Source organism: Phyllobates terribilis, unplaced genomic scaffold (assembly GCF_046119375.1).
Source record: "Phyllobates terribilis strain yellow unplaced genomic scaffold, ASM4611937v1 Scaffold_7__3_contigs__length_470593459, whole genome shotgun sequence".
Lineage (NCBI taxonomy): Eukaryota > Metazoa > Chordata > Amphibia > Anura > Dendrobatidae > Phyllobates > Phyllobates terribilis.
In genome coordinates, this window is record NW_027362767.1 from 86,850,715 (window position 1) to 88,004,147 (window position 1,153,433).

Below are 1,153,433 nucleotides of genomic sequence, written 5' to 3' on the forward strand. Positions count from 1 at the left end.
AGTGTAGCACAGGTCTGTAAGAGCTACAGTATAAAGCTACAACAGTAACTGCCATAATAGACCAACCTGCACAACAATCATCACAAAGTGCTTGTGCATAACAAATCAACAAGTATAAGTATTGCACCCTTACCCATGGGAGTGGGAGGTCTGTCACCAAGGAAAAAGAAGACCCCAACGCGCGTTTCTCATGTATAGTATGTTGCTTCCTCGGGGGGATGTTGTGTACATGTTTGTATCGGCGACTCTGATGAGCAGTGTAGTTATTGACGTCATCTCTGTTCAGAGTCACCAGGTCTCACAGAGCGCAGCAGGACTCGGAGTGGCTGCTGCTACAGCCTATGGAGCTTCATTCTCTGAACTTCGGAACGTCGGATTCTGGGATCATCATGGGAACTCCATGGACTACATCAGACCTACGTGGGAACTTTTGGTTTTCTAATAAACTGATGAAAGAGGGACAGTGTCTTGTCTTCATTTCTCACTTTTTATATTTTTCAGGTTTCCATTTGTGGACTACAGCAGATTCCCAGGACTAGAATGGACCTGCATGGCTTTTTTTTTTTTTTCAAATTGGTGAACCAGGGAAAGCGTGGGGGAGTCTTTATTCAAATAAACCATTTGTTTCTGTCTGTGTGTTTTTAGTTTTGATTACTGGGTTAGTAATGGGAATGTCTGATAGACACCTCTCCATTACCAACTCTAGGGCTTGATGACAGCTGTGATTTGTCAAAAATCAATCCCAACTAACATTAACCCGATTGCCACCGTACCAGGGCAATTGGGAAGAGCCGGGCAAAGTGCCAGAATTAGTTTGTGTAATGTGATGCGTCCCTTCTGGGGCGGCTGCGGGCTGGTAAGGGCCCAATATCCAGGGACCTTCCCAGCCTTCCACATCGTTTTCTTTAAAATGTATTTATTTATTAGGTTAAACAAAGCTAAATACCCTTTAGTGCCACAGGAAAAGCACTAAAGGGTGAAAGTTTATTATATGTAGGGGGCTTGTGAAATTATATATCTCCAGGACATCTATCTACTCTGATGGTTCTAGCTGTGAATTTACTGTACTTGGCTGATGACATTTCGTGGTTCCTTTTGAGATATGTGCAAGAAAAAATTTGGATGGCACACGCATGGTCCATGTGCCGTCCATTTTTTTTCTCAGACCCATTGACTTGCATTGGCGAGTCTCAGCCATTCTACGTGACACGGCGTGCTGTGATTTTTTTTCCTCAGCCTGATTCTAACTCTTTTTTTTATCACATTGCACTCAGCGTTTTTGTACGCAGATGTGAGCGACCCCTACTCTGATAGTCTCATTATGAGTCATTGCAGGTCTTCCATGATCCTTTTGGTCTTCTGATTCAAATTCTAAAATTTGTTAAAAATCTATATAAACCTTCTTCATCTTAATCCTAACCCAAACATGTTCGCATTAAGATAGTTGCAGTTGTAAATTCTCACTAATCCTGGTAATCCGCATATATCAGGAGAGACAATAGGTAACTGGAGAAGAATATTTTTGTAGCTAAGAATTGTTATTCTATAAAACGATTAGTTTAGAAGCTCGGCACCAGAAATGCTGCTGTTATTATTAAATGATTATTCATAATACATTGCACTACTATACCTGGCACCAGTGTTTTTATATGTGTCAGTACTTCTAGATCTGCCATATAACATGCTATACTAGGTTATGCATTTGATGCATTTTAGGTTATGCCTCAAACATGTCTAATGTGCCATTTTCAAGGATAGATGTAAGTTGGAATATTGCTCATGTACAGTTTTATATTTCATAGTCTGTTTCAGGCATGGTCCTGCAGTGCCGAGTACCAACATCTGTATAGTTGGCATTCTCTATGACTATTATGCTTTGCATCATCATTAGAATTTAGTTCATAAATCGTTATGTTATTAATCTAAGTCAATAGTTATCACTGTTGCCAGATTAAGACTACATTCACACATTAGTTTCCTTCTTTACTCCGCAAGAAATGAATCATTACTTTTTCTCCCATGTGGCATCCATTCCCCCACCTAGCAGGTAAACTGTCTGCACTTTTATTTAATTGTCATTTAGAGGGGTGGTCCGAAACACTAATTAATTTTCATTCTAAATGCCTATCTATTTTATGCATTAATCTAATCTATTTTCTTATATACTTTTAAAGGTGTTGTCCGGTCTAAGATGACAAGTCTGCAGTCACTCTGTGACTGCAGACTTGTGAATGAGCTGTGAGGATTCTCTGGTGTCAATGCCGGGAACAACAGTCACGTGACCGCATGTACGTGTTAAACGCATGCCGCCTAAGTTCAGATAGGGGCAAGACCAGTTACATGAATTCGTTGGAATCCTGGGGGAACCGTTACTCAGGGCGACCATAGGCTGCAGCTTCTCTCAGGCACATGATAGATTCAATTGCTGACCAGACACATCTGACAAGAGTCTTCATAAACGGTAGAACAGTAAAATTTGTTGAGGCACGGCCAGTGCAATGCAAATGTCTCTTTGAGCAACAGGCTCCTGTAATAACAGTACAGTCTCCTTTGTAGCACAGCAGTACACAGTCTATTATCCTGTAGCACAGTACAGCATAGTTTTTATACATACAAAACCACAGGCTTTTCCTTCACAAGGACTCAATAGTGCACAGCATTCTTTATCCTGCATGGAAATGGAGAGGAGGAAGGGTATGATGAGGGAGATGATCTCTATGACAGGCTTTCTTCCAGTCCTTATCTTCCTGGCCGACAACACTCCACACTGTTAGCCCAGGGAGTCTAACTGACCTCCGTCTAGCTTCCCTCCTGACCTGAATTCTGTTCCCTTGCCTTCTATGAGATACAGATCATAAGCCACCTTTCTCTTCGGCTCTGGCCAGACAGTAAACAACTTCCCCACAATCCCCCTGGGGCTCTGCTAAAACACTCTCCTTCTCCTGTGACTGTGTTAACCCCTCTAGTTGCTGGATGCTTCTGGAGCACAACACTTCCTGTCTCATGTGCTTGTGTTACTTCTAATAGTTGCTGAATGCTTTTAAAGCAACAGCACTACTTCTGCATGTCAGACTCTGCAACAGCACTACTTCTGCGTGTCACATATGCGATATGCCTACTCCTGGCCAGAATCTGACTAGACTGTTTCCAACACACTCAATGCAAATGTATTTCACAACGCTGGAAACAGTCTAGTTGGATTATGGCTAGGACTAGGCATATTGCATACTTGTGGTCATATGACTGCTGTTCCCAGCGCTGACACCGGAGAATCCTCACAGTATGCAGTGAGTGCGATGTGCAGATTCACAAGTCTGTTGTTTTAGACCAGACAATCCGTTTAATTAAAAATTCCCTATCCTTCCCTAACTATGCTTACTGCTTTTTTTTCTACTTCCTTTTTGATGACGCTTTGTTTGAGAATCCCAGTGCATGCTGGTATAGTCAAATGAAGCATCATCGGGGATGAGAGGCTGCGCTCAATGCTGCAGCCCCTCACCCTTCCCTGAAATGATGCTTCATCAGTGATGTCCGTTTCAGGGTCTGTGTTAGTCTCTGCTCTACTGATCATGCATGGGTTGTCAATTATGGCGTATTCTCAGTAGATTGTTGTCATTGTGTGATGTGCACAATGACAGTGCGCTCTCTCGCTGGCTCTGACCAGAAGTAACGAGCTGGCAACAGAGCGCACTGTCATTGTAAGTTGTAAGATGCTTCCCGGCTTGCAGAGACCAGCATTGCCCCGCATTCAAAAATGAACACTTTGGTTTTCGTTTTGCATCCAATTTTATTCTGTTTGTAATGGATCCACTTTTAATATAGGCATCTCTGAACACATTCAGTGCTAGAAAATAATGGATCTGCAAATGGATGACATAATGAATAACTATCCATTATGATTCATTTCCTGTAGTGTTTCTTCATAAAATAAAATTAAATGTATCCAGTTGCTATCCAATTTTTTTATTATTTGCGTTGGACAAAAAAGTTATGCTGAGGGCCAGTGCTTCAAAGTATTTATGCCAGAACACTGTCGAAAAACACTTTATATGGTCACAAAATTTTTCAGACTTTTGGCCTTTTCACATTTTTCAAACATTTAAGCCAAAATGGGCAGAGCTGGGAAGGAACCAGTTCATGACAAATTTATACAAAGTTGCTTATACAGTGGGGAAAAAAAATATTTTGTAAGCCACCAATTGTGCAAGTTCTCCCACTTAAAAAGATGAGAGAGACCTGTAATTGACATCATAGGTAGACCCCAACTATGAGAGACAAAATGAGAAAACAAATCCTGAAAATCACATTGTCTGATTTGGAAAGAATTTTTTTTTCAAATTTTGGTGGAAAATAAGTATTTGGTCAGTTACAAATAAGCAAGATTTCTGTCTCTCACAGACCTGTGACTTCTTCTTTAAGAGGCTCCTCTGTCCTCCACTCATTACCTGTAGTACTGGCATCTGTTTGAACTTGTTATCAGTATAAAAGACACTTGTCCGCAACCTCAAACAGTCACACTCCAAACTCCACTATGGTGAAGACCAAAGAGCTGTCGAACGACACCAAAAACAAAATTGTAGCCCTGCACCAGGCTGGGAAGACTGAATCTGCAATAGGCAAGCAGCTTGGTGTGAAGAAATCAACTGTGGGAGCAATAATTAGAAAATGGAAGACATACAAGACCACTGATAATCTCCCTCGATCTGGGGCTCCACAAAAGATCTCACCCCGTGGGGTCAAAATTATCTCAAGAACGGTGAGCAAAAATCCCACAACCACACGGGGGGGCCTAGTGAATGACCTGCAGAGAGCTGGGACCAACATTACACAGGCTATCATCAGTAACACACTACGCCGCCAGGGTCTCAGATCCTGCAGTGCCAGATATGTCCCCCTGCTTAAGCCATTACATGTCCGGGCCCGTGTGAAGTTTGCTAGAGAGAATTTGGATGATCCAGAAAAGTATTGGGAGAATGTCATATGGTCAGATGAAACCAAAGTAGAACTGTTTGGTAGAAACACAACTCTTCGTGTTTGGAGGAGAAAGAATGCTGAGTTGCATCCAAAGAACGCCATACCTACTGTGAAGCATGGGGGTGGCAACATCATGCTTTGGGTCTGTTTCTCTGCCAAGGGACCAGGACGACTGATCCGTGTGCATGAAAGAATGAATGGGGCCATGTATTGTGAGATTTTGAGTGCAAACCTCCTTCCATCAGCAAGGGCATTGAAGATGAAACGTGGCTGGGTCTTTCAGCATGACAATGATCCCAAGCACACCACCAGGGCAACGAAGGAGTGGCTTCGTAAGAAGAATTTCAAGGTCCTGGAGTGGCCTAGCCAGTCTCCAGATCTAAACCCTAAAGAAAACCTTTGGAGGGAGTTTAAAGTCCGTGTTGCCCAGCGACAGCCCCAAAACATCACTGCTCTAGAGGAGATCTGCATGGAGGTATGGGCCAATATACCAGCAACAGTGTGTGCCAACCTTGTGGAGACTTACAGAAAACGTTTGACCTCTGTCATTGCCAACAAAGGATATATAGCAAAGTATTGAGATGAACTTTTGTAATTTACCAAAAATTGAAAAAAAATTCTTTCCAAATCAGACAATGTGATTTTCAGGATTTGTTTTCTCATTTTGTCTCTCATAGTTGAGGTCTACCTATGATGTCAATTACAGGCCCCTCTCATCTTTTTAAGTGGGAGAACTTGCACAGTTGGTGGCTGACTAAATACTTTTTTTTCCCCACTGTATGAATTCATTTTCTTATGTCAGAAATGTTACTCCAGTCTCTGATATTTTAGTGCCTATGCCTTTTTTCCCTGAGAATTTTCAGCATCTGATGCAATTCTATGGAGAAAATCCGCACATAAAACTAAGTGTGTCGCAACAGAAATTGACATGTTTCTGCACATACAGATGCATCTCACTAAATTAGAATATTATCAAAAAGTTAATTTATTTCAGTTTTTCAATACAAAAAGTGAAACTCATATTATATAGAGTCATTACAAACAGAGTGATCTATTTCAAGTGTTTATTTCTGTTAATGTTACAGCCAATGAAAACACAAAAGCCATTATCTCAGTAAATTTAAATAACTAACAAAAAACACCTGCAAAGGCTTCCTCAGCGTTTAAAAAGGTCCCTTAGTCTGTTTCAGTAGGCTCCACAATCACGGGGAAGACTGCTGATTTGACTGATGTCCAGAAGGCAGTCATTGACACACTCCACAAGATCCCAGAGTTCCAATTTTGATTTGGAAATCAAGGTCCCAGAGTCTGGAGGAAGAGTGGAGAGGCCACAATCCAAGCTGCTGGAGGTCTAGTGTGAAGTTTCCACAATCATTGATGGTTTGGGGAGCCATGTCATCTGCTGGTGTAGGTCCACTGTGTTTTATCAAGACCAAAGTCAGCGCAGCCGTCTACCAGGAAATTTTAGAGCACTTCATGCTTCCCTCTGCGGACAAGCTTTTTTGGAGATGGAAATGTCATTCTCCAGCAGGACTTGGCACCTGTCCACACTGCCAAAAGTACCAATACCTGGTTTACACACAACAGTGTCACTGTGCTTGATTGGCCAGCAAACTCGCCTGACCTTAACCCCATAGAGAATCTATGGGGCATTGTCAAGAGGAAGATGAGACACCAGACCCAACAATGCAGACGAGCTGAAGGCTGCTATCAAAGCCACCTGGGCTTCCATAACACCTCAGCAGTGCCACAGGCTGATCGCCTCCATGCCACGTCGCATTGATGCAAAAGGAGCCCTGACCAAGTATTGAGTGCATTTACTGAACATACATTTCAGTAGGCCAACATTTCGGATTTTAAAAACATTTTTCAAGCTGTTGTTATAAAGTATTCTAATTTACTGAGATAATGACTTTTGTGTTTGCATTGGCTGTAAGCCATAATCCTCAACATTAACAGCAATAAACACTTGAAATAGATCCCTCTGTTTGTAATTATATATACAGGGGTGGCCAAAAGTATTGGCACCCCTGCAATTCTGTCAGATAATACTCAGCTTCTTCCTGAAAATGATTGCAATCACAAATTCTTTGGTATTATTCTCTTCATTTAATTTGCTTGCAAGGAAAAAACACAAAAGAGAATGAAGCAAAAATCAAATCATTGATCATTTCACACAAAACTACAAAAATGGGCCAGACAAAAGTATTGGCACCCTCAGCCTAATACTTGGTTGCACAACCTTTAGCCAAAATAACTGCGAACAACCGCTTCCGGTAACCATCAATGAGTTTCTTACAATGCTCTGCTGGAATTGTAGACCATTCTTCTTTGGCAAACTGCTCCAGGTCCCTGATATTTGAAGGGTGCCTTCTCCAAACTGCCATTTTGAGATCTCTCCACAGGTGTTCTATGGGATTCAGGTCTGGACTCATTGCTGGCCACCTTAGAAGTCTCCAGTGCTTTCTCTAAAACCATTTTATAGTGCTTTTGGAAGTGTGTTTTGGGTCATTGTCCTGCTGGAAGACCCATGACCTCTGAGGGAGACCCAGCTTTCTCACCCTGGGCCCTACATTATGCTGCAAAATTTGTTGGTAGTCTTCAGACTTCATAATGCCATGCACACGGTCAAGCAGTCCAGTGCCAGAGGCAGCAAAGCAACCCCAAAACATCAGGGAACCTCCGCCATGTTTGACTGTAGGGACCGTGTTCTTTTCTTTGAATGCCTCTTTTTTTTTCCTGTACACTCTATGTTGATGCTTTTTCCCAAAAAGCTCTTCTTTTGTCTCATCTGACCAGAGAACATTCTTCCAAAACGTTTTAGGCTTTCTCAGGTAAGTTTTGGCAAACTCCAGCCTGGCTTTTTTATGTCTCGGGGTAAGAAGTGGGGTCGTCCTGGGTATCCTACCATACAGTCCCTTTTCATTCAGACGCCGACGGATAGTACGGGTTGACACTGTTGTACCCTCGGACTGCAGGGCAGCTTGAACTTGTTTGGATGTTAGTCGAGGTTCTTTATCCACCATCCGCACAATCTTGCGTTGAAATCTCTCATCAATTTTTCTTTTACGTCCACATCAAGGGAGGTTAGCCACAGTGCCATGGGCTTTACACTTCTTGATGACACTGTGCACGGAAGACACAGGAACATTCAGGTCTTTGGAGATGGACTTGTAGCCTTGAGATTGCTCATGCTTCCTCACAATTTGGTTTCTCAAGTCCTCAGACAGTTCTTTGGTCTTCTTTCTTTTCTCCATGCTCAATGTGGTGCACACAAGGACACAGGACAGAGGTTGAGGCAACTTTAATCCATGTTAACTGTCTGCAAGTGTGATTTAGTTATTGCCAACACCTGTTAGGTGCCACAGGTAAGTTACAGGTGCTGTTAATTACATGAATTAGAGAAGCATCACATGATTTTTCAAAGGGTGCCAATACTTTTGTCCACCCCCTTTTTTAGGTTTGGTGTGGAATTGTATCCAATTTGGCTTTAGGACAATTCTTTTTGTGTTTTTTCCATTGAAGACAAATTAAATGAAGATAATAATACCAAAGAATTTGTGATTGCAATCATTTTCAGGAAGAAACTGAGTATTATCTGACAGAATTGCAGGGGTGCCAATACTTTTGGCCACCACTGTATATTATGAGCTTCACTTTTTGTATTGAAGAACTGAAATAAATTAACTTTTTGTTGATATTCTAATTTAGTGAGATGCACCTGTATGTGCATGTCCATAGTTCCTAGTGTCGGTCTTTCATCCAGCTCAGGGTGCAACAAATTTGTGAACTGTCCTAAATTTATTTTAGACAAGTAAAACAAATATTTTGCAAGCTTAAGATTTACATACATTTATATTGTGTACTCCTGTGATTAAACAAAACGACAGTACAATATTGTTTATGATGGAATCAGCCAATTTGTAAAAGTTCCTATTAAGGAAAAAGAAATTTACTTAAAATGTAATTTAAAAATGTCCCTAAATATTTTGTATTTTACAATTTTAAACTTCTTTTTATAATTTCCATTCATTTTTAGATTTCAACGTAAATGAGCTATAATAACTATGTTTACTGTTTTAATGAATTTTCACAGAAGTTTTGCCCCAGACTTTGGTTATAAAAATGGATAACAATCTGCACCAAAATCTGCATGCAAGATTTCAACTTCTGCAGATTTTGATTTGATTATTTTTGTTTTAAGGCTGATCACAAGTGTTATTGCAGAAAAAATAGCAGAAATCTTTCATGCAAACTTTTTTTTTTTTTTTCAGTCCACCATGGTTCACAAAATGCATCAAATTTGCATAAAAAATTGCAAAGTGCAAATGAACTAACAGGCATTTGAAACAAAAAGTGCTATCAGGGCCAATCCATGCAACCGTATTTTTCAATATTCTGTACTCGAATCAATGTTATTCAATGGAGCAATGCAGATGAACTTTTTTTTACTTATTTTTTTTTAGCGGACTAAATCTGTATGTGAAAAAAAAAGTGCACATGCATTGCTTTTCTTCTGTAAATCAGATGAGTCACCTATTCAAGTCTATGGGTGTTCCAACCCACCCCCCCTACGAATTCCATATGTATAGCATCACAGTTTTCAGCTACATTGTTATTATTTAACATAGGAAACTGTAAATGGTCTTTGTAAATGATTAATAGCTGCTGCTGTAAAAAAAAAAAATTGATCGCACATGGATGACAAGCGAGAAAAAAAATAGCATTTTCTGGATGAAACTCTGATGATTTTTTATACAGTTGTGTGAACTTGGTCTAACTCTGAAGGAGTTGCTCATACAGTATAGATTCTATTCCAGCATTGTCTTAGCAATGTTTTTCTTTCTTTTACAGTATATTTTAAAACTGGAGAAAAGTATGCAACATATTAGGCATGCTGCGGATTTGGAAATTTGTTACATGCCTGAATCAGCGATTAGTAAAAATCCCACTACACAACAATTTAATTCATATCTATTGTATTGTAATTTTTGTGCAGATTTTCAGTGTGGAATTCTCAGTGGAAATGAACAACTTTGCCAAAACTCAATGTCTCGTGTGACCTAGTGCTCGTAGACTGCGAGACATCCTTGTGCATATAATTGGGACAAATGTGCAATTTCTTTTTTTTGGCTTGTTTTGTTGTTGATGATTTAAAACAAAAAATCTCACACAGATAACCTGTCCTTTTATCTGATAAGAAATTAAGGTAATAACTTTGTATAAAGTGTATTAGAAATGTTTACTGATCAGTGGAATTTCCCATATTTTATCTATGAGAGTAAACAATTTAAAATGCTTATTTATAAATTGCAAAAAGAATCAAATAAACATAGATTTGTTCTGCCGGAGATAAAACGGAGTTCTGGTAGATGGTTACCGGTCCATAGTGCGGGGATTCTGTTTTCCGACTTTGGGGCTTCTTTCATTTTGGAGGAGAGCGGCACAATAGAAGGATGAAAACCCTGCAAGATAAACAAAGACATAACTATAGAACAGGCTCTAATCGTACAGCAAGTGGCAGATAATGGGAATCAGCCCGGGAGACAGAGCATTGTCCCGAGTATCAGTGACAAGGCAGACGGGAGGAGTGGATTAACAAGAAAGGACTGGAAAGATTTGGTGTTGTTATAGCAACTCCCTCCATTCGCCCTTTTCTGCCCGGCTGCAGAAACACGACTTTAATTAAAGTACAGAACAGGGGGTTTTGTATTCAGCTCCCCAGCCATTTGGTTTAAAAGGGGGTTAATACGTTTCCTACTCCCTTTGATGCATAGAAAAGCATTCGGACACAATACGGGAATTTCCATGCCAAGAACAGCCCAAGTTATCTCTCTATCAAATGTAGCATGAAATCACTGAACATTTTTTGTCCAGGCAGAAGGATCACACATCCTATTAACGCTAATAATTACTAATGACTCATTAATGACAACAGAACTGAAGCCGACCGTAGGGAATGGCATCCATTGAACTTTATTGGCCTCATTCAGTATTGCATTTGTGCCTTTTTTTGTCTAGCTTTAATGTTTTTCGCAAGTTTTTCTTCTTTTAATTTTTTAAAATTTGTTACACGGTACCACAATATAATTTTTTTTATTGTACATAATTAAAATTTGTAAAAAAAAAATCAGTTTTAGGTGTTTTTTGTTTGTATTTTTTTTTTTTTCATTCTTTGTTCTTTAGATAGTGTGCGTCGGGTTTGGGGTTTCCGGTTACCAAAAGTTTTCGGCTGATTCATGAATTTTTAAAAAGTTGTAAAACTTTTGTGCAAACGTATGCCAGTCTTCAGTAATTTTTGGTACATCTGATTTTTTTTTTGTGCACATTTTGCGACATTTTGGCGGAAGATGCAACTTTTTGATCTAAAAAAAAATTGCAAAAAGAGGTTTGAAGCAAAGATCAAAAAAGCATTTTTTTAAATTTTGCACAACGTTCATGAAGTGCATGGACCAGGTTGAAGAATTTGGAGCAAAAACTTTAACAAGACAGAAAAAAAGAAAAGTCACTTAAAATAACAACCCTCAAAAGATGAATTGGGCCATTTGTGACCTTTAGGCTGGGGCAATATGGCGACTTTGGCCATGACCCCTGTAGTGCTACCAAAGTTGGCTAGGCATCCCTCCTACATCGCAACCGAATGCAAGTGAATGTGGTCACATTGCATCTTGAGGGTACTGCGGCTGCAACAAGCAACTTGCAAAAAGTCAGATAAGTTTGGACTTCTTGCGACTTGCTTGTCGTGGTCTCAGTACTCTTGGTGTCGCAATGCGAATTTATTCACTTATGTTGCACTGCGATTTAGCAACGACACCTAAACAACTTTGTTCACCCGACAGGTGTCGCGGCCATAGTCACCATATAGCCCCAGCCTAAATCTCTCTAAGTAAAAGTATACTTTTGAATCTAATTGCTGAATGCAATGAAAGTCTGAAAAATGTATTCAAACAATCTATTCAAAAGCCCATGTTAACGTTTTATACATTGTGCTGTTTTACTTTATTATTGCATCTTTCCTAAACAACTATGAAGTTTCCCCGTATTTAAGCTGCGTGCCCACAATGCGTTTTTCAAGCATTTTTGCCGCGGAATTTGCAGCATGACTACATGTGCACATACGGATATTAAGCGATTCAATGTGCGGATCGTACCCGGGTCTGGAGAAGAGGAGACTCTCCTCCAGACCCATGTACCATAGTATCTGTAGTTAAAAAAGCATTAAAATTAAAAATTAACATTATACTCACCTTCTGATTGCCCCTGGTCTCCTGTATGATGCGTCCTGGCTCCCCGGCAGCTCACAGTGGTGTAGAAGGACCTGCCATGACGTCATTTAGTCATGTGACAGGTCACGCGATCGCTGACGTCAGTAGTCGTGTGATCTGTCACATGACTAAATGACGTCATGTAAGGTCCTTTTACACCATTGCGAACCGCCAGGGAGCCAGGACGCATCGCTGCGGAGACCGGGGGCCATCGGAAGGTAAGAATAATGTTTTCTTTTTTCTTTTTTACCATTTTTATTCTTTTCTTAACTATTAACTTGGTCACACTAATATAAAATCCATGCCGGTTGCATGGATTTATATAGTGTGACCAAGTTGTCAAGCACTTTCCAAGTGATGCTAAAATACATGCAAAAACCCTTGATAAACTCTTCTACCTGGCGGGAAAAACGCATGTAAAATCCACATGGGTTTTTCCTGTCAGGCAGATGCAGAAAAAATCTGGAGCATTTCTCTTCGTGGACACTTAGCCTAAGACTCATCCACTAAAATATTAAACATAGCATTAGGTTCTTAATAAAGAATATCTTGGCTAATTACTCAGACAGTAATTGCCTAATATCATGTTTTTTTTTTGTAATTTACCAAAAATGGGGTAATATTGAGTAGAGAAGAAATGTGATGAACTGACTTGTTTATGTTGGTGACTGGTATTACAGGACCGTGCTGGTATCAGTGAGATCTTTACCACCAGCAATTCTGTCACATGATCGTAAAAAGAAAAAAGAGAAGTATATGTTTAATAAGATTGCATTCATTTCAGTCTGCAACCTTCATTACTTCATTCATTTTAAGACCTCCTAATATGCAGTTTATTTATTATGCTTTTCTTATTAATTCCACAGCGCTTTACATACAGTACAGACCAAAAGTTTGGACACACCTTCTCATTTAAAGATTTTTCTGTATTTTCATGACTATGAAAATTGTACATTCACACTGAAGGCATCAAAACTATGAATTAACACATGTGGAATTATATACTTAACAAAAAAGTGTGAAACAACTGAAAATATGTCTTATATTCTAGGTTCTTCAAAGTAGCCACCTTTTGCTTTGATGACTGCTTTGCACACTCTTGGCATTCTCTTGATGAGCTTCAGAGGTAGTCACCGGAAATGGTCTTCCAACAATCTTGAAGGAGTTCCCAGAGATGCTTAGCACTTGTTGGCCCTTTTGCCTTCACTCTGCGGTCCAGCTCACCCCAAACCATCTCGATTGGGTTCAGGTCTGGTGACTGTGGAGGCCAGGTCATCTGGTGTAGCACATCATCACTATCCTCCTTGGTCAAATAGCCCTTACAGAGCCTGGAGGTGTGTTTGGGGTCATTGTCCTGTTGAAAAATAAATGATGGTCCAACTAAACGCAAACCTGATGGAATAGCATGCCGCTGCAAGATGCTGTGGTAGCCATGCTGGTTCAGTATGCCTTCAATTTTGAATAAATCCCCAACAGTGTCACCAGCAAAGCACCCCCACACCATCACACCTCCTTCTCCATGCATCATGGTGGGAACCAGGCATGTAGAGTCCATCCGTTCACCTTTTCTGCGTCGCACAGAGACACGGTGGTTGGAACCAAAGATCTCAAATTTGGACTCATCAGACCAAAGCACAGATTTCCACTGGTCTAATGTCCATTCCTTGTGTTCTTTAGCCCAAACAAGTCTCTTCTGCTTGTTGCCTGTCCTTAGCAGTGGTTTCCTAGCAGCTATTTTACCATGAAGGCCTGCTGCACAAAGTCTCCTCTTAACAGTTGTTGAAGAGATGTGTCTGCTGCTAGAACTCTGTGTGGCATTGACCTGGTCTCTAATCTGAGCTGCTGTTAACCTGTGATTCCTGAGGCTGGTGACTCGGATAAACTTATCCTCAGAAGCAAAGGTGACTCTTGGTCTTCCTTTCCTGGGGCGGTCCTCATGTGAGCCAGTTTCTTTGTAGCGCTTGATGTTTTTTGCAACTGCACTAGGGGACAATTTCAAAGTTTGCCCAATATTTTGCACTGACTGACCTTCATTTCTTAAAGTAATGATGGCCACTCGTTTTTCTTTACTTAGCTGCTTTTTACTTGCCATAATACAAATTCTAATAGTCTATTCAGTAGGACTATCAGCTGTGTATCCACCTTACTTCTGCACAACACAACTGATCGTCCCAACCCCATTTATAAGGCAAGAAATCCCACTTATTAAACCTGACAGGGCACACCTGTGAAGTGAAAACCATTTCCGGTGACTACCTCTTGAAGCTCATCAAGAGAATGCCAAGAGTGTGCAAAGCAGTCATCAAAGCAAAAGGTGGCTACTTTGAAGAACCTAGAATATAAGACATATTTTCAGTTGTTTCACACTTTTTTGTTAAGTATATAATTCCACATGTGTTAATTCATAGTTTTGATGCCTTCAGTGTGAATGTACAATTTTCATAGTCATGAAAATACAGAAAAATCTTTAAATGAGAAGGTGTGTCCAAACTTTTGGTCTGTACTGTACATTATCATCACTGTCCCCATTGGGGCTCACAATCTATATTCCCTATCAGTATGTTTTTTTAAGGATGGAAGGAACACGGAGGAAACCCACATAAAATACAGGGAGAATATACAAACTCCTTGCAGATGTTGTTATTGGTGGGATTTGACCCAAGACCCCAGTGCTGCAAAGTAACAGTGCCAACCACTGAGCCACTGTGCTGCCTGATTTTGCAGCCTGATCCAAATTTCCAGTTTTTCTCTTGTGGGAGTATTCCTCTCAGTAATATAGGTTGGTTGTGAGGTCAGTGTTATCCAGGATAATGGTGTCCTCTTTAGCTCTTATATCATCACCGCTTCTATTTTGCACCTCTTCATATTTTGTTTTCTTTCTTTCTTCCTGCTTTTTTCTTGCCTTCCCTGAGACTGTACATGCTTTCTCCTCTTTTCACACTATGTGGAAATTCCTTCAGCTATTTCTAGCACTGAGGGAAGGAAAGGGGGGACAGAGAGAGCTATCAGAAACAGGAACACTGATGGATTTGTAACATTTTTGGAGAACACTCAGCTAGATTAAAGGGGTTTTCTCATGAATAAAAGTTCATTTTAATCAATAGATCTTGGAATAATAATTTTCACAATTGGATGTGTTTAAATAAAATGTTCCTAAAAGACTTTTGGGCAGATTTGCCTTTTAGGAATATTTATTGGGAATGGGATTCAAAAGAAGGACGCGAGTCATCCATTCACATCTAGGGAAGGTGTGCAGGGTGTGCTTTGAGGGTGACCTGTGATTTATTCAGGTGCTGTTAGAACATGCTGGATAAGTAGACCAGTTCACTATTACATGACACCAGCTCTAGAGGACTAAAGCTGTTCACAAAAATATTACTGAATCTCCCCATAGCTAACTGTAGCTCCATGAGCCACCGAAACTGAACTAGCCTCAAACTGATGATGAACGTGTTTCACAGGGAAGTTTCCTTGTTACCCATATCGGACATCACTTCTGATTAGTTCTGATTTTCAGTAACAAGATCTTTGTGTATCATTTCTATACGGTAGTACCAATGCAGTGCATCTTAGTGGTCCCAATCAGGAGTATCATATCCCCCCCAATCATTTGCATTTGTTTGTAAAAACAATACTTGAAAATGTATTTGATAAAGTTTTTTTTTCAAATGTTCAGGTCTATTCCCAGAATTAAAGAGATATTCATAAGTTAAATATTCGTTATATCCAGAGGGTCTTTCCTCTGGGACACACATCTCTCTAGAATAAGTATGGTTTTTCCTGACCACTGTCCCGCACGTTGAAGCAAACAAATAGAGAGGGCTTTCTCTACTTATAGTACTTCTACCATTCCCAAAACAGACGAACAAGTGTTGTTTTTCAGGTCTACCACTCTTCAGTATTTTGGTATAGACTTTGCAGCCAAATATTCCTTTAAAATCTGCATACTTATTATGCTGTGTAGCTTCTTAGGGTCACTGGCTTTTTTTGTTTTCAATAAGCAGCATATTCCAGATGTGGTGTTTTTTTTTTTTACCTAGAATTGTATCTATCTGCTTTTCAATAGGACTAAAAATCCATCAGGAAACAAAAATACTGTTCAAAATAAGAAAAAAAACATTAAAAGCTTTTTAAAAACTAGCAAAAAAACAACTGGAAACACTTCTTATGACATGTCCAACCAATAATCATCCGTAAAAATCTCGTCCTTGTCCAAACTGATAATTTCAGCAAAGAAGTAATTATGTATCTGAAGTAGTTCTGTGCTGGAATGAAAGGATTAAACAGCAACCCATAGTAATAGACTTTGAGAAGTCATGCACAGTGTATCCATTAAGGGGTTATCTGGGGCTTTGGTTACTTTTTTTCCAATGGGACTAACAACATACAGGCAGGTATTTGCTAACTCTCTGCCTGTTCTGCCTGGTGACAATCTCTGTCAGCTCAGAGCAGTCACACACCGCTCCTGCCAGCAATTCTCCTGCTTCCGGTGACATCACGTTGACAGGGCAGCTTCTTCTCTTCTGCTTTGCTCTGTTGATTGGGTGTAACTGCTGATGTCATGCTGATTGATAGCAGCTCCTCCTTGCCTAACTGCTTGAAGCCAGCTGCCAATCATCATGACTTTAGCAGTGATGCCACGCCGACAGAGCACACTGGAAGATAAGAAGCTTCTCTGTTTACAAGAGGTGAAATGAAATGGAGGAGTCACCGCCTGAGCCTGGAAAGATCCAAATGACAAGGACCAAATTGTGATGCCTGGTCAACTGGAACAGAGCATCTCCAAAATGGAAGATTTGTGTGGCGTTCCCAATATGCAGTTGTTAGTACTTACTAAAAGTGGTGAACCGGAATCAGGTCCATGACCATCCAAGGCTCATTAATGCATGTTGTGTGGAACAGCTGGCCTGTCTGGTCCCATTATGTGGATGGACAGGTGTAAGTGCAACTATGTGTGCTTACCTGGAAGAGAAAAAAGGGATAACTACAGCCACGCCATGACCATATATTATCATCACATAATTTCTGAATATAAACACCATCCTGTTACTGAATGAAGTCCATTATACCAAGGCTCCAATATTACTGCATACATGGGGCAAATACCTCCCAATCATAACAAAACCTCATACAACCACCTCATAGTGATTGAATAATACCACCATTGTGACTATTAACATAAATTACAGTACTAACACCATTATCACCTTATACACAGCAGCTGTGTAGATAGTATATAGTGTAATTGTACAGGTAATACATTGATAACCGTTGACATAATACACAGGAGCTCTGTACATAGTGTCAGTGTACAGGTAATACAGTAATCACTGGTGCTATTATACACAGGAGCTTTGTCGGTAGCATATATAGTATATCGTGTAAGTGTACATGTAATTCAGTGTTCACCAGTGACTTTATACAAATGAGCTCTGTATATAGCGGGGCAGACCGCTGAGGCTGATGTTGTGTGCACAGCAGAGGGATAGGATAACTCCCCACGAGAGGAGTGTAGCCTCAGGGCAGTGAGTGAAGATGGTGGGGGTGATGGTGCGCGGGAGCAACAGTAATGACTCCGAGTCCAGTGATGCAGTCCAGGGTCTTTACTCACAGTTTTACACTCCAAGCCACTTCTGCAGGTAATGGCTGCCCACGTTGTACTGTGCTCACCAGGTGAGGGGCTCGGCCAACTGCCAGGTACCTTTGGAATGCTTTTCAGGACCCCCTTCATGTGTTCTTTCTCTGGCCCGTCGTACCCCACAATTAACCATGTTTCTGTCCAGCTGCCTCGGGTCTTGGCGGGCAAACGTATGTTCCGTTTCCCTGGGCCCTATATGGTGCCTTTGTAGCACCCTGAGGATTCGGCTGCTACAGGGGTATTGCACCTCAACCCAGAGGTGTGATATTCCACTCCCGGGTAAGGATGGAGTGTGGATCTGAGCTCGGTAGGCTGCATGCACTACACACATCCCATTTCCGAGGAGCAGACCGACGGTACTCCCACTTAGAAATGTGCAGGTACGACCGAGTCTGTTCCTGGCTGGAGTGGGAGGGGGGTGGTACATCCCAAGTAGTGTAGGGGCAGATAGGGGGAGCAGCCTGGGTAAAGATAGGAGCTCATTGGGTGCTGGTCACCTGAGCTCACACATAGAGGGTGTATATAAGGTGGGCACCAACTAAGAACAGGGTCAGTTGCAGAGAGAAAGTCAGGAGCAGAGGAGAAGAGAGACCCAGAGTGAGAGAGGAGAAGAGAGAGAGACCCAGAGGGGGAAACAGCAGAAAAGGACTCCAAGATCCCAACTTAAATCCCCGGGTGAAGAGTCGGCATCAGGGTACCGGAACCCAAGCTGGTGGGGGCAAAAACATTCCCCAGCCAGAGACCGGAGACCGTGGGCAGCGTTTGCCACGGTCACCCACCACATCCACCACGAAGGCATACCACGAGGAGGGTCAGGGAACCCAAGGCCAAGGGTGTCCCAACAGAAGGCCCGAGGGAGCTGGACCTGGGTGGATCAATAGTGGGGACGGCCAGAGAAAGTACTGAAGGAGAGCTCAGGGTCACGCTCCGGACTTATTTGGGAGTTGGCTGGATCCAGAACCTGGTGGACGCAGCACGGCTCGGGAGGTCACTCGAAGCTGGAGTGACCAGAACATCAGCAGTGAGTAAACAACCTAAACTGCATAACCCGACTCTGTCTCTGATTGCCGTCTACACTGCATCACCACAACTCCCATCCTCTGCACCTGATCCCCTGAGGCTATACCCCACCCGTTGGGGGTTATACCATCACAAGCTGCACCTACACCATCAGCCTCAGCGGACCCTGCTGCAGCGGCGGCCATAGTGACCGCAACACAACGGGTGGCGTAGTCGACAATAAAGAACTTATAACATCTGTAGGACTGCCACATACAACTGAGTTTGACACCCTGGGCACGGACCGGGTCACAGCCGCTCGGAAGACTACAACCCCCATCTGATCCGGCTCCGGATATTCCCACTAACGAATATGGCCCAGGGGGCGCGTCACCTTCCTAACGGGTGTAGTGAGGGGCCGTAACACGTGCAATGCCACGGCCTCTGGCTACTAGCTGAGGGTAGTTGCTCTCCTCCACTAGATGAGGGATCCGGTTCCCTTTCTTGCCCTGACCCCCCCTACTCTGGTAGCGGCGGGCGTACGGTGGCGACTTGCCGGTCCGTAACCCTGGGGTCCCTTCACTCCACTCCTGGAGCCTCCTCCGTTCCTCTCCTCTCCTCCAGGCCCAGGCCTTGAGACCTGGCCCGCCTGCGGAGCAGAGCCCGTACAGAGCCCCTGCTCCCAGTCTCCTTCTCTCTCTGCTCTCTCACCTCTCTCTCTACTCCAAGATGGTGCCCACCTTATATACTCCTACTTTTCAGTGCACCCAGAATCTACTCTCCCCACCCACACACTACCGGGTTCCCCCTTTCTAGGTGTTCCCTCCCCCCACTCCAGCCAGGGACAGGGGCAGTTGTGCTCACTCTTGGGAGCATTGTCACCCTGCCCCCCGGAAATGTGGTGTAGTGCATGTGGGTGTTAGGGTCCTGAGCCACACTCCATCCTTACCTGGAAGTGAGATATCACACCTCTGGATGAGATGCAATACCTCTGTAGCGACCGAACCCTCGGGGCGCTACACTCACCTGTGACATTATACTCAGGAACTCTGTATATAGTGTCAATGTACAGGTAATACAGTGATCCCCTGTGACATTATACTCCGGAGCTCTGTATATAGTGTCAGTGTACAGATAATACAGGAATCACCGGTGACATTATACACAGGAGCTCTGTATATAGTATAAATGTACAGGTAAATCCAGTGATCCACTGGTGATGTCTCCAACTGAAGTAACAAATTTTTGTTTTTCTTCTTCATCCTGTGCAGACCGCTATGACTTCTTCCAGCTGCAACTCGTCTCGTCTCTGCAGAATGTAGTGCACAAACATTTATAACTGATTGCTTTTAGTGTCCTCTGTACTTTTTCTCCCACTTACACACTGCACCAGGGGAAGAAAAGTGCCATAGTGCCGGCCTGGTGCCCTACAGAATAACAGTACCTCCCTTTTCTATTCCTCCACAAGAAACAGTATCCCCAATAATAAAATATATTCCAGTGGTAATGTCCCCCTTTGTGACCCCCTCACATTATGGCTTCCATACAGTATTAATGCATGTGTCCCCTTTTGCAACGCTAGTACAACAGTAAAATTTTCCTTTGTACCCAAACCAGTAGTAATGTCCATCTTTGTGCCCAAATATAGCAGTAATGCCCTGATCCCCAGTGGCACCCATACAGTAGTAACATATATCTTTTCTAACCCATAGATTAATAGCATCTACATTTTTTACGCCTCAGTACAGTTGGAATGCCCCAAATTGTAGCCCAATAATGTATAAGTCCACGAGGAGTGACATTGTTAATGTATGGGGACATTGCTAAATGTATTGCTAATGCCCCATTCAGTCTCCCCATAAAGTAATGTACCCTATTGTTACCCCTCTACAGTAATAATGTCACCCCTATATAGTAATAATGCCCCCATTCTGGACCCAGGCAGTATTTGTCGCCCATTCTGGCTCCAATAAAGTAATGATGTCTCCCACTCTGACGCCAATATAGTAGTTATGTTCCCCACTCTGGCCCCAATATAATAACAATATCTCCCATTCTGACCCAAATATAGTAGTAATGGTCCCTATTCATAAACCGCTCCTGCCGGCGATTCAGCTACCTCTGCTCTTGTCACTTCGACAGAGCAGAGGCTTCTTTCCACCCCGCTGTGTCAAATGGACGGTACTTCCAATGTCATTCTGATTGACAGCCGGCTCCCTCCAGTTAGGCAGCGGGGATCCAGCTGTCAATAAGAATATCAGCAGTCACGCCCTGTCAACAGAGCAGGGCGGAAAATAGGTCTCCGCTCTGTCGCCATGATGTCCGCATAGGCAGCTGAATCGCCGGCAGGAACGGTCTTCCGGCAGGAAGAACGGGCGGGTATGTAGCAATTACCTGCCTGTTAGTGCTCAGGTACATTTTTTTTTTCTTTTTTTACAAAGTCCAGGATATCGCCTTTAATGCTGTAAAATAGTAGTAATGTCCCCAACTCTGGCCCCAATAAAGTAATCATCTCGATTGTGGCCCCAATATAATAATTCTGTTCCCCATTCTTGACCCATGACAACCAATCGGTTAACTGCTGTCATTTTCCAGGAGGCCTCTGAAATAAGGTATCGATTTCCTTTGCATCGTCTGATTAATCCCCCCAAAACATAATAAACCCCGATGAAACAATACACAACACAATGTAGTAATACTAAGTCCTAAGTATATTCCTTTGTTGGACTTGAAGTTAATAGTAACTATGGCAGAAATGTATGACGTTTTCTGCCTTGTAATAATTTAGGAATTGATTTATTCACTTCTTTTTACAATGAGTCTTAATTACGTCTCTCCAGATACATCAGTTTACTCATTGACTTGTTAAGACTACCTCAGTGACTCCATCGTTCAGCCCCATTGAAGACGCCTTTTATGGATAAATTAATGAGCGGGAAAGTCTAATTGAGCTTATGACTGATAGTCGTTGATATACATGAGGTCTGGAGATCACAGAGGTCTCTCCTTTAGAAGTGCTAATTTATTTAACAGTATCTTGGAGCATAGCCCGAGCCACAGGAATCCATTTGTAAAACGTGTTTATTTGTCCGTCTCTTGGGACCTCGCTCTTCCTTGTGTCCTCTCTTGGGCTTGGCCATTCCACTCTCACATATATTAGCAGCCGTCCCTTTTTATCCTGCGGGGAACAGATGGAACAATATGTTGGGGAGGCAGAAGTGGGATTAGCTGGCTGCGATTTACTACTGAGATTCAGCAGTGGATTTTCTAGAGCAGGACACCCAGGTTGTTTTGTGTTTTGCGCATTGATTGGAAGGTGGATCTGACAAGCCGGCGACTTTGGTAATCTCTACCCTAACCAGAGCTCTGCCTTGCCCTACTGTCTATTGAATAGGACAAGTCTGTATTACAGCAAAAGCTGCAGGAGGTACAAGATGAAATTGAGCCTCCTCATTACAAGCTGCTGTGATCCCTAATTTCCAGCAGTAGCCTGAACAATGGAGAATTATGGATTACAGAATGGGCTAAACCCACTGGCGGCATAACATATAAAATACTCTGTCGCTCACACAAGTGCCGCTTCCTTATTTTTTTATTAACTTTTGTAGTTCAAATTATCAGTTTGATGACATGAGACAACCCCATTGCCAAGGACTGAGCATGAGTTAATCCACATGACACTTCGTGGCAAAGATGGATTTTTTTTTTACCAACTAAATTAATTATTTTTTTTCTCAATTTATTTTTTTTGTGCATTATAATTACATGTAGAATAGTGGAGATCTTGGGGAACCACTCTGTCTGAAGTGGTGCATGTTCATAAAATAATAATAATAATAATCTTTATTTTTATATAGCGCTAACATATTCCGCAGCGCTTTACGTACATTATCATCGCTGTCCCCATCGGGGCTCACAATCTAGATTCCCTATCAGTATGTCTTTGGAGTGTGGGAGGAAACCGGAGAACCTGGAGGAAACCCACGCAAACACAGGGAGAACATACAAACTCCTTGCAGATGTTGTCCTTGAGTGGGATTTGAACCCAGGACCCCAGCGCTGCTAACCACTGCGCCACCGTGCCGCTCATGAAAAGAAGACTATCACTGAGCTGCATAGATGGAGTACTGTATAAAATCCACAATTCTATATGTAAATACAGATAAGTGTTAAAGTGAATCTGTCATCCCCCTGGGAGTTATCAGACCTCTACTATGGCCATACAGGGTATAAAAAAGTAAATTTATACTTACCTGTATTGCCCATAGCAGAGGTCTGATTGCAGAGAAATCTTCTTTTATAAACTCTGTTTTCCAGATACTGGAGCAGAACCGAGCTTACTACCTAGATACGGGAGCAGAACCGAGCTTACTACTTAGATACTGCAGCAGAACCGAGCTTACTACCTAGATACTGGAGCAGAACCGAGCTTACTACTTAGATACTGGAGCAGAACCCGAGCTTACTACCGAGGATACGGGAGCAGAACCGAGCTTACTACCGAGGATACGGGAGCAGAACCGAGCTTACTACCTAGATACTGGAGCAGAACCGAGCTTACTACTTAGATACTGGAGCAGAACCCGAGCTTACTACCGAGGATACGGGAGCAGAACCGAGCTTACTACCGAGGATACGGGAGCAGAACCGAGCTTACTACCGAGGATACGGGAGCAGAACCGAGCTTACTACCGAGGATATGGGAGCAGAACCGAGCTTACTACCGAGGATACGGGAGCAGAACCGAGCTTACTACCGAGGATACGGGAGCAGAACCGAGCTTACTACCGAGGATACGGGAGCAGAACCGAGCTGACTACCGAGGATACGGGAGCAGAACCGAGCTTACTACCGAGGATACGGGAGCAGAACCGAGCTTACTACCGAGGATACGGGAGCAGAACCGAGCTTACTACCGAGGATACGGGAGCAGAACCGAGCTGACTACCTAGATACTTGAGCATTTCTATGTTGTCTAGATGACATGGTGACTTTTCACATTCACAGCTCGTCTCTGCAGACCTCTCTCTTCTCTGGTCTTTTGCAGCACATCCTCATACTGTACCCTTAAAAATAGGAGTGTTATTAAAACACCCTCTGCACAACAATATCTGTTCATATTATGACCTAAAAAAGCCTCCTATGGTATATGACCTCCACACTGTCCACCATTATCCACTATAACCACTCGCTCTTATGAACCACGGCCTATACCATGGCTGCCCCTCTCTAATTTTCCATTACACTTTCTATATCTCCACACTATCCCCCCCCCCCCCCCCCCAACATGCTAACCCCTCTCCATATTGTTCCTCCATTTCCTGCTGTCTCCTGTCCATATCTATTCTGTGCACCCTCTTCACACTATGCCCTCATATTACCCACTACGCTGTCCTCTTCAAACTGTAATCACTCCTCAATCTGTCCCCCTACACAGTATGATGATCACTACAGCTGCCCATATGGTATTATATCAACAACAAGCCGCCAATATATGGTATTGACACCAACACAGACCCCATATATAGTATGATGTCCACCATAGCTCCTCATATACTTTACTGTCCCTCTGCACAGACCCTCATTTCATGGCCCAAACACAGAGCCCCTCATTTCATGCCCCTCTGCACAGCCCCCCATTTTATCCCTATACTCTGCACAGCCCCTCATTTTATTTTCCCGATCTGCACAGCCCCCCCAGTTTATTAACCCTTCATCAGCACAGCCCCATCAGCGTATCCCCCATCAGCACAGCCCCATCAGCGTATCCCCCATCAGCACAGCCCCAGCAGCGTATCCCCTCCATCAGCACAGCCCCATCGCGTATTCCCCCATCAGCACTGCCACATCGCGTATCCCTCATCAGCACAGCCTCATCAGCATATCCCCTCCATCAACACAGCTCCATCAGCATATCCCCTCCATCAACACAGCTCCATCAGCATATCCCCTCCATCAACACAGCTCCATCAGCATATCCCCTCCATCAACACAGCTCCATCAGCGTATCCCCCCATCAGCACAGCCCCATCAGCATATCCCCTCCATCAGCACAGCTCCATGAGCGTATACCCCATCAGCACAGCCTCATCAGCATATCCCCTCCATCAGCACAGCTCCATCAGCGTATTCACTCCATCAGCACAGCACCATCAGCATATCCCCCCATCAGCACAGCCCCATCAGCATATCTCCTCCATCAGCACAGCTCCTTCAGCGTATCCACTCCATCAGCACAGCACCATCAGCATATCCCCTCAATCAGCACAGTCCTATCAACGTAGCGTATCCCCCCATCAGCACAGCCCCATCAGCACGGCCCCATCAGCGTATCACCCCATCACAACAACCCCATCAGCGTAACCCCCCATCAGCACAGCACCATCAACGTATCCCCCATCAGCACAGCCCCATCAGCGTATCCACATCAGCACAGCTCCATCAGCGTACCCCCCCATCAGCACAGGCCCTCAGTGTAACCCCCCCATCACCAGTACAGCCCCATCAGTGTATCCCCCCATCAGTGTATCCCCCCATCAGTGTATCCCCCCATCAGCGTACCCCCATCAGCGTACCCCCCCATCAGCACAGCCCCATCAGCGTATCCACCCATCAGCACGCCCCATCAGCCTACCCCCCCAACAGCACAGCCCCATCAGCGTATCCCCCCATCAGCACAGCCCCATCAGCGTACCCCTATCAGCACAGCCCCATCAGTGTATCCCTTCATCAGCACAGCCCCATCAGCGTATCCCCCCCCCATCAGCACAGCCCCATCAGCGTATCCCCCCCCCCATCCGTGCAGGCCCTCAGTATGTCTCCCCCATCAGCACAGCCCCATCAGCATATCCCCCATCAGCGTACTCCCCCATCAGCACAGCCCCATCAGCGTACCCTCCATCAGCACATCCTCCCCATCAGCACAGCCCCATCAGCGTATCCCCCCCTTCAGCACAGCCCCATCAGCATACCCCCCCTATCAGCACAGCCCCATCAGCATATCCCCCCTATCAGCACAGCCCCATCAGCGTATCCCCCCATCAGCACAGGCCCTCAGTGTATCTACCCCCCACCCATCAGCACAGGCCCTCAGTGTGTCTAACCCCCCCCCCTTCATCAGCACAGGCCCCTCTCCCCATAGTAATGTGAGAATTAAAAAAAATAAAAAAAATGCTCATACTTGTATGATTCAGGCTCCCGTCCGTCGTCTCCTCTTCTGTCATATGCTGATATCCTGGATATGCTGATGGGGCTGTAATGGTGGTGGGGGGGATACACTGAGGGCCTGTGCGGATGGGGTGATACACTGATGGGGCTGTGCTGATGGGGGGGGTACTCTGATAGGGCTGTGCTGATGGACGCCATCCAGCGTCCCCTGTGTGCACACACAGGCAGGCGTATTGCAGGAGATCCCGGAAGTGCTCCTGTCCCAGGCAGTGAGTGCAGGGAGGGAGCGACTACCGGAGCACAGGATAGAGAGAGGGGTGATCGGTGTCAGTGACTGACATTGCTTACCTTACTCTGTGCCTGCACTCTGGCTGTCGCTGCGCTGAATGACTGCAGCCGCCAGAAGGTGTCTGGTGGCCGTAGACATTCATTCAGCAATCCCCCCGCGGCAGCAGGTGATCCGGCCTTGCACAGCGACTGGGTGAGCGGCCCGGGTGGCATTTGCCCCCCCCCCACCCCCGGCGCAGCCCGCCCCTCATCACCCCTCTTTTCAACTCCTGATCCAGCTGCTCCCTTCTCCCCCCTTCCAGGGACTTTTTCAGTGATGAATCATGCAGGGAAAACTGACCTCTTGTTTCTACATAGAGTTTACAAGTATTCAGCTAGTCAGTTTATTATCAAGTGATGTCATAGACCTAATGGAAAAGGGAATTATCTTTGTAGAAAGGCAAAATGAGCAATTGTAAGTGCACAATGCTATAAAATATGATGATTGCAATACATTAAGGGGATAAAAACTTTGATGGGAGGAGGAGTGCTTCTCTAACCCCTTCACGACCTTTGATGTATATGTGGCACCCCAGGGGTCTGGTTACCACAGTAATAGAAATATTACGTCTGAGAGCAAGTGGGAGGTTTCCTGGTCAGGAGCCCTTAAGCATGCAACACCTCCTGCCCAGTCCTGGGAGGGGAGGAATCTGCCCTTATAAACTGGGTCTGGGGCGGGATTAGTCAGTCAGAGTCTGGGAGTCAGAGCCTGGAGTGAAGTTCCAGACACAGGGCAAGAGACAGCTAGGAGCTCTGTAGGAGCAGGAGCTGAGTGCCAGGGACTGGAAGCAGATATATTGCTCGTCCTAGCTGAAGAGACTACTACCGGACAACGGAGTCCGAGACTGTGGGAACCTCTAAGTCCAGCAGCAGAACCCAGCCGGCAGGGGATTCCAGGTCCTCTGGCCATAGAAGCCCGGAGGCTCAGTCACAAGGAAGGGACCAGCACCGCCATCGAGGAGCGGAGGCTATCAGAAGGCCCCAAGTCACCAGCCATACGGGTGAGCACCACACGGTATACTCAGGGACTACTAGTACTGGGACGCCCGCGCACCATCACTCCCATCATCCACATTCCCTGCCCTGAGGCCATACTCTTCCCGTGGGGAGTTATCCCATCTTTAGCTGCGCACACCACACCAGCCTCAGCGGTCTGCCTCGCAGCGGCGGTACACCCTGACCCCAATCCACGGGTGGCGTAGTCGGACATTAAAACCACAAAACCCTATAAAGACTGCCACTGGTTTGACCACCCTGAGCCACGGGACCGGGTCACCGCCACGGAGACTACAACCCCCAGAGACCCGGCTCTGGGTATCCCACACACGTGCACACTCGGCCCAGGGGGCGCGTCATATATTTACGTCAAAGATCATATCCCTGCCTTTGATGTGGGCTCCGACACTGAATCCGCATTCTTCCCCACACTTGATGGCTGATTTAATCAGCCATCACGTACCTTTAACACTGACCATGTGACTTAACACGTGCCGGTCAGAAGCACGTCACAAATCCTGCCCTGTTATGTGATCGTGGGGTGCCGATGGGTTGTCATGACAGCATGGGAGATAGTGATTTTTGCTATACATAGCAGAGCTGATGCACTGCTATGTATAGCACAGGCGATAAGATGATTGTAGCTTCAAGTCTCCTAAGGGGACTATTGAAGTCAGTAAAAATTGTGAGAAAAATGTTTTTAAAGTTCTAAAAAAAAATAAAAAGACACAAGTTCAAATCACCCCCCTTATAACCTCCCTTTTGCCCCATTGAAAATAAAACAAGTAAAAACAAGTAAAAAAATACACATCTGGTATCGCTGAGTTCAGAAATGTCCAATGCATCAAAATATGAAAAACAATTAATCTGATCAGTAAACAGCGTAACGAGAAAAAAGCAAAGCTACAAAATTAAGTTTTTTTTTTGCCATTTCAACATTGCAATAAAAGGTAATCAAAACATTGTATCTACTCCAAAATGGTATCAATAAAAACCGTCAGCTCAAACCGCAAAAAGTAAGCCCTCACCTAGCCCTAGATACCGAAAAATTAAAAACGCTATGGGTCTCAGAAAATGAGAGAAGTGAATTCTTTTTTTCTTAAAATTTCAGAATTTTTTTTCACCACTTAAGTAAAAAAAAAAAACCTCTATATGTTTGGTATCTGCGTACTCATACTGACCTGGAGAACATTATGGCCAGGTCACCTTTAGAATTTAGTGAACATGGTAAATAAAAAAAATAAATAAAAAAAAAAAACAATTGCGGAATTGCACTTTTTTATGCAATTTCACCGCACTTGGATATTTTTTCACGTTTTCCAGTACACGATATGGTAAAATCAATGGTGTCATTCATAAGAACTCATCCCTCAAAAAACAAGACCTCACATTGCCATATTGACGGAAAAATAAAAAAAAGTTATGGTTCTTGGAATAAGGGGACGAAAAAACTAAAGCGCAAAAATGGAAAATTGCAAGGTCATGAAGGAGTTAAGCATTATTTAAAATGTATACCTGTTTTTTCATTTATATCATAGTTATATGGCTCAAAGGCCTTAATCACACAGAATAGTTGTGAGCATAGATCCTGTACATACACAGCTGCAGAGATTCATCCATAGACTGCTTGTACGGACATGCATCTGTATATACACATTCCTATAAATGCTAGATTTGGGATTGTATTGTACCATATGATTACCCCCCAACTATTCACACTATGAGTATATTCACACAAGCAAAGTCTGTGCCAAAAGAGTCTTCAAAACTGATTGACAGGCAGGTTTTCCCATCGTTGCATTATTTCGACACGTTTTTGAAGACGTGGGTTAAAGAATGTCAATTCTTACCGTATCAAAACATCAAATTTGAATTGAAATTAATTGTAAATGGAGCAGAAAGAAACATATTTTTTGTAAACAGTTTTTTTTTTATTCAGACAGAGAAATCCTTGTGAAAATTATTTTGTGAAAATCAAGTAACCTTGATAAAATAAATGCACGAGGTTAATGTTTTCATTTAATACGTTTAACACTGAGAGGCTGATAATGCTCTACACTATGAGTAGTGCAGTGACTTTTATAAAAGTGATCAAAGGATCATGTGTTCAAGTCACCTTGTGAGACTAATTAATATTGGAAAATAATATTAAAAATGTTTGGTAAAAGAGTTTAAATAGAAAATGAAAAAACTATCCAATGCTTAAGAATTTAAAAGATGTTTAATCCAAAAAAAAACAAACGCAGATAGGAAAAATGATGCAGGAATTGCTATTTTTCTTCATCCAGTGTTTGAATAAAATAAAAAAAGGTATAAATAAAAAGTACAGCCCGTTATGCAAAAAAATAATCCCTTGTTATACAGCATTTGTGAAAAAAAAATGAAAAAGGATATTTCTCATTTTAAAAGCAACCATTTTTTTCAGCAAAGTACTAAACCATTAGAAAAAAATGTAGAATTGTCATATCAACTTACAGAATAAAATTATCATTTTAAATTTATACTTAATGGTGTTTAACAAAAAAAAAAAAAACACAACAAAAAAATTCAGAACTACTTTTATTGTTTTTTTTTCTTTCCACCTCCTAAGAAGTGATCAAAGAGTTATATGTACAACAATGCAACCAATGAAAACTACTTTTGGTTAGGAAAAAAATAAAAACACACAAAATAGTTTATGGAAAAATGTTAAACTTATGGCCGTGGGAATATGGCGACACAAAAACAAATATTTTTTTTCAAAATGGTGTATTTATTCTGTAAAGCTAATAAAACATAACTAAAACTATATAAAGCTGTTATGCCCTGATCGTGCGGACCCACAGAATAAAGTTAGCACTTTATTTAAGCAAAAAAATTAAAAACGTAAAATGTAAAAACAACAACAACTGAATTTTTCTATTATCATAGAGTTAATAAATATTAGGTGTTAGATTGTATGTAACCAAATGTATATCATCCCTGGGAAAAAACAAGCCCTCATACAGCTAAATCGACAAAAATAAAAAGTAATTATGGCTCCTGAAATGCGACAATGAAAAAACAATGTGTGGACATCAATGCCAAATTAGACCTGGTCTTTAGGGGGTTAAACATAGGTGGGAAGTAGCAGAGAGATGGCGCTGCGTGAACTTCAACAGTTAAATAATGCTTATTTGTCATTTCGGACAAAATCTTTAACTCTTAATCTGTTCACGCTGTGTAACATCTTACCAATATTTCAGTGTGGAACCTCTCTAAGTTGGGGTGATGGGATAAACCAATACTTGGTAAATCGGGCTACTAGGCTTATCCCATGGGTCACCTAAATCTATACAGGGCTCCATAGATGTCTCAATAAATCAAAAACCCATTTCTGACATCCTTTATAGCAGACCTGGGCAATATGCGGCCCTTTAGGTGTTTTGATGCGGACCGGAATAGCCAAGGGGCTGGATATAGTGGCATAGCTCACCATGCTGCTGCCCTCCACCTGGTGTCTCAATTTCACAAGTATCTGCATTTTCAGGACGCAGATACCGGAGAATACAATAATGGAACAAGAAGACTCCGCTTCTTTGTTCCATCATTCCAGCCTGTGAGACTGAGTCTCTGCTTAGCAGGCACGATGTCATCACCAGATCACGCCAGCTGTGCAGAGATTCAGTACAGTGTACAGAGGGGAGAAGCCATTCGTAAAGAACAGGGTGAGGTGAGTTTTTTTTATTATTATTTTATGTAACACTAATGCTAGTGTCCCTGCATGTTCCCTCTCCATCCTCCCTGCAAGGACATCAACATACTCGGTGCCCCGGCTGCTCAGCTGTGTCTCTGTTCTCTGCACAGCTTCCTGGCCCCCTGGGCCTTCGCACGTCATGCAGGTCTACCAGCAGCGCATGCTCCCCGATTCTTAAAGGGGCAGCATGTGCACTTTGGAAATGCCCCCAGCCAATAGCTGGAAGGCATCTAGCATTTAAATGGAACCTGCCACCAGGTTTGCCCCATATGAGATAAGGCCACCCCCTTTGAGCCCTGATATACATTATTCTAATATGCTGTATATATGCCCCATCCCGACCTGCAAGACAAGAAAAAGACCTTTTACTATACTCCTCTATGGGTCTGTCTGGTCCGATGGGCGTCGCTGGTCTTGGTCTGGTGCCTCCTCTCTTCTTGCTATGCCGTCCTTTTTCTTGCTTCATGTAGATGACAGGTCCCACGTCATCCACACAGTGTCCCCGGCATTGCGCTCCTTCGAGGCGCACTTCTCTGCCCTGTCAAGGCAGGGCAAATTACTGCAGTGTGCATGTACAGAAAAAGGTGAAAGAGCCCCCACGCATGCGCACTGAAGCACTTTACTCTGCTCTAGTTAGGGCAAAGAAGTACGCCTGTGCAGCAGCGCCATGTCGGGGACACTGTGTGGATGATGTAGGACGCGTCGTCCACACGAGGCAAGAAGGAGGACTGCATCGCAAGAAGAAGGGAAGCACCGGACCAAGACCAGCAATGCCTATCGGACCCAACCACCCTGTAAGTGAGTATAATAAATAGTCTTTTTCTTGTCTTATAATCCGGGTGGGGGGCATATACCGTATATAGCATATTAGAATGCATTATATCAGGACTGAAAGGTACTGGTCTCAACTCATATGGATGACATGTTCCCTTTAAGGCATGTGACGCGCCCCCTGGGCCAGTGCTGTTTGGGGAATACCCGGAGCCGGATCAGATGGGGGTTGTAGTCTCCGAGTGGCGGCGACCCGGTCCGTGCCCAGGGTGTCAAACTCAGTGTGTGGCAGTCTTGATAGATGTTATTGATGTTCTTAGTGTCGACTACGCCACCCGTTGATTTGCGGTCAAAAGGCCGCCACTGCAGAAGGGTCCACTGAGGCTGGTGGTATGTGTGCAGCTGTGGTAGTATAACCCCCAACGGGAGGGGTATAGCCTCAGGGGGTCAGATGTAGAGGATGGTGGTTGTGAAGGTGCAGGATGATCAAGCAAGAAGACTCAGAGTCGGGCTGTGCAGTTCAGGGGTTTTTACTTACGGGTGTTCTTATGGTCACTCTGGCCTGAAGCGACCACCCGAGCCGTGCTGCGTCCACCAGGTCCTGGACTCGGCCAATCCCCAAGCAATTCTGGAGCGTGGTCCTGAGCTCCTTTCTGACTGTCCTTTCTACTGGCCGTTCCCACCAGGGATCCACTTATGTCCGGCTCCCTCGGGTCTCTTGTTGGTCAAGCCTCCTCTGGGCTCACTGACCCTATGCTTGGTATGCCTTTGTAGTGGATTTGGTGAGGGTCGTGGCAGATCCTGCCCACGACCTCCGGTTCCTGGCTAAGGTGTGCTTTTCTCTCTGCCAGCTTGGGATCCGGTACCCTGGGTGCCAACCCTTCACCCTGCTGTTTGTATTCTGGGGTCTTGGGGTTCCTTCTTCTTCTCTCTGGGTCCTTCTGACTCCTCTCTCTCTCTCAGACTTGGCCTTGGAGCTGGGCCCAGCCGGAACCACAACTCCCTGTCAGCCCTTCTGGCTGAGCTTCTCTGCTCTGCTCCTCAGGCTAAACTCTGACAGACTGACCCTGATCTAAGATGGTGCCCACCTTATATACTCCCTCTATGTGTGAGCTCAGGTGACCAGCACCCAATGAGCTCCTAGCCTTACCCAGACTGCTCCCCCTATCTGCCCCTACACTACTGGGATGTTCCACCCCCCTCCCACTCCAGCCAGGGACAGACACTGTCGTACCTGCACATATACTGGTGGGAGTACCGTCGGTCTGTCCCCCGGAAATGGGATGTATGTAGTGTATGCAGCTATCTGAGCTCAGTCCCACACTCCATCCTTACCCGGGAGTGGAATACCACACCTCTGGCTTGAGGTGTAATACCCCTGTAGCAGCCGAGTCCTCAGGGTGCTACACTTGTGTGGGGGAAATGTAGAGACATGATACTGTGTGAGCGCCTGTGGGGACATTATACTTGTGTGGGGGGCCATAATACTGTGTGAGGGACTGTGGGGGCATCATACTTTTGTGAAGGGCCATAGTACTGTGTGAGGGGCTGTGGGGAAATCATACGTGTGTGGGGTTGTGGGGACATCATTCTTCTGGGGGGCCATAATACTGTGTTAGGGACTACGGGGACATTATACTTGTGTGTGGGAACCCATTAATTTGTGAGGGGCTGTGCGGACATCATACTTTTATGTGGGACCATCAAACTTTACGGGGACTGTGGGCCACAATACTTATGTGTGACCCCATAATACTGTTTGAGGGGCTGTGGGATTTTCATACTTTGTGTGGGGATGAGCATACTATGTGGGGGCTATGGGGTTAATCATTCTGTGTGGGGGACCGTGGGATCATCATACCTTGTGGAGGTCTGTGTGATCCATTATACTGTGTATGAAGGGCTGTGGGATATATTATACTTTGTGTAGGGGGCTGTGGGGTCCATCATGCTGTGTGAGGAGCAGTGTCGTCATCATACTGTGTCATCACCATACTTGGGGGGACTGTTGATCAAAGTACATCTATACTTAAGGCTGAAGAACTGGAGCAGAATGATTTATAAACCTAAAAAGCAGTACATTTTGATTTGCTGCTACAGGTAACAATAAGAACTATCATAACATACAGGTGCTTCTCACAAAATTAGAATATCATCAAAAAGTTAATTTATTTCAGTTCTTCAATAAAAAAGTGAAACTCCTATATTATATAGAGTCATTACAAACAGAGTGATCTATTTCAAGTGTTTATTTCTGTTAATGTTGATGATTATGGCTTACAGCCAATGAAAACACAAAAGTCATTATCTCAGTAAATTAGAATACTTTATAACAACAGCTTGAAAAATGTTTTTTAAAATCCAAAATGTTGGCCCACTGAAATGTATGTTCAATAAATGCACTCAATTCTTGGTCGGGCTCCTTTTGCATCAATTACTGCATCAATGCGGCAATGTGGCATGGAGGCGATCAGCCTGTGGCACTGCTGAGGCGTTATGGAAGCCCAGGTTGCTTTGATAGCAGCCTTCAGCTCGTCTGCATTGTTGGGTCTGGTGTCTCTCATCTTCCTCTTGACAATACCCCATAGATTCTCTATAATAGATTCTCTATAATAGATTCTCTATAATAGATTCTCTATGGGGTTAAGGTCAGGCGAGTTTGCTGGCCAATCAAGCACAGTGATACTGTTGTGTGTAAACCAGGTATTGGTACTTTTGGCAGTGTGGACAGGTGCCAAGTCCTGCTGGAGAATGACATTTCCATCTCCAAAAAGCTTGTCGGCAGAGGGAAGCATGAAGTGCTCTAAAATTTTCTTGTAGATGGCTGCGCTGACTTTGGTCTTGATAAAACACAGTGGACCTACACCAGCAGATGTCATGGCTCCCCAAACCATCACTGATTGTGGAAACTTCACACTAGACCTCCAGCAGCTTGGATTGTGGCCTCTCCACTCTTCCTCCAGACTCTGGGACCTTGATTTCCAAATGAAATGCAAAATTTACTTTCATCTGAAAATAACACCTTGGAGCACTGAGCAACAGTCCAGGTCTTTTTCTCCTTGGCCCAGGTAAGACGCTTCTGGCGTTGTCTATTGGTCATGAGTGGCTTGACACAAGGAATGCAACACTTGTAGCCCATATCGTCGATACGTTTGTGTGTGGTGGCTCTTGAAGCAATGACTCCAGCAGCAGTCCACTCCTTGTGACTCTCACCCAAATGTTTGAATCGCCTTTTCTTAACAATCCTTTCAAGTTATCCCGGTTGCTTGTGCACCTTTTTCTACCACACTTTTTCCTTCTACTCAACTTTCCATTATTATGCTTGGATACAGCCCTCTGTGTACAGCCAGCTTCTTTAGCAATGACCTTTTGTGGCTTACCCTCCTTGTGGAGTGTGTCAATGACTGCCTTCTGGACATCTGTCAAGTCAGCAGTCTACCCCATGATTGTGGAGCCTACTGAAACAGACTAAGGGACCTTTTTAAACCCATCGGAAGCCTTTGCAGGTGTTTTTTGTTAATTATTCTAATTTACTGAGATAATGACTTTTGTGTTTTCATTGGCTGTAAGCCATAATCATCAACATTAACAGAAATAAACACATGAAATAGATCACGCTGTTTGTAATGACTCTATATAATATATGAGCTTCACTTTTTGTATTGAAGAACTGAAATTAACTTTTTGACGATATTCTAATTTTGTGAGAAGCACCTGTATATTAATAGCAACTTCTGGTCATCACTTAATTTGAATCACTTAATATTACAGGACCTATATGAGGGTGGAGATAGATGGAAATCAAGTACATGGTGCCCTGAACGTCTGTGCTTAGTTTGAACAGTCATCATGTGCTGACAGCCTCCTTCTAAAGAAATATATGACCTAGATTTTTTTTTTTACTAAAAAAAAATTTGATACATATTTTGTTTTCTAATGTTTGTTTTTCTGATTTTTTTTTTCACTATTTTTTTTTCTGCACGTGATTATAGGGACCATTATCTTGCTTAGGCTAAATGCATATATTGATGTGGTATCATCAGGGGTGACATTTGACCATGTTATGAGTGTTACTTTTACACACAGGAGCTCAGTTTTACCTAAGGACTTGTGTGATCATTTTGCCTTCATACATAAATGTATCAGAGGGGAAACCAATCTGGTGCGAGAGCTCCATTTATAATCATGGCAAAATGAAAGGAAACTTTGTAAGTAAATATAAATAAGTATTTGTCTCGTATGGATACTATGTGACGGTGGCTCGCTGCTGATGCTTTTCTCTGAAATCGTCAGTCCCACACTAGCTGTTTGCTTTGTGAATCATTGAGCGGCCTTGGTGTTACTGGGGCCAGTAACCTGTCTGCACTAACCTTGCCCTGTTGAACATTGTACATCGTGTCCAGCGAGGCTGCGGGCCAGCTCAGGGACTCGCTCTGCTCCTCTGTTGTGTTAAATTCTGCACAAATCTATTGTGTATTTATAATGTGCTTTGCTCCCTGTTACTAACATACACCGCATTCTGCATTCTTATGCAAATTATATTTTTTTCTGATTTTCCTAAATGGTCGATGCAAATGAGTCAGTATAATGGCCAAATCATCAACTGTTACAGGATAAATCACGTTCTATTGAGCAAACCTCCCAATGATAACAGGATTTTTTTCAAAGCTACGAAAACTCAAAATGTTCTGTTTCAAATTATTAGGCATAACAGCGTTTCCAAATATTTTATAGGTTGTAAAGACCTGAAAATGGTCATTTGTTGAATTTGTAGCATTAATGCTATGTTCCCATGATCAGGCTATACCAGCTCTTTGGACGCAGCGAAAATACGCTGCATCCAAAGCGATGTGTCTGATCACGCAGGTAACTCTGCATGTGTTCATTGAACCATGCGGAGTTACCGCATCCTATTCATTCTATTATGGAAAATGACATGCTGCGGCTCGTAGAGCCACGACGTCGGTGAGTTTACGCAGCGTCAAATAGAAGCACAGTGGGCATGGGATTTCTATAAATCCCATCCACTGTGCTTCTATTGTACAATGTAGCATTTTGGACGCAGCGCAAGTGAGCTGCGTCCAAAATGCTGCCATTATGGATAGTGGGCACGCAGCCTTCGAGGTCACATTTACTGAAATCTAAAGCTTTTTCAATCAAAAAGATTTTAACAGGCCAAGTTACATTTTATATCACCTTCACAATTCTTGCATCCAGTGAACATTGATAGTTCCTGCTTGATTTTCTTTGCAGGATGTCAGAATAGCCCCACAGAGCTGCTGTTTTGAAGAGAACTGCTTCCAACCCTCATAGATCTTTTGTTTGAGGATACTCCAAAGGTTCCCAATAGGGTTGAGATCAGGGAAGGATGGTGGCGACTCCATGAGTTTCTTTCCTTTTATGTCCATAGCAGCGAATGACGTAGAGGTGTTCTTTGCAGCATGAGATGGTGCATTGTCATGCATGAAGATGATGATGGTACAGATGGCATGGTTCTTCTTTTTGTACCATGGAAGAAAGCGGACAGTCAGAAACTCTATACCTTGCAGATGTCATTCTCACACCTTCAGGGACCTTATAGGGGCCTACCTGCTGTCTCCCCATGATTCTAGCTCAAAACATGACTCCGCAACCTAGTTGATGAAATTGCAGCCTTGTTGGGATAGGGTGGCCATCCACCAGCCATCTACTTTGTAACCGTAAAGCCGGCACCCGTGCGTGGTTCCACGTCCCCCTTCATGCTGGGACGCTAACATACTGTCACGGGTGTGTCAGGTATAATAGACAGTTGCTCTGGATCTAGCTGTAGAAGGTCACTGCGCTTGGCATTGCAGACACCTTCTTAATCCTTATTCCTTTAAGACCCAGCGACGACCTCCCTCCTGCTTTGATTGACACACCCTTGCATGGGAGTTAAAAATCCTCAGTTTGCTCCAGGCAATCGCCAGTGATTCTTCTATGTACAGGCTTGGAGCACTAGCAGTCGGCTAGCGTCTTCTCTGGTGCCCTTGGAGGACAGTTGGCGTTACTCCTCTGGTGTCTGCTCAAGTTAAGTTATCCCCATTGTCTACCTTGTTGTCTTTAGTCTTGTAGTGGAGCCTAACCAGTGCTCATCCCTCCCCCTCCCTATCTAGGGCCAAGCTCTAGGTCATCCAGGGTTCAGGGTCCTACTCGGCGATAGGTGTGGAACCTATATAGGGACGGTAGGGTAGACAGGGTGATATTAGATCTGCTTAGGGGTCTGCACTCCCCCTTTCCCTAGTGTTTGGGTTTCTTCCCCCTCTTCCCTTCGTGTTGCATTTAGTCTTTCTAGGGGGCATCTTGTATATAAGGCACCCTCAACAGTAGGGAGGTGTCTGAGGAACCCTGTATGTTACCAGGTCCCGCATCCTAGTATCATGTGTAGTTTGTTCCTGTTCCCATAAACTTGTTTATCCTGAACGTTACCCTGTATCCTGAGTTGTCTGAACCTGAGCCTGAAGTCGCTCCGGCGGTAGCCGATCCTGAAGGCGCTCCGGCGGTAGCCGAGCCTGAAGGCGCTCCGGCGGTACCTGAGCCTGAAGGCGCTCCGGCGGTACCTGAGCCTGAAGGCGCTCCGGCGGTAGCCGATCCTGAAGGCGCTCCGGCGGTAGCCGAGCCTGAAGGCGCTCCGGCGGTACCTGAGCCTGAAGGCGCTCCGGCGGTACCTGAGCCTGAAGGCGCTCCGGCGGTACCTGAGCCTGAAGCCGCTCCGACGGTACCTGAGCCTGAAGCCGCTCCGACGGTACCTGAGCCTGAAGCCGCTCCGACGGTGCCTGAACCTGTTCCAGAAACCCAGGTTCACGTTCAGAGAACATATCCCAGCATTCCATGTTGGCGGGACTATTATTGCAGTGTCCAAATCCTGCCAGCCAGTGACTCAGAGTCCTTATCTATATCTGTAAACTTGACCCCTGGCAGCTACATGCAGCTCAAGCCTGACCTCCCCATCAGAGGTTCCAGTGAAAACCAGGTAGCCACTTAGTCATGCCCCTCCAAGGTGGGTCCATGAACCACAAGTGTGACAATGTAACACACTACTACATCCATCTTTACAATCCAGGGTTGCACAGCACTCAATAGTGAACAAGACTGTTTTCAAATTAGTCTTCATGTTGTCAGGGCCCACTGCAGCCGTTTCTGCTTATGAGTAATATTTAGGGGTGGTCGAATAGTAGGTTTATGCACAACTGCAAGCCTCTGGAACATCTTACACCTTGAGGTTTGTGAGACTCCAGAGGCACCAGCAGCTTCAAACATCTGTTTGCCGGTGGTATTTTAGCAGCTGCTTTGTTAATCCAATGAATTTGTCTGCCAGAAACCTTCCTCATTATGCCTTTATCTGCGCAAATCCATCTGTGCTCTGCATCAGCCACAAATCTCTAAATAGTACAATGATCACTCTTACGTTTTTTGTGAAATATCTAATGTTTTCATACCTTGTTCAATGCATTGCACTATTTGATGCTTTTCAGCAGCAGAAATATCCTTTTTCTTTTCCATATTGCTTGAAACCTGTGGCCTGCTTAATAATATGGAAAGTCCTTAAGTAGTATTTCTTTTAATTGGGCTCAGCTGGCAACTAATTATCACAGGTGTTTGAGATTGATTTCAGTGATCCAAAGACCCTGCGACACAATACCATCCATGAGTTTATTTGAAAAACAAAAAATTACATCTTTATGACGCTTAAATCCAATTTGCTGCATGATTTCAGACAGCTATCTTTAACTTTGAAACTGTATGGCGTTTCAGAGAAAAACATAGTTTAATAGAAACAGGACTGAGCCGCACGGGAAACTAATCGGACAGACAGATCTCCGGTGGCTTCTACCCACTTGCTCCCCTTGAGTGATAGGTCTCTCTGTATACATGCATGCAGGGAGAGACCTGTCACTCCAGGGAAGTGGGCATGGAGAAGCCACTGGGGACCTGTCTGTCTGTCCCATGTGGCTCGGTCCCCGATGGCTATTTAACTATGTTTTTCTCTGAAATACCGCTAAAATTGTGCAGCCGGTGCCTGATACATACTGCCTGTGGATCGGGCAGCATGTTTCAGCTGTCAGGTTCCCTTTAACGTTCTGTATTTCTCCAATTTCTATAGGGTACAAAAAAATTCTTCTTTTGTTTTTTTGCTTCCACATCAAAGTTGACCACACACTCCAGATAAATTTGGTGGCTCCCAGCTGAAATTCAGTATAGGCTGAATTTTAACTGGTATAGTCTTCTATTTTGCTTTGATGAGTGCTGGGGTTGTTCTGCAGACTGAAAGTGCAGAAATGACATTTCTTTTACTGTTGCATGTAAAGTTTATCATGCCTTAATATGTGAGACTATTTTCTAATGAAATCTATATGAATGTATTTTTGGCTACAAAATCCCTTTTGCAATTTGTTTTCATTGCAAACTTTGCACTGTTTGATTTCTACAGTCCCTATATTGCACTGGCTATTGCTGGCTACAGAATGAATTAACTGAGAATTCATCCGTGAGCTCATTATAAAGCTAAATTCACAAGAGCATATAAGAATCATCCTACTTTCATACTGAAAAATATATATATTTTTTTCCTATGTATTGTCATCCGTATGATTTTTCCTCTGTATGTCCATGAGTTTTTATACATCAGCAGTGAATGAAATTAATAAGAACAAATAGTTTCCTATGTGAAGAATTGTATTGTATCCGTAAATATCGGACGCTATATGGATGATCTGTATGGGTTACGTTGTTTTTTCTTTGCGCACCCGTAGACTTCATTGGGTGAATCTCATCCGAAATTTTGGAGAGTGCACGTTACGATTTTTTTTAATTAGGGACATTCAGTTCATGTAAAAATATTTCCAGCTTGACAACTCAATTGAATAACGTCTATCCCAGTGCTGTCCACTTGGAGACCGTTTTTTCTGCAGACAGCACTGGAACAGAAAATACGGTCATGTGAACAAAAGCGTAACGATCGCAGTCGCAGTGGTGGCAACCGGGCCTGTGCGGGTTAGGTGGCCCGCCAACACCAGTGCAAACTTCAACTGAATGTGTGTCCTCAGAAGCACATTCAGCTGAAGTGTATTGCGGCACAGGGGTCCGTGCGCTGCAATGCACGCTGCTGGCCAATCAGAGGCCAGCATCTGGCGTCGGTGTGCACGGGACTGGGGGCGCATGGCAATGATGTAATGAGATCCTGTCACTTGCACGCTGAAGTCAGCTGCCGACTTCAGAAGAGGACACCGCAAGGAAAAGTGAGTAAAATAATTTAAAGAACAGCGGCAGAATGGGGGATATATACAAGGATGGGGCCCAGGTTAAGGGGCATACAGTTGAAACCATAAGTTTACATACACTATATAAAAATACACATATACATGTTTTTCTCAATATCGAACATGAAATCAGAATAAACATTTCCCGTTTTAGGTCAATTATGATTAATATTTGCCAAATGCCAGAATAATGAGAGAGAGAGAATGTTTTAAGACATTTTTTATTACTTTCTGCAAAGTCAAAAGTTTACATACATTTCATTAGTATTTGATATCATTGCCCTTAAACTGAATGACTTGATTCAAACGTTTGGGATTACTATGTCATCATTAACCACTTTGTTACCATTTTGGCAGTACGCTTAGGGTCATTGTCCATTTTGAAGACCCATTTCAGCCCAAGCTTTAACTTCTTGGCTGATGTCTTGAGATGTTGCTTCAGTTTTGCCACATAATCTTCTTTTCTCATGATGCTATCTATTTTGTGAAGTGCACAAATCCCCCCTGCAGCAAAAGAACCCCACAACATGATGCTGCAACCCCCGTGTTTCACAGTTGGGATGGTGTTCTTAGGCTTCCAAGCTTCTCCCTTTTTCCTACAAACGTAACGATGGTCATTATGCTCAAAAAGTCACTTTTAGTTTCATCAGACCACAGGACATGTCTCCAGAAATTAAGGTCTTTGTTCCTGTGTGCATTTGCAAACATTAATCTGGCATTTTTATGTTTCTTTTGGAGTAATGGCTTCTTCCTGGCAGAGTGGCCTTTCAGCCTATGTTGATACAGTACTCGTTTCACTGTGGATATTGACACAATCTTACCAGCTTCCGCCATTATCTTCACAAGGTCGTTTCTTTTTGTCCTTGGGTTGATATGGACATGTCGGACCAAAGCACGCTCATCTCTGGGACACAGAACCCGTCTCCTTCCTGAGCGGTATGATGGCTGGACATTCCCATCTTGTTTGTACTTACGTATAATTGCATGTACAGATGAACGAGTCACCTTCAGGTATCTTGAAATTGTACCTAAGGATGAGCCAGACTTGTGCAAGTCCACAATTCTCTTCCTGATATCTTGGCTTATTTCTTTAGACTTACCCATGATGCTACACAAAGAAGCAATGTGTTTCAGGTGTGCATTAAAATACATCCATAGGTAATTAACTCAGATGTTGCCAAAAAACCTATCAGAAGTTTCCAAACACATGACATCATCATATGGGCAGTCCAGAATTGTTTAAAGGCATAGTGATCTCAGTGTATGTAAACTTTTGACTTTGCAGTAAGTAATAAAAATGCCTTAAAACATTCTCTCTCTCTCATTATTCTGGCATTTAGCAAATATTATAAATTATGGTAATCCTAATAGACCTAAAACGGGAGAGGTTTATTCTGATTTCATGTCAGATATTGAGAAAAACATGCAGATGTGTCTTTTTATATAGTGTATGTAAACTTCTGGTTTCAACTGTAATATATATACCAGCATGGGGCCAGAATGAAAGACATATATACCAGGAAGGAGTCCAGGATGGGGGACATTAATACATAATGTAAGAGTGGGGGCAACTCGTAAGTCCTTATAGGATTTAGAACGCTATACATCTGACCAACGTGATGTCGGGGGAAATAAGATCCAAATTTTGCTTTGGGGCCCATCAGACTCTAGTTACGCCACTGCATGTGAACGTAGCCTTTCTCTTATCTTTTTGTTGTTTTGAGCTGCTGTCAGCTAAATTATGACCACATGACGGTTGAGCTGAACTTTGTGGTCATAAATCACCAGAGAAGAGCTTAGAAGAAGGAAGGTAAGGCCTGATTCAGACACGCAGATGCAAGCTAAAAAGCATACTATTTTTTTCTGTATTGTCACCTGTGTGCCATCAGCTTGTCATCTGCATGTCGTTTCTTTACTCCTGTATTATATACATCATCAATTTGAAATATAATAGACGTAATAAAGTTTCCTATTGGATCCATGAAAAAGGCATGACATACAAATGGTCACCTGCATGTGATCCATTATTTGTGCACCAACTGATTTATAATGGGCAAGTCTGATCTGAAAATTGGAAAAAAAAAAAATGTTCTCAGACCACTGGGGACCCTCTGAGTAGAGTGGATATATTCACACATTCTTTAAAATCACAGATCCGAGACTATGTCCTATTTTGATCTAATTTTGTGGATTGGATTCGGCCATCAAAGGAGTTGTCCGGTACTTTTGCATTGATGAACTATATAAAGGTAGATCATTAATGCCAGATCGGTGGGGATGAAAGACCTGGTACCCCCGCCAATCAGCTGTTCCCACTGACAGCCGGATGTGATCAGTTGCGGAGCTGCACAGCAAAACTCTTACCAACTGCATAGTGGATGCGGCTGGGTATTGCACGTCCGCTCTTATTCCAATTTATAGGGTGGATCTGCAGTACCCCATTGTGACCACTATGAAGCTGGCAGAGCTTTGCTGTGCAGCTCCACAACTGATCACATCCAAACGCCGCTGGCACCGAGTACACCGGCTGATAGCTAAGGGTTTTGGGTGTCGCATCCCCAATGATCTAATATTGACCTATCCTAAGGATAGGCCATCATTATAAAAGTTCCGGACAACCTCTTTAAAGTCTATATGGATCCGTAAGACACGGATCCAAACTGAAAGCTCTCTGATTTACTTCCATTTTGCATCAGTGTCTCATGAATCTGTTGCTTAGTGATAAATTTAAGTAAAAACACGAGACCTTTCAGTGGTCTTTTTATTGGCTTGGAAGTAAGCACACCTCTTCAGTGGGGAAAAAATTAATGATGCCTGAGAAAAAAATCTTCAGTTTCTAGAATTGATGCAAGTTTATTCCTGTTCCATTCCATCGGCTACGACGGTGGTCTGAGGCCACTGCATGGGTGCAAGAGTAATGCCTCTTACTTGTCGGCATCCGCGATTCTATCTACAATTAGCCGGCCTAATTACTCTCTATTGGGTGATGTTATCATGGACTATTGGCTTGGATTATCAAAGAAATCCACAATGGACAACAAGGACTTATTTATATAGTCACATGAGTTATTTGTTGTGTGAAATGCAAACATATGGAATGGGATAAGATAATAGTCCATATAAATGTAGGGAAATTGTATGGTGAGCTGGGATGTGGGGGTCCGAAAATTACTGGTTACACTAGCAACACAGTGACCAAACTGACATTATTGTCACCTTGTAGTTGGACCTGATGATATTCATCTTTTTTTGCCTATTTTGATATTTATCTAATGTTTCCTGGAAATGCTATGGAGCTGCGGGAAATAACAGGGACTTGCATGTCGGAGGTTATAGTAAATTCTTGGAGGTCTGGACCGGCCGCTGTCTTATAGGTAGAATCAGATTCTAATGTCATGTCTTATACACGTGTCTTGTGCAGGCTGAGAAAAAATACCTGAGATGTTTGAAAGGTATTCAGTGCCAGAGAGGAACATAATACATTGTCTTTAGAAAAGAGTTGGTTTGTTTTGGCACCGTCTAAAAAGCTGAAATATTTTAAACATTTGTTAAGTTGAAGCTTGCACATTTGAACTAATTGCACCTTTCCCCAAATCCCTTCTCCTATTCCCCTGCACACGCAGTGATACGCACATGCACAGACAGCGCACAACTCCTGTGTACACATTCATTTATCTACACAATATACAACCTGCAAACTAATCATCAAAACAGCAAACTGGTCGTCTGCGACCTTTGTGCATCAGTGAGAGCAGCGGGATATGGGATGACGTTTATATGGCTGTTGTGTGATTACTAATACTATATTGAGGCGGAAATGCATTCATCCAATCAGAAATTATCTTTTTTTATTATCCTGGTTACTCAACTACAATCAATGCCTGACGTTTCGTATAAGGAGCCTTTAACCACTAACAATTTGTGAGATTTCTATAAACTTTTTTCGAAACAAATCCTCAGCGATTGTCCTGTGCAGAATGATTTAGTTAAGTAATATGTATTCTCCCCTCATACTTACTCAATAGAAGGTAAGTCTCCGATGGTGCTTCCGTTTTTAAAGCCGTTCCCAATACCTTTTAGTTTGTAGGCAATGCGTTCATAGGTAATTTGAACCTTGGTCGCTTAAAATTCAATTTCCATATATCATCAATGAAATCGATATAAATTTATTGATTGTGATTACAATCAAGGTAAGACAGCCGGATCATATGATTTAAGTGCTAAAAATATAAATAATAAAAACATAACACAACGTGATTCAACTCTATGAGCCTTTGCCAGGTGTATAAAGAGGTATACCACATAAGAGATATTTATACTTATCCTCATTGCTTGTGGGTGCGATTCTCTCCCGTATGGGATCCAATCACCATAGTCTATACTATCACAAATCATGAGGAGGATATATTTTTTTGGGGATTGGTATCAGGCACCCTGGTTGATCACATGCTTTAATGGATATTTTTGAAAAATCGATAATAAATCATGTGTTTCCATAAAATATATCTAAATGAATCAAAACTCCTAACTCAATTACCGGGGACGATTAATTATTACTGTCCGTCTTTTCACGGCGCATTGTGAATATTTATATAGTAGCATGTGTCCTTATTTGTTTCCAATTGATCCCAGTTCTGATGGACAGTTAAAGTCAGTGGTGGCTTCATTACCTCAAATATGTCTCTCCGCACACGACATACACCATATTGTCCCATCGTGATCACCTGAGGACCACCGCAACCTACGAAGGACAGACGCTACTTAACCGCCCAAACATCATGGCAAATTGTCATCCCCCATCCCAAGGGCGGAAATGCTCCCCATAGGTCCAGATATCAAAATCAATCAGCAACCCTCGCAGCACCAAGATACGCAAGGTATTCATAGTTTAATCAGAGATCTCCTAGACTGATTCCAGTATTTCATTGAGTCCATCCGGATACAAGCTGCCCAACCTGTATATTAAGTAGGAGCCTTTTGGGGGATGTGGGGTGACGATTCGTCCTGATTAGTGATGAGCGAGCATGCTCGCTACTGCTCGGTGCTCGCCCGAGCATCTCACTGTTGGATTGCCTGCCACTCACTGTAATGCTGCAGCCATGTTGGTTGTGGCATTACAGTGATTGGCTGGCCGCACAGCGTCATCAGGTCTATATCAGACCTGGCGCCGCCATGCTCGTCACAGTCACTCCGGATCAGACAGTGTAGGGACAGCTGCTGCTGAGCTAGGGAGAGATTTGCTTGCTCCTAGTTAGTGTAGGTATACCAGACTATATTAGAGACACATATCCATCTCAACTAACAGTCCTTCTGAGGACTAATCCAGCTGCAGAGATATGAATGCTAGGCAGGCAGGCAGGGTATATAGCAGACTGCAGTGCACATAGCAAGAGGGTCCACTCCAGTTCTGTCTGCTGGTGCTTTTACAGATATTTGTAGAAATAGCCCCAGGTATCAGGGGCCAGGAATATTTTTTTTTTATATTAATCCTGATTATTTGCTTAATGAGCAACCCAGAGAACACAATTTTTCTGCGCCATTTGCTTGTTGGCACTGCAAAATACAGCCAGGTCCTTTCCATATTACAGCGCTAAAAATCCAGCTATTTAAAACTGTGGTTTGTCAGTCACAAGGATCACATATATTTGCCCTGAAAATGCTGCCATTTCTGGCCTCCATTGAAATTTCGTTGCAGTTTGTCAGCGAACTTATTGACACGAGGTCGGCGCTATTAAAAATACTTACCTACAGGCCGGCTATTTAAAACTGTGGTTTGTCCGTCACACGGATCACATATAATTGCGCTGAAAATTCTGCCATTTCTGGCTTCCATTAAAATTTTGTTTCAGTGTGTCAGCGAAGTTATTGACACCAGTTTGCTGTTAAAAATAGTTACCTACAGGCCAGGTATTTAAAACTGTGGTTTGTCAGTCACAATGATCACATATACGTTCACTCCAAATTCAGCCATTTGTAGTAAGCGTGGAAGATATTGTCCTCTATTTAAAATGAGCAAGGCACGTGGCAAGGGACGGGGAACTGGACGTGATGGTGCATGCAGAGGCCGAGGCCGTGGGCAAGCTGAAATTATGCCACAACAAACACCCACATCTTCTCGCTCGACCTCCCTGTCCCAATTAATATGGGACCACAGTAAACCACTATTGAACACAGAGCAGTGTGAAAAGGTTATTGGTTGGATAGCAGATAATGCTTCCAGTTACTTAGCCACCACCACCACCCTGTCTTCCACACGGTCAAGTCTCAGTAGCTGTGAGTCTGGACAGCATATTCCTCACCCTGATCCTCCTTCCTCTCACTATGCCGAGTGCCCAGAGACAACTGATCCCACACTTGGACACTCTGAAGAGCTGTTCACTTTTCCATTTATAGATTCGGGCCTCTCGTCAGGTCCACTTGAAGCGGGGCAAGAGGACATCGCATGAAGCAATGCCCAAATATTTGAGCAGCCACGGTCACATGAAGGCGACGGTGGGAAAGTGTCACAAGAGGTGGATGATGATGAGACAAAATTGCCATTAAGTCAGGAGGAGGACCAGTGTGTGGAAGTGGAAGACGAGGTGGTGGATGATATAGTAACTGACCCAACCTGACAGGAGGATATGCAGAGCGAGGACAGCAGCACACAGGGGGAGGGAAGCAGAGCACCCCAACAGGCAGGAAGAAGCAGTGTAGTGGCCGCAGACAAAAGGCGGGCAACTGTTCCCCGTAACACCAACACAACGGAAGTTGCCAGTACAACTGTTAGGTCTTCCCGAGTCTGGTTGTTCTTTAGTGACTCTGCCGATAACCCTAAAAAGGCCATTTGCACCACCTGCCAGGCCAGCATCAGCAGGGGTAGCAAAACGACCAGCCTGACCACCACCAGCATGATCAGGCACATGGCAGCAAAGCACCTGACTTTGCGGGCCGAATCCCAGGGTCCAGGAACAGTTTCTGCTGGTGACGCCACTGCTGTTGTGCGTGCAAGCCAATCCCCTGTCCATAGTGCATGCGAAGATCCCTCCTGCCCTGCACCTGTCGTTGCACACTCTCAACTAGCACCATCATCAAGCACGTCCTTGTCCCGGTGCAGCGTTTAGTTGTCCATACCCCAGTCCTTGGAACGCAAGCAAAAAAACGGAGCCAACGCCCCACAGGCCAGACTACTAAATTCTCACATTTCGCGACTGCTTGCACTCGAAATGTTGCCTTTTAGGCTCATGGAGACAGAAGCTTTCCGCAACCTGATGGCGGCCGCCGTCCCTGGGTACTCGGTCCCCAGCCGCCACTATTTCTCCCAGTGTGCTGACCTCGCATTACACAAGCACGTGTCCCACAACATTAGCCGTGCCCTCAACAACACAGTTACAGGGAAAGTCCACCTAACTACGGACACGTGGACAAGTGCTTGTGGGCAGGGATGGTACATCTCGCTGACGGCACACTGGGTTAACATAGTGGAAACCGGGACCCAGTCGGACCTTGGGATGGAATACATCCTCCTGACGCCGAGGATTGCGGGCACTAGGTCAATCAGGGTTGCCCCCACAGTCTACAGCTCCTGCACCTCATCTTCCTCAGCCTCTTCCTCCTCTCCAGCCTCCATCTCTGAAATGACCACATCAGTCACAAGCTGGAAGCACTGCAGCACTGCCTCGGCCAAGCGGCAACAGGCTGTGTTGAAGCTAATATGCTTAGGTGACAAACTGCTTGTCAAAGTACGACACCTGTGTGCCCATTTTAGAAAGTCAGCTACAGCTTCCGCCGCCCTTACCGTGCTTCAGCAGTATTTGCAGCTTCGGGCTCACCGACTGGTGTGTGTGATGTCCCCACGCTTTGGAACTCTACACTGCAGATGTTGGGAAGGATTTGTGAGCAGTTGTTAACTACCAGCATCAACAAGGCCATCGGTATTCAGTTCAGACTCCACACATAAAGACCTCAGGAGTGGACATGGATGTCTTCTGAAACGCTCTCTGCTCACAATCAAAGAGGATACATTGCAGGCGGAGCACGATGAGATGGAGCAAGGAACCATACAGGGTGATTACACACAGCCCAGCCTCATCTCATCCCAACGTGGATTGGGTGACAATGAGGAAGAGGAGGAGGAAGAACAAGAGCTAGTTTCATGCGCTATAGACGGTACTACCTGCACAACTGTCATACCGTCTGTTCAGCGTGGATGGCCTGAGGACAGGGAGGAGGAGGAGGAGGAGAGGAGAGCATGGTCAGTCGTCCTCTTGGTGAGGACACAGAAGTCTTGCCTGTTAGCAGTCTGGCACGCATGACTGAGTTTATGTTACGCTGCCTTTCCCGTGACCGTCCCATTCTCAAAATTTCGGGTGACAGTCATTACTGGTTGGTGACACTTTTAGACCCACGCTACAAGGAGAACTTTATATCTCTTATTCATGAGGCGGACAGGTCTACAAAAATGGGGCAGTACCAGAAGGCCCTTGTTGCGGAACTATTAAAAAAATTCCCATCTGAAAACGCTGGTGGCAGAGGTCACAGTTCGTTGGACAACCAAGGAGTACATTCGAGAGAGACGCAATTCCATACCAGCAGAGGCAGGGGAACACTGTCAAAGTTCTGGGAGAGTTTTCTCAGCCCATCCCATCGCACAGGCCCTGAGGTGTGGGGTACTCTCACAAAGAGTGCAAAGTTTGGGAAGATGCTGAGAGAGTACCTTGCCGACCGTACTAATGTCCTCCGTGATTCCTCTGTGCCTTATAATTATTGGGTATCCAAGCTGGACACGTGGAATGAACTGGCTCTCTATGCCTTGGAGGTCCTGGCCTGCCCCGCCGCTAGCGTTTTATCAGAGCGGGTTTTTAGTGCCGCTGGTGGAATTATAACTGATAAGCGCATCTGCCTGTCAACTGAAAATGCTGACAGGCTGACTCTTATAAAAATGAACAAGGGCTGGATTGGGCCAGACTTCTCAACACCACCGAATGATAGCAGCGTAGCACAAACTCAAATCCAGTGTCTTTTTTTGGGAGGTGTATTCCCATGCACCTTTTCACACCCATACATGGGTATACGTTTCCTGATTTTGGATATTTGCTCTTGTCCTTCTCCTTCTCCTCATCCTCCACCACCATATCACCAGGGTGATCGTGGTCCATGATGCAACACCGACATAAATTTTTTAAAGGTTGTTTATGATGCCTGTAAAAAAATTTTTTATACAGTATGTTCATGTATACCCCCCAGGGGTAAATGTTTGTCAGCCCATACACTTAGTGAATGGGCATTACAAGTACAGGAGACCCGCTCCTTTCTAATGGGAACATTTTTTTCATGAGGCCCTCCTCCACGTCTTTTCCAAGGTGCATTGGAGTGTCTTCCAATTTCTGGCAGCCATTGCATTCACTGCATAGGCCAACACTATGGGAGACCCACTTCCTAATAATGGGAACATTTTTTCATGAGGCCCTCTAAGTCTCTTCCAAGGGGCATTGGAGTGCCTCCAAATTTTTAGCAACCCTTGCATTCACTGCATAGGCAAACACAATGGGAGACCCACTTCCTAATAATGGGAACATTGTTTTCAGGAGGCCTTCTGACCTCCACGTCTCTTCCAAGGGGCATTGGAGTGCCTCCAAATTTTTGGCAACTCTTGCATTCACTACATAGGCAAACACAATGGGAGACCCACTTCCTAATAATGGGAACATTGTTTTCAGGAGGCCCTCCTCTAAGTCTCTTCAAAGGGGTATTGGGGTGCGTCTAAACGTCCAAATTTTCAAAGTGGTATTGGGGTGTGTCCAAATTTTGGGCAGCCCAGCCACTCACTGCATACGCAATAACAGTATAGGAGACCCACTCTTTAGTAATGGGAACAACAAAGCATAGCCGGCTGATGGCTCTCTAAGAATATTGAGGGCTGACTGCTGGCCCTTTAAGAATAGTAAAGGCCGCCTGATGGCCCTATAAATATAGGCTTTGTGACTTTCAGAGTCCCTCCTTCATAAATGAAACACAATGTGTCTGATCATGTGTCTCACACACCACATGGCCAGATAAGGTAGTAAAATGTTAAAATTACATTTCCCGGTGATTGCAGTGCAAAAATGCATCAAAAACGCTATGTGTGAACATAGCCCAAGGTGTGGAGGAGTAGTTTTGTTTTTGGTTATTTATTTTGCCTTATATACAAGTCATTACCCTGGAAAGAATGTTCCATAACATATTTCCCAGGAAAATCCATTTTGGTTTAGTTTTTGTATGTTTTATTGTGAGTCCGTAAAACTGGCGTAATACCTCTGACAACGCTGTTGACAGCAGTGACCTGGGAGTGAGAAATGCTTCCAGGGGTCTTCCACATGCTGCTTCCATGTCATTTGAGCACTGTTCCCATCAATTTGGGCAATTTTTAGGCCCTCTGCAGACCGCCAGGGGGAGCCGCCTGAAAAATGCTCGAGTTTCCCATAGACTTACATTGGGCTCATTGCTCGGGTTGAGCACTGGAACATTCCAATTTGCTCGACCCGAGCATCGAGCACCGGAGCATTTTAGTGCTCGCCCATCACTAGTCCTGATGCTTGGGCGGGTGAGTGGCGTCCATCCTTCGGAGGCTACGCTTGTTGTCGGGTGATCATGATGGGACAATACGGTGTATGTCCCATTAGAGACTTGCCTTCTATTGCATCTACATGGAGTAGCTTCTGGGCCAGGAAAGCCTACTGCCACGGTTATCGGATGAACTGCATGCCGCATGAGGGATCCCAAGTGTTTGAAAGCTACTTCTAGTGTTGTGCCTATTTTGCACAACCTGCTCAGGTGTGCATATTATTTTTATTTATTCATTGGTTTATATCACATTTAATGCGCTTAGGTCGCGCTCTCCCTTTCTTTTCTCTCTGTTTTTCCTGGCTAGGATATTTTAACCATACTTAAAGTCATCATGGACAAAGCCAAATTTCTAATCTTTTTCCATCACCCTAATCAATCCTTCTGCCACCTGCACGTTAAACACTCTCCCCTAGTCTCACAAGTCCATTGGTTCTGGATAGCCTTAAATTCCTCCCAGTCCTTCAGACCATACATCCAAGACCTTACCACTTCCTGCTTAAAAAAACATTTCTTAAATTTGCGCTTTCCTTGACTTTGAGTAAATTAAAATGCTCTTATTATCATCCTGCCTAGATTACTATGTTTTGCTAAGGAATTTCCTCTAATAATCTTTCCATATTGCCCTTGACTCTATTAGGGTATGTTTCACCAGGTCTTCGTTCCGCTGATGGAGCCTCCAAGTTTTCTTTTAGGTGAAGCTGCTTAAGAAAAATGCCAGCGGTCTTTTACCTTAAGTGGTTTCGCTGGTGGCTGTGCCATCATTTTTTCGGGATGCTCTGTCTTTTCTCTGTACGCTACCCCATAGTGTCAAGTCACTTCCGCTAGGAAGCTGTCCAAAGAATAAGCATGTAACTTATTTTAAGCACTTCACAGTTTCCGAATACTGAAACGGTTAAAAGAAGTGACCTAGGATATGTACATTGCAGTGTTGTTTTGACATTGCTGCACACTATGTTCATTTCTTGCGGCGCTTTTTCATGCAGTATCCGCCTGAAAAAGACATCATGTGCACATACCCTTGGTGAATTTGCCTTCACCTTGTCCCTCTGCCACCTCTCCTCTTTGCTTGACTTCCTAGTGCTATTGAAATGCAAGGCTGTTCACAACCCGTGCCTTCTATATACATTTATTTCTACCCCAACTTCCTCCCAAAAAATATTCAATGCTCACAAGATCATCTTCTCTGCGCCTCCAATTATTGTCTCCATCGTCTTTTCCATGTATTCCTCCCCCAATGCATCAGACTCTCCTACCATCCAAACCTTCAAAAATGACCTACCAACTATCGTACTGTATGAGTGGCTTCTACCTTCACCTACTGTGTCTTTCCCCTCATAGAACATAAGTGTTCATGGGCACATACGTTTCTCATTCTGTACTGGTCTGTCTCTCACTTTTTAATTCTTTATCTGTATTTATATTGGAAGTAAACAATGATATAATTTAATTAATCTTGCACTTTCCGCCATGGAAAGACTCATAACTGAAATGAGTAACAATTTTGTTACAGGGTGCCCACCAACAAGAAATACTGATGGGTTCCCTGTCCACTGGTCTGCTACCTTCTGGCTTTTCCCCACCTGGCTCGGCTTGATTGACAGGTCTCTCCTCATGGTACATGTGGTGAAGAGTAAGCTTGAATGACATATCTCTCCCTGAGCTCCCCCCCCCCCCCCCGGAGGTCGGCATTTTCTATTTTTTTTTTTCCATATTTATAAAATATTTCCATAGTTCCTTGTTATCGGGATAACTGTTAGTACTGCATATTTATCTTGTTATTAGGGAGCTTGTTATTATTTCATGTTTCTCGTGTTTAGGACAGAATGAATCTATGGACAGGTTCGTTATACAGTAACACACCTTTTAGAATGGGAAACCCTTATTTTGAAAATTAAATATGTGATCCAAGGATGACCAACAGCGTAATTAATTATGTTCATCATTTTTTTTTTTTTAAATTAAAATTCTAAAGGGTTAAATGATGGCTCATGGGGTGAACTTTTACTATATAATCTACTATAGCCTGTATCATTGTACAAGGTTCATGTTATTCCTGATTGGTGAAATTATTCCCTATCTTCAAGGTTAGGGATTAACTAGATTATCACTGGCGTTCTAATTAATTTACACCAATCTCAAGTACAGGGCTCTGAAATGCCCCCTTAATATATGTGACTGCCAGAGATGGCTGAGTACAATACTCTGCTACCTCTGACCATCGCTTAGACCAACAAAATGGGGGTGTGAGAGTAGCGATAGGTTATACTTATCCCAATTGAGGGATAATCCTTTAAGTAAATAAAATAATTAAAAAAAACACAACACAAACTTTGAGTTCATATGTTCAAACTTTTATTTTTGGTCAATTTAGAAAAATATTCCAAAAAACAAATCGGTAAAAAATTGTTTATTGGTTATTAAATAACAGACACATGACATTAGCCAATGTACAACTCAAGGAACAGCAAAAACGGTGCGAGGCAGTGATTATTAACGGTTAAACACAACTCTAATAAAGTGCTAGGAGATGAAATGAAAATTCACATGATTACTCTTTTTTTTACTCTTCTCCTATTGTGTTGCCAGTAAATGATTACCAGAACTGAAACCAAATGAACAAGGTCAATTGTGACAATACTTTTCTAACAAAAGGATGATAACAGGCAGGTTTTTTAAATGATGGATGAACCTATCTGGTTTACTGTCCTGTAAGGAATGTTTATGATGTTTTGGGACTACCTCAGTGGTAAATGATATGGCTGGGCTAATTATCCCTATCATTTATATAAAAGTTAATGGTGCATCCCAAGAACCACACTTGTGTTCATACATTGACTTTAAAGGTCAAGTGAAGACCACGACAAGACATGATACACATACAGATCAACTAAAATATTACCAAAAATATCCTCTGGTGCTGATTTGTGTTGCCTATCGGCATAATGAAACCATATTGTAATAGAAATTAATTGATGTTCACTTTGTTTAGGTCCCCTCCCCCATACACATTAGATGGCTGTTGGCTGAACAATAATTCGGCCAATGGTTTAGCCGGCAGCCATCTCACCCGACACTCCCCCATATATAGGAGCGCTCCAGTGTTCTCTATGAGAAAGTCACTGCCAGACCTTCCTGAAGGCGGCTTATCTCACGGAGAACTAAAAGATTTGGGAGGCCTAATTTCAGACCTCAGACCCTTATCTTCCACGACAATCAACTGTGACACATTAGACTGTTGGCCAAACCCGTCGATACGGGGACTGCCATGATAACTGTCCTGTCTATGCCAGCAAATATGTGTAATTCCTCTTTTTCTACAGCGGTCTCTGAACATACATTACTTTGACAACTAAACTGGGCCACATAGTCATCCAGATATGTTGATGTTGGTGGGACATGCCAGCCATCTAACGAATATGGTGGCTTATCAGACTCTCCTGACAAATAACGTCAGGGGAAGGAGCAGCACACCCAACCGTTTTCTTGGCCTATACTGCTTTCACCATTAAAAATACACTCCTGCTTGGCCAATTTGAGTGTGCATGTGAATAGGGAGAGGTCGGTAGGAAGGACTGTAGGTTAAATGTGTTTATCTCCTCCCAAAAACTAAAATGACATCTAAATAGAAAGGGTATTTAGACATTTGACTTTACAATTATCAACGGTTTTGCCAACTAGGGGATGTCAACATACAGTCATGGGGTAAAGAGTAGGAATTGATCAGGGCCAGGGTCACCATACTTAACTAACCCACCCTTATAAGAACATTTTTGTGTACCAGCAACCAGACAATTTGGATAGGTGATAAATGTTGACATCTAATTGTTATTGGGGGGAACTTTAAGGCTACAAAAGCTTGGTCAGTTGGAGCAATACCTAATAAAAATGATGTCAAAGGAGAGGAAGATCTAGCTACTGGAATTTCAATGGCCGATCATTTTATTTGGTGAGGAAATGAGCCACTGCCCATGGAGTCTGGCAGTGGCTCTCTCAAAGAAACCACAAGAACGCTCAGGCACGCCGAGCTTACTTAGCTATGTGAGAGTTGGCAGCAATGACTGTCAGACAGATTATAGTTTGGCCAACTTTATCTGACCATGGGTCCTTACTCCTTAGGCAATGTTGAAATGATCAAGAAGAAGTTTATATGAAAAAATAATAACTTATCTTTTATTGTCCAATAAGGGGATCAGAACTGTTTTTCGGACCCTGGTTGAGTTCCGGTGTAGGTAATAGATCACAAAGCCATACACTTATAAATAATATTAGATCTAATTATCTCCCTGAAAGCACATTTATTATTACAGAATTTGGGTCCTTTAGCAGCGGCAACACCAATGGCCCTGCTTTTCATCGTAGGTGGCTACTAAGTGACCACTTTAGTGCTCACTATTGGTCCAGTGTTCCCTTTTAGAATGGTTTCTGGGATACACTTAATCCAGTTATCAGAAGGTTAAAGGGTTAAGGTCAGAACTTAAGAGGCCATAAATCTCCTAAGTATATGAAGGGTTTAAAAGAAAAGATAATATAAAAGGTCATCATGTCACACACCCAACCCAAAAACAAGGACAATGAGCAACCTAAAAGAGTTGTTCGCACACTTAAAAACATCTTTAAGGCTTTTATTGGTGGAGATATTTCTAAATCTGAAATATAGTGCAATGAAAACTGAACAAGTGCCCATTATCTTCTGGCACGTCGTAACACAGGAGGCTACAAATATGCATAGAAATATAGTAAAACGCTAAATGCAAATTATACAACCTAATAAGCGGGAGGATGCTGGATAAATCCGGGCTGAACATCCATAAAATCAAAGTTTTTAAAGTAATATGTGAATAAGCAGCGATAAAGTAACAAATACATAAAATGCATCACTGGCAGTGTGTATATATATATATATATATATATATATATATATATATATATATATATATATATATTTTTTTTTTTTTTTATACAGTACAAGTAATGTAAAATGATAACATTTGAAATGAATATTTTTAGACAATGGACCGTGCAATGACTATAGCCGACCGTACACATTAGATGGCTGTCAGTTGAAAATCGTTTGTCTGACAGCCATCTCGACCGTCTCTACCATATAGGAGCGCTCGTTCGACCAAACGCTTGTGTTCTCTATGAGAAAGCCGCCGAGTGACACGTTGGCTGGCAGAAAGAACAATGTGATCGGTAGTCCAAAATCTGACCTTTTTTTGATCGACATCTCTCCCAACCATCAGTTGGCCGGCAATCCCATAAACATTAGACCGTTGGCCGGAGCCATCGATATTGGCAGGTTCGGCCAACATAAATCTAATGTGTACGGCCAGCTTAACTCTCTATGTAGAGCTTCACATTTACAACAGTTAAGTATAATTGTAGCTCAACTGACCAAGTATACAATTTTATAAAGCAATGAAATGGATAATTTTTTTCTCTGTTTTCTTTTTTAATATTGCCGTAAAAGGATTACTCCATTGTAATATGCTCAATTACTCCATATTATACTCGGCTTTTGAGGCGTCTTATGGCGTACTAATCAGTCCTTGACCATATTTATATAATGCATGTATTCTACTGACTAAACTGATGAGCAGGTTAAACCATCAGAACTCCTTTAGTGTTACAGAAACAATTTTTTATTATTTAATTGTTCTGATTATGGCCTTTTTATGAATCAGGACCATAACTAGGAGATGTCTGCGATGCCAGATGTTTGACGAGGGCACCAGGAAGTAACTCTGCCTTGAGAAATCAATATCGATGGATGACTGACACAATTTACACAAGACTATGCTAATAACTTTAGTGTAGCTATGATGTATTATGATGTTTAGCTAAGCTTCAGGGTTCCCATCAACTTCTTAACAGTAGATATGTAATGAGTTGGTGGTGGTGGTGTTCATGGTCTTCGTAGATTGGCCTCACTATGAGATGTTGTACAGTTCTCCAAAAGAGTCTTGGGTACACTTAGGATAAATGTATCTTTGGTTTAGATGGTAAGTTATAAGCCAACAGATAAGTGAAATGAAGTTGCATTGTCGTCAAGTATTTAGATACAGTAGCCTCTTGTCCATACTTCGATGTGGACCAATCTACTGATGGTAGCATCAAATCATTGTTCGAACAGATCCTGCTCCAACCTTTTTCCGTAGGACCTCAACCAGGCGCTCCAACCTGTTAAGAAATCCAGAAAGAGTATGAGAAAACTGTCTATGCTTTCCATTTCCAAGTAATACAATTCCAGACATTAGAGGAGCGATAGTAGAGAACGAAAGGGAAAGCAAGGAAGATGTAAAACCATTCACAAGTTACAAACTATAGATTATCAGGTACGCTGAGTTGATATTGCAGTATTATAAAACACTTTTTTGACATTGTGACGTCCCTACCTTACAAGATGACCAAACTCTGTCTCTTTTAGCTATATACTGCTCATTCTTGTTTCTATTGATCTTTACCTTTAGGACCCCTACACATCACATTCACAAGATATGACTTTCTGGATCTTGACACTAAGAAATGTTTTCCCTCTTCTTTATGTTTCACTTTACATGAAAGGGGCATTACACTTGTGAGACATGTAGATCAGACTGTCAGGCATTACATGTCTCACACTGGTAATGCCTCCTTTCATTTATAATAATCTCTGGAGGCAGATTCTCAGGGAGATCTATGTGCAGCCCATAGATCTTAACAGCTCATTTACATATTAAGAAAAATGGTGATTTCTTGGGAATAAGACATCGGATCGCAGATATCAAGGTATCATTTTATTCAACATCCTATGACCTAGATGGCCATAGAGACGGCTTAGGAGGGGGTTGATCCTACTGAAAGATTTCCTTTAAAAAACGTACAAATGCCTGAACATTTGAGCAGCAAGTTATTTACCCATGCAAATTAATAAGACCATTGTTTTGATTGTTTTAGTGCTTTTTTGCCACTTTTTTGCACAGACCAGTTCAAGAAACAGAAAAAGACAGTGTGAACAGAGGAGAACATAGTGTTGCCAGATATCATTCCTCAATGACTCCGTCTACTTGTCTGTGAGATGCCAAGAAAAATTCCCTTTCGGAATCACTGATTTAAGTGGGACCTGGGAGATCTGTTGTCCTTACGTATACTGTAAATTTGCCACTACTCATGCCAAAATTACTGCACTTAAAAGGACTGTCAACACAGAATGACTGTTGAAACCAAGTACAGGTGCTTGGTGCACTGTGGCGTGGCCGAACATTTAACTACACCTTCCCTCCTGCTTTGTTTCCATCTATCTCCACCATTACTGACTTTATGAAGCCAGAGCTGTCAATCAAAGCAGATGAGGGTGGAGATAGATGGAAAACAAGCAAGTGGGAAAGTGTATATAAATAATTGGCCCCACCATGATGCGCTGAGCACTTAGACTTGGTGTGAACAGTCATTCTGTGCTGACAGTCCTTTTAACAGGAGTCTGCCAGCACAAAATGACTGTTCAAACAAAGTAAAGACACTCTGTACACCCTTGGTGTGGCCAAACAGTTAAGTGCACCTTCCCACCTGCTTATTTTCGATCTATATCCACTCTCCTCTTCTGGATGGAAAACAAGTAGATGGGGAAGGTGCACTGAATTGTTTGGCCACACCAAGGGTGCACCGAGTGCCTGCACTTGGTTTAAACAGTTATTTTGTACTGACAAAATTCACACATGGACTTGATGACATTACTGCAATTGAGAGACACCAGAGGGAGACTATAACATCATCTAAATCTCTGTTCAGCTATTGGCCACGTAACATCAAGAAAACCTCTAATTTCACCATAGAAGATATTACCAAAAAGGTTGTAACATTTATAAAGTACAATAATGGAGCGTTTACTTCTGACACATGGCTCCCAAATGAAAGGAGATCTACAGTATGTTCGTTACAGAATTAACACTCAGCTAACATTCATTATGTGGGGTATTGTAAGGAAGGAAAACAATACAGATGGAAACATCTTCCCATCCCCTTACCCTGACGAGTGGTGTGCATTATGGCTTGTGCAAGACATACAGAAGATGTGCACTTGGGCATGGCAGGTCTCTAAAACCGGTTGAGTCACTTTCACTGTGGTAAATGGAAATACATAGCAGCGCCTGAGGCCATCAGAAGAGTCCAGGTTACAGGGAGGATACGCGCAAAGCCAACAGCAATATGCAGATCTTCTCCTGCACATACTGCCATTTACTCAATGCCCCTTAAAGTCAAGGTCAGAAGAAACCAAATGACAACCAAAGTCTACGCATCACTAAGCCCTGGATACTGAGATGAAGCATCGCTAGATAACTTTACGTTTAACTAAAATATAGGTTGTTATGAGTGTTGTTTTTTTTTATGAAAAATGTAAATTCTCTAGTGATTTTGTTTTTTTAAATAAATTCCAATTTTTCCACTTTTTAATACACTTTGGGGCAGATCCACTAATGTGTTTGTGCCTAGATCGTGCCGAAAAATGCAACAAAATTTTGCGGTTAATGTCACATCAAGTGTTAGACATTTTTTTTTTATGCCTAATTTGGTAAAAAAAAAAGTGACTCTGTGGAATAGAGTTTATCTGAAAAGAGGACAATGTGTGGCAAAAGTAATACGCTATAAAGTGGTGCAAAGTAATCCAACCAGGAGGTGGTGTGATGATCGGCACGCCCGACATTCCCAGGCGGTGTATGGACTGCGATATCCAGACTGGCCGAGGGTCTCCTGATTCTCATAGGCCTATATACAGGGGCGGACAGATCATTGGTGCAACCTGGGCAGACGTACAGGGGCCTAAGAGGAGAGGGGGCCATTACCACCCCCATAGAAGGTGGAGCTGTGCACTATGACAAATTATTGGACTGCAAAAGACCCATATACGGTTCCTGACCAGGGGCCTCTTCTGTCTGCATCTGCCAGTGTGTACACTTGATTGATAGATATATATATATCTATGCATATAAAAATCTAGATGAAGCTGTTACGTTCAGGGTAGGAGTCTTACAGCCGGTCCAGGCATTACAGTTTGTACTCCAGACCATGAATGTTGGATGTGTAAAACCGACCTTGGTGACATTTCGTGACACATTTGCCTAATTCTCCATCCTGCAGCATGAGCCACTGTAATATATTTCTGCATTTTCAGTCTCTATAATCTGGTTTATACTCTCTAAATATAGGGCATCATTAGTAAATCTGCCCGTTTTCTATTCCCACCCCTTTCAATGTGTATTTTGAGTAAATTAAACATTTTGTTATATCCAGAAGGATGAAATCTGTCCTGGCCATGTCCCAAAAAAAAAGATATCTGACTATTAACTGCACGGTTTGCATTAATATATTTCTGGAAGAATTGAAATGAGTTGCTTATATGTTCTGGATTCCGCAGCTTGAAAGAAAGGGATTAGGAAATTTGTACCAGTTTTCTGGTTAAAAAAAAGTTGCACATTTTGCTCTTATTTTTGTGCAAAAATTCCTTTCAATACGGCAGACATAGGAAATTTCCCCCTTTGCAACTATGTATTTTCCCTACATGGGTGGGGGGACAGGGGAGAAATTTTCTTTTAGTATTGCAGGTCCTGAGTCTGCAAATAAAGACACATTCCAAAAATGTTTACCTCGTATCGTAGATACTTGTGAGTTCGGAGCCTTCGGTCACCAAGTGGTGCTGAATGACATGTCGTGACCATATGGAACGGTCAATGGCACAGGTCTTATTTTCTTAATTTTGTTCGGTACTTCTCCAGTTCTCATCTCTTGCAGAGATTGACACAGGACGATATAGCATTTAATAACTTTTTGCTTGTGGGGTGGAGAGTGGGCAAGAAGTATAACGTACCATCATGTCCACCATAGCGGTCACTCTACTGGGGGTGGCACACTTGTATGTGCACAGCTGTGGCTGGCACACGTTTGGGTAATAGTATGGGCACTTCTATAGCATGTTCGGGCGCCCAGCATTATATATAGTCTCGAGCTTTCTGGCGAAATCTGGCACCTTCAATAATTATTTCCCGATCCCCAGGGGTGGATGTCGAATATAACCAAGTTGAGGGTTAACTATAAGGGGTGTAGAGGTGGAGGAAAGATTCCTCTGCGAGAAGAAATGAGCAGACGTGACGGTAGACCAATCGCAGGCCTTGTTACAGAAATTCCACTGGGACCCTGCAACTTTAGGTTATGCTCCCAAGGTGCAAAAACACACTGGATTTTCTGCTGTATATTCACTTGCAGAAAATCCACTGAGATTTACAGTGCCGGAAAAGTGCATCAGATTTTAAGAAATTGTTGTCTAAGGACAACCTCCAAGTCTGTTCATATTACGTGTGACATCTCTGCCGGTGAACCGGCCTGTGGTTACATTAATTAACAGGTTGCCATAGGGCAAATGAATGACTAAATGTAAGTTCTCGCTTATTTCCATAGAAATTAACTTTGAGACGCCTGTAGCAGTAACAGTTTATACAAATACATAGAGCATGCAAACAACGGGACATCCCTGGCTCTGTGACAGAAGCCGTCCGCCCTGGATCTCATAAGACGGCCTGAAATGACACTCGTATTGTGCCTACACAGCGCCATCCCTTATGTTACACATACGGACTGTAGTCGCTCCACTCTCCTGAACCATCCTTTTGATAAAATAAATGTAGCAGGCAAAAAAAAACAAAAAAAACTGTTAACCCATACCTCAACTTTGAAAGATGAGAAAGAGGAGAACATACTGAGTAATGCACCACTAAGCCAGTGCCTTAACCTTTATGTGTGCCCACAAAGAAGCACTGATCCTAGTGAAGCCCATTAGTGTTCCCACAAAGTATGGTACCCCTTTCATGCCCCCCCCCCCCCACATTGTATGATGGCACCCTACCGTATAATAAAGGCTGGACAGACATCTGTCTGAGATGGTTTAGTGAATCCTGCATTGAGCAGGGGGTTGAACACCATGACCCTGGAGGTCCCTTCCAACTCAAACAGTCTGATTCTATAATGACACCTTCACCTGCCACAAATGATGATGTCCCCACAGCTTTGCTACATTAACACACACATCTATGCTCCATACTTACACACACCTTGCCTATGTGTCTTGCTCCTCGCCTCTACTGCCTAGTCATGTGACATAAAAGTCCTGGTAGGTTCCTAAGTCTATTTGTACATCTGAAACCTCTGTCACTCCAGCTCTATTTCCTGCCCAGTGCTGCCTCCTCCAGCTTGACTTAAAACTTCTATGCTGTGTGACTTCAGGCAAAAAAGTAGTCAGTCATGCAAGAGGCTCTGGGCGGGGAATAGAGCTGGAGTGACAGAGGCTTCCGATCTACCATAGCTCTTCAGCCTCATTTGTATATCGATTCAAACACTGATTTCTCAGTAATGGAGGAATGGACTGGACATGTAAAAGTATCGTTAGACTTGTCTTTGAAAGAGCTACAAGTACATACAAATAGTTTGAGGGGTGAAATCCTGCTGACTGATTCCTTTTTAAAGATGATTTCTGTAAGTAAATCTTTTTCTATCGATACATTTGGAACCTTTCTAATACACTTGGAGGTTTCAATTAGTGTCACACCGACATAATAAGGGCCGGTTTTCGGTCTCAACAAAGAAAAACTAGGGGGAAACTCGTCACGGGAGGAATTTTTGAAGCCATGTTTGCCTGTGGCTGCGTTGTGGCTATTTGCAACAAACTGTCATATCGTATGATGATTGTTAAATTTGTCTCATTGCTTTTCAAGTATGTTGTATCCTTGTTTATCATGGATGAAGCACATACCATTCAGTCACTGGGGGGCTGTTCACGTCTTTGTTTTTTTTCCAGACCATATGTCAGCAAAAAACATCAAATTTTTTTTTAATCGAAAATATATATATATGATAAAAAATAGGGCCAGCACTCTGATTGGAGAAACTATGAAAATTCTTCATTGTTTTTTTTTTTTGCATATTACAAAAACTGACACTCTGAGCAAACAAGGAAAATCTGTCCTTTTTTTTCCAAGAGAAAAATGGACGTTTGAATGATGCTTTATATAAGAATTTGTATCCAGAACTGTAACTCCTTACTGGAGTGAGAATTGTGATAATTCAGAAATTTGGCTTGGATAACTGACCACATCCACATTTCAAAAGTGGCAAGAGCGTTGTGCGATTATAAAAACTCACTATTTTTTATCAAAGGGAACATGTCATGCCCCCAAATGCTCTTAATCTGCAAATTAATAACATCTTAAAGCTGCTCAGCCGCCACACTGAAAACCCAGCTAATAAGAGGAAATGAACTTTCCGGCTTTCAGTCATAGAGGCGCGGCATCATTCACTGCTCAGTATACAGTGAGCGGCGGTTGTGAGCATACCCCGAGACTTTGACTGACAGCCCTCTCTTCACTGATACGCTGCATAGATGTCCATCTATGAAGAGAGGGCTATTGGGGTATGCTCACAACCGCCAGAGATTGAAACCACACCTTTATGACTGAAAGCTAACTGACTGAAAGCCAGAAAGTTAATTTCCTTCCGGTAGCCAAGCTTTCAGTGTGGCAGCCGGGCAGCTTTAGAACGCTATTAACCTGCAGATTAACCCCATATGTGCAGCTTAATAGCATTTGGAGACGTGACAGGTTCTTTTTAAGCAAGCACGATATGCCACAAAATTTGCAACTTTTTGAACCCAGAAAACTGCCACAAAACCCTTGAAAAGTTCACTCCAACAAATATTACCATTCACAGACTGCAAGCAGACACTTGGACAAGGGTGAATAAAACACAAAGTAGCTAAAAATATTGTAAATTTTGACATTTTTACGTCACTTGCTAAAACCACATCCTCTACTCGTAATTTAACATCAAGTCGACGGGACTCTGCATACTCTGACCCAAAGCTTTTATCCGAGGTTGTTAGCAGCTAAAATCCAAATCATCCAAAGAAGAGGTAACAGGAGTTTTTTTTTTTTTAACTTCTAAAAAAAAAAAAATTCTATATGACAGCTAAAAGATCTTGACATTTAGCAATAAGGTTAAATTACATTTAACAAATAAAAATGCAGCAAAGATCACAGCCACCCGAGACTCCGGAGAAGTCTGCCAAGTTTTACAAAACGTCCCTTCTACTTTGAGCAGATTAGTTTTCTTAAAGTCAAACTCTTATTGAACGTTGTCCAGGGGCCCCGCGTGCCTCTGCATGTACCTGCATTTCATCTATAGAAATAAAATATAAAAAAATGCAAACCATTAAACCTCAGTACAGCGCTTGGCCCAAAAAATGACAATTTTTTTATCTTCCTTTTGGCTTTTGCTGTTTCTTAATCTCTGTTCTGCTTCACTGCAAATTCCATCAGTGCTTTTTTTTTCCTCTGCCCGTGCATTTAATCCATTTTTTCAACACGTGAGTTTTCTTATAAATTATTTTTTCAACCCTTAAGTGATCATAATTTAGTCTTTAGATAATTTTCCGTCTGTATTTCTGCTAAAATCAAACAGCAAAAAAAAAAAATTAAGTTAAAGGAATAGACCTAAGGGTAACATATGGGGAGGTTAAATAATCCCTATGATGTGTATTAAGTAGCATTTCGCCTAAATCCCTGGCTAATACAAGCCTTAAAGGCTTCCTCTGCTGCTGCCTCCGTATCTTCGTTATATCTGGCTATGCGGGAATCTCGAATACAGCCACTATGGCTACTATTAGACCACCCACAGAGTTGGTCATCCATCCCTCCCACACTCCCCTCCTTAATGGCCATGGACTCCATGGAAAATGCATTGTTGTACAGTATCTAATATAAAAAGCAAAGCAACTTTGCAAATAACCTCTTTGGTAGTTTTGTGTACACAGTGCCTATGCAGACCTATGCGTCTCCATTGCAACACACTACAAACAAACTGTTTGTGCATCCCCCTCTCTCATATCCTAGCAGCAATGCATTCCCTGACCCCCATTTTGGCAGCCAAAAGCAAATGTAAAGAGGTATTTATAATTAAAAAAATGATTGGGCATGTCCACTCATTGGGCATGTCCACTTAGGTCTACGAGAGTCACCGAACAGGCCATGCAAGCTAGTCTGACACTTTCTAAATAACTCGTGAATTAATTTGTAACCAGGTTTTTGCCACCTAATTTGAGAGCAGCATAATGTAGGGCCAGAGACCCTGATTCAACCAATGTATTACTTACTGGGCTGCTTGCTGTAGCTTTGATAAAATTACAGTTTTATCAGGAGGAGATTATCACTAGAGGACTAATAAATCTGCTGCCAGGTAGTCCTCCACATTCATGAGCTCAGTATAACCGCGCCCCCATCACTGATTGGCGGCTTTCTGCCTATGCACAGTGTACACAGGAAGTTGCCAATCAGTGGTATGGGTGGGGTTCTACAGAGCTCAGCAGGCAGAGAACGAACAGAGCTGCAGCAGATAAAATAGGGATTTTCTCAAAATAGCAGCAAGCAGCTCAGTAAGTGGCACATCGCTGGAATCAGGGTCTGTGCCTTTATATTAGATGGGGTAGCCAAAACCTGTTGACAGATTCCCTTTAAATGGCCATCTCTCTATTCAATCTCTGCGTTGGTTCTGTCGCTGGTAGCCACTTTGCCAGATGCAACAAGGCTCAGACGACGGATTAAACATTTTATACTGGGTAAATGCTATATATTCTGTTATAAACTAATGGGGAATTTATCCATCAATGGCCTGTAGCAAATGACTTTCCATACTAGAATTTTTACAAAATGCCTACAGTGGCGTCCGATCCCATAAAACACAATACTTTTACTTTCGGTTAAATCGATAATAGACAAAAAATAATAGGATGTTGTATGTGCGCAGAAAAAAATCTATTCACCTGCTACATAGTGAATGTACAGTACATAATTTGCATGGCACTGTTACATCCTATGGCGATTATTTAATTATGATGGTGCCCCAAGGGCAATTTACAGTCTCCCAACCCCACACTCTAACGTGAGGAAGGCGAGCGAAAAGAAAATAGTAAAATACAATACTGTGCAAACAGCGATGCCCAAGGCATTTAGTGAATTTGCCAAGAAAAAGCATAGAAGCTCTTGTGTGTCACGTTAACACAGAAATACATCACCCACCATAAATCCCACATCAGACAGGTTTACCACCCAGGGACATCGGTATGATAAGAACCATGGAAATCGGAGAGAAAGCAAAATGGTTAATTGATGGATCTAGTTAAGGTTGTGTTCACACTGGTCTCTTGGCTTTAATGATGGATCCATTTTTTAAAGGATCTTAACAGATCTCATTGATTTGTGGGATAAATGGATCTGCTGGGTTTCTTTACTGGAATCTCACCTGTAATGCTACATGGGAAAAAAGTATGCAAATTACCTCCCTCCCCAAAAGGTAAGAAAACTAGAGCCACTAAATCGGGAGGAAAAGAACTACTAGATGAATGGCTTGTTCAACCAAGAAATCAGCAATTTATTTGGCAGTTTCATGTCTGGAGACAACTCTGACTGTATGTAAGGACCATTTAGTTGTTTTATAAAGACACTAGAAAGTTTGGTCTTTGAAATAAAAGATTTGTGTGACACCTGGGGGGTAGAAAAGTCCTCTTTCCATAACCAGACATATAAGCCACCAACTATGATCAGATCAAACAACCAAACTGGAGCAAGGACAATGTGGCAAAGGTGGCTTTCATATGATTCAAGTAATCCAACAGTATCTTGATTACTAGAAGTCAAGTATATGCTAAGGAAGAAAGAAATGCTTAAGAATAACCTCCGAAATCTACCATGATGTAAAAGCTCAGTCAACGTCAACTTTTGCCGGTAGTCCTTTCATGTTTTGTCTTGGGTTGTAGATCATGTACAATCATTTCATAATGGACGCAATTAAAGGATTTGTCCAGTGTAAACAACTTATCACCTATCCAGAAGATATAACTTATTGCTTGGACCTGCATCGATCAGTAGAAAGAGGAACATTTATTACTGTTGGAGTGGAAGGGTGCCTGAGCAACCACTGCTCCATTCATTCCCTACGGACCTGCTGAGGGCTGCACTTGACAGCCACATGAAGAATGAAGAGATAGGTGTCCAACCTGCCGCACTATTTTGCAATGAGGACACCTAGTTGTAACTGTGTGACACCCACCGATCACTGGACAACCCCTTTAACTAATAAAGAGCCAAATAGTCTAATACTGAATATATGTAATATAGCGATACCTGGTCATGTAATCTTGCCATAACTTTGTGTCTGGTTCATTTTTTAACATGTGTTTTTGGGTTGGCTCCTACTGTCTTGTTTGGTTTTACCACGAAGAAAAGAAGGGTCTGGTGTTTACTTCTTCTTCCTTCATGACCGGCAAATTCCTTACCAGCCATACAGTTCCTCTCAATAGGGTAAAGCGGCAGAAGTAGTTGCCACCCAGCAGCCAAAGGTGATGGAACCATCCATGGCTTGGCCTTCTTCTTCCATGGCCATCACAGTGTTTGCATTTATGGCATCTACTATCGTGACTGGACCACATGGCATTGTTGCTATCACCGGCATCAATATGATAGAGGGATGTCTATCTGTCAAATCAAAATAACCTAAAACATTTCCTGTTGGGTAGATGTGGGGCGTAGGTTTGCCCTGTCTGTCCACTTCACTCCATTCCATTGACACATAGATGATGTTTAAAGCAAGCCAACAGGATCAGGGGTGACAAGTCCGACCCGTGGTTGGAGTTTGCTTATAAGTCGTTTGCAGCTGGAAGTTTACACATTACAACATTGTACTATTGATTTATCAGTAGCAAAATATACGGCGCATACTTGGGTAAACTCCACGGAGGGAGCTGGTCCGAAGGTGATTGTTGTGGAATATTTCAGACACAAAGCGAGTGTCTGGCAGAGGGAAATGGCTGTAAAGTCAAGACTAATATTTAGTAAGACCGAAAGCACAAACAAATTAGGTCGAGTGATCGTAGGCGTCATCCAGAATTAAAAAAGCATATTTACATAGTATTTCAAAGTATACAACGTCCTCTTCTACTGCACACTGCTCACTTACAGATTAGAGAAGGAATATGTATTCATAAAAAGCAGAAAGTCTCAGCCGGGATCGGAGGCTTAAAGAAACAACGGCTCATTCTCTCAGCTGTTTACCAACCAATGTAGACGCGGTGACAGATTTTATTAAAAAGAAAGTTACGGCACATAATAGATTCTGTAATTTACTGCTCCTCTAATAGGCAAAGTTACGACTGCCATGGCCTTAAAATGAGGCACAAAACTGATCCGTGGCGATATCTGCAGCGGTGAAAAGTGGATTTTGTTGCACGTTTGCGCTAATCAGGGCGTTACTGCCATTACTGGTGTATGGGGCCCGGTAAGCTCAAGCAGAGAAGAGGGGGGCCAGACTGGGTGAGACCCGCTGCGCAGCTGGCGCTTTATGAAGCCCCGAGGCCCCAGTCACTCACAGCTGCAGCTACTTACATCAGTGACGTCAGATGCTGCTGGTCGGCCCGCCATACAGCGGGCCACAGGCCCTTGCGACACATTATATGTGTACCTGGTAGCCACGATAAGGCATTTCTTGTTATAACAAGAAACGCCTTACAGTGGCTACCAGGTACACATGAATTGGCCAATTTATGCGCTAAGATTTCTCATTTATTTCTATTTTCTAGAGCAGTAACGCTACTCAAATGTCATATATTTCATGTTCGCATACTTAGCGTTGCAGAGTGATACTTTGTTTTTTATTTGCAAATTACTAAGTACCACTAAGTTCAACCCTACTGACTGCTGCCTGCCTGCAATAAGGTACAGCTGCCTGTCTTAAAGGGAATATTCTAGTAACCTAATACTTATCCCCTATACACAACATATGAGATAATTATTAGGGCCAGTTCACATGGCGGATCTTCAAGCAGGAATTTAGAAGTTTGGCGAGGACGTGGTGCAGAAATGGAGTTTTTTGAAGAGTGGGCGGTGGACTGTGGAAGGTTCGAGGGATGGAGGTGGAGCCTGGGCAGAGTCTCAAGGGGGCTCGAAAATTTTGCTAGTATGGCACCCTGAAATTCTTGGTGGGAGCCCTGGCGCTAATCCGCAGCACGGGTTAAATTGCACTGCAGAGAGAATCTTTGAAAAATCTCATCTGTAATGCTGCTAATGTAACATAGTCTGAATCTGTCCCTTGTGAACATACTCCAAGGCCATGCTCCCACGTACTGAAATGATGCAATTTTCCCCCGCAGATGTCCGCATCAAAATGTGCAAAAGCAATCTGCTCTGACTACTTACTGTGCTTTCATAGCATTTTTAGTTATTAGTATTCCCTTTTTTTCTTTTGGAGCAAAAATTCCACATTGTAAAACATATTTGGGTTTTTTAGATGCGTTTTTTCAGGCTCCCCATAAAAGCTAATAGGGAATAAAAAAAAAACAACACTTATGCCCATTGTGCATTTAAAGACGCCACAGAGCTGAGTTTTCATGAAATCACATCCACTTTGCTTGAATTGTTACACACAGCAGATTTTCTGTACAAATAAACATTTCAGAAAGAAAACGCAGCATTTACGCTATGTGGGAACATGGTCTAAAGTTACATCTCATGAAAAAAAAAGTGTTGGACGGTGTGCTTGGAATTATCAGAGTAAGGTTTCTTTCGCACAGCCTTTTTGCCAACATTCATTGGTCTCATCGGGGGCTCACATCCAAACCCCCCCCCCTGCAAAATGGGATTTGGGTGTATGTGCCGACAGGGCCATAGATTATAATGGTGCTGACAGAGTCTACTACATCTGAGTGTCTGCTTCCAGTAGACGTACATGTCCGAAAATGATGCACGACAGAGCACATGCTAACTCTGATGGCACCATTATAGTCTATGGCCCCGTCAACGCATATGCCCAAATACTGTCTTGCGTGTGGGGGGGTAGCCAGACGTACGCCCCAACAGTACCAACAAACATGGACAAAACGTAGTGTGAAAGAGCCATTAATGACATGGAGATCAAAACCTAACAGCACAATGGAATGTCCGCATTATATTGCATTGTAATATCCCGTTATCAGGACACACAGGAGGATATCAGTAGTAAGAATTAATAGATCACAGTTCGGGTTCCCTCATCCCTACTAATAATGTCCGGGGTTCCTACTAGACACGTAGTGTCAGGTGCTGAACTCCGAACACGGCCTTCTCCCGGAAGTCCATTTTAGTGTTCGGGGTTGAGAGACAGAGACACCTAGCCCTTACTATGACCATTTTACAGCACCCAAGTTCGGGTCCCCATTTACTTCTGAGGTTCGGGTTCATGTTTGGGTAGAGTTCTGGTACCCAAAGCAAATTTTGGACTAAAGTTCTGGCAAACCTGAACATCCACGGGTCTGCTCATCCCTAGTTATTAGTGTCAGTAATTAGTGGGACACCTTATTATGTAAAAGTCTAAACCTACTGACTGATCCTCCTACTCGTCATACAAGCCTTACAACAAAATGGCCACTAAAGAGGTTTTTTTTTAAATATCCCCTATACTATTCAGAGAGTGGGGCTTTGAAACCCTGAGTACCCTGAGTACAGGGCTGTGCAGACCCTTCTTTAATATAGTGGACGTGAGTCCATTCATTGTCTTTAGGACTGCCGGGAAAAGCAGAGAGCTGTGCTTGGCTATTTTCAGCAGTCCCATTGATAATGGATACGGGATAACTTGCTATTCTGGGAAATATCCCTTTAAGTGTGTGTGCTTATTTTTTATTATTCTTACTGAAAAGAAACCTACCCCCCTAAATATAGGAATTACTAGTTTTTCAGTTGTGTCTTGTAGATGCTAAATTCTGTGCAGATATTCCAAGGTTCAGAGAGTTCGGTCATGGGCAAAGTAGATGTCAACTAATATGGCTGCCACAATAATTCCATCTTTATGAATGCAAATCTCCACTTGTACTGCAATGTATAGGGATGGGACTAATGGAAGAGCGTTTCTCCAGGGCAGTGGTCCCCAACCTTGGACTAATGGGAGAAAGTTGCTCTAGGGCTGTGGTCCCCAACTTTTCTTACCTGGAGAGCCCCATTCAGCACTGAGATTGGATCGAGAGTCACATCCAGCCCTCTCCTCACCCCTTCACCCTCAAAAGTAGCGACACCCAAAGCACTCTTTACCGGTATAATGACAGCCAAAGTTTCCCCATCACATCAAGACCTTGTGCCGCCCTCTCCTATATGCTGTATACTTACGTTCAGGGATTCCCACCTTACCCAATTTTCGCACTAAGCGCTTCCACCACTCTGTCACATTCTGCTTCAAGCATCTCCTCTGACTGGCGGTATCATTCTACCTCCAGATTACTCTACGCAATTTGTCTCTAAACCCCTGAGGCCAGTATATGTGCATCCACATCTGCTCTTGTTTGGGGGGCTACTCACAAAAGTCACCATCTGAAGACCTGCTTTCCATAGATGTTTGCCAGCTTGGTGCATTAGCACCACGGATAGCAGAAAGCTGCGAGTCACAAGTCATAGGCTTGAGAGCACTAAGGTGGCCCAAGACAGCTAAAGTGGGTTTAATAACCTGGAGGTGTCACCTCCAGTTTATTCTCCCCTAGGTAATATGGCGTACAGCTCCCAAGGATGAGGAGCAGTTGAGGTTAGGGGCTCACCCATGACTCCCACAACTGGAGGATCATTACCAGTGCACACCCTTACATCTTACTATCAGCAGAATGTCTCCTTTAAAAGATTATTACATGGTATAGAATATATATCTATCTATCAATAATTGTATCTTTTCTAGATTTTTGTTGTATTTGCATAAAAAGCAGTTTTGACCATTGTATTTTATTTTAAGCCTGCGCGCTACTCACAAAGTGTGCACATGTGATTTTACTGATAAGTCACTTTTTATTTATTAAAAAAAATATATATATATACAGTACAGACGAAAAGTTTGGACACACTTTCTCATTTAAAGATTTTTCTGTATTTTCATGACTTTGAAAATAGTACATTCACACTGAAGGCATCAAACCTATGAATTGACACATGTGGAATTATATACTTAAACAAAAAAGTGTGAAATAACTGAGAATAGGTCTTATATTCTAGGTTCTTCAAAGTAGCCACCTTTTGCTTTGATGACTGCTTTGCACACTCTTGGCATTCTCTTGATGAGCTTCAAGAGGTAGGCACCGGAAATGGTCTTCCAACAATCTTGAAGGAGTTCCCAGAGATGCTTAGCACTTGTTGGCCCTTTTGCCTTCACTCTGCTGTCCAGCTCACCCCAAACCATCTCGATTGGGTTCAGGTCTGGTGACTGTGGAGGCCAGGTCATCTGGCGTAGCACCCCATCACTCTCCTGCTTGGTCAAATAGCCCTAACACAGCCTGGAGGTGTGTTTGAGGTCATTGTCCTGTTGAAAAATAAATGATGGTCCAACTAAACGCAAACCGGATGGAATAGCATGCCGTTGCAAGATGCCGTGGTAGCCATGCTGGTTCAGTATGCCTTCAATTTTGAATAAATCCCCAACAGTGTCACCAGCAAAGCACCCTCACACCATCACACCTCCTCCTCCATGCTTCACGGTGGGAACCAGGCATGTAGAGTCCATCCATTCACCTTTTCTGCGTCACACAAAGACACGGTGGTTGGAACCAAAGATCTCAAATTTGGACTCATCAGACCAAAGCACAGATTTCCTCTGGTCTAATGTCCATTCCTTGTGTTCTTTAGCTCAAACAAGTCTCTTCTGCTTGTTGCCTGTCCTTAGCAGTGGTTTCCTAGCAGCTATTTTACCATGAAGGCCTGCTGCACAAAGTCTCCTCTTAACAGTTGTTGTAGTTATGTGTCTGCTGCTAGAACTCTGTGTGGCATTGACCTGGTCTCTAATCTGAGCTGCTGTTAACCTGCGATTTCTGTTGCTGGTGACTCGGATAAACTTATCCTCAGAAGCAGAGGTGACTCTTGGTCTTCCTTTCCCAGGGCGGTCCTCATGTGAGCCAGTTTCTTTGTAGCACTTGATGGTTTTTGCAACTGCACTTGGGGACACATTCAAAGTTTTCCCAATTTTTCGGACTGACTGACCTTCATTTCTTAAAGTAATGATGGCCACTCGTTTTTCTTAGCTGCTTTTTTCTTGCCATAATACAAATTCTAACAGTCTATTCAGTAGGACTATCAGCTGTGTATCCACCAGACTTCTGCACAACACAACTGATGGTCCCAACCCCATTTATAAGGCAAGAAATCCCACTTACTAAACCTGACAGGGCACACCTGTGAAGTGAAAACCATTTCCGGTGACTACCTCTTGAAGCTCATCAAGAGAATGCCAAGAGTGTGCAAAGCAGTCATCAAAGCAAAAAGTGGCTACTTTGAAGAACCTAGAATATAAGACATATTTTCAGTTGTTTCACACTTTTTTGTTAAGTATATAATTCCACATGTGTTAATTCATAGTTTTGATGCCTTCAGTGTGAATGTACAATTTTCAAAGTCATGAAAATACAGAAAAATCTTTAAATGAGAAGGTGTGGCCAAACATTTGGTCTGTACTGTATATATATATATTTTACATTTTCACTTTTTTTTAATCCTACATTAAAGGGGTATTCCCATCTCCAAGATCCTATCCCAATATGTAGTAGGTGTAATATTAATAATATTAGCAAATCACTCCAATTATGAATGTAGTATAGTTCTTCAAATTCGCTATGTCGCTTACCTCATGTAGGGCATTGCAGTAACTTCCATCCATGGTTACGACCACTAAGAGCTAACTAACTGTCAGTATGTGAGTGGTCGTAACCATGGATACCTAAGCTATTACAATGCCCTGAACATAGGGTAAGTGACATAGCGAATCTGAAGAACTATACTACATTTCTAATTAGAGGTATTTGCTAATATTATTATTATTATTACACCTACTAAATATTGGGATAGGATTTGCAGATGGGACTAGCCCTTTAATGTTAAAACATTCTTTCTAAATTTCAACTATAATATTGTGGGAACTAAACCCTCCCTATTCTCTGAGTCTTTGTCAGCAGCAATGTGATCAATCGTTAATCGGTTCACTGTGATCGTGACTACCATGACATACATGCATATTATTTTGGGGAAGGAGCAAAAAGGACTAAAACAAAATATTTTATACAGGAAGTAGTTTAGTCAAAGAAAAAAAGAGAAGTAAATCTTGTATTGTACCTGTGAATGCAGGCAGCAATGTAAACACTTGTTCTCATTCTTGTTACAATTGCTATGTCCAGATACAGAACGTGCATCTACTTCAACTATAACTGATTCTTAAAGGGGTTTTCTCATGGACAAAAGTTAATTTTAATCAATAGATCTTGGAATAATAATAACTTCCACAATTAGATGTGTTTAAATAAAATGTTCCTGTGCTGAGATGATCTTATAAATGTGCCCAATGTGCCCCTGCTGTGTACTGTGTAATGGCTGTGTCTCACCGTGCAGGAACATGGTCTGATCATACCACAGCTCCTGGGCAGGGGCGGGGAGAAAAAAAAAGTATAGAGATGTTACAGCAGGGGATCACAAATGATTCTGTCATAAAAGTAAAAACATTGTTTAAAAACAGGCAGTGAAATGTTTTGCCTCACAGAAAGAATCAGCTGTGATCCCTGTGCAGTAATGTCTGTATAATCTTTTGCTTTCTCCCCTGCCCAGGAGCTGTGGTATGATCAGACCATGTCCCTGTATGGTCAGACACAGCCATTACACAGTACACAGCAGGGGCACATTTATAAGATCATCTCAGCGCAGGAACATTTTATTTACACACATCCAAATGTGGAAGTTATTATTATTCCAAGATCTATTAATTAAAATGAACTTTTGTTTGTGGGAAAACCCCCTTTAAATTATATATATTTTTTTGCCTGCTTTCTGAGTTTCCCCAGTGTTTTCTATCTTCGCATTTTAGGATCTATCAGCGAGGATCTGTCACACAAGGTGTGGGAAAGAGTGCAACACAAAGGGAAGAGGGAAAGGGGGAGTGGAGACCTCCTAAGCTGATCTAATATCACTTTGTCTCTATTAACGTCCCTGTATTGGCTCTTCACCAATCGCCGCACGCGAACCTCGCCCTGTCTTTCCCAGGTGTTTGGCCCTGGCTAGGGAAGGGAGGGGGATGAGCGCTAGTCGATCCCCACTGACCACTAAAGACAACAAGGGGGAACAAACAAGGGAAGATAGCTTAGCTTTTAGTCAACTTCAAAGAGATGAACACCCATCCTCATAGCTCCAGAGAGGATGAAGCAATGCACTTCCTCCGATCCTTTACAAACGGTAATGTGAGTATCGCCGGCCCCTCCCTCTAGCAGACAGCAGGTATTTATACACCCAGGCCAGTGTGTTACTTAGCCAGAGGAAGGTAGCCGCTGGGTCCTAGAGAGACAGCCTCTAAAAAGGTGTCTGCAATGCCAAACATAGAGATCTCCTGCAACCAACTGCAGGGCGACTGTCTGTCACTTCTGACACACCCGTGACAGGATCCCTGTAGTAAACTTACAGATGTATCCACAATTAACTTTTCTTGAACTATGTTAGAGGGATTGTCCAGCTCCATGAAAAACTTTTCAGGCATTCAGAATAAGAAATGCCATAATAGCAAAATGAGGCATACTCGCCTGCTGTCACCACTGTGGACTTGGTGCAGGCTACTCTGGTGGGTTGTATCATGGCCAGAAGAGATGACTTTTCGTTCGTTGGTCACGTGATCGTTGAGGCCTGTGATTAGCTGCAGCGGTCAGGTGGATAGCAGATGTTATCAGAGGTACATGTGAATAACATGGGAGCCTACGTGTGATGAATGTTCAACAGATGGCATTCAATACAGCAATCTATTACGAAAACGTATACCTTAAACATGACAGCCTTTGGGTGATGGGTAGCATCCATCAAGGGACATGGTGAACATATCTTTTTAAGCCATTTAACACTGTACACTATACATCTCGAAAAATGTTTGGTTAAAGGTGCCTGTACAATTGAAATAACTGCTGATCAAATAGTCGTTCAGCCAACGGTTGACTCTGCAATGAGCGCACATGTTTTTTCAATGGGGAGAGAGGAGTAAGGTGCTGTCAGGCTTCAATGGAAGACTAAAATTATTGGGCAATGAAATATAACAAGTCCAATCTATATTTCTCCTGACATAATCTGCTGAGGGAGTGTCTGAACACCCCAATACCCAGTATATGGCTGGAGACACTTGGTTCAGTCAATTTGTTTGTAAAGACCCCATACACATTAGAGAGATGTTTAAGGACATATCTGTCCATCCAGGACACCCTTCTAACAAAGGATTGTCCAAAAGAGACACTCTTTAGAGGGAGCACAGGCGTTCGGTGCACCCTTGGTGTGGCCAAACAGTTCGGTGCACCTTTCTTTCTACCTACTTGTTTTCCATCTATCACAACCCTTCTTTTCCTTGACAGCTTTGGCATTATAGGATCTAGAGAAGGGCAAAGATATGTTGAAAACAAGTGGGTAGGAAGGTGCACTGAACTGTTTGGCCACACCAAGGGTGCACCGAGTACTTGTGCTTGGTTTAAATAGTCAGTTTGGGCTGGAATTCTTGAGAAACATTTTCTGTATAGTATCAAGGAAAAATTGGCCACATTACTGAGATGTAATATGGTTTAATGGGTGCAGAAGAATGAGCTCAAGAATAGGAGACCAAGATTTTAGATAATGTGGGAAAAGTCAGTTTTAAAGTTAGAACACATCATAGAGACTAGATGGATCAAGTTTCTAAGGGATTGTGGCTACATGGAGAAGGGCGAAAAGGTCAACTTGTGTATACCGGATATGCCCTTCTCTTTATTGACCATTTATAAAATCCCTCTAAGAATCCATCCGATATCACAGGAGCACAGGGGAAACCTCTTCACCTGGACTTGGCGGCTATATGGACCCTTGAAATAAGTCTGTAAGATATATGGAGGTCCCACACATCAACTTAGTTATCCTACGTCTCCTCATAAACAGACAAGAGGCACTTTCTCTGCTCTAAGTGGGCACATTGTTCCGTTCATGCCACATTCAAGAGAGATTGATGGCCGACGAGGCAGAATGTGACTTTGCCGACTGCCGGCTGAGCTGAAAAGAGTTTTGTGTACTCTCTGCCCGGCTCTATGATAATCCCAGTACTTCAGAGACCCCTCATCCCTCTCGCACCCCGGTGCTAAATTCTTTGTGCTTTCTGAGCTTCCGACACTGATTCTTCTCAGTAGCAACATACTTGTCACAGCTGTGTTAGGAAAAGGTAACCAGGTTTTAACCTGCCCCCCCTCTAGATGTGCCTTTGCCAAGCTGTATGTACTTCACACCCAGCCGACGCGTCTCGCAGTCACTATTCTTCTGTCCTGTATGGTAGAAGCCACAGAGAAACAGATGTTTCTGTGTTTGTGCATGTCCAGTCTATAGGCAGGAGCTCGGTGTATAAAGGACAGCGACTCTTCTGTCTTACTGTCATTGTGTGAAGTTGACGGTGGGTGGGCTTTGTTTTACTGTGTGTTTAAGGGTCCTGTGGAACTTGCATTCCCTATAAGAGAAGACCCTGCGCTCAATGCCCTGTGGACAACTGAGGAACGTCAAACCACAGATTTGAGGTGCAAGCATTCCCTCCCAAATAGCTTCAGTCTAGGACGTTGGTGCCCTTAAAATGTCACCCCCTTCTCACGGAAGCACACTGTATGGACACTAGACGTCTACTCTATTTGTTAACATTTGGTTTTAATTTTTCCTTTAATTTTTCAACATTTTTAAAATTAAATCTCTAATTTTGACTTGCTGTGAACAGTCCTTAGGTAGGACATTTAGCGCCGTGTCCCTTCCATGAGACATGTCACTAGCTGTAACTTATATTGTATGTATGTACAGATAAAATAATTTATTAATTTTTATCATCTGTTATTAACAATAAAGTACCTAATCCCTTCAGGATAAAAACACTTTTCACATAAGCATTTCCCTGAAGAATGCTAATTTTTCATGCCGCTTTTCAGAACATTTCGATGTGCATTTTTTCCTTGGTAATAATGCTGTAGCTAAAAGCTATTTCAACCTCTTAAGGGTGCAGCCATTTTCTTCCTTTTTTTCTGGTAAATTTGTCTGTTGAGGTATTTTCTCTTATGAAAAAACAACAACTAACTTTACCCCAGTTCTCTGCAGTCCAAACCCTGAAAGTCTTGAAAAGTTATTTCTCTTCTGAAGCCCACTTTAGACTGTGGGACATCTGGTAGAATTGGGTGAAGAAAACGTGAGCGCTACCATGAGTCCTGTGTCATCCAACAGTAAAGCATCCTGAGATCATTCATGTTTGGGATTGTTTTTTATCCATGGAGGGGGATCACTCTCAATTTTGCCTAAGAACACTTCCATGAATAAAGAATGGGACCTAAACGTCCTCCAAGAGCAATTTGGTGATGAACAATACTTTCTCTAGCATGATGGAGACCATGTCACAAGGCAAAAGTGATAACTAAGTGGTTCAATGAACCAAACCTTAATACTTTGGGTCCATGGCCAGGAAACTTCCGAGATCTCAATCCCATTGAGAACCTGAGGTCAATCCTCAAAAAGCGAATGGAAAAATAAAACACAGACATTGTGAACGACTCCAGGCACTGATTAGACTAGAATGGGTGGTCAACAGTCAGGATTTGGCTTGGAAGATGATATCCAACTGCCGGGGAGAATTGCAGAAGTCGTGAAAAATAAGGGTCAACCTTGTAAATATTAAGTCTTTGCATAAACTTGATGTAGTTATCAATAAAAGTTTATAAACTTGTGAAATTCTTATAATTGTACTTCAGTAACCAAAGAAACATCCAACTAAAAAGGTCTAAAAACACTGAAGCGTCAAAGTTTGCGAAAACAAAAATTTGTGTGACTTTAGACAGGTCAAGCATGGGATTACCAGGATTAGTCCTAATAGATTTACTGCTTGATAAAGAAGAGTAATAACAAAATAAAAACTAAACATTAATTTAATTAATACAATTTTCAGCTCCTGGGCCTGATAACTAAGGCACAGAGAGCATAGTAAGGGTTCTCATTACTAACATTATAATGCTGTGGGTGGAATAATCCTGCTGAGCAAGATCTATTAAAACTTGTTACTTTGGTCAAGTCAATACGACATATTGATTGATACTTGGAGGATTTCACATTTAAGCACATGATGTCATTATTTACACAGGAACATGCAGGGGCGACTCTGAGACACTGGAATATGGACACTTTATTGGGCAAGTTTATCAAATGTGTCAGAAAGTGTCCTAATGTGCTTTAGAGAGATGTTGCAAGACTTGTTCCATCATTAATCGTATTCTACGAAATCTGTGACAAGATGCATCAAAGTAAATTAATATTGCATAAGAGAATAGCAAACCAAGAATAGCAAGTGAAAAACTTGACGCTCAATTTGCAGTGAATGAAACAATCTCTTTAATGGCAATCCAAATAATTAACGTTTCGGTCCTAATTATTGGACCTTCATCAGAACTGATTGCCAAGCGGTATCCTCATGAAATCTGTCAAATGCAGCTCAGTCAGAAGTGCGACCCATGTCGCCATACCATAGTGATGTAGGTCGCACTACTGACGAGGTTCTGATGAAGGTCCAATAATTAGGACCGAAAAGTTAATTATTTGGTTTGCCACCAACAAGAAATTGTTTCATTCACTGCAAATTGAGTGTGGAGTTATTCATTTGCTAGTATACGGGTTTGAACCCAACTTAAGCACCTTATGTTAGAACCAGGGAGTGCCGTATATCTCTACAGCACACCAAGAATAGCCATAAAATGGAATGTTTTTGAATGCCTTTCATTTTCTACCCTCATACCCAAAAAAAAGATATTACACGCAAAGTGAAGTATAAATACTAGAGATGAGTGAAGTTTCTCGGATAACGAGTTTGAGTCACTGCGGCTGCATGTTTTGCCGCTGTTAGGCAGTCGCAACACGGGGGGATTGCCTAACAAACAGGCAATCCCCGTATGTGTTGCGACTGTCTAACACCCTCAAATCATGCAGCTGCAGGAATTGTAGCATATTATCCGAGCACGCCCAAGATACTCGGATAACACTTTATCAGGGCATGTTTGCTCATCACTAATAGCTACGTTTTGGGTAATGCACCCTTCTTCAGGCTGGAATAGGATATGTGTGGAATGTCTTTCTTGGATGAAAATAAAAATACAGAATGTCCACTTATACCAGTATATGGAGGGATGGAAACACTGGCCTGTCCAAGGACCCAGTGGTACAACATTCAGCGGATATAGAGGAATGCGGCGTGAGATACTAGTGTGAAACATGTAGGTCAAGAGAGCAGCCTGTCAGGAATTACATGTCTCACACTGGTAACACCCTCTTTCATTTAAAATAATCCCTGGAGGCAAATTTTTGGGGAAATCCGTGTCCACCCCATAGATCTTAACAGCTCATTTACTTATTAAGAAAAACATGGATTTTTTTGAAGACATCGGATCACAGATGTCAAGGTGTCATTTTATTCAGCTTCCTATGTCCATATAGACGTCTTAGAAGGGCTGATCCTACTGACAGATTCCCTTTAATACCGAGAAATATCATAATAATTATACATCTACAAAAATACATCAATCTACCTTAAAGGGTGCCCACATAGTATATTTGATGTGGATTTTTCTGGCTGAAAATTTTAGGTCCAAATATAGCATCAAAAATTGTTTTTTGAAACTCTTTTTTGCTATGGTTTCTGTGTATGGGGAGGGTTTTTTCACCACCTTTTGATTCAGTGATCAGATTCGGATCTTTTTTCAAGTAGAAACACCTCAAGAATTGACATGTTGCTCCTTTTTTTCCCACTGGAAATAAACATCACCATGTGCACGATCAATGTGCTTTTCCAACTGAAATCTATGGGAAGCTTATTCAAAAGAGGTCTGGGATGTGGATTTTGGAACAGAATTTGTTCCAAAAGCTATATCAAATAACTCTGTGTGACCATACCTTAACAAAACTGTGTAAGTGAAGCCAATGTGCACAAAGTGGAATCCCTCCAGAGAAGATCGCTACACATACAGTTCCTTGGCTTCATTCAACTTCCTCTACAGTTGGTGGCCAGAGGCAAACTAGGGGACAGGGTGTATGCTACAGAGTTGTATCATGTCCAAACTCAAGTCTTGGAGCGACGCTTCTCTACAGAGTAGGCCTCCTTACTCACTTATTTTTACTTGTCAAAATAGTCTACCAATTTTTGACGTTTTGAAAGTTACACAACCTTTGTGTAATAGATCACAAATGGAAGAGCTACAGTAGACACACTTATTCAATAGTCAAACTTCTAAACTTTTGAATCCCCATTTATGAGACATTTGTCCCCAGAGAGCACTTGGGATGAAAGACAAAACTTTGCCCATTCTAGGCACATTTGGAAAAGCAACATCCCTTTAAGGTCCATTTAACAGAATGGATAGTTTTAGGGTTTTGGCCATAGATGCAGAGAAGCCATTCCGGAATGACTTATAACTTTACACATATAAGTTTGTTAAGATACTTAAAGTCAAGGAACTTTAGGAACTATTCATCATTGTTTTTGCGATAATCTTTTTGCCTAATTTTGTGACTGTTTTTGTGCCATTGTCATCTTTTCATTTGCGCCTTCACATTTATCTGTTCATGTGGGATTTTTTTTTGGCCCACAATGGTGGGTGGGGTCTAAGCTTTTCAGATGTTTTCGCCTGATATTTTTGCAGACATTTACTCCAGTCCCTCCCTCTGGAGTGATTTTACATATGCTGAAAAACGTTTGCTTAATTTTACAAAATGTGCATTTTTTTTTGCTCAAAAATGCAGCAACAAAGGTTAAAGCCAATAATAAAAGTAATTTTTGACTTTTCGCAAAATTCATGAACAACGTGCACCATTTTGAAGAATTTGGCACAAAAAACTGCAATGAATACCACAAGGGAAAACAGAAAAATGACCTAAAAAAAAAAACAACGCAAATGATGAACTGGGGCTTTGGGCTTTTTTAGGCTGGGAGATCCACTTGAAGGACTAGTATCCATAAGAAGTAATTTTGTAATTGGACTTACTTGTGTGCCTTGTCTTCCATTTCTTTTTGACAAGCGGTTGCCTTTCGCACGGACTCCTTCAGTTCTGTATTCTGACACTGGACTTCACGCAGTTGACGTCCCAACTCCTCATTCTGCTGATGCGTTACTTTAAGAAGCTCTCCTCGGTTTTTTAAAGCATCATCGTAAAGGCTGATCGTCCTGGAGAACTGTTCCTTCAGGTTCACTTCTTGAGACAAGGACTGGTGCAAGCTGAGGAAACACAAAGCAAGATCTGTGAGCACTGAAGGAAAACTACCTATCATTTCTGACATATTTCCAACATTTTTTTTTTAAATATATCTGCAATATTTTGCTTGGAGTTTTTGAGATTTGTGATAACTGGATCAGTTAGACTTTTTTTTCTTGATTATCAACAGCTTTTGTGCCATAAATAATTGTATGTTTTGTACAGTGGCCAGTTATTATCTCAGCTCCTTGTTCCAGGAGAATTAAGGGGGGGGGGGTGGTCAAGAAATATTGCAAACCATATAGATGGCTATATGAGTAAGATGTCAATAAAGAAGCACTTTATTTTATTTATTTCACTGCCAGAGTGGTGTCAATAATGATTGTGTCCTACCCCTAGTAATATACTTATAAGCTGCTGTCTTCTGCTGTTCTCAGTGCCGCTCCGGTCGGTCTTCTACAGGTTGTGACCTGCCGGAGCTCTCCAGTGTTTGCTGGGTGAGCTGGAGGTCACTTCTTAATGTAAGTCTATGAGAGCCAGTAAGGGGCCAGAACAATGCTCTCATAGACTTACACTGAGAGATTGTGACCGTCACTTCTGACTTCTGGGCAGTCAGGAGCTGCAGTCACAAGATGGTGAAATGGTAAGTATAATACTAGGAACAGGAAACATGGATTAGTGATACCACTCCAGGGGTGACATTTAAAAAAACGCCGGAGTGGTGCTCTAACTTCAGTATATGACACAAATAGGTGTGATAAAAGGGGTATCCCTGCCTCCACCAATCCACAGAATAGTGATGATTGTTACATTGGCGTGGGTCTCACCGCTCTGAACCCTACAGATCGCCAGAATGGGGAACTTGTGTCCCCCGCTCTCCACTCAGCAGTCTTGTTGCCAGGGCTGTGGAGTCGGTGTCCATTTTGGTGGAATCGGTATAGAATGGACAAACTCCGACTCCTAAAATATATAATAAATTGGGTACAGTAGTGCAATGCAGTTTGTGGTGAATATTTTTCATAAGAATTTGTGAAAGTTATGAAATGTCCTATAAATGTCTGTCCTATTCCTGATCTAAGGGTCTAGACTTTTAGCTGAGATGAATCTGTGCTACAGTAAATTTATCACTTACACATGAGCCATGTATGAGGGAGTCGGTGTTATGGAAATTTTGGAGTCGGAGGTTTGGCTTACTGACTCTACAGCTCTGTTTGTCGCCAAGGGGGAGTTAGTGGCTGGTAAAGCATGCTGCTGCTGCTCCATGCAAAGTCTATGGCACTGCAAGGTTAGCGGTAAGCCATGCTGCATTCGGCTACCGTTGTATCACAAGCACCATGCATGACAAGCACCACCAGTCAACTCCTCCTAGACGTTGTCCTGTGGACACCTGGGGAGAACGGGAGATAAAAGTTCCCTAAACTTTTGATCATTGGAGGTCCCATGCTGATCCAACAATTGGACCTTCATACAAAATTTGTTAGACGTGACCCTACCAGCCATGGGTGTTAGGGCAGAGAAACCTTTAGGCCCATCTAGATATGACCCCTATAACCCTCGTCTATATACTGTATTCATTTATATAGTTTATTTTTTTTAGCAAAAGAAAAGTCAAGAATCATAGAAAAAAAACTAACAGTCCATGTCTTTCAAAAGCATCTTGAAATTATGGGAATGATCTAAATTAACACTTCACTATGACAGCTGAAAAGGGTGTAAAGCAAATTCTACAAGTTTTTGCATTAGAAAGTATAAAGCATTTTAACTCCGGCCAAAAGTATACAGTAGCCATGTCTTAATATTTAACAATACCTGGTCACCATGCAAAAAAAGATGGCATGGGTATCTAACAGTATGCAATAATATTTACCTGCCTCTTTTAACATTTGTTGTATCGAGTGTAAATTGTGTTGCAATTTATTCCATTTTGTAGTAAATTTTGCAAGAAAGTAAGATTTATGGAGCAAACTTAGAAATACATGGCGTACCAACTGGCTGCTGACGTACGTACAAGAAAATATATTTTCCGTTTTTTAATTACCTGGTTACATGACACATTTATTTTTATTTTTCTTCTCCAGAAAAAGTGTCATTTGTGTCCATAGAAACTATCTGGTATTGTAGCTCAGCTATTATGGATTCCCTGCAATATGGTAATAGCGAACAACACTATCATAAGAAATACATTTCTATAAGTATAGATTCTAATGGAAATGGTTTACAAAAAAAAAACCCAATTACCAGAGCTCTTAAGGACAAAAGGGAATACCAGGCCAGCAGAAAATATACATTGCACCGGTTTTCTCAACTACCATTGCAACATAGTCCAGTGTCCAAATCTGCAGGTTTAATCATAAACTGACGTGATTTTCATCCCCAGATTCCCGGCAGTTTAAGCCTTTTCCTCCCACATAAAAATTAAAGCACTATGCAGATTATAATTCCTGTATATCTCATGCAACAGGATGTGTCCCCGAGCTTTCCGGGTGACTCATGGGATGAGCATGCACTTTTATGACAAGCAAAGTCGACCATATAAATGAATTGCTATGTTCATAGGAGTTAAGTAACTGGTAAGAGTTTTTCGATGTGCACTAAACTACCGAACATTACTTAAAAAAGCACTAACATCAAAGTTTTTATCCACTTAATATATTGCAGTCATCATATTATATAGCACTGTGTACTTACAATTGCTCATTTTGCATTTCTACCCAGATAATTCTCTTTTCTCTGCTCCATGTAGAAACAGGAAGTCTCTTGTCCCTGCATTTATCATTCCCTCTTCAACTCCTGACCCTGCTGCTGCTCCGCTCCTCTCCCTGTCAGGGCCTTTTGCAGTGACTCATGACTTGTGCAGGAAAAATGAACCTCCTGTTTCTACATAGAGCTTAGAGGTTTGTAATCACGTGATGTCATAGACCTAATGGAAAATAGAAGAATTAACTGAGTAGAAAGGCAAAATGAGCAATTGTAAGTACACAGTGCTGTATAATAAGATGATTGCTATATATTAAGAGGATAAAAACTTTTGATGGGAGGAGGAGTGCTTCTTTAAATGCCATAGAAAAAGAACCAAATGCCGCATTTGATGCAAATGGTGGTCTATAATTTATTCTGGGTTTTTATGGAAGCCAAAAGGAATTGAATAGTCCTCCAAATGCCTTTCTTAAGCCGGCCATACACATTAGATGACTGGCTAACCATCTCAGCCGGCTCTCTCATACACAGGAGCACTCAATCGCCCGAGCCCTCCTGTGCTCTCTATGAGAAAGCAGTAACCAGACATCTCTGCCGGTGACATATCTCAGGAGAACAATGTGACTGTTAGTCCAAAATGGGACATGCTCGATCGACATCTCTCCTGACTAACAGTTGGCTGCCTCCCACATACACATCAGACAGTTGTCTGTACCTGTCGATATCGGAGAGTTCACACAAAATATTCTGTGTATGAAGCCTTTACTACTTTGATTCTTCCTGTATCACAAAAAAAGGCAATTAGCCAACTCTTAAAGGGAACCTGCCCCGTTGAACGTGCATTCCGATCTGTGAACAGCACGGTGTAGAGAAGGAGAAACTGAGCAGAATGATATGTAGGTTTGTGGGAAAAGATTCAGCAGAACTTGTAATTTATTTATTGAAGTCTCTGGTGTTGGTCTGCAGATGAGTCCAGTGGGCGGTCCTATTCATACAGGAGACACTGTCAGTCACTGAGTAGGACCGCCCACTGGACTCATACCAACACCAAGGATTTCAGTGAATAAATTACAAATTTTACTGAATCTTTCCCAACAAAAATGTCTATCAATCTAATCATCTCCTGCTCTATAACATCCCGCCGGCAGATCAGATACCATTTTCAATATAACAGTTTCCCTTTATATATCCACCTAGTATTAGACTGGCTGCTAAAATCAGAAATGGGAAGCCATGGGAAATTCAAATCCACTGCAACTTCCATATCAGTTTTTTTTTTTTTTTTTTTTTTTTAAGGTTCAAGATATTTTAAGATGGTCCGTTATACCAGGGCTGTGGAGTCGGAGTCGTGGAGTCAGAGTCGGTGTCCATTTTGGTGGAGTCGGAGTTGGTATAAAATGGACTGACTCCGACTCCTAAAATATATAATAAATTGGGTACAGTAGTTGAATGCAGTTTGTGGGGAATATTTTTTCATAAGAATTTGGGAAAGTAATGAAATGTCCTATAAATGTCTGTCCTATTCCTGATCTAAGGGTCTAGACTTTTAGCTGAGATGAATCTGTGCTACAGTAAATTTATCACTTACACATGAGCCATGTATGAGAGAGTCGGAGTCATGGAGTCGGAGTCATGGAAATTGAGGAGTCGGAGTTGGAGGTTTGGCTTACCGACTCCACAGCCCTGCTTTATACTATAGACAGAATATACAGACTGCCATAATAAAATCTGTATTCGGACATCTGATTTCCAAAGGAAAGATTGGGAGTTTGAAGGGATTTTCCAATGAATTTAAATCAAGTTTAACATGAAAAAAAAGGACTGTAAGCACTGTAATAATCTCACCTTAGGGTGAATCTCCAGAAAATTCTGCAACTGAAAATCCGTTCTATTCATCTGAATGGGGGCATTGCGGAACACAAAATCCTCAGCATGGGCATTCACCCTTATTAATTCTGCTTCGTTCCTTCACCATCTATACCTACTAAATATCCTTTGTATGTCTATACGCCACGACATTATATAATGAGATGCAACCTCATAACTGAATTCATTAATTGGGTGCAGAATAGCATGTTTATTACAACTTGGTTTATTTTCCTGTTTAATGCATGTCATTATTATATAAAGGGATTATCTAAGGAAAGAAAGAATTGCAATAGCCCCAAAAAATTAAAGTAAAAAAGGTGATATTTTCTGTTTTACTTACATATCACATTTCTGCAGCGTGCTGCTAGTTCCAGCATTCTACTGTTTCCTTGCAATTCTGTCTGGACCCTCATACAGCCACTAGAGCCCAGCCCCTGCCTCCCCTCCCCATTAGTCTCAGGATGTCAACAGTCACATGATGGAGAGAGGGTGGAAACCTTGTGCTGTTCAGCCCTTTGCAATGACATGATTGATGAGAATCCGACCCAAGCGGGAGGAAAGTCAAATATCACTCACAAGAACTAGGTCGTTTAGTCATTGCACAGGAAAAAAAACAACACAACTTCTTGTGCCATGTGACGAATACTAAAGGGCATGTCTGCCTCTGTTTAATAGAGGGAGCTCCAGTTTAGTCCCTTGTCAGCAACCTCAGTGTAATTACGGAAATTCCATAATTTTTGGCCTATGTGCACATGACGGCTTTTTCAGGAGGATTCAGCCTGGAATCCTCCTGAAAAAGCACCGCAGAGCTGACACAAAAAATAAACAAAGTTAATGTACACACGACACAGAGCCACAAAAAATGAACATAAAGGTAATGTACACACGACACAGAGCCACAAAAGATGAACATAAAGGTAATGTACACACGACACAGAGCCACAAAAGATGAACATAAAGGTAATGTACACACGACACAGCCACAAAAGATGAACATAAAAGTAATGTACACACGACACAGAGCCACAAAAAATGAACATAAAGGTAATGTACACACGACACAGAGCAACAAAAGATGAACATAAAGGTAATGTACACACGACACAGAGCCACAAAAGATGAACATAAAAGTAATGTACACACGACACAGAGCCACAAAAAATGAACATAAAGGTAATGTACACATGACACAGAGCCACAAAAAATGAACATAAAGGTAATGTACACACGACACAGAGCCACAAAAGATGAACATAAAAGTAATGTACACACGACACAGAGCCACAAAAAAATGAACATAAAAGGTAATGTGCACACGATGTCTTTAAGAAGTCGGTGGACCCCCCTCCACTTCCCGAGTTTTTCTTAGGTGAAACCGCTTTAGGAAAAGCATTGCAGTTTTTAGCCTGAAGTGGCTTTCCTGTGGTTTTTGTGTTTTTTTTCTAGAATTTAAACTATAACAAGTGAACATGCTCCTTCTTTTAATCACTTCACTGTTTCCAAACCGAGAAGTGGTTCAAATAAGACTGAACATGTGGACAGAATGTCGTTTTTACATTGCTGTACACTATGTTCATTGTTTTGCAACGCTTTTTCAGTCGGATTCCATTTGGAATCCGCCTGAAAAAGACATTGTATGTGCATACTCAGAGGATGATCAATCCGCTTTCTTATTTTTGTAGCAAATTCACAAAACAGAAGACTCATTGCTTGTTTAAAGCATCACTCCAGAGGTTTTTCTTTTTTCACGGCTGGAGTGATGCTTTAAACATAAGTCCCTGCCCCCCGTCATATACTCACCCTCCGGCATCTTCACCGTTTTTCGATGCTGCTCCGGTACCGCGGCGCCATCTTATGAGCGCAGCTTCTCCTTAGGCCTGTATCACAGTCTGAATTCTTTGAGGCCCGGACCTCAGTAAGGCCTCATTCAGATGTCTGAATCCCTCGTGCGTGGTTTTCACAGATGGAACTCTTACCTGTGATAGTCTATGGGACCATTCACTATGATTTTTGGCGGAGCAAGTGGTCGGCGGAAAATCGCAGAGACATGTCCAAGCGTTGGCTCAAAATTGGCAATGCAAGTCTATGGGTCCTTGAAAATATCAGACGGCACTCGGATGACATCCAAGTGCGGTCCGATTTTCAAGGACTGAAAGAAAGGAGGTGGAGAAACTTTTTTTTTCTCCACGTACGAGAAAAACTGATGGCACTCAGACCGAATGCTGATCAAAGTCTGATCAAAATAACTGGTCCATATGTGAGAAAATCGAATGTCTGAATAAGGCCTAACGGTGAGCAATATTCTACATCAAGACAATTCTAACTTTCTTGAAGAGCAGTAGACAAATCGGCTCTACAGAATGGAGTCTTGTCAGGGACACTTTCTTTTTCTTTACTTTCCCCAATACATTGCTAATTGGGTTAAGATCCGGATTCTTTGCTGGCAATATGTTAAAGAAAATCTTTATCACTCTCTGCATTATCCTTCAGAAAAATTACTACGTCGTTGCTGGCCATTCAGCCGATTTTCTTATGGTTTGTTCTCAAACATCGTATTCCCTATGTCTGTTCTGAATCTCAGAAAAGGGAACAAAGAGTAAAAGTGGGCACATCAGCTACAGTGACTATAAATTCTGGGAAAAAATAATGAGGACTTCATTAGCTTGGGAGAAATGAAATTGCTTCTTGGAAATCAGATATTGGTTGAAAAGAAGGTACATACTTCTAACTTTTTTTTTCTATACATTTTGTATTAATATAATTCATTAACATTTCACTTAATTGCGGTTTTGCCAATTAATAACAGTTTACGATACATATACAAGGCCAGCGTCCCGAAGCGACGCACCCGGGCAAGTGCCGTGGCCCTGGACAAACGGGTGGGGGGCCCAGTCAGTGGCATACTGTGCTGGCCCCAACCCCCCCTTTTATCGTACTTTCAACTGTTTCAGCATCCTGGATGCCAATACAGATGAAAACAATGATGGGAAAGGGAGCCGTCCGCTGACACTCCCTCTCTCATCATTTCCCCTCTGCATCTGAGCTCTGTGACATCTCAGCGCAGAGGACACAATGAGGTCACTACAGCGCATCCTCTGTGCTGAGGGTCAGAAGACCAGAGACTGGAGCAGCGGGGGAACAGGGAGAGGTGAGTATTTGTTTATTTGTTTTTCATGTATGGAGCACTATGGGGGCCAAATACACTGAATGGAGCAATATATGAGGCCCTTATACTGAATGGAATAATACTGTATGGAAGACTATGTGGGGCCCATTATACTGTATGGAGCTCTATATGTTGCCCATAATACTGTATGGAGCACTATATGGTGCCCATAATACTGTATGGAGCACTATATGGTGCCCATAATACTGTATGGAGCACTATATGGTGCCCATAATACTGTATAGAGAACTATATGGTGCCCGTAATACTGTATGGATCACTATATGGTGCCCGTAATACTGTATGGAGGACTATGTGGTGGCCATAATACTGTATGGAGGACTATTTGGTGAGCGTTATACTGTATGGAGCACTATATGGTGCCCATAATACTGTATCGAGCACTATATGGTGCCCGTAATACTGTATGGATCACTATATGGTGCCCGTAATACTGTATGGAGGACTATGTGGTGGCGATAATACTGTATGGAGGATTATTTGGTGAACGTTATACTGTATGGAGCACTATATGGTGCCCATAATACTGTATGGAGCACTATATGCTGCCCATAATACTGTATGGAGCACTATATGGTGCCCGTAATACTGCATGGAGGACTATGTGGTGGTCATAATACTGTATGGAGGACTATATATGAGGAAAATGACTTTTGTAAAGGGTACACTGCTGAGCAAAGTTTCAACTGGTAGGGTACATTTAACAATATCTAGTTTACCTCTTTTGTATTGAAGAACTGAAATAAATTAACTTTTTGATGATATTCTATTCTTGTGAGATGCACATGTGTGTGTATGTATGCATGTGTGTGTTTATTTATATATAAATATATATATATATATATATATATATAATAGAGAGAGAGCGAGAGAAGTGCAAGAAGCTTATAGATGGCTACAAGAAATGTTTGGAGGCTGTCATCAATGACAAAGGGTGTGCAACCAAGTATTAATTAGGGGGGGCTTTATTGCTGCACATGAGGTTTATTCTGTTTCTTCTTTGAAATTGCAACATGGAAGTTGAAAAACAATGTTTTATAGTTGTATGACTTTGGACCACTAGTTAAAAAATCTTGAGGATATAACTCTGGTACATTTCACACAGCAGTGTGTATGTATGTATGTGTGTGTATATATATATATATACACAGTACAGACCAAAAGTTTGGACACACCTTCTCATTTAAAGATTTTTCTGTATTTTCATGACTATGAAAATTGTACATTCACACTGAAGGCATCAAAACTATGAATTAACACATGTGGAATTCTATACTTAACAAAAAAGTGTGAAGCAACTGAAAATATGTCTTATATTCTAGGTTCTTCAAAGTAGCCACCTTTTGCTTTGATGACTGCTTTGCACACTCTTGGCATTCTCTTGATGAGCTTCAAGAGGTAGTCACCGGAAATGGTCTTCCAACAATCTTGAAGGAGTTCCCAGAGATGCTTAGCACTTGTTGGCCCTTTTGCCTTCACTCTGCGGTCCAGCTCACCCCAAACCATCTCGATTGGGTTCAGATCTGGTGACTGTGGAGGTCAGGTCATCTGGCGTAGCACCCCATCACTCTCCCTCTTGGTCAAATAGCGCTTACATAGCCTGAAGGTGTGTTTGGGGTCATTGTCCTGTTGAAAAATAAATGATGGTCCAACTAAACACAAACCGGATGGAATAGCATGCCTCTACAAGATGCTGTGGTAGCCATGCTGTAACATACCTGGCGGCGTCCTTGCATAGTGGTCCATCTCCCACTGTGCAAGAGCGCGCACTTGATCTCCAGTCCAGAATGTCTCTCTGGCTTCCCTCCATGCTGTCTGTTTGTGTCTGTTTCTGCTGCTTAAGGGCGGCGCCCGATCACTTCCTGCTTTTTGTACCTGCTGTGGGTCACACCCCTTGTGCGTCCTCAGCCTATTGCTGTCTGTCACCTGGTATATAACCCAGCTGCGGCAATCAATCCCTGCCTGAGCATAGTGTTTCATTCAGTGTGTGCTTGCACTCTGTAGGTGCCAGGTCCCGTTCTTTGTCTCCTGCCTTGCGGTATCAGTTCCCGTGTCTGAACTGAGTCCTGTCTATGTCTCCTGCCTTGTGGTATCAGTTCCCGTGTCTGAACTGAGTCCTGTCTATGTCTCCTGCCTTGCGGTATCAGTTCCCGTGTCTGAACTGAGTCCTGTCTGTGTTCTCTTGTCTGCCTATCCTGGAGGCTGTATTTCCAGGCCTGTCTGAACACGCTCCTAGCCTGTTCCTCCCGCCTTCTAGGGGCCGATTACCTAGACCCGTTCCTGTATCTTGTCTGTCCTGTCTGAACACGCTCCTAGCCTGTTCCTCCCGCCTTCTAGGGGCTGATTACCTAGACCCGCTCCTGTATCTTGTCTGTCCTGTCTGAACACGCTCCTTGCCTGTTCGTCCCGCCTCTCTGGGGGCCGTATTCCCAGACCCGCTCCTGTATTCCGCTGCAGTGTCGGTCTCCTCCGTACACTCAGTTCCAGTCTGAACTCTCTCCTATCCTTTACCTGTTTTGCCTCTATGTCCGTTCCCTTCCTTTTTCTGCAGAGTCTGAACTCGTACCTAACTCCTGCTTGTTGTCTCTGTACTCCCGTTTGTGAGTTTTTGGTCCACTCGCTACTTCACTGCAAGTATCCTGTGGGTATCTGGCTCTGCCTTTCTCTTCCTGTCTGTTCCGTGTGAACAGAGCCCTGTCCCCTCTGCTCTGCCTTGCTTACCGCTCCGGCGGTTCTTGCCTGCTCCTACTCCTTTGCTCACCGCTCCGGCGGTTCTAGCCTGCTCTGACTCCTTTGCTCACCGCTCCGGCGGTTCTAGCCTGCTCTGACTCCTTTGCTCACCGCTCCGGCGGTTCTAGCCTGCTCTGACTCCTTTGCTCACCGCTCCGGCGGTTCTAGCCTGCTCTGACTCCTTTGCTCACCGCTCCGGCGGTTCTAGCCTGCTCTGACTCCTTTTCTCGCTGCTCCGGCAGCCTTGCTCCGCTCTGACCCTTTTGCTCGCTGCTCCGGCAGTCTCGCTCCGCTCTTATCCTTTTGCTCACTGCTCCGGCAGTCTTGCTCCACTCTTGCTCACCGCTCCAGACGGCCTCGTCCTGCTTTACTCTTGCTCACTGCTCCGGCAGTCTCGCTCAGCTCTGACCCTTTGTTCACCGCTCCTGGCGGCCTTGTCCTGCTCTACTCTTGCTCACCGCTCCAGGCGGCCTTGTCCTGCCCTGTTCTCGCTCACCTCTCTGGGAGGTCTCACTCTGCTGTGTTTGTCCGCCACATCTGTGGTTCTGTTCCTGAGTCCCAGTGTGTACTGGGTCCTATCCCGCCTGTGTTCCTACCTGCTAGTGCCTCCCTGTCTGCACTCTAGCTGTGCTTGCCTGTACCCCCCTGCCTGCATACCCGCCTGCCTGCATACCAGTCGTGCCTGCCTATACCCACCAGTCTGTGTGCCAGCCTACCAGTCTGTTCCTGTATTCCCCTGTGTGGGTCAACAGCTGTGTCCGGGGTCTGTCCTGGAGTAGCACCTGGTCCCTCTGCTCGGTTCCTCCTTGGTGCACTGGCGTCGTATGCCGTCGTGCGACCCTGGTCGGATCGGGTGAATACCTAGTTACGCCCCTCCAGGCATTCACTCTCCGGCACGGTCCAGTGGAATCACTACAATCACACGCACACGCCGCTCAGCCCGGGCGTGTGCATTACACATGCTGGTTCAGTATGCCTTCAATTTTGAATAAATCCCCAACAGTGTCACCAGCAAAGCACCCCCACACCATCACACCTCCTCCTCCATGCTTCACGGTGGGAACCAGGCATGTAGAGTCCATCCGTTCACCTTTTCTGCGTCATACAAAGACACGGTGGTTGGCACCAAAGATCTCAAATTTGGACTCATCAGACCAAAGCACAGATTTCCACTGGTCTAATGTCCATTCCTTGTGTTCTTTAGCCCAAACAAGTCTCTTCTGCTTGTTGCCTGTCCTTAGCAGTGGTTTCCTAGCTGCTATTTTGCCATGAAGGCCTGCTGCACAAAGTCTCCTCTTAAAAAGTTGTTGAAGAGATGTGTCTACTGCTAGAACTCTGTGTGGCATTGACCTGGTCTCTAATCTGTGCTGCTGTTAACCTGCGATTTCTGAGGCTGGTGACTCGGATAAACTTATCCTCAGAAGCAGAGGTGACTCTTGGTCTTCCTTTCCTGGGGCGGTCCTCATGTGAGCCAGTTTCTTTGTAGCGCTTGATGGTTTTTGCAACTGCACTTGGGGACACTTTCAAAGTTTTCCCAATTTTTCGGACTGACTGACCTTCATTTCTTAAAGTAATGATGGCCACTCGTTTTTCTTTACTTAGCTGCTTTTTTCTTGCCATAATACAAATTCTAACAGTCTATTCAGTAGGACTATCAGCGGTGTATCCACCTGACTTCTGCACAACACAACTGATGGTCCCAACCCCATTTATAAGGCAAGAAATCCCACTTATTAAACCTGACAGGGCACACCTGTGAAGTGAAAACCATTTCCGGTGACTACCTCTTGAAGCTCATCAAGAGAATGCCAAGAGTGTGCAAAGCGGTCATCAAAGCAAAAGGTGGCTACTTTGAAGAACCAAGAATATAAGACATATTTTCAGGTGTTTCACACTTTTTTGTTAAGTATATAATTCCACATGTGTTAATTAATAGTTTTGATGCCTTCAGTGTGAATGTACAATTTTCATAGTCATGAAAATGCAGAAAAATCTTTAAATGAGAAGGTGTGTCCAAACTTTTGGTCTGTACTGTATATATTATATATCTATATATAGCTATATATATACACATACACATATACACTGCAAAAAAAAAATAAAGGGAACACTCAAATATCACATCCTAGATCTGAATGAATGAAATATTCTCATTGAATACTTTGTTCTGTACAAAGTTGAATGTGCTGACAACAAAATCACACAAAAATCATCAATGGAAATCAAATTTATTAACCAATGGAGGCCTGGATTTGGAGTCACCCCCAAAATTAAAGTGGAAAAACACACTACAGGCTGATCCAACTTTGATGTAATGTCCTTAAAACAAGTCAAAATGAGGCTCAGTATTGTGTGTGGCCTCCACGTGCCTGTATGACCTCCCTACAACGCCTGGGCATGCTCCTGATGAGGTTTCGGATGGTCTCCTGTGGGATCTCCTCCCAGACCTGGACTAAAGCATCCGCCAACTCCTGGACAGTCTGTGGTGCAACGTGACGTTGGTGGATGGAGCGAGACATGATGTCCCAGATGTGCTCAATCGGATTCAGGTCTGGGGAAAGGGCGGGCCAGTCCATAGCTTCACTGCCTTCATCTTGCAGGAACTGCTGACACACTCCAGCCACATGAGGTCGGGCATTGTCCTGCATTAGGAGGAACCCAGGGCCAACCGCACCAGCATATAGTCTCACAAGGGGTCTGAGGATCTCATCTTGGTACCTAATGGCAGTCAGGCTACCTCTGGCGAGCACATAGAGGGCTGTGCGGCCCTCCAAAGAAATGCCACCCCACACCATTACTGACCCACTGCCAAACCGGTCATGCTGAAGGATGTTGCAGGCAGCAGATCGCTCTCCACGGTGTCTCCAGACTCTGTCACGTCTGTCACATGTGCTCAGTGTGAACCTGCTTTCATCTGTGACGAGCACAGGGCGCCAGTGGCAACTTTGCCAATCCTGATGTTCTGTGGCAAATGCCAAACGTCCTGCATGGTATTGGGGTGTGAGCACAACCCCCATCTGTGGATGTCGGGCCCTCATACCACCCTCATGGAGTTGGTTTCTAACCGTTTGTGCAGACACATGCACATTTGTGGCCTGCTGGAGGTCATTTTGCAGGGCTCTGGCAGTGCTCCTCCTGTTCCTCCTTGCACAAAGGCGGAGGTAGCGGTCCAGCTGCTGGGTTGTTGCCCTCCTACGGCCCCCTCCACGTCTCCTGGTGTACTGGCCTGTCTCCTGGTAGCGCCTCCAGCCTCTGGACACTACGCTGGCAGACCCAGCAAACCTTCTTGCCACAGCTCGCATTGATGTGCCATCCTGGATGAGTTGCACTACCTGAGCAACTTCTGTGGGTTGTAGAGTTCCTCTCATGCTACCACGAGTGTGAAAGCACGACCAACATTCAAAAGTGACCAAAACATCAGCCAGAAAGCATTGGTACTGAGATGTGGTCTGTGGTCCCCACCTGGAGAACCACTCCTTTATTGAGGGTGTCTTGATAATTGCCAATAATTTCCATCTATTGTCTATTCCATTTGCACAACAGTATGTGAAATTGACTGTCAATCAGTGTTGCTTCCTAAGTGGACAGTTTGATTTCACAGAAGTTTGATTTACTTGGAGTTATATTCCGTTGTTTAAGTGTTCCCTTTATTTTTTTTTCATAGTCCCAAGACCATAATGTTTGGTAAAAAAAGAAAAAAAAAACAACAAATGTTAATTCAGATCCTCCAGAGAAACTAGGAAAATCTTCTCTCCTGCCATTGTAGAAAAAAGTAGTAGCAGGTGATTTTGCAGCCAAACAATCGTGTTGGCAATAAATCACATAAAAACCCCAGTGCGGTGTGAAAGAGGGGTCCTACTTTCACAACTCCACCATAGACTACATACAGACAGGATAGCGAGATAGAAGTGTCTGACAAAAGATTCTTTTCCATATTTCTAACACCAGAGTTTTATGATTTGAGATGTTCCCCTCTTGGTTCTACACTACATGGGGACAGCATTATATGTGGCTTTTGCTTCACTTCATTGACCACAGGAAATATTACACATATAATGGGTTTCTGACGTAGTCTCATAATATCGCCCAGGCCTTGTGATATGTTGTCCCCTATGAAAAGTTATGTAAGAGTTTTTGTTTTGTCCAGTTTGACCTGGAAAATATTCCAAAATAGTGCAGTGTGAGCAGAGGGTCCTGTGTCCGGTAATCTCTCCTTATCTCCGGCATTGATTCTGGGACATGAGTGGGCGTCCATAAATCTGATTACCTTATCACTGACTGGAGTAAACAAAACTCCTAAGTCCAAAGTCTCATTTCTAGCTTGAAAACAAACCTTAATTTTTAGGCCTATGGTCAAGTGCTACAGAGGCAAATGATTTGTTCATATGCAGGGTGATCTCCTCTCTTTGCTATTGGTCAGATCTTTTTCTTTATTGTACATTTATTGTACATTCATGCATGCAACAATTCAGAGATGGATGATGTGTCACTTCGTCTGATCTTAAGTCTGGTCATACATAGTATATGGCTGTCCGCCGTACAATGCTTCAGTCGATCGTCTGACCGCCAGATCTCTCAGCCGACTCTCCCATACACAGGACACTCGTTCGGCCAGGCACTCCTATGTTCTCTATGAGAAAGCTGTTGAATAATATGTCGGCCAGTGGCTTGTCTCAGGGAGAACAATGGGATCGGCAGTCTTAAATCGGACATCTCTCCCGACCATCAGTTAGTTGGTGTCCCAATGCACATTAGACTGTCGGCCGAAACCGTAGATATCTAATAATAATGTCTATGATGGCAATAAATCTCTTGGCGGCTACTGTCTCTAACAACGTAGATGGAAACATTGGCTTACGTAGTCACATTAGATATTTGAAGGAACGTGATAGTGGTGACACTGAATGGAAAACTCTTAATAGAATGTTTTAGTAGGACAGACTCGTTGCCCAATGGTGACCATTCTTATTAGATGAATATCTTCTGAACCCAACAAATTTGGTAGTTTAGCACTGTAACAATGACAGATGATGAGGGACAAAAACAAAAGATTGGACATGCTGGATTTAGGTTGGATTCCCACATCCTTGTTTCATAGTTCGAGCATGGATCAACAGTTAAAGGTGTATAGATACTGTCAAGTTCATATCAGGAGACCCCTAGACAGTCCATAAATCACCATACTTGGGCCACAAAACATGTACGGTATGTGTTAAAACATTTCCAAACCTTTGTCTTCACAGAAGATAGGCCAATGTCTGGGGGGGTTGTTAGCAGTTTATCTTGTGGGCATCTAGAAGATCAGAATCGGCCAACTGTTTACGAAACTCACTTCACCAACCCAAGATGGACAAATTTAGCCTTCAATAGTATTGACTGAGCTTACAGGTCAGAACTATCACATGGCAGATTTTGTTTTGTCCAAAGCTTTGTCCCATCTCTGCACCTTTCTTGGTCTCTCTTCCGGTTTTGTTTTTCTGTCTTCTACTATATAGCGGACTCGAACTATAAGTTACAACTATGCAAATGCTATATGTAGTTCTTTAAGCTACTAGTTATGGCAGATGACATGCTACTTTATGTCTTAATCTGACGCCTCAATCTGCTAATAAATTCAACAAGAACTATAATTTCAATCTGCCCCAGTCATCACGTCATGTATAACTCATGAACAATATTGTATATGGAATGGATATAGATTTGATCTAAATATGAACAATTTTTGGGATTTGATGTAATTAAACTGACTGTTTGCTTTAGCGCCTATAAGCACATTACAGCTTGAGAAAGGCAGGTCACGGTATTGAAGCAAAGCAGCCATGTTTTTTTTTCTAATTCTGGACAAACCATCTTAACTCAACATTGTAACAGTTAAAAGAAGTAGATTTCGAATGGGCCGCAACAATGGGAAGGATAAATTGAAAAATAATCAGTGCTGTCCTTAGGCCACCGTCAGACATCTCTGGCTGTGGCTTATTTCTTAGAGAACACAAGGATTGGCATTCTGAAACCAGAAACACCAGATCCTTCTGTACCCCGACTTCATCTGTTGGGTGAGAGCGAGAGGACCACATTCACATTAGACTAGTATCGACTGAATAGGCCAAAAGTCTAATGTGAATGAGGTACCCTAACTCTAACCCAAAAGATGTATGAGGGTAGAATATTTCCATTTTTTTACAGCCAATTATTTTATTCTCTAAGAGATAAGCCACCCCCAGAGAAGTCTAACAGCGGCTCTTTCACAGAGAACATAGCAGTATTTGGCAGAGCAGGCGCTGCTGTGTGCAGGAGAGTCAGGCGAGATAACTACTGGCGGAAATATTGGCCAAACCATTGTTTGGGCAACAGTTATCTAAAGTGTGTAGGGGTCTTTAGAGCGTAAACTTGTCCGAAATCGGGCATGCATGATCGACATCTCTCCCGACCATCAGTCGGCCAGTGTCCCCATACATACTAAGCTATCGTCCGAACCAGTTGATATCAGATATGGAGGCCTGAAGACACCCAAGTTGTCTAAAGTCATATGCCAATCATACACGCCTACTGTACTTCAATATAATTTGATTTTTTTTGTGTTAAATTCATATGAGGAAAAAATCCCAGCCCTCACTTTATTGTAGCGGTATTCTCCATTAGAGCTATAATATGGTACTGAACGAAGCATCACATGTCTGTGCAAGGTGTGCCTATGTCCATGCAGTATGAAGCCACGGGTCCTCCGTGTACCGCCATACAACCGCTTGTATAGTGCACAAGTCCTAAAAAATAACTGGTAGTTAAGTCAAGCCATAAAATCAAAGATTCACAAATCTTTTGATCTTGTAAGTTTGGGTTGCAGAGTCATCTCAGTAAAGTCTCTACACACACTGGCATAAATTCGGCTGTGCCTGCTGACTTTGGTGGGACTGGTTAAACATCTGATGTGTCATGGGGATATTTATAAAGATTGAGTGTCTTGACTTTTTAAATGCCCGATTCTTTGTTTCCCCCGCTTGGTCAGCTGCTACATGAGGCCTTCTCCTCTCTCCTCATAGAAAACACATGAACACGGTCGAGTGTTGATGTGAATGGGGAGGCAGGACAGATAGCTATCGAAAGTGTAGGGGCACCTTGAAAGAGAAAGCTTTGTATTCTCATCTCATTCATCTATGACTTATCCACTGGAATTTGTTTGGATGCATGTTCCATCCCTGGCACCGATGTTAAAAATGGGGACAAGCCATTTACAACCAGAAAACGGCCTCTCAATTGTGAAACAAAATCTTGCGGTCACTGGCTCACAGTGGCCAAGCAGAGATTAAGTAACACGGGAAACAGCAAGTTATTGACAAACTCTTAGTGTTAAAAAAAAAAAAAAACATGGAGGAGGCCTACCTCTTTACGCCGCAATGAGAGTAAAGTCTCAGTATCACTTGAGCTATGCAAATGTATCATCTGCAGGTTGCCTATTCAGAGTATTTACCTCCACTAACAGAAAAAAGTTTGACCTGAGCTCTGAAATGAAACACGCCGTTTACCCATCACCATGAAATGTCAGCAGCAGCTGCGTCCGGCGCCGAGGGAGATTAATATGCACGCGAGCAGTACAGCACACAATATTAGAAAGTAATATTCCTGTAGAATGTCACTGAATACATTACTGCCTGTAATTGCCTAGAGCACGGAGAGTAATAACCCGGCTTCTTGTTGCTACACAAACATGTGAAAAAGGGTTTGCGGTAATATATTTAAAGGTGCCGTCCAAAGTAATTGACTGGAGCTATATGGTGCAGCAGAGGGAGCTTCACTCAATGAATGGGTGAGAGGGGGACAATGGTCATGACGAGGCCTGCAGTCATCTATTCATGGTAGATTGCACTTTAAACATTTTTAATTAAAGGGGTTTTCCACTGGTATGATATGGATGACCAGTCCTAGGACAGGTTATCAATACGTAGTACCATACAGTGTCCACATGAAGTTATTATTTAGGGCCTGCATAATAACTGCATAACGTGATCAAAAAGCATTTTAGGCAGTCACTCAGTTCTTGCACACACAAAGTATCTCTAAATGGCCAGTGTTGTTTCAACAAACTTTGAATTATTCCATAATACAAATGAATATAGGAAACTGTAATATATCTTATCAGAAAACTATCCTTTTTTCTCCACATATGAGCTACTTGTTCTCCTCTTCCAGCCTCCTTAACTCATCATTCACAAAAAAAACCCCAAAACAACTAAAATCCGTGTACATTAAAATAAGATAGATAGCCAGCTCACTGATGGATCAGGTTACAGCTACATATTGAAGTCTATGGAGAGGGGAGGGTGAAGGGAGGAGCACAGTGAGAAAGCAGGCAGAAGGAGACACAGACAGGAGGAGACCCGGACGTCACTTCTTAAACCAGGAAGTAATATAAAGACCTGCGCATATCGGTAATCAATTAATAGAGGCTATGTCATTGGCTAATGATTGTTTAAATAGCTTTCTGACCAGCTACCCATCACCCCTGATTGAAGCTTTCCATAGCGAAACGTGCGTCGGGTGTGGTGGGTCCCTGGTTCCCTGCACTGCTGGTAAACATTGCCTTATGTACATCTATTGTCCTACTGTGTATGGTCTCTTCATGTCAATTTTTCTGCTTATGGCTCAGTACTATCATTGAGTCTTCCTCTATATGGCTCTGTCAATGTACGTCATGTGTATATTTGGTTTAACTACGTTTTTATCACTATGGTTGAAGTAACCCTTTTATAGCTATCTAGCACCTACTATTATTACAATGATATGTTTCACTTGTATAAATAATGAATGGTGCATATACACATGAATATATCTGTAGACACATTATTAGATTTTCTACTATGAGCTGCTAAAAAAATTGACTAATATTGAATTATATATCACATGTTATTTTACCTATACTTTATGTGCAATTTGATATACTATGTTTGTTTACACTGTGTGCAGAATTATTAGGCAAGTTGTATTTTAGAGGATTATTTTTATTATTGATCAACAACTATGTTCTCAATCAACCCAAAAGACTCATAAATATTCAAGCTTAATATTTTTGGAAGTTGGAGTGTTTTTTTTTTTTATTTGGCTATCTTAGGAGGATATCTATTTATCTGTTTGTGCAGGTGACTATTACTGTGCAGAATTATTAGGCAACTTAATAAAAACCAAATATAATCCCATCTCACTTATTTTCACCAGGTAAACCAATATCAGTGAACAAAATTTAGAAATAAACATTTCTGACATGCAAAAACAAAAAGTTAGTGATGAATATAGCCACCTTTCTTTATGACGACACTCAGCAGCCTTCCATCCATAGATTCTGTCAGTTTCTTGATCTGTTTTCGATCAACACTGCGTGCAGCAGCCACCACAGCCTCCCAGACACTATTCCGAGAGGTGTACTGTTTTCCCTCCCTGTAGATCTCACATTTTATGATGGACCACAGGTTCTCTATGGGGTTCAGATCAGGTGAACAAGGGGACCATGTCATTATTTTTTCTTCTTTTAGGCTATGTGCCCACGTTGCATTTATGAAGCAGAAAATTTCTGCTGCATAAATGCAAGTCCTCTCCCGGAAAAACGCATGCGGAATTCCGCACGCGTTTATCGCGCATTTTTCGCGCGTTTATCACGCGTTTTCCACATGCAGAATTGCCTTGCGTTTTTTATGCATTGGACAAAGGCAATTCCGCTTGCGGAAACGCAAAATTAAATGACATGCTGCGGATTTTTGAACGCGGCATAAACGCTGCGGAAAAATCCGCAGCATGTGCATAGAACTTGCGGAATCCCATTGGGGACCATGGGGTGCGGATATACATGCGTTTTTCAAGCGTTTACGCTGCGGAAATTCCGCAGCATATACGCTTGAAAAATGCTACGTTTGCACACAGCCTTAGATCTTTACTGGCCAGCCACGCTGTGGAGTAGTTGGATGCATGTGATGGAGCATTGTCCTGCATGAAAATCATGTTTTTCTTGAACGATACCGACTTCTTCCTGTACCACTGCTTGAAGAAGCTGTCTTCCAGAAACTGGCAGTAGGTCTGGGAGTTGAGCTTCACTCCATCCTCAACCCGAAAAGGTCCCACAAGTTCATCTTTGATGATACCAGCACATACCAGTACCCCACCTCCACCTTGCTGGCGTCTGAGTCGGAGTGGAGCTCTCCGCCCTTTACAGATCCAGCCTATGGCCCATCCTTCTGGCCCATCAAGAGTCACTCACATTTCATCAGTCCATAAAACCTTTGAAAAATCAGTCTTAATATATTTCTTGACCCATTCTTGACGTTTTATCTTATGTTTCTTGTTCAAAGGTGGTCGTTTTTCAGCCTTCCTTACCTTGGCCATGTCCCTGAGTATCGCACACCTTGTGCTTTTTGATACTCCAGTAACTTTGCAGCTCTGAAATATGGCAAAACTGGTGGCGAATGGCATCTTGGCAGCTTCACGCTTGATTTTCCTCAATTCATGGGCAGTTATTTTGCGCCTATTTTGGCCAACATGCTTCTTGCGACCCTGTTGGCTATTTGCCATGAAACGCTTGATTGTTCGGTGATCACGCTTCAAAAGTTTGGAAATTTCAAGACTGCTGCATCCCTCTGCAAGACATCTCACAATTTTGGACTTTTCAGAGCCCGTCAAGTCTCTCTTCTGACCCATTTTGCCAAAGGAAAGGAAGTTGCCTAATAATTAAGCACACCTTATATAGGGTGTTGATGTCATTAGACAACACCCCACCTCATTACAGAGATGCACATCACCAGATTTACTTATTTGGTAGTTGGCTCTCAAGCCTATGCAGCTTGGAGTAGGACAACATGTATAAAAAGTATCAAAGTGATCAAAATACGCATTTGCCTAATAATTCTGCACGCGGTGTATATTGGACCTTAGATTTAGCAGTGCAGTATACTATATTTTATATCCAGGTATACCCACCTTTCTATTCTTGTACTTGTACCCTACTTGCTTTTGTTTATTTTTGCATATATACATTATATTTGTTTACATGTTTTTTAACATGTTTATAATAAAGATATGTTTTTAGCCCTTTGGAATAAAGCTTCATCTCGTTATTGTTTTTTCTAGTGTTTAGCTCACTGCAGTGCTGGATACACAGCTACACTGCTCAGTACCATTTCCGGTGACTACCTCTTGAAGCTCATCAAGAGAATGCCAAGAGGGTGCAAAGCAGTCATCAAAGCAAAAGGTGGCTACTTTGAAGAACCTAGAATATAAGACATATTTTCAGTTGTTTCACACTTTTTTGTTAAGTATATAATTCCACATGTGTTAATTCATAGTTTTGAGGCCTTCAGTGTGAATGTACAATTTTCAAAGTCATGAAAATACAGAAAAATCTTTAAATAAGAAGGTGTGTCCAAACTTTTGGTATGTACTGTACGTGACCCTGGCGTCTTCACCTTCAGAAGTAATCTGGGGAACAGGGATAGCTAGGCCGAGTCCCTTAGCGTTAGGGACAGGGAAGGAGCCCCTGGTCCAGGGATACCCGACAACAAAGTTGTGACAGCTGCGACTTCTAAATATGCATAGAGACAGCAAAGCACTGTGTATGGAAATTATCATAGCAGCAAGTCTTCACCCATTAGCTGAAAGACAACTGCAGAGAAGAGAACTGGTGAATCATGTAGGATACAAGTCATATGATGGCCAGAAAAAGTGCTATTTCACATGTACATAATACACATGACCGCTCATTCTAATAAGGCATCTAAAACAACAACTACACTTTAACTACATAGGGTTTCAAGTTATTAGTTCCATACAGGCATATATATCAGCCATTTTGCTAATCTAGCAGTCATTGCACAAATATAAATTAATATGACCACCTGTCCCTTTCTCCTGCTCTGCTTTTCCCATCTACAAGGGCTTCTCACTTAATGTTGATGATTATGGCTTACAGCCAATGAAAACACAAAAGTCATTATCTCAGTAAATTAGAATACTTTTTAACAGCTTGAAAAATGTTTTTAAAATCCGAAATGTTGGCCTACTGAAATGTATGTTCAGTAAATGCTCTCAATACTTGGTTGGGGCATCTTTTGCATCAATTACTGCATCAATGCGGTGTGGCATGGAGGGCGATCAGCCCGTGGCACTGCTGAGGTGTTATGGAAGCCCAGGTTGCTTTGATAGCAGCCTTCAGCTCATCTGCATTGTTGGGTCTGGTGTCTCTCATCTTCCTCTCGACAATACTCCATTGATTCTCTATGGGGTTATGGTCAGGCGAGTTTGCTGGCCAATCAAGCATTTATCCTTGCCAGAAAAAGAGGAGTGCTGTGCGGTCATGTCATTACTTACAATGCTCTGGGTCTATCCTAAGAATTGGTGAATAATGCCCTGATACCTGGGATAGATACAGAACATTGTATGTGATAAACGCTGCTCGCATGATCATCTCCATCACTGCTCCCTGCTGCAGCTCTTCTCTTCCAACGCTGTCATGTCATTACAACGCAGCTCTCCTCTCCCAGCACTGTCATGTCATTACAACGCAGCTCTCCTCTCCCAGCGCAGTAATTTCATTACAGATGACAGCTGTGTTGTAATGACATGACAACGTAGGGAGAGAAAAAGCGAATTCTGGTCTTCTCTGGAGGCGTTTTTTTTTTCCCTGTATGACGCTGCCTTCTTATAATTGGTCAATTCCATACAGGAAAAAAAGTAAACAACCATGGAGAACTCGCTCTATTAACACCCCCCTTGGTTGAAGGGAAAGTTAGCATATTAGGTGCCATAAGCTTTAGAAGTTAATGTCGCAATATCTTCCTCTCCGCATTGTTCCTTCTATTCTTCCGACCACGATGTCCTTCTCCAGTGATTGCTCTTTTCGTATGATGTGTCCAAAGTAGGCAAGTCATAGCTTGGTGATCCTTGCTTCTAGTGACATGTCTGGCTTGATTTGTCCCAAAATTGATTTGTTTGTTCTTCTTACCACCCATGGTATTGATTACATTCTTCTCCAGAACCACATTTCGAAGGTGTTGATTCTTCTTGTGTCTTGCTTCTTTATAATCCAGCTCTTGATGCAGACCCTTTATCATGATGCAGCCAGTTTAACATGCAAAAAGTGGTGAAAGATCCTCTTTGGCTTACCATACACTTTGGATAGCTGCTAGCCAAATTGCTTCCTCTCCTGGCCCCGAAATAAACATGCACGCTCACACGATCATACATGTCCCAAGAACAAAACGATTGGGTAGTTGAGATTCTACTTCTCGATCTTTATGTTCCCCAGCATCTCCCATAGAAAAAAAGTTGGAAAATATTATTGGTGGTCCCACTGAAATCAGCTTGTCCAGCCTATATCAGGTCCCAAGATGGTGATTTCCAGAGCAAGCGACACTGAACCTGCAGGAAAACACTTTATAATTGTAGCTCTGAAGCCTGCAGAATTCTGATTGCAACTTAAGGCTCTGTGCACACTTTGAGTATTCGCCACAGATTATTCTGCACCAAAAACCAGTGTATTGGCATAAAAACGCTGCATAAAATATGCACATTTTTAAATGTGTTTTTTTCCTATTTATTTGAATGAGTCAAAAGCGCTGAAAGAAATAACATGCTGCAAACGTGAAAAAAATGCTTTGATGGTTTAAGTCTGCGAGGAAAAAATAAGCAGTGTGTGCACAAGAATTCTGAAATTTCTTTGCTGTCACTGTAAGGTGTAGCATTTTTTATTTTTGAAAAACATGCAGAAAAAATGTGTGTGAACAAAGCCTTAGACTATAACACATGCTGTAATGCAGGAACAGTTGTACTTATAAAAGATGTGCAGAAATTTCCACATCTCTTGGCAGGAAAATGCTGCATAAAATAGGAGCGTTTAATGTGTTTTTTACATGAGTTTTTGGTGCAGATTTTTCCCCACTTATTAGTAAATGCTGAAAGAATTGACAAGCGGCAGATTTAAATCTGCAAGTCAAATATAAGCAACGTGTGCATGAAACTTAGGGATTCTCATTCATTGGCATCAGGACTCCCTCCAGGTTTTGTCATGAATCTGTGCAAGAAAAAAACGACACAAATCTGCAACGTGTGCACAGGCCCTACAGTGTCTGCAATGACATATACATACAATAATGTCACTTCCTGGCTGTTTTGTCCAGGGCTCCACATTGTCACATCACTTTACTCTCAGGCAGATGGAATGGAAATCAATCCTGGAGTGAGTATTGACGGTCTGTCACACCGCGCTCTGTCTAATTAAATGCAAACACTGTACGAGGTATCAAAGTCCAAGCGTCTGACAGAGGCGAGACACAAAAGCGTACGTGCACCCCACCTCTTTTATATCTCGTCTGTCTTGCTGAACCATCTCCTGTCTTTTTGACTTTTATAATACCTTCCCTCCTGTTTGGCACACACCTACGGTCGGCCATTCCCCATATGGTTCCTTATCCTCGTTGAAGGTTAGGTCACTCTGCGATAGTTGATGGACAACTTCTGAGCCCAGATGATAAAAAACACAGGTACACCGCTCCTTAAAGGGGTTATCTGAGATTAGAAAACTAGGATCTGCGTTTATTTTTTAGCCCCACAAACAGCGCCCCTCTTGTCCACATCTGATATTACAGCTCAGGTCAATGTAACTGGGGCTAAGCCACCAGTCCAGACCTTTTGACCCAGGTGGTGCTACTACTGGAAAAAAAAAGTAGACGCGATATTCTCATCACTATAAAAGTTCTCAGATTTGCTGCTAATCCTGGATAAATATGAATATCGGTTGAGTCAACGGAATAATGTCCAAGTGAATATTTATATGTTATATCAAAGTCTACTGTGCTATTCCATATAGTAACAAAATGTAAAAGCAAAAATACGATTAAAAACACCGTCAAGTTGGCCACAGAAATACATGTGTCTCACATCCCTAACGTGTTGTGAACAGAGTCATACATCTACGTTCCGCCTTATGAGTAAGTTTATGGGGTATTGCCTCTCATTATGGAGACAGCCAAGCTGGTATAGGGAGACATATAGGTCAGGCAATCCTCCCTGGGAAAAGGTATTCAAATTAGCTCTCCTACAGGAGGAAAAAAGCTGGCTCTCTAGTGACACCCATTGGAGGTGGCTATCCTATAAGTCAATGGTAGACTCCTTAATGAGCCTTGAAAAAGGATATTTAACTAATCTAGAGTCTTTTCCAAATAGTAAGATGCCCATCCATAGACAGCTCTTTTGGGCTTCTTGCAACATTAGTGTACTGTGCCGGAACCCTAAATCATGTTTCTGCTAATGGGCGGCTACTCTTTTTTGAAAAGACTTCTGTTTGGCGAATATTCTTAAGCTCCCCACCATACACATTAAACTAATGTCGGCCAAACCCGTCTTTATCAGACTAACAGGAGCCCAGGATAATTGACTATAGGGGGAGTAAAAGAGCCGGCATGGCCAATTTCGGACTGTCGATCCTTTTGTTCTCCGAGATAAGCCGAAAACAGAGATGTCCAATAGAGAACACAGGAGTACCCTGCTGAGCGAGTGCTCTAGTGTATGGGAGCAGGGGAATAATGATCAGGGTCGCAGAGAGTACAACAGGGCCTATGCAGGAGGGGGGCCCGCTGGTGCCTTCTTCAACTGGATGTACGTCCAAGGACGCGCATTCAGTAGAAATTTATTACGGCGCAAAGACCCTCTGGCTCTCTGCACTGCAATACACGCCACCGACCAATAAGAGGCCGGCAGCTGACATCGGCGTGACGGTAACTGGAGGCACATGGCAGTGACGTCATGCGCGACCCATCGTTTGCACGCTGATGTCAGCTACCGACTACAGTAGAGGACACCTCACAGCATTGGAGCGGGGGCAAGGTGAGTAGAATAGCTTATTTTTTATGTGTTAAAGAACGGGGGACATAGATACCTGGATGGGCGACATATATACCTGGATGGGGAGCATATATACCTGGATGGGGAACATATATATCAGGAAGGGGTCCAGGATGGGTGACATATATACCAGGATGGGAGACATATATACCAGGATGGTGGACATGTATACCAGGGCGGGCCCAGGATGGGGGACATGTATACCAGGGCGGGCCCAGGATGGGGGACATGTATACCAGGGCGGGCCCAGGATTACGGACATTACTACATAATGGGAGAGTGGAGGGCCACAAGTATGTCCTTATAGGATGCTACAAGGGCCCATAAATCTAACCAACATGCGGGCGGGGGGGCAGGTCCAAATTTTGCACCAGGGCCCAATGGACTCTAGTTACTGTAGGGGAGAGATGGCTCTCTGCCAATTAATGTGTATGGGGGCTTTACACACGTGACAACGCTTGTTAAAGGGTCAGATAATGACTTATGGAGAGAGCGGGAGTCAGCAGAAGAACTACTGAAGTAGCTATCTTCAATGTATGGCACATAATAAGCCAGTTTTCTTCTTTCTGGAGGGCAGAAAATTTGCATCCCTTATAAATTACCATGATCGTCAGCAATAAATAATGGTAAATATGTAACTACCGTCTATAGAGGTTTCCGTCATGATAACTCTTATACAGACTCGTCTGCAAGCGCCACACTAAACAGTCACAAATGCTCTTTCGGAATACATCAAGTCACTGGAGCTTTAAGGAAATGTCTGGCAAATGGCACATACGTCAAACATAATGACATTTTTATGCCATTTATTTTTCATCCAGATGAACTTTTAGACATTTTTTCTTCCACCCTCATTGAAATTTATCTTTCAAGTCACTCATTGAATTCTCTAGGTCACTCTCGGCGATTAAAGCCCCCTTTGCAACTAGCACTCATCTCTGGTCACTCTTGTGAAATAAGAAGAGATATATGTTCCCGGCAGACTTATTTCAGGTCATATTCAGGGGAGAGGAAAGACTTAAAAGGAATGTGCGCCCTGGGTGGTTACTCATTAACTCAGCCCCTCTCTGATAGCTTATCAATGGCTCCACACTCAGAGCCGAGCAGCACCCGCCCTACAGCCAAGTCTTGGTAAATATTTAATGGCAGTAAAGGTGTTTTACCTGTTATCACACAGACACGCCAGAGAACTTTTTTTTTCCGGAAAAAAAAAAAAAAAGCTTGATCTCTCCTCTCTCCTTGTGTACCTGTTACTAAAAGATCCCAACTGTCGCAGCTTTCCCCCTTTGGTTCCCATGTCTAGTCGGTGACATATGCCACGGTAGGGTAGCGACGCCGAGCCGCAATCTGTCCTTATGTCCTTTTGCATCTTCTACACAGGGAGGAAAGTGTAAAATAAATCCCAATTCAGAAATGGAAAAAATCAAAACGACCTCAAAGAAACAAAAAAGAAGAAAAGATTAAAGTTGGCTGTGGCCGCGGTTGATTGTAGAGCACCAACATAGTCTGTAGCACTGTAAAAAGATTATCAACCCATCAGTCCTTCTCACAATCTAAATGATCTTAAACATATCTACTAGGACCAATTTCAGAAGAAGTCAAATAACCAGAGTGTTTTTGGGGAGCAGGAGAAAAACAAATACCTAGAGGAACACCGAGAACATACAACTCCAACGTGAGGTCATCCTTGGTGGAATTCACACCCAAAACACCACCATGCAACCATACCCCATTTATCCCACTCAACCAAATGTAACATACGTGTTGTTACAGTTATATGAAAAAGTTTGGGCACCCCTATTAATCTTAAGCTTAATGTTTTGTAAAAATTGGTGTTTTTGCAACAGCTATTTCAGTTTGATATATGTAATAACTGTTGGACACAGTAATGTTTCTGCCTTGAAATGAGGTTTATTGTACTAACAGAAAATGTGCAATCTGCATTCAAACAAAATTTGACAGGTGCATAAGTATGGGCACCCTTATCATTTTCTTGTTTTAAATACTCCTACCTACTTTTTACTGACTTACTAAAGCACTTTTTTTGGTTTTGTAACCTCATTGAGCTTTGAACTTCATAGCCAGGTATATGCAATCATGAGAAAAGCTACTTAAAGTGGCCACTTGCAAGTTGTTCTCCTGTTTGAATCTCCTCTGAAGAGTGGCATCATGGGCTCCTCAGAACAACTGTCAAATGATCTGAAAACAAAGATTATTCAACATAGTTGTTCAGGGGAAGGATACAAAAAGCTGTCTCAGAGATTTAACCTGTCAGTTTCCACTGTGAGGAACATAGTAAGGAAATGGAAGAACACATGGACAGTTCTTGTTAAGGCCAGAAGTGGCAGGCCAAGAAAAACATCAGAAAGGCAGAGAAGAAGAATGGTGAGATCAGTCAAGGACAATCCTCAGACCACCTCCAGAGAGCTGCAGCATCAACTTGCTGCAGATGGTGTCACTGTGCATCGGTCAACTATACAACGCACTTTGCACAAGGAGAAGCTGTATGGGAGAGTGATGCGAAAGAAGCCGTTTCTGCAAGCACGCCACAAACAGAGTCGGCTGAGGTATGCAAAAGCACATTTGGAGAAGCCAATTTCTTTTTGGAAGAAGGTCCTGTGGACTGATGAAAAGAAGATTGAGTTGTTTGGTCATACAAAAAGGCGTTACGCATCGCGGCAAAAAAAACCACAGCATTCCAAGAAAAACACTTGCTACCCACAGTAAAATTTGGTGGAGGTTCCATCATGCTTTGGGGCTGTGTGGCCAATGCCAGCACCGGGAATCTTGTTAAAGTTGAGGGACGCATGGATTCCACTCAGTATCAGCAGATTCTTGACAATAATGTTCAAGAATCAGTGATAAAGTTGAAGTTACGCAGGGGATGGATCTTTCAGCAAGGCAATGATCCAAAACACCGCTCCAAATCTACTCAGGCATTCATGCAGAGGAACAATTACAATGTTCTGGAATGGCCATCCCAGTCCCCAGAGCTGAATATCATTGAACATCTGCGGGATCATTTGAAGAGGGCTATCCATGCTCGGCGACCATCAAACTTAACTGAACTGGAATTGTTTTGTAAAGAGGAATGATCAAAAATACCTTCATCCAGGATCCAGGAACTCATTAAAAGCTACAGGAAGCGACTAGAGGCTGTTATTTTTGCAAAAGGAGGATCTACTAAATATTAATGTCACTTTTCTGGTGAGGTGCCCATACTTATGCACCTGTCAAATTTTGTTTGAATGCAGATTGCACATTTTCTGTTAGTACAATAAACCTCATTTCAAGGCAGAAACATTACTGTGTCCAACAGTTATTACATATATCAAACTGAAATAGCTGTTGCAAAAACACCAATTTTTACAAAACATTAAGCTTAAGATTAATGGGGGTGCCAAAACTTTGTCATATAACTGTATATCTGTGGTGCTGTGTGATGGGGCCTCAAATTACAAATCTGCCTGTGAAATGGAGATTATAGAGGAGTGCGGTGGATCTTGGGCGCTGCCGCTGACAAATGATAATCCAGGCGGTAAGTATAAAAAACTTCAACGTGTTTTGGAGTAGAACCTACTTTCGGTACAATGACTGTATCAGTACAGGGACAATGATGACTGGTCTCATGACATTCGACCACTAAATGCTCCATTGACCACAATGATTGTATCTCTAGGAACTTAAGACCAAACGCTTCACTGACCAGCAGGTAGAAGAAAACTGAGTGTACCACCGACCGCTAGGGACAATAAGCTACATTTTTCATTAGCAAATGAACGATGTAATGAACCAATGAAATCTGGAACATTCATGATAGACTTCAAGGTTTAGAGGTTATATGGTCATTCTCAGGTTTGCAGCTGTAAACCAAGCACCATTAAAAACAAGGAGACAATATGTTTCATATCACTCGGGAGGCTCCCCGAGCTGCGCCTGCTACAAGACAGTTCATTTCATTGTGTTCCGGTTATGTTATAGCAGGAAGCAGGTGGAACTGTGACGCTTTCTCCACGTAGTGACATTCTGGCTGGAACCCGCTCTTACCAACTGATTACGAGCCTTCTCTTATCTCTACGCCTGGAAGTGAGCGGATTAACTCTTTATTTTCCGTCTGTGCAAACTGCACAATCCAAAGAATGTAATTTTACTGGATGAGTTGCACCTACAAAGTAAGGCCGGGTAAAGACCGGACAAGAAAAAAAAAACACACAGGGTATATTTGGGAGAGAAAAAAAAAAGCAATCTTCATAGAATAGCAGTATATCAAGGGTGCTTATTAAAAAATACATGAGTGGTGTAGATACTCAGGACCATGATACACAAAGAATAGAGACTCAATAGAGCCCCAATTCATTAGGGGTGTTTTTTGCAAGCCAGTCTTGACAAAGAACGGTGGAGTAAGGTGCGCTTCTTAATGAATTTGGCACATCTTTCATTTGCCGCGCACCATCGCAAGGACAGGTGCAAATTTTTGTCATACTTTATACCATTTTTGTGGTGTAAATTATGATACCCGTAAGGAGGCATGGTTGGAAAAATTGGGTCTTGCCAACTTTTCAAAAAGTTGGAGGAGCTGGCCAAGACTGGCATAAAAAAACAGCAAAATTTGACAAAGTATGCCAAAATTTTGGCAAAAACTGTTTGATGAAAGGGGCCCCTTAGTTCCAGTATGAAGTCCAAAAATTGATCACGCTATTCCATCACACAATCAGAAAGACCAAATCTAAGCTGGACATGGAAGAGAGACCTTATCGTCAAAAGCCTAAGCCTAGGCATGGGTACAAGAGGTGGGGAGGTAGCATCGGATGAGGCCACATAGTGAGACACCTGAACTACAACTGGCCTATGGTGGGGGGCTGTCTAATGAATTGCCTCTCTTGGCTTCAGTTTAACCGTTTGAGCCTCATGCCTCACCCTGGACTAGTGGACCCATATGTGAGCTTGATCTTCCCTCCTACAAAGAGGGGCAGTAAGGCTATCAAGTCAGTTTACACCTTTGAATTCTTGCAAATATTGACTGTTTACACCACGGATGGGGAAAGCAGATGGGGACAACTTGGGCTGGGTGCACCTGGTCACTGTCCCATATGGGAGATTAATGCAGAAAATGGACATCTGATGAGGGTGAAGACATCAACAAGGATATGATATGAGGGTGAGGACATCTACAAGAACATCTGTTGAGGGTGAGCTGGATTACTTTCCTCCTGTACAATATGGGAGCTGAAGGCTCTGTCTTTTTCTCCTCTCTACCTTTGTGTTTTGTATGGATACATAAAAGCTTCTGTACCTTTTCACAAAAACAATTGTATCAAATTATTACAATATAATATTAAACACTACAGAAAGACTAACTATGTAGAGGAAGTGGAACTGCACCTGGTGATAGATCTAAATCCACCAACAGGATAAACCAGAATGTCAGGTTCGAGTTATATAGAAAAAGAGATATAGACTTATTCACAGTGTTATGAGTAATAAAAAAGGACTATTGAGAAGTCCGTGCCCGATTCTTCCCATAGGTGCAGCTAGCTGAACTCTCCATGACCCGTCTGCCACATGCAGTGGTTTCTAATTTTGGAGGAATGCCCGTCCTCAGTGTTTTAAACACTATTCTTTTAGTTTACATTAAGGCCTGAGCAGACATCAGAGGCAGCACCATCAGTGGCCACTTGCCCCTCACCTCCTCCGAGCCATCACTGAATCGTACAAACCCAACTCCCAAATAAGTTGGGAAGTTGTGTCAAATGTAAAGAAAGCAAGAATGCAATGATCTGGGAGGTTCTCACAGCCATATTTTATTGGGATTCTTTACCAATTTTTGGTTCTTTTTTTACCTCCGGTAACTATGAAGCCAGTAGAGCGCGAGGTGACCACAGCGGCCATTGATTGACTGCAGCAGTCACGTGCCGTAAGCAAAGTCCTGGGCACCAGCAGAGCATCAGACCCGTAGTCAGAATTTTATTATGTTTTACGTGTACTCTTGCTTGTTTTTCTTTTTTTTATAAACAGGACAATTTCTTTAATCCCTATAGACAAAAATAATGACCCCCCCAATATATTTTCATATCATTCCAAAATACAGAATTTGGCACTTCAGAGCTGTACAGATTCTACCGTTTTACCAATTTGGAGACCACTTTTTTTTAGCAAGACTATTACACCCACCATAGGTAATCATCTGAAGTGCAAGTCACATGTGAAATGATGAAATTGCAAACCCCTTTAAGTTCTTACTCAGAACATCCCAAACCTTCTGTCACTGAATAATGCAAACCCTAAAAAGCTGTAACCATTCTGCACAATTAGTAAAAGTACAATAGCTCCAGATCTGAACAATCCAACAAAAATGACAAGAATGCGATGACCTATTCTTATGAGAGCACGTAAATGTGAGAGTGCAATGATCGGGACATGGTGGGTGGACAGTTTATTATGATGGAGCTTTGTTTGCTATATGACACATGACAGGCACATGAGGACGACAAGAACATTACATTCTGATGCTGAAGAACCTGGTGACATCCCATGTAGACCTAACACCAGGGGTGGACATATCATGGTTCAACCAGGGCAGCCTCATAGGGACACAAGAGGTAAGGGGCCACTACCTCCAAAAAAGGTGGAATTGTTCATAAATATGACCTATGGGACTGCAAAGGGCCCCCATATTGTTGCTCTTCTGTCTGTGTGTCACGCACAGTGTGGGAAAGACTAAGTGCAACACGAAGGGATGAGGGGAAGGAAGCCCAGACACTAGGGAAAGGGGGAGTGGGGACCTCCTAGGCTGATCTGATATCACCCTGTCTCCTCTACCGTTCCTATATTGGTTCCACACCAATCACCGAGCAGGAAACCTAAGCCCTGTATATCCCTAGAGCTAGGCCCTTGATAAGGAGGGGGTGAGCACTGGTCAGTCCCCACTATAAACTAAAGACAACAAGGGAGACAAACAAAGGGAGGAAAACTTAGCTTGAGCAGACACCAGAGAGATAACACCAAAAGTCCTTCAAGGGCACCAGAGCGAAAGCTAGCCGACTCCTAAAGCTCCAAGCCTTCACAAGGGAAAATAAGAATATCACGGGCGACTCCCTGAAGCAGACAGAGTTTATAAACACCCAGACCAGGGTGTGTCAATCAGGGCAGGAGGGAGGTTGCCGCTGGGTCCAAAAGTGAGAAGGATTAATAAGGCGTCTGCAATGCCAAACACAGTGACCTTCGGCAGCCAGATGCAGAGCGACTGTCTGTTACATCTGAAACACCTGTGACACTGTGTCTGCTCCTGTCTATCACTATCATTCATAACCCAGGAGACAGCAGAAGACTGCAATATCTCTGACCATACACATTAGATTGTCATTCAGATGAATGCTAACGATTCCTCCAGACTCCATGGGGAAAGGGGAATAAACCTATATCTGACTCCTCTGCAGTGCCTTATCTTTTACAGAAATTCGGCATGATCTCCGGACATCTGCCACCGCGGACCAGAACCTGATCAACTGATCCGGACGAAATTGGATCTAATAATCTAATATGCGTATGAGTTGCTTTACGTCAGAATCATCTTGGCCACAGCTATCCACTATACATAACTGAATGGAGTCCGCTATTTCTATACCTGTAATATATGTGTAGGGTCTGGATCTCTTCTTCCAGCTTTTTATAGTCCTCAATCAATCTGTCCTGATTATGTTGAAGAAAAATCCCTGGCGCCTGCAAGATAAGAAGGAGACCATAATGTCAGTAAGCTGTCTGAAAGCTTTGACAGATAAAGTGGCATTGTCACCAGCTTTCACAATATACATTGCATGTGTTAGTAAATAGATCTCTTAGACCTGATGAGGCTGATGTATTGACTTTGAAAATCCATGTCAGAATGACTGTTTAAGCCTGATATTAAAATGAGTTTTTAATGTCCAGCTAAAGAGTGGGAGAGCAGATGAATCCAAGTGTATTCAATATCTGTCCAACCACCCAGCCTGCCAGCTGCAGCTTGTACTGAGCAGTGTGAGATTTCATCAACAGCAGGGAGGAGGGACACTGAGGACCTGGCAATCAGGCTAGGTGGGCAGATATTGAGTAGAAACTTTCAAAAATGATTATATAGCCATGGATTGTCAGTGAATAGAGCAACCTCATCAGGTCTAAGATATCTATTTAGCAATCGGCAATATGATAGTTTTTCAAAGTAAGTACACCAGCCTCATCAAGTCTAAAGCCACCCATAACACTTAAGATATCTGGGGGTTTATCTCTTGGCATCCCAGCCTACAAAGCAGTCCCTTCAAACGTCTAATGAAGATGCTGAAAGTCAGACCCAACCAATTACTTACTTATCCTAAGGGGCCCCATGTCGGTCTGCTGAAAGATGCCTCAGCCGATCATTCAGCTGGCGTCTCTCTCTCTCCCGACTCCTCCATATACAGGAGAGCTCCGTGTTTGGCACAGTGTGTTCTCTATGAGAGATGCTACCATACTACTCTGGGGGGAACTTATCTCTTACAGAAGCCCTCCTCCTCCTCTTCCTCCCATCAAAGTTTTCATCCTCTTAATATATTGCAGTCATCATATTATACGGCACTGTGTACCTACAATTGCTCATTTTTCCTTTCTACCCAGTTAATTCTTCTCTTTCTTAATTTCTGCTCGCTGTAGAAACAGGAAGTCTTTTCCTTGCATGAGTCATCCCTCTCTTCACCTGCTGACCCAGCTGCTCCCTCCTCCCCCTGCCAGGGACTTTTGCAGTGATGACTCATGCAGGGGAAAGACTTCCTGTTTCTACATAGAGCTTAGAAGGATTCAGCTAGTTGGTTTTTAATCACGTGATGTCACAGACTTAATGGAAAAGAGAAGAATTATCTGGGTAGAATGGCAAAATGAGCAATTGTAAGTACACAGTGCTGCATAATATGACTGCAATATATTAAGAGGATAGCAATTTTGATGGGAGTGCGTCTTTAAAGTGCAAAAGGATCGCAATCCGAAATTGAACATGCCAGATCCTTCTGTTCCTTGACAACATTTATCAGGGGGCCCCCATACACATTAGACAGTCGGTCAACCCATCAATATTGGTCGATGTTACTCTAATGTATATGGGGCATTAAGAAATCTTTTTAAGAATGTATACAACTTGTGTTGTGGAACCTTACAACAGATCCACTTTAAAATGAAACCTGTCTTCTTAGCTTGTAGATTTATTTTTACAAATAAATGTGCCAGTCCCAGTTATGACCATTTTAAGGAACAAAACCCTCATCACTGTAGATGACCACAACTGATGACTGCTGGCAACTATATACAGTGGCATGTAAAAGTTTGGTCACCCCTGGTCAAAATTACTGCTATTGTGAACAGTTAAGCAAGTTGAAGATGAAATGATCTCTAAAAGGCCTAAAGTTAAATATGACAGATTTCCTTAGTATTTTAGGCAAAAAAAAAATATTGTTATTTTTTACATTTCAAAAATTACAAAATAAGAAAAATGGGCCAATACAAAAGTTTGGACACCCTTGGAGATTTGTGCGCTCAGATAACTTTGACCAAGGTTTCAGACCTTATTAGGGTTATGGCTTGTTCAGTATCATCGTTAGGAAAGGCCAGGTGATGCAAATTTCCCAGCTTTATAAGCCTCCTCTAACCTTGTGCCAAAAACCAGCAGCCATGGGTTCTTCTAAGCAGCTGCCTAGCACTCTGAAAATGAAAATGGTGGAGGCCCACAAAGCAGGAGAAGGCTATAAGAAGTTAGCAAAGTGTTTTCAAGTTGCCCTTTCCTCAGTTCGAAATGTAATTAAGAAATGGCAGTTAAGAGGAACAGTGGAGGTGAAGATAAGGTCTGGAAGACCAAGCGAAATTTCAGTGACAGCTGATCATAGAATTGCTAGAAAGGCAAATCAGAACCCCCGCCTGACTGAAAAAGACCTTCAGAAAGATTTAGTAGACTCTGGAGTTCTGGTACATTGCTCTTCTGTTCACAGACACCTGCACAAATATGGCCTTCATGGAAGAGTCATCCGAAGAAAACCTCTCTTGCGTCCTCACCATAAAATTCAGCATCAGAAGTATGCAAAAGAACATCTAAACCAGCCTGATGCATTTTGGAAACAAGTCCTGTGGACTGATGAGGTTAAAATAGAACTCTTTGGCCACAATGATCAAAGAAAATAAAGATCAATCATGCTTTGGGGCTATTTTGCAGCCAATGGCCCAGGTAACATTTGACGGATAGAGGGAAGAATGGATTCAATGAAATTTCAACAAATTATTGATGCAAACATAAATCCATCTGTAAAAAAGCAGAAGCTTAAAAGAGAATGGCTTCTACAAATGGATAATGATCCTAAACACACATCAAAATCCACAATAGACTACCTCAAAAGGCGTAAGCTGAATGTTTTACAATGTCCTCACAGTCCCCTGATCTGAACATCATTGAAAATCTGTGGCTAGACCTCAAGATAGCAGTGCATGCAAGACTACCCAGGAATCTCACAGAACTGGAAGAATTCTCCAAGAATGAATGGAAGAAAATCCCTCAAACAGGAATTGAAAGACTCTTGTCTGGCTACAAAAAGCATTTACAAGCTGTGATACTTGCAAAAGGGGGTGCTAAACATACAGGGTGCCCATACTTTTGCATCGGCCCATATTCCTTTTTGTAATTTTTAAAATATAAAAAATGACAATATATCTGCCTAAAATACAAAGGAAATGTGTCATCTTTAACTTTAGGCCATTTAGAGATCATTTCATCTGCAACTTGCTTAACTGTTCACAATAACAGTAATTTTGACCAGGGGTGACCAAACTTTTACATGCCACGGTAACTTTTGCATTGTGCCGTTCCTGTGTAGTTCTTCCTGGAAATGAATGACTGAATTTGGAACAGGCCATTCCCATTCCTTTTGTTAATAGAGTGCGTTCCGAAACTGTCAGGACTGATTAGAAAGTGTCAAATTTGACAAGAATAGTAAAAATTGTCAATTAATTCCATGCATTTCCAAGAGGAATAACAGAGGAACAGCCCATGTAGTATTCTAAGACGAGATGCTTCAGAAGTGTTACTTTTATAAAGAATGTTTGTTATACAGTATATAGGAGTATGGGAAATAGAAAATATTTATGCAAACAGTAATACAAAATGGAAATGGTCAGAAAAGTACAGTATGTGGCATAATGGAAATCCTGCATAAGTCATCAGTGCTGGGCGCCTTAAAGCGAGAGTGAAGGAAACATAGGTTATTTTAGGATTATCAATAGCACCTCCTCGTTTTTGAATGAACTTCCAAACTTGTTGGAATAGGGGGTAAAGTGTCAGCCGGTTTCATTTGGAGCCTGTGTCAATTCTGCAGTAATGTTCTAGGTGGCGGCAATTATTTCTCCTCACAGTTTGTACTTTAGAACTATTTCCATAAGTAACAGTCCAAACGATAGCCGGCACTCACATCTACTTAAAAAAAAATTACTTTATTGATCCAGCACTATAAAAGTTACAAAAAATGGTTTAACACAACAGCACAAAAATTAAAAAGGCAGAAAAGAAATATCCGCTGTGCTCCCAAGCAACATGTTTCAGACCTGCATGGTCCTTTGTCAAGGCTCAAGAGGTTTGACAAAGGACCATGCAGGTCTGAAACATGTTGCCTGGGAGCGCAGCAGATATTTCTTTTCTGCCTTTTTTTTTTTACATTTTAGTGCTGTTTTGTTCAACCATTTTTGTGCCTTTTATACTGCTGGATAAATAAAGCAATTTTTTTTAAAGAAGATGTGAGTGCCGGCTATCTTTTGGACTGTTTCGGTTACCGAGTATTCTGCCGTGCACCTGGACAGGTGAGCTGATTGCTCCTTTTTCACATTTTCTATTTCTATAAGTAAACACTTCTAGGCGCTAACGACAAAATGTTGTCTTTCCCCAAACTGTTTGGTTTGTTTTTCTGAGGTTTGGTGAATTGTAAATTGCGTAATGAATAGCACCGTAACCACTGCGCCCAGCACACAGATTCTTATATACTGTTAACATATTCAAAGTTTTTAACTGATCCAATGCATCAAATAAAAAAAAAATACAAAGTCACTTTGCAAATAATCTTAATTAGAAATATCCTTCTATGTTGTGTCTACAGCTCCTATGCAGACTTATGTGTCTCCATGGTCACAGACTTAAAGGGAACCTGTTACCATGAAACTGTAGTCTAATCTGCAGGCAGCATATTATAGAGCAGGGGGAGCTTAGCGGATGGATATATAGTTTTGTGAGAAAAGTGTCAGCATAACCTGTGTTTTAACCATTTAATACTCTGCACTTTTGGGATTATTGGTCCAGTGGGCGGTCTTATCAGTGGTCCTATCAGTAGTCTGGTGGGCGGTCCTATTGGTGGTCTGGTCGGCAATCCCATCAGTGGTCTGGTGGACGGTCCTATTAGTGATTGACCGCTTTCTTTATATAAGTGTGCATACACAGGTAGCCATCAATCACTGATAGTACCACCCACCGAACTGAAAATCCCCCAAAAAAGCAGGGTTTAGATTGAGAACACAGGTTATACGGAATCTTTTCTCACAAAACTATATATCAATCTGATTCACTCTCCCTGCTCTATAACATGCTGCCTGCAGATTAGACTGTATTTTCCTGGTGACAGATTCCCTTTAAGCCCCCATACACATTAGATTTATGTAGCACCACCCCATGAAAGGTAATCTGAATCTAGGCACTGTTTTTCTACATGATTTTTTGCGTCAGCCAGAATATACGAGGGCATCATTGATAACCTGTTTCTTTCCTGGATTACAGGTTAGAGGGGGCCTGAAACCAAATTTAGAGGATGAGCATTATACAGAGGATCAAAGGACACTATAGAGAGCCCCTGCACTACATGGTGCACAGGATCACTTTTGCATTGTGAGTATGGAGCAGAATTTTCTTAATTAAAACTCTGCTTTCATTTCTCGTTATTCCTTCTGGTAGAGTATAAATTGAGCATTACTTTGTTCTCTTGTCAATGTTCAATAAGTAAATGGGTTCTCCCCTATCAGCCATCGGTGTACTTTTGTTAAAAATAAAAGCAGTCGGCACTCGCCTTCCCAGGGTCCAGCACTGTGTCTCTGCCGCTGGTCAACAGTGCTGCAGCCAATCACTGGGCTCAGCGCTAGACGGCATGACCTGCTGCTCTGGTGATTGGCTGCACTGCTGTTGACGGAAACAATCACCAGAGCAGCGGGACATGCCATCTAGCGCTGAGACAGTGATTGGCTGCAGCGGTTGAAGGAAATAATCAGCAGAGCAGCGGTGGAGACACAGCACTGGACACGGAGAAGGTGAGCATCAGCTGTTTATACTATTTTTAACGCAGGCATTTTGATGAAAAGGGGAAAACAGACAGTACTCCGGTCCCATACATTGAGGGCACAGCTACAGAATATGCCATAAACGTCTGGAAGATGCAGGTCTCATCTCTTGGACCCGCACTGGTCTCAGGAATAGATCTCTGTCCTGCTTCGCTGTGAATGACGAGGTGGTTGCAGACACGCAGCTTTCTCCATTCATAGGAGTTCCGAAAAAAGCAAAGTAATATTGTTACAAATATTTTGTAGAATGTGGTTTAGTTTTACGCAATGGGTTAGAAGTGCAAAATGAAGAATTCAGTAAATCAAAGTCTTAAAAACTGCGAGTTCGAGAGTCTGAATGAGTCTGTGACCTACTGCCTGTGTAAACCGAGCAGAAAGCTATGAGAAAATGTGTCTTTTGATATTTTTATACTCTGACATTCTGTATAGGACTCGCACACTTGCCGCTTGCACTGGATTTTTCTGCCAAGTTAGCAGACTGTTTGAAAGAAAGAAAATCACATCCTGTTAAGCCCAAACAGCAAACACTCTCCATATGTCAAAATGAAGATCTCCAACTGGGACAAAAGCCAAGCGAGTCCCCCCTCCTCCCCAACCTTTATGGTTTATAGTGCAGTCTACTAGTAGGATGCCTTACGCCTCCGTCCCAGACACCTGCTGGCTCATAGCTCCCTGCCAATAAAATAATAAAATGCATACACCTAACAGAACTGTGGAATGATGCAACTGCTGTTAAGAGGGAAGGGTTGGGTTACCTGCGAAACTTACAAAGCGGGGAAGGTACTGTGTGTTCATGAGTCTCTGCCAACTGAAACGGTACTGAAGTAAAGGGTAATTATCAGGATTTGGCTTAGTGAAGGTTTACTCCTTAAAGGTCTTGGAAATCTCCATACAACTCCCTAGACCGGGAATACTCTTAAAGAGAATTTTTCACCAGAAATAAACACTTTCATTGAGGGCATCTATTAAATACTCCAACTAATTAGATTGGGAAATTGTACCCACTAGAATGTCTGATTAGCACCACATGGATTGGTGAATTCCAAGGAACAATGAGTTATATACAATATGACATTTCTGTCTACATTGTTAATGCATTAGAAAAGTAAGATGGGAGTTTCATGTTTTGGATTTTTACTTTTTGCAACATATACAGAGAGGTGTGGGACAAGAGAATGTAGGCTCCCATGTAGGGTTGAGCAAAAAGGTTCATGCTTCTCTTGTCCGGTGTTCAGTCTGCTCCTCCATGGCAGCCGGACCAAGGCAGTCTTCACTTCTGTGGCTGGAATCCTGGGCACCACTTGCACTTACTGGTCCACAAGAAGTCATGATATACGTTCCATTGTCTACTAAGCGCAAGAGGTGCCAAGGATGCTAGGCTGAGGGGGACGGCCACAGGAGTGAAGACTGCCCTAGTTTGGCTACCTCGAAGGACCTCACTGGATCCTTGACCAGGCCAGCACAAACATTTGTTGCTCATTTCTATTCCCATGTTAAAAATAAATGTAAACACCTAACATATGACGCCATCCGTTGGCTACAGTTTCCCATTTTAAACAGACTGTGTGACATAAATATTTTTACTCGAGTGCCTGATGTACAAAGCCTATGTATACCATCCACTGGTCATTCGGTCACCCACAGGCTCCCATGTGTAAAAAATGAGCAGAATACATTTTTTACAGGATTTCACAACCTATACATATCAGATCCATCAGTTACCCATCACCCACAGGTTCCCATGTTTTAAAAAAACAACTCCATGTTGAGAGTACAGTAACCAGCATCTGGCTCAAGTCTGTAACTATTGTTCATGTAACTGTACCAACAAAGCAGCCCGCCACTGATATACGGCACATTTATTATTATTATTATTATTATTTAGGAAAAAGTTTCAGAACACATACTATAAAGAGTCATACTTAGCTTGAAAAGATTTCTGACAGGTAAAACCCACGTGTAAGTTGGTGTGACGCATGCTACTACTTTCAAAAGAGGTAATTTTCCTACCCAATCACACATACATTTATTCCCATAACTTTGATTTTCAAAGGCATTGCCAATATACCCTGCTAAGGCATGCCAAGGCAATAGATATATATCTGCTAGCTAAGGGCCAGATCTTATTTTGACAGCAATCACAGGTGTAACACTATTTCCGGTGCCCCTGCATGGTTCCCCTTCCCCCTCCATGCAGGGATGCTGGCATACTCACCGCCCCAGCTATGCGGTGTTGTCCATGTGTGGTGTGCGCATTTCTTCCAGGCAGCGCGCCTAGTGCGCGCACGCGTCCCTGCTCTTAAAGGGGCAGCGCTCACCTAGTTAAATGCTCCCAGCCAATTGCTGGAAGGCATTTAGTATAAGAGTACACCTGCAAGATGACTCCCATAAAAGTCACCCTCCCCAATAGGGAGAGGCCAAGCAACAAAGTATCATTAAGTAGTGTGTAGTCTACTAGTGAGTTGTGAGGTCCCCTGGTCCTGGTGTGGCTGGTGTCCTGAACCCGACGTCCCTGGTCCTTGTGCGGCCAATGCTGAACCCAAAGTCACTGGTTCTTGTACGGCCATTCCTGAACCCAAAACCGCTCTGGCCGTACCCAGTTGCAGTATCCGAGACCAGTGTGCCTATTTGGATGTATCCGGACTGTCCTATCAGTCTCAGAATCAGCCCTGTCTGAGTCTGTGTCAGTAACCATTCTGCAGAGAATCCAGAACCTATTAGTCTGAACGGAGCCCTAGTCCTATCCATGTCTGCGTATCTGGGGTCAGCAGCTGCAGTACCGGGGACTGCCTAGGAGTGGTACCTGAATAAAACTAGGAGGAAAAAGAGCGCAATAGGGTTTTATCCAAGGGAGATAAAGGTGTTTAAGGTTATACTAACCTGATTTAGTTGTGTATACACAACATTTCAATCACTTATAAATCCAGGTGCTGCAGGTCCAACGGGTCATCAGGCTGGGAAAACACAGATAGGAAGAATTTGCGTTTAATCTGCGCTGCTGGTATCCCATATAATAAATCCAACTCCAGACTGAAAGTACAAGCGATTTTTCTTTATTTAGTCAACGCGTTTCAAAGTACTACAGGCTTCTTCATCAGGACAAGAAAAGCATAGCTCACACCACAGTGCAGTCAACAGTCCCAGTGCAGTGCATAGCTCACACCCCAGTCAACTGCACTGTGGTGTAAGCTATGCTTTTCTTGTTCTGCTGAAGAAGTCTGTAGTACTTCAAAATGGTTGACTAAATAAAGAAAAACTGCATGTACTTTTGGTCTGGAGTTGGATTTATTATATGGAATACCAGCTGCGCAGATTATCTGGAAATTCTTCTTATCTAGGAGTGGTACTTGGTGGCTACCTGCACCTCCACCATCAGGAGCTCCAGTGAAAACCAGGTAGTCACTTAGCTACGCCCCTCCTAGGTAAGCCCGGCCCCGTGCCACAGTGGTTCCACGAACCATGTGCACCACCTGCGTGCGTACCAATGGGAATCTACAACTGAGCATTTATTCAGCATTTTACATGATATCAGATAATTATGAAGGTTAAAAGTAACAATACATCCTACAAGAAGACAGGGCCCCAATTCATTATTGCATTTGCTTTTATTTTTGTGTTTGTCATTTATACCTTATTATTCTTTTATAATGCGCCATTTGATATGTGTTAGTCTGTTGTAGTTTTGTTCATGTTCAGTATTGTGGGATGGTTTTGGGTTTCCTAATATTTTTGGCCGATTCAGTAATCATGACTTTTTAAAACGTTGCAAAAATTTTGTACTCCATTCCACCCCCTCCCAGAGTAATTTCATGTACGTCTGAAATTTAGGCAAAAATTTTGCATCATTTTAGCGGGACATGTGATTTTTTTCCTCTAAACAGTTGCAAAAGGCTCAAGACAAAAATATATATTTTTTAAATTTTGTGCAAAATTCTTAAACAATGTGCGCCATTTTTGAAGAATTTGGCGCATAAAGTCCTTTTAGCTATCTAATCGCTTTGACATGGGCATGTTTCGACCACTAAATCCTCATCGGCACAATGCCATGCCGGGTGGTTTAGTAACCCTAAACCTAGTCTCAGGTTCCTTTTAATGAGAAGATTACACAGTAACCCAGATAACTTGAAAAGGGATCACAAACTTTGGACAACAATTGCTTCTAATGTGTATCTGCTCTCATTTTTTTAATTAATGTCAAGTTACACTTAGCTTTTATCTGTTTGCTTTGCCTACTTTGTGCACACACAGATGTAAGTGGGACAATCAGCCTTATCTATTGTTTGTGATGTGTAATAACATTTCGTTATTACTTGTATTATTAGAAAATAAAGTTATGGTTGTGTTTTCCCAAACAGATTCCAACAATTTCACACTAGAAGCTTTGCCTGTGTGATCCTTCAGTAGACTGGTTACCTAGACATAATCAACAAGCAGCTGATCACTGATCAATTTTTTATTATTATTATTATTATTATTATTATTTTACTTGCTTATATAGCGTTATCATATTCCGCACCACTTTCCGGACATCATCATCTCTGTCCCCATTGGAGCTCACAACCTAAATTCCCTATCAGTATGTCTTTGGAGTGTGATTCGGAAAACCCGGAGGAAACCCACACAACACGGGGAGAACATACAAACTCCTTACAGAACCAGCGTGATGCCCGAATATATCTCCATGTTGTGCTTCAAGTGTACAGTGGTTCCTAATGTTAGTGAGAAGAGAGAATCCGAGCATACTTGATGCTGCGTCCAAAGCGCTGAACGCAGGTGAATCCGCATGTGTTCATTGACGCAAGTGCGCTGCGTCCAATCCGAAGCGATTACTGATCGTGTGCACATACCCTAAGGTACTGATCTATGAATTAGATTGTCTTTAGGCCCCATACACATTAGATTAATGTCAGCTGATTTCGGTGGCAACCATCTAACGCCCCCACCTTCATACACAATAGATAGCTGTTGGCCGATCAATAATAATGATCCGTTGGTACCTCTTACAAGTCTATTGTAACTAGCAGAACACTGGATAGTGCAAATTGATGACATGGGTGAATCTTCTGTATAATCCAACATTTCCTAATCTTGTCCTTAAAGACCCTGAACAGGTCATGTCTTGAGAAATTTCTTAAAGTCATTGTCTTAATCCATACAACCCCATTAATATGACAGCTGCAATGGGCTTCAGCTGATTGCGGCGGGGTTAGGATCTCGGAACACTAGCAAACTTGATGATTTTTGCCAAAGATGTACAGCCTATGCATATCACCTGCAGTCAAACAATACAGAAGAGTAGGACACCATTTTTTTTATTTTTTTTTTATTAGTTTTACTAAATTAATGATTACGATGTGGAAAATTTCAAGACCTAACCTTGTAGGGGTTCCAAAATGCAGACATTTTGTATTAGAATCTGTTCATTCCCAATTCTTAAATATTAGTCAAAATTAGGACTAATATTTTGAAAAATGTAAAACGTATAAAACATTTTCCAAATACCAGTTCTTGCTGTGATATATATGTGGGCAGTATGTATATAGCGTGGAATATCTTAGAATAATTTTCTATTTGTGTGAGGATCACGATCCACCGGCCAGCAGGAACCGCGCTCTGAATTTTCCCCTCGCTCTCCTGAACAAGAAGCCAGTGTTGTGACGGTGAGTAACTCCCAGGCATGAGTCACCCAGTGTCAACCACTGCTGAGCTTCTGCTCCGAGGCTGAGCCCTACAACGCCGATACGTTAGGGAATGTGAAATGTCTTTGACTTCCTCGTTGGAAATTGACGTAAATGTGTTCAGCGGAATGAAATAAAAGCTGTTTTCATCTGGTGTGGAGTGAGACATGGTCGCTTTCAACGCTGGGAATAAATGACATCAGCCAGATTACATTATAGCCATTCAATGCACAAGGAATTTGCAAAGGATCATTTATTACGCTAAAAAGTGATGTTCCTAGTTTATTATGAAATATGCAATTTATCTAAAGCAATGCCGAAAATTGATATTTTCATATAACGTATTTTTTTTAAAATTATTTTAAATATATTAAAATATTTAAACATTTATCAATTACCAATATTTTATTAACAACCAGATTTAAATGTAGATTTGTGCTTAGTGAGCTTCATTTTTTTTTTTTTTTTTAATTTATAAGGGCCCAAAATGTGTATAATATGCCTGATGTATTCATATTCTGCTTTGCTAAATCCTTGAGCCAGCTCTGCTACACAAGCCTCCATTGCAAACTCAACTGCTATGCTGGTTTCTGTTTGTTGAGTCAATTTTGCTACATTTTTGAGCTAGCTCTGCTAAATGAGCTTCCATTGCAAACTCAGCTCTGCAACACGGGTTTCCCCACACTGAGCCAACTTTGTACATCACTGTGTCAGCTCTGCTACATTAAGCCTCTGTTGCAAACAAAGCTTTACTGCACCAACTCCTTTTAATTCCATTGCAAACTAAGCTCTTTTAGAATGTTTCCACTTTGCCCTCTTTCCTCATTTCCCTATGCTAGCTCTGCTACATTGCACCTCCTTTGAAAACTCAGCTCTGCTACAACATTTGCTCATTGCGAATTCAATTTTGCTACATCAATGTTCCAGCTCTGCTGCCATTGTTCCAGTTTAGCTACTTCAGTTGTCGTTGTTCCAGGTCCTATACCTGCTAGCATTGTTCTAACTAGAATGGCTCACTGCGCCAGTGCCACCGGTTTGTTCTGCACTATAATGACTCCTCCAGTCTTTGGAGGATCCACTCCTTCAGTTGAGACATAACCATGGTGAATTACATGCAGTCCAGTAGAACCCAAGGTGAAGGTTCAAGTGTTGTAGCAGTAATACAGAATTTATGCTACAGCTGTTTAATATTTTAAATTGGATTAATTATTATAATAAAAATATATTAAAGGCTTAAAAATCAAGTCTACAGTCACTCTGTGACTGCAGACTTGTGAATCCTCACAGCGCGCACAGTGCACGCAGTCAGGATTCTTCGGTGCTAGCGCTGGGAGTGGGTGGTCATGTGACTTCAAGTATACGATCTGGATACTCCAGGCCACATTCCAACTAGATTTGCTTAGCCTCACTCAATTCACTTGCATTGAGCGAGGCCATGAACGACTAGTCAGCATGTCTGCAGTCTGCCTGCTCTTGGCACCAGCGAATCCTGACATAGTGTAATGTGCATGCGCTGTGAGGATTTACAAGTCTGTAGTCACATAGGGTGACTACAGACTTGAGCCTCAAGCCTGGACAACCCCTTTAAAGATTTACTTTTTACGTAATTTCCTCATTACTGTAGGATATCTTTCACTAGAAATAACACATGTAATTAGAAGAAAATTCTACATATATTTATGTGTGTGTAAATATTAAGTGGATTCATAGAAATTGCAAAAAATATGGCTTAATAAAAAAAAAAGCAAAAATTCAGGATGGCTGTAATAATTTATTAACTTCCCATGTGATTGGCACACGTGTCAGAAAAATAATGAGACGAAGAAAAGAATGCACAATACTAGACACAATGTCAATATGAAGTGCAATAACTGTGTTTTTACAGGTGCATAATAATGTCCTTTTAATGTCAACATATAAATATTGCCAGTGCTATCGGAGAGAGGTGACAGTGCCAGGAGCACTAGATCCAGCTACTGGAGGCTCTGTTGACACATATACGACAAAAAGAAGACTTATCAGCAGATCTATATACATATTAAACTCGAGCGGAGCAAAGTCAACAGTGTGAGCCGTGTCTGAGCAGAGCAGCATGGGCACTGCCAATCTGCGAGGAACGAGACCGGACGCTGCACTTTGTGCACTGGCGATATACACAGAAATAAACCGATCATGTCGTCTCCACAAAGAACGCTGCTGGCCTGTTACTCTTATAACCTTTCTTACAAGATCTTTGGCAAACACGTTGTTTGCTAAACTGCAAGAACGACCAGAGTCACGGATGTCTTATGGGGAAGCCTTGAGCAATGAACCGAAAGCTCACCATATTTCCTGCGTAAATCCTAAAAAATATCTAAATATTATATATATATTATATCTATATATTATATATATATTTGTGTGTATGTATGTATGTATATATATATATATCTCTATCTATCTATATAATTGTCTTATCCCGTCTATCTGTCTGTCTGTCCTGGAAATCCCGGGTCACTGATTGGTCCGGCCGCTGGCCAATCAGTGACGCGGCATTTCAGAAAAACATGGCGGCCGTTAGCGGCTCATGTGCGGCACGGAGGTCAGCAGCGATGCAGCCGGGAGATGCAGCCGGCTGCTCGCAGCATAAGTCCCCCGACCGCAGGAGCCGCTGACCTACATGCGGCTATCTCCCCTCCCCTCCTCTCCCCTCTCCTCTCCTCCCGTTCCTCCCCCCGCTCGATCAGGACCCCGGCACCCGACATCATACTTACCCCTCCCCGTGCCTGCGCAGCAGCTCCTGTGTCTTCCGCTGCTGCTCTGTGACGTCTCAGGTCAGAGGGCGTGGTGACGTCTTTACACCGCGCTCTCTCCTGACCGGTCACAGCGCACAGCGTGAAGATGCCGGCTGCGCTCAAGTCCAGAGAAGCAGTGAGGTGAGTATTGAATTTTTTTTTTTTTTTATGGGGCCATAGGGGACCTGCATGGGGCACTTTGGGGCGATGGGACATCCTGCATGGGGTATTATATAGGGGGGGGGATGTGACAGCCTGCATGGGGCATTATATGGGGGGGAGAGGTGACATCCTGCATGGGGCATTATATGGGGGAGAGGTGACATCCTGCATGGGGTATTATATAGGGGGGATGTGACAGCCTGCATGGGGCATTATATGGGGGGAGAGGTGACATCCTGCATGGGCCATTATATGGGGGGGAGAGGTGACATCCTACATGGGGCATTATATGGGGGAACAAGTGACATCCTACATGGGGCATTATATGGGGGAACAAGTGACATCCTACATGGGGCATTATATGGGGGAACAAGTGACATCCTGCATGGGGTATTATATAGGGGGGATGTGACTTCCTGCATGGGGCATTATAAAGGATGGTCGGGAGACATATGCTAGAATACCCGATGCGCTAGAATCGGGCCACCATCTAGTATATATATGTGTATGTATGCATGTTATATATATATACTAGCTACTGAACCCGTTCTATGCCTGGGTGGCAAGCATTTTTATTGGTATATGCTCCCTCATACTGTTATGTGCCGCCCCCATCCAGAGGACGGGAGAGGACTGTGGCGCCAGAGTACACGTGTGCCCATACCGCGCTGTTCAGCGTCAATGTGTCTTCACTAAAATGGCGCCGGATAGCATGCCACAGTCCTCCCCCGAACTCCGGCCAAAACAGAGGTGCCGCGGCAACATTCCTTCAGGTCAGGTATGTACTTATGGTGCCAGAGGTCGCAGTATGCATTAAGTGTCTACGCATACCGCGCCATATACTTCTCTTACCTGTAACGACTGGATGCATTCTTCTGTCTGGAGCCAGACTGCGCAGGCGCGTCGCGCTTGTGCAGTCTATAGAGCCTTCGAACAGAAGGACACAACCCTGGTTATATTATAGGTGTCCCCCAATTCTGTTAATATCCCCCATCCTGGTATATGGCACCCATCCATCCCGGTATGCATGGCGCCCCTGATACCTATCCTGGTATGCAAGGCACCCCTCATCCTTATCCTGGTATGCAAGGCCTCCCTCATCCCTATCCTCATATGCATAGCATCCCTCATCCTTTTCCTGGTATGCATGGCACCCCTCATCCCTATCCTGGTATTCATGGCACCCCTCATCCCTATCCTGGTATGCATGGTACACCCTCATCCCCCAATTGTGGTATGCATGGTACCCCCTCATCCCCCAATCGTGGTATGCATGGTACCCCCTCATCCCCCAATCCTGGTATGCATGCTACCCCCTCATCCCCCAATCCTGGTATGCAAGGTACCCCTCATCTGCTATCCTGGTATACAAGGCACCCCTCATCCCTATCCTGGTATGTATGGCACCCCTGTCATCCCCCAATCCTGGTATGCATGGCACCCCCCTCATCCCCCAATCCTGGTATGCATGGTACCCCTCATCCCCCAATCCTGGTATGCATGGTAATCCCTCAACCCCCAATCCTGGTATGGATGGTACCCCCTCATCCCCATCACGCTGCACACAAAAAAAATAAACACTTCTATTCACCTTTCTTCCCTGTGCTCCCGTTCTGCCGGAGGCCGGGGGAGGAGTGTGGCGCCAGAGTACGCACATGCCCATACCGCGCTGTCCGGCGCCACTTTGTTGAAGACACACTGCAAATGTGTCTTCAGTAAAATGGCACCGGATATCGCGTTATGCGCATTCGCCAATTGCGACACTACATTCTGCCCCTGGCCAGAACAGAGGCGCCGCAGCAGCACTCCTCCCGGTCAGGTAAGTATGTCCTTATGGCGCCGGAGATGATGATATGCATTCAGCGCCTACGCATACCGCGATCTCCGGTGCCATACACTCCTCTTACCTGTAATGGCTGGATGCGGTCTTCTGTCTGGAGCCAGACTGCGCAGGTGCGTCACGCATGTGCAGTCTATAGAGGCTTCGGACAGAGGGACGCTTGTAGCGTTATATTATAGATATATACAGGGTGGTCCAAAAGTAGGTGGACAGAAAGTGTAATAAGGTTATGAAGGGGGAGATTTATCAAACAAAATCCAATAATTTTAGATAACATTATGTGGAGTGATGAAGCTTCTTTCAAATTATCCAGCCATATTAACAGACATAATTGTATTTACTGGTATAATGAGAACATGCATTTAACATTAGAGCAACAACTAAATGAGCCTGGTGTCAATTTTTGGGGTGGTATTTCAAGTTTTGGTGTTTTAGGACCAATATTGTTTGATGGAACAGTCACAGGAGAGAAGTATCTCGAAATTCTAATGAATCAAGTTGTTCCCCAGTTACAGCTACAGCCTAATTCAAATGACCTTTATTTCCAACAAGATTATTATTATTATTATTTATTATTATAGCGCCATTTATTCTATGGCGCTTTACATGTGATAGGGATATACATATGAAAAACATTTACATAATGTTAACAAAACGAGTCAGCGACGGGTACAGGAGGAGAGAGGACCCTGCCCGCGAGGGCTCACAGTCTACAAGGGGTGGGTGAGGATACAGTAGGTGAGGGTAGAGGAGGTCATGCAGTAATGTGGTGGGGCAGTGGTTACTGCAGGTTGTAGGCTTGTCGAAAGAGGTAGGTCTTTAGGTTTCTTTTGAAGGCTTCTATGGTAGGCGAGAGTCTGATGTGTTGGGGTAGAGAGTTCCAGAGTAGGGGGGATGCGCAGGAGAAATCTTGTATGCGATTGTGGGAAGAGGAGATAAGAGGGGAGTAGAGAAGGAGATCTTGTGAGGATCGGAGGATGAATGCAGGTAAGTACCGGGAGACTAGATCACAAATGTATGGAGGAGACAGGTTGTGGATGGCTTTGTATGCCATGGTTAGGGTTTTGAACTTGAGTCTCTGGGCAATGGGGAGCCAGTGAAGGGATTGACAGAGGGGAGAGGCCGGGGAAAAGCGGGGGGACAGGTGGATTAGTCGAGCAGCAGAGTTTAGGATAGATTGGAGGGGCGCAAGAATGTTGGAAGGGAGGCCACAGAGCAGGAGGTTGCAGTAGTCAAGGCGGGAGATGATGAGGGCGTGCACTAGTGTTTTTGCAGAGTCTTTGCTGAGGAATGCACAGATCCGGGAGATATTTTTGAATTGGATTCGGCAGGAAGTGGAAAGGGCTTGGATATGTGGTTTGAAGGAGAGGTCAGAGTCCAGGGTTACACCAAGGCAGCGAGCTTGTGGGACTGGGGAGAGTGAACAGCCATTGACGTTGATGGATAGGTCAGGTGGGGGATATGAATGAGAGGGTGGAAAGATTATGAACTCTGTTTTATCCATGTTGAGTTTTAGAAATCGGTCAGAGAAGAAGGATGAGATGGGATTTTGGTTAGTAGGGAGGAGATATCGCGTCCAGAGAGGTAGATCTGTGTGTCATCAGCATAGAGGTGATACTGAAAGCTGTGAGACTCTATGAGCTGTCCCAGGCCAAAGGTGTAGATGGAGAAGCTTTGTCTGATGGTGTCAATCTTCTGCTTAAAGAATGAGGCAAAGTCTTCGGCTGAGATGAGAGACGAGGGAGGAGGTGCTGGGGGACGAAGGAGAGAATTGAAAGTGTTAAATAGCTGCTTAGGGTTGTGAGACAGAGAGGATATGAGAGATGAGAAGCAGGTTTGTTTTGCTGTATTGAGTGTGGACTTGAAAATAGTGAGGGATTGTTTGAATGTGATGAAGTGAGACCTTTTCCATCTCCGCTCTGCAACTCTGGAGGCCTGTCGCAGTTCTTTAGTAAGTTTGGTGTGCCAGGGTTGCCTGTTGATTGTGCGAGCTTTGGTATGTGTGAGAGGGGCGATCGAGTCGAGAGCTGCAGCTATTGTGTTATATAAAGCGGCAGCAACATCTGCATTGTGTAAGGAATTTATGTCTGCAAGAGGGAGGAGGGATTCAGAGAGTGAGTGTAGGTCAAGGTGTTTGAGGTTTCTGAGAGCGTGTGTAAGTTTGTGGAGTGGGGATTGTGCACCTGGAGAGGAGAGGGTAGAGAATGTGAGGAGGTTATGGTCAGAGAGAGGGAGAGGTGAGTTAGAGAGGTTAGATAGGGAACAGAGGCGGGTGAAGATGAGGTCCAGTATGTGGCTATCTTTATGAGTAGCTGCAGAAGACCATTGAGCAAGGCCGAAGGAGGAAGTGAGGGATAGGAACTTAGAGACAGACGAGTGGGAAGTGTCAATGGGGATGTTGAAGTCACCCATTATGATAGTGGGGATGTCAGCGGAAAGGAAGTGAAGCAGTCAGGTGGTGAAGTGGTCAAAGAAAGTGGTGGCTAGCCCTGGGGGTCGGTAAATGACGGCAAGTTGGAGGTCAGAGGGGGAATAGATGCGCACACAGTGCACCTCAAAAGAGGGGAGTGTAACAGAGGGTGGAAGTGAGATTTGGGTGAAAGCGCAGGTATCTGACAGGAGAAAACCTACGCCTCCACCATGTTTGCCGTTGGGGCGGGGGGTGTGGGACAGGTGGAATCTGCCATATGAAAGTGCAGCTGGGGAGGCTGTGTCAGAAGGGGTGAGCCAGGTTTCGGTGATGGCGAGGAAGGAAAGTTTGTTCAAACAAGATGGGGCCCCTCCACATTATTCAAGAGTAGTCCGCGAGTATCTTGATGAAACATTTCCTAATTAATGGACTGGCCGAAGAGGCCCACTTGATTGACCGCCACGTTCACCAGACTTGACCCCAATGGATTTTTTCTTTTGGGGAGTACTCAAGGACAAAGTTTATAGTCAAACACCAAAAAGTGTCAGTGATTTGAAAAATTACATAAGAGATGCATTTCAAGAAATTAATACCCAAAGAGACTTGTGCAAAAAAGTTTGTCGAAGTGTAAGAGGCGACTTCAAAGCTGTGCAAATTGTAATGGAAAACAGTTTGAGCACCTGCATTGATAAAATTTAAGGGCTTTTGTATTATTGTTCAGAATAAAATTTAATTGTCAATGTTATGCTTGTGTTAGTAAATATAATTTTATATATAAATCAAAATAAATGTTATTATTTTCTGGCCACCTACTTTTGGACCACCCTGTATATACAGCTCTGGCAAAAATTAAGAGACCACTACACAGTTTTCTAACAATCCCCATCTCTACATGTCTGACAGACATTCCATTCCAGTGTCAGTTGAATTCCACCCAAAGTCCACCTCATTCTACTTAATGTGCTTCTGATTAGTTGATCACCTGAACCAAATCTTATGTAACTAGGGAAAGTATAAAAAACACTGCTGTGGTCTTCACAATCCTCTTGGAATAGGACAAGCTGGATGGCAAAACAAGTGCTAGGAATAGCCCAAAAGTAATTTGACATGGTTACAGGTTATTTTTTCATTCAAAGGAGTTGAAAAGAAAAGTCTTGAGTGAGGAAAATTCTACTCAATTCTGGCTTTATTAGCAGAGGGATACAGTGAGCGTCATGTTGCCTCCATCCTTAAAATGTCGAAGACGGCAGTCCATTACAACAAGGTCAAGCAGCAGACATCGGGGACAACAAAGCTACAGACCGGCAGAGGGCGAAAGCGACTCTCCACTGACCAGGATGACCGTCATCTTATTCGAATGTCACTCAGCATCCGCAGGGTGACATCAAGTGACCTACAAAAGGAATGGCAAATGGCTGCTGGGGTGAAGAGCACGACAAGAACAGTTCGTAACAGGCTCCTAGAGGCCTCAAGTCATGTAAAGCTAGAAAAAAGCCTTTCATCAATGAGAAGCAAAGGAGAGCCAGGCTGAAGTTTGCCAAAGACCAAAAGGATTGGACCATAGAGGACTGGAGTAAGGTAATCTTCTCTGAGGAGTCTAATTTTCAGCTTTGCCCAACACCTGGTCGTCTAATGGTTAGACGGAGACCTGGAGAGCCATACAAGCCACAGTGTCTTGCACCCACTGCGAAATTTGGTGGAGGATCGGTGATGATCTGGGGATGCTTCAGCAAGGCGGGAATTGGGCAGGTTAATCTTTGTGAAGGACGTATGAATCAAGCCGCATACAAGGTTATTCTTGAAAAACACTTGCTTTCTTCTGCTCAGGCAATGTTCCCCAACCCCGAGGACTGGTTTTTCCAGCAGGACAATGCCCCATGCCACACAGCTAGGTCAGTCAATGTGTGGATGAAGGAGCACCACATCAAGACCCTGTCATGGCCAGCCCAACCTCCAGACCTGAACCCCATTGAAAACCTCTGGAATGTAATCAAGAGGAAGATGGATAGTCACAAGCCATCAAAAAAAGAAGAAATGTTTAAATTTTTGTCCAGGAGTGGCATAAGGTCACCCAAAAGCAGTGTGAAAGACTGGTGGAAAGCAGCCAAGACGCATGAAAGCTGGGATTAAAAATCATGGTTATTCCACCAAATACTGATTTCTGAACTCTTCCTGAGTTAAAGCATAAGTATTGTTGTTTCTAAATGAATAAGAACTTGTTTTCTTTGCATTATTTGAGGTCTGAAAGCGCTGTTTCTTTTTTATTATTTTGACGATTTCTCATTTGCTGCAAATAAATACGAAATTTTTAGCTTTGAATTTCGGAGACATGTTGTCAGTAGTTTATAGAATAAAACAACAATGTACATTTTACTCAAAAATATACCTATAAATCTGAGAAAATGAAAATTTTGCAGTGGTCTCAATTTTTGCCAGAGCTGTATATATGTATGTGTGTGTGTGTATATATATATATATATATATATATATGTATGTGTGTGTGTATATATATATATATATATATATATATATATATATATATACACTGCTCAAAAAAATAAAGGGAACACTTAAACAACAAAATGTAACTCCAAGTCAATAACACTTCTGTGAAATCTACCTGTCCAGTTATGAAGCGACACGGATTGTGAATCAATTTCTCCTGCTGTTGTGCAAATGGAACAGACAACTGGTAGAAATGATCGGCAATCAGCAAGATACCCCCTATAAAGGAGTGGTTCTGCAGGTGGTGACCACAGACCATTTCCCTGTTCTCATCCTTTTTGGCTGTTGTTTTGGTTACTTTTTCATTTTGCCATTGCTCTCACCCCTAGAGGTACAGTAGCATGAGGCGGTGTCTACAGTACAACCCACAGAAGTTGCTCAGGTAGTACAGTTCATACAGGATGGCACATCAGTGCGAGCTGTGGCAAGAAGGGTAACTGTGTCTGTCAACACAGTGTCCAGAGCATGGAGCAGATACCAGGAGATGTGGAGGCAGCCATAGGAGGGCAACAACCCAGCAGCAGGACTGTTACCTCCTCCTTTGTGCAAGGAGGAACAGGAGGAGCACTGCCAGAGCCCTGCAAACTGACCTCCAGCAGGCCACAAATATGCATGCGTCTGCACAAACGGTTAGAAACCGACTCAATGAGGGTGGTATGAGGGCCTGACGTCCACAGGTGGGGGTTGTGCTCACAGCCCAACACCGTGCAAGACGCTTGGCATTTGCCACAGAACACCAGGATTGGCAAAGTCGCCACAGATGAAAGCAGGTTCACACTGAGCACGTGACAGATGTGACAACGTCTGGAGACGCCGTGGAGAGCAATCTGCTGCCTGCAACATCCTTCAGCATGACCGGTTTGGCAGTGGGTCAGTAATGGTGTGGGGTGGCATTTCTTTGGAGGGCCGCACAGCCCTCCATGTGCTCGCCAGAGGTAGCCTGACTGCCATTAGGTACAGAGATGAGATCCTCAGACCCCTCGTGAGACCATATGCTGGTGCGATTGGCCTTGGGTTCCTCCTAATGCAGGACAATGCCAGACCTCATGTGGCTGGAGTGTGTCAGCAGTTCCTGAAAGATGAAGGCATTGAAGCTATGGACTGGCCCGCCCGTTCCCCAGACCTGAATCCGATTGAGCACATCTGGGACATCATGTCTCGCTCCATCCACCAACATCACGTTGCACCACAGACTGTCCAGGAGTTGGCAGATGCTTTAGTCCAGGTCTGGGAAGAGATCCCACAGGAGACCATCTGCAACCTCATCAGGAGCATGCCCAGGTGTTGTAGGGAGGTCATACAGGCACGTGGAGGCCACACACAATACTGAGCCTCATTTTGACTTGTTTTAAGGACATTACTCAAAGTTGGATTTTGTTGTCAGCACATTCAACTTTGTACAGAACAAAGTATTCAATGAGAATATTTTGTTCATTCAGATCTAGGATGTGTTATTTGAGTGTTCCCTTAATTTTTTTTGAGCAGTGTATATATACACACATATATATATCAAAAAATAAAATGCCACCCCACACCATTACTGACCCACTGCCAAACCGGTCATGCTGAAGGATGTTGCAGGCAGCAGATCGCTCTCCACTGCGTCTCCAGACTCCTTCACATCTGTGACATGTGCACAGTGTGAACCTGCTTTCATCTGTAAAGAGCACAGGGCGCCAGTGGCGACTTTGCCAATCCTGGTGTTCTGTGGCAAATGCCAAGCGTCCTGCACGGTGTTGGGCTGTGAGCACAACCCCCATCTGTGGACGTCAGGCCCTCATACCACCCTCATTAAGTCGGTTTCTAACCGTTTGTGCAGACACATGCACATTTGTGGCCTGCTGGAGGTCATTTTGCAGGGCTCTGGTAGTGCGCCTCCTGTTCCTCCTTGCACAAAGGCGGAGGTAGCGGTCCTGCTGCTGGGTTGTTGCCATCCTACGGCCCCCTCCACATCTCCTGGTGTACTGGCCCGTCTCCTGGTAGCGCCTCCAGCCTCTGGACACTACGCTGATAGACACAGCAAACCTTCTTGCCACATCTCGCATTGATGTGCCATCCTGGATGAGCTGCACTACCTAAGCAACTTCTGTGGGTTGTAGAGTCCGTCTCATGCTACCACGAGTGTGAAAGCACAACAAACATTCAAAAGTGACCAAAACATCAGCCAGAAAGCATTGGTACTGAGATGTGGTCTGTGGTCCCCCACCTGCAAAACCACTCCTCTATTGAGGGTGTCTTGATAATTGCCAATAATTTCCATCTATTGTCTTTTCCATTTGCACAACAGCATGTGAAATTGATTGTCAATCAGTGTTGCTTCCTAAGTGGACAGTTTGATTTCACAGAAGTTTGATTTACTTGGAGTTATATTCTGTTGTTTAAGTGTTCCCTTTATTTTTTGAGCAGTGTATATATATATATATATATATATATATATATATATATATATATATATATATATATATATATATATATATATATATATATATATATATACATATATATACAGTGCCTACAAGTAGTATTCAACCCCCTGCAGATTTAGCTGGTTTGATAAGATGCAAATAAGTTAGAGCCTTCAAACTGCAAACGAGAGTAGGTTTTATGAACAGAAGCATAAATCTTACAAACCAAAAAGTTATGTTGCTCAGTTGAATTTTATTAAATTTTAAACATAAAAGTGTGGGTCAATTATTATACAACCCCTATGTTTAATATTTTGTGGAATAACCCTTGTTTGCAATTACAGCTAATAATCGTCTTTTATAAGACCTGATCAGGCCGGCACAGGTCTGTGGAGTTATCTTGGCCCACTCCTCCATGCAGATCTTCTCCAAGTTATCTAGGTTCTTTGGGTGTCTCATGTGGACTTTATTCTTGAGCTCCTTCCACAAGTTTTCAATTGGGTTAAGGTCAGGAGACTGACCAGGCCACTCCAACACCTTGACTTTTTCCCTCTTGAACCAGGCCTTGGTTTTCTTGGCTGTGTGCTTTGGGTCGTTGTCTTGTTGGAAGATGAAATTACGACCCATCTTAAGATCCTTGATGGAGGAGTGGAGGTTCTTGGCCAAAATCTCCAGGTAGGCCGTGCTATCCATCTTCCCATGGATGCGGACCAGATGGCCAGGCCCCTTGGCAGAGAAACAGCCCCACAGCATGATGCTGCCACCACCATGCTTGACTGTAGGGATGGTATTCTTGGGGTCGTATGCAGTGCCATCCAGTCTCCAAACGTCACGCGTGTGGTTGGCACCAAAGATCTCGATCTTGGTCTCATCAGACCATAAAACCTTGAACCAGTCTGTCTCAGAGTCCTCCAAGTGATAATGAGCAAACTGTAGACGAGCCTTGACATGACGCTTTGAAAGTAAAGGTACCATACAGGCTCGTCTGGAACGGAGACCATTGCGGTGGAGTACGTTACTTATGGTATTGACTGAAACCAATGTCCCCACTGCCATGAGATCTTCCCGGAGCTCCTTCCTTGTTGTCCTTGGGTTAGCCTTGACTCTTCGGACAAGCCTGGCCTCGGCACGGGAGGACACTTCCAAAGGCTGTCCAGGCCGTGGAAGGCTAACAGTAGTTCCATAAGCCTTCCACTTACGGATGATGCTCCCAACAGTGGAGACAGGTAGGCCCAACTCCTTGGAAAGGGTTTTGTACCCCTTGCCAGCCTTGTGACCGTCCACGATCTTGTCTCTGATGGCCTTGGAATGCTCCTTTGTCTTTCCCATGTTGACCATGTCTGAGTGCTGTTCACAAGTTTGGGGAGGGTCTTAAATAGTCAGAAAAGGCTGGCAAAAGAGATCTTTAATCCACACATGTGAAGCTCATTATTCTTGGTGCCTGAACTACTTCTTAATACTTTTGGGGGACCAAACTGAATTCTTGTGGTTTGAGGGGTTGAATAATAAATGACACTCTGAATTAACTTTTAACGTTTTTAAAAAAAAAAAAAAAAAAAAATTTGCTGCAGTGCATTTCCCACTTCCAGGCTGATCTACAGTACAAATGTCACAATGCCAAGTTAATTCCGCATGTGTCAACCAGCTAAATCTACAGGGGGTTGAATACTACTTGTAGGCACTGTATATATATATATATATATATATATATATATATATATATATATATATATATATATATATAAAAAAAACACCCCCAGGAAAAAATAATTGGTGCAAAAGGTTTTTAGTGTTATGTCTTTCATTCTTTTGCTCTGACATGAGCAGAACCCAGAAGTGTCTGGAAGACCTTTAGTGTATGTTCACACATCGCTTTTTTCTGATTTTTTTTTCTGCAGAATTTCTCAGTCCCAGCAAAGAGAATGAGATTTCTGAAATCTCATGCACACGCTGCTTATTTTTTCCTTGCAGATTTGAAGCTGTTTCAAATCCGCAGCAAGTCAACTCTTTCAGCGTTTTTGCAGCGTTTTTCACAGAATCGAATAACTGGAATAAAAAATGCATAAAAAAGCATAAAAAAACAGGCAATACACGCACATTTTTATGCAGCATTTTTCCTGCCTAGAGACAAGTTTTTGATGCAGAAATGTCTGCAGCAAATATTTAACGTGTGCACGTTCCCTTACCGCTATATCTATACAATTTGGTCATGGATATGCAAGAATATTTAACATTTTCTTCTGCCTCAAAAACACATTTATTCAATGTTGTTAAATAAATAAAATTATCTCGGTGTTAAAATGTTATTAGTTTTTATTTGGCGGTGGTCCACATTTCATAAAATTAAAGTTATAGAATGAGGCTGGACATAAACAATCGAAACCCATAGGATCCACTGACATTTGTAGAGGAGCCCAACTGTCTGTGCGCGTTAGTGAGTGTGAAGACCCGGGGTCTTCCGTGCCTGTAATATTACTCAGACAACACAGGGTGAGGGTAAACCAGTGTGGCAATACTTTATTGAACCACCAAATGGACAATAAACACATAGAACAGTCCCAGCAAATACCCAAGATTGTACAACATTACACAGTTCTCACCCTTCCGCTGGCCCGCCTGGGATAGAACAGCTGCAACTATGGGACTTCCAGGGCCAACTACCTCAACCAGTGGCCCCCTGATTTTGGCGAGCCCACACAGAGAGAAGGTAGTGGCAAGCTTAGAAAGCTGGCAGTCCATCGAGGTACAAGGCCAGGAAACCCGAGGGTCCAACCCTGGCCTCTCTGAGAGATTCCATGGGGCCAGATGACCGGCTGGTCCCAATCTGGCTTCTCCAAATATCTCCATGGGTTCCAGGCGACCAGAGGGTCCCACCTGGCTACCCCAAACAACATATCCATGGGGCCAGATTACTTAATCGTCCAAACCTGGTCTCCCCAAATGTATCCATGGGTTCTCTGATGGTCAGTGGAGCAGATCCGTATCTCTCCAATCAGGGCCGTATACCCTTAGGACGGAATCATATAGAATCCAAATATGTGTATCTTTGGTTAAAGCCATGTTTCCAAGCTGATGGTCGGAGACAGTCTTTGATCTTTGATTCTCCTTGTAAAGTCTCCTTCAATTCTCTTTGCAGCAGGATAGAAAAACCCTTTTTTATATTTACATATGTGGCTAAGGTCATCAGTCACAGGTTGGGGGGGAGGGGAGGTGCAGGTGCAGGTCTCATTGTTTGAGCATTTAATGAATTTATGTAGTTTGTCCTCCTGTTTTGTGAGTCAACAAGCCGCAGAGTCCACACAATGGTTAATCAACATATTTAGCAAATTTTCATTGTTACACGCTGAGTCACTGTCCTTCTTGACCAGCCACAGAAATCCACATACATTTACAAGTCAACACAAAGATAATAGTGTATTTCTCTTGGATTAACAAATCTAAATGTCTGGCTGATTAAGATTATAAGCTGTATTGTCACAGTGAGTATACGAGGGGTGATATACTAGCTTTAAATATATCCAACCACTGGCACCTGCCTGTCCACCACTAAGAGATCCCTGGGCAAGTGCCCATTTTGCCCTCCCCCATCATGGACTTGTGGTGTTTAGAATAGCTTAAACATGAAAATATAATTATCAAACAGAACCAAACCTTTATTTGCAGATTAGTAAATAAAATGTGTATTTATAAATATATGTGTCATTTCCATATATCTCACAGCTTATTAATTCTGTGATTTAGCCAAATGAATGTAATAAAGCATTTTCTATTACTAAAATGAACAGAATAAAAGCTCTATCTTGTCTCTCACAAAGTCCCCATTTAAAACTGCACCTTCCTAACTTTCCTTTCCTCCCCTAACTTGGCAAGAAGCTCAGCAGACAGACGCTGGTCTCATCCACTAAGTAGCAGCCAGACAAGTGTGTAGCTCATCGGACGGGAAATATGCTACAAGGCGGCCCATGGTCAAGATGTTTAAAATATCTATATCGGGGAACGTTGGCATGGGGCTGCCATTACAGCTCCCTACAGGGTCCACTATCAAAGACTCAAATGACAAATGCAATAATATGCAGACAGTACATCAATGAATAAACAGTCGGAACTGCAGAAACTATGGTGGAAAAAATGGAGGGAAGGAAGGAAAGAGGGAGGGAAGGAAAGCGGGAAGTAAAGAAAGAGGGAAGGAAGGAAACCGGGGAAGGAAGGAAAGCTGGAAAGAAATAAAGAAGGAAGGAAGGAAAGAGGGAAGGAAGGAAAGAGATAAGGAAAGAAAGCGGGAAGTAAGAAAAGAGGGAAGTAAGGAAAGAGGGAAGTATGGAAAAAGGGAAAGAAAGAAAGAGGGAAGGAAGGAAAGCGGGAAGTGAGAAAAGAGGGAAGGAGAGAGGGAAGAAAGGAGAGAGGGAAGGAAAGAAAGAGGGAAGGAAGGAAAGAGGGAAGGAAGAAAAGCGGGAAGGAAGGAAAGAGGGAAGGAAGAAAAGCGGGAAGGAAGTAAAGAAAAGGGGAAGGAAAGAAAAAGGGGAAGGAAAGAAAAAGGGGAAGGAAAGAAAAAGGGGAAGGAAAGAAAAAGGGGAAGGAAAGAAAGAAAGCGGGAAGTAAGAAAAGAGGGAAGTAAGGAAAGAGGGAAGTATGGAAAAAGAGAAAGAAAGAAAGGGAAGGAAGGAAAGCGGGAAGTGAGAAAAGAGGGAAAGAAAGATGGAAGGAAGGAGAGAGGGAAAAAACGAGAGAGGGAAGAAAGGAGAGAGGGAAGAAAGGAGAGAGGGAAGAAAGGAGAGAGGGAAGAAAGGAGAGAGGGAAGAAAGGAGAGAGGGAAGAAAGGAGAGAGGGAAGGAAAGAAAGAGGGAAGGAAAGAAAGAGGGAAGGAAAGAGGGAAGGAAGGAAAGAAAAGGGGAAGGAAAGAAAGAGGGAAAGAAAGGGAAAAAAGAGGGAAGGAAATGAAAAGAAAAGGAAAGAAAAAGGAAAGGAAGAAAAGAGGGAAGGAAGGAAAGAGGGAAGGAAGGAAAGAGGGAAGGGAAGAGGGAAGGAAAAGGGAAGGAAAGAGGGAAGGAAAAGGGAAGGAAAGAGGGAAGGAAAGAGGGAAGGAAAGGAAAAAGGGGAAGAAAGAAAAAGGGAAGTAAGGAAAGAGGGAAGAAAAAAAGGAGGGAAGGCAGGAGAAAAGGCAGGAAGGAAGGAAAGTGGAAAGGAGAGAAGAGAAGTAAGAGAGAAAATGAGGGAAAGATAAAAGGGGAAGGAGGGCAGGAGAGAAGGAAGGCAGAAGAGAAGGAAGGAAAAAGGGAAGAAAGGGAGTATCGAAAGAATGAAGAAAGGAGGGAAAAAAGGAAGAAAGGGAGAATGAGATCTGCATGACTCGTAAGTCGCTTTTATAATGTAAGTTTATGGAGCGTCAGAACAAGGCTCCATAGGCTTTCACAGTAACAGAGACTTTTGGACCAAACCTAGATAAAGCCGGATAGTCTGAATTGTCATCAGGTGATGCAGAAGAGGAGTGGATCAGCGCTGGATACCAGAGAAGATGGAGGTAAATGAGTATATTAATACAATGATAGTACACTACATACACACAGATTAAGGGGAAAAAACGTTCAAGAGACTGCTTCTTTAAAAAAAACTCTAAGTACTTAATTTTTTGGCTGAAATTCGGATGGTAAAATGAAGCCATATATTGGTCATCTAAGACTGGCCTACTGTGAAACAGAAATAACTTGTCAGGAAAGACCATCCTTAAGGCCCATACACATTAGTCTAACATTGGCCAAACCAACCAATACTGGCGGGCTCGGTCAACAGTACAATGTGTACAGGGTCCTTCCAACTCCGCCCTGACATCATCAGGAATCAGAAATTTCTGATTTTGGACTGCCAATACTTTTGTTTTTGGAAAGATAAGCTGCGGTCAGAGGAGTCCAGCATTTGGCCGACAACCCTCTATTGCGTATTGGGGTACTTAACAAAAGTCTTAGATAATCATTTGGCTCTCCGTACCTTCACCGAATAGTATTTTGTGTTGTGGTATCAAGAGTTTACAGCCCCCATACACATTAGACAAATGTCAGGTGATCCCTCAGATATCGACAGTTTCGGTCGACAGTCTAATGAGTATGGGGGCCCAGGACAATTGGTTGTCGGGGGAGTTAAGTATTCGATTTTGGACAGCAGATTATTTTGTTCTCCCAGAGATAAGCTGCCGCTATATATAAGAACATAGGAGAGCTTGGCCGAGAGAGTGTTCCGGTGTACGGGGAGAGCTGGCCAAGATGGCTGCTAGTCGAACCATCGTTCAGCCATCTAATATGTGGGAATTGACCACCACCAATCTACTATTGATGGCTTATTATAAGGATGGGCCATCAATTATAGAGAATTGGAAAACACCTTTAGACCTTGTTCAAATGTTGCAGTCACAATGCATTTTTGGCTGCAAACTGCATTGTTTTGCCACACATTTCCAAAATCAAGGCAAAAATGTTGCAATTTTATTGCAACTATGGCAAAAAAAAGCAACATGTCCGAAATGCGTTAATACAGCCACAATGACCTACAATTACTGGCAAATTTTCTGCATTAATTATTTTTATTTTAGTAAATATATTTTGAATTAATAAAATTAACGAAAAGTTAGTCTTGTTCGGACTGATAAAAAAAACACATGACACTTTTTTACGGGACAGTCATTTACAACTGCAGGGCGGCGGAGGACCCTGTGAATTGAGCCAAGATTCCAGCACATGGGGGGCGGTCTACAATGGGTTAACACAAGCAGGGACTGGCTTTGTTTAATTAGCAGCTAAAGGAACAGATGTGTTGACTGTCCTTCCTACACAGCATCTGGCAGAGGAGAACAATTGATGCGTGGTAAAGCCTCTGTCCAGCTGCTGCGCTGTAATTACCTGCTGTACAGGGATCACAGGTGATGTGAGTGTACAGCGCACCGAGGCTCAGCCGCCATGCTGCAAACACAAATAGGATTACATTTACCTTATTAATTAAAGGAGAGGCAAGCATTCTTTCACATAACTTCATAGATGGGCAGATGATGGGTAGGGTGCCCACTGTTGGGGAAGGAAGGATACACAAGGAGTAGAGTATGCAACAACTGGGGATACCGCTGTTTCTCGGTTACACTCTGTCCTATGTTGGAGCGCATCTGTCTGATCCTATTGGTTTGTAGGTTCAGCCTCATAAGAGGACAATAAGAACAAAAATAGGTGTGATATAAGGAATAAAGGGAATCTGTCACTAGGTTTTTGCTATCCCATCTGAGAGCAGCATGATATAGAGGCAGAGAGCCTGATTCCAGGGATGTATCACTTACTGGGCTGCTTGCTGCAGTTTTGATAAAATCCCTGTTTTATCTGCTATAGCTGTCATGATCTGCAACATGTACTAAGGAAAGATAGGGGAAAGCTTAGCCTACAGTAAGACTAAGCTGAATCCCTACGATGTAGCGGGCTGCCTGTTCCTAGCGAAGAGACCCGTCTTAGTCCTTAGCTAGTCTGAACGAAGACCTATAGCATAAGGGGAGGGTTCCCTAAAAGAACTAAGGACTGGGACAAAAATGGGACACCTCCTAAACAGAAGTTGTTATAGAACACAAAAGACAAACTGACAAAAAGTACTAGAGGTCCCAGAAGGACCAAACAAACTGACAGAGAAAGGCACCGAAGCACCTGGCTAGAGAAACAGTCAAACACTGAAGTCCAGCACAGCCAGAAGGGCGGAGCTGGAATATATAGGCAGGTGGTCACGTGACCGCAAAACACAAGATGGAAAAAAAAACAAACAGGAGGGTTCTAACAATAGCTCTATCAGTTCTCTAAATGCTGAGCTCTGTATAACACCGCCCACACCACTGATTGGCAGCTTTATGCCTATGCACAGTGTACACAGAAAGCTGCCAATCAGTGGTGGAGTTATACAGAGCTCATGAATATGGAGGACTACATGGCAGCACGTTTACTAGTCATCTAGTGATAATTACATGCTGATAAAACTGTGATTTTATCAAAACTACAGCAAGCAGCCCAGTAAGTGACACATAACTGGAATCAAAGGTCCTTGAGATGAGTTAGGTAGCAAAAACTCATGAGATCTCGGTGGAATTGAAAAACCAAGGGTTAGATTCTATCTTTGACTCAGATTCTTATTTTTCCACACTCCAATTATGATTCCTTTATGAATGGCCATTAAAGGGGTTGTCTGGCTCGGTGATACAAGTCTGCAGTTACTCTATGTGACTGTAGACTTGTGAATCATCACAATGTGTGCACTGAATGCTGTGAAGATTCTCTAGTGCAGAGGATAGGTGACCGCAAGTATTCAATTTGCATACATGGGGTCACGTTCCGACTAAACATATTTATTTATTTTACTAACTTATATAACGCCATTAATTCCTCAGCGCTTTACAGACATTCTCATCACTATCTCCATTGGGGCTCACAATCTAAACTCCCTATCAGTATGTCTTTGGAGTGTGGGAGGAAACCGGAGAACCCTGAGGAAACCTACACAAACATGGGGAGAACATACAAACTCCTTGCAGATGTTTCCTTGGTGAGATTTGAACCCAGGACCCCAGCGCTGCAAGGCTGCAGTGCTAACCACTGAGCCACCGTGCTGCCCATGCGTCCTCACTCAATGCAAGTGTATTGAGCGAGGACAGACACACCTAGTAAAAATGTGTCCGGAATAATGCAAATCACATACTTGCGGGCACATGACTGCCTGCTCCCTGATCCGGTACTGTAGAATCCTCACAGTGTGCAGTGTACACAATGTGAGGATTCACAAGTCTACAGTCACATAGAGTGATTGCAGACTTGTACCCCAAGGGCGGACAACCCCTTAAATTAGAACAACAAAATTTACTGCGGTAAAATTGTAACATCACTGTATCACTATTATTATTTTTTTATAAATAGGGGTCTCAGATTGATAGAAAATAAAATGTTTATAATGTTCTGATATCATTTGACCAGACTATATTCTCCCAGCATTTCACAGGCTTGGGATGTCACTTTAAGTGGACAACCATGTCTTGGTAGCCCTGCAGTTGTGCCATACTCCTTCTATTTTTGGAGGATGAACTGAACAGTGCTCCATGAGACGTTAAGAGCTTGGGCTATTATTTTTTATAACCTAACCCAGCCTTACTCTTCTCCACAACTTTGTCCCTGACCTGTTTGGTGTGTTCCTTGATTTTTATGATGCCATTTTATCCTCAACGTTCTCAAACCTCTGAGTCCTTCACAGAACAGCTGTAGTTATACTGAGAATAAATTACACACAGGTGAACTCAATTTAATAATTATTAAACTACTGGAGACAATTGGTCTCTCAGGATTTCAATTAGGGGTATCAGACTAACGGGGGCTGAATACAAATGTACGTCCCAATTTTCAGATTTAGATTTTTTTTAAATATTTAGAAAACCATGTATCATTTCATTTACATTTCACAAACACTTGCTACTTTGTTTTGATATATCACATAAAATCCAAATTAAAAACATTTGAGTTTGTGGGTGTAACATGAACAAAATGTGGAAAAGTTCATGGCGTATGAATAATTTTTCAAGGCACTGTAAATGGCCCATACAAAAACTATAGTCAAAAGCCGCTTAATGCTAAATCCTTTTAAAAATCAAGGGGGCACTCCCATCGCCTGGGGAAAGAGAGGTTCAATCTCCAGAGGAGACCAACCTTTTTACTAAGAGAACTATAATCTGTGGAATAGTCGACCCCACGAGGTAGTCCCAGCAATAACGGTTGATGGTTTTAAGGGCTTACATTTTGTTTTTAGAAGAAAATAAATAATTATTTAATAATAAAAAAATACTTGGTGTCACCATAATCATATCAACCTTTAGAATCATATTGCCGGATTTTTTTTAGCATACAATGAATGCCCTAAAAAACAAACAAAACAAAAAAATAGTGAAATTGCTTTATTTTTGCCATTTCACCACATTTGTTTTTTTTTAACCATTTTCCAGTATATTGTATGGTAAAATGAATTGTGTATTTCAAAATTCAACTCTTTCCACAAAAAAAACAATTCCACACATGGCTAAGTCGATAGAAAAATAAAAAAGTTATGACTCTTGGAAGAAGGGGAGGAAAAAATGAAAGCGCAAAAATGAAAAATTGGCCGTGTTGGGTAGAGGTTTAAGGTTTAGTTAGCTCCTGTATCTCCACCACTTTACTTCTTGTAATGTCAGCTTAATTCTTCTAAAATCTCCAAAAACTTTTCTATTTGCGGTCAATGGCTGGTTACACTGACAGTCGGCTTCTGCTGGGACTGTGAACCGACGCCCAGCAACATTTTGGTCTTCATAAAGAGAGATTGCTGGATATTGGGACAAAATATAGAACATGGAGTTCCCAGGTTATTGTGGAGCTATTTACCTTTAACTGCAACTATTTCATTTCTTTTATTAAATCTATTCATTGCATTATATGCCGGCGAGGTCGTCATCAGAGTGTGGTCTGATTTTCACAGACAGATATAAAGTACAAGGTGGAAAAACTTTTTTTTTCTGTCCACGTTAGACACGTGGAATTGATGCCACTCTGATCAAACTGATTAGAATAATCCTTCAATTTTTCACGTATGTGAAGACATTGGTTGTGTTTACCCACCATAGCGGCTGATGCTGGGCATGGATGGGTAGGATTATTCTGCACTAGTCAATGGGGCTGAAGAGAGGTGTCAAGTATTAGGAACCAACATACGTGATCCAAAAATTGCCGCCACCCCCCACCCCAAAACCACAATAGAAATGTATATACTCCCAAATAAAAAAGCAACATACTTGGTGCTACAGGTACATGCATCAATTGTATAAGAAGCATTATTAGTATTATTTTTTTTTTAGAGGTTTTACTTTTTTTCAGTGATTTTCATGATATTGCAAAAAACGTGTCATGCAAATTTTCCATAAACAAATTGCAAAAAAAAGCTTTAAAAAAGAAATCAGTCAACGTAAACAGATTCCAGAAAATATGATCAATTTCTAGCAGTAGACAAACTGTCTCTTTAGAGATGAAGAGGGCTAGAACTCTAGTGGCACCTATTAGAAGTAACAATCCTAAAAGTCACTATTGGCTCTCTAACGAGCCTTGTCACATGACTTGGGATAAAAGCCAGAACCAGAATCTCAATTTGCAGACACTGTGTTTCGGGGTACTGCCCCTTGTCAGTGCAAAGTGGTTTTGCTCGGTGAGAGGCGTCTGACCGGTATCGAAGGGGTAACGTTTCTCCTTGCGGAGAGTGACATGTTAAGCATGTCCAGGTGAGGAGACTTTTAAGCTGCAATGCTCCTCTGGGAAATATGCAAATTGTCTCTTCAGAGAGGAAGGGAACTAGAACTCTAGTGCCACCTATAGAAAGTAGTTATCTCACAAATCTCACACTTTGCACTGACGAGGGGCAGTACCCTGAAACACAGCGTCTGCAAATTAAGATTCTGTTTTTTATCCCAAGTCATGTGACAAGACTCGTTATAGAGTCGATATTGACTTTTAGGATTGCTACTTCCTATAGGTGGCACCTGAGTTCTAGTTCTCTTCCTCTCTGAAGGCACAATTTGCGAGATGTGCAGCATCTGAAACAACGGATACTGGAAGCCTGTGCTAGCATTTCTTCTGTGGTGTTGCTATCAGTGTGTCAAGAGTGGGAGAAGAGGGTTGCATTGACAATCCAACACAATGGGCAGCACTTCGAACACATGTTATAAGTGGTCATAAACTTGTAAAAAACTCATGAAAGAATAAAGTTACGTTAAAACCAAGCACACCATTGTTTTTCTTATGAAATTCTCAATAAGTGATGTGTCACCTGACCCTCTTCCCATTGAAAAAAATAAAGTTGGATCCAAAATGACCGATTTCAAAATGGCCACCACCCATCTGGAAACGTTTTCCCCCTCCCATATACCAATGTGCCACAAACAGGAAGTTGATATCACCAACCATTCCCATTTAATTTAGGTGTATCCATATAAATGGCCCACCCTGTATATACTGCCATTAATCTGCTATATCCTTGAATCGTTTGCAAAGTCATAGATACTGTACATAACGCAGTATACATAGACTGTATATATATCTTTTTATCAGGTTGACATGTTGAATGACCCCTTATTTTCTATGTTGTAAATATTTTTATATCCTTTCTATACATTGCATGTGCGCCCCTGCATTGTTGTACATTTTTGTTACCTCCCTGATCTTTGTAATAAGCATTAATTGTAGCAATAATTGGAGAAAGATTAAGCTTGATGGACCTAGGTCTTGTTTTAACCTATGTAACTATGTACCTCAGATTCTGGACTTTTTGGTTGCTTTTTTCTCTCCTTGTTTTTCCAATGTAATACAAAGTTAGAATAGAAAATATTCTGCAGTTTTCCTTTTCCCAGAGTTGAAGACCACATAAAATAATATATGGTGGAAAGCATGAATATGAGGTTGGTGGAAAATAACACGAAAGCTGCATTTGCAGAGGCAGAAGAGGACTGTGACAGCAGACAAGTGACGGAAGTCACCTCTGCGGACAGATGGTAAACCTAATCTTTAACTGATTCGGGTTTATAACAAGAGAACTACTGTTAAAGATATCTATGTATCGAATATGTCTTAGTACACAGATCAGCAGGGCAGAGATAAGAAAACATTCATAAATACTTAGTGCAGAGCCACAAGATACTGATTAATCCTATTCCTCTGTGTTGAGTATTTGCAGCGGATTTTTCTGCACTAAAAACGCAGAGAGAATGGAAAATACTCTTTTTTTATGCATTTTTACTTGCATTTTTTTGCATTAATTTGAATGGGTGATGAAAAAAAAAACGCTGAAAAAATGCTGAAGAAAACTGACATTCTGTCTATGGGACAAACACATCGATGGTTAAAACAAACACAGGGGGGGAAAAAGCTGCATGTGCATGAAATTTTAGTAATCTCATTCATTCTGTTGGTACTGTAAAAAGCAGTGGTTTTTTTTAAGCATGAAAAAGGATGGAAAAGGAGCTACAAATACTCAAGTCCTTATTGAAAAAGTCCATGATTTAAATGGACAGAACATGGATGCAACACGGATCTCATCCAAGTGCTTTTTGGATTTTTCCATCACTTGTTCTATTTTTATCTTGAGGGGGAGAAAGGGTGACCAAGTTTTTTTTGTTTTTTAAATTTCCGAATAAGATAGGGGGCGATTTAAACTTTTTTTTTTTTTTTTTTTAAGTCTCCTCTCACGGGTGTGTCAGGTATAATAGACAGTCGCTCTGGATCTGGCTGTAGAAGGTCACTGCACTTGGCATTGCTGACACCTTCTTAATCCTTCTTCCTTTAAGACCCAGCGGCGACACCCTCCTTGACACACCCTTGCATGGGAGTTAAAAACACTCAAGTTTGCTTCAGGCAATTTCTATGTTCTTTTGTGCATGCTTGGAGCACTAGCTGTTGGCTGGCTTCTTTTCTGGTGTCCTTGGAGGACAGTTGGTGTTACTCCTCTGGTGCCAGCTCAAGCTAAGTTAATCCCCTTTGCTTGTCTACCTTGTCTTTAGTTTGTAGTGAGGCCTGACCCGTGCTCCCCCTCCCTATCTAGGGCCAAGATCTAGAGATATACAGGGTTTAGAGTCATACTCGGCGTTTGGTGTGGAACCAATATAGGGATGGTAGGGTAGGCAGGGTATTATTAGATCTGCCTAGGGGTTTCCACTCCCCCTTTCCCTAGTGTTTGGGTTTCCTCCCCCTCTTCCCTTCGTGTTGCACATAGTCTTTCCCACACCTTGCTGACATCTCCCTAGGGACTCATTTTATTGCTTTACAATTCACTGCAATTCATTAGCATTGTGGTATTTAGTCCAATCAATGGCTATTAACATGGTGGCAAAGTGAGGGCCTTCAGTAGGTCACTAGCTGCAGTGGAAATACCTTAAGCACCCTGCAATCGCATCGTGAGGGGAAAGGGAAGTGATGTGCTACCAATGGGATCCCCAGCATCTAACAGCTTAGCTGCTGGTATAAATGATTGGGATTGTGATATAAGGGTTTAACATTGGTGATTGGCGCTAACTATGGTCTTAAAAGGGTTATATAGTGGGGAAATATTAAATCTGGATCACAGGATTTTAGCACTCTTTATACATCCTAAAATGTTGTTTGCTTTTGCAGCTGCTGCTTGACATTGAGTACTCCTGCTTTTCTTCCTTGTCAGCAGAATAACCAAGTTCTTCTCCTTTTCTGATCTGTAATCCAGAGTATATATTTCTATATACTGTACATTACTGTGCAGAAATTTTAGGCAGGTGTGGAAATAAAATGCTTTAAAGCGATAATTCTTTCAAAAATTGATCCAAAAACTGTTAACACTTCCAATTTTGGAAGCATTCTAACTTTGCAGCATTTTTATTCACACTTGCCTAAACTTTTGATTAGTATTGTATATTTAGCAATATGAATACTTCATCTATCAACATTAAAATTAATCGGTCACATTCTTTGCCCATCCAACCAACAAACTATACAAAATTGTGAAGGTGTGCGCCTTTTAATGAACTGAATGCATCTTTCAGCAGCCGCATGCCAACGCAAGAAATGTACACCTGTCATAATTGACACAGTTTATAGACTAATTACTCCCTTTTCAAAAAATTGGTGTAAATGTCCGGGAACGGCGTAAAAACCCCAATAGCTGCTATATTTTTGCACAAATGTTTTGTGACATTTTAAGCATTTTTACACCAGAAAACTGGCGTAATTTGCTTAAGGTATCAGCTCCATTGTTCTTATAGACTTTTCAGTTACTGGGTTAAGCGCCACGTGACATGTTTCCTTCCTTGTAAGTCATTTAATGGAAAATTAGACAAAGACAATCTCTCTGAATTATAGTGATGGGGAGTAAAATGACAAATATTTGGAACTCAGTTATGACATGAAAAGAAACAAGCCTGATGATTTATGAGCTCCTTTTGACCAAAATAGTCCAATGACAGGTGAGATAAACCTGAAACTGTGTGAAACTGGCAAGAAATGATCCGGATTCTCACTAAGCAGGTCCCTCCTGTGAAAGGCTTGCACACTCGGTGCCGCCGGCAGGCTGTAAACAGAGCTGACAGCCGTTGCTTCACGGACCTGATGTGGTTCCAAACACTTAAACCAGCAATTCGCATCAACAACAGAACCCAGGTCCGTAAAAAAGGCAACGCAGAAAGCAAATATTGATGAGTAAACACAGGGGATGCCGGGTAACAGGAGCCGGCCACACAGTTATTACAGGCTGGGTGGATGAGTAACAGATGGCTACATTGCCATATTAGAGAGTGTAATGTACAGTGAATCTATGGCATTACTAAAATATCTACAGGAAAGCATTTCTATAGTTTTCTATATTTATTGCACACAATAATGTATAAATATTTATAAATATAAAGATTTACTTACACCCATTCATTGTCAAAATAGGAAATGCACATTGCACATCTTGGAAGCTTTGCTGGTAATTATTACATTTAGTTGGGTTTATTCACAGTTCTCATGTTTTCTTGTTGCAGTCGGAGGATGCCCTTGGTACATGAATATAGCTTTTATGGCAATGTAATAAGTATAATTAGGGTCAGGGGTCTCTTTTTCAACTGGACCCTGAAATCCTGGGGGGTGTTGAGTGACTGAAGCTGGAGACATTTCTAGGAGAGAAGGGCAATCCAAGTTTTTGCAGTAGTACCCTTGAGCCAAAATCTACACCTCTTGCACGAGTTGCATAAGCAACGTCTAAAACATAGGGCAGTAAAAAAAACAAAAAACAACACCTTTTATCATTTATTTTGGTGGAAGTCTTATCTGTACCACAACTACTAAATATAAAGGGAGCTTATCTATAATACAGGCATCCTATTCCCTAACAATGAACATACAACGTCAGACTTACAGTAATTAGGTGGACAATGACACCAAATTCCCAAAAAGTAAAACAGACTTAGGGCAGGTGCAGAGGGAGCATATTTTCGGTGTGAGTGCGGTCCGACAAAACATCGGATTATACACAGGCCAAGATAATTCTATGGGGCTGTGCACATGTCCAATTTTTTCCTCTGACAAATTCGCTGCATGCCAAAGTTTGATCCGATATTCGGATAGCACTAGGCCATGCAAATCAATGAGTCCGTGGGAAAACATCAGACTGCAGTTGGATGACATCAGGGGACAGTCCAATTTCCATGGATTAACACAATGGAGAAGATGGAGACATTTTTTTCTCCATCTTCTCTCTTGTCCTCATCCGAGAGAATCAGATGCCAAAGTGATCACACTCTGATCATAGTGTCATTTGCATAATCGACCAGATTTTCTCGGATGAGAGAAACTACGGTCATTTGCACCTGCCCTAATAAGAGATAAATTGAATGCAGTCTCAGGATTGAGGACAGATACTCAGATAAATGTATGAGTCCGAAGTAGTCAATACTATTCACACAGTGTAAATATTCAGAAAAAAAGAATAAATAATGAGGAGTGATATCACATCGCTGTAGTAATGTAGTCGCATCAGACAGACCTCACCTGTTTTAGAAAATGCACGTGTGTTTCGCACCAAGCTTTGTCAGGGTGCTGGGAGTGTGGTGCTATTGTCCAACAATTTACTGCATCTTATGTGTGTTTATTTCACTGTTTTAATCATTGTTTAATATAATAAAATATATATTTTTTTACTTCTGTGTTGAGCCTTGCACATAATTTGTATAGGTATTTTTGATACTATTGTGCATATCAGCTTCTTACCTATAGCTCATAATACTAATGTAGGTGTTTTATATTCCCTAACAATACTCATTAGAACCAAATCTATCTTTTATACATAACTCACTTTTGGAAACATTCAGTTTCTGAGCCCAGCAGGTTTCATCCCTGGTTTCTCAGGAAATTCCTGCCATCACTGCTTAGTGTTGGGTGTATAAGTGGGACTACACATGGAAAGACTAGGAGGCAGTACTACCTGTGTCAAAATCATATAATAGGCAAAATTAGTTACTGCACCCCCACACCGATGACAGCGGTAATAAGTTGCGTTATCGTCTGAATTGGATAAAAAAAAAAAATTGCAATATACAATAACAAATAAATTTTGCAATGGGCATCATGGTGGCTCAGTGGTTAGCACTGTCGCCTTGCAGCGCTGGGGTCCTGGGTTCAAATCCCACCATGGACGACATCTGTAAGGAGTTTATGCTCTCCCCGTGTTTCGTGGGTTTCCTCTGGGTCCTACGGCTCGGAGCAAGTCCATTACTTCTTCCTCTCTGGAGCTATGAGGACGGGTGTTCATCTCTCTGAAGTCGACTAAAAGCTAAGCTACCTTCCCTTGTTTGTTCTCCCTTGTTGTCTTTAGTGTGAGTGGGGATCGACTAGCACTCATCCCCCTCCCTTCCCTAGCCAAGGCCAAACGCCAGGGAAAGACAGGGCGAGGTTCGCGTGCGGCGATTGGTGAAGAACCAATATAGGGACGTTAGTGGAGACAGGGTGATATTAGATCAGACTAGGTGGTCTCTACTCCCCCCCTTCCCTAGAGTCTGGGCTACCTTTCCCTCGTCCCTTTGTGTTGCACTAAGTCTTTCCCACACAGATAGGGAATCTAGATTGTAAGCCCCAATGGGGACAGTGATGATAATGTCTGTAAAGCGCTGGGGAATTAATGGCCATATATATGCAAATAAAATTAAAAATCTCAATTGTCAAGACCGGAGGGATTTTTAATTCTGTAATTTACTGCTTGATGTCTAGGTTATCGAGAGTAAGAAATATTGAGTGGAATGTATTCTCTCTGGTCTAGTTCTCCCACATAGGGCACATTTAGGACCATAACTGCAGTTTTGTATAGTAGACTCTGTGTAACGCCAGTGATACTAATTAAGCACATATATAGTTACTGTAGTTGTAAGATAAATATTCCCTTACTACGTTCTATGAATATGATGTGCTGGGAGTTTTAGTAAATATTGGAAATCACCCTTGAGGATGTTCAGATTACATTGCCAAGCATGCAAAAACAAAAAAGATCACCTATGCAAATAGTAAATTGGCAGTGTCGTCCTGACCACCCACTTCAACAGTAAGTTTTATTTTGGGACTACACATAATTAAGCAAACGTATTTTATGAAAAATTTGAGGTTTCTGATGAGGGTTACTAACTTTTCACAGTAACCATATACAAATATAACTATTAAAGAGCTTTAACTTAATTTCAACTTTTTTTTTAGAGTTTCTCAACCAGCTTAAAAAACCCTAAATAAATTAAAAAAAAATTCTACTACTCAAGCAAATATCATTTATAGGAGGACAAACACTGATGGGATGGACCATAAATGTTTCAACGGATGGATCCAACTTCTAGGACCATCCTGAAGGCCTGATAATGCTGCTCAAGAGAATTAGCTGGTGCTGGGTCCACTTATGGAGGACCATTTTGAATGGGGAAAAAAAAAACTAAAAAAAAGTTTATGGTCAGGATGTTTAGCGCCCTTGTATTGAACATGCTTGGAAGCGAGCTTTTTATTTCATGGAATCTATGTCACCACAAAACCATAAAAATTATGACCCTTATTGTGATCGCAAAAGTTGGACCTGACATACTAGAAATCCTAAGTTAAATGTCATGTTAAATGTCACTGTCAGACTTTGACAGAGGCATTTAACAGGTTAACTATTGCGGGAAGAGCTCTGCTCTATCCTCGATTGTTAAAGGCAGGTTCTGGCTGTAATACACAGCCATCACCTCCCGCTCCACACACCTGCGGATGTCGTAAAGTGGTTAAATACTAAAATCAAAGTTAAAACTGTATTTTGATCATTTAAAAGTCAATAAAATTAATTTATGTAAGTGTAAAATTCCAAAAAAGCAAGAAAATAATAGCGCACCTGAAACTTGTGAATGGTAACCCCTATTGGACTGATACGTCAAAGATTCCCTGAGTAAAAATCCACAGTGTCCAGAATAGTGCCCATCGTAATCCATAGTCTGTGATACTGCAGGCACTTTTTCCGAGTTATTTTCAAGCTCACACAACTGGTAGAGGTAGGAGATATTATATCTTGTATTTATTTTAACCATAGTCTTTAAAAGTGAAGCTGTCATCAGAAAATGACCTATTGATTAAATCGGATTTTTATGTTTAATGTATTTTTACTTTGAAATGTTGGCAATTTTTTTTCCCATATCACAATCTGTAAAAGGGAATCTGTCACCATATTTGAGCTATCTAAACTATTAATATGGGCATACAGGTTAGGAGGAGAGTGCTATTGTTGACATACAAGACACGCATAGTAACTTTTCCTGGTAAGTTTGCATGAGAAAATTCATAAAAAAAAATTCCAGAAAAATATGTTGGTGCAAATAGAAAGTAAATGGGGCATCAAGGTGGCTAAGTTGTTAGTGCTGTTACTTTCGGTCCTGGGTTCAAAGTTGGAGGTTTTATAGTGAGTATTCAAATGTGCTGTATTGGATTTTTAAGATTGGACATAAACAACATTTATTTCCTTGGTAAATGCTGTTAGAATATGAATAACTTCACCAACAAGTTTCTGGAATTCTGGTTTTGGTTGATGAGAATAAGAAATGCCGTAGACGTGTGATTCCTAGCCATCTTTGGGAATTGCCCAGGGCATTTCTTTATTTATAGGCTTCATGAATATTGGCGTTTCTTACATAAATTTCTGCATTCTTACATGATAAATGGCAAAATTACGAGCTATATAATAAAGAAAAAGGGCCCCCATGTCCACCAGCTCAGTCACACTTCGTATGAGCTCCTTTGTTCTAGTCGTTTCGCGAGAACTACCACACTTTTAGGATTCATTCAGACATCCGTTTTTCAAGTGCGTGGTTCATCAGTGGTTTTTATGGCTAGAACAAATACCCATTATAATTTATGGGGGTATTCACATTTCCGTGCTTTTTTTTGTGATCCATGTGTCCGGAAAAAAAATCATGGAGACTTGTCCATTTTTTTTAAATTAAAATTACCCATAAAGTCTATGGGTCAATGAAAAATCACAGACAAGACACGGATGGCATCAGTGTGCTGTCCATGATTAACATTGCAATGATAAGCAGAAGCTTTGTAATTTATTTTTTTCATTTGTGAAAATCACTGTCGAAACACTGACACATTGACCAAAAACTGATGAAAATTGGATGCAAAACCCTTATGAAACTTGGACTTTTTTTGTGTATGTGAAAAACCACGGAAGTATGAATGAGGCCTTACTGTGAGATTTGGCTGGCCTGAAGACCTCTTCCTTTATCTGACAATATTTTATTCAAAAAAATACAGGGAGCAGATGGGGGACGTTATTTCTGCCATGGGTTACCAGTTGACACCCTAACAAATGGTAGTTTATAGCTTGGTGTGGGGTTTCAGGGCATCAAGAGAATTTTTCGAGAACTGTCCTGATGGAGATTTTTGAGACTATCGATGGAAATATATTCCTTGATATTTTATGAAAAGTAACCCCAAATTGGGATTTACCCTTCCATATTTGTTGACCATTTTGTCTACACTGTATGGACAATTTATCCACTTTGACTCTTCTTAATTCCTACAAATTGGTTCTCTCATCCCATATGTAGACCCTTCCACCCCGGTGATTGTACAGTACTAACACTTCTAACCTCCTACCACGCTTAAACTCACAAACATGCTTTCTTTTGCTTTACGCTTCCTCGTCTCAATTTCCATGCAGGAAGTGGCACACTAACACTAAGTTTCCTGTAAATTCCTCCTGTCTCAACACTGCTCTTTCTCATGCCAAACACTAGTACCTCTCACTAATAAATTCCCTAACCCGCACTGTCTCTGCCAGCTCTTCTCGGTGTTTGGCTAACTCTGTAGCTTTCCCTCCTGTCACCCCATATTTTAGGAGAAATATTAATGTATAATAAAACCCTGTATTTGTATGTGTGGTGCACATTTGTTAGTACTTGCTTTGGACATTTAGGCCACATGGGCAAATATAGTGAATTATGAAACATTTAAAGTGGTGTCTGGTGGTTTTACTTTAATTGATTGGTAATATTTCTGCTAATGAGATGGGACCAAAAAGGGGGTTATAAAGCCACAACAGTTCTCACATTGACACATTTTCCTTATAAAAGACGAAAATTTGCTTGGTGTGCAGAGACATATTCTTAAGACTTGACCCTTTACCAAGACATAATAATATGGCTACAAGCAAAGGAAATACAGTACATCGTACTGATATGATAGACCATAAAAAACACTCACTGAAATGGACATCCTTATGCCTTATGACCCCAAACACGTTAGACTAGCATTGGCCAAACCTGCCGATATCAACTGGCTCCACCAATAGTCTAAAGTATCCGGGGGCCCTCCTAACTCTATCCGACAGATGATTTTGATAGATAGAAGGGTCCGTCATGTTTAATTTCAGATTGCTGATCCTTTTGTTCTCGGCGAGATAAGTCACAATCAGAGGAGTCTGGAAATAGCTCTCTTGTTGAGAACACAGGAGCGCTTGATAGAGCGAGGAGTGTATGGAGGAGTTGGGAGAGAGAACTGCTGGCCAAATGATTGGCCAACAAATAGGTATTGTGTAATAGTTCCTTACAAGAGTGGTATAGATGAGGCAACCTGATGTCCTTACTGGCCTCTTTCAGAACCATTGTCCATTGCAAGACACCCACAATGTAGACATACAACAGAGCGCCAGGTGAAGTCAATGAGTGACCACCATATCTCTTAATCGCCATAAGTACCTTTGAGTCTAATGATGGATTTAGCTATTGGCTTTACCTAATTAATAAGAAGTCCAATATGGAGGCCTGTAGGAAAGTCTACTTGTATCATATTCTGCCCTTCTGATCAAGGACTTCCTTCAGTGGAAGTCTTCAAAACAGAGGCTGGACAGACAGCTGTCCGAGATGATTTAGTGAATCATACATTGAGCAGGGGTTTGGATCAGATGGCCCTGGAGGTCCCTTCCAACTCTACCCGTCTATGATTCTATTAAGGCAAGAGCCGATTGTCTCCCATGTATACAAGGCAAGAACCTTAATCTGATTATTGTGTTACACCAAAAATTGGGCAATACATGGTCAATATTGGAAGTGACCTGTTAGCATTAATATTTTCCTTCCTCATAGGCAGTCTATGATCACATGACTAAGTTGACAGCCTCATCCAAAAACTGTAATTAACATACTCAACATACAATATTTTATTATTCCTACCTAAACTTACAAATTTCCATTCATTAGTAAACTAAAAATGTAAGCAATTAGCCAAAATGTTTATAATTATAGGATGGTGTCCATATCGGATGTTACATCTCAATGACCTGACAAAAAACGGTGGATAAATATCATTCACTTAGCCTGATATTCTTGTCGATCTGTGGCATTCCAGGTTGTAACTAATTATCAAACTTGGGTTTCTGCTCAAACTTCACATACACTAATATCAAGCGATTTTTTACATTTAGGGTGAAAGTCCTTTTGAAAGCTGTTTGGAGCTGTGCTTCCTATGTTGGAACTAGAGTCAGCCATTTTGAACTACTAGTGCTGTTTCCCTTTTAATACTAAAACACCTAGGGTCCATACAAGTATACTCAGACACCTTATTTCTCTACCCTTCTCCTTCCCTCAGCATGTCAGTCATTCCTGTTTATGTTAGTTATTGCTAGAGGTGGTGTGAGTCGATTCGCAGGAGCCAGGTCCATCGGCAATGTCACATATCTGTTACAGCCGGATGGGAACCCTGAGAACCGCCTCTTACCTGGAGGCATATGTGGCTCTTCTTTTGATTAGCCAACCTGGCTCAACGTCATGTGTGTGTCATGCCAGGCCGGCTTATCAAAAAAGGAGCGTAGATTACGGGCATGGCTGATAGACTGGGTCCTGCACAGCAGATTCACACCAACTCTGGTTATAACTCTTTGTGTACTTGAATATTTACATGAGTGAGGGAAAGAAGATGACTACAAGGTGGTAGAAATAAAAATACGGTGGCCAATATGTACTCTGAGAGCTAGAAAAACTCCTAGGATATCCACTTCATTCGATAGAGGCAAAAACCAGTTAACTTAAAAAAATGGAAAAGAAATATAATATAATTCTTTCTTGCTATTAAATCATACAACCAATTCATGTTGCAAGTGTGTAAAATCTGAAGGAGAATTAATTAAAAAAGGATTTTACAACTGAACTACTTGTAAGTTTATTAAACGTGGCACATGGCAACTATTGTTAAATATCCAAAACCACACACACATACAGTGCAAGGTGTTACAGCTGGAAATGGTGAGGTCTCGGGATCAGAAATAGATGACCCCATTTGTTTTTTTGCGAAGTTTTCCATATTTTCTTATTCAATTTCCACAGCCTGAGATTTCAAAGATTGTGAATATCGAAAAGGAAATACAGGTCTCTTAACTTTAGATTAATGAGGGGCAATTTTTTGTTTTTGCTTTTTGTTTTTTCTTCCCCTTTTTCCAGGAGCCATCATTTTTTTATTTTTCTGTCGTCAGATTATGAGGGCTTGTCCTTCTTACTGGGACGAGTATTAGTTTGGATGACACCATTCATTTAAACATATACCGTACTGAAAAATTAGAAAAAAAAAATTAAAGTAGGGTGAACTGGTGAAAACAAAGACAAGAAAAAGAACAACACAATTGTCAGGGCAACATGATTCTTCAGGTCACTCTGATTATGGTGATTAATTAAAAAAGAAAAAACTTTGTTTTTCTGTTATATTTTAGTGGTTTAAAAAAATAAATAAATAAAAAATATAAAATTAAAAATTGCTTTGTGTCATTATTTTCTCCGACCTATAACTCTTTTTTTTTTTCTTAGATGAAAGTTAGCTGCTTTTGTTTTCATTGATATCATTTACATGCGGGCTACATATGACATTTTGTTTTCTTTTAAATGCATTTTTTTAAGAAAAATTGCAGTGAAAAAAAAACAACAAAATTCTGCCAATTCAATATTTTTTTCCATTTTGGCGTTCACTCTATAGGATAAATATATTGTATATTTTATCAGTAATTACACATGTAGCAATACCAAATAAGTTATTTTTTTTAATTACTTTATCTCTGGGTAAAGGGGGGCAGATTTAAACTTTTACATTGTGTTTTATTTATTTTAGATTAAAAAAAAAAAGTGTTTTATATTTTTAAATATTCCATATAGGAGACGTTCATGTGTAATCATTTGATTGCCTATACAATAGACTGCAATACAAATTGTATAGAATAGACTGCAATACTATAGTATTGCAGTGTACCGCGAACTGATATTGTCCCGGGAAGCGCAGCCCCTGGCTTGGTTTCAAAGGAGATCATGGCAGACATGGGGTTGCCAGAGAGACCCCAAGATCGCATTGCATGGGGCGCCGGTGGCTGTCAGGAGTGACGGCCCCCATTTTGAAAACCATTGAATCGCGATGTCATGCTTGAAAACGGCATTTAAAGACAACCTTTCACCAAATTTTTCATGTTGAACTGAAGACACGATGTATTAACAGCTGCAGAACGGACTAAAACGTGTTTTTTTTTTTTTATTTCGCCTCTCCCATGCGGACATACAAGCAATCAAAGTATTCAGCACCTAATGAGTTAACTTTAGTTAAGCCAAGTGGGTGTTATTACATAACTTTTCATTGGGGGCCTGCAAGTTAACTCATTAGGTGCCAACTTCGATTGCGAATATTTCCACAACAGAGAGGCAAAATAAAAAAATAAAATCAATAATCTTTTATTCTGCTCTGCAGCCACTATTATATAGTGCGTCCAATTCAACATAAAAAACTTGGTGAAAAGTCCTTTTTAAGAACTTAAACTGACGCAATCAGAGCTTGCTCTGATTGCATCAGTTACTATTGGGTGCCAGCACCTATGCTGAATACAGCAGGCTCAAACCCTGAGCCCGCTCTATAAAGTGACATGGCATGTACTGTGGTCGTCATTAAGGGGTTAAAGAGATGTAATGTACTTAACCCCTTACGGAAGCAGTTAATTTTCATTTTTTTGTTTATACGCCTCTTCAAGAGCCATAACTTTTGTATTTTTCAGTCAATATATAACGGCTTGTTTTTTTGTGGGATGAGTTGTGGTTTTGAAAGACACCTTTCACTTTACTATATAATATACCGAAAAATAAGAAATAAAATTCTAAGCGAGGCAAAACTGAAAAATATGAATTCCTGGGGTTTTGGGTTATTTATTTTTAATTATGTAAGAAAAAAAATTACCTGGCAACACGAATATTCAGTTCAGTATGATTACGGTGATATCAAACAAATATAGGTGTTTTTTTAGTAGCTTAAAACAATCTGAACTTTATTAAAAAAAATAAAATAAATTAGTTGCAATTTTATGACACTTGTAATTTTTTTTTATTCTTCTCCCGATTGAACGGTATGATAGCTTGTTTATTGTATGTCAAGCTGTAGTTATTAATGGCACCACATTAGTTTGTTTTGATCGCTTTTTATTGCAAGGTTCAGAATAAAAAAAACCCTATCAAAATTGATTTTGTTTTTTTCCTTATAACATTTATTCATTGGTTTAAATTATCTTATCAAATTGGACTTGGCAATACTGTATATGATCAGTTTTTCTTTTTTAATTTTTTTTGCACTTTTTGATCAAAAAATGTTAACCAAGTACCTTACGTTTATAGCGATATTGGAGTTCATGTATTTATTAATCACAGTGTAATGACGCATCGTGTATGTATATGTCTGTATATTGGCCACATAGCGTATTTTGTGCACCTGTACAATAATCTAATAGTAAAAGGTGTGCTATATTTTATTATTATTTTTTTAGGATATATAGCATATGTAATGGAGCGCGGAGCAGTTAAAGCGAACCATCAGTGAACTACTTAAAATCCTCTTAACATATCTAATTCAAAATGAGAGATTTAGGTACTATAAGGGATCGGTTCTCCGGTAGACACTGATGCACACACAGGGGTCCGATTCTTTGGCTCAAAACAAACGTACGGTTTATTAAATGTCCATGAACCACCGAGTTCAACAAAGCAAAAAACAGCCTCTTCTGGGTACAAAAGGTATAATAAAACCAAAACGGAAAATAAACAGTCTGTCACGACTCTGTTGTCGGGTATCCAGGGACCAGGGACTCCTACTCTGTACCAAATGCGAGGGGCGCCCTAGCTGGCCCAGTTCCCCAGATTGCTTCTGAAGGTGAAGACACCGGGGCCACACACCTTGTCTGAGCTCCTCAATCTGCCTTCAGTCTGTCCACCTCACCCCCAGGGAAGAGGGGAGTAGTAGTGTATGGCAGTACACAAACCAGACTAACAAGGTAATACAAACAGGGTTAAAGGAAGATCCCAATCATACAAATATATGCACACAAACAACAGAGGTTATGACCGGGAAGTGGAAGATGGGAAACAAACCAAAATAGCAGAATAGGATTAACACGCGAACCTAAACCACACAACAGCTGAAATCCACCAAACACTTTCTCAAATAACCACTTTCCACCACACTCCTAGAACCATGAAGCATAAGCTAGCTCTGGCAATGATAGCCTGCCAAAGCCCAGTATATACAGGAGTGGAGAGTGGCTAACACTGGACAGCTGAGAGCTTAAATGAAGGTAAGCTTCCAGGAGCCCACAACTGAGCAGATTAACCCCTGCACTGCTAGATGAAACTTGTGTGACACCCCAGGGGTCTGGTTGCCACAGTGATAGAGATATTACGTCTGAGAGCAGGTGGGAGGTCTCTTGGTCAGGGATCCTATGCATGCCACACCTCCTGCCCAGTCCTGGGAGGGGAAGAACTTCCCCTATATAAACCTAGGGCTGAGGCAGGGTTAGTGAGTAGAGAAGAAGTAGAGACAGAGAAGAGAAGCAGATATAGGAAAAGAATATCAGGAGCTCTGTGGGAGCAGTGCTATAAGGAGTCAGGGGCTGGCAGCTGCAGAGCTCGCCCTGACTGGGAAGCTATCACCGGACCCGGAGTCCGAGGCTGTGGGGACTAACTCCTACCCAGCAGCAGAAACCGCCCGGCAGGGGATTTCAGGTCCTCTGGCCAAGAAACCCGAAGGCACGGTCACACGCGTGGGACCAGCACCGCCGTCGTGGAGCGGACGCCACTAGAAGGCCCCGAGTCACCGGCCATACGGATGAGCACCACATGGTACACTCAGGGACGTGGGCTACTTATACCCGCCTCTAGCAAGGTAGCCAGAAGAGTACAGTCAGTTTGGGAGGCCTACAACTCCGCCTGGCCAGGGGAGATCCCATCTGCTCAAGGACTGACCAGGCCCCGATCGCTAGCCAGTACTCCGGGAGGGTCTATCTTTATCACCAGTAAAGACCCTGAACTACACCGCATCGTCTCTGAGTGATTCCTGCTACCCCCATCATCCACATCGGCTGCCCTGAGGCCATACCCCTCCCGTTGGGGGTGATACTACCACGCTGCACAATCCTACCACCGGCCTCAGCGGTCTGCCCTGCAGCGGCAGCTCCTTCGCTGCATTCAACGGGTGGCGTAGTCGTCCAACATCTACCGCTAATACAACGCCACTTAGTCTGACTCCCTGGGCACGGACCGGGTCACCGCCACGAGACTACAACCCTCAACAGATCCGGCTCCGGGTAAGCTCCTGCATGCGCAACGCTGTGCGACACAGGCCCAGGGGTGCGTCAACTTTTGGCGTAGTCGGCAGGATCTCGTGCCCGCAACCACCGGGTACTGCGTGCCTGAAAAAGACTGTTCAAACTTACCAGTGGTGAAGATTCCCGCCATCCATGGAGGTTTCCCGCCATCCGGCGCCATCTTCTACCTTCTTCTTCCACCATCCGCGAAGTTTTCCCGCCATCCGGCGCCATCTTCTCCCTTCTTCCCGCCATCCGTGGAGTTTTCCAGCCGTTGGACGCCATCTTGAAGACGCCGCGCGGGAAGAAGAGGGGCGTGGACTCCGAAAGCGCGCGAGAACGGAAGCCCCGCCTCACGTCCGGACGTTGCGTAAGGTCCTGGAAGGAGCCCAGCAGACGCCGACGTCACAGGAGCGCGACGGAAGGTCCTCAACCCTGACGATCCACTGCGGAGCCGCGGCCTACGGAAGAGGATCATCGCAAGGTAGGCCACGGTCCACTAGGGGGGAGGAAGATGTCGGATACGGAGGAGAGCTTCACTGCCTCAACCCCCGCCAGCGCCACCGCTGCTGCAGTCATGCCTTTCACCATGCCCTATATCCCGGGAGCGGCCTGGCTACCCCAGTACTCAGGGGAGTCACATACCCTGCATGACTTTAGAGAAAAGCTGGATAGCCTCTTCCAGGTGTACCCCCTCACAGAAGAGCAAAAAGTGAGCATCCTGGTGGCCCAATTAACCGGGGCAGCCCAAAGGGAGGTAAAGTCCTGGTCACCTGGGGGGAGGACTGTTGCAGGGATACTAACCCGGCTGAGGGACACCTTTGATACCCGCACCTCAGCCGAGATCAAGCTTAGATTCTACGGGTGCAAGCAGCGAGCATACGAGAGTATAAGGGACTATGCCCTGAACCTACAAGAGGCCCTGAGAGCCATTAAGCAGACCGACCCTGACGGCGTGGGAGACGAGGACAGGCTGTTGACTGAACAATTTATAGAGGGTTTATATTGCAATGCCCACCGAACCCAGTTGCGGGCAATGGCCTTACAGGACCCTCATCTGGGATTTGCACAGTTCAAGGACAGAGCCATCCGGGTGCTCCGAGAACCGGCACCAGGTGGCGTTGTGACCCACAGACGCCCCACTACCACTTACCACCAGGAGGCGGCGCCCTTGTCGGCAGGGCCTGTGGGAGCTTATGCGCAGGCTTTGAACAATGACCCGGCTCCAGACCTGCACCATCAGGTCCAAGAGCTAGCTAAAAGCGTTGCCGCGCTAACCCGAACTGTGCAGTCTTTACAGGTTTCCACTCCAGGGAAGATCCAGCTGGCATCCGGACCGGAGGACATCCCGTGGCGTCGACCAAGGAGGACCCCACCGGCCAGAGGAAGACCCAGCGACCGATACAACGAGGACGGACAACCCATCTGCCGCCGCTGCAATCAACCCGGACATATGGCAAGGTGCTGTCCTTTAAACTGGCACAACCTGGGGTAGAGGGCCAAACCCCAGGAAAAAGATCATCAGGCCCATCGAACTGGCGCGACAAATATGTGGGAGGACGTCCAGTCTTGCCTGTGGTACTGGAAGCAATCCCTATGAGTGCCCTACTGGACACCGGGTCACAGGTTACCACTATCCCGTACGTGCTCTTCAAGCAGTACTGGAATGACTCGGATATCACCCGCTACCCTGACGACGATTTGAGTATCATCGCCAGCAATGGTCAGCCCGTGCCACAGATTGGATTTAAAGAGGTGACCATTAAAATCGGTAGAGTTGAACTGGCGGCACAGGGACTGATCATTGTAGACATTGACAAGCACGAGAGTCACCCAAAGATAACTCTAGGAACTAATGTAATTGAAAATTGTCTTGCAGAGGTGATTTTCCTTTTACAGCAGGTTGCCAAGAACGCCAGCTCCGGCCAGCAGCGAGTGCTCCAGAAAGAGATCCGGGCACTGATGCGACGGCAACAGATAGAACTCTCCGGTGGTGAGATTGGTAGCGTAAGAATGTGTGACCCTTTCCCTATTGCCATGCCCCCAAAAAGTGAAATGATGATTTGGTGCCGGGCAGCTATTGGTCTGAGAGGTAGAGATTACCAGGCAATGGTAGAACCAGTTTACTCAGACAGTAGGCCCACCATTTTGACAGCACGGGGGGTGGTCAATGTACGCCATGGGAGGGTGCCCGTTCGCATAATAAATATCGGGAAGAGGGAAGTGTACCTGCCCCGGTATGCCACGCTAGCCAAATTGTATACCATCAATCAAAATTCCATACAGTCCGTAGAACCCTTGCCTCCATCTTCCCCGGAGGAAGGTAACGGCTCTAAGGAAACAATGGACGACTGGTGTCAGCAACTACATTTGGGTACTGACTCCACTCCCTCACACCAGAGACAGGGAGTCTATCGGGTGGTTCAAGAGTACGAGAGAGTGTTTAGTAAACACCCGTTAGACTTCGGGCGAGTCAAGGGGGTAGAACACCGCATCCCCACGGGAGACCATCTTCCCATAAAAGATAGGTATCGACCCGTACCCCCTGCACACTACCAACACGCCAAGGGGATGCTTAGGGACATGAAGGAGGCTGGGGTGATCAGGGATAGCTGTAGCCCCTGGGCAGCTCCACTAGTCTTAGTCAAAAAGAAAGACAACACCATGAGGATGTGTGTAGATTACCGGAAAATCAACCGTATCACACACAAGGATGCGTACCCCTTACCAAGGATAGAGGAGTCTTTGGCTGCTTTAAGATCTGCTAACTTCTTCTCTACCTTGGTTCTCACTAGCGGGTACTGGCAGGTTCCTGTAGCAGAGGCGGACCGGGAGAAGACCGCATTCACCACCCCGATGGGACTTAGCGAGTTTACCTGCATGCCGTTCGGACTCTGTAACGCACCAAGAACCTTTCAACGATTAATGGAGTGCTGTCTGGGCCACAGAAACTTCGAGACGGTCCTGTTGTACCTGGACGATGTCATCGTATATTCCAAGACTTATGAGGACCACCTGAAACACCTGGCGGAAGTGTTCGAAGCTCTGGCAAACTACGGCCTAAAGGTAAAACCCTCCAAGTGTCACCTCCTAAAACCAAAGGTGCAGTACCTGGGACACGTGGTGAGCGCTGACGGAGTGGCTCCCGACCCTGATAAGATCACCGCAATTAAGGAATGGCCAAGTCCCTCCAGTGTAAAGGAAGTGCGGCAGTTCCTCGGGTTGGTAGGCTATTACCGCAGATTCATCCCCGGTTTCATCAAAAAGGCAGCTCTTATGCAGGACCTCCTGATAGGCCAGTCCCGGAAGGCCAAGAACCAGAAGCCGCCCTTCAAATGGGAGAAGTTAGAAGAAGAGTCCTTCCGCCAGCTGAAGATGGCCCTCACGGGGGATGAAATCCTGGCGTACCCTGATTACAGCCAGCCCTTTATCCTCTACACCGACGCAAGTAACATCGGGCTAGGAGCCGTACTGTCCCAGATCCAGCAGGGGAAAGAACGAGTAATCGCTTACGCCAGTCGAAAACTGCGACCCACCGAAAGAAACCCTGAGAATTACAGCTCATTTAAGCTAGAGTTCCTGGCAGTGGTGTGGGCAGTCACCGAACGCTTTAAGCACTACCTCGCTTCTTCCCGGTTCACCGTGTACACGGATAACAACCCGTTGACACACCTGGACACGGCAAGACTCGGTGCCCTAGAGCAGAGATGGATGGCCCGTCTGTCCAACTACGAGTTCACAATCAAATACCGGGCAGGACGCTCCAATACCAACGCGGACGCCCTGTCCAGGATGCCAAACCTACCGGACGTAGGAGAAGATCCAGAGGGACTGGAAGAAGTCGAACTCCCCGCGTTCCACCGTCATGGGACTATCCAGTATTCCCATCGGGTAAGGAGTAAGCAAGCCGCTACGTTTAACCCCTTGCCTCACTACAACTGGGAGGAAACGCAAGACAGTGACCCTGCCGTCCGACTGGTGAAGGAGATGCTGACTCGGCCAGAGGCTCGCCTTGACCCGGACGCTCCGGAGGAAGCCAAAGAACTGTGGGCTGAGAAGAGTCGACTGTTCCTTTACAAGGGGAAGTTGTGCCGCAGAATGGTTAACTCCCGGACGCATGAACTAATCTGGCAAGTAGTGGTGCCACGAAGAGACGCAGCCATGGTGATGGAGGCATACCACGACGGGGCTGGACACTTCGGATGGAAGAAGCTGGAGTTCCTGCTGCGCGGGCGGTTCCACTGGGTAGGCATGAGGGGAACCATCGAGAGGTGGTGCAGAGACTGTGGCCCGTGCAACCTAAGAAGGAAGGACCGTGCCAGCCAGAAGACCCCCCTTCAGTCCATCGTCACCAAGCAGCCGTTGGAACTGGTAGCCTTGGATCATGTAAAACTGACCCCAAGCAGAAGTGGCTACGTCTACGCGTTAACCATTGTGGATCATTACTCCCGGTTCTTGGTTGTCGTCCCCGTTAAGGACTTAACGGCTCAAACAGCAGCTAGAGCCTTCCAGCAGCACTTCTGCCGTCCACACGGGTACCCGGACCAAGTGCTGACGGACCAGGGACCTGCCTTTGAAGCGGAGGTCTTCCAGGAATTCTGCAATCTGTATGGCTGCCGGAAGATAAGGACGACACCCTATCATCCACAAACTAATGGACTTTGTGAGAAAATGAACCAGGTGGTAATGGATCTTCTGAAAACGTTGCCCCTGGAAGAACGCAGTCTGTGGCCTGAGAAGCTGCCCGACCTGGTGGACCTATACAACCACATCCCTGTAGGTTCCACCAACTGTACCCTGGCTTACCTAATGAGGGCAAGGCCTGGTAAGCTACCTGTTGACCTGGAGATGGGAGTCCTGACACCCGAGGATACTTCACCGGAAGCAGACTGGGACACAGAGAGGCAGCAGCAGTACCGGAAAGTACAGGAGAGCGTGGAGCGAAGTCTCTGTCAAGCTAGGGAAAGACAAGAGAAAACTTACAACCAGTATGCTCCCGCTGTTCCCCTGGTACCCGGAGAGCAGGTCTTGAAGAGGAAGAGACGGCTCCACAAGTTGGACGACCAGTGGGAGAAGGACCCGTACACCGTACTGCCCTCAAGCCACGACAACCCAAAGGTCTGTACCATCAGTAAAGACGGAGGGGAAACCACAGCCATTGTATCCCGGGATCACCTAAAGAAGTGTCCCGAGCAGCTACGGAACCCAGAAGGAGAGCAAGAAGACCCTCGACCCGTAGAGGAAAGGGAAGATATGGTTAGTACTGTGCTCGGAGACTTCCCTCGGTCCTGGACTCAAGTCAATGGTGCAGTTGTGGTACCCGTCCTCACGTTCCTCCAACCAGCATCCCAAGTGCCTACGGAGCAACAGGTGGAGCTGGAAGAGCAGCCGGTCCAGGAGGCAGCAGACTCCACACAAGCAGAACAGGAGGATCAACCCTCTGCTCATAGTGAGCCTGCCGTACCCCTAGTGAGCCAAAGAGCCTGTAGACAGCTGCCCAGTTTACCCTTGACAGCTCCTACACCCTGTAGTTCAGGGCCAGACAGTCAGCTCCGTAGGTCCACTAGGGCCACTAGAGGCCAGTTACCCGCACGTTGGAGGATTTGAAGTGTTTAAATTGTTTTATTGAGGTCACCTGTCTGTTACTTGTAAATAATTATGTGTTTCTAGTTATTTTTAGGAGTCCTTGGTGGATTTACTGGGAATCCTTGTACAATTAGTTGGAGCGTAACCCAGGATGGACTAAAAGACTGTTAAGGACTCGGGGCAGGACAGACCCCTACCTGGTTACGTCTCCCTGTTTTGGTGAAATGGACACCTTTGTTTTCTTCAAAGACTGCACCCGGTTGCGGACATGCCGTGACCATCCTAATGTCTTTCTTTATTGTACTGTTTTTGTTTATACCTTGTTATGTTTTTCTAAAAATATGTTTAGTCCCGGAGTACTAAATTTCACTAGGGGGGAATGTGACACCCCAGGGGTCTGGTTGCCACAGTGATAGAGATATTACGTCTGAGAGCAGGTGGGAGGTCTCTTGGTCAGGGATCCTATGCATGCCACACCTCCTGCCCAGTCCTGGGAGGGGAAGAACTTCCCCTATATAAACCTAGGGCTGAGGCAGGGTTAGTGAGTAGAGAAGAAGTAGAGACAGAGAAGAGAAGCAGATATAGGAAAAGAACATCAGGAGCTCTGTGGGAGCAGTGCTATAAGGAGTCAGGGGCTGGCAGCTGCAGAGCTCGCCCTGACTGGGAAGCTATCACCGGACCCGGAGTCCGAGGCTGTGGGGACTAACTCCTACCCAGCAGCAGAAACCGCCCGGCAGGGGATTTCAGGTCCTCTGGCCAAGAAACCCGAAGGCACGGTCACACGCGTGGGACCAGCACCGCCGTCGTGGAGCGGACGCCACTAGAAGGCCCCGAGTCACCGGCCATACGGGTGAGCACCACACGGTACACTCAGGGACGTGGGCTACTTATACCCGCCTCTAGCAAGGTAGCCAGAAGAGTACAGTCAGTTTGGGAGGCCTACAACTCCGCCTGGCCAGGGGAGATCCCATCTGCTCAAGGACTGACCAGGCCCCGATCGCTAGCCAGTACTCCGGGAGGGTCTATCTTTATCACCAGTAAAGACCCTGAACTACACCGCATCGTCTCTGAGTGATTCCTGCTACCCCCATCATCCACGTCGGCTGCCCTGAGGCCATACCCCTCCCGTTGGGGGTGATACTACCACGCTGCACAATCCTACCACCGGCCTCAGCGGTCTGCATTGCAGCGGCAGCTCCTTCGCTGCATTCAACGGGTGGCGTAGTCGTCCAACATCTACCGCTAATACAACGCCACTTAGTCTGACTCCCTGGGCACGGACCGGGTCACCGCCACGAGACTACAACCCTCAACAGATCCGGCTCCGGGTAAGCTCCTGCATGCGCAACGCTGTGCGACACAGGCCCAGGGGTGCGTCACTTGCACCGTTTAATATGAAGAAGAAAGGCTTCTAATGAGTGTAGGAGTGGGAGGAATCAGACCCTGTGGCCTTCTGGCTCCTCTCTGTTGCGGTAAACCCGTGACACAGTACATATATAGCATGGACTCACCCATTTAAACTACTGCAGTGTGCATGCGACGGGAAAGGTCAAAAGCGCCGATGCATGCGCACTGCAGCAGTTTGCTCTGCCCTCGGCAGGGTCAAGAGAAGTGCGCCTGCACAGAAGCAAGATGGGGAACACTATGTGGATGATGTAGGACGCATCATCCACACGAAGCACAGAAGGAGGACGGCATTGCAAGAAGAGAAGAGGCATCGGACCAAGACCAGCAATGCCCACCGGACTCGACCGCTACGTAGGGGAGTATAAGAAAAGGTTTTTTTGCCTTGCAGGGCGAATTTGAGTCATATGTGCAGCATTATAAAATGCTGTCACATGGGGCTGAAAGGTGGTGGCCGTAGGATATATCGGAAAAAAATGGTGACAGGTTCTCTTTAAAGATCAGGCTGGGGATCAGAAAAAAATATAGATAGAAAGTCCAGGACTATAGTTGGAGACAAGACTAGTCTGGCGCAGCCGTAGTCCAGCTTTTCTCAGTGCTGCTCGAGGGGGATTGACCGGACTCTCCCATAGCAAGAGACCTGTTGGTCACGTGGAGCGGCACTGGGAGAAGCCACCCGGGGGTGCCGCTGGACTAGTTTAATTTCTGGCTATGGTCCCCGGCTGGATCTCCTAACTATAATTTCTCTGAAACTAAAGAGCATTTTCTAAAAAATATACTTGGCTGCAATCGTGCAGCCAGGCTCTGATTCATGCTGCTCGTGGTTTCAGCACTAGCTTTAATAAAGTCCTGTGATTACAGCAGCCTCTGCACCTAACTGCGGAGAGGGGAGGCCTGGAAATGACAGCAAGCAGGCGTGTGACAAGGAGCGGGCTGCAGCTCTACTGCACACATAATCAATGGTAACTTTCTGTAAGGAATTTAGGAATGAGAAATCTGCAGCAAAAATAACAGAACTTTGAAGAAGTAAAGCCTCACAATACTCTGAGATCCTCATGTGAAAATCTTTTGTGTAGGTTTTCCTTCAAAGTTTGCTTTAATGAAATCTAAAAAATCCTCTCAATACTGAATTTACCATTTGCTATATTATTTTAGGAAATAGCATGGACAGGAACGTCTAATCTAACTTGCTTATTATCGGGAGCTGTACGATTATAAACAGGGGGTAATCCACAAAAGTTGGATGCTCAATGGCCACTATGACTGCCAAACTATTATAAGTTCACTACCAGTCATAAAAGCAGCATTTGGGGGAATTATATAGTATATTGGCACAGGATCAGCTACAGCAGCCTTGTTGCGATTGCCAATTTCATTCATTAGATGTAGTAAATCCATGTAGTAGAAAATATAAGGATAATCCGCATTAAAAGTCCAGACACGCAGCTCTATTGGGACCTGGAAGTGAAATGCTCAAAGTTATTAATACGGGGAAATATACCATGACAAAACATGAGGGCTTGTCCTTCTTCATCCTAAAAGTGCACAGGAAGGAAATGAGGTGAATTTTCCATGCTGATTTGCACAAGGAACATACGCAGCAGAATAGAGGACTAGAGATGTGGTTTTAATAAAAATCATTACATTTTTTCCACTGATGAACTGCAGGGAATCTGTCACCAGTTTTTTTCCACCTAATCTGAGAGCAGCATAATGTAGTGACAGAGACCCTGGTTCCAGTGATGTGTCACTTACTGGGCTGCTTGCTGTAGTTTTGATAAAATCAAAATGTTATCAGCAGGAGATAAGCACAAGAGGACTAGTAAACCTGCTGCCAGCTAGTCCTCCATATTAATGAGCTCTCTATAACCCCGCACCCATCACTGATTGGCAGCTTTCTTTGTGCACTGTGCATAGGCAGAAAGCAGCCAATCAGTGATATGGGCAGGGTTATACAGAGTTCAGCATTCAGAGAACTGCTATATCTGCAGCAGAGAAAACTGTGATTTTATCAATATGGCAGCAAGCAGCTCTGTAAATGATACATCATTGGAATCAGGGTCTCTGTCTCTACATCATGCAGCTCTAATATGGGGTAGCAAAAACCTGGTGACAGATTCCCTTTAACATGTGGTGTGGATTTTAAAATACCCCACACGCTAATGTCAGTTGTGGATTTTCACTGCAAATTTCAGTCTTTTTTATGTGTAAAAGGCGAAAAACAATTGTAACAAGTTCAGACTTTGGCTCAGATTCGCAATAGATTAGAAGTGTATTTTTTCCACCCTATTAAGCTGCACCTGTGTAGACCAAGAGTACAGGAGGATCCACTCTGGGTGATCATGTCCAACCCTGCCCTGCAAGAAATGGTCATGAAGCTATGGGGAGACTTTTTCAGTTTTTGTGTAACTATTTCAACAAAAATGAAATAAAAAAAAAAAAATTTTTTTTGTCAATGTTGGTGACATGATTTAATTCTGGGAGGTCTCCTGAGCTGCTGCCTTTTGACATACTCATCACATTTTATCATGGTGTCATGATCCTCTGTATAAATAAATACTACTGCTAACAGATGCTACAATATCGGGAGGATTTATACATAGTATTAATGAGTGATGTACTGTTATGAGCGGAAATAGGCCAGGAGAAATTCTAAGGTACATAATAATATAACTACCACCAAAATATATAAAGTGCAAAAGAGAAATGTATCAAAATGTATCTAACTTTTATTTTAAACAATTTAGACAAAAACAGAAAATTATTAAAAAAAACTCATAAAACCCGCATAAAAAGAAAAAAGAGGGCAGTGTGGTCAAGATAATAAATAGCAAAAATATATACAGTGAGTACGGAAAGTATTCAGACCCCTTGAGATTTTCCCTCTGTTTCATTGCAGCCATTTGGTAAATTCTAAAAAGTTAATTTTTTTTCTCATTAAAGTACACTCTGCACACCATCTTGACTGAAAAAAAACAGAAATGTAGAAATTTTTGCAAATTTATTAAAAAAAAAATACTGAAATAACACATGGTCATAAGTATTCAGACCCTTTGCTCAGACACTCATATTTAAGTCACAAGCTGTCCATTTCCTTGTGATCCTCCTTGAGATGGTTCTACCCCTTCATTGGAGTCCAGCTGTGTTTAATTAAACTGATAGGACTTGATTTGGAAAGGCACATACCTGTCTATATAAGACCTCACAGTGCATGTCAGACCATGAGCTCAAAGGAACTGCCCAAGGAGCTCAGAGACAGAATTGTGGCAAGGCACAGATCTAGCCAAGGTTACAAAAGAATTTCTGCAGTACTCAAGGTTCCTAAGAGCACAGTGGCCTCCATAACCCTTAAATGGAAGAAGTTTGGGACCATCAGAAGTCTTCCTAGACCTGGCAGACCAGCCAAACTGAACAATCATGGGAGAGGTAAAGAAGAACCCCAAGATCACTGTGGCTGAGTTCCAGAGATGCAGTAGGGAGATGGGAGAAAGTTCCACAAAGTCAACTATCACTGCAGCCCTCCACCAGTCGGGCCTTTATGGCATAGTGACCTGACGGAAGCCTCTCCTCAGTGCAAGACATATGAAAGCCCGCATACAGTTTGCTCAAAAACATATGAAGGACTCCCAGACTATGAGAAATAATATTCTCTGGTCTGATGAGATGAAGATAGAACTTTTTGGTGATAATTCTAAGCGGTATGTGTGGAGAAAACCAGGCACTGCTCATCACCTGCCCAATACAATCCCAACAGTGAAACATGGTGGTGGCAGCATCATGCTATGGGGGTGTTTTTCAGCTGCAGGGACAGGACGACTGGTTGCAATTGAAGGAAACATGAATGCGGCCAAGTACAGAGATATCCTGGATGAAAACCTCTTCCAGAGTGCTCTGGACCTCAGACTTGGCAGAAGGTTCACTTTCCAACAAGACAATGACCCTAAGCACACAGCTAAAATAACAAAGGAGTGGCTTCAGAACCCATTCCTGACTGGCCCAGCCAGAGCCTTGACCTAAACCCAATTGAGCATCTCTGGAGAGACCTGAAAATGGCGGTCCACCAACGTTCACCATCCAACATGACGGAACTGAAGAGGATCTGCAAGGAAGAATGGCAGAGGATCCCCAAATCCAGGTGTGAAAAACTTGTTGCATCATTCCCAAGAAGACTCATGGCTGCACTAGCTCAAAAGGGTGCTTCTACTCAATACTGAGCAAAGGGTCTGAATACTTATGACCATGTGATATTTCAGTTTTTCTTTTTTAATAAATTTGCAAAAATTTCTACATTTCTTTTTTTTTTTTTTCAGTCAAGATGGGGTGCAGAGTGTACTTTAATGAGAAAAAAATGTACTTTTTAAAATGTACTAAATGGCTGCAATGAAACAAAGAGTGAAAAATGTAAAGGGGCCTGAATACTTTCCGTACCCACTGTATCAATGTTAAATAACAAGACAAGATTCTATCCCCACCATATGACATTGTAAGGGCAAACCACACTTCCCAGTACCCCAAAGCGTGTTTCGCGTGTAGCTTCATCAGTGGGTAGCAGGAACTAAGGTAGCAGGAACCCAGGATTGTAAGATTTTAGGTGGCAGCAAATTAACCATCAGTGTAGGAAAGACTGAATCTCCAACAAGTTGTGAATATTATACCTGTTATACAGAAATTAAGCTACTACATCTATTCTACCATATGACACTTCAATAAAACACAGTTAGGCATATACCAGAGTGAGAGATCATGGAGTCCTGACATAACAGGTTTGTTTTATTCTGAAACATTACATTACCTTACAATGTAAAAGCCATCTCCGGGTCATCCAGAGTGCAGCTTGACCTGGAGAGTCTGCAGAGCGGTGATGTTACTCAGAAGAGGAGCTGAACACCGCTGGACACCAGAGAAGATGGTGGTAGGGGGGTATATTAATACAATCACACTACAGTGGTGTGAAAAGGTGTTTGCCCCCCTCCTGATTTCATATTCCTTTGCATCTTCGTCACACTTAAATGTTTCAGATCACAAAGCAAATTTAAACATTAGATAAAGATAGCACAAGTAAACAAAAATGCTGTTTTAAATGGAGGTCTTTATTATTAAAGGAAAAAGAAATCCAAACCTACAGGGCCCTGTGTGAAAAAGTGATTGCCCCCCTCCCTCCTTAAAACAAATTAACTGTGGTTTATCGCATCTTTGGGAAGTGGAGATCAATTTTCCAAGCCACACACAGGCCTGATTACTGCCACACCTGCTCTCAATCAAGAAATTACTTAAATAGGACCTGTCTGACAAAGTGAAGTAGACCATAAAATACTCAAAAGCGGCACATCATGCTGTGATCCAAAGAAATTCAGGAACAAATGAGAAACAAAGTAATCGCGATCTATCAGTCTAGAAAAGGCTATAAAGCCATTTCTAAAGCTTTGGGACTCCAGTGAACCACAGTGAGAGCCATTATCCACAAATGGCGAAAACATGGAACAACAGTAAACCTTCTCAGGAGTGGCCAGCCGGCTGGCCGACCTAACTTACTCCAAGAGCGCAGCGACGATTCATCCAAGAGGTCACAAAAGACCCACAACAAATTCAAAGAACTGCAGGCCTCATTTGCCTCAGTTAAGGTCAGTGTCCATGACTCCACCATAAGAAAGAGACTTTGCAAAATGGCATGCATGCAAAAATTCCTTCTCAACTCCACATACGGAATCACACTAGCTCCCTGCATCAACGTTTCAGTGTTTTAGACACTTTCTGCACCCTGTCGAACTCAGGGCTCATTCAGACATCAGTGATTTTCTCGCACCAGAAAATTGGTCTGAGTTTCATCAGTGTTTTTTTTGATCGGTGTCATCAGAATTTGCTTAGAGTTTTAACAGTTGTTCTAGGATGAAAAAAAAAAAAAAAAACTGGTGGAGGTTTTGTTGTCATCCAAGTGTGGTCTGATTTTTCCATGGAACCGTAGACTTGCATTGCAGATTCTGATCCAACACTTGGATCAAAATCAGACAGGTCTCTGCAATTTTGCATGGACTGCTCGGTTCGTGAAAAATCATGGACATGTGAATGGCACCATGGACTATCACAGGTACAAGTGCAATGCGTGAAAACCACAGGCAGCACTCGTACGTAAAAATCGGAAGTCTGAATGAGGCCTAAGTCAGCACGGTCCAAGAATTACAGTATTGGTAAATGTGACCCATAGTTTTCCTCTGACATTAGTACAATGGAGCAGAAGGGAACCTAGTTTAATGACAGTCACTGACAACGGTTCTAAACTATTAAGGTGACCAAAAATAAAAAATAATTACAAATGGAACTTAGGAAAAAAGAAGCTATTAAAGCTAAACTGGGCAGCCATAGAAAAGGTGTTCACCTTGGAAGCTGGATCAAAGGTCTTCTGCGCAGCTCCAATATCCGTACAGATCTGTTTGCTCTCTCTCAGCAGATGAAGCTCCTTTTCCAGATGTTTGCACTGAGGAGGGGGGATAATAGAATATCATGAAATGAAACATTTTAGACACTTCTAAATACATCTTTCAAGAAAAAAGACTTTCTTCTGACTTCTTGGCAATGAGTGAAAAGGTGCATTTAGGCGTGCTGGCGAAAGGAATTTACGATATTATGTGTTATAAAGGGAGATAGGAAAAAGAGACAGCAGCTTGGGATGGACAGAGACGTTCTATGGAAAGTATTTATATCTACAGCGGCTGAAGCTAGGGCTTTCACTCATCACTGATGAACTAATTAGATATTCCTACTGCCCGGAGATGTCGGGTGGGATGTGTTTATTTGTCAATTATGGTCTTAAGATATTTCTACAAGTGCGGCAATAAACAAACATTCAAAGAAACTACACAACGTTCACCAAAGCAACGATACAAGATGTCTAGTAATAAGAACACTGAGATACTTACTAATATTATGTAGCACAAACAGATTCTGTAGCTCAGTACATTAAGTACTAACTCCCACCAGCACCTGTACCCAATGTTTGTCTTTAGTATGAATTGTGATGATGGTGGCAGCTGACTGTTCTAAACATGCCTAAGCCAGACTTTTCCCAGCAAAAAAACGGAGCTCCAGAAGGATCTGGAAGCCAATAAATCCTCTCTTTATGGTAGTAAAGATACATTTGGAAGATCCAACACAGAAGGGATTAAGAAAACTAGCTGTAGCCATTGCCAAGGCCCCCACACACATTGGTCTAACGTTGGCCGAACCCACCGATATCGTCAAGCCTAGCCTAGTCTAATAAAGTCTATTGGGATCTCCCAACTCCTCCTCGACAAATGATGATGGAGATAAGGATCCAGCATGCCCAATTTTGGATGGCCAAACCTTTAGTTCTGAGTGAAATAAGACGCTGCCTGAGTAGTCACGCATTGGCTCTCTCGTAGGGAACACAGGACCACTTGCCAGTGTATGCAGGAGTCGGGAGAGATAGCCTCAAGCTGAAGCAAACTGATAGGCCAAACCATATGGGACCCCTTAGAAAAAAGGCTACAGACTGCAGGATTTCCATCCCAAGAAGAATTTTATTGTTGGCAAGCAAGCAGATGGAAACTGGCAGAGGATACCCATTACCATAAGCTTTGGCCAAAGATTTCACTATACTACTGCTACACTGCAACATAGTGCAAGTGAATGGAGTCACATTGCAACCTGCAAGCTACTGTGACAAGCAAGTCACAAAAACGCCAGCTGGTTCCAAATTTTTGCAACTTGCTTGACGCTGAAACTTACAGATCACAATACAACCGCATTCACCTACATTATGCAGTGATGTAGCAATGGCATACGTTGACTGTTGGCCACGCAACATGTGTCGCAGCCAAAGTGCATGTAGCCTCAACGTAATGGAGGCAAATTTTGATCTTTGCTATGAGACTGAATCTTTTCTATGTATGGCACTGTATAAGTTTTCACGTTTAGGGGATAATCAAAAGATACTTAAGAGTATAGCCAACTTATTCATTCCCATATTAACCAGACATTTATACATTAGAATCAATTTCATAAACGGACATGTTTTTTGTATGTATGAAAAAGTAGTGAAGAACACCAAAGACTGAAGTCATGCATGTCCTTATCCAGAACCCTGTCCTAGGCATAACCATGTTCATCCATTAGTCCTGGAGTTCTTCTTCAATTGTCAGGTGACAGTACTGGTAACTTCTTGTTTTTTCAAACTCCCATCATGTAAACTGGTAATTAGGGAGATTTCTTTGTGCCATTTTCTTAGAAGTACTAAATGTATAAAAGTTTTGGGCCCTGCATATTGGGGACTTAAAACTGCTAAACAGTAGAACCTCAGGAAATATGCATTTAAAATAATATTCATCCCCAACAGTGGGCAAATCTTTCTAGGTAAGATTGACACATGGGAAGGGAAACTGGACAAAACTACATAGCTCTGTCTGGCTTAATTTGTTCCAAAATTGATTTATTTGTTTTTCTTGCCATCCATGGAATCCTTGAAAATCCTTCTGGGACAGCATCTTGTGGACAGATGAGACCAAGATAGAGCTTTTTGGTAAAGCACATCATTCTACTGTTTACCAAAAATGGAATGAGGCCTACAAACAAAAGAACACCGTACCTACAGTCAAATATGGTTGAGGTTCAAAGATGTTTTTGGATTGTTTTGCTGCCTCTGGCACCGGGTGCCTTGACTGTGTGCAAAGCATCATAAAATCGCAATAGAGTCGCAATGTAATGCCCAGTGTCAGAAAGCTGGGTTTGCGTCTTAAATCATGGGTCTTCCAGCAGGACAATTACCCCAAACATGCTTCAAGAAGCACCGAGAAATGGATGGAAACAAAGCGCTGGAGAGTTTTGAAGTGGCCAGCAATGACTCTGGATCTAAATCCCATTGAATACTTGTGGAGAGATCTTAAAATTTCTGTTAAGAAAAGGTGCCTTCAAATATGAGAGACCTGGAGCAGTTTGCAAAAAAAGAGTCATCCAAAATTCCAATTGAAAGATGTAAGAAGATTGTTGATGGTTATAGGAAGCGATTGATTGCAGTTATTTATTCCAAAGGGCGTGCACCCAAATATTAAAGTTGAGGGTGCCAACAATTTTGTCCGGCCCATTTTTGGGGTTGTGTGTGAAATTATGTTCAATTTGCCTTTTTTCTCTTTTTTTTTCCTGTGTTGTTCCAATACACACAAAGCAAATAAACATGTGTATAACAAAATGTGTACCGTATTTTTTGGACTATAAGACGCACTTTTTTCCTCCAAAATTTTGGAGGAAAGTGGGGGGTGCGTCTTATAGTCCGAACCTTCTATTCTATACTGTCTTGTTGCTGTAGGTGGTGGGGTTATGGGGGGGGAGGGCAGCAGCGGCGGAGGAGCAAGGTACAGGAGGCAGCAGTGGCTACTGCAGCCTACACTTTCCCCGCTGCTTAAGAAAATGAATATTCACTGCTCCCCACGCCCATAGGCGTGGGGAGCAGTGAATATTCATTGTCCTTAATCACGGGCGCACAGTGTAGCCGCAGTGCGGCTCCTGCAGAGCTCGGCAGTCATTTGTGCCCGCTACTAAAGAGCATGAATATTTACCCCCTCTCCACGCCCATGGGAGTGGAGAGGGGTGAATATTCATGCTCTTTAATAGCGGGCACACGCAACCGCCCGGCAGCAGCAGGAGCGGCGCTGCGGCTCCAGTGTGCGCCTGCTATTAAGGAGCATGCAGTCACTGCTCCCCACGCACACAGTCCCAGCGTGGGGAGCAGTGACTCTTCCGGCACAGCATCTCCCTGTGTGAGCGCACGTCAGTTACGTCATGCGCGGCTCATACAGGGAGATCTGTGCTGGCTGCAGAGGAGCGCTGGAGGAAAGAAGAAGAAAGGTGTGTAGGAATGTTTATTTTTTTTGTGTAATGGAGATGGGGGTGCCAGGCATACCAGGATGTGGGGGTGTCAGGCATACCAGGATGTGGGGGTGCCAGGCATACCAGGATGTGAGGGTGCCAGGCATACCAGGATGTGGGGGTGTCAAGCATACCAGAATGTGGGGCAGCCAGGCATACCAGGATGTGGGGGTGCCAGGCATACCATGATGTGGGGGTGTCAGGCATACCAGGATGTGGGGCTGCCAGGCATACCAGAATGGGGGCTATTAGAATAGAATTAGGGGATATTATCCATATAACAGTGTCAGCAGCAGACCCTCTCCCCCTTAACAGGGCATCATGACCACATTTTTTTGCTTACATTTTTTTCCCCTATTTTCCTCCTCTAAAACCCAGGTGCGTCTTATGGTCCGGTGTGTCTTATAGTCCGAAAAATACGGTAATTGTAATAATTTTCAGGCAGATATACTTCATTTTCTGGAACAATTTCAAGGGTTCCAACACTTTCAGCCATGACTGTATGTTAACACAGAAAAGACCAGACTATGTACGAGCCGTGTCTTCGTCGCCAGTGAAATATTCCTTGATTTAAAGCCCTTTTCCAGTGACTTCATTGTTGATTTGCCCATAGCTATTCTCCTATTGACTTCCGGTGTCGTCGCTGCATCTTGAGTGGTCATTGATCAGAGTAGAGTGAAGTTCTTTACAACTTCCAGTTTGTTGCTGTCCAAATATCAAATGTGTCCCAGTTGTAGCTGGCAGTAGTCAATATCTTTTGGATATTAAGTGGGTCTTATTGGCTTTGTATTTTGTTGTAATAAATAAAAAAGTAAAAAAAAAAGGAAAAATTTTGTTAGATTTCGCATCCAATTTTGCCCTTTCAGTCCATTGAATGACATATATTAGGGAAGTCCCAAAAGTTATTATTTATAGTACAGAATTTATCCTTTTCTCTTTTCATTATATTTATTCAGGAAGCAGAAAAATTCTCAAAATGTGTGTGTGTATATAGTTGGCCATGTGCTACATCTGTAGATCAGTGGGGCCCACTACAAGCCGGCTACAGTCTCGGCACAGTCAGTGGTCAGTAAGCCAGAAGCACAGAGGATTCCCAGCACACGCAGTGCAGTAAGTATATACAGCGTGCACATAACAGAGAGAAGCTCAGTGCCGGACACAGACTGAGGATTGAGGAGTCACACAGTGCACACAAGGAGCATTGGAGAAGTTCTCCTATTAACATCCTAGTTAGGCATCAGCGAGCAGAGCATCTGGGCTCCTTCCTATAAGCATTGCCAGACTTTGCTTTTCTTAACTAAAATAACCAAACTTCCTCGGCCACAGACATTCGGCTTCTTTCATCCTTAAGTTAGCCGTACACTAGACACTGAACTGCTTATGTTCAGCCATGCCAAAGATCCCGCTGTCACTGGTTCGCAGTCAGCTCCAACGCAAACACTCCTTTTTCTTAAGGACATGTGTTTTCATTGGTCGCCTTCCTCCTGTCCCTCTGCCCACAACCACATGTCAGGCGCAGGGCTTCCTTCTTAAAACAGGTTGATAAAAATAGTTATTGAAACCGGTGGAGAAACTAAGTGTTAGCGTAGAAAGGAAAAGTTTTTTTTCCCCTCTGTGGGCCCATAAAGGCAGGTTCATTTCCTTGTTCTATATGGCTAAGGAAAAACAAGCACTGCTCATCTGCACAATTCACTCTGAAACACAATGCCGTTTTCCACTTCGTTCCCTTTCATCCTCAATATTGTAGGCAATGCATCGACATTACCATTGGTGTATTGGTAGAAGCCAACGGTGAATTGAAAGTCGCACCCAACACAAAGGCTTTCTCCAAACTTCTATGTACCTCAACGGGATACTGCTGCCCTTGAGAGATCCCAGTGATGGTGCCAAGGTGGTAAATATTTGAAGAAAGATGGAATCTCGGGTTGTACTCGTTGGAGTGAAGGTATATTTATGAAAAAATAATATTTGGAAGAAGTTGAGTTTATCATTCAATGCTCGGCTCAATAAACAAAAAATAAACCAATGGAGAGATTTTGTATGAAAGTTCTGGAGAACTTTGTATCATGGAGTTGAGGGGGTCATATTTCAACACAATTTGATAGATGGTGTAAATAGGGTCACACTGGTCACTGTTGTTTCAATAAACTTTAAATAACTCAGTAATACAGACAAATAAGAATTTTTGTAAAATATCTTCTCAGAGAAATTGGTTTATTTCTCGCCTCTTCTTTCTCTCCGTCCCGAATTCACCATTCACTTTGAAAGAAAAAAACAACTCTAAAATCCATCTCGGTAAAAGAAAGGCAGACTGCCCGCTCAGCGAGGTGTCAGGTTACACCTCTTATCATATTCTAAGGAAAGGAGAAGAGTGAGGAACACAATGAGAGAGACACAGACTTTGTGCTGTAACACTTCATTTCAGTACTGGATTCACAGCCACACAGCTCAATTCTGCGGTATAATGTTTTCTGACTGTGTGCTAGAGATAGAAGAGAAAGAATCTATCACTCTCTCTGTGTGTACTCTGTTTTAGACACAATGTAGCGTCGGCGTCCCTGCCCTCTGCTAGGCAGGGACGCTGTTCCCCTCACCTCTCTGCTCCGAGCCCGGCGTCCTCCTCCCGCTCTGCTGGCAGCGCACGCTCCTTCCCGGCCACGGTGCTTAGGGCGCGCGCGCGCGCTCCCCCCCTCTTAAAGGGGCCGCGCGCGCCGTCCTAAGGAGTCCCCGGCCAATGGCCGGAGGACTTCACCATATATAAGGCACCTCCTCCAAAATGGAGGTGCCCGAGCAATGTTGTTGCACTGTTCACTACTCTGCTTCAGCCCTCAGGTCCCGTTTCCAGTTACCTGCCAGTTACCTGCCAGTTTCCTGCCAGATTGCTGTCAGATTCCTGCCTGTTATCCGCTTACCTGCTTGCTAGCCTGAGGTCCGACGGTCTGCCTTCCGACACCTGTCAGTCTGTCTATGGACCAGCTTGCCCGCTCACCTGGGAGCGCCCACCTGCTACCCGCCTGCTAGCCTACCTGGAGGTTCCGCCGTCACGTGCTGTGACCACCTGCCAGTCCAGAGACTCTTGCCCGCTCACCTGGGAGCGCTCATCTGCTACCTGTCTGCTAGCCTACCTGGAGGCTCCGCCGTCACGTGCTGTGACCACCTGCCAGTCCAGAGACTCTTGCCCGCTCACCTGGGAGCGCTCATCTGCTACCTGTCTGCTAGCCTACCTGGAGGCTCCGCCGTCACGTGCTGTGACCACCTGCCAGTCCAGAGACTCTTGCCCGCTCACCTGGGAGCGCTCATCTGCTACCTGCCTGCTAGCCTACCTGGAGGCTCCGCCGTCACATGCTGTGACCACCTGCTTATCCAGAGACTCTCGCCTGCTCACCTGGGAGCACACATCTGCCATCTGCCTGCTAGCCTACCTGGAGGCTCAGCCGTCACAGGTCGTACCTACCCTTTACCCAGAGACTGTCCCGGTCACTTGCCGTGACCTCCTGCCCGTTCACCCAGAGACTGTCCCGGTCACTTGCCGTGACCTCCTGCCCGTTCACCCAGAGACTGCCCCAGTCACTTGCTGTGACCTCCTGCCCGTTTACCCAGAGACTGTCCCGGTCACCTGCTGTGACTACCTGCCTGTCTTCCTTGGTCGCCACCCGCTTCCTTACAAGGACCGCCCCCTTGTATAAGTTGCTCAGAGGTTCCGCCTCCCAGACCCGTTACAGTTTGCTCGGGCCATGGAACCCGGTGGCACCCAAGCTCCCTCGCTCTCGGACCTTTGTCATGAACTGTCCCGTCAGAGGTCCCAACAGGAGTCCATCCTGAGTCACCTGCGGAATGTCAATTCTCGCCTGGACACTCTGACTGCTCCACCAGCAACCACCGCTAGTGTCTTGACTCGCAACCCGGCAGCTCCGCTGCCCACCAATACCATGGTATCCTGCTCCGGACCCCGGCTTTCTGCACCTCCTCGCTTCGGAGGCGACTCCGCTCTGGCTCGGGGCTTCATAAACCAGTGCACCCTGCACTTTGAACTCCTGTCCCACCAGTTTAACTCCGACCGGGCCAAAGTAGCCTTCATCATGTCCCATCTCACGGGGGAGGCACTGGCTTGGCTAAATCCTCTATGGGAGAGAGGAGACCCCCTGGTGTCCGACTTGCCTGCCTTTCTCACGGCTTTCCGGAAAGTCTTCGACGAACCCGGACGGAAGACCTCATCCGCATCGTCTCTGCTACGCCTCCGTCAGGGAAGTCTCACCGTGGGCCAATATGCCATACGGTTCCGTACCCTTGCCTCGGAGCTGGCCTGGGATAACGACGCTCTGGTGTCTGTCTTCTGGGAGGGTCTGTCCGGCCGTATTAAAGATGAACTCGCCGGTCGGGACATTCCTACCACTCTCGATTACTTAATAACTCTTGCCACCCGGATTGACCTACGGTTCCAGGAGCGTGCCAAAGAGGTCACCCGTGAGAGGCAGTTTCCACGTCTAGCTCCTACCTTCCAGAAACCCGTCACTCCCTCCGTTTCTCCCCAGGTACACTCTCCTGAGCCTATGCAGGTCGACCAGACCAAGATGGTCAAAACCCGTCAGGACTTACGCCGTGCCGAGGGGAGCTGCTTCTACTGTGGCAGCAAGGAGCACTGGATCCGTACCTGCCCGGAGAGGTCGGGAAACGCCTGTGTCTAGGTTCGCTCAGAGAGGTCGACCTAGACAAGAATAAATCCTCTCCATCTCTGCTGCTGTCAGTCTCAATTATCTGCGGGGAGAACCGTTTTTTCGAACTAGCCCAACTTGACTCTGGAGCAGCCGGGAATCTTATTTCACAGTCCCTGGTAGAAAAGCACTGCATTCCCACCAAACCTCTGGCTGTACCCTTATCTGTCGCTGCCGTGGATGGGGGCCTCTTACCACGTCCCATCCAACTCATCACCGAATCCATTACTCTGCAGGTGGGAATGCTGCATTCTGAGAGCATCTCTTTTCATGTTCTGCCTGGACTCTCTCACGCCCTCTTACTAGGCCTACCTTGGCTCCAGAGACATGCACCCATGCTTGACTGGAAGACCGGAGAAGTCCTTCGTTGGGGACAGGACTGCCATAAGACTTGTTTGGTTCCCGTTCATCCCGTCCGTCCTTCTCCTACCCCAACTAATCTACCTGGACTTCCGATTCCTTATTGGTCATTTGCTGATGTCTTTAATAAAAAGGAGGCAGAGACATTACCCCCTCATAGACCATACGACTGTCCTATCGACCTGTTACCCGGTACTACGCCTCCCCGTGGGCGTATTTACCCATTGTCCGCTGCTGAGACCCGGTCGATGTCCGAATATATTGAGGAGAATCTGGCCCGGGGATTCATCCGGAAATCTACCTCCCCGGCGGGAGCAGGCTTCTTTTTCGTTAAAAAGAAGGACGGCTCTCTCCGTCCCTGTATAGACTATAGAGGCCTTAACCAGATCACGGTGAAGAATAAGTACCCCCTTCCGCTCATTCCGGAGTTATTTGATCGTCTGGGGGGGGGCTAGAATCTTCACCAAACTGGACCTCCGTGGGGCGTACAACCTGGTCCGTATCCGTCAGGGGGATGAATGGAAGACTGCATTCAACACCCCGGATGGCCACTATGAATATCTGGTAATGCCCTTTGGTCTCTGTAATGCTCCTGCCGTCTTTCAAGAGTTGGTCAATGACATCTTCCGGGACCTTCTCTACTCCTGCGTAGTGGTGTACCTGGACGACATCTTGGTCTTCTCTCCGGATCTCCAGACTCACCGGAGGGATGTTCGTCAGGTCCTGCTCAGGCTCAGGCAGAATCACCTCTTCGCTAAATATGAGAAGTGCCTCTTTGAGCAGACCTCGCTTCCGTTTTTGGGCTACATTATTTCTCAGACCGGCCTCCGAATGGATCCAGAGAAACTGTCTGCCATCGAGAAATGGCCTCGACCGGAGGGGTTGAAGGCTATTCAGAGGTTCCTGGGCTTCGCCAACTACTACCGCCTCTTCATACCGCACTTCTCTTCCCGGACTGCCACAATTTCCGCGCTCACCCGTAAGGGCACTAATCCCAGAGAATGGCCGCCCGAAGCAGAGGAGGCCTTTCTTTCCTTAAAACAGGCCTTCTCTTCCGTCCCGGTGCTGCATCGCCCGGACGGCAACAAGCAGTTCTTCCTGGAAGTTGACGCCTCCTCCTCTGGAGCCGGAGCGGTACTTACCCAAAAATCGTCTTCCGGGAGAATGGTAACTTGTGGCTTCTTCTCCAAACTCTTCTCCTCTTCTGAGCGCAACTATTCCATAGGAGACCGAGAGTTATTGGTCATCAAGCTGGCATTGGACGAGTGGCGTTACCTACTCGAGGGGGCTCTTCACCCGGTAATAATCTACACTGACCACAAGAACTTGGCTTACCTCCAGCATGCCCAGAGACTTAACCCGCGCCAAGCCCGGTGGTCCTTGTTTTTTGCTCGCTTTGATTTTGTTCTTCATTTTCGCCCGGCTGACAAAAACATCAAAGCAGACGCCTTGTCCCGATCCTTTCTGGTGTCCGATCTCGAGGAAGAACCCAAACATATCATCGATCCCGCCAGAGTAATGCAAGTGGCTCCCGTGAGTCTAAATCGTCTCCCTCCCGGTAAGACGTTCGTTTCAGTACCTGATCGGGAGAAGATCCTACACTGGGGCCATTCGTCTAAACTAGCTGGCCACGCCGGTCAGAAAAAGACCCTCCAGCTTATTACCCGGCACTACTGGTGGCCTACCCTGCACAAGGACGTAATAGACTTTGTTTCAGCCTGTGTGTCCTGCGCCCGCAACAAAGTCCCGAGACACCTGCCAGCCGGTCGCCTCCTTCCGCTTCCTGTGCCTGCTGCCCCCTGGCAGCATATTGCTATGGACTTCATAACTGATCTCCCCGTCTCTGCCGGTTGTACGGTCATTTGGGTGGTCGCTGACCGCTTTTCCAAGATGGCTCACTTTATTCCCCTGCCAGGCCTCCCGTCTGCACCCGAGCTGGCTAAAGACTTTATCCGCCACATCTTTCGTCTTCATGGCCTGCCCCTCCACATCGTGTCGGATCGTGGGGTACAGTTCACCTCACGTTTCTGGAGAGCCACTTGTAAATTGTTAGACGTCACCCTGGACTCCTCCTCCGCTTACCACCCACAGTCTAATGGTCAAGTGGAGCGGATCAATCAGATCCTGACCAGTTACCTCCGGCACTTCGTTAATGCCCACCATTCAGACTGGGTGGATCTCCTGCCATGGGCCGAATTCTCTTACAACAATCACGAGAGCGAATCTTCCTCCAAATCCCCGTTTTTTGTAGTCTTCGGTCAGCATCCTCGGATCCCATTTCCCGTCTCCACCTCGGTGGATAATCCGGCTGCGGAATCTCTTGTTAACAAATTTTCCTCCTTGTGGGAGAGTACCCGGTCCGTACTCCTTCAGTCGTCCGAGCGTATGAAAAGACATGCTGACAAAAAACGTCTGGATTCTCCTCAATTCCGTCCAGGGGATAAGGTCTGGCTCTCGTCCAAGTATGTCCGGCTCAAGATTCCTTCCTATAAGTTAGGGCCTCAGTTCATCGGTCCTCTGGAGGTCATCAGTCAGATCAACCCGGTGGCCTATAAATTGAAACTCCCGGCCAACTTGCGGATCCCTAACTCCTTCCATGTATCTCTCCTCAAACCCGTGGTACTTAACTCTTTTTCCAAGTCTACAGGTACGCCTCCTGCTCCGGTTTCCACTGAAAACGAGTTTGAGGTAGAGAACATTCTGGCCACAAAAAGGGTAAGAGGAAAGACCTTTTTTCTAGTAGATTGGAAGGGGTTTGGTCCTGAAGAGAGAACGTGGGAGCCCCGGGAGAACATCCATGCCCCTCTCATCCTTGTTAAATTTCTGTCTGGCCTAAAAAAGGGGGGGCCTAAAGGGGGGGGTACTGTAGCGTCGGCGTCCCTGCCCTCTGCTAGGCAGGGACGCTGTTCCCCTCACCTCTCTGCTCCGAGCCCGGCGTCCTCCTCCCGCTCTGCTGGCAGCGCACGCTCCTTCCCGGCCACGGTGCTTAGGGCGCGCGCTCCCCCCCTCTTAAAGGGGCCGCGCGCGCCGTCCTAAGGAGTCCCCGGCCAATGGCCGGAGGACTTCACCATATATAAGGCGTCTCCTCCAAAATGGAGGTGCCCGAGCAATGTTGTTGCACTGTTCACTACTCTGCTTCAGCCCTCAGGTCCCGTTTCCAGTTACCTGCCAGTTTCCTGCCAAATTGCTGTCTGATTCCTGCCTGTTATCCGCTTACCTGCTTGCTAGCCTGAGGTCCGACGGTCTGCCTTCCGACACCTGTCAGTCTGTCTATGGACCAGCTTGCCCGCTCACCTGGGAGCGCCCACCTGCTACCCGCCTGCTAGCCTACCTGGAGGTTCCGCCGTCACGTGCTGTGACCACCTGCCAGTCCAGAGACTGTTGCCCGCTCACCGGGGAGCGCTCATCTGCTACCTGTCTGCTAGCCTACCTGGAGGCTCCGCCGTCACGTGCTGTGACCACCTGCCAGTCCAGAGACTCTTGCCCGCTCACCTGGGAGCGCTAATCTGCTACCTGCCTGTTAGCCTACCTGGAGGCTCCGCCGTCACATGCTGTGGCCACCTGCTTATCCAGAAACTCTCGCCTGCTCACCCCTGGGAGCACACATCTGCCATCTGCCTGCTAGCCTACCTGGAGGCTCAGCCGTCACAGGTCGTACCTACCCTTTACCCAGAGACTGTCCCGGTCACTTGCCGTGACCTCCTGCCCGTTCACCCAGAGACTGTCCCGGTCACTTGCCGTGACCTCCTGCCCGTTCACACAGAGACTGCCCCGGTCACTTGCTGTGACCTCCTGCCCGTTTACCCAGAGACTGTACCGGTCACCTGCTGTGACTACCTGCCTGTCTTCCCTGGTCGCCACCCGCTTCCTTACAAGGACCGCCCCCTTGTATAAGTTGCTCAGAGGTTCCGCCTCCCAGACCCGTTACACACAACAGCAGCTTGTCTCTACCCACTAGCTCAAAAACAACTGAAAGTTAAAGATGGAACAGGCAAAAGTGAAGATTGCAAAAAATGCAGGATGCAAGTCATATAGTGGCCAGGAACAGTATTATTCCTTATGCACACACACATAACATCTTATTCTGAAAAGTTACCTGAAACAACCGATACATTTTAACATTAAAAACCAGCTTTCAAAATGTGTGAAAATACTGTTTGGTAAGGCAATAAAAAGTTGTGAACTCTATGAAGAAACTGTTAAATTTGTCAGCATTAATAAGGAGAAAGGGTATTTTGGCATTATGTTGCCTAATTGATGCTATACACTAACACTGAGAATTGCCATCTGTGCTTTTACCAATCAGTGAGAACACTGACAGCATCTTGGAAGAAAAGATTGTGACCCTGTCACTTACAAGGCACATTTTCTGTTATTAATTAATGAGTCAAGCATAGCTAGATTACTCCATAGGTGTAAAAGACCCCTAGTATTGTGCTTGCAACCTTACCATGGTTGAAACACTGGAAAAAGTTTTACCATCATGAGAAACCCCTACCTACCAGAAGACGCAGATGGCTAAACTGTTGTGGACCACATCTTCCATGTCACAGCTGCACAATGTATTTAGCATGTTCAGAACATTACAGAGTTTGATCGCTCTCATTTTGTTCTACCTTGCCATAATTAATTTATCCTTTCCAATAGAATGGGACTTTTTTTTCTCATTTAGAAATATGGCAAAGCTTAACATTAATGAAGCTTCATTTTTACAGTAAGTTTGAAAGGATAGGTGACATATAGAATAAAGAATCCAAGTGTAATTTATAAGGCCACTTTCACATGGCAGCATTCTGGTCAATATCAGTAAATGCCTCCGAAACACAGAAGAAAAGGTGCAAGGTTTTACCATTATACTTCTCTAGTTTTGGCTTACAAATGTTAATGCAAAAAACGAACAAGAATACTGCATGTGAAAATGGTCCTATATGCATTTCTTACCTGCAAAAACAATTGCTGACATCTTAAATTAAAAAAATGCATGAAATATACTGTGTGAACAAGGTCTAATAGTTGTACATTAGTACAAAGAAATTAAAGCAGATGTGTCAACAGATTTCACAATACAAACTGCGTACATTATTAAATAGGGTGCCTAGACCTGATGAGGCTAGGGTATTTACTTTGCAAATCCATGTCAGAATAGCTATCTAATCCTATCTGAAAGTTTTATCGCTGGATATAAAAATTAGGATTTTTACGAATCCAGCTGTAGGCAGTTTGTATTGTGAAATCTGGCGACAGATCCACTCTGAAGACCCACTGTCAGTGTCACATTCCCTAAAATTTTTCAATGGTACTAACAGGTTTCTTTTTATCTATTGTTATTCTTTTATTTTTTGTTAGTTATTAGCTAACAGTTTATATGTTTGTTTTATCCAACAATTCATTGTGAATTTACAAGATAAATATACATAAGAGAAGTCAATAATAGTTGAGAATGGTGGAGAAGCAGTCACAGAAGGCAAACGAGTACATGACAAATTCCTTGCCTGCAGAGCTTATCGTTACAATAGGAAGGGACAGGGTACATTGCACTTCACACTTTAGATATTATCTGCTTAACTAGAGAATGACATCAAGGAATCGGTATTTCTTAATTTACTTGTTATCCATATTGTGCTAATGTATTCTGCAGTGCTGGACATAAACCAATTCAGATCTGTGTTGTCCATTGGATGGGCTGTAATCTAATATTCCAATCTTAAGTAATGTACACCTTCATCCAATATTTTTTTATTTGCTTCCATAATACAAACTTAAGCAACTTTCTAAATAGCCTTCATTAAAAATGTTCTACAATTTTACTCCAGATTGTCGGTAAGTCCTTTATTTAACGTAGCTGTGTGATCTGCAAATAAAGTACAAATCTGTCAGCGCTCCTGATGTCTCTCTCTGCTCCATCTCCCTTCCCTCAGTTTTAGAGATAACAGAAGGCAAAGGGAGGGGATTGTACACAGATCTGCAGAGAAGAAAGAGTATCTAAAGTTTAATGGAAAGCACAGAAAACAGACTGTAGACAAGGAGGAAAGCAGTGGAGAGGAAATAAAAGCAGAGTAGAAGCTGTGCTAATAAATGAAGACACCCTTAAAGCACAACGCCACCATTTATTTTACCGATGGAGAGGTGCAACAAATGTAAGTTTTCTGACCCTAGTATTATATATACCAGCCACTGTCTTCAGCTCTTCCTTGCGCCGCTCCGGTGCCGCTCCGTCATCTTGTCACCGCAACGTCTGACTTACAGGAAGTCAGAAGTAACAGTCACAAGCTCTCAGTGTAAGTCTATGAGAGCCTCGTTCTGGCTCTCATAGACTGTCATTGAGGTTTCACTTCCGGCTCAACCAGTAAACAGTGGAGCGATCCGGCAGGTCACAAACTGCAGAAGACAACTGGAGCGGCGCCGATAACAGAAGAAGACGGCGACTGGTAAGTATGAAACTAAGGTATGTGCATGGAAGTTAGATTAGTGGCACCACTCCAGCGGTAAAATAAAATAAAATAACGCTGGAGTGGTGCTTTAATACACACAGTCTTCACATCCATCATGTATTCCAGGGAGAGGTACTCCCACAAAAGAAAAATCTAAGACCTTGCTCAACCTGCAAACTGCATATAAGGGAGTTTGAAAATGAATGAAGGAATGAAAATTACACCCTGAAACTTAGTGCAATTGTGTTAACTAAAGGTAACCACTAACAATTGTAACAATACTTTTTTAATGTCAAAGTTCTCCAAAGCCTTCAAGTCCCCATACACATAAAATGAAAATAGGTCGAAGAACAATCGTTCAAACTATTTTAATGTGTTTTGGGGCAGTTGGGGAAAACAGGACAGGACAAAGGTGCAGGAGTGTCTGTCACAACCTCTCTACCAGTGACTGTGTGAAAAAGACCCAGAACTCGGTCGAAACGTAATATGTCGCTTCAAATCCTGTACCTTTCAAAAGTCTGAACATAGGTCTGTTATACCTTCACGTGGTAATAAAGTAATTGCATTTGTGAAACAAGAGTGTGTGGTGAAATTCCTAAGTTTAAAGGGGTTTTCCCACAAACAAAACTTAATTTTAATTGGAATAATCATTTCCACAATTGGATGTGTTTAAATAAAATGTTCCTGTGCTGAGATAATCTTATAAATGTGCCCCTGCTGTGTACTGTGTAATGGCTGTGTCTGACCATACAGGGACATGGTCTGATCATACCACATCTCCTGGGCAGGGGGGGGAAGCAAAAAGAAAGAGTATACAGACATTACAGCAGGGGATCACAGCTGATTCTTTTTGTGAGGTAAAACATTTTACTGCCTGTTTTTAAACAATGTTTTACTTCAATAAAAGAATCAGCTGCAATCCCCTGCTGATATGTCTGTATACTCTCAAGTGATCCCCTGCTGTCCTGTCTGTATACTCTTTTGCATCCTCCCCTGCCCAGGAGATGTGGTATGATCAGACTACCGTAATGTGTTTTAGGGTAGTTGGGGAGGTTCTTTATTCTGTGTTGGTGAAACAAGAAGAGGAGGTTGCATTTAGTTGGCCATGGATGGTCCATCCACATGTAGCAAGGGAAAGTGAAGGACCTTAGTGGTGTGGTACGAGGGAGGGGACTGTGGCTGCAACTGTGTAGCCTTATACTGAGCGGGGTATTGTGGCTGATTTTGGATGATGTCTGGCAATTTTGACTTTTAGTAGGACCCCGTAATTGGAACTGGGATGTGATGTAGTTGGCTGACACTGTGAGGAATGGTTTTTAATGTTATAATTTAGTAATGGTGGCTAGTAATGATCAACTGTATTGGTAATGTATTGGGGGCTTACTCTGACTGGCCATAGGACACACCTCGTCTACTAATTCCCAAATAATTATAATAAAGGGAATCTGTCACCAGCTTTGTGCCACCTAACCTGAGTGTACCATTATGTATAGAACAAGATCCTGATTCCATAGATGTGTCACTTACTGGGCTGCTTAATGCAGTTCTGATAAAATCACTTGTTTTATCAGCAGGAGATTATCACTAGAGGACTAGTAAACCTGCTACCAGGTAGTCCAGCCACGCCCCCTGCCACTGATTGGCAGCTTTCTAGCTATGCACAGAAATCTCCCAATCAGTGGTGTGGGCGGGGTTATACAGAGCTCAGCATTCAGAGCACTACTATATCTACAGCAGAGAAAACTGTGATATCAAAACTACATCAAGCAGCCCAATAAGTCATATATCACTGGAATCAGGGTCTCTGCCCCTACAACATGCTGCTCTCAGATGGGGAACAAAAAAGCTTGTAAGAGATTCCTTTTAAAGGTTTGATAGAAAAATTACAACAATCCTCTACGAATACTGTTCCAAACAACAGAAAAATGGGATAAATGAACCGCAAAATATGAAGGGAAGTAGCACAGTAGCTAGAGACCGTCCTAAAAACAAAGAAACCTATGTATTCTGTTCTTTATTTTGAAGAAGAATGTGACATGTGGTAGGAATAATTTTAGAACAACTTATGTAAAACCACTTTCCTGATGACGTGCATGTGTTAATGTCGTGAAATAAGCCGCTGAATGCAGACAGGGCCACTAGTATAAGCTATAGCCATGTATACCCGGAGACAGTAAAGTGTTTTACCAGATACTGGGCAGTAGCAATTAAAAGATGCTGAAGAAACTGAGCCGCCTTCAGACAGCGGACGAGAAAATGTCCCGCCTTGGTCACGAAAGAAAAAAAAAAACGAAAAAAAAGCTGGCACTAGAATTAGAAGCAGGATCCCCCCTCTATGGTGCGGCAGCCGGAATACTGTGCTACTCCAGCAGCCCATACATAAAAATAACACAAGCAGCTATTTGAGAAAGAGAAGCCATAAAGTGCAATTACGACATTTCTTGGTATCAGCACCTTCCTCCTGTGCAGCCCAAAATAAGCAACTATGGGCATAATTATTTTTGTTGGCCTCTGAAAGCAAAATGGTCTTGTCAAGGGTTAAGGAGAGAGGTGCTCCGTGGAACTTCAGCAGAGAAGGGATGAATGGAGCAACACTGTGAGCAAATCTGGCTTGGCGACTCATTCTCCAATGCCGTGGTCGCTTGCTTGGCCCTTGGAAAAATGTGTTTCTTGCTTTTCCTTTAGGAACAGACGTCTCGTTGTGCAGAGACCGGCAGTGCTGCTGAGAGAAAAATGTCTCCCCTCGGATGCTGCAGACAAAGAATAACACTGCTCCCTCCAGACCAAACACCGTGCCTTTGGTGTCAGACAGAGCTGTGTGTTGTTCAGGGGTGATGTTTAGACACTCGTGGATGATGAGAGGAAACCGTCTCCTCGTTTCAAGGTATAAACATGACAGAATTAGCATTCTTGATTGCGCAGTCGCTTCCCAGTAGCTGGGGGAGCAGCCCATAAAGTTATACCCCTGCATAGGAATATTACACTGAAGGAAAAAATACACAATATATACACACACACACGAACTCACATATATATATATATATATATATATATATATATATATATATATATATATATATATATATATATATATATATATATATATATATATATATATATATATATACAGTACAGACCAAAAGTTTGGACACATCTTCTCATTTAAAGATTTTTCTGTATTTTCATGACTATGAAAATTGTACATTCACACTGAAGACATCAAAACCATGAATTAACACATGTGGAATTATATACTTAACAAAAAAGTGTGAAACAACTGAAAATATGTCTTATATTCTAGGTTCTTCAAAGTAGCCACCTTTTGCTTTGATGACTGCTTTGCACACTCTTGGCATTCTCTTGATGAGCTTCAAGAGGTAGTCACCGGAAATGGTCTTCCAACAATCTTGAAGGAGTTCCCAGAGATGCTTAGCACTTGTTGGCCCTTTTGCCTTCACTCTGCGGTCCAGCTCACCCCAAACCATCTCGATTGGGTTCAGGTCTGGTGACTGTGGAGGCCAGGTCATCTGGCGTAGCACCCCATCACTCTCCTTCTTGGTCAAATAGCCCTTACACAGCCTGGAGGTGTGTTTGGGGTCATTGTCCTGTTGAAAAATAAATGATGGTCCAACTAAATGCAAACCGGATGGAATAGCATGCCACTGCAAGATGCTGTGGTAGCCATGCTGGTTCAGTATGCCTTCAATTTTGAATAAATCCCCAACAGTGTCACCAGCAAAGCATCCCCACACCATCACACCTCCTCCTCCATGCTTCACGGTGGGAACCAGGCATGTAGAGTCCATCCGTTCACTTTTTCTGCGTCGCACAAAGACACGGTGGTTGGAACCAAAGATCTCAAATTTGGACTCATCAGACCAAAGCACAGATTTCCACTGGTCTAATGTCCATTCCTTGTGTTCTTTAGGCCAAACAAGTCTCTTCTGCTTGTTGCCTGTCCTTAGCAGTGGTTTCCAAGCAGCTATTTTACCATGAAGGCCTGCTGCACAAAGTCTCCTCTTAACAGTTGTTGTAGAGATGTGTCTGCTGCTAGAACTCTGTGTGGCATTGACCTGGTCTCTAATCTGAGCTGCTGTTAACCTGTGATTTCTGAGGCTGGTGACTCGGATAAACTTATCCTCAGAAGCAGAGGTGACTCTTGGTCTACCTTTCCTGGGGCGGTCCTCATGTGAGCCAGTTTCTTTGTAGCGCTTGATGGTTTTTGCAACTGCACTTGGGGACACATTCAAAGTTTTCCCCATTTTTCGGACTGACTGACCTTCATTTCTTAAAGTAATGATGGCCACTCGTTTTTCTTTACTTAGAATTTGTATTATGGCAAGAAAAAAGCAGCTAACAGTCTTTCAGTAGGACTATCAGCTGTGTATCCACCAGATTTCTGCACAGCACAACTGATGGTCCTAACCCCATTTATAAGGCAAGAAATCCCACTTATTAAACCTGACAGGGCACACCTGTGAGGTGAAAACCATTTCCGGTGACTACCTCTTGAAGCTCATTAAGAGAATGCCAAGAGTGTGCAAAGCAGTCATCAAAGCAAAAGGTGGCTACTTTGAAGAACCTAGAATATAAGACATATTTTCAGTTGTTTCACACTTTTTTGTTAAGTATATAATTCCACATGTGTTATTTCATAGTTTTGAGGTCTTCAGTGTGAATGTACAATTTTCAAAGTCATGAAAATACAGAAAAATCTTTAAATGAGAAGGTGTGTCCAAACTTTTGGTCTGTACTGTATATACACACACACAGACATATATATATTATATATATACATACACACACACGTACCCACATATATATACACACACACACACACACAGGTACACATATATATATACACACACACCACACAAATATATTATCTATACACACACACATATAGACACACAGATATACAAACACAGACATATACACACACACACACACACACAAATATATATGTTATACATATACACTGCTCAAAAAAATAAAGGGAACACTTAAACATATTGTTATGATCTGCTACAAGAACTAAGGAAAGAAAGGAAAACTGTCCCTACAATAGGACTAAGCTGATTCCCTACGATGCAGCGGGCAACCTGTTCCTTCTGAACAGACCTGCCTTCGTCCTAAGCTAGTCTGAACGCAGACCTATAGATATAAGGGAGGGGTCCCTAAAAGTACTAAGGACTGGGACAAAATTGGACACCTCCTAGCAGAAGTTGTAGCGGAGCAAAAAGACAAACAGACAAAAAGTACTTAGAGGTCCAAGGACCAAGCAAACTAAAGAGATAGGTACAAAGCACCTAGCTAGATTAAGAGTCAAAGTAACACTGAAGTCCAGCAAAGCCAGAAGGGCGGAGCTGGAATAAATAGGCAGTAGGTCACGTGACCACAAAATAGAAAAAAACTAACAGGAGGGTTCTAACAGTACCCCCTCTTCTATGAGGATCCTCCGGATACTCCAGGCCCAGGCCTATCAGGAAACCTCCTGTGAAACGCTCTGATAAGTCTAGGAGCAGAGACATCATCCGCCCTTACCCAGGAGTTATCCTCAGGACCGAAACCTTTCCAAGCGACGAGATACTGCAATCTCCCTCTATGCCTTCTGGAATTCTGGAATTCAGGATACGGGAAATTTCGTATTCACCGTCTTCCCCCACCAGAGGAACTGTGACAGTGGCGTCCCTATCAGCTTTTTTCAACAAGGAAACATGAAACACCGGATTAATCTTCCAGGAGGTGGGAACCTCCAAGTTAACAGCAGACTGGTTCACCACCTGAAGCACCTTAAATGGTCCCACAAACTTCGGATCCAATTTCTTAGAAGGAATCCTCAACCGCAGATTCTTTGAGGACAACCAAACCATGTCACCAACCGTAAACAAAACCTCTTGACGTTTCCTGTTAAAATACTTCTTGGACTTTTTGTTAGCCTCTTGAAGGTTACAACGTACATCAGTCCAAACTCTCTCCAAATCACCGGAAAAATTCTCCTCCTCCGGCACAGCCGATACCAATTTGGAGAACGAACCAAACAACGGATGTCTCCCAGTACAACAAAAAAATGGAGAACACCCAGCAGAAGAGGATGTATGGTTAAGAGCAAATTCAGCAAGTGGCAGAAACTCAGACCACCCCTCTTGATTGTCAGCCACAAAACAACACAAAAACTGTTCAACATCCTGGTTCTTTCTTTCTGTCTGTCCATTAGACTCAGGATGATACCCAGATGAAAATGACAAATGAACTCCCAACCTGTCACAAAAGGCACGCCAAAAACGAGCCACAAACTGAGGTCCCCTATCAGAAACAATGTCGTGGGAACGCCATGGAGCCTGACAATTCCCTTAACAAAAGCCTTAGCGAGTGTCTTAGCGCAGGGTAGTTTAATGAAAGGAACCAAGTGACACATCTTGCTAAAACGGTCCACGACCACCCAGATGACAGTGAAACCCTCGGACACAGGAAGGTCAGTAATAAAATCCATTGCAAGATGCGTCCAAGGAGCACTAGGAACCTCCAGAGGGCAAAGCAACCCAGCAGCAGGAGCATGTGAAGCCTTTGATCTAGCACACACAGTATATTGACGCACCCACTTAATGACTTCCTTCTGCCACCCAGGCCACCAAAAACTGCGACCTACAAGTCTCTTAGTCTCAGAAATTCCTGGATGACCTGCCAGCCGAGACTCATGATACTCAACAAACAAATCTCTCCTAAAGGTTCTAGGCACAAACAACCTCCCATGGGGAGTGTTAGATGGGGCATCCTCTTGAGCTTTCAGAATCCCATCTTCCAAAACGGAGTCCAATGCTGCTATCACAACTCCTTCCTGGAAAGAGGTACTCCCTGAAAGAAATACTCCCTTAGAGTTTAAACAAGCAATACGGGCGTAACTGACCTTTTTTTTTTTCTTTGTTTAACCGAAGCTCACAGGTCTTAATAAAATGGTCAGATTTACCACAATAAAAACACAATCCCTTGGAAAACCTGCAGTCTTTTTCCTGAGAGCGGAGTGACATCGCCCCAATCTCAATCGGTTCTCCGTCGTCTGAGCAGACCCTCTGATGACTAGGAGCTGCTATAGCAGGAGTTTTCTCCTCATTAACCCTGGCACGCAGTCTCCTGTCCACACGTATAGCTAATTGCATGGCTTCTTGCAAGGTTCCAGGTGCAGGAAAAGCAATCAGCAGATCCTTAACCCTTTCACTTAGACCAGCAAGAAACAAACATTTTAACGCCGAATCATTCCATTCCACTTCAGAAGACCACCTTCTGAAGTGTGTACAATAATTTTCAACATCACCTGACACCTGCTTCAAACGTCTCAGTTCTGTCTCAGCAGATGAGACTTGATCAGGATCGTCATACAACAACCCCATAGCAGAAAAAAAATCCTCCACTGATCTAAAACACGGATCATTAGGTTGGAGAGAAAAGGCCCATCCCTGTGGTTCCTTGCGCAAAAGTGACATGATAAACCCAATGCGCTGGGATTCATTCCCAGAGGACCTGGGTCTCAAACAAAAATATAATAAACAAGCATTTTTAAATGAAAAAAAATGTTGTTGTTTACCATAAAAAAAAATCAGGCAGTCCTACCTTCGGTTCCACAAAATGTGCTCCAGGACAGCTACTCACGAGTTGCCGGAGCTCGGACACCTCCAGAGACAATCCCTGCAGGCATTGAGCCAATTCCTGAACAGACACCATGCTGATCTCTGGATTTCTTTCCTTAGAGTTTCTTTTGTTTTGGGCTGGACTTACTGTTATGATCTGCTACAAGAACTAAGGAAAGAAAGGAAAACTGTCCCTACAATAGGACTAAGCTGATTCCCTACGATGCAGCGGGCAACCTGTTTCTGGTGAAAAGACCCGCCTTTGTCCTAAGCTAGTCTGAACGCAGTCCTATAGATATAAGGGAGGGGTCCCTAAAAGTACTAAGGACTGGTCCAAAATTGGACACCTCCTAGCAGAAGTTGTAGCGGAGCAAAAAGACAAAGAGACAAAAAGCACTTAGAGGTCCAAGGACCAAGCAAACTAAAGAGATAGGTACAAAGCACCTAGCTAGATTAAGAGTCAAAGTAACACTGAAGTCCAGCAAAGCCAGGAGGGCGGAGCTGGAATAAATAGGCAGCAGGTCAAGTGACCACAAAATAGAAAAAAACTAACAGGAGGATTCTAACAAATATAACTCCAAGTAAATCAAACTTCTGTGAAATCAAACTGTCGACTTAGGAAGCAACACTGACTGACAATCAATTTCACATGCTGTTGTGCAAATGGAATAGACAATAGATGGAAATTATTGGCAATTATCAAGACACACTCAATAGAGGAGTGGTTCTGCAGGTGGGGACCACAAACCACATCTCAGTACCAATGCTTTCTGGCTGATAGTACAGCTCATCCAGGATGGCACATCAATGCGAGCTGTGGCAAGAAGGTTTGCTGTGTCTGTCAGTGTAGTGTCCAGAGGCTGGAGGCGCTACCAGGAGACAGGCCAGTACACCAGGGGACGTGGAGGGGGCCGTAGGAGGAAACAACCCAGCAGCAGGACCGCTACCTCCGCATTTGTGCAAGAAGGAACAGAAGGAGCACTGCCAGAGCCCAGCAAAATGACCTCCAGCAGGCCACAAATGAGCATGTGTCTGCACAAACGGTTAGAAAACGACTCCATGAGGGTGGTATGAGGGCCCGACGTCCACATATGGGGGTTGTGCTCACAACCCAACACCGTGCAGGACGCTTGGCATTTGCCACAGAACACCAGGATTGGCAAAGTCGCCACTGGCGCCTGTGTTCTTCACAGATGAAAGCAGGTTCACAATGAGCACATGTGACAGACGTGAGAGAGTCTGGAGACGCCGTGGAGAGCGATCTGCTGCGTGCAACATCCTTCAGCATGACCGGTTTGGCAGTGGGTCAGTAATGGTGTGGGGTGGCATTTCTTTGGAGGGCCGCACAGCCCTCCATGTGCTCGCCAGAGGTATCCTGACTGCCATTAGGTACTGAGATGAGATCCTCAGACCCCTTGTGAGACCATATGCTGGTGCGGTGGGCCCTGGGTTCCTCCTAATGCAGGACAATGCCAGACCTCATGTGGCTGGAGTGTGTCAGCAGTTCCTGCAAGATGAAGGCATTGAAGCTATGGACTGGCCCGCCCATTCCCCAGACCTGAATCCAATTGAGCACATCTGGGACATCATGTCTCGCTCCATCCACCAACGTCTCGTTGCACCACAGACTGTCCAGGAGTTGGCGGATGCTTTAGTCCAGGTCTGGGAGGAGATCCCACAGGAGACCATCCGCAACCTCATCAGGAGCATGCCCAGGCGTTGTAGGGAGGTCATACAGGCACGTGGAGGCCACACACAATACTACAGCCTCATCAGGAGCATGCCCAGGCGTTGTAGGGAGGTCATTCAGGCACGTGGAGGCCACACACAATACTGAGCCTCATGTTGACTTGTTTTAAGGACATTACATCAAAGTTGGATCAGCCTGTAGTGTGTTTTTCCACTTTAATTTTGGGGGTGACTCCAAATCCGGCCTCCATTGGTTAATAAATTTGATTTCCATTGATGATTTTTGTATGATTTTGTTGTCGGCACATTCAACTTTGTACAGAACAAAGTATTCAATGAGAATATTTCATTCATTCAGATCTAGGATGTGTTATTTCAGTGTTCCCTTCATTTTTTTGAGCAGTGTATATATATATATATATATATATATATATATATATATATATATATATATATACACACACATACACATACACACACACACACACACACACATATATACACACACAGACATATACACACACACACACAAACACAGACATATATACACACACAAATATTAGAAGACAGAAGGCCCAAAACATAATCAATCAGGTCAGAAAATGGCGTGACTGGTCCGATGGGAAAATAATGACACAGAACGCTATGGGTGACCAACTCATATAATTATATCAAAGAAGGAGAAAGATGGAGTAGTGCTGGTAAAACACAAATTTTTATTGAATACAATATAAAATACCTCAATAGGTAGAAAAGACACATAGTATTTGGATGAAATAACATCAGAACCAGAGTGAACAGAACATCAGCGTCATCCTCACTAAAGTGCACAGAACAGTGCAAAATCTACCGCCATACTTAATATACTATAGGTGAGAAGGAGATCCTTGACTACTATATGGGAAGAGAAAAGAGTGACATGCTAAGCGGCTATATGTGTATGTTTGTCGATATGGTGGGGCAAAGACTCCTTACCACAGTGCTGGCTGGGTGATACTGCAGAGGAGGAGGATGAGGCTGATGCGTGGATGCTGGAAATGTGAAATAAGTATTGAACACGTCATCAATTTTCTAAGTAAATATATTTCTAAAGGTGCTATTGACATGAAATTTTCATCAGATGTCAGGAACAACCCATTCAATCCACACAGACAAGGAAATCAAATGATAGATGGCCATGAATTAATTTATGTATAACAATAAGAAAGGACACAGGAAAAAAGTATTGAACACATGAAGAAAGAGAGGAGCAAAAAGCCATGGAAAGTCATGACAACAGCTGAAATCTATCAGTAATTAGAAAGCAATTCTGCCACTTAGTGAAAACTAATATGAGCAGGTTCAACTGATGGCCTATAAAAAGGTGTCACACAAGAAACATCTTATGATGAGTAAAACCAGTGAGCTATCTCAAGACCTTTGCAACCTTATTGTTGCAAAACATACTGATGGCATTGGTTACAGGAGAATTTCTAAACTACTGAAGGTTCCAGTGAGAACTGTTGGGACCATAATCCAGAAGTGGAAAGAACATCATTTCACCATAAACCGGCCACGACCAGGTGCTCCCCGCAAGATTTCAGACAGAGGAGTGAAAAGAATTGTCAGAAGAGTTGGACCACTTGTGGAGAGCTACAGAAAAAAAACGTGGAATCAGCAGGTACAATTGTTTCAAAGAACACTTAGTAATGTAATCAACCTCCATGGCCTGTATGCACGCTCACTAATTAAGACTCCATTGCTGAACAAAAAGCATGTTCAAGCATATTTACAGTTTGCTCAACAACAGTTAGACAAGCCCGTCTAAATACTGGGAGAATATAGTCTGGTCAGATGAGACCAAAATTGAACTCTTTGGATGCCATAATACACACCATGTGTGGAGGCCAAAAAGCACTGCATATTACCCCAAAAACACCACACTAACAGTGAAGTTTGGATGTGGGAACATCATGGTGTGGGGCTGTTTTTCAGCATACGCCAATGGCAAACTTCATATGACTGCAGGAAGGATGAATGGACAAATGTACCTAGACATTCTTGATAAAAATCTGCTGCCATCTACCAGGATGATGAAGACGAAAAGAGGGTGGACACTTCAGCAAGACAATGATTCCAAACACACAGCCAAGGAAACTCTCAATTAGTTTCAGAGAAAGAAAATAAAACTGTTAGAATGGCCGAGCCAATCACCTGACCTGAATCCAATAGAAAATGTATGGAAGGAAGTTCATAGGAGGAGCCCACGGAGCCTACAGAATGTGAAGAGTGTTTATGTGGAAGTTTGGGCCAAAATCACACCTGAGCAATGCATACGACTAGTTTCTCCATACAGGAGGCGTCTTCAAGCTGTCATCACCAACATGAAGGCTTTCAAAGTATTAACTAAATGTCAGTAAGCTTGTTCAATACTTTTTCCCTGGGTCATTTCTCATTATTACACATAACTTAATTTATGGACATTATGGTTTGATTTCTTTGCATGTGTGAACTGGATGGGCTGTTGCTGACATCTGGTGAGAATTTCATGTCAATAGCAACTTTAGAAATATATTTCCATAAACACATACATACATATATGTGTGTGTGTCTGTCTATGTCCCGACACCACACTACAGATATTACAATAAAAATAGCGATTTATTCACCAATATTCAATGCCACGTTTCATTCCTGCATCAGTTTTTTTTTAAATTAGACTGATATAATAAAAAAAGAAAATTAATAATTCTGTCTAATCCCCATAGGCTCCAGTTCCAGTGCTTACCCAGTCCCTGCCTGTCTGAGTTCCTTGGACCCATCCTCAACCCACCTCAAATGGGTGCCTGCTATTTTAGTCCGCTTGTGAAGCTCAGCTTCCGGCTGGGTTGCATAAGAGAACTTCAGTTACACCATATACTGCAATATTGTAGGTGTCGTGGCGGTAACTCGCGTGCTTCCTCAGCGCCGCCCTACTCACCACTGTCAACGCGCAACGTCTCCTCGCATCAGGGCGGCTTCCTGAGGTTTGCTTCTTGCAGCACTCCTCTGCACGGCTGCTACAGCACGGTGTTTCCATTTGGCCGTAGGGGAACGTGGCTGGTCTCTGCAGGAATTTAACCCTGCTGTGTCTTGCAGAGATCAGGTTCCCCAGCCTCTCTTGTGCTAGTAGACACTATATTAGGAAGTTCCTGTCAACATTCCTTGCTCAAACGTTTGGTTCTTACCTTTTAGTTCATGTTTATACTCGTCTCTGTATTCCGCTTCCAGTTACCAACCCGGCTAGTTTTCCCGTCCTGCCTGACCTCGGCTATACCTTCTGATCCTGTGCTGCGTGCCCCGACCTCAGACCGCCTGACCACGTTTTGTCTGTGTCCTCATGCACTGTGTACCTGTGCCTATGACACTCCAGTCAGCTGCTGCAGACCTATGGACTGCCTTGGAGTGGTACCTGACTACCAGCAGCCAAGCTTAACCTCACCACCAGAGGCTCTAGCGTAAACCAGGTAGTCACTTAGTCACGCCCTTCCTGGGTAAGCCTGGCCTGTAGCGCAGTGTGTCCACACCCACCAGCACTTCCAGTAGGACTACTACTACTAGTAATACTATAGCATTACAGTATTTAGCATAAAAAAAATCAAACAATCACAGAGTCAGGTCCTCTTAAGGAACTAAAAAATGAAATAAAAACATTGTAAAAAACTATGTATATAAATATATTTAAAACTTTAAATCACTGTGCCTTTGCACTTTTCAAAAATAAATTAAAAGATGCAAACAAAATAAACAGACGGTGTATAAATGTGTCTAATAGTCTGATGTGAAAAATATACAAATTTTTACTATTGGTTAACAGAAAAAATTGAAATGCGAGAAATGTACTTTTTTTTTAACACTCTACTTCCCTCCAAAAATACTATAAAAGCAATCAAGGAAAGATGAGATTCAGAGAGTATAAACAACGGTTTTTATTCACCAATGCATTTCGGAGCCTTTTTCAATGTAAAGAACCAAATAGCACTTTTTTTTACAATGAGAAAGGTGTCATTCTGGTGTCAAAATGTGTTGGTGTGAATAAAACACCTTGCTTATACTCTCTGGATCTCATCTTTTGCGTGAGAATAGCCTTCACATTGAGATAATCTCCGCATTGCCAAACTGGATGATACTTTCCTTCAGCCATGGAGCTGCAGGCTTCTACAGGTGTGGTGTCCTTACACAACCCTTACAGGTGAGCATGACCCTCACCCCCATCTTGTTCCATACGGTACTATCCTATATGTGCGCATTTGTCCCATCCAGATCTTCCAATAAAAGCAATCTAAATATTTTATATAGCCCCAAATCATTAGAGAAGGTAAAACTTAAAGTGCAGACAATGATAGGCTGTTCAGCTAAAATGATCTCCAATGCTTTAAAATGGAAAGCAAAACCAGGGAGACGTGGAAGAAAATGTTAGACTACCATTCGAATGGATCAAAGAATAGCCAGAATGGCAAAGGCTCAGCCAATGATCAGCTCCAGGATGATCAAAGACAGTTACCTGTGAGGACTGTGACAGTTAGAAGACACCTGTGTCAAGCTAATCTCTGAGCAAGAAGTCCCTGCAAAGTCCCACTGTTAAAAAAGGACATGTACTGAAGCGGATACAATTTGCCAAAGAACACATCAACTAGCCTAAAGAGAAATGGGGAAACATTTTGTGGCTGATGAGAGTAACATTTTTCTTTTTTGGGTCCAAGGGCTGCCGACAGTTTGTCAGACGACCCAAAAACTCTGCATTCAAGCCACAGTACACTCTGAAGACAGTGAAGCATGGTGGTACAAGCATCATGATATGGGTATGTTTCTCTTACTATGGTGCCGGACCTATTTACTGCATACCAGGGATCATGGACCAGTCTACATATATTAAAATACTTGAAGAGGTCATGTTGCCTTACGCTGAAGAGGATATGCCCATGAAATGGGTGTTTCAACAAGACAACGACCCTAAACCCACCAGTAAAAGAGCAACATCATAGTTCCAGTCCAACAAAATTGAGGTTATGGAGTGCCCAGCCCAATCCCTGGACCTTAATCCGATAGAACACTTGTGGGGTGACATCAAAAATGCCTTTTTCTGAGGCAAAGCCAACAAAAGGCAAAAAATTGTGGGATGTAGTTGAAGCATCTTGGGCTGGAATAACAGTTGACAGATGCCAGAAGTTGGATGACTCTATGTAACATAGATGTGAAGCAGTTCTAAAATACTGTGGGTATACAACTAAATATTAGGTTAGTGATTCACGGGAATGGTAAATCCTCAAAAAAGTACATATTGTAAGTTTGTAAAGACAAATTCAGACACTGCTATTTTTTTTAGAACAGTCCAATGTTAATTTCTGTAAAGTAGTTAAAAATATATACATTTCTCTTCATGTTTTGAATTAGAAAAGTGTGCAATGTTCCCAATACATGGAAATAAAAACTAGTTAAAGGTTTTGTGCTTAACTCATGTTTTAGAACACACGGCTATTATTTTGAACACTACTGTATACATACACACACATATATACATATTTTATATATATACACACACATACATACACATATATATATATACATATATATATATATATATATATATATATATATATATATATACACACACACACATATACACACATACACACACTTCTAAGTTTTATATTCAGCATATCGCCCCACTGGGCGGTTTTTAGTACATTATATGGTAGAATAAATAGGGTAAATGAAAACTACAGCTTGTCCAACAAAAAACTAGCCCTCATATGACTATGTCTATGGAAAAATTAATACAAAAAAAAACAGTTATGGCTCTTAAAAGAACAGGAGGAAAGAAAATCCAAAAAACACAAAGTGCAAAATCGAACAATCGCCAGGTTTTGAAAGGGTTAAGCCTCAATGGGCACAGTGAAGGGTTGGAAAAGTTTGATACTCCTTTTTCTCTGTAAGGGATATTACATCTCTCTGCCCAATGCTCTGCTAGTTTGAAGCACATTAATGAATCACTCGCTGGACAGAAATAGATCCAACTGAACTAACTGGTCGAGAAAACAAACCAAAGAAATGCCTAGTAAACATGCCCATAGTAACTAATGCAAAGCAACTCGAGCAGGAACACCATCAAGAATATAGACAAACAACCACATAACAAAGGGAAGCAAATGAAAGAATGGATGCAGGTCATCCAGGTATTACAGATCAGAAGAAACAAATGTGAGCAAGTAGACATATAGCACATCGCAACATCAGCAGGAAATGAACATCCCTATTATCCGCAGGTTTACCTGATGGCACTGTAGTGATGCACCCTGCCGGGAATACCAATAATAAGATCCAGTTTGCAACCAGGCCATTTCCGAATAGAAAATTATGGATGCTTTTGGCTTAAATAAGGCAAACACAGTCCAAAAGGCAGGGTGTGCTATTGTAGGATTTCCCCGAAAGGCAGCAGCACCTTAGAGTTAAACTGAGCTTGTTATGATCGTTGGACCTGTCCAGTAGCGAGGGCACCATGATCTTGGCGGTCCTGTTCATTTAAACAAAGAAGGCACAGAGATCTTTTTTAGCCAGAGAAATTAATAGACAGCCCTTAATGCATCAGGAAGGATTTTTTTCCTCGAGTCAAAATTGCCCATAATTGGCTGCGGTGGGGCTTATTTTGTCTTCTTGTTGGTCCAAAAAGTAGGCTCAACAAGATCTAAAACAGGCTCAAAGTTTTAAAATGCAAAAAAAAATTTGTAGTGCACTTAACTTTTCATTCTGATAACTTCTCGTAATTTCAGTGAACAAACTGCTACATGTCGTGCCCGTGGTTTAAGTATCTCCATGTCAGGGAGTGACTGGTCTACAAGAAGACCAGGCATCACACCGAATGTAAGGTCATCATGAAAGGAAACAATGGGAGACCAGAGGAGAATCAAACGGTTTGTACAGGATTAGAAAAACATGGTTGTCCCTGTCCGGGAGTACCGGCATTTACTATGGTCCAGTACACTGTGTTCCAAATTATTATGCAAATAATATTTTCTCAGATTTTCCCAAATTACCTATATGAATTGCAGTCATTGTAATTTTCCAATCAAATAACTATTAGAGTACAATTGAAAGGTTTTTGTACAAACTGCCTATGATAACAGTATATTTTTAAAAAAATAAAAAACTCAAACTGGACTCAAAATGCATGTTCCAAATTATTATGCACAGCAGAGTTTTCAACCTTTTCATTTTAATAAAGAACAAAAAAATGGTCATTTCTGAAATTCTAAGCATTAGCAGGTTATTACAAACTGAAATCAAACAGTTTTAAACTCAAAACTTTATTCTAGATGATGTTACATTTGCACATAGGACCGCTTGTTCTAAAGGAGCTTCTGAACTCTCTCGTCCATTGAATTTGTCAGGTTTTGGATGGTTTCTGCTTCAATTGTTTTGCATGAGGACAGAATACCCTCCCAGAGCTGTTGCTTAGATGTGAACTGCCTCCCGCCATCATAGACACTCCTTTTGATGATGCTCCAAAGGTTCTCAATGGGGTTGAGGTCAGGGGAGCATGGGTGCCACACCATAAGTTTGTCCCCTTTTATGCCCATAGCAGCCAGAGATGCAGATGTGTTATGTGCAGCATGAGACGGGGCATTATCATGCATGAAAATGATCTTGCTGTGGAATGCACGGTTCTTCTTCTTGAACCATGGAAGGAAGTGCTGTTTGAGAAACTCAACATACATTATGGTGTTCATCTTTACCCCTTCAGGGATCCTAAAAGGGCCGACAATCTCTCTCCCCATGATTCCAGCCCAAAACATTACTCCACCTCCTCCTTGTTAGCACCGTAGCCGTGTTTGCATGAGGTGTCCATCAACCAGCCATCCTCCACTCCATCCATCTGGACCATCAAGATCATTTCATACATGATAATGCCCCGTCTCATGCTGCACATAACACATCTGCATCTCTGGCTGCTATGGGCATAAAAGGGGACAAACTTATGGTGTGGCACCCATGCTCCCCTGACCTCAACCCCATTGAGAACATCTGGAACATCATCAAAAGGAGTGTCTATGATGGCGGGAGGCAGTTCACATCTAAGCAACAGCTCTGGGAGGGTATTCTGTCCTCATGCAAAACAATTAAAGCAGAAACCATCCAAAACCTGACAAATTCAATGGACGAGAGAGTTCAGAAGTTCCTTTCGAACAAGCGGTCCTATGTGCAAATGTAACATCACCTAGAATAAAGTTTTGAGTTGAAAACCGTTTGATTTCAGTTTGTAATAACCTGCTAATGCTTATAATTTCAGAAATGACCATTTTTTTGTTCTTTATTAAAATGAAAAGGTTGAAAACTCTGCTGTGCATAATAATTTGGAACATGCATTTTGAGTGCAGTTTGAGTTTTTTATTTTTTAAAAAATATCCTGTTGTCATAGGCAGTTTGTACAAAAACCTTTCAATTGTACTCTAATAGTTATTTGACTGGAAAATTACAATGACTGCAATTCATATAGGTAATTTGGGAAAATGTGAGAAAATATTATTTGCATAATAATTTGGAACACAGTGTATTTAAAGCTCAGATCTAATGAAGTGAATGGGGACGATGCAGCAATTCCACATGGAACACGTGCACTGGCGTGGCATTATTTTGAGAAGAATCAATTCATTTCAGCCACAGACACGAAAATATAGAATACTTTACTCTCTGGATACAAAGCTTCTTTAAAAAGATAGGAACGGGTTTCTGAGTCGAAAAACATTTCCGGTTAGTAATAACTGGAAGTAAAAATACACTCCTCAACACTGAAACTGCAGCATCAAGAAGGAAAGTCGTGGAATTATGGAAATCCTGGGCTGGGCAGATATGTTACTGATATGAAAATGATGAAAAATTGAAAACAAAATTTTCAAAACATCTCGATTTATATAGTATTGAGTATGATGAGCGCCAAGCGCAGAAATTCCTGCACACCCACGTCTTGGCCGCTATCAGTGAGGTCATTAACCCTTTTAACCCCGAAGCTTATTTGCATGTTTATGACTAGGCCAATTTTTACAATTCTGACCACTGTCACTTTATGAGGTACAGTGCATTGTGAAAGTATTTGGCCCCCTTGAACTTTTCTACCTTTTGCCACATTTCTGGCTTCAAACAAAGATATAAAATTCTAATTTTTTGGGGAAGAATCAACAACAAGTGGGACACAATCGTGAAGTAGAACAAAATTTATTGGATACTTTAAACTTTTTTAACAAATTAAAAACTGAAAAGTGGGGCGTGCCATATTATTCGTCCCTTTTACTTTCAGTGGACGAATGCACATCCACAATGCACTGTAATTACTCTGGAACGCTTCAACGGATCCCACTGATTCTGAGATTTTTTTTTTGTGACATATTGTACTTCATGATAGTGGCAAAATTTCTTTGATATGACTTGCGTTTATTTCTGAAAAAAATCAGAAATTTGGCGATTTTCAAACTTTGAATTTTCATGCCGTTAAATCAGAGAGATATGTTACACAAAATAGTTAATAAATAACATTTCCCACATGTCTACTTTACATCAGCACAATTTTGTAACCAAAATTTTTTTTCTTAGGAAGTTAAGGGTTAAAAGTTGACCAGTGAGTTCTCATTTTTCCAACAAAATTTACAAAACCATTTTTTAGGGACCACATCACATATGAAGTGACATTGAAGGGCCTTTATGACAGAATATACCCAAAAGTGACACCATTCCAAAAACTGCACCCCTCAAGGTGCTCAAAACCACATTTAAAACCACAGAACTGTTATGCATGCCTAATAAAAAGACGGCCATGTGAGAGCACAGGCCAGATGGCGTCCATGGTGCCTCCATCTGCCTCATTACAGGGAATCTTCCGTCTGAATCACGTATTGCAAGAGCGCACCATAAATGTGAGCCGAGCCTTACTGCGATCTTTGGGAGGCAGAATGAACAAATCAGCAGAGGGTGAAGAATTGGTTTTATTTATTTTTTACCTCATGCGGTATAAGTGATTAGATGACTTTATTCTTCGGGTGAGTGCGATTACAGCGATATCAGATGTATAACGTTTTTTTTTGCAAAGACTATTTTTTGCATTGCCATATTTTGAGTGCTATAATTTTTCCAGATTTTGTCCGACAGAGTCATGTAAGGGCTTGTTTTTTGCGGGACAAGTTCATGTTTTTGGGCACTTGACATTTTTTGATTGCTTTCAATTCATAGGTTTTTTTTTCATAATATGTATTTATGGGTACAATATATATATTATATATATATATATATATATATATATATATATAACACACACACATATGTATATTTTTTTTATTATTTTTTACTTAGTGGCTTTCACTTTCTGCAAGTCAGGATCACTGCTATACCTTATAATCTGTCAGCCCTGCCGACACAAGATAGTTTGATCATGCATTGCACATGATCAAACTATCCTGCTAGTGCCTGGTGACCCGAATGTCGTTATGATAACATTAGGTCACCATGGCAACAATCGGGACCCCGTGATGTGGTTGCGGGGTCTCCTATCCAAGAACAGAGGGGCTTTTGTTGATCGCAGCATTTAGGGGGTTAAAGTGCCGGGAGCTGTGCAGGCACGGCTCCTGGCACTGAGTGACAGGTGTCAGCTGTCAAAATCAGCTGACACCCGGCGGCGATCGCGCCCGCGCAGCCTTTGTGCGGGCGCGATCGCTGTGACGTAATAATACGTACTTGGCCATTAAAGCCCAGGGCACAGGGACGTATTGTTATCAAGCACTTGGGCAAATCATCAACATCCACTGCTGCCTCAATGGGAGATAAGTCCAGAGAAGCTGCAGGCCATGTTACCATGTTTAGGCCACCCGGGCTGCTAACAGTAGGGCAAGCAGCATGCAGCCTGTAGCTGTCTTGTTGAAAGGACCAGTGTGACGTTCCCTCGTGAAGGTGTAGCATTGACCTTACGCCTCAGCTCTCAAAGGCAATCATGGTACAGAGCAAGACAGTGATGGAAGCTGGAATGGAGGTCTGTCCTCTATAGAGATGAGTCCTACTTTTGTCTTGGATGCAATGATAGCCGAACATTAGTCAGGAAACCACATGGGCAACGCCATTAAGAGACCTTCAGGATGGAATGTCACACCGGTCCTATGCCCAGGATTATGGTGTGGGGTGGTGTAATTTACAGTAGTCGGACCCCTCTAGTCTTCATTCCAGGTACACATACAGCTTGGCGTTATATATTGATTTGGATATTGAAACCAGTAGTACGGCCATTCTTCAAAGTGTCCCAGGAGATGATTTTCAACACAACAATATCAGATCGCATGTTGCTCGTGCTACGGTGAGCAACCTGTGTGGACTAAATGTGCTACCATGGCCTGCAACGTCTCCAAATTTGTCTTCTATTGACCACATCTGGGAGGTCATTGTTATGAGATTTCAAAGGGAGCTACCATCAGCAGATCTTAAGGATTTGCCCAAGTGGATTCCGCACGGCAGAACATTCCTCTGACAACCATTAAGAACCTCATTGACAGCAGCCAAACTGTGTAAGTGCGGGGATTTCTGCACATGGCGCTCATATTCAATACTGAATAAATCGAGATGGTTTGGAAAGGTTGTTTCCATTTTTTCATAATTTGCAGATCAGTAACAGGTCTATCCATCCTGTGAGTTACATAACTCCATGACTTTTTCCTTCTTGGTGCTGAAATTTCAATATTGAGAAGTTTAATAGAATGGCTCATGATGTCACTAGGTTCAGGTACGTATGACGTCACAAGCATCCCTAAAAATTGTTGAACCCTCTTTTAGTAATATTTTAAAAGATAGGAAAACAGTCTCCAGGCAGAAATTATCTATTTCTCATTTGAGAAAGAGAAGATAAATATTATTTATACAGTGGCATGTAAAAGTTTGGGCACCCCTGGTCAAAATTATTGTTATTGTGAACAGTTAAGCAAGTTGAAGATGAAAAAGGCCTAAAATTAAAGAGGACACATTTCCTTTATATTTTAGGCAAAATATATATATTTTTTTCATCTTTTACATTTTAAAAATTACAAAAAGGAAAATTGGCAGATGTTTAAGTTTGTGCACCCTGCATGGTTAGTATGTAGTATCACCCCCTTTTGAAAGTATCACAGCTTGTAAACGCTTTTTGTAACCAGCCAAGAGTCTTTCAATCCTTGTTTGAGGGATTTTCTTCCATTCTTCCTTGGAAAATTCTTCCAGTTCTTTGAGATTCCTGGGTCGCCTTGAACTGCTATTTTGAGGTCAAGCCACATATTTTCAATGATGTTCAGATCAGGGGACTGTGAGGGCCAATGTAAAACCTTCAGCTTGCACCTTTTGAGTTAGTCTACTGTAGATTTTGACGCGTGTTTTTAGGATCATTATCCATTTGTAGAAGCCATCCTCTTTTCAACTTCAGCTATTTTACAGATGGTGTTATGTTTGCATCAATAATTTGTTGAAATTTCATGGAATCCATTCTTCCCTCTACCCATGAAATGTTCCCCATGCCATTGGCTGCAACAGAACCCCAAAGCATGATTGATCCACCCCCATGCTTAATGGTTGACAAGATGTTTTAATCCTGAAATTCTGTGCCCCTTTGTCTCCACACATTCCTTTGATCATTGTGGCCAAAGAGTTCTATTTTAACCTCATCGGTCCACAGGACTTGTTTCCAAAATGCATCAGGCTGGTTTAGTTGGTCTTTTGCATATTTCAGACTTTGAATTTTATAGTGAGGACGCAGGAGAGGTTTTCTTCTGATGACTGTTCCATGAAGGCCATATTTGTGCAGGTGTCTCTGAACAGTAGAACAAATGTACCACAACTTCAGATTCTGCTAAATTTTTCTGAAGCTCTTTTGAAGTCAAGCGGGAGTTGGTTCTGATTTGCCTCTCTAACAATCCTATGAACAGCTCTCACTGAAACTTTGCATGGTCTTCCAGACCTTATCTTGACCTACACTATTCCCGTTAACTGCCATTTCTTAATTACATTTCGAACTGAGGAAAGGGCAACTTAAAAACACATTGCTATCTTCTTATAGCCTTCGCATCCTTTGTGGGCCTCCACCATTTCCATTTTCAGAGTGCTAGCCAGCTGCTTAGAAGAACCCATGGCTGCTGTTTTTTGTTACAAGTTAAAGGAGGCTGGGTTCTTATAAAGCTGGGAAATTTGCATCACCTGGCCTTTCATAACGATGATAGTGAACACTAACAGGCTAATAAAGGTCTGAAACCTTGGTCAAAGTTATCTGAGCACACAAATCTCCAAGGGTGCCCAAACTTTTGCATCGGCCCATTTCCCTTTTTGTAATTTTTAAAATGAAAAAAAAAAGGACAATATATTTATTTTCTTTTGCCAAAAATACAAAAGGAAATGTGTCATCTTTAACTTTAGTCTTTTTAGAGATCATTTCATCTTCAACTTGCTTAACTATTCACAATAATGATCATTTTGACCAGGGGTGCCAAAACTTTTACATTCCACTGTACATGAGGAATATGTAGGCCATAATTTTTCAGCATTTCATATTGCCATCACAATGATCATAATTTATATCGAACTGTGCTTGAGCGCATACAACTAACGCATTTCAAGCAGTTCTTATCTTTTCTTTCTGTTGTGGTAGGATTGTTGGGTGACCATGGAGCTACAAGGCGTGGATGAGGGAATATATCTTTTTACAAGACAGCTGTCTAAAGCCTTCAGCTTAGACAGTCATAGATCTAAGCTGTACCTACTCAACTCTTATGAAAGAGACCAGAGAAAGCCATTTGCCGTCATGTAAACAGATTTGTAGCTGAGTGCTTGCACTGTAAGTTGATAAGGGACACCTTTTATTCATAAAGTACACTAGATGCTGCCAGGTCCTCCTTTAAGTCGGCCTCTAAAAAGACTTCCAAATGGATTTTCTCTAAATCCATCTACACACAAATCTTAAGTCTAAATATTCAGTGTTGACAGTTAACGAACAAAGAATCTGCACAAAAGGGACGCGGTCGTGCCCTGCCTTTTACAGAAACCCAATGACATTAGATCACAGGACGGAGTATGGCGTTTCTGGAATGAGTGAGAGAAGCTCAAGTCAACTGGACGAGAAAGAAGAAGTTTACGTATGGAAAAAAATGGACTAAAAGCGAAAATCTTCTCATTTCTACCTAAAAATGTTGCATAAATGTTCCACTCTTACCCGAAAAATTAAAAGACAGCGATTACACCTGCCCCAGCGGCAATCAATCGGCTCCCTTAGAGCCAACAAGACAAATCTAGATATGTAGTGTAACACTGCCCAAGGCTTTATCAATGTAAATTTTTCATTCAGAAAGGACATTTTTCTTACTTAAATGCATGTGTTTCTGACTAATAAAACATTTTTGCAGTTGGGTTCTATTAACAATTTTTGCACCGTTTGGCTTTTAGGGTCTCTTTGCTTCCCAGCACATTCAACTTTGATGTGGTCGGTGGTCATAGATCAGCTGAGAAAAGCTCAGAAAAAGAGTTAGAAACTCAACTGTCGGATCACCAGAAGACGCTCATGACAGATTCTCCGATAACTCCTTCTGCAGCCAGCAATAGACAGTGAAACAGAAAAGCTATAGAAGGCAAAACAGTGAAATTTTTTTATTAAATCCAATCTCAAAAATGATTTTGAAACCTGAAATACAATATATGCATTTAAGTAAAAAAAAAAAAATGAAAAGAAAAAGTAAGTTGCCGCCAAAGGTGGATAACTATGGCCGTGCTGGGGTGATGTGGGCTTCAACAACTGAGGGTCACTGTGCAAAAACTGTGTAAAAGTTGCTTGATTTTTCAACTCCTAATTTTGCGGTACAAATTGTATGTTCACCTCCCAAGCTTAGGCTAGGCTCAACTTTATCCTGTGCTCTATGTGGAGCACTGCATGGTAATTTTCGGCTTAATTCCTGAAAAATGAAATTTAGACTGAACCCCCTTAACTGAGACATTCAGTTTACTAGGGCAGATGGAGTCTCTTTGGATTCCTATATTGTCTCTGTCCTTTTTAGGCAGAATGGAGGCCAAAAGTCTAAGGACTGTCTGCCCCATTTTACCCAATGGCTCCTTCGTGAGTTCCATCAGAATGGCATAGACAGAAACAGTGACATAAGTGCTCAGCGAAGAGCACTGTATAATCGGGAACTAAACCATACCTGACAAAATCTACTTGTGATGTCACCATAGTTTCTCTGAAACAGTTATGATGTCATAAAAGCTTACCTTATGGAGACACAGTTATGATGTCACTCACTTGACATACAATTGTAATGTCACTTCAAATTGCCAAGTTTCTGGCATCACTTATGGCTCTTCTGATAATTGACTCCTAAAAAGTGATAAAAGAAACCACTCATTTTTTGGCCGATTTGTCTACAGGGCCCCTATGCAGATGCACAGATAGTCAGCTCCAGTGGTAGGAGATAATTATCAGGCAGTAGCTGGTCCATTTCTCCAGTGTCCTGTGATATTACAAAGCGGCAAAGGGGCCCAGACTTCTGCCCGACTTTGCCCACATTCAGGGTGGGAATTGGCACCTGGCAATGTTAGAAAATTCATATTTCGAGTAGCTCAATTTTCCTAGGAATAGTTGGAAATACTAAATAGAATTTTAACAAGATGACTGAAAATTTGCCCACTGGGAGGTTAAAAAATGGGTCAAATTATAAGAGCTGCTAAGTCTAATGAGGTGCCATCCAGTAAGTAGAACAAAACCTTTTCAAGGGCGAGAAATTTATTTGCTAGACTTTTATTGAAGAAACCGACGATCCCCAAATAGAAAGTTCAATAACTAAATCTTTATTGAAGCATAAAAATATTAATATGGTGGACGTCCAACATATGGAAAATGTATTATAGGAAAGGTTTTATGGGCTCCAGCTATAAAGTGACATTAATTTTCCCTCGCCGGGAGACAGAAGTGCGTTATAGATTTAAAGAGACAGTCCCAGAAATGGAACGCCAACACAAGTAAAAAAGAAATAACTTCATTCAAACTGTCCCCAGAGGAACCAATGATTTCTAGTGTCCTTATCTGTCTAGTGATAAGCTTGTTTGTAAACTGCATGAAAAGTGAAGGCCATTTATCCTGCGTTTTCCTTGATGTCACTTCTATTGTCTACCCTGAAACAGCCTGAGTGATTCGTTACGCCATCCAGGTGGACCAAAAGTGTCTGCACAGAACACGTGCCCAGGTATGACGGGTGTGTCCACACCTGCCCAGTCATGGTGACTGATATGCTGGTACAAAGGAACCATGCCTGTGACCTGGTTATATCTCACTGTGAGTGAGTCACAGAGTGGAGCAGAAACTTAAAGGGAACCTGTCGGAAACATGTACTGCCTTCAAAACCATTTGTATGACTGTGTAGCTCTTTAAAAGATAAGCAAGTTGATCCCTTTATGACCCCGCAAAGCGATGCTCCAGCAGGGAGAAATCGCGTTTTGAATATATGTGTCTGTAAGTGCATTGGGGTGTGACGATGCACTTACAGCTCCTCAGGCTGAATTCCCAGCCATGTATCGTAGCCGAAGACTTGTCAAACCAGAGAAAGGTAAAACTAGGTAGGGAATACAGCATGAGATTATGAAGCTGTATCCCTTGGTATCTATCAGAGTCAATGACCTATCAATCAACCAGAGGAGAGTGGTGCTAGGCAAGGAATCAAGCATGAGACTGAAAAGCAGTAAGTAGATCGTCACACCCCAATGCACTTCCAGACACATGTATACATACTGAACTTCAAAACACCAATTCTCGCTGCTGGAGCATCACTCTAGGGTTATAAAGGGATCGTCTTGCTTATCTTTTAAAGGATTACACAGTCATATAAATGGTTTGGGGGTGTAGATGTTTCTGAAAGGTTCCCTTTAACCATGATACATATCGGCAAATCTCTTGCCAAAATAAAATTCCAACCACGGTCTCGTGTTTTGATTAGTTGGCCTGGAGCAATGTCATCAATAAGGCGTGACGCACATGTGACCCTGCACCAAGCCGACTAATCGTAAGAGGACCATGAATGCCGGGAGATAGGAAGAGCTTCTCAGGGCTAGTATCACTTTATGAGGTTGAGGATTTGACTAATGGGACACACAGATCCTATAAATAAATAGGTCGCCATGCTAATTCAGCACAAGTACATGGGGCCATCTTTTGTTCCCTGACAGCCAAGTGGGTCACTGTGCAGGGTACACCAGTGAAGAGGCTTCAGCATTGATTCAGTTCTGTGGTTCCTTATCTTCAGACCAGTGAGGGTCCTGAAGGGTGGATCCTCAGCAAAATAGTGAAGTAATAGCATATCTTATATCATAGAAGTGTGATGAAATTTGAATACCCCTGTAAATGATAAAATTTTATGAAATCATTGATAAAGGCTAACACATTGTACACTAAAGACACTGCATGGTGGAATGAGAGTAGGAGCGCTCTTTTCCGATAATTTTGCTTTGTAAACAGGCTGCCAATCAACCAATGAACCAGCAAAACGCTTGTTTGTTGGGTAAAATGAGCTTTTGGTTGTCTCAAAAAATCAATGTTCTCAACAGCATGTAGTCCTGTGTAAACAGCATATGTGCTGCCAAGAAAAATGACAACAATGCACGGTGGCTCAGTGGTTAGCACTGCAGCCTTGCAGCGCTGGGGTCCTGGGTTCAAATCCCACCAAGGACATCTGTAAGGAGTTTGTATGTTCTCCCCGTGTTTGTGTGGGTTTCCTCTGGGTTCTCCGGTTTCCTCCCACACTCCAAAGACATACTGAGAGGGAATGTAGATTGTGAGCCCCAATGGGGACAGCGATGATAATGACTGTCTATGGAATTATGGCACTATATAAGTGAGTAAAATAAATAAATAAAAACCTATGTGCACAGAACAATCTATTAAAGATCATTCTGTGCGCATTGAGTAAGTGGTCGGCCTGTCTAAACAATCTATGAAATGACCACCAATCGGCTTCTACGTAGCCGATCAAATGTTGTTTATGGCCGCTGGTCAGGCAATGTAAACAAGCCTCGTAAAGGCCCCCACACATTTTAGATAAACATTGGCCTTACTAGCCGATAGCAACAGGTTCGGCCAACAGTCTAATGTGTATGGGATCCTCCCGACTTTCGCCTGATAGATGATGTCGGGTGGCAAAAGAACTGGCATTTCTGTCTTATGACTTCTGATTAATTTGTTTCCTAAAGGATAAGATGCTGCCAGAGATGTCTGACAAAAGCTCTCTTTTAGAGAACACAGGAGCGTTTAGCAGTGCAGAGCGCCAAACTTCATATCTTAAGGATAAATCGGAGCATCTATCAGAAGAGATGCAAATTTCTATATAGTTTTATACTAACTAGCTGTCATGATACTGTTGCAGGATATCCGAGGCAAGGGGCTCCTTCCCTATCTCTCAAGCTAGGGGGCGCCCTAGTCTATGCCTGTCTACCGGACTACTTCTGATGGTGAAGACTCCGGGGTCATGTGCCTTGCTATGCTCCGATATCAACCGTTATCTGTCCCCTCCTCCAACCAGGGAGGTGGGAAGCAGAAGTGTATAGGAATACACAGTAACCAGACAAAAAAGCGAAGACTGACAGGGATAAAAGAAAATACCAATCATATAAAATGCACTCACAAAACAACAGAGTGGAACACCGGGAAGAGAAGGAAGAAAAAAAACAAATAGGAGAGGATGAGGATGTGCACAGAAAAACTCCAAGTAACAGTCTTCTGAACAAATGTTCAAACGCCAACTCCAACCACAAACTACACCTCCAGCTCCTTAAACAGGCAGTTAGAACTAACACTGGCAATCTCTAAATGCCAGAGGGGAGCATATATAGGAGAGGGGAGTGGCCAACACTGAACAGCTGAGATCATCTAAGCCAGGGGTCTCAAACACGCGGCCCGCGGGCCGCATGCGGCCCCAGAGGCTGCTTTATGCGGCCCGCAGGCACAGACCCCTTGACGATCCCGACCTGGTCCAGGAGGAGCCGCCGACAGCAGCGCTGAATTGCCACACAGAGACTGTCTCCCAGCACAGCATTTCCAATGCCAGCCGCCGGCCAATCAGAGGCCAGCAGCTGATATCTGCGTGTCGGCGCAGCTAGTATGACGTCATTGCCATATGCAGATGTCAGCTGCTGGCCTCTGATTGGCCGGCGGCTGACATTGAAAATGCTGTGCTGGGAGACAGTCTCTGTGTGGCAATGCAGCGCTGCTGTCGGCGGCTCCTCCTGGACCAGGTCGGGATCGTCAAGGGGTCGGACTCTGTGGTGCCTGCGGGCCACATCTGCAGGAAGGCCGCCGAGGGAACGGGGGACAGGTGAGAATCATCTTTTTTTTTTTTCTATTTTATGTGTGTGAAGAACAGCACAGGGGGCACATAGCCACAACATGGGGACCGGGGTGGGGCACAGAGCCACAAGAGGGGACCTGGATGGGGCACATAGCCACAGGATGGGGACCTGGATGGGGCACAGAGCCTCAAGATGTGGACCTGGATGGGGCACATAGCCTCAAGATGTGGACCTGGATGGGGCACATAGCCACAAGATGGGGACCTGGATGGGGCACAGAGCCACAAGATGGGGACCTGGATGGGGCACATTGCCACAGGATGGGGACCTGGATGGGGCACAGAGCCACAGGATGGGGACCGGGATGGGGCACAGAGCCACAGGATGGGGACCGGGATGGGGCACAGAGCCACAACATGGGGACCGGGATGGGGCACAGAGCCACAAGAGGGGACCTGGATGGGGCACATAGCCACAGGATGGGGACCTGGATGGGGCACATAGCCTCAAGATGTGGACCTGGATGGGGCACATAGCCACAGGATGGGGACCTGGATGGGGTACAGAGCCTCAAGATGTGGACCTGGATGGGGCACATAGCCTCAAGATGTGGACCTGGATGGGGCACATAGCCACAAGATGTGGACCTGGATGGGGCACAGAGCCACAAGATGGGGACCAGAGCCACAAGAGGGGACCTGGATGGGGCACATAGCCACAGGATGGGGACCTGGATGGGGCACAGAGCCTCAAGATGTGGACCTGGATGGGGCACATAGCCTCAAGATGTGGACCTGGATGGGGCACATAGCCACAAGATGGGGACCTGGATGGGGCACAGAGCCACAAGATGGGGACCTGGATGGGGCACATTGCCACAGGATGGGGACCTGGATGGGGCACAGAGCCACAGGATGGGGACCGGGATGGGGCACAGAGCCACAGGATGGGGACCGGGATGGGGCACAGAGCCACAACATGGGGACCGGGATGGGGCACAGAGCCACAAGAGGGGACCTGGATGGGGCACATAGCCACAGGATGGGGACCTGGATGGGGCACATAGCCTCAAGATGTGGACCTGGATGGGGCACATAGCCACAGGATGGGGACCTGGATGGGGTACAGAGCCTCAAGATGTGGACCTGGATGGGGCACATAGCCTCAAGATGTGGACCTGGATGGGGCACATAGCCACAAGATGTGGACCTGGATGGGGCACAGAGCCACAAGATGGGGACCAGAGCCACAAGAGGGGACCTGGATGGGGCACATAGCCACAGGATGGGGACCTGGATGGGGCACAGAGCCTCAAGATGTGGACCTGGATGGGGCACATAGCCACAAGATGGGGACCTGGATGGGGCACAGAGCCACAAGATGGGGACCAGAGCCACAAGAGGGGACCTGGATGGGGCACATAGCCACAGGATGGGGACCTGGATGGGGCACAGAGCCTCAAGATGTGGACCTGGATGGGGCACATAGCCACAAGATGGGGACCTGGATGGGGCACAGAGCCACAAGATGGGGACCAGAGCCACAACATGGGGACCTGGATGGGGCACATAGCCACAAGATGGGGACCTGGATGGGGCACATAGCCACAAGATGGGGACCTGGATGGGGCACATAGCCACAAGATGGGGACCTGGATGGGGCACATTGCCACAGGATGGGGACCTGGATGGGGCACAGAGCCACAGGATGGGGACCGGGATGGGGCACAGAGCCACAACATGGGGACCGGGATGGGGCACAGAGCCACAAGAGGGGACCTGGATGGGGCACATAGCCACAGGATGGGGACCTGGATGGGGCACATAGCCTCAAGATGTGGACCTGGATGGGGCACATAGCCACAGGATGGGGACCTGGATGGGGCACAGAGCCTCAAGATGTGGACCTGGATGGGGCACATAGCCTCAAGATGTGGACCTGGATGGGGCACATAGCCTCAAGATGTGGACCTGGATGGGGCACATAGCCACAAGATGGGGACCTGGATGGGGCACAGAGCCACAAGATGGGGACCAGAGCCACAAGAGGGGACCTGGATGGGGCACATAGCCACAGGATGGGGACCTGGATGGGGCACAGAGCCTCAAGATGTGGACCTGGATGGGGCACATAGCCACAAGATGGGGACCTGGATGGGGCACAGAGCCACAAGATGGGGACCTGGATGGGGCACAGAGCCACAAGATGGGGACCAGAGCCACAACATGGGGACCTGGATGGGGCACATAGCCACAAGATGGGGACCTGGATGGGGCACATAGCCACAAGATGGGGACCTGGATGGGGCACATAGCCACAAGATGGGGACCTGGATGGGGCACATTGCCACAGGATGGGGACCTGGATGGGGCACATAGCCCCAAGATGGGGACCTGGATGAGGCACATTAGTACAAGATGGGCGCCAGGATGGGGAACGTTGCCACAGGATGGGGACCTGGATGGGGCACATAGCCACAGGATGGGGACCTGGATGGGGCACAGTAGTACAAGATGGGGACTTGGATGGGGAACATTACTACAAGATGTTTTCCATTATTACTATATGATGCTAATTGTAAGACAATATTACTGTATGTGGCGAATTGGGGGAAATAAAATTGTAAAAAAAATAAAAAATAAAATAAAGAATGAAAAAATATTGGGCACTAAAAATGCTGTTTTATATGTAAACTAAAGTAAACACAAAAAAGTGCACGTTTATTATCGCCACATCCATAACGACCCAAGCCATAAAAAAAATAAACACGGCAAAAATGTTCAAAAGGTGTATACAAAAAAATGGTATCACTAAAAATGTCACATTGAACAAAGAATGCGGCCCCCCAAATTCAAATTTTTTCCATGTGCGGCCCATATACCCAGCCGAGTTTGAGACCCCTGATCTAAGCAGTAAAGCTCCAGGAACTTTCAACAGAACAGATTAACCCTTGCACTGCTAGCAAGTAAAAAAACCTGCACTGTTTAATATGATGGTGAAGTGCTTCTAACCAGTGCAGGAGTTTGGGAAACCAGACACCGTCATCTTCTGGCCTCTCTCTGTCACGGAACACCAGTGACATTAGTTCTCACTGAACAAAATCTAATAGTCTTAATTTTCTTTTGTGGAGCTTTGCCTATAAGACCTCCATATTCAGCTGGTTTCCTGAAGAAACACCAGTACTTCCTCTGTAACAGAGAAAATTATCTTTATGTATCCTAAAAATTCAATTGCATCATGGTTAAAGTGGTAGGTATGACCTTTAATACCCAGAGAACTAGATCACTCTAAAGGTGGCCATACACTTTCGATTAATGTGAACTGACTGGCCAACCAACAAGCTTATGAGCGTGGTGGTGTCCAAACGTTTCCCTGATGGCAGATGTTGAAGGAAAGAAGGATTGGGAGAATAGATTAAAACATTTCCAATCATTTTGTTCACAGAGAAGATAAGCCACCAGTGGGGTCTGGCAGCAACTTACTCCCCTTTCCCTAAGTAAACCACATGCAAGCTTGGTCAAGTTGAGCGTACAAGTGTTTACGAAATCGGGAGGAATATATTTCGGCCAATGTGGTCATGGCGCGGTTAACAATTCCCCCTGCTGCATTATTAATTGTGAAGGCATCGATAAACTGCTGACATCTTTCAAAGTAGAACCTCGGATGTGCTGCATTATGGCAATTTTATCTTATTCTCACTACTTTTAGAAGTGCACGAAGCACACGGACAATCTCAGCCTGCTTCATATGAAACGTAGTAGATCCAGTTCCTTGGAGCAGGATGCTGCCATGACGTGCTTAATAGCAGTTGGGAAGGAGCCAGTTATTGCCTGGAGCTGTCAGATGGTAGTTCCTGCACAGCAGGATGTAGAAGGAGGACTATAATGATAAATCCATTACACTGTGAATCTATTAATTACCGCAATGCAACCATAGTCAAATTTGGCTTTATAGTTCTTTATAGTCAATTATTGGCATACAAACATGCATTGTTCTACAATATTGTCCCCCCTCACAAATAGTAGAGCTCATTGAGCTGGTAGGAGGACAGAGAAATGGGGATTAGATCTAAATGGTAAGAAAAATATTTTTATTACACCATGTAATTATTAGTAAGTGCTTTTATGGCTGCAAATGATGAGTATGGGGTCACTTGGAACATGCAAACCAGGATTTCCAGCACCAAATGCCGGTAAAAATCTTGACCTGGCTTTATTAAACATCCACAGACATAATCAGGACAAAGACACAGTAGTACATTATCTGACGTGTTTCGGATCACAAGTGACCCTTAATCGTAGCATAACAAATGTACGATTTAGGCAACTATAAATACTATAAATATGTGAAGGTCTCCTGGAACAGGTCTTTGAAAGGGGTTTCCTGACAGAGCCATCTAAGGCAAGTCAAACGAGCACACCTGTGTATGGTAGAGATGGCTGCTGTCATTGTTTGATCGACATCCATCTAATCTGTATAGCGAGCTTTAGACTCCTCTGCAGACCGCCACTGATATCTCATATCTGTTGAAAACTACCATATCAAATATCCAGAATGACAGATGCTAAGCATTTGTTCAGCACATGAGCTGGTATATGTTGTAATAACCCTTCTGTGGTGGATAAGTGAAAACATGAAGCTTTCACTTGGGGTTTTTGGGCAGCCCCAAAATCAGATTCTGTGTTTACTTTATTTAATGTTAAATGTTACGTGGTTTGTGAGCTATTAACAAGAAATGAGAGAAAGTGAAGCGCACTCCCTTTAAACTTGATCTGCCGGCTGTCATCTGTGCAGTTCACTGCCCTGGAGCAAACTATAGACCTGCCACCCCGACTGCCGATGGCTTCTGTGTGCACTAGAAGCTGGTGTGCTCATTTATTAGGTTCTCTACAGCAGTTCTTTCATGGTACAGAGCTATGACATACAGGTGCTTCTCACAAAATTAGAATATCATCAGAAAGTTAATTTATTTCAGTTCTTCAATACAAAAAGTGAAACTCATATTATATAGAGTCATTACAAACAGAGTGATCTATTTCAAGTGTTTATTTCTGTTAATCTTGATGATTATGGCTTACAGCCAACGAAAACACAAAAGTCATTATCTCTGTAAATTATAATAACTAACAAAAAACACCTGCAAAGGCTTCCTACGCGTTTAAAAAGGTCCCTTAGCCTGTTTCAGTAGGCTCCACAATCATGGGGAAGACGGCTGACTTGACAGATGTCCAGAAGGCAGTCATTGACACACTCCACAAGGAGGGTAAGTCACAAAAGGTCATTGCTAAAGAAGCTGGCTGTTCACAGAGTGCTGTATCCAAGCATATTAATGGAAAGATGAGTGGAAGGAAAAAGTGTGGTAGAAAAAGGTGCACAAGTAACCGGGATAACCGCAGCCTTGAAAGGATTGTTAAGAAAAGGCTATTCAAAAATTTGGGAGAGGTTCACAAGGAGTGGACTGCTGCTGGAGTCATTGCTTCAAGAGCCACCACACACAGACGAATCCAGGACATGGGCTACAAGTGTCGCATTCCTTGTGTCAAGCCACTCATGACCAATAGACAACGCCAGAAGCGTCTTACCTGGGCCAAGGAGAAAAAGACCTGGACTGTTGCTCAGTGGTCCAAGGTGTTGTTTTCAGATGAAAGTAAATTTTGCATTTCATTTGGAAATCAAGATCCCAGAGTCTGGAGGAAGAGTGGAGAGGCCACAATCCAAGCTGCTGGAGGTCTAGTGTGAAGTTTCCACAATCAGTGATGGTTTGGGGAGCCATGTCATCTGCTGGTGTAGGTCCACTGTGTTTTATCAAGACCAAAGTCAGCGCAGCCGTCTACCAGGACATTTTAGAGCACTTCATGCTTCTCTTACTATAGGGGAGGAGGGAAGAGAGGTTTGGGAGAAATTGTTAATATTTTCTTAATATTTTTCTGACAGATGATATTCAAATTTTGTGAGAAGCACCTGTATATGTAGAACAGTATTGTGCCCCCTACATATTACAGCTATAGGGGCTTTCATGACTTCCCATTCTAAATCCATAGACTTTGATATGGTAAAAGTCCCTCTTTGCAGCTTCCACTCTTCTGGGAAGACTTTCTACAAGATTTTGGAGGTGTCTATCGGACGTTTTGCTCCTTCATCCAGAAGAGCAATTGTAAGGTTAGATCCTGATGCTGGACGAAAACCAGGCTCACAATCTCCATTGTAGTTCATCCCAAATGTGTTGGATGGGGTTGAAGTCCAGGCTCTGCGATCAGTCATGGTCTTCCACATGAATCTCACCCAACTATGCCTTTATGGACCTTGCTTTGTGCTCTGGGGCACAGGTTGGGGTTGAAGTCCAGGCTCTGCGATCAATCACGGTCTTCCACATGAATCTCACCCAACTATGCCTTTATGGACTTTGATTTGTGATCTGGGTCACAGTCATGAACGTCAGGAAAGGGCCTTCTCCAAATTGTTCCCACAAAGTTGGAAGATACAATTGTCCAAAATGTCTTATGCTGAAGCATTAAGATTTTCTATCACTGTAACTAAGTGGCCGAGGCCGATCTCCTAAAGAAAACCTCATAGCATTATCCCTCCTTCATAAAACTCCGCAGTTGGCACAATGCAGTCAGGTCGATAGCGTTTTCTTAACATTCACCAAATCCAGACTCAACTGTCACTCCACAGAACACATACCTACTGCTCCAGAGTCCAGTGGTGGTGCCTTTACACCACTACATCAGACACTTGGCATTGTGCTTGGTGATGTAAGGCTGCATGCAGTGAAACCTATGCCATGAAGCTCCTGCGGGGGCACAGTTTCTGTTGACATAAATACTAGAGGAGGTCTGGACTCTGCAGTTATGGAGTCATTGGTGACTTTTGCCCTCTGATCCTCAGCACTCGGCCCCCACTCAATAACTTTATGGGGTTTCCATTTCATGGCTGAGTCGCTACAGTTCCTTCCACTTCTCAGTAATCCCAATCACAGGTGATAGAGAAAGATTCAGGAGGAAGAAATGTCCTGCATTGACTTGTTGCAACGGTAGCTCCTATTACAGGACCACCTCCGTTGTTCTAGTACTTTTGTCCACATTATTATGGACTCCCGCAATACATAGGGAGTTGAAACACCATATGTTCACACTTTTTTTTCTGTAGTCAAAACCTGCTCTCTTGGCAGCAGAGAAGCTACTTACAAAAAGCAGGTTTTGCTGCGTTTTTGGTGGGGTTTCTTGGTGCTGATCGTGTGTGTCAACAAAACGCATGATTACTTTTTTTGCAGCGCTTTTGCATTCTCATTGTTGAAAAATGCTGCAAAAACGCTGAAACAATTGACATTGTGCAGATTTAAAAAACAGCAGTTTTCCAATTTAATCGGGGAAAAAAAAAAATCAAGTGTGTGCATGAGATTTCTTTGACTGGTAAAAAAACTGCTTTTAATTTGCATTAAAAAAAACTCAGCAAGAAAAGAAAACTGCTGGAAACAAATGCAACGTGTGAACATAGCCTAACTTTGACACCGAACTAGACACAAGGTGATATTTATATTGACTTACGCACATATAGTTTTATTATTAAATGAAAAGTCCTGTAACTTTCTTACATTCTTAGTATTTCAATTCCGAATTATTTTAACATCTCTGATTATAGTCAATGGATTGAAACAAAGAGGTAATGAAAATCTCAGAAAGCCCCAAGGCAAAACCTGTAACTTTCCCAGTGTGATCCACAGCATTTCCTTCCTTGTGAACTTATCCTAAGAAGGTGGGGCTCTTTGCTTTCTTAAATATTTTTGCCTTACTTTTATTTTCATGAAATGTCCCCAGTACGTCCACAGTCCCAACCACGTGAGCGACTATGGGAGAGCACAAAACCCATCAATCACAAATACCGATAGCAATAACAAGGCCGCCGCAGTGAATTACCTGCCACAATCTTAAGTGGTCGTTCTCATTAATCAATGGCGCACACGGCTTATGAAGTACATACACACAGACGGCGGCGTCCACATCTAGATATTGAAGGGAATTACCAGGATGTAAATTAGCCCTGACATTGGAAAGTCAGGAAACAAGGGAATTACAGATAAAGGATCTGCAATCACAAAGCAATTCCCCAATGCTGTAGAATCAGTCCCATTATATACCACTCCAATAATGGGGGAATTTATGTTACCATTATTACCTTCAAAGAGGTTAAAGAATAGGTCAGAATTGTGTAAAGGATGTGATCGAACCTCTGGTACCCCCTTGATGAGTAGAGAGCTGTAAGGCCGGGCTGCACAGGCTTGGACTGGCCCTCGGGAGAACAGGAGAATCCTCCGGTGGGCCCCTCCTGTGTAACAATGTCCCACCACCCTCTTATATGAGCAGTACTTGGCACAATATACTGAATCACTATGTATAGACAAAGGCAGCAGCTTATTCATTTAACAATCTACCCAGTTTATTGTTATATAAATTTGTGTTTGAACATAATGTCACATTTGCCTGTAGCTGAAATGTGGGGCCCTGGAGTTGGTTACTGGTTGGCCCTTGGCACCCTAGTCCGACACCATGTCTAAGGGCATGGTCGTGCCTGATGCGGCAGCTCTTCCCTGTTCGTTTCAGAGAGTGGAGTTGCAGTACCGGGCACAGCCACATATCCAGAGGTGGAGCTGTGGCTGGATGAACCGGGACAGAGCCATGCACTTCCAGCTACTGCAGCTTCAAGCGAACAGCTACACTTGCAAGTATCATGCTGTGCTAAACAACCAAGGGGCCACGGCAAGTCCCAGAAAACCCTTTAAATGATCTTTCAGCTGAATAATATACAACCAAGAGCAAGAACAATCAATTAACCCTGGACTCCAGACACAGGCGGTCATAAAACTGCTCCATTTGTATTGAGTTCTCCGCAGCAAAAAAAAAAAAATCCCAGCAGCCATGGCTGGTTCTTATCTCCCAGCTAAAAGGAGATTTTTTCCCCATATTTTTTAATACTTCCTACAAGCATTAGTGACTGTAAAGCAATGTAAGCAATCATAAATAGCCAAGCTGTTACTCCTCAACTATATACTACCCTTAGTGGATGAAGTATACATGTTCACACATTAAAAACACATGAAGTGGAGCACTTTCCTATAGTAACCGGTCAGATTCCAGATCGATATCGGACAGCACACGAATCATGCACACAGTGATGTCCCAGTACTAAGATAATGCACACAGCGAAGTCCCAATACTAGGAAAATGCACACAGTGATGTTCCAGCATTAGCATAATGTACTCAGTGAAGTCCCAATACTAGTATAATGCACACAGTGATGACCCAGTATTAGCATAATGTACTCAGTGATGTCCCAGTGCTAGGATAATGCACACAGTGATGTCTCAGTGCTAGGATAATGCACACAGTGATGTCCCGGTACTAGGATAATGCACACAGTGATGTTCCAGTACTAGCATAATGTACTCAGTGAAGTCCCAATACTAGTATAATGCACACAGTGATGACCCAGTATTAGCATAATGTACTCAGTGATGTCCCAGTGCTAGGATAATGCACACAGTGATGTCTCAGTGCTAGGATAATGCACACAGTGATGTCCCGGTACTAGGATAATGCACACAGTGATGTTCCAGTACTAGCATAATGTACTCAGTGAAGTCCCAATACTAGTACAATGCACACAGTGATGACCCAATATTAGCATAATGTACTCAGTGACGTCCCACTGCTAGAATAATGCACACAGTGGTGTCCCAGCATTAGCATAATGTACTCAGTGGAGTCCCAACACCAGGATAATGCACACAGTGATGACCCAGTGCTAGCATAATGTTGTCCCAGTACTAGCATAATGCACACAGTGGTGTCCCAGTACTAGCATAATGCACACAGTGGTGTCCCAGTACTAGCATAATGCACACAGTGGTGTCCCAGTACTAGCATAATGCACACAGTGGTGTCCCAGTACTAGCATAATGCACACAGTGATGTCCCAGTACAAGCATCATGCACACAGTAATGACCCAATACTAGTATAATGCACACAGTGATGACCCAGTATTAGCATAATGTACTCAGGGACGTCCCAACACTAGGATAATGCACACAGTGGTGTCCCAGCATTAGCATAATGTACTCAGTGAAGTCCCAACACTAGGATAATGCACACAGTGATGACCCAGTGCTAGGATAATGCACACAGTGATGTCCCAGTGCTAGGATAATGCACACAGTGTTGTCCCAGTACTAGCATAATGCACACAGTGGTGTCCCAGTGCTAGCATAATGCACACAGTGATGCCCCAGTGCTAGGATAATGCACACAGTGTTGTCTCAGTACTAGCATAATGCACACAGTGGTGTCCCAGTACTAGCATAATGCACACAGTGGTGTCCCAGTACTAGCATAATGCACACAGTGGTGTCCCAGTATTTGCATAATGCACACAGTGGTGTCCAAGTACTAGCATAATGCACACAGTGGTGTCCCAGTATTAGCATAATGCACACAGTGGTGTCCCAGTACTAGCATAATGCACACAGTGATGTCCCAGTACCAGCATCATGCACACAGTAATGTCCCAGTACTAGGATAATACACACAGTAATGTCCCAGTATTATCATAATGTACTCAGTGAAGTTTCAATACTGTATAATGCACACAGTGATGTCCCAGTACTAAGATAATGCACACAGCGAAGTCCCAATACTAGGAAAATGCACACAGTGATGTTCCAGCATTAGCATAATGTACTCAGTGAAGTCCCAATACTAGTATAATGCACACAGTGATGACCCAGTATTAGCATAATGTACTCAGTGATGTCCCAGTGCTAGGATAATGCACACAGTGATGTCTCAGTGCTAGGATAATGCACACAGTGATGTCCCGGTACTAGGATAATACACACAGTGATGTTCCAGTACTAGCATAATGTACTCAGTGAAGTCCCAATACTAGTACAATGCACACAGTGATGACCCAATATTAGCATAATGTACTCAGTGACGTCCCACTGCTAGAATAATGCACACAGTGGTGTCCCAGCATTAGCATAATGTACTCAGTGAAGTCCCAACACCAGGATAATGCACACAGTGATGACCCAGTGCTAGCATAATGTTGTCCCAGTGATAGTATAACGCACACAGTGGTGTCCCAGTACTAGCATAATGCACACAGTGGTGTCCCAGTACTAGCATAATGCACACAGTGGTGTCCCAGTACTAGCATAATGCACACAGTGATGTCCCAGTACAAGCATCATGCACACAGTGATGTCCCGGTACTAGGATAATGCACACAGTGATGTTCCAGTACTAGCATAATGTACTCAGTGAAGTCCCAATACTAGTATAATGCACACAGTGATGACCCAGTATTAGCATAATGTACTCAGGGACGTCCCAACACTAGGATAATGCACACAGTGGTGTCCCAGCATTAGCATAATGTACTCAGTGAAGTCCCAACACTAGGATAATGCACACAGTGATGACCCAGTGCTAGGATAATGCACACAGTGATGTCCCAGTGCTAGGATAATGCACACAGTGTTGTCCCAGTACTAGCATAATGCACACAGTGGTGTCCCAGTGCTAGCATAATGCACACAGTGATGCCCCAGTGCTAGGATAATGCACACAGTGTTGTCTCAGTACTAGCATAATGCACACAGTGGTGTCCCAGTACTAGCATAATGCACACAGTGGTGTCCCAGTACTAGCATAATGCACACAGTGGTGTCCCAGTAATAGCATAATGCACACAGTGGTGTCCAAGTACTAGCATAATGCACACAGTGGTGTCCCAGTATTAGCATAATGCACACAGTGATGTCCCAGTACAAGCATCATGCACACAGTGATGTCCCAGTACAAGCATCATGCACACAGTAATGTCCCAGTACTAGGATAATACACACAGTAATGTCCCAGTATTATCATAATGTACTCAGTGAAGTTTCAATACTGTATAATGCACACAGTGATGTCCCAGTACTAAGATAATGCACACAGCGAAGTCCCAATACTAGGAAAATGCACACAGTGATGTTCCAGCATTAGCATAATGTACTCAGTGAAGTCCCAATACTAGTATAATGCACACAGTGATGACCCAGTACTAGCATAATGCACACAGTGATGTCCCAGTACAAGCATCATGCACACAGTGATGTCCCGGTACTAGGATAATGCACACAGTGATGTTCCAGTACTAGCATAATGTACTCAGTGAAGTCCCAATACTAGTATAATGCACACAGTGATGACCCAGTATTAGCATAATGTACTCAGGAACGTCCCAACACTAGGATAATGCACACAGTGGTGTCCCAGCATTAGCATAATGTACTCAGTGAAGTCCCAACACTAGGATAATGCACACAGTGATGACCCAGTGCTAGGATAATGCACACAGTGATGTCCCAGTGCTAGGATAATGCACACAGTGTTGTCCCAGTACTAGCATAATGCACACAGTGGTGTCCCAGTGCTAGCATAATGCACACAGTGATGCCCCAGTGCTAGGATAATGCACACAGTGTTGTCTCAGTACTAGCATAATGCACACAGTGGTGTCCCAGTACTAGCATAATGCACACAGTGGTGTCCCAGTACTAGCATAATGCACACAGTGGTGTCCCAGTATTTGCATAATGCACATAGTGGTGTCCAAGTACTAGCATAATGCACACAGTGGTGTCCCAGTATTAGCATAATGCACACAGTGGTGTCCCAGTACTAGCATAATGCACACAGTGATGTCCCAGTACAAGCATCATGCACACAGTAATGTCCCAGTACTAGGATAATACACACAGTAATGTCCCAGTATTATCATAATGTACTCAGTGAAGTTTCAATACTGTATAATGCACACAGTGATGTCCCAGTGCTAGGATAATGCACACAGTAATGTCCCAGTACTAGGAGTACTAGCATAATGCACACAGTGATGTCCCAGTACTAGGATAATGCACAATGTGACATCACAGCATAGAGATAATGCACAAAGGTTTAAACATAGTGACACCACAGTGTAGTAAATGTTACAAGTGATGCCAGAGTAAAAAGGTATTACAGCAAAGGTATCCCAGCCCTTGGCACTTAATGATGTGGATTAAATTTTCATTCTGTTATCGGACTTTATTTCTCTCTGGATGTGGGCTCTGTAAGCTTTGCTAGCCTTATAGTTATGCTCAAATAGATGACGTCATGCTCATGCAAGCAGATGTCCATACTCCGTCAGGGGTTCCAGCAGGTGTCTATACACTATGATGGGTTCGATGAGATGCCCATACATCATGAGGGGTTCAAACAGATGTCCATACATCCTCTTTGAAGGTTTTAAGGGGACGTCCATATTCCATACTGCATGAGGGTTTCGAGCGTATGTCCAAATTCCATTAGGGCTTCAAACAGATGACCATACTGCTCCTTGAGGGTCTTAAGCAGATGTCCATATTCCATGAGAGGTTCAAGAAGATGTCCATACTCCATGAGGGGTTTGAGCAGATGTCCATACTCTCTTAGGGGTTCAAACAGATGTCCATACATCCTCTTTGAAGGTTTTAAGGGGACGTCCATATTCCATACTGCATGAGGGTTTCGAGCGTATGTCCAAATTCCATTAGGGCTTCAAACAGATGACCATACTGCTCCTTGAGGGTCTTAAGCAGATGTTCATATTCCATGAGAGGTTCAAGAAGATGTCCATACTCCATGAGGGGTTTGAGCAGATGTCCATACTCTCTTAGGGGTTCAAACAGATGTCCATACTCATTCTTGAATGGGGTTTAGTGGCTGTGCATACTCCATGAGAGGTTCAAGAAGATGTCCATATTCCATGAGGGGTTCAAGAAGATGTCCACACTCCATGAGGAGTTCAAGAAGGTGTCCACACTCCATGAGGGGTTCAAGAAGGTGTCCACACTCATTCTTGAAAGGTTTAAGCAGACATCCATATTCCATAAGATGTTCAAGAAGATGTCCATACTACCTTAAGGGTTCAAACAGATGTCCATACTCATTCTTGAATGGGGTTTAGTGGCTGTGCATACTCCATGAGAGGTTCAAGAAGATGTCCATATTCCATGAGGGGTTCAAGAAGATGTCCACACTCCATGAGGAGTTCAAGAAGGTGTCCACACTCCATGAGGGGTTCAAGAAGGTGTCCACACTCATTCTTGAAAGGTTTAAGCAGACATCCATATTCCATAAGATGTTCAAGAAGATGTCCATACTACCTTAAGGGTTCAAACAGATGTCCATACTCATTCTTGAATGGGGTTTAGTGGCTGTGCATACTCCATGAGGGGTTCAACAAGGTGTCTATTCTCCATGAGGGGTTCAAGAAGATGTCCATACTCATCCTTGAAAGGTTTAAGCAGACATCCATACTTCATAAGATGTTCAAGAAGATATCGATACTCCTCCTTGAGGGGTTTAGCAGATGTCCATACTCCATGAGGGGTCCAAGAAGATATCCATACTCCATGATTGGTTTGAGCAGATATCCATGCTCCATACCTATTCCTTTAGCATCCTTTCTTCTATATAGTAGTGACTGTGTCTAGAGCAAAGTGAATGTCACATCTTTTTAGAGCAAACCATATTTTTTTTCTCCGGGAGTAAAACATGCCCATGTCACAGCGGCCTTTACACCTAAACAGCCCTGCAGGAAATGACTGCATAATTGCACTATAAGATGGAAATCCTTCAGCCAGTGTGCCAAGGCCGGCCTAGGATGTGTGATCTTCACGGGATTCCGCTATATCATGGCAGTGAATACAAACATACACACACACACTTTGGCAAAAGGAAACCTGGATTGAGTTTTTTTTCCCTTTCGAAGGACGAGTGTCAATATTTATCCGTCCTGTAGTAATTTGTTTTTTTATTCATCTGAAAATATGTGCTTAGAAGGAGCATCAAATATTTGAGTTTATACCTCTGTATTTGTTGATACACTGACATGCTTTCGTTTGCATATTTGTATAGTCTTTTGCTGTGACAGATCTCGGCTGAGCAGTACGAGCTCTCGGCCTATCGCTGCTGACACAGGATTATAGGGCAGAATTAATGACGCGCCCCCTGGGACATATTCCTTTTTGAGGGGAATACCCGGCACCGGATCAGATGGGGGGTTGTAGTCTCCGAGCGGCTGTGACCCGGTCCCGTGCCCAGGGCGTCAAGCTCAGTGTTATGTGGCAGTCCTTACTGATGTTATTAAAGTTCGTTGTGTCGACTACGCCACCCGTTGTGATGCGGTCACTGTGGCCGCCGCTGCTGCAGGGTCCGCTGAGGCTGATGGTGGGTGCGCAGCTTGGTGGGATAACCCCCAACGGGAGGGGTATAGCCTCAGAGGGGACAGGCGCAGAGGATGGGGGTTGTGGTGGTGCGGTGCAGCCGGTAATGATGACAGACTCGGGTTGTGCAGTTAAGGGTCTTTACTTACTGCAGATGTTCCTGGTCACTCTAGCTCCAAGTGACCTCCCGAGCCGTGCTGCGTCCACCAGGTCCTGGATCCAGCCAACCCCCAAACAAGTCCGGAGCGTGGCCCTGAGCTCTCCCTCTGTCCTTTCTTCAGCCGTCCCCACCAGTGATTCACCTAAATCCAGCTCCCTCGGGCCTTCTGTTGGGCAACCTTTGGCCTCAGGTTCCCTGACCCTCCATGTGGTGTGCCTTCAGGGTGAATGTAGTGGGTGACCGTGACAGACACTGCCCACGGTCTCCGGTCTCTGGCTGGGGAATGTCTTTGCCCCCACCAGCTTGGGTTCCGGTACCCTTGTGCTGACTCCTCACCCGGTGTTCTTATTTGGGTTCTTGGGTCCCTTCTTTGTCCCCCTCTGGGTCTTTCTGCACTCCACTCTCTCTCCAGGGCTGTTGTTTCTTTCTCTCAGCTGCTCCTCTGCCAGCTTCCGCTCCTCCTCTTCTGCTGACTTGTCCTCTGCACTGACTGACTGACCCTGATCTTTGATGGTGCCCACCTTATATACACCCTCTATGTGTGAGCTCAGGTGACCAGCACCCAATGAGCTCCTAACACTACCCAGACTGCTCCCCCTATCTGCCCCTACACTACATGGGATGTTCCTCCCCCCTCCCACTCCAGCCAGGAACAGGCTCGGTCGCACCTGCACATTTCTAAGTGGGAGTGCCGTCGGCCTGCTCCTCTGGAATGGGATGTATGTAGTGCATGCAGTCTATCTGAGCTCAGTTCCACACTCCTTCCTTACCCGGGAGTGGAATATCACACCTCTGGGTTGAGGTGCAATACCCCTGTAGCAGCCGAATCCTCAGGGTGCTACATTCCCCCCTGGTAAATCACAGCACGTCCTCGGGCTGCAAGACATAAAACACCAAAACCTACAATTTTTTTTTTTTCATAAACATATAAAACATGTAAAACATTATATATATAAAACTTTTTATATAAACATTCTCGTCGTCTTTTCTTGTTTCAGGTTCCTCCTCTGGTCACCGTGCAACTCGTGACCAGGTAAAGTGCGACAGTCTTTTGAAAAACAGTTTCTCATATAAAACCGGTAGGGGGCGCTTTAGGAAGCGCAACTATGTACAGGGGAATTTTGGCCGTTCTCAGTCCCCGGCCAGGTAAAGGGAAAGGGATGGCTGCTCACAGTCCTCAGCCTGGTATGGAAGGGGTCACACAGGTAAACAGTTCACTGGTCCCAACGGGGACTACTTTAGCAGCAACGGTTGCTTGGGTACCCCGACGGGTAACTATGTACAGTCCTTTGTACTATTTTAGTCATAGTACCTTCTAGCCTTGAACCCGTCCGGGTCTTCTGGCTCCTCCTCCCTACACCGCAACTCCTCCTCCGTCAGGCGATGCACGTGGAGGGCGTAAGGTCCCTTGGCACACTTGTGCCGGGTGAACGTTACCTCATCACCGACGTAGAGGTCACGGCCTTTGTGACCCTCTGGCAGGTGGGACTCGACGTCCCGTCGAGTAACGAAGACGTCACCCATGGTGTTCCGGTCCCTTATGAAGCCCCACCCATGCTGCGCATTAAACTTTATTACCGTCCCGATGGTACGGGGACGATCTGCTGCACGGGGGTCCCTCCTAGTCCGGCTCTTCTGCTCCGCGCTCTGGATTTGGGCCTGTTGTTCTCTGACCCGCCTCTCCTCCCGTTCTCTCTTAAACTCTGCCAGCTGTTGACGGCAACACTCTGTACGTTCAGCTGCGGCGGCCCGAGTTTCTCCGGTGAACCCCATCAAATCTTCTCCCGTGGGGTCCCACACGAATTGGGCTTCTGCTAGAGGAGGCGAGACCCGAGCCACGGGCTTCGGAGCCGGGATTAGGGGCGCACACAAGGGCCCTAGTCTTTGCTGCCGCTCCAGCTCAGGGTACCCTTCGGGCCAGATGAAGGGCCGCCCGTCCGGCCATGTGAGCTGGCCGAAGAGGTCCTCCCCCAGGTGTGGCACCCTAGGTATTACGGGCGCGGGCGCGGTGGTGGTGGCGCCCGGGTTGCCCAGGCCTTGCGGCCAGGCCTGGGGCACTTGGAAGGTGAAGGGCACCGTTAGGACGGCGGCGCCCTGGGTTACCTGGCCTTGCGACCAGGCCGGAGGCTCCGCGGAGGTAGATGGCTCTGCTTTGGATGCAGCGCCCGGAAACGCTAGGCCCTGTGACCAGGCCGGAGGCTCTTCTTCCTTCGCCACGCTCCGGGTCACGACGCGTGACGTCACCGGGGTCGCGACGGCGGCTTCCGGTCGGGGCCTAGTCGGTGGCGGTGTCATGGCGGTCTCGGGTACGGCCGGGGGACCTTCGGGCTCTGCGACGGGGAGCTGGGGCAGGTAAGCGGTCTTCCGGTATGGGGTATAGGCATCCCCCTTACCTGCTGCCATGCGTCTCGCTCCCTCTTCTGCGCCGTCTCCGGCCTTGGGTCCTCCCGCGTCATCCGCAGAGGCAGTCGATGTCTTCTTCCAAGGGAGCGGGTTAAGTGGACGGGTTCCAGCTTGCTGGGCCATCTCCCGGCCCCACTCCGCCAGGATCTCCCTCTGCACTCGGGCCATCCTTCCCGCGAGGCCCTCCAGGGCACTCCGCGCGCACTCCCGATCTCGGGGAAGCTGCGCCAGGATCTCCGCTAAGCCTAGCGGGGTTGTTGACTCCAGCAGGCTCCTGACCATCGGGTCGGTGCTGCTCTGCTCTGCTTCCGGCAGGCTCCTGGCCAGCGGGCCGGTGCTGCTCTGCTCTCCTCCTTCTTCCTCCAGCAGGCTCCTGGCCAGCGGGCCGGTGCTGCTCTGCTGCCGCTCCATTCCCGGGTCTACTCTTTCTCTCCTCGACTCCGGGTGCTCTCGCTCTAGACACCTTGCCTCCGGGTGCGCTCGTTCTAGACTGCTCCAGGCGACACCCATCTTTTCTCTTTTCTTTCGTCTCCTCCCACTTCGAGGGCGGTCCCGGGGCAACTCGGTGACTGTCAGCTCCAGGGGGAGTTCTTTCACGCTGACAGACACCTCCAGCATCACAGTCTCTGTTGGTGGGGGCGGTTTCCACTTTTGGCGCCATTTTCTGTCCTGGCCCACGATGGGAGGTGGCCTCTTGCTCTCCTTTGGCACGCCCATAATGGCGTCCGCTGCTCTTCCAAGGCGGGAAATCTGCGGTTTTGGCGGGAATCGCTTCCCAGTGGCGGGAAACTCTGCAGATGGCGGGAACAAGCTGGAAATGGCGGACAATCGGCGGGAAACGACTGGTGATGGAGTCCGATGGCGTGGACCCTCCGGAACCGGCGGGAGACTTCTTTCTGAGGTAAACTTGCACTTTTCTTCAGGCACGCAGTACCCGGGTGTTGCGGGCACGTAATCCTGCCGACTACGCCAAAGTTGACGCGCCCCCTGGGACATATTCCTTTTTGAGGGGAATACCCGGCACCGGATCAGATGGGGGGTTGTAGTCTCCGAGCGGCTGTGACCCGGTCCCGTGCCCAGGGCGTCAAGCTCAGTGTTATGTGGCAGTCCTTACTGATGTTATTAAAGTTCGTTGTGTCGACTACGCCACCCGTTGTGATGCGGTCACTGTGGCCGCCGCTGCTGCAGGGTCCGCTGAGGCTGATGGTGGGTGCGCAGCTTGGTGGGATAACCCCCAACGGGAGGGGTATAGCCTCAGAGGGGACAGGCGCAGAGGATGGGGGTTGTGGTGGTGCGGTGCAGCCGGTAATGATGACAGACTCGGGTTGTGCAGTTAAGGGTCTTTACTTACTGCAGATGTTCCTGGTCACTCTAGCTCCAAGTGACCTCCCGAGCCGTGCTGCGTCCACCAGGTCCTGGATCCAGCCAACCCCCAAACAAGTCCGGAGCGTGGCCCTGAGCTCTCCCTCTGTCCTTTCTTCAGCCGTCCCCACCAGTGATTCACCTAAATCCAGCTCCCTCGGGCCTTCTGTTGGGCAACCTTTGGCCTCAGGTTCCCTGACCCTCCATGTGGTGTGCCTTCAGGGTGAATGTAGTGGGTGACCGTGACAGACACTGCCCACGGTCTCCGGTCTCTGGCTGGGGAATGTCTTTGCCCCCACCAGCTTGGGTTCCGGTACCCTTGTGCTGACTCCTCACCCGGTGTTCTTATTTGGGTTCTTGGGTCCCTTCTTTGTCCCCCTCTGGGTCTTTCTGCACTCCACTCTCTCTCCAGGGCTGTTGTTTCTTTCTCTCAGCTGCTCCTCTGCCAGCTTCCGCTCCTCCTCTTCTGCTGACTTGTCCTCTGCACTGACTGACTGACCCTGATCTTTGATGGTGCCCACCTTATATACACCCTCTATGTGTGAGCTCAGGTGACCAGCACCCAATGAGCTCCTAACACTACCCAGACTGCTCCCCCTATCTGCCCCTACACTACATGGGATGTTCCTCCCCCCTCCCACTCCAGCCAGGAACAGGCTCGGTCGCACCTGCACATTTCTAAGTGGGAGTGCCGTCGGCCTGCTCCTCTGGAATGGGATGTATGTAGTGCATGCAGTCTATCTGAGCTCAGTTCCACACTCCTTCCTTACCCGGGAGTGGAATATCACACCTCTGGGTTGAGGTGCAATACCCCTGTAGCAGCCGAATCCTCAGGGTGCTACATTAACACAGAGAGCTGAAAGCTACGGCCGAGTTCACACATTCAGGCCGTGCACTAGAGAGCTTCATCAGGTCTGCGCAGTCGGGTGCGTCTACAGGGAAGGGTTTGGCCACAATTGGTCACATCGTTTTCTATAGCTTTTACATCACACAGTTTTACATACCATTTTTTTTTTTTAATTTGTATAGACATCTGCTTTCTACCCAGCACAGAAGAGAAACTTATAAAAAAAAATCAGGTTGATAAATGTAATGGGACATGTTTTTCAACGCAACTACACGGAAAAGAATGGTATACATATTTCATGAGTTGTGTCAACGACCATATACCACCCAGCACTGTATCTGTATTACTAAATGTCGGCTTAAATTTTTTTGAAAATTTTTGTTTACATTTTTGCAAATTTCCTTTTAAAATTTGTACAAATTTTAAAGGGGGGGGGGCTATATCTGCAAAAAGATTCCCAAAATTGTGCTCATGAAAAGTCGATTAAAAAAAAAAAAGTAATGGAATAAATCTGAAAAGGCTCTGTTGTCATTCTCAGCATCACCTTCTAGAAAGGAGACAGAAAAATTTTAATTGATTTTTTTTGCAAAAATGAAATTAAGTAACAACTACATAAACCCAGTGCAAAGTGGCATATACCCTAAATTGTGTCTACGTAGCTCCAACAAGATGGTCAGAAGTTGTCGCAATAGCAACCCCTACCATAATGTATGAAAATTAGAGTAACTTGTTCCAGCAGTACCATAGTTTCCAAATGTGACGACCATATGGTGCCCAAATAAAAGAGCTTATGAAGCTACAATGATACTGCCAGAAATTGCTAAAATAATACTGCTATGCAGTGCTCATATAGAAGTGCTCATCTCCTGGTTTTCTAAGCCAAGAATTGCAATTGCACCCTGTTATGATATTGAGGAGGGCAGCTACGACCACTTGTTAGCCCCCCAGGGTATTTGCCCCTTTTGCTTTCCTATCAATGCATAAAATGATATGACATCGCTGTTAACAGCATTGTCCCCATATCACTCCAGGCAGGATTATCAGGACATAGAAAAAGTTAACACATCAACACAATATTACATCACAGCCTGACAATGTGCAGATGTCTAGACTAGATACCCGATGGTCTCCACGTTTAAGAAAGTCCAGGAGCACAAAAACATAAGATTTTCAGCAGCGCATGATGCTCCCGACTAACTCGGCATCAGTCTGGTGACCAGTTCCATCTCATGTCTACATCCAGCTGAAAACCTTGAACTGGTCACTAATCGCCATCCTCATTGGCTCCCAGAGGGACATTATCAGGACAAAGGATCAGAAGTAAAACACCAAAGGCTAATTCTGTCCAGGATTTCACAACTTTATTTACCTCCAGGGTTCACAAGTCCTCCCATACCATGTGGGTATGTATAGGAGACCGGCCATAAACATTAGAGCTGACAACAGCATAGGTGTCAACACTGTCGTTGGTGGAAGAGTGGAGCTTAAGCCTTGCCCAAGAACACCTCCATCTCCACTAGGGAACAGCCCCTAATAGAATACTTTTCGTTGGAATTTCTATAAACTTCGCCACTTTTATTCTCGAAAAGCACCAAAATAGCCATAATTGTAACCGAAAAATCGTAATAAAAGTCTTGGCTTATTTAGGACTGTTGGAAACTTTTCACTTACACACTCCGAGGGTGCATGAGATTTCAATAGGGGGAGAGGTGGTGGTAGATTATTTTCCTAATGAATGAAACATAATAACCAGCATAGTGATATCCAATTACACAGTCCTAGTCTCCCCCCAACATCTGGCACTGGAAGACCCCCCCCCTGATACTAGATGGGCAGCCAGTCCAAGCTGAATGATTTTGGTGGGACTGACTGACCATTTAATGTGTTTGAGGGATCTTCCAACGCTAAATTTAGGGGAGAGAAGGACTGGCTAGTTCGATTTTGACAGTCTCAATAATTTTGTTCTCACGGAAGATACATTGTTACCACCCCTCCACTTTTTGAAATCACACGTCGGGTTCAGCTAACGTCAATTTATGGTGTATGGTCAACTTGAGACCCCCTGGTTCAACATCATTCACAACTCACACACAAGAGATCACACTGTAGCCATGTTAGAGAGGTTTGTGGTCTTTAACCTTTAACTTGATTCAATAAAATTATATTTTTTATCCAATCGGTTGTGCCAGAAACAACCCTCGTTTTTCTGTCTATCAGCTGCAATCACCAGCAGGTACGGCACCCACTGGTTTCTAATCACAGCAATGGATTCATCTATGTTACCAGTGTGAACAGCTCCAACCCTCCCAGTCTCCCTAAATTCCCTCCCGTAGCCATGTTACTGGCCACAAGGACATGCCCAATTTAAGGATTATTCCCATCTTAATAGATAGATATTGTCGGGTAGCGCTTTTTAATACAAACACTTTGCCATTTACTGCTTATCAAATTTTGCAGCTGTTCTTGAGATTTAACACTCTTGTTTACAGCTCGTTGCCTAGGAGGCCGACCACTGCTGCGGTCTAGCTTGCAAGCACTGCTCTAAAGGTGGCCAGAATTAGGAGGTAACTATACGCTCCAACGATCCAGCTTCAAAACTGTGCTTACAAGCTCAATAGAAAAAGAGCTTGTAAGCGTTGCGCATGTTCTGTGGCCTAGCTGCAGTGGTCGGCTTCCAAGGCAACGAGCTGTAAAAAAAGAAAAGTGTCAATACCTTGAGAACGGCTGAAAATTTTAGTAAACAGTAAATTGCGAAATTGCTGGAATTTACAGGTAGTAAAAAACGGGAGCTAGAACATCACTGAGCGATGTCTTGTGTGGTTACAAGCTGGAAGTGATTCCCTGCGTACCAGCAGGCAGGTGATGGTTTTGTAAGGGATACCATAGGTTCCATAGGCTCAAGGATACAATTGACCCTTCTAGCTATGGCCTGAAGAAATGGAGATTGCATATCTTCTTAGCTCTAAGGCGAGAAATTATTTTTGGTGTGCAATGACTCCAGAGTCTGAGATGTCCGCACTACTTCATTATTGGGTGCACGACCCTTAAAGACCAATTTGCCTCCGATCTTACGCAGCATATGTCCAGAAAGTTGGAGACCGCTTGCTTTCGGGGTTGTTTCCAATTTCAGGAATTTATTATGGTCATTGCCATATATAATGCATACATTACAACGTTTCGAGTGAGAAAGATACAATGTGGGGTGGTAATCATCGGCACTTTTATGTGTCGGCTTTGTTATTTTCCCACCCTGACCATAGACGGATGGTGCTTCCGGTCCCTTCAATGAAGCAGCAGCGCCTTAGCGAAGGATGACCGCCCCTACATACCCAATTATTCTATGGACAGGCGTAAAGTATTATAATATGGCTGCAAAAAGACAAAAATATGCATTTGCTCGGCTCTTACTGTGGTGGTTTATGCAGGGCCCAACGGTGGAAAAATGCCCAACATAGCCATGACTGCACTCAAAGGGTTAATTCAGGGGCCATTTGGCCATACAAAGTACGGTTTATTTTTAGACTGTTATTTATGGCGCTGTGAAAATACGCAACGCTCGGCTTTTCCTGCATCAGACTGATATCTAAGAAGCGGCTCCCCTGAACACAGCTCGGAGCACAGTGCGGCTCTGTAATGCTCACACACACGCCACTGACTGCTGATGGCCTGGACGGCAGGATTAGTAGGATTTCAATGTAGCACTTTATAGGTTTAAGGTTTAGCACCCTGAAATGACAAATTAATTCAAACTCCAGCAGCTTATAGCAGTCTACCTATGAATGCTTTCTATAGCACGTTATAATTCTACACAGCGCGGGCCTTTATATACAGAGGCACAAGAACGTGTGCCACCGGACGGGCAGGACTGCCCATAAAGGAGAGCAGACCCTACCGGAACACTTCTGCGCTATACGCCCATACAGGACGCCGAGTCTCAGCAAACCTATCTCTGTGATCAATGCACTTATCTAAGGAAAGCACAAGAATGCAAACACGATAAGGATCAAAGGGAAGCAAATGCAAAAAATACAAGATATAATTACTTAAAGGAGCAGTTCAGGATTGACAAGATTTGTCCCCCGGCTGGAATAGGGGTCGTGTCAAGACTGTTAAATGGAGCTCCGGATGCTCCTGCACCTTGCCGTTCCATACAAAGTCATAGAATCCTAGAATGTTAGCGTTGGAAGGGACCTCCAGGGTCCTCGTGTCCAACCCCCTGCTCAATGCAGGATTCACTAAACCATCTCAGACAGATGTCTGTCCAGCCTCTGTTTGAAGACCTCCATAGAAGGAGAACTCACCACCTCTCGTGGCCGCCTGTTTAAAGTCCATGGTATTAAAGATGACCTTTCACCAGTTTGAGCATATTGATCTGGCCACGTCATGGAGATGTGACTGCAGAGCTGAGTAAAACATTTTTTTTTTATTAATTAATGTATCTCCACTGTAGAGATACTAGTAAAGTTTTTGCTATAACTTATGCTACCAGAGAGTGGGCGGTCACTTTTTCCCCTACATGGCGTTGACCAATCACAAGCACTCACGTGACTGAAAGGCTTATATTGTAAAAGAAACTTCCATCTCACACATAAACCCCAATGTGATCAATGAGAGAGGAAAGAACTGGAGAACATGGCGATTGGTAACTATTTAATTACATACACATTTACACAGGTTTTAGGTAATAAAAAATAATGTTTACTTAGGTGTCCATATTCTTTGAAGGGAATATGTCAGTAGGATTTCACAACCCAAACTAATTGTATGTAAAAGTCCAACAATACATTTACCTCCTTTGCTTATAAATCAGCGTTTGAATGGATATGCAAATGAGGCTGAAGAGCTATGGTAGATCTGAAGCCTCTTTCACTCCAGCTCTATTCCCTGCTCAGTGCAGTCTCCTTGTGACTGATTGACAGCTCCTTTGTCTGAAGTCACACAGCATAGAGGCTGTCAGTCGAGAAGCAGACAGTGCTGAAAGGAGAAAAGAGCTGGAGTGACAGAGGCTTCAGATCTACCATAGTTCTTCAGCTTCACTTGCATATGTATTCAGACGCTGATTTCTTAGTAATGGAGGAACAAACTGGCCATGTATAAGTTTTGTAGCATGCGCATGTTAATAGTTTGGGGTGTGAAATCCTGCTGACAGATCCTTTTAAAGAAGTTGTCAGATAATTAAGAAGAGTACTCTATTTAGGACCTTTATCTATCAGGAAGACCAGAAGATGCCTACCAAAAGAGCCTCTGGCTCTGGAGTACCTGGCATGTCCATTCATTACACAAGACTATAGTTTTGAGAATGTGCAATTCCTTATTTCTCCTGCGGTGGTGCTGCAGAGAATTTTAACACTTCCTGCCTAGTGCTCCCATTGATCACAACTGATTAATAGGAGGTCCCTTCTAACAAAAGAGAAAAGAAAAATTATGGAGTTTCACTTTAAAAACATATGACGACAGTAGGAAGAAAAAAATACGGATTGCCCAGAGGAATGAAGGGGTTAGCGGTTTTCCCCCCCGACTACCCCTGTGCTCCTTGACAGAATTGATGAGTGATTTGATCTGACGATTGAAGTCGGGAGCGATATATAAAGTGACAGTGGGGTAAAAGTGCAGTTTATTTCAAAGCAGTGAAATGTGTCTCATTGGCGCGGGGGGGGGGGGGGGGGTTTATTTAGGGAAGCCAATTAGATTATTTACAGAAGGTTATTTTCTGCTCTGCTGGGTGGAATTGCTCCTTTAACGACTTGCTACAGACTGATTCAGTAATTCTGCCTCCTTTTGACGACATTCAGCCTCATTTAAGCTGCCTTGCTACTGGAATTATGGAATTTGGCAGGGCCTACAGGAAGACAAGTGAATGTTTATATTGCCTTAGAAAGGGAAATCAGTTAGCTGCTAGCTGGCAACCTTTGACTACAAATTCTAAGGTTGCTTTGTACCTGCGAGAGCATCTGTGACCCTATTTTGCAGCTCGGGAGAGTAACGGGGCCCTGTGAGCAGTGGAATAGGCATGTCAATCCCAATGCAGGAATCTGAGAGGGTTCTGGATTAGTGGAGGTAGGAGGGATGTTTTAACCCTGTCATTGACAAACGGGTCATATAAACATGATTGGAAAAGCTGAGCAAATGTTTGTTTCCCTCTACTTTTTTTTTTTTAGAAGCTCAACTTATTTCTATAAGAGAATTTAAAGCGACAGCCACGACTACAAATACAGTACGTCAGATGTGGATTGATCAATTACAATAATCTGGAGCTTTGTTAGTGACGTTTGCTCTGGCCACCTTAACCATTCTTGCCAAATGGGAAGCACAGGAGATAAAGTCGGTGATAGGCTGTTATATTGGTGGTGTTCCTAGGTTTTATGCATACAGTGGCCATAAATCATTCCTACCCCCTTAATTATGGCTCTGCTTCATTTCCCTGGCACTTAGGCTGAGTTCACACGATGCGTATTTAATGCGTTTCCGCGGCGTTTTTGCAGTTGCGTAAACGCTGCGGAAACGCATGAAAAACGCATGGTAGAAGGGCAGCAATGTTCCCCAATTGAAATCCGCATGTGCTGTGCCCATGATGCGGATTTTTCCGCAGCGTAAACGCTGTGTTCAAAAATCCGCAGCATGTCAATTAATTTTGCGCAAACGCTGCGTTTTCGCCGCCATTGACTTGCATTAGAACGCGCCAATTCCGCAAGACTGCATCTGTACTTGCGTAATTGGTGCGTTCTAATGTGCGGATGGTACCCGAGTGTGGAGAAGAGGAGAGTCTCATCCACACCCAGGTACCATTAAAAAAGCTGTAAAACAAGAATAAAATAAAAAATATATATATACTTACCATCAGTCGGCCCGCGCAGCGCTCCTGCTTGGTTCCCGGCACTTGCAGTGAGTTGAAGGACCTGCGCTGATGTCAGAGTCATGTGACGGGTCACGTGACGCTGACGTCGGCAGGTCTTTCAATTCAAAGTTGCCGGCAGCCGGGAGAACAGAGTGTAAAGCAGGACAGCGCGGGCCATCGGAGGTAAGTATATACACTCTCTCGGGTCACACTATATAAATCCATGCTGGTTGCATGGATTTATACAGTGTGACCTAGTTGTCAAGCACTTTCCAGGTGATGCTAAAATCGCCTGGAAAGCGCTTGTCAATCTGCATGCGGAAACGCATGTGAATCCGCATGTGGATCCGCATGTATTCTGCAGGAAAAACGCATGCACAATCTGCATGCGTTTTTTCTGCCAGGGAGATGCAGAAATGATGCAGAAATTTTCTGCTTCATTTCTGCATTGTGTGCACATACCCTTAAAGATCATGGACATCTTTGTAAAAAAATTTTTTTACCTAATAACTGTGGTTATACAGTAGTGTTCAAAATAATAGCCGTGTGTTCAAAAACATGAGTTAAGCACAAAATCTTCATACTAGTTTTTATTTCCATGCATTGGGAACATTGCAGACTGTTTTCTAATTCAAAACATGAAGAGAAATGTATATAATTTTTAACTACTTTACAGAAAATAACAAAAAATCAACATTGGGCTGTTCTAAAAGATAGTAGTATCTGCATTTGTCTTTACAAACTCACAATATGTATTTTTTTGAGGATTTAGCATTCCTGTGAATCACTAACCTAATATTTAGTTGTACATCCACAGTTTTTTTTAGAACTGCTTCACATCTATGTTGCATAGAGTCAACCAACTTCTGGCCCCTGTCAACTGTTATTCCAGCCCAGGATGCTTTTGACTACATCCCACCATTTTTTGGCATTTGTTGGCTTTGCCTCAGAAACGGCATTTTTGATGTCACCCCACAAGTGTTCTATCGGATTAAGGTCCAGGGATTGGGCTGGCCTCTCCATAACCTCAATTTTGTTGGACTGGAACCAAGATTTTGCTCGTTTACTGGTGTGTTTAGGGTCGTTGTCTTGTTAAAACTCACATTTCAAGGGCATATCCTCTTCAGAGTAAGGCAACATGACCTCTTCAAGTATTTTAATATATGCAAACTGGTCCATGATCCCTGGTATGCGGTAAATAGGTCCGGCACCATAGTAAGAGAAACATGCCCATATCATGATGCTTGCATCACCATGCTTCACTGTCTTCAGAGTGTACTGTGGATTGAATGCTGAGTTTGGGGGTCGTCTGACGAACTGTCTGCAGCCCTTGGACCCAAAAAGAACAATTTTACTTTCATCAGTCCACAAAACGTTTCTCCATTTCTCTTTACGCCAGTTGATATGTTCTTTGGCAAATTGTATCTGCTTCAGTACATGTCTTTTTTTTAACAGTGGGACTTTGCAGGGACTTCTTGCTCAGAGATTAGCTTCACACAGGTGTCTTCTAACTGTCACAGTGCTCACAGGTAACTTGAGACTGTCTTTGATCAACCTGGAGCTGATCATTTGCCATTCTGCCTATTCTTTGATCCATTCGAATGGTAGTCTTCCGTTTTCTTCCACATCTCTCTGGTTTTGCTTTTCATTTTAAAGCATTGGAGAAAATTTTAGCCGAACAGCCTATCATTGTCTGCACCTCTTTATAAGTTTTACCCTCTCCAATAAACTTTTGAATCAAAGTATGCTTTTCTTCTGAACAATGTCTCGAACGACCCATATTTCTCAGGCTTTCAAGGAGAAATGCATGTATAACATGTGCTGGCTTCACCCTTAAATAAGGGCCATCTGATTCACACCTGTTTCTTCAATGAATGATTGAACTCACTAATTGAACTCCACACTGAAATTATTTTGAACACATCTCCGTACAGTTAATTATTCAAATACACAGACTCAAAAACCTGCAGATCATGAATGCCGAGTCTGGTGGTTTTCTTAGAATCTACAGCACCAAGTGGTAAATTGTTTGACATGTGGTAATATAATTTATACCAAAAACAGTGATTAATCTGGTTAGTCATACTGCACTTCTATTAGTTTGAACACTACTATATTTAGTTAATAAAATTGCGCTACATTTCAGTCTGCAATTTTCATTCCTTCATTCATTTTTCAGACCCCCTGATATGTAGTTTGTAGTCTTATCTAAGTTTCAGTGTGTCCCTCCCTGAAATACATGTTGAATGTGAGGTCTGTCTGTATCCAGGGTGCTGCTGTCTTCACTGCTCATATATCAGCACCTTTCCAGGACTGCACATATTTTCTCTTCGCGTGGTTTCCTCCTTGTCTATAACCAGTTTTCTCTTCCCTCCATAAAGCTTTAGATACTCTCTTCTCTCTCCACTGCAGATCTGTGTACAGTCCACTCCTTCTGCTTTAGATACTCTCTCCTCTGCAGATCTGTTTACAATCAGCTCCTTTGGCTTTAGATATTCTCTCCCCTTTCTCTAGTGCAAATCTTTGTACAATCAACTCCTTCTATTTTAAATACTCTCTCCCCACTCTAGTGCAGATCTGTGTACAATTGACTCCTTCTATTTTAGATACTCTCTCCCCTCTCCACTGTGGATCTGTGTACAATGCGCTCCTTCTGTTGTAGATACGCTCTCCCCTCTCCACTGCAGATCTGTGTACAATCAGCTCCTTCTGCTTTAGATACTCTCTCCCCTCTCCACTGCAGATCTGTGTACAATCCTGCTCCTTCTGCTTTACATACTCAATCCCCTCTCCACTGCAGATCTGTGTACAATGCACTCCTTCTGTTGTAGATACGCTCTCCCCTCTCCACTGCAGATCTGTGTACAATTAGCTCCTTCTTCTTTAGATACTCAATCCCCTCTCCACTGCAGATCTGTGTACAATGCGCTCCTTCTGTTGTAGATACGCTCTCCCCTCTCCACTGCAGATCTGTATACAATCAGCTCCTTCTTCTTTAGATACTCAATCCCCTCTCCACTGCAGATCTGTGTACAATGTGCTCCTTCTGTTTTAGATACTCAATCCCCTCTCTACTGCAGATCTGTATACAATCCACTCCTTCTGCTATCTTTAACACTGAAAGAAAGGCGGAATGAAGAGATCTGACGGATTTGTATCTTTTTTGAAGATCATTTGGCTGGATAATCAACTTAAAGGCACTCTGCAGCAGCAAAATGGTAGGAAAGTTTTAATGATGAATATTTAGAAAGTTGCTTAACTTTACATTTAGGAAGCAAATGAACAATAAAAAAAAATATCTGTGTGAAGGTGTGCATAATCTTTAAAGCAATGTATATAACCTACAGGCAGCATTAAATGATTGATAGCTCCCTCCTTGTATTGCTTGTTTTCTGTAAATGGGCCAGAAGTAAATGCTGCCCCTGTGGTTGTGCCTAAAGCAAGTAAAAGAATTCAGGGTGAAGAATACCCCGAAGCTGTGAAATGGAAACCTATTTACAAAAAGCTGTAGGTGGATAAATACAAAATGTGACAAGGGCAATGGAAGTATCCTGCGCTGCTGATTAAATGACAAGGCACGATGAGATGAAGAAATGCTGGTTTAATGTCAATGCGTTTCAGAGTAACTCCAACCACAGATACAAATGCGTATTTTTAAAAATATTTTTTGCTTCCATAACTGACAATTTTTAAGATCTCTGCTTACTACCAATGAAAGGAAACATTCTTCTATATACCTGAAAGCTAAAATAATACACACACACACACACACACACACACACACAACTGTCCCACCAATATAGTTGCACTCGTGAACAAGTCACACAACTGTATCCTTTGGATAATCAGGACAGATTCAGAGTTGAAAGGTTTATCTGGGACTATAGATTTTTTTTTTATTATGGGCCTAAGAACTTAAAGGCAGGTAGTTGCTACCTACCTGCCTGTTGTGCCCGGTGCCGATCTCTGCCGGCACAGAATGGTCGGCGATTCAGCACCTTCCACTGATGTCACATCGACAGAGCAGCCGGTTCTCTTTAGGTCTGCTCAGTCAATGGAGTGTGACTGCTGACATCATTCTCAATGACAGTCGGCTCCCTGCTGCCTCACTGTGGGGAGCCAGTGGTCAATTAGCATGATGCTAATTGTCAGCCCAACAGAGCAGCCCGGAAGAGGAAGAGCTGTTCTGTTGACGTGGAGCAGCTAAATCGCCAGCAGGAACAGTGAATGACCACTTTGTGCCGGCACAGGGTAGAACAGGCAGTTCTTAGGCCCATAGTAAAAAAAATAAAAATAGTCCTGGATAAACCCTTTAAGTATTTTATTCTCTCATAGAAGGAGTACTGAAACAGTGAAGTATTGAAAGACAGTATATTGTGTATTATATACGGTGTAGGTGTATTACACAATGAATAAAATTAATTTGCAAAAAAATCCTACTAAAAAAATAAACAAATTATTACTGTAATTTGTAAATTTAAGTTCTGCTTGGCATTCAGTGTCCAGGAAAATTGGGTGGCACGACACTGGCACTCAACCAGGTTTTGTAGAAGCATAATAAAGAGAATGTGTCCTCAGAAAATTACCAACTGTTTCAATCCATTTTATTATGTTAAATGTATTATTTACAATTTTTTTTTGCATTCTTTAACATTTTTTACATCAAAATTTGTATTCAAAAAAAGAAAGAAATCTTGGAATTTGCGGACTGGCCATTGGGGCTATTCTACACTCATACTTCTTATTCTTTCAGTAAATCCAAATGGATAATAGCAGCAACAGACTGACTCAGATCCTGTCTTTTGTACTGACAGAAATTGAAATAAAAAACACATTTTTTTAACAGGAAAATCTAATTTAAATAATAGGTCATTTTTTGCTGATAAATACCCATTACGGAAAAATTTTGTAAGGAAGGACTAATCAGAACTAATTGAAGTTTTGAATAGAAAGTTTTTGAGATGGCTGATTGTCCGTGACGGGTACACAATATCCGATATATTTTGGGGGAAGTTTTTTTTTAAGATGAGAAGTTCTTCATTACTTAATCATATACATAAATTTCTAATAGGGTAGTCAGTAGTGATGAGCGAGTATGTTCTATTAACCCTTTCGCCAAGTATGCTCGGGCCGAGCTCCGAGTATTTACAGCTGCTCGGTGATATGGTTGAATCGCTCCTGTGTGCATGATTTGCGACTGTTTGACAGTTTTAATATATGTGAGGAATGTCTATTTCTTACACATTCCTCACATGTAATAAAGCTGTCTAACAATTGCAAATCATGCACACGGGAGCGATTTAACCATATCACCGAGCAGCTGTAAATACTCGGAGCTCGGCCCGAGCATACTCGGACAGAACATACTCGCTCAACACTAGTAGTCAGAGATAAGGAATAATTAAATAAAATCTGTGAGTCCCGTACCTGAGCACGCGCGGTGTCCCGCTCTACGATGACGGCCCCCATTTCCTCCGCGGTGATTTGCTCTCTTCTTTCCTGGCTCCTCTTTATATGCTCTAATACAAGATCCCCGTTGTGCACAATGTCGGCGCCGTCTTCAGCTTCATCCAGTTTATCAAGCAATTCTTGTAGAGTCTGTGGGAAATACAATTTGTTACCACGCATGTCTCGTCTGTAAGGGGCATATATGATGGCAACAAAAAACAGCAAGGAGGCATCCGTCCGGTCGAGGTTCCCATATTTCTCCACTGCACCGATGACTCCTGGCATAGGGACTCTTGGATGCTGTGATACACCGCGGTACAGACATTGTCCTTTCTAGTTGCACCCCATACAATGAGGAGAGGAAAAAAACACTTACAGACACCTCTGCCGTCTTATCTCCCCTGAAAACCAAAGGGTTAAGCCCCTCATACACGTTGGATGACAGTAGGCTCAACCCACCAATTTTGGCAGGACTGGTTGACATGATGGACTGCCACAGGAATTTGGCAGAGGCTTTCTCCTCTCTCCCCTTTGAAACCAGATGAATGTTCATCGGCCAGCAATCTTAGGTGTACGGTCAACTCCAGGCATTGGAAGAGCCTGAACCTTCTTCCTCTCGACATCAGCCTTTCAGAATGGAAGGAGGGGGGTTAAGAAAGTCAGACACCCCCATTAAATGGCCCATGTGGCCTCAAAGTCTTAGATGGCCGATTAGGGTCAAAGGAATAAAATGTCTCCTTCTATAAAGGGCACAGTCAGTATAAGGAGACTTATAGGCCTGAGTATTTAAATATCAAGGAGGAAGAGGACTGAAACTCTAAACCACCTATATTCCCAGGGGAGCATTGAATGGCTAACAAGTCTCCTTATGCCAACTTGGCCATCTTCACAATGAAAAACTTTACCCCTTAGACACCCCATCGGAGTAATCTCACCCACCTCAACCAGTTCTCTCCTGTTTTGCACTGATGAGGGGCAAACACACAGATACAAGTCTGCACATGGAATATCTGGTTTGGTTTCTTATCCTAAGCCATGTAGCAAGGCTCATTAAAGGGTTGATATTGACTTTTAGTTTTGCTACATCCAATAGGTGGCTAGAGTTCCTGCCTTCTTCCTACTTGCATGATTAGGGTTAGACCTGTGCACAAAGTCAGATCATTCACTTAGTTCTTGATTCACAGTGATGTCCATCAATATATGTCAGAATAATTGCAAAGAGCAATTGTGATTGTCACTATTGCTTTGCAGCACTGGGGTCCTGGGTTCAAATCTCACCAAGGACAACATCTGCAAGGAGTTTGTATGTTCTCCCCGTGTTTGTGTGGGTTTCCTCCGAGTTCTCCGGTTTCCTCCCACATTCCAATGCCATACTGATAGGGAATCTAGATTGTGAGCCCTAATGATGACGTCTGTAAGGCGCTGCGGAATATGATGGCACTATATAAGCGAGTAAAATAAATAATAGCAACTAGAATTTCATTGGACTCTAATAATCATGATGTACAAACAATATCAGTCCCCCAAAAAAGTTTAACGAGACCTGTAGCGGTATCTTGGGTGTATATCGCTCATGGAAGAGCATAATCCGCCAGTTATACTGCCTACTCTAGCGGTTAATCCCGAAGCTGAAAAAAAAAAGCAGTGGGAGGTCTCGCTGGGAGAGCGCTTACCATGTCACTTTCTTTAGGGTTAATATCTTCCATCCTAGACAAGAGACGAGAGAGAAACAGACAATGAGACGTCGGAAGGAGAAAAACACAAGAGGAGAGCGAGGGAAGCGCTAAGTGGCCAAAGACTTGCTCCTCAATTCCGAAGCAAAATGAATTCTCTTTCCAAATCTTTGGGAGTTGAAGTAATTTCGCTGCGAGTGTCTTCAGGGGACGCCCTGCACTCTCGACGCATTACGGCGCCAGCTGTTCTGCTGTATCTTTCAATAATGCCGAGCTCATCTCTCCTCGGCTGCAGCCTGTTAACTTATTAATGTTTACCGCAATATATGGCTACAGGGATCAGTTCTTCATATGTGCCGAGGCGGTTTAGTAAAGCAGGCTCTTCACATGTTTTTATTGATCGTTTCGCTTTTAATTAGGGTTCTCACTTCTTCACTTTTTTTTTCATTCCTGCCATAAAGAAGAATGGGGGTGGGGGGGATCTAGATAAAGCACAGCTCTGATCCCCAAAAATATTACCCACGTCATTCTGTCCCAAGTCACGTGACTTATAAAACTTTCCCGGTTTACGATGAAGTTTGTAGACTCGGAGTCTAAAGCACTTTAAGTAGCTGTCTAGATTTAGAGAAATATGGCAGCCTTCTTTCTCCTGTCTACAAGTCACGTCCGGTATTACAGCTCAGCTCCGTTAAAAGGAATCAAATTAAGATGCAATACCATGCATGACCTGTAGACAGGTGGGGCGCTGTTTTTTGAAAGAAGGCAGCCAACAGTTTCTAATCCTGCCCAACATTTTTAATTATTTCAAGAGATTGTAACTAAAAGGTTCTTGCACGTAACATGACCACCTCTCCTAAATGAATTGTTTATTTTAGATTTAAAGCCTAAAACCTAGATTCTTAATGTTATCCAATGAGATATTTATACTAAAGCCACGGCCCCACTATCAGTATTCGGTCAGTATTTTTTCTCAGGAGTGGGAGCCAAAACCAGGAGTGGGTGATAAATACAGAATTGGTGACTTGTTTCTATTATACCTTTTCTCTGATTGTTCCTCTTCTGGTTTTGGCTCCCACTCCTGGGAAAAAATACTGACCATATACTGACCAAATACTGATAGTGGGGCCGTGGCCTAAGGCTATGCCTGGATTTTAGCTGCGACACTAATCGAGTGGCCAAAGATTACTCTATGCCAGAGTTACTTCGCAGCATAGTGAAAGTGAATGTGGTGGCTTTGCAAACCCCAAGGTACTGCGGCAATCAAGAAGCAAAAGGTTGGAATCAGTTGGTTATTTTATGACTTTCCTACACTCTTATTTGCTTGCATTAAAAGGGTTGTTCAGGCTTGGGGTTCAAGTATGCAGTCACTCTACATGACTGCAGACTTGTGAATCCTCACAGCATGCACCGTCAGGATTCTCCAGGGCAGCTCCGTATGCGATTTGCATACATACGGTCACATGCTAACTAGAGGTGCCCAGCCTCGCTCAATACAAATGAATCCAGTGAGGCTGGACACGTCTAGTCAGAATGTGGCCGGAAGTATCCAAATCACATACTTGCAGTTACATGACCGCTCGCTCCAGGCACTAGCTCCGGAGAATCCTGACAGCGCGCTGTGAGGATTCACAAGTCGGCAGTCACCTAGAGTGACTGCAGACTTGACTCTCAAGCCTGGACAACCCCTTTAAGTTGCAAATGTAAAAGCGGAATAGAGCAATCTGTGGTCCTGCAACCTGTGAAGCTGCTAAAAATTAAGGGGTATCCCCATCCTTTATCGGCAAAGCCATGATCCATTTGGAGTAAGTCACCTGAGAAGCACCATCCCTGGACAGGTTTGCAAAGTATGTTCTCTCTGAAACGGCTCAGAGTTTAAGTGTAAAAATTACATGGCTGCAATAAAGCAGCAGGAGTCTGTGGTTCTGGCAGCAAGAATCAGATGAAAGTAACTGTTGTTTTAATTTTTATTTCATAAATCAATAATAAAAACGATAATAATTAACTTTGTAACAATATCTTATCAGATAAATCTGCTTTAATTCTAATTCTCCTCCTGGACTCCTCATTCTCTCTCAATTATTGGGTAAAATCTGTCTTAAGCAAAGACAGATCTTCCATTACCGAGATGGGAGATGACAGTTGGTGCTTTTAAAATTCTATGGAGAGGGAAGGAGCTAGTTCTCCTGAAATGACAGTTACAGTTCTCCATAGAACTTTATGAGCACCAACTATCTTCTTTCTCAGTTATGGGAAAATCTGTATTCACTGAAGACAGATTGTACCCATGAATTAAGAATTTTGAGAATGAAAGATCAGTCCCGGTAGAGAAAAAAGCAGATTTCTTTGAAAAGAATATATTACAAAGTTTCTCATTTTCACGTGTAGTATTGATTTTTTTTAAAAATAAATAAACTAAATGAAAAAACGCTGGTTACTATTTAAAATTCAGAAATTGTGAAAAAAAAAAAAATTCTCATCTGTTTCTGGCAGTTCTACAACAAAAAAAAAGAGCAGGAGGCCAAACTGACATGTAGCAGTTTTAGTGTGTTTTGACTGCCAAATTTTATTTTTTTTGTTTTTGGATGCAGCAATGCAGAAATGTGATTGTGGCGTAAATATTTTATTACCTACGGCAGATCCCCTACAAAAGTTTGGGTGGTGGGTGTCTCATACAGAGATACAGTGTCAGTCTGATATCGGCACGCAATGACGCGCATACGGATACCCCGCCATACTGCTGAACGCCCGCCGTCATGTTATTTGTTTGTGTGTGATCTTCTCGGGCTCCTGCACTGTCAATCTTTCATGGCCAGTATATGAATGTTTATCTGACAGTGTCAGTGCGGCTATGTGTGTATTTTTTAGTCTGTCTGGGACACGTCTGTAGGTCCATGTCAATATTTCCATATGCTTTTATAGACCTACATGTATGAACAAAGCTCTGGGTATCCTGATGCCAAAACAAGAAAAGCAAGTCATTAAAAAGAGGGAAAAAAATCTCACATTCACATAAAATGCCTGTAAAAAAATTAATTAACCGCTTGGACTTTTATATGTAAGAACATTAAGGGGGTTTTCCCCATAGTAAATATTTAAAGTTTACCAATTAAAAAGTACATCAATATCATAAATATGTAATAAATATAGTCCTTAAAGGGATTGTCCTCTTTAAGGAAATATTGGTCTTCGGGTGTAGTTTGGTCTAAAAACAAACAAACAAACTGTGCTTTAATCTCCATCCTTGGATCCATCGGTGAGTTTCTGCCGCTGCTCCTGGTGTCTTCCATTGGCTGCAGCGTTGAGGTCACGTTCACAGTGAACTGCAGCCAATCTCTCAGTGTACATGGAACGTCCCGCCCACAGTTCTGGAGCTCACCGATTGGCTGCCGCGCTGTCAAAGTGACATCAGTGCTGTAGCCGATGCCAGATGTTGGAAGTAGCAGCAGAGACTCACCGGTGGTCCCAGGGGCAGAGAATAAAGTGGGGTATGGTTTTTTTTTTTTTTATATATATATATATACCAAACTGTGCCAAGGGGCAAAATAAAGTCTGAAAAGGGACAAAAAAACCACTTTGCATTAATTCCTGAAGAGCACTTGAAGGGTGACAGCAGTTTTGAATATATTGAGGGGCACTGTTTTAAAATGTTATCACTTTTCAGGATTTTTCCAGTAGATTAGTCCCTTAAAAACTGAATAGGTCCCTAAAAAAAAAAAAAAAAAAATGACTGCTACAATTTTAAACCTTCTAATGTCCTAACAAAATATAAAAAAAAAATATGTAAAGCAGACATGAAGGAAATGTTATTCAGTAATTATTTTGTGTGGTATGACTATCTGGATTAAAGGGATCATCATTCAAAGTTTGAAAATTGCTAATTTTTTTTAAATTGTTATCAAATTTCTGATATTTTTATAAAAAAAAATCACAAAACTTATAGACCTAAATTTACTACTAACATAAAGTATAATGTATCAAAAAAAAAAAAACACCATAAAGTGAGATGTCAGATTTAAAAAAAATGGTCTGGTCATGAAGGGGTCAATATGCAGCCCGGACTTTATATTTGGAGTGGTTACCTTGCTAGAGAAAAAAAACAAAGCTGTTCTCTGCAGCAAGTTTTTTTTTATACTCCTCTACATTTGTTTTGTAGAAGGGCGGTCAGGATTCCTTAATTGTCAAATCCAAAGGAATGATAGGAAAAGAGTAAGAATAAGTAAAAATAACAACGTATAGTTTTACATAGTTATATGAAAAACTTTTTATGAATGCCTCCTGATGGATAGTAATCGCTGCATACAGGCTCAGACAGGGTGTAACAGCCTGGCTGCAAGGGAGGGAACTGTCAATCAAATCACATCACTCCCTACTTGTATTTATATGTATGATTATCGTTAGTGCCAACCGTCCACAAATTCCTGGACAGCCCAAAACAATAGGACCCTTTTTTCCACTGTCCATAAACAAATATTTGTGTTTTTGGTGCAGAAACTTGTACGGATTTTTATAATTATCATCATTTTACAGTTCACAGTGAATACAGTTAATGTCTTCATATCGGAAATATTTGCCACTTGGAATCATAATGATTTATTATGATTTTCAAATGAGTTTGCCAAAAATGTTGTCTATGATTTTTTTTGTTAAACTGTCCAAAAAAAATAAAAAAATAAAGTCGGCAACTCTGGTGCCTTATATGCTCTGCTGTAACAGAACTTTGCCGTTTTGTCATGTCCTTTGATTGGTGGCAGCAAATGCCCAATTATGCTACCGACCCATGAAATCACAAATCGGAGCCTTTCCTCCTGGTCTCCACTGACTTGTTCTCCAACTACAGAAGTCACTTGTTGTGCCAATCGCTTTTCCAGCTGATGAACTGGTTTGCCGATTTACAAGGACTGTTCTGTCTGACCGGCTTGGCTCTTTCACATCTGCACTGCGGTTTCTATTATAAACGGAAACTAGGACACCGGAGCGGAATCGTCACATAATGGACACCATTGGCAGCCCACTGACGTACAATGGGGGCTGTCAGGTTTTGCCAAGGTGTCAAACGCTCTGACTGTTCGCATGCGGCGCCATTTTATTTTGTAGGATCGAATTTGATGGAATCTGCAGCTAAGATTTAGAGAAGAAAAATAAGATATTATGACAATGTCTTGCCCTCCTTACTGATAGAACAATGAAAGAAAATAAGGCTTCCACATCCAGAAATAACCCAAATCAGCATCAGCCACTGCTCTTACTGTCTGATGTACTGCTGGAGCTGCTGGACGCGAAGAAGAGCTTCATCCCTCTCCTCATTAGCCAGTCTAAGCCGCGCCAGAATCGCTTCATCTCGGTCACGCTGAGCGCTGTACACTTCTCTCACTAGCGCTGGAAGGAAAAAAGGGACATTTTTTGGACCTCTTATAATACAAAAAACATAATAGAAAAAAAATTATAATATATTATATATATACATATATATACATATTATATATATACATATATTTACACACACACAAACACACATACATACAGTTATGGCCCAAAGTGTTGGCTCCCTTGTAATTGTTCCAGTAAATGAAGTATTTCTCCAAGAAAATTATTGTAATTACACATGTTTTGTTATATACATGTTTATTTGCTGTGTGTATTGGTACAACACAAAAAATAGAGAAACAAAAAAGGCAAATTGGACATAATTTCACACAAAACCCCCAAAATGGGCCGGACAAAATTGTTGGCACCTTTCCAAAAATGTGGGTAAACAACTTTGTTTCGTGCATGCGATGCTCATTCAGACTCAATTGTGGCAAGTTAACAGGTGTGGGCAATATAAAAATCACACCTGAAACCAGATGAAAAGGAGAGAAGTTGAGTCACTCTTTACATGGTGTCTGTATATGCCACACTAAGTATGGAGAACAGAAAGAGGAGAAGAGAACTGTCTGAGAACCAAAATTGTTGAACAACATCAACAATTTAAATTTGAAGGATGCCAACACTTTCGGACTTGACTAATATATATATATATATATATATATATATATATATATATATATATACACACACTGCTAAAAAAAATAAAGGGAACACTCAAATAACACATCCTAGATCTGAATGAATGAAATATTCTCATTGAATACTTTGTTCTGTACAAAGTTGAATGTGCTGACAACAAAATCACACAAAAATCATCAATGGAAATCAAATGTATTAACCAATGGAGGCCTGGATTTGGAGTCACCCCCAACATTAAAGTGGAAAAACACACTACAGGCTGATCCAACTTTGATGTAATGTTCTTAAAACAAGTCAAAATGAGGTTCAGTATTGTGTGTGGCCTCCACGTGCCTGTATGACCTCCCTACAACGCCTGGGCATGCTCCTGATGAGGTTGCGGATGGTCTCCTATGGGATCTCCTCCCAGACCTGGACTAAAGCATCTGCCAACTCCTGGACAGTCTGTGGTGCAACGTGACGTTGGTGGATGGAGCGAGACATGAAGTCCCAGATGTGCTCAATCGGATTCAGGTCTGGGGAACGGGCGGGCCAGTCCATAGCTTCAATGCTTTCATCTTGCAGGAACTGCTGACACACTCCAGCCACATGAGGTCTGGCATTGTCCTGCATTAGGAGGAACCTAGGGCCAACCGCACCAGCATATAGTCTCACAAGGGGTCTGAGGATCTCACCTCGGTACCTAATGGCAGTCAGGCTACCTCTGGCGAGCACATGGAGGGCTGTGCGGCCCTCCAAAGAAATGCCACCCCACACCATTACTGACCCACTGCCAAACAGGTCATGCTGAAGGATGTTGTACGCAGCAGATCGCTCTCCACGGCGTCTCCAGACTCTGTCACAGCTGTCACATGTGCTCAGTGTGAACCTGCTTTCATCTGGGAAGAGCACAGGGCGCCAGTGGCGACTTTGCCAATCCTGCTGTTCTGTGGCAAATGCCAAGCGTCCTACACGGTGTTGGGCTGGGAGCATAACCCCCATCTGTGGACGTCGGGCCCTCATACCACCCTCAAGGAGTCGGTTTCTAACCGTTTGTGCAGACACATGCACATTTTTAGCCTGCTGGAGGTCATTTTGCAGGGCTCTGGCAGTGCTCCTCCTGTTCCTCCTTGCACAAAGGCGGAGGTAGCGGTCCTGCTGCTGGGTTGTTGCCCTCCTATGGCCCCCTCCACGTCTCCTGGTGTACTGGCCTGTCTCCTGGTAGCGCCTCCAGCCTCTGGACACTACGCTGACAGACACAGCAAACCTTCTTGCCACAGCTCGCATTGATGTGCCATCCTGGATGAGCTGCACTACCTGAGCAACTTCTGTGGGTTGTAGAGTCCGTCTCATGCTATCATGAGTGTGAAAGCACAACCAACATTCAAAAGTGACCAAAACATCAGCCAGAAAGCATTGGTACTGAGATGTGGTCTGTGGTCCCCACATGCAGAAATTGATTGCCAAACAGTGTTGCTTCCTAAGTGGACAGTTTGATTTCACAGAAGTTTGATTTACTTGGAGTTATATTCTGTTGTTTAAGTGTTCCCTTTATTTTTTTGAGCAGTATATATAGATATATACACATACACAATCACACACATATAGGTATACACATAATGCCAGTCAGAAGCGTTCAAACTGTGATTAGGAAATGGAAAATCAGGGGCTCTGTAAAAACCAAACCACGGTCAGGTAGACCAACAAAAATTTTGACCACAACTGTCAGGAAAATTGTTCGGGATGCAAAGAAAAAACCCACAAATAACATCAGCTGAAATTTAGGACTCTCTGAAAAGTAGCCGTGTGGCTTGTTTCAAGATGCACAATAAGGAGGCACTTGAAGAAAAATGGGCTGCATGGTCAAGTCGCCAGAAGAAAGCCATTACTGCACCACTGCCACAAAATATCTCGCCTACAATACGCCAAACAGCACAGAGACAAGCCTCAAAGCTTCTGGAACAAGCTAACTTGGAGTGATGAGACCAAAATTGAACTTTTTGGCCACAACTATAAACATTACATTTGGAGAGAGGTCAACAAGGCCTACGATGAAAGGAACATCATTCCTACAGTAAAGCACGGAGGTGGATCGCTGATGTTTTGGAGATGTGTGAGCTACAAAGGAACAGGAAACTTGGTAAAGTTGAAGGAAAGATGAATGTGGCACGTTATCACCAAATGCTGGAGGCAAATTTGCACTTATCAGCCTGGAAGCTGCGCATGGGACGTACTTGGACGTTCCAACATGACAACGATCCAAAACACAAGGCCAAGTCGACCTGTCATTGGCTACAGCAGAACAAAGTGAAGGTTCTGGAGTGGCCATCTTAGTCTCCTAACCTCAATATCATTGAGCCACTCTGGGGAGATCTCAAGCGTGCAGTTCATGCTAGACGGCCCAGGAATTTACAGGAACTGGAGGCTTTTTGCCAAGAAGAATGGGCAGCTTTACCATCTGAGAAAATAAAGAACCTCATCCACAACTACCACAAAAGACTTCAAGCTGTCATTGATGTTAGAGGGGGCAATACACGGTATTAAGAACTGGGGTATGTGATCTTTTGATCAGGGTGATTTGGATGTTTTTGGTTGTCATTAAGATTTAAAAAGAGAAAAACAGTAGTTTGACAATAAATGGCTTCACCCAAACAATAACCATGAGTGGAGAAAAAGTTTTTTTGTTATCATTCATATTCTCTGAAGCAAGGCCAAGAAAGCAAAAATTCTGCCGGGGTATGTAAACTTTTGAGCACAACTGTACACACATCACTTCATGGGACCAGCGGTGGCTTTGTCAGAAATATCAGAAAAGTCATACCCCCTCCATAACGGGCAACATGAACATCATATAGACCCCAGTTACTATAAAGGTGTCTGACATTTTACTGAACGAAAAAGGCAACTTAATGTGCTATTTTGAAAGGTTTTCTTTTTTGGGTGGACATGTAAAGGAAACATTGAATGGAGCCTAAAACCAGATGTGAACAAAGCCTAACAGAAATCTCTTGGCACTAACAACGGGGTCTATAAGGGCATTCTTTTTTGAGAGATTAAAAGGAATAGGACATCAGAAGAATGACCTATTGTTTAAAACAGGTTTTGGTGTTACATGTATTTTTATTACATATCACAATTTTTCACAACAATAAAAATCTTTCAATTTTCACACTAATCACTTGGACTCTTTTGGACGCTAACTTCCTGTTGCTTCATGAAATAACACATGTACATTAGCCATAATGGTCAGAGTCCAACCCTATCTTTTATATTGAAGCATCTAATGAGTGTGTGAAAAGGTCATTGTGAAGACGGAAAGCAGAGAGAGCTGCGACATCACCTACTGTGATTGGTGGATCCTGTGTGATCAGCTGTGTATAGAGGTGTTACCTGTCATTGTAATCCTGCTTCTGGTGATAAGAAGTCATCTGAAAAATGCTCCTGTCCCTTCAAGAAGAGTTAAGTCTAAAAAAGGCCCAGTGGAAAGTGTGAAAATTGAGAGGCTACTATTTTTTTAAATTAAGATTGTGATACAAACAAAAGAAAAAAACACATTTCCAATTTTTAAAAAATACCCGTAACACAAAACCTGATTTAAACAATAGGTCATTTTCTTACAACACATTCACTTTCGATATCATTATTACAGTGCGAATGTCATTTCACATTAGTGTAACAGGTCATAGAAACTTGAGTACTATTGATTGGTGAGTGTTTTGGCTCTGAGACCTCAACCAAGTGGAGGAACCGAAGGGCTCGGCTATGCTCTGCTCTCTTACAAGACTCATTAGAAAGTCTGGATCACTCTTCAGGGTCAGAGGACAACAGTATTTGGCTGAAGCTTTCTAAGCCCTTTGTTTTAGTGATCACTCTGTGTCTTTACACCAGGACTTCCACCGAATAAAACTTTTTGACATGTTTCTAAAGTTTTTCAAAATAAAAACTCTTTTACTTGATCTCACACTCTTTACTTCCAGTGAATAAAAACTTGTACTGGTCATATGATGGATGTTAGAGGACACAGCACTGACAACTATACTGTAACGAGCTGTGTACCTGTGAATCCATCACATGACCAAGATGGATTTTTATACTGACGATTGACTACAAGCTTAAGTCAGCAAAACTATTAGGCATTCATAAAGATAAGTATCCTGTACTTTAAAACTGTCAAACAAGTCAGTGGTGGTCCGGGATCACAGATGTCAACAAGAGAGTCTCACATATTTTCTCAAAAACCTACCAAGACGAGTTTCAGTAGTATCATCTTGAAAGCCGGCCATATATATTAGACGGCTGTTGACCAAACGATGCTTTGGCTGATCATTTGAACGTCTTTCCCATACACAGGAACGCTCGCTCAGCCAAGAGCTCCTGTGTTCTCTACGAGAAGGACGTTGCCAGATCTGTCTGGCAGCAGCTTATCTCCAGGAGACAGTACGATCCTCAGTCCAAAATCGGACATGCTGGATTGGTATTTCCCCCCAACAACAAGCTCTTCGGGGCTCCTACACAATAGACTGTCAGCCTAACCAGTTGATATCAGTGGGTTTGAACGGCATTGGTCTTATGTACATGAGGGGCTAAATTGGATCAATATTGGCAAGGATGCAACGGATCAATGACATGGAAAATCATTCACTAAACACATGATGACCACAGTTGCCAGTCTGTCGGCGGACACAGGAGCACTCTATGTTCTCCAGGAGCTAAGAGGCGGCTGTGCTCCAGGAGAACAAAGTGATTGACAGTTTTGAAATTGGACATACCCGATCGACATCTTCCCAGGCAATCAGTTGGCCGCCAACCCCTACACATATTAGAGTTTCAGTCGAACCAGTCGATATCAGCAGATTCGGCTTGACATTGGTTGAATATGTATGTGGGGGTCCAAGACTAAAGTAACGACGTTAGGATACAATGAGCAATATAATAATATGACCAAGTTGGAATTACGGAGGTGGCACACATCATTCGCACTAAAACCCGCAGTGAATCGATATCTTCATAGTCTTGAGGACCATGGTCCGCTTCTCTGCTACAAAAATGACCATTTTATGGCCAACTAAGGGTTAAATAAACCCGCACAAAGCAGTAGGACTAAACATAATCAAGCTAATTAGGACACTGCAAATACGACAGCATCATCCCAGATTTCTTTCCCTTTCTTTGACTTGCAATAGATTTCAATATTTGCACAGTGAAGGTTCAGAGCAGTTACATTACATTCACAAATATTATCACCCGCTGTGTAAGCCGGCGAGGAAAATCCTCCCTCAGTCCATGTGGAAGAGGAGATGTTTACCATTATATTTGGATACTTCCATTTTTAAACAAGCTTATCAAATATCCGGTAATTCTTAGTCAAATGAGGCGCTCTCTCCAACATTTATTTATTTTTTTGGCAAATACTACGACTTTGTTTAGGGACCTAATTGTTATATAATGTAAGTAGAAAGTAAATGTTGTAAGTGGAGGAGGGAGGGAGAAAGAAGGGAAAGTGTAAACTAATTGCATGTGTACTTATCCATCTGGGCTCCCTGTATGTACTCGCTATCACAGTTCTACCAAACTAACAGTATGTTTAACTAACTGACATGTAACTAAACAGCGGCAGATGGGGAATACAGCACACCGATTACAGGGCAATCGCAACTAAAAGCGAAGGTCCAAAAATCGCAAAGCAGAGGTCTCACGACTCTAAAGATTCCCAATCTCTTCCACTGCCAATTTGATATTTCTATCATTGAGGCTCTACCATAGACTAAGTTGTAAAAATTACCAATTTGAACTAAAATTTAAAATTTCACAGGATTTTTTAAAATTTAAAATGAGCACCTCCTCGAACTGCCACTGTTCCACTGATTCTGGAACAGTTTTTCTTTTTCTTCTGAGCCCCTTCCATCCAAAGATATACCCCTGTGAAATAAAGATAACTGGGCGTGTATCACGGGACTCTTTGTGGGCATGTGATTTTTCCTCCTCTGATGCTGGCCAATCAAAACATGGCCACGCCCACGAAGGAGCTCAGTAGGTTAATGGGTAAATTTACACCATTCTTAGCGGTGGTATATCTTTGGAATGGAGGGGTGTAAAAAAAAAAAGAAAACTGTCCCAGAATCAGTGGAACAGCAGCAATTGGATGTACACAGTTTAAATAATAAAAAAAAACTGTGAAAAGTCCTCTTTAAATTCCTTAAAATGAATGGAAATAAAAGAGGAAAAGTATAAGCAATCCACTGAGATAGATGCATTCTATTATTTAATTTACCAATATTCTTTCAACTCTTGTCCTAATTACAAGTTTTATTTTCAATAATTTATACTCACGATTTATGAAAACTGTAATTTAACATGCCATTCTTAACCCAAAGACCAGTGGAGTAGGTTGTGCCAAATATATTAAAAGGTTTTTTTTTAGTACTTTTTTTTCTAAAACAAGGCCCAGAATTTTTCACAAAATGAAAACTAAAGTATTCTCGCATATTGATCCAGACAGATCTTCAGACATTTCAAATAATCTTTTGGCCAAGATGGTAAAATCGTCCGTTTCAGCTGACATATGTGGTCAACTTTATACCCTGTGACCAACTTATCACCGGAGAACTCTTTAAAGGGGGTTAATTGCTAAAAATATTACTATGTATTCAATGGACAGAAGATATAAAAATGCATGATCTTGCAAAGATGTTAAAATTATTTTTGGACAACTCACATTGGAGTCAGTGGTGGCACTAATGTGAGAAGTCCAAAAATAATATTTTTTACATTCATATTTTTCCTGACTGTTGATATCTGTGACCATCTAGCGCATCGAGCAGTGGCGGGTACACATGTGCCGAGTGTCTGGTGGGCCATGTTCTGTATCTTGCATCCAAATCCTGGGTTGTAATGGGGCCACGTATGTTACTTGTTCACCTCAATGTGTCAAAAAGACATGAATCATCGTCAGAAGAAGAGAAGAAGAAAGTATAAAGAAATCATGACTTCATCACAACCAGGAATTATCGCGCAGCTCTGCGATGATGCTTACCAGACCATTGTCCACCACTGGTGGTCAGGAGAGGACGCAACCACTGTAAGTCATCTCAAACTGCAAAGTATATTTACAGGAATACATTTAAATTGCACAATGATTTATCGTTACATGTTCTCTCCATTGATTAGTAATATATTTTCCCTCTAAAAGGAGTTGGAGACTTTATTTTTTTACTTAAATGCATGTATTTGGGCTCAAAATTATTTTTTCTACTGCGTCTTTTTAAAACTTTACACCAATAGCCGGCGTGTTGCATTGTCTATTGCTGTCTGCAGAATGAGTTTACTGAGAATCGGTCAGTGAGCTGGTTCTGATGATCCAGTGGGAAAGTTTTTTTTTTCTTGTCTTTTTCAGCTGATTTATGACGGTAGATCACAGCAAAAGTTCAATATGCAGGAAAACGAGTGTGGTGAACATCAAACTGTGATACATTTATAATGAATCCCCTAATTACAAACGATTTTTACCCCCATATACATGCATTGAATTATTTAAAGAGTAATGTCCCCAACATGTGGATAATCCCTTTCATTTTAATTTCCAAAATAGCCTAAGAAAAGGAACAGTTTTAAAAAAACAGTTTTATGGGGTCATTTATAATTCACCTGGAACCATCTGAGATGAGGAGTCTGAGCCCAACCTGTATTGATTTATGAGGATTATAGCTCTTCACTTTCTATCAGATCACCGATTTGTGATGCAGTTTCCTGGACAGAACAGATCGTACATTGCCCAAATGCATCAGTACAGTGAATAATTGGGGAACTAAATGGAAGAAGATTCTAGTTATTTAAAAAGACACAGACCCCGATGGAGGCTCGGAACGAAGACGGGACATTACCAGCAGAATATACTGTTTCCCGATACGTAGGTTCCGCTCTTAAAGCGCACCGCTCTCTTAATTTCATTAGTATTGGAGAAATGATTTGGGAACCTTAGTCTGTATTTTCTTTTTTAATTACAAGAGAAACAGGTTTTATCTTTTTTCTTTCCGATCGGTGTAAGATTGGCTTTGTAGAGAAGGTTAATAAGAAATGTGTCTGCAAAAGTCAAACAGAATTAAACGCTCTAAACTGATTAATATTCCAAAGAGCTTCTTCTGTGCCTCATAATCTTCATTCCTCATCCTTATGGGGTTAATCCTACACAGAATCCCGAGTGGTAGCGAGAGAAATAAGGAACGTAAGAGAGAAGGGAGAGAAACGAGGGAAAGAACAAAAGAAGGAAAGCAATAGCAAAAGCAGGCATATGTGTAAAAATATACAGATATACATATACATTATATATATATATACATACACACACACTTAAATTATCTTATACATATACACATGGATGCACACACGTCCACATATTTACACATGCACCTATACATATTTATATATACACACAAATACATTTACACACTCACATACACAGACATACACATATATATATGTATTACACACACACATATAAACATATGCACATATATATATATATATTATAAATATACACACACATTTATATATACAGACATACTTACACATTACACACACGCATATATTACACATACAAATACATACATTATACACACACATATATATATACACATATAAGTATGTATACACACATCATGTATATTTAGTAACACACAGACTTATATATTATATATAGTGGGGCTTTACCTTAAGTGAATATTTTTGCGGCGCTTTTGAACAGTAGCAATTGTCCTCTGTTATCAGCCTGCAGACTGTACTAGTTTTCAAATGGAAATTCTTCATTGACACAAATGTAAATAATGTATAGAAACATTATACTGGGATGTCAGCAGCACCTGATGATTGTACAGAAATGACTGGCAGTACATAGGACCTACCCCCTCCTCTTCCTAAAGTGTTAGAGTTTCCCCCACAATAATCCAGCCTTTCTTCGGTGACTTTTGCAGGAAGTTTTTCTTTTCTAACCACTTAATGAATGATGTTTAGCACTTTTCCTAAAAGAAAGAGGTTCTGCAGCAGCATTATGCATCATACAGTACTGTGCCCCACTTCTGCAAACACTGTAACACATCTCAGCAGCTATATTTTTCTTTGTATGTTATTTTTTTTAAATGAGGGTGCTTCCTATCAATAACATACATTTCCATTAATTTTTAGAAAAGAGGTTCTGCAGCAGCTGTGGTGTGTATTATGAGGAACGATGTACACCTTACTATTAATTACCATGATATTAGAAGTCAGAGTGCTACAACTTATAGTAATGCTTTTCTATGGTCGCAGAACTCATGACTTCTAATAATATTATCAGTCGGTGCAGTATAACATGGATCGTGACACTAACATATAAAGAGTAAAAAAGAAAACAGCTGTCTGAATCCACACAGTATATACTTACTTGGGTGATATATAGGGCTGATAATTAATTTTACTCAAAATCCAACTTTGTAGTGAACAATATCCATAAAGATAGAAGAGTGCCACCTTGTGGTCAGATATTCATGCATAATTCAAAATTGTACATAAACATTCTATCTTGCGAATATATATATTTATATATAACTATATCTCCAGTATACTGTGGAATGTAGCTCTGTGTCTATATTATATACTAGTATTACAAATCTTTGGTGTGTCAAAAGCTGTACTATTAAAATAGGAAATAAGAACCGCTTGCGTTGGTGGGCACCACTCCTCCTCCGGTATCTTGGCAGGGCCTATAAGGAAGTTGGCACCATAGAATCATAAAACCATGAGTCTATTTCACAACAATTTTTCTGTAGTTACACTTCTCTGCTAGTAATAGGACCAATTAATCATTAGATTAATGTTACATATTTGTGGTTTGTGCATTAAGGTAAAAATATAATGTGATAATGTAATTAAAAAAAGAGCAAGATAGAAAAGAAGCATGGAGATCTTGACTGGTCAAGTAATAGGCTAATGGACATTACGGATGGAGTGCACCACTATGAACCCCACAAATATGGTGTACCACTAGGAATCCCACGGATGAGGTGCAGCATTAGGAACCCCACGGATGGGGTACACTCCTAGGAATTCCACGGATGGGGTGCACTCCTAGGAACCCCACAAATGAGGTGCACCCCTAGGAACACCACAGATGGGGTGCACCCCTAGGAACACCACAGATGGGGTGCACCCCTAGGAACCCCACAGATGGGGTGCTCCCCTAGGAACCCCACAGATGGGGTGCACCACTCACTAGGAACCCCACGGATGGAGTGCACCACTAGAAACCCCATGGATGGAGTGCACCACTAGGAACATCATGGATGGAGTGCACACCACGGATATGGTGCACCATTAAGACCCCCCTCAGATGGGGTGCACCAATAGGATACCCACGGATGTGGTGTATTATTAAGAACCCCTCAGATGGGGTGCACCACTGGGAATCCAATTTTTTTTTTTAGCACAGTGTCTATAAAGAGGTTTTAAAAATATGGATAAAATAGGGTTAAAGAAAAATGTTAAATGTATAAAGCACAGAATCTGTGCCAGTACTGAAGGCAATGATGCTATTGACACAGGTTGGGACACTCTGTTAGAGATGCCTTGGGCATCCAGAGATCTAGTTATTATTTGCATAGCAATCTCCTGCTGTTCATTGTGAACAGACTTAAAAGGCCATCATGTCTCCTTCCAATGTGTCCCCGAAATATTGCTCATGAACATTATTTAACATTAGGCGCTCATTATTTATACCCTCACATTGTCAGAGAAAGACTGTCCATGGTGAATGAGAGATTGTCATTGCTAACTGACTTGCCAAAAAAGTTGAACCGCCTTGTAAAGTAATATAATTAGACATCCTATTAATTAAAGGAGTTTTCCAAAAGGAGAAACAAAAAATATGTAAAGGGAGAAAAGCTAAAAAAAAGACAAAAACAATCCCTCACCGTTCTGGTGCATCCAACCGGTGGTTACGATGAGGTGTCTGTTTACACTCATGACTGCTGCAGCCAATCACTTGTCTAAGCAATATGCAACACTAAGGGACTAAGGTTAATGATTGGCTGCAGTGGTCATGTGGATGTACAGCACATCATTGCTGCAGCTCGGTAACAAAGACTGTCAAGGAGGGATTTATCAGGAGAGCAATGGTGCCTTCATTATTTTTTACTACTATTTGCTCCTTTTAGCTCATTTTTTCTTATCTCTTATTGTTTAAAGTTTCTTTAAAAAATTCATGCAAGTTTTTTTTTGTAAAAATGTGACATTATAACAAAAAATTGTTTCTATTCCTTCACATTTTCAAGATCTCCGTTTACTGAAAGTGAATGTAAACCATTTTGATTACATCCCAATGCCAATGGTGCCCATAGACCTTGGAGTTTAGGTAATGAAAATGAACGATATGGACCAAAATGATCAGTCGTCTGATAAAACTGAAGAACAATCATCTTAGCCAACTGATCACAGACCGTCATTGTTTAACACGAAAGTCTGAAGTTTTTCACCATTGGTCGGATGAAAGACAGACAATCGTTCATTCAGTGATTGTTGAACCATCAAATGGCTTTTATCTAATGTGCATGGCCAAGTTAAAAGTGCGTATGAACCCGGTCCTACAGGCTGGTTAGTTCACAGAGGATTTTACAATTGTACCAGAAAGTACTGTGCTTGATAGGCATGATTGGCTAGGCTACTGGATGGTATACTCTCCATGATGCCCACCTGAAGATAGGTTCAAACTTTGGATAGAAACATCAAAAATGTTATAGGGTTTGGTAAAAAAAAAAAAAAAGTTTGGGAGGGAAGAGCAGTTTCAAAGCAAATCTCTCTCCTTGGAGGACCCAGCCTGTCCGCACATTACAGATTTCAACAGACACCATGTAATACCTTACTTTTCCTGCGGTTGTGCTGTTGGGAAAGGAAGAACCTGCTGCCAGGTTTACTAGTAGATTACATATGATCCCTCAGCTTATTTTCAAGGGACAATTCTAACAATTGTGGCAAAATAGGAGCACCACAAGGCAAAGTGAAGTGGTCATATATGTGCTGTGCAACAAAGTAAATGCCCCATGCAAGAGAATAGTAAAGCTGGATGACAATGTCTATGGAAACTGAGATGAAGCTATAAGACTAAGTTCACACGAACACATAAAAAATATGAAAAAAATCATAAAGTTTCATCCAGAAACGATTTTCCATCTATATGGCATCCGTTTTTATATATAAGCAGCTGTCCATGTTTGTGATGAAAGTCTGCAGTCATTCTACATGACTAAAAACTTGTGAATCCTCACAGCATGTGCACTTTACACTGTCAGGATTACCTGGTGCCGGTAATGGGAGCGGGCGGTCATGTAACTGCAAGAATGTCATTTCCATGCTTCAGGCCACATTACAACTAGATGTGCCTGCTCTCGTCACCGGCACCGGAGAATTCAGACAGCGCAGTACGATTTCCATACTTCTGGCAACAATATGACTAGACATGCCTGCTCTCGTCACCGGCACTGGAGAATTTAGACAGCACAGTGCGATTTCCATACGTCCGGCCACATTACGACTAGATGTGCCTGCTCTCGTCACCGGCACTGGAGAATTCAGACAGCGCAGTGCGATTTCCATACTTCTGGCAATATTATGACTAGACATGCCTACTCTTGTCACCGGTACTGGAGAATTTAGACAGCACAGTGCAATTTCCATACTTCTGGCAACAATATGACTAGACATGCCTGCTCTCGTCACCGGCACTGGAGAATTTAGACAGCACAGTGCGATTTCCATGCTTCCGGCAACATTATAACTAAACGTGCCTGCTCTCGTCACCGGCACTGGAGAATTCAGACAACGCAGTGCGATTTCCATGCTTCAGGAACATTATGACTAGACATGCCTGCTCTCGTCACCGGCACTGGAGAATTCAGACAGCGCAGTGCAATTTCCATATGTCCAGCCACATTACGACTAGACGTGCCTGCTCTCGTCACCGGCACTGGAGAATTCAGACAGCGCAGTGCGATTTTCATACATCCTGCCACATTACGACTAGAAGAGCCTGCTCTCGTCACCGGCACTGGAGAATTCAGACAACGCAGTGCAATTTCCATACGTCCAGCCACATTACGACTAGACGTGCCTGCTCTCGTCACCGGCACTGGAGAATTCAAACAACGCAGTACGATTTCCATGCTTCCGGTAACATTAAGACTAGACGTGTCTGCTCTCGTATGGTCGTGTGAATAAAGCCTAAACGGTAGAAAACAGAAGAAAGATACAAAGTAACCAAAAAACACCTGAAAATAAAATGACTCCAGGACACAATGACTGATGATTAGTTTTTCATTTAAGATGGAAATTACCTAAAGAAATGTTGAGTGTTTGGCTTTCTGGAAGTTGGCTATCTTGTAATAATTCATGACTAAAGAACAGTTCTTCGTGATCTCCCAGAATGTCCTCTGTTGTGGCAGAGCAGAAGCTGACATGAGCACAGGCCTGCACTTGTCTTCAGGACGTCCTGTCTACACTGATGGGATGAAGGTAAGATGATCTCATTTCTGCAGCCGAGAGGCGCTATAAGCCCCAGGAGAGGCCACTCACCAGCCCCAGCCTTGAGGAAGATCTAATCTGCAGATTCACATGATTTAATCATCAGGACTAAACAGACCGCACTTTATGGAGGTCCACGCAGAACTCGAATTGTGGCACTGTATAATGGTCCTACGGTACTGTGTATTGTACCTTATTGGGATATGTTCACATAAGGCAGAGTTTTCTTCACCAAAAACCAAAGTGTGGCCAGGAAAAAAAAAGCTGCGTGTGTTTTTTGACTCGCTTTTTGTGTGTTTTTACAGCGTTCCAGATTTAAAAAAAAAAAAAAAAAGGCCAACAGTTCAAAATAATAATAACACATGCAAGGAAAAAGATTTTACAAATCTCATACAGCACTTTTTTTTTTTTTTTTACTGCGCAGAAAAAGTGCTGCAAAAATGCCACATGTGAATATACCCTTAGGAAGGTTTTGTCCCCTAGGGGTAATAACTATGTAACATCGCACCAAACTAAGCACGCCACTTTTTTTCCGAATAAAAATAAAATTCCGAAGCCTTCAGCTGGAATACGGAGGAACCGTACATAGACTTCAGAGGCTGAAGCAATAATGGAGAAGTATTTTTTTTTATTACTGCTTTGAAGCAATACAAACATTGCAAAACAAAAATCCACCTATTCTGTCATCTCTGGAATTGTACCATCCTGCAAGAAAACTCCCTGTTGTGCTTCCCTTTTCTAGGATTTTTTATTTTTTTTATTTTCTCCATGTGTGGCTTTCTATTTATAATAATTTATAATACATTTTATATGTATTATTTTATTTGTATTATATTTTTATTTGTAATATTTTTTATTTATTTATAATTTGCCGAAAATTTGTTTTAATGTATGAAGTGAGAAAAGAAATGGCTATCAGCTACAACTGAAAATTATAAGATTTTATAGGCAGTAAAAGTAAAATAAATGATATGTATACTTGATATTAGCAATGAGATACATATTTTAATGATATCTTTATAGGTCTGAGGTTGCCGGAGATTCTGAAATATGTGGGTTAGGAGTAGTTGAACTGCCTGTAATCATCCACAATCTTATCATTTGTACTGTATTGACAGCAATGAATTCTTTAGTCCTAAACAGCTACAGAACCAAGCGTTTAAATTAATCCTATGTTTTACAATGCAGATATAAAGCTACAGTCCAATACTAAAACCAAACAGCAGTACCTAGTGACAATGTGACACACATGAATCATGGAGCATGATCTGAGCGCTTATTCCTTCCCACTCCCCTCCTTTCTCTGGCTCTGTTTGTTCAAGACCTTCCAACTAAACAAACAAGCTCTTTGTGATTGGATTGACATGGTGCTAACAAGATGCTTAATGCCCAAATCAGCCTGAATGCAGGTAGAGTTCTCACTAATACCAATACCAGGATCTTACACACACAGCCGCCACACAAGCACTTCCAAACCGCCAACAGAAAGTCCAGGAAAAAAAAAAAATAATTCCTTTCCCCTCCCTGAGCAAATATCACCTTGTATTAAGTGAGCCACGTCACTTGTGCAAGCGCGCGTTTCATCCACGTAAGGCTACAGCCTGGTCCTACCTGCAGACTTCTCAGCGATCTTGGCCTCCGTCGCTTGCTCCAGCAGCTGAACGTCCACCTTCAGCGTTTCTAGGTCTCTCTCTTTGCTCATCAGAGCTTCTCGGAGCTGAGAATAAACAGGGAAACCCAGTAATCAATGGATGATCATAAGAACAGGCTCGGCAACCTTTTTTTTTTCCTTGTTTGCACATCCATCTCCGCAGCAGAAAACAACATGGAGCGCCGCAGCGTATTTATTTTATAATGTAAATGTTTAGAATTTAGATGGAGCAAAGCTTTACTGGCTACGCTACCACTTCCTAAGTAAAAGCAATAGCGGGACTGAAGAGGAGCACGGTCTGCCCCTTAAAAAAAACAAAACTAAAAATCATCTATAAATATTAAAAGGGGTTGGTGGTTTAGAAAATGTATTTTCAATTAGGGAATACGGAGTAAAAAACAAATTTATAGTCAGATCTGAGAGTGACTTCTCTCTAGGACAGGGGTAGGTAACCTCAGGCTCGTAGGCAATTTACGGCCCTCGATAACCTTTTCTTCGGGCCCCGGAGAGATTCCCAGGGACCACAGTGCTTAAGCCGGCAGCTTTCTTTGACAGCCACCAGCCCATTAATTTCTTGCTCTGTGATCATGCACACGCAATGTTCATGTCACGCTCTTGGTCCGGCTGTAGAAGGTCGCTGCGCTTGGCTTTGCAGACACCTTCTTGATCCTTTCATCTCTGTAGTGTAGAGGTATCCTTCTCTCGCTAGGAAGAGAATCGCCAGTGATAGAACTATTTTCCCCTGCTCTGGCCTGGAGTACTAGCAGTTGGCTAGTTTCTTCTTGGAGTTTCTTGGTGGATTATTGTCGTTTTCTCTCTGGTGCCTTCTCAAGCTAAGAGTATCCCCTTGTCTGTTTTCCTTGTTTGTCTTTAGTTGCAGTGGGGGCTAATTAGTACTCACCCCTTCCCCTCCATACCTAGGGCCTAGCTCTTGGGGCAGTTAGGGATTAGGTATCCTGCTTGGCGACAGGTGCAGAACCTATTTAGGGACAGTAGGGGAGTCAGGGTGTTGTAAGATCTGCCAAGGGGTCTCCACTCTCCCTTTCCCTAGTTGTCGGGCTTCCCCCTTTTCCCATCACAGTAAACTTGGTCCTCTCCTCACCTAGCGTGGCAGTTCACTACTGAATGCTGAGGCGCATGCAGTGAAAAATTATATCCTGACACCAATGCCAGCATCAGGACGTATCTTGTGGGTGGAATCCGTGCATGATTTGTACGGCCCCCGAAGTATGATATAAATATCCAAAAGGCCCTTGGCAGAAAAAAGGTTCCCCACCCCTGATCTAGAAGACCCAAAGTGACCATGCATTTAAAGGAATTGTCGACTATTTTTATATTAGTGGCGTATCCTTGGGATAGGTCATTAATATCAGATTAGTGGCAGTGCGACACCTGACACTCCCACTGATCATCTGTCGGCCGGATGTGATCAGTTGTGGAGCTGCACAGCACAGCGCCGTCAACTGTATAGTGGTCGCGGCCCGGTACTAAACATCCGCCACCTATTTGAATGAATAGGGTTGGATACCCTGTCAGTACCCTGCTGTGGCCACTATACAGCTGATCGAGCTGTGCTGTTCCACTCCGCAAAAGGTCACATCTGACCAACAATGGCACCGGAAGCAGCTGATCGGTGGGGACCACCAATATAAAAGTAGTGGACAACTCCTTTAAATGCATGGTCACTTTGGGGTCTTCTAGAGAGTAGCTGATCAGCAGGGGTGTGGAGTGTTGCATCCTCATCAATCCGATATTGATGACCTATGCTAAAAATAGTTCATCAATATAAAAGTAGTGGACAATTCCTTTAAAGGGGTTTCCTCGTGATTATAAATGGGTAAAATTGCAAAGTGTTTGCAAAACAAAAAAATAAAACAAAAAAACAAGCGACTTTTGAATTTATCTCTTTTCAAAAAATCTTGCTTTCTAGAACAGAGGGATTTTTAATTTTATATCTTACTGCCTAGGTCACTTCTGCAGTCTGAGATGGTCGGTTTCTTAAGCAAGGATATCAGTGCTCGCAAACTCTTTGCTATAGACCTTGCAGCCACTGCTCTGAAGCTGACCGGATCGCAGAATCGGGTTAGCTTCTGTGCCACTCTGCTGCTCCCAAAGCTGCCTCTGCTTACAGCAATGAAGGGTACACAATGCAAAATAGTGGCATCAGGAGCAACCTACCCCCTGGAATATCAATAGCCGAGTGGCAGAGGATCAGTGCTTTGCTCAAGACAAAACATTGGGCAAACCCATTAAAATTAGAATTTTATGTGTACAGTTCTAGCTCATTTTAAAGTCATATTATGCGGCCATTCTAACAGATTTTCAAAGAAAACACACCAGCCTCATAGCTCCCAACTGTCCCGGATTCAGCAGGACTGTCCTGATTTGAGGGCTTTGTCCCACTGTCCCAGCACATCAGGGCTTTGTACTCTCACTCTCTTCACCAGCTCAGTAGCTACTCCTCCCCACATGGATGAAGATAGGAGAATTTGGTAATCTTGAGCTCTTTTCCAGGCAGTGACCCCAGAAGCAGATCATGCAGGTACATAGAGATACACTGCTATGTACAGATGTATCTCTATGTCCCTGTATTCTACAGGTGAAGAAAAAGTCAGATTTTTGTTTCTATAAAACTATTAAAAAATAATAAACAAATTACAAAAATGTAATTTTCTTTTGTGTGAGTCTCCCTGGGACTTGAACCTACAAACTCTATAACTGCAGTCAACAGCTAAAACTCTGAGCCCCAGGCTCCAGTGATGCCACTGGAAGTATTTGGTATGCTTGAGCTGCATTACAGTCACCAAACCCACAAGCATATGATACTGCTACATAGAGATACATCTGTACATAGCAGTGTATTTCTATGTCCCTGTATTCTAGAGCGAGAATAAAAGATTTATTTTTTCTTCCTATAAAATTACTAAACAATAATGAAAAACAATTACAATAATTTCCTTTTTAATGTGCTTTTTTAAATAAACATCACAAATCAACAAATAACAGACATATTTGGTGTCTCTGTAATCGTAATGACCCGCACAAAACAGCGATCAGATTATTTATGGTGATCGGTAAATGGTGTAAAAAATGGTGTGACTGATTTCTTTCTCTATTACACCCATAAAAAATGTAATAAAAATGTAACGCTGATGCCGTGTTCACATGCCTCGTAAACGCTGCGTTTTTTCTACTGTTTTTCTCAGCACGTTTTCAGCAGGTGTCCGCACCACATAACGCAGTAACAATGTTCTCTGATTTGTGTGTTTGCTGCTTTTATTTTATGCGTTTTCCCTCTTTTTTAATGATTTTTTTGGTGCAGATGTGAATCAGCGTTTTAATATTTTTTTAATATTACAGAAATGCTTTGATTCTGCGTTTAAAAATGTAATGGCGTTTATTTTTTACATGCGATTTTTCAGGCTTCACATAGAAGCTTATAGAGAAAAAAACACCAAAACTGCACAGTTCAGCAGCGTCTTTAGACACACTGAGGGCGGAGATTTTATTAAATCATGTCCACTTTTTTTTTAGGCAGTGTTCACATGCATAAATGCTGTGGGTTTGATTTTTTGCACAGAAATTTTGTTGCGTTTAATTGTGCCTAAAAAAAAGCGCATGTAAAAAACTGCAGTTACTTTATTCAGTGCAGAATCAAAGCTTTTCTGTACTACAAAAAAAACAAAAAACGAAACATGGCTTCATAGTTGCACCAGAAACAGGGCATGTGCTGAATGTCCCCCACTGACAGCGCCCCTCTGGTATCTCCTCCTGCCAGGGTAGAAATAGTAATTTGGCATGGCCAAAATTTGCCACATGACCTAAGTTCAGCGCATAATTTGACCCCCTTTCTGTTCTTCAAAACTTGGGAGGTATGTAGCCTCATCAAGACTAAGGGTATGTGCAGACTATCTTGAGCCGGTTGCGGCCCTGAGGCTGCGGAGAAGCCGCCTCCGGCTTCCGCTCATCATGCAAATGAGTGGCGGACGCTTTTTCTCACAAGCGGGCTTTCCCTATAGAAGTTAGGTCTGTGGGGAAAGCCCACATGCGGACCCGCAGGAGGAAATAGACATGCTGTGGTCTGGAAAGACGCGCCACATGTCTGTTTCCGCGGGTGTGCCACAGACGCATAGTGGGCATGGGATTTATATAAATCTCATCCACTATGCTGTAACATCTGGTCACTGCGGATTGCACGCAGCACACTTGCGCTGTGTCCAATCCACAGCGAACACTGATCGTGTGCACATACCCTAAGAGATGTAGTTAATAATGTAAGCAGAATGCATTGTGAAATGTGGCAAGAGATCCACTTTAACCACTTCCCAGCATATGATGTGCAATTAGCTTTTATTATTATAATCTTTGATGCGGGCTCAGGAGCTGAGCCTGCATCTTTCCCGGCAGATGATGTCTGTGTTAGTCAGCTAACATCAAGCCCTAACAGCCGCGGTTGGATGGGGCCGTCCTTCGCCCACTGCTGATAACCTGTTAAATGACACTGTCAACTTCTGACAGCGGCATTTAGAGTGCACAGCCTGAGGGCACACCATTTTAAGTGCACAATCCATCCAACCCCCACTAGAGACAAGAATATGGGACACCCATGAGTTGCCATGACTGCCAAGGGTTTGCTGAAGACTTTGTGCCCGGTATGACGGTCCTCCTATGAGAACTAGCTTCTAACTGGTGTTCACAGGCCAACACTATTTTTTCTATATACTGCAATACTCTGGCACACATTGTGTTTTTGCCGAGCTTTTTCATTGCAGATTCGGCACAAAACCTGAAGGGTTTCCTTATGCCAGCAAAGTGAATGAGAATCCTGAAGTCTCATGCACACGCTGGTAATTTGCTTTTTAAACCAAGTAAATTTTTATTCATTTTATAACAGTTGCACATATACAAATAACATTCTCAACCAAGGTGTTTAACCCCCTCCCCCATACCCTGAAACCCCCCCCCAACATATGTTATTCAGAATACCATATCGTAGGTATATGTCCACAGAAAACAGAATAAATCAGGCCGATCAAGACCAGCCAGGTCGAAAGGCACAGAGCCACTTGGCATTTGTTAAAGCAATGTGTAGTGATTCCATAACAACTGGTACACAACTAACAAGACCCTATGGAGGCTGATAACTGGTTGTCTCCAAGCCAGGGACCCCACAGTTTATCAAAATATTTACTTCTATCCCTGTTGAGGTATACCCCTTTTTCCAAAGATATAAGGGACTCAACTTGCGCAATAAACTCTCTGCCTGACGGGGGAGTTGCAGAAATCCAGATTTTAGCAATCAGTTTTCTAGCCATGTATAGTAATCACGCTATAGTTTCTCGGTTTCAACAGTACTCCGCTTGTCTACATATCCCAGTATGCAGGTCAGAGGGTTACTAGTCACCACACACCCATAGGCTGACTCTATATACACTCCCCGACAGAAGTTATGTCGCTTATGACTCTAATAGCACCACAACTTCATTCACCAATGTTATGCAACATATATTTGTATTTTAAGATAATTATTTGTTTGGATATCACATTACTTTCTGTGGGCGACAAAACTTTTGTCTTGCCAAAATCTGACCATTCTGTGTTCGTTAAATGATCAATATTTCAGCACTGATGCCAATTTATTTTCTTAACCTAAACCAAATTTGGGAGGGGTTCAGCTTTCAAAAGAGTAATTTATAAAACCAATGGATGAATTTAACGTCAGGTTATAAGGTTTTATTTACATAACATGGATAAGCGACATAACTTCTGTCAGGGAGTATAGCCCAAAACTGCCCCCCATTATCTGTGTAAACGCGGGCATGACCATAACATATGCAATATCCCGGCTTCCTGTTGGGCGCATCTCAGGCATCTAGAATCAGTTCTAAGACTCATTTTAATCATCATTTTAGGTGATCTGTACACTCCGTGAGTGACATGGAGCTGTGAGAGTCGTTTGGGCTCACTAAGCGAAAGACTGGGTATGTATTCCAGCACCGAAGCCCACTCATCAACTGTGATAATACCAATATCCGTCTCCCATTTCCGTTTAACCAACAGTGGGAAGTTCTTAAGGAAGACAAAGAGAAGGTCATTGTAGACACTGGATATTACCCCCTTCGTGGCTCCATCTGAGCAAATAGTGTCCAATACCACATCTCTCTTGAGTTTTAACATCTTTCACTTTACATTGGGCTCTATAGGCGCGTTTGAGCTGACCGTATTGGTAGAAGCAACTATCAGGTAGATGGAACTCTTTTTGCAGATTGTCAAAGGATTTAAGCCCCTCATTGCTGATCACTTGGTGAACGTACTGTATACCCATATTCTTCCAGTTCCCGAACTCAGTTAGTTTGGCAAATTCTAAAAGTCATTACTCCAAATAGGTGTGTACATTGATAAGCGTTCGGCCTCTCTTATTTTTTTTTACTTTAAAACAAACCTTCAAAATTAAGTCCAATGTAGGGTATACCGAGAGACCCCCAAACCTCCCTGCCTCCAAGCTTTTCACAAGGGCCCCTGTTTTGAATAATTTTGCAGATCCAACTGCCTGTGTCATTTTCTTTCCATCCCTTCATATGTTGGCAGATTTGGTGCAGATTTAAATCTGCCCCAGGTTAATTTTTTCAGAGTTTTTGATGCAGATTTCTCCCGACCTAATGAGTGGGAAAAAATCTGCAACAAAAACACAAGAATAAGCAGAAAAAAATCAGCTACGTTTTTCCTGCCAAGAGATACAGAAATACTTAACGTGTGCACATACCCGAGAGACTAAAAATTACAGTAAAAATAATTAAAAAAAAATATGAAAAAAGTACAAAGTTGAAATCAACTCCTTCCCCCCCCATTAAAATAAAATAATAATAAAAAAAAACATGTGTGGTATCGCAGTGTCTGTAAAGGTCCCATCAAGGTATAAAAAGAATTAACTGAATTGGAAAAACATGGTAAAAAAAAATAAAAGTCAAAAAGCCAGAAATTGCCGTGTTTCAGCTGCTGCAACACCAAAACAAGATGCAATAAATAGTCAAAACACTATATTCCCCCCAAAATTGTATCAACAAAAACATCAGCATATGATGCAAAAAACAAGAGCCCACACAGCTCCATCTACCAAAAGATGAAAATGTTATGGGTCTCTGAAAATGGCAAAGGAGGGAATATTTTATTTTTTATTTATTTTTATTTTTTTTACAGATTTTAGAATTTTTTCTTTTCAGACTTAAAAAAAGCCATGCACTTAAAAAACAATAGTGTAATTGCTCTCTTTTTATCCCCCCCCCCCCACTTTAGAGTACATTGCATGGTAAAATGGATGGGGTCATTCAAAAGTACAACTCTTTCTGCAATAAACAAGCCCTTATACGACTATATAGATGGAAAATGTAAAAAAAAGGAATAAAATGACAAAACAGCAATATGGGTCGTCACCGGACCTTCCCAGAACAGCGGAGCAGAGCTTCTAATAAGTTGCTATTACAGGTGTTATATAGGAGGAAATGCCATTGAACCATTTACATTTATCCTCTAGTCAACACCTTGATTAGTTAAATGCATTAAATGCATCTAAGGATTAGCACGTGAAATCCTACCCGCTGCTCCTGAACGTCTTGACGTCAGAACATAAGATGCATTGGTGTCACTGCCAACCCAAACCTAACTTCTGAATCAGATCCAAAGTGTAAAGATATAATCTACATAATATAGAAAGAGCACATGTAGGTTTAGTTAAAGGGGTATGCTCTTCTCAAAATGGCATATCTATCATTGTCCAAGCTGAAGAACACAACTGTGATGGCTGCAGACAATCAGCCGTCGCTGATTGGTTGCAGCGGTCATCGGACATGAGATCGGAAGGGTGGCGCTGGCCCTGTTAGTGTGGGTCCCACCTTTGGGATCCCTGTAGTTCCCAGGGACGAAGCGGTAGCAGCATATTAAGCAGTCTATATAGTTAGGCTGGGTTTACACTGTTAAGCAGCTGGTTTACTAGCCTGATAAGACAGGTCAACTGCACTTTCATGTGCACAGAACAATTGTTAACATGATCGTTCTGTGTTCATAGAATATCACCGTGGGGAATAAACAAGTTAGAAAAAGGAGAAATCCACTAAGGCTAAATAGAGCTGTAAGGGGCGCAATAAATGACAAAAAGAAAATTTTTAGAGAATTAGAGTTTTTAGGGAATTACAGCAAGAGGGTGGTGACGAGGAATTAATTAATTATAGAAAGAAAAATAAATGGGTAAAAACATATCAAGGCAGCAAAGATTGAGACTAAAAAATCTTATTGCCAAAAAAAAATAAAAATAATCCAAAAATTTTCTTCACTTACATAAACAGTGAAAAACTAAAAAATGATAGCTTTGGCCCCCTCAAAAATAGTCTGTGTGAAATGGTGGTGGAGGATGAGGGCAAGGCCAACCTATTAAATGGCTTCTTTTCTACAGTATTTACAAAAGAGAATCCCATGACAGATGACACAATCAGGGAGACTGGAAATTCGTTATCTGCTTACCCCAGCAGGAAGTATAGCGTTGCCTCAAAATCACAAAAATGGGCAAATCACCAGGCCCAGATGGCACACACTCCCGAGTACTGCAGGAATAAAGTTTTGTGATAGACAGACCGTTATTTCTAATATTTAAGGATTCCATTGGCTCAATGACTGGAAGCAAAGGGTGGTTATTAATAAAACACACACTCTGATTAGGTTACCTGTAATGGTGGGGTGCCACGGGGGTCATTATTGGTACCTCTTCTTTTAAACATAGTTATTAAAGACTTTGTGAAGGGCATACAAAGTAGAAGTTCAATATTTGCAGATGATACCAATCTCTGCAGGATAATCAACACTGAGGGGACTTAATTTTACAAAGGACCTGGCAAATGTGGTGCATATATTCAAAAAGGGAAAAATATCTGAACCTGCAAATTATAGGCTGGTAAGTTTAACTTCTACTGTGAAGAAAATCCTTGAGGGTTTTCTAAGATATGCTATCCTTGAGTATCTCAATAAGAATGACCTCATGACCCAGCATCAACATAGTTTATGAAGAATCAATCCTGTCAGATAAATCTGATAAATTTCTACGAGGCTTTAAGTTCTAAGGCATTCGATATGATACCACCTAAAAAGTTGGTACATAAAATAAGAACAATAGTACAATGAGAAAATATGTGTAATTGGGTTAACAATTGGCTCAGTAATAGGAAACAAAGGGTGATTAGGGTAACCCAATCAGAGTGTTGTTTATTACCAAAGTGGGGTACCATGGGGGTCAGTATTGGGCCCTCTTCTTTTTAACATATTCATTAATGACTTTGTGAAGGGCATACAGAGTAGTAGTTCAATATTTGCAGATGATACTAATCTCTGCAGGATAATAAACAAAGAAGGGGATAATTTAATTTTACAAAGGGATTTATGCCAGCTGGAGGCTTGGGGGAGAAATGGAAATTGAAATTTAACGTAGATAAATGTAAGGTCATGCACTTGGGCAGAGGAAATAAAATGCATAACTATGTACTAAAAATCGTAAAGCACTTGGTAAAATTGTCACTGAAAAAGACTTGGATATATGAGTGTACAGCAAACTCCACTTTAACGATCAGTGTCAGGTAGCTGCTACCACAGCAAATAAAATAATGGGATGCACTAAAAGAAGCATAGATGCTCATGACAAGAACATAGTTTTGCCTCTATACGAGTCACTAGTGCGACTACACTTAGAATACTGTGTACAGTTCTGGTCTCCGGTGTATAAGAAAGACATAGCTGAACTAGAGCGAATGCAGAGAAGAGCGATCATGGTTATTAAGGGAATGGGTTTACTCCAGTACCAAGACAGGTTATCAAACTTACAGGTTATCAAACAAAAGTTATTCAGTTTGCAAAAACTAAGGCTTAGGGGTGATCTTACCACAAGATTCAAATATATGAGGGGACATTACAGAGATTAATGATCTTTTTACACGTAGGACTACAACGATGACAAAGGGCTTCCTTTATGTCTAGAGAAAAAAAAGTTTCTCCATCACAGATGGTGATTCTTTACTGTAAGAGCAGTGAGAATACGGAACGCTCTGCCACATGATGCAATGGTTGATTCACTACAAAAGTACAAGGAGGCCTTTTTTGGAAGACCTAATATTACAGGTTATGGGTACTAGATTCTGTGATGGGACGTTGATTGCTGTATGTGAAGGTGGGAAGGATTTTTTCCCTAATATGGGGCAATCAGTATCTGCCTCTTGTTTTTTTTTGCCTTTTTCTGGATCAACATCTTAGACTATAGCTTGAACACAATGGACTTGTGTCTTCTTCTAACCTGAAAACTATGAAACTTGGACTGTCTTGGTCTAGCAACACAACATAATTTGTTCAGGTAAGAATGCTTGCTTTTCAGCACACAATAACAAAAAGCTTAAATTGCAACTATACTTTTAGACAACTTGATCTCATATGGTACGCTGCAATGAATTACTGAGTGAGGGGTGGTCTTTGTCCCTCTGCTTCTGCTCTCTTTTCTGTCCAACTGCATACATGCATAACAGAGGTGGGATTTCAGTTGGACAATGGCTGGAGAAAGGCATGATGGTAAGTGAAGGAAGTGCCAGCACCTATAGTGCCGGCAGAATACAGATGAAAGGTAACTTCCTACTGAAAATGAGCAGATAGCAACTTACATAGGGACAGTTCCTAGACATATCAGACTGGTATATGCACCAAAATCAGGTATAACTTTTTGTGGGGAATAAGGACAGCAAGAATTAAAGTATTTATTTTTTGGGGAATATGCTTTGTGTGTCCATTTTACATCTTTTTTTGAATAAATATACTTGTCAGTGAATTGAAACATTGTGGCATATTTATTATGCTAAATGCGCCAGAATTCTGGTATAATTTGTGCCAATTCCTGCAATAAAAAAACCTGTCTTTAATGGACTTTCACCTTGTTTATTATGTGTTTTAGACAATTTTTACTACTTGTCCAATGGGGCATGACCTAGCGGAAAAGAACTGTGGTTTAACAGCAAAAAGCGCGGTCTAATGTGAGATACCATGTGCCAAAAAATGCACCAAAATTTGGTATAAATTTCTGGTGTAAAGTAAGTCAACTAATAGGTTGTGAAAATGTAGACAATCATAAAATACACCATAGTTATCAAACAGCGTGAACGACTTTAACCGTCCATGGACATCCCCCACTAACTTGTGTAATTGAGAAATCCCCTATTCATATACCAGGTGTGAGTTTTCGAATGCATACAGTAAAAACTCCATAGCTGGCTATTGGCACAGCGTGTGGAAGGGGAAGAACAATAGGGTGTTGATGTGCCATAACGGGCATTACGCAAGAAGAGGCTGCTTATAGCCTTCTTGTCCAAATCACATGCACCTGTGAACAAAGCGTATAAGGTCTACCGGCTCCAGTGAGTGATATTCTAGAAGCGTATGACAAGAAAAATTCCCATTTGGTTCACTTTACGCCTTTTGCCTCCTTAAGGATTTGTTAATACATTGCTAAATTGTCAACAAAGAAGAGATGAAGATCTACAAGTTGACTTTAAGCGACTTAAAATTAGTTCTCGTGACTTCTATTTCATTGTTAGATGTAATAATAACAAGGCTTGAGACTATGGAAACAGTCAGTAGGCCTGGAGACCACCAGGTAAACTAAAGGTGGCCATACACAATATATAGCAGTAGGTTGATGGTTGAGCAATCATTGAATAAATGACCATTTAGTGATCAATTTTTAGGCAAACTAAACTGAGCCATACACAATTTATTCTGCTTGGTTCGTCGTAGACGCTAGGATGACGTGACACCGGGAGAAGAGCGAAAGATCTTTCTGGAAATTTTTTTTCATAGGAACGATTGTTTGTGGACCAGTGAAAATAAAAATCAAATGTAGTCAACTTTCTTACAGATGTTGACGATGTATCTCTGGTCGGCTAAAACGACTGACCACTGTCCGATAGGGTTGAAAATGTCCACTTACATCTACACTAATCTAACGTGTATTGGCATCTATAGAGTAGACAAGGTCAACATTTTGCTCTTTTAAAGCCACTGGACAGCAGCCTGAGTATTTGGGTTCATGCAAATGGCCGTAGATTTTCTCATCCGAGAGATTCGGGCTGATAATGCAAATGACTCTCTGATCAGAGTTTGATCTGTAAAGCTTTGTCGGAAAGCTCTCGGACTGATAATACAGCCGTGTACATGAGCCCTTAGAGGAAATGACAGGTAAACGCAATGGTGCCTATTCATCTGTCTTTCAACAGGACAATAAAGACTAGTGTAAGAGAGACAGAGGAAGCCCTCTCCGACAGTCCACAGAACTAAGATATGTTCTCTTGGAAACTATCCTGTCTATAAGACAGAACAGCAGCAGGGAAGAGAATAGGTCCTCACAATAAAAGAAATTCCAGGGACCATGCACAAACCCATATTCTAAGGGCAAGCCAAAGGGGAAAAAAGATCATCTCACTACGATAGGGGGAAACCAGGCTAATCTCCAGAGCAGGTTTAGAAGAACATCATAAACTTGTGTGCAAATACATTATTAAAAAGACCAGGTTAAAAGTCTACTCAAGTGGTCTCTATTAGTGTTGAGCGAATTTGTTCAGCATTTCAAATTCGTGCTCATGTTTGGGGTTCCGTCTTGTTCGCGCCAAAAAATCGGCTGAGCCCATGAACATCCCTGATTTGCCACACTGTCACACAGATAACCTGCGTGACAGTGTGGCAAATCAGGGATGTTCATGGGCGCAGCCGATTTTTTGGTGCGAACAAGACGGAACCCCGAACACGAATTTGAAATGCCAAACAAATTCGCTCAACACTAGCCTCTATAGTGGTTTGACCAGAAGTGATGGTCTTGAGAAGTCAAAGAACAAAAAAAAGGGTTTCTATAGGGCAAAGAGGAAATGCCCCACATAAAGGTAACTTTGTTAAACGGTTATTTGCATGGGTTTTATTGTACCCGAATATCAAATGAAAGTATTCAGGTACGAACAAGGTGAACTTCTATCTGCAGAGAACTTCATGTTCAACTTTCTTCAAAAAAGTCAAAAATGAAATAAAAAAAAAATCAAATCTATCAAAGTATTGTTGGGTTTGTTACTGAATCAGGTAACAAAAGGAAGCTAGTTTTGGTCTTGGATATTGCTATCAGCTACTTGGCCTCCGAGAGGCTACACCATGTCAGATGGCACATGCAGAAGAGATAAGGGCATACCTAGCAGCTAATCTCAAGGTGGGGCATTTTATGACTCCTGCTGATGTTTCCACACACCCTGAGCGATAACCCACAAACCCGTATGAGAAAGATTCAGAAGTTGAAAGCCATTAGAGACGGAGAATGAGTAAGGACATAAAACAATAGCCTCCTGTTATTCCTGTGTGTTACGTTATTAGTATTGGAACGGGCTGCAGGCAGTGATGGCTTCTGGTCATGTCAGGGTTGGTATAATAAAAGAATAGCTCTCTGTAAAATAAAAATGTACAAAGGGTCGGTGTAATTCTGTCAGCCAAGTAAAGCATTCAGTGAGTGATTGGAGTTTCATTCCTAGTAAGGAAGACAACGGATATGTGGTAAGACCTACAGTAGGGAACACGTGTATCCCGTGTCTGTGGTCATGCTCGTGTCAAGTAATAGTATCGGCATGCAATCAAGCACGTATGTTATTCTACTGGTTTATAGAGGAGGAGAAGGTATATAACATGAGGAACCTGGTGACCAATGATGGGGGGAGTTCTTGTAAATGAAGGCGATGAGCCGGAAGTGAGGTCCCAAATAATGATGTCACACTTGTGTTTCATGATATGGTCTTACCACTAGTCACAACTCAGGCACAAGATATAGACGAAGGGGGCACGATGTGTGCCGCGGGGCACATAGCATGCAATCATGTGCGGGGTAACACATCATATTGAACAGAAAGAAGCCAGGACGCCTTATATCATGAAAGTGGGATCTCTTTTATTGTGCAATCCACGCAAAAAGTTTCTGCTTACACCAGACATTCATCAGACAGATCAAAGCACTATATAGGAGGAGAGATATGGACCGCTGGTAGGTCTGGCGGTGTTGGTTTTTGGAGTGCCATGGATCTTACACATTACATGTGCCATATTGGAGACTCCTCTCATTTAGGCACCACAGAGAGGAAGAGATAAAGCAGCTGCACAAAAGTGAGTCCATCTATTGTAGTTCATGGGAATTGCAAAACTACAAACCCACACGGCAACCTCAATTGCATACCATGGAGCAGGGGACCTGCTTTCTCCCAATAAGCAGAAGTCCCAAAGGTTGGTTTTCCACCTTGCAGACACATACGGCACATACTGTCAGTTTATAATAAAGATCAGATTGGAATACAGCTTTAATTTTAATGCAAGGAATGGAACAATCTAACAGTTCGGTGCACCCATGATATAGTTTTAATCTTACATCAATATCACTGCAAAGTCCCTGGCAGCTCAGCTCTGCCTCCTCTTCAACTCCTGAACCAGCTCCTCTGGTCGTTCCCTTGCCAGGGACTTTGCAGTGATGTAGAATTGTAGTTCTAATGATAATTCATATAGGAAAAAAGACTCATTGTTTCTACATAGAACTTAGAAGGATTCAGCTAGTCTATTTTGAATCGTGATGTCATAGACCAAATGGAAAAGAGAAGAATTATCTGGGTAGAAAGGCAAAATGAGCAATTGTAAGTACACAGTGTTATATAATATGATGACTGCAATACATTAAGAGAATTAAAACTTTAATGGGAGGAGGAGTGCTTCTTTAAACCGAGTTTCTCCTCCAATTGGTGCTAACCTATTGATTCTGGAACAGTTTTTCTTCTGTTCCAAAATTATACCCCCAGTATTAATGATGTAATTTTACCCTTCAACCAAATAGGTGTATGCCAACTAACTCCTCTGTGGGCATGGTCATGTTTTGATTGGCCAGTGTTGGAGGACAAAAAGCAAACACCCACAGTGAAGTTCTGAGGACTACATCCAGTTGGTTGAAGGGAAAATTTGCATCGTTATTACCGGGGTTATAACTTTGGAACAGAGGGGCGTAAAAGAAAAAGAAAAACGGTTCCAGAATCAGTTGAACAGCGGCAAGTGGAAGAGGTGCTCAGTTTTAATTAAAAAAAAAATAATCAGTGAACAGACCCCTTTAAGTGATGGAAAGGAACGGAAAATCAACAAATGTGCATGGGGGACACCAGACTAATCCCTGACAAGACGATGTTTTGGAAGAAAAGATCAGGCATGTTGAATTACAACACCCAACTTTTTTTTTTCCCCATCAAGAAAAGCCGCCAAGAGAGGTGTCTGGCATGAGCTTGCTCCTCTATTCCCATTAAAAATACATGTACGCTCAGCCGAAACGAGTGCAGAGAGCATGTGTAGGGGGAAGGCTGAACAGGCGCTCGAGTGACAGCGTAACCTTTAGACCAAGAGAATTCAGTAATGGCAGAGGTAAATTCAGACTCCATAAACAGAGGTCGTTTAGGGGCTTATTTTATAGGTAACTGTTGGATCATAGGGAAATATGCTTTAAAAATTCTAACTTCTGTTTCCTTTATTAAGGAGGAGGAAATAAAACAGAGAACGGTCATTGCACTAAGAATAGATTAATTATTGATATTAAATTGGATAGTTCACGGCCAGAATCCCACGTCGGACTGGTAGACATTCTGAGTTATTTATATAATGTTTCATGTTGGCATGGAAACCGGCATTTACTGGTTAGAAGGTTCTATCGGTGGTACAATCTGCTGTTCCTTATTAAGGTATATGTTGACCTAGCTGTCATCTTCTGATATCGACTTGCCGCTCTCCTAGATGAGGTTTTTATTGCTTCCCCGGGAGCACGGATTGTGAATACTTGCAATATTGAGGTAATCTGGTTTTGCCCCTACACTTTCTGACTGCTCGAAAGCCATATTAACATTTCTGAACCAAGGAGCAGCCATTATACAGAAATTCACATTTTTCACTATCAGTCAATCTGAAAAAAACAAGCTGGTGTCTCTCCCACGGAGGATTCTTTATGGTGATGTCACTTTAATTTGTGTCACACATCTCGTCCTTACCAATATAAAGGGGTTGTCCAGGATATACACTGCTCAAAAAAAATAAAGGGAACCCTCAAATAACACATCCTAGATCTGAATGAATGAAATATTCTCATTGAATACTTTGTTCTGTACAAAGTTGAATGTGCTGACAACAAAATCACACAAAAATCATCAATGGAAATCAAACTTATTAACCGATGGAGGCCTGGATTTGGAGTCACCCCCAAAATTAAAGTGGAAAAACACACTACAGGCTGATGCAACTTTGCTGTAATGTCCTTAAAACAAGTCAAAATGAGGCTCAGTATTGTGTGTGGCCTCCACATGCCTGTATGACCTCCCTACAACGCCTGGGCATGCTCCTGATGAGGCTGTAGTATTGTGTGTGGCCTCCACGTGCCTGTATGACCTCCCTACAACGCCTGGGCATGCTCCTGATGAGGCTGTAGTATTGTGTGTGGCCTCCACGTGCCTGTATGACCTCCCTACAACGCCTGGGCATGCTCCTGATGAGGTTGCGGATGGTCTCCTGTGGGATCTCCTCCCAGACCTGGACTAAAGCATCCGCCAACTCCTGGACAGTCTGTGGTGCAACGTGACGTTGGTGGATGGAGCGAGACATGATGTCCCAGATGCGCTCAATCGGATTCAGGTCTGGGGAACGGGCGGGCCAGTCCATAGCTTCAATGCCTTCATCTTGCAGGAACTGCTGACACACTCCAGCCACATGAGGTCTGGCATTGTCCTGCATTAGGAGGAACCCAGGGCCAACCGCACCAGCATATGGTCTCACAAGGGGTCTGAGGATCTCATCTCGGTACCTAATGGCAGTCAGGCTACCTCTGGCAAGCACATGGAGGGCTGTGCGGCCCTCCAAACAAATGCCACCCCACACCATTACTGACCCACTGCCAAACCGGTCTTGCTGAAGGATGTTGCAGGCAGCAGATCGCTCTCCACAGCGTCTCCAGACTCTGTCACGTCTGTCACATGTGCTCAGTGTGAACCTGCTTTCATCTGTGAAGAGAACAGTGGCGACTTTGCCAATCCTGGTGTTCTGTGGCAAATGCCAAGCGTCCTGCACGGTGTTGGGCTGTGAGCACAACCCCCATCTGTGGACGTCGGGCCCTCATACCACCCTCATGGAGTCGGTTTCTAACCATTTGTGCAGACACATGCACATTTGTGGCCTGCTGGAGGTCATTTTGCAGGGCTCTGGCAGTGCTCCTCCTGTTCCTCCTTGCACAAAGGCGGAGGTAGCGGTCCTGCTGCTGGGTTGTTGCCCTCCTACGGCCCCCTCCACCTCTCCTGGTGTACTGGCCTGTCTCCTGGTATCTGCTCCATGCTCTGGACACTACGCTGACAGACACAGCAAACCTTCTTGCCACAGCTCGCATTGATGTTCCATCCTGGATGAGCTGCACTACCTGAGCAACTTCTGTGGGTTGTAGACACCGCCTCATGCTACTGTACCTCTAGGGGAGAGAGCAATGGCAAAATGAAAAAGTGACCAAAACAACAGCCAAAAAGGATGAGAACAGATAAATGGTCTGTGGTCACCACCTGCAGAACCTCTCCTTTATAGGGGTATCTTGCTAATTGCCGATCATTTCTACCAGTTGTCTGTTCCATTTGCACAACAGCAGGAGAAATTGATTCACAATCAGTGTCGCTTCATAACTGGACAAGTAGATTTCACAGAAATATGATTGACTTGGAGTTACATTGTGTTGTTCAAGTTTTCCCTTTATTTTTTTTGAGCAGTGTATATATTGATTACCTATCCTATCACATCAGCGACAAACCGCCACTGATCAGCTGTTTGCAGCTCCCGCTGTGGCTGGATGTGCACCATATACAGCACAGCTCTCAACACTGTGTAGTGGCCGTACCCAGGTACTGCAGCCTAGATCCTCTTGAGGTTAATGGGAGCTAAGCAGTTACTGATGATTATCCTTTGCAGTACTGGACAAACCCCCTTGAAGACCACGTTTACATGTCAGAATTTAAACTAAGAAAAAAAATGAAAAAATGTTGTGTTGAGAGCTACTATGTAAAAAACATGTTACATTGTTTTTTTTTGTTAAAATTTCTGAAAATCTTTAATAAAAATTACAGTTAAAAAAATGTTGTGTTGAGTTGGTGCTCTCGAAGAAGAAAAAAAAAAATCACAAACACTCGAATATTGTTAATTAGAAAATCACATTCATCCTGTATATAGAATTGAAATGCCTGCTGTCATTTTACAATGACAGAAACCTAGAACATTAACAGCACAGCAGTATGTGAGCATGTGCAGTAGGAAACACCGTCCCCTCCCTTCATATACAGGAAGATGTGCCCCCCAGTGAATATTGAGATCTAATAATGAAGATACTAAGGGAGCTGATGTAAGAAGATGCTTTTGACACTGCTGTCCAACCTGTCTACCTGATCTGCTACTAGAGATATCAAGAGTACTGAGGTAAGAAGAGACTGCTCACACTGCTGTCCATCCTATCCGATCTAATAGTGGAGGGAGGTACTAGGGATGCTGAGGTAAGAAGAGGCTGCTTACACTGCTGTCCACCCTATCTGTTCTAATAGTGGAGATACCAGGGGTGCCGAGTAGTGTTGAGCGAGTATGTTCTGTTAACCCTTTCGCCGAGTATGCTCGGGCCGAGCTCCGAGTAGTTACAGCTGCTCGGTGATATGATTGAATCGCTCCCGTGTGCATGATTTGCGACTGTTTGACAGTTTTAATACATGTGAGGAATGTGTAAGAAATAGACATTCCTAACATGTAATAAAGCTGTCAAACAGTCGCAAATCATGCACACGGGAGCGATTAAACCATATCACCGAGCAGCTGTAAATACTCGGAGCTCGGCCCGAGCATACTCGGACAGAACATACTCGCTCAACACTAGTGCTGAGGTAAGGGTAAGGAGAGAATGCTCACACTGCTGTTCACCCTGTCTTATTGAATACTGTTGATCTCAGGGGTATGGAGGTAAGAAGAAGCTGTTCACACTGCTGTCCACTCTGTATCCCTAGAATCTCCAGTATAAAATCAGACAGGGTGGACAGCAATGTGAGCAACTTCTTCTTACCTCTGTATCCCTAGAATCTCCAGTATTATATCAGACAGGGGTAAGAAGAAGTCTCTCACACTGCTATCCACCCTGTATGGTTTAATATTGGAGATACCAGGGGTGTGGAGGTAAGAAAAGGCTGTCACACTGTTGTCCTCTCTGTCTTTCTGATGTAAAACTTGAGATACCACGAGTACTGGAGTACCAAGAGAATGTTCACATAGCTTAAATAGGGTTGTGTTGTAGTTCCCCTATACAGCGCCGCCCCCCTTCACTTGAATAGCGCTGTGCTGTAGTTCGTCTACTCAGCTCCGCACCCGCTTCATTTGAATAGAGCTTAGCTGAAGTTTCCCAGCAAGGCGCTGTCCCAGCTTCACTTGAATAGCGCTGTGCTATTGATTTCCTGCACAGCGCCGACCCCGCTTCATTAAATAGTGCAGTGTTGTAGTTCCCTTGCACAACGCTTTCTCTGCTTCACTTGAATAGAGCTCTGCTTTAGTTCCCCTGCACAGTGCTACCCCCACGTCACTTAAATAGCATTGTGCTATAGTTTCCCTGAACAGGGCCACCCCTGCTTCACTTAATGTGCTGTAGTTCTGTGCTGTAGTTCCCCTTCAAAGCGCCGCCCACACTTCACTTAAATACTGTTGCGCTATAATTTCAATGCACAGCGCCACCCCCGCTTCATTTAAATAGTGTTGTGCTGTAGTTACCCTGCACAGTGCCACCCCCGCTTCACCTGAACAGATCTCTGCTGTAGTTCCCCTGCACAGAGCCACCCACACTTCACTTAAATACTGTTGTGCTATAATTTCACTGTTCAGCGCCGCCCCAGCTTCATTTACATAGTGTTATACTGTATTTCCCCTGCACAGCGCCACCCCCGCTTCACTTAAATAGTGTTGTGCTATAGTTTCCTTGCACAACGCCACCCCCGCTTCACTTAAATAGCATTATGATGTAGTTCCCTTGCACAACACTGCCTCCGCTTTACTTGAATAGTGTTATACTGTAGTTCCCCTGCACTTCGCTGCCCTCCACTTCATTATAGTGTTGTGCTGTAGTTTCCCTGCACAGTGCCGCCCCGGTTTCATTAAATAGTGTTATGCTGTAGTTCCCCTGCACAGCGCCGCCCCCGCTTCACTTGAATAGTGCTGTGTTGTAGTTCCCTTGCACAGCGCCGCCCCCGCTTCACTTGAATAGTGCTGTGTTGTAGTTCCCCTGCACAGCGCCGCCTCCGCTTCACTTGAATAGTGCTGTGTTGTAGTTCCCCTGCACAGCGCCGCCCCCGCTTCACTTGAATAGTGCTGTGTTGTAGTTCCCCTGCACAGCGCCGCCCCCGCTTCACTTGAATAGTGCAGTGTTGTAGTTCCCTTGCACAACGCTGCCTCCGCTTTACTTGTACAGAGCTCTGCTGTAGTCCCTCTAAAGACTGTGTGGCTGACTGTGGCGCTGTCCACAAAAAGACTTGATTCAGCGCCGCGGCTCCTTCATTCTCACTGGGGTCCCAGTGGTCCTACCATCACTTTATGAGATGAGAATACCCTTCTAGGGTAAGGGGAAAAGAAGGGAGGGGGAAGAGAGAAGATACGGTAAATACCTTTAGGAAAAAAATAGACCTTGTCTCTTTCGGAGCGGTCAGAGCGAGTGCTGGCATACAGTTTACAGTCTTTCTAAACACGGATCTACACACCTGCCCAGAAAATTCATAAAACTTAAAAGTTGTGAAAGATAAATATATTCCGTCTACTACGAAAGGATGACTTCTGCCGGGGTCCGTGTGTGGTCAGTTTGCTTGTGCATGCTCTTTATGGCATTTATCAAGAACTACTATAATGCACGCGCTGCTTACATGGAAGCAGAATAATCAGCCGCTCTCACATTAATTATTGCTCTGGGTCATTATTGTCAGAGATGTTGACATATTCAGGTATCAGTCTGTCATTATATGCAGGGGTCACATACATGTATTCCCAGGGAGCAGAAACCGCCCAATAATAAAGCTGTTTTAGACACAGTCAAGTAATAACGTCAAGCATCTGACAGATCTAGGAAAGCATTATGTGTTTGCTTTTACCACGGTCAAGTAAGCAAGACAACCCGTTATGACATCAGAGACTCCTGGAAGCATTGTTTCCTGGCCTGTGAAACTGTCTATATTTCCACAAAATGTATTGCTAAGCTGTACTTTACACTTCATCTACATTATCTCCGCCATGCATATACAGACAATGGTCTGGGAAGCCACTACCCCACCAGGACCAGGATGTTTGCATGGGGTTTAACGGTGAAAAATTAAAAATTGTGGTTACTAAAAAGACAGGGTGCGCTCGAAGACGTGCAAATTTTAAAAAAAAAGTAAAAATTCAAAATTACCTTTTTTTTTTTTTTTTTTTAAAAATCAGCAGCCAAAATTTCAACAATAAAAGGTAGCTGTCATGGGTGCATCAGGTTTGACAGACAGTCATTCTGAATCCGGTTGTAGAAGGTCACTGCGCTTTGCCTTGTAGACATCTTCTTGATCCTTTCATCATCTCTCCCTCTCTAGGACCCAGAGGTGATCTTCACCTTCTGCTGCTAATTAACACACCCTTGCTGGATCTTTAAATACACTCAGTTTCTCCAGAGAGTTGCTGGTGAGTAAATTCCTCTGTTCAGGTCTGGAATTCCTTTGTGGATTGTAGTTGTGATCTCTCTGGTGTCTTCTCAAAGCTAAGTGTATCCCCTTGTCTGTTTCCCTGGTTTGTCTTTAGTAGCAGTGTGGCTGACTAGTGCTCACCCCCCCCCCCACCTAGTGACCAGATCTAGGGTCAGCCAGGGCTAAGGCATCCTGCTCAACGATAGGTGCGGAACCTATTTAGGGACGATAGGGGAGTCAGGGTGTTGTGGCATGCTGAGTTCTTCGCATACCTAGCATGACAGTAGCCTTACCCAGTGAATTAAAGGTGGCTAAAACTTCATATTTTTGAATTTTTTTTTAAAGAAGTTGTCCACAACTTTTACATTGATGCTCCATCCATAGGATAGGGCATTAATGTCTGATTGGCTGGGGTCCCGCACCTGGTACCCCCGCGGATCAGCTGCTATTGGAGCTGGCGGTGGCTGGAAGTGCTTACTATTCAATACAATGGGAGGAGGATGTGTAGTACCCCGCGGCGGCCACTACAGCTAGACGGCCAAGCTCTGCAAGTAAGTACTTCAGGCCGGCGGCCGCCGCTGGCACTAATAGCAGCTGATCGGCGGGGGTGCATCCTACAGATGGGACATCAATGTGAAAGTAGTGGACAACCTCTATAAGTTACTTTCAAGTAACTTTTTAGAATAAGCTGCCCTGTGTGTACACGATGAAGAACACTTTTCATGGCTACTATGTGACTTGTATCCTGCATGTTCACGGCTACAGGCTCCATCTCTTAAAGGGGTTGTCATCCCTCAAAATTAATTCTAAATTAGTTATTTTTGTGGACTTAGCCCTATAAAAAATCCTACCAGTGCTGTACATTTTAGTGGCAGAGTACCTGAGAAAATTACTTTTAATGTAAATGAAGTAGCTTCAGTGCACCCTTGTCGTGGCCAAGGGGGCTCTGTGCACCGTAATGCCCCATCAATTAGCATTTTGCGGACTTCTGCTGCTTCTGATTGACAATGTTTTCTTGCCCAGGGTGAGAGCTAGCTGATCTCAGCCTGCGTGTCTGCGCATTTGCACTTATACTGCCAGAGCCAGTGTGTCGGTGCAGGAGTGTCCTCCTCCTTGGTTCCTCTCTGCTACAGGAAGGAGCAAGGGAGGGGAATCTACCTGCCCAATCTGTGTGTGTGCCTGCACTTACACTATGTTCGCATAGCATTCAAGTCTACCCGCTGAGACAGGAGCTAGCTCAGATCACAGCAGTTTAATCTCTTAAATGCCAATCGTGTCCCTTTTGATTCCTAATGGAACCACCCGCACTAAATGATGGCGGGATGCCGATGGAGTTGTCACAGCCATTAAGGAGCCTACTGACGGTCTCTGTGCCTGCACACCTATGAAGCCCAGGTTGTGACTACTTATGCAATATACTCCAAGATTACAGTATTGCGGTGTATTGTACATGCATCAAAGTGATCGCAGATTCAAAATTCCTAATGAAAAAAAATTTAAATACTCTCATTACTACTAGGGAAGGTGGAGACTGATCCTTAATCCAGGGCTTTACCATTATAATCACGCAGAAATTGGCCGATGTCATGTTCTATCATGTTGGGTGTGAATCTCACAGTAATGATTTACACCAGCTCTTTATTAATCATTCATTAGACAGAGATATAAATGATCATAGACTCGGTGCTCTCCAGTCTGACGGTGAGAATTCTGCGTGATCCGTATTATATCCTACATGTGTGATATATAGAGGGGGATATACGGATCGCTCACATCATCTCTAGATACATTCTGGTGGTAGCAACAGAGGACAAAACCAAAAAGGAGATTTTATTCCATGGCAGAAATTATTGTATAAAAGCCCCAAACAGGGAGCTCAAATGCAAAAAAAAGTGTAAAAAATACAATTGTGTTTCCAGAAAGCTAAAGACGCACATCCAGACAGGGCTCGTAGTGTTTGAGCAAAGTAGCACTACTGTGGCCTGTACCTTTCTATTGCTTTGTCTCAGATAATCCACCTCCTGTGACAATGCCGGCAGGTTGTGCTGCCCCCCTTCCAGGGCGCCAGTGGTTGGATGGTCGGGGTTGTGATGAGAATCCGGCCTGCCGCTGTGTGAAGAGCAGGAAAATATTTATTCAGTATGAGCCAATGACATGGCAGCTGTCTGCCTCTTATCCCGGCCGGCCATGTGCCGTCATGTTCTCTACACCTGCTTTACATATTAAGTAGGCAACTTGGGGGGAAGCCAATTGTTCCATTAGCAAAGCACGGTATTAAAGTTCAACCAGAAAAAGAAAAGTTTCCTTGCCAATTGCATTTTGTTTTCCAGGAGTCTTATGGAATATACCATGTCCCATGAACTGGGAATGAATTGCAAAAATCGCGGAATAATCAGCTAAAGGTTTTATTATCAAAAATGCTAATTTCTCTCTATGATTCTTTACTCTAAAGACACTTCTCTCCAAGAGGATGGAGGGGTTTCCTGCAATTCGAAAAATTGCAGCAATTCTATGGTCAGTGACATGCTTGTGTCTCGGGATGCTGCACAGCTGATGGCCACCAGGGGGAGCAGTGTCCATATGGCAAGGTCAGCACTGTGGCTCAAACTCCACTATTAAGCCATGTTCACATGCAGTGGCTTTTTTTTTTCTTTTTTATGAAAATTAAAAGCTGTGTTTTACAGCAGCAGCCAAAGAAATCTCATTCATTTTTTTTCCTGACTCAATTTCAGAACCGCAGCTCTTTTGAGATCGACAGCCTGTGAATTCTTTCAGTGTTTTTGCAGCTTTTTTGTCACCCTCAGAAAGCAATGAGAAAGTGAAAAAAAAAACCTCAATGTGTTTTTTTTCTGTGGCTTTTTCAACCCATTTTTAGTGAATAAAACTAACTTTATTAAACATGTACTGTAGACAAAGAACACATGCAAACCACATTCTAAAAAAAGGGTCAAAAATGCTGCAAAAATGCTGAAAAATGGGCGTTTTGAACGCAGCGTTTATACTGCAAAAAAAAAAAAAGCTGCGTGTGAACATAGTCTGGTCATAAAGGACAGCATTTTCCTGGTTTTGCAACATGGGTTCATTTAGATCAGTGTTTCCCAAACTCCAGTCCTCACGGCCCCCATGAGATCACATTTTCAGGATTTCCTTAGTATTGCACAGGTGATGGGATTATTGTCAAGGCATCAGAAATGGCTACACGTTCTCTTACCGATGCAATACTAAGAAAAGCCTGAAAACATGATCTGTTGGGGGCCGGGCCCGTGAGGACTGGAGTTTGCGAAACACTGGTGTAGAACATATAGATTTTTCATATGCAAAAGCTGAACTCTGACACAATACAGAGCTCCAAAAAGTCAGAAGAAGACATCATTTAAATATATAAAAAGCTTAAAAAATCCCAAATCTGACACTACACACAAATAGGAAATGCTGACACGTTCACCTTGGCTCCTGAATGTCCGGTTGCACCGGACTCGACATCTTCAGTGCTGATAAGTTTCTTGGGCTGGGTACAGGGATAAACTCCGACTCCGGTCCTCTAAGTCTTCTTGTTTCCAGAGATACAGACTCCATTGTTTCATCATATAATGCATCAACCTAAAAGCAACAATAAAGTATGATTACTAAGTCAGTGACACAATTGTATCGTTCTGTGTAAAGTAAATATTGTAAAATATACAGGGAAAAAGAACAGATCCAAGGAGGAGGATTTTTATAATGGACATAAGGTCTCAGACGATCGCGTATTCTGCATCTAAAGACCGTCCTAGGACAGCACACAACAGCTCAACATAAAGAGCCAATATTAAAAACTCTACGGCACAGATAAAATGGTTCATCATAGAGACAGATCACAAGTTTTCATAGGTGGGGGTCATGTTCTAAGAATCCCAAAACCTAAGGGCTCAATTTTTTTCACGGACGAGAAAAAAGGACAGAGTTTTCCTCCAGATTGTCCTTCTCGTTTTATCAGAATTTGGTCTCATTTTCATTATTTTCTCTCATATGTGAAAAAGAAAAAAAAGAAAAAAGTGTTCAATGTTTTCTACGGAACCATAGACTTGCGCTGTGTCGGACTGGGATGCCAATGGCCCACCCGTAACCAACTCCAGGGTCCCGCTTTTCAGCTACATGCAAATGTGACATTATCCTTATTCTATAGCATTAAACTGGGTAGATTATTAAATGAATAAGATGCTGCCTTTCTCGGTATAAGGCGAATCATGTGTACTGCGCCAAGTACTGCTCACATAAGAGGGTGGTGGCCCACCGGAGGATTCTCCTGTTCTCCGCTGGGCCAGTCCAAGCCTGGCTGCATTGCAGATTTTGATCCAACACTCAGATCAAAATTGGATATGGACTAAGTGGTCCGAGGAAAAAATTGGTGACAACTTCAAGGAAAAAATTAGACATGTGCACAGCCCCACAGCATAACATGGGTACGAGTGTAATCAGTGAAAACCATGGACAACACTCCGATATAATCAATCAATCATGTGCACGAGCCCTTAGGGGCTACTGATGAAAAACACGGATATTACTTGTAAGCAAAAAATGGATGTGTGAATGAGGCCTTAGGTGACCGCTCACTCTCCCAACTCGTCAATACATGTGAACATTCAGCTTGGCTGAACTTTATCTTCCCTAAATTCATCAGAGAGAAGGAAAGAGTCAGCAGGCCGCCGTACACATTCGAAAGTCTGCAGATGTATACTTTTGGGAGCCTTAAAGGGGTTGCTCCCTCTCAATAAATAAATGTCCGCAGCTGCAGGTTATTATTAAGAAACAAATTGTCCTCTGCTCACCTTCCCCAGGTCCACCAGCGAGTCTCTGCCGTTGTTCATGGTGTCTGGCCACTGAGCTCATTGATTGGCTGCCGTGCTGTCAATGTGAAGTCAATGCCGCAGCCAAAGCCAGACATTGAGAGCAGCAGTGGAGACGGGTTGGTGGACCTGTGGAAGGTGGGTATAGCCCGATTGGTTTCTTTATAGCAACCTGCAGCCGAGAACATTCTTTTTCTGAAAGGAATCAACCCCTTTAAGGGATTGCTCCTTCAGCACTCTCTGGGAAATATGGACAGTCAAAGGGAATACGCAGAATAGGTTGCACAGGAGAGGTGATAAATTGCTGATTGCTACCCCACTGATCCCAGGATCGAGGCTCATATGCTGTCCCGCATATACACCATCGCTTCATTCATTTTCAATGGGAATGCCATACACAGTGCACAGCCATCTGTGTCAGTCCCAAGGAGAATGAATGCAGTGTCAGTGTGCATGTGGGACAATCGCTCTATCCAAAAAGGGGACCCCAGAACCTTGTTCTCAAAGATTGTGGGGACCCCCAGGGATCAGCAAGTTATCACCTATCCTGTAGATGGGTAAATGAGATCCTGCCCTGGTCGCACAGGTGTAGGACTGTAATTGCTTCCTGTAGACCTATGTGTCTATCAGACGACTGTGGGATTCAACACCTCAAGTTTCTTCTGGATGACAAAGATTGTGAATATCACAAGGAACTAACACACAGAAATATACTGGGAAATCAAATCAGTTTCCATTGTGAAAAGAAAATATCCTATAAAATGACCCATCGGATATAACTTGTGCAGAGTGATCTTGCAGGACTTAAAGGGAATCTGACAGCAGGTATTTGCTATGTAATCTGAAGACAGCAAGAGATAGAGGCTGAAACAGAATTCAGCAATATCTCACTTATCAAAGTGTGTGCTGCTATTTACTAACTGCAAAGAATTTATCACTAAGATATTAACATTGCTGGACTACATGAGTTCGGCAACTCCCCCTCCCCTGTGATAAGTAGCTCACTGTCTATGAACTTTGTCCATACAGAACATGGTGGGGGTGGGGTTAGCTGTGATGTGGGCGGGGTTAGCTTTCTCAGCTCTGCTTCATTCTAAATCTAAAAGCTCTGATTGTTTAAGAATGGCTGCACCCAGTAAACTAAGTGATACATCGTTGAATTCAGGATCTCTTTACCTACATTATGCTACCCTCAGATGAGGTAACAAAAACCTGCTGACAGATTCCTGTGAATCAGAATACACATTCTAGAAATATTCATCTGTATATGCTGCACACAGTGAAGACAGCATAAGGAAACCGGTACAAGATTTATTGGAGCATTTCATGAAGTGTGTACTTTGATGATTTCACCAACATATACACGACCTGTGAGGATGACTGACGCCGGCTGGCACATGTAGCAATACACAATCAGTCCTGCAGAAGATAGATGCCTTACAGTGAATGCATCCACTGCATCATCATACGGCATCTACTGACAGGCAAAAACGTACAAATGTAGGTCCTAAGGGAAGTGTGATTCTGTATAAGAGGTCCTGTGTATAAGAAGATGGGCGGGCCAGGCGATAAGAGGGGATCGGTTGGACAGTAGCATGGAAAGAAGGGAGAGAGAGGAGAAAGGGAGAGAGAGAGAGAGAGAGAGAGAGAGAGAGAGGAGAAAGGGTGAGAGAGAGAGAGGAGAAAGGGAGAGAGAGAGAAGAGAAAGGGAGAGAGAGAGAGGAGAAAGGGAGAGAGAGAGAGAGAGAGAGAGAGAGGAGAAAGGGAGAGAGAGAGAGAGAGAGAGAGAGAGAAAGAGGAGAAAGGGAGAGAGAGAGGAGAAAGGGAGAGAGAGAGGGAGAAAGAGGAGAAAGGGAGAGAGAGAGAGAAAGAGGAGAAAGGGAGAGAGAGAGAGGAGAAAGGGAGAGAGAGAGAAGAAAGGGAGAGAGAGAGAAGAAAGGGAGAGCGAGAGAGGAGAAAGGGAGAGCGAGAAAGGAGAAAGGGAGAGAGAGAGAGAGGAGAAAGGGAGAGAGAGAGAGAGAGAGAGAGAGAGGAGAAAGGGAGAGAGAGAGAGAGAGGAGAAAGGGAGAGAGAGAGGAGAAAGGGAGAGCGAGAGGGGAAAGGGAGAGAGAGAGAGAGGAGAAGGAGAGAGAGAGAGAGAGAGCGAGGAGAAAGAGAGAGAGAGAGCGAGGAGAAAGGGAGAGAGAGCGAGGAGAAAGGGAGAGAGAGAGAGAGGAGAAAGGGAGAGAGAGAGAGGAGAAAGGGAGAGAGAGAGAGGAGAAAGGGAGAGAGAGAGAGAGAGAGAGGAGAAAGGGAGAGAGAGAGAGAGGAGAAAGGGAGAGAGAGAGAGAGGAGAAAGGGAGAGAGAGAGAGGAGAAAGGGAGAGAGAGAGAGGAGAAAGGGAGAGAGAGAGAGGAGAAAGGGAGAGAGAGAGGAGAAAGGGAGAGAGAGAGAGGAGAAAGGGAGAGAGAGAGAGAGGAGAAAGGGAGAGAGAGAGAGAGAGGAGAAAGGGAGAGAGAGGAGAAAGGGAGAGATAGAGAGAGGAGAAAGGGAGAGAGAGAGAGGAGAAAGGGAGAGAGAGGAGAAAGGGAGAGAGAGAGAGAGAGAGAGGAGAAAGGGAGAGAGAGAGAGAAGAAAGGGAGAGAGAGAGAGAGAGAGAGGAGAAAGGGAGAGAGAGAGAGAGGAGAAAGGGAGAGAGAGAGAGGAGAAAGGGAGAGAGAGAGAGGAGAAAGGGAGAGAGAGAGAGAGAGGAGAAAGGGAGAGAGAGAGAGGAGAAAGGGAGAGAGAGAGAGGAGAAAGGGAGAGAGAGAGAGGAGAAAGGGAGAGAGAGAGAGAGGAGAAAGGGAGAGAGAGAGAGGAGAAAGGGAGAGAGAGAGAGGAGAAAGGGAGAGAGAGAGAGAGAGAGAGAAAGGGAGAGAGAGAGAGAGGAGAAAGGGAGAGAGAGAGAGAGAGGAGAAAAGGAGAGAAGAGAAAGGAGAGAGAGAGAGAGAGAGAGAGAGAAAGGGAGAGAGAGAGGGAAAGGGAGAGAGAGAGGGGAAAGGGAGAGAGAGAGGGGGAGGAAAGGGAGAGAGAGAGGGAAAAGGTAAAAGGAGGGAGGAGGAAAGGGAGAGAGAGAGGAAAGAGAGAGAGAGGAAAGGAAGAGAGAGAGGGAAGGGAGAGAGAGAGGAAAGGGAGAGAGAGAGCAAGGGAGAGAGAGGAAAGAGGAGAGAGAGGAAAGGAGAGAGAGAGGAAAGGGAGAGAGAGAGGAAAGGGAGAGAGAGAGGAAAGGGAGAGAGAGGAAAGGGAGAGGAGGGAAGGGGAGAGAGAAAGAAAGAAGAAAAGAAAGAAAAGAAAGAAAAGAAAGAAAGGAAAGAAAGGAAAGAAAGGAAAGAAAGGAAAGAAAAGAAAGAAAAGAAAGAAAAGAAAAGAAAGAAAAGAAAGAAAGAAAGAAAAGAAAGAAAAGAAAGAAAAGAAAGAAACGAAAAGAAAGAAAAGAAAGAAAGAAAAAAGAAAGAAAAGAAAGAAAAGAAAGGGGCGGGCTAGACGGATGTACAGAAAGAGAAAAATAAGAAAAATAAAGAGAAGAAAGAGGTGATTGGAAGGTAGTTAAAGGGAATCTGTCACCCCCTGGGAGATATCAGACCGGTACTATGGACATACAGATTATAGAAAAGTAAATCTATACTTACCTGTATGACCAATGGTAGAGGTCTGATTGCAGAGAAAAGCAGTTTTATCTTTTTGGTTTTCAACAGGCTTGGCATCCGGAGGTTGCCAAGCAATGCCAGCCTATCTGATTATTATTCCCCTAAATTGCCGCCTTTCAGCCTAGTTACCATTTTCCCTCTCCCGCAAGTCACAGGGCGCTGTAACGTGCGCTTTCCTTCCTCACCTCCCGGCGCATGCACAAAGCGCGGCTCTTATGGACCGCGCTTTGTTTCCTCCCGGCCGGGTTTGTATGAGTACAGTGCCGCAGAAAACCTTCTTGTTATGCGCCGGGAGTCACTGGAGTGGAAGTCACAGTGACTCCCCGATGCCTGCTCAATAGACCACTGCGGCACTGTGCTCATGTAGCACCCTGAGGATTCGGCTGCTACAGGGGTATTGCACCTCAACCCAGAGGTGTGATATTCCACTCCCGGGTAAGGATGGAGTGTGGATCTGAGCTCGGTAGGCTGCATGCACTACACACATCCCATTTCCGAGGAGCAGACCGACGGTACTCCCACTTGGAAATGTGCAGGTACGACCGAGTCTGTTCCTGGCTGGAGTGGGAGGGGGGTGGTACATCCCAAGTAGTGTAGGGGCAGATAGGGGGAGCAGCCTGGGTAAAGATAGGAGCTCATTGGGTGCTGGTCACCTGAGCTCACACATAGAGGGTGTATATAAGGTGGGCACCAACTAAGAACAGGGTCAGATGCAGAGAACAAGTCAGGAGCAGAGGAGAAGGAAAGACCCAGAGTGAGAGAGGAGAGAGAGAGACCCAGAGGCACAGAAGAACAGGACTCTAAGATCCCAAATTAAAACCCCGGGTGAAGAGTCGGCATCAGGGTACCGGAACCCAAGCTGGTGGGGGTAAAAACATTCCCCAGCCAGAGACCGGAGACCGTGGGCAGCGTTTGCCACGGTCACCCACTACATCCACCCCGAAGGCACACCACATGAAGGGTCAGGGAACCCAAGGCCAAGGGTGTCCCAACAGAAGGCCCGAGGGAGCTGGACCTAGGTGGATCACTGGTGGGGACGGCCAGAGAACGGGACAGAAGGAGAGCTCAGGGCCACGCTCCGGACTTGTTTGGGGGTTGGCTGGATCCAGGACCTGGTGGACGCAGCACGGCTCGGGTGGTCACTCGGAGCTGGAGTGACCAGTACAACATCTGCAGTAAGTAAACACCCTTAACTGCATAACCCGACTCTGTCTTCACTGCCGTCTGCACTGCACCACCACAACCCCCATCCTCTGCACCTGTTCCCCCTGAGGCTATACCCCTCCCGTTGGGGGTTATCATCACAAGCTGCACCTGCACCATCAGCCTCAGCGGACCCTGCTGCAGCGGCGGCCACAGTGACCGCATCACAACGGGTGGCGTAGTCGACACAAAAGAACTCTTAATAACATCCGTAGGACTGCCACATAACACTGAGCTTGACGCCCTGGGCACGGGGCCGGGTCACAGCCGCTCGGAGACTACAACCCCCCATCTGATCCGGTGCCGGGTATTCCCCTCAAAAAGGAATATGTCCCAGGGGGCGCGTCAACTTTGGCGTAGTCGGCAGGATTACGTGCCCGCAACACCCGGGTACTGCGTGCCTGAAGAAAAGTGCAAGTTTACCTCAGAAAGAAGTCTCCCGCCGGTTCCGGAGGGTCCACACCATCGGACCCCATCACAGGTCGTGTCCCGCCGATTGTCCGCCATTTCCAGCTTGTTCCCGCCATCTGCAGAGTTTCCCGCCACTGGGCGACGCTTCCCGCCAAATCCGAAGATTTCCCGCCTTGGAAGAGCAGCGGACGCCATTATGGGCGTGCCAAAGGAGGGCAAGAGGCTGCCTCCCATCGTGGGCCGGGACAGAAAATGGCGCCAAAAGTGGAAACCGCCCCCACCAACAGAGACTGTGATGCTGGAGGTGTCTGTCAGCGTGAAAGAACTACCCCTGGAGCTGACAGTCACCGAGTTGCCCCGGGACCGCCCTCGAAGTGGGAGGAGACGAAAGGAGAGAACAAAGATGGGTGTCGCCTGGAGCAGTCGGGAGCGAGCACACCCGGAGGCAGGAAGCCTGGAGAGGAGCAGCAAAGAAGCTCACCCGGAGATGTCCAGAGAGCAGAGCAGCACCGGCCCGCTGGCCAGGAGCCTGCTGGAAGAAGAGCAGAGCAGCACCGACCCGTTGGTCAGGAGCCTGCTAGACACCACGACCCCGCTAGGCCTAGTGGAGGTCCTTGCACAGCTCCCCCGAGACCGGGAGTGTGCACAAACTGCCCTGGAGGGCCTCGCACGGAGGATGGCCCGGGTACAGCGAGAGACATTGGCGGAGTGGAGCCGTGAGATGGCCCAGCAAACCAAGACCCGGAGCACGCCAGCCAAGATGAGGAAGCAGACCGCCTCTGAGGATGGCGCGGGAGGACCCAAGGCCGGAGACGGCGCCGAGAAGGGAGCCGAACGCATGGAGGCAGGTAAAGGGGACGTCTACACCCCAAGCCGGGACACCGCTTACCTGCCCCAGCTCCCCGTCGCAGAGCCCGAAAGTCCCCCTGCTGTGCCCGAAAACGCCATGTCACCGACGCAGACTAGGCCCCAACCGGAAGCCGCCGCCGCGACCCCTGTGACGTCACACGCCTCGACCCCGAGCGTGACCAAGCAGGAAGTACCACCAGCCTGGTTGCAAGGCCTAGTACCCCCGGGCGCCGCAATACCAACAGCGCCCCCTACCTCTGCGGAGCCTCCGGCCTGGCCGCAAGGCCAGGTAGCCCAGGGCGCCGCCGTATTAACGGTGCCCTTCACCTTCCAGGTGCCCCAGACCTGGCCGCAAGGCCTGGGCAACCCGGGCGCCACCACCACCGCGCCCATAAAACCTAAAGTGCCGCATCTGGGAGAAGATCTGTTTGCCCAGCACACGTGGCCGGACGGGCAGCCTTTCATCTGGCCCCAGAAGTATTACGAACTGGAGCACCAGAGGAGGGTTGGGGCCATGTGTGCACCCCTGATTCCGGCTCCGAAGCCCGTAATAAGGATCTCGCCCCCGCTAGCGGAAGCGCAGTTTGAGTGGGACCCCACCGGAGAAGATCTAATGGGGTTCACTCAGGAAACCAGGGCAGCTGCAGCGGAGCGTGCTGAGTGCTGCCGACAGCAGCTCGAGGAGTTTGCGAGGGAGCGGAGAGAGAGGCGGGTCCGGGAACAACAAGCCCAGATAAGGAGCGCGGAGCAGAAGAGCCGGGCCAGGAGAGACCCCCGTGCAGCGCATTGTCCCCGCACCATCGGGACAGTGATCAAGTTCAACCAGCAGCATGGGTGGGGCTTCATCAGAGACCACAACACCCCCGGCGACGTTTTTGTAACGCGCAGAGACGTTGAGTCCCATCTGCCGGAGGGGCACAGAGGTCGTGACCTTTATATCGGGGACGAGGTCACCTTTACCCGGCACAAGTGTGCCAAAGGACCTTATGCCCTCCACGTACACCGCCTGACGGAGGAGGAGTTGCGGTGCGAGGAGGAGGAGCAAGAGGACCCGGACGGGTCTGAAGTTACCACCAGCTATAAGCAAAGAGCAGGAGGAAGACGCCGTTGAGTGCGGCAGAGCAGGTGCTGTAAATAAGTTACCCAATCGGGGTATAAAGAAACTGAAACTGTTGCTACATATATATAGTCCCCGTTGGGACCAGCTGAGTGAACTGTTTACCCGTTTACCCCTTAATCCCACAGGCTGAGGACTGTGAGCAGCCATTCCCTTTCCCTCCTTACCTGGCCGAGGACTGAGAGCGGCCAACTTCCCTTGTAAATAGTTGTGCGTCCTAAAGCGCCCCCTACCGGTTTTATAGGAAAACCAGTTTTTCTAAGAGACTGTCGCACTTTTCCCGGACACACGTTGCACAGTGTCCGGAGGTGGAACCAGAAACAAGAGACGACGAGAATGTTATATGAAAAGTTTTATATATATATAATGTTTTATATGTTTATAAAAATTTGTATGTTTTGGTGATGTTTTATGTCTTACAGCCCGAGGACGTGCTGTGATTTACCAGGGGGGAATGTAGCACCCTGAGGATTCGGCTGCTACAGGGGTATTGCACCTCAACCCAGAGGTGTGATATTCCACTCCCGGGTAAGGATGGAGTGTGGATCTGAGCTCGGTAGGCTGCATGCACTACACACATCCCATTTCCGAGGAGCAGACCGACGGTACTCCCACTTGGAAATGTGCAGGTACGACCGAGTCTGTTCCTGGCTGGAGTGGGAGGGGGGTGGTACATCCCAAGTAGTGTAGGGGCAGATAGGGGGAGCAGCCTGGGTAAAGATAGGAGCTCATTGGGTGCTGGTCACCTGAGCTCACACATAGAGGGTGTATATAAGGTGGGCACCAACTAAGAACAGGGTCAGATGCAGAGAACAAGTCAGGAGCAGAGGAGAAGGAAAGACCCAGAGTGAGAGAGGAGAGAGAGAGACCCAGAGGCACAGAAGAACAGGACTCTAAGATCCCAAATTAAAACCCCGGGTGAAGAGTCGGCATCAGGGTACCGGAACCCAAGCTGGTGGGGGTAAAAACATTCCCCAGCCAGAGACCGGAGACCGTGGGCAGCGTTTGCCACGGTCACCCACTACATCCACCCCGAAGGCACACCACATGAAGGGTCAGGGAACCCAAGGCCAAGGGTGTCCCAACAGAAGGCCCGAGGGAGCTGGACCTAGGTGGATCACTGGTGGGGACGGCCAGAGAACGGGACAGAAGGAGAGCTCAGGGCCACGCTCCGGACTTGTTTGGGGGTTGGCTGGATCCAGGACCTGGTGGACGCAGCACGGCTCGGGTGGTCACTCGGAGCTGGAGTGACCAGTACAACATCTGCAGTAAGTAAACACCCTTAACTGCATAACCCGACTCTGTCTTCACTGCCGTCTGCACTGCACCACCACAACCCCCATCCTCTGCACCTGTTCCCCCTGAGGCTATACCCCTCCCGTTGGGGGTTATCATCACAAGCTGCACCTGCACCATCAGCCTCAGCGGACCCTGCTGCAGCGGCGGCCACAGTGACCGCATCACAACGGGTGGCGTAGTCGACACAAAAGAACTCTTAATAACATCCGTAGGACTGCCACATAACACTGAGCTTGACGCCCTGGGCACGGGGCCGGGTCACAGCCGCTCGGAGACTACAACCCCCCATCTGATCCGGTGCCGGGTATTCCCCTCAAAAAGGAATATGTCCCAGGGGGCGCGTCACTCATACAAACCCGGCCGGGAGGAAACAAAGCACGGTCTATAAAAGCCACGCTTTGCACATGAACCGGGAGGTAAGGAGGTAAAGTGCACGTCACAGCGCCCTGTGACGTGCGGGGGTGGGAAAATGGTATCCAGACTGAAAGGCGGCAATTTAGGGGAATAATAATCAGCTTTTAGATTTAGAATGAAGAAGAGCTGAGAAAGCTAAAACCGCCCACATCACAGCTAACCGCGCCCCCACCATGTTCTGTATGGACAAAGTCCATAGATAGTGAACTACTTATCACAGGGGAGGGGGAGTTGCCGAACTCATGTAGTCCAGAAATGTTAATATCTTAGTGATAAATTCTTTGCAGTTAGTAAATAGCAGCACACACTTTGAGAAGTGAGATATTTCTGAATTCTGTTTCAGCCTCTATCTCTTGCTGTCTTCAGATTACATAGCAAATACCTGCTGTCAGATTCCCTTTAAGTCCTGTAAGATCACTCTGCACAAGTTATAACCATGCGGGGGGAGGGAAAATGGTAACTAGGCTGATAGGCGGCGATTTAGGGGAATAATAATCAAATAGGCGGGCATTGCTTGGTGTCCCACGGACGCCAAGCCTGTTGAATACCAAAAAGATAAAACTACTTTTCTCTGCAATCAGACCTCTACCATGGGCCATATTCCCTTTAAAGGGAATCGGTCACGTGAAAAAATGCTATTAACCTGCAGATATAGGGTTAATGTGCAGGTTAATGGAGTTCTGAAGCCGTGCGGCCACCTCACTGAAGGCCCAACTACTGGGAGGAAATGAATGTTATTCCTCCAGTCAGCCTCCGGCTTTCAGTCATAGGGGTGTGGCTTCAGTCACCACTCAGTACATAGTGAATGGCGGCTGAAACTGTGCACCGGCACTGACTGACAGCCGGCTCTGTACTGATCCACTACTGAGCCGGCTGTTAGTCAGTGCCGATGAGCAGTAACAGCGGCCACTCACTACGCACTGAGCAGTGACTGATGCCGCACCCCTATGACTGAAAGCTGGAGGTTGACTGGAGAAATAACATTAATTTCTTCCTGGGAGCCGGGCTTTTAGTGCAGGAAGAAGTTCCCCTGTTGTCTGCTAAGAGGTGAAAATATTACGATTTTTGCTAAGAATGGAAGGATTTTCCATAGCAAATTATTCTGATAGTCCACCATTTATCTGATTGTTGGGATATTTCATTCTCTGCCTATGGTAAAGAGGTTGTAGAGAAACAGAAGGGAGGGTCCTCTAGTCCTTGGACTGTGTCTGGAATTGCAGCTCATCCCTATCCAAGTGAATGAGCTGACCGGAATACCATATACAGCCTATAGAGGTGCTATTTTTGTAGTAAAAAAAAACCTGACCTCTTAATTCTGGACGGCCCCTCTCAGTCATTTCCACCAGATCATGATCTTTCAGTATTTTCTATGCAGGTTGCAAAATCACCATCGATCTATACTGTCAGTTTTCATGTGAAGCCGATCTTCACAGGTGATGTCTATCCAGTAGGTGCTGGATACAGAGCATTCGCCATGGTGGAAGCCTGTCTGAGAATGTGTCCTTGGACGGGAGCCATGGTATTACTGCAAGTACTTGTAAGAAAAGGCTGATAGCGTATCATTAGGTGAACTACACAGAGGAGGTTACAGGTTTTCACTGACATCGCTGTGAAATGTTAAGCTGATCTGATTTCAGCAGGTTGGAAAGAATCGGGTCCATTCAGGTAATGTGTCAGTCCTAAGTAAACAACCACACATTTTAACCCCTTATGGACTTAGCGAAGTTTGGCCCAGAAAGGAGCATTATGGCCCTAAAGGGGTTTGATACAATGTCATAACATAAGACAGGGAAATTACAATGTTTCTGCCCCAAATTTTGGATTTTCACAAAGGGCACATTGCATTTGTAGAGCCCAAGGTACCAGTAGGATGAAAATCCCTGATAAGTGACCCCAATACAGACACTCCACCCATCAAAGTGTTCATCTGTTGCAGGGTCGCCTCCAGGGTTAGACCGGCCATTGTATGAGAGTCCTAATGGTGGCCTGGTGTCCGCTCACCATTTTTGTTCTCCACTGTTTCCAAGAGTTATACACTTAATTTTATTTTTTTACTCGATAAAAGTTGTGTTTTTCGAGCATAAGCTGTAGTTTTCATTATTTCCATTTTGGAGTCTATACAACTTTATAATCTCTTTTTATTCCACTAAATGGGGGGAAAGAATAGTGGCCAAAATCCAGTGATTCTGCCTTTTTGATTATTTTTCTTTTCATTTTGGCATTCACCATATGGGATAAACATGATGGGATTTTATTCGTTTCATGCATTATATATTGAACAACTATTTTTTTAGGGATGAAATGAAATAATAATAAAAAAAGTAACTCTCCAACTGTTCTTTGGATTGTGTTGAGTAATCCACAGGAGGGATTAAAATTTTACCTTAATAGCCGGCTATGTAGCTGGTAGAGAAGGGCGAGCGTGCTCGGCACTGCTCGATACTCGATCTCGTATCGGGGTGCTCGACTGAGCAGAGAACAGTGCAGAGTATCGCGTGGTGCTCGGATCCCCGTACGTGAATTACCAGAGAGACAAAAAAATGCTGGAATTTGCTAGTCACTTCCATTATGCTCGCTACTCGACTAGAGCAGGTCCGAGCGTTCTACGTGATCAATTCGAGTACCGAGAACTCGAGCATTTCAGTGCTCGATCATCACTAGTGGTTGGATCTCGAGTAAGGTGAATACTCCTCCTATCCTAGAGTTTTACTTTAAAGGCGTCATTTCACAGTTTTAAGTCATTTTACTCAGTCCTTAAGTTAAACATTCTGCATAAAGTTAGAACAGATTTTCCTATATACTATATCCCACCATCCTGGTCTGCTATTTCTACTATCATATTCGTATTAAGTTTTGTCTATATTCTACCAGACATAGTAAACCCACAATATTACCATGCAGGGAGGTCTATCATGGCTTTAATACTTAGGGGTCCTGGTGTCTCCTTAAAGTGCATCTGTCAAGGCAGATTCTCAAGGAGATCTATGTCCGGCCCATAGATCTCAACAGCTCATTTACATATCAAGAAAAACGTGGATTTCTCTGGAAAAGGACATCAGATCCCAGATTTCAAGGTATCATTTTATTCAGCTTCCTATAACCTACATCCCCATATAGACGGCTTAGGAGGGCTGATCCTACTGACAGGTGCCATTAACTTAGAATATACTTTTGCAAATAATAAAGTTTGCATTATATATAAGCAATTCTATTAAAGGGTCAGTTATGACAGTGCTGTACAAGATATAAATACAAAGCAGAGTTTATAGATCATGTTCTTTATTACTAATTCTCTACTGGATTTAATGAATTTATGGCTGACCCGATAAATGAAGAATGCACTAAAATGTGAATATAATTAAAAATCTAGGAATTTTCTTCAAAAGGAAGCACTGGATAATCAAAATTAAAATGTGTTTATTTTTCAAAGCCTTTTATTATTTATTTTGTTATATTTATTTTTTAGTTTTTTTTATACCAGGAGAAACTTCCTATAAAATAAACAGAAATCCCAGAGCTCCGACCAAACGCAAGACACTGCGCCCTCTAGTGGCTGAAAAACAGATGACAACTGCATACACGGATTAGCATTCAATTTGTATAAAATAATAAGTAAAGCACGTGTTAAATTAGCCCCCTTCACCATGTAAGTGGCATCAATTTAAAATGCCATAAATACTGATCACGTGGGTAAATCAATCTCTCAAATTAAAGCTTTTAAAAATGAGATTTTTGGGACTCACATAAATATAGCAATGCAGTTATATTATCACAGAGTGCGTGCTGGGATAGGTAGATGCAAGGGTAAGGCGAATTTAATGAGGACCTGTCATTTGCCATAATATGTAATTCTTTTTTTTTTAAGCTGGTGTAAAGGACGCCGTTCTTCTGAATGTTTTTGCGTTTCTTAGTTCCTGAGATATTGCCCCCTTTTCAGTATATAAATCTAGCCGTTAGCTAAGGAGGTGTGAACCTCATGAAGACGCAATGCGATCGGCAGTCCGAATTCCGACATGCCTGATCAACAATCATGTGGCCTTCGTCCCCATACACACTAGATTGTCATCCGAACCTGTCGACAGCGGCGGGTTCGGCCGGCATAAGTCTAATGTTTATGGCCAGCTTAAGTGACACATCGCTGGAATCAGGGTCCAGTTTAGATAGAAACCTATTGTCACAGGAGCGTCAGTCGCTCTGGATCTGGCTGTAGAAGGTCTCTGCACTTGGCATTGCAGACACCTTCTTAATCCTTCTTCCTTTAGGACCCAGCGGCGACCTCCCTCTTGCTGTTAATTGACACACCCTTGCATGGGAGTTAAAAAAAAAAATCTCAGTTTGCTGTAGGAATCACCAGTGATACTTCTATTTACCTTTGGGCATGCTTGGAGCACTAGCTGTTGGCTGGCTTCTTCTCTGGTGCCCTTGGAGGACAGTTGGCGTTACTCCTCAGGTGTCTACTCAAGCTAAGTTAATCCCCTTTGTTTGTCTACCTTGTTGTCTTTATTTTGTAGTGGAGCCTGACCAGTGCTCACCCCTCCTCCTCCCTATCTAGGGCCAAGCTCTAGGGACATATAGGGCTTCGAGTCCTGCTCGGTGATTGGTGTGGAACCAATATAGGGATGGTAGGGTAGGCAGGGTGATATTAGATCTGCCTAGGGGTCTCCACTCCCCTTCTAGTGTTTGGTCTCCACCCCCCTTCTAGTGTTTGGTCTCCACTCCCCCCCCTCCCTCTTTCCTTTGTGTTGCACTTAGTGTAGGTGTCTCGCAAGGTGTGGGAAAGACTATCAAACTTACCTTTTCTCAGCCAAGTCCTACAGATCTAAAAGGGAAGGTAGGAGCCAGCACGAAGTAAAACCAGCATAATGCCGCATTCACACATCTACGTGTAAAGGTCTGAATACTGACAGGCCGCAGGTCTACTGATCTAAACTTGACGGTCTCATATTTGTCTATGGTGATCAGAAGGAAAGGTTTTCTAGAAAGTCATAGAAGATAGAGTAGCACCACAATTGCTTTTATATTGACACTTTCTTTTGTATGAGAGAGTTAGATTTTATACAAAGACTCTAATGAACGATAGGAAATATAGTTATTTCTGGTGAAGCAATAGTAACCTCTCTGTGGCAGATGTTTTATTCTAGTTTTTGAGAGGCTCCCGAAGCCACAGTTGAACCCATCAGTCTGGAGTCTTGACCAGTGTTTCCCAAACTCCAGTCCTCACGGACCACAACAGGTCAGGTATTTCCTTAGTTTTGCACAGGTGAGAACCTCTGGTAATTTCTTCTGCCATGACAATAATTCCATCACCTGAGCAATACTACGGAAATCCTGAAATCATGATCTGTTGTGGGCTGTGAGGACTGAAGTTTGGGAAACACTGGTCTACACCATCCTCTTCATACTAAGACTCCAGTCTGGATACAATGAAGGAAACCTTCAAGACAGGAGACAGACTTGTGCTGCAGATATACTTCGCTCACATGGGACTGTTTCAGGTTTGGGCAGGTTTTTACCCTCTGAATGTTCCCATCCTTTTACAACAAGCAGATCCTGAAAGTGGGGAGCAACTGGAACAAAAGGTAAAATTAAAAAAAAGTTGCATAACTTTTCATTAGCAGAGGCACACTGATTATGGCAACTTTACATATGAGGCCAACATAGGGCGTATAGTCCGTGGTGCTTTTTGAGAATACTCTTTCAGAGTCTCGAAGGTAGTTTTCTTGTTTACTGGCACCCTGGTATTACTTGCCTCTTCCCTTGAATCAATAGTTTTTATATCCACCAGGCACTTGAAACGACCCTGGCAGTCATTTGCAGCACTACATTCGACAGTCCGGTTGCACTCGGGATGACTTGTTCGTAAGTGTTTGCTACATTTCCTTGGATTTATCTATAAAGAGTAGACATTATGTGCAAGAAGGCTTTCTGCACTCGTACTATCATTTCATGATTCGGAGGGTCAGTTTTTACAGGGGTGTACAGTACAGGTGTGTTTATTGGAAACATCTGAGCATCTCAACTATGCGGGACCCTCTGGGTGGTCACACATCTAATGACAAAAGGACACAGAAGAGCAAACACCCAGCTGCGTATAGGCTGTTCAGCTCAGGATTGATGGTCAGGGTTCATGAAAGTATTTCTTACTCTGTAATTTGGAGAATTTACTGCCAAATTTACACTCAAATATAATCTTATTTGTTCACATATTAGCTGGGTTAAAAAGAAAATAAATGCAGAAATACTGTATAAACTGCAACAAGTGACCCTTGCGCATTTAAGATGCTTTTGATCATCTTTTCTTTGTTTCAAGGCTCTTAATGATTTAGGCGAACCTTACACGTGATGTGCGTCACCACCAGGAAGGTTACTCCAGCCAGGGGCTACGTACATTTTGACAAAATTTGCAGGGCGAGCTTGGTCACACCTCAGTTCCACCCACTTTGTCGGAGATGGCCGAGACTCACATCAAAACAGCTCAATATTTGCCCAACTTGAAGTTGTGCAAAACATCTGTGATGTTTCGAGGGTGTTTTCTGACAGAATTCTAGAGAAAATGCATTGATGTATTGTGCCCAAAGTGTTTTTGCAAAAAAAAACGGCATAAAATACTTTAAAATGTCTCAAAATGTTTGCACTACACAGAGTTGCACAAAAATTTTGCGCTGTTTGCCGTTTTTACGCCAGTTTGAAGAGGCTCTGCCAAAGGGGAATGGGGTGGGGTGTTGCTTTGTCTGCCGGTGAAATTCATCAAAGTGTGCTGGCGTTTTGTAAGCCAGAAAGGCTACTCTAGTCCCTGACTGGAGTAACATTTCTTGGGAGGTGCATATCACGGATAAGATGTGTCAAATCTGTCACTTCATGAATTTAGAGCATTGTATCCCCGTACGACCCTCGTTAAGGGGAATCTGGCAGAAGGTTTTTGCTATCTTATCTGAAGACAGCATGCTGTAGGGTTAAAACACAGATTTCAGCTTTGCCCCTCTTTTCAAGCTCCTAGGCTTTGCTTTCTTACAATGATTGTTTTAGCACCAGTAGCTTATCATTGCTGGGAATAGCTGGTCTTGTGAGCCCTGGTCTGACACGCCCCTTCCTGTGATAAGCACCTCCCTGTCTATGGACATTGTATAGTCAGAGCTTGGTGTGGGCGGGGTTAGCTTCCTCAGCTCTGCTGCATTGCTAAATCTATAAACTGTTATTGTGCCAGAACTGCTGCACCCAGTAAACTAAGTGATACATCGTTGGATTCAGCTTCTCTTTGATTACATTATGCTGCTCTCAGATGAGGTAGCAAAAACCTGCTGATAGATTCCCTTTAAGACTGGTGTACGACATGCCAGTCTTAATGATTCGGGGTCTAAGTGTTCATTCCCTACAATGGCAGCACAGTTGGACAGAAGAAACACACTTCTTATATGTATCAATGGGCTGTCTGCACAATGCACACATCTGCTGGATAAAGCAGAGTGAGAGCTGTCCTCTGTAGCTGCCCTTCACTTCAGCTACTTGATGGAGGTCCCAAATAGGAGACCTCCACCTGCCCACTATAATCATTTATTTGATCTCTCTATACCATACAGCCCCTTTGAGTCTGGTTCAATTCATATTAGCAATTCTAACTGGAAAAAATAGAAAGATTCCTTCTGGATCACTCAATAAAGCATCACTTGGTTACCCTATTAGTTCCAGTGAGCGCCATGTAATGCCACATCTATGGGCAGGGTGGCAGCATTCCCAATTGAAACTTGCAGATCATCAGAGGTTCCAGCAGTTGGTGACCTGGCTATAAAGTCTGTTTGGTGGTGATGCCTCATGTCCAGGGATATTGAGGTTGTAACCTCAGCACCACAAGACAAAATGAGACTATTTGCTTTTGAGATGCTGAGGTTCCAACCTCATTAAGTCTGGAACACAAGTCCCTTCCTCAAGCACACAATTCTCTTAAAAGGACAGTGTGCTGGTCTTTCTCCTTCTAACTCTTGTCCAGGGATGACACATGAACGTTAGCACTTATATCACCCAATACTTTCTATTACATGAATGATATTACATGAGCAAGTGTGGAAAATGTCTATTCTTGTACGTTTCAGAACTTTTCTAAAAACCTGAACGCTCATTTTAACAGGGATAAAATTTAGCAATTTCTGTGTCCATGGCATATTCCATGTTAGCAACAGATACATATGATAATACTGCTGGACTGGAGTTCTACATCAGAATCGACTTTTCATCTTTTTCCAATTTTAAAGGGGTTGTTTCAGGACGACTTCCTTCCATCCACCGAGCTAAAAAAGAGTAGGTCTGATTGACTTAGAGCTGTGATATACTATCTACAAGCAAGGCTCCAAGAAAAAAGCATATCGATTTGCTCTCCATCATAAGGAAAAAAACCGGTCTCCATTGCCACCTTCTGGAGGCAGTTACTATATAAAAGTCAATATTGGACACTTTAGAGTCTTGCAACATAACTATTATTATTATTATTATTATTATTAACGGCCTTTAGCTCGATCTCGAGCCATGGCGACTTGATGAATGAATGCTCTGTAAGAAGATTGACCTTGTGCAAGCCTAGATAGGTCCACCAGGTTCTTCTCTTCATCTTGATTGTATCAAGCCATCAGGTGACTGGTCATCCTCTTCGCCTTTTCCTTCTATTCTTCAGACCAGGATGTCCTTCTCCAGTGATTGCTCTCTTCGTATATGTCATGTCCAAAGAAGACAAGTCGTAGCTTGGTGATCCTTGCTTTGAGTGACATGTCTGGCTTGATTTGTTCCTAAATTGACTTGCTTGTTAATTAGTAATGCAGTATTAACCAACCAGAGCTCCATCTGTAGACAGCTGCTTCAGGGTACATGTCCTTTGTGATTACAGTGCAGGGTAATGCTTTACTCTAGGGAGGAAGGACAGCTTCACATTCAGAAGCTGAAGAATGGAGGCAATGCTATGGTGGAAAAGTATATCAAATAGTGCTCACATCTCCCCTAGAAAGAAGAAACTCTCCCTAGTGTCACCTATTGGAAGGAGCTACTCTACAAGTCAACATCTTACCCTCCAAAGAGACTTGCTCCTTGCCTGGAAGAATCAATAGTTTAACTGGTTCCCCCTTTAAAAGGGATGGTCCAGTGAAAACAAGTTATTACCTATCTGCAGAATAGATGATAACTTGCTGACTGCTGGGATCCGCACTGATTGGCAGATCAGGGAACTTTTATGGCAGGTACAAAATGAAGGGGAAGGTCGAACGCCTGGACAAGCTCTATTCATTCTCTATCGGGCTGCCGGAAAAGGCTGAGCGTGACGCTCCTCAGCCCCATATAGAGTGAATGGCGCAGAGATTGAGTATACGCAATGACGCTCCATTCTAATGGGGGCAAAAGTTCCCCATTTTGCCGATTATTGTAGGTCAGACCCCTCCGACCAACAAACTAGGATAGATGAAAACCACTTTAATGAGAAGCTACCCAACAGAGCTGCGGAAAGTGCACCTCATCAAGAAAACTGGTACCCTACCCTATACCGATAAGAGCAAATACCAGTTGTCCACAGATGGCTTTTTCTTTAGCCCTTAATATTTTTGACAGCCTGAGAACACACCAGCGTTGTCGTCCGGTATGACCCAGCTGCTGTACGTCTTATAACCAATGAAAGCAGTCGCCTCCTTGTGCAAACCGTCTTCTCCGACTTCCACAAACTTCTCTGCTCCGAAGTCTGCAGATGTTTGACCTGGCACCTTTTTTTTGACAATAGCTCCAAGACTTCACAGGTAAAATAAAGGCTGCACTGGTTAAATAAATGTGAAATCACACAATGAGGCACGCCTAGGCTTTGCATGTATTCAGCGGAGGGAATTTACAAGACAAATGGTTCTGAAAATGTTTAGCCTAGGACAACAAACCGCAGTGTGATCTAACAGTTCATGTTCATTTATGGGACAGTGAAAGGAGGGGACTCAGGTCTTTTCACACTTCGAGTGTTGATCATGCAAGGCCAAAAGCCGGACATGCAATAGGTGGAAATTCTTGGATATATCTCAACGCTGATCTTGAAACCTACTCAAATATTACCACCCCTTTCATGAGAGCAAAAGTCTTTCCTTTGTGTGTCGGTTGCACTCTCATGCTTTGGTTGAGACACAGTTGACCCGCCCGTGTAAACAGGTGCTTTTATCAGCTCGACCTATTCATTACGTTGGATAAGGGATACTGTTTCTATCCAATGTAAGTCCCACAGCGCCATTTGTCATGCGAATTCTCATAGATTAGAGCAAATGACTGTATTTTCCCACATATGAACAAAAATACCTTTTATTTTCACATTACTAAATGATGACATATGTAACGAGCAAGAATGTACACAAGACATATCGTATCTTGAATAATAATTTGTATGGGAACGGTATATTGCTAGATGGATAAAAGGTAAGTAGTAGAAAAACATGGACAATTGTACTCCTAGTGGATATCAAATTTCATAATCAAATCTGTACTTTTTTTGCCATATATTATGGTCAGTCATCGAACTTTAAATTGTGGCATGAGGATTTTCCCTAGAAAAGTCCAGTATTGCAGTGGGGACTGACTAGTGCTCACTCCCCCCTTTCCCTAGCCAGGGCCATGCTCTAGGGAAATACAGGGTTTTAGGTTCCCATGCGACAATTGGTGAGGAACCAATATAGGGACGATAGGGGAGACAGGGTGATATCAGATCAGCCTAGGAGGTCTCCACTCCCCCTTTCCCTCTTCCCTTCATGTTACACTTAGTCTTTCCTACACCTTGCGTGACACCAGAGTCCTGTGCTGACACTATATTTCAGGAGTCTCCTTGCCATCACCATCATAGGGGAGGCACCTTAGAATAGTTAGGACAGAAAGTGAAATAAATTGCTACAACATTGTGTTGGAATCTTTGAGATTTACAGATTTGTCCAAATTGACATTAGGACTTTTCAGAGTTGCTTCTTTAAAGAGGATCTGTCACCAGGTTTTGCTATTTTATTCCTGCTACCTCCATTGAGTATTGAGTTGTTGTTTTTTATTTAAATCCACCATAGATACTGGCCTTTTTATTTAGTGATTCTTTTTAGGGTCTTTCCCGATGAAGCAATGCTTTCAGGATCCTCGGGGGCGTGTCTTTAGGCTGCTCTGCATAATTACGCTGTGAGCCATGCCCACTTTTAAAGACCATAGATATTAGTACTAAATAAAAAGGCCCATATCTGTGGACGCGCATGGTGGATTTAAAAAAACACAAAAACAGATTACTCATAGGAGCAACGGGAACTAAATAAAAACAAAAACTGCCCACTTTTGATCTGATAACAGGTCATCTTTAAAGCAAATTAGAACTTAGAAGAGTCACACTTTGACCTCATCATTGATATGTAGGTAACTTGGCAAAAAATCAGTAACACCTCTTATCAAAAACAGTTCAGTCTTCCTCTCCTAGAGGTTCTGATATTAATACTTTGACCTCCTTGAGTCACTCTTAATCATAAATATAACAAACAATCAGAATATTTTGCATCTAAGTTAGGAGACTATGATTTTTGGTAGACCATCCAGGTCAGATGGTGTTAAACTTATGCAGGTTCTGGTAAGGATATGTAAAATGTCATACATTCATTCGGTTGTTCGTTCCCATTCCATTCCAAAGCTCTTTAGCTGCCATAAAACTACCAGAAATCTGACAAATGCCATGAAAATGTAAATGGTATTAATCATTACAGGGAAGCACGGTGGCTCAGTGGTTAGCACTGTTGCTTCGCAGCGCTGGGGTCCTGGGTTCAAACCCCACCAAGGACAACATCTGCAAGGAGTTTGTATGTTCTCCCCGGGTTTGCGTGGGATTCCTCCGGTTTCCGGGAATGTAGATTGTGACCCCCAATGGAGACAGCGTCGATCAGGTTTGTAAAGCGCTGTGGAATTAATGGCGCTATATAAGTGAGTAAAATAAATAAATAACTCAGGATCACTAGATAATGGATCTGTCAGATCTTAAGAGTGGAACCTATGACAGAAGTGCGTACAAAGCCTTACTTATTACTTACCGTACTTATTTCTAAGAGCTAGAAATGGTGTGTAAATTACCTTAAAGGGGAATCAGGGAATCTGTGATCACCCCTGTAAACAGTATATTTGGACACATAGGTGTAAGAAGATATAAAAAGGTTGACGGATTTACATTTCAAAGACCTGTGGTTTGGGGTGCGGTTTCCCTTTAAGGTCATTCTATAAAGCTTCTGCATATATTTGGATTACCAAAATTTACAGGTTTCTACCTTTTTAGTCTGAGAGAACTCCAAATTTATCCCTCATTTTCTATGTAAAAAAACCAACCAATAGAATTTGAAATCAGTCATTCACTGAAGACGTTTTTTCTTCATGGTAGCAGTAAAAAATATCACAGAAAAAAGGCCATATCTACCCATACCCAGTTCTAATACTAATACACTGCAGAAAGCAGCAGGTCTTCTAGATGGTAGATATGTGCGTGATTGTATACCAGCATTTTGCACCGGTGCAGCCTTATATCATTGGGCCTGCCTGCATGCTGCAGTATATTAGTATTGTCACCAGGTATTGGTAAATATGGCCGTTTTCGGTGATTTTTTGGGGGATTTGAAGTCCTTTTCAGTGAATTCCTATATGGCAGAATTAGCATCAAAATCACCGTTATGGGATCACCTGGTGAGGTCTGTCTGGGCGAACAGCACTGACCCGAGGAAACGGTGCAGCAGAGCAGGCATTGAGGGACAACATGTGGATCAGAAAGAAACAGGATAGTAGGGTATGCAGGATAGCAGACACATAAGCAAAGCAGGTAGCACAGATGAAGCAGAGCCAGATGTGCGGATATACATGGGAATAGCAATTGTATAGCAAAATGGTATATTGCAGCAGGGAAGCATTTAAATCACAGCAATTCAGTCCGGCATCATGCAGCGTGGCAATGCTTAATAGCAGTGATGTAACTGAGAAGTAACTGCAAACTGACATTAACTTGATTGCAGAGGCCAGGTGTGAACAGGACTGAGAACAGTTGCAAGAAGTTGGTAACTTGCTTGTTGAGTGGTTGGTGTCGACAACACCTAGTAAGTTTAAAGAGGTTGTCCACTACTTTATCATTGATGACCTAGGTTACATATGGGTACAGAGAAATTTTATAAGAAAAGTGTTAATCCTCCCATACACTGTAGATTGCTGCCTGTCTGAACCTCTTATACACAGGAGCTCTCACTCAGTCCTGTGTTCTCTATGAGAAAACCTCAGCCCGAAAACTCAGACGTTGGCTTATTTCTTAGAGAACAAGGAGTCTGAAATTGGACATGCCAGATCCTTATCTCCCCCATCACTCTGAATGCACTTTCCGCCAATATACAGCTCAAACATAATAAATATGCCAGTAGGAGACAAACTCTTGGACACACTGCTCAGGCTAGTGAACTAGAGTGCAGCCAAATCCTTATCTCCTCCAATATCATCTCCCGAGGAAAAGTTCTGGGTCCCCATTCACATTAGACTGTTAGCTGAACTCATTGATATCAGAGGGTTCAGCCGACATTAGCCTAATGTGTATGGAGGTTTTTAATTACAGCAAATTTATACCTATTGGATAATCATTTGGAATTGCAGTATATAAAAGGATCATTTGAGGCATAACTGATGGATAAATGTCTTCATAATCATGGACGTATCTATCAATGTTTTTCAATAGGGTACATGGTGGAGGGGGGAATACAACAAAGCTGAGTGATTTCGAACACTTCCATATCTCCCTTCCGGGCAGTCAAGAGTATAAAGAAGGAGAATACAGCAGAGCTGAGCGTCATTACAAACACCTCTGCAACTGCAGCTCTCCTCTAACAGCTTTGCTAGCTCTGCCCCTCCCCCACAACAAAGCTGTACTGAGAGGAGATCTGGAAGAGTTTGCAATCACATTCAGCCCTGCTGTACCCACTTTACCCCACACTGACTGCATGAGAGGAGATCTGGAAGTGTTTGTAATCACACTCAGCTCAGCTGTACCCACCTCCCCCGACACTCTCCTGCTTATGATTGGTCAATGTAGAAGACAAAGCAAAAGCGGATATAGACAGAAGAGGGCCCCTGTACAAGAACAATATATTGACCTTTTGCCGTCTAAGAACTCATGATAATGCACAATTTCAACTGATTTGAAGGTGGAAGTGGCCCCCTTACCTCTTGGGCCCCTAATCAACTGCACAGGTTGCACAAATGTTGTGTTCGCACCTGTGACAAAGTAACGCCCCCAGAAAAAAATCTCTGATAACGCCCAGTTGGGAATATCAAAACTTTTAACCTAAACTTTAGAAGCTAATATCTTTGGAACGGAGAGGAGAAATTATAAAATAAGAATCTACGTTTTACTTAGCAGCCAATATTCCACGTTGTGGCCAGGTTTCCATGCTCAAGCGGTCCTCTTTCATCTTAAAATGTAACAGCCTTTTCTCAAAAGCATTAAAATATCCATCAATTTGGCAAAGAATGAAAATCATTAAGTATTAATTAACAGCATTATTTTGCACGTGAAGAGGTGATATGTTGGCACTATAAAGGGGCGGCTATAGAATTTACCTAGAACTTCTGCCGAGAAATGGCTTTCAGAACAAGGACCGTTGTGTGAGCCAGCATTTCCAGATCGTCTTTTTTTTTTTTTTCGCCTGTTGGAGATTAGTGCCTAAACATGCCAGCATCAGCAATCCGCCTTTCAGCAGAGCGCTATCTCCCTCGCCATTTACCCAGCTAATGAATGGCAGCAATTAGTAAAATGTAATCCTATCGCACAATCATTTTAATGCTTTTAGCACTCAGAAAAGTAAACACCAAATTAATACTGCTCAAGCCATCTCAGATCCTCGTTAGCAGCAAGCAATTATAGTTCAGCTCCTCAGGTGTAATTAAATGATTGCAATGATTTAGTTCCATAAATGCAAGTTAATTCATAAGCAAGCAACAAATATTCCGGGAGTAATTACCGGAAAAGACGCAGCATGAGCGTCTGTGTACCTGGAGAAGCGAGGCGATGCCCCCACCTGCCCGGAGCAGCAACACAGAACAGTGACCTTCTCTATCCACACATTAACCCTGTTGAAGCTCATTGTTTTGATAGTGATTAGTGAATTAGCATTTCTGTAGTCTAATCCTTCATAGTAAATGCCACAAGAGCTTTCACTGCAGCTACATGTATTCTATGTATTTGAGGCCACAATAAAGAATAGATCTTCTGTCTTGTCTCAATACCATGTCAGATACTCCTTCTGTTAACATGTAAAAAAAAAAAAAAATCCAAAAAATATGCAAATAATTTTCCATTGCTGCTGGCATCGGAGTAACAACAGGTTGCGATGAGCAATTTGAGGAAAGATTTCACAAATGTAGACCCTTTGGAAAACCACCCTCTGCAAGGATGGAATGGAGAGCCTCTTCAGATCTCAAGAACGTTAGTTTCTCATGTGCTTATGTATTTATTCCAGTTACTGATGATTCTTCCAGAAATTATAATTTGAGAAAATAAATTTTGGATTTTGTAAACTATTTATTTTACATCAGACTAGAAGACATCAGACAAACAAAAGTGGACGTTGTTCACCAATATCTGTCACCATTAACATGTCCCTCGTGGGGCAATATAATTTTCTCATCTCAGGCACACATATTGTAGGTCAATTACATAGGAGTAGATGGGATGACCCTTACTTGGTCAGACTTCATCTGGAATACGGTGTCCAGTTCTGGGCAACACATTTTAAAAAAGACATTAAGAAACTGGAGCAAGTTCAGAGGAGAACCAGCAGGATGGTGAGCGAACTGCAAACAATGTCCTACGATGAAGGATTATAGGATCTGGGAATGTTTAGCTTGCAAAAAAGAAGGTTAAGAGGAGACTTAATAGCTACAAATATCTGGAAGGATGTCACACTGTAGAGGGATCATCTTTATTCTTATTTGCATATGGAAACACGAGAAGTAATGGGATGAAACTGAAAGGGAGAAGATACAGATTAGATATTAGAAAAAACTTTTTGGCAGTGAAGGTGATCAATGAGTGGAACAGGCGGCCACGAGAGGTGGTGAGTTCTCCTTCAATGGAAGTCTTCACACAGAGGCTGGACAGACATCTGTCTGAGATGGTTTAGTGAATCCTGCACTGAGCAGGGGGTTGGACACGATGACCCTGAAGGTCCCTTCCAACGCTAACATTCTAGGATTCTATGATAAACAACTTGTATCACCTGCCCAAAAGGGTAAATTATACATTTATAAGAGCTGGGGGTCCATCCACTAAGACCTTCACCAAACCGGAGAACAGGATGCTCAGAGTCTCCAATGTGGAAAAAAAACTGTGGTGAGTGTGTGCGACCAGCTCTACCAGATAGTGAATGAAGCAGTGGTCACACATGCTCACTAACACTATTACTACAACTACTACTGACTGGTCTCAGCTCCAGTGACGAACTCTGCTTCTTCTTTTCCGGACAAATATCTCCCTCTGCTCTACTGTGCATCAGATTATGCCCTCTGATGTCACTCCCCTAGGCCTTTTTTATCACAGCTCGGTCGGCATGCCACCTGAGTATTCAGGTAGTTTGTCCACACTGCAGCTGCTGTATTTTCAGTGGAGCCCTTGCTCAGTTCAGTTACTCCAACTATGCGAGTTAACTGACAAAACCAGCTCTGCTTTTCCAAGGCAACTGTCCGCATACTTTGACTCTGCTAGTTCAAGGTGTCAATCTAGCATACTTTGCTCTGCTGTTCCAAATCCAGCATGCTGTCCAGCATATTCAGCTCCACTGTTTCTCATATTGTCCTGCCAATTCAGATCTACTGTTACACATGCCTTTCAGCATATCAAGTTCCATATCCCATTCGGCCTATCCAGCTCCACTGTTCCACATGCCATGCAGTGTATGCTGATCCTCCATGCAGCATATCCAACTCCTCTGCACGTCACTGCACCAACACCTCTAGTTTGTGCTGTAAAGTGTGGTGCTCATGACCTACAGTTTAGCGAATCCGCCTCACCAGGTGAGCTATACCAACTATATTAACACACAGGGGACATGGTTCACCCTTTTTGATGATCAGTGATCATACATTTATCAGCTGTGGAAAGATGATATGTTATTTAAAGCTCTCCAACCTTAAGGAGAAGAAAAAAAAAAACAATCACAGGGATACCGCATCAGAGTGGGGTCAGACAATCGCAGCGCCTGGTGACACATACACCTGCAGTAGTTAGAATGGCTTCACTGTCCTATTAGCAGTTCTGGCTTTTTTTTGTTCTGGTGCTGCAAGGGTGAAACTGCTTAGTTGAACTCCTGAAGTTCTCTGTCTTGGGTTGTATCAGCTGTTCTGAGTTGGTTACTCCCCGCAGGTATAATAACCCTCCTCCTTGCTTCTGACCTTGCCAGTGATAGTTCTACTTCCTGGTATGGTGGTGAAGGAGAGAGTTCAGTGTTTGGAGTTGGCGGTTGGAGAGTTTTTCTGGAGATTGCTGCGTGGAGTTGGTTTTGCGGGTTTTTCCTTATCTTCTCATATTTGGTTTCCCCTTCCTATACCTCCCTTTTGTCCCACTATGTTGTTTTGTGAGTGCATTTGTATGAGTGTAGTTTTCTTTTTTTCTTGTCTGTAAACCATGTCTGTCTGATTAATGATTGCTTATAATATTCGGCCTCACGTCTCCATAGGTGGGAGATGGAACAGATAAGGGTAAGATAGGAGCATAGCAAGGTACGGGACCCCGGCGTCTTCACCATCAGAAGTAATCTGGGGAAGAGGGATAGCCTTGGATGCCTCAAGTTCGGGTGATCGGGTAGGTGCCCACAGTCCCTAGTCACTACGTGACAAACTCAATGCAAAAGGCAGGAGTTACGTTTGGTTGGTTCCAAACCCAGGGCTGAAGAAGCAAGGAAACAGTGCTAATCGAAGACACCATGCTGCCCTTATTCATTCATGCCTTCCAATCTAACAAATCACAAAGTGGAATTAATGGATGCATTTGAGGTCCTGCCAAAAATTTCAGAATGACCACCACTGATCTAGCAGACAAAAAGAGTGCAATGCTATAGCTTGTGCTGCAGCATCACTCTGAATGCACTTTAAGCCAATGTACAGCTCAAATATGGCGAATATAGGGTGGGAGACCGATGCTTGGACATACCGCTCATGCTAGTGAACTAGAGTGCAGTACAGAGAATGAGAACTAGGTTTTTATGAGCCCACTTGACACTACTTATCAGATAAAGGTCAGAGTGACTCTACAATTTAAAGTGCCGCATAGTTACGACAAGAATGGGTGACATCTACTTTTTCAGTGTAATCATTTCCTTTATAGTATAGAACACCGCAAGGTTATTTCTGCACATTCCCAGCAATGATGAATTACATCTTGGTAGCTCCTGATGTTATATTTTGCTGCTTGAATTTACAGTAATTTGCTCGTAAACCCCCAGATGATTTTGGCAATATAACATGTTTTTGTGGCTACATCAGGGGTCGCCGCCGTGCTTTTGTAGAAAGAAATCTCCTAGAGAATCCGAGTAATGTAATCCACTAACCAGTGTATTTTACCTAGAGTATGGCTGAAAGTTAAGATTTTGCACATTTTGGGATTCTGTCAATTTAGTTCCCATCACAAACCTTAAAAAAAAAAACAACCATAGTAACTGAAAGGTAAATAAAGGAGTGCAAAATAATGACGTTCTTAAAAATATGAAAGTAATTTATTTAAACCTTGTAAATACACTGGAAAACACTTGTATCATGACGCCATTATCAAAGAAAGAGCCTTGATATCCGGGAGAAGCATTGAGAGCTGGCACTGGGACGCCAACACCAACACAAGCAGTTATTGCTATTATTATCAGTGGTTCACAACCTATTCTGGTAAGAACATTTTGTGTAATAGCTTGTATGCAATTATATAATATAATCTTAAGCTCGCAAAAAAAAAAAAAGATATTTGGAAAAACTTGGGGACATTTTTTTTCTTACTTAAAGAGGACCTAGCACCCATTTGAGCATGTTATTCTGGACATCATGAAATAGTGGCTGCAGAGGTGAATAAAATGCATTTTTTTATTTCTCATCTCCGTTGCAAATAGATAAGCTTGTAAAGTTTAGATTTTTATTTCTGATAAGCTCAAGTGGATGTTAGCAGAAATTGTTCTCTGGAGATGGATACTTTATCCCCTGCTTGATGTTGATCAATCATAAGCAGGCGGCATCATGAGAAGGAAAAAAAAGTCTGACCCAACTCAACTATTTCTGTGCAAGACTTGGAATAAAAGACAGCTCTGCTCTCAGCTATTATCTCTGCACCTACTGTGTACAGCAGACCAAAGAAGACCTGAGTGTCATTCCAAACACCTCCAGCTTTCATCTCATGGCAGTCAGTGTGGGGAGAAGGGGTTACAGAAGAGCTAAAAGCATCCTGGCATGAGAGCTGCAGCTGCAGAGGTGTCTGATGTGACACATCTTAGCTCTTCTCTCACTACACTGACTTCCAAGAGCTGAAAGCTGGAAGCGTTCCTAATGACACTCAACTTAGCTGGACTTCAGTTTTCATCTCATGGCAGTCAGTGTGGGGAGAAGGAAGTACAACAGAACTAAAAGCACTGTGAGAGGAGAGCTCCAGCTGCAGAGATGTTTGTAATGACCCTTAACTTAACTCTTCCCTCCCTACACTGATTTTCCTGTGGTGAAACCTGGATGTGTTTGTAATGACACTTAGATCAGCTGTACTCCTCTTCCCACGACAGACTTTCCTGAGATGAAAGCTGGAAGTGTTTGTAATGAGACTCAGTTCTGCTTTATTCTACACAGTAGCAGCAAAGATTAGAGCAGCGCTGTGTGTCATTACATATCTCATGGGAGAAAGAAAGTTCTTCTTACCTTCTCTAGAGGTTTATTGTTTTTTTTCACCTTCTGCTTATGATTGGTTAACATCATGCAAGGGGAAAAATACACCCCCAAGAGAAGAATCTCTGCCAACGCTGTTGGCCTAGTCATAAAAGTTTAAAGATTATGGAGCTTTATTCTGGCGCAGCCTCTGTGCATGATGAACACATGTAGAAAGCTAGTAACACATCTAGATGACAAAGGGATTGCACCTCAGGTTCAGATATTTGACAAAATAAATTCATATATCCAACATTAAGGGGAACCGCTCACCTTCCAGAAACGCTATATTCCTGCTGATATAGGAATACTATGGGGATAAATAGCATTTAAATTATTCCAAGCTGCTTTACTAGAGCAGCAGCTACAGGGAAAGAAATAATTTTGTATTCGCTCTGCAGCCGTTCACTTCCAATCATCAGGGCAGTGCAGAGAGTGACACAGTAGTGTTCAAAATAACAGAAGTCTGTTCAAAACATGAGTTAAGCACAAAATCTTTATACTAGTTTTTATTTCCATGCATTGGGAACATTGCACATGGATTTTCTAATTCAAAACATGAAGAGAAATGTATATAATTTTTAACTACAAAAAATAAAAAATGAAATTGCGAAGTTCTAAAAAACAGAAGTGTATGCATTCGTCTTTACAAACTCACAAGATGCATTTTTTATGTTGAGGATTTAGCATTCTTGTGAATCACTAACCTACTATTTAGTTGTATAACCACAGTTTTTCAGAACTGCTTCACATCTATGTTGCGTAGAGTCAGCCAACTACTGGCACCTGTCAATGGTCATTCCAGCTCGGGATGCTTTGACTACATCCCATAAATTTTGGCATTTGTTGGCTTTGCCTCAGAAACGGCATTTTTTATGTCACCCCACAAGTGTTATATGGGATTAAGGTCCGGGAATTGGGCTGGCCATTCCATAACCTCAATTTTGTTGGACTGGAACCAAGATGTTGCTCATTTACTGGTGTGTTTAGGGTCGTTGTCTTGTTGAAACACCAATTTCAAGGGCATATCCTCTTCAGCGTAAGGCAACACGACCTCTAAGTATTTTAATATCTGCAAACTAGTCCATGATCCCTGGTATACGGTAAATAGATCCAGGACCATAGTAAGAGAAACATGCCAATAGCATGATGCTTGCACCACCATGCTTCACTGTCTTCAGAGTGTACTGTGGCTTGAATGCAGAGCTTGGGGGTCGTCTGACGAACTGTCTGCGGCCCTTGGACCCAAAAAGAACAATTTTACTTTCATCAGTTCAGAAAACATTTCTCCACTTCTCTTTACGCCAGTTGATATGTTCTTTGCCAAATTGTATCCGCTTCAGTACATGTCTTTTTTTTAACAGTGGGACTTTGCGGGGCCTTCTTGCTAAGAGATTAGCTTCACACAGGCGTCTTCTAACTGTTACAGTACTCACAGGTAACTTGAGACTGTCTTTGATCATCCTGGAGCTGATCATTGGCTGAGCCTTTGCCATTCTGGCTATTCTTTGATCCATTTGAATGGTAGTCTTCCGTTTTCTTCAACGTCCCTCTGGTTTTGCTTTCCATTTTAAAGCATTGGAGATCATTTTAGCTAAACAGCCTATCATTGTCTGCACTTCTTTAAAAAGTTGATTGGAGAGGGTAAAACTTATAATCAAAGTACACTGTTCTTCTGAACAATGCCTTGGACGACCCATATACTTCTTAGGCTTTCAAGGAGAAATGCATGTACAACATGTGCTGGCTTCATCCTTAAATAAGGGCCACCTGTTTCGCACCTTTTTCTTCACAGAATGATTGGCCTCACTAATTGAACTCCACACTGCTATTATTTTGAACACACCCCTTTCAATTAATTATTCAAATACACAGACTCAAAAAAATGAAGATCATGAATGCGGAGTGCAGGTTTACTTAGAATCTACTGCACCAGCTGGAAAATTGTTTGACATGTGGTAATATGATTTATACCAAAAACAGTGATTAATCTGGTTAGTCATATTAGACTGCTATTATTTTGAACACTACTACTGTATATACAGTGGTATGTAAAAGTTTGGGCACCCCTGAACAAAATTACTGTTATTGTGAACAGTTAAGCAAGTTGATGATGAAATGATCTCTAAAAGGCCTAAAGTGAAAGATGACATATTTCCTTTGTATTTGAGGCAAAAAAATACCTATTTTCACCTTTAACATTTTAAAAATTACAAAGTAAAAATGGGCTGATGCAAAAGTTTGGGCACCCTGCATGGTTAGTACCTAGTAGCATCCCTTTTGAAAGTATCGCAGCTTGTAAACGCTTTTTGTAGCGAGAAAGAGTCTTTCAATTCTTGCTTGACGGGTTTTCATCAATTCTTCCTTGGAGAATTCTTCCAGTTCTGTGAGATTCCTGGGTCGTCTTGCATGCACTGCTATTTTGAGGTCAAGCCACAGATTTTCAATGATTTTCAGATCAGGGGACTGTGGGGGCCATTGTAAAAGCTTCAGCTTGCGCCTTTTGACGTGTGTTTAGGATCATTATCCATTTGTAGAAGCCATTCTCTTTTCAACTTCATTTTTTTTTTACTGACGGTGTTATATTTGCATCAAGAATTTGCTGAAATTTCATTGAATCCATTCTTCCCTGTACCCGTGCAATGTTCCTCGTGCCATTGGCTGCAACACAAGCCCAAAGCATGATTGATCCACCCCCATGCTTAATGGTTTGCGAGATGTTCTTTTCCTGAAACTTGGTGCCCTTTTGTCTCCACACACAGCTTTGATAATTGTGGCCAAAAGGTTCTATTTTAACTTCATCAGTTGATGGGACTTCCAAAATGCATCAGGCTTGCTTAGATGTTATTTTTCATACTTTTAAGGCTGAATTTTATGGTGAGGATGCAGGAGAGGTTTTCTTCTGATGACTCTTCCATGAAGGCAATATTTGTGCAGGTGTTGCTGAACAGTCTAACAATGTACCACAACTCCAGAGTCTGCTAAATCTGTCTGAAGGTCTTTTGCAGTCAAGCAGGGGTTCTGATGCAGCTCTCACTGAAATTTCGCTTTGTCTTCCAGACCTTATCTAGACCTCCACTGTTCCTCTTAACTGCCATTTCTTAATTACATTTCGAACTGAGGAAAAGGCAACTTAAAAACACTTTGCTATCTTCTTATACCCTTCTCAAGCTTTGTGGGCCTCCACTAGACTGTGTGCAGAATGTAGCGCTGGCGTCCCTGCCCTCTGCTAGGCAGGGACGCTGCTCCCCTCACCGCTCTGCTCCGTGCCCGGCGTCCTCTCCCCGCTCTGCTGTCAGCGCGCGCTCCTGCCCGGCGTCCTCTCCCCGCTCTGCTGTCAGCGCGCGCTCCTTCCCGGCCCCTGTGCTTAGGGCGCGCGCGCGCGCGCGCTCCCCTCCTCTTAAAGGGGCCGCGCGCGCCGCCCTAAAGAGTCCCCGGCCAATGGCCGGAGGACTTCATCATATAAAAGGCACCTCCTCCAAAATGGAGGTGCCCGAGCAATGTTGTTTGCACCTGTGTCTCACCTGTGCTTCAGCCCTCAGGTCCCGTTGCCAGTTTCCTGCCAGTTTCCTGCTAGTTACCTGCCTGATTCCTGCCTGAATACTTGTTACCTGTCTGCCAGCCTGAGGTCCGACGGTCTGCCTTACTACTCCTGTCAGTCTGTCTAAAGGACCAGCCTGCCCGCTCACCTGGGAGCGCATATCAGCTACCTGCCTGCTTGCCTGAGGTCCGACGGTCTGCCTTACTACTCCGGTCAGTCTGTCTATGGACCAGCTTGCCCGCTCACCTGGGAGCGCTTCTCCGTTACCTGCCTGCTTGCCAGCCCGGAGGCTCCGTTGTCACGTGCTGTGACCACCAGCTATCTCAGAGACTCTTGCCCGCTCACCTGGGAGCGCATCTCCGTTACCTGCCTGCTTGCCAGCCCGGAGGTCCCGTTGTCACGTGCGGTGACCACCAGCTATTCCAGAGACTCTTGCCCGCTCACCTGGGAGCGCTTCTCCGTTACCTGCCTGCCTGCCTGCCCTGAGGCTCCGCCGTCACGTGCCGTGACCACCTGCTATTCCTGAGACTCTCGCTTGCTCACCTGGGAGCACCCATCTACCATCTGCCTGCTAGCCTACCCGGAGGCTCTGCCATCACAGGTCGTACCTACCCCTTACCCAGAGACTGCCCTGATCACTTGCCGTATCTCCCTGTCCGTTCACCCAGAGACTGCCCTGATCACTTGCCGTATCTCCCTGTCCGTTCATCCAGAGACTGCCACCCGCTCCCTTACAAGGGCCGCCCCCTTGTATAGTAGCTCAGAGGTTCCGCCTCCCGGACCCGTTACACAGAATTATTAGGTAAGTTGTATTTTAGAGGATTATTTTTATTATTGATCAACAACTATGTTCTCAATCAACCCAAAAGACTCAAATATTCAAGCTTAATATTTTTGGAAGTTGGAGTGTTTTTTTTTTTTTAGATTTGGCTATCTTAGGAGGATATCTGTTTGTGCAGGTAACTATTACTGTACCGAATTATTAGGCAACTTAATAAAAACCAAATCTAATCCCATCTCACTTGTTTATTTTCACCAGGTAAACCAATATCAGTGCACAAAATTTAGAAATAAACATTTCTGACATGCAAAAACAAAAACCCAAAAAAATAGTGATCAATATGGCCACCTTTCTTTATGATGACACTCAACAGTCTTCCATCCATAGATTCTGTCAGTTGCTTGATCTGTTTTCGATCAACATTGCGTGCAGCAGCCACCACAGCCTCCCAGACACTGTCCCGAGAGGTGTACTGTTTTCCCTCCCTGTAGATCTCACATTTTATGATGGACCACAGGTTCTCTATGGGGTTCAGATCAGGTGAACAAGGGGGCCATGCCATTATTTTTTCTTCTTTTAGACCTTCACTGGCCAGCCACGCTGTGGAGTAGTTGGATGCATGTGATGGAGCATTGTCCTGCATGAAAATCATGTTTTTCTTGAACGATACCGACTTCTTCCTGTACCACTGCTTGAAAAAGTTGTCTTCCAGAAACTGGCAGCAGGTCTTGGAGTTGAGCTTCACTCCATCCTCAACCCGAAAAGGTCCCAGAAGTTCATCTTTGATGATACCAGCCCATACCAGTACCCCACCTCCACCTTGCTGGCGTCTGAGTCGGAGTGGAGTTCTCTGCCCTTTACTGATCCAGCCTCTGGCCCATCCATCTGGCCCATCAAGAGTCACTCATTTCATCAGTCCATAAAACCTTTGAAAAATCAGTCTTAAGATATTTCTTGGCCCATTCTTGACATTTTATCTTATGTTTCTTGTTCAAAGGTGGTCGTTTTTCAGCCTTCCTTACCTTGGCCATGTCCCCGAGTATCGCACACCTTGTGCTTTTTGGTACTCCAGTAACGTTGCAGCTCTGAAATATGGCAAAACTGGTGGCGAATGGCATCTTGGCAGCTTCACGCTTGATTTTCCTCAATTCATGGGCAGTTATTTTGCGCCTCTTTTTGCCAACACGCTTCTTGCGACCCTGTTGGCTATTTGCCATGAAACGCTTGATTGTTCAGTGATCACGCTTCAAAAGTTTGGAAATTTCAAGACTGCTGCATCCCTCTGCAAGACATCTCACAATTTTGGACTTTTCAGAGCCCGTCAAATCTCTCTTCTGACCCATTTTGCCAAAGGAAAGGAAGTTGCCTAATAATTAAGCACACCTTATATAGGGGGTTGATGTCATTAGTCAACACCCCTCCTCATTACAGAGATGGGCATCCCCAGATTTACTTAATTGGTAGTTGGCTCTCAAGCCTATGCAGCTTGGAGTAGGACAACATATCATGTGAGCAAAATAATAATTTGCCTAATAATTCTGCACGTGGTGTATTTTCAGAGTGCTAGGCAGCTGCTTTGAAGAACCCATGGCTGCTGTTTTTTGGCACAAGGTTAGAGGAGGGGAGGGCTTTTATAAAGCTGGGAAATTTGCATCACCTGGCCTTTCCTAACGATGACAGTGAACAAGCAATCACTCTAACAGGCTAATTAAGGTCTGAAACCTTGGTCAAAGTTATCTGAGCACACAAATCTCCAAGGGTGCCCAAACTTTTGCATCAGCCCACTGTATGGTTTTTTTTTTACATGCCATAGTATAGTTGTGGCACAATAGAGTGAATGTGGCTAATAACAACTCCCTGCACATTAACAGCCTGCTTTGCTTAAAGAGTAACCGTTATTTTAATTTTAATTTCAGAAATCAATAGTACACATGAAATTAAGCAACTTTGTAACATATCTGGTTAGAAAAATCTGCTTCTTTCTCTGTCAAAATTGATCACGGATTATCCAAATTCTCAATTCTGAGGTAATCTGTATTCAGTGAGGACTTCCTCATTACTGAGATAGGACATGACAGCGGCTACTGATGAGATTCTATGGTAAAACGCAAGAAAAAAACCAAAATGAGCATAGTAAGGGTACATGGAAATCACATAGGGTACCTAGTTAATGCTATTTTGATCAAAAGCGCATAAAAGTTATCCCACCACATCACAGTGTACCCAACGGGACGGTCCTATCTTGTCCAGTTTTTTAGGGGATAGGGCATAGCTTCCCATGGATGGGTGTCTTATTTGGGGCACTATCCTGCTTTGCCCTTATTCACATTGACGTCGTATGACACATGGCAAGCTTTTAATACTAGAGATGTTGGGAACGTCCCGTTGGGTTCACTGTGACATGGTGGGATGGCTTTTATGCTTTTTTTGATCAAAATAGCATCAACTAAGTAGCCGATGCTATTTACATGTACCCTTACGATTTACTCGTTTACTTGTTGTAGGGTCTATGATAATTTTGTTTTTTTCTCTTGGGCTTTGTGTGTGAAATGGCCACAGTGTTAAAAGCTATATGTGCAAACTGTAACAGCACTATAGTCTGGCTCAGGTTTTTGGTTTTGTTGATGAGATTCTATCTAGATGGGAAGGAGGAGCTAGCTATAGGCAAAGCTCCTCCGTCCTCTCCCTGGCCAAGTACAGCTATACAACTTTTTGACAGACAGTGGGTACAATTGGGTGTTTAACCCCCCACAGTCATCTCATAAGGGAGGATCGTGGGAACATATAATTGGAGTTGCACAAAGAATGCTTGATTCCATGTTGCTGGACCACAAGCTGCCTGTCACCCATGAAGTTCTGGTCATCTTTTTCACAGAAGTGTCCACCATATTAAATGTAAGACAACTGGTACCAGTATCATCAGATCCAGATGCTCCTATGATTCTTATTCTGGCCATGCTTCTTACACAAAAGATTGGAGCTACTGCATTCCTTCCAGGGAATTTTGATCACAGTGTTACTTATAAACGTCAGTGGAAGCAGGTACAGCACCAGTATAATGTGTTTTGGCACCGCTGGAAAACTGAATACCTGCATTTGCTACAAGGCTGTCACAAATGGTAGCCATCTAGGCATAAGCGCCATGTCCTGCAAAAGATAAGTAAGCTCATTGCAATGACTAGTGTCACGGGGATACCGTGACAGAGTAAGGTCAGACGATCACAGCGTCTGGTGACACATACACCTGAAGTAGTTAGCACAGCTTCACCGTCCTATTAGCAGTTCTGGCTTTCTTTGCTCTGGTGCTGCAAGGGATAAACTGCTTAGTTGAACTCCTGAAGTTCTCTATCTTGGGTTATATCAACTGTTCTGAGTTGGTTACTCCCAGTAGGTATAATAACACTCCTCCTTGCTTCTGACCTTGCCAGCGACAGTTACCACTACCTGGTTTGGAGTTTAAGGAGAGAGTTCAGTGTTTGGAGTAGGCAATTGAAGAATTTTTCTGAAGATTGTTGAGTGTTGCTAAGTTGATTTGCATGTTTATCCTTATCCTCTCTCATTTGGTTTCTTCCTTCCTATTCTTCTGCGGTTTCCCACTCTGTTGTTTTTGAGTGTATTTGTATAATTGTAGTTTTCATTTATATGTCTGTTTACCCTTGTCTATCCGGTTAGTGTTTGCCTTCCCACTTTGGCCTCACACCTCCCTGGGTGGGGTAGGGAACAAATACGTGTAAGATGAGAGCATAGCAAGGTACGAGACCTCGGCGTCTCCACCATCTGGGGTAATCCTGGGGCAGGGATAGCCTAGAGCACCCTTAGTTTGAGGGATCTGGTAGGTGCCCACAGTCCCTTGTCACTACGTGATAACTGCCAAATGGGTCTTATCACCAAGGTTATGTCTAGTGACAATGAGATGACTCGATAGGTGGACGTTAAAGTAATGAAAGGCAGTTCAACATGAGTTTTATTTCGCTGTGTTTGAAATTAAAACTTTCACCATTCGGTTTATTGGGTTTGTGAAAGTGTTTGCATGTTAAGGCTTTCCCAATCCGAAGATAGGTTTCCATTGGAATTTGGACATCTTACTGTTGAGAAACCACCAACAATGTATTTGGACTTTACAGTTGTTTATAGTTTATTGTTGCATGTTTACTTTTGTCTTTCAGGTTCCAAGAATGGGGGTGAACATCGTTGAAGCACATAGTGTCAAGATTGGATTATCGTGAAATATAAAGATTTCAGACGGGGAGTGTCATGTGCCATGATTTTGGAATCATACAGTATTGTAGTGTATTGTATTGTTGTGTTACTATGCAATAAGGTTTGCCTTTTAAAAGTTTGTCCTCCCTCTCTCCCAGTCTGCCTTTTCAGCTGTAATGTCTGTAACCCCTCCCTTATTCCTCATTCTGAATATGTCAGCCATGTTAGAAGCTCATGTCTTGGCATCTCTGGTTCAGAATAGTCTTTTACTTACCGTAATTCTGCATAATTACAAGAATTTGGCTTTAAAATAAACGTTCTGGTATTTTCATACGTGTCTCTGCAGTAGAGTCAAGCTATGTGATGAAATCTCTTTGTATGAGTACTGGTACATAGAGACAGCTAAGAAACGATGTCTCAAGTGCCCCACACTCCAGCCTAGTTATGGAGTCAGAATAATCATAATGATGTATTATGGTTTTCCATTGTGTCTGTAAAAAATATTGTCTGTATGTGATATTTTTTTTTACTAGCTGTCCATAAACAATAAAAAATCAAGTTGGCAACTCTCTCACTGATCTTACAATGTCATCCTGGTAATAGGTGCATGGATACATGAGCATGTGTGATAAGGACGTAGATGAGAAGATTTCCAGCGCTGTTAGTAGACTTACTTATTTACTGAACATTATAAAACAGCGTCTATTCCAACGCGTTGCTACCAAAATGTCTTAATCATGGTAAATATGTTGTATGCTCCGACTTTCTTGACCTGGTCAGGGGCAGAATAAAAGTAGCGTGCCACTATTAACTTTCTTGCCTTGGACAAGACTGATTTTCCTATCGCCCATTTGGGATGTCAGTCACATTTGCAGCATCCTTCAATGTCATTGTCTTGTTTTCTCATTCTTCTCTTGTACACTGTAAGTTTAATTACTTTGGAAAGCTGCTTATTATTCGACTTGAAATTTGATGTGCCGATGCATGTAAATCCTGTTAAATGACCGCCCATATCCTTCACTGCGAGTGGCCAACCAGCAGCACATCTCAAGGCAACGCGCCTCACTAAGACACGGGTACCCCCCCCTCCTTCCGTTAACACTACTTCTTGCTAACTTTCTCGACTCCATTAATTTTTTAAGATGCTTTTAATAAAGCTGTGGGCTGAGAGGGAGGAGGTGCAAGGAGTTTTCTCTCGGTCCATGAGAGTTCCTGCTGGCTTTATGAATATTAATGACAGTGTAATTCTGATTAAAGGGGCTTGTGGGGAAAGCTCTATGAATCCCATAGCTCAACACAACCAGATCGTAGTCCCTTTATGAATTTGGATTTAGACATTAAACTGTGGGAGGGGGACGGAAAAAGATCCAGAAAAAACAGACTTAATGCCGTTTCTCCTTCTTCGGAAGAAAGAAATTAGGTGGGTTAATAAATTGGGCAATTAATAATGCCAGGCCTTGAATCAACACATCTGTCTGTAAAGTTGGATACATTGATGAATGCCAAAGAAGGAGCCAGGATTATAAAATCATATTACAGTGATCAGAGGACAGCTGCAGGAAAGTAGCAGAGACATTTGGTAAGATTTAGAGGAGACTAGAAAAATGATAATTAATGTAATTATTATTAACACCTTATAACAACATCACCATGTTATAGGAATGAAGGAGCCGGCAGCACTGGTAAAACTCAAGGTTATTCAGACTGGATCCATACAGTTCATTCACACAAAGCACTATCATTACTTCCCAAACAGGTGTTTCTATATTAGCTACAATACCTGAATACCAAATATTGCAATATATGCATTAGTAGTAAAAAAAAAAAAACGCAAGACAAAGAAGCAATACATATTGGAACTAACAAGCAACCAGTGCCAGGTGGCTGCAAGAAAGGCAAATACAATATTGTGCAAATACAACACAAATAAAAAGGAATACAATCTATAAATACAAATACAACTAGAGGTACAATAATATAATGGAAGTTTACCATAAAATGTAAATAATTAGCCACCCCCATGTATAAGTAACACAAGACTCAATAATAGTTGGAAAGGTATCCTTCCTCTTGGCTCTTTTTCCTCTTACAAACTAATGGCCAGATGCATAAAGACCGGGGTTGATGAGGGGGCATGGTGGAGTCAGACGTTCCGGATTCATGAAGACGTGGACGCCTCTTCCTGAATCTGGAGCGTCTGACGAGTGGCCTGCGCCTCCTTGCGCCACGTCAGAAGTCTCACTCTACAGTCAGGTACTGGAGTGAGATTTCTGGTGTACTGATGAATTAAACAAGCTATGGGGTCCCGCCCCTCCCCCCACGTGCCCCAGTTCTACCCATTTTGTCAGAGCTTGGAGAAACTGGAGTGAAAATGTCAAAAGTCGCAAAAAATTTTTAACCACTCCTAGCTGCGCCTACATTTTGCAACTTTTTAAAACTTTTACTCCAGAATGCTATCATGAAAGCTTTGATGAATCGGGTCTCAATTTTCAGAAATCGTCAGGAGAAAGCAAAACTTCATTGTCCTGAATATGCATCAAGATTATGCACATCTTTGCTATATTGAAAGTAAATGCTCTAAAATTGCTTAAAAATTGCATTTACTAGTAATAATAATAATAATAATAATAATAATCTTTTTATTTATAAAGCGCCAACATATTTCGCAGCGCTTTACAATTCAGACAATTTACAGACATTAATCAGCACTGCCCCCATTGAGGCTCATCTAGAGTCCCTATCAGTATGTCTTTGGAGTGTGGGAGGAAACCGGAGAACCCAGAGGAAACCCACGGAAACACGGGGAGAACATACAAATTCCTTACAGATGTTGTCCTTATGATGGAATGCTATAGTAAAACTTGTCCCAATAATGGAAATCTAAAAACAGCAAAGTGTGTCTGTCCGTAAGCGGCTGACATGTACAAGGCTAGTGGCACAGTTTGCACCGACTATTAGTTCTCCTATTAAATCGATTTTCTGGGCTCAAAATACATTTCTGCCGTCGCTCTATGGGACTGCAGATTGCCAAATCCTGCTTGTGTGCAATATGCACACAGTCAGAACTCCACTCTATTTCCGGCTCAAGCAGGTGATCACGTGACCACAACTACACGATTTGCATTCTGGAGGTCAAAAAATGATTAGCAACTTTTCTTGTTTCGCTTTATGTTCTATTAAGAGAAGCAGTGGGAGAATGAGGGTCGTAGTCTACGCTCCCGATATGGATGCCAAGAAACCCGAAAGTAACAATATAGGTTAAAGCAGTTTATCCTCTATGCGTTTTGAAGTTGGACCAACTACTTCTTCAGGAGAACCACAGTATGGAATCTATTGCCATGGTCATTCTCCCACCTCTAATTCAGTACAACGGGAACTCCGTTCTGTGGGTGCTGCAGCAGCTGATCCATCTCAAATCCTTCATTTGAGATGGAGGTGCGCAGTTCCCTCTTTCACCTAACATTATTTTGCTACCTCAGATAAGACCCTATTGCGCTTTGTGTCCCCTCCATTTTCTATTAAGAGAAGCAAGTCAGAACGTGACCTGAAAGAATGCAAATCGTATACTTGTTGTCACATGAGCGCCCGATTGAGCTGGAAACAGAGGGAAATCCTGACAGTGGGCATATTACACACTGTCAAGATTTGGCAATTTGTAGACACAGAGTGACTGCTTGAATTCATGTTGCGCTCAGAAAATCGCTTGAAGCCTTGAATTGGATTCCAGCTGCATCAACAACTTATATAACGGAGTAGGGGAGCTGTCATTTCAGCAATTCTATATTATGCAAATTTAAAGGGGGCTTCCCACAAGATAATTATTTCAACAAGACCTCTACTGACCAACACGCACTATCAGTGTTTCGTGTAGGGTTCGTCAATCCGCAGCTTCATTCATCTAAAAATCTACTAAGCCAGGGGAGGACGTACCATTAGTGCAACTGCATGGAGGCCAGTAGGTAAGGGAAGCCTCTTATTTTCCAAGTAGATTACTATTATCTATCAGACTGAAGGCACAATAAAAGTCCTAATTGCACGCCCCACTCTTCATCTCCCTCCCCCCCCAAAAAATAAGCAAGAGTATGCAGGGTTACTGAGCATAGACTTGCCACAGAAGAGCATATCTCTCAACATTTAAAGACAGGGAGAAGGACATGAATTGCGGAACGAACATGGTAATTTAGCTCATAGTGAAGCCCTTTAGTGTTATCATACACTATGTGTGATGCCCCTAAAAATGTCCCAATATACGGTATGATGCACCCACAGCAAAATCCTCCACAATACCCTTCCACAGGCACAGAATGATGCCTTCACAGTGCCCCAGCAGAGTAACATGCTCCCACAGCCTCCAGCAACCCCCCTCACAAGATATGATGGCCCCCACAATCACTCACACAGTATTATGGCCTCACAGACAGTATGGCTCCCACAGTCCCTCACGCTCGTTCTTATGGTGAATTAATATTTTGGCAGTTTAAAAAAAAAGCCATCATTCTCGACAGCACATCTAATAATCTATTACTGATTATTCTGTGTGCATTGTAAGAGCGGATTACCTGCTATACAAGCCATTAAATGACCAACGATCGGCTGCAAACATGTGTTATAATAGTGTAGAAACTCACTTAGGAAAACAGATAACACACTAAAAACTGCAACTGACCCTGTTGGATCCTGTACAGACTTGAGATCCTGACCCCGCGGTCTCTCATGGTTCCTGTGTGAGCTGAGATAGTCCTAACCACAGACTAGATGATGGCAACTTGGACCTATGGTGTCTGAACGGCCGTCGAGCGCTTCATCTTCCTCCTAAAGAACCGCAGGGCAGAGCAGAGTGCAAATTACCTACAGAAGGGAACGTGTGCTAAAATAGAAAGAGATCCAGAACAGAAGATAGGTGCAGGGTATAGAACATAAATATCAGAGATAAACCCTAGCTGGTCTTTCACTGACTGGCTTAAACTACAGTACAGCAGTATGGCTGGACATCCAAATGAGACCATCACCATGAGGAAATACCAGCAAGGATAAAGTATATAAAGCTACATCCACAAGGTGATTGGGCAGACAAATGAGTAAATGAAAACACCTGTTAACCTGAAAAGATTGAAGCAGAGATAAACCTAAACACCCGGAAAAAAGGTATATCTGCTGTGGCACAGCAGAAACAGAAGCAGACTACAAAGCACAGGCTGAAGGGTTTAAATCCAGACGAATGACAACACATAGCTGATCAACGGTCGCAGATTTTTTGGACGCAGATTGTATAGTCCAAACTGGCCCTTAGGTTGGCCCTGCGTGAACCCACCTTTTAGCCTGATGCTTCAATACGTGCAAAATACCATTTATTACTCTATTCCTTTTGCCTTTCCCTTGCTATCATATACTTTGAAAACAATTTCCTTTCAAATCTAAACTCTCACTCCAGAAATAGATCAATTTACTTATTTTATTGCATCACTCTTTGCTCTCTATTGATTTCAATTTCACAATTTTTACAACCAAAAGACTTGACGTATCTGACAGACTGACTTTCCTGGTTCCCGCACCTTGTCTGACCTCATGAAATTGAGATTCTGAAGAAACTCTTCAAACATCAAATATTCCTTGTCCCTAAATTTCAAGGACATTCTACATATTTATTTTTAAATGTTTCCCTCTTAGCAGCAACCGGTCTTATTCTAATGAGTATTATGGGAAAAAGAAAAGAAGTCAGAGATTTTTATTCCCTTTAAAATTACTAAAACATAACGAAAAACAATTACTATAATCTCAGTGACTCAATGTGAACTTTGTCACGATCCCCCTGTAGTCCTAGCATTAATGGGTGGTCACATTGAGTCACTGAAGTCCACAGGAAGGTGCAAAACACTCAAGTCTGGGTCCTCCTCTGCTCCTGTCTATTTTGAGGTCTGCTGACATTTAGTGAGGTGAACTACAAGAGTAAGGGTCATCTTGATGGGGTCACCTTGTCGCAGTGGGATGGCTTTTACGCTCTTTTGATCAAAATAGTGTCACCCAGGTACCCCATATTATTTACATGTACTATTACTATTTATTTAATTACTACAGGGTATTTATTTTGTTTTTATTTTAGGTTTTGTCTGTTAAATTGCCACAGTGTGAATGTGCACCTACACATTGCACTTATACTAATATGTGTTCCAGCTCATTTCTTTGGTTTTGCTTTAGTTTTTTGTACTTTTTATATACAGGGGTATGGCTCCCCCATTTTGGGTTGTGCATCTTGTCCATATAGCTTTCCATGGGCAGGTACAGAGCGGTCAGGTCTAGGTCCTGCTCTGCCCTGTCTATTTTGAGGCCTGTTGGCACTAGAGTTAGGGACCATCCCGATTGGGTCACCTTGTCGTGGTGGGATTGCTCTTATGCTTTTTTGATCAAAACACTGTCAAATAAGTACCCTATGTTATTTTCGTGTACTATTACTTTTTATTTATGTATTTACTACAGGATATTTGCTCATTTTGTTTTTATGCCAGGTTTTGTCTGAACAATCGCATAACAATGTCAGTGCATATGTATGTATTTTATATACGCTTGTGTGCAGCTTAGCATTACGTATATATAGGCGCAATGTGAAAAGGCACAAGTAATGTATCAGGAAGTGCTTATTTTATAGATGTGTATCTAATGTGAATATGCAAGTAAATGTGCAGTGTATACGCAGGTTGGCCTGATGTTTTCGGACCAGTCCTGCACAGGGGCCCTTCACTGTCAGTGTCTACCACAGATACTCACCCAGTACAGGTACCATGAACTACAACATTATGGATAGATTCCCACTGGATATTCGGCTGCCAACGTCTCGAAGTGGAAAAAAAGTTGCAAATTTTGCTGTGGTTTTTTAGCTGCAGAAACGCTGCAATATTTCCTCTGATTTTAAGGCTGAAATCCAAGCAAAGACTGATATGCTGCAGAGTTTGGGCTTGGAGGGAATGCTGGTCCATTTCAGCTGCAGATTATCTCTCCTATAAACTCTTATTCACAGCGTGACTATTTCAAAATGCAGTGGATTCTCAGCTCACAATTCCGCAGCATTCATGACCCCTGGGACCGAATCCGAACTGTAACATACCTGGCGGCGTCCTTGCATGGTGGTCCATCTCCCACTGTGCAAGAGGGCGCACTTGATCTCCTGTCCAGAATGTCTCTCTGGCTTCCCTCCATGCTGTCTGTTTGTGTCTGTTTCTGCTGCTTAAGGGCGGCGCCCGATCACTTCCTGCCTTTTGTACCTGCTGTGGGTCACACCCCTTGTGCGTCCTCAGCCTATTGCTGTCTGTCACTTGGTATATAGCTCAGCAGCTCCCTTCTATCCCTGCCTGAGCATAGTGTTTCCTTCAGTGTGTGCTTGCACTCTGAAGGTGCCAGGTCCCGTCTCTTGTCTCCTGCTTTTTGTATCAGTTCCCGTGTCTGAACTGAGTCCTGTATGTCTCCTGCTTTGCGGTATCAGCTCCCGTGTCTGAACTGTGTCCTGTATGTCTCCTGCTTTGCGGTATCAGCTCCCGTGTCTGAACTGAGTCCTGTATGTCTCCTGCTTTGCGGTATCAGCTCCCGTGTCTGAACTGAGTCCTGTATGTCTCCTGCTTTGCGGTATCAGCTCCCGTGTCTGAACTGACTCCTTTCTGTGTTCTCTTGTCTGTCCTGTCTGAACACGCTCCTAGCCTGTTCCTCTCGCCTTCTAGTGGCCGATTTCCTAGACCCGCTCCTGTGTCTGGTCTGTCCTGTCTGAACACGCTCCTTGCCTGTTCGTTCCGCCTTCTAGTGGCCGATTTCCTAGACCCGCTCCTGCGTCTGGTCTGTCCTGTCTGAACACGCTCCTTGCCTGTTCGTTCCGCCTCTCTGGGGGCCGTATTCCCAGACCCGCTCCTGTATCCCTCTGCAGTGTCGGTCTCCTCCGTACACTCAGTTCCAGTCTGAACTCTCTCCTGTCCTTTACCTGTTTTGCCTCTATGTCCGTTCCCTTCCTTTTTCTGCAGAGTCTGAACTCGTACCTAACTCCTGCTTGTTGTCTCTGCAAGTACTGTGTGAGTATCTGGCTCTGTCTTTCCCTTCCTGTCTGTTCCGTGTGAACAGAGCCCTGTCCTCCCTGCTCAGCCTTGTCTGCACTCTAGCTGTGCTTGCCTGTAACCCTCTGCCTGTATTGTTCCTGAGTCCCGGTGTGTACTGGGTCCTATCCCGCCTGTGTTCCTACCTGCTAGTGCCTCCCTGTCTGCACTCTAGCTGTGCTTGCCTTTACCCCCCTGCCTGCATACCCGCCTGCCTGCATACCAGTCGTGCCTGCCTATACCCTCCAGTCTGTGTGCCAGCCTACCAGCCTGTTCCTGTATTCCCCTGTGTGGGTCAACAGCCGTGTCCGGGGTCTGTCCTGGAGAAGCACCTGGTCCCTCTGCTCGGTTCCTCCTTGGTGCACTGGCGTCGTATGCCGTCGTGCGACCCTGGTCGGATCGGGTGAATACTTAGTCACGCCCCTCCAGGCATTCACTCTCCGGCACGGTCCAGTGGAATCACTACCAATCACACGCACACGCCGCTTAGCCCGGGCGTGTGCATAACACGAACCCTCCAAAAATAAGAGGGAAGATCAGATATGTTATGATAGTGATGTTTGATGGTGCGTGTCTATCACCTGATGCAAGACTCTGTCTCCAGGTAGATAATCACTGAAGAGTCGGGATCCATAGAGCACTCGGCACAATCCCGGGGATGATGATTAGGTCACATTTACATTGACAAGTGCATTTGCTTTGAATTGCTCTCAGGTTTCAGCACTTTTCTCTTGTGAGTCCGCGTTGTAGCCTTAGCTGACTCTTACTATTGACTTTTGTGGGATTTTTTTTTACCTTCTGCATTTGTATAACATTTTAGAAGTCTAAGCAACTTACAAACAGATACCAGATCTCCACCCTCCAGCAGGTGAATGGAAGGCGCTCAGGTGGCACAGTCACCAGCATGCTGTTAACCAGATACCAGGATCTTTCAAAATATCCTGAAATGTTATGGCCCCAGGCCAACGAGTGCTAATGCCTCTTAATCTGGTCGGGTACAGCCTATGAAAGCAATGTTAGCTCATAGCAGAGTTTCCCCAGGGAACAAACCGCTTGTTATGTTAGTGCAGTACGAGCCGGTGCCAAGTCTGATGCGATGACACACTGCACACTCCGAATCCAGTGTACAACTGCTGGCCGCCATCACACAGGCAAAAGGATGACAAAGTCATGTGCGCGGACCTGTCTCCGATCATATTAAACTATTTATATATGGAAACACAATAACCCAGAGGGGTGATATATCCAAAGTACATTAGTATTTTACGATCAAGCTTTTCATCAGGCGTAGGATTAAGTGTTAGTGTTGCAGAAATGCGTTTGCCAAATTTTATGTTTCTCCTTGGTTTTTATCAGCCAATCATAAGACTTTGGAAGAAAGTTTAGTAGTCAAGTGAAGCCATCAGAGATGTAACCTAGGGCTTCCTTTCAGGAAATTCCATCTATCCGTCCTATAGACATTATGGGAGCAGCAGTGGTCATGAATGGTAATGTTGCCCCAATCAGTCCCAACCTCCATGAGAAACAACGGTGGATCAGGAGATATGTTTTCATGATCAATAGAGGTCCTAGTGTTAAGACACCCCAGCGATCTGACAATCATCTACCTCGTGGATAGGTGATAAATGTACAGTACAGACCAAAAGTTTGGACACGCCTTCTCATTTAAAGATTTTTCTGTATTTTCAGGACTATTAAAATTGTACATTCACACTGAAGGCATCAAAACTATGAATTAACACATGTGGAATTATATACTTAACAAAAAAGTTTGAAACAACTGAAAATATGTCTTATATTCCAGGTTCTTCAAAGTAGCCACCTTTTGCTTTGATGACTGCTTTGCACATTCTTGGCATTCTCTTGATGAGCTTCAGAGGTAGTCACCGGAAATGGTCTTCCAACAATCTTGAAGGAGTTCCCAGAGATGCTTAGCACTTGTTGGCCCTATTGCCTTCACTCTGCGGTCCAGCTCACCCCAAACCATCTCGATTGGGTTCAGGTCTGGTGACTGTGGAGGCCAGGTCATCTGGCGTAGCACCCCATCACTCTCCCTCTTGGTCAAATAGCCCTTACACAGCCTGGAGGTGTGTTTGGGGTCATTGTCCTGTTGAAAAATAAATGATGGTCCAACTAAACGCAAACCGGATGAAATAGCATGCCGCTGCAAGATGTTGTAGTAGCCATGCTGGTTCAGTATGCCTTCAATTTTGAATAAATCCCCAACAGTGTCACAAGCAAAGCACCCCCACACCATCACACCTCCTCCTCCATGCTTCACGGTGGGAACCAGGCATGTAGAGTCCATCCGTTCACCTTTTCTGCGTCGCACAAAGACACGGTGGTTGGAACCAAAGATCTCAAATTTGGACTCATCAGACCAAAGCACAGATTTCCACTGGTCTAATGTCCATTCCTTGTGTTCTTTAGCCCAAACAAGTCTCTTCTGCTTGTTGCCTGTCCTTAGCAGTGGTTTCCTAGCAGCTATTTTACCATGAAGGCCTGCTGCACAAAGTCTCCTCTTAACAGTTGTAGAGATGTGTCTGCTGCTAGAACTCTGTGTGGCATTGACCTGGTCTCTAATCTGAGCTGCTGTTAACCTGCGATTTCTGAGGCTGGTGACTCAGATAAATTATCCTCAGAAGCAGAGGTGACTCTTGGTCTTCCTTTCCTGGGGCGGTCCTCATGTAAGCCAGTTTCTTTGTAGCGCTTGATGGTTTTTGCAACTGCACTTGGGGACACTTTCAAAGATTGCCCAATTTTTCAGACTGACTGACCTTCATTTCTTAAAGTAATGATGGCCACTCGTTTTTCTTTACTTAGAATTTGTATTATGGCAAGAAAAAAGCAGCTAACAGTCTATTCAGTAGGACTATCAGCTGTGTATCCATCTGACTTCTGCACAACACAATGGATGGTCCCAACCCCATTTATAAGGCAAGAAATCCCACTTATTAAACCTGACAGGGCACACCTGTGAAGTGAAAACTATTTCCGGTGACTACCTCTTGAAGCTCATCAAGAGAATGCCAAGAGTGTGCAAAGCAGTCATCAAAGCAAAAGGTGACTACTTTGAAGAACCTAGAATATAAGACATATTTTCAGTTGTTTCACACTTTTTTGTTAAGTATATAATTCCACATGTGTTAATTCATAGTTTTGATGCCTTCAGTGTGAATGTACAATTTTCAAAGTCATGAAAATACAGAAAAATCTTTAAATGAGAAGGTGTGTCCAAACTTTTGGTCTGTACTGTATATCAGAAAACCACTATAACGCAATGGTATACAATGACCGAAAGAAAAATGAGGGTCGTTTCCGGCACAAGTAACTGGATAAAAAATATATAAAAGTTTACTGAATCAAGTTAAAAGCCCATTAAAAGTTAAAAACCTCAACACCTACCCTCATTTTTCTCTCTGTCAGCTGCAATCACCAGCAGGTACGGTACCCACCAGTTTCTAATCACAGCAATAGATTCATCCATGTTACCAGCATGAACAGCTCTATCCGTCCCCCTCTCCCCAATTCCTTCGGTATACAATGAGCATCTAGACAACGTTGAGCTTCCTAAAGGGCCCAGTTTAGCAGGTCAATAATTGGGAAACGACTCATTTCCAATTATCAATCTGTCTAAACAAGCCGAAAAAACACCTGGTAAACCAGAAAACTCACTGGTAGGGTGCAATAATTTTTAAAATTGCTTATAGACCATAGTATTTGGCAGCACAACATCCTGTGTAAACTAGTGATGTGCTGCCGATTACATGATATTCTATTCACAGAAGCGTGGACGGACTGTGTAGACAGGTTATTAAAACTGTTCTTGAATGGACAATTTTTGTTTACTTTTTTTTTCTGTTTTGACGTTTTTATTTTTTCTCCTCCTTATGGCATTTACGAGTTAATACATTTTATATTTTGATAGAGTGGACTTTTACGAACATGGCAATATGAAATATGCTTAGTTTTTAATATATTTTATTAAAGTGAGAAATGAGGGCTGATTCAAAATTTTCTATTTTAAAAAAATGATTTTTATTGTTTTATATTAGATTTTAGTTCCCTTGGGGGGACTCAAACCTGCAATGGTTTGATCGCATGTTCTGTATAGTTAAAATTATGTTCTGCTATGAAGCTCAGTCACAGGCTGAACTTCACAGGACAGAGGGCAGCAATGAAGGTCTCCAGTGACCCATAGATGCCATGAAAACTCGTTGTCTCCCTGCAATCATGTTGCGGGAAACCAATAGGAGCCAGTTCCTGTGTGACGTGGCAATTGTGTTATTTAAATACTGCTAGATGAAAGATAATTGATTGATCATAATGGGAGAAACAAAATAATATTCTTGTAGTTCCAATACCTTTTAATGGCTAACAAAAATAAATTAAGCTGTGTTACAAAGCAAGGTTTGGAGACTACTTAGGTCTCTTCATCAGGCACGGTTTCATGCCTGATGAAGAGCCCTATGCAGTCCTGAAAATTTGCTTACTAACATCACTTTTATTTTTATTAGCAATTAAAAGGTATTGGAACTACAAGATTATTATTTTGTTTCTCCCACTCAGATTAATCAATCTTTTTTCAACTGGCTAACACGGTACCAAAACCTTTTTTTTCTTTTCATTACATGGTGGTGTCATTGTTAAACAGCAGCGATTAGGGAAAGCTTCGGTCGCTGCTGTTACAGGAAAAATGTCGGGTGTTTAACACAGCTGGCACCTCTAGAGTATCATGTGGTCTCTGCAGCCAATGTATAAGATACAATTATGTCACATGTCGAAAAGGGGCAATCCCCTTCACGACCGATGACCTATATTTATGTCATTGGCCGTGTTCCTGCCATCCAGCAGATGAGCCCGCATCTTTCCACGCACTTGATGGCTGATTTAATCAGTGACCAAGTGCCTATAACATCCGCAGGTGGATTCAAGATCCATGCGTGGCTGTTAACCAGTTAAATGCCGCTGTCAATCACTTAACACAAGCAGAGAGGAAGCATGTAATCGATTCCGCCCATCAGCGCCCCTGTCATGTGATCATATTGCCATGACAGCCGGGTGTCTGCGGATGATTCCCGTGCCTGTCACCACGATTCTGCTGTGAACGCCGGCCCGTGGCCAGCGTTCATAGGAGATCATGATTTTTGCCACCTGCTTTGTGTAGAACAGGCGATCGAACAATCGCAGCTTCAAGTCTCCTAAAGCCCCCGTCTCACATAGCGAGATCGCTAGTGGAGTCACGGTTTTGGTGACGCAACAGCGACCTCACCAGCGATGTCGCACACGCACTTAGTAACCCGCTGTTTATCATGATTACCACTCTGCTACGGTGAGAGGTAACCTCCCGCTCACCGTAGCAGAGTGGTAACCATGATAAACAGCGGGTTTCTAAGTGCGCGTGTGCCCCTAGTAACGCGCTGTTTATCATGGTTACCAGCCTGCTCCTGCTTCAGCAGGCTGGTAACCAGGAGCAGGACATCGTGGAAAGATTCTTTCCACGATGTCGCTGCTCCCCTGATCGCTGGTGAGCCTGCCTGTTTGACATCTCACCAGCGATCACATAGCGATGCAGCAACGATCCCTGACAGGTCGTATCATTGTCGGGATCGCTGTAGCGTCGCTAAGTATGACGGGGCCGTAAGATGACTATTAAATACAGTAAAAAAAAAACAAAACAAAACAAAAAAAAACAAAAACACAAAAGTTCAATTCACCCCCCTTTTTGCCCATTAAAAATAAAATAAAAAAAAACTAACAAAAGAACAACAACTTATCGGTATGTTCAGAAATGTCCGATCTATCAAAATCTAAAATAAATTCATCTGATTGGTAAACGGTGTAACGAGAAAATTGTACAAGTAAAAACGTGAGCTCAGTAGCTCAGTGCACAAAAAATTAGCCCTCACCAAGCTCCAGATCCCGAAAAATTAGAACATTACAGGTACGGTGACAAAACTGAATTTTTTTTATTTTATTTTTTTTAATTTCTGAATTTTTATTTCACCTATACATGTTTGGTATCTGCGTACTCATGTTGACCTGAGGAATCATATTGCCAGGTTAGTTTTACCATATATTGAATATGATAAATTAAAATAAAATAAAAAAAAACAAACATGTGGAATTGGACTTTTTTTTGCAATTTAACCACATTAGGAATTTTTTCAGTACGCTATGTGGCAGAATGAATGGTGTCATTCAAAAGTACAACTTGTCCCGCAAATAACAAGCCCTCATATGGCTATAGGGCTGGAAAAATAAAAAAGTTATGGCTCTTGGAAGGGGAAAAAAAAGTGAAAAACGGAAATTTGTTCAAAGGTGAAGGGGTTAAATTACTATGGATTGGCTTGCATGTAACAATTGATTAATAGACAAGATGGTACAGTGTAAAATTGGCATAGCTATATGACAACAATTTATTGAAATCCTCATCAGTAGACCTCTGTCCCACACAATTTAGAGCTGGAAATTTGATAAAGGTTTTACCTTGTGGCTTCTTACTCAAACACAAATAAAACACTGCTCAATACAGTTTTTGACAGAATGATGCATGTGAAATAAATATAAAACCAAGGGGCAACTTTGCTACCATCTCCAGACCCTGGAATATGGGTAGATTAAAACTTCTTAGAATTAACAAATCTCATCAGGCAGCGGTTCTTGCTCTGACCACATGTCATGGGTGTGTGACAGACAGTCGCTCGGCAGTTGGCTGCAGAAGATCTGTTTGTTTGGCATTACAGATGCCTTCTTAAATAAGTTTTACTTTAGGACCCAGCGGCTACCTCCCCCCTCTCTGATGGGCACCCTGGACTGGGTGTTTAACCCCTTTCTGACCTGGGGCGTATTAGTACGCCCCAGATCATCACCCCCGGTTCAGCACGGGCTCCGGCGCTGAGCCCGCACTGAACCGGGCACATGTCAGCTGATTCTTACAGCTGACATGTGCCCGCAGCAGCGGCTGGTAGAATTGCGATCCACCCGTGGCTGTTAACCAGTTCAATGCCGCTGTCAATCTCTGACAGTGGTATTTAACAGCGCCGCACCGGAAGTGCGGCATTAGCCCCGCCCATCAGTGACCCCATCACATGATCGCGGGTCACCGATGGGTGGGCATGACAGCCCGGGGTCTGCAGCAGACGCCTGTGGTTGTCATGTCTTGATTGCTATGAGCGCCACCCAGTGGTCGGCGCTCATAGCATGTGAGCATTTCTACTGCATACATGCGATCTGCTCATCGCTAGTATGTAGCAAAGGCGATCTGACAACTGCAGCTTCTAGTCTCCTAAGGAGACTATTGAAGCAAGCAGAAAGTGTAAAAAAAAATTTTTTTAAATATAAAAAAAAAAATAAAAAAAAAATATAAAAGTTAAAATCACCCACCTTTCACTACATTCAAAATAAAATATATAAAAAAAAAACCCCACATACACATATTTGGTATCGTCACATTCAGAATCTCCCAATCTTTCTATATAAAAAAAGAATTAATCAGATCGGTAAACTTCGCAACGAGAAAAAAATTCTAAACACCTGAATTACGTTTTTTTGGTCGTCGCAACATTGAAATAAAATGCAATAACGGGCGATCAAAACATCGGATCTACCCCAAAATGATATCAATAAAAACGTCAGCGCGACCCGCAAAAATAAGCCCTCACCTTTTTTTTTTTAAGCAAACTTTGGATTTTTTTAATTACTTAAATAAAAAAGAACCTATACATGTTTGGTGTCTACGAACTCGTAATGACCTGGAGAATAATAATGGCAGGTCAGTTTTAGCATTCAGTGAACGTGGTGAAAAAAAAAAAACCCAAAACAACTGTGGAATTGCATTTTTTTTGCAATTTCACTGCACTTGGATTTTTTTTCCCCATTTCCAGTACACGATATGTTAAAACCAGTGATGGCGTTTAAAAGTACAACTTGTCCTGCAAAAAATAAGCCCTCACATGACCATATTTACTGAAAAATAAAAAGGCTATGGCTCTGGAAAGAAGGGGAGCAAAAAACGAAAACACAAAAATGGAAAATCCCAAGGTTGTTAAGGGGTTAAATACTTTGTTTGCTACAGGGAGGCGTTGGTGATATTCACATGTTCCCTTGTGAAGGCTTGGAGCTATTGCAGTCAGCTTACTTCCTCTCTGGTGCTTGGAGGACGTTTGGTGAAATCTCTCTGAAGTCAGCTCAAGCTAAGCTGCTTCCCCCTGTGTTTGTGTCCCTTGTGGTCTTTAGTGGGGACTGACCAGTGCTCACCCCCCCCCCCTTCCTTCCCTATCCAGGGCCTAGCTCTAGGGAGATACAGGGAAAGTAGGGGATACAGGGTGATATTAGATCAGCCTAGGAGGTCTCCACTCCCCCTTTCCCTAGTGTCTAGCCTCCCTTCCCTCATCCCTTCGTGTTGCACTTTGCCTTTCCTACACTGTGCATGACACCACATGAATATAATGTGTGAGTGAAGTATGTGTGTGTGACACATTTAATGTGTGAGTGCCATGTGTGTGGTTTATATATAATGTGTACATGATGTGTGTTCTATAATGTTTGAGTGATGTATGTACCGCATGCATATAATGTGTGTGAGTGATGTATCGCATGTGTATAATGTATAAGTGATGTGTGTGGTATGTATATAATGTGTGAATTAAGTATGTGTGAGTGTGATGTATTTAATGTGTGAATGCTATGTATATAGATTCTATATAATGTCTACGTGATGTGTTTATAATGTGTGAGTGAGGAATGTAGAATGTAAATAATGTGTAGATGATGTATTGCATGCAGATGTGTGAGTGAAGTTTGTGTGGTTTGTAAATAAGTGTATATAATGTGTGAGTGATGTTTCTACCACATGCATATAATGTGTGAGTGATGTGTGTGGTATGTATATAATGTGTGATTGAAGTGTGAGTGCCGTGTATGTGATTTGTATATAATGGGTGAGTCATGTGTATATCGCATGCATATAATGTGCAAGTGATGTGTGTTCTACGCAACACTTACACATTATATTCATGAGGTACATACATCACACACATGCCATGTACTGTATGTGGTTTGTATGTAATGTGTATATGTTGTGTATACACAAACCACACACACATTATTCACACATTGTAAACACGTAGTACACACATCATGTACACATTATTTACAAACCACTAACACATTATATGCATGTGATACATCACCTACACATTATATACATACCACACACATTATATAAATCCGGTGAAATAAGTATTGAACACATCACCAATTTTCTAAGTAAATATATTTCTAAAGGTGCTATTAACATGAAATTCTCACCAGATGTTTGTAACAGTCCATCCAATCCACACAGGCAAATAAATCAAACCAAAAATGTTCATAAATTAAGTTATGGGTAATAATGAGAAATGACACAGGGAAAAAGCATTGAAAACATTAAGGAAGAGAGATGCAAAAAGCCATGGAAAGACATGACACCAGATGAAATCTATCAGTTATTAGTAAACAGTCCTGCCACTTAGTGAAAAATAATATCAACTAGTTCAACTGAGGTGTCTCATTATCAAGGTGCCACACAGGAAACATCTCATGATGAGTAAAACCAGTGAGCTTTCTCAAGACCTTCACAACCTTATTATTGCTAAACATACTGATGCCATTGGTTGCAGAAGAATTTATAAACTACTGAATGTTTCAGTGAACACTGCTGGAGCCACAATCCGGAAGTGAAAAGCAGGGCTGTGGAGTCGAGCTGGCGTCCATTTTGGTCGAGTCGGAATAAAATTAACCTACTCAGACTCCGAAAATATATAATAAATTGGGTACAGTAGTATTTTTTCATAAGAATTTGGGAATGTTATGAAATGTCCTATAAATGTCTGCTCTATTCCTGATCTAAGGATCTAGGCTTTTAGTTGAGATGAATCTGTGCTGCACTGTTGTACATGCTCAGTAGTGAGGCAGTGCTATGGAGTAGGAGTCGGAAGTCAGGGAAATTGAGGAGTCGGAGGTTTGGCTTACTGACTCCACAGCCCTGGTGGAAAGAACATAATTTCACCATAGACTGGCCACGATAAGGTGCTCCCCGCAAGATTTCAGACACAGGAGTGAAAAGAATTATCAGAAGAGTTGTCCAAGAGCCAAGGACCACCTGTGAAGAGCTACAGAAAGATCTGGAAACAGCAGGTACAATTGTTTCAAAGAAAACTATAAGTAATGCACTCAACCTCCATGGACTGTATACACGCTCACCATGAAGACTCCATTGCTGAACAAAAAGCATGTTCAAGAGTGTTTAAAGTTTCCTCAACAACATTTAGACAAGCTTGTGAAATACTGGGAGAGTATAGTCTGGTCAGATGAGACCAACATTGAACGCTTTGGATGCCATATTACACACCATGTTTGGAGGCCAAAAGGCACAGCATATCACCCCAAAAACACCACACTAACAGTGAAGTTTGAAGATGGGAACATCATGGTGTTGGGCTATTTTTCAGCGTACAACACTGGCAAACTTCATATAATTGAAGGAAGGATAAATGGACAAATGTACGGAGATATTCTTGATAAAAATCTGCTGCCATCTACCAGGAGGAAGAAGATGAAATGAGGGTTGAGCGTTCAGCAAGACAATGATCCCAAACACACAGCCAAGGAAACTCTCAATTAGTTTCAGAGAAAGAAATTAAAGCTGCTAGAATGGCCTCGCCAATCACCTGACCTGGAACCAATAGAAAATGTATGGAAGGAACTAAAGCTCAGTTCACAGAAGGAGCCAAAGGAGCCTTCAGGATTTGAAGAGTGTGTGGAAGGATAGGCCAAAATCACAACTGAGCAATGCCTGCGACTAGTTTCTCCATACAGGAGGCATCTTCAAGCTGTCATCACCAATAAAGGCTTTTGTGCAAAGTATTAAATAATTTTCAGTAAGCGCGTTCAATACTTTTTCCTTGTGTCATTTCTCATTATTACACATAACTTAATTTATGGACATATGTGGTGTGATTTCTTTGCCTGTGTGGATTGGATGGACTGTTACAGACATCTGGGGAGAATTTCAAGTCAATAGCACCTTTAGAAATATATTGGCTTAGAAAATTGGTGACGAGTTCAATACTTATTTCACCCACCGTACATGTATATACACACATGTATATAATGTGAGAGAGACGTGTGTCTGCGTGCTTGATGTGTGCATATAATGTATGAGCGATGTGTGTAGCATCCAATGGTGGTGTGAGTCTTACCATTCAACAACAGACGACACACAAATAAGCCGTGAGGCCGTTCATACACAGTGAAGTCTGATATGGCAGATTCTTTACGCTGTCAGGGAATAAAGAGTGTATTATCAACGTCCTTACGTAACCTTGTAACCTACTGAAAGTCAAGGAAGAGTTACTGATCTCACCTTTCTCCTCATAGCCGAGGCACCTTGTCATGATTTCATGTAGGAAATATTCTTACCGTTCAGATTTCAACATCACACAAAGGTAAAAAGCTATCAAGCAAATAAAAAAAGAAAAGAAAACCTTTCACAATAGTCATTAGTTACCTGGAAATCTGCTGAAGGGGTATTGAGGGGCCTCTGCTGTACCCCTTCATTTGATAAATTACATGAAAGACTTTGGACAGTGGGGGATCATGGCAAGTACCTTCCGAGGAGCATATATAAGGCTATCAAATTAGGGTCTAGAAGTAGATCAGAAGAGACACATCTACACACATGGTCAAAATTGTTGGTACCCCTCGTTTAATAAAAGAAAAACCCACAATGGTCACAGAAATAACTTGAATCTGACAAAAATAATAATAAATTAAAATCTATGAAAATGAACAAATGAAAGTCAGACATTGCTTTTCTGCTTCCACAGAATTAAAAAAAAAAAATAAACTCATGAAATCGGCCTGGACAGAAATGATGGTTCTTCTTCTTTACTTAATATTCTGTTAAACAACCTTTTGAGGCAATCACTGCAATCAAACGATTCCTGTAACTGTCAATGAGACTTCTGCACCTCTCGACAGGTATTGTGGCCCACTCCTCATGAGCAAACTGCTCCAGTTGTCTCATGGTTGAAGGTTGCCTTTTCCAGACGGCATGTTTCAGCTCTTTCCAAAGATGCTCCATAGGATTTAGGTCAGGGCTCATAGAAGGCCACTTCAGAATAGTCCAATGGTTTCCTCTTAGCCATTCTTGGGTGTTTTTAGCTGTGTGTTTTGGGTCATTATCCTGTAGCAAGACCCATGACCTGCGACTGAGACCAAGCTTTCTGACACTGGGCAGCACATTTCTCTCTAGAATCCCTTGATAGTCTTGAGATTTCATTGTACCCTGCACAGATTCAAGACACCTTGTGCCAGATGCAACAAAGCAGCACCAGAACATAACAGAGCCTCCTCCATGTTTCACAGTAGGGACAGTGTTCTTTTCTTGATATGCTTCATTTTTCCGTCTGTGAACATAGAGCTGATGTGCCTTGCCAAAAACTTCCAATTTTGTCTCATCTGTCCATAGGACATTCTCCCAGAAGCTTTGTGGCTTAACAATGTGTAGTTTGGCAAATTCCAGTCTGGCTTTTTTATGATTTTTTTTCAACAATGGTGTTCCCCTTGGTCCTCTTCCATGAAGTCCACTTTGGATCAAACAACGACGGATGGTGCAATCTGACACTGATGTTCCTTGAGCTTTAACCCCTTTAGAGCCCATGACATCTTAGTACGCACATTTGTATACTGCCCGTTCAGTGAGGGCTGCTGCGCTGAGCCCTCACTGAACCGAGCACATGTTAGCTGATTCTTACAGCTGACATGTGCCCGCAACAGCCGCGGGTGGAATCGCGATCCACCCGCGGCTGTTAACCTGTTAAATGCCGCTGTCAATCTCCGACAGCGGCATTTAACGCGCGCTTCCTGGAAGCGCGTCCTAAGCCCCGCCCACCGGCGACCCCGTCACGTGATCGCGGGTCGCCGATGGGCGTGCATGACAACCCAGGGTCTGCAGCAGAAGCCTGTGGTTGTCATGATCTGGTCGCTATGAGCGCCACCTAGTGGTCGGCGCTCATAGCAAAGGACCATTTCTGCTGCATACAGGGGACCTGCTGGTCCCCTGTATGTAGCAGAGCCGATCAGACAACTGCTGCTTCTAGTCTCCTATGGAGACTATTGAAGCATGCAGTAAGTGAAAAAAAAAAGGTTTTAAAAAAATAAAAAAAATTAAAAAAATATAAAAGTTTAAATCACCCCCTTTTGCCCCATTCAAAATAAAATAATAAAAAATAAACCCCACATACACATATTTGGTATCGCCGCGTTCAGAATCACCCGATCTATCAATATAAAAAAAGAATTAATCCGATCGGTAAAAGGCGTAACGAGAAAAAAATTCTAAACGCCAGAATTACGTTCTTTGGTCGCCGCAAAATTGCAATAAAATGCAATAACGGGCGATCAAAACTTTGGATCTACCCCAAAATGTTATCAATAAAAACGTCAGCCCGGCGCACAAAAAATAAGCCCTCACCCAGCCCCAGATCACGAAAAATAGAGAAGCTACAGGTCTCGGAAAATGGCGTTATTTTTTTTTTTTTTTTACCAAATTTTGGAATTTTTTTTCACCACTTAAATATAAAAGAATCTATACATGTTTGGTGTCTATGAACTCGTAATGACCTGTATAATAAGAATGGCAGGTCAGTTTTAGCATTCAGTGAACGTGGTAAAAAAAATAAATAAAAAACAACTGTGGTATTGCACTTTTTTTGTAACTTTACCGCACTTGGAATTTTTTTCCCGTTTTCCCGTACATGATATGGTAAAACTAGTAATGGCATTGAAAAGTACAACTCGTTCCGCAAAAAATAAGCCCTCACATGGCCATATTGACCAAACAATAAAAACACTATGGCTCTGGGAACAAGGGGAGCAAAAAAAGAAAAAGCAAAAACGACAAAACCCAAGGTTGCGAAAAGGTTAAGTTCACCTTTAATCTCTGTAGAAGTTATCCTGGGCTCTCATTCGCATTATCCATCTCTTTGATTTGTCATCAATTTTCCTCCTGCGGCCACGTCCAGGGAGGTTGGCTACAGTCCCATGGATCTTAAATTTCTGAATAATATGTGCAACTGTAGTCACAGGAACATCAAGCTGCTTGGAGATGGTCTTACCTTTAACATGCTTGTATGCAATTTTCTTTCTAATCTCCTGAGACAACTCTTTCCTTTGCTTCTTCTGGTCCATGATGAGTGTGATACACACCATGTCACCAAACAGCACAGTGAGTATCTGTAGCCCTATATACAGGCCACTGACTGATTACAAGATTGTAGACACCTGTGATGCTAATTAGTGGGCACAACTTGATTTAACATGTCCCTTTCGTCACATTATTTTAGGGGTACCATCATTTCTGTCCAGGCCTATTTCATGAGTTTAATTTTTTTTTTTAATTCTGTGGAAGCAGGGTTGAAAAGCAATGTCTGACTTTCATTTGTTCATTTTCATAGATTTTTAAGTTATTATTACTTTTGTCAGATTCAAGTTATTTCTGTGACCATTGTGGGTTTTTCTTTCATTAAACGAGGGGTACCAACAATTTTGACCACGTGTGTATAGAAGGAAAGTCATTTGTTTTTTTAGACATTGAGAAAGGAGCCAGATCGGTGCCGAAACGCGTTGGTAATAATAAAAACCTTCTCTGAAGCTCCAGGGCTCCTCATTTCCGCAACGCAGCCAAGCCCACCTAACGTGATTCTCTACATTCTGGTAAATACATCTATAGAAGGAAGAACATGAACATTTCCACTTTTCACCGCAGCTTCCGCACTCAAATACGCTTGTACTGCGGTTGGTCATTGAAATCGAAAGTGACCAACCGCAGTAGCCTATGAGCCTATATGTACGGGGTTACCTGGTGCTTCCCTGCAAAACAGACCAAGTGGTGCCAATAACTCGCATACTATGCACTCCGTAAGTTAAGTGGCCCGATTGGGGGTTGGAGATAACGGTAAAATCAACAAAGCAGAAAAAAAATAAAAAAAAAACTTTAAAGAAAAGATATAGTGGTAAATCGAGTGTCAAACACTTCTCCCTCCTGATTTCTGCAGAAGATGAGGACGCTGGAGAGGAAAGTTCTGGGTAAGTAAATGTTTTCGATTTTATTTTTACTACAGCGGTGAGTGAATATTTATGAGGACAGGCAGGATAGCGGCCTCTTAATAGTAGAGGTGGCATGGTACCATACCATCAATGGAGTGGGGAATCAGTGGGCATCTGGCGCCTCACTGTGGATGTAACTGGGGCTGCAGCTTATTAACCTCTCCTGATCCATGAATGACGGACAATCATTTATCATCGATCCCAAAATCTGCAAAATTAATATGGTATTCATATAGGTAGATAATACGCCCAAATACATTCCTGTTCTCAGGAGAGGGTTCATATTTCTCATAAAAATAAAAAAAAATTGTAAAAAGTATTTTTACATTTACATATTAATGCATTTCTGAACATAGCCCCTGCATTTTTGGCTCTTCCGGGGCGTGCATTGCTTCACATTGGGGGAAATGGAAATAAGCCACATCTGTCATTGGCCAGTTACCGTTCAGAAGAAAGGAGAGGGCATGTTAAAATTCAGCATGTCCAATCCTTGTACCCAAAGACATTTGTCATAGGGAGAGATTACAGAATGCTCAATACACATTCATTAGTCAGCCAGTCTCGCCAAAATCAGTAGTCTTGGCCGCCATTCATAGGAAGGCCAACTTTAGACTCCATCTATGGCTTTTGTCTACGAAGGTGCCATTGTGCTTGGGTAACTGCTCAATTTCGGATGGGTTAATAATAGGGATGAGCGGACCCGTGGAAGTTCGGGTTCTTCTACCCGACCTTTATTTCAAAGTTCGGTTCGGTATCAGAACTTGAACCAGAACCCGAATCCATTGAAAACAATGAGGACCGGAACTTTTTAGCCACAAAATTTTGTCTCTCTCAGAATTGATATACAGTATTTAGTAATGAAATGGGGGTCCACAGGCGATGGTGCACAAAATGTTACGGGGGAATGGGAGCAAAGTGCACGAAGGGTGCCACAGGGCAAGTGCCACACACAAGGAACCACACACCAGGCAGAGAGGATCATTTCTTGCACCTGGGAAGTATTTGAGGGTGTAGCTGAGAAAAAGTTTCCTTCAGGTCACGTAGCGGTCAGACATTGCAGCGTCTTTTGTTTATAATGTTTATTTTATATAAATAGCTAATCTGCCTCCACATAAAAGCTTCCATGCCTTTTAAGCATGGGAGATATACAGTTTCCAGGGCGGCAGAACAGGCGCTGGCATGCACGGGCGCCCCACAGCTGGGATTTCTAGCAAATCTTTTACTCGGTTCTTCCAGAGGTTACAAAGTAAATTAAAAGTACAATGTAAAGTACAATGTAGCACTTACAAGCCAGCATTGCCGGCAGCGCACAAAATGGCAATATGGGGTCAAAGGGAATAAACTCCATCGTGAGGGCGATAGGAGACAATTTATAGAGCAAGGGAAGATTGCAGATTCAAGTAAGAAGTCTGAATTTGTCTTTGTAAAGAGATAGGTTGGATGTGATCTATAGGGTGCGGGTGTCCAGAAAGTGAATGGGGGCCATGTGATTCATCATGACCAAAAGCATATAGGGCAGTAGTCACATTCACGGCGGTTTGCAAAAGTTTTCAGCAGCAAGAAACCCATCATCATCAACCTTCTATCTCATGCACTAAAGCACAGGTTGCAGGGGAGAATAATTTCAATATACGGTGCAGCACAGACCTGCATACCCCTGCGTCGCCATACAGCCTCCTCCTGAAGCCTAACTGTACCCTCAACTAAAGCTCTTCCATCTGACCGCACATTGGGTGTGGAGATCCCCTGTATGTTTGATGCCCGATTACTCACAATACGACACATGCCCAATTCTCACTGGGCATCGGACAGTTGCCGTGGCAAAAGTTATGAGCAGCATGTAGAAATCCCCCTCCATGCCAAATATCAGGTCAGGTAGGAGAGCTTTAGTGGAGGTACACTTTCTGCCTATCTTGCTGAACCTTATTCATTAAGCTAAGGCGTCCCCCACTCAGCTAAGTCCTACCTCTCCAGTTGGTCCCTTGCATTGGTCCCTTGCTTAGGAAAAGAACCATAAGGATATGAATCTCACATGCTCTACTAAATTGCTTGTTTCATGATCTTTTATGAAACTGACAAGACACAAGGGCGTGACTATCGAGGTCGCAGAGGGTGCAACCGTGACTGGGCCAGTGCAGGAAAGGAACCTGCCGACACCAGCAGCTAAGTCAGCTGGATCTGCAGACGGCGCATGGCAGTGACGTCATGTACCGTGCCAGGCAAGCTGAAGTCTGTGCCAACCATAGAAGTGGCTGCGGAACATCGTGGGAGCGGAGGAAGGTTTTTTTTTTTTTTTTTCTAAATGTGTTGGAATGGAATGGGTAACATAATTACTGGAAGGGGCCAGGATGGGGGACATAATTACTGGAAGGGGCCAGGATGGGGGACATAATTACTGGAAGGGGCCAGGATGGGGGACATAATTACTGTGAAGGGCCAGGATGGGGGACATAATTACTGTAGCGTCGGCGTCCCTGCCTCCTGCTAGGCAGGGACGCTGTTCCCCTCACCTCTCTGCTCCGTGCCCGGCGGCTTCCTCCCGCTCTGCTTGCAGCGCCCGCTCTCCCCCGGTCACTGTGTTTAGGGCGCGCGCGCACGCGCTCCCCCTCTCTTAAAGGGGCCGCGCGCGTCGCCCTAAGGAGTCCCCGGCCAATGGCCGGAGGATCCCTCCATATATAAGGCACCTCCTCCAAAATGGAGGTGCCCGAGCAATGTTGTTGCACTGTTCACTACTCTGCTTCAGCCCTCAAGTCCCGTTGCCTGTTACCAGCCTGTTACCTGCCTGTTGCCTGCCAGTTGCCTGCCAGTTGCCTGCCAGTTTGCTGCCTGTCATCCGCTTTCCTGCTTGCCAGCCTGAGGTCCGACGGCCTGCCTTCCGACACCTGTCAGTCTGTCTATGGACCAGCTTGCCCGCTCACCTGGGAGCGCTCACCTGCTACCTGTCTGCTAGCCTACCTGGAGGCTCCGCCGTCACGTGCTGTGACCACCTGCCAGTCCAGAGACTCTTGCCTGCTCACCTGGGAGCGCTCACCTGCTACCTGCCTGTTAGCCTACCTAGAGGCTCCGCCGTCACGTGCTGTGACCACCTGCCAGTCCAGAGACTCTTGCCCGCTCACCTGGGAGCGCTCATCTGCTACCTGCCTGTTAGCCTACCTAGAGGCTCCGCCGTCACGTGCTGTGACCACCTGCCAGTCCAGAGACTCTTGCCCACTCACCTGGGAGCGCTCATCTGCTACCTGCCTGTTAGCCTACCTAGAGGCTCCGCCGTCACGTGCTGTGACCACCTGCTTATTCTGAGACTCTCGCCTGCTCACCTGGGAGCACTCATCTGCCATCTGCCTGCTAGCCTACCTGGAGGCTTAGCCATCACAGGTCGTACCTGCCCGTTTACCCAGAGACTGTCTCGGTCACTTGCTGTGACCTCCTGCCCGTTTACCCAGAGACTGTCCCGGTCACTTGCTGTGACCTCCTGCCCGTTTACCCAGAGACTGCCTCGGTCACTTGCCGTGACCTCCTGCCCGTTTACCCAGAGACTGTCCCGGTCACTTGCCGTGACCTCCTGCCCGTTTACCCAGAGACTGTCCCGGTCACCTGCTGTGACTGCCTGCCTGTCCTCCCTGGTCGCCACCCGCTTCCTTACAAGGACTGCCCCCTTGTATAAGTTGCTCAGAGGTTCCGCCTCCCAGACCCGTTACAGTTTGCTCGGGCCATGGAACCCGGTGGCACCCAAGCTCCCTCGCTCTCGGACCTTTGTCATGAACTGTCCCGACAGAGGTCCCAACAGGAGTCCATCCTGGGTCACCTGCGGAATGTCAATACTCGCCTGGACACTTTGACTGCCCCACCAGCAACCACCAATACCATAGTATCCTGCTCTGGAATCCGGCTTTCTGCACCTCCTCGCTTCGGAGGCGACTCTACTCAAGCTCGGGGCTTCATTAACCAGTGCACCCTACACTTTGAACACCAGTCCCACCAGTTTAATTCCGACCGGGCCAAAGTAGCCTTCATCATGTCCCATCTCACGGGAGAGGCACTGGCTTGGCTAAATCCTCTATGGGAGAGAGGTGATCCCCTGGTGTCCGACCTGCCAGCCTTTCTCACGGCTTTCCGGAAGGTCTTCGACGAACCCAGACGGAGGACCTCATCCGCCTCATCTCTGCTACGCCTCCATCAAGGGAGTCTCACCGTGGGCCAATATGCCATACGGTTCCGTACCCTTGCTTCGGAGCTGGCCTGGGATAACGACGCCCTGGTGTCCGTCTTCTGGGAGGGTCTGTCCGGCCGTATTAAAGATGAACTCGCCGGTCGGGACATTCCTACCACTCTCGTCGACTTGATTACACTTGCCACCCGGATTGACATCCGGTTCCAGGAGCGCGCTAGGGAGGTCACCCGTGAGAGGAGGATTCCACGTCTAGTCCCTACCTCCCAGAGACCCGTCACTCTCCAGGCACACTCACCTGAGCCTATACAGGTCGACCAGACCAAGATGGTCAAGACCCGTCAAGACTTACGTCGTGCCGAGGGGAGCTGTTTCTACTGTGGCAGTAAGGAGCACCGGATCCATTCCTGCCCTGAGAGGTCGGGAAACGCCTGTGTCTAGGATCGCTCGGAGAGGTCGCCCTAGACAAAAGTAAACCCTCTCCATCCCTGATGCTGTCTGTTTCTATCTTTTGCGGAGAGAACCGCTATTTTGAACTGGCTCAACTTGACTCTGGAGCTGCTGGAAATCTCATCTCTCAATCCCTGGTAGAAAAATACCACATTCCCACCAAACCTCTGGCCGTACCTTTATCTGTCGCCGCCGTGGATGGGGGCCTCTTACCACATCCCATCCAACTCATCACCGAATCTCTGACTCTGCAGGTGGGAATGCTGCATTCGGAGAGCATCTCCTTTCATGTTCTGCCTGGACTCTCTCACGCACTATTGCTTGGCCTGCCTTGGCTCCAGAAACATGCACCCGTGCTTGACTGGCAGACCGGAGAGGTTCTTCGCTGGGGACAGGACTGCCATAAGACTTGTCTAGTTCCCGTTCGTCCTGCCCGTCCTTCTCCTACCCCAGCCAATCTGCCCGGTCTTCCGGTTCCCTATTGGTCTTATGCGGATGTCTTCAATAAAAAAGAGGCAGAGACTTTACCTCCTCATAGACCATAAGACTGCCCAATCGACCTGATGCCCGGCTCTACTCCTCCCTGTGGGCGAATCTACCCTTTGTCCGCTGCTGAAACCCGGTCCATGTCTGAATATATTGAGGAGAACCTGGCCCGGGGATTTATCCGGAAATCTACTTCCCCGGCGGGAGCAGGCTTCTTCTTTGTCAAAAAGAAGGACGGCTCACTCCGTCCATGTATAGACTATAGAGGCCTAAACCAGATTACTGTGAAGAATAAATACCCCCTTCCGCTTATTCCTGAATTATTTGACCGTCTGAGGGGGGCTAGAATCTTCACCAAACTGGATCTCCGTGGGGCGTATAACCTGGTCCGTATCCGTCAGGGGGATGAGTGGAAGACGGCATTCAATACCCGGGACGGCCACTATGAGTACCTTGTGATGCCCTTCGGTCTCTGTAACGCTCCTGCCGTCTTTCAAGAGTTGGTCAATGACATCTTCCGTGATCTTCTCTACTCCTGCGTGGTGGTGTACCTGGACGATATCTTGGTCTTCTCTCCGGATCTTCCTACTCACCGGAGGGACGTTCGTCAGGTCCTGCTCAGGCTCAGGCAGAACCACCTCTACGCTAAATATGAGAAGTGCATCTTTGAGCAGACCTCTCTTCCATTTCTAGGCTACATAATCTCTCAGACTGGTCTACAAATGGATCCTGAGAAACTGTCTGCCATCCAGAAGTGGCCCCGACAAGAGGGGTTGAAGGCTATTCAGCGGTTCCTGGGCTTCGCCAACTATTACCGCCTGTTCATACCGCACTTCTCTTCCCGGACCGCCCCTATCTCTGCTCTCACCCGTAAAGGTACGAACCCCAGAGAATGGCCGCCCGAAGCAGAGGAGGCATTTCTTTCCTTAAAACAGGCCTTCCTCTCCGCCTCGGTGCTGCATCGTCCGGACGGCAACAAACAATTCTTCCTAGAAGTTGACGCCTCCTCCTCCGGAGCTGGGGCGGTACTTACCCAAAAATCTTCTTCCGGAAGAAAGGTAACCTGCGGCTTTTTCTCCAAACTTTTCTCCTCTTCTGAGCGCAATTATTCTATAGGAGACCGAGAATTGTTGGCCATTAAGATGGCACTGGAGGAGTGGCGTTACCTGCTCGAGGGGGCTCTCCACCCGGTAATAATTTACACTGACCACAAGAACTTGGCATATCTCCAGAGCGCCCAGAGACTTAACCCGCGCCAAGCCCGGTGGTCTTTGTTTTTTGCCCGCTTTGATTTCATTCTTCATTTTCGTCCGGCTGACAAAAACATCAAAGCTGACGCCCTGTCCCGATCCTTTCTGGTGTCTGATCTTGAGGAGGAGCCTAAACACATCATCGATCCCGCCAGAGTAATGCAGGTAGCCCCCGTGGGCCTAAATCATCTCCCTCCCGGTAAGACGTTCGTAACGGAGTCCGATCGGGAGAAGATCCTACACTGGGGTCACTCGTCTAAGCTAGCTGGGCACGCCGGTCAGAAAAAGACCCTCCAGCTTATTACCCGGCACTACTGGTGGCCTACCCTGCACAAGGATGTAATTGACTTTGTTTTTGCTTGTGTGTCCTGCGCCCGCAACAAAGTTCCGAGACACCTGCCTGCCGGCCGCCTTCTTCCTCTGCCTGTGCCTGCTGCCCCGTGGCAACATATAGCTATGGACTTCATAACAGATCTCCCCGTCTCTGCCGGTTGTACGGTCATTTGGGTGGTCGCTGACCGCTTTTCCAAATGGCTCATTTTATTCCCCTGCCAGGCCTCCCGTCTGCTCCCGAGCTAGCTAAAGACTTTATCCGCCACATCTTCCGTCTCCATGGTCTGTCTCTCCACATCGTGTCGGATCGTGGGGTTCAGTTCACCTCACGCTTCTGGAGAGCCACATGTAAACTGCTCGACGTCACCCTGGACTTCTCCTCCGCTTACCACCCACAGTCCAATGGTCAAGTGGAGCGGATCAATCAGAATTTGACCAGTTACCTCCGGCACTTCGTTAATGCCCACCATTCTGACTGGGTGGATCTCCTACCATGGGCCGAGTTCTCTTACAACAATCACGAGAGCGAATCTTCTTCTAAATCCCCGTTTTTTGTAGTCTTCGGTCAGCATCCTCGGATCCCTTTTCCTGTCTCCACCTCTGTGGACAACCCGGCCGCGGAATCTCTCGTTAGCAAATTTTCCTCCATTTGGGAGAGTACCCGATCCGCACTCCTTCAGTCGTCCGAGCGGATGAAGAGACACGCCGACAAAAAACGCCTGGATCCTCCACAATTCCGTCCCGGAGATAAAGTCTGGCTCTCATCCAAATATGTCCGGCTCAAGATTCCTTCCTATAAGTTAGGGCCTCGGTTCATCGGCCCACTAGAGGTTATCAAACAGATCAACCCGGTGGCCTATAAATTGAAACTCCCGGCCAACTTACGGATCCCTAACTCCTTCCATGTATCTCTTCTCAAACCCGTGGTACTTAACTCCTTTTCCAAGTCTACAGGTACGCCTCCTGCTCCGGTTTCTGCTGAAGACGAGTTTGAGGTAGAGAACATTCTGGCCACCAAAAGGGTAAGAGGAAAGACCTTTTTTCTAGTGGATTGGAAGGGGTTTGGTCCTGAGGAGAGAACATGGGAGCCCCGGGAGAACATCCATGCCCCTCTCATCCTTGCTAAATTTCTGTCTGGCCTAAAAAAGGGGGGGCCTAAAGGGGGGGGTACTGTAGCGTCGGCGTCCCTGCCTCCTGCTAGGCAGGGACGCTGTTCCCCTCACCTCTCTGCTCCGTGCCCGGCGGCTTCCTCCCGCTCTGCTTGCAGCGCCCGCTCTCCCCCGGTCACTGTGCTTAGGGCGCGCGCGCGCTCCCCCTCTCTTAAAGGGGCCGCGCGCGTCGCCCTAAGGAGTCCCCGGCCAATGGCCGGAGGATCCCTATATATATAAGGAACCTCCTCCAAAATGGAGGTGCCCGAGCAATGTTGTTGCACTGTTCACTACTCTGCTTCAGCCCTCAGGTCCCGTTGCCTGTTACCTGCCTGTTGCCTGCCAGTTGCCTGCCAGTTTGCTGCCTGATTCCTGCCTGTCATCCGCTTTCCTGCTTGCTAGCCTGAGGTTCGACGGTCTGCCTTCCGACACCTGTCAGTCTGTCTATGGACCAGCTTGCCCGCTCACCTGGGAGCGCTCACCTGCTACCTGTCTGCTAGCCTACCTGGAGGCTCCGCCGTCACGTGCTGTGACCACCTGCCAGTCTAGAGACTCTTGCCTGCTCACCTGGGAGCGCTCACCTGCTACCTGCCTGTTAGCCTACCTAGAGGCTCCGCCGTCACGTGCTGTGACCACCTGCCAGTCCAGAGACTCTTGCCTGCTCACCTGGGAGCGCTCATCTGCTACCTGCCTGTTAGCCTACCTAGAGGCTCCGCCGTCACGTACTGTGACCACCTGCCAGTCCAGAGACTCTTGCCCGCTCACCTGGGAGCGCTCATCTGCTACCTGCCTGTTAGCCTACCTAGAGGCTCCGCCGTCACGTGCTGTGACCACCTGCCAGTCCAGAGACTCTTGCCCGCTCACCTGGGAGCGCTCATCTGCTATCTGCCTGTTAGCCTACCTGGAGGCTCCGCCGTCACGTGCTGTGACCACCTGCTTATCCTGAGACTCTCGCCTGCTCACCTGGGAGCACTCATCTGCCATCTGCCTGCTAGCCTACCTGGAGGCTTAGCCATCACAGGTCGTACCTGCCCGTTTACCCAGAGACTGTCCCGGTCACTTGCTGTGACCTCCTGCCCGTTTACCCAGAGACTGTCCCGGTCACTTGCTGTGACCTCCTGCCCGTTTACCCAGAGACTGCCCCGGTCACTTGCCGTGACCTCCTGCCCGTTTACCCAGAGACTGTCCCGGTCACTTGCCGTGACCTCCTGCCCGTTTACCCAGAGACTGTCCCGCTGACCTGCTGTGACTGCCTGCCTGTCTTCCCTGGTCGCCACCCGCTTCCTTACAAGGACTGCCCCCTTGTATAAGTTGCTCAGAGGTTCCGCCTCCCAGACCCCTTACAATTACTGTGAAGGGCCAGGATGGGGGACATAATTACTGTGAAGGGCCAGGATGGGGGACATAATTACTGTGAAGGGCCAGGATGGGGGACATAATTACTGTGAAGGGCCAGGATGGGGGACATAATTACTGTGAAGGGCCAGGATGGGGGACATAATTACTGGAAGGGGCCAGGATGGGGGACATAATTACTGGAAGGGGCCAGGATGGGGGACATAATTACTGGAAGGGGCCAGGATGGGGGACATAATTACTGTGAAGGGGCCAGGATGGGGGACATAATTACTGTGAAGGGGCCAGGATGGGGGACATAATTACTGTGAAGGGCCAGGATGGGGGACATAATTACTGTGAAGGGCCAGGATGGGGGACATAATTACTGTGAAGGGCCAGGATGGGGGACATAATTACTGTGAAGGGCCAGGATGGGGGACATAATTACTGTGAAGGGCCAGGATGGGGGACATAACTGTGAAGGGCCAGGATGGGGGACATAATAACTGTGAAGGGCCAGGATGGGGGACATAATTACTGGAAGGGGCCAGGATGGGGGACATAATTACTGGAAGGGGCCAGGATGGGGGACATAATTACTGGAAGGGGCCAGGATGGGGGACATAATTACTGGAATGGTCTCGGGATCATTATATGGCGAGGCAAACACATAAGTCTTTATAGAATCTTGAATGCGACAAGGGCCCATACATCTGACGAACATGCAGGTGGGGTCCCAGTTCCAAATTTTGCATTGGGGCCCATCAGACTCTATTTAAGCCACTGAATAAATACTTGATTTTAGATTTACCTTCTCACCCATTTCACGTGTGCTGTCTCTTTCAGTTAATTTTTGAATATAAGAACCAATCTGTTACTTAAAATAATATTAATAATAACCACTTAAGTTTTCTTAAAAAAATAACTGATGTTTTATTGGAAGTCCCTGCAATTGAGATGGAAAAAGTTGACTGAATGGAAAGAGAATACAATTCCCCAGAATGTAGCACAACAGAATCATGGCTGACGGCTGGATAAGGTTTCGGTCTGGGTTTGCTGATTTATTTTGATTGTGTCATCAGCGTGGCAGAGTTAGGTTTCCTTTGTTGCATAATCCTTTAATTTTTTAATCCATATGATAAAATATCTTAAAAACAGTATACTTGAGATGTCTGTGAAAGGAGTGATGGAAGACAGGCAGACAAATGATCTTACGTACTAACCACGCCAACTCCCAACTCAAATGGGTTTCCCAACAAGAAAATAAAAAAGAAAACTACAAAGAAATCTAACGTTTACTTTGTATAACGAGCGTATTTGTAAGAGGATAAAAGTGACTAAAGATGTACGGAACTGTTACACATTAGATCATCTGCCTATCCTAAAAAATAGGAGGACACCGTCCATTAAGCTTCATAAATGCCCATTTCAACCAGATGCCTCCTTATACATCTTACCCCCTGGCCTCATGCCTTTATGACCGCCATTCTGGTGAGGACTCTAGGCTTTGACTGCACTATAGCCACCAATCCGTGACCTGGAAATCCACCTTGCCTTGCATGGTTTAAAGGGGTTGTCCACTACTTGGACAACTCTTATTAAATGCTGTAGTCCCCCATATGAAAAAAAAATGTATAAAAAAATGTATACTCACACCTCCTGCACCAGCATTGGGTTTACAGACACTCGCATGACATGGTCATTCATGCCACATGAGCACTGTGGCCAATCAGTGGCACATGATGGTCGGCTTCACTCATAATTTAATGTTATGAGCTTTGTCCAAGGGAAGTGTGAGCGCTGCAGCCCACCACCAGCTGCTGATTGGACGCAGCGCTCACTTGGCATAAGAATGTCACATGAGCACTTGACCTGGCGCCGGTATCACTGGAACAAAGTCGCTGCAGAAGGGGAGTACAAGGTTTTCTATTTTACAGAAGGGACCGCAGCACAAGAGAATACAGACCAAGATGGAGATGTCCAAGTAGTGGACAACCCCTATGAAAAGGAGTCTGTCAGTACAAAAAGGCAGACACAGGCACTTAGTGCACCTTTGTGTGACAGTTCAGTGCACCTTTCCAACTTCTGTCTTATGCATCTACCTCTGCCCTCATCTTTCTTGATTGACAGCTCTGGTGAACAGGAGCCGCAGAAGAATTGACAGAGATGGAAAACAAGTAGGTGGGAAGGTGTATTGAACCGTTTGGCTACGCCAAGGGTGCACTGAGTGCCAGTGCACGATTTTAATAGTCATTTTGTGGTAACATACTCTCCTTAAGGCAGAGATGTCAAACTCAAATACACAGAGGGACAAAATTAAAAACTTGGACAAAGTTGCGGGCCAACCTTCATATTTATTAAAAAAATGTCTACAATTAAGAAAGTTTTTCCTTATCATTCCATACAGTACAATGGGCCCCACATAGTCCTCCATACAGTACAATGGGCCCCACATAGTCCTCCATACAGTACAATGGGCCCCACATAGTCCTCCATACAGTACAATGGGCCCCACATAGTCCTCCATACAGTACAATGGGCCCCACATAGTCCTCCATACAGTACAATGGGCCCCACATAGTCCTCCATACAGTACAATGGGCCCCACATAGTCCTCCATACAGTACAATGGGCCCCACATAGTCCTCCATACAGTACAATGGGCCCCACATAGTCCTCCATACAGTACAATGGGCCCCACATAGTCCTCCATACAGTACAATGGGCCCCACATAGTCCTCCATACAGTACAATGGGCCCCACAAAGTCCTCCATACAGTACAATGGGCCCCACATAGTCCTCCATACAGTACAATGGGCCCCACATAGTCCTCCATACAGTACAATGGGCCCCACATAGTCCTCCATACAGTACAATGGGCCCCACATAGTCCTCCATACAGTACAATGGGCCCCACATAGTCCTCCATACAGTACAATGGGCCCCACATAGTCCTCCATACAGTACAATGGGCCCCACATAGTCCTCCATACAGTACAATGGGCCCCACATAGTCCTCCATACAGTACAATGTAAAATGGGCCCCACATAGTCCTCCATACAGAATAATGGCCCCACATAGTCCTCCATACAGAATAATGGGCCCACATAGTCCTCCATACAGAATAATGGCCCCACATAGTCCTCCATACAGAATAATGGGCCCCACATAGTTCTCCATACAAAATACAGTGCCAGTGTTGCGGGACAAATATAATCACCCTGCGGGCCAAATTTGTTGGGCAGGCCAGAGTTTGACATGTGTGCTCTAATGGTCAAGTCACATCCTTTTCTCCACATCGGAGAAAAACAGTCCAACACTGATCAGACTTTGATCATAGTGGCATCCGTTTTTCTCAGACGTGGAGAGAAAATAAAAAAGAAACGCTTCTCCACCTACTCCATTTTGTCAGTTGCACTCAAGATGTCATCCGAGTGCTGTCCGATTTTTTTTATGCACCCATAGACTTACATTGCCAGTTTTGATTAAACATTCGGATCAAAATTGGACATGTCCTCAATTTTTTCTGTAGACCACTCAATTGGAGGGAAAAAGAATAAAACATTATATATATATATATATATATATATATATATATATATATATATATATATATATCCTAAAGTTGACAATCAGGATTCTTATATACACCATGAACCGCAGTTCAGCCAACAACAATTGAGTTGCAGGTTGGGGAATCCATATCCCAACACATGGTCATAGCGCTGACCGTCTGCCAACAAGCTTCAGGCAAATAATAGTCTGGCATTCTTCTGCCAGTTTACCACGGTCTCTTTGAGAAGCACATCCTAGGTTTTGTAACAATTTCTATGCTCCATTGCAGATGTTTATGGTGAAGGACCATGGGATTCCTTGGATATGGCAACCAGAACCAAAGCATTGTCATCTTTTATCTAAATGTCCTACATCTAGTACATTTCTTATATGAAGAAGCTTAAATCGGCACTCTAGCCAATATGTCTGTCATTCTCATGAATCGCATTTTCAGGAAGCCAATAAGTTAACGTGGTCCAAGTATCAAACAATTGGGGTGTGCAGAGCATGCATGGGGACCACAGCCACCCCTACTATAATGGGTGGTGCACAAGACCTGGCACCTGAGGCTTAGAACCACCAGAATCTCAATAATAATGTATATAGTAGTAGTATTAATTATGGCGGTCATTCGTTTACGGTATGTTTGGAGATGGTATTTGGTCACTGTATGTTGGAATTCTTTCGACACTATTTTTATGGAACTTAATTTGACACTTATTTGGGCACTATACTCTATGGTCTTAGGGAATTAGCCAATGTATAATATTGGTCTAGTACTACCACACAGGATACTATCTAATTAAGGCTGGTCCTCCCAATCTGAAATGTCATCTTCAAGATCAAAATAAAAAAAGACACAATACAAATACCTACACCAAAATATAATATGTAAAAAATGAAAACAAATCTGTGCCATCATTCCATCTGGATTCTCGAGCATTAGAAGACCTTTCCGAACAACCGAGTTACACATCCTTCGGCTGAGTTCTATTTAAGGTCCTCATAGGAGAAATAAACACAAAAAATAATATGAAAAAAATACTTGTATTAAAACCCAAAAGGTAAAGGCATCTATTCAGCTCTTTAAAAAGCGTAAAATAAGTAATACTTGCCTATTTCTATTGGCAAACCCTGAAAATTTTCCTCAAATCAAGGAGCCAGCTTCAACATTTAGCAGCCAGGAAAAATAGAACCATTTTGATGCTACTGGGGAAAAGTGCAGGTTTCTTAGCCCGAGATGTTGAGTTGGCAGGAGACGGCACCAGTCACTTAAATTTACGGGATCCTGTGTGGAACAAGAGGGCCAGGGAGATTCTACTATTTTGGTCCCTCAGGAGAAGCAGTCATAGGTAAAATTTTTCTTACTTAAAAATTCAGTGTTGTGGACTCGGATGACAAGTGACCTGAGAATACATGGAAGCCGCCAGTGCCGTCATCAGGCTGCACACTCATGAATATTGACCACAAACTAACTACTAGTGTACAGGAAGCAAGGTTCACATGTCATTGGGCAGCAATTTCATATTATAGGTTCTGATTTTTCCAGATTTAGTGCAAGTCCAAATTCTTGTTCTCAAGGGGCTTCAAATCGAAGACCCCTACAAATCACCACAACGAAGATCTCGAGACATTGAGGAAAATTCTGCATGCTCAACGCTACTCCACACTATGAAGTGAAGAGAAGAAGGGGCTTTGGGGCCCGGTATGGTTTAAGCAATCAGGTCCTCAGTCAGTCACCAGACATTTACAAATATCCATTGTGGAAAAATCCCATTTAACCACTTCAGCACCACCAAATTTTGGAAAAATCCCCACTTCAGGATGACCAACTGTATAAATACATCCAGATTTCTGTGCCATTCTGCAGATCTGACATACAGTACACTGACAAGCAAAAGGGTAACAATGATTTGACCTTTTGACTTTCAGGCTCCATATCTCACCATCCACTACTGCTTCCACCATGACACTACCATCATTTTATAGACAATCATCTTGGCTATCTCACACATAAATATGACTTGAAACTATTTAGGATATGATTAGTTATGCAGATTCTCATCATGTCACTGCATTGTTACTGTTTTGGAAAAATCCTCTTTTCATGTAAACTACAAATTACAACCTGTTGTCACATTGTCTAATAGCTCAGTGTGTTATTAGGTTGGTTCCCAAGTGATGGTCTCTGGTTCAAATTAACGAGCAGCCATTAAGAATTCCCAAGAAAAGAGAAACCGCATCATCCAGCTCATCGATAGCGATCTCTCAGCCAAGAAAATTGCCAAACTGCATCATGTGAGCGCCATGACAGCTGGAAGAATGCAAAATGAAGTCCGTCCATCCATTCAAAAGCCCAGAGGTGGACGTCCAGGCAAAATATCGGAGTCAACAAGTCGGCTCATCACAAGGTCTATCAGTTCTGGCGCGACAAACACGGCAGTGGAGGAGGCTCGTATGCTTCATAATAGTGAGATCACAGACGTCCATGCAAGCACCGTGTGACAAATGACGCACCCCTGGGCCTTCGTCGCGCGGCATCGCGCTCACGGGAGCTTACCCGGAGCCGGATCTGTTGAGGGTTGTAGTCTCGTGGCGGTGACCCGGTCCGTGCCCAGGGAGTCAAACTGAGCGGCGATGTATTAGCGGTAGATGTTGGACGACTACGCCACCCGTTGAGTACAGCTAAGGAGCTGCTGCTGCAGGGCAGACCGCTGAGGCCGGTGGTAGGATTGTGCAGCGTGATAGTATAACCCCCAACGGGAGGGGTATGGCCTCAGGGCAGCCGACGTGGATGATGGGGGTAGCAGGAACCACTCGGAGACGGTACGGTGTAGTTCAGGGTCTTTACTGGTGACAACGATAGACCCTCCCGGAGTACTGGCTAGCGATTGGGGCCTGGTCAGTCCTTGAGCAGATGGGATCTCCCCTGGCCAGGCGGAGTTGTAGGCCTCCCAAACTAACGATACTCTTCTGGCTACCTTGCTAGAAGCGGGTATAAGTAGCCCACGTCCCTGAGTGTACCGTGTGGTGCTCACCCGTATGGCCGGTGACTCGGGGCCTTCTAGTAGCTTCCGCTCCACGACAGCGGTGCTGGTCCCATGCGTGTGACCGTGCCTTCAGGTTTCTTGGCCAGAGGACCTGCAATCCCCTGCCTGACGGATTCTGCTGCTGGGTAGGAGTTAGTCCCCACAGCCTCGGACTCCGGGTCCGGTAAGAAATCTTCTCAGTCAGGGCGAGCTCTGCAGCTGCCAGCCCCTGACTCCTTGTAACACTGCTCCCACAGAGCTCCTGTTGTTTCTTCCCATAGCTGCTTCTCTTCTCTGTCTCTACTTCTGGCATGGCCCAGGAGCTGGGCCCAGCCGGAGCCACAGCTCCCTGTCAGCCCTCCCGGCTGAACTCTCCCTCTGAACTCTCTAACCCTGCCTCAGCCCCAGGTTTATATAGGGGAAGTCCTTCCCCTCCCAGGACTGGGCAGGAGGTGTGGCATGCATAGGATTCCTGACCAAGAGACCTCCCACCTGCTCTCAGACATAACATTGCTGTTACTGTGGAAACCAGACCCCTGGGGTGCCACATTCCCCCCTAGTGAAATTTAGTACTCCGGGACTAAACATATTTTTAGAAAAACATAACAAGATAATAACAATAATAATACAATAAGAAAAACACATAAAGATGGTCACGGCGTGTCCGCAACCGGGTGCAGTTTTTGAAGAAAAGCAAGGTGTCCATTTCACCAAAACAGGGAGACGTAACCAGGTAGGGGTCTGTCCTGCCCCGAGTCCTTAACAGTCTTTAGTCCGTCCTGGGTTACGCTCCAACTATACACAAAGGATTCCCGGTAAATCCACCAAGGACTCCTAAAAATAACTAGAAACACATAATTATTTACAGGATATGGCCGCTCTCAGTCCTCGGCCAGTGGGGATAAGGAATGGCTGCTCACAGTCCTCAGCCTGGTTTAAGATAGGGGCACATGGGGAACAATTCACTAATCCCAACGGGGACCATATTTTAATTAGCAGCAGTCCTTGTACCCTTACGGGTAACTATTTACAGCTCTTTATTCACGCTACTTCCCTTCAGTAGCTATGTCCTCTTTGTGCTCCCTCCTGAGGGTAGTCCTCAGACCCGTCCGGGTCCTCTTGGCTTTCCTCGTATTGGTAGTACTGCAGCTCCTCCTCGGTTAGCTGGGTTAGTATCTCTGCGACAGTCCTCCTCCCAGGTGGCCAGGACTTTACCTCCCTTTGGGCTGCCCCGGTTAATTGGGCCACCAGGATGCTCACTTTTTGCTCCTCTGTGAGGGGGTACACCTGGAAGAGGCTATCCAGCTTTTCTCTAAAGTCATGCAGGGTATGTGACTCCCCTGAGTACTGGGGTAGCCAGGCTGCCCCCGGGATATAGGGCATGGTGAAAGGCATGACCGCAACAGCGGTGGCGCTGGCGGGGGTTGAGGCAGTGAAGCTCTCCTCCGTATCCGACATCTTCCTCCCCCCTAGTGGACCGTGGCCTACCTTGCGATGATCCTCTTCCGTAGGCCGCGGCTCCGCAGTGGATCGTCAGGGTTGAGGACCTTCCGTCGCGCTCCTGTGACGTCGGCGTCTGCTGGGCTCCTTCCAGGACCTTACGCAACGTCCGGACGTGAGGCGGGGCTTCAGTTTTCGCGCGCTTTCGGAGTCCACGCCCCTCTTCTTCCCGCGCGGCGTCTTCAAGATGGCGTCCAACGGCGGGAAAACTCCACGGATGGCGGGAAGAAGGCAGAAGATGGCGCCGGATGGCGGGAATCTTCACCACTGGTAAGTTTGAACAGTCTTTTTCAGGCACGCAGTACCCGGTGGTTGCGGGCACGAAATCCTGCCGACTACGCCAAAAGTTGACGCACCCCTGGGCCTTCGTCGCGCGGCATCGCGCTCACGGGAGCTTACCCGGAGCCGGATCTGTTGAGGGTTGTAGTCTCGTGGCGGTGACCCGGTCCGTGCCCAGGGAGTCAAACTGAGCGGCGATGTATTAGCGGTAGATGTTGGACGACTACGCCACCCGTTGAGTACAGCTAAGGAGCTGCTGCTGCAGGGCAGACCGCTGAGGCCGGTGGTAGGATTGTGCAGCGTGATAGTATAACCCCCAACGGGAGGGGTATGGCCTCAGGGCAGCCGACGTGGATGATGGGGTTAGCAGGAACCACTCGGAGACGGTACGGTGTAGTTCAGGGTCTTTACTGGTGACAACGATAGACCCTCCCGGAGTACTGGCTAGCGATTGGGGCCTGGTCAGTCCTTGAGCAGATGGGATCTCCCCTGGCAAGGCGGAGTTGTAGGCCTCCCAAACTAACGATACTCTTCTGGCTACCTTGCTAGAAGCGGGTATAAGTAGCCCACGTCCCTGAGTGTACCGTGTGGTGCTCACCCGTATGGCCGGTGACTCGGGGCCTTCTAGTAGCTTCCGCTCCACGACGGCGGTGCTGGTCCCATGCGTGTGACCGTGCCTTCAGGTTTCTTGGCCAGAGGACCTGCAATCCCCTGCCTGACGGATTCTGCTGCTGGGTAGGAGTTAGTCCCCACAGCCTCGGACTCCGGGTCCGGTAAGAAATCTTCTCAGTCAGGGCGAGCTCTGCAGCTGCCAGCCCCTGACTCCTTGTAACACTGCTCCCACAGAGCTCCTGTTGTTTCTTCCCATAGCTGCTTCTCTTCTCTGTCTCTACTTCTGGCATGGCCCAGGAGCTGGGCCCAGCCGGAGCCACAGCTCCCTGTCAGCCCTCCCGGCTAAACTCTCCCTCTGAACTCTCTAACCCTGCCTCAGCCCCAGGTTTATATAGGGGAAGTCCTTCCCCTCCCAGGACTGGGCAGGAGGTGTGGCATGCATAGGATTCCTGACCAAGAGACCTCCCGCCTGCTCTCAGACATAACATTGCTGTTACTGTGGAAACCAGACCCCTGGGGTGCCACACAAACATTACACAAGACTGGAGTGGGGGCCCGAAAAAATCCTTGACTTCAATATCATTATAAGAAGCATTGGCTCGAGTCTGCGAAAAAGTATGAAATGTGGACAGTAGAAGATTAGAAACAGGTGATTTGGAGAGATGAGACTAAAGTCAATAGTCTAGGCTCTGATGTGGGCAAATGGGTCTGGAAGAAACAAGGGAAAAAGGGGCTAAAGGAACGAGAAACTGAAGGAATTGCCAACTTCAGTGGAGGAAGCCTGATGATATGGGGTTGTTTCATAGCCAAAGGCGTTGCATACTTGACCAGGATCAATGGCTGTCTCAATGCTGAGCTATATATAGGAGTATCCTACAAGACGAGTTACTTCACACACTCGAGTACTATGGGTATGAAAAGGACGACATAGTGTTCCAGCAGAACAATGACCCAAAGTATACATCAAGACTCGCGAAGAAATGGGTCACTGACAATGAAGTAGAGGTGCTGGATTGGCCCCCACAGTCCCCAGACCTCAACCAAATTGAACTCTTGTGGGTAGAGTTAAAGAAAAAGCTGTATACATACCCAAGTAAGTCGACCAGTATGTATTAAGCTTGGGAACGTGTATGAGAGACCTGGGATCAGATTTCGGTCAAAACATGCTGGAGTCTGATCGAGAGCATGCCCAGAAAGATTCAGGCACTGTTGAAAGCCAAAAGGTGGATTTACAAAATACTAACAACATGATAAAAACTAAAATTCAGATTTTTTGGAGTAAAACAGTAACAATGCAGTGACATGACAAGAATCTGCATAACTAATCATATGCTAAATAGTTGCAAGTCATGTATGTATGAGATAGCCAAGATGATTTTCTGTAAAATAATGGTAGCCTCACGTTAGGAGCAGTAGTGGATGATGAGATATGGAGCATGAAAGTCAGAAGTTCTAAACATTTTTACCCTTTTGCGCGTCAGTGTATTCAAGTGTCCATTATTCTGCAGCCGATCTTGTCCTTCACAGCAGCCCCAATCCTCATATCCAGATCTTACTAACCACCTCTGGTCTTGGTGTTACCATCACCATTAAAATTGTTTTCGGTCACAATCACATGATCACTATGACAGCCAATGATGGGGCTCAGGGGAAAAATCTGTTGTTGCTAAAGTTTTACTAGGGTCTGTGTTGTAAAAAAAAAAAAAACCCTCTCCCTCCTCGAGTCGCCTGTGAGAGTCACAGTATCTGCACTAAACATTTTCCGAGCAGGCAAAAACAAAAAGGTTTTCAAGCGGAATCTGCTGCAGGAAACTGTCTTTTTTTGGCGATGGTGGCATTTCCTAAAACGGTTTCTGAATGTTTTTTATTAGTGTTTTCTTAAGCATTTTTTTTGTGTGTTTTTTTTAGGCGATTTGTGGATTTTTTAAAATTTATTAAGCAATTAGTAAAACAAAAGCATTTTTTTAAGGCAAAAATCACTCACAAAATGCTCTAAAAGACGCACAAGAAGTCTTCGGGGAGGTTTTTTTTTCTTTTCTTTGCCTTCTTACTGACTTCTATTGTAAAGTATGGACAGTCTTCCAAGTGGAAAAATGCCTGAAAAACGGTCCACTCACCTCTTTTAAAAGGGAACCTGTCACCTGAAAAAATGCTACTAACCTGCAGATATGGGGTTAATCTGCAGGTTAATAGCGTTGTGAAGCTGCCCGGCGCCGGCACTTAGACATACGCTGCAGGGAGGAAATGAACTTTATTCCCCCTGGCAGCGTCCTGGTTTCAATCACGGGGGAGGCGCCGGCGTGGGTTCAGTCACCGCTCTGTGTATAGAGAGCAGCGGCTGTAACCGCACCCCCCGCACTGACTGACAGCAGCTCAGCATTAGGGCCGGCTGTCAGTCAGTGCCGTGGGCGTGCTTCAAGTCGCCACTCTCTATACAGAGAACCCACCGGTGCCATCCCCATGACTGAAACCGGGGAGAATAAAGTTAATTTCCTCCTGGTAGCAGGGGGTCTAAGTGCTGGCACCGGGCAGGTTCACAACGCTATTGACCTGCAGATTAACCCCATATCTGCAGGTTAATAGCGTTTTTCAGGTGACTGATTCCCTTTAACTTCTTGGCGTTTTTGGAAACCTAAAGCGGTTAAAAAAAGCTCAAAAGCCTGAACATATGAACAGCAGATTGAATGGAAGAGTCTTTTGACAGTTTTCTGAGCGCTTTTTCAGGAGGTTTTTGGCGTGGATTCGCACTAAACATTCCTGAAAAAAATGTTGTGTTATCATACCCCTTATATCAGGGGGAGGGGAAAGAAGAGAGGGCTTTTAAACAGTATACACTTACATTTCCCTGAAAATTTACTTTTAACTCCTTCATACCTGCTTCACTTAAATTAATGGGAAATGAAGCAGCCTTTCCTATTCAGCATGACAAGTTGGAGGGCGCTACTCGCTCTTGTGTAAAGTACCCTGAGATGATTGAAGTCATTATGACAGAACAAGCTTGTGATGTGACAGAGTGTGAAAATATCATTTCCTCGTCTAAAGTTCTTGGAAGAAGACATTCATATAAAAAAAACAAAACCTGTGTACACGTACCTAGAAGAACTGAGGCTTTGATGCGGTTTTGAAGGCAAAGAGCGGTCACACCAAATATTTATTTGATTTCTCTTTCTTTCATTCACTATTATTTATCAAGAAAGAAAATACAAATTATTAACACTTCTAGTTTTGAAAGCATTCTTTTATGTTTTGCGCCATTTTTTTCCACACTTGCCTAAAACTTTATATAGTTTTTACGCAGGTTATTTATTTATATATTATATATATACATATATATGTTTTTACTAATTGGACCCCTTACCCCCATCATCTGGTTATTGGAGCACTGTGTGTGTGGCCAATTGTTGCACTCAGTAGCTAAGCCAGCTCCCTTCTCTATATCAGCTGTGACAGTGGGCTGGCTCAGCTATTGAAATAATAAGCAGTCAGCCAGCCCCCTTCACACATTGCTCTAGTAAAGTGTGGTATTCGAAGTGAGGTGGCTAAGAGTAGGAATGGAGGGCTACCTGCCGATGAGGCAAGTGGACTAATTAAACTGAATCAATAAGTTATATCATTACTATTAGTAGCACATTTATGTATATGTTTAAATGGCAGGAAAACCCCTTTAATCTGCTCCTCTGCAGCATTTTTAACTCGACCCAGTATGTATAAGACACACAGTCTTATGGGGACTAATAAAAGTCTCTCATGATCATTAAACCACAAGCTTTAAGTCATGTTCTCAGCAGCAAGTGGTAAATACGATCTAATGAATGGGGGAATTATGTTCAACGCGTCACATAAACAGGTTATGAGGGAAAAAAAAAGATGCCATTTCTTTTCACTTTCTGGATGGAAGAACAAGCTTCAAGCATAAATGCAAATAATGGCCCTAAAGAGTCAGATCTGCTGACTGATGGATCCCAGGATACTGTAGCCTGACATCCTAACAAACAGGATCTGGGCTAGGATGCGGGAGCAGCGCACCGGCCTGAGCCTGCATACTAATGATGTGACTAGAAATTTTCAATGTCTGATGATTATGTTCGTTAAATAGAGAAATAACTACCACCATCATCATCTGTCATCCGGCACCCCATCTCACAAGACAAGCTGTCAACCTGTCCCATCAGATGGCAGTGGTATACAACACTTTCTAAATACTCAAAACTCTCACTATAGTCATTTCTTTAGAGGGAAAAAAATTTAAAAAAAGATTATGGGAGACGAAGAATAAACAAAAATGAAAAGAAAAAAAATTCACTTTTTGAAGATCTTAGGCTACATTCACACGTTCAGTATTTTACATCAGTATTTGTAAGCCAAAACCCGGAGTGGGTGATACATACAGAAGTGGTGACGTGTTTCTATTATACTTTTCCGCTGATTTTTTTATTAAATAAAAACATGTTGGCTTCAGTGGTCACTTGTCCATCCAGACTTCATAGTAATTACAGATAATGGCAGCTTTGGAATGGTAGGGACTTAAATCACAAAAATGTGGCGTAAAAGCTTTGCAAATTTGGAAAATGTTGGCGCAACTTGGAGTTAAGCGACTTTTGGCATTTTCACGTCAGCTTTTTCCAGCTCCGCCAAAATGGGCGAAACTGGGGAGGGACGAGGGCGGGACACCAAAGTTCCTCTAATTCATGACAAGCTTGGGCGTTCCCGATGCCAGAAAACTCCCTCTAGTCCCTGACTGGAGTAAGATTAGTGGCGAGACACAGAGGTGCACGGAAACACACACCACTTGTAAAACGCGCCCAATGAATAAGGAGCGCCTGACTCCAACACATCTTGATGAATCGGGGCCATTATTCACTCTCCAACCTAGTAATACGTCTCTGTTGCATCTAAACCTGACAAAATATATAAGGCGCATCATGTTGTAAGACTGAGCATGCATAGACTGATGCGCCAAACCATTCCAGTAAGTAACACATTCGCGCTACTAAGAACAAAAAAGTCTACGGCAATTATATGGATCTGTGAGGCTGCTATTGATTTTGGCCATTAGTACATCTCCTATGAGAAGGGTACTGGTTCTCCTTAAACAGACCAGCTAAGCATGGAGCCTTACAAGCAAAGCTCCATGGGAAAAAAGTATGCAAATTAGCTCTCAAGCAGAGGAAAGGCTACTACTATCTCGCAAGTACTAGCTAGGAGAGGTGGCTATCCTATTTGTCACTGCCCATTTAATGAGCCTGGAAGCATTACCCGGGGTAAATGTCAAGCCAGAAACTCATCTACATACAGCATGTTTCGGGGAGTTTGCCCCTCATCAGTGTAGAGCAAGGTCTGGCTGGCTGAGTGCAACACCTTTCAATCAATGCAAGGAGTGGCCATTGACTCATGGGGCAGCCACCTCTCCTAAGTTTTACTAGCAAGATAATTTCTTTCCTCAAGAGAGATCATTTACATACTGGAAATGTTTAATGGGAGAAAAGTAAGACTCCATACTGAGCTGGTCTCTTTCAGGCATCACACTCAGCCAGACTCTGCCCTACACTGATGAGGGGCAAACACCCCGAAACAAGTTGTCTATAAAAGAGTTTCTGACTTACATTTATCGCGAATAATGTAGCAAGGCTCATGAAAAAAGTCAGGCATAGACTTTTAGGGTAGCTACTTCTTCCAGGTGGCATTGCAAAAGTTTATTTTTCTCAGCAAGAGAGTTTATTCATATACATATCCTATACGAGTTACCATCCACATTACCCAAATTGCACCAAATTGAAAAACTCATCAATGTTTGATAGACACCTTTTTAATTTTATTGGTAAATTCTCTTTAATATTCCTGTTAGACTTGCAGCTATTTTTGAAGGAAAACCCCATATACAATATGACACCATTTGTGAAGGACAGTCGTCCTTTGGATCTTGATAAGACATGAAGCTTAATACAATTTTTATTTGTGCAGGATCTAAAACAAATGATTTATCTTTACGGAGTGAAGGGAGGAGATAAGGTGGTGAATTAGCGGTACATTCCTAGATAAGCTGTAACCAAGATCTACCAAGCTGGCAACATTTCCAAAAATAATAACTATTGGGACTATATGAATTGTACCATGTACTGTACACTTAAAGAGAATCTGTTGCCAGGTTTTTCCTACCCCATCTGCCAGAAGCATAATGTAGGGGCAGAGACCCCAATTCTAACAATGTGTCATTCACTAGGCTTCTTGCTGCAGTTTTGATAAAATCACTGTTTTCTCCTGCACATCTAGCAGTGCTCTGAATGCTGAGCTGTGTACAACCTGCCCACACCACTGACTGGCAGCTTTCTGTGTACACTGTGCATAGGCAAAAAGCTGCCAATCAGTGGTGGGGCGAGGTTATACACAGATCATGAATATGGAGGAATAAGACATTGGATCGCAGATAATAAGGCAGTGTTCAGTGAGCAAGCTGTAAGGATTCACAAGTCTGCAGTCAAAATAGACTGTAGACTTGAGTCCCAAGACCAGACAAACGTTTTCTCTGCTTCCAATCGAAAATTTAAAAAAACACAAAAAAGCTCAGGACTGTTGCTAGTCCCCCGAGGATTAGACATCCTGATAAGATCACTAGAGCTGACCATACAAATGAGATAACTGGCAGCCGATAGCATCCTCCCTCAACTCCCCCATACACATGAGCACTCGCCTCAGCCAAGCATTCATGTATTGTCAATGGGGAGAGAAGAGTAGTGTCTGCCATCAGTTCATTTCCCCTGAAAACAAAAGGACAGAGGGCACTAAATCCCAACTACCCGATCTTTCTCTCCTCATCTTGTAGGGGGCTCCTTTACCTGAAGTCACACAGCATAGAGGCTCAAGCAGGAGAAGGCAGCACTGGGTGAGGAATAGAGCTGGAGTGACAGAGGCTTCAGATCTACCATAGGTCGTCAGTCTCATTTATATATCAATTCAAACGCTGATTTCTCAGAAACGGAGGAACAGACTGGCCATGTAAAGGTATCTCTGGACTTGTCTTTGATAGAGCTACATGTGCATATAAATAAATTGGATGCTGAAATACTGCTGACAGATTCCCTTTAAAGTGACCCTCCACCCAGAGACTGAAAAGTAACCATTAGTGATGAGAGAGCACTAAAATGCTCGGGTACTCGTTGCTCGGGTCGAGCACATTGTTATACTCGGGTGCTCGACCCAAGCAAAAAACCCAATGTAAGTCTATGGGAAACTCGAGCATTTTTCAGGCGGCTCCCCCGGAGGTCTGCAGAGGGCCTAAAAATTGCCCAAATCGACGGGAACAGTGCTCAAATGACATGGGAACAGCATAGGGAAGACCCCCAGGTCACTGCTGTGAACAATATTGTCAGAGGTATTATGCCACTTTTATGGACTCACAATAAAACATGCAAAAACAAAACCAAAATGGATTTTCCTGGGAAATATGTTAAGGAACATCCCTTCCAGGGTAATGACCTGTATATAAGGCAAAATAAAGAACCAAAAACAAAAATGCTCCTCCACACCTTGGGCTATGTTCACACGTAGCGTTTTTGATGCGTTTTTGAACTTTTGAATTGCTTTCAACCAAGACAGATGCATTCACCGGGAAATGTCATTTTAACATTTTACAACCTTATCTGGCCATGTGGTGTGTGACACATGCATACAGTGCTGAAAAGACATGGGAACAGAATGGGGAAGACCTCTGGAAGCATCTCTGACTTGCAGGTCACTGCCTAAAAGTGTGCCCATCATAAGTGATCCTTGGCGCATGCAAAGATGCCTCCCGCCATGCACATGTTGTTGCAAACTTGCAACAATCACCGTCCACGTCCTTGTCCCAGCGCAGCGTTCAGTAGTCCCTACCCCATTCCTTGGAATGCAAGCACAAGTTTGCAGCCAGCCACCCACAGGCTGCAATACTATACTGCCAAATTTTTGACAGCTGCTCGCACTTGAAATGTGGCCTTTTAGGCTCATGGAGGCGGAAGCTTTTCATAACCCAATGACGGCGGCGGCCGGGTGTCCATACTCGGTCCCCAGCCGCCACTGTTTCTCCCGGTGTCGTCTCCGCCTTCCACAAGCACGGGTCCCACAACATTACCCGTGCCCTCCCCAGTGCACTTACTGGGAAGGACCGCCTAACCACAAACACGTGGACAGATGAATGTGGCCAGGGACGGTACGGAGCCAGTCCACAGCTTTTTTTGCTGAGTTGTATTTAGCTCGGTGAAAGGACTGGCATAGAGGGAAACCGTATCTACTCTGGGTGTTATTTCTCCCAGGAAGTCCTCTAATGCAGCTTGTTGCAGAAGCAATGGCAGCATGTCCAACATCAACTCGCACTTGTCGATGGAGCTTAGACACACAAACATCTTTCTTTATTTAATTTCATGACTACAGAGTTGGACAGTGGCCTGATCTGCAATGCGGTTTGAGAAATAACATGTATAAGCACGTCCGATCCACATTAAAAAAGCAGCCATAGAGTGTCCGGGAACCTTCCCCCACACTTTTCTTAGCTAGGGTTGCTTCTCGGCAGGGATGGACGGACCCACCAGAAAACTGGAGATTCCTCCGGTGGGCCCTGGCTTCTCTTTCAGGAGAGTTCATAGTGTCAAGATGAGGCCATGATGATGATGGAGACCACCATCAGCTTAGTTCTCTGTTACTTGGAATGCAAGCGCAAGTATGCAGCCAGCCACCCACCCACAGGCCGCAATACTAAACTGCCAGATTTCTGGGCAGCTGCTTGCACTTGAAATGTGGCTTTTTAGGCTTGGGGAGGCGGAAGCTTTTCACAACCTCATGCCTCGTGTCCATAATCTGTCTCCAGCCATCACTATTTCTCCTGGTATTGTCTCCGCCTTCTACAAGCGCGGGTCCCTGAACATTACTGCTGGTACTTTTCTGTGGGAATTTGCTTGCCTCCTACCAGCCTGGAATATTTCCAGTAAACTATGGTATAACGCCATGGTATTAGCACTGCCCCCAGTACCAGTAGCGAAGCCATCCCCAATTTCCTTCTCAGGAATTTTATTTGGTAGATTGAGTGGCTGCCCAAATACATTAGTTTCTCTCAAAGGAGCTGAAGATAGAGTGGCAGTAAGTGCAAGTTTCTCCAGCTTGTTAGATATTACAGGGTGAACGGCAGCACATTGGATCAGTGGTTAGCACTGAAGCCTTGCAGCGCTGGGATCCTGGGTTCAAATCTCAGCAAGGACAACATCTGCAAGGACTTTGTATGTTCTCCCCGTGTTTGCGTGTTTCCTCCTCAGTAAAAAAGCAGCCATAGATTGTGTGGGAAGGTTCCCGCACACTTTTCTTAGCCAGGACTGCTTCTCGGCAGGGTTGGACGGTCCCACCAGAGAATCCTCTGGGGTGCCCTGGCTTCTACCTCAGGAGAGTTCATGATAGCGCTAACTTTGCAGCTACTATGGGGCTCTTGAGCGGGGGAGAAAGGTGAGCCCTCAGAATCAAATCCTCTGGTGAGCACAATGTTTTTCAATCTGAAACAGCTTCTCAGTGGGAGTTGTATTTCACCACAGCCATATTCTTTAGCTCGGTGAAAGGACTGGCATAGAGGGAAACAGTATCTACTCCGGCTGTCATTTCTCCGTCACCAGGTTCCACCCATTGTCACACACGACCATGCCTGGCTGTATGTTCAGCGGTGAGAGCCACAGATCAGACTGCTGTGTTACAGCTTTCAACAACTCTGCAGCGCTGGGCGGTTTGTCACCTAAGCATTAAGCATGTTATCTCCAGCACAGCCTGTTGCCGCTTGGCCAAGGCAGTGTTGTCAGCTTGTGACTGATGTGGTCATTTCAGAGATGGAGGAGGAGCTGCAGGAGCTGAACAATTTAATTACATTGAGGTTACATTGGCAACTCTATTTTTTATACTAAAGAAAGATCCTACTGTTTTTTTACGTTATTTTTTAAGACAAATGCATTCACCAGGAAATGTAATTTTAAAATTTTACAACCTTATCTGGCAATGTGGTGTGTGACACATCATCAGACACATCCTGTTTAATTTATGATGGAGGGACTGTGAAAGTCACAAAGCCTATTTTTATAGGGCCATCAGACAGCCCTTACTATTCTTAAAAGGCCAGCAGTCGTCCCTCGCTGTTGTTAGAGAGCCATCAGCCGGCTATGCTTTGTTGTTCCCATTATTAACAAGTGGGTCTCCTATACTGTTATTGCGTATGCAGTGACTGCAAGGGCTGCCAAAAATTTGGACGCAACCAAATACCCCTTTGAAGAGACATAGAGGAGGGTCTCAGTAAAAAAAAATGTTCCCATTATAAAGGAGCGGGTCTCCTATAGTGGTAATGCCCATGAAGTGACTGCAAGGGCTGCCAAAATTTGGGAAAAACCCCACTAAGAATTTAAAGACACATAGAGCAGGGCCACAGTAACGACAAATTTCCATTAGAAAGGAGAGAGTCTGCTATACAGTTATAGGGTATGCAGTGAGTCCAACGGCTGATCAAATTTAGGAAAAACCCCACTAAGAATTTAAAGACACATAGAGCAGGGCCACAGTAACAAGTACAACAACATGTTCCCATTAGAAAGGAGAGGGCCTGTTATACAGTTATAGGGTATGCAGTGAGTCCAACAGCTGACCAATTTTAGGAAAAACCCCACTAAGAATTTAAAGACACATAGAGCAGGGCCATAGTAAAGACAAATTCCCATTAGAAAGGAGAGAGTCTGCTATACAGTTATAGGGTATGCAGTGAGTCCAACGGCTGACCAAATTTAAGAAAAACCCCACTAAGAATTTAAAGACACATAGAGCAGGGCCACAGTAGTGACAAATTCTCATTAGAAAGGAGAGGGTCTCCCATAGTGTTGGCCTATGCAGTGAAAGCAAGGGCTGACAAAAATTGGGAGGCACTCCAATGCCCCTTGGAAGAGACTTAGAGGGCCTCATAAAAAAATGTTCAAATTAGAAAGGAGCGGGTCTCCTATACTTGTAATGCCCATGCACTAAGTGTATGGGCTGACAAACATTTACCCCTAGGGGGTATACATGAACATACTGTATAATTTTTTTTAACTTTTTTTTTTTACGGCCATCATAAACACCCTTTAAAAAAATTATGTGGGTGTTGCATCACGAACCACGGTCACCCTGGTGATATGGTGGTGAAGGATGAGGATGAGGAGAAGGAGGAGGACAGGAGCAAATAGCCAAAATCAGGAAGCGTATACCCATGTGTGGGTGTGAAGAGGTGCATGGGAATACACCTCCCAAAAAAAGACACTGGATTTGAGTTTATGTTACGCTGCTATCATTCGGTGGTGTTGAGAAGTCTGGCCCAATCCAGCCCTTGTTCATTTTCATAAGAGTCAGCCTGTCAGCATTTTCAGTTGACAGGCAGATGCGCTTATCAGTTATAATTCCACCAGCGGCACTAAAAACCCATTCTGATAAAACGCTGGCGGCAGGGCAGGCCAGGACCTCCAAGGCGTAGAGAGCCAGTTCATTCCACGTATCCAGCTTGGATACCCAATAATTAAAAGGCACAGAGGAATCACGGAGGACGTTGGTACGGTCGGCAAGGTACTCTCTCAGCATCTTCCCAAACTTTGCACTCCTTGTGTGAGTACCCCGCACCTCAGGGCCTGTGCGATGGGAGGGTCTGAGAAAACTGTTCCAGAACTTTGACAGTGTTCCCCTGCCTCTGCTGGATTGCATTTGTGTCTCTCTCGCCTGTACTCCTTGGCTGTCCAATGAACTGTGACCTAGCCGCCAGCGTTTTCAAATGGGAATTTTTTTAATAGTTCTGCAACAAGGGCCTTCTGGTACTGCCCCATTTTTGTAGACCAGTCCGCCTCAGGAATAAGAGATATAAAGTTTTCCTTGTAGCGTGGGTCTAGAAGTGTCATCAACCAGTAATGACTGTCACCCAAAATTTTGTGAATGCGAGGGTCATGGGAAAGGCAGCGTAACATAGCAGTCTGGCACGCATGGCTGAGTTTAACAGGCAAGACTTCCGTGTCCTCACCAAGAGGATGACTGACCATGCTCTCCTCCTCCTCTCTGTCCTCTGGCCATCCACGCTGAACAGACGGTATGACAGCTGTGCAGGTAGTACCATCTATAGCGCATGAAACTAGCTCCTGTCCTTCCTCCTCCTCCTCCTCTTCCTCATTGTCACCCAATCCACATTGGGATGAGATGAGGCTTGGCTGTGTGTGATCACCCTGTATGGTTCCTTGCTCCATCTCATCGTGCTCCGCCTGCAATGCATCCTCTTTGATTGTGAGCAGAGAGCGTTTCAGAAGACAGAGAAGCGAGATGGTGACGCTAATTATGGCATCATCGCCACTCACCATCTTGGTAGAGTCCTCAAAGTTTTGGAGGATGGTACATATGTCTGCCATCCATGTCTACTCCTGAGGTCTTATGTGAGGAGTCTGAACTGAATAGCGACGGCCTTGTTGATGCTGGTAGTCAACAACTGCCCTCTTCTGCTCACAAATCCTTCCCAACATCTGCAGTGTAGAGTTCCAACGCGTGGGGACATCACACACCAGTCTGTGAGCCGGAAGCTGCAAAAGCTGCTGAAACACGGCAAGGGCGGCGGAAGCTGTATGTGATTTTCTAAAATGGGCACACAGGCGGCGTACTTTAACAAGCAGATCCGGCAGCTCCGGGTAGGATTTGAGAAACCGCTGAACCACGAGGTTAAGCACATGGACCAGGCATGGTACGTGTGTGAGCTCGCCTCGCCTCAGAGCTGCCACCAGGTTCCGGCCATTGTCACACACAACCATGCCTGGCTATAGGTTCAGCGGTGAGAGCCACAGATCTGCCTGCTCTTTCAGAGCTGTTCACAACTCTTCAGCATTGTGCGGTTTGTCACCTAAGCATATTAGCTTCAGTACAGCCTGTTGCCGCTGGAAGAGGCAGTGCTTCCAGCTTGTGACTCATGTGGTCATTTCAGAGATGGAGGCTGAAGAGGAGGAAGAGGATGAGGTGCAGGAGCTGTAGACTGTGGGGGACAACCCTGATTGACCTAGGGCCTGCAATCCTCGGCGTTGGGAGGACGTGTTCCGTCCCAAGGTCCGACTGGGTCCCGGCTTCCACTATGTTAACCCAGTGTGCCGTTAGCAAGATGTACAGTCCCTGCCCACAAGCACTTGTCCACGTGTCCATGGTTAGGTGGACTTTCCTGGAAACTGTGTTGTTGAGGGCACGGCTAATGTTTTGGGACACGTGCTTGTGTAATGCGGGGACGGCACACCGGGAGAAATAATGGCGGCTGGGGAAAGAGTACCGAGGGACGGCCGCCGCCATCAGGTTGCGGAATGCTTTCGTCTCCACAAGCCTAAAAGGCAACATTTTGAGAGCAAGCAGTCGTGAAATGTGGGAATTTAGTACTGTGGCCAGTGGGGCGTTGGCTGCGTATTTGCGTTCCAAGGACTGGGGTATGGACAACTGAACGCTGCGCTGGGACAAAGACTTGCTATTTGAGAGTGTGCAACGACAGGTGCAGGACAGGAGGCATCTTCGCATGCACCATGGACAGGGGATTGGCTTGCATGCACAACAGCGGAAGAAGCAATGGTGCCACCCGCAGACACTGTTCCTGGACCCTGGGGTTCGGCCCACAAAGTCGGGTGCTTTGCTGTCATGTGCCTGATCATGCTGGTGGTGGTCAGGCTGGTCATTTTGCCACCCCTGCTGATGCTGGCCTGGCAGGTGGTGCAAATGGCCTTTTTGGGGTTATCGGCAGAGTCTTTAAAAAACAACCAGACTCGGGAAGACCAGTTGTACTGGCAACTTCCTTTGTGTTGGTGTTAGGGGGAACGGTTGCCTGCCTTCTTTCTGCGGCCACCACACTGCTTCTTCCTGCCTGTTGGGGTGCTCTGCCTCCCTCCCCCTGTGTGCTGCTGTCCTCGCTCTGCATGTCCTCCTGCCAGGTTGGGTCAGTTACTAGATCATCCACCACCTCGTCTTCCACTTCCGCACTCTGGTCCTCCTCCTGACTTTCTGGCAATTGTGTCTCATCATCGTCCACCTCTTGGGACACTTTCCCACCGTCGCCTTCATGTGACCGTGGCTGCTCAAATATTTGGGCATTGCTACATGCGATTTCCTCTTGCCCCGCTTCAAGCGGACTGGGCGAGAGGCCCGAATCTATAAATGGAAAAGTGAACAGCTCTTTGGAGTGTCCAAGTGTGGGATCAGTTGTCTCTGGGCACTCGGCATGGTGGGAGGAAGGAGGTTCAGGGTGAGGAATATGCGGTCCAGGTTACACTGCTCTGTGTTCAATAGTGGTGTTCTGCGGTCCCCTATCAATTGGGACAGGAAGGTCGAGCAAGAAGGTGTGGTTGTTTGTTGTGGCACAATTTCAGCTTGCCCACGACGTCGGCCTCTGCATGAACCATCAACACCATCACGTCCAGTTCCCAGTCCCTTGCCCAGTTTAAATGGAGGACAATATCTTCCACGCACACAACAAATGACTGAATTTGGAGCGAACTTATATGTGATCTGTGTGACGGAGAAACCACAGTTTTAAATACCTGGCCTGTAGGTAACCATTTTGAACAGCAATCTGGTGTCAATTGCTTCACTGACACACTGAAAGAAATTTTTAATGGAGGCCAGAAATGGCAGTATTTCCTGAAAACGTTTATGTGATCCGTGTGACGGAGAAAATACTGTTTTAAATAGCTGGATTTCTAGCGAGCGCTGTAATATGGAAAGGACCTGGCTGTATTCTGCAGTGCCAACAAGCAAATGGCGCAGAAAAACTGTGTTCCCTGGATTGCTTTTTAAGCAAATAATGAGGATTAAGATCCAAAAAAATTATTCCTGGCCCCTGAGACCTGGGCCTATTTCTAGAAATATAACAGCAGCAGAAGGCAGAACTGGAATGGAGCCTCTTGTGCTATATGCACTGCAGTCTGCTATATACACTGCCTGCCTGATATCTCTGCAGATGGATTAGTCCTCAGAAGGACTGTTAGTTGAGATGGATATGTGTCTCTAATATAGTCTGGTATACCTACACTAACTAGAAACAAGCAAATCTCCCCCTAGCTCAGAAGCAGCTCTCCCTACACTGTCTAATTCCGGAGTGACTGTGACGAGCACAGCGGCACCAGGTCTGATATAGACCTGATGACGCTGTGCGGCCAGCCAATCACTGTAATGTCACAACCAACATGGCTGCAGCATTACAGTGAGTGGCAGGCAATTCCTGTTCATTGGCTCTTTAAAGAGCACCAAATATGCAGGGAGGGACCAGAGCTCCCGCCGAGCAACCCGGAAACACTCGGCGAGCGCCGAGCATGTCAAGCAGTGAGATGCTCGGGCGAGCACCGAGCAGTAGCGAACATGCTCGCTCATCACTAGTAACCATACATCACTCATGTATAGTCATTCTATCTGATGCCGTCTGTTTGCCTCCTGCTACCTCCTAAACTGAGATCGGCGTTCCTTTAGTCCTGACCCCAAGCTGGCCGCCGCAGTGGGATGGGGGCAAGTCTAGACCACTTCTTTCCTGCATTTCCTATCCTGCAGAAAAGCCATGGCAGGCGTAGTTTAGACTTACCCCTTTGCTCTCCGTGCCATTGCAGTGGCAGTCTTGGAAGAAGGAGGAAAGCAAAATCACCTACGATCAGTGAGGGAGCCAGGAAGCAAGTTTTTAGCTTCCCTGTAGTGCCTCCGCAGGAATAATGAAGCACTACACAGTTTCTATGGATCTCATAAAGCACATACACAGATTCCTCCAAAGCAAGAGCTGCTCTTTGTAGCCATTTTTCACGAAGTCTAAAAGAAAATGATGACCGAAAATGAGGGACCCCCCTCTATTAACCCAGACATACCCTGTGGAATTTTAAAAAATTGTCCTTTTTTTTGTTCCTTTCTAAACCAGACAAGCCTTTAAATCAAGCGTTTCTTCTTTCCCAAGGGTCCGAATCATAATGTACACTCGGTGATAGTTTCCTTCATGTCTTAATCAAATTTGTAATCGCATATTATTTGGCTTCAGGTTAAAACAAACTATTATTGTGATTTTATCATGCTTGAGACTGTTTGCCGGTCATCCACATGTGAAGGTCAACGAGGAAAAATTGGCAGCGAATTTACCAACTTGAACTGAACGCTCCGTACATTTGCCGTGTCCCAAAATACATTTTTATGATTCAGAGACTGGACAAAGATCTCAGCGCAGGTCACCGGGTAGAAGACCATGACCCTGTCGCCTTAATAACTTCATCCAAATTTAGCCAGACACCAGACCATCAAACCAATATAACTAAATTTCCAAAACCACTGTGATTAGATGGCGTAGGACCCCTCTTAGTGGCTACACCAGAACCGGCTCCTCAAGGCTTTCATCAGGATTGTGAGAATGTGTCCATTCAGCCAAAAGAGAAGGCTGCTATCAAAGCAACCTGGGCTTCCATAACCCCTCAGCAGTGCCACAGGCTGATCGCCTCCATGCCACATTGCCGCATTGATGCAGTAATTGATGCAAAAGGAGCCCCGACCAAGTATTGAGGACATTTACTGAACAGACATTTCAGTAGGCCAACATTACGGATTTTAAAACATTTTTCAAGCTGTTGTTATAAAGTATTCTAATTTACTGAGATAATGACTTTTGTGTTTTCATTGGCTGTAAGCCATAATCATCAACATTAACAGAAATAAACACTTGGAATAGATCACTCTGTAATGACTCTATATAATATGAGTTTCACTTTTTGTATTGAAGAACTGAAATAAATTAACTGTTTCATGATATTCTAATTTAGTGAGATGCACCTGAATATTATAAAAAATGTCAAGGTGGACAAACCCCTTTAATGTTTCAATTAGAGGGGCCCGTACATCTGACCAACATATACGTGGGGGCCTAGGTCCAAATTTTGCACCTTGGCCCATATGACTCTAGTTATGCTACTGGTTTCTGCCCATATATCATGCTGCTCTCAGATGGGGTAGCAAAAACCTGGAGACAGATTCTCTTTAACCCCTTTAAAGCCCATGACGTACTAATACGCGTCTGTGCCCTGGGCTTTAAGAGCCTGACCCGTATTAGTACGTCATGGCGATCGCGCGCGCACACAGGCTGTGCGGGCGCGATCGCCGCCGGGTGTCAGCTGATTGTAACAGCTGACACCCGATACTATGTGCAGGGAGCGGTCCTGCACCGCTCCCAGCACATTAACCCCCGCAGTGCTGCGATCGAAGTCGATCGCAGCATTGCGGAGGCAAGGGGAGGTGATCGCCGATACTCACCTCCTCTTCCGGCTTCCAGCACTGTCTGCCGCGGCTTTCCGGGTGTTGCCATGACGACCCGATGTCGTCATGACAACATCCAGGTCACCAGACAGCAGGAAGATTGTTTGGACATGCGCAGTGCATCTCCAAACAATCTTCTCCCTGTCCAGCGCTGACAGCCTGCATGGCACAGGGATGGTGCTGCATTCCTGTGCCATGCAGGCGATCAGAATAAAAAAAAGTGAAAGTCCCATAGTGGGACAAAGTAAAAAAGTAAAAAAACTGTCTGAAAGTGAAAAAAAAAAATTTAAAAAAATTGTAAAAATATAAAAAAAAAAACAAAAAAAAAATAATCCACTAAAAATAAAAATATAATGTACCCATTAATAAATATTATTATGGAAAAAAAACAAAAACAATAAAAGTACATATATTTGGTATCGCTGCGTCCGTAACGACCTGACCTAGAAAACTGTTCCACTAGTTAACCCCTTCAGTGAACATGGTAAAAAAAAAAAAAAAAAACAAAGCAAAAAACGATGCTTTATCATCATACCGCCAAACGCGATCAAAAAGACGAATATAAATAAAAATGGTACCGCTGAAAACGTCATCTCATCCCGCAAAAAACAAGCCGCCATACAGCTCCATCATTCGAAAAATCAAAAAGTTATAGCTCTCAGAATAAAGCGATGCAAAAAAATAATTTTTTCTATAAAATATCTTTTACTGTGTAAAAGCGCCAAAACATAGAAAAACTATAAAAATGTGGTACCGTTGTAAACGTACTGACCTGAAAAATAAAGCTCCCTTATCAATTTTACCACACGCGGAACAGAATAAAAAAATGTAAAAAAACACAATTACTGAATTGTTGGCTTTTGTTTATTCTGCCTCCCAAAAATAGGAATAGAAAACGATCAAAAAATGTCACATGCCTGAAAATGGCACCAATAAAAACGTCAACTCATCCCGCAAAAAACAAGCCGTCACATGACTCTGTCAGCCAAAATATGGCGATGCAAAAACTAGATTTTACAAAATATGTGTCTTTTAGTGTGTGACAGCTGTCAATCATAAAAACCCGATATTATTCTGGTATCTCTGTAGTCGCACCGACCCGAAGAATAAAGTAATCTCATCATTATACCGCATGAGGAAAGGCATAAACAATAAACGCTAGGGCTGGGGTTGGGGTTGTGCTAATGTTAGGGTTGGGGTTGTTTTTTTTTTCCAATGTAAAAAAAAAAAAAAAGATGACGATATGGCGACTAGTGTTGAGCGCAAGTGCTCGCTACTTGAGTTTGCATCGGGTGCTCGGGTATGCATTGAGTATCGTGGGTATTTGAGTGACATGCTCGACTCTCCGCCCCATCTGCTTCGCGGCCAAAAAAACCTTGCGGGGATTGCCTGCCATGAACGAGCGATCCCCGCATGTTTTTCTTTTGGGTGTCTAATAACCGTGAAACATGCGGGCGGGGACTCGAGCATTTCACTTGAGCACCCGTGATACATGGTTCATACCTGAGTACCCGATGCAAACTCAAGTAGCGAGCACTTGCGCTCAAGACTAATGACAACTTATTCAATATGATGACCTAATGTTATCAAATTCTGTGTCGTACCTCTGGGTTCAAAATGTTCGCTATACCCCTTAATAAAATCCTTGAGGGGTATAGTTTCCAAAATGGGGTCACTTGTGGGGGAGCTCCACTGTTTAGGCACATCAGGGGCTCTCCAAACGTGACATGGTGTCCGCTTACAAATTGAATGGAAAATTGGCTCAAATTGTTAGCGGACACCATGTTGCGTTTGGAGAGCCCCTGATGGGCCTAAACAGTGGAGCTCCCCCACAAGTGATCATATTTTGGAAACTAGACCCCCCAAGGCACCTATCTAGATGCATAGTGAGAACTTGGAGCCCCTAGGTGCTTCACAAATTGATTCGTAAAAATGAAAAAGTATTTTTTTTTCCACTTTTTCATTTTTACGAATCAATTTGTGAAGCACCTGAGGGTTCCAAGTGCTCACTATGCATCTAGATAGGTGCCTTGGGGGGTCTAGTTTCCAAAATGGAGTCACTTGTGGGGGAGCTCCACTGTTTAGGCACATCAGGGGCTCTCCAAACGCAACATGGTGTCCGCTAACAATTTGAGCCGATTTTCCATTCAATTTGTTAGCGGACACCATGTTGCGTTTGGAGAGTCCCTGATGTGCCTAAACAGTGGAGCTCCCCCACAAGTGACTCCATTTTGGAAACTAGACCCCCCAAGGCACCTATCTAGATGCATAGTGAGCACTTGGAACCCTCAGGTGCTTCAAAAATTGATTCGTAAAAATGAAAAAGTTGAAATAAAAAATTTCTTTTTCATTTTTACGAATCAATTTGTGAAGCACCTAGGGGTTCCAAGTTCTCACTATGCATCTAGATAGGTGCCTTGGGGAGTCTAGTTTCCAAAATGGGGTCACTTGTGGGGGGTTTCCACTGTTTAGGCACATCAGGGGCTCTCCAAACGCAACATGGCGTCCGCTAATTATTCAAGCAAATTTTACAATCAAAAAGTCAAATGGCGCTCCTTTCCTTCCGAGCCCTGCCGTGCGCCCAAACAGTGGTTTTTCCCCACATATGGGGTATCTGCGTGCCCAGGGGAAATTGCACAACAAATTTTGGGGTCCATTTTTTCCTGTTACCCCTGCGAAAATAAAAAATATTGGGTCTAAAGTAACATTTTTGTGAAAAAAGTTAAATGTTCATTTTTTTCTTCCACATTCCAAAAATTCCTGTGAAGCACCTGAAGGGTTAATAAAGTTCTTGAATGTGGTTTTGAGCACCTTGAGGGGTGCAGTTTTTAGAATGGTGTCACTTTTGGGTATTTTCTGTCATAAAGACCCCTCAAAGTGACTTCAAATGTGATGTGGTCCCTAAAAAAATGGTTTTGTAAATTTTGTTGGAAAAATGAGAAATCGCTGGTCAACTTTTAACCCTTATAGCTCCATAACAAAAAAACATTTTGGTTCCAAAATTGTGCTGATGTAAAGTAGACATGTGGGAAATGTTATTTATTAACTATTTTGTGTGACATATCTTTCTGATTTAAGGGCATAAAAATTCAAATTTTGAAAATTGCAAAATTTTCGCCAAATTTCCGTTCTTTTCACAAATAAATGCAAGTGATATCGATGAAATTTTACCACAATCATGAAGTACAATATGTCACGAAAAAACAGTCTCAGAATCAGTGGGATCCGTTGAAGCATTCCAGAGTAATTACTTCATAAAGTGACAGTGGTCAGAATTGTAAAAATTGGCCCGGTCATTAACGTGCAAACCACCTTGGGTTGTAAAGGGGTTAAAGGGGTTGTCCACTACTCGGACAATCGCTTCTTGAATATTATATTCCCCCATGTTAAAATAAAAAACCGCCTGTGCTCACTTCCAGTGCTGATTCTCCCGGGGCTCCCGTGACATAATCATCAGTGGCCATTATTAGGCGGCTTCGCTCTCACTTCCTTCAGATGAAATGGACATCCAGAAGAAGTGAGAACTGCGGCTGCTCTCTCAGAAGAAGTAAGAACTGCTGCTGCTCTCTCACTCCCTCGGGATGTCGTTTTATCTGAAGGAAGTGAGAGCGAAGCCGCCTGATAATGGCCACTGATGATTATGTCACGGGAGCCCCGGGAGAATCAGCACTGGAAGGGAACACAGGCTGTTTTTTATTTTAACATTGGGGAATATAGTAATTGAGAAGGGTAAAGGGAAGTAGTGGACAATCCCTTTAGGAACTTTGCAAAATATACCTAATTCACTTCCACAGATTCAAAGTGGAACAAATCAGTGCAAAAATATTAAAATCATTCACACAAAAAACACTTGTTCTAAGAAGTACTCGGGGAGCCCTAAAAGGTTAATCTGCTTTGCTGAAAGTCCAGTATATATTCAGAATCTGTGATATAGTTATATAAAGGCAAAAGTTGTCACATAGGTCAGGAAAGAAGAGAAAAGGCACAAGTCAGAGAGAGAGCATTAGTTCAAATCTTTACAAACTGCAAAGCAACATCTCCACCTAGTGGCAACGTGTGGTTGCTGCAGCCTACGGTTATATGTATGCATGCGGCGTGTCTGCGGTGAAGAGAGACACGTTACACAATGGATTTCTGAACTATGGAGAGTTCTCTATCCGTCTGTAAGATGACGGCTGCTCCATGGGGGGGGGGGGGGATTGTGCAGTACATATTTTTTCATGCTGTGAACATTCCTTTAAGTCGTCGCTCTCATCTAAGACCTCACCGTGGGTTATGCAACCGGAACGAACACAATGATAGCCATACAAGTAGTATGGGTCACGTGGCTTGAAAATACTGCTTAATACCTGGTCACCCTAATTAGTTCACTTTTATGGCCGAGTTCTGTCCACAAAACGTCAAAAAGTAAAATCTGCAGCAAATTTACAGCAAAACCTTCCAGCAGCACACGCAGACTTTGGTGCAGATCAGTGGCAAAAACAGCAGCAGAAAAATCCTCACCCTATGGGCTCATTCACACAACCATAGTCCAAGGGCTGTTCTTAAAAAAATAAAAGACAGCACTTGGACCAATGTTATTCAATGGGCAGTGCGGAAGAGCGATGTTTCCTTTCACTGTCCGAATCGACGTGTTAAAAAAAATCACAGCAAGCCCTAGTTTCTTTCTTAAAGGAGTTGAAAAGTTTTTTTGTTTTTGTTTTTTATTTTGCTTAAATGCATGTATTTGGTGCTAAAAATATTTTTTTCCATAGGGTTTCTTTATAAATTCTGCACCGTTTGACTTTTACAGGCTCAATGTCTTTGGTCACAAATAAGCCGAGAAGAGATCAGAAAAATACAGATAAAAGAGCTACTAACTCCCTGTCAGACTGTCAAAGCGAGCTGACTGACAGATTTTCAGTTAACTAAATTTGCAGCCAGCAATAGACAGCGCAACACAGAGGCAAAGGGTGAACATTTTTTAATGAAACCCAAATCCAAAAATTATTATTAGGCCAAATTATATTCATTTAAATAAGAAAAATATAGGTCTCCAAAAGGAGGCTAACCCTCTAAGCACTTAAAAAAATATATACATAATTGTTGGTAAGTTGGAAAACCCCTTTAGCTATTGAAAGGGTGATAAACAGCTGCAGGCGGCACCATTCTGTGTGCAACAAAGGATAGAGCGTGTTAAAAGGGTTGTAGGGGACTTTAACACTAGGACTACTGGACTCGTGACCCCGCCTAGAACTACTGAAAGGAGTCATTTTGATTCCTTGCTTGTTTTCGTTTATTTTTAGAGTTTCATTTGTGGTTATTTATTAATAATTATATTTTTTGTAATGTATTATTATTGTGAGATCCAACAGTAATGCTTTTGATTGTTTTTTTTCTGCTTTTCTTATTTTTCTACAGAAAATAACAATAATTAAAATAGACGTTTTTCAAACATTTTTTTTTATTCAAGTGCACACATATAAACAACAACTGAAGAACAAAAAGCAGAGAAAATGTAGGTGGAGGAGCATAAAAATGAAAATATGGCGCAGAATTCACCTTCTAAACATTTGGTGTTTCGCATTTTAGGCATTGCCTTTGATTTATGGCAGTACATTGCCCACACAAAGACTTACCACAAGTCTTACAATTTCCGACAGATCTATTTTTCTTGCACTTTTCTTTGATCTGGCAAAATTTTGTTTGAACCATCACTTCTGAGCATGTAGAAACTTGGGACGTGGAACCCTTTTCCCTATCTGTGACATAAGGACCACTCAACTCTCTCACAAGCGTTTGCAAAAATGCCTTGCGTGACATTTTTTGGTGGGTAATCTCCTTGAATATTATCCATGCATTTATACCCGCAAAGTCTAAGGCATTTTCAAATGCATGAACAGGCCATCTCCTTGTGCATGTTCGTGTGGTATATTTTCGTGCCATCTGATCCACTACATCTACTCCATATTTTGTTTCATTGTAAAACTTTACCGTTTCTGGAGTTTTTTTAGCGGAATCAGACGCAACAACAACATCTGGATGGACGGAACTCAAAATGACAACATTTTTGTTGGGCTTTCCTTGATATACTGTAAGTGTAAAATTGTCTTCATTTCTAAACACTTTAGTGTTGTACAATTCCTCTTTCATGGATTTTATTTCTTTAGGCACTTCTCGCCTTATCTTGTTCAGTGTTCCCACGATGGTTGTTCCTTTGCTTTTTAGCTGTTTAGCTAATTTTACTGAAGTAAAATAATTATCGGTTGTAACATTGCGACCTTTTTTCAAAAACGGGTCCAATAACTTCATTACCACATGGTCAGCTAAACGGTCCTCAGCACGGCGTGTGTCATCTTTGCCTAGATAAGGGAAGCCATTTGCCAGATATTTGCTCCTCTTATCAACAGCTAGCCAATATTTGTGGCCATATTTATCTGGTTTGGAAGGCATGTACTGCGTGAATGGACACCTAGTTTTGCTTGGGAAAAGTTGCTCATCCACCGTTATGTATGGGCCAGGTTTGTAACACGCAATACAATTTTCAATAAACCTGTCCCACACAGTAGAAAATAGAGCAAACTTGTCCGTTTGCAGTCTCTCCGATCGAGTAGATTTCTCATCAAATCTGAGAAACCTCATAATTTCAACAAAGCGGTCCCTAGACATTGTCGCTTTGCAAAACGGTATTCCCCAGTCATTACACCAAATACTGCTAATCGAGTGACGGTTCGTGCCAGATATTCCACGAGCATAGAATATCGCAATGAATGCATCTAGCTTTGTTCAGCATTACACAGTAATACAAGCAGGTAAAACACAAGGAAAATGTGAAAAGTTGACATGTAAATTGAACTACATCTATATGAACATCAGGGTAAATAAGACAGAGTGAAAAAATTATGCACAAAACTTTATAGCAACATTTAGTGACAAAAGGACCTCAAAATATAGTAGGGAGTCAAAATGACTCCCTTCAGTAGTTCTTGGTAAATTTTGAAAAAAACGTGCAAATTTTTCACCAAATTTATTTATTCTCACAAAATCTTTTTTCACATCATATTTGAGGAAAAGTCACCGAGTTTCAAGCCAGAATTCTGAAAAATGTAGTCACAGAAGAGAAATAAAAAACGAAAGGAGTCAAAATGACTCCATCAGTAGTTCTAGTGTTAACACTGAGTTGAGGACACCAGGAAAAGTTTATCGGCAGAAGTGCTGAGTGTTGCACCCACACAGATCAGACATTGATGACCTGTCCTAAGAACAGGCCATTAATGTTAAAGTCCTTGACAACCCCTTTAAATCAGAGGAGGCTCACCCATTCAAGTCTATGGTTGCACAAAATAATCCTAATTCCATTCGCACAGCATCCGATTTTTACAGATACATTGCAATTCTGTAACAGAAAACTGTAAATGTTCATGTAAATGACTAATAGCTGCTGTAAAAAACAGATTGTACAAAGATGACAAGTGAGAAAAAAAATCATCCAAGATTTCCGGATGAAACTCTGAACGACTTTTTGTACACTTGTATGAACCAGGCCAATAAGTAACAGCCAACATATCGTCAACTGGCCCCAACCTACTTATTATCAGCATGATAAAGAGTTAAAATTCCCAAGTGCAACTCGGTAATTTATAAGATATTGAAAATCCTCTACCTTCTCCAGAAGAGAAGGGCTTTCAATTATATTGTTTATTGTGGATTGCCTGGGCAAGGAGGGCAGAGGCCGGCCTCCTGGATCACCCTCACAATATCACCGTAGTGATGTCACAGAAGCTCACAATATCACCGTTGTGATGTCACAGCAGCTCACAATATCACCGTTGTGATGTCATGGCAGCTCACAAAATCACCGTTGTGATGTCACAGAAGCCCACCCACAAAATATCACCGTTATTATGTCACAGCAGCTCATCCTCACAATATCATCGTTGTGATGTCACAGCAGCTCACCCTGACAATATCCCCGTTATGATGTCACAGCAGCTCATCCTCACAATATCACCGTTGTGATGTCAGAGCAGCTCAGAGCAGGTCACCCTGACAATATCACCGTTGTGATGTCACAGCAGCTCACCCTCACAATATCACAGTTGTGATGTCACAGCAGCTCACCCTCACAATATCACCGTTGTTATGTCACAGCAGCTCACCCTCACAATATCACCGTTGTGATGTCACAGCAGCTCATCCTCACAATATCACCGTTGTGATGTCACAGCAGCCCACCCTCACAATATCACCGTTGTGATGTCACAGCAGCTCACCCTCACATTATCACCGTTGTGATGTCACAGCAGTTCACAATATCAGAGTTGTGATGTCACAGCAGCTCACACTCACAATATCACGGTTATGATGTCAGAGTAGCTCACCCTCACAATATCAACGTTGTGATGTCACAGCAGTTAACAATATCACCATTGTGATGTCACAGCACCTCATCCTCGCAATATCACAATTGTGATGTCACAGCAGCTCACCCTGACAATATTACCGTTGTGATGTCACAGCAGCTCAACCTGACAATATCACCGTTGTGATGTCACAGCAGATCACCCTCACAATATCCCCGTTATGATGTCACAGCAGCCCATCCTCACATTATCACCGTTGTGATGTCACAGCAGCTCACCCTCACAATATCACCGTTATGATGTCACAGCAGCTCATTCTCACAATATCACCGTTGTGATGTTGTGAGCATGAGCTGCTCTGACATCACCGCTGTGAGCGTGAGCTGCTCTGACATCACAATATCACAGTTGTGATGTCAGAGCAGCTCAGAGAAGGTCACCCTCACAATACCACCGTTGTGATGTCACAGCAGCTCACCCTGACAATATCACCGTTGTGATGCCACAGCAGCTCACCCTGACAATATCACCGTTGTGATGTCACAGCAGATCACCCTCACAATATCACCGTTGTGATGTCACAGCAGCTCATCCTCACAATATCACCGTTGTGATGTCAGAGCAGCTCACTCTCACAATATCACAGTTGTGATGTCACAGCAGCTCACCCTCACAATATCACCGTTATGATGTCACAGCAGCTCACCCTCACAATATCACCGTTATGATGTCACAGCAGCTCACCCTCAAAATTTCACAACAGATCACCCTCACAATATCACCGTTGTGATGTCACAGCAGCTCACCCTCACAATATCACCGTTATGATGTCACAAGCAGCTCATCCTCACAATATCACCGTTATGATGTCACAGCACCTCATCCTCACAATATCACCGTTATGATGTCACAGCAGCTCACAATATCACCATTGTGATGTCACAGCAGTTCACCCTCACAATATAACCGTTGTGATGTCACAGCAGCTCACCCTCACAATATCACAGTTGTCAAATCACAGTAGCCCACCCTCACAATATCACCGTTATGATGTCACAGCAGCTCACAATATCACCATTGTGATGTCACAGCAGCTCACCCTCACATTATCACCATTGTGATGTCACAGCAGCTCACCCTCACAATATCACAGTTATGATCTCACAGCAGCTCACCCTCACATCACAGTTGTGATGTCAGAGCAGCTCATCCTCAAAATATCACCGTAGTGATGTCACAGCAGTTCACAATATCACAGTTGTGATGTCACAGCAGCTCACAATATCACAGTTGTGATGTCACAGCTGCTCACACTCACAATATCACCGTTATGATGTCAGAGCAGGTCACCCTCACAATATCACAGTAGTGATGACACAGCAGCTCATCCTCACAATATCACCGTTGTGATGTCACAGCAGCTCACCCTCACAATATCACCGTTGTGATGTCACAGCAGCTCACCCTCACAATATCACCGTTGTGATGTCACAGCAGCTCACCCTCACAATATCACCGTAGTGATGTCAGAGCAGATCACCCTCACAATATCAACGTTGTGACGTCAAAGCAGCTCTTCCTCACAATATCACCATTGTGATGTCAAAGCAGCTCTTCCTCGCAATATCACCGTTGTGATATCACAGCAGCTCACCCTCACAATATCACCGTTGTGATGTCAGAGCAGCTCACCCTCACAATATCACCGTTGTGATGTCACTGCAGCTCACCCTCACAATATCACCATTGTGATGTCACAGCAGCTCACAAAATCACCGTTACGATGAAAGAGCAGCTCACCCTCACAATATCACCGTAGCGATGAGACAGCAGCTCACAATATCACAGTTGTGATGTCACAGCAGCTCACACTCATAATATCACCGTTATGATGTCAGAGCAGCTCACCCTCACAGTATCAACGTTGTGATGTCACAGCAGTTAACAATATCACCATTACGATATCAGAGCAGCTCACCCTCACAATATCACCGTTGTGATGTCACTGCAGCTCACCCTCACAATATCACCGTTGTGATGTCACTGCAGCTCACCCTCACAATATCACCATTGTGATGTCACAGCAGCTCACAAAATCACCGTTACGATGAAAGAGCAGCTCACCCTCACAATATCACCGTAGCGATGAGACAGCAGCTCACAATATCACAGTTGTGATGTCACAGCAGCTCACACTCATAATATCACCGTTATGATGTCAGAGCAGCTCACCCTCACAGTATCAACGTTGTGATGTCACAGCAGTTAACAATATCACCATTACGATATCAGAGCAGCTCACCCTCACAATATCACCGTAGTGATGACTCAGCAGCTCACCCTCACAATATCACAGTTGTGATGTCACAGCAGCTCACCCTCACAACATCACTGTTGTGATATCACAGCAGATCTTCCTCGCAATATCACCGTTGTGATATCACAGCAGCTTACTCTCACAATATTACCGTTGTGATGTCACAGCAGCTCACCCTCACAATATCACCGTTATATCAGAGCAGCTCATGCTCACAATATAACTGTTGTGAGCGTGAACTGCTCTGACATCACTATATCACCGTTGTGATGTCACAGCAGCTCACCCTGACAATATCACCGTTGTGATGTCACAGCAGCTCACCCTCACAATATCCCCGTTATGATGTCACAGCAGCTCATCCTCACAATATCACCGTTGTGATGTCACAGTAGCTCACCCTCACAATATCACCGTTGTGAAGTCACAGCAGCTCACTCTCACAATATCACCGTTATGATGTCACAGCAGCTCATTCTCACAATATCACCGTTGTGAAGTCACAGTAGCTCACCCTCACAATATCACCGTTGTGAAGTCACAGTAGCTCACCCTCACAATATCACCGTTATGATGTCACAGCAGCTCACCCTCACAATATCACCGCTGTGAAGTCACAGTAGCTCACCCTCACAATATCACCGTTGTAATGTCACAGCAGCTCATTCTCACAATATCACCATTGTGATGTCAGAGCAGCTCACCCTCACAATATCACCGTTGTGATGTCACAGCAGCTCACCCTCACAATATCACCGTTGTGATGTCACAGCAGCTCACCCTCACAATATCACTGTTATGATGTCACAGCAGCTCATCCTCACAATATCACTGTTATGATGTCACAGCACCTCATCCTCACAATATCACCGTTATGATGTCACAGCAGCTCACAATATCACCATTGTGATGTCACAGCAGCTCACCCTCACAATATCACCATTGTGATGTCACAGCAGCTCACCCTGACAATATCACCGTTGATGTCACAGCAGCTCACCCTCTCAATATCCCCGATGTGATGTCACAGCAGCTCACCCTCACAATATCACGATTGTGATGTCACAGCAGCTCACCCTCACAATATCACCGTTGTCATGTCACAGCAGCTCACCCTCACAATATCACCGTTGTGATGTCACAGCAGCTCACCCTCACAATATCAACGTTATGTTGTCACAGCAGTTCACAATATCACCGTTGTGATGTCACAGCAGCTCACCCTCACAATATCACAATTGTGATGTCACAGCAGCTCACCCTCACAATATCACCGTTGTGTTGTCAGAGCAGCTCACCCTCACAATATCACTGTTGTGATGTCAGAGCAGCTCACCCTCACATTATTACCGTTGTGATGTCACAGCAGCTCACCCTCACAATATCACCGTTGTGATGTCACAGCAGCTCACCCTCACAATATCACCGTTGTGATGTCACAGCAGCTCACAATATCACCGTTATGTTGTCACAGCAGTATACAATATCACTGTTGTGATGTCAGAGCAGCTCACCCTCACAATATCACCGTTGTGATGTCACAGCAGCTCACCCTCACAATATCACCGTTGTGATGTCACAGCAGCTCACCCTCACAATATCACCGTTGTGATGTCACAGCAGCTCACCCTCACAATATCACCGTTAGGATGTCAAAGCAGCTCACCCTCACAACATCACCGTTGTGATGTCACAGCACCTCATCCTCACAATATCACAGTTGTCAAATCACAGTACCCAACCCTCACAATATCACATTTGTGATGTCACAGCAGCTCACAGTCACAATATCACCGTTGTGATGTCACAGCAGTTAACAATATCACCATTACGGTATCAGAGCAGCTCACCCTCACAATATCACCGTAGTGATGACACAGCAGCTCACCCTCACAATATCACCGTAGCGATGACACAGCAGCTGACCCTCACAATATCACCGTAGTGATGTCACAGCAGCTCATCCTCACAATATCACAGTTGTGATGTCAGAGCAGCTCATCCTCACGATATCACCGTAGTGATGTCACAGCAGTTTACAATATCACAGTTGTGATGTCACAGCAGCTCACACTCACAATAACACCGTAGTGATGACACAGCAGCTCACCCTCACAATATCACCGTTGTGATGTCAGAGCAGCTCACCCTCACAATACCACCATTGTGATGTCAAAGCAGCTCATCCTCACAATATCACCGTAGTGATGACACAGCAGCTTACTCTCACAATATCACCGTTGTGATGTCACAGCAGCTCACCCTCACAATATCAACGTTGTGATGTCACAGCAGTTCACAATATCACCATTACGGCATCAGAGCAGCTCACCCTCACAATATCACAGTAGTGATGACACAGCAGCTCACCCTCACAATATCACCGTTTTGATGTCACAGCAGCTCACCCTCACAATATCACCGTTGTGATGTCACAGCAACTCACCCTCACAATATCACCGTTGTGATGTCACAGCAGCTCACCCTCACAATACCACCATTGTGATGTCAAAGCAGCTCATCCTCACAATATCACCGTTGTGATATCACAGCAGCTTACTCTCACAATATCACCGTTGTGATGTCACAGCAGCTCACCCTCACAATATCACTGTTGTGATGTCACAGCAGCTCACAAAATCACCGTTACGATGAAAGAGCAGCTCACCCTCACAATATCACAGTTATGTCACAGCAGCTCACCCTCACAATATCACCGTAGTGATGTCACAACAGTTCACAATATCACAGTTGTGATGTCACAGCAGCTCACCCTCACAATATCACCGTAGTGATGTCACAGCAGCTCACCCTCACAATATCACCGTTATGATGTCACAGCAGCTCACCCTCACAATATCACCGTTATGATGTCAGAGCAGCTCACCCTCACAGTATCAACGTTGTGATGTCACAGCAGTTCACAATATCACCATTACGGTATCACAGCAGCTCACCCTCACAATATCACCGTAGTGATGTCACAGCAGCTCACCCTCACAATATCACCGTTATGATGTCACAGCAGCTCACCCTCACAATATCACCGTTGTGATATCACAGCAGCTCTTCCTCGCAATATCACCGTTGTGATATCACAGCAGCTTACTCCCACAATATTACCGTTGTGATGTCACAGCAGTTCACGCTCACAATATCACCGTTATGTCAGAGCAGCTCTTGCTCACAATATCACCGTTGTGAGCGTGAGCTGCTCTGACATCACAATATCACAGTTGTGATGTCACAGCAGCTCACCCTCACAATATCACCGTTGTGATGTCACAGCAGCTCACCCTGACAATATCACCGTTGTGATGTCACAGCAGCTCACCCTCACAATATCCCCGTTATGATGTCACAGCAGCTCATCCTCACAATATCACCGTTGTGATGTCACAGTAGCTCACCCTCACAATATCACCGTTGTGATGTCACAGCAGCTCACCCTCACAATATCACCGTTATGATGTCACAGCAGCTCATTCTCACAATATCACTATTGTGATGTCACAGCAGCTCACCCTCACAATATCACCGTTGTGATGTCACAGCAGCTCACCCTCACAATATCACCGTTATGATGTCGCAGCAGCTCACCCTCACAATATCACAACAGATCACACTCACAATATCACCGTTGTGATGTCACAGCAGCTCACCAGCACAATATCACCGTTGTGATGTCAGAGCAGCTCAACCTCACAATATCACTGTTGTGATGTCAGAGCAGCTCACCCTCACATTATTACCGTTGTGATGTCACAGCAGCTCACCCTCACAATATCACCGTTGTGATGTCACAGCAACTCAACCTCACAATATCACCGTTGTGATGTCACAGCAGCTCACAATATCACCGTTATGTTGTCACAGCAGTACACAATATCACTGTTGTGATGTCAGAGCAGCTCATTCTCACAATATCACCTCTGTGATGTCAGAGCAGCTCACCCTCACAATATCACCGTTGTGATGTCACAGCAGCTCACCCTCACAATATCACCGTTAGGATGTCAAAGCAGCTCACCCTCACAATATCACCGTTGTGATGTCACAGCGGCTCACCCTCACAATATCACCGTTATGATGTCACAGCACCTCATCCTCACAATATCACCGTTATGATGTCACAGCAGCTCACAATATCACCATTGTGATGTCAGAGCAGCTCACCCTCACAATATAACCGTTGTGATGTCACAGCAGCTCACCCTCACAATATCACAGTTATGATCTCACAGCAGCTCACCCTCACAATATCACTGTAGTGATGTCACAGCAGTTCACAGTCACAATATCACAGTTATGATGTCAGAGCAGCTCACCCTCACAATATCAACGTTGTGATGTCACAGCAGTTAACAATATCACCATTAAGGTATCAGAGCAGCTCACCCTCACAATATCACCGTAGTGATGACACAGGAGCTCATCCTCACAATATCACCGTAGTGATGACACAGGAGCTCATCCTCACAATATCACCGTAGTGATGACACAGCAGCTCACCCTCACAATATCACCGTTGTGATGTCACAGCAGCTCATCCTCACAATATCACTGTTATGATGTCACAGCACCTCATCCTCACAATATCACCGTTATGATGTCACAGCAGCTCACAATATCACCGTTATGTTGTCACAGCAGTTCACAATATCACCGTTGTGATGTCACAGCAGTTCACCCTCACAATATCACCATTGTGATATCACAGCTGCTCATCCGCACAATATCACCGTTGTGATGTCACAGCAGTTCACCCTCACAATATCACCATTGTGATATCACAGCAGCTTACTCTCACAATATCACCGTTGTGATGTCACAGCAGCTCACCCTCACAATATCACCGTTATGTCAGAGCAGCTCATGCTCACAATATCACCGTTGTGAGAGTGAGCTGCTCTGACATCACAATATCACAGTTGTGATGTCACAGCAGCTCACCCAGACAATATCACCGTTGTGATGTCACAGCAGCTCACCCTAACAATATTCCCGTTATGATGTCACAGCAGCTCATCCTCACAATATCACCGTTGTGATGTCACAGCAGCTCACCCTCACAATATCACCGTTATGATGTCACAGCAGCTCATTCTCACAATATCACCGTTGTGATGTCAGAGGAGCTCACCCTCACAATATCACCGTTGTGATATCACAGCAGCTCACCCTCACAATATCACCGTTATGATGTCACAGCAGCTCACCCTCACAATATCACCGTTATGATGTCACAGCAGCTCACCCTCACAATATCACAGCAGATCACCCTCACAATATCACCGTTGTGATGTCAAAGCAGCTCAACCTCACAATATCACCGTTGTGATGTCACAGCAGCTCACAATATCACCGTCGTGATGTCAGAGCAGATCACCCTCACAATTTCACCGTTGTGATGTCAGAGAAGCTCACACGCACAATATCACCGTTGTGATGTCAGAGCAGCTCACCCTCACAATATCACTGTTGTGATGTCAGAGCAGCTCACCCTCACATTATTACCGTTGTGATGTCACAGCAGCTCACCCTCACAATATCACCGTTGTGATGTCACAGCAGCTCATTCTCACAATATCACCGCTGTGATGTCACAGCAGCTCACCCTCACAATATCACCGCTGTGATGTCAAAGCAGCTCAACCTCACAATATCACCGTTGTGATGTCACAGCAGCTCACAATATCACCGTCGTGATGTCAAAGCAGATCACCCTCACAATTTCACCGTTGTGATGTCAGAGCAGCTCACACGCACAATATCACCGTTGTGATGTCACAGCAGCTCACAATATTACCGTTGTGATGTCAGAGCACCTCACCCTCACAATATCACCGCTGTGATGTCACAGCAGCTCACCCTCACAATATCACCATTGTGATGTCAGGGCAGCTCACCCTCACAATATCACCGTTGTGATGTCACAGCAGCTCACCCTCACAATATCACCCTTGTGATGTCAGAGCAGCTCACCCTCACAATATCACTGTTATGTCAGAGTAGCTCACCCCCACAATATCACCGTTGAGATGTCACAGCAGCTCACCCTCACAATATCACCGACGTGATGTCACAGCAGCTCACAATATCACCGTTGTGATGTCACAGCAGCTCACCCTGACAATATCACCGTTTTGATGTCATAGCAGCTCACCCTCACATTATTACCGTTGTGATGTCACAGCAGCTCACCCTCACAATATCACCGTTGTGATGTCACAGCAACTCAACCTCACAATATCACCGTTGTGATGTCACAGCAGCTCACAATATCACCGTTATGTTGTCACAGCAGTACACAATATCACTGTTGTGATGTCAGAGCAGCTCATTCTCACAATATCACCTCTGTGATGTCAGAGCAGCTCACCCTCACAATATCACCGTTGTGATGTCACAGCAGCTCACCCTCACAATATCACCGTTAGGATGTCAAAGCAGCTCACCCTCACAATATCACCGTTGTGATGTCACAGCAGCTCACCCTCACAATATCACCGTTTTGATGTCACAGCAGCTCATCCTCACAATATCACCGTTATGATGTCACAGCACCTCATCCTCACAATATCACCGTTATGATGTCACAGCAGCTCACAATATCACAATTGTGATGTCACAGCAGCTCACCCTCACAATATAACCGTTGTGATGTCACAGCAGCTCACCCTCACAATATCACAGTTATGATCTCACAGCAGCTCACCCTCACAATATCACTGTAGTGATGTCACAGCAGTTCACAGTCACAATATCACAGTTATGATGTCAGAGCAGCTCACCCTCACAATATCAACGTTGTGATGTCACAGCAGTTAACAATATCACCATTAAGGTATCAGAGCAGCTCATCCTCACAATATCACCGTAGTGATGACACAGGAGCTCATCCTCACAATATCACCGTAGTGATGACACAGCAGCTCACCCTCACAATATCACTGTTGTGATGTCACAGCAGCTCATCCTCACAATATCACTGTTATGATGTCACAGCACCTCATCCTCACAATATCACCGTTATGATGTCACAGCAGCTCACAATATAACCGTTATGTTGTCACAGCAGTTCACAATATCACCGTTGTGATGTCACAGCAGCTCACCCTCACAATATCATCGTGGTGATGTCAAAGCAGCTCATCCTCACAATATCACCGTTGTGATGTCACAGCAGTTCACCCTCACAATATCACCATTGTGATATCACAGCTGCTCATCCGCACAATATCACCGTTGTGATGTCACAGCAGTTCACCCTCACAATATCACCATTGTGATATCACAGCAGCTTACTCTCACAATATCACCGTTGTGATGTCACAGCAGCTCACCCTCACAATATCACCGTTATGTCAGAGCAGCTCATGCTCACAATATCACCGTTGTGAGAGTGAGCTGCTCTGACATCACAATATCACAGTTGTGATGTCACAGCAGCTCACCCAGACAATATCACCGTTGTGATGTCACAGCAGCTCACCCTCACAATATTCCCGTTATGATGTCACAGCAGCTCATCCTCACAATATCACCGTTATGATGTCACAGCAGCTCACCCTCACAATATCACCGTTATGATGTCACAGCAGCTCATTCTCACAATATCACCGTTGTGATGTCAGAGCAGCTCACCCTCACAATATCACCGTTGTGATATCACAGCAGCTCACCCTCACAATATCACCGTTATGATGTCACAGCAGCTCACCCTCACAATATCACCGTTATGATGTCACAGCAGCTCACCCTCACAATATCACAGCAGATCACCCTCACAATATCACCGTTGTGATGTCAAAGCAGCTCAACCTCACAATATCACCGTTGTGATGTCACAGCAGCTCACAATATCACCGTCGTGATGTCAGAGCAGATCACCCTCACAATTTCACCGTTGTGATGTCAGAGAAGCTCACACGCACAATATCACCGTTGTGATGTCAGAGCAGCTCACCCTCACAATATCACCGTTGTGATGTCACAGCAGCTCATTCTCACAATATCACCGCTGTGATGTCACAGCAGCTCACCCTCACAATATCACCGTTGTGATGTCAAAGCAGCTCAACCTCACAATATCACCGTTGTGATGTCACAGCAGCTCACAATATCACCGTCGTGATGTCAAAGCAGATCACCCTCACAATTTCACCGTTGTGATGTCAGAGCAGCTCACACGCACAATATCACCGTTGTGATGTCACAGCAGCTCACAATATTACCGTTGTGTTGTCAGAGCAGCTCACCCTCACAATATCACCGCTGTGATGTCACAGCAGCTCACCCTCACAATATCACCATTGTGATGTCAGGGCAGCTCACCCTCACAATATCACCGTTGTGATGTCACAGCAGCTCACCCTCACAATATCACCCTTGTGATGTCAGAGCAGCTCACCCTCACAATATCACTGTTATGTCAGAGTAGCTCACCCCCACAATATCACCGTTGAGATGTTACAGCAGCTCACCCTCACAATATCACCGACGTGATGTCACAGCAGCTCACAATATCAACGTTGTGATGTCACAGCAGCTCACCCTGACAATATCACCGTTTTGATGTCACAGCAGCTCACCCTCACAATATCACCGTTATGATGTCATAGCAGCTCACCCTCACAATATCACCGTTATGTCAGAGCAGCTCACCCTCACAATATCACCGTTGTGATGTCACAGCAGCTCACCCTCACAATATCACCGTTGTGATGTCACAGCAGCTCACAATATCACCGTTGTGATGTCACAGCAGCTCACCCTGACAATATCACCGTTGTGATGTCACAGCAGCTCACCCGCACAATATCACCGTTATGATGTCATAGCAGCTCACCCTCACAATATCACCGTTATGTCAGAGCAGCTCACCCTCACAATATCACCGTTGTGAAGTCACAGCAGCTCACCCTCACAATATCACAGCAGATCACCCTCACAATTTCACCGTTGTGATGTCACAGCAGCTCATCCTCACAATATCACCGTTATGATGTCACAGCAGCTCACAATATCACCGTCGTGATGTCACAGCAGCTCACCCTGACAATATCACCGTCGTGATGTGACAGCAGCTCACCCTGACAATATCACCGCCGTGATGTCAGAGCAGCTCACCCTGACAATATCACCGCCGTGATGTCAGAGCAGCTCACCCTGACAATATAATCGTTGTGATGTCACAGCAGCTCACCCTCACAATATCACCGTTGTGAGGGTGAGCTGCTCTGACATCACAATATTACCGTTGTGATGTCAGAGCAGCTCACCCTCACAATATCATCGTTGTGATGTCACAGCAGCTCACCCTCACAATATCTCCGTTGTGATGTCACAGTAGTTGACAATATCACAGTTATGATGTCACAGCAGTTGACAATATCACCGTTACAATGTCAGAGCAGCTCACCCTCACAATATCACCGTTGTGATGTCAGAGCAGCTCACCCTCACAATATCACCGTTATGATGTCACAGCAGCTCACCCTCATAATATCACCGTTATGATGTCACAGCAGCTCACAGTATCACCGTTGTGATGTCAGAGCAGCTCACACTCACAAAATCATCGTTGTAATGTCACAGCAGCTCATCCTCACAATATCACCGTTGTGATGTCAGAGCAGGTCACCCTCACAATATCACCCTTGTGATGTCAGAGCAGCTCACCCTCACAATATCACCGTTGTCATGTCACAGCAGCTTACCCTCACAATATCATCGTTGTGATGTCACAGCAGTTCACCCTCACAATACAACCGTTATGATGTCACAGCAGCTCACAATATCAACGTTGTGATGTCACAGCAGCTCACCCTGACAATATCACCGTTTTGATGTCACAGCAGCTCACCCTCACAATATCCCCGTTGTGATGTCACAGCAGCTCACCCTCACAATATCACCGTTATGATGTCATAGCATCTCACCCTCACAATATCACCGTTATGTCAGAGCAGCTCACCCTCACAAAATCACCGTTGTGATGTCACAGCAGCTCACCCTCACAATATCACAGCAGATCACCCTCACAATTTCACCGTTGTGATGTCACAGCAGCTCACCCTCACAATATCACAGCAGATCACCCTCACAATTTCACCGTTATGATGTCACAGCAGCTCACAATATCACCGTCGTGAAGTCACAGCAGCTCACCCTGACAATATCACCGTCGTGATGTCAGAGCAGCTCACCCTCACAATATCACCGTTGTGAGGGTGAGCTGCTCTGACATCACAATATTACCGTTATGATGTCACAGCAGCTCACCCTCATAATATCACCGTTATGATGTCACAGCAGCTCACCCTCACAATATCACAGTTGTCATGTCACAGAAGGCCACCCTCACAATATCACCGTTGTGATGTCACAGCAGCTCACCCTCACAATATCACTGTTGTGATGTCACAGCAGCTCACCATCACAATATCACCGTTGTGATGTCACAGCAGCTCACCCTCACAATATCACCGTTGTGATGTCACAGCAGCTAACCCTCACAATATCACTGTTGTGATGTCACAGCAGCTCACCATCACAATATCACCACTGTGATGTCACAGCAGCCTACCCTCACAATATCACCATTGTGATGGCACAGCAGCTCACCCTCACAATATCACCGTTGTGATGTCACAGCAGCTCACCCTCACAATATCACCGTTGTGATGTCACAGCAGCTCACCCTCAATATATCACCGTTGTGATGTCACAGCAGTTCACAATATCACCGTTGTGATGTCATAGCAGCTCACCCTCACAATATCACCGTTGTGATGTCACAGCAGCTCACCCTCACAATATCACCGTTGTGATGTCACAGCAGCTCACCCTCACAATATCACCGTTGTGATGTCACAGCAGCTCACAATATCACCGATATGATGTCACAGCAGTTCACAATATCACCGTTGTGATGTCATAGCAGCTCACCCTCACAATATCACCGATGTGATGTCACAGCAGCTCACCCTCACAATATCACCGTTGTGATGTCAGAGCAGCTCACCCTCACAATATCACAGTTGTGATGTCAGAGCAGCACACCCTCACAATATCACCGTTGTGATGTCACAGCAGCTCACCCTCACAATATCACCATTATGATGTCACAGAAGCTCACAATATCACCGTTGTGATGTCATAGCAGCTCACCCTCACAATATCACCGTTGTGTCAGAGCAGCTCACCCTCACAATATCACCGTTGTGAGGGTGAGCTGCTCTGACATCACAATATTACCGTTGTGATGGTGAGCTGCTCTGACATCACAATATCACCGTTGTGATGTCAGAGCAGCTCACCCTCACAATATCACCGTTGTGATGTCACAGCAGCTCACCCTCACAATATCCCCATTGTGATGTCACAGCAGCTCGCCCTCACAATATCACAGTTCTGATGTCACAGCAGCTCACCCTCACAATATCACCATTGTGATGTCACAGCAGTTCACCCTCACAATATCACCATTGTAATGTCACTGCAGCTCACGATCACAATATCACCGTTATGTCAGAGCAGCTCACCCTCACAATATCACCGTTGTGATCTCACAGTAGTTCACAATATCACCGTTACGGTGTCAAGAGAAGCTCACCCTCACAATAGCACCGTTGTGATGACACAGCAGCTCACCCTCACAATATCACCGTTGTGATGTCACAGCAGTTCACAATATCACAGTTGTGATGTCACAGCAGTTCACAATATCACAGTTGTGATGTCACAGCAGTTCACAATATCACCGTTACGATATCAGAGCAGCTCACCCTCACAATATCACCATTGTGATGGCACAGCAGCTCACCCTCACAATATCACCGTTGTGATGTCACAGCAGCTCACCCTCAAAATATCACCGTTGTGATGTCACAGCAGTTCACAATATAACCGATATGATGTCACAGCAGTTCACAATATCACCGTTACGGTGTCAAGAGCAGCTCACCCTCACAATATCACCGTTGTGATGACACAGCAGCTCACCCTCACAATATCACCGTTGTGATGTCACAGCAGCTAACCCTCAGAATATCACCGTTGTGATGTCACAGCAGCTCACAATATCACCGTTGTGATGTCACAGCAGCCCACCCTCACAATATCACCATTGTGATGGCACAGCAGACCACCCTCACAATATCACAGTTGTCATGTCACAGCAGGCCACCCTCACAATATCACCCTTGTGATGTCACAGCAGCTCACCCTCACAATATCACCGTTGTGATGTCACAGCAGCTCACCCTCACAATATCACAGTTGTGATGTCACAGCAGCTCACCATCACAATATCACCACTGTGATGTCACAGCAGCTCACCATCACAATATCACCACTGTGATGTCACAGCAGCCCACCCTCACAATATCACCATTGTGATGGCACAGCAGCTCACCCTCACAATATCACCGTTGTGATGTCACAGCAGCTCACAATATCACCGTTGTGATGTGACAGCAGCTCACCCTCACAATATCACCATTGTGATGTCACAGCAGCTCACCCTCACAATATCACCATTTTGATGTCAGAGCAGCTCACCCTCACAATATCACCGTTGTGATGTCAGAGCAGCTCACCCTCACAATATCACCGTTGTGATGTCACAGCAGCTTACCCTCACAATATCACCGTTATGTCAGAGCAGCTCACCCTCACAATATCACCGTTGTGATGTCAGAGCAGCTCACCCTCATAATATCACCGTTGTGTTGTCACAGCAGCTCACCCTCACATTATCACCATTATGATGTCACAGCAGCTCAGAATATCACCATTGTGATGTCACAGCAGCTCACTCTAAGAATATCACCATTGTGATGTCACAGCAGCTCACCCTCACAATATCACCATTGTGATGTTACAGCAGCTCACCCACAATATCACCATTGTGATGTCAGAGCAGCTCATCCTCACAATATGACCGTTGTGACGTCACAGCAGCTCACTCTGACAACATCAGCGTTGTGATGTCACAGCAGCTCACTCTCACAATATCCTCATTGTGATGTCACAGCAGCTCACCTTCACAATATCACCATTGTGATGTCACAGCAGCTCACAAAATCACCGTTACGATGAAAGAGCAGCTCACCCTCACAATATCACCGTAGCGATGAGACAGCAGCTCACAATATCACAGTTGTGATGTCACAGCAGCTCACACTCATAATATCACCGTTATGATGTCAGAGCAGCTCACCCTCACAGTATCAACGTTGTGATGTCACAGCAGTTAACAATATCACCATTACGATATCAGAGCAGCTCACCCTCACAATATCACCGTTGTGATGTCACAGCAGTTCACCCTCACAATATCACCATTGTGATGTCACTGCAGCTCACGATCACAATATCACCGTTATGTCAGAGCAGCTCACCCTCACAATATCACCGTTGTGATCTAACAGCAGTTCACAATGTCACCGTTACGGTGTCAAGAGCAGCTCACCCTCACAATATCACCGTTGTGATGTCACTGCAGCTCACGATCACAATATCACCGTTATGTCAGAGCAGCTCACCCTCACAATATCACCGTTGTGATGTCAGAGCAGCTCACCCTCACAATATCACCGTTGTGATGTCACAGCAGTTCACAATATCACAGTTGTGATGTCTCAGCAGCTCACCCTCACAATATCACCGTTGTGATGTCACAGCAGTTCACAATATCACAGTTGTGATGTCACAGCAGCTCACCCTCACAATATCACCGTTGTGATGTCACAGCAGCTCACCCTCACAATATCACCGCTGTGATGTCAGAGCAGCTCACCCTCACAATATCACCGCTGTGATGTCACAGCAGCTCACCCTGACAATATCACAGTTGTGATGTCACAGCAGCTCACCCTGACAATATCACCGCTGTGATGTCACAGCAGCTCACCCTCACAATATCACCGTTGTGATGTCACACCAGCTCACCCTCACAATATCACCGCTATGTCAGAGCAGCTCATCCTCACAATATCACCGTTGTGATGTCACAGCAGTTCACCCTCACAATATCACCATTGTGATATCACAGCAGCTCTTCCTGGCAATATCACCGTTGTGATGTCACAGCAGTTCACCCTCACAATATCACCATTGTGATATCACAGCTGCTCATCCGCACAATATCACCGTTGTGATGTCACAGCAGCTCACCCTCCTAATATCACCGTTATGTCAGAGCAGCTCATGCTCACAATATCACCGTTGTGAGAGTGAGCTGCTCTGACATCACAATATCACAGTTGTGATGTCACAGCAGCTCACCCTGACAATATCACCGTTGTGATGTCACAGCAGCTCACCCTCACAATATTCCCGTTATGATGTCACAGCAGCTCATCCTCACAAAATCACCGTTGTGATGTCACAGCAGCTCACCCTCACAATATCACCGTTGTGATATCACAGCAGCTCACCCTCACAATATCACCGTTATGATGTCACAGCAGCTCACCCTCACAATATCACCGTTATGATGTCACAGCAGCTCATTCTCACAATATCACCGTTGTGATGTCAGAGCAGCTCACCCTCACAATATCACCGTTGTGATGTCACAGCAGCTCACCCTCACAATATCACCGTTATGATGTCACAGCAGCTCACCCTCACAATATCATCGTTATGATGTCACAGCAGCTCACCCTCACAATATCACAGCAGATCACCCTCACAATATCACCGTTGTGATGTCAAAGCAGCTCAACCTCACAATATCACCGTTGTGATGTCACAGCAGCTCACAATATCACCGTCGTGATGTCAGAGCAGATCACCCTCACAATTTCACCGTTGTGATGTCAGAGCAGCTCACAATATTACCGTTGTGATGTCAGAGCAGCTCACCCTCACAATATCACCGCTGTGATGTCAGAGCAGCTCACCCTCACAATATCACCATTGTGATGTCACAGCAGATCACAATATCACCGTTGTGATGTCACAGCAGCTCACCCTCACAATATCACTGTTGTGATGTCAGAGCAGCTCACCCTCACATTATTACCGTTGTGATGTCACAGCAGCTCACCCTCACAATATCACCGTTGTGATGTCACAGCAACTCAACCTCACAATATCACCGTTGTGATGTCACAGCAGCTCACAATATCACCGTTATGTTGTCACAGCAGTACACAATATCACAGTTATGATCTCACAGCAGCTCACCCTCACAATATCACTGTAGTGATGTCACAGCAGTTCACAATATCACAGTTGTGATGTCACATCAGCTCACAGTCACAATATCACCGTTATGATGTCAGAGCAGCTCACCCTCACAATATCAACGTTGTGATGTCACAGCAGTTAACAATATCACCATTAAGGTATCAGAGCAGCTCACCCTCACAATATCACCGTAGTGATGACACAGCAGCTCACCCTCACAATATCACCATTGTGATGTCAGAGCAGCTCACCCTCACAATATCACCGTTGTGATGTCACAGCAGTTCACAATATCACCATTGTGATGTCACAGCAGCTCACCCTCACAATATCACCGTTGTGATGTCACAGCAGCTCATCCTCACAATATCACCGTTGTGATGTCACAGCAGCTCATCCTCACAATATCACCATTGTGATGTCACAGCAGCTCACCCTCACAATATCACCGTTGTGATGTCAGAGCAGCTCACCCTCACAATATCACCGTTGTGATGACACAGCAGCTCACCCTCACAATATCACCGTTGTGATGTCACAGCAGTACACAATATCACAGTTGTGATGTCACAGCAGCTCACCCTCACAATATCACCGTTGTGATGTCACAGCAGCCCACCCTCACAATATCACCGTTGTGATGTCAGAGCAGCTCACCCTCACAATATCACAGTTGTGATGTCTCAGCAGCTCACCCTCACAATATCACCGTTGTGATGTCACAGCAGTTCACAATATCACAGTTGTGATGTCACAGCAGCTCACCCTCACAATATCACCGTTGTGATGTCACAGCAGCTCACCCTCACAATATCACCGCTGTGATGTCACAGCAGCTCACCCTGACAATATCACAGTTGTGATGTCACAGCAGCTCACCCTGACAATATCACCGCTGTAATGTCACAGCAGCTCACCCTCACAATATCACCGTTGTGATGTCACACCAGCTCACCCTCACAATATCACCGCTATGTCAGAGCAGCTCATCCTCACAATATCACCGTTGTGATGTCACAGCAGTTCACCCTCACAATATCACCATTGTGATATCACAGCAGCTCTTCCTGGCAATATCACCGTTGTGATGTCACAGCAGTTCACCCTCACAATATCACCATTGTGATATCACAGCTGCTCATCCGCACAATATCACCGTTGTGATGTCACAGCAGCTCACCCTCCCAATATCACCGTTATGTCAGAGCAGCTCATGCTCACAATATCACCGTTGTGAGAGTGAGCTGCTCTGACATCACAATATCACAGTTGTGATGTCACAGCAGCTCACCCTGACAATATCACCGTTGTGATGTCACAGCAGCTCACCCTCACAATATTCCCGTTATGATGTCACAGCAGCTCATCCTCACAAAATCACCGTTGTGATGTCACAGCAGCTCACCCTCACAATATCACCGTTGTGATATCACAGCAGCTCACCCTCACAATATCACCGTTATGATGTCACAGCAGCTCATTCTCACAATATCACCGTTGTGATGTCAGAGCAGCTCACCCTCACAATATCACCGTTGTGATGTCACAGCAGCTCACCCTCACAATATCACCGTTATGATGTCACAGCAGCTCACCTTCACAATATCATCGTTATGATGTCACAGCAGCTCACCCTCACAATATCACAGCAGATCACCCTCACAATATCACCGTTGTGATGTCAAAGCAGCTCAACCTCACAATATCACCGTTGTGATGTCACAGCAGCTCACAATATCACCGTCGTGATGTCAGAGCAGATCACCCTCACAATTTCACCATTGTGATGTCAGAGCAGCTCACAATATTACCGTTGTGATGTCAGAGCAGCTCACCCTCACAATATCACCGCTGTGATGTCAGAGCAGCTCACCCTCACAATATCACCATTGTGATGTCACAGCAGATCACAATATCACCGTTATGTTGTCACAGCAGTTCACAATATCACCGTTGTGATGTCACAGCAGCTCACCCTCACAATATCACTGTTGTGATGTCAGAGCAGCTCACCCTCACATTATTACCGTTGTGATGTCACAGCAGCTCACCCTCACAATATCACCGTTGTGATGTCACAGCAACTCAACCTCACAATATCACCGTTGTGATGTCACAGCAGCTCACAATATCACCGTTATGTTGTCACAGCAGTACACAATATCACAGTTATGATCTCACAGCAGCTCACCCTCACAATATCACTGTAGTGATGTCACAGCAGTTCACAATATCACAGTTGTGATGTCACATCAGTTCACAGTCACAATATCACCGTTATGATGTCAGAGCAGCTCACCCTCACAATATCAACGTTGTGATGTCACAGCAGTTAACAATATCACCATTAAGGTATCAGAGCAGCTCACCCTCACAATATCACCGTAGTGATGACACAGCAGCTCACCCTCACAATATCACCATTGTGATGTCAGAGCAGCTCACCCTCACAATATCACCGTTGTGATGTCACAGCAGTTCACAATATCACCATTGTGATGTCACAGCAGCTCACCCTCACAATATCACCGTTGTGATGTCACAGCAGTTCACAATATCACCATTGTGATGTCACAGCAGCTCACCCTCACAATATCACCATTGTGATGTCACAGCAGCTCACCCTCACAATATCACCATTGTGATGTCACAGCAGCCCACCCTCACAATATCACCGTTGTCATGTCACAGCAGCCCACCCTCACAATAGCACCGTTGTCATGTCACAGCAGCTCACCCACACAATATCACCGTTGTGATGTCAGAGCAGCTCACCCACACAATATCACCGTTGTGATGTCACAGCAGCTCACAATATCACCGTTGTGATGTCACAGCAGCTCAAAATATCACTGTTGTGATGTCACAGCAGCTCACTCTCACAATATCACCATTATGTCAGAGCAGCTCACCCTGACAATATCACCGTTGTGATGTCAGAGCAGCTCACCCTGACAATATCACCGTTGTGATGTCACAGCAGCTCACCCTGACAATATCACCGTTGTGATGTCACAGCAGCTCACCCTGACAATATCACCGTTGTGATGTCACAGCAGCTCACCCTGACAATATCACCGTTGTGATGTCACAGCAGCTCACCCTCACAATATCACCGTTATGATGTCACAGCAGCTCACCCTGACAATATCACCGTTGTGATGTCACAGCAGCTCACCCTGACAATATCACCGTTGTGATGTCACAGCAGCTCACCCTGACAATATCACCGTTGTGATGTCACAGCAGCTCACCCTCACAATATCACCGTTATGATGTCACAGCAGCTCACCCTCAATATATCACCGTTGTGATGTCACAGCAGCTTACTTGACTATAAACCTTTGATATCACATAAACTCAAACCCAGTCAACAACAGAAGTGCAAGAACAGTGTCACGCTTCTCCCCAAAGAAAGATGGGTAGGGAACGGCCACTACGGAAGGATACTTTTTCTTTCACCCCGTGCAGTGATCACGTTGCTATAGGATAGCAGGAACGCTAGTCCTGCTCCACTGTAAAGATACAAAGGGAAACAGACAGGGATAAAAGAAGACTGCAATCTTACACTCTCAAACAATCGAGTGTGAAATCGGGAAGGAGAGGGTGAGGCAAATCAAATGAGAATAGAGACTGGGAGACGCACTAACTACACGCAGATATCTCCTGACTAGTGATGAGAGAGTATGTTCTATTAACCCTTTCGCCGAGTATGCTCGGGCCGAACTCCGAGTATTTATAGCTGCTCGGTGATAAGGTTATATCGCTCCCGTGTGCATGATTTGCAACTGTTTGACAGCTTTATTACATGTGAGGAATGTCTATTTCTTACACATTCCTCACATGTAATAAAGCTGTCAAACAGTTGCAAATCATGCACACGGGAGCGATTTAACCTTATCACTGAGCAGCTGTAAATACTCGGAGCTCGACCCGAGCATACTCGCTCAACCCTACTCCTGACATAACTCCAAACACCTGCTCCTTTCTCAGCAGCATCCTGCAGCTCCAAACAAGGTAGTTGTAAGATATCACTGACAACAACTGAAGCTTGGAGGAGAGTATTTAAACCAGAGGGAAGAGATCAACTCAGAACAGCTGAGACAATTCAGGACAGAGAGCTCCACGAGACAAACAGGACTGTTTAACCCTTGCAAGAACAGAGCAAGGAAAACCTGAACTGCTAATAGGAAGGTGAAGCAGTTTTAACCAGCACAGTTGTACGTGTAACCAGACGCCGCAATCTTCTGGCCCCACTCTGTTGCGACATCCCTGTGACAAACAGGTTATGGGCTCTCTGATTTTTCATCATTGAGTTTGCAAAAAAGCCATAAATTTACCAGTCACTGTGAGATGTGCACTTCCAGGGTAATTTTTGCGATAGCTCAATTTCTCAGTGGTTTTACATAAGATTACTACAAGTATAATTTTTTATGGTTGTTCTACATCCTCTACAGACTTAACACTGTGCACCATAATACAGAAATGTGGGAAATTTATTAAGACTAGTGTTCCATAAGCCAGCTGTACAGTGGTGGTCTCGAAGTAGCGCTTCAGGAGTACACCGCTCCCCTGCCCCTGGCCTGCTAGGGGGATGCTGCGCTCCTGATGTGTGATTGTTCAGACCAGACACAAGGTAAAGCCGCTGGTCTGAACTGTGCGCTCTTCAGTGCTGCAGGCGCAGTCAGCTTTGCCTTAGCAGTTCCCTATGGCCAGCCAGATCCAGCATGTGCCGTAATCTGCACATTTTCTACACCATAAATCCTCTTATAAGTCCCCACCTTCTGCACAGCCATACAGTCCTCTCCTTGTGCATCCTGTTTGCTAAAAATTTTCACCTGATTTCTAACTTTGAACAAATATGTGCAGAGCATCATAGAGGATCCATTATAAACACCTGATTCTACACAAATCAGCTTTACTACAGTGCCAGAAAGCAGAAACCAAATCACCTTTTATATTAATGCATAAAGAGACCATATTGCAGTGTTCAGCCTTACCTCTCAATAGTGACTAACACTCAGATCTTCTGCTCCACTTCCCTGTCTGTACATCGTCTGCTTTATTACCGCTGGTAATGGAGAAATGGAATAATCAATATTGAGAGAATTGTAATAATTACTTTCAGCAGATGTCGATAATATTCAGCATTGTACATAAAGAAGCCATCTAAATGTCATAAAAACTGTGCACAGCTGTCAGCAGGTCTTTTGTTATGTATTCTGAGAGCAGCATAATATAGGGCAAGAAAGCCTGATTCCAGTGATGTGTCACTTATAAGGCTGTGTGTTATAGTTTCTACACAATCAGTGTTTTATCAGAAGGAGATTATCACTGCCTGACTAGGTCTCAAGTCTAAGTAGTCGAGCTAATCTGTATAACCCCACCCATACCTCTGATTGCCAGCCAAACAGGGGTGTGGGCAGGGTTATACACAGCCCAGAAGTCTCAGCTCTGCTACATCTACAGCAGAGTAAACAAGGATTCTATAAAAACTGCAGGAAGCAGCCCAGTTAGTGACACATCCCTGGAATCAGGATTTCTTGCCCTATATTAAGCTGCTCTCAGAATACATAGCACAAAACCTGCTGACAGATTCCCTTAAAGTGACACTGCCAGCTCCCTCATGCATCATGCACACAGCAATATTATGATGATCTGAACATCTCCCAAGCAGATGCAGTGGCGCTGTACTCAGTGGGGTTCTTTGTGTCTAATGGGTGTTACTCCCGTGAGACATGTAGATCAGGAGAGCAGACTGTCAGTCATTACATGTCTCACACTGGTAACATCTCCTTTTATGTAATATAACCTCTGGAGTCAGATTCTCGGGGAGATCTATGTCCGGCCCATAGATCTCAACAGATCATTAACATATTAAGAAAAATTTGAATTTCTCTGGAGTAAGACATCGGATCACAGATATCAAAGTGTTATTTTATTCACCTTCCAATGACCTACATGCCCATATAGACGGTTAGGAGGGTCGATCCTACTGACAGATTCCCTTTAAAGTGCTTGAAATTATCCAACATTTTATTTAAAATGTCCTTTATATTTTAAGACTGCAATTTTAAATTTAGTGACTTTTTTTTAAGTGCTTAAAGTGCATTAAAAAAAAGAAAAAGAAAAGCTCCAAACCCAGAACATGTTGTGTCTTAGGGAAAAAAAACAACAACAAAAAAATTGAGACAAAAATGCAGGAAACCAAAATGTTTTGTATGTTGTGAATTTTATATTTCAACATAAAGAAACATATAGCCATCCAAGAAAGTGACCCCCACTATGAAGACTGCCAAAGGAAATGCTGAACAATGCGGTTTGTGAATCCAGCCTGACAGCTACAGACGTGATATGGGCCTTATTCAGACGGCAGGGATTTTCACACACTCAGACAACAATCAGAGAGTCCTCAGTGTTTTCTCCGTGTGTCATCAGTGTTTAGTCCGTTTTTACCATCGAATTGAAAATAAAAGGATATATATCAGAGCCCTGAGTGTGCGGATCTAGGAAATGAGGAACAAAAGTGTAGAAACCGCAGACAGAAGCCCCGATCCTGTGTGAGAGTCCGGGTGGAAATGAAAGGCAAGAAAATTATTTTGGGGTATCTGTCTCTTACTCACTAGGTATCAATGAAAAAAGAAGGGGGGGAATTGGGGAAAGGGGGGCTTATATACAGCCCACTAATATAAACAATAAGTATGCGGAGTAGAACTCCGACCTGCTACTCACGTAGCACAAAAAGAGTCAGTGGTTATAAAAAGGGACACCGAATATAAAAGACCAAAGGCTGGAATGGGTAAATGATGCAAATAAAAACCTATGTGAATAACACATTTCAACAATACATTAAGAAAGATGAGTAATCTATATAAAAGTCCCGATTTACATTGCACATTCCATAAATGCACTGAAAAGGATGATTAGTCCGTACAAGAGTACTGATGGCAGTGTCCTTAAATGTGTACTTACATCCCCCCTTTCACCAATTTTCCCCCTCCTTTTTTCATTTATACCTAGTGAATAAGCGCGACACATACCCAAAAGAGTTTTTACCATCAGTGTCATCAGTGTTTGGTCAGTGTGACATCAGTGTTTGGTCCGATTTTACCATCAGTGATTTTCTCATAAGGAAGAATAAATACTTTGCATAGCGTCTCCTATACTTTGCAGTGCTAATCACAGACTGTACACGGACTGTGCACTGATGAAATGTGTGCGATGCCCGGGATTCTCACTGACCCATAGACTTCTACAGGTGATTTTGATCTGAGATGCCGATTAAAAATGGACAAGTCGCCGTGATTTGGTTTTGTGGACACATTGAAAGAATAACAGGGACATGTGAACAGACCCATAGACTATAATGGATATGTGACTAGCGGCAGTCTGTGTGTACGAGGTCTTATATGGAGACGTACAGCCCTGTGCTCTCACCAGGGATCAGTGACAGAAAGGACCCCGGCAGCCATCATACACGGGCACATGTGCACACTGTGCAGCCATGGTGGAAAGAGCGGCTTCAGCACGGCTACATGTGATGACCACATAGAGCAGGGATGTCAAACTCAAACACAGAGGGCCAAAATGAAAAACTTGGACAAAGTTGCGGGCCAATCAGTATACAGTATAATGGGCCCCACATAGTCCTCCATACAGAATAATGGGCCCACATAGTCCTCCCTACAGAATAATGGGCCTCACATAGTCCTCCATACAGTATAATGGGCCCACACAGTCCTTCATACAGTATAATGGGCCCACACAGTCCTTCATACAGAATAATGGGCCCCACATAGTCCTCCATACAGAATAATGGGCCCCACATAGTCCTCCATACAGAATAATGGGCCCCACATAGTCCTCCATACAGAATAATGGGCCCCACATAGTCCTCCATACAGAATAATGGGCCCCACATAGTCCTCCATACAGAATAATGGGCCCCACATAGTCCTCCATACAGAATAATGGGCCCCACATAGTCCTCCATACAGAATAATGGGCCCCACATAGTCCTCCATACAGAATAATGGGCCCCACATAGTCCTCCATACAGAATAATGGGCCCCACATAGTCCTCCATACAGAATAAAAGGCCCCACATAGTCCTACATACAGAATAATGGGCACCACATAGTCCTCCATACAGAATAATGGGCCCCACATAGTCCTCCATACAGAATAATGGGCCCCACATAGTCCTCCATACAGAATAATGGGCCCCACATAGTCCTCCATACAGAATAATGGGCCCCACATAGTCCTCCATACAGAATAATGGGCCCCACATAGTCCTCCATACAGAATAATGGGCCCCACATAGTCCTCCATACAGAATAAAAAGCCCCACATAGTCCTACATACAGTATATTGGGCCCCACATAGTCCTCCATACAGTATAATGGACTCCACATAGTCCTCCATACAGAATAATGGGCCCCACATAGTCCTCCATACAGAATAATAGGCCCCACATAGTCCTCCATGCAGTATAATGGACTCCACATAGTCCTCCATACAGAATAATGGGTCCCCCATAGTCCTCCATACAGAATAATGGGCCCCACATAGTCCTCCATACAGAATAATGGGCCCCACATAGTCCTCCATACAGAATAAAAGGCCCCACATAGTCCTCCATACAGAATAATGGGCCCCACATAGTCCTCCATACAGTATATTGGGCCCCACATAGTCCTCCATACAGAATAATGGGCCCCACATAGTCCTCCATACAGAATAATGGGCCCCACATAGTCCTCCATACAGTATAATGGGCCCCATATAATGCTGATAGTTCTGATATTGTGGGCCAAATAAAACCACCCTGCGGGCCAGATTTGGACATGTATGACATAGAGGAACACTAAGCAGCCAACACCTGTGTGACAGTCACATGACCAGGACAGATTACAAGACTACAACTCCCATCATGCCCTGAATATGAATCCTAATACCCCGGCAGCTACGGAGCCACAAGCTGGGGGTGTGCTCTGTACTGGGAGAGGGGGATACTCACTGGTAGGAAGTCCTCACTGCTCAGACTGTGGCCCCTGATGGCAGCGCACGTCACTGCTCAGCAGCATCCTGCAGGGAGAAGGACCTGTGGTGACGTCATCACCATATGGAGAGTCACGTGTGTGGGAGGAGTCACAGCCTGCACTGTGGAGATGTGCGGTAATTGCAGGTGTGTGAGGTAAAGTTACTGCGGCTTGTATGGTTGGTGTGAATGTAGCGGAGCCGTGTGTGTCTATTGCGTATACATGTAGCGGTGCCGTGTGTGTCTATTGCGTATACATGTAGCAGAGCCGTGTGTGTCTATTGCGTATACATGTAGCAGAGCCGTGTGTGTCTATTGCGTATACATGTAGCAGAGCCGTGTGTGTCTATTGCGTATACATGTAGCAGAGCCGTGTGCGTGTGTCTATTGCGTATACATGTAGCAGAGCCGTGTGTGTCTATTGCGTATACATGTAGCAGAGCTGTGTGTGTCTATTGCGTATACATGTAGCAGAGCTGTGTGTGTGTGTCTATTGCGTATACATGTAGCAGAGCCGTGTGTGTGTCTATTGCGTATACATGTAGCAGAGCTGTGTGTGTCTATTGCGTATACATGTAGCAGAGCTGTGTGTGTGTCTATTGCGTATACATGTAGCAGAGCCGTGTGTGTGTGTGTCTATTGCGTATACATGTAGCAGAGCTGTGTGTGTCTATTGCGTATACATGTAGCAGAGCTGTGTGTGTGTCTATTGCGTATACATGTAGCAGAGCTGTGTGTGTGTGTCTATTGCTTATACATGTAGCAGAGCCGTGTGTGTCTATTGCGTATACATGTAGCAGAGCCGTGTGTGTGTGTCTATTGCGTATACATGTAGCAGAGCCGTGTGTGTGTGTCTATTGCGTATACATGTAGCAGAGCCGTGTGTGTGTGTCTATTGCGTATACATGTAGCGGAGCCGTGTGCGTGTGTCTATTGCGTATACATGTAGCGGAGCCGTGTGCGTGTGTCTATTGCGTATACATGTAGCGGAGCCGTGTGCGTGTGTCTATTGCGTATACATGTAGCGGAGCCGTGTGCGTGTGTCTATTGCGTATACATGTAGCGGAGCCGTGTGCGTGTGTCTATTGCGTATACATGTAGCGGAGCCGTGTGCGTGTGTCTATTGCGTATACATGTAGCGGAGCCGTGTGCGTGTGTCTATTGCGTATACATGTAGCGGAGCCGTGTGCGTGTCTATTGCGTATACATGTAGCGGAGCCGTGTGCGTGTGTCTATTGCGTATACATGTAGCGGAGCCGTGTGTGTCTATTGCGTATACATGTAGCAGAGCCGTGTGTGTGTGTCTATTGCGTATACATGTAGCAGAGCCGTGTGTGTGTGTGTGTCTATTGCGTATACATGTAGCGGAGCCGTGTGTGTGTGTGTCTATTGCGTATACATGTAGCGGAGCCGTGTGTGTGTGTGTCTATTGCGTATACATGTAGCGGAGCCGTGTGTGTGTGTGTCTATTGCGTATACATGTAGCGGAGCCGTGTGCGTGTGTCTATTGCGTATACATGTAGCAGAGCTGTGTGCGTCTGTTGTGTATAAATCTAGCAGAGATGGTTGTGTGCCCTCACTACATGTGGTCCTGCACGTCTTCCTATGCTAGCAGCTGTATACTGCTGCTGGTTCTGTGGTTGTACACTCAGGCTGATGTGCGGCAGCTTGTACGGATGGAGTTATTTTGTGTATGCAAGAGAAGGAAAGCTCCTCTGTAAATAACACAACCCCTGTAATACATGTACTGGGCCAGGAGGGCACATTAGTGGGGTTTCTGACGCGCTGTTGTATATTCGGCATCCTGTGTGCACCCGGCAGGGGGGTTCTGGGTGCTGGTGTCAGACCTCCTCCCATCTAGCACTGAGTCACTATAGTGGAGATCATGGTATCTGGGCTGTGCTTGTGGAAATGAAGACTCCTCGATGGTATAAATTGAAGGTTTTTATTGCACAAATGCATTTTGGTGCAGGACTGGCTCCAATGATCTGCCCCCCTGGTGAGACATGATTAGTCCGGTGCTGTCCCCAGATATCTTTTCCCCACCCTGCTCTAGTTGATTGCCAGATCTGTCCTATGTGTTTACATTGAGAGACCTGTCAATCACCAATAAAAAGGCTTCACCAGTCCAGTCACATCTCTCCTTTTGGTCCCTCACTATCTTTTCTCCAAAATGCCGCAGTGCTTCAGACAAGAACATGTCTGCAATCATGGATTCCTGCGGGGCCCCCCCCCGGGTGGTCTGGATTCCTGGAGCCCCCCCGGGGGGGATGGACTCCTGCGCCCCCCAGGGATCTGATTCATGCTGAATCTGTTGCCAGGTTCGTTTTTTTACATTTCCCAAAAAAATTACGATGGACAGAACGGACATTTCTGTGTTCCATTTTTTAACCCTGTCCAGAAACTCCAGGACAGCCCATAATAATACGCCATTTTTTTACCCGTCCATCTTTTTTTTTTTTAAACCCAAAGAAGCCTGACCAGATTAGTATATGTGTAATTCTCTTCCTACAGTTGGAATGATTGCGGCTGATGTCTTCATATCAGAATGGCAGAGTCTCTTCCCCTGTGTCACTGATGGGGGCGCTGCTGTCAGCCATGTGGGGCTGTACACTACTCACCTGGAGAAGTAGTGAGAGTCTGGTCACATGATCATGACATCATCCCAGGTCCTTCTGCAGTCTGTGTACACTACACCCTGGCTGTCATCAGCTGGAGGGAAATCTGCCCCCCCCCCATTGGCTGCAGTATGGAGGCTGGACACAGAAAACGGCCAATAACGTTAAAGATTCAAGTTCTGCCTTTCAAAGGCTCATTTCCCTGAGCCAATCAGGTGTGAGGAAAGTCAGACTGCCTGCAGCGAGGCTGCTGCCGTCTTCTCTCCTGTACCAGATCCCAGAGGAGGCTGCCGGCGTCACATCTCGGTACAGATGAGTGTCACAATCAGACCGTAGAATTCTTAGTAGTCGTTAGAACTTGCCGGCCACTTGCCAGGAGTTATTTCTTTTGGGTGTAGTAATATGGATGCCATGGGGTATGCCCTGTGCATTATATATATATATATATATATATATATATCAGGGGGATAATTCCTCCGCTAAATCCAGGACGGCGTTTTGAGATGTGTTTTATCTTCTTTTCAATGCTTGTTGTCCAGGCAGTAGATACTCTGTTAAAGTTAAAACATTTTCATTACTAACATTACCACTTTGTATTGAGCCATGATGCCAGAAGAATGCCACGGCGGTCACCAATTGACTACAGGACTCACTGATTGGCTCCTGCTGTCACTGATTAGCCGCGGTGGTCACATCCTGGCTGCTTATAAACAAATTACGAGGGGGCTGACAACTCTACTACCTAATGTGCTGCCAGTGTCTCTGTCGTACCGCCGTACGGTAGATTGTGGAGACATACTGTCAGTGGTAACATACATTGTCAGATTCGGTTCACACTAGGAAGTTTTTGATGCAACCCTTAAAAAAGAAAAAAAGGTCCAGCTGCGCTGGAGACCATTGACAGGTCCTGTCGGGTCGCAATCAGCAAGAATCATGTATCTCTCCTATTTCTAAGAAAAATATCTGCAGACATAAGGTCACCGGCTCTGCTCACCTCAATGCAGAACAGTGCGCAGCCGGATTATCCCTTTAAGCCAAAACAAAGCTCAAGCCCAGACGGCAGCAGGTGAAGCCCTGATGGCTCGGTATTAATAGCCCTGAAGTCACTCAGGAGTCAATCTATCAAGATTGGCATTTTGTATACTAGTTGTGATCCAGCATGCACTGCGGTAAAATGTGCCAAATTCACTAATAGGCAAGGCGTGCACCAGAAATGTGCTTTTTTTTGTCATAATTTACGCCACTTTTGGGGATTAAATTGATGAATTTGTTGGGCTGCTCTCGACCTCACTTCCAGTTTTCCAAATATAAATCAAAAGTCACAAAATGTTTGCACAACTACGAGTTTTGAACTTTTGATGTATTGGTCCATGTGTATGCCGACTAATGGTGCCCACTCGTGGCATCGTATTCTCTTATAGAAGTAATGGCTATGAGGAATAATCGCTGCATAATCGGCCTCTGCTGGAAACTGCAAAAACTGATTAAATACAGATATCTGCTGTTTCATTATGCATCGGTATTATGGACGTCTGAAATGCGTTCACAGGAAAAAGGCCTAAGGCCGCGTTCACACTTTATGGCTGTGATGCATTTTTGCCACATCTATGGCAACAAAATACATCCATTTTGGTGCAATTTTATAAAATAGAGGCAAAACGGTTACAATTCTACTGCGATCACAGCAAAAAAAAAAAACAAAAAAAAAATGCTCTGCGGCTTCAACATGTGAACGTAGCATAAAACGGAATTTCCTCTATTTAGCTATATGAAAATACACTGCAGTCAAGACAAGAACATTGTGGTTGTGTATAAGGAAAGTGCAAGGGTCACACATAGCGCTTGGGGCGTGTAACATGCATCCTAGGGGCGTGTGCTGAGATCCTGCATAATATTTAAACAGAGACCCTGAGTCCAGTGATATGTCACTTACTGGGCCGCTTGCTGTAGTTTGATAAAATCAGTTTTATCAGCAAGAGATGATCACTATAGACTAGAGGACTAGTAATCCTGCTGCTAGGTAGCCCTCTATAAGTATATTCATGAGCTCTGTATAACCCCACCCCCATTACTGGCAGCTTTCTGCCTTCGCACAGTATACCCTGAAAGCTGCCAATCGGTGATGTGGGGGAATACGTGATCTGAGCCATAGGCTGGTTTTTAAATGCTCCATTTTCACGGTCGAAATACGGACCATGATGACCAGATCCGCTGCTTGTCTCCTGACCCGAGGCAGTCCACGTGAATTCAGCCTTAGAACAAGTAGACATTGGATAGCCATTAGTGTTGAGCGAGTATGCTCGGCCGAGCTCCGAGTATTTACAGCTGCTCGGTGATATGGTTGAATCCCTCCTGTGTGCATGATTTGCGACTGTTTGACAGCTTTATTACATGTGAGGAATGTGTAAGAAATAGACATTCCTCCCATGTAATAAAACTGTCAAACAGTGATTCAACCATATCACCGAGCAGCTGTAAATACTCGGAGCTCGGCCCGAGCATACTCGGCGAAAGGGTTAATACAACATACTCGCTCAACACTAATAGCCATACATGACTCAGGTGAGTCCTACCGGATGGCAATGATCATTGTGGTAGATACCAGAGGATCCTGCCCTCGCAAAAAACACCAGTGCATGTGCACCACTAGGTTCTGAAAGTAAGTGATGGGCAGTTTAGGGGAATATTGCTGGATAATAGTGCAATGTAAGTATAATATACAGTGCATTGTGAAAGTATTTGGCCCCCTTGAACTTTTCTACCTTTTGCCACATTTCTGGCTTCAAACATAAAGATATAAAATTCTAATTTTTGGGGGAAGAATCAACAACAAGTGGGACACAATCGTGAAGTAGAACAAAATTTATTGGATATTTTAAACTTTTTTAACAAATTAAAAACTGAAAAGTGGGGCGTGCAAGATTATTCAGCCCCTTTACTTTCAGTGCAGCAAACTTACTCCAGAAGTTCAGTGAGGATCTCTGAATGATCCAATGTTGTCCTAAATGACTGGTAATGATACATAGATTCCACCTGTGTGTAATTAAGTTTCCTATAAATGCACCTGCTTTGTGATAGTCTCAGGGTTCTGTTTCAAGTGCAGAGAGCATCATGAAGACCAAGGAACACACCAGGCAGGTCCGAGATACTGTTGTGGCGAAGGTTAAAGCCGGATTTGGATACAAAAAGATTTCCCAAGTTTTAAACATCTCAAGGAGCACTGTGCAAGTGATCATATTGAAATGGAAGGAGTATCAGACCACTGCAAATCTACCAAGACCCAGCAGTCCCTCTAAACTTTCATCTCGAACAAAGAGAAGACTGATCAGAGATGCAGCCAAAAGGCCCATGATCACTCTGGATGAACTGCAGAGATCTACAGCTGAGGTGGGAGAGTCTGTCCATAGGACAACAATCAGTCGTACACTGCACAAATCTGGCCTTTATGGAAGAGTGGCAAGAAGAAAGCCATTTCTCAAAGATATCCATAAAAAGTCTCGTTTGAAGTTTGCCACAAGCCACCTGGGAGACACACCAAACATGTGGAATAAGGTGCTCTGGTCAGATGAAACCAAAATCGTACTTTTTGGCCACAGTGCAAAACGGTATGTTTGGCGTAAAACCAACACAGCTCATCACCCTCAAAACACCATCCCCACTGTCAAACATGGTGGTGGTAGCATCATGGTTTGGGCCTGCTTTTCTTCAGCAGGGACAGGGAAGATGGATGGAGCCAAATACAGGACCATTCTGGAAGAAAACCTGTTGGAGTCTGCAAAAGACCTGAGACTGGGACGGAGGATTTATCTTCCAACAAGACAATGATCCCAAACCTAAAGCAAAATCTACAATGTTGTGGTTCCAAAAATAAATGTATCCAGGTGTTAGAATGGCCAAGTCAAAGTCCAGATCTGAATCCAATCGAGAATCTGTGGAAAGAGCTGAAAACTGCTGTTCACGAACGCTCTCCATCCAACCTCATTGGGCTCGAGCTGTTTTGCGAGGAAGAATGGGCAAGAATTTCAGCCTCTCGATGTGCAAAACTGATAGAGACATACCCCAAGCGACTTGCAGCTGTAATCACAGCAAAAGGTGGCGCTACAAAGTATTAACTCAAGGGGGCCGAATAATATTGCACGCCCCACTTTTCAGTTTTTAATTTGTTAAAAAAGTTTAAAATATCCAATAAATTTCGTTCCACTTCACGATTGTGTCCCACTTGTTGTTGATTCTTCCCCAAAAAATTAGAGTTTTATATCTTTATGCTTGAAGCCAGAAATGTGGCAAAAGGTAGAAAAGTTCAAGGGGGCCAAACACTTTCACAATGCACTGTGTGTGTGTGTATATATATACATACATACATACATACATACATACATACATACATACATACATACATACATACATACATACATACATACATACATACACTGTGTAATCAGGCTGACATTGTACAGAATAGATTAGATTTTGCAGATTTCTGTGATCCATTCACTAACATCATGTATTGTTCTGTCTGTCAAGGACGTCTGGTCATCTTTCCACCTGGTTCTCACAGTCATGTCTGCCTCTCAACATGTCAGCTTTTGGACAGAAGCTTCCCAGCAAGTGTTAGCTGGAGGATCTGCAGGTAAGTGTCATATTTATGATCAGTATGTATTCACGGTGCCATGCACAAGGCTGGACGCTGTACGTGGTACTAGGATGCCAAGGGGCCCGCCAGTGACTGATTCTGGAGGCCCACTGTTCAGGGTCATGGAATATTTCTTGACGTTTTTTCACATTTACCAATGCTTCTATATAATAATAAACTAGGTAGTTTGTTAAATGAGTTATGAAATGCTGCTTCTGTCTGTACATGTTGCAACTCCTGCACAGAGGCCCACCTGGAGATTTGCCTGTCCTCCGGTGGGCCAGTCCGAGTTAGTGTCAGCCTTGCACAAAGTCACGGAGAGTCTCTGCAGATCCCTACTGTGAAGCCACAGGCACCCTGTGTGGCCATATGGTGCGTCTGGACTATGGAGACATTCATCTGATAAGGCATGAAAAGATTTTTTTTTCTGTTGAGTTCATATACTAGAGCCCCATAAATGCACGTCTGTAGAGACCGCCTTACTTCTATTACTTGTAGGTAGTAATGACAAGTGATACCCTCTTATAATGAGTAGTAAAACTGCCTTGTACATAAGCCCTTAGTTTTCTATACATTGTAATACTGACCTCTCCATGGTATAAATACTTGAATACTATGATATCACATGATTCAGGACTGCCTTCATTCAATAGCTATTTAGCCTCTGATATCTCTGTCACTAACTATGCAGAGCGCAGCATTTGAAATGAGTTTATCGGCTGCTGTGCTCTTCATAGGCAACAACTGAATTGGAAAAACTTCATTATACTGAGAGATTTGTCATGATAAATTCATACCAATTGGTGCACTCTCTATAGGAACTGGCGGCAGCAACCGAGATGACAATTTACTCAATCAGTTCGTTGCTGGGCACGCAGTCACTGTACCTGTACGTTATTCTAAGTTTTAGCTGACGCCGTTTAGTGTAGCAGAGATTCCCCAGTACTGGTCCTCTTGGATCATTGCGGAGGGGAAGAGGAGGGGTGGAGAGTATTCCAAAAATGTTGCGCCCCTGCCAGGGCTGTGGAGTCTGTAAGCCAAACCTTTGACTCCGACTCCCCTCATACATGGTTAATGTTTAAGTTTAAGTGCTAAATTTACTGTAGTAAAATGGTAACATCAGGCTTTTAATCATTATTATGATACAATAATAAAACTATTTAGATAGAACATAAAATATATTTATTGGAATACAACTTTAGAACAAAAAAACTTTTGCATATTTACAATTTATTATACACTCTGCAGTAAGTGGGGGGGGGGGACAGTTTTCAACAAAATGTACTGAATAACATTTATGCAGTCTATGAATTTGTTCTGAGAAATAGTATCACCTCCATCAGATCCTCCTTCATAGATGACCTCAAATCTGACCTAATAATTTTAAGGCTGGAGAACAACCTCTCTACACTAACTTGGGTTGGTGGCAAAGCAGTAACCACATGGGCAACATCTCTAACAGTTTCAGTGTATAAAGGAATTGCCTTGTGCACAGTCAGTTTTGATGAAGGATTGAGCTCTTCTACTTCTTTGAGAGCAAGTGAAAAATTTTGTAATTCCGCAATTGCCCATTTTCCAGCACGTCTCTTCAAGATGGAATTAATTTTAAGGGTTCTGGCAGCAATAGCCAATTTCCTCACTTTGCTAATCCGAGTAGCAGCATGTCCCTCTTGCAGACTATCTCTTATTGCCTGCTGCAGCGTGTGCACAACACAGCGCATGTGATGAATAGGAGAGAGGTGTGAAGCAGCTTCAACAAGATCATCTAATTGTAAAGAATCATTTTGCTGTTCTTCTGTAGTAATATCTGTTTGTTCCTCCGTTATGGGAACAGGACTGTGGACTTCCATCCCCAACATACAGAATCTGAAATGTTCTTCTAGCTGCTGTTCACCTTCATTATTCTCATTCATCAGTTTAATTGCACGTATCATGTTTGAAGCATTATCAGTTATAATAGCAAGAACCTGTTCTTTTTTGTTCTTAATCCTGCTTTCCTGTTCACTCCAGCAGTTCTGAGATGAGTACAGGCATTCCTTCCCTGTGTGTTTGTTTGTTTTCTCCTTATCTGTAGAGGAGGAGCTTCACTACTTATGTACATAAACTGCAGCACAGATTCATCTCAGCTTAAAGTCTAGACCCTTAGATCAGGAATAGGACAGACGTTTATAGGACATTTCATAACTTTCCCAAAATCTTATGAAAAAATATTCCCCACAAACCGCATTGAACAACTGTACAAAATTTATTATATATTTTAGGAGTTGGATTCGGTCCATTTTATAACGACTCCGACTCCACAGCCCTGGCCCCTGCATTTCCCAAGGCAAAGTGCAATTTTACATTTTATTACTTTAGAGCAAAAAGTGCAACTTTCTATCAGTTTAAGCGAAGAGACTTAAAATCCAAACAGATCTAATCAAATCATATTGAGTCTGTTATAAAAGTTACTAGTATAGTTCACCTATATTTATGGCTCCGATTGTCAGAGAGCCACTTTATCCTGGGTCCTGGCAGCTTCATTTCTGCAATCAAGACAGTGAAAGTGTTTCTTATGTTACAAAGCAGATGTGCCGCACGAACTGCTCATTTCAATAGCCAAGCCAGCCCCTTTCTGCATCACAGCCCATGTATAGAAGCAGAAGGGGTCTGGCTTAACTATTGAAATGAGTTAAACACAGTCTGGGGACAACATTGTTAACACGCTCCAATATTAAGCTGGGATGGAGCGGATACCTTGTCGTTGGGGCATAATTAATCTATATGAGTAAACTATGTAATTAGTTCTTTAAACCTCATTTTTGTGTGTGTGTATATATATATATATATATATATATATATATATATATATATATTTATTATTTTTATTTATTTTTTTTTCTTGCAAACGGCATTTAATGGACAGAGGATTGCCAAGGTCAGATTAACCTAAAGTACACCCCCTTTCTGTAGGGGATGCTTAGTCTGTGGTACACACCTCTCTCGGGTATCCTTGGCTCTGCTTCCTTCATCCTGGTCCGCTGCCCTCTGTTGTGCTCCACTTTGGGTTTTACAGGTTCTCTAGTGTGGCTCTGTGACCTTGTTTTTATGATCCTATTTTGGGCCCATTAGGACACACCTGTGTCTTAGGATAGAGATTTAAGACTTTGGTTTGCTGTCTTCCACCTTCTCCTAGTTTGGTGTCCTCCACCTTCTCTGCACATCATGCTTAATTTCATGCTGACTTCCACTTCATCTGTCCTGACTGTGCCACGTCCTCGCTTCCCACGTGCCATCCTGCCAGCTGCACCAATGTCCGTGGCCTGTGTATTCACCCAGACCTGGGGCTTAATGGGCCCACTTCACAAGGTGAGCCTCAATATCTATCTCCATTGTTAAGGAAACCTTGCTTATACTGCTTCATGTAGGCTCCACACTCAGGAGGAACCCCTCCATGACTCAGAGCGGGGTGACACTCCCAAATAACAGCTACTCCCTGGTGGAACACGTTGTCATTGTCCTCCACCATAGATATCTACACTCTGTAAATTTGAGTTTTCCCTTTATTTTATCATTGTCAGGCCATTTTAAGTTTCCTCTTGGCTCTGATCACATTGTCTATGACCATCGTCTACTTCTCCCTGGTTTATTTCGCCTTAATGATTTTTTTCTTCTGTGGTGTTAATACATCACAGAGGATTTCTGCAGAAAATAATGTGATATTCTCTAGAAAATAGTATTGTCTTCTGTAAAGCAGCATGGACGTCTGTAACAAGCTGCACACTGCCGCAGCGTTGGGGAGGAATGTGCTGAACCAATACTTTCCTCAGTAGGTGAAATGTGAAGTTTTCCGCCTCCGTCTAATGAACCGGACTCTGGAATCTCCAGCTCAGTAATGAAATTTCATGGATTTTCTGCCAAAGGTTGTGCTTAAATAAGTATTAATCGTTGCCAAGTAGTTCTGGTATGGACGTGCAGGTAAAAGACTTTTAGTGGCAGTTTGGGGGATTTTGTCTAGTTTTATAGGTGGGTGTTAAAGCATATTTAAGCCTCGACCCTTTGAGTGGTACTTTTTAAGGGGTTATCCCATAAGCAGCATTCATCACCTATCCACAGGATTAATGGTTAATGTATGATCCCTGGGGAAGCGGCTGCAATCTGAAGAACAGGGGGTCAAAATTCTCTTATGGCAATGGAGGGGTACTGAGCATGTACGACTACCATTGCCACAGACAACAAATGGAGCAGTTCTTGCACCTGCTCACTATCCACTCCATTCACACACATGACTTGATGACTCACATTCTTCTGATCAGTTGGGGTCTGAGGGGTTGAATACCTCTCAGCGATCATACATTTACTGCCTATCCTATGGATGTGTGTTATGTATCCCGGGATTACCGCGACAGAAAGGGGCCAGAAGGCCGCAGTGTCTGATTTCATGTACTCCTGCACTGATTAGAAGCACTTCACCGTCCTATTAAACGGTGCAGGTTTCTGTCAGCAGTACAGGGGTTAATCTGTTCAGCATGGAGTCTCTACAGTTTCCCAGCTTGGATGATCTCAGCTGTTCAGTGTTGGCCACTCCCCTCAGCTATATATACTCTCCTCTGGCAATCAGGAATTCCCAGTGTTAGTTTCATACTGCCTGGTTCTCAGTTGGAGGTGTTGGTTGTTTGAGGAGGTGTTTGGAGTGTTGTTCTATAGACTGTTGCTTGTTGATTTGTCTGTGTGCATATCCTCATCCTCTTCTATTTGTTTTTTTCCTTTCTTTTCTCCCTGGTGTTTCCCTCTGTTGTTTGTGGGTGCATATTTGTATGATTGGTATTTTCATTTATCCCTGTACATCTTCCCTTGTTAGTCTGGTTTGTTTATTCTTATACACTACAACTCCCCACTTCCCTTGGTGTGGTTGGGGACCCATAAGGACTGATTTAGGAGCTCAACAAGGCACATTGCCCCAGCGCCTTCACAATTAGAAGTAATCCGGGGAGCAGAGATAGCTAGGGTGCCCCTAGCTTTAGGGATAGGGAAGGAGCCCATAGCTCCGTGATATCAAACAGTGTTGTGACAATATGTTATTTATGGGACTACCCTTTTAACTCGGCTCTATTAGGGCACAGCTATGATCAAAACTTGTAGTTTAGAGGCATCTAATCTGAGGGTTGTCCCTCATACCAGACCATTGGGTGATTCCAGAATAAGACTAGATTGGGGATTATTGGTTATACACTGCTCAAAAAAATAAAGGGAACACTCAAATAACACATCCTAGATCTGAATGAATGAAATATTCTCATTGAATACTTTGTTCTGTACAAAGTTGAATGTGCTGACAACAAAATCACACAAAAATCATCAATGGAAATCAAATTTATTAACCAATGGAGGCCTGGATTTGGAGTCACCCCCAAAATTAAAGTGGAAAAACACACTACAGGCTGATCCTACTTTGATGTAATGTCCTTAAAACAAGTCAAAATGAGGCTCAGTATTGTGTGTGGCCTCCACGTGCCTATATGACCTCCCTACAACGCCTGGGCATGCTCCTGATGAGGTTACGGATGGTCTCCCATGGGATCTTATCCCAGACCTGGACTAAAGCATCCGCCTACTCCTGGACAGTCTGTGGTGCAACGTGGCATTGGTGGATGGAGCGAGACATGATGTCCCAGATGTGCTCAATTGGATTCAGGTCTGGGGAACGGGCGGGCCAGTCCATAGCTTCAATGCCTTCATCTTGCAGGAACTGCTGACACACTCCAGCCACATAAGGTCTGACATTGTCCTGCATTAGGAGGAACCCAGGGCCAACTTCACCAGCATATAGTCTCACAAGGGGTCTGAGGATCTCATCTCGGTACCTAATGGTAGTCAGGCTACCTCTGGCGAGCACATGGAGAGCTGTGCTGCCCTCCAAAGAAATGCCACCCCACACCATTACTGACCCACTGCCAAACCGGTCATGCTGAAGGATGTTGCAGGCAGCAGCTCGCTCTCCACGGCGTCTCCAGACTCTGTCACGTCTGTCACATGTGCTCAGTGTGAACCTGCTTTCATCTCTGAAGAGCACAGGGCGCCAGTGGCGACTTTGCCAATCCTGGTGTTCTGTAGCAAATGCCACGCGTCCTGCACGGTGTTGGGCTGTGAGCACAACCCCCATCTGTGTATGTCGGGCCCTCATACCACCCTCATGGAGTCGGTTTCTAACCGTTTGTGCAGACACATCCACATTTGTGGCCTGCTAGAGGTCATTTTATAGGGCTCTGGCAGTGCTCCTCCTGTTCCTCCTTGCACAAAGGCAGAGGTAGCGGTCCTGCTGCTGGGTTGTTGCCCTCCTACGGCCCCCTCCACGTCTCCTGGTGTACTGGCCTGTCTCCTGGTAGCGCCTCCAGCCTCTGGGCACTACACTGACAGACACAGCAAGCCTTCTTGCCACAGCTCGCATTGATATTCCATCCTGGATGAGCTGCACTACCTGAGCAACTTCTGTGGGTTGTAGAGTCCGTCTCAATCTACCATGAGTGTGAAAGCACAACCAACATTCAAAAGTGACCAAAACATCAGCCAGAAAGCATTGGTACTGAGATGTGGTCTGTGGTCCCCACCTGCAGAACCACTCCTTATTGAGTGTGTCTTGATAATTGCCAGTTATTTCCATCTATTGTCTATTCCATTTGCACAACAGCATGTGAAATTGATTGTCAATCAGTGTTGCTTCCTAAGTGGACAGTTTGATTTCACAGAAGTTTGATTTACTTGGAGTTATATTCTGTTGTTTAAGTGTTCCCTTTATTTTTTTGAGCAGTGTACTATAAAGGCTGAGAACATTTACATAGACTCCCATTTTATATGATGAAGCAAGATTAAACATTTTATTAAGAGGCACACTCTGAGACAGTCAGGTTCTGATAATGTCTATGTGAAGAAGTAGGAGTCTAATGTAAGCCCTAGTGGCAAGTGTGGAAATTGCAAGATTTTTATTTAATATAAATAATAATCTGAAAAAAAATATGTACATTGAACAAAAATATCCCAATTTAAGCAGTAGGCTTTTTTTTCTGATGATAGATGCCCTGTAACAAGTTTGGCTCATTTTTGACAATCTAATTTGAAATATAAGCCTGCGGTCAGTGAGCCGGCTGGATGGGCACTAGAATATTTCCCATGAATTTTAGTAAATCTGCAGTTTGACATGTTTTCCACTCAGTCTCCCATTTTTCTTCAAATATTATGTGCGCCAAATTTGTGTTTTTTTTGGCCTCATAGGAGCGGCCCTCCGCCCTTGGTAAATTCTCCATTGTGTAGCACTTTATCAGCCAGTACTGGACTCGTCCACATCGGTGCTCGCCAAAGTCAGGTTAATTGTAAATCCAAGTAACTTGTCAGTCGGTGTGAGAGGATACGTGTGTGGTGGGGGGGGGTTATATATTTCCTCCTTTTTAATAGTTCACTTGTGTCATTTGATCAGTAACCAAACAGTTTTATCTATATCTACGATTAAGAGTCAGCTAGACTCGAAACGCATCAGATATATTTTTATGCCCACGCTCCTATTCTAATGAAGTTTTTTTTATTTTCAATTCGCTTTGCTGGATTGAAAAACTTCTTTTAACATTTTTACCCCTGAGAGTAATTACTGTGCAGGGGCTCGGTGCTTATGTAGATGTACATGAGACCTGTGTTATATCTGTATTATTGAAAATGCCACACTTTATGTAGTGTAATGCAGCGACATGCTTGCATTACGGTAATGGTCTAGGATGTGTTTTACCTGACCATATACCTTTCCCTCAGCTGACTGGTCACATGACTGTGACATCATACAGGTCCTGTATGCACAGTAAAGGTCTGTACACATGACTGGGACAGCACACAGGACCTATACACACAGCTGACTGATCACATGACTGTGACATCAGCAAGGTCCTATCAGTATGTGTGTGTGTGTGCACAGGATGCATATATAAACCCTGCTTGATGGGAGACAGGTGTGTTCGGTGTGAGGCGTGAGGCCTGTGCTCCGTGTGTGTGGGACACCGTTTGTGAGAGGCCTAGGGAGGCCGAGAGTGAAGCCTGGCAGCCTGAAAGGCCGAGCCTGGATCCTGTGCGTGGATGTCAGTGGCCTTTGAGGGAGAGCCGGCTTGGTGAAGAACCCTGAAAGGCGCAGGCTGGATGTCAAGTGTGGAAGACATACCAGTAGCCTACGAGGGGACGACGGCTAGAGACCCCCACCTGGGAAAGCCGCAAAGCCACAGTGGTGGCGGAATAAACGGACTGTTGCAGCCAAACCCGCTAAAGGTAAAACGCTGCGTTATATGGACATGTATGTTGTTGCCTAGCTGAGGGCTATAACGGGAGCCAAGTGGACGTATCTGTCGCTGGAAAGGCTCCCGAATTGTGATGTGTGTAATATGCCGGTCTGCCACTTGAGAAGCTCCCGGAGGTGATAGGTGTAAACATGCCGGGCGTATACTAAGATGGACTGTGTGATTAGCGGTTTATGACGAAATAATAAACTGCATTGTGAATTATCGGAAGGACATTGCTTATGTGCCTTAATTCAGAGGTCCCCAACCGCCGGTCCGCGGACCAGGACCGGGCCGTTGGGGTTTTTCAGCCGGTCCGCGGGGAGAGGGGGCCCCTCCAGCCTCCAGCAATTTGTTGTGGACCAATACCCCATATGCGGGGGGAAAACTATTGTTTGGGCTCCTGGCAGGACCCGGAAGGGAGGGCGCACAATTTAACTTTTGGGATGTAAAATAGATTGTTCACCCCATGTTGTATTTGAAGAACCTTTGACGTGCTAGGACAGCAGAAACCCTGCAAAAACTAACCTGATTTTACAAACTACACTACTCAATGAATTCATCTAGAGTTACAGTGAGTATATTGACAGCATAACTGTTTCACAGGATTTTATACCATTGACCGATGAAGAAAAAAAATTTCATTTTTTTTTATTTTCACAAAGTAAAAATAGATTCTATAATTTAAGCAATTTCTCCCGATTGTAGTAATACCCCTTATATGGCTGTTTGGCGACACAAGTGTATGGAGCGAGGCCACGCCCACTACACGGGCCCTGGCCGGGAGTATGTATAACTCATACATTCCCTCCTATCCCGGGTCAGAAACTAGCGAATCCTCACAGGGCACGGTGCATACACTAGGGGGATTCATAAGACTGCAGCCACACAGAGTGACTGCAGACTTATCGATTTGGACCGGTCAACCCCTTTAAGTGATTACTCCACTCTACTGTAATGCCAAATGTGGACACTAAGGCTACGGCCCCACTGTCAGTATTTGGTCAGTATTCGGTCAGTATTTTTTCTCAGGAGTGGGAGCCAAAACCAGAAGTGGGTGATAAATGCAGAATTGGTGACTTATTTCTATTATATCTTTTCTCTGATTGTTCCTCACCTGGTTTTGGCTCCCACTCCTGAGAAATAATACTGACTGAATACTGACTAAATACTGATAGTGGGGCCATGGCCTAACTGTGATTTAGGCACTGTTGGGCTCAGCTGGGAGGGATGGAATTTGGATTTGGAAGCACAGATTTCACTGGATTTCTTTTGAGGGAGCAGCCATGTCGCCATTCCACAGTCTGTGTGCAGTCAGTAGTATGGAGGCCCCCAATATTTCTGTTTACAGATTATGGACCTTAGTAGGCACTTGTTTTTTTCAGGGTTGAGTTGAAGCTGTTTTTCTCAGCATTTTGGGGTACAGAACATTTTTGATCTCATTTATCCTGTGCTCTACACTGAGCACTTACATCAGGGTTTACATGTAAATCTCAGTTGGAACTTTGGATCCATTCACTATAGTGAGGTAAATGAAGACACTTTGAACTCCTCTGTTTCAGTGGTTTTCGTCTTCTTTGAGGTGCACAAAAGTGTAGTTGGCTGCTCTTTTGTTCATGCCTGAAAAAATGGGATCACTATGCGCCGTTCTTTGTATCAAACGAGACCACGTGGGCAATGCCACGAAGAGGCCTTCACAAAGCAACATCACATCAGTCCTACGCCTCGAATTATGGAGTGAGGTGACATAACGTATGATAGCCAGACCTCTCTGGTCTTCATCCCAGGTACACTAACATCTCGGCGTTTACATTGATTCGGTGGTGGAACCAGTGGTGCGGCCATTTCTCCAAAATGTCCCAGGAGCCATTTTTCAACACGACAACGCCAGGTTGCCAGTTACTCGTACTACTGTGAGCAGCCTGTGTGATTTAAATGGGCTTCCATGGCCTGTCGTGTCTCCAGACTTGTCTCCCATCAAGCACATCTGGGACGTGTTTGGTCGGCAATTACTAAGGGAGCTGCCAGCAGCGGATCTTGATGATTTACTTCCCAGCACAGCTGAACCTTCCTGAGACAATCATTAGTAACCTCATTGATCGCAGCCCTGGCTGTAAGTTCTGGGATTTCTGCACATAGCGCTCATACTGCATACTGAAGAAATTGAGATGTTTTGAATATTTTTTTTCATGCTTTGCATATCATTATCATGTCTGTGCATCCTGTGATTAACATCATTCCGCAACTTTTCCTTCTTGATGCTGCATTTTAAAAGTCGAGAAATATGATGGGAATACCTCTTCCAAATAACCTCTCATCAGTGAGGATTATTACCTCTGTACAGTCTTCATCCTACAGATTTAAACTGGAATCTTGTCGTTCACATAAAGCAAGCAGAGATTTTTGAAAATAGAAAAATATTAAAACTTAAAGTATATTAGAAAGTTGCAGAACTTTTCTTTATACTTTTGATTAAACTTATTAAACCTTTACATGTAAATTCTGTGTAAACCAAGTGTGTGTGAATTGACTTTGCAACGAGGGAATTATCGCACCTATATAAAATGTCCACAAGATGGCAGACTGGATCCTAATATTTATCTCTTTAAAAACAGCGATTTTGGATGGTCCTTTATGTATTGATGGTTACACAGATTAATACTGTTTTTTTTATTATAAATCTAATATTGAAATAGAATAGTATTATTTTTAAATTTGACATGGTGTTCTGGGCTGAAAATGGAGAGCTTTGCACATTGTTCTTATAGGAATCTAGAAGTTTTGTATTTTACTCTGCTACTTTTGGCTGAAATAACTGTGACCTAATAGTAATAATTTATATAAATCTGAGGAAACAATCTTATTTTTGTTACAATGCAATGTGTCCCTATGGTCCTTATGATGTTCTGCCTTTCTGCAATGTTTGAAGTGGACCATAGAATGATAATGAGGCATTAGTAGTAATGTAGTCCTGTAGGTATAAGTGTGCTCGGTGTGAGCAGAGTGTAGCATACTGACAGTTAGTCTTCTACATACGGTGGCGTTTAAAGGATTATTCACAAAATAGCAGGTTATCCCACATCCTCTGGATATGCCCTGATTGCTGGGCAGTCTGACTGCTTGGACAGTGCTCAAAAACCCAGCTGTGCAGATCCCCGTCTTGCATGGCGTGAAAGTGCACATACTGGACCTCAGCTCAGTTCATTCTCTATGGGACTGCTGGTAATACCGTACTCTGCTGTCTCCAGCAGTCTCATAGACCGTGAATTGAGTGGAGTTCAAGACTGCGCACCTTCACTGCTTTTAAGCCTTGGCTATGCAGAGCTCAATTTCTAGCTTCCAGAGCCCCATTTATAGGAATACTGGTGGTCTTCAAGTGATTGACTCTAGGGGTGGACCTGTGGAAGTTTGGGTTCTGGTATGGATCCAAACTTTTGAGAAAGTAACAGAACTCGAACTTCATTGAACCCGAACTGCTAAGATCTCTTTCTCTCTTTCCTCTCTCTCTCTTTCCTCTCTCTCTCTTTCCTCTCTCTCTTTCCTCTCTCTCTCTTCTCTTTATTTCTCTCTTCTATTTCTTTCTCTCTTCTATTTCTTTCTCTCTTCTATTTCTTTCTCTCTTCTATTTCTTTCTCTCTTCTATTTCTTTCTCTCTTCTATTTCTTTCTCTCTTCTATTTCTTTCTCTCTTCTCTTTATTTCTCTCTTCTCTTTATTTCTCTCTTCTTTCTTTCTTTTTCTTTCTCTCTCTTTCCTCTCTCTCTTTGTCTGTTCTCTCTCTTTCTCTGTTCTCTCTCTCTTTCTCCTCTCTCTCTCTCTCCTCTCTCTCTCTCTCTCTGTTCTCTCTCTTTCTTTCTCTGTTCTCTCTCTATTTCTCTGTTCTCTCTCTATTTCTCTGTTCTCTCTCTTTCTTTCTCTGTTCTCTCTCTTTCTTTCTCTGTTCTCTCTCTTTCTTTCTCTCTCTTCTTTTGGGACTGACCCTTTAAGTATTCTCCCTAGACTGGACGGATCAATTATTTCTAATGCTACTGAGGAAGCATGTTAACACGGGCATTCACCACCGCCCCCTTCCACTACCTTCTAGGATTTGTACCCTTTTCTCTGCCTGCCCTTTTTTCGTTTTTCTGTCACCGTCTTCCAAGAACAATAACTTTTTCTTTAACTCTTCCATTTATTTTTCTATGTATTTGGCAGGCTTTAATTGTATTTTAAAAATGTTGTATCTTTCAGTGTAACCTATATTGTATTGAAAAACTAAATTTTGAATTCTTCTTTTTTGAAGCTTTCTTTTTCCGGCATTCATGACGTGTTCTCTTTATTTTACTGCACAGTACGATTAGGGACATAACGAATGTTATACACTTTTATGTTTTCCTACTTTTACAACATAAGAAACAACAACTTTTATTTCCCTGTTCAGCCCAGTAGAAGAGGTTTCCTGAGAACTTGTTTTTCTGCAGGACGAGCTGTAGTTTTTGTTGGGACCATTTTGGGATAAATATGACTTTTGAACATTTTTTTTTCCAGGCAAGTTAACCAAAAATTAGAAAATCTGCAACTGTTTTTTTTTTTTTTTCATGCCCTTGATTATGCAGGATGATTAACATGAACTTTTAATTGTTAAGATCAATTAAAAATAATACCCAAGAATCTCATATAGAAATAGTTGTAATAACCCGATGGAGATCACCAGTAACATTGTAGGGTATAGTACATGTTCACAATCCATAAAGGAATGAGGGCCGACAAAATGCAATAAACTGTTAAAATAAATTGCCACTTCCTATTCTGTAATAATAAAAATGAAGGGAAGGATTTTTTAAATGAGGGCAAAATCTGTCCATGGATCCGGCTACATGAGTGGGTGGTGAGTTCAGGAGACAGGGAGAGAAGGAAGTGGCTCATAAGTGGAGAAAGAAGCCTATTTATTTCATAAGATATATTACAAAGTTTCTTCTGTTTGCTTGTACGATTGATTTATGTAACGTTTGATGAAAGGACAGTGATCATTTAACCCCTTAGCGCAGGGTCACATCACATATCAGTACATGTACATCCACGCTGGGGTCCACAGATGTGCAAGGGGCTTAGGAGCCAATTTACACTGTGTACTGTGATCAAAGGATCGCCGGTTCAAATCCCTCTAAGGGGACCAAATATTAAAGTAAAAAAAAATGTTTTTAAAAAATAAATATATAATTTGAATCACCCCTCCTACATTTCCCTAGTAAAAAAAAGAATTCTAAAATACACATATATGGGTTAAGTGATGTTACATTTTTGGTAGACCAGACTTCTATTAAAGCAAGCAACAACACCCTAATATATATATATATATATATATATATATATATATATATATATATATATATATATATATATATATAATCTGGGGAGGTGAGGCGACCGAAAAACCCTAATTTTGTGGTTTCAATTTAATTTCTTTACCATGTTTACCATATGGGTTAAATAATTTTAGTATAATATATATATTATACTAAATTATTTAACCCATATGGTAAACATGGTAAAGAAATTAAACTGAAACCACAAAATTAGTTTTTTTTTTAGGTCACCTCACCTCCCTAAATAATACAATAAAAGGTGATTAAAGTGTCATATGTGCCCTAAAAGAGTATAATTAGAATCATCAGCTCACCCCACAAAATACAATCCCTCACAGAGCTCCATCGATGGAAAAGTAACAATTTTGCAAGCCATGGAAAATGGTGACACTAACCATAATTCTTATATTTTTTCTCTATTTTTAAAAACTGTTAAATCTATTTTATGCATCTTTGGTATTGCCGTAATCATAATGACTTGGAGAATCCTATTGACCATGTTGCCAGCTCATTTTTACCATACAGAGAAAATGCACCCCAAACACTTTTTTTCTTTTTTTTTTTTTTTAAATTTTTCAGTACATTATATGGTAAAATGAATAGCGACATTCAAAACTATAACTTGTCTCTCCAAAAACTATTTTTCATATGTGTAGGTGGACAGAAAACATAAAAAATAAGTTCTGGCTCTTGGAAGAGGGCGAGGGCAAAAAACAAAAGCAAAATAATGAAAAATCGCCTGGTCTTCAAGGGGTTAAATGTGCTTTCTGGGATGTTCTAATGGAAAGGTCATAAATACATAATTACCCCACAGTATAGCATAAAAAAGGCATTTGTGTGCCCTATGCAACAATTGGTCATGTAGTACTTGTACAATGTTGGCAGAGTATAATCCGGGGAGGGAGCAGAACTTTTCTGTTTCCATCATTGACATCAATGCACTTGGAAAGCTTTTAACCCTTTAACGCAGTTGGATGAATATATTTGTCATGAGCACATGTCAGGAGAGCTGTTACCCCTTAGATCCCAATCAGAGTCCTTTCCTGCCCCCAAATATGACCTCTTGCTTAGCACTGATGGGTGGCAAAGACCCCAAAATGTGTGTCTGCAAATAGAATGTCTGGTTTGGCTTCTATGCTGGGTCTTGTGGTGGAGGGGTGTAACCTGGGAAATACGGGTACACTATCTAAGCGTATTATTATTAAAAGTTGTAAAACTAGAATAAGGTGAGAGAAGATTTTACTCACCTTTTGTAGAGTTGTGCAAGCAGGCACAAGAACGAATCTCCAGTGCTGATCCCCGGTGGTGGTTTGCTGCCTGTGTGCTTGTCGTGGACAATTTGTTAAAAAGGTTCCAACGTTCAATAGATGGAGAGGAAGAAAAAAGAAAAGCTAGCTTAGGGCGCTTCCACTCGAAGCTACCAAGGATCCAGAGGTGTAGTACTGAAAATATTTTATTACGGTTCTTGGTTAAGTTCCCTTAGGGGACTAATAATTGGTGTTTTAAAAAAAATTAAAGGTAAAAAAAATCCTCAAAATCTCAGTTTTTCCACAATAAAAATAAATTATTTAATCTGGAAAAATATAAATGTCTTAAAAAAAAATAAATAAAAGACATATTTAGTATTGCCGCATCTGTAACAGCCTATACTACAAAACTATGTTATTTATCCGAGATAAAAAAGAAAATGCTACAATTGCTGTGTTTCTTGATCATGCCTCACAAAACAGTGATCAAAAAGTAGTAAGTATCCCAAAATTATCAATACCAATAAAATTAGCTTGGAAAGGAGGAAAAGGGAAATAGGAGAGTCAGCTCACCGGTAGATGCAGATACTCAGTCCATGTGGATATCGCAAGGAAACGCCATGGTTAGGGTCGAATAAATGCAGTCAGACAAAAAGGTAGAATATCCATCGATAAAAATAAAAATATCTTCCTTTATTGAAATTCATGTGAAAAGTCCTGTATTGCGGACAAACACCAACCACCAGACAGACCAGCCCGATCAACGCGTTTCGACTTTATTTAGTCATGAGATCATGATTAAGACTCAATAAAGTCCTAACGCGTCGATCGGACTGGTCTGTCTGGTGGTTGGTGTTTGTCCTCAATACAGGTCTTTTTACATGAATTTCAATAAAGGAATATATTTTTATCGCTGGATATTCTACCTTTTTGTCTGACTGCAAAAAAAAGCTCTGTATACAAAACCAAAAAGTTAGTGCTCTCAGAATATGATCTAAAATATTTTGAGATATAATTTGGATATACGAGTAATTGAATGGACACAATAATATAAGACTACTGTATATCCTTTTTTATCCAGCACGGTGAAAAATTAATACAAGAATTGCTGATTTTGGCTCATCCAGTCTCACAAAAAAATGACATAAAAAAAGAGCAAAAAGTCTTATGTATCCAAAATGTTACCAGTGAAAACTACAGCTTGTCCTGCAAAATAACAAGCACTCGCAAAACTCTGTCCAAAGTTAGGTAATGACTTGCATGTCTCTTAAAATGCGAAGTCATCCCACAATAAACAAGCCCTTATACAACTAAGTTGATGGAAATCTAAAACTGTCATGGCTTCTAGAATGGGATGATGTAGAAAAAATAACATTTTTTAAAAAGCTTCATCCAAAAGCCACAAAATGGGCCAATCCTTAAGGATTAAAAATCAGGAAATGTTGCAAGTTTTTTTTTTTAATATTATTGTAGAAAGTGACATTCCAGGCCTGGCATGCCAGTGTAAGGAGACTTCTAGACCATGCAATGCATGTCTGCGAAATTAAATATGCAAATTACCTCTTCAGAGAGGAAGAGGACTTGAATTCTAGTGCCACATATTAGAAGTACCAATCCTGAAAGTCAATATTGATCCTTTAACGAGCCTTGTCATATGACTTAGGATAAAAGCCAAACCAGAATCTGAAGTTGCAGACACGTGTTTCTGGGTACTGCTCCTCTTCAGTGTGAAGTATGAGATCTGATTTGGCTCTGTGAGAGGTTCTGACTTGCATCTAAGGGGTAATGGTTCTCCTTTTGGAGCTACTTCCAATAGATGTCCCAAGAGTTCTAGTCGTCTTCCTCTCTGAAGGGGCAATTTGCATATTTCATACTATTTGCACATGGGGCCAATATAAAGTTGTCCCCACATGGCCCCAGCCTTAAAGGCTGTAAAGCAACTTTTCTGCTCCCTGTCCGTCTTGCCACTCAATAGTAAATGATTCCTTTTGTCCCCTTTGTCATTTGCATTTCTGATTGTGCATTTATTGGATTGCACCTTTGGGATTTCGCAGTGGATACAATAAAGCCACTCAGGCTTGTTGTATCCTAAGTGACATCACAAAAAAGATGGCTGCCTCATTAGCTTTGACACCACCTGTTATTTTGCCTGACTGACCCTGCTTTTAACTGTGTCACGTCGTTGATCCCCCCTCTTCAAGGCTCACTAAGACCTGACCGCAGAGCTCCACTTTGCTTAGAAAAATATTGTTTTTTGCCAGAAGGCTGAAATATGAATCACGTACCAAGAACAAATTAATTCACCATATCGTCTGATTTTTTTTTTTTTTCCTGACGTTTTCCATCACTAGTGAAATCAAGCCTGCCAACTAGAATAGCATACCCTGCTTATAGCTCTGCGCTGCTTTGCTTGTGTCCAAGAGGCTGAAATAAGAATTTTCTAGTAACATTTAAAAAAAAAAAATTTTGTTCTCTCTGTAAAATGTATTTTACCCTTTTTTATTTCTATTATTTCTAGATTTTTTTTTTTGTTATTTTTTGTATACCCACTCCGCTTGTGTTTTTCTTTGAGTTATGGGGAAAAGTGCAGCGATTAGGTGTAGCAGACAAGGTATTTGACCATGCAATTTTTTTCCTTCAAAGCCTAACACTTCTTTGACCTGTTTATTTCTGTCACCTTGCACATTCCTTTTCTTATTCTGTGTAACAAGACCAACAAAAGAAGGGAGCCCACTCTGAATGTGTGCTGAACCGCAGCCTAAGTTCTTCACTTTTAACCCCAAAAGCAGGTATGAACCACAGAGAATCCTCAGGTCAGAGTCCCATGAGTGGTCTCCTTTATGTGCAGCTAGTGAGTAGATGGACTAAAGGCTCTGAGTAATTGTGCCATGGCAGCAGGCAGGGATCATAACCGGACACGGCACATGTCAGGGCAGGGAGAGTTCGGTCATATGTGGTAGTCATAAGAAGGTCAGAATGGGCGGAGGACAAGTAGATGTTGTCAAATATACAAGCTGGGTCTGTAACAGAAGAAGCAGGAGCAAAAACAACAGGAAAGCACTTTGCAGGGCAAACAGCGGTGTATTGAGGTGTAGATGAAAGGTTCTTCTTCACCGCCTGTGTCTCGTCTCGCACACAACATCTATAAACGATGTACGATCAATGTGGGTGCTGCTGCTGGAGACCCTCTCCTGGATCAAATCTGCTCCATTGACGGTACTCCAATTCCACAGTCAGACAATAAAAAGTGCAGGTAGTAGTGGCGGCACAATCTCTAAGCATTCACACTTTAAGGAAAGTGAATGGCTTATTGGATAGTCTACGCATTCAGTGTTGCACTGAACCCTTCATCGGAACCATAAAATATGATATTAATTTGTCCTAAGGAAGGGGTAGGTGCAACCCTGAAATTGCATAGACTATTCAATAAACCATTTACTTTCATTCAAGTGTTAATATCCCCACTTTTTTTGCCCTAATGAGAATTGGCGTACTGTTGGCGAGGCTGGTCAGTGTGTCATTCAGCTTTGGTTAATAGCTGTTGTAGGGGTTTTCTTGTCACAAATAAGCTCTTTTAGGCCACGGCCCCACTATCAGTATTTGGTCAGTATTTTTCTCAGGAGTGGGAACCAAAACCAGGAGTGGGTGATAAATACAGAATTGGTGACTTGTTTCTATTATACCTTTTCTCTGATTGTTCCTCACCTGGTTTTGGCTCTCACTCCTGAGAAAAAATACTGACCGAATACTGATAGTGGGGCCGTGGCCTTAAAATAAGTCATCAACTCCTGACACACTGCTGATTTTGGGGTGGTTTCATCAGCTGGAAAAGATATGTAATAGTTATTAAACGGGCAAGCTAGAAAAATTGGACTTCAAGAGTCCTCCAAAAGACAACTCTCTAATTGAAACTGACTTTGAAGGCAACCACTTTCCTCAAGGGTCTATTTCTTATGGGTTTATTCATAAATAAGCTGTTAAAGTGGATATCGAGAGTGGGCCATCAGAATAGTTTCCTTTTGGCGTGCCCCATAATGCCCCATTAGATGGGTATGTCATACGGGCTGCCGTGATCACGTGGCAGTAGCACCTCTATGACGTGCCCATGTCGCCAACTACAAAGGCTTAGAGGTAGCGTTGACTATATCCCTTTAAAGCAGAGATATCTATGGTCATGTATTGTGTTCTTTTACAGGGTTAATGGCTGCCTTCATTTACAAGGACATTTTTGAGAGTCTCAGAATATATATATGCTCTTGTTTTTAAAGTAAGAATTGCTCCCTTAGGAAGGGTCACGCTGGAGCTTTACTGTGTCTGAGTTCTATTTCAGGACCGTTCTCGCTATTTCCTTTAGCTCTTATCTTGTAGAAAATCATTTAGCTTTTCTTGTTTTCTCTTCTTTTTTATGCATTGAGTAATTTTTCTAATTTCTCTTTTTTTCTGTTGCATGGGTTACATTGCCAGAAAATTGAGCCGTAAATTCACATCTGGTATAAACATGGGATGGATGCTAGTTTGTGAAAAATATATGTATATAGGCGTTCACTGACTTCCGCTCATTTACTGAACATTTTTAAACCATTTTCCAGTTATTTTTCTATTGATTTCTGTAAGGACAAAACTGCAGCATAACAAACTTATTGTAAAAACTTTGCTTTTAAAACTTCTCATGGAAAACCAATGTTCACATTCTCAGCCAATGTTTTTATTGCTCCAAAGCGTAGAAAAAGAAACCTGATTTTTATTATCAAATGATCACAGGTTCAAGTCCCCTATGGGGACTAAAAAATAAAATGATTCAAGGGATTGTCCAGGCTTGTAGTGCAAGTCTTCAGTCACAGAGTGAATCCTCACAGTGTGGATTCTCTAGTGCCGGGAAGCTAACGAACACATGACCGCAAATATGTGATTTGCCTACCTTCAGTCACATTCCGACTAGACGTGCAGATACGTCTAGTGGGAATGTGGCCAGGCGTATGCAAATCGCATACTTGCGGTCACGTGCCCGCCTGCTCTTGGCGCCAGCACTGTAGAATCCTGATGGCGCGCACACTGTGAGGATTCACAAGTCTGCAGTCACATGGGGCTCAAGTCTGCAGTCACTCTAAGGTTGGACAACCCCTTTAAGTAAAACAAATGTTAAAAAAATAATTACAATTTGAATCCAACTTATCCCTAAAAATAAATAAAATAAACATGTTGGGAATTGCCACATTTGTAAAAGTGCATTCTAACAAAACGTAAAATAATTTAACCCATAAGGTCGACATTGTAAAGAAAATCAAAATTCTGTTTTTCAGTTGCCAAATCTCCACTCAAAAAAAATGAATACAAATCCGGTGAAATGTCATGTGTTACCAATAAAAACTACAGAACAATATTATGTTAATTTTACTGTACGTAATAGTGCACCTACTTTTGATACATTACAGTAATTTACTTCTTTTATGTTTTTTTTATACTATTTATAATTTTTCCCCAAATTAATGTAATGTTTGTATTTATATTAAGTAATAGGAAGTATAAAAGAAAACATTATTTTCCTCTGTTTTATACATTGGGATGGTCGTCTGAAATGCGTCCTCTGGAGAAATAGTTATAGACAAATATTTTATGAATTTAGTCAAATGGAAATGATGTAATTATAAAACCATTGACGTGCTATTGTAGTGATGTGAGCCTTAACATAGCAAAGCAAATGGGTAAATACATAATACATATTTTACTATGTCTTCTGTTATTAAGAACAGAATAGGGCACAATATGCAAATTTCTGTGTTTTGGCGGTTTCGTTGCACTGACCTGTGACCCACCATGAATTTCCTACCGCTGTCCATGAAATTCACTACAAATTTCTTTAGAATCCCCCCAGTTAGAGGCAGAGTGAGGGAGTGAATCTTGGGCAGCAGATGGGGGATCGGATGCTCAGCGGCTTCAGGCACTTAGTAAATTGGAAAAATATTTCAGGTTTTTGGCAACCACTAAAGAAACACTCCCAACATCTCAAACAGAGGGGCCCAAATCTGCACCTTGATCTCTCACGGAAAACTACTCAGCTGAATCAATGTTTTTATTCTAATTTTTTTTCTGTATTTTGGATAAAAAAAAAAGTTAAAACTGCTTAAGGGATAAGTAATTTGGTGGTAAAGATTATTAGTTTTTCTCCCCTATAGGTTACTGCATTTTGCTCACATTATTAATTATTCTGTTACGTAGTGTCAAGGGGCTGTGGGCGCCTACCCCATCCCTCGAACTAGGGACGCACTGGTCTATCCCTGTTCCCGGGTTACTGCTGAAGGTGGAGACGTCGGGTTCTCTTACCTATCTATGCTCCTAACTTAACCCTTATCTGATCCCTCACCCACCCAGGGAGGTGAGGGGCTGAATTGAATAGGAAAACACTAACCAGACAGACAGGGTTAACAGACAGGGATAAAAAAAATTAAAATCATACAAATACACTCACAAAACAACAGAGTGGGAAACAGAGGAGTTATAGGAAGAGGAAACCAGAAATCTCCAAAAAAAATCTCTCCAAACACTGAACTTTCTCCTTCACCACCAAACCAGGAAGTAGAAATATCACTGGCAACACCCAAGTGCCAGTGGTGAACATATATACCAGAGGGGAGTGGCCAACACAGAACAGCTGAGACAATTCAAGATGGAGAGCTCCAGGAGATCAACTGAACTGATTAACCCTTGCCATGACAGCTAGGAAACCTGCACAGTTTAATAGGATGGGGAAGCAGCTCTAATAAGTGCAGGAGTTTGTGTAACCAGATGCCGTGATCTTCTGGCCCCTCTCTGTCATGGTATCCCCTTGACAGACTGTTTATTGAATTCAATTTTGTTTATTTTAGAAAGCACCCTAATTGTGCATTAATATCCTTGAAATCCTCAAAGTTCTCAGTTATAAGTGCATGGGCACTATAGAGGCTGTCATGGGGCCTCTTAGAGAGGGTCCAGCCCTTATTGGTCCATATGAGTGGCAAAAACCTGTGTTGAACTCCCCTTTAAAAAGCTAATGTTTCTATGTTTCAAAAGAAGCAGGTTGAAAATTGGCTTAGAAGGGTTGTCCAGGCTTGTCATGAAAGTCTACAGTCACTGTGTGATTGCAGACTTGTGAATCCTCACAGCACGCAGCACACGTTGTCAGGACTCTCCAGTACCAGGAGTGGATGCTCATGTGACCGCAAGCAAGCGATATACATACTTTCAGCCACTTTCTGACTAGACGAAAGTGAATTGAGTGATACTGCGCATGTCTGGTCGAAAAGCGTCTGGAAGTAAGCATATGACATACTTGCGGTCACATGACTGTCCAGCCTCACCGCCAGCAGCTTAGAATTCTGACAGTGCTCTGTGAAGATTCACAAGTCTGCAGTCACAAGGAGTGACTCCAGGCTTTAATGACAAACCTGGACAACCCTAAGGATCATAGAAGGGCCATAGGCATGGATGGGGAACGCCAAACTTCTGTCCTAGGTGTCAAGACCTGGCACAATAATGATGGCCTAACTTTCTGATCTTTGGCATGAGGCACCACTTACTCTGTATTTCATTGCTGATCTGAGTTTGTATTTAAAACTACATTTCCACAAAAAAAAAATCTTTTCATCTTGTTTTCCCCATTAATGCCCACCACATCCACTCCTACACAACACTGCCAAACTGTGCTGTGGTTGGTGAGCTGGTGGGCAGTGCCATTTCTCTATTTTCTCTCCAAAAAAACTTTAGTTGCAGTCTATAGGTCTCTCACTCCCTCGATTCACATCACCACTAGTCAGTCTTCTTCCTTTTAGTAGTTATAAATATATATAAAATTGTTCCCTGTACATTTCCTTCCCCCTCTGGAAAGTTAGTATGGACTATATTTACAGTGGTCAATTAGTCTCTTCTCCTCTCTGTCAGTTTTTGAATACAGTGCCCAGTAAGCTCCAATTCACTCCCCCTCTGGCAACTGTAAATATAAGTTCCCCAGTCAGTCTCCTTCCCCTTCTGGCAGTTCACTTGCAGTTAGGTAGATAATAACTTGAACAATGGAGTCTGGAGCAGTGAGAAGATAAAGTACTTGTTTGCTGACAGGTCAGTGCTCAGGCTGTATCCACGATTGTGGTCCGGATGGATGGGCTGATAACATTAGTTGGAACACTAAACCAACGTATAACCCTCTTTCAAGCGTCTGAGATGTTGAGATTTGCAAAGTAGAATTCTGCTGCTTTGAAAATCATCAATCACATAATGCTTCCCACCTTAGAGCTGGATGCTCAGGATGCCTGGCACACGTACAAATGTTGGTAAAAAGTGATGTTTTCCTCTGTCATGATGGAGACATGCACAGCATTAGGGTCAGTGGTTAACGTGACAGTGCCGCATAGACAGAGATTTATGGCATCTTGAAATACAGCAGTGACATGTTGATTGTTACTAATAACAAATAAACGGCAAGCTGCAGAACACGTGTGCCAACAACCCGACAGCTGTCACCCCGCTGACACCCAGTGATGTTATACGTGTCTGTGGTGCAGATTGCAGATGGAACAAGTACAAGCATTTACAAGTATAGAAAACTTGTTATTTTTATTTCACATTACTATTATTTTATTACTAATAATGTAACAAATTATTTTCTCCTTAAGCTAAATAAATAATCCAAGTTTATGGTTAGTGTGGGCATTAGAAATACTGTAGTTCCAGGTAATCTTGTAATGACTACATTTAAAATACACTATTTTTTTTTTTCTCTTTTTGCCCATATTTTTGTGTTTGTTTTATTAAAGCCAGTGGGCATACTGAAGTTAAAGGGAACTTATCCGCAAGAAAGTGCCGTCTAATTTGCAGGCAAAAGATGTTCTAGAGGAGGAGGAGGAGGATCACAGCAGATGGATATACGGTTTTGTGAACAAAGATTCAGTATAAACTGTGTTTAAATAATTTGAAACTATTTTTTTCTGGGATTTTCAGTCCAGTGGGCCGTCCTATCAGTGGTCCAGTGGGCGGTCCCATCAGTGACTGACAGCTTTTTTTGTATAAGTCTGCATACAGAGATAGCTGTCAGTCACTGATTGCACTGCCCACTGGACCGATCAGTGCTAGATATCAATCTCTGTGTGCACACTTATACATAGACAGCTGTCAATCACTGATAGGACCGCCCACCGGACCACTGATAGGACTGCCCATTGGACAGAAAATCCCTGAAAAAAAAAAAAAATGTAAATAATTAAATCTCCGGTTATACTGAATCTTTTCTTACAATCTATATGCTAATCCGCTCAGTTCTCCCTGCTCTATAACATGGTGCCTGCAGATTTGACTGCATTTTCATGGTATCAGAGATCCTCAGTCCTGGGTGTTTTCTTGACCGCAGGATTCAGTTTGTCTCCAGTCTGTAGAGGTGTTTTTCAATGCTCTGGCCCTCCTGTATGATGACCCTGACCGAGTCGCCTTGGCTAAGTCTGGACTACGTCGCCATCAGCAGGGGAATCGGTCAGTGGAGACATACAGCTCTGAATTCCGTAGATGGGCAACGGATTCCAAATGGAATGACTCAGCCCTTAGAAGCAAATTTTGTTAGGGTCTTTCTGAAAGGTTGAAAGATGCCTTGGCAGTATATGAAACCCCTCAGTCTTTGGAGGCTGCTATGTCGTTGGCCATATTCCTTGATAGACCCCTTCGGGATAGACAGGTGAGACCACCTTCTCCGGGGCCTTGTCGGGGTTATGTACCTCTGCCGGGGGAACGGTCTGGCGGTGAACCAGTACTGGGGGAGGTGGAAGAACCCATGCACTTAGGGGGTGCCTTTACATCATACATTTCCCCAGAGATTGACAAGAAAAAAGGCGTATGTTTGTTTTTTTTTGTGGGAAAAAGGGACATTTTATTGGGACCTGTCCTTCAATTCCTAAACAAAAGGAGACTCTATTAACTCTTGGTAGTCTGAAGTTGGATAAGCAAGGGATGCATTTGTCGCCAACCTGCAGTTTGTCCTGACAGCAGAGGTGGTGCTAGAGAACAAAATCGAGAAAATGTCTGTTTGTTGACAGTGGAGTCGGAGTCAGTTTGTGAAAACTCATGGTCTTGCTTGCTGTACTTTAGCTAAACCTATTTCCATCTTCGCCATCGACTCAGCGCCACTTGCACAGAAAGCATTTACTCAGATTGTACATAATGTACAATGTAATGAGGGTGGGGTCGGTTCATTGTGAAATAATCCCTTTCTATGTCCTGGGCAGTCTTCCCACCCCAATTGTTTTGGGCCTTCCCTGGCTGGTGAAACATAATCCGTTGGTAGATTGGCAAGCCGGGGAGATTATTGAATGGTGAGATTACTGCCATGAGAACTGTTTAGATGTTTCCCTTGCTACAGTCTGTACTTAAATATTACCTTTTCTGTCTGGTTTTGACAACTTTTGGGGGGTGTCAGGATTTACCTCCTCATCGTGCATATGACTGTCCTATTAACCTGACCCCCGGAGCTAAACTACTGAAGTCCAGACTGTATAATTTTTCTGGCCCTGAGAGACAAGCCATGAAGGATTTCATTGTGGAAAGTCTGGAGAAGGGACACATTAGGCCTTCATCTTCGCCTATGGCGGCAGGGTTCTTCTTTGTGAAGAAAAAAGATGGTGGTCTACGTCCCTGTTTAGATTTCCGGGAATTTAAATTATATTACCATCCGAGATCCATATCCTCTTCGGCTGATTCCTGATTTGTTCATCCAGGTTGTAGGAGCTAAGGTATTCCCCAAGTTGGATTTAAGGGGAGCCTACAATTTGGTTAGAATCAGAGAAGGGGACAAATGGAAAACAGCGTTCAATACCCCTGAAGGACATTTCGAGAGTCTGTTTATGCCTTTCGGTTTGACCAATGCATCTGCAGTATTCCAGCATTTCATAAATGATATTTTCTATCATTTGGTGGGGCAGTTTGTGGTGGTCTATCTGGACAATATTTTGATTTACTCACTTGATTTTGAGACACATCGGGGGCATGTTAAACAGGTGCTCCCAGATATAAGGGATAACCAACTCTATGCCAAACTAGAAAAATGTGTTTTCGACGTTCATTAGTTGCAGTTTTTGGGGTACTTGTTGTCATCTTCGGGTTTTCGGATGGATTCGGAAAAGATCCATGCAGTCCTTCATTGGGACCGTCCCGAGAACCTGAAGGCTCTACAATATTTTCTGGGCTTTACTAATTTTTACCGGAAATTCATCCAAAATTACTCAGTAGTTGTGAAACCCCTTACTGACATGACTAAGAAGGGGTCTGATTTTTCCAAATGGTCGGATGCCTCCCTCCAGGCTTTTTGTTCCTTAAAGAATTGTTTTGCCACGGGACCTTTACTCAGTCAACCCGATGTTTCCCAACCCTTTAGTGTGGAAGTTGATGCATTGGATGTGGGGGTTGGGGCTGTGTTGTGTCAGGGCCCGTCCCCTGGTAAATGGCATCCATGCGCCTTCTTTTCTAAAAAATTGTCTTTGGCTGAGAGAAATTATGACGTGGGTAATAGGGAACTTTTGGCTATCAAATTGGCATTTGAAGAATGGCGACATTGGTTGGAGGGGGCTGTTGTCTCTGTTATTACTGACCATAAGAACTTGTCATATCTCCAGTCAGCTAAACGTCTCAACCCTAGGCAAGCCAGATGGTCCCTGTTTTTTTTTAACTAGGTTAAATTTTGTTGTCACTTTTCGTCCAGGGGTCAAAAATGTCAAGGCTGATGCTTTGTCCCGGAGCTTCCCTGGTGGCGATGACCATGAGAACCCTGCCCCGATATTACAGAAGTGGGTAGTCATTTCAGCATTATATCCTGAACTGGAGTGTGAGGTGTTGGAGGCTCAGGGGGATGCCCCTGCCTCCTGCCCTTCAGGAAGGTTATTTGTACCATCTAATCTGCGCCACAAAGTAATTAAGGAACATCATAACTCTGTGCTTGCTGGTCATCCAGGTGGGTAAGGCAACCGCGGACCTCCTCTCTCGTCTTTTTTGGTGGCTGGGGTTGCATTGGGATGTGATTGAACATGATTCTGCTTGTAGTATTTGCACGCATTCTAAAGTTTCGAAAACCCGTTCGTCTGGCACTTTTCTTCCGCTACCTATCCCTAGTAGGCCATGGACACACTTGTCCATGGATTTTATTACTGACCTACCGGTTTCTGCAGGCAAAACAGTGGTTTTGGTGGTTGTAGATAGGTTCAGTGAAATGGTTCACTTCGTGGCATTACCTGCACTTCCAAATGCCAAGACACTTGCTCAGGTGTTCATAAATGAGATCATGAAGCTTCACGGGGTTCCCTCTGATGTGGTGTCAGATCGGGGGACCCAGTTTGTTTCCAAGTTCTGGAAGGCATTATGTTCTCGACTGGGGGTGCAGCTGTCCTTTTCCTCTGCCTTCCACCCTCAGTCGAATGGACTGACCAAGCGCATCAATCAGAATTTGGAGACCTACCTCAGGTGTTTCGTCTCCGAAAATCGGGAGGATTGGGCATCCTAGTTACCGCTGGCCGAATTTTCCATTAATAATCATAGCCAGGAATCCACTGTCAGGTCACCGTTCTTTGGTGCATACGGTTACCATCCACAGTTTAGTACTTTTAGTGGGGGAGGGGCTTCAGGAGTTCCTGAGGAGGAACGTTTTGCTTCGTCGCTCTCCTCGGTGTGGCAGGAGGTTTTGAGCCATTTAAAGATCATGGGAGACATGTATAAACATATGGCTGACAGAAAACGCTTGCCTGGTCCGGACCTGAATGTGAAAGACTTTGTGTGGTTGTCTACCTGGAATATAAGTTTGAAAGTTCCTTCTTGGAAGTTGGGACCTAGGTTTATTGGTCCCTATAAAATAACCGCCGTCATTAACCCAGCAGTGTTTCGTCTTGAGCTTCCTCAGGCCCTTAAGGTCCACAATGTTTTCCACAGGTCCTTACTCAAGAAATATTTGGAACCTCTTGAGCCCTTACCCCTGCCGCTGCCCTCAGTAATGGTTGATGGTAATATGGAATTTCAGATTTTGAGGATTGTAGATTCTCGTCTCCGTCGTTCTCTATAATACTTAGTGCACTGGAAGGGTTATGGTCCAGAGGAGAGGATGTGGGTTTCAGCATAAGAGGTGAACGCCCCCCAGGTTGGTTCTTTAATTCCACACCTCTTATCCTGAGAAACCTAGTCCTGAGTGTCCGGAGGCCACTCGTAGAGGGGGAAGGGGGTACTGTCATGGATGTGTCAGATATGACAGACAGTCGCCTCCGGTTGGTTGCAGAAGATCTCTTCTTTTGGCATTACCGACCCATTCTTAGCTGTTTCACTGTAGGACCCAGCGGCTACCTCCTTCCTGCTAATTGACACCCTGGCTTGGGTGTTTAAATAGTTTCACTTTGCAGCTCGGAGGGGCCGGTGATACTCGCATGTTTCCTTGTTAATGCTTGGAGCTCTCAGACTGCTATCTTCCTCTGTGGTGCTAGGAGGACCCTTGGAGTTATCTCTCTGAAGTCGGCTAAAGCTAAGCTACTTTCCCCCATGTTTGTCTCCCTTGTTGTCTTTAGACGTTAGTGGGGATCGACTAGTGCTCACCCCCCCTTCCCTATCCTGGACCAAATGCTAGGGAAATACAGGGTTTAGGTTTGCGTGTGGCGATTGGTGAGGAATCAATATTTGGACCTTAGTGGACACAGGGTGATATCAGATGAGCCTAAGACGTCACCACTCCCCCCTTTCCCTAGAGTTTGGGCTCCCTTTCCCCCTTCCCTTTGTGTTGCACTTAGTCTTTCACACACCTTGCGTGACACTATCATCTATTCACACAAGCTTTAATCGATGAAAGAAGAAATTCCTGAAATATTTAGCTGATTTTCCTATGAATAAGAACATTGAATTAAATATAAACTGTTAACTAGTCCAATTACAAACAGTGGTGAGGACTGGCTGGAACGATTTATAAATTCTAACATCAAGGATTAATTACTACAGCCGAAAATGTCAGATTATTTTTTATTATCTTCTCTCTCAGGCCTTGTTCCAATCTACATCCGGCTCTCTTTTTTTCATCCGTTGTGGCAGTAAAGAGACTGAAGGAAACCGATGCAAGAATGGATCCTATAGTTTGCTATAGAATCATTCACATTTATCTAACCCATCAATTGTTGCATCGGAGCTTTCTAGGATCTGGAGCAGGAAATTCTACATGTTTGATTTTGATGTGGCTCACCAGTAGAAATTTGTGAAAAAGCCAGATGACAACTGATGACATTTTAACATTATCATTTGAGACGCAGAAACATTGATACACATGGCCTGGATATGGAAACCCAGCCTTAAGAGTAATCACTAATACTTGCTTAACAAATGGATAACACCCAGCACCTATCCAGAACTTTCCAAATTCCATTTACAGATTGTGAAAGTACACCTGACAATGCTCACTATGAAAACATGTTGATCTGGCCATATTTTTGGTCCAAGTGCTGACTTTGAAAAAAGGGACAGCACTAAGACCAATGTCACCCAATGGGACAGCTCTGTGTCACCCAATGGTACAATAGTCCGCTCTGTTGCCCTGCAGCACTAGGGTCTTAGGTTATAATCTGACCATGGACAACATCTATACACCCAGTTTGTATGTTTTCCCTGTTTATATGGCTATCCCATCAGATATTGAAAGGATACTGCTCTCTTATGGTTTTCCTCTTATTTCCCAGACTGCCATTTCCGTGCATAAATTTGCTGGATTTGCTTCTTCACCTCTTCCCAATGCTGTTGAGTTTCCTCTGAGTTTAGTCATATGTCCTCTCCGTTTTTCTTGTTCTACAGTACATTAGCTGTGTTGGTCAAACTATCTGCAGGTTTAGCTTTTAGTATCAGTTATTCATTGATGACATAACAAGTGAAATCTCTCCAGTTGACCACCACTTCGTGAAGAGTACTCCCTTATCCATGTATTATTCATACTGGCTATTTTCTCATAAAGGATGAACCTGTTTCTCTTTTCATCACCCCCAATGCAACTACAAAACACCAGTGACTGCTCTCTTTCAAAAACTGAGCTTCTAGTGTTTCCACCATCACCAACGTAAAGAAACCTGATATTTCCATTTCAGTGTGGTGTTACCATAACTCCGAAATGAGTCAAAGATGATTCAGATCTCCCATTAGTGCTTTCTACTGAATCATTGCACATCAGTTGCACCTCTAAAACTGTCTCCAAAATCTGCCCTCTTTTCTTACTGTTAAAACAGTTGAGAAATGCATAGCTGTGATTAATTATATTATCATGATTACTGTTTTTGGTCTCCACCCTCCATCCCCTCTCCAGACTCTCCTCTCAACTATATCTGCCATTGTTATGTCCAACCATTACATTGATGCCTTCACATTGTGCTAGTGACTGCAACAGTTTTCCATTAACTTTAAAATGCAACATAAACTCATCAGGCTGCACCTCCCTATATCTCCTCCCTCATCTCTACCACACACTGCTCTCCACAGGGCTGCACCTCCCTATATCTCCTCCCTCATCTCTACCACACACTGCTCTCCACAGGGCTGCACCTCCCTATGTCTCCTCCCTCATCTCTACCAACTACTGTTCTCCACAGGGCTGCACCTCCCTATATCTCCTCCCTCATCTCTACCACACACTGCTCTCCACAGGGCTGTACCTCCCTACATCTCCTCCCTCATCTCTACCACACACTGCTCTCCACAGGGCTGCACCTCCCTATATCTCCTCCCTCATCTCTACCACACACTGCTCTCCACAGGGCTGTACCTCCCTACATCTCCTCCCTCATCTCTACCACACACTGCTCTCCACAGGGCTGCACCTCCCTATATCTCCTCCCTCATCTCTACCACACACTGCTCTCCACAGGGCTGTACCTCCCTACATCTCCTCCCTCATCTCTACCACACACTGCTCTCCACAGGGCTGCACCTCCCTATGTCTCCTCCCTCATCTCTACCAACTACTGTTCTCCACAGGGCTGCACCTCCCTATATCTCCTCCCTCATCTCTACCACACACTGCTCTCCACAGGGCTGTACCTCCCTACATCTCCTCCCTCATCTCTACCACACACTGCTCTCCACAGGGCTGCACCTCCCTATATCTCCTCCCTCATCTCTACCACACACTGCTCTCCACAGGGCTGTACCTCCCTACATCTCCTCCCTCATCTCTACCACACACTGCTCTCCACAGGGCTGCACCTCCCTATGTCTCCTCCCTCATCTCTACCAACTACTGTTCTCCACAGGGCTGCACCTCCCTATATCTCCTCCCTCATCTCTACCACACACTGCTCTCCACAGGGCTGCACCTCCCTATGTCTCCTCCCTCATCTCTACCACCTACTGCTCTCCACAGGGCTGCACCTCCCTATATCTCCTCCCTCATCTCTACCACACACTGCTCTCCACAGGGCTGTACCTCCCTACATCTCCTCCCTCATCTCTACCACACACTGCTCTCCACAGGGCTGCACCTCCCTATATCTCCTCTCTCATCTCAGCGACCTACTGCTCTCCACAGGGCTGCACCTCCCTATGTCTCCTCCCTCATCTCTACCACACACTGCTCTCCACAGGGCTGCACCTCCCTACATCTCCTCCCTCATCTCTACCACACACTGCTCTCCACAGGGCTGCACCTCCCTATATCTCCTCCCTCAACTCTACTACCTACTGCTCACCACAGGGCTGCACCTCCCTATATCTCCTACCTCATCGCTACCACACACTGCTCCACAGGGCTGCACTTCCCTATATCTTCTCCCTCATCTCTACCACCTACTGCTCTCCACATGGCTGTACCTCCCTACATCTCCTCCCTCATCTCTACCACACACTGCTCCACAGGGCTGCACTTCCCTATATCTCCTCCCTCATCTCTACCACACACTGCTCCACAGGCCTTCATCTACCTATGTCTCCTCCCTAATCTCTACCAGCTACTGTTCTCCACAGGGCTGCACCTCCCTACAGCTCCTCCCTCATCTCTACCACCCACTGCTCTCCACAGGGCTGCACCTCCCTATATCTCCTCCCTCATCTCTACCACCTACTGCTCCACAGGGCTGCACCTCCCTATATCTCCTCCCTCATCTCTACCACACACTGCTCCATAGGGCTGCACCTCCCTATATCTCCTCTCTACCACCTACTGCTCTCCACAGGGCTGCACCTCCCTATATCTCCTCTTTCATCTCTACCACCTACTGCTCTCCACAGGGCTGCACCTCCCTACATCTCCTCCCTTATCTCTACAACCTACTGCTCTCCACACGGCTGCACCTCCCTATATCTCCTCTCTACCACCTATTGCTCACCACAGGGCTGCACCTCCCTATATCGCCTCTCTCATCCCTACCGCACACTGCTCCACAGGGCTGCACCTCACTATATCTCCTCCCTCATATATACCACACACTGCTCCACAGGGCTGCACCTCCGTATGTATCCTCCCTCATCTCTACCACCTACTGCTCTCCACACGGCTGCACCTCCCTATATCTCCTCTCTACCACCTATTGCTCACCACAGGGCTGCACCTCCCTATATCGCCTCCCTCATCTCTACCGCACACTGCTCCACAGGGCTGCACCTCACTATATCTCCTCCCTCATATCTACCACACACTGCTCCACAGGGCTGCACCTCCCTATGTCTCCTCCCTCATCTCTACCACTTACTGCTCTCCACAGGGCTGCGCCTCCCTATATCTCCTCCCTCATCTCTACCACACACTGCTCCACAGTCCTTCATCTACCTATGTCTCCTCCCTAATCTCTACCACACACTGCTCTCCACAGGGCTGCACCTCCCCACAGCTCCTCCCTCATCTCTACCATGCACTACTCTCCACAGGGCTACACCTCCCTATATCTCCTCCCTCATCTCTACCACCTACTGCTCTCTACAGGCCTGCACCTCCCTACAGCTCCTCCCTCATCTCTACCACCCACTGCTCTCCACAGGGCTGCACCTCCCTATATCTCCTCTCTCATCTATACCACCTACTGCTCTCCACAGGGCTGCACCTCCCTATATCTCCTCTCTCATCTATACCACCTACTGCTCTCCACAGGGCTGCACCTCCCTATATCTCCTCTCTCATCTATACCACCTACTGCTCTCCACAGGGCTGCACCTCCCTATATCTCCTCCCTCATCTCTGCCACCTACTGCTCTCCACAGGTCTGCCTTCACATTGTGCTAGTGACTGCAACAGTTTTCCATTAACTTTAAAATGCAACATAAGCTCATCAGGCTGCACCTCCCTATGTCTCCTCCCTCATCTCTACCACCTACTGCTCTCCACAGGGCTGCATCTCCCAATATCTCCTCTCTACCACCTACTGCTCTCCACCGGGTTCACCTCCCTACATCTCCTCCCTCATCTCTACCACCTACTGCTCTCCACAGGGCTGCACCTCCCAATATCTCCTCTCTACTACCTACTGCTCTCCACAGGGCTGCACCTCCCTACATCTCCTCCCTCATCTCTACCACACACTGCTCAACAGGGCTGCACCTCCCTCATCTCTACCACCTGCTCTCCACCGTGCTGCTCTGGCATACATTTCTTGTCTCATCTCTGTCTTCCATCCGTACTCACCACAGTGCTGCACCACCCTACATCTCCTCCCTCATCTGTCTACCACCACTGCTTTCCACAGTCCTGCACTTCCATACATCTTCTCCCTCATCTCTGTCTATCCCTCAAACTGTGCTATATCCACTTCATAATCTATAAGGAGGACTATGTAGGGCACATTATACTGTATGGAGGACTATGTAGGGCTCCATTATTGTGTCTGGAGGGCTATGTGGGGCCCATTATTGTGTCTGGAGGACTATATGGGGCCCATTATTGTGTCTGGAGGACTATGTGGGGCCCATTATTGTGTCTGGAGGACTATGTGGGGCCCATTATTGTGTCTGGAGGGCTATGTGGGGCCCATTATTGTGTCTGGAGGGCTATGTGGGGCCCATTATTGTGTCTGGAGGGCTATGTGGGGCCCATTATTGTGTCTGGAGGGCTATGTGGGGCCCATTATTGTGTCTGGAGGGCTATGTGGGGCCCATTATTGTGTCTGGAGGGCTATGTGGGGCCCATTATTGTGTCTGGAGGGCTATGTGGGGCCCATTATTCTGTATACTGGTTAGCCCGTGACTTTGTCCAAGATTTTCATTTTGGCCCTGTGTGTTTGAGTTTGACATCCCTGTGCTAGTGCGAGAGACAGCATCTAGGCCTCAATCAGACATCCGTTTTTTACGTTTTTATACTGCCTTTGTGTCTCTGTTCACTTGTTTGTGGGGGGTTTTTGCGGACCCCAAAAAAGTGATATGTTCTATTTTTGATCAGAGTCCTGACAATCAATAGATCCCTATAAAAAAAATATATATATATATTTTTTTTTTTTATAAGAATCTTTTAACTTTTATTTTTGCCACATTGATGGTGAAAAATGGACACAAGTCAAAAGTGGATTCTCAAAATTTAGCCTGTTCTTCTTTTCTATGAAAAATCAATGACGTTCGAATGAGCCCTTAGAATTGTGTTGTCACAATGCCAAAAAACACACATATATATATATATATATATATATATATATATATATATATATATATATATATATATATATATATATATATATATATACAGTACAGACCAAAAGTTTGGACACACCTTCTCATTTAAATATTTTTCTGTATTTTCACTACTATGAAAATTGTACATTCACACTGAAGGCATCAAAACTATGAATTAACACATGTGGAATTATATACTTAACAAAAAAGTGTGAAACAGAAAATATATCTTATATCCTAGGTTCTTCAAAGTAGCCACCTTTTGCTTTGATGACTGCTGTGCACACTCTTGGCATTCTCTTGATGAGCTTCAAGAGGTAGTCACTTGAAATTGTTTTCACTTCACAGGTGTGGACTGTCAGGTTTAATAAGTGGGATTTCTTGCCTTATAAATGGGGTTGGGACCATCAGTTGTGTTGTGCAGAAGTCAGGTGGATACACAGATGATAGTCCTACTGAATAGACTGTTAGCTGCTTTTTTCTTGCCATAATGCAAATTCTAAGTAAAGAAAAATGAGTGTCCATCATTACTTTAAGAAATGAAGGTCAGTCAGTTCGAAAAATTGGGTAAACTTTGAATGTGTTGCAAAAACCATCAAGTGCTACAAAGAAACTGGCTCACATGAGGACCGCCCCAGGAAAGGAAGACCAAGAGTCATCTCTGCTTCTGAGGATAAGTTTATCCGAGACACCAGCCTCAGAAATTGCAGGTTAACGGCAGCTCAGACTAGAGACCAGGTCAATGCCACACAGAGTTCTAGCAGCAGACACATCTCTACAACAACTGTTAAGAGGAGACTTTGTGCATCAGGCCTTCATGGTAAAATAGCTGCTAGAAAACCACTGCTAAGGACAGGCAACAAGCAGAAGAGACTTGTTTGGGCTAATGATCACAAGGAATGGACATTAGACCAGTGGAAATCTGTGCTTTGGTCTGATGAGTCCAAATTTGAGATCTTTGGTTCCAACCACCGTGTGTTTGTGCGACGCAGAAAAGGTGAACGGATGGACTCTACATGTCTGGTTCCCACCATGAAGCATGGAGGAGGAGGTGTTATGGTGTGGGGGTGCTTTTCTGGTGACACTGTTGGAGATTTATTCAAAATTGAAGGCATACTGAACCAGCATGGCTACCACAGCATCTTGCAGCGGCATGCTATTCCATTCGGTTTGCGTTTAATTGGACCATCATTTATTTTTCAACAGGACAATGACCCCAAACACACCTCCAGGCTGTGTAAGGGCTATTTGATGAAGAAGGAGAGTGATGGGGTGCTACGCCAGATGACCTGGCCTCCACAGTCACTAGACCTGAACCCAATCGAGATGGTTTGGGGTGAGCTGGACTGCAGAGTGAAGGCAAAAGGGCCAACAAGTGCTAAGCATCTCTGCAAACTCCTTCAAGATTGTTGGAAGACCATTTCCGGTGACTACCTCTTGAAGCTCATCAAGAGAATGCCAAGAGTGTGCAAAGCAGTCATCAAAGCAAAAGGTGGCTACTTTGAAGAACCTAGAATATAAGACATATTTTCAGTTGTTTCACACTTTTTTGTTAAGTATATAATTCCACATGTGTTAATTCATAGTTTTGATGCCTATAGCGTGAATGTACAATTTTCCAAGTCATGAAAACACAGAAAAATCTTTAAATGAGAAGGTGTGTCCAAACTTTTGGTCTGTACTGTATATATATATATAATATATATATATATGTATATATATATATATGTGTATATATATATATATATATATATATATATATATATATATATATATATATATATATATATATATATATATATATATATATATATATATATATATAAATATATATATATATAAATTTTTTTTTTTTTTTTTTTTTTTTCATCCTATCTGGACCATTTTTTTTCCCGTAAGGTTGTACACTTGCCTGGCCTGCAGGGGGTTAATAAGCTAGACCCAAGTTAGTTAATTGGACGCACTTGGGTGCATTAGTTAGCAGGTTGACCCCACCCCCTCCTCTTATTCCTGCCCCACCCCCCTCTTTACAGTTAATGCTATAGAGGAGCGGGTAGGAGGCGGAGGGAAGCTGACAACACTGATGGAAACCTGTCAGAAGTCTGCTGATTACAAATTTGCTCGTTAACCCAAGTTGGAACATATGTCTTTAATTTCATCGGCTTGGCTCCACAGATGCCCTAAAGCGGAATATTGCCTGTGAGGCCGGGATAATGCGACTTAGTAGCAGGGTGATGTTTGTTAGGTTAGAGCTGACAGTTTGTTTATATTCTTACAGTGGTATGATGAATGGGAGACCGGTTGATGCTAATTGGCCTAAATTGTTTCCCTGAGAACACCAGGCCGGCCCTCGTCTTACTCTTTTGAGTTCTGAAGCTTTTTGCTGCATTGCGGAGGCTCTTTATTGCAGTGGCCCCCAAATTGTGCAATTTCTGATGCTAAATGATCTTATTTTTCCTCCTTTAGATTCATGATTTCCACCTTTTTTTTTTGAAGGATTAAGTTGTGCATAAAGAAATGTTGAGTTGCGTTAATTGCTTTACTCGCCGTTCCCAATTAATGGAAGTCATTCCGAAACGTGAAATTTGCAGGTGCTTGGATTATTTCACTTCACGAAAATGTGACTTAGGGCTGCCTGATATACAACCCCTGGCAAAAATTATGGAATCACTGGGCTCGGAGGATGTTCATTCAGTTGTTTAATGTTGTTTAAAAAAAGCAGATCACAGATATGGCGCAAAACGAAAGTCGTTTCAAATGGCAACTTTAGGGCTTTAAGAAACCCTAAAAGAAATCAAGATTAAAAATGTGGTACTCAGTAAGGGTAATTTTTTTCAGACCAAGCAGAGGGAAAAAATTATGGAATCACTCAATTCTGAGAAAAAAAATATGGAATCATGGAAAACAAACACACAAAAGAACACTCCAATACATCACTAGTATTTTGTTGCACCACCTCTGGCTTTAATAACAGCTTGCAGTCTCTGAGGCATGGACTTAATGAGTGACAAACCGTACTCTTCATCAATCTGGCTCCAACTTTCTCTGATTGCTGTTGCCAGATCAGCTTTGCAGGTTGGAGCCTTGTCATGGACCATTTTCTTAAACTTCCACCAAAGATTTTCAATTGGATTGAGATCCGGACTATTTGCAGGCCATGACATTGACCTTATGTGTCTTCTTTCAAGGAATGTTTTCACAGTTTTTGCTCTATGGCAGAATGGATTATCATCTTGAAAAATGATGTCGTCATCATCCCCAAACATCCTTTCAATTGATGGGATAAGAAAACTGTCCAAAATATCAATGTAAACTTGGGCATTTATTGAAGATGTAATGACAGCCATCTCCTCAGTCCCTTTACCTGACATGCAGCCCCATATCATCAATGACTGTGGAAATTTGCATGTTCTCTTCATGCAGTCATCTTTATAAATCTCATTGGAACGGCACCAAACAAAAGTTTCAGCATCATCACCTTGCCCGATGCAGATTCGCGATTCATCACTGAATATGACTTTCATCCAGTCATCCACAGTCCACGATTGCTTTTCCTTAGCCCATTGTAACCTTGTTTTTTTCTGTTTAGGTGTTGATGATGGCTTATGTTTAGCTTTTCTGTATGTAAATCCCATTTCCTTTAGGCGGTTTCTTGCAGTTTGGTCACAGACATTGACTCCAGTTTCCTCCCATTCGTTCCTCATTTGTTTTGTTGTGCATTTCCTGTTTTGGAGACATATTGCTTTAAGTTTCCGGTCTTGACGCTTTGATGTCTTCCTTGGTCTACCAGTATTTTTGCCTTTAACAACCTTCCCATGTTGTTTGTATTTGGTCCAGATTTTACTGTGAACAAGCAACATCTTTTGCAACATTGCGTGATTATTTACCTTCTTTTAAGAGTTTGATAATCCTCTCCTTTTGTTTCAATTGACATCTCTCGTGTTGGAGCCATGATTCATGTCAGTACACTTAGTGCAACAGCTCTCCAAGGTGTGATCACTCCTTTTTAGATGCAGACTAACGAGCAGATCTAATTTGATGCAGGTGTTAGTTTTGGAAATGAAAATTTACAGGGTGATTCCATAATTTTTTCCCTGTGCTTGGTCTGAAAAAAATTACCCTTACTGAGTACCACATTTTTAATCTTGATTTCTTTTAGGGTTTCTTAAAGCCCTAAAGTTGCCATTTGAAATGACTTTAGTTTTGTGCCAGGTCTGTGATCTGCTTTTTTTCAACAACATTAAACAACTGAATGAACATCCTCCGAGCCCGGTGATTCCATAATTTTTGCCAGGGGTTGTATAACACGGGGTACACGCACCTTCCAGAAAAAAATTGTGAGTAGTTCGGCTAAGGAGCAGCCAATATGTATTTGTATGATCCTTGATCTTTTGAAATCTTTGTTGAAACATAGATGTTCCTCTGTTCCCATTGACAGACATATTTGTCATAGGTGAGAGATGCCTAATCCTCTGTGACTGATATATTCACCACCATGGTCTAGTGGGTAGTGCCCCGTGTGCCCTCAGGATTTCGGGGGGTGCAGGACTGTAATTGTAATGACTTTGGCAGAATTGGCCAACAATCTAATGTCTATGGAGACCTTCCGACTCTCCCATGACAGATAATGTCTGGGAGAAAAGGACCTGGCCATTCGAATTTCAACGGCCTATTGTTTTGCTCGGCGGGAGGCTAAGCCACTGCCAGAGTAACCAGGCAGTGGCCAACCCAAGCATTGATGAATAGGAGGGTTGGGAGAGATGAATATTGTCCAAACAATCATTGGTCGACGGGTAACTAATGTTTTGGGGGACTTTTTACATTACCGAGCACATACCGGGGTCAAAGAACTCCAGAACTTCTAAGATGCTTGAGTATATAATTTTGTAATGTTTTTTAAAGAAAGGTGCATGATCTCCCTCCGCACCCCTCCTTAGCTTGTGGATGAGCTATCAGAAAATCTCACACGTAATGTTCGTACTGTCTAACACCCTCCAAAATAATCACTATGAACACACTCTAGACAACCCTGGAGGACTATGTGGGGCCCATTATACTGCATGGAGGACTATGTGGGGCCCATTATACTGCATGGAGGACTATGTGGGGCCCATTATACTGCATGGAGGACTATGTGGGGCCCATTATACTGCATGGAGGACTATGTGGGGCCCATTATACTGCATGGAGGAATTTGTGGTGCCCATTATACTGTATACTGGTTGGCCAGTGACTATGTGTAAGTTTTTCATTTTGGCCCTTTGTGTGTTTGCGTTTGACATCCCCATACTAGTACGAGAGACAGCATCTAGTCCTCAATCAGACGTCTGTTTTTCACGTTTGTGTTCTGCCTTGGTGTCTCACCCAACTACCGGGGTTAAAGAACTTCAGAACTTCTTAGATGCTTGAATATATAATTTTGCAATGTTTTTTAAAGAAAGGTGCCTGATCTCCCTCCCCACCCCTCCTTAGCATGTGGATGAGCTATCAGAGAATCTCACACAATGTTGGTACTGTCTAGGAAGGGAAGCTGTCACCATAAGTCAATTGGCCTCATGCTATAGAGCAGAAGATATAGTGCAGATTGATAAAAGATTTAGTCTGCGATTCATCATTGCCTTTGCGCCTGTTTTTGGTCTAGTTTTGTGTATTTGCGCCTTTTTTTGTTTGCACCCAATTCATTATTCTATTTGTGCCCTTTTTAAGTCTATTTTATGTGTTTGCCTGTTTGTTTTTCTTGTTTTCTGCTTTCTAGTCAGAGTTTAGTGATTCTAGATGTTTTTGGCTGATTCATCAATTGCTACTTTTTAAAAAGTCACAAAACTTGGCGCAACTCCAGTCCCCCCTTGGTGTATTTTTGAGTACGTCAAAATTTTTACACTAATTTTGAGACTTTTTGGCATCAAAAGTCGCAAAAGCCGTTCAAGGGAGGAAAAAAAACTGTTATTGCTCTTTTTATTCCTGTAGCTTCACCGTATTTAGATTTTCCTTTTTTTATTTTTTTCAAACCGCCATAAGGTTCCAGCGATATGGGGCGTGACTCATAGAATTCTCTGGGGGCGTGTCTTTAGGTAGCACTGCATTATTATCCTGTGAGCCACACGCCCTTATGTAAAGTCAAAAATTATCATGAACTAAGAAGCCCTATATTTATGAAACCATACAGCAGATTGAAAATAATAAAATTAAATTGAATACTCAAAAGATCTGAGGGAATAAAATAAGAACAAAAACAGACCAATTTTGACTTATAGTCAAACTTACAGGACTTACAGGTCCTCTTCAAATGTCTGCTTATACTAATCTTAGGAGTCCAATGGGCAATCCTAACCTTTGTTTGACAGCTTTACTTATATTACGATGTATACAAAATTCACTTTGTCACTGATAGCACCACCCACTGGACTCCTAACCAGAATGTGCAGAGATTTAAATAAATAAAATACAAGTTATAACTATTCTACCCACCTCCCCATAAAACAATGTCATCATATTTTTACTTTTGGTATAAAATGGGAGGTAGATCTATTGGTAATTGATTAGATCACTCCCATCGACGTATACTAAATATTTCAGAACTTAATTCTAAATGGCCAAAAATCTCTTTTGCTATTTTCCCTCATCTACAAGCTAAGATATCTAACATATCAACTATTTTGCCCCACCTTACTGATGCTGAGTGGAAACTACATTTAAGATTATTCTTTTCACAATCTCAGCCCTCAAAAAGCCAAATGTCAAGGGTATGGTCGGAAGATGAGGAACAAGGCGAAGAGGAAGACCAACAACCGGATGGGTTAATACAATCAAGATAGACCTTGTGAACCTATCTAGGCTTCCTATCGATCGTTCATCCATCAAGTCTCCATTACTCGAGATTGAGCCGAAGGCCATTAAATAATACTAATAATAATAATATAAAGCTCCTTAATAAACCAGTAGACCATGTCGTCCAGTCAACATGGTTGAGGGATGTACTAGAACTCACTACACAAACCCTACTTACAACGTTAGATTATAGCCTTAAGTTTCTCCTTCAGCGTGATATAGAGAAATGCTTCTTAGTCACTGTCATCGAGCCTATGTTACCACTATGAGAGGACATAGAATGGTTAATTTTTCCTACATCACATTGTTTCAAGTGTAATACCCCTGAGGCTAACCTGGTCTTGCCCACAAAAATTCTTTTTGGACAAAGATCTATGCTTTTGTATCTAATCACCTGACTAATTCCACCCCCTTTGGTCCTATCTGGATCATTTTCGGATATCTGGATGCTGAAACATCGATGCAATTCTGGTGTAAAGAAACTTTTTTACACATACTGTAGTAGTAGCAATGGGATCCAAAACTAAAGTTCACACATGGCTTAGTCCGCAGCCCCCTCTATACAAAATGTGTTTGGGAAAACTTGCTTTTTTTGATGAAGATGGACTGGGTGGAGGTGTCTTTTCTAAAGGAACAAAGAGTTCCAAATTTCTTAGAACTTTTTTACCTTACCATATCCGTAAATTCTTGCAAGATAGTTTCAGACTAACCACATGGTTTCAGCAAAGGCTGTTGGTGGAAGATCCTCCAATAATGTTACCTTAGTTTTCCACTGCAGGTTATATCTGAGTCATGGAGACACAAAGCCACACGCAATGAGGACGAGATCCTCTACAACTATTTCCTCTACAAACACTATAATTTTCCTTGATGCGAGAGAGGAGGAGACATGGGCAATTGTTGTTATTGGCGCTCCTTTGATACCACCGTTAAAGCTTACTTTGTTGTTCATTAACCTATTGCACAGCAATTTATACAGATATATTGACTTTTATCAGAAATGTTATGTATAGTCTCTTTTTGGTAACATCAACCATTTATTACTCCATTTTCTTTGTTTATATACTTTATGTTATATGTTTATGTAATCCTAAAAATGTTAATAAAAGCATTCTAAAAATAAAATTACAAGTTATACAAATTTTTCCCTCATAAAACTATGTATCGACTGGCTCCTCTACTTCTTTTTTATAAAGCAAAAACCTAAAAAAATGAAGCCAGAGCATATGTAGGTATAAGCGCAATGTATAGGTGTGCGTTCACACTGTGGCCATTTAACAAGCAGAACCTATCAGAAAAATAAAATGAGCAAATACCTTATGGTAAGTAAGTAAATAGTAATAGTACATGCAAATAACTTCGGGTACTTAGTTAATATTGTTTTGATAAAAAAAAAAAACGTAAAAGCCATCCCTGGTACCTTTCCAATTGGGGTACACCTTGTCGCGGTGGGATAGCTTTTAGAAGTATAACCAACCCCAAAAAAAAGTACATGAAGAAATCTCAGTTTATAAATACATTTGCTAATTTATTTGTCAAAGTATTGACATGATTGAGGAACAGAACCGATAGATGGATCGTATAAGTCATCAGACCTGTGTATATTATCAGATAAGCATTCACATTGATTCATACCTACATCCACTCATCTTCTGAGAGCCTACACAGATCATTTGACATCATTTACATTGAAGCTGATTAATATAAACTTGCTCACGGATCAATATTCAGTAGAAATGACCGCAAGCTCCTTATGTTACGTGCAGATATTGTGCACATGGAATTACTGTGCTGCTAAATGAGCAACCCGAATTCTCCCAGGATAGAATCAGCCACAAATCATGTTGGGTGGGCAGTGACTCTCCCGCTTCCCAGCATTAATCAGTACGTAGAGATTTTCTGTGCCGTCAGTAAGCATTTTATTATATATATTATGGAGAATTACATTATAGCATGCAACAACAGCATAGTTATTTATGGAGCTATTGTACTATATGAAGACATGGAAAATAACTGTTCCTTTTTTTATCTAAAATTCAATGTGCAGAGGTTGATAACGAAGTGAGGTAGCAAGTGGTCTTTTTTTTCTTACTTGTTTTTTAAGTAATTTCATTTATTTCTATACTCCTTAAAAAAGCAAAAGAACAACTACTTTTTCACTTTTACATCTATCTATCTATGTGTGTGTGTATATATATATATATATATATATATATATATATATTATATATAGATAGATAGATATATTATACTTACCTTGTAATGTCTTCACATCCTGTTCCTTCCAGATGTGTCCGGTTCCCAGAATTCCAAGTGGCTTAAGTTCGTCGACCGCCATATTGGGACACCCAAGTGATGGGTGTCTCAATATGGAAACCACTGGTGGTGCCAGCCTCTTGCACGGTACCGCCGGGATCAGCCGAATGATTCACTGACCGCCGTCATCTTTGTACAGGATGAGCGCATGCGCGGTTTTCATGTGACTGCCGTTATCTGCCTGCTCTAAGATGGCAGCGGTCTGATTTACTGCGCAGGGAGACAGCTCAAACGAGAGAACACATGAGGGAAGAAGACAGCACAGGGGTGGAGAGAGAGAGCAGACAAGGGGGATAGCACATGGGGTACACAGGTCAAAGAAGAGAGCACAGATGGGAGAAGTCAGCACATGGGGGGAAAAAGAGAGTGGATAGGTGGGTGAGCACATGGGGGGATAGATTCTCAACGCTGCAAAGCCTGCCCCCATCGTGACACTACCGCCCTCCCGATGCGATAGCATCGGGCCTCCATCTAGTGTGTATATATAAACATACAGTGGGTACGGAAAGTATTCAGACCCCTTTACATTTTTCACTCTTTGTTTCATTGCAGCCATTTGGTAAATTCTAAAAAGTTAATTTTGTTTTCTCATTAAAGTACACTCTGCCCCCCATCTTGACTGAAAAAAAAACAGAAATGTAGAAATTTTAGCAAATTTATTAAAAAAGAAAAATTGAAATATCACATGGTCATAAGTATTCAGACCCTTTGCTCAGACACTCATATTTAAGTCACATGCTGTCCATTTCCTTGTGATTTCCTTGTGATCCTCCTTGAGATGGTTCTACTCCTTCATTGGAGTCCAGCTGTGTTTAATTAAACTGATAGGACTTGATTTGGAAAGGCACACACCTGTCTATATAAGACCTCACAGCTCACAGTGCATGTCAGACCAAATGAGAATCTTAAGCTCAAAGGACCTGCCCAAGGAGCTCAAAGACAGAATTGTGGCAAGGCAAGATGGGGTGCAGAGTGTACATTAATGAGAAAAAAATGAACTTTTTAGAATTTACCAAATGGCTGCAATGAAACAGAGTGAAAAAATTAAGGGGTCTGAATACTTAACGTACCCACTGTATGTATGTATATATATATATATATATATATATATATATATATATATATATATATATATATATATATATATATATATATATATATATATATATATATATATATATTGTAAGGCAGCGCTAGACATCATAATGGGGAATACTCGCTGCACCAGGTAAATCAAAGCACACCAGCAATGTCCTTCCGGTATTTCTCAATGCTGCAGTTTATTACACTTCATAAACCACAGTTCACAGAGTCCATTTTAGTCCGCCACCGGCATGTTTACACACTTAACATCCGGGAGTCTCTCAAGTAGCAGACAGGCCCAAGTGGCCCAAGTAACAGCCTTCAGCAAGGTAATAAAATAGCAATGTCCATATTAATGTCCATATAACACAGGGTATTACCTTTGCCGGGTTTAGCTGTCTCAGTCCATTACTCCGCCACCACTGTGGCTTTGTGGCTTCCCAGGTAGGGGTCTCCAGCCGTCGTTCCCTCAAAGGCCACTGACATCCACACAGGATCCAGGCTCTGCCTTTCAGGCACCAGGCTTCACTCTCGGCCTCCCTAGGCCTCTCACAAACGGTGTCCCACACACACGGAGCACAGGCCTCACACCGAACACACCTGTCTCCCTTCAAGCAGGGTTTATATATGCATCCCGTGCACACACACACACACACACACACACACACATACTGACAGGACCTTAACTGTGTGCATAAGGACCTGTGTGATGTCACGGTCATGTGACCAGACAGTTAAAGGGGAAGGTACATGGTCAGGTAAAACACATCCTGGACCATTTACAGTAATGCTAGCAAGCTGCTGCATTATTATATACATATATTTGTCCGTTTAGTTGTAGACTTGTAGCCCGAAAGTGGCATGGAAGGCAGAGTAGTTACCCATCAGGGGGGAGGTTACCTTGCCGTGGTTGATGAGCACACATGAATTGGCCAATTTATGCGCTAAAAACCTTAGTTTTTTGTAAGTACTTGTTGCTGAGCAAAACAGTTTAGATCTAATATTTTCATTGTTAAGACGTATCTTGGCCATATGGAGTGCTGCTGCATTCTTTTGATATATATATATATATATATATATATATGAAAGACAGCACCATTTCATATTACTCACTAGTCGGTGCCAAGCCTCCAAACAGTCTGTCCAAACTGCTGCATGTCAATAGAAAAAAAATAAACAGGCAGCACTCCAAGAAATTTTTGAAAAAAAAAAATGGACTTTAATGAGCCCAAAGGCGACGTTTCGGTTCACAGAACCTTCTCAAGGCTTGAGAAAGGTTCTGTGAACCGAAACGTCGCCTTTGGGCTCATTAAAGTCCATTTTTTTTTTTTTTTTTTTTTTTTAAATTTCTTGGAGTACTGCCTCTTTATATTTTTTATATATATATATATCCGTACAGACCAAAAGTTTGGACACACCTTCTCATTTAAAGATTTTTCTGTATTTTCATGAAAATTGTACATTCACACTGAAGGCATCAAAACGTGGAATTATATACTTAACAAAAAAGTGTGAAATAACTGAAAATATGTATTATATTCTAGGTTCTTCACCGTAGCCACCTTTTGCTTTGATGACTGCTTTGCACACTCTTGGCATTCTCTTGATGAGCTTCAAGAAGTAGTCACCGGAAATGGTCTTCCAACAATCTTGAAGGAGTTCCCAGAGATGCTTAGCACTTGTTGGCCCATTTGCCTTCACTCTGCAGTCCAGCTCACCCCAAACCATCTCGATTGGGTTCAGGTCTGGTGACTGTGGAGGCCAGGTCATCTGGCGTAGCACCCCATCACTCTCCCTCTTGGTCAAATAGCCCTTACACAGCCTGGAGGTGTGTTTGGGGTCATTGTCCTGTTGAAAAATAAATGATGGTCCAACTAAACGCAAACAGGATGGAATAGCATGCCGCTGCAAGATGCTGTGGTAGCCATGCTGGTTCATTATGCCTTCAATTTTGAATAAATCCCCAACAGTGTCACCAGCAAAGCACCATCACACCTCCTCCTCCATGCTTCACGGTGGGAACCAGGCATGTAGAGTCCATCCGTTCACCTTTTCTGCGTCGCACAAAGACACGGTGGTTGGAACCAAAGATCTCAAATTTGGACTCATCAGTCCAAAGCACAGATTTCCATTAGTCTAATGTCCATTCCTTGTGTTCTTTAGCCCAAACAAGTCTCTTCTGCTTGTTGCCTGTCCTTAGCAGTGGTTTCCTAGCAGCTATTTTACCATGAAGGCCTGCTGCACAAAGTCTCCTCTTAACAGTTGTTGTAGAGATGTGTCTGCTGCTAGAACTCTGTGTGGCATTGACCTGGTCTCTAATCTGAGCTGCTGTTAACCTGCGATTTCTGAGGCTGGTGACTCAGATAAACTTATCCTCAGAAGCAGAGGTGACTCTTGGTCTTCCTTTCCTGGGGCGGTCCTCATGTGAGCCAGTTTCTTTGTAGCGCTTGATGTTTTTTGCAACTGCACTTGGGGACACATTCAAAGTTTGCCCAATTTTTCGGACTGACTGACCTTCATTTCTTAAAGTAAGGATGGCCACTCGTTTTTCTTTACTTATCTGCTTTTTTCTTGCCATAATACAAATTCTAACAGTCTATTCAGTAGGACTATCAGCTGTGTATCCACCTCACTTCTGCACAAAACATCTGATGGTCCCAACCCCATTTATAAGGCAAGAAATCCCACTTATTAAACCTGAAAGGGCACACATGTGAAGTGATAATCATTTCCGGTGACTACCTCTTGAAGCTCATCAAGAGAATGCCAAGAATGTGCAAAGCAGTCATCAAAGCAAAAGGTGGCTACTTTGAAGAACCTAGAATATAAGACATATTTTCAGTTGTTTCGCACTTTTTTGTTAAGTATATAATTCCACATGTGTTAATTAATAGTTTTGATGCCATCAGTGTAAATGTACAATTTTCAAAGTCATGAAAATACAGAAAAATCTTTCAATGAGAAGGTGTGTCCAAACTTTTGGTCTGTACTGTGTGTGTGTGTATAATATATAATGTTAGTAACACACTAACTGTCAAGGATTAAAATCCTGCAGGGCATGCAAGGTCCCCCTGCTCACGCCAGCACATGTCCAGGCCTGTTTGAAGTTCACCAATGACCATCTGGATGATACAGAGGAGGCATGGGAGAAGGTCATGTGGTCAGATGAGACCAAAATAAACCTTTTTGGTATCCACTCCACTCTGTGTTTGGAGGAAAAAAGAAGGATCAGTACAGCCCCAAGGACACCATCCCAACCATGAAGCATATTGGGGGAAACATTATACTTTGGGGGAGCTTTTCTGAAAAGGGGACAGGACTACTGCACCCTATTAAAGGGAGGATAGATTGGGTCATGTATTGCGAGATTTTGGCCAAGAACCTCCTTCCCTCAGTAAGAGCATTGAAGATGGGTCGTGGCTGATTCTTCCAGCATGACAATGACCCAAAAGACACAGCCAGGGCAACTAAGGACTGGCTCCAAAAGAAGCATTTCAAGGTCCTGCAGTGGCCTAGCCAGTCTGTGGAGGGAGCTGAAACTCAATATTGTCCAGCAACAGCCCCGACACCTGAAAGATCTGGAGGAGATCTGTATGGCGGAGTGGGCCATAATCCCTGCTGCAGGGTGTGCAAACTTGGTCAAGAACTACAGGAAACGTCTGACCTCTGTAATTGCAAACAAAGGTAAATATTAAGTGCTGTTTTTCTATTGTATCAAATACTTCATGTAATAAAATGCAAATTGTGTAAAAATCATACAATGTGATTTTCTGGATTTTTTTTAGATTCTGTTTCTCACAGGTGAAGTGTACCTATGATGAAAATTACAGACCTCTCCATCCTTTGTAGGTGGGAAAACTCGTAAAATCGGCAGTGTATCAAGTACCATATTTTGCGGATTATAAAACGCACCAGATTATAAAATACACTCCAAATTTTGGGGTGCAAAATAGGAAAAAAAATATTTTAAATAAAATGGGGTGCCTTATAATCCGTTTTACCTGAGGGGGGCATTGGTGTTGGAGCCGGGGTCACAGGAGCCGGGGTCACAAATACAGGAGGTTGGCATTGGCTGCGGCAGGAGTGGGGCAATGCTGCGGGCTCGTTCCTCTCAAAAGGATCATTGATTCGGGATGACTTGGGCGGTGGTGGCGGTGGGAGTGGGGTGATGCTGTGGGCCCCGTCCTTAGAAGATGTCGGCGGTGAGTGTAGGTTCCCTCTCCCGTACATAGCACTGCAGTGGGCTTAGGGAAAATGGCCGCCGGAGTATGAGCAGATCGAGATCTTGAGAGACGAGATAGTATAGACTATCTTCTTTTGACATTCATAGACATTATCATTTAATTCATGTGCATTTCAATAGAGCTGCAATGCAAAACAAAAACAATTACTTTTTTTTTTTTCACATTTCTTCTGGTAGTTAGTTGGTAAAAAAAAATAAAAAAAGACAAAAATACCAGCTCAACCTTTCCTAGTCAATCTAGATAATGGAAAAGCCCGGAGCCATACCCCTCCATGGTGTTCATGTATGCCTGCTTAAGGGGAAAAAAAGTTTTTTTGTTTTTTTTTTTAGGTCTAATCCTTATCACATTTATTGTAATGTGTATGTGTTTTTAAAGTGCTACAAATAAAAACTCAACTTTTTAAGCTTTATCTTGATCTGGAAGCTGCACACTTTTCCTTTCAGTATGATAAAATAAAGGCCTTTTTTATATTTTGCTATTTATTTATTTTTTTTGCATTTTATAATTTTAGGTTCACTAGGTGTCAATTGCTTGTTCATATTTCTGTCAATATATTACATTATTTGTATAAAATATGGCATATATAAATCCCAGGCACCTGTTACGGCTAAGGTATTACTTATAAACAGCTCTCCCTAAGTAAGGCCTCCGTCTGTCAGATTAAAATAGTCAACCCCAACAATCACAAAAGTCTGACTGACTGTCAGGGCTGTGGAGTCGGAGTTAGTTTTGGTTGGAGTCGGAGTCTGTAGAAATGTACCGACTCCGACTCCAGCTTTTAAAAAAATGTATTAATAATTGAACTTTCATATGAATTTTATAAAGGTTACTCAAATATATATGTTCTATCAAACTATGAACAACAGTGATAAGCAGTTCTGCTGGAGATAGAGACATTTCTTACTACTTGTGTGTCACTGTTCTCCACTGCCCTTATCTAATCTTATACCTCATGCTGCCCCAACCCACCTACTTACAATGTATGAAACTGAAAGTGAAAATGTGTTGCAAATTCTTAGTAGTAAAGCTCCTCCTCTAGACTAGATGTTTACTAGGTGTGCGTCTTCCAAGCATCTCACAGCTGCTACTCAGAAGAGGAAGACTGTAAGAAGTATTATCCTTTCAACAAACTTTGCATCAGTTAACTGTGAGTACATGAGGAATAACAGTATTACTGACCACTATATCAGTTGTACGACCTGGCAATAATTTTGTACAATTGTTTTTAGGAAAAACAATTGTCATTTGGATTGTGAATGCAGAATTAAAAACCTGAGAATGTCAAAGAAGCGTCACATTAAAGCAGCTGTATTTGAACATTTCACCATCACTCAAGATAGAAAACATTATGTCTGTCAGTGTGTGACAAATGATCCAGACGAAAACAAATGCTGTGAAGCCAAGATCAGTGCATATTCAGGCAAAGATAAAAATGCTCCTACCAGAGCTTCTAATCTAAAGAGACATTTACAACGCTTTCATCCAGAAGTACTGAAAGCAGTGGATGAGAAAGACTGCATCCAAACCAATGAACCAGTGCCCAGCTCTTCCAGCCAAACAAAGGAGCAGAGAACTTTGCAGCCATCAGTTGCAAGATATTTTGTCAGTGACAAAGTTACTGTGACAATGACAGTAGATACATTTAAAAAACAGATCATAGAGCTTGTTGTAAAGGATAGTGTGCCTATTTCATTATTTTCACGACCAGCTTTTATGTGTCTGAATGGGGAAATGGCCCGCAAGCTTGGTGTTTCTCTGGAGAGAGAGAGTATTAGAAAATTAGTAATCGAAGAAGCTTTTAAACAAAAGAAAGAACTTAAAAAAACTCTCAAGGGACGCTTTCTGTTTCTTAAAATGGATGCCTGCACACGTCACAGAGGGAACTATTTTGCCATCAATGTCCGATTTGTTTGGGACAAAAATGAAAATAGTTACCAAGACATTGGCAGTAAAAGACACCAAAGCTCATCACACCAGTGAGTTTCTCCAGGTCTTGGTGGAAAAGGTTCTGCAAGACTATGAACTTAAAAAAGAGCAAGTTCTTTCTGTCGTAACTGACAATGCTTCAAATATGATAAGTACTATTAAGCTAATGAATGAGAGTAATGATGGTGACCAGCAGCTAGAAGAACATTCTGGGTCCACAGACACAGAAATGTTTGAAATAGAGGAACGCAGTATTGTAACTGAGGAGCAAACTGAAGTTGCTTCAGATGAACAGCAACATGATAGTTTAGATGATCTTGTTGAAACTGTGTCAATACGTTCTTTCATTCATCACATGCGCTGTTTTGTGCATACGCTACAGCTGGCTATAAGAGACAGTCTGCAAGAAGGACATGCTGCTGCACTGATTGGCAAGGTGAGAAAATTGGCTACTGTTGCCAGAACTCCTAAAGTGGACTCAATTTTGAAGAGACGTGCTGGAAAAGGGGCAATTATTGATCAAGCCACACGATGGGGCAGTACTTACTTAATGATTCAGCGCTTGGTTGAACTGAAAACCTTTCTTGTAGACATGGCTAACCCTCAACTGACGCTAAATGAAAGTCAGTGGAATCAGGTGACTGAGCTGGAAAAATTGCTAGAGCACCCATTTACAGTGACTAAAAAATTACAAGCAGAGGACTTAACTCCAGGTATTTTCTTAAAGGAGTGGAAGAACCTGATGTTTCGCCTGTCCCAAAGAGGAGGGTTAATTGCAAGTGGCATTGCTACATCAATGAAACGGAGAGAGGAGCTACTATTGCAAAATAACATTCTTTTGGCAGCTGTTTATGTAGACCCAATGCATCGGATTCTTCTAGATGATCAACAGCTTACTAAAGGAAAAGAAGCTCTGTTTGAAATAGCAGTAAGGATGAAAGGGTTGCAGAACAGTCAGGAGGAACAAGAAGAATTTGGTCGTCCTGCCACATCTTCACCCTCATCATCAACTGATGAAGAATTTAATTTTGAAAAATATTTGGATCACAAGGACCGTGCAAAGCGTTCCCGCATAGAAGAAGAGTCATCCCCATCAAAGAACACAGCCAGTACATTTCAGCAGAATTTTTCATGTGCACTAAATGAAACGGAGAAATTTGACCGTTCATCAAAAATAACAGTGAAACAAGCGATTCCTCTGTATCCTGACATTGTCAGAGATGTTGCCCGAGTGGTTACTGCTTTGCCACCAACCCAAGTTAGTGTAGAGAATTGTTCTCTGCTCTCAAAATAATTAGATCAGATTTGAGGGCATCCATGAAGGAGGATCTGACAGAGGCAATACTTTTTCTGAGGACAAATTTATAGATTTCTTCTTATTAACTGCATAACAGTGTTTATTGCATATTTACTTACAAGAGTTTAGAAAAGCTTATAAAAGTTATTTGCTATATTCTAATTGTATTCTAATAAATATAGTTTTTGCTCTAAGTGGTCTGATTACTTATATGATGGTGAGAAACTGAATAAGCACGATGTTAATATTTTACAACAGTAAATTTATTGTTACAAATTGGCCATTTATGAAGGAGTCGGAACCTGATAAAATCCAGGAGTCGGAGTCGCAACTGTGGCTTACCGACTCCACAGCCCTGCTGACTGTGTCATACAAAGGGATCCTTTTTCCTTTGTTCATATTACTAACAGAGGACCTATTACTTGCACACAAAAAATTAGTTACCTTGGAAAAATTCCTGAGATCCCCTGTTTCTGCAGATCTTTTCCATTTTGCTCTATGTCGCTGCATTGCAGAGATATTCACATTTGTTCCTTTTGAAGTGCAATATGTGAAATCTCTGCTTGCAGTTCAACTGTATGTTTCTTCAGAGTCTTCTCTGGGGGTGTGCACTTTCACATTTTCCTCCCAGACACTGCCAATCACAGCTCTAGATTGCTAGACTACTATATCAGCTGCCAAGCTGTTATTGGCAGTGTCTGGAGGGAGGGGTGAAAGTGCACTCCCCTAGAGAAGATTGCGCTCCAAAAGGAACAAATGTGAATATCTCTACAATGGAGCGACACAGCACAAAATGGAAAAGACTGTCAGAATCAGAGGAATTCATGTTTTTTTTTTTGTGGCGGTTCCTGTTTAAAATAAATGCTGTTACAAGTATAGATCACAGCAACTAAGGCTACATTCGCACGGAGCAGATTTCCTGCAGTGATACCTGCAGCCATATATACCATTACAGATATCATTGCGGAAGAAGTGCAGGGAAGCCACACATTGCACCCTTTGCACGGCAGAGGGTTAGACTCGCACCTGCATCCGCAGCATAACTTGACATACGGCAGATTTTAAACCTGCAGCTCCTGTCAGTGTTTCACACCTCTTCTGGTTCTGGTCATAGCTCCCTTCACCCCGGTTAATTTAAACTTTCTTGTGCACACTTCGGACTTTGGAAATAGCCCAGTGTACTTGTCATCTACCAAGGTCTACCAAGACACATACGTGTCTTGGTATTAAGTCTTACTTTGCTGGTACATCACGATCTGTTCCCAGTCTTCCAGGACCCTAGCTACTTGTCCGCTTATGGCATCCAGGACCTCATTAAGACTTTTAGTTTGAATTCACTTCTTGTCTGCCTGCAACTTCCAGGGCGTCTTCTGTCCGCTTGTGGCTTCCAAGACCTCATTAAGATTTTGTTTGCCTCCGCTTCTTGTCTGCCTGCGACTTCCAGGGCATCTGTTTTCCACTTGCTGCTTCCAAGACCTCATTAAGACTTTTAGTTTGCCTCTGCTACCTGACTGTGGGCTCCCGGATGTCTCCTGTCTGCCTGCAACTTCCAGAGCCTCTGCTGCCTGTCTGTGGTCTCCCGGACGTCTCCGGTCTGCCTGCGGCTTCAAATACTTCTGCTACCTCTTTGCAGTTTCCAGTATGTCTGCTGCTTTTCTATGGTCTCCAGGACATCTTCTGTCTACTTACAGCTTCCAGTACTATATTCTACCTGTTTTCTGTGTTCCAACTGGACCTTGGGCTTCGAGGATCCACCTCACTCAGTGGGACTGACAGTCAATTTACGCTGCTGCCATATTTCACAGCATGTGCGTGAAATTTCCTACAATCTCATGCACTTTGCTTTTACTGTAAAACGCAGCAGTTTGACCACAAGAAAATACACAGCAGGAAATCCAATGTGTTTTTGCATGGTGGGAACTTGAGTCTTTGGAGTTAATTGAACAAAACTAGAGGTTTTTCGGAGTGGAGCTTTCAATCACAGCTGATCAGTATTTGTGTGATCGTCCCAATGTTACTGTATTTCACAGAAACCATAACATACGGAAAATGGTCGCCGAATCCTGAAAAAAAAACAAAAAAAAATATTTTTTTTTTTTAATAATTAGTCCATTTCTTTTATTATAGTATAGTTAAGACGCACATGTACACACATACACATATATAATATATATTCTTCTTTATAGCTATCGACTTGAGATCTCCTGCCTGATGTCTGATACATATTAGTTAAGCATGGCAGCCTTAATGGAAGGTGTTTTGACCGTGACTGCTTCCTTTCTGTGCATGCTGGTTAGTCAGTCTCTTGTACTTGCAACTTTTCAATCTCATACACATGTATTGGAAAAATGTCTGTTTTTTGTATTTTTTACAGCAAATGTAATTATACAGCAGCTTTTCCGTGTAGCCTCCTTGTAAACAGATGAACAGATATGCAGTTAGTAGAAGGAACAACAGATTTTAATCGCAGATCACTTTCACATGTTTGCAGGAACGCATCTCATACGATGTAAAGGGTTAATTGTAGCTGTCACTCAATAGGCTCTTGAATCCTGTAACCTCACAGGGAGAGGAAGCTGGAAGATAATCACATTATGTAATATTTGTTACAATGGCCGACTTCCTTCCTGCTGTTCGCTTCTTTTGACTTGATGGGAAGAACGTAAAGTTGAGTAGATTCCTTATCTGCCCAATAATGATTTTCTTCTTCGTTTGCAGAAACAGACTTTTTCTCACTGTTAGTAAAGAAGATACTTACTGACATTTGTAAAAATCCAACGTATACATATGCATTCAATTGATTTTACACTAACAACTGGATGTCTAATATTGTGGAGCGTGAATACTTTCATAATTTCCCCATTATGATACCCTGCTAAATTATGGAAATGGTTATTCAATGCAAATTCAGGAATGGCTTAGAATTTAAGATGGATTATTGAAAAAAAAAAAATATTAAAAAAAGATGCCTCATTGACTACAGAAAAGTCTTATACAGGAAAATAAGTCTAGTTTAATAGGGTTTCACATTTAAAGGAGACCTTTCATCAGGTCAAAAGTGGCCAGTTTTTGCTTTTATTTTATTCCCTCTACTTCCCTAAGTATGCCATTATATTATTTTTTTTAAATCTACCATATGGTTTCCGAAAAATATGCCTTTTTATATAATGTTAATTTTATGGTCTTTCCAAATGGGGCGGTGCTCAGAATAATAATGCAAAGCAGCCTAAAGCCATGCCCCAGAGGATCCTGTGAGCCACGCCCCAGTGGACAATAGAAAATAGCTGATTTGAAAAAAGCAAGCCGGATACTCGGGGGAGCAGCTGCAATAAAATAAGAGAGAAAAAATAACTAGTGGCAGGCCTGTTTTAAGACTTGGATTGTGTATCGCTACAGTGTGACTGCGTACTAAGATTAATTAGGGGTACAACCATTGTGGTCCTTGGCAGTCACTAGGACATCCTTATAGTGTTGCTTTACCTCTACATCTCAAAGTGGGGTCAGCTTAGCTTTTTCGGAGGCATTATGGTTGTGTATAATGATGGTCCATGAGGAGCTAGAGGGGGAATGTTAATGCCATGGTCCAGCCGTCAGACCACCACCGATAATAAACAGTGAGTATATAATAATAACGGAATTATAGAAAATGTTCGAGAGCAGGGAATTCTTGACAATAGAATTGATAGATAAGAAAAAAGTTCAAAGTGACCAACTTCTCCGCTCCACTAGATCTCCTTGGCTTGGAGTCCAGTATAATCCTTTCAAAAGGATTCTCAAATGAGAATCATGGATTTTAGCTACTCTTCAAAATAAAGGTGTATTTTTAGCATTTTTGGGGGATTTACTCTTTTATGACTCTATTCACCTGATAACTAGAATTATTAGATGCTATAGAAATATTTCTCTTAGAGGCCTGAAGACAGATGAGAAAAGAAAACAACATTTTGGAATACTACTCATATTGTTCCCAGGAGGCAAATAAGTGCTGATGGCCTATATTAATAAGATACTAGTTGCCACAAACATTAGGATATGCGATAATTATTTGTAAATTTATACATCTATGAAACACGGAGCGTGCTCGGATTGCCTTACCTGGCCCAACCCGACCTGCGGGTTTCCCTGTTGTGAGCTAACTGTCTTATATATGAGTTCCATTGGTTGGGTCAGATATTTCGGTATGATGAGCACAGTCTAAATTTTATGGAAGAAATTTTCCCAGAAGAATCTGTTTTCCTAAGCAAAGGTTTATCAAAAATGATTCTGACATGCCTGGCAAGGTATTCCTCATAGTATAATAACTGTAGAGAATCTTTTTTTGGAACTCTGTGTATATTGTAATATTCTTCTGTTATTCTTCCAAGAAATTGATGAGTAAATTGGGTATTGCTACTCACTATCCTATCTGTCACTGTCCAATCTTTGTTGCCAATGGCAGACGGCACACAAAACCAGCCAGTTATCAGTTTACTCATACTTTTCCAGGTGGTATACCAGACAAACGTTATAACACAAGTTATAAGGAAAATTGCTCCAGAATTGCTATTTCATGCGGAATTCAAGTATTTACTAAAGCGAACATGTCAGGAGAAGTGACTGTTTTTTTGTTTTTTTTTAATGACCTTAAAGGGGTTATCCACTCTTGGGGACAATTTATTTTACTTAAAGGCATGTAATTGGGACTAAAAAATAATATTTTGCACCATGTGCCTTCTATAACCTCTGTGTTGCACTGTATATTGCCGGCTGCGGAATGAGTTAACTCAGAAATCGTCAGTGAGCCCGCTATGTTGGTCTAATAAGGAGTTTCTAACTTTTCTGTCTTTTTCTGAGCTCCTCACTGTTGATTTATGACCACGGACCATGTCAAAATTGGCTTTTACAGGCTCTTTGTTTCCTGCACATTCAGACGGTGCAAAACTTTAAATGAAGCCCAATTGCAAAAATTATTTTTGGCACCAAATCTATGCATTTACAAAAAATAATTGGCCCCCAAAGGTGGACAACCAGTTTAAGGGTAATTTTAAAAAAAATATGATTTTTTTGTAACTTCAGACTACTGCTGTCCGACATGGTTCATTACAGTGCTTTTGTCCTGTGAAGAAGTTTGAAACTTCGAAACGCGTTGACCAATATACTGCAGAAATTCGAGGATATAGAGAATAATATTTTTGATTATAAACTTCTAGATCAAAGTTTATAATCTTATTTTCAACTGTAGAAAGCAACATTATCTGCCAACTCCTATAAAATGGGTAGACGTCATGTAAGGAGTTGCCCCCCTATTTCGGATCACATAATACCATTAGTGCTGATCTTTTTTTTTTTTTTTTGAAACATTCATTACAAAACTGTAGGAAAAAAAATAACATTTAAGATTTAAACAAAACGTCAGAGGAAAGCTTAGTAATGTTTCTGTCTTCTTTCACAATGCTTATTTTATTCAGGTTTTCCATGCTGGAAAGAAGATGTAATCGTGTGTTTTGCAATTGACTGCTCTGACATTTTGAAGACATTAGTGTTGCTGGTGCTCTTAATATTGGCATGGCCAAAAGAGCTAATGATTACAGTAAATGGCGGAAAAATCAGCAGATGTAGCGTTTAGGAAAGTGACTACTACCATAAGCCTTTCATAAACAACCTTTTTGATTTTGTAAAAATCATGGTGATACAATGGAGCAGATATTTCTGAATGTTGCTGGACTTGGATTGTATAGAATTTGCAAAGACTCTAATGGCAACACTGGATTACGCTTTATTTTTTGGGGGAAAAATAACCATTGCTTGCTATTAAAGGTAATCTGTCAGCAGGTTTTTGCTTCCCCATCCAAGAGGAGCATGATGTAGAGGCAGGTACTCTGATTCTAGCGATGTGTCACTTACTTTGCAGCTTGCTGCAGTTTTGATAAAATTATTGTTTTATCTGCTGCAGATATAGCAGTTCTCTGAATAGTGTGCTCTGTATAACCCCGCTCACACTGCTGATTGGCCGCTTTCTGCCAATCAGTGGTGGGGGCATGGTTGGACTACCTGGCAGCCGGTTTACTAGCCCTCTAGTGATAATCTCCTGCTGAATAAAACAGTGATTTTATCAAAACTACAGTAAATGACACATCACTGGAATCGGGGGCTCTGCCCTTTCATTATACTGCTTTCAGATTATTTGGCAAAAACCTGATGACAGAGTATCTTTAAAATTAAAGTCTGGTATGTATTAGACATAAAGTTCGGGTATGACTGAGTGCAATTAAATGACTGCTTGTTAAGGCCCCCATACACATTAGATAATTGGGTTGTTTTGGCCGACTCCCCCCGTATACAGCTACACTCGGCTGTGTCCAGTACTTGTGTCTTCTGTCTGAGAGCGCCACAGCTAGACTCCTCTGTCGGCGGATTATCTTCAGGGAGAGCAAAAGTATCTCATGTTGGAATATCATCGTGTGGATCCTTCTGTCCCCCGACATCATCTGTTTGGGGGAGCGCCGGGAGGGCATCATACACATTAGATTGTGCAGCCAACTTTAGTCTAATGTGTATGGGGCCCTTTTAATCTGTCTTACGAGGGTAAAAAGGTCTGAATATCCAGCCTTGGGAATCAATAAAGTTTGCACCTAGAACTCTTCATTTTTTTTGATTTTTGTCAATTTTTTTGATATTTGTCAATTAAACTTGGAGCCACAGTAGATCATCTGTTTATTTGCCTCTTGCATTTGGTGTAATGGGTGAAAACATCAGCCAGGCCGTCCGTTATTACTCCTCATGGCCAATGGATGATGCGAAGACCTCATGTAATCACTCAGCTCTTACAATTAAAAGCTGTCGTCCTGGGGAGATGGACATCAATTTTTTTTTAGTATGTTGTAATGACACAACGCTTCTTGATATCTGTCCGTAATCGGCAACAAGGCTTTTCTGGACCTGTATTATTTATTTGACAGGTATATTCTATGGAAATCTATCATTCCGATTATCTTTTTTTTTTTAAGAACTGAAATCATGGAAAACTCATGTGCAAAAATATTTATAGTATGAAAGAATTTTTTTTTAGAGTGTAATAGTGTATAGTAAACTCCAAGTTTCCTGAACTTCACTTGCAGCTGTTCCCCTTCTCTGAAAGCTTGATAAGCTCCTTTCTTTTCCCATAAAACCTGTCCACAAATTGTGGTTATTTGTAAGTTGAAAGGCGTTTTTGGATGAAAAGTGCAGAAACTATAACGGTCCGAGTGGTTGTATCTTTATTTTCCCATGTTGCGTAAACTCTGCTTTTTTTTTTTTTTTACTTCGTTTAACTGTTCAAGCAAAGTAGATGTGATATCATGAAAAATCATGTCTATTGTGCATTTATAGACCCATTTTTTCCTCTCTACATGGGAAGCCTAAAAAATGCATTTAAAAATGCAAAATTACAGCATTTCTGCACTAAAAAATGCATGAAAATAATGCTTCAAATGAACACCAAAAACGAATCCAGAAGGGGAAAATGCTGCAAAAAAAGCAACAAAAAGTAATAATCAGAGAAGATTACTATAGCGTATTTTGGCACAGACACCTGCAGAAAAAAAATCTGTTTTTGCACGGGAGAACATGTCCTTAGGGGTTATAGAGGTATCGGTCACACCCAGATTCTGGTGCCTGTTGGATCCCAAAGACAATTAGACCATGTGCTCACATTGAGTATTTGTAAGCCAAAACCAGGAGTGGAACAATCAGAGGAAAAGTATAATAGAGACACGTCACCACATTTGTATTTATCACCCACTCCTGGTTTTGGATTACAAATATTGATACCAAATACTGAACGTGTGAACGTGGCCTTAGACTAGGCCTGGGCCTTAGGCAGGACTGGTGTATTTCACAGATGTATTCTTGTCTTCACAAATACTGGAACCCGTTATACCTAGGTCTGTTTTTAGGTTGGTGGGATTTGTTATAACTTGTTGGGGGTCAGTTCTAAAGTGATTCTGCCATAGCTTCATTATTCTAGTGTGAACAGTGCCTACAGGAGGACACCAAACAATGGACATATCCATGGTGCTCCAGGCCCAGTATGCCCTCAGTGGTAGATCTGCAGTAGATTCTTTGTAAAAACAACGTACAAGTGATAGAAATACGTATTTCTATGTTTCTATACGGCTGTCTCTAATAATGCAATCAGGGCAACGTAACACGATCAGATGAAAGGATACCTTGGTCCTCTGATTACAGTACCCATCTATTGCACTAGATATAATTAGCTTTTTGTTAAAGTCAGTGACCCAGAAACCGAGAAATGAACTCCAATAAGGGCTTTTATTTTGCTTGATTAACACAAGTTGGATACGAGAACTTAGTTTTCCATACGAAGACATTACATACGTCCTCCATGTGTCTCTTCACGAAGAGTGGCGCATAGATGGCCAGCTACATAGAAGACTGTTTTCTTAACAATTTGCTCTTTACACCTATATGGAGCGTTGTCACATTAATCTCCAAAATCTACTTCATTTATGAGATCTTGTTGAAACATCACCACAGTTACAGTCTTAAAAGGATCATCTCTCCAAGGTAATTCCTTTTGTAAATCTAGATCAGTTGATTACTGGCCATACACTATGCTTTTAATGGCTCCTGCGGGAAAGATGTTGAATTGCATGTCTGCCATATACAGTTAGGTCCATATATATTTGGACAGAGACAACATTTTTCTAATTTTGGTTCTAGACATTACCACAATGAATTTTAAACAAAACAATTCAGATGCAGTTGAAGTTCAGACTTTCAGCTTTCATTTGAGGGTATCCACATTAAAATTGGATGAAGGGTTTAGGAGTTTCAGCTCCTTAACATGTGCCACCCTGTTTTTAAAGGGACCAAAAGTAATTGGACAGATTAAATAATTGCAAATAAAATGTTCATTTCTAGTACTTGGTTGAAAACCCTTTGTTGGCAATGACTGCCTGAAGTCTTGAACTCATGGACATCACCAGACGCTGTGTTTCCTCCTTTTTGATGCTCTGCCAGGCCTTCACTGCGGTGATTTTCAGTTGCTGATTGTTTGTGGGCCTTTATAGTCTGAAGTTTAGTCTTTAGCAAGTGAAATGCATGCTCAATTGAGTTGAGACCAGGTGACGGACTTGGCCATTCAAGAATATTCCACTTCTTTGCTTTAATAAACTCCTGGGTTGCTTTGGCTTTATATTTTGGGTCATTGTCCATCTGTAGTATGAAATGACGACCAATCAGTTTGGCTGCACTTGGCTGGATCTGAGCACACAGTATGGCTCTGAATACATCAGAATTCATTCGGCTGCTTCTGTCGTGTCACATCATCAATAAACACTAGTGACCCAGTGCCACTGGCAGCCATGCATGCCCAAGCTATCACACTGCCTCCGCCGTGTTTTACAGATGATGTGGTATGCTTTGGATCATGAGCTGTACCACGCCTTCGCCATACTTTTCTTTTTCCATCATTCTGGTAGAGGTTGATCTTGGTTTCATCTGTCCAAAGAATGTTCTTCCAGAACTGTGCTGGCTTTTTTAGATGTTTTTTAGCAAAGTCCAGTCTAGGCTTTTTCTTCTTGATGCTTATGAGTGGCTTGCACCGTGCAGTGAACCCTCTGTATTTACTTTCATGCAGTCTTCTCTTTATGGTAGATTTGGATATTGATACGCCTACCTCCTGGAGAGTGTTGTTCACTTGGTTAGCTGTTGTGAAGGGGTTTCTCTTCACCATGGAGATTATTCTGCGATCATCCACCCTTGTCTTCCGTGGGCGCCTTTTTGCATTGATGAGTTCAACAGTGCTTTCTTTCTTTCTCACGATGTACCAAACTGTAGATTTTGCCACTCCTAATATTGTAGCAATTTCTCGGATGGGTTTTTTCTGTTTTTGCAGCTTAAGGATGGCTTGTTTCACCTGCATGGAGAGCTCCTTTGACCGCATGTTTACTTCACAGCAAAACCTTCCAAATGCAAGCACCACACCTCAAATCAACTCCAGGCCTTTTATCTGCTTAATTGAGAACGAATGGATTGCCCACACCTGAATGGATTGCTCCCAGCCTTGGAGTTAATTGTCCAATTACTTTTGGTCCCTTTAAAAACAAGGTGGCACATGTTAAAGAGCTGAAACTCCTAAACCCTTCATCCAATTTTAATGTGGATACCCTCAAATGAAAGCTGAAAGTCTGAACTTCAACTGCATCTGAATTGTTTTGTTTAAAATTCATTGTGGTAATGTCTAGAACCAAAATTAGAAAAATGTTGTCTCTGTCCAAATATACATGGACCTAACTGTATTAGACGGCTGTGGCTGGGTCCCCAAAGTGGCAGCCACTATTACTCTGGCTTATAGCGGGGAGGGGGGGTTCCAAGCATAGGGACATCTTATATGACACCCATTATTTAAAGGGAATCTGTCATTAGGATCCTATGATTAAGGGTGTCTTAGTGCGCCAGAAACGTCTAAGGTGTTGAGGTTTTTAACTTTTATGGACTTTTAACTTGATTCAATAAACTTACAGTTTTTATCCAGTTGGTTGTGCCGGAAACTGCCCTCATTTTTTCATCTATCAGCTGCAATCACCAGCAGGTACGGCACTCACTGGTTTCTAATTACAGCAACGGATACATCTATACTACCAGCGTGAACAGCTCCAACCTTCACCCTCTCCTCTACCTCCTTATCATTAGGATCAACCCTCCTAAGTCATCTATATGTAGGTTATAGGATGTTGAATAACATGATACCTTGATATCTGAAATCTTATTCCAGAGAAATCCAAGTTTTTCTTAATATGTAAATGAGTTGTTAAGATATATGGGCTGGACATAGATCTCTGAGAATCTGCCTCCAGAGCTTATATTAAAGGAAAGGGGGCTGTTATCAGTGTGAGACATGTAATGACTGACAGTCTTCTCTGGAGGCAGATTTTCTAGGAGATCTATGCCCCAACTATAGATCTTAACCGCTCATTTGGATATTAAGAAAAATGTGGATTTCCCTGGAATAAGACATCAGATGGGCTGGGGGTGACATCATTGATGCGGTGGATTGCACATATCACATTATGCCTCGCCTACTAATCGGAAGTGGTGGTGGGAATTTGGCAGAGCTTCTGTCTGGGAGCCACAGGCTCTTGCCCTCTGCTCCGGTGCAGAATCATGAGAATGGCGGGGTCAGGATTAAACCCGCGTCAGGAATCTAATTTTTCTGATTAAAGTCAGAATCCTACTGCACTGAGATGGTGCATTAATCTAATTAATGTGATTAATCACCCAGCCCAACTCTGCAACATGGAAAAGTCACTTTACACTTGGTACTCATGCCGGAGCTGGTACCAGATAGCTTGGACATGCTGGCAAATGGGTCGCCAACACAAAAGGACTAAGGTGCTGCCAGCGTCTTGAATTGATGCCGTTTTAAGGATGGTCACACGGAATAATGATTTGATTGAATTTTGACTGTTTTCACATTTGTCTGGAAGTTATTACCATTTGATGCTCTTTTTTATTTTATTCTTCTGCATTCAGTTGTGCATAACTTTTTTTCTTTTTTTTTTCTTCATTGGATCCATTTACTAATGTTTGGTAATTTTAGCTGCCAAGCACTGTTTACTGCCTACTTCAGTCAGGATATACAAATTTATCTGTGGTTAAACATCCATGTAATGTTTCCTTTACGTATCACAGATCAGGAATGGGCGGCTGTCAGTGATCCCTATGGTAAATGGAAGACCACAGCCACTGATCTGCTCACATTTTTCCATTCTATTTCTACAAAGTTTTTCCTTTTATAAAATTATCCTTATACTTAAAATAGGAAAATAAGTATATGTCAGCTTAAAAATGGGCATTTATCGCAGAGGCGAGTTTTGTAAATTGTCTGCATAATCATCTTGAGTCCACTCTTCACTTGTTGTATTATAAATCGGGCAAAGAAAAGCTGCAGGAAAACTTGATTCTTTTTTTTTTGTTCCAGAAATCTCATTAAATGGGAATTCAATCCTATAAAAATGATCACTAATTCACTGGACAGGTGATCGGTAAAACCCCAGTGCTTTCCCCTGACCACATGACTGTAGCGAGGAGAAGTGGTCTTTGAGAGGGACGATGATGGCCTCTTTGTCAGTACCATATACCTTGAAGAGGGCACATGCGTGACCAGGGGCCATGCTATTTCTACTTTTGGCTTTGGTCTTGGTGCGATTGGTAAGGTCCCCCAGCACTAAGACCCACACAGATGTGACCATTATTACCTATGCAATGGACAGGTGATCGGTTTTATGGACTGGAATACTCCTTTAGGCTACGTGCTTATTGCTGAGTTTATAGAGCAGAAACTCCCCAAATCCTTCTCCAAAGCTCCAAACTTTTGAAAATCTTAGGGCTCGATTCATCAAAACTTTGTAAAGTTGCAAAACTTATGCCATTTTTGCCCAACTCCGACAAAGTAGACAGGGCATAGCAACCGCCGCTCTTCATATTCATGACGAACGAGGTATTCGCTATGCCACAAATCTTACTCCAGGCAGGACTGGAGTAAGATTTGTGGCAAGGTGCATACAAAGGTGTATGCCATTATTCTTTGAGAGGTGCGTGCATCTTAATTCATCAGGACCCTAACACTCCATGCCGCCCCCTCATTAAGATTGGCATGAATATCCCTAGTTATCAAAGCCTTTGAGTTTCTGCTCTGAAAACGCAGCAAAAAGATTCTGTGTACAGGATCCTTTCCTGATACTCATGGAAAATCCAGATTAAATACTGAAATTTGAACATGGCCTTTGATGTAGCTTCTTAGTCCTCATTCACACCTCCGAATTACACATGTAACAATTAAAGCCTATGGACATGTTCATTTTTTTCTTGCAGACCAATTTGTTTTGTTTTTTTGTGCGCAGACATGCCCAACTTTCAATTGATTTTCAGATAATCGCATGTTCAAGTCAATGGATCTAAGAAAATAAATGTCATCACACTGATGCCTTCTGATTTGGATCCTAATGATGTCTGTGTTTTGTTTTTTTGTCATGGGCCGTATTCACACAATGCATTTATTTTTTGTGATTTTTACCAAACCTTTCAGGGTTTATCCTGTTTAGGAAATTCCTGTTTGTTAAAAGCGACTTCTAACAAGAAGTTGATCAGAGTGCCTGCATAATAAGCTGTAATTTGTGAAGAGAACCCTAGCAGCACCACCACAACGGAAATTAAAGTATTTGAACAGGATTACAAAAACATAGCTGTGTCCTTCAGAAAACAGCGCCACGTCTGTCCACAGGTTGTGTCTGGTATTGTAGCTCACTTGCCTTCACGTCAATAGAACTTGGTTGCAGTGCCGCACACAACTTGTCGACAGGTCTGGCTCTGGTTCTTGAAGAAATTAGTTTTTATTCTCGCTATTGTTTTCTCTATTATCTCTTTTCTTCTGTTTGTTTTTATATTTTTTACATGGTTTATAATAGGTTTCAGATTAACATACAAACAAACAATGTCAAATGCTTATTACAGGCTACAAAATGTTGGAATGTAAGACATTCTAAAGAAAATTGCACAAATGACATGGGCTGTAAGCTTTGCCATATAACTAGATCACATTAAATACACGAGGAATGCTGGAATAGATCACCCAGATGATAACATATATTAGGAGCGCCTGTCCCGCACATGAAACCTCCCTTGAAGAATCAGCATCATGAAATCTAAATCACATCCCTTTGCCACCCTCCCCTGTTTTAATTTCAGGTCTCCAGTCTCTGGATGCACAAAATCCCCCACAAGTATTCTGTACAGTGTCCCTCAGTGTTCCCAAACAGATGGATTAAATATTTTATCTCTTACCTTGTTTATTGGATTTTGACTTTTTTTTTCCACTTTTAAAAGAATGTACTTGTATCTAGTTCTTTATTTCTCTTTCTTGTACTTGCAGTCCGATCTGTAGACAGCACAGTGTAGAGGAGAAGCTGAGAAGAATGATATGTAGGTTTGTTAGAAAAGATTCAGTATAAGTTATCGTATTCATTAATAAGAGTCCAGTGGGCGGTCCTATTCATACAGGGAAGACTGTCAATGACTGAATAGGACCGCCCACTGGACTCATACAAACACCAGGGATTGCAAGTAATAAAATCAAGTTTTTTTTAAACCTTTCCTATAGAAATGTACATCCATCTGATCAGATCCTCCTGCCCTATAACATCCTGCCTGCAGATCAAAGACCATTTTCAACACGTGAACCCTAAAAAAAACTGCTTAGAGAAGTTATTAAATAACCCAAAAGAGGTGAAACAAATTACTACTTCATTATAGAAACGCCAGTTTGACAAGACAATATAAAAACATGACACAAGACAAAATTAAAAACCAGTACAAACTAAAAATTGGGAGGCAGAGGAACATGAGCACTATGAACCAATTGTGGTCATGTGTAAGCAATATAACAAATATACTGATATTATAATGTGCAAGTGTACTAGAAACAAAAATTGATAAAAGAAAAAGTTATACACAGGAATAGTGAGATGAATATCAAAACAACAAGTGTGGATGATGAAAGATGGTGAAAAATCATTACTGACTCTTGTTCATGGTGGATATGCTGCTGCCACCCCTCACTCCAACGCGCGTTTCACACGAGCTTCCTCAGGGAGTGAACATGATAGGTTCTCTGTAAGCAAGGAAGGTGCAACATAAAGTTACCACGAATACTATATATTCTATAACCGCCATAAGCATTGCAGAGTACTTTGGAATCAGTGGGCTTTCTCTGTAATGCACACACGTGCTCCAAAACCAGATGTGCTATCGCTTTGCCCTCTGAGAGGATGCCCACTATTAATTGTTCTCCCATATACTATTTGATAATGGCTTTTTTTTTTTTTTATTTGCAACCCCTTTAAACTGAACCAAGTGCCTTGGAAAGGTGTAACTGCTGCACAAACTACGGTGTATAGCTTATCCCAGTGAGTGACAACGTGGCTGCAGGTCTGTGATGGTTACATTGCGTAATTGACCTGTTTATTAGACTGTAGTTACTTAAAGATCCCAATTACAACTGTCACATAAAATTCAGTAACAACTACCTACACATGACCTGCCTGTGATAAGTGTGCTACTTTATTCCCATATTCCTTCCTTATTGATATTATTTTTCTTATGGATATTTTGACTCCGAGTTCAATTTTGTGAAAAAACATCTGTGAACAATCGTATTATTTTTTACAGACTGCAGTGGTGACATCACATCTACATCGCGTGTGAACACTGCAGCTAATCACTGGGATTAGTGTCCTGTGCCTTCTCCATCAGGCAGTCTGTTAGCCTAGTGATAGACTGAGCTGTCACATGCTTCAGTAATGACTTCACCGCTGCAGCCTGTAAACAGTCACTGGGCGCTGCGGCGGAGAGGCGGCACTGAAGCCGAGGTTAGTATGTAATGCTTTAGTTTAAAGAAATAAGTGTCAGATCAAAAATGGCAATGCAAATATCGGACCACATTCGCATGACATCCAAGTACAGTTTAATGTTCACGGCCTGACAGTGGAGAAACTTTTTTTTTTCTCTCCAACTCCAAGAAAAACTGATCCCGCTCTGGTCAGAGTGTGGGGTCGGCATCATCGGACCGTTTTTTTTCGGATGGAAAGAAAAATGGTCGTGTTACTAGCCTAAGGCCATGGCCCCACTATCAGTATTCGGTCAGTATTTTTTCTCAGACGTGGGAGCCAAAACCAGGAGTGGAACAATCAGAGAAAAGTATAATAGAAACAAGTCACCAATTCTGCATTTATCACCCATTCCTGGTTTTGGCTCCCACTCCTGAGAAAAAATACTGACAGAATACTGATAGTGGGGCTGTGGCCTAATAGTGAGCTGATCCGGTGAAGTTAACCATTTAAAACATGGCTAATAGAGAGTGTTCCTTAGTGGGTGGTTTCTTCCACTACACTGTTATAGGACCTCTGACAACATATGGACAGAGGCTCCTTTAATAACAACCTTAGAGAATTTAGCATATTCTCCCCTTTACACTTCACCTCTTTCTGGGTTTTTCTGGGCAGTGACTCCTGTGCAATGCCTAGGAAGGTCCTATGCACGATTTCTATGTGTGTTTTCCAAAATAGATGAAACGTGACCCTGATCGAGTTAGTGAAGATGCTGGGGGGCGCGGATGTGAGGACTGTGTGTACATTATGCGGATATCACGGCTTTTAAAATGGTTATGTTAGACTTTGCCACAATTTGTGAAGGAATTTGCAAGGGACACGGTGTAATTCCTGCTCTTTCCCCAGACATCAGGGACCCGCAGATCTACACGCATGCCCCCTTCTTATTTTAGTAGCAATATCCTTTTATATTTATAACTTTGCTAAGTGATTTTTGAGGAGCAGGCATAACTGTAAATGTTTAGCCATTAAGTCCACATGCAGTACATCTGGAGGGCTGATGGTTGGATCTTCATTGTTGAGCATTCGTTGCTTCTGTAACTACTGCTTCTTCTTGTTCCATCAATTCCCGCAGTTATGTCAGTCAACCTGTCATATCTATAAATCAAAAGTCCTATAAGGGCAAAGCCCCACTAGAAATTACCTTTCTCTAACAGGTCAGTAAAATTTCTTTTTTTATGCATTTTATTTAAAGTAGTTCATTTAGATAGGGTAATTGGTTAAAATAAACCATATTTGTCTTTTATTAATTTATTCAGCATATGTTCAGTAGCAATTGCTTATCTACATATATTAGAGGCAGAACTTCGGGTTACTATCAATAAATGAGAAGGCAAATATTGGTTGTAGAAAAATCAAACATAAAGCACATGTTCCCCCCAACATGTTTCACCGAATATTCAGTGTCATCACTCTGAAGACTTCCTGGATCCTGGGTAATAGACACTGTGGTAGAGGTGAGTGCAGTGCTGGCTCTCTTCTGCTATCTTCACTGCCGCTGTAGCTTCTGTGAAAGAAGTTGTCGTCGGGGGGTGTAGAGAGAAACAGTGAGTGACACCTTCGCTGCCCCACAGCTTCTAGCACCGCCCTCAAGTGAATCGTCCCACTGATTCTGGAACAGCTTTTCTTTTTTCTCTGCACCCCCTCCATTCCACAGTTATGCTCCCAGGTAATAATGGTGCAAATGTTCCCTTCAATCAACTGGGCGTGAACCACAGAACCTCTCTGTGGTCGTGGCCGTGTTTTGATTGGCCAGCATCAGAGGAGAAGAAGCACACGCCCACAGAGAAATTCTGTGGTACACGCCCCAGTTAGTTCAAGGGAAAATTTGCACCATTATTATTTCCTGGGAGTATAACTTTGGAACAGAGGGGCACAGAAGTAAAAAGAAACATGTTCTAGAATCAGTGAAAGCCTAGGTTCACACCAGCTTTCATAATGTTTTTCACGGACTCATTGACTTGCATGGATATTGGATCAAAATTGGACATATGCACAGCCTCATAGAATAACATTGCAATCCGATGTTATGTCGGATCGCATTCGGACTGAAAATACAGTCATGTGCACGAGCCCAAACAGCGACAATTGAAAGAGGTACACAGTTTAAATTAAAAAATCCAGTGACAGGGTCCACTTTCACCTTTTTGCACATATGGGCGTAACTGTACGTGCTGCGCTGTGATGACTGTGTGTGGAAGGGGCTCAGTAATCGAGTTCTTTCCACACTCAGCAGATGCCGTCTAAGGAGATAGCTCTATCCATGAAAAAATAAAAATGTTATGGGTCTTGAAAAATCTCAGCACAAACGTTTTTTTTTTTTTTTGTTGCAAACTTCTGAACTCTTTTTCATTACTTAGATTTAAGAAAAAAATATGCAAATTTGGTATAACAATGATTGCACTGACCAAAAGAATAATGTTGACATGTCATTTTTACCACACCACGAATCAAGTAAGAACAAAACCCAAAAAACATTGGACCCAGATTTTTACTGTTCCTACAAAGTGAATAAGATTTCTGAAATCTGATGAACATGCGGCTTATTTTCTCCTTGCAGAATTGAAGCAAATGACTTTGAATAAAACGCAGCAAAAAGCGTGTATTTTACAGCGTTTTCCATCCAACACTGCAGTATTTGCCACAGATTTTTCTGCTGCAAACACTGAACGTGTGCAAATAGACGGATGATTCATTTTAGCATCAAGTCTCTAAATTATGTTTAATATAAGCTGTGGAAACATATGTTTTCCCTATGTGACTCTGTCCATCATATTGGAGCCAGGAAGCTAACCCTTGGCTTGGGCCAGTCAGTCCTGGGCAGGTCAGCCAGTAATTGGCTAGCACTCTGAGTTTGATAAATGAGACTCCCGCAGATGCACAGAATAGAAGTCCAATCAAAATAATGCCTCTTACTGAAGTTTATAATTTTTTTTTTAATTTCTTAGAGCATATTATTTTGCATATTTTAAGAAATTGAGTCCCTTAGGTCTTGTAGAGGGAATCTCAGATGTAGCATTATGAACAAACCCCTGAACAGGATACAGCCCTGCATCATCCTTTCATGGGAGGTAAAATCCCATTGGCTTATAATAACACTGATTATAGGGTCACCATTATTCCTTAAATGCTTCTATCCCAAACTACTTAAGAAAATTTCTTTGCTCACTGCTTCTTGGTTGTGCCCAGGAAGTCAGAGCAGAGGAAACACCAGCACGTGCAACTTGGGATCTTTAAAAGAGAGGAGGGACAGATGTCGGTGCTAATTATTTCCTCATTGAATTAGTTTCCTTTGCAAAATTAAATGCTCTCCTTCATCGGAAATGTGTAATGTGCCCTAATTGTACTTTCCCCTTTCTTAACCCTTCCATATTTATAAAGGCACCTGGCTTAGAGGGTGGAGCGAATTATTCATTACGCCTGACTAATTAAAAAGTATTATTGAAAATGCAAAGCAGAAGAACTATCCATTAAACGCAGAATTCATTTAATGTGCAAACTTTGGAAACTTGCTTTTATTCCCATTGATGTACTATAAAGTGGATAAAAAGTCTACACCCCCCTGTTAAAATGCCGGGTTTTTGTCATGTGAAAAATTAATATCAAGAACAATAATTTCAGAACTTTTTCCACCTTTAGGTTATGTGCACACTAGGTGTTTTTTCATCTTGTTTTATGCAAATTTTCAGCTGCATTTTACAGTACCAGCAAAGTCTGTGAGATTTCAGAAATCTCATGCACGCACACTTTTTTTTTGTTTCATCAGTATTTTGTGCTTTGCATGTTTTTTTTGCACAATAGAGCATGTCACTTCTTTCAGTGTTTTTCACCCATTAAAAGTAATGAGTGAAGAAAAAATGCTGAAAAAGCACAATGTGAACATAGCTATCAGGTTTTGCTGCATTTTTAGTGAAAAAAGGCAAGTACAGCAGTATGTGAAACTCGTTTATTTTTGTGACTTTACCCTCTTGTCTTTGTCACCTAAAATGCCAGTTGGGATTAGTACAGTTTAATTAAATTAGTGATGTGTACAATTTAAACATTGTCTGACCTAGGTATGAGGAGATTGAACAATACCTGTGGCCCACAGAGGTGTGAAAGTGAAAAATCTCTGAGCAACACAATGGCAGACCATAGTGTGAAAATAAATAGTGTCCTACAAACTCAATGCACTGCCAATGTCTTCCTGAACTATTCCTGAACAATTCACCTCCCGCCACTGTTACATTTGTAATTCTGGTTAATATGGTTTCACATATGTCTTGCATTGGTGACCTGTGTTCATGCTTCTGTGGTGGAAGCAAAGCAGAACTTTGGGATCCTGAAAAACGCACCAAAACCTGCATTTCTGGCGAAGCTTTTTTCCTGCTAAGAGATCAGGTTCTGCTGCAGAAAAAAAGTGCTGAAAAAACGCCTAGTGTGAACATAGCCTTAATGGCATTCATAATCAGTACAAATCCATTGAGAAACAAGCTGAAATCATTGAGGAGTAAAATAAAAATAACAAAACTAACATTTGTTTGCAATAAGTGTGAACACCCTCTTATTATTCAGAATTAAATTAAACTCATGGTAAATAGTAGTCAGTACACAGCCGCTATCATTTACAGGGATTCTGATTAAACCCATATAAAGTTTAGCTGTTCTAGTAAGATTTTCCTCACGTTTTCCTAGTTGTATTTTACAGCAAAATTTATGGTCTGTAAACAGCTTACAACGCAGCAAAGGGATCCCATTGTTGAAAGTTATCAGTAAGAAGGGTACAAAACCATTTCCAAGGCATTAGATATAACCTGCAACACTGTGAAGACATAATCAGGAAGTAGCTTAAATTTGGTACAACAGTAACATAACCTGTTACTAGACATCCCTCCAATATTGATGAACAGACAAGAAGACAATTGGTTTGAAATGCTGCCAAGCAGCCTAAAAAAATTAAAGGAGCTTCAGGAATATTTGGCAAGTACTGGTAGCGTACTGTATGTGACAACAATCTCGTGGATTCTGAATGTCTGTCCTGTGGCTTTTAGGTGGGATGGCAAGACTGAAGCCTTTTCTTTTTTTTAAAAAAATATCTTTGTACAACTCTTAAAAATGTGTTAAATAATCATATGGCATGAAATGTGCGGAAATAGGAACAATATATAAAATGCCATGACAACAAACTAAAGTATAATATCCATAAGAAAAAAAAAAAGTAAAAACATGGGAAATAAGTAAAAAACAAGGAAAAGAGATAATTAGAAGAAGCACAAGGGAAAGAATAAGGGGGGCGGGGAAGAGGAGAAGGGGAAGAATATTCAGGCATCGGATCCTATAATTGCGGATTTAGCTTTTCCCTATAAGGGCCAGATATTCAGAAGAAGATCTAAATTCCATCCAATAAAACGGGTTTTGTTCATAGGAATTATTGACAGTAGAGATGAGATCATCCATTTAACATCACTTCATTCATTTTAGAAAACCAGAGGGAGACTGTCGGAGTGGAGTCTTTTTTCCAAAGTAGAGAGATGCACACTTGTGCCATCGCAATTAAGTGCCTTAATATAGAATGCTGACAAGCTTGGACTGGCCCACAGGAGAATCCTCCGATGGGCCCCTGTGCAGGAGTGGGCCACCACTCTCCTACATGAGCAGTACTTGGCACAATACACTTGAATCACTATGTACAGACAAAGGCAGCATCTTATTAATTTAACAATCTACCAAGTTCATTGTGATATAAACTTGTGATTGAGGATGATGTCACATTTGCATGTAACTAAAAAGTGGGGCCCTGGATTTGGTCACTGGTGGGCTCTTGCCACCCTAGTCCGACACTGAATGCCAATATATTTTTAGGGGGATGTCTTAGTGATGTAGAAGGACAAGAGATGGGTTTAGGTCAAGTGTAAGGTTTGTGATCTTACGAATCACTAGTTGCACTTTTTCCCAAAAAAGGGGTAAGAAGCCTGCAGGACCAAAAAAATATCTGGAATATCACATTCCTCATCTCCACATAGCTAACACATGGGATTGGCCTCTGGGAAGATAGAGTGTGAGCGAGTTGGGACTCTATACCACAAGACAGCTATTTATTACTGGCCTCATAAAAGCGAGAGCAAATAGATGATCTGTGCGTTAAAATAAAGATTTGTCTCCACTGTTCCTTCAATAGATAGAGACCAAAGTGAAAAATAGGTGGCAGGTTGGTCTGGGAGTTCAATCAGAAAGGAGTATGAGAAGGAAAGAGTATGCCTTAGAGGTCCCTTATCCGAACATGCAACTTCATAAATCGTCTTGTCATTTTTATAAAGAGGCCTGGGAGGGAGTGATTGAAAAAAATGAGAGCGCTGAGCTCTCGAGGATCCCAGGGATATGGAATAAGATTGCGATAAGATGTTCCTTTGAAGGCCAAATATGTCCAGCTCCAAAATTAGATATTTTGAAATATCCACTTTTTAGCCATGTGCGAAAAACATAGTCATCCAAAACCCAGAAGAAGCCGTTTCTTATAAAGAAAAACATCCAAGCCTGGCTATGTTTTGCCAAAACCTACATCATATCTGCCAAAAGTATGTGGAAAATGTGTTCTGACTGATGAGGATATGTTTGGCATAAAGTCAATAGTGTGCATCACTAAAACAAACACCATACCCATAGTGACGCATGGTGGAGGCAGCATTATGCTTTGGGGCTGTTTTTCAGCAGCTTAAACTGGGGCATTAGTCAAGGTGGAGGGAATTATGAACAGTTGCAAATTTCAGTCAATTTTGAATCAAAATCTTCAGGCCTCTGCCAAAAATCTGAAGATCAAGAGGAATTTCACCTTTCGGGATAACAGTGACCCTATGCATACCTCCTAATCAACAATAGAATGGTTTTGCCAATAGGAGATCAAAGGTTTGAAATGGTCAATTCAAAGCCCAGACCTGAAACCAATAAAAAAAATTGTGGATGACCTGAAGAGGGTGCTGTACACAGGAGATGCCCTCATAAATCTGACCGATGTGGAGCCTACTGTAAGGGAGAGTGGGCAAAGACTGCCAGTTCTAGATGTTCCATGCTTATAGACTCCTATTGAAAAAGACTGAATGCTGTCATAAATGCAAAAGGTACTACAACAAAGTTATTAGTTTAAGGGTGTGCAGATTAACTCAACCACGTTATTTTAGATCTTTACTTACCTCTTGCCACCTGAAAAGAGTTCTGTTAGAACCTTCCTGTTTGTTTTTTCCATCTTGTGTTTTGCGATCACGTAACCATCTGCCTTTATATTCCAGCTCCGCCTTTTTGGCTGTGCTGGACTTCAGTGGTGTTTGACTGTTTTGCTAGCCAGGTGCTTCTGTGCCTATCGCTGTCAGTTCGCTTGGTCCTTTTGGGACCTCTAGTACCTTTTTGTCAGTTTTTCTTTTTGTGTTCTGCAACAAATTTCTCTGTTCAGGAGGTGTCCCATTTTTGTTCCAGTCCTTAGTTCTTTTAGGGACCCCTTCCCTTTATTCTATAGGTCTTCGTTCAGACTAGCCTATAACTAAGGCGGGTCCGTTCGCTAGGAACAGGCAGCCCGCTACATCGTAGGGATTCAGCTTAGTCTTACTGTAGAGAAAGCTTTCCCCTTCTTTCCTTAGTACTTGTTGCAGATCATAACAATTTCAGTTTATTTTTCAATTGAATTGTGCAGATTATAGGTGACTTTAAGGATGGAAAATGTTCTGCAATGATTCTTCTTGGTATTTTTTTTTAACATGACATAAAACTGGCATTTTAACAGGGGTATGTAGACTTTTTATATCCACTGTAAATATGAGATGCATACATCCAGAATACATGTATTATCTATGTATTTCTGCCATAGAAGAGTATTATTTTACTTTGTACATTCTTTTACTTGTCTCAAGTCCTGATCTATTGGATTTTCTAACATCTTGGCTCTGACCAATTGCTTCGTCCTCTTCCTTAACTCTAATAGTGACATCTTTGGTGTAGACTGTAGATCACAGCCCTTTGCTACCTGTTTTACATTTATTCTTGTTCTGCTCCTTGATAACGTTATGATTTACCCTTCAGCTCTGACTGGCTATACAGTGACCTCGATTTCTCTTGCTGGATGCTGTAGTGCAATTACTGCTATTTGGGGATTATTTTAGGATCATAACCTAAGGAATCCCTTGCAGCAAAGGCTTTACCTCTGTCAACAAAATATTAATGTCAGTTAAATGTTCTTCCATATTTGCCTGACATAGATGTTCACCCCCCTCCTTTACTCCCCTCACCACTTGTCATCACCGAGCTGTCCCATTTTCCTCAGCGCAAAAGCCCAAAATTAATAAACGCCTGAGAAATAGCTTATGCATACAATGTCACCACAAGGGGCGTGTGGGCAGATCTCCCCTTAGGTATAAGAGAATCCATGAAGAAGACAGGAGCACTCATTGCCAGGGGGGAATAAGAATTATAAGCAACGGGTCCTGTTCCGTAGCAGCATAATCCAACTGGGGAGCCCCTCCTCCACCTATATTGAATCGTCTTCGTGGTCGTATAGTGTAAGTTATCTTCTTTCACCCTGTTTATTTTATGTAACTGCGTATATATTTTAATGTCTCCTTTGTAACATCCTTATGTATATATTTTTCCTAAACACTGCCTCCCTTTTGGATTAAACATAAAATTTAATAGTTCTGTTTCTTTTGTTCTGTAATCGTTCCCTTCCCCGAAGCCATATACGCTACCAAAACGCAGGCGTCCGGCCAGGCCTGTATTATATTTCAAACTCGGCCGGTGGTGGCAGCGAATATTAATAATTGGGCTATCGTGAAGCTGACAGTGACCGTACGGTGGGCGTTAAACACGGATTCCAGGCTTTGGAATCCCCGATGTGTGACGCCATATACTCACTGGTCGCTTGCCGATATCCACGTAGCGAGTAGTCTGGATCGCGTGCTTGCGACGCCGGACGAAATATGGACAGAGTGACGGCAAAGGCGAGATATTGCATGATCTCCCCGGTGTCGTCTCGCCTGTGTGTTGGATTTCCTGACATATTGGTGGCAAGCGGTGGGTTATTACAGAACATCAGTGGCTGGATTGAGCAATCATTCCTGTCACTGAAAAGTTGCACGGTTCTTGCGAGAATTCTTTGCAGAGTTTTAAGAAATCAGACTCAGTGTTTAAATATTTTTTTTATCTGGGACATTACTATACGTGTAGCAGTTGCATCCCCTCCCTTCTCTTGTTTTTCTATCCTATCTTTTATTTTACAATAATAGCTACACGTGGAGAAAACTGGTATCACCAGCAGGCGAAGACCACTATCACTGCCCTCTGTGAGCTTGGACAGATAGACCCCACGGGCAAAACCAAGGCCCAAATGATTGCTGAACTGTTGCAAAGTGCTGCAGAGCCCGTCCGACAGCAGAGCCCTGATGATGGGGCGGCCAGTCATGGACCGGATGGCGCTGCTGCAGGGGTCCCACCTGTGATTGCCAGCCATACCCGCAGCCAGGGTGGTGTGGACCCCCACCTGCAGATGGCCTTGGAGCAGCTCGCTGCAGATGATCGTGACGGACGACTGCAGCTGATCCTGAAGTTCCAGGAGCGAGCAGAGCAACAGGCACAAGCTGACCGAGAGGCTGCTCAGCGCCAGGCACAAGCTGACCGAGAGGAAGCTGAGCGCCAGGCACAAACTGACCGAGAGGCCGCTGAGCGCCAGGCACAAGCTGACCGAGAGGCTGCTGAGCGCCAGGCACAAGCTGACCGACAACACCAGCAGGATCTAGCCCGGATTCAGAAGGAGTCATCCATCACGCAGACCCGTGAGTCCAACAGTGCCAACTGCTTTAAACCCCGTCCTGAACATTTCCCTGTGATGGAAAAGGATGGGGACTTGGACACATTTCAGCGAAGCTTTGAAAAGGCCTGCAGACAGTGCAAGCTGCCCACGGACCAGTAGGCAAGGTACTTAACTCCCGGGCGCAGAGGAAAAGCACTGGAGGTGTTTGCTTCTCTCCCTTGGGAACAAAATGGAGACTACGAGGCCGTCAAGCAGGCCCTGATAAAAAAAAAGTACCAGCTGACTCCGGAGGTTTACCGGAAAAAGTTCAGAGCCCTCCAACGTGGACCACATGACACCTACAGTGACGTGGTAGACGGGCTCAGAACCAACTTTGAGCATATATTGCGTGATCTACCCGGTGTCGTCTCACCTGTGTGTTGGAATTCCTGACAACCTCCATGAGGATGGAAACAAGGGCTCCCTTTTGGCTCTTCACCCAATCAATTCAACTTCCGGCCGACTCATAAGAAGGATCCAGTAGTTGGAATTGCAGCAGACTATCTTTTTGTTCAGTAGGTAGATACGCCACTGCTAGAGGAGTCTGGTAACTGCTCTCTCATAAAGAACCCAGGATGATCAAGTGTTCCTGTGTATGGGAGAGTCGGGAGATTAAACTGTTGGCTGAGCAATCTATTGTGTATTGCCAACTTTCGCCTCCACAACCCAATCAAGGTATAGAGTGTAGGTGGGCAACCAGGAGAGTGTGATCACAATACCTTAAAGCAGGGATGGGGAACCTTTTTTCTGCCAGGGGCCATTTTTTTGCTTATAACCTCATTCGGGGGCCGTACAAAATTATCAACTTAATTTTTATCCTTCTATATTTGGTTCAACATTTAATTAACTCACCCCTAATGTGATGCATGGAGCTGCTTCTCTTTGGTGCGGTGGTGATGTTAGGTGGTATGGATGATGTTGCTACCTTTTAACTACTTTTCCAGGTTTGCATCGGTCTTGAGCGCAGTCAACTCTTTGCGATGAATTTTGAAAAGAACTCACAGTAGTAAGTTCTGAACACAGATGTAGATTACACTGCTGGTCTCCTCACAGTTGGAAATTTATCACTGCTCATTGTAACATTTATAGAACTCAAGCAGTGGGGGATCTGCAGAATATATCACATAAGGGATACTAAGACTGCTCTATATACAGTTGTGCTCAAAAGTTTATATATCCCGGCAGAATTTTTGCTTTCTTGGCCTTGTTTCAGAGAATATGGATGATAACAAAAAAACTTTTTCTCCACTCATTGTTATTAGTTGGGTGAAGCCATTTATTGTTGAACTACTGTGTTTTCTCTCTTTAAATCTTAATGACAACCAAAAACATCCAAATGACCCTGATCAAAAGTTCACATACCCCAGTTCTTAATACCGTGTATTGCCCCCTCTAACATCAATGACAGCTTGAAGTCTTTTGTGGTAGTTGTGGGTGAGGTTCTTTATTTTCTTAGATGGTAAAGCTGCCCATTCTTCTTGGCAAAAAGCCTCCAGTTCCTGTAAATTCCTGGGCTGTCTAGCATGAACTGCGCACTTGAGATCTCCCCAGAGTGGCTCAATGATATTAAGGTCAGGAGACTGAGATGGCCACTCCAGAACCTTCACTTTGTTCTGCTGTAGCCAATGACAGATCGACTTGGCCTTGTGTTTTGAATCGTTGTCATGTTGGAATACCCAAGTACGTCCCATGCGCAGCTTCCGGGCTGATGAGTGCAAATTATTTGCCTCCAGCATTTGCTGATAACTGTTATGTTCTGCTACCAAAGCTAAGGAAAGAGAGGAGATCTGTCCCTACTATAGGACTCAGCTGAATCCCTACGATGTAACAGGGAACCTGATCCTGCGATCAGACCTGCTAAAGTCCTAATCTAGTCTGTACGGAGACCTTTAGATGTGGGGAGGGAATCCCTACAAGTACTAAGGACTGGGAGGAATATGGGACACCTCCTAACAGAAATAGTAGCAGACAGACGAACAAACAAAATAGATAGAACATAGAGGTCCGTAGACCAAGCAAACTAACAGAGTTAGATACAGAGCACAGGCTAGCTAGAAAGTAGATATACAATGAAGTCCAGCAAAGCCAGAAGGGCGGAGCAGGATTAAATAGGCCAACAAGGTCATGTGACCAGCAAAGGAAAAAAAACCTAACAGCAAGGTTCTAACAGTACCCCCCCTTCTAAGAGGATCCTCCGGATCCCCTAGGACCAGGCTTATCAGGAAATCTCCTGTGAAACGCTCTGATAAGTCTGGACGCGGAAACATCATCTGACCTCACCCAAGAGTTATCCTCGGGTCCGAAACCTTTCCAGGCCACAAGATACTGCAAACTACCTCTATACCGTCTAGAGTCATGGATGCGAGAAATTTCATATTCCCCGTCCTCCACCACCGGAGGAACAGAGGCAGAGGCGTCACCATCCGACACAACAGCTTTTTTTAACAGAGAGACATGAAAGACTGGATTAATTCTCCAGGAGGTAGGAACCTCCAACCTAACAGCAGATTGGTTGACAACCTGAAGCACCTTAAAGGGCCCTACAAACTTGGGACCCAATTTCTTAGAAGGAATCCTCAACCGCAGATTCCTAGAGGACAACCAAACCATGTCACCAACAGCGAACAAAACCTCCTGTCGTTTCCTATCAAAGTAGTCTTTAGATTTTCTGTTGGCCTCCTGAAGATTACCACGCACATCCGTCCAAACTCTTTCCAAATCACCGGAAAAATTCTCCTCCTCAGGCACGGCAGATCCCAACTTGGAGAACGACCCAAACGACGGATGTCTCCCAGAACAACAAAAAAAAGGCGAACAACCAGCAGAAGAAGATGTATGATTGTTCAGAGCAAATTCGGCAAGTGGCAGAAACTCAGACCACCCCTCTTGATTGTCTGCCACAAAACAACGCAAGAACTGCTCAACATCCTGGTTTTTCCTTTCTGTCTGGCCATTAGATTCAGGATGATATCCGGACGAAAACGACAAATGAATTCCCAACCTGTCACAAAAGGCACGCCAAAAACGAGCCACGAACTGAGGACCCCTATCAGAAACAATGTCAGTAGGAACGCCATGAAGTCTGACAATTTCCTTGACAAAGGCCTTAGCGAGAGTTTTAGCGCAGGGCAGTTTGACGAAGGGAACCAAGTGACACATCTTGCTAAAACGGTCCACGACCACCCAGATGACAGTAAAACCCTCAGAGGGGGGAAGGTCAGTTATAAAGTCCATAGCCAAATGTGTCCAAGGAGCACTGGGGACCTCCAAAGGACAAAGCAACCCCGCAGCAGGAGTATGTGAGGACTTAGATCTAGCACATATAGTACATTGGCGCACCCACTTAATGACTTCCTTCTGCCATCCAGGCCACCAAAAACTGCGACCCACCAGTCTCTTGGTCTCAGAGATTCCGGGATGACCTGCCAACCGAGATTCGTGACACTCAACAAACAAATCTCTCCTAAAGGTCCCAGGCACAAACAACCTCCCATGAGGAGTGTTAGATGGGGCATTCTCCTGAGCTTTAAGAATCTCATCTTCCAAAACGGAGTCTAAAGCAGCTATCACAACACCTTCTTGTAAAATGTTTTCCTCTTTCTCAGCACCGACTATGGGAGAAAAACTGCGAGACAAGGCATCCGCCTTAACATTCTTAGTACCAGGGATGTAAGTAACGGAGAAATTAAACCGCGAGAAAAACAGTGCCCACCTAGCCTGACGGGCATTCAGGCGCTTGGCAGCATCAAGATATATCAGATTTTTATGATCCGTAAGAACCTAAACGGGAAATTCCGCACCTTCCAAGAAGTGGCGCCAGTGTTCAAATGCGAGTTTAATAGCCAATAATTCCCGATTACCAATATCGTAATTCAGTTCAGTCTCCGAAAATTTTTTTGAAAAAAAGGCACAGGGATGTAATCCATCCCCGTTATCCTGAGACAATACTGCGCCAACCCCCACAGAGGAAGCATCAACCTCAACCAAAAACGGCCTAGTAACATCAGGCTGCATAAGGATGGGAGCAGAGGTGAACCTCTCCTTGAGATACACAAAAGCTTCAATAGCCTCAGAAGACCACTGAACCGCATCAGCACCTTTCCTGGTGAGATCAGTCAGAGGTTTGACAATACTAGAAAAATTTTTTATGAATTTTCTGTAGTAATTGGCGAAACCCAAAAACCTCTGTATCGATTTCAAACCAATAGGCCTAGGCCATTCCTGCACAGCCTGAACCTTAACCGGATCCATCTCAAAACCTTTGCTGGAGATAATGTAGCCCAAAAAACTAATTCTCTGTACAGCGAACTCACATTTCTCCAGCTTAGCAAAAAGCGAATTGTCCATTAATAACTGTAATACCTCACGCACGCTCCGCCAATGAGACTCCAGATCTGGCGAATAAATCAAAATGTCATCCAAATACACAACCACATTTTTACCGCTCAAAGGTCTAAGGATGTCATTAATCAGATTCTGAAAAAATGCAGGAGCATTAGTAAGACCAAAAGGCATAACCAGATTCTCAAAATGACCCACAGGAGTGTTAAAAGCAGTCTTCCATTCATCACCCTCCTTCATGCGCAACAGATTGTATGCCCCCTTAAGGTCAATTTTAGAGAACCACTTGGCCCCCAATAACTGGTTAAACAGATCAGGAATCAATGGCAGTGGGTAAGGATTGCGTACCGTAATTTTGTTAATCTCACGAAAATCCAGACAAGGACGTAAACCGCCGTCCTTTTTTTTTACAAAAAAAAATCCAACCGCCACAGGAGACTTAGAGGGCCTAATGTGACCGGCGGCCAAACTTGTCTGTATGTATTCCTCCAAAGCCTTCCTCTCAGGAATAGTAAGGTTAAATAAACGACTTTTAGGAAGAGTCGCTCCAGGGACAAATTCAATAGAACAATCATAGTCTCTATGGGGAGGCAAAACCTGCGATTCCTTCTCAGAAAAAACTCTCCAAAAATCCTGAATAGGAACAGGCAATTCTCCCCTATCCAAAGCTGCAATACGCCCGTTACAACACTTGTCATAACATTTATGGCTCCAGGATTTAATTTCACTGGTAGACCAATCCAGTACAGGATTGTGAAATTTTAACCAGGGCAAACCCAATATTACTGGAGAAGGCAAGTTATTCAACACTACCAAATCCAATTTCTCATGGTGAACACCATTAATAGTGAGAGGAAATTCACTGACCTTGAGAGTAATATTCTTCAAAGGGGAGCCATCCACAGAAACCACAGCAATGGGGGATGATAAAGGTTCAGGTTTTAAATTGAGTTTTTCCACGAATCCCCCATCAATTACATTCAGTGTAGACCCGCAATCAACAAACACCCGAAATTCCATTAATTTTTCCTGAGCAATCGTGGAAGCAGCTAAAAATATACCCTTGGAATTTAAACAGGCAATACGGGCGTGACTGACCATTTTTTTTTCTTTCTTCATACGAAGCTCACAGCCTTTAATCAAATGACCAGATTTTCCGCAATAGAAACACAAGCCTTCCGAAAAACGACGGTCTTTTTCTTGAGAGCGAGGTGCCACCAATCCAATCTCCATCGGTTCACCACTGTTAGTACACACATTATCATAACCAGAAACTGACATAGCAGAGGATTTGCTCTCATTAACCCTAGCACGCAGTCTTCTATCCACCCGTATAGCTAATTGCATAGCCTGTTGCAAATCCTCAGGTGTAGGATAAGCAATTAGCAGGTCTTTAACCCTTTCACTGAGCCCAGCAAGAAATAGACTTTTCAGAGCAGAATCGTTCCACCCTGTTTGAGTGGACCAACGACGAAAATGAGTACAATATTTTTCGACATTACCTGATCCTTGTTTTAAACGTCTCAACTCAGTCTCAGCTGATGCCACACGGTCAGGATCATCATATAATAGTCCTAAAGCAGAAAAAAAACTATCCACTGATCTGAAGCATGTATCACTAGGTTGCAAAGAAAAGGCCCACTCCTGAGGCTCTTTGCGCAAAAGTAACATTATGAACCCTACGCGCTGGGATTCATCCCCAGAGGACTTGGGTCTCAAACGAAAATACAATAAGCAAGCATTTTTAAATGAAAAAAATTCTCGATGTTCACCAAAAAATAAATCCGGCAAACATACCTTAGGCTCCAAGAAATATGCTCCAGGACAGTTACTCACGTGCTGACGGAGCTCGGCCACTTCCAGAGAGAGTCCCTGCAGGTGTTTAGCCAAATCCTGAACCGACACCATGATGGAACAAAAAAAAAAAATCTTTCCTTAGAGAATTTGCAGGCTGGACTTACTGTTATGTTCTGCTACCAAAGCTAAGGAAAGAGAGGAGATCTGTCCCTACTATAGGACTCAGCTGAATCCCTACGATGTAACAGGGAACCTGATCCTGCTAAAGTCCTAATCTAGTCTGTACGGAGACCTATAGATGTGGGGAGGGAATCCCTACAAGTACTAAGGACTGGGAGGAATATGGGACACCTCCTAACAGAAATAGTAGCAGACAGACGAACAAACAAAATAGATAGAACATAGAGGTCCGTAGACCAAGCAAACTAACAGAGTTAGATACAGAGCACAGGCTAGCTAGAAAGTAGATATACAATGAAGTCCAGCAAAGCCAGAAGGGCGGAGCAGGATTAAATAGGCCAACAAGGTCATGTGACCAGCAAAGGAAAAAAAACCTAACAGCAAGGTTCTAACAATAACGTGCTGCATTCATCTTTACTTCAACTTTTACCAAGTTTCCTGTGCCTTTGTAGCGCACACATCCCCAAAACATCAGTGATCCACCTCCATGCTTTACTGTAGGAATGGTGTTCCTTTCATCATATGCCTTGTTGACCTCTCTCCAACTGTAACGTTTATGGTTGTGGCCAAAAAGTTAAATTTTGGTCTCATCACTCCAAATTACCTTGTACCAGAAGTTTTGAGGCTTGTCTCTGTGCTGTTTGCGTATTGTAGGTGAGATACTCTGTGGCATTTGCACAGTAATGGCTTTCTTCTGGCGACTCGACCATGCAGCCCATTTTTCTTCAAGTGCCTCCTTATTGTGCATCTTGAAAAAGGCCACACTGCTAGTTTTCAGAGAACCTGAATTTCAGCTGATGTTAGTTGTGGGTTTTTCTTTGCATCCCGAACAATTTTCCTGGCAGTTGTGGCCGAAATTTTTGTTGGTCTACCTGACCGTGGTTTGGTTTTTACAGAGCCCCTGATTTTCCATTTGGTAATCACAGTTTGAACGCTGCTGACTGGCATGATCATCAATTCCTTGGATATTTTTTTGTATCCCTTTCCTGTGTTATACAGTTCAACTACCTTTTCCCGTAGATCCATTGACAATTCTTTTGCTTTCCCCATGACTCACAATCCAGAAACATCAGTGGCTGGATGAAAGATGCAAGAGTCTGACTGGATCTCAGAAACTCACTCAGCTTTTATGCACACACACTGATTACAAGCAAACAGGTCACAGGTGAGGATGTTACCTTTAGTAGCCACTGGGGTTGAAGCATATTATTCACATAGGAGACGCTGGGGCTACAGCATATACATCACATAAGAGACTCTGGGGTTGGGGCATATATAGAACACAGGAGGGGCTGGGGCATATACATAACAGGAGACACTGGTGAATATACATCACAGGAGTGGCTTGGGGGCATATACATCACAGGGGGGCTGAGGGAATATGCATCACAGGAGACACTGAGGGCAAATACTTCACAGGAAGGGCTGGGGGGCTTATACATCACAGGAGACGCTGGGTGCATATACATCACAGAAGGGGCTGGGGATATATACATCATAGGAGGGGCTGGGGATATATACATCATAGGAGGGGCTGGGGATATATACATAACAGGAGGGGCTGGGGACACATGCATCACAGGAGGGGCTGGAGACTCATGCATCACAGGAGGGGCTGGAGACTCATGCATCACAGGAGGGGCTGGAGACTCATGCATCACAGGAGGGGCTGGGGACACATAAATCACAGGAGGGGCTGGGGACACATAAATCACAGGAGGGGCTGGGGACACATAAATCACAGGAGGGGCTGGGAACACAAATCACAGGAGGGGCTGGGGATATATACATCACAGGAGGGGCTGGAGACGTATACGTCACAGGAGGGGCTGGGGACATATACATCACAGGAGGGGCTGGAGCTAATGCTGCGGTCATCGTTGGTGGGACTGAAGCACATAGTGTGCTGACTCTGCCAATATAGTACAATGCCCGTGTCAGGACATAATCCTTCATTGCACACAGCGTGCTCACAGTGTCGGGAGCAATTAAAGGTCGGCGGCCGGTGTTTTCCTTGCTGCCGGCCTGAGCACTACAGTCCCTAAGAATCTGCCCAGGGGCCGGAGAAAAGGACATTGCTTGGTTCATGGACCCATTGTGCCAAAGGGCCGTGCCTACCTAGGAAGGTACCACTCCTAGGCAATTCCCGGTACTGCAGCTGTTGACCCCAGGAGTCAGGTTCGCTGACATGGACTTTGGCTATGTTCAGACTGGACTGATTTGGAGACTGGTAGAAGCAGTCCGGATATACATGCTACTCTGATGGGCACAATTTCAGACACACAGGTGGTCTTGGATATTGGTACTGGCACCGGCCGCACACGGATCTGGGGATGAGGTTCATGCACTGGCCGCACTAGGACCAGGGGTTCGGGTTCAGGACCGTGGCCACGCAAGGACCAGGAGTTCCGGTTCAGGACACTGGCCACACAAGGACTAGGAGACTTAGCAACTCACTAGTAGAAGAAACTACACACTAATGAATACTGTTGCTTCGACGACTCCCTATAGGGGAGGGAGCCTTCTATATAAGATGCAGGTTTAGTCTGATACTAAAGGCCTCCCAGCTATTGGCTGGGGGCATTTTACTATGTGTGCGCTGCCCCTTTAAGAAAAAAGGAGCAAGCGCACTCACACTAGGCGCGCCACTAGGTGTGCACAAGCAGGAGTCACGCCAGCAGACGGGCAGGTGACTGATTGATAGTGAGGATGTCTGCTTCCCTGCATGGGGAAAGGAAGAGAGCCAAGCGGGGACACCGGCATAAACGTTACAATGAAACATGGTTTTTGGCAAAACCAGTGTCATATATATATGGTCATGCAGGTCATAGAAAGTTGAATAAAATGATACTTCGATGTCTGTGATTTGATGTCTTATTCCAGAGAAATCCCCATTTTTCTTAATATGTAAATGAGCTGTTAAGATCTATGGGCCGGCCATAGATCTTAACAATGGGTAAGCGTGCAATATCATGATCTGAATTTTGATTATAGGAGTCTATGTGCTGATACGATTTGTTATACTAAATATACAAAATTTTCTTTAGACTTTTACCGTATACAGCACTCAGACAACTATCCCACGAAGGGTTTAACATTGTGGCACTTGTTTTTATCCATTGTTACTTTTACTCTTTATGATTGGTTTATCTACATATATGTATTTAGGCAGCCCCACTTCTCATGCCGGGTTGTTCCTTCTTGTATGTCCCATGTCTGTATATGTTTAATAAAATATTTGCCTTTTTACTATTGCCAACAAAACTCCTGTGGTTTGTGGTAGCATGCATATTTATCGTATGGAGTGGCATATACTTCCACTTTCTCATATTTTGGGACCCAAACTTGGGTAGAGTGGTTTATTACTATGCACCTGATGAATATATGGTTAACTTGATAGTGAGGATGTCTGCTTCCCTGCATGGGGAAAGGAAGAGAGCCAAGCGGGTACACCGGCATAAACGTTACAATGAAACATGTTTTTTGGCAAAACCAGTGTCATATATATATGGTCATGCAGGTCATAGAAAGTTGAATAAAATGATACTTCGATGTCTGTGATTTGATGTCTTATTCCAGAGAAATCCCCATTTTTCTTAATATGTAAATGAGCTGTTAAGATCTATGGGCCGGACATAGATCTCCCCGAGAATGTGCCTCCAGAGCTTATTATAAATGAAAGGGGGCGTTACCAGTATGAGACATGTAATGACTGATAGTCTGCTCTCCTGATCTAAATGTCTCACACTGGTTACATCCCCTTTCATTTAAAATAATCTCTGGAGGCAGATTCTCAGGGAGATCTACGTCCAGCCCAAAGATCTTAACAGCTCATTTGCATATTAATAAAAATGTTGATTTCTCTGGCGTAAGACATCAGATCACAGATATCAATTTATTTTTTTATTAGATTTTCTATGACAGACATGCTCATATAGGCGGCTTATGAGGGCTGATCCTACTGACAAATTCCTTTTAAATAACTTTTGCACTTCTAGACTGCAGCCTAACCCGGGCATAGAAGGTCTCCTGCCTATTCTTTTACCTTTTATTCTTTTTATATTCTGTTAATATAACAAACCTGTCAATGATCTCATGGGCATTTTAGATCTAAGGTTTTTGCATTTGAACTCACCGCTGGTTATTTCACTGTTGTGTTAAATTCAGAACGTTTCCACTGATTGAACGGCAAGCTATAGATTACTATTGCGACTAGTCGGACCAGAACGTAGATGTAAAAATGTAAATTCGTAAGGTAATGTAATACTTTCTTATCACCTGAAGATGTCAGTATCACTTTTCCATAATGATAAGTTGACATTTGTATTGCAGCGTGGTTGGTGGTGCAAAAATAGGTTCATGGGTTAATATTTCTCTAATACACTTTTAATGTCAGAATCTAGCTTGCAGAATGTGGTACTTTTCAAAGTCAGAACAGGGAATCTGCAAGAAAATTGGGATTCTTCCATCTGTCTGTTTGTGTTGTTGAGCTCCAAGGTTATGGCTACATTCACACAACCGTATCAAAAATTGTCTGATTTTCATCCAGCAAAAAAATTATGATTTTTTTTATCTGTATTGTCATCTATATGGCATCCATTTTTATACATCAGCAGATTGCAATATATCCATACAAATTGGATGCTATACTATTGATTGAATTGTATAGCATACGATTTTTTTGGATACATTGCAATTATTAACATTGAAAATTGCTGATGTATAAAAAAAAAAATAACATGGATGGCAGAAGAAACAAACAAATTAATTTTGGAATAAATCAACCAGACATGTCACTCAAAGCAAGGATCACCAAGCTACGACTTGCCTACTTTGGACACATCATACGAAGAGAGCAATCACTGGAGAAGGACATCATGGTCAGAAAAATAGCAGGAACAAGGCAAAGAGGAAGACCAGCCACTCAATGGCTTGATACTATCAAGAGAACGGGGGAGAAGACCCTGGTGGACCTACTAGGCAGCACAAGATCGATCTTCCTACAGAGCATTCATCCATCAAGTCGCCATGGCTCAAAATCGAGCTGAATGCCGTTGATGATGATGATAATATAACTGATTATTATAAGATTATTTTTTGTCACCCATAGACTCGAATTGGCGAGTCTCATCCAAAATAGAGAGGAGACCAGTGCATGCTGCATTTTTTAATGAGGACATTTAGCCCTCCTAATAGCCCAAATGAATAACATTGGTCCGACTTGAACTTGATCTCCTTGGTATGAATAGAGGATGGTAGATATAAACCACTCCGAAGAGGTGCTAATTAGTGATGAGCGAGCATGCTCGCCGCTGCTTGGTACTCGCCCGAGCATCTCAGTACTCGAGATGCTCGGAGCTCACCGAGTACTTGCGCGATGCTCAGGCGGGAGCTCAGGTCCCCGTCCTGCATGTCTGGCGCTATTTAGAGCACCAATCATGGAGGGATTGTCTGCCACTCACTGTAATGCCACAGCCATGGTGGTTGTGGCATTACAGTGATTGCCCAAATCGATAGGAACAGTGCTCACAGTGAAACATGAAAAGCCGGCAATTCATCAGCGGCATACACCGGTACCCGACAATTTAGAACAGAAAGAATAGAGCTTCACACATAGATTAGATAGATAGAAACATGTCAGTCACATATATAATAAGTACAGTGATAGTGTTGATTACTGTACTTGTCATTTAGTGTTAAAATAAAGGATTTATTTTAAAAAAAATTGGCGTGGGGTTCCCTGTAATTTTAGTCTCTAGCGGAGGTTAAGCAGACGGCTGGGGCAGATGTTTGAAGCCTGGGAAGGGGGTAATACCCACGGAGCTTCTCAGGCTACTAATATCAGCCCCCAGCTGAATACCTAGCCTTTACTAGCTATTAAAATGGGGGACCCCAAAAAAAATGATGTCGGGTTCCCCCTATTTTAATAGCTAGCAAAGGCTAGGCAGACAGCTGGGGGCTGATATTAATAGCCCAGGAAGGGTGCCATGAATATTGGCCCCCTCCCAGGCTAGAAACACCAGCCGTCAGCTGCCCCAGAAATGGCGCATCCATAGGATGTGCCAATTCTGGCACTTAGCCTCGCTCTTCCCACTGCCCTGTAGCGGTGGCAGTGGAGTAATAGGGCTGGTGTTGATGTCCGCTTATAATGCCAGCTGACATCAAGCCCAGGTTAGTAAAGGAGAGGCGTCTATAAGACACCCCCATTACTAACCCCATAGTCAAAGTTAAAAAAAACACAAACACCCAGAATAAAGTCCTTTAATTGAAATAAACACACAATTCTTTAATGTTCTAAATTAAACCATACTTACCGTATCGCCCATTCCAGCTGAAGCCAATGTCTTTTGCAATAAAAGTAAAATAAACCAACCTCATCCTTACCTTTCCATGGTTCCCAGGACGGCTTCAGCTCTGCTACATTGACATGACAGGCTGGATCGCAGCCGAAAGCTGCCATCCAGCTTGCCATGCCGCAGACACTGAGAAGCGCAGGCATGCTTGCGCTCCTCAGTGTCTCGCTGTGACGGCATCCAGATGAACCGAGATCATGGCCAATGAACTCAGCTCACCTCATGCACGTCACTGACAGCGTGGGAGAATTCTCCTGCGCTCAGCGCTTGAGCAGGAGAATTCTCCCACGCTGCAATGGCATTGAGATGACAGGCTGGATCGCAGCTGAGCGCTGCCATCCAACTTGTCATCCTTCAGAGACACTGCAGAGCGCAGTGCGATCCAGCGCTTCAGAGCGCTCTGCAGTGTCTATAAAGGATGACAAGCTGGATGGCATTGAGATGACAGGCTGGATCGCAGCTGAGCGCTGCCATCCAGCATGCCATCCTTCATAGACACTGCAGAGCGCAGGCATGCTTGCGCTCTGCAGTGTCTCTGAAGGATGACAAGCTGGATGGCAGCGCTCAGCTGCGATCCAGCCTGTCATCTCAATGCCATCCCAGCATGGGAGAATACTCCTGCTCAAGCGCTGAGCGCAGGAGAATTCTCCCACGCTGTCAGTGACGTGCATGAGGTGAGCTGAGTTCATTGGACATGAACTCGGCTCATCTGGATGCCGTCACAGCCAGATACTGAGGAGCTTCTCAGTGTCTGCGGCATGGCAAGCTGGATGGCAGCTTTCGGCTGCGATCCAGCCTGTCATGTCAATGTAGTAGAGCTGAAGCCGTCCTGGGAACCATGGAAAGGAAAGGATGAGGTTGGTTTATTATTTTACTTTACTGCAGAAGACATTGGCTTCAGCTGGAATGAGCGATACGGTAAGTAGGGTTTAATTTAGAACATTAAAGAATTGTGTGTTTATTTCAATTAAAGGACTTTATTCTGGGTGTTTGTGTTTTTTTTAACTTTGACTATGGGGTTAGTAATGGGGGTGTCTTATAGATGCCTCTCCTTTACTAACCTGGGCTTGATGTCAGCTGGCATTATAAGCTGACATCAACCCCAGCCCTATTACCCCACTGCCACCGCTACAGGGCAGTGGGAAGAGCGAGGCTAAGTGCCAGAATTGGCGCATCCTATGGATGCGCCATTTCTGGGGCGGCTGACGGCTGGTGTTTCTAGCCTGGGAGGGGGCCAATATTCATGGCACCCTTACTGGGCTATTAATATCAGCCCCCAGCTGTCTGCCTAGCCTTTGCTAGCTATTAAAATAGGGGGGACCCCACGTAATTTTTTTGGGGGGTCCCCCATTTTAATAGCTAGTAAAGGCTAGGTATTCAGCTGGGGGCTGATAATAGTAGCCTGGGAAGCTCCGTGGGTATTACCCCCTTCCCAGGCTTCAAACATCTGCCCCAGCCGTCTGCTTAACCTCCGCTAGAGACTAAAATTACGGGGAACCCCACGCCAATTTTTTTTAAATAAATCCTTTATTTTAACACTAAATGACAAGTGCAGTAATCAACACTATCACTCTACTTATTATATATGTGACTGACATGTTTCTATCTATCTAATCTATGTGTGATGCTCTATTCTGTCTGTTCTAAATTGTCGGGTACCGGTGAATGCCGCTGCTGAATTGCCGGCTGGCTTTTTTAAAGAGACGGGTGCATGAAAATCGGAGGGCACTAGTGTGTTCCAAGTGCCCTGCTATGTTTTTCATGCACCCTCCTATATACCCTGCCTGCCTGTCTGCCTATATATTCTGCCTGCCTGACGTTTAATTGAGCACTGTTCCCATCGATTAGGGCAATTTTTGACCATCTGCAGACCGCCGGGGGGGTAACCACCAGAAAAATGCTAGAGTTTCTCTTAGACTTACATTGAGCTCGTTGCTCGGGTTGAGCACCCGAGTATTCCAATGTGCTCGACCCGAGCTTCGAGCACCGGAGCATTTTAGTGCTCGCTCATCACTAGTGCTAATTCATTCATACCATGAAGATAAGAAAAAAAGTGAATAATCCTGATATTGATGTAGGTAGTTTACATCCTAGTCATTAATGATTTGTATAATTTTGTATATTTTTAGCAGCCTGTATAAAATCCCAGAGCTGCATTCACAATTCTACTGATCTGTTATTGGAAACTGTCAACAAGCTTGTGACCTACAGGTGCTTCTCAATAAATTAGAATATCATCAAAAAGTTAGTTTATTTCAGTTCTTCAATACAAAAAGTGAAACTCATATATTATATAGAGTCGTTACAAACAGAGTGATCTATTACAAGTGTTTAGTTCTGTCAATGTTGATGATTATGGCTTACAGCCAATGAAAACACAAAAGTCATTATCTCAGTAATAAGAATAGTTTATAACTTATACTTGGTCGGGGCTCCTTTTGCATCAATGCGGCTTGGCATGGAGGCGATCAGCCTGTGGCACTGCTGAGGTGTTATGGAAGCCCAGGTTGCTTTGATAGCAGCCTTCAGCTCGTCTGCATTGTTGGGTCTGGTGTCTCTCATCTTCCTCTTGACAATACCCCATAGATTCTCTGTAATAGATTCTCTATGGGGTTAAAGGGGTTGTCCACTACTTTGACATTGATGCCCTATCCCACTGTCTGATCGGCCGGGATCCTGCACCCGGCACCCACGACGATCAGCTGTTATCGGTGGCGGCGGCCGCCGGCCGTAAGTCCATACCTGTAGTGCCTGGCCGTCAAGTTGTAGTGGCCGCCACTTGTAACTGCACATCTCCCTCCTATTCAGTTCTCTTCAATGCAACATGTGATTATGTGATGCTAATCATGTTTCCCATTGGTATTTTATCATGTGATGTCTCTCTTGCACCTTATTGGTGGACTCTATGTATATAACCACGCATGTTCACTGTATGCTTAGCTTTAATAAAGAACACAGCTTTGCTATTTTATATGGAATCCTTTTTGTATCAATAAATATTTTTGCACTTTATGGAAGCTGGAACCTTTTTTGTTTTCTTTTCTCCTTCAACTATTGCAAGTGGTCCCTTGTGTTCGGATCCTCCGGTCTCTTAGGAGTGTGAGTGAGCTGGTCCTTTTTCTATTTTATTTTTTATAGCTGGCTTAACCCTTTCACGACCTGGCAATTTTTTATTTTTTTTTCCATGCATTTTACCATATAATGTATTGCAAAATGGGGAGAAAAAATTCCAAGAGGGGTGAAATGCTGGGGGGAAAAAAAACAATCCTGACTGTTTTTGGGGGGGGTTTGTTTATACAGTGGTCATTATGTGGTGATGACCTGGCATCATGATTCTTAAGGTCAGTTCGATTATGGCGATATCAGAATTGTAATGTTTTTTCTTTCCCTAACTTAGTGATTAAAAAAATGTAGAACCTTGTAAAAAAGAATAAAAAACAAACTGGTCACCATTTTCTGAGACTTTAATAAGGGTTTGTGTTTTACATAAAGAGTTATAGTTTTATTGATACCATTTTGGGGACTTATACTATTCTGATAGCTTTTTTTATTGCATTTTTGGGAAGAACTTTGGTTGGTAAAAATAACGTAAATTGGGGCGTTTCAAATGTTTTTTCTCTTTTCCGCATTTAAGGTGCGGTTTATAATTAATTTTATTTTTTGATAGGTTGGGTTCTTACCAACACAACGACACCAAATATGTTTCATTTTTTTATTATTATGTTGAACAGTCTAAAAATGCCTCTATTCTCTGAACCTGGTGTTATTTTTATTTTTTTCCTGCGCTTGTTCTTGAGATAGTACTTCCTTTTCTGTGTATGTAAATCTTAGACAAGGGTAGGGATAAGCGAACCCAAACTGTAAATTTCAGGGTTCGTACCAGACACCGAGAGTGAGAGAGACCTTTACTACGATCATTTTACAGCACCAGAGTTCTGTTCTCCATTCACTTCTATGGGGTTCAAGGTCGGGTAGAGTTCTGGCACCCAACCCGAACTTTGGACAAAAGTTCGATCGAACCCAAAAATCCACGGGTCCGCTCATCCCTAGTCAAGGGCGCTAATCCTCATGAAGCCACTTGGCTACCAAGGCTATATCTATCTATAGTTAAGACGTCATTTCTCCGGAACAGAGAAGCGCAGGAACAAAAAAATAAGTAACACTGGATTCAGGAGAACACAACATTTACACCAGGTTAAAAAAAATTACATATTTATGGCATGTGATAGTCCTCTTTAACCCCTTAGTGACCAATAGATGTTTTTTTACTGACCTGCGATATAAGAGACTAGCGTTCCCTGACAGGTGACAATCCTGTAGCTTTCACCTGTATATTATAGCTGACAACTTACTGCTTCAGCCACGATTAGTGTTGGCACCGACCATGGACGTTTAACCCCTTAGATTCTGCTATCAATAGAGACTACAGAATCTAAATAGATCACAAAAGTGCGGGGGCTTCCTCTTTAACCTCATCGGCACCCTGAGATCTTGATTGTGCGGTCCTGGTTTTTGGCATGGCAGGTAATGCCCAAATAATGGCCTTAGAGTCTTCCGGCTATAGCGGCGTGTACAGAAGTTATCAAAATTTAGGTGGTAAAAATAAACTTTTTCATTCTTGTCACGCCACTTTCCATTGCTTCCTGAAAAGATCCAGAAGGGTTAATAAACTACCTGAAAGCAACTTTAAATACGTTGAGGGGTGCAGTTTTTAAAATGGTATCACTTTTGGGTGGCTTCCAACATATAGGGCCCCCAAAGTCACTTCAAAACTGAACAGGTCCCTGTAAAAATACATTTTTTAAATTTCCTTGAAAAATGAAAAATTACTGCTACATTTTTAAATCTTCTAAAACGCTAACAAAATAAAACAACGCTTTACAAATGGAGCTGATGTAAAGCAGACATGAGGGAAATGTTATTTATTAATGTTTTTCTGTGGTATGACTATTGAGATTAAAGGGATAGTCATTCACAGTTTGAAAATTGCAATTTTTAAACATTTTGGCAAATTTCTGATATTTTTATGAATAAACGCAAAACATAACCTAAATTTACCGTTATTATAAAATATCATGTGTCACAAAAAAAAACAGTCTCAAAATCAATGGGATGTGTTGAAGCGTTCCAGAGTTATTACTATATAAAATTACACTCGTCAGATTTCAAAAAATTGGTCTGGTCACTAAGGGGTTAATATAGTCCATGTTAGGAACAAGAGGGAGCAGATGGGAGTGTGAATGCATTTTCAGTCTGCACACTGCATTCGTTTAACCATGGAGATTCTTACGTCTGCATGGGAGCTGTAGACACAAAAAGGTGGGAGATTTTTAACCAATATTCTTTATAAAGTTGGTTAATTTTTTTTCAATTTTGGGTGCATTGGAACAATATAGATGTGGTTGCTAGAAATGGCCAATACCTATGTATAGCATATATATTCCAAAAACCCACTAAGATATTGGAGCACAGGATTTCTTTTTCAGTGTTAGTAGTTATCTTTCCCTTTGGTTGACTAACCCACAATATGAGAGGTGCTTGTATAAAGGAGCAGCGCATCTTCTGTTATCACCGTCCATCACATCTGCACCAGCCATACATCATATGGTGTAATCGCAGCTAGTCTTACGGCAAAAGTCACTGCTCCAACTACCTAGTAGTGCAGCTGTCAGTGAGCCGCTATCTCTGAGCTCAGCTCTTCAACTTACACGCAAGACTCTGACAGTATATTTATCTTTTGCGGGTTTACATGACAAAAAAGTATTGCTATTTATTGAAACAACCCAAATAAAAGGCCAATTTATTCTCTCTGGGACCGTCGGGCCGAGCTGTGCTCTCTGTAAAGAGAAGCAGATGTTGTAAAGTTTAGAAAATCAAGACCTTATTTTCCTGTTTGTGTTGGATTGTTCTAAACACATTAAAGTCGCACTTTGAAGTTTCCCAGCCTTTGCACCCCTCATTCCCATCATACCCCTGTCCATTTCCCTGATGGGATCTTCTTTGGGACATTATTATTTAGCTATGCTTCACTGCCAGACATGCAGTATGCAGTATGTATTTTTTTTTGTTATATCTGCTACCTCTTGTGCTTACTTTCTCCAATCCTTTCTTTATACATTACTTTGCTGTGTATTAACTTAATGGGATTGTCTGAGTTAAATGCAGGTCTTCCATAACAAAGATCCTAAGACCTAAAGACCCTAAACTGTGGCCCGTGTGCCATATCTGGCGTGCAGGGTGGTTATATTTGGCCACAGATAACAGAACCACCACCCCTATGTGGGGCTATTATTCTGTATGGAGGACTATGTGGGGCCCATTATTCTGTATGGAGGCCTATGTGGGGCCCATTATACTGTATGGAGGACTATGTGGGGCCCATTATTCTGTATGGAGGACTATGTGGGGCCCATTATACTGTATACTGGTTGGCCCGCGACTTTGTCCAAGTTTTTCATTTTATCCCTCTGTGTGTTTAAGTTTGATATCCCTGTCCTAATCTATTAATCAGAGGATTGGACAACTATAAAGTGTGCCTCTTACCCTGGAGGACCCAACACATTTATTTCTATGGATGCTGTGTAATGCTTCATTTCACCTGTTCGGGTGCTGCATGGGAATTCAATGGTTACTATCTGTGTCCTCACAGATTACTAATGATTTCTCATAGTCCAGAAGCAACACAGCCTGTGACCTTATCACAGGTTACTTTAAGTCCCCTGGTAAGGTAGTTTCTGCATTTTTCATACATGTTATAGCCACAAGTCCCAGTCAGTTGTGCTGGGCCTTCCGGCCATCTGGACCTAAATCCCAGCAGGACTTTTAAGAGTGACAGTGAGAGTCCTGATTACACCTCCCAAAACAGGTTTCTTTGTATTAGTGTGTGTACAGGAAAATTGTCAACCAGAAATGTCTTGATAGATTTGGAAACTATATATTCTACCCTATAAATGGACATTTTCCAGGAAATTGTATTAACTTTGGTAAAAGGCACCTTAGATTATTCGTGCTGTCCGAACTACAGGCGGTATGATTCGGGGACAGGCAATGACAGATATCTATGCGTTACTCCGAAATTTTGCAGATTTTTTATTGAAACAGTAGTTTGAACACGAGTCGTGCATGAGGAGACCTCATCAAGACGAGTCCTTCAAAGTGATAACACTTTTTGTAATCGCTTCCCATACTAGCTAAGACATGAGGTACTGAACAGAAGATCCCATTTTGTTAATTTGAAATTTATTGATGGTGTAAATGAAGATCGGATGGCACATTTGCTAGAAAACCTGATGAAATTTCTTCCATCCAAAATTTTCAACAATGGACTCTGAGTGGCATAATTGCAAAGCGGAAAGAAGCACAGTAACCACTGGACTCTGGAGCAGCGGCAATGAGTTCTATGGAGTGATGGATCGCGCTCCTCTCTATCTGGCGTCTGATGGATGAGTCTAGGTTTGGTGAATGGCAGGAGAACATTACCTCCTAAATGCTTTTTGCCTGCTGTAAGGTTAGTTGGAGGAGGGATAATGCTATGTGGTTGTGTCTCACGGTTTGGCTGGTTTAGTTCCAGTGATGGGAAATCTTAAGGCTTCAGCATACCAAGACATTTTGGACAATTTCGTTTCCAACTTTGTGAGAAAAGTTTTGGGGAAGGACCATTTTTGCACAAAGCAAGGTCCATAAAGATATTGTTGGGGAAGTTTGGTTTGAAAGGACATTACCGGCTGCACAGGGTCCTGACCTCAACCCTATCCAACACCTTTGGGGTAAGCTAGAACAGAGATTGTGAGCCCCGCTCTTGTCCAGCTCCAGTGTCTGACATAACATATGTCCATCTGGATGAATGGGCAGAAATTCCCACAGACACCTCCAAAATCTTGTAGAAAACCTTCCCAGAAGAGTGGAAGCTGTTGTAGCTACAAAGGGACCAACTTCATATTAATATCTATTGATTTGGAATGGGAGGTCATAAAATCCCCTGTAGGTGTCCCAATACTTTGTCTTTATAGCATATTTTTACTATGTATATTGCCTAAATCCTGAGTTCCTCTGCGCTGCTGTAACAGCCTGAATGGTTACTTTCATTCACGTCTTCGGGGAGTTATGACTGATTAGTTATGAGTCCTCCACATCTATAATCATAGTGATCTGAGGATTACAGAAATAGCACATTGTTTGGGGCAGATATAGCTGAATCCCACAGAGTTTAACTTCTACATCTAGAAATGTGTATCATGGTAATACAATATGACACCAACATAACATGGGAGAGGGCAACAATAAGAATAGGCCAAATTTTTAAATTTAATTTTCAAGCAGGCCTCGGGCTCCATCATTTGCTTCATACTCATTCGGGGCTACTGTTTGTTTAACTAATACAGGAAACCCCCGGAGCGCATTAAACAAGGGGCGGCTTATTCCCATCTGCATTCAACACACGTTTTTGATTTCTCCTTCCCTAATCAGAAAGGACGTAAAAATCGTAACATATTCTGACATTCTAAAAGAAGTTAAAGGGGCATTCCAGCCATAAGCATTTATCACCTATCCATTGGATATGTAATAAATGCTAGATCGGTGGGGGTAAGTTTGAGTGGATGGTCTCTGTCCATTTTTCCAGCTGAATGAAAAACCAGTAGTTGTAGGAGTTTAAATAATGGGGCAGTTGACCGTGATTGAAAGCCTAGGGCACTAGCAGAAACATCCAATGGAGTAGATGGGCACATTTTTGATCATTGCTCCATTTATACTCTTAACTGTAGTCTTGTGACTACACGGACCAGGTTCACTGCTCTGGTGATTATTACCTCAAGGTGAGGGAAGGAACAAGTGTACAATGACAGAAAGTGGGGGAAGGGAGCCCAACAACTATGGAAAGGGGAAGTGGAGACCCCTAGGCAGATCTAATATCACCCTAACTACCCTATCGTCCCTATATAGGTTCCTCATCTATCGCCAAGCAGGAAACCTAATCACTGAATGTCCCTAGATCTAGGCCCTAGGTAGGGAGGGGACTGGGTGAACACTAGTTAGGCGCCACTGTAACTACCAACCAAGGGTGTGTCAATTAGCAGCAGAAGGTGGAAGTCGCAGTTGGGTCCTAAAGGAAGAAGGATATCATTACACTACAGAGATGAGAAGATCAAGAAGGCGTCTGCAATGCCAAGCGCAGTGACCTTCTACAGCCAGATCCTGAGCAACTGTCTGTCACACTTGATACACCCGTGACACCTTGCTGGTGAATAACCACTGATCCACTGGATAGGTGCTAAATTTCTTTGAGAACAAGCCCTCAGTGTACGTGTGTGAGAGCCTTGTTCTGGCTCTTAAAGACTTACATGGAGGAGTGACTTTCAGCTTTCCTAGCAAACAGTTGAGCAATGCGGCAGGTCAAAATCTGCAGAAGATGACTAGCGTGGCTCCGATAGCCAGGGCTGTGGTGTCGTTAAGCCAAACCAACGACTGACTCCTCAATTTTCCTGACTTCCAACTCCAACTCCGACTCCACGACTCAGACTCCACAGCCAGGCCTCACTGCTGAGCATGTAAATAAAGTGCAGCACAGATTAATCTCAACTAAAAGCTGAGATCCTTAGATCAGGAACAGAACAGACATTTCTAGGACATTTCATAACTTTACCAAATTCTTATGAAAACATTTACAGCACATCCTGCATTGTACTACTGTACCAATTTATGATATATTTTAGGAGTCGGTCCATTTTATACCGACTTCAATAACGACTCTACCAAATGGACTCCGACTCCACAGCCCTGCCGATAACAGAAAAAGATTGTGGCTGGAAAATATATAACGAATGGCAGAGAACTTACTTTAGTGACACAACTTGAGCGGTAAAGTAAGATAAACAAACCACTGGAGTGATGCTATCACTTTTGTTGCAGTATTCTGACTGATAAGTAAAGCTTTGCTGATCTTCTTGTAGCCTTCAACTTTCTTGTGTAAAGAAGTCATTTTCTTTCTCAGATCTTGTGACATTTCTCTTCCATGTGGTACTATGGACCTTTTATACTGAACTGTCTGCTGGACACATGTTTAATGAATAATTAGACTTACCTGTGGTTGAATTCTTGTTAATTAGAATTTTGTGGTCTAAACTTTAGCTTTGCTCTTTAGGCTATCATTTGCGTGTACTCATTTTTGCAACATGGTCTTCAATAAATTTGTTAAGAAATGTACTTTTTTGGGTATGCAAAATAACAAATTTTGTTTGCAATCAATGACTCACAATTGTGGGAGTATTTTGTACTATGGTATCCAATAGAAAATGTTGATTCTGAAAGGAAACAAAAGGTTTCTGCCAAATTTGTTGGGGTGTACTCGTTTATGCTGAGCACTGTTTATATTTAGATGGGAATGCAGAATATAATTTTCTTATAATGGGGAGTCGCACAGTGTATACTTTTATATTGAGGGGGAGCATTATGTTAATTTTATATTCAGGAGATACAGTATATTGATTTTAGATTCAGGGGATACACTGTATTGATTTTATATTTGGGGTCCCAGTATATTGATTTTAGGTTCGGAAACACAGTATATTAATTTTAGATTCGGGGCAGAGTATATTAATTTTTTATTAATTGACACAGTATATTGATATTATGTTTGGGGGGCCATGGTATCTTAGTTTTAAATTCTGGGGGCACAGTGCATTTCTTTTACATTTGAGAGCTCAATATATTGAAGGGGGCTACGGTATCTTGGTTGCATAGTCGGGGGGCTACAGTATCTTGGTTGTATAGTCAGGGGATACAGAATCTTGGTTGTATAGTCATGGGGCACAGTATCTTGGTTGTATAGTCAGGGGATACAGTATCTTGGTTGTATAGTCAGGGGACACAGTATCTTGGTTGTATAGTCAGGGGACACAGTACCTTGGTTGTATAGTCAGGGGACACAGTATCTTGGCTGTATAGTCAGGGGACACAGTGTCTTGGTTGTATAGTCAGGGGACACAGTATCTTGGTTGTATAGTCAGGAGGCACAGTACCTTGGTTGTATAGTCAGGGGGCACAGTTTCTTTGTTGTATAGTCAGGGGACACAGTATGGTTGTATAGTCGGAGGGGGTACAGTATCTTGGTTGTATAGTCGGGGGGGTACAGTATCTTGGTTGTATAGTCGGGGGGTAGAGTATCTTGGTTGTATAGTCGGGGGGTACAGTATCTTGGTTGTATAGTCAGGGGGCACCGTATCTTGGTTGTATAGTCGGGGGGGGGTACAGTATATTGGTTGTATAGTCAGGGGGCACAGTATCTTGGTTTTATAGTCAGGGGACACAGTATCTTGGTTGTATAGTCGGGGGGGGGTACAGTATCTTGGTTGTATAGTCAGGGGACCCAGTATCTTGGTTGTATAGTCAGGGGACACAGTATCTTGGTTGTATAGTTAGGGGACACAGTATCTTGGTTGTATAGTCAGGGGACACAGTATGGTTGTATAGTCGGAGGGGGTACAGTATCTTTGTTGTATAGTCGGGGGGGTACAGTATCTTGGTTGTATAGTCGGGGGGTAGAGTATCTTGGTTGTATAGTCGGGGGGTACAGTATCTTGGTTGTATAGTCAGGGGGCACCGTATCTTGGTTGTATAGTCGGGGGGGGTACAGTATATTGGTTGTATAGTCAGGGGGCACAGTATCTTGGTTTTATAGTCAGGGGACACAGTATCTTGGTTGTATAGTCGGGGGGGGTACAGTATCTTGGTTGTATAGTCAGGGGACCCAGTATTTTGGTTGTATAGTCAGGGGACACAGTATCTTGGTTGTATAGTCAGGGGACACAGTATCTTGGTTGTATAGTCAGGGGACACAGTATCTTGGTTGTATAGTCAGGGGGCACAGTATCTTGGTTGTATAGTCAGGGGACCCAGTATCTTGGTTGTATAGTCAGGGGACACAGTATCTTGGTTGTATAGTCAGGGGACACAGTATCTTGGTTGTATAGTCAGGGGACACAGTATCTTGGTTGTATAGTCAGGGGACACAGTATCTTGGTTGTATAGTTAGGGGACACAGTATCTTGGTTGTATAGTTAGGGGACACAGTATCTTGGTTGTATAGTCAGGGGACACAGTATCTTGGTTGTATAGTCGGGGGGGGGGTACAGTATCTTGGTTGTATAGTCGTGGGCACAGTATCTTGGTTGTATAGTCAGGGGACCCAGTATCTTGGTTGTATAGCCAGGGGACACAATATCTTGGTTGTATAGTCAGGGGACACAATATCTTGGTTGTATAGTCAGGGGGCACAGTATCTTGGTTGTATAGTCAGGGGACCCAGTATCTTGGTTGTATAGTCAGGGGACACAGTATATTGGTTGTATAGTCAGGGGGCACAGTATCTTGGTTGTATAGTCAGGGGACCCAGTATCTTGGTTGTATAGTCAGGGGACCCAGTATCTTGGTTGTATAGTCAGGGGACCCAGTATCTTGGTTGTATAGCCAGGGGACACAGTATCTTGGTTGTATAGTCGGTGGGGTACAGTATCTTTGTTGTATAGCTGAGGGTCTACAGTATCTTGGTTGTATAGTCGGGGGGCACCGTATCTTGGTTGTATAGTCGGGGGGGTACAGTATCTTGGTTGTATAGTCAGGGGGCACAGTATCTTGGTTGTATAGTCGGGGGGGGGGGGGGTACAGTATCTTGGTTGTATAGTCAGCGGACCCAGTATCTTGGTTGTATAGTCAGGGGGCACAGTATCTTGGTTGTATAGTCAGAGGACACAGTATCTTGGTTGTATAGTCTGGAGGGGGGGGTACAGTATCTTGGTTGAAAAGTCAGGGGACACAGTATCTTGGTTGTATAGTCGGGACATAGTATCTTGGTTGTATAGTCGGGGGGGTACAGTATCTTGGTTGTATTGTCGGGGGGGTACAGTATCTTGGTTGTATAGTCGGGGGGGTACAGTATCTTGGTTGTATAGTCAGGGGGCACAGTATCTTGGTTGTATAGTCAGGGGACACAGTATCTTGGTTGTATAGTCGGGGGGGTACAGTACCTTGGTTGTATAGTCAGGGGGCACAGTATCTTGGTTTTATAGTCAGGGGACACAGTATCTTGGTTGTATAGTCGAGGGGGTACAGTATCTTGGTTGTATAGTCGGGGGGGTACAGTATCTTGGTTGTATAGTCAGGGGACACAGTATCTTGGTTGTATAGTTAGGGGACACAGTATCTTGGTTGTATAGTCAGGGGACACAGTATCTTGGTTGTATAGTCGGGGGGGGGTACAGTATCTTGGTTGTATAGTCAGGGGACCCAGTATCTTGGTTGTATAGTCAGGGGACACAGTATCTTGGTTGTATAGCCAGGGGACACAGTATCTTGGTTGTATAGTCAGGGGACACAGTATCTTGGTTGTATAGTCAGGAAACACAGTATCTTGGTTGTATAGTCGGGGGGGGGGGGGGTACAGTATCTTGGTTGTATAGTCAGGGGACCCAGTATCTTGGTTGTATAGTCAGGGGACCCAGTATCTTGGTTGTATAGTCAGGGGACCCAGTATCTTGGTTGTATAGCCAGGGGACACAGTATCTTGGTTGTATAGTCGGTGGGGTACAGTATCTTTGTTGTATAGCTGAGGGTCTACAGTATCTTGGTTGTATAGTCGGGGGGCACCGTATCTTGGTTGTATAGTCGGGGGGGTACAGTATCTTGGTTGTATAGTCCGGGGGCACAGTATCTTGGATGTATAGTCCGGGGCACAGTATCTTGGTTGTATAGTCAGGGCACACAGTATCTTGGTTGTATAGTCGAGGGGGTACAGTATCTTGGTTGTATAGTCGGGGGGGTACAGTATCTTGGTTGTATAGTCAGGGGACACAGTATCTTGGTTGTATAGTTAGGGGACACAGTATCTTGGTTGTATAGTCAGAGGACACAGTATCTTGGTTGTATAGTCAGAGGACACAGTATCTTGGTTGTATAGTCGGGGGGGGGTACAGTATCTTGGTTGTATAGTCAGGGGACCCAGTATCTTGGTTGTATAGTCAGGGGACACAGTATCTTGGTTGTATAGCCAGGGGACACAGTATCTTGGTTGTATAGTCAGGGGACACAGTATCTTGGTTGTATAGTCAGGGGACACAGTATCTTGGTTGTATAGTCAGGGGACACAGTATCTTGGTTGTATAGTCGGGGGGGGGGGTACAGTATCTTGGTTGTATAGTCAGGGGACCCAGTATCTTGGTTGTATAGTCAGGGGACCCAGTATCTTGGTTGTATAGTCAGGGGACCCAGTATCTTGGTTGTATAGCCAGGGGACACAGTATCTTGGTTGTATAGCTGAGGGTCTACAGTATCTTGGTTGTATAGTCGGGGGGCACCGTATCTTGGTTGTATAGTCGGGGGGGTACAGTATCTTGGTTGTATAGTCAGGGGGCACAGTATCTTGGTTGTATAGTCCGGGGCACAGTATCTTGGTTGTATAGTCAGGGGACACAGTATCTTGGTTGTATAGTCAGGGGACACAGTATCTTGGTTGTATAGTCAGGGGGCACAGTATCTTGGTTGTATAGTCAGGGGACCCAGTATCTTGGTTGTATAGTCAGGGGACACAGTATCTTGGTTGTATAGTCGGGGGGGGGGGTACAGTATCTTGGTTGTATAGTCAGCGGACCCAGTATCTTGGTTGTATAGTCGGGGGGCACAGTATCTTGGTTGTATAGTCAGGGGACACAGTATCTTGGTTGTATAGTCTGGAGGGGGGGTACAGTATCTTGGTTGTATAGTCGGGGGGACACAGTATCTTGGTTGTATAGTCGGGGGGACACAGTATCTTGGTTGTATAGTCGGGGGGGTACAATATCTTGGTTGTATAGTCGGGGGGGTACAGTATCTTGGTTGTATAGTCAGGGGGCACAGTATCTTGGTTGTATAGTCAGGGGACACAGTATCTTGGTTGTATAGTCGGGGGGGGTACAGTATCTTGGTTGTATAGTCGGGGGGGGTACAGTATCTTGGTTGTATAGTCAGGGGACACAGTATCTTGGTTGTATAGTCGGGGGGGTACACTATCTTGGTTGCATAGTCAGAGGACCCAGTATCTTGGTTGTATAGTTAGGGGACACAGTATCTTGGCTGTATTGTCGGGGGGGTACAGTATCTTGGTTGTATAGTCGGGGGGGTACAGTATATTGGTTGTATTGTCAGGGGGCACAGTATCTTGGTTGTATAGTCAGAGGACACAGTATCTTGGTTGTATAGTCGGGGGGGGGGTACAGTATCTTGGTTGTATAGTCGGGGGACCCAGTATCTTGGTTGTATAGTCAGGGGACCCAGTATCTTGGTTGTATAGTCAGGGGACCCAGTATCTTGGTTGTATAGTCAGGGGACCCAGTATCTTGGTTGTATAGTCACGGGACACAGTATCTTGGTTGTATAGTAAGGGGACACAGTATCTTGGTTGTATAGTCAGGGGCACAGTATCTTGGTTGTATAGTCAGGGGCACAGTATCTTGGTTGTATAGTCGGGGGGGTACAGTATCTTGGTTGTATAGTCGGGGGGGTACAGTATCTTGGTTGTATAGTCGGGGGGGTACAGTATCTTGGTTGCATAGTCGGGGGGGTACAGTATCTTGGTTGTATAGTCAGGGGGCACCATATCTTTGTTGTATAGTCAGGGGGGTACAGTATCTTGGTTGTATAGTCAGGCAGGGTACAGTATCTTGGTTGTATAGTCAGGGGGCACCGTATCTTTGTTGTATAGTCAGGCGGGGTGCAGTATCTCTGTTGTTTAGTCAGGCGGGGTACAGTATCTTGGTTGTATAGTCAGGCGGTGTACAGTATCTTTGTTGTATAGTCGGGGGGGTACAGTATCTTGGTTGTATAGTCAGGAGACACAGTATCTTGGTTGTATAGTCAGGGGACACAGTATCTTGGTTGTATAGTCAGGGGGCACAGTATCTTGGTTGTATAGTCAGGGGATCCAGTATCTTGGTTGTATAGTCAGGGGACACAGTATCTTGGTTGTATAGTCGGGGGGGGGGGGTACAGTATCTTGGTTGTATAGTCAGGGGGCACAGTATCTTGGTTGTATAGTCAGGGGACACAGTATCTTGGTTGTATAGTCTGGAGGGGGGGTACAGTATCTTGGTTGTAAAGTCAGGGGACACAGTATCTTGGTTGTATAGTCGGGGGGCACAGTATCTTGGTTGTATAGTCAGGGGACACAGTATCTTGGTTGTATAGTCTGGAGGGGGGGTACAGTATCTTGGTTGTATAGTCGGGGGGACACAGTATCTTGGTTGTATAGTCGAGGGGACACAGTATCTTGGTTGTATAGTCGGGGGGGTACAATATCTTGGTTGTATAGTCGGGGGGGTACAGTATCTTGGTTGTATAGTCAGGGGGCACAGTATCTTGGTTGTATAGTCAGGGGACACAGTATCTTGGTTGTATAGTCGGGGGGGTACAGTATCTTGGTTGTATAGTCAGGGGGCACAGTAGCTTGGTTGTATAGTCAGGGGACACAGTATCTTGGTTGTATAGTCGGGGGGGGGTACAGTATCTTGGTTGTATAGTCAGGGGACACAGTATCTTGGTTGTATAGTCGGGGGGGTACACTATCTTGGTTGCATAGTCAGAGGACCCAGTATCTTGGTTGTATAGTTAGGGGACACAGTATCTTGGCTGTATTGTCGGGGGGGTACAGTATCTTGGTTGTATAGTCGGGGGGGTACAGTATATTGGTTGTATTGTCAGGGGGCACAGTATCTTGGTTGTATAGTCAGAGGACACAGTATCTTGGTTGTATAGTCGGGGGGGGGGTACAGTATCTTGGTTGTATAGTCGGGGGACCCAGTATCTTGGTTGTATAGTCAGGGGACCCAGTATCTTGGTTGTATAGTCAGGGGACCCAGTATCTTGGTTGTATAGTCAGGGGACCCAGTATCTTGGTTGTATAGTCACGGGACACAGTATCTTGGTTGTATAGTAAGGGGACACAGTATCTTGGTTGTATAGTCAGGGGCACAGTATCTTGGTTGTATAGTCAGGGGCACAGTATCTTGGTTGTATAGTCGGGGGGGTACAGTATCTTGGTTGTATAGTCGGGGGGGTACAGTATCTTGGTTGTATAGTCGGGGGGGTACAGTATCTTGGTTGCATAGTCGGGGGGGTACAGTATCTTGGTTGTATAGTCAGGGGGCACCATATCTTTGTTGTATAGTCAGGGGGGTACAGTATCTTGGTTGTATAGTCAGGCAGGGTACAGTATCTTGGTTGTATAGTCAGGGGGCACCGTATCTTTGTTGTATAGTCAGGCGGGGTGCAGTATCTCTGTTGTTTAGTCAGGCGGGGTACAGTATCTTGGTTGTATAGTCAGGCGGTGTACAGTATCTTTGTTGTATAGTCGGGGGGGTACAGTATCTTGGTTGTATAGTCAGGAGACACAGTATCTTGGTTGTATAGTCAGGGGACACAGTATCTTGGTTGTATAGTCAGGGGGCACAGTATCTTGGTTGTATAGTCAGGGGATCCAGTATCTTGGTTGTATAGTCAGGGGACACAGTATCTTGGTTGTATAGTCGGGGGATCCAGTATCTTGGTTGTATAGTCAGGGGACACAGTATCTTGGTTGTATAGTCAGGGGACACAGTATCTTGGTTGTATAGTCAGGGGGCACAGTATCTTGGTTGTATAGTCAGGGGACACAGTATCTTGGTTGTATAGTCTGGAGGGGGGGTACAGTATCTTGGTTGTAAAGTCAGGGGACACAGTATCTTGGTTGTATAGTCGGGGGGCACAGTATCTTGGTTGTATAGTCAGGGGACACAGTATCTTGGTTGTATAGTCTGGAGGGGGGGTACAGTATCTTGGTTGTATAGTCGGGGGGACACAGTATCTTGGTTGTATAGTCGAGGGGACACAGTATCTTGGTTGTATAGTCGGGGGGGTACAATATCTTGGTTGTATAGTCGGGGGGGTACAGTATCTTGGTTGTATAGTCAGGGGGCCCAGTATCTTGGTTGTATAGTCAGGGGACACAGTATCTTGGTTGTATAGTCGGGGGGGTACAGTATCTTGGTTGTATAGTCAGGGGACACAGTATCTTGGTTGTATAGTCGGGGGGGTACACTATCTTGGTTGTATAGTCAGAGGACCCAGTATCTTGGTTGTATAGTTAGGGGACACAGTATCTTGGCTGTATTGTCGGGGGGGTACAGTATCTTGGTTGTATAGTCGGGGGGGGTACAGTATATTGGTTGTATTGTCAGGGGGCACAGTATCTTGGTTGTATAGTCAGAGGACACAGTATCTTGGTTGTATAGTCGGGGGGGGGTACAGTATCTTGGTTGTATAGTCGGGGGACCCAGTATCTTGGTTGTATAGTCAGGGGACCCAGTATCTTGGTTGTATAGTCAGGGGACCCAGTATCTTGGTTGTATAGTCAGGGGACCCAGTATCTTGGTTGTATAGTCACGGGACACAGTATCTTGGTTGTATAGTAAGGGGACACAGTATCTTGGTTGTATAGTCAGGGGCACAGTATCTTGGTTGTATAGTCAGGGGCACAGTATCTTGGTTGTATAGTCGGGGGGGTACAGTATCTTGGTTGTATAGTCGGGGGGGTACAGTATCTTGGTTGTATAGTCGGGGGGGTACAGTATCTTGGTTGCATAGTCGGGGGGGTACAGTATCTTGGTTGTATAGTCAGGGGGCACCATATCTTTGTTGTATAGTCAGGGGGGTACAGTATCTTGGTTGTATAGTCAGGCAGGGTACAGTATCTTGGTTGTATAGTCAGGGGGCACCGTATCTTTGTTGTATAGTCAGGCGGGGTGCAGTATCTCTGTTGTTTAGTCAGACGGGGTACAGTATCTTGGTTGTATAGTCAGGCGGGGTACAGTATCTTTGTTGTATAGTCGGGGGGGTACAGTATCTTGGTTGTATAGTCAGGAGACACAGTATCTTGGTTGTATAGTCAGGGGACACAGTATCTTGGTTGTATAGTCAGGGGGCACAGTATCTTGGTTGTATAGTCAGGGGATCCAGTATCTTGGTTGTATAGTCAGGGGACACAGTATCTTGGTTGTATAGTCGGGGGGGGGGGGGTACAGTATCTTGGTTGTATAGTCAGCGGACCCAGTATCTTGGTTGTATAGTCAGGGGACACAGTATCTTGGCTGTATAGTCAGGGGGCACAGTATCTTGGTTGTATAGTCAGAGGGCACAGTATCTTGGTTGTATAGTCAGGGGACACAGTATCTTGGTTGTATAGTCTGGAGGGGGGGTACAGTATCTTGGTTGTAAAGTCAGGGGACACAGTATCTTGGTTGTATAGTCGGGGGGACACAGTATCTTGGTTGTATAGTCGGGGGGGTACAGTATCTTGGTTGTGTTGTCGGGGGGGTACAGTATCTTGGTTGTATAGTCGGGGGGGGTACAGTATATTGGTTGTATAGTCAGGGGGCACAGTATCTTGGCTGTATAGTCAGGGGACATAGTATCTTGGTTGTATAGTCGGGGGTGTACAGTATCTTGGTTGTATAGTCGGGGGGTACAGTATCTTGGTTGTATAGTCAGGGGACACCGTATCTTGGTTGTATAGTCGGGGGGGGGGGTACAGTATCTTGGTTGTATAGTTAGGGGACACAGTATCTTGGTTGTATAGTTAGGGGACACAGTATCTTGGTTGTATAGTCAGGGGACACAGTATCTTGGTTTTATAGTCGGGGGTGGGGTACAGTATCTTGGTGGTATAGTCGGGGGACCCAGTATCTTGGTTGTATAGTCAGGAGACCCATTATCTTGGTTGTATAGTCAGGGTACACAGTATCTTGGTTGTATAGTCAGGGGGCACAGTATCTTGGTTGTATAGTCAGGGGACACAGTATCTTGGTTGTATAGTCGGGGGGGGGGTACAGTATCTTGGTTGTATAGTCGGGGGCACAGTATCTTGGTTCTATAGTAAGGGGACCCAGTATCTTGGTTGTATAGTCAGGGGACACAGTATCTTGGTTGTATAGTCAGGGGACACAGTATCTTGGTTGTATAGTCAGCGGGGTACAGTATCTTTGTTGTATAGTCGGCGGGTTACAGTATTTTTGTTGTATAGTTGGGGGGCTACAGTATCTTGGTTGTATAGTCAGGGGACACAGTATCTTGGTTGTATAGTCACGGGGCACAGTATCTTGGTTGTATAATCTTGGGGGCACAGTATCTTGGTTGTATAATCTTGGGGGTACAGTATCTTTGTTGCATTGTCGGGGGCACAGTATCTTGGTTGTATAGTCAGGGGACCCAGTTTCTTGGTTGTATAGTCAGGGGACACAGTATCTTGGTTGTATAGTTACGGGGCACAGTATCTTGGTTGTATAATCTTGGGGGCACAGTATCTTGGTTGTATAATCTTGGGGGTACAGTATCTTGGTTGTATAGTCAGGTGACCCAGTATCTTGGTTGTGTAGTCAGGGGACACAGTATCTTGGTTGTATAGTCAGGGGACACAGTATCTTTGTTGTTTAGTCGGCGGGGTACAGTATCTTTGTTGTATAGCTGAGGGTCTACAGTATCTTGGTTGTATAGTCGGGGGGCACCGTATCTTGGTTGTATAGTCGGGGGGGGGGTACAGTATCTTGGTTGTATAGTCAGGGGGCACAGTATCTTGGTTGTATAGTCAGGGGCACAGTATCTTGGTTGTATAGTCAGGGGACACAGTATCTTGGTTGTATAGTCAGGGGGCACAGTATCTTTGTTGTACAGTCAGGGGACAGTATCTTGGTTGTATAGTCAGGGGACACAGTATCTTGGTTGTATAGTCAGGGGCACAGTATCTTGGTTGTATAGTCAGGGGCACAGTATCTTGGTTGTATAGTCGGGGGGTACAGTATCTTGGTTGTATAGTCAGGGGACCTAGTATTTTGGTTGTATAGTCAGGGGACACAGTATCTTGCTTGTATAGTCGGGGGTCACCATATCTTGGTTGTATAGTCGGGGGGTACAGTATCTTGGTTGTATAGTCAGGCGGGGTACAGTATCTTGGTTGTATAGTCAGGGGGCACCTTATCTTTGTTGTATAGTCAGGCGGGGTGCAGTATCTTTGTTGTATAGTCAGACGGGGTACAGTATCTTGGTTGTATAGTCAGGCGGGGTACAGTATCTTTGTTGTATAGTCGGGGGAGTAAGTGTCTTGGTTGTATAGTCGGGGGGTCACAGTATCTTGGTTGTATAGTTGGGTGGCCAGAGTATCTTGGTTGTATAGTCAGGGGCCACAGTATCTTGGTTGTATAGTCAGGGGGCACAGTATCTTGGTTGTATAGTCAGGGGGCACAGTATCTTGGTTGTATAGTCAGGGGACCCAGTATCTTGGTTGTATAGTCAGGGGACACAGTTTCTTGGTTGTATAGTCGGGGGGGGGGGGGGATACAGTATCTTGGTTGTATAGTCAGCGGACCCAGTATCTTGGTTGTATAGTCAGGGGACACAGTATCTTGGTTGTATAGTCAGGGGGCACAGTATCTTGGTTGTATAGTCAGGGGACACAGTATCTTGGTTGTATAGTCTGGAGGGGGGGTACAGTATCTTGGTTGTGTAGTCAGGGGACACAGTATCTTGGTTGTATAGTCGGGGGGACACAGTATCTTGGTTGTATAGTCGGGGGGACACAGTATCTTGGTTGTATAGTCGGGGGGACACAGTATCTTGGTTGTATAGTCGGGGGGACACAGTATCTTGGTTGTATAGTCGGGGGGGTACAGTATCTTGGTTGTATTGTCGGGGGGGTACAGTATCTTGGTTGTATAGTCGGGGGACCCAGTATCTTGGTTGTATAGTCAGGGGACCCAGTATCTTGGTTGTATAGTCAGGGGACACAGTATCTTGGTTGTATAGTCAGGGGACACAGTATCTTGGTTGTATAGTCGGGAGGGGGGGTACAGTATCTTGGTTGTATAGTCGGGGGCACAGTATCTTGGTTGTATAGTCAGCGGACCCAGTATCTTGGTTGTATAGTCAGGGGACCCAGTATCTTGGTTGTATAGTCAGGGGACACAGTATCTTGGTTGTATAGTCAGGGGACACAGTATCTTGGTTGTATAGTCAGCGGGATACAGTATCTTTGTTGTATAGTCGGCGGGGTACAGTATTTTTTTTGTATAGTTGGGGGGCTACAGTATCTTGGTTGTATAATCTTGGGGGCACAGTATCTTGGTTGTATAATCTTGGGGGTACAGTATCTTGGTTGTATAATCTTGGGGGCACAGTATCTTGGTTGTATAATCTTGGGGGTACAGTATCTTGGTTGTATTGTCGGGGGCACAGTATCTTGGTTGTATAGTCACGGGGCACAGTATCTTGGTTGTATAATCTTGGGGGCACAGTATCTTGGTTGTATAATCTTGGGGGTACAGTATCTTGGTTGTATTGTCGGGGGCACAGTATCTTGGTTGTATAGTCAGGGGACCCAGTATCTTGGTTGTATAGTCAGGGGACACAGTATCTTGGTTGTATAGTCAGGGGACACAGTATCTTTTTTGTTTAGTCGGCGGGGTACAGTATCTTTGTTGTATAGCTGAGGGTCTACAGTATCTTGGTTGTATAGTCGGGGGGCACCGTATCTTGGTTGTATAGTCGGGGGGGGGGTACAGTATCTTGGTTGTATAGTCAGGGGGCACAGTATCTTGGTTGTATAGTCAGGGGGCACAGTATCTTGGTTGTATAGTCAGGGGCACAGTATCTTGGTTGTATAGTCAGGGGCACAGTATCTTGGTTGTATAGTCAGGGGACACAGTATCTTGGTTGTATAGTCAGGGGGCACAGTATCTTGGTTGTACAGTCGGGGGCACAGTATCTTGGTTGTACAGTCAGGGGCACAGTATCTTGGTTGTATAGTCAGGGGACAGTATCTTGGTTGTATAGTCAGGGGCACAGTATCTTGGTTGTATAGTCAGGGGCACAGTATCTTGGTTGTATACTCAGGGGCACAGTATCTTGGTTGTATAGTCGGGGGGTACAGTATCTTGGTTGTATAGTCAGGGGACCTAGTATCTTGGTTGTATAGTCGGGGGTCACCATATCTTGGTTGTATAGTCGGGGGGTACAGTATCTTGGTTGTATAGTCAGGCGGGGTACAGTATCTTGGTTGTATAGTCAGGCGGGGTGCAGTATCTTTGTTGTATAGTCAGGCGGGGTACAGTATCTTGGTTGTATAGTCGGGGGAGTAAGTGTCTTGGTTGTATAGTCGGGGGAGTAAGTGTCTTGGTTGTATAGTCGGGGGGTCACAGTATTTTGGTTGTATAGTCAGGTGGCCACAGTATCTTGGTTGTATAGTCAGGGGCCACAGTATCTTGGTTGTATAGTCAGGGGGCACAGTATCTTGGTTGTATAGTCAGGGGACCCAGTATCTTGGTTGTATAGTCGGGGGGGGGGGGGGGGGATACAGTATCTTGGTTGTATAGTCAGCGGACCCAGTATCTTGGTTGTATAGTCAGGGGACACAGTATCTTGGTTTTATAGTCAGGGGGCACAGTATCTTGGTTGTATAGTCATGGGACACAGTATCTTGGTTGTATAGTCTGGAGGGGGGGGTACAGTATCTTGGTTGTGTAGTCAGGGGACACAGTATCTTGGTTGTATAGTCGGGGGGACACAGTATCTTGGTTGTATAGTCGGGGGGGTACAGTATCTTGGTTGTATAGTCGGGGGACCCAGTATCTTGGTTGTATAGTCAGGGGACCCAGTATCTTGGTTGTATAGTCAGGGGACACGGTATCTTGGTTGTATAGTCAGGGGACACAGTATCTTGGTTGTATAGTCGGGGGGGGGGGGGGGTATAGTATCTTGGTTGTATAGTCGGGGGCACAGTATCTTGGTTGTGTAGTCAGGGGACCCAGTATCTTGGTTGTATAGTCAGGGGACACAGTATCTTGGTTGTATAGTCAGGGGACACAGTATCTTTGTTGTATAGTCGGCTGGGTACAGTATTTTTTTTGTATAGTTGGGGGGCTACAGTATCTTGGTTGTATAATCTTGGGGGCACAGTATCTTGGTTGTATAATCTTGGGGGTACAGTATCTTGTATAATCTTGGGGGCACAGTATCTTGGTTGTATAATCTTGGGGGTACAGTATCTTGGTTGTATTGTCGGGGGCACAGTATCTTGGTTGTATAGTCACGGGGCACAGTATCTTGGTTGTATAATCTTGGGGGCACAGTATCTTGGTTGTATAATCTTGGGGGTACAGTATCTTGGTTGTATTGTCGGGGGCACAGTATCTTGGTTGTATAGTTAGGGGACCCAGTATCTTGGTTGTATAGTCAGGGGACCCAGTATCTTGGTTGTATAGTCAGGGGACACAGTATCTTGGTTGTATAGTCAGGGGACACAGTATCTTTGTTGTTTAGTCGGCGGGGTACAGTATCTTTGTTGTATAGCTGAGGGTCTACAGTATCTTGGTTGTATAGTCGGGGGGCACCGTATCTTGGTTGTATAATCGGGGGGGGGGTACAGTATCTTGGTTGTATAGTCAGGGGGCACAGTATCTTGGTTGTATAGTCAGGGGGCACAGTATCTTGGTTGTATAGTCAGGGGCACAGTATCTTGGTTGTATAGTCAGGGGACACAGTATCTTGGTTGTATAGTCAGGGGGCACAGTATCTTGGTTGTATAGTCAGGGGACACAGTATCTTGGTTGTATAGTCAGGGGCACAGTATCTTGGTTGTATAGTCGGGGGGGGTACAGTATCTTGGTTGTATAGTCAGGGGACCTAGTATCTTGGTTGTATAGTCAGGGGACACAGTATCTTGCTTGTATAGTCGGGGGTCACCATATCTTGGTTGTATAGTCGGGGGGTACAGTATCTTGGTTGTATAGTCAGGGGACACAGTATCTTGGTTGTATAGTCAGGGGCACAGTATCTTGGTTGTATAGTCGGGGGGGGTACAGTATCTTGGTTGTATAGTCAGGGGACCTAGTATCTTGGTTGTATAGTCAGGGGACACAGTATCTTGCTTGTATAGTCGGGGGTCACCATATCTTGGTTGTATAGTCGGGGGGTACAGTATCTTGGTTGTATAGTCAGGCGGGGTACAGTATCTTGGTTGTATAGTCGGGGGACCCAGTATCTTGGTTGTATAGTCAGGGGACCCAGTATCTTGGTTGTATAGTCAGGGGACACAGTATCTTGGTTGTATAGTCAGGGGACACAGTATCTTGGTTGTATAGTCGGGGGGGGGGGGTATAGTATCTTGGTTGTATAGTCGGGGGCACAGTATCTTGGTTGTATAGTCAGGGGACCCAGTATCTTGGTTGTATAGTCAGGGGACCCAGTATCTTGGTTGTATAGTCAGGGGACACAGTATCTTGGTTGTATAGTCAGGGGACACAGTATCTTTGTTGTATAGTCGGCTGGGTACAGTATTTTTTTTGTATAGTTGGGGGGCTACAGTATCTTGGTTGTATAATCTTGGGGGCACAGTATCTTGGTTGTATAATCTTGGGGGTACAGTATCTTGTATAATCTTGGGGGCACAGTATCTTGGTTGTATAATCTTGGGGGTACAGTATCTTGGTTGTATTGTCGGGGGCACAGTATCTTGGTTGTATAGTCACGGGGCACAGTATCTTGGTTGTATAATCTTGGGGGCACAGTATCTTGGTTGTATAATCTTGGGGGTACAGTATCTTGGTTGTATTGTCGGGGGCACAGTATCTTGGTTGTATAGTCAGGGGACCCAGTATCTTGGTTGTATAGTCAGGGGACCCAGTATCTTGGTTGTATAGTCAGGGGACACAGTATCTTGGTTGTATAGTCAGGGGACACAGTATCTTTGTTGTTTAGTCGGCGGGGTACAGTATCTTTGTTGTATAGCTGAGGGTCTACAGTATCTTGGTTGTATAGTCGGGGGGCACCGTATCTTGGTTGTATAGTCGGGGGGGGGGGTACAGTATCTTGGTTGTATAGTCAGGGGGCACAGTATCTTGGTTGTATAGTCAGGGGCACAGTATCTTGGTTGTATAGTCAGGGGCACAGTATCTTGGTTGTATAGTCAGGGGACACAGTATCTTGGTTGTATAGTCAGGGGGCACAGTATCTTGGTTGTACAGTCAGGGGCCACAGTATCTTGGTTGTATAGTCAGGGGACCACAGTATCTTGGTTGTATAGTCAGGGGACACAGTATCTTGGTTGTATAGTCAGGGGCACAGTATCTTGGTTGTATAGTCAGGGGCACAGTATCTTGGTTGTATAGTCGGGGGGGGTACAGTATCTTGGTTGTATAGTCAGGGGACCTAGTATCTTGGTTGTATAGTCAGGGGACACAGTATCTTGCTTGTATAGTCGGGGGTCACCATATCTTGGTTGTATAGTCGGGGGGTACAGTATCTTGGTTGTATAGTCAGGCGGGGTACAGTATCTTGGTTGTATAGTCAGGGGGCACCTTATCTTTGTTGTATAGTCAGGCGGGGTGCAGTATCTTTGTTGTATAGTCAGGCGGGGTACAGTATCTTGGTTGTATAGTCAGGCGGGGTACAGTATCTTTGTTGTATAGTCGGGGGAGTAAGTGTCTTGGTTGTATAGTTGGGGGGCCACAGTATCTTGGTTGTATAGTCGGGGGGCCACAGTATCTTGGTTGTATAGTCGGGTGGCTACAGTATCTTGGTTGTATAGTCAGGGGACCCAGTATCTTGGTTGTATAGTCAGGGGACCCAGTATCTTGGTTGTATAGTCAGGGGACACAGTATCTTGGTTGTATAGTCGGGGGGGGGGGGGATACAGTATCTTGGTTGTATAGTCAGCGGACCCAGTATCTTGGTTGTATAGTCAGGGGACACAGTATCTTGGTTGTATAGTCAGGGGGCACAGTATCTTGGTTGTATAGTCAGGGGACACAGTATCTTGGTTGTATAGTCAGGGGACACAGTATCTTGGTTGTATAGTCCAGCGGGATACAGTATCTTTGTTGTATAGTCGGCGGGGTACAGTATTTTTTTTGTATAGTTGGGGGGCTACAGTATCTTGGTTGTATAATCTTGGGGGCACAGTATCTTGGTTGTATAATCTTGGGGGTACAGTATCTTGGTTGTATAATCTTGGGGCACAGTATCTTGGTTGTATAATCTTGGGGGTACAGTATCTTGGTTGTATTGTCGGGGGCACAGTATCTTGGTTGTATAGTCAGGGGACCCAGTATCTTGGTTGTATAGTCAGGGGACACAGTATCTTGGTTGTATAGTCAGGGGACACAGTATCTTTTTTGTTTAGTCGGCGGGGTACAGTATCTTTGTTGTATAGCTGAGGGTCTACAGTATCTTGGTTGTATAGTCGGGGGGCACCGTATCTTGGTTGTATAGTCGGGGGGGGGGTACAGTATCTTGGTTGTATAGTCAGGGGCACAGTATCTTGGTTGTATAGTCAGGGGGCACAGTATCTTGGTTGTATAGTCAGGGGCACAGTATCTTGGTTGTATAGTCAGGGGCACAGTATCTTGGTTGTATAGTCAGGGGACACAGTATCTTGGTTGTATAGTCAGGGGGCACAGTATCTTGGTTGTACAGTCGGGGGCACAGTATCTTGGTTGTACAGTCAGGGGCACAGTATCTTGGTTGTATAGTCAGGGGACAGTATCTTGGTTGTATAGTCAGGGGCACAGTATCTTGGTTGTATAGTCAGGGGCACAGTATCTTGGTTGTATACTCAGGGGCACAGTATCTTGGTTGTATAGTCGGGGGGTACAGTATCTTGGTTGTATAGTCAGGGGACCTAGTATCTTGGTTGTATAGTCGGGGGTCACCATATCTTGGTTGTATAGTCGGGGGGTACAGTATCTTGGTTGTATAGTCAGGCGGGGTACAGTATCTTGGTTGTATAGTCAGGCGGGGTGCAGTATCTTTGTTGTATAGTCAGGCGGGGTACAGTATCTTGGTTGTATAGTCGGGGGAGTAAGTGTCTTGGTTGTATAGTCGGGGGAGTAAGTGTCTTGGTTGTATAGTCGGGGGGTCACAGTATTTTGGTTGTATAGTCAGGTGGCCACAGTATCTTGGTTGTATAGTCAGGGGCCACAGTATCTTGGTTGTATAGTCAGGGGGCACAGTATCTTGGTTGTATAGTCAGGGGACCCAGTATCTTGGTTGTATAGTCGGGGGGGGGGGGGGGGATACAGTATCTTGGTTGTATAGTCAGCGGACCCAGTATCTTGGTTGTATAGTCAGGGACACAGTATCTTGGTTTTATAGTCAGGGGGCACAGTATCTTGGTTGTATAGTCAGGGGCCACAGTATCTTGGTTGTATAGTCTGGAGGGGGGGTACAGTATCTTGGTTGTGTAGTCAGGGGACACAGTATCTTGGTTGTATAGTCGGGGGGACACAGTATCTTGGTTGTATAGTCGGGGGGGTACAGTATCTTGGTTGTATTGTCGGGGGGGTACAGTATCTTGGTTGTATAGTCGGGGACCCAGTATCTTGGTTGTATAGTCAGGGGACCCAGTATCTTGGTTGTATAGTCAGGGACACGGTATCTTGGTTGTATAGTCAGGGGACACAGTATCTTGGTTGTATAGTCGGGGGGGGGGGTATAGTATCTTGGTTGTATAGTCGGGGGGACACAGTATCTTGGTTGTATAGTCGGGGGGACACAGTATCTTGGTTGTATAGTCGGGGGGGTACAGTATCTTGGTTGTATTGTCGGGGGGTACAGTATCTTGGTTGTATAGTCGGGGGACCCAGTATCTTGGTTGTATAGTCAGGGGACCCAGTATCTTGGTTGTATAGTCAGGGGACACAGTATCTTGGTTGTATAGTCAGGGGACACAGTATCTTGGTTGTATAGTCGGGAGGGGGGGTACAGTATCTTGGTTGTATAGTCGGGGGCACAGTATCTTGGTTGTATAGTCAGCGGACCCAGTATCTTGGTTGTATAGTCAGGGGACCCAGTATCTTGGTTGTATAGTCAGGGGACACAGTATCTTGGTTGTATAGTCAGGGGACACAGTATCTTGGTTGTATAGTCAGCGGGATACAGTATCTTTGTTGTATAGTCGGCGGGGTACAGTATTTTTTTGTATAGTTGGGGGCTACAGTATCTTGGTTGTATAATCTTGGGGGCACAGTATCTTGGTTGTATAATCTTGGGGGTACGGTATCTTGGTTGTATAATCTTGGGGGCACAGTATCTTGGTTGTATAATCTTGGGGGTACAGTATCTTGGTTGTATTGTCGGGGGCACAGTATCTTGGTTGTATAGTCACGGGGCACAGTATCTTGGTTGTATAATCTTGGGGGCACAGTATCTTGGTTGTATAATCTTGGGGGTACAGTATCTTGGTTGTATTGTCGGGGGCACAGTATCTTGGTTGTATAGTCAGGGGACCCAGTATCTTGGTTGTATAGTCAGGGGACACAGTATCTTGGTTGTATAGTCAGGGGACACAGTATCTTTTTTGTTTAGTCGGCGGGGTACAGTATCTTTGTTGTATAGCTGAGGGTCTACAGTATCTTGGTTGTATAGTCGGGGGGCACCGTATCTTGGTTGTATAGTCGGGGGGGGGGTACAGTATCTTGGTTGTATAGTCAGGGGGCACAGTATCTTGGTTGTATAGTCAGGGGGCACAGTATCTTGGTTGTATAGTCAGGGGCACAGTATCTTGGTTGTATAGTCAGGGGCACAGTATCTTGGTTGTATAGTCAGGGGACACAGTATCTTGGTTGTATAGTCAGGGGGCACAGTATCTTGGTTGTACAGTCGGGGGCACAGTATCTTGGTTGTACAGTCAGGGGCACAGTATCTTGGTTGTATAGTCAGGGGACAGTATCTTGGTTGTATAGTCAGGGGCACAGTATCTTGGTTGTATAGTCAGGGGCACAGTATCTTGGTTGTATACTCAGGGGCACAGTATCTTGGTTGTATAGTCGGGGGGTACAGTATCTTGGTTGTATAGTCAGGAGACCTAGTATCTTGGTTGTATAGTCGGGGGTCACCATATCTTGGTTGTATAGTCGGGGGGTACAGTATCTTGGTTGTATAGTCAGGCGGGGTACAGTATCTTGGTTGTATAGTCAGGCGGGGTGCAGTATCTTTGTTGTATAGTCAGGCGGGGTACAGTATCTTGGTTGTATAGTCGGGGGAGTAAGTGTCTTGGTTGTATAGTCGGGGGAGTAAGTGTCTTGGTTGTATAGTCGGGGGGTCACAGTATTTTGGTTGTATAGTCAGGTGGCCACAGTATCTTGGTTGTATAGTCAGGGGCCACAGTATCTTGGTTGTATAGTCAGGGGGCACAGTATCTTGGTTGTATAGTCAGGGGACCCAGTATCTTGGTTGTATAGTCGGGGGGGGGGGGGGGGGATACAGTATCTTGGTTGTATAGTCAGCGGACCCAGTATCTTGGTTGTATAGTCAGGGGACACAGTATCTTGGTTTTATAGTCAGGGGGCACAGTATCTTGGTTGTATAGTCATGGGACACAGTATCTTGGTTGTATAGTCTGGAGGGGGGGGTACAGTATCTTGGTTGTGTAGTCAGGGGACACAGTATCTTGGTTGTATAGTCGGGGGGACACAGTATCTTGGTTGTATAGTCGGGGGGGTACAGTATCTTGGTTGTATAGTCGGGGGACCCAGTATCTTGGTTGTATAGTCAGGGGACCCAGTATCTTGGTTGTATAGTCAGGGGACACGGTATCTTGGTTGTATAGTCAGGGGACACAGTATCTTGGTTGTATAGTCGGGGGGGGGGGGGGTATAGTATCTTGGTTGTATAGTCGGGGGCACAGTATCTTGGTTGTGTAGTCAGGGGACCCAGTATCTTGGTTGTATAGTCAGGGGACACAGTATCTTGGTTGTATAGTCAGGGGACACAGTATCTTTGTTGTATAGTCGGCTGGGTACAGTATTTTTTTTGTATAGTTGGGGGGCTACAGTATCTTGGTTGTATAATCTTGGGGGCACAGTATCTTGGTTGTATAATCTTGGGGGTACAGTATCTTGTATAATCTTGGGGGCACAGTATCTTGGTTGTATAATCTTGGGGGTACAGTATCTTGGTTGTATTGTCGGGGGCACAGTATCTTGGTTGTATAGTCACGGGGCACAGTATCTTGGTTGTATAATCTTGGGGGCACAGTATCTTGGTTGTATAATCTTGGGGGTACAGTATCTTGGTTGTATTGTCGGGGGCACAGTATCTTGGTTGTATAGTTAGGGGACCCAGTATCTTGGTTGTATAGTCAGGGGACCCAGTATCTTGGTTGTATAGTCAGGGGACACAGTATCTTGGTTGTATAGTCAGGGGACACAGTATCTTTGTTGTTTAGTCGGCGGGGTACAGTATCTTTGTTGTATAGCTGAGGGTCTACAGTATCTTGGTTGTATAGTCGGGGGGCACCGTATCTTGGTTGTATAATCGGGGGGGGGGGTACAGTATCTTGGTTGTATAGTCAGGGGGCACAGTATCTTGGTTGTATAGTCAGGGGGCACAGTATCTTGGTTGTATAGTCAGGGGCACAGTATCTTGGTTGTATAGTCAGGGGACACAGTATCTTGGTTGTATAGTCAGGGGGCACAGTATCTTGGTTGTATAGTCAGGGGACACAGTATCTTGGTTGTATAGTCAGGGGCACAGTATCTTGGTTGTATAGTCGGGGGGGGTACAGTATCTTGGTTGTATAGTCAGGGGACCTAGTATCTTGGTTGTATAGTCAGGGGACACAGTATCTTGCTTGTATAGTCGGGGGTCACCATATCTTGGTTGTATAGTCGGGGGGTACAGTATCTTGGTTGTATAGTCAGGGGACACAGTATCTTGGTTGTATAGTCAGGGGCACAGTATCTTGGTTGTATAGTCGGGGGGGGTACAGTATCTTGGTTGTATAGTCAGGGGACCTAGTATCTTGGTTGTATAGTCAGGGGACACAGTATCTTGCTTGTATAGTCGGGGGTCACCATATCTTGGTTGTATAGTCGGGGGGTACAGTATCTTGGTTGTATAGTCAGGCGGGGTACAGTATCTTGGTTGTATAGTCGGGGGACCCAGTATCTTGGTTGTATAGTCAGGGGACCCAGTATCTTGGTTGTATAGTCAGGGGACACAGTATCTTGGTTGTATAGTCAGGGGACACAGTATCTTGGTTGTATAGTCGGGGGGGGGGGGTATAGTATCTTGGTTGTATAGTCGGGGGCACAGTATCTTGGTTGTATAGTCAGGGGACCCAGTATCTTGGTTGTATAGTCAGGGGACCCAGTATCTTGGTTGTATAGTCAGGGGACACAGTATCTTGGTTGTATAGTCAGGGGACACAGTATCTTTGTTGTATAGTCGGCTGGGTACAGTATTTTTTTTGTATAGTTGGGGGGCTACAGTATCTTGGTTGTATAATCTTGGGGGCACAGTATCTTGGTTGTATAATCTTGGGGGTACAGTATCTTGTATAATCTTGGGGGCACAGTATCTTGGTTGTATAATCTTGGGGGTACAGTATCTTGGTTGTATTGTCGGGGGCACAGTATCTTGGTTGTATAGTCACGGGGCACAGTATCTTGGTTGTATAATCTTGGGGGCACAGTATCTTGGTTGTATAATCTTGGGGGTACAGTATCTTGGTTGTATTGTCGGGGGCACAGTATCTTGGTTGTATAGTCAGGGGACCCAGTATCTTGGTTGTATAGTCAGGGGACCCAGTATCTTGGTTGTATAGTCAGGGGACACAGTATCTTGGTTGTATAGTCAGGGGACACAGTATCTTTGTTGTTTAGTCGGCGGGGTACAGTATCTTTGTTGTATAGCTGAGGGTCTACAGTATCTTGGTTGTATAGTCGGGGGGCACCGTATCTTGGTTGTATAGTCGGGGGGGGGGGTACAGTATCTTGGTTGTATAGTCAGGGGGCACAGTATCTTGGTTGTATAGTCAGGGGGCACAGTATCTTGGTTGTATAGTCAGGGGCACAGTATCTTGGTTGCATAGTCAGGGGACACAGTATCTTGGTTGTATAGTCAGGGGGCACAGTATCTTGGTTGTACAGTCAGGGGCACAGTATCTTGGTTGTATAGTCAGGGGACACAGTATCTTGGTTGTATAGTCAGGGGACACAGTATCTTGGTTGTATAGTCAGGGGCACAGTATCTTGGTTGTATAGTCAGGGGCACAGTATCTTGGTTGTATAGTCGGGGGGGTACAGTATCTTGGTTGTATAGTCAGGGGACCTAGTATCTTGGTTGTATAGTCAGGGGACACAGTATCTTGCTTGTATAGTCGGGGGTCACCATATCTTGGTTGTATAGTCGGGGGGTACAGTATCTTGGTTGTATAGTCAGGCGGGGTACAGTATCTTGGTTGTATAGTCAGGGGGCACCTTATCTTTGTTGTATAGTCAGGCGGGGTGCAGTATCTTTGTTGTATAGTCAGGCGGGGTACAGTATCTTGGTTGTATAGTCAGGCGGGGTACAGTATCTTTGTTGTATAGTCGGGGGAGTAAGTGTCTTGGTTGTATAGTTGGGGGGCCACAGTATCTTGGTTGTATAGTCGGGGGGCCACAGTATCTTGGTTGTATAGTCGGGTGGCTACAGTATCTTGGTTGTATAGTCAGGGGACCCAGTATCTTGGTTGTATAGTCAGGGGACCCAGTATCTTGGTTGTATAGTCAGGGGACACAGTATCTTGGTTGTATAGTCGGGGGGGGGGGGATACAGTATCTTGGTTGTATAGTCAGCGGACCCAGTATCTTGGTTGTATAGTCAGGGGACACAGTATCTTGGTTGTATAGTCAGGGGGCACAGTATCTTGGTTGTATAGTCAGGGGACACAGTATCTTGGTTGTATAGTCAGGGGACACAGTATCTTGGTTGTATAGTCAGCGGGATACAGTATCTTTGTTGTATAGTCGGCGGGGTACAGTATTTTTTTTGTATAGTTGGGGGGCTACAGTATCTTGGTTGTATAATCTTGGGGGCACAGTATCTTGGTTGTATAATCTTGGGGGTACAGTATCTTGGTTGTATAATCTTGGGGGCACAGTATCTTGGTTGTATAATCTTGGGGGTACAGTATCTTGGTTGTATTGTCGGGGGCACAGTATCTTGGTTGTATAGTCAGGGGACCCAGTATCTTGGTTGTATAGTCAGGGGACACAGTATCTTGGTTGTATAGTCAGGGGACACAGTATCTTTTTTGTTTAGTCGGCGGGGTACAGTATCTTTGTTGTATAGCTGAGGGTCTACAGTATCTTGGTTGTATAGTCGGGGGGCACCGTATCTTGGTTGTATAGTCGGGGGGGGGGTACAGTATCTTGGTTGTATAGTCAGGGGGCACAGTATCTTGGTTGTATAGTCAGGGGGCACAGTATCTTGGTTGTATAGTCAGGGGCACAGTATCTTGGTTGTATAGTCAGGGGCACAGTATCTTGGTTGTATAGTCAGGGGACACAGTATCTTGGTTGTATAGTCAGGGGGCACAGTATCTTGGTTGTACAGTCGGGGGCACAGTATCTTGGTTGTACAGTCAGGGGCACAGTATCTTGGTTGTATAGTCAGGGGACAGTATCTTGGTTGTATAGTCAGGGGCACAGTATCTTGGTTGTATAGTCAGGGGCACAGTATCTTGGTTGTATACTCAGGGGCACAGTATCTTGGTTGTATAGTCGGGGGGTACAGTATCTTGGTTGTATAGTCAGGGGACCTAGTATCTTGGTTGTATAGTCGGGGGTCACCATATCTTGGTTGTATAGTCGGGGGGTACAGTATCTTGGTTGTATAGTCAGGCGGGGTACAGTATCTTGGTTGTATAGTCAGGCGGGGTGCAGTATCTTTGTTGTATAGTCAGGCGGGGTACAGTATCTTGGTTGTATAGTCGGGGGAGTAAGTGTCTTGGTTGTATAGTCGGGGGAGTAAGTGTCTTGGTTGTATAGTCGGGGGGTCACAGTATTTTGGTTGTATAGTCAGGTGGCCACAGTATCTTGGTTGTATAGTCAGGGGCCACAGTATCTTGGTTGTATAGTCAGGGGGCACAGTATCTTGGTTGTATAGTCAGGGGACCCAGTATCTTGGTTGTATAGTCGGGGGGGGGGGGGGATACAGTATCTTGGTTGTATAGTCAGCGGACCCAGTATCTTGGTTGTATAGTCAGGGGACACAGTATCTTGGTTTTATAGTCAGGGGGCACAGTATCTTGGTTGTATAGTCAGGGGCCACAGTATCTTGGTTGTATAGTCTGGAGGGGGGGGTACAGTATCTTGGTTGTGTAGTCAGGGGACACAGTATCTTGGTTGTATAGTCGGGGGGACACAGTATCTTGGTTGTATAGTCGGGGGGGGTACAGTATCTTGGTTGTATTGTCGGGGGGGTACAGTATCTTGGTTGTATAGTCGGGGGACCCAGTATCTTGGTTGTATAGTCAGGGGACCCAGTATCTTGGTTGTATAGTCAGGGGACACGGTATCTTGGTTGTATAGTCAGGGGACACAGTATCTTGGTTGTATAGTCGGGGGGGGGGGGTATAGTATCTTGGTTGTATAGTCGGGGGCACAGTATCTTGGTTGTGTAGTCAGGGGACCCAGTATCTTGGTTGTATAGTCAGGGGACACAGTATCTTGGTTGTATAGTCAGGGGACACAGTATCTTTGTTGTATAGTCGGCTGGGTACAGTATTTTTTTTGTATAGTTGGGGGGCTACAGTATCTTGGTTGTATAATCTTGGGGGCACAGTATCTTGGTTGTATAATCTTGGGGGTACAGTATCTTGTATAATCTTGGGGGCACAGTATCTTGGTTGTATAATCTTGGGGGTACAGTATCTTGGTTGTATTGTCGGGGGCACAGTATCTTGGTTGTATAGTCACGGGGCACAGTATCTTGGTTGTATAATCTTGGGGGCACAGTATCTTGGTTGTATAATCTTGGGGGTACAGTATCTTGGTTGTATTGTCGGGGGCACAGTATCTTGGTTGTATAGTTAGGGGACCCAGTATCTTGGTTGTATAGTCAGGGGACCCAGTATCTTGGTTGTATAGTCAGGGGACACAGTATCTTGGTTGTATAGTCAGGGGACACAGTATCTTTGTTGTTTAGTCGGCGGGGTACAGTATCTTTGTTGTATAGCTGAGGGTCTACAGTATCTTGGTTGTATAGTCGGGGGGCACCGTATCTTGGTTGTATAATCGGGGGGGGGTACAGTATCTTGGTTGTATAGTCAGGGGGCACAGTATCTTGGTTGTATAGTCAGGGGGCACAGTATCTTGGTTGTATAGTCAGGGGCACAGTATCTTGGTTGTATAGTCAGGGGACACAGTATCTTGGTTGTATAGTCAGGGGGCACAGTATCTTGGTTGTATAGTCAGGGGACACAGTATCTTGGTTGTATAGTCAGGGGCACAGTATCTTGGTTGTATAGTCGGGGGGGGTACAGTATCTTGGTTGTATAGTCAGGGGACCTAGTATCTTGGTTGTATAGTCAGGGGACACAGTATCTTGCTTGTATAGTCGGGGGTCACCATATCTTGGTTGTATAGTCGGGGGGTACAGTATCTTGGTTGTATAGTCAGGCGGGGTACAGTATCTTGGTTGTATAGTCGGGGGACCCAGTATCTTGGTTGTATAGTCAGGGGACCCAGTATCTTGGTTGTATAGTCAGGGGACACAGTATCTTGGTTGTATAGTCAGGGGACACAGTATCTTGGTTGTATAGTCGGGGGGGGGGGGGGGTATAGTATCTTGGTTGTATAGTCGGGGGCACAGTATCTTGGTTGTATAGTCAGGGGACCCAGTATCTTGGTTGTATAGTCAGGGGACCCAGTATCTTGGTTGTATAGTCAGGGGACACAGTATCTTGGTTGTATAGTCAGGGGACACAGTATCTTTGTTGTATAGTCGGCTGGGTACAGTATTTTTTTTGTATAGTTGGGGGGCTACAGTATCTTGGTTGTATAATCTTGGGGGCACAGTATCTTGGTTGTATAATCTTGGGGGTACAGTATCTTGTATAATCTTGGGGGCACAGTATCTTGGTTGTATAATCTTTGGGGTACAGTATCTTGGTTGTATTGTCGGGGGCACAGTATCTTGGTTGTATAGTCACGGGGCACAGTATCTTGGTTGTATAATCTTGGGGGCACAGTATCTTGGTTGTATAATCTTGGGGGTACAGTATCTTGGTTGTATTGTCGGGGGCACAGTATCTTGGTTGTATAGTCAGGGGACCCAGTATCTTGGTTGTATAGTCAGGGGACCCAGTATCTTGGTTGTATAGTCAGGGGACACAGTATCTTGGTTGTATAGTCAGGGGACACAGTATCTTTGTTGTTTAGTCGGCGGGGTACAGTATCTTTGTTGTATAGCTGAGGGTCTACAGTATCTTGGTTGTATAGTCGGGGGGCACCGTATCTTGGTTGTATAGTCGGGGGGGGGGGGTACAGTATCTTGGTTGTATAGTCAGGGGGCACAGTATCTTGGTTGTATAGTCAGGGGGCACAGTATCTTGGTTGTATAGTCAGGGGCACAGTATCTTGGTTGTATAGTCAGGGGACACAGTATCTTGGTTGTATAGTCAGGGGGCACAGTATCTTGGTTGTACAGTCAGGGGCACAATATCTTGGTTGTATTGTCGGGGGCACAGTATCTTGGTTGTATAGTCACGGGGCACAGTATCTTGGTTGTATAATCTTGGGGGCACAGTATCTTGGTTGTATAATCTTGGGGGTACAGTATCTTGGTTGTATTGTCGGGGGCACAGTATCTTGGTTGTATAGTCAGGGGACCCAGTATCTTGGTTGTATAGTCAGGGGACCCAGTATCTTGGTTGTATAGTCAGGGGACCCAGTATCTTGGTTGTATAGTCAGGGGACACAGTATCTTGGTTGTATAGTCAGGGGACACAGTATCTTTGTTGTTTAGTCGGCGGGGTACAGTATCTTTGTTGTATAGCTGAGGGTCTACAGTATCTTGGTTGTATAGTCGGGGGGCACCGTATCTTGGTTGTATAGTCGGGGGGGGGGGGTACAGTATCTTGGTTGTATAGTCAGGGGGCACAGTATCTTGGTTGTATAGTCAGGGGGCACAGTATCTTGGTTGTATAGTCAGGGGCACAGTATCTTGGTTGTATAGTCAGGGGACACAGTATCTTGGTTGTATAGTCAGGGGGCACAGTATCTTGGTTGTACAGTCAGGGGCACAGTATCTTGGTTGTATAGTCAGGGGACACAGTATCTTGGTTGTATAGTCAGGGGACACAGTATCTTGGTTGTATAGTCAGGGGCACAGTATCTTGGTTGTATAGTCAGGGGCACAGTATCTTGGTTGTATAGTCGGGGGGGTACAGTATCTTGGTTGTATAGTCAGGGGACCTAGTATCTTGGTTGTATAGTCAGGGGACACAGTATCTTGCTTGTATAGTCGGGGGTCACCATATCTTGGTTGTATAGTCGGGGGGTACAGTATCTTGGTTGTATAGTCGGGCGGGGTACAGTATCTTGGTTGTATAGTCAGGGGGCACCTTATCTTTGTTGTATAGTCAGGCGGGGTGCAGTATCTTTGTTGTATAGTCAGGCGGGGTACAGTATCTTGGTTGTATAGTCAGGCGGGGTACAGTATCTTTGTTGTATAGTCGGGGGAGTAAGTGTCTTGGTTGTATAGTTGGGGGGCCACAGTATCTTGGTTGTATAGTCGGGGGGCCACAGTATCTTGGTTGTATAGTCGGGTGGCTACAGTGTCTTGGTTGTATAGTCAGGGGACCCAGTATCTTGGTTGTATAGTCAGGGGACCCAGTATCTTGGTTGTATAGTCAGGGGACACAGTATCTTGGTTGTATAGTCGGGGGGGGGGGGATACAGTATCTTGGTTGTATAGTCAGCGGACCCAGTATCTTGGTTGTATAGTCAGGGGACACAGTATCTTGGTTGTATAGTCAGGGGGCACAGTATCTTGGTTGTATTGTCAGGGGACACAGTATCTTGGTTGTATAGTCTGGAGGGGGGTACAGTATCTTGGTTGTGTAGTCAGGGGACACAGTATCTTGGTTGTATAGTCGGGGGGACACAGTATCTTGGTTGTATAGTCGGGGGGGTACAGTATCTTGGTTGTATTGTCGGGGGGGGTACAGTATCTTGGTTGTATAGTCGGGGGACCCAGTATCTTGGTTGTATAGTCGGGGGACCCAGTATCTTGGTTGTATAGTCAGGGGGCACAGTATCTTGGTTGTATAGTCAGGGGACACAGTATCTTGGTTGTATAGTCGGGAGGGGGGGTACAGTATCTTGGTTGTATAGTCAGGGGACACCTTATCTTGGGTGTATAGTTGGGGGGACACAGTATCTTGGTTGTATTGTCGGGGGGGGTACAGTATCTTGGTTGTATAGTCGGGGGACCCAGTATCTTGGTTGTATAGTCAAGGGGGCACAGTATCTTTGTTGTATAGTCAGGGGGCACAGTATCTTGGTTGTATAGTCAGGGGACACAGTATCTTGGTTGTATAGTCAGGGGGCACAGTATCTTGGTTGTATAGTCAGGGGGCACAGTATCTTGGTTGTATAGTCAGGGGACACAGTATCTTGGTTGTATAGTCAGGGGACACAGTATCTTGGTTGTATAGTCAGGGGACACAGTATCTTGGTTGTATAGTCAGGGGGCACAGTATCTTGGTTGTATAGTCAGGGGACACAGTATCTTGGTTGTATAGTCAGGGGGCACAGTATCTTGGTTGTATAGTCAGGGGGCACAGTATCTTGGTTGTATAGTCAGGGGCACAGTATCTTGGTTGTATAGTCGGGGGGCACAGTATCTTGGTTGTGTAGTCAGGGGACACAGTATCTTGGTTGTATAGTCGGGGGGCACCATATCTTGGTTGCATAGTCGGGGGGGTACAGTATCTTGGTTGTATAGTCGGGGGGCACCATATCTTGGTTGTATAGTCGGGGGGCTACAGTATCTTGGTTATATAGTCAGGGGGGACATAGTGGCTTCATGATATATTCGGTGGATTTCTGTTGAAGACGTGACCGAGCGTCCTTCAAAAATCATACCGTAAATTCAGTGATTTATAGGTATTTGTGTTTCGGGACATTTTTTATGTGATTTTCTTTTATATGGGTGTCCCAAGTTGTTTTTTGTTTTTTTTGTTTTTTCTTTAGCAGAGGTGCCGAAAGGAAAAAAAAAAAGTTAGGACACATAAACCTAATACAGTGGGGAAAAAAAGGATTTAGTCAGCCACCAATTGTGCAAGTTCTCCCACTTAAAAAGATGAGAGGCCTGTAACTGACATCATAGGTAGACATCAACTATAAGAGACAAAATGAGAAAACAAATCCTGAAAATCACATTGTCTGATTTGGAAAGAAATTCTTTTCAAATTGTGGTGGAAAATAAGTATTTGGTCAATTACAAACAAGCAAGATTTCTGGCTCTCACAGACATGTAACTTCTTCTTTAAGAGGCTCCTCTGTCCTCCACTCATTACCTGTAGTACTGGCACCTGTTTGAACTTATCAGTATAAAAGACACCTGTTCGCAACCTCAAACAGTCACAATCCAAACTCCACTATGGTGAAGACCAAAGAGCTGTCAAAGGACACCAGAAACAAAATTTTAGCCCTGCACCAGACTGAATCTGCAATAGGCAAGCAGCTTGGTGTGAAGAAATCAACTGTGGGAGCTATAATTACAAAATGGAAGACATACAAGACCACTGATAATGTCCCTCAATCTGGGCTCCACACAATATCTCACCCCGTGGGGTCAAAATGATCTCCAGAACGGTGAGCAAAAATCCCAGAACCACACGGGGGGACCTAGTGAATGACCTGCAGAGAGCTGGGACCAACGTTACACAGGCTACCATCAGTAACACACTACGGCGCCAGGTACTCAGATCCTGCAGTGACAGATGTGTCCCCCTGCTTAAGCCATTACATGTCTGGGCCCGTCTTAAGTTTGCTAGAGAGCATTTGGATGATCCAGAAGAGTATTGGGAGAATGTCATATAGTCAGATGAAACCAAAGTACAACTATTTGGTAGAAACACAACTCGTCGTGTTTGAAGGAGAAAGAATGCTGAGTTGCATCCAAAGAACACCATACCTACTGTGAAGCATAGGGGTGGCAACATCATGTTTTGGGGCTGTTTCTCTGCCAAGGGACCAGGACGACTGATCCGTATACATGAAAGAATGAATGAGGCCATGTATCATGAGATTTTGAGTGCAAACCTCCTTCCATCAGCAAGGGCATTGAAGATGAAACGTGGCTGGGTCTTTCAGCATGACAATGATCCCAAGCACACCGCCAGGGCCACGAAGGAGTGGCTTTGTAAGAAACATTGCAAGGTCCTGGAGTGGCCTAGTCTGTCTCTAGATCTAAACCCTATAGAAAACCTTTGGAGGGAGTTGAAAGTCCATGTTGCCCAGCGACAGCCCCAAAACATCTCTGCTCTAGAGGAGATCTGCATGGCGGTATGGGCCAACATACCAGCAACAGTGTGTGCCAACCTTGTGAAGACTTACAGAAAACTTTTGACCTCTGTCATTGCCGACAAAGGATATATAACAAAGTATTGAGATGAACTTTTGTAATTTACCAAAAATTGAAAAAAATTTCTTTCCAAATCAGACAATGTGATTTTCAGGATTTGTTTTCTCATTTTGTCTCTCATAGTTGGGGTCTACCTATGATGTCAATTACAGGCCTCTCGCATCTTTTTAAGTGGGAGAACTTGCACAATTGGTGGCTGACTAGATACTTTTTTTCCCCCACTGTAGATGAAGACCCAAGCAGGGTCTCCCACTTTTATGGCATATGGATGTAATAGAGATCTTCATTAAATAACGCCCATTAACTTAAATTTCAGAAAAACTGTTGAAATTTGAAAAATATGATTAATTTATAGAAATGACATCTCGCATGGTCAATAATGAATGAAATCCAGAAACAATAGGCTCAAATTATTTTCTTTGGTGGTGGTAACTCTGCTTTTTATACAGAAGCTTTCCCGTGTGGCGTATTTGAGCTATTTTAATGTGAACATATCATCAAGAATGTAACACAATATCTATTAGAGAACACTAGAAAAATATGCAAACTGATCCTTATACCCTTGACTTCACTTCTTGTATTAAGAAGTTATGAATTTTTAATATTTGCCTTCATTGAAAACAGGTCACCTCACTTGGCTGCTAAGAGCAATTGTACTGATGTCGGAAATCCATTCCCACTGGTTCTGCGGCTGAACCACCAGAATTGGTGGAAAGCAAAAATAATTGAACCATGCGTCTTAAGAAAAGTAAGAAATTCTTGCCGTCCATATCTTTTTTTCGAGGACTAAAACAACTAAGGGAATCATATGATTGTAATATATAAATAAGAAAGAAAATCTCTACATGGAAACTGTTAGGGTATGTGCACACGATGCAGAAATGGTCAGGATTTTTTCCTGAGCGTTTCTGCATCTCTCTGGCAGGAAAAAACGCATGCGGATTGTACATGCGGTTTCCTGCCAGGGACATGCGGAAATGAAGCGGTCTTCACTTTCATTTCCGCATGCGGGTTGACAAGCGCTTCCCAAGCGATTTTAGCATCACTTGGAAAGTGCTTGTCAACTTCACACTATATAAATCCATGCAACCGGCATGGATTTATATAGTGTGAATGTCAAAAAATAAAAAATAAATCTATACTTTACCCTCTGATGGCCCCCGGTGTCCTGCTTCATCGGTCCCGGCTGCCGGCAGTGAAGACTTTAGGACCTTTCGACGTCAGCGTCACGTGACCCGTCACATGACTCTGACGTCAGCGAAGGTCCTTCTTCATTCAACCGCGAAGTGCCGGGAACCAAGCAGGAGCGCTGCGCGGGCCGTCAGAAGGTGAGAATATATATATTTTTTATTTTATTCTTTTTTTTTTAATGGTACCTGGGTCTGGATGAGAGTCCTCTCATCCACACCCGGGTACCATCCGCACATTAGACCGCATGAAAAGCGCATCAACATATACAGTGATGCGGATTCCATGCGGTCTAATGCAAGTCAATGGCGGCAAAAGAGCAGCGTTTCCGCAAAATTAATTGACATGCTGCGGAAAAATCCGCATCATGGGCACAGCACATGCGGATTTCCATTGGGGAACATTGCTGCCCTTCTACCATGCGTTTTTCATGCGTTTCCGCGGCGTTTACGCAACTGCAAAAACGCCGCGGAAACGCATGAAAAACGCATCGTGTGAACTCAGCCTTAAACTTCCAAAGATTTTCAGCAAAATTGTTGTTCTTATAATTCCTGAAAATAGAGGCAGGAAAACAATATTGAGGTCATTTAAAGTGGACCTATATTTTAACTTTTTTTTTGTCAACCATATCTGTGGTGTATCCTGGGGATATGCCCAAAATGGGATGGGAGTAACCCTTTTAAGCTGTTAAAGTCTATCCATACGTTTAACTTTTTTTTTAATATGTGATAGACGCTCAAACGCCATATGGATCAGTCGGTGTCCTGAGACCCCCACCGACTGACCGCTCAATAGATTTTTCAAAGGTGCGCTGTTCAGGATTCAGAAACGCTCAGCTTCTGACTGAGCGCACACACAGAGCATTGTATGGACTTATAGATTTTTCTATCAAACCTCTACAGCAATAAATGAACACTTGGTCAGGAGTTGACCGTTTCTGCCTTCAGAGCAGCGCACTTTTGACAAGTCTTTGGAGCAATCGGTTGGGGTCTCGGGACCTGGACCGGCACTAATCTGCAGGGCGTTTCCATGCCTCTTGCATAATAAAAAAAAGTTAAAGTATAGTATATCAGTCTAAAAAGTTATTCCCAGACATTTATGGCATAGCATCAGGATCTACCATAGATGTCTAATAGATGTCGTCCCACCTATATCCCACGACTCTGTTCTGCAGTAGCTGCTCATTCATGTCTCTTCACTTTTACTTCTACAAGAATTCTGAAAATAGCAAAACTATAAAAGTAATTGGAGAAAGCTGCGTATGCTCAGCCACCTCTTTATTTACAAGCAGGTCTGTGGAGTCGGTAAGCCAAACCTCTGACTCCTCAATTTCCCTGACCACGACTCACTACTGAGCATGTACATAAAGTGCAGCACAGATTCATCTCTAATAAAAGCCGAGAGCCTTAGATCAGGAACAGACATTTATAGGACATTTCATAAATTTCCCAAATTCTGATGAAAACATTTACAGCACATCCTGCATTGTACTACTGTACTCAATTTATTATATGTTTTCGGAGTCGGTCCATTTTATACCGACTCCACCAAAATGGACACCGACTCCATGACTCCAACTTCACAGCCCTGTTTACAAGGGCTCAAAACTGCACATCCAAAAATTAAAGATATCTCTGCAAAATTGTATGTTATGGGCTCCAACCTCTTCTTCAGATCAATAGACTTAAGAAATTATCCCAGCTGAGAGACTTGCATCTAAGAGAAATTTATGTAGATTAGCAGCCGTCTGCATCTCCTGTCCCGTGGTCATTCTCCCAGTGAGCTGTTGTGCAGAGGTGTAGCTAGGTCTTCCAGCACCCGGAGCAAGAATTCAGTTTGGCGCCCCCACCCCCGCTCCTTCCCCAGCACATATGCGATTTGCACACCAAGGCCACGGCCCCAACTATCAGTATTTGGTCAGTATTCAGTCAGTATTTTTTCTCAGGAGTGGGTGATAAATGCAGAATTGGTGACTTGTTTCTATTATACCTTTTCTCTGATTGTTCCTCACCCGGTTTTGGCTCCCACTCCTGGGAAAAAATACTGACCGAATACTGATAGTGGGGCCGTGGCCTTAGTCACATGCTGACGAGCTGCTCTTCCTAATTCTCTCTGAGAGAAGCAGGAAGAAAAGCTCGTTGTCACATGACCGTAAGTATGAAAATCTCATATGAGTGAAGTGGCCATGTGATGACTGATGGAACCCGCAAGCAGAGCTGAATCCTGATAGTGAGTATATTACACACTGTTAGGATTGGCTACAGGGCTTTATTTTATAATTAAAGGGCTCGTCCAGGTTTGAGATGAAAGTCTGCAGTCACTATATGTGACTGCAGGCTTCTGAATTCTCACAGCGCATGCACTGCACACTTTTAGGATTCTCCCTTGCACAAGTATGAGATTTGTATACTTATGGCCACATTCCGACTAGACGTGTCTTGCCTCTCTCATTTCATTTTTATTGAGTGAGGCCACGCATGTCTAGTCGGCACGTGACCACATGTATACAAATCGCCAGCACGAGAGAATCCCGACAGCGTGCAGTACGCACTGTGAGAATTCAGAAGTCTGCAGTCACATAGAATGACTGCAGACTCATCACAAACATGGACAACATCTTTAATGCTTCCAACATGAATAAAAACATAAAAATTTCAGCATCATAAAAAACATTTACATCCAGGTACCTGAGTCTTTCTTTCTTTTCTTCCTCCAGCCCAGACGACATGATAACTTTTCTCATCTACACCTAGTCTCTGCATCTTCTCCGGTCTTCTGAAGCACATCCCAACACAATGCCCTTAATGATAGTGACGCGCACCCTGGGCCGTGGGGTACTCTGTGCCGGTCCGGTCCTTGCTAGGGGAGATGTCACAGTGGCGGTGACCCAGTCCATGACCCGGGGCGGTCAATCAAAAGGGGTTATTTACAGGGGATTTATAGTTTTTACGTACAGTTCGTGACACCACCTGTGGTATGCGGCTACATGGAGCCGCCGCTGCGGGGCAGGTCCTCTGGAGCTGATGTTAATGCAGCAGAGTTGGTTTAGCTCTCCACAGGTAGAGCTTAGCTCCAGGGCTGTGCTGAGTTGTTATGGATGTTGCGGTGTAGTGCAGGGGGGTGATGGCGCAGCAATAATTTCACAGAGACAGTGGGGTGCAGTCCTCAGGGTTTACTCACAGTTGTTAAGTTCCTCAGGTTATAATGTTCGGACTACGACTTCCCACGTCTCGCTGCGTTCACCAGGCAGGGGTTCAGCAAACTCCCAGGTGTTTCAAGAGTGCCTGATAGGACCCCTTTCTATATACCCTTCTTGCCCTGCACCTCGCCAAACAATGTCCCAAGCTGGTATCCTCGGATCTTTCTGGGCAACCTAGAGTACCTTTTTGGCGACTTGAGTGCGGATGTGGCAACTGCACCCTGAAAGTACAGAAGCCTCCGGTTTCCAGTTGAACCTTGTAATTCTCACTGATCAGGGGCCGGTCCCCTCTGCGGCTTGATCCCTCCACCGCCTGGCAGATTCGGGCGTACGGGTGGCCTCCAGCACTGCCCGTACCCCTGGGATCCCTTTCACGTTCCTGGAGCCTTTCCTGCTCCTCTCTCCTTCTCAGTCTTGGGCCTCTCTACTAGGCCCTCCTCCCGAGCAGAGCTCCTGCTCCCACTACTTCTCCTCTCAGACTGATCTGTCTTTCCAAGATGGTTCCTTCTTTTATATCACTTCTAACCAGTGCTCCCCTGAGTTACGTCCTCCACCCACACCCACTACATGGTTCCCCCCACTCCAACTAGGGTCAGGGCTCAGCAGGAAGCGCGACACATCTTGCCCCTCCAGCTGGTCTGGAGTAGTGTAGTGTTGGATGCAGGTGTTTGGGTCCCGGGCAGCACTCTATCCTTACCTGAGAGTGAGATACCACACCTCTGGGTGAAATGCAATACATCTGTGGCGACTGAACCCGCAGGGGCGCCACGATAGCAGTGTCATTATAATGCTCCTTAATAAAAATATCTGCCCTATGCTGAGCCCCTGAATATATAATTGCCCCTCGCTATATTCCCTGCACAAAATATCACCCCACACTATCCCTCTTATGGTGCAGGCCCTCCACACTGCCCTCTCCTTTCCATACTGGGCCCCCTCTTCACACTGTGTCCCCCCTATAGGGTCCAGTCTCTATATTGTGCCCCATCATCACACTCCACCTCCTTAGCATACTGTTGCCTCTTGGCTGTGACCTTACACTGTCCCCCCCCCCCATGCTACCCTCCACCCCCTACTCAGTTTCTATTCTGTGCCCACTCACACTTTTCTTCCCCCATACGGTCTCCTAACACTATTTCCCTCAATAGTCTCTTTACACGTTTCCCGTACCTCTTCATATTTCCTCCTCACACATCCCGCCAACTCCCCATACTGTGTCCGCACACATCCCATCACCCTCGTTTCCCATACTGTGTCCGCACACATTTTCCCCCTCGCTACCCACCCCCCACTCGCTCCCCACATTTATCTATTAATAAATATGCCCCCTGCACAATTAATAAATAGCCCCCCTGCACAATTAATAAATAGCCCCTCTGCACAATTAATACCCCCTCTGCACAATTAATAAATAGCCCCTCTGCACAATTAATAAATAGCCCCTCTGCACAATTAATAAATAGCCCCTCTGCACAATTAATAAATAGCCCCTCTGCACAATTAATAAATAGCCCCTCTGCACAATTAATAAATAGCCCCTCTGCACAATTAATAAATAGCCCCCTGCACAATTAATAAATAGCCCCTATGCACAATTAATAAATAGCCCTTCTGCACAATTAATAAATAGCCCCCTGCACAACTAATAAATAGCCCCCATGCACAATTAATAAATAGCCCCCATGCACAGTTAATAAATAGCCCCTATGCACAATTAATAAATAACCCACCTGCACAATTAATAAATAGCCCCCCTGTACCACTAATAAATAGCCCCCCTGCATCACTAATAAATAACCCCCCTGCACAATTAATAAATAGCCCCCCTGCACAATTAATAAATAGCCCCCCTGCACAATTAATAAATAGCCCCCCTGCACAATTAATAAATAGCCCCCCTGCACAATTAATAAATAGCCCCTCTGCACAACTAATAAATAGCCCCCCTGCACAATTAATAAATAACCCCCCCTGCACAATTAATAAATAGCCCCCTGCACAATTAATAAATAGCCCCCCTGCACAACTAATAAATAGCCCCCCTGCACAATTAATAAATAGCCCCCCCTGCACAACTAATAAATAGCCCCCCTGCACAATTAATAAATAGCCCCCCTGCACAATTAATAAATAGCCCCCCTGCACAACTAATAAATAGCCCCCTGCACAACTAATAAATAGCCCCTATGCACAATTAATAAATAACCCCCCCTGCACAACTAATAAATAGCCCCCTGCACAACTAATAAATAGCCCCCTGCACAACTAATAAATAGCCCCCATGCACAACTAATAAATAGCCCCCCCTGCACAATTAATAAATAGCCCCCCTGCACAATTAATAAATAGCCCCTCTGCACAACTAATAAATAGCCCCCTGCACAACTAATAAATAGCCCCCATGCACAACTAATAAATAGCCCCCACGCACAATTAATAAATAGCCCCTATGCACAGTTAATAAATAGCCTCTATGCACAATTAATAAATAGCCCCCCTGCACAATTAATAAATAGCCCCCCCTGCACAATTAATAAATAGCCCCCCTGCACAATTAATAAATAGCCCCCTGCACAATTAATAAATAGCCCCCCTGCACAATTAATAAATAGCCCCCCCTGCACAACTAATAAATAGCCCCCATGCACAACTAATAAATAGCCCCCATGCACAATTAATAAATAGCCCCTATGCACAGTTAATAAATAGCCTCTATGCACAATTAATAAATAGCCCCCCTGCACAATTAATAAATAGCCCCCCTGCACAATTAATAAATAGCCCCCCTGCACAATTAATAAATAGCCCCTCTGCACAACTAATAAATAGCCCCCTGCACAATTAATAAATAACCCCCCTGCACAATTAATAAATAGCCCCCTGCACAATTAATAAATAACCCCCCTGCACAATTAATAAATAACCCCCCTGCACAATTAATAAATAACCCCCCTGCACAATTAATAAATAGCCCCCTGCACAACTAATAAATAGCCCCCCTGCACAATTAATATAGCCCCCCTGCACAATTAATAAATAGCCCCCCTGCACAACTAATAAATAGCCCCCCCTGCACAATTAATAAATAGCCCCCCTGCACAATTAATAAATAGCCCCCTGCACAATTAATAAATAGCCCCCCTGCACAACTAATAAATAGCCCCCTGCACAACTAATAAATAGCCCCTATGCACAATTAATAAATAACCCCCCCTGCACAATTAATAAATAGCCCCCTGCACAACTAATAAATAGCCCCCTGCACAACTAATAAATAGCCCCTATGCACAATTAATAAATAGCCCCCCTGCACAATTAATAAATAGCCCCCCTGCACAACTAATAAATAGCCCCCCTGCACAACTAATAAATAGCCCCCCTGCACAACTAATAAATAGCCCCCCCTGCACAATTAATAAATAGCCCCCCTGCACAATTAATAAATAGCCCCCTGCACAATTAATAAATAGCCCCCTGAACAATTAATAAATAGCCCCCCTGCACAATTAATAAATAGCCCCCCCTGCACAACTAATAAATAGCCCCCATGCACAATTAATAAATAGCCCCTATGCACAGTTAATAAATAGCCTCTATGCACAATTAATAAATAGCCCCCCTGCACAATTAATAAATAGCCCCCCTGCACAATTAATATAGCCCCCCTGCACAATTAATAAATAGCCCCCCTGCACAACTAATAAATAGCCCCCCCTGCACAATTAATAAATAGCCCCCCTGCACAATTAATAAATAGCCCCCTGCACAATTAATAAATAGCCCCCCTGCACAACTAATAAATAGCCCCCTGCACAACTAATAAATAGCCCCTATGCACAATTAATAAATAACCCCCCCTGCACAATTAATAAATAGCCCCCTGCACAACTAATAAATAGCCCCCTGCACAACTAATAAATAGCCCCTATGCACAATTAATAAATAGCCCCCCTGCACAATTAATAAATAGCCCCCCTGCACAACTAATAAATAGCCCCCCTGCACAACTAATAAATAGCCCCCCTGCACAACTAATAAATAGCCCCCCCTGCACAATTAATAAATAGCCCCCCTGCACAATTAATAAATAGCCCCCTGCACAATTAATAAATAGCCCCCTGAACAATTAATAAATAGCCCCCCTGCACAATTAATAAATAGCCCCCCCTGCACAACTAATAAATAGCCCCCATGCACAATTAATAAATAGCCCCTATGCACAGTTAATAAATAGCCTCTATGCACAATTAATAAATAGCCCCCCTGCACAATTAATAAATAGCCCCCCTGCACAATTAATAAATAGCCCCCCTGCACAATTAATAAATAGCCCCCCTGCACAATTAATAAATAGCCCCTCTGCACAACTAATAAATAGCCCCCTGCACAACTAATAGCCCCCTGCACAATTAATAAATAACCCCCCTGCACAATTAATAAATAACCCCCCTGCACAATTAATAAATAGCCCCCTGCACAATTAATAAATAACCCCCCTGCACAATTAATAAATAGCCCCCCTGCACAATTAATAAATAACCCCCCTGCACAATTAATAAATAGCCCCCTGCACAACTAATAAATAGCCCCCCTGCACAATTAATATAGCCCCCCTGCACAATTAATAAATAGCCCCCCTGCACAACTAATAAATAGCCCCCCCTGCACAATTAATAAATAGCCCCCCTGCACAATTAATAAATAACCCCCCTGCACAATTAATATAGCCCCCTGCACAATTAATAAATAGCCCCCCCTGCACAACTAATAAATAGCCCCCTCTGCACAATTAATAAATAGCCCCCCTGCACAATTAATAAATAACCCCCCTGCACAATTAATAAATAGCCCCCTGCACAACTAATAAATAGCCCCCCTGCACAATTAATATAGCCCCCCTACACAATTAATAAATAGCCCCCCTGCACAACTAATAAATAGCCCCCCCTGCACAATTAATAAATAGCCCCCCTGCACAATTAATAAATAGCCCCTCTGCGCAACTAATAAATAGCCCCTCTGCACAACTAATAAATAGCCCCATGCACAATTAATAAATAACCCCCCCTGCACAATTAATAAATAGCCCCCTGCACAACTAATAAATAGCCCCCTGCACAACTAATAAATAGCCCCTATGCACAATTAATAAATAGCCCCCCTGCACAATTAATAAATAGCCCCCCTGCACAATTAATAAATAGCCCCCCTGCACAACTAATAGCCCCCCTGCACAACTAATAGCCCCCCTGCACAATTAATAAATAGCCCCCCTTGCACAATTAATAAATAGCCCCTCTGCACAACTAATAAATAGCCCCCCTGCACAACTAATAAATAGCCCCCCTGCACAATTGATAAGTAGCCCCTCTGCACAACTAATAAATAGCCTCCTGCACAACTAGTAAATAGCCCCTATGCACAATTAATAAATAACCCCTCTGCACAACTAATAAATAGCCCCCCTGCACAATTAATAAATAGCCCCCCCTGCACAATTAATAAATAGCCCCCTGCACAATTAATAAATAGCCCCCTGCACAATTAATAAATAGCCCCCCTGCACAATTAATAAATAGCCCCCTGCACAATTAATAAATAGCCCCCCTGCACAATTAATAAATAGCCCCCCTGCACAATTAATAAATAGCCCCCCCTGCACAACTAATAAATAGCCCCCATGCACAATTAATAAATAGCCCCTATGTACAGTTAATAAATAGCCCCCCTGCACAATTAATAAATAGCCCCCCTGCACAATTAATAAATAGCCCCTCTGCACAACTAATAAATAACCCCCCTGCACAAATAATAAATAGCCCCCTGCACAACTAATAGCCCCCTGCACAATTAATAAATAACCCCCCTGCACAATTAATAAATAACCCCCCTGCACAATTAATAAATAACCCCCCTGCACAATTAATAAATAACCCCCCTGCACAATTAATAAATAGCCCCCTGCACAACTAATAAATAGCCCCCCTGCACAATTAATATAGCCCCCCTGCACAATTAATAAATAGCCCCCCTGCACAACTAATAAATAGCCCCCCCTGCACAATTAATAAATAGCCCCCCTGCACAATTAATAGCCCCCCTGCACAATTAATAAATAGCCCCTCTGCACAACTAATAAATAGCCCCCTGCACAACTAATAAATAGCCCCTATGCACAATTAATAAATAACCCCCCCTGCACAATTAATAAATAGCCCCCTGCACAACTAATAGCCCCTATGCACAATTAATAAATAGCCCCCCTGCACAATTAATAAATAGCCCCCCTGCACAACTAATAAATAGCCCCCCTGCACAACTAATAAATAGCCCCCTGCACAACTAATAGCCCCTATGCACAATTAATAAATAGCCCCCCTGCACAATTAATAAATAGCCCCCCTGCACAACTAATAAATAGCCCCCCTGCACAACTAATAAATAGCCCCCCTGCACAATTAATAAATAGCCCCCCCTGCACAATTAATAAATAGCCCCCCTGCACAATTAATAAATAGCCCCCCGCACAATTAATAAATAGCCCCCCTGCACAATTAATAGCCCCCTGCACAATTAATAAATAGCCCCCTGCACAATTAATAAATAGCCCCCTGCACAATTAATAAATAGCCCCCCTGCACAATTAATAAATAGCCCCCCTGCACAATTAATAAATAGCCCCCCTGCACAACTAATAGCCCCCCTGCACAACTAATAGCCCCCCTGCACAATTAATAAATAGCCCCCCTTGCACAATTAATAAATAGCCCCTATGCACAGTTAATAAATAGCCTCTATGCACAATTAATAAATAGCCCCCCTGCACAATTAATAAATAGCCCCCCTGCACAATTAATAAATAGCCCCCCTGCACAATTAATAAATAGCCCCCCTGCACAATTAATAAATAGCCCCTCTGCACAACTAATAAATAGCCCCCTGCACAACTAATAGCCCCCTGCACAATTAATAAATAACCCCCCTGCACAATTAATAAATAACCCCCCTGCACAATTAATAAATAACCCCCCTGCACAATTAATAAATACCCCCCCTGCACAATTAATAGCCCCCTGCACAACTGATAAATAGCCCCCCTGCACAATTAATATAGCCCCCCTGCACAATTAATAAATAGCCCCCCTGCACAACTAATAAATAGCCCCCCCTGCACAATTAATAAATAGCCCCCCTGCACAATTAATAAATAGCCCCCCTGCACAATTAATAAATAGCCCCTCTGCACAACTAATAAATAGCCCCCTGCACAACTAATAAATAGCCCCTATGCACAATTAATAAATAACCCCCCCTGCACAATTAATAAATAGCCCCCTGCACAACTAATAAATAGCCCCCTGCACAACTAATAAATAGCCCCCTGCACAACTAATAAATAGCCCCCCTGCACAATTAATAAATAGCCCCCCTGCACAATTAATAAATAGCCCCCCTTGCACAATTAATAAATAGCCCCTCTGCACAACTAATAAATAGCCCCTCTGCACAACTAATAAATAGCCCCCTGCACAACTAATAAATAGCCCCTCTGCACAATTAATAAATAGCCCCCCTTGCACAATTAATAAATAACCCCTCTGCACAACTAATAAATAGCCCCCCTGCACAATTAATAAATAGCCCCCCTGCACAATTAATAAATAGCCCCCTGCACAATTAATAAATAGCCCCCTGCACAACTAATAAATAGCCCCCCTGCACAATTAATAAATAGCCCCCCTGCACAATTAATAAATAGCCCCCTGCACAATTAATAAATAGCCCCCCTGCACAACTAATAGCCCCCCTGCACAACTAATAGCCCCCCTTGCACAATTAATAAATAGCCCCTCTGCACAACTAATAAATAGCCCCCCTGCACAACTAATAAATAGCCCCCCTGCACAATTAATAAATAGCCCCTCTGCACAACTAATAAATAGCCCCCTGCACAACTAGTAAATAGCCCCCTGCACAATTAATAAATAGCCCCCTGCACAACTAATAAATAACCCCCTGCACAATTAATAAATAGCCCCCTGCACAATTAATAAATAGCCCCCTGCACAATTAATAAATAGCCCCCTGCACAATTAATAAATAGCCCCCCTGCACAATTAATAAATAGCCCCCCTGCACAATTAATAAATAGCCCCCTGCACAATTAATAAATAGCCCCCTGCACAACTAATAAATAACCCCCTGCACAATTAATAAATAGCCCCCCTGCACAATTAATAAATAACCCCCTGCACAATTAATAAATAGCCCCCTGCACAATTAATAAATAGCCCCCCTGCACAATTAATAAATAGCCCCCTGCACAATTAATAAATAGCCCCCTGCACAACTAATAAATAGCCCCCCTGCACAATTAATAAATAGCCCCCTGCACAATTAATAAATAGCCCCCTGCACAACTAATAAATAACCCCCTGCACAATTAATAAATAGCCCCCCTGCACAATTAATAAATAGCCTCCCTGCACAATTAATAAATAGCCCCCTGCACAATTAATAGCCCCCTGCACAATTAATAAATAGCCCCTGCGCAATTAATAAATAGCCCCCCTGCACAATTAATAAATAGCCCCCTGCACAACTAATAACCTCTCTGCACAATTAATAAATAACCCCCCTGCACAATTAATAAATAGCCTCCCTGCACAATTAATAGCCCCCTGCACAATTAATAAATAGCCCCTGCGCAATTAATAAATACCCCCCTGCACAACTAATAAATAACCTCTCTGCACAATTAATAAATAGCCCCCCTGCGCAATTAATAAATAGCCCCTGCGCAATTAATAAATAGCCCCTGCGCAATTAATAAATAGCCCCCTGCGCAATTAATAAATAGCCCCTGCGCAATTAATAAATAGCCCCCCTGCACAATTAATAAATAGCCCCCCTGCACAATTAATAAATAGCCCCTGCGCAATTAATAAATAACCCCCCTGCACAACTAATAAATAACCTCTCTGCACAATTAATAAATAACCCCCCTGCACAATTAATAAATAGCCTCCCTGCACAATTAATAGCCCCCTGCACAATTAATAAATAGCCCCCTGCACAACTAATAAATAACCTCTCTGCACAATTAATAAATAGCCCCCCTGCGCAATTAATAAATAGCCTCCCTGCACAATTAATAGCCCCCTGCACAATTAATAAATAGCCCCTGCGCAATTAATAAATAGCCCCCCTGCACAATTAATAAATAGCCCCCCTGCACAACTAATAAATAACCTCTCTGCACAATTAATAAATAACCCCCCTGCACAATTAATAAATAGCCTCCCTGCACAATTAATAGCCCCCTGCACAATTAATAAATAGCCCCTGCGCAATTAATAAATACCCCCCTGCACAACTAATAAATAGCCCCCTGCACAACTAATAAATAGCCCCCCTGCACAATTAATAAATAACCCCCCTGCACAATTAATAAATAGCCTCCCTGCACAATTAATAGCCCCCTGCACAATTAATAGCCCCCTGCACAATTAATAAATAGCCCCTGCGCAATTAATAAATAGCCCCCCTGCACAATTAATAAATACCCCCCTGCACAACTAATAAATAACCTCTCTGCACGATTAAGAAATAGCCCCCCTGCGCAATTAATAAATACCCCCCTGCACAACTAATAAATAACCTCTCTGCACAATTAATAAATAGCCCCCCTGCGCAATTAATAAATAGCCCCTGCACAATTAATAAATACCCCCCTGCACAACTAATAAATAGCCCCCCTGCACAATTAATAAATAACCCCCCTGCACAATTAATAAATAGCCTCCCTGCACAATTAATAGCCCCCTGCACAATTAATAAATAGCCCCTGCGCAATTAATAAATAGCCCCCCTGCACAATTAATAAATACCCCCCTGCACAACTAATAAATAACCTCTATGCACAATTAATAAATAGCCCCCCTGCGCAATTAATAAATAGCCCCTGCGCAATTAATAAATACCCCCCTGCACAACTAATAAATAGCCCCCTGCGCAATTAATAAATAGCCCCTGCACAATTAATAAATAGCCCCCCTGCACAATTAATAAATACCCCCCTGCTCAATTAATACCCCCCTGCTCAATTAATAAATACCCCCCCTGCTCAATTAATAAATACCCCCCCTGCTCAATTAATACCCCCCCTGCTCAATTAATACCCCCCCTGCACAATTAATAAATAGCCCCCCTGCACAATTAATAAATATGCAATCCCCCCCCCGGCTGAATCTTCGGTGTCTTCAGCTCCATAGCCACAGGAGCACTTACCACTGAGGCTCTGCTCTCTCCTGTGGGCGCCGGCAAGTGACGTCAGCAGCGCGATCACATGACCTGATCACACTGCTGCCGGCGTCGCTCTAAGCCGACGGTCAGAGCTTCAATTGTACTTGTGTCTGACTGATGCGAGTACAATTGAACACTGGGTGTCTGGCGCGCGCTGCAGCTTCTCTGAGCGGGCTGTCAGCTTGACACCCTGCTAAGAGAATGGCCAAATCCCGGTCCGTGGGACATCAGAATCCGGCTGCCGGGGGAGACACCTCGGGCCGCTGCATTAGGCGTCCCGACAGTGCCCTCTGCCGGCTGCCCCCAGGGCACATACCCCGGCTGCCCCCTCCTAGATACACCTCTGCTGTTGTGGATAGGTAAAGCAGTCACGTACTTCTCCATTCTCTGCCCCATCCATTGAAACGTTGGTTCATATCGGATGACTCCTTTAATTTCTCCTCAGACAGATGTGAGCTTATGTTTGTGCTTTGGAGGAAGGTGTCCAGATCCTCAGCCCGCCATGTATCCAGGCTATTATAGTATCTCCATATCTGTGATGACCTTCCTTTGGGATGCTGTATTCAGTTTACTTCAATCATCACGGGACCTGTGTTATCCAAAAAATGTCACTGCTGACTCATCTGTGAGCAGAACAATATCCCCAATCACTTCAGCATCATCCAGGTGTTCTTCGCAGATGATGTGAGCAGTGATGTAATTCGTGGATAGCCGTGATTGCTGCTAATTGGGCAAAATGTACATATGTGAAGCTAGAGACCTTTGGTAATTTTGCATTTTCTGGATGTTTGATGGCTTTTGGGGATTTCGATGTAGTGTTGATGATCTGGTATGTTGCTCCTGGACCCTTAGAGTATTTTATAGCTCTCTGAAAGTTTGCCTAGAATATACATTTCCATATGGGAAAACGTCTCTAACTGTGGCCCAGTGCAGCTGTAAGGTCTTATAAATGGCTTCATAGTTATCAAGGAGTAGATGAGCGAATCGATTCACAGAACCGTGGTCCAGCAGCCATGTCACTTATCCATAGCCGCCGGACTGCCTCCTACCTGAAGTCAAAAGCTACTCACTGAAAAGGACATTAAATTCAAAAAACATCACAGAAAAAAGGCAGCCATATTTACAAACACCAGGTCACCATATCAGTGCACTGCAAGATGCAGCAGACCCCCGATGATCAAGGCGGAGGCAGCATAGGTGCAAAATACTGACGAACAACACTCACACACCAACCATTCACAGAGAGGGTGGCTTCCCAGTATTAGAAATGCACACAGATGAGGCTTGTATAGGACGCCAGTCACACACATTCTTGTGATGCACAGTGTCTGGCTTACAGCCTATTAGTGACGCCCATACTATTAGATCAGGCGGGCTGCCCAGCACTATATAAGTGCACCCCACAAGACAGACGCCCAACCGACACTAAAGAGCCTGGCTGTATCCTGCATAAAAATGTGCAACAAAAAGATGAAAATGATGCATAAAATACGAGGTATTGGTCAATATTTTGGCCAAAATACGTAAGCAGCTCATATCAAGGGTCCTCATTGTCTTACAAGCCCCTATACTAAAATCAAAAGCAACAGAAAAAAGGTAGCCTTTCTTACCAACAGCAGGTCACAGTACTAATGCACTAACAGGAAGTCTCCTACCTCCCAGCATCCTCGGCACCTCTTCTGATCAGTAGATCCTGTGCAATGTTGTGCATGCATCAGGCCACCACAATGTTGTGCATGCATCAGGCCACCACAATGTTGTCATGCTGGGCCTACAAATCAGAAGAGGAGCTGGGTTTCTGAGGACTTCTGTTTGGTGGCCCCAAAATACTGATGTGGGCGTTGCACTAGGGTCCTGTGATTCGATTCAGTCATCTCTACCAGAGAAATGTAATTACATGAAAATTACATATTGTATCCTCACTTTACAATACATCTATCGTTTAAAGGGTTTTTCTCATGCTCCATCTTCAGGAGTGTGCTGCTCCTCAGCCTCCTGGCTCCCTTTTTCTTGGCGGGGTGTAGGAGGCAGTCCTGTCCTAAAGATTTACAGTTCTGGCCAGAAGCTTAGTCTGATCTGATATTGGCATTAGATTTGTATTGGAACTTTGCAGTGACTACTTTAAGGATTAGTCTTACCATCACTAATGGTTAAAATTTGACACCTGATGAAGACTCCTAGAAGTTGAAACGCGTTGTGTTTTTAAAAGTTTTTTTTATGGTAAATGTGGTTTGACAGTAAAATTTGTTTTTAAAACCAATAAATTCAATATGGATATATGGACTGTCTAATCACCACTTTCAAACAGAATCGTCATCCCAAGTTCTTTTTTTTTCCCTTGTATAATTTGTATAATGGTTAAAATTGTAAAGTGCTTGAATAAAACATGAAACTTTGCAATTTACTTCCTATTAAAAATCCTTCCTATTTCAAGACCGGAGAGATTTTTACATTCATTGCTTAATGTTCCTTGTCTAGGCTACCGCCCACCTTTGCAATCTAGCGGTGGGGACCATATATGAAGGACACTTACAAGCTCTTTTTAATAAAGCTTGTAAGTGCTGATCTTAAGTGAGTTAGTTTGCTGGAGCTCACAATTCTGCCAGCTTTAGTGCAACTCAGTGGTGAAACCATGCATTAGGTCTTATCTTCAGGCATGCACTGTCTATGGGCAAAAAGATTGCAAGGAGTTTATATTTACTGGATAGGTGATAAATGTATGATCTCTGAAAATAGGGGTCCTGAGGCCCCCAAACTCACACAGGGAATTAGCACTGTAAAGAGACTGAATTGAGTGGTGGTAACACATGCACAGTCTATGGGTCTGACGTATAGAGCTGATCACTGTAGTTTGCTGCCTCCACCAGTCCATTAAAGATGGACATTTACACCATTGTAATTTTCTGACACATAGCGTCATATTCCTGCACAAAGCTGATCTGAAGGACCGTTTCATCAATGAGATATTATCATCTATCATTGCACATCAATCAGGCACTCTGTAATATAAAGCCACAGGAAGGACCGGAGCAAGGCAAAGTCCAAAAAGGAGTCCAGTATAAACCTTTCTACATAAAAAAAAACAGATCAAACTTTACAGCAACTACTGTGTTTTGAGTAGAAAAAGAATCCTCCTACAATCTTCTTTCTTCCTCCCATTTTCAGTATCTGTTCAGTAACGTTGCTGTCCCCTTATCTTGCTGTATCCAGTAGTACCACCGAAAAATAAGCCACCTTAAAGAACAACAGGACACACTGTAGCCCAGCCAGTCGAGTTGCTTCAATCAGTTGCTTAATTATACTTGCAAGATTCCAAAATTTTAAAAAGCATATAAAATGCATTAACATCCCACCGAGGCCCACCAGCAATTGCCCAACATTTGGTTTCTCTTGTCTGCTTCTTCTGGAGCAAGCCGGACCCGGAAGAGGCCAACAGGCGAAACCCTGCGTCGGACAGTAGCTATTAGCTGTCATTAGTTGCTTTTATGCTTTTACGTCAGTTATTTTTAGCAAGTTTGGTTATATACAGTACAGACCAAAAGTTTGGACACACCTTGTCATTTAAAGATTTTTCTGTATTTTCATGACTTTGAAAATTGTACATTCACACTGAAGGCATCAAAACTATGAATTAACACATGTAGAATTATATACTTAACAAAAAAGTGTGAAACAACTGAAAATATGTCTTATATTCTAGGTTCTTCAAAGTAGCCACCTTTCGCTTTGATGACTGCTTTGCACACGCTTGGCATTCTCTTGATGAGCTTCTAGAGGTAGTCACCGGAAATGGTTTTCACTTCACAGGTGTGCCCTGTCAGGTTTAATAAGTGGGATTTCTTGCCTTATAAATGGGGTTGGGACCATCAGTTGTGTTGTGCAGAAGTCTGGTGGATACACAGCTGATAGTACTACTGAATAGACTATTAGAATTTGTATTATGGCAAGAAAAAAGCAGCTAAGTAAAGAAAAATGAGTGCCCATCATTACTTTAAGAAATGAAGGTCTAAGTCAGGCCAAAAAATTGGGCAAACTTTGAATGTGTCCCCAAGTGCAGTAGCAAAAACCATCAAGTGCTACAAAGAAACTGGCTCACATGAGGACCTCCCCAGGAAAGGAAGACCAAGAGTCACCTCTGCTTCTGAGGATAAGTTTATCCGAGTCACCAGCCTCAGAAATCGCAGGTTAACAGCAGCTCAGATTAGAGACCAGGTCAATGCCACACAGAGTTCTAGCAGCAGACACATCTCTACAACGACTGTTAAGAGGAGACTTTGTGCAGCAGGCCTTCATGGTAAAATAGCTGCTAGGAAACCACTGCTAAGGACAGGCTACAAGCAGAAGAGACTTGTTTGGGCTAAAGAACACAAAGAATGGACATTAGACCAGTGGAAATGTGCTTTGGTCTGATGAATCCAAATTTGAGATCTTTGGTTCCAACCACCGTGTCTTTGTGCGACGCAGAAAAGGTGAACGGATGGACTCTACATGCTTGCTTCCCACCGTGAAGCATGGAGGAGGAGGTGTGATGGTGTGGGGGTGCTTTGCTGGTGACACTGTTTGGGATTTATTCAAAATTGAAGGCATACTGAACCAGCATGGCTACCACAGCATCTTGCAGCGGCATGCTATTCCATCCGGTTTGCGTTTAGTTGGACCATCATTTATTTTTCAACAGGACAATGACCCCAAACACACCTCCAGGCTCTGTAAGGGCTATTTGACCAAGAAGAAGAGTGATGGGGTGCTACGCCAGATGACCTGGCCTCCACAGTCACCAGACCTGAACCCAATCGAGATGGTTTGGGGTGAGCTGGACCGCAGAGTGAAGGTAAAAGGGCCAACAAGTGCTAAGCATCTCTGGGAACTCCTTCAAGATTGTTGGAAGACCATTTCCGGTGACTACCTCTTGAAGTTCATCAAGAGAATGCCAAGAGTGTGCAAAGCTGTCATCAAAGCAAAAGGTGGCTACTTTGAAGAACCTAGAATATAAGACATATTTTCAGTTGTTTCACACTTTTTTGTTAAGTATATAATTCCACATGTGTTAATTCATAGTTTTGAGGCCTTCAGTGTGAATGCACAATTTTCAAAGTCATGAAAATACAGAAAAATCTTTAAATGAGAAGGTGTGTCCAAACTTTTGGTCTGTACTGTATATGTAATATTATGTTCACCGAATACAAATGGTTGCAGATATAGCAAATCTATTCCATTGAGCTGCTGCAGTGATGCCATGTCCAATGATTTGGAGAAGAGATACAGAGGGTTAATAAATATGGTGTTTGATCTGAATATCATATACATTGGTACATGTGCTCTATAGTTTCGTCGAGAAATGAATCTCAATATTAGCAAGTAAATCTTCACATTAATCGGAGGAATATTTCTGTAGCCACAAATCCCATTATGTAGAATAAAAACTGCTGGAAATCTGGCAGTGTTGCCATGCATGTAAAGGAAGTCAAAAGTGGCAACGAATAGAGAACTTTTATAAACTGTAAATGCCCACAATGAAGGAATAGACATCATCCCGGAATTACGGTTTATATTACTTGTGTGCCAGGCTGCAGTTCTTATTAAAAACTTGGAAAGCTTTCTGTAGTAAAGTAAGCAAAAATTCACTTGTAGAATAGTAGACACATTGGAAAATCTGTACCGTGGTGAAAATCAAGATTTCATATTTCAATTTTCATTGAAAAACAAATCCAGTTTTTATTCTATTCCATGAGAATAAGCTAACTTTTCCTATTACTTTTCAGCTTGTGCTGCGTACAGGGTCAGCAGTCATCGTCCATATTTACAGTTATATGAAAAAGTTTGGGCACCCCTATTAATCTTAAACTTAATGTTTTATAAAAATTGGTGTTTTTGCAACAGCTATTTCAGTTTGATATATGTAATAACTGTTGGACACAGTAATGTTTCTGCCTTGAAATGAGGTTTATTGTACTAACAGAAAATGTGCAATCTGCATTCAAACAAAATTTGACAGATGCATAAGTATGGGCACCCTTATCATTTTCTTGTTTTAAATACTCCTACCTACTTTTTACTGACTTACTAAAGCACTTTTTTTGGTTTTGTAACCTCATTGAGCTTTGAACTTCATAGCCAGGTGTATGCAATCATGAGAAAAGCTACTTAAAGTGGCCACTTGCAAGTTGTTCTCCTGTTTGAATCTCCTCTGAAGAGTGGCATCATGGGCTCCTCAAAACAACTGTCAAATGATCTGAAAACAAAGATTATTCAACATAGTTGTTCAGGGGAAGGATACAAAAAGCTGTCTCAGAGATTTAACCTGTCAGTTTCCACTGTGTGGAACATAGTAAGGAAATGGAAGAACACAGGGACAGTTCTTGTTAAGGCCAGAAGTGGCAGGCCAAGAAAAACATCAGAAAGGCAGAGAAGAAGAATGGTGAGATCAGTCAAGCACAATCCTCAGACCACCTCCAGAGAGCTGCAGCATCAACTTGCTGCAGATGGTGTCACTGTGCATCGGTCAACTATACAACGCACTTTGCACAAGGAGAAGCTGTATGGGAGAGTGATGCAAAAGAAGCCGTTTCTGCAAGCACGCCACAAACCGAGTCGGCTGAGGTATGCAAAAGCACATTTGGAGAAGCCAATTTCTTTTTGGAAGAAGGTCCTGTGGACTGATGAAACCAAGATTGAGTTGTTTGGTCATACAAAAAGGCGTTATGCATGGCGGCAAAAAAACACAGCATTCCAAGACAAACACTTGCTACCCACAGTAAAATTTGGTGGAGGTTCCATCATGCTTTGGGGCTGTGTGGCCAATGCCGGCACCGGGAATCTTGTTAAAGTTGAGGGACGCATGGATTCCAATCAGTATCAGCAGATTCTTGACAATAATGTTCAAGAATCAGTGACAAAGTTGAAGTTACGCAGGGGATGGATCTTTCAGCAAGACAATGATCCAAAACACCGCTCCAAATCTACTCAGGCATTCATGCAGAGGAACAATTACAATGTTCTGGAATGGCCATCCCAGTCCCCAGACCTGAATATCATTGAACATCTGTGGGATCATTTGAAGAGGGCTGTATATTGACGACATCCTCGTCCTGTGGGCAGGGGATGAGGCATCTTTTCGGACTTTCGTGACACATCTGAATGTAAACCCTTTTGGACTATCCTTCACATGCGAGGTGGGAGTGGACGAGATCTCCTTCCTTGATTTAAAAATCTCAAGAAATGGTGATGGCACTTTAAAAACTTCACTGTATCGTAAACCTTCTGCTACCAATAGCCTTCTAGAGTGGGGGAGCTTCCATCCTCCGCCTCTAAAAAGAGGCATTCCTAAGGGACAGTTCCTTAGGGTGCGGAGGAACTGTTCCTCGTGGAATGACTTTCAATCTAAGTCATGTAATCTATCTCATAGGCTTAGAACTAGGGGTTATCCTGAAGGAGTAATAGATAAGGCATATCAACAGGCAAGGACGACAGATAGATCGTCCCTCCTTACTCCAAGAGAAAGATGCAACTCTGAGTCCATCACACGACTGATAGGTACCTATGATGATCAGTCAAGAAAAGTAATGGGCATTCTTGAAAAATACTGGGGGATCCTACGAGCAGATCCGGATGTGGCGGGCTTGGTCCCTAAAACACCCTCGGTTACATATAGGAGGGGAAGATCCGTGAAGGATACAGTCGTACACAGTCACTTTACGCCTCAGATAAAGGAGGTCACATGGTTGAGAAGTAGGTCTAAGGGTACGTTCAGATGTGGTCACTGCTCCTACTGTAAATTTGTCACACCTTCAAAGAGTTTTGTGAGTGCAGTGACTAAACGCACATACGAGATGAAAGATTTCGCCAACTGCAAAACGTCAGGAGTGGTGTACCTCTGCACGTGTATGTGTCCAATGGATTATATCGGGAAAACGAAACGTGAATTACGCGTCCGGATAGGCGAGCACCTTGGAGACGTTAGGCATGGCAGAGATACACCACTCGCCAGACATGTAATATCTAAACATGGGGGTGATGTGAGATGCATTTCGTTTAGGGTTTTGGAGGTTGTGGCACGGTCAATCAGGCAGGGTGACTGGAATAAAAATACTCCAACGGGAGGCCCGTTGGATCTTTTGGATGGAGTCAATGGCCCCTGGGGGCATTAATGAACAGTTGAGCTTCTCGAGTTTTATCTGATTCCAAGAATGTGATATTAGGGGCCGAATAGAACCAGCCTATATGGTATTGGTCTAATGATCACCATATGTATATACCCATTGTGGTTAAATATGTATTTATATTTCTGGGACTTATTTTTCTCCTACTCTAACAGCGTTAAATACTCTGTGGATGATAAATAACATTGTAATATGTGGATAACACTTTAATTATATAATAGTCAGACTCCAACCTTCCTGTTTATTATATACTGAATGCTTTTGTCCCCCGATGTACAGCGTATATATTTATTTTGCGCTGAATAACTTCTGGACATCTTAGCCCTGGTGCCGACCTGTCCGTCTATGGCACTTTAAGTATATGGGGTATGTTGGTGGGAGGTGTGCCCGTCTGGCCGGCGTTTGCATTGCTGGCTACCATGACAACCACTGACAAACGTTTATGGGGATGGGTGCAGACCTTGCCTCCTAACCATGTACCGCCACATTTGTATGACATCATATCCCGGTGGACACCAGTTAGGCGCCGTTACTTCCGGGTGCGTGCGTTCCAGATGCGCTTCAGATATTCTGATGCAGTCTGGTGACGTCATTTCCGGTGGGCGTCATTAGCATATCGTCACTTCCGGGTGCGTGCGTTCCATGTGCGGTCCACGGACCTGCATTTGGCGGTGGACGCTGGACATGTGTACGATGACAGCAGTACACAGGTTTTTGCGATTATTACTAATTGTGGGGCTGAGCTGAGTTTATAAGGGAGGTATATGGGCAGGAATTCTCTACACATGCAGCATTGTCTGGCAATCTGGGGTGAGGGATTGAAGTCCTCCCCAGATCCCCTGATGAACCCTGGTGGAAACTAGGGGGAAACGCGTTGGGACTACTAAGGATAAGTGTCATTTTTTTACTTATTAATGATATCTACTTTCTGACTGCTGGAATTGGGGACCATTAAGGTTTAGTGTTACTGTTTATTTACTAATGAAAATGTATATTCTGATTGCCATTTTCTAGTCTTTTGAATAGGGACTAACAATGATTAGTGTCTCTCTTTCGATAATCTATTTTTTTGACTGTTGGGACTAGGGACCATCAAGGCTAAGTGCTATTGTTTACTTACTAATGGATATTTATATTCTGATTACTATTTTCTAGTTATTTGAAAAGGTATAGGGACTAATAATGATAAGTGTCTTTCTTTCTGTCTACTATTATGTACATCTATGACAGATAGAGTTTGGACCTGATACTCTGATATAGATATTATGCTTTTTCAAATACCAATACTTAAATCCCATTTGATGTATGGGGAGACATTTATCTGGGTGGGATTCTGTTTTTGGAGCCCCTTTTGAGGTATATAGCTGGATTATCAAAGTGGAGCATGTGTTCATATTTGACTGCTTTGGCTGCTATTTGATTTGATTTGGCTATGAAAAACAAGCACTGTGCTCCTCTACCCTAGAGCATTTATGTTTACCCGACCAAATGAATTTGGCCATCTATAATCATTGACTTATTATCGGCTTCTGTACTTATACGTTCACTTTTTCTACCCTTTCTCACTATTGTGGTTTTGTTTAATTTAAGACAAGGGTCCTTGTAGGGACATTAGGGATACCGACGTTGAGCGGGGGCGCCACGAAGTACAAATTAGGGTGCCAACCTCCGCTGTCAGGTAGGGACAGGATTTAGGGACATAACAGGGACAGCTTTAATTTGTATTCCCTCCCGGTCGGTGTATTACCTGATTCTATATGTCCTATCATTTAGAGTATTATTGTTGTTTGTCTATGGACTTTTAGGTCCTTTTTAGAGATTATTAATTCATGCAGAGGAACAATTACAATGTTCTGGAATGGCCATCCCAGTCCCCAGACCTGAATATCATTGAACATCTGTGGGATCATTTGAAGAGGGCTGTCCATGCTCGGCGACCATCAAACTTAACTGAACTGGAATTGTTTTGTAAAGAGGAATGGTCAAAAATACCTTCATCCAGGATCCAGGAAATCATTAAAAGCTACAGGAAGCGACTAGAGGCTGTTATTTTTGCAAAAGGAGGATCTACTAAATATTAATGTCACTTTTCTGGTGGGGTGCCCATACTTATGCACCTGTCAAATTTTGTTTGAATGCAGACTGCACATTTTCTGTTAGTACAATAAACCTCATTTCAAGGCAGAAACATTACTGTGTCCAATAGTTATTACATATATCAAACTGAAATAGCTGTTGCAAAAACACCAATTTTTATAAAACATTAAGCTTAAGATTAATAGGGGTGCCCAAACTTTTTCATATAACTGTATCAGAGAGCAGGATTAAAATAAAAGGTCAAATCTCTGTAATATAAAGCGGGAGGCAGATAACCCCCAGATCTCTGCAGTTTGTAGAGGATGATTTATGCAGCTCAGCTCCACCTTGCTCTTCCTTTCTCTGCACAGTGACCTCTGCACATGACAAACACTTGCTCATGCTTACAACTCTCTGATTTCTCTTATGTTCAGGCAGTTCTTTTAAAGATACGACCACATGGAATATAAATTCATCAACCAAAATCGGTGGCAAAAATCTAAAATTAATCTACAGCAAAATCCCAATGAGTTGCAAAGAAAGTATACTGAGGATTTGCTGCTGCATAAGTTGCCATGACAGATTCTGTGCTGATTTGCCTATTACATTCCTACTTGCCTATTACAGTTGGGACGCTCTTTTGCCGAATGTTTAACTAATAGTCAATAGGCACATCGGATGTGGAATTTCCCACTGTATAGAACCTGTGATTTTATCAAAACTGCAGCAAGCAGCCCATTAAGTGACCCATCACTGGAGTCAGGGTCTGTGCGTCTATATCATGCTGCTCTCAGATGGAATAGCAAAACCTTGATGACTCATTGCGTGTTCTGTCTAAGACTTTGATATTGATGACTTGTCTAGGTGATCAGTTTCAGATTAGTGGGGGTGTCAGACCCATTGAAATGAATGGGAGCTTAGCTGCAGTACCTGACAGTGGTCTCCACACAGTTTATAGAGCTGTGGTGTTTTTGCTCCCTATGAGGTTTACTACATTGTAACAGCTGAACAAATGGGGATATTGGACCTCCACCGATCTGATACTGACGAACGATCCAAATAATAGGCTTTTGGAAGTAAGTAAACAATAAAAATCTTGAAAACCCTGAGGAATTGATGCATAAAGTATATTGGAAAATTATATAACTATATAAATAACCTTTTTTTTAGTTGACCATTAATACTCCTTTAAATGGCTGGTTTTGCATATGGTACAAAGTTTCATACCGCACATTAAAAAGTTATGATTAGAGATGAGCGAACCCAAACTTAAAAGTTTGGGGTTCGTACTGGACAGTCAATGTCCAGTGATAAACGCCGAACACGGACTTCTCCCCACAGTACGTTGCAATGTTCAGAGTTCCAGGGGAAGTCGAGAGAGATAAATAGACAAATACAGTTATATGAAAAAGTTTGGGCACCCCTATTAATCTTAAGCTTAATGTTTTATAAAAATTGGTGTTTTTGCAACAGCTATTTCAGTTTGATATATGTAATAACTGTTGGACACAGTAATGTTTCTGCCTTGAAATTAGGTTTATTGTACTAACAGAAAATGTGCAATCTGCATTCAAACAAAATTTGACTGGTGCATAAGTATGGGCACCCTTATCATTTACTTGTTTTAAATACTCCTACCTACTTTTTACTGACTTACTAAAGCACTTTTTTGGGTTTTGTAACCTCATTGAGCTTTGAACTTCATAGCCAGGTGTATGCAATCATGAGAAAAGCTACTTAAAGTGGCCACTTGCAAGTTGTTCTCCTGTTTGAATCTCCTCTGAAGAGTGGCATCATGGGCTCCTCAAAACAACTGTCAAATGATCTGAAAACAAAGATTATTCAACATAGTTGTTCAGGGGAAGGATACAAAAAGCTGTCTCAGAGATTTAACCTGTCAGTTTCCACTGTGAGGAACATAGTAAGGAAATGGAAGAACACAGGGACAGTTCTTGTTAAGGCCAGAAGTGGAAGGCCAAGAAAAACATCAGAAAGGCAGAGAAGAAGAATGGTGAGATCAGTCAAGACAATCCTTAGACCACCTCCAGAGAGCTGCAGCATCAACTTGCTGCAGATGGTGTCACTGTGCATCGGTCAACTATACAACGCACTTTGCACAAGGAGAAGCTGTATGGGAGAGTGATGCGAAAGAAGCCGTTTCTGCAAGCACGCCACAAACAGAGTCGACTGAGGTATGCAAAAGCACATTTGGAGAAGCCAATTTCTTTTTGGAAGAAGGTCCTGTGGACTGATGAAACCAAGATTGAGTTGTTTGGTCATACAAAAAGGCGTTATGCATGGTGGCAAAAAAACACAGAATTCCAAGAAAAACACTTGCTACCCACAGTAAAATTTGGTGGAGGTTTCATAATGCTTTGGGGCTGTGTGGCCAATGCTGGCACCGGGAATCTTGTTAAAGTTGAGGGACGCATGGATTCCACTCAGTATCAGCAGATTCTTGACAATAATGTTCAAGAATCAGTGACAAAGTTGAAGTTACGCAGAGGATGGATCTTTCAGCAAGACAATGATCCAAAACACTGCTCCAAATCTACTCAGGCATTCATGCAGAGGAACAATTACAATGTTCTGGAATGTCCATCCCAGTCCCCAGACCTGAATGTCATTGAACATCTGTGGGATCATTTGAAGAGGGCTGTCCATACTCGACGACCATCAAACTTAACTGAACTGGAATTGTTTTGTAAAGAGGAATGGTCAAAAATACCTTCATCCAGGATCCAGGAACTCATTAAAAGCTACAGGAAGTGACTAGAGGCTGTTATTTTTGCAAAAGGAGGATCTACTAAATATTAATGTCACTTTTCTGGTGAGGTGCCCATACTTATGCACCTGTCAAATTTTGTTTGAATGCAGATTGCACATTTTCTGTTAGTACAATAAACCTCATTTCAAGGCAGAAACATTACTGTGTCCAACAGTTATTACATATATCAAACTGAAATAGCTGTTGCAAAAACACCAATTTTTATAAAACATTAACCTTAAGATTAATAGGGGTGCCCAAACTTTTTCATATAACTGTAGTTTAATGCTGAAAGTTAAGTTAAAGTTGGCTTTAATATTCAATGGGTTAAGGAAAGTTTCCCATAAATGCTCCAGGTAGGAAAACCCCTTTTAAATGAGCTAATTGTCTTCTATGTCCAAGTCCTACTAGAATGAATGAGTGAATTAGCTCTGATGGGAGCTCTCATCTCTTATTTGTTTGTCTGTTCCCTTTCCTCGGTGCTTGGCAGCCATGCGGTGGGCTAAATATGCATTTCCGCATTGTGTTGATTTTGAATGATTGGAGGGTAACGCAATTAGTTTCTCCAGGGTAACCAGGAGAAGTGTGCGAGATTGAAGCGATGCTCTGTAGGTGCATTTCTGAGATCTTACGTTTCCTGCTCCCTCCTTTCCCCCCTTTTCCTATCTGTGAGCAGTGGAATGTTTGATGTTACAGTAAATTAAAAAGTTGGATGATATTTGTCTGCTCTCTGGTTTCAGTAAATGCAGAGCAATAATTAGCAAACGGAATCAGGCGTTGCTGCCAGGACGTCTGTTTCTACTTTTCTATCCAAGATCCGTTTGATTTCTCCTTCCCTCAGCCTTGTGTCCAGGCTGGTGAAAATAAATGCGTTGGGATCATGTTTAAATGTGTGCTTTTTTTTTTTTTAACCCTTTACCCAGGAAATACATATTCTAAAATTCCAAATGTATTTTCCTGCTCTTAACGTTTGGGATTTTGCAGAATCTTTTTTAAACTGATGGCCCTATGTATAGGTCTCATACAACATAGTATTTTAACAAGTCAGCAAACACTTTTGCATATATCAGTTAATCCCTTGGCGCCACAGCCAGTATTTACCTTCATTATGCAGTGAGTTTTATTTTTTCCTCATCCCAAGCTATAACTTTTTTTTTTTGTCTTTCCATCATCAGTTTATTGCAGGACAAGTTGTATTTTTTAATCTCACCATATCATGTACAATATATTAATTTTTTTTTACTGTTGGCATATATATATATTTTTTTAAATCAGATAAATTTTTATTCGTTTAAAGATAGAATAATAAAATACATCTTCAGTACAATAATTTCTCATTTTCTTATTAACAAAAAGAACCCCTCACCCACCCCCCCCTCCCCTTTTACGGCCGACAATAATCCCTTATCGTTATATAACATATGTTTCAACATCTTATAATCATTACAATGTATTTTATACTGTAATGTAATCATCGGATTCTTTCCTCCAAAAGCATTAACATTAACACACCTTCCATGGTGCCCATAGGTTGTCACTGAGTTTGGCGTTTTTCCTTTTTAAATAAATTTTTTCCTCCATTTGTACCACATAATCCACCTGCCTTATGTACTCCTGTCTAGAGGGAGGCTCCGGTTGCACAAAATACCTGGCTATTACCTTCCTAGCTGAGCTTCAGTAATATATATAATTTGTTTTCCTTCATTAGAGCTATATGGTGGCTTGTTTTTTTTTGCAGGGGGAATTTACTTTTTCATTTTTACCGTTTTGGAGTATGCAGCATTTTAATCAGTTTGTATTTGTTTTTTGGGGGGGTGGGGTGAAGCTCGATAAGCAGAAGGCAGTATTGGCATTTTTTTTTATATAGCTTTCACAGTGCAGGCTTAAGCAACTTGGTTGAGCAACATTTATTGGTTGGGTCATTATGGACACTTTGACACCAATTATGTGAACCTTTATTTACATTTTTTTACATGATAAAACGGCTTTAATGGGGCTTTAAATTTCGGGTCTGCACATCTCTTATGATGTAGTGATCGATAGTAACAGTGGACCTAAACAGTTACACTGCTGGGACTGGTGTTCTCAGATTCTGGCCAATTAGGCAGAGTACAGACATAATATGGCTCAAATTTAGCTTGCTTCGTAAATGTATGGAAAGTTGGGGAAAGTACTTCCCATAAGTAGTGTGTGTGTGTGTATATATGTATATGTAAAATATATATATATACTGTGTATGTGTGTGTATATAGATAGATAGTATTTGTATATATATGCATCAAGTATTTTGTATGACCTCCGTGATTAAGGACAGCACCAAGACTTCTAGACATGGAATAAGCAAATTGGCAACATGTTGCAACATCTATCTTTTTCCATTCTTCAAGAACGACCTCTTTTAGAGCCTGGATACTGGATAGTGCGTGATGCTCAACTTGTCCCTTCAGAATTCCTCATAGGTGTTCGATTGGGTTCAGATCAAGAGACATTTGGCCACGGAATATCTTTCACCCTGTTCTTAAGAAATGCCACAAATATGTGCTTTGGATCATTATCATGTTTCTAAAAGTGCACGTCTACCAAGAGCACAGAGTGATGGGAGCATCTTCTCTTTCCATATAGAGCAGTACATCTGTGCCTTCATGATACTGTAGCACCCTGAGGACTCGGCTGCTACAGGGGTATTACACCTCAAGCCAGAGGTGTGGTATTCCACTCCCGGGTAAGGATGGAGTGTGGGACTGAGCTCAGATAGCTGCATTCACTACATACATCTCATTTCCGGGGGACAGACCGACGGTACTCCCACCAGTATATGTGCAGGTACGACAGTGTCTGTCCCTGGCTGGAGTGGGAGGGGGGTGGAACATCCCAGTAGTGTAGGGGCAGATAGGGGGAGCAGTCTGGGTAAGGCTAGGAGCTCATTGGGTGCTGGTCACCTGAGCTCACACATAGAGGGAGTATATAAGGTGGGCACCATCTTAGATCAGGGTCAGTCTGTCAGAGTTTAGCCTGAGGAGCAGAGCAGAGAAGCTCAGCCAGAAGGGCTGATAGGGAGTTGTGGTTCCGGCTGGGCCCAGCTCCAAGGCCAAGTCTGAGAGAGAGAGAGGAGTCAGAAGGACCCAGAGAGAAGAAGAAGGAACCCCAAGACCCCAGAATACAAACAGCAGGGTGAAGGGTTGGCACCCAGGGTACCGGATCCCAAGCTGGCAGAGAGAAAAGCACACCTTAGCCAGGAACCGGAGGTCGTGGGCAGGATCTGCCACGACCCTCACCAAATCCACTAGAAAGGCATACCAAGCATAGGGTCAGGGAGCCCAGAGGAGGCTTGACCAACAAGAGACCCGAGGGAGCCGGACATAAGTGGACCCCTGGTGGGAACGGCCAGTAGAAAGGACAGTCAGAAAGGAGCTCAGGACCACGCTCCAGAATTGCTTGGGGGTTGGCCGAGTCCAGGACCTGGTGGACGCAGCACGGCTCGGGTGGTCGCTTCAGGCCAGAGTGACCATAAGAACACCCGTAAGTAAAAACCCCTGAACTGCACAGCCCGACTCTGAGTCTTCTTGCTTGATCATCCTGCACCTTCACAACCACCATCCTCTACATCTGACCCCCTGAGGCTATACCCCTCCCGTTGGGGGTTATACTACCACAGCTGCACACATACCACCAGCCTCAGCGGACCCTTCTGCAGCGGCGGCCTTTTGACCGCAAATCAACGGGTGGCGTAGTCGACACTAAGAACATCAATAACCTCTATCAAGACTGCCACACACTGAGTTCGACACCCTGGGCACGGACCGGGTCGCCGCCACTCGGAGACTACAACCCCCATCTTATCCGGCTCCGGGTATCCCCCAAACAGCACTGGCCCAGGGGGCGCGTCAACTTTGGCGTAGTCGGCAGGATAACGTGCCCGCAACCACCGGGTACTGCGTGCCTGAAGAAAAGTTCAAATTTACCTCAAGAAGAAGTCTCCCGCCGGTTCCAGAGGGTCCCCGCCATGGGACGCCATCACGGATCATTTCCCGCCGGTTGCCCGCCATCTGCAGCTTTTTCCCGCCATCCACTGAGTTTCTCGCCACTGGGAGACGATTCCCGCCATTTCCAGAAGATTTCCCGCCTTGGAAGAGCGGACGCCATTATGGGCGTGCCAGAGGGTGGCAAGAGGTCACCTCCCATCGTGGGCCAGGTCAAGGAATGGCGCCAAAAGCGGAAACCGCCCCCACCAACGGAGACTGTGATGCTAGAGATGTCCATCAGCGTGAGAGAACTGCCCCTGGAACTGACAATCACAAAGTTGCCCCGGGACCACCTTCAATGTGGGCGGAGACAGAACAAAAGAGCGAAGATGGGTGCAGCCTGGAGGAGTCTGGAGAGAGCGCACCCGGAGACAAGAAGTCTGGAGAGGACTCCGGAGAAGTCGTACCCGGAGATGGAAGGAGAGTCAGGCAGCACCGACCCTGTGGTCAGGAGCCTGCTGCAAGCAACAACCCCACTAGGCTTAGTGGAGATCCTGGCACAGCTCCCCCGAGACCGGGAGTGTGCGCAGACCGCGCTGGAGCGCCTCGCATGGAGGATGGCCCAGGTGCAGCGAGAGACGCTGACGGAGTGGAGCCGAGAGATGGCCCTGCAGGCGAGAACCCGCCAGCGAAGCACGCCACCCGAGACGAGGAGACAGACCGCCTCTGAGGATGGTGCAGGAGGAGTGAAGGCCGGAGACGGCGCCGAAGAGGGAGCTGAACAGATGGAGGCAGGTAAAGGGGACGTCCCTACCCCGAGCCGAGAAACCGCGTGCCTGCCCCAGCTCCCCGTCGCAGAGCCCGAAATTCCCCCTGCCGTGCCCGTCGCTGCATCGTCACCGCTCCAGACAAGGCCTCAAGCAGAAGCCGCGGCCGCGACCCCTGTGACGTCACGCGCCTCAACCCTGAGCGCGGCAAAGCAGGAAACACCACCGGCCTGGTCGCAAGGTCTAGTACCCCCGGGCGCCGCAGTACCAACAGCGCCCTCTACCTCCACTGAGCCACCGGCCTGGTCGCTGGGCCAAGTAACCCCGGGCGCCGCCGTCTTCACGGTGCCCTTTACGTTCAGGGTACCCCAGGCCTGGTCGCAAGGCCTGGTCAATCCGTGCGCCGCTTCCACCACCGCGCCCTCAACATCTAGAGTGCCGCACCTGGGTGAAGACTTGTTTGCCCAGCACACTTGCCCGGATGGGCAGCCCTTTATATGGCCACCGGAGTACTACCAACTGGAACTCCAAAAAGCAAGGCCCCTGTGCGAGCCCCTGATTCCGGCTCCGAAGCCCGTTAAGAGGACCCCGCTCCCGCTGGAAGAAGTGCAGTTCGAGTGGGACCCCACCGGAGGAGACCTCATGGGGTTCACTCAGGAAACTCGGGCAGCCGCAGCTGAGCGTGCGGAGTGCTGCCGCCAGCAGTTGGCAGACTTCGAGCAAGAACGGAGAGAGAGGCGGGTCCGTGAGCAGCGGCTGCAGGAACAGAGCGCAGGGCAGAAGAGCAGGACCAGGAGAGACCCCCGTGCAGCTCATGGTCCCCGTACCACCGGGACTGTGATTAAGTTTCAATTGCAGCACGGGTGGGGCTTCATCAGGGATCACCACACCCCCGGCGACGTCTTCGTGACCAGAAGAGACGTCGAGTCCCATCTGCCGGAGGGACACAGAGGTCGTGACCTATATGTAGGGGACAAGGTCACGTTCACCCGGCACAAGTGTGCCAAAGGACCCTACGCCCTCCATGTACACCGGCTGACGGAGGAGGAACTACGGTGTGAAGAGGAGCAAGAGGATCCGGACGGGTCTGAAGGAGGAGCAGGAGTACGCCGTCATTAAAGTACGGTAAAGAGACTGTACATAGTTACCCGTCAGGGTATAAGAACTGTTACTGCTGCTAGTTAAAATATAGTCCCCGTTGGGACCAGCAAATTGAACTGAAACCCGTGTGTCCCTATTCCCACTGACCGAGGACTGAGAGCGGTCATTCCTTTCCTAATACCTGGCCGAGGACTGAGAGCGGCCATATTTCCCCTTGTATATAGTTGCGCTTTTTAAGGCGCCCCCTACCGGTTTTATAGGAAACTGTTGTTTTTACTACAAGAGACTGTTGCACTTTACCCGGTCACAAGTTGCACCGTGGCCGGAGGAACAAGAAAGTTTACAAGAATGTTTATATGAAAAAGTTTTATGCTGATATATATATAATGTTTTATATGTTTATGTTATGAAAAAAAAAATTGTATGTTCATGATGTTTTATTCTCTTACAGCCCGAGGACGTGCTGTGATTTACCAGGGGGGAATGTAGCACCCTGAGGACTCGGCTGCTACAGGGGTATTACACCTCAAGCCAGAGGTGTGGTATTCCACTCCCGGGTAAGGATGGAGTGTGGGACTGAGCTCAGATAGCTGCATACACTACATACATCTCATTTCCGGGGGACAGACCGACGGTACTCCCACCAGTATATGTGCAGGTACGACAGTGTCTGTCCCTGGCTGGAGTGGGAGGGGGGTGGAACATCCCAGTAGTGTAGGGGCAGATAGGGGGAGCAGTCTGGGTAAGGCTAGGAGCTCATTGGGTGCTGGTCACCTGAGCTCACACATAGAGGGAGTATATAAGGTGGGCACCATCTTAGATCAGGGTCAGTCTGTCAGAGTTTAGCCTGAGGAGCAGAGCAGAGAAGCTCAGCCAGAAGGGCTGACAGGGAGTTGTGGTTCCGGCTGGGCCCAGCTCCAAGGCCAAGTCTGAGAGAGAGAGAGGAGTCAGAAGGACCCAGAGAGAAGAAGAAGGAACCCCAAGACCCCAGAATACAAACAGCAGGGTGAAGGGTTGGCACCCAGGGTACCGGATCCCAAGCTGGCAGAGAGAAAAGCACACCTTAGCCAGGAACCGGAGGTCGTGGGCAGGATCTGCCACGACCCTCACCAAATCCACTAGAAAGGCATACCAAGCATAGGGTCAGGGAGCCCAGAGGAGGCTTGACCAACAAGAGACCCGAGGGAGCCGGACATAAGTGGACCCCTGGTGGGAACGGCCAGTAGAAAGGACAGTCAGAAAGGAGCTCAGGACCACGCTCCAGAATTGCTTGGGGGTTGGCCGAGTCCAGGACCTGGTGGACGCAGCACGGCTCGGGTGGTCGCTTCAGGCCAGAGTGACCATAAGAACACCCGTAAGTAAAAACCCCTGAACTGCACAGCCCGACTCTGAGTCTTCTTGCTTGATCATCCTGCACCTTCACAACCACCATCCTCTACATCTGACCCCCTGAGGCTATACCCCTCCCGTTGGGGGTTATACTACCACAGCTGCACACATACCACCAGCCTCAGCGGACCCTTCTGCAGCGGCGGCCTTTTGACCGCAAATCAACGGGTGGCGTAGTCGACACTAAGAACATCAATAACATCTATCAAGACTGCCACACACGGAGTTTGACACCCTGGGCACGGACCGGGTCGCCGCCACTCGGAGACTACAACCCCCATCTGATCCGGCTCCGGGTATCCCCCAAACAGCACTGGCCCAGGGGGCGCGTCAATACCATCAATGTAATGTATCTCCCCGACACCAGAAGCTCTCATGCAGCCCCACATAAGGACACTGCCACCACCATGTCTCACTGTAGGCACCATGCATTTTTCTAAATGCATGATATTTGAAACGTGTAAGCAAAGTAGCAGAAGAGAGCACTCCGTGTGTGAATTGATAACAACCCTGTTGAGAGGATGTAAGAAGCGCTCACCTCAGGTGGATGTGTTAACAATGTACAACACTGGAGTCTGCATGAAATCTCCCCTGAACTGTTGCTGCACCGCCTGCAGGCTCACAATGCACTGTGTGCACAGATGAACCGTAGGAAGGAAGGATTAAAAAGAGCTGTGTCGTCCGATGTAAGCGATATTTACATATCCTGTATGTGGAATTTTACTAGTTACATGTTTTTAACTTGAAAAAATAAATTTGAAGATAAGTTACAATGTAGTTATACTGCATCAGCAATGTCTCTCCCAGTCAAAGAGTTCAAAGCAGACTGAGGTTTCATGATGTGCTGTTCAAGCTCTTTAGAAGCAGCACCAGACATGGGCAGCCATGAGGACCATATACACAGTAGTTGGTGAAGGAACCTTGAGACATCATACTTCCCATTGAAATAAGAAGCTGTCCAGCAGTGCCATCAGCTCAAACCTGGCAGTGACCAGTGGGACCAAACTACACCCATCTACTGTTCAGAGAAGTCTGGCCAGATGGGATCTATGGAAGAATTGTGGCCAAAAAGCCATAACTTTGACATGTAAACAAGGCCATATGACTCATGCAAGAAAACATGGGTACCGGGGTGGAGAGAAATGGCAGCAGGTGATCTGGACTAATGAGTCAAAATGTGAAAAAAATTGCTGAAACAGAAGGCAGTTTTCTACTCAATATCTGTTGTTGACTTTTCAACCTCTATAGAATCTGCCCAATCTTCTGACTGCAGTCTACAAGTCATTTTACATTGAGGAAAACAAAGCCTCCACCGTTAACCAATTTTTTAAAGATAGAAATGATATGTCTGGGAGGCCAAAGCTTGTTTGGTGGCTTGGAAATAAATTTAGCTATGCTTGTTTAAAGTTGGTGAGCTGCCAATGGATTTTCAGCTTTATCATAACCTATTCCATGTTTTCACAAAACCAGGCAATACATGGACAGATGTGAGATGATACCAGGAATGCTGAAACCCGCACTGGCAGAGGCTTTTCATACAGCATTCTCGGTGGCCACGTTACCAGATGAGCCATCAAAATCATCTTTGCTCGTAGGCATGGCCTGGCCTTTTAGCAGACTGGGGGGTTAAAGTGATTACATTCCAGCTAATTGTGGTTGTGTATTTCTTGGTGCAATTACGTCTCACAACCTGTACTATTATTTCACCAATCAAAGAAAAGTTTTGCAGGATACGCTAATCCCCCTCATCCTTACTAAGACTTCTCTTATACGCTGGAATGTGATCACTGCCCAACTTGGATTGGGCCATAATAATGCAGTAAGGGGGGCTACAGAAAGACAGATGTTTCTCAATGAACATCTGCAACAAACTAGAAAGTTCCCCCTTTCCTCTCTTAAGTCTATTCTAAAGCTAGTTGTAACGCCCGACCCCCCTTCCTCGACCTGTTGAGAAGCAATCAGCGTAGTAAGATAATCTCAGATGATGTAAACCCCCTCTTCGCTGTGGCCTGCGGACCACCTCTGTAGCTGAGCGTGTCTCATCCCCGTGGTTATGAGATCAGGGACTAATGAGAAATCCAGATCTGCCCACACACAAACACACATGTGTATTGCAGGGGCACCAACAAGACCAACCTAAGAGGCACAGTATACAAAACCAAAGCCAACTCTCCGGTCTGTGCCAGTACTGTGCCTGGGTGCTCAGTGTAGTTGGAGAACCATGCAATAAGTATGGTTGCAATATTGTCAGATTTTTAAGTAGTGTTTTTATTTTTTGGTTGACAGTGAATTGTATTTGTATGATTCTTTTATACTTATGAAGGTTATGGATACAAGATTCAGGACGACAAAGGTCTTCCTAACGCAGAATGCCTTAATAGCTGTCTTGCACCATTTTTCCCTAAAGCACAAAGTGTCTGATTTTAGTAAAATTTTAAAATAAATTCAAATAATTACTTCAAAATGGTTTCTATTTCTATAAGGTTTTTTTGTTCTTTTTGTGGCATACACGCTGTTTTTTGTAGTGTTTTTTTTAGATTTTCCAGTTGAGTACCAGCTAACATTTGGGCACAGAGGGTTGAGTATGAAATGTAGTCTGCTCTGTGATTAGTTGCGATGGATAGTAAAGTCACTTTTTTGACTTTTAGACAGTTTTCTTAAATCTCCTGTGCGTTTTAATTCATAGCTAGACAGATTTATTAAATTTGTCTAACAGAAAAACTATTTATTGCCTGTAGCAACCAATCAAAGCCCAGATCTTAACCCCTTTTTGACGTGAGGCGTAATAATACGTCTCTGTGACCTGGGCCTTAATGACAAGGTACATATTATTGCTAGTGATGAGCGAGCACTAAAATGCTCGGGTGCTCGAAGCTCTGGTCGAGCACATTGGAATACTCGGGTGCTCGACCCGAGCAACGTGCCCAATGTAAGTCTATGGGAAACTCGAGCATTTTTCTGGCGGTCCCCCCCCCGGCGGTATTCAGAAGGTCAAAAATTGCCCAAATCGATGGGAACAGTGCTCAATTAAACTTCAGGCAGGCAGGGTATATAGGAGGGTGCATGAAAAACATAGCAGGGCACTTGGAACACACTAGTGCCCTCAGATTTTCATGCACCCGTCTCTTTAAAACAGCTGGCCGGCAATTCATCAACGGCATTCACCGGTACCCGACAATTTAGAACAGAAAGAATAGAGCATCACACATAGATTAGATAGATAGAAACATGTCAGTCACATATATAATAAGTACAGTGATAGTGTTGATTACTGTACTTGTCATTTAGTGTTAAAGGATTTATTAAAAAAAATAATAGTGTTTTCATGCACCGTCTCTTTAAAAAAGCCGGCCGGCAATTCACCATCGGTACCCGACAATTTAGAACAGAAAGAATAGAGCATCACACATAGATTAGATAGATAGAAACATGTCAGTCACATATATAATAAGTACAGTGACAGTGTTGGTTACTGTACTTGTCATTTAGTGTTAAAATAAAGGATTTATTAAAAAAAAAATTGGCGTGGGGTTCCCCGTAATTTTAGTCTCTAGCTGAGGTTAAGCAGACGGCTGGGGCAGATATTTGAAGCCTGGGAAGGGGGTAATACCCACAGAGCTTCCCAGGCTACTAATATCAGCCCCCAGCTGAATACCTAGCCTTTACTAGCTATTAAAATGGGGGACCCAAAAAAAAAAAATGACGTGGGGTCCCTACTATTTTAATAGCTAGCAAAGGCTAGGCAGACAGCTGGGGGCTGATATTAATAGCCCAGGAAGGGTGCCATGAATATTGGCCCCCTCCCAGGCTAGAAACACCAGCCGTCAGCCGCCCCAGAAATGGCGCATCCATAGGATGTGCCAATTCTGGCACTTAGCCTCGCTCTTCCCACTGCCCTGTAGCGGTGGCAGTGGGGTAATAGGGTTGGGGTTGATGTCGGCTTATAATGCCAGCTGACATCAAGCCCAGGTTAGTAATGGAGAGGCGTCTATAAGACACCCCCATTACTAACCCCATAGTCAAAGCTAAAAAAAACCACAAACACCCAGAATAAAGTCCTTTAATTGAAATAAAGACACAATTCTTTAATGTTTTAAATTAAACTCTACTTACCGTCACGCCCATTCCAGCTGAAGCCAACGATCTCCTGCAATAAAAATAAATAATAAACCAACCTCATCCTTACCTTTCCATGGTTCCCAGGACAGCTTCAGCTCTGCTACATCGAGATGACAGGCTGGACCGCAGCAGAAAGCTGCCATCCAGCTTGCCATGCCGCAGACACTGAGAAGCTCCTCAGTGTCTGGCTGTGACGGCATCCAGATGAGCCGAGTTCATGTCTAATGAACTCAGCTCACCTCATGCACGTCACTGACAGCGTGGGAGAATTCTCCTGCGCATGCGGTGAGCGCAGGAGAATTCTCCTACGCTGGGATGAGCGCTGCCATCCAGCATGCCATCCTTCATAGACACTGCAGAGTGCAGGCATGCTTGCGCTCTGCAGTGTCTCTGAAGGATGACAAGTTGGATGGCAGCGCTCAGCTTGCCCAAGCTTTCTGGGCCCCCCCCCCCCCGCTGCAAATTGCAGTCCGCAGCCACCCCAGAAAATGGCACGTTCCATGGCGCGTTCATAGAAGCGCCATCTTCTGGCGCTGTACCCAACTCATCCAGGGCCCTGGTGCGGTGGCTCACTGGGTAATAAAGGGGTTAGGGCCAGCTTGGTATTATCAGCCTGCAAAAAATGAAAGTCCCATAGTGGGACAAAATGTAAGATGAAAAAAAAAATTGCTAAAAATATATGAAAGAAAAAATAATCCCAAAAAAATAAAACTATACTGTACCCATATATAAATATTATTATGAAAAAAAAAAACAATAAAAGTACACATATTTGGTATTGCCGTGTCCGGAACGATCTGACCTATAAAACTGTGTCACTAGTTAACCCCTTTAGTGCACACGGTAAAAAAAGCAAAAAATGATGCTTTATCATCATACCGCCGAACAAAAAATGGAATAAAGCATGACAAAAAGACGAATGTAAATAAAAATGGTACCGCTGAAAATGTCATCTTGTCCCACAAAAAAACAAACCGCCATACAGCTCCATCAGCCAAAAAATAAGTTATAGCTCTCAGAATAAAGCAATGCAAAAAAAAATATTTTTTCTGTAAAATAATTTTTATTGTGTAAAAGCGCCAAAGCATAAAAAAAGATATAAATGTAGTATCGCTGTAAACGTACTGACCCAAAGAATAAAGATGCCTTATCAATTTTACCAAAATCGGAACGGCATAAAAAAAAACTATTCCTGAATTGTAATCGCACCTACCTGAAGTATACAGTTGTCTAATCACTTATACAGCATGAGGAACGGCATAAAAAAACCTCTATGATTAGAGTTACGGTTAGGATTATGGTTGTGTTAGGGTTAGGGCTAGGGTTGTGTAATCGCATCGGTCCAAAGAATAAAGTTGTCTAATCATTTATATCGCATGAGGAACGGCGTACAAAATAAACCCTAGGATTAGAGTTACGGTTAGGGTTGTGTTGGGGTTACGGTTGTGTTGGGGTTAGGGTTGTGTTACCGTTGGGTTAGGGTTGTGTTACCGTTGGGTTAGGGTTGTGTTACCGTTGGGTTAGGGTTGTGTTACCGTTGGGTTAGGGTTGTGTTACCGTTGGGTTAGGGTTGTGTTAACGGTTGGGTTAGGGTTGTGTTACGGTTGGGTTAGGGTTGTGTTACGTTGGGGTTAGGGTTTTATTGGGGTTAAGTTAGGGTTATATTAGGGTTGTGTTCAGGTTAGGGTTGTGTTAGGGTTGAGCTTAAGGTTGTATTAGGGTTAGGGTTGGGATTTTTTCAAAAGTAAAGAAAAAAAAAACGACAATATGTCGACTAGTGCTGAGCGCAAGTGCTCACTACTTGAGTTTGCATCAGGTGCTCGGGTATGCACCGAATAATGCGGGTGCTCGAGTCTCCGCCCCATATGTTTCACTGCTGTTACACAGCCAAAAAAAACTTGCGGGGATTGCCTGCCATAAATGAGCAATTACAATCAAAACAGCAAAAGTTGTCCTATAATTATGAATACAGTTGCTCAGACAGCATAGCTTAAACATCAAATAATTTTGTTCTAATCTGATAAATTAATCAAAGACCAAATTAGTTCAGCAAACATGAAATTTTATTAATAAAATATTCAGACAAAAGAATAATAAGAGATAAAAAGCACCTCTGTACTGTGAGGGATCGACAATTGCATATATGTACCTAGTTTATGTATACCTTGTAAGAAATTATTGCTGTGCTGCCATGTAGTGCTACAATTCAGACTGTGAGTTGAATAAGAAACCCTAACAGTGCAAATGCAAAACATAAGGTAAACGGATGGTTAACATACCATAAGGCAGCTGTATTACAGGCACCAGAATTATGCAGCGTCCCTCAACTCCTATGCACGTTTCATCTGTTAACTTACTCGGGGCCTCAAATGTGCCTCTAAAGTAAATTTTTTTGTGAAAAAGTTAAATGTTCATTGTTTTCTTCCACATTCCAAAAATTCCTGTGAAGCACCTGAAGGGTTTATAAAGTTCTTGAATGTGGTTTTGAGCACCTTGAGGGGTGCAGTTTTTAGAATGGTGTCACTTTTGGGTATTTTCTGTCATAAAAGCCCCTCAAAGTGACTTCAAATGTGATGTGGTTCCTAAAAAAATGGTTTTGTAAATTTTGTTGGAAAAATGAGAAATCTCTGGACAACTTTTAACCCTTATAATTTCCTAACGAAAAAAAATATGGTTCCAAAATTGTGTTGATGTAAAGTAGACATGTGGGAAATGTTATTTAACTATTTTGTGAGACATATCTCTCTGATTTAAGGACCTGAAAATTGCTAAATGTTCAAAATTTTTGCCAAATTTCCGATTTTTTCACATAGTAATGCAAGTCATATCAAAGAAATTTTACCACTATCATGAAGTACAATATGTCACGAATAAATAATCTTAGAATCAGGGGAATCTGTTGAAGCGTTCCAGAGTAATTACCTCATAAAGTGACAGTGGTCAGAATTGTAAAAATTGACCTGGTCATTAACGTGCAAACCACCTTTGGGGATAAAGAGGTTAAAGGGTGCCTTTCTTTCTTTACATTCCTTTCTTTTCTTTATTTCTTTTCTTTCCTTCTTTCTTTCTCTCTCATCTTTACCCCAAGCCATGTTTACGTGTTTAATATTTGGTCAGTATTATACATCAGTATTAGTGAGCCAAAACCAGGACTGGAACAATCAGAGGAAAAGTATAATGGAAACACGTCACCACTTCCGCATTTATCACCCAGTCCTGGTTTTGGCTTACAAACACTGATGCATAATACTGAACGTGTGAACGTGGCCTAACAATTCTGTTTTTTTTTGGGTTCCTGAGAACCCCACCAATCATTCCAAAATCTGCTTGCTAGCACTCTGTTCAACAAGCTGAAGCACTGAAATCCTGCATGAGTTCGCGCACAAAGGGGGATATAGTCTCATAGACTTTCTAATGAACCCATACTCCTCTTACTTCATGTGCTTATGCAGGGGCTCAGTGCTTATGCAGGGGCTCCAGCATGTCCCAGCTTGCTGAACAGAGTGCTAGCAAACGGATTTAGCAATTGATGGGATCTCCGGACCCAGGCCCTCATTGATCTGCTGAATAAGTTAGAGTAAAGATGTTTAGAAAAAAAATAGCCACCCTTGATATGGGAAAAAATGACAGCTTCTCAGGGATCGGCTACTATGGGTAGTAAATACCATTTAGTAGTAGACCGTTTTGATAAATCTGCCAATTGTTGCTTTTCAGAAAAAAATCTGGCAGTTTTTGTGTCAGTTTTCATGCTGTTTTTGCAGCAAAGCTAGGAATGCACTGAAAAGGAAGGTAAAATAGAGAAGACTTAGATTTCTTTCAGCTAAATCCACTTTGTGGTATTTTTACAAGAAAACACTGTGTAGAAAAACACTCTAAGGTAAGGGTATGTGCACACGTCGTCTTTTGAACTGGTGCGAACCTGCTAAGTTTCCCAAGAAGAAGATGCTTCAGAGCACATTGGTGTTTTTTGTCTTGAAGCGCCTTTTTTTTTTACTTCTTTTTTTGTCATTTCCTGAGCACTGGTTTCATAGTTTTTCTCCACCGCCGTTTTTTCTCAAGCCTTTTTCCATCTTTTTGGAGTTGTCTTTTTCACTGGTATTTTCTTGTCATTTTGTTTTCTCCGTTTAACAATTATGAATACTCTAGCGGTCTCTGAAACAAAAACTCTAGGAAAGCACTCAAAAAGACGCCACAGCATCTTTCGACTCTTCCCATTGAGCGTCTTCAGAGCGATAAATGCCTTAAAAACGGTCAGGTCACTTCTTTTAACCTCTTGACATCTTTAGAAACCTGAAGTGGTGAAAAGACGCTCACAAGCCTGGACATGCGCGCAGTAAGTCGTTTTTACATAGAAATGCATTTGTTCGTTTTTTGAGCGCTATTTCAGGTGGAATCCCCCTAAAAAAGACATTGCCTGTATATGCCCTAAGGCTGGATGCTGACAGAATTTTTTGAGGAGGTTTTTTAAGTGGATATCCTCTAATAAATGCCTTTTAAAAATTGCTTGAAAGACTCTCCCTATTCAATTCTATTGGAAAACCACTTTTTTCTTTCTGCTTCAGGTTTTGAGAAATGTTTGTTAAAAAAAAAAAGAAAGTGCACAAAAAAAAGCAAAGTTTACATCAGTTCTTTGAAGCCAATCCTGATGGAATCATCTCCAAATGCTTTGCAATCAAAGGCATAAAAAAAAAAAAAAAAAAATGCTTCCGTAAAAAGTCTCTTGGGTCTCATTCAGACTTTTTTTTTCCACGTAGGAGAAAAGTGGACCAATTTAAAATCAGACCACACTAGGATGTCAACAGAGTGGCTGATTTTTTTTTTAACGGACCCATTGACTCGCATTACCAATTTTGATCAAAATCATGGACATGTGAATGGCCCCATAGATTATTACAGGTATGAGTGCTATCCGTGAAATAGCACTCGTACGTGAAAATTGGGTGAATGAATAAGCCTTTACAAAGCACTTAGAAAACTTCTTCGAAACTGCTTTTCAGGAAATCTCTGCCAAAATAGGAGCAGCATTTCTTGAAGTGTTTTCCACTAAAAAACTCTTTATTTTTTGACTGCCTCAAAAAACTCTGTGCTCACAGCCTTACCGTATAAATGTATCCTCAGAATCATGCTAAGGAAGCAGTACTTGTCAGAGATATCCCTGCCTGTGCACTATGTAGGTAGTTCCTTTTCTGCCATATTGGAATATATATCGGATTTATGACCTTGCCCTTCCTTCTATCTTCCTTACTTGTCATTACTTGTCAGGAAGTTGTGCATTTATTCATCTTATTGGCATACCCATGTGATTGGCTATCTATCAGCTATTTTACCTTTGTTGTACACTGGCTATGATATATCAGGGCTTATTTCATTTTTTTAGTGCTCTACATGATTGCTGTTGTTATTTTTTATCCATCTAAATTAGTATGTATTCTTCTTAGATGTGCGTAGTAATCATGTGTTACTTTTTTCTGGTATGTAGCACCAGTATTATAATTGCCACAAGATAATGGACCTCATTAGAGATTTTACATTTAGGGCCAAGAGTTTCAGCGACAATGCTATTTTAAAATAGTCTCGGATAATCCCTTTTAGCTAGTGAAAAGCGAGGTGCCCATCTCAAATCACCAATGTGCAAACTAGAAGACAATGGAAACAGGAAGCGCTTTTTCTTAAAAGGGATTTGGAGATTATTTACCTAAAAGACCCCTGTGAGATTGTGCATATACATTTCTGACAGATGTATCATGTATATATCACCCTAAATATTATAGGTATGTTTTCATGTTGCATAAATCTATGAGGCTTCTGCAGGGGATACACCACCTGGGAAGGCTCCGTGCGAAACTTGCCATTGTTTTGGGAGGATTGTAAAGGCCTCATATGAGGATGACGTATAGAATGTAGCAGGGATCCACAGCAGCTTCTCCTCATAAGTAGACCGGTGTTAATATTTTTCTTTCGTAGATTTCAGAGAGCACTTGACAGTAAATAAATAAAAGCTGCGCTCTAGTTTTCCGGGTCATGCAGGTATGTGTTTTAACAGCACAAAAGTCTGATGGATTCAGGATATTTAACAGGAATTCAGATTTCTCTTCCTATTGATGGACGACTTGTTCCTTGCTCCCGATTCCGGTCTTTTCAAGTGTCTTAATTTGGCTAATGTCTTAACAGTTGTATAAATACTTGAATGCGAGGTGAATGAAAGATCTTTTTTACTGTTTCATTGAAGTTATTTTTCTACCTATTTGCCTGGAAAGAAAGCACAATGCCAACTACTCACACCATGAGCACCAGGACTGAATTATCCTATGCACCTAAGCACGTTATGTCCCCCTAATTCATTTATTAAAAAGCTCAATAACTCAAATTTTCTCCATGGCATATACATAGAAGACAGTAGAGCTCCATAGGAGAGCTTGTTCACCCAATATAGTGTATTTTTACCGCCACCATTACCCAAGTCCTGGTGGGTTTTTTCCAAGACTCTTGGGTCAATGACCCAACCATTTGTTTACTCATTATCTAGTCTCTTTAAGACCCCCTTACACATTAGATAAGTCATTCACACCTACCTCTTTTTAAAAGTGGTGCTCTGCTTCATGACATGGCTGGTGATGGAGTGGCGCGTGAGCAGGCAGGAATATCAGCGTTCCAAAAGAACACTGCATGCAGTAATGGATGCTAGTGCATGCGCACTCTCTTTAAAACACCACTCAAATGTTTTTTTTATTTCAGCACTAGAATGCTACCACCAATATAAGTTTCCTGTCTTATACTCACCAGCTGCCATTTTCAGCTCTTCCCGGCGCCACTCCGGTCCCACGCCGCCATCTTGTGACCGCAACTTCTGACTGACCAGAAGTCAGAGGTAACGGTCACAAGCTCTCAGTGTAAGTCTATGAGCGCTTCATTCTTGCTCTTACATTAAGAAGTGACTTCCATCTCGCCCAACAAACACTGGAGAGATCCGGCAGGTCACAACCTGCAGAAGACGACTAGAGTGGCGCCGATAACATGAAGACGGTGGCCGGTAAGTAACTAGGTACAGGGAACCTAGATTAGTGGTACCATTCAGCGGTAAACTAAAAAAAACACTCGAGTAATGCTTAAAGTTTTTGAGAAGTTATGAAAATTGGTAAGTATGCTTGAACTGAAAACTTTGAAAATCTCATACAAGTTCTGATATAAAACCACATCAGTTATAAAGAATCATCCTTTTGAATATGCCACAAATGTAGGAGCTACCACTACTCCTTTAAGGTGGGCACCATTTTAATCTTTTCTTCCGGCCTCCACACATTATGTATTCGTCCTGGTACGTTCTTTTTACAGTTACATATGCTTCTGCATAATTTCTTTTTATTCGGAGGAGAAGTTGGAGTGTATACAGGTGATGTAGTTTTCTATATTTATTTTCCTGGAGACCCCATTATACAGCACTTGTTTCCATACATACACATATGCTTTACATATGATCAACTACAATCATCCAATGTGATGGCAGTTAAAGCAGTAAAACATAAGATGACAGGCACACATGTTTGTACTATTTGGGGGGAAAAAAGCCATTTCGGAGCATGTGGTATGATATTGTTATCATATGGAGCAATGTTTTTAATTTATGGGGGCAAAAGTGTTTTATGACTTTACACAGTTATGACTTTAATTCTCAAAGTGCTACGTTACGCTGTTAATGTATTTATTGTGTGCGAAGAATGTCAGGAAATTCATATTTGTCTCCTGTTTCTTACCACTGAGGTATATGGAAGTTACTAAAAGAGTAATTTACAGCACCACATTTAGCTACTTTTTGACATTGTAATTAAGATATGGCAGAAGGCAGCATCAGTAGAGGTCTGGGAGCTGAGCTAGAACCCCCCATCGGTTGCTTAAAGAAGTGGTCCCCTAGCACTTCTAGTGAGAAAACTATGGGTTTGGGAACCCCCATTGAGTTAAATGTGTTGTAATGTGCACTAGAAATTATAAAATGTTGGTAGAGCTTAAAGGGAGCAGTGTTCAGGTCCCTTCATTGTAGAGATCAGTTGGGGGTCTGCTACCGCTACCAGTGGAAAGATCTGGTACATCTTAAAAGTAAAAGGACTCTACACTGTGTTCCAAATTATTATGCAAATAATATTTTCTCAGATTTTCCCAAATTACCTATATGAATTGCAGTCATTGTAATTTTCCAGTCAAATAACTATTAGAGTACAATTGAAAGGTTTTTGTACAAACTGCCTATGATAACAGTATATTTTTTAAAAAATAAAAAACTCAAACTGCACTCAAAATGCATGTTCCAAATTATTATGCACAGCAGAGTTTTCAACCTTTTCATTTTAATAAAGAACAAAAAAATGGTCATTTTTGAAATTATAAGCATTAGCAGGTTATTACCAACTGAAATCAAACAGTTTTCAACTCAAAACTTTATTCTAGGTGATGTTACATTTGCACATAGGACCCCTTGTTCGAAAGGAGCTTCTGAACTCTCTCGTCCATTGAATTTGTCAGGTTTTGGATGGTTTCTGCTTCAATTGTTTTGCATGAGGACAGAATACCCTCCCAGAGCTGTTGCTTAGATGTGAACTGCCTCCCGCCATCATAGACACTCCTTTTGATGATGCTCCAGAGGTTCTCAATGGGGTTGAGGTCAGGGGAGCATGGGTGCCACACCATAAGTTTGTCCCCTTTTATGCCCATAGCAGCCAGAGATGCAGATATGTTATGTGCAGCATGAGACGGGGCATTATCATGCATGAAATGATCTCGATGGTCCAGATGGATGGAGTGGAGGATGGCTGGTTGATGGACACCCCATGCAAACACGGCTACGGCGCTAACAAGGAGGAGGTGGAGTAATGTTTTGGGCTGGAGTCATGGGGAGAGAGATTGTCGGCCCTTTTAGGATCCCTGAAGGGGTAAAGATGAACTCCATAATGTATGTTGAGTTTCTCAAACAGCACTTCCTTCCATGGTTCAAGAAGAAGAACCGTGCATTCCACAGCAAGATCATTTTCATGCATGATAATGCACCGTCTCATGCTGCACATAACACATCTGCATCTCTGGCTGCTATGGGCATAAAAAGGGACAAACTTATGGTGTGGCACCCATGCTCCCCTGACCTCAACCCCATTGAGAACCTCTGGAGCATCATCAAAAGGAGTGTGTATGATGGCGGGAGGCAGTTCACATCTAAGCAACAGCTCTGGGAGGGTATTCTGTCCTCATGCAAAACAATTGAAGCAGAAACCATCCAAAACCTGACAAATTCAATGGACGAGAGAGTTCAGAAGCTCCTTTCGAACAAGGGGTCCTATGTGCAAATGTAACATCACCTAGAATAAAGTTTTGAGTTGAAAACTGTTTGATTTCAGTTTGTAATAACCTGCTAATGCTTAGAATTTAAAAAATGACCATTGTTTTGTTCTTTATTAAAATGAAAAGGTTGAAAACTCTGCTGTGCATAATAATTTGGAACATGCATTTTGAGTGCAGTTTGAGTTTTTTATTTTTTTTTAAATATACTGTTATCATAGGCAGTTTGTACAAAAACCTTTCAATTGTACTCTAATAGTTATTTGACTGGAAAATTACAATGACTGCAATTCATATAGGTAATTTGGGAAAATCTGAGAAAATATTATTTGCATAATAATTTGGAACACAGTGTATTAGAGCCTTCCAAAACAATATAGACAGTGTGTTACGCTCATGTCCGTACTGTTTGCTGTGAGTGTGGTTAGTGGTCCCACTGGGCCACGAACCGAGGAGTGCCTGGAGGGGCGTGACTAGGGACCTTGCCAGATCCGACCACGGATGCACAGCGGCTTAATCGACTCTGTGGTCAGAGGAGGGACGTGGGAGGTGGCCCAGGTGCTACTCCAGGTCAGACCCCAGTCACACAGCTGTTGACCCACACTGGGGAATGCAGGAACGGGCAGGTTTGGCCGGTATGCAGACAGATGGGTACTGGCAGGCACGACTGGTATGCAGACAAGTGGGTACTGGCAGGCACGACTGGTATGCAGACAGGCGGGTACTGGCAGGTAGGTAAACAGGCTGGATAGGGGCCAGTACAGACTGGGATACAGGAACAGAGCCGCAGGTGCGGAGGGGAAGTGGAGCAGGGCAGAGCAGAGCCGCAGGTGCGGAGGGGAAGCAGAGCAGAGCCGCAGGTGCTGATGGGAAGCAAAGCAGGGCAGAGTCGCAGGTGCGGAGGGGAAGCGGAGCAGGGCAGAGCAGAGCCGCAGGTGTGGAGGGGAAGCGGAGCAGGGCAGAGCAGAGCCACAGGTGCAGAGGGGAAGCAGGGCAGAGCCGCAGGTGCGGAGGGAAAGCAGAGCAGAGCCTCAGGTGCGGAGGGGAAGTGGAGCAGGGCGGAGCAGAGCCGCAAGTGCGGAGGGGAAGCGGACAGACAGGACAGGGCTCTGTTCACATGGAACAAACAGGGACAAGGAAACACAGGAGGTAGATACGGAGGCAGGGAAACGGGACAAGCAGAACCAGATACACACAAGGTACTTGCTAAGAAGTAGCGAGTGGACACAAAACTCACAAACAGAAGTACAGAGACAACGAGTAGGAGTTAGGTACTGGTTCAGACACTGCAGGACAAGGGAAGGATCGGACATGGAGACAAACAGGTAACGGGCTAGGACACAGTTCAGACAGGAACTGACACAGGAACGAGATACAGGAACAAGCCTGGGCATTCAGCCCCCAGGGTAGCGGAAATAGACTAGAAGTCACAGATACAGGTAACAGGCCTGGGTACTCAGCCCCCAGGGTGGCGGAAACAGACTAGAAGTCACAGATACAGGTAACGGGCCTGGGTACTCAGCCCCCAGGGGGCGGAAACAGACTAGAAGTCACAGATACAGGTAACGGGCCTGGGTACTCAGCCCCCAGGGTGGCGGAAACAGGCAAGATTCAGGACAGGACCTGGCAACTCACAGTTGCACAAAACACACTGTGAAAGTTGGCGGTCTTGCATGGTGGGAGATGGTAAGCCATGCCAGCACGCTGCCAAGGATGTTACACAGTGTTAGCTAAAACACGTTCACTTCTTGCTCATACGTGTTGTCTTCTACAACCTTGCCTTCATATGTGTATACCTTTTATATACAAGGGGTGTTCTTGTTGCGAGAAGTTATGACCTATCCAAAAGATAGGTCATATTTTCTAGATCACGACCATTTTGATCCCCACCGATCGCCAGAAGTGGCCTCTTTTATCCCTGTTAGAATGGAGCAATACAAAACTTTTCACTCTCTATGAGACTGTCAGAGACATCAGAGCAGAGTTCGCAAGCAAGTCCCATTATGAAAGAATGGAGCGGCTGACAAGCATGCACAGGAGGAATAGAAGTACGGGAAAAACATACATGTGTACTAACAGGGCTGTGGAATTGGAGTCAGTATAGAATGGGCCAACTCCTAAAATATATAATAAATTGGGTACAGTAGTTGAATGCAGTTTGTGGGGAATATTTTTTCATAAGAATTTGGGAAAGTTATGAAATGTCCTATAAATGTCTGTCCTATTCCTGATCTAAGGGTCTAGACTTTTAGCGGAGATGAATCTGTGCTACAGTAAATTGATCACTTAAACATGAGCCATGTATGAGGAAGGCGGAGTTGGAGTCGGTGTCATGGAAATTGAGGAGTCGGAGGTTTGGCTTACTAACTCCACAGCCCTGGTACTAACACCAGAAGTAAAGAAGGAATTAGAACTAAAGTGAGTTTGTCAGCACAAAATGACTGTTCAAACCAAGCTCATCACTTCGTTGGGAACATAGCCCTAATAAAAAGGTGAAAAGAAAAAAATCACTAACAGAACAAAGAGCTTCCCTCCCATTCAAAACGCGTAGATCTGGTGTCTCATTCCCCCCCACCCTTTTTTCATTCTGGTTTTAATGATTCTAAGGCCACGGCCCCACTATCAGTATTTGGTCAGTATTCGGTCAGTATTTTTTCTCAGGAGTGGGAGCCAAAACCAGGAGTGGGTGATTGCAGAATTGGTGACTTGTTTCTATTATACCTTTTCTCTGATTGTTCCTCACCTGGTTTTAGCTCCCACTCCTGAGAATAAATACTGACCGAATACTGATCAAATACTGATAGTGGGGCCGTGGCCTAATAAATGTGATGTTTTAATTACACACCTATTTTTTGCGGTTGCTGGAACCACAATTTTCTTTGCATTTTTAATAAAAAAGGTACCTTTTCGTGTCCAAATCTATTGTTGTGTTTGCCAGAAACAGTTGTTTATTCAAATATGGTAATGGGATATCTGGTATACCCTTGGAGCTGTTTAGTGCACCTACCCACTTACTTGTTTTCTATCTGGTTAATAGGAAACAGGGGGTGGTTATTAATGGAACACACTCCGATTGGGTCACAGTTAACAGTGGTACCACAGAGGGTCAGTATTGGGCCCTCTTCTTTTTAATATATTTATTAATGATCTTGTAGAGGTCATAAAGAGAAGAATTTTAATTTTTGCAGATAATGCTAAAGTCTGCAAGGAAATGAAAACCAAAAAGTATAATTTAATATGACACAGGGATTTACAGCTAGAGGCTTGGGCAGAAAAATGGCAATTGAAGTTTTATGTAGGTAAATGTTTAAGGTGGTATTCTTGGGGAGAGGAAATAAAATGTACAATTATGTAGTAAGTAGTAAGACAGTGGGTAAAACGGTCACTGGAAAAAGACTTTAGCGACCAGCACCAGGCAGCTGCTGCTAAGGCACTTAATGTCATAGATGCTTTTGACAAGAACAACTCAGTAGTGCAGTCCCATTTATAATATTGTGGACAACTTTGGGCTACAGTGTATAAGAAGGACCTAGCTGAACTAAAGCAAGTGCAGAGGAGAGCGACTAAGGTTATTAAGGGGCTGAGTGGACTGTAGTATCAAGACTGGTATGAATTTCTCCCCTCGTATTGGGTAATTATCACCTGCCTCACAGGGTTTTTTCCTTCTTAAATGTTAGGATTATAGGTTCAATTTGATAGACCTGTTGTTTTTTTTTATTACCTTAAGAACTATGAACAGTGCCAAACTCTACTACGGGCTGTGCATGCTATTGCAGCTCATCAGTCATACACTGCCTATGGATAAGTATAAAAATCTGAAGCTGAAAAGATCTTTAGCATATTTGGAGCACATGCAGGTTTTTTCACAGATTTGACACAGATTTTACTCTGTGCAGTGCAAAGTGTGAAATCTGAATTGATAATCTGCAACATAAATCAAACTAATGCAGGTAAATTTGCATGCAGATAGTTTACACAGCATATCCATCCTGTTTGAACATACCCTTTAGACCATACATGTCAAACTGTGGCCTGTGGGCCAAATCTGACCCGCAGGGTGGTTATATTTGGCCCGCGGCACCAGAACCACCACCCCTATATGGGGCCATTATTCTGTATGGAGGACTATGTGGGCCCATTATTTTGTATGGAGGACTATGTGGGGCCCATTATTCTGTATGGAGGACTAAATGGGGCCCATTATACTGTGTGGAGGACTATGTGGGGCCATTATTTTGTATGGAGGACTATGTGAGGCTATTATTCTGTATGGAGGACTATGTGGGGCCCATTATACTGTGTGGAGGACTATGTGGGGCCCATTATACTGTGTGGAGGACTATGTGGGGCCCATTATACTGTGTGGAGGACTATGTGGGGCCCATTATACTGTGTGGAGGACTATGTGGGGCCCATTATACTGTATGGAGGACTATGTGGGGCCCATTATACTGTGTGGAGGACTATGTGGGGCCCATTATACTGTATGGAGGACTATGTGGGGCCCATTATACTGTGTGGAGGACTATGTGGGGCCCATTATACTGTATGGAGGACTATGTGGGACCCATTATATTGTATGGAGGACTATGTGGGGCCCATTATATTGTATGGAGGACTATGTGGAGCCCATTATACTGTATGGAGTCGGGCCCATTATTCTGTATGGAGGACTATGTGGGCCCATTATTTTGTATGGAGGACTATGTGGGGCGCATTATTCTGCATGGAGGACTATGTGGGGCCCATTATACTGTATGGAGGACTATGTGGGGCCCATTATACTGTATGGAGGACTATGTGGGGCCCATTATACTGTATGGAGGACTATGTGGGGCCATTATTTTGTATGGAGGACTATGTGAGGCCATTATTCTGTATGGAGCACTATGTGGGGCCCATTATACTGTGTGGAGGACTATGTGGGGCCCATTATACTGTGTGGAGGACTATGTGAGGCCCATTATACTGTGTGGAGGACTATAGGGGGCCCATTATACTGTATGGAGGACTATGTGGGGCCCATTATACTGTATGGAGGACTATGTGGGGCCCATTATTCTGTATGGAGGACTATGTGGGGCTGTTATTCTGTATGGAGGACTATGCGGAGCCATTATTCTGTATGGAGGACTATGTAGGGCCCATTATTCTGTATGGAGGACTATGTGAGGCCCATTATTCTGTATGGAGGACTATGTGAGGCCCATTACACTGTATATTGGTTGGCTCATGACTTTGTCCAAGTTTTTCATTTTGGCCCTCTGTGGGTTTGAGGTTGATATCCCTACTTTAGACCGTGGGTCTCAAACACGCAGCCTGCAGCCAAGGATGGATTATAATGTGTGCAGTCTGGGGCCTGATGCTTTGGGGGTGGCCTATGGTAGTCTTTTTCACCACCCTTGGCAACGCACAGCAGGGAGCATTCCTGCTATTCCTCTGCAAGCATAAGCAAGTCACAGAGTACCTTCAAGAAGCTCTTCTCATCTTCCTTCCCCATAATTTCTCTTTGACTCAGCCAGCGCATTGACATCATCAAACCTCCCCCATCATTTAGTAGATATCTGGCCAGAAGAGGATGGAAGCTGAGCTGCGAAGGACCATCTAGAGAATTAAGTAATTTTTTTTTAACACAGTAGGGGAGAGCACAATATGGGTGGGGTGGGGATGGGAGAGAGGACATGTAATTCTAACGAATAGGGGGAGGGTGGGATTAAGACATTAAATTATTATTAATTATGAATTAGGTGGATGGTGGTTGAGAACATGGAATTGTAATGAATTGGGTGATGAGGGAACGTGTATTTGTCTTGAACTGGGGGGAGAGGACATGTATTGCAATAATTTGGGGGAACATGGAATTCTAATTGAGGGAGAATATGGAATTGTATTTAATTGGTGAGGGAGAGAGGGCATGTAATTGCAATGAATTCGAGGGGGAGAGAGTACATGAAAATGTAATGAATTGAGGGGGGAATGGATTTGCAGTGAATTGGGGGGGGCTTGAGAACATGTAATTGTAGTGATTTGGGGATGGGGCATCAGAGGAAGGACTGACTTGTTATTGCAAAGTATTGGGGATGGGTGGGAGAGAGGACATGATATTTCAATAAACTGAAGGGAAGAGAGGACATGAAATGGCTATGATTTGGGGAGGGAGCATGGAATAGTGCATTGGGGATGTGGGGGGGGGGTGTAAGAGAGGACATGGAATTAGAATGAATTTAGGAGGAAAGCACACAGAACAGGGACTTGTAATTATTAGGCGAGGTTAGGGACAGTCACTAATTACCGTAATATTTTTATTTCCCCAGGTTAAAGTGGCTTATTATAGTTAATGGGGCACAATGCTGGCTTTGAATGGTGTGGTGCATATCTGTACTCAAGGGTGCAGCATGGTGGACTTTTGTCTCTGTCGCTCCTAGAGATGTCGTCTTTCCCCAGCATATTGTACAGGCCCATGTATCGATGATGGTGCACAATAATAAATGGAGTATCTTCACTCCATATTCTGCCTTGGTGGTAGCATAGTCTTTGCTTTAGTTGGTGGTCCCGTTAAATTAAATGGCTTACATTGTCTGCACTCTGTTGGTGGAAGCACATGAAACTAAAGCAGGTGTGCTGTATTTTTTTACATTATTTTCATATATGACAAAAAATAAGAAAAAACTTTGAAATGAAGGATAACGAAACCCACCCTGTTGATTTGGTTTCTAGTAAAAACAACCTCACCCTCTGCGTGTCCGACTGGAAAAGTATAATATGTTCTAGTCTGTCTGTTAACGACGGCTATTATAATTTCCGTGTATATGTGTTATGTAATATGTGTGTACTTCAGTCTCCGCTCCTCTAAAGAATAAAAACTGTTATTTCTGATGTTGTGCTTTGAGGTCATTGGTGAAACTTTGGAGAAGGCCATTTTATACCAATGAGCACCACTGAGCAGTGAAATCAGTGAGGTGGAGGCTACACATGTTTTGTCGATGAGGCATCCAAAGGCAATACAGCTGCTGGACAGAGAAAAATAGGAGATTTGTAAAATCAAACTTACATGTGCAATTAACACGGATGAGCTGCCTTTTAGACTGATTGGTCTCTTAGATCAAAAATGATGAGGTCACCCCCGCTGACTGACATGCAACGTGTAGGCTACGATTAATTCACAGTCAGCACCACGTTCTTCTATGTTGTCTGTTCCTGGGACCAGATTACTGCATTGAAATATTCTAAAAATACTAAAATTGATGATCCTTCATAGTAACAAGATGATTCTGAGCAAAATTACTAGCAAACTTTCACTCATGGACCAACCGAGGTGATATTCATCAGAATATGAGCCACCATAACTGTTCATTTAAGGGAAAACTGCATGTATGGCCTTTTATTTCTGTTTGCTTTTGGGTACTGTTATTGTTTTTTTTGGGGGGGTACAGTCATTTCTTTTTTGGGTACTGTTAATGTTTGTTTTGTTTTTGTATGCAATTATTGTTTTAATTTTGGGTGCAGTTATTGTTTTTGGGTACTGTTATTGGTTTTGAGTACAGTTATTGTTTATTTTTTTGGGGTACAGTTATTTGTTTTTGGGTACAGTTATTGTTTTGATTTTGGGTACTGTTATTGATTGTTTTTGGGTACTATTATCATTATTATACACTAGCATTCAAAACTTTGGGGTCATTTAGAAATTTCATTATTTTTGAAAGAAAAGCACATTTTTTTCAATGAAGCTAACATTAAATGAATCAGAAATACACTCTCTACATTGTTAATGCGGTAAATGACTATTCTAGATGCCAGCGTCTTGTTTTTATTGCATTATCTACATAGGTGTATAGAGGCCCATTTCCAACAACCACCACTCCAGTGTTTTAATAGTACATTGTGTTTGCTAACTGTGTAAGAAGGCTAATGGATGTTTAGAAAACCCTAGAAAACCCTTGCACAAGTATGTTAGCCCAGCTGAAAACGGTTTGGCTGATTTGAGAAACTATAAAATTGACATTCCTTTAAGCTAGTTGAGAATCTGGAGCATTACATTTGTTTGTTCTATGAAATTCTCAAAATGGCCAGAAAAAGAGAACTTTCATGTGAAACTCGACAGTCTATTCTTGTTCTTAGAAATGAAGGCTATTCCATGCGAGAAATTGCCAAGAAACTGAAGATTTTCTACAATGGTGTGTACTACTCCCTTCAGAGGAGAGCACAAACAGGCTCTAACCAGAGTAGAAAGAGAAGTGGGAGGCCCCGCTGCACAACTGAGCAACAAGACAAGTACATTAGAGTCTCTAGTTTGAGAAATCGACGCCTCACAGCTCCTCAACTGACAGCTTCATTAAATAGTACACGCAAAATGCCAGTGTCAACGTCTACAGTGAAGAGGCGACTCCGGGATGCTGGCCTTCAGGGCAAAGTGGCAAAGAAAAAGCCATATCTGAGACTGGCTAATAAAAGGAAAAGATTAATATGGGCGAAAGAACACAGACATTGGACAGAGGAAGAAAAAGTTTTATGGACGGACGAATCAAAGTTTGAGGTGTTTGGATCACACAGAAGAACATTTGTGAGACGCAGAACAATTGAAAAGATGCTGGAAGAGTGCCTGACGCCATCTGTCAAGCATGGTGGAGGTAATGTGATGGTCTTGGGTTGCTTTGGTGCTGGTAAAGTGGGAGATTTGTACAAGGTAAATGGGATTTTGAATAAGGAAGGCTATCACTCCATTTTGCCACACCATGCCATACCCTGTGGACAGCGCTTGATTGGAGCCATTTTCATCCTACAACAGGACAATGACCCAAAGCACACCTCCAAATTATGGATGAACTATTTAGGGAAGAAGCAGGCAGCTGGTATTCTATCTGTAATGGAGTGGCCAGCGCAGTCACCAGATCTCAACCCCATTGAGCTGTTGTGGGAGCAGCTTGACCGTATGGTAGGCAAAAAATGCCCATCAAGCAAATCCAACTTGTGGGAGGGGCTTCAGGAAGCATAGGGGGAAATTTCTCAAGATTACCTCAGCAAATTAACAGCTAGAATGCTAAAGGTCTGCAATGCTGGAATTGCTGCAAAGGGGGCATTCTGTGACGAAAGCAATGTTTGAAGGAGAAAATTATTCTTTCTAATAAAAATCATTATTTCTAACCTTGTCAATGTCTGGACTATATTTTCTATTCATTTTGCAACTCATTTGATAAATAAAAGTATCAGTTTTCATGGAAAACACAAAATTGTCTGGGTGACCCCAAACTTTTGAATGGTAGTGTATATATATTTTTTTACTAAATATTATCTGAACTAATATACTGTATATCTGCAAATGGAAAATTAAGTAAAACATTTCTGTTCACGCCTTCTATCTGTGGTGCTTTATCAGTGACACCAACAAAAAGGATTCTGCTTATTTTTCATTGAGCCATGGAGCTTCTAGTTACATTTTTTTGCTTTAGGATAAACATATGTTCCCTATAAATATACAGTATTAATGTGAGCAAATGGGTTTCATTAATGATACCCTTTCTTTAGTTTTTTATTTATTTTTAAGTACACTGCTCAAAAAAATAAAGGGAACACTGAAATCCCACATCCTAGATATCACTGAATGAAATATTCCAGTTGCAGATCTTTATTTCTTACATAGTTGACTGCATTGAGAACAATAAAACCTAAAAATGATCAATATAAATCCAAATTAATATCCCATTGAGGTCTACATTTGGAATGATACTCAAAATCAAAGTGGAAAATCAAATTACAGGCTGATCCAACTTCAGTGGAAATGCCTCAAGGCAAGGAAATTATGCTCAGTAGTATGTGTACCCTCCACGTGCCTGTATGACCTCCCTACAACGCCTGGGCATGCTCCTGATGAGGTTGCGGATGGTCTCCTGTGGGATCTCCTCCCAGACCTGGATTAAAGCATCAGTCAACTCCTGGACAGTCTGTGGTGCAACGTGGCATTGGTGGATGGAACGAGACATGATGTCCCAGATGTGCTCTATTGGAGGACAGGTCTGGGGAACGGGCGGGCCAATCCAAAGTATCAATGCCTTTATCGTGCAGGAACTGCTGACACACTTCATCCACATGAAGCCTAGAATTGTCATGCATCAGAAGGAACCCATGGCCAACTGCACCAGCATATGGTCTCACAATGAGTCTCATCCCGGTACCTAATGGCAGTCAGGGTACCTTTGGCTAGCACATGGAGGGCTGTGCGGCCCTCCAAAGAAATGCCTCCCCACATCATTACTGACCCACTGACAAAACCGATCATGCTGAAGGATGTTGAAGGCAGCAGAACATTCTCCACAGCGTCTCCAGACTCTGTCACATGTGCTCAGTGTGAACCTGCGCTCATCTGTGAAGAACACAAGGCGCCATTGTGGAATCTGCAATCTTGGTGTTCTCTGGCAAATACAAATTGCCCTGCACGGTCTTGGATTGTAAGCACAATACCCACTTGTGAACGTCGGGCCCTCATACCACCCTCATGGAGTCTGCTTCTGACAGTTTGAGCAGACACATGGATGTTAGTGGCCTGCTGGAGGTCATTTTGCAGGTCTCTGGCACTGCTCCTCTTGTTCCTCCTTGCACAAAGGAGGATGTAGCGGTCCTGATGCTGGGTTGTTGCCCTCCTATGGCTCCCTCCATGTCTCCTGGTCTACTGGCCTGTCTCCTGGTATCTGCTCCATGCTCTGGACACTGTGCTGACAGACACAGCTACCCTTCTTGCCACAGCTCGCACTGATGTGCCATCCTGGATGAGCTGCACTACCTGAGCAACTTCTGTGGGTTGTACTGTAGACACCGCCTCATGCTACTGTACCTCTAGGGGTGAGAGCAATGGGAAAATGAAAAAGTGACCAAACAACAGCCAAAAAGGATGAGAACAGGGAAATGGTGTGTGGTCACCACCTGCAGAACCTCTCCTTTATAGGGGGTATCTTGCTAATTGCCTATCATTTCTACCAGTTGTCTGTTCCATTTGCACAACAGCAGGAGAAATTGATTCACAATCAGTGTTGCTTCATAACTGAACAGGTAGATTTCACAGAAGTGTTATTGACTTGGAGTTGCATTGTGTTATTTAAGTGTTCCCTTTAATTTTTTGAGCAGTGTATTATTGTCCCAAAAGCCAGCTAAAGGTTTTGCAAAAATTAAATCAAGCACTGAACATGTATAGTAGAAATTATATTCAGGAGACTGCAACTGTGAATGTTTCTCTATTTTCTTAAAGCAAGCTTTCAGACATCCCCTTATTAAGGCTTACTTACCTCCATATATGACATTATGTAACATTACCTGATGTGTGTGTGTGTATATTTTTTTTTTTCGCTAGTAGTTTAGTCATCTGTATTTTATAATGCCCTTGCAGTAATAAAATCAACTTTCCATGCACAATGCTCCTGCTAGCCTGTGATAAACTAGTATTTGTACACAGCAGAAGGGAGGAAATCAGGGAATGTGTCCCACACTACCCACAAATCCCTTTAGTCATTGTAGCGAAGTTATAGTCACATATCACAGTGCTTTTGCTGTAATGGAGGTTTACTGAAATGCAGCCAGGAGCAGGCATTAAGAAAAATAATAGGAGCTAATCATCCCTTGAATGTACCAACTTATTGTCAGGCTATAGCTCCTTACCCCCTGAGGATGCCATGGATGGAGTAAAATGTGTGAGGGAGGGCTATGTAAAAAAAAATTAAGTAGCAGCAATATTTTCCACTTTATCTATGAACTGTCATGTATTGCAGAAATAGCCAATGAATGACAGTTGATAAATAGTAATCATCAATAGTATCTAGCAATACAATGTACAGGAGCATTTTATCAAATATAAGCCTATGAGCTGGATACCATCAATTCAGTTTTTGGGACTATATTAAATCAAAATAGGCTGCTAGGTGAGCACCATGGAAATAAAGGGTCACAATTGGTTTGATCACACTGGCTATTGTATCATTGACTCCATATAGCCCTCCTAATAGTATAATGGCCCCCCACATAGCCCTTCAAATTGTATAATGGCCCTCATGTAGCCCTCCATATAGTATAATGGACCCCACCTGGCCTTCCTTATAATATAATGGGCCCCGCATAGCCCTCCATATAGTATAATGAGCTCCACATAGACTTCCATATAGTTTATGGGGCCTTACATATCCCTGCATCTGTATAATGGCCCCCACATGGCCTTCCATATAGTATAATGGGTCCCCACAACGTACTCATTGATTAAAATAAAAAAATACTCGTCTGCCCCTGTTCTCTTGCGGCTCCGGTCTCAGCAGTGAGTGTTCTGAAGCTCTGCACAGCTCTGCGGCTTCCTGTTCCATCATTGTTTCATCTTTGCTTTCAAATTTATCGTCAACCAGGATGTAGATACAGTTGAAACTGCGATGCTGGGTGGGGGTGGGTGGCCTTTGCGGCCTCATTGACTGCCGCTATTGGCGATACGCCACTTAATCTGGAGGAATTTATTAAAGCTTTTATGTCTCCCTAATGGTGTAAAACCATCACAAATTTTAGCTTATACCATTTTTTCACAAGAATTGTGACCCTTTCTCAGCGCTTTTCAAAAGGATTTGAGGAAGGGACATGGCCAACTTCAGTCCGACAAATTTGCCTTAGTTTATGCCGGGAATTCTGCAGAATGGACCCCTGTAGATGTGCCAGCTTTGAAAGGGCGCCTGTCATTCCAAGAAATGTCATTTACATAGTGTTTAAATTCCTCTTTAGCCAGCTTACTGAGGCAGCGGCTATAGGGGAAAAAGTAAAGGTTTTTTCTTCCCAGCAGCCTCTCGTTTCCAGCATTTAAAACATGTCTGGCCGCCTTACTGGAACAGCGGCTACAGGGAGAAAATTTTTTGAAAAAGAAAAAGTTTTGACTGCAGCTACTGACTTCCAGTCATTGGTGCGGTGCAGGGAGCTGTTACAGTCACCGATCACTATACAGTGAATATGCTGTAATCACTCCTCGGCACATTGATTGACACCCTGCTCTGCAGCATGTATGTATGTAAAGCAGGCTGTCTCAATCAATGTGCAAGGGAGTGATTACATCACACTCACTGTATAGTGATCGGTGACTGTAACAGCTCCCTGCACCGCCCTGATAACTTGAAGCAAGCAAACTGCAGTCAAAACTTCATTTTCTCCCTGTAGCCGCTGTTCCAGTAAGGCAACCAGACATGTTTTAAATGCTATTTACCTAGCCATTAGCCCTATATCGGCAGGTAAATTGTGTTTTTCAAGGTCACAGTTTCCTTTTAAGGAGGATCTGACTGCAATAATTAAATAGTATGCAGTAAGCTCCCCTATTAGTGTCTGCAGGTTAGCAACATTTTATCATTTAACTTTGCCTATGCTAGGGATTTCAGAAATTGACTTCTGATCACTAGAGACAATTATTAAAAAAAGTAATCCGAGCAGAATTTTAGACCTTTCTAAATTAAAAAAGAAAAGAAAGCCTGTTGAACTTTTAGTCCATTTTTGGTCTTGTTTTAGATATTTAGATTTTTTTTTTTTTATATCTGATTTTAGTTTCTGAAGATGTTTCTACGTGAATGAATAGATCAATTAACTTTTAGAGATGTATCGTTTATGCCTACTGGCATTAAATCTGCTATGTATCCCAAATGAATCTCTGATTTCTACTTCCTTTGGTTGCAGATTCCAGAGTCTAATTGCAGTTAAAATACTTCAGTTAATGCCAGAACCTCGGTGATTTAAAAAAAAAAAAAGTGACCAATTTTTTTTTCTAACCATATCCCATTGCCATCAATCATGCTTGACAGCATCCTCCTGCCATTTGTTTGTCATCAAAGGGTTAACATTCCCCTCCCCCCTCTCCTTGAATATGAGCATAACCATAGATATGCATGCAGAACGCACAGTTGAATGCTCATGATTTTTCTGGCCACGTTAGGGCACATTGGAGCAAACAGTTGGAACCAGTAATGGGATAATTGGAGACTTGATTAAGCAGAAAAGGAAACTCTACAATTACCCTCAAAGTTAACAGGGGAAAGTTAGATTTCACAAACAGAAAATGTCCCCCTATCCTAACCAAACCGGAATCGTTGTATAGCCGCGCGGGAGGAAAACCACAAATATTTTATTTTGATATTTTAAAGTGTTGATTACCACTTTGCTAGAGAATTCTAGGGATTTAAGCCTTCATGTGGGATTTGTAGTTATGTGGTCATCGGCAGTGCCAGCGGTAGAAATCTACACAAGGTAGAGTCGCAAAAGTGAAGTCAAGAACCACAATATGATGGAGCGATCCAACCTGAACAGCAGAAAATATAAATTACAGATCTCAGCTGGTGTTTTGCAAGTGACAGTAAATAAATGGAAGAAACTGTAAGCTTTATTTTTTTCTGGCATGAGCTACTGAGCTCGGTGATTGGCTGCAGTGGTCACATTTGCTGTGATCATGATCACCAATGTAGCCTTTAAACAAAGACCAGAGCAGTGGTGGAGAGACATCGCTGGGGCAGCGGAGGGTAAAGACTCTGTATATTATTTTAACTATTGCAAGGTGAGAGACTGAAGAAACTTCTTCACGGAAGACTACTCTAGGAGAGAGTCACACGGCCGTACAACTTGGACGAGGATCCGAACGCAATGCTCAAACTGGCCGTCAGCTCTTCCTACCCGAGCGTGGCAGCTGCATAGAAATGCATGCTGTCATGCTCCTGTCGGAGGAGCCGACTGCCAGTCCAAGCATTGCTTTGCGATTTTCGTCCGAGTTGTACTGCCATGTCACTCTCCCCTTAGAGGGGACATACACTTTTAGGAAAGTGGGTCCAATTGCTGTAAAATACCTAAGATAATAATCAGAGCAGGTACTTGCCCTCCCCAGGTCCAGTGTCCAGCATCAACTCATCACCGCTGCTTAACTCTTGGTGTTTTCACTGGTGATGACACTCCTTGCCTCTCCAGGTACTGAGCTCAGCGACTGTACCTAACTGAGCTCAGCGACTGTACCGAGTAAGACATGAGCCACTGAGCTCTCTGATTGGCTACAGCATACGTGTCAAACTCCGGCCTGTGGGCCAAATTTGGCACCATTATTCTGTATAGAGGACTATGTGGGTCTATTATTCTGTATGGAGGACGATGTTGTGCCCATTATTCTGTATGGGGGACTATGTGGGTCCATTATCTGTATGGAGGACTATGTGGTGCCCATTATACTGTATGGTGGACTATGTGGGGCCCATTATTCTGTATGGAGGACTTTGTGGGGCCCATTATTCTACATGGAGGACTATGTGGGGCCCATTATTCTGTATGGGGGACTATGTGAGGCTCATTATTCTGTATGTAGGACTATGTGAGGCCCATTATTCTGTAAGGAGGACTATGGGGGGCCCATTATTCTGTATACTTGTTGGCCCGCGACTTTGTCCATCTAATGTGTATGGGGGCACTGGCTGATTGTTGGGGGGAGAGGTTGTTTTCGGACAACTGATCTCTTTGTTCTTCCGGAAATAAACCACTGGCAGAGATATCTGTTGGCGGCTTTCTCATAGCACAGAATCGCTCGGTTGAACAAGCAGTCCTATGTACCACAAAGATGGCTGAGTGAGTGGTCGAAGCGTTGTTCGGCCGACAGCCATCTAATGTGTATGGGGGCCTTAACATTTAAACCAAGATGTTTACATCATCTACTCATCAGGCTTGGCTTGGGATCTGCCATAGACTTTTGACACCCGAGGATATGCAGGGGAGTCAATGTGATGCTCCATATGAAAACCATAGACAAACCCTTTTTTTCTTACATAATTTTTATGTTGTAAGAACAATTTTTGTTGTCTTGTTATCCATTTTAGAAAACCCATCAACAGAACCTTCACGTACCTTGTATGTCATTGGTAAACCTGGACTTCCAATAAGAATAGGATTTTGTATGGATACATTAGACAGATTAAATATTGAGCATAAGTCCCAGCCTTTTCGAAGCCTCGGAGCCTGAAAAGAAGACACCAGTATTTTAAGTGGCACATGATAGGGGGGACTATGCTATGATCGAAAGTATTTTTACCATTGCAAAATGTTTGAAGTATCTTGCAATTTTTCAATGATTGGTACATAACAAAATGTCACTGTGAGACCCCAACCTTAGTGTCCATTACTGGTCAGTATTTTTGGGGGGATTTGTCCTACAGTTTGCACTGTATGCCGTGAAACTTTCGGTCGCTGTTTATCTCCATATATCAAAATCACTTTTCTTCTCCACGTCCTCACCTGATTTATTTCACCTCACTCTCTCTTCTTCCTGGTTGTGACTTTTCCTTTGCCCTCTTGCCCTGTTTGTTTAGCCTGCTTATTATTCAGCCTAGGGGGCAAGAAAGGAGGGTCTCCCACAGGAGTTCTTAGATCCGCTCTTATAATTTAGTAATTGCTGTTTGGATACGGCATATGACAAATTGACTAATGAGGTTTGTACTGTGAACTGCTGGACCTCCGCCCCAGCACCTACTCCGGTATATCTCAAGGGTTGCACTGGCTTAGAACTGGCATTTGTATAACAAGGGTAATGAGTCTTGAATTTGTAGAGTTTCTAGCAAACGTAGGTGCCCTGTAGTGGGGATACCCAATGCCTCCCATCCTCTTATGGCCTCACTGAGTACAAAACATTCTTTGTATACCCTTACTACTTATATCGCTATTCACATATTCATGACTTCCAATAAGTTCCCGCTTTCGGAGCAGTGATGAAGCCCATAATGGTGCTATACCGATTTATTAAAAATGATTTGGATGTTTTTAAATTTGTCAACTGTTTTTTCTTATTTTCATAGTGAGTACGAAAAGACTGATCTTTACTAAATTTGTTACTTTTATTTTCATCTTTTTTTCGTAAGTAGTGCAATTTGAAGTTGTAATTGAAATCATATCCTAGAGTTTGATCCTATTAATTCTTGATTGCATTGACATAAATACTGCAATTAATATTAGTCAAATGTTATTAGTCCATAAAGAGTTTTTTCATAATTTCATCTAAACAATCCCATATGGCTATATTCATCCAATAACTGTTTAATGCACAGGGTCAATTTTTTTTTTTTTTGGATATGTTGACTTATAACCCTTGATCCAACCTTTTTTTTCCAGAGTTTGATTGATGTAGATTATTTTTTTCATTAGCAATAACTGGAGAAGCAATATTCTAATGTAGCATTTTGGAAAGGGGCTTCTAGTTTTGCAGCTCATCCTGTTAAAGTGAATTGGGCTGAGCTGTCTGGGCATATAACCGGCACTTTTTTAATCCTAAGAGACCCTTTTTTTAAACCTAGACAACTCGAGGGGAGCACCAGGGTAGGGTGATGATCGGTGGAGATCCCAGTAGTAGGACACCCAACAAATTAATATCAACTATCCAGTGAATAGGGGATATTTTTTGTATCTGGAATTCCCATTCAATGTAATGTTAAGGTTTTAGCGATGCTGCTGGGGAGCAAATAGTGCAAAATAGGGTTTTATCCGTGATATAAAGATGAGTGTTTGCTCACCTTATATTGTTGCAATTGCAACAATTTCAACGAGTGTACTAGCTGCTGCAACCGCAGGTCACGGACCAGAAGGTAGTCGTAGGAAGATAGGTGACTTTTCCTGCGCTGCTGGCCATGTCCCACAAGTGGATTTGAGAGCTCAATACTGATAAAAGCAATTTTATTCCATGGTATGAAATCTATGCTTTTTCTAGGTTAATCAACATCTTCTTCATGATACAACCAGATTCGTTGGATAACCTCGAAATGTGTAGATTTCATGCGACGGAATAAAATTACTTTTATCTATATTGATCTCTCAAATCCATTCATGGGACATCGCCAGCAGCGCAGGAAAAATCACCTATCTTCCTACTACTACCTTCTGGTCCGTGACCTGCGGTTGCAGCAGCTAGTACACGCGTTGAAATTATTACAAGGTGGTTTTACAGATAGGGGGCAATTCACAAAGCATAATAAATCACAATATTTTTGCACAAATGTACAGTAAGCACTTAAAGTTTTCCTACTTTCTAGTTTTACTTTTTCCTTTGGCTAAAAAAAACTGTACCAAAAATAGTAAAACACCCTAAGGGTATTTGCACATGATATTTTATTCAGTTGGATTTTGCTACAAAAACAACCTGAAAAAAGTGCTAACTAAATGTTCATAAGAATGAACATATGCATTTTTATATAAAATCCATTTGCTGTTCATATGTTGTTCTTTTGAGCGTCTAACAGCTTCAGGTTTACAAAATGGCCCAGAGGTTAAAAGAAGTCACCCGGCCATTTTTCAGGTGGGTCCTGCTCTAGGAAGCTCTATACCTTACACTACAGGTCAATGAAAAGGCTCAAAAGATGCCCAGTTGTCTTTTTGAGAGTTATGTCAGTGTTTTTGCTTCAGAAACCACTAGTGATTTCTTAGTTGTTGAATAGAGTGGAAAACACGTCCTGAAAATGGCAGCTAAAAAAAAAAAAATGCTGGTGGTCAAAAATGTTGAAAAAGTGCCCAGTAAGCAACCAAAAAAATGCTCAAAAAAACACATCAGGAAAAAAAAACACTGGCGTTTCCTGAAGCAGCTGCCTCTTGAAGAACTTGGTGGGTTCCCCACGGTTTACCCACCTGAAAAAGACGTGGTGTTCACATACTCTTAGGGTATGTTCACGTGGAGTTTTTTATGTGGAGTTTTAATCAGATCGACTTAAAAATTCAGTTAAAAATAAATGTAAAGATTGAAAATGAAAGGATTCTAATACTTGCTGATGTAATGGTCTTTAAAAGTTGGTGGAATTTGGAATTTTTGAACAGCTACAAGCTTCTGTGATTATTAGTTATCATCTTAAAGAGAACTTGTCGGCTGATTCATGTTACCTGAACCACTAGCAGCATGAGTCAGACACTGGCGTTATTGCAGCCATCTATGTTTTAGTCTGATTACTGTAGCGTTTCAGAGAAAACCTACTTTGAAAAGTTAACTTGAGACCAAGCTACTCAGCGAATTGTCCAGCAGGCAGGTCTCCAGCAGCTACTCCCCACCACTTTCCCTATGACTGACAGGTCTCTTCCTATACACACACAAAGGGAGAGACCTGTCAGTCATGGGGAGCGAGACGGGAGAAGCCAGGATCTGTCTTGAACTAGTTACCGAGTTCCCGGCTGGCTTTTTATAGTATGTTTTATCTGAAACACTGCAACGATCGGAGTAAAACATGCCTGGTGGCAATAACTTAGCTAGCGTCTGATTTATGCTGCCCATAATTTAGCTGAAAGGTGATTAATTAATCAAGGTTAACTCATTAATAAAATTACTCAACATATTTACTGCCTATTTTGTTGCCCAAAGTTCTTCAACTACCCCATAGCTGTGCACACTCTATATAATTCAATGTGTGAACATACTTGGAGTCTTCCTTTAACCTCAACATGCCCATCTTGGATTTAGAAATAGGGATAGTCAACAAACAACTCCTTTTTAATGAGGACCTTCATTTTGGAATTATTTTTTGGAGAATATTTTGAAAAAAAAAAAAAAAAATAGCAACAAGCCAAGTCCTTTAGTTGTTGTTGCAATACTCACGTAGGTAACCAGGTACTGACCTCTAAATGTATCTTTGGAGCAGCACTCCAAAGAGATAGGTGAAAATCTGGGATATTTATTTTCACCAAACATACATGCAACATCTCAACTGCTCATTTGAAGTCTTTATCAAGCATGGAAAGTCTAATTGTTGGTTGTTCTTGGGTTCCTACAGCTCCTGGCCACAGTGCATTTCATTACTCTCCCCATCGCTATGCTCCTGCAGTTGTCATTACTTAGTGTTATTCACCACTCTTTCACATGCAGTGAGATAGAGTAAAGATTGGGACATGTTTTCTCTACTTTCCAGCGATGTCATCCTGAAAAAGATGGCAGGACTATGACGACTGGAGATAGTAAGCAGCGAGCTGTCTAGTTTGCACATAATCTACGTGTATGGTTATGCAAATAGGGCTGTGGTAAGATATTACATTATTTCTGTACTGTATGTTCCTTCAGAGTTCGTGCTAAAAACATATGAGACAGCTGACTGCTGAACGATTGATCTATGGACCGCTATCTCTCCTGACTCCTCCATACACCTGAACATTTGGCTAGTGTGTACGAGGGGCCTATAAATATGGAAATTCAGGTTCTGGTTAAGATTTACCAATAGCAGTTATCATGTATTAATTTTATGTCCTGTGCATATGTCTATCTGCCCCACTAAAACTCCTGCCCCCAAATAATTTGCTTTGTCATAAAATTTAATCTACGTATGTTATTCAAGTAGAGAGAAGAAAATTGAATTTTAAGCTAATCAAATTTGTTTAGAGCTTCCCAAAATTTGTGGAGTCTGGCAAATTCAAATTTTTGGGCAGATTGCTTTGAGGTCCCATGGGACCTACTCAATGGTGGCTCCTTTTGGAAGACCCGGATGGAAAAGAAGAAAGAAGTTGAGCCAACCGAAAAACCTGGCAGGCAGCGGCAGCAATGGGACAGGTGTGGGGAGGGCTGAGGAGAGGTTAGTATAAGAGTTTATTTATTTATTTATTTTTTACCTTTTGCCTACAGATTTGATTTGCACCAAATGTATTAGATTTGCAGTAATTACACCCCACCCCATTGTAATTGAACGAATCTGCCTGAATCGAATTTCTGGAAATTTGCTCAACTTTGTATTCAAGTAAAGCCATAACTGTCACGTAGTGACAAGGGACTTGTATTCAAGTAAAGCCATAACTGTCACGTAGTGACAAGGGACTGTGGGCACCTACCCGATCCCTCGAACTGGGGACTCCCTAGTTTATCCCTGTCCCCCAATTACTCCTGAAGGTGGAGACGCCAGGTTCTCGTACATATCTATGTTCCTAACTTAACCCTTATCGGATTTTTCCCCCACCCAGGGAGGGGAGGGGCTGAAGTGTATAGGAAAACCTGAACCAAACAAACATGGTTAACAGACATGGATGAAAGAAAACTACAATCATACAAATTCACTCACAAAACAACAGAGTGGGAAGCAGAGGAGGTATTGGAAGGGGAAATCAAATGTGAAAGGATAAAGAAAAGCTCGCAAACGAACTCCACGCAGAAATCTAAAGAAGCTCTCCAACCGCCACCTCCAAACACTGAACTTTCTGCTTTACCACCAAACCAGGAAGTAGAACTATCACTGGCAACTCCCAAGTGCCAGAGTCCAGCATATAAACCATAGTGGAGTGGCCAACACAGAACAGCTGGGACCATTCAGGATGGAGAGCTCCAGGAGATCAACTGAACTGATTAACCTTTGCCATGACAGAGCAAGGAAAAAACCTGCACTGTTTAATAGGATGGTGAAGCAGTTCTAATAAGTGCGGGAGTTCGTGTATCCAGACGCCTCGGTCTCCTGGCCCCTCTGTTGCGGTATCTCCGTAACAATAACTATGAAAAATGCATTATCAAACAAAACTAAATTGAAAATTAGGAAATAGATTGAAGTTTGTGGATATGTGCAATAATTGAGGGCGCGAGAAGACTGTTAGAAAAATATTACTTTAAAGTGTAATTTTACTTTCAGGTAACTTCTCAGAATGGGATGTATTTGAAGAACAACACTATTATTGGCTATTGTATGACTTTTATGCTTCATTTTTAGTAGTTTTTTCCCCTGCCTTAGAGACCTTGTTGGTTTCTTTTCTTGTTCTCTCTGCTTTTCTTCTCCAGTTTCTCCATCTTCCCGCTCCATAGGCATACTCGTAGGTAGAAGATGAGATGTGATTTGATCCTCCATTGAAGACAGATTTAAGCGGCTTTTGAGAATGAATGATCTGTGAAAGAGAAATAAAAAATACTGAGTAGTAGAAACGGAATCTTATTTCACTAATAAGATATATGACAAGGCTACTTACATTCACTTGTACTATGAGTTTTCTTATTCTTTGGTTATAGCCAGTGTGGGTTTTTAATTCAGTTGCAGATTTTATTCATGTTAATAATATTTTATTACTATAATACTGATACAGTGATGTTCTTGCAGTTTTTCAATTGTTTTATTTTTTTTGTTGTTGTTTTAATAGGGATTCAAACATTTTAAATAAATTATACAGTCATAAATGTACCATGTAATACCGCCATCACAAGGGCTGACTATGACCATGAATATCTAACGCTTAGACTGAATATTCCTACTATACTGTTATTGAATAAAAAGGACTATTACCTCCATAAAATTATTAAATAGAGGTAAAAAGCATATGGTATTACTTGTGGATTGTGATGTGGATTTGCTGTGGATTTCTCCATATTTAAAGCAATGATTGAAATCTATAGTGAAAACGCAGAGAATTGATGTGCACTGTAAAAATCTGCAGTGCAGGTCAATAAATGTATGGAAATTATCTGCAACATGCACACAATGACACTGTGCGCACGCGCGTGCGCTCATCCCCCTGCAGTGTCAGTGCGGTCATGCTTAAATCTCCCTCGGTTGTCAATACCGGCCGCCTGTTTCTTTGTGGTCTCGGGTTCAGCGAGCGACCAATGCAAACAGGGGAGGCATGAGAATGCACCTGCATACACTGACTCAGTGTGTTCTCCGCTGCTACAGTGTCCGTGTGTGCAGGAGTGGGGATTCAATTTGGGCAGTGCTTCAAAGTGAATGCTGTGGAGGATAATACTTGAGAGGTTAGAACGGTGCACTGTGCGCTTGGCCATGACGTGGGTGCGCAGAGAACCCCTCAGTTACGCATGTAATAATTATTTATATTTTTAATGTAAAACTAAATAAGTTAAATCCACTTTACATGTATTATTTTATAGGGGCTAACTCCTCCACATATATGTATAAATGGTGTAATTTGAGGTGTAACAGACTCCCTTTAATGTTCCCTTAAATGCCTATACAGACAATAAAAGTTTCCTCTGATAGTCCCCCCTTTAGAGAGAGTTCTATTTTTGTATGGGAGTAAAAGTGCCCTATGATTGTCCTCCACACAATAATAATGAAGTGAAAAACCCCTCCAAACAATCATCACGCCCTTAAGTAAGACTCAACACTGTAAAACTACCACTGACCCCAGTGCCGTCCTGCACTGAGGTCTCAGAACCTTGTACGTGTGTGGGCTACAAGAGCAGGTGGAGGGGTAATAAGGCCAGAGTCAACTGTCCTACCAAAGATTTTAACTGTATGGATGTTCGGAGGATGCAGGTGGGCTACAAAAGCAAGTGGAGGGGTAATGAGGCCAGAGCCAACTGTCCAAACCTAGATTTTAACTGTATGGACATCCAGAGGATGCAGGTGGGCTACAAGAGCAAGTGGAGGGGTAATGAGGCCAGAGCCAACTGCCCTACCATAGATTTTAACTGTATGGACGTCCGGAGGGTGCTGGTGGGCTACAAGAGCAAGTGGAAGGGTAATGAGGCCAGAACCAACTGTCCTACCATAAATTTTAACTGTATGGATGTCCAGAGGATGCAGGTGCGCCACAAAAGCAAGTGAAGGGGTAACGAGGCCAGAAACAACTGTCCTACCATAGATTTTAACTGTATGGACGTCCGGAGGATGCAGGCGAGCTACAAGAGCAAGTGAAGGGGTAATGAGGCAAGAGCCAACTGTATAAGAAAAAAAGCACTACCGTGCTAGAGGAGATGCGGTCACGGTAGTGCTTTTTTTCTCATACAGCGCTATTCAATTATCCTAACTTATCTCCTGATCCTGTCATTGGTTGGTTGTTTCTACACACCCACTGGGCAGAACCCTGTTCTGATGAAGGCCATATGAGGCCGAAACGTCATTTTGAAGAATCATATAATAAAAATTCTTGAAAATTCTTTTCTCATCATATTTTTGGAGTGCCAGGTTTCTGCTATTATTTACATTGGAGTTGGATCCTATCTGAGCACCTAAAGCAATAGGAGTGCCACGTAGCCTCTTTTTTATGTTAATATGGCAGTAGTTTTGACACCATCATTTATTAACTATTTTTTTTTTTTTTAACTGCATTAATTTTTTGGGTTTCCTTCCCAGGATCATGTTTTGCTGAAAGGTTTCTGCAGGCATTGCGGATAAATACTGCATGGTAGTGTATGCTGCAGTATAATGCTCCTAATATCTTGAATATTTCCTGCAGTTATAGGGGCGAATATGATTTTCTGTCCAGTGCATCGTATGTCCAGCTTCTTCTGCAGTTGTGCGAAGGACAAAAAATCCAGAGCTCCGCTGCCAAGTGTGTGAGGTCTTCAGTGCATGTGGGATCCCTCACGCAGCCTGCAGATTATGAAAACAACAGAGGCTGTACTTTATGAAACAGACATGTCCCTTCTAATAGCCTTTTCCTGTCCTCTACATACTGTATGTGCATCATCTCCCCAGTGTGCTCATATGTTACGAGTGTGCAGGAACCAGACACTTATCATCACTTGTCAAGCACAGATGTAGCTTACATCACAGACCCCGCTGTACTGAGGACAGTTGACAAGAGCTCCATACATAAATCACATCAGTGGAAATACATGCGGTTTTGTGTGTAAATGTCTGTAGTTTAATATTAAATTAAATTCTTAACAGGTTTTACAATAAAATGTTTTGGGTTTTTTTGTCCTTTTGAATTTTTTCACTTTTGTTTTTTGGATAACCTGCTCTTGCTATTATTGAGCACGTGCCCTTCTACCCAGTGCCTCGTGTCTCTGGACACTCTTAGCTAAATTTCTAAATAATATCAGTGTCATTAAGTGGCTATATGATGATTTTTTTGTGGTCACTATGTGGCAGTATTATTTTGGGGTATAATACGTTATATAGATATTCAAGATCCAAATATTTAATATGAGTGAAAAATTATTTAGTGGTGGGGTAATCTGTTAAACACCTTATAAAAAATATCTGATTTCCCCTGGTTTTGCTCTTTTCTGTTTTTCGATGCATATCTCCATTACAGAGACATTCACATCTGTTGCTTTCAGAGCGCAGTATGTGAAATCTCTTCTTGTAATGCAACTGGGCGTTTCTTCAGAGTCTTCTATTGGGCCGTGTGCTGTCTCCTCCTCCCTCCTTCCCAGAAGTTGCCAATCATAGTTCGGCAGAAGACTCTGAAGAAATGCCCAGCTGGACTGCAGGCAGAGATTTCACATACTGAAAGCTGAAAGCAACAAATTGAATATCTCTGCAATGGAGTCAGACAGCACAAAATGGAAAAGCATGGCAGTATCAGAGGAGCTCGGGGATTTTAGGGTATATGCACACATTATGTATTTGCTGGAGATATTTCTCCATAAAAAAATGTCTCTTAGCTGGAAAAACGCTGCATAAAAACTGCACTTTTTTACGTGCGTTTTTACATGCGTTGGTGATACATTCTTCCAAGTAATTTAAATAAGTGAAACATGCTGCAAAAAAAGCTGAAATAATTGACATGCTACAGATATGAATCTGCTTCAAATCTGCAAGAAAAAAATAAGCAACACATGCATGAGATTTCTCAAGTTGCATTTATTTTGCTGAGGGAGTAAAATGCTGCATTTTTTTGTAGCAAAAACGCGTGTAAAAAACATGGGAAAAATGCTGCAAAATTATGAAGTGTGTGCATACCCTAGCAAGGTATTTTGCTAAATTTCTTTGAGCTAGTGACCAGTCCTCTGTAAGGCATAGACATTTAAGCTCCACACCCAGGGCCGCTCAGAAATTGTCCCAAACGAATACTCCCTTCTTTTTGGAGCTGGGGAAGTTTTCTTGACTCTCAGGATTTATTGCACAGGCAGTATTCTACAACAAATCCGCAGCTCAAATTATGCACTAAATTTGTGCTGATTTTGCTGCAGATTCCATGAATGTCCGAAAACATTAATTGAAAGGGTATCTGTTACATCTCCTGTAAACCTTGTAAAAATAAAAGAGCCTAATTTGGCAATTTGGAGCCCATTATTATATTACATCCTGTGCCACTTGAGGAACTTTTGCTGCTCTGGCGGTCACATTTTATATACTGTAAATGCAGTTGGATCAGGATCAATATAGTATAGTCAGCCATTCATCTGAAAGTCATGGAAGTACACGTGAGCGAGAGCTGCTGATCCCTACAACATTATGGGGAGCCCTCTAGGTTGTACTTGTGTCTTATTAGGGCATTTACACGGGTTGTCCTGATGTATAATCAATAAAGTAGAATAGGTTATTAGTTATTTACTCTATTCAAAACAGTCTCTAATTGTGATTGGTCCTAAGTTTTATCTAAATTGGTTGGCTCCCATTACTATTCTGTTGGGGTCCTGAGTCCAAATCCCACCAAGGACTACATCTGCAAGGAGTCTGTATATTCTCCCCGTGTTTGAGTGGGTTTCCTCCGGGTTCTCCGGTTTCCTCCCACACTCTAAAGACATAGTGATAGGGAATCTAGATTGTGAGCCCCAATGGGGACAGCGATGATAATGTCTGCAAAGCGCTGAGGAATTAATGGCACTATATAAGTGAGTAAAATGTATTATTTTTACCTGGCATATGCATGTCCATCCATGTAATGCCCAAGTACAGCAGGTTGTGAGCTGCTGTTATTAGCCAAGGGCTACTAAGTGGGGAACACCTTTCTGTGACGTCCATGGCGTAAGACAACTATTGTAAATGTTTTATCTTTCAATGTATGGTTTTATGACTCTCCAGTGGTAATTAAAGTTTCCGCCAGCTCATGAGCAGCCCGGACCTACCGCACTTGGATTCTCGGACTGTGAGGCCACAGATGTTGCCTTTATTTTGCCTTTCTTGTTAGGAGTCATTATAGATGTTCTTTTCCCTTCCTCTCATCCTTCACTGAGGCCCATCAAACATACACATGGTCTTTTCTCTGGGCTTCCATCATTTTATCACCAGAGAGCTCCATCCAAACAACCTGTGTGACAGGACATGGCCGGACCTCACACACAACCTTCTCCCATCTGTCTGGATTTTGCACCCTGCATGTGTGTTGTTGGAGCGATCAGTTTTTGACTGTGGGACAGGACAGGAGCTGCTCCACGTGTGTTTACTGAACCTAGAAGAAAAACACTGGAAGTTGAGAAATTGACTGTGCTTGACCTCTCACCTTCCTAACCCTTGCACTTCCCTTTCCAAGGAAAAGTGTTTCTCTATCTCTGCTCCTGTACCAGATGCTGTGTCTGCTATAGGGGATTGCAGTGTGGGGTGAAATGTCATGGCTGCGATGTGCTTTTCATAGCACAGTTGAAGACATTTCTCTCAGGTCGTTTCAGTGATGACCACAAAGAATCGTCATATTGTTCGCTGCTCGGCAGGTACAGATGCTGCTTATTGATGGCTCTCACAATCTACAACCACACGGTGACCTTTTTTTTTTTTTTCTTTAACAGATTTGAATTTGTAATTTTTTGCATTTACTTTCCCCAAATAAGTGTTGTTTTCCTCTATGAAGAAACAAAATGCAGATTTTTTTTTAATTTATTTATTTTTTTGATTTTGTCTTTTAGATTATTTTAACAGTTTTGTTGTTTTTTTTCTCGTGTCCGTCAACTATTTTAACCACTGCAACCCTGTTTGAACCGACTATAGTGTTAATCCTTGCTTATGCAGGCAATACCCCGACACACAATAGCAGTGAGATAGAGGCTGGGGCTACACAGCGACTTTGGACACCGAAAAGGTCACATGTCCAAAGATCGTTCCATTCCACTGGTGCATCGAAGTGCAATGCTGGTGAGTGGGGTCACATTGCAAAGTACCGCTACTGCATCAAGCAAGTCAGAAAAAATCCAATCGATTCTGACTTTTTGCAACTTGCTTATCACGTCAAACCTTGCAATGAGACCCCATTGACCAGACAAAGAGTGGTCTTTGGTCGTGTGACCTGTGTCAAGTCCAAAATTGCCTTGTAACCTGAGCTGTAAGGGTACGGTATCACGCTGTGCTGCTACATACTGCTGAAAGATACACCCACAGGGGTAAAAAAGGTGTCTGGTTATATCTTAGTATTGCTGCAAACTCCTGCACGCATTCGTACAACAGGTGGCCATGGCTTTTGGTCACATGCGGCGACCCAACATGCGACCATGCCCTAATTGACCAGGAAACTGTAACTTTCCATAATAATGCACAACCCTATGAATGGATAATGTGGATCTCCCATTAAAAACTAATTTTCAGAGACAACCCTGGCAAAGGTGCAGGTGTGTAGTGGTGAGCATGCAGCGAGCAGGCTGGTGACCAGAGGTAGCCAACAGCCACTAGCTCAGAGCCTTTGCTCTTACTTGCCTCTTAATTAAGAGATTATCTGGTGAGATGGTTTTGCAGCTAAGGAGGTATAACTTTTAAGACTGTGAAGGACATTGGTTTCTTTTGGTGCCTATGGGTTTGTTATGGCTGCCAGGAAACTTCGGAAGACCACCATGTCTACCATCTTTGTGCTCTTCTGAGGTTTTTACTAGTCCCTCTATGGTGGCTTGTGGACACATGGATTTTGGCATAGAATCTTGGCATAGAATCCACTTGGGAACATATACTCAGGGGGCACAGATCATCTTCCAGTTATCCCAGATGGCCAGATCTTCACAAAGATGTCTGTACCTAAATCTTGCTAGGTCAAGTGGCCACCTTTTGCCTTCATTAGCCAACAGTTCGGATATTTTCTGGGCAGTTTCTCAGTTTAGTCAGCAAAAAAGGGAAAAGGTACATGAAAAATGTATTTTTTTTTGCCTATTTTGAGCCAGGTAGGGGCAGGCTAGGGGATGTAAATGTGGTCCTCAGACCCAAGCCCTTGTGCATTATAAATTGCACATGGTGGGTGGGAAGCCCAAATACAGGTTATGCATTTTGGGTCCAGAAGCATCTGAGGAAGGGGTGTAAATCTTACATTTTCCAAAGTAATTTAAAAATGTGATTTCTTGTCATATGCTGTGATATTGCTGTGTAAGCTTTCCTGTCCTTACCGTCTGCTGTATTTCTGCTGACGTCTATAAGCAGGCCGATGGTTAGAAGGCACGCGCCAGATACAGAGTCCCCGATTACTGGTGCAGAGCTTTCAGGGACGCGGCCATCTGCCATTTTATTGTGTCCTCTGGCGCTCTCTTAAAACATTTTAACAGCATCTTATTTTACCAGTCTAGGGAACAAGACCAAACTTATAAAGGAAAAGGGAGAATTCACATAAAAACTCTGTGATACCCTGTTAAACTGCTTGTGGATCAATATAAGAGCAAATATAGTCAGTTTAATACGAGTATCAACTGATCCTTGCGAAACCGGTCCAATTAACTGCTCGTTAACAGGTTTGTTCATTAAAATCTAGTCCATGTTCTACACTGTAACGTGCGCCTCTAATAAATTTATGGGACGCAGATGACATCAGCAGCTATGATGTCATTGTGAAGCCGGTGCATTACTGTTTCTGAGCACGTTGTGTAGCGTGAGCTGATTGTGGGGATGCTCGCTCGGTGTTGGTGTTCCTTTTAAAGTGACATACCCTCTAAAATCTTAATCTGACGTAGAGGAAGTCAGTCGTGTTTGTGTGAACTCTTTCAGCACTGGCTCTCCTGGGGATCGCATGACATGGTCCATGATCCTAGTGGCCAATCGGCACTGGCTCTCCTGGGGATTGCATGACATGGTCCTTGATCCTAGTGGCCAATCGGCACTGGCTCTCCTAGGGATTGCATGACATGGTCCATGACCCTCCCCTCCATATATCCAGAACTTTTAGACACCTGGATGCCGCTACGCAGCCCTGGTCTTACTTTCACCCCTCCCAATGCTCTCTACTTGTAAACTTGTACTATTTAACTTTTTAATTGTGACTGGTTGAACAGCGCTTTAGATCCCTCCGAAACTGCATTTTTTTTAACCCTAGAACGCATGACCATAAAAATCTACACTTTCACATACCTGGGGCCTTTTAGGCCCGTGTGCAAATAATAAATAAATGACCAACTGGAAATGACAAACAACTATATACCTGAGGAATACCTAGAGTTTCAAAATTCTAACTAAAGAAATCTTGCAGAAAATAGAAAACAATTAACAGGGCGGGCCTGCGAGGCCCCAGGTATGCGTTCTAGGGTTAAATATAATTGGGTTGCACCGATTTAAAAAATATATAAATATTGGCATTTCCATGTGGAGAAAAAAAAGTTACATTTTGCAGTCTAAATGTATTGGCTTGTGCGGTCATATGATGTACATGACGCCGCAGTGCAGGCTGGCACCGGACGACGTGGAAGTATTGTAGCAAAGGGAGATTTTAAAGCAAAGTATTGGCATATTAGTTATTTTATGCATCGTGTTGATGCTGGATAACCCATGTAAGCAGCACTGGTTGGGGAATATCATCCAGTCACCTCTTACAATGTAATGGGAAATAAAGTAAAAGCAAAGTTAACCCTGATTCATAGATTTTCTGTTTTGAATAACTTTTAATCGACTTTGTTCTACTTAACAGATGAAACACAGAAATTCCTAATAAGTAAATATATGAGTACCACAAAGTTATGTGTGCGGGTGTATATAAAAAAAAAATACTCACGCACTCCAAAAAACAAAAACATTCTTAGAAAAAAATAGACTTTATTGAGCCCAAAAGGCGACGTTTCGGTTCATAGAACCTTTTTCAAGGCATTTTTTTCTAAGAATTTCCTTGTTTTTTGGAGTGCTGCCTTCTACTATTTTTTGCTATGTTACAATTTGGACAGATTGTTTAGAGGCCTGGCACCCACTGTGAGTAGTTACTAAATGGTGCTGTTCCAGTATGTTTTTGCATAAATATATATGTTTGTGTATGTGTATGTATTCTTAGACTCTGAGAACTTTGTGGCACTCATCTCATTTATTTATTAGAAATTTCTATGTTGCATCTGTACAGTAGGACATTAGGAATGTGAGACACCATCCTACTATATGTATCCAGCAGGAGGCGCTGCTGCTCTACATCCTTCTCTTGGGTCCACATGATATGTTTAGCATACAGAGGCTGTGGTCATATGAAGATGTCCAACAGAACGTGTTTATCCATCAGAATCATCCCATCCCTGCTCTGCTTATATACCATCCTTATACATCTTTACACTTCACACTGCTGGAGATAGATCTTGGATGTATCAATAAGGAACATTCTTTGCATTAGCTCATAACATTTTCTCTATCTATCTATCTATCTATCTATCTATCTATCTATCTATCTATCTATCTATCTATCTATCTATCTATCTATCTATCTATCTACTATGTCTACCTAATCTATTTATCTAATTTATTTATCCAATTTACCTAATTGGCCTACCTAATCTTTATATCTGATCAATCTATATGATCTACTGTATATCATGTACCTATTTATTTATTTTATCTATCTCAATGTATGTATCTGACGCGCCCCCTGGGACATATTCCTTTTTGAGGGGAATACCCGGCACCGGATCAGATGGGGGGTTGTAGTCTCCGAGCGGCTGAGACCCGGTCCCGTGCCCAGGGCGTCAAGCTATGTGTTATGTGGCAGTCCTTACTGATGTTATAAGAGTTCTTTTGTGTCGACTACGCCACCCGTTGTAATGCGGTCACTGTGGCCGCCGCTGCAGCAGGGTCCGCTGAGGCTGATGGTGGATGTGCAGCTTGGTGGGATAACCCCCAACGGGAGGGGTATAGCCTCAGAGGGGACAGGCGCAGAGGATGGGGGTTGTGGTGGTGCGGTGCAGCCGGCAATGAAGACAGACTCGGGTTGTGCAGTTAAGGGAGTTTACTTACTGCGGATGTTTCGGTCACTCCAGCTGTTAGTGACCACCCGAGCCGTGCTGCGTCCACCAGGTCCTGGATCCGGCCAACCCCCAAACAAGTCCGGAGCGTGGCCCTGAGCTCTCCCTCTGTCCTTTCTTCAGCCGTCCCCACCAGTGATCCACCTAGGTCCAGCTCCCTCGGGCCTTCTGTTGGGCAACCCTTGGCCTTAGGTTCCCTGACCCTCCATGTGGTATGCCTTCAGGGTGGATGTAGTGGGTGGCCGTGGCAGATGCTGCCCACAGCCTCCGGTCTCTGGCTAGGGATGTTTTTGCCCCCACCAGCTTGGGTTCCGGTACCCTTGTGCTGACTCCTCACCCGGTGCTCTAATTTGGGTTCTTGGGTCCCTTCAGTCTTCCCCCTCTGGGTCTTTCTCTTTCTTTCTCCTCTCTCTCTCTCCAGGGCTGCTGTTTCCTTCTCTCTCCTCTCCAACTGACTTGTTCTCAGCGTCTGACCCTGATCTTAGTTGGTGCCCTCCTTATATATCCCTCTATGTGTGAGCTCAGGTGACCAGCACCCAATGAGCTCCTATCACTACCCAGACTGCTCCCCCTATCTGCCCCTACACTACATGGGATGTACCACCCCCCCTCCCACTCCAGCCAGGAACAGGCTCGGTTGTACCTGCACATTTCTAAGTGGGAGTACCGTCGGCCTGCTCCTCTGGAATGGGATGTATGTAGTGCATGCAGTCTATCTGAGCTCAGTTCCACACTCCTTCCTTACCCGGGAGTGGAATATCACACCTCTGGGTTGAGGTGCAATACCCCTGTAGCAGCCGAATCCTCAGGGTGCTACATTCCCCCCTGGTAAATCACAGCACGTCCTCGGGCTGTAAGACATAAAACACCAAAAACATACAAAATTTTCATATAAACATATAAAACATATAAGACATTATATATATAACATATCTTATCAGATAAAACTTTCTCGTAGACTTCTCTTGTCTCTGGCTCCTCCTCCGGACACTGTGCAACGTGTGTCCGGGAAAAGTGCGACAGTCTTTCTAGAAAAATGGTTTCTCCTATAAAACCGGTAGGGGGCGCTTTAGGACGCGCAACTATATACAGGGGAATTTGGCCGTTCTCAGTCCCCGGCCAAGTAAAGGGAAAGGGATGGCTGCTCACAGTCCTCAGCCTGGTTTGGGTAGGGGACACACGGGTTAAACTGTTCATTGGTCCCAACGGGGACTAAACTTTAAAGCAGCCACGGTTACTTGGGTACCCCGACAGGTAACTATATACAGTCCTTTGTACTATCTCAGTCATAGTACCTTCTAGCCTTGAACCCGTCCGGGTCTTCTGGCTCCTCCTCCCTACACCGCAACTCCTCCTCTGTCAGGCGATGCACGTGGAGGGCGTAAGGTCCCTTGGCACACTTGTGCCGGGTGAACGTTACCTCGTCACCGACGTAGAGGTCACGGCCTTTGTGACCCTCTGGCAGGTGGGACTCGACGTCCCGTCGGGTAACGAAGACGTCACCCATGGTGTTCCGGTCCTTTATGAAGCCCCACCCATGCTGCGCATTAAACTTTATTACCGTCCCGATGGTACGGGGACGATTTGCTGCATAGGGGTCCCTTCTGGTCCGACTCTTTTGCTCCGCGCTGCGGGTCTGGGCCCATTGCTCTCTGACCCGCCTCTCCTCCCGTTCTCTCTTAAACTCTGCCAGCTGTTGACGGCAACACTCTGTGCGTTCAGCTGCAGCTGCCCGAGTCTCTCCGGTGAACCCCATCAAATCTTCTCCCGTGGGGTCCCACACGAATTGGGCTTCTTCTAGTGGAGGCGAGACCCGAGTCACGGGCTTTGGAGCCGGGATCAGGGGCTCACACAGGGGACCTAACTTCTTTTGTCGCTCCAGTTCCAAGAATTCTTCGGGCCAGATGAAAGGCCGCCCGTCCGGCCACGCCAGCTGGCTGAAGGGGTCCTCTCCCAGATATGGCACCCTTGGTGTTTCGGGTGCGGGCTTGATGGTGGGGGCGCCCAGGTTACCCAGGCCTTGCGGCCAGGCCGGGGGCATCTGGAAGGTAAATGGAACTGTTAACACGGCGGCGCCCTGGGCTACCTGGCCTTGCGACCAGGCCGGAGGCTCCGCGGAGGTAGATGGCTCTGCTGGGGATGCGGCGCCCGGAAACGCTAGGCCCTGCGACCAGGCCGGAGGCTCCTCTTCCTTCGCCACGCTCCGGGTCACGACGCGTGACGTCACCGGGGTCGCGACGGCGGCTTCCGGTCGGGGCCTAGTCGGTGGCGGTGTCATGGCGGTCTCGGGTACGGCCGGGGGACCTTCGGGCTCTGCGACGGGGAGCTGGGGCAGATAAGCGGTCTTCCGGTATGGGGTATAGGCGTCCCCCTTACCTGCTGCCATGCGTCTCGCTCCCTCTTCTGCGCCGTCTCCGGCCTTGGGTCCTCCCGCGTCATCCGCAGAGGCAGTCGGTGTCTTCTTCCAAGGGAGCGGGTTCCGTGGACGGGTTCCAGCTTGCTGGGCCATCTCCCGGCCCCACTCCGCCAGGATCTCCCTCTGCACTCGGGCCATCCTTCCCGCGAGGCCCTCCAGGGCACTCCGCGCGCACTCCCGATCTCGGGGAAGCTGCGCCAGGATCTCCGCTAAGCCTAGCGGGGTTGTTGACTCCAGCAGGCTCCTGACCATCGGGTCGGTGCTGCTCTGCTCTCCTCTTTCTTCTTTTTGCAGGCTCCTGGCCAGCGGGCCGGTGCTGCGCTGCTGCCGCTCCATTCCCGGGTCTACTCTTCCTCTCCTCGACTCCGGGTGCTCTCGCTCTGGACACCTTGCCTCCGGGTGCGCTCGTTCTAGACTGCTCCAAGCGACACCCATCTTTTCTCTTTTCTTTCGTCTCCTCCCACTTCGAGGGCGGTCCCGGGGCAACTCGGTGACTGTCAGCTCCAGGGGGAGTTCTTTCACGCTGACAGACACCTCCAGCATCACAGTCTCCGTTGGTGGGGGCGGTTTCCACTTTTGGCGCCATTTTCTGTCCCGGCCCACGATGGGATGTGGCCTCTTGCCCTCCTTTGGCACGCCCATAATGGCGTCCGCTGCTCTTCCAAGGCGGGAAATCTGCGGTTTTGGCGGGAAGCGTCGCCCAGTGGCGGGAAACTCTGCAGATGGCGGGAACAAGCTGGAAATGGCGGACAATCGGCGGGAAACGACTGGTGATGGAGTCCGATGGCGTGGACCCTCCGGAACCGGCGGGAGACTTCTTTCTGAGGTAAACTTGCACTTTTCTTCAGGCACGCAGTACCCGGGTGTTGCGGGCACGTAATCCTGCCGACTACGCCAAAGTTGACGCGCCCCCTGGGACATATTCCTTTTTGAGGGGAATACCCGGCACCGGATCAGATGGGGGGTTGTAGTCTCCGAGCGGCTGAGACCCGGTCCCGTGCCCAGGGCGTCAAGCTATGTGTTATGTGGCAGTCCTTACTGATGTTATAAGAGTTCTTTTGTGTCGACTACGCCACCCGTTGTAATGCGGTCACTGTGGCCGCCGCTGCAGCAGGGTCCGCTGAGGCTGATGGTGGATGTGCAGCTTGGTGGGATAACCCCCAACGGGAGGGGTATAGCCTCAGAGGGGACAGGCGCAGAGGATGGGGGTTGTGGTGGTGCGGTGCAGCCGGCAATGAAGACAGACTCGGGTTGTGCAGTTAAGGGAGTTTACTTACTGCGGATGTTTCGGTCACTCCAGCTGTTAGTGACCACCCGAGCCGTGCTGCGTCCACCAGGTCCTGGATCCGGCCAACCCCCAAACAAGTCCGGAGCGTGGCCCTGAGCTCTCCCTCTGTCCTTTCTTCAGCCGTCCCCACCAGTGATCCACCTAGGTCCAGCTCCCTCGGGCCTTCTGTTGGGCAACCCTTGGCCTTAGGTTCCCTGACCCTCCATGTGGTATGCCTTCAGGGTGGATGTAGTGGGTGGCCGTGGCAGATGCTGCCCACAGCCTCCGGTCTCTGGCTAGGGATGTTTTTGCCCCCACCAGCTTGGGTTCCGGTACCCTTGTGCTGACTCCTCACCCGGTGCTCTAATTTGGGTTCTTGGGTCCCTTCAGTCTTCCCCCTCTGGGTCTTTCTCTTTCTTTCTCCTCTCTCTCTCTCCAGGGCTGCTGTTTCCTTCTCTCTCCTCTCCAACTGACTTGTTCTCAGCGTCTGACCCTGATCTTAGTTGGTGCCCTCCTTATATATCCCTCTATGTGTGAGCTCAGGTGACCAGCACCCAATGAGCTCCTATCACTACCCAGACTGCTCCCCCTATCTGCCCCTACACTACATGGGATGTACCACCCCCGCTCCCACTCCAGCCAGGAACAGGCTCGGTTGTACCTGCACATTTCTAAGTGGGAGTACCGTCGGCCTGCTCCTCTGGAATGGGATGTATGTAGTGCATGCAGTCTATCTGAGCTCAGTTCCACACTCCTTCCTTACCCGGGAGTGGAATATCACACCTCTGGGTTGAGGTGCAATACCCCTGTAGCAGCCGAATCCTCAGGGTGCTACATATCTGTCTCTCCATTTTTAAGGGGCAATGTAATGTATACACATTAAAAAATGTATTCCTTGAATTTAAAATTTTACTTTAAAGACAACTTGTTACCATGAAATTGCAGTCCAATCTGCAGGCAGCATGTTATACAGCACAGGGTGCGGAGTGTAACATCCCTGGCGGCGTGCTTGCATAGTGCACCACCTCCCACTATGCAAGACCGCAATCTTACCGGTCAGTCCAGCCTGCAAATGTTGCTCCAGTTCATGCTGTGTGCATGCCTCTTGACTGACTGCTTAGGGCGGCGGCCCAGTTACTTCCTGATTCTTATAGCTGCTGTGGGCGCACCCCTAATGCGTCTCCAGCCTATTGCTGTGAGTCATTGGATATTTAAACCCCCTCCACCCAGTAGGAGGGGCCTGAGCAACACTATCATTTAGTGTGCTCCTTGACTCTGAAGTTGCCAGGTCCAGCTCTGCTTCTTGTCTGTTTCCGCCATCTCTGGGGGCCGCATACCCAGACCTGTTATCTGTGACTTCTTGTCCGTTTCCGCCATCTCTGGGGGGCTGTATACCCAGGCCTGTTATCTCTTACTTCTAGTCTGTTCCGCCTCTCTGGGGGCTGTATACCCAGGCTCGTTCTTGTATCTCGTTGCAGTAGCAGTTCCTGTCTGAACTGTATCCTAGCCTGTTACCTGTTTTTCTCTATGTCCGTACCTTCCCTTTTCCTGCAGTATCTGAACCTGCACCTAACTCCAACTCGTTGTCTCTGTACTTCTGTTTGTGAGTTTTGTGTCCACTCGCTACTTCAGAGTAAGTACCTGGTGTGTATCTGGTTCTTCTTGTCCCTTTTCCCTTCCTCCGTATCCACCACCGGTGTTCTAGCCATCTTCCTGCATTTTCCAGTCTGTTCCAGGTGAACAGATTCCTGTCCTCTCTGCCTGCACCTTCTGTCCTGTTCTGCTCTGCCTTGTCTACCGCACCTGCAGTTTCGCTCCGCACTGTCTTGCACACCGCTCCGGCGGTTTCTCTCTGCTCTGACTTGCCCATCGCTCCGGCGGTTCCGCTCTGCCCTGCCTTGTCCACCGCACCTGCGGTTTCGCTCCGCTCTGTCTTGCCCACCGCTCCGGCGGTTTCTCTCTGCTCTGACTTGCCCATCGCTCCGGCGGTTTCTCTCTGCTCTGACTTACCCACCGCTCCGGCGGTTTCTCTCTGCTCTACCTTGTCCACCGCTCTGGCGGTTCCGCTCTGCTCTGCCTTGCCCACCGCACCTGCGGTTTTCGCTCCGCTTGCTCACCGCACCAGCAGTTCCTCTCTGCTCTGCCTTGTCCTCTGCTCCGGCGGTTTCGCTTTACTCTGCTTGTCTACCGCATCTGCGGCTCTGTACCTGTCTCCCAGTCTGTACTGGACCCTATCCAGCCTGCTCTCCAACCTGCTAGTACCTCCCTGTCTGCACTCCAGCCGTGCTTTCCAGTATCTCCCTGTCTGCACTCCAGCCGTGCTTGCCAGTGCCCACCTGTCTGCATACCAGCCGTGCTTGCCAGTGCCCACCTGTCTGCATACCAGGTTTACTTGCCAGAACCCACCTGTCTGCATACCAGCCGTACTTGCCAATACCCACCTGCCTGTATGCCAGTCTAACCTGCCTGTTCCTGCATTCCCCGGTGTGGGTCAACAACTGTGACCGGGGTCTGACCTGGAGTCGCACCTGGTCTCTCTGCTCGGTTCCTCCTTGGTCCACAGAGTCGACTAAGCTGCCGTGCGACCTTGGTCGGATCGGGTTGATACTTAGTTACACCCCTCCAGGCACTCCTCGGTTCATGGTACAGTGGGATCACTAATCATGCTCACGCCAGTCAGTCTGGGCGCGAGCGTAACACGGAGTAGACTGATATATAGTTTTGTGAGAAAAGATTCAGTATAACTTGTGTTTTAATCATTTAAACCTCTGCTCTTTTAGGTATTTTGCATCCAGTGGGCGGTCCTATCAGTGACTGACAGCTGTCTCTCTATGCACTCTCATACATAGAAAGCTGCCAATCACTGATAGGACCGCCCACCAGACCCCCCCCAGACCACTGATAGGGCGCCCGCCAGACAACTGATAGGACTGCCCACCAGACCCCCCCCAGACCACTGATAGGGCCACCTGCTAGACAACTGATAGGACCGCCCACCAGACCCCCCCCAGACCATTGATAGGGCCGCCCGCCAGACAACTGATAGGACCGCCCACCAGACCCCCTCCCAGACCACTGATAGGACCACCAATTTAATTCCAGGAACAGCAGAGGATTAAATGATGAAAACATAGGTTATACTGAGTCATTTTTAACAAAACTATATATCTCAAACTAATCAGCTTATCCTTCTCTATAGCATGGTGCCTGTAGATTGGACTACATCTTCAGGGTGACAGGTTCCCTTTAAATATGTAGCAGATCAAAAGCTCAAAGTGTTTAATGGATGACAAGAACATTAGGCAAAACTTTTAGACTGGGGCTACACTGCCATTTTGGCCATGACACAGGTTGCGCAGCCATAAATCACTCTGTCCCTGCTACATCGCTGCGCAATGCAGGTGAGTGCTGTTACATTTCAACCCCCAAGGTTCTGTGAGTTCCAACTTTTTGGGACTTGATTGTTGAGGTCACAATACCTTAAGGGTTGAAATGTGACCCCATTCACTTGCATTATGCTGTAATGTAGCAGCCGCTTACAGCGATTTTTGGCAGCACAACTTGCAATATTAGATTCAAAAAAGTGTGGTGCTATTTCAGGGGGAACAAAATCCAACTTTATCCAATCCCATGTGCGGATAAGTCCTCACAAGGAAAATGGTGCGGATTCTGCTGCAGAATTGACATACTGCAGATGTTTGTAGCGTCAGTCAATTTACCATGCAGATTTTCTCTGCCGCGCATGGATGAGATTTTGGAAAACTAATGTTGGGACTGTAACACTCCTAGAATTTTTGCTCCAGAAATTCCACTCTGTATCCTCCAAGCATGAATATATACTCTGAAAAGCTATGTCTCCTGATCAGAGCAATATCAAGTAGCCACTCTTGTTGTGTGTTGTACATCATGTGCATCATATATTATACAGCCGGCATTCACGTCTAACAGCAGCGATTGGACCTAGCTCTGATCCCTGCTGTTAACCCCTTATATGCCACTGCCAATCTCCAAAAGCAGCATTTAAATCATACTATTGGAGTGGCGTGCCGTTTCAGCACAATTGCTAATAGGTTTCTTGGCAGCCAGCGTCTTGCTGAAAGCACCTTTAGCTGCCACAGGACTTCATAGGAGACCACCATTTTCTCTATATACTGCAATACTGTTTTACTGCAGTATATAATCCAAGCAATCAAAAGATTGCAAGTTGAAAGATCCTAACATTGAAAAACATAAATTAAAAAAAAAAAAAAAGTTAAATATAGAAAACGAATTAAAAATTTCAATCCACCCCCTTTGCCCTGTTTCTGAAACATCTTATTTACCCCAAAATTGTATCATTAAAAACTTTACCTCGCTCCACACAAAATAAAGCCTCACATAGCTCCTTCAACAGAAATATAATAAAAGTTACAGGTCTCGGGAAATTTAGACACAAACCAATTATTTATTTTTATTATTATTTTGACAAATTTCCATTTTTTTATCAATACTTACAGGCAACCCATCACCATGAAAATGCAATCCAATCTACAGGCACCATGTTATAGACCAAGGAGAGCTGAATAGATGGATATATAATTTGTGAGTAAATATTCATTTTAACTTGTGTTTTCTGTTTTTTTTATCATTTAAGCCTCTGCTCTTTCTGGGATTTTCGGTCCAGTTTGCGGTCCTGTCAGTGACTGACAGCCTTCTTTGTATAAGTGTAAATACAGAGACAGCTGTCAATCTCTAATCGGACCGCCCACCGGACCACTGATGAGACCACTGCTGATCTGAAAGTCCCAAAAAGTGCAGAGGATTAAATGATGAAAACACAGGTTATACTGAATCATCTCTCACACATCTCATCACTGTACTCAGCTTCCCCTGCTCTATAACATGATGCCTGCAAATTAAAATGCAGTTTCATAGGGACAGGTTCCCTTTGAATATATATATAATAGTAGATACAGTGGCTTGTGAAAATATTCACCCCCCCCTTGGCATTTTTCTACCTCACAACCTGGAATTTTACTGTTTTTTTGATGGTTTGCATCGGTTCATGTAAAGAACATACCTACAAATGTGAACATTTTGGTTTTTTCTTTTTTTTTGTGAAGCAAACAATGAATGGCATAAAATAACTGAAAACTTCAGTGTGCATAACTACTCACCGCCCTAAAGTCAGTACTTTGTAGAGCCTCCTTATGCGGCAATCAGGGCTGCAAGTCGCTTTGGATAAGTATCTATGAGCTTTCCACATCCTGCCACTGGGATTTTTGTCCATTCCTCAAGGCAAAACTACTCCAGCTCCTTCAAGTTAGATGGTTTCCTCTGGTGAACAGCAATCTTCAAGTCTGACCACAGATTCTCAATTGGGTTAAGGTCTGGGCTTTCACTAGGCCACTCCATAACACTTACACATTTCCCCTTAAACCACTTGAGTGTTGCTTTAGCAGTATGCTTTGGGTCATTGTTTTGTTGGAAGCTGTACCTCCATCCCAGTCTCAAATCACTGACAGACTGAAACAGGTTTTTCTCAAGAATATCACTGTATTTTGCACCATCCAATTTCCCCTTGACTCGGACCATTTTCCCTGTCCCTGCTGCCGAAAAACATCCCCACACTATGATGCTGCCACCGCCATGTTTCACTGTGGAGATGGTGTTCTTGGGTGATGAGCTCTGTTGGTTTGGCGCCAGACATAACGTTTACCTTGGTGGCTAAAAAGTTACATTTTGGGTTCATCTGACCACAGCACTTTCCTCCATACATTTGGGGAGACTCCCACTTCTCTTTTGGCAAACTCAAAACGAGCCTTACAATATTTGTGTGTGAGTAAAGGCTTTTTTCTGCCCACTGTTTCATAAAGGCCACCTCTATGGAGTGTATAACTTATTGTGGTCATATCGACTGATAATCCAGTCTCTGCTTGGGAACTCTGCAGCTCCTTCAGGGTTACTTTTGGTCTCTGTGCTGCCTCTCTGATGCCCGGGCTGAGAGTTTTTGTGTGTGGCCTTCTCTTGGAAGGTTTGTTGTGGTACCATGTTCTTTCCATTTGATAATGGATTTGATGGTGCTCCGGGGGATCATGAGTGGTTGGGATATTTTTTTATAACCTAATCCTGACTTGTACTTCTCAACAACTTTGTCCCTGACATGTTTGTAGATCTCCATGGTCTTCATGGTGTTGTTTGGTTAGTGGTGCCTCTTGCTTAATGGTGTTGCTGCCTCTCTGGCCTTTCAGAAAAGGTAAAATGTACAGTTATATGAAAAAGTTTGGGCACCCCTATTAATCTTAAGATTAATGTTTTATAAAAATTGGTGTTTTTGCAACAGCTATTTCAGTTTGATATATGTAATAACTGTTGGACACAGTAATGTTTCTGTCTTAAAATGAGGTTTATTGTACTAACAGAAAATGTGCAATCTGCATTCAAACCAAATTTGACAGGTGCATAAGTATGGGCACCTTTATCATTTTTTTTGTTTTAAATACTCCTACCTACTTTTTACTGACTTACTAAAGCACTTTTTTTGGTTTTGTAACCTCATTGAGCTTTGAACTTCATAGCCAGGTGTATGCAATCATGAGAAAAGCTACTTAAAGTGGCCACTTGCAAGTTGTTCTCCTGTTTGAATCTCCTCTGAAGAGTGGCATCATGGGCTCCTCAAAACAACTGTCAAATTATCTGAAAACAAAGATTATTCAACATAGTTGTTCAGGGGAAGGATACAAAAAGCTGTCTCAGAGATTTAACCTGTCAGTTTCCACTGTGTGGAACATAGTAAGGAAATGGAAGAACACAGGGACAGTTCTTGTTAAGGCCAGAAGTGGCAGGCCAAGAAAAACATCAGAAAGGCAGAGAAGAAGAATGGTGAGATCAGTCAAGCACAATCCTCAGACCACCTCCAGAGAGCTGCAGCATCAACTTGCTGCAGATGGTGTCACTGTGCATCGGTCAACTATACAACGCACTTTGCACAAGGAGAAGCTGTATGGGAGAGTGATGCAAAAGAAGCCGTTTCTGCAAGCACGCCACAAACCGAGTCGGCTGAGGTATGCAAAAGCACATTTGGAGAAGCCAATTTCTTTTTGGAAGAAGGTCCTGTGGACTGATGAAACCAAGATTGAGTTGTTTGGTCATACAAAAAGGCGTTATGCATGGCGGCAAAAAAACACAGCATTCCAAGACAAACACTTGCTACCCACAGTAAAATTTGGTGGAGGTTCCATCATGCTTTGGGGCTGTGTGGCCAATGCCGGCACCGGGAATCTTGTTAAAGTTGAGGGACGCATGGATTCCAATCAGTATCAGCAGATTCTTGACAATAATGTTCAAGAATCAGTGACAAAGTTGAAGTTACGCAGGGGATGGATCTTTCAGCAAGACAATGATCCAAAACACCGCTCCAAATCTACTCAGGCATTCATGCAGAGGAACAATTACAATGTTCTGGAATGGCCATCCCAGTCCCCAGACCTGAATATCATTGAACATCTGTGGGATCATTTGAAGAGGGCTGTCCATGCTCGGCGACCATCAAACTTAACTGAACTGGAATTGTTTTGTAAAGAGGAATGGTCAAAAATACCTTCATCCAGGATCCAGGAACTCATTAAAGCTACAGGAAGCGACTAGAGGCTGTTATTTTTGCAAAAGGAGGATCTACTAAATATTAATGTCACTTTTCTGGTGAGGTGCCCATACTTATGCACCTGTCAAATTTTGTTTGAATGCAGATTGCACATTTTCTGTTAGTGCAACAAACCTCATTTCAAGGCAGAAACATTACTGTGTCCAACAGTTATTACATATATCAAACTGAAATAGCTGTTGCAAAAACACCAATTTTTATAAAACATTAAGCTTAAGATTAATAGGGGTGCCCAAACTTTTTCATATAACTGTATATACTGACAGACATGTGACACTTAGATTGCACACAAGGGGACTTCCTTTCACTAAGCATGTGACTTATGAAGGTTATTGCACCTGAAATTTTTAAGGGTTCATCGCAAAAGCGGTGAATACATATGCACATGACAATTTCTAGTTATTTGATCCAATAAGTTTAATTTATTCTTATATTTTTCACACTTCAGAAACGTAGACTATTTAGTGCTGATGCATCATACACAAATCGATTACAAAAATATTTCAACACAGTTTATAATGTAACAAAATAGGTAAAAAGGCAAGGGGGTGAATACTTTTGCAAGCCACTGTACAAGCTTAGTATCTGTATAATTGTACTGACCTAAAGAATGTAAATTCCAGGTTATTTTTACAGTACAATCAATGCCTTGAAAACAAAAAACCTCAAAAGCAACGGCAGAATTTTATTTTTTTCACCATTGCAACCCACTTGGAATTTCTTTTCACGTTTTCCAGTACATTGTATGATATAACCAATGGTGTCATTCAGAACTGCAACTCGTCCCATAATAATAATCTCTCGTATGGCTACGTCAATGTAAAAAGAAAAAAAAATCATGGCTCTTGGAGAAAGGGCAAAAACAGAAGAATTTTTGAAAAGAAAAAAAAAATGTTAAGCCATTTATCCCAGTATAAGTAGGACAGTGAAGATTGCCATACTGTTAGGAGTGATCCTATTGCTTTCATACGTACAAATCTCTCCAAAGAAATGAGCAAGGATTTAAGTAATTTTGCATTGATGGCCTAATGCTACCTGCATACAAAGTATTAGACATGGAGACCTAAGTCAGTGCGCCCTGATATACTGATAAAAGCGGAGTTTTTCTCTTGTATCTAACCGCACGCTGTAATTGCCTTGGGCACTATGTACTCACTGTTACAGTATGGTTTCTACATTGTAATAACTTGTGTCTGTTATCACAAGGACTCAGTTATCGATCATTATCATTGGTGATGTAGAATTCAGCATTTGTATCCTTCTACTTTGTGGATTTCTTTTGCTGAGTCATTTTTAAAGCAATGGGGACCTGGAGTCGGAAAATGATATTCTGCGATGGAAAGTCTTCAGAGAGCAATGCTCGTTCCGTCCCACTTATTTAGGTATACGATTAAGAGACCTTTACTAGGAAATGAAAGAAGTGCTGACAGCTAGAGGAGCGCCGGCTTGTGTGTGTATTAGGGGAGGGGTGGGAGAAAATGAATTTATTTTACTTTTTACCATGAAAAACTGTTCTACAAGCTTTGTTAAATGTTTACTGCGAGATGTGACATAGAGGTAAACTGTGAAATGTCAAATGTTTAAAGGAAAACTCCATTCACACACGACTGATTCTACCAAACTACTATCCTCATGTACTATATCTATGAGGGCTATGACTTCTCCAGAACTTATATTAAAGGGGAATTCCCATCTCCAAGATGTAGTGGGTGTAATAATAGTATTAGCAAATACCTCCAATTAGAAATGTAGTATGGTTCTTCTGATTCGCTATGTCACTTACCCCATGTGCAGGGCATTGCAGTAGCTTAGGTATCCATGTTTTTTTTGGACAGCGCGTTTCGAGAATGGACAAGGAAGTGTCTCTCTGACCAATGTGTATTCTTTTGTGATAACATGTTTAAAGAAAAGCGTTTGTACCATGACCTGAGGAAGAGAGCAGTCCGCTCTTGAAAATTATTGTCAATAGAGTCTACTGTAGTTTCAACCAGTGTCACTATTCACTCATTGTTTTTATCCACAGATCCACGCTATCATGTCTATGGCCATCCTCTATGATATCACTATGCCTTGAAAGGGCCTCAGTAAGAAAAAAAGAAAAAACATTAAAGGGATTGTCCACTACTCACACAAACCCTTCTCAATCCCTAATAACACCAATACTGACATTCGGTGCCAGCGCCATTCCAGAGGTGTTGGCACTGGATTCCCGGGGATAGCGTGACCTTAGTATGTCACGTGATCCCTGCTTCCAATCAATACTGGCTTCACTCTCTCATTCTTCGGACAAATCTCACTCTTTCACTTCCTGCAGATGTGATTTCATCCAAAGGTGTGGCTGCTGATTGGCCACATTGTTATGCCATGCAATCCCCGGGAGAGCCAGTGCCGACAACAGAGGTGAGTATAGGTTTTGTTATTTTACAAGGTGGAAACATGGGGATTGAGAAGGAGTTGTCCAACTAGTGGACAACCCCTTTAAAATAGTTTGTGAGAATTGATTTAAAAATAAATACTTAAAGGGACTAGTCAACAATCTTTTACCATGGAAGTAATGACATGGCTGTATGTGTTTGTCTCCCAAAGAAAATGATATATATTTTTTTTTTGCCGACATGTGTCAGTCATGAGAAATCAGTTGTAGAAGCAGTATGCAAATCAATCTACAAGTGCACTGGGGGCGTGTCAGTGCTATTGGAAGAAGCAATCCAAGTGCATTGGAAAGAGGAATGTGCTGATTCACAATCCGCACTGCCAAAGTACAATCAAAGATAAGATATGGATGTGGTTTATTTCGTCAACACGTTTCAAGGTTTTCAAACCGATTCATCAGGACAAAACCACAAATCCAAGTACATTGACACGCCCTTAGTGGACTTCCAGTCTAATTTGGATATGGCTTCCACACTAGATTTCTCATGACTGGCTTATCGGATGTCTACAAAACAAAAATATCATTTTTATTGGATGAGAAGGGCCTATACAGCTATGCCATTAGTAACATATGTAAAATTGTGGTTCCCTTTAATAAAATCTTATGATAGATCTGCGCCTAAACTGTAGAATTTTGACTCTTCCTTACAGAGTTTTGGATAGGTTCATCTTCCCCATGCTTGTCCTGTCTATCGCATCAGCAGCATGCAGGCCTCTTCTTACGTCTGCCTGCGTTCTGTCATTGCATCGTTGACTCACACCTGTTAGTAAAGATTGAGACAATGCATTTTATTCTGGCGATGATGGATTATACTGCAATGTCAAACTGGAGTGCCAAGGGCCCACCAGTAACCAACTCCAGGGCCCCACTTTTCAGCTACATGCAAATGTGACATTATCCTCAATCACAAATTTATATGGCAATGAACGGGGTAGGTTGTTAAATGAATAAGATGCCGCCTTTGTCTATACATAGTGATTCAGTATATAGTGCCAAGTACTACTCATATAATAGGGTGGTGGCCCACTGGAGGATTCTCCTCTTCTCCTGTTGTCCAGTCCAAGCCTGATTATACGTTACACATGTTAAAGTTAAAGACTCTGAAGTCCTTCACTTTGTTCCTGTGCTGAAAGGTGTTGTTCCTGATGACATTTATTAGGCAATAGTTATTAATGCAATTTTCCCACAAGCTGTATCCTGTGTTTTCGGTCCTGAGTCTGACTCTTCTTCCATGGTCAGGCGGGCAGGTTGGCATGGGATGGTGCCCTGATTGTGGCCCGAGCAGCACTTGGAGAGGTTAGCCCTGTGTCAGCACTGCAGGCTTGCGATGATTTATTGGCTGGCATTCTTCTTCTGTTATTTCAACCTCACCTTTTGTATCCTAGCCAGAAAGTCTATTAATAAATGATTAAAGCAGATTGTTAAGGAAACTGATCTGAAATATTTGGTTTGGCGGAGATCCAGCTAATTACAAGCTGCCTGTTTGCATCTGTCACTGCAGGCTCACCTGGCTGTGGGGGATGCTGTCAGTTTTGCTGACCCCTAGCTACTGGTACAGCCCCCAAAAAAAAGACCCCTGTTAAGGAAAGGAAGCAAGAAAAAGATTCAACATTATTAAAAAAAGGAGTTCTGTTGTGTAGCTACACGTGCCACAGTTTATACTACTATCCCCCCATATTATGTCATCAGCTCCCACATAAGGGTGAATAGTATTTTATCTGACTTAGCAGAAGTTTGTGCTCCAGAGCTTCTCTTCTTAACTTCACCGTGGGAGGAGATTGTAACTATCTGTTGGCCATTTTGGATGACACAGAATACTGTTTGTGTCTTAGAAGTAAGTTTTTTCCTAACTATTCACATTTTTGATATTTAAACCTTTTTTTCTGTCTGAGTATTACCCAGAAAACACCAAATAGATCCATAGAGTATTAAAAGCAAAAAATCTTTATTCACCATATATAAAACAATTAAAATATTGCTCTTATGTTAAATAATCAAATATTGATTTCTAATCTCAATTCTGTACTCGTACATTGCATCCGGCTCGTGGTAGGCTTTAGCTGACATACAGTGTGCTATTCTTGTATACTTAGCTCAGGGTAGAAGTTAGAAAAATAGGTGCTATGTGGGACATATGGTAGACAGTCCTGTAGGAATAAATATACAAAATAAGTATATTTAACATCTTATCGCCTCAATAAAGGGGACATTAAAATAACCTGGCAATGAAGAGAATGTCCAATGATAAGTCATGTTTTTTTACTTAGAACATTAAGATGGTTACGTTGCTGATACTGGTCCATCCCCCATTATTGCTATTATCTAGTACAGAAAGTAAAAGGGGTTTATGGTTTTATAAATACTACGTTGGAAAATGTTAAGGCAATAAAAAGGGGTCCACAATCTGGACCTTCGTCTGTTAGCCAGTGGAGAGTGGTTCATAGATGGACATGCTATATTGTATACACTAACTTAGAGGTCCTACATGCCAGGAATCCAATGCAATCTAAGAAAAAACTATTCTTATCCGCACAACTGCTAATGGACTGACATGTCAATGTGGAGGTCTATGGATAGCGTCTCACCGTTATCAAACATAAGCCCATATACCCTTTCTGCACAGCAGCTCTCTGTTCCCATTGTCTGCACCTGGAGTGGCTGTAAATTTTGTCTCTGGAGGACCCAACATGTCCATGCTTTACAGTAGACATTATGTAATGCTTCATTTCACCAGTGGTGGAGCTGCCGGGTGAATTAACCTTCCCTGATCGCTGGGGGTCTCTGCAGTGGGGTGCACCATTTAATCTGCCTACAATCAGAGAACCTTCAAAACAGAAAGCTTTGTCATAGGCTGAGAATGACATTATGGAGCTTGGATTGATGGGGCATCCCAGTGCTGACATGTGATGATCCTTCACTTCACCATTGCTTGATGCATTGTCTTGTAGTAAGGGTGAAGTGAAAGGAATAACAGCTGCTATCAGTTATCAGCAATGTAATGGGATACCTCCGAGGAAAGAATGTCGTCTGCTCTGATTTACTTCTAAATGACAGCGTTTTACTTGTCTAAGGGATCATTTTTCACCCAAACAAGACCTAGATCTTGAAGTGATCATTGGTAGGCAGATGACCAGATATTTCAGAAGACATTGTTGTGAAGAAACCTATAGTTTTATGTTGGTGATCAGCAATAAGGGCAGAAACCACTGTGGGTCAATACTTTCCATGGACAATTCTGCAGAATAAGATTATGATTTGGGCATTCTCTTGATCAGTGACCCGGACTCTTCATATAGGCAGCATCAGGACGTGCTGGATCTACTGATCGGCAGGGATGCCAAGAGTTGACCCTCGCCAAAAAAGAGTATTCCCACCCCTTCAAAATAGGGTCTAAAAAGACCGCCTGATTTATACAAACCCTTTCCATCTACCCTAATTGGGAAGACTCAGTGACAGCTGGATAATTCCTAAAATGTAGTCTAGCAGTAATAGGAGACGATTGCGTAGGGTCTTGGCAGTGGGATACTCCATAATAAGCTTAGCATTTATGGACTTTTTAAATGGATAGCATCATCCAAATGTCTCCCATCTCTTTTAAAGGGGTTTTACGGTTTCGGAATTTTTTTTTTATCTGGTTGCAGTATGTTTAAAAAAAACAACCTGCACTTTACCCACCCTCCCTGGGTCCAATACTGAGTTACTGCTTCTTCTCCTGGTGTCTGTTGTTGTCTGCAGCGCTGATGTCACATCAACAGCGCTGCAACCAATCAGTGAGCTCAGTGACTTTGAGCGGCTAGGGCTATCAACTCGGAAAGAGCCGCTGCACTCACTGATTGGCTGCAGTGCTTTAACATGACGTCAACGCTGCAGACAATAACCGACTCCACGTTGGACTTGTGGAGGGTCAGTAAAGCCCAGTTGTTGTTGTTGTTGTTGTTGTTGTTGTTTTTTTTCACATCCTCAAACCAGAAAAACCCTTTAAACTCAACGCTTGTAAAGAGAGCTGCTAATATTATAGAGCTTATGATTCAGTACAGGCAAAGATTGTATTTTACAAAAGCAATAAGGGAGTGCTAAAGCCAGTTGTTTTAGAAATTGGGAAGTAATATTTGAGAACTCTAAAAACCTTGTTTTTTGCTATGATGACTTTCTCTGTCTCTTACAGGTTTGGTGGAAATTTGCCTGATGCACCCCCTGGATGTGGTAAAAACACGGTAAGTTTGGGTACAGGCTCTGAGATACGAGAGTTTCTTATCCTGCTAATAACTTACATTCAAGTGGTTAGGCAAAGGGAGGATCGGGTAGTCACAAGGTGTCGGCGGCTTAGCATGTCAGCCAGGTAGCCGTCTTTGTTCACATAGTAATCCCTGTAAGAGGATACTGACCAGGTATATTGATACTACCACTTGCATTTAAGCAAGTGATGCCCCTGTTTATACCTTTATTGACCCCTTGTCTCCCGTGATGAGTTTTCAAACGAAACGCGTAGGGACTAGGGAGCGTTATGGGGCATTGATTTTTAGTTCCCTTGGCTCTCTTGGAGAATGGTTGGGGGTATTGTGTGGGTTGTGGTCATTGCCTCCCCCCCGATGTCCTTCTGTCTATAAATTGACTACTAAAGTGAGCTGAACTGGCCCAAGGGACCAGACTTGGATCTTACAAAAAAAGAACAGCACCTGAAACCATTGGTGAGATTGTTCCTTTATTACCTCTATATTCTTTACATGTTTTTACCCTATATAGGTAGGTATAGGTATTACAAGAATTTATGTTGTGTGTTTTTTTGAGCCCATAGATCTTTTTAATTAATTATATTAAAGGTTATATTTTACAATACCCTCTACCCTGCTGTATACATATTTGTAGAAAAATGGTTGAAATTTCTAAACGTTTCACAGGATATTTTTGTTCAACCCCTTTAACTAAACCTAAAAGTCTCCACTTCAATTGCATCTCAATTGTTTCATTTCAAATAAAAAATAGTGGCCTGCAGAGCTGAAATCACAGAGATTTGGTCACTGTCCAAATATTTCTGGATTGAAGTGTATTTCAAATAAATTACCGTACTTTTCGGATTATAAGACGCACTCCCCACCCCCACCCCCATCCCCAAATTTGGGAAGAAAAAGGGAGTGCATCTTATAATGCAAAGGTACTGTATTTTACCTGGGGGGCGGCGTCGGATCGGGGTCACAGATACAGGAGGTTGGCTGCGGCGGGAGCGGGGCGATGCTGCGGGCCCTGTCCTCAGAAGAAGGGTCACTGATTCAAGGCGGTGGTGGTGGCGGCGGGAGTGGGGCAATGCCGCGTCCTCAGAAGAAGTCAGCTGTGAGCGGAGATTCCCTATCCCTTAGCCATATCCCTGTGGTGTGGTTTGGCAAAATGGCCGCCGGAGCATGCGCAGATTGAGATCTCGGGAGACAAGATCTCGTCCCTCTAGATCTCAATCTGTGCATGCTCCGGCGGCCATTTTCCCTAAACCCACCTCAGGGCTCTGCCTACAGTATAGGGAACCTCTGACTTCTGAGGACGGGGGCCGCAGCATCGCCCGACTCCTGCTGCCTCCTCTGCCAATCTCCTGTACTTGTGACCCTGGCTCTTGTGACCCCCGCTACACAACTGCTGCCCCACAGGTAAAAAGGATTATAAGGTGCACCATTTTATTTATTTTTATTTTTTTAATTCCTATTTTGCACACCAAAATTTGGGGTGCGTTTTATAATCCAATGCATTTTATAATCCGCCAAATACGGTATTTCACAAAAATATGTAAAAATCACATTCTTCATCAAAGTGAAGAGAACTAGATACCTGACGTGGTGTAAGGTAGCCACAAAACAAGACTGAGAAGTAAAACTTCATATTCTGTGTGGGGCATCAAGGGGTCATTTCCGGCTGTTTAGCCTGGCAGGTATTCTTATTTCTTTACCACAGGAGACGAGCGTCTCACATAAACTGCTTAGGTAAAAGTGAGACCGATTCAGATTGTGAAGTAGTGAGATTACCCTGGATTAATGGTGAATTACAGTATAAAAGAACAATCTTCTCTGACTGATCGCAGCCTTAGGGATTATTCAGGTCCGGACTCCACCCCGGTTATTCTTCATCATAAGAGGACAGCTCGGTTGAAATCTCTGACATGAGGGTGATTGATTAATTTTCGGTGGATGAAGTGAAGCAGAGGTCAGTACAGTGCGACTAGTACAATGGAGGGGGAAAAGCTGTTTATCCGCTATATACTTCATCCAGTGTCATTTTTGATGGACGGTTTACAATGACGAGAGGTTGACTCTGCCTTTGTCAATAGGGTGTAACAGTCATGTCAGTGTACACACCGCTGATTCACAGAGCGCTTGCTATTGTCAGTCAGCATGCATTTTATTATTTGGAAACTATCTGTTAGCAATGTTGTAGATATGTTGCACTCAGCAATGGACAATATATAAAACACAGACGTAATTGACATCTTTACCCAGCATTTCATAGGATGTAGTAAATTTCATACATACTTACACTCAACAGTGAAATTGCAACACCAAGAAGGAAAAATCGTGGGATTATGGAAATCACAGGATGGATAGACATGGTAATGATACGCAAATGATGAAAAAATGGAAACATAATTTTCAAAACATCTCTATTTATTCAGTATCAAATATGAGTGCCACGCAGAGAAATCCCGGCACCCACACGGCATGGTATCAAAACGTTATTAATGATTTCTGAGGAATGTCCTGCCTCACTGAATGCACTTGGGCAAATCATCAATATCCGCTGCTGGCAGCTTCCTTTTGCAATTGCTGAACTATGCCGTCCCAGATGTGCTCGAGGGGAGACAAGTCTGTAGCATGGTCGATCTTGTGGTTTCCACAGCAAAGTATGAGTTGTCAAATGTAGCAGAACCCTCAAAAATTCTTTTAAAGTTTAAAATTTTCACTATCGTGTGGAAAAGACAACAGTACCAGAACTAAATATAAATGCTTAGTGAAAGTTTGACTGTAGGGACCCTTCAGTAATCACTAGAAAGGGGAACCCTGGCATCTGCACATCCACATTAAAGAGTTGTGTAAAGACTGTTGATGGCCTATCCAGCGAGTGCCGGCTCCTCCATTATTTACCTCTAAACGTCGCCATACATTATAGCTGGAACTCCAGTTGGGTCTGAAGCACAGCCACATCAGAGTGCACGGCAAGGAGTCAGACCTCTATTCATCAAATAATTGCCGATCTTCCAGATAGGCCATTAGTTTGCTGGAATAGTGAAGGCTGCAGCTGATCAGCTGCTATGTCAAGTGACCGCCTCACAGATGGAACGGAGCTTGTCCGGGAGGTAATTTATACCTTTTTTTTTGGCTGCAGAGTGGACAACCCCTTTAACCGTAATGGGCCCAGGGTGCTGTATGAAATAAAAAATATATTTGTATAGACCTACAATACAGGCGCTGCTCCTCCCATATTCATTTCTTTGTCCCCTGCCAGTTCCCTGGTATCAATATCTGACAGGGGTTGTCACATCACCATTGTACCGAATCAGCAGCCGCTGACCTGATGCAGCCTTTCCATTCCATCCGAGCAGGTTCAGACAGGATCTGAAGGCTGCAGACAATCAGTGGCCATTGATTGACTGTAGCCGCCATGCAACACGCCTTGCCCGATGTTGATGCCAGTAGACTAGCAGGGGAGAGTGTGGAAGTCTGGTCTGGTAGGTGAGTTCAGTATCTTTTCATTTAATACTCAACCCTGGGTCATATAATGCAGCTCTCCACCTTTCAGAACAAATTTTAAAAAATAATACTTAAATACATGCATTTTGGGCTAAAAATCTTTTTTTTTTTCAATTGCGTTTCATTAAATTTTGCACCATTTGCCTTCTGTAGCCTTTGTGTTGCAATGTCTATTGCTGGTTGTGGAGTGAGTTAACCCAAGAATCCATCAGTCAGCCCGCTATGACGGACTAATGAGGCATTTATATCTCTTTTATCAGTCTTTTCTGAGTTCTTTTCAGCTGTTTATGACACAAAGAACTTGTAAAAGTCAAATGGTGAATAATTTGTAATGATGCTCCATTGCCAAAATGATTTTTAGCCCCATATAGATGTTAGCAAGAACCTTTCACAAAATGTTTCATGTTGAACTGTACACACAGTGTAATAGCGGCTGCAGAGCAGAATAAAACTTTTTTGTTTGCTTTAAATTTCGCCTCTCCGTTGCGGAGATATTAGCAATCAAAGTGTTTGGCACCTAATGAGTTAACTTTTGTTAAGTCCAAGTGGGTGTTATCAGATAGCAACTCATACAGGGAGAAGTGCAAGTCCTCAGCACTAGTGTGACTAGAGTCCAATGGGGTCCGGGTGCAAAATTTGGACCAGTCTGCATATTCGTCAGATGTATGGGCACTTATAGCATTCCAGATACTGTGAAGACGTGTGTTCGCCCTCTCATGTAATAATGTTCCCCATCCTATCCCTTTCCTGGAATAATGTCTCCCATCATGGGCCCCTTCTAGGTATGTCCTCCATCCTGGGCCCCATCTAGTAATAATGTCCCCCATCCTGGTATAATTTCTCCATCCTGGACCCCTTCCAGGTATAATGTCCTCCATCCTGGGCCTTTTCTGGTATAATGTCCCCCATCCTGTGCCCCTTCCAATAATAATGTTCCACTTCTTGGTATAATTTCTCTCTTTCCTGGTATAATGTCTCCCATCCTGGACCCCTTCTGTGCCCATTTCAGTAATATATGTCCCCCATCCTGGTATAATGTGCCCCATCCTGGGATTCTTCCAATAATAATGTCCCTGTTCTGCAGCTCTTCTCCAACAAATCTGAAAAAAAAATAAACAATTCTACTCACCTACCCCCGCTCCCACGATGCGCAGCATCCTCTTCTATAGCAAGTGCAGAAGCCTGCAGCTGACTTCAGCATGCAAGCGACAGGTAATGCATGACTTCACTGCCATGCGCCACCAGTGACTTACACGCTGACATCAGCTGCCAGCCTCTGATTGGCTGGCAGGACAGCGTGTATAGCAGTGCAGGGACCCAGCTGGTCTCTGAGCCGCAATATATTTTATCTGAGTGTACGTCCTTAGACATACATCCAACTGAAATAGCTGCTGGTGTCAGTGGACCCCCCTCTGCGACCACAATCATTTCCCTCATGGTCCCCAGTGAAAAGTATCTAATACCACCCAGTTGGACTTCACTAAAGTAAACTCATTAGGTGCCAAATTCTTTGATTTATAATATCTCCACAATGGAGAAGGAAATTAAAAACAAACAAAAACATTTCATTACGCTCTACAGTCACTATTACATTGTGTACCCAGTTCAACATGAAAAAAATGGTGAAAGGTCCTCTTTTTTTAAAAAAAAAAAAAAAAGTCTCCAAAGGTGGACAACACAGTTTAACGTTACTGTAAAAATAGTGAACAAAACATTTAATCGTCTATCTTTAAATGTTCGTCCCTGCTGTTGTTTTGGTGGAAGACTGGGGTCCCACGTTCTAGCGATTGGTGTGTCTCCTGCCAATCTCACGTTTACCTGGCTGCAATACCACTTTAATGTAGATGCTGTGGACACCTTTGACGTGGAAAAAAATAATTTTAACATATGTTAGTGGTTACCAATCTTTAGTCTTCCACCCATTCTTAGACCCCATGATATTAATTTTTGCAGCCTGATCAAAGTTCCAGAGTTTTCTCTTGCAGGAGTGTCCTTCTTTGTAATATAGGCTGGATGTGAGGACTGTGCGTGTCCATTATGTAGCTGTCTTTGCAGACTCCTTTATCAGTACAGCTTCTATCCTGCACTTATTGCCTCGTCATGTGCTTAACTTTGCATTTAGGCAAAGCAAATGGAACAGTAAAAACAAATTATATTTGAGGGTGTACTGTACTTAAACTACAGATCTACCAAAATGAGACCGAATTTTGACTCGTATTGTGTGGCGCACTATATATATTTTATTATTTAGTCATTTTTTATGCTCATTAGTCACTTAGGAACAGTGTCTAGAAAAGGGCTAAGCAGAAACATAAAATGTGTCAGATGTATTATTGACGTGTGATATTTTTTTTTTGCCGAAAATCTTGGTATATTGTAGGCCGGCCAGAAGTTGGAGCAAGGAAGAGCTTTTCTATCAAATATAAAGTGTTCCACTTCTCTGATACAGCACGCACCATTGTGATAAATCTGGCACAATTTCTGCTCGTCTTGTCCAAATTGTGTGCTATCTAATTTAGGACAGAATTAATAAATCTGCCCCAATGTTAGAAGTTGAGCTTAATTATTGAGCCTAGACCATTACTCATAGCTTCCAGATTTATGATGCAATGTGTGTATACGATCAGATCAATTACTGTCTTAGGTTCTTAATGGGCATCATGAGTGGCATATCACATGGCATGTAATGCACTTTCCTGCCAAGCCCTGTCAGTCATTTTTATTAGGATCACTTTTTTCTTTGCACATTAAGTGCTGCATGAAATCATACGAAAAAACTTCTAAAGGTGCAAATCAGCAAGTGTCATTGGCGAGTTATTCCAGCACTTGCTGATGGCTCACTATCTAAAATACTGAGACAAAAGGTGCTGTCAGTTTAGCCGAGTCGTCTTGTATAACGAAAACCCACAGGAATGTGTCCTGATCACAGCAAGTTCAGTTCCTTAGAGCTTTCAAGACTGAGAACATTTTTTTTCTGTTTATGACTTAATGAAATTAAATTGTGTAAGCATTGCAATGGCCAGGCCTTGATGGGTGACCGACATTATTGACCTGGGATTCCCATGCACAATAGTGCAGAAGTTATGGAAACGACTGTCATCAGATATAAACTCTATAATTCAGGATGATGGCCTCTCACATTGCGATGTATGCATATCTCGATGGGCATATCTCTAAACAAGGGATGTCAAGCTCAAACACACAGGGGGCCAAAATGAAAAACTTGTACAAAGTCGCTGGCCAACCAGTGTACAGTATAATGGGCCCCACAAAGTCCTCCATACAGAATAATGTACCACACATAGTCCTCCACACAGAATAATGGGCCCCACATAGTCCTCCATACTGAATAATGGGGCCCACATAGTCCTCCATACAGAATGATGGGCCCCACATAGTCCTCCATACAGAATGATGGGCCCCACATAGTCCTCCATACAGTATAATGGGCCCCACATAGTCCTCCATACTGAATAATGGGGCCCACATAGTCCTCCATACAGAATGATGGGCCCCACATAGTCCTCCATACAGAATGATGGGCCCCACATAGTCCTCCATACAGTATAATGGGCCCCACATAGTCCTCCATACTGAATAATGGGGCCCACATAGTCCTCCATACAGAATGATGGGCCCCACATAGTCCTCCATACAGAATGATGGGCCCCACATAGTCCTCCATACAGTATAATGGGCCTCACATAGTCATCCATACAGAATAATAGGCCCCACATAGTCCTTCATACAGAATGATGGGCCCCACATAGTCCTCCATACAGTATAATGGGCCTCACATAGTCATCCATACAGAATAATAGGCCCCACATAGTCCTCCATACAGTATAATGGGCCCCACATAGTCATCCATACAGTATAATGACCCCACATAGTCCTCCATACAGAATAATGGGTCCCCACATAGTCCTCCATACAGAGTAATGGGTCCTATATAGTCCTCCATACAGTATAATGAGCCCCATATAGTCCTCCATACAGAATAATGGGCCCCATATAGTCCTCCATACAGAATAATGGGCCCCATATAGTCCTCCATGCAGAATAATGGGCCCCCCATGGGGGGGGGGTTCTGGTGTCGAGGGCCAAATAAAACCACCCTGCGGGCCAGATTTGACCCACAGGCCAGAGTTTGACATGTGTGGTCTAGACACTGAGTTATCTCATAATGATTGACTGCCAGGGAGATTTGAGAGACGGTGAGGAGCTTTCTGGATGATCAGATGACAGCCCCATGACAATTTTTAATAAAATAAATCACATTGCAGAATAAGCGACTCAGAAAGACCACTGTAAAAGAAAACATGCTTTTGAGATACTACATTTGGAGATGTTTATAGTTATGTGTCTATATGTGACCAGCTGGTTGTGATGTGCACTGTATCTTGCAGAAGGATTTGCTAGCATGTTGCCATAATGTATTGATTTTGTTTTGTTAAAAATTAAAGTCCTTAATGAAAGTCACTTAAAGGGAATCTGTCAACAGGTTTTTGCTGCCTCATCTGAGCGCAGCATAATGTAGAGAAAGAGACCCTGATTCCAACAATGCATTGCTTAGTTTACTGGGTGCAGCAGTTGTGGTACAACTGACAGTTGTATAGATACAGTTTTTAAATGTAGCATGTAGCAGAGCTCAGAAAGCTAACCCCTCCCACACCAAGGTCTCTATGTACATTGTCTATGGATAGTGAGCTGCTTATCAGAGGAGGGGGCGTGGTCAGACCAGCATTCACATGTGTAGTAGTCCGGGCAATGATCATTTCCTGCTAATGAAACATTCATTGTATTGAAACAACAGTCTAATAAGTGATACATCCCTGAAATCAGTGTCTCAGCCCCTACCTCATGCTGTCCTCCGATTACATAGCACAAACCTGCTGACAGATTCCCTTTAAAGTAAAAAGGGTACCTATGGCTTCATTTTTTATCTAACGTGCAGCAGAAAATTGCGGGTCTGGTTCCTCAGACCCCACTGATTTGCTCAAAATAACACCGTGCAGCACAATATTCAACAGGCCAAAGACCTGCGCTCATGCATGAGTGCATGCACAAAGCGATGTGCGGGCTCAAAAGAAAGTCTATGGCCCTGATTCATTAAAGGGAATTTGTCACCAGAGTTCTGCTGTGTAATCCATAAGCCTCGTGATGTAGGGACAGAGACATTAATTCCAGCGATGTGTCACTTACTGGGCTGCTTGGTGCAGTTTTGCTAAAACCCTTGTTTACTCTGCTGTAGATGCAGCAGTGCTCAGAATGCTGAGCTCTGTATAACCCTGCCCACTCACTTGGCAGCTTCCTGTGTATGTGGCGCCCCTGAGGGTTCAGTCGCCACAGAGGTACTGCACCTCAGACTGAGGTGTGGTATCTCCTCTCCGAGGTAAGGATGGAGCACCTCTCAGGACTCAGCCATCCATTCAACACTACACCACTCCTGTCCTGAGGGGGGGCCTTTAAGGCACCATAGTGCTGCCCCAGCTGGGATAGAGGAGATGGGGGGGCACCAAAGATAGGGGGAACCATGTAGTGGGTGAGGGTGGAGGACGCACCTTTAGGTTACACTTACTAATTCATATTTAACTAATGGCCATCTTAGGTTCAAGGTCTTTTGATTGTGGTCTTCATCGCTGAATGTGGCTTTCTGCTAAGAACCTGCAGCCTGTTGAGGATACACGGTCCTTGTCCTCTGGCCTTGAGACGAGGCGCGGGTTAGAGTTAACCGTTGTCTCTACCCGGTCAAGGTCCCCACCTAAGAAGGCCTGGAGGGGAGCGGAGGAGTAAAGCTCCACAGGCAAAAGGATCCCAGGGGACGCAGACGGAGCGGCGTACGCCACCTGCTACCCTCATTCTGGCCAGGCCAGAGGGACTCCTGCTGCAAGAGTGGTACCGGCCCCCCGATATCTGGCTTTGCTACTTCACGTCTCAGTCAGAAAAGCCCAGAGGCTTAGAGGATCCCACCGGGTAACGGACAGAGCGGAGTCGCCACCCGTACCCTTGTTCTATGTATAGCCAGAGGGAGACCCAGCCTTGTAGCACGCACCACATACGGACAGGAGAGGACCTAGTGGGAAATTTTAGGAACACTCTGGTGCGGGGGGGGGGGGGGGGGTCCTGATTGATGCACCCGAACTACCCGGAGTGTGCTGAACCCCCTTCCTGGTGGCTGCAGCGCGCCGTGAGGAGCAAGGAGAAGCCTCGCAGCTGACAACTAACAACGTGAGTAAAGTTTGGAAGACTGCATCTTTTGCCTCCGGTTCCTTATTTCAGCGCGGCACCACACCACACCACCCACTACGACTCCCTTGATCCGTCTTCTCTGCCCTGAGGACCTGCTCTGCCTGTGGGGAGTAGTACCATCTTCTGCTGCCACGACATCCCGCCTCAGAGGACTGCCGCAGCGCTGGTGGAGGATCACCAGAAAACCACAGGTGGCGTAGTCATTACAGCCACTCGATTACCACCGTCACTCCTAGCCCTTATTTTTTTACTGTGACGACCCTGGGCACGGGCCGGGCCGGGCCTAGGCCACTACTGCATCCACCCTCCACCAGGAGTCCCGGTTCCGAGTAACCCCATCTCTCAGGGTAGGGCTAGCGAGCGGGAGCGAGGCGTCACATGTACAATATACAGTGTTGGTAAACTGGCAATCAGTGGTGGGGGCAAGGTTACACAGATTATCCTGACTGCCTTGCACTCAACACCTAGTCCTGCAGTGATAATCTCCTGCTAATACTGACTGTATTGAAACTAATGTATACAGCCCGGCAAGTGACACATCCCTGGAATCAGGCTCTCTTCCCCTACACTATGCTGCTATCAGATTAAAGGGAACCTGTCACCAGCTTTGTCCCATATGAGATAAGGCCACCACTTTTCAACATTCTATAATGCTGTGTATATACCCCCAATCCGGCCTGCAAAACAAGAAAAAGACCTTTTATTATAGTCACCTGGGGGTGCAGGGGTGGTCCGGTCTGATGGGCGTCACTGTCTTGATCCAGCGCCTCCTCTCTTCTTGCGATGCCGTGCTCTTTCTTGCTCCATGTGGATGATGCGTCCTATGTCATCCACACAGTGTCCCTGGCATTGCGCTCCTGTGCAGGCGTACTTCTCTCTGCCCTGTCGAAGTACTACAGTGCCCATGCGCTGGGAAAGGTCAAAGAGCCTGTGCACGTGCAGTATTTTGCTCTGCCCTGTGCAGGAGTATGATACTGGGGACACTGTTGAATGATGTAGGACACATCATCCACACGGAGCAAGAAGAGAGGGGGCACCGGACCAAGACCAGCGACGCCCTTGGGACCGGACTGCCGCATAGGTGAGTATAATAAAAGCTCTTTTTCTTGTCTTGCAGGCTGGGTTGAGGACATATATACAGCATATTAGAATGCTGCATGTCAGGGCTGAAGGTGGTGGCCGTATCTCATATGGGACAAACCTGGTGACAGGTTCCCTTTAAATAGCAGAAACCTGCTGACAGATACCCTTTAAGGTGTTTATGCCAGAAACACGAAGTTGCACAAAAATTTAGCAACTTTGGCATTTTCACATATTTCGGCCAGCTCCGCAAAAATGGGTATAGCTGGGGTGGAAATGGGCATGGGAATGCCTGCACGACAAATTCATTAAAAGTTGCTCTAGTTCCCTGCGCCTCTTAATTAATTAGGTGCGTTTTATGCCAGCATGTCCATCATTAAAGGGAACCTGTCATGTCCCTAAACATTATAAACCTGCAGATATATATAACCTGCAGATATAGGGTCAGTCGGCAGGTGAATAGCATTCTCTGATATGCTGTAGAGACTGCTGTCAATCGTTGGGCCATGGTGTGTGACTGAAGCTGTGCTGGCACACCACTATGACTGACAGCCAGTGGCTGCCGGGAGGAATAAAGTAATTTCCTCTTGGTAGCCGAGCTTTCTTTGCGATGGCCGTGCGGCCATGAGTACAAAGCAGGAGAACTTGATTGGCTGGATGAGAAGTCTTTGCCACAGGATCTATATTGACCTTTAGGTTTGCTGCTTCCAATAAGTGACCGTAGAGCTCCCATCCGCTCCCTCTTTGAAAAAGCTTTTTGCATATTTAAATTCCAAGTTAAGGATTTCATAGCCTTTAAGCCTTTCTATGCTGACTTGCTGCTCTCTACCAGGAGAAACTTTAACCCTTATATCCCCTAAAAGAGAGACATGTAATAATGAGTAGTAATGAGTAGCGTGCAAGTCTTTTGTCTGATGTTATTTTATAAAGCAACTGAAAATTAAAGATAGTCGTTCACCAAGTTTTTGCCACCTAACCTGAGCACAGCGTAATGTAGAGACAGAGAACCTAATTCCTGCAATTTGACACTTATTGGGCTGCTGTCACGGGTGTGTCAGATGTAACAGACAGTCGGTCTGGATCTGGCTGCAGAAGGTCATTGCATTTGGCATTGCAGAAGCCTTGTTAATCCTTCTGATTTTTGGACTCAGCGGTAACCTCCCTCCTGCTCTGATTGACACACCCTAGTCTGGGTGTTTATAAACTCTGTTTGCTTCAGGGAGTCGCCGGTGATATTCTCATTTTCCCTTGTGAAGGCTTGAAGCAATAGCAGTCGGCTAGCTTCCTCTCTGGTGCCCTTGGAGGATGTTTGGTGTTTTCTCTCTGGTGTCTGCTCAAGCTAAGTTTTTCTCTCTTTGTTTGTCTCCCTTGTTGTCTTTAGTTTAAACTAGTGCTCACGCCCCTCCTTATCTAGGGCCTAGCTCTAGGGATATACAGGGATTAGGTTTCCTGTTCGGCGATAGATGCAGAACCAATATAGGGACGGTAGGACAGGTAGGGTGATATTAGATCTGCCTAGATCTCCCCCTTTCCCTAGCGTTTGGGCTACCCTCCCCTCATCCCTTCATGTTGCACTTAGTCTTTCCCACACTGTGCGTGACAGCTGCTTGCTGTAGTTTTGATAAAAGTTTTATTAACAGGAGATTATAACTAGATGACTAGTAAACCTGCTGCCATGTTCTCAGCCCTGTCTAACTCTGCAAGCACTACTAATTGGCAGCTTTCTGCCTATGCACCGTACACACAGGAAGCTGCCAATCAGTGGTGTGGGCGGGGTTATACACAGCTCAGCATTGAGAGAACTAATAGATCTGCAGCAGAGAAAACTGTGATTTTTATCAAAACTGCAGCAAATAGCCCAGTAAGTGGCACATCGCTGGAATCTGGGTCTCTGTCCCTACATCATGATGCTCTCATATGGGGCAGCAAAAACCTGGTGACAGATTCTTTTTAAGTATAACCATAAGTATGATGGATGTTGTAGAACATTGATGCTAATTTCTGAGGAAATATGAGCAAAAATTTCCTGATTCTCTGTATCAGGGAATTAGTAAATCTTGATTCATGGCAACTGGTCCACTATAATGGATATTCATAAAATCTCCTATATTGCGATCACATAGTACCATTCTCGGCATGGATACCTTATATACAGATTGTCCCTTACATCATCGGCATGGAAAATAAACAGCACAACTGCTGACTGAAGATCCCCAGGCACATGCCTTCTGCACTTGTGGAAGGTTTTCTTTTTTCCTGTTTGGTTTGTTTGAGTAAACAGCCTCTGCCAGACCTGGAGAAGATTGGTTCCTTTGCGTGACAAGACCATGGACTCTGAGACTTGGGAGAACGGGAGAGCACAATGCTCCTTGATATTCATGGGTTGTATGATGTTCTTTGGAAGCTTGCATAGGACTAGGACCATCCATCGAGCAGAAGGAAGTCATCCGTGTTTCTCAATTCCCTTTTTTACTAGGAGATCTCACCATGACTCCTCTTTCTATTTATAAATGACGCGCCAACACATTGGCGGAGCAGAATTGTTTCCATACCTTAGCAGTCTGCCTTATATATTACAGGTTTCGCAAGATAAAGTCCATTTATTGTGATTGTTTGAAGTAATTCACGTGTATCATGTTCTGTATCATTATCCCAATGTGTTAGGAAAATTGTATTCACCATTCAGGTTTAGATCAACTTTTATATAATGTTAGATAAATGGGGCTGAGCTGCAGTATCAGGCACTGTAACATATATGGCCAAACCACTGTGCCCCTTTATTCCAATCACAATCAGGTCAGAACCCTCCCTCATAATCAAACATTGATGGCCTATCATATAATAGATGTTTCACCCCCATAAAAACCATATTAAAGAGTAACTAAACTTTATTTGATTATCCTCCTGGCATTGCAAAGTTATGAATTGTAATTTCTTCCTTATTTTGGCTCCCTTTCTCCCAAAGACCAGCATTTGTGTTTCAATATCCAGCTCCTGCTCCTTTAGAAGCACCTTTCAACTGCTGCTCGTCAAGGAATCTTACACAATATTCAAACAATCTATGTGTAAGAATTCTCTTGTCTGCGTACATGGGTGGGGAGTAGAGAGGCTCAGACAGGGAAAGTCCCATACACGGGCTGAATATAGTGTACTGATATTGATGAGTAGCAGTTGAAATGAGCTTCTGAAGAAGCATAAACTGGGCATAGAAATATCACTGCAGAATGGTGTTTGGGAGAGAAGGAAGCAAATAAAGAATATTGCAAAATTCATAGTTTTACAATGCCTGCAGGAGAATTAAAATAAAAAAGATAAGTGTATTTGCATTTTAAATATTAGTAATTTTGAAAAATGTTCTTATTTAAAACTTTTCTTTTTTTTTCTCATTGATATCTAGAAAGCTGATTTCTTTTGGTGCAAGAAACAAATGACTGTTTTCTCTGCAGAATCGCAAAGTTTGCTCTATGTCAGCTCTGTGGCCTTAGAGAGAGCTAAAGCAGACCTTTACGGGTTCCCTTGTAATAATCCTATTTATTTATTTTATTATGCATTCCTTATATAGCGCTATCATATTCCACAGCGCTTTACAGACATTATCATCACTGTCCCCATTGGAGCTCACAATCTACATTCCCTATCAGTATGTCTTTGAAGTGTGGGAGGAAACTGGAGAACCCGGAGGAAACCCACGCAAACACGGGGAGAACATATAAACTCCTTGCAGATGTTGTCCTTGGAGGGAACCCAGAGCAGCAAGACTGCAGTGCTAACCACTGAGCCACCGTGCTGCCCATAGTCCTAGATCTTAGATGTCTAAAAAAAAAGCTATGATTATGATTTGCAAGGTGCGGTATTACACTGTGCTGAGCTACACTGAAATGTGATTTTTTTTTTATTATTATTATATTTCCTAATATATTACATTTAGCATTACAGGTTATCATTGGTACAGTCCTGTAGCTACAGAGTGCGATTTCTCTTTTTTTTTTTCTCTCTACAAATAGATCATCTCTTACTGTACAACTATAGTTTGATTCTTTCTTATGTAACAAGATCAGGATCACATAGATCTAATATTGATCTAAAAGAAAAAAAATGCATTAATCGGATTTTTGCCTTTTAATGTACGGTGTGGCTGATCACCGTCATATTTGAAATTCTAAATACCTTTCATACTTTCCCATACGTGACCACCCAGTTGCTGCTGAAACTAGTCACTAGTTTTTCTGGGCATTTGATAGTGATTACATATCTTTAGGATAGGTCATCAATGTTGGATTGGTGGTGGTCTGACACCCAGCACGTCCACTGAACAGCTTGAATTACCCCTGGCGTGGCCGAATGCAAACATTGGATGGAGCTGTACTGCACAGCTCTTATCAATGTAGCAGCCGTTGCTGGGTACTACAGAGCATCTCCTATTCTTTAGAATAGGAGCTGTTCTGCAGTACTCCGCAGCGGCTGCTACTCAATAAACTGAGCTGTGCAGTACAATCCCATTCAATGCTTACATTCAGCCACACCAGAGCTAATAGCAGCTGATTGGTGGGGGTGCCGATTGTTGGACCCTTATATATCTGATATTGATGACCTTTCCTAACAATGGTTGAAGAGCCCCTTTAAATTTAAGTATACACTTTAATATAGAAAACTTATTACTAAACTTATTAATAAAATTAAAGAACATATATTTTTTAAGTGATACTAGAGCTACTTCTTTCTTTTGACCAATGTATTTAAAAAAAAAATGTAAAAAACGAAAACAGAATACCTTAGTATATACCTCTAACCTATAGCTAATTTGTAAATCAATATAGAGGGCCTATTAATAAATCAAGTGTGTCTCTAGCCATCCGCGTGCTATAAAATAAAATCAATGCCAGCCTAGGTTTGTGCTATAATGTCTATGGATAGTTTGTAGGGCCAAATGCCTTGTTCCACTTCACTTCGTCTATCATTTTTAACAAAAAAAAGGGAAAGTAAAACAAAAAGTCTTATTATTGTATGAATATAATATACGCCATAATTTGTGACTTCTTACTCTAGAAAACTGGCATAGGGGGAATGATAGTATAAATAACAATTTAGATGGTCTTTAAAGGCTAATATTATGCAGGGACATCCATGCTGCTGCTATTAATGCTGTGCTGACAGTCTAAGCAGACCTGTATTTATATGCGGCGCTGACAGTATAAGCAAAGTTGTATTTATGCCCCCTGATGACAGTCTGCATAGAGATAGCCTTAGCTGTGTCCCGCATATCTGTGCTTTGAGCCCAGATTTGTATGTAATGCTGACAGCCTGTGTATATATTGCTGACAGCATGCAAAAAATTCTGTTTATGTGTATAGAGTAGTGGAAGTGCAATCATTATGTGGATATATAGTCCTGACGGTGCGCGCACTGCGGTATTTTTCTGTATGCTGCTTTGGCAGTAAGAATAATAAACACTGTAACAGCCCATTGTAATTAAGTTAAACAAATATATTATTATTAATGAACATTCGAGAAAGAACATGAAAAGAAAGATCTGACGCCCTGTGTTTGGAAAGAAACCTCAGATCTTTCTTTTTATGTTTTTTTTCTCTGAAATCCTATGATATATTTGAGCCGCGGTGTGGGACAATATACTCCACAGATTGCTTCCAAATTGCAGCGCGTCCATTTAGTCCTCGGTGATTTAGGCCCTTTGTGCGTCACATCTAATGGAGTTTTCTTAAGGCATGATGTATTTTGTGGAATCAAGGTCGCCGCTGCTAATTCCTGACAGCCAAAATGAACAGTCCCAATTAGACTATATGAAAGGAAACATTAACATAAACAAGGTATAGGTTAAGTTGTTTCCTACCTTGAGCAAGAGCTGAACCAGGCGATGGACTCAGCACAAGAATGCACAAGGCTCTGTAATACAAAGCTCTTATTTTTTTGTTAAGGTGACTTTGTATCTGTACGACTGCAGATCATATATTCATAACAGGGCAGTGACATCACTGAGTGTCCAAATGATGTCAATGGTTTAAAAAATCACTCCTATTAATTTATTTAGTCTTAAGCCAGTAAAATTGAAGAGGGGTATACAAATAATCTAAAAAGGTAAGTTCTCTCTAAAGGTTTAGCTGATAGTAGTATATAATTCTTAAAGAGGTTGTCCGCTACTTTTTTATTGATGACCTATTGTGAGGTCATCAATGTCTGATTGGTAGGGGGCCAACATCCGGTACCCCCACCTGCTGGAAATACTCACTTGCGGAGCTGGCCAACTTCTGATAGTGGCCTCAGCAAGGTACTACACATCCCTCCTATTGATTTGAATAAGAGGCGGATGTGCAGTACCAAGCCTTGGCCACTACATTTAGATTGAGTGTGGCGCCCCTGAGGGTTCAGTCGCCACAGAGGTACTGCACCTCACCCAGAGGTGTGGTGTCTCCTTCTCTCAAGTAAGGAGGGAGTGCTGCCCGGAACCCCAACACCTGCATCCAACACTACACTGCTCCAGGCCGGCTGGAAGGGCAAGATGCATGTGCACAGTGCTGAGCCCTGTCCCTGGCTGGAGTGGGGGGAACCCAAAGGTAGGGGGAACCAGTAGTGGGTGTGGGTGGAGGAAGCAGTTTAGGGGAGCACCATAGGAGGAGATATAAAAAAAGGGAAGCCATCTTAGGGTGGCAGGAGAGTTCAGTCAGAGAGAGGAGAGAGTGAAGACATTCAGGGAGCAGAGTCTCTTAGGAGCTCTGCTCCACAAGTAGGGCCTAGTGCTAGAAGCCCTGGAGGGGAGCAGGGGAGGAAGGCACCGATCTATAGAAGGGATCCCAGGGGGTACGGCGAGTGCTGGACGGGACCCGTACCCCCCGAACCTGTCAGAAGACAGAGGGATCAGGCCGCAAGAAGGGGACCGGCCCCTGGACCAGCCGTGTTACTCCAGGTCTCGGCTGTAAAAACTGGAGGCTTCTAACTTCCATAGTTCAGTTGCCAAAGCCTCATCTTAGTCAGCGTGAGCGTCGAGCAGGTCCGGGAACTCCAGTTTGACAGGAGGGACTTCAGAGCACCCGAGTGGGACTGTGAGTGGGGCAGCGCAGGGCAGGAGGGAGAAGATCCAGCGTGAAGTCAGTCGAGAGAGGAACATCAGAAAGCGGGGTTCCGTCAGGTGCTCCTAACCTACCTGAGGAAGAGCTGAACCCCCGGTCTGGTGAACGCAGCGTGACGTGGGAGGCTGGCACCTGCACAGTGTATCAGTGGAACGTATATGAGAACTGTGAGTAAAGACTCAGATGACTGCACCGCACTGCCTCCGTTCATTATTTCAGCTGCGCCATCTTTTCCCCTGCACTACAATGCCCAGCGGAACCAACTATATCTACACTGCCCTGGAGCTAGCTCTTCCTGTGGGGAGCCGCACCATCCCTGCTGCAGTAACATCAGCTTCAGAGGACTGCTCCGCAGCGGCGGCTCCCTTTGGCCGCAATCCGCAGGTGGCGTCACGAACTTTGTACATAATTCCCCTGTAAATAATCCCCCTTTTTATTGACCGCCCTGGGCCACGGACCGGGCCAGCCACCGTGATATCCCCCACCAGCATCCATAGGCCCAGCTGCCGAGTACCCCACAGCCCTGGGGGCGCGTCATTAGCAGCTCTGCTAGTGAGTATTTCCAGCATCTGCAGACACCGATAACAGCTGATTGGTGGGGGTGCCAGGTGTCAGACCCCAACCGATCAGACCATGATGACCTATCCTAAGGATAGGCCATCAGTGTAAAAGTGGTGCACAACCTCTTTAACTTCTTAAAGAGGACCTGTCACTAGGTCAAAAGTAGCAAGTTTTTCCTCTTGTTTCTTTCCTGCCGCTCCCCTGAGTATTCTTGTTTTATTTTTTAATCCGTCATACGGTTCCAGAGATATGGACCTGTTTGTTTAGTGCTGATTTTTATGGTCTTTATCAGGTGGGCGTGCCCCACAGGATTCTATGCGGGTGTGTCTTTAGGCTGTGCCGCATTATTACCTGGTAAGCTACACCCCCTTGGTAAAAAAAAAAACAAACCTAAAAAGAAGCGCTAATAAAAAGACCCAGATCTCTAGTACTATATAGCAGATTTAAAAAAAAGATACTATGGGGGAGCAGTGGGAATAAAATAAAAGCAAAAATTGTCTACTATTGACCTGGAGACAGGTTTTCTGAGAATTCTAAGTAAGGTCCCCATGTGCTGACTCTGTGGGGCAGTCCCAGGACATCGGCTTGTCCTTATGCAGAGTAGCTACTGGGAATAAGCAGAACTGCAGTGTAGAGCAGAGGTGATTGAGAGACTTTTTTATGTAGAGGTTGTGTCTTCGTTTGCACTTTGCTGTGTCTCCAAAAGGATTTTTAGATAAATGACTATAACAGAAAGTGACTGATACAAGAGATTAGACCTTGTACTATGGTGGTGCTATCTATATAGGATGATAGAGTAATCTAGTAGGTCTCATAAATTGTAAAGCCGCCTATACACATCAGATCGCCGAGTCCCCCATACGCAGGAGTGGTCGGCTGAGCCAAGTGTTCCTATGCTCTCTAAGAGAAAGACGCAGTCAGGTTCGTCTGGTGGCGGCTTATCTCGCAGAGAGCAGAAGGATCGACTGTCAGAAATCCGACTTCCCTGATCCTTTTCTCCCCCAATATCATCTTTTAGGTGAGATACGGGAGGCCCCCCCATACAAATTAGACTGTCGGGTAATCCGGCTGATAAATTATTAGTATTATAGGCAGAGTCGGACTGGCCTGGCGGGGTACAGGTGAAATGCCCGGTGGGCCTGAGAGAGAGAGGTTCAGGTACCGCCGGAGTGGCTTTTCAGAGTTTGGGCTCTGTCCACACAAGGACCAGGGGTTAAGGTTCAGGTTTGGGCTCTGTTCACACAAGGACCAGGGGTTAAGGTTCAGGTTCGGGCTCTATTCACACAAGGACCAGGGGTTAAGGTTCGGGTTTGGGCTCTGTCCACACAAGGACCAGGGGTTAAGGTTCAGGTTAGGGCTCTATCCACACAAGGACCAGGGGTTAAGGTTCAGGTTCGGGCTCTATCCACTCAAGGACCAGGGGTTAAGGTTCAGGTTCGGGCTCTATCCACTCAAGGACCAGGGGTTAAGGTTCAGGTTCGGGCTCTATCCACACAAGGACAAGCGGTTAGGCTTGTCCAACACATTAGACTGTCGGGCAATCCCACTGATAAATTATTAGTATTATCGGTTTACAATAGAATGTGTGAATGAGACCAATTCAGGTTCATTTTGCCTTTTCTTTTACTTCTTTAGGCTTCATTCAGACGTATGTTTTTTTTCATCAGTGTTTTTGATCAGATTTTCGTCAGTGTTAGTTTTCCTCGTATGCAAAAAAAAACTGATGAAAGCTTTTTTAAGCTTCTCCAATCATTAAGTTAAAATTGGATATCACTAGGGTGCAACTCTGATACCATCGTATCAAGTTTTTCACAGACCCATAGACCTAAATAGGTAATTTTGGTCCATAACTGTTTAAAAATTGACATGCCCTTGTTTTTTTTTAGTTTTTGTTGTGGACGCAGTCTGCCAGAAAATGGACATGTGAACAGCGACATAGACTATAATGTGTAAGTGTTCTATCCTTGCAAAATGCAAAACATGGGATATCTGAGTGAGGTCTTAAGCAATTTTTCTCCATCAAGAAGTGTCCACTGGTTACTGCAGAGAACTTCCCACGTAACTCTGTACAGTCAGTCCACTCGTCTTTATGCCTTTCTGACTGTAAAACATTTTATGGTGCAGTTTACCGTATAGCAAACTTGCAGAGCTTCTTGGCCTGAAAACACAAACAAGAGCACAAATGTTGTCTGTGGCCTCGGGTCCGGGATTGCACACTTCTGTCCTCACCTCTGACCTGTAGCATCAGTGCTTGACTTTGTTAAAATAATATAGGGCAGTGAAATTTACTGAACCGATAGAATGAAACACATAGGGGTAAAGGGGCCTGCCTGAGCCGTCTGTGAGCCCTGCACTGGTTTCTGCCATTTAATTTGTAGTATTTTGTAATGTAGTTAGTGCACAATAAATATGTGCAACTTTACTGACATTATGATTGGGGGTTCAATCATTAGGACTCATACCGATTCCCTTTTGGTTTTTCGGAGCCTCCAAGAGTTCAGTAGGCTCCAATACAGCTCTATTTAATAAAAATGGGGTTGTTCTGCAGTTCCCTGATCATAAGGTGGGAGCGCTGCTCTGAAGGGAAGAACTTTGAACATTCTGAGCAATCAACAGGAGATGGTATATCATTTACAGTGGGAAATGTCCTGTTATTCAGACAACCTTCTTAGCAATAGACTAACACTGTGGATCTGGCTCCTTGGTGAACACCTTATTATCACTAGGAGAGGCTGGTCATACATGTCCCCTGCAGGAAAATGTAGTATTACATGCCAGCGACTAAAATAAATAGCATACCACTCTGTTTACATATGGATCTTTCCACACTACCTATATATAGCTATATATTGACAGTACAGGTCAAAAGTTTAGATGCACTTTTTCATGCAATGGTATTGAAACAAAGCAAAATACTTGGTAAGCCTTTTATTCCTCATAGTGCCCCCCTTTTTTCTGATGACAACTTTAACCCCCCTTGGCATTCATTTAGGCATCTTCATCAGGTAATCAACTCAAATAGCTTCCAACACTCATGAAGGACTTACCAGAGGTACTGAGCAGTTGTTGATTCTTCGGTCCAACTCTTCCCAAACCATCTAAATTGGGTTGAGGTCGGGTGATAGTGGAGGCCATGTCATCTGAAGCAGCACCCCATCCCTCTCCTTTTCGGTGACAGAGCCTTTACATAGCCTGGAGATGTGTTTTGAGTCATTGTCCTCTTTCAGCACAAAGGGTAGACCCGATGAAATGGCAAATCGACGTAGAATGCGGTGGTAGCCATGCTGAGTAAGAGTGCTGTGACTTTAAAATAAATCAACAGTGTCACCAGCAAAGCACCCCACACCATCATATGATCCCCTCCATTGTGCACCTCACACATACTCTCACCTTTTCTGCTTCTCACAAAGAAGGTGGGTTGGTACCAAAACTCTCAAATTTTGACTTCTCAAACCACAGTACAGATTTCCACTGATCTAATGTACAATCCTTGTGTTGCTTGGTCTATTCTTCTTGTGTTCGGTCCTCATTAGTGACTTTTTTTTGCAGCATTTTGAACATAAAGGTTTGCTCTTTACATTCTCCTCTGTACATGTGTATCATTTATAATGGCTATCTGAGGTGCTGTCAATTTTCATTTCTGAGGTTGGTAACTGATGAACTTATCCTCTGCTGTAGAGGTCATTATTGATCTTCCTTTAGAGAGCCAACTTAATCATAGCTAGAGACTTTCTTAATGAGTACATTTGGGGATAATTTCCAGGTTCTATCAATTTTCAAGTTTGGCTAACCCTTATGTGTTTTAAATTAATGATGGCCTGTCATTTCTTTATTTAGTTTAGTGGTTCTTGCCATATTCTGGCTTAAAACAGTGTGGAATAGGCTCAGCACAATATCGAACTGTGTACCAACAATGTCCCTGCAAAACACATCTGATGGTCGCAAACACGTTCTGAAGGCAGGAGATGCCACAGATGACCTCTTGTCAAGGCATACCTGCTCATTGTAAGCCATTCCCGGTGATGACCTGATGAAACTGCTGGAGAGAACACTAAGAGGTGTACAGCTGTCATCAGAGTAAAAGGGGGGGACTATGAGGAATAGGTTTAATATGTGTTAACATAAATATGTGTGTGTATGTGTGTATATGTATATATACAGTACAGACCAAAAGTTTGGACACACCTCATTTAAAGATTTTTCTGTATTTTCATGACTATGAAAATTGTACATTTACACTGAAGGCATCAAAACTATGAATTGACACATGTGGAATTATATACTTAACAAAAAAGTGTGAAACAACTGAAAATATGTCTTATATTCTAGGTTCTTCAAAGTAGCCACCTTTTGCTTTGATGACTGCTTTGCACACTCTTGGCATTCTCTTGATGAGCTTCAAGAGGTAGTCACCGGAAATGGTCTTCCAACAATCTTGAAGGAGTTCCCAGAGATGCTTAGCACTTGTTGGCCCTTTTGCCTTCACTCTGCGGTCCAGCTCACCCCAAACCATCTTGATTGGGTTCAGGTCTGGTGACTGTGGAGGCCAGGTCATCTGACGTAGCACCCCATCACTCTCCTTCTTGGTCAAATAGCCCTTACACAGCCTGGAGGTGTGTTTGGGGTCATTGTCCTGTTGAAAAATTAATTATGGTCCAACTAAACGCAAACCGGATGGAATAGCATGCCGCTGCAAGATGCTGTGGTAGCCATGCTGGTTCAGTATGCCTTCAATTTTGAATAAATCCCCAACAGTGTCACCAGCAAAGCACCCCCACACCATCACACCTCCTCCTCCATGCTTCACGGTGGGAACCAGGCATGTAGAGTCCATCCGTTCACCTTTTCTGCGTCGCACAAAGACACGGTGGTTGGAACCAAAGATCTCAAATTTGGACTCATCAGACCAAAGCACAGATTTCCACTGGTCTAATGTCCATTCCTTGTGTTCTTTAGCCCAAACAAGTCTCTTCTGCTTGTTGCCTGTCCTTAGCAGTGGTTTCCTAGCAGCTATTTTACCATGAAGGTCTGCTGCACAAAGTTTCCTCTTAACAGTTGTTGAAGAGATGTGTCTGCTGCTAGAACTGTGTGTGGCATTGACCTGGTGGACTGCAAACCATCAGCAGGATACCTTATTACATTATCATTCTATTTTTTCTCCTGATGAACCTTGGTTTACACGGGGAAACGCGTTGAGGAATGTGGAACCCCTATACTATACTGGGAAGGCAGTGTCCCTGCATATCAAGATGAATAACTATTTATGCACTTTTACTCTATATGCACTTTATCTGAAATATCTAAAACTGTAGTGGGAGGTATTGCTTCATCTGTGCATACTTCATACTATATGAACCTTTTTTTTTGTGTGCAAGGGAACCTGCTGTTATATCCCAGCTTAGGGAAGTTATTTATCTATATATTAGTTTGTAAGTTTGGAGTACTGCTATCACCTGGTGATTATACTGCTAACTGTAGCTAGTTATTAAGCATATTCACATTAACAGGTGATATGCTGAAATAAATTACAGGATTCAGGAATCATCTTATATTGTACTGATGTCGCCTCCACCGGGGATCTTTTTTGAATCAAAATAAATGAGTAATATATTCTAGCGGTACTCTTAGTGGCTAATCTTGCTATTATGATCTATGACTGTTATATAAGAATAGGCTTTTGTGAGAGACTCTGAATGGTTGGGACTCTCTGGACTACATGTCGTCTTGTTAGACGTTATAGCCTATAGCTTGATGTCTTTCTATATATCTATCTGAGCTAACAGCATTTGATCATCTTTTCACAAATTGTATGTCTATTTCTATGTTATACAGTATTTGTGTGCCTTAAGGCAATATTTTAATGATATCTAGTAAAGGTTATTTTTTATGGGTTTTTTGATGTGAGATGGAACCAAAGATCTCAAATTTGGACTCATCAGACCAAAGCACAGATTTCCACTGGTCTAATGTCCATTCCTTTTGTTCTTTAGCCCAAACACGTCTCTTCTGCTTGTTGCCTGTCCTTAGCAGTGGTTTCCTAGCAGCTATTTTACCATGAAGGCCTGCTGCACAAAGTCTCCTCTTAACAGTTGTTGTAGAGATGTGTCTGCTGCTAGAACTCTGTGTGGCATTGACCTGGTCTCTAATCTGAGCTGCTGTTAACCTGCGATTTCTGAGGCTGGTGACTCAGATAAACTTATCCTCAGAAGCAGAGGTGACTCTTGGTCTTCCTTTCCTGGGGCGGTCCTCATGTGAGCCAGTTTCTTTGTAGCGCTTGATGGTTTTTGCAACTGCACTTAGGGACACTTTCAAAGTTTTCCCAATTTTTCGCACTGACTGACCTTCATTTCTTAAAGTAATGATGGGCACTCGTTTTTCTTTACTTAGCTGCTTTTTTCTTGCCATAATACAAATTCTAACAGTCTATTCAGTAGGACTATCAGCTGTGTATCCACCTGACTTCTGCATAACACAACTGATGGTCCCAACCCCATTTATAAGGCAAGAAATCCCACTTATTAAACCTGACAGGGCTCACCTGTGAAGTGAAAACCATTTCCAGTGACTACCTCTTGAAGCTCATCAAGAGAATGGCAAGAGTGTGCAAAGCAGTCATCAAAGCAAAAGGGGGCTACTTTGAAGAACCTAGAATATAAGACATATTTTCAGTTGTTTCACACTATTTTGTTAAGTATATAATTCCACATGTGTTAATTCATAGTTTTGATGCCTTCAGTGTGAATGTACAATTTTCATAGTCATGAAAATACAGAAAAATCTTTAAACGAGAAGGTGTGTCCAAACATTTGGTCTGTACTGTGTATATATATATATATATATATATATATATATACATATATATATATATATATATATATATTATAATATATACAGGTGCATCTCACAAAATTAGAATATCATCAAAAAGTTAATTTATTTCAGTTCTTCAATACAAAAAGTGAAACTCCTATATTATATAGAGGCATTACAAACAGAGTGATCTATTTCATGTGTTTATTTCTGTTAATGTTGATGATTATGGCTTACGGCCAATGAAAGCACAAAAGTTATTATCTCAGTAAATTAGAATACTTTATAACAACCGCTTGGAAAATGATTTTAAAGTCCGAAATGTTGGCCCACTGAAATGTATGTTCAGTAAATGCACTCAATACTTGGTCGGGGCTCCTTTTGCATCAATTACTGCATCAATGCGGCAATGTGGCATGGAGGCGATCAGCCTGTGGCACTGCTGAGGTGTTATGGAAGCCCAGGTTGCTTTGATAGCATCCTTCAGCTCGTCTGCATTGTTGGGTCTGGTGTCTCTCATCTTCCTCTTGACAATACCCCATAGATTCTCTATAATAGATTCTCTATGGGGTTAAGGTCAGGCGAGTTTTCTGGCCAATCAAGCACAGTGATACTGTTGTTTGTAAACCAGGTATTGGTACTTTTGGCAGTGTGGACAGGTGCCAAGTCCTGCTGGAGAATGACATTTCCATCTCCAAAAAGCTTGTCAGCAGAGGGAAGCATGAAGTGCTCTAAAATTTCCTGGTAGACGGCTGCGCTGACTTTGATCTTGATAAAACACAGTGGACCTACACCAGCAGATGACATGGCTCCCCAAACCATCACTGATTGTGGAAACTCCACACTAGACCTCAAGCATCTTGGATTGTGGCCTCTCCACTTTTCCTCCAGACTCTGGGAGCTTGATTTCCAAATGAAATACAAAATTTACTTTGCATTTACTTAGTGTGTCAATGACTGCCTTCTGGACATCTGTCAAGTCAACAATCTTCCCCATGATTGTGGAGCATATTGAAGCAGACTAAGGGACCTTTTTAAATGCTTAGGAAGCCTTTGCAGGTGTTTTTTGTTAATTATTTTAATTTACTGAGATAATGACTTTTGTGTTTTCATTGGCTGTAAGCCATAATCATCAACATTAACAGAAATAAACACTTGAAATAGATCACTGTTTGTAATGACTCTATATAATATGAGTTTAACCTTTCGTATTGAAGAACTGAAATAAATTCACTTTTTGATAACATAATTTAGTGAGATGCACCTGTATATATGTATATCCTTGTTGATCTGTTAATTGGCCCTGTTGTTTTCAGTGTAATTAAATTGCTGATGATGATAATATTATATTGTGACAACCTCACATTCCACAGCACTTTACTATTGGGGGATCCACCTGATGATTAGTGCCTTTGGTTTCTTCCTTAGTGATCAGATTTTTTCCGTTCTGTATCTTTGCTGCTCTCCTGGGTTCAGTTACAATGGAGCGGATTTTTAACCTTGTTACTAAAATGACTGTATTTAAAAAAAAAAAAAAAAAAAGATCTACCAATCCGGGTGTGCGCTATATTAGTTTTCAGCAGATTAAATAAAAATGACCAGTATAACCATATCACTTTTCAGATTAGTTCCCCCATAAAAAAACTTCATCTACTAACTTTGCTGAATTTCTTTGCCTGATCCCTGCAGGGCTCAGCTAGGGCCGGACGCCCGGCCAGGTAATGCAGTCTTCTCCAGTTGCGTGTGCTTGATGTCAGTATGTGGAGATATGTCTGTGTTACATCTGGAGACCTTATGGAACTGAGGAAAGGGGAAACTGTTTGTGGGCTTCTGGGGGTCGATTCGGCTCATTAACCCAGCGAACTCTGATTTACATGGGTCAGAGGTTGCTGTATGCTCACTTGGAGGCTAAGGAAAGTATTAGACCTAAAACTGATAATCATCCCTAGGTTAACCCTCTCTTCTGTGACCACCTAAAACATAATGGAAGACTTGGATTCTGTATCTGCTCATGTAGAAACATTTAGTTCCCGATTCATCTGTGCCTTTCTGACTGTTTTCTTTGTCTAGTTTTGTGCCTTTTTTGAAGTATATTTTATATGTGCTATCTTTTTTTTGTTATTTTGTTTTCCACGTTGTGGGCGGAATTTAGCGATTTCAGATGTTTTCTCCTGATTCATCAATTGCAACGTTTTAAAAAGTTGCGAAATTTGAAGCAACTTAACTCCATTCCCCATTCTGGTGTGTCCTGGACACCTCTTTTTTTTAATTGCTAAAATGCCTCACATAAAATAAATTTAAGAAAGTATAAAGTCCTCACTTGCTGGATGAGCGCTGCTCCACTGGCATCGGTGCCATCCAATGTGACCTCTGCAGCCAATCAGTGGCCACTAATTGGCTGCAGCCTTCAATATCCTTTCAGAATGGAAAAAAAAATCTGCAGTAACTATAAATCTAGGTTTAATTGGCCTCTTTTGTCAAAATGGTAAATGTTCTGTTCCTGGGAAAGCTGGATGGTGACCCAATACACCTCACACTCACATATAGGGTTTCCAACAGTATTCCTGTTTTCATAAAGGGCAAACAGTAAGTAAAATTAGATATGTTACTCATCTGTATCAGAACGTTAGGTGAATATTCCAATGAGAACGCTAATTATTACTATTGTATATCGATTCTCATCCGAGTGCTCCAGGAACAAATATATTAGTGTTTTGTCAAGAGTAATGTTCCTTAACCTTCTCCCACACCAGGCACAGCACCTGTCAACATGAAACCGCGCGCTGCCACTTTATCCAAACTGGGGCCAATCTGTGTTCACCAGCCCTTACATGTACAGTATGTGCAAAAAGGGCACTAATGCTCACATTTTATATGTATTATCACTGCGTCTTTACCATGACCAGCAAAAGGGAGCAGCAGGTGAGATCAGGAGGGCCTAAAATTTCAATAATTAAAAGGGTATTCCCATCCCAATATGTAATAATAATAATATTAGCAAATACCTCCAATTAGAAATGTAGCATAGTTCCTCTGCTATGTCTCTTTCCTCATGTGCAGCCATAGCAGGCCCTTAGGTATCCATGGTTACAACCACTGATATTGTGACAAGTAGTTGTTGGTGGTCGCAACCATGGATACCTAGGGTCCTGCAATGCCTGCACATGGGGAAAGAGACATAGCAGAAGAACTATACTACATTTCTAATTGGAGGTATTTGCTAATATTATTATTATTACACCTACTACATATCGGGATAGGATCTTGGAGATTGGAATACCCCTTTAACTGTTGTAATGCAAATCAATACTATAGTGTCTATGGAGATTAACCACGAACCTCAGCTATGCAATAACTAGGGTTCATCATTTTAAACAGGCAACCAGGGTCGTATAAATTGGATGTGTTTATAATATGAGTGCAAATTAATACCCAAAAATGCCAATATATATATATATACGGAATATATATGTAGATATATATATGTGTATGTATGTATATGTAGATATATATATGTGTATATATATATATATATATATATATATATATATATTTATTTAATAAAGTTTTAAAGTGAAAGTTGCAAATTCTACATTAAAATGAATTGGATTAAAGCTAAATATTGAAAAAAAGAAAAGACATTGAAAAATATTACATGCCGGTAATCACTTTATACATATTTGATAGCTCCATCTCCATAATAACTAGTACAAAATATTTAACACATTATTTACTTTTTTATATATATTTTTATATATATATCTATATAGAATGTATGTATGTATGTATGTATATATATATATATATATATATATATATATATATATATATATATATATATATATAGGTATTCGCCAAAATGGCACAAAACGCTACAACTTTTTTTATGCGATGAGAAATATATATATATATATATATATATATATATATATATGTAATGTGTGTTGTGTGTGTATGTATATATATATATATATATATATATATATATATATATATATATATATATATATATATATATATATATATATATATAAAAAGTTATTACTGCTGGGATATAGGGAGGTAAAAACGAACAATTTCTGTCCTAATATAATAAGATTCCAATCTCTGTATTACTGCGGAGAAGTTCCTGGCACATGTCTATTATCCCTGGCAATGTCACCAATAAAAATGCCCCATTATTCTAAAAGCTGTTATTAATGGACTGTGTTAAATACCAGAGGAGAGAGATTGCAAAATCGCCCAGTCTGCTCCAGTCTATGTTGCATGGACTTGGCAGGGTCTGAAACCTGATCCACTGTCAGTTAAACAGATCCTGGCTGCCCAGTGTCTCCCCTGCCCCATATAAAATCCCGCTTTGGTTACATGGGAACATCTTTAACACATCAGCTCGTCTTACTCCCAGGGTGCCTATAGCTGGGCCATGAATGGAGATTCCTAGTGTTTTGTGGCCGCCAGATATTTAGCAGCAGAGTCACGAGTCATTATAAAACAAACCACGATGCGCCTTCTTGTAAGCAGCCGTCTTATCCTCTTGCTCACAGTAGATGCTGCTAGTAAAACGCCCATTTTAAGCAGAGTCACCATTCAGTCTATACCCAGCTCTGTTGACGCAAATAAAAATAGGGTTTTACCTACATGGGACACTTGATTTGTTTATGCTAAAGAAAATTATATTATTTCTTGCCGCTCGTAGAATAAGATCTGGGCTTGACAAACTTTAGGAAAGGCTCATTATTTTGAGGTTACACACTTGTCACATAGCCATTCATATGAATACCTAAATATGAATGAATATAGTACTAAACCACTCACATAATGGTACAATTAAATACATTTTATTTAATACAATTAAAAACATGTAATATGCAACAAGTACACATGAATGAGGAATTTAAAGAAGAAGGATCAAGTAAACATAGACCGCTGGCAAGGTTTAATATGAATTATATATGTTATATACAAAAATGGCTGCCACACATTTATACAAGTACACAGTCTCAAATTGACCTTCGCAATACAGACTAAGCCATATAAGCAATTTGTTATATCTTACCCATGATGTAATAAGATGACCATCAAGACCACCACAGCCACCCAACGCACGTTTCGCACAGATGATTTATCAAGGTGAGTGTGGCCAAAGAACCCAACACAACTCAATGCAACTGAAGGCCCCCATACATATTAGATAAAAGTCTGCCGAATCTGCAAATATCAGTGGGATTGGTTGACCATCTAATGTGTATGGGAGCCTCCTGACACATGGTATAGGTGGCTAGAAGGATTTGGCCGTAGGACAATCGGTGGGGTGATAAGCCACTGGCAGGGGAATCCAGCAGCAGCTCTCACATAGAGAACACAGGAGCACTAGACTGGAAAAGTCAGAAAAAAATAGCTATTGGCCTTTAAGCCAACAGCTATCTAGTAGGTATGTAGAGCTTAAGGTCTAAGGGCTCATGCAGACGTCCGTGCAGCTCTTCCAATCTGAGCGTGACCGCTTCATTTTTATGAAGTCCGTGCATTGCAATTCGAGATTGGACCGATTTGCACGGTTTTCTGCATGAGCCCTAAGCCACATGTTGGCATGACTTTAAGCAATGGCACTCCAATGTGAAAGGGAGCACAGGCAATCTATAGATTTTCCCATTTACTATAATTTTATTGCATCATCTAGGCTCACGACGTATCTACAGAATAGTGGATAATTGTCTTATTTCTGCCCAACAATCACAAGAATGGGAATCCCTATTCATACATTTGAATTCATCAGTGGTTGACTGTCCAGGTCCCGTATTCATTAGATAAAAAGAAGAGCAGATGCAAAAAGTATCTCTTATTTTGAGGGACATTACGGCTTGTTCACAAGTTACTTTTTTTTTTTTTTTTACTGTGCTGTTATTTTACTGCAGAAAAAATGACCGCAATGTTTTACAGTACCAGTAAAAACAATGAGATTTCTAAAATCTTCGGCACACGGTGCGTTTTTTTTCCTTGCGTATTTCCAGCTGCGGCGCATTTTTTTTCAAATCTGCAGCCTGTGTCAATTCTTTTAGCGTTTTTCACCCATTTAAATTAATGGGAAGCAAACCACAAGTAAAAATGCACATAAAATGCAACAAAGACATATTTATTTTATGCAGAATTCTTCCAGCCTTGACTCAGGATTTTGGTGCAGAAAAATCTGCTGCAAATACTCAACGTGTCCACAATACGCTTGTAGCTTCATGCATTAGCTAGACAGCCCATGTTAATAAACACTATATATTCTATGTAACATTTCTAGAAAACCTACATATAAAACAATCACTGAAACAATTATTATATAGTGTAAATAATATAAGATAAAAGACAAGATGCGCTGGAGAATAAAATGGAAACAGAAAAGCTTTCTGCTGCACAGAGATCATAAAAATGGTTTGTTCAAAGGCTAAAAACAACAAAAAAAAATGTGGACTGCACCTTTCTTCTCGTGTAAATCCCTCTACGATCATTAAACACAAAAAAACGAGAATGTCCCTGCTGCTAAATTGGAGTCCAGAGGAGTCGGAGGCAACAGGATCTGAAGATCAAAATTCCAGACATAGCAACGTGAAACCTGCCACTAACTGAGAGCATCCTGTCCCCATCCACACTCTGCAGGGAAACCGTAGGACAAGGTGGGACTGTGGGGGCAGCGAGCACAGGGAACAATCACTTTTTTGTGCGCCTGCATTGTTATTATGGTGTTATTGCTTTAGGTGTGACATGTTAATGATCTTGGCGAGTGGTGTACCTGTTCTGTTGAGAGCACAGATGTAGCCCCAGTACTAGTGCTCCTACTCTAACAACATACATTTTACACTTATATTCAATATAGTTGAAGGTGAGATTAATGGCACTAGATCACAAGCTGTGCAAAAAAAAAAAAGGTTTGTGTCGGGCTCCTTTTACAAGCATCAATCGATCTAGCAAGGCAGTCCAGGCTGATTTAAATGCCTTGTTGCTCATGCTGATGGACACTATGTGGGCAAAAAACCACAATATTAATGGCATGTCCATCCTTTGTGTCCTCAATTTCTGAATCGGAGTACTTCATGATTGCTGTGTCTTATAATCCTGTTCTTATTTGCCTGATTAACCTGACACAGTTGATAGGGAGGGGAGAAACACTACGGGACATTGTGCAGATGGTTTATGGAACTACAGATTTATACATTAGGACCATAACTATTAATTTAGCCTTTGATTTCCCTTTAAATTTGTATACAGTACCAGTCAAAAATTTGGACATATCTGTTCATGCAGTGTTTTTTCTTGTTCTTATTGGAATGTGCATATTGTAGATTCAGACTGAAGGCAGCAAAAGCATGAAGGGACACATATAGAATCAATGAGTATAGAAACATGTGTGAAACAAACCAGAATATGTGATAAACCTTAGATTCCTCATGGTAGCCCCTTTTTATTCTGACAGCTTTACACCCCTTCGCCTTTCTCTCAAGCAGCTTCATCCCGTTACCCTGAAATGGCTTCTGATTAACATGTATCCCTTGTCAATAGTTCATTTGTGGAATCACTGTCCTTCAGAAAGTGTTTGTGACCACGGGGTGAGTTTTTCAGAGTCAGTGTTGGTACACCGTTCCATATAGTACTCAATATGGAGCCCATATGTTAAGACCCACTCAACTGAGAAGCAACAGTCCATGCTTGCTTTTAATGAGGATTCGTCAGCCTTGAAAGTTACTAGAACCTTGAAGGTATCCTCAAGAACAGTCATGAAAATCATCAATCATAATGATGAAGTTGGCTTTCATGAGGACACTATCCGGAAAGGAAAACCACAAATTTCTGTTGCAGAAGATAGGTTCATCAGAGTTACCAGCCTCAGAAAATGCAAATTGACAGCTTGAAATATTGCTTGGCCCAAACAAAAAGAGTCCTGTTGAAGCTAAGCAGCATAAGGACTGGACGAATGGGGGTTAGATCAGTGGAAATCTGTACTGTACCATGTCTTTGTGAGATGTAGAAAAGGTGAACAGATGGTTTTGTGTGGAGCTCCCACCGTGAAGCATGAAGGAGGGAGGTGTGCTGATATGGGGGTGCTTTTCTTGTGACACTGTTAATGATTTATTCCAAAGTCAAGTCAATCTTATCCCGCATGGCTACCACATCATTCTACCATGACATGCTAGCCCATGTAGCTTTCACTTAGTGGGATCATCATCTGTGTTGCAACCCGACAATGGCATACAACACAACTCAAGGCTATGTAAGGGTTTGGTGACCAAGAAGGAAAAGGATGGAGTGCTGCAACAGATGACATGGCCTCCACAATCACCCAACCACAGCTCAATTGAGATGGCTTGGAATAAGTAGAACCGAAGAGTGAAGGCAAAACCGCCATCAAGTGCTCAACACCTCTGGGAACTCCTTCAAGAAAAGGAGCCATTCTAGGTAACTATTTGATGACGCTGCTAAGAGAATGCCAAAGGAGTGTAAATCTATCATCAGAGTAAAAGGGGGGTACTTTGAGGAATCTAAACTTTAATACATATTTTTTCCTAGTTTCAGACATGTTACTTTATTCCATGTGTCCATATGTGTGTTTTCTTACATGGTTTTGCTGCCTTCTGTCTGAATTTACAATATGTAAAGTCTAATAAGAACAAGCAAAACTATTGTATGAACAGGTGGCCAAACAAAAGCTCTTATACATCACTAAGCAGTATAGCTGTGTATCCACCACTGGGGTGAGGTAATCTATCTACTATATAATCGGCTTATCCCGTCTGTCTGTCTGTCCGTCCAGGAAATCATGCGACGCTGATTGGTCCGGCCGCGGCCAATCAGCGACGCGGAATTTCAGAACAAGATGGCGGCCTTTAGCGGGAGATGACCGGCGCTAGCTGGTCATCTCCCGGCTGCTCGCAGCAGAAGTACCCCGACCGGCGGCCTAGGCGGCGCCGCTCCCCGGTCCTCCCTTCACACTTGCTGTCGGGAGATCAGCGGCCCTAGCCGCTGATCTCCCGACGGTAGCCGCATGGAGGTCAGCGGCGATGCAGCCGGGAGATGACCAGTGCTAGCCGGTCATCTCCCGGCTGCTCGCAGCGGAAGTACCCGCACAGGCAGCGCCGCTCCCCGGTCCTCACTAACACGGTTCGCTGATTGGTCGCGGCCGCCACCAATCAGCAATGAGCGCAGTCCGGCCGCGAATTGGCACCGGATTTGAAACACGCTTCGCTGATTGGTCGCACCTGCCCAGCCGCGACCAATCAGCGATATTGGCGCGAAACTTAAAACACCGCTTCTCTGATTGGTTGCGGCCAGTCGGCCGCGACCAATCAGCGACTGGGGCAGCCCGGCCGCCAATTGGCGCCGGATTTGAAACACGCAGGCCACTGTCGGGAGATCAGCGGCGACGCAGCCGGGAGATGATCGGTGCTAGCCAGTCATATCCCGGCTGCTCGCAGCAGAAGTAACCCGACCGGTGGCCTCGCTCCCCGGTCCTCCCTTCACACTTGCCACGTGGTCAGCGATGTTGTCACAAGCAGTATTGACAACATGACGTAATTACAAAATTCATTAGGGGCCCCGGGGGGATACATTGGGGGGTTAATTTAAAGTAATGCACAACCCATTTAAACACTGCTTCGCTGATTAGTTGCGCCCGGACGGCCGCATACATATTCTAGAATACCCGATGCGTTCGAATCCGGCCACCATCTAGTTTACTATAAAGCTCCATCACATGTCTCTGTCTCTTTCTCTGCCTGTTATTTCACTCTGCTCCTCCCTCTTTATCCCCTGTTCATATAATTTAATAGGGAGTTGTAATCGGATCCTTCAGTGAATTGACAGTTTTTCTTGTTTTTACCAAGAGTAATTTTAGCAGCTTTTCAGAGTGAATGATGAGTCCTGGAGATGGGGGAGAAGAAGCATACTTCTGTAATAAGATATCTTATATTGTTTCTTGTATTCATTTGAGCTATGCAAAGTGACCATTTTCAGGGATTTTTCTTTTTCAACTTTCTTCACCCCATAGGACTGTACAAGCTAATAATAAGATCACCATTATGTGCATTCTCCTGCTCCATTACCAGCTCTCCAGTGCTGCTTCTGGTGATACTTTACAGGTTGCTGTGGTGACGTCACCACTGCAGCACCTGTGACCGCTGCAGCCAATCACTGTGCTCAGGGGCTCTAATTTATTTAGATTTTATTACTACTGTGTTTAAAATTAGATTGTTCTAAGTGTAACTACTATAATAATTACTTTTTTTTTCATCTGTTTAGATTTCAGATCCAAAGAAATACATCTGATCCTTCCAATTATAAGAGCTTGGGCGACTGTTTCAAGAAGATCTATCACAGTGAAAGGTAAGTGGGTAGCCTGCATTGAGAACATGGACATAGAATATAAGATACGATGGCCTCATTTCACTGAAGCTTAGGGAGAGCCCATCTTGTTGCTCCTCTCTACCCTTGGGCTGCCACCCAGTATCCTTTGTAAACAAAAATCCAAGTAACCTTACCCTAAACGCCACTTATTAATATATTAAGCCCCTATTGTCACTCTGAGTCTCCTGATTGCTTCGAGAGATCAGGCTTGCAATAAAAGAAGATTAAATTATTATTATTATAGCAAGTTTTAATACAAGTAAGGCTGGATTGAGACCAGCCTATATCACGGTCCATATATGGACCGCAGTGCCCAGACCGACCCCTGGTCTCTCGACTCAAATTTACAACCTCATATGTGTCTATGAAGCTGTGAGTTGGGTCAGAAGACCTGGGGTCAGTCCATTATATTCCATTGAGAGAGAGTGGAAGAAGTGAGGAGCAGGGAGAGGAAACAGGCAGAGGCAAACATAGAAAGATCATGGTGAACTTTCTAACAAGTTTTTTACCTCACCCTGAAGATGATTCACATCCAGACTTCTCAGCTCTGCTGTATAATATCCTCCAGGTTGCTGATGCTTTTGTCAGTATGCTAAAAAATAAAGAGCATGTATTTTTCTCTGTGTGCTGTGCTGGGCATGGCAGAGACCACAGCAACACGTCTCCAGCACCCAGCAGATTGCAAATTGCGAGAGAGATTATGCAGAGAGGAAAACTGCTTAAAATGCTGGATATAAGTGCTGTTGTACATGTGTACATGTTATTTCTCATGTACACATGTGGCGCCCCTGAGGGTTCGGTCGCCACAGAGGTACTGCATCTCACCCAGAGGTGTGGTATCTCACTCTCAGGTAAGGAGGAAGTACAGCTCGGGACCCTAACACCTGCATCCAACACATACCAGCAGTGGGGGCAGGGCGAGATTGTTCCTAAGGGAGAGCACAGTCCTGGGTCCCTAACTGATGGGAAGAGCTATGTAGTGGGTGTAGGTGGAGGAAGTAGCTTAGGGGAGCACATGAAAGTAAAGTATAAATAGAGAAGCCATCTTGTTCAGTGGTAGTAGAGAGCAGTGAGAGGGAACAGTCTGAGGAGGAGAAGTGTGGGAGCAGGAGCTCTGTAGGAGCTCTGCTCAGGCGGGAGGCCTGAGGAGAGGCCCGGGACTGAAGGAGAAGGAGAGAGGAGCAGGAAGGGCTCCAGGAACGAGGAAGGGACCCCAGGGGTACGTGTAGTGCTGGTGGTCACCCATACGCCCGAATCTACCAGGAGGTGGAGGGGTCAGGCCGCACAAAGGGGACTGGTCCCTCAACTAGCAGAAGATTGTACGTCTCAACTAGAAACCGGAGGCTGCAGTATTTTAAGTCCTGTAGCCAACAGTCCATATCAGTCTCACCAAGAATGTAGCTATAGAGGACCCAGGGAACGGAACAGACCTCGCCCGACAAGGCCCGCGGGTACCGGATTGGGACACTTGGTATGAGGTGCAGGGAGTCGGCCAGAGAAAGATCACACAGAAGGGGGTCCTGCTAAGTACTCCGGAGATATCTGAGGGTGGACTGAACCCCTCCCTGAGTAAGCGCAGCACGACGAGGGAAGTTACACCGGTATCTGTAACTTGGACTGCAACAACCGTGAGTAAAGACCCTGAGGACTGCACCCCACTGTCTCTGTGATTATTATCTGCGCCATCACCCCTGCACTACAATGCCCAGCATCATCTACTTCCCTACAACATCTACACTGCCCTGGAGCTAAGCTCTACCTGTGGAGAGCTGAACCAACCCGGCTGCACTAACACCAGCTCCAGAGGATCTGCTCCGCAGCGGCGGCTACCTATAGCCGCATACCGCAGGTGGCGTCACAAACTATATATATATATATATATGTATATATAGTATATATATATATATATATATATATATGTGTATATACATAAAACAAATAATTCCCCTGTAAATATTCCCCTTTTAATGACTGCCCTGGGTCACCGCCACTGTGACTTTTCCCCTAGCAACGACCGGCCCGGCACCTAGTACCCCACGGCCCAGGGGGCGTGTCACACACACAGGACAGCTTATTCTCAAAAGTTACTTGTAAGTATGGTTTCCCTTTAAGAGATATTACTAAAGCTGTTAGCCTGGGACATAACTACTAATGATAAGAACGATAAGACATGGGAACAAGGAAACCATGCCACATGGAGATAGGCAAGAACCATGCCTGAAAAATGCATCCTGATTCAGACATCATTTGGTTGCCAGCTGTCATATATGTGAAGTGATCTCCATCGTGGTGGTTCTGTCTCCGCATGTGAGGGAGGATTACTCTGGTATGCTTGTGACCGAGCAGAATTCCAGGCTCGTATAAATTTCTATGGTGAGGATCAATTTGCAAGAAGGAAGACAGAGATTGGTGACTACGCTCCAGAGTTTCATGCTTGACCTAAAGCAAATGGTAGTTCTGGTTCCTGGCATGTGATGGGCCTGTGCTTCCTACCCAGTATCCCGTTCCTAAAGCTCTCCACTAAATTGAACTGAAGGAATAGAATCAATGGCATATCTAGAAGACTATGAGGAAATGGTGGACAAAGAGTATCTCTCGCTCTGGAGGACCTGGTTCTGTCCTGAATTAGTGTCCATAGGCAAGGTGTTGATTTGAATACCCATTGTGTAATCATTTGTTTTCCCTGTGGTCACTCCTTAGGGAAATTAAAGGGGTTGACCACTACTAGGACAACCCCTTTTTGATCTAAATGTCTAAAATAAAAAAAGCTTATACTCACCTCCCATACCGGCGCCGTTCCAGCTGTGTCGGCACTCGCGGTTCCGGGACTCTCATGCGGTTGTTGTGACACGTGAGTCTGGCGCCCAATCAGAGCTGGCGTCACTGTCTTTGCCTTTGTACAAATTGAACATGAAGAGGAAGTCCGGGCTGCAGCTGATCTCTGACTACCTCTTCATGTTCAATTCTTTCAAAGACGTGGACAGTGACGCCAGCGCTGATTGGGTGCCTGATTCACAACAACCGCACGGGAGACCCAGGACCACCAGTGCCGACACCACTGGAACGGGAGGCGATTATAAGCTTTTTTATGTTATCGGGGCCAAACCTTTAGATCAAGAAGGGGTTGTCCTAGTAGTGGACAACCCCTTTAAACAGTTGGAGCAGGACTGATAAAATTCTTTATTATAATATTAGGCAATTAAATTTTCAAAAAGTATTAGACTACCATTCTGAGGTGGATTTTCAGAGTAATTACAGCAGCCTCCCCAGGTCTGAGAGATTTACTTAATAATGCATACTGTTTGTATTGTGATATATCCACTTTAACCATCTGCTGTCCATTACAAATCCCCACAAGCATTTGAAATAACCAGTATGTTGTGATAGAGGGTTATTCCTACTCCGTTCACTTTCACATCAAGAGGTGAGCAGGGCACATTGCATCATGTCTACTGATACCTGCCGGGATGTTTTGTATCTGTCCTATTGTAATGAGCGGAAAAGATGCACGATACCTGCCAATCATCCATACGTCATCAGAAGGCGAGTGGGACAGGTGCATGATACATGGTGTTGGTATTGGCAGATGTGATGTCACTTGCCCCGCTCACCTCTTGTTGGTGAAGTGAGCATAGAAGGACCTTTAATTCCTTGACAAATTCTTCTTATTTATTCCCTAAAATCCTTATTAATAAATCCAATTCCTATAACTAAGTTATAGTGAGGGAGCGCTCATGCAGGGGGTGTTCATCTATTAACCTTTGTGAAGCGCTGCAACAATCAGACCTCACACTTTGCACTGAGGAGGGGCAGCACACCGAAACGCAGTGTCTGCAAATTGAGATTCTGGTTTGTCTTTTATTCTAAGTCATGTGGCAAGACTCATTAAAGGGTTGATATTGACTCTTAGGATTGCTACTTCCAATAGGTGGCACTGGAGTTCTAGTTCTCTTCCTCTCTGAAGAGGCAATTTGCATATTTAATTTCGCAGAGGAGCATTGCAAGCCTTAAAAGTCTCCTCACATTGGCAAGCCAGGCTTGGTTTGTCACTCTCCACAAGGAGAAACGTTACCCCTTGGATCACGGTCAGACGCCTCTCACCCAGCCAAACCAGATATCACACTTTGCACTGATGAGGGGTAGCACCCCAAAACACAGTGTCTGCAAATTGAGATTCTGGATTGGCTTTTAAGTCATGTGGTAAGGCTAGTTAAAGGGTCGATAATGACTTTTAGGATTGCTACTTCCAATAGTAGGCACTAGAGTTCTAGTCCTCTTCCTCTCTGAAAAGCCAATTTGCATATTTGAGCCGCTACAAAGAATATCTCTGTTTCTAATCATGAATTACACAAGCAGTCCATTTTATTTTAGTGGGAACGGTGTAATGCTTCATTTCTCCTGAAGAGGTGCTGCAGGAAAATGTGTAACACTTGCTACATGGATCTTCTGCAGAGGTGATCACTGGGGTCTGAACAGCTTGACACCATGTGACCAGCTTATTGTTGAGGACCACTTTTTACAAAGGAGATGTTGTCAAAATCGGACAATAAATATAGTGGGAAATATCCAATCAAAATGATATGTAATGGGTTAAAAACAATTCAGGTGCTGAATTCTGTGATTTATAAAGAGCATAAACCGGCGTGGATGTGACAACCCCAGCCTTCCCCATACTAGATTCACAGGACAGGTGCATGGCACTATTTCATGTCTAGGTGAGCTCCTCTGGAAGGGAGAGGCCTCTCCAGGTTTTTTTTCCTGGCTGCAGGAGTTTTAGGGTCCGGTTGCATTGACAGCCACAGGAAAGTTAAGCTACTCAAGGCAGTCTGTTTATGAAGGGCTGACAGCTTTATGGCTAGCATTAACAGATTGAATGTTTATTGGGGCAAATGTTTGTACGGAGGATTAGCCTAGAAACCTGGGCTCCGGCCTTTAGACATTTGCAAATACTCTCAGGGATCAGTTGGTGTTAAAATTTTCCTTTCGAAGTTTCCATCAGCTTGTCCTCTACCTGCCTCTCGTCTTCTCTGCGCCCCATCTCGTCAGCTGAAATGTCACAGTAAAGAATTAATGACTTTATAAAGAAGTACTTTTCGTTAGCGTTGTATTTCCCCCTCTACCTAAGCCGGCATATGCTTTGTGTAGATGTGCGAGGCCGTTCTGTGGCCCCCAGCTGGCTTGTTTTATGGCATTATTTTTAACAGGATCCAGGCTATAAGTATGAATGGCACATAGCGCCTTTTTCCAATACTGTTAATTTTCCAGACATTTCAGAGTCCTGACGTGGCTTTTGCTTATTTTTGTTGAATATTCTTGGCTCGCTAATTTGACAGTCACCTGCTGGTGTTTTCTGACTTCTGCTTCTAATCAGTTCAGCTCATACACATCATGGTTACAAAGGCAAAAGTTTTAAGGCCAGGGCAAAACTAAAATTCATTGGGCCCTATAATAGAATGAAATGGGCCCTTACCACCTAATGACTAAGCACAAGCTGCAATAATTAAAGGTATGAATAATGGCGCCATAGTTTAGAGAACTCACATAGTAGTGCTTGATGGTGGGAAGCCCCTAACAAGTTATTACCTGCCAAAAGATATATTGTGCTTTCACTTGAGTGGGCGTCCTATAAGCTATGGACACGTTTGACATAGAACAAAATATGTTTACGTATGTTAGTGGTTATCTCTAGTTAAATTTTAGTCTGCAGTCTTCATCTTTTCATTCTTTTTAAGACCCCCCTGTTATGCAGTTTTCAGACTGATACACGTTTCAGATTATTCTATTGTGGATATAAGCTCTTTGTGTATCCAGCGTTCTGTTGTCATAATTAGCTCATATATCAGCACAGCTTTTATTCTGCACTTATTTCCCCTCCTTTTCTATAGGCTGTTTTCTCTTCCCTCTCCAAAACTGTACATGCTTTCTACCCTGTCCACATTGTGGAGATCTGTGTACAACCCCTTCTCTGCTGCTATCACTAACACAGAGAGAAGGGAGGGAGACAGCCATCAGGAGCAGGAGCTGAGTCTGATTTGTATCACATTGCAGGATAAACAAGGTGGAATTATTATTTATTTGTATATTTTTTATGAAACCTATTTAGAAAATTTCTTAAAGGGGATGTCCAGCACCTAATAGTCAATGTCTAACTGTCTCATTTTAAAAACGAACCACTTTGGTAACTTATATCAATTGAAAATTTCCTACCGTTCCCTCTCTACGCAAACTTTGTTTCAGAAAAAAAAATGTCACTTCAGATGATGTTCTGTTTGAGTGTCCCTGCATGCACTGAGGGTTCTCAAATGGAACATCATCAAGGGGATGCAGTCACTCAATCCTGTTTCTTTTACCATCCGGAAACAGGACGTCATCAGGAGGCTGGCGCTCTTGTTACTCCCTTCAGTTGGTTCCCATCTCTGTTGACCTGAGGGCTGTGGAGTCGGAGTTGTGGAGTCTGAGTTGGAGTCCATTTTGGTGGAGTCGGTATAAAATGGACCGTCTTCTAAAATATATAATAAATTGGGTACAGTAATTCAATGCAGTTTGTGGGGAATATTTTTTGATAAGAATTTGGGAAAGTTATGAAATGTCCTATAAATGTCTGTCCTATTCCTGATCTAAGGGTCTAGACTTTTAGCTGAGATGAATCTGTTCTACAGTAAATTTATCACTTAAACATGAGCCATGTATGAGGGAGTCGGGAGTCGGTGTCATGGAAATTGAGGAATCGGAGGTTTGGCTTACCGACTCTACAGCCCTGATTTATCTTACCTTGCGCCAGTTGTCAATTCCATCACATACTCTGTATTCTCTTTCTGCTCACTGATCTCTGTCCCTTTCAATGCACACTGGCAGTGCACTCCCTCTTTGGCTCATCACTTCTCTTTACTGAGTATGTGCCAGTTGCTTATTACGACACATGCTCTCCCTGCTCGCCGCGTTCTCTTCCCTTCCTGTCACTGGCAGTGCGCTCCCTTGCTGGCTCCTCAAAATAGGAGCTTTAAAATAGGGGTGAATAATGGAGTGCACTGCTTATTAAAAGACAGCAATTTCAGCAAGGAGGCAGATTATGTTGAGAATGCATCGGAATTGACAGTTGCCAAATGTTCCGTAAAGAAAAGTGACGAACCAGTGAAGGGAGCATGCTGGCAGTGCGCATTGAAAGGGAGAAAACGCCTCAAGCAGGAAGAGCATACTGCACATTCATCAACCGGCACATGCTCTGTAGAACAGAGACCAGCCCCTGAAATGAACATCACTGATCACTAATGACATTGCATTTCAGGGGAGTGACTGCAGCGCCATCCCCTGATGTTGTCCCATTTCAGAGCGGAAAAACAGTCAAAGGAGAATGACTGCAGCCCCAGGCCTTTGATGCGGTTCCATTTGAGTCTCTCCTGTGGATACTGGGATACTCGATCGGAACATCAGCGGAAGTGATAAAAAATTCTAAAACAGGAAATTGGCATAGAGAGGGGAATTTTCAATTGATGTAAATGACAAAAGTGGTTAGGTTTTAAAAGTAGATAGCTAGACATTGACTTATTAGGCTTCAGACAACCCCTTTAATATTGCATTTAGAAAGCGAATGAGCAATAAAAGAATGTCTGCATAAATGAGTACATGGCTTTTACCCTCTGAACCTCTACTGTAGCTGCAGTTACCCCCATGTTTTAAGGGTTAAATTCCCAACCAACTCTTTGTGAGACTATTTCCAAATTTTTGTCTGCCTCCTCAAACTATTCTCTTGTTATTTGTGTCTGCAATTTTGATATCATGTCCCAGTAGAATTGTTCAATTTAAAGGCGTCACCTTCTCGCCTGCAGAATGATAGAACATTTTTGCTTTCATTCACAAAACACAGCTGGTATATTATGTATAGAAATAAAAAAAAAAGTCAATTTCTTGATGGTATAGACCTCTAGAATTTGCTGCGGAAAATCTCTCCATTTCATCTGACCAATGTTGGTGGCAATAAGTGTGGAACCAGGCTACATGATTGGTGGGACAATTCTGTCTTACAAACCCCTTTGTGAGCATAGATGTCAGACATCCATACTTCCATAGATATGGAATAGATGTCCATACTTTCCTCATCACATGGCCCCTTTGCAGCTCAATTCCCCGACACTGGAAATCTACCACTGTTCCTGCTGTAGGAAGATAAGAGACTAACATCAACAATCTGATGCGGATGGAGAACTTGATTGATGATGATCACAACTGTGTGGTCGGGTAGTTTTTTAGCTGCTTAGTACTTTTTAGTACCGTTTTTTTTCATGGACAGTGCAGATTTTGTCTATTGGCTTATACAAAATATTTGGTTTGGGCAGACTGGAAAGCCCTGTCCATGGTCCTTTACATCACTTTTTATGACTACCTACAATATTTACCATTCTATAGTTGGGGGCCCTGTTGGAGATTTTGCTTTGGGGCCTATGAGCTTCAAGTTACACTGGTGTTTAAGGTGGACAACCTGCCCCACTCTGCTTACTGTAGAATATTCCTAAATCTATAGAGCCCCAGTTCAGATATTCCTACATAATGGTGTTTTTATATAAGCTGAATGGTGCTATCTTTGTGTGACATAGGCAATTATTTTGCGGTAAGATACAAGTCTACTTATAATGGTGAAACTTGTTTGATCTAAATCAAATGGCTGAAAACACAATTGAAAACCATTGGTCACGTGTGAAGCACCCGAAAACGGACGTGTGATTTATGCCGAATAGGAGCAAGCCACAGTATAGGCTTTGGGGCAGAAGTGGTTTTGATGAACATGAAGAGGTGGAGAAAAAAAAACTGGACATAACAATTATTTCTATCTAGAGGTTCATGAATCAGCTCATCGAAGTAGGTAAATGGCGGGATGCCAGGATCCATACCCAGCTCTGCCCTCACAGTTCTCCTATCTGGCAAGAGAAATACATTAGCAGGAAGCTGCCATCTCAATTGCCAGATTTTGAACAGAAGCATTTGTTCTTTTTTTGTGAGAGAAAGCAAATACTTCTAATGCAGTTAAAGCCCGAGAGCACGAGATTTATTGTATGTCAACAGCGGAGAGGGGGTAGAGTTACGTAATGAGATATGGGCAGCGGCTGAGGACAGATAGCTGTGACATGAGGATGAGGATGTGATTAGAAGACCGGTGCATTGTTACACCAGGATTGTGCTCTGCTAGTGATGTCCGCAAGAGGTCAGCTTCTGAAATCCTCTGAATCTTTCATGTAGATGTCTTACGTTGTGTGCTAGGGCATGTTCACACGGTTGAATTTGCAAACTGATTCTGAAATAGTTTCCACGGTGTGTACCTACATGAAAATTTGGGTGTAATTTGAAGTGGTGCAAACTGTAAATCAGCAGCAGAAATCTGAGGGTCAGCCTTGGCTTTCTGCTGTTGACTTTTTTACATAATAGTCACATTTTTCAGAGTGAAAAATCAGCCTTGTGAGCATGGCCAAAGGGTAGGGCCACACCGGGGCAGCACCAACATAGCCAAAAACCTATGTGGCATGCACGCCAATCATTTTACTTAATTGGTATTTGATTTTTTTTTTCTAAAGTCCCTTCACGATAGGGTTTGCCAGGGTATGTCTTTCCATAGGATGGAGCTTGTCTGAAGACAGGTTTTTCTTTTTCCAAAACCTCCTCTCTAAGGTCCTTTAGGCTATTGTCACACCATCAGTATTTGATCAGTATTCACATCAGTATTTATAAGCCAAAACCAGGAGTGGGTGAAAAATGCAGAATTGGTGCACGCGTTGCTATTATACTTTTTCTCTGATTGTTCCTCACCTGGTTTTGGCTTACAAATACTGATGTGAAATACTGACCAAATACTGCTAGTGTGACTGTAGCATTACAGCGAGACCCGTTGTGACAAAGTCACTTGTAAAGGGCTGGAGGGGAGATATGTTTTCCTGAGGCTATTAGCTTCAGTGAATTAAAACCGTTAAGTTTCCTCGAGCATGTTATTTGCTGAGAGGGGTTAATTCACCATTTGTAAATGGACGTGTTCTTATGAGAACAAGCATAGAGCGGGCGGGAGGTTGTTCTCCATATCTCCACCTCAGGGTGTGGTCTGGGGTTTAAATACACAGCCTTTACCATGTGGAGTTGCTAAACTCTGAGCAGGCGGACCCCTGCTAACAGAAGGACTGTGTTGTGCGTGACCACGTTGTTTTGTTTATTTTCCTGTTTTTCCCAAAGGGCTGTGTTTATTTTCATGGACTCAATGTTGGTTTATGCCACATTCTAATAAACCAATGAGAGATTTAAAGAGACAGCGTACCTGTGTCTACCTCCGTGTGCAGCTGAGTGAGCGATCTACCACACCGTGTAGAGGGAGAAGATTGTTTGCTGTGGTGGTCTCAAATGCCTTTTGCAACTACCGTACTTGAACCCAAACCCCATAGAAATCAATGAAGACCTGAACTTTGGAGCTGGAAAAATCTCTCTCTATTTCTCTATCTCTATCTCTGTAAAACGGACTTCCAGGAGAGGTCTATGTTCGGAGTTCAATACCGGACAATAGATGTCCGGTTCGCTTATCTCTACTAATAACCTTTTTCAATCAGACCCCACAATTCCATTGTAAATTACAACCAAGCTGCACTGTAGGATCCGTCATACAACCAGCAGCACCCATTGAATCCATTGACTTACCGTGTTTTTTGGACCATAAGACGCACCTTTTTTGCCCCAAATTTGGGGGGGGGGGGGAAAGGGGTGCATCTTATGGTACGAATGTAATCCAAATACAGTTGTTATAGTGCTTACTGTGGTGTGGTGTGGGGCAGCAGCAGCGGCGATGAAGCGTGGTCGCGCTGCAGGTAGTGTGGTCGGATGGCAGGACGAGGGATCACACAGCAGGGATCAGCGGCGCCGCCATTAATGCATTATGGCCGTGTTTGACAGGAGAAAGTAGGCGATCTCCGGTCCAGATCACTTGCTGCAGTGACGTTACAAAGAGGCAGTGTCTACGTGTCTGAATATGTCTACTTGTGTCAGTGTCCCCAGTACTTGTGGAAACGAGAAGTTCTTGGGGATTTCCTGATGATTAAAGGAGTTTCCATACTTAAAGTTTAAAGTTAGCAATAGTGGATGTTAATGCTGCTGTTGAGTTCTAATTACATTTACATTTTTTGAAATTTTATTTATGTTATTAAATATTTTACCACATTTTTTGCTTCAAAAGTTTTTTTCCCCTATTTTCCACCTCTAAAAACTGCGTGCGTCTTATGGTCCGAAAAATACGGTCTGCTTAGGTGTCCATTATTCTAGTGGGAAAAATAGTGTTGCATCCAGAACTTCTTTCCCAACAAGAGCAACAGTATCTCCAAAGAAGACTATGGACTAAGCCTCCGGCACAGCTATGTGGCCTTAGCCTAATGAAAAAAACTTCATAATTCTCCACATTTCTATGGTTGAAAAATCTGGAGAATAATACTTCTTTATGGTATGTGTTTCTTAGAAGGCTCAGTGAGAAATTCTATTACAGTATGAAAGATGTATCACTGCATAACTTGACATATATTCATTAAAAACCTAAAAATCCAGGTGTTCTTATGTATGGAATCTGTAAATGTCACACGGTTTTCTTGAAGACAGATATAACTTAAAGGGAACCTGACATCAGGATTTTCCCCTATTAAGTACAATGCTGCATTCATCAAGTAACACTGATTTGTGGCAACCCCAAAGTTAAGGAAAAGTTACCAGCATGTTCGTAAAATCGGTGTTTTAATCGCATGGTGCTGCATATTCTAATTAGTTACTGCAGACTAGTTGGAATGGCGAGTGTTGAGCAGTCCAACCCAGCCAGCCGATATCACGCCTACAGAGGCGAGGTTATAGTGTCTGGAGTTCTCCTGCTTGCTTCCCAAATCACACAAATGCCCATTTATCGCCATGAATATTGTAACAATGTTACTCATTTGGGAGCAATCAGAGGTATCACAGGAACCGTTTCTATTTAAAGTTAGGCTGGTTTATTTCACTCCTCATAAACCACATCACAGGAAAATTTAAATACAGCCTTTGTCTGGCACAAAGTGACACATAAAGTAACAAATCCATACAGTAGTGTTAGTTAGCCCACCTGGCTTAGAGTCCAGCCTCTTAGTCCTTTAGCAAAGGCACTCAATCCAGGAGTTCTGTACACCTCCATACATACAGTCTGTGAGACAAACCGGTCTCATTTTACAAAGTGAACCACACCCAGAGGTGGAGATATGGTGAGCAGCCTTTCAGCTGCTCATAATCAACCTGTCCTGGTCCTGTTGTGCCAAGGAGCCCCGCACAACAAGGGAAAACGCTTCCAGGTGGGAGTCTGTATAATGACCGCAGCTTAACAGGGACTGCTGTAAGGAGTTTCTTCCTGCTTCAGCGGTCACATGACCGAGACCGTGTGACCAAAGTGGGCTTTCCACAATGACATCACGGCAGGTCTTGTAGTAGGCTAGTTGTAAACAGAGCAGCTTCCACCGCTCTCCACAGGGGGGATTGGCAATCAAGAAGGAAAGAATTGTGCGGTGTTAGGGAAGCGCTAGAACAACTAGACAGGGAATTAAGGTTATAAAACACAAACCTTTTATTGTTTAATACGCTCTCTAACGCCATGACGCGTTTCGATAGCAGAAGCTATCTTCCTCTGGTAGATTAGAAAGCAAATGAAAGATCAACCATTATGTAGGGTAGGTGCCCCAATCAAAAGACACTAACAATTATGACAACACAGGAAATACAAAACAGGAAGTAAATAAAAAAAAAAAAAAAGAAAATGAATATCGTATAAATATGAATATAAATATAAAAACTACATTAGATCAAAAAATTAAAAAAGAGGATAAAAGATAAACTGTCACTCTATGTTCGTGGTATATCTTCTTGAATGTACGTGCGGCCTACAATACGTGGGCCGTACAATACAGGCCATGCATGCACGGATGAATAAGCATAGGTCTAACATTCGTAGTGGTTTTCTTCTACATAGCGTTTCTAAATATTTTTCTGTGGTGCATAATAAGGATCCTACTGACTTAAGGCTTAAAATTATTGATCAGATTGCTGAAACCACGACGGACCGCTTGAGTCGTTTAATTAATCGTGAGAGTTATTGGATCTTTAGATCCCCTGAGGGCCTTAATTTAACGATTGCGAATGCGATTCATTTGCCCTATGTTATGCACACGCCCGAGCTGACTGGCGTGTGCGTGATTTAGTGATTCCACTGTGCCATGAACCGGGGAGTGCCTGGAGGGGCGTAACTAAGCATCAACCCAATCCGACCAAGGTCACACGACGGCTACGACGCCGTGCACCAGGGAGGAACCGAGCAGAGGGACCAGGTGCTACTCCAGGCCAGACCCTGGACACGGCTGTTGACCCACACCGGGGAATACAGGAACAGGCAGGTTAGGCTGGCACACAGACCGGTGGGTATTGGCAGGCTCGGCTGGCATGCAGACAGGTGGGCACTGGCAGGCAAGGTTGGAGTGCAGACAGGAGGATACTGGCAGGCACGGCTGGTATGCAGACAGGAACCGCCGGAGCGGTGAGCAAGGCAGAGCAGGCAGGAACCGCCGGAGCGGTGAGCAAGGCAGAGCAGGCAGGAACCGCCGGAGCAGTAAGCAAGGCAGAGCAGAGGGGACAGGGCTCTGTTCACACGGAACAGACTGGAAGGGAAAGGCAGAACCAGATACACACAAGATACTTGCAATGAAGTAGCAAGTGGACTCTAAACTCACAAACGGAAGTACAGCGACAACGAGTAGGAGTTAGGTGCAGGTTCAGACTGCAGAAAAAGGGAAGGTACGGACATAGAGAAAAACAGGTAACAGGCTAGGAGAGGATTCAGACAAGAACTGACACTGCAGCGAGATACAGGAGCTGGTCTAGGTATGCGGCCCATAGAAGTCGGGACTAACAGGCTAGGAGCGTGTTCAGACTGGCCTGAAAATATAGCCTCCAGGAAGGCGGACAGACAGGCAAGAAAACACAGATAACAGATCTAGGTATGCGGCCCCTAGAAGGCGTCCCGTACAGGCTAGGAGCTTGTTCAGACTGGCCTAGAAATACAGCCTCCAGGAAGGCGGACAGACAGGCAAGAAAACACAGATAACATATCTAGGTATGCGGCCCCTAGAAAGCGGGACGAACAGGCCAGGGTACAGTTCAGACAGGAACTGCTACTGAAAGAGATACAGGAGCCAGTCTGGGAATACAGACCCCAGAGTGGCGGAAACAGACAAGAACAGGACAGGACCTGGCAAATTCAGAGTCAAGGAGCACACTGAATGATAGAGTTGCTCAGGCACCAGCTTCCAGGTGAAGCTGGTTTAAATATCCAGTGACAGACAACAATAGGCTGAGGACACATTAGGGGTGTGCCCACAGCAGCTACAAGAAACAGGAAGTAACCGGGCCACCGCCCTAAGCAGTCAGAACAGAGACAAACAGCATGAATAGAAGCCAGGCTAGCAGACTGGACTGAAGATCAAGTTTGCGATCTTGCATAGTGAGAGATGGTGCACCATGCAAGCCCGCCACCAGGTATGTTACAGTACCCCCCCTTACGCCCCCTCTTATTCAAGCCTGCAATAGTGTTCCGCAGATAATTGGGAGGCCAATCCTTCTCTTCAAGAGGATTACCTCTTCTGTCCACTAGAGGAAATGAAACTGGTCTCATCATCTTGGTAACTAGGATGCTTCCTCCCATCAAGCCATCCTCAGCAACAGATGAAGTGGGTGAAGTACCAGGTACATGGTGTAAGAAAGACTCTGTCCATTTGTAATCAGGTAGCACCCCGGAGGGTTCAGGAGACAACTGGAGGTCCTCCGCCTGGTTGGAGGGGTGCAGAGACTCGGGGGTAACCACTGCTTCGGGGTCCACTTGGTCAAGCTCACTGGATGAAGCGGGCGAGGTATCAGGTACAGGGTGTAGGAAAGTCTCTCTCCATTTGTTATCAGGTAACACCCCAGAGGATTCAGGAGGCAACTGGAGGTCCTCCGCCTGGTTGGAGAGGTGCAGAGACTTGGGGGTATCCACCGCCTCGATGGACACAAGGCCAGATTTATTAAAGATGGAAGGTCCATGCTTTGGGACCATCCTCAAACTGGTTTCAGAGATGACATGTCTGTGAGGCGGGACGGTACCTGAAGCCAGATCATTGGTACAATCGTCGAGACTGTGTGGGGACATTGCCTCCGCTTCTCTTCCTTCGGAGACTTCAGCGCACAGCGAGTCAGCGACTAGCAGATCTGGTGAAGAAGAAGAAGAAACTGCTGACTGTCCTGAAGATATGGGGACTGGACACCCCTTGTACCTTAGCAGTCCCCCAGGATACACCAACACGGGTCTCCAGACCTGAGCGGGCACTAGATCTCTCGGCTCTGGACGACTTGTGGGTAAAGCAGTCAGTACCTGGAATGTAAGCTTCTTCATGTGTAATGCTCCAATCTGGAGCTTAATTTGTACAGACATATTTTGACTGTTTCTGAGTAGGGCTCGTCCTTCCGCTGACAATGCCCATACCGGCTTCTGGAGTTTTCGGACGGGAATCAGACACTGACTCTTCAAGGCTTTAAGCCCGAAACTTCCGGTTAATCCGAGGCTTTTACTTGCCACAGAGACAGTTATGATCATCTGTGGAGAGGAAACACTAACGCCAAGTGCAGACTCTCCTACAGGCCTAATGTCTTGGGCTTCTCCAACCCTCTCTGGACAAAGACCGTCAGGGGGTCCCAAACAACCGCAGCGGGACCGCAATCAGATTTTGTGACTGAGTTCCGGCCCCTGCTTCGCCAGACGAACATGGTCAACCTTCATGGATTCAGTGCGGGTAGCTGCTGTAACATACCTGGCGGCGTCCTTGCATAGTGGTCCATCTCCCACTGTGCAAGAGCGCGCACTTGATCTCCAGTCCAGAGTGTCTCTCTGGCTTCCCTCCATGCTGTCTGTTTGCCTCTGTGTCTGCTGCTTAAGGGCGGCGCCCGATCACTTCCTGCTTTTTGTACGTGCCGCAGGCACACCCCTTGTGCGTCCTCAGCCTATTGCTGTCTGTCACCTGGTATTTAAAACAGCTGCTCCAATTAACCCATGCCTGAGCATCTTGCCCTGTCAGTTGGCTTTTGTCTCTGATATGCCAGGTCCTGTCTATGTTACCTGTCTTGCAGTATCTGTTTCCATGTCTGTACTGTGTCCTATCTGTGTACCTTAACCTGCAGTCTGTACTCGTTCCTTGCCTGTTCGTTCCACCTTCCTGGAGGCTGTATTTCCAGGCCAGTCTGAACACGCTCCTTGCCTGTTCGTCCCGCCTCTCTGGGGGCCATATTCCCAGACCCGCTCCTGTATCCCGCTGTAGTGTCGGTCTCCTCCGTACACTCAGTTCCAGTCTGAACTCTCTCCTATCTTTTACCTGTTTTTTCTCTATGTCCGTTCCTTTCCTTTTTCTGCAGAGTCTGTACTCGTACCTAACTCCTGCTCGTTGTCACTGTACTTCCGTTTGTGAGTTTGTGGTCCACTCGCTACTTCTCTGCAAGTACCCTGTGGGTATCTGGTTCTGCCTTTCCCCTCTAGTCTGTTCTGTGTGAACAAAGCCTTGTCCACCGCGTTGGCGGTTTTCGCTTTGCTCAGCTCTGTCCATCGCGTCTGCGGTTTTCGCTTTGCTCAGCTCTGTCCACCGCGTCTGCGGTTTTCGCTTTGCTCAGCTCTGTCCACCGCGTCTGCGGTTTTCGCTTTGCTCAGCTCTGTCCACCGCGTCTGCGGTTTTCGCTTTGCTCAGCTCTGTCCACCGTGTCTGCGGTTTTCGCTTTGCTCAGCTCTGTCCACCGCGTCTGCGGTTTTCACTTTGCTCAGCTCTGTCCACCGCGTCTGCGGTTTTCGCTTTGCTCAGCTCTGTCCACCGCGTCTGCGGTTTTCGCTTTGCTCAGCTCTGTCCACCGCGTCTGCGGTTTTCGCTTTGCTCAGCTCTGTCCACCACGTCTGCGGTTTTCGCTTTGCTCAGCTCTGTCCACCGTGTCTGCGGTTTTCGCTTTGCTCAGCTCTGTCCACCGCGTCTGCGGTTCTCGCTTTGCTCAGCTCTGTCCACCGCGTCTGCGGTTTTCGCTTTGCTCAGCTCTGTCTACCGCGTCTGCGGTTTCGAATTTGTCTCCCAGTCTGTACTGGACCGTACCCAGCCTGTGCTCTAGTCTGCCTGTTCCTGTATTCCCCGGTGTGGGTCAACAGCCGTGTCCGGAGTCTGACCTGGAGTAGACCCTGGTTCCTCTGCTCGGTTCCTCCCTGGTGCACTGGCGTCGTATGCCGTCGTGCGACTTTGGTCGGATCGGGCAGATACTTAGTTACGCCCCTTCAGGCACTCTCCGGTTCATGGCACAGTGGAATCACTACATAAACACGCACACGCCAGTCAGTCCGGGCGTGTGCATTACAGCATGCTCAGGCCATGGTTCCCGTTGAGCCCCACGGCCTTCACTCTCTGAGACTTTTTCCAGCGAATACGTGCATTAAAAATAAATAAAATTTATTTATTTTTTTTCTCTAGCTGAGTTCCAGGCGAATTACGCACCCGTCCAGATGGATCTATCAGCTCTCGTTCCTGCGGATCCGCCACGTTACTATGGGGATCCAAGACAGAGTCGTGCATTTGTGGAGCAATGCATGCTACACTTCAAGTTCTACCCTCTATGTTTTCCCACAGATCGGGTTAAGGTGGGATTCATGATGTCTTACCTAGCGGGTGATGCCTTGAATTGGATCATTCCCCTATGGGACGCACAGGATCCTATCGTCCTAGATATAATGGCCTTCCTGGTGGCCTTTCTAATGGTCTTCGATGATCCTAACCCGGAGGCTCCTGCTGAAGCTTCACTTCCCAGTATCCCGGAGCAGCCCCGATGGGTAATGTGTGTGGGTAGCGCAATAGTCCTCCAGCCCAATGAGACTACTGCCCACCCAGAATCCTCACAGGGTGATTACACTCTCCGGAATACTTCTCCCAACCTCAAGAGGCAGTCCAGACGTGCTAGACGTAGAGGCAAGCCGTCACGCCAGGGTCTGTCCTCCCTGAGACCTCCTGACCCCAACCTTGAAGTCCCTACTGAAGCTTCATCTTCCTGTATCCCGGAGAAGCCCCAACGGGTAATGTGCGTGGGTAGTGCACCAGTTCTCCTGCCCGAAGAGACTGCTGCCCACCCAGAATTCACACCGGAGGACCCCCTGTTGCCTCCTGAATCTCCCGGGATACCACTTGAGGACAATTGGAGAGAGACTTCCCTATACCCTGCACCTGATACCTCGCCCGCTTCGTCCAGTGAGTCCGACCTGGTGTTCTCCGAAGCGGAGGTTACCCCTGAGTCTCTACGCCCCTCCGATCAGGCAGAGGATCTCCAGTTGTCTCCTGAACCCTTCGGGGTGCTACCTGGTAGCGAATGGACAGAGACTTTCCTATACTCGGTACCTGATACCTCGGCTGCTTCGTCCAGTGGGTCCGACCTGGTGTACTCTGAGGCAGAGGTTGCCCATGAGTCTCTACACCCCTCCGACCAGGCGGAGGACCTCCAGTTGTCTCCAAAACCCTTCGGGGTGCCACCTGGTGGTGGATGGACAGAGACTTTCCTATATCCTGGATCTGATGCCTCGCTTGCTTCATCCAGTGAGTCCGACCTAGTGTACTCTGAAGCAGAGGTTACCCATGAGTCTCTGCGCCCCTCCGACCAGGCGGAGGACCTCCGGTTGTCTCCTGGACCCTTCGGGGTGCTACCTGATGGCGACTGGACAGAGACTCTCCTATACTCGGTACCTGATACCTCGCCCGCTTCTTCCAGTGAGTCCGACCTAGTGTACTCCGAAGCAGAGGTTACCCCCGAGTCTCTACACCCCTCCGACCAGGCGGAGGACCTCCAGTTGTCTCCTGAACCCTTTGGGGTGCTACCTGATAGCGAATGGACAGAGACTCTCCTATACTCGATACCTGATACCTCGGCCACTTCTTCCAGTGAGTCCGACCTAGTGTACTCCAAAGCAGAGGCTATCCCCGAGTCTCTACACCCCTCCGACCAGGCGGAGGACCTCCAGTTGTCTCCTGAACCCTTCGGGGTGCTACCTGATAGCGAATGGACTGAGACTCTCCTATACTTGGTACCTGTTACCTCGGCCGCTTCTTCCAGTGAGTCCGACCTAGTGTACTCCGAAGCAGAGGTTATCCCCGAGTCTCTACACCCCTCCAATCAGGCGGAGTGCCTCCAGTTGTCTCCTGAACCCTTCGGGGTGCTACCTGATAGCGAATGGACTGAGACTCTCCTATACTCGGTACCTGTTACCTCGGCCGCTTCTTCCAGTGAGTCCGACTTAGTGTACTCCAAAGCAGAGGTTATCCCTGAGTCTCTACACCCCTCCAACCAGGCGGAGGAGCTCCAGTTGTCTCCTGAACCCTTCGGGGTGCTACCTGATAACGAATGGACAGGTATTTTCCTATACTCGGTACCTGATACCTCGCCCGCTTCATCTAGCGAGTCCGACCTAGTGTACTCCGAAGCAGAGGTTACCCCCGAGTCTCTGCACTATTCCGACCCGGCGGAGGACCCCCAGTTGTTTCCTGAATCCTCCTGGGTACCACCAGATAACAAGGTAACAGGGACTTTTCTACATCTTGTACCTGATACCTCGCCCATTTCATCCTGTGAGCTTGATAAGATGTACCCCGAAGCAGAGGTTACCTCCGAGTCTCTGCACCCCTCCAACCCGGCGGAGGACTTCCAGTTGTCTCCTGAACCCTCTGGGGTGCTACCTGATAATAAGTGGAGAGAGACTTCCCTGTGTGCTGTTCCTGGTACTCCACCCGTTTCATCTGTTGCTGAGGATGGCTGGATAGGAGGTAGCATCCTAGCTAACCAGATGAGACCAGTTTCTCCAGTGGACAGTGGAAGTGATCTCCTTGAAGTGAAGGATTGGCCCTCGAATTCCCTGCGGAACATTCTGGCAGGCCTGAAGAAGAGGGGGCGTAAGGGGGGGGGTACTGTAACATACCTGGCGGCATCCTTGCATAGTGGTCCATCTCCCACTGTGCAAGAGCGCGCACTTGGTCTCCAGTCCAGAGTGTCTCTCTGGCTTCCCTCCATGCTCTCTGTTTGCCTCTGTGTCTGCTGCTTAAGGGCGGCGCCCGATCACTTCCTGCTTTTTGTACCTGCTGCAGGCACACCCCTTGTGCGTCCTCAGCCTATTGCTGTCTGTCACCTGGTATTTAAAACAGCTGCTCCAATTAACCCATGCCTGAGCATCTTGCCCTGTCAGTTGGCTTTTGTCTCTGACATGCCAGGTCCTGTCTATGTTACCTGTCTTGCAGTATCTGTTTCCATGTCTGTACTGTGTCCTATCTGTGTACCTTAACCTGCAGTCTGTACTCGTTCCTTGCCTGTTCGTTCCGCATTCCTGGAGGATGTATTTCCAGGCCAGTCTGAACACGCTCCTTGCCTGTTCGTCCCGCCTCTCTGGGGGCCGTATTCCCAGACCCGCTCCTGTATCCCGCTGTAGTGTCGGTCTCCTCCGTACACTCAGTTCCAGTCTGAACTCTCTCCTATCTTTTACCTGTTTTTTCTCTATGTCCGTTCCTTTCCTTTTTCTGCAGAGTCTGTACTCGTACCTAACTCCTGCTCGTTGTCACTGTACTTCCGTTTGTGAGTTTGTGGTCCACTCGCTACTTCTCTGCAAGTACCCTGTGGGTATCTGGTTCTGCCTTTCCCCTCTAGTCTGTTCTGTGTGAACAAAGCCTTGTCCACCGCGTTGGCGGTTTTCGCTTTGCTCAGCTCTGTCCACCGCGTCTGCGGTTTTCGCTTTGCTCAGCTCTGTCCACCGCGTCTGCGGTTTTCGCTTTGCTCAGCTCTGTCCACCGCGTCTGCGGTTTTCGCTTTGCTCAGCTCTGTCCACCGCGTCTGCGGTTTTCGCTTTGCTCAGCTCTGTCCACCGTGTCTGCGGTTTTCGCTTTGCTCAGCTCTGTCCACCGCGTCTGCGGTTTTCGCTTTGCTCAGCTCTGTCCACCGCGTCTGCGGTTTTCGCTTTGCTCAGCTCTGTCCACCGCGTCTGCGGTTTTCGCTTTGCTCAGCTCTGTCCACCGCGTCTGCGGTTTTCGCTTTGCTCAGCTCTGTCCACCGCGTCTGCGGTTTTCGCTTTGCTCAGCTCTGTCCACCGCGTCTGCGGTTTTCGCTTTGCTCAGCTCTGTCCACCGCGTCTGCGGTTTTCGCTTTGCTCAGCTCTGTCCACCGCGTCTGCGGTTTTCGCTTTGCTCAGCTCTGTCCACCGCGTCTGCGGTTTTCGCTTTGCTCAGCTCTGTCCACCGCGTCTGCCGTTTTCGCTTTGCTCAGCTCTGTCCACAGCGTCTGCCGTTTTCGCTTTGCTCAGCTCTGTCCACCGCGTCTACCGTTTTCGCTTTGCTCAGCTCTGTCCACCGCGTCTGCCGTTTTCGCTTTGCTCAGCTCTGTCCACCGCGTCTGCGGTTTTCGCTTTGCTCAGCTCTGTCTACCGCGTCTGCGGTTTCGAATTTGTCTCCCAGTCTGTACTGGACCGTACCCAGCCTGTGCTCTAGTTTGCCTGTTCCTGTATTCCCCGGTGTGGGTCAACAGCCGTGTCCGGAGTCTGACCTGGAGTAGACCCTGGTTCCTCTGCTCGGTTCCTCCCTGGTGCACTGGCGTCGTATGCCGTCGTGCGACCTTGGTCGGATCGGGCAGATACTTAGTTACGCCCCTTCAGGCACTCTCCGGTTCATGACACAGTGGAATCACTACATAAACACGCACACGCCAGTCAGTCCGGGCGTGTGCATTACAGCTGCTTCTGCAGGCTGGGGAACAAGAGGTCTTTGGGGGGACAGAACCTGGCATGATGGTTTGCCTCTACGCCTTGCACGTCTGGACTGCCTCTTGAGGTTGGGAAGAGAAGTATTCTGTCGAGCGTAGTCATCCTGTGTGGATTCTGGGTGGGGAGCAGTCTCTTTGGGCTGGAGAACTGGTGAGCTACCCACACACATTACCCATCGGGGCTGCTCCGGGATACTGGGAAGTGAAGCTTTAGCAGAGGCTTCAGGATTAGGGTCATCGAAGACCATTAGGAAGGCCACCAGGAAGGCCTACAGGTCAAAGATGATAGGATCCCATGCTTCCCATAGGGGGGTGATCCATTTCAAGGCATCACCCGCTAGGTAGGACATCATAAATGCCACTTTAACCCGATCGGTAGGAAAATAGTGAGGATAGAACTTGAAATGCCGCATGCATTGCTCCACAAACGCACGGCTTTGTTTAGGATCCCCATAGTACCGTGGCGGATCCGCAGGAACGGGTGCAGAAAGCTCCATTTGGACTGGTGCGTACATCGCCTGGGCCATAGCTAGAGAAAATTTTTATTTATTTTTTTAAATGCACGTATTCGCTGGACACGGATTCAAAATGTCTCTGAGAGCGAAGGGCCGTGGGGCTCAATGGGAACCATGGCCTGAGCAAACTGTTATGCACACGCCCGGGCTGACTGGCGTGTGCGTGATTTAGTGATTCCAGTGTGCCATGAACCGGGGAGTGCCTGGAGGGGCGTAACTAAGTATCAACCCGATCCGACCAAGGTCGCACGACGGCTACGACGCCATGCACCAGGGAGGAACCGAACAGAGGGACCAGGTGCTACTCCAGGCCAGACCCCGGACATGGCTGTTGACCCACACCGGGGAATACGGGAACAGGCAGGTTAGGCTGGCACACAGACCGGTGGGTATTGGCAGGCACGGCTGGCATGCAGACAGGTGGGCACTGGCAGGCACGGCTGGAGTGCAGACAGGAGGATACTGGCAGGCACGGCTGGTATGCAGACAGCAAGGCAGAGCAGGCAGGAATCACCGGAGCGGTGAGCAAGGCAGAGCAGGCAGGAACCGCCGGAGCGGTGAGCAAGGCAGAGCAGGCAGGAACCACCGGAGCGGTGAGCAAGGCAGAGCAGGCAGGAACCGCCGGAGCGGTGAGCAAGACAGAGCAGGCAGGAACTACCGGAGCGGTAAGCAAGACAGAGCAGAAGGGACAGGGCTCTGTTCACACGGAACAGACTGGAAGGGAAAGGCAGAACCAGATACACACAAGATACTTGCAATGAAGTAGCGAGTGGACTCTAAACTCACAAACGGAAGTACAGCGACAACGAGTAGGAGTTAGGTGCAGGTTCAGACTCTGCAGAAAAAGGGAAGGTACGGACATAGAGAAAAACAGGTAACAGGCTAGGAGAGGATTCAGACAAGAATTGACACTGCAGTGAGATACAGGAGCGGGTCTAGGTATGCGGCCCCTAGAAGGCGGGATGAACAGGCTAGGAGCTTGTTCAGACTGGCCTGGAAATACAGCCTCCAGGAAGGCGGACAGACAGGCAAGAAAACACAGATAACAGATGTAGGTATGCGGCCCCTAGAAGGCAGGACGAACAGGCTAGGAGCATGTTCAGACTGGCCTGGAAATACAGCCTCCAGGAAGGCGGACAGACAGGCAAGAAAACACAGAAAACAGATCTAGGTATGCGGCCCCTAGAAGGCGGGACGAACAGGCTAGGGTACCGTTCAGACAGGAACTGCTAATGAAAGAGATACAGGAGCCAGTCTGGGAATACAGACCCCAGAGTGGCGGAAAGAGACAAGAACAGAACAGGACAGGACCTGGCACATTCAGAGTCAAGGAGCACACTGAATGATAGAGTTGCTCAGGCACCAGCTTCCAGGTGAAGCTGGTTTAAATATCCATTGACAGACAACAATAGGCTGAGGACGCATTAGGGGTGTGCCCACAGCAGCTACAAGAAACAGGAAGTAACCGGGCCGACGCCCTAAGCAGCCAGAACAGAGACAGACAGCATGAATAGAAGCCAGGCTAGCAGACTGGACTGAAGATCAAGTTTGCGATCTTGCATAGTGAAAGGTGGTGCACCATGCAAGCCCGCCACCAGGTATGTTACACCCTAGTTCTCTCTTGGTTCTTATTCACGCATTACTAGTTTTTATTCATTTTATATTTTATTTATAATCCCTGCTTTTAGTACATCATGACATTATTAGGTATTTGTGGCATCATTTATCCTCTTTTTTTAATTTTTTGATCTTATGTAGTTTTTATATTTATATTCATATTTATACGATATTCATTTCCTTTTTTTTTTTTTATTTACTTCCTGTTTTGTATTTCCTGTGTTGTCATAATTGTTAGTGTCTTTTGATTGGTGCACCTACCCTATATAATGGTTGATCTTTCATTTGCTCTCTAATCTACCTGAGGAAGATAGCTTCTGCTATCGAAACGCGTCGTGGCGTTAGAGAGCGTATTATACAATAAAAGGTTTGTGTTTTATAACCTTAATTTCCTGTCTAGTTGTTCTAGCGCTTCCCTAACACCGCACAATTCTTTCCTTCATGATACCAAAATTAACCTTTTTCACCATTTGCCAATGTAAAAAGGCAGGGCCGGCTACAGGTTCATGTGGTGTAACAGAGTCAGATCATCTCTAAATCATTCAGATTTTGAGGCTGTCGCTTGGCAACTCGGAGCTTCAACTCCCTCCATAAGTTTTCTATGGGATTAAGGTCTGGAGACTGGCTTCTTTTCGAGCCACTAATTTGTTGCCTTGACTCTATGTTTTGGATCATTATCTTGCTGGAAGACCCAGCCACGACCCATTTTTAATGTCCTGGCGGAAGGAAGGGGGTTGTCACTCAGGATTTTACAGTACATGGCGACATCCATTCTCCCATTGATCCGGTGAAGTTGTCCTGAACCCTTAGCAGAGAAACCCCCCCAAAACATAATGTTTCCACCTCCATGCTTGACAGTGGGGACGGTGTTCTTTGGGTCATAGGCAGCATTTTTCTTCCTCCAAACACGGCGAGTTGAGTTAATGCCAGAGAGCTCAATTTTTGTCTCATCTCACCACAGCACCTTCTCCCAATAACTCACCGAATCATCCAGGTGTTCATTGGGAAACTTCAGATGGGCATGCACATGTGCCTTCTTGAGCAGGGGGACCTTGCGGGCACTGCAGGATGTTAAACCTTTAAGGCGTAGCGTAATGTGTTACCAATGGTTTTCTTGGTGACTGTGGTCCCAGCTGCCTTGAGATCATTAATAAGTTCCCCCCGTGTATTTTTAGGCTGATCTCTCACCCTTCTCATGATCAAGGAAACCACCACGAGGTGAGATTTTGCATGGTGCCCCAGATCGATGTCGATTGACAGTCATTTTGTATTTTTTCCATTTTCTTACTATTGCACCAACAGTTGTCTCCTTCTCACCCAGGTTCTTACTTATGGTTTTGTAGCCCCTTCCAGCTTTGTGCAGGTCTATGATCTTGTCCCTGACATCCTTAGAAAGCTCTTTGGTCTTGCCCATGTTGTAGAGGTTAGAGTCTGACTGATTAATTGAGTCTGTGGACAGGAGTCTTTTATACATGTGACTATGTAAGACAGCTGTCTTTAATGCAGGTAACGAGTTGATTAGGAGCATCTAATTGGTCTGTAAGGGATCAAATACTTATTTCTCACTGCAAAATGCAAATAAATTTATCTAATTTATACAATGTGATTTTCTTGATTTTTTGGGGGGGATAGTCTATCTCTCACTGTTAAAATTAACCTACCCTTAAAATTATAGACTTTTCATGTCTTTGTCAGTGGGCAAACTTACAAAAACAGCAGGGGATCAAATAATTATTTCCTTCACTGTAGGTCCAAGTGGGCCCATATTTGCTTTTGATTTTTCCTTCTCAACTTCCATGAAGTATAACTTTTCTATTTTTTGGTTGATATTATATCAGAGCTCATTTTTTGTTTAGTTTTTATTATTGCCATTGCGTCCATATGACTTTCTAATCTCTTTTTATTCCATTTTTTTTTAAGGAAGGTTAAGTGTCCTACATCTTTTTTTGTTTGTTTACATTGACTTTCGTCATATGGGATAAATATTCTTTTTTTCTTATTATTTTGGACTGTTATGCATGCTCCAATACCAAATATGTTGTTTTGTTTTTCATCTTAGATTTTATTTACTTTCTGGGAAAAGGGAGGTGATATGGTGAAATATGGCAGACTGAAACCTTCGGTTGATCTCCCAACTACCTTGAAAATGCCATCGGCAGCTTACAGTCATGTTAAGTTGGGGCAGATCTGCATCTGAATGGACACCTTATCCCATTTCCAACTTCTGGTGGCATATAAGAGATGCTACAATTAGTGCTCCGATCACCACTGCTGCTAAACTAGGGTGCCAGTTGTATAACACAGCCGGAACCAGTGCAATGTGGAGCGAGCTCATCTTCTGAGCCTGCTTCTTACATGCTGTGCACACATCCACTGTACTTGTATGGTTGATATCACTGCCACCAAATGAACCCTGGGCAGAGTGGGCCATCCAGGCACCTCTTGTCCTTGCAGGGTGTGGCTTCAGCCCTATATAAAGGCAATATAGCTGTTAGAAGGACACTCTTTTGTTGCATATACATACATGTATCTGTATGTACAGCCATGGCCGAAAGTGTTGGCTCCGTTGAAATTGTTTCAGAAAATGAAGTATTTCTCCCAGAAAATTAGTGCAATTACACATGCTTTGTTATACATATGCCTATGTCCTTCATGTGTATTGGAACTATACAAAAAAACAGAGAAAAAAAGACAAATTGGACATAATTTCACACACAACCCCAAAAATGGGCCAGACAAAATTGTAGACACTCTCATCTTAATATTTGGTTGCACACCCTTTGGAATAAATAACTACATTCAATCGCTGCCTATAACCAGTGTTTTCTCTGCAGGCTTTATTATGTGGCATAAAGCTCTGCACTCCAGCAAAAATAAACATATCCTTACTGGCAAAACAACAAAACAAAAAAAGATAAATGATAACACAGTCCATAACAGTGTGGGATTAGCCACAAAGGTTGTAGTCCCAGCTTTCAGCTCCTCTCTGAGCTGTGGCCTTCCAGTCTGGAGTCCTTGCCACTCCAAACTCAACAACAGAAAAAAAATGGTGACTGAGCATTTAAACGGTTCTCAGCCACAACCTGAGGCGGAGGTATGGGGAATGACTTAACTCCCATCTCTACGTCATTCCCATAAAACCACACCCTTTAAATGAGTTAACCTCCAGCATATAACATGCTGGCAGAAAGTCTGTTGGTTTCAGTTCTGTTCAGTTCCAGGATGTATTGGTGGCCCCGGGCCGATTTAACTAAGGGACCCACGAGGTCCATGGCAATCCTCTGAAAGGGAACCTCTATGACAGGTACTGGGACTAAGGGACTACGGAAGTGGGAGGTGGGCGCGGTTATCTGGCAGGTGGGGCAGGACCTACAATAGTTTAAGATTTCTCGATAACATCCTGGCCAATAAAACCTTCTCATTATTCTCTCGTGGGTTTTCTCAACCCCTAGGTGTCCCCCCGGAATATGTGAGTGTGCCATGTTTAATACCCTGCAACGGTATGAACCTCTAACTAACAGCTGTTCCACTACCTCTTCACTTTTTAGTTTGGTCAAACGGTATAATGGCTCCCCCTGAACTGCAAAGTGTGGGTACCTGGTGTCCGCCCCCGGCTCTTGAGCAACACCATTACAAACAGTAACATTATCCCATGCCCCTTTCAAGGTCAAGTCCTGAACTTGAGCTGACCCAAAGTTCTCTCCGGGCACCTCTAATTCAGGGAGGTCGGCCACCTCAGACACAGTCTCGTCCTCGTCGCTGACAAGGACACATAGTGGGAACTCATCCACTTCCGTTGGCTAGGGCCCTGGCTTTTTTCCACGGGACTCAGTCTGGATCCCTTCCCCCACAAGTCCCAGAACAAGGGAAAATGACGGGATGTATCGGATCCCTGACCACCCCAACCTCGTGGGATTGGGTGCCACAGTCTGTTCCGACTGTCACTCTGGCCAACGGGTAGTTCTTGGCGTCCCCATGTTTGCAGCGGATGCCCACAGATTTGGTGGGGAAGAGTGGCACTGACTAAGGTTACCAGACTCCCGGAGTCCAACAGCCCCAGGACCATCACTCCATTAACGGATACGGCACACTCCTGCGGGCCCTCACTGGGTTAACAGTCCACACTGCAGGCTGGGTAAGCATAATATGAACATAGTCTACCTAGGCTGCAGTCCATTGGCTCAGTAGATGTATGACACTGGGCGGCTACGTGTCCCGGATTTCGACACCACCAACAGATCACATCCTTAACAACAGTCCTTGCGGCACCTTCAGTGGAAGTGGGACGCCCCCCAGTTGTGGCTCTGAATCCCTTCCGTGGTGAACCCACCCCCTTTTGGGCACTCCAGTACGGGGAGGTGATTGTCGGGTTTCCCTAGGGATTTTTCGACCACTTGGTACCTCTCTACCAGGCCCACGAGGTCGTCTGCGTTCTGAGGGTCGTCCTGGGCAACCCAGGTCTGCACCGGCCTGGGTAGGGAATGGATGAACCTGTCCATCACCACTCGCTCAACCATCTGGGCAGGAGTGGAAGACTCTGGCTGCAGCCACCTCTGGACTAGATGTGACAAGTCGAACATCTGTGAGCGTTGGAGGTTTGTCGCCAGCATACGCCCAGTGGTTGGACCCTTTGCGCTCTGACAGACATAGTCACTCCTGAGCGTGCAAATATCTCGGTTTTTAATTTCGCATACTCCTTTGCGTCCTGTAAAGTCAGATCGTAATAGACCTTCTGCGGCTCCCCGGTCAAATATGGTGCCAGAACCTCCGCCCACTGCTCCAGAGGTAATCTCTCCCGTTCCGCCATCCTTTGAAAAATAGTCAGGAATGCTTCAACGTCATCCCCCGGGGTCATCTTCTGTAAGATTCTCCTTACCGTTTTCCTGACGTGTGCGTCATCATCTGGATCTGGGGGTGGAGCGGATGTCCTGCCACGGATCTCCCCTGCTAGGAGCTCCATCTGTTATTGCTGCTGCTGGATTTGCTGTATCAGGAATTTATTTGTCTCCTGCTGCTGCTCGCGTTGCTGTTGTAGCTGCTACCGTTGCTGCTGTAGCTGCTCCCGTTGCTGCTGTAGCTTCTCTCTGTGCTGCTGCTGCTGCTGCATGCTCTGCTGGGGCTGCTGCATGCTCTACAAGTGCAGTTGCTGCGTGCTCTGCTGGCTCTGGACAAGGTGCCTAATGAGCTCCTCCATGCTGCCGGACTTCTCTGGCAGGCTGACGGCCTTTACCCAGGACATCCACTGGTCTCTGTGGCAGGTACACGTGTTCTTGGAATCTTACACACACTCTCGCACCAACTGTGATTTGACGCCTCACTTTTTCCGCTTCTGGAAGTAGACTCAGGAACCGTGTTTTCTCTGCAGACTTTATTATGTGGCATAAAGCTCTGCACTAAAGCAAAAATAAACACAGCCTTACTGGCAAAACAACAAAACAAAAAAAGATAAACGATAACACAGTCCATAGTAGTGTGGGATTAGCCACACAGATTGTAGTCCCAGATTTTAGCTCCTCTCTGAGCTGTGGCCTTCCAGTCTGGAGTCCTTGCCACTCCAAACTCAACAACAGAAAAAAAAAAAGGTGACTGAGCATTTAAACGTTTCTCAGCCACACCCTGAGGCGGAAGTATGGGGAATGACGTTCCTCCCATCTCTACGTCATTCCCATAAAACCACACCCTTTAAAGGAGTTAACCTCCAGCATATAACATGCTGGCAGAAAGTCTGTTGGTTTCAGTTCACACGGGCCAGCAACCTGCGTGACACATACTTCCCCTCATATACCATACCAGTGACTCTGTCACACCACCAACAAGCTTCTTACACCTCACAACTGAAATTTTGGACCATTCTTCTTTTGCAAACTGCTCCAGGTCTCTCATATTTGAAGGCGCCTTCTCCCAACAGCAATTTTAACATCTGTCTACAGGTGTTTAATGGGATTTAGATTTGGACTCATTACTGGCCACTTCAGAACTCTCCAGCACTTTGTTTCCATCCTTTTCTGAGTGCTTCTTCATGTATATTTGGGGTCATTGTCCTGCTGGAAAACCCATGACCTAGGACACAAACCCAGATTTCTGACAAAGGGCACTACATTACGACCCAAACTCCTTTGGTAATCTTCAGATTTCATGATGCATTGCACAGTCAAGGCACTCAATGCCAAAAGCAGCAAAACAACTCCAAAACATCTTTTGAACCTCCACCATATTTGACTGTAGGTACTGTGTTATTTTCTTTGTAGGCCTCATTCTGTTTTCGGTAAACAGTAGAAGGATGTGCTTTACCAAAAACCTCTAGCTTGGTCTAATCTGTCCACAAGATGCTTTCCATAAGGATTTTGGACTACGCACATACATTTTGGCAATCTGTAGTTTAGCTTTTTTATGTCTCTGCGTCAGCAGTGGGGTCCCCCTGGGTCTCCTGGCACAGCATTTCATTTCATTCAAATGTTGATTGATAGTTTGCCCTGAGCCTGCAGGACAGCTTGAATTTCTTTGGAACTTGATTGGGGCTGTTTATCCACCATCCAGACTATCCTGCATTGCGACCTTTCATCAAGTTTTCTCTGCTGTCCATGTCCAGGGAGATTAGCTACAGTACCATGGGTTGTAAAGTAATTGATTACGTTGCGCATCATTGACAAAGAAACATAAAGATCTCTGGAGATGGACTTGTAAACTTTTGATGGACTTTTAAATTTTTGATATTGTTCAACAATTTTGGTTCTCAAGTCCTCAGACAGTTCTCTTCTCCTCTTTCTGTTCTCCATGCTTAGTGTGGCACACACAGACACACAATGCAAAGATTAATTCAACTTCTCCCCTTTTTTTCACCTGGTTTCAGGTGTGATTTTCCTATTTCCCATGCCTGTTAATTGCCACAGGTGAGCTTGAATGAGCATTACATGCTTGAAGCAAAGTTGTTTACCCACAATTTTAGAAAGGTGCCAACAATTTTGTCCACCTCATTTTTTTTGTTTTGTGAAATTATGTCCAATTTGCCATTTTTTTTTGTATTGTTCCAATACACACAAAGGCAATAAACGTGTATAAGGCTGTGTGCCCACGTAGCATTTTTCAAGCGTATATGCTGCGGAATTTCCGCAGCGTAAACGCTTGAAAAACGCATGTATATCTGCACCCCATGGTCCCCAATGGGATTCCGCAAGTTCTATGCACATGCTGCGGATTTTTCCGCAGCGTTTATGCCGCGTTCAAAAATCCGCAGCATGTCATTTAATTTTGCGTTTCCGCAAGCGGAATTGCCTTTGTCCAATGCATAAAAAACGCAAGGCAATTCCGCATGTGGAAAACGCGTGATAAACGCGCGAAAAATGCGCGATAAACGCGTGCGGAATTCCGCATGCGTTTTTCCGGGAGAGGACTTGCATTTATGCAGCAGAAATTTTCTGCTTCATAAATGCAACGTGGGCACATAGCCTAACAAAACATTTTTAATTGCAATAATTTTCTGGGAGAAATACTTCATTTTCTGGAGCAATTTCAAGGGTGCCAACACTTTCGGCGATGACTGTATATATGCTTTCAATGTAATTAAGAGCAATCTAGTAGATGATGCAGAGTTGGTGTGCGATCTTAGCGCAGCTGTGTGGGTAAGAGTTCATTTATTTCCTTGCTGTCCGACCCTGATGACAGATAAATGAGGGGGCTGGGGCATCTGAAAGGGAGAAAGGCCCTCTTCTCAGGTGTGCTGTTTGTTCAGTAATGCTCTGATGCCCGTCTTTTCTCAGATCCCATCTCTAATGGGCCTTTGCCATTTTGCGGCTGCTGTTTGTGTTAGTTCAGGTTACCGATGCTTTATTCTGGCAGCCCCGTATCCTGCGCATTCACCTACATTATATGAGGAGAAGAGTGCACTTTTAGGGAAAATAATGAAAATCATATATTTGGTTGTCAGGCCAGAATAGAAGTGTGGCCAGGAAGGTGTGGCTGGCGGTTTTTTCACAGGTAGCACACAGGATGCTTCAATGTCAGGCGCTGTGATAAATGGGACGGACAGGAGAGCTGTTTGTTCCTGTCAGTAACATTCTGCAGCCTTGTAGAGTTATAAAGGTTTTTTTTCAGGTATAGTCTGTGACTGGTGATCCAGCAGATTTATTTCTCTCGGCTTTAATTTTCTGTTGTCTTGGGTCCTGCTGCTTCTCTTACAATCTCCTCTTGTAGAGTAATGTATTGTTTTTCAGATGGGAAATCTTGGTTTGATACACATAGCCACGCTCCTTTCTGACAAGCCACATCCATCCATGACCAGCCCTCTTATGGCTGGGACTCAGAAGCAAGGCCTTAACAAACATTGGGGTAGTGCTGATTTCTACGAGGCTTCTGTGGCTCCTGGGAAACTGCCGACTCTTCCAGAAATCTAGAAGGTTTTTCCTTTTTCCACTGGCATCATTGACAGAATAAACAGGAACTGAGTTGCGGTACTCGAGAATGGCCACTCACTAGCGTACAGAGTTGTAGTGCTCCCGCTCCAACATCAGGGGACCTGCTAATAACTGATTGTGGGGGTGTTGGGTGTGGGATCCCCCCAGCTTTATCGCAATGATAGTTCATCAATGTCTTAGTCATGGACAACACCCTAAGCAGCAGGTTTTTCCTTATTTACCTGCTAATCAAGCTGAACTATGTGTTCACTGAAAAGCTGCAGAGTTTCCGAGTAGGATACATTGGTTGTAATGAGGAAGCTTGTCTGTATTTCATGTCTTTGTGGTTTGGACAGTATTTTTCTCCTGACAGGTTCCCCTAATAAAACATCCGCATGCTAAGTTAAAAACAACAAGAAGTAAAAATAGAAATGTAATTCACTGCTTCAAAACTAAGGGTCTAAACAGATATTAAGAACTGAGTCCCACAATGTAGAGAATGGACATCTGCCAGATTTTGAGGCTGACCCCTTATATTTCCCTTTTATTTTAAAGATATTCTCAATGTCCAAAAAAAAAAATCCTCAACATCCTGAGCCAATCAGTGAGCAGAAGAAGCCAAAATTTTTTCTTTTACTCCCCACGCCTTGGGCCCATTGAGAATAACTTCTATAGTAGGGGTGACGCGCCCCCTGGGCCTGTGCTGTGCAGGGGATACCCGGAGCCGGATCGCTGGGGGTTGTAGTCCTCCGTGGCGGTGACCCGATCCGTGCCCAGGGCGGTCAAACCAGTGGCAGTCTGAGTGTGATAACAAATGTCCGACTACGCCACCCGTGGATTGCGGTCAGTGGGGACCGCCGCTGCGCTGCAGACCGCTGAGGCTGATGTTGTATGCGCAGCCAAGTATGGGATAACTCCCCACGGGAGAAGTATTGCCTCAGGGCAGCTAGTGTGGATGATGGGAGTGATGGTGTGAGCGTCCCAGTGCTGATGGTGCTGGTGCGGCGATGAAACACAGAGACGTGTGGTGCAGTTCAGGGTCTTTACTGATGGAATAACGCAGACCCTCCCGGGAGTACTGGTTAGCAGTAGGGGCCTGGTCAGTCTGTAAGCAAGTAGGATCTCCCCTGGCCAGGTGGAGTTGTAGGCCTCCCCGACTATCTGCACTCTTTCCTGGCTACCTTGCTCTATGCGGGTAGAAGTAGCCCACGTCCCTGAGTATACCGTGTGGTGCTCACCCGTATGGCCGGTGACTTGGGGCCTTCCGTTAGCCTCCGCTTCACGATGGCGGTGCTGGTCCCTTGCTTCTGACCGTGCCTCCGGGCTTCTATGGCCAGAGGACATGGAATCCCCTGCCGGTTGGATTCTGCTGCTGGACCTGGATGTCCCCACAGCCTCGGACTCCGTGTCCGGGTTTAGTGTCTTCAGCCAAGGCGAGCTTTCTAGCTTCCAGCCTCTGGCACTCGCTCCTGCTCCTACAGAGCTCCTGTTGTCACTTTCCCTCTCCAGGCTCTGACTCTCACACTCTGTCTGCTCTGCTTGTTCTGCAGGCTCTGTCTCTGTCTGACCTAATCCCGCCCCAGACCCAATTTATAAGGGCAGATTCCTCCCCTCCCAGGTCTGGGCGGGCAGTGTTGCATGCTTAGGGCTCCTGACCAGAGAAACCTCCCACTTGCTCTCAGACATAATATTTCTATTACTGTGGCAACCAGACCCCTGGGGTGCCACAGGGGAAAACCCCTTTAAGGATTGCATAACCTGATATATCTTTTACTATTTCTTAGTATGTTTTACTCATTGGTGTATTATATGCTCTTAATTTATAATTCTGTACTTGCTTAACCGCTTCCCGACCGCCCACTGTACATAAACGTCGGCGCTGCCTGGGCTCTGTGCAGCGCCGACGTTTATTAACGGTCGGTGGTCCCGCAGCCCTCAGGACCCCCAGGGTCCTGCAAGTGCTGCGGGTGAGGTGCAGAGCGACAGCTCTGACAGGGGACATCATCGGGACCTGATTGGATCAGGTCCCAATGATGTTAACCCTTTGCTATCTTCTATATGCCGCGATCTATAGCGATCGCGACATTTAGAAGATAGTGAGAAGAGAGGGGGTCGTCCACTTACCTCTCCGACGGCCCCCTGATGTCTGACAGGACCTGCCGTTGTCATGGCAGCCGGAGGTCACATGACCGCCTCCGGGTCTGCCATGTACGGTGTCCTGCTAGGCTCAGCCTGCAACTGAAGTCTAGCAGGAGACAGTGTGAAACTGTCAGCAAAGCTCTCATGCAATGCAATACATGTCTATTGCATTGCATGAGAACAGGGATTAGAAAAATAAAAATTAATGTCCCATACAGGACTAAGTAAAAATGTAAAAAAAAGTCTAAAAAATGTTTTCAAACTGTTAAAAAAAAATCACAAAATAAATAAATAAAATATTAAACCAATAAATCCATATATTTATGCAAAAACAGAAAAAGTACACATATTTGGTATCGCCGCATCCGAAACAACCCGATCTATAAAACTGTCAGACTAATTAACTCCTTCTGTGCACACCGTAAAAAATAAAAAACGGAGCAAAAAACTATGCTTTTTCATCATACACCAAACAAACAGTGGAAAAAAATGCGATCAAAAAGCAAAATGGAAACAAAAATGGTACCGCTGAAAACGTCATCTTGTTCCGCAAAAAAAGCCGCCATACAGCTCCATCAGCCGAAAAATAAAAAAGTTATAGCTCTCAGAATAAAGCGATGCAAAAAAAAATATTTTTTCTATAAAATTGTTTTATTGTGTAAAAGCGCCAAAGCATAAAAAAAATATACGGTAAGTGTAGTATCGCTGTAAACGTACTGACCCGAAGAATAATGCTGCCTTATCACTTTTACCACACGCAGAACGGCATAAAAAAAACCTCAAAAAACAATTCCTGAAATGTTGGTTTTTGTTAATTTTACCTCCCAAAAAACGGAATAGAAAGCGACCAAAAAATGTCACGTACCCAAAAATGGCACCAATAAAAATGTCAACTCGTCCTGCAAAAAACAAGCCGTCACATGACTCTGTCGGCCGAAATATGGAAAAATTATAGCTCTCAAAATATGGCGATGCAAAAACTAGATTTTGCAAAAAAAGCATCTTTTAGTGTGTGACAGCTGTCAGTCATAAAAACCCGATATAAATCTGGTATCTCTGTAATCGCACCGACCCGAAGAATAAAGTAATCTCATCACTTATACCGCACGAGGAACGGCATAAAAAATAAATAAAACCAATTCTTCACCTGCTACTGATTTGTTTATTATGTCTCCCAAAGATCGCAGTATGGCTCGGCACACATTTATCCTGCGCTCTGCGCTGAGCACTTACACCAGAGTTTCCATGTAAATCTCTGAAATATGTGATTCAGACCGAACCCATGAAGGAAGATTCCCTGTAATGAGGCAGATATAGGCACTGTGGATGCCGTCTGGCCTGTGATCCCACTTTGTCAGTTTTTTTAGGCGTGCATAAAAGTGCGGTTGGCCACAGTTTTGTGCACTTCTGAAAAAAAGGACACCGCTAAACAGAGGCCAGACGGAGTCCAGAGTAACTCTGCTGCCTCATTACAGTGAATGGATCCCGCAGGGGTTTCATCTGAATTACATCACTTGGAAATTTAGATGGAAACCCCGATGTAAGTGCTTAGCATAGAGAGCCGGATAAACAATATGTAAAATGTTCCCAATAAAAGCTTCAACTCAGTCCTCAAAAAAAGCTAGTCCCCACTCAGGTCCGTTATCTGTTAAAAATATAAGGGACTTCCAAGTTACTGGTAGCAGAAAGGCTCTGGAAAAGCAAAATGGCCCTTGCCCCCCAAAAGAAATTCAGAAAATTTTGTGCTCCCAAATCCCTATTCTACAATAATTTGTTCTCCAATTGTCAAATAGCACTCCGTCCCCCCCAGATCTCGCCGTATGGCTGAGCGGTACGATACAGCCACATATGGGGTATTGACACTTTTAGAAGAAATTGTGTGACACATTTCGGCACCATTTTTACCCATTGCCCTGTGTGAAAATGTAAAATCTGAAGGTAAAACATTTTTTTGTGGTAAAAATATAATTGTTTTCTTCACTGCCCAATGGTATAAATTTAAAAATGAAAAAATACTCACTACTTCCCTACATGAATTCCTTGAGAGGTGTAGTTTACAAAATGGGGTCACTTATGGGGGTTTCTGCTGTTTCGGCATGTCAGCGACTCTTCAAATGTGACATGGTGTCTGCAACCTATCCCAGCCAACATAGCGCTCCTTTCTCTTCCGAACCCTGCCGTACACCAAAGCAGTGGTTTTCCCCCACATATGGGGTATCGGCGTACTCAGGGGAAATTGCACAACAAATTTCATGGTGCAATTTATCCTGTTACCCTTATGATAATGCAAAATTAGGGGATGAAAAACATTTTGTGTGGGAAAAGTGTGAAAATTTTATTTTTACGGCTCAATATTATAAACTTCTGTGAAGCACCTGGGGGTGCAAGGTGCTCACCACACATCTAGATAAGTTCCCTAAGGGGTCTAGTTTCCAAAATGGTGTCACTTGTGGGGGGTTTCCACTGTTTAGGCACATCAGGGGCTCCCCAAATGCAACATGGCGTCCGCTAATTATTCAAGCAAATTTTACATTCAAAAAGTCTAATGGCGCTCCTTCCCTTCCGAACCCTGCAGTGTACCCAAACAGTGGTTTTCCCCCACATATGGGGTATCGGCTCGCTCATGAGAAATTGCACTACAAATTGTGTAGTCCATTTTTTCTTGTTACCCTTGTGAAAATAAAAAAATTGGGTCTAAAGTAATATTTTTGTGAAAAAAAGTTAAACGTTCATTGTTTTCTTCCACATTCTAAAAATTCCCGTGAAACACCTGAAGGGTTAATAAACTTCTTGAATGTGGTTTTGAGCACCTTGAGGGGTGCAGTTTTTAGAATATTGTCACTTTTGGGTATTTTCTGTCATAAAGGCCCCTCAAAGTCACTTCAAATAAGATGTGGTCCCTAAAAAAATGTTTTTGTAAATTTTGTTGGAAAAATGAGAAATCGCTGGTCAACTTTTAACCCTTATAGCTTCCTAACAAAAAAAATGTGGTTCCAAAATTGTGCTGATGTAAAGTAGACATGTGGGAAATGTTATTTATTAACTATTTTGTGTGACATATCTCTCTGATTTAAGGGCATGAAAATTCAAAGTTTGAAAATTGCAAAATTTTCAAAATTTTCGCCAAATTTCAGATTTTTTCACAAATAAACGCAAGTGATATCGAAGAAATTTTACCACTATCATGAAGTACAATATGTCATGAAAAAACATTCTCAGAATCAGGGGAATCTGTTGAAGCGTTCCAGAGTAATTACTTCATAAAGTGACAGTGGTCAGAATTGAAAAAATTGGCCCGGTCACGAAGGCAAAAACAGGCTCTGGCGCGAAGTGGTTAATATTGCTTTTCATGCACTAATTTTCTGTTTTACTGAAATGGCAGACCTGTACTGTAAAGCACAGTGAGGGTGTTAGGGTTGTGATTGGGCTCAGGTGGCAAGTTTAGAAAATCCATTGTTATTCACCCTTTATGACTATGCTAACCCTTTATCCTCTATGACTAAGGGCGCACACAGCACCAGAAACGTGTCAGTATTTTTTCTATCACCAGCATGTGTATTTTAGTTGTTTTATACTTATGGAATAAAATTTGAATACTGTATCTATTTTTTGGATATGCCGATTAACTTTACTTTTCTTGGACTAATTTCCTAACGGTTAGCAGTATTTGAAATGGCACCCAATGCATACAAAGGACTGAACGGTAAACTATTTATTCACTACTTTAAGTAATTTGCAATTGACTCTGAGCTGGAGGGTGTTTACTAGCTGCTTTGATATCTCGATGCACAACACATAGGGAGGATTCTTGCACTTCATTCCTTATCTAACAGAAGCAGCACCCCGGAGGACATTATACAGCAGTACTGAGCAGTGTAGATTGAATCCAGCTCTAGGGTGAAATAAAAGACTTGTTGGACAACTTAGCAGAATCTGTTTCCCTCTGGTTATTTTCTCACTCTGCTCCTCTCTCTTCCTCCTCCTCCCTGACCTTCCTGCTCTGGCAGTCTGTGTTTTCTTGAGGAAGACAGATTTGAACAGTTTTTTTTTCTGAGTGAATGGTAAGTTTAGGAGGCATGGCAAAAGGAAGAAGTGGCTCATAAGTGGAGAAAGAAGCATAATTCTCTGATAAGATATATTACACATTTTCTTTATTTGCCTGTACTATTGATTTATGCAAAATTTGGTGAAAGTACAGTGTCCTTTTAAACATTAGAAAATGTTAACACGGCTGTATTCATTTCATACAGGGTCTTTGTAGAGCTGCCATTATAGTGAATGGACCCTTTATTGAACCTCCATATGCTTCTGTTTCATATAAAACCTCATTGAATGATCGATCAGATGCCATCTGTATGTATGGAAGTTTTATTGTCTAGCTATCTCCAAGCTGTGGCACTCCAGCTGTCAAAACTAAAACTCCTAACATACCTAAAGGCTAGAAAGCTGCAGTTTGGACTCTACTACACTATAGGAAGACTCTGAAGCCTCTATTTACGTAACTAAGTAATTCTACATTATAACCTTTAGGGCTCGCTCTCATCTGTGGATAAAAAATCGCTCCGATGTTGCTCCTGAAAAGTCAGATGAGTGTCACGCTAGTACAATGCGATTTTTCTCAACTAGCATCCGTATGACATCCATTTGACATGCGTATGCAATCTGTCTGCAATGTGTTATTGTCAGCTTTTACATACTGTAATTCTTTATGTAATTTTAAAGCTAGTTTTCAAACTAATAAAGCAATCTTTTATACAGTGTGACAAAGTCACTGACAAAGTACTGAAGGGGAGATATATAGCACTGAGATTTCTAGCTCCAGTAATTAAACATAGGGAAAAGGTTCCAGCACACAAAGGAAAAAGGTTAATCAGCCATCTTTAGTGTTTGGGTGATTGAACAACTGTAGAGCGGGAGGAGGCCAGAGGATAAAATTCACAGCCTTTAGAACATTTGGTGTGGGGTGGGCCTGGAGGTAACAATTCTGGAGCTGTTTGTTTCACACATGCTGGATGATGGAGATTGCAGGTCTCCTGGATTTAATACCTTTTGTTAAATGACATGGAAGCTTGACTGTAAGCCAGGTGGGCTAACTAGCACTATTGTATGGATTTGTTATTTTATGTTTTACCTTCTTCCTGACAAAGGCTGTATTTACATTTTTTGGTGACGTGGTTTATGAAGATTGCAATAAACCGGCCGCACTTTAAATAGAAACGGTTCCTGTGTCTGCCTCTTTAAGAAGCCGAGTGAGTCGATCTACCACAGTTGGTGGAGAATGTAGGCATGACCCCCAGTAAGCAAGCATGATGCCTGTGGACAGACTGCAGCTGTGAGCATGGAACAGCAGTCAGACAAAATGGAGGAGCTGATCAAGCAACTGGTCCAAAGCCAGCTGTCACGCAAGGTGTAGGAAAGACTAAGTGCAACACGAAAGGAAGGGGGAAAAGGGGGCCCAGACTCTAGGGAAAGGGGTGGTGGAGACCTCCTAGGCTGACCTTACATCACCCTGTCTCCCTTAACATCCTTATATTGGTTCCGCACCAATCACCGCACTGAAACCTCGCCCCGTCTTTCCCTGGTGTTTGACCCTGGCTAGGGAAGAGAGGGGATGAGCGCTAGTCGATCCCCACTGACAACTAAAGACAACAAGGGGGAACAAACAATGGAAGATAGCTTAGCTTTAGTCGACTTCAGAGAGATGAACCAACATCCTCTTAGCTCCAGAGAGGAAGAAGTACAGCTCCTGCTCAAGCCTTCACAAGGGGTCATGTGAATATCGCCGGCACCTCCCTCTAGCAAACAGCAGGTATTTATACACCCAGGCCGGGGTGTTAATTAGCAAGAGAAAGGTAGCCGCTGGGAACTAGAGAGACAGCTTCTAAGAAGGTGTCTCTAATGCAAACAAAGAAATCTCCTGCAACCAACTGCAGGGTGACTGTCTGTCACTTCTGACACAGCTGCAGCAGCATCGGGAGCAGCAACAGCTGGCACAACAGGAGTCAAGTAAGCTGCTTATGCAACATTTGCAGCAGCTCCAACAGTACCAGCAACAGAGTCGACAACAGCAGCAGATTGATTTATTCACAGCGACGGTTCGTGGCACCGCAGCGGCTCCGACTCCAATGTCAGCTGATGATTTCTCTGTCCAGAAGGCGGTGAGGAGAGCCTTGCAGAAAATGACCCCGGGTGATGACATTGAGGCCTTTTTAACCATTTTTGAAAGGGTCTCCGATAGAGAGAAACTCCCACCTGAGCAGTGGGCAGAAGTCCTGGTGCCATACTTAACAGAGGAGCCACAAAAGGCCTTCTATGATTTGGCCTTACAGGATGCCAAAGAATATGAAAATTGAAAACAGAAATTTTGACGTGCTTGGGGGTGACAATGTCTGTCAGAGCACAATGGGTCCACCGCTGGGCATATTACCGGGACAAACCCCCTCACTCCCAAATGTTTTATTTGTTGCTCCTCATCCAAAAATGGTTACAGCTGGAATCCTCTATCCCAACGCAGATGGTGGAGTTAGTTGTAATGGACTGGTTCGTGTACTCTCTTCCGAGCCCGATGCAGACTTAGATTGCCCAGGGAGATCCCCTGAATGCTGATGACTTGGTCGGACTGGTCGAAAGGTATCGGGGTCAACGGGTCCATGGGAAGGCAACCTATTCCATACTGGGGGGGCATAGGTTGAAAAGGGGATGGGGCGTCCAAAGTCCAAGTGGGCGGCAGAGGTCATGCCAAGGCCCTTATCAGGGGATGTAATTTGCTGGAGATGTCACGGCCCAGGCCATATAGCAGCCCATTGTCCCCTGACCACCGAGCAAATGGACTGCAGCATAGGACGCCGGTGTTCCTTCTACGCATATCCAGCTTGCAGTGTGGACTGTCTACCTGGCAAGGGGCCCCAAGCTTATCCTGTCAAAGTGAATGGACTGGAATAGTAGTCTCAGGGAGTTTGGTAACCCTCGTGAGGGACACACTCCCTTTTCAATTGATCCCTGGGAAGAAGGTGGGCATCCACTGCATTCATGGGGATGATAAAGACTATCTTTGAGACAGTCTGAGGTACTGAGTCCCATGAGATCGGCGTGGTCCAGGATTTTTTGCACCCAATTATCATAGGTTGGGACTTTGTGTTGTTTTGGGACTTGTGGGGGAGGGGCGGAGACCTCAATTGCTCGGGTAAGAAATGGGTTGGCCCTAAAAAAGTCACACCAACCTCAGAGTCTGACGAGTTTCCCTTCTGTGTATTAGGTGACGAGGAGTAGGTAGTATCCCCTGAGGCAGACATTCCTGAGATAGGGATGACCAGAGAAAATTTTGGGTTCACCCAACATAGGGACCTAAATCTAAAAGAGGCATTCAATAAGGTAACAGTCATGAACGGCATAGCACAGGAGTCGGGGGCTAACACCAGATTTCTCTTCATAATGTTGAGTGGGGACTTATTGTACTGGGTTACTAAAGTGAGGGAGGAGATAGTGGAGCAATTATTGGTACCAGGACCCTATAGATAAAGGATGTTGGACAGGGTCTATTCACATGTCTTAGTTGGCCTTCTGGGGGTGGACAAAACTCATCAGCGGGTCATTCAGAGGTACTATTGGCCCAGATGTCACAGGGAAATACTAAAATATTGCAAGTCCTGTCCCACCTGCCAGTTAACCGTTACCACCTCTGCATTCCAAAATCCTCTTGTGCCACTATCCGTCAAGGCACGGTAACAGAGAAACCAAGTTGAAACTCCATGTTGGTTGGACATACCAGAAGATAACACTAAGGGTGTCCCCGTGGCAGAGACACTGTCACAGGCCCAGAAACAGTGCTGAGAACTTCTTCAGCAGAACCGGGACCTGTTTTTGGAGTTACCAAGACGTACTCAGATTGGTGAACATGGAATACTAACGGAACTACATGTACAGGTGAACCAAAAGCTGTATAGAATGCCCGAAGCCCACCGCAAGGTGTTTTCGAAGGAAGGGGCTAAAATTGACGTGTATCCGATACCCCGCGACGATGAACTCATATCAAAGCTAGGGTCAGCCAGATACATCACCTTCCTGGACCTAACGAAAGGTTACTGGCAAATCCCTTTCTCTCAAAGTGCCAAGAAGAAGACGACGACCTCTTTAACACCTGACGGTTGCTTCCAGTATATCAGAAGCCCATTTGGCCTGCAAAGAGACCCAGCTACCTTCCGGAGGGCCATATACTGGATCTTATCCCCTCATAAAAAGTACTCCGCAGCTTACCTTGAAGATATTGTGATATTCAGCCCGTATTGGAGAGTCGTCTGCAGAAGGTCCAGGCTGTTCTGGATGCGCTGATGAAAGGGGGGTTTACCATAAACTCAAAGAAGTGCGCCATAGGGAAAATACCTGAGCTACATCATTGGAAGAAGCAAATTAACGCCGCAAGTGAATAAGGTGGAAGCATTCAAAAATTGGCCAAAATCGGTCTCCAAGGATCAGCTTCGGGCATTTCTGGGAATGGTGGGATACGATCAGCGGTGTATCCCGAATTTTGCCATGATAGCCACACCCCTGACCGACCTTCTTAAGGGAACGAAGACATCAATGGCCAAATGGCCTCTTGAAACAGAGATGGCTTTTCACCCTTGTTACTATCATAGGGTTTCCATACCCATTTTAAATTACTTCCGGGTTAACCCACCTTATGTCTTGTACCGTTTGTGTTTAATTTTCTGTTTTATCATTGATTTTAATATTTGTTCAATAAAATATACTATTTTAATTCACTGTTTTGCCTATTGTAAAGCCCCTTTTTGGAGTTTATTAAAGTACTGGAGAGGAAATATGTTGCACTGAGATTGCTAGCTCCAGTAGTTAAACATAGGGAAAAGGTTCCAGCACACGAAGGAAAAAGGGGTTAATCAGCCATCTTTAGTGTTAGGATGATTGCACATCTGTAGAGAGTGAGGAGGTCAAATGATAAAATTCACAGCCTTTAGAGCATTTGGTGTGGGGTGGGCCTGGAGGTAACAGCTCTGAATCTGTTTGTTTCACACATGCTGGATGTATGGAGATTGCAGGTCTCCTGTATTGAATGCCTTTTGTTAAAGGACATGGAAGCTGGACTCTAAGGCAGGTGGGCTAACCAGTACTTTTGTATGGACTTGTTATTTCATGTTTTACCTTCTTCCTGACAAAGGCTGTATTTACGTTTTTTGGTGACATGGTTTATGAGGATTGCAATAAACCAGCCGCACTTTAAATAGAAACAGTTCCTGTGTCTGCCTCTTTAAGAAGCCGAGTGAGTCGATCTACCACAACAGATAAAGAGGAATAGATAGCCGTTAGATATTTAATAAGCTCTGTGGCGCATATCCAGCTGCTTTTTAGGAATAAATGTAAAAAAATGTCTTCCCTAATTTTAATAACCAGCTAAGGGAAATCTCACAAATGTGAGCTGTTTTTTTTTAGTCTGAGAAGGGGCCAATAATAATGGGCCTTCTCAGCCTATTAATATCAGCTCACAGCTGTCTGCTGTTCCTTTAATGTTTAATAAAAAGAGGGGACCCTAAAAAAATTATGTGGGGTCCTGCCTATTTTTAATAACCAGGAAAGACTAAGCAGACAGCTGCGGGATGATATTACTAGGCTGGGAAGGACTATGGATATTGGCCCCTTCTTAACCAAATAAGCTCTGGGCTCTAAGCCGCCCCAGAAATGGCTCAACCATTAGATGCGCCAATTCTGGCTCTTAGCCTTGGCTCTTCCCGATTGCCCTGGTGCGGTGGCAATCGGGGTAATGTTTTTGGGATTGATGTCAGCTGTGTAAACTCCGCTGATATCAAACCCAGGGGTTAGTAATGGAGAGGCATCTGTCAAGGTTATCTGGCTCTTACCAGTCTGATAATATAAGCCCGCAGCTGTCTGCTTTCCCTTAGCTGGTTAATAAAAATAGCTGGGCCCCACACCATTTTTTTTTTCATTCATTTATTTATTTATTAGGTAAATACATGTACAGTAAACTACACACACAAAGCACTGATTATATATCTCACTGACCTATTTCTGTCTATTCTATATATCTATTCTATTATGACTATTCAGGCTGTGAATTTACTGTATTTGGGTGATGAAATGTCGGGTTTCCTTTGAGATGAGTGCGTAAAAATCGGACGGCACATGCATGGTGCTTGTGCCGTGTGATTTTTTTTTCTTGCACCCATTGACTTGCATTGGCGAGTCTCATCCGATATATTCGGCTAGTTGCAGCGTGCTGCGATTTTTTTTCTCATCCAGATTCCAACTGAGAAAAAAATGACAGATAAGCACTGATTCATTGAATAACATTAGTCAGAATGCAATCCGATTTTTTTATCGGATTACACTCATCTGATTTATACACATTCTGCAGATGAGAGTGAGCCCTTATTGTCAACTTTTGAGAACTACCTTCAGGGAGATTAATTTAGACCAGTGTTTCCCAAACTCCAGTCCTCGCGGCCCCCAAAAGGTCATGTTTTCAGGATTTCCTTAGTATTGTCCAGGTGGTGAAAGTATCATCAATGCATCAGGAATTCTCTCACCTGTGCAACACTATGGAAATCCTGAAAACATGATCTGTGGGGGGCCGTGAGGACTGGAGTTTGGGAAACACTGATTTAGACGGCAAAGTTATGTGTGGCACCGCAAATTCTTTTTGGGCAAGCCATGCCCCTTTTTACAGGCCATATTCTTTTGCAAACCACACCCATTTATACTCCTCTTCCTCACCCAAATAAAAGTAACGGTTACTAAAATAAAAGGCACGTTAACTAGTCATCTGCAGTCCTATGTAACACCACAAAGAGGACAGCAATAGCACTCCACATAGCTCTTATTTCACCGCGGATAACACCGATTATTCTGAGTACAGATAATGTAGATGATACTTGCAGTCCTATGAAACACTAATATTACACCTGTATAGTGACCTTATAGTGTTGGATATTAGTTATACACAGGTGCCCTGCATATAATATGTCTAGATTGTACTTATACATCCAGTGACTGATTGGAGTTGTTCATTTATCTTCATTTGGTCCAGACCACCATTCCCACTTCTTCTTTCCATGTCTCATCCATGCAGGATATAACGATAAGACATCTTTAGCTCATTGTTTTTTCAGCACCTTTACACAAACCATATAGTGCTTTACCCATCCAAAGTACCCTTGCAAATAAAAACACCCCCCTGATGCCCTCCAGAGTGAAAGTACAAATTTTGTGCCTCCATATAGTAAGCTGACCTCCTCCAGCTATCCACTCCTCTGGCAGGTAGAAGGTCTAAAGCAACCTATGTCCTACCACAGATATAAGTGGAGCAGGGAGCCAATGACTTTCTGCTCCGCCATACATATTTTGTCCAGTAGTTTTGTCAACTCCTCCAAGAGTCCAGGAGGTTTTCCCCATTTCCTCAAGTCTCCTAGATATTCCACAAGACTTCTCAAGAATGATTCTAACTAATAAATTGCTAAATTATTATGCTTGGCCAGGTAACTGGTTCTAGTGCAATGTGCACATTGCTAAATGTTTTCATTTTGTATAGGTTTTTGTGTTTGCTGTATAATAAAAATATTGTTAAAATTTAGGTAGTGAAATCAATCATTTGTGTCTTTTCTCTTTTTTTGAATTATATAATGGCAAGGTCATTTTAAGAATAAACAGTATACTTTGAAACTTCTTTGAGATGAGCATTAATCTTGTAGTGGGTGGTCTTTTTAAAGAAGATGATGTGGGGTGTAGCAGAAAATCTGTCATGGGAGTTTTTACTGTATTTGTATTAGAAATACTATATTGTATAGTGGAAAACCTAATCTGATGGCCGGTTCATGTGTAAGATGGCTATTTATAATTTTATAGGTTATTCGGCTTCTATAAAGGAATACTTCCCCCAATCTTGGCCGAGACCCCGAAGCGAGCTGTTAAGGTAAGTCCCTCTGCGGCATTGATAACATAACGTTATGTGTGATGTCACTTCTCTGACTGTGCGGTCAGTCCCATCAATCTTTATTTGCCTTATGAAAATATTAGCCGCATGAATTGTATAAACCAGCAAACACGCCGCACACAGAACCTGAACCCTCCCGGATTGTTGGGAAAGGGTTAAATGTCTTAACTCCAGCTCCTGTTGGCTAACTGGGGACTTGACCTCTGATCCAGGAATCATCAGAGACGTTTGTTAAATGAAAAGGAAACTAGAAAATCGTCCCCTGTTCTGTAAAACAAATTCTCTATTTACATGTCATGCAAAGCCGCGCTTTACCTGCGCTATTTACATAACGTTGACATTACCATGGGAAGCAAATCAGAACTTTTGGCAGCTCTGCCGCTCCGCGCAGAAAGAACCGGAGGCTCCAACTCTTTGTCTCCAGTAGAGGGAAAAAAAATTGCATTAACCCTATACATCCTGAGACTGCAGGTGTAATAAAACTGTATGTATATTTTTTTTCAATTACCTTTTTCAATGGTGTATATAGAAAAGAGGACACATGACAAAGTTAAAAAATGAGCCCCTCATTTAGGACGCTGAGTTTTACTGCCCAGGACGGAAGGTTTGTGATTAATTTTCCTTTAACCTTGGACTACTCCACACCAACTGTGCAGTTCCTTAAAGTTTTTTTTTTTTTGGACAACTTTTCTCCCCCAACTGCAGTTTGTTATTAAACAAAAGTTTTTTGTTTTGTTTACCCTCTTTGGGTCCAATGCTGAATCTCCGCCTCTTCTCCCAGCGGTGACGTGACTTAACAGCGCAGTAGTCATTCAGTGAGCTCAGCGTCTCTGAGTGGCTTATGCCGTCAGCTCTGACAAAGTTATTGGCTGCAGGGCAGTTGACATGACATCAATACTGCAGACAAAGACTCGATGCTGGACCTGAGTAGGGTGACTAAAGCCCAATTTGTTTATTTTTTTTTAAACAGGACAAGGGCTTTCAAAAGTGGAATACCCCTTTAGGAATAAGGAGTGTAGCATAGGTTCTTGCCACACAAAAGCAAAAACTATAGAATAACCAAGGCTTGTCTGCCTTTCTCCAAGAGCAAAATATAGATGTGGTATTCAAAGTGAATGGGAAAGTCCATGCTATACCTTATCATAGATCACAGAGGTGCACTCTGCTCTGCAACCACTAGTTGGTTGTTGGTGCATTTGGACCACCTATGGTCTGTCTCTGGGGTACATATGCCCTCGTTCAAAATTTTCTTGCGAAGATCAGGGCAGACAAGATCCACAGATAGAATTTTCCTTTGCCCTGGGGATATTTATAAAATAGATGTTACAAACATATAGCACAAGTGATTTGCAGCACTTTTATGGACATGCTCCTCCACATGGTAAATGAAGCATTTGACAGTTCCATGTGGGATCCAAGGGGTAAAGTTTCTCCTGGCAGAGAGTGACATGTCAAACCTGGCATGCCAAGGTGAGGAGACTTTTAAGCCTTGCAATGCTCCTGTGGGAAATTAAATATGCAAATTGTCTCTTCAGAGAGGAAGAGGACTAGAACTCTAATGCCACCTATTGGAAGTAGCAATGCTAAAAGTCAACATCAATCCTCTAATTAGCCTTGCCACATGACTTGGGATAAAAGCCAAACCAGAATCCTATTTAATTTCCCAGTGGAGCATTGCAAGGCTTAAAAGTCTCCTCATCTTGGCATGCCAGGCTTGACATGTCACTCTCCGCAAGGAGAAACGTTACCCCTTGGATCCCGGTCAGACTCCTCTCACCCAGCCAAACCAGATCTTACACTTTGCACTGACAAGGGGCAGTACCCTGATACACAGTGTCTGCAAATTGAGATTCTGATTTGGTTTTTATCCTAATTCATGTGGCAAGGCTCAATATTGACTTTTAGGATTGCTACTTCCAATAGGTGGCACTAGACTTCCAGTCCTCTTCCTCTCTGAAGACAGTTCCATGTGAAATCAATGAGCTGCCTGTGTAATAGACAGATCCTCCAGACATGCTTTTTGTAGCAACCCTCCACTTTGTTTAGTATATGAGTAGAGCTCTAGCAATAACTATATCAGACAACCCTTTTAAAGTTGTGTTCCAAACTAGGATATTTATAACACTCTGACAGGACCCACATCTATCTCAAACCTGGAGCCCAGTCACTCCTTTTCAGGAAAGGAGAGGTGGCCTCTGCATTAATTTCCATTGGAGCTTCAAAAATTTGCAGTATTGCGATCTTCCATGGAAATTAACAGAGAGAGCCATTCAAGCTCTGTGCTGCCTCCTTTCCTGAAAGGTCTTAAAGGGATTTTTGTCAGCAGGATATCACACCCCAAACTATTTATATGCACATGTAGCTCTTTCAAAGACAAGTCCAGCAACACCTTTACATGGCCAGAAGTAAGCTTTTGAATTGTTATGCAAATGAGGCTGGAGACCTATGTTAGATCTGAAGCCTCTGTCACTCCAGCTCTATTCCCCAGGAGTCAAAGCAGGAGGAGACGCCGCTGGAACGGGGAATAGAGGTGGAGTGACATAGGCTTCAGATCTACCAAAGCTCTTAAGCCTCATTTGTATATCTATTCAAATGCTTATTTCTCAGGACGGAGGAACCGACTTGCCACTTAAAGGTATTGCTGCACATGTCATTGAAACCGCTACGTGCTCATATAAATAGATTGGGGGGTGAAATCCTACTGACATCTCACAGAAAAGGACAAAAAATTAAAAAAACATCACAGAGAAGAAAGGAGCCTTACCAACACCAAGTCAGATTACCAATTCACTAGCAGGATGCTGCAGACCCCCATGATAAGGGTGGGGGCAGCACAGGTGCAAAATACTGATGCAAACAGCCACTAACAAACCTACCAATTCATGGAGAGGGTGGCTGTGTAGTATTAAAAATGCACACAGATGGGGATTGCATGGGACACTAGTCACACACTCTTCTGTGTGCATTTTTAATACTACACAGCCACCCCCTCCATGAATAGGTCAGTTAGTGAGTGGCTGTTGCATCAGTATTTTGTACATGTGAAGTGACCGCGGGCAAGGCCGCGCATTGATATTCATGATCTGGACCAGCAAGATCCCCACACACAGACTCTACCTTGATAACCGTATCTTTAATTGTATACATTTTTAACACAGCAGAACACAATAAACGACAACCGTAAATGTTCACAGCAATAACGTGTACTTATAAGCTGACCCTCACTGTCCCTACTCACACGTTACCAGTCCTTTACTCCAGAAGGATGTGTCCCCCGTCGCAGGCCTGTCTGTCTTTGCAGGAAGGCGTCCCAGCCGAAGAAAACAGGAACAGCAGACTTCGCTGAAAGGAAGGAATACTTCGGCCTCTCGCCAGAGGTCCCGCTTACAGTCTCTCTGATCCGGGTAGTAGCTCTTGTAGATTCCCTTATGTGGTTCACACTCCAGTAGCGGGGAGTGTAACAGCTGAATCCTTCAGCAGTGCGGAAGCTGGGGAAAACTCTGAGGATAAGGTGTCAGATAACAGAAACCATGTTGAGTGTATCCTCTGCGGCACACACGAGGACCTGCACACCGTCCTGGTTCTTTTCACAGACTACCTCAGACTCTCCGCGCGCTTTTTTTCTTTCACTTTGCTCACGTGACTCTCCAGGGAGGGACACAGGAGACTCAGTCTTTTTCTCTGTCATCACATCCTGCGCAGGTGCAACCTCTGGCCACAAGGTGGCAACACCATCCTGCGTTATCATTTCTGTCACAGGCTCTATCTCAATTATCACAGAACAGCCAGAGCCTGCCAGCTCACTACACGCCCCCCCGCTCAAAAGTTGGCAGTCCCTGCCAACGACCGGCTCCAGGGCGGCGATGGCTGTGGATGTTACAGGGGGCGGCTGGGAAGAGGGCCACACATATTGGTCTCTGTAGGACTGTCCTGGAGGTACCCCTGCAGTGGTCCTCGTTGTCCGCCTAACGGGTTGGATCCCCTCTCTCCGATCAGTCACCCCACTCTCTTTCCCAGTCGACATGTCAGTAGGGGAGGTAATCGGTTCAAGTGCGTCAGTCAGACGGACAGGGGTAGGCATGCATTCAATCTCTACATCCCCGGGGTCAGTGTCTCCGACAGTATTAGTGATATCCATCTCTCTAGGTATCACAGTAGGGGAGTCAGGCTGGGAGCGACAGGGGCGCAATATATTACGGTGCAAAGTACGGATGCTGCCGCTGTCTTCACCCTGCACTCGTTAGACGGGGCCACCGGGGTACGGGTGTCCAATTACTCGATAGACTTCGGTCTCCCACTTGGGCCGGAGTTTCCCTTGCGGTTTCTTTATACGGATTAGGACCAGTTGACCTACATTCAGTGAGTCCTCTTGTACCGGAAGTGGGTCAGCGTGCACTTGATCCTGGATTTGTCGGCCTACTAGCCGGTAGACAGTCTCCATTCTCTGGCGGTGTGTTTGTAGCCAGGAAGGATAGGTACCACAGGTATCCTCTTCGGAGTTAGACAGTTGCAACTCATGGATGTCTTTGCCTGGACGGCCAAAGAGAAGGGTGTATGGGGTGTATCCGGTGACGGAATGGACCTGATTATTATAGGCCCACAGCAGTTCTGGGAGGAATCGAGGCCAGTCGGGCTTTTTGTCTTCAGCCAGTGTCCGGATCAGTTGTAAGAGGGTCCGGTTAAAGCGTTCACACGCGCCATTCCCTTGTGGATGGTAAGGGGTGGTCCTGGACTTCTTGATTCCATACATCCGTTGGAGTTCTTCAATGACTCGCCCTTCGAAACAAGCCCCCTGATCAGAATGCAGCCGCTCCGGACATCCGTAGACCCGAACGAACTGTTGACAGATGGCCTGTGCAGCTGATTCGGCAGTCTGATCCTTGGTAGCAACAGCGACGGCGAATTTCGTGAAGTGGTCCACCATCACCAGACAGTACTGGTAGCCACTATTCGCCGTTCCGATCAACAGATAGTCCACCATCAACAGCTCGAGGGGCCTCGACGTCCTAATAGTCTGGACGGGTGCACGCTGCTCGGCGGACTTGTGGAATTCACAGGTACGGCATTCTTGACAGACGTTTTCAACCAGCTTACGGAGCCCCGGACAAAAAATGAACTGCTGGGTCCACCGGAGGGTCTTGTCTATGCCGAAGTGGCCGTTCCTCCTATGAGCTTCGCCCACCATCTCATGGGCCAACTGCACCGGGACAACAATCTGCAAACACTCCTCCAGCATATGGGATAAAAGGGCCCTGCGATACAGGACTCCATCTTTCACGATCAGCCGATCCCATTGGGCAAGCAGAGTCAAGGCTCTGGTCGATAGTCGGGCTCTCACTTCGGAGGGCGGTTTCTCTTGTTTATTCACATATCGTTTCAGTTAGACGTGCTCGGGATTTCGATCTTGAAGCTTGGCCCATTCTTGCTGGGACAGGGGAGATCCCACTACAGCTCCAATCCCTCCTACAGCATACTGGCGGCTATCTTCTATTTGCTTTGCGAGCCGGGCAAAGTCAGGCATCTCATCTTCCTCCGACTCTTCATCCCGGTCCCCCACTGGTGGGGCTGATGTCACTCTAGACAGGCTGTCAGCATTCTGATTCTCATTCCCCACTCTGTATTTAATTTTGTACTGGAATCTAGAGAGCCTGGCCATCCAGCGCTGTTCCATTGCCCCTAGTTTGGCATTCTCTAGGTGGGCGAGAGGATTGTTGTCCGTCATGACCAGCACCTCCGCTTCTGTCAGATAGCCAGCAAGTTTCTCCGTCATAGCCCAAGTCAGAGCCAAGAGTTCCAAGCGGAAGGAGCTGTAGTTGACGGGATTCTTTTCGGTGTCACGGAGAGACCTACTGGCATAGGCTATTACGCGTTCTTTATTATCTTGAACTTGAGAGAGGACCGCCCCTAGACCTTGAAGGCTGGCGTCGGTGTGCAACTGGAACGGTAATGTGTAATCTGCATACGCCAGAACAGGGGGTGATGTTAGAGCAGCCTTGAGTGCCTGAAAGGGTTTTTCTTGGTCAGGCCCCCAACTGATGCGTCATCCTCTGGGACTGTTCGCGGTCCCTCGGAGAACCTCATGCAGTGGTTCAGCAAGCCGAGCAAAGTCCTTGACAAACCGACGGTAGTAGCCAGCCAGCCCCAGAAATATCCCGGACTTCTTTGACGGTAGTTGGCTGCGGCCACTCTTGAACGGCTGCTATCTTCTCCGGAGAGGGCTGGACACCTTCGGCCGAGATCCGGTGACCCAAGTAGTCGATTTCCTGCTGGAACAAACGGCACTTGCTGGGCTTCAACTTCAAGCCGTGTCCCCTCAAGCGCTGGAACACTTGGCCAAGCTTGTGAAGATGATCCTCAAAGGTGGCGGAGTATACCACGATGTCGTCAAGGTATATCAGCGTAAACTCAAAGTTGAAGTCTCCCAGACAGCGTTCCATCAGTCTCTGAAAGGTCCCTGGTGCGTTATTCAAGCCGAACGGCATCCGGTCGAACTCATACCGGCCCATGGGAAGGATGAAGGTGGTCTTTTCCCTGTCCTTCTCACTCATTGGGACCTACCAATATCCACTGGCCAGGTCTAGGGACGAAAAATATTTGGCCGCCTTCAGGGCGGTCAGTGACTCTTCGATCTGGGGAAGTGGATATGAGTCCCGGATAGTGCAAGCGTTCAGCCTACGGTAGTCTACGCAAAATCTCAGGGAACCATCTTTCTTTTTGACTATCACCACGGGTGCAGCCCATGGGCTCTGGCTTTCACGTACCACTCCGGCGTGTAGCATGGATTCTAACAGGCTTTTCACCTCCTGGTATTGTTGAGGTGGTATCTGCCGGTACCTCTCGCGGATAGGGGGGGTATCGCCCGTGGGTATCTCGTGCTGGATACTGGTGGTACACCCAAAGTCTGTGTCATGCTTTGCAAAGGAGTCTTGGTGTTCCCGTAGGAGTTCCTCCACTTGAGACACTTCTTGTTTGGTGTATTGAGACGTGTCTAGCTGTACTTTTTCCCGTAGTTTTCGCCCAATGTCTTCATCGTCTACTTGAGCGTTTATGGCTGAGACGGTTACCGTCCAGTCGCCTTCTGTAGACGGGGTGAATTTTAGGGGTCCAATGGGATTCACTTCCGTGGGTAGAGCATATACCCGGGCAAGTTGAGTGCCGGTTTCAAGGGCTAGGCCTACTTCTGCGGTGTTGTTTAGCCTGACAGGGACTCTCCCGTTCCTCACGACGGCCAGAGTGCGAGCAACTAGTGGGTTTAGCTTACCCCCACTTGGGGTCCTCGGCTCGATCAACACTTCAACCCCCTCAAGTTGTCGGTGGGTGTTAAGGGGTAAGGAAATGACTGTCTCTTTTTCAGCGGGCAAAGTAATGCGGGTACAGCGTGGCACCGTAATGGCGGCTAGGGGTAGTTGTTCCTCTGCCATCTGTTGAAGTCCAACGGTCCGGATTACGCGCTGGAACGTCAGACGAGTCGGCTTATGTTTGGTGACTTTCTGCCAGTATTTGGGTCCTTTTCTTGTCAACAGCATAAGATCCAGGTCTTTCAAGATGTTCATTCCAACTATCACTGGGGTCTCGGAGCCGAAACCTTCCTTGACGATGACGATCCCTCGTTTCCCTAAGTCCTGTCCGCAGGCCTTTGTGTCCATCTAAGCAACTCCGGTCACTGGAATGGGTAGATTATTAGCCGCAATAATCTTAATGGCGGTGTCTGGGTCACAAGCAGTTCTTGGTTTGAGGTAATTTTCGTAAAACTGTTCGGAGATCGTGGTCACTTGTGACCCAGTGTCCATCAGTCCCTGTACGGCAATTCCTTCCAGGACAACTTCAAGTGTCGGGCTACTCGAGGCAAGAGCACTCCGCCGTCGGCTCTGTTTTTCCACACCCCTCTCTTTGGCCTCCCCTGCTGCGCGAGCCTCAGCTGCAGGGGTGTCTAGTTTAACGGCGGCCATTGTGGTGAGGCCCGGCGTGGTAGCTCTGCTTGTGGATATGGTTGTGGTTCCATTCGCTGATCTGATCGAAATTCCCTTCGCTGGAGTGACTGAGGGTTTGTTCGTTGGTGCGACGGAGGTTTTTGCGGAGGGAAGTGTTGAGGACAGCGATTTGCCCTATGGCGAGGATCACCACATGACCAACACTGTCCCACGGGACGGCTAGGCTGTCTTCGCTGGTCTCCCTGTCGGTCTAATGTTAACTGTAATATCTGTTTCTGTAAGTCTGCTACCATCTGTTTCAGGTCTTTCGTGTCACTGTTCGGATTTTTAATGTCAGATATGGATCTGCACGCAGCACCTTGAATCCCCACATCCATGACGGGTCCCCTTGAACGTTCTATGGCTTCCTGTTTGACTTCAGCAAAAGTAAGAGTCGGCATCATCCGGATCAAGTCCTGTAACGTGCGGTTAAGATACTGGTCTCTCGGTCCTATTACAAATTGGTCTTTCAGTACCAGGTCACGAGGAGCCATACCAGCTAGTTGTTCCCCTTTTCCACAGGCTTGTTCAAGGAGTACCTGAAGGGCGTTCGCATATTGGGGAATATCCTCCCATTCAAGCTGCGTCCGTCTAAAGAACATGTGTCGCAGTGTTTCCGGGTATGTGGTCGGCCCATAGGTGTTCTCCAGCACCCGCACCAAATCATCCACTGTACGCTGGCCCCTGACCGTCTCCAGTCTGACTGTCGTCCATGCCTCCCCCTCTAGCGTCAGTACCGCCATTTCTGCCAAGGTCTTGGGGTCAATATTATACATTTCCCCCAGTATCCGGACTTGTTCCGCCCACTCTGGTACAGGGTAGTTTCGTCCGCCAAATTTCCTGACCTGATTCACAATAGACACCGGCGGGGCTTTCTGACTGTACACGTGGCCTGCGTGGGAATCCTGCTGGTCACAGATCCTGCCGACTACGCCAGATGAAGTGACCGCGGGCAAGGCCGCGCGTTGATATCCATGATCTGGCCCAGCAAGATCCCCACACACAGACTCTATCTGATAACCGTATCTTTACTTGTATACATTTTTAACATAGCAGAACACAATAAATGACAACCGTAAATGTTCACAGAAATAACATGTACTTATAAGCTGACCCTCACTGTCCCTACTCACACGTTACCAGTCCTTTACTCCAGAAGGATGTGTCCCCCGTCGCAGGCCTGTCTGTCTTTGCAGGAAGGCGTCCCAGCCGAAGAAAACAGGAACAGCAGACTTCGCTGAAAGGAAGGGATACTTCGGCCTCTCGCCAGAGGTCCCACTTACAGTCTCTCTGATCTGGGTAGTAGCTCTTGTAGATTTCCTTATGTGGTTCACACTCCAGTAGCGGGGAGTGTAATAGCTGAATCCTTCAGCAGTGCGGAAGCTGGGGAAAACTCTGAGGATAAGGTGTCAGATAACAGAAACCACGTTGAGAGTATCCTCTGCGGCACACATGAGGACCTGCACACCGTCCTGGTTCTTTTCACAGACTACCTCAGACTCTCCGCCCGCTTTTTTTCTTTCACTTTGCTCACGTGACTCTCCAGGGAGGGACACAGGAGACTCAGTCTTTTTCTCTGTCATCACATCCTGCGCAGGTGCAACCTCTGGCCACAAGGTGGCAACACCATCCTGCGTTATCATTTCTGTCACAGGCTCTATCTCAATTATCACAGAACAGCCAGAGCCTGCCAGCTCACTACACATGTGCTGCCCCCGCCTTTATCATGGGGGTCTTCTGCATCCTGCTAGTGCATTAGTAATCTGACCTGGTGTTGGTAAGGCTGGTTTCTTCTCTGTAATGTCTTTTGAAATGTTTGTCCTTTTCTGTGAGCTGTTTATAGTTTTAGTGTTAGGACTCGCAAGTATGAGGACCCTTGACGTGAGTTGCGAGCTTGCGTATTTTGACCAAAATATCATCCAATACCTCATGTAATGTATTTATCATATACATTATTTTCCATCTTATTATTGCACTTTTTTCCATTTTGCAGGTTGCAGCCAGGCCCTTTAGTGTTGGTTGGGTGAATAGGGCCATCTGTCTTGTGGGGTGCACTTATTTAGTGCTAGGCAGCGTGCCTGATCTAATAGTATGGGTGTCATTAATAGGCTATAAGCCAGACACTGTACATCACACGTATCTGTGTGACTGGCATCCTATGAAAGTCCCATTTGTGTGCATTTGTAATACTACACAGCCACCCCCTCCATGAATTGGTAGGTTTGTGAGTAGCTGTTTGCATCAGTATTTTGCACCTGTGCTGCCCCTGCCTTTATCATTGGGTCTGCTGCATCCTGCTAGTGCATATGCTAATCTGACCTGAAATTCTACTGATCCTGAGATAGATATGGGTTTCACAAAAGTCCGCCGGATGGAACAGCCCCTTTAAGTAACAGTGGATTTATTGATTCAGTTCAGTGTTCCCTTCTTCATTTTTCAATCAGCGCTTTGTGCTGTAAAGCATGTTTGCTCTTCACAGCAGCTGTATTTACAAAACGAGAAATGTGAGTTTTTTTTTCTTTTTCGTATGTATCAAAAATATCCTAAGTGCTTATGCATATGGGTGTTTTATGGCTGTTCCATACAGAAATGTAATACGAGTTCCATCCAGCAAGTGTGTCACTTTACGTCTTTGATTTCATAATTGTGAACAATTATGATGAATAATCTCAGGCTGTCGTCATATTTGCAAAAAAAAACTGTAAACATATATAGAGTTTTATAGAGTTCTCCTTTCCTTTCTTTTATTTGTGTTCTTAATTCTGATTTAACCCTGCATAAAAGTTCTCATTCTTTTCTAAAGTTTTTTCAAGATCTGCTTTAAAGAGAACCTGACAGGTTCCCCATGTTCCCCAAATCGTCAGCATGTGCTTAATCTTATGCTAACAAGCCCTTTGTACAATGTAAGATAAACGATTACAGTGTATGGCAAAAAAAAGTCAAAATCTATTTCCAATATGATAACTAGTTTTTGACTAGTCGAGGGGCCGTTGGAGCCGGCCCTACCCTCCTTCACTGCTCAATGACATGAAATATTGAAAGTTGCCTGAGACTTGTGTAGCACCCTGAGGATTCGGCTGCTACAGGGGTATTGCACCTCAACCCAGAGGTGTGATATTCCACTCCCGGGTAAGGATGGAGTGTGGAACTGAGCTAGTAGGCTGCATGCACTACACACATCCCATTTCCGGGGAACAGACCGATGGTACTCCCACTAGAGAAATGTGCAGGTACGACAGTGTCTGTTCCTGGCTGGAGTGGGAGGGGGGTGGAACATCCCAGTAGTGTAGGGGCAGATAGGGGGAGCAGCCTGGGTAAAGCTAGGAGCTCATTGGGTGCTGGTCACCTGAGCTCACACATAGAGGGAGTATATAAGGTGGGCACCATCTTAGATCACGGTCAGTCAGTCAGTCAGTTGTCAGTCTGTGAGACGTCAGTCTGTCAGAGTGTAACCTGAGAAGCAGAGCAGAGGAGAAGAGAGAGAGACCCAGAGGCGCAGAGGGGACCCCAAGAGCCCATAAGAGAGCTAATAGGGTGAAGGGTCGGCAACAGGGTACCGGATCCCAAGCTGGCAGAGGCTACAGCACACCTTAGCCAGGAACCGGAGGTCGTGGGCAGGATCTGCCACGATCACCCACTTAATCCACCCGGAAGGCAGACCAAGAATAGGGTCAGGGAGCCCAGAGGAGGCTTGACCAACAAGAGGCCCGAGGGAGCCGGACTTAGGTGGATCCCTGGTGGGAACGGCCAGAAGAAGGGAGAGACAGAAAGGAGCTCAGGACCACACTCCGGAGTTGCCTGGGAGTTGACCGAGTCCAGGACCTGGTGGACGCAGCACGGCTTGGGTGGTCACTGCTGTACACAGTGACCCGAGCAACACCAGTAAGTAAAACCCTGGAACTGCATTTTATGCCTCTGAGTCTCCTTGCTGCACCTTCACAACCACCATCCTCCACGGCTGACCCCCTGAGGCTATACCCCTCCCGTTGGGGATTATACTACCTAAGCTGCACACACATCACCAGCCTCAGTGGACCCTGCTGCAGCGGCGGCCTTTTGACCGCAAATCAACGGGTGGCGTAGTCGACACAAAGAACTCTAATAACATCTGTAGGACTGCCACACACTGAGTTTGACACCCTGGGCACGGACCGGGTCACAGCCACTCGGAGACTACAACCCCCATCTGATCCGGCTCCGGGTATCCCTAACAGCACTGGCCCAGGGGGCGCGTCAACTTTGGCGTAGTCGGCAGGATTACGTGCCCGCAACAACCGGGTACTGCGTGCCTGAAGAAAAGTTCACTGTTACCTCAAAAAGAAGTCCCCTGCCGGTTCCGGAGGGTCCCCGCCAACGGACCCCATCACAGGTCGTTTCCCGCCGGTTGTCCGCCATTTGCAGCTTTTTCCCGCCATCCATGGAGTTTCCCGCCACTGGGAGACGATTCCCGCCATTTCCGAAGATTTCCCGCCTTGGAAGAGCGGACGCCATTATGGGCGTGCCAGAGGGTGGCAAGAGGCCACCTCCCATCGTGGGCCAGGTCGAAGAATGGCGCCAAAAGCGGAAACCGTGCCCACCAACAGAGACTGTGATGCTGGAAGTGTCCATCAGCGTAAGAGAACTGCCCCTGGAACTGAAGTTGCCCCGGGACCACCCTCGATGTGGGCGGAGACAGAACAAGAGAACAAAGATGGGTGTCGCCTGGAGCAGTCTGGAGAGAGCGCACCCGGAGACAAGACGTCTGGAAGAGAGTCCAGAGAAAGCCTACCCGGAGATGGAGGGAGAGTCAGGCAGCACCGACCCAGTGGTCAGGAGCCTGTTGCAGGTCGCCACTCCAGAAGGCCTGCTGGAGATCCTAGCACAGCTCCCCCGAGACCGGGAGTGTGCACAGACCGCGCTGGAGGGCCTCGCACGGAGGATGGCCCGGGTGCAGCGAGAGACGTTGGCGGAGTGGAGCCGAGAGATGGCCCAGCAGACCGAAACCCGACAGCGGAGCACGCCACCTGAGACGAGGAGACAGACCGCCTCTGAGGATGGCGCAGGAGGAATGAAGGCAGGAGACGGCGCCGAGAAGGGAGCTGAACGGACGGAGGCAGGTAAAGGGGACGTCTCTACCCCGAGCCGGGAAACCGCGTGCCTGCCCCAGCTCCCCGTCGCAGAGCCCGAAGTTCCCCCTGCCGTGCCCGTCGCTGCATCGTCACCGCCGCCGACTAGGCCTCAACCGGAAACCGCGGCCGCGACCCCTGTGACGTCACACGCCTCGACTTCGAGCGTGGCCAAGCAGGAAATACCACCGGCCTGGTCGCAAGGCCTAGTACACCCGGGCGCCGCAATTCCAACAGCGCCCCCTACCTCCGCGGAGCCACCGGCCTGGTCGCAGGGCCGAGTAACCCAGGGCGCCGCCGTTCTTACGGTGCCCTTTGCCTTTAGGGTGCCCCAAGCCTGGTCGCAAGGCCTGGTCAACCCGGGCGCCACTACCACCACAGCGCCCATAACACCTAAAGTACCGCACCTGGGTGAGGACCTGTTCGCCCAGCATACGTGCCCGGATGGGCAGCCCTTCATATGGCCACCGGAGTTTCACCATCCCCGACTCCGGAAAGAGAGACCCCTAGATGAACCCCTGATTCCGGTTCCGAAGCCCGCAAGGTGGACCTCGCCCCCGCTGGAGGAGGCACAGTTCGAGTGGGACCCCACTGGAGAAGACCTCATGGGGTTCACTCAGGAGACTCGGGCGGCCGCAGCGGAGCGTGCAGAGTGCTGCCGCCAGCAGCTCGAAGTCTTCGAGAGGGAGCGGAGAGAGAGGCGGGTCCGGGAACAGCAAGCGCAGATAAGGAGCGCGGAGCAGAAGAGCCGGACCAGGAGGAAACCCCGTGCAGCTCATGGTCCCCCTTCCACCGGGACTGTGATAAAATTCAACATGCAGCATGGGTGGGGCTTCATTAGAGACCATCAGACCCCCGGCGACGTCTTTGTAACCTGCAGAGACGTAGAAAGCCATCTGCCGGAGGGACACAGAGGTCGTGACCTGTATGTAGGGGACGAGGTCACCTTCACCCGGCACAAGTGTGCCAAAGGACCCTACGCCCTCCATGTGCATCGCCTGACGGAGGAGGAGCTGCGGTGTGAGGAGGAGCAAGAGGACCCGGACGGGTCTGAAGAATCTAAAGAAGGAGCAGGAGGACGCCGTCGTTGAAGTACGGTAGAGAGAGACTGTACATAGTTACCCGTCAGGGTATAAGAACTGTTCTAGTTAAAATATAGTCCCCGTTGGGACCAGCAGATTGAACTGAAACCCGTGTGTCCCTATTCCCACTGACCGAGGACTGAGAGCGGTCATTCCTCCCTAATACCTGGCCGAGGACTGAGAGCGGCCATATTTTCCCTTATATATAGTTGCGCTTCCTAAAGCGCCCCCTACCGGTTTTATAGGGAACTTTTTTATTCCAAGAGAGACTGTCGCACTTTACCCGGTCACAAGTTGCACCGTGACCGGAGGAACCAGAAACAAGAATGTTATTTATATGAAAAGTTTATTGCTGATATATCTATATGATGTTTTCTATGTTTATGTTTATGAAAAAAAAATTGTATGTTTTGGATGTTTATATTTTACAGCCCGAGGACGTGCTGTGATTTACCAGGGGGGAATGTAGCACCCTGAGGATTCGGCTGCTACAGGGGTATTGCACCTCAACCCAGAGGTGTGATATTCCACTCCTGGGTAAGGATGGAGTGTGGAACTGAGCTAGTAGGCTGCATGCACTACACACATCCCATTTCCGGGGAACAGACCGATGGTACTCCCACTAGAGAAATGTGCAGGTACGACAGTGTCTGTTCCTGGCTGGAGTGGGAGGGGGGTGGAACATCCCAGTAGTGTAGGGGCAGATAGGGGGAGCAGCCTGGGTAAAGCTAGGAGCTCATTGGGTGCTGGTCACCTGAGCTCACACATAGAGGGAGTATATAAGGTGGGCACCATCTTAGATCACGGTCAGTCAGTCAGTCAGTTGTCAGTCTGTGAGACGTCAGTCTGTCAGAGTGTAACCTGAGAAGCAGAGCAGAGGAGAAGAGAGAGAGACCCAGAGGCGCAGAGGGGACCCCAAGAGCCCATAAGAGAGCTAATAGGGTGAAGGGTCGGCAACAGGGTACCGGATCCCAAGCTGGCAGAGGCTACAGCACACCTTAGCCAGGAACCGGAGGTCGTGGGCAGGATCTGCCACGATCACCCACTAAATCCACCCGGAAGGCAGACCAAGAATAGGGTCAGGGAGCCCAGAGGAGGCTTGACCAACAAGAGGCCCGAGGGAGCCGGACTTAGGTGGATCCCTGGTGGGAACGGCCAGAAGAAGGGAGAGACAGAAAGGAGCTCAGGACCACACTCCGGAGTTGCCTGGGAGTTGACCGAGTCCAGGACCTGGTGGACGCAGCACGGCTTGGGTGGTCACTGCTGTACACAGTGACCCGAGCAACACCAGTAAGTAAAACCCTGGAACTGCATTTTATGCCTCTGAGTCTCCTTGCTGCACCTTCACAACCACCATCCTCCACGGCTGACCCCCTGAGGCTATACCCCTCCCGTTGGGGATTATACTACCTAAGCTGCACACACATCACCAGCCTCAGTGGACCCTGCTGCAGCGGCGGCCTTTTGACCGCAAATCAACGGGTGGCGTAGTCGACACAAAGAACTCTAATAACATCTGTAGGACTGCCACACACTGAGTTTGACACCCTGGGCACGGACCGGGTCACAGCCACTCGGAGACTACAACCCCCATCTGATCCGGCTCCGGGTATCCCTAACAGCACTGGCCCAGGGGGCGCGTCACTTGCAGAGAGCCGGCAGTGACACCAGCTCTGACAAATCAAGTTTTCACGGCCAGAGGGGAACAGTAACATAATTACTGGGACAACTAGCCTGGGGAAACCAACTCCTCTGCGACTAGTCTGAAACTAATTAGCAAATGGAAAATGGATTTTTAACATTCTTTTTTGCCATACATTGGAATTGCCTATACTGTAAAACAAGGCTTTGTCAGGCAAGGTGTTAACGTAAGAATAAACATTTGCTGGCAGTTTGGGAGCATGAGGGACCTGTCAGGGTCGCTTTAAAGGGAACCTGACCGCTGATAAATGTAAACACTATCTTTTTAAAAAGGGGTGTGGCTTACTAAAAAAGTGGAATGGATTACTGCGCAACACCAAAACGCGCCATCGGTTTGGCAGGGCATTTCTGGCACAAAGTAAGCAACTAATAGATGGCATAAACTTGGACTACACGGTCTAATGATTTCGGTCAGGTATGCTTGACTCTGAAATGTTGCAGCGTTTCAGAGAAAAACATTCTTTAAAAGCCACCGGGAACCGAACCACATAGGAGACTTGTCGGATAAGTTCGCCCGCTGCCAGTATGTAACAGGTCTCTCCCTATACGCGCACACGAGGAGAGACCTGACAGCCATTGGTTATTGGCATTGGGCAGGGAGAAGCCGCCGGGGCACCGCCAGTCAGACTTGTCTCCTGTGCAGAGAAATCATACAGTCAGTGTCTGATATATGCTGCCCATAGATCGGACAGCATTTATCAGCTGTCAGAATCCCTTTTTTTAACTTTAAATACGGTATGTTTATTGGATTTTAACAAAATTGATATGAAAACAGAACATTCCAATTACGTTCAATAATAACAATAAAAAAAGTTGACGGTTGTTAACATTAAGTTATCGATATACATTGCAATATAGCTATAACCAGCTTTATGAGGTATTGATATAAGCTCTTACATGAAACAAATAATTATGTATGTGCTAGAGGAGTGTATAGAAGAAAGGCGGGCGGAAAGGGAAAGAATGGGAAGGAAAAGGAGGTGGAGGGAACAAAAAAAAACAAAAAAAAACGACTTATTGAACTAGCACTTCAGAGGACGCCACATGTACCACGACATTTTATTTTAGCCCCTTCCCAACATGCACCGTATATATGCGGGAGTTTCGTTCCCTCAAAGCGCTTTATGTATACGGCGCCGTGATCGCGAGGGCTCACACTGAGCGCTGCCGCGATCAATTGCGGGTGTCATCACTATGTGAGCGCTAGCACCAATCGCAGGCGTTTAACTCCTGTGATGCCGCTGTCAATAGTGACAGCGATATTGCGGGGCATCGCAGACGGGGTAGGCTCCCTCTATGCTTCCATCAGCACAACTTGATGCTATCGCATGCTGATGGTCACCATGGTGATCCCCGGGCCCAAGATGGCCACGGGATCCTTCAGGGTCTTCAGGGAAAGTGGCCTGTCAGTGCCTGTTCAGAGACCAGGAGCTGAGACGCCTCCTCCCTGCCTGTCAGACGCTGCTCTGATGCTCTGCAGTGCAGAAGCATTGCAAATTATCTGATCAGCAATTAGGGGAAGGGAAAGTTTATGTATGTCCCATAGTGGGACAATGTAAAAAAGTTAAAAATAAATATATAAAAAAAAGTTAATAAAAATTACAAAAATATAAAAAAAAAAAATCTCAAAATAAAGAACAAAAAAAAGAAAAAATATTAATCCAATAAATACATTTATCTGTGTAAAAAAAATAAACAAAAAAGTACACATATTTGGTATCGCCGCGTCCAGAACGACCCGACCTATATCACTGTCCCACTAACAAAAAAATAGGCTTTATCATCATACAGCCGAACAAAAAGTGGAATAAAACGCGATCAAAAAGACAAATGTAAATAAAAATGATATTGCTGAAAACGTCATCTTGTCCTGCAGAAAACAAGCTACCATACAGCTCCATCGGCGGAAACATAAAAAAATTACAGCTCTCAGAATAAAGCATTGCAAAAATTATTATTTTTTCTATAAAAAAGTTTTTGTGTATAAGCGCCAAAACATAAAAAAACAATATAAATGTGGTATCGCTGTAATCGTACTGACCCGAAGATTAAAGCTGCCTTATCAATTTTACCACACGCATAACGGTATAACAAAAATCCCTAAAAGACAATTACTGTTTTTTGTTTATTTTGCCTTCCAAAAATCTGAGTAGAAAGCAATCAAAAGCTGTCAATTGCCCAAAAATAGCACCAATAAAAACGGCAACTCGTTTCGCAAAAAGCAAGCCCTCACATGACTCTGTCGGCCGAAATATGGAAAATTATAGCTATCAAAATATGGCGATGCAAAAACTTGTTTTTACAATAAAAAGCGACTTTTAGGGTATGTGCACACGATGCAGAAATGAAGCAGAAAATTTCTGCATCATTTCTGCATCTCCCTGGCAGAAAAAACGCATGCAGATTGTGCATGCGTTTTTCCTGCAGAATACATGCGGATCCACATGCAGATTCACATGCGTTTCCGCATGCAGATTGACAAGCGCTTTCCAGGCGATGTTAGCATCACCTGGAAAGTGCTTGATAACTAGGTCACACTATATAAATCCATGCAAACAGCATGGATTTATACAGTGTGAACCGAGAGAGTGTATATACTTACCTCCGATGGCCCCCGGTGTCCCGCTCAATCTGTTCTCCCTCGCCGGCAACTTTGAATTGAAAGACCTGCCGACGTCAGCGTCACGTGACCCGTCACATGACTCTGACGTCACCGCAGGTCCTACAACTCACTGCAAGTGCCGGGAACCAAGCGGGAGCGCTGTGCGGGCCGACAGATGGTAAGAATACATTTATTTTTTATTTTATTCTTCTTTTACAGCTTTTTTAATGGTACCTGGGTGTGGATGAGACTCTCCTCTCCTCCACACCCGGGTACCATCCGCACATTAGAACGCACCAATTACGCAAGTACAAATGCTGTCTTGCGGAATTGGCGCATTCTAATGCAAGTCAATGGCGGCGAAATCGCCGCGTTTCCGCAAAATTAATTGACATGCTGCGGATTTTTGACCGCAGCGTTAACGCTGCGGAAAAATCCGCATCATGGGCACAGCACATGCGGATTTCCATTGGGGAACATTGCTTCCCTTCTACCATGCGTTTTTCATGCGTTTCCGCGGCGTTTACGCAACTGCAAAAACGCCGCGGAAACGCATGAAATACGCATCGTGTGAACACAGCCTTAGTGTGTACAGCTGCCAAACATAAAAGCCCGATATAAATCTGGTATTGCTGTAATCGCACCGACCAGAAGAATAAAGTCGCCTAATCCGCTATACCGCACGAGGGTCGGCGTAATAAATAAATCCAATTCTTCACCTGCTGTGGATTTGTTCATTCTGCCGCCCAAAGATCGCAGTACTGCTCGGCTCACATTTATCCCCGTGCTCTTCGCTGAGCGCTTACACCGGGGTTTCCGTGTAAATCTCTTTAATATACGTGATTCAGACAGAACCCCCTGACGGAAGATTCCCCATAATGAGGCAGATGGGAGGCACTGTGGACGCCGTTTGGCCTGTGATCCAGCAGTGTTCTTCTTTTTAGGCCTGCATAAAAGCGCAGTCTGCCACAGTTTTGTGCACTTCTGAAAAGAAGGACACCGCTGAACAGAGGCCAGACAGAGTCCGGAGTAACTCTGCTGTCCCATTATTGTGGATGGATCCCTCGGGGGTTTCATCTGAATCACGTCACTCGGAGATTTAGATGGAAATCCCGATATAAGTGCTCAGCGTAGAGCGCAGGATAAATGTCATCCAAAATGTTATGTAAAATGTTACCAATAAAAGTTTCAACTACATTCACAAAAAAAGCAAGTCCTCACTCAGGTCTGTCATGTATTAATGGAATTATCGGGGCTTCCACGTTACTGGTAGCACAAAGGCTCTGGAAAAGCAAAATGGCACCGCACCCTTCAAAAGAAATCCAGCGCTCCAAAATCCCAATGCGCCCCTCCCTTCTGAGACCCAGTGTGCCTTAACCGCAGTGAGTGTTCAAATGTTTAGCATTCTTGTAGTGATGAGAGCCTGCCCAATTTACGGCTGCATGTCTCCAGAAGCACAAGTTGGGCACTATGTACTGGTCACTGCAATGGCAATTTGCAATTTTCATTCAGCAACATCCACTGATGCTTGTTTCTGGGCAAACAACCATGGAGTCAAAATCATCACTACACCAGTAGATAAATTCACAAAGGGGTATAATTTCCAAAATGGGGTCACTTGACGCCGGATTCTGCTCTTCTAGCACTGAGGGGCTCTGTATATGTAGTCTGCATACTATTTTAGGAAAAAGCGCTCCATCCCTCCCGAGTCTTGCCATATGGCTAAGTAGTACTATACAGCCACATATGGGGTATTTCTACATTCAGCAGAAATTGTGGGGCACATTTTGGTGCCATTTTTACCCATTTGCCAGTGTGAAAATGAGAAATTTGGGGCTAAAACAAAATTTTGGTGGTAAAATTGTAATTATTTTTTCTTCACTACCTAATGGTATAAAATACTGTGACATCCCTGTGGTTTCAATATGATCCCGTAAATTAATTAATTGAGAGGTGTAGTTTGTAAAATGGGGTCACTTATGGGGATTCCAGCTTATCTGGCACCTCAGGGGCTCTACCAATGTGACATTGCACCCTCAAACCAGTCCAGCAAAATCTGAACTCCAATATGGTGCTTCTTCCCTCCTGAGCTTTGCCTTAAAAGTAGTTTTCACCAACAAATTTTGGGGTCCATTTTCTCCTGTTACCCTTGTGAAAATGCAAAATTTGGCTAAAAAAAAAGTTTTGTGGGAAAAATGTGATTTTTGCAAAAATTTTTTTTCATTTTCACGGCTTAACGTTCTAAACTTCTGTGAAGCATCTGGGGGTTCAAGGTGCTCACCACACATCTAGATAAGTTCCCGAGGGGTCTGGTTTCCAAAATGGTGTCACTTGTGAGAGGTTTCCACTGTTTAGGCACATCAGGGGCACTCCAAACGCAACATGGGGTCCGCTAATTATTCCAAATTTTGCATTCAAAAAGTCAAATGGCGCACCTTCACTTCTGAGCCCTGCCGTGCGCCGAAACAGTAGTTTTCATATTGGATATTTGTGTACTCAGGAGAAATTGCAGAACAAATTGTATGATGCAATTTCTACTGTTACCCTAGTGAGAATGCAAAATTTGGGGCTAAAAAAAAACATTTTTGTGGAAAAATGTGATTTCTTTTTTTTCACGGCTCAACATTATAAACTTGTGTGAAGCACCTGGGGATTCAAGGTGCTCATTACACATCTATACAAGTTTCTTGAGGAGATCTAGTTTCCAGAATGTTGTCACTTGTGGGGGGTTTCCACTGTTTCCACTGTTTAGGCACATCAGGGGCTCCCCAAACTTGACAGCCAGCAAATTTTACATTCAAGAAGTCAAATGGCACTTGTTCCCTTCCGAGTCCTGTCGTGCACCCAAACAGTGGTTTTCCCCCACATATTGGGTATCGGTGTGCTCAAGAGAAATTGCACAACAAATTTTGGGGCCCGTTTTCTCCTGTTACCCTTGTGAAAGTAAATAAAATGTCTGTAAAGTAAAATTTTTATGAAAAAAAGTTAAATGTTTATTTTTTCCTTCCACATTCCATTAATTCCTGTGAAGCACCTGAAGGGTTAATAAACTTCTTAAATGTGATATTGAGCACCTGGAGGGGTACATTTTTTAGAGTGGTGTCACTTTTGGGTATTTTCTGTCATATAGACCCCTCAAAGTCACTTCAAATCTGATGGGGTCCCTAAAAATTGATTTTGTTGTAAAAATTAGAAATCACTGGTCAAATTTTAACCCTTATAATTTCCTAACAAAAAAATTATGTTTTCAAAATTGTGCTGATGTAAAGTAGACATGTGAGAAATGTTATTTATTAACTATTTTGTGTAACATATCTCTCTGATTTAAGGACATAAAAGTTAAAATTTTCCAAACTTTTGCCAAATTTCCAATTTTTTCACAAATAAACATAAGTCATATCAAAGAAATGTTACCAATATCATGAAGTACAATATATCATGAAAAAACAATCTCAGAATCACTGGGATCCGTTGAAACGTTCCAGAGTTATTACCTCATAAAGTGACAGTGGTCAGAATTAAAAAAAAATTGGCCTGGTCAGGAAGCTTTGGGGTGAAAGGGTTAAATATGATTTTCTGACAACCAGATTGCAAGGTCATTCCCCTCACTGAATAATATCCAACATGTCCATTGGCATTGAAAAGCTTTGAGGCGATTGTTATTATGTGCAATCATGGTTTCCATTTTCATAATATTGTTAGCCTCTTCCACCCATTCACTCAAAGTGGGAGTTTTTGTGGATTTCCAGTAACATGGAATAATTGACTTAACAGTTGTTAGAAAGTTCCTAAGGATATGTTAGGATCCCTTTAATGTTTACTTTTTCTACCCATTCCATGGGGTACACTTCAACTGTGAGAGACAGAATCTTAAAAAAATCTAGTAAAACACATTGTATGATTTTTAAATAATTGCATTTTATTGCATGAAATGGGTATTTTATCATCTACAAACCAGCAAGAATTCTCTCACAGACCTGTTAGTTCTTCTTTAAGAAGCCCTCCTACTCTGCGCTCATTACCTGTATTAATTGCACCTGTTTGATCTGGTTACCTGTATAAAAGACACCTGTCCACACACTCAATCACACTCCAACCTCTCCACCATGGCCAAGACCAAAGAGCTGTCTAAGGATGCCAGGTACAAAATTGTAGACCTGCACAAGGCTCGGATGAGCTACAGGACATTAGGCAAGCAGCTTATTGAGAAGGAAACAACTGTTGGCCCAATTATTAGAAAATGGAAGAAACACAAAATGACTGTCAATCTTCCTCGGTCTGGTGCTCCATGTACAGTCTCGCCTCGTGGGGTAAGGATAATTCTGAGTAAGGTCAAGAATTAGCCCAGAACTACACGGGAGGACCTGGTCAATGACCTGAAGAGAGCTGGGACCACAGTCTCAAACATTACCATTAGTAACACACTATGCAGTCATGGATTAAAATCCTGCAGGGCACGCAAGATAACCCTGCTCACGCCAGCACATGTCCAGGCCGTTTGAAGTTCGCCAATGACCATCTGGATGACCCAGAGGAGGCATGGGAGAAGGTCACGTGGTCAGATGAGACCAAAATAGAACTGTTTGGTATCAACTCCACGCCTTCGTTTTTGGAGGAGGAAGAAGAAGGATGAGTACAACCCCAAGAACACCGTCCCAACCATGAAACATGGTGATAGAAACATCATACTTTGGAGGTGCTTTTCTGCAAAGAGGAAAGGATCACTGCACTGTAGTGAAGGGAGGATAGATGGGGTCATGTATCGCGAGAATTTGGCCAGAATTTGTCCTTCCCTCAGTAAAAGCATTGAACATGGGTTGTGGCTGGGACTTCCAGCATGATAATGACCCAAAACACACAGCCAGAGAACTAAGGAGTGGCTCCATAAGAAACATTTCCAGACCTGAACCCAATAGAAAATCTTGGGAGGGAGCTAAAACTCTGTTGCCCAGCGACAGCCCGAAACCTGAAAGATCTGGAGAAGGTCTGTATGGAAGTGTGGGCCAAAATCCCTGCTGCAGTGTGTGCAAACTTGATCAAGAACTACCGGAAACGTCTGACCTCTGTAATTGCAAAGAAAGGTTTCTGTACCAAATATTAAGTTCTGTTTTTCTATTGTAACAAATACTCATTTCATGCAATAAAATGCTAATAAATTATGTTAAGTTCATACAATGTGATTTTCTGGTTTTCATTTTTAGATTCTGTCTGTCACAGGTGAAGTGTAGCTACGATAAAAATTACAGACCTCTACATTCTTTGTAGGTGGGAAAACTGGCAAAGTCGGCAGTGTATCGTATACTTATTTTCCCCACTGTATATTCAGTATATATATAATGTTCCCAAATGTGAACAACCCCTATGGTGGAAAGATACCAGGTCATGCCATAGTAGTCAGTGTCTCTTCTGAGGATTTCTAGCTATTGATCACTGAGCTCTGACTTCATCAGGTTTAATGCCGTTCATTATCTGTATGAGTCTGATTACAATGAAGCAACACTTTCGTCAGAGGCCCGCTTTTCCTTCCAACGCCGGTTCAGGCCGAGGTTGACCTCTACATTGCTTCTTTTAGAAGAAATCTCAGTACTGTATGGGGTTTAAGTGCACAATGTTTACATACTGACATCTCGAATATTCTCTTGTACGAATATCTCAGCACTAGCATGCCCACGTGACCGCACATCACTCATCACACATAATTATAGCAAAGCAAAACAACCTTTAACAGCAAACTCAAACACGGAGCCAACTTTACATTTCCTGAGTGTTCGCTCTTTCTCTCTGTAGTAAAAGAAATATGCCCCCTGTATTTGGTTAGCAGGAAATTTATTAGTGAACTTAATAATCCGTAATTATTTGCATTTCATGATTAATAGCTTTCCCTGTGCTGATTTATTTCATTACAGCTCTGTATAAGGGTCGGGACTGGGCTTTTTCTAATATAGATAATCCACTATCCCTAACAAGGTAAAAAATCAGACTGCCTGCAGCTTCCTCTAGGGGGAGCATGCTATGCATGAATTTATGGCTCCTTTTTTGCTTAAAATGGTTCTCATGAAAAACATATTTAATTTATCCATAGAATAGATGTATAAACACTTGGACCCCATGCTAGGACCCCCTCATATCACTAGGACCCAAGCCCCTGATTTGATGGAGATTAAATAGAACTATACTCATGTATGTGCCCTGCTCCATCCGATGTCAGTGCGAATGACGGAAATAGCCCAGCACTGAGCGTACGTTTCCACTGCTCTATCTGAAATCCTTCATGGTGGGGGCTCAGGTTTTCTATTCTAGTAGTGACCTGTAAGGATCCCAGCGTTGGTGTCCCCAGCAATCATACATTTAGTGTGTTTTTGGGGGAATAATAACCCATTAAAGTTGGTAGTCCACTCCGGATTATCCTTTTGGTTAGAAAGGTTCTAATCATGTGCGATCAATTGTATTTTCTGGAGAAAGCTAGCACTCCTACAGGGCGAATAAGGCATTACATGTTCTTTATTGAAATCAATGGGAGAGGACTTCACAGTGGATTGACCGCAGATTTTTACTTCCTTTCAGTTCTTCACCTTTGAACAATACAAAAAGCTGCTGGCTCCATTGTCTTTGCCTCCTGCATGGGTGAGTCCTACTATCTTATAGCCTCACGCTTCTGTGTGTAATGGTACATTCATACAGTCAGTCATTCTGTAAAAGGTCATGTGATGACATCACCAATCTATAAACATGGTCTGCATTGCTGACATCATCATAGTAAGAGTCATAACACTGATGCTTCCTCTAGATTACATTGGTTCATGTTGCCTTCTCTGCAGGTTTTTGCAGTTGCTGGACTTGGTTCTGGGTTAACAGAAGCCGTGGTAGTAAACCCTTTTGAAGTTGTAAAAGTTAGTCTACAGGCTAACCGCAATGCTTATGCCCAGGTAAGAGTCCTGAAAGTTTAAAACTTAAATGCTGTTCTTGATGTGCTTAGTTTAGTTTGTATGGCTGGCTTGTAAAAAACAAATAATTAAAAACCCAATGTTAAAGGGCGTGTCCAAGATTATTTTTCTTTTTTTTTTATTATGGGTCCATAAACTAAACAGACAAATTGTGGGCTAACAGAGGCAACTACCTGCCTGATCCACCGGGCTCCGGCTCAGAGCGATACAGCTGCTCCACAGCAACAGAGCAGCTCTTCTTTTTCCAGGCTGCTTGGTCGTCGGGGTGTGACTGGGGACGTCATACTGATTGACAGACGGCTCCCCGCTGCCTAACTGTGGAAAGACGGCTATCATTCAGCATTACGCCGGTAATCACGATCCGTCAACAGAGCAGAGCGGAATAGAAGCCGCTGACATGACGTCACCGAAGCCACTTGTTCACCGGCAGGAGCGGTCTGTGACCACTCTGTGCCGGCAGACATCGTCACCAGGTACAACAGGCAGTTAGGTAGAAACTATTTGCCTGTTAGTTCTTAGGCCCATAGTAAAAATGTAAATAGTCATGGATAACCCCTTTAAGGAATATGGACACCTTCGAGGATTTTTTTTTTTCTTAAAGGGAATTTGTCAGTAAGATGAGCCACCCCCTCCAAACAGCATATATGGGCTTGCAGTCCTTTGACATGTCAATCCATCAACACATTTATATCTTCTATCTGATTCTGTTTTTCTGAGAGATTAACGTTTTAATCTCTATGCAAATGAGGAGTTAAGTGCTCTGGGCTTGACATATCACTTCCAGAGCCTCTGCCTCCCCAGGTTGGTTTTCTGCCCCGCACTAGCCTTTTTAGCTTGATTAATAGCCCACTGTCTGATTTCTTTGCCTGGCATCTGAAATGAGACGGTGAGCCTCACATATGACCCCCACATAGTGTTCTGTATGATTACTATACCATTGTACGTGGTGGTAAAGTAGCACTGTATAAGTGTAAAGAATCAACTTTGAGCAGCTGCAATGTGTTTGGGGGCCCTTTCCAGTATGGACAGTTATATTACCACATATTATTGTTGTGACTTAAAGGAGTTTCTCAGTAGAATGATATTGATAGCCCATCCTTAGGATAGTTCAATACCCAATTTGTGGTGGTCCAAAACCTGGCACCCCCACCGATCAGCTGATTTAGTGGCCACTGCTTGGTACTACAACTACTGTTCACATAGGTGGTAATCTGCAGTACCTGGTGGTGGCCACTAAACTCTGTACGGCGCTATGGTGTTCTGCTGCTACACACGGTTTGCATCCGGAGCTGCTAACAGCTGATCGTTGGGGGTTGTCTGACCCCACCATTTATCGTCTGTCCACAGGTTAGGTGAAAAATGTTTGATCACTTCCGGTGTCACCTTTGGGGCCACCAATGATCATGATAATGTCATGAATATAGTGGTGGGGAGCTAGTCCTGACACTGCTCCACTCACAGGGAACATGGGACCCCCACTCTAGTGGTCACCCTGTGGATAGGTGATAAATGTTATTCATGGGCCAACCTCTTTTAGCCTGTTCCCCTCTTACTAGAAGCCATGTACAATACCTAGGGGGCATGAGAATGGACAGTTGACAATTGGAGATGTGACCTTTGAAATGAGAAAGTCTCATCCTCTATTTTCTATTGTTTTTACCTTTCAACTCTAAATTTATCTTCATCTTTCCCTCTTGAGTGACAGTCCTGATTGTAGTGTCCTACATTCCTTTATCAGTCTGTCTGTGAGATCTTCAGTCTTCTTCTGTCCTTCACATGTCAGGGAGGAAAAGGCTTTATGTCCTGCCTAACAAAATCAACAAAGCAAGTGCTACTTGGTGTGTGTTCCACTATGTGGGGATTAGGATTGACCATAATCCTCATAATTCTTGTGAAATCTATCTGATATTTCTCATTAAGCTTTCAAAGTCTTTAATAAATGGGTTATGTCATGAATCAAGCGACCAGTGCATATTATGTGTTTGCTTAATCGTCTTCTCAACTTTATGTAAGTGAATAGGACTGAGCTGTAACCAATGGAAAAAATGGTGCAGTTTATGAAAGAAAGCAGCCATATTTTTCTAATCTCATACTACACCTTTAATTCTTTGAAATTCTATCTTGTTATTATAATCTCACAGGTTCACTTTCAGCGTTCAGCACAGAATTTAAGACATATTTAGGTGGTTTCAAGGATGGGCATTTACTGTACTTTAAAGGGTTGTTCCCATCCTTAGAAGTTATCATCTATTTGACCACTGGGACCGCCATGAATCCGGAGAAAGGGGCTCTGAAACGACCCATCTGAATGGAGCAGTGGTGTGCGGCCATTGCTCCATTCATTCTCTATGGGACTACTGGAAAATGTTGAGTGCTGTTCTGGCATTCCCATAGAGAATGAGTGAACAGGTGATGTTGGGCCACTACTCCATTCATAAGAGACGTTTCAGAGCCCCCTTCTTGGAATCAGTAGGAGTCCAGCTGTCAAACTCCCACCGGTCAGCAAATCACTACCTGTCCCATGTATAGGTGACATCTATAAATGAGCAAACACAAACTGTAAAATTCGAGGTTCGTACTGGACTAGATGTCCGGTGTTGAACTCCGAACACAGACTTCTCCCGGAAGTTCGTTTTATTGTTCAGAGTTTTGGGAGAACTGTGGAGTGAGAGAGACTGAGACTCTGTGGAGGTACTCTGCTTTATTTGACAGCCCCCAACCCTTACTATGACCATTTTACAGCACCAAAATACGGGTCCCCATTCACTTCTATTGGGTTCGGGTAGAGTTCTGGAACCCGAACCGAACTTTGGACTAAAATTCGGTCGAACCCAAACATCCACGGGTCCACTCATCCCTAGTGATAACTTCTAAAGATGGGAATAACCCTTTAATACCCGCAGGACACTTTTTGTCCATGCTCCTTTTTGTAACCCTGGTGTAACGAACATAATGGCCAACATCTTCTAGGGTCCACCACAGTTATCCGGTAATTTTCAGGATATGTAAGACCTTTTACAACATCATCTTAGAGTATAACCCCCCCTTCCGGTTTTATCTTCCAGCAACCATCCACCTTTGCACAGGCTCGTCACGTGATCCAAACAGATGGGTTAGGATTGAGAGGTCTAAACAAAGGCCTATCTGCCACTTTGAGTCGCCACGGAATCTTCAATATGGTTTATTTTGGATTCTATTTCAATGTGAAGAATGCTGTTCCGGTTAATAAGGTACCATAGAGAGTTTGTTTTACTTGATACAGTTTATTAGCACAATAGCTTTACTATTGGATTATGCAGGACTCCCCACTACCCGTGTCATTCAATGGCAAGCTGAAATGTCCCCTTCAAGATCTATCGTAGACGTCAACGTGGTCAAGCTACTTTTCTACTGCCCAATGCCTCTATCAAGTGCCACAATGGACCTCCTCCTAAAGAAGAAGAGGTCCACTGGGGCACTTGATAGAGGCATTGGGCAGTAGGAAAGTAGCTTGATCACATTGACTTCTACAATAGATAGGAACGGCACTTGCCGCCATGGATTGAGTGTGAATGAGTGACCCAAAGCCAGTAAGGGGTGCATCGTTTTAAGGTGTTATGGGCATGCCTCGATGTCTCTCACCCCTTTTTTATAGTGTACCCCTTTGTTCTTTGTACGGTTATGTTTTTATAGCCAGATAATAATCTGCTTATAGCTCACCTTTGCAAATTTTATTTATTTTTTCTTCTGGATTTTTAACTGGGGGTTTTTGCCTTTAGGGATCAATTTTGCCTTGACTTGAGAATTGTTTCTTCCTTTCCCTCATGAAAACACAACAGTTATGTGTTGCATGTGTCCCATCATTGACAAGTTATTCTTAACATGACCCCCTCGTGTTATTATTCACTGCTGGTAGCATTCCTCCGATCGGCTGGAAGAGATGGCAGATAACACATTGACAAATAACTCAGATGGCGATTAGAATGAAATGTGAAAATTACAGGCAGAAAGTCATTATTGAAAATGTGACTGTGGGTCAGGAGTGCACCCCTGATATAGGTGTTAGGAGCATAAGAATTTGACTTGGAGTTTCAGCAAAATACTAACAGACCTAAATTTTTCCCAGCTGAAGCTTAAAACAAACTGTTCTTTATTCACCCTTCCTGGGTCCATTTCTGAGTCTCCGCCACTGCTCATGGTGTATGTTATTGTCTGCAGCCAATCAATGAGCTCGGTGGCTGTGCAATAGTAGATGTCATGAGCAGCTGTGCTCTTTGATTGGCTGCAGTACTGTCCACATGACATCAGCGCTGCAGATAACAACAGACACAAGGAGCAGCGGTGGAGACTCAGCGTGGTACCTGGGGAGGGTGTGTATTGCACATTGGGTTTTTTACAAACTGCACAGTTTCGGAAAATCCCTTTAAATGCAAGAAAGGCCTGAAAAAAAGGACTGAAAGACAAACTTCAGGAAACACTGCTAGGCCTAGTGCTGAGCCTGATATGTAGTGTATAAGTCATGAACACCAAAAAAACATGCACCTTCAGTCCCCATGTATCCATTTGTCCTGGACTTATCACTCTACTGTTGCTTTTGGCATTAGTTTATTTTCTTTGAAATAACAATTCTAGATTATCTTTTCTTACAACTCAATGTTGTACTGTTCCTGTGTTACATCTTATAGAAATGTATGAATAAATTGTTAGCACCCCCCTTGTCTTTGTCAGAGACACTCCTTTTTCGGACACATTTTAAGACCAGTCTGACTCAAGAATCACACCTATTAGTGTGGTTATAAAAGACATCTCTGTGTATTAGGCCATATTTAGCTATCTCATATGTGAAAAAGATTGATTTTCATCAGTTTGCCATATCAGATTGTCATCACTGTTTGGTCTTTCTCATCTTTCAGGGACCCTAGTAATCACAATGCAATTGCCTTAAAGGGGTTGTCCACTTTAATCTAAAATACAGTGGGGAAAAAAGTATTTGATACATGGCAGATTTTTCAAGTTTCCCCACCTACAAAGAATGGAGAGGTCTGTAATTTTTATCGTAGGTACACTTCAACTGTGAGAGACAGAATCTAAAAATAAAAACCAGAAAATCACATTGTATGATTTTTACAGAATTAATTTGCATTTTATTGCATGAAAAAGTATTTGATCATCTACCAACCAGCAAGGATTCTGTCTATCACAGACCTGTTAGTTTTTCTTTAAGAAGACCTCCTACTCTGCACTCATTACTTGCATTAATTGCCTGTTTGAAATTGTTACCTGTATAAAAGACACCTGTCCACACACTCAATCAATCACACTCCAACCTCTCCACCATGGCCAACACCATATAGCTATTTAAGGACACCAGGGCCCAAATTGTAGACCTGCATAAGGCTGGCATGGGCTACAGGACAATAGGCAAGCAACTTGGTGAGAAGGCAACAACTGTTGGCACAATTCTTAGAAAATGGAAGAAACATAAGATGACTGTCAATCTTCCTCGGTCTGGGGCTCCATGCAAGATGTCGCCTCGTGGGGTAAGGATGATTCTGATAAAGGTCAGGAATCAGCCCAGAACTACATGGGTGGACCTGGTCAATGACCTGAAGAGAGTTGGGACCACAGTCTCAAACATTACCGTTATTAACACACTACGTCGTCATGGATTAAAATCCTCGGGGCACGTAAGGTCCCCCTGCTCATGCCAGCCTCTTGTCCAGGCCTGTTTGAAGTTTACCAGTGGCCATCTGGATGATCCAGAGGAGGCATAGGAGAAGGTCGTGTGGTCAGATGAGACCAAAATAGAACTTTTTGGTATCAACTCACTTGCCGTGTTTGGAGGAAGAAGAAGGATGAGTACAACGGCAAGAACACCATCCCAACCGTGAAGAATGATGGGGGAAAACATCATACTTTTGAGGTGCTTTTCTGTAAAGGGAACAGGACAACTGCACTGTATTGAAGGGAGGATGGATGGGGACATGTATTTCAAGATTTTGGCCAATAACCTCCTTCCCTTAGTAAGAGCATTGAAGATGGGTTGTGGTTGGGACTTCCAGCATGACAATGACCCGAAACACACAGCCAGGGCAACTAAGGAGTGGCTTCGTAAGAAGCATTTCAAGGTCCTGGAGTGGCCTAGCCAGTCTCTAGACCTGAACCCAATAGAAAATCTTTGGAGTGAGCTGAAACTCAATGTTGCCCAGCGACAGCCCCAAAACCTGAAAGATTTGGAGAAGATCTGTATGGAGGCGTGGCCCTGCTGCAGTGTGTGCAAACTTGATCAAGAACTACAGGAAACGTCTGACCTCTTAATTGCAAACAAAGGTTTCTGTACCAAATATTAAGTTCTGTTTTTCTATTGTATCAAATACTTATTTCATGCAATAAAATGCAAACTATTATGTAGAAATCATACAATGTGATTTTCTGTTTTTTTTTTTTAAAGATTCTGTCTCTCACAGGTGAAGTGTGCCTACGATAAAAATTACAGACTTATGCACTACCAAAATAAGATCATACTATAAAACATAGAATTAAGCAACAAGTTATATTTATACTATATATATATGTTTTACCTGCTTTGTGATCATATTCCTTAAATGTGAATTATCTGCCAATCCTCAGCAGGACTCTCCCTCTTCTACCCCTACTTTACCCCACTTCTCCCCCTGTTTAATATCCTCCCTACTCACACCTCGTTCCCCTAATTCTCCAAGTTAATGTTACTTACAAAACAAATGTTGTTTTTCCTTTTATTACATGTATGCAACTGTTTTTTTTATATATATATATATATATGTACAGTACAGACCAAAAGTTTGGACACACCTTCTCATTTAAAGATGTTTCTGTATTTTCATGACTATGAAAATTGTACATTCACACTGAAGGCATCAAAACTATGGATTACCACATGTAGAATTATATACTTATCAAAAAAGTGTGAAACAACTGAAAATATGTCTTATATTCTAGGTTCTTCAAAGTAGCCACCTTTTGCTTTGATGACTGCTTTGCACACTCTTGGCATTCTCTTGATGAGCTTCAAGAGGTAGTCACTGGAAATGGTTTTAATTTCACAGGTGTGCCCTGTCAGGTTTAATAAGTGGGATTTCTTGCCTTATAAATGGGGTTGGGACCATCAGTTGTGTTGTGCAGAAGTCTGATGGATACACAGCTGATAGTCCTACTTAATAGACTGTTAGAATTTGTATTATGGCAAGAAAAAAGCAGCTAAGTAAAGAAAAACGAGTGGCCATCATTACTTTAAGAAATGAAGGTCAGTCAGTCCGAAAAATTGGGCAAACTTTGAAAGTGTCCCCAAGTGCAGTTGTAAAAACCATCAAGCGCTACAAAGAAACTGGCTCACATGAGGACCGCCCCAGGAAAGGAAGACCAAGAGTCACCTCTGCTTCTGAGGATAAGTTTATCCGAGTCACCAGCCTCAGAAATCGCAGGTTAACAGCAGCTCAGATTAGAGACCAGGTCAATGCCACACAGAGTTCTAGCAGCAGACACATCTCTTCAACAACTGTTAAGAGGAGACTTTGTGCAGCTGGCCTTCATGGTAAAATAGCTGCTAGGAAACCACTGCTAAGGACAGGCAACAAGCAGAAGAGACTTGTTTGGGCTAAAGAACAAAAGGAATGGACATTAGACCAGTGGAAATCTGTGCTTTGGTCTGATGAGTCCAAATTTGAGATCTTTGGTTCCAACCACTGTGTCTTTGTGCGACGCAGAAAAGGTGAACGGATGGAATCTACATGCCTGGTTCCCACCATGAAGCATGGAGGAGGAGGTGTGATGGTGTGGGGGTGCTTTGCTGGTGACACTGTTGGGGATTTATTCAAAATTGAAGGCATACTGAACCAGCATGGCTATCACAGCATCTTGCAGCGGCATGCTATTCCATCCGGTTTGCGTTTAGTTGGACCATCATTTATATTTCAACAGGACAATGACCCCAAACACACCTCCAGGCTGTGTAAGGGCTATTTGACCAAGAAGGAGAGTGATGGGGTGCTACGCCAGATGACCTGGCCTCCACAGCCACCAGACCTGAACCCAATCGAGATGGTTTGGGGTGAGCTGGACCGCAGAGTGAAGGCTAAAGGGCCAACAAGTGCTAAGCATCTCTGGGAACACCTTCAAGATTGTTGGAAGACCATTTCAGGTGACTACCTCTTGAAGCTCATCAAGAGAATGCCAAGAGTGTGCAAAGCAATCATCAAAGCAAAAGGTGGCTACTTTGAAGAACCTAGAATATAAGACATATTTTCAGTTGTTTCACACTTTTGTGTTAAGTATATAATTCCACATGTGTTAATTCATAGTTTTGATGCCTTCAGTGTGAATGTACAATTTTCATAGTCATGAAAAGACAGAAAAATCTTTAAATGAGAAGGTGTGTCCAAACTTTTGGTCTGTACTGTATACAATTGTTATTATATATGTTTGTTTCTCCACACAACATTCTTAAATAAAGAATATATATAAAAAAAAAATTACTGACTTCTCCATTCTTTGTAGGTGGGAAAACTTGTAAAATCGGCAGCATATCAAATACTTATTTTCCATACTGTATATTGTGACACTTACTAATATATAAAGTATTACAGGTTCTCCCCCTACACTTGTTAGTACCACCTTTCTCGCAGACTCCACAGAGCTCCTGTGCATGTGACCAGACCTGTCCATCAAACTCCTCCGATATAAGAACTTTGCACCTGGGAAAACTTTTTTTCAATTGGAGAACCCTAGCTAGATAAAAAAGATAGTGGAAAACCCCTTTAATCTGATACACACCTTTCACGGGTATCCCTGACTCCAATCCCTTCTCCTGGGTCCTCTGCCCTCTGTTGTGCTCCACGTTGGGTTTTGCAAGTTGCCCAGAGTGGATCAATAACATAATCTCCCTAAACCTATTTAATGCCCATTTAGACACACACCTGTGTCTTGGGATTGAGACTCTAATGTTCCTTGCTTGGTTTGCTCCATTTTCTGTACTACTGTGTTTCAAATCGCATCCATCCCTGCTGGATTCCACTTCATTCGTCCGTCAGCTCATGAGTTAGTCTTACTACCCATGATTCCCCTTGTGTTCTGGAAACTGCCCCAATGCCTGAGTTAAGTGTGCCCAACTGGACCAGACGCTTAGCAGATCCACCTCACCTGATGAGCCCTTACATAAACGAGCCATAAACTTTCAATAGCTCATTCAGCTTCCATCTCCTTATTCCTACCTCCCCTTACACATGCGTGCTCAATTTATTCGAGCGTTTATATGTTCTCAATTATTAAATAGAAATAAGCTGCTGGCAGACTCCACCTGCCAGAGATTTTTCTTCCCGGAGAACAAAACAATCAGGCATTGATATGCAACATGACAGATTTTTCTGCCTGATCACATCTGTTGAGGGAGACTTTACACACCCCTATATCATTTATTTATTTTATTTGCTTATATAGTGCCATTAATTCCGTAAACATCAGCATCACTGTCCCCATCGGGCTCACAATCTAAATTCCCTATCAGTATGTCTTTGGAGTGTGGGAGGAAACCGGAGAACCCTGAGGAACCTCACGCAAACACGGGGAGAGCATACAAACTCCTTGCAGATGTTGTGCTTGGCGGAATTTGAACCCAGGACCCCAGCGCCACGAGGCTAACCACATAGGATAGTCAGTCGGTCCTCTGGACTGTGATTGGGAGGGTATATATGGCTGATCTTCAAATAAATGGAGACGTTTAAGGCAGGAATTCATGGATTGCGTTGTGTGTATTTCCCATGTTAATACAGCATATCCTCCAGCTCATTCCATACAAAACATTTCGGGAGAATGGGTGATAATACATTTGGTCAGGTCACCTCCTCCACTGCTGTCATTGCATACCCATTTAGGCTCCTTTACTGTAAAGGTAAATTGGATTGTGAGCAGAGTTCACAGAGGTACAAATCAATTCAGAGAGCCTGGTCCATTGGCCACGTCAGTAATCTAAGCCCCCTGAACAGGAGCCCGGAGAGCCGCCTCCTACTGCCTAACATCCGTGTATCTTTTGATTATCCAGCCTGGCTACAACAGTATTGCCAGGCTGGCTAATCAAAAGAAGAGCTGCGGATGTCAGGTGGTAGGAGGTGGTTCTCAGATCTCCTGTCCGATAGCCACAGATTGGCAGGACCAGGACCAGCAGTCCGACCTGTAATCTATTTGCCTCACATTGTGATCCCTAAAGACACGGGGATAGATGTAAATACATTCTGTGGTTAAGGGCAGCAGAATATACCAGTGCCATGTCAGTGGGGGTTGGTTTGCCTCCTATATGGCATAGTATACACATGATGGCTGTTACATGGGCAGATGGATCTGAATACTTGCATTTTCCTGTTATGAAGTAGAGGAGTCAGATACGGAAGTAAATTCACTGTTTGCAGGTGAATCACAGAAAGAACATATAATCCCAGGGACAATATTTTCCTTGTCGAGTTAACAAGGACTAGTCACTCTGCATTGTTGATGTGTCGATTTTCTGTTGGCCCCTTGAATCTTCTGGGACCCTGTGGCATGGACAATGATGGTGCATGGCAGTATGTGGCCCTGACTTATTTACAGGGAGGATTACACATAAATTAGGCACAAAGAGTCAGATTTCCTGCCATTCTACTACTTGTGTATCTCGACAAGGAGGATTTGACCTTAGTATGGAAATATGTGAAATATGCAGTATTTTGCATATCCTGGGTCTTTATGTGGGTTGTTTGTGTTGGGGTTAGCGAGTTCCTACACATTAAATGTCAGAGTAACGTCCTATTCACATCAGGTTTTTTCTTTTTAGGTTAACATTTTGCCGAGAAAAGTTACAGATATACATACATTGAATAGATGCTGTGATGCCATATGGTGGAAAAAAATCCAAAAAACTGAACTCCATGGGATGAAATACTGTAGTTTACTACATTTTTCCACACTTCTTTTTTTTTCTCTCCTGTATTTTGATATATAGAATCTGACATGAACGAATGCAAAGAATCCTAAAGAAAAAAAAAAAGAAAAAAATAACACGTTGGGTGTTATGGGCAGCATTTGGTACTTCTTGTCAATGAATCTTCAGCATGAGGTGGGGGTTTATTACTTATGATAGGATATAATTTAAGTCTGGGAATTATCTAAACATTCTAAAAGGATATTCCACTTTAAACAATCAAGGACGGACTCGGAAAACAGAGTAAAAATTGCATAAGTTCCTCTTAATAACTCATTGCGCATCCCACCAGTAATTGTAAGCAATGAAAATGGTTAGCTCAGTCTCCTATATTCAGCCTGATAGGCAGTGGGAAGCTGAAGTTAAGGTGGCAGTGGCCTCCATATCTAATGGGTCCCTAATCTTTGTGGTTGTCTTCATGCACACAAGACATATCATCACTAAGGTCTAATAGCTTATTTGTAACTCTATAGTAGCAAGTGACCTAAGTAAAGATCCCAGGTGAAATTGTCTTCTACAAGACCTTTGGGCCATGTTATAACAGGTATATTATCGTCTAAGACTGCGTGCCCACTATGCGTTTTTCAAGCTTTTTTGCCGCAGAATTTCCACAGCGAAAACGCTTAAAAAATGCTTGGTAATACGTGCCCCATGGACCCCAATGATAATCCGCATGTGCTGTGCACATGCTGCGGAAATTTCCGCTGCGGATTATCATTGCTTAAAAATACGCAGCATGTTCATTAATTTTGCAGCGTAATTGCCGCCATTGACTTGCATTGAAACGCTTAATATCCATGTCAGCACATTTGCACACACGGATATTAAGCGATTCTATGTGCAGATGGTACCCGGGTTTAGAGAAGAGGAGACTCTCCTCCAGACCCAGATACCATAGAACCTGTTAAAAAAAAGAATTTAAAATAAAAAATAAAGATTAGAATAGAATCATAGAATCATAGAATGGTAGAGTTGGAAGGGACCTCCTGGGTCATCTGGTCCAACCCCCTGCTCAAAGCAGGATTCACTAGATCATCTCAGACAGATGTCTGTCCAGCCTCTGTTTGAAGACGTCCATTGAAGGGGAACTCACCACCTCTCGTAGCAGCCTGTTCCACTCATTAATCACCCTAACTGTCAAAAAGTTTTTTCTAATATCTAATCTGTGTCTCCTCCCATTTAGTTTCATCCCATTGCTTCTAGTCTTTCCTTGTGCAAATGAGAATAAAGATGATCCTTCTACAATGTGACAGCCCTTGACATATTTGTAGACAGCTATTAAGTCTCCTCTCAGTCTTCTTTTTTGCAAGCTAAACATTCCCAAATCCTGCAACCGTTCCTCATAGGACATGGTTTGCAGACCAGTCACCATTCTGGTCGCTCTTCTGTGAACTTGCTCCAGTTTGTCTATGTCTTTTTTAAAATGTGGTGCCCAAAACTGTACACAGTATTCCAGATGAGGTCTGACCAAAGAGGAGTAAAGACCGATAATGACTTCACGTGATCTAGACTGTATGCTTCTGTTAATACATCCCAGAATTGTATTTGCCTTTTTTGCTGCTGCATCACACTGTTGACTCATGTTCAGTCTATGATCTATTAGTATACCTAAGTCTTTTTCACATGTACTGTTGCTTAGCTCTATTCCTCCCATTCTGTATATGCTTTTTTCATTTTTATTGCCCAGATGTAGTACTTTGCATTTTTCCCTGTTAAAAACCATTCTGTTGGTTGCTGCCCACTGCTCCAGTTTATTTAGGTCTTTTTGAATCCTCTCTCTCTCTTCTCTAGTATTAGCTATCCCTCCTAGCTTTGTGTCATCAGCAAATTTAATCAGTTTACCCTCAATTCCTTCATCTAAATCATTGATAAAGATGTTGAACAATACAGGTCCCAGGACGGAGCCCTGTGGTACCCCACTTGAGACATTCATCCAGCTGGATGTGAAGCCATTTACAACCACCCTTTGAGTCCGATCACTAAGCCAGTTATGAATCCACCTAACAGTTGCCTGGTCCATTGCATGCTTGGTCATTTTTTCAATAAGGATGGTGTGAGATACTTTGTCAAATGCTTTGCTGAAGTCAAGATATACTATATCTACAGCATTTCCCTGATCCACCCAGTCAGTGATTCTGTCATAGAAGGAAATTAAGTTAGTCTGACATGACTTGTTAGTTACAAACCCATGCTGACTCTGGTTAATCACTTCATTCTTATCCATGTACTTACATACATGTTGTTTAATAATTTGTTCAAAGATCTTTCCTGGTATAGAAGTCAGACTCACCGGCCTATAGTTCCCAGGGTCCACCTTCTTCCCCTTTTTGAAGATAGGAACAACATTTGCTCTTCTCCAGTCTTCTGGGACTTCTCCTGTTCTCCAAGAATTTTCAAAGATTATGGAGAGTGGTTCTAAAATTTCTTCTACGATCTCCTTCAGTACTCTGGGGTGTAATTCATCTGGACCTGGAGACTTGAACTCATTTATGTTAGCTAAGTATTCCCTCACAATCTTTCTGTTTACAGATAACTTGGATTCCTCTATTCCTTTAAAAGGACAGTGAAGATCAGTTGATGTTACATTTTCTTTCTGAGAGAAAACAGATGCAAAATAGGAATTAAAAAGTTCGGCCTTCTCAGCATCCTCTCTTACCATTTCTCCATTTTCATCCTGTAAAAATCCTATAGCATCTTTGACTTTTCTTTTACTTTTGACATACCCCCAAAATCCTTTTTTATTGCTTTTGACATCTCTTGCAAGCCTTAATTCATTGTCAGCTTTAGCTAACCTGATACGTGCCCTGCAGGATCTGCAGACTGCATTATAATCTTCTTTAGATATGCCTCCCTCTTTCCATTTAATAAACATTTCTTTCTTTCTTTTTAGCATGTGTTTAAGTTCTGTGTTCATCCATCCTGGTTTCCTTAAATGCTTCCCATTCTTCCTACTTTTCGGGATTGTTAACGATTGTGCTTTGAGAATCTCATTTTTAAAAATTTCCCATCCTTCCTGGACATTTTTGTCCTTAAGGACATCCAGCCATTGGATCCCTCCTATTCTCTTTCTGAGTCTCTTAAAATCTGCCTTTCTAAAATCTAACCTTGAAGTTTGAGTCTTCACATGTCTTCCTCCTCTAGTTATCCAAAATTCTATAATAGCATGATCGCTGCCTCCTAGGGTCCCAGCCACCTTTACCTCCTCAACCATTTCCTCCCTGTTTATAAGGATTAGATCCAAAGTAGCAGATCCCCTTGTTTTCTCCCCTACCTTTTGGAAGATAAAGTTGTCAGCAAGAGAGGATAAGAATTTGCTTGACCTGTTAGTTTTACTTGAGAGAGATTCCCAACAAATGTCTGGATAGTTGAAATCTCCCATGACCACTACGTCATATTTTTTGGAGAACTTGGTCATTTGATACATAAAGAGTTCATCCATATCTTCAGCTTGCCCAGGTGGCCTGTAGTAAATGCCTACAATGGTGTCCTTTCCGTTGTTCTCTCCTTGTATTCTTACCCAAACAGTTTCCACAGAACTCCCAGTCTCTGAAGCTTCAATCTCTGTGCAGATATACGCTTTTCTAACATACAATGCAACACCTCCTCCTCGTTTATCAAGTCTGTTTCTTGCAAATAAGTTGTATCCTTTTAGCCTTTTATTCCAATCATGTGTATCGTCCCACCAAGTTTCAGTGATTCCAATGACATCATATTCCTTTTCCTGCATTAGTAGTTCCAATTCTCCTTGTTTGTTGCCCATGCTTTGTGCATTTGTATAAAAACATTTTAGTTTGTGATTGGTTTCTCTTCCTCCCATATTTTTATTATTTAAATTGTTTTGTCTTTGTTCTTCCTTTCCACTTCCAGTAGCAGAGATCTCAATAGTATTTGTCAGCTGTTTGGCTTTTTCTGGCCTTTTGCTTCCCTTCCCACATTGTTCTAGTTTAAAGCCCTTCTGATGAGTGTAGCAAGGCGACTTCCAAATACATGTTTTCCAGTCTTCGTAAGGTGCACCCCATCTCTAGCAAGTAGTCCATCGTATAGGTAATTCATTCCGTGATCCAGAAATCCAAATCCTTGTTGACGGCACCATCGACGTAGCCAGTTGTTCACCTGTAGAATCTTATTCCACCTCATTGTTCCATGGCCATCCACTGGGAGGATGGATGAGAAGACCACCTGCGCTCCTAATTCTTTCACTTTCTTGCCTAAGTCTTCAAAGTCACTGCAGATGGTTTCCAGGTCCTTTCTTGCGGTGTCATTTGTCCCCACATGTATTAGCAGGAATGGGTAGTGATCTGTAGGTCTGAAGAGTCTTGATATCCTGTCAGACACATCTTTAATTTTTGCTCCTGGAAGACAGCACATTTCTCTTGAGGTTATGTCTGGTCTGCAGATAGCGGCCTCTGTTCCTCTTAACAGGGAATCCCCCATGACCACCACGCTCCGTTTTTTCTTCACAACATTCTTCTTTCTCCATCCAGGAGGATTCTGAGGGCTTACAAGGTTATTCATTGCTGGCAAAGTCTTATTTTGCTGTATTTCTTCATGGTTCTCCTGCGAGAGAGCCTGGTACTGGTTCCTGAGCAGTATGGGTGCTGACTGCCTCTCGATCCTCCTGCTTCTGTGGGTCACATGCTTCCATTCCTCTGTTTCGTCAGGTGCAGTTCGAATTTCTTCTCTTTCTGAATCATGAAGAGATAATTCTGCTCTGTCTAAGAACTCTTCACCTTCCTTAATGATTTTCAAGGTAGTTAACCTCTCTTCTAGATTTCGCAACTTTTCCTCCAACAGGGACACAAGCTTGCATTTCTGGCATGTGAAGTTTGGCTTTTCCACTGGCAAGTCTGTGAACATGTAGCAGGATATGCAGCTCACCAAATGGCTCCTGGACTCTTCCATGTTCTTATTGTTAATGTTCTGAAAACAGTGAAAAAAGCTTAAAAAAAAAGCTTCAAAATGCGCGCGGTTTACCAATGTCCTCTTTTCAGCTCCAACAGCCAAAATCCAGTGTTCTTTGAGCTCGCGGAGACTCTTCACTTACCCCAAAATGCAGTGGGAATATGCAAATTATCTCCTCAGGACTCCTCCCCTGGTTTACCGATGTCCTCTTTTCAGCTCCAACCGCCAAAATCCAGTGTTCTTTGAGCTCGCGGAGACTCTTCACTTACCCCAAAATGCAGTGGGAATATGCAAATTATCTCCTCAGGACTCCTCCCCTGGTTTACCGATGTCCTCTTTTCAGCTCCAACAGCCAAAATCCAGTGTTCTTTGAGCTCGTGGAGACTCTTCACTTACCCCAAAATGCAGTGGGAATATGCAAATTATCTCCTCAGGACTCCTCCCCTGGTTTTGGATTATACTTACCTTCTGATGGCCTCCGGTCTCCTCAGCGATGCGTCCGGTCTGTTGTATGGGTTGCGGTGGTGTGAGGAGCTGCCATAACGTCATTTAGTCATGTGACAGGTCACGCGACCGCTGACCCATCACATGACTCAATGACGTCATCGCAGGTCCTTTCACACCACCGCGACCCATACAACAGACCAGACGGAGCGGAGAAAATACTGGGGGCCATCGAAAGGTAAGTATAATCTTTATTTTTTACCATTTTTATTCTTTTTTTTTTTTTTAACTATTACTTGGTCACACTATATAAATCCATGCGTTTGCATGGATTTATATAGTGTGACCAAGTTGTCAAGCACTTTTCCAAGTGATGCTAAAATCGCTTGGAAAGCGCTTGACAACCCGCTTGTGAAATCGCATGTGAAAAACGCGGGACATACGCTTCTACCTGGCAGGAAAAACGCATGTACAATCCGCATGCATTTTTCCTGTCAGGGAGAAGCGGGAAAAATATGCAGCATTTCTGCATCGTGGGTACTTAGCCTCAGTGTCTTAACACTGGACTACCCTTTGCCCTACTTTAGTTTAGTTCTGTGCTCTTGATGGCTGCATTTGTTAAAATGAAAATTGACACTTAGGCTGTATTCACATTTACGTTGGAGGCTCCATCAAGAGCTTTAAAAAATTTGGACTTTTAAAAAAAAAAATATTATATACCTATACTAACCTTGATTTTACTATTAAAAGAGGACCTACTACTTCCTGGAAAACGTAATAAAGTAAAAGGAGATCAAAATATAAATCCTTTTTTAAAAAGTTTTAAAAAAATTCTGTCTAATTTAGTAATAATAGCTTTGGCCCTTTAAAAAAAAAAAAAAAGACTGTGAAGTTTGCTCAACTTGAGGCTTTTTGCTGTTTCACTATTTTGACAGCTATGTGAGACTTCCTGCTTCTGAGCTGGGAGGTACCACTGTGTAGAGGGAGAATGGGAATGTGCAGCGTGTAAACACAGGGGAGACCTTGGCTGCTGTACTCCTTGATGCTGGATGTACTATAGTTTTATAGAAAAATATGTAAATTGGGTTTCTGTGGGATTATTGAGCAGCAAGAGGTTACTAGAAACAGCAATGGAGGTAAATCCTTTCAGTCTTTTCCTCAGTTTGATGTGGATAGTATGTAGTGAGAGACTCAGATTAATCCTTTATAAGTAGCTCTGCCCTCCACTTTCATACTAACCTTTAGAAGCAGTGATGTCCTCTTCATGCAGATTAATCCATTAGTAGAAACAGTTTTTCTGTTTAGTTGCTCTTTGGGGTGCATTGACCATTTTTGTGATTCTAGGTAAATTGATTCTCTCATTTTAGTCTATGGTCCAGTTAGTCGACAAAGCAGCAAAACAGGTTAATTCCACTTTTGTATTCAGATGCTGTATATTATCAGTTTTTTACGCATTTCCCAGAAAGAGAATGTTGCCACATTTTGCACTTACTCTGATAAAGTGAAAGTAGAAACTGGATCACTGTGATACTGAGGGAAATCATTTGATTTACTTATGATGTAAAAAAGTCTTATTTTATCTACTGTCACTTTTTATGTTTTTTTCATACTCTATAGGTCCTCTTTAAAAGGACTAGAGATATAAGTATATTACATTTGGAAATATTGTTAGCAAACATTCTTAATCTACCTATTGTGCTTCCTTATGATAAGAGACCTAGTGTGATGTCAGACCTTCCAATCAAACTCTTTTAAACTGGATAATTAACCTGGAGACAGTTCACTCACATCTATATATTCCTTCTTGAGCACAAATAGAGTAAATATATTGGTCTGAGACCCTCCTCAGTCTCTGACCAAATCATTGTCATATCTAGGTCAGGTCCTTAACCTACATTTTCCAAAATAAAGCAAACTGTACTTTAACAGCAATGATACAATAGCCCCTGTATCTGGTCATCCAGGTAGCAAGCTCTTTGTAAATTACTTGCGGACAGTCCAACTCCTAAGACTTAAGAGTTCTCCAATGAAAACTGAATACATGTTAACTTATTGATCTGTGGGGGTCTGACCGCTTGGACCCGCACCAATCGTCAGCATGGGGCACTTTTATCCCCTCTGGAATGGAGCTGCAATGCACATGTTCAACTGCTGCTCCATTCATTCACTCAAAGGAAGAAAATTATACTGTAAGTAGCTTGCGAGGGGTCAAAAAGGGGAAAATACCTTACTGTTATTTACGCAGTTTGGTAATTTTTTATTCTATCTCTGGATGAAATAAGAAAATTACAGTATTACAGTATTTCTTTGCTTGGGTCCGAGCTGAAACCAATGAGTTGTTCATGCACCTTAAATCTATTGCAATCTACGGCCTTTAATAACTCACAAATAGTACAAATGACCCCCTTCATCATACTCCAAATTAATGCATACTTCATCCTAGACCCCCAAAATAAGTAAAAAACTGCTACCACAGTCACATCCCTGAAGGCCATCCAGAAACTACTGTATTGATCAAACTCAGTCAGCAGCAGAATATATATTTACAGGTTGTGATTTACAGATATCTTCTCTATTTATAGTTTGTAGCATCGGCGTCCCTGCCCTCTGCTAGGCAGGGACGCTGTTCCCCTCACCTCTCTGCTCCGAGCCCGGCGTCCTCCTCCCGCTCTGCTGGCAGCGCGCGCTCCTTCCCGGCCACTGTGCTTAGGGCGCGCGCGCGCGCGCGCTCCCTCCCTCTTAAAGGGGCCACGCGCGCCGTCCTAAGGAGTCCCCGGCCAATGGCCGGAGGACTTCACCATATATAAGGCACCTCCTCCAAAATGGAGGTGCCCGAGCAATGTTGTTGCACTGTTCACTACTCTGCTTCAGCCCTCAGGTCCCGTTGCCAGTTACCTGCCAGATACCTGCCAGATTCCTGCCAGCTTGCTGTCTTATTCCTGCCTGATATTCTGCTACCTGTCTGCTAGCCTGAGGTCCGACGGTCTGCCTTACAACTCCTGTCAGTCTGTCTAAGGACCAGCTTGCCCGCTCACCTGGGAGCGCACATCAACTACCTGCCTGCTTGCCTGAGGTCCGACGGTCTGCCTTCCAACTCTTGTCAGTCAGTCTATGGACCAGCTTGCCCGCTCACCTGGGAGCGCACATCTGCTACCTGCCTGCTAGCCTACCTGGAGGCTCCGCCGTCACGTGCTGTGACCACCTGCCTGTCCAGTGACTCCTGCCCGCTCACCTGGGAGCGCTCATCTGCTGCCTGTCTGTTAGCCTACCTGGAGGCTCTGCCGTCACGTGCTGTGACCACCCGCCTGTCCAGAGACTTCTGCCCGCTCACCTGGGAGCGCTCATCTACCATCAGCCGCCACAGGTCGTACCAACCCTTTACCCAGAGACTGCCCCGGTCACTTGCCGTGACCATCTGCCCGTTCACCCAGAGACTGCCCCGGTCACTTGCCGTGACCATCTGCCCGTTCACCCAGAGACTGCCCCGGTCACTTGCCGTGACCATCTGCCCGTTCTTCCAGAGACTGCCCCGGTCACTTGCCGTGACCTCCTGCCCGTTCTTCCAGAGACTGTCCCGGTCACCTGCTGTGACTGCCCGCCTGGTCGCCACCCGCTCCCTTACAAGGACCGCCCCCTTGTATAGTAGCTCAGAGGTTCCGCCTCCCAGACCCGTTACAGTTTGCTCGGGCCATGGAACCCGGTGGCACCCAAGCTCCCTCGCTCTCGGACCTGTGTCATGAACTGTCCCATCAGAGGTCCCAACAGGAGTCCATCCTGGGTCACCTGCGGAATGTCAATTCTCGCCTGGACACTCTGACTGCTCCACCAGCAACCACCGCCAGTGCCATGACTCGCAACCCGGCAGCTCCGCTGCCCACCAATACCATGGTATCCTACCCCGGACCCCGGCTTTCTGCACCTCCTCGCTTTGGAGGCGACTCCGCTCAGGCTCGGGGCTTCATAAATCAGTGCACCCTGCACTTTGAACTCCTGTCCCACCAGTTTAACTCCGACCGGGCCAAAATTGCCTTCATCATGTCCCATCTCACCGGGGAGGCCCTGGCCTGGCTAAATCCTCTATGGGAGAGAGGAGACCCCCTGGTGTCCGACTTGCCTGCCTTTCTCACGGCTTTCCGGAAAGTCTTCGACGAACCCGGACGGAAGACCTCATCCGCATCATCTCTGCTACGCCTCCACCAGGGAAATCTCACCGTGGGCCAATATGCCATACGGTTCCGTACCCTTGCCTCGGAGCTGGCTTGGGATAACGACGCTCTGGTGTCTGTCTTCTGGGAGGGTCTGTCCGGCCGTATTAAAGATGAACTTGCCGGTCGAGACATTCCTACCACTCTCGATGACCTAATAACTCTTGCCACCCGGATTGACCTACGGTTCCAGGAGCGTGCCAAAGAGGTCACCCGTGAGAGGAGGTTTCCACGTCTAGCTCCTACTTTTCAGAAACCCGTCACTCCCTCCGTTTCTCCCCAGGTACACTCTCCTGAGCCTATGCAGGTCGACCAGACCAAGATGGTCAAAACCCGTCAGGACTTACGCCGTGCCGAAGGGAGCTGCTTCTACTGTGGCAGTAAGGAGCACCGGATCCGTACCTGCCCGGAGAGGTCGGGAAACGCCTGTGTCTAGGTTCGCTCAGAGAGGTCGACCTAGACAAGAATAAATCCTCTCCATCTCTGCTACTGTCAGTCTCTATTATCTGCGGGGAGAATCGTTATTTCGAACTAGCCCAACTTGACTCTGGAGCGGCCGGGAATCTTATTTCACAGTCCCTGGTAGAAAAATACCGCATTCCCACCAAACCTCTGGCTGTACCATTATCTGTCGCTGCTGTGGATGGGGGCCTCTTACCACGTCCCATCCAACTCATCACCGAATCCATAACTCTGCAGGTGGGAATGCTGCATTCTGAGAGCATCTCTTTTCATGTTCTGCCTGGACTCTCTCACGCCCTCTTTCTAGGTCTACCTTGGCTCCAGAGACATGCACCCGTGCTTGACTGGCAGACCGGAGAAGTCCTTCACTGGGGACAGGACTGTCATAAGACTTGTTTGGTTCCTGTTCATCCCGTCCGTCCTTCTCCTACCCCAACTAATCTACCTGGACTTCCGATTCCCTATTGGTCATTTGCTGATGTCTTTAACAAAAAGGAGGCAGAGACATTACCCCCTCATAGACCATACGACTGTCCTATCGACCTGTTACCTGGTACTACTCCTCCCCGTGGGCGTATTTACCCATTGTCCGCTGCTGAGACCCGGTCGATGTCCGAATATATTGAGGAGAATTTGGCCAGGGGATTCATCCGGAAATCTACCTCCCCGGCGGGAGCAGGCTTCTTTTTCGTAAAAAAGGACGGCTCTCTCCGTCCCTGTATAGACTATAGAGGCCTTAACCAGATCACGGTGAAGAATAAGTACCCCCTTCCGCTCATTCCAGAATTATTTGATTGCCTGAGGGGGGCTAGAGTCTTCACCAAACTGGACCTCCGTGGGGCGTACAACCTGGTCCGTATCCGTCAAGGGGATGAATGGAAGACTGCATTCAACACCCGGGATGGCCACTATGAATATCTGGTAATGCCCTTTGGTCTCTGTAACGCTCCTGCCGTCTTTCAAGAGTTGGTCAATGACATCTTCCGGGACCTTCTCTACTCCTGCGTTGTGGTGTACCTGGACGACATCTTGGTCTTCTCTCCGGATCTCCAGACTCACCGGAGGGACGTTCGTCAGGTCCTGCTCAGGCTCAGGCAGAACCACCTCTTCGCTAAATATGAGAAGTGCCTCTTTGAGCAGACCTCGCTTCCGTTTTTGGGCTACATTATTTCTCAGACCGGTCTACGAATGGATCCAGAGAAACTGTCTGCCATCGAGAAATGGCCCCGACCGGAGGGGTTGAAGGCCATTCAGCGGTTCCTGGGCTTCGCCAACTACTACCGCCTCTTCATACCACACTTCTCTTCCCGGACTGCCCCAATTTCCGCGCTCACCCGTAAGGGTACTAATCCCAAGGAGTGGCCGTCCGAAGCAGAGGAGGCCTTTCTTTCCTTAAAACAGGCCTTCTCTTCCGCCCCGGTGCTGCATCGTCCGGACGGCAACAAGCAGTTCTTTCTGGAGGTTGACGCCTCCTCCTCTGGAGCCGGAGCTGTACTTACTCAAAAATCTTCTTCCGGGAGGATGGTAACTTGCGGCTTCTTCTCCAAACTCTTCTCCTCTTCTGAGCGCAATTATTCCATAGGAGACCGAGAGTTATTGGCCATCAAGCTGGCATTGGAGGAGTGGCGTTACCTACTCGAGGGGGCTCTTCATCCGGTAATAATTTACACTGACCACAAGAACTTGGCTTATCTCCAGCATGCCCAGAGACTTAATCCGCGCCAAGCCCGGTGGTCCTTGTTTTTTGCTCGCTTTGATTTTGTTCTACATTTTCACCCGGCTGACAAGAACATCAAAGCGGACACCTTGTCCCGATCCTTTCTGGTATCTGACCTCGAGGAAGAACCTAAACATATCATCGATCCCGCCAGAGTAATGCAGGTGGCTCCCGTGAGTCTAAATCGTCTCCCTCCCGGTAAGACGTTCGTATCGGTACCTGATCGGGAGAAGATCCTACACTGGGGTCATTCGTCTAAACTAGCTGGCCACGCCGGTCAGAAAAAGACCCTCCAGCTTATTACCCGGCACTACTGGTGGCCTAACCTGCACAAGGATGTAATAGACTTTGTTTCTGCCTGTGTGTCCTGCGCCCGCAACAAAGTTCCGAGACACCTGCCAGCCGGTCGCCTCCTTCCTCTGCCAGTACCTGCTGCCCCCTGGCAGCATATAGCGATGGACTTCATAACTGATCTTCCCGTCTCTGCCGGTTGTACGGTCATTTGGGTGGTCGCTGACCGCTTTTCCAAGATGGCTCACTTCATTCCCCTGCTAGGCCTCCCGTCTGCACCCGAGCTGGCTAAAGACTTTATCCGCCACATCTTCCGTCTTCATGGCCTGCCCCGTCACATCGTGTCGGATCGTGGGGTACAGTTCACTTCTCGTTTCTGGAGAACCACTTGTAAATTGCTAGACGTCACCCTGGACTTCTCCTCCGCCTACCACCCACAGTCTAATGGTCAAGTGGAGCGGATCAATCAGATCCTGACCAGTTACCTCCGGCACTTCGTTAATGCCCACCATTCTGACTGGGTGGATCTCCTGCCATGGGCCGAATTCTCGTACAACAATCACGAGAGCGAATCTTCCTCCAAATCCCCGTTTTTTGTAGTCTTCGGTCAGCATCCTCGGATCCCTTTTCCCGTCTCCACCTCGGTGGACAATCCGGCTGCGGAATCTCTTGTTAACAAATTTTCCTCCATATGGGAGAGTACCCGGTCCGCACTCCTTCTGTCATCCGAGCGTATGAAAAGACATGCTGACAAAAAACGTCTGGATCCTCCTCAATTCCGTCCAGGGGATAAGGTCTGGCTCTCGTCCAAGTATGTCCGGCTCAAGATTCCTTCCGATAAGTTAGGGCCTCGGTTCATCGGTCCTCTGGAGGTCATCAGTCAGATCAACCCGGTGGCCTATAAATTGAAACTCCCGGCCAACTTGCGGATCCCTAACTCCTTCCATGTATCTCTCCTCAAACCTGTGGTACTTAACCCTTTTTCCAAGTCTACAGGCACGCCTCCTGCTCCGGTTTCCACTGAAAACGAATTTGAGGTAGAAAACATTCTGGCCACCAAAAGGGTAAGAGGGAAGACCTTTTTTCTAGTAGATTGGAAGGGGTTTGGTCCTGAAGAGAGAACGTGGGAGCCCCGGGAGAACATCCATGCCCCTCTCATCCTTGCTAAATTTCTGTCTGGCCTAAAAAAGGGGGGGCCTAAAGGGGGGGTACTGTAGCGTCGGCGTCCTTGCCCTCTGCTAGGCAGGGACGCTGTTCCCCTCACCTCTCTGCTCCGAGCCCGGCGTCCTCCTCCCGCTCTGCTGGCAGCGCGCGCTCCTTCCCGGCCACTGTGCTTAGGGCGCGCGCGCGCGCGCTCCCTCCCTCTTAAAGGGGCCGCGCGCGCCGTCCTAAGGAGTCCCCGGCCAATGGTCGGAGGACTTCACCATATTTAAGGCACCTCCTCCAAAATGGAGGTGCCCGAGCAATGTTGTTGCACTGTTCACTACTCTGCTTCAGCCCTCAGGTCCCGTTGCCAGTTACCTGCCAGATTCCTGCCAGCTTGCTGTCTTATTCCTGCCTGATATTCTGCTACCTGTCTGCTAGCCTGAGGTCCGACGGTCTGCCTTACAACTCCTGTCAGTCTGTCTAAGGACCAGCTTGCCCGCTCACCTGGGAGCGCACATCAACTACCTGCCTGCTTGCCTGAGGTCCGATGGTCTGCCTTCCAACTCTTGTCAGTCAGTCTATGGACCAGCTTGCCCGCTCACCTGGGAGCGCACATCTGCTACCTGCCTGCTAGCCTACCTGGAGGCTCCGCCGTCACGTGCTGTGACCGCCTGCCTGTCCAGTGACTCCTGCCCGCTCACCTGGGAGCGCTCATCTGCTGCCTGTCTGCTAGCCTACCTGGAGGCTCTGCCGTCACGTGCTGTGACCACCCACCTGTCCAGAGACTTCTGCCCGCTCACCTGGGAGCGCTCATCTACCATCAGCCGCCACAGGTCGTACCAACCCTTTACCCAGAGACTGCCCCGGTCACTTGCCGTGACCATCTGCCCGTTCACCCAGAGACTGCCCCGGTCACTTGCCGTGACCATCTGCCCGTTCACCCAGAGACTGCCCCGGTCACTTGCCGTGACCATCTGCCCGTTCACCCAGAGACTGCCCCGGTCACTTGCCGTGACCATCTGCCCGTTCTTCCAGAGACTGCCCCGGTCACTTGCCGTGACCTCCTGCCCGTTCTTCCAGAGACTGTCCCGGTCACCTTCTGTGACTGCCCGCCTGGTCGCCACCCGCTCCCTTACAAGGACCGCCCCCTTGTATAGTAGCTCAGAGGTTCCGCCTCCCAGACCCGTTACATAGTTGTTCTTTCATTTGTTCTCTGTCTGGACTAGACCTTCATGGCTACTTCTTCTAGCCATGACTTGTTTCTGCAGAGTTTGCTACACGGATTTCTTCTGCTGCCCCAGGTTTGCAGAAGGTCACCATGCTGTGCTACTGAATACAAATGTACTTTCATCTTTCATGGACCCAATAATATATTTTTAGCCATTGTGCACTCTCCCGATATTAAAAGCAAAAGCATAAATGAAACAAGATGTTATTCATTTGTCACAGACACAATCGCATACAGCGACACTACAGGAAGCCAGGCGCTGCTCTTTGCTTTGACGAACTAGCCTAAGGGAGCCAATACTGATTGTAATGGACTCACCCCCCTCACCCGTGAGACTTGGGTCCCTGTCAGTAGCCCAGATAGCCCTCATTATATTCCGCCACTGAATAAGTTGATGGCTCTTTCTCTGTTAATTTATGTCCCTCATTTTCCTTCCCAACCTTTGTATTCCTAAAAATTTGTCTCAATCCTATAACGTCTGGCAGTGGGATTTTATATTCACATAGATCCATCTGCTGATAGTTTTCTATCATGTTATGTAGGGAAACAGGCAAAAAAGAAGCTTTGACTTTTCTTTGTTGAAGGTAATCTGTCAGCAGAATTTCACCCCCAAACTATTTATATTTGCATGTAGCTATTTCAAAGACAAATCCATCATTTCTTTTACGTGGTTGTGATATTCTGTTGAATGGATAAGCAAATGAAGCTGAAGGGCTATGGTAGATCTGAAGCCTTGGTCACTCCAGCTCTTTTCCCTGCCCAGCACCACCTCATCCTGCTCACTGACAACCTCTATGTAACATCCCTGGTGGCGTGCTGGCATGGCTTACCATCTCCCACCATGCAAGACCGCCAACTTACCTATCAGTCCAGGCTGCACACTTTGCTCCAGTACTTGCTGTGTGCATGTCTCTTGTCTGATTGCTTAGTGCGGCGGCGTGGTTACATGTCTGATTCTTAACGTTACAGTGTACGCACTCCTAATGCGTCCCCAGCCTATTGCTGTGAGTCACTGGATACTTAAACCCCCTCCATCCAGTAGGAGGTGCCTGAGCAACACTTTCTTTCAGTGTGTTCTGTGCAACTGAGTTGCCAGGTCCAGTCCTGCATCTTGTCTGTTTACGCCACCCTGGGGGCTGTATACCCAGGCCCGTTACCTGTGTCTGTGACTTCTAGTCTGTTTCCGCCACCCTGGGGGCTGAGTTCCCAGGCTCGTTCCTGTATCTTGTTCCTGGTTCAGTTCCTGTCTGAACTGTGTCCTAGCCCGTTACCTGTTTGTCTCTGCTTGTCCTCCGCACCTGCGGTTTTGCTCTGCTCTGCTTGTCCTCCGCACCTGCGGTTTTTGCTCTGCTCTGCTTGTCCTCCGCACCTGCGGTTTCGCTCTGCTCTGCTTGTCCTCCGCACCTGCGGTTTCGCTCTGCTCTGCTTGTCCTCCGCACCTGCGGTTTCGCTCTGCTCTGCTTGTCCTCCGCTCCTGCGGTTTCGCTCTGCTCTGCTTGTCCTCCGCTCCTGCTGTTTCGCTCTGCTCTGCTTGTCCTCCGCTCCTGCGGTTTCGCTCTGCTCTGCTTGTACTCCACTCCTGCGTTTTCGCTCTGCTCTGCTTGTCCTCCGCACCTGCGGTTTGTTCCTGTATCCCAGTCTGTACTGGTCCCTATCCAGCCTGCTTTCCTACCTGCCAGTACCCGCCTGTCTGCATACCTGCCAGTACCCGCCTATCTGCATACCAGCCGTGCCAGCCAGTACCCGCCTGTCTGCATACCAGCCATGCCAGCCATTACCCACTTGTCTGCATACCAGCCGTGCCTGCCAGTACCCACCTGTCTGCATACCAGCCGTGCCTGCCCGTTCCTGCATTCCCCGGTGTGGGTCAACAGCTGTGACCGGGGTCTGAACTGGAGTAGCACCTGGGCCACCTCCCACGTCCCTCTTCAGACCACGGAGTCGATTAAGCCGCCGTGTGTTCGTGGTCGGATCTGGCGAGGCCCCTAGTCACACCCCTCCAGGCACTCCTCGGTTTGTGTTCCAGTGGGACCACTAACCACGCTCACACCAGTCAGTCTGGGCGTGAGCGTAACAATTTGCTCAGACCATGGTCCCCGTTGAGTCCCACGACCCTTTGCTCTCGGAGACATTTGAATCCTTGTCCGGAGAATACATGCACCAAGAAAATTTTTTTTCCCAAGCTGAGGTCCAGGCGACTTACGCACCAGCACAAATGGAGCTATCGGCACTCGTTCCTGCGGATCCACCACGGTACTATAGGGATCCAAAACAAAGCGGTGCGTTTGTGGAGCAATGCATGCTGCATTTCAAATTCTATGCTCACTATTTTCCCACCGATCTGGTTAAAGTAGCATTTCTGATGTCCTACCTAGCGGATGATGCCTTGAATTGGATCACCCCCCTATGGGAAGCAAGGGATCCTATCGTCTCTGACCTGCAGGTCTTCCTGGTGGCCTTTCTAATGGTCTTCGATGACCCTAACCCTGAAGCTTCTGCTAAAGCTTCCCTTCCCAATATCCTGGAGCAGTCCAGATAGGTGGTGCGTGTAGGTAGCCCACCAGTTCCCCAGCCTGAAGAGGCTGCTGCCCACGCAGAATCCACACAGGATGACAATGCTCCGCAGAATACTTCCCTTCCCAACCTCAAGAGGCAGTCCAGACGTGCAAGGCGTAGAGGTAAACCATCACGTCAGGTTCTGTCCTCCCAAAGACCTCCTGTTCCCCAGCCTGTAGAGGCAGCTACCCGCACAGAATCCATGAAGGTTGACCATGTTCGTCAAGTAAAGCAGAGGCCGGAACGAAGTCATAAAATCGTATTGTGGACCCACTGCGGTTGTTTGGAACACCCTGATGATCTTTGTCCAGCGAAGGTTGGAGAGTCCCAAGACATTAGGCCTGTTGGAGAGGCTGCCCTTGGCGTTAGTGTTTCCTCTCCACAGATGACCGTGACTGTCTCCGTGGCAAGTGAAGGCCTCGGATTAACCAGAAGTTTCGGGCTGAAAGCCGTGAAGAGTCTGTGTCTGATCCCCGTCCGACTTCTCCAGAATCCAGTTTGGGCATTGTCAGCGGAAGCACGAGCCCTATTCTGAAACAGTCAAAATATGTCTGTACAAATTAAGCTCCAGATTGGAGCGTTACACATGAAGAAGTTCACATTCCTGGTGCTGTCTGCTTTACCCACAGGTTATCCAGAGCCGAGAGATCTAGTACCCGCTCAGGTCTGGAGATCCTGCATGGTGTTTCCTGGGGGACTGCTGAGGTACAAGGGGTGTCCAGTCCCCATACCTTCAGGACAGTCAGCAATGTCTTCTTCTTCTTCACCAGATCTGCTAGTCGCTGACTCGCTGTGCGCTGAAGTCTCTGAAGGAAGGGAAGCGGAGGAAATGTCCCCACACAGTCTCGACAATTGTACCAATGATCTGGCTTCAGGTACAGTCCCGCCTCGCAGACGTGTCATCTCAGAAACCAGACTGAAGATGGTCCCGAAGCAAGGATCTTCCATCTCTAATAAATCTGTCAATAATTCCATCAAGGCAGTGGCTACCTCCAAGTCTCTGCACCCCTCCAACCAGGCAGAGGACCTCCAGTTGTCTTTTGTATCCTCCGGGGTGCTACCTGATAACAAATGGAGAGAGACTTTCCTACACCCTGTACCTGGTACTTCGCTCACTTCATCCAGTAAGCTTGGCAAAGTGTACGTCACGGCGGTGATTACCCCCGAGTCTCTGCACCTATCCAACCCGGTGGAGGATCTCCAGTTGTCCCGTGAATCCTTTGAGGTGCTACCCGATATTAACAAATGGAGAGAGACTTTCCTGTGTCCTGTTCCTGGTACTTCACCCACTTCATCTGTTGCTGAGGATGGTTCGATGGGAGGAGGCATCCTAGTCACTAAGATGGTGAGACCAGTCTCGTTCCCTCTAGTGGACAGAAGAGGTAATCTTCTTGAAGAGAAGGATCAGCCTCCAAATTCTCTGCAGAAAATCCTTGCAGGCTTGAAGAAGAGGGGGCGTAAAGGGGGGGTACTGTAACATCCCTGGCGGCGTGCTGGTATGGCTTACCATCTCCCACCATGAATGACCGCCAACTTACCTATCGGTCCAGGCTGCACACTTTGCTCCAGTACTTGCTGTGTACATGTCTCTTGTCTGATTGCTTAGGGCGGCGGCGCATTTACTGCCTGATTCTTAAAGTTACAGTGTGCGCACTCCTAATGCATCCCCAGCCTATTGCTGTGAGTCACTGGTAACTTAAACCCCCTCCACCCAGTAGGAGGTGCCTGAGCAACACTTTCTTTCAGTGTGTTCTGTGCAACTGAGTTGCTAGGTCCGTTCCTGCATCTTGTCTGTTTCCGCCACCCTGGGGGCTGTATACCCAGGCCCGTTACCTGTATCTGTGACTTCTAGTCTGTTTCCGCCACCCTGGGGGCTGAGTTCCCAGCCTCGTTCCTGTATCTTGTTCCTGGTTCAGTTCCTGTCTGAACTGTGTCCTAGCCCGTTACCTGTTTGTCTCTGTCCGTACCTTCCCTTTTTCTGCAGTTTCTGAACCTGCACCTAACTCCAACTTGTTGTCTCTGTACTTGTTTGTGAGTTTTGTGTCCACTCGTTACTTCATTGCAAGTACCTTGTGTGTATCTGGTTCTGCTTGTCCCGTTTCCCTGCCTCCGTATCTACCTCCTGTGTCCTAACTATCTTCCTGTGTTTCCCAGTCTGTTCCATGTGAACAGTGCCCTGTCCTGTCTGCCTGCACCTTCTGCTCTGCGGTTTCGCTCTGCTCTGTTGTGCTCCGCTTTTTCCTCCACACTTGCGCTTTTGCTTTGCTCTGTTCTGCCTCGCTTGTCTTCCGCACTTGCGGTTTCGCTCTGCTCTGTTCTGCCTCGCTTGTCCTCCGCACCTGCGGTTTTGCTCTGCCTCGCTTGTCCTCCGCACCTGCGGTTTCGCTCTGCTTTGTTCTGCCTCGCTTCTCGTCTGCACCTGCGGTTTCGCTCTGTTCTGTTCTGCCCTGCTTGTCCTCCGCACCTGCGGTTTCGCTCTGCTCTGCTTGTCCTCCGCACCTGCTGTTTCGCTCTGCTTGTCCTCTGCACCTGCGGTTTCGCTCTGCTCTGCTTGTCCTCCGCTCCTGCGGTTTTTACTCTGCTCTGCTTGTCCTCCGCACCTGCGATTTCGCTCTGCTCTGCTTGTCCTCCGCTCCTGCGGTTTCGCTCTGCTCTGCTTGTCCTCCGCTCCTGCGGTTTCGCTCTGCTCTGCTTGTCCTCCGTTCCTGCGGTTTCGCTCTGCTCTGCTTGTCCTCCGCTCCTGCAGTTTCGCTCTGCTCTGCTTGTCCTCCGCACTTGCGGTTTATTCCTGTATCCGAGTCTGTACTTGTCCCTATCCAGCCTGCTTGCCTACCTGCCAGTACCCCCCTGTCTGCATACCTGCCAGTACCCGCCTGTCTGCATACCAGCCGTGCCAGCCAGTACCCGCCTGTCTGCATACCAGCCATGCCAGCCAGTACCTACCTGTCTGCATACGAGCCATGCCTGCCAGTACCCACCTGTCTGCATACCAGCCGTGCCTGCCAGTACCCACCTGTCTGCATACCAGCAGTGCCTGCCCGTTCCTGCATTCCCCGGTGCGGGTCAACAGCTGTGACCGGGGTCTGACCTGGAGTAGCGCCTGGGCCACCTCCCACGTCCCTCCTCAGACCACAGAGTAGATTAAGCCGCCGTGTGTTCGTGGCCGGATATGGCGAGGCCCCTAGTCATGCCCCTCCAGGCACTCCTCGGTTCGTGACCCAGTGAGACCACTAACCACGCTCACGCCAGTCAGTCCGGGCGTGAGTGTAGCACTCTATGCTTTGTGACTGCAGGTAAAGGAGCCATCAGCCAAGCAGGAGGAGGCAGCACTGGGTGAGGAATAGAGATGGAGTGACCGAGGCTTTCAGATTTACTATAGCTCTTCAGCCTCATTTGCATATCAATTCAATCCCTGAATTCTCAGTAACAAAGGAATGGACTGGCCATGTAAAGGTGTTGCTGGACTTGTCTTTGAAAGAGCTAAATGCAGATATAAATAGTTTGGGGGGTGAAATCTCCTGACAGATTCCTTTAAATATGTAAGATTTTGAGTTAAGGGAAAAGGACCATAACAGGAACACGATTTGCGAATTTTGTCTAAATTTCATATATATTTAACAGTGTCAAAAATTAGATGCTAGAACATTTTCTGCAATCATCAGCTGGTAATCTGTAGTTTACACAGTTGCATAAAGGTGAAGAGTTATCCAGGGTCAAGTAGAGTTTGCAGTCAGTAGTTCACGGAGCCTCCACCCTTCTGAGAAAGTGGCATGAACAGTGAGCTGCGCGTACAGCAACCATGCACCTCCTGCCAGCAACAGATGCCAAACTAAATGTTGAATAATTAAGCAAAGCTACTGAGGTTGAATGTAAACCCGTTTCATTAACCATTGCAGGCATTCTATTAATACGATGTGCCGATGTTGAAAGAAACTTTATTCAACGGCTAAGCAATCATGCACATAAAATATTAGTAATGCTTCCATTGCTGTCTGCGGAAGCACCGTGGCTAGACTCTTAAAGCAAGCAATTCTAATTGGCATTTCTCCCTACTGGGAAAAATGCTTTAAAGTAAACATTTTCATCAGTGTGTAGTGAACATTCATGTAGAAGTGTCATTTTAGGGTTGGTTTAACTTGGTTGTCTCATCTTGTTAAGACTATGGTCACATGTCGCGGTAGTGTTGCCTTTTTCTTGCTGCGATCGTAGTGAAACTGTGTTTTTTTTGCTGAAAAAAAAAAAAAACATTGTGGCCATAATGTGTGAATGCAGCATAAATAGGTAAAATTGCAATGTGCTTGTAAAAGCAAACAACTTTACAGTTTGCCGCAAATTTTTGTTTACAGCTAATTGCCTAGGGTACCAACCACTACTGCAGTCTGGCAAAGGTGACAGATTGTCTAGGAAAAAAGTGCTGCTCTGAAGTCGGCTGGATCTGCCCAACTCTAGAGCCCTTGTACATTGCACAAGGCGAAAATGCCTAGGGAAGAGCACAGTTCAGACCAGCAGTGCAACCATATCACTGGTTCAAGCTGTCAATCTTCAAGAATACCCCGCTTTTTTTTAAAGAAAAGTTGCCTACTTGTGCATATTTATTGGTCCTCTTTCAAATTCATGATGCTTTACTTCTTTCAAACCTAGCTTGCGTTCTGCTCTACTGAGGCCAACTCAATCCCTACCAATAGTAAATGCCACTCCTAACTACATGTCTACTCTAGTACGGTAGTAACCTTACCATGTGTCAAGTGATGTCAATGTGAATAAGGGCAGGGGAGGACAGGGGTCCGAATGAGACACCCATCCACGTGGTAAGGTTTTAATACTAGAGTACCCGATGGGTACACCTTGTCATAGTGGTATGGCTTTTATGGGCAGCACGATGGCTCAGTGGTTAGCACTGTTGCTTTGCAGCTCTGGGGTCCTGGTTTCAAATCCCACCAAGGACAACATCTGCAAGGAGTTTGTATGTTCTCCCCATGTTTGCGTAGGTTTCCTCCCACACTCCAAAGACATAGTGATAGGGAATCTAGATTGTGAGCCCCAATGGGGACAGCGATGATAATGACTGTAAAGTGCTGCGGAATACAGTTGTGCTCAAAAGTTTACATACCCCGGCAGAATTTCTTTCTTGGCCTTGTTTCAGAGAATGATAACAAAAAAACTTTTTCTCTACTCATGGTTATTTTTTGGGTGAAGCCATTTATTGTCAAACTACTGTGTTTTCTCTTTTTAAATCTTAATGACAACCAAAAACATCCAAATGACCTTGATCAATAGTTCACATACCCCAATTCTTAATACTGTGTATTGCCCCTTCTAACATGCGAGCTTGAAGTCTTTTGTGGTAGTTGTGGATGAGGTTCTTTATTTTCTCAGATGGTAAAGCTGCCCATTCTTCTTGGGAAAAAGTCTCCAGTTCCTGTAAATTCGTGGGCTGTCTAGCATGAACTTTGCTCTTGAGATCTCCCCAGAGTGGCTCAATGATATTGAGGTCAGGAGACTGAGATGGCCACTCCAGAACCTTCACTTTGTTCTGCTGTAACCAATGACAGGTCGACTTGGCCTTGTGTTTTGGATCGTTGTCATGTTGGAACGTCCAAGTACGTCCCATGCGCAGCTTCCGGGCTGATGAGTGCAAATTTGCATCCAGTATTTGCTGATAACGTGCCGCATTCATCTTTCCTTCAACTTTTGCCAAGTTTCCTGTGCTTTTGTACCTCACACATCCCCAAAACATCAGCGATCCACCTCCGTGCTTTACTGTAGGAATGGTGTTCTTTTCATCATAGGCGTTGTGGACATCTCTCCAAATGTAATGTTTATGGTTGTGGCCAAAAAGTTAAATTTTGATCTCATCAGTCCAAATTACATTGTTCCAGAAGTTGTGAGGCTTGTCTCTGTACTGTTTGGAGTATTGTAGGCAAGATACTTTGTGGCATTTGCACAGTAATGGCTTTCTTCTAGTGACTTGACCATGCAGCCTCCTTTATTGTGCATCTTGAAACAGCCACACCGCTAGTTTTCAGAGAGTCCTGAATTTCAGCTGATATTATTTGTGGGTTTTTCTTTGCATCCCGAACAATTTTCCTGGCAGTTGTGGCTGAAATTTTTGCTGGTCTACCTGACCCGTGGTTTGGTTTTTACAGAGCCCCTGATTTTCCATTTGTTAATCACAGTTTGAACGCTGCTAACTGGCATTATCAATTCCTTGGATATTTTTTTGTATCCCTTTCCTGTGTTATACAGTTCAACTACCCTTTCCCGTAGATCTGTTGACAATTCTTTTGCTTTCCCCATGACTCACAATCCAGACCTGGAGAATCATGTTGCCAGGTCATTTTTAAAGCACAATGAACACCTTCAAACCTGAACCCCCCAAAAAACAATGCCTGAACTGATTTTTTTTAACCGTTTCACCCCACTTGGGATTTTTTTTGCCGTTTTGCAATACATTTTATGGTAAAATGAACAATGTCACTCAAAACTACAATTTGTCCTGCAAAAAATAACGCCACCCTACGGGTATATCCACACAAAAAAATAGCTATGACTCTTGGAAGAAGGGGAAATAAAAACAAAAAACACAAAAGAAATCGACTATGAAGGGGGTTATATGTTTCTAGGCTGCAATATAAGTCACAAACCATGGAGTAAAGTGGTGAAAGAAGCAGATGAAAGAAATGATCATGTGTCATACAGATACCAGGTTAAAGGGCACCTTATAAAATACTGCTTTGGGCATCAAAATAGCTTGTCCTGCTGCAGGAAGGAGCAAAAATACATTTCCAAAAATGTATTATACAGTATTTGGTAGGAAAAAGCAAATATTCTTGGAGACAATTGTATGATTCCCACATCCCTTATTTGTCTGCTCATCTTTACATATTGTGACCTGGAAACATAATGATATAATAATATGTGTGCAGTGCTATGGAAGTATTGTACGAGTTGTAGTTGCCTTTTGTGCCGTGTTTGCAAGATTTCTTCTCTTGCAACAAAGGGAATTTAACATGCATTGAAAGGCCAAGTAAATGTTCGTGTGACATGAGTCCATCCATTTCTCTATTATGACAGAGACTTATTACATAGTCACTTGAGTACACATTTCAGTTTATAGTGTTTACCCTGGGAAAGGAAGTTTAAAGCCAGTGGGGACCCATAGAAGGACAGCTGTTTCTCCCACTTGGAACCCCTTATTGCCTGGTCTTTGGCCTTACGTAAAGTCAATGTGCAAGATGGGAATGAGACCTCACCTGACAAAATAGTACATATTTCCTAATATCCCAAGACCTGTTTAGGAATGTACGAACATTGTCTGTTCTGCTACACTCCCTGGTAATTCCCTCTAACAATGAGAATGCTTAAAGGGAAGTTAAACAATATTTCTTCATGAAATGGTAATCATTTAGGATATGTTCACACATGGTGGACACACTGCAGATTTTCTATCCTGATTTCTAGATGTAAAATCCACAATGTATATTAAATTAAAAGCTTAATGTAGAAAAATATGCAACGGAAGTTGACACGCATTGCAAATTTTAGGCCTGCTATAAATTATACTCAATAGGTGCTGGCTGTGTTCTACAGCTGGCTCTTGCCTCTAACAGCAGCGATCAGAGCAAGAAGCTCAGGTTACTGCTTAACACCCTACATGTTGTCGTCCGTCTCGCTCACGAGATGCCAATGGGTTGACATGGCAGCCAGGGGCTTACTGAAGGTCCCTGTGGCTGCCATCATGACCTCTTATGAAGCTCAGTTTGTGGCTGGGCTTCCTATGAAAATGCTATTTTCATTATATACTGCGGTATTAAAATTTTATGCCTAAAATCTTTAGACTTAAAAATAGCTTGTCATGCCACACGAAGGGACAAGAATAACTTTCCAAAAATGTAGTATAAAGTATTTTGTGTGTGTGTGGGGGGGGGGGGGATTTCATGCAGTCCAAGCGATTAAATCATCGCAAGTGCTAGATCTCAAGGGGTCAAAAAAAAAGAAAGAAGAATATATATATATTTATAGTTGAAACCAGAAGTTTACATACACTATATAAAAAGACACACATGCATGTTTTTCTCAATATCTGACATCAAATCAGAATAAACCTTTCCCGTTTTAGGTCAATTAGGATTAACGTGATTTTTAATATTTGCCAAGTGCCAGAATAATGAGAAAGAGAGAATGTTTTAAGGCATTTTTATTACTTACTGCAAAGTCAAAATTTTACATACATTTCATTAGTATTTGGTACCATTGCCCTTAAACCAAAGCACGTTCATCTCTGGGACACAGAACCCGTCTCCTTCCTGAGCGGTATGATGGCTGGACATTCCCATCTTGTTTGTACTTGCATATAATTGTTTGTACAGATGAACGAGGCACCTTCAGGTATCTTGAAATTGTACCCAAGGATGAACCAGACTTGTGCAAGTCCACAATTCTCTTCCTGATATCTTGGCTGATTTCTTTAGACTTTCCTATGATGCTGCACAAAGAAGCAGTGTGTTTCAGGTGTGCATTAAAATACATCCACATGTGTGTCTCTAATTAACACAGATGTTGCCAAAAACCTATCAGAAGCTTCCAAACACATGACATCATCATATGGGCAGTCCAGAATTATTTAAATACATAGTAATCTTAGTGTATGTAAACTTTTGACTTTGCAGTAAGTAATAAAAATGTATTAAAACATTCTCTCTCTAGCATTCTGGCATTTGGCAAATATTAAAAATTATGGTAATCCTAATTAACCTAAAATGGGAAAGGTTTATTCTGATTTCATGTCAGATATTGAGAAAAACTTGCATATGTGTCTTTTTATATAGTGTATGTAAACTTCTGGTTTCAACTGTATACATACCTGAATTTTCCACCACCTCTCTGAGATTTGCTGTGTAGACGACAATATCCTGCACAATTATGAACTTTTGAGCGTGACATCTCTTAATTCAATAGTTTGGAGCAGATAGCACTTATCAGAAGGGCTTCAGAACCTGCCTATCTGGAAAGCAACTCGTATACCGAACATGATATGGCGCAGGAAATGGAATCTCCTTGACCTGTAGGGAAGAGGAATAGTTCTACATGCTGCGGCATGAGAAAACTTTTAGTGCCACTTTTTAAGCTAGAGAACACTTAAGGATCAGATTTACATGTCTCTTTAAGGGTCTGGAGGATTCTCAGAAGTGACAAATGACTGAAAAGCATAGTCAGTTAATCCCTATTTCTTTTTCAGACACTTAATTTTTGTGGAAGCCATCACAGCACAGTCAGAAATGGTTAATAAATAATTTATCCATCTAGAAAAAGAGTGAAAAATAGTTAAAACAGATTGTTGAAATAAGTAGATACTTTTTGCATCAGCTATCAAATTTATTTGTACCTCACCTGATTTCTTCTATTTTTGCTGATTTATCCAATTTAAACAGTAACTAAACCCTTCTAATCCTTTTTTTCATATTTCATTGCCCTTTTAGTTACTAGTAGATCAGTAGGAATCTGGGTCCTAAGTGTGGCTCCCCTGCGGGTTCAGTCGCCACAGAGGTACTGCATCTCACCCAGAGGTGTGATATCCCACTCTCGGGTAAGGAGGGAGTACTACTTGGGACCCACCCACCTACATCCAGCACTACACCATTCCAGACTAGCAGGAGGGGCAAGATGCACTGATCTGCTCCTGAGCCCTGTACCTGGTTGGAATGGGGGAACCAAGAGAGGGTGAACCATGTAGTGGGTGTGGGTGGAGGAAGTAGATCAGGGGAGCACCGTCAGAAAGAGTATAAGAAGAGGGGGTACCATCTAAAAGTAGGTCAGTGTGAGGAGACAGTGAGTGGCGGGAGGAGCAGAGCCAAGTGAGAGCGGCCCAGGAGAAGGAAAGAAAGAAGAGAGGAGCAGTGAGAAGGGCTCCAGGAGGAACAGAGGGGATCCCAGGGACACGGTGAGTGCGAATTCCACCCGTGCGCCCGAATCCACGCTGACGTGGAGGGATCAGGCCGCAGAGAGGGGACCGGCCCCTAACCTAGTGGAGAACAACCAAGCTCAGCTAGACAACGGGAGGCTGCTGCATTTACAAGATGCTGCAGCTAACAGCCACAATTACATCGCTGAAAAGGTGGACGCATAGGGTCCAGGGGACTGAGAGCACGTCGCCCGACAAGGCCAGAGGCCACTGGCTTGGGACACTGTTTGTGAGGCGCAGGGCAGGAGGGCGAGAACCAGCGCAGGGAAGACGACCGGGAAAGGCACATAGAACGGGGTCCCGTTTAAGTACTCTTGAGAGACTTGGCCCTAGTAACCTGGAGTCTTAAACAACTGTGAGTAAACCTTGAAGACTGTACCCCACTGTGTCCTGGAGTTATTGCAGCGCCATCACCAGCCCTGCATTACACCTCACCAACAACATCTACCTCCTAAAATCCCTATATCCTGCCCGGAGCTTAGCTCTGCCTGTGGAGAGCTGAACCAACTCTGCTTCGTCACCATCAGCTCCAATGGATCTGCACCGCAGCGGCGGCTCCATATAACTGCATACCACAGGTGGCGTCACAAACATTATTATCCTAAAAACTTTATTCCCTTTTTACTTTCCCTTTAATTGACCGCCCTGGGTCACTGACCGGGTCACTGCCACCGTGACATCCCCCAGCACTGACCGGCCTGGCCACTGGGTACCCCACGGCCCAGGGGGCGCGTCATAAGCCCCCCCACTGATCGCGCAAAACAGCCCCCCACGACTCGAGAGGTGCATAGCTCAGCAGACAAGAGCACACACAGCGTGGAGTACGGATTCAATCGAAAGAATTGCTTTGTAGCCTATAGTTTCTGTTATTTATTTTACTCATATAGCACCATTTATTCTACAGCGCTTTACAGATATTATTGGCACTGTCCCCATCCACACCCCGCTTTGTGGACACACTCAGGCAAGAGCTGTGCGCTCTTGTCTGCTGAGCTGTGCGCTCCTGTCTGCTGAGCTGTGCTTTCCTGTCTGCAGAGCTGTGCTCTCCTGTCTGCTGAGCTGTGCTCTCCTGTCTGCAGAGCTGTGCTCTCCTGTCTGCAGAGCTGTGCTCTCCTGTCTGCAGAGCTGTGCTCTCCTGTCTGCAGAGCTGTGCTCTCCTGTCTGCTGAGCTGTGCTCTCCTGTCTGCTGAGCTGTGCCCTCCTGTCTGCTGAGCTGTGCCCTCCTGTCTGCTGAGCTGTGCCCTCCTGTCTGCTGAGCTGTGCCTTCCTGTCTGCTGAGCTGTGCCTTCCTGTCTGCTGAGCTGTGGCCTGCTTGACTGCTGAGCTGTGGCCTGCTTGACTGCTGAGCTGTGGCCTGCTTGTCTGCTGAGCTGTGGCCTGCTTGTCTGCTGAGCTGTGGCCTGCTTGTCTGCTGAGCTGTGGCCTGCTTGTCTGCTGAGCTGTGGCCTGCTTGTCTGCTGAGCTGTGGCCTGCTTGTCTGCTGAACTGTGGCCTGCTCGTCTGCTGAGCTGTGGCCTGCTCGTCTGCTGAGCTGTGGCCTGCTCGTCTGCTGAGCTGTGGCCTGCTCGTCTGCTGAGCTGTGGCCTGCTCGTCTGCTGAGCTGTTGCCTGCTCGTCTGCTGAGCTGTGGCCTGCTCGTCTGCTGAGCTGTGGCCTGCTCGTCTGCTGAGCTGTGGCCTGCTCGTCTGCTGAGCTGTGGCCTGCTCGTCTGCTGAGCTGTGGCCTGCTCGTCTGCTGAGCTGTGCCCTGCTCGTCTGCTGAGCTGTGCCCTGCTCGTCTGCTGAGCTGTGCCCTGCTCGTCTGCTGAGCTGTGCCCTGCTCGTCTGCTGAGCTGTGCCCTGCTCGTCTGCTGAGCTGTGCCCTGCTCGTCTGCTGAGCTGTGCCCTGCTCGTCTGCTGAGCTGTGCCCTGCTCGTCTGCTGAGCTGTGCCCTGCTCGTCTGCTGAGCTGTGCCCTGCTCGTCTGCTGAGCTGTGCCCTGCTCGTCTGCTGAGCTGTGCCCTGCTCGTCTGCTGAGCTGTGCCCTGCTCGTCTGCTGAGCTGTGCCCTGCTCGTCTGCTGAGCTGTGCCCTGCTCGTCTGCTGAGCTGTGCCCTGCTCGTCTGCTGAGCTGTGCCCTCCTGTCTGCTGAGCTGTGCCCTGCTTGTCTGCTGAGCTGTGCCCTGCTTGTCTGCTGAGCTGTGCCCTGCTTGTCTGCTGAGCTGTGCCCTGCTTGTCTGCTGAGCTGTGCCCTGCTTGTCTGCTGAGCTGTGCCCTGCTTGTCTGCTGAGCTGTGCCCTGCTTGTCTGCTGAGCTGTGCCCTGCTTGTCTGCTGAGCTGTGCCCTGCTTGTCTGCTGAGCTGTGCCCTGCTTGTCTGCTGAGCTGTGCCCTGCTTGTCTGCTGAGCTGTGCCCTGCTTGTCTGCTGAGCTGTGCCCTGCTTGTCTGCTGAGCTGTGCTCTGCTTGTCTGCTGAGCTGTGCTCTGCTTGTCTACTGAGATGTGCGCCTCTCGGGTGTGGTGTGGAGTGGTTGATCAAGTGGTGAGGTGGTTGAACAAGTGGAATGGGTCTCAAGACCTGGGCCCCCACTGATCTACTAGTAATTAATGAAATATGAAAAAATATTAGACATTTTTTGACTCTGTAAGGCTATGTTTACACATTGCGTTTTTGCTGCTTTTTTATGAATTTTTTTATACAAATTTGCAGCTGCGTTTTACAGTACCAGCAAAGTCTATGACATTTCAGAAATATCATGCACACATCTTGGTTTCTTTTTAATCAGGATTTTGTGCTTTGCATGTTTTTTTGCAAAATAGAGCATGTCATTTCTTTCAGCGTTTTTTCACCCTTTAGAAGAATGGGTGGAGAAAAAAATGCTGAAAAACGCACCAAAAACGCAGGTTTCAGGTTTTTCAGTGTTTTTTCACCATTTTGTGCCAAAACCAGAATGAGATTTTTTTTTTCACTGAATGTTATGTACATGGATAAAGAGACAAAAGCACAGTGAAAAAAACACAGTGAAAACACACCAAAAGAGCAAGAAAAATCCTGAACAAACCTCCTGGCAAGAGATCAGATTTTGCAAAAAAAAAATAGTTTTTACAAAAAATTTTATTTGTCAAAATCAGTTTTTTTTTTCCAATTCATGGGAATCCAACAAAATTGCACTCTTTAATGGAGCATCTTCAGCATCTCCTGTGTTTATTAGACCATGACACATGCCACGCAATGTCATGATGTTATTTTGTCACGATCTAGTCCGCGCAAGAGATGCAAAAGATGCCGTAAACTCAAAAGTTTACCCAGGGAAGACACACCAGTGACCAGATTGTTGTAGACAACTGGCCCAGTGCAGAGTTGCTCAGTAGGACAGGTGAGTATAATTTTTTGTATTTATTTTTTACATAAGTTGATTATGCTCTGGGTCTGGAAATTCTTAAGTGCATAATACTGTGCATTCGATTTCCATCAAATGAATTTGAAGCAAATCGAATTTCCTGCCAAATTTAAGTAAATCTGCGAATTTCATCATCTCTATTCAAAACCTATACCACACTTATGATAAAGTAATCGACCCTCTAAGCCATTGTGACACCCTTGGCAGTAATAACACCACTCGAATGTTGGGAAAACTTGAGTTTTGATGAGTCATTTACAACGCTGTGGAGGAATTTAGTTCTATTTTACTTTGTAGAATTGTTTTCAAAGTTTTCGGCTAAATTGGAGGGTTTAAGAGATTAACCTTCCAGTTTACGGTCTTGTCCCAGCATCTTCATAGAATTCAAGTCAGAACTTGATCCTTTTCAAACCTCCATTTTACTTCTTTTTAGTGATAGAGGTGGACTTGCTCTGTGTGCTTTGGATCATTGTTTTGCTTCATAACCCAACCACCCTTGAGTTTTAGGTTATTAACTAATGGGCGAATTTTCTACTCAAGGATTTTCTGATAGCAGAATTCATGGTTTCTAATACCTCATCTAGGTCCTGAAGAAGCAAAGCAGTCCCACATCATCACCCTATCACCTCCATGATTGACAGTGGAATAATATTATTATGGTGAAGGTGATGTTGGATTTGCACCAAATGTAACAAAATGAGTAAAAAGTTTCACCATTGTCCACAGGATATAACTCCAAAAGTCTTGAGGGTCATCTAGACTTTTTTTTTACAAATGCAAGACAAAACTTTCTGTTCTTTTTGGTCAACAGCAGTTTGCACCTTGCAACTCGATCTTAAAAACACAAGTACATCGGGCTGAACTGTTGTATACATGGGATAATAAAGTCCTTTATTTTTCACTGACTTTGGATTTGAAGAGCTGCTTCTTTTTCATTTATTGTCTGTATGGAAGTTTTTTTTGCTTGAAACATTGCCTCTTGCTCTGGTGTACATCTGTATTAGAGCTACTTCATTAAGTTTTTCTAGATGGATAAATAGATATTGTAGATGGATAGATAGGTAGATGAATAGATACTGTAGATCAGTCTAGTATATAGGGGTCAGAAAAGCCAGTTATGATCTAAAATGTTCAGACAACATCTGAGACCAGGATAGGGCAAGCTCTTGTGGTGTCAGGGACAAATGTTTCAGAATACAGTCCATTGGGGGTGTAGAGAAATGTAAAGGCTAAGGATTTTATCATTTTCTTCTCATAGTCCTGCCCACCTCTACGGTATCCTAGACCTTACATGTTCTGCCTATCTCTCAGTCCAGCCCTGGTTTGAGATACCAATTTGAAGTTAAATCGGTCATCCTTGGTGATGTCACTCTTTGCAAAAGCTGCATCACTTAAATCGCAGTTCATAATCAAGGAATTACAGTTATTAGTAAAAGACGGTGACCAAAAAGGGGATGGGGCTCAGCTCAGTCCCTTCACTTTGATTTTTTTCATAATTTTCCCACTGTTGATGTTTAAACCATCTGCTTGTGATCAGTAAATTCTCTTGACACTACATAGCAGTCCAGTATTTTGGTAATATTTTACACTGTGACCAGTATAGCTTCCTGTATTCTGTTTGTGTTTGGGTCCAATCCTGAGCTACAAAGTGATGTTGCTTGAGCCCAACATTTTCATCTTGGCTACTTCATGTGATTCTTGCATCTACTGGATGCCCCATGTAAAGTGTATAGTTTTCTCTATCTCGTCCATCTATCCTATAACATCACGCACAGGACTGAGTCTTATTCCCAAGCCTTATGTTCTCACAGCACATAGACATTTTATTCTGGTTATCCTGGAAAGCCCCGGAGTCCACTTGACATTTAACCGCTGTTTATTACATTCTGGGTTTGCTGCTTACACATTTGGAGCCCTATAGTGACAACATGCAGAGAAGCAGCTCCGAGATCTAGCAAGACCCATACAGTGCCTTGTGAAAGTATTTGGCCCCCTTGAACTTTTCTACCTTTTGCCACATTTCTGGCTTCAAACATAAGGATATAAAATTCTATTTTTTTTTGGAAGAATCAACAACAAGTGGGATACAATCGTGATGTAGAACGAAATTTATTGGATATTTTAAACTTTTTAAAAAAATTAAAAACTGAAAAGTGGGGCATGCAATATTATTCGGCCCCCTTGAGTTAATACTTTGTAGCGCCACCTTTTGCTGCGATTACAGCTGCAAGTCGCTTGGGGTATGTCTCTATCAGTTTTGCACATCGACAGGCTGAAATTCTTGCCCATTCTTCCTTGCAAAACAGCTCGAGCCCAATGAGGTTGGATGGAGAGCTTTCGTGAACAGCAGTTTTCAGCTCTTTCCACAGATTCTCGATTGGGTTCAGGTCTGGACTTTGACTTGGCCATTCTAACACCTGGATACGTTTATTTTTTAACCATTCCATTGAAGATTTTGCTTTATGTTTGGGATCATTGTCTTGTTGGAAGATAAATCCTCCGTCCCAGTCTCAGGTCTTTTGCAGACTCCAACAGGTTTTCTTCCAGAATGGTCCTGTATTTGGCTCCGTCCATCTTCCCATCAATTTTACCATCTTCCCTGTCCCTGCTGAAGAAAAGCAGGCCCAAACCATGATGCTGCCACCACCATGTTTGACAGTGGGGATGGTGTTTTGAGGGTGACGAGCTGTGTTGCTTTTACGCCAAACATATCGTTTTGCATTGTGGCCAAAAAGTTCGATTTTGTTTTCATCTGACCAGAACACCTTATTCCACATGTTTAGTGTGTCTCCCAGGTGGCTTGTGACAAACTTCAAATGAGACTTTTTATGGATATCTTTGAGAAATGGCTTTCTTCTTGCCACTCTTCCATAAAGGCCAGGTTTGTGCAGTGTATGACTGATTGTTGTCTTATGGACAGACTCTCCCACCTCAGCTGTATATCTCTGCAGTTCATCCAGAGTGATCATGGGCCTTTTGGCTGCATATATGATCAGTCTTCTCCTTGTTCAAGATGAAAGTTTAGAGGGACGGCCGGGTCTTGGTGATTCTCCTTTCAATATGATAGCTTGCACAGTGCTCCTTGAGATGTTTAAAACTTGGGAAATCTTTTTGTATCCAAATCTGGCTTTAACCTTCGCCACAACAGTATCTCGGACCTGCCTGGTGAGTTCCTTGGTCTTCATGATGCTCTCTGCACTTGAAACAGAACCCTGAGACTATCACAGAGCAGGTGCATTTATACGGAGACTTGATTACACATAGGTGGATTCTATTTATCATTACCAGTCATTTAGGACAACATTGGATCATTCAGAGATCCTCACTGATCTTCTGGAGTGAGTTTGCTGCACTGAAAGTAAAGGGGCCGAATAATTTTGCAAGCCCCACTTTTCAATTTTTAATTTTTTTAAAAAGTTTAAAATATCCAATAATTTTTGTTTCACTTCACGATTGTATCCCACTTGTTGTTGATTCTTCCCCCAAAAAATAGAATTTTATATCTTCATGTTTGAAACCAGAAATGTGGCAAAAGGTAGAAAAGTTCAAGGGGGCCAAATACTTTCACAAGGCACTGTATTTTTTCTCAATATGGATGTATTCCCAATGGATGATAGGAAGCTCCACTTATGAAAAATATTTTACATTTAGAGCGGTGTAAGAGATTTGGAAAACATGGCTGCTTCCATCCAGAAAGCGCACCTCTGTTGTCCATAGGCTGTGTGCAACTCCACCCATTACACTGGGCTGGAGAGGACCTGTGAGAATCTACGTAAATATGCTATTGGTCAAACCAATATACTAAAAGGGAGAAATGCGGGTGTGCTGCGCTGCTGGTGAAGAATTCACAGGATTCAGATGAATAGAAATAGCTTGAAGTTTATTCCCAACGTGTTTCTAGGTTGAACAGACCTCTTCCTCAGGGGAACCACAATTCATCTCTATTGTGGTTCCCCTGGTGATGAGGTCAGTTTGACCTAGAAAAATGTTGGGAATAGACTGCAATCTATTTCTATTACTCAGAATCCTGTGAATTCTTCACTAGCAGCACAGCACACCCGCATTTCTCCCTTTTGGTATATATCGACGTTGGTTTTATTCAACCAGCAGAGCAGCATCAGCTGGGGTATTGTTATCTAAGGCTATACAAGTGCCGGGGGTTCACAGCATTACAAGGTGAGCGCAAAAAACGCAGTAAAATCACATTTTATTTGTTTAATGCCCCATGTGCGCATTTTGTCAATCACTAGTCGCTTTGTAAAGCCGAGGACTAGATAGGGGGCCTAGGGTGATCTCTTGGCTAAGCATCTTGAGCTACAAATCGTTTCTTTTTTTATTTTTTCAAATCTGTAAATGTAAGGTTTTTTAATACAAAATGTTAAAAGCAAAGGATATGTAATGTAAACTATGTTGAAAAATGTAAAAAAATAAATAAATTGTGAAAACCAGAGCTATGAATTTGGAGTCTGTGTCCATTTTGGTTTAGTCAATATAAAATGGACCGACTCTGAGTCCTAAAATATATAATAAATTGGTACAGTACTTCAATGCAGGATGTGCTGTTAATGTTTTCATAAGAATTTGAGAAAGTTATGAAATGTCCTATAAATGTCTGTTCTGTTCCTGATCTCGGCTTTTAGTTGGGATGAATCTGTTCTGCACTTTATGTACACGCTCAGTAGTGACAAGTGCCGTGCTGTGGAGTCGGAGTCAGGGAAATTGAGGAGTCGGAGGGTTGACTTACCGACTCCACAGCCCTGGTGGAAACTGGAAATGTGCTTTAAAGGGAACCTGTGAGTAAATGCTGCTCAGAGCTGAGCAGTTTGACATCTCATTTTATGTGAAAAGGTTCAGTGTAACGTGCAAGGAGGGACCAGAGGGGCGTAACTAGGTATCAACTCGGACTGACCAAGGTCGCATGGCAGCTCAATCGACTCCGTGAACCAGGGAAGAACCGAGCAGAGGGTCCAGGTGCTACTCTAGGCCAGTCCTTGTATGAGAGCAGGTAACTCCCACGGGTCAGAAGGCAGGGACTGACTGGTACAGCAGATGAGCACGGCAGACTGACGGGTGATCCGGGTAGACGGACTGGCAGACACCACAGGTAACTGGCAGGAGTCTCCAGGTAGGCTGGCTGGTAGGCATGGCAGGCAACTGGCAGGCAACCTGCTCTCATGCAAGGACTGGCCCAGAGTAGCACCTGGTCCCTCTGCTCAGTCCTTCCCTGGTTCACGGAGTCGATTGAGCCGCCGTGCGACCTTGGTCAGTCCGAGTTGATACCTAGTTTTGCCCCTCTGGTCCCTCCTTGCACCGCAGCACAGAGGTTCCACCACCCAGATCCGTAACAGTTTGCACGGGCCATGGAACCCGGTGGCCCCCAGGCTCCTTCGCTTCCTGACCTGTACCAGGAGGTTTCTCGTCAGAGATCCCAACAGGAAACCATCCTGACTTACCTGCGGTCTGTCAACTATCGCCTGGACACGTTGTCCGTCCCACCTGTGTCCGCCTCGAGCCGAGCGACACCCGCTCCGGCGGCGCCTCTCCCTACCAGTGCCAGGGCATCCAGCTCTGGACCCCAGCTCTCTGCGCCTCCTCGTTTTGGGGGTGACCCCGTCTTATGTCGGGGTTTTCTGAGCCAGTGCACGCTGCACTTTGAACTACTGGTACATCAGTTTCCCTCTGACCGGGCCAAGGTGGAGTTCATCATGTCTCACCTCACCGGGGAAGCATTGGCATGGCTAAACCATCTATGGGAGAGAGGGGATTCCCTGGTATCCAATCTTCCGGCTTTCCTCACTGCCTTCCGGAAGGTCTTCGATGAGCCCAGACGAAGGACTTCTACTGCCTCCTCATTGCTCCGTCTCCACCAAGGGAGTCTCACCATGGGCCAGTATGCCATACAGTTCCGTACCCTCGCTTCTGAGCATGCCTGAAACAACAAGGCCCTGGTGTCCATCTTCTGGGAGGGTCTTTCCGGACGGATCAAGGACGAGCTAGCCGGCCAGGACATTCCATACCACCTTGGATGACCTGGTGTCACTAGCTACCCGGATTGACATCTGTTTCCTGGAACGAGCTAAGGAGACTACCCGGGAGAGAAGATTTCCTCGTCTTGCTCCTGTTTTCCAGAAACCTGCCTCCCAACCAGCAACTCCCTGGCCACGCTCGCCCGAACCCAAGAAGATGGACCAGACCAAGATGGTCAAGTCTCGCCAAGAAACACGCCGAGCCGAAGGGAACTGTTTCTACTGTGGCAGTAAGGAGCATCTAATCCGTTCCTGTCGGGTGAAGCCGAGAAACTCCAGTGTCTAGGACCGCTCGGAGAGGTCGTCCTAGGCAAGAGTAAATCCTCTCCGTTCTTGACTCTATCCGTTTTTATTTCCTGTGGAGTGAACCGCTTCTTTGAAACCGCCCACCTGGATTCCGCAGCCGCTGGGAATCTCATTTCTCAGTCCCTTGTAGAGAAGTATCAGATTCCCACCAAACCTCTGGCTGAACCATTGGCAGTCACTTCTGTGGATGGAAGACTCCTTCCGGTGACCATCTTGTACGTCATAGAGCCTGTAACCCTTCAGGTGGGAATGCTGCACTCGGAGAGGATCTCCTTCCATGTGCTATCCAGACTCTCTCACTCCCTTTTGCTGGGTCTACCCTGGCTACAGAGACATGAACCCGTTCTGAATTGGTGATCCGGTGAGGTGCTCCGTTGCGGGCAGGATTGCCATGAGACCTGCCTGGTTTCGGTTCGCCCGGCTCGACCTCCGTCTACTCCGGCTAATTTACCTGGTCTACCGGCACCTTACTGGTTCTATGCAGATGTCTTCGACAAGAAGGAAGCAGAGACATTGCCACCTCATAGGCCATATGATTGCCCTATCGACCTGGTACCCAGTGCCACTCCACCCCGTGGGTGTATCTATCCCTTGTCGCTGGCCGAAACCCAGGCCATGTCGGAGTACATCGAAGAAAATCTCGCTAGGGGATTCATCCAGAAATCTACCTCCCCGGCTGGAGCTGGATTCTTCTTCATAAAAAAGAAAGACGGTTCACTACACCCCTGTATCGATTATAGGGGACTCAACCAGATTACTATAAAAAGTAAATACCCCCTGCCACTCATCTCTGAGCTGTTCGACCGCCTTAAAGGCGCGAAGATCTTCACCAAGCTCTATCTTCGTGGGGCGTATAACTGGGTCCGGATCCGTCAAGGAGACGAGTGGAAGACGGCATTCAATACCCGGGACGGCCACTATGAATACCGTGTGGTGCCCTTCGGCCTCTGTAATGCTCCGGCCGTCTTCCAAGAACTAGTTAACGACATCTTCCGTGACCTCTTAAATTCATGCGTGGTGGTGTACCTAGGCGACATCTTGGTCTTCTCTCCGGATCTACCCACACACCAGAGGGATGTTCGTCAGGTCCTGCTTAGGCTCAGGCAGAATCACCTATACGCAAAATTTGAGAAATGCCTCTTCGAGCAGACCTCTCTTCCGTTTCTTGGCTATATTATCTCTAAGACTGGTCTACGGACCCCGAGAAGGTCTCTGCCGTCTTAAAGTGGCCCCGACCGGAGGGATTGAAGGCGATTCAGCGATTCCTGGGCTTCGCTGACTATTACCGCCTCTTCATCCCACATTTCTCTTCCCGGACTGCACCCATCTCTGCGCTCACCCATAAGGGAGCAAATCCTAAGGAATGGACGTCCGAGGCGGAGGAGGCCTTCCTCTCCTTAAAACAAGTCTTCTCTTCTGCCCCGGTGCTGCACCGTCCGGATTGCAACAAACAGTTCTTTCTGGAGGTTGATGCTTCCTCTTCCAGAGCCGGAGCGGTGCTCACCCAGAAATCTCCGTCCGGGAGAATGGTAGCCTGCGACGTCTTCTCCAAGCTTTTCTCTTCGTCCGAGCGCAACTATTCCATAGGAGACCGAGAACTGCTAGCCATCAAGTTGGCGCTGGAGGAGTAGCGTTACCTGCTAGAGGGGGCTCTGCACCCGGTGGTCATCTACACGGACCACAAAAACCTGGCATATCTACAAGATGCCCAAAGACTCAATTCGCGTCAGGCCCGGTGGTCTTTGTTCTTCGCCCGTTTCAACTTTACCCTACATTACCGCCCTGCGGACAAGAAAGTTAAAGCCGACACTTTGTCCCGATCCATCCTGTCTTCCGATCAAGAGGAGGAGCCTATGCATATCATCGATCCCTCCAAAGTGATGAGTGTGGCTCCCTTGGACCTGTCTCATCTCCCACCCGGTAAGACGTTTGTAGCGGTTCTGGATCGTAAGAAGTTTCTTCACTGGGGTCATTCATCTCAACTAGCCGGCCATGCAGGCCAGAGGAAGACCTTCCTGTTCATTACCCGGCATTACTGGTGGCCTTCCCTGCGCAAGGATGTTGTAGACTTCGTCATGGCCTGTTCATCCTGTGCCCGCAACAAGGTTCCCAGACATCTTCCACCCGGCCGTCTCCTGCCTCTTCCCGTACCTGCTGCCCCATGGCAACACATTGCTATGGACTTTATTACTGATCTCCCTGTTTCTGCCGGTTGTACTGTCATTTGTGTGGTAGTTGACCGCTTTTCTAAAATGGCCCACTTTATCCCTCTGCCTGGTCTCCCATCTGCATCTGTGCTGGCTAAGGACTTCATCCATCACATCTTTCATCTCCACGGCCTACCCCTCCACATTGTGTCTGATCGAGGGGTCCAGTTCACTTCACGCTTCTGGAGAGCTACGTGTAAGCTGCTGGATGTCTCCCTGGATTTCTCCTCTGCTTATCATCCTCAGTCCAATGGCCAAGTGGAACATATCAACCAGATCCTTACCATCCTCCTCCGGCACTTCGTCAACGCTCACCATGCCGATTGGGTAGAGCTCCTACCATGGGCCGAGTTCTCCTATAACAACCATGAGAGCGAATCTTCTTCCAAGTCCCCATTCTTTGTGGTCTACGGTCAACATCCCCATCCCCCATTCTGTTTCCCGTCTCCGCTTCAGTGGACAATCCTGCCGCGGGGTCTCTGGTCAGCAAATTTTCCACCATTTGGGAGGACACTAGATCCGCACTTCTTCAATCCTCCGAGCGGATGAAGAGACATGCCGACAAGAGACGTCTGGAACCACCTCAATTCCGCCCGGGAGACCAGGTTTGGCTCTCCTCCAAACATGTTCGTCTCAAAATACCCTCCTATAAGTTGGGTCCACGGTTCATCGGTCCATTTGAAGTCCTCAAGCAAATCAATCCAGTGGCCTACAAGTTAAAACTCCCGGCCACATTACGGATTCCCAACTCCTTCCACGTATCTCTCCTCAAACCGGTTGTTCTTAATTCTTTTTCCGACGATCCAGGTACCTCCTGTCTCCGCTGAAGACATCTATGAGGTAGAGAACATTCTGGCCACCAAGAGGTTAAGAGGAAAAAACTTTTTTCTGGTGGACTGGAAGGGGTTTGGCCCTGAGGAGAGAACTTGGGAAGCAAGGGAAAACATCCACACCCTGTTTCTTCTTAAAAAATTTTTTAAGGCCTAAAGAAGAGGGAGCGTAAAGGGGGGGGTACTGTAGCATCGGCGTCTCTGCCCCCTGACAGGTAGAGACGCCGTCCCCCTTACCGCCGCACTCCTGGCCCGGCGTCTTCCGGCTCTCCTGCTGCTGGCGCGCGCAGCTTCCCGGGCACTGTGCTCCCTCTCTCTTAAAGGGGCCGCCCACGCCATCCTAAGGAGTCCCCGGCCAATGGCCAGAGGACTTCTCATATAAAAGGCACCTCCTCCAAAATGGAGGTGCCCGTGCAAGGTTGTAGCTCTGTGTTCTAATTCTACTTCAGCCCTCAGGTCCAGGTGCTAGTCTGACTATCAGTCCATTCCGCCAGCCTGACTACCAGTCCAGTCCGCCAGCCTGACTACCAGTCCAGTCCGCCAGCCTGACTACCAGTCCAGTCCGCCAGCCTGACGTCCAGTCCGCCAGCCTGACTACCAGTCCAGTCCGCCAGCCTGACTACCAGTCCAGTCCGCCAGCCTGACTACCAGTCCAGTCCGCCAGCCTGACTACCAGTTCAGTCCGCCAGCCTGACGTCCAGTCCGCCAGCCTGACTACCAGTCCGCCAGCCTGACTACCTGTCTCCGCCAGCCAAGTACACTCTCCAGCCTGACGGTCTGCCTACGGTCCAAACCCGCCAGTCTGTCAGGGGCAGAGACGCCGATGCTACAATATGCAATAAATAATTTAATCTTTATTGAGAAAGCGAAGGATAGAAATAAGCGAATCAAATTCACTGCGAATCTCCCCAAAAAATCATATTTGCCATTTTGCTGCACTATTTTTAGGGCAAGGATCGGGTTAGAAAAATAATACAATATTATGCTCGCCTCACTGCTCACCTGTCCTGCCACCTGGTTCTCAGCTTGTTCCCTCCGGTCCTCCGGCACTGGTTCCTAGGCCTCCGGCACGTCCCACACTGACTAGGCCATATACACGTCATTGTAGTATAGCTAAAAATTTGCAAAAAGTGCACAATAGGGCATGACCTGGGCAATAAACGTTGTAAATAGTATGGTATTGTTCACCTGGCTGGGTTGTGTCAGGCACAACTCCTATGCAGATATAATGCAGATTGTGTTTTTTGTCCTGATGAAGGAGTTTGTTCAACTCAGAAACACGTAGATTAATAAAACTGCTCTTTGCTCAACACCATCATCTACATTGGATATATTTTTAATCAGCAGCGCAGGAGATTTATCCCTTTCAAATATAGCATATACAGTACAGACCAAAAGTTTGGACACACCTTCTCATTTAAAGATTTTTCTGTATTTTCTTGACTATGAAAATTGTACATTCACACTGAAGGCATCAAAACTATGAATTAACACATGTGGAATTGTATACTTAACAAAAAAAAGTGTGAAACAACTGAAAATATGTCTTATATTCTAGGTTCTTCAAAGTAGCCACCTTTTGCTTGATGACTGCTTTGCACACTCTTGGCATTCTCTTGATGAGCTTCAAGAGGTAGTCACCGGAAATGGTCTTCCAACAATCTTGAAGGAGTTCCCAGAGATGCTTAGCACTTGTTGGCCCTTTTGCCTTCACTCTGCGGTCCAGCTCACCCCAAACCATCTCGATTGGGTTCAGGTCTGGTGACTCTGGAGGCCAGGTCATCTGGCGTAGCATCCCATCACTCTCCTCCTTGGTCAAATAGCCCTTACACAGCCTGGAGGTGTGTTTGGTGTCATTGTCCTGTTGAAAAATAAATGATGGTCCAACTAAACGCAAACCGGATGGAATAGCATGCCGCTGCAAGATGCTGTGGTAGCCATGCTGGTTCAGTATGCCTTCAATTTTGAATAAATCCCCAACAATGTCACAAGCAAAGCACCCCGACACCATCACACCTCCTCCTCCATTCTTCACGGTGGGAACCAGGCATGTAGAGTCCATCCGTTCACCTTTTCTGCGTTGCACAAAGACACAGTGGTTGGAACCAAAGATCTCAAATTTGGACTCATCAGACCAAAGCACAGATTTCCACTGGTCTAATGTCCATTCCTTGTGTTCTTTAGCCCAAACAAGTCTTTTCTGCTTGTTGTCTGTCCTTAGCAGTGGTTTCCTAGCAGCTATTTTACCATAAGGGCCTGCTGCACAAAGTCTCCTCTTAACAGTTGTTCTAGAGATGTGTCTGCTGCTAGAACTCTGTGTGGCATTGACCTGGTCTCTAATCTGAGCTGCTGTTAACCTGCAATTTCTGAGGCTGGTGACTCGGATAAACTTATCCTCAGAAGCAGAGGTGACTCTTGGTCTTCCTTTCCTGGGGCGGTCCTCATGTGAGCCAGTTTCTTTGTAGCGTTAGATGATGGTTTTTGCAACTGCACTTGGGGACACATTCAAAGTTTGCCCAATTTTTCGGACTGACTGACCTTCATTTCTTAAAGTAATGATGGCCACTCGTTTTTCTTTACTTAGCTGCTTTTTTCTTGCCATAATACAAATTCTAACAGTCTATTCAGTAGGACTATCAGCTGTGTATCCACCAGACTTCTGCACAACACAACTGATGGTCCCAACCCCATTTATAAGGGAAGAAATCCCACTTCTTAAACCTGACAGGGCACACCTGTGAAGTAAAAACCATTTCCAGTGACTACCTCTTGAAGCTCATCAAGAGAATGCCAAGAGTGTGCAAAGCAGTCATCAAAGCAAAAGGTGGCTACTTTGAAGAACCTAGAATATAAGACATATTTTCAGTTGTTTCACACTTTTTTGTTAAGTATATAATTCCACATGTGTTAATTCATCGTTTTGAGGCCTTCAGTGTGAATGTACAATTTTCATAGTCATGAAAATACAGAAAAATCTTTAAATGAGAAGGTGCGTCCAAACTTTTGGTCTGTACTGTACACATCATTGACGTCCATGACATGCGTGCAGCCTAGTCAACATGGGACATGCCGGAGGCTTAGAAGTTTGCGGAAAAAGCATCAGTTTGACAAGGTAGGGAATAGATGAGCCTCGAGGTGAGTGTAATATTTTATTTTTTTTTAACCCCTTCCCAGCCCACTGTTAATTATGACTCGAGGTCTGCAGACACCACACTGTATTAATCGTATTTAATGGCAATCAGGATACTTCCAATTTGACTTAAATTTCCCATTTGGATTTGAGCAATTCCCCCGAATTCGATTTTTGACAGTTTCGCATATCAATAACGAAAGGAGAATATATTCCATGGCCGATTACTTGGATTTATCATTGGAACGGCATTAAAGTATGTAAAGTGTTGAGCAAAACAATAAACAGCTGTTTAGGGCATAGGTCACTACATGAAATGTCACTTCTGGGAGCAATTCACATCCATGGCAGAACGTGTCGTGCCTTTGTGCCCATTATCACAGTTGTCGATGCACTTTGAAGTGTATGTCAGTGTGTGATGTACCATTAGGAGGAGCGTGAGGCATGTAATATATCCCCCCCCAGTATCCCTGACCAGCATACACGTGGTTTAAATGGAGTTTTCCGCCTAGCACCCCATCAGCCGGTGACTCCCAGGAGAAAAAATGTAGCGGATATAATTTCCAAGAAGTACTTGCAGAAACTTGCATCCTGGAACTATCGCACTACACAATTTGTGGCTGTCGTATCACAGGCAGTCTATACCTCCAGATGTGAGAGAACCGTCTAAGCATCGAGCTGTCAGCAGCCTTAAACTGGGCATTAAATTTGCATCCCAATTAAAGCTGTTTGCAGGTCATTTTTGCCAAAAACAATAAAAGTCTTTGAGCCGGTGATGGGGGGGTACAGGAGGGGGCGTCACTGATGGGATCGGCATGTGTGACTTGGAAGTTAGCAAATACTGAATCGTTTTTCATATGCTCGGTCGGCCTCAGCAGACCATAGAGAAGCTAAACCCTAGGCTCTGTTTACCATAAACCCTCCAGCCTCTGAAACACCATAAAAACGGCACAGACCGCCCATCTGTCTCTGCAATCAGAAGTCTCGCTAACTGCAATTAGCTTTATTAACCCTGACAATACCAGTCTTGGCAATAACATGCACTCTAAAATTCTGTCATTGGAGTCAAAGGGATTGTCTACTTAAGAAATCCCATATTTGTACACCTTGTTATGAAACTTTGAATTGATAGAGGATGAAGCCTCCATAGAAATTTAATTTCTTGGCTAAAGTGGAAAGCAGCTACAAGGACCTCTCTGAAGGACATGTCCTGCATTACACAGACAACCCTTCATTTACAAAAGATCTTTGTAATACTTAATGTCACATTTGGGGGCGCTGCAAGAAGCTTCAAATACATTGTGTGGTTGTCATGGAGGAGGGTAATTTAAATAGAGCATTTCCTGTACTGGAGCACTCCGCGTAAACCACATATAAATAACATGGTTATCTACTCATTTGAATTAGCTTCATGTGACACCATAGGTTACGTGCCCACGATCAGGAAGAGCAGCGTTTTGGACGCAGCATATTTTTGCTGCGTCCAAAATTCTGCGTTCTAATTACCGCACTTGTGTTTTATTAACATGCGGATACACCACATATAATAACATTCTATGGGTAGAAAACACACAGCAGAGACCAGCGTCTCCACTACAGAAATTGACATGCTACGGCTTGTAAATCCATGCCGTGGATGAGTTTATGCAGCGTTAAATAGAGGCACAGTGGGCATGGGATTTTTATAAATCCTATCCACTGTGCTTGTAATGTAGAAAGCAGCATTTGGACTCCTCGCATATACGCTGCGTCCAAAACGCTACTATTCCTGATCATGAGCACATAGCCTTTTGACTCCCTGAGTGGCCACTGTTTTCCCAAACCTCAAAAACTACTGAATTTTAAAAGGGACCTTTTGCTGGATTTTTTACATTTAAACTGAGTACCTTCTCCAATTGCCTCTGTCCCACCGATTCTGGAACAGTTTTTCTTTTTTTCTGTGTCCCTTTGTTCTAATGTTATACCCCCAGAAATAAAGAAGCAAATTTTTGGGCATGTACCACAGAACTTGGCTGTGGGCGTGCCACTTTTCAAATGCAACATCCAATGAGTATCCAATATGGAATATTACATTTTCAACAAATAGTTGCCATCGGTCGGCATCTGTCATGCTCATTAGTGTCACAAAAAGGCTCTCGCGGTTAGTAGAAAATAGTCTAAATTGGACTTTTTTGAGTATCCAAAAAATTTCTTGTATATGGCTAGTTTGAAGGGCATCTGTTAATAAAATCAATCCTCCAAGCCGTCTATATGGGCACACAAGTCATATAAAGTTGAATAAAATTATTCCTTGATATCTGCGATCCAATGTCTTATTCCATAGAAACCCACATTTTTCTTAATAGCTGTTAAGATCTATGGGTCGGACATAGATCTCCCTGAGAATCTGCCTCCAGAGCTTACTTTAAATGAAAGGGGGCATTACCAGTGTGAGACATGTAATGACTGACAGTCTGTTCTCCTGATCTACATGTCTCACACTGGTAACTCACCCTTTCATTTATAATAAGCTTCGGAGGCAGATTCTCTGAGAGATCTATGTGCAGCCCATAGATCTTAACAGCTCAGTTACATATTAAGAAAAACATGGATTTCTATGGAATAAAACATGGAATCGCAGATATCAAAATATCATTTTAGTCAGCATCCTATGACCTGCCTGCCCATATAGACGGTTTACGAGGGTTGAGCCTACTGACAGATTTCCTTTAAGAGATATCATTTAACTGGATCCTCCTAGAAGTATATAATTTAAGATTGATTATAATTATTACTGCTACCCATCAATGTTGTCAATGCCAATTAATATTGCGTTCAGTAGAGAAATGCAAAAAATGCAAAACACTGATTGCATAGACGTATACCATTAATATGTGCCGCATTAGGAGCAATTCCCATTACTATACCTCTATGTTCTTTTGAGGGATGTTAATGGTTGACCATTCATGAATCACTCTGTTCATGGGTGGCAATACACACTGAAGGTAGCAGATATTGCCTATATTGGCACACAAACTACAACACCTACTAATACATAATACCATGAATAAGAACAACAGGTCCATTGAAGTGTGCAGTAAATATGGTCCACATGTGTGAGAAGGGGTGGACTGCCCATCACCGAAGCTCCAATCTATTGTGTGCGCATTCAGTGCCTGCAATGATAAATGAACTTCAGAGCCCTGAGCTGCGAGCACCTGGTATTAACAGGAGGTCTCTCCTACCACAATGTTATTCCAACCTAACCCTGTTTATCTTCTGAGATCAGATGAGACCCACGTTCTCAGGTTATCATAATCCATCATTTTTGCCGTCTTTCTTGTCTCTGTCCTTCTACTTTTTACATTTATTTGGACTGTGGTTTTGGAATTTGCTTCAAAAAGAAGAAGTTTGAGTTGGTAAAAATGGTCTCCTACTATTTATTTGGGAGCGAGGTTTGTCGGCGGCATGTTGTACATTTTCCATAATAATTAGGAAAATGTATAAAGATTCTGGATTAGAAACAAGACTCTTAGATATCGCAGATCTATAAATTACATCATCCCAATATAAAATTAATTTCCATCTATGTTGCAGTTTATAAATAAGGAATTACCTAAAATGTAAAATTACAGTATATGATGTTACCTAGACATGTGGTATTCTTAAAGGGTTTTTCTCCTTTAAGGAAACCTTAGTCCTCTAGAGCAGGGTTCCCCAACTCCAGTCCTCAAGGCCCACCAACAGGTCATGTTTTCAGGATTTCCTTAGTATTACACAGGTGATAATTACATCACACACAGGCAATAATTCCATCACCTGTGCAATACTAAGGAAATCCTGAAAACATGACCTGTTGGTGGGCCTTGAGGACTGGAGTTGGGGAACACTGCTCTAGAGCATATGTGTCAAACTCCGGTCCGCGGGCCAAATCTGGCCTGCAGGGTGGTTATATTTGGCCCATGAAACCAGAACCACCACCCCTATGTGGGGCCATTCTTCTGTATGGAGGACTATGTGGTGCCCATAATACTGTATGGAGGACTATGTGGGGCCCATTATACTGTATGGAGGACTATGTGGGGCCAAGTATTCTGTATGGAGGACCATGTGCGGCCCATTATGCTGTATGGAGAACTATGTGGGGCCAATTATTCTGTATGGAGGACTATGTGGGGCCCATTATTGTGTATGGAGGACTATGTGGGGCCCATTATTGTGTATGGAGGACTATGTGGGGCCCATTATGCTGTATACTGGTTGGCCCGCGACTTTGTCCAAGTTTTTCATTTGGCCCTCTGTGTGTTTAATTTTGACATCCTTGCTCTAGAGCAAGTTTGCTATAAAAACAAAAACCAAAAACGCTATACGCGATGTCCCCAATTCTTCCACTGCTCGAGGTGTCTGGATGTTGACGTGGCATCAGAACCATAGCCTATCAGTGAGCTTGGAGGCTTTGCTGGTGTAGAAGCAGCGCCTTGCTCAGAGCCGCAGAGCTCACTTATTGATTGGCTTTTGTGCTGTTGATGTGACGTCAGCACCGCAGCCAAACACAGTCACCGGGAGCAGCGGTGGAGACTCACCGGTGGACCTAGAGTGCATATAGTGATTATAGTGCAGTTTGGTTTTTATACCAAACTTCGCCAGCGGAGGAAGATTTACTGCAAGGGAACAATCCCTTTAAGTGCTATAAGGGCACATAGGTGTCATATAGTGGGGTCTCCCATTTATGGGCTACAGGGTAGAGTTGCTGTACACAGTGTCTTTCACTTCAACATATGCAAGAAGCCACTGGAGTGGGAATACCTGCAGGCACCCAAGGCTAAGTGAATTGTTGACCAGGAGATTTTACCAGCTAGATCAGGCCAGTCCTGCTCATTGTACTCTGCCACCAGCTGGTTTTCTAGGCCTTAAAATGACAAAGGCTATCCTTGTGTTAAAGTATAATACAATGTCATACTGAGACTGAAAATATGTTTCTGGTGTTCTTTGAACCCCACAACATGCACACCGCGCACTTTTCCGCACGCTCGTCACTGGCCATAACACTGTGTCTTCTTTTACAGGACTGTTCCTGGTATTATCCATAATATCCTATATGCTCATGCTATACAGGGTTGTCAGCAGTGCAGAAATTCCTAGACAGTCCGTCAAAATAGGACACTTTTTCCCAGTCCTTTTTCCCACCTTTTTTAAGGTGGAGAAGCCTGTAATAACTGTAATTCTCATCCTTCTACAGTTCACAGCAAGTCCAACTGATGTCTTCATATCAGAATTATGGGCTGTAAATATGAATCCCTTAAAATCGTAACAATTTATTATGGTTTTCCAATGTGTGCGTAAAAATTGTTGGCTGTCCGTGGTTTTTGGAAGAGCTATCCAGAAAAAAAATAAATCAAGTTGGCAACCCTGATGCTATACCATGCTAAATATCACAACCTGCTGCCTGGCAGATTATACTCCATGGCTTGCCAACTTCTCCAGAATGAACAAGAGGCTCCCAAAATAAGGTGAGTGCTCCTGGACCCTGGGAAGATTTGTAAATTTTGTAAATAAAACCGTTCTCTCCCTTATTCCAGCATTTCTGGAAGTTTTTTTTTGCACCAATGCATTGTGGTGGGGAGAGAAGGCAGATAGGGAAGAATGGATGTAGAGGGGTGTAGCTTGGAAATAAGGGGTTCCCAGTGAATACCCATCTCCTAGTAGTATGCCATATCATCCACTGGAAGCTTGGTGTCTAGGGGAGACTATATGTGGACCAGTATTGTGGCCACTAGCAGTAGTCCATATGCCTCTGCACCTAGTGCTATCTACTGCTGTTGGCGCATGAACTACTATTGACCTTCTAATAAATTTTGTCTGGTGCTTAGGGTAGGGTCACACAACCGTTTTCTCCACATCTGTGAAAAACGGTCCAATTATTCTGATCGGAGTTTGGTTGGAGTTTGGTTGGAGTTTGGTCAGAGTGGCATCGGGTTTTCTCAGACATGGAGATAGAAAAAAAAGTTTCTTCACCTTCTCCATTCTCAGTCCATAAAAATCAGACCACACTCAGGTGTGCAGTCTGATTTTTTTTCATGGACTCATAGACTTGCAGAGTTTGATCATAAAAATCAGATCGCATTCAGATGTCGTGCGAGTGCACTCGGATCAAAATCGGATTTGTCTTCAGTTTCTTCTGCTGAAAAAAATCAGACTTGTGTACAGCCCCATGGAATATTATAGGTACGAGTGCAATCTTTGTGACCACGGATAGCACTCATACAAAGAAATCAGTTGTGTGCACGCGTCATTAGTCTGAATCTATTACCCAAGTTTTTACCAGTGCAGCGAAATATCATCAGTTTTCTCTTTTGCCACCATCCTATTTTTTGGAGAAGTTTTTTTTTCTAGCTGCATTCATATCCTCCGCAATACCACAGTGTAAATAAACAATATGGCCATATGCCTCTGTGCAGGTTTCTGTTTGTCAATGGCGAAATAAGAGAATGTAAGTATCTGTTTTATACCCACCAAGAACACATCCTGTGAGTCTGAAGTTTTCTTAATGTGCGTGTTCCTTTTCGGAGTCATTACGGTATCTTTATAAACAGAGTATTTCCTGGTTAATGAGTTTACAAAAGAAAATCACAAAAACAATAACTTCTATGTTTACCCACTTTTACTTAGTAAATGACTTTTACATGGAACTGGTATAAAGTGTTTTCCGTATGTATTTATTTGTATAGGATTTGTCCTGTATTCCACAATATACAAGTTTGCTGCAACTTGGCTGTGACCATCGCAATCTCTTATTTCATAGTTTGGTTCTTACTGCAGACTTCACATTCTTACATTTGGTTCATAAGCAGGGTTTTATAGCGGAGTAGTGAGGGTCTCATTTCTGGAATCCCCACCTATTATGCAGACAGGGGTTTCCTAGCCCACGTTCTACTAGACAAGAGGACCAGCATGGATGGAAATGGAAAGATGACTGTACATGTACCCATTATACACTTATGACACATCCTGGGGGTTTGACATAAATGTCTTAGTTAGGAAAACTCTTTAAAGAGGATCTGTCACCTCTAATGACATGTCTGTTTTAGTTAACACTTGCATTCCCCATGTAATAACAATTCTGGAGCATATTTTCTTATAATTTTGGGTTGTACCACTCCTCTTCCTAGAAATTTTTGAGTACATTGTGTTTCTTTATTTTAGAACTTCTTGAAAGATCTCTACTTTAAAGGGAATCCATCAGTAGGATCAACCCTCCGTCTATATGGGCATGAAGGTCATAGAAAGTTTAATAAAATTATACCTTGATATCTGTAATTCGATGTCTAATTCCAGAGAAATCAATGTTTTTCTAAATATGTAAATGAGCTGTTAAGATCTATGGGCCGGACATAGATCTCCCTGAGAATCTGCCTCCAGAGATTATTATAAATGAAAGGGGGAGTTACCAGTGTGAGACATGTAGATCAGGAGAGCAGACTGTCAGTCATTACATGTATTACACTGATAAAGCCCCATACATTTAAAATAAGCTCTGGATGCCGATTCTCAGGGAAATCTATGTCCCGCCCATAGATCTTAACAGCTCATTTACACATTAAGGAGAACCTGACAGGTCTGATAACGCTGTTAACCTGCTGATATGGGGTTAATTTGTAGGGCAATAGCATTATGAAGACGACCGGCTGCAGTACTGGAAGAGCGGCACCCGTGTGAAAATTAGCTTTATTTCTCTCGGGAGCCGCCGGCTTTCAGTCATGGAAGCGTGCCCAGATGAATTACAGTCACTGCTCACAGCACTGAGAGCAGCGGCTGTAATCATTCCCGAAGCACTGACTGACAGCCAGCTCTGCACCGATGCACTGCTGAAACAGCTGTCAGTTAGTGCCAGGGCGTGCTTACAGCTGCTGTACTCATTGCAGTGAGCGGTGACTGTAATTGATCCAGGCACTCCTGCATGACTGAAAGCTCGCGGCTTTTTTCTTTTTTTTTGTGGGAATAGGAGGGCGATTCAAACTTTTATTTTTTTAAAACTTTTATTTTAACATTTATTTTGCTTTTTATTTTCAGTCCTTTTAAGCTGCTCTGGCAACCTATTGGCACCCTGTGATCGCATCACTCAGAGAAGAGGCTATGGCCTCCCTGGATTCCAACACTCAAGGGCAAAAATCTGTGAAACTCGGTTTGAGCACTGACTGTCCTTGGATCTCTTGCCCTGGGCTCGACAGCCTCATAGGCTGATTATGAGGCTGTCGAGTTCGGGTCTGAAGACCCGCAGACAGTCTGCGCTTTCTAGTCAAGCTCAGTCCAAGCTTCACGAATGTCTGCATGAGCCCTAACAGTGGCATTTGAATGGTTAAGCAGCTCTAATCGCTGCTGTTAGAGGCAGATGCAGGCTGTATAATACAGCTGGAACCCCATCATGTATAGTGTGCGCTCAACTGCTGAGCCAGCTCCATACGCACGCACCCAAAACCCAGAATAAATTTTAAATTATGGCTCAGACAGTAAATACAATTTTATGTTCATCTGTCCAGGAAGCCCAATGGGGCAGATTTCATTGTCCTTTCCACTATTTAGTTCAGACTTGGACTAAACAATAAAAAAAAGCATCAAATCACAACGGCTCACGCTGGATGATACATTTTATGTATTCTTAGATACTTAACTAACTTTACACCAACATTTAGTTGGCTTACTTTTCACTACTTTTTTCACCTAAATTTTGTCACAATTTGATACATGTTCTCACGTTTTACATCACACCCCTTTTCCCCTAAGGTACGCTCCTTGATGAATAAGATACAAAGAGCATCTAAAGCACAAAATAAATAAATCTAAAACTGCATCTAACAGCTTCCACAAAAATTTGGTAACTTCAAGGTGCACCTAAAATAGTAAATCTGCCTGAATGTCTTTTATTTACTTTGTATTATACAGAAATTCACTCTAATATAACAACTACACATAATGCAGAATCAATTATTACAATATAAATCAACATAAAGGTAACAGATTATAAATTTTCATTATTCAGATCAGTAAAAATGAACATATTCAAATAATATAAATTATCAAATCATACAATTCAACTGTTTTATAATGCTAATTTTTAATATTATTTGCTGACATTGACTATATATTTTATATCCAGAAACTTTGTCCTTCTAATTTTTTTTTTTTCATGACTTTTTGTTATTTTAAAACTTTTTTGCACGTTTTACAAATGTTCATTTTACCTCCCAAGAACCAAAGGGCTAATAATTTTTATGTTAATATTTTTACTCTCTTAATTAAAAAGTAAAGAAAAAAAATGATTGATGTCCACCTTTAAATAATTATCTGATTGTTTAAAATATTAAGCTCCGGTAACATGGCTGGGTGCTTTCATGTTCCTAGGAGTGTGACTGCTCCTTTAAACCATATCCTGATGCCTTCTGTAGGTAAAAGCTATTTAATTCAAGGGCACGGCCCCGCAGTGCATTACCACAGCGAGCTTGTTAGTTTAGTAGTGAGAGAACATTTCCTGCTGACAGATCTGCGACATCTGAGGAGAAATGTGGAAAAAACCTGCAGGCCAGCGACAGCGTTATATGAGCGAGTGTGTGCGTGCTTTTTTATTTTTATTTTTAATTTTTTTTTCCGCCTTTATTTAATTTAGCATTTGGGGGTCTTGTGGACACATACATATGCCTTAGCGAGCTTCCTGGTGCAGGGGCTTGCTGTCATTTGTAAAATATTCTGGCCAATTAGCTAATAGAGTACTCAGGTTTCTTGTGTTTTGATACAGTAATACTAAGTACATTGTAAAGGCCAATTACACAAATCATCCCCATATGCCGAAACCAGAGTCTCGTTATGGACTGTATTTATGAATCCTGTGTGAGGAAATGTGCCCACAGGCGATTTGGACCATGTGCGAAAACAGAGCCAATGGGATTGTCAGGGAAGACTCTTTGCAACCCGCGGAAATCCTCCCGCATCTCTCTGCAAGGAGCCCATTGTGCTGGGTGCCAGGTTTCTGATTAAAGGCACATTACCCAGAATCCTCTTAAACCCCCCGTATGAAGCTCCGAGCAAATAACATCTCCCCCACCGACACAGGCAGGAAAACACAGCATTAGCAGAACACCTAAGCCAGACGAAAAACTTCTTTACGGCCGTATTGCTCCCAGTGGAAGGCGCTTGTTGGGGCAATGAGGAGATGTGTTTTTTCTGCTCAATAAGGAGGTCAGGATTAATGTTCGGGCAAAGGCGTGCTAAGCTTTAAGCTGTTTTTCTTCTAAAAAGTGTGCCTTGTTGTATGGTACAGGTGCCGGCAAAAATACAAGTCCCAGATGAAGATTATTTTTATCGTAAGGTGTCACGCTTGCTCTTGGCAAATCCATTTTATCTCCCCATAGTTTACCCACCTGTTCGTAGGATTTCTCCTTCTTGGAGCCGGTGCCATGTAAATGAGACCACTACTTAGGTGCTGGCAGAACTCCACCCAGCTGTGGTTTCACGGTTATCTTCCTGAGCTTTTAAATCTCTCTATCACTGTAATTATAGGATGATGGTTTCTGGAGGAGGAAACCTGTGCCAGAATTTGGAACGCTCAATGTAAATTTCTTGACCTGACGTCGCACTTTTCTCATAGGATTTTGCATGTGTCGTTGCTTATCTAGGATGCAAGGCTGGAGTTCTTAAGGAAGTTTACAATTGGTTTGGCCTCTGGGACGCTAGCTTCCATCATTAACATCCCATTTGATGTGGCCAAGAGTCGGATTCAGGGGCCACAGCCAGAACCTGGAGTCATTAAATATCGCAGCTGTTGGAAGACAATTGTTACGGTTTATAAAGAAGAAGGGTATGAGGATTATGTCACATTTCTACTTTGTTACATATGTTCTGCTTGCTTTCCTTTACTTATTAGCGTGCCGTTTGCTTTTGATTTTCAATTTAAGAATCAAATAAAATTCCAACTACCTGGCCTCTTTAGCATTGAAAATTCCTAACCATTTAGAGATGAGGGAGTTGGTTGTGACAGATTGGCCCCTTACAGGATCAAAGCATGGTGGTTTTCTTGTGCAGCAGCACTAAATTGTGAGATCCATAAACTGTGCTTTGTTTAGAGAGAGCTCGGCCCCCAGACGTCACAGGTCCCAAGCCCCTTACCAATCCCCTTACCAATCCAAGTCATGATACATTTGTGTTGGATTAACAAATTACGTTTGAGAAGTAATCATCACCCACATTTTTTGCATGCTCTGAACTCGAATATTGTGAGTGCCAAAGGTTGTGCCATGGGCAATATCCTACCGTCTGAATGGTCAGTCTTTACCTATCTGACAATAAAGGTGCCCAATAAAGTAGCCAAATGCTCATTGGTTGGCAGATATCTTTCCCGACTCCCCTATACACATGAACATTTGGCTCAGCAGAACATGCATGTGTTCTTCATGGTGAAGGAGGGGGTAAGCTGCTGCCAGACGCTTATTATTACCAATCTATTATATACTGGAAGAACTAAAGGATTGCGGGTTGGAATTCAACAATCCTTCTTTCTCCAGACTTCATTTGTTGGAGTAGAATTGTGAGGTACCCATATTTCTGCTGGTGCTTCTAACTTATCCCTAATGTGTATGGAGGAATATATCTCTCCCAGGTGCAGAATAATTTAAACACCCCACTGCTGCATTGCAGATATTATCAATAATACATCCATTTCTTTTTCTTGCTTTCTGATAAGATTAGTAGGTAGTGGTAGAACAGAATATAGACTGCCAGAAAGAGCCCTGTCTTGTGCTGATAGCATCTAGGGAGGATTCCAGCAGACTTATTAACAGACCACCCCCGCTTGTTAACAAAAGTTAATCCAATAATTCAATTATGTCTGGTAGTTGTTCTTATATAGATATACCCCAGTATGATTTCTAAAGGGAACCTGACAGCTGATTCATGCTGCTTAAACCCCGGTTCGCTTTACTCCAAAACAGTGCAGCATATAATAGAAAACAGTAAATCTGGCCACGGACTTGGCTGCTTAGATGACTAGTCTAAGACTTCTGCACAGCCCATTTCTTCTGAGTGACAGGTCTCTCCCTATGTGCATGTATTTGTAGAGAAGCCGCCAGGCAGCGGCATCTTAGACTATTCACCTGAGCGGCAATGTATGTTTTCTGTGAAACGCCACAGTGTTTCAAGTCATACATACTTACCTGAAATAGCAGATACAGTATCTGATTCATGCTGCCAGCGGGTCGGGCAGTATGAATCAGCTGTTAAGCTCCCTTTAAAGAGGACCCGTCACCAGATCTAAAGTGGCCATTTTTTTCTCTTCTTTTATTCCCACTGCTCCCCTAAGTATTCTGCTTTTTTTCTATAAATCCACCATATACAATGGGTACGGAAAAAAAAATAACTTTTTAGAATTTACCAAATGGCTGCAATGAAACAGAGTGAAAAATTTAAAGGGTTCCGAATACTTTCCGTACCCACTGTAGTTGCAGAGATATGAGAATTTTTATTGGATGCAAACTTTTATGATCTTTACAAAGGGGCATGGCTAGCAGATCCTCTGGGGCGTGTTCTTATGTTGCTCTGCATTATTGCCCTGTCAACACTGCCACCTTTTAAAGACCATAACATTTGAACTAGATAAAAAGCCCATATCTCTGGAACCAGAGGGTGAATTTATAAAAAAAATAAAAATAAAATAAACTAATACTCAAAGGAGAAAGTGTTATAGATATACAGCACTCCTGTGGAGGTAGTGCTCAAGAAGGGTTCTACCTCATAAATAATGTATTAAGTACTTGGCACTCCAAGGAGAATATATGCAGATTTATTGCAGGCAAATCTAGAAATTACGGTATGTTTCGGTCCCAAAACTGGACCTTCCTCAGATACGGATTGTCACAAGATATATGTGTGAAGGTCCAGCTTTGGGGCCGGAACATTATGTAATTTCTGGATTGCCTACAATAAAATCATAAATCTGCATATATATGTTCCTTGGAGTGCCAAGTACTTTAATACATACTTAAAGGAGCAGTGGGAATAAAATAAGAAAACAAATTTATTACTTTTAATCTGGTGACAGGTCCTCTTTTAAGCATTACTTTACCTTTTATATCTCCCTTTCAGGTTTCTGGTTTTAATGTGCCATATACTCCAGAGCTGCAATCACTGCTCTGTTTAGTTATGACTATTGGATGCAGTTTGTAAACTGCCATTGTCATGCTAATGTAGTCAACTCTCATAAGGTAATTTATCAAGACTTGTCTGTACAGACGCTGAACAAGTAGGAAATATAGGAAGATTAGAGCCTTGTGTTTGCAGCTATTGGATATGGGGTAACTCGTTGCAAAAGAACTAAATAGGAAAAGTTAAATGGACTGCCAGCACAGAATGACTGTTCAAAGTAAGTCCTGCCGCTCGGTGCTTCATAACAGGGCCAATCATTTATATACACCTTCCCACCTGCTTCTTTTCCCTCTATCTCTACCTCCTTCGTCTTTTGATTGACAGCTCTGCGTTTATAGGGCCCGAGAAGGGTGGAGATAGATGGAAAACAAGCAGGTGGGAAGGTGTATAGAAATGATTGGCTCCGCTGTAAAGCACCGAGCGACTGTAGTTGGTTTGAACAGTCATTCTGTGCTGCAGAGTCCCTTTTAAGGGTATGTCCACATGGGTCAGTTGTACTGCAGATTCAGGCTGAAAATCCGCAGCGTATTAGTAGTAGTGTTGTGGATGTAATAATCACCTAGGCAGGTTAACGATGCAATTCGTTTTATTTTCTTCCGTCCACAGTCATACAGCAACTCCAGGTAGATGGCCAATATACAATGCCCTCAGTCCATAAGATCCCAACCTGGGATCAGTAGTTCCACTGCCCCAGTACCAGGCGACACCCACTGTCTCCCAACTTTTGGTATCTCCAGCCGGTATAGTCTGCAGTCGCAACCCATGCTCCTCCAGATGATGGCTGTCACGACCGTAGCACATGTATCCCACTGCAGCCAGTAACAACCCCTCCATTTCCTCGTCAATGTTCAAAATACCCCAGGCCACCCCCGAAATTGAACCCGCTTTTGGGAAGCCCCCCTTCGCCCCCAAAGCTAACTGTGCATTGGTGGCAGATTTTACTGATGCCGAGCCCCATCGGTTGGGACTGCATGTTAGACCTGTGGTGACTGCTCCACTGGGTCTACTATCCCCATCCACACAATGGGACTAGTGACTGGGAGAACAATGGCTTGAGGCCGCTGAGACACTAATGAGATTAATACAATGATTGCTTTACCTGATAATTAATCTTGGGTCTGTCCAAGAGGTAAGGGGCCACTACCACCTCCAAAGCAGGTGGAATTGTGCATTATGAGGAGTTAATGAACTGAAAAGGGCCCATATATTGTTCTTGCCTCTTCTGTCTGTGTCCGTCCCATATGAATTCTTCTCTATTGCTTCCATTGTTAAGTGTACGAATATAAGGTACATAATGGATAACACCTGTTTTTCATGTCTTTTCAGGTTCCTGGCTCTCTACAAAGGTCTTCTTCCAAAGATCATGCGGCTCGGGCCTGGTAATTCTTGTCCTAATTATCCTCGTTAGCAGTTGTATATGAAGTCATTCTAGAGTCGGTAATCGGATATTTATTAGGTGTTATCATTATTTGCGGCACTATAATTACAATTTTGTCCAAAAAAGCTGCAGGACATTATTCTCAATTAGCCACCGGTTTATGCATCAAGCTGATTAATAGCTTCATTTAGCATTAGTAATTTACGGTTCCATCTGTTCAGGTCTAGACCCAGAGCTAGGCCCGGCTTTTATGAAGGCTGAAAACTTAAAAAGGAATCTTCATCCACATCCCTGACCCGAGCTGTAGTAGGTGTTAGCGGAGGAGCCTGCAGCTTCCTCCTCCACCTGTGTACACCTCCTTTTTTAGCTTTTGCATTTTTCCTTCTTTGTGCCTTGTCAGAATCAAGAATTTCAAGGTTGATTTTTTTTTTGGCACAAATGTCGTATTGCGCAAACTTGTTCAGTTCGGTAACTGTCAAGAAGCTTTTGGATTTTGCTCTCTATTGTCCACTAAATGCACACCTCGGGTTATTTGAGAATGGATTTATTTTTTTTCCCTTTCTGTTTGCAAGAATGTTACATAATGAACTGGAATTTAAAACCACAGATCCAAAGGTTTTTGAATCATATGTATAATTACCAGGTTTTTTTACTCAAGGGAAGATATGGTGTACTACAACCAATTCCCGGAGCCAATGGTCTCCTTTTGATGGGACCGATACACAACTATATGATAGATTTGTAGAAAGACCTTTATGTCGCAACCATTCACAATTTTGGCAAAATTGTACATTAATGTGCGTAATTTGTACTTTTTTCTACCATTGGGAATTGAATTAATTCCCAAATTAAAAAGTCGAAATTTGCACCAAATTTCAGCATTGACATTTGTCAAATTGTTCTAAGGTTCTCGTCTAACATTGGGACCCATACTACCATGCTTAAAAAGTTGCATTGGCATGATTTGTGCCGAGTTTATTATCAAGGAGTGACATTTGATAAATATGGAGAGTCAGAGTTGAAGTGAGCACACACACAATTTGGAGAAAATTACAGCATTTTTGATAAATGTGTGCGTATATATACAGAGATATTCTCTTCTAGATCATTGCTTCTAAAGTTTTATATGGAGGCATCAGGGTTCCCTGTGTGTCCGTACTACATGGTGCGCAAAAGTTATTCTTTTATCCCTAGGGTTTTTTAAAAAAAATGTTCATCTATTCGCTATATATTCAGTTTTAATAAAGTGCACTGGTTTGATCAGGCCCGGCGTCGGCACCCAGGCAAGTGCCGGGGCCTTGAGCAGGCGGGGGGCCCACTCGCCGTCGGGCACCCGCGAGCAGAGGAGAGCGGTGCCAGCGCCCCCCCCCTTCCCCGCTTGCTCAGGAACCCGGTACAATACTTACCTCTCCCCGTTCCTCCGCAGGTCCTGTATCTTCCGCAGCTGCTGCACTATGACGTCTCAGGTCAGAGGGCGCGATGACGTCTTTCCACCGCACCCTCTACTGAGCCGCGGCAGCAGGTGGCGTGAGTATTTGATTTTTTTATTTTTTTTTATGTATGGAGGCATGGGGCATTATATGGGGTCCCAGCCTGCATGGGGCATTATATGGGGGCACAGCCTGCATGGAGCATTATATGGGGGCACAGCCTGCATGGGGCATTATATGGGAGCACAGCCTGCATGTATTCTGTATGGAGCATTATATGGGGGCCAATATTCTGTATGGAGCATTATATGGGGGCCAGTATTCTGTATGGAGCATTATATGGGGGCCAGTATTCTGTATGGAGCGTTATATGGGGGCCAGTATTCTGTATGGAGCATTATATGGGGGCCAGTATCCTGTATGGAGCGTTATATGGGGGCCTGTATCCTGTATGGAGCGTTATATGGGGCCAGTATTCTATATGGAGCGTTATAAGGGGGCCAGTATTCCGTATGGAGCAATATATGGGGCTCATAATACTGTATGGAGGACTGTGTGGTGCCATTATACTGTATGGAGGACTATACACTGCACTGTGCACTGTGAGGATTCGCCGGTTTCTGAGCTATTGTATAATTTACATAGATATCACTCATGTAATGTAAGAAGTGAAATCTTTGGCATTGTACTATATATTATTTCTCCGCTGTATCTCTGCATCATGAATCGTGGTATGTGTTAAAGGGGCTCACTGACACTCTTTCACCTGGAGCCGGCCCTGGGTTTAATTCTGTGCAAAAAGAAAACAATTGTGTAAATAGAATAACCAGCTCTCCAGACACCACAAATTGTGAAATTATAATGATACATATTAACCTAATAAAATCTTGTTGTTTTATATATATATATAAGAAATATTTTCAGTTGTTTCACACTTTTTTGTTAAGTATATAATTCCACATGTGTTAATTCATAGTTTTGAGGCCTTCAGTGTGAATGTACAATTTTCATAGTCATGAAAATACAGAAAAATCTTTAAATGAGAAGGTGTGTCCAAACTTTTGGTCTGTACTATATATATATATATATATATATATATATATATATATATATATATATATGTATGTTCAGTTTACTATATGTGTATATATATATGTATGTATATGTGTGTGTGTGTGTATATGTTTATAGGTTGAGAAAAGACAAGCCGATCATGTTCAACCTTTCTCCACCAGTCTTTATCTATCGCTAGATTATTTATAACCTACAATACACATTTAATTACAATTTGAAGATTACAGGAGATATCTATTGGAATAAATGAGCACATTGCATATGTACCAAAATAACAACCCAATAATAATCAGAGAACAAAATAAACAAGGAGGAAAAAAAGTACAGTCCTGTGCAAATGTTTTAGTTGTATGGGAAAAAATGCTGCAAAGTGAGAATGCTTTCAAAAATAGAAGTGTTAATAGTTTATTTTTTTATAAACTAACACAATGCAAAGTGAATGAACAAAAGAGACATTAAATTAAACAATAATATCTGGTGTGCCCATCCTTTTGCTTTCATCGATTTTTCTACAATTGCACAAAGTTTTTAAAGGAATTCGGTAGGGAGATTGTTCCAGACATCTTGGAGAACTGACCCCAGATCTTCTGTGGATGTCGCTTGTGCAAATCCTTCTATCTCTTCATGTAATCCCAGACAGACTGGATAATATTGAGATCAGGGCTCTGTGGGGACTATTGTGGCGCCCTTCTGCGCATTGGTGCCACAGATCCTAGAGGGGTGCATGGACAGATTCCTCCACAAGAGGCCCTCATAGCATTCACACCTCAGACCACCTTCCACCTCAGACCACCAGAGGGAGCCCGGATAGGGCTAGGCAGTTCAGTAAAGTCTGGAATCTGCAGTCTAAGTCTGGAGTCCACAGAGAGTGAAGTCTGTGAGAAAGTCAGTCCAGCCCAGACTCAGTGAGCTCAGGTTAGTGAGCCTAAGGCGTGCCGATGCCATAAGAGCGGTGAAGTTTAGCGAGGCCTACTGCCAGTGTGAAGCCTAGTAAGGGCCCTGAGTGTGGCCGAAGGCAAGTGGAGTAAGCAAGCTACATAGGGGGCAGAGGAGCTTAACCAGCTCACCCCACAACCATTAACCGGACACCGGGTCCGCGTCTGCAGGGATCTCTACGACCAACAGAAACTACCGGAACCCCTGGCGAACTACATGTCCCAGGAACTCCAAAGGCTGACCATTATCCCAGGGTCAGGAATCACAGAGGCCCAAGAGACCAGGGAGTGTGATCTCCAACAGAAGGCCCTACCACCAGTTCAGCAGGTGCAAGACAGAGACCAAGTTAGGCCTAGCTCCAGGCAGGTCATAAACTTAACAGGAAAAGGCAAGAAACAGGAGGCCCCACACCCGCTCACTGGGGAGAGTCCTGAAATGCACCCTTCACCCTGCAGTGCCCTGGATTGTGCCTGAAATACCACCAGTAAAGGTACTTAAGTGAACTGTTGTGACTGTGCCTTTTCTTCTTCTGACCCGGCTGGGTCCCCTCTGTCCTGCATCCCCTCTCCTACGCTGCCCTGAGGCCCCGCTCCACCTGTGGGGAGCCGCACCAACTAAGCTGCCGGACCACCGGCCTCAGAGGACTGCAGCAGCGCTGGTGACCCTCACCAGACACCACGGGTGGCGTCACGAACTTTTCCTATCCCATACACCTTTCCCCCATTATTCCTTGCTTTTTAAGAGTGACCCCAGGGTACGGCCTCGGGAGGCGGCCACCGCGGCATCCCCCAAAACTAACAGCAAGGCCCGGGCGCCGAGTCGTCCCCCATCCCGTGGGCGCGTCACTACATCATCACTTCCAGGACTCTTTGTTTTACTTTACACTGAAGATAATTCTTAATATAATGTGCTGATTGTTTGGGGTCTTTGTCCTGCTGCAGAATAAATTTAGAGCCAATCAGACACCTCCTGATGGTATTGCATGATGAATAAGTATATGCCTGTATTTCTCAGCATTGAGAACACCATTAATCCGGACCGAATTCCCAACTTCATTTTTGGAAATGCAGCCCCAAACTTGAAAGGCGCCTCCTTCATGCTTGACTGTTGTCTGCAGATGCTCATTATTGTACCTCTCTCCAGCCGTTTTGGAACAAACTGTCTAATATTTCAGCCAAATATTTCATATTTGGACTCCTCAGTCCAGATTACCTGCAGCCATTTTTCTGCACCCCAGTTTTTATGTTTTCGTGCATAGTTGAGTCACTTGGCCTTGTTTCCACGTGGAAGGTATGGCTTTTGGCTGCAATTCTTCCATGAAGACCACTTCTTGCCAGATTTCTCCAAATAGTAGATGGGTGTAGCAGGGTCCCACCAGTTGCTGCCAGTTCTGAGCTGATGGCACTGCTGTACATCTTCGGATTTAGATGGGTAGTGAGCATGATGTCTTATCTGCTGCACTAATTTTCTTTGACCAACCACTGCTTCAATGGTCCCCAACATTGGCCATTTCTTGATGTCCTCAATGCTGTGCAGATAATTATCTGTCATCCAATACCGTCAGAAAGGCTTCTGATTGGCTCCAAATTTATTCTGCCGTAGGACAATGACCTCGAACATACAGCCTGTTGTCATTAAGAACTATCTTCAGCATAAAGAAGAACAAGGAGTCCTGAAAGTGATGATCCGGGGCCACAGAGCCATGATCTCAACATCATCAAGACTGTCTGAGATTACATGACAAAACAGAAGGAACTGAGCAAGCGACATCCACAGAAGATCTGGGGTCAGTTCTCCAAAACATTTGGAACAACCTCCCTGTCGAGTTACTTCAAAAACTGTGTGCAAATGTACCTACAGTCATGGCCAAAAGTTTTTAGAATGACACCAAAATTATATTTTCACATGATCTGCTGGTCTCTGTTTTTTATTAGTGTTTGTCTGATGTTTATATCACATACAGAAATATAATTGCAATCATATTATGAGTACCAATAGGTTATATTGACAGAATGAGTTAATGCAGCAAGTCAATATTTGCAGTGTTGCCCCTTCTTCTTCAAGACCTCTGTAATTCTCCCTGGCATGCTCTCAATCAACTTTTGGACTAAATCCTGACTGATAGCAGTCCATTCTTGCATAATCAATGCTTGCATTTTGCCAGAATTTGTTGGTTTTTGTTTGTCCACCCGTCTCTTGATGATTGACCACAAGTTCTCAATGGGATTAAGATATGGGGAGTTTCCAGGCCATGGACCCAAAATCTCTGTTTTGTTCCATGAGCCATTTAGTTATCACCTTTGCTTTATGGCAAGGTGCTCCATCATGCTGGAAAAGGCATTGTTGGGCGCCAAACTGCTCTTGGACGGTTGGGAGAAGTTGCTCTTGGAGGACATTCTGGTACCATTCTTTATTCATGGCTGTGTTTTTAGGCAAGACTGTGAGTGAGCCGATTCCCTTGGCTGAGAAGCAACCCCACACATGAATGGTTTCAGGATGCTTTACAGTTGGCATGAGACAAGACTGGTGGTAGCGCTCACCTCTTCTTCTCCGAATAAGCTGTTTTCCAGATGTCCCAAACAATCGAAAAGGGGATTCATCAGAGAAAATGACTTTGCCCCAGTCCTCAGCAGTCCACTCCCTGTACCTTTTGCAGAATATCAGTCGGTCCCTGATGTTTTTTCTGGAGAGAAGTGGCTTCTTTGCTGCCCTCCTTGAAACCAGCCCTTACTCAAAGAGTCTCCGCCTCACAGTGCGTGCAGAAGCACTCACACCAGCCTGCTGCCATTCCTGAGCAAGCTTGGCACTGCTGGTAGTCCGATCCCGCAGCTGAAACAGTTTTAAGATACGGTCCTGGCGCTTGCTGGTCTTTCTTGGGCGCCCTGGAGCCTTTTTGACAACAATAGAAGCTCTCTCCTTGAAGTTCTTGATGATGCGATAGATTGTTGACTGAGGTGCAATCTTTGTAGCTGCGATACTCTTCCCTGTTAGGCCATTTTTGTGCAGTGCAATGATGGCTGCATGTGTTTCTTTAGAGATAACAATGGTTAACTGAAGAGAAACAATGATACCAAGAACCAGCCTCCTTTTAAAGTGTCCAGTGATGTCATTCTTACTTAATCATGACTGATTGATCGCCAGCCCTGTCCTCATCAACACCCACACCTGTGTTAATGGATCAATCACTAAAACGATGTTAGCTGCTCCTTTTAAGGCAGGACTGCAATGATGTTGAAATGTGTTTTGGGGGTTAAAGTTCATTTTCTGGGCAAATATTGACTTTGCAAGTACAGTAATTGCTGTTAAGCTGATCACTCTTTGACATTCAGGAGTATATGCAAATTGCCATAGCAAAAAATGAAGCAGTAAACTTTGGAAAAATTACTATTTGTCTCATTCTCAATACTTTTGCCCATGACTGTAGAAGAATTGATGAAGCTACCTCAAAGAAAGGACGTGCTTGTCTTTTCTTTTCTTTTTTTTTCAGCCAGGCATTTTTTAAAACCTGAAGTGGGAAAAAAATGCTCAAGAAACTAAACATTTAAACGACAGTGGATTAATATTGAAATGTAGATTTTTTTTAAGCAGTTTTTGGAGCAAATCTGCTTCTCACAAAATGCCCTCTGGTCATGGACTAAGGCCATGGCCCCACTATCAGTATTTGGTCAGTATTCGGTCAGTATTTTTTCTCAGGAGTGGGAGCCAAAACCAGGAGTGGGTGATAAATGCAGAATTGGTGACTTGTTTCTATTATACCTTTTCTCTGATTGTTCCTCACCTGGTTTTGGTTCTCACTCCTGAGAAAAAATACTGACCGAATACTGATAGTGGGGCCGTGGCCTTACAGTTATACTTAGCGTAATCCAACATATGGGAATTTCAGTTATGGTTCTGGAGGGCAGCCCCGAAGATGTACAAAGGAAATGTATTGTTTTTATATCTGTCTTGAAGGATATTAACCTGCCCTCATGGCCTCTCGTCTGGTATGCGTTACCTGTATTTTCTTCCTCATCCACATTCCCTTCCTTAGTGTAAGCAATGAGCTACTGCATGCAATGACATAAGCAGAATTTATGTCTCCGTTGTGCTGTATTTCAGGAGGGGCAGTGATGCTGTTAGTTTATGAATATTCCTATGCCTGGCTGCAGAAGCATTGGTGACCCGGACCCAGCTGCCATCCCGTGAGACCCTCTCTGCCCAGCGACCTCGGAAGGTGGAAGCTACAGAAGGCTGCCATCACGGAAATGGACTTACCCAACATTGATCTACTGAAATGATCTCAATACAATTATATGAAATACTAAAGGGATTCTCCACATATTGTGGTCTAAAGATAGGCCATCGGTTTTTGATTCATGAGGGACCAAACTCACCTGCGGTTGCCAGGTTTCTTCATTGTATGCACAGACACAGCAGCTTGTCCATAATTAGTCCCTTCAAAGAGCTGCACAGGGCCTGGAGCTTGGACTCCCCCCTGTCATACAAAAGTTCCCGGAGAGCTCCTTTAAAGAGGGCCTTTCATTTTCTATAAATGTCACAGCCTTAATGTGAAAGCAAAGGTACATTTTAGGTAATTTGGCATGTACTATATATAATGGACTCCCAGTACGAGGATGTGGCGCCGGAGCAGGCATAAGGTCTGTTGGCAAAAAAAGGGAAGATTCCAGCTTCTGGTTGATTTGTAAAAAAGTATTCCTAATTTATTCAAACGTTAAATGTTCCTCAGGCCTTGAGAAAGAACGCTGCTTGTGATCGTAACGTGTTGCCAGGTGTTTCCCTGCTCCCCTTTTCTACAACATGGAATTTTTAACTTTTGAATAAATTTGGAATACTTTTTTTTTTTTTTTTTTTTACAAATCAACCAGAAGATGTAATCTTCCCTTTTTTTGCCTAGACTTCCACGCTCGTCAGAGCGTCATTCCACGCATTCTCGACTCCTATATATGGTGAGCTGGCTCTCCTTTTCTAGCATCAAGTCTATAGCCCTGTCCGTGCTTGGCTAGTTAAGTGAGGATAACCCTGTCTGTATTACTTTCCCGTCATCGAGATAAAAAACAAGAGCGCAATAGTGTCTTATCCTAATATTACCAAAACAAGTACGAGAAAGATATGCTCACCTTACAAGGTTGTGTGACACAACCACTGAAAAAACAGATGCTGCAGCTTCCATAGAAATATCAGAAATTAGATTGCCAGGGAAATGGAAGTAATCTGCACTTGCTGGAAGAATAACATCCACATTTGGATATAGTCTGATGGTTTATTGTCAACCCGTTTCAGAGTCACACCAACACCTTCTTCAGGACACCCATACATGATGTTAGTTTGTACATGAAGAAGGAGTAGGTGTGACTCGGAAACGCGTTGACAATAAACCATCAAACTATATCCAAATGTGGATGTCATTCTTCCAGCAAGTGCAGATTACTTCCTTTTCCCTGGCAATTTCCCATCTTCCTTATTCTTTTTTTGCCGACAACTTTAGTAGAATCTCCCTCTTCTCTCTTTTCAGACCTACAAAAGTAAGACTCTCCATATATCATATTTTAGATTAGTGGGGTTTCTCTCTAAAATACGCATGTTTGCCTGACTAAGTAACCTCTCAGGATGTGGATTTCGGCCGAGAAATTGGGATCCAGAACTTGTTATTTTACATAATAGATCACTACTGTTATAATAAAAGGGTTGTACAGAAAGAAAAAAAAAATATGGTTGCTTTGTGATATAGTGAGACGCCTGTTCCCTAGTGTCCATATTAGCTTATGGAGCTTGAATCTGAGCTGCAATACCAGACACAACCTGTGGAAAGGTGTGGTGCTGTTTCTGGAGGAAAGCAGCCATGTTTTTCTAATCTTTTTATGAGAGATTTCATCACTGTGATGACCTGGATTTTGACTCCTTTTTTTTTTTGTAATGGGTGTACATTGTTATTGCGCCTCAGGAGGTCAATAAAAGGTTGGTGAGATTTGTTTTTAGACTTTCTTGTGTGGGCTTGTGTGTCAGATCCATTTACCAGCATGTTTATGTGTCAGACACCCTCATCTTCCTCACCGCACTCTCTTTGAGCAGTCATTTTCTATAGCGGGGATCTGCTGGACGTCCTACCTCCTCTACCCTAGGTTAATATGTCCGTGTGTGAGTATATATACTGTTAATACTCCAGTAGGCCACGCCGAGTGACCATACAATATATGTTCACACTTTACAGAGGTTTCATTGAGCACTAACTTTTTTTGTGTTTTTGCAGTAGGAATATAAGATCCTGGCTGATGTGAGTAAAAAAAAAAAAAAAAAAAAAAAAGGGGACACTGTGTTTATATCATGTTAGAAGTAGAGATGAGCGAACCCGAACTTAAAAGTTCCTCGGACTTCTCCCGGAACGCCAAACATTAAGACGGACTTCCGGGAGAAGTCAGTGTTCGGAGTATGGTACTGGTGCTAAACTCCAAGCATGGACTTCTCTCAGAAATCCGTTTTTATGTTCGAAGTTCCGGGGGAAGAGGGAGAGAGAGTTTTTTTTAGGAGGCTTCCAGGTAGATTCCACCATTTTACCTGATCTCTAGTTGTTCCAGTAAAAAGACCTGACACCATAATGTAAACCCTACAGATCTCGCACCACTGATGTCTGGCCAACAGGCGTCTCCACACCCGTTATTTTTGTGTTTCTGTAACAGATGTGAACAGGGCCTTACCAAATAGTAGGGGAATCCTGGTCACAAAGAAACCTATATTTGTTGTACATAATAATGCATTTTTTTAATATATGTTATACTGAGATATGATGGTTGGGATTACAGGCCTGAGGTGGATTTTCAGAATTAATTTTGTTTTTTTTTCAGACTTTTTGTAGATATAATCACCGAATACAACATCCTCCCTAACGTGAATAGCGCCAAACAATTTGGGGATGAAAATCCATAAAGGGTCTTTATGAGAACACTGCAGCCAAACAGAAAGCTGGATAAAGCCTCATTCAGACGTCCATGTTTCACATACGCGCATTCTATCCCATTGTGGTCAATACGGTTGTTGCGTATTTTTTTGTGAACAGAAGTCTATTTTTTATCCCAGTAACCAATCAAACTTGCAAATGCTAGTCTATGGGTCTGTGAAACACGTAGACCATGCACTTGATAGCATTTTAGTTGCACCTGTTTTTCACTGACTTATTGGAGAAGCTTGAGAAACCGTGTGGGATTTTCTTCCGTACTAGAAAAATTGACGAAACACTGATGGTAAAAACAAACACTTACTTAACACTGACCCAACATAACAGTGGAAATCACTCTGTCTTTTCCCATATGAGAAGCATCAGTGACATCTTAATGAAGCCTAGGAACTCCCATAGGACTCCAGCCTTATGGCTCATTCGAGATGTCAGTTCTTTTCTCATATGAAAAAAAAATGTCTGAGCTTCATAAGTGTTTTTAATCAGTTTCATCAGTGTTTCATGAGTTTTTCACAGATGGGGAAAAAAAAAAGTTTCTCTAGCTCGGATCAATATCACACAAGCCTCCGTGCTTGTCGGCAGACCATAGACTATCATAGGTACAAGTGCTATCAGTGAAAAATCTGATAGAACTCGTACGTCAAAAACTGTTGTCTGAATGAGCCCGTAGATTTTTGGCCTGTAAGCCAGAACTTCACACCAATGTGTTTTTGGCTCAGGTGGATTGCAATTACTTTTCTAGAGTTATTCCATGTAAATACTTTTATGCCCAAAAATGACAAAAGTATTCTCTGAGTGATACCTTTATTGGCTAACCAGACAAAAAATATATATATGCAAGCTTTCAGAGCACAGAGGCTCCTTCGTCAGGCAATATTACCAATGAATTGAATATTCATTTGAATTGAATATTCATTTGTAATATTGCCTGAAGAAGGAGCCTCTGTGCTGTGAAAGCTTGCATATATATTTTTTTTTTTCTGGTTCGCCAATAAAGGTATCACTCCGAGAATACTTTGGTCATTTTTGGGCATAAAAGTATTTACCAAGATTTTTCTGGCTACACAATACCACAATATAAGTTTTTATTGTACATCTAGAGTTATTCTGAAATAAAAACATGCATATATCAATTTGCATCATGAAAAACGAATATGATATGTGATATAAAGAGACTTTTTATTATCAACTAACTTGTTTTTAACAATGGTAGAAACAAGTAAGAAGAATCCCTGAGTTGTGGAATCCTAAATATGTATGTTACTAGGGCAGAACCAAATGATTCATTCAATACATTTAGCTGAGCAAACATATCCATTACCAGGTCTGCTGCAGAGCCATTACTTTTAGTTTTGGCTGCATTGTTTGGTGGTCGTGTACCTGAATGTAAACTTCTGCACAATAAGACCTTGTAATCCATAGCACAGCCTGTCCCACGTTGGCTTGTGTGGAGCTTTGGCGTGGGCTATCCCGGAAGAGAACAAGAGCTGTGACTTTTATACTAACGGTGGATAAACAGATTTCATCCTGCTCAAAGGAACCGGGTAATGGGCAAAACGAAGAGGTCGGACTGGCCGAGAATTACAGAGGACCTTACCAGAGGAGGAACATTATTTCCGGAGTTCGCCATGGGTAAAGGTTTGGCCATCAATGCATGTTTACATGCTTTCTCAAGTCTCATTGCTGACCACCCCATACACTATCAATAGTTGTCGGATGACCGCTCTTCCTTTCGTCCCCTCCATACCCAAGCATACATGCTTTTTTAATGAGGAATAAGCTGCTGCCCAGCACCTCTGGTGGGAGGTTATATCCCTGGAGAATGAACATTGAAACTCAACATAGCCAAATACTTTTTTTTTCCCGAGATGGCCATCGATATTGTTGGGTTTGGCTAACTTTTCTCTATAGTGTGTATGGTGTCCTAAAATACATTCTTCAATTCCCTTATGGATGAAGAATCATAATTAGAATAGATTAGATGACTTCTGTTAGATATATAACAGTAACTTTTTGTCCTTTGTTGCCGCCGATAGACACTGAGCGGCATTACTGAGTCCTTTGTCAACAAGCACTCCCATATCCATCCTCGGTAGTAAATTCACTAATCTGATGTCATTCAGTGAGTAAGTACAATGTTTGTTTTTTATCCCCAAATGACCTTCCCGCTGTTTACACTGTATATCATCTGCCATTTACAGTCCAATTTCTTATTTTTTTTGTTATGTGCCAAATCTTAGGAAGATGACAGATACAGCTGAATGGCTATACTCCTTTCTAGCGCTGTACCAAATCTGGAGATGCCACTTACTGTACCTATAAGCCATGCTGCCACCCAACCCAAATCTATTACTTTTATTCACGCTTTCCCAATATTTTCCCTTGGATTTTGTAAATCAGTATTGTCAGACATCACTTTTTTTTTTTTTTTTTACAAAGAATTAACATAAAATTCCTTGAATAGAAGCTTAATGCTTTTTGGAACATTCGTCTTGTATTGATAACGTAGATTTATGAAGGATACAATGGATGGCCGCTAATCGGCTTCAGCCTCTACTATTCCATCAGAGGGGTGGATGGACAGATGAGGAGGTATTATAATAATGATGCTATTTTAGAGACATCTTAAGACTGCATCATTAAACGGTACTTTAAGGAGTTTTCATGATTAAAATGAAAGGGTTTTTTCCATGAATAAAGTTAATTTTAAAGTTTATTTAAATCAATACATTTTGGAATAATAATAATTTCCACAATTGGATGCGTTTAAAAAAAAATGTTCCTGTGCTGAGATAATCTTATAAATGTGCCCCTGCTGTGTACTGTGTAATGATTGTGTCTGACCGTGCAGGAACATGGTCTGATCATACCACAGCTCCTGGGCAGGGGAGGACACAAAAGAGTATACAGACAGGACAGCAGGGGATCACAGCGGATTCATTTTTTGAGATAAAACATTTTCCTGTCTGTTTTTAAAAAATGTTTTAGCACAAAGAAAAAATTATTTGCGATCCCCTGCTGTAATGTCTGTATAGTCTTTTGCTTCCTCTCCTTCCCAGGAGATGTGGTATGATCAGACCATGTTCCTGTACGGTTAGACACAGCCATTCCACAGTACACAGCAGGGGCACATTTATAAGATTATCTCAGCACAGGAACATTTTATTAAACACATCCAATTGTGGAAATTATTATTATTCCAAGATCTATTGGTTAAAATGAACTTTGTTTGTGGGAAAACCCCTTTAATGATCCATTCTTACGGAATACTGATTGGTTTCAACAGTCACGTGACCCACCAAGAATAGGAGCACCAACATCGCTGGAATGGTGACACTGCAGGAGGCGAATATTGACTTGTTTTTATTTTATCTGGGCCACTGAAGTGATTAAGCAGGGGTTGTCCAAGTAGAGGACAACCTATTTACTTGCTGCATCCAACTTTGGGAGTCTATGAAATAGTAAAATTAGATAGACTAGAGATCTCTAGCTTTTAGTCCTTAGAGTTGTCCTACTGAAGTAACATACTTGCCATTTCATTCAGATTAAAGGGATCCTGTCCCATTGAGCGTGGTATGTGCTCTGGTAGCAGCATGGTGTAGAGCAAAAGTTGAGCCGACTGATATAAAGGTTTGTGGGAAAAGATTCCATATAACTTGTATTTTATTGATTGAAATCCTTACTCATTCTGGGTTTAGGAGTCAAGGGGACGGTCCTAATCAGTAATTGACAGATATCTCCCTGACTTATATACAGGAAAGGCCGTCGGTGATTGAATAGGACCACCCTCGGGCCTCACCCCTAAGCCCAGATTTTAATTAATAAAATACAAGTGATATTAACCCATTCTGCTTCTCTTGCTCTTCTGCTGCCCATAAATTGCTCAACATTTCCAAGCTTATGGGTTCCCTTGTATTATAGATCTGGGATTAATTTAAATTCTTCAACACAAGGACATTTGAATAAATAATATATTTTTAATTGGATTTTCCTGAGTTATCATATTGATAAACTATTCTTAGAATAAGCCAATCATTTGCTTGAAGTGGCAACAGCAAAACTGTGACATGTAGCACAACCACTACTATATGTATGGTGGGAACGGTAAAGAGGCTGCAGCCCCTTTAAACAGTTTATCACTGGGGTGCCAAAAGTCCAACCCCCACCGCTCTTACATAGATGAACTATATTAAAAATAGATCATTAATATTAATTGTGGAAAACTCCTTTAAAGGCAACCCTAATCTGAGAGCAGAGTGATGTAGGGACAGAGACCCTGATTCCGTCACTTACTGGGCTGCTTACTGTAGTTTTGATACAATTCCTGTTTTATCAGCAGGAGATTATCACTAGAGGACTTGTAAACCTGCTGCTATGTAGTCCTCCATATTCATGAGCTCCATATAACCCCGCCCTCACCACTGATTGGCAGTTTTCTGTATACACTGTGCATAGGCAGAAAACTGTCAATCGGTGGTGTGGGTGGGGTTGCACAAATTTTATCAAAACTGCAGTAAAGAACCCAGAAACAGTATGCGCGCACAACGTCGTTTTCAGGTGAATTCTGCATGGAACCTGCCTGGAAAAAATACTCAAAAAACGGTAAAAGTAATGAACAGAATCACAACCATGTTAAAACGACATTATTGTGCACATGTTCCGTATTTTTTCACTTATTTTAACCGCTTCTGGCTTCGAAAGCCATAAAGCTGTCTAAAAGAAGGGACCTGACGCTGGAATCAGGATCTCTGTCCCTACATTATGCTGCTCTCAGACGGGGTAGCAAAAACCTGGTGACAGTTTTCCTATAAGTGATGTTTAATAATCCAGTCTTAGGAATTTCCTAAATTAGCGTCATTACTGTAATCACTCCCTTTATTTATCCACCTTACAGCTATTTGACTGCCATATTGGAAATAGAAAGAAAACTACAGACTGTTGTAAAACAGCCAACAAACTGCTACAATATTGTTGTCGTCAGTTATAGTGGATGTCATGGCTGCCCACTGATGCCAATTTTTCATAACACCCTATGTACACAGTGCCATTACATGTATAGCATTAGTTCCAGGGTAGCTAGTCTTTCCATAGCCCCCTAAACAACAGAGCAGACCAGCAACAATCTGGGACGAGCATATGGTCTCTGAGTAATGTAGCTGTTGTGAGATACTTCTGCCACTGCTTGGAAGAGCGGAAGGAAAAGCACCAATTCTGGGGAACAGATTAGTTAAAAGGAATCTGTCAGTAGGTTTTTGTTCCCCATCTGAGAGCAGCATGATGTAGGGGCAAAGACCCCGATTCGAGAGATGTCACTCACTGGGCTGCTCGCAGCATGTTTAATAAAATAACTCTTATTTTCCCCATGAAAGCACCACCTGAGAGAGGGCATCCGCCCACCAAGGACAGGAAACCTACTTATTAAAAAGGTAGTACTTCTCCTCCGCATCAGTTTGGTTTCCTGTCCTTGATGGGAACCTCTAAAGTGCGGTGCTTCGTGGACTTATGTGACATGCACAAGTAATGCTGTTGCTTCTAAAGCATCCAGCAACTGTTACAAATAACACAAGCACCTGAGACAGGAAGTGTTGTGCTTCAGAAGCATCCAGCAACTAGAGGGGTTAACACAGTCACAGGAGACAGGGAGTATTTTAGCAGAGCCCCGGGGGGTTGTGGGGAAGTGGTTTACTGTTCTGGCTGGAGCCATAGAGAGAGATGGTGTGTGATCTGTATCTCACAGAAGACAAGGGAACATTAATCAGTTCAGGAGGGAAGCTAAACACAGGTCAGATAGACTCCCTGAGCTAACAGTGTGGAGTATTATCAGGCAGAAAGATAAGGACTGTAAGGAATCGTGTCATAGGGATCATCTCCCTCATCAAACCCTCCCCCCCTCCATCTCCATGCAGGATAAAGAATGCTGTGTACTAGTGAGTCCTTGCGAAGGAAAAGCCTGCTGTTTATGCATAGAAGTGTGCTGCCAAGAGATCTAATCTGTGCTGAATTATGCTACTGAAGAGACTGACATTACTATGCCTGCTTTATGAGACTGTACTGTAATGAAGATTGTTGCTGTAATATCCCTGAATTGCACTGGCCAAGCTTCAGATTAAATTCCACTGTTAAACTGTTGAAAAAGACTCTTGTCAGATGTGTCTGGTCAGCAACTGAATCTATTGTGTGCCTGAGAGAAGCTGCAGCCTATGGTCGCCCTGAGTAATGGTTCCCCCAGGATTCCAACGAATTCACGAAACCTGTCTCGCCCTATCTGAACCTAGCGGCGTGCGTGTAACACTTAGAAGGCTGAGGGTGTCCGGGACGTTGGATGCCTTTGGTCTGTGATGTACTGTGGCCAGGACGTCGGCGGTGCAGTAGGCGTGCAGATGGGGTCCTCTCCAGCATGTCTCATCCAACACGCATCCCGGGTCTGCGCGCACTGGGGTCTGCCTGCAGCGAGCCTAGCGCGCCGGATTTTGTGCCGGGCCTGTGCAAGTGGCGGGGCGGGAGGCCTTTGGTAGAGTGCGCCGAAACCCACTTCCGGCGCTGTGCACGTGCGGGAGTGCTGTCCATTATGCACCCGTGACTGAGCGCGCCGGTAAGAGAGACTTCCAGGCTGCGCACGTGCAGGGCGCGTGACGGGAAGTTCCGGCGTGCCCTGATGTAGCGTGCCCGAATGCCGAGCCGCCCAGGATTGTGCACGCGCAGGGCACGTGTCAGGAGGCCAACGCGTCCTGCGACCAGAGCATGCCGGAAGCCAGGAAATGCGGCGTTAAAAAAATAAAATAAAATAATAAAGCCTGGTCTATCCGGATTTCCAGGGGAGGGGCCGGACTGGGGGTGGATGGCATCCCTCATCGATTTAAGAGAGGGAGAGCTGCAGAATGGCGGTGTCTGCACTTCTTCTCCATCATGGACCAAGAACCGCAGTCACCTGTGCAGCAGCAGCTGCCAAAGCAGCCTCAGCAGCGCCATCATCAGCACAGCAGCGTCAGTCGGACAAGCGGCAGCAAGACCAGCCAGAGGAGCAGGGCAGGTTGCAAGTCCACCACCTCCAGGTGGGAGAGATCATGTGAACTGATCCTTCCTCCATCTCTGGTACCCTAGAGTGAACGGTAGAGTGGTGAGTGATCTCCATGAAAGTTCACCATATTAAATGGGTCCCCTTTTTTTTGTATTTTTTCTACTAGGAAAAGCCCAAAAAGTGTAGCACCAAAGGGAATAACCGAGAGTGGGCGCTGTGCGGAGTTAATTTTCGAAGCACTTATACTAAAAAGCTTCCCCCAAGTTTTATCCAAAAGACCATATCAGAGGAAACACCTAATTTTGCCTTGGATTTTAAAATCGTTAATCAAGACAGAGGTTAGGGACTCCCTGAAGACGCTAACTACACGTAAAAAGAGTAAGAAGCTAAAGCATGATATATCTGATTCAGAGGAATCGGTAGTATTCCAAGACAAGCAAGAGTCTATTTACTCTTCTACCTCCTCTTCATCGTCATCTTCCTCATATAGTGATGCTGGGGGTAGGCCGTGTTTTCCAGCAGAAAACACGGATAAATTAATTAAAGCCATAAGAACAACTAAGGGCATAACCGATACCAAGACCCCTGGAACCATTCAAGACATCATGTTCGGGGGTTTGGATCAGAAGAAAAGGCGCACATTCCCGGTCAATGAGAGAATTAGAACACTCATCGACAGGGAATGGAAAAGACCTGATAGGAAAGGGCAGCTACCATCATCTTCAAAGAGAATATACCCATTTGAGGAAGAAGATGCAGCCAGGTGGGATAAGACCCCAAAGATTGATATTGCAGTGTCTAAGTCTTCTAAAAGATCCACCCTGCCGTTTGAGGATTTGGGAGCTCTCAGAGATCCTCTTGACAAGAAAGCGGAGGTTTTCTTAAAACACGCATGGGAGTCCTCAGCAAGAGCATTGAAACCGGCGGCCGCAACCACTTGCACAGCCAGGTAAATGATAGTCTGGTTGCAGCAAGTAGAAGACCAGATTTGAGGGGACATTCCCCGGGAAAAGATCCTGGCCGGTTTTCCGCTAATGCAGGGGGCAGATGCCTTCCTTGCGGACGCATCAGCAAATTCAGTGAGACTGGCAGCCAGATGTGCAAATTTATCTAATGCGGCTCAGGAGCTGGCCAGGAGATGTACAGTTTAAAACAAAACTGCTCAATCCCGTGTCAAGGGGAGTTTCTTTTTGGCAAAGCTCTGGATGACATTCTGGATAAAGCCGCTGATAAAAAAGCATGGCTTTCCAAGTGTGGCGATGCCTCAGTACAAAACTTCCTTTTGTAAAAGAAAGTACAGCAGAGGTAAATTCTCCAGAGACCAGGGCGATGGAAGGACAAGAAGCCAAAAACTAGTGGAGGCTTCATGTACGGAGGTCCTTCCTCTGAGAATAGATAAACCCCTAAGTGACGGGCCTCCCCAGGTAGGAGGAAGACTGTACAACTTCCTACCTGCCTGGGAAAAGATTACATTCAGTGCCTGGATATTAGGGATAATAGGAGCAGAACTGAGACTAGAATTCACATCTATCCCTCAGTAGACCTTCAGGATTTCGTCTCCCAGGAGTCCCAGGGAGCAGGCCGCCCTGGAATAAGAAGTATTAAACTTAGTGGAGAAGAGAGTTCTGAGAGAGACTCTAATAAGCGAGCAGGGCAAAGGATTCTATTCTCCCTTGTTTCTGATAAAGAAGCCAGATGGCTCCATCAACTTGAAGGGCCTGAACAACTTTTTAATTTACAGACCCTTCAAGACCGAATCTATAAGATCAGCCATAAAGGTGTTGTATCTGGGTTGTTATATGAGTGTCCTGGAACTGAAGGACGCCTATTACCACTTCCCAATCCATGCGGAATATCAGCAATATCTGAGAGTAGCCGTATATATCAACAAGCGTGTGAGGCATCTTCAATTTACAGCTCTGCCCTTCAGCCTCTCTATGGCTCCGAGGATCTTTACAAAGCTCATTCTGGAGGTCATGACGCATTTACAAGATACTCTGGTAGTCCCTTACCTGGACGAGTTTCTAGTAGTGGGCAGATCAATAGAGCATTGCAATCTCAAATTGACAGAGGTCAGAACCAGTCTGGTCAAGCTTGGATGGATACTAAATCTGGAAAAGTCAAGGCTGGAGCCTCGGAAGGTTCAGTCTTTCTTAGGGTTTATCTTGGACTTGGAAGAACAGACTTTTCTATTACCGGAAGACAAGAAAGACAGGATCATGACCCAAGTCTCAGAAGTAGTCAGGAATCCATCCATGACTCTAAGGAAAGCAATGTCTCTTTTAGGTACAATGACATCATGTATCCCAGCGGTCCAATGGGCTCAAATACACTCCCGACATCTGCAGCAAGACATCATAACGGCAGAGAAACAGCTCAAAGGACACTTTGACAGGAAAATAACACTTTCCAGTACAGCCATCAGATCAGTCACATGGTGGCTTGAACGGGAGAACCTGTCACAGGGAGTGCCTAGGTCATATCCAGTCAGGGACATAATTACAACAGACGCAAGCGCAGATGGATGGGGAGCACATCTGAGAGATTGTATAATACAAGGAGACTGGTCGGACACAGAGAAGAGCTTCTCCTCAAATATGAAGGAGCTGTTGACTGTAAAAAATGCAGTAATGAAGTTCAGTTCCCAACTGCAGGGACGACATGTCCGCATTATGTCAGACAACCGGACAACAGTCGCCTATGTCAACCATCAGGGGGGTACGAGATCCATTCCTCTCATGTTGGTGACAGAACAGATTCTACAGTTTGCAGAGCAATATCAATTTACGCTCTCGGCTCTGCATATACAGTGGGGGGAAAAAGTATTTAGTCAGCCACCAATTGTGCAAGTACTCCCACTTAAGGTGAGAGAGGCCTGTAATTGACATCATAGGTAGACCTCAACTATGAGAGACCAAATGAGAAAACAAATCCTGAAAATCACATTGTCTGATTCGGAAAGAATTTTTTTTTCAAATTTTGGTGGAAAATAAGTATTTGGTTAATTACAAAAGTTCATCTCAATACTTTGTTATATATCCTTTGTTGGCAGTGACAAAGGTCAAACATTTTCTGTAAGTCTTCACAAGGTTGGCACACACTGTTGCTGGTATATTGGCCCATTATTCCATGCAGATCTCCTCTAGAGCAGTGATGTTTTGGGGCTGTCGCTGGGCAACATGGACTTTCAACTCCCCCCAAAGGTTTTCTATAGGGTTTAGATCTGGAGACTGGCTAGACCACTCCAGGACCTTGAAATGCTTCTTACGAAGCCACTCCTTTGTTGCCCTGGCTGTGTGCTTGGGATCATTGTCATGCTGAAAGACCCAGCCACGTTTCATTTTCAATGCCCTTGCTGATGGAAGGTTTGCACTCTAAATCTCATGATACATGGCCCCATTCATTCTTTCATGTACACGGATCAGTCGTTCTGGTCCCTTGGCAGAGAAATAGCCCCAAAGCATGATGTTGCTACCCCCATTCTTCACAGTAGGTATAGTGCTCTTTGGATGCAACTCCGCATTCTTTCTCCTCCAAACACGCCGAGTTGTGTTTCTACCAAACAGTTCTACTTTGGTTTCATCTGACCATATGACATTCTCCCAATACTCTTCTGGATCATCCAAATGCTCTCTAGCAAACTTCAGACGGGCCCGGACATGTAATGGCTTAAGCAGGTGGACACATCTGGCACTGCAGGATCTGAGTACCTGGCGGCGTAGTGTGTTACTGATGGTAGCCTGTGTAACGTTGGTCCCAGCTCTCTGCAGGTCATTCACTAGGCCCCCCCTTGTGGTGGTGGGATTTTTGCTCACCGTTCTTGAGATCATTTTGACCCCACGGGGTGAGATCTTGTGTGGAGCCCCAGATCGAGGGACATTATCAGTGGTCTTGTATGTCTTCCATTTTCTAATTATTGCTCCCACAGTTGATTTCTTCACACCAAGATGCTTGCCTATTGCAGATTCAGTCTTCCCAGCCTGGTGCAGGGCTACAATTTTGTTTCTGGTGTCCTTAGACAGCTCTTTGGTCTTCACCATAGTGGAGTTTGGAGTGTGACTGTTTGAGGTTGCGGACAGGCGTCTTTTATACTGATAACAAGTTCAAACAGGCGCCAGTACTACAGGTAATGAGTGGAGGACAGAGGAGCCTCTTAAAGAAGAAGTTACAGGTCTGTGAGAGACAGAAATCTTGCTGGTTTGTAACTGACCAAATACTTATTTTCCACCAAAATTTGAAAAAAAATTCTTTCCAAATCAGACAATGTGATTTTTAGGATTTGTTTTCTCATTTTGTCTCTCATAGTTGAGGTCTACCTATGATGTCAATTACAGGCCTCTCTCATCTTTTTAAGTGGGAGAACTTGCACAATTGGTGGCTGACTAAATACTTTTTATCCCCACTGTACTAGGCAAGGAAAACGAAAGAGCAGATTTCCTGAGTGAAAAATATACTAAAACAGGGGGAATAGGAGCTGAATCCAACAGTATTCCAACAGATTGTGGACCGCTGGGGTCAACCAGAAATAGATCTTTTCGCAAACAGGCAAAACCGAAGGACAAAGATCTTTTGCTCCTTGAATCCAAAAGAAAAACCCTATGCAGTGGAGGCACTGCAAATTCCCTGGAACTTCGGCCTAGTTTACGCCTTCCCTCCACTAATGTTGATCCCAACGATTTTGAGGAAGATCCGAGAGGAACAGGCAAAGGTTATTTTAATCACCCCATTCTGGCCCAAAAGACTATAGTTCACCTGGATAAAGAGGATGTCCAAGTCGGATCCATGGATCCTTCCAGATCTCCTCAAGCAGGGCCCAGTCTTCCATCCTCAGAGGTCGGGCCTGCACTTGACGGCCTGGAGTTTGAAAGGTCTTTACCAATTCAGGAAGGGTTTTCCCCGGGTCTTGTCTCTATTTTGCTTAAAAGCAGAACGCCAGTAATGACTTAGATGTATGGTAGGACATGGTCAAAATTTCTATCTACTTCGGGGCAGTCCGCAAAGGGTAAAATTCCTATTAAGGCCATACTGGAATTTTTCCAAAAGGGCTTAGATATGGGGTTGGCCACCAGCACCCTTAAGGTGCAAGAATCAGCTCTAGATGCCTTATATAACTACAATTTGGCAGCAGATAGGTAGGTCATCATATTTATAAATGCATGTGACAGATCCAGACCAATTACTATCCCTAGAATACCTCCCTGGGATCGAAACCTGGTCCTAGAAGCACTGACTAAGTCTCCCTTTGAGCCCTTAGAAATTGTGACAAAAAGAGCTCTCACTCTGAAGACAGTCCTACTGATAGCGCTAACATCAGCCCGTACAGTTAGTGACTTACAAGCAGTGTCAGTAAATCATCCTTTTACACAGGTCACTATAGATAGGGTTATGTTAAGGCCAGACCCGGCCTACCTTCCAAAGGTGGCCTCCAAATTTCACAGAACGCAGGAGATCATTCTCCCCTCATTCTATTCTAACCCAAAAGATTCAGAAAAACAGAGGCTCCATACTCTAGATGTAAGACGGGTTTGATTCAATATTTAGCGGTAACAAAACCTTGGAGGAGTGAAGCCTTATTTGTCTCCTTCCAGTGAGCTAGGAAGGGCCTTAAAGTTACAAGGGGAACTATAGCTAGTTGGATCAGGGACGCCATTAGCTTTGCATATTCTTCTAGTAATATGCAAGTTCCAGAGAACCTGAAGGCTCATTCCACCCGGGCTGTGGCAGCCTCTTGGGCAGAGAAGGCGGAAGTGTCTATTGACAAAATATGTAAGGCAGCGACATGGTCATCTCCTTCTACCTTCTATTACCATTACCGGCTTGATCTATCTTCATTTGCTGATCTATCCTTTGGGAGAAAGGTGTTACAAGCAGTGATCCCTCCCTAAGGTGTCTGTTCTATATAAATCTCTCAGGTGGTGCTGTCATGGGAGAAGGGGAAAAAATCTTAGTTACTTACCTGTAACGGGATTTTACAGAGCCCATGACAGCACCCTTATATTCCCTCCCCTTTTTTCACTTATGGTGTGCACTATGTATGGGTGTATAGCGAGAAATGTTTTATTGGTGGTACTTGTGTACTAACATACTGTCTGGAGGCCCTCTCATGCTCTGAAAGAAAACTGATATGGAGGAGAGGTACCGCCTTTTTATTCAGTAGGTTTCCTGTCCTTGGTGAGCGGATAACCTCTCTCACGTGGTGCTGTCATGGGCTCTGTAAAATCCCGTTACTTGTAAGTAACTAAGATTTTTTCTGCATATCTAGCAGTTTTGTGAATGCTGAGCTCTGTTTAACCCCGCCCACATCTCTGATTGGCAGCTTTCTACCTATGCACTGAAAGCAGCCAATCAGTGCTGTGGGCATGGTTGAACTACATGGCAGCAGGTTTACTAGTCCTGTAGTAATAATCTGCCTGATAAACCTGAGATTTTATCAAAGCTACAGCAAGCAGCCCAATAAGTGACACATTGCTGGAATCAGGGTTTTGTTCCCTACATTATGCTGCTCTCAGATTAGATGCCGAAAACCTGCTGAAAGATTTCCTTTAAAGGATTGCTATTGGGGCAAAGTGGGTCAGTTTGTTGCATTTTTTTTCTCGTCTTTGTTCTGGAAAAGTAAACTGAGGCTATAAATATTTTAGATGGGAATAGCCCTTTAAGCTTTTGCAGTACAGTACAGTATGTCTCTATAGGACATCATGGGGGGTTGAGTGATTTTTTACAGAGGTGACTTACATTGTCATTATCCATTTTGGGAGCTCTAAATGGGCAGCATGTTTGCTTGATGTATTTCATTCATATAGTAAAGGCTGTGATATGCAGTGAATTACACTATTTATGGCCATATTATATGTTTTCAGTGGTCTAGAGGTGACGACGATACATATATAGATGAGAATATTCAGCTTTGGTGCATTACTTGCATGTGGTAGCTGTACAGTATATTTGTACTATCCGCATGTGGTAAATGTGAGGGAAGCTTGCACCCTCCACCGCACACGTCGTCCTAGCATCCCACAGCAAGCTGAAGGCGCAGATGTTAGGAAGGATTTCAGGAGACAACAGATCGGATCTTTCTTCCTGGGGTAAAGCGCATGCTAACATTTGTAGACATTAACTGTACGCTGATCACATAATACTATATGAAAACATATATGCTCCTCATTAATCCCCTTAATCCTTAGAACGACAAATCCAAAAATACTTGTTCCTTTCACTGGAAAAAATGGACTGAAAGGAAAGCTTGCTTGACTAATGGCTTGATCCCCGGCTGGTTGTTGTGGGTTATTCAGCTGACCGCAGGAGTACCGATCCAACATTTTGGGCTTTTGGGAATGTTGTTTTTAAGCATTTGCAAAAAGATGACTAACTAACTAGCAATGTGATCAATAGGATTTATCCTGCTGGAGAGCCGAAGGTTGGAGATTGCTGATCAATATCTACTTTACTATCATGCAGTGGTCCCCAACCTTTCTTACATTTAGGGCTCATTCACACGTCCATTTTTCACATACGAGTTCTGCACGTATTTTTCATGGATAGGACTCATTCTTATGCTAGTCTATGGGGTGGTTCACATGGCCGTTTTTTTTTTTTTTGCTGACTGAGAGGCTCTTGTAAAATTATGGAGACATCTGATTTTGATCCCAATGTTGGATCAAAATTGGCAAGTAGTCCATGAGTTCATGAAAAAAATCTATTTTTTCGCGTAGAGAAACTTTATTCTCAATAACATTGATTAAGCCAAAACCATTTTTTCGTACGTGAAAAATAAAACGGACATCTGAAGGAGCCATAAGAAACCCTTGAGTAATGTCACCCAGAGCCACCCATTCCCGGTATAATAACAGCCAAGGCTTTCCTGCAGAAATCATTCTGAGATCTTGTGCCCCCCATCCTCATAGGCAGTATACTTAAAAGTAGGGGTTCCCACTTTGCCCCCATTTGGTATTCTCGCACCAAGTTCTCCCTCCACAGTATCGTATTCAGCTTCAAGCAACCTTCTAACTGGCGGTATCATCCTATCTCCTGCTTAAAATATTACCATATGTGCATCCAGATCTGCTCTTCTTTGAGGGGCTTCTCCCAAAAGTCACCATCTGGAGACATGCTCTTCATAGCCATTTGCTAGCTGGCAGACAACCACGAGCCACACCTTGGGGACCCCTGATCTAGAGAAATGCAAAAACCAGACCAGAGCTGACTTGGTGGCTTAGGGAATTGTATACAATACGTTGTCCATAGACATCCTTGTCTTTTTGTGGGGTGTGTCTGTATAGGAAAAGTAGAGGACAATTGTACTTTTCAGTACAGCTGTGAAAAGGTATGCCTGGACAATCCCCCAAATTATACCAAAATGAGGAGGATTGGCATGCATAGGGTAAATGGAGCCTATGTATATGTGTTATGCGAAACATGAGTGGTTTTAGGCTTATGTGATCTTTGCCTATATATATATATATATCCCTTCTCATGGAGCTGCCACCAACCTGTGGTCTCCACCTGTGATGGAGTAAAAACTTCCAGCCAGAGATTGCCAACTACGATTCTAGAATGTGGATTTATATACTCTACTAATGTATTATATAGCAAATATATAGTCATGGCTATGAACATCTGACCACAGATATCCATCTACTTCTCATGGCTGACCAGAAGTAATGTTACCCCTCACCAATTTAATGCATATTTAAAGGGGATTTCCACTACTCGGATATTGACGACCTTAGTATAGGTTATTCATATGCAATCACTGGGGTCCCCACAACCGACACTTCAAACAATCAGCTCTTCCCAGCTCCCGTAGCTGCCAAATATAACAAGCTCCTATTCCTAGTTCAATAGGAGCTAATCTTCAGAAGCCACTAAACTGTGTATGGAGCTGTGGAGTTTTGGTTCCGTTCAGTTTTCATCTGGCGCTGCTAACAGCTTATTGGTGGGTCTGCCAAGTGTTGGACCCCTGCCAATCAAATCATCAAAAAGCAAGGAATTGGAAAACTCTCTAAAAGTATATGTATCATCCTTTTCAGGCAGATGAACCTGTAAGGAGATGGACATATTGCCTGCTTTTCCCTCTTGAAGAAGTAGTATATTGTGAAATGTGCGATACGTTAATTATGTTGGTTGTTTGACAGTAGGGAAAGTAAGAATTAATGGTAGGGACTAGCCCAGAGTGGGAGGGGATAAACTGAAGGGACAGAGGCAGTTTCTTGTCAGGAAGACAGAAAGGGCCCATATTGCGTAGAAAGAAGACCTAAGGTCTGAGGTGAGCAATGCTGCATGACATGGGTGTTCTTAACAAGAGAGGAGACAAAGACAGAGGATAGCGAGATCCTAGCGGAGAGCAAGTGAGAGAAGTGATTCAATGGCAAAGTTCAATTGGAGATGGGTCCTGGGACAGGACGTATAGCAGTACGGCCCAGAGTTTATAACTCAGAGGCAATGGGACTAGACGGGACAGAGTACGCAAGACGAAGAGAGTGCCCCAGGCAGGAGTTCCAGAGACAGAGAAGATAAGTACTGGCCATACTGGCAATATAGTTCCCTAGAGGGGAATGTCTACGCGGTACCGCAGGTTGAGTAAAGGACTCTTGCTAGCTGGACTGTGATGAAGTAGAGAAGTACGGTCAAGAGACAAAAAATGGAAAGGAACTGAAACTGTGCGGAAAATTCTTTGTATTGTGAAGGAAATGTTCATTTAGTTGTGTGCCCGCTATCTACTGTATATAATCTCCACCAAGTTATCGTTGAGTAAAAAGTTTATTTCTGACTGGTGATCTCCCTCCTTGAACTGTCAGACACCTGGTCCCGGCCAACCCAAGTTATCGGTAACATGTGCTAGGGGAGCTACGCTCTTGCAGGCCACAAGTCCACACACCGAGCTAGGACCCCCACCTTCATATAACATGTTGGGGTGCAAGAGATGAGTACCTCGCCCACGGCTATCGCCCCGCACTACTTTACAAACCTGCTGAGTTTTTTAAGGGGAAGACACTTCAGGAAACACCTGCATTTATTTAGTGGCGTTTCTTTTAGTTATATCTTTTCTATTGCCGTTTTCCAAACTTTTTTTTCTTTAACTTCACTCAACTATTTAAAAAATCTAGTGTTTTTTTTAAATATAAACGCTGGTAAAATACTCAAGATTCCTGGGCATCTTTTGAGCTTTCCCATTGACTTGTACTATAAATTCTAGAGCATCTTCAGGGTGTAAAAACACCTGAAAAGTGGTCAACTCACTTCTTTTAACTGCTTGGTGTTTTTTGAGATCTGAAGAGGTCAAATGTCTAAACATATGCATAGCAAGTCATTTTTACTTAGGAACGCACATGCTCCTCCTTTTTCGTTTCTTTCTCTTTTTTAGGCGGTTTTCAGAGCCTAATCTGCCTGAATAAGACATTGTGAGCGCGTACCCAAGCATTGCATTATTTTCTGCATTAATTATACACAAAGCCATAGAGAAGGGATTTACATGGGGGTTTTATTGCTCACCATGGTAAGGCACATTCAGAAACATGGCATTGGTATTCATTGTAACACAGCTGGTCCATGTAATCTATGGAGGGATGATGCAGAAAATTACATTTAAGGACAGATATTACTATTATTATTTCAGGATTTAGTCTTCATGTAACAGTAATGGCTCCTGACTGTACAGGAGCTGATTAAATGCTTAATTCAGGCCGATCTGAGTTGTTCAAGTGCCGGGCTTACAGTTTGTCTCTTAAGTGCTTTATAAGGAACCCTTTGTGGTCTCGCCACTGATAGACTCCAACAAAGAGTCAGACAATCCTGTAGGTCCAGCAGAATACACACTCGCGTGCCGCCAAAAGGTTGTGACACATTGAAGTCCTATCGGTAATGGATTGTGCTTAGATTTCAAATAAATTAGCATAACTAGAACAGATTTGGGCTGACACGTAAATGTTGTATGGCACTTACACCAGAACACTTTGAATACAAGATGATACTATGGATTGTGGACAATAAGACACAATGTCAAGGTTTATTCAGCACCGTCCAGAGCCTCTCACTTCCACATAGGTAGACAGCAGTGCCAAGGACGTTGCGACTCCACAAACCTGCGAAACCTTGGTGTCGTAACGTCATTGGCACCATTCACTTCCCATACCGAAGTGAGAAACTCTGGATGGTCCTTCAAAGCCCCCGTACGAATTAAAGAAAGTTACCCAAAGCGAGAGAATTGTCTAAAGTGTATGGAGCTTTCCGACAGATGATGTTGGGGCAAAGAAGGAGTTGGTTTGTTCACTTTCATCACCTGTTCCTTTTTTCTCCATAATTATAAGCCGTAACCAGATATGTCTGACAGTGGCTTATCACTCTCCAGACTGAAGACACGAACACTTCGCAGAGCAGAGTGGCCATGTGTATGCGGAGTCGGGAGAGATTGCTGTTCGCTGAAGGAGTGATCGGCCAGCAGCTGTCTAAGATGTATGGGTACCTCTAGGCCTCTTTCACAACCTTATTTAGTTCTGTATTTTGCACCAGCAATTGTAAGCCAAAAACGTGGAAGAAAGTTTCTGCATTATTGTTTTTGCAGTTTTGCCTCGATTCACGATAACTGCCGTCAGATTCCCTTTAATACTGGTGTATATATCAGCTGGTTTTTGATATGTAATCTGAAAGCAGCATAATGTAGAGACAGAGACCCTGATTCCAGTGATGTGTCATTTGCAGGTCTGCATGCAGCCATTTTTATACAATCACTGTTTTCTCTGCTGCAGATGTAGTCGTGCTCGGGAATACGGAGCTGTGTATAACCCCGCCCACACCACTGACTGGCAGCTTTCACAGAAAGCTGCCAATCAGTGATGGGGGTGGGGCTACGCAGCAGTTGACCAGGAGGCACGAGACACCTAGTCCTGTAGTGTTAATCTCCTGCTGATAAAATACTAATTATATTGAAACAGCAAGTAAGTGACACATTGATGGAATCAGGGTCTCAGCCCCTACATCATGCTGCTCTCAGATTACATAGTAAAACCCTGCTGACCGATTCCCTTTAATGAAGGGAGCGCTGTTGTAAGATGCACCAAATTCATTAAGAACCTTACGTTTCTTAAAGAAGAGGGTCTCAGTACCTTTTTCCCTCTAAACCCTCCTAGTTTTGTATGTGATATAGTGAAAGTGTGTTAGGCTATGTGCCCACGATGCAGAAATGCTCCGAATTTTTCCTGAGCGTTTCTGCATCTCCCCTGGCAGAAAAAACACATGCGGATTGTACATGCGGATCGTACATGTGTTTTTCCTGCCAGGGACAAGTGGATGTGAAGCTATCTTCACTTGCATTTCCGCATGTGGGTTGACAAGCGCTTTCCAAGCAATTTTAGCATCACTTGGAAAGTGCTCGTCAACTTGGTCACACTATATAAATCCATGCAAACGACATGGATTTATATAGTGTGACCTTAAAGAATGGTTAAAAATAAAAAATAAATATTATACTTACCTTCCGATGTCCCCCGCAGTCTTGCTTCACTCCGTCCTGGCTGCCGGCAGATCGCGGTACACTGAAGGACCTGCCGACGTCAGCATCGCGTGACCCATCACATGACTATGACGTCAGCGCAGGTCCTTCAGTCCACCGCGATCTGCTGGCAAGGGAGGATGAGCGCAGCGGGGGCCGTCAGAAGGTAAATATAACATTTTATTTTTTATTTTATTCTTTTTTTCAGAGGTTCTATGGTACCCGGGTCCGGAGGAGAGTCTCCTCTCCTCTAGACCTGGGTACCATCCGCACATTGGAACGCATGGAATGCGCATCTACATATACAGTGATGCGGAATCCATGCGTTCCAATGCAAGTCAATGGCGGCGAAAACACAGCGCTTCCGCAAAATAATTGGTAGTGCTGCGTTTTTTTCCGCAATGATAATCCGCAGCGGAAATTTCCGCACCATATGCACAGCACATGCGGATTATCATTGGGGAACATGGCAGACCTTCTACCAAGCGCTTTTTAGGCGTTTCTGCTGCTGCGGAAACGCTTAAAAAACGCATCGTGGGCACACAGCCTTAAAATACTTACTGATCGCAATCTTCCATGCTTTCCAACATCACTCAAGGCCTCTTCTGGCCCACAGGGCCTGTAAATGGACTAACTGGCTCACACAGGGATTTGTGTGTGGAGTTGAAGTCGCTTTCTCATTGTGAGTCTATGGAGCCTTGTTTGGTTTCTCATAGACAAAATGGAATAGAAACTTCGACAACATAATGTGAATTGGTAAATTGAAGACCTGTCAGGTAAACCAAAAAGGACCAGAACAGTGCTGGAAATCGGGGAAGGCGGTGATTGGTAAGTATTTTAATACACTTGCACTACAGATCACATATATAATTACAGAAGTAGGGAAAAATTCTTTAAAGAATTTGCCTCCTCTTTCAACTGCTGTGTGCCACCGCCAGAAATATATGCTAGCCTGAGGCTTACGTGTCTGTCATAAATTAAATCTCCCATTTCAATCTGCACAAAAAGTTTACAACATTTTAAGAAGTTGTACGCCAGAATTTTGGCAAAAAACGCTTGATAAATCAGGGCCTTTAGGTTTCATTCTTGGTTTTGGCTTACAAATACTGATTCAAAGTACTGAGAAAATTACTGCCATGTGGAAGACCCCAAAGCATCTATACCAAGAGTGGCCACTTTTTTTTCAATGTAGGACCCACTTCTTGTGGAACTTGAGTTAGGTGATGTATCCATGACCAAGGTCAAGTAGATGTGTTACCCTTTGAGATCTACTGGTACCTACTCTAAGGTCTGCTGGTAGATCGCAATCTGTTTGGCCACTGATGGTCTATAGCACTTTCATTGGTTTGAGAGCATAATGCTAACCTAGACCCAACCTTTTTGAGTGAAAATGAGTTTTTATTCATCTAGAAAAAAAATATTCATAATTCAAATTATTCTGGGTCAAGCTTTAGGGTGCTCTCATGTGTGCAGTATATTCATGCAGATTTTGAAGCCAAAGCAAAGAGTGGAGAACAAAGTAGTAGTAGAATATTTCTTATATAATTCTCCTCGCTTTGGATTTAAAAAGGACATGAAAACTGTATCAAAACATCTCATGTGAAAGTACCCTAAAAGGGGGTTGTTCATCCCTAAACTTTTTTGTTCAAAAAGAGCCAAAATTGCTAAATCTAAAGTATACAACCTCTGCATTTCCTCTTCCAGCCAGACGGGCATGTGATTGCATCACTGCCATGGTCAGTTATTGGCTGCAGATGTCACATGTCCGTACAGCCAGAACAGGGTGTATAGTGATAAAAGGAGACCCTAGACAGTTGGGGGAGAGAAGTAGCAGGGGACTGGTAAGGTGCATATGCTGTCATTTTTATTTTTACGCACTTTGGACAATTTTGGAAAATAAATTGAGGGGTGGACATCTCCTTTTGAGCTGTTACTGCTAATTATTTTGCCAATTTTAGAGGTTACACAGCCCCACAAGAATGAATAAAATACATAAGTGACCACAAATAGATCCGTGGTTGACAATGTTTATCGACATAGGATAGAGTGTGAAAAGGCAAAGACCACATCCTACATTTAACCAACGCCAAACTCTCAATCATTCATTGAAAATTGAATACACTAAATATTCAGCGGGGACCATCATGAGTTTTTTTTTTCCTTTTTAAATTATCTACAAAAAACTTCACCTGTAAAGTAAAAGACAAAATATTACCCCGACCCTCCCGCCCATTAGTTAAATTGGATCATAATAATTAAAATCTATATAAAAGGACAGAACACTTTTTCACATTTCCTCATTGGTTTCTGCCGGTCATCTACCATATGTTTACATATCCTAGTAGACGTTGGGCCAAGACGTGTTTTATTTAATGCTTAAGAGGCTGAATCGTGAATTGTATGAATAAGTCCTCCAGATCTCATCTGGTTCGATCACTTTGAGTGACCAGAAGCCTTTGTGTAGTTTGGGTTTTAAACCCATATACCCCTTTTTTGTCTGTCGAAGATTTGCAAAGCTTGACCCAGCGCGAGGTGCTAGTCCAAAGTCCCTTCATTTCCTCTTCACATTGAGTTCAGGTTTCATGACTAGATTTTTTCTTTTTGTGTGAGAGATTCTAAATTGTTAAAGCTACAAACCACAAGTCTTATAAAAGGCAAATAGGTGTTGAGCGTACGGTAACAAAACTTTTTTTTCTTTGTTTTAGTTCAACGGGAAAGTGGCATGTTTCAAATTCCATAAGAAGGTGCAGAGATATGGTTCATTGAATCCAGAGAAGATTCTTTCACAGTATGTCCACCAGGTGTATGTCTTTCATGCTGACCACATATCCAGGTGAAGATGAGACAGCTGGTTGCTTTGCACAAGTGGTCAGGTGTTCACGATCCATGTGATTGGCGCATTTCTGGCAATGTTCCAGTTCTGTGTGTGCTGCTGGCTTGATAAACCGTGGAATGTTTTCCGTGATACTTGTATGTCAGATTGCAGAGGTTGTCCTTGATTTCTATGCACTTGGCATATGAGCAACTGTCCCGTGGCGCTGGGATGTGTGGTAGGACTGTGGAGATTTACGCGAATGGATGCTTACTTTTGTTTCTTCTGCTAAAAGTCAAATGAAAAAAAAAATTCTGTAAAATAGCGTTAATTACATTTCTTTACACGCTAATAGATTATTTAAACTAAATCGGTCACCAGGTTTTTTCTACCCTAAGAGCAGCATAATGTAGGGGCAGTGACCCTGATTCCAGCGACACCTCACTTACTTTGCTGGGCTCTGCAGTTTTGATAAAATTACTGTTTTCTCTGCTGCAGATCTAGCAGTGCTCTAAATGCTGAGCTCTGTATAACCCCGCCCACATCACTGATTAGCGCTTTGCCTATACACAGGGTACACAAAGCTGCCAATCAGTAGTGGGGGCAGGGTTATACAGAGCTCATAAATATGGAGGACTACCTGGCAGCAGATTTGCTAGTCCTCTAATGATAATCTCCTGCTGATAAAACTAATTGTATAAAGGAAAAAAAAGGGGAAAAAATACTTCAGCTTTCCACAAATACCAAAGGCCATGTGGATAAATTCCAAAGTTAATGTCTTGGGGCCGGTATTCCCCAACAGCAAATCGTAGATGAATAAGGTGGTGATCAGTCACCAAAATGGGGTATTAAAAATCCAATTTTATTTGTGTCCATTAAAATGCAAAAAAAATCAAACCAAAAATACATTAAAAATACATTTTTAATGCATTATTTTTTATTTAATTCTTTCGATTTTAATGGACACTAATAAATGGATTTTTATTACCCTCTTTTTAGTGCCGGTCACCACCTATAATTTTATAAAAACTTCAGTTACGCAACCTGTCACATGACTAAATGACGTCATGGAAGGTCCTTTTACACAACCGCGAGACACCGGGGAGACCGGACGCATCAGATAAGGAGACCAGGGGCCATTAAAAGGTGACTATAATGTTTGTTTTTTTTTACCATTTTTTTTTTTTTTAACTAACTTGGTCACACTATATAAAATCCATGCCGGTTGCATGGATTTATATAGTGTGACCAAGTTGTCAAGCACTTTCCAAGTGATGCTAAAATCGCTTGGAAAGCGCTTCACATCTCGCATGCGAAATCGCATGTGCAAAACGCATGACAAACGCTTGTCCCTGGCTGAAAAAACGCATGTACAATCCGCATGTACAATCTGCATGCATTTTTTCTGCCAGGGAGATGCAGAAACGCTCAGGAAAAATCCAGAGCATTTCTGCATTGTGGGCACATAGCCTCAGTCTGAAAACTTTTGGCCACGACTGTACATCCTTCTTTAGAGTATCAAAGAAGTATCCATCTGCGAATGAGAATATCAAATTGCATAAAGGGTAATTCTTACCAATCCGGAGCGGCCCTTTTTATTCAATAAGAGTGTGTGGCCCCAGATTGTTGATTTTACAAAATAATTGTCAAACATGCATAAAGTTAACCTCTCTCCCACCCCCAACTTCCCCTCTGAAAATGCCTGACTTTCTTACAAAAGTCAGGGCCGACCTGCAAGGCTGCGGGATCAGCATGCAGAGGGATCCCACAAGCCTCTGCGGACCCTCTTGCTTTGTAGGTACATGGCAGCATTGGGTTACTGCATAGTTAAATTAGTTGGCGGAGAAAGGTTGAACTTGATGGACCTATGTATTTTTCAGTTATACATTCTCTATCGATAGATTAGTTATTACCAACAATGCCATTTGTTGCGACTTTGCTAAGCAGTTACTGACCAGTAACATCATGAGAGCGGTTACCGCTCAGGCACAACTTGGTAAAGTCCGTGGCAGCTCTGGATTAGTGCAAAGAACGAGTTCTCGCACTTTCACTGTGAGAAGGAACAAGGATCCCACAAAACAGAAGGTTCGGCTTGACTTTTGCCAAAAAGGCGGGCCCTTTCGGAAGAACATTAGGGTTACTTAGGTGATCTTTTGACAATTTATACTTAGAAAAATCACTTATTTGGGGCAGCTTACTCTTTTATGAAATAAAAAGGACAGCCCCAAATTGGTAATAAGTACTCTTTAATATAAAGGAAGGAAAACACTTCCAGTTTTGAGTTGAGTGCTTGGTTAAGGTTATGTTAGTGTTTGTTCACACAGTTTTTTTTAAGCAGATCTGCTCCAAAACACAACTTCAAAACTCTATTTATTTCTATGAGAATTCCACTTTGCTATTCATATGAGTTTGAGCATTTTATTTCTATAAAGGCTTTTAAAAAAAAAACGTGCAAGTCATGTCGTTGAAGCAGATCCTGATGAAATCCACTCCAAAGTAAGCACTGTCAAATCTAAAGGCTGCAAAAAAAAAAAAACTATTCCAAAACTCTTCAAGTTTTCACTTGAAAAACTCAATTTTCTTGACACCTCAGAAAAAATCTCCTTATATGGCCTTATATGCTGTGCTGGGAGGGGAGATATGCTTCATTCATGCAGCCTACCCAAAAAGTGGATATGCCCCCTCTCCCAGGATAACAGAACACCATTTTCTATTTCTTATTTACAATCCAGGGCCTGAGGACATAATTTAGTGCACAAATTAAAAAAATAGATATTAGATCCAAAAATATGTAATTAGTTTAGTATATAGACCTATGAAGTCAATAGCAGGTGTCACATCTGGGAACTACAGCAAAAAAAAATTGATAATCTAGTTTTCACACCCCCTTACATACCCCACTTATTACCTGTTATAGTGATTTCTAGATTAACAAACAGATAATAATGTAAGCCACCACAATAAAAGTAACATTTAGAGAAATCATTAAAATTAATTTGCGTATATATGATATTAGGCACCCGTATATATTGTCCTATGCACCCCATCTGATTAAACCATATATGCGAAGAGAGTGTGTAAAACACCCATTAATACTGAATAGCCACATTATTAATATAGCATAAAACAAATGAGCTGTATTAATAAATTGACTTTTTTTTTAGTATTAATGGTTGTCTCCCACACTTTTTTCTCATGTGTTGTCCTATATAATATGCCAACATCAGGTGTATTTGATGGCCATATAATGGGTATTCTAGGTGGTTCTCACCTTCTCGTGCTGTGTGCATGCCTTTAAATGCTAGTGATGCGGCAATGTCGCAGTTATGAGGAGATAATGGCGTACCCCCGGTATGCTGCCATCCATGACCTGTCACATACCCTGTGGGGGCTGCTGTGCCATATGCCATGTAAGGGGAGACTGGTGCTGAAGTGGGGTATGGAGTCATTCCTGAAGCTGCAACAAAACTACCAACCGTTGGTAAACCACTGGCCGTCTGCAAAAAAGAAACGCAAAGAATTAGTGTTAAGTTATGTGTACATCGAAATCTTAAGAAGCTTCATTTACATTCCTGCTAGTCTTGTCGGAAATAACATTCATGAAAAGTTTGTCCCAAATATGTTATATTTGAGCTTTGCTGCAGTTCCCCATTACGTGATTTACTCACTTTACAATATATTATATAGATTTGCTTTGATGACTGCTTTGCACACTCTTGGCATTCTCTTGATGAGCTTCAAGAGGTAGTCACCGGAAATGGTCTTCCAACAATCTTGAAGGAGTTCCCAGAGATGCTTAGCACTTGTTGGCCCTTTTGCCTTCACTCTGCGGTCCAGCTCACCCCAAACCATCTCGATTGGGTTCAGGTCTGGTGACTGTGGAGGCCAGGTCATCTGGTGTAGCACCCCATCACTCTCCTTGTTGGTCAAATAGCTCTTACACAGCCTGGAGGTGTGTTTGGGGTCATTGTCCTGTTGAAAAATAAATGATGGTCCAACTAAACGCAAACCGGATGGAATAGCATGCCGCTGCAAGATGCTGTGGTAGCCATGCTGGTTCAGTAGGTCTTCAATTTTGAATAAATCCCCAACAGTGTCACCAGCAAAGCACCCCCACACCATCACAACTCCTCCTCCATGCTTCACAGTGGGAACCAGGCATGTAGAGTCCATCCGTTCACCTTTTCTGCATTACACAAAGACACAGTGGTTGGAACTAAAGATCTCAAATTTGGACTCATCAGACCAAAGCACAGATTTCCACTGGTCTAATGTCCATTCCTTGTGTTGTTTAGCCCAAACAAGTCTCTTCTGCTTGTTGCCTGTCCTTAGCAGTCGTTTCCTAGCAGCTATTTTACCATGAAAGCCTGCTGCACAAAGTCTCCTCTTAACAGTTGTTGAAGAGATGTGTCTGCTGCTAGAACTCTGTGTGGCATTGACCTGGTCTCTAATCTGAGCTGCTGTTAACCTGCGATTTCTGAGGCTGGTGACTCGGATAAACTTATCCTCAGAAGCAGAGGTGACTCTTGGTCTTCCTTTCCTGGGGCGGTCCTCATGTGAGCCAGTTTCTTTGTAGCGCTTGATGGTTTTTGCTACTGCACTTGGGGACACTTTCAAAGTTTGCCCAATTTTTCGCACTGACTGACCTTCATTTCTTAAAGTAATGATGGCCAATCGTTTTTCTTCACTTAGAATTTGTATTATGGCAAGAAAAAAGCAGCTAACAGTCTATTCGGTAGGACTATCAGCTGTGTATCCACCAAACTTCTGCACAACACAACTGATGGTCCCAACCCCATTTATAAGGCAAGAAATCCCACTTATTAAACCTGACACGGCACACCTGTGAAGTGAAAACCATTTCCGGTGACTACCTCTTGAAGCTCATCAAGAGAATGCCAAGAGTGTACAAAGCAGTCATCAAAGCAAAAGGTGGCTACTTTGAAGAACCTAGAATATAAGACATATTTTCAGTTGTTTCACACTTTTTTTGTTAAGTTTATAATTCCACATATGTTAATTCATAGTTTTGATGCCTTCGGTGTGAATGTACAATTTTCATAGTCATGAAAATACAGAAAAATCTTTAAATGAGAAGGTGTGTCCAAACTTTTGGTCTGTACTATATATATATTAGCACCACTCTGGTCTTTGTCACTTATTAGAAAAGTTGATTCTAGACTTCCCATAGGCGACAGTGGTACTGTTGTTGGGAAATAAACGCAAATTCTTTTCTTTTTTTGTTAACGAACTCATACCACCATCTTAGGGACTTTAAACCTAACTGAATGTACATGGTGACACTGAAGCCCTTAAAATGTAGTCCCTTTTTGGACTAAGAAGTGAGATCCGGAATGAGTCAGCAGCTATGGAGTACAGGGACATTTATAGCCACCTTCAGCTTTACAGTTAAAGTAATGTCGTTGCTTACAATCCTTAAATCGACCTATGAATTCACTATGGAAATGTACCCACTACGATACAAGAAGCGGAAACTCCCCATTAACACTAGTCATGAGGGTTAGCAAATGGTGCAATGACTATCCACTCAATGTAAAAACACCTTTTATTCACAGACGTAAAAAACATAGACCAATAAAAAAGCAAGGTTTCCTACATAAGGAATAAACTAGGTGGAAGCTTTATAGTAACCACATACAGTACATATTTGCTGAAGGGCAATTTTTGCAATATAACATGGTGAATCGATGCCTTTATACACAAATGTATGTGCTCATTATGTGTACTATTAGTCTTACTATTCATTGTTTTTTTTTCTATTATTAGTCCTTATGATTCCAGGATTTACTAGTTATGGGGATTATTCACATTCCTCCTTCCCTTGTTTTTCTTGCTGAATGTATTGAAATTACAGTATCCATAGTATCGATTCACCATATTATGTTGCAAAAATTGCCCTTCAGCAAATATGTATGTGGTTACTATGAAGCTTCCACCTAGTTTATTCCTTATGTAGGAAACCTTGCTTTTTTATTGGTCTATGTTTTTTAGGTCTATGAATAAAAGGTGTTTTTACATTGCGTGGATAGTCATTGCACCATTCGCTAACCCTCATAACTAGCGTTAATGTAACGTCTTTGTAAGTCTAGAGCCGGGCCGTGCAGCTGGGATAAACATGGGGTTCATAGCTCTGAAAAAGAACACAGCATTTGTCTTTGAAACAAGTTGCTGCGGCTATACATAGCATGGATCTTTCCATTTTTATGCTGCCTTGGATTTAAATAAATTTTGAAGTTTTTATGAAGCTGGATTTTGTTTTTCAATTGTGTTTCTTCTAATATTATGGGATTCATATGGGCTTACTCTTACTGGTTTTCCTAGTGAAGGTACAGAAATAATAGTAGTGTGATATATCCTTCTAGCTTCTACGGCACACGTGTCAAAGTCTGGCCCATGGGTCAAATCCGACCCTCAGGGTGATTATATTTGGCCCGCGACGCCATATAGAGGACTATGTGGGGCCATTTTACTGTATGGAGATCACAGTTAGGGCATCATACTGTGTTGGGGTCATCATACTTTGCCAGGGGAGTTGAGGGGGGATACTGTAGGGTCATCATACCATGCTCGTGCAGTGTACTGTGGAGGAATTCACTCTGAGGGTATCATCCTGTGTTTGTTAGGTACTTTTGTTGGCATCATACTTTATGGGGGCAATGAAAATGCAAACTAGGGACTTCAATAGGAGACAAATTACTTTGTAAGGGCTGCAAAGTTGTGAGATATGCTCTTCTGTGACCCTATCAAATATTAAGTTGTTGGGGTTTTTTTTGGGAGGGGGTGGGGCCCAATTAGAACTTCTGCTATAGGACGCCATGAATTCTTTGTGCGCCCCTGCCCGCAAGAAAATACCCATTGCTCCGGTCATGTGGTCTGTCTCTTAAGATTTATTAACGTAAATGTACTTTTTTATGGGACAACCCCTTTAAGTTTGTTTCCGTATTAGATGATAAGGAAAAACTTCCTCAATTGTACACTTTTTTTTTTTTTAAATAAACCTCAAAGTTGGCCCGCGACTTTGTCTAAGCTTTTAATTTTGGTCCTCTGTGTATTTGAGTGACATCCCTGATCTACAGCATCATCCACTGCTCCTCCTATAGGCTTCGTTAGGTCTGCACATGCTCACTTGTAGCGAGTTTATGCATTGCATTTGTATCCCTGTTTATTTTATTGTATTGATTGCAAGCTATTCACACACATTATTGGCCAATTTTATGAAAATATCATAAGATCATGATTTTTTGAAAAACACAGCCCTAAAATAGTACAAACGTGTCCCTTATTGTAGAGAATACTTCGAAACCCATTTATGGCTAGAACATGATTGAGCGTTTATTCCAACCAACACCTTTTTCATTCTTTTGGGGATATTGTCATCCTAGATTGACGTGAATTAAGAAGGATAATGCCTTTTAATGACTGACATCTTTCAACAAAGTAGCTTTAATAGGTTCTCTGCTATCTGTGCACTTTCCTGGTATGAGGAGGTGCCCTGTGGATCAGCGACACATCTTAAGAGTCTCAATGGCTTTCATAGGAGTGGAAATCACTTAGATGGATAAACCGATTCACAGCTTATTGACTAGAGGCCTACACTTCCATTCTCTCAATCCCACAAACAAAGACTATGTTTGCCAAGTAGTTTTGACCTTAAAATTTCACACAAAGGATCCTTTAAACCTGAGCCACCAAGACCAACTTATTCTGTTTGTTTAGACATCACCTTGAATGATCTGAAGTAAACAGCAGGACTTTTAGAGAGCCCCCAAATCTCCTGAGCGGTGGCAGGTGAATTAACCTTTCAGTACAATCACATCTGTAAAGATCTCCAATTTCAGGAAGACGGACTGCCTGTTTGTGGGAAGCTTTATAGCCTATGTTATTTGGTCAGGTAGGAAAATCCCTTAACAAGGTCCCAGATACACTTTGTCTTTCTCATACTTGTATTGTTCTACCCTACTTTTTAGGAGCAAAATTACCATCTCTTGAAGGTACAAAGCCCCCCCAGCAGTCAATCCAGTTTTAATGGCCCACCACATGGTTACCAATATTGTTTTCATGGTGAAACCAGCTAATGTCATAAAGACAACATTGAATTGAGCTTATATTTTTCTTTACACAAGTTTTCCATAACCTAAATATTTTCATTAAAACTAAGGCCTCTATGTCATACTCTGGCCGGTGGGCCAAATCTGGCCCGCAGGGTGATTATATTTGGCCCCACGACTCCAGAACCACCTCCCCATGTGGGCCCATTATACTGTATGAAGGACTATGTGGGACCCATTATTCTGTATGAAGGACTATGTGGGGCCCATTATACTGTATGGAGGACTATGTGGGGCCCATTATTCTGTATGGAGGACTATGTGGGGCCCATTATACTGTATGGAGGACTATGTGGGGCCCATTATACTGTATGGAGGACTATGTGGGGCCCATTATTCTGTATGGAGGACTATGTGGGGCCCATTATTCTGTATGGAGGACTATGTGGGGCCCATTATACTGTATGGAGGACTATGTGGGTCCATTATACTGTATGGAGGACTATGTGGGGCCCATTATTCTGTATACTGGTTGGTAGCAACTTTGTCAAAGTTTTTCGTTTTGGCCCTCTGTGTGTTTAAAGTTTGCATCCCTGCTCTTGCATTCATAGAATTAGGGTAGGTGCACAGGTTGAATATTTACAGCAGATTTCTGCACCAAAAACCAGAGTGCTGGTAGGGAAAAAAAAACCTGCATAAAACTTTTTTTTGACTCATTTTTGGTGCATTTTATTTACATTTTTTCTCCATTTCATGTGCAGTGAAAAACACTGCAAAAAAAAAACAAAATAACTAACATGCTGCAGATTTGAAAAAAACAAACAAAAACAAAACGCTTTGATGGTTCAAATCTGCACAGATAGAATAAGCAGCGTGTGCATTTCACAAATGTCATTCAGTTTTCAGGTAAAGTGAAGCATTTTTTACACTTGAAAAACGTTTGGCAAAAACGCAGCATATGAACAAGTGTTTATGCTTAACGGCAACAAAAATCTTTAAGGGGTTGTCCTTGATGGATTTTTATTTTCGCATGGGTTTGCAAACATAGAAAAACAGAAAATAATAATAATACCAATACTCCTCTTCCCCAAGTCCAGCACTGACCCTCTGCTGCTGTTGTTCCAGTCTTTGTTGACAAGTGTGGAAAGCTACTGTATATATAAAAAATGAGCAGCTCATTTTGGTTTAGTTTTTTTGTAAATACAGGGGTATGGCTCCCCTTTTTTTGGGGCTGTTCATTTTTATTATATAGCTTTACACAGGCAGGTGTCTGAACAGCCTGGACCCAGGTCCTACTCTGCTCTTATCTATTTCTACGTCTGTTGACACAGAGTGAGGTGAACCTCAAGAGTTAGGTACCGTCCCGATTGGGTCACCTTGTCGTGGTTGGATTGCTTTTACAATTTGTGATCAAAACAATGTTAAAGTACCCTATGTTACAAATACTATGTTATGTATTTACATGTACTATTACTATTTATTCACTTACTACAGGGTATTTGCTCATTTTGTTTTTATCTTGGATTCTAGTTACGCCACTGTACAGAAGACAATTTAGACTTGCTACAAGCAGTACTGTACTTGTTACTTTTACCCTGACAAGCATATTACAATGCAATAAAAAAATACACTGCAATTCATAAGTGGTATCACCGCATTCAGTGACTAACGACCCATGTTATACAATTAAAACATTCTCTTTCCCACACTGTTAAAAAGAAAACAATGGCAAAGTTTGTTTATTCTGTCTCACACAAAAAAAAATAGGATTAAATGTGACCCAAAAATTGTTTGTTCCTTAAAATGGTATCAGCGAAAGCTACAAGTCTTCGCACAAAAACAAGCTCTCATACAACTCTGTTGATGAAAAAATAAAAATGTTATGGATCTCAATTCAAAAACACAAAAGTAAAATTATATAAATTTGTATGACTATTTATAATGATCTGCAGAATAAACATTTCATGTCCTTTATACCACATGCATAATGAATGCAATTAAAGCAAGAATTCTGCAATTGTTTTTTGGGGTTTGAGATAATGAATTGACTTTCTTTTTTGATCTATCCGATCTCTCAGTTATCTTTTTCTCAGTATTTATAATGTCCGTTTGTCATCAGATAAACTTTTTGGTCTGACGTCTATGAACAGTAGCCCCAAAGGCAACCTTAATTTAAAGTTGCCCAATGATTTGTAAATTATTATAACTAATGATAAAGATAAGGTTCTCATGCAAATGTTCCATATTTCTCTCATTGCAGTAGTAACAAAAAAAGGAAAAAAAAAAATAAAATCTGTACTTATGGCTATGTAAGTGTCTTAGGCTGCCCTGAAACAAAAAAATAAAACCAGATTTCCATAGTTGTAGTCACAGAGAAATGAACTACCCATTTAGTGGAATGGGATAAATTGCTCTTATAATGTTTTACTTTTGTTGACCGAGAACTGCCACGTTGATTTATCCAATGAACCAAGTCATTCCTAAAATTGTATCAGGCCAAGTGTTGAGTACATTGTAAACACTGTCATCCATAGAGATCACCATCATCCCGAAATCATCCCCTGCCAAGCGGCAGACACAGAGGAGTAGAATTATACTAATGAGATAAACAAACACCAGTTGTCAAACACTGGATTTAGATGATTGACATTATCCAAAGGAAATGTTTATTTTAATTCTGGCAGATCAGTTGGATCTCTTCTTGATTATTATTATTTTCCTTCGCCTTTTACATTAGTTTTATATTTATTTAGCAGGAATGTTAAACCCCTCCAAGAGTAGGCCTGATCTGCAAAAACAAATTACGGGCCCCTTGCTCTCTAACAGCTCATCAAAAAGCATTTTCTTCAGGTCTTCTTTCCAGAAAATCCGTCACATCTAATCCCTCACAATTTTATTAGCTGTTTGCTGAATATGTGAAAAGGGACTTATTTTTATCTCTTCATTTACTGTAAATCTGTGGCCAAGAGTATAACAGTCCAACAATCTGCTTTACTCATGACTTCTGTTCTTCAAGTCACCAAAAAGAAAATAAAACTGCAGCACAAGTAGCCAGGTATATCATAATGAGTGCTAAGTTTATATTGGACTCTGTAGCGGATGGATAACCTGTGCAATGACTGGCACAGGGTAGAGGCATCGGTGCAGCGGTTGGAAAGGAATATGATCCTGGATGCTGCATTCAGGACGGATTGGCGAGGGGAGAGTTTAGTGAGAGGGAAACCGATATATATCAGTCACTTTATATTTCTCTCAAATAAGTTAAGGAGTGGCGGAAGTGATGACCTCTTCTATACCCAAAATGACCACTGCAGCCAATCACTAGCCTGGAAAAAAAAAAAAGATCAGATACTATCCTGACACTCTCCTAGCTTCCACTTCCGCTAATCAGTGAATTCTATACTGTTACAGCCTTGGCTTGCCATCTGGGTTGGAAGAGAAACTATTTCTTCCAGCTCATAGGGTATGTCGAAACTGCAGCCTTATTGGTGGCTCAGATTGACTGCAGTTGACAACCCCTGACAGAGGAAGTGAGGAGCACAGGCAGCGGTTCTGGGAAATGCCAGGAGGATGGTACTTTTTGTTTTATTACCACTATGATCCCATTATTACTATATTTTTTTGATTGTGAATATTCCTAGGCTATGCTCACACTACTATTAAGGCCAGTACATTCAGGTTTTTGTTATTTTTTTTTACCTTCCTTTCCTGTAAAATAAGATATGACAAACCCATTATAAGACAAAGGGATCAGTTAAGATCCATAACAAAAAAAAAAAAAGAACAGATACTCTGTCCAGCATTGCCCTGGTAATAGCAGAAGCAATGACTTACAATGAACTGGTCAGGAATATATGCTGCCCGAGCCATGGGAAGCATGAATCAGAGACCGGCTCCTGCGTTCTTGGCGGGAGTTTCAAAGAGAACATACTTTGACGGGAAGCCAAGAACGAGGTGACTAAGATGACTAGTCATGGGGGCGGGATGTGATGATGGAGCCTGGCTGTGATACTTCCTGTGTATCAGGCAGCATGAATTGCCTGACAGTTTCCCTTTTAAGTGTAGATAGAGCCCAACATTTCCAAGGGCAAAACTCAAATGCCAAATATGTTGTAATAAAAACCTAGATATTAATGTAACTAACAAAAGACGTAAAGATAAATCTACAACACTTCGTAATAAGACATTGCCCGTTGGTATCCAGCAAGCACTCATCCTGACCGGCTGTTACTATGTCCTAAATAGTAACTATTGATCATAATAGAAGAAATGGTGGCGCAGGTGCAGTAATCCAGGACATTGTCATGAGTAGCCGAGAGCAAGACGTCGCCGTCATACTCATGTCTCTCCTTTCTGGTAACAGTAGAATGTGTGTACGGGAAGCAATGGCAAGGAAGAGAATTAGAGAGTACAAAAGAAAAGCCAAGGTCAAGAGATTGATTTTGATTTTTGAACAGTGATAAGATCTCTCTAAGCCCCATATTATTAGAGGCTTATTTGTCAAATGCTGGCATGTATCCAGTCCTCTAACATGTCAGAGCTGGATTCATCATCCGTTTCACCACACAGATTTCTCTTAGGCATTTCTTCTCTTTAGAGAAAAGAATCTGGATTTTGTTGATGAGAGGAATCGCTGGTTGGATAGTTCATGCAATGGCAAGTTGATGGGGGAGCTGGAAGGCTTTCCTCAAAGACTGTTTGTGTAATGACTCAAACTGATTAAATCTGGACATAAACTTCACAACAGCATTTAGTGTTTGTCTGAGATTAGATAAAAAAAGGGTCTTAAAAGGGGAAAGATGGCATATAAAAATACATAAAGTGTTAACAAAATATATATAGTCTACCCGCCGATGCCATTTCCTTTCTGTCCTTTTATTAATTCCAATTTCCAAGAGCCATAACTTTTTTTTATGTATTGTTGCTCAGATTCACTGGCAGACACAAACAGAAGAGGTCCCTGTGCAAGAATAATATGTGGACTCTTTGCAGACCCATAGCTCATCATACAATAGCAGAATAGATCCAGCCTCAAAAATATGTAAAATTCAAATTTTATTAGATAAAGATTAAAAAAAACATGTATCTCACAGCAATATGTCATAACCCCAAAGGGGGGGATTCCTGGTCAGACGCGTTTCAGACTATAGTAGGGTGCTTAGTCATTGCTATCCATTAGATGGCAATGACTAAGGACCCTGTAGTCTGAAACGCGTCTCCTCAGGAATCCCTTTCCCCCCTCTGGGGTTGTGACATAGTGCCATGAGATAGATGTTTTTTAATCTTCATCTAATAAAACTTGGATTTTACTTATTTCTGAGGCTGGATCTATTCTGCTATCGATTGGTTTTCCTGCTGCACTGCTGGTGTTCCGTGCCTTGGATTCTACAATGGGTGAGTGGACTTAAATCCCTTTCTTTTTCTTCAATAGCTCATCATGATGCACAATTCCACCAGCTTTGGAGGTGGAAATGGGGCCCCTGTGTGGCTGCACCAATGATATAAGCGCCCTTGGTCGATTTACAAGGATATGTGTTGGTTTTTTTTTCAACCGTCCTATCAAGTTCAACCAAGGGTTGAGAAATGGGAAGTTGAGGTCACATTCCAACAGGTCCCCCAAGGAATGAGAGTGTGCATCTATCGCTGAAACTCGTTGGTTCAAGGTGGACATAACTTCACCTTGTAGAGTATTGTGACACCATATACTGCATACCCAGAAATTAGGCCCGGAACGCTGCTACCTACCGGCCGGAGCACTCACCATTCACCATAGAACAACCTTCATTTGGATCCTACAATAATCAGTGCAAATAAATCCCAACCGAAACCATATTGCCAGCAAAGGAATTGGAAGCATTCGCCAGCCGTTCGTTAATTTGGGACCACAAGACCATGATTCAGGTCTGTTAATTCTAGTATTACATTGGCTACATAGTGTAATTAGTTTATCCATGGGACATTGCCAGTCAAGGTTCCTGCACATCTAACTTTGAGATTGCACATGTAGTTGGGTAGAGTTCCTATTGATTTGAATAGGAGGCGAATGTGTAGTATCTGAGACTGAGCAAGGGAGTACTTTCAGCTGGCCGTCGCCAACACAGATAAGAGCTGATCGGCGGACGTGCCGGGTGTCGGACCCCAGCCGATCAGACATTGATGACCTATCCTAAGGATAGGTCAATCAATCAAAAAGTAGTGGACAACATCTTTAATACTGTTTATCATCTCCGTCTTAGTGAGGGAACTGCAGGAATAACATACAACTAATTCATTAAGAGGCACATGCCACTTAATTCATTTGATGCATCTTCTCTAGTCCCGGCCATGCCTCTGGGTAACATCGATGGCATAAGATGAATTTGACCAGCAGGTGCATCCATGTCACATACGGACTCCTCTCCAAATCCACCCATTCTGGCAAGGAAAACGCCAAGTGTCACAGATCTCCGCATTGCACAAAAATTTTGTGACTTTTCAAAGCATTTACCCCAGAAATCTGGCGTCAACACTTGATGAATCGGGGCTTTCTTTTTTTTTTTTTATGGTTGAATCGCTTTTGGTCTCTGACCATTTTGCCGCCATTGATACAAGGACCATCTGTAGTTTTAATATTTGTCAACATATTTGGCAAGCGATCCCTAAAAATCAGCTTATCATATGGTTTCTTACTGCCTTGCCAGCAATCATCTGTAATCTGTGTAGGTACTTGATTGCAGAAGCTTAATTTCCCTGCAGCACTCCCACAGGTGATATTAGGCATTACACCATTCTCATTCAAATCAATGAGCGATTTCTAAAAATGTGCAGTCTAGCAAGTCTAACCAAAATGTGTTGGGATGTGTTCACATGTATAAGTGATCAGAAATTGTAAGATAGCTCAAAAGCTTTTATAGCGTCTGAGAATGACCTTGTAAAAGACATATTTACTACTGCCTAACAGTATAAAGCCGCTTCCTGAACACTGACTGGTGCAGACACAAGATTACTGTGGTTTTCGGCTCACAAAATATCTCACAAAAAGTATCTGTGATGCTATATTAATGGCATTAAAGACATCCTGCTCTATAAATCAGTGTACAAAAACGAGGAAAAGCGGAGAAAGATAAGACGTTCACAAGCGGACTGAATTGAGAACACATGCAAAAATCCTATTGTAGCAGCCAAATGTAGAGAATCATTGACTCATTATGGCGGTGATATAACGTTTCCTGCAGACCATTATCCTAGTCAGTGTTAGTGTGGGAAGCCGATCTGCTGGGGCAGTCTCAGCACTTAATGGTTAGTATACTTATTTCGGCTCATTTTCACATGTACAATAGTCCTAGACTAGTAAATACATTTGCTGGAATCACTGTAGAAATTAAACAATAAAAATCAATATTCCTGTTCACACGTAAAATGCTTTAAAAAAACTAAAGTTAAAGGGTGCGTACACTTTTGCAACAACTCTCTTGCTCCTTTTCCATGGACTCAGTGTATAAGCCTATTTTTATGGGACAAGTTGTAGTTTAGAATAACACTATTCATCTAATATCAGATAATGGGAACAGAGAAAACAATTCCGCGTTAGATGATTGAAAAAAAAATCCGTACAATTAAAACGAAACAAAACTTGTATGGTTTTTCGATTTAGTGGTTGAAAGAAAAAAATTCTGAATTTAGAAAATATCAACACAAACCAAGTATTTTTTCTTACAGAGACCTATAACTAATATTCTAGCTTGATTTTTTGCACATTGAGGTGTACTTTTTATTTGTACCATTTTGGGTACATAAAACATTTTGATTGTTTTTTTATTGCATTTTTGGTGTAGTAACCAAAAGACTACATTTCTGACAGTTTGATTTTTTTTAATACCATTTACCATATGGGTTAATTATATATTTTGATCGAAATCTTATGGATGTAGTGATACCAAATATGTTTTTTTTGTTTTTTTTTTATATTGTTAAAAATATGAAGAAAAAAATGCCTACTTTTTTAGTTAATTTAGGACTAAACCTGCAATAATGTAATCACTTGTACAATATCCTGCAATACTTCTGTATTGCAGTATATAGTAAAAATTTTGTATATCATATGTAGCCCAGTTGGAAGGGCTTCGGGGGGGGGGGGGGGGGGTACAAAATGATGGTGACAGGGGTCTTTAGCAACCCATTGGCACCCTGCAATCGAGGATGTTTGATGGGAATCATTTAAGTGGTTGAATAGAGGCACTTCATACACCTGTACCTGACGAACTGCTAAATTCTACGTAGGAAACTGATTAAAATATATCTAAAAAAATAGAAATTAAACAACTTTGAAAGTAATTTTAGTTTATAATTTCATCATTCTATGTCTACAGCTACTATTTATAGCTATGTGTCTCCATATTCGTGTTAGGGACCGTCCATATTTAGGTCACCTTGACGTGGTTGGATGGCTTTTGCCTTCTTTGATCAAAAACGCTAACTAAGTATCTTACGTTTTTAACATTCACAGCAAAAGTGTAACTTATGTATTCATTAGTCACAGTGTGCTGATGCATCGTGTGTGTATATGATTGAAATTAAGTGATATTGTCTGTTTGCATTAATAGCTGGCCATAAACATGAATACAATAGCTACTGGTTTTCCCAATTATCAGATCAGTTCAGAGTTTTTTTTTTTTTTTACTTCTAATCGCTGTGATCACAGGTCTGTCAGGGACGGTCTATAAGGGTACATCAGTTGTCTTAATTAAAGGAGGTGCTACTGAACTCGATAGCCTGGGCACATGAAGCTGGCAACCCCAATACTACACTTGGCCTCCATAACTATGGAAAGAACTGCACAAGATACAGGAACATTTTCTAATTTATTAATTGGGCACTATATTCTACATGCTGGTGGCGGGAGAGTGACCATAAGATAGTTGGTGCCATGTGTAGGACCTATGAAAGCTAGCTATACACATCCATTAGATGTTGGGCACCATTTCTCCTGACTCCTCCATATACATGAACCATCGGCTCCACTGAGCATCCATGTGTTTTCAATACGTAGAGCAAAAAAAGTCGCTGCATACTCCTGTGACAGCTCCTGTCTCTTTGGGCAATTTAACCCTTTTACGTTCAACAAAGTACCATTATCTCATGGTGGGCCCAGGAGGCACCTGCCTGTATCAGGCTGGTGTTAACCCTTTCAATGTAAATCACTTATCGTACAATCCTGCCTGGCCGTCCGGTTCAGGGGAAGCCAGGTTTTATAGGAGACTGTTATTATATACTTTAATGCCACAGTATTGCAGTATAAAGAAGAAGCAATTGCAAGTTCAAATTCCCTATGGGGACTAAAAAAAATACACATATATGCACACACATTATATATATATATATATATAGATATATATAGTATTTCAGCTAATGTGAAAGTCTGATTTATTAAAATATAGAATTGATTGTTTGTTATTGTCAATTGCATGGTAAATGCCGTAAAAAAAAATAAGACAATAAAGCTTTGGTTATTGAACCACTCACAAAAAAAAGTGAAAAACTAAAATATGTAGTGTATCCCAAACTGATAACAATAAAATCTACCACTCGGTACACAGAAAAATAAGCTCTCACACAGCTACAAAGCTAAAAGTTACAAGCTCAAAAAATGGGGACGCATGTAATTTTTTTTTAAACAAAGTACAGAATTTTTTTAAAATGGTTTAAAAAAAAAAAAAAGGAAAAATAAACTATGAATGTTTAATACCGCCATACTCACCCGGAGAATCATGTTCCCAGATTATACTTACTGCACAAATAACGCCACAAATACAAAACAAAGACTACGGTGGAATTGCATTTTTTTTCATCATTTCTCCTCACTTTGTTTTCTCGTTTTTCAGTACGTTACATGGTAAAATGAATGGTGTCAACTAAAACGACAACTCATATCATTAAAAGCAAGCCCTATGTTGACGGAAAAATAAAAAAAGTTAAGGCTGTTTGAAAAAGGGGAGCAAAAATGAAACTCCAGACTCTGTTGCAAACTTTGTAACTTTTTGCTCCTCAGTCGGTGGGGTCAAGTAGGAACAGGGTGGGACTGTGATTGGTCGGACACACTTTTATGAATTATGCCAGGAAATAGTGCCTGTTGTAGCTCCAATAAACCCTTGCCCAGTTTGTGGCGTAATATACTATACAATTTGGAGCATCTCCCTCCAGCACATATTAAACAACTCTATTACAGCCATAGTCCGCACCACGCAGGCGATTCCAAATCCTACAATTATAGGAATTATGTAAGAAAGCTGTAACGTAAAGCCATCTTTACTAGTCACACCAGACCGCCATCTGAACATCAGACTATTAATCCTCAGTATTTCTGGGCAGTGGTTTCTGATCTTTCATCTTTTCTTGAACAATTACTCCGCAGCGATGAATCACACACTTGCACGCTGCCGTACGGCACGGCATCCTATGCAACACATTTTTGTAATCAGCATCTGAGCCGTTAGAGATGGATGTATTTGCTTTTTCTAAATGCCAGTCGTATTCACAGCAGCCCTCATGCACGTTACTAGGACTGAAAATACGGTTGTGTGAGCTTGGCCTGAGTTCTGTCCATCGAAAAAATTGACAGCGCTCGGACCAATGTTATTCCATTGGACTGTTCAGATATTTGTTGTACTCTGATTGTCCACATAAAAAAAATTGCAGCATGTACTATATTATTCCTTTCGAATGAGACTCGTCCATTAAAAAAAAAAAAAAATTGGATACCATAAGGATCAACCATATTGCATCTGAAATTTAGGGTCTGATGTATAAAAATGAATGCCACATGACATGACAATACAGATGAAGACCTATTTTTTTCTGGAAGAAAATCTGACGATTTTTTTTTTATACACATGTGAATGTAGCCTAATTCTGTATCCTCTTCAGGTAATTACTTTTCTTTGGTATTCCTTTACATACCTGCTGCCACTTTCTACATACATTTCTGAATTCATCCATCACATACAGATGGTGGCCACTGTGCAGAAACAGATCGGAGGGTCCCTATACTCAGAATAGGACTTCAAGTAACAGAGAGCCATAAAATGCTTTAGGTCAGAGCCTTACAAGCAAACTAATAGACAGTCGGAGCGGTTTTAATGTAAAGGTGAACTCCTCTGTACCCATGCACATTTGTCTTAGCAGAGCATAACGAATGAGGAGGAAATAAGCAATACCATTAGAGGAATAGGGCAAGTCAGAGGGACATTTACATGTGACAGAATTGTGCACTAATCATCTACACCCAAACAATGTCAGACTGAATTGGCAAAGGCCCACCAGCAACTAATTCTTGGGGCCCACTGTTCAGCTACAGACCAAAATAATAGGACCCTAGTAAACAAATTTACTTTAGCTTCTATGTGATATTAATTTGGCTAGCTTGCTTAATGAACGATAAGATGATACATTTTCCTGTAGTACTCATTAGCACTTCTTCATAGGGGCCCACCGGGGGATTCTCCTTTTCCCCTGTGGGCCAGTCCAAGCCTACACCCAAGTACAGAATAATGCAACAAAATGTTAAAATATATTTAAGGGCAGTGTGGAAATTAAAATGGTTTTAGGCATTGTGTAATGTTTTTATTTCTCCAGCGGTGGCGCTGCAGAGGAATTAAACGCTGGGGCTAGAGGGCTGAATGATCTGAAGATCTCAGTGCTGGTGACATTGCATTTAATGACTGTGACAGATGTGTAATGTTCAGGGTTGCAGCTCTCCCCCACCAGCAAAGACTCCAACCCTGGTTCACAGGTTACAGCCAAATCACAGCTCAAAAAAATGGTCAAACAACTGCAAGTCACGTAAATTTGTTTGGTTGGACAACACCAATTTCTCACAAGTCCCACAACAAGTCGCCATGGACCCTGGATTCCTACACAGAGTAGGTTTGGATAGTAAAAATATAATTAAATAATATGCTAAAAAGGTGTCCGCTTAACATAAAGTTGACAAAGCTGTAAAGAATGACATGGGCTAATGCAACATTCAATAGCTCCAGAAATTTTGCTATAATATATGGAATTCGTATGTTGATATAACACTTACCGTAATTCTTTGCAAAAAAGCATTTGTAAGTATTTTCTTAAAAAAAATAGATCTAAAATACATACCTCCATTGTACGATCAAAAGTTAGTGTAAAAGGCATCTAATCTGTATGGCCGCTTCATATAATGATAAAAAAACATCTAAAAATGTAAATTATTATTTTAGTCCTACCAGATAATTTACCAAATCATCTTACTGAAGATTTGAGCAGATGACCAAAACAGCAAAATTCACCTTGTTTTACCTACAGATTTTGTTGCGCTATTCATTATTTGTACTGTATGAATAAAATCCACCAGACTGGGGAACATGCTGTGGATTGTATTCCCATAGCAGGCCCTCAAATCTGCTGCCTAGTAATGGGATTTAGATTTTTTGGCACAGAGTTTACCTTTAAAATAAGCAATAAATCTGCAGTGTGCGGACCGGGCTGAATATTATAAATTTCAATTATAATCATGAATATATTTTATTAGATTAATCTTTCGTCATTTATATGTAATGCTAAAATTTTGGTCTTTGTTTTCTGAGTAAGAGGTAAAAAAAATCCTTGTCTTTAACAAAAAATAATGGCCTTGATTTACTAAACCTGGATAATTTTTAGACAATGTAAAAGTAGAGTAACAGTCTGAAAACACACCAAATAAGACACAGTGGCTCATGTTGGCTAATACAACTTGTCTCTAAAGTCTGGACACACAGGAATTCTCTAACTGTAATTTTAATTAATTTAATTAACTATAATAGAATTTTATTTTGCGCATCAACCTTTGCATCGCAAATGATGAACATCTTATTGAAGAAGTTATTTAATATTCCAATTGAATAAAATGTTAACAATTTCTTGAAAATATGTATTTTCCAGACTTTAGGGACACTCCTGTATGTTTGGGGAATCCTTAGACACTTTTGGCCACATTCACACCACCTTTTTGGTTGGCTTTCTGTGCACCGAGCATTTGCACCAAAATTTTGGTGCAAAATGTGGTTCACTGTGTAGCATTACAAGGCGAGCGCCGTTTCCATCTACATTACGTTCCTTATCGAACAAGGTGAAAGTTTCTATAACACTATAGTACACTCATTCTATATGGTGGTTGTAGGGATAAGAATTCTTTTTTATTTTTCCATAGTACCAACTTATTCTGGAATATTCTACAAATAGCCTGAAAGTGTTTTTCTTAGAATAAATATGTATTTCTTATCTATAGGATAACTTAGTGATTCAGTGATCCAGGCTCTCAGACCCCCATCATGAGTGGAGCCGAGGTGGGCATGGTTGACCTCCACCCTAATCATTGTGTATAGGACTAGCAAAGAAAGGAGAGTAAAGTAGTTTGCCATTTCCGGCAATCCCCTAGACCACGAATAGGGTGGAGTTTGAGCACGTTCATCTTCACTCCACTCTGTAGATCTGGGATCCTGTTTTTCAGAGCCTCATTTTAAGGATCGCTGGGGATCCCAGTGGTTGGACCCACAGCTATAAGTAACTTAGACCCCATTATATGGATAGGGGAATTCCTATGATTCCAGGAACCGTTTTAAGATGTCAAGCTCACTTTGTTAAGTGTTAAAATGTTGGCACATAGCACCCTATGGAAAGTCATTTCACGGATTCACGTAACAGTGGAGTCTCAATATAAACACAAACCAAGAAAGCTGATAAATTGCAGAAAACCATTTAGTTAAAAAAAAATGCAACAGCAAAAATGGCTAAACACTAAGGCCGGTTTCCCCCATCAGTTCTTTTGGTACTTGTGTTATCCTTTATTTTTCTGGACAGATCTTGGACTTATTACAATGAACATCCATTTTTTACGTCTCTCTTTTTTTTTTGCGACCTGATTGTCTGCAAAAACAAAAATACAAGTCCTACTTTGCTCTGTGTTGCCCCATGAAAAATATTACATGGATGTGATCCTTGCGCTGTCCGTATTTTACTTTTAATGAATAGGAGAAACAGAGATTTTTTTTTTCCTTCATACAAGAAAAAGAGATGCAACAAGGATTGTAAAAACTGACACACCAACCAAAGATGGATCCCACATACTGAAGATAAAAAACATGGACCATTTTCACATGAGTAAAACAACAACAAAATGTGTGAAACTGGCATAAAACTGATCTTACATGCTACAGTGTTAAAATATTACTTTAGGGGATGTTTATATGAAAGAATAAAAACTATTTTTAGGACAAGAATTTATTTAATCAAGTAAATACTAAACAAATTAGAAAATAAAAGCTAATGAATATCCAAAAGTTACTGTAGATATTGTATATATACAGGGGAAGGGAGACCACGTCCACTACAAAATATACTGTATATAACAAAAAGCTAACCACATACTCGCAGTATATATGTATTTATACAATTCCACTTTGCTACATTGACTTCTCTTAGCCATACATTGCTTATTTTCTCCATGCGTAACTGACTGTATTGAATAGGTGCAGCGCCTGAACGCAGCCGGACGCTCTACTTGATGAAGAGACAGAGCATCACACGTCAGGACGGTCTCAGAAGGGTTTGCGATGAGCAACACAAGGGTGTTCAACATAATGGTCTGTCAACTTAGAAGTCAATACACGTGTCTATGACTACCGCGCGTTCTCCCGAGATGTCTACGTGGCCTTTCTCCATAAATGGACTCACTATTTTGCAGTTGAGCATGGAAGCAGGAGGACCTACACCCTCCACTCATTGTGCCCTAAAGCCCCATTGACAGTAACTGGGTGACATTCTGCGATATAAGCCCTCTGTCCCGAGTCTGGGACTTGCAGTGGTAGAGCGTCAGAATCATTTATTCACTATTCTGATCAACCAAGTGCTTGAAGCTCCTGCTGCCGGCCAGTAATCCCTACTCCCTGCTGGCTTCATCTCAGTAGGGATCCCTCGCTTCCAGATGCATTTAGGGGAAGAGGTTTCCCACCAAGACACATTCAATAGAATAGTGAAATATTGCCGATATGCAGAGAGATTAGCTGTTAGTCAGTGATCAGGACCGCCTACTGGACTCCTAAACCCAAAATAAACAGGGATGTGGATGACTAAAATATAAGATTATATATAAAAAGAGAGGGGAAGAGTGTGTCCTCACTTTTCTCTTGTAGTGCTGCTTTTTTTTATTGATTTTGATCTTTCTCTATCCATCTATAAATACACAATTACGGTATATATTTATATTATATGTAAAAAAAAAAAAGGCAGCACTCCAAGAAAATAGTTAGGGGACTCACTTCCACTCGCTATATATAATTATATGTATATACTTTTTTAGTCATTCACCTATACATACACACGCATTAATATATAATATATATATATATGTGTGTATGTATATGACGCGCCCCCTGGGCCAGTGTTGTTTGGGGAATACCCGGAGCCGGATCAGATGGGGGTTGTAGTCTCCGAGTGGCGGTGACCCGGTCCGTGCCCAGGGTGTCAAGCTCAGTGTGTGGCAGTCCTTATAGATGTTACTAGATGTTCTTTTATGTCGACTACGCCACCCGTTGAATTGCGGTCAATACGGCCGCCGCTGCAGCAGGGTCCGCTGAGGCTGGTGATGTGTGTGCAGCTCAGGTAGTATAACCCCCAACGGGAGGGGTATAGCCTCAGGGGGTCAGTTGCAGAGGATGGTGGTTGTGGAGGTGCAGTGAGGATGGTAATGTGACTCAGAGTCGGGCTGTGCAGTTCAGGGTCTTTACTTACTGCTGTTATGCTGGTCACTCCGGCCTTGAGTGACCACCCGAGCCGCGCTGCGTCCACCAGGTCCTGGACTCGGCCAACTCCCAGGTGATTCTGGAGCGTGGTCCTGAGCTCCCTTTCTGACTTGTCCTTCTCTCTGGCCTTCCCCACCAGGGATCCACCTAAGTCCGGCTCCCTCGGGCCTCTTGTTGGTAAACCCTTGTCTCTGGGTTCCCTGACCCTATTCTTGGTTTGCCTTCCGGGTGGATTTAGTGGGTGGTCGTGGCAGATCCTGCCCACGACCTCCGGTCTCTGGCTAAGGATTAGTGCCCTCCACCAGCTTGGGATCCGGTACCCTTGTGCCAACTCTTCACCCTCTGATCTAATCTTGGGTTCTTGGAGTTCTCTCTTCTCCCCCTCTGGGTCCTTCTTTCTCCTCTCTCTCTCTGGGCCTTGGAGCTGCTCTCCTCCTCTGCTCTCTTCCTCTGACTCACTCTACCAAATACTGACAGACCTCTACAAAAGACCCTGTTCTAAGATGGTTCCCACCTTATATACTCCCTCTATGTGTGAGCTCAGGTGACCAGCACCCAATGAGCTCCTAGCACTACCCAGTCTGCTCCCCCTATCTGCCCCTACACTACTGGGATGTTCCACCCCCCTCCCACTCCAGCCAGGGACAGACGCTGTCGTACCTGCACATTTCTCTAGTGGGAGTACCATTGGTCTGTCCCCCGGAAATGGGATGTGTGTAGTGCATGCAGCCTACTGAGCTCAGTTCCACACTCCATCCTTACCCAGGAGTGGAATATCACACCTCTGGCTGAGGTGCAATACCCCTGTAGCAGCCGAATCCTCAGGGTGCTACATTCCCCCCTGGTAAATCACAGCACGTCCTCGGGCTGTAAGAGAATAAACATCCAAAACATACAATTATTTTTCATAAACATCAACATATAAACATATAAAACATCATATATATATCAGCAATAAAACGTTTTCATAAATAACATTCTTGTAAACATTCCTGTCTCTGGTTCCTCCGGTCACGGTGCAACTTGTGACCGGGTAAAGTGCGACAGTCTCTTGAAGAAAAATGGTTTTCCCATAAAACCAGTAGGGGGCGCTTTAGGAAGCGCAACTATATACAAAGGGGATATGGCCGCTCTCAGTCCTCGGCCAGGTATTAGGAACTAGGGACACACGGGCATCAGTTCACACTTTGTCCCAACGGGGAACATATTTTAAATAAGTAACAGTTCTTGGTACCCCGACGGGCAACTTTATACAGTCTCTCTCTACCGTACTTCAACGACGGCGTCCTCCTGCTCTTTCTTGTTGGTTGGTTTCAGTTTCAGACCCGTCCGGGTCCTCTTGCTCCTCCTCACACCGCAGCTCCTCCTCCGTCAGGCGATGTACATGGAGGGCGTAGGGTCCTTTGGCACACTTGTGCCGGGTGAAGGTGACCTCGTCCCCTACATACAGGTCACGACCTCTGTGTCCCTCCGGCAGATGGCTTTCTACGTCTCTGCGTGTGACAAAGACGTCGCCGGGGGTATGATGGTCTCTAATGAAGCCCCACCCATGCTGCATGTTGAATTTTATCACAGTCCCGGTGGAAGGGGGACCATGAGCTGCACGGGGATTCCTCCTGGTCCGGCTCTTCTGCTCCGCGCTCCTTATCTGTGCTTGCTGTTCCCGGACCCGCCTCTCTTTCCGCTCCTTCTCGAAGACTTCGAGCTGCTGCCGGCAGCACTCTGCACGCTCCGCTGCGGCCGCCCGAGTCTCCTGAGTGAACCCCATGAGGTCTCCTCCGGTGGGGTCCCACTCAAACTGTGCCTCCTCCAGCGGGGGTGAGGTCCTCTTTACAGGCTTCGGAGCCGGAATCAGGGGCTCGCACATGGGCCTTGCTCTCTGGAGTTCCAGCTGAATGTACTCCTGGGGCCATACAAAGGGCTGCCCATCCGGGCACGTATGCTGGGCAAATAGATTTTCACCCAGGTGCGGCACTCTAGATGTTGAGGGCGCGTTGATGGTAGCGGCGCCCGGGTTGACCAGGCCTTGCGACCAGGCTTGGGGCACCCTAAAGGCAAAGGGCACCGTAAGAACGGCGGCGCCCTGAGTTACTCGGCCCTGCGACCAGGCCGGTGGCTCCGCGGAGGTAGGGGGCGCTGTTGGAATTGCGGCGCCCGGAGGTACTAGACCTTGCGACCAGGCCGATGGTATTTCCTGCTTCGCCGCGCTCAGGGTTGAGGCGCGTGACGTCACAGGGGTCGCGGCCGCGGTTTCCGGTTGAGGCCTAGTCTGCGGCGGTGACGATGCAGCGACGGGCACGGCAGGGGGAATTTCGGGCTCTGCGACGGGGAGCTGGGGCAGGTACGCGGTTTCCCGGCTCGGGGTAGAGACGTCCCCTTTACCTGCCTCCATTCGTTCAGCTCCCTTCTCGGCGCCGTCTCCGGCCCTGAGTCCTCCTGCACCATCCTCAGAGGCGGTCTGTCTCCTCGTCTCGGGTGGCGTGCTCCGCTGGCGGGTTTCGGTCCGCTGGGCCATCTCTCGGCTCCACTCCGCCAACGTCTCTCGCTGCACCTGGGCCATCCTCCGTGCGAGGCCCTCCAGCGCAGTCTGTGCACACTCCCGGTCTCGGGGGAGCTGTGCCAGGACCTCCACTAGGCCTAGTGGGGTTGTGGCTTGTAGCAGGCTCCTGACCACTGGGTCGGTGCTGCCTGACTCTCCCTCCATCTCCGGGTAGGCTTTCTCTGGACTCCTCTCCAGACTTCTTGTCTCCGGGTGCGCTCTCTCCAGACTGCTCCAGGCTGCACCCATCTTCGCTCTCTTGTTCCGTCTCCGCCCACATTGAGGGTGGTCCCGGGGCAACTTAGTGATTGTCAGTTCCAGGGGCAGTTCTCTCACGCTGATGGACACTTCCAGCATCACAGTCTCTGTTGGTGGGCGCGGTTTCCGCTTTTGGCGCCATTCTTCGACCTGGCCCACGATGGGAGGTGGCCTTTTGCCACCCTCTGGCACGCCCATAATGGCGTCCGCTCTTCCAAGGCGGGAAATCTTTGGAAATGGCGGGAATCGTCTCCCAGTGGCGGGAAACTCCATGGATGGCGGGAAAAAGCTGCAAATGGCGGACAACCGGCGGGAAACGACCTGTGATGGGGTCCGTTGGCGGGGACCCTCCGGAACCGGCGGGAGACTTCTTTTTAATGTAACGATGAACTTTTCTTCAGGCACGCAGTACCCGGTTGTTGCGGGCACGTTATCCTGCCGACTACGCCAAAGTTGACGCGCCCCCTGGGCCAGTGTTGTTTGGGGAATACCCGGAGCCGGATCAGATGGGGGTTGTAGTCTCCGAGTGGCGGTGACCCGGTCCGTGCCCAGGGTGTCAAGCTCAGTGTGTGGCAGTCCTTATAGATGTTACTAGATGTTCTTTTATGTCGACTACGCCACCCGTTGAATTGCGGTCAATACGGCCGCCGCTGCAGCAGGGTCCGCTGAGGCTGGTGATGTGTGTGCAGCTCAGGTAGTATAACCCCCAACGGGAGGGGTATAGCCTCAGGGGGTCAGTTGCAGAGGATGGTGGTTGTGGAGGTGCAGTGAGGATGGTAATGAGACTCAGAGTCGGGCTGTGCAGTTCAGGGTCTTTACTTACTGCTGTTATGCTGGTCACTCCGGCCTTGAGTGACCACCCGAGCCGCGCTGCGTCCACCAGGTCCTGGACTCGGCCAACTCCCAGGTGATTCTGGAGCGTGGTCCTGAGCTCCCTTTCTGACTTGTCCTTCTCTCTGGCCTTCCCCACCAGGGATCCACCTAAGTCCGGCTCCCTCGGGCCTCTTGTTGGTAAACCCTTGTCTCTGGGTTCCCTGACCCTATTCTTGGTTTGCCTTCCAGGTGGATTTAGTGGGTGGTCGTGGCAGATCCTGCCCACGACCTCCGGTCTCTGGCTAAGGATTAGTGCCCTCCACCAGCTTGGGATCCGGTACCCTTATGCCAACTCTTCACCCTCTGATCTAATCTTGGGTTCTTGGAGTTCTCTCTTCTCCCCCTCTGGGTCCTTCTTTCTCCTCTCTCTCTCTGGGCCTTGGAGCTGCTCTCCTCCTCTGCTCTCTTCCTCTGACTCACTCTACCAAAGACTGACAGACTGACTGACCTCTACAAAAGACCCTGTTCTAAGATGGTTCCCACCTTATATACTCCCTCTATGTGTGAGCTCAGGTGACCAGCACCCAATGAGCTCCTAGCACTACCCAGACTGCTCCCCCTATCTGCCCCTACACTACTGGGATGTTCCACCCCCCTCCCACTCCAGCCAGGGACAGACGCTGTCGTACCTGCACATTTCTCTAGTGGGAGTACCATTGGTCTGTCCCCCGGAAATGGGATGTGTGTAGTGCATGCAGCCTACTGAGCTCAGTTCCACACTCCATCCTTACCCGGGAGTGGAATATCACACCTCTGGCTGAGGTGCAATACCCCTGTAGCAGCCGAATCCTCAGGGTGCTACATATAAATAAGTAATACATATGTGTGTATATTATATATATAGTATGTATGTATACATACACATATATTATGCAGTAGGTATCTGCTCAACTTTTCCTGCCCTTTAACATGCTGCTGGCAAATAAGACTGCATGTTCAATGTGACAAATTAAATTTGTTAATTTACAGATTTTTATTTTTTTTTTACCGATTTTTCTCATTAAAAGGGGTTTTCGCACAAACAAAGTTAATTTTAAAGTTGATTTTAATCAATAGATCTTGGAATAATAATAACTTCCACAATTGGATGTGTTTAATAAAAATGTCCCTGTGCTGAGATAATCTTATAAATGTGCCGCGGCTGTGTACTGTGTAATGGCTGTGTCTGACCATACAGGAACATGGTCTGATCATACCACATCTCCTGGGCAGGGGAGGACGCAAGAGAATATACAGACATTACAGCACGGGATCGCAGCGGATTCTTTTTGTGAGGTAAAGCATTTTCCTGCCAGTTTTTAAAAAATGTTTTACCTCAAAGAAAGAATTATTTGTGGTCCCCTTCTGTCCTGTCTGTATACTTTCTGTTGCGTCCTCCCCTGCCCAGGAGATGTGGTATGATCAGACCATGTCCCTGTATGGTCAGACACAGCCATTACACAGTACACAGCAGGGGCACATTTATAAGATTATCTCAGCACAGGAACATTTTATTTAAACACATCCAATTGTGGAAGTTATTATTATTCCAAGATCTATTGATTAAATGTAACTTTGTTCGTGGGAAAACCCCTTTAATTTTAATGAAGAGATTGTAAGTAAGCAACACAATCCAGATGGAGATTTGCTGCAGAATAACGCCACAGCACAGTCCACATGATTTTAAAATTATAAAAAAAACAAAAACAACTCACTATGCACATCCATTGGGTGACCCATGGTGGCAGTTCCCCATATTCCCTCTGGTCCCTATATCCAGTGAGGTTGTGCCATATAGACACGTGACCGCTGTAGACAATCTCAGGCTGCTGCAGTCTCATGTGACAACATCATTGCTGGAGGCCTGGGGTCCAGGAATCGACCCAAGGTAGGAGAATATATCGTCTCTTTAGCTACAGTACAGAAATCAGAGCTCTTTGTGTAAGGAGTCGGGCGCCATTACAGAACCAGCACTAACCCATTCCCATTCTATGACTACAAGCAGAGAACTTGCTAACTGTGAGGACGTGATGCATAAAGGGTCAGAAAACTGCAAAACTTTCTAGTATACAACAAAAACTAATTTTCCTGAAACCAGAACATCCCTTTCTGAGCTTCTCCTGCAGCACCACGTGGTTCACCATCATGTGCAACTGATAAAAAAATAACAAGGTTGTTTCTCATTGTAACCAATATGACATAGTCAGTGTACATGAAAGCAAGCATCTGATTGGCTGTGACTGATGACATCATCATTCTAAGCACAATGACACATTCTATCACAGATCCCGACCAGAATGGAGTTTACGTCACCAGTTGCTCCACTTCTGTACTAAATGGTAATACGTGATAAGTTTGTATTGTCAAATGTCTTTTATTAATTTAAAAAGTACATCATTAAAGGGGTTGTCCAGTCTAAGAAGAAAAGTCTGCAGTCACAATGCACACAGTCACAATTCCCCTTTATTCCCTGTGCGGGTGGGTGGCACGTTGACCATGTATATGCGATTTGCAAACTTGTGTGGTCATGGGCCGACTAGACTTTCCTCCCTTAGAATATTGAGAAGCGGAGAAGAGCACATGACCAGCCACCTGCACGGGGAATATACAATTCAGCAGTCTGCAGTCACAGAGTGATTGCAGACTGGACCACCCCTTTAACTAAGGCTCAGTCCACGTGGACTTTCTATTTGTCTCTTCCATCTTGGATCTAAGGGGTAACGTTTCTCCTTGTGGAGAGTGACAAGCCAGGCCTGACATGTCAGAGTGAGGAGACTTGTAGGCCGTGCAATGCTCCTCTGGGAAACTAAATATGCAAATTGCCTCTTCAGAGAGGAAGATGATTTGAACTCTAGCGCCACCTATTGGAAGTAGCAATCAATATCGACCCTTTAACATACAAATGGAATAAGTGACCATTGCATCAGTTATGCAAACTGAAGCAGGGTGGACCCATTAATTATTATGGGGTTCATTTAGCATGCAGTTTAGAGAATGGAAAAAAGTCTTTCATGCAGAACCCAGACAAACCCCATAATGATCAATGGAGCCGCTCTTCTTCCTTTTGCATTACTGATGACTTATTCTGCTTGCCTGTTAAGTGTTAGGCACAGACAAATGTAATGTCCGAACAAGTGAACTGAGCCTTAGGCCTGAATGAGACGTCCGTGAGTCACATCTGGGTCCGATCTGTGATTTTCACAGCTGGTGCACGTGCCCATTACAGTCTAAGGGGCTGTTCACATGTCAGTGGGTTTTTCTGCGGACTGAAAAATTCCAGAGATTTGTCCATTTTTTTATCCAAGTGATGGAGCAAAATATTACAGATACTGGTCTATGAGTCCATAAACATCTGTGAACTGTCAGTGATTAACATTGCAAATCTTCTTCTATCCAATACAGTTTATTTTTATTTTTTTCACGGATGATAAAAACTGACCGAAACACTGATGATTAATGGTCGGGGATCAGGGATGTCTGAACGAGGCCTTACAATGTCGTCTTTTATAACTTAGATCAGAGAGACAGAGGCCATTTACCAATCTGTTCACTACATAATTAAGATACTTTTTTACATAGTTTGTAAAAAAAGACCTAGGTCCATAAAGTTCAACCTTCCTCCACCAATTGTGCATTTAGGCAGTCGCCTAACAATATGTCTATGTTACCTATATGTAAAGATGTCCAATGGCCCCTACACATTAAGGGCCCTGACAGATCATATCAAATTTCAGCATGCCCAATCCTGTGTTCCCATGTTATGTTAAATAACTTTGCTCTACAATGAATCACCTATGCACAGGGTCTGGCTGGAACCCTTCTTATCACAAGCAGAGGAGTCCTGCATGGCTACGTTACGTGAGGAGACGGGCGATGACTTGTCTGTCGATGCCTTTTAAAGTAATTTTCTTGCCATCTGTATGTGTATGTCCTCATTACTGCGGTTTAGTTGGCAGAAAAAAATAGCATGTTCTCACTTACACAGCTGAGAGCCGGACGCTTTGTGCCCTACCTGAAGTATTGTGGCCATGTGAGCTGCAGGAGGTCTGTGACCTAATACAAGGTAGTCATCGTGTATAAGATCCTAAGGGTATATTCATACATGGTGGTTTGTTGTAGCCTTTTTTTTTTTTTCATTCTGTCCCAAAAAAACAGGGTGGTGACAGTAAATGGGTGAAAAAATGCTGAAAGAATTGACATGCTGTGTCTTGGAAAAAATGCAGGAAGGATAAAAATACAGCCGAAAAAATACAAACAGGCGTGTGCAGGAGATTACATCAATTAAAATGCTGCAAAAGTTATACACCAAATACACTGCGGAAAATATGCAAAAAAAAGTCTCCTAAAAGGGAGTGAATGCAAATATAAAGAGGCAAAAAATGCAGCTATACTTCTATATACTTCCATGTGTATGTTTTTAATATATTTGATATTAATAAAGATCTTTTTAGCCATAAAGAAAAGCCTTGTATCTTTAGGGATTTGTTTATGAATATGCTCTTTTTGGCTTAATTACACGGATTGTGGGTATAGGAGTGTTTGTGTGTAAATATAGAGATGCCAGACTATGCCATTGGATGGAGAAAGAAATCCCAATGAAGGTTGATCTTCCTTTTACTACTGGATTACGTAATCCCATCGCTACATTCAATGCAATGGTAACAAAGTAGAAAGAAATTGTCACAAGGATAATGAAAAAGGTGGTGATGAAGGCAGCCAAGCACCGGGCCCTCGGTCCAGGTTGGGATTACGCAGCACCATAATGGAACAAGCACGGTGGCTCAGTGGTTAGCACTGTTGCTTCGCAGCTCTGGTGTCCTGGGTTCAAATCCCACCAAGGACAACACCTACAAGGAGTTTGTATATTCTCCCCGTGTTTGCGTGGGTTTCCTCTGGTTTCCTCCCACACTCCAAAGACATAGGGATAGGGAATTTAGCTTGTGAGCCCCAATGGGGACAGCAATGATAATGAATGTAAAGTGTTGCAGAATATGATAGCGCCATATAAGCAATAATATGGGATGCATTGAGCCCCTCTTCCCTCTTTATATATCCTGACCTTATAGTAGAGCGGGAAAAATGTTCCTGCATTCAAAGTTCACATCCTCTATTAGCCCAAAGTGTTGTCTACTGTGACCCCTACATCTATTTATCCCAACAAATCTCAAAAAACTATTAATAGAAGACATAGAGTTTAATTTAAGTATTTGATGGAAAAGGCTACAGGAATGGGTGTGGAGTCTTTCAGATAATGTCTGCAGTTATTATTACTGCATGACTGATATCACTTAGTAGTGAGGTTTCTGGTATATTCTGCTCTGTTACAGATGCATCTGAAGACTGGTGTGAATTGTGGGCATCATGTGAAAAAAAATACTTTTTATAGGATAAAATGGAGCTGGGATTGTTAGACATTCCAGAAGCGGTGCATCAATCCATGTATAAATTGCTTACAGTCTGGTCATTCGTATAGGGGTAATGTGTTATTATTAGGAGATGACGCGTTACCTGTGTGAACTGACCAGATGTATGCTGCTCTCCAACTTGGGTTCAGATTTTCCATTTTCTAATCATTTATACACAATGTTTCCAATGTGTTAGAACTGTTAAAATCAATGTACTCAATGAAAATAAACTCTGGTTTCTTTGAACAACAATAACTTCATTTTCTGTGCTGTTTCCATTTTCCCCCATTAATGTCTAAAGCGGCTTTTAAAATTCTCTTGGTCGCCCTTGGAAACAGACAACATGTTGTGTCCATTCTGCCATCAGAAATATCACATAGCTGCTCAAACTATGCAGAGGGCTCCTGTGTCCTGAGCACACAATGCACTGGTATCCACAAATTCAGAATTTAGCTTTAGCCATAAATAGAGAAGAAAACACCCTGTAACTCCACATTGGGGCAAGAAAAATAAAGTGAGGCTTTTCTAAAAGTTAGTCAGCATTGAATGTAGGTATAAACGTCACAATATGTGATATCTTGCTCTTATGTGGAGTTTTTCCTTCTGCAGTGAACCATATGGCATCAGTGTGGATCTATCTGCAGACAAATCTAGAAAATAAATATATATTACTTTTTAGGGATATTTTTTATTATTTGGGAGCAAATAAGTCAAACAATTCCAGGTGACCTAAACATAAATATCTGACTATAAAACAAAGTAATTAAAGGGCTTTGAAATGATATAAATATCCTTCTGTGTATATGTATATACACTCACAAAGAGATCCTAGATAAATATCACACCATAGAAATAAATATTCACATATAGCCCATCTCTATAGAGAAGATCAAGCACTTAAAACAGACAAGCTCAACAACCATGTTAAAATAATACTATATAAAACTCTATATACTCAATAATAATAATATTAAAGAGTCCAGAAACTACATATAAAACTATAAAGACCCATATACTGTAACTATGACATAAAATATAAATACAGAGTCAGGGTTTTATTGTCTTCTATGGATCAAATATGCCAGAATAGTGTCCATATTATATTAGATATTATATACATGATTATCCTGACTGCATCAGAGCACTACTGCATATAATATTTTACACACTATGATATATATATTTTTTACACACAGAATGTGTATATATAAATATATGTGTGTTTGTGTATCTATATGTGTGTGTGTGTATATTATATATATATATATATACACATATATATACACACACATACATCTATATACACATACACAAGCATATATATGACAACAATTTACACACACACACATATATATATACTTACACACACACACACACACGTAGACATATACATAGTTTCTGTAATATATATGTATGTATGTCTAAGTGTGTGTTTTATAGATATTTATATGCATGTGTGTATATATATACACACACATACATATAAATACTGATATAGTATTGTGTCCATATACAGTAGACCCCTTGGCTGTGTGTTTCTGCCCCTGACCTAGTAATCCTAACAATCTTTCCCCACTGTTATAGTAATACTATACACATTTAGTACCCGACCATTCATGTAAAATTTACTCTACCGATTTGGAACCAATGTAATTTCTTACTTTTCTGAATGTATGGCTCAGTTACAATATAGCAAAATTGTTTTAATTGCAATATTTTTTTAACCATCCATAGAATTGAATTCTGTGACATAGTACAGTATGTTGTGCAGAATCCGGACCCAGAGGAGGACGGTGATATCAGCCGCATCTCACAGACTCCTGCAGCAGATCCCCGGGATCGTCTACACTAGTGATAGGAAGCCAGGAGCCGAGCCGGGTGCATGCCCCAATAGGATTTACAAGAGCAAGACCGAGAATCAACGATCTTTAGGAATGTAATATAGTAAAAATACAAAACATAGAACAAAACACAACAATAATAAAATAATAATAACGTTCTTAAGAATCTAGGATCGCAGCTGTGTCCAAGGAATACTCCCCCACTGTGCTACTATCTGTAAGTGCATTATAGAAATACATATTAATAGAGCAGATAATCAAATAAAATACTAGAACAGGATTACACAGATCTGAGGGCTGACAGGAGGGATCAGGACAGATCCCCGACCCTACTGACCACACAGAAATCTACAGACTCAGACTGCGGCACCTACCTGGCTGTACTTCACCTCCTGCTCCAGGGAGCCTTTCTCCAGCCCATTCATCATGTGTTGTGTAGACTGGAAGCCATTCCTGCTCAGGCTGCTCCATTCCTCAATCTTGGGACTGTGGTATGGAGAAGTGTCACTGACTGCGGGCACAGGAGCATCAGTCACTGACTGCACCAATATCATCATCAAAGGCATCACTGCCCCCACATTATACCACAAATAAGGAAACACAGTATATGTGTGTGTATATATATATATCACACGTACATACACAACATAAAATGAATATATATATAAATACATACACATATACATATTTCTACACCATATATCATATGTATACACACACTATACATTTTATGTATATATATATATATATATATATATATATACACACACACATACACATACACACACTATATATATATATACATACACACAGATACATATTTATACATAATATATACACACTATTATGGGTGTATGAATATATATATATATATATAATGTGTGTACATATATATATATTTTTTTTTTTTCATACGCATTTTTTATATTATATATATATACATATATACACGTGTGTGTATGAATATATACATACACATATGTATATATACTCATATGTGCATAATATATATATATATATACACACACAAACATATGCAAACACATTTCTGACAGCTTTGTGATTTCTTTCTCATATCTTGGATTTGTCATACACACACACACGAATATATATATATATATATATATATATATATATATATTATATATATATATATATATATACACACACACACACACACACACACACACACACACATACACACATACATACACACACACACACATACATACACACAAGCTATGTGAAGTTTTCTATTTAATATCTCTAGATTTTACCTCTCTCCTCTATGATTTGTCAGCTGTCTCTCTCATATCTAGTATCTCCCTATCTCTAATTTCTCGCTCTCCCTGTTGTTATATCTATCATCTACTTTACCTTTAATTTAATTGATATGCATATATTGTAAATCTTTCTCTATCGTTATTTTGAGGAAATTAATGTAATAATGAATGTGGTAAGAAATGTATGTCATCTTGGTATATAGCATGGTCTGGCAGGTTTGCCCCACATATAATTACAGTCCCTGAAATCAGGTTATTAAAATCTTGTGGTGAGTGGAGCACTTCTGCTGAGTGTGTATCTTGGCTTTCTGTATCCTGCAGGCTGTTCTCCCCAATGTGTGAAATTCATAGATGCAAATAAAATGGAAGTTACTGTGTTTTCAGTGTAAACGAAAATGTGGCTGATTTTTTGGAGAAATACTGAGAATTGCAATAGAAAATCACATGTCATGGAGGGAAAATGCAATAATTAGCCGCAGTCATTAATCACAGGGCTCATTAATCACAGCCTGCATGTGACAGCCTGTAGTTACAGCACACCATTAATTTATTCCCATCTTGTAAGAAAATGGGATTTTTCTACAAGAAAAATAGTCTGCAGTCCCTAGAATTTGGTGAAAATAAAGTGCGGCCTGTGTTTGAAGAAAGGATTAAATATGGAAAATACTTAGCATTCCAGAATTTGTCAGAAATGTTTATTTTACGGTGAGGGGAAAAAAAAAAACTTTCCAGAGTCATTCTCACAATGTAGTCAAAGCTGGAAGCTCTGTCAGTCCGGATTGTACAGAAGTAAAGATCTGGGATCTGGGAAAAGAAGCCTGACAACACCACAGACCTGCAAGTGTCCATCAGGGTGGATGAGCCCTTATCCTCATTGTATACTGTCCACCTTGTTAAAGAGCTGGGATCAAACCAAGCACATACATGCAAAAAGGATGGAGATGAACAACTCTATTTTATAAGGTTCTATAGGGGATCACAGCCTTATATCAGATCCACTTCATCTCCAAATTATCATTAAAAAGGGGCTGATGAGATATGTTGCAATATACATTATATGTAATATTATTTCTACTATAAGTTATCACTTTTTTATTATTTGTATTATATTTGATTATATATGATTTATCTTTTGTTATATTTTAGTCAGAATATTTTATGAAATGTGTTAAAATAAAATAGAATACATAAAGCCTAAATAAAACTACATCATAAAATACATATTATATATATATATATATATATATATATATATATATATATATATATATATATATATATATATATATTCCTAATATGTGACATGCTGATATGTATTATACTTTTGTCAAATTTATATTGTTACTTTTTTATTCCTAAATTTTTCTACACTGATTCACAACCTGCATTAACTCCATTTATGGATTTCCTGCTCCTTTTCATCTGATTCTATATAAGAAAAAAATGAAAACTCTACTTAGGGGACCTTTCTCCCCTGCCTTATTAATAGCCAGTTCACACTTTCCCCACTAGAAAGTGCTTTCCCTGTGTCAGAGGCAATGCTTTGTCCAATAAATTAGCAATTTGCTCACAAAAGAACAAGTTTAATGGCCTGAGCAGTGCAGAGCAAGACCCCTTGTACACAGTTCATGAATCCTTTTCCCCAAAAAATCTGAGACATAGAGGAACAACTCCAGACAGTTCCCTTGGAGGCCTGACTGCCAATGTGGTGTTAATAAGAGAGGAAACCATTAGAGGGATCTACAAACATTCCCAATTTGTAATCTAATTCTCCAATGTTAGGCCAATTCAGGAAATGGTAATCTGTATATATTTCTGGGGCAGTCTGTGGGAAGGGGATAAAGCACTTTGTCTCATTAGTTATTGATGGCACAGGACTCATTGGAGCCCAGGACTGGTATAGTTTGGGCCTTTACTGTGGTATCAATAAAAGTCGCAGTAAGGGAGATAGATCATAATAGTCCATCATATGCAGGGAAATAAGCAGAAAATGAGTCTCTAGGTGAAGGGCCAATCTCTCCTCCTGTGCACATTATGCCCAGAGGTTGTACTCTGCCTCAGAATGAAACCAATTATCTGACATTTGAACTTCCTGTCTGGGTAAATTTAGTCTGATTGCACAAACTAGAGAAGTGAAACTTTTTCCCCCTAATTTCCAGCAGGCATCGAGCTGATGACACAGGCCTGCTCTCAGTAAAAGTGAAAAGTTGGGAGACTGCACTTCTTCACCCTTCAGCTCTATTAGACCTGATCTCTTTTATATACAGTTTTCTCAGCGTGTCTACAAGTATTAGGGGGAGAAGCTGCACTGCACAGAAGCTGGAGCTGCCAGAGGGGCCATGCGACAATATGCGTCTGCATGCGACATTGTTATTATGTGAAAATAATTGATCAAAATCTGCTGATAAAACATTTGTGCTCCACAAATAACTTATATGTGCTGTAAATGCTATTAATAAGAAAAAGCATACATGTATGATGGGTATAAGATAGATACATTTCAGGTGCAATGATGGATATAAGAAAATTATTTAATTAGGGATATTACAAAGAAAGAGAAATACTGGATAGATATTGCAGATAAGTTGCATAAGGTGTTAAAAATATATAAAAATTACTTTTTTTTATGTGTCTGTTATAATGGAGGTATTTGTTATTTTTTTTATTACATTTAGAAATGTGATTTTATAGATTAAAATAATTATTTTAAAAATATATATTTTGTTCAGAGATGGAAGATGTGTAATTGGGTTTCACCAGCTGTAAAGTTTGATAAATTGTAAGGAAAAATAGGATGTTATTTCAGCTCGACTTCTAGAATTCTGTTTCTATCCATTTCATGGGTTTAATATCCAATATTATTATCACATTAATACAGGTGGATCCAGGGGCCTCTTACCTTGATCTGTGATGATAGATCTAATCCCAAGTATGTCCGTAACAGAATGTGATGAGGGCCAGGTCCTGGGCATGGCCATGCTGCTGGGGATGGAGTGCATGCCAGGCGGTGTGGGCACCTTGGCTCCTGCAGCCATAGGGTTGGTGTAGGAATAAATGTGATTGTACTGCAGGGCAGAGGTGGCTGTGGGGTGGTGGTGCTGTTTATGGGACTCATAGTGACTTTGCTGGGACAAATTTCCAATTTTATTTCGGAGGATCCGACTGATGGAGCTGACTGAGGGCACATTGTATTTGTCGCACACCCCATCAGCCAGCAGCCTGTCCCTGATTTCCCAGGCAAAGATCCCAGGGTCCCTCTGTTTATAGGTCCTGATGTGTTTCACCACAGTTGGGGTGGTCACTCGAGGTTTGCTGCCACCAATGGCTCCTGGCAGGATGGATCCAGTCTCATTGTAACGAGCCAGAATCTTGCTGACACATCCATGGGAAACCCGAAGTTGTCTACTGATGTCACAAGGCCGGATGCCCAGCTGGGCCAGCTCCACAATCCTCAGTCTGATGGCATTGGGCAAAGGTCTTCCATTCACAAACACCCCTCCTAGCTGGTTGACTTCTCCAAAGGCAGGTTCTGTGGACAGAAGCATGCCAACCTGGGGTTAGTGCTGGGCAGATGACAATCAGTAGAGCAGTTACTCACCTCACTGGCAGTGAATGGGTTAGTGCAGCCTTCACTTCACAGACAACTATTTATTGCAGAGTAGCATTCACCCCTGTGCAGGATGAGACGCCTCCAGTGACTGCACTGCCTGCTCTGCTAATGAGCCTGAACAGGTCACCAGTGGGGACAGGGCATGCAGCTAGGAGGATGGGAGAGGAGCCACTTACCCATGACAGGGGTCTGGAGGAGCTGACAGCAGTAGGACGGCTAGATCCAGGCTGCACAGCTCTGCTTAGCAGCAGGAATGTAGAATTAAAGGTAAAGAAGAAGAAGACCCTTCCTTTTCTTGGTGCAACAGTGTAACTTCTGTATTTCCCTCTAATAGCAACGTGGGCTGGGCAGGGCAGGGCTGCACTGTCACTGGGGATAGGCACTCCTCCGTGGGCAGGCTGGGGAGAATGCCCCCATGCTATTGGAGCTCTGCAGTGACAGGCAGCAGTCTGGTGGCTGCCTCCCTGCTCTCTGCAGAGTCTCTTTCAAGCCTGATCTGCACCTGGATTACTGATTACAGGATATTTACCCTCTGAGATGCGGTAAGTCCCAGCACACTGCAGAAGAGGCTATGGAGACAGGGGCTCAGAGCCAAGGCTAACTATCTGCATGCCATGGCACACAGACAGGCAGAAAGAGGCAGGACATTTGCAATCCAGAGCAGATTATCAATAATAATAATAATAAATAAATTATTGTTATGTAGTAGAGTTAGGATAATGGCAGATCTATATAGAGCAATACAATTGATATTAAATATTATATAGTATATGAATTATACTATATATATTTTTTCTAATATATACATTATAAATATATATATATATATATATATATATATATATATATACACACATACATATTATATATATATATATATATATATACATATATACACACATATATATATATACACATACATACATACATACACACACATTATGTATATATTTAAAACAATATCAACCTCAAATGGTTGCAGTGTTTATATATGTGTTCATTTGCTCTTAGTTTTCCTATGAGACTACTATTTCTGTATCTTAGATCTATCATCTAGCCATAATAATAATTATTGTTCAAAAATAAATAATATTTAGTATTATTAATAATAAATAAAGTCACTACTTCCCAATAAACGGCATCCAAATATCCTGCTATAGCAGCTGCTGGCACAGAATAGATTGTAGCAGTTTATTATGGATTTATAAGACTGAAGAGCTAGACTGCACAGAACCCAGGTATATGGATGGAGCCAAGCTCTCTCTCATTGTGTACAGGACATTTGATGAGGAAGGGTACCATTTGTTTCAGAGGATAATTTGTCAAATGCTAATTAGTTCCATACACATCCTCATCAAAATCTATTAGCTATCTATTCTATATTACATCACTATTATAGTAAATATACAGTGTATACACCCATACACACTGATGTGTGTATAATATATTACACACACACATATACACACACTTACTATGCAAGTATATATAAGCATATTAGCATATTATTATTATAGCATAGCATCTACTATTATTAATAGATTTTGATGACGATATCTATGGAAATAGCTAGCATTTCGCAAAGTAGCTTCGGAAATAAATAGTACTCTTCCTCATCAATTTTCCTGTACACAATGAGACAGAGATTGGCTCCATCCATATTACCTGGGTTGTATATATCACACACACCTGAGATGGGTCAAAATACCCACACTTTATGCACAATTTTTTTGTAGTGATGCTTGATGGCTGCCTTCTCTCTATATATATCACATTTCTACCATATCCACAAGCACATTCTATCTATCTATCTATCTATCTATCTATCTATCTATCTATCTATCTATCTATCTATCTATCTATCTATCTTCACACACACACTAAAAGGTCAGAAGGAGGAATTGCTGCAGGCTGTTATATTCTAGCAGCCATAATAAAGATGGTTGCAGTTACTTGGTACAGAGCCTTGCAGCAGCCTCGGTGGCAGAGCTCCATGCAGCACAGAGCTCTGTATATCTGTATATGCCTCCTAGATCCCCTGCTCTCTGTGTGTTCCTTTCGCATAGAGCTGAGTGATTGCTCTGGGGTCTCCAGTGATTTGGGGTTATAGTAGATGTGCCCAGTGTGGGCTGGGACAGGAGAGGTCACCTCCACAGTGGCCTGGAGAGCAGGGTGTGTGTGCGTGTGGGGGGCAGTATCCAAATATACACTGGTCCTGTGCAGCCTGGCATAAAGATTAATGTCAGGACTAGGTTTCCTAGTGATTAGCATATGCCTTGTAACAACACATTGTGCACATACAGCATAGGGCCCATTGGGTAATTAGTATAATTGTTGTTGGTCTTGTCGGATAATTAGGGTCTGCATTTGGGTTCTGCAAAACAACCAGAGAGCAAAGGGCAATGTGGGAACATTGTACAAACAAATATCACCTACAGCAAGAGGGGAATATTAATACAGTACACAGAAAACATACCCGATTTCTTCATCTTCTATTCTGCTCCTATAATTTCTTATATATTTTATTATTTTTTATGCTGTTTATATCGGTAGAAATGCTAATAGTAAATTATATTTTATGTTTTTAATAATATTTTTATATTACAAGCATTAGTAGTTTTATTTGAGATATTTCCTTATTTTGTTACGCCTATTATTGCTTTCTTTTCCTTCTATACCCAATTTCGCTCAGTTTTTTTAATATATGTATGTATGTATGTATGTATGTATGTATGTATGTATGTATATATATATATATATATATATATATATATATAATGAAATTGGAAATAAAATGAGTTTAGTATTTTATTTTATGCATATCTCTCTCTATATATATATGCACATATACATACACACTTTTTTGAAAATAAAATAAAAATGTATCAAATTATATATATATGCGTATATATTATATATGTATCAAATTATATATATGCGTATATTCTATATAACTTGATACATTTCCTTTATTTTATATGTATCAAATTTTATTTATATATAAAAAAAAATACATTTTGTTCATTTTTATTTTCAGTAGACAGTCAGTATTTTGTGTTTCCCCTTACAATAAAACTAAATGTTCGGCATCGGCATCGCTTACAATCCTTACGATTCTACAGTCAATCTAAATTGCACGGATATCTGTGATGAGCATTGTACATCGTATATTCACCCATCATTCCCAAAAAAATGAAATGTATTCAAATTTGGTAGCATTGATATATACGATAAAATCAGTGATAGATAAATCGGATCTATGTCAAAGGAATACAACAATAAATGGTACATAAACTGTAATCCAAAGCCAATTAGGGATCGATGGCAAGACAGATCGAAAGATCTGTCTATTATCTCTCATATACAGTAAATAACGATTTAAATACAAGTAGAATAATACTTTTTTATAATACTAATAATTTTACATTTGGAAACTAACTTTTTTTTGTAACTAGTTTAAAAAAAAAATCACAAAATAAAAAACAAAAATACAAAACAGAAAACTCCAAGTGAGGTCAGTGCAGCCTGCGCGGACTTTACACTGTGGTCAATGCTATTCCAGGGGGCTTCATGTGAAAACCTGACATTTTCCCCTCTTACTGTATATGGCACAGAGCATAAACCACACTGCTATTTCATTACATTTCCCCCGATGCTTTTATTGTTTTACAACCCAAATTCATTTTAAATTAACTCTGTATTATATTACATAACTCACAATTGGCCAATATTTCCAATGCTTCTACCCAAACTGTACATGATGCTTCCTTGAAGACACATAAGAACATTTCACAACTTATTCTTACTGCAGTTTGTTGCCCTCCAGATTCACCAGATATAAGATAGTAATTACAGCAGCTTTACCCTACAAACACCAAAGCATTTACTGTGAATTGTCAGAAGGAAATGACCAATGTTACCCTGTGGAAAGGATTAGAAGCCGCCAGCCTCCCAGCTCTGAAGAACATCGTCCTGGACCACACTCCACATGAATGGGAAGATCTGCTCCTACCTGCGACAATCTGGTCTGGTGTCTACTGTGACATTTATCAGCTTTCAGAAACTAGATCGAATAGTCACAAATTGTATGATCGATCCATAGATAGAAGAGATAGTACATAGAAGAGATACAATATGAGAAGAATATGTAAATAAAAACGAGATCATAGAGATAGATATGAGCTAGAAAGAATCTACAGAATAGAAAAGATAGATACATAGATAGAGAGGGAGATATAAAGAACAGGATAGATAGATAGATAGATAGATAGATAGATAGATAGATAGATAGATAGATAGATAGATAGATAGAGCTAGAATTGAGCTAGAAGGGTAGAGAGGGAGATATAAAGAATATAGTAGATATCTATCTATCTATTATATTCTTTATATCTATCTCCCTCTCTACCCTTCTAGCTCAAGTCTAGCTTTATCTATCTATCTATTTACCTACCTACCTCATATCTATCTACTGATCTATCTAGGGAGAGATAAATGATTTATAAAGATAGATATCTTTCGCTTATATTCTTTATCTATCTATATTTTAAATTATTTATCTCTCCCTAGATGGATAGATAGATACATAGGTAGGTAAATAGATAGGTAGATAATATAAAAATAGATAAAGCTAGAAATTAGCTAGAAGGGTAGAGAGGGAGATATAAAGAATATAATAGATAGATAAAGACTATAAGAGATAGATAAATGGGGAGAGAAAGAATATAAAAGATAGATAAAGCTAGACATGAGCTAGAAGAATAAAAAGAGAGCGAGAAAGAAAAGAGAGAAATATAAAGTAGATAGATGAAATAAATATGAGATTGATATGTGAATAAAAAGGAGATCATAGTGGTAAATAGAGATAGATAGACGCCGAATACATACAGTATATATATATATGGAGAAAAAGAAGATAAGAGATTGATAGATAAATGTCGCAAAGCATAGTATCCTTTGTCTATCAATTTGTCGCAAATTCTACTTAACAGTTTAGTGATATTTTAGCTGAATGAAGATCTTCACACCGATCTGTTCTAGAAAGAATCCTTTCCTTTTTTTATTGCAGCTATGTAGAAATATTCTTTGACATTATTACTTTTCCCTATTGGCACGGTTATAATGATGGCATTGGGGCACTTTACTTCTGGGCAGAGCTGCTGTGACTTTCTGAATACTTCATTCATTTCCCCCCTGATGACAGCAGGCTGGCATTATACAGTATAAGCCCCCCTGTGTATGGCCCTGGCTGCAGCTTCACAGCTCTGTTATATGTTCCCAGCAGAAAAGCTTTATGGCTTTGCTGCAGGAACTACAATCAAAGAGCCACAATTCTTGCTACACCTTGGATAAGGCTTTATAATGGTGTCTGCATCATGAGGCATTCAGGGAGCTGTAGTTTCACAACAGCCAGAGAGCCACAGGTTGCAGATCACAACCAGAGAATGAATGATCACCCTGCATTATAAATCGTCCGACAGAGCAGGAGGGCAATGGGGCTGATAATCAGTCATTGCACTGGTGTATGGGATGGAAGGCAACATCTGGGCATATAATTGCATTACTGCTCTCTGTAATGCTCTCTAATTGTTTATTTACTTGGACAATAAATACATAAACCACAGATCATGTGCTCTCCACAGGGTATTGGGCAGTGGTGGGCAGCCATCAGCCAACTGTGGGTTTAGGAGCAGGGACACCACAACTCCCAGCATTGGAGGGAAATCTTCTTCTTCTCTTTATCTAAAGTCTTTGTTGTCTCTTGCTTTCCATTGTGTTTTAACCTTTCCCTAAAATTTGTACTATCCCATGTGTAATTCGCATTACTTTGTGGTGTGGCCCTTCCTCTGGCAGTACAATCTCTTGCTCCCACTTCAGACTGTATGGCATATTTGGATGTTTGGGCAGCACCTCTATTTCTATTTAGATGTGCCAATTATTATTATTTCTCAGGTTTTTGATCTGCTTCTCCTTTAAGGACTCCATTTCTTTTTTAATCCTGTAAAGAGGGGGATCAGTTTCCTACATATATAAATAAGCCTTTTGGATGAGAACTATGGACCAAGTTGATGTGCTCAACACTAGAATTTGAGGGATATTAAAGCTAATGCCCCAATTGACCTCTATGTAGGAGTATAGCATGTAAGGAGGTTATAATAATAATTTTTATTTCTATAGCACCAACATATTCCGCAGCACTTTATATTTTAGTATGTGTCCTCTAAGATATGAACTGAACTCTTCTTCCTAATTCTGGATTATGTTTTTATTTATTTTTTTTATTTTACAAATATTATGCAAATTATGTGTTTCAGCTCCTTTCTAACTTTTTGAAAATGAAATAAAAGTTTTGAAGATAATAGGATCAACTTTTTTCCCCCACCATCCCTTTCGACTTATGTAAAGATTTCTGTAGTTGCCTAACATTTATTTTTTTTAAACTGTTCCATGTATGTTTTAATTTGCATTTCAGTACATCTAAAATGTTGTAGCTTCAAACTGTACATATAAATACATGATATAAATATGTATTGTATCATAAATACACTTATAAATTCTCATTTTTCATCTTTAACAAATAGGTTTATTCTTTTTTTTCTTAAAAATAATCTATACTGAACCCACTTTTTATTTTGTTTTTAATATTTTTATACCTATCTTAGCAACAATTATAAACTACAATTATCACTTTTGTATATTTTTTTAAAATAAAGACTAAAAATAATAATACTGCTACCCAAAACAAAAGTAGAAAAACATATATTTCAATTAAAATAATGTTGCTGCAATGTGAATAGTTTTTTTTATTGCTATTTAAAATATGTTGTAATGAAAATTTGCTTGTAATGAAAGTTAAAGAAAATGTGAGAAAAAAATGCTTAAAAAAATGCAATTGTTAAAAATGTGCTCCATGTATTAAATATTATTTAATGATGTTGGTCCCCTATGCATTTTTAGAATGGCTATAATACTAATAATATAATTTTGTAATTTCATAATAAATATATTTTATAATATACTAATATGATGGAGAGTAGAATTGTCTATTTCTTTTGTTCCATTTGTAAAAAAAATAAGTGAAGTCTCACAGGGGTAAGCAGAGTTATATCATGCTGTATTTATTTGAAGAATTTTAATAATGTTTTATATCAACTGCTCAGAGTTCTGGTTTTATTATATTTTTGTTTTGTATATTCATCTGCAAAATGAAAAACATAATCTTTGTTCTTGTGAACCAATTGTCCTAGCTAAAATGATCCGCGTCCGGTAGGAATCATCTATTGTCTCTACACCGACTGCAATGTGACAACAGATGTGAAGAAGGAGAAAATCTGCAAGTTTTAGGCTGAATTCCCACACCACAGATTTTGTTGCAGAAATTTCTGCAACGGAAAATCAATTAAATTCATTTTAATTGTTTGTTTTGGAATAATATGACCATTGCAAATTTTCTTCAAAAAAATCTGCAGCGCATATGCAATGTGTGACCATGCCCATACTTAATTCTGTAAGCTCAAGTTTCCTTGCTTACCTGTTGATTTTATTGCGCATTTTGTGTATGTAAAATCAGCAGTGTATTACAGTACCAGCAAAGTGGATACGTTTTAACATAGTCTCACCCACATACTATTTGTGTGTGTGTGCAATCCATGAAGAAATTGGCTTTTGTTGCATTCTGCAGCATGTAGATTTCTTTTGTGCAAAGGCACCTTTTTGTTGCGGATTTTACCTATTCATTTCAATGAGGACCCTAAACCTGTAGGATAACTGCTGTGCTAGAATTGTTTTGTTGTATTTTTTTTTTAAACAAAAATGCAAATAAAAATGCATAAATAAGTGCAGAAAATAAGCATGGATTTGAGATGCAGAAATCCTGCAAATTTAACTTGTGCGTAAAATCAGCATCAAATACTCAATGTCTCAGCCTAGCCATTAATGTATATGCTAAAGTACATTCCAGTTTGTCAGGCAATCCCTACATGTGTCACAGCTGTGTAACATCCGCGACACATGCAGCCGTGGCGGCTGAAACTGAAATGCCGAGCATGCTGAAACTACTCAGCGAGTACCCGAGCGTGCTCGTTTAAAGGGTTAAATGAGCATGCTCGCTCATCACTAATAAGGAACCTTCTGCCTTGGCGCCTCAGCTTGTCTGGATTCCTGTATTGCTCTGGACCTGGTGGAAGGTCCTGCCGATCTAAGCACAAATTTGGTCAATGGTGCACATGAATCAACTATTGAACTGTTTACTATAGATGGGGATACTTTGCTTTTTTGGGAATAACCCTTTAAGGGATATCTCTGATATAGTTCTGGATTAAAAAGGAGACAACAATCTGCCAATAATTTTCCTTGTGGGAAATTGAGTATTCTCCATGTTGTGGTATCAGAATGGGTAAAATTGCCAATTTCCTGTAATGAATAATCTCTATGGGTATTCTTGGATCTTTTAATATTTTACAGCAATCCTTACAGTATTGGCAACATGTTTAATCAACACAATCCTGTGGTCCAGGGACACACTGATCCCAACCTGAAGTCAGTAAGACCAGTGATTGGCATGACCTGACCATGGGGCTCAACATAAAAAAGAGGCTTCGATTTCTGTGTTTCCCCAAAAGACAGATTTCTAATTCTAATTCATTCAAGTCTTGGAGTCATGGAGTTCTTTTTATCTTGTCCTGCATTTTTTTTTAACCTGAAGATCAATTATTTTGCTGACTTGTCCATTTTAGTAAATACTTGTATTCCTCTTAAAATAACTGTTCAAGAGGATGTTTTCTTAAAAGTCTGCATGGTGCTGAACCTCTGTTATTCCTTCTGTAAATCTATGAGTAAATTGACAATTGGGTCGATTTGTCAATATGATGACCCGTTACATTCTTTAGGAATAAAAAGGGTAACAAAGTCAGCTCACCAATCTGGGTAACCTCTGTCTGGAGCTTGGGGCTCCTCGCACGGACAATGGCTGAGAAAAAGCCGTTGTGGAGCTTAGTAGTTCAAGAAGAGGAACAATCCAGCGTAAAAGTGAAGTCCCAGGAAGGTATTAAAAATTAACGCTTATTCCAACATTTAAAATCTCCATAAAGGTTAAGAAAATTCAGACACTGAGGAAAAACACAGAAAAAGAGAACCTACATGTTTCGGCAATGAGCCTTTCTCATGATCTACTCTAGACCAGGAGTAAGGCTCATTGCCAAAACATTAATAACCAAGACCCCTGTGTCGTGTTAGTGGGAGGTCCATTGACACAAGTGAGCGAAAATGAACTACCACCAAAAATACCACTCCAAAAATGCCAAACACCATGGGAAAAGTAGGAGTTTTACAGTATAAATATATAACAAATCTTTATTAAATACCCAATGATTCACACATAAATAGACAACACATCAAAAGACCGTTAAAACATGTATAGTAGGAACAACCTAATCATTGACTGGCCTCCAGAAGTTTGTCCCAGGTGGAGAGTATACTAGGATACTTCACTAGTACATATACAGGTGCATCTCACAAAATTAGAATATCAAACAGTTAATTTATTTCAGTTCTTCAATACAAAAAGTGAAACATATATTATATAGAGTCATTACAAACAGAGTGATCTATTTCAAGTGTTTATTTCTGTTAATGTTGATGATTATGGCTTACAGCCAATGAAAACACAAAAGTCATTATCTCAGTAAATTAGAATAATTAACAAAAAACACCTGCAAAGGCTCCCTAAGCCCTTAAAAGGTCCCTTAGTCTGTTTCAATAGGCTCCACAATCATGGGGAAAACTGCTGACTTGACAGATGTCCAGAAGGCAGTCATTGACACACTCCACAAGATCCCAGAGTTCCAATTTTCATTTGGAGATCAAGGTCCCAGAGTCTGGAGGAAGAGTGGAGAGGCCACAATCCAAGCTGCTGGAGGTCTAGTGTGAAGTTTCCACAATCAGTGATGGTTTGGGGAGCCATGTCATCTGCTGGTGTAGGTCCACTGTGTTTTATCAAGACCAAAGTCAGCGCAGCCGTCTACCAGGAAATTTTAGAGCACTTCATGCTTCCCTCTGCCGACAAGCTTTTTGGAGATGGAAATGTCATTCTCCAGCAGGACTTGGCACCTGTCCACACTGCCAAAAGTACCAATACCTGGTTTACACACAACAGTATTACTATGCTTGATTGGCCAGCAAACTCGCCTGACCTTAACCCCAGAGAGAATCTATGGGGTATTGTCAAGAAGAAGATGAGACACCAGACCCAACAATGCAGACGAGTTGAAGGCTGCTATCAGAGCAACCTGGGCTTCCATAACACCTCAGCAGTGCCACAGGCTGATCGCCTCCATGCCACTCCTCATTGATGCAGTAATTGATGCAAAACGAGCCCTGAACTAGTATTGAGTGTGACGCGCCCCCTGGGCCGTGGGGTACTCGGTGCTGGGCCGGTCATTGCTATGGGAGATGTCACAGTGGCGGTGACCCGGTCCATGACCCAGGGTGATCAATCAAAAGGGCTTTATTTACAGGGGATTCATAGTTTTTATATACAGTTCGTGACGCCATCTGTGGTATGCGGCTATGTGGAGCCGCCGCTGCGAAGCAGATCCTCTGGAGCTGGTGTTAGTGCAGCCGGGTTGGTTCAGCTCTCCACAGGCAGAGCTTAGCTCCAGGGCAGCATAGAGATGTTGTAGATGTTATAGGTGATGCTGGGCGTTGTAGTGCAGAGGTGATGGCGCAGATAATAATCACAGAGACAGTGGGGTGCAGTCTTCAGGGTCTTTACTCACGGTTGTTGCAGTCCAAGTTACAGGTACCAGTGTAACTTCCCTAGTCGTGCTGCGCTTACTCAGGGAGGGGTTCAGTCCACCCTCAGATATCTCTGGAGTACTTAGCGGGACCCCCTTCTGTGTGTTCTCTCTCTCTGGCTGTCTCCCTGCAACTCATACCTAGTGTCCCAATCCGGTACCCGCGGGCCTTGTCGGGCGATGTCTGTTCCGTCCCCTGGGTCCTCTATGGCTACCTTCTTGGTGAGACTGATATGGACTGTTGGCTGCAGGACTTGAAATACTGCAGCCTCTGGTTTCTAGTTGAGACAAAGTCCTCCGCTAGTTGAGGGACCGGTCCCCTTTGTGTCGCCTGACCCCTCCACCTCCTGGTAGATTCGGGCGTACGGGTGGCCTCCAGCACTGCCTGTACCCCTGGGATCCCTTCGTTCCTGGAGCCCTTCCGGCTCCTCTCTCCTTCTCCTTCAGTCCTGGGCCTCTCCTCAGGCCCTCCTCCTGAGCAGAGCTCCTACAGAGCTCCTGCTCCACACACACTCCTCCTCTGACTGATCTCTCTGACCGACTCTCTCTAAACAAGATGGCTTCTCTATTTATACTTTCCTTCATGTGCTCCCCTAAGCTACTTCCTCCACCCACACCCACTACATAGTTCCACCCCTCAGCTAGGGACCAGGGACTGTGCTCTCCCTTAGGAGCAATCTCACCCTGCCCCACTGGTGTGGAATGTGTTGGATGAGGGTGTTAGGGTCACGAGCTGTACTCCTTCCTTATCTGAGAGTGAGATACCACACCTCTGGGTGAGATGCAGTACCTCCGTGGCGACCGAACCCTCAGGGGCGCCACAAGTGCATTTACTGAACATACATTTCAGTAGGCCAACATTTTGGATTTTAAAATCATTTTTCAAGCTGGTGTTATAAAGTATTCTAATTTACTGAGATAATGACTTTTGTGTTTTCATTGGCTGTAAGCCATAATCATCAACATTAACAGAAATAAACACTTGAAACAGATCACTCTGTTTGTAATGACTCTATATATGAGTTTCACTTTTTGTATTGAAGAACTGAAATAAAATTAACTTTTGATGATATTCTAATTTTGTGAGAAGCACCTGTATATACATTTTCTCTCTGACTTTCAGCCCTCCAAGATGCATTAGGGTAAGCAGTGCCAACTCTACCTACTGATTGATACTATTTGATTTCGTTTGTTACTAAAGGAATTTGGCATATGACTATGTGAGACAGCAGACTATGTCAGACTAGTCTGCCACCGCAGCAGGTGATCGACAGGTCTTTCTCTTGCGTGTACATAGGGAAAGACCTGTCAATCACCTACTGCAGCACTTTGAAAAGCCAGTTGGATCTTCAAAATATATGTCCGCTGGAACATTTCAGAGACTACGCTGTGTGCAGAATTATTAGGCAAATAAGTATTTTGATCACATGATACTTTTTATACATGTTGTCCTACTCCAAGCTGCATAGGCTTGAGAGCCAACTGCCAATTAAGTAAATCTGGTGATGTGCATATCTGTAATGAGGAGGGGTGTTGACTAATGACATCAACCCCCTATATAAGGTGTGCTTAATTATTAGGCAACTTCCTTTCCTTTGGCAAAATGGGTCAGAAGAGAGACTTGACGGGCTCTGAAAAGTCCAAAATTGTGAGATGTCTTGCAGAGGGATGCAGCAGTCTTGAAATTTCCAAACTTTTGAAGCGTGATCACCGAACAATCAAGCGTTTCATGGCAAATAGCCAACAGGGTCGTAAGAAGCGTGTTGGCCAAAAAAGGTGCAAAATAACTGCCCATGAATTGAGGAAAATCAAGCGTGAAACTGCCAAGATACCATTCGTCACCAGTTTTGCCACATTTCAGAGCTGCAACGTTACTGGAGTATCAAAAAGCACAAGGTGTGTGATACTCAGGGACATGGCCAAGGTAAGGAAGGCTGAAAAACCACCACCTTTGAACAAGAAACATAAGATAAAACATCAAGAATGGACCAAGAAATATCTTAAGGCTGATTTTTCAAAGGTTTTATGGACTGATGAAATGTGAGTGACTCTTGATGGGCCAGATGGAAGGGCCAGAGGCTGGATCTGTAAAGGGCAGAGAGCTCCACTCAGACTCATTTGCCAGCAAGGTGGAGGTGGGGTACTGGTATGGGCTGGTATCATCAAAGATGAACTTGTGGGACCTTTTCGGGTTGAGGATGGAGTGAAGCTCAACTCCCAGACCTACTGCCAGTTTCTGGAAGACAACTTCTTCAAGCAGTGGTACAGGAAGAAGTCGGTATCGTTCAAGAAAAACATGATTTTCATGCTGGACAATGCTCCATCACATGCATCCAACTACTCCACGGCGTGGCTGGCCAGTAAAGGTCTAAAAGAAGGAAAAATAATGACATGGCCCCCTTGTTCACCTGATCTGAACCCCATAGAGAACCTGTGGTCCATCATAAAATGTGAGATCTACAGGGAGAGAAAACAGTACACCTCTCGGAACAGTGTCTGGGAGGCTGTGGTGGCTGCTGCACGCAATGTTGATCGAAAACAGATCAAGCAACTGACAGAATCTATGGATGGAAGGCTGCTGAGTGTCATCATAAAGAAAGGTGTCTATATTGATCACAAATTTTTTTGGTTTTTGTTTTTGCATGTCAGAAATGTTTATTTCTACATTTTGTGCACTGATATTGGTTTACCTGGTGAAAATAAACAAGAGAGATGGGATTATATTTGGTTTTTATTAAGTTGCCTAATAATTCTGCACAGTAAGGCTGTGTGCCCACGATGCGTTTTTCAAGCGTTTATGCTGCGGAATTTCCGCAGCGTAAACGCTTCAAAAACGCATGGTAATCCACCCCCCATGGTCCCCAATGACAAGCCGCACTGTCAATGCTGATGCTGCGGATTTTTCCGCAGCGTTTATGCTGCGCTCAAAAATCCACAGCATGTCCATTAATTTTGCGGAAGCACGGCGTAATCGCCGCCATTGACTTGCATTGAGACCCACATAATCCGTGTCAGTACATTTGTACTCACGGATTATATGCGTTTCAATGTGCGAATGGTACCCAGTTCTGGAGGAGAGGAGACTCTCGTCCAGACCTGGGTACCATTGTACCTGTAAAAAAAAGAATAAAGTAAAAAATAAAGATTATATTCACCTTCTGACGGCCCCCTGTCTCCTTCCCTGTGCTTGCGGGCAGGACTGAAGGACCTGCGGTGACGTCACAGTCATGTGACCGCAGGCCCTTCAGTGCAGTGTCCCGCGATCAGCTGGCAGCCAGGAACGAGCGCAGCAACACACGCCGGGCCATCGGAAGGTAAGTATAGGTTTATTTTTTTATTTTTAAACATTCTTTTACGGTCACACTATATAAATCCATGCCGTTTGCATGGATTTATATAGTGTGACCTAGTTGTCAAGCACTTTCCAAGTGATGCTAAAATCGCCTGGAAAGCGCTTGTCAATACGCATGTGAAGAACGCTTCAAATCCGCATGTATTTGGCAGGAAAAACGCATGTACAATCTGCATGCGTTTTTTCTGCCAGGGAGATGCAGAAATGCTGCAGAAATTTTCTGCTTCATTTCTGCATCGTAGGCACATAGCCTAATAGTTACCCGCACAAACAGATATCCTCCTAAAATAGCCAAATTTAAAAAAAAACACTTCGACTTCCAAAAATATTAAGCTTGGATATTTATGAGTCTTTTGGGTTGATTGAGAACATAGTTGTTGATCAATAATAAAAATAATCCTCTAAAATACAACTTGCCTAATAATTCTGCACACAGTGTAATGTACCTGGCCATGCTGCCTATGGTTTGGGCAGTGTGAATCAGGTGACCGGTTCCCTTTAACACTGTTCAATCAGTGCTGACAGTATATAAGGACAACCTATAAGCCAGGGTGATACAAAGACTGCAGGGTCAATTAATATATTCCCAGGAGGAAAAACAAAGCAAAAAGGCACATCACAAAGTCACATGATTTTGAAAATGCAACTCTTAAAGGGGTGATTAAAATCAAGACTGACGTTCTAATATACTAATTACCCTAGAAGGGCAAATGCCCCACTAGATACCGACCCCTCACTAACAAGCTATTAACACTTAGCCTTTATTATAACTCACTGAAAGCATTATGTACAGAAATGTCCAAACGTCAGTCTTAATGAAAAGCCTGCTGCAGTAACCGCTCTTCTTCTGGTGCCTTGGGCCTTCCTTGCTTGCTATTCAGTTTGTTGTACCTTAATGCTGTCCGTGTGCCACAACCTGAAATCTATGCCGATTATGAGCTGGAGTAGATTTTTGCTACTATTTATGCCACTATTTGGTATAAATTATAATATATCAAGAAATTGACAAAAGTTGCAAAGATTTTTTCACAAGTTTGTACAAAATGTTGAGTTATAACTTCCACTGAATGTCTTGATAGTTAAAATGGATCTGTGACCTAATCTGAAAGCAGCATAATGTCAAGACAGAGACCCTGATTCCAGCGATGTGTCACTTACTGATAAAAATTGGTTTATTAGCAGGTGGATATCACTAGAGGGGTAGTAAACCTGCTGCCAGGTAGTCCTGCATACTAATGACCTCTGTATAACCCCACCACTGGTTGGCAGACTCCGGCCTTTGAGCACCAATCGGTGGTGTGGGCGGGGTTATACAGAGCTCAGCATTCAGAGAACTGTTACATCTGTAGCAGAGAAACTGGAGCAAGCAGGCCAGTAAGTGACACATCGCTGGAATAAGGGTCTCTGCCCCTACATCATGATGGTCTCAGATAGGATGACAAAAACCTTTAAACAGGTCTTTTTTAAACATTTTATCTTGGGATACAACAGCTGGACAATTGTGGTGTAACAAATGAATGTATGACCAAGAACAACATGTTCGCATAAGTCATCAAAAATTGTTCTCATCTTGGAGTAATAGAGAAGAGGTCTCTTCTTGGGAATAAGGACAGTGCTTGTGGTCCCGTACCTAAAACGTCCTTTCTAAATATTTATTTTTACACCCTATTTTTAACCACTTTTGTAATTAGCTTTATTATAAATTCTCTACACTTCTCCCTATCCTTCACTTCCTGTGACTTTTGCTTAAGAGGAGTTTCATCCAGGACGTCACAAGAGGCTGGAGCTGCACTCACTTCCTGCAGCGACTATCACACCACCTAAACAGGATGTCATCAGGATGTGGCGCTGCAGTTACTTACCACAGTTTCTTTCATGGCTGCCCTCTGAAGAAGTCCTTGATCCATTCTGATTTAAGCTGGGGGAGAGGTGAGTGCAACACTGCACTATGCTTCTTTCTCCACCTCTGCGTCTTCTAACTGTGCAACAAGAAGTAGTCAAGGAGCAGAAATAACAGTGGTGAGTGACACCAGCACCGCCCCACAGCTTCCATCATTGCCGTCAAACAAATAGTCATTGGGGGCGGTGATACAAGCAGTGAGTGACACCAGTGACATCCCACAGTTTCTATCACCACACTCAAATGGATCATCATCATGGGGCGATGCTGGTGTCACTCATTGCTTCAATTACCATCCCCTAATGAGGACTTGTTTTAGGGCGGTGCTAGAATCTGTGAGGCACTTGATGTCATTCACCTTACTTCAATCTGATGATTTCTTGTTTCATAGTTAGAAACTTCTGCGGGCATAAAAGCAGAGAGCCAGTGCTGCACTCTGTTATCACACAGCTTCAGCATCATGGATCCAGGACATCTTCATAGGGCAGCGATGCAAAACAAAAATAGTAAGTAAATGCATCGCTGCCCTGTATGTATGTCCTGTTCAAGGAAGGGCGATAGATGCTGCAGGGAAGTGAGTGCAGCCCTAGCCTCCTGTGATGTCCCGTTTGAGACTCCACTCAAATGAAATGCCACATGAAGTGCATTTAAAAAAACAATTTAGGGATCAGCAGGATAGGAAGAAGGGTAGGGTATTTTACAATAATGCTAATTACAAAAGTGATTAAGGTGCAAAAATAGATATTTAGAAAGAACATTTTAGACACCGGACCACCCCTTTAAAGAAAAAAAGTTTAAAACTTTGAACCCTATACCTTCCTGGCTCCAGATTGATTCTCAAGTGCTGAAAAAATAAATGTTGAATCTTTATGTTAATGAAGCTGCATGTGCACGGAGGGTGGGCCAAAATATCTGGCATTACACTCATTCTCTGCATTATTATAAGGTACAGTATATATGATCTTGTCTTTTACTACCCAAACTATTTAAGTAACTGTATCCAAGCAGTCCAAAGGCAAATTCACACTAGTTTCTTTTTTCTTTCTCTGCTTTTTTTCTTTTTTTAATCACAAGTGTTGTTCACATTTTTTTTTTTTTAAGCAGGACTCCGCTAATAATTGAGGTCTTTCTTTGCTACCCTTATTATTATTATTATTATTATTATTAATAATAATAATATTATTATTATTATGTAGTACTGGTACTAATATCACAAAAGTTACTGGTATTATAAATGGTATTTTATAGGTTGAAGTCTTGTTGAGATTTTGCATTGGGGCCCAGGAGCTGCAAATGAGCATTATAGTCTGATGTGCATGGGCACATTTACTGCCAAAATTAATGAAAATTGACTTTTTCAATTATAATGATCTTTCTTTCATTGGAATTTATGAAAGAAAGATGGATTTAGCTGTCAAGGATTGGAAAAAAAAGTTCCAAATTTTTGACACCTGAATAGTCAACTGTACATAGGTCACACAGCCTCTAACATCCAAAATCAGCTGAAAATATCATCATCAAACACTTGTGTTTGTTTTTTTTACGTATCACACAAGTGATAATAGATCCAAAGGGAACCGGTCATTGCATATTTCTTTTTATATACGCAAGTAGTAGTACTGATATATAGAAGCTTGTACCTCAATAAAAATGATCCCTTTTTTTTGTAGAGATCTGATGTGCCAGTCATGAGGAATCTCGATTACCCGCCATATGCAAATCAGGATAGAAGTGCACTGGGGGTGTGTCAATGTAATTGTACTGGGTATTCTAAGGGCATAGTCAACAACTAGTGCTCCTACTGCCTGATTTGCATATGGCTCCTACCCTAGGTATCTCAGGACTGGCACATAGGATCTCTTAAAATAAAAAAGTGTAATTTTTATTGGGGCACAAGCACCTATGCCATATAGAAAAATGTTCTGACAGGTTCCCCTTAAAATCTCCTTGAAGTAACCGTCATGGAAACCTTAGAAGCTAGATGCTCCTCTACAACTACATGCCAAACAGAGATTTTGCTTGCTCCAGGGGTGTAACCTGGGGGATAGATGGTAATGGTGGATATGCTTTAGTTGCTAGGTCAGTGGCAATAAGATACTTAGATCAAGGCTAGGGCAATGAACTGGACCTTTGCACTCTTTGAAGAGAAATAGGTACAGCTCTGTCAGTTTGAGCAGGTATCGCTATTGAAGAGGAACCAACAAAGGTCAGAAGAGGAGAACCAGTGACCAAAAATAGTATGAAGGTAAGAATTTATTTATTTTTTTTTTATAATTGAGGGGTTATTCCCCCCCAAAAATAGTAGGGTATTCGTGCTGATTCGTTGGGGCATAACCACTGGGACCTCTAGTGATAATGAGAAAGGGGCTTTGTAGAGCCCCATTAATCTCCACTCCATTCATGGTCTATAGGACATAGTGAGCCTTCTTTAGCAGACATCTACACCATGAATAGAGCAGAGGTCAAGTATGGTTATCCAAGATGGGGCTCTGCTGAGCCTGGTTCCTGGGCTTCAGAGCACCATTCTCAACTAGTTTGGGTCCTAGCGATCGGACCCCCAGCAGTCCGTATCTCCACTATACTATAGACGGAGGATAACTTGCTATTTTTTGAATAGTTCTTTAAAGCCAGAAAAAACTTTTTGGTTCATTAAAGTCAACATCTCTAAGACCTCAGATTCTACAGCAACTTGTTTCTTTTACTCCCGGCTATGGGTTTACAGTCCAGGCAGACATCCACAGGTTGACCGGCTCTTCCATATATTGTACAAACAGGACGGATTGTTTGGATAATGTATATCCATCTGGTTTCTGAAACCTCACAGGAGACATTAATAAAACTCAATCACCTGAATATATTCCATCCCGCACACAAGAGATGGGAAACTGCAATCCAAGCATATGGAGGGAATGTGATACAGCCCAGCAAAAGATGTTATCATATCTAGTACATGGCTTTCGTGCACTGCTATAATAAAAAGTAGAGTTTTGGAGAAAAAGGGGAAAATTTCCAGATCACCAGTTACTACTTTTCTGCTGCAATGTTTTGAGACAACTAAATATAGGAATGGTGTGGATTTGGGCATTTTTTACTACTTCATTGATATTCTTTGACATGTAACTAGATGTTTTCTTTCCTCATAAAGACAACTCTATTTTATAGAATTTGCATTCCGATCTATAGCAGACCAAGTAATATATGAATGGCCACATCTGCTTCAACAGAGCCCTCCTTAGTTAGTGTCTCTTCATTCTGGCTCATAGAGGAAGGCTTGTGGCTCTTAGAGGAAGGCTTGTGGCTCTTAGAGGAAGGCTTGTGGCTCTTAGAGGAAGGCTTGTGGCTCTTAGAGGAAGGCTTGTGGCTCTTAGAGGAAGGCTTGTGGCTCTTAGAGGAAGGCTTGTGGCTCTTGTAGGAAGGCTTCTGGCTCTTGGAGGAAGGCTTCTGGCTCTTGGAGGAAGGCTTCTGGCTCTTGGAGGAAGGTTTCTGGCTCTTGGAGGAAGGTTTCTGGCTCTTGGAGGAAGGTTTCTGGCTCTTGGAGGAAGGTTTCTGGCTCTTGGAGGAAGGTTTCTGGCTCATGGAGGAAGGTTTCTGGCTCATGGAGGAAGGTTTCTGGCTCATGGAGGAAGGTTTCTGGCTCATAGAGGAAGGTTTCTGACTCATAGAGGAAGGTTTCTGACTCACTGTCCAACTATTTAATACCCAATGACAATTTTTGGTGAAAATAATAAAATGTAAAAATATCTGTATTGTACATGAATTCTCTCTGGTGCCATTCTTAACTAAATGTATTTTAATATGTGTTTGTTTTCTTTTTCTCGGCTTTAAATATTACAAGCTATTTGATTCAATATGCATGCGAGTTGTAAAAAAATGCAGCGTAAAAACACTAAGCAAGAATTTTTTTGGAAAAGGGAATAAAAACAATGAGGGTCTATAGAAAAAAAAATACCGGTATATATGTAGAGATTGCTGCAATAAATGAAAAAAATAAATAAAATATATACATATTATCACTGAAAACATAAGTAAATCTGAGCCCAGTCTTTGTTGCAGCGGTCACTGCTACTGCCATGTTAACAAAGATTGGGGGCAGCAGCAGAGAGGCAGTGCTATAGTGGTATGTGGGGGGGGGGGGGATAAGGTTGATATCGTAGTTTTTAGAAAACTATAAATTTGTGGACTAAAAATATTTCAACTTGGGCAATCCGTTTAAGCAACTTTATAAATAGTCTTTATTTATTATACCCATCTGCTGCAGATTCCTTCAATTAGCTAGCTAGCCTGCAAAAGCTGACAGGGCAAAGCAAAACAGAAGCATGGACCGCAATGCACGAACTAGTCACAGGTCTGCTGACCTGAACCTGGCAGGCAGGCAGTGACCGACACAGTCGGAAAAGTGCCCCTGTGCAAGAACACTATATGGGCTCCTCAGTGTCTATGAAAGAAACTCCTTGCTGATTTGAAAGTGGAAGGTGGCCTCTAACGTCTTGGACCCCTGCACAGCTGCACAGGTTACAGCAATGATATGTCCGCCTCTGGGAAGACATATGTTTCTGAAGCTGCCAAGTTCAGTTCAGATACCCCTGGTGGTCCGTGCTTTGCAGTCCTGTGTTTCAGGAACGTCTCAATTTGGCCTCATCTATAGCAGGTGAGCCATGAGGGGTGGGCCAATGTACATGACAGATTACAGAGGAGAGATGGTGTGGTAGAAGTAAGGTCCATCATCCTTCATGAGCTGTAAAATGACAAATCGCTGCAGGAATGAAATGGTGCTGATACAGGAGAGCTAGTGAAGACAGCAGCATCCAGGACCTTAAAGATGATCTGTTACATGAGTAATTAGTTTTTTTTCCCATGTCAACGGTGTCCATAGTCTTTAAACTTTAAACATAGTATAGTATGTTGGCAGGAGTCTGAAGCTCAGGATCACAATTATACATTATTTAAAAGTCAAGCTTACTTTACAGATATAAGAAATAATCATGAAAGTTATTCATAATCAATTTTTTTTACGTTTTTAAAATCAGTTTATGTGATGATGGTTTTTAGCACTTTGTAAAATTTAAAAACAGAGAATACTAATCTTCCCATTTGTACCATTAGGGTATGTGCCCACGTAGCGTTTTTCAAGCGTATATGCTGCGGAATTTCCGCAGCGTAAACGCTTGTGAAACGCTAGTTAATCCGCCCCCCATGGTCCCCAAGGGGATTCCGTAAGTTCAATGCCCATGCTGCGGATTTTTCCACAGCGTTTTTGATGCGTGGAAAAATCCGCAGCATGTCCATTAATTTTGCGTTTCTGCAAGCGGAATTGCCTTTGCAATGCATTAAAAAACGCAAGGCAATTCCGCATGCAATAAACGCACAATAAACGCGTACGGAATTCCGCATGCGTTTTTCCGGGAGAGGACATGCAGAAATGAAGCAGAAATTTTCTGCTTCATTTCTGCAACGTGGGCACATAGCCTTATGGATTCACAAAACTGAGTTTATGGCAAACAAGAGTTACTATACAATGCACAGTTAGAAATGCCAGAGAGAAACGGATTCTCTTATTTTCAGTGGGATTGTTTCTGGCATCCTGGGCATCAGTTCTTTCACCAGACTGGTTGAGGAACTGGATGGATAAAGCGCACAACTTGTCTGTCCACAACTGATACATGAAGGCAAAACCTAGAAAGACTACTTTAATTATTATGCTTAACAATAATACTGGTCTCTCCCAGAGATGATCAAAACGATTTCCAGCTGCCACATCGGTAGTCCGTATAAGCCAGTCCAGAGCCCTGCAATCCTTATCCTAACTGGCGGCATCCCTGGTGTATCTTCTGATTTGTAGACCCATAGCAACGTCATGTGTGCATCACTACTTATCAGAAGAGGCACCAGAGTTGTTGGCACTTAGGATAAAGTTCACAGGGCTATGGTCTGGTGGCAATGGACTACTGTGGCACCCCAGGTCTGGTCGCCACAGTGGCAGCAATGTCATGTCTGAGAGCAGGTGGGAGGTTCCCTGGTTGGGGACAACTAGCATGCAGCACCTCCTGCCTCAGTCCAGGGAGGGGAGAAATCTGCCCTTTATAAGCTGGATCTGGGGCAGGGTTAGAGAGACAAGCCAGAGACCAGCCAGAGAGAAGTTCCAGACAATTTGCAGATAGGGACAGGTCAGCAGCAGGCTGAGGAGTCCCTGTAGGCAGAGGAGGAATACGAGGCCAGGAGGGGAGCTAGCAGAGCTCATCCTGGCTAGAGACTTACTAAGCTGGACACTGGAGTCCGAGGCTGTGAGGGTTATAAGCCCAGCAGCAGAAAACCACCACGCAGGGGACTTCAAGTCCTCTGGCCCAAGGAAGCCCGGAGGCTCAGCCACACGAGAGGGACCACTACTGCGCCCTGGAGGGGTGAGAGGTACGGAAGGCCCGAGTCGCCAGTCATACGGGTGACAACAACACGGTACACTCAGAGACGTGGGCTACCACCACACTACAGCGGGATAGCCAAGAGAGAGTGGAGTCAGCACGGTAGGCCTACAAACTCCCCCTGACCAGCGGGATTTCCCAGTTGCTCTCAGACTGACCAGGCCTCCATTGTTAACCTGTATTCCGGACGGGTCCCTTAATACCACCAACAGTAAAGACCCTGACTTGCATGACAGACTCCGTGTGGTGACTGCTGCTCCCGCACACCATCACCACCAACATCCCTATTTACTGCCCTGAGGCTATACTCCTCCCGTGGGGAGTTGTACTATCCTCTGCTGCAACCACAACACCAGCCTCAGCGGTCTGCCCTGCAGCGGCGGTTCACTCTGACCGCAATCCACGGGTGGCGTAGTCGGACATTCAGCATCTAGACTGCCATTTGGGTTGACCACCCTGAGCCACGGGACCGGGTCCCCGCCACGCAATGACTGCAACCCCCAGCATCCACAAAGGGTCTGGTTCCGGGTATCCCCACACACACATGGCCCAGGGGGCGCGTCACTACCTACTTGGATTCTGAACCCTTGTCCTGCAAATCCTTTTGATCATCTCTACTCTTTTCATATTGGGACATTTTAGGCCAATACAGGCTAAAAGCTGCACGTACAACCAGGGGCATAGCTCTAAAGCAGTGTCTCCCCATCTCCGGTCCTCAAGAGCCACTAACATGTCATGTTTTCAGGATTTCCTTAGTATTGCACAGGTGATGGAATTCTTGCCTGTCAAGTTGATGCAATTATCACTTGGGCCATACCAAGGAAATCCTGAAAACATGACCTGTTGGTGGCTCTTGAGGAGCGGAGTTGGGGAACATTGCTCTAAAGGTTGCAGATGTAGCACATGGGAGCCGCCACGGTGTTTAGCTAAAAGCCACAGGTTTTATTTCCACGCCTCAGGACAAAAAGCTAATTTTGGGAACAGAAACTGTGGTCAACCAGAATTCCTTCTATGGAGGTCCACAAAGGATATGTAGTATTACATGGGGGCTATTTTTATGAATACTTGTCTACATATTACATGGATGGCTGAAGTCCACCAGAATGGTTCTTGGTCTGGCTCGCTGAACCTAAAAGGTCACATAGACAAGGGTTGTCTTTAAGAAAGTAGCCCTATAAAATATGTATTTCATGATACGTCATATTTCCTGTTTGCTTTTTGTAAGATTTACCAATATTCTACAATTTATGGTACCATGCCTGATAAAAGCTAATAAATCCACAGAAGAGATGGGTTTGGGAGCTTTTTCTCTGTGGGTACACACACGGTAATAATCTTGTCTGCCGTATCCGCAGTAGATGACATCCTCTGACTGACAGCTTTGGAAACAAGGTAATGAGGTGGGTATGTTGGAAGGATGCAGGAAAGATGATCCAAAGCACTTACAGCTGATTGAATACACAGATCTGGGGGCAGTGTCAGGGCCGCTTATTGATAAACATGTTATTTGGGTAGAGGACCCGCTCTTGATTTGCTGGTGTTTACATTGTTCTTTGTTACAATTAGAAACAAGCGCACATACAGTATACAAATGATGGCGGCTATTTCATTCCGCTAACAGAAAACACATGTGCCCCCTTCCCTCCTCATCTGCTAGAAGGGATTCCACTTTTATTTCTTTCTAATTGAGTCAGTCTTTGTCTCCTGTGAAAGTAATCACACGCAGTTTTATCTCTATGTGACAAGATCGCTCATGGCCTAAAGGGTTTACAAATCAAAATTAAGTAACCAAGTCTCAGCGCACAATATTGTTGACGTGCGTATGACATCGAAGAATCTCTCTGCTCCGTAATGGAAAGCAGTAGCAAATTAAAGAGCTATTCCGGGAGGCCCCACGCTTCTCCGTGCAGCATTGCTCGCTGATGATACTCACATGTTTCATTCTAGAAATTGGATACATTCAACTATTTTTATATCTGTCTTCCTACAGGTTTAGGCACCGCATAATTTCCATATCCAAGTGGAACTCATAGATGTGTTCATCCAGAGCCACCTGTTTCATGGATGAGGGTGCCGAAACTAGTGTCGACTTACACATGGGCAGTGATGTAGGAAATGGAAAGCAAGACGGCGACTCTGCGTATTAGTGCCAATTTTGTGCCTTTATTGTATTATCATTACTATTTGACATGGAAACAGTATCGATAAGACTGGATTTGGGCCCCACAATGCATGAAAGTAAAGACTATGGGTCTTATTAGGCTGAACAACAAGTTACGTTGTTGGGAGCCAACAGCTATAAAGCCACATTCACACATTCAGTATTTGGTCAGTATTTTACATTTTACAACATTTACATTGTTGGAAGCCAAAACCAGGAGTGGGTGATAAATACAGAAGTGGGGACGTGTTTCTATTATACTTTTCCTCTGATTGTTCCACTCCTGGTTTTGGCTTACAAATACTGATGTAAAATACTGACCAAATACTGAACTGGCCTAACTTGCTTCCTGTAGGGTGGTGTAGCCCAAGAGCTTCAAGTTAGAGCTTTTGTCAAACCAGAGGTAGGAGCTCGACTAGGTTTCCATTGAAGAGTGACCATGCATGTGTAGACATTAAGGATGAGCGGACCCGTGGAAGTTTGGGATCTGGTACCTGACCCAAACTTTATTCCAAAGTTCGGTTTGGCTCCCAGAACGGTAAACAAACTTGAAACAGAACCCGAAACCCATTGAAAACAAGGGAGACCCGAACTTTTAAGCTGAAAAATATCTCTCTGCAATGGACTTCCGGAAGAAGTCCATGTTCGGCATCTAGCACTGGACACAAACTGTGCGGTATGAAGCCCGACCTCCTAAGTTCGGGTTCGCTCATCTGCAGTAGACATTTCGTCTTTGAAACAAAAAGGGTCAAATAATTTTTTTTATTAGCTTTGAATCTTCATTGACTTGTCAGGCTATGAAAATCTCCTTCACACTTTTTTTTTTTTTTTTTTTTTTTTACACTTTTTGGAGCATTTTTAAAATAAATACATTTTTAGTTATGTTTTTTTTATTTTCTAGAATTACAGATCATGCAAAAAAAATGCAACAAAGCCACCAAAAAGTGCAATACACAAATGAAAAAAAAAAAAGAAACTGCGCTAAATAGAAGGAAAATGACACAAAACTGCCTGCAAAAACATATCTAGTGTACACTGCAGGTTAAAAAAGAAGCCACAGAAATACGTAAATGCAGTGTCTGTATTTCTCTTTTAATATTTCCCTATTGACTTCCAAAAAAATGGCAGAAAAAAATTACCCTAAAAAGTGTTTTATTTTACATGAAAAATGCTGTGTGGGAACGCATTGTTGCTGTTTTTTTGGGAAAAGTATATAAAAAACCCATAATATGGTAAAATACCGTTGTTTTGGGTCCGAATTCGGGTGCATTTAGCTTGAAACAACTTTTGATCCAAAAGTAGTAGTGGATTTAAAACACTGAAAAATAGGAAGGTTTTATTTCAGGTGGGTTTCTGCAATTTTCTTGCCAGGGCAATTTTTTCAATTTTACCGCAAGTAACTAAATATGTGTTCATCTGGATCCATCAGGACCAGTTTTCTTGTGCCTGAGATGATCACAAAATGGCTTTTTATGGTTATTAGACTTTTTTAATCTAATTTTTCCAACAGTCTCTACTGCAAAACTCCTGAGCCAAATTGAAAAACACAAGCACTTTCTGATCTGCCTCCTTAAAGGGTTCAATGCAACATCTGAGGCTCTGGGAGAATGATCTTATAGCAAACCATTAGATGATGGAATTAGATTTTATCTCAAATTATTAAAGAAAGGGATAAAAAAAAGTTTTACATGTGCATGAGCCGACTGCTGCATAGGGGTAAAAGTGCATTTCCTTGTAAGTAGCCAACTCATTATTACATAAAATGATCACAGTGTATCTTACAAGTGGGACACTTAAGGGACTGTCAGCAGAGAATGACTGCTCAAACCAAGTACAGGCGCTCGATGCTTCACGGAGGGGCCAATCAGTTATATACACCTTCCCACCTCCTTGTTTTCCATCTATCGCCACGCTTCTCTGTCTCTCTGAAGCCAGAGCTGCCAATCAAATAAGAGGGGGTGGAGAAAGAGGGACAACAAGCAGGTGGGAAGGTGTATATAAATGATTGTCCCCGCTATGAAGCACCGAGCAGCTGGACTTGGTTTGAACAGTCATTCTGTGCAGACAGAGTCCCTTTAAATTTGTAGGTGAATCCAATAGCTAGTTGTTCAAATTACCTGCAGCGCCCCTTCAGGGAAAGCTAAGCATTACACAAATTTTGATTTAAATTAATAACTTAGATAGATAAAAAACAAGAAGTGCTCCTTATGTTATACAGTGGGCAAAAGATGAGGGAGAGTTGGGTGGTTTGTTGCGGCACAACTACGTAGAGAGTGATGTATAAACCTCCGGCTGCTGTATTCACACCGAAAGGAGAGAGGACAAAAGTAAAGGAGAGATGACTGCGGTGGATCCCTGCCGCTGCTGCTCACAAAGGATAAAAAAAATTTCTTTCCAAATCAGGCAATGTGATTTTCAGGATTTGTTTTCTCATTTTGTATCTCATAGTTGAGGTCTACCTATGATGTCAATTACAGGCCTCTCATCTTTTTAAGTGGGAGAACTTGCACAATTGGTGGCTGACTAAATACTTTTTTTCCCCACTGTATGGCCTCAGTCCTGTTTTATAAAGCCTGTATTTCTATTGTATCTATCAGCATAAAATATAATTTGTGGAATATTTAAGAATAAAGTTCATGCTGAAACATTTTAAAGTCTGTGAAATAATCCTCGGCTGGAGCGTATTAAGGCCTGATGTGTGGTTTTAATACTATTTAAAGAGAGGCTGAAATATATCAACAGCTTGTCATCGTCCATCATACAAGAGAGCGTATACACAATATATTTGTCAGAACTTGTAAAGTGTGCGAGTGGGAGCCACATCATACAACTCCCCTTTCTTCAAGAAATAAGACACTTCTCAACTTCTAGAAGATGCTCAATTTTTCTTCGAGATGAAAAGACGACTATTTGTTCATTTATGAGCTGTTGACGGTCTTTGGTCACTGGTAATCCAGTTAGCAGTCATGTAGCATTCGCCTGCTTTATATTTAGTGTGTTCTGGAGAAATGAACGGTAATTAAAAAAAAAAAAAAGTATAAACTGTAAGAAGCATCAATTCTAGTACCGCAGCTGAAATAGATCTGTGTACACTACAGGAATAAACTAAAACCACATGTACTTCTAGTTCTGCAGCGGCAAATGATGCCATGCAAATGCTACAAGAGATGCAAAATCACTGCATGTTCTTCTGTGCCCAATGTCAACCTTTGCCAGTTTACTTGTTTTTTTTTATATTCAAATAGTATTAATCAACATAGGATTTTTCCAAAAGAAATATAATAAATTACATCTAAAAATATATAATAAATTACATCTGAAATTATAAATATGGATGATGAATAGGAGAAGGATTGCTATGTTGTAATTTTTCAACTTTATATTATTTTTGTTGAAACGTCTCTCTCTCTCTCTCTCTCTCTCTCTCTATATATATTACAACATTTATATTTTAGGAATATCATATTTCTTGTTTTATAAATATATAATTTTATAGATGAAATAGCTTTGTATTTTCATTGCTCATAGATAGATGATGTATATTATGTCTTATTATTAGGAATAAATAAAGAGAATTTTCCACTTGCCATAAATATGTTTTTTTGTTTTTTTTTACCTGGTGTCACTTTTCTCCTAACTATCGCTTTTTTCCCTCTTCTTTCTTTATCCTATGCCTCTCCATTCCTGAGATTTGGCCCTCTCTTCTAAGTATCTAACTGCAAAATTATAGCTAAATAGTCGTGATTATCAAGAATGGAAGAAAATGGGGTTATGGTGGCGCTCTGTTGGTAGAATAGACTGTGATTGGTGATGAATCCACTTCACCTTAACCCCTTTATGACCTATAACATATAGGTACATCATAGGTTGCCGGCCCCCTGTTTGATGCAGGCTCCGGCGATGAGCCTGCATCTTTTTCGGCACATGACAGCTAATTTCATCAGGTGCGGGTGGAATTGTGATCCACCCACAACTCTTAAAATGTTAAATGCCGTGTGTCAAACTCCGACAGTGGTATTTAACATGGACCTCGCCAGAAGCACGTCACTAGCTCTGCCCATCACCGCCCTGTCACATGATCACAGGGCGCCAATGGATTGTCATTGCCGAACTGCTATGAGCCGGTGTTCATAGCAGATGAGCATTTTTGCTACACATACCAGGGCTAAAGCCCTGCTGTGTGTAGCACAGGCGATCGGATGATCACAGCTTCAAGTCTAAGGAGACTATTGAAGCAAGTACAAAGAAAAAAAAAAAAAAGTTTTTAAAAATATTAAAATTAAAAAAATATAAAAAGTTCAAAGTTTGCCCCATTCAAAATAAAACAATTTAAAAAAAAATACACGTTTGGTATCGCCGCGTTCAGAATCGCCCGATCTATCAAAATAAAAAAAAAATGAATCCGATCGGTAAACAGTGTAATGAGAAAAAAAAATCAAAAAGCCTGAAACACGTTTTTTTGGTCGCAGCAATATTGCAATAAAATGCAATAATGGGCAATCTACCCCAAAATGGTATCAATAAAAACGTCAGCCCAGCGCACAAAAAATAAGCCCTATCCGGCCCCAGATGCCGAAAAATGGAGACGCTACGGGTCTTGGAAAATGGCACCATTTTTTTTTCACCACTTAAATAAAAGAGAACCTATACATGCAAATTCGTAATGACCTGGAGAATCATAATGGCAGGTCAGTTTTAGCATTTAGTGCACATGGTAAAAACAAACCCCAAAAAACAATTGTGGAATTGCACTTTTTTTGCAATTTCACCACACTTGGATTTTTTTCCCTGTTTTCCAGTGCATTATATGGTAAAATCAATGGTGTCATTAAAAAGTACAATTTGTCCCACAAAAAGCAAGCCCTCACATCGCTATATTGACGGAAAAATAAACAAGTTATGGCTCTGGGAAGAAGGGGAACAAACAACGAATTCGCAAAAACGGAAAAACCTAAAGCGGTAAAGGGGTTAACAGTGGGAGACATCACCAGGAGGGAATTTGTTTGGGGACTGAGCAGGTTAACGATAGATAGGATCAGCGGCGGAGTGCCGGTGTGCTGGCCAATGAAGGAAGTAGAACACAGCGAATACTTAGTTTTATTAGAAGTCCTTAGTTAGTGAACCAAGTATTCGCTGTGTATTCTACTTTCTTCATTGTGTAGTGCATCGACTATCTAGGGGTCATAAAGACGATTCCCATAGAGAAGAGTTGATAACAATCCACTAGGTGAAGACTAGATTTACATACAAGGAAGAGGGAGCCATATCTCAGGAATGAAGAGATGCAGGAAAAACAAAACGCCAGATTCAGGAGAACAGTGGCATTTATGCTAGGCAAAAACGTACATATTTATGGCAAGTGACAAATTCTTCTTAAGCGGAGAAAGTGATTGCAAAGTTTGATCATTTGTACAAAGAATTAGCAATATTATATTTAACACCTATGGACACCTTTGATATTGGAATTTTTTTTTTCAATTTTTTTTTATATACTTTAATGGTTACCTCTACGTAATAAAATTGCGCTAAGTTGCCATCTGCAATCTTCATTCCATCATTCATTCTCAGACCAACTGATATGCAGTTTGCCACCTATTCAAAGTTTCAGATTTTTCTGCTGTAAGAGTGTCTCTCCCAGTAATACATGCTGTGTGTGATCTCTGTGTCTAGGGTGCTGTGTCTTTTTTAGCTCATATATCAGCACAGCTTCTATGCTGTACATATTTCCGCTTCATGCACTTTCCTTATTTTTTCAGCCAGTTTTAATCTATTCTGCCGGAGAGAGATGCAGTCTACTTTTATAGGCTGTGGAGATCTAAATACTACCACTTTCTCCTCTGCTATCTCTAACACAAAGAGAAGGGTGGGGAAAGCACAGAAACCCATCTGAACTGAGAAGGATTTCTGACAGATTTTTAACATTTTTGCAGCTCACCCAGCTAGATGAAAAGGACTTACTGCCATTTTACTGCTGTGAAGTGTCTCTAACTTTACATTATGAAGCAAATGAACAATTACAAAAAATTCTGTGAGACAGAGTACTTAGTCTTTGACCATATTTTCTAGAAATGCACATCTCAAAATAAATCCATAGAAATCTTTTAAAGCCAAAAAAAAAAAATTTCATGGTAGTGGCCCAATAAAAGATGACTATAGTAACATAATTGCAGAGGACAATGAGAAATCTGAGATATTAATCATGAACTTTTCATCTGTGTTGCCCAATGAACTACCTGCACCAGGTATCATTCAGCAAGGCAGAAATTAAGGTTCGCCATCCAATATCACAAACTTAAAGGGAATATGTCAGCAGTTTTGCTATGTAATCCGGGAGCAGCATGATGTAGGGGCAGAGACCCCGATTCCAGCAATGTGTCACTTATATTAGTTCAAAGGCAAGCAACTAGATTATTACAAGGGATCGAAGGCCTCTCATATGATTAAAGGTTGGAAAAGTTGAGCTTGTTTAGCTTAGAAAAACGACACCTCAGAGGGGATCTCATTTACATGTCTAAATATATGTGTGGTCAGTACAAAAGATTAGCCCATGACTTATTCCTTCCAAAGACCACACTAAGGACCAGGGGGCACTCATTACAGGTGGAAGAAAGGCGATTTCGGCAGCTAAACAGGAAAGGATTCTTTACAGTCAGAGCAGTCAGACTGTGTAATGCCGACCACAAGAGGTAGTAATGGCCGACACTATAACAACATTTATAAATGGTCTGGATGATTTCCTCAGTACATAACATTGTGAGTTATAGATAATCTATAGATAGAGAATATATAATTGGTGGAGAAAGTTTGAACTTGATTGACCTATGTAATATGTCCATATTTTTTTTTTTACAATCTGAAGGTTGTCAAGATTGAGTTGGCCATGATCCCACTGTTACTTGTTACACCTTTGAGAAGGGACATAGCTGTAGAAAAGCAGTTGTGGTGAGTCTTTGGTGTCTGAGGGGGCATGAAGGTACACACATAGCCGAGTACAGATTCAGTAGAAAGCCTATTGACAGAGGTGTAACTATCATGGTCGCAGAGCTCGTGACCGTGACTGGGCCCATGTGGGTGCGGATCCCAACGACCCCAGAGCAAACTTCAACTGGATATGTGTCATCGGATGCACATTAAGCTGAAGTGTAATGCAACGGTGAGACCGGTTGGGTCAGTGAGCGGCAATACACGCTGCCGGCCTATCAGCTGATGTCGGCGTGCACGTGACTGGGGGCGAATGGCAGTGACATGCTCTTCCATTGCTTGCATGCAGAAGTCAACTGTTGGCTTCAGAGGAAGATGCCATGCAGCGGGAGGAGCGAAGGGAAGGGGAGTAAAATCATTTCTTTTTTTCTATGCATTAAAGAACAGTGGCTGAATGGGAAACATACTGCATATACCAGGATGGGCCCAGGATAGGGAACATATATAGCAAAATGGAGGATAATATACAGTATATATTATATATATATATATATATATATATATATATATATATATATATATATATATATATATATATATATATATATACACATACACACACACACACACACATACACACACATGCATATACATCAGGATGGGGCCCAGGATAAAGGACATTATATATATATATTTTAGTATATTTATATTCATATATATAAATTCATGGTAAGATACGCCACGTCCCTGACTGGAGTACATTTCTGGAGGTGGCACATGTGACGCCCAACTGCGCTTGCTATCACAGATCCTGGAAGAGTGCATTGATGGATTCCTCCACAAGAGGCCCCCATAAACATTCACACATCTCCACCTTCCACCTCAGACCACCAGAGGGAGCCCGTTAGGGATAGATAAATAGGGAAGGTGGAGCCAGGCAGCGGTGAGTCTATTCTGGTTTAGCAGTGAGTCCAGTACAGCCTGAGAGGAGTTACCTCAGAGGACAAAAGCCTGTTTCCGCTCCTGCAATTGCTATCCTGCAGTGGAGCTTATCCAGATCAAGACTCCGTGTAGCTCAGAGAGGTGAGCTTTAGGTGTGCTGGCGCCATAAGATCGGTGAAGCGCGGCAAGCTGCCGTTAGTGTGTTTAGCCTAGTGAGGGCCCGAGTAGGCCGAAGGCGAGTGGAGAGTTAGTACATAGGGGACAGAGGAGCTTAACTAGCTCACTCGAAGAATTTACCGGACACCGGGTCCGAAGTTTACCGGGATCTCTATGACCCAGTAAGGCATAACCGGAATCCCTGGGGAACTACAAGTCCCAGGATCGCTAAAGAGCTGATACGTAACAGAGCCAGGGGACACATAGGCCCGCAGCTAAGGTGTGTGTACTCCAAGAAAAGGCCCTACCACAAGGTCAGCCAGTGCAGGACAGAGACAAAGTTAGGCCTAGCTCCAGGCAGGTCAGAAACTTACTACGCAGAGGCAAGAGACAGGAGGCCCAAAACCCGCTCATTGTTGAGGATCCTGACATGCACCCTTCACCCTACAGTGCTCTAGGACGTGCCTGAATTTCCACCAGTAAAAGGTACTGAAGTGACTATCGTGTCTGTCCCCGTTCTTGCTCTGACCCGGCTGGGTCTCGCCTGTCCTGCATTTCCCGTCATACCCTGCCCTGAGGCCTAGCTCCACCTGTGGGGAGCTATACCATCGAGCTGCCTCATCACCGGCCTCAGTGGACTGCACAGCGCTGGTGATTCTCACCAGAAGCCACAGGTGGCGTCACGAACTTTCATAAAATTAACTATTATCAACCCTTTTTTTAAAGAGTGACCCCAGGGTACGGGCCCGGGAGCCGACCACCACGACATCCCTAAGGCCAGGCTAAAGGCCCGGGTACAGAGTCATCCTCATTCCCCTGGGCGAGTCACACACACTGGTTATCAGATGCGGATAATTAATTAAGGGGTATGTGTTGTTTTCAATCCTTTGTTGTGCTGGGGGAAAGCATTCCTTGGCTTCCCCATAGGTTAGACTGAGCAAAGTGCCCATGCTCATGATGAGGTTATATGAGATAATGTGTTTGGCTGACAGCTATCTGATCTATTTGTTCAGCTTAAAAGTTTATTTTTTCCAGAAATTATGAAGACGACTTTTCCTTAAAGTAGGTCATCAATGTTTGTTTTGTATGATCCAACCCCCATCAGGGTTGCCAATGTCACTTTTTATTTGTTCTGGATAGCTCATCAAAAAATCACGGACAGAATATTTTTTACGGACACGTTGGGAAAACCTTATTAAATCATTATGATTATTAGCGATACATACAGTTTCTTCAGCTTCAAAAAAAATGATGGACGCCTTGAATTTTTTTATGGATAGGGCAAAAAAATGCCCCAATTTTACAGACTGTCCTGGAATTTTTGGACAGTTGGCAACTCTGTCCCCCATGGCCTTTTTAGACCTTTGCTAATAAAATAATGATAGGTCATCAAGGTAACGTCAGTGGGGTCCAATGTCTGGGGCCCCACCATTTAGCAAAACCTGAAAGAAATTGCCTAAGGGGGAGTGAGGCCAACGAGCCAGGCAAAGGTGCGGGAGCACCTCCGCTCTGCAACTAAACAAGAGACGTTGTGATCAAGAGCCAGGAAGGGTCGAAATGTTAACATTATCAGTTGAATTTCTCTCTGTACCTCGATGTCTACTCATGTTTGCATTTGAAATAAATAAAAAGTGTTTGCATTTTGACGCAATGAGTGTGCAGAGAATTGCTCCGAATAAGGAGGAGGGAGACCGTGTTCCTAAACTCCTATTTCAGCAATAGGAGCAATTTGTTCTATCATTTTGCTAATTGACAAAAACAATTATTACCACTTCTATTTCTGAGAGCATTCTTATATTGCAGTATTTTTTTCTATACCTGCCCAAAATATTTGCACAATACTGTAATATATTATGTACAGATACACTTACATTCTATTATAATCTTGATTAAATTGAAAATAGGATTAAAAGGAGAGAATGAAATTTCCAGGGGAAATTCTGAGATTCCTCTTCATTTACCGTATGTATACAGTATTTTCTAGGTGTTTCTTTACCCTGGCTAAGTATAGAGTACAATTATTGGCTGCAATATCAAAATTGCTATTGGCCACCACCGACATGCAGATTTAGATTAGGCAAATATACAGTAGATGGTAATGCTATAGAATAGGAGCAGCTAAGAAGCAACCAGACACCTTTGTAACAATGGTGTTTTTTCTTAAGGTGACCTGTCACTTGCTATAAATAATTTGAAATAATTAAATAATGATAATAATTTGAAATAATTTTCCTCTCCCTTTACCTCTCCATTCCTGAAATATTGTCTCGTTATCCGCGGAGAAAAAAAATAAAAATAAGACCAAATTCAGGGGAACAGCGTCATTTACAAGTTAAAAAAAAAAATGAAATTACTTATACATATTAATGACAAGTGACAGGTCCTCTAATTATGCAAATAGCCTCTTAAGAGAGGAAGTGGACTTGACCTCTAGCACCACCTATTGGTTGTAGCAATCCTGAAAGTCAATATCAACCCATTAACAAGCCTTATGATTTAGAACACCTATACGTTAATTTGCTTTATTTAGGTGCATAGGGAGTGTAGTATTACATGGCAACCATGTAGATGCATGACTATCTTTATTATACAGGGGCATCTAGATTTTACAGCAGAGAGCTTGTTAGGGGATGTCATCCTTGACAAATTGGTGGCAGTGGTGCGATATGACGACATCCACATGCACAAATAGAGGACAGCAAGGACTTTACACCATACTACCCAACTCCCGGAATATGTAGGAGACACCCGGAAAAAGGAGAAATCTCCCTGATACTCAACTCTCCCTAGTTCTGCAGTTCTCATTCCCTGGTAATGTTGCAGACAAGGTTCTGACACCAGCCTTCGAATCAGGATATTTTCCGAGTTTGGGCCCAGGAGTAAGAAGTAGGGCGAGTATCTGTATTTCTGGTTTGGGGTCTCTAATTTGGGGATTGTCTGGTCTAGGGTCTGTATTTTGGGGAAACTCTGGCCTGGGATATGTATTTAGCTAAATTCTAGTCTGCCATCTTTATTAGTTAAGGAGATCTAAAGGGTCTGTTTTTACTTAGTTGGCCTTTTTTTTTTTTAAAGGGGGTCTAGGATTTGTATTTGGATAAGTGGTCTGTTATCTGTTTAGGGGTTTGGTCTAGGGTCTATTTTAGATCAGAGGTTTGTATTTCACTAGGGAATCTGATGTGTTTGTTTAGGGCATGTTCTATATAAATGGGCAAGGCACAGAGTGCCCCTTTATAAACCTCCTTTCTTAATCTGCCTGAATTTTTTTCCTAAAAGTTGGCAAATGTGCCTTAAACTCATTCAAAGTTTGGATGACTATAATAAAGTTATAATTCCGGAGCTTATAAAAATTGCTGCCACACCTTAGCAACTTCTTGTTAGGGGCATAACAAGCCGACATTGGACGCTTCTTCTTGCAGTAAGATATCTTTCATTTAGCCTCCTGGATGGGAAGTCTATAGATCGGAATAGGCTGCATGGCCCATTTATTGCCTGCATGCTGATCTGTTGAAAACATTAGTAATCCATTTGCCAAAACCTAGAGGCTTAGTACAAAAAAATATATAAAAGATAGGGGTCTTGAAAATCCCATTATTTTCTAGGAAATTGATATGGTAGTGTATTACCATGGGCTACATGGCGAGTTAATGAACACACTTTCTTTTAGGGGTCACACAGCTAAGCGTTCGGCATTATGGGTTAATAGGAGCAATAATGGTGAATGTCTGGAAGCAGAACAGAAATCTTGGCAATCAATGTTTTTATGCCTGTACCGTGTAGGTTATTTATACCAGAAGGCTTTCTTTCCTTACTGTCCAAGCAATTGTTCTGCATTTCATTAGCGGTAGAAAGTCATTTTGTCTTTATATCAGGTAAAATAAAATGTTATTTAACCAGTGTTGAAGTTTTCAAAGTAAAGCAAAATCACCTATTATGTGGAACAGAAATGATATTACGTCAGGACAGATTATACCTACGTGAGTCCACTTTTGAGGCTACTATGTATACTTTATGTATACAATCAATAAAAAAAGAAAAAAAAAAAGTTTTCCAGCTCACCAATTCGTAGAAAAATATCACTTGAGCAACAGGAAGAGACCAACGTGGCTACTCCAGTCACACTAAACTTCACCAAAAAAGTTGCTAATTCAAGGACAAGAGATGATCACAAACAAAAAATAAGAAAAATACAAATGATAATATCACTGTACATACAGGTCAGCCTGTATTTTTTTCAACCCGTACAGTAATAATTATTAAATTGTTATTAAAAATCATTTACCAATTCTTTATACTGATAAATCTCTGAAAATATTTTGCAAAGGGGCTGTAAATTTGTGTCAAAGCGCAGAACTACAATTGGCTATTACATTTCACCAAGTGACTATACTAATATGGGCAAAAGTAAAATGATAAATAAAGAGAATTGATTGTCTACTAGTGGCTCCTATAACTGCAGACAGAAATCATGTGGGCTATGTTCATTCATATGTAACACTAAGAATGGTTTATCTACTGCTGATGGTAGAGAGTATATTATTAATTCCTTTATTAATTGCAGCATTATCTATACAGTTTATGTCATTATGTGCAAGAAATGTAAATTGCAGTATGTGGGGTGCATCACCAGACCGCTACAAAGATGCATCTCAGAACATATACAGTGGTGTGAAAAAGTGTTTGCCCCCTTCCTTATTTCTTATTCTTTTGCATCTTTGTCACACTTAAATATTTCAGATCACAAAACGAATTTAAATATTAGACAAAGGTAACACAAGTAAAAACAGAATGCAGTTTTTAAATGAAGGTCTTTATTATTTACGGAAAAAGAAATCCAAACCTACTGGACCCTGTGCGAGAAAGGGATTGCCCTCCCCTCCTTGAAACATAAATTAACTGTGGCTTATCACATCTTTGGGAAGCGGAGTTCAGTTTCCCTAGCCACACTGTCACGGGTGTGTCAGGTTTGACAGACAGTCATATGGGGTCCGGCTATAGAAGGTCGCTGCGTTTGCCCTTGCAAACATCTTCCTGATTCTTTCATGATCCCTCTTCTCTCTAGGACCCAGTGGGGATCCTCACCTTCTGCTGCTAATTACCACAGCCTTGCTGTATCTTTAAATACACTCAGTTTCTCCATTGAGTTGCTGGTGAAAGTGTGACACCCTGCTGTGCATGGAGCCACAGATCCTGGAGGGGTGCATTTCAGGTTTTCTCCACAAGAGGCCCTCAGAGCATACACACACCTCCACCCTACCTCAGACCACCAGAGGGAGCCCGGATAGGGATATAAATACGGAGGGTGGAGCTAGGCAGAGTCAGTCTGTGAGTTAGTTCTCCTCAGGAAGTGAGTGGAGACAGAACAGTCTGGAGTCCACAGCCAGTTCCTGCAGAATGAGACACAGAGAAACAGGTCAGTCTGCAGTGGAGCTCAGTCAGACTCAAGCAGCTCGAGTTAAGTGAGCTAGGAGTGTTGCTGACGCTCAGAGAGCAGCAGAAGAGGCAGCCAGCTAACTGCCAGTGTGTATAGCCCAGTGAAGGCCCGACTAGGCCGAAGGCTAGAGGAGTGAGTAGCATTGGGGGCAGAGGAGCTTTACCATCTCACCCCAGAAACCATATACCGGACACCGGGTCCGAGTCTGCAGGGATTCTTTACACCCAGCAGAAGACAACCAGAACCCCTGGCGAACTACATGTCTCAGGAATACCAAACGCTGACTGTTATACCAGGGTCAGGAGTTACCGAGGCCCCATATACCAGGGAGTGTGTACTCCAACAGAAGGCCCTACCACAGGATCAGCCGGTGCAGAACAGAGACTAAGTTAGGCCTAGCTCCAGGCAGGCCAGAGACTAACACTAAGAGGCGAAGAAACAGGAGGCCCTACACCTGCTCACTGGAGAGAGTCCTGCAGTGCACCCCTCACCCTACAGTGCTCCGGACGGTACCTGCATTTCCACCAGTAAAAGGTACAGAAGCAAACCATGTGTGTGTCCCCCCTGTCCTTCCTTGGACCTGGCTGGGTCACCGCCATATCGTGCACCTCGTCAAACATCGCTGCCCTGAGGCCTAGCTCCACCTGTGGGGAGCTACACCATCAAAGCTGCCGTAACACCGGCCTCAGTGGACTGCCGCAGCGCTGGTGATCCTCACCAAACACCACAGGTGGCGTCACGAACTTTGACATTCTATTTTCCCCTTTTTTAAGAGAGACCCCAGGGTACGGGCCCGGGAGCCGACCACCGCGACATCCCCCAAGACCAGGCATTAAGGCCCGGGCGCCGAGTAGTCCCCATCCCCTGGGCGCCACAAAAGAGTGTTCATATCTATTCAGGCTTGGAATTCTAGTAGTCGGCTAGTATTTCCTTGCAGCTCCTTCGTGGAGTGTTGCCTTGTTTTCCCCGGTGTCATCTTGAAGCTAAGTGTATTCCCTTGTTTGTTTCCCTTGGGTGAACTTTAGTTTTCAGTGGGGCTGACTAGTGCTCACCCCTCCCCCTCCCTACCTAGGGCCTAGCTTTAGGGTCAGCTAGGGCCAGATTTCCTGCTCGGCGATAGGCGCAGAACCTATATAGGGGAGTGAGTCAGGGTTTGCCGTTTGAGCTGTTTAGGGGTCTCCACTCTCCCTTTCTCTACTTGTAGGGCACCCTTCCCTTTTCCTGTCGTTATATGCTGGACTCTCCCCATACCCAGCGTGACATTATCACCAGCCGTTTAAAAAAAAAAACAACCCTGACTTTTGTTTCTTTTGTGTGTATTTTTTAGTGTGTTTTTATTTCCGTATTGTTATGGATCCTGCTTCGGTGCTGGCCACTCGTAGAAGGGGGGTTACTGTCATGGGTGTGTCAGGTTTGACAGACAGTCATACGGGGTGCGGCTGTAGAAGGTCACTGCGTTTGGCCTTGCAAACATCTTCCAGATCCTTTCATGATCCCTCTCTCTCTAGCACCCAGCTGTGATCTTCACCTTGCTTGGGTATTATACCTTTAGGACACAGCAGGGATCCTCACTTTGTGCTACTATTCACCACACCGGGCTCATGTGTCACAGCTGCACAAGAACTCTGGGACCGCCAGTGCCGACACCACAGGAACGGCACGGGAGGTGAGTATAAACGTTTTTATTTTATTGAAGCCAAACATTTAGATCAAGAAGGGGTTGTCCTAGTAGTGGACAACCCCTCTAATGCGATTCCACTCCTTATACTATTTTATTAAACTCGTTTACACCAAGGGATCATGCCATACTATGACTAAGAACATGACAGTTCAAAACGTGTAAGGTTAGGCATATTCCCAGGAATATCTTTTTCAGTTTTTTGAATTTTAACTGTTACAAATAGTTGTTTTTAAATTGTTACTTCCTTCCCTCAGATCTGTTGCTGGATAAACCCTTCCAGTTTGTTTATGTATATGACGCGCCCCCTGGGCCATGTTCAAGGGATACCCGGAGCCGGATCTGGATAGGGGTAGTAGTCCTTGTGGCGGTGACCCGGTCCGTGCCCAGGGTGTCAGACTAAGTGGCGCTGTATTAGCGGTAGATGTTGTACGACTACGCCACCCGTTGAATGCAGCTATGGAGCTGCCGCTGCAGGACAGTCCGCTGAGGCCGGTGGATGGATGGTGCAGCGTAGATGGTATAACCCCCAATGGGAGGGGTATGGCCTCAGGGCAGCAGATGTGGATGATGGGGGTAGCAGGAACCACTCGGAGACGGTACGGTGTAGTTCAGGGTCTTTACTGGTGACAACGATAGACCCTCCCGGAGTACTGGCTAGCGATTGGGGCCTGGTCAGTCCTTGAGCAGATGGGATCTCCCCTGGCCAGGCGGAGTTGTAGGCCTCCCAAACTGACTATACTCTTCTGGCTACCTTGCTAGAGGCGGGTATAAGTAGCCCACGTCCCTGAGTGTACCGTGTGGTGCTCACCCGTATGGCCGGTGACTCGGGGCCTTCTAGTAGCTTCCGCTCCACGACGGCGGTGCTGGTCCCATGCGTGTGACCGTGCCTTCGGGTTTTTTGGCCAGAGGACCTGAAATCCCCTGCCTGACGGATTCTGCTGCTGGGTAGGAGTTAGTCCCCACAGCCTCGGACTCCGGGTCCGGTAAGAAATCTTCTCAGTCAGGGCGAGCTCTGCAGCTGCCAGCCCCTGACTCCTTGTAGCACTGCTCCCACAGAGCTCCTGATGTTCTTCCCATAGCTGCTTCTCTTCTCTGTCTCTACTTCTGGCATGGCCCAGGAGCTGGGCCCAGCCGGAGCCACAGCTCCCTGTCAGCCCTCCTGGCTGAACTCTCCCTCTCAACTCTCCAACCCTGCCTCAGCCCCAGGTTTATACAGGGGAAGTTTTTCCCCTCCCAGGACTGGGCAGGAGGTGTGGCATGCATAGGATTCCTGACCAAGAGACCTCCCACCTGCTCTCAGACATAACATTGCCGTTACTGTGGAAACCAGACCCCTGGGGTGCCACATTCCCCCCTAGTGAAATTTAGTACTCCGGGACTAAACATATTTTTAGAAAAACATAACAAGGTATAAACAATAATAATACAATAAGAAAAACACATAAAGATGGTTACGGCGTGTCCGCAACCGGGTGCAGTTTTTGAAGAAAAGCAAGGTGTCCATTTCACCAAAACAGGGAGACGTAACCAGGTAGGGGTCTGTCCTGCCCCGAGTCCTTAACAGTCTTTAGTCCGTCCTGGGTTACGCTCCAACTATGTACAAAGGATTCCCGGCAAATCCACCAAAGACTCCCATAAATTACTAGAAACACATAATTATTTACAGGATATGGCCGCTCTCAGTCCTCAGCCAGTGGGGATAAGGAATGGCTGCTCACAGTCCTCAGCCTGGTTTAAGATAGGGGCACATGGGGAACAATTCACTAATCCCAACGGGGACCATATTTTAATTAGCAGCAGTCCTTGTACCCTTACGGGTAACTATTTACAGCTCTTTATTCACGCTACTTCCCTTCAGTAGCTATGTCCTCTTTGTGCTCCCTCCTGAGGATAGTCCTCAGACCCGTCCGGGTCCTCTTGGCTTTCCTCGTATTGGTAGTACTGCAGCTCCTCCTCGGTTAGCTGGGTTAGTATCTCTGCGACAGTCCTCCTCCCAGGTGGCCAGGACTTTACCTCCCTTTGGGCTGCCCCGGTTAATTGGGCCACCAGGATGCTCACTTTTTGCTCCTCTGTGAGGGGGTACACCTGGAAGAGGCTATCCAGCTTTTCTCTAAAGTCATGCAGGGTATGTGACTCCCCTGAGTACTGGGGTAGCCAGGCTGCCCCCGGGATATAGGGCATGGTGAAAGGCATGACCGCAACAGCGGTGGCGCTGGCGGGGGTTGAAGCGGTGAAGCTCTCCTCCGTATCCGGCATCCTTCTCCCCCCTAGTGGACCGTGGCCTACCTTGCGATGATCCTCTTCCGTAGGCCGCGGCTCCGCAGTGGATCGTCAGGGTTGAGGACCTTCCGTCGCGCTCCTGTGACGTCGGCGTCTGCTGGGCTCCTTCCAGGACCTTACGCAACGTCCGGACGTGAGGCGGGGCTTCAGTTCTCGCGCGCTTTCGGAGTCCACGCCCCTCTTCTTCCCGCGCGGCGTCCTCAAGATGGCGTCCAATGGCGGGAAAACTCCACGTATGGCGGGAAGAAGGCCGAAGATGGCGCCGGATGGCGGGAAAACTCCACCGATGGCGGGAAGGAAGCGGAAGATGGCGGGAATCTTCACCACAGGTAAGTTTGAACAGTCTTTTTCAGGCACGCAGTACCCGGTGGTTGCGGGCACGAAATCCTGCCGACTACGCCAAAAGCTGACGCGCCCCCTGGGCCATGTTCAAGGGATACCCGGAGCCGGATCTGGATAGGGGTAGTAGTCCTTGTGGCGGTGACCCGGTCCGTGCCCAGGGTGTCAGACTAAGTGGCGCTGTATTAGCGGTAGATGTTGTACGACTACGCCACCCGTTGAATGCAGCTATGGAGCTGCCGCTGCAGGACAGTCCGCTGAGGCCGGTGGATGGATGGTGCAGCGTAGATGGTATAAACCCCAACGGGAGGGGTATGGCCTCAGGGCAGCAGATGTGGATGATGGGGGTAGCAGGAACCACTCGGAGACGGTACGGTGTAGTTCAGGGTCCTTACTGGTGACAACGATAGACCCTCCCGGAGTACTGGCTAGCGATTGGGGCCTGGTCAGTCCTTGAGCAGATGGGATCTCCCCTGGCCAGGCGGAGTTGTAGGCCTCCCAAACTGACTATACTCTTCTGGCTACCTTGCTAGAGGCGGGTATAAGTAGCCCACGTCCCTGAGTGTACCGTGTGGTGCTCACCCGTATGGCCGGTGACTCGGGGCCTTCTAGTAGCTTCCGCTCCACGACGGCGGTGCTGGTCCCATGCGTGTGACCGTGCCTTCGGGTTTCTTGGCCAGAGGACCTGAAATTCCGCTTCCTTCCCGCCATCGGTGCAGTTTTCCCGCCATTCGGCGCCATCTTCGGCCTTCTTCCCGCCAGCCGTGGAGTTTTCCCGCCATTGGACGCCATCTTGAGGACGCCGCGCGGGAAGAAGAGGGGCGTGGACTCCGAAAGCGCGCGAGAAACTGAAGCCCCGCCTCACGTCCGGACGTTGCGTAAGGTCCTGGAAGGAGCCCAGCAGACGCCGACGTCACAGGAGCGCGACGGAAGGTCCTCAACCCTGACGATCCACTGCGGAGCCGCGGCCTACGGAAGAGGATCATCGCAAGGTAGGCCACGGTCCACTAGGGGGGAGAAGGATGTCGGATACGGAGGAGAGCTTCACCGCTTCAACCCTCGCCAGCGCCACCGCTGTTGCGGTCATGCCTTTCACCATGCCCTATATCCCGGGGGCAGCCTGGCTACCCCAGTACTCAGGGGAGTCACATACCCTGCATGACTTTAGAGAAAAGCTGGATAGCCTCTTCCAGGTGTATCCCCTCACAGAGGAGCAAAAAGTGAGCATCCTGGTGGCCCAATTAACCGGGGCAGCCCAAAGGGAGGTAAAGTCCTGGCCACCTGGGGGAAGGACTGTTGCAGGGATACTAACCCGGCTGAGGGACACCTTTGATACCCCCACCTCAGCCGAGATCAAGCTTAGATTCTACGGGTGCAAGCAGCGAGCACACGAGAGTATAAGGGACTCTGAACCTACAAGAGGCCCTGAGAGCCATTAAGCAGACCGACCCTGACGGCGTGGGAGACGAGGACAGGCTGTTGACTGAACAATTTATAGAGGGTTTATATTGCAATGCCCACCGAACCCAGTTGCGGGCAATGGCCTTACAGGACCCTCATCTGGGATTTGCACAGTTCAAGGACAGAGCCATCCGGGTGCTCCGAGAACCGGCACCAGGTGGCGTTGTGACCCACAGACGCCCCACTACCACTTACCACCAGGAGGCGGCACCCTTGTCGGCAGGGCCTGTGGGAGCTGATGCGCAGGCTTTGAACAATGACCCGGCTCCAGACCTGCACCATCAGGTCCAAGAGCTAGCTAAAAGCGTTGCCGCGCTAACCCGAACTGTGCAGTCTTTACAGGTTTCCACTCCAGGGAAGATCCAGCTGGCATCCGGACCGGAGGACATCCCGTGACGTCGACCAAGGAGGACCCCACCGGCCAGAGGAAGACCCAGCGACCGATACAACGAGGACGGACAACCCATCTGCCGCCGCTGCAATCAACCCGGACATATGGCAAGGTACTGTCCTTTAAACTGGCACAACCTGGGGTAGAGGGCCAAACCCCAGGAAAAAGATCATCAGGCCCATCGAACTGGCGCGACAGATATGTAGGAGGACGTCCAGTCTTGCCTGTGGTACTGGATGGCATCCCTATGAGTGCCCTATTGGACACCGGGTCACAGGTCACCACTATCCCGTACGTGCTCTTCAAGCAGTACTGGAATGACTCGGATATCACCCGCTACCCTGACGAAGACTTGAGTATCATCGCCAGCAATGGTCAGCCCGTGCCACAGATTGGATTTAAAGAGGTGACCATTAAAATCGGTAGAGTCGAACTGGCAGCACAGGGACTGATCATTGTAGACATTGACAAACACGAGAGTCACCCAAAGATAACTCTAGGAACTAATGTAATTGAAAATTGTCTTGCAGAGGTGATTTTCCTTTTACAACAGGTTGCCAAGAACGCCAGCTCCGGCCAGCAGCGAGTGCTCCAGAAAGAGATCCGGGCACTGATGCGACGGCAACAGATAGAACTCTCCGGTGGCGAGATTGGTAGCGTAAGAATGTGTGACCCTTTCCCTATTGCCATGCCCCCAAAAAGTGAAATGATGATTTGGTGCCGGGCAGCTATTGGTCTGAGAGGTAGAGATTACCAGGCAATGGTAGAACCAGTTTACTCGGACAGTAGGCCCACCATTTTGACAGCACGGGGGGTGGTCAATGTACGCCATGGGAGGGTGCCCGTTCGCATAATAAATATCGGGAAGAGGGAAGTGTACCTGCCCCGGTATGCCACGCTAGCCAAATTGTATACCATCAATCAAAATTCCATACAGTCCGTGGAGCCCTTGCCTCCATCTTCCCCGGAGGAAGGTAACGGCTCTAAGGAAACAATGGAGGACTGGTGTCAGCAACTACATTTGGGTACTGACTCCACTCCCTCACACCAGAAACAGGGAGTCTATCGGGTGGTTCAAGAGTACGAGAGAGTGTTTAGTAAACACCCGTTAGACTTCGGGCGAGTCAAAGGGGTAGAACACCACATCCCCACGGGAGACCATCTTCCCATAAAAGAGAGGTATCGACCCGTACCCCCTGCACACTACCAACACGCCAAGGGGATGCTTAGGGACATGAAGGAGGCTGGGGTGATCAGGGATAGCTGTAGCCCCTGGGCAGCTCCACTAGTCTTAGTCAAAAAGAAAGACAACACCATGAGGATGTGTGTAGATTACCGGAAAATTAACCGTATCACACACAAGGATGCGTACCCCTTACCAAGGATAGAGGAGTCTTTGGCTGCTTTAAGATCTGCTAACTTCTTCTCTACCTTGGATCTCACTAGCGGGTACTGACAGGTTCCTGTAGCAGAGGCGGACCGGGAGAAGACCGCATTCACCACCCCGATGGGACTTAGCGAGTTTACCTGCATGCCGTTCGGACTCTGCAACGCACCGGGAACCTTCCAACGATTAATGGAGTGCTGTCTGGGCCACAGAAACTTCGAGACGGTCCTGTTGTACCTGGACAATGTCATCGTATATTCCAAGACTTATGAGGACCACCTGAAACACCTGGCGGAAGTGTTCGAAGCTCTGGCAAGCTACGGCTTAAAGGTAAAACCCTCCAAGTGTCACCTCTTGAAACCAAAGGTGCAGTACCTGGGACACGTGGTGAGCGCTGATGGAGTGGCTCCCGACCCTGATAAGATCACCGCAATTAAGGAATGGCCAAGTCCCTCCAGTGTAAAGGAAGTGCGGCAGTTCCTCGGGTTGGTAGGCTATTACCGCAGATTCATCCCCGGTTTCACCAAAAAGGCAGCTCCTATGCAGGACCTCCTGATAGGCCAGTCCCGGAAGGCCAAGAACCAGAAGCCGCCCTTCAAATGGGAGAAGTTAGAAGAAGAGTCCTTCCGCCAGCTGAAGATGGCCCTCACGGGGGATGAAGTCCTGGCGTACCCTGATTACAGCCAGCCCTTTATCCTCTACACCGACGCAAGTAACATCGGGCTAGGAGCCGTACTGTCCCAGATCCAGCAGGGGAAAGAACGAGTAATCGCTTACGCTAGCCGAAAACTGCGACCCACCGAAAGAAACCCTGAGAATTACAGCTCATTTAAGCTAGAGTTCCTGGCAGTGGTGTGGGCAGTCACCGAACGCTTTAAGCACTACCTCGCTTCTTCCCGGTTCACCGTGTACACGGATAACAACCCGTTGACACACCTGGACACGGCAAGACTCGGTGCCCTAGAGCAGAGATGGATTGCCCGTCTGTCCAACTACGAGTTCACAATCAAATACCGGGCAGGACGCTCCAATACCAACGCGGACGCCCTGTCCAGGATGCCAAACCTACCGGACGTAGGAGAAGATCCAGAGGGATTGGAAGAAGTCGAACTCCCCGCGTTCCACCGTCATGGGACTATCCAGTATTCCCATCGGGTAAGGAGTAAGCAAGCCGCTACGTTTAACCCCTTGCCTCACTACAACTGGGAGGAAACGCAAGACAGTGACCCTGCCGTCCGACTGGTGAAGGAGATGCTCACTCAGCCAGATGCCCGCCTTGACCCAGATGCTCCGGAGGAAGCCAAACAACTGTGGGCTGAGAAGAGTCGACTGTTCCTTTACAAGGGGAAGTTGTGCCGCAGAATGGTTAACTCCCGGACGCATGAACTAATCTGGCAAGTAGTGGTGCCACGAAGAGACGCAGCCATGGTGATGGAGGCATACCACGACGGGGCTGGACACTTCGGATGGAAGAAGCTGGAGTTCCTGCTGCGCGGGCGGTTCCACTGGGTAGGCATGAGGGGAACCATCGAGAGGTGGTGCAGAGACTGTGGCCCGTGCAACCTAAGAAGGAAGGACCGTGCCAGCCAGAAGACCCCCCTTCAGTCCATTGTCACCAAGCAGCCGTTGGAACTGGTAGCCTTGGATCATGTAAAACTGACCCCAAGCAGAAGTGGCTACGTTTACGCGTTAACCATTGTGGATCATTACTCCCGGTTCTTGGTTGTCGTCCCCGTTAAGGACTTAACAGCTCAAACAGCAGCTAGAGCCTTCCAGCAGCACTTCTGCCGTCCACACGGGTACCCGGACCAAGTGCTGACGGACCAGGGACCTGCCTTTGAAGCGGAGGTCTTCCAGGAATTCTGCAATCTGTATGGCTGCCGGAAGATAAGGACGACACCCTATCATCCGCAAACTAATGGACTTTGTGAGAAAATGAACCAGGTGGTAATGGATCTTCTGAAAACGTTGCCCCTGGAAGAACGCAGTCTGTGGCCTGAGAAGCTGCCCGACCTGGTGGACCTATATAACTACATCCCTGTAGGTTCCACCAACTGTACCCCGGCTTACCTAATGAGGGCAAGGCCTGGTAAGCTACCTGTTGACCTGGAGATGGGAGTCCTGACACCCGAGGACACTTCACCGGAAGCAGACTGGGACACAGAGAGGCAGCAGCAGTACCGGAAAGTACAGGAGAGCGTGGAGCGAAGTCTCTGTCTCGCTAGGGAAAGACGAGAGAAAAATTACAACCAGTATGCTCCCGCTGTTCCCCTGGTACCCGGAGAGCAGGTCTTGAAGAGGAAGAGACGGCTCCACAAGTTGGACGACCAGTGGGAGAAGGACCCGTACACCGTACTGCCCTCAAGCCACGACAACCCAAAGGTTTGTACCATCAGTAAAGACGGAGGGGAAACCACAGCCATTGTATCCCGGGATCACCTGAAGAAGTGTCCCGAACAGCTACGGAACCCAGAAGGAGAGCAAGAAGACCCTCGACCCGTAGAGGAAAGGGAAGATATGGTTAGTACTGTGCTCGGAGACTTCCCTCGATCCTGGACTCAAGTCAATGGTGCAGTTGTGGTACCCGTCCTCACGTTCCTCCAACCAGCATCCCAAGTGCCTACGGAGCAACAGGTAGAGCTGGAAGAGCAGCCGGTCCAGGAGGCAGCAGACTCCACACAAGCAGAACAGGAGGATCAACCCTCTGCTCATAGTGAGCCTGCCGTACCCCTAGTGAGCCAAAGAGCCCGTAGACAGCTGCCCAGTTTACCCTTGACAGCTCCTACACCCTGTAGTTCAGGGCCAGACAGTCAACTCCGTAGGTCCACTAGGGCCACTAGAGGCCAGTTACCCGCACGTTGGAGGATTTGAAGTGTTTAAATTGTTTTATTTGTGGTCACCTGTCTGTTACTTGTAAATAATTATGTGTTTCTAGTTATTTTTAGGAGTCCTTGGTGGATTTACCGGGAATCCTTGTACAATTGGTTGGAGCGTAACCCAGGAATGGACTAAAAGACTGTTAAGGACTCGGGGCAGGACAGACCCCTACCTGGTTACGTCTCCCTGTTTTGGTGAAATGGACACCTTTGTTTTCTTCAAAGACTGCACCCAGTTGCGGACACGCCGTAACCATCTTTATGTGTTTTTCTTATTGTATTATTATTGTTTATACCTTGTTATGTTTTTCTAAAAATATGTTTAGTCCCGGAGTACTAAATTTCACTAGGGGGGAATGTGGCACCCCAGGGGTCTGGTTTCCACAGTAACAGCAATGTTATGTCTGTCTGAGAGCAGGTGGGAGGTCTCTTGGTCAGGGATCCTGTGCATGCCACACCTCCTGCCCAGTCCTGGGAGGGGAAGAACTTCCCCTATATAAACCTAGGGCTGAGGCAGGGTTAGAGAGTAGAGAAGAAGTAGAGACAGAGAAGAGAAGCAGATCTAGGAAAAGAACATCAGGAGCTCTGTGGGAGCAGTGCTATAAGGAGTCAGGGGCTGGCAGCTGCAGAGCTCGCCCTGACTGAGAAGCTATCCCCGGACCCGGAGTCCGAGGCTGTGGGGACTAATCTTTACCCAGCAGCAGAAACCGCCCGGCAGGGGATTTCAGGTCCTCTGGCCAAGAAACCCGAAGGCACGGTCACACGCGTGGGACCAGCACCGCCGTCGTGGAGCGGACGCCACTAGAAGGCCCCGAGTCACCGGCCATACGGGTGAACACCACACGGTACACTCAGGGACGTGGGCTACTTATACCCGCCTCTAGCAAGGTAGCCAGAAGAGTACAGTCAGTTTGGGAGGCCTACAACTCCGCCTGGCCAGGGGAGATCCCATCTGCTCAAGGACTGACCAGGCCCCGATCGCTAGCCAGTACTCCGGGAGGGTCTATCTTTATCACCAGTAAAGACCCTGAATTACACCGCATCGTCTCTGAGTGATTCCTGCTACCCCCATCATCCACGTCGGCTGCCCTGAGGCCATACCCCTCCCGTTGGGGGTGATACTATCACGCTGCACAATCCTACCACCGGCCTCAGCGGTCTGCCCTGCAGCGGCAGCTCCTTCGCTGCATTCAACGGGTGGCGTAGTCGTCCAACATCTACCGCTAATACATCGCCGCTCAGTTTGACTCCCTGGGCACGGACCGGGTCACCGCCACGAGACTACAACCCTCAACAGATCCGGCTCCGGGTAAGCTCCCGTGCGCGCGATGCCGCGCGACGAAGGCCCAGGGGTGCGTCATTTACATGGACTTGTGTGCCCCATTATGCTTCAACTTCGCCACGAGTAGATTATGTGCAATAATAATGTTGCCACTACAATTGTGGTTTTTGCTGCATTTCTTATGTAAAAAGTATAAAAATTCTCTTTTTATTAACAAAATAACCCCATTAAAAATATAAAAAATGATGCCATGTGTAAACATGCAGGCAAAAAAAGCATCTACATAATTTATATTTCTGCCAATGACGGATGGCAAATATCTATACTACATACTCTCTTCTCCCTGTTTCTACTTTCCCCTTGCTCCGAGGATCCCTTGAGCAGAAAGAAGCACAGAAGACAAAGCTCTGAATGAGAAGTCCCAGGGCAAAGGAGTAGTTTGGAGGTCACATTGGAGGTCTGTAAATTGGGCGAGAGGTCTGGTCTAGGGCCTGTATAAAAATAAATAAATCATGGCTGCAGCTTGTGTAAAAAGAGAGGGTATGCAAGAATGAAAGGTCTGGGGTTTAAAATGGGGGAATCTGATCTGTGTACTGTATAAAGTTTGAGACCGGTACAAATTTTGGTTTCCACCAAATTTACTGCTTCAGTGTTTTGGATCTTTTAGACGGATGTTTCTACGGTTACTGAAGTACAATTATCAACATTTCAAAAGTTTATAAACTTATACTGACAAATCCATCAAGTTTATATAAAGCCGCAATATTAACAGAGTTGGCATATTGTGCATGTGAAGAACACTATGCAATAGTATTATGCTGACTGAGAAGAGAAAGTCTGATCATAGCCAGCAGTGCTGCCTGTAGCTCATTGCTACAGTTTCTGCCTCTCTTACAGAAAGTTCTGAGTTTTAGACCCAGTACTCGTATGGAAATGGGCTGATAAAAAGTGAAATCTGTAACGGGTCTGGGAGGCGGAACCTCTGAGCTACTATACAAGGGGGCGGTCCTTGTAAGGGAGCGGGTGGCGACCAGGGAAGACGGGCAGGCAGTCACAGCAGGTGACCGGGACAGTCTCTGAGTGAACGGGCTGGAGGTCACGGCAAGTGACCGGGGCAGTCTCTGGATGAACGGGCAGGAGGTCACGGCAAGTGACCGGGGCAGTCTCTGGATGAACGGGCAGGAGGTCACGGCAAGTGACCGGGGCAGTCTCTGGATGAACGGGCAGGAGGTCACGGCAAGTGACCGGGGCAGTCTCTGGATGAACGGGCAGGAGGTCACGGCAAGTGACCGGGGCAGTCTCTGGATGAACGGGCAGGAGGTCACGGCAAGTGACCGGGGCAGTCTCTGGGTAAAGGGTAGGTGCGACCTGTGATGGCAGAGCCTCCAGGTAGGCTAGCAGGCAGATGGTAGATGTGTGCTCCCAGGTGAGCAAGCGAGAGTCTCTGGAATGGCAGGTGGTCACAGCACGTGACGGCGGAGCCTCCAGGTAGGCTAGCAGGCAGGTAGCAGGTGTGCGCTCCCAGGTGAGCGGGCAGGAGTCTCTGGAATAGCAGGTGGTCACAGCACGTGACGGCGGAGCCTCCAGGTAGGCTAGTAGGCAGGTAGCAGATGTGCGCTCCCAGGTGAGCGGGCAAGCTGGTCCATAGACAGACTGACAGGAGTTGGAGGGCAGACCGTCGGACCTCAGGCTAGCAGGCAGGTAGCAGAGGAGCGCTCCCAGGTGAGCGGGCAAGCTGGTCCTTAGACAGACTGACAGGAGTCGGTAGGCAGACCGTCGGACCTCAGGCTAGCAGGCAGGTAAGCAGAATATCAGGCAGGAATCAGACAGCAAACTGGCAGGAATCTGGCAGGTAACTGGCAACGGGACCTGAGGGCTGAAGCAGAGTAGTGAACAGTGCAACAACATTGCTCGGGCACCTCCATTTTGGAGGAGGTGCCTTATATATGGTGAAGTCCTCCGGCCATTGGCCGGGGACTCCTTAGGACGGCGCGCACGGCCCCTTTAAGAGGGAGGGAGCGCGCGCGCCCTAAGCACAGTGGCCGGGAAGGAGCGCGCGCTGCCAGCAGAGCGGGAGGAGGACGCCGGGCTCGGAGCAGAGGGGTGAGGGGAACAGCGTCCCTGCCTAGCAGAGGGCAGGGATGCCGGCGCTACAAAATCTATGAACTCTTCTTCTGACCGTTGTAAAAATACAGCGAGGGTAGCTCTCCCAAAGTTTTGTAAAGGAGTACTTGTGTAGATTATTTTACATGGGACAGTAAGAGAAACTATATTGGATCTTGTTGTGTTCTCTTATCTCCTGTGTAGTTTCTCCTACTGTCCTGTGTTAAAGAAACTACACAGGATGCACATGCAGAACAGAAAGGAGCAATGGGCCCACACTCCTCCAGTGTGCCCTAGCATCTGATGCCTTGTATATTGAGAAAGTTTTTAGCAGAAGGGAAAATGTATATTGGTATGAGATGTATATTGTGTTATGATCTGCAACATGTACTAAGGAAAGATAGGGGAAAGCTGTCCCTACAGTAAGACTAAGCTGAAACCCTACGATGTAGCGGGCTGCCTGTTCCTAGCGAACAGACCAGCCTTAGTCCTCGGCTAGTCTGAACGGAAGACCTATAGAAAGGGAGGGGTCCCTAAAAGAATTAAGGACTGGGACAAAAATGGGACACCTCCTAAACAGAAAAATTGTTGCAGAACACAAAAAGACAAACTGACAAAAATGTACTAGAAGTCCCAGAGGACCAAGCAAACTTGACAGAGAAAGGCACCGAAGCACCAGGCTAGAGAAACAGTCAAACACTGAAGTCCAGCACAGCCAGAAGGGCGGATCTGGAATATAAAGGCAGATGGTCACGTGACCGCAAAACACAAGAAGGAAAAAACAAACAGGAGGTTTCTAACAGTACCCCCTCTTTTATGAGGATCCTCCGGATCCTCCAGGCCCAGGCCTGTCCGGAAACCTCCTGTGGAAAGCTTTAACAAGCCAAGGAGCAGCGACATCATCCGTCCTTACCCAGGAGTTGTCTTCGGGACCGAAACCCTTCCAGGACACAAGATACTGTAATCTCCCTCTTTGCCATCTAGAATTCAAGATACGAGAAATTTCATATTCGCCGTCCTCCACCACATGAGGAACTGTGACAGTGGCGTCCCTATCAGATACATCAGCCTTTTTCAACAAGGAAACACGAAACACAGGATTAATCTTCCAGGAAGTAGGGACATCCAACCTAACAGCAGACGGGTTAACAACCTGAAGCACTTTAAAAGGACCCACAAACTTAGGACCCAGTTTTTTAGAGGGAATCCTCAACCGCAGGTTCTTCGAGGACAACCAAACCATGTCACCCACAGTAAACAAAACCTCTTTACGTTTCCTGTCAAAATACTTCTTGGACTTCTTGTTAGCCTCTTGAAGGTTACAACTTACATTACTCCTAACTCTCTCCAAATCACTGGAAAAATTCTCCTCCTCTGGCACCACCGACCCCAATTTGGAGAACGAACCAAAAGACGGATGTCTCCCAGTACAACAAAAAAAAGGAGAACACCCAGCAGAGGAGGATGTATGATTGTTAAGAGCAAATTCTGCGAGAGGCAGAAACTCAGACCACACCTCTTGATTGTCCGCCACAAAACAGCGCAAAGACTGTTCAACATCCTGGTTCTTTCTTTCAGTCTGTCCATTAGACTCAGGATGATAACCAGACGAAAATGACAAATTGACTCCCAACCTGTCACAAAAAGCACGCCAAAAGCAAGCCACAAACTGAGGTCCTCTATCAGAAACAATATCTGTGGGAACGCCATGGAGCTTGACAATCTCCTTAACAAACGCCTTAGCGAATGTCTTGGCGCAGGGCAACTTAATGAATGGAACCAAATGACACATCTTACTAAAACGGTCCACGACCACCCAGATGACAGTAAAACCCTCGGACACAGGAAGATCAGTAATAAAATCCATTGTGAGATGCGTCCATGGCGCACTAGGAACCTCCAGAGGGCAAAGCAACCCCGCAGCAGGAGTATGTGAAGCCTTTGACCTAGCACACACAATACACTGACGCACCCATTTGATGACTTCCTTCTGCCATCCAGGCCACCAAAAACTGCGACTGATAAGTCTCTTAGTCTCCGAAATTCCTGGATGACCGGCCAACAGAGACTCATGACACTCCACAAACAAATCTCTCCTAAAGGCTCTACGCACGAACAACCTCCCATGGGGAGTGTTAGATGGAGCATCATCTTGAGCATTCAGAATCCCATTCTCCAAAATGGAGTCCAAAGCCGCCACCATAACTCCTTTCTGTAAAATGCTCTCCTCCTCCTCGGCACCGACCGTAGGAGAGAAATTTTTCCGAAAAGAAGGCACAAGGATGTACTCCATCCTTGTTCTCCTGAGACAAAACTGCTCCAACCCCCACCGATGAAGCATCCACCTCGACCAAAAAAGACTTGGTCTCATCAGGCTGCATAAGGATAGGGGCAGAACTGAACCTCTCTTTGAGATACTTAAACGCTTCAATGGCCTCAGTAGTCCACTGGACCGTATTCGCACCTTTCCTGGTGAGATCGGTTAGAAGTTTAACAATTACAGAAAAATTCTTAATGAATTTCCTGTAATAATTGTCAAAACCCAAAAATCTCTGTATAGATTTCAAACCAATAGGCCTAGGCCATTCCTGCACAGCCTGAACCTTCACAAGATCCATCTCAAAGCCCTCGCTGGAAACAATGTAGCCCAAAAAACTAATTTTCTGCACAGCGAACTCACATTTCTCCAGCTTAGCAAAGAGTGAATTATCACTCAATAACTGCAAAACTTCACGTACACTCTGCCAATGGGACTCTAGATCTGGTGAATAAATCAAAATGTCATCCAAATACACAACCACATTCTTACCAATAAAAGGTCTCAGGATGTCATTAATAAGGTTCTGAAAAATGCAGGTGCATTGGTAAAACCAAAAGGCATCACCAGATTCTCAAAATGACCTAACGGAGTGTTAAAAGCTGTTTTCCATTCATCACCCTCCTTCACTCGTAACAAATTGTATGCCCCCTGGAGATCAATTTTGGAGAACCACTTGGCTCCCACTAACTGGTTAAACAAGTCAGGAATTAACGGCAATGGGTAGGAATTGCGTATGGTAATCTTATTAATTTCACGAAAATCCAGACATGGACGTAAACCGCCGTCCTTTTTTTTAACAAAGAAGAATCCAACTGCCACAGTCGACTTAGAAGGTCTAATGTGACCAGCAGCCAGGCTAGTCTGTATGTACTCCTCCAAGGCCTTTCTTTCAGGGATAGTCAGATTAAACAAGCGACTTTTGGGAAGAGTAGCACCCGGAACAAACTCAATGGCGCAATCATAATCCCTATGAGGAGGTAAAACTTGCGACTCCTCCTCGGAAAAAACCCTCCAAAAATCTTGAATAGGTACCGGTAATTCACCTTTTACCACAGCCGCAATTTGATCATTACAACATTTACCATAGCACTTCGGACTCCCAGACTTAATCACATTAGTAGACCAGTCCAATAAAGGATTGTGCAGTTTTAACCAAGGTAATCCTAGAACAACTGGAGAGGGCAAATTATCCAAAACAACCAAGTCCAAAATTTCTTGGTGAACTCCATTGATAGTGAGGTGAAATGCAGCAGTCTTGTGAGTAATACATTTCAAAGGAGTGTTATCAATTGCAACCACAGAAATAGGTGATGTCAAAGGTTTGGATTTTCAATTTAAGGTTTTCCAAAAACCCTTTATCAATCACATTAAAAAGAAAGAAACACTCCTGCAGAGTGTAAACAAGCTATAAGGGTGTAACTGACCTTTTTTTTTTCTTTACTTAAACGACGCTCACAATACTTAATCAAAAGGTCAGCTTTACCACAATAAAGACACAATGCCTCGGCAAACCTCCGGTCTCTTTCCTGAGAGCGGAGTGACATCCCCCCAACCTCCATCGGTTCCCCGCCGTCAGAGCAGATTTTCTGGGGACTAGGAACTGACATTACAGGAGTCTTTACCTCATTGAGCCTGCACCTCAGTCTCCTGTCTATACGAACAGCTAACTGCATAGCATCCTACAAAGTCTCAGGTGCAGGGAATGCAGTTAGCAAATTCTTAACCCTTTCACTCAGACCAGCAAAAAATAAACATCTCAGCGCCGGATTATTCCACTTAACTTCTGAAGCCCATCTCCTGAAGTGTGTGCAATAATTTTCAACATCATCTGACCCCTGATTCAAACGTCTAAGTTCTGATTCAGCAGATGAGATTCGATCAGGATCATCATATAATAGCCCCGTAGCAGAAAAAAATTCTTCAACAGACCTTAAACACGGATCATTAGGCTGGAGAGAAAAGGCCCACCCCTGTGGTTCATTGCGCAAAAGTGACATAATAAAACCAATGCGCTGTGATTCATTCCCAGAGGATCTTGGTCTCAAACAAAAATATAACAAACAAGCATTTTTAAAAGGGAAAAAAAATCTTGCTGTTTACCATAAAAAACATCAGGCAGTCCTACCTTGGGTTCGATAAAATGCGCTCCAGAACAGCTACTCACGTGTTACTGAAGCTCGGCCACCTCCAGAGACAATCCCTGCAGGCGTTGAGCCAAATCCTGGACGGAAACCATACTGATCCCCGAATTTCTTTCCTTTTAGTTTTTTTTTTTTGGCTGGACTTATTGTTATGATCTGCAACATGACCTAAGGAAAGATAGGGGAAAGCTGTCCCTACAGTAAGACTAAGCTGAATCCCTACGATGTTGCGGGCTGCCCGTTCCTAGTGAACAGACCCACCTTAGTCCTCGGCTAGTTTGAACGAAGACCTATAGAAAGGGAGGGGTCCCTAAAAGAACTAAGGACTGGGACAAAAATGGGACACCTCCTAAACAGAGAAGTTGTTGCAGAACACAAAAAGACAAACTGACAAAAATGTACTAGAGGTCCCAGAGGACCAAGCGAACTTGACAGAGAAAGGCACCGAAGCACCAGGCTAGAGAAACAGTCAAACACTGAAGTCCAGCACAGCCAGAATGGCGGAGCGGGAATATAAAGGCAGATGGTCACGTGACCCCAAAACACAAGATAGAAAAAACAAACAGGAGGGTTCTTACATATGGTTACTAAATGTGGAGTAAATGACTCCTCGGGGTCCTGAGGCATACATAGAGTATTACATAAGCCTTCACAACGTGTTACCTGCAGCAGGGATGGCACCACAGAAGTATTGACATCTGGAACTGCAGTGTGTGCAGGATAGAAAGAACAGCAGGAGAGAGTGCAGCGTATAACTTTGCAAAGGCGCAAAAAGAATGGAAAAGTGTAAAGAGGTAACAGAGCCTTCTAGTCAGTTGATTCCATATTCTTAGACTCAAGAGTTGTAGGCCAGAGGGGTGGGCAACCATGAAACTGAAGCTGCAAGTGGAAAAAAAAGAAGCCATAGAAGTCTGCAAAGGTGCAAGAGACAGGTGTCAGTGCAGCGGCCGTGACGGCGTAAGGTACTCGGTAGCCGGGCCGGCAGTCTTCCAGGGAGGTCATGGTGGCAGTGGCCCAGCTCCGTGGCTCAGCTCCGTGGCCCTGGCCGAGCAGATGAGGGGAGTATTTACAGGGGATTTGTAGTCTTTATGTGACGCCACCTGTGGTGCCTGGTCAGCGATGACCAGCGCTGCTGTGTGGGCCCTGGGGGATAGATGGTATAGCAGCTGAGATGAAACACTTCCCACAGGCGAAGCAGGCCCCCAGGGACTGAGAAAGCTAATATGAAGGATGGCGGCGGTGGAAACAGGGTGCAGAGAGCAGGGTGGCAGCAGTGATGATAGTCACGGTGGTAGAATAGCTGCGGGGAGGTGCAGACGAAGAAGACAGACACGAGGAATGCAGTCCAGTTACCTTTACTGCACAGAAATATGTGGAGTCCGGGGCACTGATCATTAGGTTCAGGAGGGTCTGGTCAGCCTGGAAGCAGTCGGAGTCCGCCCCGTCAGGTGGGTTTGGAGGCCTGCCTGCTGCGCTTCTCCGTTGCGGGCCCGGCTGACTGAGCTACTCTGCGGTCCCTCTTCCTCACTCCTGCTTTAAGCTCCGTACTAGCAGGTGGTGCGAACTTATAATGGGTACTGCCGTCTTGAGTGCAGCTCCAGGCTCTAGTTATGCCACTGTGCTGCCGGGCTTCTGCTTGTGGCCAGAAAACTTGCAGCCTCCTGTCCCCCAGATTCGGTTGCTGGGACGTGCAATCCCTGTACAACCCAGGACTCTGGCGTCCTCTGCTCCGCTGCCTGGGGTGTGCTCTGCTCCCCAGAACTTTCTCCTTCTCTCTCTCTGCTACTTTCTCCCCCTCTCCCTTCCCTCTCACACTCACTGACTAACTCCTCCCCCCAACCAGAAAAGGCAGCTCCCAAAAAAAGGGTGTAGAGCTCCCTCTTCAGGTAAGGGATCAGAACCTGTGTGTGTGTGGCACCCCTGAGGGTTCAGTCGCCACAGAGGTACCGTTATGATCTGCAACATGTCCTAAGGAAAGATAGGGGAAAGCTGTCCCTACAGTAAGACTAAGCTGAATCTCTACGATGTAGCGGGCTACCTGTTCCTAGTGAACAGACCCGCCTTAGTCCTCGGCTAGTCTGAACGAAGACCTATAGAATTAAGGGAGGGGTCCCTAAAAGAACTAAGGACTGGAACAAAAATGGGACACCTCCTAAACAGAAGTTGTTGCAGAACACAAAAAGACAAACTGACAAAAAGTACTAAAGGTCCCAGAGGACCAAGCGAACTTGACAGAGAAAGGCACAGATGCACCAGGCTAGAGAAACAGTCAAAAACTGAAGTCCAGCACAGCCAGAAGGGCGGAACTGGAATATAAAGGCAGATGGTCACGTGACCGCAAGCACAAGATAGAAAAAACAAACAGGAGGGTTCTAACAGGCACTGCACCTCACCCAGAGGTGTGGCATCTCCTTCTCTCAGGTAAGGATTTTGTACTGCCCGGGACCCTAACACCTGCACTCAACACTACACTACTCCAGGCCGGCTGGAAGGGCATTATGCACTTCTTTTGCTGCCCCGTCCCTGGCTGGAGTGGGGGGGACCAAAAGTGAGGGGGAACCTAGTAGTGGGTGCGGGTGGAGGACGCAGAACAGGGGAGCACTGTCAGGAGTAGTATAAGAAGGGAAGCCATCATGTGTAGGGGTGGATTCAGTGAGAGAGAAGAGAGGAGCAGTCTGAGGAGCAGAGTCTCTTCAGGAGCTCTGCTCCAGAGTGGGGCCTAGTAAGGGAGGCCCAAAAGTGAGAGGGGAGCAGAGGAGAAAGGCTCCAGTAACAGAAGGGATCCCAGGGGGTACGGTGAGTGCAGGACGGCACCCGTACGCCCAAATTTGCCAGGCGTCAGAGGGATCAGGCCGCAAGAAGGGAACCGGTCCCTGGACTTGCCGAGTTACTTTACTGCTCAGCTAGAAAACCGGAGGCTTCTGCACTTTCAAGGTGCAGTTGCCACATCCGCACCTAAGCTGCCAAAAAGGGCACCAAGCCAGGTCCGGGAACTTCAAGTTGCCCAGAGGGATCTCAAGGTACCTGATCGGGACTTTCTGTGGCGGGGCACAGGGCAGGAGGGAGAGACTCAGCGAGGGAAGACGGCTAAGAAAGGAACATACAGAGAGGGGTCCCGTTAAGTGATCTTGAGATACTTGAGGGAGTGCTGAACCCCTGCCTGGTAAACGCAGCGCGATGTGGGAGACTGTCAGCTATCTAGTGCTACCTGAGGAACCTAAATAACTGAGTAAACTCAGATGACTGCACCCCACTGTTTCTGTCAGTTATTTCTACCACGCTATAGCTACTGCACTACAACGCCCAGCATCACCATCTGCACCTACACTGCCCTGGAGCTGTGCTCTGCCTGTGGAGAGCCGCACCAACCCAGCTGCCCTAACATCTGCTCCAGAGGTCTGCAGCAGCGCTGGTACTCATTACCAGGAACCACAGGTGGCGTCATGAGACAAAACTAACATTCATCCCATCGAGTGACAAGCTCCTTTTAAAGAGTGACCCCAGGGTACGGGCCCAGGAGCAGTGACATCCCACAGAAGGTCAAGGCCTGGGTACCGAGTTTCCCCCATATCCCCCTGGGCAAGTCATGAGCATGTGGGGTTTACCTGACGTGGGGAGCTCCTCCTGCTTGCAAGCGTAATATCACCTCCGGTGAAGGAGGCAACACTACTGTGGCAACTGGCCCATGGGGCGCCACATCAGCATGGAGAGACAGCTGCAGCCCCAGGAATCACCTGGTGTACTAACAGGAAGACTAAAGGTAGTGGAGACACTGCTGTTTCAGCTTATTAGGAAGTCTGATATTTCAGTTTGTTCAGAGAGACGCATCAACAGGATAGATAATGGGTTACTGATCGCTTAGACGTTCATTGCTAGGACCTCCACTGATCATAAAAATAGTGATCCGTTACCGCCATAAATTTACAGTACCTGTAAGTGTGCCACATCCTGTCTGATCTACGGTTGATGAGAAAACTACTTCTGAAAAAGAACCGAGGGTTTATTCAACACTGTATTTACCTTAAAGGTGTTCTCCAAGAATCTAATAAAATGGTCCCAATTACATAATTCAAAAGGCAGCCCGTTCTGGTTACGTGTCAGGGTAGGTTGCAGTCTGAAGAAACACAGCTCCCAAGACCTGTGTTCTCAACTGAAAAAGAAGCTGTATTAAAAACACACATACCGGGACTGCTGGAGAAGTGACATCAAAAGAAATAAACGATTGAGGTTGGACAGAGAAATCATTTGTGCTCAGTCAGCTGAGGAGAAGATTTATTTCTTCTGATATTACAGTCTCCAGCAGCACACTGGCATGTGTGCTTACTAGTCATGAGCGGGCATGTACTGTTGACCTTTTCGGCAAGCATGTTCGGGTGCTCGCTGAGTATCTTCAGGGTGCTAGAGTGTTATGTTTTAGTCACTCCGTGCTCATGATTTGTGATTGTTTGACAGCTTTAATACATGTGAGGAATGCCTAAGAAACAAGCATTCCTCACATGTCGGGTCGACTTTTACTGCCAGCTGTGACTTTTCTCATCACACTAGAACACAGAGAACCCCATCAATGAATGGGCAATAACTCAAACAACCATATAAAGGAAAGAAGGGATGGAGGGAAGCTCAGGTCAGCAGGTACCAGTGAAGCGGCAGAACAAACAAACAAGGAGTATTATGGTACAGTGCCAAAATCAAAGAACAAAGGGGGGAGGGTGAGAAACAGGAAGATAAATTCCCTACCAATGTCAGATAGAAACACCTGGTGGGAGGAACAATTGGGAAGCTGACCACCCTTTGTTAGGGCCAGCAATGCGCTGGACCAAAATGTAGCCCTGCTCTAACTAGCCACCATGGGAAGGTGGAAGAGCCAAACAATGAAGGAGTAATGTTTAACCGCTCGCCTTCTCATCACCTAGACTCTACAGTCAGAGACTCCTTTCCAAGTTGGCTTGTGGTCCTGTCTCTTTTACAGATCACTGATTATTCAGTGACCTATTTCCTTTTTAAAATTCCGCACCGCTGTCATGATTGAGGTGGGCGGTGCGTGCGCAGTGTGATTCTACGGCTGGTCTTCAATAATATCATGCCGAAGGCGGCGCATGCGCAGATCGAGTGTTCAGATTAATGTAGTCCTTGAGCTGAAACCTCAATCTGCGCATGTGCCGCCACTGGCGCCAATTTCTTGAAGACCAGCTGTAGAGTTGTAAAAGAAACAGAGGAGGCTGATGGAGGGGCGGAGAAGCAGAAGACGACCCTACCTACTAGGCCCGCCCCGATGCACAAAAGACGTCATTAAATGAAAACTTTAGAAGACGGTTATTCAACATCCACAGATTGAATTCCTTCACAGCAGATATCAGACTAATCAGCATCGCAGTGCCATTATGGCCATGACTCTACTTTATACTGCCAAATCCTACTGACCCATTTTCTTTAAAGATAGCACATGGCTCTTTCCACGTCTGTTTTTTTTTTTTTTTTTTTTTTTTTTACAGACTGACGGAATGCAAAAAGTCACAGAATCAAGATTTGTCCAATTTCCACAACGAACTCACCTTTCAGTGAATAGGTCTGTAATTTAAATATTCAGACTAGACAGCTAAAACAATTTTATTGGAGGGCCCTATGAATCTGGAGGTCCATTGAGGGGCCCTAATAAGTAGTGGGTATTGTTGGAGCCTATAACCACCCTTGGGTCTCTTTCACATGGCCAATATTATTCTATGCATTCTCTTTGTTTTCCAACAGGTAGAATATGTTCCGTTATAGACTATGGACATGTTTACATCTCTTTCTTTTGTGGATGATCGATCTGCAAATCAAAACTGAAATGTGTCAGATTTTCATCCAATTTGTAGATAAAGATCACCTATTGAAGTCAATGAGTCCATTAAAAAAATGGACAAAACTAACCATGTTGCTTGTACTGCCTGTTTTGCAGTGTCTAAAGGTAGGACAAGCTAGGCTAGGAAACCTTCAGCTTTTCAACTTTGCATATAAAAAAAAAAATGCCACACTGAAGATAAAAACTGACACACAAACCAAAATTGGATGAAAATGAGAAAAAAAACACTGATTAAAACCTGATATGTGAACGGGGCCTTAGGCCTTAATCAAAGATCAGTGACTTTTCGTGTATGCCAAAAATAGTCCTATTTTGGTCAGTTTTTACCATCAGAGTTTCATCAGTTTTTCTCGTATGCAAAATAAATGCATAAATTGAAAAGCTTATCCTATGATAACAGTGTTTAATACAGACAAAACACTGATGGCAATGTGTGCTGTCAGCGATTTCAAGGATCCATAGACTTCTTTGGAGAATTTTGATCCACGACTAGGATAAAAAACGGACACCACATGGTCTTCAAAAAAAATCGGACATGTGAACTGCCACACATTATATTTGGTAGGTGTTCTATCCATGAAAAATACAGATAGGACACAAACATGAAAAACGGACATCTGAATGAGGCCTAAAACATATGTTAACACACTGATAAGGGAGCTAGAAAAATCTATTTCAGATTTGCAAATGAGTCCATGGCAGAAATTTCCAGTTAAAGTGAACCTGTCGATTCGGAAAATGCCATTTACCTGCAGTATTTAACTGGAGGAAATAGGGTTAATCTTCAGGTTAATAGTGTTACAATGCTGTCCTGCCACCTGACTGAAAAGTGCAGCTACAGGAAGAAAATTAACTTATTTTCTCCCAGGAGCCGGCTTTCATTCACATGGTGTGCACAGAGCAGCTACAATCGCTACTCGCTATAATATAAGAGATAGCTGTAAGCACGCCCCGGCACTTTGATTGACAGTCAGTTAGCTCTGTAGATAAATGCTACTCCCTAAGCTGTCAATCAAATTGCTGGGGCATGCTTAGAACCGCTGCTCAATGTGTACTGAGCGGTAACTCTTGCTGCTTCGTGCACAGTCCCCTTGACTAAAATCCAGAGACTCCAAGGAGAAATAAAGTTCATTTTCTCCAAGGCAGCATTGGAACGCAGATTTACCCTATAACTGCAGGTAAATAGCATTTTCTGAGGTTTCAGGTTCCCCTTAACTCTCGGATTTCTGCAGCACAGCTACAGCTTCATGTTTTGTGGATTCTCATTCATTGTGGCTAATACACGTGGAATCCACATGCCGTTTCACACAGAATCCTCCTCAATAAGTTACTTGACACATTTTTTTCCTGTGACATGGAAAGATTTGACATGCTGCAAATTTCAAACTTCATAGTGGTTGCCAATTTTTTGCATGGAAAATTGATAATCTTATCTGTGAGGCCAGTGTTATAGTACGGTGCTGAAAATCTGCAGCAAATATGGAAAGCAGGCATTTATCCAACTAATGTATATTTCTTATTGAAATTATTAGAAACCTGATTTCACACAGACTTTGGTGTAGAATCCACGCTAGAACTGCTTGAAAAGAAAATGAACATACCTGGGAAACTATTTAGAAAACATCAGCATAAATGAGTACACACTCTTTGAAAAGTAAGATTTTAATCAATCTGTCAATTTCCAAAATTTTGATGAGACTGAGTTTCATATAATTTTTTTTTAACTCCTAACATGAAAGTCAGGTTAATAACATAACTTTCTTTACAAAATCTTGAGACTTACTCAAATTAGTTGATACAAAAATGAATACATGCCACATCAAAAACTACTACATCTAGTATTTTATATGACCTGCATGATTTTTAAGGACAGCATCAAGTCTTCTAGCCCTGGAATAAACCAAACATCTCTCTTTTTCTATTCTTCAAGACCAACCTCTTTTAAAGCCTGGATGCTGGATGGAAAGTGAAACTGAAGAGTATAAAGTCTCTGTCGTCTTCATATTTTTCATCATGGGCTTTGACAACTTAGAAGCGGGCTTTTTTGTGCATGGGCTTTAGGAGTGCATGCCATTCCTCTGCACTGTACTCTGTATTGTGTCCTGGTAAACACTCACCCTGGTTTGGCTTTCTACTTCTATATATAACTGCATTGACCTCTGTATCATTCATTCTCTATGGGACTGCTCTGTACTCATATTGTACATTTATGCATTTAGTAGGGCTTAAGAGAATTATTGTACTGGTTACACATCAAATCTGTAGATGCGTTAAATAATTAGACATTAGTTAGGGCAACTTTAAAAGTATAATAATGATAATGGTCCTGCCTACTGTCAAGATTATTTTACAGGCTTCTGGAGAAAGGCACAATGTCAGTCATTCAAGGGTTAATTCTTTGGAACACCGAGAGGGAATTTCTAGCCAATCATCAGTAATAAACACTTGTGGCTACTATGGTAGCTGTGCTGATGTCATAAACACATACATCTATGATTTAAAAAAAGATTCCGGAACCACAGGTCATTCCAGCCATATGAAGTGCCGTACTTAATGAGTCTGGAGACCTGGAGCTTCATCACTCCACAATCTATAAGGGAAGAAGGGGATACCGCCAAGCCAGCCAGATCAGCCATACTGCCTAGCGATCAATGGGGTGACAGATGTTGCAGCCAGTTCTCCTCGACGTCCGGTGCTAGCAGCCTTCACCTTTATGTGTACGACCTGGAGAGGTCCATTAGGCTTCTCCATATGGTGCTCGCACAGGGCACCTGCTTTGTCCTTCTCCATTACTTTCTGTTTTCTGCTGATGTAATGTGTAACCTGTGTGACTATGTGATGTCATTGCTATCATATCTATAGTGGATGTATATTATATCGCACTGTAAATATGATGCAATGTACAAATTCTGATACAATTTGCTGTTACTTGTTGGCATTAACCTTCTAAGCCCAAGGGAAGGGCAGTCCTCCAGCCATGGTTCCCTAGAGGTTTCCTCCACAGGGGGTATTCTTCTCCTGAGTGCTGAAGGATGATTCTTTGTGAGTTTGCCATTTTCAGTGTCTTTTTCATAGCAATTGGCTGATTCTAAATTTCAGACACTGAATGAAATAATAATGTGATTTGTAATACAATTTGGTCTATTTAACATCCAAAAAAGTGTTTTGTGCATTTCTTTTACAATCTTGGGTTGGTGGGATTTTCTTGGGAATCAGGATCCAGCATATATGATCAAGCCATGAAGCCATATATGGAGTCAGAACATTTTCAATCCTGCGCTGGAAGACAGGATGGAGCAGAGATGACAAAGTGTTACTGTGCAATTAGCACAAGTTCACCCTCTTCCTTGTATTCAGATAATGGGGGCAATTCAGGCCAATCTGGGACTAAAGTTCGGCCCTGGCAGACAAAATTCACCAGCCTACATATAATAAGTGTCCTGAGCCCAAATTGTAGAACACTGACAGGTCGTGTCAAATTTTAGTTTATTTGTTACATCACTTGCTTAGCCCCTTCAATTCTCTCCTCCGCCCCCAGTGCCTCCACACTCTCCTCTCATCTCAGCCGAAGACGTTGCCTCATTCTTCAAGCAGAAGATTGACATCATAAGAAAGTTTTTGCCTAAAGTCCCCTCAGCCCCTCCTCACACCTACTCAATCCTCCTCCTCCACAAAACCAGCTTCTCCTCCATTACGGAAGATCAACTTTCCTCTTTACTCTCCAAATCACATCTCACCACCTGCTAACTTGGCCCAATCCCGTCCCACCTCATCCCCAACCTTACCACTATCTTCATCCTAACCCTAACCCACCTTTTCAACCTGTCACTAACAACTGGTGTCTTCCCTTCATGCTTCAAACATGCCTCGATCACACCCATCCTCTAAAAGCTCTCCCTTGATCCATCCTCTCTGACTAGCTATCGCCCTATATCACTTCTCCCATATGCCTCAAAACTACTGGAACAACATGTCCACTTTGAACTGTCCTCCCACCTCTCCTCCTGCTCTCTCTTTGACCGCCTCCAATCTGGCTTCCGACTGCACCATTCTACTGAAACTGCCCTGACTAAAGTCACCAACGACCTACTAACTGCCTAATCTAAGTGACACTACTCTGCCTTCCTCCTCCTAGATCTGTGATCTGCCTTCGACACAGTGGACCATTCCCTCTTACTACAGACACTCTCATTTCTCGGCATCACGGACTTGGCCCCATCTTGGATCCCCTCATACCTAACAGACAGGACATTCAGTGTCTCCCACTCACACACCACCTCCTCATCTCGCCCCCTATCTGTCAGTGTCCCCCAAGGTTCAGTCGTAGGACCACTCCTCTTCTCCATCTACACTTTTGGCTTGGGACAGCTCATAGAGTCTCACGGCTTTCAGTATCACCTCTATGCTGATGACACACAGATCTACCTCTCCGGACCCGATATCTCCTCCCTACTAACCAAAATCCCACAATGTCTGTCTGCCATTTCATCCTTCTTCTCTGCTAGATTTCTAAAACATGGACATGTGGCGCCCCTGCGGATTCAGTCGCCACAGAGGTACTGCATCTCACCCAGAGGTTTAGTACCCCACTCTCAGGTAAGGAGGGAGTACTGCCCGGGACCCACCCACCTGCATCCAACACTACACCATTCCAGACCAGCAGGCGGGGCAAGATGCACTGGCTTATGCTGAGCCCTGTCCCTGGTTGGAAGTGGGGGGAACCGACAGAGGGAACCATGTAGTGGGTGTGGGTGGAGGAAGCAGTACACGGAAGCACTGCAGTAGGAGTATAAAAAGGGGAACCATCTTGGGAGAGAGAGTCCAGTCAGAGAGTCCAGTCTGAGGAGAAGTAGTGGGAGCAGGAGCTCTGTAGGAGCTCTGCTCAGAGGAGAGGAGAGGAGAGAGGAGCGGGCCCAGACTGAGGCCCAGGAGGACAGGCTGGAAGAGGATGGGAGCAGAAGGAAGGCTCCAGGAGTGAGGGGATCCCAGGGGCATGGCAAGTGCGGAAGCCACCCGTGCGCCCGAATCTACAGGAACGTGGAGGGATCTGGCCGCAAAGGGGACCGGCCCCTAACTAGTGGAGAACTACAAAGCTCAGCTAGAAACCGGAGGCTACTGTGAGGTACCCCACTCTCAGGTAAGGAGGGAGTACTGCCCGAGACCCACCCACCTGCATCCAACACTACACCATTCCAGACCAGCAGGCGGGGCAGGATACATGCATACAGTGCTGAGGCCCTGTCCCTGGTTGGAAGGGGGGGCCAAGAGAGGGGGAACCATGTAGTGGGTGTAGGTGGAGGAAGGAGATCAGGGGAGCACTGTCAGTAGGAGTATAAGAAGAAAGGGAACCATCTAGAAGCAGCCAGTCTCCTGCTCCAGTGCTGGGAGCAGGAGTGCAGATAAGTACAGAGGAGAGAGAAGTGGGGCCTAGTCTGAGAGGCCCAGGAGGAAAGACTAAGAGAGGACGGGAGCAGAGGGAAGGCTCCAGAGACAGAGGGGATTCCAGGGGCACGGTGAGTGCGGATGCCACTGTGACGCCCTGCGGCTGCAGGCTGTCACAGAACTCCTGGGTGTTGCACAGACGGATTCTCCCCAGTGGCCTCAATACATGCAGACACCTTCACCCAAGTCCACTAGATGGAGCCCTGTCAGGTATATATATACTGGGGGGTGGAGTTCAGAAAGTCAGTCAGTGGGAAGCAGTGAGTGTGACACGATGCTGCAGTTCCAGACAAGCTGAAGTCTATGTGGCTGAAAGCCAGGCTAGGCCCAAGCTGCGGGCAAGTATGGCAAGTGAGAGCCTAGAGTGGGCTAGAAGGCAAGGAGAAGAGAGGAGCCATGAGGGACAGAGGAACCACAGAGGGTTCGTCCCCTGAGCCTATTGGGACCTCCATGCCCAGTAGGGAATTCTGCATACTGAGGAGGATTTCATATCCCTCAGTCCACCCGTGAATACCGCACATTTAGAGGACTAGGTACCACGAAGGCCCCAGCGTCCAGGGATCGTGGTAACCAGTGGGAAAGCCCTCGCCGCCAAGCAAGACGGGTGAGAGAAACATCAAGGGAGCTAGACCCTGTTCCAGGCAGGTCAGAAGCTCCAGGGAGAGAGACAGGAAGATACAGAAAGGAGGCCTTACACCTGCTCACTGGGGAGCAAGTCCAGAAGTGCACACCCTTCTAGCAAGTACCCTGGACCGTACCTGACTACCATCCGCAGTAAAGGTACTGAAACAAGCCCCGGTGTGTGTGTCTGTTCTTCCTCTGACCCGACTGGGTCCCCTCTCTCCTGCATCACTTCTCACCATCCCTGCCCCGGGGGCCTGCTCCACCTGTGGGGAGCAGAAACACCTCAGCTGCCATCCCAACACCCCCGGAGATCTGCAGCAGCACTGGTAATCCTTACCAGGAACCACAGGTGGCGTCACGAACTATTTATTTTATTTTTATCCAAGTTTCAATCCCCTTTTTCAAGAGTGACCCCAGGGTACGGGCACGGGAGCCGACCACCGCGACATCCCCAAACCAGGTAAAGGCCTGGGTACTGAGTCATCCCCATCCCTTGGGCGCGTCACCACCCATGCGCCCGAATCTACACGGACTTGGAGGGATCAGGCCACAGAGGGGACCGGCCATAAACTAATGGAGAATAATCAGGCTCAGCTAGATAACCGGAGGCTACTGTACTTTCAAGGTGCAGCTGCCCACGACCACAATTATATCGCTGAAAAGGTGGCCGCATAGGATCCAGGTGACTGCAGGTTGCCAGACAAGATCCGAGGCTACTGGCTTGGGACACTGTTTGTGAGGTGCAGGGCAGGAGGGTGAGAGCCAGCACAGGAAGACGACCGAGGAAGGAACATAGAACGGGGTCCCTTTTTAATTACTCCTGAAATACCTGAGAGCTTCTGAACCCCAAGCTTAGTGAACGCAGGACGACGTGGGAGGTTACAAACTGGCGCTGGTAACCTGGAGTCTTGAATAACTGTGAGTAAACCTTGAAGACTGCACCCCACTGTGTCCTAGAATTATTGCTGCACCATCACCAGCCCAGCACTACACAGCACCAGCAACATCTACCTCATAACATCACTATCCTGCCCTGGAGCCTAGCTCTACCTGTGAAGAGCTGAACCAACTCAGCTGCGTCACCATCAGCTACAGAGGATCTGCACCGCAGCGTCGGCCCCATATAGCCGCATACCACAGGTGGCGTCACGAACATTATCTCTAAAAACTTTATTCCCCTTTTGCTTTTCCCCTTTTATTGACCGCCCTGGGTCATGGACTGGGTCACTGCCACTGTGACATCCCCCAGCATCGACCGGCTACCAAGTACCCAACGGCCCAGGGGGCGCGTCAGACAAAACAGAATTGATCATCTTTCCACCATCTCATTCAACCCCCCCACACGACCTATCTATCAACATCAATGGCTGTTAACTCTCCCCAGTCCCGCAAGCTCGCTGCCTTAGGGTAACCCTGGACTCTGATCTCTCCTTCAAACAACATATCCAAGCCCTTTCCACATCCTGCCGACTCAAACTCAAAAATCTCTCCCGGATCCGCACATCCCTCAATCATGAATCTGCAAAAACACTAGTGCATGCCCTCATCATCTCCCGCCTCGACTACTGCAACCTCCTGCTCTGTGGCCTCCCTTCCAACACTCTTGCACTCCTCTAATCTATCCTAAACTCTGCTGCCCGACTAATCCATCTGAACCTCCGCTATTCCCCGGCCTCTCCTCTCTGTCAATCCCTTCACTGGCTCCCCATTGCCCAGAAACTCCAGTTCAAAACCTTACAAAAACCATACAAAGCCGTCCACAACCTGTCTCCTCCATACATCTGTGACCTAGTCTTCCGATACAGAACTGCACGCAACCTCCGATCCTCACAAGTTCTCCTGCTCTACTCCCCTCTTATCTCCTCCTCCCACAATCGCATACAAGATTTCTCCTGTGGATCCCCCCTACTCTGGAACTCTCTACCTCAACATATCAGACTCTCGTCTACTGTGGAAACCTTCAAAAGGAACCTGAAGACCCTTCTCTTCCGACAAGCGTACACTCTGCAGTAACTCTCACTCCACCATACTGCTGCACGACCAGCTCTGCCCTCACCTACTGTATCCTTACCCATCCCTTGTAGATTGTGAGCCCTCGCGGGCAGGGTCCTCTTTCCTCCTGTACCAGTCGCCGTCACAATTTGTTCAAGATTATTGTAATTGTTCTTGTATGTATACCCATTTTTCACTTGTAAAAGTGCCATGGAATAAATGGCGCTATAACAATAATAAATAATAATAATAATAATAATAATAAAAGTTGAAGTCCCGTAGAGGGACTAAGTAAAAAAGTAAAAAATGTTTTTAGAAATTCACAAAAGTAATAAACCCATACATCTGTACTTTTATGTAAAAACAAAAACGTACATATATTTTTTATCGCTGGAATGACCTGACATAACTGTCACATTAGTTAACCCATTCAGTGAACACCGTAAAAAAACAAACAAGTAAAACAACTATGCTTTTTCATCATACCGCCAAACAAAAAGTGGAGTAAAACCAACCAAAAAGACTTATGTAAGTTAATAAATAACATTTCCCACATGTCTACTTTACATCAGCACACTTTTGGAACCAAATTATTATTTTTTTTTATTAGGATGCTATAAGGGTTAAAAGTTGACCAGCGATTTCTCATTTTTACAACAAAATTTACAAAACCATTTTTTTAAGGGACCACATCACATTTGAAGTGCCTTTGAGGGGTCTTTATGACAGAAAATACCCAAAAGTGACACCATTCTAAATACTGCACCCCTCAAGGTGCTCAAAACCACATCCAAGAACTTTATGAACTCTTCAGGTGCTTCACAGGAATTTTTGGAATGGGGAAGAAAAAAATGAACAGTTAACTTTTTTCACAAAAATGTTACTTTAAACCCCAATTTTTTTATTTTTACAGGGATAACAGGAAAAAATGGACATCAAAATTTGTTATACAATTTCCCCTGAGCACGCAGATACCCCATATATGGGGAAAAACCACTGTTTGGGCGCACGGCAGAGCTCGGAAGAGAAGGAGAACCATTTGACTTTTTGAATGAAAAATTTGCTTGAATAATTAGCAGACCTAAACAGTGGAAACCCCCCACAAGTGACACCATTTTGAAAACTAGACCCCTCAGGGAACTTATCTAGATATGTAGTGAGCACCTTGAACCCCCAGGTGCTTCACAGAAGTTTAGAACATTAAGCCATAAAAATAAAATTTTTACATTTTTCCCACAATAATGTTTTTCAGCCCCCAATTTTGCATTTTCATAAGGGTAACAGAAGAAATTGCACCATGCAGTTTGTTGTGCAATTTCTCCTGAGTAAGCAGATACCCCATATGTGGGGGAATACCACTGTTTGGGCGCACGGCAGGGATCGGAAGGGAAGGAGCGCCATTTGACTTCTTGAATGTAAAATTTGCTTGAATACTTAGCGGATGTGCCCCTGATGTGCCTAAACAGTGGAAAAACCCCACAAGTGTAACCATTTTGGAAACTAGACCCCTCAGGGAACTTATCTAGATGTGTGGTGAGCACCCTGAACCCCCAAGTGCTTTACAGAAGTTTAGAACATGGAGCCGTGAAAATAAAAAAAATCAAACTTTTTCCACAAAAATGATGTTTTAGCCCCAATTTTTTTATTTTCACAAGGATAAAAGGAGAAAATGGACCCCAAAAACTGTTGTGCAATTTCTCCTGAGTACAACAATACCCCATATGTGGGGAAAATACAGTGTTTGGGCGCACGGCAGCGTGAAGAAGGGAAGGAGCACTGTGTGACTTTTTTAACGCAAAATTGGCTGGAATTGAGAGCGACACCATGTTGCGTTTGGAAAGCCCCTGATGTGATCGACTTCGATCGCAGCATTGAGGGGGTTAATGTGCCGGGAGCAGTGCGGGATCGCACCCTGCACATAGTCACAGCTGACACCCGGTGCTATCAGCTGACACCCGGCGGCGATCGCCCCGCACCACTTGTCTGCGGGCGCGATTGCCATATGACCTAATAGTACGTCATTGGTCCAATTGGCCCAGGTCACCAAGACGTACTATTAGGTCACACGTCAGAAAGGGGCTAATTTTATAATAAATGACAAGTACAGTAACCAAATCAGTCACTGTACTAATTATATATGTGACTGACATCTTTCTATCTAACTATTCTATGTGTGTAGGTCTATGCTTACTATTCTAAATTGTCGGGTACCGCTATGGTTGTATTGTACGTGGCTGATGAATTGTCAGGTTTTAAAGAGACGGGTGCGTGAAAATCGCATAGCACTCGCATGGTACTCGCCGTTTTTTCAGCCCAACGTTTTTATTCTCACATATTATGAGCCCTTTTACTCACCTTCAGTTTCAGCGGTGTTGGCACTCGGATCGCGTACCAGTGTTATGTCACATGATCTTTGTAGCCAATCAGCACTGGCCTCACTCTACCCGCCTTTGAACGTATCATATGCATCCAGAGTAAGAGAGAGCAGCAGCACAGTTATGTATCACAGGCTGAGTACAGACCGTTATTCACCAACTGACCGCAGATCTCCTGACCTGAACTTTGCAGCCTCAAGACTTGTGGTCAATTCGTGAATAACGGTCTGTACTCAGACCGCAACACACAGATGTGTGAATGTGGCTTAAAATTGGATAAATTGTCACTATTCTTCTATCAACAGCCTGGCAGTGTACCATTATCCCTCCCAATATCAGGCTGTGTAAGAACACATCCCTTTGAAAAGGGGAATAGCGATGCCCAATTGTCAGTTAGGTCTAGTCTACACTTTTTGAAGTGCTACATACTGATTTTAACTATTGAGAGGCAGTTCTAGTTTTTCACGCTATTAACCTGCAGATAGGGCTGCCATCAGGGCATTACTGCCCTTACTACTGTATGGGGCCCAGTAAACAAAAGTAAAAAGTGGGGGCTGGTCCAGGGCCCCCCTCTTGTGCTTCTGCTCACTAGGCGTGGGGTATCTTGTGCTGGAGCGCCGCCGCTGGCAGTGTACATCTCGGCGGAGGGAGCCTTTGAGCTCTCACGGCAGTCAAAACTGAATGGTCGTGCAGCTCCAAGGGAGTCCATCCGCCTCTTCTGTGATGTGCTGGATACGGCGTGTACGCGATGATGTCATTGCATACTTGCTGGCATTGAGTGCCAGGTTGCTGCCAGTCCAGAAGTGGAGATGCATAGGATCGTATGAAAGGTACATATGAAAGCTTTTCTTTTAATAGAATTAATTAAATGGTCTTGGGGAGAGCACATGATGAACTTAGAGTGGTGGGTAGGGAGAGCACATGATGAATTGGGAGTGTGGGCTGGGGAGAGCACATGATGAACTGGGAGTGTGGGCTGGGGAGAGCACATGATGAACTGGGAGTGTGGGCTTGGGAGAGCATGATGAAGTAGGGATGGGAGAGAGGACATGACAAAATGAATTGTGGCGGATGGAGGCATGTAAATATAATGAATTGGGAGAGTGGGCGGCGTTCAGGATGCAAAAGTGTGACTGAACATGAATTGGGGGAAAGAGTACAGGTTCTAATTAATTTATATACTTATTAGCTGGGGAAAGTGGCTATTTACAGTTAGTGGGGGCGCAGTTGTGGATTACAATTTATATTTGGAATGGTGGGTTGCATAATAACTAATTATATATTAATGGTGGGTGCATGTCTGTATTCAGCTGCATAGTGTAGAAATTGGGAATGCGATCTAGATAACTGTGTGTTATTTTATGCAGAGATGAGTCCTGGCTGGAAGAAGTGATGGCGGTCTGCGCTGGATGAAGGAGAAAAGTGAAAATGAAGGACTTCAACTAGAGATGTCACTGTTGAGTGGGTTTTCTGTACACTGACACTATATACTATACACTTTGTACAGAGCTCCTGTGTATAATTGTCACTGGTGATCACGGTATCACCTGTACAATGACACTATATGCAGAGCTCCTGTGTATGTCACTAGAGATCCCTCTATTACCTGTACAGTGACACTATATACAGAGCTCCTGTGTATAATGTCACTGGTGATCACGGTATTACCTGTACACTGACACTATACACTGACACTATACACTGTATACTATGTATAGAGCTCCTTTGTATAATGTCACCAGTGATCCCTGTACAGTGACACTATATACAGAGCTCCTGTGTATAATGTCACCGGTGATCCCTGCATTACCTGTACACTATATACAGAGCTCCAGTGTATAATGTCACTGATGATCACTGTATTACCTGTACAGTGACACTATATACAGAGCTCCTGTGTATAATGTCACCGGTGATCCCTGCATTACCTGTACACTATATACAGAGCTCCAGTGTATAATGTCACTGATGATCACTGTATTACCTGTACACTGACATTATACACTGTATACTCTGTACAGAGCTCTTGTGTATAATGGCACTTATGGTAATATTAGTATTGTAGCTTTGCTTTTTTTAATTTTTTTTATTAATGATCAGTATTGTATTATTCAGTCACTATATGGTGCCAATATATGGTCTAATCACAGTGTGGAGGTATTTGTTCCTTGTATGTGAGATTATTCAGTCACTATGTGGAGGTAATATGTGGTTTAGTCATGGTGTGGTGGTATTTGTTCCTGCTATGTGGTATTATTCGGTCATGATGTGGTGGTAATATGTGATCTAATCATGGTGTGACAGAATACAAACTGATGTGAAGCCAGAATAACACTGTGAAATTTAAAGTGAACATGTCAGGTCAGATTAATCTGCAGATTAATAGCCTTATGAAGGTGCCTAGCTGATGAACTGAAAGTGCGACACCCCGGACAAAATAAACTTTATTTATTCCAAGAGCCACTGGCTTTCAGAAATTACAGTCTGTAACATCCCTGGCAGCGTGCTGGCATGGCTTACCACCTCCCACCATGCAAGACCGCCATCTTACCTATCAGTTCAGGCTGCACACTTTGCTCCAGTGCCTGCTGTGTGCATGTCTCTTGTCTGATTGCTTAGGGCGGCGGCATGGTTACTGCCTGATTCTTATAGTTACTGTGTGCGCACTCCTAATGCGTCCCCAGCCTATTGTTGTGAGTCAATGGATACTTAAACCCCCTCCACCCAGTAGGAGGTGCCTGAGCAACACTTTCTTGCAGTGTGTTCTGTGCAACTGAGTTGCCAGGTCCTGTCCTGTATCTAGTCTGTTTCCGCCACCCTGGGGGCTGTATACCCAGGCCTGTTACCTGTGTCTGTGACTTCTAGTCTGTTTCCGCCACCCTGGGGGCTGAGTTCCCAGACTCGATCCTGTATCTTGTTACTGGTTCTGTTCCTGTCTGAACAGTGTCCTAGCCTGTTACTTGTTTGTCTCTATGTTCGTATCTTCCCTTTTCCTGCAGTGTCTGAACCTGCACCTAACTCCAACTCGTTGTCTCTGTACTTCTGTTTGTGAGTTTAGCGTCCACTCGCTACTTCATTGTAAGTACCTTGTGTGTATCTGCTCTACTTGTCTACCGCACCGGCGGGTTTTGCTCTGCCCGTCTACCGCACCGGCGGGTTTTGCTCTGCCCGTCTACCGCACCGGCGGGTTTTGCTCTGCCCGTCTACCGCACCGGCGGGTTTTGCTCTGCCCGTCTACCGCACCGGCGGGTTTTGCTCTGCCCGTCTACCGCACCGGCGGGTTTTGCACTGCCCGTCTACCGCACCGGCGGGTTTTGCACTGCCCGTCTACCGCACCGGCGGGTTTTGCACTGCCCGTCTACCGCACCGGCGGGTTTTGCACTGCCCGTCTACCGCACCGGCGGGTTTTGCTCTGCTCGTCTACCGCACCGGCGGGTTTTGCTCTGCTCGTCTACCGCACCTGCGGGTTTTGCTCTGCTCGTCTACCGCACCTGCGGGTTTTGCTCTGCTCGTCTACCGCACCTGCACGTTTTGCTCTGCTCGTCTACCGCACCTGCACGTTTTGCTCTGCTCGTCTACCGCACCTGCACGTTTTGCTCTGCTCGTCTACCGCACCTGCACGTTTTGCTCTGCTCGTCTACCGCACCTGCACGTTTTGCTCTGCTCGTCTACCGCACCTGCACGTTTTGCTCTGCTCGTCTACCGCACCTGCGCGTTTTGCTCTGCTCGTCTACCGCACCTGCGCGTTTTGCTCTGCTCGTCTACCGCACCTGCGCGTTTTGCTCTGCTCGTCTACCGCACCTGCGCGTTTTGCTCTGCTCGTCTACAGCACCTGCGCGTTTTGCTCTGCTCGTCTACCGCACCTGCGCGTTTTGCTCTGCTCGTCTACCGCACCTGCGCGTTTTGCTCTGCTCGTCTACCGCACCTGCGGGTTTTGCTCTGCTCGTCTACCGCACCTGCACGTTTTGCTCTGCTCGTCTACCGCACCTGCACGTTTTGCTCTGCTCGTCTACCGCACCTGCACGTTTTGCTCTGCTCGTCTACCGCACCTGCACGTTTTGCTCTGCTCGTCTACCGCACCTGCACGTTTTGCTCTGCTCGTCTACCGCACCTGCACGTTTTGCTCTGCTCGTCTACCGCACCTGCACGTTTTGCTCTGCTCGTCTACCGCACCTGCACGTTTTGCTCTGCTCGTCTACCGCACCTGCACGTTTTGCTCTGCTCGTCTACCGCACCTGCGCGTTTTGCTCTGCTCGTCTACCGCACCTGCGCGTTTTGCTCTGCTCGTCTACAGCACCTGCGCGTTTTGCTCTGCTCGTCTACCGCACCTGCGCGTTTTGCTCTGCTCGTCTACCGCACCTGTGCGTTTTGCTCAGCTCTGCTCGTCTACCGCACCTGCGCGTTTTGCTCTACTCTGCTCGTCTGCCGCATCTGCGGCTCTGTTCCTGTATCCCAGTCTGTACTGGTCCCTATCCTGCCTGCGTTCCTACCTGCCAGTACCCACCTGTCTGCATACCAGCCGTGCCTGCCAGTACCCACCTGTCTGCATACCAGCCGTGCCTGCCAATACCCACCTGTCTGCATGTCAGCCTAACCTGCCTGTTCCTGCATTCCCCGGTGTGGTGTGGGTCAACAGCTGTGACCAGGGTCTGACCTGGAGTAGCACCTGGTCCCTCTGCTCGGTTCCTCCCTGGTTCACGGAGTCGACTGAGCCGCTGTGCGACCTTGGTCGGACCGAGTTGATACTTAGTCATGCCCCTCCAGGCACTCCTCAGTTCATGGTCCAGTGGGATCACTAACCACGCTCACGCCAGTCAGTCCGGGCGTGTGCGTAACACAGGCACCCCTTACAGCAGTGAGAGCAGCAGCTGTAAGCACGCCCAGGCACTTTAATTGACAGCCAGCTCTGCACTGATGCACAGCCAGCTGTCAGTCAAAGAAGGAACGCAGCGAGCGGTAATCCGTTCCACCCACGAAAGTGACCTCACTATCGGGCAGGGCTGGTCTCTGCTCTCCCCGTTCTCTCCTTACAATGTGCCCTAACAGCACAGTCTCTTTCTGGCTTGTTACTTCTCATTGGAGTCAGCGAGGTTGTGCACTGTCACTGCGCACTGAGAAGAATATTGTACAGTGACAAAATCCAACTGAGCATACGTCAGAATTGACAACAGACGCATGCTCAGTAGAACAGGGACTAGCCCAGCCCCTGATGACATCGCTTCGTTCCAGGGTGGGGACAGAGCATGCGGCACTGACTGTACCCTCTGCCTCCTGATGTCTACTCGTTTGAGTATCCCAGCATGCAATGGGGATTCTCAAACGAAACATCATCAAAAAGGAAACCGGTAAAAAGAAAAAGCAGTTATATTAGAGAGGGAATGATAAGGACTTTTTAATTAAAGCATTTTAGAAAAGCTGTTAGATTATAACAATAAATAGTAATTTAGGATGAAAATCATTATTAGCTTAGGACTACACCTAAATGTACAATTAAAGAGAACCTGTCAGCTGCCTTAACTCCCTAAACTGCCACCATGACTGTATTACACCTTTTTTCTACATTTTCATTAGCTCCTTTTTGTTGCTTAGTGATTGATGATGAATATAAAATTAAAGGGGTTGTCCACTACTCGGGCACCCTCTTCTTAATCACTATTATTTTATTCCTTCCAGTAAAATATTAACATCAAGGGTATGTGCACACGATGCAGAAATGAAGCAGAAAATTTCTGCATCATTTCTGCATCTCCCTGGCAGAAAAAACGCATGCGGATTGTACATGCGTTTTTCCTGTGGAATACATGCGGATTCACATGCGTTTCGGCATGCGGATTGACAAGCGCTTTCCAGGCGATTTTAGCATCACTTGGAAAGTGCTTGACAACTAGGTCACACTATATAAATCCATGCAAACAGCATGGATTTATATAGTGTGACCGTATAAGAATGTTTAAAAATAAAAAAATAAAGCTATACTTACCCTCTGATGGCCCGGCGTGTGCTGCCGCGTTCGTTCCTGGCTGCCGGGATATCGCGAAACACTGCGCTGAAGGGCCTGCGGTCAGATGACTGTGACGTCACCGAAGGTCCTTCAGTCTTGCACGCGAGCAGAGGGAAGGAGACCGGGGGCCGTCAGAAGGTGAATATATCTTTATTTTTGATTTTATTCTTGTTTTACAGCTTTTTAAATGGTACCTGGGTGTGGAGGAGAGTCTCATCTTCTCCACACTCGGGTACCATCCGCACATTAGAATGCGCCAATTACGCAAGTACAGATGCAGTCTTGCGGAATTGGCGCGTTCTAATGCAAGTCAATGGCAGCGAAAACGCCATGTTTACGCAAAATTAATTGACATGCTGCGGATTTTTGAGCGCAGCGTTTACGCTGCGGAAAAATCCGCATCATGGGCACACCACATGCAGATTTCAATTGGGGAACATTGCTGCCCTTCTACCATGCGTTTTTAATGCTTTTCCGCGGCGTTTACGCAGCTGCAAAGACGCCGCGGAAACGCATTAAAAACGCATTGTGTGAACTCAGCCTTATACTCACCTCCGGTGTCGGTGCTGTTCCAGGTGATGCCTGCGGCAATTCAGCGGCTGCTTCACCCTTCCCTCCTTTGGACGTGAGAGAGCAGCCGCAGCTCTCACTTCTTCTGGATATCTGGATTTGTCCAAAAGAGAGGAGACAAACCAGCAATGACTGGCCACAGGGATCGTGTGACATAATATTTTTCTGATGTCATCCGACTCCCTTTAACCAGCTCCCCATAACTTTGGTTTTTCCATTGATCTAGCCATTTGGAGGAGCATTTTTTTGCAGGATGAGTTGTAGTTTTAAATAACACTATACATTTTACCATACAATGTACTGAAAAAAAGGAAAAAAAAAAGTAAGGAGAAAATTCCAAATGCAGTGAAATGATGAAAAACAACACCTGTCAATGCTATCATTATTTTTGAGCTTTATTTTATGGTGTTTATTGTATGGTAAAAATTATCTGACATCATTCATCAGGTCAGTAACTAGAAAATGGCCACACAAACCAATTTATTTATTTATAAGATTTCTCATTTTTTTGGAGACCTGTAACATTTTTATTTTTTTGTCAATGGAGCTGTGGGAGAGTTTTTTTTTTGAGTGGTGTGGTGATGTTTTTATTATTAACTTCTTGGATTACATACAACTCTTTGATCAGTTTTATAGCATTTTTGGGGGATGGTGCAGTATCTAACAGTAATTCTGCAGTTATTTTTGTTTTGTTCTATGGCACTTATTGTATGGGCTAAATTATTTTTGATCGTTTGTACTTTTATGGACACAGTACTAGTAAATATGTTTATGAAAAAGGGAAGTGTTTATTCTAATTTAATTTTACTTTTTTGTATGTTTTTAAAAGCCTTTAAACTGTTTTAGTCCCGTTAGGGGACTTGAAACTGCTTTTGCTTGATCACTTGTTCTATATACTGCAATAGCACAATAATACAGTATGTAAGGAAAATTATCATCTCCTGTGAAGCCCAGCCTTCATCGGAGTACCCAGATGGCAGCCATTGGAGGGGGGGGGGGTTCATCCAGTCTCCAGCTGTTGTAGGAACCCATTAGCAAACAGTAATTGCATGAGCGCTCAAAATGGCACAACACAGGTGTTAAACAGCAGTGATCTGAACTAGCTCCAGTCACTTCTGTTGGAGGAGGATGTCAGCTGTATAACAGCTCCTCAGCCCACTCTTCACACCTGATGTACAAAGTACATGTACATTGTGTAACAATGCTACTCACTTGGGAGCGATATGGGGTATCACAGGAACTGTTTCTATTTCAGTCATCACGTCAAGGAAAACTTAAAATACAGCCATTGCCCGGCACCAAGTCAAACATAAAGTAACAAGTCCATACAATAGTGCTGGATAGATCTCCTGGCTTATAGTTCAGTTCCTTTAGCAAAGGCACTCGGTCCAGGAGACCTCCACACCTCCATACACACAGACATGTGTGAGACAAACAGGTCTCATTTTACCAAGTGAATCACACCCAGGGGTGAAGATATGGTGAGCAGCTTATAATCAACCTGTCATGGCCGATTAACCCCTCTTAGTCCTATATGTATTACTCCAGGTGTATCTTCCATCCACTATGTGTTCAACAGCCACCTTACAATTGGGAAAGGCTTTAACAGATTATTCTCGTTTTAATGACAATCAATTAGGTAAACCAAAAAAGTAAACATTTCAAACTGCTTTTTGTGCAACCAAATGCTTCTTTTAAAGCCTATGTTGAAATATAAAATGCACTACATGCAATGTTTTTACGTTTCTATAATTTTTATGTTTTCTTTTTTGGAGGGATGGGGGGTGTAAGTGGCGAACTCTCTCTAGGTATGGTGCTTTTTTTAATCCCCAATAGGCTTCTGCATTGAACTTGGTAAATGGATGCCCTCCCCCCCCACTCAAAAAAAAGCCAAATAAATAAAAGCCACAAATGCTATGAAATAACTTTTTACATAAAATTACAAAAATGCCTCCGTTTCCATTTTGTATTCTTATGCCTTTTAATTAATGCATCTTGGCAACAAAAATTGTACAGAGCCATGAGTAAAAATATCACAAGAACAAAGCTACGGGGGTTTGAACGCCACTGTAAGTAAACTTCTACACATACATCAGCAGCAAATTTATACACGCACATGTATATAGTCTGTATGCTACTATCAGCATGAAAAAAAGAATTGAGTTACAACACTCCAAAGGAAAACAAAGACATCTTAATTTGAGCATCATGTGTTCCTGTTTAACCTCCCCACATCATGTAGATGTCTGTCTTTGAGGTGTGTAATTCCCCTTTACCCTTCACATATCATAAGTAAAGCCATAAAACACTGTTTTGCAAGAAAAGCTTAAATTGAAATGGGGTTTAGGGATCTAATGACCGGGCTGCTTTTTATGGAAGGTTTTTACAACTGCAGAGCTGCTATTCCTTTTTTGGAGCCATCAGAGGGGTTTTACAGTGTTCAGTTCAGATGCTGCGCTCATGAATAACTTTACTTACTCGGCATAAAACTCCCGTTACCCCTACTGAATAAACCCCAAGTGATAGCCTGACTATGAAGTATTACTTTTTTGTTAGAATTACTAAGAATAAAAACTCTCAAATTCCTCCCTCTACATCACCCCAACACACACACAAAAAAATAAAAATGAAAGAAAATTAAACTTAAAGGGAAACTGTCATTAGAGTCATGCTGCCCAAAGCAAGGGAGGCATGAATTGGTGCCTGGCTGTATGATTATGGCCAGGTATGTTGTTCTGCGGCACTGTGGGATTTCAGAGTAAACGTTAGTGCTGATCGAGCACTAAAATGCTTGAGTGCTCGGTACGCGAATCGAGCAGGTCGGACGCTCGGACGGGCTCGATTCGAGTACCGAGTATAATGGAAGTCAATGGGAAACTCAAGCATTTTTCTGGAAAACCCTAACAAGAGGGCTGGGGGAGAGGGGCAGAAGAAAAAAAAAACCTCTCTCTCCTCCTCCTCCCTCGGGCCAGCAACTTGAGCATGGCACTCGACTGAGTAATGAGCATACCCGAGCTCCCCGATGCTCGAGCGACTATTAGGCAGTGCCAAGCATGCATGCTCATCACTTGTAAATTTTCTTTAATAAGCTGGCCGAGGACTATAGGTAGAGACCTGACTAGTCCAATACGGTGTGTGCACATAAGGAGAGATTTGTCAATCAACTGGGTCAGGGCAGAGAGAAGCCGGCCTAGGATTCGCCTCGGGCTTGTCAGCAGAGACACAGTCCCCATCCGGCTTTCCAAAATATGTTTACGTTGAAACGCCTGGCTGCAATTGCTCAGTCTGATCCAAGCTGACTGTATTTCGGGCTTCATGAATCTAATGACAGGATCTCTTTAAGTGAAGTCATTATATGTGGCATCTCAGCTGAATGACTGTCTGATCGGTAGAATTTACTACAAATAAAACAATAATTAATTAAAAAAATATATTTCCATTGTAGTAAAACAAAATTATTGATATTTGCTAAAACAGGTTTCCACATTATAGAAGCACTCCCATCAAAAAATGTTATCCTCTAATCCTTTTTAAATATGTGTGTAGGTGCATTACAATACTTACCAACCGCAGTGATTCCCGGTACTATTCTGGGGCACGGGACTTCATATCAGACTCTCCAGATCACACAGGGGTTTATGTGGACCAGAAACTTTCATAGAGTAAGTCTATGGAGCCTGAGAACGGTCACACTGACTAAACACTGATCAAACGGTGACCTGCACACGGAAGGAAAATTATTCTATTTCTCACATATGAACGAAAAAAAACAACAACAAATAGTCATGTCTGAAGGAGGCCTTATTTGTGTGGCCAAGATGAGTGAGCAGAACTCTATACAGTATGTGTATATCTTATTGAGAAACAGCAGCAAGTTTAGATTTTCCACTCTTTCCTTCATGGTCTTTTCTGTTTTTCACTTATCCTTCTGCCTTTTACTGTCTCCTTTCTGTTGTGTATTTTTCCGTCATCCTTATTTTGTTGTTTTCTCTTTTTTTATCTCTTTTTCACTATTGCTTGGCTTACATTTTGATCTTTCGCTCCCTTTCTTGTTTCCTTACATCCTTCCTTTCTTTTTTTCTGCTCTTTCCTTCTCAATTTCGCTCTCTTTTCCCATTTCCCTTTCTTCCTTCCTTTCTCTTTTCTTTGGTCTCTCTTTTTCTCTGTTCTTTCTTTTACTGTAGACTCTCGTTTCATTCTCTTATCCATTTCCTTCTTTTTTTTCCCTTTCTTTTCTTTTCATTCTTTCGGTCTTTTGTGTTTCACTTCAGTCGCCCCTTCTTGTTTTCTTTCCTTTTTTTATTCTCCTATTTGTGCAGCCAAGGCAACAAACTAAGTACTGTGTGTGGATGTAATCTTCTGATTGTAACATAAGCTATATATATGGAAGGAAATGAAGGAAAAGAGTTTGCATAATCTAATAATGATCATCTCCATGCCCATCTCTCACATGGGGCTGAAAACATTTAGACTAAACTTTGTTTAACCTTGTAAAGGGCTTCCTGATGTTATCATAAGACATAGGTGTCCCTTTACTCGCTGTGCGCCACCCTGCAGTCTCCCTATAGCGCTTTATCAAGAGGAAGAAAGAAGGCCACACAAACGTCTGATGTAAAGATCTTCTTGGGACCGTTTACTACAGAGCACAGTATATAACAGGACGTGAACTATAGTCTCCTTCCCCAGCTAGAGAAACACCAATGCAGAGCAATATACAATGGAGCAGCCAATGTACACAAGACACAGGAAGGTGAAATACGAAATCTTATAACCAGAAAATTAAAAGGTATTTGCAAGCACAGAAAACGTCTTATTGATACAAGTGCCTGAGACACTCCACGTTAACCCCTCTCCTGCCGGATCGCTTCCACTGACATAATAAAAGGGTTAATTTAATTATCTACTGACATTATGAATGAAGATCTTTTCTTCAATGTGTTTGGGTTGTGCATTTTAATAGCTAGCAGCCCATTAGTTATGCTCAGTCCTGGGCAGCCACTTTCCTCCATTACTCTACGTGGCCTGGCCGCACAGCAGCAATGCACAGCACCAGATGCACAGGCACAGATTTGTTTTTCAGCATCCCAGGTTGTTTTCTATGGTTTAAAAGGAAACAAACCAAAAGAAAATAGGTTCAGCATCTACTGACCCCAACATCTCATCAAGAGCAGGAAACTCATTCTATTTTTAACTTAATAATAATAATGATAATAAAAATATTATTACTATTATTATTAATAAATTATAAAACATTTTCAACCAAATATAATAACTAAATGCTAAATATTTATTGTACAAGGTGTTTCCTAAATAGTATTTAGTAAAAATTTGATTAATGCTCCTTTATAGTTTTTACACCTATACATATATATATATATATATATATATATATATATATATATATATATATATATATATATATATATATATATATATATATATACACACATACACATATATATAAGGTTTAATAAGTGGGATTTCTTGTCTTATAAATGGGGTTGGGACCATCAGTTGTGTTGTGCAGAAGTCTGGTGGATACACAGCTGATAGTCCTACTGAATAGACTGTTAGAATTTGTATTATGGCAAGAAAAAAGCAGCTAAGTAAAGAAAAACGAGTGGCCATCATTACTTTAAGAAATGAAGGTCAGTCAGTCCGAAAAATTTGGCAAACTTTGAAAGTGTCCCCAAGTGCAGTTGCAAAAACCATCAAGCGCTACAAAGAAACTGGCTCACATGAGGACCGCCCCAGGAAAGGAAGACAGAGTCACCTCTGCTTCTGAGGATAAGTTTATCCGAGACACCAGCCTCAGAAATCGCAGGTTAACAGCAGCTCAGATTAGAGACCAGGTCAATGCCACACAGAGTTCTAGCAGCAGACACATCTCTACAACAACTGTTAAGAGGAGACTTTGTGCAGCAGGCCTTCATGGTAAAATAGCTGCAAAGAAACCACTGCTAATGACAGGCAACAAGCAGAAGAGACTTGTTTGGGCTAAATGTAACATCCCTGGCGGCATGCTTGCATAGTGCACCACATCCCACTATGCAAGACCGCAATCTTACCTGTCAGTCCATGTTGCACTCTTTGCTCCAGTGCCTGTTCTGTCCATGTCTCTTGTCTGATTGCTTAGGGCGTCGGCGCGGCTTTCTGCTTGTTTCTTATAGCTACTGTGTGCACAGTCCTAATGTGTCCCCAGCCTATTGCTGTGAGTTTTGCTCTGCTCAGCTAGTCTACCGCATCTGCGGGTTTTGCTCTGCTCAGCTCGTCTACCGCATCCGCGGGTTTTGCTCTGCTCAGCTCGTCTACCGCCTCCGCGGGCTTTGCTCTTCTCAGCTCGTCTACCGCATCTGCGGGTTTTGCTCTGCTCAGCTCGTCTACCGCATCTGCGGGTTTTGCTCTGCTCAGCTCGTCTACCGCATCTGCGGGTTTTGCTCTGCTCAGCCGTGCCTGCCAGTGCCCACCTGTCTGCATACCAGCCGTGTTTGTCAGTACCCACCTGTCTATATGCCAGTCTAACCTGCCTGTTCCTGCATTCCCCGGTGTGGGTCAACAGCTGTGACCGGGGTCTGACCTGGAGTAGCACCTGGTCCTTCTGCTCGATTCCTCCTTGGTTCACGGAGTTGACTGAGCCGCCGTGCGACCTTGGTCGAATCGGGTTGATACTTAGTTACGCCCCTCCAGGCACTCCTCGGTTCATGGTACAGTGGGATCACTAATCAAGCTCACGCCAGTCAGTCCAGGCGCGAGCGTAACACTAAAGAACACAAGGAATGGACATTAGAGCAGTGGAAATCTGTGCTTTGGTCTGATGAGTCCAAATTTGAGATCTTTGGTTCCAACCACCGTGTCTTTGTGCGACGCAGAAAAGGTGAACGGATGGACTCTACATGTCTGGTTCCCACCGTGAAGCATGGAGGAGGAGGTGTGATGGTGTGGAGGTGCTTTGCTGGTGACACTGTTGGGGATTTATTCAAAATTGAAGGCATACTGAACCAGCATGGCTACCACAGCATCTTGCAGTGGCATGCTATTCCATCCGGTTTGCGTTTAGTTGGTCCATCATTTATTTTTCAACAGGACAATGACCCCAAACACACCTCCAGGCTGTGTAAGGGCTATTTGACCAAGAAGGAGAGTGATGGGGTGCTACGCCAGATGACCTGGCCTCCACAGTCACCAGACCTGAACCCAATCGAGATGGTTTGGGGTGAGGTGGACCGCAGAGTGAAGGAAAAAGGGCCAACAAGTGCTAAGCATCTCTGCGAACACCTTCAAGATTGTTGGAAGACCATTTCTTCTTGACTACCTCTTGAAGCTCATCAAGAGAATGCCAAGAGTGTGCAAAGCAGTCATCAAAGCAAAAGGTGGCTACTTTGAAGAACCTAGAATATAAGACATATTTTCAGTTGTTTCACACTTTTTTGTTAAGTATATAATTCCACATGTGGTAATTCATAGTTTTGATGCCTTCAGTGTGAATGTACAATTTTCATAGTCATGAAAATACAGAAAAATCTTTAAATGAGAAGGTGTGTCCAAACTTTTGGTCTGTACTGTATATATATATATATATATATATATATATATATATATATATGCACACATTCATGCACACCATTAATATATTATATTCCTTTAGCATATCTACTCTATGTTTATTCCAATATTTATCTTTCCGTTATGTACAGTCTGCTTGGTCGATATCTATTAATCTTAATATATTATATGCAATAGCATACTTACATCTAGTGTGTATTATTTGTCTAGCTCAGTTCTATTTATCCATCTATACTAGTCTCATATGTCTCTGATGAGATGATTAATGAATGGATCTATGCAATGTCTATCATCTATTGATCCATTCTATTTTAGCTCTATGCATCAATTATTAATCTATAAATCATAACTATTTAAAGATATATATATATATATATATATAGATAGATATATATATATAGAGAGATATATAGAGATATATATATAGATATATAAAGATATATATATAGATATATAGAGATATATATATATAGATATATATATATATATAGAGATATATATATATATATATATATATATATATATATATATATATATATATATATATATATATATATATATATATATATATATATATATATATATATATATATATATATACATATACACACAAGGTATATATATCTATATCTCTCTCTCTCTCTCTATATATAATATCTTATCTGGAAATCTGTCTATTTCCATATACATCTCATCTATTTTTAGTAATCTCCCATGACCTTTTAGCGATGTACGTTATTTAACTATATACACTACTCAACATTGAATTTACAAGAAGGAAAAGACAAGGAGTTAAGGAAATCCCGGGATATATAGACATGTTGATATGCCAATGATGAAAAACTGCAAACAAAATGTTCAAAACATTTTGATTTATTCAGTATTGAGTACCACATGCAGAAATCCCCGCACTTATAGCCTTGGCTGCTATCAATTAGGTTATTAATAGTTGTCTGATGGATGTTTTGCCGCATTGAATTGACTTGGATATGCAAATCATCAAGATCCGCTGCTGGCAGCTCCCTTTACATTTGCCGACCAATGTTGTCCCAGATGTCCTATGAGGAACATGCAGCCTGGCGTTATTGTGCTGAAAAACTGCTCCTGGGACACTTTGAAGAAAAGGTTGTATCACTGGTTCCAAGATTGATCTATTCTGTACTGCAAGTGAAACTGGACATCACATACGCAGCCCAACAGTGTCTGCATTAATTATTGAATGCACAATATTGGGCTACAAGCCAGAGGTTGAGTTATAGGTGTTCTATTGACCTTACACCACCGCTCTCAAAGGCCATCATAGTGCACAGCAAGATGTTAATAGAGGTCTGTCCACTTCACAGATGAGTCCTGGTTTGGTCAATGACGCAATCATAGCACTAGATTGGTCTGGAGACCACGTAGGCAGTGCCATAAAGAGGCTTTCATGAGGAAACACCACACTAGTTCTCCTCCTGGGATTATTGTATGGTAGCCGGACCCTTCTGGTCTTCATCCCAGGTACACTAACAGCTCAGTGTTACATTCATTTAGTGGTAGAACCAGTGGTGGTACAGACGTTTCTCCAAGGTGTCCCAAGAGCCCTTTTTCAGCACGATGCCAAAAGACCGCATGTTGCTCGTGCTACTGTGAGCAGCCTGCATGGCCTAAACGTGCGACTATGCCTTCAGTATGGTGCTCATACTTGATACTGAATAAATCGAGATGTTTAGAAAATTTTGTTTCCATTTTTTCGTCACTTGCCTATCATTACCATATCTATCTTGCCTGTGATTTCTATAATTCCTCAACTTTTCCTTCATGGTGTTGCAATTTCAATGTTGGAGTGTAATTATTAACATGAATCTAATATACCGTCTGAATATTTCTATATAAAAATACAGAATTTTTAATATTTGGATTTCTATTACCATTTATTTATCCATGTTACTTGTCGAAGGCCTCATTTATATTCACCCTTGCTACTAAAACACTAGAGGGAAATTGATGAGGGAACTTTAGTTTTCTCTGGAATTGTCCCCATTCGTTCAATGCATCAGTTGTTTTGCTAGACCCTTCAATAAACCGGCTCAGAAAATGGTTCATGTTTTTTTTTTCTTTTTCAGTCCGACGCAAGTTTTGCAGAAGAAACTTGTAAAATACCCGAGTGATCATTGAAAAAAAAAATAGAATAAATAGAAGCTGAGCCTAGTAGAGCTGTCATATTCTGCAGCACTGTACAGAGACGGTCAATAATCAAATAGTTCATATTCCCATCCTGGGCCCCTTCCTGGCATATATGTCCCCCACTCTGGGCCCCTTCTTGGCGTATATGTCCCCCACCCTGGCGTATATGTCCCCTACCCTGGGCCCCTTCCTGGCATATATGTCCCCCATCCTTGGCCCCCTTCCTGGTGTATATGTCCCCCATCCTTGGCCCCCTTCCTGGCGTATATGTCCCCCATCCTTGGCCCCCTCCTGGTGTATATGTCCCCCATCCTGGGCCCCTTCCTGGCATATATGTCCCCCCATCCTGGGCCCCTTCATGGCATATATGTCCCCCCATCCTGGGCCCCTTCCTGGCATATATGTCCCCCCATCCTGGGCCTCTTCCTGGCATATATGTCCCCCCATCCTGGGCCCCTTCCTGGCATATATGTCCCCCCATCCTGGGCCCCTTCCTGGCATATATATCCCCCCATCCTGGCATATATATCCCCCCATCCTGGGCCCCTTCCTGGCATATATGTCCCCCCATTCTGGGCCCCTTCCTGGCATATACTGCATTGATGCAGTAATCGATGCAAAAGGAGCCCTGACCAAGTACCGAGTGCATTTACTGAACATACATTTCAGTAGGCCAACATTTTGGATTTTAAAATCATTTTTCAAGTTGTTATAAAGTATTCTAATTTACTGAGATAGTGACTTTTGTGTTCTCATTGGCTGTAAGCCATAATCATCAACATTAACAGAAATAAACACTTGAAATAGATCACTCTGTTTGTAATGACTCTATATAATATGAGTTTCACTTTTTGTATTGAAGAACTGAAATAAATTAACTTTTTGATGATATTCTAATTTAGTGAGAAGCACCTGTATGTCACAGTTCTGCCGCTGTTCTCTAACGCATAAAGAGCCCCCAAAACATTCCACTCACCTTTCCTCACTCCCACGTCACGTGGCTTCCTTGTCGTAGGAGACACAGAAGCTGGCAGCTGACATTGGCGTGCCTGCTATGGGCAACGTATAACGTCTCGGCCATTCGCCGCCCACAGACGTCAGCTGCTGGCCTCTGATTGCATTGTGGCGCAGAGAAATTTCAGGGCCGAAATACATTTCAGCTGAATATGCCTCCTCAGACGCACATCCAGCTGAAATAGGCGCCGTCGTCGGTGGACCCCCGCTACCAAATGGGTCATGTCGCGGTTGGACCCTCTGTGACCACGATCGTTACACCTCTGCTCATGTCTATTGCAGATTACTCTGTATTTATCCATCTGTTTACCTTTCTAATTTCAATAACTTGTTACCTAATGATGCAATTATTATACTTTAATATCTGGTTATTGTTTCCTTGTTTAACGAAGGGATCAAACATGACAGTGTGTGAATTTTTACATCCATAAGATCCTGCGCTCTAGGGCTATTTTCATTAGCTCGGCTCCTGCACACAGTGTCTTTCTTACATTACTGGATGTTTCAATGCTACATTTGAAAAATAAGCAGATGACATCAACAGAGCCATAAAATGTAACACAGAGGATTGTTCCTTTTCTCTCCAGTGAATACTTGGGAGGTCTGGAGAAGCATTCCTTGAGATAGTGGGGAACCAGTTTTTCAGGTACAGCTCTGGGAGACATCATGCAGCGAGATCATGTAGTAGGAGATTGATTGGTGCAGCTACATGACTGATATTAATGGCTATTCTCCAAAATGACTCACAAATTTTCTGTTATAGAGAAGGAAGTGTAACTAACAGGGCAGATATCAAGTGTCCTGAGAGATAAAAGACCATTTGGTTCAAGGGGTGCAGAGCCTACCACCACATACTGACCCCAAAACTTCAGAAAAGCTGGACGGGTATTTATTGCGTGAAAACTACCTATTGATTGAACAAAATTCTCATTTTAAAATATTTTTGTGCATATTTTTTTTAAGCTTTTTATTTCTTTAAAATATAAATATTGCAGTTTTCACTCTTGCCGCTGAGTTTTTAATAAGCAAACGCTTGCTGTTCTGTAGAGGTCACATTTAATCCTATATTACACTGTGAACTATAAGGAACACAGATTTTTATATGCTGTCCTCTGGGTAAAATGCATAAAAATTGTATTTGTATAAAGCAACATTTAGAAAACTACATAGACCTTCTTACTGACGACCGAGTCAAATCGTTTTAAAACAGATACTTGTAAAGTGGGCAATAAAAAGGGTAAAATAGTTATCTAATTATGATGTACCATTTTTAGCATAAAGCTGGAGGCAAATAAAATATAATAGCATTGATACTAAGTAATAGAAACAGCCTCCTCCCAAAATATGGATTTCTGTTGCAGGGTGTTGTGGGCATGCTCTGTGACGGAGGTAGTTACAATGCATGCTCATAACATTTTCTCATAAAACACTATCTTATGTCCTTGTAAGTGCTGCTGTAAAGCAAAATAAGAAACCCCCACAAATCTGAAAATAAGAACAGAATTTTTTTTTTCTGTGGAACAGATTATTAAAGTGTTTCTCCACTACTTTATCACTGATGACCTATCCTTATGATAGGTCATCAATGTCTGATCGGTTAGGGTCCAACAAGTGGCACCCCCGCTGATCAGCTGTTATAAATGCTGCTGGCCGGAAATGCTCACTTGCGGAGCTGGCCGTGGCTGGGTACTACACATCTGCTTCCTACTGATTTGAATAGGTGCCAGATGTGTAGTACCTTTCCTCGGCCACTATCCGAAGAAGGAGCAAGTCCGCAAGTGAGTGTTTCCACCCGGCGGCTGCCACCGGTAACAGTTGATCGTGGGGGTGCCAGGTGTCGGACCCCGACCAATCAGACATTGATGACCTATCCTAAGGATAGGTCATTAATGCTTAAGTAGTGGACAGCGTCTTTAATGAATTAAAAATGGATACAATTAAAAAAGGGGAATTTTACTGCAGTATCAATGCAGTAGAATTAAAGCCCCACATAGTTCCCATTAAAATTATGTTATGCACTAATGTGCTGCAGAATCCCCCAGCAATAAAGACATTAATTGCCACCACTCTCTACTCTGGTTAATTGCTAAGGACACAAAACATCACTTATGAAAAGGTTATTCCCCAATAAACAGGTTGTCCTCTTTCCATAGATTAGAGAATAACCTGCTGAACCGAGTGTAGGCCGACCATAAACAGAATGTAGGCCGACCATGAACCAAGGGTAGGCCCACCATGAACCGAGGGTAGGCCCACCATGCACCGAGGGTAGGCCAACCATAAACCGAGGGTAGGCCAACCATAAACCGAGGGTAGGCCAACCATAAACCGAGGGTAGGCCAACCATAAACCGAGGGTAGGCCAACCATAAACCGAGTGTAGGCCAACCATAAACCGAGTGTAGGCCAACCATAAACCGAGTGTAGGCCAACCATAAACCGAGTGTAGGTCAACCATAAACCGAGTGTAGGCCAACCATAAACCGAGTGTAGGATGACCATTAAGGATTGAGCTGTATTGCCCCTTCCTCAGGATCCAAGAGCCCGGCCTCCAGTGGTCAGACCTGCAAATTATCCATAATTTTTTTGGGGGAAGGGCAGATTAACCCTTTACTTCAGAATTCCCTATCTAGATTTGAAAATGAATTTTCTTCACCAGACATACCCATTAGAATACAAAGATGAAACTGAAAGGATGAGAGTAAGTAATATGAAGAAAGCTACCCTTACATGGTGCAGAATAAATTGTATCATCTTCTAATTGTTTGCAGCTGTTTTTATACAGGAAAGGAGCATTTAGGTAAAGATTTCACAATAACATCGTACATAGTGGGTAATTAACATAATACGGATTAATCCGGTTGTAGGGTTAAACTGTCCTGAGTGGATCAGAACTAAAATCCTCACACTCTGTATCAATGCTCTTCAATCTTCACCTCTCATTCAAAACTACAACTCCTATCATACTCTATTAGGGCTATAAAGGGCAAGCTAGAAGTCATAAATTATGCAAAACTAGGAGATCGAAGCTCTATAGAAATCTAAATATCATTATAGGAGACTCCAGATAGGGGGGATATAACCTTTTCCATACATCTGCAGATTTTTGCCATAGACATTCGGCTGGTAACAGGAGACTTGTACTAATAGGATCAAGGAAGCAAGATAATCCTGAATCAAAGGTGAATTAGCTAGAAAGTCAGATCAGGTTAAACATAATAACCTCATTAAACAGAAAAAAAAAGTTTCAATTTCTGTAGAGGTTTCAGGATTTTCCCGGCCAGGAGCAGCTGCCCGTGGCATGGAGAGACGACTGTCCTAATGACAGCGGAGGCTGGTGACAGGGAAGGGTGTATTTATGTCCTAGGGTTAGTGGAAATAGGGAGGTATGTGTGTGCTGGGGTCTGAAGACTTTAACAATTCATCATTCTGACAGCCGCTCCTGTCACCTGGAATTCATTATAGACAACATTTCATTTTATGAAGACGACCCAGATACTTCTGTTACAACAGTGTCCATCCTCCGCAAAGACTTGTGACCGACTTCTGTGCTCCATGGTCAGATTAATCTTACTTCTTTTCTCCAATACCCAGGGAAGAAAGCTTTAGCAAATGAACCATTTCTAGAATGTAAAGGCTGCCCCCTAATGGCCTCTGGTGGAATCACATCATTTAGCTAAAAGCTGCAAACATTTCATATGTTTCAATATTTGGAATAAAAATAAATAAATAAATAGTCTTCACCAATACATTGTTTGGGGTGATATGTCCCACATGTAAGAGAGGAGAGAACAGAGCACAATCTAAATATATGAAAATTAATGACAAAAGTTTGAAAGTGATTAAAGCCACCACCATCTCGATAGAAAAATCCCCAAAACCACAACCTATAAATGCAGCATTATAACATGTGGACTATAGTGCGAGCATGTAACCCCTCCATGACTGAGCAATTTTTCATTTTTGTCCTTCCCTTCTTCCAATAACGCCATTCACTTTACCAAATAATCTACTTGAAAACAGGGAAAAAAAATCCAAGAGCGGCAAAATGGTAAAAATATAATATATATATATATATATACACGTTATTTTTTGCTTTTACAGCTTTCAGTGTGCAGTAACAAGCATCTGTCTGATTGCTGATTGTCCAGATAAGGGCAATTACAGTAATACCAAACATATATATGTTGTTATTTTTATTTTATCTTTTTCATTTTAGCCATTAAAAAATGTCAATGCACTAGAACAAAAAAAAAATGTTTTATGTCACCATTTTTCTGAGTTTTTTTTTGTTCCCTCCAGTCTATGGAAGTGTGTGAGGGCATGTTTTTTATGTGGCAACTTGTAGATTTCCTTGTGATTTTGAAGTCGATGTAATGTTTTGATCACCTTTATTACATGTTATTTTTTTGGGAAGAGGGGTGGTAACTGAAAAAAACGGCAAGTCTTGTATATGGAAGAGGAGGATATTCATATTTTTATGTTGCATTTTCTTACTTTTTACTTTAGTCCCCTAAGGGAACTTGAACGTGCAATTGGTTGATCGCTTGTACTATTTTGTGCAAAACCTCAGTCAAGCTGGGCTTCATAAGGTGCACGACTGTCCGCAGCGGTGCTTTCAACTGCCATGGCCACACATTACACTGGGCCAACGACCAGGATTGTGCCACTTAAATGCTGCTGAAAGAATGGTTAAACAGCAGCAACCAAAGACCGCTCTGATCGCTGCTGTTAGAGACAGGTATAACATATCCGGCACCTACAGGGCGGGCTGAGCTTCTGCCTGCGCTGTACATGTATGACCTATGTCAAGAAGGGGTTACCGTATCAGTAGTTGGAGACAACTTGTCATTTCTCCACTTCTGTGTTTCCTTTTAGTAATGACGACATTTAGAACATTTACTGTGAATTGGAAAATGATGACAACCAGTAGAATCCGCATAAGCTTCTGCAGTCTCAGACAAAACTCACTGACACATCAAATTTTTCTAAAAAAATTGCCCTATTTTTACTGACTGTTCGGGAATTTCGGATGGTTGTTAACCTCCTTTGGGCGGATTTCACATTCACTCACAAGCATTAATCTTCAAAATGGTAAAGAATTTACCCTCCAAAGTATACAGACAGTTGTAGAACATTTCACTTATATTGAGATTAGTCATTATTAGTAATATAAGTGGGTTACAAGTTATTCTCAAAGTTATCAAAAGTTTGGGCTGCATCTACACTTTTTCTTCCAATGCTTTACGCTGAAGCTTTACTTGTTCAGATGGCTGCTAAAAATCAGCTCAAAATTAGTGAATGAAGATTTCCTTAACAGCAAAATAGATCTATTGGAATCTGCAAGAAACTAAATAAATCTTAGTGGAGGATCCTAGAGATGAGACTTAAAGAGGTATTCTGTTGTTAGTAAAGTTAAAAAACAGGGGAAAAAAAAAAGAGAAACATTTACCACCAGAATGCGCCATCCTCCCGCTCTACCTCTGACAAGTCTGTGTTGGAATGGAAGTTAGGATATCATGACCGCCAGAGACGTGACCATTGGATCAGCAGCCCTGGAGCAGGGGATGGATTCCAATGTTAACTATGGCTTTTTTGTTCTTTTATAGGGATGGCCACTCATTAGTAGCGTTAAAATCATAATGGAAAACCACTTTAAAAGGGGCTGTCCGACCTTAAACTACAAGCCTGAAGTCACTATGTTATCCAGAAAAAGGTAGCGGACAGCACTCAATACCTGGACGCCTGTCCAAATTCTCCAAGGAACCCATTTGGAAACCTTCAAGCAAACATACAGGTAGACAGCGTCCAATCCAGGGTGTTCAGTCAAATCGTGAAGTTTATGACGCCATAAATATATACAACATTTCGACCTATTGTAGGTGTTTTATGAAGTACATACAGCTCTGGCAAAAGTTAACAGACCATTGCAAAATTTTCATTTTCTCAGATTTTTCTCTTTATAGGTATATTTTTTGAGTAAAATGTACATTGTTGTTTTATTCTATAAACTACTGACAACATGTCTCCGAAATTCAAAGCTAAAAATTTTGTATTTATTTGCAGCAAATGAGAAATCGTCAAAATAATAAAAAAGAAACAGTGCTTTCAGACCTCAAATAATGCAAAGAAAACAAGTTCTTATTCATTTAGAAACAACAATACTTATGTTTTAACTCAGGAAGAGTTCAGAAATCAATATTTGGTGGAATAACCATGATTTTTAATCCCAGCTTTCATGCGTCTTGGCTGCTTTCCACCAGTCTTTCACACTGCTTTTGGGTGACCTTATCTCACTCCTGGCACAAAAATTTAAGCAGTTCTTCTTTGTGTGATGGCTTGTGACTATCCATCTTCCTCTTGATTACATTCCAGAGGTTTTCAATGGGGTTCAGGTCTGGTGGTGGGGCTGGCCATGACAGGGTCTTGATGTGGTGCTCCTTCATCCACACATTGATTGACCTAGTTGTGTGGCATGGGGCATTGTGCTGCTGGAAAAACCAGTCCTCAGAGTTGGGGAACATTGCCTGAGCAGAAGGAAGCAAGTGTTTTTCGAGGATTCAAGGATAACCTTGTATGCGGCTTGATTCATACGTCCTTCGCAAAGATTAACCTGCCCAATTCCCGCCTTCCTGAAGCATCCCCAGATCATCACAGATCCTTCACCAAATTTCACAGTGGGTGCAACACACTGTGGCTTGTATGCCTCTCAGTCTAACCATTAGACGACCAGTTGTTGGCCAAAGCTGAAAATTAGACTCATCAGAGAAGATTAACTTGCTCCAGTCCTCTATGGTCCAATCCTTATGGTCTTTGGCAAGCTTCAGCCTGGCTCTCCTTTGCTTCTCATTGATGAAAGGCTTTTTTCTAGCTTTACATGACTTGAGGCCTCTAGGAGCCTGTTACGAACTGTTCTTGCCGTGCTCTTCACCCCAGCAGCCATTTGCCATTCCTTTTGTAGGTCACTTGATGTCATCCTGTGGTTGCTGAGTGACATTTGAATAAGATGATGGTCATCCCGGTTAGTGGAGAGTTGCTTTCGCCCTCTGCCGGTCTGTAGCTTTGTTGTCCCCAATGTCTGCTGCTTGACCTTGTTGTAATGGACTGCCGTCTTCGACATTTTAAGGATGGAGGCAACATGACGCTCACTGTATCCCTCTGCTAATAAAGCCAGAATTGAGCCCTTTTCCTCACTCAAGACTTTTCTTTTCAACTCCTTTGACACGGTTAAAAGTTATTTTTTCATTCAAATTACTTTTGGGCTATTCCTAGCACTTGTTTTGCCATCCAGCTTGTCCTAAGAGGATTGTGAAGACCACAGCAGTGTTTTTCATACTTTCCCTCGTTGCATAAGTTTTGGTTCAGGTGATCAACTAATCAGAAGCACATTAAGTAGAATGAGGTGTACTTTGGGTGGAATTCAACTGACACTGGAATGGAATGTCTGTCAGACATGTAGAGATGGGGATTTTTAGAAACTGTGCAGTGGTCTCTTAATTTTTACCAGAGCTGTATATGACTGAACACCCTGGATTAGACGCGGTCTACCTGTATGTTTGCTTGTGCATCCTCACATCGCACGTACTGAGAGTATTTTCCGGAGCCGACGCCGGGAGTGGGCAGTCAAGTGACCGCAAGTATCTGATTTGCATACTTCCAACCACATTCCGACTAGAGGTGTCCGGCCTCTCTTAATACACTTGCATTGAGCAAGGCCACGTAGGTCTAGTCAGCCTGTGACCAAATGTACATAACTCGCATACTTGTGGTCACGTTCCCGGTGCCGGCATGCAGTGAGGAATCACAAGTCTACACTCACATAGAGTGACAGCAGATTTGTAGGGCAAGGCCAGACAACCCCTTTAAGTATTTCTCATAGGGTGTAGGCAGATATATTTAACCTAGTAGCTTATCTAAAGTGTAAAAGAACCTGTAGCCTAAACCACACAGCCCATAATATACAGCCTTCAAAATAGCCCCCTCCACGAGGACCATACATTCTCTTCCGGCATCCGTTTCCAGATGGTTTTTACTGTCATTTAATTGTGGACACACATTATATGGTCAGTGGCATTAGATAACAGAACTCTTTACCTTAAATCTATGAGCAAATCATATGTTTCGTGTACAGAGCAGACAGCTAGTTCTGTTCATCTGACAAAAAACATCTCCGCCAGGAAAAAAAAAAGATGCCTGTAAGATCTAAAAGGCAAGTATTTGATGACAGCGGCCATTATGTGAGCTTGAAATGAGCTGTTTGTATGAACAATAGCACGTCAGGGAAGTCAGCGAGGTAAAACGCTCTCTATCAGCAAGTAACTGATACCTCTACAAAGAGACAGCTAATTGAGTCTCTAATTTGTGCCACTGACTGATATTTAGCCATTTTCCTATCGCGCCCTTTTCCTCACTTTTATTGACTTTTGGGCTTAGCTTTTTGCTTTCTTGTTGATTTTACATTCTAGCATTAGAAAGTCACACAAGCCGACCTGTGGAATAGGAGCAGAACCAGTAATACAGGTGAGGCAACATGTCAGCAGAGCCAGGCGGGCTGGGCCCCCAACTCCAGGCTCTTGAGATTGCAACCAATAACGTCGGAGACTGACTGCTGTTTATATATGTTTTTATCTAATGAGGGCTCGGGTTTACATGACGGGAACCAATGGGATTTCATGAATGTAATGTTTCTGAGGTTTCAGGCTAGATAAACTGTGCGATAATCTCAAAGGATGTTTCCTAACCACCGGCAATGATTTTACAGCCCCCAATTTTGAAATATCATGGAATATTTACATAATGATGACATACTATACAGTGCTACTCTGAAATCAGATCATTTCCACCAAGGGAGGGGCAAAAACGTTCAAATTTTCAGTTCTCTCTCAGCTAGTGGGAGGAGACAAAGTGCTATAATGCCTCCCATATAAAATACATACAGTCGTGAGGGACCCCTGCTCTTCCTTCTCTGAGTAACACACGTATGGAGGATATTATACAACAGGACTGAGCAGTGCAGCTGTGAATCCAGTGCTGCAATGTGATAAAAACTTAGTAGAAGCTGCAGCATTATCTGCCAGGCTCTGTGCCTCACTCCTCCTTTTCCATCCTTTCTCAATAGAAGTTAAGGGTATGTGCACACGATGCAGAAATGAAGCAGAAAATTTCTGCATCATTTCTGCATCTCCCTGGCAGAAAAAACGCATGCAGATTGTGCATGCGTTTTTCCTGCAGAATACATGTGGATCCACATGCAGATTGACATGCGTTTCCGCATGCAGATTGACAAGCGCTTTCCAGGCGATTTTAGCATCATCTGGAAAGTGCTTGACAACTAGGTCACACTATATAAATCCATGCAAACAGCATGGATTTATATAGTGTGACCCGAGAGAGTGTATATACTTACCTCTGATGGCCCGCGCTGTCCTGCTTTACAAAGTTCCCGGCTGCCGGCAACTTTGAATTGAAAGACCTGCCGACGTCAGCGTCACGTGACCCATCACATGACTCTGACGTCACCGCAGGTCCTACAACTCACTGCAAGTGCCGGGAACCAAGCGGGAGCGCTGCGCGGGCCGACAGAAGGTAAGAATACATTTATTTTTTATTTTATTCTTTTTTTACAGCTTTTTTAATGGTACCTGGGTGTGGATGAGACTCTCCTCTCCTCCACACCCGGGTACCATCCGCATATTAGAACGCGCCAATAACGCAAGTACAAATGCTGTCTTGCGGAATTGGCGCGTTCTAATGCAAGTCAATGGCGGCGAAATCGCCGCGTTTCCGCAAAATTAATTGACATGCTGCGGATTTTTGACCGCAGCGTTAACGCTGCGGAAAAGTCCGCATCATGGGCACAGCACATGCGGATTTCCATTGGGGAACATTGCTGCCCTTCTACCATGCGTTTTTCATGCGTTTCCGCGGCGTTTCCGCAACTGCAAAAACGCCGCGGAAACGCATGAAATACGCATCGTGTGAACTCAGCCAGATTTCAGCTGTTTTTCAGAGTGCATGTTACGTTCAGAAAGGCAAGTAGGGAGGTGAAGAAGTTGCTCATAAGTGGAGAAAGAAGCAGATTTCTCTGATAAGATACATTACAAAGTTTCTTATATTCATTTGTACTATTCATTTATGGAAAGATTGTTGATACGAGAATGAAAATTTAAGTATATTTTTACTTCTTGGGCAAGGTTCAGCCATGTCTGTGCCCCAATTCCCAACTCTGTTGGGGTCTTCCATCTGAATCCCCAATAAATGGTATTCAAACATGTTCCCAAGGAGCCTTTAACTTTGAGGAAAACACATAGTCCAAATCATGAAACTATGGATTTATGACTTATCTGTCACCAGATTACACAGTACAAATTGTACAGCATATTAAATAAATAGTTCCCTTAGACCAGATGAGGCTGATGTATTTGTTTTGGAAATCCATGTCAGAAAGGCTATGTAATCAGTTTGGAAATCCTTTAACTCCTGACAGTAAAATGAGCATTTTAGGAGTCCAGAGATTTTTTTTATTTTTTTTAAAGTGCTCGTAGGTCCGAAGGTAGTCAGCAAAAACTGACAAGCTCCTTCAGCCTATACGTAAAGCCAGGATTCTGCATTACAGCCATGTATCTAGGAGAGAATCTCTGTGAAACACATTGCTGCACATAGCACATTATGGTGATAAATGGAGCACCTACGGCTATGTGGTCCTATGTACCCAAGTACAGCTTCTCTGCACACTGTCAGAGTACGTGGAAACTTTTTGAATCAGTGAAAGTGTTTGTTTTTTTGTAGCGGAAACTGCTTCAGAAAATATTGCTTCTTTGCTGAGTTTTTCCTTTTCCTGAACTGTTTTGAAAGATATTTTTTCCCTGAAATGCGTTAGTAATCCTTTCATTTGACTGTACCTAGTTTGGAGCCGATTCAATCAGGAGACACTTCAAACACGTGATATGGACTTTCTTTTTTTCCCCCAAGAGGTGTTTTTGCAGTGCTGAATAAGAAAAAAAATACTCAAAAGACTGAATAGATGACATTGGAAATGAATAGGAAGACTGTCAAGCATTTTTGAAGCAGACCCTCTCCAAAAAAACCTCTGTGTGCATATGTGCCCATAGTATAAATAATGCTGAGGTATATCCATTTCTGTAGGTAAAGCTTTTAAGTCTTTCACTTGTCCACTCAAAAATAAACAAGGAAAATGAAGAACAACCAAAAAAATTAGTGCAATAATGATGATAATAAATACCTGTGTGATGTGTGCCACATACCTAGGTGTGTTAAAAACGTAGACAAAAACACATTTACATGTGAACACTCAGATAATGTGCATCTATCGGTATAAGGGATTTCTGTTTCCTCAGTTCCTAAACTTTGGTGAGGGGTCGCCTCTTGTACATGACCCCTTGTGGGTCCTCCGTGTGTAAGGAGATGGACAAATGGAAGATTTCCACAGTTAATGTATAACAAGGTGTCTGTAAGTAAGAGCCGCCATCTACTTGTTCCGCAGGAACTGTATAACAAAGTGCATGGTTCCTGAGGGGAAGAGAGCTGAGGAGACACCAGGTCAGGTGATAGCAGTGGCGCATTAATAATTATAAAAGACCCAGGAGGGCAGTGAAGGGGAGGCGTTGGCGCCTGAACCTGTAGCAGGACGGACTGGCTTATAGTGACAAACCGAGTGACCTGACCAGAGTGGCCAGATCCGAGTGAAGATCTGCAGTGACCAGACCAGAGTGAAGAATCAACTGACCAAATCTGAGTAACCAGACCAGAGTGAAGAATCAACTGACCAGATCTGAGTAACCAGACCTGAGTGAAGAATTAAGTGACCAGACTGGAACCAGAACCGAGTGATTGAGACTAGAACTAAGTGAACGGGGCCAGAATCGTGTAATTGAGACTGGAGCCAAGACAAGCGAGTAGACGGTTTTGGAAGGAGATTTGTGAGATCCGCAATGTGAAGGGCAGAAGGACAGTACACAGAGGACGGATCAGCGCAATGTGTGCTAGAAGCGACACAAGAAGGGACTTGCGGCCTAACAGTATATTAGCATAGCCTCCCGTTATGGCCTGGACAGCCTGTGTCATTACCACCAGATATGCAAATTACCTCTTTAGAGAGGAAGAGGACTAGAACTTTGGTGCCACCTATTGGAAGTAGCAATCCTAAAAGATATCGACCTTTTAACTAGCCTTGCCATATGACTTAGGATAAAAGCCAAACTAAAATTTCAATTTGCAGACACGGTGTTTCGTGGTATTGCTCCTAATTAGTGCAAAATATCAGATCTGATTTGGATAGGTGAGTAGCTTAAGACTGAGATCTGAGGGGTAACGTTTCCTCTTGTGCAGAGTGACATGCCGGCTCTGGCATGTCAGAGTGAGGAGACTTATAGCTATGCATGCTCCTCTGGGAAATTAAATATGCAAATTTCCTCTTCAAAGAGGAAGAGGAGTAGAGCTAACGAGGGGCAGTACCCTAAAACACTGTGTAAAAATTGAGATCCTGGTTCGGCTTTTATCCTAAATCATATGGCAAGGCTTGTTAAAGGGTCAATAGTAACGTTTAGGATTGCTACTTCCAATAGGTGGCACTAGAGTTCTAGTCTTCTTCCTGTCTGAAAAGGCAATTTACATATTTCATTTTACCAGAGGAGCATGCATGGCGTATAAGTCTCCTCACTCTGACATGCCAGGCCTGGTAGGTGTTTAGTGCCTTTTATCATAGGGTTTAACTGCTATAACTGTTACCGCTGCTTCTATCCAAAGATATGACCTACCTTTAAATTGCAAAACATTTTATTGCTCTATAATAATCTGCTAACCTTGTTTCACTTTCTTTCCTAATCATTCAAATTGCTATGTTAGAGTAATAAATACTCAAGCCCCTGTTTACACTTGCTATGAGGGTTAGGACATAGGTCAAGTTCTCTTTGCGGAGCGAGTTTGTGACATACCGCATCTCTCAAAATTTTTTTATTAATTTTTAGGCTATGTTCACATCTTGTTTTAGTCACACATCAGTGGTTTCCATAGGGCTTCCGTCTGAAGCCCTGAAAAACAGGATTGGGCCATTGAATTTAATGAAGTAGACAGTCACTATGTGCTCTTGACGTGCCCCCAGGGCCGTGGGGTACTCGGCAGCCGGGCCTCTGGATGCCGGTGGGGGATATCACGGTGGCTGGCCCGGTCCGTGGCCCAGGGCAGTCAACAAAAAGGGGATTTATTTATAGGGGATTTGTAAAGTGTTCGTGACGTCACCTGTGGAATGCGGCTAAAGGGAGCCGCCGCTGCGTAGCAGTCCTCTGAGGCAGATGTTAGGGCAGCTTATGATGGAACGGCTCCCCACAGGGCAGTGTAGAAAGCGAGGGTTGTGCTGGGTGTTGTAGTGCAGGGAGGGAAAGATGGCGCAACTGAAATAATGGAGGGAGGCAGTACGGTGCAGTCATCCGTGTCTTTACTCACAGTTCTTATGAAAGTTCCACTGGTGCACTGTACGGGTGCCAGCCTCCCACGTCGCACTGTGCTCACCAGGCAGGGGTTCAGCTCTTCCTCTGGCAGATTAGGAGCACCTGACAGAACCCCGCTTTCTTGTGTTCCTAGCTAGACCATCTTCACGCTGGGTCTTCTCCCTCCTGCCCTGCGCTTCCCCACTCTCAATCCCGCTTGGGTACTCTGAAGTCCCTCTATCTTACTGCAGTTCCCGGACCTGCTTGACCCTCACGGGGATTAGAATAAGGCTGCAGCAACTGGTCTATGAAAGCCAGAAGCCTCCGGTTTTTCAAGCAGAGACTTGGAGTAACACGGCTGGTCCAGGGGCCGGTCCCCTTCTTGCAGCCTACGATCCCTCTGTCTTCTGACAGATTCGGGGCGTACGGGTGCCGTCCTGCACTCGCCGTACCCCCTGGGATCCCTTCTGTAAATCAGAACCTACTCCTCTGCTCCCCTCCTGGGCCTCTAGGAATGGGCCCTTCTTGTGGAGCAGAGCTCCTAAAGAGACTCTGCTCCCGGACTGTCTTCTCCCACTGACTAACCTACTAACCTAAAATGGCTTCCCTTTATATACCTACTAATATGGTGCTCCCCTAACCTGCTTCCTCCACCTACACCCACTACTGGTTCCCCCTACCTTTGGGTTCCCCCCACTCCAACCAGGGACAGGGCTCAGCAGCTGAGCACATGCATCTTGCCCTTCCAGCCGGTCTGGAGCAGTGTAGTGTTGGATACAGTGTTGGGGTTCCGGGCAGCACTCCCTCCTTACCTGAGAGAAGGAGACACTACACCTCTGGGTGAGGTGCAGTACCTCTGTGGCGACTGAACCCTCAGGGGCGCCACACTCTGTCTCACCTCCTTTTTGGCAGTGTACACGTTTTTAAAGCAGGGAGAAAGAAAAAGAGGTCAACTACGTTTTTGTGGCAGCCTCAAAAGAGCAGACTGCAGAAAAGGAGGTCAGACAGAGCATTGGGGGCATTTTTGATGTCCATATATCTGGAGGCAACATTATAATTTTACATCAAAATGTTATATGGAGGTTAATAGATTTGTTGTATCTCTTAATATTTATTCACTATTCATCTAAAAATGTGCAACCTAGACAAATGTAGTGGACACAGGAACTGTGGCACACTATGACACTATGGCAGCCGGCTGTGGTAGTTCCAATCACAGCAGTTTAAGCCCTTATATACTGCTGTCAATTGTGGAGGTTAGATTTAAAAAAAATGTAAAAACATACAAAATTAACATATTTGGTATCACCGCATCCATAACTGTTTAAACTAAAAGTAATGTAAGATTTATCCTATAGCGTAAATGTCACAAAGAAATAGAAAAAAATGGCCTCTCCCAAAAATGTAATAAAATTATTAGAAAGTCATATGTTCCCTAAAATAAAAATTACAACTTGTCCTGCGAAAAGCAGGCCCTTATGCAGCTCTATCAGCTGAAGAATAAGAAGACGTGCTGACTTCCAAAAATGTCAGATTTTTTTTTATTATTATTCATTTTTTTCCTGTTTTAAGCCATCATTTAAAACTATGACTAAGCTTGCAAAAACAAAGCCTCATGCGACTGTCACCAGAAAAAATAATAAATTATAGTTTTAAATTCTAATATTAATTCATCTGTCCCACAGTAGATTTCAATATTATTCAGTAAAACGCCCTAAAAAAGAAAAAAAAAAAAAACACCCACAAAAACAAAACATCAATAAGTCTGGACCTCTGACAAAAATAATATATATTAGACTTGCATAAGAGAGAAATATTGTTTGCTCATTGCAACCAACCAATCGATGCAGCTTTCATTTTTACAGAGCGGTGTAGAAAGAGAAAGCTGGATTGTGACTGTCTGCTGTGGGAAATATGTAGAATATTATATACTGTATATTTTAAAAGGATGTTTTTGTATTATTATCGGCACAGTCAAGGAGTATTTTTTCAGTTGTTCCTGAATTTTGGTGCAAGTTCTGTACTGAAAAGCCACAGTGCAATTTAGATTATGCTTTAAAAATCCCCATCTACACAGTAGAAAAATGTCATGTGAAATACATATCATGCTATGGATTTTTGGATCTGCAGAATTCGGTTTGGTAATTTTGCAGATCTAGCTGTGGATTTTGCCAAAAATATGATTTTACTCTCAAAGAGGTTGTCTAGTACTTTATTGATGGCCTATTCTTAGGATAGGCCTTAAATATCTGATTAGTGGGAATGTGTCACCAGGCACCCAGTCTGGTCAGCTGTTAGCTCCCTCGAAACTATAATGGCCACTGCCGGGTACTGCAGATCCACCCTATATTCATTTGAAAGAGGATCTGTTACACGTTAAAAATAAACTGGGATTTGCTCTGATTTTGTTTCCACTGCTCATTTAAATAGGGCGTGGATCTGCAATATCTGACGGTGGCCAGTATAGAAAGGACAGAGCTGCTGTGTTCCAGGCAGCATCCAAGAACTTCTGTCCATCCCGCCAGCAACAGCTGGTGGGTGGGTGTGCAGGGTGTTGAACCTCCACCGATCAGATATTGATGGCTTATCCAAAGGATAGGTCATTGTCATGATTCCTCCCCTCAGTCATCCAATCTAGTCCAGGGGCGTGCTGAGCTATCAGTATTTTGAGTGACAGCTCAGGCATCCAATCCGAGACTGGGAGGTGCTGAGCTTCTTGCAGGTGCTCCCTGTTTCTAAATGATTACCTTGCTACTTAATTAAGCTCTCAGCTGCAGATCTCTGCCAATCGTAGCATTCGCTCTCGTTGGTGCTATTTGCCTTGTATTTCTGTGCATTTATTTGTTGATTTATTGCTGCCTCACTTTGAACCTCGTTCTGACAATCCGTTTGCCTAGCCCCTTTGCTCTGATCAGCTGTTTTTCTGGTATTCTGACCTCGGACCATGACCTAACTTCTCCCTTGTCTTTTCTCTTTTGTTTACTATGCGCTCTCTTGGTATGTGACCTTGTAACATCTGACTACCCTGCCTCTTGGCTTGTTCATGAGTGGTGACTAGCATCACAGTCATCAAGAAACAAGGAGTGGCTAACTCCTTTAAGGTCCATTGATTCAACCATATTTTACGGTCCATGTAATGAACACATTGCCTGCCTCAACCACAGGTTTCCTAACCAAATTTGCATTTCAGGCTGTTCAGGTCAGGAGACTGTCCATTAAGCCATGGCCCTACTATCAGTATATGGTCAGTATTTTTTCTCAGGAATGGGAGCCAAAACCAGGTGAGGAACAATCAGAGAAAAGGTAGAATAGAAACAAGTCACCAATTCTGCATTTATCACCCACTCCTGGTTTTGGCTTCCACTCCTGAGAAAAATACTGACCAAATACTGATAGTGGGGCTGTGGCCTTAGGCTGGGCATTGCGGTTGTGACTCTGATTGTAAAATACAGACTTGTGAATGCAACCTAATGCTAACCAGATAGGAAAGAAGATGACATAGAATGACCACACTGTAGTTGGGTGGTCCGCCACCAGTCATCTCATTATTATAAATTATAGCAAAACCTCACTAAATTTACATGTCAACTGTTTGATGTAGATGGTACATATAGAGACCATACAAGCACATATCTATCATTTTAAATGATTCACAAAATTGAAGAAAATCATTGTCAGGGCCCATTAGGAGTGAAATAAAACATGATTCATACACAAGAAAAAAAAATCATCTGAAACCCTCATTTCAAACTTTGAAATTCTCCATCTCCGAGCTCCAGTGCAATACTGTATATTAATTGTATGCAACATACATTCCAAGCGTCTGGGGAGCATAACGTCAGCTGGCAACACTAACCACAACTTTGCAGTTGTTAAACCCTAGATCTCTCTGCACACATATATACATCTCCTGTGGGAAGCTACTCGTGTAAGAAAGAACAGAAACTGTAGATTTTATTTTGCAAGAAAAAGGTTTGACATGTCATTTTTCTTCTTCTTGTGAAATGACAGAGATCAATGAAGGGAAACAGCTAGGTAAACACTGGCACAAAGAGTCATTTCCAAGTCAGGTTGGTTACTGACGATGAGTTAAAAAATGGGAGCCAAGTTCGGGTGTGTCATAACCAAAATGGGCGATTCGGGTGGTGGGACTATAAATAAATAGTATTGGCCAGGAACACAACTGTTCAGATGAGCAGATTTTTCATGCACGATTGTGCCAGTTTTAGCGAGATCTGTAAAGTGCTGGGTTGCATGGATTTATATAGTGTGACCAAGTTGTCCAGCACTTTTCCAAGTGATGCTAAAGTCGCTTGGAAAAGCGCTTGATAACCCGCATGCAGAAATGCATGCAAAGACGCTTCACAAACGCTTCTACCTGGCGGGAAAAACGCATATAAAATCCGCATACGTTTTTCCTGCCAGGGAGAAGCGGAAAAAATATGCAGCATTTCTGCATCGTGGGCACATAGCCTTAGAGGGGAGTGGAGTGGGAATCTTCAACCACCCCCTCACACATGGAGCTGCTCAGCCATGCCAAGGGGGCACCAGGCACCCAGATTAGCATAATGGAATGAAACGTGTTCTTTGTACAACGGTAAGGATATGATTTTTACAGGGGCCAGGTCCACCATATGAGATAGTTACTCATTAGAAATTGTGTTTTGGGGGTGTCCGATGCCCTTTCATTTTAAGGATATAAAGAAAATGCAAATCTCAACCCCTACTTTTATTTTTACTATTTTAATGCTGCCAAAGTTTAAGTATTGAGTATGCCCTAGTAGGCAGTTAGAGGGCACATCCATTACTGGGGCCCCCTCCACTTGTACTGTGCTGTGACCTCTGGTATTAGGGTTCATTCTGCACTTGCAGCAGAATCAGACTGTGTTTACGAGCTAAGCTCCCTGTGGATACTGCCGATAGTAACACCCTCGGGATCTTAAAGGGCCTCTGTCAGCACAAAATGTTCAAACCAAGCACAGGCACTCGGTGCTTCATGCTGGGGCCAAATATTTATATACACCTTCCCACCTGCTTGTTTCTGCTCTTTCTCCAACTCCCCCCCCCCCCCTTATTTGATTGACAGCTCTGGCTTCATAGAGCTAGAGAAGGCTGGGATAGATGGAAACCGAGGAGGTGGGAAGGTGTATAGAAATGATTGGCCCCACCATTACGCACCAAGCACCTGCACTTGGTTTGAACAGTCATCCTGTGTTTTAATGAAGGATATATCCATTACAGTGCATGAAACAGCCTGTGACAGATATATCTCTCTTAGGGTTTATTCACACAGAGATATTTTTCTATAATTTTTTTCTGCCTTGTATAACACACCATGATTTCCCAATCTATTTGCTGACTTTTTTTATATGTATTTTTTTATGTAAAGAAATCTATGGGAAAACATGAAGAAGAATCGAAAAAAATGGAATAAAAGGAGAACAGTAAGTTGTATAAACCCAAAAATGGCAATGATAACTCCCATTAAGAATAAATGGAGAGGCAGTGCGCGTGACCAACCACCGCTCCATTCATACAAGGCTCTTCAGAGCCCTGGTTCAGGTGATCAGTTGGGGTCTCAGCGGTTGGACCCCCAGCAATCATGAAATTATCCCCCTATTTAATGGATGGGTGATGGCTACCAAACTTGAGAATACTGCTTTAATGTATTAGTCAGGTTTTTCCCTGTATTTTGCTCATTTCACTGGGGGTAAAGTTCTTTAATACACCCTATGATGGGATAAGCTGCAAATGAAAAAAATGCCCATATTACCAAACAAGAATGCCATTTGCATGTTGATCTCGCTAAACAGATCTCGCTGCGGAAATTCCGCAGCAAAAACGCTTGAAAAGCGCATAGTGGGCACGCAGCCTTAAGCTGTTTTAGTAGATATGTATTACATGTGTAAACATAAAAGATGTTATTGGTGTTTTGGCCATTAGATGGCATCGGTTGGCACTTTCATACTACTGTCACCTGTATGTCAGTTGTGCTGCCCCATGTGACAGTTAGAGACTGAAGGATTACTGGGAGTTGGCATTGGCCATCTTAAATCAGTTAGTAAGAGAGTCTCAGGAAACATGGGAAAAAGAGTGGTGGCTGATTTATTTTTTTTTGACCAGCACTAGTGTTGAGCGAGTATGTTCTATTAACCCTTTCGCCGAGTATGCTCGGGCCGAGCTCCGAGTATTTATAGCTGCTCGGTGATCAGGTTAAATCGCTCCCGTGTGCATGATTTACAACGGTTTGACAGCTTAATTACATGTGAGGAATGTCTATTTCTTACATGCACACGGGAGTGATTTAACCTTATCACCGGGCAGCTATAAATACTCAGACAGAACACACTCGCTCAACCCTAACCAGCACCATTGAATAAGGTTGGGTTAATGTGACACCCTCCCTGAGCTTTGGGGTTACTCGGAGCCGGGTCAGTGTAGTTGTCGCGGGGATGCAGTCGTGGCATGGACCCGTTCCATGCCCAGGGCTGTCACATAAAAAATATTGGGCTTTCAAGGATGAGTGGTATTTCGACTACGCCATCTGCGGTTCCTGGTGACGGCCACCAGCGCTGCGTCAGTCCTCTGAGGCCGGTGTTCTAGCAGCTCAGATGGTACTACTCCCCACAGGCGGAGTAGGCCTCAGGGCAGAGAGAAGGAGGAGTATGTGGAAGTATGGTGGGTGCAGTGCCGAGCAGGAATGAACAAGCTGAGACGGTGTATGAAGTCATCCGGGTCTTTACTCACTTTAGATGAAATTTCAGCCGCAAAGCATCTCTCTGCTACGCACGGCGTACTGCGGCCACCGGGAAGGGGTTCTCCCACTGAGTCTTCTCCTGACTGTGTGTGGTACGAATGTAGTGTAAGGCCGGGTCCCACTGGATAAACGCAGTGTGAGGGATACAGGTGGCGACTCCCCTCTGTCCGTATCCCCCTGGGATCCACTAAGTGTCCGGGCTTTTCCGACTGAGATGTGAAGTAACAAAGTCAGATATCGGGGGATGGTCACCCCTTTTGCAGCAGGAATCCCTCTGACTAGGCCAGAATAAAGAATACAGGTGGCGACTCCGCTCCGTCCGTATCCCCATGGGATCCTTTTGCCTGTGGAGCCTATCTCCTCTGCTCCCCTCCAAGGCCTTCTTAGATCAGGACCTTGACCGGGTAGAGACAGTGGTTAACTCTGACCCGCTCCTCGTCTCAAGGCCAGAGTACGAGGACCGCGAACCTTCCGCCAGCTACAGCCTCTTGCTGGACCCTGACAGAAGACCCTCAATCAAAGACCTTGTACCTAAGATGGCCATAGATTAAAAATGAATCAAAAAGTGTTTCCTAAAAGTGTGTCCTCCACCCTCACCCACTACATGGTTCCCCCTATCTTTGGTCCCCCCCCCCCCTCCCATCTCCTCTATCCCGGGCAGCACCCTGGTGCATTTAGGCCCCCTACAGGACAGGAGTGGTGTGGTGTTGAGTGGTGAAGTGGGGTTCTGAGTGATGCTCCCATACTTACCTGGAAGTGAAGATACCACACCTCTATCTGAGGTGCAGTACCCCTGTGGTGACTGAACCCTCAGGGGCGCCACATTAACATATTGCATAATTGGTGCAGGTTTTCCATGCAGATTTTCAAACTGAAATCCACAGCATATCTGCATAAAAAAAAATGTATGCATATTTTCTGCCGTCATTACTATGTTTTTTATGTTTTTTTTTTTCTGGAAAGTGCACAAGAAAATGCAACAAAGCAATGCCAGCAGTTTAACGTGCAGATTTAAGCGTCCCCAATGAAAAGAATCAGTGAAATGTGCACCAAAAATATATGCTTTCTCCTCAGAAATTGACAAGCTGCAGATTTAGAAATACAACAGAAGCCAATTTCTGTGCAAATTCCACACCAAAAAAAGAATAAAGGGTCATGTGGATGAGATGAAGTGAAAACTCATCTGCTTTGCAGATACTGTGAAATATCACTGGTGGTACGCAAGTAGAATCCACTCCAAATACGCAATGTGTGAACCCAGCCTAAAGGTTGTACTTTTTTGCATGAACTTTTAATAAGGGATTCATATATTTCTGTTTGATCATTTTCCAATTAATTTTGGGGATACAAAGCAAAAAGCAATTCAGTTTAATGCCAATGAAAACAAAGCATGTATGGATGGATCAGTCCAATATGGTAACGTGGATGCCAAATATGTAGGGTTATGATCTATAATAAGGTTTAAAAAAAATAAAAATAAATAAATGTAATATATACACACTTTACTCAGTTTTTTTCCCTCACAAACAAGGGCATCTAGGAGGTACATTTTTTTAAATTTAATATAAGGTTCTGGCATACTACGGTGTACCAGAATGTTTGTCTGTGTAGTAACATGCCCGGTCACCTATTACACTGCATTCACAAATCGATGTGGTACGGTTTATCTCTACAATCACAGTAAAAACTGTAATGATTATGCCACAACTTTCAAAGATGGAGCCAAATAGTACATTGTTTTACTTGCTTATGGGAAAAAAAAAATACACACTGTGGCTGGGATATGTGAATGTAGCCTAAGGTCATGCAATCCTTATGCCCTGATAGTTCTAGAATATAATTGCCTATTACAAGGGTCTGTTCAACTTCTATAGCGCTGTTATCACTAACAGAGTTAAAGGGGTTAACCAGGCATATGTGACTGCAGACTTGTGAATTCTCATAGCTCGCACTGTCAAGATTATCCAAACCCCCCCTCGATGTGACCACAAATAAGCAGTTTTCATACTCCAGGCAACATTCCGACTAGACGTGGTCGACCTCACTCAATTCACAGGTATTGAATGAGGCTGTGTACGTCTAGTCGGCACGTGACTGTATGTATGCAAATTGCATACTTACTGTCAGATACCTGTCCGCTCCTATACTGGGGAATCTTGACAACGTGCACTGTGCGAGCTGTGGGGATTCACAAGTCTGCAGCCACATAGAATGACTGCAGACATGAACCCCAAGCATGGATAACCATTTTTATGTGATGTCCAAAAAACATTTGTGGTCATTGTCGGGTGTATACACTCAGGAGGTATATGCCAAATTGTGGCAACTGTCAGGATTAATACTCATGCAGACGTCCTTGGATCTCGGTCCGAGCACAGACCATAACATACGGTCTGTCCGCAGGTCTCCTGACCAAAGCTTGAAAGCCCCATAGGCATTTATGACGTGGTTTAGTTTAGATCGTGAGACGCACGGACAGAGATCCACAGACATCTGCATTGGCCCTAAATTGTAGAAAAACCGCTCTAGACAGAAGTGTTATATTCCAAACATGGGCCAAATTCGTCAAACATTATGTAACACTTTGATAAATTTTAAGCAAATAAACACAACACAGCCGCAAGAAAAACGGACCTCCAAAATTCCCTTCAGGATAAATTACCCCGGATAGTACTCAAGTGATATAAGGATTTTACATTTTTGTGTGCAAACAAACAATATATACATAAAAAAGATTAAATAAATGGACACTTGCAAAGAAAAATATAGACAAATATACAGCAGCACCCTGCAGACGCAGTGGCACAGCGCTCTGTAATTGGCATATTTACATTATATATGGACCTGTGTTGTGTATTTTGTATGTAAAGTTTCAGAAACTTCAGTGTTATGTGAAATTCTGCAACTTTAATCCTGCTTGCATGTATTTTTTTTGCCAGGGAATTATAGACATTGATTTTTGTTTTCTGGCTCGTGTAAAGACAATCTTCTACCTGCACAATGGAGCCTCACCTCTTTCTCTTGGAGCTGCACAGTATAAATGTAATCAGCAGAGTTAGGAACCGGCTGTTTAGTATTCTAATCAAAGACCGCCTTGGAGAGGTGGGAGGATCACTGAGAACATTGATTTTGACATCTTTGAATGTGACTTTATCTGTCTTTACTTTGGACACTTGGATAAGTTCTCACAATAAGTATTTGTTGCGATTTTGATGTTGCATATTTACGGCACCAATTAACTGATTTTTTTACATGTGTTTTTATCAGATTTTTTTTCTGCTGCGTTTTTGTGTCTCCTTTTTGTTATATCATGTTCTAAATAAAACTGCTTTGTTTTGGAAACTTCCCGTTACTTAGCTTTGATAAGACGTTAGTGATAAAGTCATATTCAGAATACATGTGTTTTTTTTTTATGTTTCCAATGTGGAAATGCAATAAAAAAGCACATGTTCTTTATCTGCGAGTTTTCCCTATGGCATAAAAGTCTATGGGGAAAATCTGCAGATTAAATGCATATTTACAGCAAGAGCAATTGACATTTGCAGATTTCAAAATAGAACTACAGATCAGTTGCTGCAGAGTAAAAAAATCACAGTGGGCATGATATTAAAGGGGTATTCCCATTTCCAACATCCTATCCCAATATGTAGTAAGTGTAATAATAATATTAGCAAATACTTCCAATTAGAAATGTAGTATAGTTCTTCTGATTCGCTCTGTCTCTTATCCCATGTGCAGGGCATTGCAGTGGCTTGGGTATCCATGGTTACAACCACTCATATAGTGACAGTTATTTCTTGGTGGTCGTAACCAAGGATACTTAAGCTACTCCAATGCCCTGCACATGAGGTAAGCAACATAGTGAATCAGAAGAACTATACTATATTTCTAATTGAAGGTATTTTCTCATATTACTATTATTACACCTACTACATATTGAGATGGGGTCTTGGAGATGGGAATACCCCTTTAAAGGCTCATAAACACGTTGATGATTTTTCCATGTACAAAAAAAAATGAACCGATTATTCTGATCAGACATTGAGTGAGTTTTTGATGCTGCGTATTTTCACTGTGTCAAAAACACGTCTTACAGTTCCAGCAAAGTGGTTGGGATTTATAGAAACCTTATGCCCAATCTTTTTTTTTTTTACTCAGCAGAAGTGTTTTACATTTACAACATGTAAATTTCTCTTGCCGGTACTTTGAGTTTTATATGCATATTTTCCCCATGGACTTGCATTAGATGCAGAAAATCTGCAGGCAAAAAAACTCACATATGTGTTTAGTATGTTCCCACAGCAAAAACACAAGTAATCCACATATGACATTATCAATAAAGTTTTGTCAAAGCCAAATACCAGAAAGTATAAAAAAAAGCAGCTTTATTTAAAGCATGACACGCCAAAAAGAGAAAAAACCAAAGTGTCAATAATGCAATAAAGGTCCATGTAAAAAAACAAAAAAAAAACCCCACACTTAACCCTTTACCCCCGAGGGTGGTTTGCATGTTAACGACTGGGCCAATTTTTACAACTCTGACCACTGTCATTTTATGAGGTAAAACCTCTGGAACGCTTCAACGGATCCCCCTGATTCTGAGAGTGTTTTCTCGTGACATATTGTACTTCATGATAGTGGTAACATTTCTTTGATATCACTTGTGAAAAAATCAGAAATTTGGCGAAAATGTTGAAAATTTCGCAATTTTCAAAAATTGAATTTTTATACCCTTAAATCAGAGAGATGTGTCACACAAAATAGTTAATAAATAACATTTCCCACATGTCTACTTTACATCAGCACAATTTTGGAACCAATTTTTTTTTTATTAGGGAGCTATAAGGGTTAAAAATTGACCAGCAATTTCTCATTTTTACAACAAAATTTACTAAAACCATTTTTTTAGGGACCACATCACATATGAAATGACTTTAAGGACAGAAAATACCCAAAAGTGACACCATTCTAAAAACTGCACCCCTCAAGGTGCTCAAAACCACATCCAAGAACTTTATTAACCCTTCAGGTGCTTCACAGGAATTTTTGGAATGTGGAAGAAAAAAATGAACATTTAACTTTTTCACAAAAATGTTACTTTAGACCCCAATTTTTTTATTTTTGCAGGGGTAATATGAAAAAATGGACCCCAAACTTTGTTGTGCAATTTCCCCTGAGCACGCAGATACCCCATATGTTGGGAAAAAACACTGTTTGGGCGCACAGCAGGGCTCAGACTTTTGAATGTAAAATTTGCTTGAATAATTAGCAGACGCCATGTTGCAATTGGAGAGCACCTGATGTGCCTAAACAGTGGAAACCCCCCACAAGTGACCCCATTTTGGAAACTAGACCCCCCAGGGAACTTATCTAGATGTGTGGTGAGCACCTTGAACCCCCAGGTGCTTCACAGATGTTTATGACATGGAGCCATGAAAATAAAATTTTCACATTTTTCCCATAAAAATGTTTTTCAGCCTCCAGTTTTGCATTTTCATAAGGGTAACAGGAGAAATTGCATCATGCAACTTGTTGTGCAATTTCTCCTGAGTAAGCAGTTACCCCATATGTGGGGGAAAACCACTGCTTGGGCACACGGAAGGGTTGGGAATGGAAGGAGCGCCATTTGACTTTTTGAATGTAAAATTTGCTTGAATAATTAGCGGACGCCATGTTGCGGTTGGAGAGCCCCTGATGTGCCTAAACAGTGGAAACCCCCACAAGTGACACCATTTTGGAAACTAGACCCCTCAGGGAACTTATCTAGATGTGTGGTGAGCACCTTGAACCCCCAGGTGCTTCACAGAAGTTTATAATATGGAGCCGTGTTAATAAAAAAAACTTTTTCCACGAAAATTATCTTTTAGCCCCAAATTTTTTATTTTCACAAGGGTAAGAGGAGAAAATGGAACCTAAAAACTGTTGTGCAATTTCTCCTGAGTACACCAATACCCCATACTTGGAGAAAATACACTGTTTGGGCGCACGTCAGGGTTCAGAAGGGAAGGATCACTGTGTGACTTTTTGAACGCAAAATTGTCTGGAATCAAGAATCAATAAGTGATTAGACGACTTTATTCTTCGGGTCGGTGCAATTACAGCGATATCAAATTCATATCGGGCTTTTATGATTGACAGCTGTCACACACTAAAAGACGCTTTTTTTTGCAAAGACTACTTTTTGCATCGCCATATTTTGAGAGCTATAATTTTTCCATATTTCGGCTGACCGAGTCATGTGATGGCTTGTTTTTTGAAGGACAAGTTGACGTTTTTATTGGTACCATTTTAGGGCATGTGATATTTTTTGATCGCTTTCTATTCAGATTTTTGGGAGGCAGATTAAACAAAAATCAACAATTTCTGAATTGTTTTTTGGGTGTTTTTTTTATGCCGTTCCGCGTGTGGTAAAATTGATAAGGCAGCTTTATTCTTTGGGTCAGTACGTTTACAGCGGTACTGCATTTATATTTTTTTTATGTTTTGGCGCTTTTACACAATAAAAACTATTTTCTAGAAAAAATAATTTTTTTGTATGGCTTTATTCTGAGAGCTATAACTTTTTTAGTTTTCGGAGGATGGAGCAGTATGATGGCTTCTTTTTTGCAGGACAAGATGACGTTTTTAGCGGTACCATTTTTATTTACATTCGTCTTTTTGATCGCGTGTTATTCCATTTTTTTGTTTGGTGGTAAGATGATAAAGCATTGTTTTTTGCTTCGTTTTTTATTTATTTTTTACCGCTTTCACTAAAGGGGTTAACTAGTGGGACAGTTTTATAGGTCAGGTCGTTACGGACGCAGCGATACCAAATATGTGTACTTTTATTAGATCATTTATTTATTTTTTTCATAATAAATATTATGGGTACAATATATTTTTATTTTTTGGGGATTATTTTTGTTCATTTTTTTTATAGATTTTTACAATTTTTTTTTTTTTTTTCACTCTTTGGCACTTTTTTTTTACTTTTACACATTGTCCCACTAAGGGACTTTCACTTTTTGCAGCTTGATCGGCTGTATAGCATAGAACAGCAGCTCCCTATGCTATGCAGCCTGTCAGCGCGGCACACAGGGAGACTTTACTTTGGTCATGCACTGCGCATGACCAAAGTAACTTCCTTCCTCCTGGTGACCCGGATGTTGTCATGACGACATCGGGTCATCATGACAACATCCGGGAGCCGCCGCAGACGTCGCTGGACGCCGGAGAGGAGGTAAGTATCGGCGCTTACCTTCCCTCTTGCCCCCGCAATTCTGTGATCGACTTCGATCGCAGCATTGTGGGGGGTTAATGTGCCAGCAGTGGTGCGGGACCACTCCTGGCACATAGCACCGGGTGTCAGCTGTGACAATCAGCTGACACCCGGCGGCGATCGCCCCGCACCGCTTGTGTGCGGGCGCGATCGCATTATGCGTAATAGTATGTAACTGGTCCATAAGTCCCTGGGCGCAGATATGTATTATTATTGACTTGGTCCTAAAGGGGTTAAAAAACGCAACAACAAAAAAGCAAGTAACCTAATTTACTGAATAGGTGCTGAAAATTTGCAACATCAAATACTCATCATAGGAATGTAGCCTTAAAGTCTAGGAGACTGTTCTCAGGGGCAGGCATATCATTGGTGCAACCAGAGCTTAGGAGAGCAGACTCAGTCATTACATGTCTCACACTGGTAACTCCCCCTTTCATTTTTAATAATCTCTGGAGGCAGATTGTCCGGGAGATCTATGTCCGGCCCATAGATCTTAACAGCTGATTTACATATAAGAAAAACATGGATTACTCTGGAGCGATACATCGGATCTCAGATATCAAGGTATCATTTTATTCAGCTTCCTATGACCTACATGTCCATATAGACGGCTTAGGAGGGTTGATTCTACTGGCTAGGGATGAGCAGACCCGTGGAAGTTCGTGTTCTGGTACCCAACCTGAACGTTAGTCCAAAGTTCTGGTACCATAACTGTACCCGAATTTAAACCAGAACCTGAACCCCATAGAAAAAAATAGGGATCCGAACTTTGGATCTGCAAATTTTTTTTTCTCTTCTTTAAGTTTGGATTCGCTCATCTCTGCTACTGACTATGCACTATGAAGCACACTGTCTTTTTTTTGCCAGTGTTGCTTTATATAAGGGTGTTAGAAGAATGTAGTAAAACACACCCTGTGTATATGAATCCCATTACCGTTCTGGAAGGCTTCCTGTGAAGTGGCCATTTCCCTTTGGAGGAGCATTTCCAATCTGTGAAGAGCCAGAGAAAGAAACCCATATTGGAGAGTATAAACAACCTCCTTATCTCTCCAGGCTGCTTATGTTTAGGACAGTATTTGTGAGCAAAATGGATCCAAGAAAATACAGAGAAATCTTCCAAATATTACAACAACCCTTATGGGTATTGATCTGTTCTTTCATGTATTCACGAGAAAACTCTCACCCATGTCTTATCTGATCATAAAGAGGAATTCAGCTGATGTCATAGATGGTAATCTTTGGAACAGCTATGGAAATATCTACAAAGAATTGAATAAAAAATGTAAACTGAAGTGACCGCGGGCAAGGCCGCGAGTTGATATCCATGATCTGGCCCAGCAAGATCCCCACACACAGACTCTACCTTGATAACCGTATCTTTACTTGTATACATTTTTAACACAGCAGAACACAATAAATGACAACCGTAAATGTTCACAGCAATAACGTGTACTTATAAGCTGACCCTCACTGTCTCTACTCACACGTTACCAGTCCTTTACTCCAGAAGGATGTGTCCCCCGTCGCAGGCCTGTCTGTCTTTGCAGTAAGGCGTCCCAGCCGAAGAAAACAGGAACAGCAGACTTCGCTGAAAGGAAGGAATACTTCGGCCTCTCGCCAGAGGTCCCACTTACAGTTTCTCTGATCCGGGTAGTAGCTCTTGTGGATTCCCTTATGTGGTTCACACTCCAGTAGCGGGGAGTGTAACAGCTGAATCTTTCAGCAGTGCGGAAGCTGGGGAAAACTCTGAGGATAAGGTGTCAGATAACAGAAACCACGTTGAGAGTATCCCCTACGGCACACACGAGGACCTGCACACTGTCCTGGTTCCTTTCACAGACCACCTCAGACTCTCCGCGCGCTTTGCTTTTTTTTTTCACTTTGCTCACGTGACTCTCCAGGGAGGGACCCAGGAGACTCAGTCTTTTTCTCTGTCATCACATCCTGCACAGGTACAACCTCTGGCCACAAGGTGGCAACACCATCCTGCGTTATCATTTCTGTCACAGGCTCTATCTCAATTATCACAGAACAGCCAGAGCCTGCCAGCTCACTACATGCCCCCCCGCTCAAAGGTTGGCAGTCCAGGGCGGCGATGGCTGTGGATGTTACAGGGGGCGGCTGGGAAGAGGGCCACACATATCTCTGTAGGACTGTCCTGGAGGTACCCCTGCAGTGGTCCTCGTTGTCCGCCTAACGGGTTGGATCCCCTCTCTCCTATCAGTCACCCCACTCTCTTTCCCAGTCGACATGTCAGTAGAGGAGGTAATCGGTTCAAGTGCGTCAGTCAGACAGACAGGGGTAGGCATGCATTCAATCTCTACATCCCCGGGGTCAGTGTCTCCGACAGTATTAGTGATATCCATCTCTCTAGGTATCACAGTAGGGGAGTCAGGCTGGGAGCGACAGGGGCGCAACATATTACGGTGCAAAGTACGGATGCTGCCGCTGTCTTCGCCCTGCACTAGATAGACGGGGCCACCGGGGTACGGGTGTCCAATTACTCGATAGACTTCGGTCTCCCACTTGGGCCGGAGTTTCCCTTGCGGTTTCTTTATACGGACTAGGACCAGTTGACCTACATTCAGTGAGTCCTCTTGTACCGGAAGTGGGTCAGTGTGCACTTGATCCTGGATTTGTCGGCCTACTAGCCGGTAGACAGTCTCCATTCTCTGGCAGTGTGTTTGTAGCCAGGAAAGATAGGTACCACAGGTATCTTCTTCGGAGTTAGACAGTTGCAACTCATGGATGTCTTTGCCTGGACGGCCAAAGAGAAGGGTGTATGGGGTGTATCCGGTGACGGAATGGACTTGATTATTATAGGCCCACAGCAGTTCTGGGAGGAATCGAGGCCAGTCGGGCTTTTTGTCTTCAGCCAGTGTCCGGATCAGTTGTAAGAGGGTCCGGTTAAAGCGTTCACACGCGCCATTCCCTTGTGGATGGTAAGGGGTGGTCCTGGACTTCTTGATTCCACTGTCTCTCCATAAAAGGTTGGGATATAAGTGCCATACGTCTATGACAGCGCAGTTTATTCTCAGATCGTCTCACTCTTCCTCCGGCGCCATATTATTTGGTACATAAGTGTTTCACTTCTTTTCCAGTCTTCTTCAGGGTCTCCAGCAATTGGTCCACGGAGTGATTACCGGACTCGATCACTACCTTCTTGTTCGGCAAATCAATTTCATACTGAACATCTCCGAGCCGAGAAAGTACACGGATCACAGCATTCGAACAACCCTCACAGGTCATGTCCACGTAAAACTCTTCCTTCGGCATGGCTGGCTGCAGGCTGGTCTCCGGCTGTCTTCGCTGGTCTCCCTGTCGGTCTAATGTTAACTGTAATATCTGTTTCTGTAAGTCTGCTACCATCTGTTTCAGGTCTTCCGTGTCACTGTTCGGATTTTTAATGTCAGATATGGATCTGCACGCAGCACCTTGAATCCCCACATCCATGACGGGTCCCCTTGAACGTTCTATGGCTTCCTGTTTGACTTCAGCAAAAGTAAGAGTCGGCATCATCCGGATCAAGTCCTGTAACGTGCGGTTAAGATACTGGTCTCTCAGTCCTATTACAAATTGGTCTCTCAGTACCAGGTCACGAGGAGCCATACCAGCTAGTTGTTCCCCTTTTCCACAGGCTTGTTCAAGGAGTACCTGAAGGGCGTTCGCATATTGGCGAATATCCTCCCATTCAAGCTGCGTCCGTCTAAAGAACATGTGTCGCAGTGTTCCCGGGTATGTGGTCGGCCCATAGGTGTTCTCCAACACCCGCACCAAATCATCCACTGTACGCTGGCCCCTGACCGTCTCCAGTCTGACTGTCGTCCATGCCTCCCCTTCTAGCGTCAGTACCGCCATTTCTGCCAAGGTCTTAGGGTCAATATTATACATTTCCCCCAGTATCCGGACTTGTTCCGCCCACTCTGGTACAGGGTAGTTTCGTCCGCCAAATTTCCTGACCTGATTCACAATAGACACCGGCGGGGCTTTTTGACTGTACACGTGGCCTGGGTGGGAATCTTGCTGGTCACAGATCCAGCCGACTACGCCAGATGAAGTGACCGCGGGCAAGGCCGCGCGTTGATATCCATGATCTGGCCCAGCAAGATCCCCACACACAGACTCTACCTTGATAACCGTATCTTTAATTGTATACATTTTTAACACAGCAGAACACAATAAATGACAACCGTAAATGTTCACAGCAATAACGTGTACTTATAAGCTGACCCTCACTGTCCCTACTCACACGTTTCCAGTCCTTTACTCCAGAAGGATGTGTCCCCCGTCGCAGGCCTGTCTGTCTTTGCAGGAAAGCGTCCCAGCCAAAGAAAACAGGAACAGCAGACTTCGCTGAAAGGAAGGAATACTTCGGCCTCTCGCCAGAGGTCCTGCTTACAGTCTCTCTGATCCGGGTAGTAGCTCTTGTGGATTCCCTTATGTGGTTCACACTCCAGTAGCGGGGAGTGTAACAGCTGAATCCTTCAGCAGTGCGGAAGCTGGTGAAAACTCTGAGGATAAGGTGTCAGATAACAGAAACCACGTTGAGAGTATCCCCTACGGCACACACGAGAACCTGCACACCGTCCTGGTTCCTTTCACAGACCACCTCAGACTCTCCGCGCGCTTTGCTTTTTTTTTTCACTTTGCTCACGTGACTCTCCAGGGAGGGACCCAGGAGACTCAGTCTTTTTCTCTGTCATCACATCCTGCGCAGGTGCAACCTCTGGCCACAAGGTGGCAACACCATCCTGCGTTATCATTTCTGTCACAGGCTCTATCTCAATTATCACAGAACAGCCAGAGCCTGCCAGCTCACTACATAAACGACGATAAAATTGAATAAGCAAGGCAAGCAAGTGTTTTCCAAGCATATTCTACTGATAGAGCTTACGCTTTAGGCTACTTCCCACTATTTAGTGAGTTTCTGATGTTGCAGATTTTCTGCACTTATTATGTCAATTAGGTTACTTGCTCCTGTACAAGAACAATATATGGACCCTTTGTAGTCATCACAATGCAGCCATTTGTGTGTATTTGGAGGTGATACTGGGCCCCTTTATCTCTTGGGCCTCTGTGTGGCTGCACCGGTTGTACTAATGGTATGTCTGCCTTTGCGTCCGAACCTACAAATGAAAGATTTGTCAGACCAATCTTAATGCTATGTTTTTCTGTCACATTCAGAACTTGCGCCAGGAAAGTTCCTAATGTGCATACAACCAACCTATGCATGGACTGTCATAATCGTTTTGACCTCCATTAGGCTGATATTAGTCGATATTTATTTTCATTAAAGAGGTTGTCCACTACTTTATCCTTAGGATAGGTCATCAATGTCTGATCGGACGGGGTCCGACACCCGGCACCCCACCCCCCGATCACCTGTTATCGGTGGCAGCGGCCGGACCTACTCACTTGCCGAGCTGCTTCGTCTACTTGTAGTGGCCGGGGCTTGTTACTACACATCCGCCTCCTTTTGATTTGAATTGGAGGCGGATATGTAGTACCCTGTGGTGGCCACTACTAGTAGACGTAGCAGCTCCGCAAGTGAGTACTTTCAGCCGGCAGCCGCCACCGATAACAGCTGATAGGCCGGGGTGCCGACTGATCAGACATTGATGAGGTATCCTAAGGATAGGCCATCAATGTAAAAGTAGTGGACAACCTCTTTAACTGTACTTTCCTATATAGTGGGCCACCCTCCAAAAAAATTGGTGGGATCTGTCCCCAGATTTCACAATACAATCTGCACACATTAATAATAATAATAATAATAATAATAATAATAATAATAATCTTTATTTTTTATTTTTATATAGCGCTAACATATTCCGCAGCACTTTACATACATTATTCTAAAACAAATCCAGTATGCACACATGGATTTTTTTGGAGATAGAAAAATTAGAAGAGTTTTTCAAGAGAAATCCACTTCCACTAGGAAACATTACTTTTTTTAAGTGTTTTTTTTTTTCCAAGTAGTATTTTTGCAGCAGTTTTAAATGAATGATTTCCACACTGTCGTGCAGCCTTTTGACTTGACAGTGTCAAGTTTGCAGTGGATTACATGTCATTACTTTTTTTTTCCTGTCACCCATGCCGGCACAACGAGAGAGGGAATCCGCCCTTCAAGGACAGGAAACCTTCAAGATAAAAAGGGCGGCGCCTCTCTCCGCCTCAGTGGTTTCCTGTCATTGATGGGGGATCTTACTTCTCGTCAGCGGCGACAGCCGCAAGTTTATCTTACCTAGGCCAGGGCCGGTCAGTTGTGGCCAGGCACAATCTCTGCTGCGGCCGGTCCCGTGAGTCCTGGAAGCGCCGCGGAGGGCGCCGACATGTGGTCTCCCCGCGTGCGGGCGGGGGTTTGCGGCACCTACACAGCATGGTAGCCGGAAAACCCCGCGTCCCGGATGTGACATCACGGGGCGCGACCGGAAGTGACGAAACCGGAAGTCGTGCCCCGATGACGCGTGCCGGGACCTCTGACCCCCGGATTTAATTTTCGGGGGAGGTACTGGAAGCTGCGGGGACGCCGGCCGGTGATCTCCCTGGCACAATGAGGGTACTTAAGGGTAGATCACCGGCCAGGCAGGGGCGCAGTGCACTGTAATGGCCTCACAGCAGCCCTCCCCACCGCATCAGCAGCAAGAGCAGCAGTCCATGCTGCAGCTGCAGCAGCCCGAGGAGATGGAGCAACCGCAGCAGCCAGGAGCAGCGTCCACCGCAGAGCAGGAGCAGTGGGCGCTCTGGGACACTCAGCACCAAGGATTCAAGATCCAGCCGGCATAGCTCCTGCAGAATCGATAATTCCGCGGTCTCCTGAGAAGTATCGGATACCGACCTGCCTCCCGTTCGGCTACCCTGTCTTTATCTACTGGGTGGTGAGTGAGCTACGTGAAAGTCGACATATTAATGTAGACTTTTTCTTGTTTTGTCTCTCTCTCTCCCTCTCCTTCCTCCTTTATATGGTCAGGATGTACCTAAGAAATGTATGGAGAAATCCAAGTACAGAGTATGTGCCCTGTGTGAACGGGGTCTGACAAAAGACTGGCCCAAAAAATTATGCCAGCCATGTATTGAGGAAACAATTTCGGAGGGAACCCCGGATTTTTCTTCAAATCTAAAAACCCTTATTAGGTCTGAGGTAGAAAAATCGTTAAAATCGTTTTCCCAAGCAAAACAAGCATCCCAGGCCCATAGAGCAAAAACCCCACCCACCCTTTCAGACTCTGAATCCAACGAGGGAATGCTGGATGACTCCACTTCCTCTTCGGATAGCGAGGCAGGCACAGGTCATTGTTTTCCTCTGGAAAGTGTGGATAGCTTAGTAAAAGCCGTCAGGTCCACAATGGGGTTAGTTGACCAGAAGGCAAAAAAATTGGTAGAGGATATTATGTTCGGCACCTTGGATCGGAAAAAACTTAAAGTTTTCCCGATTAATATTAAGGTGTAGGGACTTATCAAGAAGGAGTGGGATAGGCCAGAGAAAAAGGGTCCCCTTCCTTCCTCCTTCAAAAGGAAATATCCCTTTAATGAGGAAGATACCGCTTTCTGGAATAAAGCCCCGAAGCTGGATGTTGTGGTATCCAAAGCTTCTAGAAGATCTTCTCTCCCTTTTGAAGACACAGGGATGCTGAAGAACCCACTAGACCGGAAGGTAGATACCTTCCTTAAGGGTACTTGGGAGTCATCAGCAGGGGCATTGAAACCAGCGGCAACCTGTACGGCTAGATCCCTTATAGTTTGGTTGGACAGGTTAGAAGACCAGGTTAAGAACAACGAGTCACAGGACTCCATTCTGGCCTCTCTACCAGTATTGAAAGGAGCGGTGGCCTTCTTATCGGACGCCTCTGCGGATTCCGCCAGATTAGCAGCAAGATCTGCGGCCGTCTAATGCCGGCCGTAGAGCAGTCTGGCTGAAATGTTGCCCGGGGGATATACAAACGAAAGGAAAGCTATGTTCTCTTCCGTGTGAAGGAGATTTTCTTTTCGGTGCCTCTCTTGACACAATTCTGGAGAAAGCAGGTGACAACAAAAATGGATTTCCTAAATCTTCCTTCTCAACTTTCAAGCAGTCCTTTCGGAGGAAGAAATTTGGCCGCAGAAGGACGTCCACAGAACAATCTAGATGGGAGGATCGTTCCAGGAAAGGGAAAGGGTTTTTGTTCGGCGGGCCCTCCCAGGATAGTTGCAAACCGCCAAAATGACACTCTATCCCAGGTGGGAGGGAGGCTATCTCTCTTCCTTCCAGCCTGGGAAAGGATCTCTTCCAGCAAGTGGATCCTCAATTTAGTAAAATCAGGTTTAAAACTGGAATTTCTGAGGAACCCACCAGAGAAATTTATTCCGACTGCCTTAAGATCCTCTCTACCAGAACAGTGGGCACTGGAGGAAGAGATTTCAGGTCTCCTGCAAAAGAACGTCTTGCTAGAGGTATCACCACAAGAGGAAAGAAGAGGGTTCTATTCCCCCTTATTCCTTATAAAGAAGCCGGACAATTCATACAGAGTCATCCTCAACTTGAAAGGCCTAAACAAATTCCTGAACATTCCATCATTCAAGATGGAAACAATAAAATCAACAATAAGCCTTCTATTTCCCGGCTGCTACATGGCAGTGTTGGACCTAAAGGATGCATATTACCATGTGCCAATCCATCCCGACTTTCAAAAATACCTCAGAGTAGCCGTAACCATGCAGGGAGTCGTCAAGCACTTCCAGTAGAGAGCTCTTCAATTTGGCCTAGTAGTGGCGCCCCGCATATTCACAAAACTTATAGCGGAGGTTATGGCTCATCTCAGGGAGGAAAACAGATTGATCATTCCGTACCTGGACGACTTCCTAATAGTGGGCAAAACTTACGATCACTGCCTGACCCAAGTGGATCAGGTGTACACCATCTTAAAAAACTTAGGATGGTGTTTAAACCTAGAAAAATCAAAACTGATCCCGCATACAACTCAGATCTTTTTAGGCCTTACTCTGGATTCGGTTCGACATGAATGCCGCCTGCCCGAGCAGAAAAAGAGAGAAAATAAAAAATTTAGTTTCGACAGCCATAACAGACCCAGTAATGACTCTCATGGGGGCCATGTCTCTGTTGGGGTCCCTCACCTCCTGCATCCCAGCAGTATGCTGGGCCCAATTTCATTCAAGAGAATTACAATGGGATGTCCTAAAGAACGAAATCGTCCTCAGGGGACATCTGGAGGGCAGATTAACACTCCCTCAAAATGTAATTCAGTCACTATATTGGTGGTTAGAGACAAACACGTTCCAGACAGGCGTCCCCTGGGTTCCCCAATTTACCAGAGTGACTACTACGGACGCCAGCCCCAGGGGGTGGGGGGCGCTCCTAGACAACCACCCAATACAGGGGACTTGGTCAGAGGAGGGGAGTCTGGAGTCTTCCAACATGTGGGAACTACAAGCAGTAGAGAAGGAACTAATCAGCTTCTTACCCCTTCTACGAGGACATCACATAAAAATTCTGTCCGACAACTAGGTCACGGTGGCATATGTGAACCACCAGGGGGGAACTCGCTCAAAATCACTAATGCAGGTTGCGGGGAGGATATTTTTTCTAGTGAAAGGAAAAGTTCTCTCTTTAAAGGCCCTTCATATCAGAGGAGAGGACAACATGAAGGCAGACTTTCTAAGTGGCAGGCCATTATTGCAGGGAGGAGATGACGCGCCCCCAGGGCAGTGGGGTACTCGGTGTCCGGGCCTATGGATGCTGGGGGGAATATGTCACAGTGGCTGGCCCGGTCCGTGGCCCAGGGCGGTCAACAAAAAGGGGATAGTTTATATGGGATTTGCAGTTTGATCGTGACGCCACCTATGGTTTCTGGTAATTTGTACCAGCGCTGCTGGAGACCTCTGAGGCAGTTGATAGGGCAGCTAGGATGGAACAGCTCCCCACAGGTGGAGCGGGCCTCAGGGCAGTGTAGAGTTTGATGGTGGGTGGTGATGCTGGGGCTTGTAGTGCAGTCGGGATGGTGCAACAGGAGTAACTGACAGAGACAGGGGATTCGCTTCAATACCTTTACTGGTGCGGATGTCAGGTACAGTCCAGGGTACTCGGTAGGAAGGGTGCACTTCAGGAATTCTCCCCAGTGAGCGGGTATAAGGCCTCCTGGTACGTGTTTCCCTCTCTCTAAGCTCCTGGCCAGCCTGCAACTGTGCCTAGCTTCTGTGTCGTGTTGCTCTCTTCACCTGTCGCTTGGTAGTAGGACCTTCTGCTGGCAACCACTATCCCTGGGCGCCGGGGCCTTCATGGTTCCTGGTCCTGTAATGGGTTTAGCTTCAGGTCGGCCAGGGACTTGTAGTCCTCCTGGTATGCCGGTGATCCCTACTGGGTATAAAGGACCCTGTAGGCGCGGACCTGGTGTCCGGTTTGTATAATCGGGGTGAGCCTATGATGCTCCTCTGCCCCCTCAACTCCTCCCTCCTCTCCTCTTTTCCTTCGGCTACACTCGGGGCCCTCAATACAGCAGCAGATGTGCTGTGTCTTCGCTGCTCTCAGCGTCAGCACGCTCTCCTCAGACAAACTTCTGACTGACTGAACTGCCTAACTCCACCCTCCTTATATATATATCCCTAACGGCTCCCTCTGGTGGTATGAGGTGGAAGGGTGGAGGTGTTTGTTTGTAATGAGGGCCTCTTGTGGAGAAGTCCATCCATGCACCCTTTTGGGTCCTGTGGTACCTGTGAACAGCAGGGTGCCACATTCCCCTCCTGGACTGAAGCATTTTGTAACAGGTTACAACAATAACAATAATTATAATAACAATAATAGAGTTACAGTATGTCCCGTAACCAGGTGTCCATTTCACCTATGAAAGTGCAAAAATGAGTAACATGAGGGACCCACCTGACAACCCTCAACGTAGGCCCTGGGCGTGCCTACAGGGCATAAGTGATCCAGGTGCTGGACCACGTCTTCGGACACGCCAAATGGGTTTTTGTTCAGTGGTCAAATAAGGGGCACTTTTGATGAGTGCAACTATTTACAAGGACAGTTTTTGGCTGCTCACAGTCCTCAGCCTACAAGTCTCTGTACCCTGACGGGTAACTAAATGCACATATTATTTCAGTTCATACAATAAACAATAGTAGGAAATACCCAACTGGGTAACTATTTATAATGTAGGCACTTCGTGCTTATTCCCTAAACCTGGCAGGGATTTGTCCTTGTGTGCTGCGTGTAGACCTTCGTAGCACTGGGGTGTTACTGGTGTCTGTGCATGAACTCTCTGCTAACCTATCAGGTGTACGTGCTGGTAGATTATAAACCTGCCTCAATCTCTCTATGGGACTGGCAAGTGCACTTATTACTGGGCCTTCAGGCTCTGCTTCAACGGGTGATCCTCCTCTGAGGGGACTCTTCCTGTTCCTGAGCAGGTTCCTCTAGGGCGCTCACAGGTTCTTCTTGTGGTTGATAGTATATTACTGGTATAATAACTGCTCCATCAAGTTGAGGCCAGTCCGCAGGGAAATCTCCTAGAACTGTGTGAAGCACATCTTCCTGGGGTTCTTCCGGTGCTATAGGAGGTACTTCTTCCTCTGTTGTCTTCAGTAGACCTGGGCACACTTTCAAGTGGTCTCTTCCTTACTCTGTTTAGACTGTCTTCGACACAGGCCTGTACTCTCCTGTACTGCTCTTGCCGATTTGTATCCCAGTCTTCAGTGGACATATCTGCTTCAGGTTCTACCACTCCGAGTTCCAAGTCCATGGGCAACTTTTCGGGTCTTGCTCTCATGAGGTTCGCTGGGGTACAATTAGTAGAACTCACAGGTATGTGATTGTACAGATCTATCAGGTCAGGTAGTTTGTCTGGCCACTGGTTCTTTTCTTCCAAGGGTAAGGTTTTCAGCAGGTCTATGACGATGTTGTTCGTTTTCTCACACAAACCATTGGTCTGAGGGTGATACGGCGTAGTCCGGATCTTCTTGCACCTATACAGATGACAGAATTCTTTAAACAGCTCGGCTTCAAAGGCAGGGCCTTGATCCATCAGCACTTTGTTTGGGTATCCATGCGGCCTGCAGAAGTATGCTTGGAACGTTCTTGCTGCAGTTTCTGCTGTCAGATCCTTGACAGGGGCTACCACCAGGAACCGGGAATAATGATCCACCATGGTCAGTGCATAGGAATAGCCTGACCTGCTGGGTGACAGCTTGACATGATCCAGAGCGACAATCTCCAGGGGCTGGGTTGTTTTGATGGACTGCAAGGGTGCTTTCTGGCTGCCGTAGTCTTTCCCTCTGAGGCTACAGGGCCCACAATTCCGGCACCACTTCTCTATGGAACTCCGCATTCCAACCCAATAGAACCGGTCCTTCAGCAGGGTTTCCAGCTTCTTCCAGCCAAAGTGACCTGCTTGGTCGTGGTAGGCCTCTAACACCATCTGGATATCTGCCCTGGGTACAACAATCTGCCACACCATTTCATGAGTCTTGGGGTTGACATACGGTACAGACCAAAAGTTTGTACACACCTTCTCATTTAATGATTTTTCTGTATTTTCTTGACTATGAAAATTGTACATTCACACTGAAGGCATCAAAACCTTGAATTAACACATGTGGAATTATATACTTAACAAAAAAGTGTGAAACAACTGAAAATATGTCTTATATTCTAGGTTCTTCAAAGTAGCCACCTTTTGCTTTGATGACTGCTTTGCACACTCTTGGCATTCTCTTGATGAGCTTCAAGAGGTAATCACTGGAAATGGTTTTCACTTCACAGGTGTGCCCTGTCAGGTTTAATAAGTTTGATTTCTTGCCTTTTGGTCTGTACTGTACCTTCTGCACAGCTTCTCTCTGTAGATGAACAGCCGGCTTCTCTCATTCGCCAGGTGTTTAGCTTGTGGGGGAGCATCCTTCTCCAGGTGGGAACCTTCTTGGGTTATCAGTCTTTTGATGAGGCTGACAACCGGATCACTGTCCTGGGTCTCCTTCCGGCTGTGATGAGGTAGAGGGTTCAGCGTCCTTCCATGACGTCTTCTGGTGGCGTGTTGCTTGTGGACCACTCCGCTTCGGTGGAAAGCAGGTAATTCAACTTCCTCTAAATCATCCACTTCATCCTCGGTGTCTGACTGGTCAGGCATCCTTGACAGGGCATCAGCATTGGTGTTTTTGTGACCTGCCCGATACTTAATGGTGAACTGATAATTCGACAGTCTGGCCACCCAACACTGTTCCATGGCTCCCAACCTGGCTGTCTCCAGGTGTCTCAAGGGATTATGGTCAGTAAAGGCTGTGAATTTCGTTGAGGCTAGGTAATGCTTGAACCTTTCAGTGATAGCCCAGACCAAGGCCAGGAACTCCAGCTTGAAGGAACTGTAATTCTCCGGGTTCCTCTCAGTAGGGCGAAGCTTCCTACTGGCATACGCAATTACCTTCTCTCTGCCATTTTGCTTCCTGGTAAGCCAGGATTTCTTCACCAGTTAGGACTTCCTTCATTGATGCAAAGGACTCAGTCTGCTCTTTGCCCCACTGGAATGGGGGACTTTTCCCTCTTTTGGACTGTCCTACCAGGAGATCTTGTAGAGGTGCTACTTTTTTGGTATAGTCCTTTATGAACCTCCTGTAGTACCCGACCAGTCCCAGGAATTGCCGTACTTCTTTGATGCTTCTCGGTTCAGGCCACTTCTGGATGGCAGTGACCTTCTCCGGGTCTGGTGCTACTCCCTCTGAGCTGACTACGTGTCCCAGGTACTAAACCTTCTGCTTGAGCTGGTGGCACTTAGAACGTTTTAGTTTCATCCCATACCGGGACAATGCTTCAAATACCTCCGCCAGGTACTTCAGATGGTCCTCATACGTCCTCGAGTACACGATAACATCATCCAGGTACAGCAGCACTGTCTCAAAGTTCCGGTGTCCCAAGCAACACTCCATCAACCTCTGGAATGTTCCGGGTGCGTTGCAGAATCCAAACGGCATACTGTTGAATTCGCACAGTCCCATCGGGGTGGTGAAGGCTGTCTTCTCCCGGTCTTCCTCAGCAACAGAGACTTGCCAGTACCCGCTAGTGAGATCCAATGTAGAGAAGTAATTGGCAGATTTTAGTGCAGCCAGGGATTCCTCTATACTGGGCAAAGGGTATGCATCTTTACGTGTTATTCGATTAATTTGTCTATAATCTACACACATCCTCATGCTACCGTCCTTCTTTCTGACCAGGACCAGGGGAGCTGCCCAAGGGCTACAGCTATCCCTTACTACCCCTGCCTTTTTCATATCATGCAACATTTCCTTGGCTTTTTGGTAATGTGCTGGTGGTACGGGTCTGTAACGCTCCTTAATGGGTGGATGGTGTGAGGCAGTGACCGGAATCGTATACGAGGGACGTTATATATCCCCCAGAATGTGTACAGAGACCTATTAAATCCATTGGAGTGCATTGCAGTCACAGACACAGCTGCGGCTGCAATGCAGGAATGAAGGTGAGCAATCACCTGGTCAGACTACTTGGCTAAGGCAGCTTAAGTAAAACCCGGTAGGGCCTTCATTTCTTGGAGGAGGTCACAGGAGGCAGTGGGGCGGCCTCCTCCCTCCAACCCGGGTTTTCCAGTGGCTCTTGTCACAGGTCCTTTAAAATCCCTGCACTAAACATTAGTGTTGTTCTATGTTGCAACCTGCTAGGAGCATAGCAGGTTAGCTCAGCAGGACTGAGTGTGGCTGAACCACCGCCTAGGAAGGCTCTGCACCTGTCAGGCTCTGAGAGGCCCTGCGTGGCCATTGTCCCCGGCAACCGTTGTTTATGGACTCATGTTAACCCGGCTGCGAACCGGAGGACTTTCTGTTTAACCGTGAGTTGCTGAATAAAAGCTGTTTATGTTGGACTTGCTTGGGTCACTGCCTCAGTTACTGCACGGTGTGTACACCGCCGCCTTACAATGGTTACCGGTGGGTATGTGGTGTTGTACCTCTTTAACCCTTCCAAAATCAAGTGGGTGTTTACTAAACACTTGTTCATATTCCTCAACCACTCTGTAGACACAGTGTTTTTGATGGACAGGATTGGCGTCAGTTCCAACATGGAGCTGTTGACACCAATCCTCCAGCTGAGCTTCGGAGTCATTGTCCTCCACTGTATCTGGTGGGGTCAAGGATTCCACTGTGTATAGCTTCATTATCCACAGTATACAATCTGGCAACAGTGGCGTATCTTGGCAATTTAACTTCCTCCTCCCCACAATTTAGGAGACGTATGGGTACCCTCCCATTGTGTACATCAACTACCCCTCTAGCAGTTAAGAGTGTAGGTCTGTGCTCTGAGCTAATGGGCTCCACTACCGCCTGGTAGTTCTGTCCCTTGAGACCTATTGCTGCCCTACACCAAATCAGCATCTCACTCATTGGGGGAATCACAATGGGTATCGGGTCTGTCACCCGTACATTACCAATCTCACCACCTGTTAGCTTTACCTGTTGCTGGTACAGGAGGGCTCGAATCTCTCTCTGGAGCACCTTCCTCTGCCCTGGTTTGGCAGTGTCAGCAATCTGTTGGAGTAAAAACAACACTTCTTCCAAACAGTTACCAACAATATTTGTACCAAGTATCATATACGGATTGGTATCACCAGGGTTAGATTCTATAACAATTAGTCCTTGGTCCTTTAGTTCCACTCTCCCCACCTTCACTGTCACGTCCTTAACCCCTACTAGGTTAAGAGGAAGGCCGTTAGAGGCATACACAGAGAGGTTCGGGGCTGGCATGTGGAGTTCATCTATGGACCAGTACCTTTTGTAGAGGACATCAGGTATGATGGTTACCTGTGAGCCTGTGTCCAGTAACGCAGGTGTTGCTATGCCGTCCAGCACGATGGACAGGAAAGGCCTTCCTCCTACGAACCAATCGTACCAGCTTGATGGGCCTGGTTGAATTACTCCTGGGTGTCGGCCCTCGGCCCCAGGGTTTTCCCGTTTAAGGGACAGTTCCACGCGGTGTGGCCTGCCTTGTGGCAACGGTAGCAGATGAAATCTACTGGAGGGCTACGTTGGTCGTTGGTCCTCCTATGGGGTGGCGGTGTCCTCCTTCTTCTCCTCATCCAGGGGACATCCTCAGGACTGTCGGCGAGTAGGATCCTTCCTTCCAGCTCGGGCTCCGTCTGTAGCTGCAGGGTGCTCAGGACAGTGGCTAGGGTTTTACTTAGCTGATGCACTTCAGAGCGCAGGCTGTCCAGCTCGCTAGGGGGCACTGTTTGCATCTTTGTTTCAGCCATTAATGAAGGAGCAGTGGGTGCTGCGGGCACTGGGGTGGCCCCACTCTGATAACGCTGGATAGCAGTCCCTGATGTTTCCAGGGGCTGAAGGTCCTTAATAGCCATGTCCTTCAGGGTGTCAAAGGTGGCATTTGGATGACCTAAGGCCCACCACCGTACGGTTCTGCTCTCCTCCTGGGACCTCAACCCCCGGATGAATTGTTCTGTCAGCAATTTATTCTCATCTTGTATGCTGGCTGGACTAACCTGTTTCAGGGCCCGCAAAGCTTCCTGTAAGCGCCAGGCATAGTCCTGGATACTGTCCTCAGGTTTCTGGGTACAGTGATAGAACCTCATCCGGAGATCTGTCTCAGTGCGGTTTTCAAAGACAGTTTGCAGTCTCTTAAAGATAATGGATACTGATTCCTCATCTGCGGCTGGCCAGGTTTCAACTTCCCACTCTGCGGCACCAGTCAATTTGTCCCAGCACAACAGCGGCTCTCTGTTTACCAGTCATGGAGTACATATCCAGTACACCGCATATTTTCCTTTTGAATCCCGAAAGGGTGTCTGGTTTGCCATCATACTGGAGAAGCCATTTTGCTCCAGGGATATACGGCAGGGCCATGGGTATTAACGGAGTCACGACCCCTGCTGGTGGGGCGGCCGCTCCGGCCTGAGCAGCGCCGGGCGCAAGTTGAGCATCAGGAGCGTTATCCGGTGCTCCGGCGTCTCGCTGGTCGTCGGCCATGGTTGCGCACCCCTAGTAAACCGTAGCCTACCTTCTTTTCTTTTGATCGGGTAAGGCCGCGGCTCCGCAGACAACGGTCTCCTTCCAGGACCTGACGCTTCTTGGTGCTGAGTCAGAGCGCGAAGCGGGGCTTGAGCTTCACGTGCTTCCAGCAGTCACGCCTCTCCAATTCCCGCGGTTACGCCCCTCTTCTTCCCGCGTGGCAACGCGGTAATGGTGGCGATGTTCACCACAGTTAAAACACAGTCAAATACGGCACACAGTACCCGGTGGCAACGGGCACGAAATCCTGTTCGTGACGCCAGAGATGACGCGCCCCCAGGGCAGTGGGGTACTCGATGTCCGGGCCTATGGATGCTGGGGGGAATATGTCACAGTGGCTGGCCCGGTCCGTGGCCCAGGGCGGTCAACAAAAAGGGGATAGTTTATATGGGATTTGTAGTTTGATCGTGACGCCACCTGTGGTTTCTGGTAACTTGTACCAGTGCTGCTGCAGACCTCTGAGGCAGTTGATAGGGCAGCTAGGATGGAACAGCTCCCCACAGGTGGAGCGGGCCTCAGGGCAGTGTAGAGTTTGATGATGGGTGGTGATGCTTGGGCTTGTAGTGCAGTCGGGATGGCGCAGCAGGAGTAACTGACAGAGACAGGGGATTCGCTTCAATACCTTTACTGATGCGGATAGAGCTGCCTTTATTTACTTGTTCAACCACCTGTGGGATGAAGTTAACTAACAGTTACTACCCTGGTTTCCAAGCTGCGCTGCCCTAACCCCCCGGAACGCTGCCGGGAGTGTTGGTGAAGCTGGGCGTCCATCTTGGCGGTATGCGCAACTAACCTGATCATGTGACCCACCACCGTGAGATCAGGATCTGTGAACGCCGCTAAAAGGAGATGACAGCCACCAACAGAGCGGAGCTTGTGGAGCTTTACACTGGGGTTGTGCAGAGGTGCACAACTCCATAAGGTTAGTAGCTGTAGCGCCGGCGTCCCTGCCCTCTGCTAGGCAGGGACGCTGTTCCCCTCACCTCTCTGCTCCGTGCCCGGCGTCCGCCTCCCGCTCTGCTGGCAGCGCGCGCTCCTTCCCGGCCACTGTGCTTAGGGCGCGCGCGCGCGCTCTCCCTCCCTCTTAAAGGGGCCGCGCGCGCCGTCCTAAGGTGTCCCCGGCCAATTGCCGGAGGTCCTCCCATATAAAAGGCACCTCCTCCAAAATGGAGGTGCCCGAGCAATGTTGTTGCACTGTTCACTACTCTGCTTCAGCCCTCAGGTCCCGTTGCCAGTTACCTGCCAGTTACCTGCCAGATTCCTGCCTGATTATCTGCTACCTGCCTGCTAGTCTGAGGTCCGACGGTCTGCCTTACTACTCCTGTCAGTCTGTCTAAAGGACCAGCCTGCCCGCTCACCTGGGAGCGCACATCAGCCATCTGCCTGCTTGCCCGAGGTCCGACGGTCTGCCTTCCAACTCCTGTCAGTCTGTCTATGGACCAGCTTGCCCACTCACCTGGGAGCACACACCTGCTACCTGCCTGCTAGTCTACCTGGAGACTCCGCCGTCACGTGCTGTGACCACCTGCCTGTCCAGTGACTCCTGCTCGCTCACCTGGGAGCGCTCACCTGCTGCCTGTCTGCTAGCCTACCTGGAGGCTCTGCCGTCACGTGCTGTGACCACCCGCCTGTCCAGAGACTTCTGCCCGCTCACCTGGGAGCGCTCATCTGCCGCCTGTCTGTTGGTCTTCCTGGAGGCTCCGCCGTCACATGCTGTGACCACCCGTTCATCCAGAGACTCTCGCCTGCTCACCTGGGAGCTCACGTCTATCATCAGCCGCCACAGGTCGTACCAACCCTTTATCTAGAGACTGCCCCGGTCACTTGCCGTGACCATCTGCCCGTTCATCCAGAGACTGCCCCGGTCACTTGCCGTGACCATCTGCCCGTTCATTCAGAGACTGCCCCGGTCACTTGCCGTGACCATCAGCCCGTTCATCCAGAGACTGCCCCGGTCACTTGCCGTGACCTCCAGCCCGTTCACTCAGAGACTGTCCTGCCCGTCTTCCCTGGTCGCCACCCGCTCCCTTACAAGGACTGCCCCCTTGTATAGTAGCTCAGAGGTTCCGCCTCCCAGACCCGTTACAGTTTGCTCGGGCCATGGAACCCGGTGGCACCCAAGTGTTAGAACCTTGCTGTTAGGTTTTTTTTTCCTTTGCTGGTCACATGACCTTGTTGGCCTATTTAATCCTGCTCCGCCCTTCTGGCTTTGCTGGACTTCATTGTATATCTACTTTCTAGCTAGCCTGTGCTCTGTATCTAACTCTGTTAGTTTGCTTGGTCTACGGACCTCTATGTTCTATCTATTTTGTTTGTTCGTCTGTCTGCTACTATTTCTGTTAGGAGGTGTCCCATATTCCTCCCAGTCCTTAGTACTTGTAGGGATTCCCTCCCCACATCTATAGGTCTCCGTACAGACTAGATTAGGACTTTAGCAGGTCTGATCGCAGGATCAGGTTCCCTGTTACATCGTAGGGATTCAGCTGAGTCCTATAGTAGGGACAGATCTCCTCTCTTTCCTTAGCTTTGGTAGCAGAACATAACAGTAAGTCCAGCCTGCAAATTCTCTAAGGAAAGATTTTTTTTTTTTTTTTGTTCCATCATGGTGTCGGTTCAGGATTTGGCTAAACACCTGCAGGGACTCTCTCTGGAAGTGGCCGAGCTCCGTCAGCACGTGAGTAACTGTCCTGGAGCATATTTCTTGGAGCCTAAGGTATGTTTGCCGGATTTATTTTTTGGTGAACATCGAGAATTTTTTTCATTTAAAAATGCTTGCTTATTGTATTTTCGTTTGAGACCCAAGTCCTCTGGGGATGAATCCCAGCGCGTAGGGTTCATAATGTCACTTTTGCGCAAAGAGCCTCAGGAGTGGGCCTTTTCTTTGCAACCTAGTGATACATGCTTCAGATCAGTGGATAGTTTTTTTTCTGCTTTAGGACTATTATATGATGATCCTGACCGTGTGGCATCAGCTGAGACTGAGTTGAGACGTTTAAAACAAGGATCAGGTAATGTGGAAAAATATTGTACTCATTTTCGTCGTTGGTCCACTCAAACAGGGTGGAACGATTCTGCTCTGAAAAGTCTATTTCTTGCTGGGCTCAGTGAAAGGGTTAAAGACCTGCTAATTGCTTATCCTACACCTGAGGATTTGCAACAGGCTATGCAATTAGCTATACGGGTGGATAGAAGACTGCGTGCTAGGGTTAATGAGAGCAAATCCTCTGCTATGTCAGTTTCTGGTTATGATAATGTGTGTACTAACAGTGGTGAACCGATGGAGATTGGATCGGTGGCACCTCGCTCTCAAGAAAAAGACCGTCGTTTTTCGGAAGGCTTGTGTTTCTATTGCGGAAAATCTGGTCATTTGATTAAAGGCTGTGAGCTTCGTATGAAGAAAGAAAAAAAAATGGTCAGTCACGCCCGTATTGCCTGTTTAAATTCCAAGGGTATATTTTTAGCTGCTTCCACGATTGCTCAGGAAAAATTAATGGAATTTCGGGTGTTTGTTGATTGCGGGTCTACACTGAATGTAATTGATGGGGGATTCGTGGAAAAACTCAATTTAAAACCTGAACCTTTATCATCCCCCATTGCTGTGGTTTCTGTGGATGGCTCCCCTTTGAAGAATATTACTCTCAAGGTCAGTGAATTTCCTCTCACTATTAATGGTGTTCACCATGAGAAATTGGATTTGGTAGTGTTGAGTAACTTGCCTTCTCCAGTAATATTGGGTTTGCCCTGGTTAAAATTTCACAATCCTGTACTGGATTGGTCTACCAGTGAAATTAAATCCTGGAGCCATAAATGTTATGACAAGTGTTGTAACGGGCGTATTGCAGCTTTGGATAGGGGAGAATTGCCTGTTCCTATTCAGGATTTTTGGAGAGTTTTTTCTGAGAAGGAATCGCAGGTTTTGCCTCCCCATAGAGACTATGATTGTTCTATTGAATTTGTCCCTGGAGCGACTCTTCCTAAAAGTCGTTTATTTAACCTTACTATTCCTGAGAGGAAGGCTTTGGAGGAATACATACAGACAAGTTTGGCCGCCGGTCACATTAGGCCCTCTAAGTCTCCTGTGGCGGTTGGATTTTTTTTTGTAAAAAAAAAGGACGGCGGTTTACGTCCTTGTCTGGATTTTCGTGAGATTAACAAAATTACGGTACGCAATCCTTACCCACTGCCATTGATTCCTGATCTGTTTAACCAGTTATTGGGGGCCAAGTGGTTCTCTAAAATTGACCTTAAGGGGGCATACAATCTGTTGCGCATGAAGGAGGGTGATGAATGGAAGACTGCTTTTAACACTCCTGTGGGTCATTTTGAGAATCTGGTTATGCCTTTTGGTCTTACTAATGCTCCTGCATTTTTTCAGAATCTGATTAATGACATCCTTAGACCTTTGATCGGTAAAAATGTGGTTGTGTATTTGGATGACATTTTGATTTATTCGCCAGATCTGGAGTCTCATTGGCGGAGCGTGCGTGAGGTATTACAGTTATTAATGGACAATTCGCTTTTTGCTAAGCTGGAGAAATGTGAGTTTGCTGTACAGAGAATTAGTTTTTTGGGCTACATTATCTCCAGCAAAGGTTTTGAGATGGATCCGGTTAAGGTTCAGGCTGTGCAGGAATGGCCTAGGCCTATTGGTTTGAAATCGATACAGAGGTTTTTGGGTTTCGCCAATTACTATAGAAAATTCATAAAAAATTTTTCTAGTATTGTCAAACCTCTGACTGATCTCACCAGGAAAGGTGCTGATGCGGTTCAGTGGTCTTCTGAGGCCATTGAAGCTTTTGTGTATCTCAAGGAGAGGTTCACCTCTGCTCCCATCCTTATGCAGCCTGATGTTACTAGGCCGTTTTTGGTTGAGGTTGATGCTTCCTCTGTGGGGGTTGGCGCAGTATTGTCTCAGGATAACGGGGATGGATTACATCCCTGTGCCTTTTTTTCAAAAAAATTTTCGGAGACTGAATTGAATTACGATATTGGTAATCGGGAATTATTGGCTATTAAACTCGCATTTGAACACTGGCGCCACTTCTTGGAAGGTGCGGAATTTCCCGTTCAGGTTCTTACGGATCATAAAAATCTGATATATCTTGATGCTGCCAAGCGCCTGAATGCCCGTCAGGCTAGGTGGGCACTGTTTTTCTCGCGGTTTAATTTCTCCGTTACTTACATCCCTGGTACTAAGAATGTTAAGGCGGATGCCTTGTCTCGCAGTTTTTCTCCCATAGTCGGTGCTGAGAAAGAGGAAAACATTTTACAAGAAGGTGTTGTGATAGCTGCTTTAGACTCCGTTTTGGAAGATGAGATTCTTAAAGCTCAGGAGAATGCCCCATCTAACACTCCTCATGGGAGGTTGTTTGTGCCTGGGACCTTTAGGAGAGATTTGTTTGTTGAGTGTCACGAATCTCGGTTGGCAGGTCATCCCGGAATCTCTGAGACCAAGAGACTGGTGGGTCGCAGTTTTTGGTGGCCTGGATGGCAGAAGGAAGTCATTAAGTGGGTGCGCCAATGTACTATATGTGCTAGATCTAAGTCCTCACATACTCCTGCTGCGGGGTTACTTTGTCCTTTGGAGGTCCCCAGTGCTCCTTGGACACATTTGGCTATGGACTTTATAACTGACCTTCCCCCCTCTGAGGGTTTTACTGTCATCTGGGTGGTCGTGGACCGTTTTAGCAAGATGTGTCACTTGGTTCCCTTCGTCAAACTGCCCTGCGCTAAAACTCTCGCTAAGGCCTTTGTCAAGGAAATTGTCAGACTTCATGGCGTTCCTACTGACATTGTTTCTGATAGGGGTCCTCAGTTCGTGGCTCGTTTTTGGCGTGCCTTTTGTGACAGGTTGGGAATTCATTTGTCGTTTTCGTCCGGATATCATCCTGAATCTAATGGCCAGACAGAAAGGAAAAACCAGGATGTTGAGCAGTTCTTGCGTTGTTTTGTGGCAGACAATCAAGAGGGGTGGTCTGAGTTTCTGCCACTTGCCGAATTTGCTCTGAACAATCATACATCTTCTTCTGCTGGTTGTTCGCCTTTTTTTTGTTGTTCTGGGAGACATCCGTCGTTTGGGTCGTTCTCCAAGTTGGGATCTGCCGTGCCTGAGGAGGAGAATTTTTCCGGTGATTTGGAAAGAGTTTGGACGGATGTGCGTGGTAATCTTCAGGAGGCCAACAGAAAATCTAAAGACTACTTTGATAGGAAACGACAGGAGGTTTTGTTCGCTGTTGGTGACATGGTTTGGTTGTCCTCTAGGAATCTGCGGTTGAGGATTCCTTCTAAGAAATTGGGTCCCAAGTTTGTAGGGCCCTTTAAGGTGCTTCAGGTTGTCAACCAATCTGCTGTTAGGTTGGAGGTTCCTACCTCCTGGAGAATTAATCCGGTCTTTCATGTCTCTCTGTTAAAAAAAGCTGTTGTGTCGGATGGTGACGCCTCTGCCTCTGTTCCTCCGGTGGTGGAGGACGGGGAATATGAAATTTCTCGCATCCTTGACTCTAGACGGTATAGAGGTAGTTTGCAGTATCTTGTGGCCTGGAAAGGTTTCGGACCCGAGGATAACTCTTGGGTGAGGTCAGATGATGTTTCCGCGTCCAGACTTATCAGAGCGTTTCACAGGAGATTTCCTGATAAGCCTGGTCCTAGGGGATCCGGAGGATCCTCTTAGAAGGGGGGGTACTGTTAGAACCTTGCTGTTAGGTTTTTTTTTCCTTTGCTGGTCACATGACCTTGTTGGCCTATTTAATCCTGCTCCGCCCTTCTGGCTTTGCTGGACTTCATTGTATATCTACTTTCTAGCTAGCCTGTGCTCTGTATCTAACTCTGTTAGTTTGCTTGGTCTACGGACCTCTATGTTCTATCTATTTTGTTTGTTCGTCTGTCTGCTACTATTTCTGTTAGGAGGTGTCCCATATTCCTCCCAGTCCTTAGTACTTGTAGGGATTCCCTCCCCACATCTATAGGTCTCCGTACAGACTAGATTAGGACTTTAGCAGGTCTGATCGCAGGATCAGGTTCCCTGTTACATCGTAGGGATTCAGCTGAGTCCTATAGTAGGGACAGATCTCCTCTCTTTCCTTAGCTTTGGTAGCAGAACATAACACCAAGCTCCCTCGCTCTCGGACCTGTGTCATGAACTGTCCCGTCAAAGGTCCCAACAGGAGTCCATCCTGGGTCACCTGCGGAATGTCAATACTCGCCTGGACACGCTGACTGCTCCACCAGCAACCTCCGCCAGTGCCATGTCTCGCAATCCGGCAGCCCCGCTGCCACTAATACCATGGTATCCTACCCCGGACCCCGGCTTTCTGCACCTCCTCGCTTCGGAGGCGACTCCGCCCAGACTCGGGGCTTCATAAATCAGTGCACCCTGCACTTTGAACTATTGTCCCACCAGTTTAACTCCGACCGGGCCAAAATTGCATTCATCATGTCCCATCTCACCGGGGAGGCCCTGGCCTGGCTAAATCCTCTATGGGAGAGAGGAGACCCCCTGGTGTCCGACTTGCCTGCCTTTCTCACGGCTTTCCGGAAAGTCTTCGACGAACCCGGATGGAAGACCTCAACCGCATCATCTCCGCTACGCCTCCGTCAGGGAAGTCTCACCGTGGGCCAATATGCCATACGGTTCCGTACCCTTGCCTCGGAGCTGGCCTGGGATAACGACGCTCTGGTATCCGTCTTCTGGGAGGGTCTGTCCGGCCGTATTAAAGATGAACTTGCCGGTCGGGACATTCCTACCACTCTCGATGACCTAATAACTCTTGCCACCCGGATTGACCTACGGTTCCAGGAGCGTGCCAAAGAGGTCACCCGTGAGAGGAGGTTTCCACGTCTAGCTCCTACTTTTCAGAAACCTGTCACTCCATCCGTCTCACCCCAGGTACACTCTCCTGAGCCTATGCAGGTCGACCAGACCAAGATGGTCAAAACCCGTCAGGACTTACGCCGTGCCGAAGGGAGCTGCTTCTACTGTGGCAGTAAGGAGCACCGGATCCGTACCTGCCCGGAGAGGTCGGGAAACGCCTGTGTCTAGGTTCGCTCAGAGAGGTCAACCTAGACAAGAATAAATCCTCTCCATCTCTGCTACTGTCAGTCTCAATTATCTGCGGGGAGAATCGTTATTTCGAACTAGCCCAACTTGACTCTGGAGCGGCCGGGAATCTTATCTCACAGTCCCTGGTAGAAAAATACCGCATTCCCACCAAACCTCTGGCTGTACCAATATCTGTCGCTGCTGTGGATGGGGGCCTCTTACCACGTCCCATCCAACTCATCACCGAATCCGTAACTCTGCAAGTGGGAATGCTGCATTCTGAGAGCATCTCCTTTCATGTTCTGCCTGGACTCTCTCACGCCCTCTTGCTAGGCCTACCTTGGCTCCAGAGACATGCACCCGTGCTTGACTGGCAGACCGGAGAAGTCCTTCGCTGGGGACAGGACTGCCATAAGACCTGTCTGGTTCCCGTCCATCCCGTCCGTCCTTCTCCTACCCCAGCTAATCTACCTGGACTTCCGATTCCTTATTGGTCTTATGCTGATGTCTTTAATAAAAAGGAAGCAGAGACACTACCTCCTCATAGACCATACGACTGCCCTATCGACCTGTTACCTGGTACTACTCCTCCCCGTGGGCGTATTTATCCTTTATCCGCTGCTGAGACCCGGTCGATGTCCGAATATATTGAGGAGAATCTGGCCAGGGGATTCATCCGGAAATCTACCTCTCCGGCGGGAGCAGGCTTCTTTTTCGTCAAAAAGAAGGACGGCTCTCTCCGTCCCTGTATAGACTATAGAGGCCTTAACCAGATCACTGTGAAGAATAAGTACCCCCTTCCGCTCATTCCGGAGTTATTTGATCGCCTGAGGGGGGCTAGAATCTTCACCAAACTGGACCTCCGTGGGGCGTACAACCTGGTTCGTATCCGTCAGGGGGATGAATGGAAGACGGCATTCAACATCCGGGACGGCCACTATGAATATCTGGTAATGCCCTTTGGTCTCTGTAACGCTCCTGCCGTCTTTCAAGAGTTGGTCAATGACATCTTCCGGGACCTTCTCTACTCCTGCGTAGTGGTGTACCTGGACGACATCTTGGTCTTCTCTCCGGATCTCCAGACTCACCGGAGGGACGTTCGTCAGGTCCTGCTCAGGCTCAGGCAGAATCACCTCTTCGCTAAATACGAGAAGTGCCTCTTTGAGCAGACCTCGCTTCCGTTTTTGGGCTACATTATTTCTCAGACCGGCCTACGAATGGATCCAGAGAAACTGTCTGCCATCGAGAAATGGCCTCGACCGGAGGGGTTGAAGGCCATTCAGCGATTCCTGGGCTTCGCCAACTACTACCGCCTCTTCATACCACACTTCTCTTCCCGGACTGCCCCAATTTCCGCGCTCACCCGTAAGGGTACTAATCCCAAAGAGTGGCCGCCCGAAGCAGAGGAGGCCTTTCTTTCCCTAAAACAGGCCTTCTCTTCCGCCCCGGTGCTGCATCGCCCGGACGGCAACAAGCAGTTCTTCCTGGAAGTTGACGCCTCCTCCTCTGGAGCCGGAGCGGTACTTACTCAAAAATCATCTTCCGGGAGAATGGTAACTTGTGGCTTCTTCTCCAAACTCTTCTCCTCTTCTGAGCGCAACTATTCCATAGGAGACCGAGAGTTATTGGCCATCAAACTGGCATTGGAGGAGTGGCGTTACCTACTCGAGGGGGCTCTTCACCCGGTAATAATTTACACTGACCACAAGAACTTGGCTTACCTCCAGCATGCCCAGAGACTTAACCCGCGCCAAGCCCGGTGGTCCTTGTTTTTTGCTCGCTTTGATTTTGTTCTTCATTTTCGCCCGGCTGACAAAAACGTCAAAGCAGATGCCTTGTCCCGATCCTTTCTGGTGTCCGATCTCGAGGAAGAACCTAAACATATCATCGATCCCGCCAGAGTAATGCAGGTGGCTCCCGTGAGTCTAAATCGTCTCCCTCCCGGTAAGACGTTCGTATCAGTACCTGATTGGGAGAAGATCCTACACTGGGGTCACTCGTCTAAACTAGCTGGCCACGCCGGTCAGAAAAAGACCCTCCAGCTTATTGCCCGGCACTACTGGTGGCCTACCCTGCACAAGGACGTAATAGACTTTGTTTCTGCCTGTGTGTCCTGCGCCCGCAACAAAGTCCCGAGACACCTGCCAGCCGGTCGCCTTCTTCCGCTTCCTGTGCCTGCTGCCCCCTGGCAGCATATTGCTATGGACTTCATAACTGATCTCCCCGTCTCTGCCGGTTGTACGGTCATTTGGGTGGTCGCTGACCGCTTTTCCAAGATGGCTCACTTTATTCCCCTGCCTGGCCTCCCGTCTGCACCCGAGCTGGCTAAAGACTTTATCCGCCACATCTTCCGTCTTCATGGCCTTCCCCTCCACATCGTGTCGGATCGTGGGGTACAGTTCACCTCACGTTTCTGGAGAGCCACTTGTAAACTGCTAGACGTCACCCTGGACTTCTCTTCCGCTTACCACCCACAGTCCAATGGTCAAGTGGAGCGGATCAATCAGAACCTGACCAGTTACCTCCGGCACTTCGTTAATGCCCATCATTCTGACTGGGTGGATCTCCTACCTTGGGCCGAGTTCTCCTATAACAATCACGAGAGCGAATCCTCCTCCAAATCCCCGTTTTTTGTAGTCTTCGGTCAGCATCCTCGGATTCCTTTTCCTGTCTCCACCTCTGTGGACAACCCGGCTGCGGAATCTCTCGTTAGCAAATTTTCCTCCATTTGGGAGAGTACCCGATCCGCACTCCTTCAGTCGTCCGAACGGATGAAAAGACACGCTGACAAAAAACGCCTGGATCCTCCACAATTTCGTCCTGGAGATAAAGTCTGGCTCTCATCTAAATATGTCCGACTCAAGATACCTTCTTACAAGTTAGGGTCTCGGTTCATCGGTCCTCTGGAGGTCATCAGTCAGATCAACCCGGTGGCCTATAAATTAAAACTCCCGGCCAACTTACGGATCCCTAACTCCTTCCATGTATCTCTTCTCAAACCTGTGGTACTTAACTCTTTTTCCAAGTCTACAGGTACGCCTCCTGCTCCGGTTTCTGCTGAGGATGAGTTTGAGGTAGAGAACATTCTTGCCACCAAAAGGGTAAGAGGAAAGACCTTTTTTCTAGTAGATTGGAGGGGGTTTGGTCCTGAGGAGAGAACGTGGGAGCCCCGGGAGAACATCCATGCCCCTCTTATCCTAGCTAAATTTCTGTCTGGCCTAAAAAAGGGGGGGCCTAAAGGGGGGGGTACTGTAGCGCCGGCGTCCCTGCCCTCTGCTAGGCAGGGACGCTGTTCCCCTCACCTCTCTGCTCCGTGCCCGGCGTCCTCCTCCCGCTCTGCTGGCAGCGCGCGCTCCTTCCCGGCCACTGTGCTTAGGGCGCGCGCGCTCTCCCTCCCTCTTAAAGGGGCCGCGCGCGCCGTCCTAAGGTGTCCCCGGCCAATTGCCGGAGGTCCTCCCATATAAAAGGCACCTCCTCCAAAATGGAGGTGCCCGAGCAATGTTGTTGCACTGTTCACTACTCTGCTTCAGCCCTCAGGTCCCGTTGCCAGTTACCTGCCAGTTACCTGCCAGATTCCTGCCTGATTATCTGCTACCTGCCTGCTAGTCTGAGGTCCGACGGTCTGCCTTACTACTCCTGTCAGTCTGTCTAAAGGACCAGCCTGCCCGCTCACCTGGGAGCGCACATCAGCCATCTGCCTGCTTGCCCGAGGTCCGACAGTCTGCCTTCCAACTCCTGTCAGTCTGTCTATGGACCAGCTTGCCCGCTCACCTGGGAGCACACACCTGCTACCTGCCTGCTAGTCTACCTGGAGACTCCGCCGTCACGTGCTGTGACCACCTGCCTGTCCAGTGACTCCTGCTCGCTCACCTGGGAGCGCTCACCTGCTGCCTGTCTGCTAGCCTACCTGGAGGCTCTGCCGTCACGTGCTGTGACCACCCGCCTGTCCAGAGACTTCTGCCCGCTCACCTGGGAGCGCTCATCTGCCGCCTGTCTGTTGGTCTTCCTGGAGGCTCCGCCGTCACATGCTGTGACCACCCGTTCATCCAGAGACTCTCGCCTGCTCACCTGGGAGCTCACGTCTATCATCAGCCGCCACAGGTCGTACCAACCCTTTATCTAGAGACTGCCCCGGTCACTTGCCGTGACCATCTGCCCGTTCATCCAGAGACTTCCCCGGTCACTTGCCGTGACCATCTGCCCGTTCATTCAGAGACTGCCCCGGTCACTTGCCGTGACCATCAGCCCGTTCATCCAGAGACTGCCCCGGTCACTTGCCGTGACCTCCAGCCCGTTCACTCAGAGACTGTCCCGATCACCTGCTGTGACCTCCTGCCCGTCTTCCCTGGTCGCCACCCGCTCCCTTACAAGGACTGCCCCCTTGTATAGTAGCTCAGAGGTTCCGCCTCCCAGACCCGTTACAGTAGCCATTCCCATACCCCTCTACAAATTGCATTACTGAGTCACCCATTGCGCCCTGTTCTCTCCCTTTTTTTACTTATTTACTGGTGTGGATGTCAGGTACGGTCCAGGGTACTCGGTAGGAAGGGTGCACTTCAGGAATTCTCCCCAGTGAGCGGGTATAAGGCCTCATAGTACGTGTTTCCCTCTCTCTAAGCTCCTGGCCAGCCTGCAACTGGGCCTAGCTTCTGTGTCGTGTTGCTCTCTTCACCTGTCGCTTGGTAGTAGGACCTTCTGCTGGCAACCACTATGCCTGGGCGCCGGGGCCTTCGTGGTTCCTGGTCCTGTAATGGGTTTAGCTTCAGGTCGGCCAGGGACTTGTAGTCCTCCTGGTATGCCGTTGATCCCTACTGGGTATAAAGGACCCTGTAGGCGCGGACCCGGTGTCCGGTTTGTATACTCGGGGTGAGCCTATGATGCTTCTCTGCCCCCTCAACTCCTCTCTCCTCTCCTCTTTTCCTTCGGCCACACTCGGGGCCCTCAATACAGCAGCAGATGTGCTGCGTCTTCGCTGCTCTCAGCGTCAGCACGCTCTCCTCAGACAAACTTCTGACTGACTGAACTGCCTAACTCCACCCTCCTTATATATATATCCCTAACAGGCTCCCTCTGGTGGTATGAGGTGGAAGGGTGGAGGTGTTTGTTTGTAACGAGGGCCTCTTGTGGATTAGTCCATCCATGCACCCTTTTGGGTCCTGTGGTACCTGTGAACAGCAGGGTGCCACAAATGGACTCTAAATCACTCAGTCTTCCGCCAGCTAGTGGCCATGTGGGGGTCTCCAGAGGTCGACCTGTTTGCGACTCGTCAGAACAGCAAGTTAAAAAAGTTCTGCTCACTGAATCCCACGGAAAACCCTTTAGTAGTAGACGCCTTCCAGTGCAGATGGGATTTCAGCCTGGCCTATGCCTTTCCCCCAACGTGCCTAATTCCAGTAGTGTTGAGGAAGATCTGGGAGGATCAGGCTTGAGTGGTCCTCATAGCCCCCTTCTGGCCCAAGAGACCATGGTTCTTTTGGCTAAGGAGCATGTCAATCAGGAACCCCTGGATTCTACCAGAGATTACCGACCTTCTTGCTCAAGGACCTATATTCCATCCTCAGGTGAAAGGATTGCACTTAGGGGCCTGGAACTTGAGAGGTTGTTGCTAGAGGGTCGGGGTTTCTCATCGAATGTAGTTGTAGCACCCCGAGGACTCGGCTGCTACAGGGGTATTGCACCTCGATCCAGAGGTGTGGTATTCCACTCCCGGGTAAGGATGGAGTGTGGAACATAGCTCAGTTAGCTGCATGCACTACACTCACCCCATTTCCGGGGGACAGATCAACGGTACTCCCACCAGATAGATGTGCAGGTACGACAGCGTCTGTCCCTGGCTGGAGTGGGGAGGGGGGAGGAACATCCCAGTGGTGTAGGAGCAGAGAGGGGAGGGACTCTGGGCATAGGTAGGAGCCCATTGGGTGCTAGTCACCTGGGCTCGGGTGTCAGAAGGGAGTATATAAGGTGGGCACCATGATAGAACAGTGTGCAGTCAGTTCGGTTCAGTTCAGGCAGGAGGAGAAGAGGAGAGGAGCTCAGCCAGAGAGGGCTGACAGGGAGCTGTGGCTCAGTCTGGGCCCAGCTCCAGAGCCAGGCCTGGAGAGGAGGCCTGAGGCAGAGAGAGAGAGAGAAAGAGAAGAAGAGGAGTCCCAGACAGAGACACAGTCTGGTCTGGAGTGGAGCAGAAACAGGGAAAGCAAGATCAGGAGCTCTGTGGGAGCAGTGATAAAAGAGGTCAGAGACTGGAAGCTGTAGAGCTCATCCTGACTGAAGAGTTCTCACCGGACACGGAGTCCGAGGCTGTGGGGACTGATCCATACCCAGCAGCAGAAACCGACCGGCAGGGGATTTCAGGTCCTCTGGCCAAGAAACCCGAAGGCACGGTCACACGCAAGGGACCAGCACCGCCGGCGTGGAGCGGAGGCTACCAGAAGGCCCCGAGTCACCGGCCATACGGGTGAGCACCACACGGTACACTCAGGGACGTGGGCTACTTCTACCCGCTTCTAGCAAGGTAGCCAGGAAGAGTACAATTAGTCGGGGAGGCCTACAACTCCGCCTGGCCAGGGGAGATCCTATCTGCTCACGGACTGACCAGGCCCCGATCGCTAGCCAGTACTCCCGGGAGGGTCTACCTTTGCCACCAGTAAAGACCCTAAACTACACCGCACCGTCTCTGAGTGGTTCCTGGTGCCTGCGTGCAATTCTGCTATCCCCATCATCCACGTCCGCTGCCCTGAGGCCATACCCCTCCCGTTGGGGGTTATACTATCCACGCTGCACAACCGTACCACCGGCCTCAGCGGTCTGCCCTGCAGCGGCGGTTTCATAACCGCATTCAACGGGTGGCGTAGTCGAACTCTATAACATCTTATTCTAAGTACTGCCACTTGGTTTGACACCCTGGGCACGGACCGGGTCACCGCCACGAGGACTACTACCCCTATCAGATCCGGCTCCGGGTATTCCCCGCATGCGCAACGCTGCACAACATGGCCCAGGGGGCGCGTCAACTTTGGCGTAGTCGGCAGGATTACGTGCCCGCAACCACCGGGTACTGCGTGCCTGAAGAAAAGTTAACATGTACCTCAAAAAGAAGTCTCCCGCCAATTCCGGAGGATTCCCGCCATCGGACGCTGTCCGGAGTCGTTTCCCGCCGTTTGCCCGCCATTTGCAGCCTTTACCCGCCATCCGCGGAGTTTCCCGCCATCAGGAGACGATTCCCGCCATCTGAGACTGTTTCCCGCCCTGGCAGAGCGGACGCCATTATGGGCGTGCCAGAGGGTGGCAAGAGACCACCTCCCATCGTGGGCATGGCCCCAGAGTGGCGCCAAAGGAAGAGACCGCCCCCACCAGCCGAGACTACAATAATGGAGATGTCCATCAGAGTGGGGGGTCTGCCCCTGAAACTGACTGTCACTAAGATGCCCCGGGACCACTCCCAATGGGGGCGGATAGGGAATAAAGCTGAGAAGATGGGTGCGGCCTGGAGGAGTCTGGACAGATCGCACCCGGGGATGGAGGAAGAGTCGAGCAGCACCGACCCCGTGGTTCGGAGCCTGTTGCAGGCCGCCACCCCAGAAGGCCTGGTGGAGATCCTGGCACAACTCCCCAGAGATCGGGAGCGTGCACAGACCGCGCTGGAGGCCTTGGCCCGGAAGATGGCCCGAATACAGCAGGAAGCACTGGCCGAATGGAGAAGGGAGATGGCCCAGCAGGCTGGAACCCGCCAGCAGAGGACGCCACCCGCAACGTGGGGCATGTCTGCCCCTGAGGATGGTGCAGGAGGGACGAAGGCCGGAGACGACGCCGCGGAGGGAGCTGCAAGGATGGAAGCAGGTAATGGGGACATCATTACCCCGAGCCCAGTAGCCGTAAGACTGCCCCAGCTCCCCGTCGCAGAGCCCGAAGTCCTACTCACCGCGCCCGTTGCCGCACTGCCACTGCTCCCAACTAGGCCTCAAGCGGCAGGAGCCGTGGTCACGCCCTCTTCCGCGCCACGCCCCTTGACCCTGAGCGCGGCGAAACAGGAAGTGCCACCGGCCTGGTCGCAAGGCCTAGTGAACCAGGGCGCCGCTGCCCCAACAGCGCCCTCTACCTCCAAAGCGCCCCCGGCCTGGTCGCAAGGCCGAGTACCTCCGGGCGCCGCGGTCTCCACAGTGCCTTCTGCCCCGAAAGTGCCATTCCTAGACCCGAATAGGATGCCTCCGGCCTGGACGCAAGGCCGAATACCCCCGGGCACCGCGGCCCCCACCGCGCACTCTGCTTCCACAGTGCCACCCCTGGGAGCAGATCTATTCGCACAGCATACTTGCCCGGACGGGCTGCCCTTCGTGTGGCTACCGGAGTACGTCAACCCCCGACTCCGGAGGGAATGGCCCCTGTGCGAGCCCCTGATCCCGGCTCCGGCGCCCGCCAAAATTGTTCCACTCCCGTTGGAGGACGCCCAATTTGCATGGGATCCGACCGGTGAGGACCTCATGGGGTTCACCAAGGAGACCCGGGCAGACGCAGCCCGGCGTGAGGAGTGCTGCCGTCAACAGCTGGAGGTCTTTGGGAGACAACGGCGAGAGAGGCGAATCCGCGAGGAACAGCTGCAGGCCCAAAGCGCGGAGCAGAAACGCCGGGCCCGACGAAACCCCCGTACGGCCCACGGCCCCCGCACCACTGGGACCGTAATAAAGTTCCAGCTAGAGAATGGCTGGGGCTTTATCCGGGATCACCGAACTCCCGGCGACGTCTTTGTCACCCGCAGGGATGTCGAGAGCCACCTGCCGGAGGGACACCGCGGACGTGACCTCTACCCGGGTGATGTGGTCGCCTTCACCCGGCATCAGTGTGCTAAAGGACCATACGCCCTTCACGTACACCGGCTAACTGAGGAGGAGTTGCAGTATGAGGAAGACCAAGAGGACCCGGACTGGTCTGAAGACTACCCTCAGGAAGGAGCAGGAGGATATTGTTACTAATGAACGGTAACTGAAACTGTATATAGTTACCCGTAAGGGTACCTGTCATGCTGCTAATTGGAGTGTGGTCCCCGTTGGGACTAGTATGGAGTTATTAAAGGGACTGTTACCTGTGTGCCCTAATCCCTAATCAGGCTGAGGACTGTGAGCAGCTATTCCCTATTCCCACTGGCCGAGGACTGAGAGCGGTCAACACCCTGTAAATAGTTGCGCTTCTTAAAGTGCCCCCTACTGGTTTTATAAGGAACTGTTTTTCTACTACGGAATTGGTGACTGTTGCACTTTACCTGGTCACAAGTTGCACCGTGGCCAGAAATCAAGAATATGTTCTGAAAACGTTGTATGTGAAAATGTCTTATAATAGAAAGTTTCGTATGCTGCTAAAACAGTAATGCCAAAATCTTGCATAATGTTTTACAAAAGAGTTCCGGTGGCATTAGTCAGATATTTTATAATGTCATAGGAAAATGTTTTATACCTGTAACGTTTAAAAAGAAAAGAGTACCTCCCATAAAGGGATGAGTTCATAGTTAATATCTTATATGTGAGTGCACTTTCAAATTTTTGTATGTCTAATTGTTTTGCTCTATTCCAGCCCGAGGACGTGCTGTGATTTACCAGAGGCGAATGTAGCACCCCGAGGACTCGGCTGCTACAGGGGTATTGCACCTCGATCCAGAGGTGTGGTATTCCACTCCCGGGTAAGGATGGAGTGTGGAACATAGCTCAGTTAGCTGCATGCACTACACTCACCCCATTTCCGGGGGACAGATCAACGGTACTCCCACCAGATAGATGTGCAGGTACGACAGCGTCTGTCCCTGGCTGGAGTGGGGAGGGGGGAGGAACATCCCAGTGGTGTAGGAGCAGAGAGGGGAGGGACTCTGGGCATAGGTAGGAGCCCATTGGGTGCTAGTCACCTGGGCTCGGGTGTCAGAAGGGAGTATATAAGGTGGGCACCATGATAGAACAGTGTGCAGTCAGTTCGGTTCAGTTCAGGCAGGAGGAGAAGAGGAGAGGAGCTCAGCCAGAGAGGGCTGACAGGGAGCTGTGGCTCAGTCTGGGCCCAGCTCCAGAGCCAGGCCTGGAGAGGAGGCCTGAGGCAGAGAGAGAGAGAGAAAGAGAAGAAGAGGAGTCCCAGACAGAGACACAGTCTGGTCTGGAGTGGAGCAGAAACAGGGAAAGCAAGATCAGGAGCTCTGTGGGAGCAGTGATAAAAGAGGTCAGAGACTGGAAGCTGTAGAGCTCATCCTGACTGAAGAGTTCTCACCGGACACGGAGTCTGAGGCTGTGGGGACTGATCCATACCCAGCAGCAGAAACCGACCGGCAGGGGATTTCAGGTCCTCTAGCCAAGAAACCCGAAGGCACGGTCACACGCAAGGGACTAGCACCGCCGGCGTGGAGCGGAGGCTACCAGAAGGCCCCGAGTCACCGGCCATACGGGTGAGCACCACACGGTACACTCAGGGACGTGGGCTACTTCTACCCGCTTCTAGCAAGGTAGCCAGGAAGAGTACAATTAGTCGGGGAGGCCTACAACTCCGCCTGGCCAGGGGAGATCCTATCTGCTCACGGACTGACCAGGCCCCGATCGCTAGCCAGTACTCCCGGGAGGGTCTACCTTTGCCACCAGTAAAGACCCTAAACTACACCGCACCGTCTCTGAGTGGTTCCTGGTGCCTGCGTGCAATTCTGCTATCCCCATCATCCACGTCCGCTGCCCTGAGGCCATACCCCTCCCGTTGGGGGTTATACTATCCACGCTGCACAACCGTACCACCGGCCTCAGCGGTCTGCCCTGCAGCGGCGGTTTCATAACCGCATTCAACGGGTGGCGTAGTCGAACTCTATAACATCTTATTCTAAGTACTGCCACTTGGTTTGACACCCTGGGCACGGACCGGGTCACCGCCACGAGGACTACTACCCCTATCAGATCCGGCTCCGGGTATTCCCCGCATGCGCAACGCTGCACAACATGGCCCAGGGGGCGCGTCATAGTTACTACTCTTCTAGGTAGTAGGAAACCAATCACTACTAAAATTTACAGTAGGGTCTGGAAGAAGTTCTTGTCATCTCAGGGATTCTCCCTTGGGCAGGGGGGGGGGTTTCCCATAACGCATAACGGCCATTTTGGAATTTCATTCAAAGAGGGCTGGAAAAAGGCCTAGCGGTTAGCACCTTAAAGGTCCAAATCTCTGCCTTAGGGGCCTTGTATAATTATAATCTGGCCAGTAACAAATGGATTTCCAGGTTAGTGAGGGTATGCAGTAGAGCCAATCTAGCCCCAATAATAAGGGTCCCTTCTTGGGATTTAAACTTAGTGCTAAACACGTTAACAGGTTCTCCCTTTGAGCCCCTTAGCTCAGGGTCCATAAAATTACTCACCCTAAAAACTATACTTCTTGTGGCCTCAGCACGGAGGGTTAGTGAGTTACAGGCTTTATCTGCAGATCTACCTTTTACCTTAGTACTAGACGATAGGGTAGTTTTGAGACCAGACCCTGCTTTCCTACCTAAGATTGTTTCTAAGTTTCATATGTCTCAGGAGATAGCCCTACCATCCTTCTGTCCTGAACTAAAAAATAGCAAGGTGGAAAGATTTCATACCTTGGATGTCAGGAGATGCCTTATACATTATTTAGCATCCACAAGCTCATGGAGGAAGGATAGGGCTCTATTTGTCTCCTTTCAGGGCTCCCAAAAGGGATTAAAGGTCTCAAAAGGCACTCTATCAAGGTGGATCCGGGAAGCCCTCACGATGGCCTATACGGGATCAGGCAGAGATCCTCCTAACAATCTGAAGGCCCACTCTACATGGGGCATGGCTGCTTGCTGGGCAGAAAGAGCGGACGTGCCCATTGAGCATTGTAAGGCGGCCACATGGTCATCTCCGTCCACTTTCAATAATCACTATAGACTTGACCTTTCTGCCTCCTCTGATCTCACATTTGGGAGAAGGGTTCTGCAGGCTGTGGTCCCTCCCTTACATACCTAGTTCTCTGTAATTCTCTCGTTGTACCGTCATGGGTGACAGAAAAACACGTATATTACTTACCGGTAATGTGTTTTTTCGGAACCCATGACGGCACCTTTACATTCCCTCCCTATCACTATGGTGTTCACCTTCCGGTTGGTGGGTGTTGAGGATTCACATGGGTGAAATTCGTTATAGTTATTAAAATTATGTGCTCTAACCGGAGAGTCCTCTCATGCTCTGTAATCCAGTGAGGCGGGGAGAGGCGCCGCCCTTTTTATCTTGAAGGTTTCCTGTCCTTGAAGGGCGGATCCCCTCTCTCGTTGTGCCGTCATGGGTTCCGAAAAAAACACATTACCGGTAAGTAATATATGTGTTTTTTTCATGGCAAGGCTTTCAAAAACTTGTTTGTAAAAAAGTCACAAACAAACTCTTTTTAACTCTTTCATCAGTAAAGTGGATTTTCCACGGACATGAATAGGAAGTGTATTCAAAGAGTATTTGAAGCACTTATTAATGTGGATTTTGGAGCATATCTGCTTGAAAATCTCCTAAAAAACCTCTATGTGAATTTAGCCTTAGGTAACGTTCACCCAACGCCTGGGACCTGCCTCAAAAAGCTCCCAATAACCATTAAAAATGCACAAAAATGTAATAAACGACTTGATGTGCACATTTCCGTCCTTTTTAATGATTTTAAAGAAAATCCATCACCAGGTTTTTGCCACCTAATCTGAGAGCAGCAAAATGTAGAGACAGAGACCCTGATTCCAGCGATGTATCACTTACTGGTCTGCTTGCTGTAATTTTTTTTTTTAAATCTGTTTTATCAGCAGGAGATTATCACTAGAGGACTAGTAAACCTGCTGTCATGTAGTCCTCCATATTTATGAGCTCCATATAATCCCGCCCTCACCACTGATTGGTGGCTGTGTACACAGAAAGCTGCCAATCAGTGGTGTGGGCGGGGTTATACACAGCTCAGCATTCAGAGCACTGCTAGATGTTCTACAGATAAAACAATGATTTTATTGAAACTGAAGAAAGCAGCCGAGTAAGTGACACATCCCTGGAATCAGGGTCTCTGCCTCTACATCATGCTACTCTCAGAAAAGGTAGCAAAAACCTGGGGACAGATTCCCTTTAACCGCTTCAGTCTTCGAAAGTCGTAAAGTAACTAAAAGACGTGGCCTGCCTATTCTTCAGGTGGCTTCCACTATACAGATTTAAGGAAAAAAATGCGCCAGGCAAAGTTGACGCATAAACGATAAAAAAAACTACAAGGAAGACGCTTCAGAAAAACTACCGCTGACGTTTTCCGGAAGCAACTTCTTACAGTAAAAACTAAGTGGGTACATCTATAATATACTCATCTTAATTGCAAGGTTATACAGCCATTCTAACATGAATTTTCAAAGTAAGTACACCAGTCTCATCAGGTCTTAAAGATCTATTTAATAATGTATGCAGCTTTAATTGTGAAATCTGGTAACAGATTCGTTTAAAGAAAGACTTTTGTTTAACATTTGGGGCTTATGTGTGACATATGTTCTTGTATGGCTAAAAAAAATCACATTAATGGCTATGTATATAATTACACTGCCTTCATATTAATTTGCAGATGTGGATGTTTTTACATTTGAATTGTTTCCCTATTTGCTGTATTAGTAAGAAATGAGAAACATAGAAGAACTTCATGAAACAAGTTCACCGATGTTCAATTAATAATAAATTACATTCTATTCCTACTCTGAACATTCCGAGCAAAAAGTCATAAAAACTCACCACATCCTATTATGTCTGGAGCCTTCAGATGACAGATTCCTCAAAGCTAGAGATGCTGGACGTAACATGGGGAACAGCCCCTTGATTTGCCAGCTGATTGTTTAGTTGCATAGTGAATGACAGGAAAAAAATTGTTTCTGATGATCATGGCTAAAGGCCACATTCACACGTTGCCTATATGGTGGGGATTTTCTGCAGTGTAATACCATACCAACAAAATAAATGAATTGCATCTACACATTGTTGAAAATTTCCAGGAAGAAAATTGACCTTTTTAAAATCTGAAACATGTTAATTCCTTGTGAAGAATTCAATGCAGATTTCACCCTTTGCAATGAAATGGATCAAATCCGCAACATAATGTAAGTCTATGTCCACACACTGCAGTTTTTCAGCCTCTTTTCTTCAACCAAAACTTGCTCTCTTGGCAGTAAAAAACCCTGCATTAAAAATGCAGGTTTTGCTGCTTTTTGTAGCAATTTTTGGTACGTTTTTTAGCTGCATTTTTGGGTGCAGATCACATGGGTGATTTTTCTCCAGTATATGTTTAATAAAGTTAGTTTACCAAAAAAGCAACAAAATAAGCTGCAAAATATGAAGCAAAACTTGCTTACTGTGCTTTTCTTTTCAACATTTTTGCACTTTCTCATTGCTTTTTATGGGTGAAAAAATGCTGCAAAAAATGCTGAAATAATTCATGCACTGCAGATTTTCAGGTGTGTGCATAAGATTTATGAAATCTCATAGCTTTTGCTGGTGCTGTAAAACAGTGATTCTTATTTAAAAAAAAAATGCAACAAAATAATGCTGCAAAAACGCAGCATCTGCACACAGCCTAACAAGTGCAGATTTTGCTGCAGATAAACTGTTAATGTGATGTGGTAAAATCCTCACCAAATATGCAACATGTGAACTTGCCCTGTAGCTAGGTTCATATTTGGTGCGGATTTTGTTTCTGCATCTAAAATCCTCATAATTTCCGCACTTATTTTTGGTATTTTTATATTCGATTTTTGTTGCGGAAATGCGCAAAAAAATGCAGCAGAGCAATGTCAGGCCAGTAGTTCCCATTTGAAATGTATGGGTAAAATCTGCACCGAAAAGCTGCTTTTCAGCAACAGTAATTGACAAAAAAAGAAAAAAAATACAATAAAACTAATTTTAAGATACCACATAAAAAATATACAGCATGTGTATGAGATTGAGTTAAAACTCATCCACTTTGCTGGTATTATAAAATGCTGTGGATTTTATGTACGGTAAATCTGCACGTAAAATCCACACCAAATACTCAAAGTGGGAATCTGGTTAAGCATTTAACATCAAAGAGGATGTGTAAGTTTCTCATCTACTTTCTGTTCATTGACTTCTATATATCTATTGGAAATCTCCGTTGTTTACTTCCAGATGTGGTGTGAAACAAGAGAGCGTCTGTGTGACGTTAACAATGAGAATTCCTATAAAATAACAGCAAGCAGAGGTCTTAAAGCCATGAAACTCTAATGGAAAAAGTATATTGGAAATACATTGGACTTTTTTTTGTTTGTTAAAAATAACCTTATTTGTTGAAGTCAGAATGTTCTTTAGGCATCTTCTTTTTGATTCCATTATCGTAGATGACATAGGCAGATAAGTCAAAAGAGGAGACGTTTTAAAGCTTGGTCAGATGAGCGTTTTGTACATGCGTGTACTTACCGTGTTCAAATCACCCAGCACACGGACAGCGCACTGACCAATGTAATTCAACTGGGCTCTTTAGACAACAGTTTTTTTCAGCCGGACTGAGTGTCAGTGGGAAATAAATCGCGGCACGCACTAGTTTCTTCTGTATTTCGGATGAGACTCGTCTACTCAAGTCTATGGGTGAGCAAAAAATAAATTGTATCCATAAATTAAAATTATATTTTACGGATACATTGCAGTTGTTAGCATAGGAAACTTTATTTGGCTTAGAACATTTTTTACATGTTGATGGATAAAAACGGATGCCATATAGATGTCATAAGGATGGAAAAACTGACACTTGGATGAACATGGATGGAATATGGATGTAATAGGGATGCACAGATGATACATGGATGGCGTATGGATGAAATACGGATGGAAAATTCGGACACACGGATGAAACACAGACGGAATACGGATGGAAAATATAGACACATAGATACTATATGGATGGCGTATGGATGTAAAATACGGACAGACGGATGACACATGGTTGGAATATGGAAGTAAAATATGAACACACAGATGCAAAATGGTTAGCGTATGGATGGAATATCGATGTAAAATATTGACATATGGATGATACATGGATGACGTATGGATGTAAAATACGGACAGACGGATGATACACAGACGGAATACGGATGTAAAATATGGACACATGGATACTACATGGATGGTGTATGGATGTTAATTACGGACAAAGGGATGATACATGGCTGGCGTATGGATGGAATAAGGATGTAAAATACGTGGATGGAATACAGATGACAATAAGGATGAAGATTGGATGATTTTTCATACACCCATCTGAGTCCAGGCTTAAACTGTTTTACAATAAAATCTAGCCCAGCTATAACCGTTATATATGTATCACATACTCTGAATATTGAGAATCTCTGTGTAATGATAGAAATTAACTACAGCGAATAGAAAATTCAGAGTAATGAATAAACTTACAGCGGCACAAGAACAGGTAACGAAGAGATACACCTTTCCCTTCCAGCCGAGTGTTGTGCTATTAATTACACCATTGCGCACAGATTTGCACTGTTAATGACCATCCAAACGGTGAGATTTACTTGCCTGTTTTGGTGCATTCTGCACTTTTTACGAGCGCAGTTCACAGAAAACCCACTGAAAGGTTCCTCGACGCTTTCATGAATCAGTCCTTTCGCATGCCATTGAAGCCCTCATAAAATTAGTGCGCTTCATATGCTAGCAATTATTGGTCCGCTTTAGAAAAGCATTACACACTGTTTGCATTGGGTTTTTTTTTTCAGAGGCACGTTACCCATAAAAAAGTGTGGAATTCACCCAAGCCCAGTGCCACAGCTTGAAACTCATTAAACCTTTGTGAACAGGGACTGACGTCAAAATTATGCATCTCAGCAAGGGAGAGCAGCAGGCCGGGGCTTTGCTGCTGATGGCTGGGCATCGCAGACTTACTTCACGTTTACAGGGCACTGGGGTATAGCTCCTTATATATATGTTTTATACCTATACTGCACATATTATTTACTGCCGCGGTTTATAGGGGAAACTTTGGGCCACTCCTAATTCTATTTCCAGATGCTCTTAGATGCGAGCCTTGGTTTGGCAGGACACAAAGTATTTCGAGTCATGTTTGTATTTTTGCCCCTGTGTAAAGTTAGTAGCACAGGACGTGCTGGAGGCAATTACATGCGCTGCTCCCGCTAGTCAGTAACCTCATGCAGACACAGCTTTCTGACTACCACTAATAGCATAGGATGAGGAACGGCAGTGCGAGGATTAAAATTTATTGCTAATGTTAATGAAAAACTAACCTTATCTCAATGTATCTGATTTTGGATATAGGTAAATAACGATAGCCAAGTTTTCCACTTTGACTCCTCTTTTTTGCCCCTCGACTCCGACACTAACTCTAACTTCTTATTAAATGTCCAATAGTAATAAAAAAATTAATATTGCAATATAAAGTATATTAATATTTCTAAATTTGCCTAAATTCCTATAAAACTTAATATATTAACCTTCCCTTGATAAAGCCGGATACGTCCCATGCGAAACGCGCGTTGGGAAGCGGTGCCTGTCTCACCCCTTACCCTTTGGGTGCCGTCCTTCTCCAGGGTAAGCATGCTCCAGTTCTAGCCGGTGTGTTTGGGCTTCTACATTTTTAGATCCATTCTCCCAGGTGTTTTTGTCTACATCACGTTTTGGCCATCTGTCCCTTTACTTATTCTATGACATTTATATACTATTGAGTTCATGGGGGATTTGGCCATTTTCTACTCTCTGGGTTGAATGCCTTTCTGTGATTTTTTTTTTATTCTGCCCTCACCATCAAGCTTAACTGGCTCCCTGGATTTTCTGCGCCCTTACTACTAGTGTCATTGTAGCTCTCCCACACACGTGTTACTTGTATTTTGTCTACATGGTTTATTTGTTATGTATTTAATAAAGTTACATATTTTTACATATAAACCTTAAAACTCCATTTCTTTTGTTCATTCCATTAACCAATATTAATAGATCATATTTTTTTAAAACTAGAGTCAGCTTTGCTACATTTCTATCATTCTATGACTTAGACTCCACCCAAAACAAGCTTAGACTCTGACGCTTTAGCCCTGGCAAAGAAATTACATTTTAAAGGGAATCTGTCAGCATGTTTTTGCTATGTAATCTGATGGCAGCATGATGTAGGGGCTGAGACACTGATTCCAGTGATGTGTCATTTACTGGTCTGCATATTGTCATTTTGGTACAATCACTGTTTTCTCTGCTGCAGATCTTGCAGAGCTCGGAATGCTGAGCCTTGTATAACCACGCCCACACCGCTGATTGGCTGCTAAGTGGTGGGGGTGGGGTTACACAGAGAAGGAGGACTAGTTGGCCAGCTTGTCCTACTTCAACTAAAGCTGCACTGGCAGTAGAGGTGGCCATACATGTGCTCTCTCTCCATTCAATTCTATAGGAGTTCTAAACTCCATAAGAGGAGAGAGCCAAGCATGCGTGGCCACCTCTCCAGTCAAATATGGGGTAACAGAGGATTGGGGGAGGAGTGATGAGACAACCTATTTAAAAATTGATTTGACTATGACAACTGCTTCTAAAAAAGAAGCCAACACAGAAATCCCAGTGGATCTACTGAATCTACTGAATCTAGCTCCATGAGCAGCAGTTGGAGTAAATTCATATGTAGCACTGCAGCAAAGTGGGCACAGCAAATTTGCCACTAAATTCACATATGCCATGTGCGGAGTCTGATGTGGATTTACATTTGCAAGCATTAACCTTTGCATTATTACCATTAATCTGGAACGTCCGTGATAGTATGTTAGTGCTCTACGGGTAAATGACGATGGAGAGACTGACTTTGTGTTTGCAGCCCGGAGACTCCAGCAATAAAACATGTCACTGACAGATAATGGAAATCTGCACCGAAAGCTATAATTGGCTTCTCCGGCTTTAGCCTTATTGGCACTTCTAACTTAGTAGGTGAGAAAAACAGCACCGATAGCGTCATGGCAGCAACATTAGATTTAAAGGGGTGACAGCACTTATCAGCATTGATTACTGAGGTGTTAGCTATTATAAATCAGCCGACATTTCTTTTGTGCCATATAAATGTATTACCAGGGGAATCGGCACCAACTGCACTGTACTTATTGGATAAAGCAGCTTATTTATTAACTGGAGCAATAGTTATATATAATTGGGATGGTTATTGGAGGGGCAATGCCAACTTGGCAACTCTGCACAAATTCTCCACTAGTTCAATGTGAGTTCAGCACATTTATGTTATATGACATGTTGCTTAATGTGAGAAAAAAAAAGCTCCTTCATACACTGTATTTTCAGCATTTCTAAACATTCGTAAAAGATATCAAGATCTATAGAGAGAAAAAATATTGAAAAAAAAATGGCACAAATACTCTTTTTTTTAAGCAAAAATGCCACAGAAATGTAAAATCAAATAAAATAATGTTTGGACTTTTCAAAAATGCTGCATTAAAGTACCATCTTAGTACTGCCTTTCTTTCTTTCTTTCTGTCTTTCTTCCTCTCGACTCTCTTTTTCATCTCTTTATTCTTTTTCCTCCTTTTTCTTTCTATTTCTTCTCTTTCATTCTCCTCTTTTTTCCTCCTCTGTCTTTTTTTCTTTCTGTCTTTGTTTTTTATTTCCTCCTTTTTCTTTCTTTCTTTCTCTTTCTTCTCTTTCATTCTTTTCCTATCTTTCTTTTTTTCTCTCTCTTTCTTCTCTTTTTTTCATCTCTTTATTTTTCCACCGTTTTCTTTCTCTCTTCTCTTTTCTCTTTCTTTCTTTCTCTTCTCTTTTTCATCTTTATTCTTTTTTCTACTTTTTCTTTCTATTTCTTATTTCATTCTCCTCTTCTTTCCTCCTTTGTCTTTGCTTCTTTTTTCTTTGTCTTTGTTTTTTCCTTCTTTTTCTTTTTCCTTCTTTCTTTCTCTTTCTTTCCTTCTTTCTTTCTCTTTCTTGTCTTTCATTCTTTTTCCTTCTTTCTCTCTTCTTTTTTTCTTCTTCTCTTTTTCCATCTCTTTATTACTTTTACTCCCTTTTCTTTCTCTATCTTCCCTTTCTTTCTCCTCTTCTTTCTTTTCATCTCTTTTTTTTCTTTCTTTCTCTCTTACTTTTTCTTTCTTTCCTTCTTTTTCTTTCTTGCTTTTTTCAAGCTTTATATCTTGATTAGTTCAAAAAACTAAAAAGTCTTAACACCCCGTGAAAAAGCTGAAGAGCGCTGTGTAAGTCCATCCTTGCAGAGATTCTGTGATGATTCTTTTTCTTCTCTCAGTGAAGTGAATGTATTGTAAATTTGATATTCTTATAGAACCTCCTCTCATAATAAATTAGGTATTATCAGATATTACTGCCATCAGCTGCCATCCTTCCGCAATGTTAGTTTGCCAAATTGTTACCCGGCTAGAGCTCTCCCGGATATCACCAATAGCTCAGCTAGAATCCAGTAGACATTACAGACTCACAGAATGGGATTACTAAATTATCCTGCCTCTAATTTAGAAATTCTGACCTGTTTCAATCCAGAATCTGTCATTTAATTTTAAAGTTCTGCGGAATATGTTGGTGCTGTATAAATAAAATTATTGTTAAAATTATTATTATTACTGCTATGTTTGGCGACTTTTTCGAGACTGCAATCTGAGGGTCATCCTGAAGCAGCGTTCTACCTTGCAGGGATTCAGAGAGAATCCTAAGCCTCCACATCCCAGAAAGACTTTGTCATGGGTGTGTCAGGTTTAACAGACAGTCATACTGGATCTGGCTGTAGAAGGTCGCTGGAATGGCCTTGCAAACACCTTCTTGATCCTTTCATCATTCCTCTCAGCGGTGATCCTCACCTTGCTTGGGGATTAGACCTGTTGGACGCAGCGGATCTCCACCTTCTGTTGCTAATTAACACACCCTTGCTGGGTCTTTAAATACTCTCACTTTCTCCAGAGAGTTGCTGGTGATAGAGTAAATTCCTCTATTCAGATCTGGAATTCTAGCAGTTGGCTAGATTCTCCTTGCAGTTCCTTTGTGAATTGTAGTCGTGATCTATCTGGTGTCTTCTCAAAGCTAAGTGTATCTCCTTGTTTGTTTCCCTTATTTGTCTTTAGTTACAGTGGGGCTGACTAGTGCTCACCCCTTCCCCTCCCTACCTAGGGCCTAGCTTTAGGTTCAGCCAGGGCTAAGGTATACTGCTCGGCGATAGGTGCGGAACCTATTTAGGGACAATAGGGGAGTCAGGGTGTTGTTAGTTCTGCTTAGGGGTCTCCATGCTCTCTTTCCCTAGTTGCAGGGCTTCCTTCCTTTTCCCGTCGTTGTACACTGGGTTCTTCACATATCTAGCATGACAGGCCTGCCCCAAATCCTTATAGCTAAAGAAGACATTTTCTAGTCTACAGATAAAACATTTTAAAACAAAGTTTTCTCTAAAATGCAGCAACTTCTCAGAGTAAATACTGGCTTACTCTAAAGAAGAAGCCTGCTGCTGATTCATGCTGCCCATGGTTAGGTCAGCATAAATCTCCTGACATTTCCTTTTAAATTCTGTAAGCTAAAAAGTGAGGTATAGTAGTTCCTCTGTGTGATCAGATCAGAAGAACTAGTCTTCCCTCCCCACAAACATCAATAAGACATGAGTGCCCAGGACCCTATTGTCAATGCCCATAGGTGCCCATGATCTGTGCAGTGGGTTGTTGTAACATCCCTGGCGGCGTTGCGGCATGGCTTCCCATCCCCCACCATCCAAGTCCGCCAACTTACTCACCAGTCCAGGCTGCGCAGTGTGTTCCTCTGCTTGCTATGTACATGTGTCTTGGCTGCACGCTGAGGGCGGCGGCACCAGCACTTCCTGATTCTTAAAGGAACAGTGCGCGCATTCCTAATGTGTCCCCAGCCTATTGCTGTGAGGCACTGGGTACCTAAAGCACCTCCACCCATTGGGAGGTGCCTGAGCAACACTATCTTTCAGGGTGTTCTGTGCAACTGCTGAGTTGCCAGGTCCCGTCCTGTTTCTAGTCTGGTTTCTGCAACCCTGGGGGCTGAATACCCAGGTGTGTACCCTGAACCTTTGCCTGTGACTTATCTTGTCTGTTTCCACCACCCTGGGGGCTGAGTACCCAGACCTGTACCTGTATCCAGTTCTTGTGTCTGTTCCTGTCTGAATTAGGACCTATTCCTGTACCTGTTTGCATCTATGTCCGATCTTTCCCTTTACCTACTGTGTCTGTTCCAGTACCTTTCTCATAATCTGCAGTGTTTGTACCAGAACCTATCTCCTACCTGTCATCTCTGTACTTCAGGTTGTGAGTTGTGTCCACTCGCTACTTCATTGTAAGTACCTTGTGTGCATCTGGTTCTGTTTGTCCCATTACACTGTCCCTGTATTTATCCTCTGTGTACTCGCTATCTTCCTGTGTTTTCCTGACCCTGTCTGTTCCATGTGAACAGAGCCCTGTCTTGCCTGACCGTGCTTGCGGTATTCTTACCTGCCTGCGCTTGTGGTATTCTTGCCTGACTGCGCCTGCGGTATTCTTGCCTGTCCGCACCTTAGGTTCCGCTCTACACCTGCGGTTCCGCTCCGCTCCTGTCCACATCTGCGGCTCCGCTCCTGTATTCCTGTCTATACTGGGCCCTACCCAGCCTGTCTACCTGCCTGCCTGTATACCAGCCGTGCCTGCCAGTACCTGCCTGTCTGTATACCGGCCATGCCTGCCAGTACCTGCCTGTCTGCATACCAGCCGTGCCCGCCAGTACCTGCCTGTCTGTATACCAGCCGTGCCCGCCAGTACCTACCAGCATACCCGCTGGACCTACCACACCTGCCAGTGCTTATCTGCATGCCAGCCGATCCTGCCAGTACCTGCATTCCCCGTTGTGCGTTAACAGCTGTGTGACTGAGGTCTGCCCTAGTGTAGCACCTGGTCCACCTCCCTCGTCCCTCCTCGGATCACGGAGTCGCCAAGCCGCTGTACATCCGAGGTCGGATTTGGTAAGGCCCCTAATCACTCCCCTCTAGGCACTCCTCAATCCGTGGCCTAGTGGGACTACAACCCAAGCTCACGCCAGATGGTCCAGGCGCGAGCTTAACAGTTGTCCTTCATTGGACCACTTTTGGCCTTACCACTGCATCCTGATAACACCTCAATCAATCCCCGTCAACTTCACAAACTGACTGTTCACTCGCTGCCTAATATTTGCCCCTTCTTAACAGATGTCATTGTAATGAGACAATCAATGTTATTCACTTCACCTGTCAGTGGTTTATAGTTATGTCTGGTTTGTGTATAGGATTAGAAGAAGATTGTATGGCCATGTTGAGGAAACTGTGGATACAGCGGTGATGTTATTAAATCAAATTATTGCTTTTGGGGGATTTTGGAAAGAGACATATTGTAGCTACTACTGCTCCATGAAAATGGCTTAAAGAGATTTTTTCCAATTTTGGAAAAACCCCTGTCCTCTTGCTGCAGTTTGTATAAAAAAGTAATTTAATTCCCTTTAGTCATATGTGATCAGACAGGCCGTTCTGTGCAGAATACTAATACAAGCTGTAATGCAACGGCTTTCTGCATTGCTAAAATGTCCAGGGGGTGTGCTCTAGCTGACCATTTACCTCCCCCTCAGGTGACTGATCGTGACTGTGACATCATCACAGGTCCTGTGTGCACAAAAGGATATATAAACCCTGGTAGTTTTGAAACAGAGAGAGAAAGAGTGGCCTGGTGAGGCCTAGAAAGAGAGGCCTGGTGAAGCCTGGAAGGTAGAGGCTGGATCCCCGGTGTTTGAGATACCAGTAGCCTTGGAGGGTGAGAGGCCTGGTCCCTGTGTGGGACTCCACTAGCCTGGAAGGCAGAGGCTGGATCCCCTGTGTTTGAGATACCAGTAGCCTTGGAAGGTATGTGGCCCGGAGGCCCCATCTGGGAAGCCGTAAAGCCACAGCTGTGGCAGAACCGAGCTGACTGAAGCAGCTACGACCCGGCAAAGGTAAAAACGTTGCTTGATGTGGACATTGATATTGTTACCTTACTGAAGGCTGTATCTTGAGCCAAGTGGGCATGTTTGTCACTAGAAAGCCTCTGGGATATTATGTGTAACATGTCGGCGAGCCACTGAGATGGACTATGTTATGAGCGGTTTATGAGATGTAATAAACTGCTGTACTGTGAATTACCGGAAAAACATTGCATGTGTGCTTTGATTGACCCGGTGAAGCGAGTGCCCCCAGCGTGATGAATAGCGCTACCTTACATTTGGTTGGAGAATGTGGGCAACTGCAGCCTGGTTGCTAGGGGTAAAGGCACAGGGCGACGATTGTGGATGCAAGCATCTTGCTGCGGCTCGGCGGGGTCATGAAGATTAAAACACCTGGCTGTAACTCAGCGGGGTTACGAAAATTGTCGTCGCACTCAAACCTGGTTTGCTGTGGCTTGGTGGGGCCATGAAAATTTTCCGGGGAGAGCGGTGTGAAGTGTCTAGTGTGAACAGTGTACCGCGATGGCTATGAATGGAGCAGTATCCCCAGACGGAATGGAGAAGTGGTTAGATGACTGGCTGCAAACGCTCTTCAGCAAAATAGAGTTTTCTGAAGAGGTGCAGGAGCAGATGAAAATGGCTGTGAAGGGAGCAGCAGATGAGACTGAAGCTGCTGAGCAGTTAAGGTACCTGTTAAAATTACAGCAACAGGACATGGTGCAGGAACAGCAGGAGCTGTTGGCACCGTATAGAATGGCGGCAGCGGACCATTCTGTGAGTTCTCCTGGGGCACCGGTATTGTCCCAGAGTGCCCGGGGAGGTGGTTAGAGATGTTGTGAACTGGTTCCTCAGACTATCGCGTGTTTTTTTTTTTAAAAATCCCCCTGCAGGTGTGGATGTCCAAAAGGGGGCGGAGTTTCAAAAGAGCGTGGAGTATAGAAAACCAAAATTGGTTACTGGTTGTGGGTTGGTACCGCCTAAAAATGACAATTTGACTGTTGATAACGGGGTAACTCCAGTAGAAGGGGTTGACGTCAAAGTGGGAAGTGACTTGTTGGTTCACAACACCATGGGGAGTGACACAGACCCCATAGCTGACGGTGACACTCCGACAGGAGAAAGAGAGTTCAGTCAGGAGGAGCTAGACGAGGTGAGAAAGTCCCCCTCTCGTCGTCGACGGCGCAAGGGCCACAAAAAAGTTGCACCTGTAGCCTTTGCTGAAAGGACAAATAAAGAAAATGCAATGTTGTGTGCCTTTACTCCGAGTGTGGATCCTCCTTTAGAAGATCAGGAGGAAGAGTTGGATGCAGTTCTGCAGATTGGTTACAAGCAGGATAATCTACTGAGACAGAGGGATCGGGAACCGGCAGCCCTGAAAGAGGAGGTGGCCAATCCTGACCAAGAGCTGGAGCCTGTCAGGCAGCAGTATCAGAGTGACGTGCAGCAACTAAGGAAAAACCTGGAGAACGTGTCCTCAGACCAGCTGAGCCTGGAGTCTGAACGGCAGAAAATAAACCAGGTTGTGAGGAACTTACAGCGAGAACTGGAGGAAAGCAGCAAGGGAGTCAACAATTGGAAGGAAAAGTTCCAGAAAAAGAAAAGAGGAGGTTTTTCAGTTGGAGCTTGACAAAGCGGAGTTTGAAGATGAGCTGTGCGAGATGAAAAATCATTTCTCCCTGGTACACTTAGAGCTGATGCAGGTGAAGCAAAAGCTGGATGAGGGTCTACATCAGAGGGATAGGGAGCTGTCTGCCTTAAAAGAGGCGCTGCAGGATGAAGTTTCTGGACGTGATCAAAATCTAGAACGACTGCGCGAACAGTTCAACCGGGAGCTGTGTGACTCCAAGAAGGAGTATGGTGAACTCATGAGGGAGCTGCAGCAATTCCAGGACCAAGTAAAGCCTCTAATGCAGGAGAAGGAGTGGCTGGTGGACTCTCTGTACCAGCGAGACCGGGAGCTATCCGCCCTGAAAGAGGCAATAAAAGATGAAGTGTCTGGTCACGACCGTGAGGCAGAAAAGAGGCATGAAAAGTTCAATAGGGAACTGCAACAAATCAAGAGAGACTATGAGGATCTCCTCAAGGTTAAGGAAAAACTAGAGGATGATAAAACTGATGCAGAGCACATGCGCCAAGTGATTGAGACTACTCTACAGGACACCCGTGATGAGAATGATGATCTCCGCAGAAAGATCCCAGGTCTGGAAGCTCAGGTGAAGGAGCTGCAGACATTCTGTGGTGATCTCCAGAGGGCAGAGACGTGCCTTAAGGATAGAATCTGCAGGATGGAGGAGTCCATCGGAGAAGGGAGGTATGAAGGAAATGCCTCTTCGAATAATGCGAGCTTGGATGATTCGGTGGATGTAAGAGCCGAGATCAAGGAGCTCAAGGAGACGCTACAAGCCCATTTGAAGCAAGAGAAGTTTGAGAGACTGGCTGTCGAGAGCCGAGTGGGCGCATTGGAGACAGAGAGCTCTGAGAAAATTCTGCTGATAAAGGAGCAGTTGAAGTCGGAAGAGCTTCAGAGATGGGCTGCTGAGAGGCGAATAGCTGAGCTAGAGAAAGAAGTTGTCGAGCTCAAAGGTCGCCTGGCAAAGTACCAATCAGTGAACGAGGCCTCCTTGGAGAAGGAGAAGGGCAAACAAGTTGCGCTAAGTCCTTTGGGCCATGAGAGGGTGGACCTGAGGAGAGCTGAGAAAGTGTTGAAAGAAAATAAGTATGAAATAGGGGTGGTCAAGACGAGAATTCTTGAGTTCATAGCTGTGAGTCAGCTCAGGGGAAGCATACAGGGTGAAGAAGCTGAAAGTCAGTTGTCCCTGAAACCTGAGCCAGATGATCATTTGGAGACCACTGATGAGACAGAAACGTCTCAGTACAAGTTGTTACGCACACGCCCGGGCAGACTGGCGTGAGCGTGATTAGTGATCCCACTGTACCATGAACCGAGGAGTGCCTGGAGGGGCGTAACTAAGTATCAACCCGATCCGACCAAGGTCACACGGCGGCTCAGTCGACTCCTTGAACCAGGGAGGAACCGAGCAGAGGGACCAGGTGCTACTCCAGGTCAGACCCCGGTCACAGCTGTTGACCCACAACGGGGAATGCAGGAACAGGCAGGTTAAACTGGCATATTGACTGGTGGGTACTGGCAGGCACGGCTGGTATGCAGACAGGTGGATATTGACAGGCACAGCTGGTATGCAGACAGGTGGGCACTGGCAGGCACGGCTGGCAAGCAGACAGGTGGGCACAGGGAGGCACGGCTGACATGCAGACAGGCGAGTACTGGCAAGTAGAAACGTAGGCAGGATAGGGACCAGTACAGACTGGGATACAGGAACAGAGCCGCAGGTGCGGTAGACAAGCAGAGCGGAGCAAAACCCGCAGATGCGGTGAACAAGCAAAGCAGAGCAAAACCCGCAGATGCGCTGAACAAGCAAAGCAGAGCAAAACCGCAGATGCGGTGAACAATCAAAGCAGAGCAAAACCCGCAGATGCGGCGAACAATCAAAGCAGAGCAAAATCGCAGATGCGGTGAACTAGCAAAGCTGAGCAAAACCCGCAGATGCGGTGAACAAGCAAAGCAGAGCAAAACCGCAGATGCGATGAACAAGCAAAGCAGAGCAAAACCCGCAAATGCGGTGAACAAGCAAAGCAGAGCAAAACCCGCAAATGCGGTGAACAAGCAAAGCAGAGCAAAACCACAGATGCGGTGAACAAGCAAAGCAGAGCAAAACCGCAGGTGCGGTGAGCAAGCAGAGCAAAGCAAAACCCGCAGATGCGGTAACGGGACAGGGCTCTGTTCACATGGAACAGACTGGAAAACATAAGAAGATAGCTGGAACACAGGAGTTAGATACAGTGGGAGGGAAACAGAACGAGCAGAACCAGATACACACAAGGTACTTACAATGAAGTAGCAAGTGGACACAAGACTCACAAACAGAAGTACAGAGACAACGAGTTGTAGTTAGGTGCAGGTTCAGATACTGCAGGAAAGAGGAAAGATACAGACATAGAGACAAACAAGTAACGGACTAGGACACTGTTCAGACAGGATCTGAACCAGGAACAAGATACAGGAACGAGCCTGGGAACTCAGCCCCCAGGGTGGCAGAAACTGACTAGAAGTCACAGGTACAGGTAGAGGCCCTGGGTACTCAGCCCCCAGGGTGGCGGACAGACTAGAGTCAGGACAGGACCTGGCAACTCACAGTTGCACAGAACAGACTGTAAGAAAGTGTTGCTCAGGCACCTCCTACTGGGTGGAGGGGGTTTAAGTATCCAGTGACTCATAGCAATAGGCTGGGGACGCATTAGGACTGCGCACACTGTAGCTTTAAGAATCAGAAAGCAACAGCGTCGACGCCCTAAGCAAGCAGACAAGAGACATTACAAACAGTAGGTACTGGAGCAAAAGTGTGCAGCCTGGCCTGAAAGATAAGATTGCGGTCTTGCATGGTGGGAGATGGTAAGCCATGCAAGCACGCCGCCAGGGATGTTACACAAGTGTCTCATAGATGTACCCGAAGATTTGAGAGAAGAATGCACCAGAAAGTCAGTGCATGAAGAGTTCAAGAAGGCCGTGGGAGCCTGTAAGGTGTACTCAACCTCAGAAGCTAAACAGCTGGTGGTCCTGTCCACAACCGAAGTCACAATGAAGAGGGTGGCTATCCTAAGTGACATGCACTGGCGATGTATTCGCACGAAGCGGTTTGTCCGATTGAAGACGGAACAAGCCATTAGACAACTGGAGCTTATGAGAGAGGCTCAAAGTCTGCGGGAAGAAGTCATCCGGGTGCCTCATGCTCTTGTAAGAAAGCTCATTGGGAGAAATGGCCAAGCCATGCTAATGATGGTAAAGAAGTCTGGTGTGATGAAAGTAAGCAGTCCACGTGATCATCAGGACTGGATACCAGATGAAGACGGCATGGTGTCATTCTCCGCTGTAGGAAAGGAAGAAAATCTTGCATATATACGCATGCTGATGGAGTACCGAGTGACCTACCTGCGAGAGGTAGAACAGTTGAATCTCGCCAGACTGTGAATGGAAAGACAGCATCGTCTGAGCAGCAGAAGATGGCAGCCGTCTATAAATTGTGAGACCAGACAGAGAAAGGGCCCTTCAAATAATACGACGGCTACAGTAGAAGTTAGAGACCTTTCAAGATGTCCTGAGGATAGTGGCCGTGGGTTTAGCGGTAGTGAGACCTCCAGTAACTCAGGTCTGAGAGGCCCATACAAACGACCCAATAGAGTACGGGACAGCACGAAGTCAGGCCTGACCGTAGATACAAGGACAAGTAAGTCACACTGCTATATTGACCGCTGGGAGCGGCGGAGGTCTGACAAGGTTACGACTGACCGCTGGGAGCGGGGGAGGTCTGACAGGGTTACTACTTGGAAATGTGACTTGATGAAGTTAGTGACAATAACAGATGGTAGGTCCCTAAGGAATGGGATAATGTCGATGACTAATGTTCCAGGGGCTGAGCAGAGAAATTGTCAAGTACGTGATCTCTGTGTGAACCGTGGGTTATAATGTGATTGTGTATGCTATGTGTTCAACCCCACAAGTTTTAACAGAGGGGGGGATATGTAATGCAGCGGCTTGCTGCATTGCTAGAATGTCCAGGGGGTGTGCTCTAGCTGACCATTTACCTCCCCCTCAGGTGACTGATCACGTGACTGTGACATCATCACAGGTCCTGTGTGCACAAAAGGATATATAAACCCTGGTAGTTTTGAAACAGAGAGAGAAAGAGTGGCCTGGTGAGGCCTAGAAAGAGAGGCCTGGTGAAGCCTGGAAGGCAGAGGCTGGATCCCCGGTGTTTGAGATACCAGTAGCCTTGGAGGGTGAGAGGCCTGGTCCCTGTGTGGGACTCCACTAGCCTGGAAGGCAGAGGCTGGATCCCCTGTGTTTGAGATACCAGTAGCATTGGAAGGTACGTGGCTTGGAGACTACGTCTGGGAAGCCTTAAAGCCACAGCTGTGGCAGAACCGAGCTGACTAAAGCAGCTACGACCCGGCAAAGGTAAAAACGCTGCTTGATGTGGACATTGATATTGTTACCTTGCTGAAGGCTGTATCTGGAGCCAAGTGGGCATGTCTGTCACTAGAAAGGCTCTGGGATATTATGTGTAACATGTCGGCGAGCCACTGAGATGGACTATGTTATGAGCGGTTTATGAGATGTAATAAACTGCTGTACTGTGAATTACCGGAAAAACGTTGCATGTGTGCTTTGATTGACCCGGTGAAGCGAGTGCCCCAAGCGTGATGAATAGCGCTACCTTACAAAGCTGACGGGGTTACTGTCAGAGGTGACATCAATGTGCTGTGACTGAGACTAGTGATGTGCCATATATTTCATCGCACCTTCCACTTCCTCCCACTAATATGCTTGCTAGAGGCAAAGGAGGCCAATTGTAGCCTGTGATTGATAGTACTATTACCGGACAGCTAGTATCAGTTGTGGTTCTTCTCCTGCTGGTAGCGTCTCCCACATTCTAAGAGGTGTTTTTTTTTTCTTTTACACTATCCCATCCTTTTCCATTATTTCTTTTATCATCCATTTTGTATAACACTATAATTCTATAATTGATTTTTGGCAATGTTTTCAACCCCATCAACCAAAAATAATAAGATTTGCTAGGTAGATAAGTACAGTAGATAAGTACAGAAAGCAAAATTTGATAGCAGGACACAGTGTGGGTGTGGCATGCACGTTTGTCAAATTGAACTAGTAAAATAGATGTTCAAAAAACAGACATGTACGGTTTTTAATACCAAAGTTCAACCCCACTTCCCAAAAATGACAAAATAAGAAATGTTAGGTACATAATCGAAAAGCACCTGAAACAGGGTACTGTTTTGGTGTTGTGTATACAGATGTAAAATTGACTCGTAAAGCAGCTGTGCAAAAAAAAATTGCTTGCGATGTGCACGCACACTTTGTGAGATAGATAGTCACAGTTCAATGTCTGGATTTTGGGGAATTTTGTATTTTTTTAAAAAAAAATCATTCTCCCCCTCATAAAATGGATTGCACGAGAAATGCAAAAATTCAGTACAATCGTTTGTGACAAGCAATCACATTGTCTTTGACACTGTTTTATTTTTTTATATGTATATATAAACTATTGTGCTTTCTTGATGCTGCTTTCTAGTGCATTAAGAATGAAGAATATAATTTTTAATTGCAATTAAAATGCAGAAAGACAGGTGTTAGTTACACCATATCACTAATCAATCACACTGAGTCTGGCACTGCGGCTGGAAGATCTCATATCTCTCCCCCTATCAATTGAATTTCTCTATCATTCTCAGACTACTATTCTCATCTTCTTCAGCATTTCAGTTATACAACACATTACTAACAAATTAAAGTTGCAGTCTGAAACGCTATGATATGTACACATTGAATATATGAAATTGGAACTGCATTACTGGTGTAGAAAACATGTTAAAAATGAAGGTACTGAGCGCAAAAATTGGCCAATTCGTGTGAGCCAATAGCCAGTGACAAGGTATACCCCTTTGTTGAGAACCTAATCCTAACATGATGCCTTTCTCGGGCTAAAAGCCTACAATTATTTAGGCAGAAAAAAAAGAGATCAAGGCAGGAGAACAGGGTAAATTAAAAAACCTTTAATGAATCATGGTAAGGCCAGTGGGTGGCACTGCAGAGACAGGTGCTCACACGAGGAAAGTATAGAAAAGTGAAAATTGTAAAAAAACATTGTACAATTCTCATGGGCATAGGATATATGTGTTAGAACCTTGCTGTTAGGTTTTTTTCCTTTGCTGGTCACATGACCTTGTTGGCCTATTTAATCCTGCTCCGCCCTTCTGGCTTTGCTGGACTTCATTGTATATCTACTTTCTAGCTAGCCTGTGCTCTGTATCTATCTCTGTTAGTTTGCTTGGTCTACGGACCTCTATGTTCTCTCTATTTTGTTTGTTCGTCTGTCTGCTACTATTTCTGTTAGGAGGTGTCCCATATTCCTTCCAGTCCTTAGTACTTGTAGGGATTCCCTCCCCACATCTATAGGTCTTCGTACAGACTAGATTAGGACTTTAGCAGGTCTGATCGCAGGATCAGGTTCCCTGTTACATCGTAGGGATTCAGCTGAGTCCTATAGTAGGGACAGATCTCCTCTCTTTCCTTAGCTTTGGTAGCAGAACATAACAGTAAGTCCAGCCTGCAAATTCTCTAAGGAAAGATTTTTTTTGTTCCATCATGGTGTCGGTTCAGGATTTGGCTAAACACCTGCAGGGACTCTCTCTGGAAGTGGCCGAGCTCCGTCAGCACGTGAGTAACTGTCCTGGAGCATATTTCTTGGAGCCTAAGGTATGTTTGCCGGATTTATTTTTTGGTGAACATCGAGAATTTTTTTCATTTAAAAATGCTTGCTTATTGTATTTTCGTTTGAGACCCAAGTCCTCTGGGGATGAATCCCAGCGCGTAGGGTTCATAATGTCACTTTTGCGCAAAGAGCCTCAGGAGTGGGCCTTTTCTTTGCAACCTAGTGATACATGCTTCAGATCAGTGGATAGTTTTTTTTCTGCTTTAGGACTATTATATGATGATCCTGACCGTGTGGCATCAGCTGAGACTGAGTTGAGACGTTTAAAGCAAGGATCAGGTAATGTGGAAAAATATTGTACTCATTTTCGTCGTTGGTCCACTCAAACAGGGTGGAACGATTCTGCTCTGAAAAGTCTATTTCTTGCTGGGCTCAGTGAAAGGGTTAAAGACCTGCTAATTGCTTATCCTACACCTGAGGATTTGCAACAGGCTATGCAATTAGCTATACGGGTGGATAGAAGACTGCGTGCTAGGGTTAATGAGAGCAAATCCTCTGCTATGTCAGTTTCTGGTTATGATAATGTGTGTACTAACAGTGGTGAACCGATGGAGATTGGATCGGTGGCACCTCGCTCTCAAGAAAAAGACCGTCGTTTTTCGGAAGGCTTGTGTTTCTATTGCGGAAAATCTGGTCATTTGATTAAAGGCTGTGAGCTTCGTATGAAGAAAGAAAAAAAAATGGTCAGTCACGCCCGTATTGCCTGTTTAAATTCCAAGGGTATATTTTTAGCTGCTTCCACGATTGCTCAGGAAAAATTAATGGAATTTCGGGTGTTTGTTGATTGCGGGTCTACACTAAATGTAATTGATGGGGGATTCGTGGAAAAACTCAATTTAAAACCTGAACCTTTATCATCCCCCATTGCTGTGGTTTCTGTGGATGGCTCCCCTTTGAAGAATATTACTCTCAAGGTCAGTGAACTTCCTCTCACTATTAATGGTGTTCACCATGAGAAATTGGATTTGGTAGTGTTGAATAACTTGCCTTCTCCAGTAATATTGGGTTTGCCCTGGTTAAAATTTCACAATCCTGTACTGGATTGGTCTACCAGTGAAATTAAATCCTGGAGCCATAAATGTTATGACAAGTGTTGTAACGGGCGTATTGCAGCTTTGGATAGGGGAGAATTGCCTGTTCCTATTCAGGATTTTTGGAGAGTTTTTTCTGAGAAAGAATCGCAGGTTTTGCCTCCCCATAGAGACTATGATTGCTCTATTGAATTTGTCCCTGGAGCGACTCTTCCTAAAAGTCGTTTATTTAACCTTACTATTCCTGAGAGGAAGGCTTTGGAGGAATACATACAGACAAGTTTGGCCGCCGGTCACATTAGGCCCTCTAAGTCTCCTGTGGCGGTTGGATTTTTTTTTGTAAAAAAAAAGGACGGCGGTTTACGTCCTTGTCTAGATTTTCGTGAGATTAACAAAATTACGGTACGCAATCCTTACCCACTGCCATTGATTCCTGATCTGTTTAACCAGTTATTGGGGGCCAAGTGGTTCTCTAAAATTGACCTTAAGGGGGCATACAATCTGTTGCGCATGAAGGAGGGTGATGAATGGAAGACTGCTTTTAACACTCCTGTGGGTCATTTTGAGAATCTGGTTATGCCTTTTGGTCTTACTAATGCTCCTGCATTTTTTCAGAATCTGATTAATGACATCCTTAGACCTTTGATCGGTAAAAATGTGGTTGTGTATTTGGATGACATTTTGATTTATTCGCCAGATCTGGAGTCTCATTGGCGGAGCGTGCGTGAGGTATTACAGTTATTAATGGACAATTCGCTTTTTGCTAAGCTGGAGAAATGTGAGTTCGCTGTACAGAGAATTAGTTTTTTGGGCTACATTATCTCCAGCAAAGGTTTTGAGATGGATCCGGTTAAGGTTCAGGCTGTGCAGGAATGGCCTAGGCCTATTGGTTTGAAATCGATACAGAGGTTTTTGGGTTTCGCCAATTACTATAGAAAATTCATAAAAAATTTTTCTAGTATTGTCAAACCTCTGACTGATCTCACCAGGAAAGGTGCTGATGCGGTTCAGTGGTCTTCTGAGGCCATTGAAGCTTTTGTGTATCTCAAGGAGAGGTTCACCTCTGCTCCCATCCTTATGCAGCCTGATGTTACTAGGCCGTTTTTGGTTGAGGTTGATGCTTCCTCTGTGGGGGTTGGCGCAGTATTGTCTCAGGATAACGGGGATGGATTACATCCCTGTGCCTTTTTTTCAAAAAAATTTTCGGAGACTGAATTGAATTACGATGTTGGTAATCGGGAATTATTGGCTATTAAACTCGCATTTGAACACTGGCGCCACTTCTTGGAAGGTGCGGAATTTCCCGTTCAGGTTCTTACGGATCATAAAAATCTGATATATCTTGATGCTGCCAAGCGCCTGAATGCCCGTCAGGCTAGGTGGGCACTGTTTTTCTCGCGGTTTAATTTCTCCGTTACTTACATCCCTGGTACTAAGAATGTTAAGGCGGATGCCTTGTCTCGCAGTTTTTCTCCCATAGTCGGTGCTGAGAAAGAGGAAAACATTTTACAAGAAGGTGTTGTGATAGCTGCTTTAGACTCCGTTTTGGAAGATGAGATTCTTAAAGCTCAGGAGAATGCCCCATCTAACACTCCTCATGGGAGGTTGTTTGTGCCTGGGACCTTTAGGAGAGATTTGTTTGTTGAGTGTCACGAATCTCGGTTGGCAGGTCATCCCGGAATCTCTGAGACCAAGAGACTGGTGGGTCGCAGTTTTTGGTGGCCTGGATGGCAGAAGGAAGTCATTAAGTGGGTGCGCCAATGTACTATATGTGCTAGATCTAAGTCCTCACATACTCCTGCTGCGGGGTTGCTTTGTCCTTTGGAGGTCCCCAGTGCTCCTTGGACACATTTGGCTATGGACTTTATAACTGACCTTCCCCCCTCTGAGGGTTTTACTGTCATCTGGGTGGTCGTGGACCGTTTTAGCAAGATGTGTCACTTGGTTCCCTTCGTCAAACTGCCCTGCGCTAAAACTCTCGCTAAGACCTTTGTCAAAGAAATTGTCAGACTTCATGGCGTTCCTACTGACATTGTTTCTGATAGGGGTCCTCAGTTCGTGGCTCGTTTTTGGCGTGCCTTTTGTGACAGGTTGGGAATTCATTTGTCGTTTTCGTCCGGATATCATCCTGAATCTAATGGCCAGACAGAAAGGAAAAACCAGGATGTTGAGCAGTTCTTGCGTTGTTTTGTGGCAGACAATCAAGAGGGGTGGTCTGAGTTTCTGCCACTTGCCGAATTTGCTCTGAACAATCATACATCTTCTTCTGCTGGTTGTTCGCCTTTTTTTTGTTGTTCTGGGAGACATCCGTCGTTTGGGTCGTTCTCCAAGTTGGGATCTGCCGTGCCTGAGGAGGAGAATTTTTCCGGTGATTTGGAAAGAGTTTGGACGGATGTGCGTGGTAATCTTCAGGAGGCCAACAGAAAATCTAAAGACTACTTTGATAGGAAACGACAGGAGGTTTTGTTCGCTGTTGGTGACATGGTTTGGTTGTCCTCTAGGAATCTGCGGTTGAGGATTCCTTCTAAGAAATTGGGTCCCAAGTTTGTAGGGCCCTTTAAGGTGCTTCAGGTTGTCAACCAATCTGCTGTTAGGTTGGAGGTTCCTACCTCCTGGAGAATTAATCCGGTCTTTCATGTCTCTCTGTTAAAAAAAGCTGTTGTGTCGGATGGTGACGCCTCTGCCTCTGTTCCTCCGGTGGTGGAGGACGGGGAATATGAAATTTCTCGCATCCTTGACTCTAGACGGTATAGAGGTAGTTTGCAGTATCTTGTGGCCTGGAAAGGTTTCGGACCCGAGGATAACTCTTGGGTGAGGTCAGATGATGTTTCCGCGTCCAGACTTATCAGAGCGTTTCACAGGAGATTTCCTGATAAGCCTGGTCCTAGGGGATCCGGAGGATCCTCTTAGAAGGGGGGGTACTGTTAGAACCTTGCTGTTAGGTTTTTTTTCCTTTGCTGGTCACATGACCTTGTTGGCCTATTTAATCCTGCTCCGCCCTTCTGGCTTTGCTGGACTTCATTGTATATCTACTTTCTAGCTAGCCTGTGCTCTGTATCTATCTCTGTTAGTTTGCTTGGTCTACGGACCTCTATGTTCTATCTATTTTATTTGTTCGTCTGTCTGCTACTATTTCTGTTAGGAGGTGTCCCATATTCCTTCCAGTCCTTAGTACTTGTAGGGATTCCCTCCCCACATCTATAGGTCTTCGTACAGACTAGATTAGGACTTTAGCAGGTCTGATCGCAGGATCAGGTTCCCTGTTACATCGTAGGGATTCAGCTGAGTCCTATAGTAGGGACAGATCTCCTCTCTTTCCTTAGCTTTGGTAGCAGAACATAACAATATGCTGATGCAGATCAATATAAATAATGTGATACATAATTATGCAGGACATCTAATTTCATACATAGCATGACACATAAAAAATCATATGAAGTTAATTAGTCAAAAATGGCTTCACTGAGCTGAAAAAGTGCCTTGTGCAAGTCAATAAATAACTAAAATGCCGTGCACAGATGTAAACACTACCCCCTGATGAAGGCTTTACACTGAAATGCGCGTCGGGGTAGGCGCCATACAGCTCTCCTGGACCACATAGGTGTAAGGTGCCTCAGCGAGTTAGTCGTGGGCGAGCTCTAGCCCCTGCTCGCTCTGGCACCCTACAAACAATACGAGTCCTCTCTCTGATGTGTGGCTGTGTATGTGGTGTTCTCCACTTACTTCAAACCATCCGATCGCGGCTGTCTCCAGGCATTTATCTTCTGGGACCCGGGCAGCAATAAATTCAGAGGACACAAGGTTCTTAACCATAACTTGGACTTTACTTGGGGAAGAGGAGTATGTACAATATTTACAGGCAGATATAATGGATAAGACCCGACAGGTTATTATCTCCCTCACAGGCGCTGGCAACATCTTCAGCCCTGGTTCCCTCTTTAGGTGAAGCATCTCTGTGACTCTAATCTCTAGCCCAAGAGACTCTTCTGTAATACCAACAGTGTTCCGGATCCGATATCTCCCCCACGTCTTAGCCTGGAGTCCTATTTATCTTCCTCTGCTACCTGCAGACTAGAAGTGCCCCGGGTTCTTAATACCTCTGTTGAGCTTCTCTGGCCGGCTAACAGGACTCTTGCGCAGGGAGCTCTTTACACCAATGATCCCACTATCTGAGGGTATGGAGCTCCCGTCTACCCTAGCAGCCACCATTTACTCAGGCTGCCCGTATGGTTCACTGTCCTAACTCTTACTACTCATCACTTCCTGCTTCTGGAAACTAAGCAGAGATTTTCCTAATGTGCCCCCCCTCTGTGGGCTGTCATCACACAGCATTAACCCCATCACTGTCTGTAACACTGCTGGCAGACTCAACCTGACATCTGCACCCGGGACAGTGGCATCTTGTGGCTGGTTACAAGTACTGCACAAGGAATTATGCCAAGAACAAGCTCTATAAACACTCAAGGCTTGATCAGGGCACTAAGTTCCCCCTCTACTCTACTGACTGGACCACTGAAGCTAACCCCTTAGCTTGGCCTTCCGACAGTCCAGAGAGGTTTAACTACGGAAACACTTTCTTTAACTACTTCAGTGCCAAAGGAAGGCTACGTCCTTCCCCACTATTACATAGGTATGACATGAGAAGGTCTCTTTTCGACTTCATAGCATGTATTTCCATTTGACACATTGTATATTGAATGGATACCTCATAAATTGGAAAATTTTTTGGCATACCCTGCTGGTGCTATTAGTCCTTGTGTTTACATCTGTGCACTGCACTTTAGCTATTTATTGACTTTAACAAGGCACTTTTTCAGCTCAGTGAAGCCATTTTTGACTAATTAGCTTCAGATATTTTTGTATGTGTCATGCTATGTATGAAATTAGATGTCCTGTATAATTGTGTATCACATTATTTATATTGATCTGTATCAGCATATATCCTATGCCCATGAGAATTGTACAATGGTTATTTACAATTTTCACTTGTCTATACTTTCCTCGTGTGAGCGCCTGTCTCTGCAGTGCCACCCACTGGCCTAACCATGATTCATTAAAGGTTTGTTCATTTACCCTGTTCTCCTACCTTGATCTCTTTTGTTCGGGTTTTTCTTGTTGGTTAGTCTAATTTTTCCGAATTGATCTAGTCCAGTGTATACACCTATCAATGGGTAATACTGATACATACAATAAGTCTGATTTGCCTATATTCTCTTTCAAGTATCGTATCTCAATTATTTGGGCAGGTAGGATCAAGCTCTATTTAAAAACGTCTTAGGCTGATGGGAGGAGTGCTCAGAGGGTGTGTAATACAAATATAAAAAAAACTGACCTGCACTAAGTGGCTGTCTTAGCTTGCACCTGTTAACACTTGTGCAGGTAAGTTTTTTGATATTTATACTATACATTACTGTCTGGAGTATTTGTGCAATATTTTAGAGCCTTCTCGTCTCATTTCTATTGTTGAGCTGTGAGATCTGAAGTCCTCTCACTATTCTAAAATCACCCTAAAATGACTGCTGCATTGCCTGCCAAGGCTTTTATACAGCCTTAAATAGTCCCTCCTGTTTGGCTGCGCTATTCCATGTGATGTGATCACTGTAAGGCATTATGGGGAAGCCCATGTGGTTGCGCCTGTGGTCATGAGGAATACTTTATATATCCTTTATATGTCCAACCACCAACATATCAGGAGATAATGCATATTTATTATTTTCTAGTTTATTTAATAAATAATAAATCTCTAATAATTATAACAATTCTATAAAGTACAACAAATACAATTCTGTAAGGACCTTTGACAGATTGTGACACATAATTTATACATAATTGTATAATAAATAATTATATAAATTATAATTCTAAAAATATAAATCATTGTGATACATAATTTTTGTACATAACATTTTGGAGGGAAGTCAGGTCTTAAACATTTACTTATATCTCACTTATGGATTGCACTGTATTAGAAGAAAGCTTTACATCACTAAATCTACATTTCCTTACTTATTTTTATATCTTTTTTCTCATTACATTATAACAGTTTTTCATCCTATATCCATCAGGTACCTGCCCTTTTGGCAAAACATGCCCAAATAAAAAAGGGTAGTCATTTTTTTTTTTTACAAACTTATTTTTTTTAATTCCACATTAACTAATTATACAATTTTAGATTGTGTCATGAAAAAAAATTCTATCTTTTAAAAATACATTATTACCTATAGTATTAAAATATTCCATTGAATTTTAGATAATTTTTTATAAGCTTTAAAATGTGTTCATTGTCTAGGACAACCTGGCAGCTCCCCTGGAAGAAACATTCCTGTAATTTACATTTGGACCAGTAGAGGGGGCTTTAGGATAAATGTTAGATTAAATAGTTTGTGATGCAAATAATGATTGTGTGTTCAATCTTTATATATTAGTGATCTCTCTAAAGACAAATTCCCTATAAAAATGGTTCCTTCTAAAACTATGTAATGAAAAATTTACTCATTTGCTAACATAACAAAGCAATTATATTCCCAGTAATGCATCGTAGACAGTTTACACCACATATTTATCAATGGTATTACTATATGGTATATTGATATTATTATGTTGTGTTTTTGCCACATGTTAGTGGCTCTCTCCAGGCTTCCCTCTAAAGCCATGAAAAATGGGATTTGGGCTGAACCACCAGTTGGGCCATTGACTTTAATGAGGCAGGCAGAGTCACTTTTCTGCTCTGTCTGACCTCAGTTTTTCAGTGTCCGCCTTCTTGAGGTAAGCACAAAAGCGTGGTCGACTACCTTGTTAAAGTCAATGGACACATTGGGGGTTCCACCCAATTCAACTGATGTGTGGCAAAAATAAAATGTGAACATACATTTACATGCACGCATTTACCTTTCCTGGAGATAAGTGAACATAAATCATGCAGTAAATCCTCTGAATGAACGTACCTATAAAAATAGTAAACAGCATTGATTATAAATGGTACATACAATTAGCTTTAAATAAAAAATGGAGTCCTAGTTAATTATTAAACCCATAGGTCATCAAATCACTCTATGAAATATACATATATCAATAAATATCTCAATGCAATATGAATGGCTAGATATATAGAGTGAGAGTCGTACTTTATATAATAAAATATAATTTTTATTTAGACATTATTAAACAATTTTTAAAAATAAAAATAGGTACCTTAATTACAGAGGGACACAAAAAAAAGACCTATATGCACACCATATACTGGTTGATGGATTACAATAAAGATAAGCTAATTTGATCCCTGAGGAGGAAGTGCGAAACGTGCATCGGGGTGGAGGGACACAGGACCTGACTGCGCTTTATTTCTCTACGTTTGAAACACTGGTAATTATACTAATGATATAAGCTAAACTTTTGTTTGATTTATTGAAATGCATATCTATGATAGCTATGAACTGTTAAGAGGATAGTAGCTTATCTTTTATTGCAATCCATCAACCGGTATATGGTGTGCATATAGGTCTTTTTGTGTTCCTCCTTTATTGAGGTACCTATTTTTATTTTTAAAAATTGTTTTAATAATGTTTAAATAAAAATTATATTTTATATATAACCTACGACTCTCGTTCTATATATCTAGCCATTCATATTGGGTTGAGATATTTATTGCCATATTCAATTCGCTTTACCATAAATATTTATATATATGAAATGAATCTGATATTATTAATAATAAAGAAACAATTCAAGATTTTGCAATATTGACAGGAAGAAGAAAAAAGTAAGAATAATGGCTAAACTGAAGGCAATGAATGACTTCCGAAGATTTCATTATAATGATATAATACTGTAAATTATGTAATGCATTACATATCGCTGTAGAAAAATCATAAGACTTTCCTGCACATAATGTGAGCCCAGTTACTCTACCACCAAAGCTTTTTTACATCCTACCAAGAATATTTCTTTTATAGTTATCATGATAATATTGCGCAAACATGAATGTAGCAATTACACAGTAATATTTGGATTTTAGACACTGTAAAACTGCAGAATAGATCTTACAGAAATGCACTTTCTTTTGGATGATAAAAATTGTTGAACATTTACTATTTACTCATCATATAGTATCAGCATGTACGAGAGACATTGTAAAAAGCTGTAAATGAAACACAAGGTGCACCAATGAAGGCGTCTGCTCTCCTGTCCTAGTGTAGGCGTATGGTGGGGCTCCTGCAATCACTCAGTCCTCTGTGGACAATTTCTACCGACATAGCTCAAATGGGGTTAGATGCGCTGCCAGCAGAGAGTCAGGATTGTCCAGATAAATTCATGTGCATCACATGCTTATTCCAGGACAACGTGTTTTCTCTATATAGTGGTCATGTCAGATTGATGAGCGCTTGTTTGTTACTCCAGTTTGCCTAGGGTGCTCGGGTATACACAGAGTATCGCGGGTGCTCGAGTGACATGTTCGAGTCCCCACGGCCACATGTTTCGCAGCTGTTAGACAGCCACAAAACATGCGGGGATTGCCTGACATACACAGGCAATCCCTGCATGTTTTGTGACTGTCTAATATGCGGCTGCAGGGAAACGAACATGCACCTGCGATACTTGGTGCATACCCGAGCATCCTCGGCAAACTGGAATGACGAGCACTTGCACTCATCACTAATGACCACTATTGCTGATGTAACCTTCATCAATCATGCGACCTTCAGGAATTATTTGGTTTAATCTGCTTTTCCTGTTCTGTTTTCTTTTATGTACAGTCTAAGGTCCGTGTGTACATTTTATTACATTCTTCTTCATGTATATATGTATATGTATATATGTATATGTGATTTTAAACCAGTATTATGTGTTAAATACTTCTCTGACTTGTGACAAAGGAAGAGGTAGCTCCTTTTCAGCCTGTATGAATAAATATAAACCCCTTTGTATTATTTACTATGGACCTGATAAAGAGAACATAATGTTCTCGAAACGCGTTGTCATTACAGTGTCATTAGGCAGTGAAATGTATAGATCATTCAGTAGGACATTACGTGGCATAATATATCACAAGTGTTCGCTTTTTTTTGGACAATAAGCCAAGAACATGATAGTTCTTAGCGCAAACATTTGGTGTAAAATGGAGCTGATCATAAATGTTTGTCTATCAGTCCAAGGATGGGAGTGGAAATCCAGCAAATTTTCATACCCACCCTTAAACCCAAACCATCAACCAACTTTTTTTTATAATATGTAAGCCCACCAGGACGTGCATTGATTTGCACTACAGTAGGGACAGAAAAATGAATGTATCCACTAAGAAAAAAGATTATTAGGTGTCTATCAATCATATGTGTAGGGTAAAAACTGCAATGGGGCTCTTCGGGTATTAGGTTCTGCATTGGTAAGGTTCGGCCATGTTTTCTAATTCTGGTTATATCTAGTGTTTCAATTACTTAAATGGGACTGAGTTCCAGTACTAAGAACAGCTACTACAAAATGCACAGAGGTGTGCATGGAAAACAATGAAGCAGACATGGCGCTCGCTGGAGTGGCATGGCCCCTTCAATAAGCTAATAGGGGAATAGTTCAGTTTTCCCCCTCCTAAGGAAAAAAAAATATTATTAGTATTAAAGTACCAGAAAACCCATCTAACCCCCAATTATTGCATTAGACCACCAGGAGTATATAAACACTTACTCTTCTCTGACCACCAGGGATTCTGACCATCTGGGTTCTTCATTATACTGACAGGGACATTTACCCTTTCACTGCAATAGACTACAAGGAATATTGACATTAACCTATTCATTGCTCCAGACCAGCAGGAATTCTGACACTAAGTTCTCCCAGCCCTGTATATCTAGTTGCTTTATAGCTAACTATGGAATATAGTATGCATATTAATATTTTTTAATGAACTCTCCATTCACCAACTACAAAGGCTTAGACAAACCATTGGTTGTAGCCTATGAGTGAAGGGAAAAACCTATATAAGTGGACATTCAGCATTTGCATTTTTTTGCTGCTTGATTTGGCAGGTCATAACCAGATGGAATAGAGATGAGTGAGGGAGACCAGAGTCCAAAAATAAAGTTTTTACTGAGCAACTTGATTAGAGTATTGACATCATATAGCAGGCACAATACTTAAAGAATGCTTCTTCTGCACAATCCAGAGGCATGAACTTCCTGGTTACATGTGGGGGTACATTACTTCCATTACATGTTACATAAGTCCAGCAAACCATTATGGGAAGCTCAAACTTCTACTGTGAGGACTGCACAGATCGAAGTGTGCCGCTACAGCCCCTCACAGCTAGTCTCATCCCCCAGTTGATTGGTGAGGACCTCACTGGCTGAGGTGCGTCAGTACGACTCTTCACTACTACTCTCAAAGTCCATTTGATGAGGGCAACAAGTTCCTTGATGTGCCACTGCATCTTCAGTTTCCCATATGGGAACTTGTGTCCCAACCTGGCCATGATCTCCTTTATAACCCTCAGGTGTGGCTATACTCTAGCTTTTTATTTAGCATAGATAATGTTTGCTGTAGGCCCCTACTTGCCTGAGATAAGAGATCTGCCAGCCACTTAGTCTGTCCTTTAGGTCTTTTTACCTGAGATAAGGAATCCTTCTAGTCCTTGTTTCTTTCAGAACATGCTATCTGATATATTGTCTTTCCTCTTCGCACATAAGCCCCCCCACCAGGTTTCAATTCAGGTCTGCGAGCAACAGACCATAGGTCCTTATTATTTTAAAATCTTTCCCTATCTGCCTAGCAACAGGAAACTGTTTTTCCTATGCCCATTTAACTCCTTCCACAATTGGCTGGCTCTAATACTTAACCCTGCCTGTAGATAAGCCACGATCGCAGACCACAAAATAGATAAAACAGCAGAATGCATTACATAACCAGAAAATCTTCAAGGGAGAGTGTCAGCACCTTCACTCCTTTACACAGGGAATGGAAGGTCAGATTGGAGAACTCTCAACAGGAAAGAAAACAACTGTGGTGGTTGATTTGGGGCTAAGAATTGGATTAGTAAAATGAGCACAGTGCCTCATTAGAGAGTAGCTTTACATTTTATTTGCAAAGTGTTCCAGGGAAGACTTTTCCCAATACGTGACAAAGGATAAATCTTCATATCATGTACATATATATGTACATGGTGTTCTGCCATTTTTGGAATTCAATGTGACTCGCCCCCTGGGCCGTGGGGCACTCGGGACCGGGCTTCAGGGCAATGCTGGGAGTAGTAGTGGCGACCTGGTCCCGTGGCTCAGGGTGGTCAGACCAGTGGCAGTCTTTTATATGTTTTAGGTAATGTGCGACTACGCCACCCGTGGATTGCGGCTATCATGAACCGCCGCTGCAAGGCAGTCCCCTGAGGCTGATGGTGTGTGCAGCTGAGTTAGTATGACTCCCCACGGGAAGAGTGTAGCCCCAGGGCAATGTAGTAGATGGTGGGAGTGATGGTGCAGGGAGTACCGTTAGTGCTGGCAAGGTAAAAAGCACAAAGACAACGTGTTGCAGTCCAGGGTCTTTTACTCACAGTTCGTATACTCCAAGCCACTTCTGTACAGGTAGTGACTGCCCAAGCCGTGCTGCGTCCACCAGGTGAGGGGCTCGGTCAACCCCCAGGCAATTCCGGAGTATGGCACAGGACTCCCTTCTATCCTTCCTCTGGCTCGTGCCCCACCAGTGACCAAGCTTTTGTCCAGCTGCCGCGGATCTATGCGGGCAAATGTGGGCCCCGTTTCCCGCTATCCTATATGGTGCCTTCCTAGCAAGGTTTAGTAGGGGGTCGCACCAAGTAATGATCACGACCTCTGGTTCTTGGCTGAGGATTATTTGCCTCCACCAATTTGGGATCCGGTACCCTTTTCTTGCCTGACCCGTCACCCGTTATCTCGTGGGTCCTTAGGGTCCCTTCTGCCTTCTTGTTCCTGAGCCCTTCTACACTTTGGGTGCTTCTCTTCCTTTTCTGTTCCTTTCTGTTTCTGTTCCTTTCTGTTCCTGTTCTCCTCTCCTCTCTGGCTCTGGCCTTCACCCTAGGCCTGCCAAGTGGAGCTGGGCCCAGACTGAGCCACAGCTCCCTGTCAGCCCTCTCTGGCTGAACTCCTTCTCTCACTCAACTCAACCCAGAACTAAGATGGTGCCCACCTTATATACCCTACCCTAGTGTGTGAGCTCAGGTGACCAGCAACCAATGAGCTCCTACCTATGCTCAGAAACCGTCCCCTTCTGCTCCTACATCACTGGGTATTCCTCCCCCCTCCCCACTCCAGCCAGGGACATGGTCTGTCGTGCCTGCATTACTGTATAAATGGGAGCACCGTTGAGCTGTCCCCCGGAAATGGGGTGTGAGCTAACTGAGCCCTGGTCCATACTCCATCCTTACCCGGGAGTGGAATATCACACCTCTGGCAGAGGTGCAATACCCCTGTAGCGGCCGAACCCTCGGGGCGCTACAAATGTCTGCACAGTTCTCTCAGTGATTGGGCAAAGAGCTTTATAAGTCTTTTGCCTGATCATTAGGAGAGAACTCAGGGAGTCTGTTTAGGAGAAAACGTTTCCTATCCCTGAGGACGTTTTTATTTGTACTCTCACTTTGCTGAGCAGCTGAAGGGGAACAAAGCCAACGATGACTATTGTGTTCTACTCTGATGTAAAAAAAACTACCAATGGTTGACAAAAAATTTGGAGCTATGTAGCAGCCAGAAAAAAATGTCAAATAACTGACGTGTAATCTGTGATATCTTATCTGTAATGACATTCCTAAAGTTCTATGCATATCTTTGATTTTGCAATGTTAGCTAAAGGTTACTTTATTCTTTGAGATATCTGTACTCAATGTTACCAGGAAAAAATTATCATCTTGACTTATATGTTTTTAAATCAAGATTGATGTTTTTGTTTTTCCAGCCCACAGTCTCAACTGAGAGTGTATATATGTGTATATTGTGGTAAGACGACTCGCTCGGCCGCTTCCGGAAGTAGACTCAGGAACCCGGGTTTTCTCTGCAGGCTTTATTATATGACATAAAGCCCTGCAACTCCAGCAAAATAAACACAGCCTTACTGGCAAAACAACAAAACAAAAGATAAATGATAGCACAGTCCATAGCAGGGTGGGGTTCTCCCACACACAGGTTGTAGTCCCAGCTTTCAGCTCCTCTCTGAGCTGTGGCCTTCCAGTCTGTAGTCTTTGCCACTCCAAACTCAACACACCAGAGAAAAAAAACAGCACTGAACACTTAAACATTCCTCAGCCACAACCTGAGGCGGAGGTATGGGGAATGACGTCCCTCCCATCTCTATGTCATTCCCATAAAACCACACCCTTTAAAAGAGTAAACCCCCAGCATCTAACATGCTGGCAGAAAGTTTATTGGTTTCAGTTCACATAGGCAAGCAACCTGCGTGACACATACCTCCCCTCAAATATCATATCAGTGACTCTCACATATTCCCTCCCTCTGCACAAAGCCGGGGGTTTGGGCACCTTCCGATACCAGACAGGGAATTCTAGAAAGGGCATCAGCGTTCCCGTGTAACTTCCCGGGCCTATGCTCTACATGAAAGTTGAAGTCCTGAAAAACTAGGAACCATCTAGTTACCCTGACATTTTTACCCCTCTTTTCCCTCAACCATCTCAACGGGGCATGGTCTGACACCAACTTAAACTTCCGGCCTAGTAGGTAGTATTTTAGTGTATCTACGGCCCACTTTATGGCTAAACAATCCTTTTCTACTATTGCGTAGTTTTTCTTGCAGCAGGAAAGCTTCTGGCTCAGATAGAGAATGGGATGTTTTTCCCCATTTATCTTTTGAGAGAGTATGGCTCCTAGACCAACCTCTGAGGCGTCTGTCTGGACCACAAACTCTTTCTTAAAGTCTGGTGCGACCAGGACCAGCTGTTTACACAGTGCTGACTTCAAAAGTTGAAATGCGGTCTCTGTTTCCTCCGTCCACTTCACCATGGTTGACCTGGTGCCTTTTAGGAGATTCGTCAGTGGCGCGGCCATCATGGCAAAATTTGGGATAAACCACCGGTAATATCCCACCATTCCCAGGAACGCTCTTACTTGCTTCTTGAAGAGCGGTTGCGGCCAGGTCTGGATTGCCTCCACTCTATTGACTTGCGGCTTTATTTCGCCTCTCCCGACGACATAGCCCAAGTACTTGGCCTCCTCTTTCTTAACGGCGCATTTTTTCGGATTTATTGTAAATCCCGCCTTCCTTAGAGCATCCAGAATGGCCTATATATATATATATATATATATATATATATATATATAGAGGCAGACTTTGCAGCTGCTATTAGGCCCACAGGGAAAGGGGATCCATCCTTGGTTGGTCCCATCACCACTGAAACTTGTTGGTGAGACCTTGCTTAAAGTTTTTGATTAAGAAAGTGGAAAATTGACTCATGGGTAATGGAAATAGGCTAGATGGAGAACCAAAACCTTCTATCTTGGGTAGCAAAACACAGAACAATAGTAGAGGGTCTTTAGTGTGGGACCTCTTCTCTTCTGTGTTCCAAAATCGTTAACCTTTGTACTAGATAAATATCTTTAAAGGGAATCTGTCAGTAGGTTGTTGCTAGGTAATCTGAGAGCAGTTGTGAGGGTTTAGGTTGAACTCGTTTAAGGTTGTTTAAGTTTACCTCTAACCTTAAAACCTATGAAGGGTTTTAGGGCAAAGACCCTGATTCCAGGGATGAGTCAATTGCTCAGAAGTTTGCTGTAGTTTCAATACAATCAGTGTTTTATCAGCAGAAGATTATCACTGCAGGACTAGGTATCGCATGCCAGGCAGACCTGCTAATCTATGTAACCCCTCCCCTACGACTGATTGGCAGCTTTCTGCCTATGCACTGTGTACACAGAAAGTTGCCAATCGGGGGTGTGGGCGAGGTTATACACTGCTCAGCTATCCATAGTCAGTTATCAATTACCCATAGAATAGATTATATACATACAGTAGAGCTTCACCTCTAATCTACCAATGATCTCTCCTTTGAATGGCGCAATAGTCATACATGTGCAGAGGAGAGACAGTGATCACTGCCACTAATGAAAGTATAGGTAAGGGTGAGAAAGAGAAAGGAAAAATGGGAGGTATTAAGAGACAGAGTAAGGATCACAGGCACAGTGGGAAGGTTCCACTGTAGCAGGCAGCGACCTTTTAAGTAATGTCATGGGGACATTATGGATTGTAGCCTGGCATCTCTAATAGGGCTTCCAAATATAACTAGTAGCTAGCACATAGCCTATCAGGTCACAGGTGAACCCTGGCCTTCACCCTAAGACCGCTATACAGAGATCTGGACTTACACAGGAACTCTGGGTTTAGTCTTTGGGGTAGCTGCTGGGTGATGGAGCAGGCTGATAGGAAAGTCAGATCGCCAGGTCAGATGCAGGAGGTCAGGGACAAGAAAAGAATCATCAGGCAAAAAAGTGGTCAAAATACAGTCCGAGGTCAAACAACAGGAATCAAACAGGCTGAACAAGAGTTGAAAAAATAGTATAAACTATAACCAACAGCCAGGTACTGACTATTGGAGTTTTAAAAGGAAAGAGCCCTTCCATTGCTCCAGCAGAGAACTAATTACATCAGAATAATAAACTCACTGACAAAAAAAACAATTAAATCGTCTGAATGGACACAAGTCCCAGCAGTACTAGCAAGGGTGTAACAATCGCGGTCGCAGAAGTCGCGACAGCGGCCATGCCCATGCAGGTGAGGGAACCACCGACGCCACCGCAAATTTCAACTGGATGTGCATCCTTAGACATAAATTCAGCTGAAGTGTATTGCGGCCACGCTGCCAGCCAATCAGAGGCCAGCAGCTGACATCGGCGTGCACGTGACTGGGCGCGCATGGCAGTGATGTCATGCGCTGCCAGTTGCTTGCACCAAAGTCAGCTGCCAGCTTCAGAAGAGGATGCTTTGTGATGTGGGAGCGGAGGGATGGGGAGTATAATTGTTCATTTTTTTTTCTGTGCATTAAAGAACAGCGGCAGAATGGAGGACATCTATACCAGGATGGGCCCAGGATAAGGGACACATATACCAGGATAGGGAACATATATACCAGGATGGGCCCAGGAGAGGGGACACATATACCAGGATGGGAAATATATATACCAGGATGGGCCCAGGATAAGGGACATATATACCAGGGTGGGGTATATATATTCCAGGATGGGGCCCAAGATAAGGGACATATATACCAGAATGGGGAACATATATACCAGGATGGGGCAGAGGATAAGGGACATATATACCAGGATGGGGAACATATATATCAGGATGGGGCCCAGGGCAAGGATTATATATACCAGGTTGTGCCCAGGATGGGGGACATATATATACCAGGATGGGCTCAGGATGGGAAAAATTTATATACCATGATGGGCTCAGGGTGGTGAACATATATATATATATATGTAGCATCGGCGCCTCTGCCCCCTGCCAGGCAGAGACGCCGTCCCTCTCACCTCCTCGCTCCCCGCGCGGCATCCTCCAGCGCTCCTCTTCCTGCTGCTGCTGTCGGCGCGCGCTGCTTCCTGGGCACTGTGCTTAGGGCGCGCGCTCCCTCTCTCTTAAAGGGGCCGCGCGCGCCGTCCTAAGGAGTCCCCGGCCAATAGCCGGAGGACCTCCCATATATAAGGCACCTCCTCCAAAATGGAGGTGCCCGAGCAATAGTTGATGCACAGTATACTTACCTCTGCTTCAGCCCTCAGGTCCAGTTGCCAGCCTGACTACTGTTCCAGTCCGCTAGCCTGACTACTCTCCAGCCCGACAGTCTGTCTTCCGTTCAACCCGCCAGTCTGTCTATGGGCAAGTCCGCCTGCTTACCTGGAAGCACCTGCCAGTTACCTGCCTGCTACCTGCCGTGCCTGCTAACCCGCTCGCCTGGGAGCACTCGCCTATTGCCTGCCTGTTACCTGCTAGCCTACCTGGAGGCTCTGCCTTCACTTGCCGTGACCACCTGCCTGCTAACTTAGAGTTTCCCGCCTGCTTGGCCGTCACTTGCCGTGACTACCTGATAGCCTACCTGGAGGCTCCTGCTGTCATTTGCCGTGACCACCTGCCTGCTAACCCAGAGACTTCTGCCTGCTTGTTGTGTCCATCCGCTATACCGGTCAGTCACTGTCATCTGACCCGTGGGAGCCACCTGCTCTCTTACAAGGTCGTCCCCAGAGTAGCACCTGGTCCCTCTGCTCGGTCCCTCCCTGGTCACGGAGTCGTTAGCCGACGTACGACCAGGGTCGGTCTGAGTTAATACTTAGTTACGCCCCTCTGGGTCCCTCCTTGCACCGAGGCACAGAGGTTCCACCACCCAGATCCGTAACAATATATATACACGGTACAGACCAAAAGTTTGGCCACACCTTCTCATTTAAATTTTTTTCTGTATTTTCATAACTATGAAAATAGTACATTCACACTGAAGGCATCAAAACTATGAATTAACACATGTGGAATTATATACTTAACAAAAAAGTGTGAAACAACTGAAAATATGTCTTATATTCTAGGTTCTTCAAAGTAGCCACCTTTTGCTTTGATGACTGCTTTGCACACTCTTGGCATTCTCTTGATGGGCTTCAAGAGGTAGTCACCGGAAATGGTTTTCACTTCACAGGTGTGCCCTGTCAGGTTTAATAAGTGGTATTTCTTGCCTTATAAATGGGGTTGGGACCATCAGTTGTGTTGTGCAGAAGTCTGGTGGATACACAGCTGATAGTCCTACTGAATAGACTGTTAGAATTTGTATTATGGCAAGAAAAAAGCAGCTAAGTAAAGAAAAACGAGTGGCCATCATTACTTTAAGAAATGAAGGTCAGTCAGTGTGAAAAATTGGGAAAACTTTGAAAGTGTCCCCAAGTGCAGTTGCAAAAACCATCAAGCGCTACAAAGAGACTGGCTCACATGAGGACCGCCCCAGGAAAGGAAGACCAAGAGTCACCTCTGCTTATGAGGATAAGTTTATCCGAGTCACCAGCCTCAGAAATCGTAAGTTAACAGCAGCTCAGATTAGAGACCAGGTCAATGCCACACAGAGTTCTAGCAGCAGACACATCTATTCAACAACTGTTAAGAGGAGACTTTGTGCAGCCAGCCTTCATGGTAAAATAGCTGCTAGGAAACCACTGCTAAGGACAGGCAACAAGCAGAAGAGGCTGGTTTGGGCTAAAGAACACAAGGAATGGACATTAGACCAGTGGAAATCTGTGCTTTGGTCTGATGAGTCCAAATTTGAGATCTTTGGTTCCAACCACTGTGTCTTTGTGCGACGCATGAAAAGGTGAACGGATGGACTCTACATGCCTGGTTCCCACCATGAAGCATGGAGGAGGAGGTGTGATGGTGTGGGGGTGCTTTGCTGGTGACACTGTTGGGGATTTATTCAAAATTGAAGGAATACTGAACCAGCATGGCTACCACAGCATCTTGCAGTGGCATGCTATTCCATCCGGTTTGCGTTTAGTTGGACCATCATTTATTTTTCAACAGGACAATGACCCCAAACACACCTCCAGGCTGTGTAAGGGCTATTTGACCAAGAAGGAGAGTGATGGGGTGCTACGTCAGATGACCTGGCCTCCACAGTCACCAGACCTGAACCCAATCGAGATGGTTTGGGGTGAGCTGGACCGCAGAGTGAAGGCACAAGGGCCAACAAGTGCTAAGTATCTCTGGGAACTCCTTCAAGATTGTTGTGACATGCCCAGGGGGATGGGGACGACTCAGTACCCGGGCCTTTGCCTGGCCTTGGGGATGTCGCGGTGGTCGGCTCCCGGGCCCGTACCCTGGGGTCAGCTTTTAAAAGGGGATTGTTTGTTAATTTTATGAAAGTTCATGACGCCACCTGTGGTTTCTGGTGAGAATCACCAGCGCTGCGGCAGTCCACTGAGGCCAGTGATAAGGCAGCTCGATGGTATAGCTCCCCACAGGTGGAGCTAGGCCTCAGGGCAGCGTACGGAGAAGGGGATGCAGGACAGGTGAGACCCAGCCGCGTCAGAGCAAGAACGGGGACGGACACAGTAGTCACTTCAGTACCTTTTACTGGTGGTAATTCAGGCACATCCCGGAGCACTGTAGGGTGAAGGGTGCATATCAGGATCCTCCCCAATGAGCGGGTGTAGGGCCTCCTGTTTCTTGCCTCTGCGTAGTAAGTTTTTGACCTGCCTGAAGCTAGGCCTAACTTTATCTCTGTCCTGCACCGGCTGACGTTGTGGTAGGGCCTTCTCTTGGAGTGCACGCTCCCAGTTTACGGGGCCTATGTGTCTCCTGGCTCTGTTACGTATCAGTTCTCTGGTGAACCTGGGGCCTGTAGTTCTCCAGGGATTCCGGTTATGCCTTACTGGGTCGTAGAGATCCCGGTAAGCTCAGACCCGGTGTCCGGTATATGTTTTGGGGTGAGCTGGGTAAGCTCCTCTGCCCCCACTGCTACTCACTTTCCACTCGCCTTCGGCCACGCTCGGGCCCTCACTAGGCTACTCACACTAACGGCAGCTTGCCGCTCTTACAGGCGTCGGCACACCTTAGACTCACTATTCTGAGCTGCTTGAGTCTAACTTGGCCTACCTCTGCAGTCAGACTTCTGCAGGAACCGAACTGAGAACTCTGTCCCTCTCTGCCTGTGAGCAGGAACTCTGTTCTGGCTAGACTGAACTGCCTAGCTCCACCTTCCCTATTTATATCCCTAACGGGCTCCCTCTGCTGGTCTTAGGTGGAAGATGGAGATGTGTGAATGTTTATGGGAGCCTCTTGTGGAGGATTCCATCAATGCACTCTTCTAGGATCTGTGGTGCCAAGCGCAGCTGGGTGCCACATTCCCCCCTAGCAAAGCTCAGCACTCCCGGGCTGAAGTACATTTTAAAACAACAATAGTAAACATTAACAATGCAGTAACTCTTCCCTTTATGGGAGGCACATTTCTTAAACGTTGCATAATAACATAAACAAGTACAAAGCGTCCTCAGAATTCAAGTATCTTGTTGTGAGGTTCCCAGACAGGATGTCCATCTCACAGGGTAGAGTACTTGGTGGTTTGAGGGACCTGTCTCAAACCCTCAACGTAGGCCCTGGGGTGGCTGCAGGGCATGAAGATCCCGAGTTGGACCTCCAGTAGAGCCACTCCAGACAGGTTTTACTTCTGAGGTCACCTAAAAGGGGCACTCCAGGAAGCGCAATTATAGACAATAAATAGTTTTTGGGCTGCACACAGTCCTCAGCCAGGGAGTTCTTAGATAAATAAAGAAGTCATTAGGCAAAGTGTCCATATAACTTGAACTGTTCAGTAATAAAGCAAAGCACAAAATAATATACATATGCATGAAAACACACAATATAATTCAATTTAATTCAATGCTATATAATACCACAGGGGTAACTATCTACACTTGTCAGAGTTTAGCTATCTTACTGATTATATCTGACAGGGGGTTGACCTTTAGTACTACACGTGGACCTGCGTGGTACTGGAATGCGTGAGGCACTAATAGGTGCTCTACCTCCCAATGTGTCAGTACTAGACGTGGAGGGGCTACAAGGCTGCACTGACCTCTCTACAGGACTGACAAGTTCACCATTGGCTGGGCCTCCTTGCTCTTCTCCTACCGGGGATCCTTCGTCCGTGGATTCTTCTTGAGCTGGCTCCTCTTCAGCACTTACAGGCTCTTCTTGCTGTGGGTAGAAGGTGATTACAGGGATGATTACTGCTCCTCCTAGTTGGGGCCAATCTGCCGGGAAATCTCCTCAGTGTGTATTACTGCTTCTTTAGGCTCCTCCGGGATAACGAGAGGCACTTCCTCTTGGGGTTTTAGCAGATCTGGACACAACTTTAGGTTATCCCTGGATACTGTTGCAGTCGTCCTTCCTCCGTCTCTACTAATTATGCAGGTCTTCTTATTATCAAATCTTGAATTCAACACAGTGTAGGGTTTCCTCTCCCACTGGTCATCAAGTTTGTGGTTCCTTCTTTTCCTTTTTAGTACTACTTCACCAGGTGTGAAGGGTTCTGCTTGGGCACCTCTGTTGTATTGAACTTCCTGCTTGTCCCTCACCCGAGTGAGACTGTCTTCAACACAGGCTTGTACTCTTCTGTACTGCTCCTGTCTGGCCGTATCCCAGTCCTCAGTGGTCACATCAGCTTCTGGTTCTACAACACCAAGCTCCAGGTCCATGGGCAACTTTCCTGGCCTAGCTCGAATGAGATATGCCGGAGTACAGTTGGTGGAACTTACTGGTATGTGATTGTATGTAATGCACACGCCCGGACTGACTGGCGTGTGCGTGTTTATGTAGTGATTCCACTGTGCCATGAACTGGAGAGTGCCTGGAGGGGCGTAACTAAGTATCTGCCCGATCCGACCATGGTCGCACGACGGCATACGACGCCAGTGCACCAGGGAGGAACCAAGCAGAGGAACCAGGGTCTACTCCAGGTCAGACTCCGGACACGGCTGTTGACCCACACCGGGGAATACAGGAACAGGCAGACTAGAGCGCAGGCTGGGTAGGGTCCAGTACAGACTGGGAGACAAATTCGAAACCGCAGACGCGGTGGACAGGGCAGAGCAAAGCGAAAAGCGCAGACGCGGTGGACAGAGCTGAGCAAAGCGAAAAGCGCTGACGCGGAGGACAGGGCTGAGCAAAGCGAAAACCGCAGACGCGGTGGACAGAGCTGAGCAAAGCGAAAACCGCAGACGCGGTGGACAGAGCTGAGCAAAGCGAAAACCGCAGACGCGGTGGACAGAGCTGAGCAAAGCGAAAACCGCAGACGCGGTGGACAGAGCTGAGCAAAGCGAAAACCGCAGACGCGGTGGACAGAGCTGAGCAAAGCGAAAACCGCAGACGCGGTGGACAGAGCTGAGCAAAGCGAAAACCGCAGATGCGGTGGACAGAGCTGAGCAAAGCGAAAACCGCAGATGCGGTGGACAGAGCTGAGCAAAGCGAAAACCGCAGACGCGGTGGACAGAGCTGAGCAAAGCGAAAACCGCAGACGCGGTGGACAGAGCTGAGCAAAGCGAAAACCGCAGACGCGGTGGACAGAGCTGAGCAAAGCGAAAACCGCAGACGCGGTGGACAGAGCTGAGCAAAGCGAAAACCACAGTAGAGACAGGGCTCTGTTCACACGGAACAGACTAGAAGGGAAAGGCAGAACCAGATACCCACAGGGTACTTGCAGAGAAGTAGAGAGTGGACCACAAACTCACAAACGGAAGTACAGTGACAACGAGCAGGAGTTAGGTACGAGTTCAGACTCTGCAGAAAAAGGGAAAGTACGGACATAGAGAAAAACAAAACAGGCTAGGAGAGAATACAGACAGGACACAGTTCAGACACGGGAACTGATACCGAAGGCAGGAAACATAAACGGGACCTGGCATATCAGTGACCAAAGGCCAACTGACAGAACACAATGCTCAGGCAGGGATTCATTGGAGCAGCTGGGTTAAATACCAGATGGCAGACAGCAATAGGCTGAGGACGCACAAGGGGTGTGTCTGCAGCAAGTACAAAAAGCAGGAAGTGATCGGGCGCCGCCCTTAAGCAGCAGACACAGAGGCAAACAGACAGCATGGAGGGAAGCCAGGCTAGCAAACTGGACTGGAGATCAAGTGCGCGCTCTTGCACAGTGGGAGATGGACCACTATGCAAGACGCCGCCAGGTATGTTACATTGTACAGATCGACTAGGTCAGGTAGTAGGTCTGGCCACTGATTTCTCTCCTCAGGTGGTATGGTCTTTGGCAGGTCGATGATGATGTTATTCATCTTCTCACAGAGACCATTGGTTTGTGGGTGGTATGGTGTAGTTCTTATTTTCTTACACCCGTAGAGATGGCAGAACTCTTTGAACAACTCAGCCTCAAAGGCCGGGCCTTGGTCCATCAGCACTTGCTCAGGATAACCATGGGGTCTACAGAAATACGCTTGGAACGTCTTTGCTGCTGTCTCTGCCGTCAAGTCTTTGACGGAAGCGACCACCAGGAAACGTGAGTAATGATCCACCATGGTCAGAGCATAAGAGTACCCTGACCTGCTGGGGGACAGCTTGACATGGTCCAGGGCCACGATCTCCAGGGGTCGAGTCGTCTTGATGGGTTGCAGGGGTGCCTTCTGGCTGCTGTAGTCTTTTCTTCTGAGGCCACAGGGTCCACAGTCCCGGCACCACCACTCAATGGAGTTGCGCATTCCTACCCAGTAGAATCGACACTTCAGCAGGGTCTCTAGCTTTTTCCAGCCAAAGTGCCCCGCCTGATCGTGGTAGGCCTCCAACACCATTTGGATGTCTGTCTTGGGGACCACTATCTGCCATACCATCTCATGGGTTTTTGGATTGACGTACCTCCGGCACAGCTTCTCACGGTAGATAAACAGCCGGCTTCTCTCATTCCACAGCTGCTTTGCTTGAAGAGACGCTTCTTTTTCCAGAGAGGAACCTTCTTGGGTTGTCAGTTCCTTGATGCGGCTGACAACCGGGTCACTGTCCTGGGTCTCTTTCCAGCTGTGGTGAGGCAGGGGGCTTAACGTCTTCCCACGCTGCCTCCTGGAGGCCTGTTGCTCGTGGATCATCCCATTCCGGTGAAAGGCAGGTAGCTCAATCTCTTCGAGGTCATCCACTTCTTCTTCTGTGTCTGACTGGTGAGGCATCCTGGACAGGGCATCGGCGTTGGCATTCTTGCGGCCCGCCCGGTATTTAATTGTGAATTGATAGTTTGACAGCCGAGCCATCCATCGTTGTTCCAGTGATCCTAGCTTAGCTGTTTCAAGATAAGTCAAGCGGTTGTTATCAGTGAAGGCAGTGAACTTACTGGAGGCTAGATAGTGCTTGAACCTTTCAGTGATGGCCCAGACCAAGGCCAGGAACTCCAACTTAAAGCTGCTATAGTTCTCTGGGTTCTTCTCGGTCGGGCGGAGCTTCCTGCTTGCGTATGAGATCACTTTCTCTTGGCCATTCTACTTCTGACTTAGGACAGCTCCCAGTCCTTCATTGCTGGCATCAGTATACAGCAGGAACAGTTGGCTGTAGTCAGGGTTGGCTAGGATCTCATCGCCCGTCAGGATCTCCTTCATCTCCTGAAATGACTCGGCTTGCTCCTTACCCCAGTGGAATGGGGGATTTCTGCCTTTGGGGGACTGCCCTACCAGGAGGTCTTGCAGAGGAGCAGCTTTCTTGGTGTAGTCTTTTACAAACCTCCTGTAGTATCCTACTAGTCCCAAGAACTGACGCACCTCTTTGAGGTTCTTCGGCTCCGGCCACTTCTGGATGGCAGTGACCTTCTCCGGGTCTGGTGCTACCCCTTCCAGACTGACAATGTGCCCCAGGTACTGTACCTTTCTCTTGAGCAGGTGGCACTTTGAGGGCTTCAACTTCATCCCGTACCGGGACAGTGACTCAAATACCTCTGCCAGATGCTTCAAGTGGTCCTCATACGTTTTGGAGTACACTATCACGTCATCCAGGTATAGTAACACAGTCTCGAAGTTGCGTTGTCCCAGGCAGCACTCCATCAATCTCTGGAACGTTCCAGGGGCATTGCAGAGTCCAAACGGCATACTGTTGAACTCGCAGAGTCCCATCGGGGTAGTGAAGGCTGTCTTCTCCCGATCCTCCTCAGCCACAGCTACTTGCCAGTACCTACTAGTGAGGTCAAGGGTGGAAAAGTAATTTGCAGACTTTAAGGCAGCTAGGGACTCCTCTATGCGTGGTAAAGGGTATGCATCTTTATGTGTAATGCGATTTACTTGTCGGTAATCTACACACATTCTCATGCTCCCGTCCTTTTTCCTAACTAGCACTAGGGGAGCTGCCCAGGGACTACAGCTATCCCTTACTACCCCTGTCTTTCTCATGTCGTGCAACATCTCCTTTGCCTTCTGGTAGTGTGCTGGTGGTATAGGCCTGTAATGTTCTTTGATGGGTGGATAGTCACCTGTGGGGATATGGTGTTGAACCCCCTTAATCCTCCCGAAGTCAAGTGGATGTTTACTGAACACCTGCGCGTATTCTTGAACCACCCGGTGTACACCCTGTTTCTGATGGGCAGGAGTGGTGTCTGTCCCAATATGGAGCTGTTGACACCAATCCTCCACCTGGGTTGCAGGGTCATCATCCTCCACTTCGTCTGGTGAGGTTAATGACTCCGCCTTGTGAATGCAGTTGTTATTTACAGCATGTAATTTGGCAACAGTGGCATAACGTGGCAATCTGACCTCATCTTCCTGACAGTTGAGACGACGGACGGGCACCCTCCCATTGCGTACATCTACCACTCCTCTGGCGGTTAAGAGCGTGGGTCTGTGCTCGGAGCAAAGGGGTTCTACTACCTCCTGGTAGCTCTGTCCTCTAAGACCTATGGCGGCTCTCCACCAGATAAGCATTTCACTCATTGGGGGGATCACAATGGGTATGGGGGTCCTTCACCCGCACATTACCGATTTCACCATCTGTTAACCTTACTTGCTGTTGGTACATCAGGACTCGGATCTCCTTGTGCAGCGCCCTCCTCTGTCCTGGTCTGGCAGTGTCAGCTATCTGTTGGAGCAAGAACACAACTTCTCCCAAACAGTTACCAACAATGTTAATGCCTAGTACCATATACGGATTGGTATCATCAGGATTAGTTTCTACTACAATTATTCCCTGGTCCTTCAGCTCCACTCTCCCCACTTTTACTGTCACATTCTTAACCCCGATTAGGTTAAGGGGGAGTCCATTTGAGGCATAAACAGAAAGATTTGGAGCTGGCGGACGTAGGTCGTCCATGGACCAGAACCTCTTGTAAAGGACGTCAGGCATTATGGTTACCTGAGATCCTGTGTCCAGCAGAGCGTGCGTCGGGATGCCTTCCAGCACAATGGACAGGAAAGGTCTTCCTCCGACGAACCTGTTGTACAAGTCTGATGGGCCTGGGGAGTTTACTCCTGGGTGTCAGCCCTCGGCCCCAGGGTTTTCTCGTTTAAAGGACAATTCTGGGGGGAGTGTCCGGTCTTGCAGCAGTGGTAGCAGGTAGGGTCCTTCTGTGGACGGCGCTGGTCACTGATCCTCGTAGAGGGTGGTGTTGTCCTCCTCCTCCTTCGCATCCAGGGGACATCCTCAGGGCTATCGGCTAACAGGATTTTCCCTCCTTCCTCGGGCTCCGTACGCAGCTGCAGAGCACTCAGCACAGTGGTCAGGGTTTGCTCAACTGGCGCACTTCAGAGCGCAGACTGTCCAGCTCTCTAGGGGACGTTGCTGGAACCTTGGCTTCAGCAACCACTGGGGAAAAGGTGGGTGTAACAGGCACTGGGGTAGCCCCACCCTGGTAATATTGGATGGCATTTGTTTCCAGGGGCTGCAGTACTTTTATAGCCATGTCCTTAAGATTGTCAAAGGTAGCATCTGGATGATCTAAGGACCACCAACGCACAGTCCTGCTCTCCTCTGGAGACCTCAGTCCCCGGACAAACTGGTCCGTCAGCATTTTGTTTTCATTTTCGATGCTGGTCGGACTAACCTGTTTCAGAGCCTGCAGGGCCCCTTGTAGACGCCAGGCATAGTCCCGAACATTGTCCTCCGGATGTTGGGAACAGTTGTAGAACCTCATCTGGAGGTCCGCCTCAGTATGATCCTCAAAAACAGTCTGTAGCTTTTTAAAGATTGCGGACACTGACTCCTGGTCTGCGGCCGACCATGTTTCCACTTCCCGTTCCGCAGCACCAGTCAGTTGTCCTAATACAACAGTGGTCCTCTGCTTGCCTGTCATAGAGTACATGTCCAAGATACCGCATATCTTCCGTTTGAATCCAGACAGGGTATCTGGTTTGCCATTGTACTGGGGGAACCACTTTGCTCCAGGAATGTACGGTAGAGTTATGGGGATGACAGGAGTTACAGGCGCTGCTGGTGGAGCGGGTTGAACATCAGGGCCGTTAACCGGTATTCCGGCGTCGTGCTGTTCCTCGGACATTCTGGCGCCCCCCTAGAGAACCATGGCCTACCTTCTTTTCTTTTCTTCCGGTAGGCCGCAGCTCCGCAGGTGACGGTCGTCTTCAGGACCTTGCGTCACTTGCGTCCTACGTCAGAGCGTTCAGCGACGCTCCTTCCAGGACCTGGCGCTTCCTGGTTTGACGTCGAGGTGTGGGGCGTGTCCGGGGCTTTGCGCGCTTTTGTAGGTACGCCCCCCAGTTTCCCGCGGTTACGCCCTGCTTCTCGCTCGGCGGCCCAACAATGGCGGCAATCTTCACCACGTTTAACATACACAGTTTTTAATTAAAGGCGCACAGTACCCGGTGGCAACGGGCATAACACTCCGTCGTTGCAGCGGGCACGCAATCCTGTTCGTGATGCCAGGGAAGATGACACGCCCAGGGGGATGGGGACGACTCGGTACCCGGGCCTTTGCCTGGCCTTGGGGATGTCGCGGTGGTCGGCTCCCGGGCCCGTACCCTGGGGTCAGCTTTTAAAAGGGGATTGTTTGTTAATTTTATGAAAGTTCGTGAGTCGTAGAGATCCCGGTAAGCTCGGACCCGGTGTCCGGTATATATTTCGGGGTGAGCTGGGTAAGCTCCTCTGCCCCCACTGCTACTCACTTTCCACTCGCCTTCGGCCACGCTCGGACCCTCACTAGGCTACTCACACTAACGGCAGCGTGCCACTCTTCAACGCTCTTACAGGCGTCGGCACACCTTAGGCTCACTATTCTGAGCAGCTTGAGTCTAACTTGGCCTACCTCTGCAGACAGACTTCTGCAGGAACCGAACTGAGAACTCTGTCCCTCTCTGCCTGTGAGCAGGAACTCTGTTCTGGCTAGACTGAACTGCCTAGCTCCCCCTTCCCTATTTATATCCCTAACGGGCTCCCTCTGCTGGTCTGAGGTGGAAGATGGAGATGTGTGAATGTTTATGGGGGCCTCTTGTGGAGGATTCCATCAATGCACTCTTCTAGGATCTGTGGTACCAAGCGCGCCATTTCCGGTGACTACCTCTTGAAGCTCATCAAGAGAATGCCAAGAGTGTGCAAAGCAGTCATCAAAGCAAAAGGTGGCTACTTTGAAGAACCTAGAATATAAGACATATTTTCAGTTGTTTCACACTTTTTTGTTAAGTATATAATTCCACATGTGTTAATTCATAGTTTTGATGCCTTCAGTGTGAATGTACAATTTTCATAGTCATGAAAATACAGAGAAATCTTTACATGAGAAGGTGTGTCCAAACTTTTGGTCTGCACTGTGTATATATATATATATATATATATATATATATATATATATATATATATATATATATATATATACCAGGATGCAGCTAGGATGGGGAACATACAGTATATATATCAGGATATATATACACCAGGATGGGGAACATATGTACCAGGTTGGGAGTCATATATACCAGGATACTGAACATATATATCATGATGGATGACATATATATTTACCAGGATGGGGGACATATATACCAGGATGGGGGACATATATACTCGGATGGGCCCAGGATGGGGAAAATATATACCAGGAAGCAGCCCAGGATGGGGGACATTACTACATAATGGTGGAGGAGGGGCAACTCGTATGTCCTTATAGGATTTAGAATGCTACAAGGAGTGGGGGGCCAGGCCCAAATATTGCACCTGGGCCCTTCAGACTCTAGTTACGCCACTGAGTACTAGAGTTTAGAAAGAACACACTTACACTTTGCTATCGCATATAGACAATGCCATTGACCTCCATAGTCAGTATCAAAGTCTGATGAGCAAACAAGCAACAACTTTAATTCTGCTTCACCACTCCAGCTCTGATGCTCCAGTCTTTGATTACTTATCAGGAACAAAGACCTGTGGGCTAACAGCTGCCCTCAGATAGTATTTATAGTTCAGAAGCTGAATCATTTTGCAGCTCCCTTTAACAATTTTGCATATGCCTCTAATTTATACACCAATCATCCATAACATTTTAAACCATTGACAGGTGAAGTGAATAACATTAACTATCAGGATACAATGGCATCTGTCAAGTTTATAAGTTTGATGTGAAGCAAAATAAATGGAAAGGATTTGAGTGACTTTGGTAAGTGCAAATTGTGATGGCTAAATGACTGGGTTAGAAAATCCTCAATTCTGCAGGTATTGTCGGGGATAACTGTTATGCAGTGGTTAGTACCTACCAAAATTGGTTCAAGGAAGGACAATCGATGAACTGGCAAAAGGGTCATAGATGTCCAAGGTTCTCAAATGTGCACAGAGAGAAAATGCTGCCCCCTCTGGTCTGGTCTGATGAGTTAGAGTGACCATTATGATTCAGAGTCCCCATTCTTGTTCACCATAAAAATCAGCTACGTTTGGCATGTGACCATCAGATCTGGACCACGGAGCAATGGAGGAAGGTGACATGGTCACATAAATCATATTTTTTTCCATCATGTGATGGCCAAGTGCATTGGCGTTATGTAAATTTGAAAAAGATGGTGTGCACTATAGAAAGAAGGCATGCTGGCGGAAGCAGTGTGGTTCTTTGGGTGATGTTCTGTTAATAAATCCTTGCTCCCAGCAATCACTTGAATGTTACCTTAAAGGCAATCTTTCCCCCCCTGGGATTTATCTGACCTACTGATATGGGCATACAGGTGATAGAAATGTAAATTTATACCTACCTGTATGCCTCATATTAAAGGTCTTGTTGCTGTGCAATGTATTTTTATTCATACAAGTTTCTGATGTGTTCCAGTCCCGGGGCCCGGAAGAAATTCACACCTCCTGTATGAATTATAATGTTTCCCCCCTCCCCTGCACATCACAGAGGCATTTAGGTAGGTATAGATTTACATTTCTATCACCTGTATGCCCATATAAGAGGTCATATAAGTCCCAGGAGATGACAGATTCCCTTTAAACCAGGCTGCAGACCAATTATATCCCTTTATGACACATTACTCTACCCCTGATGGGTTATTATTAGTGATGAGCGAGCCTGCTCGCCACTGTTCGGTACTCGCCCGAGCATCACTGTGCTCGACATGCTCGGCACTCGGCGAGTATTTCCGGGTTGCTCGGGCAGTAGCTCGGGTCACCACCCTGCATGTTTGGCACTCTTTAGAGAGCCAATGAGCATGCAAGGATTGCTGGCCACGCACTGTAATACTGTAGCCATGTTGGCTGTGGCATTACAGTGATTGGCTGGCCACATAGCGTCATCGGGTCTATATAAGACCTGGTGCCCCTATGCTCATCACAGTCTAACCAGGAAACAGGCAGAGTAGGGAGAGCTGCTGCTGAGTCAGGGAGAGATTTGCTTGTTTATTACTTAGTATAGGTATTCCACAGCATATCTATGTATCCATCTGAACTAACAGTCCTTCTGAGGACTAATCCAGCTGCATATATTCAGTGGTGATAGCAGGAGTTAGGCAGTTTGGGTTTGTAGAAGTGTATACAGCACAAGAGAGTCCATTGCACGTTCTGTCTGCTGCTGCTGTTACAGTTATCTGTAGACATAGCCCCAGATATCAGGGGCCAGGGCTAATTTTTTTTATATTAATCCTGATTATTTGCTTAAAAGCAATCCAGAGTACACCATTTTAGTGCTCCATTTGCTTGTTAGCACTGCAGAATACAGCCAGATCTTTTCCATCATCAGACGTGATCCCATATTACAGCTATAAAAATCCCAAAATTTTTAGTGGGCGTGGAAAATATTATCCTCCATTTAGAGTTTTGCATCAGTGTGTCAGTGAAGCTATTCACACATGATTGCTGTGAAGAATAGTAAACTACAGGGCCGCTATTTAAAACCGTGGGTGTTCGTCATACTTATCACATATAACTGCGGTTCAAATCCAGGCATTTGTAGTGAACGTGAAAAATATTGTCCTCCATTTAGAGTTTTGCATTAGTGTGTTAGTGAAGCTATTCACACGTGATCGCTGTGAAGAATAGTAAACTACAGGGCCGCTATTTAAAACCGTCGGTATCCATCCAACAGACGGATCACATATAACTGTGGTTCAAATCCAGCCATTTGTAGTGAACGTGGAAAATATTGTCCTCCATTTAGAGTTTTGCATCAGTGTGTCAGTGAAGCTATTCACACGTGATCGCTGTGAAGAATAGTAAACTACAGGGTCACTATTTAAAACCGTGGGTGTCCGTCAGACGTATCACATATAACTGTGGTACAAATCCAGGCATTTGTAGTGAACTTGGAAAATATTATCCTCAATTTAAAATGGGCAAAGCGCATAGCAAGGGACGGGGAAGTGGACGTGATGGTGTATGCAGAGGCCGAGGCCGTGGGCAAGCTGAGATTGTGCCATAACAAACACCCACATCTTGTCGCCCGACCTTCCTGTCCCAATTGCTAGGGGACCGCAGCACACCACTATTGAACCCAGAGCAGTGTCAAAAGGTTGTTGGCTGGATAGCAGATAATGTTTCCAGTCACTTTGCCACCACCACCACCACCACCATCTTCCACACGGTCAAGTCTCAGTAGCCGTGAGTCTGGACCGCATATTCCTCCCCCTGCCGAGTGCCCAGAGACAACTGATCCCACACTTGGACACTCCAAAGAGCTGCTCACTTTTCCATTTGTAGATTCGGACCTCTCGCCCAGCCAGCTTCAAACAGGGCAAGATGAGAACGCGCATAGCGATGCCCAAATATTTGAGCAGCCACGGTCACACGAAGGTGACGGTGGGTAAGTGCAATTACTGTTGCAAGAGGTGGATGATGATTATGAGACACAATTCCCAGAAAGTCAGGAGGAGGACCAGGGTGCGGAAGTGGAAGACGAGGTGGAGGACGATGAAGTCACTGACCCAACCTGGCAAGGTGACATGCAGAGTGAGGACAGCAGCACACAGGGGGACACATAGCACCACAACAGGCAAGAGGAAGCAATGTGGTGGCCGCAGACACAAGGCGGCCAACCGTTCCCCGGAACACCAACACGATGGAAGTTTCCAGTACAAGTGTTAGGTCTCCCCGAGTCTGGTTATTTTTTAAAGACTCTGCAGATAACCTCAAAACGCCCATTTGCACCATCTGCCAGGCCAGCATCAGCAGGGGTAGCAAAACTACCAGCCTGACCACCACCAGCATGATCAGGCACATGACAGCAAAGCACCCAACTAGGTGGGCCGAATGCCAGGGTTCAGAAACAGTGTCTGCGGGTGACACCACTGCTTCTTACGCTGTTGTGCGTACACGCCAATCCCTGTCCATGGCGCATGCAAAGATGCCTCCCGCCCTTCACTTGTTGTTGCACACTGTCAACTAGCACCATCAGCAACCATGTCCACGTCCTTATCCCAGCGCTCAGTTGTCCCTACCCCAGTCCTTGGAACGCAAGTGCAAATACGCAGCCAACGCCCCACAGGCTACACTACTAAATTCACACATTTCGCGAATGCTTGCGCTCGAAATGTTGCCTTTTAGTCTTGTGGGGACGGAAGCTTTCCGCGACCTGATGGTGGCTGCGGTCCCTCGGTACTCGGTCCCCAGCCGCCACTATTTCTCCCAGTGTGCCGTCCCCGCATTACACAACTACAAGAACATTAGCCGTGCCCTCAACAACACAGTTAGTGGGAAGGTCCACCTACCACGGACACGTGGACACGTGCTTGTGGGCAGGGACGGTACATCTTACTGACGGCACACTGGGTCAATCAGGGTTGCCCCCACATTCTACAGCTCCTGCACCTCCTCCTCCTCCTCTTCAGCCTCCATCTCTGAAATGACCACATCAGTCACAAGCTAGAAGCACTGCAGCACTGCCTCGGCCAAGAAGCAACAGGCTGTGCTGAAGCTAATATGCTTAGGTGACAAACCGCATACCACTGAAGAGTTGTGGACAGCTCTGAAAGAGCAGGCAGATCTGTGGCTGACACCGCTGAACCTACAGCCAGGCATGGTCGTGTGTGACATTGGCAGGAACCAGGTGGCGGCCCTGAAGCGAGGCGAGCTCACACAAGTACCATACCTGGCCCATGTGCTTAACCTTGTGGTTCAGCGGTTTCTCAAAACCTTCCTGTATCTGCTGGATCTGCTTGTCAAAGTACGCCGCGTGTGTGTCCATTTTATAAAGTCAGCTACAGCTTCCGCTGCCCTTGCAGTACTTCAGCAGCGTTTACAGCTTCCAGATCAACGACTGGTGTGTGATGTCCCCATGCGTTGAAACTTAACATTGCAGATGTTGGGAAGCATTTGTGAGCAGCAGAGGGCAGTTATTGACTACCAGCATCAACATGGCCGTCTGTATTCAGGTCAGCCTCCACACATAAGACCTCAGGAGTGGGCATGGATGTCAGACATTTGTGTCATCCTCCAAAACTTTGAGGACTCCACCAAGATGGTAAGCGGCGATGACACCATAATTAGCGTCACCATCCCGCTTCTCTGTCTTCTGAAACGCTCGCTGCTCATAATTAAAGAGGAGGCATTGCAGGTTGGAGCGCAATGAGATGGAGCAAGGAACCAGATAGGGTGATTCCATACAACCCAGCCTCACCCAACGCGGATTGGGTGACAATGAGGAAGAGGAGGATGAGGAAGAACAGAAGCTAGTTTCCTGAGCTATAGATGGTACTACCCGCACAACTGTCATTACCGTCTGTTCAGCGTGGATAGCCTGATGAGAGCATGGTCAATCATCCTCTTGGTGAGGACACTGAGGTCTTGCCTGTTAGCAGTCTGGCACACATGGCTGAGTTTATGTTACTCTGCCTTTCCTGTGATCCTCGCATTCTCCAAATTTTGGGTGACAGTCATCACTGGTTGGTGACACTTCTAGACCCACGCTACAAGGAGAACTTTCTATCTCTTATTCCCATGGTGGACAGGTCTGCTAAAATGGGGCAGTAAATTCCCATCGGAAAACGTTAGTGGCAGAGGTCACAGTTCGTTGGACAACCAAGGAGTACAGGCGAGAGAGACAAAATCCAATCCAGCAGAGGCAGGGGAGCACTGTCAAAGTTCTGGGACAATTTTCTCAGACCCTACCATCGCACAAGCCCTGATGCGCGGGGTAGTCTCACAAAGAGGGAAAAGTTTGGGAAGATGCTGAAGGAGTACCTTGCCGACCATACCAACGTCCTCTGTGATTCCTGTGTGCCTTATAATTATTGGGTATCCAAGCTGGACACATGGCATAAACTGGCTCTCTACGCCTTGGAGGTCCTGGCCTGCCCTTCCACTAGCGTTTTGCCAGAGCGGGTTTTTAGTGCCACAGGGGGAATTATAACTGATAGGCGCATCCGCCTGTCAACTGAAAATGCTGATAGGCTGACTCTTATAAAAATGAACAAGGGCTGGATTGGGCCAGACTTCTCAACACCACCGAATAATAGTAGCATAACATAAACTCAAATCCAGTGTCTTTTTGGGAAGGTCTATTCCCATGCACCTTTTCACACCCAGACATGGGTATACACCTCCTGATTTTGTCTATTTGCTCTTGTCCTCCTCCTTCTCCTCATCCTCCACCACCATATCACCACCATATGTACCATATCACCATATCTACATCTCTTCCAAGGGGCATTGGAGTGCCTCCATATATTTGGCAGCCCTTGCATTCACTGCATAGGCAATAACAGTATGGGAGACCCACTTCCTAATAATTGAAATTTTTTTTCATAAGGCCCTCCTCTCCGCCTCTTCCAAGGGGCATTGGAGTGCCTCCAAATTTTTGGCAGCCTTTGCATTCACTGCATAGGCAATAACAGTATGGGAGACCCACTTCCTAATAATGGGAACATTTTTTTCATGAGGCCCTCCTCTCCATCCCTTCCAGGGGGCATTGAAGTGCGTTCAAATTTTTGGCACCCGTTGCAGTCACTGCATACACAAGAACAGTATGGAAAACCCACTCCTTTCTAATGGGAACATTTTGTTACTGAGGCCCTCCTCTATGTGTCTTTAAATTGGTATTGGGTTTTTTCCCACATTTAGTCAGCTGCTGTACTCACTGCACACCCTATAACTGTATAGAAGAACCACTCCTTTCTAATGGGAAGATTTTGTTACTGAGGCCCTCCTCTATGTGTCTTTAAATTCTTAGTGGGGTTTTCCCACATTTAGTCAGCCGTTGTACTCACTGCATACCCTATAACTGTATAGAAGAACCGCTCCTTTCTAATGGGAAGATTTTGTTACTGAGGCCCTCCTCTATGTGTCTTTAAATTGCTATTGGGGTTTTTCCCACATTTAGTCAGCTGCTGTACTCACTGCACACCCTATAATTGTATAGCAGAACCTCTCCTTTCTAATGGGAAGATTTTGTTACTGAGGCCCTCCTCTATGTGTCTTTAAATTGGTATTGGGGTATTTCCCAAATTTAGGCAGCCCTTGCAGTCACTGCATGGGCATTATCACTATAGAAGATGCACTACTTTATAATGGGAACATTTTTTTTACTGAGGCCCTCCTTTATGACTCTTCAAAGGTGTATTGAAGTGCATCCAAATTTTGGCAGCCCTTGTGCTCAATGCATACGTTAAAACAGTTTAGGAGACCCACTGTTTAATAATGGGAACAACAAAGCATAGCCGGCTGATGGCTCTCTAACAATAGTGAGGTCCGACTGCTGACCCTTTAAATATAGTAAGAGCCGCCTGATGGCCCTATAAAAATAGGCTTTATGACTTTCAGAGTCCCTCCTTCATAAATGAAACACGATGTGTCTGATCATGTCTCACACACAACATAGCCAGATAAGGTAGTAAAATGTTAAAATGACATTTACTGGTGAATGTATTTTTCACCGCTGAAAGCAATGCCAAAGTTCAAAAACACATCAAAAGCGCTACGTGTGAACATAGCCCAAAGTGTGGAGGAGAATTTTTGTTTTTAATTATTTATTTTACCTTATATACAAGTCATTAGCCTGGAAAGGATGTTCCTTAACATTTTTCCCAGGAAAATCCATATTGGTTTAGTTTTTGTATGTTTTATTGTCAGTCTGTAAAAGTGGCATAATACTCTGACAACATTGTTCACAGCAGTAACCTGGGAGTCAGAGATGCTTCCAGGGGTCTTCCCCATGCTGTTCCCATGCCATATGAGCACTGTTCCCATCGATTTCGGCAATTTTTAGGCCCTCTGCAGACTTCCGAGGGGGGGGGGGGGGGCGCCGGAAAAATGTTCTAGTTTTCCATAGACTTATAGACTTACATTGGACTCGCTGCTCGGATCGAGCACTCGAACATTCCAATTTGCTGGACTCGAACAACGAGTACCCCAGCATTTTAGTGCTCGCTCATCACTAGTTATTATGTACTGAATGTGTCTTCTTTATCAGCAGAATAATGTGCCCTGCAACACTGCAAAAATAATTCAGGAATGGTTTGATGAAGATGACAAAGAGTACAAGGTGATGATTAAGGAAATGTTGTGGGAACAATTTGAGCTCAATAGTCTTTTATCCACATACCAGTGTAGTTATTCACCTAGTGTAGTTGTGTGAGACACAACACTGGTAAAATTCTGAAATAGGTTTTCCATCTGCTGCAACTCCACAGGTTGACAGATCCAACACGGTAATCAGGCAATCAGAAATATGGGTATCCTGCGCTGCTGGTGGTGTGTCCACAAATTAATCCAATATGATGTGACACTGCGTTTTTTTCTCAAAGCGTTTCAAAGTTCTCAAACTTTTTCTTTAGTAGAACCACCATAATCCTTTGGTGGTCCTCCTGAAGAAGAAGTCTGAGAACTTTGAAATGCGTTGAGAATAAACCACACTGTCACCTCATATTGGAATTGTTTGTGGACACACCACCAGCAGTGTATGTTTTATACGTCCACGACACTATGCTATGCTTGGATCTCAGGCTTTGCCAGCAGAAGGAGGCATACACAAAAATACAGATTTTACTATAAGTGTAGTACCGGGCATTGTAGAAAACTCTAATGCCAGATGATATCATACAAGTATCTAAATTTGGTCCTATAATATATTTGAAATATTCCAGCAGAAAATTGAAGAAAATTTGTTTAAAGATGGTTTTATCGAATTGTGGGGGGAAGAGGGTGGGTGACGGAGGGTGTCGACAGGGTTGGCACATTGAACATAAAATAGTCTAAAGTACAGCATATAAAATTATATAGAAATATATCTATATCCATGATTGTAATATATAACAATCCACTCAAATTAACACTAAAATTGAAATGATTTCACATTTGAGCTGCAGATAAAGATTTCCGGATATTTTCTTCTTTCAGCTGATTTCTCTTTAAGGTTTAAATAGCTGAACTAAAATCTCACTAAGAGCTAGAGCAAATATTTAATAGTGGAGAGCCCTTGAGCAGCTAAGTGGACCCATTACCAAGGTCTACTTGTATTTGTGAGCACAGGATGTCAACTAGATTAAAGGACTTGAAAAAGTCACCTATAAGAAATACTTTTACGTTACCTTGCAGTTTTTTTTCTCCCCAATATTGGACTTTTGCATGAGCTCAAACTGAGTATATTTCAGGAGAATTTAATAGAGCTACCATTGAGATTGGTAAAATATCAACCATTAATCTCAATTTGAAAAATCAAGGAAGAGATATTCAGTTTTGATATTTTGAATACTTTCAACCCTTCAGCACTACTTTTTACTACAGTTCTCCTAATAGGTGTGCATATTGTACTCACACATTGTGCCACAAGGCAGAAATATATTTTAAATATATATTTCATTTTTTTGTCTAAAATGTATTTTTAAAAATACATGAACAAAGAAATAGAAACATTTACTTTTTTATTTTTATGTATTTTTGAACTTATTTTTATGCATTTTTATCATTTATTTTTTGTGCGTATTTTGCATGTGTTTGCATTTGTGTGGCACTGTACTTTAAGGGTTAACCTATCCTGGGTCAATTTGTAGAGAACATTGATATTTTGCCATTTGTAAATCTTTTAAAAAAAGATGTATAAACTATTGTTCATTTTTTTTTCTGGTGATGATGCAAATTTTGATTTGCTTTGTTTCATTATCATTATTCATGAATCATTAAAAATATTATTTCCAAAACATATGTACATTAGGGTATTGGGTCATTTTAGCACCCAGTGGCTCCTCTCATAATTTGCTGTTTGCAAAATAGACTGATGTGCAAACGATTATTATTTTTTTTCTGGTGATAATGTAAGTTTTGATTTATTTCAATAGAATTATTGAAAATATTATTTCCAAAATAACTTACATACATTAGGTTATTGGGTCATTTTATTTCCCAGTGGCTCCTCTCATAATTTGCTGTTTGCAAAATAGACTGATGTGCAAACCATTATTATTATTTTTTCTGGTGAGGACGCAAATTTTTATTTGATTTGTTTGAATAGAATCATTAAAAATATTATTTCCAAAACATACATCTATTACATTATTGGGTCATTTTAGCGCCCAGTGGCTCCTCTCATAATTCACTGATTTCAAAATAGACATGTCCAAACTATTATTATTTTTTTCTGGTGATGACGCAAGTTTTGATTTGATTTATTTCAATGGAATCATTAAAAATATTATTTCAAAAACATACATCTATTACATTATTGGGTCATTTTAGCGCCCAGTGGCTCCTCTCACAAGGTTTTCGAAACTATTACTTATAAAACAGTTTTTTATGTAATTATATCATTTTTTTTACATAATTTCAAAATAGAATTGTAAACAGAATATTATTTGAAAGTTTGGTACAAATTAAATTTTTCAAATTAAGTTTGAATAATTCTGTTTTTTTATTTCTAGATCTTCCACGTTCACTTCCTGATACTGCACATTGTTGGATTTTAAATAAAAGACATAAGACTCCCTATTGTTGTTTTTCTTCATTACAGTAATTGTGCCGGATTTCTCATATGTTTGTTTGGCTCAGTGTGTTAGGTCTTGTGCATCCAGGTGTCCTTAGAAAGTCACAATTCCCAGTGTATCTGACTGCAGGGTACAGCCGCAGGCTGACAGTCACGTTGTACCTATAGTAATAAAAAGAACACTCTGAATTCTACATGAATACACTCTATCAAGGGGAAGGAGCTCCGAAAAAACTAGGGGAGGAAGGGATAAAAGTCATTTCAATTTAATCTCATTTAAAAAGACATAACTAATAAATTTGTATGGACTGTGCTGCTGGAGATGCAGGCTAGAGTCGATAGTGGTTTAGTTCCCATTGAAACCATTGAAAGGCCTTCACAACAAAGACCCTAGTCTGATTATCCCCTAGAGCTAAAGAACATTCTAAGGAGGTGTCAATCACTTATTATTCCAGGATTGAACAAATGCAAAATCTTGACTGGAACAAATGCTTCCAACAGGCCTAGAACTCAGGGTTACATTTTCCTTTTGTTCTCAAACTAGCAGTTGGCATGAATTTGTCTTCCCCCAGTATGACCACCCAGGAAGTCTTGTTTGGAGGCTGCCTTGGAGTGAGGGATGGCTGGTGACACAGACTTATCAAGCACTACTTTATAGGTGTTACCAATACGACTGGTACATGGGAGACTTTCTTGAGATCCAAAAATATGCGGGGAGTTAGCCAAGTATTGTCATTTGAATGTCAAACTATCCTTCTGCTTAGGAAATAACGGCTTGTTTCTGTATCCTGCTCTGTCACTGCTTGCCTTCTTTTCTTCTTCACATGGAGAAAACATATCGTTTTTGCAGTTCTTTTATTTGATGTATTTATTTATTTTTTATTGTTGCATTTTATATGTGCAAACCAGAAATGTGCAGATTTATAAAGCATCTATAGCATTAGTTCTCTATAAATCAATACATTTGTATATATAAAGGAAATGCTTAAATAGTGCTTCTTGGATACAAACTTAATAGAAAATGCACTTCATTGAGATGACATGATAGAGCACAACCTGCAAGGCTGACGGGATGTCATCTCCCTGTGGCATTTCTGACACTTATCTGAAAACTCTATTGCTAACTAAGGAGGTACAAGATACAATTTGGACATTTTCCTCTAAAGCAGGGATGTCAAACTCAAACACACAGAGGGCCAAAATGAAAAACTTGGACAAAGTCGCGGGCCAACCAGTATAATGGGCCCCACATAGTCCTCCATACAGACTAATGGGCCCCACATAGTGCTCCATACAGAATACTGGTCCCCACATAGTCCTCCATACAGAATAATGGGCCCCACATAGTGCTCCATACAGAATACTGGTCCCCACATAGTGCTCCATACAGTATAATGGGCCCACACAGTCCTCCATGCAGAATAACAGGCTCCACATAGTCCTCCAAACATTATAATGGCCCCACAGAGTCCTCCAAATAATATAATGGCCCCACATAGTCCTCCTTATAGAATTATGGGCCCCACATTGGCTTCTATACAGTATAATGGGTCCCACAAAGTCCTCCATACAGAATAATGGACCCCACATAGGGGTTGCGGTTCCGGTGTCGCGAGCCAAATATAACCTCCCTGCAGGCCAGATTTGGCCCACGGGCCAGAGTTTGACATGTATACTGTACAGCAATAAACAATTGTATGACTTCTACTATAACTGAAAAAAATGAGAGTGTTGCGCCTTACTTTTAGTATCATTGTGATTTCAGTGGCCACACATTAAAAAAAAACAGAGGAAAAGCATCAGTGAGTGAATTTTCAGTAATGCAGTATAGGCAATAGCTGTAATACTAACTGTTTTATCTGTAATACTAACTGACTCATCAGAAGAAAGAAGCCATTAGGCCTCATTCACACAAGTGATTTTTATCGTACATTAAAAAAACAGTTGGGTAGTTTCATCAGTGTTTTTGATCAGAGTGTCATGAAAGTTTGGTCAATGTCAGTTTTTACCATCAGACTTTTATCAGCTTTTTTAAAAAAAAAATTAAGGTTTCTCAACCTTTTATTAAACAGTCCATGAAAAACAGATAGCACACGAATGGCATCGGATCGGTATCTGATTTTTCCCAGACCCACAGATTTGCATTGGTGAGTTTGATTGGAGAATCAGATCAATATTGGAAAGTTTCCATAATTTTGTGAGGGCCACTCAGTCTGCAAAGATACATGAACATGGGAACAGCCCCCATAGAGGTATGAGTGCTGTGAAAAACACAGATAGAACTCATATGAGAAAAATTGACATCTGAATGAGGCATTAGAAGGATTTAAATACTAGCTGGTATTGCAACAGTACTGCATCATTCACTTTAATGGGAATCAGTGTGTCGTTGGTGTAGGGATTCACGTTCTCAGGTAGGCATTAGGCAGCGTTCACACAGGCAGTGCGGTTTGGTCCAAACAGGTGCAGTTTTATTGCTCCAAGGGATTAAAAACCAAAACAGCTTCTTCTAGGCACAAAGGTATCACAGCAAATAATTCATTCAGCAGGCACATATGTCAGTGCGGGCTCACCCGAACAAATTACACTCCTTTCTCCCAGGGCAAACTTTACATACAGAAGAGGTACACAGTCCTACCAGTCTCGCTATCCCCTTCAGCCTGAGCTCCAGCAGCTTCTAGCGCCAAAAAGAAGTGTTCATCTCTATTCACAATTCACACTGAACAGGATGCAGCTTCCACACTTTACTCTGCAGCTCCAACACACAAACTGCTCAGCTTTCCTAGCAGACCTGTGCAGTCTCTATTCAGCGAGAGACTCGGGCTTGTCTGTCTCCCAGCTACAGCTCACATTTTTGCTGGTCACTCCTCAGCTTTAGTACACTCCACTCTGCTCAACACCCAGCAGACTGACAAAAGGTGAACCCAATTCTTGGCCCTTAGTCAAAGCCAACCATGCACATCCTATCAAGACCTGCAGTTCTAGAACCCAACCCTAGCCCACCTGGCCTTGCCTCACTGGAAAAGAAGGAAAAGAATCCAAATTTTTTCTAAGCCTGAACAACCCCTTTAAAGGGTTTTGAGAAGATATTAGAGCAGAAAAAATACACATTTTGGAACATTCTCAATTTTCATAAAAAAAGTGCTTTTTTTTTCTTGTTTTACTCTGTTTTCACTAAGCATTTTCTAAAAAGCAGACAAGGCTTCGGGGTAGAAGCATAGCCTACCGCAACCAGTGTCAGAATTCCGGTTGTCCTTCTTCAGTTTGACCGCTAGTGGCTGCTATTGTTCACCTTAATATTGTGCTGGAATTCCACTCCTTAACACTGGAGGCTGCTATTATGTTCTGCAATTGCCTTTACTAAGATGGCAGATTCTGAACCTGTGGGATCCATCTTGTTTCCTATTTGGGCCTACTTAAAGCCGCATGGATCTCTCACTCATTGCTTGAGTATTGTGTCTAGCTGTTAGCCTAGTTCAAGTCTCCAGCTCCTGAACATTCTTACCCAGACTGTTTTCACCTATCTACGAATTGTTTCCTGCATCTCCTTTTGCTAATTCCAAGAAATTCTACTATCGCTTGCTGTTCCTGCTCGTGCTCCTTCAGCCACTGGTTTCCAGCAGTACTATGCCAGTATCATAACAACCAGTCAAATTTGGCACATAGCTGATTTATGTACCGTAAATTTCAGGTTGTGGTGCATAGACAGTACAAAATGCACTAAATTTATTAGGAAGCATTGTACTCCAACAGGCTTCTATTTCAGACTGGCATATAAAATGCATCTTCTACCTACAGTATATGTGTCATATGAAGCTTATGTTATCTTATGAAAAGAAATCTCCTTCCAAAACATATATAGCGACTTGTTATCGTTTTCAAGATGCATGTTGACACCTTTTGGCTTAGTTGACATATTCCATATTTGTTGCAGATTTTTCCATGAGTGTTACTTATGGATTTAGCTGCTATGTTGCAGATTTGGTGGAAATTCCACCTTTTCCACTACAATGGGTGAAATTTGCGCTGAATCCGCACAAAGAATTGACATGCTGAGGATTTAAAATCAGCACTGGAGGTCAATCTCCACACAGAAACTATTCAATCAAAATATAAGATCAAATCTTATCAATTTAGGTGGTACTATATTACACTGCAGATTTTCTCCATGGAAAAAAATCTCTGAAAAATCCATCAATGATAGGCAATATGTGATCTTAACCATAAAAAGTTTACTTTATTGTTTATTTACACCTTTTAATAAGAATAGTAATTATTGTCATTTGTATACAGGGGTGGATTAAGAGTAGCAAGGGCCCCGGGCAGTTTAGAAGGCGTGCCCCCCCCCCACATACCTGATGTATCACGTGACATGTCACATGATACCCTGTGATAGATCATGTGATAGTTCACGTGAAATTAATTTGACACAATATTAATTATAATAATTTTTTTAGGCTGTGTGCCCACTATGGGTTTTTTAAGCGTTTCCGCAGCGGCTATTCCGCTGCAGAAACGCTTAAAAAACGCTTGGTAGAAGGCCTGCCGTGTTCCTCAATGATAATCTGCATGTGCTGTGCACATGCTGCGGAAATTTCTGCTGCAGATTATCATTGCGGAAAAATCCGCAGCACTACCAATTATTTAGCGGAAGCGCGGCGCTTTCGCCGCCATTGACTTGCATTGGAACACATGGAATCCGCATCACTGCATCTGTACATGCAGAATCCATGCGTTTCAATGTGCGGATGGTACCCGGGTTTGGAGACGAGGAGACTCTCCTCCGGACCCGGGTACCATAGAACCTGTAAAAAAAGAATAAATAAAAAATAAATATTACACTTACCTTCTGATGGTCCCCGGTGTTTTTATCCGATGCGTCCTGGCTTGCCGGCAGCTCGCGGTGGACTAAAGGACCTGTGGTGACGTAATTTAGTCATGTAACCAGTCACGTGACCGCTGACGTCGGCAGGCTATCAGAAGGTAATTATATATTTATTTTTTACCATTCTTTTACGGTCACACTATATAAATCCGTGCCGGTTGCATGGATTTATATAGTGTGACCAAGTTGTCAAGCACTTTCTAAGTGATGCTAAAATCGCTTGGAAAGCGCTTGTCAACCCGCATGTGGAAATGCATGTGAAGAACGCTTCACATCCGCAAGTCCCTGGCAGGAAAAACGCATGTACAATCCGCATGTACAATCCACATGCATTTTTTCTGCCAGGGAGATGCAGAAACGCTCAAAAAAAATCCGGAGCATTTCTGCATCGTGGGCACATAGCCTTACATTAATTGTATGACTCAATATTGAGCACAAGTAGCCATCTATACACAGCGGGAGGCCGCACGGAACCATCTATACACAGCGCGATGCCGCACGGAGCCATCTATACACAGCGGGAGGCCGCACGTAGCCATCTATACACAGCGGGAGGCCGCATGTAGCCATCTATACACAGCGGGAGGCCGCACGGCGCCATCTATACACAGCGGGAGGCCGCACGGCGCCATCTATACCCAGCAGGAGGCCGCACGGAGCCATCTATACACAGCAGGAGGCCGCACAGAGCCATCTATACACAGCAGGAAGCCGCACGTAGCCATCTACACACAGCAAGAGGCCTCACGGAGCCATCTACACACAGCAAGAGGCCGCACGGCGCCATCTACACACAGCAGGAGGCCGCACGGCGCCATCTATACACAGCGAGAGGCCGCACGGCGCCATCTATACACAGCGGGGGGCCACACGGCGCCATCTATACACAGCGGGAGGCCACACGGCGCCATCTATACACAGCGGGAGGCCGCACGTAGCCATCTATACACAGCAGGAGGCCGCATGGCGCCATGTATACACAGCAGGAGGCCGCACGGCGCCATCTATACACAGCGGGAGGCCGCACGGCGCCATCTATACACAGCGGGAGGCCGCACGGTGCCATCTATACACAGCGGGAGGCCGCACGGCGCCATCTATACACAGCGGGAGGCCGCACGTAGCCATCTATACACAGCGGGAGGCCGCACGGCGCCATCTATACACAGCGGGAGGCCGCACGGCGCCATCTATACCCAGCAGGAGGCCGCACGGCACCATCTATACACAGCGGGAGGCCGCACGGCGCCATCTATACACAGCGGGAGGCTGCACTACGCCATCTATACACAGCGGGAGGCCGCACGTAGCCATCCAAACACAGCGGGAGGCCGCACGGCGCCATCTATACACAGCGGGAGGCCGCACGGCGCCATCTATACACAGCAGGAGGCCGTACGGCGCCATCTATACACAGCAGGAGGCCGCACGGCGCCATCTATACACAGCGGGAGGCCGCACGTAGCCATCTGTACACTTCGGGAGGCCGCAAGTAGCCATCTATACACAGCGGGAGGCAGCAAGGCGCCATCAATACACAGCGGGAGGCCGCACGGAGCCATCTACACACAGCGGGAGGCCGCACGGCACCATCTTTACACAGCAGGAGGCCGCACGGTGCCATCTATACACAGCAGGAGGCCGCACAGCACCGTCTATACACAGCGGGAGGCTGCACGGCGCCATCTATACACAGCGGGAGGCCGCACGTAGCCATCTGTACACAGCGGTAGGCCACACGTAGCCATCTATACACTGCAGGAGGCCACACGGCGCCATCTATACACAGCGGGAGGCCACACGGCGCCATTTATACACAGCGGGAGGCCGCACGGCGCCATCTATACACAGCGGGAGGCCGCACGTAGCCATCTATACACAGCGGGAGGCCGCACGGCGCCATCTATACACAGTGGGAGGCCACACGGCGCCATCTATACACAATGGGAGGCCACATGGTGCCATCTATACACAGCAGGAAGCCGCACAGCGCCATCAATACACAGCAGGAGGCCGCACGGCGCCATCTATACACAGCAGGAGGACAAACGGCGCCATCTATACACAGCGGGAGGCCGCACGGCGCCATCTATACACAGCAGGAGGCCGCACGTAGCCATCTATACTCAGCAGGAGGCCGCACAGAGCCATCTATACACAGCAGGAGGCCGCACGGAGCCATCTATACACAGCAGGAGGCCGCACGACGCCATCTATACACAGCAGGAGGCCGCACGGCGCCATCTATACACAGCGGGAGGCCGCACGGCGCTCTCTATACACAGCGGGAGGCTGCACGGCGCCATCTACACACAGCGGGAGGTCGCAAGGCGCCATCTCTACACAGCAGGAGGCCGCACGTAGCCATCTATACACAGCGGGAGGCCGCACGTAGCCATCTATACACAGCGGGAGGCCGCACGTAGCCATCTATACACAGCGGGAGGCCGCACGGAGCCATCTATACACAGCAGGAGGCCGCATGGAGCCATCTATACACAGCAGGAGGCTGCACGGCGCCATCTATACACAGCAGGAGGCCGCACGGCACCATCTATGCACAACGAGAGGCCGCACGGTGCCATCTATACACAGCAGGAGGCCGCACGACGCCATCTATACACAGCAGGAGGCCGCACGGCGCCATCTATACACAGCGGGAGGCCGCACGGCGCTATCTATACACAGCGGGAGGCCGCACGGCGCCATCTATACACAGCGGGAGGTCGCAAGGCGCCATCTCTACACAGCAGGAGGCCACACGTAGCCATCTATACACAGCGGGAGGCCGCACGTAGCCATCTATACACAGCGGGAGGCCGCACGTAGCCATCTATACACAGCGGGAGGCCGCACAGAGCCATCTATACACAGCAGGAGGCCGCATGGAGCCATCTATACACAGCAGGAGGCCGCACGGCGCCATCTATACACAGCAGGAGGCCGCACGGCGCCATCTATACACAGCAGGAGGCCGCACGGCACCATCTATACACAACGAGAGGCCGCACGGCGCCATCTATACACAGCGGGAGGCCACACGGCACCATCTATACACAACGGGAGGCCGCACGGCGCCATCTATAGACAGCGGGAGGCCGCACAGCGCCATCTATACACAGCAGGAGGCTGCACGGCGCCATCTATACACAGCAGGAGGCCGCACAGAGCCATCTATACACAGGAGGAGGCTGCACATAGCCATGTATACACAGCGGGAGGCCGCATGTAGCCATCTATACACAGCGGGAGGCCGCACGGCGCCAGCTTTACACAGCGGGAGGCCGCACGGCACCATCTATATACAGCGGGAGGCCGCACGGCGCCATCTATACACAGCGGGAGGCCGCACGGCGCCATCTATACACAGCGGGAAGCCGCACGGCGCCATCTATACACAGCGGGAGGCCGCATGTAGCCATCTATACACAGCGGGAGGCCGCACGGCGCCATCTATACACAGCGGGAGGCCGCACGTAGCCATCTATACACAGCAGGAGGCCGCACGGCGCCATCTATACACAGCAGGAGGCCGCACGTAGCCATCTATACACAGCAGGAGGCCGCACGGAGCCATCTATACACAGCAGGAGGCCGCACGGAGCCATCTATACACAGCAGGAGGCCGCACGGCGCCATCTATACACAGCAGGAGGCCGCACGGTGCCATCTATGCACAGCGGGAGGCCGCACGGTGCTATCTATACACAGCGGGAGGCCGCACGGCGCCATCTATACACAGCGGGAGGCCACAAGGCGCCATCTATACACAGCGGGAGGCCGCACGTAGCCATCTATACACAGCGGGAGGCCGCACGTAGCCATCTATACACAGCGGGAGGCCGCACGTAGCCATCTATACACAGCAGGAGGCCGCAAGGAGCCATCTATACACAGCAGGAGGCCGCACGACGCCATCTATACACAGCGGGAGGCCGCACGGCGCCATCTATACACAGCGGGAGGCCGCATGTAGCCATCTATACACAACGGGAGGCCGCACGGCACCATCTATACACAGCAGGAGGCCGCACGGCGCCATCTATACACAGCGGGAGGCCGCACGGCGCCATCTATACACAGCGGGAGGCCGCACGGCGCCATCTATACACAACGGGTGGCCGCACGGCGCCATCTATGCACAGCGGGAGGCCGCACGTAGCCATCTCTACACAGCGGGAGGCCGCACGTAGCCATCTATACACAGCGGGAGGCCGCAGGGCGCCATCTATACACAGCGGGAGGCTGCACAGCGCCATCTATACAAAGCGGGAGGCCGCACGGCGCCATCTATACACAGCAGCAGGCCCCACGGCGCCACCTATACACAGCAGAAGGCCACACGGCGCCATCTATACACAGCAGGAGGCCGTACGGCGCCATCTATACACAGCAGGGGGCCACACGGTGCCATCTATACACAGCGGGAGGCCGCACGATGCCATCTATACACATCAGGGGGCGCACGATGCCATCTATACACAGCTGGAGGCCGCACGGCGCCATCTATACACCGCAGGGGGCCTCACGGCACCATCTATACACAGCGGGAAGCTGCACGGCGCCATCTGTACACAGCGGGAGGCCGCACGGCGCCATCTATGCACAGCGGGAGGCCGCACGGCACCCCCCACAGAGACAGCAGGAGGCTGCACGCAGTCACGCACGTAGTCACGCACGCAGTCACGCACACAGTCACACACACACACAAACATATACAGACATATACATACACGCATAAACACATTTGAAACACAAAAATACATATAAACAGACATCACACAATGACATCTGCCTGCACACACACACATACACACACACTCACACTCCCTCACATACACAGACACACTCACCCTCACCATCCCCCGACTCGGCTCCAGTCCTCCTGCACTTTTCCGGTGCAGCACTGCAGGCCAGGTGCGCACTGTGTGACGTCACAGCTAGGAGACATGGCCGCGCACAGGGCCGTGTCTCCTAGCAGTGATGCGGCCAGGCCAGCACAGGGAAGTTAACTGCTGCAGTGCTGGCCCGGCCGAAGAAGAAGCAGCGGCCGTGCGCAGCTGCTGGGGGAGCGGTCCGGGGTCCCCCTCGCCACTGTCTGCCGGTATGTGCCGCGGCGCCGCACATATAATGAGGGCAATCTGGCCATAGACACCCCGGAGCCTCGGGCCCCCTGGACGTTCGGGGCCCCGGGCGGTAGCCCAGATTGCCCTCATTATAATCCGCCTATGTTTGTATAATTTGTGGATCTGTTCTATTGGTTCACTTACAACCTTTCTTGAATTTTTTGACCTGTTGGATCTTGGTCTGATACCTGTACCTTCCTGTGTTTAAAGGTGGTTATGGGTTATTCGGGACTTTTTTTTCCTATTGACTTTAGCACTTATTGGCAGGTAGTTGTGAACTACCTGCCTGTGCTGTCTTGCAATGATGTCTCCTGGCTCAGAGCAATCACGGACCGCTCCTGCCGGCGATTCTCCAGCTTCCTGTGATGTCATGTTTTGATTGACCGTTGGCTCAGCCTAACGCTGAGTGGAGTCGGCTGTCAATCAGCATGAGGTCAGCAGTCATGCCCTGTCCACACAGCAGAGTGTTATGCTCGTAAGTCACTCATACACGAGTAACGGGAATAATAAAGTCTACAACACAGAGAAGCTGCACCAACAACCTACTGGTCCCAGTACAGACAAGAATAAACAATCCCTAGCCACACAACTAAAAACACCACCTCAGACCTGACTCACTAAAAGGCAGTCGAGGAGTTTCTCATACCTACTGAGGAACCAGAGGGGAGGCCGCTATGCACAGCTAACCAGGAGTGAGAAAGTGTGCAGAGGGATACAAGGACCCAAGATGAGGAAACTTAAAGCATGTGCATGAAGGGGAAATAAGGAGAGCAAAGGAGAATATTAAATCGAACAAGAATAATTTCCCAACTAACCTGAGGAGAAAGAAAAGGTGCTGGGAAGGCAGACAAAAACACACAGCAGAAAGACAGTGTTTGCTTAGCAGGGAAAATCCTTTTGCGAAAGGGTTGAAACTCCTTAGCAGTAATCCGCTTAGAAGAATAGCCCGCAAGGAAGTGTAGTGAAGGGAGAATATATACAGTACAGACCAAAAGTTTGGACACACCTTCTCATTTAAAGATTTTTCTGTATTTTCATGACTTTGAAAATTGTACATTCACATTGAAGGCATCAAAACTATGAAACAACACATGTGGAATTATATACTTAACAAAAAAGTGTGAAACAACTGAAAATATGTCTTATATTCTAGGTTCTTCAAAGTAGCCACCTTTTGCTTTGATGACTGCTTTGCACACTCTTGACATTCTCTTGATGAGCTTCAATAGGTAGTCACCGGAAATGGTCTTCCAACAATCTTGAAGGAGTTCCCAGAGATGCTTAGCACTTGTTGGCCCTTTTGCCTTCACTCTGCGGTCCAGCTCACCCCAAACCATCTCGATTGGGTTCAGGTCTGGTGACTGTGGAGGCCAGGTCATCTGGCGTAGCACCCCATCATTCTCCTTCTTGATTAAATAGCCATTACACAGCCTGGAGGTGTGTTTGGGGTCATTGTCCTGTTGAAAAATAAATGATGGTCCAACTAAACGCAAACCGGATGGAATAGCATGCCGCTGCAAGATACTGTGGTAGCCATGCTGGTTCAGTATGCCTTCCATTTTGAATAAATCCCCAACAGTGACACCAGCAAAGCACCCCCACACCATCACACCTCCTCCTCCATGCTTCACGGTGGGAACCAGGCATGTAGAGTCCATCCGTTCACCTTTTCTGCGTCGTACAAAGATACGGTGGTTGGAACCAAAGATCTCAAATTTGGACTTGTGATGGGAGCTAGTTATCCCATCCGCAGATGTCCAATCTTCTTCTGCAGGCCCCTGACATGGAAAGGCTTTTCTTACACTGGGATATATAAAATATGACTATCGCACAGTATCTTGGTCCGCTCTGCCATCTCCATCCTGGCTAGCTCCATCCGCTCTGCCCTCTCCATCTTTTTATCCAGATCAGTACGCACATCAGCCATCACCTTATCTATGATCTGTACTGCCGGGTTGGGAGCATAAAGTGCCAGTCTGCTCTTTACCTCCCTCTGGAATTCAGTCTCTTCCACGTTCCCGTTGGAGGTTGTTGCGTTTTCGAGCTCCATAATGGCTGCTATCAAATCCGCTTTTGCTTTGTTGCTGGCGGTTAACCCTCGAGCTTCCACAAGGTCCTTCAACGTATTCTCTTTAGCTTCTGGTAGATGTCTTCCATTCAGTCCTTGGTTCCTGAAGAAGATGGACCGCATCCCACCGCTGCCACCAGTGTGACGGGAGCTAGTTACCCCATCCGCAGATGTCCAATCTTCTTCTGCAGGACCCTGACATGGAAAGGCTTTTCTTACACTGGGATATATAAAATATGACTATCGCACAGTGTCTCCAAGATGAACTTAACTTTTATTCTCACAGGCAGGTTTTATAGAGAATCACACAGGCTATTTTTAGCACCCATTGTTCTCACCAGATAATACTCACAGTAGGCTCCCAGACAGCAGTTATGCAACAACCCATTAATCAGCACATTGTCTGTTTGCCACTGCTAAGTGAGCACAGGAAGGTGGGGGCCAAGAGTGCTTCGGTCACATCACAGAATGTCCAACAATATGCGATCCACAATATTCACCCCACTTCATAACATTATGTCCCATTAGCTGCATAGGCGCTACGACAACCCCCATGTGGCAAAATCTTGGAGTACGGGGTTGATCAGTCACAGGACTCATCAGACCAAAGCACAGATTTCCACTGGTCTAATGTCCATTCCTTGTGTTCTTTAGCCCAAACAAGTCTCTTCTGCTTGTTGCCTGTCCTTAGCAGTGGTTTCCTAGCAGCTATTTTACCATGAAGGCCTGCTGCACAAAGTCTCCTCTTAACAGTTGTTGTAGAGATGTGTCTGCTGCTAGAACTCTGTGTGGCATTGACCTGGTCTCTAATCTGAGCTGCTGTTAACCTGCGATTTCTGAGGCTGGTGACTCGGATAAACTTATCCTCAGAAGCAGAGGTGACTCTTGGTCTTCCTTTCCTGGGGCGGTCCTCATGTGAGCCAGTTTCTTTGTAGCGCTTGATGGTTTTTGCAACTGCACTTGGGGACACATTCAAAGTTTGCCCAATTTTTTGGACTGACTGACCTTCATTTCTTAAAATAATGATGGCCCCTCGTTTTTCTTTACTTAGCTGCTTTTTTCTTGCCATAATACAAAATCTAACAGTCTATTCAGTAGGACTATCAGCTGTGAATCCACCTGACGTCTGCACAACACAACTGATGGTCCCAACCCTATTTATAAGGCAAAAAATCCCACTTATTAAACCTGACAGGGCACAGCTGTGAAATGAAAACTATTTCCGGTGGCTACCTCCTGAACCTCATCAAGAGAATGCCAAGAGTGTGCAAAGCAGTCATCAAAGCAAAAGGTGGCTACTTTGAAGAACCTAGAATATAAGACATATTTTCAGTTGTTTCACACTTTTTGTTAAGTATATAATTCTACATGTGTTAATTCATAGTTTTGATGCCTTCAGTGTGAATGTACAATTTTCAAAGTCATGAAAATACAGAAAAATCTTTAAATGAGAAGGTGTGTCCAAACTTTTGGTCTGTACTGTATAGCCCAACCCAGAATGTGTTGAGCAACCAAAACGGGACAATGGAAAACACCTGAAGAGGAGCAAACCCAGAAAGGAAAAATAAAGGCAATAGGAACCATCAGCATAAGGACAGGGAAGAAAAGGGCAATAGCTCAGCAGACAGGAGAGCCAACCATGCAGCAAGAGGTCACAGGATCAAATTCCCAAACCGAGCCATGACAAATAGTGGAGGAAAAGAAAGAACTGATCTGTCGTCGAGATGTCACAGCAAGCAGGAGAATCAATGGCAGTATTGGTCCATTACCACTCTGAGCCGGGCAAGATGATCGCAATGAAGTACAGGCAGGTTGTTAGCATCTACCTGCTGATAAGTGATTAGCTGCATAGGGAAAAAAAGGTCCCAGATAACCCCTTTAAGTCATGCTTATAGAGTCTTAGATGTTGCTGCCCTTTGGGTTCATCATGTCCTAATATTTAGAAATATAAAAAAATATATTTTGGGGTAAGAAACGTGCATGAATATATCACTACTGGGTGACAATCTTATATTTTCTCCTGATTACAAAGCACTAGTAACACTGCATCTTCGATATACAATTTAGTTTGGGGCAAAAGATCATGAAAAAGATATCTGAATAATCTATTAAATATATATAAAAAAGTTAAAACAAGGGCAACAAAACAAATATGTTATATCTAACAGTATATGGAAGGGATGAGAAGGCTGAAGGTTGATATAATATTTTTGCATACAGAATATATGTAAATGACCCCAAATACACAGAGAAGTGGTCAATACAATCTCAAAATAAAAAAAACACGTTATTTTTCCATACTGGCTTACCAAAATCTGAAAAATGCACCTAAAGTACATGTTTAAGTGATGACAGAAAGAGCTATTAAATATAATTGTTAAAGGAATTATCAACTACTTGCACAACCCCTTGTTAAATAGTATATTCCCCAACGTAAAAGAAAAATAACAGAAACTCGCCTCCTGCACCATGCCATTCCAGCGATGTCAGCGCTGGTATCTCCTGGTGCTTATGTGATATTGGTATGTCAAGTGAGCGCTGCAGCCAATCAGCGGTCAGTCATGGGCAGCCGTTCTTACACTTCTTTCAGACATTTGAGGTTTGTCTGAGAGAAGTGTAAGCAAAGTAGGCCATTAGCGACTTTGATTGGCTGCAGCGCTCATGTATCGTTGGAATGGCAGAGGTGGGGAAGAGGAAATAGCTGTTAATTTTACTTTATACTGGAAAATATAGTATTTAAGAAGGAGTTGTCCGAGTAGTGGACAACCCCTTAAAATATATAGGTTTCGAGGGTAGAGTTTTAATATTTCTTGTCTTCATGAAGTTGTTACTGTACCCTATTGAACACTTTTGGGATGAACAAGGATGGAGATTGTGAGCCTCTCCAGCATCAGTATCTGACCTCACAAACGCTCTTCTGGATGAATGGGCAAAAATAACCACAGACGCCTCCAAAATTGTGTAGAAATCCTTCCCAGAAGAGTGAATTCTGTTATAGCGTCCAACTCAATGGGACCAACTCCATATTAATGGTAATGGATTTATTGGATGTCATAAAAGCAGATATAGTTGTCATGTCTAGAGATGAGTGAACATGTTACATGAGTGAAACCGTTACGTAATTTTAAATTCGGCACGAACATTGCACATTCGGATTCGTGATCAGACCCCTGAGTGTTTTTACTCAAAATAAGCAAAATTCGGCCAAAATTCTGTAAATGATCGTGTTTCCACAAGTGTATTTTTTAGGACTTTGGCTAGGATAGTGGTGCTGTATGATGAGCGGGGGGGGGGACGTGTTTGAAGAGGGGATGGTGTGGGGAGAGGTCAGATGAGCAGCAGACTGTTATTCTTATTTTTTTTTTCTTAGCTTAATGTGTGGAGATTCCGGCAAGCCAATCAGGGCGCAGGAACCATCCACAACGTCCAGACACAAGGGCTTGTGTCATTGGCTGCCAAAGTCACATGTACCTCTCTATATAAAGAGCGGACATGTTATTTTGGTGCCATTTTGTCAGTGTAACAGCGCAAAGAGGCTGCGCCTTCAGCTGCTACTGGATAGTGAGTGAGATAATTAGATAAGCGGTTGATTGTAAGTCAGATAGTTTAGATAGATACAGTTAAAACCAGAAGTTTACATACACTATATAAAATGACACAAATGCATGTTTTCTCAATATCTGACATGAAATCAGAATAAACCTTTCCTGTTTTAGGTCAATTAGGATTACCATAATTTATAATATTTTACAAATGCCAGAATAATAAGAGAGAGAATATTTTAAGGAATTTTTGTTACTTACTGCAAAGTCA

The 1,153,433-nt window shown here is 44.1% G+C and overlaps 4 protein-coding genes and 1 long non-coding RNA gene across 13 annotated transcripts; 1 reads left to right on the forward strand and 4 right to left on the reverse strand.

Moving 5' to 3' along the window:
• Positions 1-10,191: 10,191 nt before the first annotated feature.
• On the reverse strand, positions 10,192-26,269 carry LOC141153793 (uncharacterized). Its single transcript, XR_012247355.1, has 3 exons — positions 26,057-26,269; positions 17,074-17,201; positions 10,192-10,439 (listed from the first exon to the last, which is right to left on the reverse strand). It is a non-coding gene; the product is annotated as an uncharacterized lncRNA (long non-coding RNA).
• A 30,400-nt stretch (positions 26,270-56,669) lies between these two features.
• MIPOL1 (mirror-image polydactyly 1) lies at positions 56,670-438,056 on the reverse strand. Of its 3 annotated transcripts, XM_073638937.1 has the most exons (13): positions 437,931-438,056; positions 433,909-433,979; positions 349,057-349,202; positions 305,610-305,764; positions 304,153-304,273; positions 280,322-280,427; positions 264,430-264,559; positions 259,184-259,217; positions 257,490-257,660; positions 181,519-181,617; positions 116,990-117,084; positions 82,802-83,032; positions 56,670-57,897 (listed from the first exon to the last, which is right to left on the reverse strand). In XM_073638937.1, exons 4-13 carry the CDS (start codon positions 305,738-305,740, stop codon positions 57,831-57,833), a joined length of 1,185 nt encoding a protein of 394 aa, XP_073495038.1. In that variant the 5' UTR covers positions 305,741-305,764; positions 349,057-349,202; positions 433,909-433,979; positions 437,931-438,056; the 3' UTR covers positions 56,670-57,830. The 3 variants fall into 3 exon arrangements, with proteins under 3 accessions (XP_073495038.1, XP_073495041.1, XP_073495037.1); XM_073638936.1 differs by lacking the exon at positions 349,057-349,202 and having other exon boundaries at positions 56,671-57,897; XM_073638940.1 differs by lacking the exons at positions 349,057-349,202; positions 433,909-433,979; positions 437,931-438,056 and adding an exon at positions 388,853-388,921.
• Positions 437,946-858,940, forward strand: SLC25A21 (solute carrier family 25 member 21). Of its 4 annotated transcripts, XR_012247354.1 has the most exons (12): positions 440,681-440,875; positions 445,094-445,199; positions 674,751-674,799; positions 710,370-710,453; positions 756,856-756,922; positions 781,968-782,027; positions 782,222-782,329; positions 785,413-785,577; positions 846,745-846,926; positions 850,592-850,644; positions 852,070-852,170; positions 858,182-858,940. XR_012247354.1 is itself a non-coding variant. In XM_073638942.1 (11 exons), exons 2-11 carry the CDS (start codon positions 445,130-445,132, stop codon positions 858,241-858,243), a joined length of 900 nt encoding a protein of 299 aa, XP_073495043.1. In that variant the 5' UTR covers positions 437,946-438,107; positions 445,094-445,129; the 3' UTR covers positions 858,244-858,940. The 4 variants fall into 4 exon arrangements, 3 of the variants coding, with proteins under 3 accessions (XP_073495043.1, XP_073495044.1, XP_073495042.1); XM_073638942.1 differs by lacking the exons at positions 440,681-440,875; positions 852,070-852,170 and adding an exon at positions 437,946-438,107; XM_073638943.1 differs by lacking the exons at positions 440,681-440,875; positions 852,070-852,170 and adding an exon at positions 437,946-438,098.
• A 19,566-nt stretch (positions 858,941-878,506) lies between these two features.
• On the reverse strand, positions 878,507-923,351 carry PAX9 (paired box 9). 4 transcript variants are annotated; one of them, XM_073638947.1, is made up of 5 exons: positions 923,165-923,351; positions 922,278-922,907; positions 918,470-918,606; positions 886,728-886,843; positions 878,507-883,634 (listed from the first exon to the last, which is right to left on the reverse strand). In XM_073638947.1, exons 1-5 carry the CDS (start codon positions 923,166-923,168, stop codon positions 883,601-883,603), a joined length of 921 nt encoding a protein of 306 aa, XP_073495048.1. In that variant the 5' UTR covers positions 923,169-923,351; the 3' UTR covers positions 878,507-883,600. The 4 variants fall into 4 exon arrangements, with proteins under 4 accessions (XP_073495048.1, XP_073495047.1, XP_073495046.1 ...); XM_073638946.1 differs by having other exon boundaries at positions 878,507-883,631; positions 886,618-886,843; XM_073638945.1 differs by having other exon boundaries at positions 886,618-886,843.
• Positions 923,352-1,043,336: 119,985 nt separating this feature from the next.
• Positions 1,043,337-1,043,682, reverse strand: LOC141152893 (copper transport protein ATOX1-like). Its single transcript, XM_073637539.1, has one exon. It carries the CDS (start codon positions 1,043,643-1,043,645, stop codon positions 1,043,436-1,043,438), a length of 210 nt encoding a protein of 69 aa, XP_073493640.1. The 5' UTR covers positions 1,043,646-1,043,682; the 3' UTR covers positions 1,043,337-1,043,435.
• Between the last annotated feature and the right edge of the window lie 109,751 nt (positions 1,043,683-1,153,433).

Bases quoted from the DNA above. Each gene is read 5' to 3' on its own strand.
- MIPOL1 (XM_073638937.1), bottom strand. From the start codon at position 305,740: ATGGAGTCTGTATCTCTGGAAACAAGAAGACTTAGAGGACCGGAGTCG. The intron at 259,218-264,429 runs GTAAGAGCAGTG...TCTCTTGTCTAG, and splicing joins CTCCAGCAGTACATCAGACA to GATGGAAGATATTAACCCTA. The intron at 181,618-257,489 runs GTACGGGACTCA...CCCCCTCCTCAG, and splicing joins GGGACACCGCGCGTGCTCAG to TGCAAACATCTGGAAAAGGA.
- SLC25A21 (XM_073638942.1), top strand. From the start codon at position 445,130: ATGTCTGCCTCTCAACATGTCAGCTTTTGGACAGAAGCTTCCCAGCAA. The intron at 674,800-710,369 runs GTAAGTTTGGGT...TCATCTGTTTAG, and splicing joins CTGGATGTGGTAAAAACACG to ATTTCAGATCCAAAGAAATA. The intron at 846,927-850,591 runs GTATGAGGATTA...ATGTCTTTTCAG, and splicing joins ACGGTTTATAAAGAAGAAGG to GTTCCTGGCTCTCTACAAAG.
- PAX9 (XM_073638944.1), bottom strand. From the start codon at position 922,923: ATGCTTCTGTCCACAGAACCTGCCTTTGGAGAAGTCAACCAGCTAGGA. The intron at 918,607-922,277 runs GTAAGAGGCCCC...CTGTGCCCGCAG, and splicing joins ATCTATCATCACAGATCAAG to TCAGTGACACTTCTCCATAC. The intron at 883,635-886,617 runs GTGAGAACCACC...TTTGACTTTTAG, and splicing joins CATGCACACAGCACGAGAAG to CAGAAGAAACAAAAGTAAGC.
- LOC141152893 (XM_073637539.1), bottom strand. From the start codon at position 1,043,645: ATGCCGAAGGAAGAGTTTTACGTGGACATGACCTGTGAGGGTTGTTCG.